The 1153433-nt window shown below is 39.2% G+C and overlaps 9 protein-coding genes, 1 non-coding gene and 5 pseudogenes across 27 annotated transcripts; 8 read left to right on the top strand and 7 right to left on the bottom strand.

Annotated features, from left to right (window-relative positions):
- Positions 1-240072: 240072 nt before the first annotated feature.
- LOC112649303 (methylsterol monooxygenase 1-like) lies at positions 240073-241181 on the bottom strand (annotated as a pseudogene).
- A 47161-nt stretch (positions 241182-288342) lies between these two features.
- On the top strand, positions 288343-291346 carry LOC112649114 (glyceraldehyde-3-phosphate dehydrogenase-like; annotated as a pseudogene).
- Positions 291347-334183: 42837 nt separating this feature from the next.
- Positions 334184-350893, top strand: IRS4 (insulin receptor substrate 4). Of its 2 annotated transcripts, XR_003129534.3 has the most exons (3): positions 334184-338026; positions 342056-342369; positions 348261-350893. XR_003129534.3 is itself a non-coding variant. In XM_025431536.3 (2 exons), the coding sequence occupies exons 1-2, from the start codon at positions 334204-334206 to the stop codon at positions 348263-348265; spliced, it is 3828 nt and encodes a 1275-aa protein (XP_025287321.1). In that variant the 5' UTR covers positions 334184-334203; the 3' UTR covers positions 348266-350893. The 2 variants fall into 2 exon arrangements, 1 of the variants encoding a protein (XP_025287321.1); XM_025431536.3 differs by lacking the exon at positions 342056-342369.
- A 7694-nt stretch (positions 350894-358587) lies between these two features.
- LOC112649572 (U6 spliceosomal RNA) lies at positions 358588-358694 on the top strand. The gene has a single exon (XR_003129633.1). It is a non-coding gene; the product is annotated as a U6 spliceosomal RNA (small nuclear RNA).
- A 14519-nt stretch (positions 358695-373213) lies between these two features.
- Positions 373214-639451, bottom strand: COL4A5 (collagen type IV alpha 5 chain). Of its 3 annotated transcripts, none has more exons than XM_025431466.3 (51): positions 639056-639450; positions 537181-537240; positions 504890-504979; positions 497194-497238; positions 493200-493244; positions 492647-492709; positions 490327-490380; positions 489951-489977; positions 487282-487362; positions 484672-484734; positions 482586-482621; positions 482455-482496; positions 482203-482295; positions 480562-480615; positions 480407-480463; positions 480112-480156; positions 478116-478169; positions 476522-476563; positions 474404-474536; positions 467801-467974; positions 467419-467502; positions 454421-454513; positions 452970-453040; positions 452476-452667; positions 451612-451780; positions 450102-450194; positions 449906-450010; positions 448798-448895; positions 446737-446887; positions 434230-434343; positions 429324-429491; positions 428615-428704; positions 427902-428051; positions 425969-426067; positions 424513-424602; positions 423958-424097; positions 407935-408061; positions 403471-403551; positions 402757-402855; positions 402322-402372; positions 400696-400881; positions 391395-391528; positions 388232-388304; positions 388025-388096; positions 387014-387142; positions 385574-385672; positions 383399-383611; positions 378290-378467; positions 376302-376416; positions 375797-375969; positions 373214-374471 (listed from the first exon to the last, which is right to left on the bottom strand). In XM_025431466.3, the coding sequence occupies exons 1-51, from the start codon at positions 639134-639136 to the stop codon at positions 374390-374392; spliced, it is 5058 nt and encodes a 1685-aa protein (XP_025287251.1). In that variant the 5' UTR covers positions 639137-639450; the 3' UTR covers positions 373214-374389. The 3 variants fall into 3 exon arrangements, with proteins under 3 accessions (XP_025287251.1, XP_048963474.1, XP_048963475.1); XM_049107517.1 differs by lacking the exon at positions 373214-374471 and adding an exon at positions 375477-375594; XM_049107518.1 differs by lacking the exons at positions 373214-374471; positions 402322-402372 and adding an exon at positions 375477-375594 and having other exon boundaries at positions 639056-639451.
- On the top strand, positions 439720-440238 carry LOC112649266 (U1 small nuclear ribonucleoprotein C-like). The gene has a single exon (XM_035712009.2). The coding sequence runs from the start codon at positions 439720-439722 to the stop codon at positions 440197-440199; it is 480 nt and encodes a 159-aa protein (XP_035567902.1). The 3' UTR covers positions 440200-440238.
- Positions 548904-549060, top strand: LOC112649557 (U4 spliceosomal RNA; annotated as a pseudogene).
- Positions 592961-593324, bottom strand: LOC118353708 (protein BEX4-like; annotated as a pseudogene).
- LOC125754646 (elongation factor 1-alpha 1-like) lies at positions 604870-606272 on the bottom strand (annotated as a pseudogene).
- A 1063-nt stretch (positions 639452-640514) lies between the features above and the next one.
- COL4A6 (collagen type IV alpha 6 chain) lies at positions 640515-931682 on the top strand. 7 transcript variants are annotated; one of them, XM_025431468.3, is made up of 45 exons: positions 640515-641098; positions 641296-641347; positions 773860-773943; positions 863657-863791; positions 865034-865078; positions 871698-871814; positions 875019-875087; positions 876737-876772; positions 879743-879805; positions 880623-880658; positions 880837-880878; positions 881879-881971; positions 883710-883763; positions 891043-891102; positions 892340-892384; positions 893075-893128; positions 894373-894442; positions 895408-895515; positions 896420-896560; positions 897424-897528; positions 899489-899649; positions 900118-900297; positions 900832-901015; positions 906701-906772; positions 907238-907345; positions 908448-908669; positions 909069-909233; positions 910860-911030; positions 911672-911815; positions 912283-912408; positions 912843-913024; positions 915082-915145; positions 915712-915786; positions 916252-916359; positions 916453-916560; positions 917271-917342; positions 917664-917789; positions 921997-922113; positions 922507-922614; positions 922808-922906; positions 924484-924630; positions 925370-925486; positions 926536-926727; positions 927462-927748; positions 930052-931682. In XM_025431468.3, exons 1-45 carry the CDS (start codon positions 641088-641090, stop codon positions 930310-930312), a joined length of 5016 nt encoding a protein of 1671 aa, XP_025287253.1. In that variant the 5' UTR covers positions 640515-641087; the 3' UTR covers positions 930313-931682. The 7 variants fall into 7 exon arrangements, with proteins under 7 accessions (XP_025287253.1, XP_025287252.1, XP_025287254.1 ...); XM_025431467.3 differs by having other exon boundaries at positions 922453-922614; XM_025431469.3 differs by lacking the exon at positions 773860-773943 and having other exon boundaries at positions 922453-922614.
- A 1957-nt stretch (positions 931683-933639) lies between these two features.
- ATG4A (autophagy related 4A cysteine peptidase) lies at positions 933640-989953 on the bottom strand. The gene is made up of 13 exons (XM_035712006.2): positions 989780-989953; positions 953616-953726; positions 951994-952065; positions 949692-949790; positions 946976-947077; positions 946719-946791; positions 943615-943694; positions 942671-942858; positions 942471-942549; positions 937988-938133; positions 936693-936749; positions 934902-935010; positions 933640-934177 (listed from the first exon to the last, which is right to left on the bottom strand). The coding sequence occupies exons 1-13, from the start codon at positions 989787-989789 to the stop codon at positions 934107-934109; spliced, it is 1197 nt and encodes a 398-aa protein (XP_035567899.1). The 5' UTR covers positions 989790-989953; the 3' UTR covers positions 933640-934106.
- A 47-nt stretch (positions 989954-990000) lies between these two features.
- Positions 990001-997531, top strand: PSMD10 (proteasome 26S subunit, non-ATPase 10). 2 transcript variants are annotated; one of them, XM_025431471.3, is made up of 5 exons: positions 990001-990202; positions 992822-992920; positions 994001-994147; positions 994237-994403; positions 996618-997531. In XM_025431471.3, the coding sequence occupies exons 1-5, from the start codon at positions 990089-990091 to the stop codon at positions 996769-996771; spliced, it is 681 nt and encodes a 226-aa protein (XP_025287256.1). In that variant the 5' UTR covers positions 990001-990088; the 3' UTR covers positions 996772-997531. The 2 variants fall into 2 exon arrangements, with proteins under 2 accessions (XP_025287256.1, XP_025287257.1); XM_025431472.3 differs by having other exon boundaries at positions 990002-990202; positions 994237-994324.
- Positions 997532-1004209: 6678 nt separating this feature from the next.
- VSIG1 (V-set and immunoglobulin domain containing 1) lies at positions 1004210-1047987 on the bottom strand. 3 transcript variants are annotated; one of them, XM_049107516.1, is made up of 9 exons: positions 1047763-1047987; positions 1035116-1035381; positions 1032053-1032216; positions 1022544-1022651; positions 1016408-1016606; positions 1011256-1011411; positions 1010537-1010656; positions 1006044-1006191; positions 1004210-1005625 (listed from the first exon to the last, which is right to left on the bottom strand). In XM_049107516.1, the coding sequence occupies exons 3-9, from the start codon at positions 1032203-1032205 to the stop codon at positions 1005310-1005312; spliced, it is 1200 nt and encodes a 399-aa protein (XP_048963473.1). In that variant the 5' UTR covers positions 1032206-1032216; positions 1035116-1035381; positions 1047763-1047987; the 3' UTR covers positions 1004210-1005309. The 3 variants fall into 3 exon arrangements, with proteins under 3 accessions (XP_048963473.1, XP_025287350.1, XP_025287351.1); XM_025431565.3 differs by lacking the exon at positions 1035116-1035381; XM_025431566.3 differs by lacking the exons at positions 1022544-1022651; positions 1035116-1035381 and having other exon boundaries at positions 1047763-1047984.
- Positions 1047988-1109107: 61120 nt separating this feature from the next.
- LOC112649271 (NACHT, LRR and PYD domains-containing protein 12) lies at positions 1109108-1151375 on the bottom strand. Of its 5 annotated transcripts, none has more exons than XM_025431476.3 (13): positions 1151291-1151375; positions 1136227-1136314; positions 1135041-1135085; positions 1130572-1132231; positions 1128001-1128090; positions 1120431-1120601; positions 1120141-1120311; positions 1117471-1117650; positions 1116474-1116644; positions 1116206-1116376; positions 1115729-1115899; positions 1115425-1115595; positions 1109108-1111181 (listed from the first exon to the last, which is right to left on the bottom strand). In XM_025431476.3, the coding sequence occupies exons 2-13, from the start codon at positions 1136294-1136296 to the stop codon at positions 1111100-1111102; spliced, it is 3153 nt and encodes a 1050-aa protein (XP_025287261.1). In that variant the 5' UTR covers positions 1136297-1136314; positions 1151291-1151375; the 3' UTR covers positions 1109108-1111099. The 5 variants fall into 5 exon arrangements, with proteins under 5 accessions (XP_025287261.1, XP_035567890.1, XP_025287262.1 ...); XM_035711997.2 differs by lacking the exon at positions 1151291-1151375 and adding an exon at positions 1150908-1151220 and having other exon boundaries at positions 1136227-1136297; XM_025431477.3 differs by lacking the exon at positions 1151291-1151375 and adding an exon at positions 1150908-1151219.
- On the top strand, positions 1112876-1124715 carry TEX13B (testis expressed 13B). Of its 2 annotated transcripts, XM_025431483.3 has the most exons (5): positions 1112876-1113019; positions 1123015-1123163; positions 1123426-1123912; positions 1124002-1124279; positions 1124456-1124715. In XM_025431483.3, the coding sequence occupies exons 3-5, from the start codon at positions 1123457-1123459 to the stop codon at positions 1124490-1124492; spliced, it is 771 nt and encodes a 256-aa protein (XP_025287268.1). In that variant the 5' UTR covers positions 1112876-1113019; positions 1123015-1123163; positions 1123426-1123456; the 3' UTR covers positions 1124493-1124715. The 2 variants fall into 2 exon arrangements, with proteins under 2 accessions (XP_025287268.1, XP_025287267.1); XM_025431482.3 differs by having other exon boundaries at positions 1124002-1124715.
- Positions 1151376-1153433: the final 2058 nt, after the last annotated feature.

Raw genomic sequence — 1153433 nt, 5'->3', positions numbered from 1 at the left:
GCCCATTAATAAGATGCTTGGTGAGACATATGTGGGACCCCTATACTTCAGCAAGTTGTTACTTAAGCAGCCTAGAACATAGGCTGAACATTTTTAGCATACATGGGTTGTGGCTGAAGCCAAACATCAAGGCCAGCCTGAGAGGTAAGATGTCTCGGTGTAGGTAAAAGGCCAACATCTTTGGTAAACATGACTTTTTTTGTGGGTGACTTGTCATGCTCCTGCTTACTCTGCTCTAGTCCTTCTTCTCAAAACAAAAAACCTTAGTCAAGTTAGTTAACTTAGTTAAAAGTTCTTAGTTAGGATCCAAATAAATACAATCATAAAAAAGAGGAGAAATAACAACCGACACTACAAAAATACAAAGGATTATGAAATTACAATGATAAATTACATGCCAAAAAATTGGACAATCTAGAAGAAATGGATAAACTTATAGAAACAGAATCTTCTAAAACTTAATCAAGAAGTGGAAAATCTGAACAGACTGGTTACTAATAACAAAATTGAATTGGTCATAAAAACTCCCAACAAACAAAAAGTCCAGGACTAGAAGGGTTTGTGGGTAAATTCTATGAAACATTTAAGGAAGAGCTAATACCTATTCTTCTCAAACTATTAAAAAAATAGAAGAGGAAGGCAATCTCCTAAATGGGTGAAGATATTTACAAATGATATATCCAAAAGGGCTTAATAACCAAAATATATGAAATATATAAAAAGCTTATGCAGCTCAATGCATACAAAAATTGTATTTAAAAAGGGACAGAAGACTTGAATAGACATTTTTCCAAAGAAGACATACAGATGGCCAACAGACACATGAAAAGATGCTCAACATCACTAATCATCAGGGAAATGCAAATCCAAACCACAATGAGATGTCACTTTACATGTGCCAGAATGGCTAAAACACACACACACACACACACACACACACACACACACACAAAATAACAAGTGTTGTTGAGGATGTGGTGAAAAAGGAACTTTTGTGCACTGTTCTTTAAAATGTAAATTGGTGCAACCAGTGTGGAAAACAGTATGGAGGTTCCTCAAAAAATTAATGATAGAAATACCATATAATCTAATAATTCCACTACTAGGTATTTACCCAAACAAAATGAAATCACTAATTCAAAAAGTTATATGCAACCCCATGTTTACTGCAACATTATATACAACAGCCAAGATATGGAAGCAACCTAAATTTTCACTGATGGATAAATAGATAAAGAAGATGTGGCATGCATGCATATAAAGAATAAAAAAGAATAAGCCGGGGATCCCTGGGTAGTGCAGCAGTTTAGCGCCTGCCTTTGGCCCAGGGCGTGATCCCGGAAACCCGGGATCGAGTCCCACGTCGGGCTCCCGGTGCATGGAGCCTGTGTCTCTGCCTCTCTCTCTCTCTCTCTCTCTCTCTCACTGTGTGCCTATCATGAATAAATAAAATAAAAATTAAAAAAAAGAATAAGCCATAAAAAAGAATAAGATATTGCCATTTGCAGCAATATGGATAGACCTAGAAAGTACTATGTTAAGTGAAATAAATTACAGAGAAAGGCAAATACCATTTGATTTCACTCATATGTGGAATCTAAAAACAAAACAAATGAACAACCAAGCAAAGCAGAAAGAGTTCTATAAATACAGAGTAAATAAAATAAAGTAAAATAAAATGAAAATAAAGCAAAAAAATACAGAAGACAAACTGATGGTTACTGAGGGTAGGGTGTGTGGGGAGATGGGCAAAATGGTTAAAGGGGAGTAGGAGATACAGTCTTTCAATTATGGAATGTATATATCATGGAAATGAAAGGTACAACATAGGAAATATAGTCAATTGTAATGGCACTGTATGGTGACAGATGGTAGCTACATTTGTGGTGAACATAGCTTAATGAATAGAGAGGTTGAATCACTATGGTACACCTGAAACTAATGTAACATTGTCAGCTATAGTTCGATTAAAAAAAGTTCTTAGTGGAAGAGTGCCAGGTGCAACTGAGAAAAGTGACATATATAGATGGTTGGTTCATGGCTAGGGATTAACCAAGCCAATTTGCTTTGGAAGGGATAAAGATATAGGAGTCAGATTTTTTGGAAAACAGAACATTTTTACATTTAGTTCTTCATCCAGAGTACCCTCCAGGTCTTACACATTTAAGTTCCTTTCCCTGTCACCCACTCACAGATTTTATAAGCTATTGTCTTCCTTGGGTCACCAGTGAAGAAACACTGTAAGAGTGGAGGTCAGGTATTTGGCCTGGAATAAGGATTATGAAAACCCCAGCAATGGATCAAAGAAGTGAAAAACTAGTGGAAGCCGAGTGTATTGCACCCTGATGTCTACTTCTGAGAACCAAGTTCAATAGAGTCAGATTTCAGCATGCTTGCAAGCATTCACTTATTCACTCCTCACCTCATTTTACCAAGGACTAGAGGAAGTTAAGAATCTCAGGTGTTCTATCCTACCTTAAAAGTACCACACAAGGGGAAGTGAGATCTCTTTCTCCAAAGTGGATAACTACCACACAGCAGTAGGGTTGCGCCTAGGCTTGTAGAACTAAGGAGATTATAAAACTCATTGGTTTAAGGAATATGTTGCCTTTGAGATGCCTGGGTGGCTTAGCAGTTGAGTATCTGTCTTTGGCTCAGGACGCAATCCTGGGGTCTGGGATCAAGTCCTGCATAAGGCTCCTTGCAGGGAATTTGCTTCTACCTTTTACTTGTGTCTCTGCCTCTCTCTGTGTCTCTCATGAAAAAAATGATTAAAATCTTTAAAAAATATGTTGCCTTGTTCAGGGAGTTACTAGTCTAATGATGTCTAAAGATCACTTCAGTTAGCAGCCTATAATGTATAGACCCACAGAATGGCAGAGGTGGAATGGGCCAAAAATCATACAGTCAACCTCCCTAATTTTACCATAGACCTGGGAACACCAATGAACACCAATGCACATAGCCTCATCAGACCATGGCCATGCCATTCATCCTCTCCTGTGGTTACCACTGGCCTATTAGAGATCAGATGGCTTTGGGTTATGAGAAAGGGTCCTTTTTCCTTGCGGCTTTTATATTTCCACTCCTCTATGGGCTTTGTATTTGTCTTGCTTCCCAGTTTAACTATGAGAAGGAATTACTTTCATACAGAGTACCCCCAACACTTTGCCACTGCCAAATTTCCTTTTGTGATATTCCCAATATAACAAATTATTTTTTAATCTTGCCAATAGCTAGGAGAATGAGCCTGAGGGGTGTGGGGGTTCACATCATGAAGCAATTAATTTATTAATAATTCTGTGGCTACCCTTGGTTCCATTAATAAACAGGCATGGCATGTGGCATGTGTGCCTTTCCCTAGGCATCTTATTAAGCATTTGATAAAGCAGTTATTAGCATTAGCATCACTAATACCTGACACTGGCTGTGTTCCTCGCATCTGAAGATTAACTTTACAGGGCAGGAAGCAAAGTTGAGAAAAGAAGCAGCAAGCAGAAAAAAGGCCCAGAGAGAGGGAAGATGTATTGTTGGAAGTAGACTGGGTAGCTTACATCAGTGCTTCCCAGAATTTAGAATTTTGTATAAGTGTACAAATCATTTATTTAAGAATGCATAGGTTGGTTGGCTTTTATTTCGTGGAATAAAAATCCTCTACAAGCAAAAATCTCCATTATTTCATTTAAAAATTCAAAAAAGTAAAAATGATATTTTAGCTCCAAAAAAGTAGAAAGGACAGAATAAATTTAGAGTAAGTTTAATTTGTAAAAATCTCGCTGCACTGGGGATCCCTGGGTGGTGCAGCGGTTTGGCGCCTGCCTTTGGCCCAGGGCGCGATCCTGGAGACCCGGGATCGAATCCCACGTCGGGCTCCCGGTGCATGGAGCCTGCTTCTCCCTCTGCCTGTGTCTCTGCCTCTCTCTCTCTCTGTGTGTGTGTGTGACTATCATAAAAAAAAATCTCGCTGCATTGTTCTGATTCTTCTAATTTCAATACAGACCAGTAGAAATATGGTCATAGACTGAACTGGTCCACATAGTGGCTTCTGGAAAGTTCTGGTCTATAATCTCAGCCTTTTGGAGTCAACATACTGGCTGGTCTGATGTAACATTGGTTAGTTTTCCAGAACAGTAAGGTGTGAATACATAGGGCAGGAAACTTCTGGATCAAAAGGGTAGAAAGATGGAAGGATGATTCTTCCCATTATCTTTCTGAGGCATGAGGGTATGCTAAAAGCAGGGATGTCCTATGTGCAGAAAAATAACAGGCTTTCCGGAAGCAATGTGGTACAGTCCCTGGGTAAAGCAAGGTAGCACAGGTAGCCTCTCCAAAGTATAATCTCCTATCTTCCCTAATGTGCACACTTAGGAGGACATATCTTTTCTAAATACTGGTTTCTTGCATTATGTATTGACGAGATGAAAAGAGCCTTCTAGTTAGAGTCCAAATGCTAAAATTCTAGTCCTGGCTCTGACACTTAGTCAGCTGTGTGATTTCTGGAAAGTCTCCTGCCCCTTCCATTTGAGCCATGGTTTCCTCACTGGGATAATGAGGGAGTTAGACTAGATATGTCTGCAGGCCCCTGTAACTTTGACATCCTCCCTTCACTACTCTATCCCTCATCCAAACTGGCCTCAGTTCATTCCCTGGCCACTGTTGCACTTGGGGCTGATGGAGGCTTCTGTGGTAGCTCAGTCCTTGGTTACCAGCAAGTTTCCTATCTGGTCACTGCTGGATTGGTGGCAGAAGCTTCCTCATCCTGTTTTTACTCTTTTGCCCCATTACAAGTTCAGTAAGGTCAGCTCAGGACTGCATTTCCTCTACATCTGTGCATTATATTACCAAAAGAATGCTTCATGCTGGGGTCTGCTAGCTGAGAAGTAAAGGTCATTTCACTAATTGCTCATGGCTTTCTAGCTATATGCTATTTCTCTAATAAACTAATTTGTTCATTTATGATAGACAAGATATCCTTTGGTCCAAAAACCCTTTCTGAGTGGATGTCTTTATGGTCTGGAGGCTTCTTCCAGATCAAGTTGCTCTCCTACATTAGTTATTGCTGGAGCTGTGCTATTAAGACAAGGAAAAGTGGAGAAAGTGGGAGTTAAACTGGAGATGGAACAGAGGATGAAAAAAATGCAGTTGAAGCAGAAGGGTCACTCTTCCAAACACTCCATTCCTTCACTCTATATCTCCCACCAAAGGGCCACTATAAGCCAGACAGACCTGAATTCATACTCCAGCTCTGTCACTTATTAGTTGCGTGATCTTGGACAGTTTTCTTAACATCTCTTTAGTTTTCTACATTTGTAAAGTTGGGAGGATTTTTATGTAGATTAGATGTAAATATACACATAAAGTAATTGGAATGTAGCAAGCATTCAATAAATGGTAGCTATTGCCATTCCTTAAAACAGCTCCGTGGAACTTTCTATTGCTATATAATGAAATCTTTACTACCCTCCTGGGCAGATGTGCATAATCTCCCTATGTAGGCATGCCTATCAGAAAGATGGCCAGTCTCTTCAGAAGGGTGAAATGTATATACCCAGGGAATAGGTCACTGTAAGATGCTACAGGCTTCACTATATCCCAGAGAAGCTAGCCTGAAAGCTTCTGAATCCATCCTGGTGGTCATGAATCTTCATGGGGTAAAGACTATGTCCTTTTCCTACCTGTGTCTGGCTTATGGTGTTTATAATCCTGATAGCACTGCAAGATAAATATTACATCCGATTTTCCCACTACAGAAAGAGGCAAATTAGTTTCATATGCTACTGTGGCCTTGGAGGTGCCACACTCTACTTACTAGGTTAGGTCTAAGATAATGTTCATGCTCACAACTATCTAGTTATACTCACCCTTTTGCGTGGGGGGGCAGGAAAGTAAGGTGTTCCCCTAGAGGACAGACACAAAGATGAAAAAGAAGGCACAAAAACACAGACATAAAGGCTATCAGAGACAATGTTATATATTTGCCAAATCTTGTTTTATTTTCATTTTCTTGGGCTCATGGGAAAGTTACATTTCCCATCTGCCCTTGCAAGTGGCTGGAAGCCATGTGACTGCATTCTTGCCAATGGAATGTGGAAGAAATGATATATGTTTCTCTCTAGTAGGGCCTTTAAAATATTTTTAGCCCTCTTTTGCCCTGCTGCACAGAACTTGGACCTCATGTTGAAATGGTGCCATCACAGAATGGAACGTGCTTGGATTCCCAAGTTATCCAAGTTGGAGGATAGCCCCTGATGACTCTCATCAGGTTTTATATGTATACGAAAGAAACTTTCATTGTGCCAAGTCACTGAGATGTAACAGTCTATTTGTTATTGTACCATAGCCTATCTTATCCTGACCAATGCACATACCAGTCATATATAGTTAGAAATACATATATAATCTAAGGAGTAAGTAAAGAAATAAATGGCAGAGAAAATGGTTTGGCATGCCAGGGTGAAGGAATAATGAATGACAATGACAAAGTAGATGGGAGTAACACAAGTGGGAAGACAGTGCAGGAGTGTTTGGAGTGAAGAGTAAATGAACCCAAGAATGCCTGGCCCTCTATGCTTCCTGTTTCAGATAAGAAGAAAAACATCTTTAGCTCTCCCTGAAGCTGTTCCCCCATCCAGAAGGACACATCAATGCTGGGTGAGAAATTACCAGTTTCTTACATCAGGCCCATGTATTACATGTATCTTTATTGAGCAGATGCTGGTTGTCAGCAACCCCTTGAGCTTGGAGCACTTTTATAGATTGTTCAGTGTATTTTCCTTAAATCTTCCTAAGCAGAAAGGAATTTTCCTGTTTTCAGTCTTGAGAATAACAAAAAGATGTCTCTTCTGGCTGGGCACAATGGCTCAACCCATCCAGGTTGTCCTCTCAATCAGAGGTACCAAAATATTACATTGGAGAGTGGTCTCTGCACTCCAAGCAAGGTATCTACATCTAATTCACAAAATGCCAAAGATCCACTCTGGAGTGGAAGTCTATGTCTTCTCCAAGCCTGGTCCATTGCCTGCCAACAATCCAGACTGTCCCTTAAAGTTCCCCTAAAGCCCATATGTTTTAGTTTAGGAGCATTTCCTCTCGTGCTGTTGTCAGTAGACATGGGGAATGCCTATTATCCATTTTGGCTAATTGCCTTCATCTAGCTTAGCTTCTTCCCTAGGCTGCTGAGTTAACTGCCTTTCATTAACCTAGGAAAAATTCTTCTTTTTTTTTAAAATAATTTTTATTGGTGTTCAATTTACCAACATACAGAATAACACCCAGTGCTCATCCCGTCAAGTGTCCCCCTCAGTGCCCATCACCCACTCACCCCCACCCCCCGCCCTCCTCCCCTTCCACCACCCCCAGTTCGTTTCCCAGAGTTAGGAGTCCTTATGTTCTGTCTCCCTTTCTGATATTTCCCACACATTTCTTCTCCCTTCCCCTATATTCCCTTTCACTATTATTTATATTCCCCAAATGAATGAGAACATACACTGTTTGTCCTTCTCCGATTGACTTACTTCACTCAGCATAATACCCTCCAGTTCCATCCACTTTGAAGCAAATGATGGGTATTTGTCGTTTCTAATGGCTGAGTAATATTCCATTGTATACATAAACCATATCTTCTTTATCCATTCATCTTTCGATGGACACTGAGGCTCCTTCCACAGTTTGGCTATTGTGGACATTGCTGCTAGAAACATCGGGGTGCAGGTGTCTCAGCGTTTCATTGCATCTGAATCTTTGGGGTAAATCCCCAACAGTGCAATTGCTGGGTCGTAGGGCAGGTCTATTTTTAACTCTTTGAGGAACCTCCACACAGTTTTCCAGAGTGGCTGCACCAGTTCACATTCCCACTAACAGTGTAAGAGGGTACCCTTTTCTCCCCATCCTCTCCAAGATTTGTGGTTTCCTGCCTTGTTAATTTTCCCCATTCTCACTGGTGTGAGGTGGTATGTCATTGTGGTTTTGATTTGTATTTCCCTGATGGCAAGTGATGCAGAGCATTTTCTCATGTGCATGTTGGCCATGTCTATGTCTTCCTCTGTGAGACATCTCTTCATGTCTTTTGCCCATTTCATGATTGGATTGTTTGTTTCTTTGGTGTTGAGTTTAATAGGTTCTTTATAGATCTTGGAAACTAGCCCTTTATGTGATACGTCATTTGCAAATATCTTCTCCCATTCTGTAGGTTGTCTTTTAGTTCTGTTGACTGTATCCTTGGCTGTGCAAAAGCTTCTTATCTTGATGAAGTCCCAATAGTCCATGTTTGCTTTTTTTTTCTTTTGCCTTCGTGGATGTATCTTGCAAGAAGTTACTGTGGCTGAGTTCAAAAAGGGTGTTGCCTGTGTTCTCCTCTAGGATTTTGATGGAATCTTGTCTCACATTTAGATCTTTCATCCATTTTGAATTTATCTTTGTGTATGGTGCAAGAGAGTGGTCTAGTTTCATTCTTCTGCATGTGGATGTCCAATTTTCCCAGCACCATTTATTGAAGAGACTGTCTTTCTTCCAATGGATCCTCCTTTATCGAATATTAGTTGGCCATAAAGTTGAGGGCCCACTTCTGGGTTCTCTATTCTGTTCCGTTGATCTATGTGTCTGTTTTTGTGCCAGTACCACACTGTCTTGATGACCACAGCTTTGTAGTACAACCTGAAACCTGGCATTGTGATGCCCACAGATATGGTTTTCTTTTTTAAAATTCCCCTGGCTATTCGGGGTCTTTTCTGATTCCACACAAATCTTAAAATAATTTGTTCTAACTCTCTGAAGAAAGTCCATGGTATTTTGATAGGGATTGCATTAAACGTGTAAATTGCCCTGGGTAACATTGACATTTTCACAACATTAATTCTGCCAATCCATGAGAATGGAATATTTTTCCATCTCATTGTGTCTTCCTCAATTTCTTTCAGAAGTGTTCTATAGATTTTATTTTATTTTATTTTATTTTATTTTATTTTAATAGATTTTAGGGTATAGATCCTTTACCTCTTTGGTGAGGTTTATTCCTAGGTATCTTATGCTTTTGGGTGCAATTGTAAATGGGATTGACTCCTTAATTTCTCTTTCTTCAGTCTCATTGTTAGTGTATAGAAATGCCACTGACTTCTGGGCATTGATTTTGTATCCTGCCACGCTACCAAATTGCTGTGTGAGTTCTAGCAATCTTGGGGTGGAGACTTTTGGGTTTTCTATGTAGAGTATCATGTCATCGGCGAAGAGGGAGAGTTTGACTTCTTCTTTGCCAATTTGAATGCCTTTAATGTCTTTTTGTTGCCTGATTGCTGAGGCTAGCACTTCCAATACTATGTTGAATAGCAATGATGAAAGTGGACATCCCTGTCTTGTTCCTGATCTTAGGGGAAAGGCTCCCAGTGCTTCCCCATTGAGAATGATATTTGCTGTGGGCTTTTTGTAGATGGCTTTTAAGATGTCGAGGAAAGTTCCCTCTATCCCTACACTCTGAAGAGATTTGATCAGGAATGGATGCTGTATTTTGTCCAATGATTTCCCTGCATCTAATGAGAGGATCATATGGTTCTTGGTTTTTCTCTTGCTGATATGATGAATCACATTGATTGTTTTACGAGTGTTGAACCAGCCTTGTGTTCCGGGGATAAATCCTACTTGAATGTGGTGAATAATTTTCTTAATGTACTGTTGGATCCTATTGGCTAGTATCTTGTTGAGAATTTTTGCATCCATGTTCATCAGGGATATTGGCCGGAATTCTCCTTTTTGGTGGGGTCTTTGGTTTTGGAATTAGGGTGATGTTGGCCTCATAGAACGAATTTGGAAGTACTGCATCTCTTTCTATCTTTCCAAACAGCTTTAGTAGAATAGGTATGATTTCTTCTTTAAATGTTTGATAGAATTCCCCTGGGAAGCCATCTGGGCCTGGACTCTTGTGTCTTGGGAGGTTTTTGAGGACTGCTTCAACTTCCTCCCTGGTTATTGGCCTGTTCAGGTTTTCTATTGCTTCCTGTTCCAGTTTTGGTAGTTTGTGGCTTTCCAGGAATGTGTCCATTTCTTCTAGATTGCCTAATTTATTGGCGTACAGCTGTTCATAATATGTTTTTAAAATCGTTTGTATTTCCTTGGTGTTGGTAGTGATCTCTCCTTTCTCATTCATGATTTTATTAATTTGAGTCTCCTCTGTCTTCTTTTTAATAAGGTTGGCTAATGGTTTATCCATCTTATTAATTCTTTCAAAGAACCAATTCCTGGTTCTGTTGATCTGTTCCACTGTTCTTCTGGTCTCGATTTGGTTGAGTTCTGCTCGAATTTTAATTAATTCTCTTCTTCTGCTGGGTGTGGGGTCAATCTGCTGTTTTTTCTCTAGCTCCTTTATGTGTAAGGTTAGCTTTTGTATTTGAGTTGTTTCCAGTTTTTGAATAGATGCTTGTATTGCGATGTATTTCCCCCTTAGGACTGCTTTTGCTGCATCCCAAAGATTTTGTATGGTTGTATCTTCATTCTCATTAGTTTCCATGAATCTTTTTAATTCTTCCTTAATTTCCTGATTAACCCTTTCATCTTTTAGCAGGATGGTCCTTAACCTCCACGTGTTTGAGGTCCTTCCAAACTTCTTGTTGTGATTTAGTTCTAATTTCAAGGCATTATGGTCTGAGAATATGCAGGGGACGATCCCAATCTTTTGGTATCGGTTCAGAACCGATTTGTGGCCCAGTATGTGGTCTATTCTGGAGAAAGCTGCTTGTGCACTTGAGAAGAATGTGTATTCAGTTGAGTTTGGATGTAAAGTTCTGTAGATATCTGTGAAATCCATCTGGTCCAGTGTATCATTTAAAGCTCTCGTTTCTTTGGAGATGTTGTGCTTAGAAGACCTATCGAGTATAGAAAGAGCTAGATTGAAGTCACCAAGTATAAGTGTATTATTATCTAAGTATTTATTCACTTTGGTTATTAATTGGTTTAAACATTTGGCAGCTCCCACATTCGGGGCATATATATTGAGGATTGTTAAGTCCTCTTGTTGGATAGATCCTTTAAGTATGAGATAGTGTCCCTTTTCATCTCTCACTACAGTCTTCAGGGTAAATTTTAGTTTATCTGATATAAGGATGGCTACCCCTGCTTTCTTTTGAGGACCATTCGAATGGTAAATGGTTCACCAACCTTTTATTTTCAGGTTGTAGGTGTCCTTCTGTCTAAAATGAGTCTCTTGTAGACAGCAAATAGATGGGTCCTGCTTTTTTATCCAGTCTGAATCCCTGCGCCTTTTGATGGGTCATTAAGCCCGTTCACGTTCAGAGTTACTATTGACAGATATGAGTTCAGTGTCATCATGGTATCTATTCAGTCCTTGTTTTTGTGGATTGTTTCACTGAACTTCTTCTTAAAGGGGATTTTTAAGAGTCCCCCTTACATTTCTTGCAGAGCTGGTTTGGAGGTTGCTGCCTGCCTATTCTTTCAGTTGCTGCCTGTCTTGGAAGCTCTTTATCTCTCCTTCCATTTTGAATGAGAGCCTTGCTGGATAAAGTATTCTTGGTTGCATGTTCTTCTCATTTAGGACCCTGAATATATCCTGCCAGCCCTTTCTAGCCTGCCAGGTCTCTGTGGAGAGGTCTGCTGTTACCCTAATATTCCTCCCCATAAAAGTCAGGGCTTTCTTGTCTCTTGCTGCTTTAAGGATCTTCTCTTTGTCCTTGGAATTTGCAAGCTTCACTATTAAATGTCGAGGTGTTGAACTGTTTTTATTGATTTAAGGGGGGATCTCTCTATTTCCTGGATCTGAATGCCTGTTTCCCTTCCCAGATTAGGAAAGTTTTCAGCTAGGATTTGTTCAAATACATATTCTGGCCCTCTGTCTCTTTCGGCGCCCTCGGGAACCCCAATTAAACGTAGGTTTTTCTTCCTCAGGCCATAGTTTATTTCCCTTAATCTGTCTTCATGGTCTTTTAATTGTCTGTCTCTTTTTTCCTCATTTTCCCTCTTTGCCATCCACTTGTCTTCTATGTCACTCACTCGTTCTTCCACCTCGTTAACCCTCATCGTTAGGACTTCTAGTTTGGATTGCATCTCATTCAATTGATTTTTAATTTCTGCCTGATTAGCTCTAAATTCTGCAGTCATGAAGTCTCTTGAGTCCTTTATGCTTTTTTCTAGAGCCACCAGTAGCTGTATAATAGTGCTTCGTAACTGGCTTTCTGACATTGGATTGTAATCCAGATTTTGTAATTCTGTGGGAGAGAGGACTATTTCTGATTCTTTCTTTTGAGGTGAGGTTTTCCTTCTAGTCATTTTGCTCAGTGCAGAGTGGCCAAAACAAGTTGTATTGGGAAAAGGAGAAAAAGAGAGAGAGAGAGAAGGAAAGAAAAGAGAAAAAGAAAAAAAAAGGAAGAAAAAAATGAAAAAAGAGAAGAAAAAGAGAAAGAAAAAGAAAGAAAGGTGAAAAAAAGGGTGGGGGAAGCAATCAGAAATCAAAAAGAAAGAAAGAAAAGAGGAAAAAAAAAACACGGGGGAGTATCTTCTGATTCTGTCTGCTTTAAGTCCCTTGACTTCCCCTGGAACTTGTCCGTCTAGCTGGTCTTCTGGGGGAGGGGCCTGTCGTGCTGATTTTCAGGTGTTAGCACTTGGGGGAGCTGCTCTGCCCCCTGCCTGGTGCAGAGCTCAGTGGGGGTTGTTTACCCCGTGAGGCCGCAGGAGGAACAACCCCAGTGGTTGCTGCAGCTCTGGAAACCTGGATTCAGCTCCCGCAGGAACTACTCCGTCTACAGGGGCCAGGAGGCTCCGGGGCGGGGCCGCTGATCCGCTCAGCTCGGGGCAGGGGCGTCCTTGCTGTCCTGGGCACTCCCGGCCTCTGCCTGTCCCGGGGGGAGGCCGGATCCTGGGCTGTGTCCCGGCGCCCTGTACTCCGTGTCTCCGCTGTTGGATTCGTGCTCCCAGCCGTGCAGCCCCCTCCACACGGAGCCTCTTCCTTTGCAGGAGCCGCTGCCGCCGCCGAGCTGCTCCTGGAGCCCCGCAGCCCCCTCTGCAGAGCCGCCGCCCGAGCCCCTCCGAGCTGCTCCGGGTCCGCCTTGCGCGCTGCAGCCCTTTAGGGAGCTCAGCGCACTCTCCTGGGCGCGCAGGTGTCTGTTAGTGTCCCAGGGAGCCCGAGGGCATCCCCGCCCTCCTGGGGTCCTGCTCCAACTCCCTGCGGGTGCCTTTCCTGCCGGGGAAGATTGGTGAAGCTCCTGCTTCTCCGGGACGGAGCTTTCCTGTCCTGGGGGCATTCGCCCCGGCCTCAGCCCGGCTCCTCGCGGGGCCCCTCCCCCTTGGAGGCCTTTTGTTTCTTTATTTCTTTTTCCCCGTCTTCCTACCTTGATAGAAGCGCGAACTCTTCTCACTGTAGCATTCCAGCTGGTCTCTCTTTAAATCTCAGGCCGAATTTGTAGATTTTCAGTATAATTTGAAGGTTATCTAGGTAATTTGGTGGGGACAGGTGATTTGGGGACCCTACTCTTCCGCCATCTTGCCCCTCCTCCAACCTAGGAAAACTTCTTGGAAAGCCTTCGTTGGTGAGTGTTCTGAGCCTGACAGCAGCTGTTTTCCTTCCAATGTCTAAGGAAGTCATCGAGCATTTCACAACTTCTTGATGAAGTCTTAAGAGGAAGTGAATTCTCAGCTAGGTTGGGCCATCCACCGTCACCCAGGGGACTGTACAGTGGCTTGAGTAAAACGTCATCCTGGCCTATTATAGCAGAGCTGCTTTGCCAAAGTACACAAGGCCAGCCACTGCACTCTGCCATGAACTGAGCCAAAGAGATGGAGGGCAAAGTGCAAGAACAGCAGGGCTTCCCTGACCTGACAAGTCAGGTGGCGAAGCCCGAGGCCAGTCAGTTTTGTGCCATGCAGGAGTCTTTGCAGCCAAGTTAACACACTTGTTTCTACCCAGCCATGGTGAATGCAGCACAAATTTCTAAGAAATGCCCTTTTTGTTTCTGCTCTTAAAAGAGGTGTTGAAAAGAGCTAGAGAGAAAGAAAGGATGAAAGAATGGGGAAGGAGGAAGAGAAAATGAAATGAAATGAAATGGAGCAAACCCTTGTCTCTGAATGCCCCTGAGCCAATGACAATGAGTCATGTTGAGATCATATTTGCACATAGCTGGATAACCAGAATGTGTGTACCTGGTAAATTCACAGCACCGGAATTATGGCAGGAACTTAAGAAGCAGGAGGTCCTCCCTGCCCTGGATGGCTTATCCTGCTATCTAAACATATCCACATAGACTTTAGGACAATTCCAAGAAAGTAAAGCAGATGTAAAGTAGTACAGTCTAAGTGGATTTATAGAAGTGCTTAGGTAATTTCCCTCATGCAGCTTAGCACCCCAACTTGGGGATGGACAACTGGATTTCCTTTTTTAAGTTTACTTATTTATTTAAGTAATCTCTACACCCAATGCAAGGCTCTAACTCATGACCCCAAGATCAAAAGTGGCATGCACTTCCAGGTGAGCCAACTGGATTTCTTAAGTCCTACTGTCTTACCAATTGGCCCAGATTGCACCTTCAGGTCATTCATAGTCTCCCTCTGGTGGCAGCTTTTGTGGAGTTCTGATACCTCAGAGTTTCAGGTAAAACACCAGACACCAGCAACCCAGTATCTCCATTATACTTAGTGCAGGAGGGGAGACTTAAAGGCCAACATTATGAGGAACTGTGTTGGTTCTGGTGACATTGAAAGGGAGTAGCAGGTACATCTTCAATGGACAGAGAGGAAACAAGCACATTCTCTAAAGAACTATGGGCAGGGGTGCTGGAACAGATGTGGTTTTTTTCTAGATCCTTTTCAGCCCCCAAATTCTGTCCTTAGTACTGCTATTTTAAAAAGAACCTTTTATTTAGAAAACTTTAAACTTGGCTTCCTTGACCCCTAGCCCTTCATTGTAAGGGTGTAGCAGTTATCACTCAGCTTCCTTGTAGCAGTTAGCCTGTTTAGGAAATCTGTGTGTGTCTGTGCATGTGTGTGTAACTATATGTCTATTTCTTTCCAAAGAAAAAAGATACCTGAAGAGATATACAGACACACCTAAAGGTGCTCCCTCCCTGCAAGCCATCTCAACCCATCCACCAAGATAGGCTCAAATTATAGGAATTCCTGAAACCAGGGTACCCACCAGCCCACACTTGAAATTGCTCCCAATATTGCCTTCCGCCTTCAACAAGCACCTGTGCATTTCAACAAAGCCATCAGGACTAAATGGTGTCTGAACAAGCAGGGGAGCAAAACAGTATAAGTGACAGGGAAGAGGGCAATGAGGGCTAATGCATTACTCCTTTTAGATTAAAGTTGCTTTTCCTTTGGATCTCTAAGAAGGAGGACATTAAGGTGACAAGATCCTAGGGCAAGAAGGGGCTTTGAGAAACAGAGTCACATTTAAACCACCCCAGGCAATGTCACAGTATACTTATTTTACAGAAGTTTTTAGAAATTCTCTTAATTAATGTTTGTAAATGTTCCCTTTTGTCTAACTTCCATTCCTTGTGTTGCCACAAGCTCATTACTTCTTGGTTTGCAGATGATGTAAGTAGTAATGAGTGGGCTGTCCCACTGTGTCCCTCACTGTCCCCTATAGTGGGGTGCCATGGGGTATACAAAGGAAGTAAACCTTCAAGATCAGGTCATCCTCTCTCCTTGGTAAAGAATCTGGTTGCAGTTTGGACAGCTCAGAGCCCCAGTCTGAGGAAATGACATAGGTTGCTGGCCTCAACAGGCCAGGCTAATAAGAGCCAGCAAAGAAATCCCACTGAAGCATGTGACACTTGCCCAGAAAACATTCAGAACCATTTTTACTCTTATTATTTCTGGGAAGTCCTACAGGAATCCTCAAGAGTCAGAGCACTTCTTAACTTCCTGGGGACTTTAGAGATTCCTGGCACAACTAAAGAAAAACCAAACCAGAAACCAACTTATTTCTCCAGCTTTTCTGTAGAGGTGTTATTTTCAGTTCTCTGCATCTAGCTTGGGGGTCCCTTTCTACTAATTCTCTGCATCCTAGAGGAAAAACCGATTCTTGTTTGATAGGTCATGTGTTTCCACTTAGCATGAGGCAGTCAATGTATTATTCTCATGCCATATTATTGGTGGCGGGAGTTATGTGGATTGAGGCCTGTTAATGACATTTTAGAGAAGATGTGACAAAGGCATTAGTTTGTTGAGTAGCATCCAAGCTGGGATACAGTGTGAAAAATATAAGAAAGTGCAAATATATAGACACATGCACACACAGATTCATAAGGGTCTTGGCTTTTTTAACCTCCTCTCCCTAGCACACCCCCTTCACACACACATAAACAGCTATAGCAGCAAAGCCTGGCCTCCCATATGTACCCAAATAAGAGCTATAGTGCTCACATCTGGATTGAAGAAGTCAGATTTTTTGTAACTCTCTTCCTCTCTCACAAATTTTCCTCCAACCTAGGTGATCTCTCGATAAAAATGGAAGGGAGTTGGTTTTGTTTTTCTTCTTAATGTCCTCCCTGCCCTGTGGCCAACTTGCCTGCCCTCACTGCCACATCCTACTAAAGCACTCACCTATCCTCAACTTACCTTCTTCAGGGGTTGACATTTCCTTGTGTTTTTCTTGCCCATAATAGTGCACATCAGAGTGGCAACCTGGAATGAGAAAGCCAGCAAAAGCTGAAGGGACCATTGCACTTCTGTGCCCTGTCCAGACTCCTCTGTGGTCAAAGACTTATGAAGCTTCAACTGAATGTGGCTCTATGGGTTATGCAAAGGAGGAGAAAGCAGGTTCTGGTCTCAAGAACCACACAGCATAGCTAGGAGGAAGAGATTACCATATCCACTGGATACTGAAAAACTGGATATAAAGGCGGAGAGTTGTACTCATTTGTGAGCAACTGCATTCTTACTGTAAGAGCTGAGAAGCCATGGAGATATCCTGGTGAAATAGAATAGTCTGGGAAGATTTTTTTTACAGGAGGTAGGAACTGACCTAGTATCCAATGAGTCTCACCATGCAGCCCATACTGTGATGGATTGGCAATCAGCTTTGCCTGGATGTGTTGAGTTTGGAGTTGGGACAGAGGGGCTGGGTGAAGCCATAACATGACTCTTCTAACTATAGCCCTCCTGCCTCCCTAGGTTGGCCTTCTGTACCTCCACCTACCCTGCCAGGTATCATCTCCTTGAGCTTGGAAATTTTACCAAGCAGCAGCTGGAAGCCAGGCATTGGCTGCTAGAACAATATTGGCTGAATTTCAAGTTGCTTTAAGACCTTCAGAGGGGGAAATCTGCTTTGCTCTTGCTCATTCTAATGAAGACCATGTGCTGTGGGCCCCACAGAAACATAATTGGTGGAATACTTTCTCCAATAGTTCATCTTGGGGATTCAACAGCAAATACAAACTTGAGTTGCTGTGGAAGGAATGCTGGCTGCCTGGGCTAAAAAGCAGTGTTCCTGAGTTCCCAGTGAGATTGCTTGCCCTCAAAAAAGAGAAGATATTGGGTCTCTGGAAAGGGCACAAGATGTTGACATTTCTCTCATTCCCTTTTTCATGGGGAAAGACAAGAGTTTCTTCTATCAATAGCCAGAGGTAACTAGCATGAGAACTATTGCCCACTTCAAAAAGCCTTGAGGTTATACTGAATGAGGAGCTGGGCATTTCTGCAAACAACTTCTGTCCAGAAGAGGCTCCAGAAATGTCAGGTGTTCACTGTAGTATGCTATGGTGTAATGGGAAGCCAGGGGCCTGAGCTCTAGCCCCTCAAAGGTATCTCCCTCATTAATGCATCAGAGGTCTCTGCTGGTTTGATCTCTTTCCCTTTGGGATAATCAGCCCTGATGCTCTCTTCTAAAATGGAGATGATCTGTATAACCCTTTAGCATGAATGCGCAAATCTGACAAACTTCTCTCTCACTGGAGAATAGGGAAATAGGGTGAAGGTGGTGATGGGGGAGTGGTACAGATGTGGAAAAGTGGTTGCCAAGGGTGCGTATTTTCCTGCCTTCACAATGCTGCTCAGGGATAGCCCTAGCTTTCCTACAGTCTTGCTGTTGTTGTTTTGTTTCCAGAATGGATAAGAAGTAGAGAGTTCTTACCTCCTTCTACTTATACCCTATTTGGAAAGTTAGTTTTCAGAGATGTTGGCCAACCCCCAGTTGGACTTGGCTGGAGAGAAGGACCAAATCACAGGGAATTCCTGCTGCCATCAAGCAGCACTATACTTATGTCATCTGTGAAGGATTTGGAAAGATCTTTAGGGATGAAGAACCCGTGGTCCTTTGCGTATCCATTTCCATTAATTAGGCCCCTTTGTCATCAAGTTTCTCTGTTAGCTGGTTTCTCATTCTGTGATTTGCAGGAGACATGGGGTCTAATGCTAGCTTGCCTCTTACCTAATCTTGTAATCTTGGCAGTAGTCATTTAACCTCTGTTTGCACTAGGTTATGAACCATGCAAAAAAGTGGTCTTATGGTTCACAGTCACATTTTGAAGGGAGAGCAGAGCTGGAGAGAGGGAGAGGGGAAGGTAGAATAAAGTCAGGCAGGGAAAGGAATGGAGAAGAGAGGGAGTAGGTTATTTTTTAATTAAAAATTCTATTACTGAGCTTGAAAACCCACCTTATTCTCTAGACTTGGCTCTGAGTGACTTTTTGCTGTTTGCTAAAATCAAATCCACCCTCAAAGGACAAAGATTTATCACCACTGAGGATATTCAAATGAATGTGCTGCCGGCTCTGAAATCAGTTGTTAAAGAGGAGTTCCAAAAAACATTTTGAGCAATAGCAACATCATTGCAAAAATGTACAGGGGTTTAGCCTCCCAAGGTGCTAAAGGGGACACCACTTCTATGGATGTGCGTGTCCTAATAAGCTTGTGAAAAAGCAGCAGTCACATTACATTTTGGTCATATTTCAAATTATTGCCTGTTTCCTCTCCTTTCATTCTCAATAGGGATTGGCAACAGCTAGTTGCCAAGCTTTGTAGGGAGCAGCTGAAAGCCATGTGGGATTTTTACCTTAGCTTATGCTATACCGGTGGCTATTAGCTTCTCTTCACTGTACATGCAATAAAACAGTATCATAGGAAATTAGCACTTGTATGGTGCTTTATATTTTTCAAGGCAGTTTCATATCCAGATGATAATCTCATAGAGTGAAGGAAACTCATCTTATTTACCTTTGAATACCCAAAGCCTAGAACAATGCCTCACCCATAACACTCAATAAATGTTCATGGAATGAAATAGCTATCCTCTCATTTTATCCTTGAAACATTGGTAAAGAAGGCAGACTATGTATTATTCAAGGTATTATTTATATTTTACAAGGACCCAGGACACAAAGAGTACAGTGTATACGGGGGTGGAAGCAGTTTACTGTAGTGTTTATGACCATGAGCTTTTGGAGACAGTTCTGAATTCCAATTTGGACTTTGCCACTGATTAGCCATTGACCTTGAGTCAATTACTAAACTTGAATTTTCTAAACTGAGGAATAGCATCCTCAGGTGAGGATAAAAATAGTCTCTACTTCCAGGGTTGTTGTGAGGATGAAATGTGATGATCTATGCAAGGCATTTAGCATAGGGCTGACATAGTAAGTAAACATACAGTCAATGGTTGCTATTCTTATTTAGTGAGCTATTTAGTTTATACAGCTAGTTGGTGGCAAAGTCCAAGCTGGAATCTAGGGCTAACTTTAAGGGTCAAGTTCTTTGCACAAGACAAGGTAGAAATAAGTGTAAGAGAAAGTGGTCTAGATTCTAGGGATTTGGTCAGCAAGTGGAAAATGGAAGCTCCAGGATGCTCTTTGTGCTTCTTACATAAAGGATCTTCTGAAATGGATGTTCAAGATCCTATTGTCCAATCACTGTACCTTGAAAATATTGTCCCAGGCTTGAAGAAGATCCTTTTGTGACTTAGTCATTCCATCAATGGAAACCAGACCTCCTTTCAGTCCCCAATGTCACCACAGAGGCAACCAAGACCAAGCTATACATATCTATATCTGTATCTATTTATATATACACATACATTTAAGTAGCTGGATAAAAGTAAAACAGAGAGTGGCCACTGATTACAGGATGAAATCTGAGGCAGCATCTCCTTTCATTCCAACTTCCAATCCCATGGAACAGAGCTAAGCAGAGGCCCATGTTGGCCTGTTTCCTGATTTCAGAAACATAAATCCAATCAACTGAAATGCCTCCTGTTTATACTGGCTACCCAAGGCCCCTTAAGACTTTACACAGGAAGTCATTAAAATTCCTTATATTCTCTCTAGGCAAAGGCATACCCAGTCAAGAGTCTTCCTTCTTCTTTCTATACAGAAGAGATCTAGGTATCTAGCAGCCTTCTATTCAGGGGAAGACACTTTCTCTCTCTTTGGAGACTTGCGGATTGTCCCATCTGGGAATCCTGAGTGGCAATTTCAGTGAAATACCAAATGATTCTTGGCAGATCTGGGAATGGCCTCTTATCTCTGCCATTGTACCTGAGAAAGCCCATATTCTTCCTTCACAGGGCCTACCCAACCTGATTTCTTTTTTTCCCTCCTATAGTCACACCTGAAAAAACAGGGCCTCAACACAGGCTGAGAAATACAGCCCCAGAGAGCCACAAACCCTTCAATCTTCAGTGTTTGGAAGACCAAAGGACCAAATCTCCACTTCTGTTTGGCTCTTTGAAACTCAAAGCCTGAAACATCCTGTTCTTTTGCCACATCTGCTTCCTTACCATACAGCTGGAGCTGCTCCAGTGGGCAGAAGGATGAGTTTGAAAATGCTCATCTTAAACTTTACATGTGGCTTGTCATCAACCTACAAGGAGAACTTAAACTAAAGTGTGGTATTCTTCTCATTCCTTCTTTTCTAATTAACAACATACGATATCCACTCCCTTCTCTCACTCCCCTTTCAGGAGCTTTCCCCCTGTCCTTGTGCTTAAAGCCCAGAGATACTTGAAGTTCAGGCCAGCATGAGCCCATGACTTACCCAGGTCTTGTCTTCTTCCCTAAGAGGAGTCACAAGTTACTTCTTTTTATGTACTAAGCTTCTGCCTGCTGAACAAATACTCAGCTTCACCCTGAAAAGACAAGGATAAGGGCACTTGTGGTTCTATGCTTTTTTGGTTTGACAGGCACTTCCTGGCCTAAGCTCTCACACTGAGTACAGACAGCAAGCAAGCAAGCAAGCTCTGAGCCAGCCTTTCCCAGACTTGGTTGTTTTGACCTCATTAGCCCAAATTTACATTTTCTGGCTCTCTTCCAAGCTTTCAGCACTCCCACTTATGCCCTTCTTGTTCCAGCTGTATGTTTTTAAAGAGTGGCTTCCCCAATGAGAGAGAGAGAGAGAGAGAGACAGAGAGAGAGATCAGGGGGCAAGAGACGAAGACAGACAGACACATGCTTAACCCAAAGGAACAGCCTGGTGGCATAATTCAATGGGAAGTTATTTGAGGACTTAAGGATCTTCTTCATGTCTCACAGAACACATGACCAGAATAACTAACTCCAAAGCCTTTATGTGGGACTCACATTTCTTTATGCTTCCATTTATAATCATGGGGTCCCCTAAATTCCATCTTGGGAAAGAATTTTTGTGCTTGGCTACAGACATCCCATACGGCCCATGCCTCATAAGGGACCGAGGGACAACTATTCTTAGGTCATACTGAGATCTGCTCTTAATGGATGCGCAAACAAAAACGTGGACAGAAATATGGCCTGAGGGTTCCCAGACCTAAGACCACCCTTGAAGCTCACAGGAAGGCCCTGCCTCTGTACACATATTCACAAAGAGCCTTCCCTATCACACAGAGAGCCCACATGGGAAATATCCTTCCTCTGCCTGAATGGGCTGATTGCCTCTATTAAGTGGGTTAGAGTAACTAGGTTTTGTTCCTTGTGACATATTTCATGGTTTCCTCAGTTAAAAGGTGGCACTTATGATAGTGTCACAGCTACAAGGGTGCTAGTGGCTAAAGAGACATGTATGGCTAGCTTTAACTCTTACGAATAGGTCAGTAGAGTAAAAAAAAAATACATCATAGAATGACACAAAGAAGGAAAGGAGAAAGTGTTTCAATATATTTCACAGGGCCTAAACACCCATGCCTAGAGACCATGAACTAAGGCTCATTTCTACTCCATGTCCAAATAATGTCTATACTAAAGCTATTATTTGCAGTGTTTCATACTCTTTGGCTGGCAATTGGCTTCAAAGTTTTGCTCATAGCAAACCACCTCATTTTTTCCCTGCTGGGTATAGGATACTATGTTTATGGTATCCTTGTTCTAGGGGACATGGGATAGGAATCATGTTGAGGATGAAAATTCTCAATGTCTTAAGGGTAGATTTTGAGACAAGGCTCCCTGAGGGTGAGGACCTCTTTCTTCCTTTTGTTCTGTTATTGGGAGTACTGGCTCAGGGTTCTTACTCCTTACAGGCCATGTGGCCATGAAGTCCACAATGTGGTTCTTATAGTCAAATTTATTGTCATATAAGTGAATGAGCTTGGTAACATGGTCATTAAGGGCAATGCTGGCCTAAACATCAAAGGTAGAGGAATAGGTGTCACTGTTAAACTAACAGGAGACAATCTTATCCTCTGCATAGGTCAGGATATCCTTCAAGGGGCTCTCCAATGCCTGATTTAGCACCTTATTTTTTTTAATTTAATACCTTCTTGATGTCACCATATTTGTTTTCTTTTTCAGAGTGCTGGTCAGATTCATGGCAAACATGCTGGGGGTAAAAGCACAGAAGACTGTGCCCATTGGACTCCCATTCAACTCAGGAATGACTTTGCCCACAATCTTGGCAGTGTCAGTGTTTGCAGAGATGATGATCTGAGAAACACCATGACCAATATGCCACAGTTTTCTAGAGGTGCCATCCATATTTTTCAGAGTGTAAGTGATGGTATGAACTGTGATCATAAGTCCCTCCATGATCCCAAAGTTGACATAAGTGCATAATCTTGACCAAGGTGCCAAGGGGTTCATGGTGCAGGAGGCAATGTTGATAACCTTGAGGTAGTGATCATATCTCTTATGATTTCCTTCCATCCCAAACATGAGAATGTCTGAGAAAGGGGAAGAGATGATGAGCCTCCAACCTTAAGTGAGCTCCAGTCTTCTCCAAAGGAAGGAAGAGATGAGTGGACTCCACAACATATTTAATACCAGATTCATTTCATTTGATGTTGGCAAAATTTCACTCCTAGAAGATGGAGATGGGCTCCATGCTGTTGACAAAAATTCCCTTTATGAGTCTTGGTGGTGCTGAATTTTTTTCATGGGTGGAATCACATGTGCAGATGATGTAGCTGAGGTAGTTATAAATAGTGATGATATCTACATTGTCACATATGGAAGCAGCCTGCAGGCTAGGTGTTAAATACAGCCAAATTTGTTTATTACAGCCTTTACTATCATGTCTGTGGAATGGGGTTGCCACTGCTAAAAATGGTGCAGCTATGTGCTGAATAGAGGAACAGCCAATGAACTATATCATTTTTAATGGTCAGATATTAGGTTAGGTATGAGACTTCATTGCTCCCCAGCAGTTACCAAATTGTATTCATTGAACAAAGTTTTATTTCAGGCCATCATACCTCTCCTTCCATGTCCATGTTGCTTAGTCTACAAAGAAATAACAACCACACTGGGTTTCCTATAAAAGCTGGGTCTTCGGCAGCTAGAACAACAACATTACCAGAATTCCCTCCAGTTTTTCTCAATCAGTAGCATTTGCCATATATTTAATGCCTATTTCAAACCTTAACCTCTCTTCTCAGACTTCTTCACTCCACCTATCCCTTACTTTTATAGCAAGTTGCTTTGCTTCCTCTATCACCAAGATGATTGAGATCATCTGGGACAGAAAGCACACCAAGCATTCCATCTTGACATAGTGACAAATATCCCTCATCTAGGTCCATCCTTGTCTTCTTACTTTCTGTGGTCTGGATATCATTTCACATATGCTCTGAGATCTTCACGAATTTTCCTTTTGCTCAAATCTATCTTCAATCATTCCCAGTCTTCTAGTTCCTTCCCTTCAGTATTTAAAGATGGTCAAGCTTTATTCTAACAACAATAAACAAAAAAAAACAAACAAGAAACCCTCAAAAACATCTCCAGCTATCATAATATGCATTTCATTATCTCACTGCAGTAGGAACTCTCAACCCATAACAGCCTGTTGCAATCTGGCTGAGACTACTTTAATGGCATCTCTTAACTGTCAAATTCAATTTATTTATCTCATCACTACCTGACTTTATTTTCTGTGTCACTTGATACTGTTGGTCACTTCCTTCTACCTAAAACTTCCCTTCCTTTCCTTTCTTGACTTCCATGATAGTATTCTTTCCTGATTTTGTTCCCAACCTTTAGGATTACTCTTTCTCAGTTTCCTTTGCAGGCTCCTCCTCCTCAACCAAACCTTTGAAAATCATTTTTTCCCAGGGTTCTGTTGGCCAAACTCGAACTCATCTTGTCACTTCACTCCCTTTCCTTGGGTTAACTCATTCATGCCCATGGCTTTAATGACCACCAATAAAATTACAATTTCAAAAGCTAGATTATCAGACTAGATTTCTTCCATGAGGTGGAAGTATGTTTACTATTACCTACTCAACATATCCATTGGAAATCCATAGCCAACTCAAAATCAGTATGTTCAAAACTTGAATTAATTTTTGCCTTTTCTTCCCCAATTCTGCTAATCGTTTAACTTCTCTTATTATTAGCTAGCTGCTCAAGGCAGAATCATGATTGGCACTACCAATAGCTTGCTTTCTTCCATTTTCCACATCCACTCATATCTTTCATCTCCATCCCTCCTCTCCAAGATAACTTATCATTATTACTCCCAACTGGTCTGGCTGCATGTCTCAACCTTCTTCCAATGTATTATTCTCTAATTGCAGAGAAAGTGATCTTTCTAAAATGAAAATCTGATCATACTTTCCCCTTGTTTCCAACACTCATTGACTCATAATTTCCATTGCTTCTCTAACTTTCCACCTGAAACAGCCCCAGAAGTTTGGAGTATAGTTAGAATCAGTTCTGTGCAAGTAGAAACTTTTCCTTTTTTTACCTTAATTATTCATAGTCATCTAGCATTCTATTCCATATTATATCCGTGTTTAATATAAAATTACATATTTATACAATGGAATATTACTCAGCCATTAGAAATGACAAATACCCACCATTTGCTTCGACGTGGATGGAACTGGAGGGTATTATGCTGAGTGAAATAAGTCAATCGGAGAAGGACAAACATTATATGGTCTCATTCATTTGGGGAATATAAATAATAGTGAAAGGGAATAGAAGGGAAGGGAGAAGAAATGGGTGGGAAATATCAGAAAGGGAGACAGAACATGAAGACTCCTGACTCTGGGAAACGAACTAGGGTTGGTGGAAGGGGAGGAGGGCGGGGGAGTGGGGGTGGATGGGTGATTGGCACTGAGGGGGGCACTTGACGGGATGAGCACTGGGTGTTATTCTGTATGTTGGCAAATTGAACACCAATAAAAATACATTTATTATTAAAAAACATTGAAAACAAAACAAAAAAATAAAATTGCATATTATCATATTTCCAATAAATTAAAAAAGTATTTAGATAAAATTGATGCTTCAAGAAAATTAGCCATGTTTATCTTAGGAATTCAAGTATCCTTTTACACACCATCTCCTACTCTAGTTTGAGAAGCTCAGGGCCCACAGGAGCAAGTCCAAACTCATTAGCAGAGAGCATGAAAAGGTCATCTTTAAGTTTTATTTTTTTATTTACTTATTTTTTTTAAGTTTTTTTTTTAATGATAGGCACACAGTGAGAGAGAGAGAGAGAGGCAGAGACACAGGCAGAGGGAGAAGCAGGCTCCATGCACCGGGAGCCCGACGTGGGATTCGATCCCGGGTCTCCAGGATCGCGCCCTGGGCCAAAGGCAGGCGCCAAACCACTGCGCCACCCAGGGATCCCCATCTTTAAGTTTTTAAAAAAGATTTATTTATCTATCTGGGGGGGGGAGAGAGAAAGAGAGAGAGAGAGGGAGAATGAATGAATCTCCAGCAGACTCCCTACTGAGTGAGGAGCCCAACCCGGGGCTCCATCTCAGGACCCTGATATCATGACCTGAACTGAAATCAAGAGTCTGATGCTTACTCAACTGAGCCATCTAGGTGTCCCCTTAAATTGCTTTTTATTTGAACATAGTTGACACCCAATGTTATATTAGTTTCAGGTATAAACCATAGTGATTCAACTTATCTATACATTCTGCTATGCTCACCACAACTGTAGCTACCGTCTGTCATCATACAATGCTATTACAATATCATTGACTATATTCCCTATCCTATACCTTTTATTCCCATGACTCACTCATTCTGTAACTACAAGTCTGTATCTCTCACTCTTCTTCACCTGTTTTGCCCATCTCTCCACTCCTCTTCCCTCTGGCATCCCTTAGTTTGTTCTCTGTATTAATACGTCTGACTCTGTTTTTTTTGCTTGTTTGTTTACTCTTTTTTTGTTTGTTTGTTTTTTAGATTTCACTTATATGTGAAAATCTTTTTCACATGGTTTTGGCCTTTCTCAGTCTGACTTTGTTCACTAAGGATAATGCCCCCTTTGCTCTTCACCTATATTGTTGCAAATGGCAAGATTTCATCCTTTTTATGACTTCAAGATATTCCTTGTATATGTTTTACTACAGCTTCTTTATCCATTCATCTATCGATGGACACTTAGGTTGCTTCCATACCTTGGCAATTGTAAATAATGCTGCAATAAACATAGAGGCGAATATATCTTTTCAAATTAGTGTTTTAGTTTTCTTTGTGTAAATATCCAGTGGTGGAATAATTGGATCATATAGTATTTCTCTTTTTATTTTTCTGCAGAAACTCCATACTGTTTTCCACAGTGGCTGTATCAATTATGTTCCCACCAATAGTGCACAAGGGTTCCTTTTTCTCCACATCCTCACCAACACTTGTTATTTCTTATAGAAACAATCATCCGTGATTAAGCCCGAGTGGTTCTCAATGAAGGAGGTGGAGTACTCCTTTAGAAGTGTTTAGAAAAGGTGGGGGGGAGGGGGTCCCTGGGTGGCTCAGTGGTTTGGCTCCTGCCTTTGGCCCAGGGCTGATCCTGGAGACCCGGGATCCAGTCCCCCATCGGGCTCCATGCATGGAGCCTGCTTCTTGCTCTGTGTCTCTGCCTCTCTCTCTGTGTATCTCTCATAAATAAAATCTTTAAAAAAGGAGTGTCTTTGGAGAGGAGGAGCAAGATGGCGGAAGAGTAGGGTCTCCAAATCACCTGTCCCCACCAAATTACCTAGAAAATCTTCAAATTATCCTAAAATCTATGAATTCGGCCTGAGAATTAAAGAGAGAACACCTGGAATGCTACAGTGAGAAGAGTTCGCGCTCCTATCAAGGTAGGAAGACGGGAAAAAAGAAATAAAGAAACAAAGGCCTCCAAGGGGGAGGGGCCCCGCGAGGAGCCGGGCTGAGGCCGGGGCGAGTGTCCCCAGGACAGGAGAGCCCCGTCCCAGAGAAGCAGGAGCTGCACCAACCTTCCCGGGTGGAAAGGGGCTCCCAGGGAGTTGGAGCAGGACCCAGGAGGGCGAGGTTGCCCTCGGGTTCCCGGGGACACTAACAGAGCAACTGCGCGCCCACGAGAGTGCGCCGAGCTCCCTAAGGGCTGCAGCGCGCACGGCGGGACCCGGAGCAGATCGGAGGGGCTCGGGCGGCGGCTCCGTGGAGAGGGCTGCGGGGACTCGGGAGTAGCTCGGAGGGGCTCGGGCAGAGGAAGAGGCTCTGTGCGGAGGGGGCTGCGCGGTTCCAGGAGCAGCTCGGAGGGGCCCTGGCGGCGGCTCCGCGGAGGGGGTAGCGCGGCCCGGGAGCGCGAATCCAACAGCGCAGGCTCCGGAGCACAGGGCGCCGGGACACAGCCCAGGATCCGGCCTCCCCCCGGGACAGGCAGAGGCCGGGAGGGCCCAGGACAGCAAGGACGCTCCTGCCCCGAGCTGAGCAGATCAGCGGCCCCGCCCGGAGCCTCCAAGCCCTGCAGACGGAGACCTCCGGAGTTTCTGCTGGAGCTGAATCCAGGTTTCCAGAGCTGGCCCCGCCACTGGGGCTGTTGCTCCTGGGGCCTCACGGGGTAAACAACCCCCACTGAGCCCTGCACCAGGCAGGGGCACAGCAGCTCCCCCAACTGCTAACACCTGAAAATCAGCACAACAGGCCCCTCCCCCAGAAGACCAGCTAGACCACAAGTTCCAGGGGAAGTCAAGGGACTTAAAGTACACAGAATCAGAAGATACTCCCCCGTGGTTCTTTTTTGTTGTTGTTGTTGTTTTTGTTTTCTTTTGTTTTGCTTTTTGATTTGTTTCCTTCCCCCACCCCCCTTATTTTCCTTTCTTTCTTTTTCTTTCTCTTTTTCTTCTTTTTTTTTTTCGTTTTTTTTTCGTTTTTTTTTCCTCTTTCTCTTTTCTTTCCTTCTTTCTCTCCTCTCTCTTTCTCCTTTTCCCAATACAACTTGCTTTTGGCCACTCTGCACTGAGCAAAATGACTAGAAGGAAAACCTCACCTCAAAAGAAAGAATCAGAAACAGTCCTCTCTCCCAGAGTTACAAAATCTGGATTACAATTCAATGTCAGAAAGCCAATTCAGAAGCACTATTATACAGCTAATGGTGGCTCTAGAAAAAAGCATAAAGGACTCAAGAGACTTCATGACTGCAGAATTTAGAGCTAATCAGGCAGAAATTAAAAATCAATTGAATGAGATGCAATCCAAACTAGAAGTCCTAACCACAAGGGTTAACGAGGTGGAAGAACAAGTGAGTGACATAGAAGACAAGTTGATGGCAAAGAGGGAAACTGAGGAAAAAAGAGACAGACAAAGACCATGAAGATAGATTAAGGGAAATAAACGACAGCCTGAGGAAGAAAAACCTACGTTTAATTGGTATTCCCGAGGGCGTCGAAAGGGACAGAGGGCCAGAATATGTATTTAAACAAATCCTAGCTGATAACTTTCCTAATCTGGGAAGGGAAACAGGCATTCAGATCCAGGAAATAGATCCCCCCTTAAAATCAATAAAAACGGTTCAACACCTCGACATTTAATAGTGAAGCTTGCAAATTCCAAAGATAAGGAGAAGATCCTTAAAGCAGCAAGAGACAAGAAATCCCTGACTTTTATGGGGAGGAGTATTAGGGTAACAGCAGACCTCTCCACAGAGACCTGGCAGGCCAGAAAGGGCTGGCAGGATATATTCAGGGTCCTAAATGAGAAGAACATGCAACCAAGAATACTTTATCCAGCAAGGCTCTCATTCAAAATGGAAGGAGAGATAAAGAGCTTCCAAGACAGGCAGCAACTGAAAGAATATGTGACCTCCAAACCAGCTCTGCAAGAAATTTAAAGGGGGACTCTTAAAAATCCCCTTTAAGAAGAAGTTCAGTGGAACAATCCACAAAAACAAGGACTGAATAGATATCATGATGACACTAAACTCATATCTTTCAATAGTGACTCTGAACGTGAACGGGCTTAATGACCCCATTAAAAGGCGCAGGGTTTCAGACTGGATAAAAAAGCAGGACCCATCTATTTGCTGTCTACAAGAGACTCATTTTAGAGAGAAGGATACCTACAGCCTGAAAATAAAAGGTTGGTGAACCATTTACCATTCGAATGGTCCTCAAAAGAAAGCAGGGGTAGCCATACTTATATCAGATAAACTAAAATTTACCCCGAAGATTGTAGTGAGAGATGAAGAGGGACACTATCTCATACTTAAAAGGATCTATCCAACAAGAGGACTTAACAATCCTCAATATATATGCCCCGAATGTGGGAGCTGCCAAATATATAAATCAAGTATTAACCAAAGTGAAGAAATACTTAGATAATAATACACTTATACTTGGTGACTTCAATCTAGCTCTTTCTATACTCGATAGGTCTTCTAAGCACAACATCTCCAAAGAAACGAGAGCTTTAAATGATACACTGGACCAGATGGATTTCACAGATATCTACAGAACTTTACATCCAAACTCAACTGAATACACATTCTTCTCAAGTGCACAAGGAACTTTCTCCAGAATAGACCACATACTGGGTCACAAATCGGTTCTGAAACGATACCAAAAGATTGGGATCATCCCCTGCATATTCTCAGACCATAATGCCTTGAAATTAGAACTAAATCACAACAAGAAGTTTGGAAGGACCTCAAACACGTGGAGGTTAAGGACCATCAGCTAAAAGATGAAAGGGTCAACCAGGAAATTAAGGAAGAATTAAAAAGATTCATGGAAACTAATGAGAATGAAGATACAACCGTTCAAAATCTTTGGGATGCAGCAAAAGCAGTCCTAAGGGGGAAATACATCACAATACAAGCATCCATTCAAAAACTGGAAAGAACTCAAATACAAAAGCTAACCTTACACATAAAGGAGCTAGAGAAAAAACAGCAGATAGATCCTACACCCAGCAGAAGAAAAGAGTTAATTAAAATTCGAGCAGAACTCAACGAAATCGAGACCAGAAGAACTGTGGAACAGATCAACAGAACCAGGAGTTGGTTCTTTGAAAGAATTAATAAGATAGATAAACCATTAGCCAGCCTTATTAAAAAGAAGAGAGAGAAGACTCAAATTAATAAAATCATGAATGAGAAAGGAGAGATCACTACCCACACCAAGGAAATACAAACAATTTTAAAAACATATTATGAACAGGTATACGCCAACAAATTAGGCAATCTAGAAGAAATGGACGCATTCCTGGAAAGCCACAAACTACCAAAACTGGAACAGGAAGCAATAGAAAACCTGAACAGGCCAATAACCAGGGAGGAAATTGAAGCAGTCATCAGAAACCTCCCAAGACACAAGAGTCCAGGCCCAGATGGCTTCCCAGGGGAATTCTATCAAACGTTTAAAGAAGAAACCATACCTATTCTCCTAAAGCTGTTTGGAAAGATAGAAAGAGATGGAGTACTTCCAAATTCGTTCTATGAGGCCAGCATCACCCTAATTCCAAAACCAGACAAAGACTCCACCAAAAAGGAGAATTACAGACCAATATCCCTGATGAACATGGATGCAAAAATTCTCAACAAGATACTGGCCAATAGGATCCAACAGTACATTAAGAAAATTATTCACCATGACCAAGTAGGATTTATCCCCGGGACACAAGGCTGGTTCAACACTCGTAAAACAATCAACGTGATTCATCATATCAGCAAGAGAAAAACCAAGAACCATATGATCCTCTCATTAGATGCAGAGAAAGCATTGGACAAAATACAGCATCCATTTCTAATCAAAACTCTTCAGAGTGTAGGAATAGAGGGAACATTCCTCAACATCTTAAAAGCCATCTACAAAAAGCCCACAGCAAATATCATTCTCAATGGGGAAGCACTGGGAGCCTTTCCCCTAAGATCAGGAACAAGACAGGGATGTCCACTCTCACCAGTGCTAGTCACCATAGTACTGAAAGTCCTAGCCTCAGCAATCAGACAACAAAAGGACATTAAAGGCATTCAAATTGGCAAAGAAGAAGTCAAACTCTCCCTCTTTGCCGATGACATGATACTCTACCTAGAAAACCCAAAAGCCTCCACCCCAAGATTGCTAGAACTCATACAGCAATTCGGTAGCGTGGCAGGATACAAAATCAATGCCCAGAAGTCAGTGGCATTTCTATACACTAACAATGAGACTGAAGAAAGAGAAATTAAGGAGTCAATCCCATTTACAATTGCACCCAAAAGCATAAGATACCTAGGAATAAACCTAACCAAAGAGGTCAAGGATCTATACCCTCAAAACTATAGAACACTTCTGAAAGAAATTGAGGAAGACACAAAGAGATGGAAAAATATTCCATGCTCATGGATTGGCAGAATTAATGTTGTGAAAATGTCAATGTTACCCAGGGCAATATACACGTTTAATGCAATCCCTATCAAAATACCATGGACTTTCTTCAGAGAGTTAGAACACATTATTTTAAGATTTGTGTGGAATCAGAAAAGACCCCGAATAGCCAGGGGAATTTTAAAAAAGAAAACCATATCTGGGGGCATCACAATGCCAGATTTCAGGTTGTACTACAAAGCTGTGGTCATCAAGACAGTGTGGTACTGGCACAGAAACAGACACATAGATCAATGGAACAGAATAGAGAACCCAGAAGTGGACCCTGAACTTTATGTTCAACTAATATTCGATAAAGGAGGAAAGACTATCCATTGGAAGAAAGACAGTCTCTTCAATAAATGGTGCTGGGAAAATTGGACATCCACATGCAGAAGAATGAAACTAGACCACTCTCTTTCACCATACACAAAGATAAACTCAAAATGGATGAAAGATCTAAATGTGAGACAAGAGTCCATCAAAATCCTAGAGAAGAACACAGGCAACATCCTTTTTGAACTCGGCCACAGTAACTTCTTGCAAGATACATCCACGAAGGCAAAAGAAACAAAAGCAAAAATGAACTATTGGGACTTCATCAAGATAAGAAGCTTTTGCACAGCAAAGGATACAGTCACCAAAACTAAAAGACAGCCTACAGAATGGGAGAATATATTTGCAAATGACATATCAGATAAAGGGCTAGTTTCCAAGATCTATAAAGAACTTATTAAACTCAACAGCAAAGAAACAAACAATCCAATCATGAAATGGGCAAAAGACATGAACAGAAATCTCACAGAGGAAGACATAGACATGGCCAACATGCATATGAGAAAATGCTCTGCATCACTTGCCATCAGGGAAATACAAATCAAAAGCACAATGAGATACCACCTCACACCAGTGAGAATGGGGAAAATTAACAAGGTAGGAAACCACAAATGTTGGAGAGGATGCGGAGAAAAGGGAACCCTCATACACTGTTGGTGGGAATGTGAACTGGTGCAGCCACTCTGGAAAACTGTGTGGAGGTTCCTCAAAGAGTTAAAAATAGACCTGCCCTACGACCCAGCAATTGCACTGTTGGGGATTTACCCCAAGGATACAGATGCAATGAAACGCCGGGACACTTGCACCCTGATGTTTATAGCAGCAATGGCCACAATAGCCAAACTGTGGAAGGAGCCTCGGTGTCCATCGAAAGATGAGTGGATAAAGAAGATGTGGTTTATGTATATAATGGAATATTACTCAGCTATTAGAAATGACAAATACCCACCATTTGCTTCAACGTGGATGGAACTGGAGGGTATTATGCTGAGTGAAATAAGTCAATCGAAGAAGGACAAACATTATATGTTCTCATTCATGTGGGGAATATAAATGATAGTGAAAGAGAATATAAGGGATGGGAGAAGAAATGTGTGGGAAATATCAGAAAGGGAGACATAACGTAAAGACTGCTAACCCTGGGATACGAACTAGGGGTGGTAGAAGGGGAGGAGGGCGAGGGGGTGGGAGTGATTGGGTGACAGGCACTGGGGGTTATTCTGTATGTTGGTAAATTGAACACCAATTAAAATAAATAAATAAATAAATTCCACATACATGAAAAAAAAGGAGTGTTTTTAAAGGTGTATTTGTGGCAGAATGTTTTGATTATTATGTTAACTGGGGAGTATTTCTGGCATTTAATTGGGAGAAGACATGGATATCAAATGTTTTGCAGAGACACAAGTTCACCTAATAAATAATTATCCTGGTCAGCCCAGGTGGCTCAGCGGTTTAGCACCGCCTTCAGTCCAGGGCGTGATCCTGGAGACCCAGGATCAAGTCCCATGTAAGGCTTCCTGCATGGAGACTGTTTCTCCCTCTGCCTGTGTCTCTGCCTCTCTGTGTCTCTCATGAATAAATAAATAAAATATTTAAAATTAATTAATTAATTAATTATCCTGTTGATACCTACCGTCTATCTCTTTGCCTCATTTCTCACTGTGTTCTCTCTTCATATCCCACAATGAACATAGTTGTGTATATACCTTTGACAAATTATACAAATATATCTTTAGTCTAAGTGTCAGACAGAAAAGAAGCCTCTTGATCAAATGGTGCATGCATTTATAATTTTTATTCATATTTCCAAATTACTCTCCAAAATGTGATATACACTTTTCTCAATAGAGTATGATAGTACTCATTTCTCCACACCATTCCCACCACTGGTTTTTATCAATCTTCAAAAATTTTGTAAATATGATAGGTGAAAAATATCACATTGTTGCCAACTTACTCTCTATAAAGGCTGTACCAATCTATTTACACTCTCCCCAGATGACTCTATATATCTGTTTCATGTCATAAATCTCTTGGGAAATTTCTAATTTGAATCCACTCAGGATGAAGATTATGCCTGCTGTCAGGTACCAGAAACCCGTGGTATTTTCTATGTTAGTAGTTGAGCCCCAGTGGTCCTTCATCAATTTGTTTGTCAAGATACCCTTCAAGAAAATACTTCCTGAACAGAAGAAAAACACCTTAGCTCTTAAAGAAAATGTTAATATGGTTACAAAGAGCAAAAATCAGAAAAGGAAATCACATTACTAAATCAAATTGCGTATTCAAGGAGCAGTTGCCTTTGAGCACAAAACAGACCAGGCCTGAAATATTAGGATCTCCTTGCAAATATCACCTTGCCAAATGTTCCAATAGTTATGCTCATTTAATTCATTGTAGTCCTGTTGGAGAAATGTGGTTAAAGATACTTTGAGTAACTGAGAAGTTCCAATTAACTTTCAAGGCTAAGTGATAATATCTACCTAATATGTTATCAAGTTTTAATGAAATAAAGTCAAGCAGAAAAAGCTCAGCACCCCATACATTTAGTAAGTTGTAAAAGAGCATGACTATGTCAACAAAGTCATTTCTCTGATACTGAGAAAATGATATGGCTGCAATAACATAGCTGTATTTTAAAGTTCACTATGAACAAGCTACTGATAAAACACCCCTGACAGCCCCACAACAAATCAATGATAAATAAACAAGCTTAACTTTCAAACAAATAAACAGAAGGAAGGAAGAGGAGTCATTAAATGCAGCCCTCCTGGAGGCCAACTCTGGAGGCATTGGTAGTAACTTGAGAAGAGGCACAAGCTCTGCTGGCCTTTTTGCTTTAGGGCTGATCACCTATGGCAATACTTAAGGTAAGGAAAGAAGTCATCACTCTTCCAGGCCCCGTATTAGGAATGTTAACACTGCCTTCCTCCATAGCATATGTTACCAAATCTGTTCTTTCAAAACATCTGCATCTCTCTTTTCCACTCTCTAGCCTCTTCCATCAGTCATTATAATCTAAGTGAAAGTTATTCTCCATTCACAATTAATAGTTTATTTGAAATGCTCAAGTCATTCTAGACACTGCTCCAAAAAACAGGTATACACTGAATCCTGTGTTAATGAGAGGATATTGAGATGATCATTCTATTTTCCAAAGAAGTGACTACATTTCCCAGAAGGAAAGTCAAGTGATTCTTCAGTGACCTGTGCATCTAAGACATGACTTGCTTTTCTGGGCAGACAGATTACCATACAGTGACTCAGTGTCTCATCAGGAAGCCACACTTGTTGATGAGGTCAGCCATTCCCCTTGTCCCTAGGATTTCAGTTATCAGAAAGCACATCAGTAACTGATTTTGCCAACAAAGAACTTGGAAAGACAAGTTTCTATGACACTGTGTTTTCTGTCCAGGCTTACTTCAGTTAGTGCCTACATTTAGTTCATCAGTACCTGGAGGCACAGCACAGTGCTAGATACAATAGAGGGGTAAAAAATATATATATATAAGATGTAGCCACTAGCCTGAAATAGTCTATTGAGGAGACAAACCTTACATGAGGCTGGATGAACAGGCTTCATGGAGTTATGAGAACTTGGCATGGAAAGGAATTAGAGAGATGGAGGGGAAGGCATTTAGGTCAGTTCAGAACTTTATTGCTTTTGGTCTGAGGCCTTTAAAAGACTTACAGAATAAAGTAGATATAATGTGCTCTTAAAAATAAACTATCAAGCAAAACATAAGTTAGAAGGCTTTTTTGAGTTTAAGTTTAGGAAACATTTTCCTGTTTTCATAAAAGGAATTGTCAAGCTAATAGTATAGTTGGATTAATAATAGTGTTTAAAATAGTTTTAGTTCAGATTTCTTAATGATTGGCAGAAATAGAGAATCTAGTGGTTTTTAAGCTGCCTGGGTCAAAATTAAACCATTTGCATCTTCTAGCATTAAAGTTGACATTAGTTAAAATGATCACCCAACTCCCATCAATATTTCCAGTATGCTTGCTGGTAACTAGAACCCATCAGCTCAAAGGAGTGATGGAACGATTTTTTTTTTTTAAATCTCAGAAGTAGGTACACTGAATTGGAGGAGGAGATGGAATTTGCCATCTTGAGTGCAATAGGTATAGTTTGGGAGCGGGATATTATAAAGGTTTGCTGATGCCCAGACAAGGCAAGATTGACCAGGGAAACAAGTCTATACAGTCCTGTTCAGATATCTGATTCAGATATCTGATTCACCTGGCTTCTCTCTCATTCTACTAAGGTCCCAGCTCAGCTGTCACCGCCTCAGTCATTGGCTGGCTCTCCCTGTATAAAATCACACACTATCACTCTCTATCCTCCCGTCTTGCTTTATAATTATCTGAACATATGCTTATTGTCTCTTTCCCCAATTAAAATGGACACTCCATGAGGGCAGGGACTTTCCTGCTTTATTTTACTGGTGTATCTCCAGCTCCTAGAAAAATGCCTGGCACATGGTAAGGATCAATAAATAAATTTGGATCACCTCATATTTTGAAGCAATGATCTCATATAGATTACAACTTGTTTTAGAAATGGTTTGTGATTTGGGAAGGCATAAAAGCACCCCACCCCAGACAGTTCCACCTCTTCAATGAAGTCTTTCTTCCCTGGTAACCTTCTTTTTCTGAACTCTGAATGTACGCACCTTAATTTGTAATTGTCATTGTTCCATGTGATGGAATTTATAAGTTCTTTGAGATTGAGGAAAATATCCTTTTTTATCCTGTATTTTGTATTATGCCTACCATAGCACAGGGCACATAGTAGGCATTCTATGTGCCTACTTCACTACCTCTTGATTAATTCCAGGTGGGGAAATTGGCAATCATAAGCTGTTTGAAGTGAGCTTTTTTCTTTTTTTTCTAAGACAACCTAATAATCAACTGGAGTTAAAGAAATTGCTCATAAACCCCAACAAATAATTTTAACTATAAAGGTAAATGTGATCCAGCACTGTCCCTTGGGCACTCTTCACACTTGCTAATGAATAACTTAGGGGCTTAGAAAAAAATGAATTATAGGGTCTAGCCTTTTGGGGGGGGGAGTTGTCAAATGAACACATTAATTTTTCCATCTGCCTTTGCCCTGGGCTATGTGGGTTGTCGTGAGGTGGATAGCCTGCAAAGATTGCTTGCTTGCCATTTCCAGATTTCTTCTTCTAAGTGGTGGATGTTACATTCTTTCCGGAATGTGAAGATATTGGAATTCAAGCTAATTTCTGGAAGCAATAAATTCTCTAGCCCTGGCCTTGGTTAAAACAGTGTTTGGGTTTCCTCCCTGCCCCCACAAATTTCAGTGGCTTCTGGAAGCCCCAAACTACAGCCAAAGACTGCTTTATCCCAGAGTATTCTAATGCAATCAGTGAAGTGAGGTGTTTCCTAAACCCTTTTGAGGTGATTGTTGGCTCCCAGCACACCTTGCACCGAGCTCACATGTCCTACCCAGAAGGTATGCTTCTACATTTTGGGATGCCTACTCAGGGATGGTGCCCTGCTTGTGGCACTGGCCAGGTGTGTGTCTCTTCAGTGCTGTAACTAACCTAAAGTGAATACAGATTCATTGCCATACTGTTTAAGATGTTCATTCATTGCTCCTCATTTCATTTCAAAATGTGCATGAATCTACTAGCCTTTTTCTCTTTTGTCTGCAATTCTCTGCAGAACTGAATTGAGATATGGATTTCCCTTAGGTCAGCTTGCTTTCATTTTTTATTTTATTTTTTGTATATTTTTTATTGGAGTTCGATTTGCCAACATATAGTATAACACCCAGTGCTCATTCCATCAAGTGCCCCCTCAGTGCCCATCACCCAGTCACTCCATCCCCCCTCCTGCCTCCGTTTCCACCACCCCTTGTTCATTTCCCAGAGTTAGGAGTCTCTCATGTTCTGTCATCCTCACTGATATTTCCCACTCATTTTCTCTCTTTTCCCCTTTATTCCCTTTCAATATTTTTTATATTCCCCAAATGAATGAGATCATATGTTTGTCCTTCTCCGATTGACTTACTTCATTCAGCATAATACTCTCCAGTTCTATCCACATTGAAGAAAATGATGGGTATTCATCGTTTTTAACGGCTGAGTAATATTCCATTGTATATATAGACCACATCTTCTTTATCCATTCATTTTTCAATGGATACCAAGGCTCCTTCCAAGTTTGGCTATTGTGGACATTGCTGCTATAAACATTGGGGTGCAGGTGTTCTGCCCTTTCACTGCATCTGTATCTTTGGGATAAATCCCCAGCTGTGCAATTGCTGGGTCATATGGTCAAAATAGTTCTATTTTTAACTCTTTGAGGAACCTCCACACAGTGTTCCAGAGTGGCTGTACCATCAAAATCCTAGAGGAGAACACAGGCAACACCCTTTTTGAACTTGGCCACAGCAACTTCTTGCAAGATACATCTATGAAAGCAAGGGAAACAAAAGCAAAAACTAACTATTGGGACTTCATCCAGATAAAAAGCTTCTGCACAGAAAAAGAAACAATCAACAAAACTAAAAGACAACCTACAGAATGGGAGAAGATATTTGCAAATGACCTATCAGATAAAGGGCTAGTTTCCAAGATCTATAAAGAACTTATTAAACTCAACACCCAAGAAACAAACAATCCAATCATGAAATGGGCAAAAGACATGAACAGAAATCTCACAGAGGAAGACATAGACATGGCCAACAAGCACATGAGAAAATGCTCTGCATCACTTGCCATCAGGGAAATACAAATCAAAACCACAATGAGATACCACCTCACACCAGTGAGAATGGGGAAAATTAACAAGACAGGAAATAAGAAATGTTGGAGAGGATGTGAAGAAAGGGGAACCCTCTTGCATTGTTGGTGGGAATGTCAGCCTGCTGTCAATTGCAACATTCCTTACAGCTGATGATAAATATCAGAATCAGCTTTCCTACCAGGGTGCTATCTGTCCTTAATGCCAGTAACTTAAAGTTTTTGGACGTGTGAGAGTCCATTTGATTTTGCAACACTTCTGTTTTCTTTATCTTCTCTTAGAAGGAGACAACTTTTGGTAGGCAACTTTAATGACCATGTAAGGAGCAGTGGAAATCAAGAGAGATACTAGATGAGAGGTCAGTATGCCTGGAGTCTAATTCCGGAGCTTAACCATGCTTCTGCACCTGAGTCTTTGTGACCTGTGTAAGTCACTTGCCACATTCAGACCTCAGCTTCATTTGTGACATGAAAGGCTTGGACCAAGTAGATCAACATTTTATAAACCCTGATGCATTTTAGGCTTACTGGGCAGAAACAGCAGTGAGAATTAGAAATACTGATTCTGGGGCTGTACCCCAGACCTACCAAATTAGATTACATCATGGTAGGAATCTATATTTTTTATAAAGATTTTATTTATTTATTCATGAGAGACACACAGAGAGAGGCAGAGACATAGGCAGAGGGAGAAGCAGCCTCCATGCAGGGAGCCCAACGTGGGACTCATTCAGAACTCCAGGATCATGCCCTGGGCTGAAGGCAGACACTCAACCGCTGAGCTACCCAGGCCTCCCAGCATCTATACTTTTTTTTAAAGCATCATCAGTAAGTCTGATTATCTATATATCATCTATCTATCTATCTATCTATCTATCTATCTATCTATCTATCATCTATAGATACATAAATATCAGATTTTATATATATATATATATAATATTAAGACTAAGTTAAAGTTTCTCAAACTTTAATATGCATATAAACCACCCAGGGAGTTGTTAAATACCTGCCCTTTCTTATTCAGTAGGTCTGGGATAAGGCCAGAGATTTGCTTTTCTGGCAAGTTCCCACATGGTGCCTATGCTGAACTTTGAAGTAGCCAGGGGGTAGAATTTTGATGGTTCTTACTTGGGGATGAGTTGCCTCCCTCTGCAGGTAGTGTTGCGAATAGAACACATTAGCCAAATCTGGCAATCTTAACTCCAGGGGACATTTGGCAAAATTTGGAGACATTTTTGGTTGTCACAAATTGTGTGTGTGTGTGTGTGGGGAGATTATTACTGGCATCTAGTGGGCAGAGACCAGGAATGCTGTTCAGTATCTTACAATGCACAGGACAGTCTCCTTCAAGCAAAAAAATAATCTGGTCTAAAATGTCAATAGTGTCAAGGTTGAGAAACCCTGGACTAGATGATCTAATTTAAGGTCTCTTCAAATGTTTACATTACTGTGTATGATTTTGGCATATAAGAAAGGCATATATTTTGATCAGTGATCAATAGTTGCCAAATCAGTGTTTTCTTCTCTAGCCAAAAACACTATCACAACAGGAACTTTTCCAACAAGTCTTTCAAGATCTTGTATACATTTTCTTTCTCTGGGAATAACAATTGAGCACTAAGAACAAAAGGAATGGTGAGTGTCAGATCCTGAAGCGCCTTCAGGAATCAACTCAGTGTAACCCTTTCAACCCAGGGATGAAGAAATCAAGGCCCACAGAGGGAAAGCGGCCAGAACAAGCTGTGTTTTTTTAAGGAAATTCTCCACATACCTGAGGCTGTTAGGGTATTTAATTATTTATAAAATGTCAGTAGTACTACCTGCTTCTAATTGACACACATTCTCAAAATAAACTGGATGAGATTCATTTTCCCTTCATTTGAAGATCATCACCCCTCACCCACACCTCAGGTTCCATTTTTATCCACATAATGGAAGTGATTTTCTAAAAAGCTAAAGTTACCTTATTCACTGAATACATTCATTCTGATAGGGCACACTTTGGAAGAAATCACCTTGGCTTGTAGTGGTAATGATCATAAATATTTATTGAGGATTTACAATTACTGGGCATTGTTATAAGTGCTTGACATGGACTAACTCATCTTCCCAACCTTATTTAAGAGATAAGGAAACTGAGGAACAGAAAAAGCCAAGTTACCTGCCCATCATTACAAATAATAAGAGGTAGAGTTAGGACTTAAGCATGGCAGTTGATTCTAGGGCCCATGCTATTTGCCATTAAATGAGACTACTTCTCAGAGCTTGTAGTTTACTAAGAGCTAGGAGCAATTCGAAGGAAGGGAGTGTGCCATTTGTCTTCATATCCTCAGAGCCTAACACAATAATTGGCACATAGTCATAGCTCATTATTTGTAGATGACTTGAGTGAAGGCTAAGACTTGATGCTCTTGGCAAAGAAACTCAGAGGCAAGTGAAATGGTTTTCTGCTTATTTCCCTTTCCATGGGTGTTAGCAAGAGTTTGCACAAGACCTAACTGCTACTCTGTTGTCTGAATAATTAGAATTTTTCTTCTGAGTCAAATGGTGTTTATATTGGGGAGGAAGAGTGAGGACAGTCAGATCTGTGAGGAGCTATTCATTTGGCCTAGGTGAAGGGTCAGCAGTGAGAATGCTCCAAAGCAAGGCCCAAGGAGTTCAGTCTGGGCTCTGCACCTGGAAGTTTGCTCCCTCCACCTCTTGCTGCCTTTGATGCCATTTTTGTGCTGACAGCTGTCAACTCAGACTTGAGCAGATGAACCTATAACCACAGTGGGAGATATCCCCTTCTTCAAGAAAGAAGCATGAGAAGAGATCAGGTAAGACTCAGATTAGATGTTCCTCTTTCCCTTTAATGGAGGTAGAATGATCTTATGGAAAGATTAATGAACATTGAAGTCTGACAGACCTAGAGTCTCATTCTGGTTCTGCTACTTATTACCTGAGTAACTTTACCTAATTATTAGCCTCAGTTTTCCTGTACTGCATGGAGTTTTTAGGAAAAATTTCCATGTTACATGGAAATTACATTAAACAAATGTTAGCTTTCTCCTCCAGCAGATCTGCCCTTTGCTCTGAGCCTCATGGAAAGAGTATGATTCCTGAGGCTGCAGGCCATCTATAATTTGTCAGCACATAGTCATCTATTGCCCTTTACTTCCTTCCCTCTTTCCTTACGGCAGCAGAATTGCAAAGTGATATATATGTTGACCCTGTGATGTTGAAACCCAGGAGAATCCTCATTTTTCAAAGAATATCAAGAATAGGAATGGCCAGCTAACTGCCAAAATAAGTCATCATATTGAGCTGGTATAAAGAGAATATAGACAATAATATTGTATTAACTTTGTATGGTGATGGATGGTGACTAGACTTATTATGGTGATCATTCCATAATGTATATCAATATTGAATCACTGTGTTGTACACCTGAAACTAATATAATATTGTATATCAATTACACTTCAAGAAAAGAACAAAGAAATTGTGTGAGTCAAAAGGCTTGGAGTAAACGTAAATGTCCTTAAAGGAATTTTCTGCAGATATGCTGGTATTCTGTACAAAGGGATTTGCAATCTCAAGGTAATCATTGAGACTACCTTGTCAACTGGGAAATGGTGGAAGAGAAAGAGGAAGCCCCCAGTAATAGAATTCTGCAATCCAGACATAAATTCTATCCCAAGTACTCATTTGTTTTGACCAAGTATTGTTTCTGAGGACAGGAAAAGTACCACCAGGAGGTAGAAGCTTGTTCATATATGAATACAGCAAAGCCACTCCAGACATGCTTTTCCCTCTACACATGATAGAATTTCACCTGCTTCACAGATGCTCTTGTGTCAAGCATTTGCTATATAACTTTTAAAAGCCAAGATTTCTGGACTGCATGTGAGTTAAATTTGTAAATACTTCTGTTATATGGAAGAAGAGCTGTAGAATTTGGGCTAGAACAGGAAAGCTAGGAGTAAAAATAGATCAGGGCCTTCCCAACTTAACAAGAACATACCTCATCTTTACAACAATATAAGAAGAAACCCTTAAGAAACACTTGAATTGTGCTTCATAGTAACATATTAGTCCTGAGCTTTTGGCCCAGATATGATGCTAACCAGCTTTGAGACTTTGGGGAATTCACTTTTCTGGGCCTCAGTTTCCAAAGTTGTTAGAGGAGAGGACTAAAGTAGACAATATTCTTTTAACACTCCAACTTGATTCTATGGGAATGCCTGGGATAGACCTGGATGTTGATCTTATTTTAGAAAGGCAAGCTGGCAGCTTGTCTTTTCCTTTGGAATCTAACACAGGCAGAGTATCAATAGATTCCTGTCTCTTGTTTCAGTTCTTTTTTTTTTTTATTTATGATAGGCACACAGTGAGAGAGAGAGGCAGAGACATAGGCAGAGGGAGAAGCAGGCTCCATGCACCAGGAGCCTGATGTGGGATTCGATCCCGGGTCTCCAGGATCACGCCCTGGGCCAAAGGCAGGCGCTAAACCACTGCGCCACCCAGGGATCCCTCTTGTTTCAGTTCTATCAAGATATGACTGACCAATTTTAAGGGGAGGGGTATGGTGGAGGGAGAGACAGAAAGCAATGCCTGTGCTCTGACTATGCCATGTGTTTTGTATTTGCTTAGATTTACACGTGGCCCAAAGCCTGTTTGTTCTCTGCCTGTATTGCTTCAACTTCCATCCATTTCATTGGTTCTATAAATTGGCTTTATCCCAATTCCCTCTGTTTTGGTCATTAAAGTTCAAATTTATTCCTGGCTTTATGTACAATTCACTTCTTTCTTTGATAATGAAATCTATCTCACTCCCCAAAATAGTGGTCAGAAACTTGAAAGCAGGCTTGTTACTGCTCCCTTCATTGATTCAGTTTCCTTTGGATTTGCTCTTTACAGCAGTGTCCAGTATCTTGGGCCTCAAATTCCTCTCTGATGGGCTGAATGAAGCTTCTTATGTGTGAGGAGGCTGGGTAATTTAGTGCCCCTTGGGGATATATTGTTAGGATTGCCACAGCAAACAGAGCTAAAGTAAAAAAAAAATCAAACCAAAATAATATAGTCCTAGTCCACTGAAGCTCTTCGGCTGGTAAACGGCTGGTAAAAGGCTCTCAACATTTGCCAAGAGCTGAAAGGGTCCCACCTCACTTGAACACATAAGGGAGCTGTATCTGACACAATGGCAGTTTATCCTGCCCAGGAATGTACTGGTAAATGTTTAACAACTGGCTCAGTAGGGGAAGAGGCCCTGATTTGTAGTGTTTGCCAATTTCCATGGTGAAAATACTCCCACGATGGTCAATTGCTAGCTAACAGCATGGTGTCACTAAGCGTGGAGTTGGAAAGAGATGAACACAATTGGACCTTAAGAGCTAGTGCAAGGCAAACTCTAGCACACTACCCAGTATGATGGGCCAACCCATCACAAAGCCTCCAGACCTGGGTTCTCTGGTGTGTCAATGGTTGTGGAAGAGAGACCTTAATGCTGTCCTACCTTTCTAACCTACTCCTTGGCAAAGAGATGTCAGGGAGTGGAAAAAGGGAGTGGCCATGAAATTAAACAGGTGCAACTACAAGAAATCTGGGTGTCCTACCTGAACTGCATTCCTGAAAGCTTGACAGATGTTCATCAGGTGACCTGGAAGAGCAACAACAGAGTTCATATCCTGCCTGGATGACAGATAATTTTTTAAAAAAAGAGCTTACATAGCTCTTTCCATATGGAAGGGGGAAAGGGAATATTAAATCAGTGTTTGTTCTTCAGTCAACTGTGGTTTGTGAGGTTTGTTCTTCTGTCAACTGTGGATATATATATATATATATATATCCATCTCTATAGTGGGCAAGTAGAGAATAAACCTTAGTGTCAAAGAAGCAGCTCTCTAACATGTTGGATAATGTCAGGGCTTGACTCCACACTAGCAAAACCAACCTGAACAAAGGATGGTCATCTTGTCAGCCCTTTAGACTATTGCAAAATGAACACTGTAGCTCTATTTTAGACACATTTCTCTAGACTCTGCTTCTTTTGTCTTTGCCAAAACAGAGAAGAAAGTCCATGGTTTTGTTGTCTGCAAAATGAAGATACTTGGCAATATGTGTAGTGTCAGAACTACAAGGACAGTCCCTGGTTTAGAATATTAAACTTTATTTTTTTTTTTTTTTTTTTAGAATATTAAACTTTAGAGCCAGAAGGACCTTGGAGAATAAAACTTCAACACTACAAAAGCAGTTTTCTCATACGTCCAGGAATGTTAGGACTTAACATCACTCTAACAAAACCAACCTGAACAAAGGGCAGCCATCCTGGCAATGGTTTAGCATGTTACAAAGTGTAGACTGTATCTCCACTTTAGCCACACTTTCCTGAACAATTTTCCTTGTAAGTAGATACTGGTGCTGGCTGCCCTCTCCTCTGCCTTGGCCAATACAGAGCAGGGCACTATGGCAGGTAGAATGTTATTGATCATAGAATACAGATCTTTGGCACTATAGCTGGCATCAAAATGGTAAGTTCAAGAAGCTAATGTTAAGGTTGGAGGAACACTTTATAGAAACAATAGACCATGGTTCCAGCTTTAGAAATGAGTGTAAAATACCACATACTTAAAAATCCCCAAGAGGAAGATTCAGACACATAATGTTTCATTCAGCATGTTTTTATTTTTTCCTCTATAATTTATATCAGGGTTAGTTTCAGCCTGGGTCCCCAAAAACCTTTTAAAGAAAACCCCCTTCCTATTTAAGTCTCTAGAAATAATTTGCAACATACCTTGATAATGGAAACTCCTTTCTTGGCCACTAATGGACTCAGAGACCTATAATTTAACAGAACTGCCTAGAATATTATTGTATTTCAGGAGCCAATCACCAAACTGATTTTCACAGTTAATCTGATCCACTTCTTTGGTTTCTCTGAATGTGGGTTGATCATTTGATGGACATTATCAGATTTATTTAGCTGTGTGTCTAACCACTTGCTTAGTAAAGGACTCTCAAATGACTTCTCAGAATTGTTTTATATATAACAGCTAACATTTATTGAGTACTTGCTATGTGTCAAGTTTTGCTCTAAGGATTTTTTATGTAATATATAATCCTCCCAACCATCCTCTGAAGGAAGTACTACTATTATCCCATTTTATAGATGAAGATACTGAGACACAGAGAGTTGAAATAACTTGCCCATGGCCACACAGCTAATAAGTGGTAGAGCCAGGACTCAAAACTTGGCAGTCTCAAAAGTCCTTTTATTTAGCCATTATACTGATGTAATTTTACCATAGGCATGGAATTTAATTTAAAAAAAAAAACAAACCCTTCCAGCCTTGAAGTCATGAAGATGAGTTTTGATTCTGGCTCTGCCACTGGCTTCTGAGACCTAGGAAAAGTCCCTCTATTTCTCCATGACCACATTATGCAAAGGAATTCAATAGAAAATGTATACCATGAGCAAGCTTTTCAAAAGAAAGTTGTTGTAAGGATCCAAGGTGTTACTGCTTCTCACTCTTTTACAGATTCCATGAAAAAGATTTGCTTTTGCTGGCTGTATGTTTTGTAGTTTGACCCCCATTGCTCTTCTTTCACTCTCTTCAGGAGAAAATCCTTAGAAGTTAGGCTTGAAAAATGTCCAACAGAGCAGTCAATCCCTTGCTTGTTCAGGCAAGGTTGCTCCCCATGACACACCTCATGTGTTTTTGTTTAGTGTTTCCAATCTTCTTAACAGAGTATGCTTCTTCCCCTGAACACTTTGTCAGAAAATTTCTCCAAATCCTTTCTTTCTTCTATAGGGTGTTTACATTACATTGGGTTGTAAACTTTCAGTTCCAGACCAGATAAAAATGTGAAGCACCAAGAACTGTTTTTTGAAGGCTTTGCCCAGGCCTATTATTCAGCAGCAGCATCAATGTTTACAAGGTACTGAACTTTGTATGTACCATAAAAAAGAAAAAACCCTGGTTATCACAGGAGACACTATAATTTGGGCTGTGCTGGAGAGAAGGAGAAAGCCCCTAGTAACTAGGTTTATAGGTGATATTTTCATACAAACTAGAGAGCAGTGACAGGAAATCCACACTGTGGCCTAAATACCAAATTTAATAGGACGTCCAAGAAGAAAGTTAATATTCTTTATTGCTTCCTTGTCTATCTTGTCTCCTTCCATGCAAGAAAGATTCATGGCTTAATAAATGATCTGAAGTAGAGTCTCTTGGTATGTTATCATCCAAATCAAGACACTCTTTAGTGTACTCTTATACGAATCAAGAGAGCAGGAGTAAATTGAATTGTCTTGGGCAAACTGGAGAAGTTTCCCTATCCTGGAGGTTGTTAAAACTTCCCAGAACTTGAAAGCGTGGATTCACAGTAGAGGACTCTATGCTAGATCCAAGTTTGATGTCAATGGGTGCCCTACAATTGCCCAGAACAGCACAAGGAAATAAGACAGTTCCCTGGGAAGCATATCCAGCCAGGGTATCAGCTGGGGTTTTTGTGTGCATATTTGTGCAGTATCTTCTTAGAAGAAATTGCCATGCTGATAATATAAAGGAAGAACAATTAGCACATTAATTAATTAGAATCTTGTTTTTAATTCTGCTGTGAAGAGTAATCTTTTGTTAGGGTGAATGAGATCCTAAGCTTACCCTAAGCTTTAATTATATAGTGTTATTATTTTAAAATATTGGCTGGCCGTACTCCAAGATACAAGAGTGTTTAAATTTAAATACTCTAGAGGTAATTTAAACACATTATAATTTACTGACAGGTAGTAATGACCCAAAGGAATTCCAGATTGCTGTAGTTCAAACAAATGATTAAGATGATAACAGACTCTAAACTATGGTAATCACATTTTAAAATTCTCTTGGCCAGGGAGCATGAGTACTTGTAAGTGGGTGTGCATCTGTTTATGGATGTCTCTGAGCTGTCATGAGAGGCTGCAGCATGAAGGTGTTGGAGAGTTGCAGCTTTTTGGGGAGTCTAGCTTGTTTTTGGATTCTTGCTCTAGTATAAACCATATTAGCTGCATGACTCTTGGTGAGTTACTATCGTTTTTAAGTTTGTAAAGTGAGATTAATGATACCCCTCTCAAATAGTGCTTGTCAAGATTAACGAGCCAACGCATGTAAAATTCGGGGCATATAATAGACTCCTGATAAATAGTAGCTACTACAATTTACATAGATATTAGTAGTTGTATATTCTTGTGTGTACCTCTAGGTTTATATTTTCCAGATGTCCATATTTGACTTTGTATCCATGTGCTTACCTGGATATACAAATGTATATTTTGGTGTTTGGTGACGTATATGACTCTGTGTCTATATGAGTATAGAAATCTTGGTATATGCATGTATTGTATGAGAGTCTATGTGTATGAAGGAAAGATATATATCTGCATAAATGAATGTATATAACTTTGTTTTCTTTTTTGAAGTTTTTATTTAAATTCCACTTGGTTAACATACAGTATACTATTAGTTTCAGGTATATGAGATAGTGATACAACACTTCCATATAACACCAGGTGTTCATCATAACAAGTGCACTCCTTAATCCTCATCAGCTATTTTACCTAGCCCCCTCATCTCCCCTCCAGTAACCATCAGTTTGTACCCTACAGTAAAGAATCTATTTCTTTGTTTGCCTCTCTCTTTTCCCTTTGTTTTGTTTCTTAAATTCCACGAGTGAAATATTATAGTATTTGTCTTTCTCTGACTGACTCATTTAACTTAGCATAATACTCTCTAGCTCAGTCCATGTTATTGCAAAAGGCAAGATTTCATTCGTTTTATGGGTGAGTAATATTCCCTTGTATACATATACCACCCCTTCTTTATTCATTCATCAGTTGATGGACCCTTGGGCTGTTTCCATAATATGGCTACTGTAGATAATGCTATAAGCATCAGGGTGCATGTATCCCTTTGAATTAGTATTTTTGTATTCTTTTTTTTTTAATTATTTAATTATTTATTTATTTATTTATGATAGTCAGAGAGAGAGAGAGAGAGAGAGAGAGAGAGAGGCAGAGACACAGGCAGAGACAGAAGCAGGCTCCATGCACCGGGAGCCCGACGTGGGATTTGATCCCGGGTCTCCAGGATCACGCCCTGGGCCAAAGGCAGGCACTAAACCGCTGCGCCACCCAGGGATCCCCTTTGTATTCTTTTTAAAAAAATTTTTTTTTCATTTATTTATGATAGTCACACAGAGAGAGAGAGAGAGAGAGAGAGGCAGAGACATAGGCAGAGGGAGAAGCAGGCTCCATGCACCGGGAGCCTGACGTGGGATTAGATCCTGGGTCTCCAGGATCGCGCCCTGGGCCAAAGGCAGGCGCTAAACCGCCGCACCACCCAGGGATCCCTGTATTCTTTGAATAAATACCTGGTAGTGGAATTGCTGGATCATAGAGGAAATTTCAAACTGTCTTCTAAAGTGGCTGCACCTGTTTGCATTCCCGCCAACAGTGCAAGGGGTTCTCCTTTCTCCACTTCCCCTACGACACCTGTTGTTTCTTGTATCACTGTGTATCCTGTAGTTCATTATCTCGAACTAGGCTGTGAAAACCACATTTAGCATGACTTTTCCATTTCCAGCAATGCCTTACATTCCATGGCCTTGATTTCATCCTTATTTAGGTGGCCCACATAGTGATGATGATTTCTTCCTTTTATGTGTTTCTTCCTTTATGAATTTGTATGTGTGTGTGTGTGTGTGTGTGTGTGTGTGTGTGTTGGAACCAATAGCTCCTTAGCCCACAGTTAGGTACTTCCTTTCTCTTGCTTTATCTTTTCTTTTCCCGCTCCCAAATAGCTTCTCCCTTCCCTTTGCTGCCTTGTCTACTGACTTACTTGGTTTTTAGTTCACTAAAATCAGGGGGAGAAACATCTGAAGTAGGTGTGACAGCAGTCCTTGGCTCTGAAACATATTGTGAGTTCGTTCAATGTAAGCTCAAATTTGGGCCCCTATGTGTTCAGACAGAGAGATTAACATATAAATGAAAGAATATACACGTTGGAGAATCACCAGAAGCAAACTGAAAGGCAGGTGCTCATTTTTGTGGTACAATTTTAGTATAACCAGGAAGTCCTCTCCACCTGTAAATTGTTCTCAGAATGGCCTGCCATAGCATCTGGAAGTCCGCAATTCGTTCTTCTGAGTGATGGGGAGTTTTCCCTGTACCACAGTCACAGCTGCAGTGCCTAGCTTTGTAGAACCCCTGTTACATTAAAGAGTGCCAAGATTCTGTCCCACTTGGTCAACCCATATATTCAAGTTCTGAAGAGTCTTAGAAGTTTCCAGGAGCATTCTGCTGAGACTTAAAATTGTCACTGAGGGAGGAAGCCACTAAGAGCAAACAATCCTTGCCTTTCCCTTTCTGCCTTTCCCTGATCTCAAATTAACAGTTTATTATCAAGCATCAACCACATGAAATCCCTAGGTTGGGAGTAGAGACCAGGCACAAACATGCCATCTCTTTCCTCTCTCTCTCTTCTCTCCCTCTTGCATTCTTTACCCTAGCATCCCCCCATTGCTGCTCAGAACAAAGCAGATCAGATGTACCAGTGTTAAACCATTTTGGTTATCAGTATTCAGGAGTTTTGGTACTTAAAACAGGGCATGGGGACAGCTTTGTGCATTCATGCCTGCACTTAAGCAGTGCCCCAACATTCTGAAATTAATCTCTTTCCCCTTGCTTGAGCCAATCTCCCACTTCTTCCACAGTAGAGACCATCTATTTGTCAGGAAGAAAGCTTTCTGATTAAATTGATTTAATGTGTGAATGATAACTGGCTTAATGTGCTTATTTTACAAAATAATAATGAATTTTTGTTGGGTATATGGGGTTTGTTTTGCCAGGGGCTTCACAGAAATGGACAAGTATGAAAGAAACAATTGTCCTTTAGGTTTGGTTTAACAATGAGAAAATATATGGAACAAATACACATAGTCTGGGGATAGAACTTGGGTTTGGGATAAATGTACCCAAATGTCATTGAACAGGGTCTAGATGAACACTAGGGCTCATGAACTTTTACACTGTGAATATAAACAATATTGCTACAAGAATTTAAAGTTTAAAGGGGGAAAAAAGTGGCACCTGGATGGCTCAGTGGTTGAGCATCTGCCTTTGGTTCAGATCGTGATCCCAGGGTCCTGGGATCTAGTCCTGCATGAGGCTCCATGAATGGAGTCTGCTTCTCCTTCTACCTATGTCTTTGCCTTTCTCTGTCTCTCATGAATAAATAATAAAATCCTTAAGAAAAAAATAAAGGTGAAAAAGAGATGAAGTTAAAGGTGTTAGTGTGTCAAATGTTAGTTGAGAAGAATGAAGTATGACTCCATAATATTTATTAAGCATCTATCATGTTCTAGATTCTTAAAATGTATTGCTTCAAGGGGTGCCTGGGTGGTACAGTGGGTTAAGTGCCTAACTCTTGGTTTTGGCTTACGTCGTGATCTCATGGTTGTGAGATGGAGCCCCATGTCCAGCTCCATACTCAGTGTGGAGTCTGCTCGGGACTCTCCCTTCTTCTCCCTCTGCCCCTCCCACTTATGCTCTCTCTCAAATAAATAAATCCTTTAAAAATGTATTATTTCAAAACAAATCTGTAAACTAGAGGTTAATTTACCGATTTTTAAAAGATTTATTTATTTATTTGAGGCAGGAGGGGTAGAGGGAGAGGGAGAGAGGAAATTTCAGAGTCGAGAGTGTTAACCATTACACTATGGAAGGGAGAGAGGAAATTTCAAGCAGACTCCCCGTTGAGCATAGAGCCTGATGTGGAACTCCATTTCACGTCCCTGAAATCATGACCTGAGCCAGAATAAGAGTTGGACACTTAAGTGACTGAGCCACCCAGGCACCCTGTTACTTTGCCCATTTTGATGATGAGAAAATTGAGGCTTAAAGAGGTAAAGTAACTTGCCTAAACCCACATAGCTAGTAGTTGGAAGAGCTAAGATTGAACATTGATTTCACCGACTCCAAAACTCATGCTCTTTGTTAGTATATTAAACCACTCTTTAAGGATGGGTGCTTCTTGGTATGCACATAGAGAAGAATAGCTGGAAGAAAAGTGTTTTCAAAAAAACAGCTAATAGTCTGAAGGAGGAAGGCCTAAGCATGTGGGCAGCAATTGGATTCCAGATTGGTTCTGCCAATGACAGGGTATGTTAGAGGAGAATTAGGTAGTGTTTTGAACAAAGATTATAAACTGGTGGCCTGTTGGCCAGATCCAGCTGGTGCACATGTTTTGTTTGGACTGCACAGTGTTTTCTAAAATATCAAATGTATTGCCAGCATTTTAAAAGGAATTTTTCACATAAAAATTCCAGTTTCTAGCTTCTCTTAAAAAAATAAGATCTGGCAACATGGGGCCTGAGATCCTGCATGGCAAAATCATCTGGAGCCAGATTGTACACATACTGGGTACTTGCTTTCCAGTTTCCCAAAGTCTTCAGCACATCCTACACTTGAGCAGCTTTAGGCATCAGGTTATCTGCCTAGTCCCTATAAATATTTTAATTTATGACTAGTGGTTTAGATGGTCATACTGGATGGGTCCCTATTTTCTCTGAAGAAGATACCATCTTCTGAAAGAGACAGAAATGAAAGTAGGGTAAGATGCTTTTCATGAGATGACTCAAGTGCTGAGATGTCTGTGTGGCTCATTTGACTAATGTCTGAAAGGAGCTAGAACCATTGTGGTGTCAGCCATCAGCCTACCTGGAGGTTGGTATGTTCCTTTTTAGTTCAGCTATTTGGGTATAAGAGTGGGGATACTATTTTTTTCTTCTTTGTTTATGATTCTGGGTTGGATTTTAAAATAGTTTTTAGTTGGCAGGCAGAGTGGACAGTGAAGACTTCCACTGTCTTTAATAAGGTGGACTTCAAGATACCAACAGTAGGGTCTGTTATCCATGACCAAATCAATGGTGGTCAGAGGTGTTAGTGTCTTTCTGAAATGAAGGTAGCAGCCTACAGGTAATAAAGGTGTCAGAAAGAAGATTGTTGGGGATCCCTGGGTGGCTCAGCGGTTTAGCGTCTGCCTTTGGCCCAGGGCGCGATCCTGGAGTCCCGGGATTGAGTCCCACATCAGGGTCCCGGCATGGGCCTGCTTCTCCCTCCTCCTGTGTCTCTGCCTCTCTCTGTCTCTATGTCTATCATAAATAAATAAATCTTAAAAAAAAGAAAGAAGATTGTCTATTAGGTGTTGGGAAGAAATGTGGGAAATAAAATACTAATCCACGAGGATTTCATTAATTTTTTAAAGATTTCCTTATTTGAGAGAGAGAGTGTGCATGCCGGGCAGAGGGAGAGAGAATCCTGAAGCAGATTCCCCGCTAAGTGCAAACCTGATGTGGTGCTCAATCCCAGGACCCTGAAATCATGACCTGGACTAAAATCAAGAGTCAGGGAACCCTGGGTGGCGCAGCGGTTTAGCGCCTGCCTTTGGCCCAGGGCGCGATCCTGGAGACTTGGGATCGAATCCCACGTCGGGCTCCCGGTGCATGGAGCCTGCTTCTCCCTCTGCCTATGTCTCTGCCTCTCTCTGTCTGTCTCTCTGTGTGACTATCATAAATAAATAAAAATTAAAAAAAAATCAAGAGTCAGATGCTTAACTGACTGAGCCATCCAGGCACCCCTTTATTAATTTTTTTAAAAAGTGAGTTTACCAAGGGATTTCTATGTAGAACTATTATAATTCAATAATAAAAAGAAAAGTAACCCAATTTGAAAATAGAGAAATGGGGATGCCTGGGTGGCTCAGTGGTTGAGTGTCTGCCTTCAGCTCAGGGCGTGATCCTGGGGTTCCGGGATCGAGTCCCACATAGGGGTCTCTGCGGGAAGCCTGCTTCTCCTTCTGCCTATGTCTCTGTCTCTCTCTCTGTATCTCTCATGAGTAAATAAATAAAAATCTTTAAAAAAAAAGAAAATAAGGAAATTATTTGAAAAGACATTTCTCCAAAGAAGATATACAAATGGCCCATAAGCACATGAAAAGATAATATCTTTAGTCATTAGAGAAATTTAAGACCAAACCACAATGAGATAGCATTTTACACTCACTATGATGGCTTTAAGTGAAAAGACAGAAAATAACCAGTGTTGTTGAGAATGTGGAGGAGGAATTGGAATCTTCATTTATTGCTGATGGAGATTTAAAATGGTGCAGCAGCTTTGGAGAACAATCTGGCAGTTCCTCAAAAAACTGAACATACAGCTACATATGACCCAGTAATTCCATTCTTAGGTATATACCCAGTATAAATAAAAATACATGCCTTCGCAAAAACTTGTACATGAATGTTTATAGCAGCATCATTCATACTAAACAAAAAGTGGAAACAACCCCACTATCCACCAACAGACAAAGCACAAAAAAATATAGTATATCCATACAATGCAATTTTATTTAGCAATAAATAGGAAGTACTGATACATGCTATGATATTAACAAATTTTGAAAACATATATGCTAGAAAAGCATATATGCTAAGTGAAACTAGATTAAAAAAAAACCTGTATGTAAAACAGATATTTCTCCAAAAAAGACATACACATGGCCAACAGGTATATGAAAAGATGAAAAGATGCTCAACATCATTTGTCAGGAGAATGTGAACCAAAAGCATAATGAGATAGTACCTCATAACCATTAGAATGGCTACTATTAAAAATGTGTGTGTGTGTGTGTGTGTGTGTGTTGACAAGGTTGTGGAGAAATTGCTACGTAGATGGTGTAAATGTTGGTAAGAATGTAAAATGTAGCAGCTATGGAAAAACAGTATGGACATTCCTCAAAAAATTAAAAATAGAACTACCAAGTGATATAGTAATCCCACTTCTGGGTATATATCAAAAGAATTGAAATCAAAATCTCAAAGTGATATCTGCACTCCCATGTTCATTGCAGCATTATTCACAATAGCCAATATATGGAAACAACCCAAGTGTCTATCAACAGATGAATGGATAAAGAAGATGTATATACATATAATGGAATATTATTCAGTCTTCAAAAAGAGATAAATACTGCCACTTTGAAAACATGGATGAACCTGGAGGACATTAGGCTAAGCCAGTCATAGAAGAACAAATACTATATGACTCCACTTAAATGAGGTATCTAAAAATAGTCAAACTCATAGAATCAGAGAATACAGTAATGGTTGCCAGGGACTGGGGATGTGGTAGGAGAAATGGGGAATTGTTATTCACTGTATATAAAGTTTCAGTTATGCTAGATGAATAAATTCTAAAGATCTGATGTGTCAACAATATGGTTTTGTGTACTTCAAAGTTGTTAAGAGGGTAGATCTCATGTTAAGTGTTCTTAACACAAACTCTTCCCCCACCAAAACAAAGAGACATAAAGAAACTCAAGGAGTTGTTGGATATGTCTATTATCTTGATTGTGATGATGGAATCATGAGGTTTACATTATGTCAAGGTCGTTAAGTAGTACACATTAAATATGTGCAGTATATCAATTATACTGCAATAAAGTTCTTAAAAATACTGTATGAATCCATCTATATGAAATGTCCAGAATAGGTGAATAGTGGTTGCTGAATCATTGGGAGAAGGGTTTGGAAGGAATGGGGAATGATTGCTAATGGATATAGTTTCTTTTTGGGGTAATGAAAATATTCTAAAAGTAGATAGTGTTGATGATTACACAATTCCGTGAATATATTAAAAGTCACTGAATTGTATACTTTAAATGAATGAACTGTATTCATTATACTTTAAATTGTATCTCAATACAGCTGTTTAAAATATGAATTTATAAAACAGACATAATTATTGCACTTCATTGTTTCCCAGACATGGAAAAAGAAAAATTAAAGAGACTCTGGTTTTAATTGGATCCTCCATTCTTTTTTAACTCCCGAAAAAGCCTTTAGGTCATTGCCACTTAGGAATTCAGCTTAAGTAAGTTAGTGAAGAAGACTGAGGATAGTTGCTCAAGCTCAGACCTTCCTTTCAAATTGTGTGTCTATATGAAAAGTCTCTCTTGTCTCAGTGCTCATTTGTAAGCTCACCTCATCCTTTACTCCTCAGTGTATCTGGTTTCTTCCTGAGTATAGTTGGAGATAAATATCACTGACTACAAAACCCAACCAACTAACCAACACAAAACGCCATGTAGAATTCCCAAATCTAGTATTGGAAAGGACCTTGAAATGAAGTAATATATTCTAGGCAATCTTTACATGAACATATGTACAATGAAAGCAATTCCATACTTTTTTTCTATCTGGCAGTTTTTTCCTACTGTGAAATGTAAGTACAGTACTGAGAATTCTCAGAGAATATCTAAAGGAGGAACTCCGGTTTTCTAGGAAAAGGCCTTATGGCTCTAAGAAAGCAAGTAGGATGGAGAAAAAAAAATGGCTATCTTTTTGGGATGGAAAGGACTCATCATTACTGAAGACCTTATAAACAGTTCTAAACAGGCAGACAGTACTTCAGCTCTAAGACCACAAATAAATTACCCTACCTATGATAAAGAGCTTTTCTATTGATGTGGAAAGAACAACTTTAAAGTGGAAACTCCCTGGGCAATTCCTAGTCGTATCTAAGACTTCCCTTTCTCAATTTGAGACTCAATGATTTCCTTCTGTGGTTTTATCAATGGGCCAGAGGCCTGATAAGATTGCTTCCTTCCTATGCTTGGAAATCTGCCATCTCACTTGGAAGAAGTAATACACTTGCCTTTCTGGCCTGGCTCAGAGCTCAGTGGAGCAAGAGGCACAGGAGATGTGAGGCCATGAAATACAAAGGCAGACTGGTATGACTAGCCCATGGGTGGACTGGAGTGGGCCTGAGTCTTCTATATTCATCTCTGTATATTGTAATCAACTTGCTTTGTTTGCCCAGCCGTGAAGTTCCTGGAGAACAATTGGACCAATAAGGTAGGGAGTAAAACTTCCATTGGCTCTGCCCTCTCTTTTCCCTAAACAGTTTAAAAAGAGTCACAAGGTAACCTTTCAGCTTTGGGAAATAACCCTCGTAATCCACTAGTGCTATCCTCATGCCCAGTATCAGCCTTTTCCAGAAGGATAATAGGCAAGTCTCCTATCCCAGAGACCTCATTTATAGTCATGCTTATTACCCTGTCACCTAAGGGTTATTCCTTTGGTTTAACCTGTATGAAAATGCAACAGTCATACAAGGGAAGAGTGACACATTAAGCCATCAGCTTTATTTAACATGTTTGGAAGACTTCATTTCTTGTTTAGCAGAAGGAAAAACAGGTCTCTGAGGGATTAGAACAAGGCATGCAGTAGAGAGATCACGAGCCGGGGGGCTGGACAGAGGGAATCAGGATCAAGGAGGACAATGAAGGACAGGTGGAAGGATGCTGGGACAGTCAGCCTTGCTGTAGTAAGACTTGAGCTCAAAGGAGAATTTTAGCAAAGGGATTCTTCTGCCCTTCTGGCTCACCCAAGAGAACTGAGTGACACAATTGCAGAGAATAGCATGGCAGCAAGAGATTATGCGACAAAAGAGATCTACTTGCAGTGTGGTATCTTTGTCAGCCACTAAAAGGTAGGTGATAGCTGGCTTTTAACCAAAAAGGGATTTGGTATGTCTTGCTGTTTGTGGATGTGTGGGTTTGGGTACCCTGACAAAGAATATAGGGAGAGAGTGGGGTAGAAGGAACAAGAATAAAGGTGCAGTGAGTAGGGAATGGGAGGAGGGATGGCAAGCCCCATGGCATCAAAGGCCCTTGTCTGAGGCCCTCTGAGAAATGCTTTGCTGTTTCTTTTACTCCTTTGTCTTTCCCTTCTCTCCTCTTCCTCTTTGTCTCCTTTCTTGCTCTTATTCTCCTAAGACTTTCTGCCTCCTCCAGACTGTGTGTTTCAAGAATGCCAGTGGTCCTCTTTAGTCTGCCATTGCCTCTGGCCCTATCTCAGTCCCAGCTGGTGTCCCTGAGGACCAGAGGCTGCTGGCAGACATTATTTTCACAAATCAAGTCACATATTGGGCCCAAAGTCTACATACGCAGTGTTAATTATCAGCCCATCAATTAATGGTGAGCAGCTGTACACTTTGTGTGTTTTTCCAGAGCTGCACAGGGAGCCCTGGTAGCTGCTCATTGGCTTGGGCTCTGGTTCCCAGTGGACTTGGAAGGAACAATTTGTTTTGGCTGTGGGTGACCTGTTAGAATATAATTTCTCTGCTTCTCCTTGGTGTCCAGACTGTTTCCTATTATCTTGTCTGATAGTCAATAAGGACTTCTCCAGCATAGGATGCAGCTTTGATAGCAACCTGAACAAAGAGGATGGGAGCACAGAAGGAATCTCACCTTATCCAGCAGCCTATTCCTCCTTCCTAGGCATCAACCTCCTCCCACTCCACATCTAGGCTGTTTTTTGTTTGTTTGTTTTTGTCTTTGTTTTTTGCACCATAAGTTACCTCCTTATGGATTATAGAAGGTTAGAGGAGCCATGCCTTCCATTGTACCCAAGGGGACACTGGGAAGGGAAGGTGGGGAGCAGGACTCCCTTTCCTAACCTCTTTTTTCCCCTCCTAGAGATGGGAGTAATAGGCATAAAACACTTTTTCATAGGTACTTCAAAACTTAACCACTTCCTTGAGGCTCTAGATACCCTGGGTCCTCTTTCCTCCTTTGGATTCTTTCATTTAGGAGTTTTGCTGCTGTTGAAGCTAACATCTGGCATGAACAGAAGGAAGGGTCCAGGGAGTCTATTGACTTCCATGAACTAAGCAGAGTTCTAATAGTTATAGAAGCTGGAAAGAGGTAATGGAAGGTCATTGCATGGTGAAGAAGACTAGAAGGCCTTTCTGAGAGTACTCCAGAAAGTTTGATAGTCCCCAAACATTCTACATGTGCTACTTCAGCTTTCTGTGCACGTGGTAGATGCTCAAGAAATCCTTCCTGAATTGAAAGGGAGAATGAAGTCATGTTCTTTGAAGTCACTACCTAGCTTTCATTATCTCCATACAGATTTCTTGGAGAGGGGATAGAAACAGATTTGTATCAATCCCCAAGACTTCCCAGATCACACTGTATATGGGCTATACTCATGATCACATGTGGGAGAAAATCCTTTTTTGACAAAAGCAAGCACCATCTGTAACATGTGTTAAACCCTAAATGACTGATGGATTGTTTCAGATTCAGAGAGGTGAAGTGACTTACTGAGCTTCTATAGCAGGACAAGGATGAAGGTGAAAACATAACTCAAATATTCTAACTCATATTATTAAAAGTATAACTTTTATTGCACTAGTTACAATGATGAGAATGGAAATTTTATTTGACAGTTCTACATATTGTTAATTTAAGGATCATCAGTTCACCACAAACAGGAATAGGGATATAGAATTATGGTGATTCATCAGCTGCAAAATGCCTGCCCGTACCCCCAACTAAACTGTATTTCTAAGAACTTTATAAAGAGTTGTAACAATGCTAATTAAAATAATACTTTGCACATGCTCATGATTAAGATCCTTCAACATTTCATCTCTTCTGTGTTTCCATGGCACATTTCCCTTTGAATGCAAATACCTTTTTCATTTTATGTAATGTTAAGTACTACAATGATTCTTTCTGCACATTCATTTTCTTCTTGAAAACAAGTTTTTTAAAAGCTTGCATTCACTGATTTAGAGAAGCATGCTTTACTTTTAATATCACTGTATCTAAGTTGTTGCTAGCCAAGCCTTAATTATGTTCCCGTTTTCTGTTCCCCCTCCCTCTTTTCTGTCTTATAATTATAAATAGTGTAATGTTCAACTTGACTGGCTTGCATTTAGCACTTTCCCCAAAGACCCTAACAGAGGACCTGGGGATGAGCCAGTATTTCACAAGTTTGGTTTGAACATGTACTCCAGAGGTTTCCCAAGTCTCCAGTCTGCCAAGTTGGCTTAGCAATCTCCCCAAAATCACTTCTCCCACTGTGATCTGTCCCTTGGACTACCAGGGGATCTATTCAATTGGGTCCTTGTCTTCTAAGAGCTCCAGGTATGCTGGTATCTGAGGCATAGCTAAACAAACCCAGCAGGAAATGGGGAGCTGCCTGTGTTACCACCATCATAAGAGCCATTCCCCTCATCCATCTTTCATCTCAACTCCCAACAAACATTAAGCACTTGGTTGCAGAGGAAAAGACCCATTCCCTGGACTCCTGGGGCTCCTATTCTGTAAGGGCCAGGGACATCCTTAACCATCAAACACACAAAAGTGAACAATATGCCTGAGAAATGATGAAGGGACAGCACTGAACAATGAGGGGTGTGTGTGTGTGTGTGTGTGTGTGTGTGTGTGTTTCAAAGCTACATAAGTTGAGGCAATTTTTCTAGGCCTTTTGTCCATTTCAGATATTTTGGGGCAGGAATGTCCATAATCTAAATGAGTCTCTTACCCAGTACCCTTTTAAGCCCATGTCTATATGTTCCCTCTCTCCCCATCTCTTTAGGAAGGAAAAGAAAGTCCTATGGTAAAGCTATGTGCAGTCATATTTTTGTTTAGTAAAGGCAGAAACATATCCATTTTAGTTACATGTGTTACCCTTCTCTCCTATCTTTTTTTCCTCTTTCCAGTCTCCTTTTCAGCCTCTTCCCCACCCCTTCTCAGTCAATCTGTTCTCTTCTTTTCCTTTCTTCACTCCTAAGAGTATCTCTTCTAGACATTATAGCTGGAGAGAGAGAGAGAGAGAGAGAGGAAGAGAAGAGAAGAGAAGAGAAGAGAAGAGAAAGAAGAGAAGAGAAGAGAAGAGAAGAGAAGAGAAGAGAAGAGAAGAGAAGAGAAGAGAAGAGAAGGGAAGGGAAGGGAAGGGAAGGGAAGGGAAGGGAAGGGAAGGGAAGGGAAGGGAAGGGGGTATAAAACAAAGGTAGCTGAGTGCTTTATAGAAGGGCAAGTATTTCTCTAGTTCTTAGCATATAGCTTATAGCTTCTCTGGATTCCCTTCACTTTTAAAGAAACTAATAGCAATTAATACCATACAATGAATAATTATTATGTGCAAGTGATTTTGATACATTATTTTATTTCATTCTTATAATAACTCTGTAAGTTGACATCATTTCTCCCATTTTACAGATGAGAAAACTGAGGTTCATCAAGGTTAAACAAACAGAGCCAAATAGGGTTTAAATATTGGCTCTGCTATCTAACTTGGATATGTTGCTTTCCTCTGTGTCCTGATTATCACAATTTCTCTATTCTAGAAACTCACATAGCCTATATTCCACTTGCCAAAAGCCTGTATTTTACTCAATTGTTAAACTCCTAGGTACTCATTTGTTAACTGGAGAGAACGAATCCAGATGTACCCCAAGATACTCCTTCTCTTCCCATGGGGTTCATGAACATAGCCAAAAACCTTCGGAAGACTTGATTGGTGGGCATTTCAGGCCACTCATTTTTTGCACAATCAAACATGAAAAGACATACCTACTTGGTGTTAGCCATGCCAGGTGCAGAGGATATACTGGTGAACAAGAAGACGTGGTCCTGTTCACATGGAACTTTCATTCTAATGGTCAAGGCAGACATTAATTATATTATCACACAAATATATGCAAAATTGAAACTGTGGTAAGTGCTACAATGGAACCAATGGATAAGATCATGGTATTGTGAGTGATGGACACAGGGTAAACTCCTATAGAGAAGTGATGGTAGAAGTAATATCTGGAAAAAGATGGAGAGTTAATTCTCAAGAATTGAGAAAGAACTTGCCAGAAAAGAAAAAAAAAAAAAAAAAAAAAAAAAAAAAAAAGAACTTGCCAGAAAAGGAAATTGCTTACACCTTGTAGCATGAGGGAGTGGGGCAAATATGAAGAACTGACGGCAGGTGAGCATGGCCAGAGTGCAAGGAATAAGCAGTGTGTAGTAAGGTATAGTCAACATGTCAGGCTAGTGGGCATTATTTTTGAGCATATAGGCACATGTGGTACCCTCCCATTGTACTATATAAGTATGGTGATGGCACATCAAAGATTTTTCAAAGACATTAATGAATTTAAATATTCCATTGTGTTGCTGCCATAAGCACATTTAGAGCATCAGTTCACATATTCTAATTTATCATTTAAAGAATATGGTAGCTGTATTCATTCTCAGTTCCCTGGGTCATATCTACTTTGTGGGATAAATGGATTGGCCATAGGAAGTTTCCAAATAGTGAAGGGGGATTAGGGCTTAGTATATACCATTGGAAGTGATGGAGGCACTGGCTAGGTATCTCTATAATTGACTCTTCATCATTTATTGATTCCCTTTTCTGCTTCCCAACCTCTCACCACCTTGAGGGGAGGAGTTTCCAGGGACAGTAGCTTGAATTTTCCATGGTAGTGACCTAGAACTGTAGGAAGCAGAAAGATCCAGGGAATGAGGGCAAGCCTGTTCTTAGAGAGCACTGAGAGAGAGTCAAAAACTGAGCATGGGAAGCCTAAGGGGTGAATAATGCAGGGCCACAAATAGAAGAGAGTTTCAAGAAGGTCTGGAGCCAGGTATGCAAAGGAACTGAGCAGGAAGTGAAGAGGAAGGGTAACAGTGAAGTGAGAAGGTTTAAGGCAATGCCTCAAATGAGGCCCTGAGGTCTGTGACTTGTTTTCTTTGGCCACCTGCCACATAGTGTGTGGGTGAGTTGGCCCAGTGGGGCCGGGACTTCCCCTGCTTTGCCCAGTGAGAAGTTGTGACTTGCTCAGGAGCATTCTTGACGTGAGAGACTGGTTCCCACAGGTACTGTACTAATTCACAGCCTTCTTCTTGCACCAGCTCCCACAACTGGCCACTTAAGAGCTGAAAGTTTCAGCACCTTCTCTTCCTTTGCCCAGTTGTCATGAAAGGGCATAGGCCCATAGGGAAGGATATGGGTAGGCTGGGCTTGACCCAGAGTGCTGGAAGCCACCTACTCACTGTGTGGGCAGGTTTTTTAAAAAAATATTTTATTTGCTTATGTAAGAGAAAGAGAGTGAGTGAGAGAGAGAGAGAGAGAGAGAGAGAGAGAGTAGGGGAAGAGGGAGAAGCAGGCTTCCCACTCAGCAGGAAGCCCAACATGGGGCTTGATCTCAGAACTCCAGGATCATGACCTGAGCCAAAGGCAAACGCTTACCTGACTGAGCCACCCAGGTACCCCATGGGCAGGGTTAGTAGAAAAGAGAAGTTGAATGTGTTCACAGTTTCTTGAACTGTAAATAGACCCAACAAGTTCTTCAAGCACTTTGTAGGGTGGATATAACGTAACTTGGGAAACAATAGTGTTCAGTAGTTAAAAGTGTCCCAAAAGTGTGGGACTTAATGGCATATAGACCTGAATTCAAACCTCAGCTCTGCTATGTGATGGCTATGTAATCCCACGTGAGTCACTAAAACTTTCTGTGGCCCAGTTTCCACAGTTGGAGAATGAGGATAACAACACATAAGACTGTTGAGCCCCTAAAGTGAGGCTACTCATGTAAACTATTTAGCATTGTGCCTGGCATATAATAAATGTTTAATAAGTAGTAATTATTATTTTTTAAAGATTTATTTAATTTATTTGCATGTGAGAGAGAGAGAGAGCTAGAACATGGGGAAGGGCATAGGGAGAGGAAGAGGAGCAGACTCCCTGTCGAGCATGGAGCCCAACATGGGGCTCAGTCTCAGGACCCTGAAATCATGACCTGAGCAGAAACCAAGAGTTGGTGGTAGTAGTAATGATTATTTTATTGGGAAGAAAGCTGGATCTGCTATATGATTTTTCTCCCCAAGTATTTGGAATTTATGGAGGTTAGAATGGTGTTGAGTAATGCAGAAAAGTGGCAAAGATGGAAATTGCCATTGCAGTGGTTGGGTTAAAGGTGCATTCCAGTTGTAGGAAGTTCCAGAATGGGAATTCAATGATAGCAACCTGGGAAAATCAGTCACAGTGCTGCACAGCATGTGCTAACAGAGGTTTAGTCTGATGGCCCTTGGCAATGGCCCAAGGCTCCCTTATTAGGCACTAGGTCTGGGGTTTAACTGATTAGGGAATAGCTAAAACAGCCAAGGAAGGCAGAACAGAAGATAAATGTTCCTTTGCCTAGGAAACACCAAGATGGTCAAGTCTGGGAGAGCTATGTAAAGACAGATACAGCCTGCAGAGCCAACATCAGGAGGTAAATATCCATAAGGACCAGTTCAGAGACAATGAAGCCCAGAGCAAAAGGAAAGTGAGTGGGTTCAAGACAATTGCCATAGAAAGGGCTCTGAGGGCTGGTATTTAGCTTTATTGCCTGCCAGCTAAACAGTGTGTTGGTGGATTGAATGGAATTGTTTGGTATGGGCTGGGGCAGACAGTAATAACAATCTTGTTGGTAGATATAATTTCTATTTTATAGGGGAGGAAGCTAAGAATTAAACATGCCCAGCAATTTGTCTTATGTCACACAGTTCATCACTGGCAAAGATGGGAAGGTAGGAATGATTCCTTAAGAGGACAGTTAAGATAAAATGAAAAGTAAAGCAAAGTTTCTTCATGGAGGGTGGCGTAGGGGTAGGAACCATAAGTACAAGAGAATGCTGGCAGTTGTTATTCTCTCTGAGATTGTGTTGATTCGAATTGCAACATCATAAGGGATACAGTATGATTTTGTGGTTAAGGAGTACTTCTGGAGCCATACTGCTTGGTTTTAGAACCCAGCTCTGCTATTAGTCAGCTGTACGACCCAGAGCTAAAATTATTTAACCTCTCAGTGCCATAGTTTTCTCATTTGTAAAACAAGCAAATAATAGCACCTGGTTTTTAGGGTTGTTATGTCATTTAATTAGTTAATATAATCAAAGTATTTAGAAAGTTCAATAAAATAACCATCTAAAACTTAAGTGTTAGTAATAATAATAATAATAATAATAATAATAATAGTAGTAGTAGTAGTAGTAGTAGTAATAGGGTTGTTGCAAGGACTTAGATAATACATAGAAAATACTTAGCACATGCTTGCATGTAGTAAGTGCTCCATAGATGAATCATTATTATTACTATAAATGTCTGAAAACATTTAAGATTATGCAATCATTGGCCTGAGAAGGACTGAAGTAGTCTCACAAAACCCCTAACTTTATGCTAGAAATCTGAGAGGTCCACACTCCTCTCCTTGCAAATACCACCCATTCCCTCTGATATGCTATTTTGCCTTCTATTTTAGAGGAGGAGGGGAAGAGGCAGAGGGATAAAGAGAATCTTAAACAGACTCCATGCCCAGTGCAGAGCCTGATGCAGAGCTCAATCTCATAACCGTGAGATCATGACCTGAGCCAAAATCAAGTCTGACACTTAACCAACTGAGCCATCCAGGTGGCCCTCTCTGGTACACCTTTTTATTTACAAAAAATGAACTGTCTCAGGAGGCAGAGTGCTCACATCATTGCAGACACTGAAGCATCATAGGTTGGATAACTGCTAATCAGGGTTGCGGAATAGGGGATTGATAGATAATAATAATAGTTAACAGTGATAATAAGTACTCTTATTATCCGTCTTTTGCTGATAAGAAAACTGAAGCACAGAGTAGCCAACCTCTTTGCCCAAGATTACATAACTACTAAGTGGCAATGGTCCCTTCTAAATCCCTAACATTCTCCTGTGAGACATAGCAAATTCCGTACTAACACTGCAATATGAATAAGATTATTGGCTCCCCTTTTCTTTTGGCCAGGATGAAGGGCAACAGTGGTGATTTCTGGATTAGAGGATTTAAAAAAGGAAAAAAATATATTCAAGAAAACCCAGTAAGGCTGGGGGGACCTCTAACACAAACTTGGTCACTCATAATTTTCTATGGGGCAGCCTTAAGGTTTGAATCTAACCTTGTGAGATTAGCACTGTCTGTATTCTCTCTCCCAAGAGTCCTTAGGGGACCTCAGGATCAGTACAAGTGCAGAATAGACGACTGAGGACCCAAATGTTCCCATAAAATTGTTCTGCCAGATCTGCAAGAAGGTAACTTGCATTTTGCTTGCTGAAATGGACTCTATTTCAGTCATTAATTTGATCTCCTGCCAGAACTGCATTCACAGAAGAGTGGGCAGGGGGGAAGAGAGGGTATTCCAGGCATGTAGGACAGCTCAGAGACAGAAGCAAGCATGTCATATTTACTCACTCAGATAATAATATTATTTGGCTAGAACAATGAGTTCAAATCAGACAGTAGCAAGAACTGAAGAAAGTTCAGTAAGGAGGGTTTTGTTAGAGAGGCCTTTGATACATTAGAAATTTAGACTTTCTACGAGTGGTGGTTATATGTGCAAGAGAATGACATCAAAACACTCTAGAAAGATTCTTGATGATCTACACACACTGTACTGAAGTAACACAAAATTTTGAAGAGAAGACTTGAAGATGGGGAGGCTGTGTAATAGCTCACCATGAAGGGAACTTGATGTGGGACTAGATGAAAATGAGGTAAAAGCCACAAGAAGACAACTGGCAAAAACAGATAAGAAAAGAATTGATCAATATCAAGGAAATCTGTTTTATTTCATCACATCTTTACTGAAGATAATTCCTCTGCCTGGAACCACTTCCTACCTTTCTTTTTTTTTTTTTTTCCTACCTTTCTTTATTTGACACACACTCATCTTTCTAGACTTAATCCATCCTTCAGGTTATATTAAAATGATTTGTCCATGTATTTGTTTTCTCTACTAGATTTAGAGCTCCTTGAGGACAGTCTCTATGTCTATCCTTTCTCCCTCTCCCTTCTCTCTCTCTCTCTCTGTCTCTCTCTCCTCAAGTAGACTCCATGCCCAGTGTGGAACCCAACACAGGGCTTGAATTCATCACCCTGAGATCAAGACCTCAGTTGCTGAGATCAGGAGTCAGATGCTTAACTGACTGAGCTACCCAGGCTCGTCTTTCTTTCTTCTTTCTTTCTTTTCTTTCTTTCTTTCTTTCTTTCTTTATCTTTCTTTCTTTTCTTTCTTCTTCCTTTCCTTTCTTTCTTTACTTTCTTTCTTTCTTTTCTTTCTTTCTTTCTTTCTTGTCCCCTTTTCTTTCTTCCTTCCTTCCTTCCTTCCTTCCTTCCTTCTTCCTTATTTCTTTCTTTTTCTTCTTTCTTTCTTTCTTTCTTTCTTTCTTTCTTTCTTGTTTCTTTTCTTTCTCTTTCTTTCTTTCTTCTTCTCTTTTCTTTCTTTCTTTCTTTCTTCCTTCCTTCCTTCCTTCCTTCCTTTCTTTCTTTCTTTCTTTCTTTCTTTCTTTCTTTCTTTCTTTCTTTTCTTTCTTCTTCTCTCTTCTTTCTTTCTTTCTTTTCTTTCTTTCTTTCTTTCTTTCTTTCTTTCTTTCTTTCTTTCTTCTTTCTTTCTTTTCTTTTCTTCTTTCTTACCTTCAGTATTTTTTTAGTACCTGCTATGTTCCAAGAAAATCAAGAAAAAACTTGGGATATACATTCCACCTGATTATGAGTTTAGAAATTGATGGCATGTCTTACGTGAAGCTATCTTAATGACTACCAGAGAAAATGAAATCTTCTGCTTTCACTAGCATAGAGGATGTGGTATAATGAAAATATACATTTGGCCAAAAAAATAGAAGAGGAGGAAACTCTTCCAAACACATTTTATGAGATCAGCATTATCCTGATACCAAAACCAGAAAAGAATGCCACAAAAATTATAGGCCAATATTCCCAATGAACATATATGTAAAAATGCTCAACAATGTAGTAGCAAACCAAATTAAGAAATACATTAAAAGGATCATACAGGGATCCCTGGGTGGCGCAGCGGTTTGGCGCCTGTCTTTGGCCCGGGGCGTGATCCTGGAGACCTGGGATCGAATCCCACGTCGGGCTCCCGGTGCATGGAGCCTGCTTCTCCCTCTGCCTGTGTCTCTGCGCCTCTCTCTCTCTCTGTGACTATCATAAATAAATAAAAATTAAAAAAAAAATTAAAAAAAAAATAAATAAAATAAAAGGATCATACACTATGATCAAGTGGGATGTAACCCAGGGGTGCAATATGCTATCCCACAGTAACAAAATGAAGGATAAAAATAAAATGAAGGATAAAATGAACGGTAAAAATCATATTATTATCTCAACAAATGCAAAAAAAAGGCATTTGACAGAAGTCAACATCCATCTATAATTAAAAACTCAACAAAACAGGTATTGATGGAATGTACCTCAACATAATAAAGGCCATATATGAGAAGCCCACAGCTAATATTACAGTCACTGGTGAAAAACTGAAAACTTTTCCTCTAAGATAGGAACAAGACAAGAATGTCCACTCTTCCTACTTTTATTGAACATAGTATTAGAAGTCCTAACCAGAACAATTATTTAGGAAAAAGAAATAAAAAGCATCTGAATTGGAAAGGAAGAAAACTGTCACTACTTACAGATGACATGATACCATGTTTAGAAAACCCTACAGACTCTATCAAAATATTGTTAGAGCTAATACACAAATCCAGTAAAGTTGCAAGATACAAAATTAATGCACAAAAATTTGATGCATATCTTTACACTAATAATAAACTATCAGAAAAATAAAGAAAATCCCATTTACAATTTTTTCTTTTTCTAGAATTTATTTATTCATTTTTGTATATTTTTTATTGGAGTTCTATTTGCCAACATATAGTATAACACCCAGTGCTCATCCCATCAAGTGCCCCATTCAGTGCCCATCACCCAGTCACCCCATCCCCCTGCCCATCTCCCCTTCCACTACCCCTTGCTCACTCCCCAGAGTTAGGAGTCTCTCATGTTTTGTCACCCTCTCTGATTTTTCCCGCTCATTTTCTCTCCTTTCCCCTATAATCCCTTTCACTATTTTTTATATTCCCCGTATGAGTGAAACCATATAATGACTGTCCTCCTCTGATTGACTTACTTCACTCAGCATAATACCCTCCAGTCCCATCCACATCAAAGCAAATGGTGGGTATTTGTTGTTTCTAATGGCTGAGTAATATTCCATTGTATGCATATATCACGTCTTCTTTATCCATTCATCTTTCGATGGACACTGAGGTTCCTTCCACAGTTTGGCTATTGTGGACATTGCTGCTACAAACATTGGGGTGCAGGTGTCTTGGTCTTTCACTGCATCTGTATCTTTGGGGTAAATCCCCAGTAGTGCAATTGCTGGATCGTAGGGTAGCTCTATTTTTTTTTTTTTTTTTTAAATTTTTTATTTATTTATGATAGTCACACAGAGAGAGAGAGAGAGAGGCAGAGACATAGGCAGAGGGAGAAGCAGGCTCCATGCACCGGGAGCCCGACGTGGGATTCGATCCCGGGTCTCCAGGATCGCGCCCTGGGCCAAAGGCAGGCGCCAAACCGCTGCGCCACCCAGGGATCCCGGGTAGCTCTATTTTTAACTCTTTGGGGAACCTCCACACAGTTTTCCAGAGTGGCTGTACCAGTTCACATTCCCACCAACAGTTCAAGAAGGTTCCCCTTTCTCCACATCTTCTCCAACATTTCTTGTTTCCTGTCTTATTAATTTTCACCATTCTCACTAGTGTGGGGTGGTATCTAATTGTGGTTTTGATTTGTATTTCCCTGATGGCAAGTGATGCAGAGCATTTTCTCAGGTGCTTGTTGGCCATGTCTATGTCTTCTTTGGTGAAATTTCTGTTCATGTCCTTTGCCCATTTCATGATTGGATTGTTTGTTTCTTGGGTGTTGAGTTTAATAAGTTCTTTATAGATCTTGGATACTAGCCCTTTATCTGATATGTCATTTGCAAATATCTTCTCCCATTCTGTAGGTTGTATTTTGGTTTTGTTGACTATTTCTTTTGCTGTGCAGAAGTTTCTTATCTGGATGAAGTCCCAATAGTTCATTTTTGCTTTTGTTTCCCTTGCCTTCATAGATGTATCTTGCAAGAAGTTGCTGTGGCCAAGTTCAAAAAGGGTGTTGCCTGTGTTCTCCTCTAGGATTTTGATGGATTCTTGTCTCACATTTAGATCTTTCACTCATTTTGAGTTTATGTTTGTGTGTGATGTAAGAGAATGGTCTAGTTTCATTCTTCTGCACGTGGCTGCCCAATTTTCCCAGCACCATTTATCGAAGAGACTGTCCTTTTTCCAGTGTATAGTCTTTCCTGCTTTGTTGAATATTAGTTGACCTTATTGTTGAGGGCCCAGTTCTGGGTTCTCCACAGAATGGATAGATGCACAGAGAACTCCAGAGATTTATGAAATGGTCCTCTCTAGTACTCAGCAGAGTACTGATTAGCACACGCATGTGAGGAAACTACTAGATGCTGATGGAAAGACTCATTCAGAAAGATTAGGAGAAACAATACTCAACACTCACACCAAGCTCATTTCCCCCAGCCAGATTGGAGATGCTTATAATTCATGAGGCATCGTGTAGAGTTTTTAGAAGGGATCTTTCCTCAATAGTAGAGAATCCTTAATCATACACTAGATACTGACTGCTCTGGACCAGCCTAAAAAACTTTAAACACAAGACATGAAAGATCAAAGTATTGTCAAGTAATTTCACTGCATCTCAGAACAAGATGCTCAAGAATGTTTATTGAAATACAAAAATATTGAGAAAGAATGACATCAGTAAAATAGCAGAGCAGGTATTTTACAGTCTTCCTCCCAAAGGACATCGATTTTGACAATCACTCATTACACGAATGTCTGTGTGGAAGTCCAAGAGTCTAGCAGAAAAGTTCTAGAACACTGTTGTAGCAAGGAAAATATGAGATTGGACATACTGAAGAACACAAGAGGAATAATTTTTCTTCACCCACCTCACACTTGCCCCAAGATGGTACAGCCCAGTGCCAGGAGAGACCTTCTTGATCTATGATTTTTTTCCATGGAAAAAGTGAGAGTAAGTATTCTCCAGCATTGTGGAATGCTGCCAAAGAGGTTTACTCCTATCTTGCACCATCCAGAATACTGAGGTATGCTGCACAACTGAGGGGCAAGGAGATGCTTGAGAGAATAGCAGCAGGGGACCTCAGAGGATTTCAAAGGAATGCAGATGCTACTGTTTCGTGAACTCCATCAGGAAGCCTACCTAAGAGGCACTGGGGAATAGCTTACTTGTGGATTCCCCAACTGGCCTAGTCACCCCCAATGCTCCATATACCTCACCCCCCACACACACCCCGCCCTGTGGTCAGCTCCTGGTGCACATGAGGGTGACAAGTATGAGCCTTTTCAGATGGCTAGTAAGCATACACAAAAAGCCAGCCCAACTTTGTGGGATTGAGAGAAAATACACAAACTGGAGCATTCAGCACTGCCCTTGAGAAAGCACATAGTAGGCTCAGCACCTGATCTGGCTTTGCAGGATGGAGAGAAGGCATAAAGTCTTTAGAATCCTGCTCCCCCCTCCCCCCCAGTGGGGACAAGAAGTGTGGAACAGGTGTATCCATAAAAAATGTCTGAGAAAACCTCAGAATCCCTAGCAGGGTAATGGAAGTCATTTCTTTCTCAAAGCTGCCTTCCAGTTAGTAAAAACTGAAGAAGGTCAATTCTACTTCAAATGCAAAGACAAGACACAAGACTTCAAGGAGTTTGAAAATCAAAGAAATATACTACCAAAGGAACACAATGTTCCAGAAACTGACCTCCCAAAAATAGAGATCTATAGTTGTCCAATAAAAAATTCAAAATGGTTTTTGAATGCAATCAAAGTTAGGTTGTTATTAGGTTAAAATAGACTGTTATAACTACAAGCTATTTTATGTGAGCCTCATGGTAACCACAAAGCACATTGGTATACGAAAGACAAAGAGAAGGGAATCAAAGCATACCAGTACAGAAAATCATCAATTCACAAAGGAAAACAGCAATAGAGGAAGAAAGGAACAACAAAAAAGCTGGAAAACAATAAAATGGTATTTGTAAGTTCTTACATTATAAGAAATTACTTTAAATGAAAATAGATTAAATTCTCTAATCAAAAGGCATAGAGCGGCTGAAAAAAATAAGAACCAAATATATCCTGCCTACAGGAGACTTACTCCCACTTTGAGGACACAAACAGGCCCAAAGTGAAGGGATGAAAAAAGATATTCCATGCAGATGGAAACCAAAAGACAGAAAGGGTAGCTATCCTTCTGTTAAACAGAATAGACTAAGTCAAAAACTGTAAAAAGAGGCAAAAAGGGTTAGTATATAATGATAACAAGATCAATTTATTAAGAATACATAGCAATTATAAATATATATGTACCCAGCATTGGAGCACATGAATATATTAAGCAAATACTGTGAGATTCAAAGGGAGAACTAAACAATACCATAATAGTAAGGGACTTCTATACCATACTTTCAACAAAGTATACATTATTGAGACAGAAAAATCAATAAAGCAACATTGGACTTGAACTATACTGTAGACCAAATTGATCTAACAAACATATACAGAACATTCCTCTAATAGCGACAGACTTCACATTCTTCTTAAGTGCATATAGAACATTATCCAGGATAGATCCTATATTAGATCACGAAACAAGTCTTAACAAATTTAAAAAGATTGAAATCATACCAAGTACCTTTTCCAACATGCTGGTATGAAACTACAAATCAATAACTGAAGGAAAACTGGAAAGTTCACAAATACGTACACACTCCTGAGGAATCAATGGGTCAAAGAAGAAATCAAAAGGGAAATTTAGGGATCCCTGGGTGGCTCAGCGGTTTGGCGCCTGCCTTTGGCCCAGGGCACGATCCTGGAGACCCGGGATTGAATCACACGTCGGGCTCCCGGTGCATGGAGCCTGCTTCTCCCTCTGCCTATGTCTCTGCCTCTCTCTCTCTCTCTCTGTGACTATCATAAATAAAAAAAAATTTAAAAAAAAAAGGGAAATTTAAAAAGTCTTGAAAAAAATCAAAATGGAAACACTACATACAAAAACTTACGAGATGCAACAAAAAGTCTGAGAGGGAAGTTTATAGTGATAAATTCTTATATTAAGAAAAAAGAAAAATCTCAAATAAAAAAAAAAACTAACTGTATACTACCAGGAAATAGAAAAGTAAAAAAAAACATAAAACCAAGGCTAGTACAAAAAAGGAAATCACAAAGATCAGAAGAGAAATAAATGGAGACGAGAAAAACGATAGAATAGATCAAAACTAAGAACTGTTTCTTTTAAAAAGATAAACAAAATTGATAAATCCTAATCTAAAATAAAAACAAAGAGAAGACCCAAGTAAATAAAATCAGAGATGAAAGAGGAGACATTAGAGCTCACACATACAAAGGATCAATAAGAGATTTATTTTATTTTATTTTTTTAATAAATTAATTTTTTATTGGTGTTCAATTTACCAACATACAGAATAACACCCAGTGCTCATCCCGTCAAGGGCCCCCCTCAGTGACCGTCACCCATTCACCCTCACCCCCCCGCCCTCCTCCCTTTCCACCACCCCTAGTTTGTTTCCCCGAGTTAGGAGTATTTTTTCTTCTCCCTTCCCTTATATTCCCTTTCACTGTTATTTATATTCCCCAAATGAATGAGAACATACAATGTTTGTCCTTCTCCGATTGACTTACTTCACTCAGCATAATACCCTCCAGTTCCATCCACGTTGAAGCAAATGGTGGGTATTTGTCGTTTCTAATGGCTGAGTAATATTCCATTGTATACATAAACCACATCTTCCTTATCCATTCATCTTTCGATGGACACCGAGGCTCCTTCCACAGTTTGGCTATTGTGGCCATTGCTGCTATAAACATTGGGGTGCAGGTGTCCTGCCATTTCACTGCATCTGTATCTTTGGGGTAAATCCCCAACAGTGCAATTGCTGGGTCCTAGGGCAGGTCTATTTTTATCTCTTTGAGGAATCTCCACACAGTTTTCCAGAGTGGCTGCACCAGTTCACATTCCCACCAACAGTTCAAGAAGGTTCCCTTTTCTCCCCATCCTCTCCAACATTTGTGGTTTCCTGCCTTGTTAATTTTCCCCATTCTCACTGGTGTGAGGTGGTATGTCATTGTGGTTTTGATTTGTATTTCCCTGATGGCAAGTGATGCAGAGCATTTTCTCATGTGCATGTTGGCCATGTCTATGTCTTCCTCTGTGAGATTTCTCTTCAGCTCTTTTGCCCATTTCATGATTGGATTGCTTGTTTCTTTGGCGTTGAGTTTAAGAAGTTCTTTATAGATCTTGGAAACTAGCTCTTTATCTGATACATCATTTGCAAATATCTTCTCCCATTCTGTAGGTTGTCTTTGAGTTTTGTTGACTGTATCCTTTGCTGTGCAAAAGCTTCTTATCTTAATGAAGTCCCAATAGTTCATTTTTGCTTTTGTTTCTTTTGCCTTCGTGGATGTATCTAGCAAGAAGTTGCTGTGGCCAAGTTCAAAACGGGTGTTGCCTGTGTTCTCCTCTAGGATTTTGATGGACTCTTGTCTCACATTTAGATCTTTCATCCATTTTGAGTTTATCTTTGTGTATGGTGAAAGAGAGTGGTCTAGTTTCATTCTTCTGCATGTGGATGTCCAATTTGCCCAGCACCATCTATTGAAGAGGCTGTCTTTCTTCCAATGGATAGTCTTTCCTCCTTTATCGAATATTAGTTGACCATAAAGTTCAGGGTCCACTTCTGGGTTCTCTATTCTGTTCCGTTGATCTATATGTCTGTTTTTGTGCCAGTACCACACTGTCTTGATGACCACAGCTTTGTAGTACAACCTGAAATCTGGCATTGTGATGCCCCCAGATATGGTTTTCTTTTTTAAAATTCCCCTGGCTATTCGGGGTCTTTTCTGATTCCACACAAATCTTAAAATAATTTGTTCTAACTCTCTGAAGAAAGTCCATGGTATTTTGATAGGGATTGCATTAAACGTGTATATTGCCCTGGGTAACATTGACATTTTCACAACATTAATTCTGCCAATCCATGAGCATGGAATATTTTTTTTTAATTTATTTTTTATTGGTGTTCAATTTACTAACATACAGAATAACACCCAGTGCCCGTCACCCATTCACTCCCACCCCCCGCCCTCCTCCCCTTCTACCACCCCCAGTTCGTTTGCATGGAATATTTTTCCATCTCTTTGTGTCTTCCTCAAATTCTTTCAGAAGTGTTCTATAGTTTTGAGGGTATAGATCCATTACATCTTTGGTTAGGTTTATTCCTATGTATCTTATGCTTTTGGGTGCAATTGTAAATGGGATTGACTCCTTAATTTCTCTTTCTTCAGTCTCATTGTTAGTGTATAGAAATGCCACTGACTTCTGGGCATTGATTTTGTATCCTGCCACGCTACCAAATTGCTGTATGAGTTCTAACAATCTTGGGGTGGAGGCTTTTGGGTTTTCTATGTAGAGTATCATGTCATCGGCGAAGAGGGAGAGTTTGACTTCTTCTTTGCCAATTTGAATGCCTTTAATGTCTTTTTGTTGTCTGATTGCTGAGGCTAGGACTTCCAGTACTATGTTGAACAGCAGTGGTGAGAGTGGACATCCCTGTCTTGTTCCTGATCTTAGGGGAAAGGCTCCCAGTGCTTCCCCATTGAGAATGATATTTGCTGTGGGCTTTTCATAGATGGCTTTTAAGATGTTGAGGAATGTTCCCTCTATCCCTACACTCTGAAGAGTTTTGATCAGGAATGGATGCTGTATTTTGTCCAATGCTTTCTCTGCATCTAATGAGAGGATCATATGGTTCTTGGTTTTTCTCTTGCTGATATGATGAATCACATTGATTGTTTTACGAATGTTGAACCAGCCTTGTGTCCCGGGGATAAATCCTACTTGGTCATGGTGAATAATTATTTTCTTAATGTACTGTTGGATCCTATTGGCTAGTATCTTGTTGAGAATTTTTGCATCCCTGTTCATCAGGGATATTGGTCTGTAATTCTCCTTTTTGGTGGGGTCTTTGTCTGGTTTTGGAATTAAGGTGATGCTTGCCTCATAGAACGAATTTAGAAGTACTCCATCTCTTTCTATCTTTCCAAACAGCTTTAGTAGAATAGGTATGATTTCTTCTTTAAAAGCTTGATAGAATTCCCCTGGGAAGCCATCTGGCCCTGGACTCTTGTGTCTTGGGAGGTTTTTGATGACTGCTTCAATTTCCTCCCTGGTTATTGGCCTGTTCAGGTTTTCTATTTCTTCCTGTTCCAGTTTTGGTAGTTTGTGGCTTTCCAGGAATGCGTCCATTTCTTCTAGATTGCCTAATTTATTGGCGTATAGCTGTTCATAATATGTTTTTAAAATTGTTTGTATTTCCTTGGTGTTGGTAGTGATCTCTCCTTTTTCATTCATGGTTTTATTAATTTGAGTTTTCTCTCTCTTCTTTTTAATAAGGTTGGCTAATGGTTTATCTATCTTATTAATTCTTTCAAAGAACCAACTCCTGGTTCTGTTGATCTGTTCCACAGTTCTTCTGGTCTCGATTTCGTTGAGTTCTGCTCGAATTTTAATTAACTCTTTTCTTCTGCTGGGTGTAGGATCTATCTGCTGTTTTTTCTCTAGCTCCTTTATGTGTAAGGTTAGCTTTTGTATTTGAGTTCTTTCCACTTTTTGAATGGATGCTTGTATTGCGATGTATTTCCCCCTTAGGACTGCTTTTGCTGCATCCCAAAGACTTTGAACGGTTGTACCTTCATTCTCATTAGTTTCCATGAATCTTTTTAATTCTTCCTTAATTTCCTGGTTGACCCTTTCATCTTTTAGCTGATGGTCCTTAACCTCCACGTGTTTGAGGTCCTTCCAAACTTCTTGTTGTGATTTAGTTCTAATTTCAAGGCATTATGGTCTGAGAATATGCAGGGGACGATCTCAATCTTTTGGTATCGGTTCAGAACCGATTTGTGACCCAGTATGTGGTCTATTCTGGAGAAAGTTCCATGTGCACTTGAGAAGAATGTGTATTCAGTTGAGTTTGGATGTAAAGTTCTGTAGATATTTGTGAAATCCATCTGGTCCAGTGTATCATTTAAAGCTCTCGTTTCTTTGGAGATGTTGTGCTTAGAAGACCTATCGAGGGTAGAAAGAGCTAGATTGAAGTCACCAAGTATAAGTGTATTATTATCTAAGTATTTCTTCACTTTGGTTATTAATTGGTTTAAGTATTTGGCAGCTCCCACATTCGGGGCATATATATTGAGAATTGTTAATTCCTCTTGTTGGATACATCCTTTAAGTATGAGATAGTGTCCCTCTTCATCTCTCACTACAGTCTTTGGGGTAAATTTTAGTTTATATGATAAAAGGATGGCTACCCCTGCTTTCTTTTGAGGACCATTTGAATGGTAAATGGTTCTCCAACCTTTTATTTTCAGGTTGTAGGTGTCCTTCTGTCTAAAATGAGTCTCTTGTAGACAGCAAATAGATGGGTCCTGCTTTTTTTTATATTTTTTAAAATTTATTTATTCATAGAGATGCAGAGAGAGAGAGAGAGAGAGAGAGAGAGAGAGAGAGAGAGAGGCAGAGACACAGGCAGAGGGAGAAGCAGGCTCCATGCAGAGAGCCCGACTTGGGACTCAATCCAGAGTCTCCAGGATCAGCCCTGGACTGCAGGCGGCACTAAACCGCTGTGCCACCGGGGCTGCCTGGGTCCTGATTTGTTATCCAGTCTGAAACCCTGCGCCTTTTGATGGGGTTATTAAGCCCGTTCACATTCAGAGTTACTATTGAAAGATATGAGTTTAGTGTCCTCATGATATCTATTCAGTCCTTGTTTTTGTGGATTGTTCCATTGAACTTCTTCTTAAAGGGGAATTTTAAGAGTCCCCCTTAAAATTTCTTGCAGAGCTGGTTTGGAGGTCACATATTCTTTCAGTTCCTGCCTGTCTTTTTTTTTTTAATTTTTATTTATTTATGATAGTCATACAGAGAGAGAGAGAGGCAGAGACACAGGCAGAGGGAGAAGCAGGCTCCATGCACCCGGAGCCCGACGTGGGATTCGATCCCGGGTCTCCAGGATCGCGCCCTGGTCCAAAGGCAGGCGCTAAACCGCTGCGCCACCCAGGGATCCCAGTTCCTGCCTGTCTTAGAAGCACTTTATCTCTCCTTCCATTTTGAATTAGAGCTTGCTGGATAAAATATTCTTGGTTGCATGTTGTTCTCATTTAGGACCCTGAATATATCCTGCCAGCCCTTTCTAGCCTGCCAGGTCTCTGTGGGGAGGTCTGCTGTTACCTTAATATCCCTCCCCATGAAAGTCAGGGATTTCTTGTCTCTTGCTGCTTTAAGGATCTTCTCTTTATCTTTGGAATTTGCAAGCTTCACTATTAAATGTCAAGGTGTTGAACGGTTTTTATTGATTTTAGGGGGGAATCTCTCTATTTCCTGGATCTGAATGCCTGGTTCCCTTCCCAGATTAGGAAAGTTTTCAGCTAGGATTTGTTTAAATACATATTCTGGCCCTCTGTCCCTTTCGGCGCCCTCGGGAACCCCAATTAAATGTAGGTTTTTCTTCCTCAGGCTGTCGTTTATTTCCCTTAATCTGTCTTCATGGTCTTTTAATTGTCTGTCTCTTTTTTCCTCAGTTTCCCTCTTTGCTATCAACTTGTCTTCTATGTCACTCACTCGTTCTTCCACCTCGTTAACCCTCGTCATTAGGACTTCTAGTTTGGATTGCATCTCATTCAATTGATTTTTAATTTCTGCCTGATTGGATCTAAATTCTGCAGTCATGAAGTCTCTTGAGTCCTTTATGCTTTTTTCTAGAGCCACCAGTAGCTGTATAATAGTGCTTCTGAACTGGCTTTCTGACATTGAATTGTAATCCAGATTTTGTAACTCTGTGGGAGAGAGGACTGTTTCTGATTCTTTCTTTTGAGGTGAGGTTTTCCTTCTAGTCATTTTGCTTAGTGCAGAGTGGCCAAAAACAAGTTGTATTGGGAAAAGGAGAAAAAGAGAGGAGAGAAAGAAGGAAAGAAAAGAGAAAAAGAAAAAAGAAAAAAAGGAAAAAAAAAAAAAAAAAAAGAAAAAAGAAAAAAGGACGATAAAAATGAAAAAAGAGAAGAAAAAGAGAAAGAAAAAGAAAGAAAGGGGAAAAAAGGTGTGGGGGAAGCAATCAGAAATAAAAACAACAACAACAAAACAAAACAAAACAAAACAAAACAAAAAAAAACACGGGGGAGTATCTTCTGATTCTGTATACTTTAAGTCCCTTGATTCCCCTGGAACTTGTCCGTCTAGCTCGTCTTCTGGGGGATGGGCCTGTTGTTCTGATTTTCAGGTGTTAGCACTTGGGGGAGCTGCTCTGCCCCTGCCTGGTGCAGGACTCAGTGGGGGTTGTTTACCCCGTGAGGCCCCAGGAGCAACAGCCCCAGTGGCTGCCGCAGCTCTGGAGCCCTGGATTCAGCTCCCGCAGTGACTACAGAGCTCCCCGTCTGCAGGGGCCTGGAGGCTCCGGGGGCGGGGCCGCTGATCTGCTCAGCTCGGGGCAGGAGCGTCCTTGCTGTCTTGGGCCCTCCTGGCCTCTGCCTTTCCCGGGGTAGGTCGGATCTTGGGCTGTGTCCCGGCGCCCTGTGCTCCCGGGCCTTTGCTGTTGGATTCGCGCTCCCGGTCGCGCAGCCCCCCTCCGCGGAGCCGCCGCCCGAGCCCCTCCGAGCTGCTCCCGGAGCCGCGGAGCCCCCTTCGCCCGGAGCCTCTTCCTCTGCCGGAGTCGCCGCCGCCGCAGAGCTGCTCCCAGGGCCGCGCAGCCTCTTGCGTGCAGAGCCACCGCCTGAGCCCCTCTAATCTGCTCCCGGGTCAATCTGTGAGCTCTGCAGCCCTTTAGGCAGCTCGACGCACTCTCCCCGGGCCGCAGGTGTCTGTTAGTGTCCCAGGGAGCCTGAGGGCATCCCCGCCCCTCCTGGGGTCCTGCTCTAACTCCATGCGGGGGCCTTTCAGCGCGGGAGGATTGATGGAGCTTCTGCTCCTCCGGGACGGAGCTCTCCTGTCCTGGGGACACTCGCCCCGGCCTTAGCCCAGCTCCTCGTGGGGCCCCTCCCCCTTGGAGGCCTTTTGTTTTTTTCTTTTTCCCCGTCTTCCTACCTTGATAGAAGCGCGAACTCTTCTCACTGTAGCATTCCAGCTGGTCTCTCTTTAAACTTCAGGCCGAATTCATAGATTTTCAGGATGATTTGAAGGTTATCTAGGTAATTTGGTGGGGACAGGTGATTTGGGGACCCTACTCTTCCGCCATCTTGCCCGTCCTCCGGATCAATAAGAGATTGCCATGAACAATTACATGCCAACAAATTGGATGACTTAGACGACATGGATACATTCCTAGAGACATACTACCTACCAAGATGGAATCATGAAGAATGAAAATCTGAAGAGATCATTAATGGGTCAAGAGATTGAATTAGTAATCAAAAACCTCCCCACAAATGAAAATCCCTTACCTGATAACTTTACTTGTGAATTCTATCAAGCATTAAAAAAATAATAGATACCAATCCTTCTCAAAGTCTTCCAAAAATTGAAGAGGAAGGAATACCTCCAAACTCATTTTACAATGTCAGCATTGCCCTAATACCAAAGCCAAAGACTCTATACCAAAAAATTACAGGCCAGTATCTCTTATGAATATAGATGAAAAAATCCTCAATGAAATACCAAACCAAATTCAACAACATCTTAAAATTATCACGTGGGGGGCGCCTGGGTGGCTCAGCGGTTGAGCATCTGCTTTTGGCTCAGGGTGTGATCTTGGAGTCTTGGGATTGAGTCCCACTTTGGGCTTGCTGCATGGAGCCTGCTTCTCCCTCTGCCTATGTCTCTGTCTCTCCCTTTCTGTGTCTCTCATGAATAAATAAATAAAATCTAAAAAAGGCAAATAAAAGTATCAACTGGGATTTATCCCTGGAAGATAAAGATTGTTCAACATGCACAAACCAATAAATGTGATACACAACATTAACAGAATGAAGGACAAATATCATATGATCATCTCCATAGATACAGAAAACACCTCAGATAAAATCCAACATCCTTTTATGCAAAAAACTAAAAAATTTGGTATAGAATGTACCTTAACATGATAAAGGCCATGTATGACAAGCCCATAGTTAATATAGTCAACAGTGAAAAATTGAAAGTGTTTCCACTAAAACCAAGAACAAGGCACGGATGTCCACTCTCATCACTTCTATTCTAACATAGTACTGAAACTACTAGCCAGAGCAACTAATCAAGAAAGGGGAATTAAATGTATTCCAATTGGAAAAGAAGTAAAATTGTCTTTTGTGCAGATTACATGATCTAATATATGTAGAAAATCCTAGACTCCACAAAAACTCTTAGAATAAATAGACACAGTATAATTGCAAGACACAAATCAATGTAGAAAAATTATTTGCATTTCTATACACTTAAATGAACTATCAGAAAGAGAAATTAAGAAAATTATTTCATTTACAATAGCACCAAAAACAATAAAATACCTAAGAATAAATTTAGCCAAGGCGATGAAAGACCTGTACACTGAAAGCTGTAAGACATCAATGAGAGCACTTGAGAAAGAAACAAGTAACTGGAAAGATGCTGTGTTCATGGATTGGAAGAATTAATAATATAAAAATATCCATACTGCCCAAAGCGATGTATAGCTTCAAGGCAGTCTCTATCAAAATTCTATGGTATTTTTCACAGAAATAGAAAAAAACAACCCTACAATTTGTATGGGATTATGGAAGATCCTGAATAACCAGCACACTCTTAAGAAGGAACAAAATTGGAGGCTTCACGCTTCCTCATTTCTAACTTTATTACAAAGCTGGAGTAATCAAAACAGGCGTAAAAACAGATGCATAGACCAATGTAGCAGAACAGAGAACTCAGATATAAACCCACACATATATGGTGAACCAGTCCTTGCCAAGGGTGCCAAGAACACTCAATCAGAGAAGGATAGTTTTCTTCGATAAATGGTATTGGAAAACTAGATATTCACATGCAAAATAGTGGAACTAGATTCTTATCTTACACCACCCACAAAAATTAACTTTATCTGGGTTAAAGAATTAACTGTAAGACTGAAATTATAAGAAAAGCTATTGGCAAACTATATTACTGATAAGGGGTTAATCTCCAAAACATATAAAGAACTTATACAACTCTGTAGCAGAATAATAATAATCATCATCCAATTTAAAAATAGGCTAGAGGGGATCCCTGGGTGGCTCAGCGGTTGAGCGTCTCGCACCCAGGGCCTGATCCTGGAGACCTGGGATCGAGTCCCATGTTGGGCTTCCTGAATGGAGCCTGCTTCTGTCTGTGTCTCTGCCTCCCTCTCTCTCTCTCTCCACCCCGCCCCCCATCATGTCTCTCATGAATAAATAAATAAAATCTTTAAAAAAAATAAAAAATAAAAATAGGCTAGAAGCTTAGACATTTTTCCAAAGAAGACATACAAATGGCCAATGGGTACATGAAACGGTATTCAACATCACTAATAATCAGAAAAATACAAATCAAAAGCACAATGAGATAGTACCTCATGTCTGTTAGGATGGCTTTTATCAATAAGATAACAAATAACAGTAAGGTTATTTGAGGTAAGGATCTTTTAAAAAGCAAATTTTTACACTGTTGTTGGAAATGTGAATCAATATAGCCATAATGGAAAATGGTATAGAGGTTACTAAAATATTAAAAATGGAGGTGCCATATAATCCAGCAATCTCACTTCTGGGTATATAGCCAAGGGAAAATAAATCAGTATGTTAAAGAGATATTTGTACTACCATGTACATTTCAGCATTATTCACAATAGATAGATATGGAAACAACCCAAGTGCCCATTGATTGATGAATGGATAAAGAAAATGTGGTATAAATATGAATGAAATATTATATGGCCACAAGAAAAAATGAAATCTTGCCATTTGCAACAACATAGATGAACCTATAGGACAGGATGCTAAGTTAAATATACAAAGACGAATACCATATGATGTCACTTATATGTGGAACCTTAAAAAAATAAACAGCTAAATTTATAAAAATAGTAGAATGATGATTACCAGGGCTGGAGATAGTCACTGTTTAAAGGATACAAGACTTCAGTTATGGGGCGCCTGGATGGCTCAGTGTTTGAGCATCTGCCTTTGGCTCAGGTCGTGATCCCAGGGTCCTGAGATCGAGTCCCACATCCAGCTCCTGGCAGGGAGCCTGCTTCTCCCTCTGCCTCTGTCTCTGCCTCTCTTCTCTGTGTCTCCCATGAATAAATATATAAAATCTTTTTTTAAAAAAATACTTCAGTTATTGGATTAATAAGATATGGGGATCTAATGTACATCATGGTGACTGTAGTTAATAATACTGTGATGTGTATTTGGAATTCACCAGAAGAGTAGAACTTAGGCATTCTCAACAACTGCAACAACAAAAACTGGCAACTATGTGAGGTGATAGATGTGCTAACTAATCAGATTGTGATAATCATTTCACAAAGTAAATCACTTCACATGTTAAATTATTGTGCTGTATATATAATTGTTCTATATATATAATTTTAAATATCATAAAACACAATTTTATGTAACAATTATACCTCAATAAAGTTTTAAAAAATCCAGTACAAAACAAGATAAAATTCACAATGTTGCACATCCAATAAAATAATTATCAGTCATAGAAAAGCAGGAAAATACAATTCATAATGAGTAGAAATATCAATAAAACAGAACAAATCCAGAATCGATACAGATATTAGAATTAACAGGCAAGATCACCAAAATAGCTGTCTTAACACTATTCCACTATTTGTGACTATATCCCCGATGTTTAAAAAGATAGAGATATAGAAAAACCCAAGTAAAATTTCTAGAAGTGAAATATATATTATGTCTGAGATGAAAAACATACTGAATGGAATCATGGCATATAAGACATTGCAAAAGAGAAGAGTAGTGAACTGAAGGCATATTGATAGAAACTAAGAAAAAGAAAACTCAGAGATAAAACCAAATGAAAAGAGCATTAGTGTTTGTGGGACTGCTTAAAGTGGCCTAATATACATGTAACTGCAGAAGTAGAGGCAAATATTTCAAGGAAGAGTCGCTGAAAATTACCAGAAATAAAGAAGACTATCCCATAATGATAAAGATTTCAATTCACCAAGAGGACATAACAATCCTAAATGTTTATGTCCCCACTAACACAAAGTACATGAACAAAAAATAATACAACTGCAAGGAGAAATAGAAAAATAGACAATTATAGTAGAAGATTCCAGGATCTTTTTCTGAATAACTGATAGAAATAGAGAAAAAAATCACAAGGAATATAGTAGACTTGTACAGTGAAATTAACCAACTTGACCTAATTAACATTTATAGGGCACTGCATCCAATAGCAGCAGAATATATATTCTTTTCAAGTGTAAATGTTCATAGGACGTTTGCCAAGATAACTCATATTCTGGGCCATAACACAAATCTCAATATATCTTTAAAAATCAGAGCAAAAATTAATGGAATGGAAAAGAAAAACAAAATAGAGAAAAATCAATGAAACCAAAAGCTAATTCTTTACAGGACTAAGAAACTTCTAGCTTTTCTGATCATGAAAGAACAAAAGAAGAAATAAAACCCAATACTGACAATGGGAGAAGTAACATCACTACAGATTATATATATGTTCAAAATATATTAAGGGAATATTTTGAAAAAGATTTTATTTATTTATTCATGAGAGACACAGAGAAAGAGAGAGGCAGAGACACAGCCAGAGGGAGAAGCAGGCTCCATGCAGGGAGTCTGATGTGGGATTTGATCCCGGGACTCCAGGATCATACCCTGGGCCAAAAGTAGGCTCTAAACCGCTGAGCCACCCAGGCGTCCCTAAGGGGATATTTTGATAACTTTATGCCAGTACTTTTGGCACCTTAGATAAAATGAACAAACTATTTGAAGAATGCAGCCTAACAAAGCTTAACAAAAAATAGATAACAGGAATAGCCCTATAATTAATAAGGAAATTATATTTGTTGTTAAAACTTCCCAGAAAGAAAACTACAAGCTTAGATGGCTTCACTTGTGAATTCCATCAGATATTCAAAGAAGAGTTAATACCAATTCTTTACAAACTCTTCCAAAAAATAAAAGAGGAGGGAATACTTCTCAAATTATTCAGTGGGTCCAGTGTTACCCTTATATCCAAACCAGATAAAGGCCTCATAAGAATACTGTAGATCAATATCCATTATGAATGTAGATGCAAACATCCTCAGTAAAATACTAGCAAATCAACTTCAACAACATATAAAAATAACTATACACCATGACAAGTGGGATTTATCCCAGGAATGCAAGTCTGCTCAACACACTAAAATCAGTCAGTGTATTACACTATAAGAGGACACAATACAAAAACCATATGACAATCAATAGACACAGGAAAATAATTTACAAAATTTAGTATGTGGGTGATGGGAATTAAAGAGGGCATGTGATGTGATAAGCACTGTGTATTATACTCAACTGACAAATTATTGAACTCTACATCAGAAACTAATGAAATGCTATATATTGGCTAATTGGATTTAAATTTTAAAAAGAAAAAAATCAACTGTACTTCTATATGTTAGTAAAGGTGAATAGAAAACTAATGTGTAAAAATGAAATTTAAAATAACATACAAATATTATATAGTTTGTGATAAAGACAACAAAAGATGCACTAGACCCACACTGTGAAAATCACAAAATGCTGCTGAGAGAAATTAAAGACCTAAATAAATGGAGAAATAGATGTTGTTCACAAGGCCAGAACCCTAGACATTAAGATGCCAATCTTCCCCAAACTGACCTATAGATTCAATACACTCTCAACCAAAATCCCAGAAGTCTTTTCTGTAGAAATTAATAAACTGATTCTTTTTTTAAAAAAGATTTATTTATTTATTCATGAGAAACACACAGAGAGAGAGAGAGAGAGAGAGAGAGAGAGAGAGAGAGAGAGAGAGACGCAGAGACATAGGCAAAGGGAGAAGCAGGCTCCTCGCAAGGAGCCCGAAGCAGGACTTGATCCCAGATCCTGGGATCAACCGCTGAGCCACCCAGGCGTCCCAATAAACTGATTCTAAAATTTATATGGAAATACGAATACCCTAGAATAGATAAAACAACTTTTTAAAAGTTTTTATTTGATCTTATTTTTAAGAGATTCTAAATATTTCTTTATCTATCATCTATCTATCTATCTATCTATCTATCTATCTATCTATCTATCATCTATTTAAGAGAGAGTGAGAGAGAGAGAGTATGAGCTATGGGGAAGTGCAGAGGGAAAGGAAGAAGCAAACTCCCTGCTGAGCAGGAAGCACAATGGGGGTGGGGGGGGGGGAGGGGTGCATCCCAGGACTCTGAGATCATGATCTGAGCTGAAGGCAGATGCATAACCAACTGAGCCACCCAGATGCCCCTAAAAAGTTTTTATTTTAATTCCACTTAGCATACAGTGTTATATTAGTTTCAGGTATACAATATACTGATTTAACACTTCCCTACTTTACCCAGTGTTTATCATGACAGCTACACTGTTTAATCCCCATCACCTTTTTAACCCATTCCCCTATCCGTCTCCCTTCTGGTAACCATCAGACTGTTCTCAATAATTAAGAGTCTGTTTCTTAGTTTGTCTCTGTCTCTTTTTTCCCCTTTACTACATTGTTTTATTTCTCAAATTCCACATATGAGTGAAATCATATGGTATTTGTCTTTCTCTGACTTATTTCGCTTAACATTACTCTAGGAGCACCTGGGTGGCTCAGTTTGTTAAGTTCCTGCCTTTGGCTCAGGTCATGATTCCAAGGTACTGAGATGGAGCTGATCAGGCTCCCTGATCAGTGGGGAGTCTGCTTCTCCCTCTCCCTCTGTGCTTTCTCTCTTAAATAAATAAATAAATAAATAAATAAATAAATAAATAAATAAACAAAATCTTTTTTAAAAAAAGTATTATACTCTAGATGCACTTTTGTTGCAAAATGTAAGATTTCATTTTTTATGGCTAAATAATATAATATATATTATATATTCATTATATTATGTATAATATTATATATCATATATATGCTACTATATTTATATATATCACATCTTCTTATCCATTAATTTATTGGGCTGCTTCTATATCTTAGCTATCTTAGTTATTGTAAATAATACTGCTATAAACATAAGGGTGCATGCATCCCTTTGAATTAATATTTTGGTATTCTTTGGGTCAATGCCTACTAGTGTGATCATAGGGTAATTCTATTTTTAACTTTTTGAGGCACCTCCATACAGTCTTCCACAGTGGCTGCACCAGGTTGCCTTCCCATCAACAGTGCAAGAGGATTCCTTTTTCTCCACATCCTTGTCAATACCTGTTGTTTCTTGCGTTGTTGATTTTAGCCACTCTGATAGTGGTGAGGTGATATCTCATTGTGATTTTGATTTGCATTTCCCAGATGGTAAGTGATGACAAACAGCTTTTCATGTCTGCTGACCATTTGTACATCTTCTTTGGAGAAATGTCTGTTCATGTCTTCTGCCCAGTCCAGTTTTTAATTGGATAATTTGTTTTTCGGGTGTTGATTTGTATAAGTTCCTTATATATTTTGGATACTAACCCTTTATTGGATAAGTTATCTGCGCATATCTTCTCCCATTCTGTGGATTGCGTTTTAGTTTTGTTGATTATTTCCTTCACTGTGCAGAAGTTTTTAATTCTGATGAAGTCCCAATAGTTTATTTTTGCTTCCCCCTACCCTTTGTCTCAGGAGACATCTAGACATATCGGCAGGCTAAGGCCAATGTCAAAGAAGTTATTGCCTTTGTTCTCTTTTAGGATTTTTGCAGTTTCAGGTCTCACATTTAGGCCTTTAATCCATTTTCAATTTATTTTTTTGTATATGATGTAAGAAAGTGATCCAGTTTCTTTTTTAAAAAGATTTTATTCATTTATTCATGAGAGACACAGAGAGAGGCAGAGACACAGGCAGAGGGAGAAGGAGGCTCCATGTAGGTAGCCTGACGTGGGAGTCGATCTTTGGTCTCCAGGATCACAACCTGGGCTGAAGGCAGCGCTAAACCACTGAGCCACCCAGGCTCCCTGGTCTAGTTTCTTTCTTCTACATGTGGCTATCCAATTTTTCCAACACCATTTGTTGAAGATACTGTCTTTTCCCCATTGGATATTCTTTCCTGGTTTGTCAAAGATTAATTGACCATATAGTTGTGGGTTTATTTCTGGGCTTTCTATTTTGTTCTATTAATCTGTGCCTATTTTAATGCCAGTGCCATACTGTTTTGATCACTACAGCTTTGTGATATAACTTGAAGTCCAGAATTGTGATGCCTCCAGCTTTGCTTTTCTTTTTCAGGATTGCTTTGGTTATTCAAGGTCTTCTGTGACTCCATACAAATTTTAGGATTGTTCTTGTTCTATGAAAAATGTTTTTGGTATTTTGATAGGGATTGCATTAAATGTGTAGATTTCTTTGTGTAGTATAGACATTTTAACAATTTTTGTTCTTCCAGTCCATGAGGATCTTTCCATTTCTTTGTGTCCTCCACAATTTCTTTCATCAGTTTTCTATAGTTTTCAGAATACAGGTCTTTTGTGCCTTTCCTTATGTTTATTTCTAGCTATTCTATTATTTTTAGTGCAATTGTAAATGGAATTGTTTTCTTAATTTCTATTTCTGCTGTTTCATTAATAGTGTATAGAAATGCAACAAATTTCTGTACATTGATTTTGTATCCTGTTACCTAACTGAATCAATTTATCACTTCTAGTAGTTTTATGGTGGAGTCTTTAGGGTTTTCTATATCATGGCTTCTGCAAGTAGTGCAGGTTATTTTTCTTCTATCATTCTCTTTTTTTCTTGATAAGTCTGGCTAGAGTTTTATCAATTTTATTGATTTTTTTTCAGAGAACCAGCTTCTGGTTTCATTGATATTTCTATTGTTCTTTAAATTTCTATTTCATTTACTTCTGCTCTAATCTTTACTAATTTCCTTCATTCTGCTGGTTTTAGGTTTTGTATGTTGTTCTTTATCTAGCCCCTTAAGGTGTAAGATTAGATTGTTTACTTGAAATTTTTCTTGCTTCTTGGATACGCTTGTATTGCTATAAACTTCCCTCTTAGAACTGCTTTTGTTGCATCCCAAAGGCTTTGGACCATTGTGTTTTCATTTTCATTTGTTTCCATGTACTTTTTTGTTTCTTCTTTTATTTCCTGGTTGACCTGTTCATTATTTATTTTTTAAGATTTTATTTATTTATTCATGAGAGACACAGAAAGAGAGAGAGGCAGAGACATAGGCAGAAGCAGAAGCAGGTCCCTGCAAGGAGCCGGATGCAGGACTCGATCCTGGATTTCGGAACAGGACCTGAGCAGAAGGCAGACGATCAACTGCTGAGCCATCCAGGTGTCCCCTATCCATTGTTTAGTAGCATGTTATTTAACCTCCATGAATTTGTGGTCTTTCCAGATTTTTTCTTGTGGATGATGTCTAGTTTCATAGCGCTGTGGTCTAAAACAACTTTTATTTATTTATATTTTTTAAAATAAAATTTTAAAAATATTTTATTTATTTATTCATGAGAGACACAGAGAGAGAGGGAGGCAGAGACACAGGCAGAGGGAGAAGCAGGCTCCATGCATCCCTCCATGCAGAGGGATCCCGACATGGGACTCCATCCCGGGTCTCCAGGATCAGGCCCTGGGCTGAAGGCGGCGCTAAACCGCTGAGCCACCCGGGCTGCTCTAAGACAACTTTTAAAAAGAAGAACAAGAACATCTGGGTGCCTTGGTTAGTTAAGCAACTGACTCTTAATTTTGGCTTCAGGTCATGATCTCAGGGTCAGGAGAATGAACCCCATGTGGGACTCTGTACTCAGTGGGGGAGTCTGCTTGTCCCTTTCCCTCTGCTCCTGCTCCCACTCTATCTCTCTCTCAAATAAATATCTTTTTTTTTATTCATGATAGTCATAGAGAGAGGAGAGAGAGACAGACACAGGCAGAGGGAGAAGCGGGCTCCATGCCGGGAGCCCGTCGTGGGACTCCATCTGGGACTCTGGGATCACGCCCTAGGCCAAAGGCAGGCACTAAACCGCTGAGCCACCCAGGGATCCCCTCAAATAAATATCTTTAAAATATATAAAAAGAAAAACAAAACTGGGAGACTAACAGTTGATATCAAAAATTATTGTAAAGCTACTGTAATCAAGACAGTGTGGCATTTCTATAAAGATGGACAATAAGTTAATGTAATAGAATAGGGAATTCAGAAATAGACACACACATATATTGACAACTGATTTTTGACAAAGATACAAAAATAATTTGTTGAAGAAAGGAGACAATTGGATAACCAAATGCAAAAATATGAACTTTGACCCATATCTTACATAATATGCAAAACATAACTCAAAATAAATGACAGACCTAAATGTAAAATCATAATTTTTAAGATGTCAATATAAAATAAAATCATTGTGTCCTTGGGTAATGGAAATATATCTTGTATATGACACAAAAAGCAATCTATAAAAGAACAAATTGATAAAGAAGACTTCATCAAAATTAAAAGTAAAAATTTCTGTGAAAGGCACTGTTAAGACAGTGAAAAGATAAGCTACCAACTGGAAGAAAATCTTTGTGATACTTATATCTGATAAAGAACTTGTATCCAGAATATATAAAGAACTCTCATAACCTAAAAAGAAAATGAACTCAATTTAAAAAATGGTTAAAAGAGACACCTGGGTGGCTCAGTGGTTGAGTGTCTGCCTTTGGCTCAGGGCGTGATCCCGGAGTCCTGGGATCGAGTCCTACATTGGGCTTCCTGCATGGAGCCTGCTTCTCCCTCTGCCTGTGTCTCTGCCTCTCTCTCTGTCTCTCTGTCTCTCTCCTTCTCTCTGTCTCTCATGAAAAAATAAATAAAATCTAAAAAATATAAAAAATAAAAATGGGTAAAAGTCTGAACACATTTCACCAAAGATACACAATAGCAAATAAGCACATGAAAAGATAAAGATGTTCATCTTAATTAGTCATTAGAGAAATGCAAATTGAAACCATAATGAGATACCACTACACAATTTTAGGATGGTTGAATTTTTAAAAAATATAGCAAGTGTTGGAGAGGATGTGGAAGAACTGGAATTCTCATATTCTGGTGGAAATGTAAAATGCTTCAACTAGTTTGGAAAGCAATTTGGCAGTTTCTTGTAAAGCTATGTGTACACCTTATGATCCAGTCATGCCTTTCCTGACTATTTACTCATGAGAAATTCAAGCCTATGTCCATGCAAGGATTTGTATATGAATGCTTATAGTAACATTATAGGTAATAGCCAAAAAACTGGAAATCACCTAAGTGTCCATCAACAGGAAAATGAAAAAACAAATTTAGTGTATCTATATACTGGAATACTACATGGTAATAAAAATGAATGAAGTATATAGATACATGCCACAACATATTTGAATCTCAATTTAATTATGCTTAAAGTAGCCAGACCAAGAATAGTATATACTCTGAGATTCCATTTATATAAAACTCTAGAAAATGTAAACTAATCTGTAGTGACAGAAAGCCGATTAATGGTTGTCTATGCGAGGAGGGAGCATGAAAGAGGGTTACAGAGGAGCAGGAGCAAACTTTGGAGGATGATGGATATGTTCAATGCCTTCATTGTCGTGATGCTTTATTATATATAATATATAGTGTGGACATAATACACACAGATATATTATATATATTGGTATGCTTTAAATACGTGCAGTCTATTGTATGTCAATTATATATGAATAAGTTTTTTAAAGATAAAGGGAAAAAATAAAAAGAAAATAGTTAAGTTGCTGACACAGAGTTTTACAACCTTCATAGCCCAATTCAAACACTTACCCATACAGTTCAAGCATTAGTTAGCAGGCAATATTTTTTTTTTTTTTATGATAGTCATACACAGAGAGAGAGAGGCAGAGACACAGGCAGAGGGAGAAGCAGGCTCCATGCATCGGGAGCCCGACGTGGGATTAGATCCCGAGTCTCCAGGATCGCGCCCTGGGCCAAAGGCAGGCGCCAAACTGCTGCGCCACCCAGGGATCCCAGCAGGCAATATTTTTTTTTTTTTTTAAATTTTTATTTATTTATGATAGTCACACAGAGAGAGAGAGAGAGAGAGAGAGGCAGAGACACAGGCAGAGGGAGGAGCAGGCTCCATGCACTGGGAGCCCGACGTGGGATTTGATCCCGGGTCTCCAGGATCCCGCCCTGGGCCAAAGGCAGGCGCTAAACCGCTGCGCCACCCAGGGATCCCATGCGCCACCCAGGGATCCCAGCAGGCAATATTTTTAAGGTCTCAAATTACTGCTACTCTTTCTCTCTGGGAAAATACAACAAGCCAAGATTATGACCCAGCCAGTTTTCCAGGGCTAGACAGAACCTCAAACATTTCCCCTATCTCCACCCCCTGCCCAGTTCCATACATCTTCAGCTTTTCTTTGTCTACAAATATTTACTGGGCATCTACCATGTGCCAGACACTGCACTAGGCAAGAGTGGGGGTGGGAACGTCAGATACAAAAGTGAATAAGACATAGTCCCAGAGCTTAAAAAGCTTTAGTGGTAAATAAGACAAAATGATATCCAACATCTAAGTGTGAAATCAGCAATGTTTGTTTTCTAAGCTCTAGTGATCTGCTTTCTTCCTCATTCTCCCTATTTTTTTAAATTTTATTTGTTTATTCATGAGAGACACACAGAGAGAGAGGCAGAGACACAGGCAGAGGGAGAAACAGCCTCCATGCTGGGAGCCTGACGTGGGACTTGATCCAGGGCCTCCGGGATCACGCCCTGGGCTGAAGGCGGCGCTAAACCGCTGAGCCACCCGGGCTGCCCTCATTCTCCTTATTAAAGAAAAGATTGATCAAAGCCTTTCTGGCTCTTGCCTGAGCTCATACCTTTCATCAGAACCCCAGCTCTCAATTTACCTGAAAATAAGAAGATCCTGTGAATCCAGAGTGCATTGAGAACTCCACCTGGGTTTTCACCTCTCCACCTATCTGGCTTCTTGTTACGTAAATACACAACAGAGCTACCACCTCTCCCCTCCACTTGCCTCCCCTGCCCCAACTGTGAACTAACCCCCCAACAGCAATCTTGGTGAACCAGATGGCCCAAAGTTTATGCTTCTACAAGTTCCTTGGATTCCCAGGACTGGTCTTTCAGAATGAGGGACAAGGCGAGGCTTACTATTCAGACAGCAGTCAGGAAGCGAAGTCCAGGGTTATGAGATAATATGAAGGAATTAGAAATGCCAGCCCAAAACTGAGGGAAAAAAAAGAAAAACTAAGCATTTCACTTGACTACATATAAAAATTTAAGGAATTAGTCATTTAAATAGACTTCCTATGTATGCTTCCCAATGACCATAAAGCACAGTTATTTCTATGTTGACAATTCAATATTTATCAAAATAACTTAGTTATAAGCTGTATTTGATCACAACAGCAGACTCTGTTCATAAATACTCAAGTTCCACTGTGGTTGCTTCTGTACAACTACTTTAGGACACATATTTTGAACACAAGGAAGGACACAAGGACACAAGAAAGGAGACAAGGACACAAAGAAGGACACAAGGACACAAGGAAGGACACAAGGACACATATTTTGAACAAGGACACAAGGTGTTATATCTTGGAAATGTTGAAGCAAGAAAGAAACATGCCATTTTTGAAGGTTAATTTGCTCAAAAGGTATGGTAAACCCTGAACGTCTTTTCCTGGATGTTTTCATTAAACAACTGTCTTTTGATACCATACAAAATGAATTTGGAGACACAGCAAAGTGTATCTGCTTAATGCATTTTTACATTTGAAGGTCCTTCACCTTCCTATGATCAGATTTTCCACCTCTTCTCAACATATGTACACCTTTCTAAGTTGTTAAATCACCAGTTATCTCTACTTCCACCTTGTGTTGTAGTCATAGCTTCAAAGTGATCTGTGTGGTATCCCTAGGAGAAGGGGGCCACCAAACATAAGTGTATCTAGGCAAAAGAAAATCTCTTTCCCTCCAACGCTATTCCTGTCCCCTGAGCATGTTGGAAGATATAATCTCCAACTATTCCTGATTCTTCTGGAAAAGGGGGTATTTGAAGAACCTCTGACATTGGGAGAACTATCTCTTGACAGAAAAAGAGAAGGAGGGACACCTGGGTGGCTCAGTGGTTGAGCGTCTCCCTTTGGCTCAGGGCATGATCCTGGAGTCCCGGGATTGTGTCCCACATCGGGCTGCCTGTATGGAGCCTGCTTCTCCCTCTGCCTGTGTCTCTGCCTCTCTCTCTGTCTCTCATGAATAAATGAATAAAATCTTGAAGAAAATAAAAAAAGAGAAGGAAAAGTTACTATTATGTTTGGAGTGGAGTTCCCACCAATCTGGGCATTCTAGAAAACCCAAGCAGGTATGAAGCCACTGTATCCTGGGTTCTACCAAAGAGCCATATCCTGATGAAGCCTGCTGTGTATCTTAACTTGTAGGTGCCAGGTGGAAACTAGGCTGCATTCAACATTTTGAATTTATTTCAAAATAATTTGTTCCACTTATTTGTTCCTTTTTTTAACCTGGTCTTTTTCCCCCCCTTCATTACATTATGTGAGTTTACTTGGAAAAAAATGATTCTGGGACTTTAAAAATATTTACTAAGAAGGAGGGAAATACCCTGTTTTCTTCACACTGTGCTGTGCCAAGTTGTAACATTTTCTAGAGTTAACCAAGACCAATGTGTTCCATCCCTGGACTTTGCATGCTTTCTATATTTAAACTTGTTCAAAGAAGGAGCATAACATTTTACTTTGGTAGTAAAGTTATTATTATTTTCCAAAGTTCAGTGCAGTACAGATGATTGGGATGAACATTGGCTTAGGGTTACATTCTCTGAGCTTCACTTTCCTCATCTGTAAATCAAGAAGGGGAAACTGCATCTCTAAATTTACACTCTATAACGTTTCTTCCATTTCTGACATTTGATGATTTTAAAACTCATTTATGGACTCACTTAAGTTATTAAATATTTACTGAGTATGTAACATGTGTCAGACGTTGCATTGACAAGGGTAGGATGGAGGTGTCAGATACAAGAGTGGAAAAGACCTGATTCCAGCTCTTAAAAAGTTCTAGTGGGTTTTTTCCTCATGTCACCTTAAATGCTTTGAACCTTTTCCTTAGGGGAATGAGGAATCATTGATGAATTTATTGTGTATGGGGGAGGGGGTAATAATGGATTTTGTTAACATTGAGAAAACCAAATTATCCAGTAGAAACCACTGAAGAGGCTGTTGCAGTGTTCCTGGCAGAAGTGAGGAGGGCTTGAAGTAAAGAAGATTTTAAAAAAGAGAGAGAGACCCATTTAATAGCTAGTTAGCAATGTAAAATTAGTAAAATTTGAGGGCCACTTAAATGCATAGCCTTGTTACCACTATACAGCATGCAAAGTGGTATGAGGGTCTGCCCTTGCCTACAGAGCTTGAGGAGACAGTTATATGCTCCCTTGGAAACTCAAGCAAAACAAAAATTTCACTGTGGAATGACAAAACTGGGAGACATAATTTGTTAGACAAGAAGGTGTTTGAAGCCAGTTGTGATGATTAATTCTTCTTTCAAAGTAGATACAAAGTACCCTAGGAGTTCAGGGGAGGAATGAAATGAATGAAGGCAACAAGGCATTGGTTGAGAGTGCCATGTGATTTTTTTTTTTTGTGGAAAAGCATGTGATTGAGTTGGAGAGTAGTATGGCATAGAGGGTTAAGCTATAATTGCAGATAAGTTTAGATTAGATAAATGGGAGTCAAATCTGGAAAGGTGCCAAAAGCCATGCTAGATAGTTAAGACTTTATTCTTAATGTAGTGGGAAGCTCCTGAAAATTTTTGAGCAAGAAAAGACAATCTGAAATGGGATTTTGGAAATGAATTTGATGGCAATGTGGAAGATGGATTGACGAATGGAAGGATTGTGGAGGTCAATTCGAAGGCCACTGAAGTATATTATGTCTGATCATTCTGCCTTGTTGCTTTCCCTCCCTAAACACAGGCACACACACACATCAACTACTTCTCTCTTCCCTGGGTCACTGAGGAAGCAGGTCCTTTTCTGTCTGGGTCCTAGGTCCAATTTCAGCAGCCTCAGGTTGAAATCACCATTCTTGATCCTGACATATAGAAAAGGTTTCTTTTGGTGCAAGTTCAAGGCACATAGCCTCTTCCCCATGCCACGTGGAGTTGAACTTCCCTTTATGATATATGCACAGTTCAGAGTCAAACACGTATTTGGCAGGCATGAAATTCTTATCTCACCCCACTGCCTTTCTTGAAATGTCCAAGATTTTCCTTTAACATTTACATAAAATATCATATCTGTAACTTCAGGTCTACTATGTCTAACAGACAGAACAGGCCCACAGTGACTTCTGGAGAGAAGGTAGTCATAACAGGCATCTAAGAACTGTGGTGACTTTCACACAGCTGGTTCAATTATCTCACGGTGGAGAAAATTCTCTTCCCCAGAGCAACATCTCTTTGATTTCCTAGAATGTGAGAGCTAATGGGTTCATTAGAGAGAATTCTCGTACAGATGAGGTGACTGAGACCCAGAGAGAATAAGTAGATTTTCCTAGATTACCCTCTAATTAGTGACAGAACTGGAACTAGATGCAGTTTCTTAAGCTCCAGGTCAGCCTTCTTATTATTATATTCAGCACCCAAGGCAATGTTGTTCTGATTCCTGCTGCACCCTAGAGAAAAATTTCCTTTTATGCGGCCATTTTTCAGGAAATTGAAAATCTAAAGATAAGGAAGATTAAGAGACCTCTAAGCGTGATTAATCAGCTACTTGGAATTTCAAAAGAAAGTAATAAGAGGTAACACCTTGAAGATCACAGAGTGCCCAGGAGAATAACAGCAATGGCAATAAAATATTTTTAAATATTTCTGAATTTGTAGAATACATTTTGATGTCCCTAATATTGTCTTTTATTTGTTGTTAATGGACATTCAATAAATCAAATATCTCTTTTAATTAAACATTTTGAGATAATTGTAGATTATTATGGAGCTATAAGAAACAATACAGCAAGATCAAAATTACACTTTTCCCAGCTTTCTGTAATGGTTAACATTTTGAAAAACTATAGTACAATATTGCAGGATATTGACATTGATACAGACAAGATATAGAATATTTCTGTCACCACAAGGATTCCTTATGTTGCCCTTTTATTGACATACCAACTTTCCTCCTGCCACTTCCTCCCACCCAGTTTCCATAACTCCAGACAACCACTAATCAACTTTTCATTTATATAACTTTATCATTTCAAGAATATGTAAATGGAATCTTACAGCATGTAACCTTTTGGAATTGGCTTTTTTCACTAGGCATAGTTCTCTGGATATGCATTCAGGTTGTTTCATGTATCAATAGTTTGTTTCTTTTTACTGCTGAATGATATCCTGGGTGTGGATGTACCGCAGATTGTTATTTCAATCGCCCCATTGAAAGAGATTTGGATTATCCCCAGTTTTTGGCTATTACAAAGAGAGCAGCTATGAACATTTGTGTACAGGATTTGTGTGAATATAAGCCTTCATTTTTCTGACATAGAAGCCCAAGAATATGATTGCCGGATCACATAGTAGTTGCATGTTTAGTTTTCTTAGAAATTACCAAACTGTTTTCCAAGTGACTATATCACTTTATATTTCCACTAACAATGCATAAGTGGTCCAGTTACTCTGCATTCTTAATAACATTTGGTGTTGTCACTATTTTAGCCATTATTGTAGTGATACCTTATTGTGTTTATTTTTAAGATTTTTATTTATTTCTTTGAGGGGGGCACTTGACGGGATGAGCACTGGGTGTTATTCTGTATGTTGGCAAATTGAACACCAATAAAAAATAAATTTATTATTTTAAAAAAAGATTTTATTTATTTATTCGGAGAGAGAGGCAGAGACACAGGCAGAGGGAGAAGCAGGAGCCATGCAGGGAGCCTAACATGGGACTCCATCCCGGGTCTCCAGGATCACACCCTGGGCTGAAGGCGGCTCTAAACTGCTGCACCACCAGAGCTGCCCTCTTATTGTGGTATTAATTTGTTGGATAATGGATAATGATGTTGAATATCTTTTCACGTGCTTATATTCCATCTGTATATTCTCTCTGATGAAATGTCACTTTTTTTTTGCCAGTTTTATAATTGGGCTATTTGTTTACTGTTGATCTTAGAAAATTCATTATATATTCTGGTTATGAGTACTTTATTTGATATTTGATTTGCAAACACATTCTTCCACTTAGTGGCTTGTCCTTTCATCTACTTTACAGGATCTTTCTTTTTTTCTTAAAAACTTTTAAATTTCACTTAGCTAACATACAGTGTTATGTTAGTCTCAGGTGTATAATATAGTGATTCAATACTTCCATACCTAACTCGGTGCTTATCACAAGTGTGCTCCCTCATTCCCATCATTTATTTCACCTATCCCACCACCTACCTCCCCTCTGGTAACCACCAGTTTGTTCTCTATAGTTAAGAGTCTGTTTCTTGGTTTGCCTTCTCTCTCTCTCTCTCTCTCTCTCTCTCTCTCATCACAGGGTCCTTCTCAAAGCAAAATATTTTTACTTTGGTGAGGCTCAATGTATTAATTTTTCCTTTTCTGAATTGAGCTTTTGGTGTCAATTCTACAAACTCTTTGCCAAGCCCTAGACCCCTAGAATATCCTGAAGTTATTCTTCTATGTTTGTTTATCTAAAAGTTTTATAGTTTTACAGTGTACATTTAGGTCCATGAAACAATTAGAGTTAATTTTTGTATATGTTGTAAGACAGGTCAGGGTTCTTTTCTTAAGTTTTTGTCAATGGATGCCCTCTTGTTCCAGTACCATGTTTTAAAAAGAGTCCTTCCTCCATTGTATTACTTTTGCATCTTTATTATTAATCAGTTGGGCACATGTGTGTGGGTGGATTTCTGGGTTCTCAGTTTTATTTCATCGTTTCTGTGTGCCTATCACTTTTTCAGTATCACAGTCTTGATTACTGTAGCTACATACTGTCTTGATATTGGGTAGAGTGATTCCTCCCACTTTATTCTTATTTTTCAAAATAGTTTTAGCCATTCTAGTTCTATTGTTTTTTAAAAAATAAAATTTAGAATAATATTGTCTATAGCTACAAGAAATATTGCTAGGATTTAGGAGGAACTATGTTAAATTTGTACATTAATTTTGGGAAAAAATGACATCTTTGTTGAATTTTTAAATCTGTGAACACAATGTCTTTCCATTTGTTTAGATCTTTTATTTCTTTTGTCACCTTTTTATAGTTTTCAGTATACAAGTTCTATACATATTTTGTTAGAGTTATACCTAAATATTTAATTTCCTGAGCAATTGTAAATGGTAATGTGTTTTTAATTTTGGTGACCTTATGTTTATTGCTAGTTTATAGAATCTCTATAATTGGCTTTAGTATGTGTATCTTGTATCTAGTGATCTTGCTGAAATTATTAGTCCTAGGAGGTTTTTTGTAGATTTTTTTTTGGAATTTCTATGTAGATAAATACAAATCAAAGTTTTATTTTTTTTAATTTTTATTTATTTATGATAGTCACAGAGAGAGAGAGAGAGAGGCAGAGACACAGACAGAGGGAGAAGCAGGCTCCATGCACCGGGAGCCCGATGTGGGATTCCATCCCGGGTCTCCAGGATCGCGTCCTGGGCCAAAGGCAGGCTCCAAACCGCTGCACCACCCAGGGATCCCGATAAATACAAATCAAAACCACAATGAGATACCACCTCACACCAGTGAGAATGGCGAAAATTAACAAGGCAGGAAACCACAAATGTTGGAGAGGATGTGGAGAAAGGGGAACCCTCTTACATTATTGGTGGGAATGTGAAATGGTGCAGCCACTCTGGAAAACTGTGTGGAGGTTCCTCAAAGAGTTAAAAATAGATCTGCCCTACGACCCAGCAATTGCACTGTTGGGGATTTACCCCAAAGATACAGATGCAATGAAGCGCCGGGACACCTGCACCCCGATGTTTCTAGCAGCAATGTCCGCAATAGCCAAACTGTGGAAGGAACCTCGGTGTCCATCGAAAGATGAATGGATAAAGAAAATGTGGTTTATGTATACAATGGAATATTACTCAGCCATTAGAAATGACAAATACCCACCATTTGCTTCAACGTGGATGGAACTGGAGGGTATTATGCTGAGTGAAGTAAGTCAATCGGAGAAGGACAAACATTATATGTTCTCATTCACTTGGGGAATATAAATAATAGTGAAAGGGAATATAAGGGAACGGAGAAGTGTGTGGGAAATATCAGAAAGGGAGACAGAACATAAAGACTCCTAACTCTGGGAAATGAACTAGGGGTGGTGGAAGGGGAGGAGGGCGGGGGGTGGGGGTGAATGGGTGACGGGCAACTGAGGGGGGCACTTGACGGGATGAGTACTGGGTGTTATTCCGTAAGTTGGCAAATTGAACACCAATACAAAATAAATTTATTATAAAAAATATATCATCATTTTCAAAAAGGATATTTTATTTATTCCAAACCGTGTCTTTTTTATGTACCATTCTTTCTTTATTACATTGTTTTTAAATTTCCAGCATTACGTATGATAAGAGTGATGAGAATAGACATCCTTGCCTTGATTTTAGGGGGAAAGCAGTAATTCTTTCACCTCTCAGTATAATGTTAGTTCTAGGTTTTTTAAGATGCTCTTTATGTTGACGAAATTTCCTTCTGTTCCTATTTTTGAGAGATATTACCATGAATGTATGTTGAATTTAGTCAAATTCCTTTTCTGTATAGATTGATATGTTCATGTGATTTTTCTTCATTAGCCTGTTAATATGGTGGATTACACTGATTCATTTTCAAATCTAAATCAGCCTTGCATTCCTAAAATAAATTTTATTTGGTTATTGGGTATAATTTTTATTGCATATTGCTGACTTCTATTCTTACCATTTTGTTAAGGATGTTTGCATCTATAGTCACGAGGCGTCTTGTCTGTAGTTTTTATTTTTGTAATGTCTTTGTCTGGTTTTGTTATCAGGATAATACTGACTCCATAATACTCTCTTTTCTATGAGAGATTTTGAGAATTGGTGTTAATTCTTCCTTAAGTGCTTGTTAGAATTCTTCAGTGATACCATTTGGGTTTGGGGACTTCTTTTCAAGAGCTTTTAAACTAGGAATTCAATTTACTTAACTAACAGTTTATAGGGGTATTCAAGTTATCTTTTCATATTGAGTGAGTTGTGGTAGTTTGTATTTTCTAAGGAATTAATCTGTTTCATCTAAGTGTATAGGGTTGTTTGTGGCAATTCTCTTATTTTCCCTTTGATGGCTACAGGGTCTATAGTGATATGTTTTATTTCATTCCAAATATTGGTAAGTTGTTTATTGTCCCTTTTTTGTCAATCTTGCTAAATGTTTGCCAATTTTATGGATCTTTTCAAAGAGCCAGGTCTTTGTTTTATGATTTTCTTGTTCTGTTTTTAGTTGTATTGATTTTTGCTCTATGTTTATTATTTTCTTCTTTTTGCTTCCTTTGTGTTTATTTTGTTCTTCTTTTGCTAAGTTCTTTAGGTAGGAATAATATTATTGATCTGAAATTTTGCCTCTTTTCAAATGTGAGCATTTAGTGCTATAAATTCTCCTCTCAGGATTGCTTTAGCTATGTCCCACATGTTTGCATGTTATGTTTTCATTTTCACTCAGTTCAATATATTTTTAAATTTCCCTTGATACTGCCTCTTTGACTCATGGATTATTTAGAAGCATGTTCTTTAGTTTCCATGTGTTTGAATATTTTCTATTAATTTTTAAGTTTGATTTCATTGTGGTCAGTGAGCTCACTCTGAATTATTTCAGTTCTTTCAGATTTGTTGAGATTTGATTTATGGCTCAGAATGTGGTCTAGTTTGGTAAATGTTCTGTGGGATCTTGAAAAGAACACGTATTTAAAATATGTATTCTGTTGCTTTTGGCTAGAATGTTCACGTTATTGAATTTTTCTATCGTCTTCGTTGATTTTTGGTCCCATCAATTCCTGAAAGAGGGGTGTTAAAGTCACAAACTATAGGGTTTTAAAAAATTTATTCATTTATTCATGAGAGACATAGAGAGAGGCAGAGACACAGGCAGAGGGAGAAGCAGGCTCCAAGTGGGGAGCTCCATGCGGAACTTGATCCCAGGACCCGAGGATCACAACCTGAACCAAAGCAGATGCTCAACGACTGAGCCACCTCTGTGCCCCACAAACTATAATTCTATATTTATCTATTTCTTCTTTCAGTTCTGTCAATTTTTGCTTCACCTATTTTGCACTCTGTTGTTTGGTGCGTATACATTTAAGATTTCCACATCTCCCTGGTGGATTGACCCCCTTATTATTTGTAATATTCTATCTTAAGTAATTTTATTTGCTCTGAAGTCTATTATGTCTGATATTAATGTAGCCATTCTTGCTTCCCTTTGACCAATGTTACCATGATATATCTTTTTCCATCCTTATACTTTCTGTAAATGACATATGGTTGTCAATTCAATTTTCATTCTGTGTTTTCTTTTTTCTTCTCTACTGTGGGCTATTGGAGTGACATTTATAATCACACTATACACTGTTATGATAGTTCTTCAAACATCAAACATAATTAGAAAACTCAAGATGAAAAGGAAAGTATACTGATATTTTGGCTCTTTCATTTGTTTTATATTCTTTGTTTTATCTTTTTGAAGTTGGAAGATTCCTTCTTTTATTGTTTCTTTTCTGTTTAGAGATTTTTTGCTGTTCATTTTTACAATAGGGCTCCTGGCAACAAACTTTCTTAGTCTTCCTTCACCTCAGAATGTTTTAATTTGTCTTTTATTCTTGAGTGGTATTTTCTGCCAGATATAGGAATCTGGATTGACAATTCTTTTCTTTCAGCACTTGAAAAAGGCAGTGCAACTTCCTGCTGGTCTCCATGATTCCTTATGAAAAATTTGTGTCATTCAAATAGTTTATCTATTATAAGTAAGGTATCATTGTTTTCATTTATTTCAAGATGATTTTTTTTTGTCTTTAAATTTTCAGTAGTTTGACTATAATGTGTTTTGGTGTGGATTTCTTTGGGTTTTTCTTATTTGAGATCCACTCAGCTTTCTGAGTGTGTAGTTTTATATCTTTTGCCAATTTTTGCAAGTTTTTAAACATTATTTCTTTAAGTACTTTTCCCATCTTGTCCTCTTTATTTTTTCCTCTGGGACTCCAATGACATGACTTAGATCTGAGACTCTGTTCACATTTTTTCCAAACTATTTTCTCTTTGTTGTTCAGATTGAGCAATTTCAATTGTTCTCCCTTCAGGTTCATGGGGTATTTTCTTTTTTTTCTTAAAGATTTTATTTATTTATTCATGAGAGACACACAGAGAGAGGCAGAGACACAGGCAGAGGGAGAAGCAGGCTCCACACAGGAAGCCCGGTGCAGGACTTGATCCTGGGACCCTGAGATCATGCCTTGAGCCAAAGGCAGATGCTCAACTGCTGAGCCACCCAGGCATCCCCATGGGGTCTTTGTTCCCTCCATTCTGCTGTTGAAGCCATCCTTTTGTTTTTTCTTTTCTGGTTTTTGCATTTTTCAGTTCTCAAATTTTCATTTGGTTCTTCTTTATCTCTATTATTTCTTGCTGAGGTTTTTCTTTGCTGAGACTCTATTTTTTGTTTGTTTCAAGCATGTAATCTTGTGTTTAAGTATTTATGATGAGACTGCTTTAAAATATTTATCAGATGAGATGCCTGGTTGGCACAGTTGGTTAAGTGTATGACTCTTGGCTTTGGCTCAGGTGGTGATCTCAGGGTCATGATCTCAGGGTCATGAGTTCAAGCTCTGCACTGGCTCCATGCTCAACATGGGATCTGCTTGAGTTCCTCTCTCCCTCTGCGCCAACCCATCCCCTACCCCCCGGCTTGTGCTCCCATTCTAAAATAAATTAATAAATAAATCTTTTAAAAAATAAAGTATTTATCAGGTAATTCTAATATTTCTGTCATCTTGACACCAATTGACTGTCTTCCTTTATACAGATTTATTGAAGTATAATTGATATACAAAGTACTGTGCATATTTAATGTGGACATTTTGATGAGCTTGGGCAGATGTGAACACCTATGATACCATTTTGTTCAGTTTGGGACTTTGGTTCTTGGTATGATTTGTGACTTTCTAAACTGAAACCTGGATATTTGGGGTATTATTATATGAGAGTTTGGATCTTATTTAAATCTTCTACTTTGCTAGCTTTTCACCCTGCTCTGGCAGAGAAAGGAAACACTTTGTTACTGTCAGGTAGAGGTAGAAGTCCATTTTCCCTACTTACTTAGCCTCCTTTGACACTCAGGTGGGGTGGGGTTCTCATTATTGTTAGCTGGGAGTAGTATTTTTGGTTTCCTACTACTGATATCTTCCTGGCTTGGAGGAATAAGAGTGCCTCATTATGCTTTCCACATGGTATTTAATGACACAATGGGGTAGAGTGGCATTATGACTGCTCGTTAGCGGTGAAAGCTCTTACTCTCCACTAGTCTTCCTTTGATACCATCACAAGCAGGGAGGGTAGAAGTGCCTCATTACTGCTAGGTGTTGGTGGAAGTTCAGTTTCCCCATGCAGTCTCCCTTGACACTGGGTGGGGGGGATGAGGATTTGACTTTGTTACCAGCTGGCAGTGAAGAAAGTTCTTGTTTCCTATTTGGCCTTCTCTGACGCAAGTCTGGTGAGGGTGCTATGCTGCCTGGTTAGAGATCCCAGAGTGTTGTGGGCTCCCTACCTTTCCTTTACTGGTATGGATAGAGGTTGGGCCACCATGTTTTCTGTAGTGTTTAATTTGAATAGAGCAATTATTACCTAAAATGCTTTCTGTCTTGCAAAGTTGTCCCTTTCCTGGCCATTTGGCTAGAAAGAGCAAGCTTTTGTTAGGACCTTTTCTTTTTGTTTGTTTCTAGCTGTAGGCATTTCCCAGTTGGAAATTTCTTTATTCCCATGTCTATGATATATGAGGCAACAGGAAATCTCAGAAACTCAGAAAAATCACCACCATAACATTCTCTGGGTCCCAAGTTTCTTAGGCAGTCAGCTTTCTTCTCTCTAACTTCCAGAGTTGTTTATTGTTTATTTATACATAATGTACAGGGTTTTTACTTGTACATTATTGGAAGGAATAGTAGAAAGTAAATCTGCTCCATCTTCCCACAATCAGAAGTAATCAAATATCTCTTTCAAGGAAACTAATTTGTGAGTGTATATGCACACATTCATCTAAGTACATGCCTTTTTTCCTTTCAGGGAATCTTCATGGGCATCTGGCCATCCATGAAGTATCCAAGAAGAGTCCAGTGGCTCTACACTAAAAAATTATCTTGTATCTGAATTAGTACCACTAACAATTCTAATTCTAAAGAAAAACTTGTTTACTCGTCCAAGAAGGTACATTACATTGGCATAAGACAGTGTTGTGCAGTGTTTAGGAATACAAACTTTGGAGCCAGACACTTTGTGAGTCCCAATTATGTTGCTGTGTGATCTTGAGTAAGTTACTTAACCTCTCCATTCTTCAGTTTTCTCATCTCTAATTTGGGGATAATGACAGGACTTAACCGAAACATGGGAGTCAGAACTAAATGAGCTAATATCTGTAAAACATTTAGAACAGTATCTGCTTTATTAGCCAGAATAATATGTAGTGTTGTGCTTGCATTCTATACCATTAAGAGGGATGTCTTCTTTCCCTCCCAAGTTCTGAACCTGACCCACTTTTCCAGTTTTATCTTACACCATTATCAACTAGTTCTCTATACCAATTGCTATGGGTATTGTTCAGTTTCTTAAACACATCACATGCTCTTTCAGCTCTGGGCCTCCATACTATATTTTACTCACTCTTCAGATCTCAGGGAGGACTTTTTTGCATTACAGAGCAACTTGGGTCTCCCTGATTTGTGCTTCTACAGAATTTTCCACTTCCTCTACCACTTATAATCCTGACTTCAAGTAGCTTCAGACTCAATGGAGGGTGAGCTCTTGTCCCTTGTGGCCCCAACTTGGGCCTCTTGGGCCATAATCAGCGTTTGTGATAATAACGATTCTGGAACTAGTGAAGCTGAGGCTGGAATTCAAATAGTTTGAGATAGGTTTGAACACAGTTTTGAGTATACAAATTTGGACAGGAACTTGGAGAACAGAGCAGAACAAAAGAAAATACAAAAGAAACCTCACTAAACCTGCTTTATAATTTAATTTTAAATGCAGCTTCTTAGTCTTTAAACTTTTAAAAATAACTTCACATGCAACAACAGTTTAGTTATACTGAAATAGTTTTTAAGTGAAGAAATTCATTATTGGCATTCAGAGTCTAAAATAAAAAGTGAATAAATGCTGACTTGGCAAGCCAATTCTGAAAGGTTGCCAACCTCTGGCTTAGATGCCAGAAGCCCCAGCCTGTGGCCTTCAGTTGCTGATAATCAACATTACCTTATGCCTCGCAACTTAGAGGTCATGTGCACCTGGAGCCCATTAGTCCTTTTTCTCAGGCTTTTTTCCCCACTTCTTTCCTTTACTTTTAATCTTCCTGGTAGTCTACCTATGTTAGATTTTTTCTAAATATCTCATGCATCTTTCTTTTGCGTCCCATACTATTCCAAGGTCTACCTGGCTTTTTTTTTGGAGGGGTGCATGTTGAAGGCAAATAAAATATGCAGCAACCATTTATTATCAAAGCTTGCTTCTTTTTGTCCTTACCGTCTCCTACATATGACACTGGATTCCCACCATCACCACAGTTGGTCAGGCTCCCATTAGCTAACTGCTTTTCTTACCTTCACTATCTACCTTCTCCAATGTATTCTGAATGCCATTGCCAAATCATTTTCCTACATGGCACCTATTATCACACTATTTTATCCTTTTGCCTCCATGGTAAAGGCCAAAGACCTTAATCTGGTTTCCGTCCCACCAAAATCTAGTCCCAATTCATTTTTTAAAAGATTTTATTTTATTTATTCATGAGAGAGAGAGAGAGAGAGAGAGAGACATAGGCAGAGGGAGAGGCAGGCTCCCTCTGGGGAGCCTGATGTGGAACTCGGGACTCGATCACAGGACCCCAGGATCATGCACTGAGCCAAAGGCAGACGCTCAGCTGCTGAGCCACTCAGGTGTCCCCCCAATTCACTTTTTAAGCCATATCACATATTATGTCCCTACCCAGAGCATGAACTTGGACATGGTATAACACTTTCTTAAATTCCCTACAGAGGTTTCTAAATTACATCTTTTCAAATCTCACTCAAAACCTTCTTCTTTTTTAAAACCATTCTGGATATATCACCTTCTTCTCATCTTTTTATTCGCCTCTCCTCCCTTCCACAATATACACAAATACATGTTCATTCAGAACTTTGACATTTAACCTATAATGCTACTCCAAGTCCTGATGTCTCTTCTAAATGAGGCTGAGACAGTATTCACATATATTTCCCACTCCCCTATATTTCTTAGCATTCCTTGCAGTTATTGGGGTTATGTAAATTGTACTGACCAATGAACTGTGAGCTGAAGTGACATATGATACTAATGAGCTGAAGCAGTTTAAGAGCCAGTAGGCCTTAAAAAAAAAAAAAAGAGCCAGTAGGCCTTATCCATCTCTTCTTCTCCCCTGCTGTAGTGACCTTGGAATCTATGTGTTGAGCTGGCAAGATTTCAACATGAAGGAATTTGAATTTTAAGCCACTTGATGGAAGAGAACTCCTACCAACCTGCTCCTGACTACATGAGTGCAAAACAAACCTTGTATTGTTAATCAGCTGTTATTTCCTGGTTTATCTGTTGCATTAATTATTCTAACTCACTGGGTAACTTCAAGAATGTAACCTTACAATTTCTTGGGCTCCCTTAATTCCAACAAATATCACATCTATTTCGCTTTAGCAAGTCTGTAACCAGATCCTAGAGTTCATCATCTTGTAAAACTTGCCTATCTCCAGAACCTTTAATTTGGTTATCTCACCATCTGATTAAAACATCTTAATCTTCCTCCTCTCAATTTTCCCACTGCCACTAAATGTGTTCTTCAATATAATTTAGGTTTCTAAATCTTTGAATTTGGAGGAGGTGGGGCAAGATGGCGGAAGAGTAGGGTCCCCAAGTCACCTGTCCCCACCAACTTATCTAGATAACTTTCAAATAATGTTGAAAACCTACGAATTCGGCCTGAGATTTATTTTTTTTCTAGGAAATATATTTATCTTTATTTTATTTTATTTTTTAAATAAATTTATTTTTTATTGGTGTTCAATTTGTCAACATACAGAATAACACCCAGTGCTCATCCCGTCAAGTGCCCCCCTCAGTGCCCGCCACCCAGTCCCCGCCCACCTCCCCTTCCACCACCCCTAGTTCGTTTCCCAGAGTTAGGAGTCTTTCATGTTCTGTCTCCCTTTCTGATATTTCCCACTCATTTTTTCTCCTTTCCCCTTTATTCCCTTTCACTATTTTTTATATTCCCCAAATGAATGAGACCATATAATGTTTGTCCTTCTCCAACTGACTTATTTCACTCAGCATAATACCCTCCAGTTCCATCCACATCGAAGCAAATGGTGGGTATTTGTTGTTTCTAATGGCTGAGTAATATTCCATTGTATACATAAACCACATCTTCTTTTTTTTAAAGTCTTTTTTTTATTTTTTTTTCATTTATTTATGATAGTCACACAGAGAGAGAGAGAGAGAGAGAGGCAGAGACATAGGCAGAGGGAGAAGCAGGCTCCATGCACCGGGAGCCCGACGTGGGATTCGATCCCGGGTCTCCAGGATCGCGCCCTTGGCCAAAGGCAGGCACTAAACCGCTGCGCCACCCAGGGATCCCAAACCACATCTTCTTTATCCATTCATCTTTCGATGGACACCGAGGTTCCTTCCACAGTTTGGCTATTGTAGACATTGTTGCTATAAACATCAGGGTGCAGGTGTCCCAGCATTTCACTGCATCTGTATCTTTGGGGTAAATCCCCAACAGTGCAATTGCTGGGTCTTAGCGGCCTGAGATTTAAAGAGAGAACAGCTGGAATGCTACAGAGAGAAGAGTTCACGCTTCCATCAAGGTAGGAAGACAGGGAAAAAAATAAAGAAATAAAAAAGCATCCAAGGGGGAGGGGGACCCCGTGAGGAGCCTGTCTGAGGCCGGGTGGCAAGTGCCCCCAGGACAGGAAAGCCCAGTCCTAGAGAAGCAGAAACTTTACCAATCTTCCCAGACGGAAAGGCACTCGCAGGGAACTCGGGAAGGATTCCAGGAGGGGTGGGGATGCCCTCAGGCTCCCAGGGGTACTAACCGAGGAAGTGCGCCCTGGGCGAAAACGCGTCACACATCTCGGGCGAGCTCCCTAAAGGGCTGTAGCACACTCCCTGCACTGCCCGGGAGCAGCTCCGGTGGTGGCTCGGGCTGGCGGCTCCGCGCGAGGGTTCTGCTCAGTCCCGGGAGCATGATTCCAGCAGCGCAGGCTCCGGAGACCAGGACGCTGGGGGACACAGCCCAGGATCCGGCAGTCCCCCCAGGACAGGCAGAGGCCGAGAGGGCCAGGACAGCGAGGACGCTCCTGCCAGCAGGCGGCCCCAAGCTGAGCAGATAGGCACCCCCCCACGCCCGGAGCATCCAGGCCCCTGCAGACTGGGAGCTGCGGCAGTTACTGTGGGAGCTGACTCCAGAGCTGGAGAGCTGGCCGCCGCCAGGGTTGTTGTTCCTTCTGGTGTCACCTTGTACCTAGGATTGAGCAGGGCCGCCAGGGAGCAGGGTCCTCATAAGATAAATAGCTCTCACTGAGCCATACACCTGGCAGGAGGCTGGGCCGCTCACAGGTACACACACCTGATAATCAGCACAGAAGCCCGCTCCCCCAGAAGACCAACTGGAAGGACAGGGGAAAAGTAAGTTATTGACCAAGTAGCGCTGGAAAGCTCCAGGGGAAGTCTAGGGACTTACAGTATATAGAATCAGAGGATACCCCTCCTTGTTTTTTGTTGTCTGTTTGTTCCCCCCCCTTTTCTCTCTCTTTTTTTCCTTTTTCCATTACAACTTGTTTTTAGCCACTCTGCATTGAGCAAAATGACTAGAAAGAAAAACTCACCACAAAAAAAAAAAAAAAAAAAAAAGAATCAGAAACAGTACTCTCCCACAGAGTTACAGAATTTGGATTACAATACGCTGTCAGAAAGCCAATTCAGAAGCATAATTATAAAGCTACTGGTGGATCTAGAAAAAAGCATAAAGGATTCAAGAGACTTCATGACTGCAGAATTTCCTCTAATCATGACGAAATTAAAAATCAATTAAATGAGATGCAATCCAAAATGGAAGTCCTAACAATGAGGGTTAAGGAGATAGAAGAACGAGTGAGTGACATAGAAGACAAGTTAATGGCAAAGAAGGAAGCTGAGGAAAAAAGAGAAAAACAATTAAAAGATCATGAGGACAGGTATATTTTTAACTCTTTGAGGAACCTCCACACAGTTTTCCAGAGTGGCTACACCAGTTCACATTCCCACCAACAGTGTAAGAGGGTTCCCTTTTCTGGAGGGTATTATGCTGAGTGAAGTAAGTCAGTCGGAGAAGGACAAACATTATATGTTCTCATTCATTTGGGGAATATAAATAATAGTGAAAGGGAATATAAGGGAAGGGAGAAGAAATGTGTGGGAAATATCAGAAAGGGAGACAGAACGTAAAGACTGCTAACTCTGGGAAACGAACTAGGGGAGGTAGAAGGGGAGGAGGGCGGGGGGTGGGAGTGAATGGGTGACGGGCACTGGGGGTTATTCTGTATGTTAGTAAATTGAACACCAATAAAAAATAAATTAAAAATAAATAAATAAAAAAAAAGATAATGAGGATAGGTTAAGGGAAATAAATGACAGCCTCAGAAGGAAAAACCTACATTTAATTGGGGTTCCAGAGGGCGCCAAAAGGGACAGAGGACCAAAAAGTGTATTTGAACAAATCATAGCTGAAAACTTCACTAACTTGGGAAGGGAAACAGGGATTCAGATCCAGGAGATAGAGAGATCCCTCCCTAAAATCAATAAAAACCGAACAACACCCTGACATTTAATAGTGAAACTTGCAAATTCCAAAGATAAAGAGAAGATCCTTAAAGCAGCAAGAGACAAGAGATCCCTAACCTTTATGGGAAAAAGTATTAGGTTAACAGCAGACCTCTCCATAGAGACCTGGCAGCCCAGAGAGGGCTGGCAGGATATATTCAGGGTCCTAAATGAGAAGAACCTGCAGCCAAGAATACTTTATCCAGCAAGGCTCTCATTCAGAATAGGAGAGATAAAGAGATTCCAAGATAGGCAGAAACTGAAAGAATATGTCACCACCAAACCAGCTCTGCAAGAAATATTAAGGGGGACTCTGTAAAAGAAAGAGGAAGTCCAAGGAAATAATCCACAAAAACAGGGACTGAATAGGTATCATGATGACACTAAATTCATATCTTTCAATAGTAACTCTGAACGTGAATAGGCTTAATGATCCCATCCAAAGGTGCAGGGTTTCAGACTGGATAATAAAGCAAGACCCATCTATTTGCTGTCTACAAGAGACTCATTTTAGACCTAAGGACACCTACAGCCTGAAAATGAAAGGTTGGAGAACAATTTACCATTCCAATGGTCCTCAAAAGAAAGCAGGGGTAGCAATTCTCATATCAGATAAATTAAAGTTTAACCCAAAAACTGTAGTAAGAGATGAAGAGGGACACTATCATACTTAAAGGATCTATCCTACAAGAGGACCTAACAATCATGAATATTTATGCCCCGAATGTGGGAGCTGCCAGGTATTTCAATCAATTAATAACCAAAGTTAAGACATACGTAGATAATAATACACTTACACTGGGAGACTTGAATATGGCACTTTCTACAATTGATAGATTTTGTAAACATAGCATCTCCAAAGAAACAAGAGCATTAAATGATACACTGGACCAGATGGATTTCACAGATATTTACAGAACTTTACATCCAAATGCAACTGAATACACATTCTTCTCAAGTGCACATGGAACTTTCTCCAGAATAGACCACATACTGGGTCACAAATCAAGTCTTAACCCATATCAAAAGAATGGGATTGTACCCTGCATGTTTTCAGACCATAATGCTTTGAAATTAGAACTAACCCACAAGAAGTTTTGAAGGATTTCAAATACGTGGAGGTTAAAGACCATCCTGTTAGAAGATGAAAGGGTCAACCAGGAAATTAGAGAAGAATTAAAAAGATTCATGGAAACTAATGAGAATGAAGATACAACTGTTCAAAATCTTTGGGATAGAGGAAAGCAGTCCTGAGGGGGAAATACATTGCAATACAAGCATCCATCCAAAAACTGGAAAGAACTCAAATACAAAATCTAACCTTGTTCCTAAAGGAGCTGGAGAAGGCACAGCAAATGAAACCCTCACCCATCAGAAGAAGACAGTTAATAAAGACTTGAGCAGAACTCAATGAAACAGAGACCAGAAGAACTGTGGAACAGATCAACAAAACCAGGAGTTGGTTTTTTGAAAGAATTAAAAAGATAGATAAACCATTAGCCAGCCTTATTAAAAACAAATAAGAAAAGACTCAAATTAATAAAATCATGAATGAGAGAGATCACCACCAATACCAAGGAAATAAAAACGATTTTAAAAACTTATTATGAGCAGCTATACACCAATAAATTAGGCAATCTAGAAGAAATGGACGCATTTCTGGAAAACCACAAATTACCAAATCTGGAACAGGAAGAAATAGAAAACCTGAACAGGCCGATAACCAGGGAGGAAATGGAAGCATTCATCACAAACCCCCCAAGACAGAAAAGTCCAGGGACAGATGGCTTCCCAGGGGAATTCTATCAAACTTTAAAAGAAGAAAAAAAAAAAAAAGAAGAAACCATACCTAGTCTACTAAAGCTGTTCGGAAAGATAGAAGGAGATGGAATACTTCCAAACTCATTGTATGAGGCTAGTATCACCTTAATTCCAAAAACAGACAAAGACACCACCAAAAAGGAGAATTATAGAGCAATATCCTTGATGAACACAGATGCAAAAATTCTCAACAAGATACTAGCCAATAGGATCCAACAGTACATTAAGAAGATTATTCACCATGACCAAGTGGGATTTATCCCCAGGATGCAAGGCTGGTTCAACACTGGTAATGCAATCAATTGAGTGATCATGTCAACGAGAGAAAAAAAGAACCCTACGATCCTCTCAATAGATGCAGAGAAAGCATTTGACAAAATACAGCATCCATTCCTGATCCCTTCAGAGTGTAGGGATAGAAGGAAGATTCCTCAGCATCTTAAAAGCCATCTACGAAAAGCCCACAACAAATATTATTCTCAATAGGGAAACACTGGGAGCCTTTCTCTAAGATCAGGAACAAGACAGGAATGTCTACTTTCACCACTGCTATTCAACACAGTATTAGAAGTCCTAGCCTCAGCAATCAGGCAACAAAAAGAAATAAAAGGCATTCAAATTGGCAAAGAAGAAATCAAACTCTCTCTCTTCACAGATGACATAATACTGTACATAGAAAACCCAAAAGACTCCACTCCAAGATTGCTAGATCTCATATACTAATTCAGCAGTGTGACAGGATGCAAAATCAATGCCCAGAAATCAGTGGTATTTCTATACACTCACAATGAAATTGAAGAAAGAGAAGTTAAGGAGTCAATCCCAAAATGCTTTTGGCACCCAAAAGCATAGGATACCTAGGAATAAACCTAACCAAAGAGGTAAAGGATCTATACCCTAAAACCTACAGAACACTTCTGAAAGACACCGAGGAACACACAAAGAGATGGAAAAATATTCCAAGGTCATGGATTGGAAGAATTAATATTGTGAAAATCTCAATGTTAGCCAGGGCAATGTACACATTGAATTCAATCCCTATCAAAATACCATGGACTTTCTTCAGAGAGTTGGAACAAATCATCTTAAGATTTGTGTGGAATCAGAAAAGATCCCAAAGAGCCAGGGGAATATTAAAAAAGAAAACCAAAGCTGGGGGCATCAGAATGCCAGATTTCAGGTTGTACTACAAAGCTGTGGTCATCAAGACAGTGTGGTACTGGCACAAAAACAGACACATAGATCAATGGAACAGAATAGAGAATCCAGAAGTCGACCCTCAACTTTATGGTCAACTAATATTTGACAAAGCAGGAAAGACTACCCACTGGCAAAAAGACAGTCTCTTCAATAAATGGTGCTGGGAAAATTGGGCATCCACATGCAGAAGAATGAAACTCGACCATTCTCTTGCATCATACACAAAGATAAACTCAAAATGGATGAAAGATCTAAATGTGAGACAGAATCCATCAAAATCTTAGAGGAGAACACAGGCAACACCCTTTTTGAACTTGGCCACAGCAACTTCTTGCAAGATACATCTATGAAGGCAAGAGAAACAAAAGCAAAAATGAACTATTGGGACTTCATCAAGATAAGAAGCTTCTGCACAGCAAAAGAAACAGTCAACAAAACTCAAAGACAACCTACAGAATGGGAGAAGATATTTGCAAATGACGTATCAGATAAAGGGCTAGTTTCCAAGATCTATAAAGAACTTATTAAACTCAACAGCAAAGAAACAAACAATCCAATCATGAAATGGGCAAAAGACCTGAAGAGAAATCTCAGAGAGGAAGACATAAACATGGCCAACAAGCACGTAAGAAAATGCTCTGCATTACTTGCCATCAGTGAAATACAAATCAAAACCACAATGAGATACCACCTCACACCAGTGAGAATGGGGAAAATTAAGAAGACAGGAAACAACAAATGTTGGAGTGGATGTGGAGAAAGGGGAACCCTCTTTCACTGTTGGTGGGAATGTGAACTGGTGCAGCCACTCTGGAAAACTGTGTGGAGGTTCCTCAAAGAGTTAAAAATAGATCTGCCCTACAACCCAGCAATTGCACTGCTGAGGACTTACCCCAAAGATACAGATGCAGTGAAACGCCGGAACACCTGCACCCCAATGTTTATAGCCGCAATGTCCACAATAGCCAAACTGTGGAAAGAGCCTCTGTGTCCATCCAAAGATGAATGGATAAAGAAGATGTGGTCTATGTATACAATGGAATATTACTCAGCCATTAGAAAAGACAAATACCCACCATTTGCTTTGACATGGAAGGAACTGGAAGATATTATGCTGAGTGAAATGTCAATCGGAAAAGGACAAACATCATATGGTTTCATTCATTTGGGGAATATAAAAATTAGTGAAAGGGAATAAAAGGAAAGGAGAGAAAATGAGTGAAAATATCAGTGAGGGTGACAAAACATGAGAGACACCTAGCTCTGGGAAAGGAACAAGGGGTAGTGGAAGGGGAAGTGGGCGGAGGGTTGGGGTGACTGGGTGTTGGGCACTGAGGGGGGCATTTGATTGAATGAGCAGTGGGTGTTTTGCTAAATTTTGGCAAATTGAGCTCCATTAAAAAAATTTTAAAATAAGAAAAATAAAAGAACTAAGTGGAAAAATAAATAAATACATAATTAAGTCTTTGAATTTTCTCTATTCTCCAAGTTTTTAAGTCTTTCCTGGCTTCATATTCCATGCAGAGCTGGAGCAAATTCTCATTCCTTTTTCTATACCCTCACTTTTATTCTTAATTTCTTTACCCATTTATTTTTCCATGACCTCTGTCTTGCAAATATCCAACATCAGATGCACATAAGGATCCATTGTCTTTACTGTTAATCCTAGGTTGTGAAGTGCTACTGCAGAATATAGCAAAAGCACACAGGTAGGCACGATTTCCTAATTAAGCATTCTAATCTCACATGTATTCTCAAAATTGCTGAACTTCTGTTTTTGTTCTAATCAGTTCTTTTTCTTTCGTCACTAATGTCTGTGAGAAATTTATCCTACTATTCTTAATACCCCCAAGTACACTTCTCAGATGATCTTACCTCCTCTCAGAGAAATTAAATCCACCTAGAAGTACCTTATACCAACCATTCTGTGTTTGTTTCCTTTCTTCTTGTCATATAGGAAGAATTGCCCTTACCTTTTCCAAGACAAATCATTCTACTCTTGATTTGTCTCCACAGAGTCTTTATTCCATCAATTAGCCCCCTCACCTATTCTATGTCTTTAAGCCTTCTTGTTTGCACTGGCTTTTCATATTTTGCATGCAAACATGCGGAAATACTCTCTATCTTAAATGAATCACCTTCCTTCAAGAGTGTCTCTTCCTCCAGCTATCACCTTATTCCCTTAATTTTCTTTGCAGCTAAGCATGTTTTTTATTTTTAAAAAAAGCAGTTTGTACTCAATAACTCTGCCTTTGTCTCTGACTTATTACTCAATCTGCAGCAATACGGTGTCTGCTTTTGTCTTCTGAAACCACTCTCACTAGAGGCATTAATGAATAATTAAGCCAGATCAAATTACCTCTTTTTCTCAAGTAGGATAAACTACTTGACTTCTCAGCAATATGGAAAGTCTCTCTTCTGGTTTGCACAATATGAGTCACCTAGTTCTTTGTCATCTCTGATTGCTTCTCTTTCTCTATCTCATCCTTATATGTTGGTCCTACCAATGGTTCCACCTTTAGTTCTCTTCTCATATGAATCTAGACATTTTCTCCTTCCACAATATACACATATACATGTTAATTCTACCTGCTTCTATGCCTTCGACCCATCTATTCATAAATTATTCCCAATTCCATCTATCTTCCTTACTTCTAGCACTTCACTGCCTAGATGTTCCACAGGAACTTCAATCTCAGTCTGTCCAAAACTATATCCTCTAAGGTGGGGTTCTTGCTGCTAATATCTCAGAATAATATCAAGTCCATTTCCCCCCATTTGCTCAAGACAGAAACCTGGAAATGATTATCCTCTTCTTCATCCTCATTCTCTCTTTTCCTTTACTCCTCAAAATACTTGCACTGTCAGTGCCACTTGAAAATTTTATGAATTTGCCTTTTTTTATCCACTGCCCAAGTTTGGGCTCTTGTCCTATTTTACCTTGACTTCTCCAAAGCCTCACAAATTATATCCCTGAATTTGAGATCTCCTGCCTGCAAATCCTTGCCTATCCAAATTGGCCTTTCAAAAACACAAATCTGATCATGTCACACACTCATTCCAAAAGCTTAGATTGCTTTCCATCACCCATAAAATCATAAAATAAAGTTCAAAATCTTTAGCATAGTATATGACGTCCTTCTTGATTGACCCAATCCTAATTTTATAACCTTATCTTCCAGCACTTTCCCTCCTTTCCCTGTGCTCTAACCACATTGAAATATTACCACTCCTCAAACACTTCATTCTCATAATCAAAACTACTATGCCATTTGCTTATACCATTCCTTCAGTTTGACCATTATGAACTTCTCTTTATTAATTCTATTTGTCTTTATTCTCTCTGAGTTTCATTTTGAAATTTTCTGTTTTCTCTTCAGATTCACTATTTTTATCTACAGAACCTAATTTCCCCTTACTTCCATACAGTGGAATTTTCAGACATTGTGTTTTTCAGCTCTATAATTTTCACTTGTTTCTTTTTTAATAATTCCATTCAGTTTCTCATTATGTTCATGTATACCTATAAACGCTAAGCATATTTGTAATAGCTGTTTTACATTTCTTCCCTGTAATTCTATCACCTCTGTCATTTATGGGTCTGTTTCTATGGAATGGTTTTTCTCCTGGTTATAGGTCACATTTTCTAGGTATTTTGCATGTTTAATAATTTTTTTATTGGAGGATAGAATTGTGAATGCTACACTGTTGAGTACTGGATTTTCTTGTCTTCTGTGAAAGACTATTGAACTTTGGGGCACCTGGGTGGCTCAGTTAGTTAAGTGTCCAACTCTTGATTTTGGTTTAGGTCATGATCTCATGGGTCATGGGTTCAAGCTTCGCATTCGACTCTGCCCTCAGTGGGCAGTCTCCTTGAAGATTCTCTCCCTCTGCCTCACCCTCCATGCATGAGCGAGCTCTCTCTAACATAAATAAATACATCTCTTAAAAAATACAAAAACCGTTGAATTTTGTTTTGGGAGACACATGACTTGTATGTAAGTTTGATTCTTTTAATGCTTTTAAGTTTGTGAGATAAGTGTAGGATAGTCTTTACTCCTGGCTAACTTAGTCGTACTAGAAAGGCATGATGCTTCTTGGCTCCCTATTATTCCTGAGTGAGCCCTAAGGTGCTGAATAGTCTCTTTACTCTGGCTGGTAAGAACTTAAATGTCTTCAAGTTCTATGTGAACTCTGAGAATAGTTTAGCTCACAGTTCCCTGATCATTCATTGCCCAGAATTACAGAGTTTTTCCTAGTGTATGCAGGGATTATTATTTTAGCAACAGACTCCAGCAGACCTCTAGGCAGGTTTCTAGAGCTGTTTTCTCTGTGTACCTTCCTCTTCCCCAGCTACCTCAGCCTTCTTGAATACTGATTGATCTCTGTGTTCTCAACTTGGTGAAATCACTATGCTCTACTTGGATTCCTCTTCCTGCAGCATGGTCTGGAAAGTGCCTTAAGGCAGAAAGCCAGGGTTCACTTCATTTGTTTCCCTTCTCTCAGGAACTGTAATACTGTACTTTCTGTTACTCCATGTCTGAAAACAAATGTTTCTTTCTCATTTCTACTCTTTAGGACTTGAGAAAAAAAAGGCTCTCAGTAATTAAGTCACCTGAATGACTTAGCAACAAAGTCATATGGTCATGCCATTCAAATTTCCATCCTTTGAGTCCAAAAAGCAGTGTTGAGACATTAGTTCGATGCATCTTCAAAAGTCCTTTTTCCCAGATAAAAAAAGATTCAAATTGGAGGGAATTAATACTTCTGCTATTCCCATACTCCTGCCTTCTACTACATGTTTTCATCAGACTGTGTTGAGTGTATTCATCTAGAGAAGCCAAAGGCTGAGAGAGAGAGAAAGAAAGAGAGAGCGTGCAAAAGCGATTTCTCCCATTTGTCTTTAATCAGTAACTTTTACAGATGAATAATCAGGATTTTATTTCTACTATCCTTACCAGATACAGTGGTTGCCATGGATGGCTCATGGCTGGACATGTGTTGTTTCACTGTACAAAATCATTTTAAAAATGATGACACAAGTCCAGGTGAAAAAGTAGATGCCATGATGCAAAACATCTTAGCAGCAACAGCTCAGAGGAGCTCTGATAAAGACCACAGAAAAGATATTCTGTGGCCTGTGTATAGTATTGCTAATCAGCAGTCTAATTTGCCTCCTGCTAGATTGACATTGTGCTTTGGTTGTTAATGAGACTTCTTAAAGCCACGGAGATTTAGAACACGTTGTACTGGCAGGTTGCCATAGTACTGAGTGATCTTATTCCTGTGGGATTTCAGAGAGTCCACAGACACACCAAGTTACTTCCCAATAATATGACAAAAGTAAAAAAAAAAAGATTAATATTGTCAGTCTTGACATTAGATGAAGATTTTTAATTAGTATGCAAGAGAAACTTCATTTACAATGCAGATGCTACCTAGGAAAATTGGATGACAACTACCTACCCTCTCCATCTCTTGTTCCCAACATTTTTTCCTTCTTTTTTCAACTTATCTATTCTTTACCCTACCCCCAGCCCATTTAAAGTCAGTCATATGAGAGTTGTGGCATGTTTAGTTTTTGGACTTACTGAACTTCCATCAAGTTGATGGATGACAGGGCCAGGAAACAGAATCATAGATGTCTTAGCTTGGGGGACAGGACCCATATTCATCATCTATCTTGATTTGGCAGGTGAAGTAAGGGCCAAAAACAACTGAGACGATCCCGTCTCCCACTTACTACCCCATTTGCTGCTACTGGCTTCTTGCTAAGTTCCAGAGCGTGTTGCTTTAAAAAGGCTAGAAATCAGAAAAAAAGATGTATACATATACATAAAATGAACTAAATCCAAATTCAAAACAAATTAACCAAACTAACCCCCCAAAAGAATGATAATTGTAAAGTGGACAAAAAAATCACTTTGTCTATTTAAATCAGAACTCCTATTCCAGAAACAGCTCTGATTTCCCTTCAGCAAGTGATAGACTTTATGTCCTCTGAACCTTGACAGCAAGAAATTGTGTCTTGTTGAATTTAGAAGGTTTTTTTTTTTTTTTTTGGAATAACTGCTAGGCACCTATGCACCACTGTTGTAATTTGATAGGCAAAGCTGACCTTCCATTGCCAATCAATAAAATATTTATTTTCTCAGCACAATGCTAGGCTCTCCCACAATTCCCTCACTTTCTTGGATAGTAGACTCCATTTATTTTTTTCATTTTAATTCCACTCTAGTTAACATAGTTTTTTTTATTAGTTTCAGATGTACAATATAGCAATTCAACAATTCCATATATTACTCAGTGCTCATCAAGATAACTACTTTTTATCTCTTTCACTTATTTCACCCATTTCCCACTCACCTCCCCTCAGGTAACCTCTGCTTTTTGTCTATAGTTAAGACTCTGTTTTTTCGTTTGTCTCTTTCTCCCCCTTTGTTTGTTTTGTTTCTTAAATTCCACATGAGTGAAATCATATGGTATTTGTCTTCCTCTGACTGACTTATTTCACTTAGCATTATATTATCTAGATCCATCCATGTTGTTGCAAATGGCAAGATTTCATTCTTTTTTGCTGAATAATATTTCTTTGCAAATATATACCAAATTTCCTTATCCTTTCATCTATTTTTAAAAGATATTTATTTATTTATTTATTTATTTATTTATTTATTTATTTATTTATTTATGTAGGATCCATGCCCAATGTAGGGCTTGAACTTACAATCTTGAGGTCAAGAGTCACATGCTCTACCATGAGCCAGCCAGGCACCCCACCCACTCATCTATTGATGGACATTTGGGTTGCTTCCATAATTTGGCTATTGTATATAATGCTACAATAAACATAGGATGCATACATCCCTTCAGATTGGGATTTTTGTATTCCTTGGGTAAATACCCAGTAGTGTGATTACTGGATTATAGGATAGTTTTATTTTTCACGTTTTGAGGAAACTTTATACTGTCTTCCACAGTACTGCACCAGCTTGCATTCCCAACAGTGCTTGAGGATTCCTTTTTCTCCACATCTTCACCAATACCTATTGTTTCTTGAGTTTTTTATTTTAGCCATTTTGAAAGGTGTGAGGTGATATCTCGTCATGGTTCTGATATGCATTTCCCTAATGATGAGTGACACCATGCATCTTTCCATGTGTCTATTGGCCATCTATGTTTTATTTGGAGAAATATCTGTTGATGTCTTCTGCCCATTTTTAAATTGGATTAATTATTTTTTGGATGTTGAGTTGTGGAAGTTTTTTATATATTTTTGATATTAACTCTTTATTGGATATGTCATTTGCAAATATCTTCTCCTATTCAGTTGGTTGCCTTCTACTTTTTTTGGGAGAGAGAGAGAGAGCACACATGGGAGCAGAGGAAGGGGGTGGCACAGAGGGAGAGGGAGAAAGAATCTTAAGCAGGCTCTGCACCCAGCATGGAGCCCCATGTGGGGCTCAATCTCATGACCCTGAGATAATGAACTGATCTGAAATCAAAAGTTGGACACTTAACCAACTGAGCCATCCAAGCACCCAATTGCCTTCTAGTTTTGTTCATTGTTTCCTTTGCTGTGGAGAAACTTTTTATTTTGATGTAACTCCAGTAGTTTATTTTTACTTTTGTCTCCTTTACCTCACGAGACAAATTTAGAAAAATGTTATTGTCAATATCAGAGACATCACAGCCTGTGTTCTCTTCTAGGATTTTTGTGGTTTCAGATTTCATATTAAGGTCCTTAATCCATTTTGAGTTTATTTTTGTGTATGGTGTAAGAAAGTGGTCCAGTTTCTTTCTTTTGCATATAGCTGTCCAGTTTTCCCAACATCACTTGTCAAAGAGACTGTCTTTTTCCCACTGGATATTCTTTCCTGCTTTGTCAAAAATTAGTTGACCATATAATTGTGGATTTATTTCTGGGCCTTCTACTTTTTCTAGATGGGGAGAGAAAGAGAGAGGGAGGAGCAGAGAGAAAGGGAGAGAGAGAATTTGAAGTGGGCTCCATGCCTAGTGTGGAGCCTGACAGAGGTCGCAATCTCATGACACTAAGATCACGACCTGAGCTGAAATCAAGAGTTGAATATTTAAATGACTGAGCCACTCAGATGCCCCTGGACTTATTATTTTGTTCCTTTGATCTATATGTCCATTTTTAAAGATGGTACCATACTGTTTGGATTACTACAGCTTTATTATATAACTTGAAGTCCAGAATTGTGATGCCTCCAGCTTTGCTTTTCTTTTTCAAGATTGCTTTGGTTGTTCAAAGTCTTTTGTAGCTCCATACAAACTTCAGGTTTGTTTGTTCTAGTTCTATGAAAAATGCTGGCATTTTGATAGGGAATGTATTAAGTGTGTAGATTGCTTTGTGTAGTGTAGACATTTTAACAATATTTGTTCTCCCAATCCATGATCATCTTTCCATTTCTTTGTGTCCTCCGCAGTTTCTTTCATCAGTTCTTTTTTTTTAGTTTTTACTTTCTTGAGTCATTTATTCTTTTTTTTTAATTTTATTTATTTATTCATGAAAGACACGGAGAGAGAGGCAGAAACACAGGCAGAGGGAGAAGTAGGCTCCATGCAGGGAGCCCAATGTGGGACTTGATCTGGGGTCTCCAGGATCAGGCCCTGGGCCAAAGGCAGGCACCAAACCCCTGAGCCACCCAGGGATCCCTCATCAGTTTTCTATAGTTTTCATAATACAGGTCTTTTGCCCCTTTCCTTATGTTTATTCCTAGCTATTTTATTATTTTTGGTGCAGTTGTAAATGGGATTGTTTTCTTAATTTCTATTTCTGCTGTTTCATTAGTAGTATATGGAAATGCAACAAATTTCTGTACATTGATTTTGTATCCTGTTACCTTATTCAATTAATTTCTCACTTCTAGTCGTTTTTTGGTGGAGTCTTTAGGGTTTTCTATATATAGTATCATGTCTTCTGCAAGTAGTGAAAGTTTTACTCCTTCCTTGCCAATTTGGATGCCTTTTATTTCTTTTTGTTTGATTGCTGTGGCTAAGACTTCTAGTGCTATTTTGAATAAAAGTGGTGAGAGTGGGCATTGTTGTCTTGTTCTTAATCTTCGGGGAAATGCTCTCGGTTTTCCTCATTGATTATAATTTTCATGGTGGGTTTCATATGGGGTCTTTATTATATTGAAGTATGTTCCCTCTAAACCTATTTTGTTGAGGATATTTAATCATGAATGGATGTTATAGTTTTTCAAATGCTTATTCTGCATCTATTGAAATGTTCATATGATTTTTATCTTTTCTCTTATTGATGTGATGTATCATGTTGGATTTGTGACTATTGAACCATCCTTGTAACCCAGGAATAAATCCAACTTGATCATGGAGAATGATTTTTTTAATGTATAGTTTGTCCTGGTTTGCTAATATTTTGTTGAGGATTTTCGCATCTATGTTCACCAGAGATATTGACCTGCAGTTCTCTGTCTTTTTTAAAGATTTTATTTATTTATTCATGAGAGGCACAGAGAGGCCGAGACATAGGCAGAGAGAGAAGCAGGCTCCCTGCAGGGGGAGGGGCACCCAATGCGGAACTCGATTTCTGGACCCTGGGATTATGACCTGAGCCGAAGGCAGATGGTCAACCACTGAGCCACCCAGGTGCCCCAGTTCTCTTCTTTATTTGTGGTGTCTTTACTTGGTTTTCGAATCAGGGTAATACTGGGTTCATAGAAGGAATTTGGAAGTTTTTCTTCCTTTTCTGTTTTTTAATAGTTTGAGAAAAACAGGTATTAAATTTTCTTTAAATATTTGGTAGAATTCACTTGTGAAGCCATCTAGTCCTGGGCTTTTGTTTGTTGGGAATTTTTTTTTATTACAATTCAGTTTCATTGCTGATAATTGGTCTGTTCAAGTGGGCTCCATTTCTGCTCACTGGAGGGTGTTATCCTCCTATTACCAAAGTTTTCCTAACTTCAGTTATTCACATATAACTTCTCAATATTTGTCATGGTAGAATAATACCCATACTTAATTTATCAAACATATCTCTTATTATCAACTCATTTTTAAAAAGTCTTTCCTAAGGTATTATATATGTATATTTACTTATTTTAAAATTATGTATATATGTATATGTACACACAAGCAATTTGACTTGTGTAATTGTGTACCACTTAAAACCATCTCCCATAATACCAGCAATATATGGGGTATATATGTATCAAAATTTAGGAAACATTGCTTTAAGGAATAGCTGAAAGGATTTAATGAAATAAAATGGAGCAGTGCTTCTCTTAAGTCATCTTGAGATTTAGGAGAGCTGTGTTAAAGACTGCTCATTTGTCACTAAAATCCATTCTTCCCTTCAATAATGTACAGTTGTAAGTTGAAAGCAGTTGCTTATCCAGGACTTCTTGCATCTGAATGTGTGTGGATTTATGAATATTCATTGCCAATGAATGTGGGCAAAAATATGGCCACTTCCAAACCAAAGCTTGTAAGAAGTAGTTGTAACCTCTTTTATGTTCTCTTTCCTTTCCTCCAGCTGTATGCAGAGATAACGAGGAAGTCCTGGGGCATAGATTCTCTATACTGGCTATAGATTGGAATTACCAGAGGGACTTTTATAAATATATCAAGTTCCATCCGAAACTACAATAACCATCCCAAACCATCCTAAACTACCATAATCTCTAGAGGTAGATCCCACGTGACATACTAGGGCTGGATTCAATGTCTCAATATTGTTAAAATGTCAGTTATCCACAGATGGATCTTTACAGTCAATATGATATAAATTAAAATTCCAATAAGCTTTTCTTATAGAAACTGACAAGCTAATTCTAAAATATACATAGAAACGCAAGCAACACAGAATAGTCAAAACACTGTGGAAAAGAAGAATAAAATTGGGGAACTTCACCATATACCCCCTGATTTCAAAAGTTACGATATGCTACTTAATCAAGACAGTATGGCAGGCAGCCTGAGTGGCTCAGCGGTTTAGCGCTTGCCTTCTGCCCAGGTCATGATCCTGGAGACCCGGAATCGAGTCCCATGTCAAGCTCCCTGCATGGAGCCTGCTTCTCCCTCTGCCTGTCTCTTTGACTCTCTTTCTTGCTCTCTCTCTCTCTCTCTGTCTCTCATGAATAAATAAAATCTTTTTTTAAAAAAAGGACAGTATCGAGCTGACACGAAGATTGACAAGTTGATCACCCAAACAGAATAGAAAATATAGAAATAGCCCCGTACATTTATGGTAAATTGATGTTCTTCAAAAGGGAGAAGGGATTTCAATGGAGAAAGAAAATTGTTTTCAATAAATAGTGCTTGAAAAAAGTGGATATCCATATGGAAAGAATGAACCTTGACCCTTAGCTCACACTGCATACAAAAATTAACTCAAAGTGGAACATAGACCAAGCTAGATAAAACTATAAAATTATTAAAAGAAAATATGAGAGTATCTTTATAACCTGGGCACAGACATAGGCATGGACGGCAATAACCATAAACAAAATTATTTATTAGTTAGATTTTGTTAAAATTTAAAATGTCTGTTCATCAAAAGACACTATTAAGAAAAAGAAATTGATGACTATGCTAGTCACAGTATAGGTGAAAAAGTTCACAAGACATATCTCACAAAGGGCTTATATCCAGAATATATGAAGAACATTTAAGACTCAATGATAAGATAAACAACTTATTTTCAAGGGTAAATATTTGAACATTTTGTAAAGAATATATACAAATGGCATATATATATATACAAATAAATTATCAATAAACACATGAAAATATTCTTAGCATCATAAATCATTAGGGAAGTGGAAATTAAGAGCACAATGAAATTCCACTACACAGCCATTAAAATGCCTAAGATTATAAAGCTTGATAGTTCTAAGTGTTGGTGAGAATGCAGGGCAAGCAGAACTCTCCTACGTTGCTGCTGGGAATGTAAAATGGCACAAACACTTCAGGAAAAATCTGACAGTTTCTTTTAAATTAAACATATATCTTCTATATGACTAGCAAGTCCACTTCTAGATAATTACTCAAGAAGAAAGAAAACATATTTACTGGAACTGCTGTACATGAATATTCATAGAAGCTTTATTCACAATCACACAAAATGGGAAAGAAACCCCAAATGCCCATGGTTAGGTGAATAGATAAATTATAGTATAGTTCTTTAACAGACTACCTAATGATGAAAACAGAAAAATTAATCATACAATGACATGGACAAATCTGAAAAATATTATGCTAAGTGAATAAAGCCAGGAATGTATGATTTAATTAATGTAAAGTTCTGGAAAATTCAAAATAATCTATAATGATGGAAAGCACATCAGCTGTTACCTAGATATGGGCATGAACAACATTGACTGTAAAGGGGCACATGGACACTTTCTTTGGTGGTGAACATAATCTATATCTTGATTATGAAACTACATGGGTAAATATATTTTTCAAAATTCATAGAAATGTACACTTTAAATGGGTGCAGTTTATTTTTTACAAATTATCAGCAAACTTTGATATTTAAAAAGTTCACCAGTGGGCGCCTGGGTGGTGCAGTTGGTTAAGCAACCAACACTTGGTTTGGGTTTAGGTAGTGATCTTAGGTTAGTGAGATCTAGCCACCCACCAGGCTCCCTACTAATAGTGGTGTCTGCTTAAGGCTCTCTTTCTCCCTATCCCTTTGCCCCTCCCCCCTGCTCTCTCTCTTTCTTTCTCTCAAATAAATAAATTTTTTTAAAGTTCACTAGGGCATTGTAATGTGCAGTCAGGTTTGACAACCATTGCTCTATGGCCTTGCTTCTCAAAGTACATTCCTTAGATCAGTAACATTTGATTCTTTGGGAGCTCATTAGAAATGCAGAATCTCAGCCCTCCTCCTCCCACCTAGAAATGCAGAATGACAATCTGTATTTTAACAGGATCGACAAGTAATTTGAATGCACATGAAAATTTGGAAAACATTAGCATAGGGGATAATAAAATCTTGAGCCAGAGGGAGGCAGCCTGGGCCCTGAATCTCTACATGGAGGAAAGCCACCTGCTGACCAGGAACACTTGCTTTATACTCTAATATGAATAAGGAATAAACATATCTTGTAGATGAGCCATTTTAATTTTGGGTCTGTTTGCTATGGCAGGTTAGCTTATAACAAGACTGATCATGATTCCTAGAGGGTCTAAGTGCACAGCATAAAGTGATCTCAGTGGACAATAACTTTGAAGTCTCATGTTCATGCTTCATCTTTATTTTTTTTTCATTTTATTTTCATACAATTATTTATTATCTTTATTTTATTTTATTTTTTATTGGTGTTCAATTTGCCAACATATAGAATAATACCCAGTGCTCATCCCGTCAAGTGCCCACCTCAGTGCCCGTCATCCAGTCACCCCTACCGCCTGCCCACCTCCCCTTCCACCACCCCTAGTTCGTTTCCCAGAGTTAGGAGTCTTTATGTTCTGTCTCCCTTTCTGATATTTCCCACTCATTTTTTCTCCTTTCCCCTTTATTCCCTTTCACTATTATTTATATTCCCCAAATGAATGAGACCATATAATGTTTGTCCTTCTCCGACTGACTTATTTCACTCAGCATAATACCCTCCAGGTCCATCCATGTCGAAGCAAATAGTGGGTATTTGTTGTTTATAAAGGCTGAGTAATATTCCATTGTATACATAAACCACATCTTCTTTATCCATTCTTCTTTCGATGGACACCGAGGCTCCTTCCACAGTTTGGCTATTGTGGACATTGCTGCTAGAAACATCGGGATGCAGGTGTCCCAGCGTTTCATTGCATCTGTATCTTTGGGGTAAATCCCCAGCAGTTCATGCTTAATCTTTAAAATTCATTCAAATTCCTTTCTATTTCATGATGTATTTGTGGTTGTTTGAATGTAATAATAATGTTTCCAATTATGTTTTGGTTAAATAACTTCACTGCTTTCCTCTAAAACTGGAAGTAAACTAAAACTCCAAGAAGATATATCATATCTATCCTGTTGCTTTCCTTTCTTCCAAGGGAGAAGTGTTCACTGTTTAAGAAGCATGAGGTTGGATAGAAAGTGTATGGCACAAAGAAGAAATTAAATGTTTTTCTTGTCACATGTAGAATGGTCAGATTTGAAAGATAGTTATCTGTAAACAGTACTTTAAACAATAGGAATGACTTTGCTCATCTGACTCTCTAGTCTCTAGTATGCAATTTCAGAGACTTTAACAGGCTCAGCATGGAGAGGAAATCATGCATATTCTATACAAATTAAGGACCATAAATGATTCTTTATATTTGTAAAAGTTGGTGTGAGAAAGTCCAGGGCCAGATGGCTTCCCTGGGGAATTCTATCAAAGTTTAAAGAAGAAACCATACGTATTCTACTAAAGCTGTTTGGAAAGATAGAAAGAGATGGAGTACTTCCAAACTCGTTCTATGAGACCAGCATCACCTTAATTCCCAAACCAGACAAACACCCCACCAAAAAGGAGAATTGTAGACCAATACCCCTGATGAACATGGATGCAAAAATTCTCAACAAGATACTAGCCAGGAGGATCCAACAATACATTAAGAAGATTATCCACCATGACCAAGTAGGATTTACCCCCAGGATGCAAGGCTGGTTCAATACTAGTAAAGCAATCAATGCGATCCATCATATCAGCAAGAGAAAGAACAAGAACCATATGATCCTTTCAATAGATGCAGAGAAAGCATTGGACAAAATACAGCATCCATTCCTGATCAAAACTCTTCAGAGTGTAGGGATAGAGGGAACATTCCTCGACATCTTAAAAGCCATCTACGAAAAGCCCACAGCAAATATCATTCTCAATGGAGAAGCACTGGGAGCCTTTCCCCTAAGATCAGGAACAAGACAGGGATGTCCACTCTCACCACTGCTATTCAACATAGTACTGGAAGTCCTAGCCTCAGCAATCAGACAACAAAAAGATATTAAAGGCCTTCAAATAGGCAAAGAAGAAGTCAAACTCTCCCTCTTCGCCGATGACATGATACTCTACATAGAAAACCCAAAAGCCTCCACCCCAAGATTGTTAGAACTCATACAGCAATTTGGCAGTATCGCAGGATACAAAATCAATGCCCAGAAGTCAGTGGCATTTCTATACACTAACAATGAGGCTGAAGAAAGAGAAATTAAGGAGTCAATCCCATTTACAATTGCACCCAAAAGCATAAGATACCTAGGAATAAACCTAACCAAAGAGGTCAAGGATCTATACCCTAAAAACTATAGAACACTTCTGAAAGAAATTGAGGAAGACACAAGGAGATGGAAAAATATTCCATGCTCATAGTGTTCAAATTGCCAACATACAGAATAACACCCAGTGCTCATCCCATCAAGTGCCCCCCTCAGTGCCCGTCACCCATTCACCCCCAGCCCCCGCCCTCCTCCCCTTCCACCACCCCTAGTTCGTTTCCCAGAGTTAGGAGTCTTTATGTTCTGTCTCCCTTTCTGATATTTCCCATACATTTCTTCTCCCTTCCCATATATTTCCTTTCACTATTACTTATATTCCCCAAATGAATGAGAAAATACAATATTTGTCCTTCTCCGATTGACTTACTTCACTCAGCATAATACCCCCCAGGTCCATCCACTTCCAAGCAAATGGTGGGTATTTGTCGTTTCTAATGGCTGAGGAATATTCCATGTATACATAGACCACAGCTTCTCTATCCATTCATCTTACAATGGACACCGAGGCTCCTTCCACACATTGGCTCTTGTGTACATTGCTGCTATAAACATCGGGGTGCAGGTGTCCCGGCGTTTCATTGCATCTGAATCTTTGGGGTAAATCCCCAGCAGTGCAATTGCTGGGTCGTAGGGCAGGTCTATTTTTAACTCTTTGAGGAACCTCCACACAGTTTTCCAGAGTGGCTGCACCAGTTGACATCCCCACCAACAGTGTAAGAGGGTTCCCTTTTCTCCCCATCCTCTCCAACATTTGTGGTTTCCTGCCTTGTTAATCTTCCCCATTCTCACTGGTGTGAGGTGGTATCTCATTGTGCTTTTGATTTGTATTTCCCTGATGGCAAGTGATGCAGAGCATTTTCTCATGTGCATGTTGGCCATGTCTATGTCTTCCTCTGTGAGATTTCTCTTCAGCTCTTTTTGCCCATTTCATGATTGGATTGTTTGTTTCTTTGCTGTTGAGTTTAATAAGTTCTTTATAGATCTTGGAAACTAGCTCTTTATCTGATATGTCATTTGCAAATATCTTCTCCCATTCTGTAGGTTGTCTTTTAGTTTTGTTGACTGTATCCCTTGCTGTGCAAAAGCTTCTTATCTTGATGAAGTCCCAATAGTTCATTTTTGCTTTTGTTTCTTTTGCCTTCGTGGATGTATCTTGCAAGAAGTTACTGTGGCTGAGTTCAAAAAGGGTGTTGCCTGTGTTCTTCTCTAGGATTTTGATGGACTCCTGTCTCACATTTAGATCTTTCATCCATTTTGAGTTTATCTTTGTGTATGGTGAAAGAGAGTGGTCTAGTTTCATTCTTCTGCATGTGGATGTCCAATTTTCCCAGCACCATCTATTGAAGAGACTGTCTTTTTGCCAGTGGGTAGTCTTTCCTGCTTTGTCAAATATTAGTTGACCATAAAGTTCAGGGTCCACTTCTGGGTTCTCTATTCTGTTCCATTGATCTATATGTCTGTTTTTGTGCCAGTACCACACTGTCTTGATGACCACAGCTTTGTAGTACAACCTGAAATCTGGCAATGTGATGCCCCGAGCTATGGTTTTCTCTTTTAAAATTCCCCTGGCTATTCGGGGTCTTTTCTGATTCCACACAAATCTTAAAATAATTTGTTCTAACTCTCTGAAGAAAGTCCATTGTATTATGATAGGGATTGCATTAAACGTGTAAATTGCCCTGGGTAACATTGACATTTTCACAACATTAATTCTGCCAATCCATGAGCATGGAATATTTTTCCATCTCTTTGTGTCTTCCTTAATTTCTTTCAGAAGTGTTCTGTATTTTTTAGGGTATAGATCCTTGACCTCTTTGGTTAGGTTTATTCCTAGGTATCTTATGCTTTTGGGTGCAATTGTAAATGGGATTGACTCCTTAATTTCTCTTTCTTCAGCCTCATTGTTAGTGTATAGAAATGCCATTGATTTTGTATCCTGCCACGCTACCGAATTGCTGTATGAGTTCTAACAATCTTGGGGTGGAGGCTTTTGGGTTTTCTATGTAGAGTATCATGTCATCGGCGAAGAGGGAGAGTTTGACTTCTTCTTTGCCTATTTGAAGGCCTTTAATATCTTTTTGTTGTCTGATTGCTGAGGCTAGGACTTCCAGTACTATGTTGAATAGCAGTGGTGAGAGGGGACATCCCTGTCTTGTTCCTGATCTTAGGGGAAAGGCTCCCAGTGCTTCTCCATTGAGAATGATATTTGCTGTGGGCTTTTCGTAGATGGCTTTTAAGATGTCGAGGAATGTTCCCTCTATCCCTACACTCTGAAGAGTTTTGATCAGGAATGGATGCTGTATTTTGTCCAATGCTTTCTCTGCATCTAATGAGAGGATCATATGGTTCTTGGTTTTTCTCTTGCTGATATGATGAATCACATTGATTGTTTTACGAATGTTGAACCAGCCTTGTGTCCCGGGGATAAATCCTACTTGGTCATGGTGAATAATTTTCTTAATGTAGTGCTGGATCCTATTGGCTAGTATCTTGTTGAGATTTTTTGCATCCATGTTCATCAGGGATATTGGTCTTAATTCTCCTTTTTCGTGGGGTCTTTGGTTAGATAAGGTGATGCTGGCCTCATAGAACGAATTTGGAAGTACTCCATCTCTTTCTATCTTTCCAAACAGCTTTAGTAGAATAGGTATGATTTCTTCTTTAAACGTTTGATAGAATTCCCCTGGGAAGCCATCTGACCCTGGACTTTTGTGTCTTGGGAGGTTTCTGATGACTGCTTCAATTTCCTCCCTGGTTATTGGCCTGTTCAGGTTTTCTATTTCTTCCTGTTCCAGTTTTGGTAGTTAGTGGCTTTCCAGGAATGCGTCCATTTCTTCTAGATTGCCTAATTTATTGGCGTATAGCAGTTCATAATAAGTTTTTTAAATCTTTTGTATTTCCTTGGTGTGGGTAGTGATCTCTCCTTTCTCATTCATGATTTTATTAATTTGAGTCTTCTCTCTCTTCTTTTTAATAAGGCTGGCTAATGGTTTATCTATCTTATTAATTCTTTCAAAGAACCAACTCCTGGTTTTGTCGGTCTGTTCCACAGTTCTTCTGGTCTCGATTTCGTTGAGTTCTGCTCGAATCTTTATTAACTCTCTTCTTCTCCTGGGTGTAGGATCTATCTGCTGTTTTTTCTCTAGCTCCTTTAGGTGTAAGGTTAGCTTTTGTATTTGAGTTCTTTCCAGTTTTTGAATGGATGCTTGTATTGCGATGTATTTCCCCCTTAGGACTGCTTTTGTTGCATCCCAAAGATTTTGAACGGTTGTATCTTCATTCTCATTAGTTTCCATGAATCTTTTTAATTCTTCCTTAATTTCCTGGTTGACCCTTTCATCTTTTAGCAGGAATGTCCTTAACCTCCATGTGTTTGAGGTCTTTCCAAAGTTCTTGTTGTGATTTAGTTCTAATTTCAAGGCATTATGGTCTGAGAATATGCAGGGGACAATCCCAATCTTTTGGTATCGGTTCAGACCCAATTTGTGACCCAGTATGTGGTTGGAGAAAGGTCCATGTGCACTTGAGAAGAATGTGTTTTCAGTTGAGTTTGGATGTAAAGTTCTATAGATATCTGTGAAATCCATCTGGTCCAGTGTATCATTTTTTTTTAAACCTTTCCTTTTTTTTAACTTTTTTTAAATTTTTATTTATTTGTGATAGTCACAGAGATAGAGAGAGAATGAGGTAGAGACACAGGCAGAGGGAGAAGCAGGCTCCATGCACCGGGAGCCCGACGTGGGATTCGATCCCGGGTCTCCAGGATCGCGCCCTGGGCCAAAGGCAGGCGCCAAACCGCTGCGCCACCCAGGGATCCCTGGTCCAATGTATCATTTAAAGCTCTTGTTTCTTTGAAGATGTTGTGCTTAGAAGACCTATCGAGGGTAGAAAGAGCTAGATTGAAGTCACCAAGTATAAGTGTATTATTATCTAAGTATTTCTTCACTTTGGTTATTAATTGATTTAAATATTCGGGAGCTCCTACATTATGGGTATATATATTGAGGATTGTTAAGTCCTCTTGTTGGATAGATCCTTTATGATATAGTGTCCTTCTTCATCTCTTACTACAGTCTTCGGGTAAATTTTAGTTTATCTGATATATGGATGGCTACCCCTCCTTTCATTTGAGGACCATTTGAATGGTAAATGGTTCTCCAACCTTTTATTTTCAGGCTTTAGGTGTCCTTCTCTCTAAAATGAGTCTCTTGTAGACAGCAAATAGATGGGTCCTGCTTTTTTATCCAGTCTGAATCCCTGCGCCTTTTGATGGGGTCATTAAGCCTGTTCATGTTCAGAGTTACTATTGACAGATATGAGTTTAGTGTCATCATGATATCTATTCAGCCCTTGTTTTTGTGGTTGTTCCACTGAACTTCTTCTTAAAGGGGAATTTTAAGAGTCCCCCTTAAAATTTCTTGCAGAGCTGGTTTGGAGGTCACATATTCTTTCAGTTGCTGCCTGTCTTGGAAGCTCTTTATCTCTCCTTCCATTTTGAATGAGAGCCTTGCTGGATAAAGTATTCTTGGTTGCATGTTCTTCTGATTTAAGACCCTGAATATATCCTGCCAGCCCTTTCTGGCCTGCCAGGTCTCTGTGGAGAGGTCTGCTGTTACCCCAATATTCCTCCCCATAAATTTGAGGGATTTCTTGTCTCTTGCTGCTTTAAGGATCTTCTGTTTATCTTTGGAATTTGCAAGCTTAACTATTGGATGTCGAGTTGTTGAATGGTTTGTATTGATTTTACGGGTGGATCTCTGTATTTCCTGGATCTGAATGCCTGTTTCCTTTCCCAGATTAGGAAAGTTTTCAGCTATGATTTGTTCAAATACATATTCTGGCCCTCTGGCCCTTTTGGCGCCCTCAGGAACCCCAATTAAACGTAGGTTTTTCTTCCTCAGGCTGTCATTTATTTCCCGTAATCTGTCTTCATGGTCTTTTAATTGTGTCTCTGTTTTCCTCAGTTTCCCTCTTTGCTATCAACTTGTCTTCTATGTCACTCACTCGTTCTTCCACCTCGTTAACCCTCGTCATTAGGACTTCTAGTTTGGATTGCATCTCATTCAATTGATTTTTAATTTCTGCCTGATTGGATCTAAATTCTGCAGTCATGAAGTCTCTTGAGTCCTTTATGCTTTTTTCTAGAGCCACCAGTAGCTGTATACTAGTGCTTCTGAATTGGCTTTCTGACATTGAATTGTAATCCAGATTTTGTAACTCTGTGGGAGAGAGGACTGTTTCTGATTCTTTCTTTTGAGGTGAGGTTTTCCTTCTAGTCATTTTGCTCAGTGCAGAGTGGCCAAAAACAAATTGTATTGGGAAAAGGAGAAAAAGAGAGAGAGATAAGGAAAGAAAAGAGAAAAAGAAAAAAGGAAGAAAAAAGGAAAAGAGAAGAAAAAGAGAAAGAAAAAGGAAGAAAGGGGGATAAAAGGGTGGGGGAAGCAATCAGAAATCAAAAAAGAAATAAAGAAACACGGGGGAGTATCTTCTGATTCTGTATACTTTAAGTCCCTTGACTTCCCCTGGAACTTGTCCGTCCAGCTGGTTTTCTGGGGGAGGGGCCTGTTGTGCTGATTTTCAGGTGTTAGCACTTGGGGGAGCTGCTCTGCCCCTGCCTGGTTCAGGGCTCAGTGGGGGTTGTTTACCCTGTGAGGCCTCAGGAGGAACAACCACAGTGGCGGTGGCCAGCTCTGGAGCCCTGGATTCAGCTCCCGCAGTAGCTTCAGAGCTCTCAGTCTGCAGGGCCTGGATGCTCTGGGGCCATGGCTGTTGATCTGCTCAGCTCGGGCAGGAATGTCCTTGCTGTCCTGGGCCCTCCCGGCCTCTGCAGGTCCCTGGGGGAGGTCGGATCCTGGGTTGTGTCCCGGCGCCCTGTGCTCCGGGGCCTGCGCTGTTGGATTCGCGCTCCCGGCCGCACAGCCCCCTCCGCGGAGCTTCCGCCCGAGCCCCTCCGAGCTGCTCCCGGGTCCAGCTGTGGGTGCTGCAGCCCTTTAGGGAGCTCTGCGCACTCTCCCGGGGCGCAGGTGTCTGTTCGTGTCCCAGGGAGCCCGAGGACATCCCCGCCCTCCTGGGGTCCTGCTCTAACTCCCTGTGAGCCCCTTTCCGCCCGGGAAGGTCGGTGCAGCTCCTGCTTCTCCGGGACGGGGCTCTCCTGTCCTGGGGACACTCGCCCCGGCCTCAGCCCGGCTCCTCGCGGGGCCCCTCCCCCCGGATGCCTTTTGTTTCTTTATTTCTTTTTTTCTCCATCTTCCTACCTTGATAGAAACACGAACTCTTCTCACTGTAGCGTTTCAGCTGTTCTCTCTTTAAATCTCAGGCCGAATTCGTAGATTTTCAGGATGATTTGAAGGTTATCTAGGTAATTTGGTGGGGACAGGTGACTTGGGGACCCTACTCTTCCGCCATCTTGACCCTCCCTCTAGATCTACTTCCTTATATCGCAGGGTGTGTGGAATGAGTTGTTTGTTCTGCTAATTCTCCAAAAGGAGTACTGGTGAACAACAACAAACATATTCATTTCTCCGGTTGCCTTCTATGCAAGAGTTACTATCAATAAAAACAAACAAAAAACACCAACCCTGTTTGGTTCTTATTCTTTGTGGATGAGGATGAGGAAGTGTAGGGAAAGAACTGATTAGAGACAAACAGAGCCAAATCTCAAATGGTCTTAGTTTGGAATCTATTAATTCTGAATTAGTCAAAATTGAGGAAACAGCCTACTTCATTTTTATACTTTAAGAAGCCAATTTGCTAAGCTAATTGTAATAGTAAACAAGATTTTTCTGCAAAGATTTATAAAATTCCTTAAAACACCAATTTTCCATGCATTGTCTAATACTCTGAAAGTACCCTCTTGGTTTATGTGTAATTATTAAGCTAATTAGTTGAACTTTCTACCTATTTCTGGAAGCAGTTCCTTAGAGGAAGTCCTACAAGGAAGCCCTTCTTCAGCCTATTTTATTTTACGAAGTATGAAAGCAAACAACCATACTTATTTTCTTTTCAAAGCAAACAACCATACTGATTTTATTTTCAAACAGCTTGTAATTAAAGTTTCCTGGCAATTCGAACTAGCCTTTCTCCACCCTTCCTTTTTCATGGCTCAACAATATTTTTCCCCCCTGGGCAATAAGCAAGAATGGAAAGAGAAGGGGCCAAGTTCTTACCAAAGTCTCTCTGAACCATTAGGAGGCCAGGACCCATGAATTCCTATACATCCTTATCTTCTTTCTCTGGCAGGGTGGAGAAAATGTGGGTAACTGACAAAAACAAAACAAAACAAAATAAAACATTCCACCATAGTTTACCTTGCAGTCTTAGAAGGCTTCTCTGCTACTAAGAATGGAGATATGCCTTGGTATAGAAAGAAAATATGACATTTGTGGAGATTTTCTTCAGCTACTAGGAGAGTTGATTGATGTGAAACTACTACTTTTCTTAAAACCATAAACCAAGGACTACTACTTCCAATTGTAGGATTTTTCAGCTATAACAGAAGGATTCATGGAAGGGTTCCTTGAAGTTGTTCAGCAAGCCAAAGCTAGGGAGATAAGGGAGCAGCTTTTATTTACAAACCATTAGAAGTAAATTTGAAGGGATTAATTTTGTTTGAAAACCACAAAAATTGCTGACAAAGGTCATGAGGTTACTTCAAACTAGTGTGAATTTTGTGCTTTAGAGTTCATACAAACACACTGCTTGGAAAGGAGCAACAGGGATTATTCACTAGCAGAGTATACTGAATGAGATGAAGTTACTGGATTCAAAAATAGTGACCCATACCTGGCAACTTTCAAGGCAAGTTCAGAAGGAAAACCATTGCCTGGAAATTTCAAAGGGAAGTATTAAAAGTGAGAATATGATGGGTTCTGCTTGTAACTTTAAGAAGATAAGAAGGTAAGGGCCCTCCTCTATTTTCCCAAGCATGAAATTAACAGGATGTTTTAATGGTGGCATAATCAAATTTAATGTAATACAGACCTAAAACAATATTTTTCAGAAAAGTATTTGCTTTTATGTTTTATGGTTTAAGTGAAAACTGGGCTGCATTCTAAATGTGTTTTGGTCATAATAGAGTTCTGATTTTTTCTGTAGCACTTTTAACACTAGAACACAATCAAAGGGAAAATAGAATTTTGTTTACAAATTTCTGCATATAGGTCTGCATGAATAGCTGTAACATGATTGAGGGTTAATTGAAAAAGTTTAAAAGTGTATCAAAAGTAGTCAAATAAGCAAATCAAAGAATTATCAACTAATAAAAATCATTTGGCATCCTTTTCAGCACATGTTTTCTTACATGAGATACCTAATATTTGGAGATAGTCCCATCCCTTTGGGCTTTATGGTTAGAATCACAGACATTCTGAGTAGAAAGGAAATTTATTTTTTTTTCTATTTTTAATTTTTTTAATTTATTTATGATAGTCACAGAGAGAGAGAGAGAGAGACAGAGAGAGAGAGACAGAGAGGCAGAGAGAGAAGCAGGCTCCATGCACCAGGAGCCCGACGTGGGATTTGATCCTGGGTCTCCAGGATCGCGCCCTGGGCCAAAGGCAAGCGCTAAACTGCTGCGCCACCCAGAGATCCCCAGAAAGGAAATTTAGATGTTATCTGGTGCAGTAAGTTTTTTCAAATTTCTTTTCTTTGAATTTCTTCAATCAAAATCTTATTTGAAAACTCAACATAGGAACCTGGTAAAAGAGGCAAGTCTCTAATTAAAGTAGAAGTCAAGAGTCCTGAAACCTAGTCTATTTCCATAGCACTCCTTCCCTCACATTTTCAGACTGAAAATCTGAGGTCTACAGAGAGTAAGTGACTTGGTCAATTTCACTTAACACATGTTAAGTGATCTCCTAATTTTCTTCCGTTTCACTTTCTACCCCCTTGCACCTCTAATAAAAGAAACACATTTGTGCATATGCACACAAATGTCCCATCCCAGGTGGCCAGTAGGAGCTCATATTGGCTGTCACAACTACTAAAATATCATTGTGATTATCTTCATTAAATTCTATCCCAGGTATATTTGCATTTCTGCAGAGAAAATTGGGAAGAAAGTAACGGCAAAGCTAGTGAAGTGTATGACTTAAGATGGCATGACAGCACTGTGGCAAATTTTCCTGTGTGTTGGCTTCCTCGAATCACACTTTATAGGCATTCTCATATTTACCCAATATTTAAGGCTAACCATACTGGTTTTAACCATTAGATTAAAAAAACCATACATATTTAAAAAGAGTAACTTCAGACAAAAGTTTACCAGGAATTTGCGTTTAGTCCATTTTGTTCTTGAGATTTGAACAAGCAGGATGATAGTAAAAGGCACTCCCATTCTTATTTAGTGGTTTCATTTTACTGGGCTTCTTTCTGAATAGGGGCAATATTCCAGAATACTTTGCTTCGTTTTCTCTATGGCTAGCAGATTGGCCTGTATATATGTATGTGAGTAAATGAATACATGTGGTATGAGGGAGAGATAGAGATACTCATGGAAAGAGGCACATACAAAGAAACCAATACATAGAGACACAGAGAGTGATACTTACACACAGAGATACAGGGAGAGAGAGAGACAGAGAGAGAGAGAGAGAAAAGAGAGAAAGAAATATAGTGAGTGACAGTGACAGAGAAATACTGCAAGACAGAGAGAAACAGTAACACATATTACAGAGTGAAACAGAGAGGGCAATATTGAGACTGACAAATCGAGAGAGGTACATACAAAGAAATAGAGTAACATCTATACAAGGTGAGACACACACACACAGAGAAACTAAAGAAAACAGCTGAGAGGGAGTGACAGAGAAAGTGATGGAGAAACACTGAGGAAAATAATGGTGATAGGGGAAGAGAAATCGCTCTCATTTGTTTTCTTCCCCATTTGAAGCTTTCAAAGTGTGTGTGTGTGTGTGTGTGTGTGTGTTCCATTTAAGTTGGACATCAAATTTCAGTATCTTCTTTTCAGAGACTACTCTGGGCAGTATCTGCTGCTCAGAGGCAAATACTTTAATCTGACTATAGAAAATATATTCCCTTTTCCCATTATGTTTACTAAATTTAATTGTTTGGGAATCATAATTATAGGAGCATGGAAGCCAAACCTGAATGAACCTGGGGCTGACAAGGAATCAACATGATGAATTGACCAGTGGTTTTCTAGGTCCCCTGACATTCATGTTCCCTTGACAATCCTGCTGTGCTATGTGCTTTCTGGGCTTAGTCTCCATGTAAGGCAGATGCAGGGGCTGGATGTACCCTATTTCTAATGTCTGTATGCCTGGCACTCATCAGTCTTATGATCTTCCCTATGCTCTCAGCGAGGCGAGGAGGTGCTCACTTCAGCAGGAAATTCTCCATCTTACCTATTCTGGCAGGAGACTTCCCACTGTTGTCTAACACTATACACTGTAATAGTTCCCATGTAAAAATGACCAAAAAAAAAAAAAAGAGGCTCAGTCTCACAAGTCCACACACTGTAAGTGGTTCTGATGACCAATCAGATCTAATAGTCTGCAGCCACTATTCACATACACACCCACACTTACACACATGTCCACTCATGTATGCATACACACACAGAGAAGAAATGAATGTTTATATTTACCACAAAATGTGTGCAAGAATGTTCAGAGCAGCTTTATTCATAATAGCTCCAAACTGGAAACCATCCAAATATACATAGTAGAGCAAGTAAATAAATTATGGATAACTAATTACATATTCTTACAGAAGAATACAGTGCAACAATAGTAAATGAATTACTGATACAGAACATGGATGAATCCCATGGACAGGAACTATGAATAAAGAAGGCACACAAAAGAGTATGTATTGTATGCTTTCATTTATATGAAGTTCAAGAACAGGCAAATATAATGAATGGTAATGCATGTCAGAATGATGGTTACCTCTGCAGAGAGGGTATTAACTAGGAAGAAGCTTGAGGGAGACTTCTTTGGTGCTGAAATGCTTTGTATCTTGATCTAAGACAGGGGTCAGCAAATTATAGCCTCAGGGCCAAATTGGACCACCAACCTATTTTTTGTACATCTGGGGAGCTAAGGATAATTTTGTATTTTAAATGTTGGGAAAGGATAAAAAATAGAATATTTTATGACGTGTGAAAATCATGAAGTTCATATTTCAGTGTTCCTAAATATTTATTGGCATATAGCCACACCCTTTGTTTACATATTGTCTAAGACTGCTTTTGTGTTACAAAGTTGAATAGTTGTGACAGAGACCATATGGCCTGCAAAGCCTAAAATATTTACTCTCTAGCCTTTACAAAAAAAGTTTCCTGATCCTTGATGTAGGTCATAGTAACAAGGATATAGACATATGGAAAAGCTCATTGAGCTGTGCATTTAAGATTAATGCATTTTATGCACTTTATTGCAAAGAATTTTTTCAATATCTAGAGAAAGATTAATAAAAGGCATTGCTCAGATGCTTGATGTACATTAGATTAAAAAAATAAATGCTGAATTCAGTTCCTTCTTTACTTTCTTTGTTATAGATGAGAATTGCTCCTTTATATACCTTGTTTATGACTAAAGTATTATGTGAAACAACAGGAGAAGCAACTTTATTTATTTATTTATTTATTTTATTTATTTATGATAATCACACACAGAGAGAGAGAAAGAGGGGCAGAGACACAGGCAGAGGGAGAAGCAGGCTCCATGCACCGGGAGCCCAACATGGGACTCGATCCTGGGTCTCCAGGATCGCGCCCTGGGCCAAAGGCAGGCGCTAAACCACTGCACCACCCAGGGATCCCGAGAAGCAACTTTAATATAAATTAACCAATCAGGAAAGTTCCTTCAAATCATAAAACTCTGAGCAATGTCTTGCAAGTAGAAAAAATATAATTAATATGTCATTTCTTCTTATTTTTTAAAGATCAAAACACTAAAATGGAAAATTGTTTTGGCAATAACAGAACATCTGACTCTCATTGGTGGTCAACCTCTGAGTCATTTATTAAATCATTGTTAAAGGCCATCATGACTTGTCTGAACAGGCATTTGTGTTTTTTTTTTTTATTTTTTGGCATTTGTGTTATTAACTTAAAAACTACTTTAAAAGAAAACCCATGCTACTCTTTCACAGAAAAATATTGATTACTACGAAGAGCCCACTGTAATTCAAATGATAGTGACAAATGCACTATTATCATTTCTTGTTGGAAACTTGAAATGATGCAATTTACTTACATTGTCAAATTTGCTCCTAACTTTACTTTCATATTTTGGCTGTTTGCAATATTTATAAATTATACTGTATGTCAAAGTGTGAAAAAGAAAAGGAGAGCTGGAAAATATATTTACAATATGGCTTCAGGGTGGGAAATGCAATTGTTTCTAAAAGGCAGACTATAAGTTTAAAATCACAGGCTGGCAGTCCCATGAGCCAGTGACAGACTTTTCATTAAATCTTGGCTAAATTGTATAGTTGTGCTGTTGCAGTAGTTGATGATATTGTTACAATCAAAGTTGTCAACTAAACAATCTGAAACTGATCCAAATAGAGAGGCAAGACAAAGCTAGTTGATTTTGTGAGTCAGTTGATGTTTCTTTTCCTCCTATTAGTGGCATTTTATATTCCTCTTTATTTTTTAAAATTTTTTTTATTTATTTATGACAGCACACACACAGAGAGAGAGAGAGAGAGGCAGAGAGATAGGCAGAGGGAGAAGCAGGCTCCATGCACCAGGAGCCTGATGTGGGATTCGATCCCAGGTCTCAAGGATCACGCCCTGGGCCAAAGGCAGGCACCGCTGCGCCACCCAGGGATCCCTATATTCCTCTTTAAATAGCATGCAGCCTCCAATATTCTGACCAAGCATGTATCACCTGTGTTGAAATACCTGAAAGCTTTTAAATTTGGATTGCAGGACTGCTCCAGTCTATCTCTGATTTCTTTCTTGTGAACCTTGTTCCCATTTCTTGAAGTGATGGATGGTTTTAGCTCCAATTTGAAGCCTGTCTAGCTTCAGACATTCATTTTTTCATGGGAAATAGCCCACTATGGGGTTGTTGGAAGATTAAACAAAATAATGCGTATGAAGTTACAAGAGCACAGTAACATTCTATAATTGATCTAATATCAACTTTGTAAGAAACCCATTTGGTCTTTATACCTAATTGGTGGTAATTGGATCTAAGCAGAGAAGGAAGCAACAGCAGTAATGTGCAACAGAACTTTCTGTGATGATGGAAATGTCCTGTATCTATGCTGTCCAATTCAGTAGCCAATAGTCATAAGTGGCTATTAAGCACTTGAAATGTGTTAGAATGACTAAGTGAATTTTTAATTTAATTTTATTTAAACTCAAATGTAAATAGCTGCATGTGATTAATGGCTACCATACTGAACCATATAGCTTTAGTGACTAAATTTTACTTGTTAAAGTAGCTTTGGATTAGGTGTTTTTTCTTCCTTCCTTCCTTCCTTCCTTCCTTCCTTCCTTCCTTCCTTCCTTCCTTTCTTTCTTTCTTTCTTTCTTTCTTTCTTTCTTTCTCTTTCTTTCTTTCTTCCTCTTTCTTCTTTCTTTCTTTCTTTCTTTCTTTCTTTCTTTCTTTCTTTCTTTCTTTCTTTTCTTTCTTCTTTCTCTTTCCTTCTTTTTTTTTAAGTGCCAGGGCCCCTTGGGAAGTCTGGTGAAAGTACTGGGCAATTTCTTGCCTGGTAACCATCAGTTTGTTCTCTACCGTTAAGAGTCTGTTTCTTGGTTTGCATTTTTCTCTCTTTTTTGTTCCCCCACTATGCTCATTTGTTTTGTTTCTTAAATTCCACATATGAGTGAAGTCATATGGTATTTGTCTTTCTCTGACTCATTTGGCTTAAATAATACTCTCTAGCTCTATCCGTGTCATTACAAATGGCAAGATTTCATATTTTATTATTGTTGAGTAATATTCCATTGTGTGTATGTGTGTGAGTATACCCCTGTATGTATGTGTGTGAGTATACCCCATCTTCTTTATCCATTCATCAGTTGATGGACACTTGAGCTGTTTTCATAATTTGGCTATTGTAGATAATGCTGCTATAAACATTGGGAAGCACTGATTTGCATTTCTTTGCTTTTAAAGGTGAAGCCAGTAATGCACATTGGGGTCAACGTGTCCGCTGCTTTAGAAAACTGCTTCATGGGGCAGCTGGGTGGCACAGACAGTTAATTGGTGGACTCTTGGTTTCTGCTCAGGTCATGATCTCAATTTGGTGAAATGGACCCCTGTGTAGAGCGCCTTACTCAGCGGGGAATCTGCTTGAGATTCTCTCTCTCCCTCTCCTCTGCCCCTCTTCATGTTCTCTCTCTCTCTCTCTCTCTCTCTCTCTCTCGTAAATAAATAAATCTTTTTTTGAAAACAGAAAACTGCTTCAAGAGCCCTCCACTTTTTTCTTGATTGCAAATGGGGACCTCATAAGTTCAGCTTCTTCCCTCCTCATCCCTAGAAAAGCCTTGAATAGGTGGAATCATGTACTTACAGATGGTTACAGAAAAAATAAATCTGAGGGGCGGAGCAGTCCACAGACTACTTTAGAGGGAAAACTGGTTGAGAATGGGGAGAGTTGGAGAATAAGCAGTTTTATGTGGACATTGGCAGAGATACGTTTAAGAAATTGCCTTACAGTGAATTACTTTTTGACAAGTCAAAAATGAGAGGGAGGGTCTTATGGTCAGAAATCTTCTCTATCTCCTATTGTAGGATCCAGAAAGTCTAAAGGGAGTGGAAATGATCATCAGTCCAAGTCAACATTGAATCCAGCGACAATGCATCCCCTCAGCCCCCAAAGAGGAAAAGGAAAAAAGAAGTGAATTTGGAAAAACCAAAAAAAAAAAAAAAAGGTAAAATTGAAGAATAAAATTGAAGAATTCACCAAAAATAATTCCAAACAGTGAACCACTTGTTTCTCTGGACCCAAAGAAGATACTCCATATTGTCATATAATGAGAGTTTTCAAAGACTTTTTGTATACAAAAGATTCTTCTGTTTTTCCTGCTAAATTTCTATTTGTAATTAGAGGTTGTACACAAGGACATGTGTTTTGAGGTAAAATATTTCTTGTGGTGGTCTTATAAACAAAAGGTAAATTTTGTCATCCTTTCCTTCTACTGAAAGGGCTTAACATTTTTACCAACATTTACTGATGTTGGCCTCTCTTCCTTATGTGTCTACAACTCTTGTCCACATTTATCACGTGTTACTAAGAGTCACAGATCTCTTCCCTCCAAATGAAATTTTACTAATTTTACTGATATCCAAGAGAATACTACACACAGAACTTCACTAATAACCAAAATGTACCCCCCCCCAAAAAAACCACCAAAAAACCCCCAAACACCCCACCAACTACTGGACAACTTCTTTAAAATCTTTTTTCCTTTCTTTTTAAAAAATGGCTTTCTTGAGGTTTAATCTACATACTATACAATTCACTCTTTTAAAAGTGCATAATTCTGTGGTTTTTAGTATATTTACAGATACATGCAACCATTGCCACTGTCAATTTTAGAACATTTGCAACACCTCAAGAACCCACATATCATTTAGCTGTTATCTCCTGTCCCCTCACCCATGTCCCTAGCCCTAAGCAATGAATAATCTATTTTCTTTTTTAAATATTTTATCTATCTATCATCTATCTATCTATCTATCTATCTATCTATCTATCTATCTATCTATCATCTATCTTATCTATCTATCTGTGACACAGAAATAAAGGTAGAGACATAGGCCAAGGGAGAAGCAGGCTCACTGCAGAGAACCCAATGTAGGACTCGATGTAGGACTTGATCCCAAGATTTGGGATCATGCCTTGTGCCAGAGACAGACGCTCAACCACCAAGCCATACAGGTTCTTTACTTCCTACCTTTATAAATTTCCTATTCTGGATTTTCACACTGTTAAGTGTTGAATTGTGACTCCAAAAGAAAAAAGACCTAGCACCCAGTACCTAAAAATGTGACCTTATTCTGAAATCATTGCAGATATAATTAGTTAAAAAGAGGTCATCTGGAGTAGAGTGGGCTCTGATCTAATGTGGCTGGTGTTTTTATAAGAGGGAAATTTGGACACAGACACATGCAGAGGGAAAATGATGTGTAGAAACAGGGAAAAAAGAGCCATGTGAATAGAGGCAGAGGTTGAAATAGTGAAAGCCAAGGAATACCAAGGACTGCTTGCAAACACTGGAATCTATAGGAGGCAAGTAAAAAATTCAACCCTGCAGGTTTCAGAGGAAATATAACTCTGATAATTTTAGACTTCTAGCTTCCAGAACTGTGAGACAATAAATTTCTGTTGCTTTAAGCCACCCAGTTTGTGATACTTTGTTATGGTAAGCCTGGGAAATTAATATACATAGGAATGGAATCAAATAGCATGTGATCTTTTGTGACTGGTTTCTCTCACTTACCGTAATACTTTCGAAGTGCATACATAAGCATGTATCAATATTTCATTCCTTTTTATAGCCAAATAATATTCCATTGTATGGCTGTATCACCTTTATTTATTTATTTTTCACTTTTTGGCTACTATGAATAATGCTGCTGTAAGCATTTGTGTACAATTTTATGTGTGGACATATGCTTTAATTTCTCTCGGGTATATACCTAAGGGTGGAAATGCTGGGTCATATGGTATCTTTATGTTTAATCATTTGTGGAACTGACAGACTTTTTTCCAAGGTGGCTGGACCATTGTTACCATTAGAATATGAAGATTCTGTTTCTCCATATCACTGTCAACACTTGTTACCTGACTTTTGATTCTAGCCATCCTACAGGATGTGAAGTGGTATCTTATTGTGGTTTAATTTCCATTTCTTTAATGACTAACAATGTTGAGCATCTTTTCATGTGCTTCTTAGCCACTTGTATATATTCTTGGAAGAAATGTCTATTCAAGTCCTTTGCTCATTTTTAATGGGTATTTGTATTTTTATTATTGATTTAGTAGTTCTTTACATTTTCTAGATAAAAGCCCCTTAACAGCTATATGATTTGCAAATTTCTTTCCTGTTCTGTGGATTTTTTTTTTACTTACTTGATGGTATGCTTTGACATAAAAGTTTTTAATTTTGGTGAAATACACCAATTTTTTTCTTTTTGCACCCATGCTTTGGGTGTTATGTGTGAAAATCCTTTGCCAAATCCAAGGTCATGAAGATTTACCCTTATGTTTCCTTCTAAGTGATTTATAGTTTTTGCTCTTATATTTAGGTCTTTGATGCTTTTGAGTTAATTTCTGTATATGGTCTGAGGCTAGACATCTAAATTCATTGTTTTACATGTTGCTACCTACTTATATCAGCAATTTGCTGTAAAGACCATTTGTTGAATTTTTTGAATTTGAATTGAATGGTCTTGGCACCCTTGCTGAAAATCAGTTGACCATAGATGTATGGGTTTATTTTTGCACCTTCAATTTGTTTCCATTGACTTATATTTCTATCCTTTTGCCAGGATCACACTGTCTTGGTTACTGATTCTCTGGAGTCAGATTTGAAATTGGGAATTGTAAGTCTTTCTACTTTTTTCTTTTTCAAGATAGTTTTGGCTATTCTGGATCCCTTGCCAGCTTTTAGAATCAGTGTCAGTTTCTACAAAGAATTCAGCTAGGATTCTGACAGAGACTGCACTGAATCTGTATATCACTTTAGGAAGTGTTGCTGAATTAAAAATGGTAAATCTTACAATTCATGAGCATGGCATATTTTCCCATTTAGAGCTATAATTTCTTTCAATTACACTTTGTAGTTACCTAAGTTTTGCACTGCTTTATTTAAATTTGTTCTTAAGTATTTTTTTCTTTTTATGCTACTGTTAATGGAATTGTTTTTTAAATTTTCATTTCAGATTGTTCATTGCAAGTGGATAGAAATGCAATTGATTTTTCTATATTCATCTGTATCCTACAACCTTGCTCAACTCATTTATTAGTTTTAATAGTTTATTTATTTATTTAAAATTTTATTTACTTATTCATGAGAGACAGAAAGAAAAAGAGAGATGCAGAGACACAGGCAGAGGGAGAAGCAGGCTCCATGTAGGGATCCTGACATGGGACTTGATTCTGGGTCTCCGGGATCAGGTCCTGGGTTGAAGGCAGCACCAAACTGCTAAGCCACCAGGGCTGCCCAATTTTAATAGTATTTTTTAAAGTGGCTTCCTTAGGATTGTCTATATACAAAACCATGTAATCTGTGAATAAATAGTTTTACGTCTTCCTGTCCAATATTAATGCTTGTATTTATTTTTCTTGCCTAATTGCTCTGGATAGAACCTCCAGTATATAAATAATGGTGAAAGGGAATATAAGGGAATGGAGAAGAAATTTGTGGGAAATATCAGAAACAAACATATAAGCTGTATTCTAAAATGTCTGGTAAAACATTAATATAATATGCAGTTATCTATGGGGTGCCTGGGTGGCTCAGTCGGTTAAGCACCTGCCTTTGGCTCATGTTGTGATCCCATGGTCCTGGGATCAAGCCCTGTGTTGTGCTCCCTGCTCAATGGGGAGTCTTCTTCTCCCTCTCCCTTTGGCCCTCTCCCTGCTCATGCTCTCTCTCTCTCTTGCTCACTCTGTCTCTCAGATAAAGAAACAAATCTTTAAAAATATTCAAATATCTGTGATTATTATTACTGTAGAAAAATTACAGGGATGGTTAAAACTACTATAATTTTTTTGCTGGCATTCATAATAAAGAAACTGCTACATTTTAATTAGATATTAATGAAAACAAAGGTGTAAATTTTTTCTCTACAAACCAATGGGCTTCCTGAATTATGTTTATGGACTCTTTGTGGGGTCTGTTGGTCCCAGATTCAGAACTCCTGCTAAGTGCTCCCTGAGATAGGAAGAAAGTGATGAATTCTGAGAAAACTCATCCTGTTCTATAATCATTAAAGAACTTCTAAGGTGCCACTGAGATTTAGGCTATGGCAAAATCTAAGTGTCTTTTCTCAGTTTCTTTAATCTCCATTCCTTCTTCATCTAGACAGCTGAAACAATGATCTATATTTTTATCATTTCTTTCTCTGTTGTGTTTTCTTTCCTTCATATCCAACCCATCTTCACTCTCTGAAATGGTTCAAGGTGTTTTTGTTAAAATTCTCCTCTGTTCTTGTTACCATGGTCACCTTACACAAACCCTCTTCAAACCTCTTCACTGACTCCCAAATTGCTTGCTATCAAGAATGGAACCTTATTATCTTTATCTGAAAAGCTCACTGTCGAATCACTCTGCTTCCCTCTCTCATTTCTTCTCCCACAAGGGTTGGATCAGGATGTGACATGTGCTGTGGCTGTAGGCACTCATGATTTTGTAATAGTTTCAGTGGAAAGTCCTAGCACTAGGATCCAAGGGGAAGCTAGTTGTGTCATGTCTCAAAGAGATGTCACTCTGTACAAATTCACAGTGCCATTTTTGTTTGTTATTTTGGGATGTCATTGTTATTTGGAGGACTATTCTCCCAGTCCTCAGCCAAACCTTTGTTCATCTAACCTGCTTCTTTCCTCCTTTTTAAATCTTGGCTTAAGATGACTCTGATTTTGAAAGTATTTCCTCCATTTTCTTTCACTTCTGGAGAAAATCAGTGATTAATTTATAAATTTAGCTGTCAACACTAATCTCCAGAACATTTTTCTCTGCAACATTTCAACTTTTAAAAGCATATCCTAGTTTCTTTCATAAAATTGCAAACCAAACAGAAGTCTGCATATGTGGTCTGCTTATTAAGGCCATTTGATTACACATCAGTCTCTTAACCATACACTTTTACTCTTCAGCTAAGTTCTGTAGCAATAGTACTTGGAAAGGGCTGTCACTAAATAGAAAAGATAATATGCATAAGCAAGTGATAGGAGAAAAAACAGAACAATAAACAATTCTTTTTGGTTCTCAACAGGTAAGGTTATTCTTTTTTTTCCCATGAAACTTCTATAATGCAAAATATGGCTGTATGGCTGTTGGAAACAGTACAACAGAACCATTTCTGTGCCTGGGTAGATGACCCATTTTAATATCGTTTTGTTTGTCAACTGGTTATACAAATTCTCTACAATGATAATTTTGTATGAAAAGATTCCCCCCACCTGTATATGTGATAGCTTTTTTCCATAATAAAAATACCTGATCTGGGGATCCCTGGGTGGTGCAGCGGTTTGGTGCCTGCCTTTGGCCCAGGGCGCGATCCTGGAGACCCGGGATCGAATCCCACGTCAGGCTCCCGGTGCATGGAGCCTGCTTCTCCCTCTGCCTATGTCTCTGCCTCTCTCTCTCTGTGTGTGACTATCATAAATAAATAAAAATTTAAAAAAATTAAAAAAAATACCTGATCTTATGCTTTTTGCACTATGTTGAGAAGAGAGAGTTGAACTGAATTGTAGATGGGTTCTTCAATGCTCATTTGTTTTGTTATCAAGTAGAAATTTCTGCTCAACTACTCTTCTTGTTGCATTCTTAAAATCTTTCTGACTCATCCACTCCCCCAAGACCTAGCCTCCAAAATCACTGAAATAAGACAAAACAAATCCTGAGATGGATTTTGTTTGCATAACACTTCCCATATTTTTCTTCTGGTATTTGCAGACTAGAGTAGAAATAGAAGTCTTAGCAAAAGCACCAATAAAGCAAAATTCTTCTCTAATAAACTAGTTGGTGATCCACTGAACTGTATATAACAATGTAAAGTCAACAGGTGGAAAGGAGGAAGAGCCAGAACGGCAGGTTGCCAGTTTCTTTTTGCATATATTAAGTTTTAGAGTCTGGCAAAATATTGTGGAGATGTCCAGCAGGATGTTAGAAAGTCAATTATATTTTTATTTCCCAAGTTTTATGTTTTGCACCAAAACACCCAACTCACACTCTTAGATATTTAAGTATTGAATGGACTTGAAAGCTTTATCTAGACAACTGCTCTGGGGTAATAGAAACAGTATGTGAAAAAAATGAATTAATGAATTTACTATTATTTTCTTGGTTCAGTCTTTGGTCCTTAAAACATGTAAGTCTTGGAAATAATTGGCTCTACATAATATACTTTTAGTCCTCACACTGTATTACATAACAAAATGTTGACTTACATCCATATTATTATGACATCATGAGCACCCCATTTTGCATTTTATTTTCCAGAAGCAACAATTATTATCTCTGTTATTTTCTTCATCTAAACATTTCTTCTGAACTCTAGAGTTCAGCTACCTTTCCAGGAAGTTGAAATCTGAAGGCTGGCCTCTTATAGATAAAAGAGAAGGATGTTTAATTATCTTTGAGAATTAAGCACATTATATTTCTAATGACACTAATAAAGTCAATAAAACTGGATAATCTAATTGTCTCTCATACGAAAGAAATGTCCCTAGTAGCCTATTTATATATCTACCATTACCTAGGTAATTTACCCAAAAAGCTTCTGCTTTTATATGAATTACTTTAGATTGTTATATGGTTGTTTTCAGCCTGAATTGTCCAAAGAGATATAGTATACGTCCATGAAAGAAAAGCAGGCTGCCTTCAAATAGATGTGGGAGTGGGATTTATGCATTAGGTGCATGTTATTCATCACTGCTACCTTTGATGTTTGCAAAGAATACCTTTTGTGGAGTACACAGAAGACATGGTACATAGAAGCACTTAGAGATCTTTACACTCAAATATAAATGATAATAATGGAATACAGATTATTGTATAGGATTTGATGAAGACGTACACAGGCCAGACAAAGTATTTGAGTCGTGTTAGCTTTACTTCTATGCTGGTTACTTTTTGGAATCATATTGGATATCTTTGCAACAGATATTTTGCAAAATGTCAGTCAGGAATGGAAATTGAAAGCAAATCTGTTTTAATAAGTTGATTTACGATAAGATGATCAGATGACCCATACCTATCCAGTCTATACCATCTTAGTATGGGGGACCATTAAGTGAATTGTCAAGTAACTGTAAAAGTCCCACACTCAGGTCCAGTCAAGAGTCAAATTACCCTGAAACTAGTTAAAGACTTTGGAAGGTTTTGTAAATTATAATACTTAAGTTAGATCAATAAGAATACTATTATGAACAACATGTAAACAAAAAATTCACAGGTGTTCTTATGGGTTCTGAGCCCCTGATCCTGAACTTGTGAGGAAAATTGAGAGACTTAGACCAAGATTGGTGTTCCTTCTTTAGACGGGTTAGTGGGAAAGTATGAGCAGAATCTTCCTGGGTTGCCTTGTCCTGGCTGCAGCAATGCCCCTCTGACTCTGTAACATTTGCCAGACTCAGCCTGGAAACCATACAAAACATTAAGGAATTATCCTGTCCTGTAAATTTGGCCCATGATGATTGGTCTACAACATGATAGCTTAATTTCAGGAGCATTTGTATTTTCTGTGTGCTTCCAGATTACTAACAATTCCATACTTGACTCAGCATAATACCCTCCAGTTCCATCCACGTTGAAGCAAATGGTGGGTATTATGCTGAGTGAAATAAGTCAATCGGAGAAGGACAAACATTATATGGTCTCATTCATTTGGGGAATATAAATAATAGTGAAAGGGAATAGAAGGGAAGGGAGAAGAAATGGGTAGGAAATATCAGAAAGGGAGACAGAACATGAAGACTCCTAACTCTGGGAAACGAACTAAGGGTGGTGGAAGGGGAGGAGGGCAGGGGGTGGGGGTGAATGGGTGACAGGCATTGAGGGGGGCACTTGACGGGATGAGCACTGGGTGTTATTCTATATGTTGGCAAATTGAACACCAATAAAAAATAAATTTATTATTAAAAAACAATTCCATACTTGATAAACCAAAGCTTATGAAATATAATTCTCAAATGCGCACACAACTCCCAATAATATTATGCTAGAGAATGTTAGTTGTAGTCAACCAATAAAAAGGAATGAGCTCAGCAATATAGAGTGAGTTGACACCAGAAACCATGATCAATATTGAAAGCAGTAGTCAAATCTAGCCCCGGAGAAGGACTCCAATAAGTAGTTATTTGAAGAAGACTTTTCATGACATAAAGAATGGCATTTTTCTACATAAATAAGGTATATTACATATATATGTAATATAATATAAATAATATAGTAATATAATATATATTATCCTTAAACACTATGTTGAATATTTGTTGAAACAATTCTCTTTTTAAATATTTGATGGATTAATCATCTCAGCATTCCTTACTGCATATGGGATAAAATACATATACAAAGAATGGCATTTTCAAACCAAGGTAGAAGCTGAATTGAGTTGGAAATGTAAAAACATTCCATCTATCCAGATGCTCCTAGAGATGATAAGCAGTAGTTATAGCAATAAATAGGGACACAGCAACTGTGATTTTTAATTTTAAATTCAATTAATTAACATATAATGTATTATGGATTTCAGAGGTAGAGTTCAGTGATTCATCAGTCTTATATAAAACAGTGCTCATTACATCACTTGTCCTCCTTAATGTCCATCACCCAGTTGCCCCATTCTCCTACTCTCTCCTCTACAGCAACTGTCCATTTGTTTCCTATGATTGAGTCATTTAGGGCTTGTCTCCCTCTCCAATTATATCTCGTTTTATGTTTCTCTTCCTTACTCTATGCTCCTCTGTTTCTTAAATTCCACATGAGTGAAGTCATATGATAATTGTCTTTCTCTGACTTATTTCACTTAGCAAAATACCCTCTAGTTCCATCCATGTCATTGCAAATGTCAAGATTTCGTTTTTTTCATGGCCAAGTAATATTCCATTGTATAGGGATGCCTGGGTGGCTCAGCGGTTGAGCATCTGCCTTCAGCTCAGTGCGTAATCCCAGAGTCCTGGGATCGAGTTCCACGTTGAGCTCCCTGCTTCTCCCTCTGCCTATGTCTCTGCCCCTCTCTCTGTGTGTCTCTTATGAAAAATAAATTATATATATATATATATCATATATCACATCTTTTTTTTTTAATTTTTATTTATTTATGATAGTCACACAGAGAGAGAGAGAGAGAGAGAGAGAGGCAGAGACATAGGCAGAGGGAGAAGCAGGCTCCATGCATCGGGAGCCCGATGTGGGATTCGATCCCGGATCTCCAGGATCGCGCCCTGGGCCAAAGGCAGGTGCCAAACCGCTGCGCCACCCAGGGATCCCCCCATATATCACATCTTCTTTATCCATTCATCTGTCCATGGACATCTGAGCTCTTTCCATAGTTTGGCTATTGTGGACATTGCTACTATAAATATTGGGGTGGAGGTACCCTTTTGGATCTTTGGAGTAAATATCTAGTAGTGCAATTGCTGGATCATAGGGTAGCTCTATTTTCAACTTTTGGAGGAACCTCCATACTGTTTTCCAGAGTGGCTGCACCAGCTTTCATTTCCACCAATAGTGTAAGAGGGTTCTCCTTTCTTCACATCCTTGCCAGCATCTGTCATTTCCTGACTTGATAATTTTAACCATTCTGACTGGTATGAGGTGGCATCTCATTTTTTAAAATATTTTATTTATTTATTCATGAGAGACAGAGAGAGTGAGAAAGAGAGAGAGAGAGAGAGAGGCAGAGACACAGGCAGAGGGAGAAGCAGGCTCCATGCAGGGAGCCTGACGTGGGACTCGATCCCGGACCTCCAGGATCACGCCCTGGGCTGTAGGCGGCACTAAACCGCTGAGCCACCAAGGCTGCCCTGGTATCTCATTGTGGTTTTTAGTTTTATTTCTCTGTTGCTGAGTGATGTTGAGCATTTTTCATGTGTCTGTTGGCCATTTGTATGTCTTCTTTTTTTTTTTTTTTTTTTTTCATTTGTATGTCTTCTTTGGAGAAAAGTCTGTTTATATCTTCTGCTCATTTCTTGATTGGATTATTTGTTCTTTGGGTGTTGAGTTTGGTAAGTTCTTTGTAGATTTTGGATACTAGACCTTTAACTGGTAATACATTTGCAAATGTATTCTCCCATTTTGTCAGTGGGAGACAACCACTTTGTAACACCTTTTGTACAGAGTGAACAAATCGATGGTGCTTGGAGTATCTATCACTTTTCCTACAACTGATCTTCTTAGCCCTGTTAATCAGGAACAAGGGAATCCTAGATTCTGCTATAAGAATTGTGGGAGAACTTGAATACCAGTTGTGTTTGCCCATAGAAATAAGTTTCTAGGAGCACCTGGGGGGCTTAGTCGCTTAGGCATTTGCCTTTGGCTCAGGTCATGATCCCAGGGTCTTGGGATGGAGTCCCACATTGACTCCCTGTTCAACAGGAAGTCTGATTCTCTCTCTGCCTCACTCGTGCTCTCTCTCCCCCTCCTCTCTCTCTCAAATAAATAAATAAAATCTTTTAAAAAAATAGGCTCTAAATTTCAAGGAGGTGTGGTTAAAAGAGCATTATTACTTTCTTCAGCTCTACTATAGGTTTAAATAGGCTTTTATAATCTAGTCTGGAAATTGAACTACCTCTGTTTCTTTTTTTTTTAATTTTTATTTATTTACGATAGTCAGAGAGAGAGAGAGAGAGAGAGAGGCAGAGACACAGGCAGAGGGAGAAGCAGGCTCCATGCACTGGGAGCCCGACGTGGGATTTGATCCCTGATCTCCAGGATTGTGCCCTGGGCCAAAGGCAGGCGCTAAACCACTGAGCCACCCAGGGATCCCACTACCTCTGTTTCTATGGGGAAACTCTCTTTCTCTCTCTGGCTTCTCTAAAAGTCATAGTATGCATATTGGGACCTGCCTATTGATAGCTGGATGTCCACTTATTCCATTGACACTAACATTGGAAAAAGAACTTGGGAACTCATAGAGAAAATGCTTTCAAATTCATTTTCCAAACTACCCAGGAATACCAGCTTTATTGATTTGTGGGCACACCTTAATTTAACCCAAAAGTGCCATTACTCAGCTTGCTTTGCTTTTCTTATTTACCATCCTTAGCTTCAAACGTCTCTTAACTGTTCCCTGAAATTAATGTCACTCTCTCAGTGGAAATGTTTTTGACCCCTAAGGAAATTTCAAATAATGAATCACAGACTTTGAAGGTAATATCAAAGATGATTTTCAAAGATCATTTTTTAGGTTGTTAAAGTTTTTTAAACAATTTTTAAGTAAGTTAAGTTAAGTTCTAATTTCTTACATTTAAGTTGTGAGAAATCATTTTCTTAAGTTTTAAAGTTTTAAGTTTTTTAGGTTTTTAAAATTCATTTGTTTGAATTTTTTAAAAAGCATAGACTATATTTTGGAGGGTTTATTAGTTGTATTTTTCAGGGAGTCATTCCTTTTCTGCTCTGCTAGATCATAATTGTTATGAGCCAGGGGCTATAGTCTGTGGTAGCACTGTCTGTAGTTTTATTTCATGCATTGCAAAGAATTGATGTTTAATGAATGTTTTAGATTGATAATCAATATGATTCATATTTTCTTAAGCCTGGTATTTCTGTTATAGGCATGTAAATAGTGGTAAATCTCATCTTAAAAAAAAATCTCATCTTGCCTGTTTTGAATGGAACATAGTACATGTAATAGAAAAAACTTGCAAAAAATTGGAAGAACATATAGAATGGATCATGACACAGTTCCAAAATTAGCTTTTAATAAAAACCAAATGGAAGAGAATAGAGAAGACCCTAGAAGATGGAAATATAAATCTCATTTTTTGAGGACAAGAACAGAAATACATATTGAAGCTTAGAACACAATCTGACAGCTTGGGTGTAACTCTCATTCTACAAACTACTCTTCCTTTCTCCCTCAATTCTTGAGCCTTCCCAGGCCCCGTCCCCAAATCTTATCCTGTTGACTAGCTCACCTCTGAAATTTAATTCGTTAGCTCTTATTTCATTTCTTTGTTGGAAATGGCTCCACATATTTTTTTAAAAACCCTATTTTAAAAAAGATTTTATTTTTAAGTTATCTCTACACCAAATATGGGGCTTAAACCCACAACCCTGAGAATAAGATTTGCATGCTTCACTGACTGAGCCAGGCAGGCACCCTTCAAAAACAAACAAACTTATCTTATTGTCAATTTCTGCAGTTTGTTTCTAAATTGTCTTGAATATATCCTAAAGAGTGACGTTTTCCTCAATTTATAAATGCATACCAAAATGCAGTTTAACAAATCTAGCACCCTAATGAAAAAAATTCCACAAATTGATATTTTAATACCTATATTACATCCTTTAAAACATGCAAATGAAATCTGAATTGTTATTGAAGAGATGAAAAATGAAAAATGATGATGTTGGCAAGAACAAGAGTACGAATATTCATGAAGAAGGACAAGCATTTATTTCCGTAAAATGTAGTGCTCTTCTTCCCAGGAGAGGCCATCTGGCCTCTTTGATTGCTAGTTAAAACCAATTAGCACAAAATGGGACACTACCTTATTGGGTTTCACCACAAGCCTTCTGGTTTCATCCTTAATCTTATGGTTTCCTCTTCAATGTTTTCTGTTAATGGTACAAATTGAAAACAACAACAGCTACAACTTATGTTTAAGCTGAGTACAGTCTACCAGGGCTCAAGCAAACATTCCTCATTAATATCTATAATGATTGCCTTATCCCAGAGAGGCAGAGATGATCATAGTTCAAACCTGCTCACACACACAAACTGTTCTCTCGGCCATTGGAACCGCCAGGCAGCCAGCTTACTCTTTGCCTATGCTGCTGGCACCTGAGGTCCTGGGAGCCGCTCAAGTAGAGTGGCAGTAGTGTCAGAAACATTGATGACCCTGATTTCACACATATTTCCTCAAAGTGAGTCATGATAGAATTAGAGTGAAAGAAGCTGACATTGCTTTACACTGAAAACAAGAATAATAGTGGCCTGAGTTAGCTACACGTTATAATCACTGGTACATAACTCCAAGTCTTTCAATAGTGCCTATTTTCTCAGTGTTTTGTTCCAAGCTTCATCCCATTAACTATTTACTAGTGAATTCTGTTCTCTCAGTCTAAATTTTCTTCTTAATAAAACATTTTCCCCCTGGTTATTTTCTACCATCACTTTTCACTTTTTCTTGTATCTGGCCACTTCTTCAGATAGTCTTCATTACTTTCTAAATTAATTTATTCTTCTGGAGAAGGTAAAAAGAGATAGCACCTAGCCACCCAAGTTTTAATCAGATATATCCACTACCAAATTTTCATGCAATTGTGATAAATTAACTACGTAAATAGTATAGAGTAGATCAGTGTTTCCAAAGAATGACATGCATACTATTTGTGATATGTGAGATGATTTTAAGTAGTACGTTGACGAATATTTTTATTATAATACTTATATATTTATTTTATTTTATCAATATACATTAACACACATACATATATATGTCTAGCACTAGAAAACTGTGATTATTTAGATTCTCTTGCCTAGGATAAGAGTAAGGTTTCTGAAGAGGAGGTAAGCTAATTTTTTAAAACAAGTAAATGATATGTTAACAGATATGGCAAAATCACGAAAATGGTACCTCAAAGACAAAGTTTGGGAAACATCTATGTCATGATTAAGAACTCTCCCACTCTCTTATATTTGTTTGTTTGTTTTAAGAAGTCTCCCATGTTTTAATGCCCTGCTCTACAGCACTTGCCAGCTGTGTGACTTTGGGCAAGTCTTCCAAATTGAGTCTCAATTTTCTCATTCATGAAATTCATTGGTAAGAGCACATCTCACAGGGGTGAAAAACAAAAAAACACAACCTTCCTTCCTGAAATAAATAAATATATCCAAATTAGGGATTCAGCCTTAAAAATGGTCAATGAAGATAGTGTGAACTGAAGGAAAACTATAGTTAACAGATAAAACATACCAACATCTGATAGCATAGGCACGGGGGAATGATTTGAGGAAGGATATTTCAGGCTTTGGTTAAACAATCATTTGAGACATCAGAAGCTATTTTTTGGTAGATATTGGAAGAATAGGTTCGGTTGAATAACAGACTCCCATCTGGAATAAGAAACTGCTCTTCAAACAACCTTTGCATACCTCTACACTTACCATATTGGTTTAGAAGTTACATGTTTCTTTTTTTCTTCCAATGTTTAATTTAAATCCTTATTAGTTAACATTTAGTGTAGTATTGGTTTTAGGAGTAGAATTTAATGATTCATGACTTACATATATGTTGCCATGCCTATTTCCCCCATCAGCTTATGAGCATCTTTAGGACAGCAACTATATCTATTTATGTTTGTATCTCAACATCTAGCAGTGTTTAGCTCAATAAAATGACTCAATAAATGGCTTTTGAACTGAAAATAGTAAGGCTGATTTTGTTTTTAAATTTAGAACCCTTAAAATCCTGGTAGCTTTATGACATAATATGCTATGTGTTGCTCATATATCAGTGCAAAGAGATTCACCTCTTAGCTTTTAAATGCCCCCCAGAATATGAGAGGAATGTCTGTGTTTGTGATTGAGCCCAGATATAATGAAAATTGAAGGACTCCTGGGTGAATATAAAGACTGAGATGGTAAATATAACGAAAAGGAAAACCACATTATTCCCCAAAGAAAATAGGCACTTTGAGAAATGCCAGTAATCCTTGAGGAGAGAAAAGAAAACTCTGCTACCCACAGATAATATACTCCATATCCCATTACCACAATTTAATTTATTGATAAGAATAAATTTCTATAATTTCCTTAATGAAATCTGGTAATTGAAGCATGATGCCCAAAAACATTGAGTCTCCCCACATAAACTGCTCTACTTTCCCTTATGATTTAAGTTAGTAAGTAAGAAGGGGAAGATAATCTTTATCATTGCTAACTAATAGGGAAATATATCTAAAGAATGAAGTACTATTTTCTTCTGTTTGGAGTTAGATAACAAATCAATTGCTCCATTTTTCCCCAAGAATTTTGGCACAATTTCAATAGGTTTTCTATCTGCTTATAAGTAGACAATTTGGAGGGATAAAAATAGCACCTAAGACCAAGATTCCTTTCAATATCAGGTTTCATAGAACCTTAGCCTACTAATTATTGAGAGCTTGCTAGTGTGAACATAAATTTATTAAAATTATATTGAGACATGGTGACTAACTTATTTCATATGAAAATTAACAACAAAAGATCTGTGATATGGTAAATAGGAAGACAAATATATTAGATACTATTTATTGAATTGTGGCCATATTAAGGATATAGAGATAAAAGGCTAGGCACTCTACCATCTATTTTATATTTTCTTTAATATGTGAGCATCAGTATATTTATCTAGGAGAGATGTAATACATAAACAGATTTGGGAGGCACACCTGAGAAAGAGTTATAATAAGACTTTCTGGTCATCCCAGGTATAAAATGTCACAAATGCCTTGGATTTGGTTCTGAATTTTATGCTACAGTAGGTGCCAGACAGTCTAAAAACAAATAGGCAAACAAACAAAAGCCCAAACTTGAGGCATTCCAATGACAACCCTCTTCTTAACTAGCTGTAGTTGGAGGAACATCTTTTTTATCTAAGTTATCACCTCTGACATTTCAAAAAGCAATAAAAGGAACAGAGTGGGAGGCAGTAGCCCTGGATTCTAATCCTTAGCTGTATCTTTAACTTATTTCACCCTGTCTTTTGACCTTTTGAAAACTTGTTTTTCCATCAGTATACCAAAAACAACATCTGCTTCACAAGATGGGCTTGAAAATTAATGAGATGATGTCTGAGAAGTACTTGAATATCAGGTGTTCTGTGAATTCTAGGTACTGTTATTCGATATTAAAATTCATTGCCCTTCTCAGAACCACCTAACTAACCTGCTGTATCTGTGATCTGATCTCAGCACATAGGTGTAAACAAGAAAACGTCAAAACTGGATGCCATGTTCTCAGTTTAATCAATTATGGTCAAGTTTCATCAGTAATTAAAAGATTTTATTTCCTTGCATTTTTTTATTTAGAATGTTGAACAAGTAGAGTTCATTAATGTTGCATGGCCACCATAGATAAGTATTTTGCAAACTGGTTGTTCTCCAATGTGAGTTCTCAGCAATACTAAGGATGAAAGATTTACACATGTTGTTTTGGGAAAGTCTACCCTTGACCAATTTTTTTCTCTCTGCAGAGGAAATGTGTATTTCCAATATCCAAGAATAACCTCTTGCAGTAATTAAAATATCACGAAGGAATAAATATTACGGGTTTGAAGTTGTAATTAATAAAATAAAGACTACAATTTTATAATTAGATAATTTTCCTGGTAGTCATGACCTGTACTTGACAGTTCCCTGGAGAAATGTAATTTTTTGTTTTAATAAACTAAAAACTTGCACCCTGAAATAACAACAATAATGATAAATGATTTTAAGCAGGTACTTTATAATATATAATTTCATTTTCATTTGATACATGTCAAAAATACTTCTATGAGACAAATATTACTAGCCTGGTTTTCAAATGTGGAAACTGAGGTGCGGGAAGCTTTGTTACCGTCAGTGAGTGACAGATCTAATATTAAATCCAAAATACCTGAATAAAAACTTGATGTATTTTCCATTATACTGTGATAACTGAATATGTAGATCTTCCAAGCTCCCCCTCCAATCTCTTACAGTGTATCTGTAGCTCTTCTAATGAACCAGAATTCTATTCAAATGACTTTTCACTGAGGATTTATATAGGGTTACCTAGTTGGTCACTCAATCTGCTTTTTCTTTGTAAATCTGTCTGTGTTGACCTTCTTTAGAACTAGGATTGTAGAAATTTAAGGAATAGAGCTTTCAAGAATGTTTCCTGTTGCTATGCATAAATAGCCTTCCATCAACTCAATCACATTGCTTTCTTTGTGCCTCTTGCTCTTCTCTCTATATTTTTTTTTCTCCCTCTGTATTCACAAATTCTTTTGATTGTTTTTCCTCTAGGGCCCTGTCCCTAGCAAAGTTTCCACTTGAAGTGTAGCTATTTCCTATGAGAAATTCCAGGATATGAACAGTCACACCACCAAGTACCATATGCTGTGGCTCCAGCAAAAGGATCTCACAAAAAAACTGTTCTTTAACAATGGCCCTTCTGCTTCAGGAGCCTAACTCCTCCAATATTGCTTTTTTTCAACTTTAGTTTATATTTCCCTTGTCAATAGACTCTTGTTTCCTCTTTTTTGGGGGGGAAGAGTGTGAAGCAAGAACTTCTGATATAAAAAAAGGCAAAAAGTTAGCCAAGTCATTGAACTGGGGGAAAGTTGAAGGGGAAAGACTTTAAGAAAACATTCTTAGTATGGATGGTTAAGTAGCAACAGGGGATAAATGTAGGACACAGGTGGTCAGCATGTGTTTTGAGTAAAGGAAACATTATCCAACAGACAGCAGAATTCCTTTAGAATATTGCCATTTGCTATATAGGCTCAGAGAGTTAGAGGAGAGGTTTTCCTCAAGGCAATTGTTCCTATTGTGTCAGGTTGCATTACACCAAGCCAAGCCTGACTAAAAATCCTGTCTGATCTGTAACAAGTCTGTATTTTAATTCCACTGCCACACCAACCAATCCCTATAAGCCAGCAATCATAACTTGTTCCAGGGAACAAAAGTACAGCCTGGCACAGGGCCTCCTGGCATACATCACCCACATTCTCCTTTATCTAAAATATCATCTTAAAGCTGACAAGGGAGATCTGTTATGGATATCAGCTTCTATATTATTCTAGAAAGTGTAGAAATTTCAGGTGACTCCATTTTATCCATCTCAGGAGCTAGAAAAGAATTTTGTTGTACTGATGTGTCCTTTAGGTATAGCTAAAAAATTAACAGATGACTCTAGAAAAGATGAGCCCAGTGGTTTGGCTGTTAACTAATATCCCCAGGAAGATCTTTAAAACTGATCATTATGTGGGGTGCCTGGGTTTCTCAGTCGGTTAAGCATCCAGTTCTTGATTTCAGCTAAGGTCATGACCTCAAGGTTGTGAGATCAAGCCCCACATCAGACTCCATGTTGGGCATGGAGGCTGCTTAAGATTCTCTCTCTCCCTGTGCCCCTCTTTCCCCCTCTAAAAAAGCATATTGATCATTATAGTAATGCCACACCTGCCCATGTGACTCTAGACTCCTATGACCCAGGGTTTGTTACTTAAATTAGCAGAAACACACCTTGGTTTGGCTCCTAACTTACTAGCAGAGACAAAGTCTTATGGTACAAATGAGTGCTGTGTAACCACATAGTCATTCATTTATTCATCATCTAACAATTATTTTTTAAATGCATACCATCTGTTAGTACATTGTTCTAGGTGCCAACAGAGTGGCATATGGAATTTGAACTTTTAAGTCCTCATCTAAGTTTGAATAGACACAGGGCAAGGCTGGAGATGTCAAAGCATTAGTAAATCAACAAGCTTGACTCATTTCATTGAACAAGAAATGACAAAAGAACCAATTAAAGACCTAGAGAGTATTGGCCAGTCTCCCTGAATAATCCACTTCAGTGCATTCTTAGTTGTCTTCGTGATTCTTTGATCATGACAATTTGCTTGAGGGTGTTGAGGTGTAATGGTAACAGTTTGGAAAATGCTTCTGACCACAAATTTCTGCAGAAGGTGTTCTGGCAAAAGACAGTGGACTGAGCACATGTATTTACTTCTCTTCCTTTCCATAGTCTCATTGAAATGATCGAAAACATATTTTCAAAATAATTAAACCAAAACAGGGCTAGAAAACAAGAAAGGCATGCAGCAAGAGCCGAGAAAGTTTTGAGGAAATCCCTTAAAGATAGAAAGCAGATGGGATCCAATTAATGGAGGAAATAGAAGAAGGAAAACTGCAACCCAAAACTAGGGTTGTAAGAGTACTACTTTCTTCCAAGAGAGATCCAAGAAGTGCCAAACTCAGACTCAAGAAATACAAGAGTATAAGTGAGCCATGGAAGCAATTTTCAGTGCAATTAAAGAACTGCATTCAGGACAGCTGGGCTAATACAGCCCTTCTTCCTTCACATGGCCCTCTCTCCCATTCAGGGCAAACTGACTGGAAACTTAGACTAGCCTCCAGGATTAAACAAAAAAAAAACTGCAACTGCATTATAAAAAGTGTAAACTACCTGCTTTGAGTGGAGAGGGTCCAAGGGTGTTGGGGCTTGAAGAGAATTTGAGGTAATTTAAGATCTCCACAACAGATATTTATGAACCAATGATTCTTAGCCCTGCTTTCATATTAGAATCATTTAGGAAGCAGTCAAGTTGAAATAAATTGCTCTAAAGCAATCTTCCTAAACTTTAATGTGCATATGAACCACTGGGGAACTTGCTAAAATACAGATTTTCATTCTCCAAATCCGAGGTAGGGCTTGAGATTATGTATTTCTACCAAGCTCCCAGGCTCCCTAATTCTAAGGATGTTGGTGGAAGGACTACACTTTGAGTAGCAAGGACCTAAAAGAATCACAAAAGTCTTATAGTTTCAAAACAGAATGTAAATACTGATTAAATACTTGATCATATGATTAGATACTTGATCATATGAAAGTAAAGATATGAACACAAATTGGGAAGTGGGAATAGGAAGACGGGTAGAGTGAAGTAAAAGGATCCTAATTTCATTATCTTTCATATCTCACCTTTAATGGTCAAGAGACACTATCTAAAGTTAAAAAAAAGAAATATAGATTTATTTTTTTATTGAAATCCATTTTTAAAACCCTAAAAATTATATCACAACTATGAGGGAATAAAATGGAAAAAAGAGGCCATGAAAGTGAGATAAAATTTTTCTCTCAGGATAATAAAAATAATAACATTTACTGAACTCTTAAAAAGTAGTAAGCACTATTCTAAACATCTTGCTTATATCAACTCACATAATCTTCACAATGATACTGTGAGATGGGTACTATTATTACCTCCATTTTTATAGATGAGAAAATGGAGGCCCAGAGAGAGTAAGGGATTTGCTCACCATCACAAAGCCAGGATGTAACGGCCAAGATTCAAACCCAGGCAGTCTTGGCTTCAGAATCTATGCTCCTGAAATGAAATGAATCCCCAGATGCTATTTAAAAGACCAAGAAATAGAAGCGTGAACGTATTATTTAATGCTAAATTTGAAACCATCTGAAGAATTACATACCTAAGTAGTATCTCTATCTGAGGGACTCAAAGGCACTGGGGGAATGGAGATGAAGATATGAGTTTTACTTTTTATTTTATTTTTAAAAAGATTTTATTTATTTATGAGAGAGAGAGAGAGAGAGAGGGAGGGAGGGAGAGGCAGAGACACAGGCAAAGGGAGAAGCAGGCTCCATGCAGGGAGCCCGACACAGGAACCGATCCCGGGACTCCAAGATCATGCCCTGGGCCAAAGGGCAGGCACTTAAACGCTGAGCCACCCAGGCTGCCCTACTTTTTATTTTAGACATTTCTGAGTTGTTTGGAAGTTTTTTGCTATGTGCAAAGTTATTTAATCTTTAAAAACTAGTTTAATGCTTTTTAATGCTTTGAGGAATAGGGAAGAAACACACCAAGATATTAATGGTAATTACTTTCTAAGGGTGGGTTAGGGCAGGGAATTTTTTTTCATTTTTTTCAGACTTTCTGTGTTTTTCAAAATTTCCAGTTACTTTTATCTTCTAAATAGTGGGGCAAATTTAAAATCTCCATGTGGAGGCCATATTGTCAGAGACAGTAGTACATATTAATCCATATATTAAAAACAATTGGCACAAAAGGAGTTGGAGGTGGTACCGGGACCCCTTTGGGACATTTTAAGAGGGAGCCCAGCTCAATGAAGAAATTATTATCTTAGAATGGATCTCCAAAATCAATATGCATTCTTATCTAAGTCATCTTGATCCCACTGCTTCTCTATCCTTCCCCCAACTAATGGGAAAGTAGGTATCTTTAATAGGTAATGCCAAGTAGCTTGTCACAGGCTACACTCTTTTCCAGTCTTTTAAATATCAGAATCAATTCCAGGACATCAGAAATAGCTTCTATCTAGGGCTTTCATGTAAACATATCCCGGATATGCTACATTTAGCATGGCCAAGATAACAAGAAAGCTGCCTTCTTGAAAAACGCTACAATTCCCCCATACAAGGCATTCTTTATAGACAGATAACTCATCTTGACAGGCTTGAAGGTCTTAAATTCCTTGGGTGGTTCCCTTATGGATACCCCCTTCTGGTTTAGTTCAAGACCCTGGCTAATCTGAGATCCCTTGCAGTTAATTGTGCAATTTGATCAGCCTAAAGAGCTGAATCTGGGAGATCTTTCAAAATCAAAATTTTCAGTGGAGGGAACTCAATATAACCTAGAATTCTCAGGGACAGACAGCTCAGGATATCAGAATTCAACCAGCATAACTAGAAATTAAGCTAGGCACTCCAAACTTGTCATCCAGTGACTTGATACAAAGCATATCTCCTCCTGATTTGAAAAGCAATCCCCAGAGAGAGTTGAGATTAGTACAGATAGTAAAGAAATAGTCATGGAGCTACTTATGGTTCTTCTTAATTTCTGTTATAACAAGGTTGCTTAGTCAAATTGTGCAGAATTCTTATGTATAGATAATATCACTCTTAAGTTGCAACCAAGTGAAAATGTTGGTATAATCTGACTTTGGGGGCTAAGCAGAAGTAGGAGGATATGGGTGATGTCGACCCACCATTCTGGCCCACACATAGAAGCCAATAATTTCTTTTTTTTAAGAAGCCAATAATTTCTGGACTTAATTTGAAAAGTGTCCATATTCTGATAAACGAAACCACATACACTTTATTCTTCATTTTTAAGAGATTTTATTTATTTATTTATTTATTTATTTATTTATTTATTTAAGAGAGAGTGAGAGCATGTGAGAGATAGCATGAGGAGGTGGCACAGAGGGAGAAGGTGGAAGCAGATTTCCCACAGAGCAGGGAGCCTGACATGGGGCTCATTCCCAGGACCCCTGGATCATGACTTGACCCAAAGGTAGATACTTGGCCAACTGAGCCACCCTCGTGCCCCTCCACATACTTTCTTCTTGGTAGAAAATAAAGTGACTCAGAAATTCTTGACTTTTGTAAAAGAAAAACAGAGTAAGGACTGAGTTACCCCCAGGGAGGATTATAGATCTTGCTATTTTAAAAGGGAGGATTCCCTTGCATCTCCTTTTGCTACACATGGGTGGGATGGGATAGGGCTGATACCAATTGGCTAAGAAAATAACACTGAAACAATGGAAGCTTACTTTCTTGGTTCTTGTGTTTGATTGAATTAATCACATCTTGAAATAATACCCTCAGATATCATTGAAATACATTTTTACACCTGGAATCATGAGATGCAGTCTTTATGAAACACTGAAAAATTCCAAAGAAGATGGAAATTCAACTCATGACAGGTACTTGATTCAGGAGACTCTTTAATGAGAATGGTTTTATAGGTATCCTCAGTAGTATGATCTCTTGATGCTTGATTCACTTAGAAAAGGTCATTTTGCTGAGACTTTTCCAGTTTCAAGAATATCAAGGAGTTGCCTGACTCCTAGAGTTGGCTGTAGGGATGGGGTAAGTGCCTTGTTAACAGTGTACTAGTAGTCTCTGTACAGTCTTCAGGGCAAGCATTTGTAACTATTGCAAGGACTTGATGAAATATTCAATTTCTTTTGTAACAATTAGAGTAAAATTCATGGTGAATTGGTGTAATAGCTGAGTTACATTGAGTAACACTGGATACATCTTGAAAATTCCCAGGTCTTTGGAGAATATCTTGAGAAATCTGTTTCACTGCTTACTCTAGCTAAAATGTCCTATTTTTATAAATGTCTTTGACATTGATTTGTGTGGGTATGAACTAATTCCTTCTCAAGAGGACTCTGCATCATTCAGATGTTTCCCTAACAAAATAGATGAAACAACAGTTTTCAAGCATTTGATAGTGGATATGCAGGTCTGCTCTACTCAAGAGAAGAGGAATATTTAAGTTGAGGTCTACATACTCCATGGCTTTCTGCCTGTAGACAATTTCCAAACTGTAGTGAAAAAAAGTGGAGCCTGAACCAAAAGTAAATGCCCCTTAAGTGAGAAAAGAGATTAGAGTTGCTACACCAACTGAAATTTATGTGACAGTTACTTGACATGAGGAGGTTACAGGAATATTTGTAGTAGTACTCCCTCATTCCTTGGCCAAATCCTCAGCTGAACAAAGATTTCAGAACTCACACAGCACAGAGGATTTATTATTAGAGTTCTGACCCAGCCAAAGTGAAGAGACCTTGGTTAAGATACCAAGCATTCCCTTGAAACCTGAGGAAGACCACACTTTAGGAGTAAGAACCACAAACTAGAAATAAAGACTATACCTTAGGACTAGAGGCAAAATAGAAATAACCCCCCTCACCTAAACAGGCCTCAAACCAGGCCTTGACAGAATCAAGATGATGCTCCAGTAATTTAAGTCCCTTTCAAAACAAAACCCAATAATCTTTGAGAGAAGATAACATAATCCAGTCTCTCTAACATATCATTTATAATATCCAGTATACCATAAAAAAATAATACACATATGAAGAACCAGGAAAATGTGAATAATAATACTAAAAACAAAATTCATTAGAAACCTAGAAATCATCTAGCTACTGGAATTAACAGGGAAAAAGAAGAATGAAATAGTTATTATGTTTTTAAAAGTACAGAAAATATGGGAAGTGTATAAACAGATGTGAGAATTCAGAAGAGAAAAGGTATCTCCAAAAAAAATCAGATAGAAAGCATAGAACTAGGGACATCTAGGGGGCTCAGTCAGTTAAGCCTCTGCCTTCGGCTTAGGATCCAGCCCCGCAATGGGCTCCATGCTCAGTGGGGAACTTGTTTCTTCCTTTCCCTCTGCCTGCCACTCCACCTCCTCGTGCTCTCAGTCTCTCTCAAATAAATAAATAAAATCTTAAGAAAAGAAATTCTAGAACTAAAGAATACAATATCTAAGATAGAGAATTAATTGAAATGAAAGAAGACCAAACATTACAAAGAGAGACTGGTGAACTCAAAGCAGATCAGAAATTACCTAAATCAAAGCAGAGACAACAAAAATTAAAAAAAAGAAAGGAGAAATAAACCAGAACAGAACATCTGAGACCTGTAAGGCAATATCGAATGATCTAGCATATATATAAAATTGGAGTCCTGGGAGGAAAGGCTTGAGAGAACGAAGCATAAAAATATTTCAAAAGATAATGAGTAAATATTTTTTGAAAACTGGTAAAAAATACCAACCCATAAATCTAAGAAGCTCAACAAACCTCAATCAGGATAAATATGCAGAACACACTTAGAAAAATCATAGTCAAATTCTGAAGACAAAAGGTAAATAGAAAATCTTGAAAGCGTCTAGAGAAAGAAGTAACATTTCATATAGGAGAACAATGATAAGAATGATAGCCACTTTCTTATAAAAATAATAAAGCCCAGAATATTGTAAAAATATCTTTGAAAAATGAAGGTGAAATAAAGATATTTTTGTACAAAGCTAAAAGATTTCATCTCCTAAAGACCTGCACTAAGACATACTTAAAGAAGTCAAATAAGCTGAAGGGAAATGTAATCAGATAGAAACCTAGTTGTGCAGGAAGAATTAAAAACCATCAGAAAGAGTAAATTGTTCAATAATATACATAGCCTTTATACATTTACTCTTATTTTAATAAATATATATTATTAAATCTATTTAAAGACTATCACATATTTAATGGGAACATAACAATGAAAGAATGCAGTTTACAGCATATGTGAAAACAAAATTATGACCAGAACACAAAGGGTGGGAAAATACTTGTCGGAAATATATTGTCACAAAATTATTAAATAGTTCATCAAATAATATTTTTGCATGTATGATGTATTAAGTTAAAGATCTATTCATAATTTCCACCATAATCATTAAAACAACACAAAGAAGAATAACTAAATAACAATGGGAAATACCCTGAAATACTTAACAAATTTGATTAATACAAGTAAGTTTAGGAAAGCAGAAACAAAAAAATAGAGAACAGGTAAGATAAATAGAAATGAAGCACCAAGATGGTAGAAATAGACTAAACACTCCAATTAAAAGACAAGATTGTTAGATTGGTAAAGACAAAAGAACAAAAGACAAAATGAACAGAAGAAAAAAGATATTTCATGAAAACCCTAAGCATAAAAATACATATGTAATACTTCATAAAATGAAATATTACTCAACCACAGAAAAGAGTGAGATCTTGCCATTTGCAATAATATGGACAGGCCTAGGGAGTATTATACTAAGTTAAATAAGTTAGAGAAAGACAAACACCATGTAGATTCCACTACATGTGGAATCTAAGAAACAAAACAAATGAACAAAGAAACAAAGCAACAAACAAACAAAAAGACTCTTAAATACAAAGAACAAACTGGTGGTTGCGAAAGAGGAGGTTGGATGGGAGGGATAGGTGCAAGAGATAAAGGGGAATAAGAAGTACAAACTTCCAGTTATAAAATAAATAAGTCACAGAGATGAAAAGCACAGCATAGGGGATATAGTTAATAGTATTGCAATAATGTTGTTTGGTGACAGATGATGACTACACTTACTGTAGTGAGCACTGAGTAATGTACAGAATTGTTAAATCATTATGTCATACACCTAAAACTAAGTTAAAACTGTATGTTAATTATACTTCAATAAAAAAGATGTTATGGATATATTAATATCAGGGAAAAAAGAATTCATAATGAAGAAAAATACTAGAAATAAAGTGGGACAGTTCATAATGATAAAATGATTTTTTTTTATGATAAAATGATTGATTAGTCAAGAAGAGATACATTCCTAAATTTGTTGTACCTAATTAAAATCCTTAAATATATGAAGCAAAAATTGTTGGAAAATAAAGTATAGACAAATCTACAAATGTGAAGACTTTAAGACCATGTTCTCAGTAATTGATAGAACATGTAGGGAAGCAGTTAGAAGGAGTATGGAAGACTTAAACAATATCATCAACCATTTGACCTAATTGGCATTTATGGAACATCACACCCATTAATAGCAAAGTACAAATTTGGCAAATAACATTCACCAGTGTAGACCACATATTGGACCACAAAACAAGTCCCAGTAAATTTCTAAGTATTGACATCATACAGAGTATATTCTCCAACCACCCAAGTATTGAAACAGAAATCAATAACAAGATCCATAGAGATTCTCCAGACATTTTGTATTTCTTGTAATAAAATCTGAATGATTATTTTTAAAAGATAATAAATCGGAGGATAAATCTAACAGGTTTGACAATAGACAACAAGAGTTCTGGAAACAATAGAGAAGTGGAGAGAAGGAAATTATTTAAGGAACCATGCAAGAAAACTTCCTGGAACTACAGGACACTAATTACTAGATTGAAAAAGCCCATCAAGTTTCCAGATTAAGAAAAAGAGAGTTAATAAAGATTCAAGCAGAACTCAATGAAATAGGGACCAGAAGAACTGTGGAACAGATCAACAAAACCAGGAGTTGGTTCTTTGAAATAATTAATAAGATAGATAAACCATTAGCCAGCCTTATTAAAAACAAACAAGGAAAGACTCAAATTAATAAAATCATGAATGAAAAAGGAGAGATCACCACCAATACCAAGGAAATACAAACGATTTTAAAAATATATTATGAGCTGCTATATGCAAAACTAGGCAATCTAGAAGAAATGGACGCATTTCTGGAAAACCACAAACTACCAAAACTGAAACAGAAAGAAATAGGAATCCTGAATAGGCCAATAACCGGAGAGGAAATTGAAGCAGTCATCAAAAACCTCCCAAGACACAAAAGTCCAGGGTCAGATGGCTTCCCAGGGGAATTCTATCAAACGTTTAAAGAAGAAACCATACCTATTCTACTAAAGCTGTTTGGAAAAATAGAAAGAGATGGAGTACTTCCAAACTCGTTCTATGAGACCAGCATCACCTGATTTCCAAAACCAGACAAAGACCCCACCAAAAAGGAGAATTGTAGACCAGTATCCCTGATGAACATGGATGCAAAAATTCTCAACAAGATACTAGCCAATAGGATCCAACAATACATTAAGAAGACCAAGTGGGATTTACCCCCAGGATGCAAGGCTGGTTCAATACTAGTAAAGCAATCAATGCGATCCATCATATCAGCAAGAGAAAGAACAAGAACCATATGATCCTTTCAATAGATGCAGAGAAAGCATTGGACAAAATACAGCATCCATTCCTGATCAAAACTCTTCAGAGTGTAGGGATAGAGGGAACATTCCTCGACATCTTAAAAGCCAACTACGAAAAGCCCACAGCAAATATCATTCTCAATGGGGAAACACTGGGAGCCTTTCCCTAAGATCAGGAACAAGACAGGGATGTCCACTCTCACCACTGCTATTCAACATAGTACTGGAAGTCCTAGCCTCAGAAATCAGGCAGCAAAAAGAAATAAAAGGCATTAAAATTGGCAAAGAAGAAGGTAAACTTTCCCTCTTCGCAGATGACACGATACTGTACATAGAAAACCAAAAAGACACACACACAAAAAAAGACTCCACCCCAAAATTGCTAGAACTCATACAGCAATTCGGCAGTGTGGCAGGATACAAAATCAATGCCCAGAAATCAGTGGCATTTCTATACACTAACAATGAGACTGAAGAAAGAGAAATTAAGGAGTCAATCCCATTTTACAATTGCACCCAAAAGCTAAGATACCTAGGAATAAACTTAACCAAAGACGTAAAGTATCTATATCCTAAAATCTACAGAACACTTCTGAAAGACACTGAGGAAGACACAAAGAGATGGAAAAATATTCCATGCTCATGGATTCGAAGAATTAATATTGTGAAAATCTCAATGTTATCCAGGGCAATGTACACATTGAATGCAATCCCTATCAAAATACCATGGACTTTCTTCAGAGAATTGGAACAAATCATTTTAAGATTTGTGTGGAATCAGAAAAGACCCCGAATAGCCAGGGGAATATTGAAAAAGAAAACCAAAGCTGGGGGCATCACAATGCCAGATTTCAGGTTGTCCTACAAAGCTGTGGTCATCAAGACAGTGTGGTACTGGCACAAAAACAGACGCATAGATCAATGGCACAGAATCCAGAATCCAGAAGTGGACCCTCAACTTTATGGTCAACTAATATTCGACAAAGCAGGAAAGACTACCCACTGGCAAAAAGACAGTCTCTTCAATAGTTGGTGCTGGGGAAATTGGACAGCCACATGCAGAAGGATGAAACTAGACCATTCTCTTTCACCATACACAAAGATAAACCCCAAATGGATGAAAGATCTAAATGTGAGACAGAATCCATCAAAATCCTAGAGGATAACACAAGCAACACCCTTTTTGAACTTGGCCACAGCAACTTCTTGCAAGATACATCTATGAAGGCAAGGGAAACAAAAGCAAAAATGAACTATGGAGACTTCATCAAGATAAAAAGCTTCTGCACAGCAAAGGAAACAGTCAAGAAAACTAAAAGACAGCCTACAGAATGGGAGAAGATATTTGCAAATGATCTGTCAGATAAAGGGCTAGTATCCAAGATCTCTAAAGAACTTATTAGGGACGCCTGGGGGGCTCAGTGGTTGAGCTTCTGCCTTTAGCCCAGAGCGTGATCCTGGAGACCCACATCAGGCTCCCTGCATGGAGCCTGCTTCTTCTCCCTCTGCCTATGTCTCTGTCTCTCTCTCTGTCTCTCACGAATAAAGTAAAAAAAAAAAAAACTTATTAAACTCAACAGCAAAGAAACAAACAGTCCAATCATGAAATTGCAGAAATTTCTCCAAAGAAGACATACACATGGCCAACAAGCACATGAGAAAAAGCTCTGCATCACTTGCCATCAGGGAAGTACAAACCAAAACCACAATGAGATACCACCTCACTCCAGCGAGATTGGTGAAAACAAGACAGGAAACCACAAATGTTGGAGAGGATGTGGAGAAAGGGGAACCCTCTTGCACTGTTGGTGGGAATATGAGCTGGAATAGCCACTCTGGAATACTGTGTGGAGGCTCCTCAAAGAGTTAAAAATAGATCTGCCCTATGACCCAGCAATTGCACTGCTGGGGATTTACCCCAAAGATGCAGATGCAGTGAAACGCCGGAAGACCTGCACCCCAATGTTTATAGCAGTAATGTCCACAATAGCCAAACTGTGGAAAGAGCCTCAGTGTCCATCGAAAGATGAATGGATACAGAAGATGTGGTCTATGTATACAATGGAATATTACTCAGTCATTAGAAACGACAAATACCCACCATTTGCTTTGACGTGGATGGAATTGGAAGGTATTATGCTAAGTGAAATAAGTCAACTGGAGAAGGACAAACTTTATTTGGTCTCATTCATTTGGGGAATATAAAAATTAGTGAAAGGGAATAAAGGGAAAGGAGAGAAAATGAGTGAGAATCAGTGGGTGTGACAAAACATGAGAGACTCCTAATTCTGGGAAACGAACAAGGCGTAGTGGAAGGGGAGGTGAGCGGGGGGTTGGGGTGACTGGGTGATGGACACTGAGGGGAGCACTTGGTGGGATGAGCACTGGGTGTTATGCTGTATGTTGGCAAATTGAACTCTAATGGAAAAAATATTTTAAGTTTCCAGATTAGTAAATGAAAAAGAAACACACACACACACACACAAGCATACTAAATCTTATAATTGCAAAATTTTGGAATATCAGAAACAGAGAAGTTCCTAAAAATTTCAAATTAAAAAGAACAGTTTTTTAAAAAGATTTTATTTATTTATTTATCTTAGAGAGAGAGAGAGAGAGAGTACATTTGCAAGCTGAGGGGAAGGGAGGAGGAAGAGGAAGAGGGAAAGATTCTCAAGCAGAACCAGCACTCAGTGCAGAGCCCAACATGGGGCTCGATCCCACAACCCTGAGACCATGATCTGAGCTGAAACCAAGAGGCAGATGCTCAACTGACTGATTCACCAACTGCCCCACAAAAATGAACAGTTTAAAAATAAATGAATAATGCTAACCAAATAAGTCAGTCAGAGAAAGACAAATACCATATGATTTCACTCCTATCTGGAATTTAAGAAACAAACAAAAATAAGCAAAGGGGAAAAGAGAGAGAGAGAGAGAGAGAGAGAGAGAAAGAGAGAGAGACAGAGACAGAGAGAGAGAGAGAAGAGAGAAAAAAACAAGAAACAGACTCTTAGCTATTAGAGAACAACTTGATGGTCACCAGAGGGGAAGTGTGTGAGGGGGATAGGTGAAATAGGTGAAGGAGATTAAAGAGTGCACTTATGATGATGAGCACTGAGTAATATATAGAATTGTTGAATCATTATATTGTACAACTAAAACTAATATAATACTGTATGTTAGGTATGTTAGAATTTAAGATAAAATAAAAATGAGCAAAAATACTCAAATGAGAATAAGGAATGCTTTCATTTTCTCTAGAGTTCTGAATACTTCTAAGCTGATGGTGCATGATGGTATAATACTTTCAAAATTTGCAGGGAACATTATTTTCAAACACAATTTCTATATCCAGCCAAACTATTAATAAAATGAGATTTACCCTATTCCCCTTTTCTTTTTTAATTAATTAATAACTTTTGGCTTTCTTTTTTTCCAAATTTTTATTTAAATTCCAGTTTTCTATCATACAGTGTAGTATTAGTTTTAGGAATAGAATTTAGTGGTTCATCACTTATAAACAGCACTCAATGCTCATCACAACAAGTGCTCTCCTTAATACCCATCACTCATTTAACCCCAACCCCCACCTCCCCTCCAGCAATGTTCAGTTCTCTATAGCTAAGAGGTTTTTTTTTTATGATTTGCCTCTCTCTTTTATTTTCCCCTATGTTCATCTGTTTTCCATGCACCTTTTCTTAGGAAGTTAGCTGAGAATAAGCATTAGCAAAAGAATAACAAAAAAAAATGAACAAAGAAACAATAGGTATGAGATTCAGGAAATAGTATATCCAATCTAAAGGAACAGTCAAGGGTGACAGCTATGGAGAGAGTAATTACACAGTTGAACGCAATTGGACAGAGGGTTTAGAAGGATTTTTCCTGGAAAGATGGAGGTCAGGGTAGAAGACCTGTTACGATGAACCTTTGGGGGATAAAACAGAAAGAAATTTTAAAGACATTGCAAAGTGAAAAAGGAGAAAAATTAGGAACTCTAGGAAAATAGCTACTCAGCACCTACTACATTGCCCAACTTGCCTCTGACGTGACAAATATTTGAGTAATCCAGAAGAATGTAAACATTGTGTCTTGATTAAACTAAAAAGAATGCTATAACTATAGTAGGATATCGGGGACCTGAAGTGGCAGTAGAGGAACAGAATGAAATCCTCATGTATCATATCTGGAAATAAATAGGTACTGTCTAAGACTGAAATATTAAAAATAGTGGTTTAAGCATATTATTTGAAGCTATGGAGTAAACAGCTAAAAATCAAAAGTGGGGCCTCCTGGGTGACTCAGTCGGTTGAGAGTCTGCCTTCGGCGTGAGTCATGAACCTGAAGTCCTGAGATCAAGCCCCACAGTGGGCTCCTTGCTCAGTGGGAAGCCCGCTTTTCCCTCTGCTCCTCACATCACTCATGCTCTCTCTCTTGAATAAATAAAACCTTAAATAATCAAAGTGGGTGAACATGGGGGAAAGGGAGAAGAAATAAATTGGGCAGAGAATGGTTGCTTTTCATTATAAGACTATAGTATTTGATTTTTAAAAGTCACATGTATATATGTACAGAAAAGAAAGAATTCTATCAAATAATCTCCATTTATATTCTGAAAAATATGAAATAAAGATATAGTAAAAAAGAATGTGACATAAAGAATCTTTTCCTTTAATTTCTGTAACACATATTGGAATGTAATAGACAACTGGAGTCTTTCCTTGGCCCTTTGTAAAACTCTATTATATGTAAGCAAATCAACACCTTTGGGTTCCTTGTTCAAGAAAGCTGATTAACTATACATATTTATCCCCCATTCCTTCCAATAACAATAACAACAACGATATTAGAAATAGTGAACACTTAAATAGCTCTATCTACCAACCACTGCTCTAAGTTCTTTATATACCTTAATTATGGTAATTCTCACAACTCCATCAGTTAGGTGTCATTATTATCTCTGTTTTACAGATGAGAAATTTGAGGCAGAAAGGCAAACTATCTTGCTTAAGGTCTCAAGGGTGGTTAGTGGCAGAGCCAGTAATCTGGTTCCAAAGTCCATTCTCTTAACAACTACATTATACTGCCTTTTATATTAAAATGCCACTAAAATGGGAGCACCTGGGTGGCTCAGTCAGTTAAGCATCTGCTTTCCACTCAGGTCATGATCCCAGGGCCCTGGGATGGAGCCCCACATGGGGCTTCCTGCTCAGCAGGGAGTTTGCTTCTCCTTCTCCCTCTGCCTACTGCTCCCCTGCTTGTGGTTCCTCTCTCTCTGTGTCAAATAAACAAAATCTTTCAAAAAAAGAAAAATAAAATGCCACTAAAATGATCATTAAAGAATTTAAAAATCATATAAAACAAAGGACCAGGGACGCCTGAGTGGCTCAGTGGTTGAGCGTCTGCCTTTGGCTCAGGGCATGACCCTAGATTCCCAAGATTGGGTCCCACATCAGGGTCCCTGCATGGAACCTGCGTCTCCCTCTGCCTGTGTCTCTGCCTCTCTCTCTCTCTCTCTCTCTCTCTCTCTCTCTCTTTCTCTCTCTCTCTCTCTCTCTCTCTCTCTGTGTGTCTCATGAATAAATTAATAAAATCTTAAAAAAAAAAAGGACCAGGTTGTGTCATTTTCTGGGCAAAATCCCCTTCCAATGATCTTTCTTTACATTTACAATAAAATACAAACTTCTTACCATGCTTTTAAGACCACCTACTTTCATCTCCAACACCATTTCCTACTGTTCTTTTATTTCTTTTAAGATTTTTATTTATTTTTTTTAAATTTTTATTTATTTATGATAGTCACAGAGAGAGAGGCAGAGACACAGGCAGAGGGAGAAGCAGGCTCCATGCACCGGGAGCCTGATGTGGGATTCGATCCTGGGTCTCCAGGATCGCGCCCTGGGCCAAAGGCAGGCGCCAAACCGCTGCGCCACCCAGGGATCCCTCTTTTCTTTAAGATTTTTTTTAAAGTAATGTCTACACCTAACTTGGGCCTCAAACTTACAACTCAGAGGTCAAGAGTCACATGCTCTATCAACAGCCAGCCAGGCCCATTGCCCCACCCCCCTTTTTAAAGTTTTATTGATTTATTTGAGAAAGAAAGAAAGGGACACACACACTCACACACACACACAGAATGGGGGGAGGTGAGGCAGAGAAAGAGAGAGAGAGTCTTAAGCAGACTCCATGCTGAGCACAGAGCCCTATGTGGGGCTCAGTCTCATGACCCTGAGATCACAGCCCCAGATGAAATCTAGAGTCAGATGCTTAACCAATTATATCATTCAGGCATCCCCCCAGCTTTTTAAAAAAAGATCTTTAAAAATCATATTTCTTCATTGATCTACAGCCATTTGAACTTTTTTTGGCCTGTTCGGGGCTTTCTTACCTGAAGGTGTTTCTACTTTAAGGCTGTTCCCTTTGCCCCAAGTGCCCTTCCCTAGGCCAATCCAGGTTGGCTCCTTCTCATCAATCTATTTGCTCAAATCAAAATGATCTTCCCTGATTTAGGATCCCATGATTTTGGGGTCAGATCAGACACCTTCCTTGACTAGTTTCTCTAAAGTATCTCACCAGATCTCTATATCATACTACTCTATTTTCTTTGAAGAACTTAATACTCTGAGATTGCCTTATTTATTTGTTGCCTTGTTTATTATTACTAGGCTGACTGTCCTTTTGCTTAATACCTGTCTCTTCCACTTATTCTTTTGTCTATCACATCCTTAGTGCCTAGAACAGCACCTGGTGCAGAACCCTCTGAGTGCTCAAAAACTCCTGGCCTGGGGAAAAGGAATGCAAAGAGAATGGAATGGATTGCAGTAGATAAGAGACTTCAACAGATTTCTGGAAGCAGAAAAAAGCAGACGAAAGCATGGTAATTAGTAACTGGTAGAAAAGAAAAAGGCATAGCTTAGCAAATATTTTGAGGGGAACTATAGTTGGGCAATTTTCTCCTGAAAACCTTAGAATGGGAGTGAGAAGTGAGCTGAAAATGGGAGAATTGATCCAGGTCTCTATATGGAAATGTTGATCTCTGACTCACACATTTTCCATTCCCCCACATAGAATGCTATGAAGCTGAGCATTTACCCTCAGGCAAAAACTGCCTGACAAGAACCTAAAGAGCTAGTGTGGGAGTTGGTGTCTTAGAATAACCCCTCCTCCATTTTGAGTTTATCTTTGTGTATGGTGAAAGAGAGTGGTCTAGTTTCATTCTTCTGCATGTGGATGTCCAAAGATACAAATGCAATGAAACGCCGGGACACCTGCACCCCGATGTTTATAGCAGCAATGGCCACGATAGCCAAACTGTGGAAGGAGCCTCGGTGTCCAACGAAAGATGAAGGGATAAAGAAGATGCGGTTTATGTATACAATGGAATATTACTCAGCTATTAGAAATGACAAATACCCACCATTTGCTTCAACGTGGATGGAACTGGAGGGTATTATGCTGAGTGAAGTAAGTCAGTCGGAGAAGGACAAACATTATATGTTCTCATTCATTTGGGGAATATAAATAATAGTGAAAGGGAATATAAGGGAAGGGAGAAGAAATGTGTGGGAAATATCAGAAAGGGAGACAGAACGTAAAGACTCCTAACTCTGGGAAACGAACTAGGGGTGGTAGAAGGGGAGAAGGGCGGGGGGTGGGAGTGAATGGGTGACGGGCACTGGGGGTTATTCTGTATGTTAGTAAATTGAACACCAATAAAAAATAAATTAAAAAAAAAAACCTCCTCATTCTGGCTTCTAGGGTCCCCCAGCATACCAGCTAATTCACTGCCTGTTCACCCAAAGCAAAGCCTGACAGACCATAAGCCCTGCTCACATATACTGAGCTCTCAGTCAGCCTATTTTCTCATTCATGAATATTGATGGATAATCACTGATCACAGGACAACTAAGGAAAACCTCTAACCTAAAAGGAAAAGGTCAAATTAATTTAAAAATCTGATCTTTGAGGAAATAGAATATGTAGACCTGAAGATAACCCCAAAATAATAACCACCATCATAAAATTCCAAAACGCCAGGAATAAAAAGAAGTTTCTAAGAATTTCTAGTGAAAAAAATTATCCCCAAATAAACAAGAATCAGAGGGTGATAGAACAAAACCTACAAAATTCTGAGGGATAATTATACTGAGCCTATAATTTTTTAAAAAAAGATTTTATTTATTTATTCATGAAAGACACACAGAGAGAGGTAGAGACATAGGCAGAGGGAGAAGCAGGCTACTTGCAGGGAGCCTGATGGGGGGCTCAATCCCAGGACCCCGGGATCATGTCCTGAGCCAAAGGCAGACGCTCAACCACTGACCCACCCAGGTGCTCAAGCCTAGAATGTTTAACCAAGCATATGTATCAACTAAGTAAGATGGAAGAATAAAAGCCATTTTCTGATGTGAAAAGACTGAGAAAGTTGGTCTCTCCAGCATTCACTCTAATCTGCTCTATAACCATAGTCGTTAAAAGGAAGTTCACCATTTCACTGGTGAGGGTTTTTTACTCAGAATATTTAAAACTCTGAACTTTTTTTTTAGTATAGCACTTTTACTTCATATTTAAACCTCTCAGGCATAATTCATCATCCTGCTATTACAGAATTAGAATTGTTGCTGACTGTACCTCCCTTATGTATTTCTCTTCATCTTCCTTCTTTTTGATCTTTATTTTCAACTGCCTCATTTGTTTGCTAGTTACTCCTTCTCCTTTTCTTCTACCCACGTCTTAGGCCTACCACTGGCACCCAGTGGCACCCCATGGCATTGCTGATTGCACTCAACAATTCTAAGTGATTGCTGACCACTATTGTTCTTTCTTTAATAAGAAAAAGTCTTTTGCTCTTTATAGTCGCATATTAATTTTTTTCTTTAATTTTCAGATTTAATGTATCCTCTACTATAACATATGACTTTGTCCTGTAACACATGCCTTCATTTCTAGATGTCACCGCTCTCTTGTCTCTTTTACTAACACATTTCCCAGTACATAATTACCACCTGCCTTCATTCAAAATTTCTTTTTTTTTCAAGTGCCATACTTTTTTTTATTGGTGTTCAATTTACCAACATACAGAATAACCCCCAGTGCCCGTCACCCAGTCACTCCCACCCCCCGCCCCTTCTACCACCCCTAGTTCATTTCCCAGAATTAGCAGTCTTTACGTTATGTCTCCCTTTCTGATATTTCCCACACATTTCTTCTCCCTTCCCTTATATTCCCTTTCACTATTATTTATATTCCCCACATGAATGAGAACATATAATGTTTGTCCTTAAGATGGTTAAAAACATCAGTCCAGGGACGCCTGGGTGGCTCAGTGGTTTAGTGCCTGCCTTTGGTCCAGGGCATGATCCTGGGGTCCCAGGATCAAGTCCCACATCAGGCTCCCTGCGTGGAGCCTGCTCCTCCCTCTGCCTATGTCTCTGCCTCTCTCTCTGTCTCTCTCTGTGTGTCTCTCATGAATAAATAAATAAAATCTTTAAAAACAAAACAAAACAAAACAAAAAACCCATCAGTCCCCTTACCCTTTCCCTTGAATCAGAGTCACAAATATCTTTGCCCTTTGAAATACTTATCATCACAAATTTATTTCTTAGGCATGAGATGTGAGAAATAATGCAGTAGTTTAAGGAAATAAACTTGAAAGTTTAGCCATGCTTTGGCAAACAAACTCTAAATGAGATGCTTATTAGAAAAGCCCAGTCCTTCAAAAGTGAGTTGCGAATGAGGCGAGAAAATGGGTCTGGGAGCTAAAGGAGCCCACTAATGGAAATCAGCACTAGTTTCTAGTTTCTGTTTGTAGAGGCAGGTCAGCAGGAAACCTTGAGAACTCCCATTCTGGTATCTATTTAGTGCACTTCTGAAAGGATACTGGGCATTTTTCAGCTACTTTTCCAAAAAGATAACTTGTAGACAACCCAACTACATCAGATTTCTGTGTGTAAAGTTACCCATGTCTACTTTCATATTATATCTGACAGAAAAATTGCCTATATGGATGTCACTCTAAGTGCATACTACCATTTATTTTATTTTCCAAAAACTCAATCACCGAAGACAATTTAAAAATAAGATTGGTCTTTCTACTACTCTATTAGTACTTATCTCCTATTATACTGAATGTTTTCCTCAGAGAAATGTTTTCCTGGCTGATAAATACAGAAAGGTAACATAATGCCCTCTCATGATAGACACCTCTGTCAGAAAAGAACATTGTATGGTGTAGTCAATTCTTAATTAACCAGGGTCATTGACAACAGCCAAAGTATGGATTAAGTGTAATTCTACAGGTAAGTCTTACAGTCCATTTTTATCCATTAATTTTAACCTCTTTCCTAGTCACAAGTTTTATCAGAGCTCTTGACAATTAAGTAAATGTAGAGATTTGTGTTTCACTTCCTTTTTTATCCCTGTCTAATGAGCAGGGGAATAGAGAGTAGGGAACAAAGGTAAGAGGTATTATCTACTAATATGATAATCAGTCACTGAATCTGAAAGAGTAGTCTGTTGGAAAAAAAAAAAGAGTAGTCTGTTGGTTCATTATATAGCTTTAGTTTCTTCCTGATGTTTCTGGGGTTTTTTTTCACTAAGACTGGACCACAAATCAGGAATCAAAAGAACAAAGCAGAGGTCAATTTTATTTGAAAAATCCAGAATTGTATAAATGTGTGTTATATAGGCTCTAGATATAGATGGCATCTAGAACTACCCATGTGGGTAGTTTCAGTCCTAGTCCTACTGCTACTTTTGTCTTCCTACATGATCTTTCTATTCCCAGGCTCTGATTTCCCATCTATGAAACAGAGATTCCTCCAGACTACTCTAGGATTATTTGGAGAAAACTTGATCATTATTAAAAATCATATTTGGTTAAAAAAAAAGAAAAGAAATGCATAATCAATGTGATTGTCCGCGAGCTGAGTTCTGGAGAGACTGATTCCAGCATGCTACCTTGGGAGATTTTGGCTAGTTGAGGATCCATAGTCTCTAAGTCTTATCTATGTGAATATAAATGTGAGCACAGGTCACTGCAATCTTCTGTGGGGGGTGTGAGTGATCCCAGATCTGTGTGTTGATCACCCCTTCCTGGCACATACAAGCAATCAAAGCAATTGTATATGTGAACTGGGTGCTAATAAGATAGCTCAAAAGTGGGAGTACTGCATCCATTTCTACACACACACACACACACACACACACACACCTTTACTTAGTCCTGAATTTCCCTTTCTCTTGACCTAATTCACTCCCTATCTGTAAAATGAGGAGGTTGGACCAGATGATCTCTAAGGTGCTATCTAGTTCTATGAGTCCGTGCTGCTGCTTGTAAAAACTTGTAACTGCCCTTTTTCTTCTTTACTTTGAGCCTTGCCCTCAGCAGAAAATAAAAAACTTAGAAGTCAGTTCGAGCTGTACTGCTGCATAGAAAAAGAAGTATAGATTTTTCTCTCTTCTTTGGGTGCTTTCATTATACTTTGAAAACCAAAATAAGTATTGAAAGTAATGGTGTAAACTATAATTTCTATGCTCTAATTCAGTTTCTTTCTTTTTTTAAAGGATTTTATTTATTTATTCTTTTTTTTAAAGATTTTATTCATTTATTCATGAGAAACACACACACGGGGGGGGGGGCAGAGACACAGGCAGAGGGAGAAGCAGGCTCCATGTAGGGAGCCCAACGTGGGACTTGATCCTGAGTCTCCAGGATCACTCCCTGGGCTGAGGGCGGCACTAAACGGATGAGCCACCCAGGCTGCCCTATTTATTTATTCAGGAGAGACAGAGAGAGAGAGAGAGAGAGAGAGAGAGAGAGGCAGAGACATAGGCAGAGGGAGAAGCAGACTCCCAGTTGGGAACTCAATGCAGGACTAGATCCCAGGACCCCAGGATTATGCCCTGAGCCGATGGCAGATGCTCAACCACTGAGCCACCCAGGTGCCCCTCTAGTTCAGTTTCTATGCTTGGCAGTTTAACAAATTTTACCAAGGTGAGCCCATATATTAAATGAAACTGAAAAGAATAAAATACTACTTTACAGTGATGACTCAGTCTAGTTTGGTAATAAATGAATAAAACTTTTTTTTTTCAGTTAAAAAAAAGAAGATGTTATTCTGGTTTCAGAGGTTACATGCTTAGAAAGAATGGATCACTGTTATCTAGTATTCCAGAATAACATAGGCATATACATATAATGGACACCAATCAGGCATGATTTTCTTAAGCTAGTTTACTAGCAACAAAAAGACATGTAAATAAGTAAGTGCACAATATATATCTATATATGGCATAGAAGGTATCATGAAAGAGTAGGTCATCAATTTGAACTAGAGGCAGAGGAGGTAGCTAGGATAGAGGGGAAGATGGGAAAGTAAGGCTCAAAAACCAGATCATAAAAGACGGTATAAATATCAGTAAAATTTTTTTGCTTGATCTTTAGACCAGTGTGCCCCAAAGAGTGTTGTATATATGAGGAATGATATATGGATAAACATTATTTTTAATCATTTGCTATTTATTTTAAAGTATATTAGGAAAAAAATTAGACCTTCAAACCCAAGGTTTGATCAGGGCAAAGCTAAAACTTTTTTTCAGTGAATATACTTAGAGGAAAATGTTACCTAAAATAGTACAAATAGTACACAGATACAGCAAAAAATTATAAGGATGATCTACAAAATGACAGATAATTGGGAATTTCTATGTGAGGGTTCATGAAGGGTTTTAGGCAATGGAATAAAATTATTAGATTTATTGTTAAGGAGGATCAATCTGTGTGCAGCATGGAAGATAGATAAAACAGGAGCTAGTTAGGTGAGTACTGCAGTAAAACCTGATTGAGGGCAGTAGCACGGAGACTGGAAAGTACAGATAGATATGAAAGATGTTAAGGAGACAACATCTATAATGCTTGGTGAATGGGTGCTTTAATCCATGGTCCAAACAGGAAGATAGAGATCCTTTAAGTAACACAAAAGGAATTCTGCACAATAATAGGTTACATTAATAATAGAAGAGCTGGAACCCCTGCGTGGCTCAGCGGTTGAGTGTCTGCCTTTGGCCCAGGGCGTGATCAAGTCCTACGTCAGGCTCCCGGCATAGAGCCTGCTTCTCCCTCTGCCTGTGTCTCTGCCTCTCTCTCTGTGTCTCTCATGAATAAATAAATGAATAATCCTTAAAAAATAATATAAGAACTGAGATGATACATGGGGTATGTTGAGGATATATAGAGATTAGCAAGAGCAGGAAGCCCCTACCACTCCCAAGACTGAAAGGACAACAAGAAGGAACTTTTTCACCAGACACCAAGAGCAGAGGTCACCCCATGGAAACTGAGATCATAGGAAGCTTGTCTAGTGTTAGCTGAAGACATGGAGGAGATGCAGCTACTGCTAAGAAACACTGGATTCTCCTTTTCTCCCATTGTGCAATTTCCTAGTAGTGTTTCCTACTGGTTGAATCCAATCAAAGCTTCCTAACATGGAAACTTAGGGAATGCAGCCTGCAGGATCAATCCCTCTGCAAAAATAACAGAAGAATAGATACAAGAAAGGTGAAGAATGGATCCAAGGAAAAACAAGCCTATGATTGGTACAATGTGGATGGAAAGTGAGAAGAAACATCTAAGACAAAACTAGATTTGTGGTTTGGGTAGTGTTGTCATTCTCTGAGGTAAGAAATATAAGAGTAGAAATAGGCCTAAGGGTAAGATGAGTTCATTTCTTAACCTTTGAGTTACTTTTGAGGTATCTGTGGACCATCCAACTGCAGAAGAAAAAGAGGGGGTTGAAGCACAGTGGGAGAGCTGGCTGGTGATGGAGATTTAACCATTTTATGGGTGGTTACAAACATGAGGATAAGTTGCTCAGGTATATTGTATAGATTAAAAAGATAAGAAGGCAAGGGGGATACTTTTGAAGAAACTACCACTAAGGGCAGCCCAGGTGGCTCAAGCAGTTTAGCACTGCCTTTGGCTCAGGGCCTGATCCTGGAGACCCAGGATCGAGTCCCACGTCGGGCTCCTTGCATGGCGCCTGCTTCTTCCTCTGCCTGTGTCTCTGCTTCTCTCTCTCCTCTCTGTGTATTCTCAGAAATAAATAAATAAAATCTTTAAAAAAAAAAAAGAAACTACCACTAAGACAACAGACCAAAGAAGAGAAGCCAGCAAAGGAGCCTGAGAGGTGGGATTACAATTAGTTTCTCAGGAGTCAAAGAGGACAGAGTTCCAAGAAGGGAATCTTAAAATAGTGCCAAATTCACCCAGAGTGATCAAGTAATATGAGAATCAGAAAAGAGTCTATTGGCTCTGGCTATTAGGAGATCCCTAGCATCTTTTACAAGGGCAGTTTCAATGGAGATTTACGGGGTAAATAGCAGTTTATAATGGTCTGAAGAGAGAAATGGGAAATTAGGAAGGAATTGGAAAGAGTGGTGTGGATCACTTTCTAAGAAGCTTTTGAAAGAAGAACAGGGGAGATAGAGGGTAGAAACTGAGGGGGATTCAGAGTCCAGAGAGGGTTACTGAATTTTCAGCATTACAGCAATTTGGATTTGTTTCTATGTTAATGGGAAGGGATAAGATATATTAAAGATACAGAGAAGAGAGAGAATAGCTGATACAGTTAAGTTCTTGAAGAAATATTAAGAGATAGACAACAAGGCCAGGTGGAAATATTAAACTTGAATGGGAGAAGGAGAACTTCCTTTTGATACCAGAGGGAAGGAAATGAGAGTGGACACAGATAAAGATAATTTTTAGGTGTGGGAAATTTAAAGAGTGCATCCATAATAAGCTCGATTTTCTCTATGAAATAGAGAATAAGCTTCTAAAGAGACAGTGGGGAAGGAAGTTTTGGAATTGTCACTATGAGGTTTGAACAAGGGTAGTGAACAGAAGTCAAACTGGAGAACGCAAATTTGCTGCCACACCAATTTGCACAGCTGTATGGCTTCCTGTAGCAGACTCAGTATTATTGGTTGTAGACGTTGAGAAGCAGGTATTTGGAATGATCCAAAACTCGAGATTAGCAAAGTAGTTATGTCAGAAAAGCAAGAAGTGGAGAACATGGAAATTGTTGATCAAGACAGAGGTTTCAGTGAAGTCTAGGCTCAAGACGAAAGGGATTACTGCAATAAAAGAGGTCGGAGATCCTACTATTGGACAAATTATTCCCCTAAAATTTATAAATATCACACTGGTACACTGTTGGATTCTTCTTGGTTTATTCCATTTTAGTTTTGTGGCCTAAGAAGAGGAATAAAAAAAATGAATTAGAGAGTTAGCTGTGTGGCATGTCCTAGCTACATTAAATACATTATTTTAGTAACCTTTACAACTATTTTATGGAATAAATTGTGCAGAGGACACAAATGAAGCTCACAGAGGTTGAGAAAACTAGTTGAATTTAAGCACAGCTAGTTATTAGCACAGAAAGGGTTCAAGTTCAAATCTGTCTGATTGAACATTCAGTACTCTTTCCACACTATTTCCTGTTGTTTCTCTACCAAAAAACAAAGAGAAGAAGATTATAAGTGAATTTACTGTATGATCAAATGAGCATAAAGTACTCTTGGAAAGCAACACTTCCAAAAATGGAGTACCCAAATGGGCCTGCCTATGGTCTTCAAAGGTTATCCTGAGCAGGTCCATCGACTGATCTCTTGTAGTGTTGACATTTGCAGTATGATAAAGGTCTATACTTTGGTTTCTGGCATGAATACCTAATTCGCTTATGATATTTAATCTAGACATCTCATGGGTATCTCATTTAAAGTAATGCCAGGCTTCCCATTAGTTTTTTTTTTTTCCCATTAGTTTTAAGGAGCTTCGGTTTTGCTTCTTGGGGCTTTGTTTTTTGTTTTTTGCCTGTGGCAAGGGAGAGTTGGAGGTGCAGGTGATCCACATAGTTTTTACCACTGGAAGAGGTCCACAGACTGAAAAAGATGGAAATCCACTACATGAGTGTCCGGGAAGCCGTGGCCTGCCCTCAGGGCTTACTTAAAGAGGTGACTGTGTATTTGAGTGAGGTAATGCTTGACACTCAGAATCTTGACTAAAGTCAGTAAAGGCCTAGAGTCAAAAGCATATTAAATTAGCATAGCATTCAAAGCTGGAGAACCAGAATCCAGCATCCTTTCCTCAGAAATACTCCTGGTCTGGAGTGAACATAAAACAGCCAATTCCTCTAGGCTCCAGTGATCAGTAGGGAAAGAAGGAAAGAGTATCATTTTATCTTCAGACTTAGAGACATCCTCACCCTGGAAAGAAAACACTTAAAATCAGAATATGATGAATTAGGCAGTGGACACTATGGAATGTGTCAGCAATTCCCCTCTTCCACTGAAATAAAAAGAAGCAAATATTTATCAAACACCTAATGCATGCCAGGCACTCATTTTATCCCACCATAAAACCCTTTGAAGTGAGCAAGCATTATTACCCTTATTTTACGGTTGAAAAAATGAGACACAGAGACACAGAGACACAAATTAAGTTTCTTTAGGTCATGTAACCAATAAACAATAGAAGCGGGACTTAGACTTACATCCACATGATTCCAAAACTCCTTATAACACAAAGCATTAAATAACAAGGAAAAGGTAGACATTTCTGATAATGATCTAAGCAAGAGACTGTACCTTGTCTATCCTGGAAGCTATTTATAAACAGGGATGCTACATATTTACCTGAAATCTCTTGCAAGAGTTCCTAACATTTTTTGTGTGAATGTGTCATGGACCCCTTTAGTATATGGTAAAGCCTATAAAAGCCCCTTTTATTTAAAAAAATTTTTTATAGGAGTTCAATTTGCCAACATTTAGCATAACACCCAGTGCTCATCCCACCAAGTGCCCCCCTCAGTGCCCATCACCCAGTCACCCTAACCCCACGCCCACCTCCCTTTCCACTACCCCTTGTTCATTTCCCAGAGTTAGGTGTCTCTCATATTTTGTCATCCTCACTGATATTTTCACTCATTTTCTCTTCTTTCCCTTTATTCTTTTTCACTAATTTTTATATTCCCCAAAAGAATGAGACCATATAATGTTTGTCCTTTTCCTTTTTTTTATTTTTATAAATTTATTTTTTATTGGTGTTCAATTTGCCAACATATAGAATAACACCCAGTGCTCGTCCCATCAAGTGCCCCTCTCAGTGCCCGTCACCCAGTCACCCCCACCCCCCGCCCACCTCCCCTTCCACCACCCCTAGTTCGTTTCCCAGAGTTAGGAGTCTTTCATGTTCTGTCTCCCTTTCTGATATTTCCCACTCATTTTTTCTCCTTTCCCCTTTATTCCCTTTCACTATTTTTTATATTCCCCAAATGAATGAGACCATATAATGTTTGTCCTTCTCCGATTGACTTATTTCACTCAGCATAATACCCTGCAGTTCCATCCACGTCAAAGCAAATGGTGGGTATTTGTTGTTTCTAATGGTTGAGTAATATTCCATTGTATACATAAACCACATCTTCTTTATCCATTCATCTTTCGATGGACACTGAGGCTCCTTCCACAGTTTGGCTATTGTGGACATTGCTGCTATAAAAATTGGGGTGCAGGTGTCCTGTAAAAGCCCTTTTAAAATACATGAAATAAAATACATAGGATTACAAATAAAGCCTGTTAAGTAATTTTAGTTATTAAATTTTTAAAAATACTCATATGACAATGTATGTGCTTCATATGAAGGTTTTAGTTTTTTAAAGATTTTATTTATTTATTTGAGAGAGGGAGAGTGTGCAAGAGCAAGAGAGAGAACACAAGCATTGGGAGGGGTGGAGGAAGAGGGAGAAGGGAGCCAGACCTCAGGACCCCAGGATCACGACCTGAGCTGAAAGCAAACGCTTAACCAACTGAGTCACCCAGGTGCCCCTATACGAAGTTTTTAAATACAAGATCTACCAGTGGGCCTAGCTATAGTTTCAAAGTACATTCACGATTAAAGGAAATGCAGAATTTCATGTAGAGCTTAATAAAAATAAAGATGTAATTTTCCTTAATAAAAGTTTTTTTTTTAAGCGTAAACTCTAACCATAGACTCCTTATGCACTCCACAGGAAATCTACATAATGGCATGTTGGAACTAACATGAAGTGGCTTGCAAGAGATGATTGTTGAATTTTCAGTCAGTTTGGCTGTTTGCTAAATGCAACTATCGTTAATCAGTAAGTTATATAAATTTACAATTCAATATATCATATTAAAAAAAAGTAAATACATACTCAAAACATCACTTCCTAATTATTTCACTGTATTCTATTATTGTCCATGTTCTTGAGGTTATTTATCTAAAACTATTTTATCTGTATGGCAAATTACTATATTATGGCATATTACCATTCCATCTCTTTCCAACTCTATATTGGGTGACATCAGACTAGAAACTAGAAATTAGACATGGAAACCAGCAAATGCTATAAACCAGAGCTTTTAACAAGCAGAGCCAACTGTTAGATATTTAATAGCACACTACTGTGTCTATGGGCTCCAGGTAAGAACATGTAGTAGAACAAGTAACACCCCTGAAGATCTCTAGGGAACTCTTTTAATCAAGGGTCCTAGGATAAGCATAACAAAGAATTTTTAGATACAACACCAAAAGCATAATCCACAGGGAAAAGAGAATACTGGCGTTCATCTGAATTAAGAACTTCTGCTCTTCAAAAATACTCTTAGAAGAATGGAAGGACAAGCTAAGGACCTAGAGAAAATATTTGCAAATCTCATATCTGATAAAGGACTTATATACAAAATATATAAAGAACTCTCAAAACTCAGTAAGAAAACAAACAACCAAATAAAAGAAATGGACAGAAGATTTAAACAGACACTTCACCAAAGGAGATATATGGATGACAAGTAAGCCCATGAAAGATGCCCAGTATCATTAGTCATCAGGGAGATAGAAATTAAAACAACAATTAAATGCCACTGCATCTACTAAACTGGCTAAAATTTAAAACACTGACTATACCAAGTGTTGGTAACCACATGAAGAACCAAAATTTTCATACATTGATGGTGGAAATGTAAAATGGGAAAATCACTTTGAAAATAGCTTCTTGGGATCCCTGGGTGACGCAGCGGTTTGGTGCCTGCCTTTGGCCCAGGGCGCGATCCTGGAGACCCGGGATCGAATCCCACATCGGGCTCCCTGCATGGAGCCTGCTTCTCCCTCTGCCTATGTCTCTCTCTCTCTCTCTCTCTCTGACTATCATAAATAAACAAAAATAGGGGATCCCTAGGTGGCGCAGCGGTTTGGCGCCTGCCTTTGGCCCAGGGCGCGATCCTGGAGACCCGGGATTGAATCCCACATCGGGCTCCCGGTGCATGGAGCCTGCTCCTCCCTCTGCCTGTGTCTCTGCCTCTCTCTCTCTCTCTCTCTCTCTCTCTCTCTCTCTCTCTGTGACTATCATAAATAAATAAAAAGTTTAAAAAAAAAATAAATAAACAAAAATAAAAAAGTGTCCCTTTAAAAAAAAGAAAATAGCTTCTTATAAGGATAAATATAAATCTGCCATATGACCCAGCAAGTCTAGTCCTAGGTATCTACACAATAGAAATAAAATCATATGTCTATGTAAAACCTTGTACATGAATGTTTAGAGCAGCATTATTACTAATAGCTCCAAAGTGACACAACCCAAATGATAAGCAAATGATGGTATAATTATATGACTGAATACTACTCAGTAATGAAAAGGAATATACTACTGACATACATACGTAACTGTCAGGTTTAATCCGATTGGTAGTGAAATGAAATAGAGAGGCCAGGCAAAATTTGGTCGAAACAGGCTTTTAATGGGACATGCTCTAGGTTGAGGTTGTGCGGCCCAGCAAGGGAGTGAAGCCGGGGAAGTCTCAGGGCCAGGGAAGTCGCGCCCAGGGGAGTATAAGTGGGCTTTTTTAAGGGGGAGGGGTAAGGCATTGTGTGTCTGTATGGGGTGATAGGTATTAGGGCCTGTTACTGGTGCAATCAGTATGGGGCGATAACTGCTTATGCCCTTACATGGGTTCTGGGTAAGGTATGGTTCAGGTTTCCTGCATAGGTCCCCTCTCCCCTGATGACGTGTCCTTGGGCGGTCTGCTGGTGGTGGGGAAGTTCTGAGGTGGGGGTAACAAGATGGAGGATCCGCTGCCAGTTTGTTGGTGCCTCCCTTGATCCTGCCGGCCCAATAATAACAACTTGGATGAATCTTAAAAAGAAATTATGGAGATCCCTGGGTGGCGCAGCGGTTTGGCACCTGCCTTTGGCCCAGGGCGCGATCCTGGAGACCCTGGATCGAATCCCACGTCGGGCTCCCGGTGCATGGAGCCTGCTTCTCCCTCTCCCTGTGTCTCTGCCTCTCTCTCTCTCTCTCTCTCTCTCTCTCTCTCTGTGACTATCATATTTAAAATAAAAAAAAAGAAATTATGACAGGGGAAAGAGGCCAGCCCAAAAAAAAAAAAAAAAAAAAGTACGTACTCTATGATTTCATTTACAGAAAATTCTAGAAAATGCAAACTAATATGTCATGGCATACAGCAGGTCAGTGGTTGCCTGGGGTTAGAGAAAAATGGGGAAGGGCAGGAGGGAAGGATTACAAAGGGGCACAAGGAAACACATTCATCATCTTGATTGTTGACTGTTTCGTGGGTGTATACATATGTCAAAACTTATCAAATCAAACACTTAAAAGCTATGCAGTGTATTTCGTGTCAATTATCCTCCAAATTAAAGCTTATTTTTAAGAGTAGTATTGATTTTATTAGCAATGTATTTAAACAGACACTTCAACAGAGAAGATATATGGATGGCAAATAAATCTATTAAGCAGAGTTTTTTTTTTTCCTAATTAATGTTTTTGAGGCACCTTCATTATGTCAAGCCACTGGAGGCCAATTATTTGAGGAGATAATCATTTCAGATTTGCTGGATGGTATCCTTATAAAAGTCTAAGATATTCTGTCTAAAGTAAGTTACAGACTTTCACCCATATTCCCTACTTATTAAGTGAATGTATGTGGAAGGAGCAGAGTGTTTTTCTTTATAGGTGGAGAAGCTGAGACAGAGATACTAACCAACGTATCTTAGGTCCCTCCATAGGTCAATGGCAGAAACGAGACTGAAACCCAGATCTCCATCTTCTCAGTCAAATAATTAAGGGAAAGACCCTGTTGGAAGAAAGGTTTCTGTGTGGCTCCACAGGGTGATCCGAATTCATGACAGGTTACTGAAAGGTAAGCCCGCCTGTTGGAGGAATCCGTGTTCTGTTCAATTTTAACACACTCTTGGGAGAGATCGCAGTATAATCAAACTTTGGCACTCTGAAATGTTTAAAGCATGCTTTATGTTGGGTAGCAGTTTTGCTCCTTAATCAAAAGGTTTCTTATCAATATGCTATGGCTTGATATCACTAACCTGTCCATTTAGTACATTGAAGACTCACATTCATCCACAGATCCAAGAACAGTATCTGAGCCAACATTTCATTAACTTGTATATCTTTCCCAAACCAATGATTGGTTGTGTCCCCCCGCCACTCCCCGCACCATCCCCCTTTCCCCTTAGATGTTGCTGTGGAGATTTTGGCACAGCATAGGAAAGGGAGGAGGGAAATGAGTAGGAAAGGGGGGGAGGGGGTAGTTCAAGTGCGATTTACCAGGGGCCACTACTCTCAAAAAAGACAAAAAGGAAGAAACACAAGAGAGGGAAAAACCATTCTCTCAGAGTCAGGGCCTCCTTATATGGGAAGGCTGCCAGAAAATTTAAGGTAGCACTGAGAAGGAAGGCAACAAGGGATTAAGGATGTTCTTACACTCCTGTTTAAGGACCATTTACAGAGTACAGGCAGCCTATTACACCCCAACCCCTATTCACCAATGGAAGACACACACAGTCACTCACCCATGCATACACAAAGGTAAACAGAGACCTTAGCAACTATAAAGACACGTGCATGCTCTTGGGCTGAAACAAAGGGACAAAGGGACCACATCCAGAAAAGCACACATTTTATAAGCCCTCAAAAAATCAGTTAGGTGCAGAGGATGGTTAGGGGAGAAAGAGTAGGGAAAGCCATAAGTGGTAGGTGAGGCAGGGCAGGGGTGGAGGTGAGAGACTGGATAAACAGTTAAGTGTGAAAGAGAGTATAAATGAGTTAGTCTGAGTCCATAGAATCTCCACCTAAGGGTGGGTTAGAACAGAATGAGACACAAATCTCCTCAAATACTAGTGTTTCAAAGCTAGAATTTTCTCTCAAGCCTTTGCAGTCCCCACACTAAAATAAATTCTAATCACTTTTTCCAGTGATTTTTCCAGTGATAACTACTTTCTCTAGTACATTCACTTCTCAGCACAATTATGTGAGTGCAAAATGATCATATTAGCTGATATATTTGTAGATTTATTTTACTTAAATAATCTACGCCTTTAAGAAATGTAGTTCTTTTTTTACAGGCAGAGGGAGAAACAGGCTCCATGCAGGAAGCCTGACGTGGGACAAATCCCATGTCTCTAGGATCACACCCTGGGCCTAAGGTGTCACTAAACCGCTGAGCCACCCGGGCTGCCCAAGAAATGTATTTCTAAGGAAATGAGCACACGCCTCAGGTGATAGGAGGCAAAAAAGGCAATGTTAAAATTAGACAAAGATAATAAAAAAACCTACCTTTTTTCTTTTTGAATTGTTTTCAATGTTGGCACACATTTGAAGGTGCACATACAGACTTCTAAATCAATGCCCAATATAATCTCAGTATTGTGAGTCACTGGAGGCAGGGCTAAGTTGAAGTAGTGGAAAATCTGAAATACACAATATTTTTAAAGACATACATTTTTATTACTTTCAAGTGCAAACAGTTACTCCAACTATGTTAGGATAATTTGGCCAGTATGAGATCCGCTTTCAACAAAGAGTTCAGAATGTATTGTTTAGTCCCATTGCAGTTGCCCTGAACCGAGCCAGGAGAGTTTTTCAATGGAGCGATTCTACCTTAACACTTCATCTTTTGGAGAAATTACAATAACTAATGTCTATTGAGCACTTCCTACGTAGTAGAAAAGCACTGATCTTAGCAGTTTACTTGGATGGTCACATTTATTTCTCACAATTACTTTATAAAGTAGTTTCAATGGCTATCCCCATTTTACTGATGAGGACACTGAGACATAGGGAGATTAAGTACCTTTCTTGAAATCATACAGTGAGTAGAGAGTTAGAGCCCAGATCTGAACCCAAATAAGCTGACTCCAGAGCCTGGGCTATTAACGAGAGTACTGTGCTACCTCAGATAAACAACTTTTTGCCTCAGGTAAAAAATTTGATATCAAGGATTTGTTTTCAACAGGAAAGAAACTTCCAGAGTATGTTTTAGCATCAGCACACACTGAACACTCTCTTCTACTTCCTCGGGTCTCTGCAGCTACATACAGGGTTCCAAACAAAGATCACTGACTTTGGGAAGGGTGAACCTCGGGGTCTGTAGGATCCTTTGGCATCAAAGAAAGAGCCAGTTATCTTCAGGAGACTGTATTGCTAAAGCAGGCAAGTAAACTAGCACCTTTCAGAGGAAATTTGTAGCACGGGTTGAAACACAAAGGTTTCCTGCTTAACTTTCGGTGTACCAGGAATATAAATCAATTACAACCTCCCATCCCTGAGCAGTCCAAGTAATCAAGACCTTGCTGCAAAGAGCTTGATGATCCTTTACAGGGACATGAATACAATTTAAGATTTGCACCTCAACTGTATCTGCATAACAAACTTTTCTCCTGTGGCTAGTACAGAGATGCGATTTGGTCCAGTCTTGCCTTATGACGATGCTCAAAGATTGTTAATTAGTGGAGTCAGGATTATGAAAATTCGCGTATTTACTTTTGATGAAAAATACTTAGTAACAATCTAATATAACTATTCAACACTTTTATTGTGTGGGGAGAAAAATAACACCAGGTAAATCAGGAATTATAACAACTACAGACCAAAAAAGGGGTGGAAGAAAATTGAAAGAAAACTAAAGAAATCATCTTTAGATAGGTTGAAAAGTTAAAAAGCTGCTGGGCAAGTTGCCATGGAGACCATGTCCTGAATGTAATACTGGGCTTCTCCTCACAGTTAAATACTAAAGGCCTGACTCTCCAGCTGCACACATCCTTTTTGTGCAGACAGTGGCAACTACTTGAAATGGAAATTCTCTGTTTTGATGAATGAGAATGCAATAGGAAATTTCCTGTGCAAGAATCCTAATCTGCTGAAAAGGTATTTGAATGAGATTAATTTCAAAAGCATTTTTATCCCATTTCTATGTCACCCAAGTCTTCTAAATCACACTCACGGCATAATGACCTTTATAAATCTACAGTAAAGAATCAGAAATCAGAAATTGGTCATAACCACAATAAACCTACATGGCCCTTTTTCATCACTGTCACTTGCCATCCAATGTCACGCATTCTTACTGCCCACTTATTGGAGCTGTGTGGAGCCTGAACAGAACAAATAATGTGGCAAATTGGGAATCCCCTCCATAGATCAGAGAGATACCATCCCAGAAACCTATACTCAAATAAGTTACTGTGTCAAGAGTTCACTGCTTTCTTCATAGTCTTTGGAATTTACAAAATGATTCAGACATTTCTGTCAAATTACAGAGTAAAAATTGAGCACATAAGAGGGATCATAGAAAAAAAGCAAAGAAGGAGCAGAAGCAGCCCTGTGGATAACACATAGCCTATAGGATAAAGCAGTCTAAGAGGTTTAAATCCCAGATCTGTCACTTTACTAGCTGATGACCTTGGGTAAATTACTTAATTTCCTTAAGACTCCATTTTACTAATTTATTTTCTTTTTTTTTTTTAAGCAAGCTCTACACCCAACTTGGGGCTTGAACCCACAGCCCCAAGATCAAGAGCTGAATGCTCCACTAAGCCAGCCAGGCACCCCTCATTTTACTAATTTATAACATATGGACAATAATAGTACTTACACTATAAAGTTGCTATGAGGACAAAATGAGTCATATATGTAAAACCTTAGAACTGTGTTAATTCTTCCAAAAAAGTTACCAAAGGGTAACTTTTAATATTATTCTCCCACACCTCCAAAACATTGATTTCATTCTGGCTATAGAAAAAAAGCACAAGTTTATGGTGGTGCTAACTTCCACTTTTCATGTTCTGGGAGAGCACTGGCAAAATCCTCATTGCTTACCTCCTTTTGCATGCACCTTTTAAGTTCTCTCTCTCTCCAACACCCTGCCCTCCATCAACTTATCCATTAATTTACAAATCTTCAGGCTTTCTGCCTTCCTATCACCCAGTCCCTACTTCTCCTGGCAAGGCCTTTTATGTAGGTCATGTTCTTCACTGTCCCCTCATGTTCCCTGAGAAACCTGCCCCCTCTGTGTGGCCCTGTGACTTCTCTGCCATTAAGTTACATGAATCAGTGACTTTTCACAGTTTTTGAGAATTTGCCTTGTTTTCAAACTCTTGACTCACTGTTCCCTTATTTTTATTTTGCAAGCCCCCTGAGTAATCCTAAATGATCCCTTCTATCTCTGGTGGATATCCCGGTTTTTGCTTACCCATTCTATCCTTCCTCTCTATGAGCCTTGTGAGTTGCTTCTTTCAGAATCTTCATATACTGTAAGCAAGTCTTCTGTACACTTGAGAACACAGACGCATAAATCTTAAATGAAATGAATTAAATTTTAAGAAGTATGATCAAGAAAAACAAAAGAGAAGACACAAATAATGTAATTCACAAATCAAAAGAGAAAAACTACAAATAAAGATTATAAAATTATAAAATAATACTATATATTACTTTATATAAGTAAATCTGAAAGCCTAGATAAATTGGAAATATAAATAAGATGACCCAAATTGGCCCAAAAAGATAAAGAAAATGTGAATTGACCAATACTTACAGTAGAAATTTAAACAGTAGTCAAACATATACTCCCTAAAAAGCACATGAGGCCCAGGTGGTATTACGGGCAAACATTCAAGAAAGAGATAATTTCTATCTTATACAAACTGTTCCAGAGCACTGAAAAAGATGGACACTATCCAACTTATTTTTCACATTTTACCTTCCTAGAGAAAAAGCACAAGGAAAGAAACTATAAGGCTAATATTACTTATGAATTTAAATGGAAAAATCCCAAATAAAATATTAGCAAATAGGCACCAACATTAAAAAGAATAGTATCTTCCCTACCCCCACCCCATTGCAAAATTGTAACTATATGGGATGATGGATGTGTTAACTAACCTTATTATGTAAATAAGGTAGTCATTTTATAATATATACATATATCAAATTATTCTGTTGTACATCTTTAAGTTACAAAATATTATGTCAAATATACCTTAATAAATTTGGGGAAAAAGGGTAGTATGTCATGATAAAAGGTAGATAAATTCTAGAAAAATCTAACAATGAAATTTACACATTAAAAATGGAAAATGCCATAAAATCATTAATAAATTGGAGGGGGAGCAATAAATAAAATTCAACATATATACATCATTTAAAAAATCGTAGAATATTAATTACATCTTCCTTAACTTCACAAAGGATATTTACTAGAAACCTACATCCAGCATCATACTTAACTGTGAATCATTAAAACTCTCCTCATTTTTTTGAAATCCAAACATTTATGTATATATTTATTTATTTGTTTATTTATTTATAAAAGGTTTTATTTATTTATTCGTGAGAGACACAGAGAGAGGCAGAGACCCAGCAGAGGGAGAAGCAGGCTCCCTTGAGGAGCCTGATGTGGGACTCGATCCCAGGACCCCGGGATCAGGCCCTTAGCCAAAGGCAGACGCTCATCCACTGAGCCACCCATGCATCCCAAAAATTCTCCCCATTAAAATAAAAATACAGACAAGGATGTGGGCCATTAGTACTATTATTCAACATATTACTAGAGTCTTAGCTAAGAAATGAGAATGAAATGAAATGGAATGAAATGAAATGTACTGTTTGGCAAGGAAGAGGAAAATGATTATGAAACACTCTTAGAGGGAAAATGTCATTATTTGCAGAACTATTGTCTACATAAAAGTCCTCAGAGATAAAAATTAACAAATGAATTCAGCTAAACAGACAGTGGAGAAAATAAGTCGCTATAATATTGACATATAGAAATCAATCTTTCATGCCAGCAATAATCTATGTAAAAGTGATGTAGACAGACTAATGGAATAGAATAAAAGTTCAGAAATAGACAAAATCATATGGAAATTTGTATGTGATAAAAGTGGCATTTCAAATCTCAGGGACAAAGATGAGCCTTTTATTACTGTTGGAAGAAATAGATAACCATTTCGAAAGGAAAAAAATTGGATCCATACCTCACACCATAGACAAGAATAAAATCCAGCAGATGAGAAATTCTATGTAAAAAAGTGAAATTATACAAATTGAGTATGGGAAACGACTTTCTACCATGATTCAAAATCCAGACTCAATAAATGAAAAGATTAATGAATTTAACCATAATTTTTTAATGCACAACATAAAACAACATAAGAATAATTAAAAGACAAATTACAAACTGAAAGAAAATATTTTCAGCATATAAAATTGTGTCTCTACTAACAAAGAACTCATAAATTAGAAGGAAAAAAATACCAAAATTCAATTAAAAAAAAAACAGGCAAAAGATAGGAACACCATTTTAAGTGATAGGAATGGCCTTTGAAGATATGAAAAGATGTTTAATTTTACTCATGATAAAAGAAATGCAAATTAAATTAATCCAGAATATCATTTCCAATCTATCAGATTGGCAAAGGTCAAAGGCTTTGAAGAGGCTGTTCATAAATGTCATTCCCATACATTTCTGGGTTGAATAAAAGAATGGTACAACTTCCATGGTGTGGTTAGGGATTTCACATTATTTAACAAAATTACATTTGGTTTTTACTCAGCAATTCCACTTCCAGAAACTTAATCTGATGCAAAACAAAAATAGAAACAAACAGACAAAAAGCAAAAAGAAACAAACAAAAAAACCAACACAGTTCTTTATTGGGGCATTAATTATAAATGCAAAATAAATTGTTTTCTAGGATAAGTTAAGTTTAAAGAAAATTTTAAAGCAAAGTGGAAGCAAATGTGTATATTATCGTGTCTTTTGTGTGAGATATAAGAGGAAATAAGAATACATACACATTCGGGTTTTGCAAAAAGAAAAACATAAACAATGAAAATAGATACTATTGAAACTTGGCTACCTACAGAAATTGGGTGGGAACTGGGTAGAATGGATAGAGAAGAAAGTGACACTTCTCTGTAGATGACTTTTTGTATAGTTTTGACTTTTCAAATTGAGTTGTTTTACATATTCCAGAAATTAAATAAATCAGCAAGGACGACAAATAAACAAAAAGAAAATATAAGCAGAAATAACTTAACTGTTTATTAAATTGATACCAAATTCACACAAAAGAAAAACTGAACAGCTAATTCAGAAAACTTTTGAGCATAATATTTTGAGTATATATCTTCAGCCTAAAGACAAAAAAACTGCTATGAAATTTTGAGCTTCACTTGATGTGTTTATTTTGTCCAGGAATTCTGAAACCTTTGTGTGCATGCATATGCACTGTAGGGTTGAGTAAATAAGTAATTATACTAATATATTCATGAAATTTGCAACAAATCTTCTCAATGTGAGAGAGGGAGATATAAATATGTACATATATAAAAATGGGAAAGACAAGGACAGATCTTATGTTGTTAGGCTGAGGCTAGAGGTATTAGTTGAACTCAGATTATAAATATAACATTTTGGTACAGATCTGAGCCAGTGTGACACTGTAATATGGAAAAAAAATAGAATGTTTAATGATTGTAAAGGAAGAAAGAAAGCATCATTATTTTCTCATGATATGATTCTGTACATAGAAAATTCAGGAGCTCCCTGGGTGGTTCAGTGGTTTGGCGCCTGCCTTTGGCCCAGGGCACGATTCTGGAGTCCCGGGATCCAGTTCCGCATCGGGCTCCTGGCATGGAGCCTGCTTCTCCCTCTGCCTGTGTCTCTGCTTCTCTCTCTCTCTCTCTCTCTCTCTCTCTATCATGAATAAATAAATAAAACCTTAAAAAAAGAAAATTCAAAGAACCTTCAAACTATTAAATTTAACAAATAAATTAAGCAATGTTGCTGGAATCAAGGTTAATATACAAAAATCTATTTCTATATACTTCCAAAAAAACTGGCAAAATTTTTTTAAAAAAATAACATTACAAAAAAAATAACATCATAATAGCGTCAACAATATAAAAGAGCTACTATGTTAAGTGTAACAAAAATGTGCAAGTTCTTTACACTAAAGCAAAACATTGCTGAGAGATAAGGAAGAAATATCAAAGATATAAGTGGCAAAGCGAGATACAACCCAAGTATTCTTCAATGAATGAATGGATAAACAAACTGCAGTAAATCCATACAATAAAATATTAGTTACCAATAAAAGGAATAAACTATTGACACACAGAATAATACGGGTAAATTTCACTGCTAAATGAGAGAAGTCAATCTTCTATTTATATGACAGTCTTGAAAAGGAAAAAAAATAGGGACAGAGAACAGACTAAGAGCTGCCAGAGGTTAGATGGAGAGACTGAGTGAAAAGATGAAACATGAAAGAACTTTTTAGGGTGCTGTAAAGGTTCTATATTCTATTTGTGGTTGTGGTTATAAAATCAGTGAGGGTGACAGAACATGAGAGACACCTAACTCTGGGAAACGAACAAGGGGTGGTTGAAGGGAGGTGGGCGGGGTGTTGGGGTGACTGGGTGATGGGCACTGAGGGGGGCACTTGACGGGATGAGCACTGGGTGATATGCTATATGTTGGCAAATCAAACTCCAATAAAAATATACAAGAAGAAGAAAGAAGAAAGAAAGAAAGAAAGAAAGAAAGAAAGAAAGAAAGAAAGAAGAAAGAAAGAAAGAAAGAAAGAAAGAAAGAAAGAAAGAAAGAAAGAAAGAAAAAGGAAGAAAGAAAGAAAGAAGAAAGAAAGAAAGAAGAAAGAAAGAAGAAAGAAGAAAGAAAGAAAGAAAGAAAGAAAGAAAGAAAAAAGAAAGAAAGAAAAAAGAAAGAAAGAAAGAAAATAACAAAGAAAACCCAGGACTAGATGGCTTCATGAGTGAATTCTAGAAAACATTTAAAGAACAATTAATTAATGCAAATCTTTCTCAAAATCTTCCTTCCAAAAAATTAAAGAGGAGGGAACATTTCTTACCTCATTTTCTGAGGCCAGAATTACCCTTATGCCAAAGCCAGACAAAGACACCACAAGAAAACTACAAGCCAATATCCCTGATTAAGATAGATACATAAATCCTCAACAAAATACTAGCAAACAAAATTTAATAGTACATTAAAGGGGTCATACACCATGACCAAGTGGGATTTATCCCTGATATATAAAGATGTGTCACCATATGAAAATCAATTAATGTGATACATCACATAAACAAAATGAAGGGTAGAAATCATATATCAGTAGAAGCAGAAAAAGCATTTAACAAAATTCAACACCTTTTCATGATATTGACTCTCAACAAACTAGGAAGAGAAAGAAATTGCCTCAACGTAATAAAGGCCATATATGACAAACCCATAGCTAACATCAAACCCAATGGTAAAAAATTGAATGTGTTCCTCTAAGATCAGGAATAACACAAGAATGCCCATTCTCACCATTTCTATTTAACACAGTACTGGAAATCCTAGCCAGAGCCATCAGATTAGAAAAATAAACAAAAGGCATCTAAATCAGAAAGGAAGAAGTAAAATTATTCTTTGTTGTAGGTGACATGATGTCATATATAGAAGACCCTTTAAAAACTCCATTGATGAATAAAGTTGCAGAATTCAAAATCAACATACAAAAATCCATTACATTTCTATGTGCTAACAATGAGCTATATGAAAAGGAACTTAGGAAATCAATCCCATGTTCAACAGCAGTGAAAAAAGTGAAATACCTAGAAACAAACTTAACTAAGGAGATGAAAGACTTCTATACTGAAAAATATAAAATATTGATGAAAGAAATTAAAGAAGATACAAACAAATGGAAAGATATTTCATGTTCATGAATTGGAAGATTAATATTGTCCACACAGTTTTTAACTTTTTAAATTAATATTAAAATGTCCACACAGTTTTTAACTTTTTGAGGAACTTCCATACCATTTTCAAGAGTGGCTGCACCAGTATGCATTCCCACCAACAATGTAAGAGGGTTCCCCTTTCTCCATATCCTCCATAGGGAAAGGGAAGAAAAAATAAAATAAGGTGAAAATTGAGAGAGAGGCAAACCATAAGATACACTGAACTCTGGGAAACAAAGTGAGGGTTGCTGGAGGGGAGGTGGGTTGGGGGAAGGGATAATTGAGTGATGAGCATTAGGAAGGGCACTTGATGTAATGACCACTGAGTATTATATCCAACTGATGAATCACTAAATTCTACCTCTGAAGCTAAAAAAAAATTACACTGCCTGAAGTCATATATAGATTCAATGCAATCTCTATCAAAATTCTAATGGTGTTTTTCACAGAAATAGAGAAAACAATCCAAAAATTCATATGGAACCAAAAAGACCACAGATAGCCACATCAATCTTGAGAAAGAAAAACAAAGCTGGAAATATCACAATTTTTATTTCAAATTCTATTACAAAGTTACAGTATTCAAGAGTATGGTATTGGCATAAAGACAGACACATAAACCAAAAGAATAGAATAGAAATTCTAAAATAAAGCCATGCATATATAGGCAACTGATCTTCAAAGGGCTACCAAGAATACATAGTGAGAAAAGAATAGTTTCTTGAACAAATGAAGCTGGGAAAACTGGATGTCCAGATGCAAAAGAATTAAATTCAACCCTTTCTTACACTATACACAAAAATCAACTCAAAATGGAAAAAGCCTTAAAATTAAGACCTAAAATTGTAAAACTCCTTGGGGAAAACTTTGTGACAACGGTCTTAGCAAGTTTGCTTATTGTCTTGTTGTTTCTTGGCTTTTTGGGGTCATATCCATGAAATCACTGCCATCATCCAGGCTACTATAACAAGATAATGGGTAGCTTATAAAAAATAGAACTGTATTTCTTTTTTAAAAAATATTTTATTTATTTATTTATTCATGAAAGACACACAGAAAGAGGCAGAGCCCTAGGCAGAGGGAGAAGCAGGCTCCCTGCAGGGAGCCCTATGCAGGACTCCATCCCAGATCCCAGGATTACACCCTGAGCTGAAGGCAGATGCTTAACCACTGAGCCACCCAGGCATCCCTAGAACTTTATTTCTCATAGTTCTGGGAACTAGGAAATCCAAGATAATGGCATGGGCAATTTTGGTGTCTGGTGAGAGATTCCTGGTAGAGAGACAGATTTTTTTTTTCTTTGTCCTCATTTAGTGGAAAGAGCAAGGGATGCTTCTGGAGCCTCTTTTATAAGAACACTAATCCCACTCATAGTGCTCTTCCCTAATGATCTATTCACCTCCCAAAGTCCCACCTCCTAATCCCATTTCCTTGGGGTTTAGGATTTTAATATATGAATGGGGGGGGGGCTTAAACAGTCAGACCGTAGTAGGGACTACATCAAACTAAAAAGCTTCTGAACAGCTAAGGAAACAATCAATAGAGTGAAAAGGCAACCTATAGAATAGGAGATAATATTTGCAAACCATGTATCTGAAGCAGGTCAATCTCCAAAACTATGGACGTCCTATAACTCAATAGTAAAAAGCGCCTAGTAGCCTGATTTTAAAATGGGCTAAGGACTTAGAGATTTCTCCAAAGAAGATGAGATGAGTGAGCATTGGGTGTTACACTATGTGTTGGCAAATGGAATTTAAATTTTAAAAATCTGTAAATGATAAAAATAAAAAATAAAGCAATAAGGGGAATATGAAAAAACACACAAATGTTTAACAGGTATATAAAAAATGATCAACATCATTAATATTCAGGGAAATGCAAGTCAAAACCACAATGTGATATAGCTTTGCACCTATCAGGATGGCTATTATTAAAAAAAAAAGAACAATTGTTGAAGATATGGAGAAATTGGAACACTTTGTACACTGCTAGTGGGAATGTAAAAAGATGCAGCTGATATGGAAAACAATATGAATGTTCCTCAAAAATTTATAAAAATGCTGCAGAAACCAAACTATGGAAAGAGCCCAAATGTCCATTGACTGATGATTGGATAAAGAAGATGTGATGTATTTAGGTAATGGAATATTACTCAGCCATCAAAAAGAATGAAATTTTGCCATTTGCAACAACATCGCTGGAGCTACAGTGTATTATGCTAAGCAAAAAGTTAGAGAAAGACAAATACCATATGATCTCATTCTTATGTGGAATTTAAGAAAAAAAACAGGAATATATGGAGAGGCGGGAAAGAGAGAGGGAAACATAACAGACTCTTAACTATAGAGAACAAACTGAGGGTTGATGGAGGGAAGTGGGTGGGGGGATGGCCTAAATGAGTGATGGAAATTAAGGAGGGCACTTGTTGTGATGAGCACTGGGTGTTATATGTATGTGATAAATCCAAATTCTACTCCTGAAAGCAATATTGCACTATATGTTAACTAAATAGAATTTAAATAAAAATTTGAAAAGAGGGGGATCCCTGGGTGGCTCAGCGGTTTAGCGCCTGCCTTTGGCCCGGGCGCGATCCTGGAGTCCCAGGATCCAGTTCCGCGTCGGGCTCCCGGCATGGAGCCTGCTTCTCCCTCCTCCTGTGTCTCTGCCTCTTTCTCTCTCTCTCTCTCTCTCTCTCTCTCTCTGTCTATGATAAATAAATAAATAAATCTAAAAAAAATTGAAAAGAAAAAAGTTAAAAATAGAACTACCATATGAACCAGCAATTCCACTTCTGGGTATTTATCTAAAAGAATTTTAAAAGATCTTTATTTTTAAAAATATTTTATTTATTTATTCATGAGAGACATACAGAGAAGGAGGCAGAGACACAGGCAGAGGGAGAAGCAGGCTCCCTGTAGGGAGCTCAATGTGGGACTTGATCCTGGACACCAGGATCATGCCCTGAGTGAAAGGCAGATGCCCAACTGCTAAGCCACCCAGGCGTCTTATAAATAAAATCTCTCTTAAAAAAAAAAAACTAAAAAAAAGATCTTGAAGAGATATTAGCATTTCGAAGTTCATAGCAGCATTATTTACAATAGCCAAAGTGTGGAAACAACCTTAAATGCTCATTGACAGATAAGTAGATAAAGAAAATGGGTATATACATAAAATGGAATACTACTCAGCCTTAAAAAAACAAGGAAATTCTGAAATATGTGACAACATAGATGGACCTGGAAGACATTATGCTAAGTAAAATAAGCCAGTCACAGAAAGATAAATACTGCATTATCCTACTTACATGAAGTATCTAAATTAGTCAAATTCATAGAATCAAAGAGTGGAATGGTGGTTGCCAGGGGTTGTAGAGAGGGTCAAATGAGAAATTACTAATAAATGGGCATAAAGTTTCAGTCATTCAAGATAAATAAGCTCTAGAAATCTGCTGTATGACATTGTATATGTATTCAAAAATAATATATTGTATACTTGAAATTTTGTTCAGAGGGTAGGTCTTGTGTGCTCTTTCCACAGTAAGATGAATTTTCTCTAAATATAGGGAACACCCTCTATCCCATAAATAAGCGGCTAGTTAAGAGATTGAGAGATTTGAAACTAATAACAGAAAATATTCTGATTCACTATGCTACAGAGTATAACTTTTCCAAATCTGCCTCTGATACAGTTTATTGAATGTATTAACAGGAAGTTGACTTTCTTACATCATTAACTTGTCTAGGTAATGCTAGTTTGATGTTTCTTGCTTTAAGATTCCTGAAATATCCACTAGTTTTAACTACAGCTAGGCATCTGTGCATACAAGGTCATAGCCAATAAGAATTTGAGTTGTCCTCTTGTGAGGAGTATGATGTCTCCAAGGAAACAACACAGGACAATTGTACCAGCTGCTGTTTGGGTTCTTGAAAAGCTCTTGAAAGCAAACTCTTTTAAAATTGAGACTATTGAACTTTACTGTACATTTTTTCTCCAAGGACATCAGCAGGAGCAGCACTTTATAAGCAAGATCATTATTATCTGAGAGTGGGTCAAAAGCACTGTACATTTATTTGGTTCAATTTAACTGTCCCCTCCACCCATCCATCTTCTTATTCTTTTTAAGAGTAGTTGTGGTGTTCTTGTTTATGTACAGCAGGGCATATTTACTAAATTTTAAGTTAAGAGTGATAACTTTGTACCGCTCTAGAACTTTTTGTGAAATGGATCAAAGTATTTTTTAGGGAAAACTTCCTGATGTTGCCATATTCAAAAGAAATTATACAGGTTGTTTTTCTTTTGCACACTTTGCATAGCTAGTGTAATCAATAAGTAATGCTAATGCAAAAATGGAAAATAATGAGAATAGTTGGAAAGGACTCTAGGCTACATGCCTAATTCCAATGGGGAAAGAAGGAACCATGAGATAAGAGATTGCTTCTTAAAACACTTCAGTAAATAATAATACCTTGTTTCAGAAAAGCTCCTTTTACTAGTTGCCTTTACAACAATTCATTAATTAATTGAACATCATAAATACCTACCAGGTAGAGTAGGTATTAACCCATTTTCAGATGGTTAAGCTAGAAACAAAGAGGTTAAATTATTTGGCTGCTAGTGCACATGCAAAAAATGCCAGAACCAACCAGGGGTCTCAGAGCCCTTATAAGACATATCAGTGATTCTTTTAAATATTTTATTAAAGTATAACATACATGCACAAACGTGACTAAAAACCTGTTTTTAGCTCAATGAATTTTCACAAATTGAATGCTCTCATATAACCAGCATCCAGATCGAAAAACAGAACAAAACTAGCATCCCAGAAACCTCTCTCAATTCTTCCAATCACTCCCACATACAGGGTAACTACTATCCTGACTCATAACATCATAAATTAGTTTTGCCTATGTAGGTACTTTACATAAAGGAATCTTGATATATATATGTATGTGTGTATATATACACATCACCCAATGTTTACCTGTTACAAATAGTGCTATATGCATCTGATAAATTATTGAATACTACATCTGAAACTAATGATGTACTATATGTTGCCTAATTGAATTTAAATAAAAGAGACAAATAGCGCTACTCTGAGCATTCTTGTATATGTCTGTGTTAATCAAATAAGAGCATTTATGTTGGTTTAGTACCTAGGAATGAACTTGCTGAGATTATATATATGTATATATATATTCAGCTTTAGAAGATAATTTGAGAATTTTCCAAGGATAGTTGTCTCAATCTATGCTCCCACTAAAGCGTATGAGTTCCAGCTGCTTTTGACATCTGCTGTCTTTCTCATTTTGGCCATTCTGACTTTTGCAGTAGTATGTCATTGCGGTCTTAATTTGCATTTCCCTGATTACTAATGAGATTGAACATCTTTGGATATTTATTGATTATTTACATATCCTCTTTGGAGAAGTACCTATTCAAATCTGTTATCCACTTTTCTATTGGGTATACTGTCTTTTAAAATTGATTTGTGGGTGTTCTTTATATATTCTGGATGTGTCCTCTGTCAATTAAATGAATTGCAAATAACTTTCTTTTTTTTTTTTTTTTGGAGGTAACTTTCTTACTCTGTGGTTTACATTTACAATGATAGCTAATTGTCAAGCATCAATAATGCCTATTTAAAAAGGCACTCCAGGGCAGCCCCGGTGGCCCAGCCGCCTTCAGCCCAGGGCATGATACTGGAGACTGGGGATTGAGTTCCATGTTGGGCTCCCTGCAAGGAGCCTGCTTCTCCCTTTGCCTGTGTCTCTGTCTCTCTCTCTCATTCTCTCTCTCTCTCTCTCTCTCTGCCTCTCATGAATAAATAAATAAAATCTTTTAAAAATAAAAAAATAAAATAAAAAGGCACTCCAAATATCTAATTTATCTTCAGCCAGCCCCTTCAGATAGGCAGGGGAAGTATATTCTGTCCATTTTCCAGATAGCGACACTAATGGCAAAGTTAAGACATTAAAGCTGAAACTGGAATCTTATTACCCTGATTCTGTTGGTGTTTCATCAATACCAGATTTTATTTTTAAATCCCTCTGTTTTTAGCAGCTCCTTCATCCCCTCCAATGACCACATGTCTACATACAATTTAACTGCACATTTAATTTCCTCTTGGAGAAAGGTTAATCTTGATGTCAACTGTAACCAAAATCAGTTTCTGGCTCTCTACTCCATTGTATGTTTACAGAAAGATTACATAATCATTAAACCCATCACCAACTAAACAAATGTATAATAATGCTAAACTGAAATACTGGGAGAAAAGTGCCTCACACATTAAAAGTACAGTAACTTTTATTTAATAACAGAACATTCATACTGGAATTTTAAGGTTAGCTGAGGCAAGAGACCAGGATACTCAGGGGAAAAAATGTGCTTTCAAATGCTTGCTCAATATTCATCAAATATTATAAACCCTGTAGGTGTTCAGTAGGACACATTTACCCACACCATAATAAAGAATAATCATTTAGGGATCCCTGGGTGGCGCAGCGGTTTGGCGCCTGCCTTTGGCCCAGGACGCGATCCAGGAGACCCTGGATCGAGTCCCACGTCGGGCTCCCGGTGCATGGGGCCTGTTTCTCCCTCTGCCTGTGTCTCTGCCTCTCTCTGTCTCTGTGTCTCTCATGAATAAATAAATAAAAAACCTTTAAAAAAAAAGAATAATCATTTAAACTTCGACTGGGCTTTTTGTCAGAGTGGGAGAAAACGTATGTATACCATCACAAGGAAGTGAACCCAATATCCCGATGTCCATGCCCTTCACCCAATGCAAGGCTGGTGAAAGTCATTTATTGCCTTCTAATCCAATGAGTAATTTCAAAGATCTAAGGAACATCCATTCCACCTCACCCAGGCATTTGGGCATCATTTGGTTGAAAATCCAACCAAAATTTTAATTTTCTACTTTAAGGTTTTATTGTTATTAAAATTAAATTTGGGTTTGTGTGGCCATGGTATAAGGAACATTTTTTGAAATTCTTTCAATACTTTCACTCGAATGGATTTGGATGAGGAAAAAAATGTGAAAGGAAAAGTAACATATTTTTTGGAGGCCTCTAAGATACTGGGGCTTACATTGAAGATAGAGATTTCAGTAAATCTTTTGGTTTAAATGTAACTTGTTCTGTGTCTAGGCCCCTTCTAGTTGAGCTGTGGTCCAAGTTCAATTCTATACTGTTTTCCCAGTTTCAGTTCCTCCCACAGTAAGTGTCATTACCCTCAAGTACATATTGTAATTCAATGTAAGCCAACAAAATCTGTATCTGGAGAAGTCCTTAAGGAAATCTGCTTTAATGAAAATAGACAAGAATGATTGTTAATTAGGATATCAATTATTTTATATAAAACCCTTTAACATTTTTCTAGGGTCCTTGAATACAGTTACTATTATTTTGCAAAAATGAAGAGAGGAATTTCTAACCAAGGTAATCTTGAGGCTGGTTCATCTGGATTGTCTAAAATTCTGAATTAGTATAATTAGAATTCATGAGGTTTCAAATGTCTAGATTATGTAAGCACCTCATGTCTGATTAGTTCATAATCCATCCTGTACCATATCCAGTGCAATGGGCACTTAATAAAAATGATTTACATTGAGGAGGACATGTTTATTAATATATTCATGATTATTATTTGTGACTTAATGTATTCATGTTTTATTTATTTATTTATTTATTTATTTATTTATTTATTTTTAAAGATTTTTGCCATTTACTTGCCAGAGAGAGAGCACAAACAGGGGGAGCAGCAAGCAGATGGAGATGGAGAAGCAAGCTCCTCTCTGAGCAAGGAGCCCAATGCGGGGCTCAATCCCAGAACACTAGGACCATGACCCCAGCTGAAGGCAAGTGCTCAACCAGCTGAGCCACCCAGGCGCCCTGTATTCATGTTTTAAATAACAAATTAAATACCGATGCCAGGCACTGTTCTAGGAGCTGAGGTTATAAAATACATCATTCTTGCATATGAAAGCTGACAGTCTACTGCGGGGGACATACAGGTAAATAAATCATTGGAATAAAAATTGAGAAATGCTATAGTTTTAGCAAAACATTATAAGATCCACTATTTTGTGTCCAGAATCAGAAAAGTCTTCTCAAGGAAAGCAACATATGGGGGTGGTTCTTAAAGGAAGAGTAGAAGTTGGTCAAACTGATGGGAGTGAGGACTACTTGTGTAAGCACAGAGACTAGTATTGTTAAAGGCAGTGACAAGTCTAGAAATTTTATATAGGGGAACTTGGGACCATAATCTAAATGGTAGAAAGGTCTAGGGAACTTATCTTAAAGTAATAGTCATTTTTTTCTGAGAAGACACATCACTTTGAAGGATTGCTGGAGGTTATGGAAGATCCAAAGCTCTCCAAAGCTCTTCATTAAAGCATATATTACATTAAAGCATATATTTAGGAAATAACAGAATTTTTTTAGTTTGGCAGAAACATTTAGGTGTGTTGGGGGCTAGGAAAGGCAATCTACCCTTCCCAGTAGAAAGGACAGGAGATGAAAATTTCAATGCAGCAAACCAAAGCTGAAGGACAAGGAACATATTAATAAATAAGCAACAGTCCCTTTTTACAACTAAGACCATTCTTTTTTGTTTGATTTTAGAAAGAGAATCTACCTTCATTTAACTCATTAAATCCTATGGTTAAACAACAGCATGTTTAAAATTTTTATCAATATTTGAAGTTCATGTGCTTATATTTCATAGAATACATAGCAGATTCCATCAATAATTTATATATTCATCATTATAATCAAGACATAACTACTAAATTTAGTTAACAAATGGTTATTTTCACATTACAAGTATAATCTTAACTTCAAATCATAGATTTACTCATTGTTCCTCCCTGTGGAGGACACGAACTCCTGTCCATGACTATCATCGGGTTATCTATAAATCAACATGCCTTAGTCTAGGCTGACCTACCAAACTCATGTAAGTACAAATTTTTCAACTGCAGTATTTTCTTCATTTTTCTATATGCTACATGGCATAACCAAAATTGAGAGTAGCAATTAGAGTCTTTGTTATTAGTTATCATTTTCTTCCATTAAAGCAGAACATGTTAACCACTTCAATTTTATTTTCTTCTCTTGAATGGGCCAGATTTATAGTGGGAGAGAATACAAAAAAATGCAAGAAGAGACCAGGGAAGGAACAGAAATAGCATAAGGTGTGATTAATATGCTTATCAAGATATACTATGGGGCAGATAGTTAGCTTACTTGCCCAATTGGGAGCAATGGATCAGTGGTAGATAGGCAAGTATCTAAATGGAAAGTAGGCAAGTATCCTAAACAGAAAATTTAGGAATAAAAACTTAAGAAGAGGTTTGGTTAATAGACAAAAAGACACATAAGCAGGGACACATTAGCATGCTAGGCAAGGTGGAGATACATTACAGATAGGAAAGCTAGTTCAAGAGGTAAGGGCATACTAGTTAGCTAGAGATTGTTACAGAAAACCAAACCCTGGAGATAAGAATTAGTGAGTTAGACATGAAGTTGGGTTATCAAAAACTCAAGAGCTATAAAAGATACAGGAGTGAGTGATGATGTTCAGGCTGGAAAGGGAGCCCAACAAGGCATAAAGAAAATCAATGATCTAAGTGAAGTGAATAGAGTCAGAACAACCGAGTATCAGTGAAATCAGAGAACTTGTTAAGAAGACTGTGGTTTGAAATAGAGCTAAGCTGAATGACGTATTATTGTTGGTGAATGGCAAATGCCTCATGAAGGCAAACATTAAAGTTTAGAAGAGCAATGACTCATCTTATCTGTGGCATCTGATAGGTCACCAACAATAAATATTGATTGCTAGACTGTTCAGCATAGATGTTGCTGACAAAATGGCAAAAGAAGAAATAGCAGGAAAAGGGATCTTCTAGGTGCTAGTTATCCACAAAAGAAAAGGTGATAAAGAGGTGACAGGAGTCCAGGCTACCATACTTGTGATTAGTATATGAATGAACCTTGACATATACACAGATTAAGTAAAAACCTCTGGCCCTCACATTTTTTCTCTGACAAATGTGGTGTGGGGGAGGTTGGACTAATAATCAGTAGGGTCCCCATTTAGCTTTAATACCTCATGGTATGTGTTCTATGATGAAGTTCTGAGTGTGCCACTGCACACTTCTGCAATCCCAGTGAGTTGAAAGGATCTTCATTGAGTTGAAAACGACCTCCTTGGTGAGTTAATAAAGAAATCTGTGTTTGCAGGAGAGAGTCAGAGTTCCACTCTGGTGAGATGTACTGGAGAAGTAAGAGGAAATGGGTTCAAAGATTTGGTAGAGATTTGGGGTTGTCCTACATAACCGATTGAAATAAAGAGAGAGATGATAAAGAACAAGCGGTGGTTTCAGGGATCCAGTATAAGAATGCTATGAAATTATTAGGAAGAGGGGACCTTTAATAAGATGTTTGAAATAGAAATGATAACATACAGAAGAGGGATGATGGAGGGATTTTATTGACTAATATATAGTAAAAATCAGAGGTAAGGAAGGCAGAAATTGTAAACTCAGGAACACAGGAGGGATATTAGTTTGAAATGAAACAAGAGATCTTTCATCTTCAGCTTTCTCTTCTGGTTCCTTTTCTTCCATCTATAAGCACAAACACTTGACTTCTTCATTTCTCTGAGGCAACATGCCACAGTGCAAACACAGGAGCTTTAGAACCAAACAAATCTGGTTTGAATACAGCTATGCACTAGCTAGGTGATCTTCAGTAAATGACTTCAGTGCTCTGTACTTCATTTTTCCTCAGCTGCAAAATGACCACAGCTCATACATCACAAAATTGTTGTTAAGCCTAAATAAGTTAATATTCACTAAGTTTAAGGCTTCTGTTCTGTCCTCCAACCTACAACCAACCAACTCCACACAACTGCTGCTTGATGTTACTCTTGTGCCCAAAGTAGGGACCTAAAAGATAAAAGGCCAGTGGATCTCAAAATCCTGTTAAATGTCATGTGGTCAGCCTCTTGTAGTGGAACGCAAACTACATTTGGAATAAGACAGAACTAGGTTTAACTCCAAGGTCTATCACTCATAAGCTGTTTTAAGTTTGCATTAGTGACTTAATTTCTCTGAGCCTTAGTTTCCACACCTTCATTGTGAGGGAGAAAGAAGATAACAAATATAAAGTGGCAAGCATATAGTAAGCATCAATAAACTTTAAACCTACACTTTTAATCACCAAATTTCTGGAGTGAGTTGTTAATACTGTGTATTAAAAGTCGCTAGATTTCCCTACCCTCGACTTGGCTTGTTAAGGTCACTGAAAACCTCAATGCCACATCAAAAGATAGTTTTCCTTTATCATATCTACTTCTTTGCTGCTGTGGATACCATGAATAACTACATAATCCTAAACACATTCCCCAATCTGAGCCCCAGGAATATTAGTCTTCATCTGGTTTGCATCTCACATCTTTGGCTTCTTCTATAGTATCTGTTTCCATACTTCCACATCAAAGCATTTCCAATTGGCCTTAAGACTTCCATTTGGGCTTTTTATTACTATACAAATGAGGCCCTGTCTGTTCTTGGAGGAACTATTCGAGGTCCCCAAATCACTTCACTATGGGAAGAGGAGAAAAATTATTCTAAAAGATGTCAACAAGAGAGATGAAGGTGCCTTTTCCTTGATTGAATTAATAAATCGGTCAAGCTAAAAGTACTATCAAGAGGGATTAGCAGCTACGTGCTGATTGCCCATAGCATTGGCTTCTGCTGAAATTATGAAACCAAGTTGTGCAGTTCTGAACATGGTGGGTTTACTGTACCAGGGTCAATACCATCTGTCTCCTGGATTCAATTATCGTCTCTGTGGATGACACACAAATCTACTTGTCTGCGCTGAGTTTAATCCCTGGGTTCAGTCCTGTATAACTAAGGCAACCATATTTTCTGCACCAAAAATCAGGAGACACTTGCATGGCCTGACAAAGGATTGTTTTTTTTTTTTTTTTCCTGATCTGTGAATTATTCATATGAAGACTTTCAAAGATACAAAAATTCAATCACATTTAGTTGTGCTTTTAATGAATTTACTTTACCAAAAAGATATCTAGCAGATGTCTATCGGTGTCACAATCAGCATGAGCATACATTTATTCTTTGTGGCTTCCTCCAGGCTAAACTTCTGTATCATAAGTAGGAAATTTGATCATTTTTTTATATTCTGAGAAAGGTAACTTAGGGTAATGTTTAACTCCTCTAACCCCTTGCTGCACACACTTAATCGGTTTTCAAATGATCACTTTTTGGGGGAAGAAATGCTTTTTTCTCACTACCTTATTCTCCCTAATTTTCATACAGGCTGCTGGTTCCTCAGCTTATGTGTGCACCAGACCCTACTGGGAAGCTTATTAAAATGACAGAGTCCTTGGCTCCACCTCCACAGAGATTGATTTGATAATGCTGGGGTAGGGCCCAGAGATTTGAAGTTTTAAACAAGCTTCCAGTTGTTTCTGGTGCGGGTGGTCCAAGCACCACACTTTGTGTAACACTCTTCTGTGTGAACTATCTACTGTGTTATTAATGTTTGAATTCAACAGTTTTAGCAAAGGCTTATATTTTTTACCATAAAAGGATACTGAGGGGAAACTAATGTCTGTAATCCAACTTGATAACAAAACATATGCCTTACAGATATAATCATAAATGATATCTGTCACACCTTTAGAAATCCCCCTGTCTTGGGGCACTGGGATAGCTCAGTCAGTTAAGCGTCCAGCTCTTGATTTTGGCTCAGGTCATGATCTCAGGGTCCTGAGAGCGAGTCTCAAGTTGGGCTCTGTACTCAGCAGGGAGTCCACTTGAAAATCTCTCTTTCCCTTTCCCTCTGCGCCCTCCTCCCCAAACAAACGAATACATCATAAAAATTCCTCTGTCTTTGTGATTAGGAGAGAACCATCTTTTTTTTTGTCAGTGATACTGTAAAAACATGGAATGGCTTATATTTTGCACTTATCTTGATGGTATAGTATTCTTTAGTGATATAATCATTTGAATTTTTGAAGCAAAGATTAATTTGTCATGAGCTTGTCAAACAGGGCCATAATTTGAAGTGGAAAAAGTTATCCTTAGTTCATCGTCACGATTTCTGAATTCATGAAATTTCCCTGCTTTTATATTTATACTGTGTTCCCTAAATCTTAATAAAAGCTTTATTGTGCCCTTACACTATGAAAAATATTTATGTACTATTATAATCTAAAATTTCTGCCAGGGGCAGCTCCAGTGGCTCAGCGGTTAAGCACCTCCTTTAGCCCAGGGCCAGATCCTGAAGACCCGGGATCGAGTCCCATGTCAGGTTCCCTGCATGGAGCCTGCTTCTCCCTCTACCTGTGTCTCTGCCTCTCTCTCTCTCTGTGTCTCTCATGAATAAATAAATAAAATCTTAAAAAAAATTTCTGCCAATCTTTGCTACAAATAAAGAGTTATTCTCTATAGATAGGTAACCCAATAGTTTTTTGACATTTGTGGCTAGCTGTAATATTAAACAGAAATTAAATATACTGCACTTACTTAAATGCTATTTTAAACATAAAAGAAGTAAATTTAAAAAGGACAATTTAATGTTGTGAATAATCCAATATCAAAGTTAAGATTTCTAAACCTGAAACAGACACTATTATATAATTTATACAATGGGAGAGATGAAATAAACTTTATAGTTTTTCTTTTTCTTTTAAGATTTCATTCATTTATTCATGAGAGACACACAGAGAGAGGCAGAAACATAGGCAGAGGGAGAAGCAGGCTCCCCATGGGGAGCCTGATACAGGACTCCATCCCAGGACCCCAGGATCACGACTTGAGCCAAAGGCAGACGCTCAACCACTGAGCCACCTAGGTGCCCCAATATTTTTTTCTGTTGGCCTCTTTGTATGTACAATGTGAACTAACTGAGGCTTTTAATATTCCTGAAAGCCAAAAGTCTAATATTCAATAATTATCGAATTTTCAAAATATTAAGAATTGGGGGGGGAGTTTTACTCATATTGATATTATCATTATCATCTTTAATGTGTAATAAAAATATCATTTTATTTATTTATTTATTTTTAATAATAAATTTATTTTTTATTGGTGTTCAATTTGCCAACATACAGAATAACACCCAGTTCTCATCCCATCAAGTGCCCCCGTCAGTGCCCGTCACCCATTCACCCCCACCCCCCCGCCTTCCTCCCCTTCCACCACCCCTAGTTCGTTTCCCAGAGTTAGGAGTCTTTATGTTCTGTCTCCCTTTCTGATATTTCCTACCCATTTCTTCTCCCTTTCCTTCTATTCCCTTTCACTATTATTTATATTCCCCAAATGAATGAGAACATATAATGTTTGTCCTTCTCCAATTGACTCATTTCACTCAGCAGTTCCATCCACGGAATTGGATCCAGTTCCATGGAGTTCACCCTCCAGTTCCATCCATGTTGAACCAAATGGTGGGTATTTGTCATTTCTAATGGCTGAGTAATATTCCATTGTATACATAAACCACATCTTCTTTATCCATTCCTCTTAAAAATATCATTTTAAGTAGACCTTAAACTGAAGTTCTAATTCTTTTGCCTTTATGATAAACCTTTCTTTTTCAGATCTTTTTGAATATGCATGTGTTTTCTTTTTAGTAGTGGGCCTAATTCTAACAAATTTCTGATCTCAGTTATGGCATTGAAACTTGAAGATAGAGTAGTTACAAAGAGTTTTGTCCTCTATGCAACCAAAGCCTAATCTATTGCCATTGGTACCTATAGCTACATATCTCAACTACTACCTTGATTGTTGTACTTCCCAGCTTAAACATCTTCATTGTTTCCTCAGTACTCAAAAGATAAGTTAAATTCCTTACATACATAAAAGACCCTTCAAAGTTAGTTCTTAGCAGCTCTTCAGCCTCCTTTCTTAACACTTCCTCTCTGTGTCTCTCTCATTCTGCCACGTTTTGTACACACCTTGCAGTTCCCGCATCTATTCCTTCTGCCTGGAATCTCTGTTCCCTTCATTGACACAAAGATAACTCATTAATTTTCCAAGGCTCAGTTCAAACCTTACTTTCTCTGTGAAGCTATACCTTACATCCCCAGGCTCCTTCTTTTTAGTCATGGTATACCAGATTGCAGTAACAAATAGATTCCCAAATTTTATCACATCAGCACTATATAAATATTTTCTTTCTCTTTTAACAGTTGTGAACAAATTTCAGGTTGGTGGGATAGCTCTCCTCTATGTCATCATTCAAGACTTAACTGAGAAAGCACACCAGTCTTCAGCACATGGCTTCCATGTTGCCCTGAATGTTGGCACCATTTTAGTATCATACACTTAAAATATAATTGTCTCTCATCAAGAGTATAAGAGGGTTCCCCCTTCTCTGCATCCTTGCAACATTTGTTGTTTCCTGATTCATTAATTTTAGCCATTCTGACTGGTGTAGGGTGGTATCTCATTGCGGTTTTGATTTGTATTTCCCTAATGCCAAGTGATGTTGAGCATTTTTTCATGTGTCTGTTGCCCATTCATATGTCTTTTTTGGAGAAATGGCTGTTCATGACTTCTGCCCATTTCTTGACTGGGTAATTTGTTTTTTGGGTGTTGAGTTTGATAAATTCTTTATAGATCTTGGATAATAGCCCTTGAGGATGGAGGTTCCTCAAGAAGTTAATTGCACTAGTAGATGTTTACCCAAAAGAATACAAACATTGTGATTCAAAGGGGCAACTGCACCCCAATGTTTATAGCAGCAATGTCCACAATAGCCAAACTATGGAAGGGGCCCAGATGTCCATCAACAGATGTGTGGATAAGGAAGATGTGACATATATATATATTACTCAGCCATCAAAAAGGATGAAATCTTACCATTTACAATGATGTGAGTGGAACTGAAGGGTGTTAGGCTAAGCAAAATAAGTCAATCAGAGTAAGACAATTATCATAAGGTTTCACTCATATGGAATTTAAGAAACAAAACAGGATCATTGAGGGAGGGAAAAATAAAATAAGATGAAATCAGAGAGGGAGACAAACCATAAGGGACTCTTAAATCTAGGAAACAAACTGAGGATTACTGGAGGGGAAGTGGGTTGGGAGGATGGGGTGACTGGGTGATGGGCCTTAAGGAGGGTACATGATGAGATGAGCACTGGGTGTTATATGCAACCGATGAATAACTGAACTCTACATCTGAAAGTAATGATACATTATATGTTAACTAATTGAATTTAAATACGTTAAATAAGTTAATTAATTTAATTGTCTCGAGTATTTCCTCTTTGTACATTCTGGGCTATTTTGTTCATTGATCTATGTGTGTGTGTTTATGTCAGTACCATGCTGTTTTAATTACTATAGCTTTGTAATATAGTTTAAAATCAAGATATATGATGCTTCCAGCTTTGTTTTTTCTTAAGATTGTTTTGGCTATTCAGACTCTTTTGTGGTTCCATATGATTTTTAGGATGACTTTTTCTATTTCTGTGGAAAATGCCACTGGAATTTTGATAGTGATCATGTTAAATTTATAGATGGCTTTTGGTGGCATGGACATTTTAACAATATTAGCCCATCAAATCTATGAACACAGATGTCCTTCCACTTAATTTTGTCTTCTTCAATTTCTGTCTTCTCAAAATCACATTCTTTTAATTAGATAAATAGAAATCTCATTATATGAAGTGGTCATTTGTTTTATGCAAATATTAATTCTGTATTTCATCTTAATGAAGTGTTTTATGAATTTATTTGTAGATATCTAAAAATCTCCAAAATTACAACATTGCCTAATTTCTACTTTGTGAGGAAATTTGTATTTTTCTGGCCAAGTCTTTTTTATTTATTTATTTTTTATTGGTGTTCAATTTGCCAACATATAGAATAACACCCAGTGCTCATCCCATCAAATACCCCCCTCAGTGCCCATCACCCGGTCACCCCCACCCCCCGCCCTCCTCTCTTTCTACCACCCCTTGTTCGTTTCCCAGAGGTAGCAGTCTCTCATGTTCTGTCTCCCTTTCTGATATTTCCCACTCATTTTTTCTCCTTTCCCCTTTATTCCTTTTCACTATTTTTTTATATTCCCCAAATGAATGAGACCATATAATGTTTGTCCTTCTCCGATTGACTTATTTCACTCAGCATAATACCCTCCAGTTCCATCCACGTTGAAGCAAATGGGAGGTATTTGTCGTTTCTAATGGCTGAGTAATATTCCATTGTATACATATACCACATCTTCTTTATCCATTCAACTTTTGTTGGACACCGAGGCTCCTTCCACAGTTTGGCTATTGTGGACATTGCTGCTATAAACATCGGGGTGCACGGCCAAGTCTTTTGTAAAATGGATGTGGGCTACTAACTTTATTAACACATTTTACATTTTTTTTTACCTTTTACATTTTTTTAAATGATATCTTTGCACTCACAAAAATTTTAGTGCTCTTTCCTTTTTCAAATATTCTGTTTATACTATGTATGTTGGCTCTTACACACATAGCAGCATTACTTACCTATGAGCCCAAGCTGGGCATTTCTGTAGTCTATGTGTAACTTGGCATTATAAATGATCAGTTTGCTTCTTCTACCAAATTGCTGAAAGGCAAGTTAAATATCCTCACATGCTGGCCCACATTCCAATTTAGCCATTTTCTTTTTAAAGCTTCTAAAAAATGTGTAAAAATACATATATACATATATTATATTATGTTCTTGCTTATTTTAAACCACTTCCTATATATGTCAATTGCACTTTTAAGAAAGTAGCATCCTAAGTTTCCTACAGTTTTCTTTATACCACTGTCATAGCCCTGAACCATTTTCACATGTTTGTTTAATTTCTTTTATTCTAGTGAGGTCTACACTGGTCCAAATATGATGCTTTTCTTATAGTTTATATCGTGGTTTTTGCTTCTTAATACAAGATTCCTGATGATTTTTTTTAAGAAGAGCCTAGCCCTCCTGTGTAGCCTACAACAAGAGTTGTTCTGGGTTTTGGAGAATTTCTAGTGTTCAGCTTTTTTAAAAAAAATCCAAAACTCTGCATGGAACTGATGCTTTTTAGAAAGCACCAACATAGAGATTTTGGCCTTGAATTTCTTGTCTAGGGCACTAAATTTGTCCTCCAAGACTGTATTTTCTTGTCTTCATATTTAAATGTGCAGTGATTACTGGCATTTAAATTAATGAATGCATTAAAGATGTTATATAATTTTTACTACATAATTATAGTATATTTTATATATACTATATAAAATATATATTAATATATATAGGTATTTACTAATATGTTAATGCTTTCCATAACATAGTGTATAGTGTATAATATACTATATAACACGAGTATCCTAATCTAGTCCTCTTTGCTTTTTTTGTTTCCTTCAGTCAGTCACCAGGCACTACAGATTCTGTCTTGAAAAAGTGTCTGAATAATACCTAGTATTTATTGACAATTACTATGTGCTGCACATTCTTCTCAGTATTTTACATGTATTTGCACATTTAGTCATGATAACTGCAAGATGTGGGTGTTATTTTTATCCCCATTTTGCAGATGAGAAATTTGAGGAGCATAAAGGACTAAGTAATTTACCCAAAGATATGTAATCTTCCTAAGATAGCCAAACTGTGGAAGGAGCCTCGGTGTCCAACGAAAGATGAATGGATAAAGAAGATGTGGTTTATGTATACAATGGAATATTACTCAGCTATTAGAAATGACAAATACCCACTATTTGCTTCAACGTGGATGGAACTGGAGGGTATTATGCTGAGTGAAGTAAGCCAGTCGGAGAAGGACAAACATTATATGTTCTCATTCATTTGGGGAATATAAATAATAGTGAAAGGGAATATAAGGGAAGGGGGAAGAAATATGTGGGAAATATCAGAAAGGGAGACAGAACGTAAAGACTGCTAACTCTGGGAAACGAACTAGGGGTGGTGGAAGGGGAGGAGGGCGGGGGGTGGGAGTGAATGGGTGACGGGCACTGGGGGTTATTCTGTATGTTAGTAAATTGAACACCAATAAAAAAAAAGAAAAAAAGAAGAAAAAAAATAAAGTCTAGAAGGAAGAGAAAAAAAAATAAAGTTTCAAACATAAAGAAATGCTGTTGAATAGAAATGTATGATTACTATCCAAAATAAGGTAATGTAGGTTTTACGTAGCAATAGCAGATTCCCAGTTTGAACTTAGGCAGTCTGTCTCTAGAATTCCTATTATTAACCAATATACGTTATTGCCTTTCCTCTATACTTTTCTCTATATTTCCATCATCACCACCATAGACCAGGTCCTCAATTCCTCCTAAAGGATTTCCCTGACTTCTTGTTCTTTTTCCTACAATCCATTCTTCCCACCTTGGTCTGATCAATATTCTTTGGTCACCATTTCACTCACATCATTATCTTTTTTAGGAACAAGTTATGATTCCTAATTGCCCATCAAGTCAAGTCCCAAATTCTTTCCCTGTTAACTCGTTTCTTTATAATATGGGCTCTATTCATGGTCCAATATGATTGTCTGCTATTCATCAATGTGAATCCTTTGCTCTAGTCAGGTGAATGGTTGGACAAAACCTGATCTCATTCAAATAAAGGGAATTTACTAGCTCATATAACTGAAAAAATCCAGAGATAATTCTGGCTTCAGGCAAGGATTAATCTAGCATTTTAGCAATGTTACCAAGGATCCAGATTTACTCTGAATCTCTTATACTCTGCTTTCAATGGTGTTCATACTAACCCTCAAGGTCCGGATAGTAGATTTTCGGTAACTCTGGCATCTGCCCACTACACACGTTATTTGGTTTTAAATGGCTAGAAACTTTGTATATCCAAGGTACACTAACCAATAGAAGGGAAAATTTGTGTTTAACATTCACAAAATATACACAGAACTTTAGTCTGACATAATCTTTTCAGTATCTACTTTAAATTAATTACTGGGCCCAGAGGAATAAGATGCAATAATTCATTTAGGCTTGGGTTACATGCCTGTACCAAGGCAATTATGATGTACACCTGGAGCTAGAGTCAACTCTGCCTAAAGCACATGGCTGAGAGTTGCAAATGGAATGGTTTCCCAAACAAGAATCCAGTGCTGTTGCCAGGAGAAAGGAGATAAAGATTTTTTTGAGACACTCAGCAAAAGTGTGCTACAGTTTCCCTCTCTTTCTCTTCCACAATTCAAATTTTATATTTTCTTTGATGTTTAACTTAATTTTGTTCACTCTGTCTCATACAATCGCTGAAGCCATATAGCATGCACCATATTGTGTACTGTAGTTGGGCTATACTGTTGTGGTACTTATATATATTTAGACCTTGTTACTCCAACAAGATTATAATTTCATTTAGGACATAGTCTATATCTTCTTGTTTTTCTTCAGACTATGTCTTCTAACTATAGCTCCCACAGCATCTAGAACATTTCTGGGCATACAGCCAATGTATACAAGTACTTGTTTATTTGACTTATTCACTTGTTGAGTTAGGTACAACCATTTTATTCATTCTGGTCATCCTCAAGATTGATGCTGATTTCTCTGGTTCACTCAATCATTTGGATCTCCACATCAGTCATGAGGATAACCAAAATAAATGGATTGTCTAGGCTTCAGTTCATTCATTGTGCACTTACAGATGGATACAGCCTTGCTGATAAATAGTACTTATCTGTACGTACCCAAATCATGTTTCATAGTTTTGTGTATGTTTTTGAAGATGTATCATTTTTATTTAGCTATAGCTACTATTAAAACCATTTCTATGGAAAACATTCTCTAATAATTGGTTACATCTGAGTTACTGGTAAGTGTTTTCCATTTTGCAGTGTTTACTTACATTAACTACTGTGCCCTATTTGGTGTACATCTGCTTTAATGTTTTTCTATTTCATTTTATTATATTTTTCATGTCTCATAATCAAACTTCTGGAAAACATCATTAGCCATATTGAGTGCAGTTCATCTTGTACAAACAATTTACTATTAGTCGGATTTCCCCTAAGTGGAACACTGAACTTTTTCCAAGTCCATGGGACTTTTATTTTCCTATTGAAAAATTAAGTGGATCTCAAAGAGTTGTCTTGTCCTATCTTTTTAAGATTAAATTTCCAAAAGCTAATGAAAAGATGATGTGGTTAATTAAATACTAGTGATATGATTAGTACTCAAAGTAGGGTAATAGAAGGTATAAGATTTTGAGTCAGAAGACCTGAACTACAGTCCCAATTGTGCCCTTCTACTACATGATCTTAGTGAGTTCACTTATCATTTTGTAAACTTAGGTTTCCTCCTAAGTAAAATGGAGAAAATGATCTCTACCAAATAGAATGTGGAAAGAAGATGTGTGTGGATAAGCCTTGAAGACTTTCAAGTACTCCCACAGGACTGCCTATAACTACAGCAAAGGAAGTTTTGGAAAGTGGCTTTTTAAAAAGATATGATTGATTATGTCATCCCTTCCAATGGCTCCTGATTGAGCTTAAGAGTATTATTATGCCAAAAATACCCTGTATGACCTGGCTGCAGTCTCTCCATCTGTATTTTCCTCCTCATTCCCTCCCTACACCCTAGCTATATTCTTCCTCACTCACTATTAGATCTGAAGTTTTCAAGCTTTTCTTACATCTAAAAAATTTGCAGAAGCTCTCCATTCTTCTTAAAGTAGTGTTTCCCTCCACTCTCCATCTATTATGATTCCTGCTCATTCTTCTAGTTGCAACTGAAATTTCACTTATTCATGAAAGCAAAGATTAAGTCTGTTTTGTTCACTGCTGTATTAGGTGTTTGGTAAATATTATTGACTGCCAGACTGAATGAATGACATATTATTTATGCCTCTACTAAACTTTAATTTGCAGTGAATTGATATAAGTATCATTTTTAAATCAATTCAATTGCTAATTTAGAAACTGCAAGGGTCATAAATATTTGTCTGTCAAAGAATTTTAAGATTTTGGAGATATTGATTTTAAACCAAGGTAAATGGAAGTGTAGTCAACAACAAAGATCTACACTAAAACTTTGCATCCTAAAAATTTTAGACTAAAGGAAATAAAACCCTAAGACTTAATTTGAAAGATTTATGTAGGTTAATAAAGAGCTTTTATTTATTTTTTAAAATATTTTATTTATTTATTCACCACACACACACACACACACACACACATACATACATACACACACAGAGGCAGAGACACAGGCAGAGGGAGAAACAGGCTCCATGCAGGGAGCCCGACGTGGGATTCGATTTCGGGTCTCCAGGATCACGCCCTGGGCTGAAGGCGGCGCTAAACCGCTGGGCTACCGGGGCTGCCCAATAAAGAACTTTGAACTACAGAGTAGAGAACCTACTTCTAAAAGCTAGTACAGAGGAATCTCTATTTGGGAAATGTAAGTTAACTAAGAATTATATTTGGTATTTATTTCTCACAAACATCTATAGATTTCTGCTAATTCTGTACTTTGACCCATCAGATATTTCTTATCAGTTTTGATTTTGAAAAAAATTGATATAAACATTACATATTCTGAGAAGAAGACTTGAATAGATGTTTTTCCAAAGAAGACATCCAGATGGCTATCAGACACATGAAAAGATGCTCAACATCGCTCATCATCAGGGAAATGCAAATCAAAACTACCATGATGTCCAACGAAAGATGAATGGATAAAGAAGATGTGGTTTATGTATACAATGGAATATTACTCAGCTATTAGAAATGACAAATACCCACCATTTGCTTCAACGTGGATGGAACTGGAGGGTATCATGCTGAGTGAAGTAAGCCAGTCGGAGAAGGACAAACATTATATGTTCTCATTCATTTGGGGAATATAAATAATAGTGAAAGGGAATATAAGGGAAGGGGGAAGAAATGTGTGGGAAATATCAGAAAGGGAGACAGAACGTAAGGACTGCTAACTCTGGGAAACGAACTAGGGGTGTTGGAAGGGGAGGAGGGCGGGGGGTGGGAGTGAATGGGTGACGGGCACTGGGGGTTATTCTGTATGTTAGTAAATTGAACACCAATAAAAAAAAAAAAACAAAAAAAACAAAACTACCATGAGATACCACCTCACAGCTGCCAGAATAAAACAAGAAACACCAGGGGTTGGCGAGGATGTGGAGAAAGGGGAACCCTCTTAACACTGTGTGGGAATGAAAGTGGTACAGCTACTGTAGAAAACAGTATGGAAGTTCCTCAAAAAGTTAAAAATAAAACTACCCTATGATCCAGCAATTGCACTACTAGGTATTTACCCAAATAATACAAAAATACTATTTTGAAGGGATAGATTCACCCCAATGTTTATAGCAGCATTATCTACAATAGCCAAATTATGGAAACAGCCCAAGTGTCCATCTACTGATGAATGGCTAAAGGAGAGGTAGTATATATACACAGGGGAATATTACTCAACTATCAAAAATAATGAGATCTTGCCATTTGCAATGACATGGATAGAACTAGACAGTATTATGCTAAGCAAGATAAGTCAGTAGAGAAAGACAAGTATTATATGATTTCACTCATGTGGGATTTAAGAAACAAAACAAAGGGGAAAAAGAGAAGTTATGAAGCAGATTCTTAACTATAGAGATAAACTGATGGTTACCAGCGAGGAGGGGGTGGGGAGATGGGTTAAATACGTGATGGGGATTAAGGAGTACACTTGCTGTGATGAGCATCAGGGTGGTATGGAAATGTTGAAATCACTATATTGTGCACCTGAAACTAGCATTACACTGTATGTTAACTAACTAGAATTTATTTATTTTTTAAAGATTTTATTTATTTATTCATGAGAGGTAGAGAGAGAGAGAGAGAGAGAGGCAGAGACACAGGCAGAGGGAGAAGCAGGCTCCATGCAGGGAGCCGATGCGGGACTCAATCACGGGACTCCAGGATCACGCCCTGGGCTGAAGGCAGGCGCTAAACTGCTGAGCCACCCGGGCTGCCCTACTAACTAGAATTTAAATAAAAACTTTATTTTTTTTAAATAAAAACTTTAAAGAACTAGTTATTAAGCAAAACAAACAAAAAATAAAATCCACAAATATTGCACATTCGTGAAAGAAAAAAATTGGAGAAATGTAGATAGAAAAATAAAATAGGGGATCCCTGGGTGGTTCAGCGGTTGGGCGCTTGATATATAAACTTTCACAAACTTTCCCATATTAGCCATTTTTAAATATATAATCCAGTTGCATCAGGTACATTCACAGTGTTAGGCAAACATCACAGCTACTCATTTCCAGTACTTTGTCATCATCCCCAACAGAAACTCCATACCTGTTAAGCACTAGATCCTCAATCCGCGCTCTAAAGGAAATAAAAATGATGGCCTGTAAACATATGGAAATATATCAAACTCACTTTTTTAAAAAAAGATTTTATTTATTTATTCATGAGAGACACAGAAGGAGAGAGAGGCAGAGACAGGCATAGGGAGAAGCAGGCTCTATGCAGGGAGCCCAACGTGGGACTCAATCCCGGGTCTCCAGGATCACGCCGGGGCTCAAGGCGGCGCTAAACCGCTGAGCCACCGGGGCTGCCCCAAACTCACTTATTATAAATGAAATGCAAACTAAACAACTGTGAGATACCATTTTTCCCCTATCAGATTGGTAAAGACCAGAAAGTTTGTAAATACTCTGTATCAGAAACTGTCAGAGTTATCAGGCAGTCTCATTCATTGCTGGTGTGAGTTTAAATGGTACTCCTTCAGTGAAATGAGTCAAACAGTGAAAGATAAATACTGTATGATTTCACTTATATGCGGAATCTAAAAAGAAAGAAAGAAAAAAGCAAGAAAGAAAATGAACTCATAGAAACAGAACAGTTTGGTGGTTGCCAGAAGTGGAAATTGAGATATGGGGGATATAGGTGACAGTGGTCAAAACGTACAAACTTCTAGTTATAAGAGAAACAAGTCAGGGATGTGATGTATGGCATGGTGACTGTAGTTAATAATACTGTAGTGTATATTTAAAAGTGGCCAAGATAGTAGATCCTAAAAGTTCTCATCAAAAGAAAAGCATGTAATATGTCAGATTATGGATGTTAATTAGAGTTATTGTGGTAACCATTTCGCAGTATATACATACATCAAATCATGTTATACACTTTAAACTTCTACAAGATTATATGTCAACAATATCCTAATAAAACTGGAAAAAACACTTTGGAATATCCTCAGTGGAGGGAATTTTGAAAATAACATATCAAAAATGAAAAGGAACAAACCATTTGACTTGGAAATTCCACTCCTAAGTATTTATCCTACAAATATAGTCACATTTGAGTAGAATAATTATTGCAGCCTTGTTTGTACTTGTAAAATTTTGGAAACAACCATCACAGAGAACTAATTAAATTATGGTACATCCATATAATGGAACACTATGCAGTTACTAAAAAGAATATGGCAGCTCAATATGTAGTTATACGGAAAGATATTTTTAAGTGAAAAAAGCAAGATGCAGAGCAGTGTGCTATGCTACCATTCGTGTGGTGAGAAAGGAATCAAGATACATGAGAAACTAGTATTACTCTAGGGAAGTTGCAGTGCACAGGAGAAAGGAAGACTTAGCAAGTTATCTCCACATTATTTATTGAACAATCTACCTTTCACTACTGGCCTTGGTTCATGCAAGATACTACCTTTGTCGTATATTGCATGTTTATATATCCTTGGCTCTGGTTATTCTATTCTATGGATTTACCATCCCAGTACCTCACCAACACAACATTGTTTCAATTATTCATTATTAAATTTTTAACGCTAAAAAAAAATACCTGCTATGGCAAATTTTCCTTCTTTCTCTTTTTTCCTAAAAATTTTCTTCTATATTCTATTATGCTTCTTCCCCCCCAAAAAAAGACTGAATAATCTCTTTGGCAAGAACCCCTCTCCCCAATACTACTGAGATTTCATTGAAATGATTTAAGGGACTCCTGGGTGGCTCAGTGGTTGAGTGCCTTCCTTCAGCCCAGGGCATGATCCTGGAGTCCCAGGATTGAGTCCCACATCGGGCTCCCTGCATGGAGGCTGCTTCTCTCTCTGCCTGTGTCTCTGTGTGTGTGTGTCTCTCATGAATAAATAAAAATCTTAAAAAAAGAAATGATTTAAAATTTATACATTATTTTCCTGTTATTCATTCTATAAATATTTGAGAACTTACTCTGTGCCAGACACTGTCATACATGCTAGGAATAAGTGAGAAAGTCAATGAATAAGTCAAAAACAAGATCATTGCTCTTGAGGTGCTTACATTTTAGTTAGTAGTGTTGGGAATATAGGTAATAAACAAGTAAATAAACAAATAGGATAAGTTCAGATAGGAATGAATGCCATGAAAACATTTTAATAACCAATATGAATCTTTGTTTCAGCAGATGGAGAAGGGAGGGGTCTTTAGATCAGGAGGCCTAGCGAGTTGACACTTATGTTGCTACCTGAATGATGAGAAGGAGCCTTATGAAGATCTGGAGGATAAATATCCCAAGCTGAAGTTAGAAATCAAGAGGCTAACTGCCCCATCTCTGAAATCAGCCATTTCTCCCTGGTTCCTTTTAGTATGATTTTCTTTTCAAAGGCTGGACTTATTCAACTCTATGAATATAGCATAATTTGTTTAAGCTTTTCCCTGTGATTGGACAGTCTACGTTGCCTCCAAGTGTCTCATTATTATAAAAGCAGCTGGGTGCTCTATTTGTACCTAAATTGGATTATATTTTGTAGAACCAATCCATGCTACAAAACCAGTGTTTTTAGATCCAAATACCTTTAAGGGGAGCTATTTGCATGACCTAATATACATGGGGGCTTGAAGTTTTCTTTTGTTGCCTGATGAAGGTTTTTTGTTGTTGTTGCTGACTAGGTTAGAGGGAGGCAGAAAATAAAGATAATGGACAGGTAAATACATTTGGAAAATGCTGGACATCATTGTAGGGCCAATTTGAAATTTCGTGACCCCACATTTTGACAATGTCAAAAAAGAAAAAGAGAAGAAATTATAAATCAAACATAGATTTTAGATTTGATTAGGGAAGGCCACTTCATATAGAGTGAGCAGGAAGGTGGAAGGATCATAAGGACACTTTTGTTTGTAGTTTCCAAATGCAGGCATATTATCATCACATTTAAATTATGGCAAAATAACTCATAATTTGAAAGCCATGGAACCTGTTTATTGTGAAGTTGCATGCTTTGTTTTGAAATCACCTGATCCTTTGAGATTTGGAATCTTTATTGAGTTTAGTGACCTATTTTTCTCCTTGATCCCTTCTCCAATAAATGCTAGCACTATGAGCAGGAGCTGGAAGAGCTGATAACTTTAAAACCAGTTAACAAGGGGGAAGTACTCCATAAGCACGTGGATGGATGAAAATGAGTGAATGTGAACTTGATCACATGATTTATGAAGTTGTTGGCAATTTATGGTTATGTAGAGTGAATCGCATGTTTGTGAACAGGGCTGAGAGAAAACAAATTATCTCTTTTGTATATAATTTATGTAAGGAATTGTGGAAGGCCATGGAAATAGATGGGCTGTTGTGTGGACCATCTGATAATCCTCCTGATGGCCTTTAATGACTACCAATAAGGATTCCTGGAAATAAGGAGTGGTCTTCCCCAGTACCTGGAAGCCTTCAAGCAAAATGTCCTTCTGGTCCAGATGTTTGAAAAACTAATACAATTTCCTTTCCCCAGATCCTCACATGCAAGTATATCTTTTCTTATCCATTCAGAATTAATTATTCATGTACTGGGATCTTGTTGATAAAATGATCCAATCTTTCCCTTTTTTCATACAGAGTGCATGTTGAAGGAAAAAATGGTTCAATTAAATGTAAAGTCAATATTTCTTACCTCTATGCCTTCAAATTCTTCTTTTCTATGAACCATAGCCTTGGAAGGAACTGAAACAATCCCCTACATCATACTGTAGGATAAGCAATTTATATTCAGGGCTCACTCCCTCCATGTACAATAAAAGACATATTTTAGTCTCTATAACTTGGTTATTTGATTAGTTTCCCCAAATCTGAAGTGAGAAAATGGACTTTGGAGAAAACCTACCTGGATTTGAGTCTCACCTCTGCCATTCACTAGCTGTATGATCTTAGCCTTTCTGTGATATTGTCTCCTCATCTGTGAAATAAGAATGAGGAATTACAGTGTGGAAAAGATGGCATAGACTTGTCTTTCCCAGATCCTCCCCCACTAAGTACCATTTTAAATATAGGAAATAATGTAAAAAGATAATTCTAAATAAAGGTGACAGGAAGAGGATTTGGCTTGGGACCTAAGGACTAGAGAGACAGCACAGGGGCAGTGTGTAAAACCACCCAACAGAATAAGGTGACCCAAGTGCAGAATTTCCTGACTGCCACCCTAGCAACAAGAGGCAGTCCAGGTAGGCTTATTCCAGGTAGGCTTATTTGTTCTCTGATTAAACAGAAGTCCCACCAACAAGACCAGGCAAGCGAAGAAGCCAAAGCAATGAGGGTTAATTGACTGACAGTCCTGCTGACAATAGGCAGCCAGGTGAAATGTTCTCCTTCCTGAGATTGGGCCTGAGATTTTTCTCTACTACTAAGAAATACTGGAGTGGCAAGCACCTGCAAAGGGGCCCCACCACTGAACGTGGCCTGGCCTGGGAAGCCTTTTTGTCCTTACAGAGCAGACTTCCTTTTACTGCCCAGAGGCACCTGGGTGGATGGATGGCACCAGAAAGAAGAACCTTACTACAAAATGTGTTCAGGTTTGTACCCCTTTAATTTCCTGGGACTGAGACAACCCTCTCCCTCAGGGGGAGAAAACATACTGGATGCGCTCATTGGCAGAGTGGAAATGACAGAAAACAGAATTAGTGAACTTGCAGAGAGACCAAAAGAAATCACCTAACCTGAACAACAGAGAGAAAATAGAATGAAAACAACAACAAAATCAACAGAGCCCCAGGAAGGCTCTGTGGGGCAATAACAACATATCCAATACTCTTGTCATCAGAGTCCCAGAAGGAGAAGAGAAGAAAGTGAGGCTAAGAGTGCAGTTGAAAAACTAATGGCAAAAAACTTCCCCAGCTTGGCCAAAGACCCAGAACTACAGGCTCAAGAAGCTAAATGAACCCCAACCAGGATAAACTGAAATAAATCCATGTCAAAATACATGATAAGTAAACTTCTGAAAACTAAAAGAGAGATAATAAACATGGGGTCATTATGAAGATGAATTAGTGTAATTCATGGAAATTGCCTAAGGCATAGAAAGGGGTCAAATTATGTGAGCTATAATTTTTATGTGCGTGAACTATCATTATAAGCCCTTTTCTTTTTTTTTTTCTCTACTAATGTTGAGATAGGTTCCTTAATCTTTTAGAAGGGTATCCATATAAATAGGTCCAAAAGCAGAGGTTTCTTTCTACATCTTCTAGGTTTCATAACTTTCAGAATCTGGATGTCTAATTTCTGGTTTTTGGGGAGGAAGGGCAGGGCAGGAAGAAAGTAGGGTAAATGACCTGAAGACTTAGTGCCCTAGTAGGCAAAAGATGTGTGACTAAATGTGCCCGAGTAGGCAAAAGATGTGTGACTAAATGGCATAATTGGGGAAAGTTTACTAAAGGTACTGTTAGCAGAGGTGTGGGCAGGGGTGGGGAAATCCAACAAAGGATGGCACAAGATCCTAAAAGTAGGAACAGTGGGGAGCCTATAGGCCCAGAGGGGCAAGAGGACTGCATTGTGACCAGAGTCCACAAAAAGCTGTGTGAAAAGGCTGCGGGACAGAAAGTATGGACTTTGTTTGATAGACAACTCTTGGTGATCTGGAAGAGAGGGAACATGGGAAATAAATATCCCAATCTCAGAATGCCTGGATTGCTCAGTGGTGAGTGTCTGCCTTTGGCTCAGGGCGTGATCCTGGGGTCCTGTTATCGAGTCCCACGTCTGGCTCCCATGGGGAGTCCAATTCTCCCTCTGCCTATGTCTCTGCCTCTCTGTGTCTCTCATGAAGAAATAAATAAAATCTTAGAAATAAATAAATAAAAATCCCAATTTCACTATGATTCCCTTCAAAAATCTGCTGGTATCTCCCATTGGCCAAACCGATTGGGAAGCCAGAGGACAAGATGACCTATTTATGCAGCCCAGAGATCCCAGTTTCCCAGGCCACAGAGCAGGACAGAGAAGGGTGGGAATGGATCTGGGGGAACAATAGAAAATAGCTAGCCTAGGACTTTTGAGTCTATCAATCATTCCTGCCCTAATTAACATTGATTATGTTATTCAATAACCAGAAGTATTTCCTTTTTGGCTAGTCGACTGAGAGAACAAGATTTTGAGGAGGGGAAAGAGTGAGAGGGAGATTATTTTTTAGTATAAATCACTCTCGAGGAGGACATCCTGGGTTGCTTTTAACTTAGAGACAATGGGATGACACAATGGCTGTGGAAAGTGGTGAAGAGAGGCTACCTGGAAGTGTGAGTGGGGATCAGAATAGATGAGAAGGGTCAAAACCAATTTGGCATAATCTGCAATTTTGCCATTAGCCCTAGTGGTCATCCAAACCTTCCTGCCTCATTTCCTCTGACACGTTCACTGATATGCCATACAAAATGAATAAGGATAGATGCCTGAATCTTGGCTTAAAGATTTCAAAGCTTAACAGTATCACAGGAATGCCTAATGTTGGAGCCTTTCAAATTTTGAAAAGATAGGTTTACCTCTGCCAAAGCAACTAAGGAGAATAGATTTACAGTCAGTGGTTTTAAAGCAGGAATTTCCTCTATTCACATATTATCAGAGCTCAGATTTCATTTAATATACCTAAATGCACTAGCTCAAACTCTTGATAGTTATCTTAAAACCAAGTGATTAGAACCTTATTGTGGCTATTCAAAAGACAATTTCTCTTATGGATGCAAATCATCATTACATGATTCTGAAGCTACATTTGTAAGCACCATTAACAAAAATGCACATTTTTTACTGCAATGTGTCCTATAGTGGTCTTGCAATCTAATATTTTAATAAAGAAACTGGAGGTCTCGAAGCATGTGAAAGAGGTACCTGCAATTCAAGGCAGATTATGAGGTTTTTGAGTATCTCTCTTATAAGAGCAAATAAAAAGGCACAAATTTCTAGCTACTGATTAAAAAAAAAAAGTACATTCTCAAAATTTGGATTTTCCAGGTCTCCTGTTCCTGGGAATAATCCCTTTTGGCTCTATGTGGTTGTAAGAGCAATGAAAACTATAATTCCACTGTCTAAACATCGATTCTAACTGGCTTATTAATGTTTTACTGAAAATTATGGATTAGGCCACATCGTTAGGTTTATAATTTTAAATAACAAGTAACTCTCCTGTGTTCACTGTGTTTGGGAGGTGAAAGGGAATGTTTCCCCCCAGGTTTTTGTTTTATATTTTATGGTGGATGCCAGACAAAAAGGAGACATCAAATGTTTTATGGATAATCAAATGAAAACAACATATCTATAATGAACAACAGCAGAAAAACAGAATGATATATGGAAACTTTAACTCCATTTCTCAGAATAAATTTCAAGATGAGAAGCAAAAGGCATATATATGTCCCAATGTTTATCTTTTACTGTTTACAAATATAGCTTTCCAATAGGAGAAAGACTTTTTATTACTGAAATCTTAAAATCTTTATCAATGGCATACATGATGAAAAAGTCACTGTTATAGCCACTTTAGAGAGCAGTTTGAATATTTTTAGTAGGTATTTACCTAAGGGAGAGGTAAGCATGTTTATACTAAAACCTGTATACAACTATTTATAGCAGCTCTATTCATAACTGCCCCAAATGAAAGCAACCCAAATATCCATCAACTAGTGAACAGAGAAACAAACTCTGATTGATCCATGCATACAATGGAATACACATTCAATAATAATAGGAACAAACTATTGACATATGCAACAACAAGGATGAATCTCAAATTTGTGTTACTAAGTGAATGAAACCAGACTCAAAAGGCTATATACACAATAGCCAAACTGTGGAAGGGGCCTCAGTGTCCATCGAAAGATGAATAGATAAAGAAGATGTGGTTTATGTATACAATGGAATATTACTCAGCCATTAGAAACGACAAATACCCACCATTTGCTTCAACGTGGATGGAACTGGAGGGTATTATGCTGAGTGAAGTAAGTCAATCGGAGAAGGACAAACAGTGTATGTTCTCATTCATTTGGGGAATATAAATAATAGTGAAAGGGAATATAGGGGAAGGGAGAAGAAATGTGTGGGAAATATCAGAAAGGGAGACAGAACATAAAGACTCCTAACTCTGGGAAACGAACTAGGGGTGGTGGAAGGGGAGGAGGGCAGGGGGTGGGGGTGAATGGGTGACGGGCACTGAGGGGGACACTTGATGGGATGAGCACTGGGTGTTATTCTGTATGTTGGTAAATTGAACACCAATAAAAAATAAATTTATTAAAAAAAAGAAAAAAATAAAGTATGGATTTCAGTTAACAATGTAATAGTAAAAAAAAAAAGGCTATATACTGTCTAGTTCCATTGATATGACATTTTGGAAAAAAGAAAAACTGTAAGAACATAAGTTGAGGCAGTGGCTGAGGGAGGGAGGGAGGGTTGATGACAAATGGAACATTTTCTATGATTGTAGTTCCATGGTTGTATACATTTGTTAACATTCACAGAATAGTTCACCAAAAGGGTAAATTTCCCCTTATCTCAATAAATCTCCCTTTAATAAAACACACTTTAAGATATTAAATTAGGGATCCCTGGGTGGCGCAGCGGTTTGGCGCCTGCCTTTGGCCCAGGGCGTGATCCTGGAGACCCGGGATCGAATCCCACGTCGGGCTCCCAGTGCATGGAGCCTGCTTTTCCCTCTGCCTGTGTCTCTGCCTCTCTCTCTCTCTCTCCTCTCTCTCTGTGACTATCATAAATAAATAAAAAAAAAATAAGATATTAAATTAACCATTACAGTGAAGATGATTAACCACTTGGTGAAATTTTTAGGCCCTTTGCTTCTCTTCTTGTCCACATTTTGTGTTGGTTCCTGGTGAATTCACACTTCTACCGAAGAGTGATGGAGGCTAAAATGAGAATGGCATAAACCTTAGATCCGTTGATAGGTATTAATTATGGAAAGTATAGAAGTAAATATAGGAAAACCAAAGTCTAAAATTAGATTCTGGAGGCATGATATGGATTTCAATGATCTATATCCCCAGGGGTTCTGGGACAGGAGACCTCAAAGAGCTTTTGTTCATGTTAATTATATCCATTAATATCTACTGTATTGGAAATTAAAACTGAGAAATGTTAAAATCTCTATTTAATTCATTTAAAATCAACAATAATAAGCCCCATTATATGTTAACATGATAACATATGTTTGTAGGGGTGCCTGGGCACCTCAGCCCAGTAAAAATCTGACTCTTGAGTTTGGCTCAGGTTATGGACTCACATATCTGCTTCTGCATTCAAACTGTTGTGATAACCCACTACATGGTAAACTTCTTAGAGGATGAGTGTAAAGAAGACAAAAAAAATTTAGTATTAATGCGAAAATAGTTTTGATCTCATGAGCCCCCTGAAAAAGTATTGGAGACACACAAGAATCCCCAGACCACATTAAGAACAGTAGTTCTATATCATTGGAGGGAAAAAGATACAGAATTTGTGAAATATCTACGACCCAGGCACTGTGCTTTATATTTTGCATACATTATTTCTTATTATCCTCATTTCATAGGTGAGAAGATGGGGTTCAGGGTCATTGAGAGGTTCAGATCACATGGGAGGGTTAGGATCGAAACCCAGGCCTTTCTGCCTCCAAAGCAGGGGCTTTCATCATTGTATCCCAAACCCATTTTTTACTGATAATTTAAGTGTGGCCATAGAACCTGCTTCCATCCAGTGGTTGAAAGACATGGGATTTTGTATTACTGGGGCAACTGGAGATTTTATATAATTACAGTTTTATTTCATATGTTTAGATTTTATTCCTGATAAAGTTGAACGGGATCAATGACTCCAAGGAAAAGCCTGCATTAATGTTAATGGGAATTGCATTCCAAACTCTCCTTTCAAAATTCTCCCTTTCCCTGTCTTTTCAAATCCAGAACACTAGTACTCTCCAACTACCTTTTCATCCCCCAGTGTCTCTTGCAGGAAGGGATCGATAAAATTAATTCTCACTTAGGTGGTAAGGACTTAAAGATACTCCTCTGAGGAGTATTTTTACTACCTGAGGGTGGAGAATGGCTCTTATTCATCTTTGTAACCCCAGCAACCTGTACACTGTCTGGAACAGTCAGCATTCAATAAATATTTGTTGCCTTTATAGATTAATGGAAAATAAAAAGCCAAAAAGGGAGTTCTTACAACCAAGGAAGAGTGGAATTTTAGTCATCCGTGGAGAAAATACATTTATTGTACCCAATAAATCACAGCACTCAGAAAACTATATATCTAACTACATGGAAAACCATTTGCTTTCACATAAATGCCCTTTGTATTCAGTTTTGATTTGATTGTTCTAGAGACTCTGGAAGGTAATTAATGTTTTAAAATGTTAACATCAGGGATGCCTGGGTGGCTCAGCGGTTAAGCATCTGCCTTTGGCACAGGGAGTGATCCTGGGATCCGGGATCTAGTCCCACATCAGCCTCCCTGCGGGAGGCCTGCTTCTCCCTCTGCCTATGCCTCTGCCTCTCTCTCATGAATACATAAATAAAATATTTTTAAAAATAAATAAGTAAAATGTTAACATCAGCTGTTAATTACCAACATTAAAGCTAACCTTTTGTTGTTGTTACGTTATTATTATTTCCTCACAGAGTGTCGGAGTTTTGGAGGGAGAGTATAATTCCATTTCAACTAATAGTGATGTTGTTAATTGCTTCTCTCATCAATGGTTTGTCTTTATTAGAGTTTCTGTAGTAATCAAAAGAAAGCTCCTAGACTTTTCCATTTGTTCCGTTTGGGAGTTTGATCTAATCTAAGAAGGAAGAGCCTTAGTCATTGTGGAGAAGATCAGACTCAGGGCAAGGCACATAATATGTGTGTTCTACTATAAACTAGCCTTTGCTTGATATCAATATCAGTTTTATCTCTAGCTGAATTATGTTTACATTGCATACAGCATTTTAAACCTGCAGAGGAATAATGCAAATGATAATTGTGTGCAGTAATTGAGGAAATATGTTTTTAATTTAAAATTTGAAAATAACCATGTTAAAAGTAATAGCTTCCAGCCAGAACTCATCCTAAAAATGTTGATGGAGTTTGACTGACAATTCATGCACTATTATTAAACCTTTATTGTGTTGTTTGCAGTTCATTCCAACATCTTCTTTCACAATTCTTTTTTTTTAAACCATTTTTTTTTAATTTGTGATAGTCACACAAAGAGAGAGAGAGAGGCAGAGACACAGGCAGAGGGAGAAGCAGGCTCCATGCACCGGGAGTCCGACGTGGGATTCGATCCCGGGTCTCCAAGATTGCGCCCTGGGCCAAAGGCAGGCGCTAAACCGCTGCGCCACCCAGGGATCCCTTCTTTCACAATTCTAAGCCCAAAACTGAGTTGTCCATCTATGAAAAGTGATTGATAGAGAAGATTATTGTTTTGTCTCGTTGATGAGGCTGCTCTCTTAGAGTAATGAAAAATATTTATTTCCTATCCACCTCTAGGATAGATGACTGTTGTTATAAAATTCAAAAGACAACTTGGCCCACCCATGTGCTTGTCAATAAAGGATCAGTCTCAGAGGAATTCAGCTATTAATTATACAAGTTTCTTAGATACTTGGAATCCATTATCACTGGCAGCCTCTTTCTATGCATACTGATGTCTTATTTCCACTCTGGGCCTTGGATCCCTTATTAAGATGGGCAAAAGTAGGGGGATCCCTGGGTGGCGCAGCGGTTTGGCGCCTGCCTTTGGCCCAGGGCGCGATCCTGGAGACCCGGGATCGAATCCCACGTCGGGCTCCCTGTGCATGGAGCCTGCTTCTCCCTCTGCCTGTGTCTCTGCCTCTCTCTCTCTCTCTCTCTCTCTCTCTCTCTGTATGACTATCATAAATAAATAAAAAAATTAAAAAAAAAGATGGGCAAAAGTAGTCATCATGTATGTGCTAAAATTACCCTGGGCAAGGTAGATTCTACATCTTAAGGATTATTTAAATATGATCAGGCCTTTATTTTCCATCACTGTAGTATATAATTCTGAATTACTGAGCTAAGTGGATTCAGATAAGTAATTGTAGGTTGAAGTAACAGAACGTTGTGGATCTTGCTAAGAGTGTTTCTCAAACAGCACAAATAGCTAGTATTTTATGGTCACTTCTAATCACTAATTTTCTCCCTAAAAGCTCACCCTGGACTTAAGGGGTATGTGAAATGTTTGTTATTTACTCCTTATGTTTCCTATCATGTAGAGAAATGGCCGTCACTGTGATGCACTTGGCCTCTCTCCGTCTTTTTTTTCAAAAAAAAAAAAATCACATTTATTTCAATAGTTCAAAGTGCAAATACAGCAAGTCAGTTCACAATGTTTCAAGATACAGTTTTAAGTATAATGAAAACTTGATATACAAAAATGAAAGGGTAAATAGCAGAAATAAAGCTCATTTTTTAAAAAAAAAAATTCAAGTAACCTGAAATCCTTTAGACTAAAATATCCCATTTATGACAATTCGAAAACGCCTTAATTTATAGATACCAGTAGCACATTGCCATCCAAAAGGGCTTCTCAAAGAAGGAGAATCACCCCCAAACCAGTCAGCTCAGGACCAGAGTGGAAGTTCTTGGGGCGGGCTATTCCGGATTTGGCCGCCTCACTCTCACTGTCGATCAATACAGTTCGACCCATGATACTTGGATGTTTAGGCAAATTCTAGAAAATGTATAAAGTTCAATATGAGGCCAACACCCTGCTAAGAGATACTGAAATGGCCACTATATATTTACAAGATTTTAAAGACAATCTTAGCTTCAGGCCTTTGGTGTTACGGGGGAAAGACAGACTGATACTTTTTCCATTACTTAGAACCTTTCTGTAAGGTTAGCAACACGGCCTTTACAACCTCCTCATGAAAATCATACTTCGTTATAGATTTACTTATTTCTACACATACAGAACTTTTATGTAAAGTAGAAAAAGTTCCCGCTAGGAAGATAATTAAAGGTTGGTAATGTTCTTTGTATCACTTAGCAGCCAAGACACATGTTTATTTCTGCTCTGCAGAAGCAATGTTAACTATTCACTTCAATTCAGGAAGGTGTGTGCTTTCAGGATGATGGAGATGAGATATTTATTGCATCTTTTTCTCAATCCTCTTCATCTTTTCATTATAGGCAGTAAATTGAGAGTCTGTTCCAAAAATTCTATCCCACCATGTAAATGTGGAAGCATAGTTTCCGATGAAGTTCATGTGGTGGAAATCATGATGCCAAGAACCAGCATAGAAAGAGATCAGATTTAAAGTGTTCAGGGGAATGTCATAGCCACTATAGACATCAATAGTTTCTATCAAACAAATGGTCACCCATGCCCAAAGGAGAATGACATGATCACATAAAAGCATGATTCCAATGAAAAATCCAGTTCCAAGAATCAGAGTTTCCAAAGGATGTGCATATTCAGCTTCCATTCCAAATGCAGCCTGAAACTCATGATGAACTTTATGAATATATTTATATATTCTTTTGTGATGCAAGAGCCTATGCAGGAAATAGTGCCAGGTATCCTCAATCACTGCACAGCCAAAACATCTTGCTAAAAGCATATACCATCTTGGCATTCTTTCCCAATCATAAGGTATATTAAAATACTCTGTAAAATAATAAGTTCCACAGATCAAAGGAAGCTGGATACAAAAGTGATTAAAGAGAAGTACTTTAAAACATTTCCATTGGTTTTCCCATGTTTCTGGTTTATCCTTTTGAATTTTGTACTTTTTCATGAAAGGTATAAATTGAAACAAAAATCCAGGTAAACAGAACAAGAAATAAAGAACTTCATGAACTATCAAGGATCCCCATGTTGCAATCTGGAACTTTGTATAATTATTCAACATATAGTTCCAATCATTTTTTAAAAGATTTTATCTATTTATTCATGAGAGACACAGAGAGAGAGGCAGAGACACAGGCAGAGGGAGAAGCAGGCTCCATGCAAGGAGCCTGACGTGGGACTCGATCCCGGGTCTCCAGGATCAGGCCCTGGGCTGAAGGCAGGTGCTAAACTGCTGAGCCACCTGGGCTGCCCAGTTCCAAGCATTTTAAAATGGTTCTTGTAGAGGGTTCTCAGTAAAAGTGAATCTACATACTCCACAGCCAAGGATGCTGAACTAAAGATGCTGATACTTTCATTTGTTGCCATTTTTCAAATCTCTGCAGAAAGCCTTAGAATTCTGGATGAGCGGCGGGAACGCCCTCTCTCCGTGTTTTACTACTCCTTTTCATGAGAGGTGGAGTGACACAGTTAATGGGTTTGCAAACAACTGGAGTTGATTAGACTCCTCTCTTCTTTTTTTTTTTTCTTTTTTTTAATGATAGTCACAGAGAGAGAGAGAGAGAGAGAGAGAGGCAGAGACATAGGCAGAGGGAGAAACAGGCTCCATGCACGGGGAGCCTGACGTGGGATTCGATCCCTGGTCTCCAGGATCGCGCCCTGGGCTAAAGGCAGGCGCTAAACCGCTGCGCCACCCAGAGATCCCAGACTCCTCTCTTCTTCCTGAAAATGAGCTACATCCTATTTTGTTCTTCTTTTGCTCCTATAAAAGGACTCTCCACACACCCTATGGGGAGCGGCCTGATCATATACAGCACTGCCTGCCTCTGGGAGGAGAGATCTCTGTTATTTCTGGAATTCAAAATCGGAAAATGCTCTTGACCAGTATCATTAGCCACATCTTCCAGCCTATCTCTTCTCAGTAACAAAAGCTCATTGTTTTGTCTTATTTGACAGTAGATACAGAATTCAGGCTGGGAAAGGGTGACCTTTCTAAGATGCCAACACTAATCTATCAGCATCATCTACCTAGTGAGCCATTCTCTCCAGTGCTAACTATTCTTCCATTTACTGGCCATTCATCTGTTTCATCCCTGTTCTACCTACCTTTCCACCAAACCATATTCTATCTGAAAAAACTCAAGTTATCACTATGTTTACTGGTAAGTGGTGTAACCTAGGAGCTTAGCTGGAAAGAACTCAATGTCCTAGCAACTGAATAAAAAATCAATAATGAATTTCAGACAGAGTTTTCTCTGTGGCATTGTGAATTTAAAATAGTCCGGGTCTCTTTGCACAAGGGAAAATAGATAGTGAGGGAGAAGTAATTAGCTTCATAAGCACTAAAACTATTGAGATTTTAAAACAAAAAAATAATCTCATAGCATCTACAGTTATCTCTAGTGTGAAATAATTGGACTACGCCTCCTTAATCCAACATATTTTTTTAATTTTATTTCCTAAATGGAATGTTATCTCCAATGTACATGGGAATCTTATTTTACTCTAAGTACAAATATGAAGAGAGGTTGAGTGGAAGCACATGATATGATTTCCTTCATGACTTCTTCCTCTGTATGATGCTGGGTTCATGCCACCCTAAAGAATGCCATGATAGAGGGGTAAGTTGCCCAGGCCAATGAATATGACCTGGCCAGAGAGTCATTACCATGCCATCATGAATTTCAGGGAAGGCAGAAAGTAGGTATTCTGGTACATTTTTAGATCTGAAAATTCAGATACAACCATCATCCATTCTATTCCTACTATGTGTGTGAGTATACTAAGGACAATGGGGAATATGAAGATGTAGCCTACCTAGGAATAGTGTATTTGCAGAGTCCTGAAATTCTTTTAACACTATCCCAGAGTTCAGAATGTGTACCAGGGATGCTGAGAATACCAGACATTTGAAACATATGCAGAGGTTCCCCAGAGCCTAAGATTTCAGCTCTGGGTCATATAACATGAGGTATACACCCTTTGAGGATTGGTTTTTGAACATTAAACCTTAGAGTTGGAAGAACCTTAGAGATTAGCTAGACTAGCTTCCAACTCCATGTGGAAATCTCAACTACAATGCCCCTTACAGATAGTCATGTAGTCTCAACTTCAAGATCCCCACTATCCTCAATAATTCCTAGCTCAACAAGACAACTTGCTATGTGCTTCTAAAACTTTTGTATAAAATTACATGTCACTTGTATATTTATGTAGGTAATTTAAATATTTGTTGTAAAAAACTTTTTTTTTTCTACAAAATACTGAACAGAAGCTCTTATTACTAGGGCAACAAAAAAATGTGGTACATTATGGTTGTTGAATAAGATGGCTCCCAATGGTGTCCCTAAAAGAAGAGGATCCATGTAGAGTCTCAGCCCGAAATGAAAGGAGATAATCCTTTGGATTTCTCTAGCAACTTGCAGGGAGTGTACTTCTCTCTAAAGTTAAGCACTGGCTGTACTACCAAAAGCCATCTAGCTGCCATGTTTGTGGAGTAGGCAAAAAGTCTACAGACCACCCCCCTGGAGTTCATATTATCAGGGAGGGTGAAAAGCATCCACAACAATTGAGGTAGTATTAATAAGAGAAAACAAAGGAGTTTTAGATTCTAGCAACATAGAACTCAAAGCTTAGGCAAGATTGCCAGCCTTTCTAATTTTAACAACTATCAATTTGTATCCACAGCCCCTAAAACCAATGGCCTGCTCATATTTGAATTTGAGTTGAATGTGTTACATATGGGAAAAAGAAGAAGAAATAACACCACCACCCCTGACCCATTGAAGTGTATAACATGTCTAATAGGTGTGAAGCCTTTTACCCAGAGCATGAGACTTGATTTTTTTAAATAAGCAGCAGCATCTGAGGATCCATAGGGCAGATGCCATGGCTAAAGATATCAAAGACAGGAATATAGGGGGCTCCAGGGGGGCAGTTCAGAGAAAAGGAAGAGGAGAGGAATCATCATTGTACCACTGTAAATAGATACAGACATAAATATGTATGAAACATAATAACACACATGTGACTGTAATTACAACGGAGTGAAGCAGACCCTCTTGAAAAGGATAAATTATAAGAAGAATTCCTGGGGGAGGAGCAAGATGGCGGAAGAGTAGGGTCTCCAAATCACCTGTCTCCACCAAACTACCTAGAAAACCTTCAAATTATCCTGAAAATCTATGAATTCGGCCTGAGATTTAAAGAGAGACCAGCTGGAATGCAACAGTGAGAAGAGTTCGCACTTCTATCAAGGTAGGAAGACGGGGAAAAAGAAATAAAGAAACAAAGGCCTCCAGGGGGGAGGGGCCCCGCGAGGAGCCGGGCTGAGGCCGGGGCGAGTGTCCCCAGGACAGGAGAGCCCCGTCCCGGAGGAGCAGGAGCTGCACCGACCTTCCCGGGCGGAAAGGGGCTCCAGGGAGTTGGAGCAGGACCCAGGAGGGCGGGGATGCCCTCGGGCTCCCGGGGACAGTAACAGCAACTGCGCACCCAGGAGAGTGCGCCGAGCTCCCTAAGGGCTGCAGCGCGCACGGCGGGACACGGCGGGACACGGAGCAGCTGAAGGGGCTCGGGCAGAGGAAGAGGCTCTGTGCGGAGGGGCCTGCGCGGTTCCAGGAGCAGCTCGGAGGGGCTTGGGCGGCAGCTCCGCGGAGGGGGCTGCGCGGCCCGGGAGCGCGAATCCAACAGCGCAGGCCCCGTAGCACTGGGCGCCGGGACACAGCCCAGGATCCGGCCTCCCCCGGGACAGGCAGAGGCCGGGAGGGCCCAGGACAGCAAGGACGCTCCTGCCCCGAGCTGAGCAGATCAGCGGCCCCGCCCCGGAGCCTCCAGGTCCTGCAGAGGGAGACCTCCGGAGTTCCTGCCGGAGCTGAATCCAGGGCTACAGAGCTGGCCCCGCCACTAGGGTTGTTGCTCCTGCGGCCTCACGGGGTAAACAACCCCCACTGAGCCCTGCACCAGGCAGGGGCACAGCAGCTCCCCCAACTGCTAACACCTGAAAATCAGCACAACAGGCCCCTCCCCCAGAACACCAGCTAGACTGACAACGTCCAGGAGAAGCCAAGGGACTTAAAGTACACAGAATCAGAAGATACTCCCCTGTGGTTCTTTTATTATTTTTGTTTTGTTTTGTTTTGTTTTTGTTTTGTTTTGCTTTTTGATTTGTTTCCTTCCCCCACCCCCTTTTTTTCTCCTTTCTTTTTCTTTCTCTTTTTCTTCTTTTTTTTTTCGTTTTTTTTCTTACCTTTTTTTTCTCTTTCTCTTTTCTTTCCTTCTTTCTCTCCTCTCTTTTTCTCTTTTTCCCAATACAACTTGCTTTTGGCCACTCTGCACTGAGCAAAATGACTAGAAGGAAAACCTCACCTCAAAAGAAAGAATCAGAAACAGTCCTCTCTCCCACAGAGTTACAAAATCTGGATTACAATTCAATGTCAGAAAGCCAATTCAGAAGCACTATTATACAGCTACTGGTGGCTCTAGAAAAAAGTATAAAGGACTCAAGAGACTTCATGACTACAGAATTTAGAGCTAATCAGGCAGAAATTAAAAATCAATTGAATGAGATGCAATCCAAACTAGAAGTCCTAACGACGAGGGTTAACGAGATGGAAGAACGAGTGAGTGACATAGAAGACAAGTTGATAGCAAAGAGGGAAACTGAGGAAAAAAGAGACAAACAATTAAAAGACCATGAAGATAGATTAAGGGAAATAAACGACAGCCTGAGGAAGAAAAACCTACGTTTAATTGGGGTTCCCGAGGGCGCCGAAAGGGACAGAGGGCCAGAATATGTATTTGAACAAATTCTAGCTGAAAACTTTCCTAATCTGGGAAGGGAAACAGGCATTCAGATCCAGGAAATAGAGAGATCCCCCCCTAAAATCAATAAAAACCGTTCAACACCTCGACATTTAATAGTGAAGCTTACAAATTCCAAAGATAAGGAGAAGATCCTTAAAGCAGCAAGAGACAAGAAATCCCTAACTTTTATGGGGAGGAGTATTAGGGTAACAGCAGACCTCTCCACAGAGACCTGGCAGGCCAGAAAGGGCTGGCAGGATATATTCAGGGTCCTAAATGAGAAGAACATGCAACCAAGAATACTTTATCCAGCAAGGCTCTCATTCAAAATGGAAGGAGAGATAAAGAGCTTCCAAGACAGGCAGCAACTAAAAGAATATGTGACCTCCAAACCAGCTCTGCAAGAAATTTTAAGGGGGACTCTTAAAATTCCCCTTTAAGAAGAAGTTCAGTGGAACAGTCCACAAAAACAAAGACTGAATAGATATCATGATGACACTAAACTCATATCTCTCAATAGTAACTCTGAATGTGAACGGGCTTAATGACCCCATCAAAAGGCGCAGGGTTTCAGACTGGATAAAAAAGCAGGACCCATCTATTTGCTGTCTACAAGAGACTCATTTTAGACAGAAGGACACCTACAGCCTGAAAATAAAAGGTTGGAGAACCATTTACCATTCGAATGGTCCTCAAAAGAAAGCAGGGGTAGCCATCCTTATATCAGATAAACTAAAATTTACCCCAAAGACTGTAGTGAGAGATGAACAGGGACACTATCTCATACTTAAAGGATCTATTCAACAAGAGGACTTAACAATCCTCAATATATATGCTCCGAATGTGGGAGCTGCCAAATATATAAATCAATTATTAACCAAAGTGAAGAAATACTTAGATAATAATACACTTATACTTGGTGACTTCAATCTAGCTCTTTCTATACTCGATAGGTCTTCTAAGCAAAACATCTCCAAAGAAACGAGAGCTTTAAATGATACACTGGACCAGATGGATTTCACAGATATCTACAGAACTTTACATCCAAACTCAACCGAATACACATTCTTCTCAAGCGCACATGGAACTTTCTCCAGAATAGACCACATATTGGGTCACAAATCGGGTCTGAACCGATACCAAAAGATTGGGATTGTCCCCTGCATATTCTCGGACCATAATGCCTTGAAATTAGAACTAAATCACAACAAGAAGTTTGGAAGGACCTCAAACACATGGAGGTTAAGGACCATCCTGCTAAAAGATAAAAGGGTCAACCAGGAAATTAAGGAAGAATTAAAAAGATTCATGGAAACTAATGAGAATGAAGATACAACCGTTCAAAATCTTTGGGATGCAGCAAAAGCAGTCCTAAGGGGGAAATACATCGCAATACAAGCATCCATTCAAAAACTGGAAAGAACTCAAATACAAAAGCTAACCTTACACATAAAGGAGCTAGAGAAAAAACAGCAAATAGATCCTACACCCAAGAGAAGAAGGGAGTTAATAAAGATTCGAGCAGAACTCAACGAAATCGAGACCAGAAGAACTGTGGAACAGATCAACAGAACCAGGAGTTGGTTCTTAGAAAGAATCAATAAGATAGATAAACCATTAGCCAGCCTTATTAAAAAGAAGAGAGAGAAGACTCAAATTAATAAAATCATGAATGAGAAAGGAGAGATCACTACCAACACCAAGGAAATACAAACGATTTTAAAAACATATTATGAACAGCTATACGCCAATAAATTAAGCAATCTAGAAGAAATGGACGCATTCCTGGAAAGCCACAAACTACCAAAACTGGAACAGGAAGAAATAGAAAACCTGAACAGGCCAATAACCAGGGAGGAAATTGAAGCAGTCATCAAAAACCTCCCAAGACACAAGAGTCCAGGGCCAGATGGCTTCCCAGGAGAATTTTATCAAACGTTTAAAGAAGAAATCATACCTATTCTCCTAAAGCTGTTTGGAAAGATAGAAAGAGATGGAGTACTTCCAAATTCGTTCTATGAAGCCAGCATCACCTTAATTCCAAAGCCAGACAAAGACCCCACCAAAAAGGAGAATTACAGACCAATATCCCTGATGAACATGGATGCAAAAATTCTCAACAAGATACTGGCCAATAGGATCCAACAGTACATTAAGAAAATTATTCACCATGACCAAGTAGGATTTATCCCTGGGACACAAGGCTGGTTCAACACCCGTAAAACAATCAATGTGATTCATCATATCAGCAAGAGAAAAACCAAGAACCATATGATCCTCTCATTGGATGCAGAGAAAGCATTTGACAAAATACAGCATCCATTCCTGATCAAAACTCTTCAGAGTGTAGAGATAGAGGGAACATTCCTCGACATCTTAAAAGCCATCTACGAAAAGCCCACAGCAAATATCATTCTCAATGGGGAAGCACTGGGAGCCTTTCCCCTAAGATCAGGAACAAGACAGGGATGTCCACTCTCACCACTGCTATTCAACATAGTACTGGAAGTCCTAGCCTCAGCAATCAGACAACAAAAAGACATTAAAGGCATTCAAATTGGCAAAGAAGAAGTCAAACTCTCCCTCTTCGCCGATGACATGATACTCTACATAGAAAACCCAAAAGTCTCCACCCCAAGATTGCCAGAACTCATACAGCAATTCGGTAGCGTGGCAGGATACAAAATCAATGCCCAGAAGTCAGTGGCATTTCTATACACTAACAATGAGACTGAAGAAAGAGAAATTAAGGAGTCAATCCCATTTACAATTGCACCCAAAAGCATAAGATACCTAGGAATAAACCTCACCAAAGATGTAAAGGATCTATACCCTCAAAACTATAGAACACTTCTGAAAGAAATTGAGGAAGACACAAAGAGATGGAAAAATATTCCATGCTCATGGATTGGCAGAATTAATATTGTGAAAATGTCAATGTTACCCAGGGCAATATACACGTTTAATGCAATCCCTATCAAAATACCATGGACTTTCTTCAGAGAGTTAGAACAAATTGTTTTAAGATTTGTGTGGAATCAGAAAAGACCCCGAATAGCCAGGGGAATTTTAAAAAAGAAAACCATAGCTGGGGGCATCACAATGCCAGATTTCAGGTTGTACTACAAAGCTGTGGTCATCAAGACAGTGTGGTACTGGGATCCCTGGGTGGCGCAGCGGTTTGGCGCCTGCCTTTGGCCCAGGGCGCAATCCTGGAGACCCGGGATCGAATCCCACATCAGGCTCCCGGTGCATGGAGCCTGCTTCTCCCTCTGCCTATGTCTCTGCCTCTCTCTCTCTCTCTTGTGACTATCATAAATAAATAAAAAATTTAAAAAAAAAAAAAAAAAAAAGACAGTGTGGTACTGGCACAAAAACAGACACATAGATCAGTGGAACAGAATAGAGAATCCAGAAGTGGACCCTGAACTTTATGGGCAACTAATATTCGATAAAGGAGGAAAGACTATCCATTGGAAAAAAAACAGTCTCTTCAATAAATGGTGCTGGGAAAATTGGACATCCACATGCAGAAGAATGAAACTAGACCACTCTCTTTCACCATACACAAAGATAAACTCAAAATGGATGAAAGATCTAAATGTGAGACAAGATTCCATCAAAATCCTAGAGAAGAACACAGGCAACACCCTTTTTGAACTCGGCCATAGTAACTTCTTGCAAGATACATCCACGAAGGCAAAAGAAACAAAAGCAAAAATGAACTATTGGGACTTCATCAAGATAAGAAGCTTTTGCACAGCAAAGGATACAGTCAACAAAACTCAAAGACAACCTACAGAATGGGAGAAGATATTTGCAAATGACATATCAGATAAAGGGCTAGTTTCCAAGATCTATAAAGAACTTCTTAAACTCAACACCAAAGAAACAAACAATCCAATCATGAAATGGGCAAAAGACATGAACAGAAATCTCACAGAGGAAGACATAGACATGGCCAACATGCATATGAGAAAATGCTCTGCATCACTTGCCATCAGGGAAATACAAATGAAAACTACAATGAGATACCACCTCACACCAGTGAGAATGGGGAAAATTAACAAGGCAGGAAACAACAAATGTTGGAGAGGATGCGGAGAAAAGGGAACCCTCTTACACTGTTGGTGGGAATGTGAACTGGTGCAGCCACTCTGGAAAACTGTGTGGAGGTTCCTCAAACAGTTAAAAATATACCTGCCCTACGACCCAGCAATTGCACTGTTGGGGATTTACCCCAAAGATACAAATGCAATGAAACGCCGGGACACCTGCACCCACCCCGATGTTTATAGCAGCAATGGCCACGATAGCCAAACTGTGGAAGGAGCCTCGGTGTCCAACGAAAGATGAATGGATAAAGAAGATGTGGTTTATGTATACAATGGAATATTACTCAGCTATTAGAAATGACAAATACCCACCATTTGCTTCAACGTGGATGGAACTGGAGGGTATTATGCTGAGTGAAGTAAGTCAGTCGGAGAAGGACAAACATTATATGTTCTCATTCATTTGGGGAATATAAATAATAGTGAAAGGGAAAATAAGGGAAGGGGGAAGAAATGTGTGGGAAATATCAGAAAGGGAGACAGAACGTAAAGACTGCTAACTCTGGGAAACGAACTAGGGGTGGTAGAAGGGGAGGAGGGCGGGGGGTGGGAGTGAATGGGTGACGGGCACTGGGTGTTATTCTGTATGTTAGTAAATTGAACACCAATAAAAAAATAAATTAAAAAAAAATATAGTGTAAAGCCAAACCTGGAAAGCAGTAAACATTTTGCTATGTAAATGGCATATAATAGCACTTTATGTATATGTGGTTAATATGTAAGATAAAGGAATGATGAGTAAAATAAAATTTCTAGAAACTAATTCAAATCTTATCCTAAAAAAATATGTTAAGATTATGCCTATAGTTAGGTTTCTGTTTGGAAGTTAATATAATTATCTCACACCCATTGCTATTACGGCAAAACCAGATCTATTGCTGGCTTGACTAATGACAAACAATGATTGTCAGTTAAGGTACTGAACTAGATTCCCTTCCTGAGATATTTGTGTTTCATATAACATACTAAGTCATGAGGATACATCATGTTATTAATACTATATATCAGCTGAAGTTTGTATTATATCTGTAAGCCTGGTAATAGAGGTTTATTAAGATAATTTATTACAAAGAAAACCGACATTTTTGAAGTAGGAAAATGACTTCATAGTGGTTTCAAATTATCTACAAGATAGTCTTTGACTAATAAAGTTAAATAAATTAAAGAAGCAACAACTGACATATCAGTAATACTCCTTGTTCTCTGAGTTTCCACTACATATCCACACATGTATACTTTAAAAAAATCAGTTTGAGAGAATACTAGTACAGAAAGTTTAAGTGGTTTACCTGACTCACAAAGTGCATGTAATTTGTATTAGCACTTTCTGGCTTTAATACGACCTACTTCCATATACTCGACAGCTTCCTGAGTAATCTTAGCAGGTGGTTAAAAGGAAATGTGTAAATGCTTGCATCATCCACCCTCTTCTGTATTGCTATATTAACTGAATTTCAACAATTTTACTACTACAGAGACCATCTCTAAACCAGAGCCAGAAAACCTCTATCAGGTTTTTTTGGATGTGTTTTTTTTAATTAAACATTCTAAAATTATAAGTGAGGAATCAAATGCTAAAGCATTAAAACTTTTTGTCAATTGTTTTGAATACGCTTTCAGAAATCAAGTAGAACTTCCCAACCTTGACATGAATGTTTCATCCCAACTCTGATACAGGAGGTCTTTCTACCTGTATCAGCATTCCATTTTAATCCTTTCCATGTGTATAATGGAAGCATGACATATGTCAAATTGTAGAGCTATTCTAACAGTATCTGCTTGAATATGTTCTTTTGCTTCTATTTGGTGAATTTGTCTTTTGCTGGTCATTCCTCACATCATATGATGAGTTTTTCCACTTACCATACTAAAAGAGTGAAAAATACAAGGTTATATGTTTTCATCTCCAGGTTATGCATGAAATGCTACATTTTTTAAAAAAAAATGAAATCTGTAGCTTCTTTTAAATGTTATAATATCTGTTCACTTTTTCTTTTATAATAATAATGCTTAAAAAGAAAAAAAAAGAAAAAAAAAGAAAGATGAATGGATAAAGAAGATGTGGTTTATGTATACAATGGAATATTACTCAGCCATTAGAAATGACAAATACCCACCATTTGCTTCAACATGGATGGAATTGGAAGGTATTATGCTGAGTAAAATAAGTCAGTCGGAGAAGGACAAATATTATATGGTTTCATTCTTTTGGGGAAAATAAAAAATAGTGAAAGGGAATAAAGGGGAAAGGAGAGAAAATGAGTGAAAATATCAGTGAGGGTGACAGAACATGAGAGACTCCTAACTCTGGGAAATGAACATGGGGTAATGGAAAGGGAGGTGAGTGGGGGTTTGGGGTGACTGGGTGATAGGCACTGAGAGGGGTACTTGATGGGATGAACACTGGGTGATATGCTATATGTTGGCAAATTGAACTCCAATAAAAAAAAGATGAATAGACTCAAGTTAATGTCTTATGAAGATCAGAGGAAGGAACTAGAAATGTGGGAATAACAAGAGGACAGCAGGCTTTGGACTTGGAAGTTGAATCCCAGCTCTACCATTACTGGCTCCGTGTCTCGGGCACTGGGCCTCACTCATTCAAATCAATAAATCCTTATTAAACTCCTGCCATGTGTCAAGCAGTGGGTTAAGCGTTAAGTCTGTGACAGTGACATTTTTCCCCCACAGGCGGAAAATGGGGGTTCCCATCTGCACCGATCTACACCGGGGATGCGGGGGCGCACATGCACCGCCAGACAGCAGCCCCGCAGCCGCCCCTCCCCAGGAGGCCGCGAGGATGGTGGGTTGGGGCAGCGGCCCCGTGACAGTGACATTAACAAGCCTAGCCCTGCCATATGGAGTTCTCGTTTCTTTACTGGTAAAATGGGTTAACAATAGCACCTACCTGATAAAATCACTTTGGGGATGAAATGGGATGGTGCATAGTGCACTTGGGGAGTGTGGCTCAGCATACAGCAGTGGGGTTTTGTAGGCATGCAACAAATGGCAACTCTGTGTACACATAAAGATGCTGGACTGTTTTACTTCTCTTTGAGTGTTCGGCTGAGTGTCCTGTAGAAGATGGAATGAGCTTTTCTGTATGTTAGAAGTAGGAGGTAATGGGTAGAAGACTTGCAAAGGGGTGATTCACTGCTTGGCATTGGAAGATGTTTCTAATACAACTGACCAAAGATGGAATGATTTGCCACAGCAGCTTCAGAGCTCTCCAGGGTGGGAAGGAATAAAGCAGAGTAAATAACATCCCGACAAAATGTTCCCTGTCTTAATTCTTCAATTTGTGGTCCGAATGTTTTGTTCAAGTTCCTTTGCTTGTGCAAACTGTGTAGGGCAATCAGATGCAGACCAGGCAGTGGATTTCTTTGCTGGTTTTTCCACTCCAGATATCGAATTCTGAAATTGGCTTTTTAGCTGGAATACAGGGCCAGGGATAGGATGAGACAAGGGAGGCAGTCAGGGTGCAAAATTTTTTTTTTTAATTTTTTTTTATTTATTTATGATAGTCACAGAGAGAGAGAGAGAGAGAGAGAGAGAGGCAGAGACACAGGCAGAGGGAGAAGCAGGCTCCATGCACCGGGAGCCCGATGTGGGATTCGATCCCGGGTCTCCAGGATCGCGCCCTGGGCCAAAGGCAGGCGCCAAACCGCTGCGCCACCCAGGGATCCCAAGGGTGCAAAATTTAAGGAGGTGCTCATTCTCAGGGTCATGGGAGTGCATGGGTGGCAGTTGCATGACCCCAAGATTAAGCACCGTCTTAAATTTTGGCATTCCTTTTGTCTTGCCCTACTCCTGGCCCTGTCGAGATACTAACACAGTTAAGAGTGGGTTTGGGTTTGCTCTGAGAGATCTTTCAAACAGCAGTGACACCAACCTTCTCAAGTCTAGGCACCTTGCCTTTCCAGTTCCAGTCCTCCCAGAAGCTGCTTTTACCAGCGGATTGATGAGCTAGGGGCACCCCCTCATTCCTGGGTGATTCTGGCTTGCTCATCCACTGCTCAGGTGCCAGTGCTGACAGGACATGGAGTATTCTGCACCTGGTGAAAACTGCCGGTACTTTGAAAGTCTCTAGGGGAACACTCCCTGAAATAAATAACTTTTAAAAAGACATGTTTATGGCTTTTCTCTCACCCCATAAGTATGTGCCCATTTGTCTCTGTCACCAGAGATGCTGCTAATCTCGGATTTCACAGATTTCATGTCCTCATCCATCTGTAAGAATTTCTCCTTCCCCACCCCTTTCACTGAACCTGCAGCTGGAGATGCTCTATTGAATGAAGTCTTTGGCTCCCTTGCCTAGCTGTCGGGGATCTGGGATAAGGGCTCTCAGGCTCTGAAAGAGCCCAACCTAGGACACCTTTACTGGCATTCAAGGAAACTAGAGAGGAAGGTTTAGGGAACTCCCTAGGAAGATGGAGTCCTGAGGACAGAGGTATTGGGGCAAAGCAGCTGGAAACCTCTATTGCATGTAGTTTGGCAGACCCCTCTATCTCTGGTGCACAAAGGCCAGGGAAAGTTGTCACCCACGGAGTCCAGAGTGGTTGGCATGGGGCAGCCTGCTTCATCTTGGGAACCAAGTCTGGGAGTGATTCAGTTACCTGATTTATGCTACTCTGTACTTCCTTATTTTCCCTGCACCTGTTTGGAAGATTGCAGAGATTCCAGAAATGAATATAGTGAGGGCCTGTGTTGGCATGTGGGGAGGGAGGGAGGTACTCATCTCATACCCCTATCCCTACTTCCTTCCTGACCAACTGTTTGTTAGTGAGCCTAGTTGTATCAGGACTACTGGACCTTTTTTTAAAAAAGATTTTATTTATTTATTCATGAGAGACACAGAGAGAGGGAGAGGCAGAGACATAGGCAGAAGGAGAAGCAGACTCCTCGCAAGGAGCTTGATGTGGGACCCGATCCCAGGACCCCAGGATCACACCCTGAGCCAAAGGTAGATAGATGTTCAACCACTGAGCCGCCCAGGCGCCCCAACTACCAGACCTTTTTGGGGCAAATGGTGAAGAGGATTTGGGGCCCAGCAGTCAGGCTGTAAGACAATGAAATTAGTACAGTAGGTCAAAGAGAGAACAAAAAGATGTGCCTACCCTCCACCTTCTGGGGAAGGGTATCATGGTGTTGAGTGAGAAAATATTTTACCTGGAGGTGGACGAGTATTGAGAGCTCTGGAGTATATACTGGCTCACATTTTCATTTTCAGGAGGAGCACTTAGTAAATACAAGGCAGTCCGCCCCAGCTCTTGACAGCTTGTCCCAAGGCCTTAGGCAGAGGAGACTGTGAGCTTACAGAGCCAGATCTCCCTTTAGGAGCCTCCGGAAAAGAGGGAAATATTAGCGGGGTGAATAGGTGCCCCACTTCGGGCCAGGAAAGAGAAATTTCAGCTTGCTACCTTGTTCAGTCACCTCTACATGGACCCCAGGATATGGCACATTTTCTAGCAGCTCCATAGCTGGGCCCTGACACACCCACAAGCTGCCTATACAGCAGCTGCTTCTGTTGTGGGGCCGGGGCAGAGGATGGAGTGTCATCTGCCTACTTCAGAGGATCCAGTGCTTGGAAAGAATTTGGAGGGAAGGTTGCAGGGGGGTAGGGTTGTGTGAGAAAAGTGAAGAGAAAACAAATCAATTAGCGAGGTCGTGCCTTGGCAGTTGCGGTAATTTTGGGAGATGAAAGTGGAGTATATATGGTCACAGGCAACTATGCCACGGTTTGAAGTTGGCTCAAAGTAGTGTAGTGATCACAGACTGTCTCCAGCCCAAGAAGAGGTGGGACAGTGTTTGTATGCTGTATTTATGTGCACAGTTGATCTAGGACCAAATGGTGAGGGAGGCACAATTTCTCTTTCATCTACCTACATTTTAACCAAACCGAACCATTTGAGTAAAATTGTGTGTGTGTGTGTGTGTGTGTGTGTGTGTGTGTGTGTGAAATCCCTAGAGGCATGTAGGATCTAGCCAGCAGACGGGCTTTGAATGCTTTCATTCCTGCCTTCCCAAACCTCTCTTTTTTTTTTTTTGTTTTTGCTTTTTTTTTTTTTAATTTATTTTTTATTGGTGTTCAATTTACTAACATACAGAATAACCCCCAGTGCCCGTCACCCATTCACTCCCACCCCCCGCCCTCCTCCCCTTCTACCACCCCTAGTTCGTTTCCCAGAGTTAGCAGTCTTTACGTTCTGTCTCCCTTTCTGATATTTCCCACACATTTCTTCTCCCTTCCCTTATATTCCCTTTCACTATTATTTATATTCCCCAAATGAATGAGAACATATAATGTTTGTCCTTTTTAAAATTTATTTATTCTTGAGAGACACAGAAAGCGAGGCAGAGACATAGGCAGAGGGAGAAACAGGCTCCCTGTGGGGATCCTGATGCAGGCCTGGATCCCAGGACCCTGGGATCATGACCTGAGCGGAAGGCAGATGCTAAACCTCTGAGTCACCCAGATGCCCCCAAACCTCTCCTTCTGCCACCCTTTTCCTCACCTCTCCTATAGGATTTTCCTGCTTTCCTCTCCCCTGCTCCCTTTTTGGTTGCCTGCTCCCCTGCTTCGCTCTGCTTTAGGTCCTCAACACTTTTCCAGCTCTCAGCTTATTTCTCCCTGCAGCTCTCCATTCTAGTGTCCTGTTCTCCACCCTCCCCTTCTCTGTACCCCTCTCTCCCACTTGCCTCCCTTCTGTCTTAATTCCCCTCCTGTTTTTCTTCCTTCTGATCCATTTGCTTGGATCTCCCAGATTTCTCCCCTCCAGGACCTCAGGGTTGATGTTCTGCTCTCCTCCTGACTTCTTTCTAGGACAAGGCAGAAAAGGCTAAAAACCTTAAGTCTGTACATACACCGAGACTGCCCTAATTTCCTCCGATTGTCAAGAAGAGGTGAGGGGTGGGAGAAAGGGTGGAGCTAAGGGCAGTCTGAATTAATGAAAAATTGAAGTAATAGAACATTTTGAAAGAATAATTGTATTACTTTCGAGTACATCCAGTAATACTGCTAACTGGAACAGAATCTAAGAGAGTAATATAAGTGCTTTAACAAAGAGATAAGAATCATGTATAATTAGCATTATTATGCAGCTGTTAAGGTCCTCATTCTTAAATAGGCTAGTTCCCTTATTTGTACGCTAAATGTATTTGGAGACCTCTTTCCGTGGCTACAGGTAAAATCCTATTACAAAAGTTCTTTATAGCTCTGATTTCCATGTCACTGCAGATGGTCCATTATAACAGTGATTTGTGGGTCTGGTTACCCAAAATTGCTAACAATAATGTACAATAAATGCTTTCTCTGGTCCCTATCTACTTAATAGGCATTCCTTTACAAAGATTGTGAGCTCTTTCCATTGCAGATGCTAAACAGGAGAGGGAAGTGGAGATGAATTAATTTTGGAGCAGGGCCATGTAGATGTGTGTATTTGTGTGTTTGTGCACACATCCATGGCTGTCTATTATTGAGCACTTATACAAGGGAGAAGGACTTAAAAGGACTGTATGTATAGTAGCATGCATAAAGGAGTCTGGCTATGTGTCTGTGTGGATAAAGGCATGATAATGCCTGGATGTGTGTTTAGGTCAATAGGCATCACTCTTCCTTCTCTTTCCTTCCTCCTCCTCCTCCTCCTCCTCCTCCTTTATTTTCTAATTTTATTTTATTTTTAAAAAGATTTTATTTTTTTATTCATAAGACGCACACACACACAGAGAGGCAGAGACATAGGCATTAAGAGAAGCAGGCTCCCCACAGGAAGCCCGATCCAGGACTTGATCCCAGGACCCTGGAATCTTGCCCTGAGTTGAAAGCAGACCCTCAACCACTGAGCCATCCACATGTCACTTTCTCTCTGATTTTAAAGCAAAATCTCTTCAATCTTCAGCCAGTTATTTCCATCTTAATCCTGTCTTTTCTTCTCCATCCATAGCCTTCTTTGTTTTCCCCCAGGGATGTCTACCCATGATTAAATCAAAACACCTTTTAGAGATGTGCCCAGCGCCCTATTAGGTGTCAAGGAAGAGTTGGAGAGAGAAACCAAGGAAAAAGCCTTGTAAGGGTGACAGTAAGGAAGATACTAGTCTTCTTTGGTGAGTTCGGCCATTTTAGGACATAAAATTCCACAGGTAATTCTCAGACTATTTCCCTGGTGCCCCTGTAAACACCCTGACACCACAGTGACCCTGGCTTCTTTACTCCCAGTGATCTTCCTCACTGCTCACTCAACCTCCTCACAAAAGGCCAAACCTTTAGGATTTCTTACCCCTCATAGCTCTTCGACTTCCATGATTTCCCCCAACTCTGAATTTTGGTCTCTCTCACTAACCTCAAAATCATTCAGTTATTCATTCATTCACACAACAAATATTTGGTGATGGATATTCACGTGTCAGATACTGTTTGTTCTTGGCATGAGGGATATATCAGTGAACTAAAGTCTAAAAAGTACTGCCCAGGAGCTCTTATTCTAATGGGGGGGGGGACACACAGATAACCAGCAGGAAACAATGAATGCGTAAATGATATTTTATATTCTATCAAGGCGATGAAGTAAAACAAAGTAATAGAGATTGGGAGTGAATGTGGTCCAGTGTTGGGGTGGGTGTCAAAAATGACAATTTTAGGCAAGGTAGTCTGATTTGCCCTTTCTTTTCTTTTTTAAATATTTTATTTATTTCTTCATGAGAGACAGAGAGAGAGAGAGAGGCAGAGACATAGGCAGAGGAACAAGCAGGCTCCCCGCGGGAACCTGATGCGGGATTCCATTCCAGGACCCCAGGATCATGACCTGAGCCAAAGGCAAACGCTCAAACACTGAGCCACCTAGGTGCACTGATTTGCCCTTTCAAAGAAGGTGACATTTGAGCCCAACTTGAAGGATATGAGGGAGTAAATAATGCAGATTTCAGGGGGCAAGGGGAAGAGCTTTGTAGTGCACACAATAGATAGTGCCAAGGTCTTGTGGTGGGAACATGCCTGGCATTTTTTAAGGCCCCAGGGAAGATGCACGGGGGCCAGAACACAGTGAACCATTAACAGGAAATGTGATCCAGAAAGGGAATGGTGAGAGATGGAGAGATTTATCCATACACTTCTTGTCCTCTACTGCCTGCTGTTCACCTTCATTGTGATTACCTCCTATATAAAATGCTTAATAAATAAGGTTCTATGGATTTAAAGAGAAAGCATGTAGAAGGAGCTTGGAACATTATAGGCCCTTCTGGTATGCGTTCTCTGTTCCTTCCAACTTCCTTAAGTCCTGGCTGGACTTCTCACCAAGAGTGTAGAGAGATTCCGTGAGACTCCCATAGTTTCAATTTCAAAATCTTTTTTTTTTTTTAAAGATTTGATGGATTTATTCATAAGAGACACAGAGTGAGAGGCAGAGACATAGGCAGAAAGAGAAGCAGGCTCCCTTCAGGGAACCTGTGGTGGGACTTGATTCCAGGACCCTGAGATCACGACCTGAGCCAAAGGCAGACACAACCACTGAGCCATTCAGGTGCCTCTCTGTTTCAAAACCTTTGACTTCCTCCTCTCTTTTGCTATATTCTATCCTTAAGAAAAACTTATTTCTCTCTTTTTGCTAAGGCTGAACTCTCTCTACCTGTGCTTTTTATTCCCATCTCTTCCCCTCCTGATCCCCTTTCTCACATGCATTTTAAAACCCTTCCTTTCATCTGGCTCTTGCTCTCCTGGAGACGAGTATGCACAGGCATCCCTTACCGTAAAATAGCTTCCTTTAACCCTACTACATACTCAAGCAATAGCTTCATCCCTCTCCCCTCTCAAATTTCATAAAAGAGTCCTGTTGCTTTTTCTGTTTTAACCCACATGCAATTTGGCTTCCAATTTTATTTCTGTGTTTAACTGAACTCAGGATGGTTACTAACATCCTCTTTCTCACCAAATACAGGAGCATATTTTTAGTCCTCCTCGTTCTTGGCTCTTTTGCGATGGGCTTTCTTGAGAGGGCAGAGATTTTGAATCAAAGCCAATGTGGATTTGGACCCTGACCCAGCCACTATGTAACTTTTTTTGAGTGGTGGAGCCACAGTTGTTGTTATTGTTGTTGTTGTTTTAATCTCTAAAAAGGGGTTGATAATATCTACTTTGCTAGGAGCTGGTACAACTTAGAGACAAAGGATATAAAGTATATAGTAGAGACTATTTGGGTCATTTCCCTCCACCTTTTGTGATTGATTTTGTTTTGTTTTGCTTTTTTGTTTTGAGAGAGAGAGAGAGAGTGTGTGTGTGTGTGTGTGTGTACACAAGCAGGTGGAGGAGGGGCAGAGAGAGAGAGAAAGAGAGAGAGAATCTTAAGCATACTCCATGCCCAGCGTGGAGCCCAATGCTGGGCTCAGTCTCATGACCCCTGAGATCATGACCTGAGCTGAAATCAAGAGTCAAATGCTTAACTGAGCCACCGAGGTGCCCCTGTGATTGAGTTTTAAAATCACTTTTGCTGGGTCTTCCTCCTCTTGCTTTCTTAAAAAGTTTTGCATGTCCAAGGTTTCACCTTTGGATCTCTTCTCTTATCATACTGTACTTCCTTAGTGTCTTATCTACTACGACCTATTCAAAAAATAGAGATATTTGGATACCTTTGACACTAGTTCTAGGTCCCTAGAAACCTCTCTTAAATGCCGTACATCCATGATACCGTCCAGTATGTACTTTTGGCGATTCTCCTTTGGGGATAAATGAGAGCAGAGTTTGGAGGGACATGGACAGAGAGAGAGTTGAGGTAAGGTACTGAATTCTTAGCTGAGGAGTTTAATTTGATAAGGTCAGCAGACTAAAGGGATTCTGAGAAGAGGAGTAACATGATTTGAATTTAGCATCTTAGAGGAATGCACTAGAACAGAGAGAAGCTGGAGCAGAGAACCCATATAAGAAGATAATTAAGATAATTTAGATATTATTTGATGTGATTCAGGAAAGAAAAATGAAGCTAAAATCCAAGGAATCTTACAGAGAAAGGATTAAGAATCCTTGCCATCATATTGGATAGAGTATAAAGGTTTGAGAGGAATCAAAAACATTCCACAGTTTCAAGAATGAGACACTGGAAAACAAGAGGTGCCATTGGTGGCAATGGTGAGGCTAGGAGGAATTCTTGTAATGAACTCCATATGGTCATGGTGGATAATCCTTTTATGTATTGCTGAATGTTATTGCTAATATTTTGTTGATATTTTGTGTTTACATTCATAAGGACTACTGGTTTGACATTTTCTTTTTTGTAGTGGCATTTTATTTTGATATCATGGTAATACTAGCTTCATATAATTATTCTCATCTTTCCTCCTATTCTAATTTGTGGAAAGTTGTATAGAATTGGCAAAAATTGTTCTTTAAGAGTTTGGTAGAATTCTCCAGTGAAACCATGTGGGCCTGGAAATTTTGAGAGGGTGATTTTAAAATCAGAATTTAATATTCTTAATAGATATCAGGCTGATTATCTATTTCATTTTGGATGAGTTGTGGTAGTTTTTATTTTTTGGTGAATTCATCCAATTTATGTAAGTAATCAAATTAATTTGTGTGGAGTGGTTTTTAGGATCCTTTTGATGTCTTCTTTCTTTCTTTTTTTCCTTTGTCAGTCGTGCTAGAAGTTTATCTATTTATGTTATTTTATTTTATTTTATTATTTTATTTTAAGATTTTATTTATTCATGAGAGAGAGAGACAGAGACAGAGACAGAGACAGAGACAGAGGCAGAGGGAGAAGCAGGCTCCATGAAGGGAGCCTGATGTGGAACTCGATTCCAGGACCCCAGAATCACACCCTGAGCCAAAGGCAGACGCTTAACCATTGAGCCACCCAGGCGTCCCTAAGTTTGTCAATTTTATCCATTTTTTTTAAAAATCATTTTTTTCATTGAATTTTTAGTCTCAATTTCATTGATTTATGCTCATATGTTTATTATGTTCCTTCTTCGGCTTGTTTTGCATTTGTTTTACACTTTTAGTTTCTTGAGGTGGGAGTTTAGATTATTGACTTGAGACTTTGCCTATTTTCAAATGTAAGCATTTAGTGCTATAAATATTCCTCTCATCATTGCTAAAGCTGTAGCTTACAAAACCTGATATGTCATTTTTATTCTTCAATGTATTTTTCTATTTCACTTGAGACTTATTCTTTGACCTGTGGATTATTTAGAAGTGTGTTGTTTAATTTCCAAGTGTCTGAAGATTTTCTTGTTATCATTCTGTTACTGATTTGTAATGTGGTCCCATTGTGTCAGAGAAAACACTTTGCATGACTTTAATTCTTTTAAATTTGTTGAAGTTTGTTTTATGATCCAGGTTATGGTCTATTTTGATACATGCTTTGTAGGCACTTGAAAAGTGTATGTATTCTACTATTGTCAGATAAAGTGTTCTACAGATGTCTCTAAGATCCTTTCAGCTTTGATGATATTGTTGAGTTCTTCTATATACTTATTTTCTGTCTAGTTGTTATATCAATTGCTGAAAGAATGATATTTAGGTTTCTTACTGTAATTATTAATTTTTATTAATAAATTTTATTTATTTCCCCTTGCAGTTCTATCAGTATCTGCCTCACATATTTTGCAGCTGTGTTATTTGGTGGCAATGCATTATGGATTGCTACATCTTCTTGGTGTATTGACCCATTAATTATATGATATCCTTCTACCTCTGGTAATATTCTGTGCTCTGAAGTCCACTTTATTTATCTACTCCTGCTTTAGTTTTATTAATATTCATATGATACATCATTTCTTGCTATTTTACTTTCTACCTGCTTATGTATTTATATTTGACATGATTTTATTTTATTTTTTTTTGACATGATTTTATTTTAAACAGCAAATGATTTGGTCAGGTTTGAAAATCTAAATGGCCAATCCAAATAAATAAATAAATAATAAATAAATGGCCAATCCATATCTTTTAATTGGTGTCATTAGACCAATTTTACTTTTGATGCAAATATTATTATGGCTATCATTTGAATTATTTGTCCCATAGAGGCAAATTGTCATTTTTCTCTCGCTGTTATCCAATTTAATTTTGTCATTAACTTTCAGAAGTCTTACCATGAGGTTTTGGTGTAGATTCTGTGGGATTATCCTGTTTGAGACTTGAAACTCTTCTTGAATCTGCAGGTATGTCTTTTGCTAAATGTACAAGTTTTCAGCCACTATTAGTTGAAATATTTTTTCAGCACTGCTCTCTTTCTTGCTTCCTGGATTCCAGAGATATGAATCATAGAATTTTTCTTATTGTGTCCCCAGGACTCTGTTCAATTTCAAAATCTATTCTATTGTTCAAATTATGTAATTTTTTATTGTTCTAACTTCAATTTCACTATTTTTGTCACCCCGTTCTGTTCTTTAGCCTATCCATTGTGTATTTTATGTTGTCTATTGTAATTATTTTTAGCTCAAAAACTTTAATTTGGTTCTATCTCTGTCTATCTCTATCTATCTCTTTAATTATGATAAAATACACACAACAGAAATTTTACCATTAGTTATTTAGTTCATTAGCTATGTGCAACCATCACTGTCATGTAGTCCCAGAATATTTTCATGACCCCATGGAGGAATCCCTTACTCATTGAGCAGTCACTTAAAATTTTTCTCTCCACCAAGTCCCAGAAAACTACTAATACTCTTTCTATCTCTATGGATTTGCCTAAATAAATGGAATAATACAATATGCGATCTTTCGTGTCTGGCTTCTTTCACCTAGCATGTTTTTGAGGTTCATGCATGTTGTAGCATGAATCAGTACTTTGTTTTATTTTAATAGCTGAATAGTATTTCATTGTACGGATAGGTCAAATTTGGTTTATCCATTTTGATTATCCAAATTGATAATTTATAGACATGTGTGTTGTTTCTACGTTTTGGCTATTGTGAATAATACCACTGTAAACATTTGTGTATATATATTTTTGAACAGCCATTTGTAATTCTTTTGGGAATATACTCAGGAGTGGAATGGCTAGATCATATAATAATTCCATGCTTAGTTTTTTTGAGGAATCACCAGTTTTCCACAGGAGCTTTACCTTTTTACATTGCTACCAGCAATGAATGAAGTTTTCAATATTCTCACATTGTCACAAACATTTATGTTCCTCTTTTTAAAATTGAAGTATAGTTGATGCACAATGTTACATTGGTTTCAAGTGTACAACAGAGGGATTCCACAACACTATATATTATGCTATGCTCACAACAAGCATATCTACCATTAGTCACCATACAACACTATTACAATATCATTGACTGTATTCCATTCCCTCTATAGTACCTTTCATCTCTGAATTATTCATTTCATAACTGTAATCCTATGCCTCCCACTGTCTTTGACACATTTTGCTCATTCCCCTTTCCTCCCACCCTGCCTTCTAGCAACCACGTTTGTTCTCTGTATTTATGGGTCTATTTCTGATTTGTTTGCTTGGTTGCTTTGTTTTTTTCAGATTCTACATATAAGTGAAATCATACAATATTTGCCGTTATCTGACTTATTTCACTTAGCATAATACCTTCTAGGTCCATCCATGTTGTTGCAAATGACAAGATCTAATTCTGTTTTAGAGTGAGTAATATTCCATTGTGTGGGTGTGTGTACATTTATCTGTTGATAGATCCCTTTGTTGCTCCCATATGTTGTCTATTGTAAATAATGCTGCAATTAATATAGGGCTGCATGTGTCTTTTTGAATGAGTGTTTTCATTTTCTTTGGGTAAATTCCAGTAGTGGAATTACTGGATTGTATGAAATTTTCATTTTAAATTTTTCAGGAAATTCTGGATGGCTTTCCACAGTAGCTGCACCAATTTGCACTCCCACCAACAGAGCACAAGAGTTCTTGCTCTCCACATCTTCAAAAACACTTCTTAGTACTTGATTACTTACATTTTGATACCAGCCATTCTGACAGATTTAAGTTGATATTTCATTGTGGTTTTGATTTTTTTATTTGTATTTCCTTGATGATTAGTGATGTGAGCATTTTTTCATGTGTCTGTTGGCCATGTGTATATCTTTTTGGGGAAAATATGTATTCTGGGCTTCTCATTTTTTAATAAGATTTTTTTTGGTGTTGAGTTATATAAATTCTTTATAAATTTTGGATATTAAACCTGTATCAGATATATCATTTGAAAATATCTTCTCCCATTCAGTAGGCTGATTTTCTCTTTTGTTGATGGTTTCTTTAACTGTACAAAAGCTTTTTATTTTGGTGTAGCCACAATACTTTATTTTTTGCTGTTGATTCCCTTGCCTGAGGAGACATATCTAGCAAAATGCTGCTAAAGCCAATGTCAACCAAGTTACTGCCTATATTTTCTTCTAGGAGTCTTATGATATCAAGTTTCATATTTAGGTCTTTAATACATTTCAAGTTTATCTTTGTGCATGGTGTAAGTGGTCTAGTTTTATTCTTTTGCATATAGATGTCCAGTTTTCTTAGAACCATTTATTGAAGAGATTGTCCATTCCCCATTGTATATTCTTGCCTCCTTTGTTGTATTTTTTTATTAAAATTTATTTATTTACAAGAGACAGAGAGAGAGAGACAGGCAGAGACATAGGCAGAAGGAGAAGCAGGCTCCTTGCAGGGAGTCCAATGTGGGACTCTATCCCGGATCCCAGGATCACACCCTGAGCCAAAGGCAGATGCTCAATCACTGAGCCACCTTAATGGAACATGTAAGAGTGGGTTAATTTCTGGGATCTCTATCCTGTTTCATTGATCTAAGTATCCATTTTTATGCTAGTACCATACACTTTTGATTATTATAGGTTTGTAGTAGATCTTGAAATCTGAGATTGGGATACCTCCAGCTTTGTTTTTCTTTCTCAAGAGGGCTTTGGCTATTTGTGGTCTTTTTTGGTTGCATATCAATTTTAGAATTATTTGATCTAGTTCTGTGAAAAATACCACTGGTGTTTTGTTTTGTTTTGTTTTACCACTGGTGTTTTGATAGAGATTGCATTGAATCTGTAGATTGTTTTGGGTACTATGTTCTTTTTAACAATGTTAATTCTTCAAATCCATGAGCATGGAATATCTTTCATTTGTGTCATCTTGAGTTTCTTTCATCAGTGCTTTATGGTTTTCAGAGTACAGGTCTTTAATCTCCTTGGTTAAGTTTATTCCTAGGTATTTTATTCTTTCAGGCATGATTGTAAATGGAACTGTTTTTTTTTTCATTTCTCTTTCTGCTATGTCATTATTAGCATATAGAAATGCAACAGATTTCTGTATATTAATTTGTGTATCCTACAACTTTACTGAATTCATTTATTACTTAATAGTTTTTTGGTTGAGTCTTTAGAGTTTGCTATGTATAATATCATGCCATGTGCAAGTAGTGACAATTTTACTTCTTCCTTGACAATTCAGATACCTTTATTTCTTTTTCTTGTCTGATTGCTGTAGCTAGGTCTTCCAGTCCTATGTTGAATAAAACTAGTGAGAGTGGAAATCCTTGCCTTGTTCCTGATTTTAGACGGAAATCTCTGGTTTTTACTGTTGAGTATAATGTTAACTGTGGGTTTGTCATACCATAACAGTTAATATGGCCTTTATTATGTTGAGGTATATTCCCTTTAAATCCACTTTGTTGAGAGTTTTTATTATGAATGAATATTGAAGTTTGTCAAATACCTTTTCTTCATTATTGATATGATCATGTGATTTTTAAAATTTATTTATTCATGAGAGATACACACAGAGAGAGAAGCAGAGACACAGACAGGGAGAAGCAGGCTCCATGCAGGGATCCTGATGTGCGACTCAATCCTGAGACTCCGGAATTAATGCCCTGAGCCAAAGCCAGAGGCTCAATAGCTGAGCAACCCAAGCCTCCCTGACCATACGATTTTTATCTTTCATTTTGTTAATGTGGTTTATCATGTTGCTTTGTGAATATTGAACCATAGTTGTATCCTTGGAATAAATCCCACTTGGTTGTAGTGAATGATCCTTTTAATGCATTGTTGAATGTGGTTTGCTAATGTTCTGTTGAGAATTTTTGCATCTATTTTCGTCAAGGATATTGGCTTGTAGTTTTCTTTTTTGGTAGTGTCTTTGTTTGGTTTTGATATCAGGGTAGTGCTGGCCTTGTAAAATGTATATGAACACCTGTCTTCTACTTTTTGGAATATTTTGAGGAAAATGGGTATTGATGCTTTAAATATTTAATAAAATTCACCTGTGAATCCATTTGGTCCTGGAATTTTTTTTAATACTAATTTAATTATGTTACTAGTAATTGCCCTGTATAGATTTTCTGTTTCTTCCTTATTCAGTTTTTGAAGGTTATATGTTTCTAAGAATTTATCCATTTTTTCCAGGTTGTCCAATTTGTTGGCATATAATTCTTTTAGTAGTCTCAAAATCTTTTGTATTTCTGTGTTGCTAGTTGTCACTTCTACTCTTTTCTTCTATTTATTTGGGTCTTTTATACTTTTGTTGAGTCTGGTGAAAATATTAATTTTATCTTTTCAAAGAATCAGCTCTTGATTTCATTGATCCATGGATCTTTTCTTTTTTAAAAAAAATTATTTGTTTTAGAGAGAGAGAGTGAAGGTGGAGGGGCAGAAGGAGAGGGAGAGAGTCTTTTTTTTAAATTTTTATTTATTTATGATAGTCACACACACAGAGAGAGAGAGAGAGAGGCAGAGACATAGGCAGAGGGAGAAGCAGGCTCCATGCACCGAGAGCCCGACGTGGGACTCGATCCAGGGTCTCCAGAATCGCACCCTGGGCCAAAGGCGGGCGCTAAACCGCTGCGCCACCCAAGGATCCCCATACTTACCTGGCAGGGGAGATACCATGATCACGAGAGTCTTAAGAAGACTGTGTGCTGAGCATGAAGCCCAATGTGGGGCTTGATCTCATGACCCTGAGATCAATGACCTGAGGTGAAACCAAGAGTTGAGTACTTAACCGCCTGTGCCACCCAGGTCCCTCTCATTGTTCTTTTCTATTGTTGTAAAATCTCTATTTCATTTATTTCCACTCTGATTGTTGTTCTTTCCTTCCTTCTACTAACTTCAGGCTTTGTTCTTCTTTTCCTAGTTTTTTTAGGAGTAAGTTTGATTTTTTTTTTTTTTTAGATTTTTCTTGTTCCTAGAGTTAGGCCTATATTACTATAATTACTATAATCTTTTCCCTCCTAGAATTGCTTTCACTGTGTTTCAAAGATTTTGTAATGTTGTGTTTTCATTTTCTTTTGTCTCCATGTTTTTAATTTTTTCACTGACTTCTTTGTTGACCCATTGGTTGTTTAATAGTGTGTTATTTAGCCTTCACATGTTTGCTTTTTTTTTCAGTTTTTTTATTGTGATTGATTTCTAGTTTTAAACCATTCCAGTCAGAAAAGATGCCTTCTATGATTTCAGTCCTAAATTTATTGAGACTTGTTTTCTAGACTAACATGTCATCTATCCTGGAGAATGTTCCTTGTGTACTTGAAAAGAATGTGTATTCAGTTGTATTTGGATGGAATGTTGTGTATATATCTATTAAGTCCATCTGTTCTAATGTGTCATTCAAAGACATTATTTCCTAGATTTTCTGCCAATATGATATATTACATTGATCTAAGTGGGATGTTAATATCCCCTCTCTGACTATATTGCTATCAATTTCTCCCTATATGTATGCTAATATTTGATTTATATATTTAGGTGCTTCAATGTTGTATACATGGATATTTACAATTGTTATGTTATTTTCATTGGAATTATCCCTTTATCACATTATGTAGTGCCCCTCTTTGTCTCTTATATATATTCTTTGTTTTAAAGTCTATTTTGTCTAATATGGGTATTGCTATCTTGGATTTTCATTTTCACTTTATTTTTTAATAATAAATTTATTTTTTATTGGTGTTCAATTTGCCAACATACAGAATAACACCCAGTGCTCATCCTGTCAAGTGACCCTTCAGTGCCCGTCACCCATTCACCCCCACATCCCGCCCTCCTCCCCTTCCGCCACCCCTAGTTCGTTTCCCAGAGTTAGGAGTCTTTATGTTCGGCCTCCCTTTCTGATATTTCTCACACATTTCTTCTCCCTTCCCTTATATTCCCTTTCATTATTATTTATATTCCCCAAATGAATGAGAACATATAATGTTTGTCCTTCTCCGATTGACTTACTTCACTCAGCATAATACCCTCCAGTTCCATCCACGTTGAAGCAAATGGTGGGTATTTGTCGTTTCTAATGGCAGTAATATTCCATTGTATACATAAACCACATCTTCTTTATCCATTCATCTTTTGATGGACACCGAGGCTCTTTCCACAGTTTGGCTATTGTGGACATTGCTGCTATAAACATCGGGGTGCAGGTATCCTGGCATTTCATTGCATCTGAATCTTTGGGGTAAATCCCCAACAGTGCAATTGCTGGGTCGTAGGGCAGGTCTATTTTTAACTCTTTGAGGAACCTCCACACAGTTTTCCAGAGTGGCTGCACCAGTTCACATTCCCACCAACAGTGTAAGAGGGTTCCCTTTTCTCCGCATCCTCTCCAACATTTGTGGTTTCCTGCCTTGTTAATTTGCCCCATTCTCACTGGTGTGAGGTGGTATCTCATTGTGGTTTTGATTTGTATTTCTCTGATGGCAAGTGATGTAGAGCATTTTCTCATGTGCATGTTGGCCATGTCTATGTCTTCCTCTGTGAAGAGGCTTTAGAACAGATATCTGTAGACTCTTTCTTAAGAAATTTTCATTTTATTCTCACCATATACTCATAATTAGAGATAAGGAAAAGGAGACACGAAGTGTTAGACACTTGCCCATACCAAGTAGTGATTTATAATCAAATACAAGGAGTGAGCACAATTTTTCTAACCAATAACTTACAGTATTTCTATTAGATCACAACTGATAATCCAACCAAACTCTAGTCTTTTATGTACAGATAAATTATTTCATTGTAATAACAATGTCTGCATGCTATAACATACTATGGCAACATTGAGAATTCTTGAAGACCTAGAGAAACTTCAGCCATGGGCAACCTCAACCCACGTGTTATGATCAGATGGGATATAGCTTGGGTTCAGTAACATCTATTTCAGGGATGCATGTTACTAACATCAGGTAAATGACTTAAGGTAAATTTTCTGGTAAGAATTCCTAGTTAGTATATATTTTCCAAATATGATTCCTGGGGGCAAGTACATATCTTCAACCACAGGTAAATTTATAAATGTAAAGGTGAAAGTGGTCCCAGCTTTTTAAATGAATCCTGCTGCTTCTTAGAGCTAGAAAGCTGAAAGTTTTCCATCTGTGCTGGATGGAGAGAGCAAAATGAAACAGTAGCAATTAGATGTAGACAGATTGCATCTTGTTATATGACTTCTCAAACTGCCAAAGCTATCCATTATGATATGGGCTGTTTCTTTGGGTAGTGAGTCTTTATTACTGGATAACTTCAAGCCAAGGTATACTGTAGAATTAATTCTTGCACTCAGTGGGCACTTGGTCTAGATGAGTTTAGAAATCTTGACTTACTTTAAGTTTTTATCATGACTTCTTGGGTAAAATCAACTCGGCAATATCCTTTCTCTCCATGTTAGTCTGTTCAGATCGCCATCATAAAACACCATCAACTGGGTGACATAAACAACAGAAATTTATTTTCTCACAATTCTAGCAGTCTAAAATCAGGGTGCCAGCATGGTCAGATTCTGATGAGGGCTCTCTTCCTGGTTTGTAGACGGTCACCTTCTCACTGTCTGTGCATGGCCTTTTCTCCATGCATGTGCCAGGAGAGACAGGATTTCTTTTACTTACTCTTTTTTAAAAAAATATTTTATTTATTTGTTCATGAGAAACACACAGGGACAGAGAGAGGCAGAGACTTAGGCAAAGGGAGAAGCAGGCCCCATGCAGGGAGCCCGATGTGGGACTCTATCCCGGGACTCTGGGATCACGCCCTGAGCCAAAGGCAGACTCTCAACCGCTGAGCCACCCAGGTGTCCCATACTTCTTCTTTTTATAAGGACCACCCTTGTGACCTCTTCTAATCTCCTAAAAGCTCTATTTCCAAATATAGTCATGTTAGGGATTAGGACTTCAACATATGAATTTTGGGGCACATAACTGAGTCCATAGGTCTCTATCTGATTCCTGCTCAAATTGTGCATGTGTGTGTGTGTGGGGGGGGTGTCTGTGTGTCTGTGTGTATTCAAAACAATTCACTAGGATACAAGGTTACGGAGCTTATTACTTGACTGTCTGATTCATCTATGTAGTTCTCAAAGTAACTTGGTATAGTGCTTTTCACATAGTAGGTTCTCAATATATGTTGAATAAATGAATGAAGCACTTACACAGGTGGAATGAGATATTTTAGCCCTAACAGACAAACACTGTTTCCTTCAAAGGTTTAGTACTCACTAAAATGTCCTAACTCCAGAACATGGGTTCTAAAGTTCTTTATAGGGGATCCCTGAGTGGCTCAGTGGCTTAGCGCCTGCCTTCAGCTCAGGGAGTAATATTGGAGTCCCAGGATCGAGTCCCACATGGGGCTCCCTGCATGGGGCCTGTTTCTCCCTCTACCTGTCTCTGTCTGTCTCTCTCTCTCTCTGTGTTTCTCATAAATACATAAATAAAATCTTTAAAAAGTTCTTTATAATCTAGTTCCTCCCCACATTTTCTGCTTCATCTCCCACTTTCGATTCCTATCACCCAGAATCCAGCCACACCAAATTTCTTGCACTTCTCTGAACACATTAATTTCTTTCTTTCATACCTCCAAACTTCTGCCTGTTCACAAACCCCTTTTCTCAAAATTGTCTTTCTTATCTTTTCACCAGGCAACCCCTTCAGGACTCAATTCAAATGTCACAATCTTCATGAAGATTTTTCTGATTCCTCAAGAAAAAAATAACTTCATTATTTGGCGATTCCACAGAATTGTATTCATGCCTCTATAATAGCCCTTTTCACATAGCCTTGTTGTTACTTATATCTGTTGCCCCCAGCAGACAGCAAACTACTCAAGGACAGAAACCGTCATCTCTTTGTATGCCTAGCATGTACTAAATAGTACATAGTGGGTGTTCAGTAAATGTTGGAAACATATGTGCTTTTGAGCTGCACAATCTGATATTACCTTGGATACTCTTTTTATTTAGAAATGAAGTTTAGTTTTATTTAAGTTATCAATCGTATGAAAAGAAGATAAATGGCAGAATGAGGCATGTGATATTGCATTTATTTTAGATAGATAGATAGATAGATAGATAGATAGATGATAGATTATTTATAGGAAATTTTATGACATATGGAGATGGCTATGCCTGAAAAGCTAGTAAATTTGATGTGTCAAAAGTTGAATAGCCCGAAGAAATGCGTGTACATGCATACATAAATACTCATAGTTGTAATTTTCTTTTTCTGATTCAACATGATTTTGATTTTGGCATGTAGCCTTGTAAACTAATCAAATTAATACACACTACATCTAGAGAAAGGTAGTTAATTCAACTTTCCAGTTGAAATATTAAATCTGTGCATTTTTTCTAGACAGTCTCTATGTGGGCATATGTTAATAAGATCTGTTCCTACATTTCAGATGTGGTCATTTGGTAAAATTAGTTACTGAAGATGTTTTTCATCAAATTTTAAATTTCTAATATCAGTCCTGTAATCAAGATTGAGAGATATGGAACATTAAGGGAGCAGAGATTAAAGAGGATTTGGCATGGTTTTATACGCAGAAAAAAAGGAGATCCCCCCCAAAAAGATGAAAGAAATAGTTATCACTACATCTCTATCTACAGGAATTTGTCCGTGTGGGCTAAATGAAAATTGGAACAATATTTTGGCCGATATAGGCTGGAATAGGAGAATTATCTTTCTAGTCTCTATGCTCTAGATAAATGTTTCTCAGTATGGTCCCTGTACCAGCAGCATTGATATCACCTGATAGCTTAATAGACACTCAAATTCTTGGGTCCCACCAAAGATATGCTGAATCAGAAATTCTTGGGGTAGGGCTTAGCAGTCTGTGTTTCGAACAAACCCTGCAGGTGATTCTGATTGAATTCAAGTTTGAGAATGAAGTACTGCTGTACATTTCTGGACTTCGTAAATTTCCTGGATAATCACCTATCTTTCTTCCTCATTTTTTCCTTTATGGGGTTAATGATATATTGTTTTTTGGAGTTAACTATTATTTTTATATTATAAAGACTGTCCCAGCCCCCTTTGTCTATGTGCTTTATAATGCTTGTATTCCTCAGGTTGTCCAGAAGCCTCAGGTCATATTTCCATCCTTTGATCATTAACTTGGCTCTTCATTCTTAGAATATAAACTTTATCTTCCCAGCTTTAAAAACCTGGAAAATATACACTCAGATAATAGAAATCACATACACTGTTTTCAGGGAGTGTGGAATGGGTGTGAGAATTAAGTCTTCCTAACTAAAAGTCCTGTTATCCCACTTCTGGGACTCTGTATTAGATATAATAAAACAAAGGTGGCAGTAAATATCTACAGTTTTTCATTATAACCCTGGTTGTCATACTGAAAAATCGGATAGTTCTAATGTTTGTTTACAGGGATACAATCATATAAATTATATTAAATTCATTTTAGTGAATATATATCTGCTAAAAAATTTCTTAGCTCAGTACGTACTCATATGGAAAGATGTGTTGTAAAGTGATAAAAGTAAAATCAAGGTGCAAAACAGTATTGTGTATACATTCTCATCACTTGGGAGAAAAAGACCATTTGAGTTTACAGCATGAACATATTTTATATTTATTTTTTATTTTTTTTATCTTTATTTTATTTTTTTTTAATTTATTTTTTTTAATTTATTTTTTATTGGTGTTCAATTAGAAATGACAAATACCCACCATTTGCTTCAACATATTTTATATTTAAAATATAAAAGAAAACACAATCTGTATTTATTGACAACAAATGATAATCACAATATGGTTTTAACTACAAAAAGAGTACATTACAAAAGAACATGCAGCAAGAACTTTTGAAATAATGTGCCTGTCTCAATGGGGCATGCCTGTTGCATGGGTGTATGCATTTGTTAAAACTTATTAAGTGGTACCACTAAAATTTGTGTATTTCAGTGGATGTAAATTTTATCTGTGAATGAAACTGGACCTCTCAGTTCACCATATACAAAAACCAACTTGAGATAGCCTTGAATGTAATGCCTGAAACCATAAAACTCCTACAAGAAAACAGGGGATAAACTCCTCAACATTGGTTTTAGGAATGACTTTTTGGATTTGATACCAAAACCAAAGGAAATAAAAGCAAAACTGAACAAGTGGACTTACATCAAATTAAAAAGCTTCTGCTCATCAAAGGAAATCATGAATAAAATGAAAGGATAGCACAGAATGGATTAAAATATTTGCACACCATATGACTGATAAGGATTTAATATCTAAATTATATAAGAAACCTATACAACTCAATATAAAAAATGACCTAATTAAAATTGGTAAAAAGACATGGAAACAACCTAAATGTCCATTGATGGATGAGTGAAGCCGTGATATATACATATACATATACATATACATATACATATACATATACATATATATAGTATATATAGTATATGCATATATAATACATATGTATTACATATTAACTATGTTATATATAATATATGTAAAATTATACACATATATATTGTATATATATTTCAGCCCTAAAAAAATGAGGAAATTCTACCATTTAATGCAACAACATAGATGGGCCTCGAGAGTATTATGTAAGTGAAATAAGTCAGACAGAGAAAGACAAATATTGTATCATCTCACTTATATGTAAAATATAAAAACAAAAAAAACCCCACCAAACTCAGAGCAAAACAGATCAGATTTGTGATTACCAAAGGTGGAGGTATGGAATTGGAAAAAAATGGTCAAAAGGTACAAAATTCTAGTTATCAGACAAGTACTAGGAGTGAAATGTAGATTATGGTAGCTACAGTTAACACTACTTTATGATATATTAGGAAAGTTTTAAGAGAGTAGATCCTAGAGTTCACATCCCAAAGAGAAATTGTTACTCTTTTCTTTTTATTGTATCTATATGAGATGTTAGGTGTTAACTAAATCTATTGTGGTAACCATTTCACATTTCACCATCATATGTAAAATAAAACCATCATACTGCACACCTTAAACTCATACGGTGATATATGACAGTTATTTTTCAATTAAACTGGAAATAATCGGGATACCTGGGTGGCTCAGCGGTTTGGCACCTGCCTTAGGCCCAGGGTGTGATCCCGGGATCTGGGATCAAGTCCCACATCAGGCTCCCTGCATAGAGCTTGCTTCTCCCTCTGCCTGTGTCTGCCTCTCTCTCTGTGTCTCTCATGAATAAATAAATAAAATCTTTAAAAAAATAAAAAATAAAAATAAGTAAACTGGAAAAAAATGTCCTTTAAATAGACATTAAAAAAAAACTTACAAATGTTCAACATGTACATGAAAAGATGCCCAACATCACTCATCATTAGGGAAATGCAAATCAAAACCATAATGAGCTCTCATCTCATGCCTGTTAGGATGGCTATTATCAAAAAGACAAGAGATAATAAATACTGGTGAGGCTATAGAGATAAAGGAACACTTGTGCACTGTTGATGGGAATGTAAATTAGTGCAGCAACTATGGAAAACAGTATGGAGGTTCCTCCAGAAATTAAAAATAGAATTACTATATGACCCAGCTGTTCCACTTCTGGGTATATATCCAAATTAAACCAAATCATTATCTTGAAAAGGTATCTGTACTCTGATCTTCACAGCAGCCTTATTCACAATAGCCAAGGCATGGAAACAACTTAGGTGTCTGCCCATCAGTAGATAAAAGGACAGATAGATAAATAAATAGATAATGATAATAAGCATAAAGATAATGTGATATATATGCATATATATATGCATCACAGAATATTATTCAACCTTAATGAAGTGTGAAACCCTGTCATTTCTAACAACATGGATGAACTTGGAGTGAATTAGGTTAAGTGAAATTAGCCAAAGACAAATACTACATGGTATCAGTTATATGTGGAATCTAAAAAAATAAAAGTTGAACTCACAGAAACAGAGAGAAGACAAGTGGTTGCCAAGGGCTGAGGGGTGGGGGAAATAGGGAGAAGTTGGTATCAGGGCACAAACTTTCAGTTATAAAATGTTTAAGGTCTTAGGATCTAATGTATAACATGGTGACTGTAGTTGGTGACACTGTGTTGTATAACTGTATAACTGAAATTTGCTAAATGGAACAGACAATGAGCAAGTCTCTTCCTACTTCAGCCTTGCAGTCTCCTTCTAACACTTGCTACTGGCAGAGCCTGATGTGAATCCAGTTGTCAAATGTAGAAATGTAGTTTTCTGACTCCCAGCTTCAGCATCACAAAGCATAGTATAGAAGAGTTGGTCCGAGTTAAGACACCATAACTCAATGACTGGCACATGTCATAAGTGCTTCTCCTGAATCACCTCTTACCTTGTCCAATAGGAGCTCTTCCCTGCACCAGAGTGATCTTTTCTGTACAATTTTAATGTTTTACAAGATTCATGTATATTCAGCAAAAATAGATAACTCCATTTAAAAATTTAATTAATTGATTTTAATGATGACAGATGGTATAATTTAGTGGGGGGATGAGAGCTTTCCAACTTTTGCTTGAATACCTCTGGGGTTCAGGTGCTACCTACTTTAAGAAACATCTGTTCACTCAGCATAATACCCTCCAGTTCCATCCACACAAACATTATATGTTCTCATTAATTTGGGGAATATAAATAATAGTGAAAGGGAATAGAAGGGAAGGGAGAAGAAGTGGGTAGGAAATATCAGAAAGGGAGACAGAACATAAAGACTCCTAACTCTGGGAAACGAACTAGGGGTGGTGGAAGGGGAGGAGCGTGGGGGGTGGGGGTGAATGGGTGGCAGGCACTGAGGGGGGCAGTTGATGGGATGAGCACTGGGTGTTATTCTGTATGTTGGCAAATTGAACACCAATAAAAAATAAATTTATTATTTAAAAAATAAATAGACACCATCCATTTACCTATAAAAAATAAAAGAAACAGTCTGTTCTATTGCTGGAAAGGCTCTGATTGTAAGAATGATTTTGCTTATAACAAACTGAAATCTGCCCATCTCAATTTTTATGTTACTGGGAAAACACTGAACAAGATGGCATTCTACTACATAGTGATCCCATAGTATAAAGGAAACTTAGGCAGCTAACTGTAGCACAAAGTGTTGATGATGACATAGACAGGGAGCACTGGTGATGGCTATAACAAGAGTTTTTGAAAAGAAGGCACAAAAACTTCGAAGGTATTTGACCCAGGCACTACCTGGAGTGAGAAATGACAAAGCCACAGAAACTCATCTGAGACCTTTCTGGGGTCCCCAGTTGTTCTCAGCTGGCCTGTGTGCATTATCTTGCAAGGGGCACTGTATTTCTGGTGATTCTGCATAGCAGGAACACCACTTGATGGTGCACACTAGGCCTGAAATAAACAGCCATGCCACTAGAAATGCTCAGCAATCAGAAAACAATGAAATTCTAATCAAACTATCAAGACGTTGATAGTTTAGGTATATAATTTTATTATGCCTGAGATATATATTTAAGGAAAAATTCCCAAGTTTGCAGATGATGCTAAATGACACAGGAGCTGCTAGTTCTTCTCAATAACAGAATTCAATTAAAAATGATTGTGACTAATTTGGGGGAAATGCCCCTTACAGAAACAGGATAAAACTTAAAACGGAAAAATACAAGTTGTTACTTCTGGGACGGACTGACAACTAGGTACCTGCGTAAAAAGGAAAATAGTGAGTAGAATGAAAAGGATCAGAATTTACCAGAATCTTTTTTTTTAATTTATTTTTTATTGGTGTTCAATTTACTAACATACAGAATAACCCCCAGTGCCCGTCACCCATTCACTCCCACCCCCCGCCCTCCTCCCCTTCTACCACCCCTAGTTCGTTTCCCAGAGTTAGCAGTCTTTACGTTCTGTCTCCCTTTCTGATATTTCCCACACATTTCTTCCCCCCTTCCCTTATATTCCTTTTCACTATTATTTATATTCCCCAAATGAATGAGAACATATAATGTTTGTCCTTCTCCGACTGGCTTACTTCACTCAGCATAATACCCTCCAGTTCCATCCACTTTGAAGCAAATGGTGGGTATTTGTCATTTCTAATAGCTGAGTAATATTCCATTGTATACATAAACCACATCTTCTTTATCCACTCATCTTTCGTTGGACACCGAGGCTCCTTCCACAGTTTGGCTATCGTGGCCATTGCTGCTAGAAACATCGGGGTGCAGGTGTCCCGGCGTTTCATTGCATTTGTATCTTTGGGGTAAATCCCCAACAGTGCAATTGCTGGGTCGTAGGGCAGGTATATTTTTAACTGTTTGAGGAACCTCCACACAGTTTTCCAGAGTGGCTGCACCAGTTCACATTCCCACCAACAGTGTAAGAGGGTTCCCTTTTCTCCGCATCCTCTCCAACATTTGTTGTTTCCTGCCTTGTTAATTTTCCCCATTCTCACTGGTGTGAGGTGGTATCTCATTGTGGTTTTGATTTGTATTTCCCTGATGGCAAGTGATGCAGAGCATTTTCTCATGTGCATGTTGGCCATGTCTATGTCTTCCTCTGTGAGATTTCTCTTCATGTCTTTTGCCCATTTCATGATTGGATTGTTTGTTTCCTTGGTGTTGAGTTTGATAAGTTCTTTATAGATCTTGGAAACTAGCCCTTTATCTGATATGTCATTTGCAAATATCTTCTCCCATTCTGTAGGTTGTCTTTGAGTTTTGTTGACTGTATCCTTTGCTGTGCAAAAGCTTCTTATCTTGATGAAGTCCCAATAGTTCATTTTTGCTTTTGTTTCTTTTGCCTTCGTGGATGTATCTTGCAAGAAGTTACTGTGGCCGAGTTCAAAAAGGGTGTTGCCTGTGTTCTTCTCTTCGTTTAATTGGGGTTCCCGAGGGCGCCGAAAGGGACAGAGGGCCAGAATATGTATTTGAACAAATTCTAGCTGAAAACTTTCCTAATCTGGGAAGGGAAACAGGCATTCAGATCCAGGAAATAGAGAGATCCCCCCCTAAAATCAATAAAAACCGTTCAACACCTTGACATTTAATAGTGAAGCTTGCAAATTCCAAAGATAAAGAGAAGATCCTTAAAGCAGCAAGAGACAAGAAATCCCTGACTTTTATGGGGAGGAGTATTAGGGTAACAGCAGACCTCTCCACAGAGACCTGGCAGGCCAGAAAGGGCTGGCAGGATATATTCAGGGTCCTAAATGAAAAGAACATGCAACCAAGAATACTTTATCCAGCAAGGCTCTCATTCAAAATGGAAGGAGAGATAAAGAGCTTCCAAGACAGGCAGCAACTAAAAGAATATGTGACCTCCAAACCAGCTCTGCAAGAAATTTTAAGGGGGACTCTTAAAATTCCCCTTTAAGAAGAAGTTCAGTGGAACAGTCCACAAAAACAAGGACTGAATAGATATCATGATGACACTAAACTCATATCTCTCAATAGTAACTCTGAATGTGAACGGGCTTAATGACCCCATCAAAAGGCGCAGGGTTTCAGACTGGATAAAAAAGCAGGACCCATCTATTTGCTGTCTACAAGAGACTCATTTTAGACAGAAGGACACCTACAGCCTGAAAATAAAAGGTTGGAGAACCATTTACCATTCGAATGGTCCTCAAAAGAAAGCAGGGGTAGCCATCCTTATATCAGATAAACTAAAATTTACCCCAAAGACTGTAGTGAGAGATGAAGAGGGACACTATATCATACTTAAAGGATCTATTCAACAAGAGGACTTAACAATCCTCAATATATATGCCCCGAATGTGGGAGCTGCCAAATATATCAATCAATTATTAACCAAAGTGAAGAAATACTTAGATAATAATACACTTATACTTGGTGACTTCAATCTAGCGCTTTCTATACTCGATAGGTCTTCTAAGCAAAACATCTCCAAAGAAACGAGAGCTTTAAATGATACACTGGACCAGATGGATTTCACAGATATCTACAGAACTTTACATCCAAACTCAACTGAATACACATTCTTCTCAAGCGCACATGGAACTTTCTCCAGAGTAGACCACATATTGGGTCACAAAGCGGGTCTGAACCGATACCAAAAGATTGGGATTGTCCCCTACATATTCTCAGACCATAATGCCTTGAAATTAGAACTAAATCACAACAAGAAGTTTGGAAGGACCTCAAACACGTGGAGGTTAAGGACCATCCTGCTAAAAGATAAAAGGGTCAACCAGGAAATTAAGGAAGAATTAAAAAGATTCATGGAAACTAATGAGAATGAAGATACAACTGTTCAAAATCTTTGGGATGCAGCAAAAGCAGTCCTAAGGGGGAAATACATCGCAATACAAGCATCCATTCAAAAACTGGAAAGAACTCAAATACAAAAGCTAACCTTACACATAAAGGAGCTAGAGAAAAAACAGCAAATAGATCCTACACCCAAGAGAAGAAGGGAGTTAATAAAGATTCGAGCAGAACTCAACGAAATCGAGACCAGAACAACTGTGGAACAGATCAACAAAACCAGGAGTTGGTTCTTTGAAAGAATTAATAAGATAGATAAACCATTAGCCAGCCTTATTAAAAAGAAGAGAGAGAAGACTCAAATTAATAAAATCATGAATGAGAAAGGAGAGATCACTACCAACACCAAGGAAATACAAACGATTTTAAAAACATATTATGAACAGCTATACGCCAATAAATTAGGCAATCTAGAAGAAATGGACGCATTCCTGGAAAGCCACAAACTACCAAAACTGGAACAGGAAGAAATAGAAAACCTGAACAGGCCAATAACCAGGGAGGAAATTGAAGCAGTCATCAAAAACCTCCCAAGACACAAGAGTCCCGGGCCAGATGGCTTCCCAGGGGAATTTTATCAAACGTTTAAAGAAGAAACCATACCTATTCTCCTAAAGCTGTTTGGAAAGATAGAAAGAGATGGAGTACTTCCAAATTCGTTCTATGAGGCCAGCATCACCTTAATTCCAAAACCAGACAAAGACCCCACCAAAAAGGAGAATTACAGACCAATATCCCTGATGAACATGGATGCAAAAATTCTCAACAAGATACTGGCCAATAGGATCCAACAATACATTAAGAAAATTATTCACCATGACCAAGTAGGATTTATCCCTGGGACACAAGGCTGGTTCAACACCCGTAAAACAATCAATGTGATTCATCATATCAGCAAGAGAAAAACCAAGAACCATATGATCCTCTCATTAGATGCAGAGAAAGCATTTGACAAAATACAGCATCCATTCCTGATCAAAACTCTTCAGAGTGTAGGGATAGAGGGAACATTCCTCGACATCTTAAAAGCCATCTATGAAAAGCCCACAGCAAATATCATTCTCAATAGGGAAGCACTGGGAGCCTTTCCCCTAAGATCAGGAACAAGACAGGGATGTCCACTCTCACCACTGCTGTTCAACATAGTACTGGAAGTCCTAGCCTCAGCAATCAGACAACAAAAAGACATTAAAGGCATTCAAATTGGCAAAGAAGAAGTCAAACTCTCCCTCTTCGCCGATGACATGATACTCTACATAGAAAACCCAAAAGTCTCCACCCCAAGATTGCTAGAACTCATACAGCAATTCGGTAGCGTGGCAGGATACAAAATCAATGCCCAGAAGTCAGTGGCATTTCTATACACTAACAATGAGACTGAAGAAAGAGAAATTAAGGAGTCAATCCCATTTACAATTGCACCCAAAAGCATAAGATACCTAGGAATAAACCTAACCAAAGATGTAAAGGATCTATACCCTCAAAACTATAGAACACTTCTGAAAGAAATTGAGGAAGACACAAAGAGATGGAAAAATATTCCATGCTCATGGATTGGCAGAATTAATATTGTGAAAATGTCAATGTTACCCAGTGCAATATACACGTTTAATGCAATCCCTATCAAAATACCATGGACTTTCTTCAGAGAGTTAGAACAAATTATTTTAAGATTTGTGTGGAATCAGAAAAGACCCCGAATAGCCAGGGGAATTTTAAAAAAGAAAACCATAGCTGGGGGCATCACAATGCCAGATTTCAGGTTGTACTACAAAGCTGTGGTCATCAAGACAGTGTGGTACTGGCACAAAAACAGACACATAGATCAGTGGAACAGAATAGAGAATCCAGAAGTGGACCCTGAACTTTATGGGCAACTAATATTCGATAAAGGAGGAAAGACTATCCATTGGAAGAAAGACAGTCTCTTCAATAAATGGTGCTGGGAAAATTGGACATCCACATGCAGAAGAATGAAACTAGACCACTCTCTTTCACCATACACAAAGATAAACTCAAAATGGATGAAAGATCTAAATGTGAGACAAGATTCCATCAAAATCCTAGAGAAGAACACAGGCAACACCCTTTTTGAACTCGGCCACAGAATCTTTAAAAAAAAGAATTTACCAGAATCTATACCATAAAGTTCTTGTGGGGAAAGTATCCAACCAAAGCAGGCTAAAATTAAGATAAAATAGTTCTGGGAGATGAACTTTTACATTATAAATTTTCCAGAGCTCTCTCATTCACTTTCTCTCTCTGCCCTTTACCCATTTACTTATACCTCTCATTTTCCCAGAAAAATAGACATCTAATGACACATAAAATAAAATATAAGGTGAATTTAAAAATAGCAAAGGAGAGAGAAACAAGTATTGGGATATAAAAAGGCTGGAATGGGGCTCAAAATGCAAGTTGTAAAGAAATATGTTCTTCCTATTGGTGGAAAACAAATTTAGTTTTAAGCTTACTGGCTGCTAATTAAGAAGAGAAGAAAGAAAAAAAGCAGGCCAGCTACACAGATTAGAAGTGTATGGTGTGTCTAGTAGGCCACTATAGTACCAATATGTGTACAAAGTAGAAATGTGATTAAAGAAATTGAAATATCAGTCTTATGAGGAAGGGTTAAAGGAATTCAGACTATTTAGCTCAAAGAAGAGAAAGATAGTGAGTGACTTGGCTATTTTCAAATGTTTCAGTGGACTTTATGTGAGAGATTCAAAGCATTGGTTTCTGTGTCCATGGAGAATAATAAAAGGAAGTGGACTTTAAATAACAATCTGATAAAAAATTTACAACACACATAACAATAAGGATCCATATCCATAATGTATAAAGCACTTCTACAAATTGGTTAGAATACTTAATAACAACTTAATAGAAAAATGGCCAATGACATGAACATGTAGGTTACAGAAGAAGAAGTACAAAAGACTGATACAAATGAAAAGATACTCAACCACACTAGCAATCAGAAAAAATACAAATTATATTAGCATCATTTTTTTTCCTTCATCAGACTGGAAAACTTAAAAAAAATGCTATTAACAATTGTTGAGAAAAATATGGGGAGATCACAGTCTGATAGTGGTATACTTTGGAGTATAATTTGGGAGTGTATATTAAAATGGGAAATGTGAAAAAAAAAAAAAAAAAAAAAAAAAAAAAAAAAAAAAAAAAAATGGGAAATGTGTATGTTCTGCAGCTCAGTTTTCTTGATTATTAGAGTAATTAGTGTTATTTGCTGTTAGTTTGCTTCACTTTCTGGACATACAGTAAGATTGCACTCAGTGGCTCTCTTATGGTTGCTTAGGACAGTATGTCTAATTTTGGCCAATGAGTTGTTCCTTCTGTGACACGTGGGAAAACCTGAAGAGCTTGCTTTCCTTATGCTATGAAAACTGTCTATGTTCAAAATAGTGACTACTCCAGCAGCTTGGGTCCCTAAGTCCAATGAGCAGAGCTCTCTAACCCTCAATGGACATGCATCTTGAGCAAGAAATAATATCTTTTTTCAGTCATCAATCAATGTAGAGTGAAGTAAAAAAATTACTAGGTTAAAAACCATGCAAAATGATATACATAATATGATAACATTTATGTTAAAAGTTCAAACCACAAAGTAATGTATGTATCCTCTATAGTTACACTTAATGTATATTATTGCCAATGCACAGGAAAGAGTAAAAAAGAATACACATCGTAACATGCACACTCAAGATGGTGATTGCTTTGAGGACAGCACTGATTAGACCAGATTTGGGAATAGTGGGAAAAGAGGATTCAGCCTACTCTAATTTTTTTTAATTTTAAAAGAAGACTATATTAATTTTGAAAATAATTCAAAATGTTAAAACAATGTAGTGTAAGGAAGAGTTCTTTTGTGTGCAAAGGAAGAACTTGTTACCATTAGTTTTAAAATATCAATGGAGGGGGCACCTGAGTAGCTCAGTCGGTTAAGCATCTGCCTTTGGCTCAGGTCATGATCCCGGGGTCATGGGATCAAGCTTCGTATTAGGCACCCTGCTCAATAGGGAGCCTACTTTTCCCTTTCCTTCTGCCACTCCCCCTGATTGTTCTCTCTCTGTGTCAAATAAATAAATAAAATCATTAAAAATTTTAAAATTCAATAGAATGTAAACTCAGTGGAGAGTAAACTGGCCATATGTATCTATATAAAAATGCACACATCCTGTGATTCAGTATTCTAGAGGCACATGTGCATATAATGTATATACTAGGATGTTTGTTGCTGCACTGTTCGTAATAGGAAAAGACTGAAAAAAAAAACCCTTAACATCCTTCAGTAGGGGATTGGCTAAATTAGTTGTTTTACATTTATACAGTGGAGTACCTGGCAGTAGTTTAAAAGAAAGAAGCAGTTCTATATTATTGATATGGAAATATGTTCAAGATTGTTAAGTGAAATAAGCAATGTAGAGAATATTGTATATAGTATATAATCATTTATAGAAAGAAAAATTTAAAGATAACCTAGATGTAGCTCTTCTCTCCAAACCAACAAATACAGGAGCAGAATGATAACCTCACTGGACAAATTGTTCATCTTGTACAGAATAAGGAGGTGACAAAGGGCCTCAACATGCCTGTGAATTGGAAAGCATAGCCTATCCCAGCTAAAAAACATCAAAACAGTTTTTACTTTATCCTGAAACATTTAAAAGTATAATAATAGTAAAGAATGACTTTTGCAAGGATGCCTATACAGGACTAAACAAACCATGTCTGAGTAAGCAATGGCTACAGGGAGAAACAAAGTAAAAATGTAAGCATCAGAATCAACCAGGTAGTAGTAAAAAAAGGACCTGCATACAACTGGGAGATGCTGCAGGATCCCTGAGGGTGAGGAGGAAGATTTCAAGAGTATAGGTTCTACACTAGAGGAGACAATACAGGAGAATCTGGAACAGTGTTTTTAGAAGCCTTGTCCTGTGAAGGGGCAATTCATATGTAGGCAGCATCTAGGTAGTCTATAGAAAGTCTAGGAAGATATCTTGATGTGGAACAATAGGCTACTTCATGTTCCTCTATACCTGAGGCTCACAAACATCCAGTCATTCTCTGGCCTTAGACACCCCTACCATCGCAGGTGAGGAAATGAATGCACAGACTGTGTGCTGTATAGAGTCAGATTGTGGCCTCTAGGTACAATTGTACACTAGGGTGCTCATTCGCAGGGACCCAGAGTCGCTATTAGCTGAATGTAGGCAGTGTATTAAAAATATTAAAAATGTCTCAAATAAGATTGAAATAAAAATGAAGACAAGCTGCCACCAGGCTCTCATGTCCATTTTTAAAGTTTTGCTTGTACTATTACCATTATTATGCAGTGATTCTTGATATACAGTCTTTGCCTTCAAGAGATTATTTTGTCTCCATCAGGGACTTTGCCCACAGTCTTATTCAATAATCACAGTACACCTTCACATTTTGAAAGACTGGGTCCTTGGGATGCCTCGGTGGCTCAGTGGTTGAGTATCTGCCTTTGGCTCAGGTCGTGACTCTGGGGTCCTGGGATGAGTCTCACCATCAGGCTCCCTGCAAGGATCCTGCTTCTCCCTCTGCCTCTGCCTCTCTCTCGGTGCCTCTCATGAATAAGTAAATAAAATCTTTTTTTAAAAAAAAGAAAGACTAGGTCCTTATGTAATCCAAAAAAAATGCCAAGATATTGTAATATGGCTTTCACTCAGATTTATCACAGCTATGAAGAAAGATAACACTAAAGATTTTGATAACCTATCTTCAAGCACAGTGGTAAGAGAAGATGCAATTTAAGGCTTTCTCTTAAAAAATGAAGCAATGAATAATGCCTAAAGATTTCAGTTATCGTTTGTAATCTGTTTTTCATACAGAAATGCAGTTGATAGTAATGATTATAAGATAATTTATCTGCTTTTAATTATTGATATGTTGTTTCTAGTCCTTCAAGATCAACTGCATTATCAATCATGACTACCCTAAAATAAAAATGTTTTTAGACAAAAAATAATAGAATTTATTTTGTTGTATACAAAACATGGGAAAACATAAAACTACTATCTTTTTATGTTTTCTCCAAAAGGTTCCATTTTCAGCAATATAAGAAACTGTGCCCAGAATGATCTTCCATCTGAAAAAAACAAAAATAATAGTCAAATACTTTTAGTGACTTTTGGGGTCTGAAAAAAAGGTGAAGAATAGTTTGGCTAAGTATTTAAAAATATGCCTTCCATATAGAATTGCTGAATAGCTGTACTGTACACCTGAAATTAATATAACACTGTATATTAACTATACTGGAATTAAAATTTTAAAACTTTAAAAAAATGGCTTCCCAGAAAGCTAAATAGAACACTGAAGCTTTCATCTTGATAATATTCACTAAATTGGGTAGAATTAAACATTACTTTTTACATATTTAAAGGATGCAGGGAACAGAATACAAAGCCCAGGGACTCGTCAGGTGTGGAATCCACCAAGAAGTCCTTATACAAATTTTGAACCTCCAATTTCTGAGGTCATTTAAGAGTAATCTAGAAAGAAATCTGCCTTTTCAATAACCAAAAGGAATATATTGCCTATCTTGAGCCTTGGAGCTGAACAATCATGGAAAAATAAAAGAGAATATAGAGAGGGAAACCACCTTACATAAAAAGAAGCAAGAATAAGAATTACATTGACTTCTTTACAGAAACTATATAGGAAGAAGAACGTGGATTAAAATATTAAAGTGTTAAAAAAAAAACAAATCATTAACCCAGAATTCTGTGAACCCAGTGAAATGATTCTTCAAAAGTGAGAATAATACTTTCTCAGACAAAACAAAATTGAGGGAATTTGTTACTACTAAATCTGTCTAGCAAGAAATGTTTCTAAAAGTTCTTCAGAAAGAAGAAAGATTATATGAATCAAAAATTCAGATTTATGCTATGAAAGGAAAAACATTAGAGGAGCATTAGGAATATATGAAGGTAAAATAAAATCTTTTATTTGTCTTATATTCAATCAAACAGGTAACATTTTGTTCAAAATAGTTGCAACAATGCATTCAGTAATATAACTCATGGATAGTGAAATGAATGACAACAATGCTATGAGGGATAAGAGGGAGGAAATAGGAATACTTTGTTATAAGCTACTTGTACTATCCATGTAGTAATGGACTATTATTTGAAAGTAGACTTGGATTAATTATAAATGTATATTGTAAATGAGTGGACAACCACTTAAAACAGAAATGCAATTGATATGCTAAGAAAGTAGAAAAAAATGAAATCCCGTAAAATACTCAAATCCAAAGAAGACAGAAAAAGAGTGGAAGACCAGAAAAAAATAATAAATAAAAAAGGCAATTAATAGAAAATAATAGGGATGCCTGGGTGGCTCAGTGGTTGGGTGTCTGCCTTTGGCTCGGGGCGTGATTCCAGGATCCAGGATTGAGTCCCACATCGGGCTCCCTGCATGGAGCCTGCTTCTCCCTCTGCCTATGTCTCTGCTTCTCTCTCTTCTCTCTCTGTGTCTCTCATGAATAAATAAATAAAATCTTTAAAAAAAATAGAAAATAACAAATGGTGGTTGATGTTACTACAACTATATCAACAATCACTTTAAATGTCAACAGATTAAATATACCAGTTAAAGACAGAGACTGTCAAAATGGATAAAAAAAAAAACCAAGACCAACTGTATGTTGTCTACAAAAAAACAAAGACACTTTAAATGTAAAGACATATATAGATTAAAGGTAAAGGGACAGAGAAAGATATAACATGCCAACAGTAATCAAGAGAAAGCTAGAGTGGCTTTGTTAATATCAGACAAAGTAGACTTCGAACAAGGAAAATTATTAGGGATAGAGAAGGGCATTACATAATGATAAAAGTTCAATTCTCCAGGAAGACATAGCAATCCTTAATGTGTATGCATTAATGTGTCTGCATAATGCATATAGCAGTGTCTAAATATGTGAGGCAAAAACTGATAGAACTTCAAGGAGAAATAGATGAATCCACTATTATAGCTGGAGACTTCAACACTCCTCTACCAATAATTCATGATCCAGGGGCACCTGGCTGGCTGAGTCAGTAGAGCATGACTCTTGATCTTGGAGTTTTAAGTTTGAGCTCCACACTAGGGGTGGAGACTACTTAAAAATAAAAATAAAAATAAAATGAACAGACGCAACATGCTGAAAATTAATGACATTGTTGAATTGAACTGTACCAACAGTTAACTGGATCTAACTGATATCTATAGAATACATTATCTAACAACAGCAGAATGCACACTCTTCTCAAATTCATACAAAACATTCACCAATATGGACCATAGTCTTGGCCATAAAACACAGCTTAACAAAGTTAAAAGAAGAAAAGCCATACAGTATATGCTCTTAAACTACAATGGAATTAAACCAGAAATAAATAAGAAAGAGATAATTGAAAAAAAAATACAACATGCTTCTAAATAACATGTGGTTCAAAGAAGTCTCATGAGAAATTAAAACATATTTTGACTGATGAATGGATAAGGAAGTTGTGGTATATATATCTACAATGCAATATTGCCCAGCGATAAAAAGAATGAAATCTTACCATTTGCAATGACATAGAGTTAGAGTACATTATGCTAAGTGAAATAACTCAAAGAAAAACAAATACCATATGATTTCACTCATGTGGAATTGAAGAAACAGAACAGAAGGACATAGGGGGAAAAAGAGAGAGAGCGAGGCAAACCATAAAACAGACTCTTAACAATAGAGAACAAACTGAAGGTTGCTGAAGGGGAAGTGGGCAGGGAGATGAGCTAAGTGGATGATGGGTATTGGGAAGGGCACTTGTGATGAGCACTGGGTATTTTTTTTTAATTTTTATTTATTTATTTATGATAGTCACACAGAGAGAGAGAGAAGCAGAGACATAGGCAGAGGGAGAAGCAGGCTCCATGCACCGGGAGCCTGACGTGGGATTCGATCCCGGGTCTCCAGGATCACGCCCTGGGCCAAAGGCAGGCGCCAAACCACTGCGCCACCCAGGGATCCCGAGCACTGGGTATTATATGTAAGTGATGAATTACTGAATTCTACTTCTGAAACTAATATTACACTATTGGTTAACTAACTGGGTTTTAAGTAAAAACTAGATCCTACAAAAATATTTTAAACCAATTTAAAAATAAAATGATAAAAAAATAAAAAATAAAAAAAAATAAAAATAAAATGATAAAATATGTGGTATGCAGAAAAAGCAGTAATTAGAGGGAAATTTATTGCATTGGATATTAGAGAATAAAGACTTCAAATCGATAATTTAAGCTTCCACTTTAGGAAATGAGAAAAGGAGAACAAATGTTAAAATAAAAGAACAAGTTAAATACAAAATTAGCAGAAGAAATAATAAAAAGTAGAGCAGAAATCAATAAAATTGAAAACAAAAAATCAGTAGAGAAAAATCAACAAATCCAAAAGTTCGTTCTTTGAAGAGGTCAATAAAACAGATGAATTTGTAGTTAGGTTAAGTAAGTGAAAAAAGAGAACAGACACAAATTTGCTAAAACTAGAAATGAAATAAGGACCATCACTACTGATCCCATAGACATTAAAAGGATAATAAAAGAATAATAAGAACAACTCTCTGTTCCCAAATTAGATAACTTAGTTGAAATGGAACAATTCCTTGAAAGACTCAATTTACCAAAACTCACAAAAGAAGAAATAGACAATCTTAATAAGTCTGCATCTATTTAAAAAATTAAATCGATAATTAATGACATGACAAAACAGAAAGCAATAGGCTGAGATGGTGAATTCTACCAATGTAAAATCTACCAAACATTTAAGGAAATTATACTAAATCCATATAAGCTTATCTAGAAAATAGAAGTTGAGGTGATACTTCCTAACTCATTCTGAGGCTGGCATTACCCTAATACCAGAACCAAATATATTACAAGAGAGAGAAACTACAGACCAGTGTCTCTCATGAACATAGATGAAAAAATCCTTGAGAAAATATGAGCAAATTGAATACAAAAATGTATAAAGAGAATTATACATCATGACATTATGGGATTTATTCCAGATATGCAGGGCTGGTGTGACATCTGAAAGTCAATTAATGTAGTCCATCACAACAAGCTAAACAATACAAATCTTATGGTCATATGAAAAGATACAGAAAAAGCATTTGGCAGGCTTTCTGCTCTTCCCATTTAACAGATAGATGCATGTTCTTGTGCAATGCCAACCACATCCCTGAAACATGATAATGAAGGTCGAGTAAATGGATTTGCCTATATTGTGTGCTTGGCAAAGTGGATAATGCCTCTATCAATGACTCCATTGATTTCAATTACATGAGCTACATGTTCTAGTATGATTCCATCTATGGCAAATTCAGTGGTACAGGCAAGGCTGAGAATAGGAAACTTGTCATCAATGAAAAACCTATCTCCATCTCCTGAGAGTGAGCTCCTGCCGGCATCAGCACCCAAGTGATGTGGATGCTGAATGCATTGTGGAGCCCACTGGAGTCTTCACTACTATGGAGATGGCTGGGGAGTCACTTGAAGGTAGGGCCAAGAGGGTCATCATCTCTGTCCCTTCTGCTAATATCTGCATGTTTGTGATGAGCATGGACCATGAAAAGTATGACAACTCCCTAAGATTGTCAGCAATGACCCCTGCACAACCAATTGCTTGGCCTCTCTGGCCACAATCATCCATAACAACATTTGCATCATGGAGGGACTCATGACGACAGTCCATGCCATCACTTCCATGCAAAAGGTTATGGATGGCCCCTCTGAAAAGCTGTGGTGTGATGGCCAAGGGGCTGCCCTCAACATTATTCCTGCTTCTTTCTACTGGTGCTGCCAAGGCTGTGAGCGAGGTTATTCCTGAGCTGAATGGGAAGCTCACTGGCATGGCCTTACATGTACCCATCCCCAGTGTAAGAGTCATAGATATGACCTGCTGTGTGGAGAAAGCTTCCAAATACAATGCCATCAAGAATGTGGGCCACCTCAAGAACATCTTGGACTACACCGAGACTTTAACAGTGATGCTGGGGCTGCCATTGGTCTCAATAATCATTTCATCTATAGCTCATTTCTTAGTATGACAATGAATTTGGCTACAGGAACCAGGTGTTGGACTTTTTACGGTCCACATGGCCTCCAAGGAGTAAGAGACCCCTGGACTACCAGACCCAATGAAAGCACAAGAGGAAGAGAATTCTTCAGTTACTGGAGACTCCTAGCCCCAACCCATCCCTCAACACATTGAGACTCTCACAACCTCAATACAGTTTCAATCCCAGATCCCCTGTAGAAAAGGAGAAGCTTACAGAGCCCTACCTTGTCATGTATGATCAATAAAGTACACTGTACCCAGCCAAAAAAAAGGAAAAAGCATTTGATAAAATTCAACACCATTCATGATAGAAACTCATAGCAAAGTAGGAGTCAAGAGGAACTTCCTTAATTTGATAAAGAACCTCTACAAACAACCTATGTCTAACATATTCCATAATAGTAAGAAACTAGATGCTTTTTCCCTAGAATAAGAAACAAAGTCAGAATGTTCATCTCACCATTCAACATCATTATCTATTCAGCACCATACTGAAATCCTAGATAATGCAATATGGAAGAAAAGGTATACAGATTGGGAAGGAAGAAAATAAACTGTCTTTGTGCATAAATGATATGACTGTTTCTGCTGAAAAACCCAGAGAATCAGCCAAAAAACTCCTAAGAAGCAGCTATAGCACAGCACATTTACAGGATACTAGAATAATACACAAAAGTCAGTTGAAAAATTGGAATCTGGAAATGAAAACAATAATGAGGTGCCTGACTAGTCAGAAGAGCATGCAACTCCCGATCTCAGGGTCATGAGTTCAAGCCCCATGTTGCACATAGAACTTAATTAGAAGAAAACAGTATCATTACTGTACGTGGTATTATGCACTTTAAAATATGTTAAGATGATATATCCCATGTCAAATGTTCTGACCAAAAACAAAGCAAAACAGAAAAGAACACAATGAAAATTGGGGTGGGGGGTAATGGATATGTTTAATATCTTGGTTGTGATGCTAGTTATCACAAGTCTATTTATATGTCCAAATTCATCAAGATACACATATTTGATGTGTGTAATTTTTTGTATCAATAAACAAACTATAATGAGTGCTTAAAAAAGTATTATATTTTTTAAAGATTTTATTTATTTATTCATGATAGACACAGAAAGAGAGAGGCAGAGACACAAGCAGAGGGAGAAGCAGGCTCCATGCAGGGAGCCCAATATGGGATTCGATCCCCAGACCCCAGGATCACGCCCTGAGCCAAAAGCAGATGCCCAACTGCTGAGCCACCCAGCCATCCCTAAAAAAGTATTTTAACCACAATAACACTTATATTAGCACCAAGGAAATGAAATACTTCAGTATAAATCTGACAAAAGGGCAACCCTGGTGGCTCAGCGGTTTAGCGCCACCTTCAGCCCAGGGCCTGATCCTGGAGACCCAGGATCGAATCCCAGGTCAGGCTCCCTGCATGGAGCCTGCTTCTCCCTCTACCTGTGTCTCGGCCTCTGTGTGTGTGTGTGTGTGCGTGTCTCTCATCAATAAATAAATAAAATCTTTAAAAAAATAAATCTGACAAAATATGTACAAGATCTATATGAGGAAAGCTCTAAAACTCTGATGGAAAAAAAATCAAAGAATATTTAAATAAATGGGAAGATATTCCCTGTACACAGATAGGAAGAAACAATATTATCAAGATATTGGTTCTCTCCAACTTGATCTATATATTCAATGTAATCTCAATGAAAATCCCATCAGTTATTTCATGCATTTTGAAAAATTAACCCTAAAATTTATATGAAAATGTAAAAGTCACAGAATAGCCAAGACAGTATTGAAGGAGAACGAAGTCAGAGGACTGACACTACCTGGCTTCAAGACTTACTATAAAGCTGCTTTAATCAAGAAAGTGTTGTATTGGTGAAAGAAGAGACAAATAGATCAATGGAACATAATAGACCAGAAATTGACCTACACAAATATAATCAACTGGTCTTTGATAAAGGAGTGAAGGTAATTTTATGTAAAAATGATAATCTTGCCAACAAAGAGTACTGGAACAACTGGGATAGTCCAATGCAAAAACATTAATCTAGAAGCAAACTTTAAGCCTTTTGCAAAAATTAACCCCAAATGGATTATAAACCTAAATATAAAATGCAAAACTATAAAATTCCTAGAAGATAACAAGAGAAAACCTATATGGCTTGGTTTGGCAAATAACCTCTTAGACACAATACCAAAAGCACAATTCATAAAATAAAAAATTAATAAGTTAGACTTCATTAAAGTTAAAAACTTCTGCTCTACAATAGTCGCTGTTAAGATACAAGCCACAGACTGGGAGAAAATCTTTGTAAAACACATGTCAGATGAAGAACTGGTATCTAACATATATAAAGAACTCTTAAAATTCAACAACATGAAAACAACACAATTTTAATCAACTGACAAAATACGTACAAAAGATCTGAAGAGACAGATGGACAAAAGATCTGAAGAGACACCTCACCAAAGAAGATATACAGACAGCAATGAGTATAGGAAAAGATGCTCAACATCATACATCATTAGGAAAATGGAAATCAGAATGCTGAGATACCACTACACACCCATTAAAATGGCCAAAATTCACAACACTGACAACAGTAAATGCTACAGAAGATGTGGAGCATTAGGAATTCTCTTTCATTGCCAGTGGGAATGCAAAATGTTACAGCTATTTGGAAGACAGTTTCTTTCTTACAAAACCGAATATAATTTTACCATATTTTCCAGCAGTTGTACTCCTTTTTATTTTATCCAAATGTGTCGAAAACTTATATTTACACAAAAACCTGCACACAGGGGTCCCTAGCTGGCTCAGTTGGTAAAGCATGTGACTCTTGATCTCAGGGTTATAAGTTTGAGATCCACAATGGATGTAGAGATTATATTAAAAAAATTTAAAAACCTGCACACAAATGTTTATAGATTTATTAATAATTGTCAAAGTTGGAAACAACCAAGATATCCTTCAATAGATGAATGAGGGTAGCCCGGGTGGCTCAGCAGTTTAGCGCCACCTTCAGCCCCGGGCGTGATCCTGGAGACCCAGGATCGAGTCCCATGTCAGGCTCCCTGCATGCAGCCTGCTTCTCCCTCTGCCTGTGTCTCTGCCTCTCTCTTTCTCTCTCTGTGTCTTTCATGAATAAATAAATAAAATCTTAAAAAAATAGATGAATGAATAAACAAACTATAATGCATCCATACAATGGAATGTTATTCAGTAATAAAAAGAAATGAAATATCATGACATGAAAAGATCTGAAGGAACCTTAAATGCATATTGCTTATTGAGAGAAATCAACCTGAAAAGGCTGTATACTGTGTGATTCCACCATATGACATTCTGGAAAAGACAAAACTATTGAGGGAGCAAAAAGATCAGTGGTTGCCAGGAATTTGGAAGGGATGGGTGGATGAATAGTTTGAGCACAGGAGATTTTTAGGGCAGTGAATTTTCTGTATGACACTATAGTAATAGATACACATTAATATACATTTATCAAAGCCTGCAGAATGTACAACAGAAAAAGGGAACCTTAATGTAAACTTTGGGCTTTGATAATAATGTATCAATATTGGCTCATCATTTGTAATAAATACATCACATGAATGCAAGATGTTAAAAATAAAGGAAATTGCCGGTAAGTGAGGAGCATATGGGAACTCTCTATACCTTTAGCTAGATTTTTTTTCTGTAAACCTATAACTTCTCAAAAAAGAGGTCTATTAATTATAATTTTTAAAAAAGTAATGAAGATCTCTGAACATTAGTTCTAGGATATACTGTTAAGTGGATAGAAGAAGTGAAATGTAAAAGTGTATTGTAAGTTTTTTTTCGTGTAAGACAGAAGGATATATAAAAAAGATATATAAATTTTCATTTGTGCAAAAAGAAATATATGAAGTAAAAAGCAAAAATAATGAAATTTGTACCTATGGCAGGGTGAGGGTGCAGGGTAGAGAGGATGGTGTCGGGAAACGGGAATAGAGGATGAACGTAATTATACTTTTCTGAATATACTTTTGTCTATGGTTCTGACTTTGGAACCACGTCATTGTTTCACATACAAAAAAATTAAAATAAAAAGTATGGGTAAAAACACACAACAAAATGGAAACAGAGAGATCCCTGGGTGGCTCAGCAGTTTAGCGCTTGCCTTCGGCCCAGGGCGTGATCCTGGAGACCCGGGATCCAGTCCCATGTCAGGCTCCCTGCATGGAGCCTGCTTCTCCCTCTGCCTGTGTCTCTGCCTCTCTCTGTGTGTCTCTCATGAATAAGTAAATAAAATCTTTAAAATTTTTTCAAAATGGAACCAGAAACAAGTGAATCTAGCTCATAACAAAGCTGAAGGAGGGGATAGAATAAACCCAGATAATGTTTGAACATCGTGTTTTGACTGTATGTCCTCAGACCAAAGACAAAAAAAAAAAGTAAGAAAATATCAAACTTGAGTTATAGGTTTGTGTTTCACAGTGAAATGGATTAGCAATCATAAAACTGCCTTGTGCATTCTGTGCATAGGATTGAGCAAATCAGTAAATATATTTTGGATATTGGAAGCCAGATTTCTCACTGTTGGAAAATGGGAAGGCTAGAGTCAACTCTGTGGTGTTAGACTAGAATTAGAGGTATCAGTGTGAATGCTCAGATTTTTACACATACATACTATTTCATACATAATAATATAATATGTAATTTAATACATATTTATTGTATGTATTAAATATGTATTTAATGTTATAAAATATAAAATAAAATAACAAATTTGCATTTTAGATCTTTCAATAACCATGGAAATACATAAATATAGCTTGGCCTATACACATACAGAGGGTCTAGAAGCAATGACACTGCAGTAGCAATGAACACATATATGACCCAGGACTCCTTGAAGAAATGGCTCATTCTAGAGCTGGAGTGAGGAAATTAAAAGATGAGTCTGGGGTATCTTTTAAAGTCAGAAAGTAAAAAAAAAAATAAAAATAAATCAATAAATAAAAAAGTCAGAAAGTAAGGAAGTGCTCTAATAACAATAAGCACATGCCAAAAGGATATAAGTGTCTTAACAAAGGGCTTTAATTGGCCAACTCTTAGACTATTTGAGTATCAAAATAAATAATGATGGTAATAAATTATAACATCAAAATAGGAATACATGAATGCATACTATTACAAGTAAATAAATACATACATAAAAAATATCTTTTTATGTTGGAATTTAGACTAACAAATGTAGGATGAATTATGGAGTTAAAAAATCAAAGTCTGGGAACCAAACTATCATAATACTAATTGACTCAGGAAAGAATTTCCAGTGGATACTAAAAGAGACAGATAAAAGTTTGAGGAGTGGGATATTATATGTGCTGCCGAAGCGAATATCTCACAGGAGGAGTGAGATATTCACATAATTTCAAAGTTTCTCTCCTTAAGATACTTGTTACTTACAAATTGAAAAATTGGAAACTTACAGTAAAGAAACTTGGTAAATTCTACCTTAACCAGTAAATCAAAATTAATATCAACAGAAAGGGACAAATCAACATTGTTGACTCCTCATATAGTGTTCTGAGAAGGACACAATATTAATTCTGTGGTACTCCTACCAAAACGAGTAGTCTGAATCTAGTTATGGAAAAAACAAATAAACACAATTTGAGACTATTGTACAAAAATAACTGGGCTAAACTCTTTAAAAGTATCGAGGTCATTAAAGACAAAGAAAGCATTAAGGAACTATTCTAGATTAAAGGAGACTAAAGAGACAACACAAGTAAATGTGATATGTGATCCTGATTTGGAATCTGGATCAGAAAACAAAGATCTTTTTCTATAAATGAGACTATTAACACAAATGGCAAAATTTGAATGGAGTTTGAAGATTAGATAATAGTAATGAGCCAATGTTAATTTCCTGATTTTTATAATTGCTCTGTGGTTATGTAAAAAAAAAAGTATTTAAGGATAATGAGTCATTATGTCTCCAATGTACTTCCAAACTGCTCCAACTATATATATCTTAAGAAGTTAGTAAAAGAACAGCAAAATAAACTCAGATAGGTTACACATAAGTGATAATGAGTAAAAGTATAGGTTAATGAAATAGACAAAAGCAAACAATAGAGAATGAATGAAGACAAAAGATAATTCTTTGAAAAGACCAATAAAACTAATGAAATTACTGTCAAGATTAAACAAAGAAAAATAAGATAGAAGACAGAAATAAACAATATTATGAATGAACTGGGGTACCTAATTATAGATACAGCAGACAACAAAACAAATATAAAGCCTATAATAAAATTATGCCAACAAATTGTATCAATCTGTATAAACCAAGGACAGATCAAAATTGAAGTGGAAAGAAATAGAAAAACTGAATAGTTTCATAACCTTTAAGTAAAAGAATGATTATTCAAAAATATGTCTACAGGGGCACCTGGGTGGCTCAGTCAATTAAGCGACTGACTCTTGGTTTCAGCTCAGGTTGTGACCTCAGGGTCATGAGATAGAGCCCTGTATCTGTCTCTGTGTTCAGCAGAGTCTGCTTGGGACTCTCTCTCCCTCTGCCCCTCCCCGCTGTGCTTTCTCTCTCTCAAATAAATAAATAAATCTTTTTAAAAAATATTTCTACAAAAAATTCTAGTTCCCACAAGATTTACCAGTGAATGATAACTCATATTCAGAGAATTCCAATCTCACATAAACTATGTTAAGCCAACCTCATTCATGAACCGAGACAAAAATAATTTTTAAAAATTAGCAAATCAAACATGGAAATATAGAAAAGATAGCAAATCATGCAAAAAAAGGTATTTATTCAAGGAGTAAAAATTTTGCCATTTTTATGTCTAATAATACTGTCTTATCTGCAATTTCACTTTCTGTACTTTCAGTTAACCATAGTCAACTACTGTCCAGAAGCAAATGCTCCTCCCTCTGATGTATCACAAGAAGGTCAATAGTAACCTAATGCCACATCACAATGCCTACACCATTCACCTCACTTCATCTCATCACACAGGTATTTTATCATCTCACATCATCACAAGAAGAAAGGTGAGTACAGTACAAGAAGATGTTGTAAGAAAGACATATTCACATAACTTTTATTACAGTATATTGTTAAAATTGTTCTATTTTATTATTAGTTATTATTGTTAATCTCTTACTGTGCCTGTTTTATACATTGAACTTTATCATAAGTGTATTAGTAGAGGAAAAACCTAGTATTTGCTACTAAATCTAGCATTTGGTGCTATCCACAATTTCAGGCATTAAGTGCTGGTCTTGGAATGTAACCCCCAAGGATAAGGGGGAACAGTTGTAACATAATTCACCACATCAAAGGTTTAAAAAGAAACACCAAATGATCATCTCAATAGATGTGGAAAGGATTTGATAAAATTCAACATCCACTTATAAGAAAAATTATTAGAAAACGAAAAGTAGAAGGAAGCCTCTTAACCTGATAAAGGGTATCTACAAAAATTCTTTGGAAATGAGTAGACCAATTCATAAAAAAATGAAGACATTCCCTATAAAATCATAAACAAGACAAAAACTACCCATTGTTACCAAATCTATCTGCCATTGTACTGAAAAACTTAGTCCAAATAAATAGACAAAAAATTTAAATAAAATAAAATGCATAAGGATTGAAAAGGAAGAGGCAAAGCTGTCATTATTCACAGATAATATAGTATATACCAAGAATATGCAAAAGAAACTATAAATAAATCCTTAGGATAAAGTAAATGGTTTAACAAGGTAGCTGAACATGAAATCTATAAAAATTAATTGTATTTATATAACTGGAAACAAACAATTGAATAATGTTTATTTTATTCTTATTTTTTAAGTAATCTGTACACCCAGTGTGGGGCTCAGACTCACAATCCCAAGATCAAGAGTCACGTGCTCTTCTAACTCAGTCAGCCAGGCACCCCTGTGTCCATCAACTGATGAAAAATGTTTTTAAATGCTGTTTCTAATGTATATAACAAAAGTTTCAAAAACTGGGATCATATTTTATAAAAGATGTGTAAAAGTTCTATGGTGAAAACTATAAAACATTGCTAATAGGCATAAATGAATTGAGTTGCATGATGTTCATGAACTGGAATTCTCAATGTTGTTAAGATATCAATTCTTCTCAAATTGAAATATGAATATATTTTAATCCAAATCAAATATCCAGGAAGACTTTTTGTGGAAATTGATAAGCTAATTTTAAAATTTATATAAAGATGCAAAGGATCTATATAACCAAGACAAACTTGAACAAAATCGGAAGATTTATAGTACTAGTTTTCAAGATTTACAATAAAGCTACAGTAATTAAGAGTGTTATTGGTAAGAAGACAAAGATCAATGGATGAGAATAGAATCCAAAAACAGACTACCTTGAAAACTATCTCACACCATAGAAAAATTAATTCAAAATGGATCATATTTCTAAATGTAAAATGAAACAAAAAAGCTCTAGAAGAACATACAAAATAATAAACTTCATGACAGTTAGAAAAATTCTTAAATAGGACACAAAACATACAAATAATTTAAAAATTACAAATTTGACTTTATTGACATCAAAAACCCCTATTCTGTTTGCCAAAGTATCATTATTAAAATCACCAAAAAATAAAAACCTTTGTGCATAAAAGAACACCATGAAGAAAGTGAAAAGACAATCCACGGAGTCAGAGAAATTAGTCACATATCACCTACCTGATGAGACACTTGTATTGAGAAGTCTAACTACTTACAACTCCATCAAAAAAAGAGAACCCAATTAAATATGGGCAAAGGATTTGAATACATATTTCTCCAAAGAATATATCCAAATGGTCAATAAGCATATGAAAAGATGCTCAACATCACTATTTGTATATCAGAGATATACAAATCAAATCCACAATAAGATGTCACTTCACACCCACTAGAATGGCTATAATAAAAAAAAATACTGGACGATAACAAGTGTTAATGAAGATATAGAGAAACTGGAACACACATATATTGTTAGTGGAGATGTAAAAATGGTGCAGCCATTTTAGAAAATGCTCTGGCAGTTCCTTAGTAAAACACAGAGTTAAAATATGATCCAGCAACTTCACTCCTAGATATGTTCCCAAGAAAAATGAAAACATATGTCCATGCAAAATCATGTACTAGGAGTGTTCATAACAGTATTATTCATAATAGCCAAAGAATGGACACACCATAAATGTCCATCAGCAGATGAATGTATTACAAAAAGTGGTATATTCAAACAAGGGGTATTATTCAGCCATAATAAGGAATGAAGTACTGATACATACCATTTGGATCGACCTTCAAAACATTATCCTAAATGAAAGGAGCCAGTCACAAAAAACTACATGTTATATGATTGCATTTATATTAAAGTTCCAGAATAGGAAAACCTATAGAGACGGAAGCAGATTAGCATTTGCCAGAGGCTGAAGTTATTGAGGAACAGTGAGAAGTGTCTGCTAATGGGTAAGAGGTTTCTTTTCGGGGTAATAAAAATATTCTAAAATGTATTGTGTTAATGGTTGCACAACTCCAAAAGCTATTAAATTATACACTTTAAATGAGCAAACTGTGTGATCTGTGAATTATGTTTCAGTAAGGCTTTTAAAAATGCAACTTTAATAAAATGAAAAAGCAAGCTAGAAGATACCAAAAGGTTTTTGCAATGCGTAAATCTGACAAATGATTCACATCAAGTATGTATTTTTAAAAACCCTACAAATTAATAAGAGGAAACAATAAAAACATGGCAACAAACTTGAGACATTTTACAAAAAATGATATGCAAATGACAATTAGCATGTGAACAGGTGTTCATCAGTCCTCAGTGCAATACAAATTAATGCCACAGTGAAATACAACCCACCAGACTGGCTCTAATTAAAAATATTGATAATTCTAACTGTTGGAAAAGATGTGGAAGAACTGGAACTCTCATACACTCCTCCTGGAAATGCACAACTGTATAGCCACTATAGAAAACCAAGAGCATTTACCAGAGCTAACTATATGCCTACTCTGATCCATGATCTAGCCATTTCACTTGTGACCATATATCCCAAAATAATGTATGCATATATCCACAAAAAGACATGTACAAGATTTCTCCTAATAGCTTTATTTATAACAGCCTAAACTGAAATCAACCCAAATACTTATCATCGAAAAAATTGCCAAAAAATTGGCATATTCATGCAATGCAGTACTGTGGAAAAACAACAGAAAGACATACTAATGATATCAAAACAACATGAATGACTCTCAAAGATACAATTTTATGTTTTTAAGATTTTATTTATTTATTCATGAGAGACACAGAGAGAGGCAGAGACATAGGCAGAGGGAGAAGCAAGCTCCTTACAGGAAGTCCTATGCGGGACTCTATCCCAGGACCTTGGGATCACGCTCTGAGCTGAAGGCAGATGCTCAACTGCTGAGCAACCCAGGCGTCCTTCAAATATATAATTTTAAACAAAAGAAGCCAGACTCCAAGAGATTACATACTGTATGATGACTGCATTCATATGAACTTGAAAACACAGTCCAAACTAATCATTAATGGTAGAAATCAGTATAGTAGTTTCCTCTAAGGGAATTATAGACAGGGAAGGCTTTCCTGGAACGCATACAGAGTGCTGAAAAATACTTATTTTTAGCAGGATGATGGCTATCTGGGTGTATACATAAATTTCAAAAATCAGTGAGATGTGCAATAAATATGAGTGTACTTTATTTACTTTGTAGTATGTTATCTCTCAATATAAAACAATATCTTCAATGACATACAATAATTCAAGTGAAAGAAGACACAAAATACACACTTTTGAGTTCAGGTATATGAAGTTCAAAAACAGGCAAAACTAAGCAATGTATTTTTAAGAATACATATTTTAAGTGCTAAAAACTTTAAAGAAAAGAAGGAGTTATTATCACAAAATTCAAATATTCATCTCTTGGGAAATGGGAGTGAAATATGTTAACAGAGGGTCGTGTATTGTGCTTTTGGGGTGTAGTAGTATCCTATTTCTTTTTTTTAGGATTTTTTATTTATTCATGAGAGACACAGAGAGAGGCAGTGACATAAGCAGAGGAAAAAACAGGGTCCCTGCAGGGAGCCCAATGGGGGACTCAATTCTGGACCCCAGGATCATGTCCTGAGCCGAAGGCAGACTCTCAACCACTGAGCCACCCAGGCGTCCCAGTAATATTCTATTTCTTAGACTTATTGGTACACACATGGATGTTGATTTTTACTTTTTCCATCAACTGTACACTTTTCCATACATTGTCTTGCATGAAAGCTAATTTTCAAAATTGAGAGAAATATTAAAAAGTAAAACTATTACCCAACAAAGGAAAATATATTAAAGTCTATCACATAAATTTGGTTTTCTGAGAATTTCACTCTTGTTCTAAGACTGGATAAAAACATTTTCTAAAAAGAAATACTCAGAATGTTATGTTTATAAAATATCTATCCAGGTATATCAAATATTTCCATAATTTAATAAAGAGTAATCAAATAAATTGTGTGTAGCACTGGAAAAGGAGTTTGAACTGATAATACACCAGAAAAGTGAACTATCTCAGTATTCTTTCAACATATTTCTTCTTTTTAAGTATTCATTGAAGTGTTGTTTATAATAGCAAAAACTGCAAGCAACTTATAACTACCAGTTAGGTATTGGCTAAATAAGTTACAGTGCATCCATTTGATTAAGTGTTCTATGAACTATTAAAATGAATGTGTAGGTATTATATACCTGTGTTGTCCAATATAGTAGCCACTAGGCATATGCAGCTGTGTAAATTTAAATTAAAGTTAAATAAAATTTAAGTCCAGTTCCTTAGTAAAACTACCACATGTGGTACATGACATAGCTACTGTACTGGGTAGAGCATAATAAAGCATTACCATCATTCCAAAAAAGTTCTACTGCATAGTGGTTTATTAGGCAAGGTGTATATGTTCTACAGTTAGGAAATAAGGGGCACCTGGGTGTTTCAGTGGTTGAGTGTCTGTCTTTGGCTCAGGTTGTGATCCTGCGGTCCTGGAATAGAGTCCCACATCAGGCTTCCCACAGGGAGCCTGCTTCTCCCTCTGCCTGTGTCTCTGCCTCTCTCTGTGTGTCTCTCATGAATAAATAAATAAAATCTTTTTAAAAAATAAGTTCTGGAGATCTAATGCACAGCATTGTGATTATAGCTAACAATACTGTATTATATACTTCAAAGTTACTGAGAGACTATACCTTAAATGTTCTCAACACACAAAAAAGGAAAGTGATAATTATATGACATGATGGAGGTGTTAGTATATTGCAAATATATAAATATATCAAATATATCAAATCAACACATTATCTTAAACTTGCATAATGTATGTCAATTACATCTCAACTTTTTAATAAAGAAGGGTAAGTATTAAGGATAGGTTCATTTTTAAATCTCTATTTGTATTTGGGGATCCCTGGGTGGCTCAGCGGTTTAACGCCTGCCTTTGGTCCAGGGCACGATCCTGGAGTCCCGGGATCGAGTCCCGCGTCCGGCTCCCAGCATGGAACCTACTTCTCCCTCCTCCTGTGTCTCTGACTCTCTCTCTCTCTGTCTATCATGAATAAATAAATAAATAAATCTTTTTAAAAATCTGTATTTGTATTTGTGAACATTTGTGGAAGGATATACCAAGATGTTAGCCTAGTGGTTATCTCTAGGACTAGGTTGTGGGATTGTGGGTGATTTTTACTTGCTTTCTCCTACTTTTTCACTACTTTCTGAAAATTTCTACAAGCATGTATTGCTTCTATAACCAGGAAAAACAATAGATTATTCCATTTTCTGGAAGAGAAATATACAAACTGTGCTCTTTGATATGTTTCTTGAAATGTATTCTAGGAGAATGATCACAGAGCTATCCGCTGCAACATTACTCATAATAAGGGAAAATTGGGGTGGGAATAACAGTATAAATCAAATAATAGTAACATAGTTACATAAATTTCTGGTTTGCTTCTATGATGAAATGTTATGTAGCTGTTAAAAATAAAATGATCTGATATTTTATCTTATTTTTTCCAGCTTTATTTAGGTATAATTGGGAAATAAAATTGTATATATTTAAAGTATACAATGTAATGATTTAATATATATTAATATTCACTTACATATACATTTAATAGGCAAATACATTATAAATATGTATAAATATATCATTGAAATATTACCACAACCAAGTTAATTAACACATCCATCACCTCACATAATTACATTTTTTGTGTCTCTGGTGAGAACACTTAGGATCTACTCAGAAAATTTTAAGCATACAATACAGTATTAGTAACTATAATCACTACGCTGTGCATTAGTTTACTCATTGTATAACTGAAAGTCTGTACCTTTTTTTTAAATATCTTAATTGAGAGAGAGGGAGAGATCACAAGCAGTGAGGAGGGGTAGAGGGAGATGCAGACTGCCCGCTGAGCAGGGAACCCAATGCGGGGCTGGATCCCAGGACCCTGAGATCATGACCTGAGCGGAAGGCAGACACTTAACCAATTGAGCCACCCAGGTTCCCGAAAGTTTGTACCCTTTGAGCAACATCTCTTCATTTCACACACCTCCCTACTGCTGCTCACCACCATTCTACTCTGGCTCTGAGTCTGATTTTTTTTTAAGATTTTATCTATTTATTCATGAGAGACACAGAGAGAGAGAGAGAGGCAGAGACACAGGCAGAGGGAGAAGCAGGCTTCATGCAGGGAGCTCAAAGCAGGACTCGATCGCAGAACTCCAAGATCATGCCCTGAGCCAAAGGCAGACGCCCAACCACTGAGCCACCCAGGCATCCCATCTTGTCTTTCTTTTTAAAGATTTTATTTACTTACGAGAGAGAGAGAGAGAGAGAGAGAAAATGAGCAGGGGGAAGGTGCAGAGAGAGAGGGAGAAGCAGACTCCCCACTGAGCAGAGAGCCCAATGTGGGGCTCAAGCCCAAGACCCTAAGATCATGACCTGAGCCAAAGGCAGACACCCAGCTGACTGAGCCACACAGGTGCCCCTATTTCTTACCTTTTTAATAATAGTCATCCTAACATGCATGAGGTGACATCTCATTGTGGTTTTCCTGATGGATTTGCATTTCCCTGATGGTTAGTGTGGTTAAGCATATTTTCATATATCTGCTGGCCATTTGTATGTCTTATTTGGAAAAATGTCTATTCAGATTCTCTGCCCATTTTTAATCAGATTATTCGGGCTTTTTGCTATCAAGTTGTATGGGGTCCTTACATATTTTGGATATTGATCCCTTATCAGTGTATAGTCCGCAAATATTCTCTCATTTTTTAGGTTGACTTTTTGTTTTGTTTCCTTTGCTGTACAGAATGTGTCTTAGTCTGTTCAGGTTGCTGTAACAAAATACCGCAGACTGGGTAGCTTATACACAACAGAAATTTATTTCTCTCGGTTTTGGAGATCAAGATGTTAATATGGCAAGATCCTGGAGAAGGCTGGGCTGCATACAACTGACTTCTTGATGGGACTTCATATGCAGAAAGGGACCCAGTGGGTCTCTGGGTAGACAGGGATTCTCCTGGACTTCAGCTAAGTGAGGCTGGAGCCTGTTCATGGGTTGTTGCAAAATATGCATTCAGACTGAGATTGGTGGGCCTGCGTGTGGGAGCACTGAGAAGTATGTCTCCTGGTAGGTCCCTGAACAGGAAGAACCATGGCTAGGGAGGGAGGGCTGGAACTTGCCTACAGTAATGCTTCAAGTTCTGCAATTGGACTAGGAACTGTGGACCTACCTCTGGGAACACAGATAGGCATGTCTTCCAGTGGATCCCTGGAGTCAGGTCACTGGCCACTTCAGGGTTTCAGCAGGACCAATGTTGGTATGCTTGTTACCTGAGATCTGGGCATGTATGACTCCTGCAAGGTCCCTTGGAAGATGGTAGCACATAGTGATAGGGCCAAGCTAAATGGGGGCTGTATCAGGGTCCATAGGGACACAGAGCTGTTGCCCGGTCTATAACCAGGGCCACGGTGGATGAGTCTGCTGTCTGGGCATGGGCCAGACTTCTCAGAATGGTCCTACTCAGTCTAGTCTCCACTAGGGTTTCACAGCCTACTACCTGGATTCCATATCTCCCACAAAGGAACTTTTGTCTGTGGATAGCTGCCTAATTATTGTTTCTAAGGGTGTACAAGAGTGGGTAACCTCCTATTGTGCCATTTTGGTAATGTCACTTTCTTAGAGTTAAAATAACGTGAGAAAATACTATATTTATACAAAGTTAAACAAAAAACAGAATTGTGGTTACAACATGTTCTTAAGAAAAATAGGAACATTTTTGAATTTATTATTTGTTGTTTACAATGGGGATGTATTACCCATATAATATGTTTAAGTTATGAACATAGACAATAAGTATTTCCCTATGAAGTCTTCCAGGATGCAAAATAAACTCCTAATGATAGAGGGCTTCCAAGCAAAGGTGAAAAATTAAATGCATACATTCATTTTTCTCCCTCCTGAAACCCCACTAAAGCAAGTAAGGGGAATTATGTGAAGCCATCAACTCAGAGAGGTCAAAAAAATAATGAAAGGGAAGATAAAATCAACAACATTTAGGTTAAGCAGGTGGACAAGTAGTAACTGCCAACTGTAAGGAAAGCCTTCTCTCCCAACTCAGTCATCAGGACATGGAAGCCAGGCCTAGGCCTCCTAGACAAGAAATTTAAAGATTCATTCAGATGAAGGAAACTTGCCACCTGCTCCAGAATACCCTTCAGAATCCCTTCCAATCTCTATCTGCTCCTTCATCACTTAGAAGTCAATACTACATTGATGTTTATGGTAAGTGTTGCCTTGACTTTCTTTCTAGTTTATTTTTTTAAGATTCTATTTATTTATTCATAAGAGACACAGAGAGAGAAGCAGAGACACAGGCAGAGGGAGAAGCAGGCTCCATGCAGGGAGCCTGACGTGGGACTCGATCCCAGGTCTCCAGGATCACGCCCTGGGCTGAAGGCGGCGCTAAACCGCTGAGCCACCCAGGCTACCCTCTTTCTAGTTTTACTACCTCAGTATGCATCCTTAAACATTACTGTTCAGTTTTGCCTGATTTTTTATATTTTATTTAAATAAAACCACATAGTATATGTTATATATAGCTTCTTACACTCAAAATTATATTTGTGAGATTCATCCAGGTTGTTGCATTTATTTTTGTTATCGTAGAACAGCAGTTCCCAAAAGTGAGAGTATATTGGAATCATCCAGTGGGCTTGTTAAAACACAGGTTTATAGGCCCATACACCTAGAGTTTCTGACTTGGTAGGTCTAAGATGAGGTTTAAGAATTTGAATTTTTCCCCAAAGATAGGTAGACAGATAGATTGGTTGATTGATTGATTGACTTGATAGAGAGCATGTGTAAAAGAACACAAACAGGGGAGTGGCAGAGGCAGAGGGAGAGGCAGAAGGAGGCTCCCCAAACTAAGCAGGCAGCCTGACTTAGGGCTTGATCCCAGGCCCCCAGGATCATGAATTGAGCTGAGGCAGACAGACACTTAACAGACTGGGCCACCCAGGCGCCCAAGAATTTGAATTTCTAACTGCATTTTCGATGATGCTGAGGCTGTGGCTCCAGAAACCACAATTTTAGACTCATTACTGTATAATATTCCATTGTATGAATCTGATTTCATTATCCATTCTACTATCAATAGACATTTGGGTTGTTTCCAATTTGGAACTATTTAGATTACACTGCTCTAAATACTCTTGTACATGCTTCTTCGTGCACATATGCACACATATCTACTAGGAATGTACTTTTGCTAGGTTGTAGGGTAAGGATATTTTTAAATTAGTGGATAGTGCCAAATAGTTTTTGCAAAGTGGTTGTACCACTATATACTTCCCTAAGCACTGTCGAGAGTTTTGGTTAACCTACATCCCTGCCAACACTTGGTATGAACCATTTTACTGGATCGGTTATCTTATCACATGGTGGTTTTCATTTACTTTTTCCTTGAGACTAAGGAGGTTGAGCAAATTTTCATATGTTTATTGACCATTTGGATGTCCTCTTCTTGGAGGCTCATGGTTATGCTCATTTTTCTATAGATTTGTAGGTATTCTGGTTACAGGTTCTTTGTCAAACAGATATTTTGCAAATATGTTCCATAGCTTCACTTTCTCCTTTCTGAATACTTTGCTGAATAGATGTTCTGAATTTTATGTTATCAAATCTTTTCCTTTTAGTATTTTCTTAATCATATTTAAGAAATGATTCCTGGGAATCCTGGTTGGCTCAGTAGTTGGGCATCTGCCTTCTGTTAAGGTCTTGATCCCTGGGTCAAGTTCCGCATCGGGCTCCCTGCAGGGACCCTGCTTCTCCCTCTGCTTCTGCCTCTGCCATTCTCTGTGTGTCTCTCATGAATCAATAAATAAATCCTTTTTTAAAAAAGAAATGATTTCTTACTCTAAGATCACAAAAGTATTTTCTTATGTTACTTTCAAGAAGCTGTATTATTTTGCCTTTCACATGTAGACCTACACCCCTGGTGAAACCACTTTTTTTTATGTATGGTATAAAATAAGAATAAAATTTCATTTTTTCTTTCTAAATTGCTAATTGTCTCTGAACTATCTATTGAAATAAAAGCCCTTATCACTACAAATATTACCTCTGTCTCCTTCTCTCTCGTATTCTGAAATTGTAGTTACATAATATGTTAGACCTTCTCCATGCATTCTCTATGGTTCCATTCTCAGTGATTTTTACCTTTTGTTCATACTTCATTCTGGCTATTTTATTCTGACCTTTTAGCTCACCAAATTACTCTTCAGCTATGTTTAGCCTGATGTTAAAACACATCCACCAAATTCTTTTTTAAAAAAGATATTTATTTATTTATTTATTTATTTATTTATTTATTTATTTATTTATGAGAGAGTGCCAAGTGGTGGCAGGGGCAGAGGGAGATAGAGAATCTTAAGCAGGCTCCCCACTGACAGTGAAGCCTGATGTGGGGCTCAATCCCAGGATTCTGAGATCATGAACTGAGCCAAAATCTAAAGTCAGACAATTAAATGCTGAAGCCACCCAGGTACCCCTCACCCATCAAATTCTTAATCTCAGTTATCATGGTTCTTCAATTCTAAAATGTTCATGTTATGATTTTTCAAACCTCTTATGTCTTTTTTAAAAAAGTTTTTAGTCTTCTACCAAAATACTCAGTCTTGTCTTATAGCCCCTTGACATGGTAAACATAGTTATTTTAAAATTCATGTGTGCATGCACCCCAACACTTATAGCGGCAATGTCCACAAGAGCCAAAATGTGGAAAGAGCCCAGATGTCCACTGACAGATGAATGGATATATATATATAGGAACATTACTCAGCCATCAAAAATAATGAAATCTTGCCTTTCACAATGATGTGGATAGAACTAGAGGTTATTATGCTAAGCGAAATAAGTCAGTCAGAGAAAGGCAAACACCATATGATTTCACTCATATGTGGAATTTAAGAAATTAAACAGATGAACATAGGATAAGGAAAAATAGACAAAAACAGAGAGGGAGATAAATCATAAGGAACTCAACTCTAGGAAACAAACTGAAGGATACTGAAGGGGTGGGGGATGGGGGATGGAGTAACTGGGTGATGGGCATTAAGGAGGGCACTTGATTGAATGAGCACTGGGTGTTATATGCAACTGATGAGTCACTAAATCCTACCCCTGAAACTAATAATACACCATATATTAATTAAATGAATTTAAATAAGAATTTGAAATATTAATTAATGTATGATTCTTCATATTTCTGAATCCCTTGTTGAAAGGTTGCTATTGCCTATTTTTTCCAGTAGTTCTTGTTTGTGTTAGATTTTTTATGATTTCAATTTTTTTCCTAATTTTTATTGTTGGGATGCCTGGGTGGCTCTGCCTTTGGCTCAGGGCATGATCCTGGGATCTGAGATCGAGTCCCACATCAGGCTCCTTGTGGGAAACCTGTTTCTCCCTCTGTCTATGTCTCTGCCTCTCTCTGTGTGTCTCTCATGAATAAATAAATAAAATATTTTTAAAAATAAATAAAATTTTTATTGTTGAAGTATAGTTATCATGCCATATTATATCAGTTTCAAGCACACAACATAATGATTTTACAATTCTATACATTATGCAGTATTCACCATAAAAATGTAGTCACTATAGAATATTATTACAATATTATTGACTGTATTCCTTATGCTGTACTTTCATCTCCATGACTTACTTATTTTATAACTGGAAGTTTGTACCTCTTAATTCCCTTTACCTATTTCACCATTTCTCCTCCCCTCTCCTCTATGGTAACCACCAATTTGTTCTATTTGAGTCTGTTTCTGTTTTTTCATTTGTTTATTCATTGGTTTTGGTTTTCAGATTCCACATATAAGTGAAATTATATGGTATTTATCCTTCTCTGTCTGACTGATTTCACTCAGCATAATACCCTCTTGGCCTGTCCATATTGTCGCAAATGGCAAGATCTCATTCTTTTTTATGGCTAAGATTCCATTGTATATATACCATACCTTCTTTATCCATTCATCTACTGATGGACACTTAAGCTGCTTGGATATCTTGGCTATTGTAAATAATGCTGCAATATTCACATTGTTTTGTCTTCTGCTGTGATTTTAGTGTATATTAAACATTTTAATTATAAGTGTTTATAAAAATAATTTGGAATTTAGAATGATATTATCTTCAGAGAAAACTTACACTAACTTTTGCCAAGCACCTATGGAAAACAACAATATGGAACCACTAGACTGTAATTTCAGGGACAGATATGATTGGAAGATGGGCTCTCATTTCTGCCAAAGTTAATCTAGTTTAAGGATATCCTTACTTCTATAGTGGAGCCTTAATCAAAAACATATGGGATTATTCATGCCTTCTGCCTCTTAGCATGTTTTGAATTCTTTTGCCCCTCTAGACGTATCTTTGCCATGTCTTGTGGAATTGACAACATCCAAGGGGAACAGCAACCCCAAAAGGGCAGTTCATGTTTCTTGATTTCTATCTTCCTCAATTCAATGCCAGAATTTCTTCACTATCTTTTTTATTCTCTAGTCCACTGATGATTTTAGGAAATACATCTTTTCTTGTGGTTGTCCTCAGTGGGAAGGTTAGTCCAATTTACCAAATCTGTAATTGCCAGAAGTAGAAGTCCTCAATCAACATTTTAGTTCCACAACCTTTAAAATGAGCCAACAACCAATAATAACCTGATAAGTTTCTTTTATGAAGTTAGCAACCAAAAGATATAGAAGAGATCAACTTAGAATAAACAGACTATGCAGTCTATTAAATAGCCTATAGATTCAACTTCATGTAAATAGCATGTTACCTTCCTCTCCCTACCCCACCCTCAAAGCAACAAAACAGTGGAATAGATACAAGATAAAATACAATAGAAACTTCCATTCAAGCGAAGTAAGAATGAGAACATGAGGTAAACACTGCCCAGTAGCATTTGTCAAATCCTGCTAAGCATGATTGAGGTGATTCCTTCCCTACTTTAGAAGTGAAGGACTATACTTTGAAGGCTGTAGTTCAGATCTATGGTGACAATTCTCCTATCTATTTACTTCATATTCCCCTGGTTTATACGTTGATGGTTCTTTCTTGCCTATTTTCTTCAGTGGGTATATAGGAGGGTCTTAGATGAATAGTATGCTCTTCTTTGGGGGCTGGAGAATTTTATTTCCTGTGGGTGAAAATGTGGGTGTGCAGGAGAAAGATTAAAGAGTTAAATACAGGATATTTTTAGCTCCATTTCCTCCCTACTTTTTCTCTGCAGAATAGTTTAAAAAGAGTAATATTTACTCAGGTTTTTTTGAACACTTATAAATGGTTTTTAAAATGCATATAGCTGTGGAACCACCACCATAATCTAGCCTTTATGGTGCTCCTTTGTACTCAGCCCCTGAAAATTACTGATTTGTTATCTGACCCTAATGTTATCCTTTCCAGGATTCATATCAGTGAAATAATACAATACGTAGACTTCGAGTCTGGCTTTGTTCATTTAGCATAGTGAATTCATGCTTTCATTTACATCAATAGTTCATTCTCTCTTACTGCTGAGATGTATTCCATTGTATAGATAGGTGAAGGGTTTTTTTTTCTTTACTCACCAATTTAAGGACATTTGGATTGTTTCCAGTAATCCTGAAAAACAAACTGCTATGAACATTCACATGCAAGTTTTTGAGTGAACGTAAGTTTCCATTCCCATGGTGAAATACCTATGAGTGGACAGCAATCTATGTATTTCTGTAAAACAATAATGAAGCAGCAGAAAGAGAAATCAAGTAATCAATGTCATTTACAATTGAACCAAAAACCATAAGACACCTTGGAATAAATCTAACCAAAGAGGTAAAAGAACTGTACTCTGAAAACTATAAAACACCGATTAAAGACATTAAAGATGACATAAGGAAATGGAAAAAATCCATGTTCATGGATTAGAACAAATATTGTTAAAATGTCTACATTACCCAAAGCAATCTACACATTTAATACAAATCCTACCAAAATACAACCAGCATTTTTCACAGAGCTAGAACAAACAACCCTAAAATATGTATGGAGCCTGAAAAGACCCCAAATAACCACAGCAATCTTGAAAAAGTAAAGCAAAGCTGAAGGCATCACAATATATATATATGATGATATATATATATTATATATATATATATATAATATATATATATATAATGGAATATTACCCAGCCACAAAAAGTACAAAATCTTGCCATTTGCAATGACATGAGTGGGGCTAAAGAGTATTATGCTAAGTGAAATAAGCCAGCCAGAGAAAAGACAAATACTTTATGATTTCATTCATATATGGAAATTAAGAAACAAAACAAATGAAAAAGGGACAAAAAAAACCAGTGAGGCAACCATGAAACAGACTCTTAACTGTAAAGAACAACCTGATGGTCACCAGAGGGGAAGAGGGTGGGATCAGGGGGGAAATAGGTGATAGGGATGAAGGAGTGCACTTGCTATGATGAGCACTGGGTGATGTATGGAAGTTCTGAATCACTCTATTGTACATCTGAAACTAATATTACCCTGTATGTTAATTGGAATTTAATAATGCCATTTTGCATTTTCCCAGCAATGTATGAGTTTTCCAGTTTCTCTTCATCTTCTCCAGCACCTTGTGTGCCAATATTTTATTTTGGCCAATATTAAAAGCATGTAGTGGTATCTCATTGTGGTTTAAAATTGCATTTCACTAATGACTAAGATGCAAGCAGTTTTTTTTAAATATTTATTTATTTATTTATTCATGAGAGACACAGAGTGAGGCTCATGTGTTTCTTTGTCATTTGTTTATTTCCTTTGGTGAAGTATCCATCCAATGTTTTTATCCCTTTTATATTTGTATTTTTAAATTGAGTTTTAAGAATTCTTTGGATATTCTGGACACAGGTGCTTATTCAAGCATAAGCTCTGCAAATATTAACTCCCATTCTGTGTCTTGTCTTTTTATTAATGAAGTCAGATTTATCAGCATTTTCCTTTACCAATTGTGTACATGGCATCATATCTAAGAAAGTTTTGCCTAACTGAAGGTTAACAGAGATTTTCTTCTAGAAATATTACAGTTTTACATTTAGATCTATAGTCTATTTTGAATTAATTTTATATAGAATGTAAGGCATGGGTCAAGGGTCAAAACGGCTTTTTTTTCTTTTTTTATATTATTTTTAATTCAAATTCAATTTGCCAAGATATAGCATAACACCCAGTGCTCATTCCATCAAGTGACCTCCTCAGTGCCCATCACCCAGTTACCCCTCTTCCTACCTACCTCCCCTTCCGCAACTCTTTGTTTCCCAAAGTTAGGAGTCTCTCATGGTTTATCTCCCTAATTTTTCCCACTCAGTTCTCCTCCTTTCCCTTAAAATCCCTTTCACTATTTCTTATATTTTACATATGAGTGAAACCATATGATGATTGTCCTCCGATTGACTTATTTCACTCAGCATAATACCCCTTTTCTTCTCTTTTTGTGCATATAGATGTCCAGTATTTCCAGTACCATTTGTTGAAAAGGTTACCCTTTCTCCTTGCACTTTGTTTCTGGATCCCTTCTTTGGTCCCTTTAATCCATAATCTGCCTTTCAGAAAAACCACACTGCCTTGATTTCTCTACCTTTAAAGAAAATTCTGAATTCAGGATGTGTGAGTACTCCTACTTTACTTTTTCCAACTTTTTTGGCTATTCTAATTATTTTGTTTACCATATAAATTCCAGATTTGGGTTATTGATACTGACAAAAAAATCCGTTTGGATTTTGGCTGAGATTGCACTGAATCTAAGGATCAGTTTAGGGAGTATTGACATATTAAGAATATTGAGTCTTCCAATCCATGAATACAGATATTTCTTCATTTCTTTAGGTCTTTATCAATCTTTTATAGTTTTTAACATACAGATTCTGCACATATTTTGACTTTTAGCCAGTATTTCATGGATCTTCTTTGTATCACATGCTTTTGAAGCCTTGGTTTGTAGGGTTTTTTGGCAATTTGCTACTGTAAAAAATTTACAGGCTTTTACAGAAATAAACTTCCACATATACAGTTAACTGTGATTTTTAAGGGAGCCAAGAATACACAATGGGGAAAGGGTAGTCTCTTCAATAAATAGTGCTGGAAAAATTGGATAAACAAATGCAGGAAAATGAAATTGGATTCCTATCTTACACGATTCACAAAAATTAACTAGAAATTTCAGATTAAAGATTTAAACATAAGACCTGAAATCATAAAACTTTTAGAGAAAACAAAGGGAAAAATACTCTGTGACATAGGTATTGGGTGTGACACCAAAAGTACAAGCAACAAAAGCAAAAAAAAAAAAATCAGTAAATGAGACTACATCACACTAAAAGATTCTGAACAGAAAAAAAAAATCAACAAAACGAAAAGACAACTTCCAAAATCAGAGAAAATATGGGGTTTTGCAAACCACATATTTGCTAAAAGGTTAATGTACTATAATCATAAGAAACTCACAGAACTTAATCACAGAAAACCAAACAGTCTGATTTTTAAAATGGGCAGAAGTATTAAGGAGACTTTTTTTCCAAGAAAATATACAAATGGATACTAGTTACTTGAAAAATGCTTGACATCACTAATAATCAGGTTATTTTAAGGCCACAAGGACAAGATTGCACCCCTCTGAGGAGCAATATCAGAGGCTTAATACTGCACAGAGGAAAATAAAATAGACTTCACTAATATATTTCAACTAATAACTAAGCAAACAATCAAGCAAGAAACAAAAATAGGTCCAGAAAGGGTGGGGGACAAGGGGCAGGATAGTACTTAGAGCTGATTGTTATCTATGATGTCTAGTTTCTAGCAAAATGCTACAAGAAAAGTAAAACCAGACAGATGTGATCCACTCATGCTGGAAAAAAAAGAACAAAAACAGGCAAAATAAACTGGGAATAAAAGCAACCAGTATCATATTTGACAAAGATTTCAATGCAGATATTATAGCTACTTTTTAAAAATAGAAGAAATTATGATTAAATAAGCAAAGGGAAGATGACAATGTCACATCAAATAGAGAATATCAATACAAATATAGAACTTATTTTAAAAAGAACCAATAGGGGCAGCCCAGGTGGCTCAGCAGTTTAGCGCCGCCTTCAGCCCAGGGCGTGATCTTGGAGACCTGGGGTCGAGTCCCACATCAGGCTCCCTGAGTGGAGCCTGCTTCTTCCTCTGCCTGTGTCTCTGCCTCTCTCTCTCTCTCTCTCTCTCTCTCTCTGTTTCTCATGAATAAATAAATAAAATCTTTTTTAAAAAAAGAAAAGTTGTAGAGGATACTGAAAGTATATTACACTAGCCAGCTCACCTGTTAATTGCATTTACATGGTGAAAGCACTGTAAACACAGTATATTTATAATGGGAAAATGAAGGAGTGGAAAGAGTACATGTGTGGTATGGGTATGAGTGTGTGTGTGTGTGTATAAAAATTAAATACTGTATGATCTCACTTATACAAGAAATATACAACAACCAAACTCACAGAAACAGAGTAGAATGATGGTAACCAGGGACTGGGGGAGGGGGTGTTAGTCAAAGGGTACAAACTTCCAGTTAGAAAATGAAGTAAGTTCCAGGGTTTAATATACAGCATGGTGAATACAGTTTATAATACTGTATACTTAAAAGTTGGTAAGAGAGTAGATTTTAAGTGTTCTCACCTGAAAAAGAAATGCAATTATGAGACTGTAAAGGTGGCGTGATCTAATACCACCACAGTAATCCTATTGCAATACGTAGGTGTATCAAATCAACACATTTCACACCTTATAGGTACACAGTGTTATATGTCAACTATATCTCAATAAAGCTGGAAAACAAATAAACATCTACCAAAAAAAAAAAAAAACCTTCTAGGCTTCTTGTCTCATTACTTCTGATCAATCCCACAAGGGAATAAGCACATACAAAGATCTTTCCTAGACTTAGTTTTTAATCCTATTCTTGGTATTTTATTTATTGGCCTCTGTTTCCTGGCTTGACCCTTTCTATCTCAAGCTGATGGTGGATACCTGGAGGTTATTTAAAAATTGGTTTGAGTGGGAAGGAAATTCCCTTACTTTAATTTTTGTTGGATCCCACTGGCAGGAAGAAAAGTCTTAAACAGAGCCTCCTGAAAAATACTTGGAGGCAAAATTTTATCTCCTGCTAATGCCGTCTTATTGAGTACCACTACTTTCTCTTGGAATATTAATAGTTGTTGGTTTTCTTCAACACCGAAAGTTCTGTAAATTATAGGCATCTTAGAAAAATTAGATCATAAACCACAAGCACAGCATGCCTCCCTTTGGCTATCTCTGAACTGCACTCTCTCCCTTGTAAGGCAACTCAGTAGCTAAAAGCAGCACAAAGTGAAGGACATACCAACATTCTAAACTTTTTTTTGTATTTTTTACTGGAGTTCAATTTGCCAACATATAGTTTAACACCCAGTGCTCATCCCGTCAAGTGCCATTCTGAACTTTTAAAACCATTTTCTGTAACATTGCAAGTTCAGTCAGCAATATGTTTCTTGCCTTCCAAGGTATCTTAAGTGACCGTTTCACCTTTAACAAAAGTCCGCCAGCTTTTCTGGTCTGAAAAATCTTCCCTTGTCACCTGCTGCCTAACCATTTCCACCTTTTGAAGATACTAGGAGGCAATGAATTTTCTCTGCCACATGCAGAGAGAATAATTATAACTATAATCAATATCCCCAGTAATATTAAAAAAGACATCACAACTATGAAATAATAGTATGTTATTTTAAATTTTTTTTAAATTTTATTTTTAATTGAGTATAGTTGACATATACTATATATAAATATTAGTATATTATATTATATTATTATATTATATTATATATATTAGTGTCAACTATATGACTGCCTCTGGTGAGGAGCGAATGGGTGAAGAGGACTGCTGTGTTTATGACAAGCTTTGGAGGGAGATTTAATTTTTTTAGTTTCAGGTGTAGAACATCGTGTTTCAACAATTAAATTCATTATGAAATGCTGATCAGGATGGTATTTTAAGAAGAACATTTATTTATTTATTTATTTTAAAGATTTTATTTATTTATGAGAGAGAGAGAGAGAGAGAGAGAGAGAGAGAGAAGCAGGCTCCATACAGGGATACCAACGTGGGACTCGATCCTGGGTCTCCAGGATCAGGCCCTGGGCTGAAGGTGGCTCTAAACCGCTGAGCCACCCAGGCTACGCAAGAAGAACATTTAAAGAATGAAAAAAAAGAGCTCCTAGAAAAAATTGTAAATGAAAGGAGAATCAGAAAACTCAATAATAACAAAAAGTAAAAAATATGGAAAATGGAACAGCAAAGAAAATGCAAGGATTTCCTATATTGGAAAAAAATCAAAAGCATATTTAAAATCTAGTTGGGAAATATATGAGTGAGCTTTTTTTTTAGTTCGTTGAATTTATTCATAAACTCATCACTGGCACTATATTACATCCAGGAGATATTAGCACATTCACCAGAAATCAAATTTTTAAAAAAGGCAAGAGGAGAGAAGATTGGTCATAGAGAATTCAACAACAAGAAGAATAATTACTTAATTCCAAGGAAAATACAAAGTTGTAGAAGATAATGAAAGTATATTACACTAGCCAGCTCCCCTGTTAATTGCATTTACATAGTGAAAGCACTGTAAATACAGTATACTTATAACTGGAAAATGAAGAAGTGGAAAGAGTACATATGTGGTATGGGTACTAGTGTGTATGTGAAGAAAGCAAAATCTTCATATGCCATCGTGAGAAGAAGTCAACAGATGTCTAAAACTGAAAAAAAAAGACATAGCGAAAGACACACCTAGCTCAGAAACAAAGAGATAAGTATCAAAAGATAAAGATATAGGGGCACCTGGGTGGCTCAGTTGGTTTAGCATCTGACTCTTCATTTCGGCTCAAGTCATGATCTCAGGGTCATGAGATTGAGCCCCACCTCAGGCTCTGGGCTGAGCATGGAGCCTGCTTAAGATTCTCTCTCTCTCCTTCTGCCCCTCTTACCACCTCTACTTGCATGCATGCCGTCTCTCTCTCTCTCTCTCTCAAAAAAAAAAAAAAAAGCTAAAGATACCAAGGTTAAATATAACTGCCTCTGGTGAGGAGCGAATGGGTGAAGAGGACTGCTGTGTTTATAACAAGCTTTGTAGGGAGATTTAATTTTTTTAAAAGCATATTCCCAAATGCAATGATAGCAATAACATACATATAACCCTGCCAGGCTTCTACAACCTAAGAATAGTTCCAGATTACACAGAAGCGCTAGAATCTGGCACTCCATCTTTTTCCTGGCTATCAAACACAGACTGTTATGGAGACCCCAATAGCCTTTCAGACTTTTTCGTTAGTGTCTTCTCTATGAGTCTCATTTAACTTGAAATGGCAAGATAGAATCTTGGCAAAGTAAACAAGAAGGATGGATGAAAGCAGGCATACTGATCTTCAGAGAGGAAATAACAAACAAGGAGAACAGAAGCATTGCCAGGGCATTCTGAATTTAAAAGTAAAAAATAAACCTACGCAAAGAATGTAGCATTCTATGCTCAGCTGAGAAATAAAAGCAGCAGAAGGCACATCAGTTTGTTTTACGGGGCTATCAGAGATTGAATGACTGGTTCCAGGATAACACCGCTATAATCTGAAAAAAAATGATTATCATAAAGCTGTCAGCCATCTTCATATGTGTACTTGTTTTGTGTAACAGAGCCTTATAGTTCTAGACAAACATGAAGATGGCTACAGTTAATTCATATCAGGTATGACAGCATTAGTCATAAAGTGGCTTAATACTACATTTAAAACTAAATTGGCCAAAACTTTCTCAATGTTTTTGGGTGCTCAATGTCCCTAACCTCTTTCAACCTTGCCTCCAGAGTTGCACATTATTAAAAATAAAACATTTTAGAATGAAATGATGTGGCTGGTTACCTAGTAGGTAAACGTGCTTAATAACTATTTGTTAAAGGTGAAAAATAGGGGCAAGTAATGTAGTATTGGCCCCCAAATTAAAGTGGCGATGTTTCTAAAGAATACATTTTGAGATTTGAGTGATAATAGGAATAATAACAGGGGAATGAATATGAACAATACAGTCTTGCTGGAAATGACAAGGATTGCAGATTATGTTGATATACAGATTTATTTGTTTGAAATAATGTGAACTTAAAAATAACATCAAACAGGGGCGCCTGAGGGGCTCAGTGGGTTGAATGTCTGACCATTGACTTGGGCTTGGGTCATGATATCAGGGTCATGGGCTCAAGCCCCATGTCGAGCTCTGCATTGGGCTTGGAGTCTACTTACAATTCTCCCTCCCCCTCTGCCCCTTCTCCCTTCCCTCCCTCTCTAAAAAAAATAACATTGAAGAGTTCAAACATTCTGCTTCACTGATTATACTTATACAAAATCATATAAGCCTATACTAAAGGATGAGAAAAGAAACGAAGTCACATAGAGCTTCATGTTAAGTGGGTTCTATTTTCTGTAACAATGTTCGAATTTTTTTTAATTTTTATTTATTTATGATAGTCACACAGAGAGAGAGAGAGAGGCGCAGAGATATAGGCAGAGGGAGAAGCAGGCTCCATGCACCAGGAGCCCGATTATGGGATTCGATCCCGGGTCTCCAGGATCGCGCCCTGGGCCAAAGGCAGGCGCCAAACCTCTGCGCCACCCAGGGATCCCACAATGTTCGAATTTATAATAACTCCACCTAGCCTCTTCATGCCAACCACTCAGGAGTTATCTTTGATTCAGTCCTGTTGCTCATGCCCTAAATTCAACCCTTCTGAAGCTTCAGTAGACTTTACCTCCATACCATAGCCCAACTTTGTCTTCGTATCTTTAATTCCACTACTATTACTGTTGTCTAAGCCACCTTTACCTGGAGCACTTCAAATATTCTCCTAGCTGGTCTCTCAGCTTCTACTTGTGGTCACCATCAATCCAACTGACAGCTGGAGTATCTGCTTTAAAATGCAAATCAGGGCAGCCCCGGTGGCTTATCGGTTTAGCGCCACCTTCAGCCCAGGGCGTGATCCTGGAGTCCCGGGATGTAGTCCCAGGTCGGGCTCCCTGCATGGAGCCTGCTTCTCCCTCTGCCTGTGTCTCTCATGAATAAATAAATAAAATCTTTTGGGATCCCTGAGTGGCTCAGTGGTTTAGCGCCTGCGTTCAGCCCAGGGCGTGATCCTGGAGTCCTCCGATCGAATCCCACATCAGGCTCCCTGCATAGAGCCTGCTTCTCTCTCTGCCTGTGTCTCTGCCTCTGTGTGTGTGTGTGTGTGTGTGTGTGTGTGTGTGTGTCTCTCATGAATAAATAAATAAAATATTAAAAAAATAAAATATTTAAAATAAATAAATAAGTAAATAAAAATAAAACGTAGATCAAGGAGCAGTCCAGGTGGCTCAGCGATTTAGTGCCGCCTTCAGCTCAGGGCATGATCCTGGAGTCCTGGGATGGAGTCCCAGGTCAGGCTCCCATATGGAGCCTGCTTCTCCCTCTGCCTGTGTCTCTGCCTCTATCTCTCTCTGTGTGTCTCTCATGAATAAATAAATAAATAAAACCTTTACAAAAATAAAATGTAAATCAAATCACATCACTCTCCAGCTTAAACCTCTCCGATGCTGCCCACTGCATCTAGAATAAACTCCACACTCCTTACCTTGACCTAAAAATCCCTCCCTGATGTGGCCCCTGACTCTCTGACCCCACTCTACTCCCATACATTGCCTTCTTGCTGTTCCTCCAATACTTCCAGCTCACGCCTGCTTATATGCCTTGTACTTTCCATTCCTCTACATGGCATTCCTTCCTTTGAGCTCCTCATGGCTACTACCTTCTTGGCATTGGCATCTCAGCACAAATGTCCTCTCCTTTGAGAGAGACCTTCTCAGACACTCAACACACTTACAGTCTCACTGGTTTCCATTTTTAAAATCGGACTTTCCACTCCCTGATATTTTCTTATGCCTTTATTTATTTGACTACCCCCTACTAGAATGTAAATGCCAAGAAAGTAAAAACACCATGTGTCTTATTCACTGTCGTATCTACAGTACCCAGATCATTATCTGGAAAAAAAACTGATTTGCAATAAACATTTTTTAAATATATGAATAAAAATAGGGATAAAGGTGCACCTGGCTGGCTCAGTCAGAAAAGCGTGGAACTCTTGATCTCAGGTTTGTGAGTTTGAGCCCCATGGTGAGGAGAGAGGTTACATATGTGCATGCATACTTTTAAAAAAAAAGGAGTTGAAAACAAATTTGTGTTTAATAATTTAAAAAGATGTTCACCTGCTAAGACATTTGTTCTTTTTTTTCTTAAGATTTTATTTATTTGACAGAAAGAGAGAGAGCACAAGCAGGGGGAGTGGCAGGCAGCAGGAGAAAGAGAAGCAGATTCCCTGCTGAGCAAGAGGCCAGATGGATGCAGAGCTATGTCTCAGGACCCCAGGATCATAACCTGAGTCACAAGTAGACACTTAACCCACTGAGCCACCCAGGAGCCCCAAGATGTTCGTTCTGAAGGCACAAGAGAGCTTTCCCTCTGTGTAAATATAAGGAGCAATCTGAATATACAAAAACTAGAAGGTATATGTTTGTCCTCTTTCTCCCTGTTTCAAAAACATTAGAAAACACTTATCTGTAACCTCTCATTTTTTAAAAGGATAAACAAAGATAAATAAGGGTAAATCATCAAACAGCTGGTATGTGGCAGAAATGGAACTAGAACCCACTGCTCTGGAGCTCCAGTACAGTATTCTTTCCACACTTCTCCTATGACTGAAAATCAATATTTTGTTCATTATCAAATACTGGTTCTATTCTATTATGGCATTACAAAAATTAAAAGGCAAAAATATTATTGAGAAGTGACAAATTAAAGTTTTATTTATGAATATGTGGTTTGCTATGGGTATTTGAAAGTGCAAAACAAAGATAAATCAAACAGGTACAATCCTTATGAACTCCTAACACCTAGCCAAAGCTGAATGATGACATCTAGAAGGTAAAGATGTATTGCAATACAGTTATTAAAGGTAATTTGTAGCATTGCAAAATGTCACAGATGATGATTAAATTTTAACATACTAGACTTTCAATTCACAGAAAGAATGTGTATAGTAAATCAGTTTCAATTTCAAGTATTAGAAATTTAAAGAAACATTTCTCAAATATTGGAGCATGTTTATGTTTCAGGCATAAACCTGTAGTTCTAGTAAATTGATAGAGCCTTTAAAAAATAACTTAGGGTTACAATGCCAAAAAGTCAACTTAACCTGCTGTCAGAAAACTTTCAAAATTGATTTGTAGAATTAATAATACATTAAAAGATTTACACATCACACCATGCTTTCACATGTATATTTCCATCATTTTAATTGTGCAAACACCTTAAAACTCACAACTGATGGTTATAATCACCATTAGGCTGCCTCCAGATCATATGCATTATAATCGAGGAGACTGTGAGCCTTACATTCTCCAGCACTTTCTTTTGGGTATAAAACAGATGAGACAAAGGAGTCACAAGCTATCAGAATGTGACATGTATGCATTTGCAAATCAAGCGAAAGTATTAGGTGACTAACATAGAGTGAGGCCATGCAGGAAACACGAAAAACAATAGATTATCCCTGGCCTCAAGAAATTTACAATCCGGTTGATGAGAAACAAATTTACATTAAAAACCCCAACTATGTTGTACACACTGAAGGTGAAATAGTAGAAAACAGCCTTTTTAAGAAAAAAGTTAAGTCTTCCCTTTAAATCAGTTTGTACTATTAGGTGCTGTGAACAGCGTTCTCAGCTTACATGGCTCACTTTTTAGAGTGCTCTTAGTTTTGATTCTCTAACACCTCAAAGATTCCACAGAAGTACTGAACCATGTGCCAAAAGTCTTCAGGTGAACCTGGAAGCAATCTTTAAAGAATCTCTTTAGGTAGGCAAAAACGTTTTATTTTGCTTGAATTTTGTTTTTTTAATTCTGAAAGCAATTTTATTTTCCAAGGGACACCTCTTTTCAGATGCAAATGTAACTATTCCTTAAATGCTCTATTCAAATGTTAACATTATTCCTTTCTGAATGCTAATTAACAAAAGGAAGGGCTGATTTATATTTACTAGGGTCTGGATTTTGCATCAATGGGAAATATTGATATGTTTCCCTCTCGGACAATATGTTTCTTTAAGGTGGCTTTTATTTGATTGGAAAATATATCATATGTATAGACAAGTGTATAAAATACTTGTGTGCAGTTTAATAGTTACGTACTGAATGCCCATGTAACCATCACTCCGGTTAAGAAATAAGATCCCAGGTGTTTTCAATGCATTATCGCAGAAAGCAGGGAGCAGTTTCCTACCAGCCAGAGTCTAAATTTGCCTGTGGTTCCTTGATCAGAAATGAAAGTTTTCCCTCCTTATTTCTCATTTGACTTCTTAGCACCAAATTTGGAAAAGATCCTGAAGTAAAGAAGCACAAACAGCTTCCTTCCTAACCCCTAGACCCCAATTATTAACATAATAGTTCACAATACTCCCTCATGATGTATTTAAGGGGAAAATGGAATGTGTAATTAATGAAAATAAAGTATTTTAACCCTCTGCTGCTTCTTTGATAACTGTGATGTGCTCTCCCAGATTGTTGCTATTTTTAATAAAGCCCCATGTGAAAAAGTTTGGCAGGAAGGAGTAATAATGAAGCCTAAACAAAATGTGGTCTCTAACAAGACCCTCAAGTGCAGTGGCTCTAAATACGGAAGAGTGCAGTGACGGATGTCTCATCTTTTGCAAAATGTCATACATTATCTCTGGGGCTTATCACCTGATGTAGTATTTTGCATTTAGGTAAAATCCTTCTTTCAACAAGTAGTTCCTGAGTACAATGCGGTACTAGGCACCATGAAGGGATGAACAAAAGTGGAAAAAACATAATCCCTGCCTTGAGGGGGGCTTACAAAACACTGGGGAAGATAAAGCAGCCACTAATGAGACAACTGAAAAGTACTTACAATCCGTAAACAATTGTCTGACAGTAAAGCACAGACTGAATGCAGAAACTCACGAATCTAAAAATGGCTGTATTTCAAAAGCAGCTTGAGAGGCGGTTGTTTTGAACTTTGAACACATTTTACCCACAGAAATGCTGTTCGATAAGTGTTGACTGGATTTATAAGTTTGCCCAAAGAAACCCATTTAATTCACAATATATAGACAATCTGTATATTTGCTATGGAAATATCATAGAAAGCAAAAGTGCTGTCATACTAACCGTTAGATAAAAATTAGAAAACAAAAACAATTATGAAATGGGTTTATACAATATATCAGGACATATTTTGAATGCTGATGCTTAACAGCATTTTTTTATTTTTTTGAAGATTTTATTTATTTGGGAGAATGAGCAAGAGAGAGAGAGAGTACAAGCCAGGAGATGAGGCAGAGGGAGAGGGAGAAACAGACACCCTGCTGAGCAGGGAGCCCATGCAGGAGTTCCACTAGATACTTAACCCACTGAGCCACCCAGTCACCACAGGAAAGAGCATGTTTAATTAAAGTAGGTAGATGAAGACAGAGATTCCGAAAAGGATCAAAATCAAGAGCACTCATGGACTATGGGGTATCTCTATTTTAACTTCAAAACACATATTTTTCATTTGCCTTCACTCGTTCTGGTTTTTATTGAGAATCTTTACTGTGTCAGGCACTGTCCTAGGCACAAGAAATACATGGAGCTGACATTCTAGTGTTTGTGGGGTGGGGGTGGAGAAACACAATGGAGTCAAGAAGTGGAAAGTGTGATCCTGGGATCACAGCCCAGTTCCACATCGGCCCCAGGGAGCCTGCTTCTCCCTCTCTTCCTCCTCTTTACTCTTTCTCTCCCTCCCTCTCTCTCTCAAGAATAAATAAATAAAATATCTTATAAAAAAAGAAGTGGAAAAAAAAGAAGTGGAAAGTGCTTTTCTGCGATAGAGGTTTCGCAATCACCATGACTCTATGTTTAGGACCAGCATTAATTGTATATCCATCACCCTACATGATCAGAGTTGGAATTTCCCTTTGTTCCCAAATGGAACTAAAAAAATAGAGGGGCAAAAATAGGGTACAGACATTTTCTGAGGTTTCTGATAACAACAGTAAGATGGGAAAGATTACGTGTAGGGAAAAAGTTAGCTCAGCTATGATGAATGAGAGGACAAAATGGGCATGATTGCTTTGAGAAGGAAGACATGTTACATCAGGCAGAAGTCACCAAGCCTAGCTGGCACTCACTGAGAGCTTGGGCACTATTAAAAACAAAAACAGGGCAGCCCAGGGCAGCCCTGGTGGGTCAGTGGTTTAGCGCTGCCATCAGCCCAGGGCCTGATCCTGGGGACCTGGGATGGAGTCCCACGTCAGCCTCCCTGCATGGAGCCTGCTTCTCCCTCTGCCTATGTCTCTGCCTCTCTTTCTCTCTCTCTCTCTCTGCCTCTCACGAATAAATAAATAAAATATTAAAAAAAAAACAAGAAATAACAAGCAGTGGCAAGGACAAGAACAACTGGTAACCCCCATGCACTGTGTGTGGGAAGGTAAACTGGTGCAGCCACCATGGAAGCAGTATGAAGGTTTCTCAAAAAATTAAAAATGGAGATACATGATCCAATAATTTACCCAAAGAAAGCTAAAACATCAATTTGAAAAGACATTTGCGGGATACCTGGGTGGCTCAGCGGTTGAGCCCCTGCCTTTGGCTCAGGGCGTGATCCTAGAGTCCTAGGATCAAGTCCTGGGATTGAGTCCCACGTCAGACTCCCTGCATGGAGCCTGCTTCTCCCTCTGCCTGTGTCTCTGCCTCTCTCTCTCTGTGTTTCTCATGAATAAATAAAATTTTTTTAAAAAGACATTTGCATCCTTATATTTATTGCAGCATTATTTACAATAGCCAAGATATGAAAGCAGCCCAAGGGTCCATTAACAGATGAATGGATTAATAAGATGCAATCCATGTAATAGAATATTATGCAGCCATAAGAAGGGATGAGAGCCCGCCATTTGTGAAAACACAGATGGACCTAAAGGATAGTACCCTAAAGGAAATAAGTCAGACAGAGAAAGACAAATGCCATGTAACTTCACTTTATGTGGAATCCAAAAAACCAATGAATAGACAAATAAGCTGAATCAGACTTATAAGTACAGAGAACAAACTGATGGTTGCTAGAGGGGAGGGGGTGTCGGATGGGCCAAATGGGGGAAAGGCAATGGGAGGTACAGGCTTCTAGTTGTGAAATGAAGTCATGGGAATCAAAGGTACAACACAGAGAATATAGTCAATGGCATTGTAATAGCATTGTGTGGTGATGGATGTTGGCCGCACTTGTGAGCACAGCATAATGTACAGAGCTTTGGAATCACTATGTTGTAGCCTGAAACGAATGTAACATTGTGTCAAATTTAAAAATTTTGAGGAGGAGGAAGCAGTCTGCACTGGCCATTTAAAGCTATATTAGACATTTCTCCTTTCCCCCCTTCCTCCTTTCCCCCTACCCCTCTTCTCTTCCTTTTCCTACCTTTATTCTTTCCGTGAGGCAAACAGGTATTGGCGATTTCCAGGCACCACACTAAGCATTAGGGATACAAAGCCATGGCCCGGTCCCTGTCCTAGCCTTGAAGGAGTTTATAGTCTCCAACAGTGTTCTAGCTCTGGGATTAGTGGTATCAGGGGTAGCCCTTTTAACTGCTTAAGAGCCTGAGTGTCACAAGCCTACCAATCAGAATGCACGTCAGTCAATGCTCTAGAATAGGGTCTTGGACATCTACTGCTGGGCCAGTAGCTAAGTTTGTAGTGGCTAGATATTGGAAATGTGGGAGGTCCTGAAAGAAGAGCTGAAGTAGCCAGGACAAATGGGTGAGTAAGAGCACTTGGGGAGGGGAGGTAGTTCTGGGGCAGAGGTGTGGTGAGGGGTAGCTACGTACCAAGCAGCAGAAAAGTATTAGTCATTGTAAGGGTGACTGTCACTTACCAATGATACGACTGTCTCAATACCAACTAAATCCTTAGCTCACCTCCATATCCAATGCTTAGGAAAATTAGGCACCAATTGTAGTGAGATAATGTGAGTGAGGGGAAGCTTTCCTGAATGACCCTTGAGCTTAGTCTTGAGGAAGGTGATGATTGGCATTCACAGGTAATTAGGAAGGGCAGGACATTTAGCCATGAGAGGTATCCTAACAGTGGAAATGGATAAATCATATACATAATGCCATAAAGAGAGCAACCTACCCGGTGGGGAGGGCAGTGAGAATGTACTATAACAGAATGGGGAGTAACTTAGGAAGAATGGGTTCTGTGCAGCCTGGGGATGAGAAAGAGGGTTGACTGTGATGTCAATCAGGAAGAGGAAATCTTTTAAGTTAGGAGTTCAGCTCCGATGGGCAGAGCAGAAAAGGGGAATGCTCTGTACATCCTTAAGCAAGGAACAGTGTGATGAAAGTGACATACAACAGAAAACACTCTGTTGACCATCTGGAGACTGAAAAAAAGGAGAAAGCCAGTTTAAGAGGCTGCTTCAGCAATGCTGGTAGAGTTGATTAGGGCCTGGACCAGGATGCTGACTATGGAAACAAAAGGAAGAGCTCCATCTGGCAGAGACTGCAGTCCCATGTGAGGAATGGAGAAAGAGGAATAAATGATGAGCATAATACAAATGACATCTTAAATAAGATAGAAGCAGGTGCACAAACATCCAAAAGAAAATGCATGGTCTCGAACACTAACCCTTTCCAAATGTCAGATTTCGCCATGTAACGGTGCTCTTTAATTTACAAAATCAAGAGTCCAACTTCGGAAACAAGGCAGTATGAGCCCATAATCTCATTGACACTCGTTACTGTAGGATGCCCATGAGGAATAGCATTAAGCAAAATGTTTTATTGTTCATTTATAGTTATGATTTTTAAAAGTACGGAGGGTAAAATCTTTGAAAGGGATGTGAAATCTACTAGATTTCATTGTTCTGATGTGTAGTTTACTTACTAAAAGTCATTTCCAAATGAGTTTTATCTTTCAAAGGCGGAGAGTAATGCTTGATTTTTAACTGAGTTAATTTTCAGTTGACTCCTAAGATAACAGGGAGGCTTTAGGAGCCTAATTAAACCATGCATTTGCTCTAATTACTTTAGCTGCCGAGTGCGAGGAAACAAAAGCAGCAAACAGACCTGTTCTGTGTGCAGCAGTCAGGCATTTGATGGTTGTTTGCTCCAGCAGAGTTTCTGAGTAGCACAGAAGTAACGAAGCTGAGGACTAAAGCCATCATCTGCAAGTGGTGGCCGCAGCCACAAATCAGGGGGCAGCCCTTACCCCTGCATAGTATAGAAAGGATCATTCATTGTGCATGGTTTCATTTATGTCCAAACACAGAGAAAACAATCATCCCTAGCACCCGTTTTTAATAGCAAGGGCAGCCCTATATTTTTATCAACATAATTGGACATTAGCTCACAAAGACTATGGAGTTAATACTTAGAGAAAAATTTATATATTGGGCAAGAATAACAGTGCTTTTCTACTGGTTACTTTTTCCTCTTAGGCTTTCTCCTCTTGAACAATGCCCATATTTGATGCAACAGTTTAATTTTTAAGCTAAGTAAACCCACATTTCTATTATCCATTTTGATTTTAGCATAAGTGGAGTTTAGAATACTGATGATCATGTATGTGAGGGAAAAGGCTGATGAGTTTTTATTGTAGTGACTACTCAATTCACTCAAACAACTGCTTTCTGAAAACAGGATTCACAGGAAATTTCTTCTTAAGGCAAACCCCATTAAAGGCATATTTCTTCATTAGATAGAAAGTGTTTTAAAGGTACCTTGTCTGTGTTTCCCCATTTACCTTAGTATCTAGGTGTAAAATGCCAGCCAAAATGCTTGCATTTCTCCCTCCCTCAGCTAAACTGGAAAACAAGAAATATTAGCTGCTTTATTACATCTTACTCTGTTGTTTTAAAAATCTGTGTTTAAGAGTCTTGGTTCAGAATCCAGTCTTTACAGAAATTATACCTGGATATGAAAAACAATTTCTTTCTGGGGTAACATGTCATGAATATAAAAACAAAAACAACAGCAACAACAACAAAAAAGAGACAGGAATCTATAACCAAAAGGAGAGTAGAGCATTAAAGCAACCATCTGGTGAGTTCAAGCCAAATACAAAGTCTCTATTTTTTTCCTGAACCATCTAGATGTCTGTACCACCCCTCTGCTTTATTTTGCCTATGGAAACCTGACCTAAACTAAACAACTATCCTATATCATTAAGTTGTCCAGGAAGATGAAAGTTTAAATATATGTCAGACAAGCAGCAGCATCTGGTGCAATTCAGTAATGATGGTCTCTCCCAGAGAGCTTCAGTGTTGCAACAACTTTTAGAACTGAGGAGATCTGGTCGAGCTATGTAAAGAAAATAATGTTCTTCTAGCCACACATTCTCCCTGTTTACAAGTACTAATATTTGCTCCAAACTTCTCCCATTGTAGAAAACAAAGTAAAAATTCCTCCCCACACATCTCATTATATCTGTAACTCCATTTTGATGCAGCCAAGTAATATACTTTGGATACAAATCATCAGCATCGGTAACCTTTCACTGTTAATTGTTAAAGTTTTTTTTTTTTTTGTTCCATACTTCTTTTTTAGCGTGTTTATTATTAGTCCTAGGGATTTCCCCCAGAGTAGAGAAAATGCTTGGCAAAGTATTGTTTACAAGGACCACATAAAATTTAACAAGTTTAGACACTCTCTTATAGTCTATTGATAAGAGAACAAACTTAGTTGTCTCTTTAAAAGACCATATAAGCTTAGATATATGAGATCGTTCAGAAGAAGAAATGATCATGGTGATATTTGTGTGTCAATCGCTCTCTCCCGTGCTGCACTACAAACTTCACTGTACCAAATTTACACACCTCTCAAAACAGGATAGACTCAAGTTAAAGGCAATGTTTTTCATTAATAGACTGGGGGAAAAACTTGCAACAAATATGACAAAATTTTAATATCTTTATTATGTACACAAGTGGCACAAGATAAGGGAAAAATGCTAAGAATCCAAGAGATAAAGCCAAGGGCACAAAAGACACTTTACAGAAAATAATCTATTGTCAGCAAATATATATAAAAGGTTTTTTTTATCTCGCCAGTAAACAAAAATGCAAATTAAAAGACCAGTCAAATACCAGTTCACCCATCTTATCTGTGATTTTTAAAAAAATAAGAATGTCCAATTCTTCCAATCAGTATGGTGACATGGTAAACTGATATAATATTTTTGAAAAATAAAGCATCGCACATTCATACCTTTCACCCAGTAATTCTACTCCTTGGTTTCCACCCCAAGGGACTAATTTTAACCATTAAAAAAAAGCTATAGGAATAAGATGTTTGTTGTAGCATTATATATAATATTACAAAATAAAGCAACTTAAATGGCTCGTAGCAAAAGGATTATTAAGTACATTAATATACAGCTGCCTAGAATACATTGCAGCATTTATACATGATGTTTAGGCAGATCCATAATAATACAGGAAAATGTTACTTTGCAACATCAAGTGAAAAGAACAAGATACGAAATGATATACATTGTAAGCCTACTACTCTATGATAAAACTCTGTAAGAACATGAGGATCTAAAAATCGGTCATTTTCTGTATTTTTCAAATTTTACTCAGGATGCCATTTAATGTTTTTCAATACATTGTAAAATGTCATGTTTTTACTCACAGCACTTTCAAATGCATTGCCTTGTTTCCACATTTCTATCTAAAGTAAAACCCTATGCTTGCAAAGTCTTATGAAACATCATCATAATACTCATCATAAATTATACTAAAATTATTGGTATAAATATTCAAATTATTTAATTCATTATCATTTTGATTTTAAGTGTAGGAAATCTACATATGTGACCAGGCAGCTGAAACATGCAGGGAGCAGCTCCAGTTAGGGTTCTTTGAGCGTCCACACTCTCTGTCTCTGAGAGCCCCTTTCAGAAACCACCGCTGTTCCAAGCACCTGTGAATATGCTGTGCTTATAAGCCAGTGGCAGCAGAGGGGAATGTTCACGTTTCTAATATTTTGGAGACAACCAAAACCAATTTTTTTTTCTCCCAAAGTGGGACCATCAAAACGGAGCCCTTCATCCACATATATTTACTCAGCTTGTAAGAGAGAACAAATTATTAAAAGGGCAGGGATAGGGTTTATTATTATGATGTATGCATTGTCTCCTTTACTATTAGGTTCTATAAATAATGCCTTTTGCAGCATCCACCGTCGGGGAAAGGTGAGCCAACATTCCATTCTTTAAGAGAGAAATATCATATGTCTCCCCCTATATTTGTCCCCAAATCCGTCTTCCCAATTGTGGTCACTCCTTTGACATTTTAATGTAATACCGACACATTTCCACAGTTAGCAAGCTGAAATCCTACTAAAAGACAGATAGACAAAGTCTGAGACGGAGGGGGGGTGGGGGAAGGGAAGGGGAGAGAGAGAGAAGGAAGAGACTTAAAGAGGTTGCACTTACACTCCAGCAGTTTTTCCAGAAACAAGGGAGGCAGTAGTTCTTATTTTTGTGATGTCAAACTGTAGACTGAAATTCAGCAAAAATCTTCTCTTGCCGCGAGGGATGTGAACTATATTCTAGGCTATGTATTCGGTGTGATCCTTTGTTCTAGGTACAAGCTTTTCTCTCTCTAAAGTTTTGCAGTCTCGCTCAAGGAAAGGGAAACAATATTATTTTGAAATTCCCTTAAAGGCGCCTTTCGGAGCATCCCTCACGGGAAGATACCACGACAGCCCATCTCTGGCGTAATTCAGTAAGAACCGAGTCCGAGTTTTCTCAACATGGCTGTGTACTTTTCAAGCCCCCAAATTCGTGCTTTTCGTAGACATCACTCAGCAAAGAGCCAGAAAATGCATCTCTAGCCACTCTGCGTTTGGTGGGGGACTTAGAAATGGGCTCTGATTAAAGGTCGTGTTCATTTTAAAGGCATGGCTGTCGTGCGGGTGCCTGAGAGTCGCGGGCTTTTGTCAGGGCTGAAGCGGGCTCGGGAGTGCATGCAGCATGGTGGGAGGCAGGTCTGAGGGCCCCGGTCGTTAACACGATTCCAGGGGGAGGGGGTGCCCACACTTTCTACCGAGACGTTCAGCTCCCGGCGCGCGGCGGGAGCTAGGGGACCCGCCTGTGACAGGAATAGAGAATTTCTGTGCGGGACAGGGAGGGAGGATATTAAAAAAAAAAAAAAAAAAAAAGAGGGCGCCGGGCGCCGTCCCCAGGTCACCGCGGCTCAGGGACCCGCACGAGTTTAGCACTACCATTAACAGCTCCTTGCAGAGGGTGGTTTACCGCCCGTGAGCGCGACAACCACACAGCGGAGCCCACTCCGGGACCCAAGCCCCGCCCCCTCGCCCCTCTGTACCCCTCCTGCCCCCCGCACTAATTAATTCACGGCTGACTCCGTTGCCGGACACTCCCATTGGCTCCCATCCCGCCCAATGAGAACCTCGCAACAGTTTCACCTGGCTCCCACTTCCTAAATAAACAAACTGTCCCACGGCTGGGCCAGTTCTCCACCCTGGCGCCTACCAGGACGGGCCGCGCTCCGCCCTCGCCACCACCCCTCGACCCCTCCAGCCAATAGAGCCCCAGCCGTGGCGCCCCCGTCCGGCCCCGATCGCAGGCAGCTCTCTCCTCCGCCCCTCCCCGCCTCCTCCCTCCCCCTCGTGCCTTCGTGGACTCGCGGTTAGGACCAGCGTGGCCAGAGCGCCCCGCCTCCTCGTGTCGGTCCTCCCGAGGCCCACAGGCCCGGAGGTTCACCGAGCGCCTAGGCCAGGGCCAGGGGCAGCGGCCGGGCGGGGGATCGCGGCGGCGAGGAGGCGGGCCCGCCGCCCCTTCCCCTGCACACCTTTAGCTGGCGGCCGCTCGCGCCCCTCCACAGCTCCGGTAGCTGGAGCCACAGTGGCCGCCGCGTGAGGCAGCGGTCACGTGTTGTTTTGCCCGCAGCCGCGCGCTTTGAGTGGAGTGGGCGGGGGCGGGGCCGAGGCGGGAGGGGCTGGGGCGGGCGGACAGGGGTAGACGGCCTCTTCCCCCAACCCTCCCTTCCCCGAGGCCCCCCCCCCACCGCTCGCTCACCTTAAAACCATCGTGCATCACCATGGCGAGTTGCTCCTGCGCTCGCGACCAAGCGACCAGGAGGCTGAGCGCTGCAGCGGCGGCAACAGCGGCAGCTCTAGCTGTGGTGGCGACCACCCCACTTCTCCCCTTGGGCACCTCGACCGCACTCATTGGGACCGGGTCGTCTTGTCCGGGAGCCATGTGGCTCTCCACGGCCACTGGCTCCCGGTCAGACTCGGAGTCCGACGAGGAGGACCTCCCCGTCGGGGACGAAGTCTGCAAACGCGGCTACCTGCGGAAGCAGAAGCATGGGCACAGGCGCTACTTCGTGCTCAAACTCGAGACCGCCGACGCCCCGGCTCGGCTGGAATACTACGAAAATGCCAGGAAGTTCCGGCACAGTGTCCGCGCCGCGGCGGCTGCGGCTGCGGCGGCCGCCTCTGGCGCCGCGGTCCCCGCGCTCATCCCGCCGCGACGCGTGATCACCCTGTACCAGTGCTTCTCCGTGAGCCAGCGAGCCGATGCCAGGTACCGCCACCTCATCGCCCTCTTCACCCAGGACGAGTACTTCGCCATGGTGGCCGAGAACGAGTCGGAGCAGGAGAGCTGGTACTTGCTGCTCAGCCGCCTCATCCTCGAGAGCAAGCGCCGCCGCTGCGGCACGCCCGGCGCGCAGCCGGATGGAGAGCCGACCGCGCTGGCGGCTGCAGCGGCGGCGGAGCCACCCTTCTACAAAGATGTGTGGCAGGTAATAGTCAAGCCCAGGGGGCTGGGGCACCGAAAAGAGCTGAGCGGCGTGTTCCGGCTTTGTCTTACCGACGAGGAGGTGCTGTTCGTGAGGCTGAATACCGAGGTGGCCAGCGTGGTCGTCCAGCTCCTGAGCATCCGTCGCTGCGGGCACTCAGAGCAGTACTTCTTCTTGGAGGTCGGTAGGTCCACCGTCATTGGTCCCGGGGAGCTCTGGATGCAGGTCGATGACTGTGTAGTGGCCCAAAACATGCACGAGTTGTTTTTGGAGAAGATGAGAGCCCTGTGCGCAGACGAATACAGAGCCCGCTGCCGCAGCTACAGCATCAGCATCGGCGCCCACCTGTTAACCCTGCTGTCCACTAGGAGGCACCTGGACACGCTGCCGCGTGAGCCCGGTGGCTGGCTGAGAAGGTCCCGCTTTGAGCAGTTTTGCCACCTCAGGGCCATCGGGGACGGGGAAGACGAGATGCTCCTCGCCAGGCGCTACATGACACCCAGCGAACCTGTGCTCCCCTCCAGGCGAGGAAGACTGCACCTGCCCAGAGCGCGCCGCTCCAGGAGAGCGATTTCGGTTCCAGCCAGCCTTTGCCGCCGCCTCCCGCCCAGCCCGGTGCGTGTCCCGCATCCCGCCGAAGTCCCGAACGACAGAGCTTGCCTGTCTCCTGAAGCTTCTGGCTCTGGCAACTCTGGGGATGAAGGGAGTCCTCAGGGCCAAGAGGGACAGGAAGGAAACGGAGGTGACTACATGCCCATGAACAATTGGGGCTCGGGAAATGGCCGGGGCTCCGGAGGTGGCCAGGGCGCAAGTGGCCAAGGCTCCAGTAGCCAGAGTTCAGGGGGAAACCAGTGCTCAGGTGGGGGGCAGGGCTCTGGAGGTGGCCAGGACTCTAGCGGTGGCCAGGGCTCAGGGGGCCAGGGTATGGGAGGAAACCAACGTTCAGGAGCTGGCCAAGGCACTGCAGGTGGACACGGCTCTGGCGGCGGCCAGGGAGCCGGAGGTGGACACGGCTCAGGCGATGGGCAGGGACCGGGCGATGGCCATGGCTCCCGCCGTGGCAAGAACTCTGGAGGGGGCAAAGGCTCAGGAGGTGGGAAGACTTCCGATGGCAGTGGTGACCGTGGAAAATCTCTGAAGAAAAGATCCTACTTTGGCAAACTAACTCAAAGCAAGCAGCAGCAGATGCCACCACCTCCACCTCCTCCACCCCCACCCCCACCAGCGGGAGCAACTGGTGGTAAAGGGAAGTCTGGGGGAAGGTTCCGACTTTATTTTTGTGCCGACAGAGGAGCCCAGAAAGATCGCAAGGAGGCCAAAGAGGTCAAGGACAAGGCAGACAGCCCAGAAGGTGCAGCTCGGGGCCCCCTCAGAGCCAGGGCTTTTGATGAAGATGAGGATGACCCCTATGTGCCAATGAGGCCAGGGGTGGCTGCCCCTCTTGCAAGCTCTAGCGATTATATGCCAATGGCTCCCCAAAACTTCTCTGCTTCAAAACACCACTCTCGATCACCTTTCGAAGATTCAAGGGGGTACATGATGATGTTTCCTAGGATGAGCCCACCACCAGCCCCAAGTGCCCAGAAAGAGCCAGATCCCGAGAAGGAGGATGAGTCAAAGGACAATGACAGTGAGAGTGACTATATGTTTATGGCTCCTGGAGCCGGTGCAATTCCAAAAAACCCCAGAAATCCTCAGGGCGGCTCTTCCTCTAAAAGCTGGAGCTCCTACTTCTCTCTGCCAAATCCTTTTCAGGGCTCCCCATTGGGACGGAGTGACCACAGTGAGTATGTACCAATGTTACCTGGAAAATTCTTGGGAAATAGCCTGGACAAGGCACCCACGTCTAACTGGGGCCCCAAACATGCAGTTTCAAAGCCTCCAGTGGAGGGGTCATTCTCAAAGCCTAGGGATGGGGGGACATGCTGGAAGCCTTCAGATAATGGGCCCCCCAAGAACAAGGCCAAAAGACCCAACCGTCTCTCTTTTATTACAAAAGGAAATAAAATCAAGCCCAAATCACAGAAGCCCACACGTGCGCAGAGAGAAGCTGACAGCTCTAGTGTCTACGTCAACATTGACTTCACTAAAAGCGGGAGCAATATGCCAGCCCCCTTTATTCAAGGACTGCCCGGTTCATGGGGGATCATGGCTGGCCCCAGACCGTCAGCCTTTTCTCACTATGTGAACGTTGAGTTCGAAGTGCTATTTCCACACCCGGCACAAAACTTCTCGCATCTTTTCAGAGCTATTCCAGGTGCCAACCCCCTTTTCCTGGAAGGTGCTAGGTGGCCACTCGTGCCTCTTCCTCCCAGCGCCACAGGTGGCAGTGCCAGTGAGGAAGAGGGTGACTACATCGAAGTGATTTTCAACCCAGCAATGACACCGGCCGTGCCTTTCGGTGACAGCGCCATCCGCTATGACGCGGAAACAGGTCGAATCTATGTGGTTGACCCCTTTTCCGAGTGCTGTATGGACATTTCTCTCTCCCCCAGCCGCTGCTCCGAACCGCCACCTGTAGCCAGGCTGCTGCAGGAAGAACAACAGCTGGAGCGGAGGCGCCCGCAAGACCGTTCGCAGAGTTTCTTTCCGTCCGCCCGGGCGGCGGTCTCGGCTTTCCCCACCGACAGTCTCGAGAGAGACCTCCCCGCCTCACTTGCCTCGGCCGCCGCAGCCGCCGCCGCCGCCTCCGCCGCCGCGCCGGCCTTAGCTTTGGGCCGGGCGTTAGCCGCCGCCTCCGCCCTCGCCGCGGCCCCGGGCATCGGTGCAGCCGCCAGGGGCTTGGAGGCCGCTGCTGGGTTTGACTCCGCCTCCGTCCGCTGGTTCCAACCTGTTGCAGGCTCGGCAGCCGCCGCCGCCGCCGCGGTGCGGGGGACCCAAGCCGTGGCCGCTGGCTCGAACCCGAGAGCCCGGCACCCATCTGCAGACTTGGCTGGAGGTGAGAACTGGGCCACAGCGGCCGTCTCCCCGCCGCCGCCGCCACCGCCGCCTCGCCGCCCGGTGCCGAGTCCCCCTGAGCAACAGGTTTCTGACAACGACGACGACGACGACGACGATACCTACGTGAGAATGGACTTTGCCAGACCTGACAACAAGAAGTCTGACTCTCCCCGCAGAGGTGGGTGGTCTGAGAATTCACTTCCCCGCGTTAATGGTCATTGCTTAACGAGTCGAAGGCTAGGGCATTAGGAAGAAGTGGGTTAACATTTCATTAACCGGTGCCTGTTTAGCATGAAAAGCACATTTTCAATTTTCACGTTATACCTTGTGATCTTTGCAGGAATTTAAGTTTTGATCCAATCATCAGTTTTTCTGGGGGCAGGGCGGGGGGGGTGGGAAGCCATGACTATCATTTAAACAACGGTGAGGCTTTTTAGGATATATATATAGAGAGAGAGAGAGAGAGAGCATGGGATGCTTTCAGACCTCCTTCTCTAACACTTAATGACTTATGCAAACAAGACACCCTAGATTGGATCCCATCAACTCCTTTTCGAATCAACAGGTAAAAGCCACTTTGCTAGCGATGCCCATATTTTATTACAAGAATTTTGGTAAGAGCTCAGAATATTAAGCAGTGATAATCGACTGTAGCTTCTGGGGGAGGTAGACTTTCCTCTCAGCAAGTTACTTTTTAAAAAAGCAGTCATTGTTACTTTTTAAAAACTAGTCATGGTGATGCTAGTTTGCCCTGATTTCCCCCAGAAGATTCAATCTCTGTTGTTAGCCTGAAAGTCTGGAAGGGCACAGAACGTCAATAATCTGAAACAACAGGTGATTAAAAGAGACAGTGTTTGGCTCTGGAATGTGTTGTCCTGTTGATTTGTTTTGTTTTTACACAGGATACATTGCCAGAAACCTTGAGTGTCCGTTCCCTGTCACTAGTAGTGACAGGCAAGTCACCTTCACTGTGCCTCATTTTCTTCATGTATCTCGCCCCCCCCCAAAAAAAAGGGAATGGTGACAACTTGATAATGGGTATGACTATTGCTTGAAAGGTTTAAAAAGCAATGAAAACTTCTAATTGGTGTGTCTTCTGGGAAATCCAGTAAAGCAAGATAATAAGGCTAGAGGACGACCTGACCCCAGGGGCAGCCTACCCTGGAACAGGGGAAGGTTCTTTTTTAAAGGGTTACTTGTCCAAAGGAAGCACTAAGGAAGAGTAGGAGCTGTCACACTTGAAAGGACAACTTTTGAGTAAATCTAACTGTGTACATTATGCAATGTTGATATCAGCGCATCTGCACACATTCTCAAGAAATGATTTCTGAAGCTGATGTCTCCATAGTCTGTGCCTTCCCTTGTCAGTAGAATGAGCTGCTTTCCCACTGAAGGAAAGGGATGGACCCCAGCAGTTTTCATTCCAGTAGGTCAGTTTAGTGGAGATTTTTGCTTTGCTTGCTTTGTGGAATGCCTTTGTGATTGGATCTCTGCCCACTGTGCTTGATCAGGCAGAACAAGTCGGGGACTGATCACAACAGTCACCTAACAAGCTCCCTGTTTAGTGCAGGTGTAGCCACCCTCCCCCACTCCCCCTGCTTTAGAAAACTTGCCATACAAAAACACACATTTGCAGCAAGGACGCATTAGAGAGGGATCATTAAGAAGACACAGGGCTACTTTGGCTTGCCAGAGGATTCAGTTCAGATCTCCTTTAAATTTTGACCTCCCTAACACACACACACACACACACACACACACACACACAAATGAGATCACCACTACTGCCAGAGCCATGCACTCAAAATGTGTCATTCTGGTTTCAAGAATTTAATTCACAATCACCTTTTCAGGAACAGATCTGTTTTATTCTGTAAAAGGCATCTGAAAATTGGTCCCAAGCTATTGCTTGAACCCAATGGCTGAAGCTACAGCTTGTGATACTGATGGAAGTGTGCCAGAGCTGCCTATTTCCCTGTGGTTCTCTGGAAAGGACAAGTTTTCAGAGACATCTGCCTATACTTCTCCATACCCTTTGTTTAAACAGAGATTGCAATTAGCGAAATCTTGTTCCTGCAGCCAACCCTGACTTCCCAAGGATTATCTAGATCCAAGTATTATTTTAGCCTAGGTCACTGACTTAGAGATAACTTCAAATGCCTTTGTAGCTATTTCAGAGATTTCGTGTTTTCTAAATCTATTGCTCATTGAGGAAATTCCTGACTTTGTTGAGTAACTAGAGCAAGGAGGCTGTGTCTTACAGGAAGGTGCTTGGGTTAAAATAAGAGAATGGGCATGGAAGCATTGGGACCTGAGGGCACTTTACAAATATATTTTTATTTTGTGATTAGATTAACACTGGATCAAAGTTTCCACAGTTTAAACTGGTGATTTAGGTTCCTGCAAAAGTGATTGGTCCTGATGGTGACTCAGGCACATCATTTGTGGAGATCAGTATAAAAGGAAAGATATACAGAAAGAACATATTGCAGGAAATGACTTTGGTTTCCATTTTAATGGAAACTCATGTGGTAGAGTGTTGTCTGTGAAGTTCTGAGAATGGGTCAGATAATTCTGATAGGTTTGGGATTTTTGTTTCTTGTTGTTATTTTACTCTAAAGGTATAGAATAATTTTAACCCATTTCTGATCTCTCTTCATATTCATACCCATATTAAATATGAATGTATATATTTATCTCATATATATACATATATATGTCATGTTAGAGGAGAAAAAACTTTTCACAAAGGAACAAAGACATAGTCTTTATTGGGAGCTATGTATCTCAAAGGGTAGTTTTACTTGATGGCAAGCGCTTAGAACAGTGCCTGGCACCTAGTAAGTGTGGTACATGAATTATTAGATAAACATCATCGTTGTCACTGTTACTGTTTTTATTACTTGTAGAGGCACAAAATTCTATGTCTTTAAATCCCGCTTTTCCTGTTAGTGTTTACTTTCATTTAAAATGGTTTACGTGGTTGTTCAGGGTTGAGGTCTCTACAGTTGGGATCTGTTCATCACAAGTCACAGGAAGTGGGACAAGATAGCTTTATTCATGTAACACAAAATTAAGACACATTTTCATTTGCCTACAATTATATTGCACATGAGTAAGTACTTTGAAGCCATTTGTTCAAGACCATTAGAAATACCCAGAAATGTAACCTAGCCTTGACTTCTTAAATAAATTACATAATGTTCAAAGGGCAGAGTCCTCACATTTTAACAGCATGGGCTGTAAGCAGTTGCCTTTAGGAGGAGAATCTCCTTTTTTTTTTAACTTTTATTTTTTTAATTTATTTATTTATGAGACACACACACAGAGAGAGAGAGAGAGAAGCAGAGATACAGGCAGAGGGAGAAGCAGGCTCCATGTAGGGAGCCTGACGTGGGACTCGATCCCAGGACTCCAGGATCTGGCCCAGGGCTGAAAGTGGCGCTAAACCGCTGAGCCACCTGGGCTGCCCGAGAATCTCCTTTCTTATTTGGTTCTGACTCTTGACTCATGTTGCCTCTTTTACTGCTGCACCTGAGACAGAATTTGTAGTTTGAAGAATTCAGATTTTTCCACTCCAGAGATAGAAGGGTAAGAGCAACTCTAGAAGGGGTGAGAGAATCGATCAGGCAAATTAGTCATGTTAAGATAGCATTTGGTATTAGAAAGCAAAAATAAATTAATTAAATAAGTAAATAAATCCCTAGTAACTACCTTTGAAATGTTTGACACTGTTATTAACATGAAGGAGGTATAAGCATCTTTTCTTTTCAGTGTGCTACTGCCTAATCATCTTGCTATAAATTATAGGTGCTGAGAAGTAATTGCTTTTGTGGCATTGGACTTATTTACTATAAATTACTAGAATAAAATCTCCATACAGCAGAGATTTTTCAGTCACCATTGATGGGTCACTTATTTTAGGCAACATTTACCCCCACCCCCTGGAAAAAAAAAAAACGGGACAGTCATTTGGAGTAGAGGTATGTGACCTATAACAATTAAAGGGGACTTTGCTCAATTAAAGTTAACTGAAGTCGTTGGCAGGGACTATGAGTTTACATTCATTCTAAGAGTGATGCTTCCAGGGTGAAAATTTCAGGCACTAGCAAACATCTTTAGACAAAGACTAGGACTTTAACACAGCAGAATATCACACGTGCATAAAGACATAAACAAGATCTCTTGCTTTCCTTTCCTCTCCCAGATTGCCAAAAATGAACCAGAATCCTCTACAGTCATCGGAAGGCAGCTGTTTGGGGGAACAAACTCAGGCTTCTTTAGAATGACACAAAAATCTTCATGTTAGGATAGATGAGAGTGACCAGTACATGGAGAAAACAATATTGTGTGTGATGTAAAAAAGAACGACTGTTGTTAACCTGTCAGCTTGTTGACTAAGGGAATGTTTAACAGTTGTATGCTGCCTTGTAATTTGCAAAACACATTCACATGGTGGGGAGGAGGATAGTAGGTACTGGAATTGAAGCTGCTGTTGAGAATTTTCCCATGGCCAAAGAGGTAAGTGACAGAGCTGAAAATCAAACCTTGTACATCTGATTTCGAGCCCAGTACTCCACCCAGCACATTACACTGTCCTTTCATCAGATGGTCAGTCTGTTTTTTCCTATTGATGAAAGATTATTATGTAGGCAAAGGTTGAAAAAATTACAAGTTTTCTTGAATTTAATAGTAGCATTTTTGGTGGTGGGGTGGTGGTGGGATGGTGGTGGGAGGTAGTAATTCATTCAGAGTGTTATAGCTGTGAACCATCTGCCAGAGCATGGGTAATTTTCATTGCATTGAACTGTTTGCCATAGCTCCTTGAATAAAAAAGAATTTGACCTGTACTGGAATTGAATGTTTTAAATCTGCTTTGGGGAGGAGTGTGCTAATCTTTACCTCCTCAACAGAAATAGCCTGTGTAGCTATTTGGATCCCACGGAAACCCTGAAAGGAAAGGAAAGAGAGGGGGGTGCATTCACTAAACTCCCACTAATAGTCATGTCCTTAACTGAAGTCAGATATCTTTGGTTTTCCTAACAATCCATTGGCATTTGCCAGTTACCACCAGAAATCTCTTAATTTCATTTTTCCATTTGTACCAAATCTGATTTTCTAATCTAAACCGTCACAGTGGGCAAAGGAGGATAAGGCGAGGCAGGTGGAAGCAAAAGGATGGTAGAAATAGGTACTCTTCATTTGTTTAAAAAGCAAATTTGCTTTTGGCAGTCAGGCAGATAGATTTTAGAAGCCCTGAAAATCAAATCCTCGGGACTTAAAAATCCCTGTTTAAAATTAAATTCATTTTCTTAGCACCTTTTTAAAAAAATGCTTTAAGACATGTAAAAATAGCCCAGACATTTTATTGGCAGTATTGGAAAATAGCTTTTGTAAAATGCTTAATTAAAGCCTGCAGTATGTTTTGTCTAAGAGGTGCTGCCAGGCTCTTAGATAGTTAGGATCATTCACTGAAAAACATTGCTTGGTCCTGAGTGAGAAATGAGAAATTAAAAAGGATATCTTTTATAATAGCGAAATGAATACATTGCAATACATTCAGCTTTTAACACGACTATCAGCTTGCTAATTTTAAAGCTATTGATAACATTACCAAGATACTGTGCTTGCCATATGAACTTAAAACATATTCTCCAGCAATTCTGCCTTGGTTATTGGTCATGTAGCTACAGGTCTATTTCCATCTTCTTCTGGAAATGGAGGCTGAACTCTGGAGAAATAGGAATTTTTAAAGAGTTTTTCAAAGGTAGACATCTATCCTATTGAAGGTAACATTCTTTTTGAGGATACCTTGTAATTTCTTTTTTTAAAGATTTTGAGAGAGAGAGAGAACAGGAGCAGGGGAGGGGCAGAGGGAGAGGGAGAAGCAGGGAGCCCTATGTGGGGGCTTGAGATCAAGACCAGAGCGAAATGCAGAAGCTTAACCAACTGAGCCTTATCCCCCATCCCACCCCACCCCACCCCACCCCCGGCCCAGGCACCCCAAGAGGGTACCTTACAATTTCTGGTTAAGAACTTAATTCCTTTTAGAATTACTGGAAAACATGTACTTAAATACTTAGTGAAATGAGAAAGTTACTATTTTTTCACTTGCTTCATGACACCCCTTTCTCATGGGCTACGGGTGCATCGGTTGTACTGTGTGGGTCTTGCCCTCACGTGCCTTTTGTGCCTTTTGCCATATCTGTATCCCTAATTTTAGGAGACCGTATCATTTCCTGATCTCTCTCTGGCTGAAAAGGTGAGGACCCCTCTGGGATTCTTGCAGGGCCCACAGAGGACTCACTCCTCCCCTGGATGTTGCTTGTTCGGGCTTACTTACAGGAACAGCCTTCCTTGAAGGGCTCCTTGTTTTGCAGGTCCAAGGCTGTGCTGCCCACTCTGCTCTCACTTGTTGGCACAGAGGCAGCTGGGCCAGCGTTTAAAGCTATTTTCATGGTTGGATTGACCACAATATGTCTGATGCTGGCCAGACCTTCTGGATTTACTGAATATCCAATTCCCCCTAAATTGTAGTCACTTTAGCTAGTTTTCACACTTTCTATAATTTGCCTTTCTGTCATTACTAATTTTCTACTTGTAGACCTGAACCTTAGAGAGAATATCAATGAGGTCTATCTCTAAACCCATCTGGAAAATTATTCACACATGCACCCCCGGGGCATTGGAAGTCTAACCAGTAAATATGATTTTTAACTCCTGATTTTTCAAAATTGCACCTCCAGCCTCAAAGGCATACCAGCACTGCCCTTACCTTCAGAGCCCACCTGCTTCCCAGTTATCCCAGCCACTTGGGCTTAGGGGGACACCCTTCCTATTGCCATGGTTTAGAAAGAGATTTTCCCCAGGGTCTTAAATGGAAGCTCCAAATATATCTGCCCATAGAAAAGAGGTTGTAAGTGATGGCTGGGTATAGGCAAAGCAGTTCTTCTGTTCCTTGAAGAACTGCATAGGTTAATATAGACATGTGCAGATGAACCTACAAACCTATCCACCATTTATTTATAATATGGCTTCTGTGGGATAATTTATTTTGAGTCTCAAACAATGAGCCTTGGAATATGTATGTCTCTTTTGTGAATTGGAGACCGCCTATATTAGAATTCTAGTAACTTGCATTCTTCAAGTCTGCAGTAACTAGGCAGCAAAGTGTGTGTTGGGAGGTAATAGAGAAGCTGACCTGAGATAAAAATCCCCAAATAGTTTGTATCCAGATAATCAAAACTAGAATGAACATGGATGCATGGTCCAGGGCCTGGAAGTGACTGGCAGGTGTGCAACGATCAAACTGTCCTTTGAGGAGATGAGAGGGTTACAAGTCTCATCACTTTCCCTTAGAGATTCTTTTGACTATTCTGTAACAAAACCATTGCCCCCATGGGGAGAAGCATTTGCTCTCCTAGTTTAGTAAGGAGACAATAGCCTGGTACGATTGGTGTTGCAAAGACTAGCAGCAGTTATTGCCAGTTTTTCACCCTTGAGGGATAACACTTAGCTTTTTTTTTTTTAAATCAACTCCTAGAGAATCACCTTCCTGTATGCTCACAGCGCACAGAAAGGTGTGATGATCTGTTCTTATTGGGGAGGGAAAAAAAACTATATATAAGCCAGAGGCAACATTCAGCAAAAAAATATCATTGTATTATTGTACATTCATTTGGGGGGTATACGCCTCCATTTCTCTTAATTTCCTTTCATCTGTTTGCCTTGGACACTTTGCTTGGTGGCTCCTGTTTATGCAATCACCAGTTGATTGCAGGGATGGCATGTTGACTAATAAAGCAGAATGAGGAATTTCCTAAGAAGGTGACAAATGGTTTTTTGAGTTCTAGGAAAAATTGGGGTTGAAAAGATAAGTGAAGCAATGAGATCGGGGAGAGTGGAAAGAGAAAGAGAGAATAACTGGATATATTGTTATAGTTTTGGCTTTCTCTGGACAGAGGAACCATTGGTGCTTTGGACTTCAAACCTTAATAGAGGCATGTTTATGATTCGTATAAAGAGGTCTGGAATGCCCTGGAGGAACTGCTTTCTTGGCTTGCCTGACAAATTTCCAGGGATATTGAAGTCATGTGTGCTTTATTAGTATATTAAAGATTAATGTTCAGGTTTATAGCATTATACAAATTGAAACAGAAAAGTTTACTTCATTTGTTTTCAAGAAGAAAAAATAACACTTGCCAGGTTTGGGAGGGGCAGGAGTTGGAAAATGTTTTGACCCATTGGAGTCCAATGAGCTTTTCTCCCTTTCAGAGAAAAAAAAATACTTGAAGGCCATACCTCCCATTAAAAGGGTGGAACTAACTCATCATCAAAAAAGATCGTTGATTAATGAGAAAGTAAGACGATCCAATAAGGTAATCATTTGTAACCTGTCAGTATCGAGTGGCAATAACATATCGAAAACATGCCACATTATTAAAAACTTCACCGGTTCCCTTTCTGGTGGTAAAATGACATCAAAATGAACAAGAGACCAAAGGGGAAAAAATGAACTAGAGACGGAATGAAGATTTTCAGCCCTTTGATACTCATTTCGCAGTGCTTCTGGTGGCGTTTTAATCCTGAATTGCTTTCCTTTGCCACCCAGCAAGATTCAGAGTTCCTTCCTTCTGCTGTTCTTTGGAATGTGCTCAGTTTACACTCATGTGAGTGTAAACTCATTTTAATATTGGCCTAAGTAAAACAGGATTATAAAGGTAAATCTGTGGCTCAAGTTCCCATAATGCATTTCAAAAGCAAATTTAAATTATTTTGGGATTATCTTGTTTTGGATAGCATTATTCATTTCTACTAGCATAGTTAATCAGGAGTTGACAAATACATTTATGATGTAAACTTGAAGTCCCACCATTATTTTCTAGGTTTTAGTATGTTATCAAGCATTCATTCAGTGCTGGTGTAGGTGTTACCAGAGCATATGAAATACGATTCAATTTTTTAGTCGAGTCTCGTTTAAACAAGAGCAAAGAAGAACATAGAACAACTTAAATAGTAACAAATGCCCCTAATTTCGGGCTTAGTATAATTGTTGATGTGGTAGTCATATGAGGCTTAATGTGGATGTTTCTAGAAAAGATATGAAATGTGGCGCATTATAATGGTTAGTAAGAAATCCCCTTTAAGTAATGCAGTGTGGAATATAGGAACATGTTTTTATATTAAAACAAAGTTGCAGACTAAATTAGGTGAGATCCTTTCAGCCTTAAATTTCTGTTCAGAGTATCTAGCTGATATTTATGCAAAATGCACTGATGCCCATTTTGCAGCAGATAATTGCATGCTTATGTGCACTCTCATGGGTAACTTACATAGATGCCTTTCGTCTTGTGTAAACTTGATAGATCCATGGAGCCTAAAATTTCCTAAACTCAGTGCTGACTGGAAAACTTAATATCTTAGGGTATTTTTAAAACACCTTTCAATGTGGGTAAACAGCCCTATATAATGAGTTATGAGAAATAGCTACAAGTAGGTGGAAGGGGTGATGGAGACATTTGATGCTTCATCCACCTGCAAGTTTGTTACATTTTTAAAACCTCTGCTGGAAGAATAAATAGTTATATTGTATACTGCTGCTTTAATACCAGACCTTGTACTCCCAAGCCTACCCTGGGGGATGCTTTCCTCCAGATTCTTTGAGATTGGTTGTAATAAAACAATGTATAATCCTTTGATGTGGCCTGATCTTAAAGGAACACTAACATCCCGTCATCAGTTTCCTAATCATTTATCCCCATCCATCCCCTCTCCAGTCTAGTGCCTTCTTCAATGTACCAGACCCCCTTGCTCTTGCCTCAGTCCCATTAGGCACCCTCTCAATAAGCAGAAGGCCAAGGGAGTAATACCAGACCTGCTTTTTATTAGCCAGATGAGGATTTCCACCAGATCTCCTTTACAGATATGACTTTGCTCTTTTCGAAGAAATTCAGAGACCAAGCTTGGAGATTCTCACCAAGGCTACTCTTAAGTCCTTTGACTTGTGCCCCATAATCTGGTGAGGGCACAGTCAAGCATGCAGGCGAAGAAAAAAATTATCTTTGTCCGCCCAGTGCCCTTGGCTCACTTGCTGACCCCACGGGGAGGCAATAGAATAGGGCAGGCGCAAACAAAGTTGCCATCCACCAGAAATGTCATAGTGACAGCCTGAGGGCAAAAGGAGGACCGGTCCTTGCACTTTTGCGGGGGCTCGGAGCTAGTGTGCGTCAAAGGTGGCTGGCACAGTTGGGCATGTCCGCGCCAAGCCAGTCTCCTCCATGCAGCTCTCCAAAACCACCAGTTTGATTTTGTTTCATTTTAGAACGGGGCGGGGTGGGGGTGGGGGTGGGGGAAGCACTTTGCACTTTAATTCCGAAAGTAACTTTTTGTTTTGTCATCTTTTTTCCCCTCAGAGTGATTACATTGCCACAAAAAAACACATTTTAGAAGAAAAATGATGAGTTTCATCTTTGTCTACTCCAGATCTGCCGAAAAGAAAGAAAATTCACAGGCTTCTGAATAGAAAACAGCCTGAATTTCTAAAAGCCGACAAATGGATGCTGGCAGGTGAATGATCCTAACACTGATCATTCGTACTGCTGCCTTATGGATCAAGTAATTTTGAACCAAGAAATTCACACTATACTTTGTTTTTATTTTCTGCTTTCCTCTCCCCCAACCCGGCAAGTCTCTTTGAAAGGAAACAAACACTATAAAAGGAAGCCTCTCATAACTCTTTCCTTTCCCTTTTTTTAAAAAAAGTTACTTACATATGTGTAAATGTGGCCAACACCAGTTTTACCAACATATGATACTTAGATTTAGTTTCGAAGCTGAAAACCCTTTAAACAGGAGCAGAAAAAGAAAGAAGTTATGTTCATGAGAACATAGGTATGATCTGGAATCTTTCTTCTGAGTAGTACATACATAAAACATTTCTTGATCAAGGAGTTAAATGTTAACTGGACTGATACCTTGATGGGACATATTCAATATCTTAAAAAGACAGGACCAAAGGGCAGATTGTCTCAGTTTTTGCTCATTAACAAAACTATAACATTCTGTCCGCATTAAATGTCAACTGAACTTATATCTTGAATGAACATTTTCAACTCTTTAAAAAAGGCAGAACCAGGGAACAGATTATCTGCTCACACATAATACTGCAATGTTCTGCCTGCAAATCAATTGAGCATTTCCAAAACCATTTTTTTTTACTTTTGAAACCTACATTTTTCACCTTAAAGAAGCAAAGTTATTCCAAGCTTCCTCACAAAGCCTGTCTCTGCCTCTCTGGGCCTCCCCCTCCCCCTCTGCCCCGCCCCGAGTGACCTCCCCTCCCCCCCATTCTTCCCCTATCGCTGGCTCTCTGCTGGACCCATATTTTCCCTCCTATGCCCAGGGCTCCTATAAAGAAATCAGTTTCCCATATTCAAGAAATTAGTGTATATGCATCAATCAATATTCGGAGTAAAACAAGCCAAAAAGAACCTCTTATAAGGTCTTGTTTTCCTTTGGATAATGAGCCTCTATAAGATGTGTCAAAATTTTTTTTAAAAAATCAGAGCAAGCTTCCTCCTCCTGTTTTTGCTTGCCTCTGATGGAAACTGAATTAAGATTTTAGGAACCTGGACCTTTGAGAACATGACAATAACAGGTGGTGATCACAGAAGATAGGTACAAAGGTCTTGAAGCTTGCTTAGAGCTTTGTTACGTGGTGGCACACAACTCACCACTTGTGCCGTCACTGGCAAACCTCACCATATCACAGATGGGTGTGAGTGTCCATATAGTTGTGCAAGTGCTAGTGTGTGCGCGTGCACACATGCGTGTGGATGCACACCTTCGTGTACCTGTGTACATGTGATTGTAGGTGTACCTGTTGTCTGTAACTCTGTTAACAAAAAAAACAAATCGCTTCGCATTTAATGTGCCACTTTGCAGTAGTGTAATATTGACCTGAAGTTCTTTGCTACTCGATTTTGACATCTTTGAGTGTGTACTCCTATCTTCAAGCCGGCTTCTAGTACATGTGGCTACATTAACTTTTTTGCAGAACCGAGTTGACTTTTGTTGTTTTTCCTTGCCTACCAACCAGAGGGATGGAGGGGGCTCTTTTTTTCCCTTGAGAATGGCGCTGAGGAGAGGATGGAGCTGCAGTCCCCAGTCGATGAAGGAGTGCCTGGGGACTGCAAGAGCAGTGAGTTTCGTCAGTTCCTTTCAGACTCTTCTCTTTTCCCCACCTAACTGAATAATTCAGTGTGGCTTTTGTCCATTATGGTAACAGTGCACTCTCTACATAGGCAGCCTTTCTGCAAGCCTTCTGTCACCATTTTTATTTTCAAGTAAGTTTTAAGTCACAATCATTCAGAATTGTGGGAAGAAAAGATGATTTGGGGGAAAATGCTATATTGCTTTTATTTGTATATTAGGTTCAGGGGCTGCCAGCAGACAGGGTACAGCACAGATGTTAACACTTGCTGAATAAATAAATGGGAAACCTCATACACAACAGTACACACAAGTAGTCACAGGTACAAATAGTCACAGGTACAGCATAACAAATATGCAGTTTCTTTGACACTACTTCTTAGTTTACAGACACAACTAATTTATTCAGTATTGTGCTGGAAGAATCCTTTTGGAATATGTGTACCAACATATCACGTACCTTCCAGCTGCCAGATTATGCTGCTGTTCAGGAAAAACAGTGATGGAACGATTTGTGTGTGTGTGTGTGAGAGAGAGAGAGAGTGACCTCTACATTTAATTTAGTATCAGACAAAGTCACTTGGTCAGTAAAAACTAAAACTTGACAGTTGCAGTGGCTCATTACATTTGCTGTTTCTGCTTTAAGATCTGCTTTTGAGTTGCTCTGGCTTTGTCTTCCGTTGTAAATACTCTTAGACTCTCATTTCCTTGTAAACATCTCATTTGCAGTTTTGGGAGACAAACTTGCAACTTTGTATAGTGTTTATATATATATATACAGATATATCTGACTTGCCCTTCCATAGAGCTACTCGCAATAAATGTGTCCATGAAAGTTATGTGTGGAGACTCATTTTTCTTAATAGCGTCATCCCTACTCCATTTTAAGTGTATTTTTTTTGTTCTGTGGCAGCACTGGCTGCATTTTTCAGGAAAAGTCATTGGAATAACTTTGGGTTTGGGCAAAAGTTATTAAGCTTAGAAAGTTTAGAAACAAAATGAGGCTTTCCAATGGTGTTAATACATTAACTCTTGATTCTCCAAATCTGGTGGTGGAATTAGTGTACAACTTATCAGAGTTTTCATGCTGACCATGATGTATGAATTATATACTGAATCGACTACTCAGTGAGGTGAGGTAATGATTTACAGTTTTCTTTTGTCCCCTTCCTTTGCCACTTACTCTTGCCCTTTCATCGACTCTTTTTATTTACAGTTGACCCTTGAACAATACAGGGCCCCAACACTCTGCACCGTCTAAAATCCACATATGACTTCTGACTTCCAGAAAGCTAACAGCTAATAGCCTACTGTTGACCGGAAGCCTCCCTGATGACATAAACAGTCCATTAACACATATTTTGTATGTTATATGTATTATATACTGTATCCTTAGAAAAGAAAATATTATTAAGAAACTCATAAAGAAGAGAAAACACATTTATGGTACTGTGGTGTACTTATTTTTAAAAAGAATCTGTGTAAAAAAAAAAAAGAATCTGTATAACTGGACCTGCCCAGTTCAGGCCTATTTTTCAAGGGTCAAATATACCTATTTTTAACCACGAGGAAGGCAAATGTGAGTATAAAGAAAATACACCAATGAACAGAAAACATTTTTGCACAAATGGAATAGACAAGTATGGGTGGATCGAATGTCAAGAACATATTAGTAAATTGTTGGCCTTATCAGAAACCAAAGATTTAAAGGAACACTAGAAAAAAATAATTGCCTTCCTTGATTGTTTCCTTTACCAAATTGCCCTTGCCACACAGAAGGGTGGTGAAAGTTAGTAAGACTTTGGGACCAACACTTGACCAAGGATCAATGGGCATTGGAGGAGGGATCTGTGGAGTCAGATGGGGAACTGAGTAGGGAGTCAGTTCCCACATTATGTGCATAATCCACAAGCTATATTGTACATTTGCAGACAATTGAGTTCATTGTGCAACTTGACCGTACCGATATTCCAGAGTTGTGTTTAAGAATACCACAACAGGAGGGTGTAATTAGACTGCCTTTATCATAAGAAAGTGTCCACAACAGAGACCATCTTTTTTTATATAAAGATTTTTATTTATTTATTTATTTATTCATGAGAGACACACAGAGAGAGGCAGAGACATAGAGAGAGAAGCAGGCTCCATGCAGGGAGCCCCACATGGGACTCAATCCTGGGACTCCAGGACCACGCCCTGGGCCGAAGGCAGGCACTAAACCACTGAGCCATCCAGGGATCCCCAAGACCATCTTTAAAAACAATTTATAGGGGTGCCTGGGTGGCTCAGTGGGTTAACCACCTGCCTTTGGCTCAGGACGTGATCCCGGGCTCTCTGCTCAGTGGGGAGTCAGCTTCTCCCTCTCTCTCTGCACCTCCTGCTCCCCTCCCCTCCACTTATGCTTTCTCTCTCTCAAATAAATATATAAAATCTTTTAAAAATACATAAAAAACAATTTATATATTGGGGCATCTGGGTGGCTTAGTTTGTTGACCATCAGACTCTTGGTTTCAGCTCAGGTCATGATCTCATGCATGTGAGCTCAAGCCCCACCCCCATGACAATCATCAGGCTACTGCTCAATAGGGAGTCTGCTCTAAGATTCTCTCCCTCTGCCCCTCCCCCACTCACACATGTGCATGTGTGCACATTCTTTCTCTCAAATAAAGGATAAATCTAAAAACACCAATTTTATATATATTCATTTCCACATTTTAATGTCACAGATTATATATGAACTCTAACACTAGTTCTCACTTTAGGAGAGGCAATCTTTATTTGTCAGGACACAGCCAGAATGTATTTTATTAATCCCAAACAGTCCCTCAAAGACATGGACACATCTGTGCTTACCAAGAGTACATGATCTTTGTATACTTGTTTGGTGATTCACATCTTAATGAGACTTGAATTCCTCGAACAGTAGGCATAGTTAGTGTGGCTGCTTTAACAATAAGCAGAACTCATTATCTGGAAAGATCTACATTGTAAAGTGTCTGAACAGAACTTCAGCTGCTCCACTTCCCTGGTCTCATACATAGTACCCCCATGCTCACTATAGAATGTGAAGTGGTATGTTTCTTTAAAGCATAAAATCTATCCAGAAGACTTATCAGGTAAAACATGCCTAAGTATACACTAGTTAAGCACCTCCAGTGACTGCTTAGAAAAATATTACTAGGTGCTAATTGGAACCAAAAGGCATCTTGAAAACACACCTAAATGCTTTTTTTTAATGTTTTGAAAACAAAACTGCCCAAAGGCAGAACCTGGAAAATATGAGTACGAGAATTTGGTAAACCAGAGCAGAACCCCTAATTTATAAAATGTGCAAAATAGAAATTATGCCAAATCAGTGCACAAAATGAGGTTGAACTGTATTCTGTTTGAGAAAAACCAATTCATTTTTCTTCCAAGACATGCATGTTAATGGGCGCTGGTTTTCAGGCAGCTACCTTAAGTCCCATTTTGCTGCTTAAGTGTACTTCCGAGATAAGAAATGCAACTGAGCTGTACAAAATGAGACAACTTTCCTCCTGTCTCTTGTGCATGATAAATGCTAAAGCAATTAGGAACCACTGTTGCATGTTACATTGGAATTTGTCAGTAACATCAGTGGTGTGCTATATAAATGGAGGAAACTTATTTATAATAAAGTCCCAAGAACCTACAGAGGAGAACACTGGTTTAACTTACTATTAAAACATTTGGGTCCATAGAACTGAACTAGAAGCAATCCCCTCCTTGATTTTTCAATCTCAGAATATCCATTACAGTGTCTTCTATTTGGCAATAATCTGAATTAGCATTTTGATAACAAAAGGAGCAATGAAATATTGCAATGGAAAGCAGGTTCTTAAATGTCTACAGAAAAATGTGAGACTTACAGTTCATTCTGTAACTCCAAGAAGCTTTTCAACATCTTTGCACTTTTCTGCATCATTTTCAGGGAATTAAATACATGTAGGCCTATATTAGTGCTCATATTTTTGTTACTATTTCTTTTAACTTTCTCCAAAGCAGTTTAGGAATCATCTACCTGACCTTGCTTTTTTTATTCATTTTTTTCTTCTTTCTGTGAGTTAGGATTATGCTCATTCTAGGAAGATGGGCAATATTAGTGGTGGTGCTTAGATGGCGCTGGGAATTATAGTTAAATATATCACATGAGTTACACACTAGTAATAACAACCCATGCAAGATGTAGATACTGCAAAAAACCTCTTTTGCAAGACTACCATGTCTTTTTATGAGGCTGTAAGAGTGCTACTTGGTGAATATTGGAGTTGTCAGGGTTTCTCATCTGGTTCCATAGCACCTTAGAAAACTATAGTTGACTCTTGGTTGGTATAGAGTTGACATTCTGGAATTGGGCTTAGAACTACAAGGGATCTTAGACATGGTGTAGATCAAGCCCTACCACGCTTCAAACTATTCATCTATTCACCCACTGCTCCTCTTGGAGAAATTATTTTAATCACCCTTCCTTGCTATTAAAGTGCTGATAAGGAGTCTGGTAGGAAGATAGGATAAAATGATTGGAAATATTTCTTCCTAGTCTAGAGTTTATGACCCATGATACTCCATGGAAAAATGAGAGTTTGCCACATGGGATTTGAAAAGAGGATCTTCTCTTCTCCCTCCATGTCCCACTCCACCAAGAAATTCTTATTAGGGGATCCCTGGGTGGCTCAGCAGTTTAGCACCTGCCTTCAGCCCAGAGCATGATCCTGGGGTCCCGATATCAAGTCCCACATAGGGCTCCCTGCATGGAGCCTACTTCTCCCTCTGCCTGTGTCTCTGTGTCTCTCTTTCATGAATCAATAAATAAAATATTTTTTTTAAAAAGAAATTCTCATTACACCAATGGTGCTCATGATATTTTGCTTTGTGGATCTAGAAATTTAAACCAATTTTCTACTTTCCCTACTTATGATAAAGTAATACTTTATCTTGCCAGAATTAATGAGAAAAAAATCTTATCCGAAAGTCCAATTTCTAAATCACAACTGAGACGAAAGACCAACTTATCCCAACACAAATGGCCATATTACAAAAGACATATCAGAAGACCCCACATTGAAAGCCTTATGTACCACATAGTAAACAAAATCCTCTAGAATGATTTTGATGTACTATTATAGTGAATATATACCTGGAGCTGGCACCAAATCATTATTACAAATGAGATATAAGACTTCCACTTTTGGCCAAGATAGACCAGATTTATTCTCCCATCTGAAAAAAAAAACCCCACAAAATAACGACCCTTCAAAATATGAAACAAGGGTTTTCAAGACACCAAACATTTACTACCCTGAGTACAATTTCAGGCCACGGTGCAGGCTGGGAAATCTAAGCCAATCCCCTGAATGAAAGAAATGGACCTCTAGGTACAAGGAGGCCGAGATAGCTAGAATTAATGAGCTGTAATCCCATAGAGGAAGGATCTTCACAGAGAACTCTAGAGATGTAGAGAGGGTCCTCCCTGAGCATTCAGCAGAATACTGATCACACCAAACCTAGGAGGGAATTATCAGAGGCCATTGAAAAAACCACCTGAAAGGATTAGAGGTAACAGTGCTTGGTACTTACACACAGGTGCAAAAGTAGGACATGTTCCTATCATCCAGAATGAAAAACCTCAAGATTTATGGGATACTGGATAGAATACTCAGAAGGATCTTGCCTCAGTATTGGGGAAAATAAGTCCTAAACTGAGCAATACTCAGACTTACCTAAGGAATCTTACAAACAAGATTTGAAAGGAACAGCTTTTGAATAATTCAACTGTGTTCTAGGATAAAAAAAACTAAAGAATGTTTATAAGATTACAAAATATCCAACATTCAACAAGCTATAATCACAATATCTGGAACCAAATAAAAAATTAGTAGGCATGCAAAAAAAAAAACAGAAATATGACCCATAATGAAGAGTAAAATTAATGGGAATCTATCCAGAAGTAACTCAGATGATACAATTAGTAGACATAGTTTTTATAACTTATATTAAAAAGTTAATTAGAGAAAGGGAATATATATAAATGACACAAATGGAACTGCTAAACATTAAAATAATAATTTTGGAGATGAAAAAGCACACTGGATAGGATGAATGGCAAATAAGATATTGTAGAAGAAAAGATTGTTCAACTTGAAGTCATAGCAATAAAGCCAATTCAAAATAAGACAAGGAAGAGAAGTAACAAAAAAATTAACAGGGTATTAGTGAACTGTGGGACAATTTCAAATGTGTTACTATACGTGAGTTAAGTCCATGCAGGGATGGTGGTGGAAGGCGAAGATCAGAAAAATACTTTAAATAATAAGGGACAGGGCAGCCCGGATGGCTCAGTGGTTTAGCACTGCCTTTGGCCCAGGGTGCGATCCTGGAGCCCCGGGATCGAGTCCCACGTCGGGCTCCCTGCATGGAGCCTGCTTCTCCCTCTGCCTGTGTCTCTACCTCTCTCTCTGTTTCTCATGAATAAGTAAATAAAATATTTGAAAACAAAAAAAAGTAAATAATAAGGGACAAATTTTTTTTCAAATTTGGTGAAAACTATAAATCCACAGGTCCAAGAGCCTTAATAAATATAAAACCCAAGAAACACAAAGAAACTACACCAAAACACATCGTGATCACATTATATGTCAAGGAACAAAGATGACAGCAGCTTTCTCATTAGAAATCATGCAAGTGAGAAACATTTGAGCAACATCTTTACAGTTCTGATAGTATTTTTAAAAAGTCTATGCAGAATTCTAATCCCAGTGAAAACAGCTGTCAAAATCCATGGTGAGGGATTTCTGGGTGGCTCAGTGTTTGAGAGTCTGCCTTTGGCTCAGGTCATGATCCTGGGGTCCCAGGATCGAGTTCTGCATCAGGCTCCCTGCATGAAGCCTGCTTCTCCCTCTGTCTATGACTCTGCCTCTCATTCTGTGTCTCTCATGAATAAATACATAAAATCTTGTTTTTAAAAATCCCATGGTGAAATAAGACTTTTTCAGATATATAACAACTGAAGGAATTCGGTGCCAGCCGACTGCTCTTTAAAGAAAGGAAGTTTCTAAAAAAAATAAAATAAAATAAAGAAAGGAAGTTTCTAGTGCTTGGAAAATTAAAGATTGAAATAGAGATCTACACAGAAGAATGAAGGAATTAAAAAGGAAACTATATGAGTAAATGTATAAACTATTTTTCTTATTATTTATATGTCTTTAAAGGACACTTGAGGACATCAGTGGGAACATCAGGACCTCTGAAAATTCTTTCCCCTAAAAAAACCGAAGACAAGACTAACAAAAATGGTCAGAATCAACTTTTTAGAACTCTGGAAGTTAACCAAAGACTTGCAGCAATCTAGGAACTATTGACTCAAGAACAAAACAAAATAAAACCAACAAAAACCAATTGAATCTTGGTAAGAAAACTGACCTTTGTGGTGTTTTAGCTTGCCCTATTCCTACCTTTCCATGCCCAGTTCTGCGGTAGCCTGGAATACTAACAGCCCTCAATCACTGAAAACCAACCACTTGGTAGCCACTGGAGTGGGCAGAAAAGGGTAGGAGCTCCTTTAAAGCTTCCTTCGCAAATGACTGCTCTTATTGATCTGTTTGGTGGTTCCTGGGATTAACACGTTTTCAAAGCTTGTCTATATTTGACCTAACACAGAGGTGTACCAGTGCCAACAAACTTTTCCCTGGGGGCATTTGTTAAAACCAATCCGTATCAGTTGTTTAATATTGCAACTGCCTCAAGCTGTAGATAACAGTTGAGATAAACAATAAGCTTACTAAAAATCTTAAAATGAAAATCTGGAAGATGTGATGTCCATAGGCTTTAAAAAGCCCTTGGAATGTTTTTGTGGACCTAGAAGGAAACGAACAGGTATAGTGATGTGAGCATGCTCAAGGCTGTGCACATGCTCATGAAAGACCTAGAAGACTCAAAGTTCTCACTGCTGCCTGATTGGGAGGATTCCAGACAAGAAGCAAAAGAAGGCTAAGAGGTGGTTGTGAACTGCCTGGCTAAGAGTTGAAGCTGTACCCCAGTGAGCTCATAGAGCCACTCGGCGATGACTGGGAGATTACTGGCATTCAAGAAAATCTCTGTAAAGTAATTATCTGGACACTAAGTGAGGAGAGACTTTAGGGGCCACACATGATAAAAAATACAAATTTTTATAAATTTAGTACTGTAACATCATTAAACAAACAAATAAACAACAACAAAACCTTTAAAGGAGCATTTGATATGCAAAGCCCTCACATTATTAAATTTCCAATTTTCAAGAAAAAAATTATGAGACATACAAAGAAGCAAAAAAGTATGGCCTATATAAAGGAAAAGAAGTAGTCAACAGTAACAGTTCCTTGAGGAAGACTTGACTTTGGACTTAGGTAGACAGGTACTTTAAATCAGCAATTTCTGTTTTCTTAAAGGTAAAGGAAACCATGAGAATTATGCCTCATTAAAGAGTGAATGTTAATACAGAGATATAAAATATTTTAAAAAGAACCAATATGTGTGCTCCCTTTGGCAGTGCGTATACTAAAATTAGAATGATACAGAGAAGATTAGCATGGCCCCTGTGCAAGGATGACAAGCAAATTCATGAGGCATTCCATGTTTTTAACTGGAATTTAAGTAAAAACTGGGTGTCATGCTATATGTTGGCAAACTGAACTCCAATAAAAAAAAATTAGGAGGATCCCTGGGTGGCTCAGCAGTTTGGCGCCTGCCTTTGGCCCAGGGCGCGATCCTGGAGTCCTGGGATCGAGTCCTGCATCGGGCTCCAGGCATGGAGCCTGCTTCTCCCTCTGCCTGTGTCTCTGCCTCTCTCTCTCTCTCTCTCTCTCTCTCTCTCTATCTCTGTGTGTCTCTATGAATAAATAAAGTCTTTAAAAAAGAACTAGGAGAAAAAGAAGAAAAAGTACAGAAATACTTTCAAAAAAGGAAGAAGAGCCAATAAGAATTACTGCAGTTAAAAAAGTAGAAAAACTGAAATGAAAAATTCACTAGTGGGGCTCAACAATTCATCTGAACTGGCAGAAGAAAGAAACAGCACACTCGAAGATTAGTCAAATCAGATTATCCAGTCTGCGGAATAGAAAGAAAAAAGAATGAAGAAAAATGAACAGAGCCATCTGAGAACTATGGAACATGGTCAAGTGAACCAATATACATAGTAACAGGAGTCTCACTGGGAAAAGTGAGAGACAAAAGGGCAGAAAGAATATTCAAAGAAATGGTAACAAAAGGTATCAAAATGTGATGAAATACATTTCTCTGCACATCTAACGAGTTCAATGAACTCCAAATAGAAATAGCTCAAAGAGAATCTCACCAAGATACATGAGAATCAAACTGTCCAAAGTCAAAGACAAAGAGTCTTCAAAGCAGCAAGGCAGAAGAAATTCATCCGGTACAAGGGATCCTTTATAATATTACTAGCCAATTTCCCATCAGAAAACAATGAAGCTAGAATTACTGGAACAATATATTCAAAGTGCTAAAAGAAAAAAAAAACTATCAACAAAGTATCCTATTCTCGTAGAGCTATCCTTCAAAAATGAATGAGAAAATATGACATCACCAGACCAACTGAGGTGATTCATCATATAGAAATATAAGAAATATATATATAATATAAGAAATATTAAAAGGAGTACTTTCAGCTGAAATGAAAGGACACTGGACAGTAACTTAAATCCACATGAAAAAATAAAGAATATTAGTATAGGTAACTGTATAGGTAAATACAAAAAAGAATACATAGGTATATTTTATTTCTAACTCTTTTTCCTCCTAATTTAAAGTTAGTTATAGTTACATAACGCAATAATTATAAATCCATGTTGATGGGCATGCAATACATAAAGATGTAATTTATATTGCAATAAAAGCACAAAGATGGACAGACAATGGAGCTATGTGGGAGCAAACTTTTTGTATACTATTGAAATTGAGTGGCCATTTATCTGAACTGGATTGTCATAAATTAAGATGTTTAATTGTAAACCACACAGCAAACAAGAAGAAAATAACTCCAAATAAATATAATTTTTAAAATGACGAGGGAATGGGGATCCCTGGGTGGCGCAGCGGTTTGGCGCCTGCCTTTGGCCCAGGGCGCGATCCTGGAGACCCGGGATCGAATCCCACAATGGACTCCTGGTGCATGGAGCCTGCTTCTCCCTCTGCCTGTGTCTCTGCCTCTCTCTCTCTCTCTCTCTGTCTCTCTCTCTCTCTGTGACTATCATAAATAAAAAAAACTAAAAAAAAAAACTTAAAAAAAATGACGAGGGAATGAAAATGCTATTTAACACAGGAGGGAAGTAATGGAGAAATGTAGGGAAAAAAAGACATAGGATATAAAAAACAAGGAGCAACTTAGCCGTCATAAGTCCTACATTATCAGTAGTTACATTAAATGTGAATGGATTCGGGGGTGCCTGGATGGCTCAAATGGTTAAACATCCAACTCTTGATTTCACCTCAGATCATGATCTCATGGTTGTGAAATTGAGCCCTGCATCGGACTCTGCACTGGGCCTGGAGCCTGCTCAGGATTCTGTTTCTCTCTCTGCCCTTCACTCCACTCTCTCCCTCTCAAAAAAAAAAAAAAAAGTGTGAGTGGATTAAGCAATACCACCAAAAAAGAAGAGATTGGCAGAATGGATATAAAAATCATGGACTACCTATGTGCTGTACATAAGAGATACACTTTAGATTCAAAGACACAAATAGATTGAAAGTAAAGGGATAGAAAAAAAAAGGGATAGAAAAAATACACCATGCAATGAGTTACAGAAAGATTGACTGGCTATAGTGATATCAAACAAAATAAAATATATTTTAAAAGATTTTATGTATTTATTCATGAGAGACACAGAGAGAGATAGAGGCAGAGACACAGGCAGAGGGAGAAGCAAGCTCCATGCAGAGAGCCCAATGTGGGACTCAGTTCCAGAACAGTGGGATCATGCCCTGAGCCAAAGGCACATGCTCAACTGCTGAGCCACCCAGGGGTCCCCAAACAAAATTAACTTAAGACAAAAGTTGCTAGTAGAGGGCAGCCTGGGTGGCTCAGCAGTTTAGCACTGCCTTTAGCCCAGGGCCTGATCCTGGGGACCCAGGATTGAGTCCCACGTCAGGCTCCCTGCATGGAGCCTGGTTTTCCCTCTGCCTGTGTCTCTGCCTCTCTCTCTGTGTGTGTGTTTCTCATGAATGAATGAATGAATAAATAAATAAATAAAATCTTTTAAAAATTTGCCAGTAGATATAAAGACATTTTATAAGAACAAAAAAGACATTTTATAAGAGCATATGAAAATATGTATGTGTATATATATATATATATATATATATATGTGTGTGTGTGTGTGTGTGTGTATATCACATCAGAGTCCCAAAATACATGAAGCAAAATCTGACAGAACTGATGAATAGACAATCCAACAATAATATTTAGATACTTAAACATGCGAATTTCAATAATGAATAGAACAACCAGGTATAAAATCAACAAGAAAATAGAAGACTTGAACAACACTATATAAATCAACTATATCTAATAAACTTCTATAGAATACTTCACCCAACACAGAATAGAGGTTGTTCTAAAGAGCACTTGAAACATTATTCAGGACAGACCATATGTTAACCCATAAAAAAGTCTTTATGAATTTTAAAGGACTGAAGTCCTACGAAGTCTGTTCTCTGACAACATCAGAATGAAATTAGCAGCAGGAAATTTGGGAAATTCACAAATACGTGGAATTTGATAACACATCCTTAAATACCTAGTGGTTAACTGAAGACATAACAAAGTAAATTAGAACATACTTGAAAATAAATGAAAACCAAAACACTGCAAAACCCATGGGTTATGACTAAAGCAGTGTTTAGAGAAAAGTATATTGCTATAAAAGCCTATATTTTTAAAAAGCCTAAAAGATCCAAATAAATATCTAACCTAATACTTTAAAAAGATTACACAAAGGGGTGCCTGGCTTGGTCAATGGGCAGAGCATGTGACTCTTGGACTCCAGGTCATGAGCTCAACCCCACATTGGGTGCAGAGATTACTTTTAAAAAAGTCTTCACGGGGTGAGGCAAGATGGCAGGGGAGTGGGTCTCCAAGTCATCTGTCCCCACCAACACACCTAGATAACTTTCAAATCATCCTGAAAGCCTACAAATTCAACCTGAGCTTTAAAGAGAGGACAGGTGGAACGCTACAGAGAAGAGTTTGCGCTTCTAACAAGTACAACCCATTTTTAGCCACTCTGCATTGACTAGAAAGGAGAACTCACCACAAAAGAAACAGAAACAGTACTTGCTGCCACAGAGTTACAGAATTTGGACTACAATTTGATATCAGAAAGCCAATTCAGAAGCACAATTATAAAGCTACTGGTGGCTCTGGAAAAAAGCATAAAGGATTAAAGAGACTTCATGACTGCAGAATTTAGATCTAATCAGGCCGAAATTAAAAATCAATTAAATGAGGGATCCCTGGGTGGCGCAGCGGTTTGGCGCCTGCCTTTGGCCCAGGGCGCGATCCTGGAGACCCGGGATCGAGTCCCACGTCGGGCTCCCGGTGCATGGAGCCTGCTTCTCGCTCTGCCTCTCTCTCTCTCTCTCTCTGTGACTATCATGAATAAATAAATAAAATCTTAAAAAAAAATCAATTAAATGAGATGCAATCCAAACCGGAGGTCCTAACAATGAGGGTTAATGAGGTAGAAGAACGAGTGAGTGACATAGAAGACAAATTGAAGTCAAGGAAGGAAGCTGAGGGAAAAAGAGAAAAACAATTAAAACACCATGAGAGGGATCCCTGGGTGGCGCAGCGGTTTGGCGCCTGCCTTTGGCCTAGGGCGCGATCCTGGAACCCAGGATCGAATCCCACATCGGGCTCCCAGTGCATGGAGCCTGCTTCTCCCTCTGCCTGTGTCTCTGCCTCTCTCTCTCTCTCTCTCTGTGACTATCATAAATAAATAAAAATTAGAAAAATAAAAAATAAAAAAAAAATAAAACACCATGAGAAAAGGTTAAAGGAAATAAATAACAGCCTCAGAATGAAAAATCTATGTTTAATTGGGGTTCCAGAGGGTGCCAAGAGGAGAGAGGACCAGAAAGCATATTTGAACAAATAATGGCTGAGAACTTCCTTAATTTGGGGAGAGAAACAGGCATTCAGATCCAGGAGATACAGAGGTCCCCCCCTTAAATCAATAAAAACTGTTCAACACCTCAACGTTTAATAGTGAAACTTGCAAATTTGAAAGATAAAGAGGAAATCCTTAAAGCAGCAAGAGACAAGAGATCCCTAACATATCGGAGGAAATATTAGATTAACAGTAGAACTCTCCACAGAGACCTGGCAGGCCAGAAAGGGCTGGCAGGATATATTCAGGGTCCTAAATGAGAAGACAGATCATGCAGCCAAGAATACTCTAAACAGCAAGGCTCTCATTCAAAATAGGAGAGATAAAGAGCTTCCAAGATAGGCAGAAACTGAAAGAATATGTGACCACCAAACCAGCTCTGCAAGAAATATTAATGGGGACTCTGTAAAAGAAAGAGGATGCCCAAAGAAATAATCCACAAAAACAGGAACTGAATAGGTATTATGATGACACTAAATTCGTATCTTTCAATAGTAACTCTGAATGTGAATGGGCTTAATGACCCTATCAAAAGGCGCAGGGTTTCAGACAAGATAAAAAAGCAAGACCCATCTATTTGCTGTCTATAAGAGACTCATTTTAGACGTAAAGACACCTCCAGCCTGGAAATGAAAGGTTGGAGGACCATTTACCATTCAAATGGTCCTCAAAAAAAGCAGGGATAGCAATCTTCATATCAGATAAATTAAAGTTTATCCCAAAGACTGTAGTCAGAGATGAAGAGGGACACTATCATACTTAAAGGATCTATCCAACAAGAGGACCTAACAATAATGAATATTTAAGCCCCTAATGTGGGAGCTGCCAAGTATTTCAATCAATTAATAACCAAAGTAAAGACATAGATAATAATACACTAATACTGGGAGACTTCAACACAGCACTTTCTGCAAATAACAGATATCCTGAGCACAACATCTCCAAAGAAACAAGAGCTTTAAATGATACACTGGACAAGATGGATTTCACAGATATTTACAGAATTTATATCCAAACGCAACTGAATACACATTCTTTTCAAGTGCACCTGGAACTTTCTCTAGAATAGACTACATACTGGGTCACAAATCAGGTCTCAACCGATACCAAAAGATTGGGATTGTACCCTGCATATTTTCAGACCATAATGCTTTGAAACTTGAACTCAATCACAAGAAGAAATTGGGAAGAAACTCAAACATGTGGGTGTTAAAGACCATCCTGCTAAAAGATGAGTGGATTAACCAGGAAATTAGAGAAGAATTAAAAAGATTCATGGAAACTAATGAAAATGAAGATACAACCTTTCAAAATCTTTGGGATACAGCAAAAGCAGTCTTAAGAGGGAAATACATAGCAATAAATGCATCCCTCAAAAAATTTGGAAAAAACTCAAATGCATTAGCTAACCTTGCACCTAAAGGAACTGGAGAAAGAACAGCGAATAAAGCCTACATACAGCAGAAGAAGAGAGTTAATCAAGATTGGAGCAGAACTCAATGAAATAGAGACCAGAAGAATTGTAGAAGATCAACAAAACCAGGAGTTAGTTCTTTGAAAGAATTAATAAGATAGATAAACCATTAGCCAGCCTTATTAAAAACAAACGAGCAAAGACTCAAATTAATAAAATCATGAGTGAAAAAGGAGACATCACCACCAATACCAAGGAAATATAAACAATTTTAAAAACATATCATGAGCAGCTATATACCAATAAATTAGGCAATCTAGAAGAAATGGACGCATTTCTGGAAAATCACAAACTACCAAACCTAGAACAGGAAGAAATAGAAAACCTGAACAGGCCATAACCAGGGAGGAAATTGGAGCAGTCATCAAAAACCTCCCAAGACAAAAAAGTCCAGGGCCAGATGGCTTCCCAGAATAATTCTATCAAACATTTCAAGAAGAAACCATACTTATTCTACTAAAGCCGTTCAGAAAGATAGAAAGGGATGGAATACTGCCAAACTCGTTCCATGAGGTCAGCATCACCTTAATTCCAAAACCAGACAAAGACCCCACCAAAAAGGAGAATTATAGACCAATATCCCTGATGAACACAGATGCAAAAATTCTCAACAAAATACTAGCCAATAGCATCTAACAGTACATTAAGAAGATTATTCACCATGAACAAGTGGAACTTATCCCTGGGATGCAAGGCTGGTTCAACACTCATAAAGCAATCAACGTGATAGATCATATCAACAAGAGAAAAACCAAGAACCATATGATCCTCTCAATAGATGCAGAGAAATCATTTCACAAAATACAGCATTCATTCCTGATCAAAACTCTTCAGAGGGGTTCCCTGGGTGGCACAGCTGTTTGGTGCCTGCCTTTTGCCTAGGGCGCGATCCTGGAGACTCGGGATCGAATCCCACATCGGGCTCCCGGTGCATGGAGCCTGCTTCTCCCTCTGCCTATGTCTCTGCCTCTCTCTCTCTCTCGTGACTATCATAAATAAATAAAAGTTAAAAAAAAAACCTTCAGAGTGTAGGGATAGAGGGAACATTCCTCAGCATCTTAAAAGCCATCTACGAAAAGCTCACAGCAAATATCATTCTCAATGGGGAAACACTGGGAGCCTTTCCCCTAAGATCAGGAACACGACAGGGATGTCCACTCTCACCACTGCTATTCACCATAGTACTGGAAGTCCTAGCCTCACCAATCAGGCAAAAAAAAGAAATAAAAGGCATTCAAATTGGCAAAAAAGAAGGTAAACTCTCGCTTTTTGCAGATGAGACGATACTGTACTTAGAAAATCCAGGGATCCCTGGGTGGCGCAGCGGTTTGGCGCCTGCCTTTGGCCCAGGGCGCGATCCTGGAGACCCGGGATCGAGTCCCACATCAGGCTCCCGGTGCATGGAGCCTGCTTCTCCCTCTGCCTGTGTCTCTGCCTCTCTCTCTCTCTCTGTATGACTATCATAAATAAATAATAAAAAAATTAAAAAAAAAAAAAAAAAAAAAAAAAGAAAATCCAAAGACTCCACCCCAAGATTGTTAGAACTCATACAGCAATTAGGTAGCGTCGCAGGATACAAAAATCAATGCCCAGAAATCAGTGGCATTTCTATACACTCACAATGAAACTGAAGAAAGAGAAATTAAGGAGTCAATCCCATTTACAATTTCATCCCAAAGCATAAGATACCTAGGAATAAACCTAACCAAAGAGGTAAAGGATCTATACCCTAAGAGCTACAGAACACTTCTGAAAGAAATTGAGGAAGACACAAAGAGATGGAAAAATATTCCATGCTCAAGGTTTGGAAGAATTAATATTGTGAAAATGTCTATGCTACCCAGAGCAATTTACACATTTAATGCAATGCCTATCAAAATAGAATGGACTTTCTTCACAGAGTTGGAACAAATCATCTTAAGATTTGTGTGGCATCAGAAAAGACCCCAAATATCCAGGGGAATATTGAAAAAGAAAACCAATGGCGGAGGCATCACAATATCGGATTTCAAGTTGTACTACAAAGCTGTGGTCATCAAGACAGTGTGGTACTGGCACAAAAAGAGACACATAGATCGATGGAACAGAATAGAGAACCCAGAAATGGGCCCTCAACTCTATGGTCAACTCATTTTCAACAAAGCAGGAAAGAATATCCACTGGAAAAAAGGACAATCTCTTCAATAAATGGTGTTGGGAAAATTGGACAGCCACGTGCAGAAGATTGAAACTAGACCATTCTCTTACACCATACACGATGTCAAACTCAAAATGGGTGGAAGATCTAAATGTGAGACAAGAATCCATCAAAATCCTAGAGGAGAACACAGGCAATACCGTTTTTGAACTTGGCCACAGCAACTTCTTGCAAGATACATCTATGAAGGCAAGGAAAACAAAAGCAAAAATGAACTATTGGGACTTAATCAGGACAAAACACTTCTGCACAGCAAAAGAAACAGCCAACAAAACTAAAAGACAACCTACAGAATGGGAGAGGATATTTGCAAATGACATATGAGATACAGGGCTAGTATCCAAGATCTACAAAGAACTCAACATCCAAGAAACAAACAATCCAATCATGAAATATGAATAGCCAATCATGAAAAAGAACAAAGCTGAAAGACTCACTCTTGACAATCTCAAAACTTACTGAAAAATTACAGTAATCAAGACTGTGTGGTACTGTCATAGAGACAGACAAATAGATCAGTGGAATAGAATTGAGAGTCCAGAAATAAGACCATATATCTATGGTCAATTGATTTTTCAAAGGATGCCAAAACAATTCAATGGGAGAAAAGAATAGTCTTTTCAACAAATGGTTCTGGAACAACTGGATAGTTACATGCAAAACAATAAAGTTGGATCCTCCCCTCAAACCATGTACAAACATTAATTTGAGTGAGTTAAAGAATTAAATGTAAGAGCTACAACTATAAAGATCCTAGAAGAAAACAGGGGCAAATCTTCATGACCTTGGTTTAGGCAATGGTTTCTTAGATATGACAACAACAGGAAGAACAACGAAAGGAAAAATAGATAAATGGAATTCCACCAAAATTACAATGTTTTAAAGGACAACATCAAGAAATTAATATGACAAGCCTCAGAATGGGAGAACATATTTGGAAATCATACATCTGATAAGGGACTAATATTCAGAATATATAAAGCACACTTACATTTCAATAATTAAGTGAAAAATAACAATTTAAAATTGGCAAAGTATCTGAATAGACATTTCTCTAAAGAAGATATACAAGTGGCCAGCAAGCACACAAAAAAATATTCAGTATCATTAATCATTAGGGAAATTAAAATCAAAACCACAATGAGACCACTTCACATACACTGGGTAGTTATAATTTAAAAATGGAAAAATAAGTTTCGGAAGGGATATGGAAAAATTAGAACATCTGTACTTCACTGGTGGGAATGTAAATGGTGAGTCTGCTGTTGGAATACAGTCTGACAAATTCTTCGATAAATTAAACATAGACTTACTATATGACCAAGCAAATGTACTCCTAGGTATATACTCAAAAGAACTGAAAACAGGAATTCAAATACTCATGCATGAATGTTCATAACAGCATGATTCACAATCACCAAAAGATGGAAATGGCCCAAATGTCAATAGATCAATAGGTAAACAAAACATGGTATATCCATGCAATAAATTATTATTAAACATAAAAAGGACTGAAGTACTCATATGTGGTATAATGTAGTTGAATCTTGAAAACACAATGCCAAATGAAAGTAGCCAGACTAATGATGTACTATATGTTGGCTAATTGAATTTAAATTAAAAAAGAACCCAGACCAAAAAAAAAAAAAAAAAAAGGCCAATACATATTGTATGATTCCATTTATATGAACATCCAGAATAAGTAAATCCATCAAGACAGAAAGTAGATTAGTGGCTGCCAGGGACTTTGGGGAGTGGGAAGTGATCGCTCAATGCGTATGAAAATGTTTTGGAACTGGGATGCCTGGGTGGCTCAGCAGTTGAGTGCCTGCCTTTGGCTCAGGGCTGATCACAGGTCTGGGGATTGAGTCCTACATCCGGCTCCCTGCAGGGAGCCTGCTTCTCCCTCTGCCTAAGTCTCTGTGTCTCTCATGAATGAATAAATAAAATCTTTTTTAAAAAGAGAGAAAATGTTTTGGAACCAGATAGAGGTGGTGGCTGCACACATTGTGAATGTATTAAATGCCACTTAATTTGTTTGCTTTAAAATTGTTAGCTTTATGGTATGTGAATTTTGCCTCAACTTAAAAAAAATTAAGGAATGAAGTATTGACACATGCCACAGCATGAATGAGCCTTGAAAACATTATGGTAAGTGAAAAAATAGGCACAAAGGGCCATATACTATAGGATTCCATTTCTATGAATTGTCCAGAGAAGGTAAATATTTATTTTATTTTATTTTCATTGAAGTATAGTTGACATGTAACTTTATATTAGTTTCAGGTGTACAACATAGTGGTTCAACAACTCTAAGTTATGCTGTGCTCACCACAAGTGTGGCTACCATTTGTCACCACATAATGCTGTTATAATACCATTGACTATATTCCCTATGCTGTACCTTTTATTCCCACGACTTACTCATTCCATAACTGGAAGCCTGTACCTCCTACTCCCTTTCACCCATTTTCCCCATCCCCCCTAACTCTCCCACCCCTCTGGCAACCATCAATTTATTCAGAGTTTGCAAATCTTTAGGGACAGAAAGTAGATTACTGGTTTCCTGGGGCTGGAGAAGGAGGGAGAAGTAGAGGATGTGGGCGGGGAGGATAGGGAGTCACTGCTAAAGGGTATGGGTTTTTTTCTTGGGGGGATGATGATGTCCTGGAATGAGTGATGATTGCGCAGCTTTGTGAATATACTAAAAACCATTTAGTTCTATACTTTAAGAGAGTGAAGTTCATGGTATGTAAGTTATTCCAAATAAAAAAGAGAATGAACTGTTTAAACAAAAATAATAAGGAGGTAGTATGGGGTTTATAACATTAAAACTACAGTTATGAAAATAATAGCATAAAGCTCAGGAGAGGAGAATTGAAAGTGTACTATTGTAACATTCTTGAAGCATATGTGAGATGGTATATAACTTCAATGTAGATTGTGTTAAATTAAACTCTAAAGCAGTCCCTAAATTTATCAAAAAGAATATTAGTTAATATATCACAAAGAAGATATAATGAAATCAGAAAAAAGCACTCCATTAATACAAAACAAGGCATTGAAAAGTGAACAAAACACAAATGATACAAATAGAAAACAAATGAAAAAATTATAGATTTAAACTTAATCATTTCAATAACCACATTAAATGTGGTCCACTAAAGGGCAAAGATTGTTAGATGTATAAAAAAAGCAAGATACAGCTATGTATTTGCTGCCTAAAAGAAATGTACTTCAAATAGAAAGAGAGAAAAAGATGAAAAATTAGGTGATTGGAAAAAATATACCACACTAACACTAACACAAAGAAAGCTGGGTGGCTATATTTCTACCAATGTAGATTTCAGAGCAGAGTATTAACATTTTCTCTACCATATTACTATTATCATAATGATAAAGGGATTATTTCATCAAAAGGACAGAACAATCGTAAATATCTATGCAGCTAATAACAAATCTTCAAAATCGATGAAGCAAACCCAATAGTTGCAAGGAAAAAAGCCGTAGCATATTGTCTACATTGTCTGCCTGTGGCTGTTACTGCTAGCTTGGAAAGGCTAGAAAAAACACATTGGTTCCTCAGACCAGGGGAAGGATGTTTTTTTTTGAGAATGGCTCTAGGCTGCTGTCTCTTTCCACTCCGTGGAGGGGGGAGTCTTCTGTGCTGCTGCTGGCCTTAAGGTGGGCAGCAGTTGCACATCTGAAAGTACCCTAACGTCAGTCCTGTCCTTCACTCTTGTATCCTGCTGGCGGCTTCCAACTGGTTGAACTCAACCAGAAGCCAGAGAGTACAAGAACCCTCGGGGGCAGAAAGTAGGGCAAAAATGCCATGCGAATCTGGAAGAGGAAAACAAAAGATAAAATGGTATAATGTCAGCAATTAGATCATGTATTGGGCATGCTATCCACTCATAGAGAGAAATAGAGTGTCAAGGTTACATATGTGCGATCTTAGCTTGTCTACATATTAGGGAATGGCTTGATGAGCCAGCTTCCTTTGGACAGGTACTGCTGGCAAAAAGCCTCATGATCTATTCTAGTCTTAACCTAGAATCAGCAAGATTTTGTAGTCAAGTTGGAAAAGCATACCTCTTCTTAGGAGTATAATATAGTGGCTACATTATCTTTCAGGTTGAAATGATTTTGGACTGTTGTTTGTCATCGGGTGCTACAGCTAATAAATATCTAATGAATGTTGTTGTGCAACTTGGAAGAACAGAGCTTTCCAGGTTTATTCCTTCAGTGTCCTAACTTATGAGTACTTCCACCATAGAAACCTTCCAAACATCCTGAATATATTCTAGAAACCACTGCTTTAAAAAAAAAAAAAAGAAACCACTGCTTTAAAATAAACGATGTATGATTTATAAATATTATTCAATTTATTTTGGAGCTGCCTAGGGATGAAGATATTTGTATAGTCCAACGTGAGAACAGAGCTTCTCTGCTACAGAAGCCAACTGAAGTTTTGGCCAAACAAAAGTGATTGCTCTTTGCTTCTGTGTGGAGAGGCATGGGAAGTACGACCAGAGCCAATTCCTAATCAGGCTCTTAAGAAAATCTTTGATAGCAAAGCTGTCCCTCATTTTGGATGCAGGCTTTGGGAAACTGGGCCACCTCTTAAAATACTTGCTTTTGATCTTTATGAGGAAGAAAGAATACATGAACTTTATTGTTTTTGTTTTTTTTAATAAATTAAATTTTTATTGGTGTTCAATTTACCAACATACAGAATAATACCCAGTGCTCATCCTGTCAAGTGCCCCCCTCAGTGCCCGTCACCCATTCACCCCCACCCCCTGCCCTCCTCCCCTAGTTCATTTCCCCGAGTTTGGAGTACATGAAGCTTTAAAGAAGGAATCTGGAGGCAGAGCTTCAGACAACTTCACCATCAACGATCAACAATGAGTTCAACAAATCATGACACATGCTTATTTATTTTTATAGGCAATAGTGCCCTCTTGTGATTAACACATGAATAAACTTTATGATAGCTTGGTATAACCAGTGAGTTTTCAATTAACCATGCCAAATGAGGCAAAGAACTTCACGGACACCAGAAGAAATAGAAAGCATTCTTTAAATTTGGCCAAATAAGAAAATACACTGTAAAATAACAGAGTGTCCAGTAAAACCTCTTTGAAAGCTCAGAGTGTGACACCAAAAATATATGTATCACTTGGTTTGTTGATGCAGTAACTACTTGTGTCTGATTTAGTAAGAACAGCTCATTCATTGCCTGCTTCTGTGGGAAAACCATTAAGCATGTATGACTACAAAACTCTCTACAGGTAACTACGAGAGCAGTTACATCTAGTTACATCTAGAATAATCTTTGACCATTCAGTGGCAAGGGAGGGTCAACAACATTAAGGCCCTGGAATGGATTGAATTCGTGTACTTTAAACAACAAATCAGGACTGGTGATGGCTGGGAGTGGGGGGGCTGGCTAAGAAACACATGGACTAGCTGCATATGCAACTATTAAAATGTTAGGTTCTTTCTGAGGCAAGGTTTTCAACCAGATAAAAATGAGAAGGAAAGCTACAAACAGCAAAATCTCTGAAATTAGTGCTTGTGACTGTAACTCAAGGAACAACCTTCAAGTGTACACCATGTAGAAAAACCTATGTGATGTCATATAGTGATTTCATTTATGATTACCCATTAGTGTTTTCACTCATGTGGCTATATGGAAAAATAAAGCTAGAATTTGCACTTGGCTAGCTTTGAAATCAACAGTATTATTAAGAAATTATCATTGTTTAGAATCTAACTTCTACAACTAAAGACTCTAAGCTTTAGCTTTTGCATGGGTTCATATTATAGTCTAAAATGCTCAAAATTATTTTGGTTGTTTCATAGTTTAATTGAAATACAAATTTTATTATAGAGGCTTTTAATGCCTCTTATTTTTAGCAAGTTCTCAACTAGAGAGCTACATGTATTCAGTCTTAATCATTAGGAATATTAACTCACTAATCTGCTTTAAACATTATTAATGAATTTTTCCCTAAACAGAAAGTAGTTCTGCTTCCTTTCTCAGCCATCAACACAATAGTGTTAATAAATTTATTATCTCAAAAGTACTTTCCAATAGGTTGTTTTGTTTATTAGAAAAAGTTTACATTACTCTATATCTTCTATCAGCTATGAGAGTGATCAAAGTCTGCAGAAATCTCTTTGGAACTGCTCTAAATGATTCTCTGAGAAAGGACTACTTGTTGATGTGCAGATATATAGTCTACCTGTAAATGAGCAGATTTTTACACATAGTCGTAAGAGATACACAACAATCCATACTTACAACATAGGATATCTTTAATTAAATTGATATTGGTGAGTTAAACATTAAGTGAAAAGAGGACAACTAGGGAAATAAGGTATTCTATGACTATTTGTAATAAAATATTTAAAATAAAAAAAAAGGAAGAAACATCGATTGGCTTTGTAACTGAGGAGAGAAGACTAACCAAGAATTGTCTTCCCAGTCCTTGTACAAGCAGAGATCAAAGGAGAATAATTCTTACAGAAGAAGCACAGGGGATAAATCATCATTTTTTGCATATTTTTGTTTCTCAAAATTATTTGGGAGGACTTTGCCTAGGGATGAGCAAAAACAAGATGTAATAAACATTAAAAAGGGAGGGCATCTGGTATTAAGAATCTTGAAGAATACAGCAAAAGAGAAATTGTTCTATTAGATATTATAATTTGGTATGTTAACATGAACATTAAAATTCTCATTAAAGTGACTAAAATGACCTATTTTTTAAAAGTCAAATAAGAACTTAGGGGATGGAATGCAAAATAAATTTACTTTCAGTAGTAACTTGATGTAAGAATAGAAGTTCTTTCACTTTGATAAACATGGATACAAAATCTTGTCTGTATTCTAGGTTTGCCTACGTTGTCTGTAAAGGGTGATTCACGTCAGATCACATCTAAATGACAACATTTTGAGCTAAAAGTCTGTTTACACAATATACACATTCTTTACTTACAAAGAAAAATAAGCTTAACACTTTTATATTAAAATCCTGGGATACAGTGGGATTAGTAGCACCATGAAAAATAATTCTTCCCCCAAACTGCAGTCTTTTATTTTACTCAGTATGATTCTTCTCTTAATTGAATTTTTAATGTGCTGTTTTAGTCACTGGGCAAAATATGTCATCTTCATCTTATAATCCTTGGGGAAAGTCATTCTGGACCCAAAAAGTAAATTCGTTTTCTTATTTCACTCATAAAAAAATAATAGAGACCTTGCTCTGGCACATTGTTGAGGTACATCCGAATCTTCATGGTTACTAGTCAGCATGTTCTCTTGGTCATATATAGTAGCACCATTGGTGGCAGCAGTGGTAAAAGTTGGGAAGAGTGAGACGTTGCATCCTGGGAAATATATATATATATATATATATATATATATATATATATATATATCACATTTAAAAACACGCAAGGTTCTTCAAAATGTTATGTCCTCTTCATGCACACTTGACATCGGCTAATACGTGTCCTCAAGTCTCCTGCTTTCAGTGTTTCTGACTGAGGTTTGCTGGGAAATAAGAAACAAGATGATCAAATTAGCCTTTTCTGGTATTTCAATTCTATTATGGTTCAAATTCACAACCAAACATTCTTTTTGTGCTTAAGTAGCTCTCCTATGACTTAATGATTAACTTTTGATCAATGTGATCTAGTGCAGTAACTGGTATGGCCAAAGAGCCATTACTGGTCATATTTATTTTTCTGACTCTTCCCTCTACCACTATTACCTTTATCTGCCTCTCCCTCTTTATTTCTTACACATTTTTATAACAGTCCTAGAATGAGGGACATCTGGGCAACTGATAATGAATAAATTATAAAACATATGCATACAAAGTGCAAAAAAATAATTGTTAAGAAAAATATCGAGTAAGGGTAACTCAAAAGAAGCAATATATAAAAATTAATTTAAACCAGAAAAAATCCAATAGATTGAATTATCCTGAAGTACATATACTGTATGTGATCTTACTCACTCAAACACTTGGATGAAAGCATTGAAAACATCTTGGGAAAGGGATGCCTTGGTGGCTCAGTTGGTTAAGCATTCAACTCTTGATTTTGGCTCAAGTCATGATCTCAGGATCCTGAGACTGAGCCTCACAATGGGCTACATGCTGGGCATGGAACATACCTAAGATTCTCTCTCTCCCTCTCTTGCCTCTCCTGCTCCTCCTCTCCCCTCCCTGCTCACGCTGTCTCTCTCAAAAAAAGAAAGAAAGAAAGAAAGAAAGAAAGAAAGAAAGAAAGAAAGAAAGAAGAAAAGGAAAAATAAAAGAAAGGAAAGGAAAGGAAAAGAAAAGAAAAGAAAGAAGAAAGAAAAGAAAAGAAAGAAAAGAAAAGAAAAAAAAGAAAAGAAAAGAAAAGAAAAGAAAAGAAGAAAGCAAAGAAAAGAAAAGAAAAGAAAAGAAAAGGTCCTGGGAGAAGAGATCACTGGACTTGGTCAGGGATCACAGATCACAGCTTTGATCTTTACTTCCTGGCGTGGCCTCAGTCTAGTTGAACAGCTCACTTATTGTTGAGCAGATCACATAACCTTTTCTTGCTTTGTCTGTTTAGCTACTGAAGGATTACTACAACCAAACCATCTAAAAGCACACATACCTAACATTAGCCGGGTGTTTTTCTGTCTTGAGTCAGGTATATGAAAAGAACAAGCAAAAACAAAAAAACAAAAAACAAAACACAGTCAACTAAGTCTTTAACATTTGTTGGGTATAAATCATCCATGAATTGCTTCTCTCTTCCCTAGCACCTCTGAAGGAAGCTTAGGATCTAAACTGAACTAAAGCCATTAGTACCAAAAAAAAAAAAAAGCCATAAGTACCTTACCTGAACATATCTGACACATCTACAGTTGCTAGCCAAAAGCTGTAGGAGTTGGCATAGTAGTTGCAGGTACCCCGCCCATGACATTCAATGAAAGGAGCTGAACGAAACTCTTCCAAGCAGGAACCAGGGGAGGCCAGGGCTTGACCTGAGCCCTCTGCTCCTGCGCTCGTGTGCTAGAAAAGATAAGAGAAAATGTGCCACTAGAACCTTCGTGAATACCCAACGATATGTCCTAAATTTGCCCAAAAATTCAAATCCAGTGAAGGAACTAGGGCAAGAGGTAAGAGAAAAGTCTCCACATCAAGGGTATTCAACAGAAGTAACAGACAGATTATGTAAATATATTCCAGAAAATATGTGAAGGGGAACTCAATATCTGGACAGAAGCTAATTGATGTTCAAGCTTCGTACTGGGCAAATGACAGGGATTCCTTGTCTTGGGTAAGATATACAATATGATGGACAGTCAGCTATGGTGACAAAGATAAGGAAGAGTATTTCATACCATCATGAAGGAATAGCCAATCCAGAGAGAATCCCATCCGTGAGGACAATGGGGAATCTGGATGGTCTGACTGTGAACTGCAATCACCACAGCTGGAGCTTCGCATACTGCACATCTGGTAAGGGAAAGGGAGGGGAACACAATCTACACAGTGAGTATGTGGGAACTAGCAGTTTCTCTTCTGTCAAAGCCTTCCTGGTATAGAAGCCCATTAAGGTGTCATCTATGCTCACAAAAGCAGAAGAAAAATGCACTTCAAGAATTGCTTTTTTATAAGCCCTGTCTCCCAATCTACTTAATAAAGTTATAAACAAAAACTGTAGGCTTTTTTCAAGAAACTATACTATAGTATATAGTATATCACTGCTATACCATTTTCATTTTCCATTCTTCCTTAAATTTGTATTCATACTTGCTATAGTCAATGCCATAATTGCTGTAAGAGTTTGGCTTCATGTATTGCACATACTACTTGCTGTCAAAGTGCCCAACTGTATGGTAGACATTTAGTAATGCTGAAAACTGTGGTAAGAACAGTGTCTGGTGAACTGGAAAAGATAAGAAACAGTATTTTCTCAATTCCCACCCATTATTTTTGGTCCAAAGGATATTTATTAACCATTTGGCCATATCTAGAGAAATACAGCATTTCCAGAATGCTGGGCAGCTACCCAGGCACGTAGAGATGTGGCTTAAATCTATAAAATCAAGTAAACCTTCAATAAAATAAACATAGCCAAGTCTACCATATCTTTAATAAATATTATGAAGGGACCTTCTGACTTATGACTGAATAAATTTGGTGAAGTTTATCTACAAAACAGGAAATAGGACCCTTTACTCCCAAGTGTTGGGACTGACAAAAATCACAAAAAATAAATTCCTCCCAAATCTGGGCAAATGTATTAAAAAAGGGCACCATGAATTTGTTACTGAGAGAAGTTGAACTAGGCTTAACCATTATATTCAATGTCAAAGAAACTAGACTAATGATTCATCCTTTGTGGTTAGTGGACTCTTAAATCAATTGGTCCATGATCAGAATGAAAATGGCAGTATCTAATAAGCCTAGGAGACTGAATTAAGCTAGGGTTCTAATGTGGCAAAACTCTAGGAAGTCTCTATTAATGGTACCACCCTCCTGCTAGTTACTCATGCTTTGAACGTCAGCTATCACTTCTTCCATCCCATAACTGATCCACTGCCAAATCCTATTCTATTAAAATGATACATGTTCCCCACTGACAGTTCCAATCCATTCCTACCAGGACTACAGCAAAACCTTCAGTTTAACTGGTCTCTCTATGTTAGGACTATCTCCTCTGTAATCCATGTTACATATGGATGGCTCTGTAATTTTTCCCTAAATGTAGCTCAAACACTCTTCATGGCTCCCCATTAATACCAGATTAATTCCAAAATAAAACCTGATGCTGAAAGCCTTCTACCATCTGAGTCCAAGTTAATTTTTTACTCTCTTCTTCCTATGGAACCTTTACAAACTACATTCTAGACACAGCAATCTTCTACCCATTCCCACGCCCTCCCCCCTTATAACTACCTGTGTCTCAAGTTCTTCCCATCCTTTAAGTACTAACCAGGTCAAAATACATTTCTTCCATATAGTCATCCCAGATTTATCCAGTTAAAATTAAACATTGTTTTCCTTATGCTTTCATAACGTTTTATTAGATCTATTGTAACACTTGGCCAAGCCTGCTAGATATTAGATTAATGTACATATATTTGCTTAATGATTAGTCTGATTTCTTTGTATACTATACTATACTATGTCTATCATAGGGTCTGGTCAAAAGCAAATCTCCAATTAATATGGCTTAAACTAAATACCTAATTGAATAGTATAAAGGCACCTCTGTTCGACCTAATGTGGGAAGAATATGATCGAATTATTAGCTTTAGGCTCATTTCTGACTAGCTAAATTAATTGGGAATTGGTCAAAGTCAAAGCTACACCAATGTCTCACCGACTAATGAATGGCTGGATGCTCTGGCCCTTCAGGGGCTCCATGCTCATTGGCATGGGCTCTGGGGTAGACAGCCAGTAAGAATAATCATTTCTTGAAGCAAAGTTGCAAACATTGTTGATGTTGCAGAACATGAAAGGCATGGTACTGAAGCGACGAAGGCAACTGCCAGCCGTCCCTAGGAAGAATTGGGGAGAAAAAGATGAAGGACTGTACTATGATGATACTTTAATTTCTTTTGAAACCCTAACAACCTTTCAAGGAGAAACTTGTCTACATTTCTTAGACAATAAATATAATTCAGTTCTTTAACTATAAGATGCATGTTTACTTACATCTTTAACATTTCTAAAATCAGGATATAGCATATAATTTATGTAGACATTTATTGTTGTAGTTCATTATATATTTTTCTACAGTTTTTACACTGGTGATGCACTTATAAACAATGGTGTCTTATGGAGAATGTTTTGAGCAATTTATTGTGAACAAGTGAAGAACACACACAGAGTTCCTATAATATTTTTTAAAGGTCTTTTTTAATTTTTTAATTTTTATTTATTCATAGAGACACAGAGAGAGAGAGAGAGAGAGAGAGAGAGGCAGAGACACAGGCAGAGGGAGAAGCAGGCCCCATGCAGAGAGCCCAACGCAGGATTCGATTTAGGGTCCCCAGGATCACGTCCTAGGCTGCAGGCGGTGCTAAACCGCTGCACCATCAGGGCTGCCCCAGAGTTCCTATAATATCTTATTAGTACTTCTTCTCCAGGCAACTCTCTCTTCTTTGAAGACATCTCCAGTATGTATCTTATTTATTTTTGCAATCTCTTTAAGCCTAGGGACAACTGTAGTGCTGACCAATATGAACAGCAACCATGAACAGGTTTAGAGATGAATAATAAAAGTAAAAAGAGGGATCCCTGGGTGGCGCAGCGGTTCGGCGCCTGCCTTTGGCCCAGGGCGCGATCCTGGAGACCCGGGATCGAATCCCACGTCGGGCTCCCGGTGCATGGAGCCTGCTTCTCCCTCTGCCTGTGTCTCTGCCTCTCTCTCTCTCTGTGTGACTATCATAAATAAATAAAAATTTTTAAAAAAATCTTAAAAAAAAGTAAAAAGAATAAGAGAGAAAGGAAAGATGCAAGGACAATGAATTTCAGAACTGATAAGGGCAATAGGGGTTATCATTACCAGTGATCAGACCTTTTATTCTCATTTACTCACCAAAGAATAATGAAAAACGGTGCACCCTCTCACACTTTTTTCAGTTTAGATATATTTTTTAATCAGAATTTCAAATTGATACTATGCCAGTTATTAAGATATTTGTTATTGTCTCTTGGGTCCAAAGCTACCTTTCTATATATAATCCACCTTGTGATACTGGAGCTTGGGACTTTGCAAATCATGTTTCAAATGTTACCAGCTATCATGTCTAGTGTTTTGTGAATATTTATATTTAAAAACAAACTTTTTCTCTGTCTTTTAAATATATCTAACATAATGATTTGAAACCTAACAATAAACATTTTTAAAAGTACATAAATTCAGTCATTCAATGCTTCTTTTGCATCTGGAAATTATATGTCCATTCTACTTCTTTCACGCAGTTTGATCTTTTTTAAAAATTTTATTTATTTATTCATGAGAGACACACACAGAGAGAGGCACAGACACAGGCAGAGGGAGAAGCAGGCTCCATTCCATGCAGGGAGCCTGACGTGGAACTCGATCCCGGGTCTCCAGGACCACACCCGGGACTGAAGGTGGCACTAAGCCACTGAGCCACCTGGGCTGCCCACACAGTTTGATCTTAATCGTGTTTTTATTTTTTGGTTTTTATTGATTGTCCTATCATATTTCTCTTAAACAAAAATGTAAAATAACTTTAAAAAACTATAAATAATAGTGAAAGGGAATATAAGGGAAGGGAGAAGAAATGAGTGGGAAATATCAGAAAGGGAGACAGAACGTAAAGACTGCTAACTCTGGGAAACGAACTAGGGGTGGTAGAAGGGGAGGAGGGCGGGGGGTGGGAGTGAATGGGTGACGGGCACTGGGGGTTATTCTGTATGTTAGTAAATTGAACACCAATAAAAAATAAATTAAAAAAAACTTTCTATGATTATAAGACTTTATGTATTGAAGATTTTTGTGCATTGCCATCATTACATTGAGAATTTATAAAAATACAGATATGATAATTTTTGATAATTACTAAACAAAAAAGTAAACTTTTGTTGGAAATGCATTTTCTAATGAGATGGATCCAAAGTGAATTATAGAGCCTCAGTTAATGGAGGCTTTAACGAGACCATTATTTTGAGTTGTCCCTTTGATTTTGTCCTCCAGAGGTTTTCACACTTCAAGACAATATGTGATAGGATGATTCTTTCATAAAGTGGGAGATGGGTGATAGTGAAAAGGGATGTGGGAAATGGGATTATTCAAAGCATATACACAGGCAGTTCAACTCCAGGAGAAAGTATATATGAAAGTTGAGTATTTGAAAATTGATTCCTTTGAAATTATGCCTGTGTAGTTCTTGGAAATTCCTCATGTATCCAAAGGGATACAGTTATCTCAGACTGAAGATGACTGAAAAAAGATCAACAATTCTTAAACCTAGTGGATCATCCTAATCATTGGAAATTTTTATAAAATAGGTTTGGGATGGGTCTAGGAATCTTTTCAGAAGATCCCCAGGTTGAAAATCACTGATTTAGCCTAATTAATTTTTTTCGGAGGAAAAAAATTGGATCAGAGAGAGGTTACTAACTCAAGGTCATGTGAGCATGAATGACAAATTGGCATAATTGAAAACAGATGGGTTTAGCATTGGTAGGTGTTGAATTCAGTTATCTCCATCATTGAGTGTGTGGGTTTGAATTAGTCATTTAAGCTCTTAGCCAGTTTTTTTTTTGTGTATGAAATATAAGAAAACAATACTTGTCCTATATTTTTCTTGATCGTAGTTGTGAAAATCAAATTAGAATGGAAATCAACGTGCTTTTTATTTATAAAGTAATTTAAAAATAAAACTCACATCAATGCTAATTGAGGACAAGGCTGGAAATAGCCCTGGTTTTGGAAAGAAAAGAAAAGGAAGACGTACATAAAAGGAAGGCCCACAATGATGAGGACAGAGGAGTTTGGTTGCATCTGTGCTTTAGGCTACCCACAATGATGCAGAATTCTGAATTTTCAGAGAAAATTTTGAAGAAAAATCTCATGAATTCTCAACGCTTCCTATATTCTAAAATTATAAGGCTTTAATAGACTAATGATTCTTAGTATTTTTTTTTGCTCCTATACAGAACGGTTTTAGTATTGCATCTGTGACCTCCACCTTCTTTTTTACACACCATAATCCCTTCACTAATCCAACACAGACTGTATTTATTGGATCATGTGATTGTTTCCTTAATAACATTAAAGCTATAGCTGTCTCCATTTTTTGCTTAGCCATCAAGCTCTCTTCAACTTGACCCCTGTGGGAGCCATAGAAGCGATTGCAATCTGGGATTACCCTTGGGATCTTAGGCCCTATATATATCATGGCTTTCCTATGTCTGAGGCTTATACTGTACCTTAGTCAGGGCCAGTTTGTAGCCTTCAAGTCTGAATACATAGCACGACAGCCCTTGTTTGATCAAAGACACGCATTTTGAAAGCTACGGTAATGTATTGGATAGCAGATTCCACTATCTCTTTTAATTGCATTTTTAAATTTCACGGTGCTCAAAAATTTCCAATGGTTCCCTGACTTCATAGGTCAGGGATTTAAAGTTTACAAGCTTGATTATAGGTATAAGTTAAGACTCTGATAGTGAAAAGAGAATGGCCTAAAAGGAGAACAATTTTATGGGAAGAAGACTAGAGAGATTTATGTAAAAGATAAGAATATTTTCACAGTGAAGATTTGTCAATTATAAAATTAGAAAAAGAAGATGTTACATAAAGAAAGTAAACAAAGTAAGGAAAAATAGTAGAGGAAAGATGAAAAGGAGACAAAGAAAAGTAGAAGTGGGAGAAGAAAGTTACTGGGCAAACTCCTACTTTATTTGGCTTCATAAAATGACCTGACCTGTGAGAAACTGGAAGCCCAGACTATCTTCTTAAATGTCTCTATAGAGACAAAGGGGATAATGATCCCCCAAATTGGCAGCCACAGGTCAAATAAAAGGGTTTGAAATCCAAAGTCAAAATTCCACAAAAAGAAATGTTGAGGATTGAAAGAGGTCTTGAGAGTCATCCAGTCCAGCCTCATCCCATCAACCAATCTATCCACCACAGTACAGAAAAAATGAAAAAATGCCTGGGAACACAATTACATGAAGTGTATTTTATTTATTTATTTATTTATTTATTTATTTATTTATTTATTTATTTATGATTTTATTTATTTATTCATGAGAGACACAGAGAGGCAGAGACACAACACAGCCAGAGGGAGAAGCATGCTCCACCAGGAAGCTGGATGTGGGACTTGATCCCGGGTCCCCAGGACCATGCCATGGGCCAAAGGTGGCGCTAAATCGCTGAGCCACCCACGCTGCCCTTGAAGTGTATTTTATATAGAAGTATGGTGTTTTTGTATGGCTTTAATCTACTCTGATAATACTTTACAAAGGTAAAACACTTAATTTAGGAACTATAAACTAGCATAATTAAGAAATGACTTTACTTTCATTAGTTTAGAAAAGCAAGATTGTCTTCAGAACTTTTAACTTGATGAAGACTAGTATCAGAGAAGAAAAAACTATGTCCAATGAATAAACACTGCCTATTTAAGCCACTGTTATACTGTAGAGAGCCCAGGGACTCTATTTCCTTTTTAATTAAGCTAAAAAAGTACATGTGGCCCTTCCCAAAATGTGCTGCTTTAGGCCAAGAATTGTACCTCATACTAGATAACTAAGGCATTTAAAGAAAAGTTATAATTTATGTAAAACTTACAGTGAATACATTTAGCTGCCCTTGACATGGTCTTCAATTTTCAAGCCCCAAAAGAATTAGAGAGATACACTTTGTCCAAGGCTACTCCAGAATCCAACAGGATTTTCAAAACAAAACAAAATGCACAGTAAAAAAAAATGCCAATTATCTCACCCAAGTCTTGACCGTGAGCTCTTTTATTTCCTTGGACATATAAGAGAGAAAAGCCTTCATAAATCTGGACAGTTCCATGTGGGCATTGTGGTGCATCTGTTGTCTGGCTGTGACGTGTGATGAGGAATCCATGGGCAATAGAGGAAGTTCCTGGAGGACCTGGAGGACCTTGCATTCCATCTGGTCCAGGGGGACCATCCAAACCACGGGTACCTATTTCCATGGAATCGTCAGTATATGAAATTTAAGTAAACTCTGATCCACTATTATGGCTACTGATAATACAGTATGACCTCATTTGATTCGTTAATATAGTCAATATTTATAGAGTGCCTATTAAGGTACTGTCAGATATGGATGTGGAGATAAATTAAATATGGTCCCTGCCCTCAAAGAGATTTAAATACATATTTTTCCTAATGGAATTGGTTGACAATATTAGGTACTAAATGAGTACTGGGCGATGGAACATTAGATGGGAAGAAGTGATTCTTATTTGGGAAGTCTGGGTGTTATCTAGTCTCTTGCTCTACTAAAGGAGTCCAAACCCCATGACAAAATTTCAGTCTGTTTTGTTCATCAGCAAAAAAGGAAGGGTGTGGTTGCCATCAGTCTGCCAGTTTCAGTGCTGAAAAACATTTCCTTTGAATCTGTCTGAGGAATTATTCTCAGGCATACCTTTTTGTTTAGAGAATAGGCAGGGCACTACTAAAGCAGCCTTTTCAAAATGTCTATTTTCAATTTACCACTTGTTCCCTTTCTCTGTTTAACTTACTGATTTGAACTTATTTTAAAATTCTCTTTATGTATGGGCCTTTTACCACTGTGTATATGCATTTTCATTTTGGGGAAACTCCACAGCAATGCCCATATGTGATGAAGATGACACTAACTTGTTTCTTCCCTGATATACGGTTAATAAAATGGCAATATTGGTTCCAGGAAGGCCATAGGTATTATCACTTTGCCTTACTGCCACTGATATTTTTTGCCAATAGATATTCTTTATGTTTATATTATTTAGTTATATTTATATTGTCTAGAGTTGCTAATACGTATTAAAAATCTACTAAGGTAATGATTTTTTGTTTTAGCAATCTTCAGTGTTTTTTTTATTTTAATTTTTTTATTGAAGTATAGTTAACAAAGTGTTATATTTGTTTTAGGTATACAATATAGTGATTCAACAATCCTATACATTGCTTAGTACTCATTATGATAATTAGCACTGTTAATCCCCTTTTTCTATTTCACTCACCCACGGCCCACCTCCCCCCTCTGGCACCCACCAGTTTGTTCTCTGTATTTAAGAGGCTGGTTTTTTTGTTTGTCTCTTTTTTCCTTTGTTTGTTCATTTGTTTCTTAAATTTCACATATGAGTGAACTCATATGGTATTTATCTTTCTCTCTCTGACATTTCACTTAGTATTATACCCTTTAGGTCCCTCCATGTTGTTGTAAATGACAAGATCTCATTTATTTTTTATGGCTGAGTAATATTCCTGTGTGTGTGCATATGTGTGTGTATCTTCCATATCTTGGCTATTGTAAATGATGCTACAATAAACAAAGTGGTGGGTACATCTTTTTGAATTAGTGTTTTGTTTTCTTTGGGTAAATATCCACTAATGGAATTACTGGATCATACGGTAATTCTATTTTTAATGTTTTGAGGAATCTCTATACTGTTTTCCACAGTGGTTTGCATTATCATCAACAGTGCATAAGGGCTCCTTTTTCTCCACGTCCTTGCCAATACTTACTATTTCTTGTCTTTTTGATTCTAGTCATTCTGATGGGCATAAGGTGATATCTTGTTGTTTTGATTGCATTTCCCTGACAATTAGTGATTTTGAACATCTTTTCATGTGTCTGTTGCCATCTGTATGTCTTCTTTGGAAAAATGTCTATTAAGCTTCTCTGCCTGTATTTTTTATTGCAAGGTGATTCAGATTCTTTTTGTAAGTAGTTTGAGAACATATTGGAAATCTACTGGATATCAGATTCAATATTATCAGGAACACCTATTAATGAATGAACTAAAAACCTGAATATCAATTTGTCATCTCAGCATAAGATGCCACTCTGACTCTCAAGGTTCTAACGGGGAGCACTTTAAAAAGTGCTCTCTCAGACTTGAGACTACTATCAACAGCAGTGTTTCACTTGTCTTACCTGGCTGGCCTGGCAGACCTGGGTCTCCTTTGCGCCCTCCAGCGCCATCAAAGCCAGGGAGTCCGTTGCGTCCTGGATCTCCTGGAGGGCCAATTGGACCTACAGGAAAAAAAAAAGGGACTTCAAATATGGGTATGATAATTCCATATCTAGACAAATCTAGGAAATTTAAGGTCCTTGACTGTCACTAAATTCATAGTCTGGTCTTGTCTTTAATCCAGGCACACAAAGGAACAGCCTAAGCCTGGGACAAAAATTTACTTTTAGTTTTAGACAATCAGTTTGTCTCTGTGGAGATTCCCCTAATATAACAGTTGTGTTCTCTTTGCCTCAGAATTAAACAGGAGAGCAAAACCCAACTTTTGTTATCTTTCTCCCCATAGGTAAGGTTGTTACTGCCTGGTACACTTAGTTTATGGAAAGACTAACAACCAATCACTTAGTAAGCAAGAAAGACTGAAGTTAGTTTCTATCTTTCTTGTATCATCAAAATTGGCTACAAGCATAGAGTCAAATGGCCCACTAGACAAGAGTTAGTTTAAAAATCATGGGGTACTTGATGGGATGAGCACTGGGTGATATGCTATATGTTGGCAAATTGAACTCCAATTTAAAAAAAACCAATACTATATGATTCCACTTACATGAGATGCCTAGAGTAGTCAAACTCAGAGACATAGAATAGAATGGTGGCTAGCAGGAGCTGGGAGAACAGGAAGAGGGAAGTTACTGTTTGATGGGTACAGAGTGTCGGTTCACAAGATGATTTACATAAGTGGGTGGTGATGACGGTTGCATAACAATGTGGATGCAGCTAATGCCACTGAACTGTACATTTAAACATGTGTAAAATTAGAGTGGGGAAAATTAGAGAGGGTGACAAAACATGAGAGACTCCTAACTCTGGGAAATGAACAAAGGGTAGTGGAAGGGGAGGCGGGCGGGGGGATGGGGTGATTGGGTGATGGGCACTGAGGGGGGCATTTGACGGGATGAGCACTGGGTGTTATACTATATGTTGGCGAGTTGAACTTCAATAAATAAAATGGTTAAGATGGTAAAAAAAAAAAATCATGGGGCATCATAGTGAGGAGTTGATGGCCCACCAAATTAGCTTTCTATCCTTCTGGTGGTTGGGATAGAGAAAGTACAAGATCTGAAATGCATGTTAATTTCATTATAAAGTTTTTAATAACATTAACCTAACCATTCAAATTAGAACAGCCAGAGGAACTAGCTAGAAGAAATTTGACTGGGCATAAAGGAAATTAGAGCATGAGAAAATTAACATTTTCAAGAAAAAAGGAAATGGGATCTGTGGTGGTCTGGTATTCTACTAGTTGTTGAGACTCCTCTTCTCAGAGAAAAACTATGACAAGTAAAAGGAGAACTAGGGAAATGTTCTCAGATAAGGCTTGGAAAGATGATCTGCAAATGTACCTGGTAAGCCCTGAGGTCCTGGTAGTCCTGGTAGACCTTTTAATCCAGGCTGGCCTGGGATCCCTGGTGGACCAACATCTCCTTTGATTATAATACTCTGTCCTGAAGGACCAGGTAGTCCAGGGGGACCTAAGATGCAAAACATACAAATTGGAAGGAAAGAAAGACAAAGGCCAGAAGGAATGGATGCCAAAGTGTCCTAAGGTCGAAATAAAAATTGGTGCAAAAGAAACAAATTACATGCATTGAAATGTTGGGAAATCTGTTAGGGAAAGCCATCATCTCACCCAGAAGACTAAAAGAAATAAAGAATTTCTTTACTGTCAATGGAAAAATTAGGCCTATTGTCCCTATTTTCTTTTTTTTAATTTTTATTTATTTATGATAGGCACACAGTGAGAGAGAGAGAGGCAGAGACACAGGCAGAGGGAGAAGCAGGCCCAATGCAGGGAACCTGATGTGGGACTCGATCCAGGGACCCCAGAATCACACCCTGGACCAAAAGCAGGCGCTAAACTGCTGAGCCACCCAGGGATCTCCTCCATTCTGATTCTAAAATCATTCTTAGTTACTGTTTGTTGTGCTTGTCAAGTGTCCCACTGAAGTAGTAAGGGAATTTAGTAGATGTCCTATTTCAGTTTATAGGACACTTCTATAAGTGTCCAGCAAAAAGAACTATTTTCATATTAAAAATATTTTCAATTAAAAACGACTTGCTCTTGTAATCTGTTCAACTGAATATGGGAAAGTTAGTATAAAAGCTAATAAAAATCTTAATGAAGCATTCTTGTTGGTCCTGCATCTATATTAAACTTAAAAGATCTGGACTCAAAATTTTCTTAACAAAAGCGAGAGGTTAAGACTTAAGTAAATAGAGGAAGAGTTTTGCCTACTTCCTTTCAGTTATTGGGGATTGAGACTCTAAAAGTTGAGTTCAGGCCTAATGCAAACTTTCAAGTTCTTCAATGTGCTTAAGTATCAGTTATAACTAACTCCTAGAATAAGTCTTACCTGGTGGGCCAACAAGTCCTGGATCCCCCTCAGGGCCAGCTGAACCTGGTACTCCACTGGGTCCCTTCATACCTGCAAAGAAGATGCATACAATGGCACAGCAAAGCAACAAAGTCATAGCATTTACCCAGTCAAATCAGAAAATGGGTATCTTATCCCAAAGGAGTTTAATATAAAAGGGGAACTTCAAAACATTCCTTCAAATACCTGGAAATCCTGGAACACCAGGGAGACCAGGATCTCCTTTCATTCCATTGAGACCTGGCCGGCCAGGATTACCCTGAGAAAACAAAATCATTAATTTTAGAAAAAAAAAATTGGAGGAGGGAGTGAGGTTATAAGTATTTATATTCATCTGTAGCACTTGCTCTAGGGTCATACTTCTAGGATTCAAATCCCAATTTTGCCCCTTACTAGCTTGTGTGACCTTGAGTTGATCATTTAACCTCTTTCATAGTTTTCTCACCTCTAACATAGAGAGATTAATAGTATCTACTTCATGGCTTTTTTGGTGAGGATTAAGTGAGATGGCTGCTATTAAGTACTTAGAAAACTGATTGGCTATATAGTATATACTTAATAAATGGCATCCATTACTTTACTATCATGAACAAAGACACTATTTTTAGTGTAGCACTGAGGTGATAAATGCTTCAGTTAAAATCACATGTGCAGAAATGATAAAGTCTGCAAGACTTAGCAAAAAATATAGCAGGGCCTATTACTTGGGTTTGAGGGCCAGGAAAACTATGGGAAGAAGAACAGTTGAGATTAAGTCTAGAATGTACCTAGAGGAAGAATAAGTATGGGACAATGAAACTTTATTAGTAGGAGTGTAAAAGGGGCAAACCCGGAACATATTATTACAACATGTAAGAAATGGCTAAAAAAATCAGGGCATGTTAGGATCCAGCTTGAAGAAGTTTCCAAATCCAGGATAATCTGAGCAGTGGAATAAACAATGATAGTTTACAAAATTATAAAAAAGAGAATTTATGAGTCCATACTAATAATAAACAGACAATACATGGAATAGAAGGGAGGCTTCGCCTATCAAAGGGCTGACTGGTAAATGTGGAATTAGGGTTAGAGGTAGAAAACTCATCATTTGCCACTATTCACTATATTCAACCACTACATTGTTTGGTTGAGGAAAATAAATAGATATTAAATATACAGGGAAATTTTGATGAGGAGCAGTATATTTGCATGATCTTAATGTGTCTTTCCATAGTTTTGCTTATTAGTTACAAGGGGAAAGTAGTAACCACGCAGTGGAGAAACCAGATAACTTGCTGGAATGATCAAAATTAAGATCACCAATGAGGAAGAGATGAACATTGTGGGCCTAAATGTCTGATGGAGGACACAACATCACTCATGTAGTATTCCAGCTGGGGATGCATAACTAGAATGAAGAAATAGCAGACAAAAGAAGGAATATTCTGTTTTAAAAACTGGGGGGGGGGGGGGGCCTGTGAGACTCAGTCTTTTAAGCGCCCAACTCTTAATTTCGGGGTCAGTTCATAATGTCAGGGTTGTGAGATCGAGCCCTGCATCAGGCTTCATGCTCAGCACAGTCGGCTTGGGATTTTCGCTTTCCTTCTGCCCCTCCCCATTCAAATAAATAAATAAATAAATAAATAAATAAATAAATAAATCTATCTTTAAAAAACTAAAATAAAATAAAAAAAATAGGAAGGGGATACAGTCCTTCAACAATGTAAAGATCATGAAATTTAGAAAAATAGTTTAGCAACTGTTTCAGATTGAGAGAGCATAGAGTGATATGACCGTTAGATGCAATGTATAATTTGGTCTATTTTAGAGGAAAACAATGCAATAAGGGACAATTACTAGGTCAACTGATATAATTATAGTATATAAAGTATAAATAAAAGTTTATATTGATGTTCAATTTCCTGAAGTTGATAACTGTGCTTTTATTGTATAAAAGAATATCTTTAATTTTAGGAAAATTTTTAAAAAGATTTTATTTATTTATTTATGAGAGACACACAGAGAGAGGCAGAGACACAGGCAGAAGGAGAAGCAGGCTCCCTGCAGGGAGCCTAATGCAGGACTTGATCTCAGGACCCTGGGATCATGACCTGAGCCAAAGGCAGACCCTCAACCACTGAGCCACCCAGGCATCCCTACTCTTAGGAAATCTCATGCACAGAAGTATTTAGTGCTAAAAAAGCATGATAGTTGCAACTTATTCTCAAATGTTTCTCTCTCCCTCCCCATATACAAATATATATATATATATATATATATATATATATATATATATATATATAAATTATATATGCATACATAACATATAGGGCAAAACATTAAAAACTAGTCCATCTGGGTAAATGATACATGAAAGTTTTTTTGTTTTTTTTTACCATTCTTGAAATTTTTCTGTTTAGTATCATTTCCATTAAAAAATTAGAAAAGGTGCAAATATTAAGAACTTACACAAAATAAAATGAATAGAACTTTATAATATTAGATTTATAAAATTTTGGTATCAAGCATAGAGGCATATGAACTGGAAGCACCTGGGAAATGAATAAGGAGGGAGTAAATAGAGAATGAATAAAGAGAGGTCTCAAATTTTAAGAGTATGTGTCTAGAAGAATAGTAATGACATGAGGAAAAAAGGTTTGTTGTTGGAAAGTTTTAAGGACTACTATTTTAGATGTTTTTTTCTTTTTTTCTGCTATAAAGCAGTCATCAGAATTAAAAGATGAAGCCCAGGTTGTGCTGGTTGTGATATCTAACAACACTCCTCCTAAATGAATGCAAGCAGTGTTAATGATCCATAAAGAAGCATGTAACTTTCTGGGTCACTTAAGCCAATATGGAAAGTATATGAATGCAAATGTGGAGATATTATATTTCCTTTTTACAGGTGAAGACAGAAACCTAAAGTATCTATCTGCCTTCCTCATAGACACAAAGCAGAAGTGTTCAGTGGAGATGAAATTTGGCCCTAACTCTAATTTCAAAGTCTAAAATATCCCCACTCAGCTATAATTACTTCTGTATTAATGGTTTTATCCACATGCAATGCTCTAATATATTTGTCTTCTTTTATGAATTTGCTTTCACTGAAATGGAGGTTTCTCAAACTTAAGTAACATACATATCAATGACATCAAGTCAAATATCTTCTGAGGAACCCTTTAACTATAAAGTAGCAAAGTTCCTTTAGTTGGAAGAAGACAGAAAATCTGCCTTTTTCTTCCTTTGTAATTCACCGGTGAGGCATGCCTTAACCAGTAAATACTAATAAAAATAATGTAGCTTAGAATTCTCATTTTGTATGCAAATATCCACATCCCTTTCTCATCAAATTTTTACTCCCATTTTCTACCTGGATTCCTGGTGGTCCTTGATCTCCTTTCAAGCCAGGCAAACCAGGTTGCCCAGGTTGGCCTGGGTTTCCTCTCTCTCCTTTAATACCTCCATTTCCAGGGAGACCCCGGGGACCTTCTGGACCTGGTAGACCTTGACAATGCACAACAAATGGCCATATTTCAGTATAGCATAAGAGTAGTACAAAAGCCTGGCTTTTAAAATATCAGTAATCTAATCCTATTAGTTTGCAGAATAAGATACAGACTACATCAAAACATACAGACCCGTGCTAACTCTCTAATATAAATTAGACTGTGTTCTTTTTGTTATTAACATTGGTTTGCAGTTCCTTTTAGCTTGCATTTTATTATATGTTAAATCTTTTTTTTTATTATATGTTAAATCTAATAAGCTCATAATTAAAGATAGGACTACTCAGGACATTATAATAAAGACTGCTTCTGTAATGCTTAAGTGTTTCACTTAAATGAAAAGAAACAAATACCAGGGCAGCCCGGGTGGCTCAGTGGTCACTGTTCTCAAATTGGAGCATACATCAGAATCCCCAGGAGAGTTTGATAAAACAGATTCCTGGGCTCACCCCCAGAGTTTTGGATTCAGAAAGACTGGAACGGGGCCCGTGAATGAATATGCATTCTAACAAGTGCCCTGTAACTAAAGCTGCTGATTCCAGACCACACTTTAAGTAGTGTTTCTTAAAGGGATTCAATACATTTGTCTCATTGGGATTATCAGCAGATTGCTTTACTTATAAATAGTTATTTTATAAGTGGTATTTGTAAGTAGTTTTATTCAGCTTTTATTACTACACAAGTAAGATAATTACTTAGGCAAAGTAATTTTAATTTCATTTTAGTGACATGCTTATTAATATATGGTAATATTCTAGCATCAGAGATTTATTAATTCAACATAGTACCTTTGAATTTATTTTAAACATGTTTTCATATTATTTGCATTTCAAATATTTCTGAAGAAAAATTCTGCATATGTCTTGTGAATAAATACAATTATTTAAAATAGGATTTTGCTAAGCTATGTTTTTAACTTTTCATTCTAAAGATATCAGGTCCATTAAACAACCAAGATTTTATCAGTGGCCACATCTTTTGTCACTAGGTGGGAAGTAGCTGTTACTTGCTTGTTAAGCAGTGTCTGAAGCTAAAACCAACTAGTTCTGCCTTAAGAAACTAATTATGCATTAAATAATGAACAGGCAACAGACTTACACATTTTCTCCTTTGGTAATCTTAGTTTTTCATTGATTTCAACAAAAAACAAAGGTGTGTAGATTACTTTTGAAGGAAATATCGTAGGCAAATGAATTTAGAATACTTGAGTTCATGCTTACCAATGGACAAAGGGTCATCGTTTTGATCTGAGATAAAATTCAGACTTTAGTTCCCTTCCAATACTCTTAAAACCCAGAATCAGTGACTACATGCTAAAAAGGCAGCATGGCATATGGATTAAGAATGCTGGACTGGAGCTGGAAGGCTAGGTAATCCCAGCTCCAATAATCATTAGCTGTTAGACCTTAGGAAGTTTATTAATCTCTTTGGGCACAATTTCTTCCTCTTTAAAATGGAAATAAGAATAGTACCTACTTCATCAGGTTGATCCAGGGATTAAATATGTATAAATTACTTAACATAGTACCTGGTACATAGTAAGAATTATGTAAGAGGTTTTTAAAAAATTATTACTACTATTACCTTCATTATTAGTAAAACTGAAAGTAAGAACATACCTTTAAAATATGAGCCCATTTAAAAATTTTTAGCTATTTCTGTGTGATTATTCTATATGGCCATGAGAAAGAGGAAACAGGTCTACAACAGTACAATAATTGTTTTATCTTTAAATAGTTTAAATTATATAGTCTCCCAAGGCCAGCAACCAGGCAAGACACACTTAGAAATTCCTTTCCCAATCATAAAGAAAGGGTTGGAGTAGGTTGCACTAAAATTAACAAACAAAAGCAACTGCTGAGTTCACACCCCTGGATAGGGTTTTCTAAGCAAAATTATTAGTTTCATCCATAATGTATAATATGGACTAGAAAACAGGTAGCAAATCATCTTACTGGGGAAAAAATAAACTGTTAATCAGCCTAACAATGACAAAGTAAGAGTAAGATGGGGGAGAAAAGGGAATCTTTCATGATCCTCTTCCCAGTCTTAAAAGTTATCAGAATATTTGAAAAAAAAAACTAGGCATATTATAGGAATTGTTCTTTCTGCTGTTAAAAGAAAATATTGGGAAATTTACATGTTATTAATTCAGACCTGCTGTTCTGGAGTCCCTCAAATTTAAATTAATGATTTGCTAATGATATAAGGGACATATACGTATTATTTTTAATAGTACTCAATAGTAACCCTCTTCCACTTTTGAAAATAGCCACATAAAGATATCAGAGCAATGTCAAGCAACAAAAATCAATATGCCAGATGCCTGTCTAAAAATCTTATTGCAGTCTTAAAGATAACAGTAAGTGTATATCCATTTAAAATTCAACATGTCTTCACATATGTATTACCTATTATAAATAACTGAAGCTACAAAGACCTAATGTCATTTCAAACTTGATTATAAACAAGTCACTTTACCTTCACCAATATGCTAAATACCAGAGCAGGTAGTATTTGAGGATAATAGCCCTCTTCAATGACTTCTGAGTTACAGCAAAAAAGTGCATTTCTCTTATCATACATACAAAACATAAAAAAAAAAAGAATTGACCAGTCTAACCTTGAAAACCTGGGAAGATCAGAGTTCACCAAAGCCCAAAGATCGATGTTAGCAGTATCAGACATCACACAGTACAAAATAAGATTATGAGTTAGAAGTGGTTCACATTATAGCACAAGTTAAACAATAAACCTCTTTGCCAGCATTTCTCATACCTACAGCATAATCAGTATGCAAACAGAACCATACAGAAGTATAGAGAGCCAAACATTTTCAAATAGAGCTTATTATAGGAAATAAGCTGCTAGTTTTCATTAATCTAAAAAATGGAAAACTCTACTAAAGATATCATGTTAACACTGCTACTATGGCTTTCCAAAAGTTAGCATCTCAAATATTAAAGTTGATAAGACAGTACCATTTCACTGGTTGCCTTCCATTCCTTTCACAAAGGGATAATATTGGATAAATGCTTACGTTTATCTTGGCCTCCACTTTCCTTTGGTAAAAACTCAAAAGTGCAAATTTCTGGATATGTTCAGACTACCTCAAAGAGGTACAGTTAAGTTTAAAGGCCTCATTAGACAAAAATACAAAGATCATAGGTAACTAAATGGAAAAATTAAAATACAAGTACACAATGGCCATTACCAACTATACTGCTATTTGCCTTCTTTGAAAATCATTATATAAAGCCACATTCTGATTTTTTTCATAACTCATCAAGAAGCTTTTTTCTGTGAATTATTACTTATAACAAGTTATTCAAAGAGAAAGAAACAATATGTATTTGTTCACCATTGAGTGTTAAAGAGCTCAATTTTCCAAAAATGTGAAGACCATCAGTGAAAGGGTACATTAAAATATTTTGACATGCGATATCCTACCCCAAACCACAGAAAATATCACATTTTCTTTATTATTATTCAATGCACATATTAAATCAGAGCATTAACTATTAAAAGAAGGATCATTAAAAAAGATAAAAAGACTATAAATAGGACAACTCTTGGTTAATGTTAATTAACTATAAACACAATTTCCTTTCCTTAGAAGTCTTGCTATGATTTATAAACTCTGAGGTTAGCAGAGAGAATAAATTGTGCTAGAGCCATGAATCCTAGGAATTAGAAGACCCGGGGTCCATTTTCAGTTCTACTGTTTACATCTATGGGACTATAGAGAATTCAATTTTCCTGAGCTTGTTTTCTCACCCACATAATGGCAACAATGTTATCTGCCCTAACCTCCCTCACAGAGTTGTATTAAAGATCAAATTTCATTTAAAAAATATAGACCTTGGGCAGCCCGTGTGGCTCAGTGGTTTAGCGCTGCCTTCGGTCAAGGGCATCCTGGATACCTGGGATCAAGTCCCACGTCGGGCTCCCTGCATGGACCCTGCTTCTCCCTCTGCCTATGTCTCTGCCTCTCTCTCTCTCTCTCTCTCATGAATAAATAAAATCTTTAAAAAACATATAGACCTCATATCTGCCATGTACAGGGTGCTACAGGGAACACAAAGATTAGCTAGACCCAAATTCTGCCTTCAAGGAGCTTTTAATAAAAGTACATTATATGATGTAAATGGTGGCATGTCACATAAATATAAAACATAACTGTTACAGCTAGGTAATAAAACTTTTAAAGAATTTGATAATTTGAAATTCAGAAGGCTAAAAATCAGCTTCTGTCTGTGTACATGGTTTCTAAACCACATAGAACAAACTGACTCAAGACAACAGTTTGAAAGAGTCTGGCCACGCAATTAGTTAAATAAAATAGAATTCCTACCTAAGGTAATTCCAAGTTTGAGTAAAGACATTTTATATATGTATTTGCTATAAAAGGATCAATAACTAGAATGCTTATAAAAGTATTAAAATATGTATTTTCATCTGAGAAAGTAACAAGGAAAAAACTTCAGATCATATCATAGCAAAACTTCTAAGATCATAACTTCTAAGAATTAAAATTTTAATAAGTTATATGCCAAATCAATTTTGTACAGGAAGTTCTCAATCCATTATTTCTCAAATGTCCTAACAAAGTTTAACTGAAAAAATAAAATAAAAACCCTAAAGTATTGTACATAAGTGGTAATAACTAAAGGTAAGCTGATGAATTTATTGGCAAATTTTAAATACAGTTTCCACTGTATTTATTGGCAAATTTTAAATACAGTTTCCACTGTAGTTGTAGTTTCCAACAGTTTTCCAACTGTTGCGAAGAAAAGAACACCATAGACACCAGGTTCCAATAACTATGTAATTTAGAGTATATCTGGTAAATAAGATGTCAAATTGGTTTTAAAGTGGTATGAATACTAAAATCTGGAAGTGATCAAGGCCACAGACTTGTATGCAAGTCAGACAGGGGAGTACTCAAAATTACTTCAAAGAATGCCTGAAGTTTTCTCTTTATCATGGTGATAGTTAAATAGTATGCACTTGTCTTAATCTTTTTTATGACATCGATTTAGGAAAAACACAGGAAGCAGTTAATAGGGATTGATGGAACTTATAAGGTAACAGAAAACAAGAGAGTAGAGGTAAGGTCCAGTCTGCTATAACTAAGAGTCTCCTAAAATGGCAGAATAACTTTGCTTCATCACTTATTATAACTAGAATCAGAAGCCAGATCATAATCATTGATCCATACAACTGCCATTATCAAAGGATGATATATGTTACTAGTAAAACAGACACTTAACAGAGGACTGGAAAGCCCTAAGTCAGATTCCCAGCTAAAGAGTATGACCTTGAGTACGCTTCTTAACATCTTTGGGCCTTAGTTTTCTCATATGTGACAAAGATTCTCTCCTTGGATACACTTTAGACAGGCTCCTCTGAGCCTTCTCAACTAGGCCTCATTCTTGGGCCCTGTTTTTGGTAGGCTGAAGTCTAGTTCTAGCAAGAATTGTTTAGCAAGTCACTTTAGGGAGAGTCTTCCCACTGCTGATATCTGATCAAGTCCCTCATCCCCCAACCTAGATGTCTAAGTCTTTGGCCTGACTTTAGCAAGAATTCCATTGGGCCAGTTTAGCAAGAATATACCTGCCCTTGATGTTTCCTGCTAGTAATTTTTCATCCACTAACTCCCTCACTCCGCTGGTTGACTATAAATCCTCATTTACCCTTGAATTCAGAGTTGAGCTCAGTCTCTTTCCCCCATCACAACATCACAACTGTTTCTCCCCTACTGCAACAGTCTCAAATAAAACCTGTCTTGCCATCTTTAACAAGTGACTGGTGAGTAATATCTCTTTGAAAAGTGTAAAACTTAGGTCTCTTCTAGATCAGATACTCTATGGCTCTATGAAATTATGGGTTTGTGGAAGGACTGAAGTAGGAGTAAGTAACTAGGGAATCCATTCAGATAGAAATAGATGGCTTCCAAGAAAGACTTTTGAGAAATTATGAATTTTAACTCATAAGAGAAAATTTCCTGCCATTCCCAATAGCCAGAACTCAGGAATATACTTTTAAATGAGATTAAGAGGCTTCTGATCTGTGTTGGTTGTATAGATTTTTTTATTCTGTACCTATTCATCCATTTTCATAGCAGGAGAATTTAGAACTTTGTGACAACCCAAAATAAGAAGATGGAATGGTTTAAAAATTATAAGAGTTGTGGCAAGTCAAGAATTGAATATTTGCAGGATCTGATAATACATATTATAGTTTTAAAAAGAGTATCTTTTCAAGGATGTGGGGAAAAGGGAACCCTCCTGCACTACTGGTGGGAATGCAAACTGATGCAGCCACTGTGGAAAACAGTATGGGGGTTCCTCAAAAAGTTAAAACTAGAACTACCCTATGATCCAACAGTTTCACCCTATTTACCCAAAGGATACAAAAATACTAATTTAAAGGGATACATGCACCCTGATGTTTAATAGCAGCATTATCTACAATAGCCAGATTATGGAAACAGCCCAAATGTTCATTGACTGATGAGTAAAGAAAATGTAGTATATACATGCAATGGAATATTACTGAGCCATAAAAAGAAAGAAATCTTGCTATTTGCAACAATGTGGATAGAGCTAGAGAGTATTATGGTAAGTGAAATATGTCAGAGAAAGACAAATACCATATGACTTCACTCATATGTGGAATTTAAGAAACAGAACAAATGAGCATAGGGGAAAAAAGACAGAGGCAAACCAAGAAACAGATTCTTAATTATAGAGAACTGATGGTTACTAGATGGGAGGTGGGAGGGGAGATGGATGAAACAGGTATCAGGGATTAAGGAGTACACTTTTTGTGATGAGCATCGGGTATTGTTTGCAAGTGTTGAATCACTAAATTGTAATTGAAACTAATATTAAACTGTATGTTAACTAACTGGAATTTAAATAAAAAGTTAAAAAAACAATGCCTTTTTGAAGGATAGTTTGATTTCATTTACATTAAGAGATATAAGACAAAAATAACTTTCAACACTGAAAGTAAAGGTAAAATATTATTCAAATACATTTTTGGGTACTATAAATTTTTTACTACAAATGACAAAGATACATGAATTTTAAAATGTTAAACTAGTTTTCCTAACTAGGTAATTTTGGGTTATTCTAATAGACAGAAACATTGGACTCTACAGTTCTTTCAACTTTCAGAGATAGACCAACATGTAAGAATTGAATTGGCATATATGCTCTTAAAATATATTCAAGCACTTGAAAATATTAGGTACAGGTATATATATGTATATATATGGAGAGATAGAATTATATATAAGATGATATATATACACATATATACATATATGTATGCATATATATGTATAACTATATATACACACAAACATATAAATATATATATATAAATATAAGGAAAGTTTCAAGGTTCATGCAGTTACTACTTTGGAGTTAAGGAGCTAACCTGTAGGACCTGGATAGGGATCAAAGTTCACCAAGGCCCAATGTCATCATTAACAAAAAGGAAAAATATCAAAATTGTTAGCAATACCAAGAAACTAAAGCATTACACTAACTTCTTTCAAGTTAAACTTTAATTCAATAAAAGAATACTCTGGAAGTTCATATTCATGCACCTTTAGATAAACCAAATTATTACCACTTAGCATCAGCACTAAAATAAAGACAGCACATGTAATATTTTAAAAAGCAAAAAAACACATTTTTATAAAAATCATTACCACAAACTCAAAAACAACCAATTCTAAGACAATTGGGTTTCAAACTCCATTTTAATTTGTAGTTTATGAACAAACTGAGAAGTCACAAACTACTCTTCAGGGAGGTGTTCTTCCTACTGTTTAGAAACAGAAATTTTTTAAAGCATTTTTGTGACTAATGTCTTTACATTAACACATTAACACATTTCACAAAGATGTTCCACAGTGAGCTCCATTACTAGTAAAGAACAAATAACCAGAGTGCTGATTAAAATATAAAAAATGATAATAGTTTGGTTTATTTTATAATTATTGCATGCACAACCAAGCAAGACATTGGTGTCATTTCTTTACATGCAAGAGTTAATATGGCTGAGGAGGTTTTCACTGGTTTTTCAATAGTAAAAAGAGGTAAAATTCTAAATACCCTCTATAAACAGTCAAGTCAGATTAGATAAAATCTGGTTTTGAAAATGATCCTCTGAACAAAGTATGTGATCCCATTTGATTCATGTTTTCAGAGCATATCTTATTAAAATTAACTCAATTACTTCAGAGTCTATGGTAATTTAAATGGAACCTTTCATTTTTAAATACATTCAAAAAACAAGTCAGAGACTTTCAAAGGTTGAAAGGACAATTTTGTTTCTTTAACCTTAGATTTCTCTTATTATTTTAAATCAGTGAAGGCCAAATTTTAAGTTACTCAAAATATAAAAATTGAATATGAAGTCCCAAAAATCTCTTAATAATCTATCACCAGTGATTGTGCTCAGCAACATTAATCCTGGATGAAAACAAGCATTTCCAAACTTAGCAAAATGAAGTGACATAGCACATACACAAAATGAAAAGTGAACATTGGATGCAAAATTGAGACTACAAAATCAGTTAACACGAGACAAATGAGGTATAGACATGAAGCTGGTATGAAGAAATCGCTATTCAATTTAATCATGCTGTGATGCTGAAGATAAATTTGATTGCCTAGTTCCTAGAGAAGATAAAATGTTTTTATTGTGCTTGGTGACATTTGCTGATCATGTCATGCTATGACAGAACCATAGCAACACTTTTGGTATGGACCACAAGCATCTATGGGGTGATCACTAAAATGATTTCTGTGATGACATGCTGAGAAGCTCACATTAAAAATGCAGATGGCATTTTGCTGCCAGGTTATCAGTATAGTTTTATGTTTAATAAAAAGACCAATAAATCCACTATTTCCTTTTTTCCTCCAAGTTGGTTTTAGTTCAATTTTAAGTGATGAAAGGCATTATTGAAAAGAATTATTAGGTGCCACAGAAATGGATGGAGCTAGGTATAAACCAAGCTATTTTACTTGTAAGAGCTTCTTAGATTATAGAGTCTAAAGTCCTAAAAACTGAATAACCTGCCAGCAAAATGAAATAAATTAATGAATAAATAGACCATTCCCCTACTGCTCATGTACATACCTGGTCTCCCAGGAGGACCCTGAGGCCCAGGGTTGCCTTTAGGGCCTTCCAGAGCTGGACCTGGAGAGCCAGGAGGGCCTGGGGGACCCTGGACACCAGGGAAACCCTGAAAGCCTGGTTCTCCTTTTGGACCAGGAAGGCCAGGGTTTCCTGGAATGCCAGGTAATCCTCCATCACCCTTTTGACCTATAAAATATAAAAGCAAAGTGACATTAGGGAACACATTAAATGATACTGCCTGTATTAGGCTTGCCTGTAAGGCTAAATCTATTCATTCTTGTTAGAACAAGTGATGGGATTCAATAGGATCATTTCTATCTCCCACCAAATCCCTAACCCATCCAAAAAAAATTCTTATTAAATATATTCATCTAAAAAAAATAAAAAATAAATAAATAAATATATTCATCTATTATCAGAAATATTTATTAGAGTACATATAGAAATAGAAAAAGAATAATAGCTTGGATCATGAAAGATACCCTTTGTATTAGGACACAGAGCAATGATCACATGATCAGTGGCTGCAAGAAAATAAAAAATAGAAAAATAGAAAAATTTAAAGTATTGGCATGAACAGGTTAGAGATGGCTGGAGGAAATTCCTTGAATATTTTGAGACGAATGAAGATAGGCATCTTCAGTGTTTGCTGGATATCCCTGAAGACCATTCTGTTCAAGATTTAGAACTCAATCCAGAGAAACTATTCTCAACATTTTTTCTATACCACCAATATGGCTGAAAGTGATATAACAGTGGCACATTAAAGTAATAATTTTCACATTAGGATCATTGGAAGGTTATCAATATGCCTGTGGTTTGAAAAAAGCTTCCATAGAATAGCTAACGGTCATTTCAGAACATAAACAGGCATATCTGTACACACATTCAGTCATTCAATTAACTATTTGGTGCTTACAATGAAAGTAAGAACAAGTGAGGGCAAGTTTATGTGTATGAGCACATATCCCCTCAAAATAATGCAAGCTGTATCTTTATACGGAGTTTTCCATTTTTATTATCAGTACATATTTCTGCAGTTTCCTCATATTACCTTGGTTTTGTTTCCATGTGGAGAAAAGAGTATTTTTCTGGCTGAAAGACTTTTTAAAAATTTAGTGAAATCTACCCATTTCTACATATTAGCTTTCTTTCCTCAGCAGTTATTTATGAAATTAGTGAAGAGATAGTTTTATGTAAATTTCTTTAAGAATGCATTTTTATATAGCACGACACTTTTTACTGAATTGTTAATTAAGAACTGCTTTAAGGGGTGCCTGGGTGGCTCAGTCGGTTAAGCATCCGACTCTTGATTTCGGCTCAGGTCATGATCTCAGGATCTTGTAATCAAGCCCAATGTCAGGCTCCATGCTCAGTGGGGAATCTGCTTCTCTTCCTCTCTTTCCCTCTGCCCCAACCCTCGCTCCCACTCTCTCTCTCTCTAAAATAAATAAATATATCTTTTTTAAAAAAGAACTGCTTTAAAAAAAAAAAAAGAACTGCTTTTAGATATAACTTTAGATTTGAGTTTTCTGGGGTTGCATGTGCATTTTATAACAGTAAATGGAAAAATAAATGTACTGGAGCACGTTCCTTTTATATTGACTGATCTGCATGTTTTATTACCAGAAAGTCCTGGGAGTCCAGGGGGTCCTGGGATTCCAAAGCCTGGTTGACCTGTCAGAGCATAAACCAAAACTCTCAAATAGATAAAATAAATATATCTTTATACACATATAGATATATAAGTGGAATGTAGATTACATGTAGAATGTGAAATAAGGTCATCTAGAGAAGATGAAAACAGCTGGGTAACTTCTTTACATGAAAAACTGGGAAAGAAAGAATATGGAGTTCTTTTATAAGAAGGAGGCAACCTAATTGATCAATATGAAGTAATATTCTCAGTACAAAGTGCAAGAAGGTACTTAGGAAGGGAAAAGTGTATAGTAGCTTAAAGGTTAAGAAAGAATACATAATTTAATTGTGGTAAAAAAGGGCAAAAGTTAAAAAAGACAAGGAATGAATTAGAAAATTAGGAACAATTAAAAAATATAGCACCTGGTTCACCCTTCTGTCCAGCTGGTCCAGGAATACCATCTTGACCTGGGTTTCCTTTTTCACCTGGAGGCCCTGGTGGCCCAGGACGCCCTCCACCACCTAAAGCACAGGGCACAGCAGGTTATACCTATCTTCCCAATTTCCTTTCCTTCCAAATTACCCATTCTTTCCATACTAGCTTCAAATAGTTCTATCCAAATGACACAAAGTACTTCTGAGACACCCCTTTAAATCACAAAATCTTGTAAAAAAGCATAAAAGGAACAAAGGCTAATGAGATTAAGGAAGAACCTTATCTTCCTCCACTCAGTATCCAAAATCTTTCAGTTTCTCATTTTAATCTAGCTTTAGAATATCAAGTAGAGTAAGGAATGTGGGTGGAATGGGGTGCATTATAGGCCTCATATATGGGGCCAAGAGCTTTCTAAAAAATACCAGAGCTTCCACTAATTGTAGGATACTTGAAATAACTGTCCTTGGAAAGAGCCCCCAAAATAAGGTTCCAAAGTAGTAATTTTAAGTAATTTTTATTAAGAGTTGTTCACTTTGAAAAAACGAGTTGGTCACTTGTACCTAACAAGTAGTACTAAGTGAATGATCACCATGTTTTCTCATCTTAAAAATGTTCACAGCTCCCAGAAATGATTTGACTTTCCCAAAATGAATATGAGCTGTAGTTTTACAGAACAACAAACCCTTAGGTTTCATGCTTACCTACGGGACCAGGTTCTCCTGGAAGGCCAGGGTTCCCAGGAGGACCATTAATACCTTTTGGTCCAGGAAGTCCTGGGGTTCCTAGAATTCGAAGAGCTCAATTTAATAATAAAAGAAAAACTGTATTGCTTTAAGAGTTACAACTCAAGCTTATAATTTATAGTGCTGACACAGAAACAGTGAAGAATAGAGAAAAAATCCAAGAAAGATGCTAATATTTGCTGAATATTTTAAAGAATAATTTTAAGTCTTTAAAGTTATTTACCCAAAGGCTGGCATTATTATAGATTCATAATAAAAATAATCACCACAATATTACACTGGAAGAATTGGTAGGATTCCATTGTATGTATATACCAATTTTTTAATACATTCATCTATTGTTGGACATTTGGGTCACTGTTGGGTTTTCAGTGCTATGAATATCTATTTTATTCATGGAAACCTGTTCTACTCCCAGTTTTTAGCTATTATGAATAATGTTGCTAAGGAATATTTCTGCACCAGTATTTTTGTGGACATATGTCTTACTTTATCTTGGATAAATACCTAGATAGGAATGGAACTGATGAGTCAGAAGAGGTGTATGGTGTATATTATTAAAAAAAAAAAACCCTGCCAAACCATTTGACACTCACAACGTTTCAGAATTCCAGTTGCTCCATATTCTTGTACAACATATGGTGATTATCAGTTGTTTTAGTAATAACATTCTGGTAGGAATGTAATGCTACTTCACTGTGGTATTAATTTGCATTTCTCTGATGGCTAATAATATTGATCACCTTTTCATGTGCTTATCCATAAATCATCTTGGCCATCCATATATCATCTTTTGTGAAACATCTGTTCAAAGTTTTCCCCATTTAAAAAAGTGGATTGTATATCTTGTTATTATTGAATTGTAGAAGTTGCTTATATATCCCAGATATCAGTCATTTGTCAGATACTTGTTTTGCAAGTATTTTCTCCTAGTCTGCAGCTTCCCTATTCATTTCCTTAATGATGTCTTTTGATGAGAAGAACAGAAGATCTCAGGTTCTTTAAAAAAAAAAAAACAGCGTGGAGCAACTGAATATCTGTATGAAAAAAAACGAACCTTGGCCCCTACTTCAAACCATAAAAATATTTTTATTCAAGACAAATCATAAACCTAAATATAAAAGCTTAACATTAAACATTGTAGGAAAATAGAAGAATATTTCCATAAACTTGAGTAGGCAAAGATTTTGTGAATGGGACACAAAAAGCACTAACTATGAAAGAAAATGAACTAGACTTTATCAAAATTAACTTTTGAAAAAAAACAACTTTTGTTCACACAATAGCATTAAGAAATGTCATCACACAACAGCATTAGGAATAAAAGGCGAATTTGAGACAGAAAGAACATATTTATAGTACATGTATCTGACAAAGACTCATATCCAGAATATATAAAGAAATGTTTTGAATTAATAAGAAAAAAAAGGGCAAACAACTCAATAAATGTGAGCAATAAAACATGGAGCAGGCATTTCAAAAAGATGCTATCCAAATGACCAGTAAGTATATGAGGGATGCCTGGGTGGCTCAGCGGTTGAGCGTCTGCCTTCGGCTCAGGGCGTGATCCTGGGGTCCTGAAATCAAGTCCTGCATTGGGCTCCCTGTGTGGAGCCTGCTTCTCCCTCTGCCTATGTCTCTGCCTCTCTCTCTCTCTCTCTCTGTGTGTCTCTCATGAATAAATAAAATCTTTTTTAAAAAGTATATGGAAAGGTATTTAATATTGTCATTCATTTAAAAAAAGTAAATTAAAATGTTAATGATACACTTCAATGTACCCACCAGAACACCTAAAATTAAAGATTGACAACACCAAATGAGGTAAGGACATAGGCAACTGGTCATTTCACAATACAAAGTACTGACCACAGTATAATTACGAGCTACCAGGAGCCACTTAAGAACATTTCATACATTGCATGTGAGATTGTAATTTATAAAGCCACTTTCAAAAATTGGCACCATGCACTAAAGTTAGATGTATATCTCTGCTATGATTCAATAATTCTATTACCAAGTTATTGTCCAAGAGAAAGGAGTATGTATGTCCACCAAAGGCATGTCAAAGAATGTTAATACCATCTTTTTTAATAGTCTTAAACTGGAAACAACCCACAAGTCCATCAAAAGGTGAATGGTAATTGATTATTATGTATTTCTTCAATGGAATATTACAATGCAATTATTAAAAAAACCAAACTATTGACACATGCAATAAGATAAATGAAGCTTACAGACATGAGTGAAAGAAGCCAGACAGGAGGATATAAAATGTATGATTCCATTTATATGAATTTCAAAAACAGGTGAAATTACTTGATGGTGATAGAAATCATAGTAGTGATTACTTTGGGGGGCAGATTCACTGTGAAGGGGCATGGTTAAAACTTTATGGGGCAAGGGAACTATTTTATATCTTGATATATGTGGTAAGTACACAGATATATACATGGGTGAAAACTCATCTCCTAGTCTTGTACATTTTACTCTACATCATACTTCAATAAAATGTTAAGGAAAAGATAATCAAAGGCCCACTCTATCCTTGCCACTGTGCAATTCAAAAGACATATGAACAAATTAAATACATGCATAACAGAGGAGGTAGTATAATAATCTAGTTCAGGCTACCTACTTGACTATAGTGCTAAGTCTCTTTGCTTGCATGACTCAGTCCTTGTCATATAAATGAACTGAACAACTGTCCTACCAACAGTCACCGAAATGTGTACCTGAGCACAACTTTCTAAAAGAATCAGCAGCAGGCTAAGGTTTGGTAGTGTATACTATCACCTACAAAAATAGTAAGGCCTCTTTTTTAAAAAAAGATTTTATTTATTTATTCATAGAGACACAGAGAAAGAGAGGCAGAGACACAGGGAGAGGGAGAAGCAGGCTCCATGCAGGGAGCCCGACGTGGGACTCGATCCCAGGTCTCCAGGATCACACCCTGGGCTGCAGGTGGCGCTAAACAGCTGCGCCACTGGGGCTGCCCTTTTTTTTTTTTTTTTTTTTTCATTAAACTTTTGTTTTAATGGGTCTCAAAATTCTGTGACAGATTTTTGGTCAAGTTGTTTCCATTAAAAAGTACTGATTTTAAAAACTAATAACTTAAAACTGCCACACACGCACAAAAAAAAAAGGTCCACAAAACATTCTCCTTTCCTTCTGAAGGTTTTACGATGCATTGTTATCATTAACCAGTCTTTTACTATTAAATGGCCAATTGACACAAACAGTTCTGAGACTGTTCTTCCACCACTGATTAAGACTGGGGTGGCAGGTATTGGGGATAATATTCATTTAGCCTTCTGAGCTTTCTGGGCAGACTTGGTGACTTTGCCAGCTCCAGCTGCCTTCTTGTCCACTGCTTTGATGACACCCACAGCAACCGTCTATCTCATGTCACGAACAGCAAAATGGCCCAGAGGAGGATAGTCAGAGAAGCTCTCAACACACATAGGTTTGCCAGGAACCATATCAACAATGGCAGCATCCCCAGATTTCAAGAACTTGGGACCATCTTCCAGCTTCTTTCCAGAACGACGATCTATCTTTTCCTTCAGCTCAGCAAACTTGTAAGCAATGTGAGCTGTGTGACAATCCAGCACAGGTGCATATCCAGCACTGATTTGGCCTGGATGGTTCAGGATAATCACCTGAGCTGTGAAGCCAGCTGCTTCCATTGGTGGGTCATTTTTGCTGTCACCAGCCACGTTGCCACGACGAACATCTTTGACAGAAACGTTCTTTTTTTTTAATTTTTTTAAAGATTTTATTTATTTGTTCATGAGAGACAGATAGAGAGAGAGAGAGGCAGAGACACAGGCAGAGGGAGAAACAGGCTCCATGCAGGGAGCCTGATATGGGACTTGATCCTGGGACTCCAGGATCACGCCCTGGGCCAAAGGCAGGCACCAGACCGCTGAGCCACACAGGCATCCCCGACAGATACGTTCTTGACATTGAAGCCCACATTGTCCCCAGGAAGAGCCTCACTCAAAGCTTCATGGTGCATTTCAACAGACTTTACTTCAGTTGTAACATTGACTGGAGCAAAGGTGACCACCATACCAGGCTTAAGAACACCAGTCTCCACTCGACCCACTGGTACAGTACAGTACAATAAGGCCTCTTAATTGACTTGTGGCTAGCAGTTAAAGATTGAAAAATGCTCTACCAAGCAGGTTTTGTGTTTTTTTTTCCCCCAAAGGTTATTGTTCTGCTGAGCTGGTAATACTGATTCTCATTTTATACAGAAAGAAATTTGGGCAAATAAAAGCTAAAGAGCTGGATCAAGATTATGTTGCTAGTCAGTATCTGACTGGGAAGTAGAAGTCTACCAAATAAGAAGTTGCTCTATGGTATGGGTTAGAGTAGACAGGAAGGAAAGAAGGAAGCATTAAATAAAAAGAATTTTACCGGGGAATCCAGGAAGGCCTGGTTGTCCTTTTGCTCCAGGGGTCCCTGGTAATCCAGGCAAACCAGTATCTCCCATAGAACCTTTGATTCCAGGGTTTCCTGGGTATCCAGGAAGACCAGCTTCACCCTAAAATCATGAATAGAAAGATAAAACTAAGTCTCTATATGACTTTAGATTGTATAACAACATAGCATTATCTTCAGAGCATTTATTTTAGGTCAGGAATTCTGCTAAGTGCTTTACATAATATGCTTTGTTTAATCACTTGTAGAAATTTAACTTGAAAATGCTTTGTTTAATCATCACAACAGCTCTTTGAGTTAGGCTTTATCATCTCTATTTATAAATGAGAAAACTGAATCTTGAAGAATTCAAGTGCCTAATGGCTCTAGTAACTGGCAGAATCAGAATTTGAACCAAGGTCTGTCATACTCCAGAGTTCATGCTACTTCAACAATATGTAGGTGTATTATCTCATTAATCCTTAACAACTCGATAAGAAATGAGTATTGTTATCCCACTTTACAGTGTTGCAACTAATAAGTTGTAGAGTCTGCATTTGGATCCAGATAGTCTGAATTAAACTTGTGATTGTTATTCCTGGTGTGCAACAATGAAATTCACTGCTTATAATAATTATGTCAAACAATAGTTATAGTAGGTTCTACTGCAAAAAGTATATTTAATTTTAACATGAATAAGCTTATCAATTCTTCAGTGAACATCTCAAATCCCATATACTGCATGAAGCATTCCAGGACCAAGAAAGCTTATGCTAAGATGTAGGGTAGGTTCTTATTCTGTCAAGTCAATAATGGTTTCATATATGCATGTCTTGACTCTTTAACAACTTTGAACACTCCTTTGGGGTCAGAGACAATACATAAATAACATTTTTACTCAGCGAAATTTTGCATTATGTTTCCTTCTAATAGAGCCTTAGAATGCATACCCACTTGAACAATTAAAACAAGTTTTCCTCAATAACAATGAAAACACGCTCTAACTCTGAATCTACTGGTGTCCAACTGCTTTGCTCATGAGGATCATGACTTCTCCAACAGTGCCAGTATTCAACATCATCTAATGAATACCTCCTTTTCTATTTAGTGCTTATGCTTGTCTAGGTGAACAAGATCATCTATTTGTGACTCAAATGATTCTGCATTATGGTAAAAGTTTTTTCAGCTAAATCCTTTTCTCCCTCTATCCCATTGGGCTGGGAATATATATATTTTGGTCCAAAACCTTACAAATCAAAGATTTAGCACATTCTTACACACATAATAGGTATAGGATTATATTTTGGATTGAACTGGTTCCATCTTATATATTTACACAAAAAGCTTTGGATAGACTATCATAATTCTTGTTATTTATGAACCAATGCCATTTATATATCAAAATGAAAAACAAGAACAAAATGCCAATAGTCTGGCAAACCTGAAAGGCAATAAGCAAGCTTCTGATGATTTATGATAAAGTATGTTAAGTTCTATAAACTACACCAATCTGAATTTCAACCAGAACTTGGTTCCCCACTACACTTCTTACTACTCTATGGCCCTACTCTAAATTGTAAAAAGAAAGTATTTCACCAGGGCTTCAGAAAAGGACTAATGCTTGCTAGTTTAAATTTCATCTGAGATACAGATGTAGTGAAACACCGGGACACCTGCACCTCAATGTTTATAGCAGCAATGTCCACAATAGCCAAACGGTGGAAGGAGCCACGATGTCCTCTGACAGATGAATGGATAAAGAAGATGTGGTATATATATATATACAATGGAATATTACTCAGTCATCAGAAAGGACGAATACCCACCAATTGCATTGACGTGGATGGAACTGGAGGGTATTATGCTGAGTATAAGTCAATCGGAGAAGGACAATCATCATATGGTTTCACTCATGCATGGAATATAAGAAATAGTGAAAGGGATTATAAGGGAAAGGAGGGGAACTGAGTGGGAAAAATTAGAGAGGGAGACAAACCATGAGAGACTCCTAACTCTGGGAAACAAACAAAGGGTTGTGGAAGGGGAGGTGGGCAGGGGGTTGGGGTAACTGGGTGATGGGCACAGAGGAAGGCACTTGATAGGATGAGCACTGGGTGTTATACTATATGTTGGCAAATTGAACTTCAATAAAAACAAAAATTCTAAGTTTTTATTATTTATACACTTGCAGAGAGAACAATGAGCTTCTGAAAAGGTAAATAAGAAGAAATAAAAAAAGAAGAGAGTACTCAGTACTTCAACACACTGGCCAGAAATCTTGTAAACCACTCTGAGAAAGGAAAATTCTATTTACAAAGGAAAAGCTTGACATGACTTCAATAGACTTAAGCCACAAATATCTACATTTGTTCAAATGTCAATCTTTGATATAATTCTTTTTTTAGTTATGTAAAATTGACATATACAATTAGTTTCAGGTGTACAATACAATTTTATATTTGTATATATTGTGAAATGATCACTACAATAAATCTAGTTAACATCGATCACCACACATAGTTACAGAATTTTTAATTTTGTGATAAAAACTTTTAAAATTTACTCTTTTAGCAACCTTCAATATATGACACAGTATTAACTAAAATCACCACACTGTACATTACATCCTGATGACCTATTTAACTGATGGCTGCACGTCTGTATTTTTAATCCTCTTCACTGATTTCACCCACCCTTCAATGTGTTCCACCCCCATCTCTGGCAACCACAACTTTGTTCTCTGTATCTATTAGCTCATTCTTTAAATTGTTTTGTCTATTTATTTATTTTTAGATTCCATATATAAGTTAGAACAAATGATATTTGTCTTTCCCTAACTTATTTCACTTAGCATAATGCCGTCAAGGTCCATCCATGTTGTCAGAATGGTAAGATTTTATTCTTTTGTATGGCTCAATAATATATATATATATATATATATATATATATATATATACACACACACACATATATATACACACACACACATATATATATATAAATCTCACATTTTAAAAAAGATTTTATTTATTTATTCATTAGTGACACAGAGAGAAGGCAGAGACATAGGCAGAGGGAGAAGCAGGCTCCATGCAGAGAGCCCAATGTGGGACTTGATCCCGGAACTCATATCCATTCATATACCATGAACACATGGGTTACTCCCACATCTTAGCTATTGTGAAAATACTAAAATGTATATGGGAACATGTATATCTTTTCAAGTTAGTTTTTTCATTTTCTTTAGATAAATATTCAGGAGTAGAATTGATGGATCATACGATATTTCTATTTTAATTTTTTAAGGACTCTCCATGCTATTTTTCATAATAGCTGTATTAATTTACATTCTCACCAACAGTGCACAAGGGTTCCCATTTCTCACCATCTTTGCCAACACTTGCTAAAACTTGTCTTTTTGATAATAGCCATTTTAAGAGGTATGAAGTGATATCTCATTGTGGTTTGATTTGCATTTCCCCGATGATTAGTGATGTAAAGTACCTTTTCATGTATCTGTTGGCCATTAATATGCATTCTTTGAAAAACGTCTATTTATTTTCGCTGCCCATTTTTAATTGGATTCTTTGTTTCACTTTTTAAAAAGATTTTATTTATTTATTCATGAGAGACACACAGAGAGAGGCAGAGACACAGGCAGAGGGAGAAGCAGGCTCCACACAGGGAACCCGATGCAGGACTCAATCCCGGGTCTCCAGGATCACGCCCTGAGCCAAAGACAGACACTCAACCGCTGAGCCACCCAGGTGTCCCTGTTGCTTCACTTTTAATATTGATTGTATAAGTTCTTTGCGTATTTTGGATATTAACTCCTTATTGGTATATAATTTGCAAATATTTTCTCCCATTCAGTAGGTTGTCTTTTCACTTGATAACTTCTTTGGTTGTACAGATTAGTTTGATGTAGTTCCACTTGTTTATTATGCTTTTGTTGCCTTTGTTTCTGGAGACACATCCAGAAAAACATCGCCAAGATCAATGTCAAGGAGCTTACTACTTGTTTTCTTCTGGGATTTTTATGGTTTCAGGTCTTACATTTAAATCTTCTATCCAAAACAAAACAAAACAAAACAAAACAAAAAATAAATCTTCTATCCAATTTGAGTTAATTTTTGTGCATAAAATAGTAGTCTAGTTTCATTCTTTTGCCTGTGTCTGTAACTTTTCCCAACAGCATTTATTAAAGTGACTATCTTTCCCCATTGTATAGTCTTGCTTCCTTTGTCATAAATTGACTATATTTGTGTGAGTTTATTTCTGGGCTATCTATTCTATTACATTGATCTCTGTTTGTTTTAATGCCAATATTATATTATGTTGATTACTATAGTTGGCTGTGTAATATAGTTTGAAATTAGGGAGTAGGATACCTCCAGCCTTGTTCCTCTTTCTCAAGATTGCTTTTGGCTATTCAGAATCTTTTGTGGTTCCATAAAAATCTTAAGATTGTTTGTTATGTTTCTTTGAAAAATACCATTGGGATTTTGATGAGGATTGCAATGAATCAGTATATTGCTCTGGGTAATATTGACATTTTAACAATATTAATTCTTCCAATCCATGAGCATTGAGTATCTTCACTTTTTTTGTGTCTTCTTCAATCTCTTTCATCAATGTCATAGTTTTCATAGTATAAGTCTTTCATCTCCTAAGTTAAATTTATTCCTAAGTATTTTATTTATTTTGATGTAATTGTAAATGTGAGTGTTTCCTCAATTTCTCTTTCCGATAGTTCGTTGTTAGTATATAGAAGTGCAACAGATTTCTAAATGTTGATTATGTACCCAACGACTTTCCTGAATTTTTTTTATTCACTCTAACAGTTTTTGGTGGAGTATTTAGGGCTTTTTACAAATATAAGTATAAAGTATAAATATAGATACATATATACACATATATTTGTCTGAAAAGAGTGAGTTTTTACTCTTTCTTTTGCAGTTTGAATGCCTTTCATTTCTTTTTCTTGCCTAATTGCTCTGGCTAGCATTTCCAATGCTATGTTGAATAAAAGTGGAAAAAGTGGCCATCCTTGTTTTGTTTCTATTCTCAGAGGGAAAATCTTTCAGCTTTTCACCATTGCGTATGATATTAGCTGTGGGCTTCTCATATATGTCCTTTATGTTGTGATACATTCCTTCTATACCCACTTTGTTGAGATTTTTATCATAAATGGATGAATTATGTCAAATAAATTTTTTGCATCTATTGAAATTATCATATGATTTTCATCCTTTATATTGGTAATGGACAATATATCATATTGATTGATTTATAGATGTAAACCCTCTGTGCATCTCTGGAATAAATTTCACTTGATTGTGATATATAATCCTTTTAATTGTTATATTGTTTAATTTGGCTTGCTAATATTTTGTTGAGTATTTTTCATGTATTTTCATCAGGGAAACTGGCCTGTAATTTTCTTTTTTGTGTGGCATCTTGACTGTTTAGGTATCACTGCAATGCTGGGTCAATAAGGTGAGTTCAACGTGTACTCTCTTCTTCAATTTTCTGGAAAAGTTTGAGAAGCACACATATTCAGTCTTTAAATGTTTGGTAGAATTCACCAGTGAAGTTGTCTAGTTCTGGACTTTCGTTTATTGTGAGGTTTTTTTTGATTACTGATTCAATCTGTTTACTAGTAACTGGTCTTTTCAGATGTTCTATTCCTTCATAATCCAATCTTGGAAGAGTGTATGTTTCTAGGAATTTATTCATTGCTTCTAGGCTCTCCAATTTGTTGGCATATAATTATTTATAATAGCCTTTCATTATTGTTGTATTTCTGTGGTGTCAGTTTTAAATCCTTCTCTTTCATTTCTGATTTAATTTAATTTTTAATTTGAGCCCTCTCTTGATAAGTCTACCTAAAAGTCCGTCAATTTTACTTATCTTTTCAAAGAACCAGCTCTTAGTTTCACTGATATTTTCTATGCTTTTTTAGTCTCTATTTTATTTATTTCTATGTTGCCATTTTTTTATTTCCTTCCTTCTACTAACTTTGGGGTTCATTTGTTTTTCTTCTTCCTGTTCCTTTAGTTGTAAATTTAGTTTGAGACTTTACTTGTTCTTTGAGGAAGGCCTATATCATTACAAAGTTCCCTTTTAGAACAGCTTTTGCTTCATACCATAGATTTTGGCAAATTGTATTTCAATTTTCATTCTTCTCAAGCTAATTTTTATTTTCTCCTTTGATTTCTTCATTGGCCCACTGATTGTTCAGTAGCATGTTATTTAATCTCCCGTATTTGTGTTTTGTTTTGTTTTGTTTTTAGTTTCTCCTTGTAGTTGATTTTTAGTTTCATGCCACTGTGGTCAGAAAAAGATGCTTGATATGATTTTAATCTTCTTAAACTTACTGAGACTTGGTTTGTGGCCCAACATGTGAACTATCCTGGAGAATGTTCTATGTGGATTTAAGAAGACTGTATTCCACTGCTTTTTTTTTTTTTTTTTTTTTTTTGGATGGAAAGTTCTGTATACATTAAGTTCATCTAGTCTAATGTGTCATTTAAGGTAGATGTTTCTTTATTGATTTTCTGTCTGGATGACCTATCCATTGATGTAAGTGGGATATTAAAATCCCCTACCATTATTGTATTGCTGTCAATTTCTCCCTTTAGGTTTGTTAATATTTGCTTTATTTATTTAGGCGATTCTATGTTGGGTGCATTAATATTTACAAATGTTATCCTCTTGTTAGATCGATCCCTTTATCACTATGTAACACCCCTGTCTTTTATTTTTTTTATTTTTTATTTTTTTAAAGATTTTATTTATTTATTCATAGACACAGAGAGAGAGGCAGAGACACAGGGAGAGGGAGAAGCAGGTTCCATGCAGGGAGCCCGATGTGGGACTTGATCCCGGGTCTCCAGGATCACACCCCAGGCTGCAGGCGGCACCAAACCGCTGCGCCACCGGGGCTGCCCACACCCCTGTCTTTTAATACTGTCTTTATCTTGGGCAGCCCAGGTGGCTCGGTGGTTTAGCACCACCTTCAGCCCAGGGTGTGATCCTGGTGACCCTCCCTGCATGGAGCCTGCTTCTCCCTCTGCCTCTGTCTGTGCCTCTCTCTCTCTCTCTCTCTCTCTCTCTGTGTCTCTCATGAATAATTTTTTTTAAAAAAATACTGTATCCTAGAACGTAAAGACTGCTAACTCTGGGAAACGAACTAGGGGTGGTAGAAGGGGAGGAGGGCGGGGGGTGGGAGTGAATGGGTGACGGGCACTGGGGGTTATTCTGTATGTTAGTAAATTGAACACCAATAAAAAAAATACTGTATCTTAAAGACTATTTTGAGTGACACAAGTATTGCTACCCCAGCTTTCTTTTGGTTTTCATTTGTGTGGAATATCTTTTCCCAGCCCTTTACTTTCAGTCTGTGTGTGTCCTTATACCTGAAATGAGTTTCTTTTAGGTAGCTCACAGCCTATAACAAGCCTATAACTTGTCTTTCTAAAAATCTAGTCAGTCATGCAATGTCTTTTCACTGAAGAATTTAGTCCATTTACACTTAAAAAGTAATTATTGATAGGTATGTACCTATTGTCCTTTTGTTAATTGTTTTCTGGCTGTCTTGTGGTTCCTGTCTGTTCTTTCTTCTTTTCTTGCTCTCTTATGTTGTGGTTTAATAACTTTCTTTAGTATTACTATATTCTTTTTTACTATCTTTTGTATCTATACTATAGGTTTTTGCTTTGTGGCTACCAAGAGGCTCGCAGATAACAGTCTAGATATATTAAAATGTATTTTAAGTTGATAGCAACTGACCTTTGAACACATTAGAAAATTCTACATTTTTTGCTCCCCTCTCATTTTATATTTTTGATGTCACATTTTACATCTCATTTTGTCCATCCCTTACCTGATAATTGTAGTTTGAGTTACTTTTAGTTCTATTGTCTTTTAACTTTCACACTAGATTTATAAATGATTAATCCACTACCTTTACTATATATTTACTTTTACCTTTAAGATTTAAACACTCATGTTTCTTTGTCACTAACTAATGCACTTTCTTTTCAGCTTAAAGAAGTCCCTTTATAATGTTTCCTGTTAGGCCAGTTTGGTGGTAATGAGCTCTTTTAGCTTTTGATTGTCTGTAAAAGTCTTTCTCCATCAACCCTGAATGATAACCTTGCTGGGGAGGGTATTCTTGCTTAGAAGTTTCTTTCTTTCAGAATTTTGAATATATTGCCCCACTGTGTCTGGCCTACAAAATTTCTGCTGAAAAATCTGCTTACAGTTTCATTAGAGTTCCCTTGTACAAAACAATGGGTTTTTCTCTTGCTGCTTTTAAGAGTCTATCTTTGGACAGTTTACTTATATCTTAGTGTTGATCTTTTTGGGTTCATCTTACTTGGGCTCTTATGGCCTTTCTTGATCTGAATGCTTCCTTCTTAGATTAGGGAGGTTTTCAGCCATTATTTCTTTAAATATGTTTCCTTCTCCTTTATCTCTCTCTTCTCCTTCTGGGACCCACTATAATTAAAGTATTATTGAGATTTATGTTATCTCATAGGTCCCTTAAGCTGTCTTTATTTTTAAATTTTTCCTTTTTGATTTTCTGTTTGGGTGAGTTCCACTCTTGTCTTCTATATCACTTTCTTCTGCTTCATGTAGCCTCCTTTTCAACCTTTCCTGTTTATTTTTCCACTCAGTTATTGTATTCTTCAGCAAAACAGCTACTTCCCCCAGTCTTGAAGGAGTAGCCTTGTGTAAAAGATATAACTTATCCATCAACCTAAGACCTAGTTCCTTGTCTCTCAAACCTTTGTAATTATTTAAGCAGCCTAATTTATTATTATGTCCCAGCTGTTGAAGGTGTGCCAAGACCTGTCAGTGTTCTAAAGAGAGGAATCTCAGTCAGCACCTACTTTCAGGTTGATTGGAAGACACATCCTTAGGCAGCAGTTTAAAAGTATGCAAATTAATATAAACTCCTGTGGTACCACAATAGTAAACCCTACTGGCCTGTAGACTAAGTGGATCTGGGGGTGTTGCAAAAATTGGGGGTTCAAAAAATGTATCAGGTCCTTTTTGGGAGGTACCAGCAGGCTGTATCAAGGCTGAGGAGGAATACAAAGATGGCATCCTCCAGCCTGCATTCCCTGAGAGTACCCACGTAGCCTCTACATGTATGCCAGACTTTAAGTCTACCCCTCAGACTGAAGCTCCAAGACAAAAAACAGGCCTTTTTCGCAGACTGGGGATTTGTTTCAGTCCATTGTCTGCATAGTGCTCTGGAGGTTGGTAGCATGCCAAGAACTGTGTCTCTGATTGTTACAATCTTGTGGTATTTAGGAATATGAGTCCCCTGGCCACCAGAGCCAGATGGTTACAGAGTGACCCCAGTAAGGACTACGTGCATCTGCTGGCTTTTGCAGGGACCACTGGAGAGCACAGAACTGGTATATTCCACTTCTACATGGCTGCAGGAGAATCTAGGGCTGGTGCTTGCCTGCCATCTTTAGTGGGGCAATGGGAGAGTGCAGGGCTGGTCACACTTGCCAACACTATCAAGGGAGAGGGAGAGTACAAAAGTCATGCCTGTCAGCACTTCCAAACTTAAAGAGAATTCTAAAATACTCCTGCCCCTCTGGTAGATGCTTTAATATTAGCAAATGAATCTCTTTCACATATAATGCTGGCACTTTTTAAATTGCTGCTTTTGCACTGTTTTCTGAGGTGGATGAGTCTGCATGGAAACCCTTCAAGAAATGTATCTCAGTTCTTCAGTCCCTTGGATGTAAGCCCCTTTAGTTTTCAAAGCTAGATGTTTTGGAGGATTGTCTTTCTGTTGCAAGTCTCAGAGGTTAGGGTGCTTGAAATGGGGCATGAACCTCTAACTCCTCAGTGAGAAGGTCCAGATTCATAAGATTGTAAGTCACTATAGCAGAGGTAGGATTTTGAATGAGACTATCTCTGCCTCTGCTACCTGTTGATGTGGCCCTTTTACTACCTGCTGTCAAGGAAGCTGTTCAGTTAGTTTTCCGGTGTTTTTCAGAGGGAAATAATTGCTCCCTATGTAGCTACAGATTTGCTGTGTCTACAGAAAGAGGTATGTTCAGGATCTTCCTATGCTATAATCTTGGACTGCCCCACCACTATTCTTAACAACTCACTAATTATAGAATTTTTTCTTATGCTTGACATCCCCCAATCATAGTATTATGTCTCCTGAATCTTTAATTCTACTCTCTTTTTAATATAGGAAGTCTCACTTTGCATAATCATACGGAACTATAATAATTAAGATGCAAACTAAACCACCTAAAAGGGATCTTTATTAATGAGAAAAGTACGATTGTTCCATGACGTTTAAGAGTTTTTCCCACAACTTTATCTCTCTTCATGTAGGTTATATATGTATAGAGAAAAGTCATATATTGCTAAATCTGCTTTCACTAACTTCCTTGTCTGCATCTCTCAAGTCTCTCAATGGTAGCAATATCAACATTCCTATGGCTCGCTATTTTCTCTGTAATCCTATTTGTATTAGATTTTAATGTCATTTCCGGTGTTATCACTTCCCATTTTTGCTGCACTTTTATCTCTATTGGTTAATTTTCTCTTTTAAGTACCCATATTTTTAAAATTTCATAGTGGTTTATCAGTGAGAGACAGATGCAATACAACCACATGCTTTGCTATTAGGGCATTAAGGGAATAATAAATTCACAGTGACTAATCACTGACAGAATTTGAAAGAAGTGAAATAACCATTCACTGATCATGACATTCAACTGTTATTTATATATTGATTTATGAATTGAAGTGCTAATATGCCATGGTAACTTTAGTTTGAACTATGTTTTTGTGGACTAATGTTATATAACTAAGTTGTGGTAACAAATTTGTGCATATCAGAACTGTGCAAAGTAAGGACTGCCTGTGCCTAGTAGAACTGAACTATAAAATCTTCTTTTTTCAATGTGTCACCATTATATGACAAAACAATACCATCTGAAAGAAACAACAGACTACTTCAAATACATGACTTCTTTGTTTTATTAGCTTTGGAAATATCTAAGTTTAGTGTAGAATTTGTTTACTGAAATATACTTGAAGGCTGCACAGAGAAAGAAACTAAGTCAGCTTCTTGCTTGAAGAGTTGAATATACTGTGAATATTTGCTAATCAAAACATGTTTTTTTCTGTAGACCTTCATTATAAATTCAGATACGACCTATGGTAATTTAGTTCCATTATATAAATGTTAACATTTGTTCAGTCCAGAAAAAATATATATGAAAAAATTTAGAAAAAAATTTTAAATGGAATTTCAAATCAATGAGTAAAGGATGGAATCTATAACAAATGGGGTTGGGTTACCTGGATATTTATTTTAAAAACATTAAGATATTCCCTCACCTCACATAATATAGAGAAAAAGCCAATGGATTAAATATGTAAATATACGGAACAAAATCATGAAAGTACTGGAAGAAAATATGCGTCTATTTTTATAATATTAGGATATAGAAATTTTTTTTTTGATATAGAAATTTTTATAACAATCAGAAAATTATGCTCCTGATCTTTCCCACCAAATCTGCTTCCCCAAATCTCTCTTATCTCAGTATGTAGCAACTCTATTTTCCTACTTGCTCAGAATAAAAACTTGAGAGTCATCCATGATATCTTTCCTTTCATAGTCCATGATATCTCTCCTCTAATATTCCATAAGCAAATTTTTCTGGCGTGACCTGGAAAATATATTCAGATTCTGAATGTTTCTTATCACTTCCACTGCTACCACCCTGAACCACGCCAAAAAGATCTCTGGTCTGTATTATTTAAATAGTATCATAAGTGGTCTCACTCTTTTCATCCTTATTCCTTTATGATCTACTTCCAAAATAGGAGCTATGATATATATATTTTTATTTTTGATTATTAAAATTTTTTAAAGATATTATTTATTTATTCATGAGAGACACAGAGAGAGGCAGAGACATAGGCAGAGGGAGAAGCAGGCTCCATGCAGGAAGCTGGATGTGGGACTTGATCTGGGGACTCCAGGATCATGCCCTAAGCCAAAGGCAGACACTCAACAGCTGAGTGACCCAGGCATCCTGAGCTATGATATATTTTTAAATTTCAGTACAATCATGTTACTCCATCCAGTCACTCCCCATTTCACTCAGGTATAAAATCCTTAACTATGATCTACAAGGCTCTAGATAATTTATCTTCCGTTACCAATCTGATCTCATCTTATTCTTAGTTTCACCTCACTCACTCTGTTTAATCCACACTAGCCACCTTCATGTTCTTCAGACATGTCTTTATGCTCTTATCTCAGAGTGTTTGAATGACTCATTCCCTCAATGCATGTGAGATCAACTGTTATCAGAACAACTTTCACTTATTACTTTATTTCAAAATATAGCAATTCTCAGCAATTCCTATCCCCAAGCCTCACTTAACTTTTGCCATACCTTCTAACACACCATAAATGTATTTATTTTGTTTATTGACTAGATGCAAGATCCACACAAGCAATGAGTTTGTTTCATTCATTTTCTATCTCCAGCACTTAAAACAGTACCTGGCATCACACACGCTCATTAGGTATGTTTTAAATGAATGAATAAATAACATTTGCCTGTGTAAAAATTTTATACTTTACATGATAAATGCACAGTAAACAGGGTTCTACGACAAACAAATGACTGGGAGAAAATATTTGCAAGATATATAAATAGGCAATGGATGCATCTTTGTGAAGTACTTCCATAAATCAACAGGAAATACACAACCAAATCCCCTCCTGAAAATGAGGCAAGGGTGTGAATAGATAATTTGTAGAGGAGATATAAGTATAAGAAATCTCATTCATAATTAGGAAAATTCAAAATTAAACAATGATACTCTACTTTTCACCCACTAGACTGACAAAATTAAAATGACTAATAACACCCAACATTTGTAAAAAGAAAAAACTAGAAAATTTCTTACACTGATCAATATAGTATAAAATAGTAGAGATATTTAAGAGAAAAATTTGTGATCATCAATATTAAAAAGGCATATAATATGATGGGTTCCAGCAACTCTACTCAGAATTGATTCTATGGCAATATTTACCAAGTAATCTTAAGATATATATGTAAGATATGGGTAAGAATCTTCAGAGCAACATATATTTGTAATCATGAAAATATAGAAACAACTCAGTGTTCATAATTGGTTAAACTATTTATAGTTAACCCATATACAAAATACTATATAATTATGAAAATGAGTGAGGCATTTATTTATGGGCTGATAAAGAAAATTTGCTAAGACTTACTAAGTTATGATAGCTAGGTCCAGACCAGATATATAGTATGATTTTATGTATGTAAATAAAAACAAAAGATACCTATATTTGGAAGATGCAGCATCATTTCATGAATCAGGAACTGAGGAAAAATGCTTCCAATTATAGTTGTAAGATGCACCTCAATATGAGAGATTTTGAATGTAAAAAATTAAGTCTTAAAATTGATGAAATATCTATCATATATTCATGTTTATATACACATAAAATGTCTTTTGTGGATGACTACTAAAAATGGTTATCTTGGGGAAGAAATATGAATTTAAGGTATGTAAATATGTGGAAAGAAGAATTCTCATTTTACATTGTTTCATAATGGTTGTTTTTTAAAATCAAGTTTCTTGGTTACTATTAATATAAAAACTTTGAAAGACAAGAATCTAAATGTATTTATCTTTTGACCTGGATATTTAACGTTTAAGAATCTATACAATATAAATAATTAAACATGCGTCTAGATATGTGTCTAAGAATATTCATTATGAAATTATTTGCAGCAACACAATGTCATGCAACTATTAAAAATAATGTACAGTGACAAAGAAAATTGTCTAAGATATATTTAAAAAGAAAGATTTAAAGATATGTGATAAAGCAAATACAGAATAGTGTGTATTCTATGATTCTACACATATGTAGAAAACCCCAAATTTTGTATATGTACATAAAAATATGTAAGGCAAAGGATTCAAATTTACACACCATTATCAGTGGATCTCTATAGAGAAGGGAATGGAATAAAGAAGATATGTTATGAAGGAGATTTTCACTTTTACCCTTGATATGTCTATATTATCATTTTTTTAATGTAGCCATGTTATTACTGGTAAGATTTCAACAGAACAGAAAATATTCAACATCATGTCAATAGACTTTACACTGTTAATTTGAAGTTAATAAAGCAGAAATTTCTCTTGATTATCTCTTACAATAAGTTGATTGACTACACAAACAAAAGTTTTTTGTATATTATTAAAAAGAAATTACCTTTAAAACATTATTCAAATTTCACATGAGTGAAATCGTTGAACAAGAAAAAAGAGACAAAGCAAGAACAGACTCAATGATAGTGAACATCCTGATGATTACTAGAGGGAAGGTGGGTGGAGAGATGGGTTAAATAGATTATGGGGATTAAGGGGTGCAGTTGCTGTGAATACTGAGTATGGTATAAAAGTGTTGAATCACTATATTGTACACCTGAAACTAATATAACCTTGTATGTTAATTATACTAGAATTAAAATTAAAATAAAAATTTTTCAAAAGTTAAGAAAGGGCAGCTTAAAAGGAAAAAAACACATTATTCAGTACATTCTTATCTCAGTGTGAATTTTCTTTTTTTAAAAAAGATTTATTTATTTATTTATGATAGACATAGAGAGAGAGAGAGGCAGAGACACAGGAGGAGGGAGATGCGGGCTCCATGCCAGGAGCCTGACGTGGGACTCGATCCCGGGACTCCAGGATTGCGCCCTGGGCCAAAGGCAGGCGCTAAACCGCTGAGCCACCCAGGGATCCCTCAGTGTGAATTTTCATTAATTCCATGGAAAGTTAGTAACACTATACTTTTTCTAATACTTCCTAGTTTTGTGGTCTGACTGAATGATTAAAAACAATATTATAAGACAAATGATTGACTAAGAGAAAATATTTGCAACATATATAATAGGCAATGGATGCATCTCTGCTAGTTAAAAATTACTTCCACAAATCAGTAGGACTTGTTACCTTTTTTTTTTTTAATTTTTATTTATTTATGATAGTCACACAGAGAGAGCGAGAGAGGCAGAGACACAGGCAGAGGGAGAAACAGGCTCCATGCACCGGGAGCCCGATGTGGGATTCGATCCCGGGTCTCCAGGATCGCGCCCTGGGCCAAAGGCAGGCGCTAAACCGCTGCGCCACCCAGGGATCCCGACTTGTTACCTTTTTACATGGAATTAAGCAGCTATCAAATATTTGTTGAGTTTAATGATTCTAAGATACAGTCTAAATTTAAAAATATTTTATTTATTCATGTATTTGAGAGAGAGAGAAAGAGAGAGAGAGAGAGCATAAGCAGAGGCAGTGGCAGAACGAGAGGGAGAAACATACAGGGAGTCTGCAGGGCTCTATCCAAGACCCCAGGATCATGACCTGAGCTGAAGGCAGACACTTAACCTACTGAGCCATCACTTAGGTACCCCAGATACGTTCTAAATCTGATTGATTGAGAAACACTACCAGAATTCTCACACTGACTAGGGGCATAGAGGGAGATGTAAAACTGTTTTAAGAGAATACCTCAGATATACAGTTAGGAATATTACTGAACTTTCATTAATTGCATGTTACTTTGTTTAGGAAATAGATCAACAATTCCACCACTAAGAAGGGAAAAGAAAACCAGAACCACACAGAAATATACCTCTGGTTTACTGAAATATACTCAAGAGATTAAGATAGAGGGAAAGCTAAGAAATCAGAATATTTCCCCCCTCATACCTTTTTGGATTGGCTGCAAACCCTAAGACATATCTCCTTACAATATAAGAGAAAACGGGAGGAATGAATTTCCAGAATATATCATATCATTGTATAGTTCGTTTAATGAAGAATTAAGAATGAACACAGTATTTGAAAAAAAACAATCACACTTGCTAAGGTACATGCCTGGAGTAGAATTACCTTTGGGCCAGGAAGACCTGGAAGACCAATGCCTGAAACACCAGGATCACCTTTTTCACCTTTTTGTCCAGGTAATCCTGGGGAGCCAGGTTGTCCAGGAACTCCAGGAGGTCCAGGAGACCCTTTCACACCCTGAGGACCTGTTGAAAACATGTAACATGCATTTTTTCAAAATATTCTTTATTCATGGCATATCTATGATGCTTATGACTAAGGGAAAAGTTTTTTTAAAAAAAGAACTCAGCAAATTCTGAATTATATAATAATCTTTTACAATTAGGATTATTTAAAAGTCTATTTTTCAAGAAAGTTTAAGTGAAAGGGTACAGCTAGAGAAAAGATTTATGTTTGTGGATTCTTACTCTTAAGTTTTCTAAAACTCTGTCCCTTAATTCCCACTTTAAATATTTGTGAGATGAGAGAGCTCTATTCACTGTATACCTTAGTTATTGTCTCAGTTTGATTCTATCAACACCAGTCTCTATTTTGTTAACAAAGATAGTGAACCATCTGCCATTAATAGTATTAAATATTTGGGACATGTTCATCACTTACCTGGAAAACCCATATCACCTATGCTTCCTTTAAGCCCAGGAGGTCCTGTAAGCCCTGGTTTCCCAGGGAGGCCGGGGTTACCTTTGGGACCTATAAAAGTTAAACTGGTTAAATTAAGACAAGTCCACAATATTGAAGTTGCCTGATTTCTTGGCGTAGGTTATAATTACAATGTAAAGCATGGGATTAGACGGATCAAATCTTAATATATGATTAAATTCCACAGATCTAACTCAGCATAAAACAGGCAAGAGGTACCTAAGAAATCTTAGGGACATATGACATTATAAACATATATGTAACAGAGGTACAGAGATAACAGAGGTAACAGAGGTCTCCTAATACAAATTAGTTTTTAAAATGCAAAAATTTTGCCAGGACACCTTGTTTCTTGCCCTAAAACAACTCCAATAACCTGAAGTCCTATTTGCTGTATGTGTATAACTACCCTTACTGTATTTGTCACAGATAAATGATACAATGAATCCGCTTTTAAAAATGGAGGAGTGGTTTTCCCATGTAAATCTGATTATATAAAAACAGTAAATGGAAAGTGGTATCCTGTTATGATATAGTCCCAGTAGATTAGGCCAGGGATAGATAAAGTTTGAAGGAGAAATACTGTACTGTCACCCCCAACTGTCACGGCTGCTGTGTTTATACATTCTTCCTAGAGCTGTGTGATATTACCTAGGGATTTCCTAAAGACCTCCATGTTGCCTTAAACATTTTTCTTTCACAATGACTTCCATCTTGGAGAAGAGAATGCAGAAGATGTGAAGGATAGGATGGAGCTATATCAATGCAATGTAGTACAGAGTCTAGAGCAGAATAACTGACCTGAAGGACTCCTATGAGGATGGAGACCAGCTCTTTATTCCTTTGGGGCCTAACTAAAAGAAAATGGCTTAAGAAGCAGCAAGAGTTTTATTAGAAATTAGAAAAAAAACCATGTTGACTCTAAGGGTGATTAATGCTGAAATAGACTACCAAGGTAGGTTGTGAAATTTTAGTCCTTAGAAACTTTAAAAAATAGAATCAGCAGCCATTTTTTACATGGTTTAATGACTGACTTGTCTGAAGGCAATAACTAAAAAAAGGTAAATTTTTCAGCATCTACCAGATAATTGTCTCATTTATATATGTTGAAATGTATGAAAATAACACACACCATCTTATTTGGATATACTTCTCATTCTGTATATATCCTCACTCCCACAAAAAAGAAGAAACTGAGCAAAGCAAAATATACTACAAATCTTGTCAGTTGACAGCTGGGCCAAATGGCAACATTTCTGCCAAAAAAAAGAGCTCCATATCTCAGTAGCTACCCAAGCATACTGGCATCATATGTCATGACCAGATCCAAAACATCATCACACATGGTAAGTACATAATTACTTTTTTAGGATTTAGGATCAGCCATTTAATTGCTACAGGTAGTCTGTATACCTACCTGATGGTCCTGGTAATCCAGGTTGTCCACTCAGTCCAGGTTGCCCTGGGTCTCCAGGCAAACCCTGGTAACCTTTTGGCCCTGAAACTCCAGGAATACCTTCCAAGGATGAGTATAAGGAAGACAAGTTAGGTTGATATCATTAATCCTTTAAAAATAAATTGGGAAAGCTAGCAACCCAAATTCTGAACTGTGAATGAAATATAGGAACCATGATATTCTCATGTAGTATGAACTAATAGCAGTGGACACATGTTAAACCCCTCCACTTTTTATTTAGCTACCATTAGGAAATTCAAAGCACTCAATAACTAAGTCATTTTCCTCTTTGGGCCTCAGTTTCTTACATTGTAAAACAAAGGAATTGGGGTAGATTATCTTTAAGCTATCTCTTAGATTCTACAACTACCTTTAATAGTCCCATTATAATAGAGATTACTGCCTCTATTTTACAGAAGGCATAATTGAAAGAGAAGACTTGTAAGGAGTAATTCAAGAAAGATATGTCATTTTGACAATAATAAAAACTTAGGTGGCCCTGCCTCTTTTATGATGATATATAAAACTACAGTAATGTCTTTTTTGAAGAAAAATCCTACCAAGTCCTGATCATAGAGAAACATAATATCTGTACACACATATGCCCACACACACTCACATGCACACATAGACTGAAAATATTAATGGTTACGACACCAAAAAATCCACAAACTTCACTATAAGCTGCAAATAAATATAGTTGGTTTTAAAGTTCCATGTTGTTTTAGAGGCTATTCTATATAGATTGGATTATAAGCACTTTATTAATTTGTGCTTATCTGCATTTTCTGATGTCTTATTAGATGTTATACTTTTATAAAAAGAAAAATGAACTTTTTATTTAAAAAGTCAGTGTGATACTTCATATCTTATTTGTTTCTAATAAAGTAACTAGAGTAACACAGTTGTACACTAAACCTACTTTCAGCAACTTCTAGGGCTGAGCTCGGCTGTTCACAGTCCAATACTTGTTTATTCTGCTAAAGCGAAATAACAATGAACTGCATTTTTTTAAGAAAATCTTTTTTTTAAACTTTTATTTATTTATTTATGATAGTCACACACAGAGAGAGAGAGAGAGAGGCAGAGACACAGGCAGAGGGAGAAGCAGGCAGAGGGAGAAGCATGCTCCATGCACCGGGAGCCCGACGTGGGATTCGATCCTGGGTCTCCAGGATCACGCCCTGGGCCAAAGGCAGGCGCCAAACCGCTGCGCCACCCAGGGATCCCTTAATGAACTGCATTTAAAAGCCAAGCATGATGTGTATATCCTAACACTGCAGGGCAACAATGTACTAGTTATCTCATCGGGTTTCAAGGGAAAAAAATTTAAAGGACCAGCAAATTTCCCAAACACTGAAATCTGTTTTCCAAGTGATTCTGGCTATATATCCATTTTTCTCAACCACATCCTATATTGCTTTCTAGAAAGCCTGAAGATGACTACCTTAAGTCTATTTTTTAAGAGTTCATAGTTCGTGACTGATTAAACTACAAAGAAAATAAATAAAAGTAGATCACTTGGGGCAGCCCAGGTGGCTCAGCAGTTTAGCGCTGCCTTCAGCCCAGGGCCTGATCCTGGAGACCCGGGATGGAGTCCCACGTCAGGCTCCCTGCATGGAGCCTGCTTCTCCCTCTGCCCGTGCCTCTGCCTCTCTCTCTCTCTCTCTCTCTCTCTCTCTCTGTCTCTCATGAATAAATAAATAAAATCTTTAAAAAAGAAGCTGATCACGCAAACAATACAAATCAGGTTAAAAATATTCATTACCAAAAATGTGATATATCTAAGTGCCTTTTGTTGGTGACTACTACACTACAAGTCACTTTTCATGCTATTAAAAATTAAACTTCAGATATACCAGTTAACACATTCACAAATAAATGCATTACTCACCTGGTAAGCCAGGGTCCCCCTTCTCTCCTTTTGAGCCCAACAGATCTGGATCCACTGGTCCAGGAGGGCCTGGAAGGCCAGGCTCTCCTTTACCACCTTTTTCTCCTTCAGGGCCAGGAGGTCCTGGCTGACCCTGCAAACCATTATCACCTAACACCAACATGAGTGTGGGGAGAACACAACAGATCAGACTCATCCTTCCAGGATTAATGCATGTAAAGATTATTCACACGTTCCATAATTTAGTAGGCCACTGACCATACAAAATGCTTATGCACTATGGTTATTGTTTATGAGTAACTTGAACTCACACAGATTTTTACACTCAACACTCCCTCTATTTTCTGGGGTTCTTTGACAATTATAGAAACTAAAAAAATCAAAATTTAATCCCTGTATTTTGTTATTTTGAGCTGAGCATTTAGCACATTTCATGGTATCCAAACTATGCATGCCACCAAATTGAAAATAGAACGTACTTAAATGCCATGTCATATAAGAGATGAATCACTGAATTCTACTCCTGAAAGCAATGTTACACTATATGCTAAATAACTAGAATTTAAATAAAAACTTGAAAAATGCCGTGTCACATAGAAACAAAATATAAGTAAGCATTGCTCGTTTTAAAGCACTAAAAATATTCTGTATTAACATAAAACAATGTTAATTTTCTCCCTTACATGTATCTTCCAGCCAACTTTGAATATTACCTTTTAGACCAGGAATACCACTCCTGCCAGGAATTCCCAAAGGTCCTGGAGGGCCGGGAGGTCCCATCATACCCATTTCACCTTTGGCACCTTTGAAGAATACCAATAATTAACTTTTACCTTTCCTTGACCTTCGAAAGATAAAAGATAACTTTTAAGATGTCAACTGGAAGACTATTGAGTGTTGGGAAGAAGGCACTAAGTTTTATCCGTTTTCAACTTTTGCAACCTTAGTGAACACTTCTGCTGATTCTATGAAAAAAAGACTCTGGGGTGCCTGGGGTGCTCAATCAGTTAAGCATCTGACTCTTGATTTTGGCTCAGGTCAGGATCTCAGGGTCATGGGATCAAGCCATCCTGGAAGTATATCATTCATCCCAACCACTCCAGTTGGTGCCACGTGGATCAAAGATAAATGACCCAATCAAATCGTGCCTTAATTTCTGACCCACAAAATCCTGAACAAAATAAAAAGGTTGATTTAAACCATTAAATTGTGGGATCTTTTTTTATACAGCAATACCTGACCAGAAATCTCAGAGAAAAAGCGTAACGAAAATAGCAAAGTGAGTTTCCTGCAAAGACATTTAATACTTTTCCTTAAGGGATAGTGTCAATCCAGAAAAATACAACAAGAAAATAATATATCAGAATCATGTTAGTTTTAATTTCCTGAATCCAAAAGCAGAGAAAACTTTAAATAAATTACCTGGAAATCCAGAGGCTCCTGCTTTTCCTGGAAGCCCTGGTGTTCCTGGGGGTCCCATAGGACCAGGTGCTCCAGGAATCCCTGGACTGCCTCTCTCACCAGGGGGTCCTAGAACGTCAAACCCAGGAGGCCCTGGATCTCCCTTCTCTCCTGGTATTCCGTGTAGGCCTAGTTAATACAACATCAATATTAACAAGTTTTGAAGTAGTTTTAAGATATGTATCTGATTATTTTTCTAGCAAAAAATGATAGATTCCTGTGTATAACAAATCTAACCGTGAGTCAGAGATACTTTTGGTATTATGGATATAAAATGACCTAACAATCAAACTTTAGGATTTTCAAGCATATTCCTCTATGAAAGTGCTTCTAAAATTATTTCCAGTGAAAGACTAATGTTTTCTTAATTCCTGGTCCATCGTGGACTAATGTTTTCATAAAACAATAAAAATTACTAAAAAAACTAAAATAAACTAAAGATGTACAAAATACATGACTACATTTTGGTTATTATATTCAACAAATGCAATTACACTGTCAAATTACTATATAAGTTTCTAAATGTTTATTCTCAATTTCTTCTAATTCCAATGCAGACTGGTAATAAGCAGTTTGTGACTTGACATTGGTCCATTGACTGCATTTGGATTTGCACTGCTCTAAGGTACTATGGATTATTGGGATATTATTTCTATAATCTATAAAAATGATTAATTACTGAATAAGTCAATTATGTGGACCTTTTTTACTTTGTTTTACATGTTATTTTAATAATATATTACCATCAGTTTTTGTTGTTAAATTTTGTTTCTCAGTATTCCAACCAGGATTTTACAGAAAAAATATGACACTGCAGAAATATTTAACCTTAGTAAATTTTGTAAGACTGAACTATTCCAAAAGACAAAATGGTTAAGAAAGAATATATTTTGGGGAAAGAATTACTCTACAAACAAAGCAAGTTCCCACTCTAATCCCTAACAGGTATGTGACTTAGTGAGTTACTTAATATTGTTGATCTACAGCTGTTAAGTGGGGATACAACTGAATGGAAGCTGGAGGCTGAGCCGGGTGACTGTTCTCAGTGTCCCTTCAACAATAAGACCCAATTGTATTGTTGAAGATTCACAAGTAATTATTTTTATAATAGCAAGACGCCGGGATTTTAAGATCTGTTTGATGTCATATACCAACATGTCCTTAGACCAATAAAATTCACTTTGAAAATTAGAGAATTCCATTTAGTTGGCACAGTGGTAATGGTTCCAATGCTGTCATTTCATAGAAAATATTATAAAGAGGGGAAAGATATTTTACATTATTATATTTGTGACATATGATGAGATACCTAATGATGAGCACTATTACAGCTCCCTGTACAGATTACTGCCTACTGTTACAGTATAGTTCAACTAGTTTTTGATAGCTAAGTTTTTAAGATAACCAATTTGTCCTTTGAAAGACGCTCTACAAAATAACAAAAAAAAACCCTCAAAGTATTATTAAACCTGGACAAATCTTGTTTGTTTTTCATGTTTAAAGCTTTAAGATTCAGCTTTTGAGAAAGAACTACAGTACTTGGCAGACCTGAAGTTCAAAAGGCAGGAGTTACAGTTCAGCAGCAAGATGAACCACCCAAGCAGAAGCAAAGTTGCAAAAAGATTAATTAGGTTAGGAAACAAAGCTAAGCATGTAAAGATGAGAACAAAAAAGTCAACAAATAGAAGTTATTAGATACAGATTCACAACTATCATATATTAGTAATGAGTAAAGAAACTTATCTTAGGCATTCATTCAGATGTTCATATAGTATATTGTATAAGTGAAATGTATTTGCCAATAGAGATACAATAAAATATTTACATTCACAAAAATAATGCTCTTTGATAAAGATCAGCTTCATATTCTTATCTCTGATCCTTAGATTGCTTTGAATAATCCTCTTGGAACTTAAGTTCCTAAAGATAAGTTAGAATTTAAAACTAAATTTGATTTATACTATAATAGCTTAGGTACAGAGAACTCAATAATCATTAGCAGATGAGTATGACTAAACAACCTGCATGTACTAGCAAAGATTCTTTTCATTGTTATTTGTTATAGTAACAGATATTATGCTGTACTTTTCACAGTATAGATCTTTTCCATGAATACTGTCAAAAATAGGCATCCTGGTAAGGTCAAGAATGAAGGCAGTCAACATAAATTCAAAAGCTCTGCCGAATTTCCTCATATAATAACAGGAATTATATGGCTATATCTATAGAGGATAAGTACATTAAGGGTATAGAGATGCTTTAAATTTATTGGCAGCCAAATGGAACCAGTGAAAAAAAAAAGGAAAATTTCAAAAACACATATTATCTGTGAGAACTTTACACAAACACACACACACACTCCAATGATTTGATAGCTGAAAAAAAAAGTTAGAAAACTTCATAAATAAAGTGGGCTATGAAACTTCATCTATGAAATGGCAGGACTAATTCCTTGTTTCTTTGTTTCACGTAAGTAGAGATGAGGTTGAACTGATTCAGCTACACACTTTTTCCTGAGACTCAGCAAGGATTACAATACATTTGGCTCAGGTTAGGGTATGATTTATGGACATGGAATTGAGTATATTTAACTGACCTCTTAAAAATTCACTAAAGCAGCAATCTTCTAGCTAATAGCCAGATCAAATAATAAGAATCAACATTTCCATTTCTGCCTGGATTAGTAGGGCATGGAATGAAAAGCATTTTGCTTCTTATCCTTTGGCATTTTTTTTCTTTTATTTCCCTGCCGTCAAATGAGGACTTGATATTCAACAGTTCCTTAATTTATAAACATGCATTAAACTGTGTATCCTGTCTTGGAAAAGAGAATGACAAATAGTAAAGCTTAATTAAATTACAGCAGAAAACTGGAGTCTAAAAAGCTTAAAAAGCATAATGCAAACATTTTATGCTGGGGAAATGACAATATAGAATACTTTGCATTAAGTTTTCTATTGCAAAATGAAACATAGCAAGTATATTAAATAAGCTTATTTAAAAAAATTGGTAGTTAGAATTTCAGCCATGCAGTGCAAGTCAGATGTATCAAGGTATTAGAAACCGTCTTGCTAATCACCCTTTCATTGAGATGTATGAACAGAAATTATAATGTTTTGAAATGGGCTAATATAATATTCTGCTTTGGTGATATAAATAAATTTATATAAAAAGTGAGTACATGTAGCTAGTATTAAATATAAAGTGTGGTCTATCTCGTAGTAAAAAAATTGTAATTTGATAATGTATCTTTATTAATAAGCATGCATTCGATACATTTTCATGCCAACTGCTATTAACTTCATTTGTTGAACCATATTAGTTGAGATCTTGAATTTTATGGCAAAGTATATATTTATGGAAGAATGAGATGAGATTAAATTCAGCACAATTATTTTTCCGTCTATCCTAACTAGACTTTATAAATTAATATACCTATATATCTATCAGTTAAAAAGAAGGTTAGATGAATGTAACATTTAGAGTACTAGCTAAATTTGAAAAACCAGAAAGCACAAATAAATGTATTGGTGCTGTTTTTGTTCAGATTGGTATTAACAATAGTCTTTTCATTCTTGCTTAGCTATGACTTAAGAATTTAAAATCCTTTCAAAATCTCATGCAATTTTGGGAAATAAAAGAAATGACAAAACATAACAGAAATGATAAATTCATTTTAGCCATTTTGTGAAACAGTAGGCCAAGATTATAATGACCAAACCTAAAAACTGTTTTTTCTCAAGAACCCTGTGCTATGCTAGTTGAACAGAATGGTTTCTTCATGAGTGTTGATGCAGCTACTTTTTAACAACCCAGTTCAAAGCAACACAGCAAGTTTTCTCAGCTTTAAATCAGTAGTGACATGTTAGGGGCCATTTAAAAAAGGAACAATGGGCCATAAACATAAAATGTTTAAAAAGAACATAAGCAAAAATTACCTTTACTTTCTAGGCTTTTTTATTATTAACTGGTGTTTCCAGATTTTTGGCATAATAACTAACAAAACATTTATTGCCATTTAAGGTCAGAAAATATATTTCTACTGTTTCAAAGTACATCTGTGTATTTAAGCCCTCTGACATATTCATGTAAATTAAGGAATGATTAAGTTTTCCATATTTTTTGAACTTTATGAATTATTACACTGCTTTGCAATGACATGCCAGCCCAAGGGTGGCCCTTAATGTGCCTTACCAGATGGCTCAGAATCCACAAAACTCAAATAAGTTCTCACACAAATATAGAGAAACTATATGATTCTCTATTAGGTTACAAGCAGACAAAACTTGTTTTGCATATCTTGCTAGTTTTCATTTTGCATGTATGTATAAAAAAGTTTGCGGTGCTTATAAGTTGCAAAATGATTGCTGACTTAGGGGTGAGAGAGGAAATTCACCTCACTTGTTTTATTAAAAAAAGAAATGAGAATGCCTAAAATATATTTTTGACATGTTTTTAAGTCTAGTTCTTGTTTGCTAAGAAATGTTAATAGATTCCTCGATGGTCTATTAATTCTATACAGCTACTCAGGTCTGAAATAATCAGCACTAGAAGTTTTTAGCTCTGTGATTCCAAGTCTGTGACTGGTTCAATGATTATATGCTGAGGCAACATACTGCAATTGTGAAACTGCATTATTGTTAATAGATCGATTTTAAATGAACAGGGAGGGAAAGTATCACAGATTAAAGTAGCTCTTATGCTGTGACCTGTACTTTTTCAGTTTTACAAAATTATACAAGTAGACATGTAACCTCTCAAATCTGTATTCTGGAAAACTATTACATAGTTTGCAGTTTACTGATGAACTAGCCAAGCTTTATATAATGAGTGCTACAAAATGCACATTTATTTACTCCAATCTTACCAGGTTCACCTACTGGTCCAGGAATCCCTGGTGGCCCTGGTGGTCCCTGAACACCTATTCCTGGAAGCCCAGGAGGTCCCATTGTCCCAGGTTGTCCTTTTGGCCCAACATCACCTTTAAGAAATAAATATAGTTTAGATATTAAAAACAATAGCTGAGTCACTAGTCGTTAAGAACCACAATACCCATGTGAAAAGACACATCAAGTTGGGATCTTGAAAAGCTATCCAATCACTGAGCAAGAAAAGTATACACAAGTACCCAGAGCAGATGACAGGAAATGCATTAAAAGTTACAGACAGGGCAGCCCGGGTGGCTCAGCGGTTTAGCGCCACCTTCGGCCCAGGTCCTGGTCCTGGAGACCTGGGATAGAGTCCCACATCAGGCACCCTGCATGGAGCCTGCTTCTCCCTCTGCCTGTGTCTCTACCTCTGTGTGTGTGTGTGTGTCTCTCATGAATAAATAAATGAAATTTTTTAAAAATGCTTTAAAAAAAGTTACAGACATATAACTTATGCTGAACACTCAACTTTACTACTTAGATCAAACTCACAAAATAGTACATAATATTATGAACCACACATTTCCTTTACTTGTAACTCATCTTGGGCAAATATCTCTATGTTTAAAATATATTTTCAAAAAAAATAGATAACCTTTAACATCTTCCTATTTACTAACTTCCTATAAAAATGCTAAAGCCTCTCCTATCATCAGTAAAATGCCTTTTTGACCATAGGCACTTCACTCTCCATCTTCTCTCTTTTACTTAAAAAAACATTACATACACTAAAATTCTTTTTCTAGTGTACTTTGATGAGTTTTGACAAATTTATAGTCATATAATCACCACCAAAATCAAGATAAGTGAGATACATATATAGTCCAACAAACCAAAAGGCTTCCTGTACCTAGTTGTAGTCAACCCCTCTCCACACTCTAATGCTCGGGCAACTACTTGATCTGTTTTGCCTTAGAGTTTTTCCTTTTCTAGAATGGCATGTAAATACATTTATATAATATGTAGCCTTTTGAGTATATACTATATAAAAGACATATACTATATATGTCTCCTTTCTTCTAACATAATGCATTCAGATTAATCCACATTGATGTACCTATTAGCAGTTGACTTTTTATTGCTGAATAGTATTCCATTATGCAAACATGCCATAATTTGTTCATCTATTCACCAGCTGAATATATATATAATATATATATATATATATTTTATTGAGGTTTGATTTGCCAACATATAGTATAGTACCCAGTGCTCACCCTGTCAAGTGCCCTCCTCAGTGCCTGTCACCCAGTCACCCCATCCCCCCACCTGCCTCCCCTCCCCTCTGGTATTCATTTACCAGAGTTAGGAGTCTTTCATGTTTTGTCACCCTAATTTTCCCTCCCTTCCCCTATATAATCCCTTTCACTATTTCTTATATTCCCCGTATGAGTGAAACCATATAATGATTGTCCTCCGACTGACTTACTTCGCTCAGCATAATACCCTCCAGTTCCATCCATGTTGAGGCAAATGGTGGGTATTCATCCCTTCTAATGGCTGAGTAGTATTCCATTGTATATGTATACCACATATTCTTTATCCATTGACAGATGAATGGATAATGGCTATTTCTAATTCTTGGTGATTATGAACAAAGCTGCTTTAAACATTGATCTACAGGTTTTTGGTAAAGTTTCTCATTTTTCTTGGATAAATAAGAGTGGGATTGCTGGGTCATGTGGTAAAGGTATGGTTATATGAAACTTTCCATTTTTCTTTAAGGTTTTAATTTAAATTCCAGTTGGTTAACATACAGTGTGATATTAGTTTTAGGTGAGAATATAGTGATTCAACACTTCCATACAATACCTGGCACTCATCACAACAAGGGTACTCCTTTAATCCCCATCAGCTGATTCACCTATCCCCTCAACCACCTCCTCTTGTAATCCTCTTGTAATCGTTAGTTCTCTATAGGTAAGAGTTTGTTTCTTGGTTTGCCTCTCTTTTTAATCCCCACTATGTTCCTTTATTTTGTTTCTTAAATTCCACATATGAATGAAATCATATGGTATTTTTCTCTACTGACTTATTTTGCTTAACATAATACTCTCTAGTTCTATCCATGTCATTGCAAATGGCAAGATTTCATTCTTTTTATGGCTAATATTCCATTGTGTGTGTGTATATATATATATATATGTATATTTGTGAAATTATAAATTATGGAAACACCCCAAGTGTCCATTGACTGATGAATAAAGAATATTCATGTTCAGAATTATGGGTGTTTCCATAATTTCACAATTATAGATGATGCTGCTATAAACACTGGGGTGCATGTATCCCTTGAATTAGTATTTTTGTATTCTTTGAGTAAATACCTAGTAGTGCAATTGCTGGATCATGGGGTAGTCCTATTTTTAACTTTCTGAGGAACCTCCATACTGTTTTCCACAGCAGCTGCACCAGTTTGCATTCCCACCAATAGTGCAAGAGGGTTCCCCCTTCTCCACATCCTCACCAACCCGTTTTGTCTTGTGTTGTTAATTTTAACCATTCTGACAGGTGTAAGGTGATAGGTCATTGTAATTTTGATTTGTATTTCCCTAACGATCAGTGAGGTTGAGCATCTTTTTATGTGTCTGTTGGCCATTTATATGTCTTCTTTGGAAAAATGTCTATTCATGTCTTCTGCCCATTTCTTAATTAGAAAATTTATTTTGAGGTGTTGAATTGTATAAGTTCTTTATATATTCTGGATAATAATCCCTTATCAGATATATCACTTGCAAGTATTTTCTCCCAAATTGTTTTCCAAGTGGGTCTACCATTTTGAATTCTAACTAGTAATGTATGAGAGTTCTTAGTTATGATGCATCTTTGGCATCACTTGGTATTGTCAATTTTCCTTCTTTTTTGAAGCCTATTCTGACAGGATATGTTATCTCATTGTAGTTTTGATTTGCATTTCCTAGATGACTGATTGTATTGAGAATCTTTATATGTGCGTACTAGCTAATCAGATATCTTCTTTGGTAAAGTATCTGTTCAAATGTTTTGCCCATGTTTCCAAATTTAAATTTGGTTGTTTCCTTGTTATTGATTTTTGAGAATTCTGTATGTATTCTGGCTAGAAGTCCTTTTGTCAGATAAATGATATGAAAGTACATGTCATCTTATGAAGTCCAATTTATCCATTTTTATATTTTTAAGATTTTATTTATTTATTCATGAGAGACACAAACAGAGAGAGACAGAGACAGAGACATAGGCAGAGGGAGAAGCAGGCCCCCTACAGGGAGCCTGATGTGGGACTCGATCCTAGGATCATACCCTGAGCCAAAGGCAGACATTCAACTGCTGAACCACCCAGGCGTCCCTCAATTTATCCATTTTTAAATATATTTTTGTTTTGGTGTTTTATCTAACAACTTTGCCGAACCTACAATCACAAAGATTTTCTTCTGTGCTTTCATCTAAAACAAGGGATAATGAAAGTACTGCCTATGGGCTAAATTTGGCTTACAGGCTAAATTTTTGAACTGCCTGTGAGCTAAGAATAATTTCTACATTATTGAAGGCCGTTAAAAAAGAAAAAATATTATATGAAAGAAACCATAAGTGGCCCATAAAATAAAATAAAAAAAATATTGGGATGCCTAGATGGCTCAGTTTATTAAGTGTCTGCCTTTGGCTCAGGTCATAACGGGATCAAGCCCCAGGTCAGGTTCCCTGCTCAGTGTAGAGCCTGCTTATCCCTCTCCCCCTGCTCATGCTCTCTCTTGCTATCTTTCTCTCTCAAATAAATAAATAAAATCTTAAAAAAAAAAGAAAATATTTACTATTGGGCCCTTCATAGAAAATGTTTGCCTGCCTCTGTTCCAATTTTTTTTATCATTTTATGTTATACATTTAGATCTATGATCCATTCTGAGTTAATTTCTGTACAATGTGTGAAGCATGGTTTGGGGTTCATCTTTTGTTTTGTTTTACACACGGATGATGAATTGATTTACCACTATTTATTGAAAAGACTGATTCTTCTATTGAAATTGCCTTTGCAACTTTGTCAAAAATCAAATTGTATATTTCTATTCTTGGGTCTCTATTACATTCCATTGTTCTATATGTGTCTATCTTCTCACATATACTACACTATCTTAATCACTGTGGCTTTATATTAAGTTTAGAAGTTAAGTACTATGAATCCTCCAACTCTGTACTCTTTCTCAAATTATTTTGGCTTTTCTAGGTCCTTTCCTTTTCCAAATAAATTTTTTGAATAAAAAACTACTGCAGGGATGCCTGGGTGGCTCAGCGGTTGAGCATCTGCCTTTGACCCAGGCCGTGATCCTGGAGTCCTGGGATCGAGTCCCACATCAGGCTTTCTGCATGGAGCCTGCTTCTCCCTCTGCCTTTGTCTCTCCCTCTCTATCTGTGTCACTCATGAATAAATAAATAAATAAATAAATAATCTTAAAAAAAAAAGAAACTACTGCAGAGTTTTGCTAGGGAACATGTTCAATCTATGAATAAAGCTGGAAAAAACTGTTTATGTTAACAATATTGAGCCCTCCAACTCATGAAGACAAAATATCTTCCCATTTGACTGGATGTGTGATTTCTGTCGTAAGTGGTTTTACGGTTTTCCACATACAGATCTTGCACATATTTTGTTAGAACTATACCTAAGTATTTCATGTTATTTGATGTCATTTCAATTAATACTGTTTTTGTTTTAATTTTTATTTCTAGTTGTTTGTTACTAACATATAGAAACACAATTTATTTTTGTATATTTGCCTTGTATTCTATGACCCTACTAAATTTAAATTCAATTCTTCATTTTAGGAGTATTTTGTAGATTTTCAATTTTCTATGTAGAAAAATCAGGTCACCTAAATGACAGCTTTATTTCTGCCTTTCCAATGTGTGTGCCTTTTACTTCTATTTGGGGAGAGGGGTGTTATTTTGTCAGGAGTTTTTTTTTTATTTGAACATAGTTGACACATAATGTTACGTTAGTTTCAGGTGTACAACATAGTGATTCAACTTCTCTATATGTTACGCTATGTTCACCACAAGTGTAGTTGCCATCTGTCATCATATTATTTCTATTTCTTGCTTTATAGCATTTCATTGCTTTACAGGACTCACAGTATAATAATGAAAAGGAGTGGTAAGAAAGCATATATTTGCGCTGTTCCATATATTTAGGAAAAAGCAGTCAGTTTTTCACCACTAAATATAATGGATCAAGTTTTTTGGTAAATATTCTTTATCATGCAAAAGAGTTCCCTTTTATCCCTAATTTTGTGAGAGTAGTTTTTCAGAATAAATGTTAAATTATGACAAATAATTTTCATCATCTATTAAGATGTTAATATAGTTGAATTTTTCTTCAGACTGTTGATAAGGCAAATCACCCTGATCTTCAAATCAGCCTTGTAGGGGACGGAGTGGCCAACAGCCTGCAGAGCAATATGCTTAAGTTTTATTGTGACTACTGTGACACATACCTCACCCATGACTCTCCATCTGTGAGAAAGACACACTGCAGTGGTAGGAAACACAAAGAGAATATGAAAGACTACTATCAGAAATGGATGGAAGAGCAGGCTCAGAGACTGATCGACAAAACAACTGCTGCATTTCAACAAGGAAAGATACCTCCTACTCCATTCTCTGCTCCTCCTCCTGCAGAGGCAATGATCCCACCTCCCCCCAGTCTCCCGGGTCCTCCTCGCCCTGGTATGATGCCAGCCCCCCATAAGGGGGGCCCTCCAATGATGCCAATGATGGGCCCTCCTCCTCCTGGGATGATGCCAGTGGGACCTGCTCCTGGAATGAGGCCACCTATGGGAGGCCACATGCCAATGATGCCTGGGCCCCCAATGATGAGACCTCCTGCTCGTCCCATGATGGTGCCCACTCGGCCAGGAATGACTCAACCAGACAGATAAGGAGAGATAGGAACCTCTTTATATTCAGTTTATATTACTTGTTCTTACTTCACCAGGAGATCATGGTGCTGTGACTTTGGGTGTTTTCTAAAAGCACGACAAGGAAGACTTGCTTCCCCTTCCTATCAAAGAGAGAATAGTTTTTGCAGGGGAGTAGTGGGACAAAGGCAATTTTCACTTGTATTGTGAAACGTGAAAATAAAATTGTCAACTGTTTTAGTTAAAAAAAAAAAACAAAGAAAACAAATCAGCCTTGTATTCGGAGGACAAACCTTGCTTGGTTGTAGCATATAACCTTATATTGTTGGATTTGATTTGCTAATTTTTTCTTTTAATGGTTTTTATTTATTTGAGAGAGAGAACTATCGAGAAAGAGAGAGAGCACAAGTCAGGGGAGAGGCAGAGGGAGAATCAGACTCCCCACTAAGTGGAGTTTATTTATTGATTTTATTTATTTATTTATTCATGAGAGACAGAGAGAGAGAGAGAGAGGCAGAGACGTAGACAGAGGGAGAAGCAGACTCCACACAGGGAGCCCGATGTGGGACTCGATCCTGGGACCCCAGGATCACACCCTGGGCCGAAGGCAGGCTCCAAACCACTGAGCCACCCAGGGATCCCCAATAAAATCTTTTATTAAAAAAAGCTTTCATACATGAATTTTCTTTTAATCACTTCTTTATCTGCATCTTACAAATTTGATATGTTTTATTTTCATTTTTATTAAATTCAAAGCACTTTCTAGTTTTCCTGGTGATTTCCCTTTTGATTCATAGGTTATTTAAAGGGTTTTGGTTATTTTCTGAATATGTCAGGATTTTCCCAGATAGCTTTCTATTACTGATTTCTTCTTAAATCTAGTATGGTGAAATAATCTACTGTATGATTTCAATATTTTTAATTTGCCAAAGTTTGTTTTAGGGCCTAGAATAATGGTCTATTATGATAAATGTTCCATGTGCCCTTTACAAGAATGTGTTTTCTTCTTTTATAAGGTGGAATATTCTGTAGATGTCAATATTGAGGAGTTATATTGATGAGAAACTCCTAACACTACCCTACTAGAATACTGTACATCCTATCTTTGTAACCTTCTACATGAAACCAATGCAAAGTATGGCCCATGGTAGTTGAATAAGTATGATAAGTCTAGCTGGTCTGAAGACAACCTGACGTTGGGCCTTACAGTATCCCAATTTTCTATTTGTAATTTTGTATTCTCTTTATTAAAGAGTCTTGCCAAAATTGTATATTAAGATGATACAAAAATCTTTCTGTCTTCCACATTTCTTATATTTTAAAAATTTTACTTTTATATTTATGATTTTAATTCATTTTTAACATAACATGCATCAGAAATTTATTTATTTGAGACCATTTACTCAATACCAACTTTTAAGAATCTATTTTCTCCCTACTAATTGATGACATTTCTGTGAAATATCAAGTTACTACAGAGACATGAGTGTGTGTGCATGTGTGTGTATTTGTATTCCATATATACATGTTTCTTTTTTTTAAACTTTTTTTATGATAGTCACACACAGAGAGAGAGAGAGGCAGAGACATAGGCAGAGGGAGAAGCAGGCTCCATGCACCGGGAGCCCGACGTGGGACTCGATCCCGGTCTCCAGGATCGCGCCCTGGGCCAAAGGCAGGCGCTAAACCACTGCGCCACCCAGGGATCCCTTTATATACATGTTTCTTAACTCTGTTATATTGGTCCCCTTGTCTATTCCAGCACTGGTTCACAATACTGTAATTACAAGGATTTTGAAATACATTTTAGTATATGTTTGATAAATGTTAAGTTTCAGAATTAGTTATGACAAGTGCTTACAAAAAACACCAACTTGAATTCTCATTGAAAATGCATTATATTTGGGAGCCTGATATGGGACTCATATCACAGAGCCTGCTTCTCCCTTTGCCCGTGTCTCTGCCCCTCTCTGTCTCTCATGAATAAATAAATAAAATATTTAAAAATAGTTTTTTTTGCAATTTATATTTTATTTCTTTCAATATTTCCATTTCTGTGCCATACTATTTGTCACAATACTTTTGCATGTTATTCCTGCTACCCAGAACATCCTTCCATCAGGATACAGATCAAGTGTCACCTCCTATATGAAGCCTACCAAGGCACCTTAGATGAGGCCTTGAACCAAAGTAATATGAGGCAAACTGAATGTTTCCAAAGTCATCTTCTTTTTATCTTTTTTGTTTAATGTGATTCTAATGTTGAGTCTTCATCCTCATATCATTCTTTCCTGATAGATGATAGATGTTACCCTAACTAATTTATTATTGGTCACTATTTTGCTTTGAAAGTGCTGTATCAATCTCTCCTATTAGGAGAGATCACCAAGTTCTAATGCCCAGCCACTGGTATATGTGTGTCTGGTAGGTGAACTTTTATTGTGATCTGCTTACTGAATTCTGACTGTGGTTTAGTGACCCAAAACATTAGTGATACATTTTCATAAAAGTTCCAGATGAAATAACCATTATCATAGTGATACTACCTAGATTTTCTTACAGTAGTTAGAGAACAGACTCTATGCCTTTGTGTTCCTAGTGACTCAAGCAGTACCTGGCACAGAAGAAGAACATAATGTTTGAAGAATGAAGGAATTACATGGTAGAATATCCAAAATTCTTTTTCTTCTACCACCTTAGGAACTGTACTGGGGCTTTTATATTTCAGAATGAGTCTTATTAGGATATTAGAATTCCTATACTTCCTTTCAAAGATTAGGAAAATAAATGCCTGTTAAGACACTAATGTTTAAAATAGGCTTCAACTCATTTCTTCCTAACCCTTCTCAAAGACATTTTAATAAACAAAGTATCATGAGTGAGTAATTTCCATATGGAGACTGCTTGCCACATAGCTTATCATTTGGAATGTGTCTATCTCCAATTTTGGGGGTCACATGTCTAAGCTGCGGTAGATAATTGGTGGGAAACACAATGTGTAACTTTGAGTGTTAGTGTTTACAGCTGGCCAGAACTGTTTAGTTGAAGACAAATAGGTATTTTTAAAAGGGCTTATCTAAGAAGAATTTGTATTGGGCTAGTTTGGGGGCTTTTGCTCACAGAATCTATGCTGGCTAAATTAGTCTATGCTGTCATATTGCTTTAATGAGAATCAATCCAACATGTTTAGAAGTACAAAGCTGTTTAGATTATTCTCTGGGGGCCAAAATATTGACCAGGAGAGTCCTGTTCCTTGAAAACCAGTAAGGAAAACACAATTGCCAAATCTATTCCTATTTATAATAAGGGGAATCAGAATCAAGAGGGTAGAAGAAACCAATGGTGAAATAAGCAAAGGCCATAAGCAGTTCACAAGAAAAATATGTCCTTTAAGCATATGAAAAGATGTTCAATTTTATTCATAATAATGGAAATACAAATTTAAACGACCCTGAGAATAAAGGCAAAGGATACTGTATATCCAAAGAATTTTTAAAAAAAGAATAAAGTTGATAAAGTTGGAGGACTTACATTACCTGATATCAAGTCTTATTATAAAGCTACAGTAATATAAACAGTTGGTATTGACTTAAGGCTAGTAAAATAGATAAGTAGGAATGATAGCACAAAATAGACCTACACATTATATTGCCATCTAATTTTTGACACAGATGCCAAAGTAATCCAATGGGGAGAGATCATTTTGAACAAATGGTGTTTAATAAAATTATTTGAGATGGATGATAATCTTAAACATAAATGCTAAAATTATAAAATTTATAAAATAAAAGTTATATTTGCAACCTTGGGAAAGGTTTCTTAGATATAACACAGACAATAATTACATAAAAAATAGATAAATGAAACATCAATAAAACCAAAACTTTTATCATTAAAATACGCTGATTAAAAACAGGCAAACCAGATGGGGATAAAATACTCATAGATCTCTATTTCACAAAAGACCAGTATGTAGAATATATAAACATCACTTCCCACTTAACAATAAAAACATAAATTTTAAAATGCGAAAAATATCTGAATGTGAAAAATAATCCACCAGGACACAAAAGAGTTCAACATCATTAGTCATCATCAGGGAAATGAAAACTCAGACCAAAATATGTCACCAACGCACCTACTAAAACTCAAAAATGAAAAGACTGATGACACCAAATGTTGGAGAGAATGTGGAACAATTGAAACTTTCATACCATATTGGTTTGAGTTTAAAATGGTAAAACAATTTTGGAAAAAGGTCTAGTAGCTTCTCATACAACTAACATATACCTACTATTTGACCCAACAATTCTACTTGTAGGTATTTAACCAAGCAAAATGAAAGCACATATCCACAAAAAGATTTGTAAAAGAATGTTCTTACCAGCTTCACTCATAATAGCCAAAAACTTAACACAGTACAGGTGTCCATCAACAGAGAAATACCCACCATTTGCTTCAACGTGGATGGAACTGGAGGGTATTATGCTGAGTGAAGTAAGTCAGTCGGAGAAGGACAAACATTATATGTTCTCATTCATTTGGGGAATATAAATAATAGTGAAAGGGAAAATAAGGGAAGGGAGAAGAAATGTGTGGGAAATATCAGAAAGGGAGACAGAACGTAAAGACTGCTAACTCTGGGAAACGAACTAGGGGTGGTAGAAGGGGAGGAGGGCGGGGGGTGGGAGTGAATGGGTGACGGGCACTGGGTGTTATTCTGTATGTTAGTAAATTGAACACCAATAAAAAAAAAAAAAAAAAAAAAAAAAAAAAAAAAAAAAATAAAAAGGGACTAATTACAAAAAAAAAAAAAAAAAAAAAAAAAAAAAAAAAAAAAACTTTGGTATATTTATACAATGAAATACTCAATAATAAAAAATAAAACTCTTGATAAATACACATGAATGGATCTCAAAAATAGTATTCTGAGTGAAAGAAGCCTTACAAAGAATGTACCCACTGTGTGACTCCATACGGAGTTCTAGAACAGGTAGAATTAATTTACAAGGAAAAATCATAACTATACAGATGCCACTGTGGATGTTGGTGTACGGACTGAGAAGGGGGAAAAGGGAAATTTCCGGAATTATATCTTGATAGGGGATTAGTTACACAGGTATATGTATTTGTCGAAATCCAGCAAATGTCTCTGTGTATGTCATTTAATGTGAATTTTGTCAAAAGAAAAAAAAACAACCACAGAATTGTAGTTATAATATACATGCTAAAGTACTTAGTGAAAAGTGTACTGTTGTTATAGTTTACTTCGAAATGCATCAAAAAATAAGTCAATGGATAAAGAAAGGGATGAACTGATATGTGACAAATCATGTAGAGTAAAATGTTGATAATAGAATATCAATAATGGGTATATAGTAGTCACTGAAAAATTCTACTTTGCTGATTATATGAAATTTTAAAAAAGAAAATGTTGGCAGAGATAAAATGTTAATTGTAGAATCTTGATGGTAGATATAGAAGTTTTCACTGTACCATTCTCTTAATTTTGTGTTTGAAAATTTTCACAATAAAATGTTTATAAAACTCTACCAATACCTACTTCTATCAGATTGGTGAAAATTAAAGAATTTGTCAACATACTCAATTACCAAAGCTATGGAGAAACAAGTACACTCATTCATTGCTGATAGGAATGTGTGTATGGTAAAAGAGAGAGGAAACTGACAATATCTAGAGATGCATTTAGCCTTTAATTTAGAAAATGTATTTTTATTACTCTATTCTACTGTTACAACTATACATATATGAAATAGCATAAATGCAAGACAATTCACTGTGACATTATTTCTAATTAAGAACAGATTGTCAAAAACCCAACCTAGGGCAGCCCGGGTGGCTCAGCGGTTTAGTGCCGTCTTCAGCCCAGGGCGTGATCCTTGGGATCGAGTCCCATGTCGGGCTCCCTGCATGGAGCCTGTTTCTCCCTCTGCCTGTGTCTCTGCCTCTCTCCCTCCCCTCTGTCTCTCAAGAATAAATAAATAAAATAAATAAAATCTTAAAAAAACAACCCAATCTAGAAACTAGCAACTGGCAGAACAAGCTACAATAAACTCAAGCAGTTTATTACTAGGTAGCTATTTTTTAAAAAATCAGGATTTTGAAGTACTGACATAAGGTGATCTCTAGGATATAAAATTAAGCAAAATAATTAACAGCAAAAAGTCAAAAGGTAGTATTCTAGCTTTTAAGAAAGTTAGGAAATACAAATATATATGTTATTGGCTTGAATTTGTATGAAGAAATATTGGAACAATAAATTACTCAAAAATTGGCTACATATGGGATGGGGAAAACAGAGTGGATGGAGATGGGGTAAAAGGAAGACTTCTCAGTTCGACTTTCATACGTATATGATTGTATCATCTATTCAATAAAATAAAATGTAAAAAACATCAATGAAAGATGAAAAAAAGCAGTGACAGAGTGGGAGCATAGACTTTCATTTAATTGGACTTATAACCCATAAACTTTCCTAACAGTTTCAATTTCTATAAAAGTTAAAAGCAAACTGAAAAATAGCTATAACTTCTTTACCTTTTGGTCCAGGGAGCCCATCCAAGCCAGTACGTCCGGGAAGACCTGGAGGTCCTGGGAAACCACGATCTCCTTTTGGACCAAGTGTTCCTTTGAAACCTGGGAGTCCTGGGGGTCCAGGTGGCCCAGGCAGCCCAAGTCCTGGTTCTCCCTTAGGCATACACATGAGAAAACATACAAAAACTCCAATGATTTTCTTGGTGTTTATTGTTTACCATGAAGAATGTAAAGCAGAAAATACAAAGTAGTAATTTTTTTTCCCTATGGGAGAAGGAATAGGATAACTAAATGAAAAATAATTGGCAAATTGGAGAGAACATCTGGAAGGATGAGAAACAAATTAAAGAATTTGGGGGCAGCCCTGGTGGCTCAGCAGTTTAGCACTGCCTTTGGCCCAGGGTGCGATCCTGGAGACCTGGGATCGAGTCCCACGTCAGGCTCCCGGGATGGAGCCTGCTTCTCCCTCTGCCTGTGTCTCTGCCTTTCTCTCTCTGTGTCTCTCTTGAATAAATAAATAAAATCTTTAAAAATTTTGGTTATAAGATAAGAAAGAGATAACTGAGAGCATGAGATTAAAGGACCCAACTGAGGAACTGTGATTACAGACTTTGTATTAGATAATTATTTTAAATTTGATTAAGTATGATAATGACATTGTGGTTTTTGTATGAAAAGCCCACTTACTTAGAGATGAATATTGAAGTATTTATAGGTAAAATAATACGATTTTGAGATTTGTGTTAAAATACTTTAGCAAAGAAAAAGGGAATAGATGAAATAAATGTGATGAAATCTTGATCATTTGGAATCTGAGTAATGGATATATGAAACTTCATTGTATTACTCTTTTTACTTTTGTGTTCATTTTAAAGGTTCATAATAAAATAAGAACAATTAGACAATAGAGAAGTGGTTTCTCATGAGACCTGTGGTCATGGTCAATTGTTCTTCCCATGGAAGAAATAGCAATGATGAAAACACAAAAGTTTAAATTAATTAAATACAGTGAAAATTCAAGAACATTCAGGAAAATTATAAACTACAGCAGTTTGCTGAAGGTTGACTAAGGGCAATTGTAAATTAGCTAAGATATAATAAAAAGAATAGAAAGAAACTCAAACACAGTACTTTATTATTATTATTATTATTATTATTATTATTATTATTATATTACTATTATTATTAAGCTAATAATAGTGGCTTGCATTGTGTAAGTGGGATGGAATTGGGACTGGGAAACAATATGGGAAGTTCTAAACATGATATTCAACCAGTCATCACATAGTCATGGACAGAGATTAAATGGTATGTTGATACTATAGAGAAGTATAAGGGGAGCTGATTGTATTCTCTCACCTAATCTCATCTCATCAGGTAACCTTTCACTCCAAAACAATTTCAGAAACTTTGTTGCTTCAAATATGACCTCTTGAACAATGAAAGACTGTTTTGGGTTAAACATGGGGCTCAAACTCACGACCTATGATCAAGACCTGAGCTGAGGGGATTCCTGAGTGGCTCAGCAGTTTAGCACCTCCCTCGGCTCAGGTTGTGATCCTGGCGTCCTGGGATCGAGTCCACGTCGGGCTCCTTTTTTTTTTTTATGATAGTCATACAGAGAGAGAGCGAGAGAGGCAGAGACATAGGCAGAGGGAGAAGCAGGCTCCATCCACCGGGAGCCCGACGTGGGATTCTATCCGGGTCTCCAAGATCGCACCCTGGGCCAAAGGCAGGCGCCAAACCGCTGCGCCACCCAGGGATCCCTCACGTCGGGCTCCTGCATGGAGTCTGCTTCTCCCTCTGCCTGTGTCTCTGTGTTTCTCATGAATAAAAAAATAAAATCTTAAAAAAAAAGACATGAGCTGAGATCAAGAGTTGGATGCCTAACCGACTCAGCCACCCAGGTGCTCCAGGTAAAATATTTTTAAGTGAAAATATAATCAGATAACTGTATTTATATAGTGAAGATTTGGGATAAGACTTTGTCTACATCAAAATAGAAACCTAGGGCTAATAAGAGAAATAGGAAAAGGGGAAAGAATAAAGTAAAATGTCTCAGACCTTTGGTCCTGGAAAGCCTGGTGGCCCAGAAGGGCCTTCTAGACCAATTCTTCCAGGTGTCCCAGGTGCTCCTGGAGGTCCTTGAATTCCAGGAAAACCTGTGGGACATGATCAGTTATTTTTTAATCTCCAAAGAGAAGATACCTTAAAAAAGATACCCAAACTCCCAAACCCATATTTTTACCCTGTCCAATCATGCTTAATTAGTGACTAGAGTGAGATGTTAAAAGTACACTGATGTTCTAGATGACTTCTCAGGATCAAGCCTTATAAATACCTGATATTCCCTCTCAATCACCTTATGGTCCTGTCATTTTCATATAGGGCTAATATGTGTGGAAGATATACTCTTCTAAAGGAAAATAAGAGTTATTGCTAATGAGATAGAACGAAACATAAGGAATGACTCCCACACAAACATGCAGAAAAGCTTTGTTCTGCTTATATCTGAATATAGTATGATAAAAGGCCTACTATATATTTCTGGAAATAAGCTAAAAAGAATTATAAATATTATACACAAATATAAATATATAGTCAAATCTGACTCTTTAGAAGTCATTTAGTATAAATGAGCAAGGCCATGTTTAAGCACTGTTCTCAGACCAATGCATGCTTGACATTCATGAGAATAAATTCTAAGAGGAAAAAAACAGAACTGAAGCAATAGCCTTACAAAATTTCAGTAAATCAAGAGAATATGATTTAGGATAAAATGTTACTTGGATACATGTGTGAAATAAGTATGTTTTCTACTTAACACAATCCATTCATTCAACAAGTATCTATTGAGTGCTTACTATGTGCCAGGAACTTTTCTAAACCCTAAAAATACAATGGTGAACATAAAAGACAGTAATTCTGTAATTTTAAAAGCTTATATATCATTTTTGCATATCTATGATTTAGTTATTTTTTTTTGCCTGGACTGTTTTAGATAAAAACAATAAAATAATATTGCATATACACTGTGACTTTTTACTTACATTATTTATGGTACCTAGAAAAGAGGCACAATTAATATATTTTATTTGTTGAGGGAATTATATCAAAGAATAATGTCATATTAACTAGTTAACTAGCCTGCATGCTGCCCAGTCCCACATACCTTTGGGACCAGGTGGTCCAGGAAGCCCAATTCCAGGGATACCTGGTTCTCCTTTATTACCGGGTATTCCTGGCAAGCCCGGCGGGCCGGGAAGTCCAGGGTCACCTATGGAGAAACAGTTTTTTTTTAAAGGGATACTTTAAAAGAAAGAAGCTAATAAGTAATAAAGACATGGCCAAATAAATTCCTCACATACCCGGAAGCCCTACTTCACCATGTCTGCCTGGATTACCAGGCAGGCCAGGCTTCCCTGGCTGGGTTATGGTCTGACCTGGATCACCTTTAGGACCTACGAATAAGAGGGAATCAAAAGTGGGTGAGAAGTGTTCAGTTGACTAAAGATCTCTTTAATTAAAAACAGAACAAGAAAGTATCGATAATCTTTTGAAAATGCACACTAACAAGAACCCACAAGAAACATAACCCCGTATTATATATTCAAGGAATATACCAAACAGAAGGATAAACTTTCAAAAAGAAAAAGTAGATGACAGTTTTAAGAGCTTCCAGGATTGAAGACAGCATCTACAAAAATACTTTAAAATATAGGTCAAAGGAGCCTAACAAAACTCAAACTGCAGTAAAAAAGAAATATTCTTTTTGGTTAACTAATGGTAACTTAAGGTGGTATTGTGCAAAGTCCAAGTGCACCTACTTGCCATTAACTAAAATAAGAACTGGAAGTATGCTCAGGATAAAGATGGATCTCTAAAATCTGACATAAAAAGCACTAACCATGAGAGAAAAGATTGATACATTTGACTACATTCAAATTAGGTTTTGTTGATTAAAGACACCATATAGAGAGTGAAAATAGCAAGCTGTAAAGAGTGAAAATTTTGCAGAACAGATAACAACTAATACACAGAATATATATATATATATATTTAAAAAAAACTAAATCAGTAAGAAAAATAAACAATCCAGTAGAAAAATGGTAAAAAAAAAAAAAAAAACACTTGAATGGGAATTTCACAAATGGAAATTGAAACAGTCAAACATATGAAGAGGTGCTAAATTTTAATGTTATCAGGGGAATGCAAAATAAAACTGTTATGAGATAAATCACACTCAGCAAACTGACAAAAATGTAAAATGTCTGACAATACAAAATACACATACAATAAGATACTATACAGCAATGAAAATGAATGTATTATAGCTATACACAAAGTTAATATAAAGAATACTTACCCTATGATTCCATTATTATGAAGTTCAAAAAGAAGTATAATTAAGGTACTTTATTTAGAGATCCATATCTAGGTGATAAAACTAAGGGGTAAATGGAAGGAAATTAGGCAAAAGTCAGGACAGTGGTTACCTCTAGAGAATGGAAGGGGATTATGATCACAAAAGGACAGAGAGGAAGATGGGGGTTTCTAGGATGATGGCAGTGTTCTGTTTTTTGACATATGTGGTAGGTACATGTGTGTTCCTATTATAATTACTTGTTAAACCTTATGTACAATGTACTTAAAGACAAAAAACAGTAACAAAGAAGACAGAAGAAATTTAAAGAAGGAACCTCCCCCTTTAGAGGAAACACAGACACTGTGCTCCCTTGGTATGAAGCTCTTAAAAGCCCAAATATAAACAGCAAGGGAAACACATCTCTTATGCAAGGAAGCCAAGAATAGCCAAAAGATACTATATTTCTGCTTTTAAGTGCCAAATTAAAACCAAAACAACTGTAGTAAACTCACCTGGTATTCCCGGCTGGCCTGGATTTCCTGCCACACCTTGTATGCCTTTTTCACCTACTGGGCCTGGAGGGCCAAAACCCACAGGGCCCATAGGCCCCCTATTCCCTGGGAGACCTGGCAAGCCTGGATTCCCAGGGGGACCTCTTTCACCCTTAAAAGCAATTCCACCCTAAAAAGGGAAACATTTAATATAGAAACATACAGATATAGGTTGGTATGTTGGTATTACTGAATACAACTAAAGAAATGATACAGCCATAAAAAGTTCTTCTCAGAACTGTATAAGTGTGTGTTATTATGGGATATGATGTGTGATCATTCCCCTTATTCATTAATTCCTTCAACAAATGTTTTTTAGTTCCTAATATGTATCAGGAGCTGGTGATACAGCAAAGAGCAAAAATAGACAAAAATCTCTGCCTTCACAAAGCTTACATTCTAGCAATAAGTCAAGAAGTTTGTAGTCCAGCTAACACATGGCCATCTACTCACACTAATCTCTAAGCTTACTATATATAAAATCAAGTTAGACTTTTGTTCTCAGGTCAAAAAAAAAAATGAGACAACGATACGTAGTACAAGAGAAGGGGAGCCTCGTACTAATCCATAAGCATCTTAACCTCCTGCTCATCTGTTCACAGCCAGTATTACTCAATATATTAATAGGTTAAGAAGAAGGAATTTATAAAACTGAGAGAAAAGAGTGGTAAAGAAACCCCATATAGTCAATAACAATATACCATTACTACAGTCACATTCTTTTAAGCACTAATTGGGTATTCATCTTAGCACAAAGCCCATCCTAGGAAACATCCCTAAGTAACAATTTGATATCACAGAACCAAGAATATCAAACCAACTCACAGGTTCTCCTTTGGGGCCAGGAAGCCCTGGCAGTCCATCCTGTCCAGGGGTTCCAGGTAAACCAGGAAGCCCAGGGGCTCCAGGGTAACCCAACTCTCCTTTGTCACCCTTCATTCCTGGAAAAGTGAGGACGTCACCAGGTTCACCTTTAGATCCAGGAAAGCCTGGAGGACCTGGAGCTCCCGGTATGCCCTTAGGGAAGGAAAAGAAAGAAAGGGAAAAAGAAGAAGAGAAAAAGTCAGATTCTTTCTTTCCAACACATTTCTTTTTCCAGTTTGTCCTATCAACCCACCCAATAAGATTTAGTGTACAAAGCTATGAACAAAGTGAGGCATGTGAGCCAGGGAGAGTCAAGGTATAAAAAACAACACAAATTAATAAAAAACTAAATTTCTTTTATTATGTATATCCACAAGAGAAAACCAAAGTGTAAATGGATTTCTTCCAGGTTTGGTTTTTTTTTTTTTTTGTTCTATAATATACTCAAAACTTACTGTTAATCCTTTGGGACCTGTTAGACCAGCATGTCCTTTTTCTCCCTTCTGTCCAGGGAAACCAAGAGATCCTAATACATGCACATACACACACACAAAATAATGTGAACTTTGACCCTGAGTCCCTAACAAAGCTCATATAAAAAGCATCAAGTCAGGAAGTCAAGTTTTAAAATAAGAACCCCATTCAATCGCATTTAACAAATCATATTTTAATGTTCCTGTCTTATGCTCTCAAAATGAGCAAATCATCCTTTCTCTTAGATTAATCTTTCATATTACATACAATATTGTATCCTTAGGTGCTTCCAACTACAAAGCCTGTCAGAGCTCACAGCTACCAATTGCTAGGCACAGAGGTGCTAAGGTCCCTACAACCATCCTCTTGCCAAAGGGAGAAAGAGATAAGGATACAGTCTGATATCTTTCTTTGCAACAGTTTTCACAGATCCTTATCAGTCCTTTCTTTGGTTTATCACTTTGTAAAATTTGGTTTATGAGGAACATTTGGTACTCAAAGACTAGAGGAAATATTACTAAAGAAGTAGTTCCCAAAATTGGTCACTCAATAAACTGTATAACATCACCTTGGTACTGGTTAGATATCCTAATTCGTGGGCCCTCACCCCATATCTACTGAATCAGAAACTTTTGGGGTAGAACCCAGCAATATGGGTTTTTAACAAGTCCTCCAGATAACTCTGACCTACTCCCAAATTTGAAAACCAACAGACTGGAGGTTCAAAGCTAAATTATTAATTTCCAGTGGCAGCTATAAGACCTGCTAAAAATCTATTTCCAAGCGCTAAATGAATTAGTTTCTTTGGAAGACATACCAGACAGAAAGGTAAGAGATCTGTCTGCTCTCAGTCCTGACACAAAGTGTCATTTTAAGAGTCTATAATACTGGAATATCCCAAGAGGCAGTTGGGAGACAGTTGTCGGTCTGATGGATATCAAATATAATTTTGATTGGAAACAGGGAAGGAGGAGTTATATTAGAAAGAGGAATATGGGTAGTTGGTTGCCAAACTACAGTGGAAGCTCTGTCCCTTAATGACAACATGTGATACATCTTCAAAGACTCAAAGCTCTGCCACTGGAAACTATACTCAAGGGCCAGGCATTATGAACTTTTTCCCCAGCTTTTTGGAAGGAAGAAGTTTGACTCTGTAAGAGTTATTTTCTCCACCATATGGAAAACAGGGAAGATATATTTCCTAGAATAATATTGTCAAAATGCTTTAATAGAAAATATTGGTAGCTTTCAGGTATTAGAAACAAGAGCATAATTTATTTCATAGCAGATACAGGCATTTCATATTTAATTATTTATGGATATGAGAGACTTGCTATAAAGTGAGAAGCTGGCATCACTATAAAACTATGAGCTCACTAAAATATAGCCAAGAAATACTTTACAAAGATTGCCTGGAGGCAGAATGTTTTACCTGGAGGACCTGGAAGACCTGGGAGACCAGGTTGACCTCGAGGCCCTGAAACGCCAGTTCCAATACAGTTGAAGCAGGTATCACCTTTGTCACCTAGAGAAAACCATAATGAGAAATAAATTTTACTTAAAGGGGTATGTCTATCTCCTTTAGATAGGTTCTAAAGAAGTTAGGACCAAGGGGCAACATTCCTACCCAACAGTATAGTTTAGAAAAGCCTATATTAGTATCAATTCATTTGATAAATATTTGCTATTATTTGCCAAGTAATTTTCCAGGTGTCTATGATATACTGGTACACAAACAGACAAAACAAAACAGGCAAAACAAAACAGGCAAAAATCTATGCCTTCATGGTGTTTACATTCTGTCAGTGGAAAGGGATAATAAACACTGAAGGTAGCACATTATTAACATATATATGTCACATATATATATAAATATATAAAAGTGTTATATTTATATATGTCAGATATATATAAAGGTGTTATAATATTTCCAGGGGGCAAGATGGTGGAGGAGTAGGGGTCCTCAACTCACCTGGTCCCACCAACTTACCTAGATAACTTTCAAATCATCCTGAACACCTACGAATTCAACCTGAGATTTAAAGAGAGAACAGCCGGAACACTACAGAGAGAAGGGTTTTCGCATCTAGCAAGGTAGGAAGGCGGAAAAAAATAAAAGAATCAAGTGGGGAAGGGGCACCATGAGGAGCTGGGCTAATGCCGGGCAGAAGCCTCCAGGATAGGAAAGCCCAGCCTCTGAGAAACAGGAATTTTAAAAATACGCACCGGATTCTTCCCAGATGGAAAAGTTCTTAGGGAAATTGGGCAGAAACGCAGGAGGGGCAGCGAAGGCTCCAGTTTCCCGGAGTCACTAATAGAGGAAGTGCGCCCGAAGGAGAGCACGCCACAAACTGTGAACGGATTTCGGTAAAGGGCTGAAGCATGAACCAGGCGGGCCTCGGGGAGAAGCCAGTCAGTTAGACGGGTGACTCGGGACAGAGGGGTCTGCACCCTGCTGCCTTCGGGAGCTGCGCCCCGCCCCCCGACAGTGAGATTCCAGAGCGGACACAGCCCATGATCCTGCACTGCCCCCAGGGACAGGCAGAAGTGGGGAGGACACAGGACGGCAAGGACTCTCCTACCGCTGGGCGCCCACAAGCGGCGCAGATCAGCGCAACAGCGCTGCCAGGGAGCATCTAGGTCAGTGCGGACTGGAAGACCGTGGTAGTTATTGTGGGGAGCTGACTCCAGGGATGGAGACCTAGCTGCCACCAGTGTGGTTGTTCCTCCTTATTTCACCCTGTGCCTGGGAGGGGTGGGGACTCCAGGGAACTGAGGCCTCATGGGGTAAACAGCTCCCACTGAGCTCGGTACCCGCAGGGGGCGGGGCAGCTCCCTCAGGTGCACACACCTGAGAATCAGCACAGTAGGCCCGCCACCAGAAGATCAGCTGGAAGAACCAGGGAAGATAAAGTTCTTCACCAAGCAGCACTGGAAAGCTCCAGGGGAATTCAAGGACTTTATAGTATATAGACCTAGAGGGTACCCCCCTTTTCTCCCCCTTTTCCAGTACAATTATTTTTATATCAGACTAAAAATTTCTTTTTTTTTTAATTTTATTTATTTATTCATAGAGATGCAGAGAGAGAGAGAGAGAGAGAGAGAGAGGCAGAGACACAGGCAGAGGGAGAAGCAGGCTCCATGCAGGGATCCTGACGTGGGACTCGATCCAGGGTCTCCAGGATCTCGCCCTGGGCTGCAGGCGGCGCCAAACCGCTGCGCCACCGGGGCTGCCCCAGACTAAAAATTTCTAATATTTTTCTCATTTCCCGCCTCAACACAATGTCTTACCACCTCTACATTTTTAAGTTTCTCCTTTTTTGACTTTCATATTACTACAATTACATGTCTTAGGCATATTTTCCACTTCTAGATTCCCTTCAACATACTCAATTTAATTTTGGGAGATACACAAGATATGTTTTTTTTTATTTGTGTTTTTTGTTTTCTCTGCCTCATTTTGCTCTACAATGGTGGAAGTTAATACCTTCTAAAACATGACCAGCATGAACCCAAAACCAAGTGGAATACTGTGCTGGTTAATTCTGTGAGATTATATTCTCTCTTCATTCCCATTCTGCCTCCCTCTTTTATCCCGTTTGTGTTTTGGTGGTCAATGGTGGGGCTTTCTACAAGTATTGCTGCTTTATATAGATTTGGGACTGAGCATCTTCTAACATACAGAACTTAATACACTCAGAACCAAGAAGATAACCCTCTACATTCTCTCTCCAACTTCTTCACCATCATCTTCTTCTTCACCATCATTATGTCCTAGTCCCACCCCTTGTCTTCTCTTTTCTTTTTCTTTTTCCTCCTCTTTACTTTTGCTTTTTTCACTTCTTTTTCTCTTTTTTTTTCTTCTCTTTTGGGATTCTTGGCCTTTTATTTTTTACTACTCTTTTTTAAATTTATTTTTCACTTTGGTAGTCCTTTTATTTTGTTCTGATCTTTATTTTCATTTTCTGGTCTCTGGCATCCTCAGAATCATCTAGGGTGAAGTTTACTTAGGTTGTGGTTGATATTCTTAACTCATCCCTCTCATACAGCCACTCTGCACTGAGCAAAAATGACCAGAAGGAAGAAATCACCACAAAAGAAAGAATCAGAAACAGTACACTCTGCCACAGAGTTACAGAACATGGATTACAATTCGATATCAGAAAGCCAATACAGAGGCACAATTATAAAGCTACTGGTGGCTCTGGAAAAAAGCATACAGGATTCAAGAGATTTCATGACTGCAGAATTTAGATCTAATCAGGACAAAATTAAAAATCAATTAAATGAGATGCAATCCAAACTGGAGGTCCTAATGATGAGGGATAAAGAGGTGGAAGAAAGAGTGAGTAACATAGAAGACAAGTTGATGGCAAGGAAGAAAGCTGAGGAAAAAAGAGAAAACCACTTAAAAGACCATGAAGAAATGTTAAGGGAAATAAATGATAGCCTCAGAAGGAAAAATCTATATATAATTGGGGTTCCAGAAAACGCTGAGAGGGACAGAGGGCCAGAATGCATATTTGAATATTATAGCTGAATACTTCCCTAATTTGGGGATGGAAAGAGGCATTCAGATCCAGGAGGTAGAGAGGTACCTCCCCAAAAATCAATAGAAACCATTCAACACCTCAGAATTTAATAGTTAAACTTGCAAATTCCAAAGATAAAATCCTTAAAGCAGCAAGAGACAAGAGAGTCTTAACTTCTATGGGGAGAAATACTAGATTAACAGAAGACCTCTCCATAGAGACCTGGCAGGCCAGAAAGGGCTGACAGGATATACTCAGGGTATTAAATGATAAAAACATTCAGCCAAGAATACTTTATCCAGCAAGGCTCTCATTCAGAATAGAAGGAGAGATAGAAAGCTTCCAAGATAGGCAGAAATTGAAAGAATATGTGACCACCAAACCAGCTCTGCAAGAAATATTAAGAGGGACCTGTAAAAGAAAGAGGAAGCCTGGGCAGCCTGGGTGACTCAGCGGTTTAGTGGCACCTTCCGCCCAGGGCATGATCCTGGAGTCCCGGGATCGAGTCCCATGTCGGGCTCCCTGCATGGAGCCTGTTTCTCCCTCTGCCTGTGTCTCTGCCTCTCTGTCTCTGTCTCTGTGTGTCTCTCATGAATAAATAAATAAAATCTTTAAAAAGAGAAAGAAAGAGGAAGCCCAAAGAAATAATCTAAATAACAATCAGGGACTGAATAGGTATTAAGATGACACTAAATTCATATCTTTCAATAGTAACTCTGAATGTGTTGGGCTAAATGATCCCATCAAAAGACACACGGTTTCAGACTGGATAAAAAAGCAAGACCCATCTATTTACTGTCTAAAAGAGACTCATTTTAGATCAAAGACACCTCCAACCTGGAAATGAAAGGATCGAGAGCCATTTACCATTCAAATGGTCCTCAAGAGAAGCCTGGGGTAGCAATCCTGGTATCAGATAAATTAAAGTTTATCCCAAGGACTATAGTAAGAGATGAAGAAGGACACTATATCATACTTAAAGGGTCTATCTAACAAGAAGACCTAACAATCATGACTATTCATGCCCCTAACGTGGGAGCTACAAAGTATATCAATCAATTAATAACCAAAGTAAAGACATACTTAGATAATAATACACTAATAGTAGGAGACTTCAACCTGGCACGTGCTGCAAATGACAGATATTCCAAGCATAAAATCACCAAAGAAACAAGGGCTTTAAATGATACACTGGACCAGATGGATTTCATAGATATTTACAGAACTTTACATCCAAAGGCAACTGAATACACATTCAAGTGCACAAGGAACTTTCTCCAGAATAGTCCACATACTGGATCACAAATCAGGTCTCAACCAATAGCAAAAGATTGGGATTGTCCCCTGCATATTTTCAGACCACAATGCTTTGAAACTGGAACTCAATCACAAGAAGAAATTTGGAAGAAACTCAAACACGGGAGGTAAAAGAGCATCCTACTAAAAGATGAATGGGTCAACCATGAAATTAGAGAAGAATTAAAAAGATCCATGGAAACTAATGAGAATGAAGATACAACGGTTCAAAATCTTTGGGATGCAGCAAAAGCAGTCCTAAGAGGGAAATATACCGCAATAAAACATCCCTCAAAATACTAGAAAAAAACTCAAATACACACGATAACCTCGCACCTAAAGGAAATGGACAAAAAAACAGCAAATAAAACCAACACCAAGCAGAAGAGGGAAAAAAATAAAGATTCAAGCAGAACTCAATGAAATAGAGACCAGAAGAACTATAGAACAGATCAACAAAACCAGGATTTGCTTCTGTGAAAGAATTTATAAGATAGATAAACCATTACCAGCCTTATTGAAAAAAGACTCAAATTAATAAAGTTATGATTGAAAGAGGAGAGATTATAACCGATACCAAGGAAATACAAACAATTTTAAAAACGTATTACAGCAGCTATATGCCAATAAATTAGGCAATCTAGAAGAAATGGATGCATTTCTGGAAAACCACAAACTACCACAACTGGAACAGGAAGAAATAGAAAACCTGAACAGGCCTATAACCAGGGAGGAAATTGAGGCAGTCATCAAAAACCTCCCAATACACAATAGTCCAGGGCCAGATGTCTTCCCAGGGGAATTCTATCAAATGTTTGAGGAAGAAATAATACCTATTCTACTAAAGCTGTTCCAAAGAATAGAAAGGGACAGAATACTTCCAAACTCTTTTTATGAGGCGGCCAGCATCACCTTAATTCCAAAACGAAAGACTCCACCAAAAAGGAGAATTATAGACCAATATCCTTGATGAATATGGATGCAAAAATTCTCAGCAAGATACTAGCCAATAGGATTCAATAGTACATTAAGATTATTGACCATGCCCAAGTGGGATTTAACCCCAGAATGCAAGAGTGGTTCAACATTCATAAAACAATTAACGTGATAGATCACATCAACAAGAGAAAAAAACAAGAACCATATGATCCTCTCAATAGATGCAGAGAAAGCATTTGACAAAATACGTCATCCATTCCTGATCAAAACTCTCCAGAGTGTAGGGGTAGAGGTAACATTCCTCAGCATCTTAAAGGTCATCTATTGGAAGCCCACAGCAAATATCATTCTCAATGGGGAAAAACTGAGAGCCTTTCCCCTAAGATCAGGAACACAACAGGGATGTCCACTCTCACCAGTGCTATTCAACATAGTATTAGAAGTCCTAGCCTCAGCAATCAGACAACAAAAAGAAATAAAAGGCATTCAAATAGGTAAACAAGAAGTCAAACTCTTCCCTCTTCACAGATGACATGATACTGTACATAGAAAACCAAAAAGACTCCACTCCAAGATTACTAGAACTCATACAACAATTCGGCAGTGTGGCAGAATACAAAATCAATGCCCAGAAATCAGTGGCATTTTTCTACACTAACAATGACACTGAAAAAAGAGAAATTAAGGAGTCAATCCCATTTACAATTATACCCCAAACCATAAGATACCTAGGAATAAACCTAACCAAAGAGGTAATGGATCTACACCCTAAAAACTACAGAACACTTCTGAAAGAAACTGAGGAAGACACAAAGAGATCAAAAATATTCCATGCTCATGGATTGGAAGGATTAATATTGTGAAAATGTCTCTGCTACCTAGGGAAATTTACACATTCAATGCAATCCCTATCAAAATACCATGGACTTGGGACGCCCGGGTGGCTCAGTGGTTAAGTGTCTGCCTTCGGCCTAGGGCATGACCCTGGAGTCCCGGGATCGAGTCCCACATCTGGCTCCCTGCCTGGAGCCCGCTTCTCCCTCTGCCTGTGTCTCTGCCTCTCTGTGTGTCTTTCATGAATAAATAAATAAAATATTTTTAAAAAATACCATGGACTTTCTTCAGAGAGTTGAAACAAATAATCTTAAAATTTGTGAGGAATCAGAAAGACCCTGAATAGCCAGGGGAATATTGAAAAAGAAAACCAGAGCCAGGGGCATCATAATGTCAGATTTCAAGTTGTACTACAAAGCTGTGATCATTAAGACATTGTGGTACTAACACAAAAACAGACACATATCAATGGAGCAGAATAGAGAACCCAGAAATGGGCCCTCAACTCTTTGGTCAACTAACATTTGACAAAGCTTGAAAGACTATCCACTGGAAAAAGTCTCTTCAATAAATGGTGTTGGGAAAACTGGACAGCCACATGCAGAAGAATTAAGCTAGACCATTCTCTTACACCATACACAAAGATAAATTCAAAATGGATGAAAAACCTAAATGTGTGTCAAGAATCCATCAAAATCCTAGAGGAGAACACAGGGAACACCATTTTTTACCTTGGCCACATCAACTTCTTGCAAGATACATCTATGAAGGCAAGGGAAAAAAGCAAAAATGAACTATTGGGACTTCACCGAGATAAAAAGCTTCTGCACAGCAAAAGAAACAGTCAACAAAACTAAAAGACAATCTACAGAATGGGAGAAGATATTTACAAATGACATATCTGATAAAGGGCTAGTGTCCAAGATCTATAAAGAACTTACCAAACTCAACACCCAAGAAACCAACAATCCAATAATGAAATGGGCAGAAGACACGAACAAAAATCTCACCAAAGAAGACATAGACATGGCCAACAAGCATAGGAGAAAATGCTTTGCATCACTTGCCATAAGGAAAATACAAACCAAAGCCTCAATGTGATACCACTTTACACCAGTGAGAATGGTGAAAATTAACAAGACAGGAAATAACAAATGTTGGAGAAGATGTGGAGAAAGGGGAACCCTCTTGCACTGTTAATGGGAATGTGAACAGGTGAAGCCACTCTGGAAAACTGTGTGGAGGTTCCTCAAAGAGTTAAAAATAGAGCTACCCTATGATCCAGCAATTGTGCTACTGGGGATCTACCCCAAAGATACAGACGCAGTGAAAAGCTGAGACACTTGCACTCCAATGTTTATAGCAGCCATGTCCAAAATAGCCAAAATGTGGAAGGAGCCTTGCTGTCCATTTTTAGATGACTGAATAAAGAAGAAGTGGTCTATATATACGATGGAATATTACTCAGCCATTAGAAATGATCAATACCCACCATTTGTTTCAACTTGGATGGAACTGGAGGGTATTATGCTGAGTGAAGTAAGTCAATCGGAGAGGGACAATCATATGGTTTCACTCATATGGGGAATATAAAAAATAGTGAAAAGGATCATAGGGGAAAGCAGAAAAAATGAGTGGGAAAAATCAGAGAGCGTAACAAAACATGAGAGATTCCTAACTCTTGGAAGCGAACAAGGGGTTAGTGGAAGGGGAGGTGGGTGAGGGGATGGGGTCACTGGGTGATAGGCACTGAGAGGGGCACTTGACGGGATGAGCACTGGGTGACATACTATATGTCGGAAATTTTGAACTCCAAAAATGTATACAAAAAAAAAAATAAAGAGACAGTGTGGTTCTGTCACAAAAACAGACACATAGATCAGTGGAACAGAATAGAGAATCCAGAAGTGGACCCTCAACTTTATGGTCAACTAATATTTGACAAAGGAGGAAAGACTATCCACTGGAAAAGACAGTCTCTTCAATAAATGGTGCTGGGAAAATTGGACATCCACATGCAGAAGAATTAAGCTAGACCATTCTCTTACGCCATACACAGAGATAAACTCAAAATGGATGAAAGATCTAAAAGTTAGACAAGGGATCCCTGGGTGGCGCAGCGGTTTGGCGCCTGCCTTTGGCCCAGGGCGCGATCCTGGAGACCCGGGATCGAATCCCATGTCGGGCTCCCGGTGCATGGAGCCTGCTTCTCCCTCTGCCTATGTCTCTGCCTCTCTCTCTCTCTCTGTGACTATCATAAATAAATAAAAATTTAAAAAAATAAAATAAAATAAAAAAAAAATAAAAGTTAGACAAGATTCCATCAAAATCCTAGAGGAAAACACAGGCAACACCCTTTTTGAACTTGGCACAGCAGTTCCTTGCAAGATACATCCATGAAGGCAAGAGAAACAAAAGCAAAAATGAATTATTGGGACTTCATCAAGATAAAAAGCTTCTGCACAGCAAAAGAAACAGTCAACAAAACTAAAAGACAACCTACAGAATGGGAGAAGATATTTGCAAATGACCTATCAGATAAAGGGCTAGTATCAAGATCTATAAAGAACTTATTAAACTCAGCAAATAAACAAACAATCCAATCATGATATGGACAAAAGACATAAACAGAAATTTCACAGAGGATGACATAGACATGGCCAACAAGCACATGAGAAAATGCTCCGCATCACTGGCCATCAGGTAAAACCACAATGAGATACCACCTCACACCAGTGAAAATGGTGAACATTAACAAGACAGGAAACAACAAATGTTGGAGAGGATGTGGAGAAAGGGGAACCCTCTTGCACTGTTGGTGGGAATGTGAACTGGTATAGCCACTCTGGAAAACTGTGTGGAGGTTCCTCAAAGAGTTAATAGATCTGCCCTATGACCCAGCAATTGCACTGCTGGGGATTTACCCCAAAGGTACAGACGCAGTGAAACGCCGGGACACCTGCACCCCGATGTTTATAGCAGCAATGTCCACAATAGCCAAACTGTGGAAGGAGCCTTGGTGTCCATCAAAAGATGAATGGATAAAGAAGCTGTGGTCTATGTATACAATGGAATATTACTCAGCCATTAGAAATGACAAATACCCACCATTTGCTTCGATGTGGATGGACCTGGAGGGTATTATGCTGAGTGAAATAAGTCAATTGGAAAAGGACAAACATTATATGGTCTCATTCATTTGGGGAATATAAAAATTAGTGAAAGGGAATAAAGGGAAAGGAGAGAAAATAAGTGAAAATAACAGTGAGGGTGACAGAACATGAGAGACAGCTAACTCTGGGAAATGAACAAGAGGTAGTGGAAGGGGAGGAGGGTGGGGGGTTGGTGTGACTGGGTGATGGGCACTGAGGGGGGCACTTGGCGGGGTGAGCACTGGGTGTTATGCTATATGTTGGTAAATTGAACTCCAATAAAATAATTTTAAAAAAAGAAAAAAATAAAGATTGTTATATTTATAGAAAAACTACACCTGGTTAAATGCAAATGGACATACTAAGGATGGGTAGCAGTTTGCGATTTTAACAGTGTGGTCAAATGAGATGATGATATATGATTAAAAAAAAAAAAACTTAACGCAAGGGCATGTACCTAATGAGTATAGAGTATCCTAAGAAGAAAGAATGGTCATGTGTGGCATATTTAAGAAACATCAAGGATACCACATTGTTTAAGTAGAGAGAGGAAGGGGAAGCAGGTCAGAGAGTTCACAGGTTAGTGATTGGAAGTATAATAAAATGTCACATAGGCCACCATAAATCCTGGTTTTTACTATGAGTGAAATGAGAATCCAATAGAATAGGTAAACAGAAAAGCAAGATGATATGACTTAAGTTTAAAAGGATGTCTCTGGCTGCTATATTGAGAATAGAATGGAAATGCAATGATTGAAATAGGGTAACCATTTAAGTGGCTATTGCTGTAGTAATCTTGGAAAGATGATGGCTAATCCCAGAGTGATGGAAATGAAGAAGACGGGAACTGGTTAGATTCTGGATATATCTGAAAATAGAGCTAATGGGATTTTCTCATGGATCATACATGGAATGCAAAAGAAGAGAATCAAAGATGACTCCAATGTATTTTTAGCCCAAGCAACCAAAAGGCTAGGGAGGCCTGCATTTAAAAAAGGGAAGACATAAGTGGTAAAATTATGGGGGAGAGGTAGCAGAGATCAGGACTTTAGCTTGATCAAGATGTCAAGTTTAAAATGTTAGGTAGATAGTTGGATATACTAATATAGAGGAAAAGAGTTATATTTTGACAGGAGACATAAATTTGAAAGTCATTGGCAAATAGGTGGTATTTAAAGTCATGTGACTGAGTGAGTTCGAATACAGAGGAGGAACAAGGACTAAAATGCTCAGGGCTTCCAAAATTAAAAGTTGGATAGATAAATTTAAAATACATATGGAAATGGAAAGTAAGCCAAGACTTAGTATAAAGCTACAAAATTCATATAGTCTAGCACTGGTGCAAGGAGAAACAAATAGAACAATGAACAAAATAGGTCAGAAATAGACACATATATAGTCTCGTAAGATTTATAACAGTGCTAATGTAATTCATTGGAGAAATGATGGTCTTTTGTACTACAATACTGAGTCAATTGGATATATGGGAATATGGATCAAATAGATATACGGTACTGGGTCATATGGATATATGGGGAAAAAACTGATGCCTGCTTCAAACTATACACGAAAATTACTTGACACTTCGAAGATCAAACTGTAAAAGTCAAAATGATAAAGCTTCTAGAAGAAAATACACAGAAATATCATCAGGTTCTTGGGATAAGCAAAGATTTCTAAAACAGAATATAAACAACACTAGCCATGAAAGAAGACATTAATGACTGGATTTCTTTTAATTAATAACTTATGCAAAAAAAAGAGTAAAAAACCAGGTCACAGAATGGGAGAAGATAGCTGTGATACATATATCCAACAACGCAATTAAAAATAGGAAAAAAGCATTTTACAAAGAAAATATATGAACTATAAGAAAAGATGTTCAATATCAGTAAGTCATAAGGTAACAGGAAACTAAAACCACTTTGGAAAATGGTTGGTGATATCTATGGAAACAAAACCTGCACCTACCCCTAGAACCCAGCAATTCCATTCCCAGGTATATACACAACAGAAATGAATGCTTATATCCTACAAAAAATATATAAGAACGTTCAGGTTTACTTATAATAGCCTTAGACCAAATATCCATTGACATTAGAATGAATATTTAGACATATAAATACAATAAATACCAAAGAGCATTGAAAAAGATTGCTACAAACAAAAATATAGGTATATCCTACAGACATAATATTCAGTAAAAGAACCAGACACAAAAGAGCCTATACTGTATGATTCCATTTATACAAAGTTCAAGATTAGGCAAATTACTGTATGACAGAGGATAAAATGATGGTTACCTTTATGAGTGCTGACTAGGGAACATAAGAGTCTTCTAAAGTCTTGGAAAAGTTATATATTTTGTTTTAGATGGCAATTGCATGGGAGATTATATAGATAAATTGATATACATATAAAGAGAATGAAATATATAGAGAGACAAATATATAACGGGCTATCGATATCTATATATCCGTATCTATATCAATCTAGATAGATAGATGATTAGATAGATAGATAGATAGATAGATAGATAGATAGATAGATGATAGATAATGTAGACATGTCAATCTCTATCACTACCTCTATATCTAATAGATGTAATATTCCAAGGAGGTATAAAAAAAATCAGAACAAGTGAAGAAGGTGTCAAAAAATGGAAAAATATAGTAAAAAACTGGATACTCTGGATTAGCAGAGTATAGGCTGCTGGTCACTTGGAAAAAATAGCATCTATGGAGTGGTGGATTAGGGCAGTAAAGTCTTGATTGAAGTGAATAGTATCCAGAGACAAAGAGTAGAAAATTCTGGAGTTTTGCTGCAATGGGAGCAGAGAAATAGAGCAGGATTTGGCAGGGGAAGTAGGATTATGATAAGGTATTTTTTATATAGCTGAAAAAAAGGTATATTTGTATGCTCCTGGAAGTGACCCAGTAAAAGGGAAAAACTGATGATGTGGGAGAGGCAGGAATTTCTGGAATGAAATCCTTGGGAAAACAAGAGGGAATGGAATTTATTGTACAAATAGAAGAATTGGTTTTAGATTGGAATAGTAACAGTAATAGGCAGGAAGGTAGAATATATGTGCATAGATACATGTAGGTAGGTGAATGTGGTAGTGGCAATCTGTGAAAATTCTGTTATTTTTTCAGTTGGTCAATGAAAAAGGAAGCAGGTCACAATCTTAAAATGAGAATGGAAGAGGAGGTATTAAAAATTTGAGGAGGAAAGAGCAGGTGTAGGGTTAGAAGATGTGGTAATCTAGAAGTACCAAAACCAGGCTTTTGTTCCAAGTGTGTATAATGAAGTGAGAAGAGAGCAAAGGAGGCAAGGTTTTATGTTTGGGATTGTTTACAATGATTGATCATGCATTTATAGGTTAAGAGGGAAGAAAGGACATCAAAAGGTTGAAGGAGAGTCAAAGTTGGCAGGTATCAGTGAGGTTGAAGTAATATTGGAGTCAGGTTATAGGTAGTGAGCTAGAAAGGATAAAGTGGTCAGAAAATGGTATTCATGAAATCAAGATTATGGAAGTATGCACTACTGGTAATGAGATGGTCTTGTGAGTAAGACCATGAGAGTGAGTGGATGAGGTAGAGTGGAAGATATGTGGCATTTGGCTGAAGATCTGAAGGAATGAAGGAATGACTGCGGGGGAGCAGGGGGAGCCAAACCTTTCACTCCTTGTTCTCCTTGGAGTCCTCTATCACCTGGAGATCCGGGAGGGCCTGGAGGGCCTGTTTCACATATCTCATCACCTAAGATAAAGGATAGCAAGCTAATTGTTGCGAAATATCCAGAAGACTAAGCAAAAAGAAAGTTGACAGGCTAGAAAAAAGATCTATTTTCAGTTACTTCTCTGCAGTAATACAACTACCTATAAGCAAAAAGAAGATATAATATTGGTGATAATATGAAGAGAAAATCTAAGCATCAAAGAATTACCAAAAATCAAAAGTAGAAGAAGCAGTGGAATAATGCCAATCTTCAGCTGGATCTATTTACAAATGAAAACAAAACAAAAACCACAGAATTTAGGGAAAAAGTATAGCTTACTAGGAGAGATGTGAGGGCCAGGAGGGCCAGGAGGCCCTCGAAGTCCAGGAGCCCCAGGCTGCCCATCAAGTCCGGGAAATCCAGGAATAGATATTCCAGGTGGGCCTTCATCACCTTTCTGGCCCCTTTCTCCAGGAAAGCCAGGGGGGCCAGGAGGACCCATAACTGCAGTCCCTAAGATTAAAAAAAATTAAGGTGATCAAAATGATCTTATTTTAGAGATACTACTTTAGTTCTCAATGAGACATAAATAATAGGATCTTCCTTTAATGTATAATTCCAGTTATGTTTCTATATTTTCTATGAGAATCAACATCTGGAAAAGCATGAAAAGTTTTAAATAATGTAAGTACCAGTTTGAGTGTAAGAAAGAATAATTTAAGGTAGCTTTACTACTTTTGGAAGTGTACTAATAACCCTCTACCTGCTCTTATTTGATGGTATGATTTTTTTTTTGAGGCTATGATCTTTTTTAATCTAAGAAATACTAGAAAGGCATTAGCAAGAGAAAAATAGGCACCTCAAAGTTCTCATGTAAACATGGCTCTATTTCTGGACATTCTTCTGTTCCACTATCTATTCTTATACCATGAACATATCTTTTTATAATAATAAAAATAACTATATAATTATATATAATTTGAGTAACATTTTCTTTTTTTTTTAATTTATTTTTTATTGGTGTTCAATTTACTAACATACAGAATAACCCCCAGTGCCCATCACCCATTCACTCCCACCCCCCGCCCTCCTCCCCTTCTACCACCCCTATTTGAGTAACATTTTCAAAACTGTTAAGGAAAATATACCCATCTTTGTTCTTTTTAAAAACCATATTTACTAGACTCAGAAATTTATCTTCTAAATGCATTTTAGAATCAGTTTGTCACTTTCACTTTAAAGCAACACTGGAGGGCAGCCCCGGTGGCTCAGCCATTTAGCGCCACATTCGGCACAGGGTGTGATCCTGGAGACAAGGGATCGAGTCCTATGTCAGGCTCCCTGCATGAAGCCTGCTTCTTTCTCTGCCTGTGTCTCTGCCTCTCTCTCTCTCTCTCTCTCTCTCTCTCTCGTCTTTCATGAATAAATAAATAAAAATCTTAAAAAATAAAACAACACTGGAATTTTGAATGAGACAATTTTGAATTTAAAGATTAAATTTTGGGGCACCTGGATGGCTCAGTGGTTGAGCGTCTGCCTTTGGCTCAGATCATGATCCTTGTGTCCTGGGATCAAGTCCCGCATCAGGCTCCCCATAGGGAGCCTGCTTCTACCTCTGCCTGTGTCTCTGACTCTGTGTCTCTCATGAGCAAATAAATAACATCTTTTAAAGAAAATAGATTCAATTTTGGAAGAATCACCTGTTTATAATATTGAGTTCTCATATCAAGAAATTAAACATATCATTCCATTTATTTATTAATTTTATATTATTTAATGATATTTTACAGAATTCTGAAAAAAGGTCTTATACATCTTTGGTTTATTCATGGGTTTATTTGATTACCCCAATGAATTTTACTGCTATTACTATTGTTAACTGGATTTTTTTCTCTTATTTTTTATTGCTGGTGAAGAGAAAGGCAAATTATTTAAGTATTCAACTATCATATCTGGCCACTTTGCAAACGTTTGAAATTCTGGTAATTTGTCATTTGATTCTTTTAGATTTTCTAGCTAGATTATAATAAAGTTTGTGAATAACTAAAGCTTGTGGTTTTGTTCCATCCTTACACCTCTTTTTTCTTCCAGACCTAGTGTACTGGCTGGTCTCTCCAGTTCAAGGACAAACACTATAGGCAACTCTGAGTACATGTATCTTATTTTTGACTTGAATGGGAATGTTCCTGATGTTTCACCACAAAATTATGACAAAGTATGACATTCCCTGTACAGTCCTGTACTTCCTGTATGAAGCAGACAGCTTCATCAAGTTCCCTTTTAAACTTAGTTTGATAACTTCTTTACCTTTTAAAAATGAATGCGTATTGAATTTTATTGACTGTTTTCTTTGCAAATATTGGCCTATTCTCTTTTAATCTGTCAATGTAGGCAGTTATAGTAATGTTGAACCATCCTTGAAATCTTAGGGTAAAATCTACTTGGTCATATCATCATATTATTTAATATACTTCTGAATTGATTTGCTAATATTTTATTTAGGATACTTGTTTCTACACTTATAAATGAGATTGAACTATAGTTATTTCTAGTGTTATCTCCTTGGTGGTTTGGTATCAATGCTATTAAATTAAATGTTCTTCTAAAAAAAAAGTTCTGAAAAAGTCTGTAAAAAATCAGAATTATTCACCCAATAACTTAGTAGAATTCACGGGCAGCCCTGGTGGCTCAGCGGTTTAGTGCTGCATGCAGCCCAGGGTGGGATCCTGGCGTCCCGGGATCGAGTCCCACGTTGAGCTCCCTGCATGGAGCCTGCTTCTCCCTCTGCCTGTGTCTCTGCCTATCTCTCTCTCTGTGTCTCTCATGAATAAATAAATAAAATCTTTTAAAAAAAACTTAGTAGAATTCACCCACAAATTATATAACCATTCATTTAATTCTTTTTCATGGAATTCTTTAACATTTCCAAGTCTTCCATGGTAAGTAATCTACTTTTTCCTTTTTTTAAAAAAAAGATTTTATTTATTTATTCATAAGAGACAGAGAGAGAGAAAGAGAGAGAGAGAGGCAGAGACACAGGCAGAGGGAGAAGCAGGCTCCATGCAGGGAGCCCGACGTGGGACTCGATCCCAGGACGCCAGGATCACGCCCTGGGCTGAAGGCAGGCGCTAAACCATTGAGCCACCCAGGCATTCCCGTTTTTTACTTTCTCAGGAAAATTTTAGTAATGTGTGTTTTCTGTTTCATGAGGAATGCATATTTCATTTAGAATTTCCAATATATTGATAGGGTCTTATAGTTTTCTTGTAATTTAAAAAAATTAATTGTAGCTATGATTAAAATATTTTGTTGGTATTATTTATGCCTTCTCTTGCTTTCCTCTTGATCATATTTTATTCTTATTTTTACCTTTATCAAGTTTCTCCTTCTATTTTGTTTATGCTTATTTCAGTTATTATTTTTTCAAATTAGCTCATTTATTTTAGTATCTTTAATTTTGTGATAAATTAAGGGTACCTTGGGGAATATAAATAATAGTGAAAGGGAATATAAGGGAAGGGAGAAGAAATGTGTGGGAAATATCAGAAAGGGAGACAGAACGTAAAGACTGCTAACTCTGGGAAACGAACTAGGGGTGGTGGAAGGGGAGAAGGGCGGGGGGTGGGAGTGAATGGGTGACGGGCACTGGGGGTTAGTCTGTATGTTAGTAAATTGAACACCAATAAAAAATAAATTAAAAAAAATTAAGGGTACCACTTTCGCTATGTTTAATAAGTTTTGATATAAGGTTGCTTAGCATTCAGTCATTTCCATTTCTGTTCTTCCTTACCTCTAGAGTTGTTTACACATGTCTATGTTAATATACAAATGTAAAGATATTTGGGGCCTTCTGTTGTTAATTTCTAACTTCATATCACTATGGTCACAGAGCATGGCCTGCATATAATTTAAAAAAAAAATTTTAAGAGAGGGGGCATTTCAGTGGCTCAGTTGTTTAAGCATCCAACACTTGGTTTCAACTCAGGTTGTGATCTAATGGGTCATAGGATCCAGCTACACACCAGGCTCATGATCAGTGGTAAGTCAGTTGGAATCTGCTCAAAGATTTTCCTTATGCCCCTCCCCAACTTGCACGTGCTCTCTCTTAACAATAAATAAATCTTTTTTAAAAAAATAAAATATGCTGAGTGAAATAAGTCAATCAGAGAAGGACAAACATTATATGGTCTCATTCATTTGGGGAATATAAAAAATAGTGAAAGGGAATAAAGGGGAAAGGAGAAAAAATGAGTGGGAAATATCAGAAAGGGAGACAGAACATGAGAGACTCCTAACTCTGGGAAACGAACTAGGGGTGATGGAAGGGGAGGTGGGTGGAGGGTGGGGTGACTGAGTGACGGGCACTGAGGTGGGCACTTGACGGGATGAGCACTGGGTGTTATTCTATATGTTGGCAAATTGAACACCAATAAAAAATAAATTAAAAAATAAAAAGAAAAAATATTTAAAAAATATTTTTTCTGATCTAATAGAGTCAATTTTTGTAAATGTTTCATTTAAGTTTGAAAAGAACGCATATTCTCTGCTGCACAAAGCTTTTCTTTCTCCCACATACACAGCTTGATTGTGCTGCTCAAATCATTTATATCCTGATTTGTTTTTTATTTCCTTAATATGTTAAGGATTTACCAATTTGTCACTTGCAGTTTATCAGTTTTCACTCTATTCATTCAAAGCTGTATTTTTAGATGTATGAAGTCTCATGACTTTTACACCATTGTGGCATAATTTATCTATATCTGTCCAAATGAAATGTCTTTATGAAATGTCTCCTTTTTAATATATTTCTTGAATTGAATTCTATTTCATATTAGAAGTGTTAAATCAGCTATCTCTTAGATAGCATTTGCCTAATATCTTTCAACTGCTTTATTAAAAAATTTTTTATGTTCTTTTACTTTTTAAAAATTTTTTACTTATTTATTTGACAGAGAGAACACAAGCAGGAGGTGCAGGATAGGAAGAAGTAGGCTCCCCACTGAGCAGAGAGCCCAATGCTGGGCTCAATTCTAATTCCAGGGTCCTGGAATCATGACCTGAGCCTAAGGCAGATGCTTAACCAACTAAGGTGCCCCGTCCTTTTACTTTAAATAGGCCTATTACGCACAGTATATATTTTTATTTCAATTTTATTTTAGTTTTTATCTTTTAATCAGTACTTAGTCCTTTCACATTTTTGGGGAGTTACTGATTTGTTTTTGACTTTTTCTTGTCATCTTATATTTTATTTTTCTATTTACCAAAGTTTATCTGTGTCTGTTTTGTCCCAATTCTAACTCATATGATGGAGATCAAGATTTTTGGTCATTTTCTTTCTTTCAAAGGATGTGTAAGTCATGTATTTTATTTATATTCTTCTCTAGTGGTTATTACCTAAATTCTAACCTATGTACTTAAACTTCTATTTTTCTAAAAACATAAGGTTAATAGTATTAGTATTCTCTCTAATAAGACAAAAAAACTTACATTGACTCCCCTCTCTTCTCTCTGCATTCCTACATCCTATAGCAATAATGCATATAATTATAGTTCCACGAAATACCTTTCCCAACTGTTGGTTCTTGCAGTTTACCAATTCCCACCCCCAGGTTCATCCTGAATTCATTCCCTTCTTAGCCTAAACCCTCCAGTAACTATTTCAGAGAAGTCCTGGAGGTAGTCAACTTTCTAAGCATTACATCTTCATACTAGGATGACAGTTTGATGTAATACAGAATCCCAAATTCATAGTTACTTTGCTTTATCACTTTGAAAATTCTCCATTATATTCTTCTGACTCTCACTGCTTTGTAGGTAATCTGCCTTTTCCCTCAGAGAGTTTTTAAAACTTTCTTTTTATCCTTAAATTCTAAAATGTCCCTACAATATGTCATTATGTATTTGTGTATTATCATTATTTTATTCTTGCTTGGTAATTCATATACCATTTCATAGGGACTCATGTTTTCTTTCAATAAACAGACGTTCTCAGTCATTAATTTCACAAATATTGCCTGTTGTCCCATTCTTTCCTTCTTGAAATCTTCCACGGTAAATTTTGGAACTTCTAGGTTTATCCTTTATGTCTCTTAATTTTTCTTTCATATGATCTAATTCTATAACTTTTTTGCTGCATCTTGGGAGAATTTCTTATCTGAATTTTCTAAACATAGTAGGTGTTTAGTGTACTATCTTGAAATTAGAAATTCAAAGTGTATACTTAGAATGAAATGAAACCCACATTTATTATTTCCCCTTGGGGGGATCACTGAGTGTCACTTATCATGTTAATAATTCATAAGTCACATTTTTGAAGGGTAAGGAACAATAATTTATTAAACATGTATGTTTGCCAGGTGCTATGCTAGATGCCTTTTCATATTTTACATAAATCCATACCATCACTTCTTTTTAGAAAACATTCAAATAAACATGCTAGACAAGAGTAGTACTTAGTCCATGGCCAAAACAGAAATGCTCTACTATGTTGTGTATCTTCAACAAGGGAATGATATAATGCTCACTCCTGAGCCCTCAAATTTTATTACAAAGCAAAATCACTATGGGGATTTTTAAGTAGATATTTCTGGATTTTTAAGTGAATAGCGCCATTTACTATTTTAATACAGTAAATCTTATAAAAATAGGCATTAGAATAGCATCCCTTTCCATAGCAGCGTGAAAAACTTAATGATTAATTTTTGAATCACAGAAACATTGCACTTTATTAGTAACAAAAGGTAGAAATGACTAGGCTTTTTTTAAAAAGTAGAAATGAGAAGTTTGGTGAGAAAATCTATATAAGATTTGAGAAGTTTCTGTCAACTAAAAAATACTCATGTCCTCTACTGCCATGCTCATCCTGGAACTAGTGATAATACTGGACATGTGGATTAGTAAAGATGCCATAAACACAAGAACATTAAGTACAGTCTCCTTTACCTGGAGGTCCAGGAAGGCCAGGTGGACCCTGTATTCCAGGAAATCCTCGCTCTCCTTTTTCTCCAGGCAAGCCAGGTAACCCCATGTTTCCTTTCTCTCCTACAGTTACACCGGTCCCAGGCCTAGGAATTACCTTTATTATGAAAGAAAAAAATAAATGAACTCAAAGAGGAAAAGCCCTGTTCTCCTAAAAATAACCTAGCGGCTACATACAATTACAGTGCCATCATTTTCACAAAGCTCTCAAATGCAAAATCATTAAGACTGCTTCACAGATTATGAGTCACATTCTGTATCACTCCTATCCTTCAACTGATTATAAACTATTTAATACTAGTAATAATATTACCACCCTCCTGAGCCCCAGGCTTACAGAGCTAGAATTATTTTTGATGTCTCTTACCACATTCAATTCATTCCAAATACATAAGCCTGATAATTCTTTACTGAAAATGTCTCTCTAATTTGCTTCCTTCTTTCCTGTTGCCACAGCTACTATCTCCATCTCACACTTGGACTAGCAGAAGCACCTCTGAGCTTCTCCCCTTAAATCCAAATCTACTGCTAGGATATACTTCCCCAAAAATCAATTTCTTTGTGTTAGCTATCCTATTTAAGGACTCAAAATTGCTCACTACTTCTTACTATGTCTGATGCTACTTTTCACCCTGGACTTTGTCAAATCTCGTCTCACTTCCAATACCTCTCTCACCTATTTCACCTCCTGTTATTTCTAGCAGTGAATTTTTAGGAGAGTGAGGTCTGTCTGATTCTAACCGCTTCATGTATCTTGCACATGTATCTTCTGCTCTGAATATGCCATTTCAGATATCTATAATGCCTTCTTCCAATCTTTCCCTTTATCAACCTATACTTCTTTCTTCCTCGAAAACAAAATGAAACAAACTCATCACTTTCAGGAGGGCTTTATTGATTAGAATCAACTAACTTATTCCTTTTCTCTTGGTCTTCTTAGAATCTTAGTGCCTAAAGACGTTCATATTAAATAATTGAAATATAAAGAAATTAATCTCATAGAGCTATAATGATAATTAAGCTTTAGATTTAAGAGCCTGTTGGACTGAAGTACAAAGCAACACCTACTGGAAAAGTGCAATGTTTCATCCAGGCTCTATTGGATATAAGAAATATTCAGACAAAAGGAGACTGGAAGTTGTGGGACCTAGAATGGAGATATAGTTCAAAAGGGATAGTGAGGCTGCTGGATAGGACTGCACTCTCAAAATTTCCACTTCTGATAGTTATCAAAATGTTATTATCTCATTTTATAAAGAAACTATTTCTTAGAGATCTAGTATTTGATTTTAAAATGAAAGTGAGTAAAAATTAAATAAGGTCTCTAAGTATATCCTCATTAGATCTGTTAATTACTAAGTATCAATACCTGAGACTATGGACAGAAAGAATTAATGTTACTCAAATGTCTGAACATACAGACTTTATGACATTTGCATCTTTGTAGATTCAATGCAGTATAGAACCAAGAGTCTTACCAAATTTCAACCAAAAATATGACAAAATGTAGCAATAATATTTTATTCTTATTAACACTGGAAATATATTTGACCTAAATTTCATGGTGAATGCAAACATGACAAAATCTGCAAACCTCCTAATTATTCTTTCATAGAACAGTTTCCAACATTTGATTAAGAGCCCCTAAAAGCACATACCCAGGGAAGAAAGAGGTATGAATCAGACAATTACAATTGGAAAAATCTATTGAGACCAAATCCATCTTTCCAGAGCTCTGCAGGGCCAATCCTTAGCTCCCAAAATTTCTTTTATTGAAACTTTATAAGCAACACTTGCACCACCTGCTGGTTACTTGAGAAATAATTTGGCATTCATGATGCAAAACAACCCAATGCCACAATTTTGGATCTTTACTATGGAGAAGTAATAGGAAGAACAATAAAAAGACTTTGAAGTCAACATTACTGAAGTTTTTAGATGTAGGCTTTTAAGCCAGTAAAAGTTACTAATTAATGACTTGGAATTTTGTATTCTATGAGGAAAAGGAACAGAGTATATCAAGGCACAAAAATAAAAATACATCCATACATTTGATAAATGAAGACTAAAATAAAAACTTACAAGTCCAGGAGGCCCAGTTGAGCCAATGTCACCTTTTTGGCCCTGTTTAATAAAAGTGTAAAGTAGATTAGTAAAAACTACACCAAAATATCCATTTCCTTAAAACATAATATAACTTTCGTGAAGACCAAGGAATCGATAATAAAATATCTCAAAGAGAAATTCAACTCAAGGTAATGAGACAGTACTGAAATAAGTCTAGGAAACCCGTGATGTTGTCTTAGATTTACTAGCTATATGATTTTGATCAAATCAATTAACTTATCTGCCTTCTATATAGACCAGACTTCTAAGGTATTTCTAGATGCAACATCCTTTGATTTAAAGATTCTTATTTTCTAGTAAATTATGAATACTCTATAAAGAAGATACTGAATAAAAAAATTGGCACCACTAGAATCAGTGAAAACCATTATATTTTTAACTTGTAGCCATATTTTTTTTTCATAAAACTTGTCGAGGGCATAAATTTAGTGTTATTTACGTTAGTGGCAGATATTTTAGAGCTGATGGACTTAACTATAATCAGGAACAGCTAATTAATTATAATTGCTTTTGAGAGCTCTCAGAAACCAATGAAAGACAAATTCAGAGACAAAAACTGTTACTCTTAACCAGTAACTACAACAGCATGAAAAACACAGTATGCAACTGTTATTCTACTGGCCAAGACCTAAGGATAGATGTTTCTCTCAGCCCTCAGTTCTTGTTCTAGACTTGTTCATAGGAACTTTTCATCTATCTAAAAGCTTCTTTTACTTTAAAGAGTTATTCAGTCCTATCACTTTATTTACTACTTGAAAAAAAGTCCTACTCTTTGAGTATTTATTATCTTCCTTAATTCTAGCTGTGTCACTTAGTCCAAGCTTGAAGTTGGATCTAATTTAGAAATAAGCCATCATTAAAATATACACCCTCTGGGTACATTCAGGTTTGCAACACCTTTTCCTCCCTGCCTGCAAAACAAAGCTTTTCAGTATTGGTTTTCATATAAAGCAATTAAAGACCACAGAGATTGGAAAACCGGATATTTTGTGCTCTGCTATAAATAAGGGAAATGTGTGCTTCATACATTCTTTCAAAGTCACTTTTAAAATAGATAACTAAATAAGTGACTTCCAGTCAGGCTGTATAGCCAAATGAAAAAAAAATTGACAAAAAATTAGCCACAGCCTTTCAGACAATAATTGCACAGAGAATGGAAATTTTTAGTGGAGACATCCTAAATTCACAGGTACAAGCCTTTTTAGTATGAGGACCTCACTAAAATAGTGCTGAAACCACTTTCTGGAGAATAAAAGTCTTGCCGATACATGCTCAAAATAAAAGCACCAACTTTTCACAATTGAAATGCTAAAGTTAAACAATTCTTCATGTATTTCCACCACATGGATTGTGATTTAGGACAATGAATGAAAATTTAGAGGAACCGGTACAAAAGAAAAAGGAGCAACACCAAAAGATGAATAAAGAATGTATGCTTTGAATACAAAAGCTAGTTATTTAGAATTTTTTAATTTAGAGCTCAACCTTGGGAGAGAAAAGGATTATGTTTAGAATAAAACCAGTCACTTCAAAGTATTAAAATTCTTACCTTTTCTCCATCCCTTCCTGGTTCACCAGGGTAACCAGGATCACCAGGTAAACCCTTTAAAACATAGAGATTAGGGTGACATCAGCAAAAATGGTGGAGTAAGGAAGTCCAAACATCCTCACCTCCATAAAAGCGACAAAGAACATTGGCAAAAATGGTCAGAGTCAACTTTTTTAGAACACTAGAAATTAATCAAAGAGTTGTAGCAATCCAGGAAGTATTTGTTGGGGAAAAGAAAATGACTGAATCTTGATAAGAACACAGAACTTAGTAGCATTTTAACTTGCTTTAGTCCTATCACCCTTCCTCAGCTCTATGGTATCCTTGAAAACCCAACAGCTCACAATCAAGGTGAAAATCAGCAGACTCACAGCAAATGGAAGGGATAGAACTGGGCTGGAGCTTTCTCAAAGACCCATTCCCAAACAGTTGTCATTATTTGACCTGTCTGGTGACTATCTTTATTTGACCTGACTTGAGTTCTCCCAGTGAAAACAAAGAACAGTCTTTCCACTGAAGATATCTGTCAAAAACACTCAGAGGAAATTATTGACCATCACAGCTGCCTAAATCATGAAACAAAGACCAACTGTTCCCCCAAAAGCCAGGAACTAATGCCCTGAATTTACCTCCCCTTAAACTATTTAATGTTAAATTAATTTGTGATTCTAGAGTTTACAAATTGAGGACTGCCTATTTAGCAAAATCACCTGGAAACCAATTTATCTGATTTTATTACTTCCAAATTCCAGTTTTGTTAAGAATTATCCCTTCAAAATGGTCTCCAAAATTTCATCAAATTTTCTGGCCTTGAAAACCTCTTTTAACATCTCTGTGCATACTCTTGTTACTGAGTCTGCCTGGAATAATATTCCTAGCCTTGCAGGTTTTTATTTTCCTCTTTATTTTGTAGTAATTAGAATGATCTGTCATAACTTTTATTTAAAAATGTATGTTCAGGGATCCCTGGGTGGCTCAGCAGTTTGGCGCCTGCCTTTGGCCCAAGGTGCAATCCTGGAGTCCCGGGATCAAGTCCCACATCAGGCTCCCAGCATGGAGCCTGCTTCTCCCTCCTCCTGTGTCTCTGCCTCTCTCTCTCTTTCTCTCTATCATCAATCAATCAATCTTAAAAATGTATGTTCACACAAAATATTGTATGTGAATGTTTTAAGCAGTTTTATTCATAATGGCCCAAATCAGAAACAACCAAAATATCCTCCAGTGGATAAATGTATAAACAAATCTTGGTACATCTCTATAATCAAATACTACTCAGCAATAAAGGAAATGAACTATCAATTTATTATAGTAGCATAATATTATTATGCTATGTGAAAGAATCCTGAATCAAAAAACTATATACAATATTACTCCATTTAAATGACATTCTAGAATAGGGAATATCATAGGGATGGAGAACAGATCAATTGTTGCCAAGGGCTTTGGATGGTAGGGAGGGAAGAAAATAAATACAAAAGAACACTGGGGGAACTTTTGAGGGTGATGGAACTTTTTATTTTAAAGCTGTTTTTTTTAAAGATTTATTTATTCATGAGAGACAGGAGAGAGAGAGAGAGAGAGAGAGAGGGAGAGAGAAACAGAGACACAGGCTCCCTGCATGGAGCCTGACCTGGGACTTGATCCGGGGTCTCCAGGATCACACCCTGGGCTGTAGGCAGCACTAAACTGCTGAGCCACCCGGGCTGCCCTTAAAGCTGGTTTTACAACTGTAAGTGTTTGTCAAAACATAGAACTTTACATTGAAAATGGTCCATTTTACTGTATACAAGTTGTATCTCAATAAATCGGACTTAAGGTCTGAACTTCATTTTTTTAACAAAGAAATTTTAAATTCATATTCAAAAGAGATAGTATCACTTCCATTTATAGTAACTATTTCCAACCCCGAGCCTGTTTGCCATCCTGCTTCTCTCCACCACATAAAAGTGTTGCTATTTGGGGGGGTTAGGTGAGGGGATGAGCTTTATCTACTCACTGGAATTCCTGGTTGGCCATTCTCTCCATCTTTGCCCGGTTTACCCTGTAAGATTCAAATAATTGCAAGAATATAAATTTGTTATTTAGGATGTATGAGATTAAAGAATATAACAAGCTTTATTCCTGCCTTGGATTATTAAGTATACATTTCAGACTTCAATATTATAATAAATAAATGATATTACATTTTGAGACAAAGAAAGTAGGATTTAAGAGGAAAGAATAAAGTACACGAGCACGCTCACAAACGTTTAAAATCTTTTCCAAAGAAAATTAGTAGTCATAACACTTACTCTTTTGCCAGGCTCTCCTTGTTCACCCTTCTCACCTTTCATACCACCTGGAGGACCCTGTACACACACAAAAGTAGTTTTACACTGGTTCATGGAGTGCTATGTATCAATACCAATTTACATTAAATGATACTAAAGAATTTTAGGTTACTTACTGGAGGACCACGTATCCCTGGAGGTCCAGGAGGCCCTCGGTCACCAGGAAGTCCCTATGCAGTAGTAGGGGAAAGGAAAGCAACATTAATACTAGAGCTAGCTAAAGACGCTGTTAACAAGCTGAACTATAGACTCATGCAGGATAACCAAAGATAATAGGATGTGATGTTTCTAATTCAAAGTTGAAATCTTCTGGGCTAAAAAATTTGGAGCTATCTTTTCTTCAGTTATTTTCTAATGTATGCACAAGCTGAGTTTTAAGATAAGTAAAAAGACAACATTTAAAAGGAAATTATTATTTTTTATAATAAATTTATTTTTTATTGGTGTTCAATTTGCCAACATACAGAATAACACCCAGTGCTCATCCCATCAAGTGCCCCCTCAGTGCCCGTCATGCAGTCACCCCCACCCCCCGCCCTCCTCCCCTTTCACCACCCCTAGTTCGTTTCCGAGTTAGGAGTCTTTAATGATATGTTGTTAAAAAAAGCAAGAATACCTAAAACTAGGAGATATAGGGGTTACATAACACACATACATTTTGGCAGAGAATTAAATGACCCAATCCATATTGATGGTAGAATTTCAGTACAATGTGTTCTTTATTCTTAAGTTTCTAGTTAGCATTTCAGTGAAACAACAATGTACACACTTTGCTCAAGGTGGTCTCCTATGCTATAAAAGATATGTATGATCTCATCTACCCTAGGTATCAGATAATTATTTCTAAACACGACAAGGGTTTATAGAATAATACCATCTTTCGCTTTGTATATCAGTGAAATATAGAGAAGACGGTCATCAGGACAATGACAATAGACCTTACCATGACCTAATTTCATACATGAATGCATTATTCATAACAGCCAAAAATGCAAACAATCCAAATATCCATCAACTGATAAATGGATAAATAATACGTGGTATATTCATACAAGGGAACATTATTTAGCCACAAAATGAAATGAAGTACTGATACATGCTATAATATAGATAAACCTGAAAACAAACTAAGTACAAGAAGTCAGACACAGAAGACCATATATCATATGATTCTACTTATGTGAATTGATCAGAGTAGACAAATCTACAGAGCCAAATTAGATTAGTGGTTGCCTAAGGCTAAGAGTTTGGAGAGAAATGAAGAGTGACAACAAATAGGTATGGGGTTTTGGAGGGTGGCTGATGACAATGTTTTAAATTAGATTATAGTCATGGTTTCACTACCCTGTGAATATACCAAAAAAAAATGGAATTGTATACTTTAAATGGGTGAATTGTATGGCATGTAAATTATATCTCAATAAGGCTCTTTGAAAAATTTAATTACCTCAAATCTTTGTTATTTTTTTTAAGATTATTTATTTATTCATGAGAGACATAGAGAGAGAGAGGCAGAGATACAGGCAGAGGGAGAAGCAGGCTCCATGCAGGGAGCCTGATATGGGACTCGATTCCGGGTTTCCGGAATCCGGCCCTGGGCTGAAGGTGGCACTAAACTGCTGAGCCACCAGGGCTGCCCAAATCTTTGTTATTTTTAAAAATACCTTCACATATAATTATATTCCAGCTTGTAGTGCATGTTAATGGAATGCCACTTTTTAGCAAAATGTTCATTGATTTCCTCTCTATATACTCACCTGATCTCCTTTCTGAAACTCTACATCAATTGGTCTTTTCTGTTCACTGATCTGCCCAGGAGGACCAGGGGGACCCTGAAGACCTTGCTCACCCTGTTTGCAAGATTTAACAAGTAAGTAATATTTCATAGTTTACACAGACAATAATATAAAATATAAGCTAAGTCAGTTGCAAGGACCAAAAATATGAGTTCAAATGATGAGGAAAGGAAAAAACTGAGGGCTGAATAATCAATTTCTTTCTTTACTCACCTTTTCACCTTTGGGTCCCTGGAAATTTAAGCCCATATTCCCCTGAAGAGAGAGGTTTTAGTTTAAAATCTCATTGACACTAACAAAAAGAAGTCACACCAAATAAAAAATATAAAGAAAAAGAAAATTACCTTTGGTCCTGGAAGTCCTGGTGGACCAGGAGGGCCCTAAGAATAGAAGACACAGAAAAGGAAACAGGGATACACTAATAAGTTTATTTAAAAATTATTCGGTTTCCAAAAAAATATTTGGTTTCACAAAAAGCAAGGACTGAAAAATCCCCTCAAAATAATATTTTCCTGGTTTTTTCTCACATCTGAATTGATTTTAACAAACTAGATGAATGTGGAGACTTCTGTGACAGCGTACAAGTGGACAGGGGAAGAAATGCAAGGGTGAATAGAGGCAGAGGGGTGACACCAGTACCAAAAATCAATACAAGAGTTAATCCCAACAAACATCAAATTTCTCATATCAGAATTATAGGTAAATAATTTAGGTATCATAAAGCAATTAACACTCTAGCTCTAAAAAACATGTGTTTACTTTTTTAGTTCAGTTTTATTTTTATGTGACCTGACTCTGTATGAGAGTGTTTCAAGGCTTGAAAAGTTATATAGGCATTTGTTTGCACAAGTATATCAAGTCTTTGATCTCAATGGATGTATTTATTTACACATTGTACCCTGGTGGCATTTCTAAGACTTTGCTTCACATTTTGAATCAGGGTTAATTGAAGGAACATTCCAAAGTGCTGAGTGAATCAGTTATACAGCCACACGAGTTGAGGACATTTAAGATGTAACAACACACCTAGGGTAGTCTGATATAACAACAAAATTAGGAAAAAGTGCGATAGTCCAGAATCTCATGCTTTGCAGGACATCTACAACTAAAATAGACTAAACAAAAGGGTTTTCTATTTCTAATCCTCTTGTAGATATTTCCAGGAAAGCAGAAATCATGATCTTTTCTGGTATATTCTTTTAGTATTTACCAAATGTTATTTCCTTCATTCAAGAATAGAGGACCAATCGTCACAAGCAAAATTGTACAATCTCTAAAGGTATAATGAAAACTGTCACTTAAATATATGGTAGATGAGAGATAGAGTGGCACATGAGAAATTACTTTGACTGAAGTACAATTTTCTGCTTTTTAAAGAGGGCAATAGCAAAGCTCTAAGTCCAAAACATGACTTGAATGAAATCTAAGTATTTCAGGGGCAAAAATACTCAGAATTTAATTACAGTAGAAAATATGAGTGACTATAAAAGTAGTAAAGTAAGAGAACTGGCTACACAGTCAAAGTCTTTAGAAGTTTTTGCTTCTTCCCTGAAGTACAAAAATCCTTATCCCATTGCAGATTGATTCACTACCCTCACCAACCCTACGGTTTTGTCACATGGTGGCCCCTTAGAAATGAGAGACAATATATTGTTGTGAATACCTGCTTTTGTTCTTCTTAAACAGAAAACTGCAGTTTGAAGAAACATGTTTCATAAAGTGACTAGAGAACTGCCTTAAAAGACTTTATGCAACGGCCAGGATCAACTTCAACACTGACACATCAAGAGATAACCAACACAATATTTTGTTTTAAATCTTTCCTTTTGTGTACCTCATTCTCCTCCATCTATAAAATGAAGCCATTATTTAGCACATATTTTGTTCACCATAGCATTGTAAAATATACTGTAAATAAAAAAATAGATATAGGGGTGCCTGGGTGGCTCATTCCATTAAGTATCTGCCTTGGGCTCAGGTCAGGATACTGGACTCCTGGGAGTCAGGCTCCCTGCTCAGCAGGGAGTCTGCTTCTCCCTCTACCTCTGCCCCTCACCCCACTTGTGCACATGTGCTCCCCCGTCAAATAAATAAATAATCTTTAAAAAATAAAAATAAAAAATATAGGGGGTATCCCTGGGTGGCTGAGCGGTTTGGCGCCTGCCTTTGGCCTAGGGCGTAATCCTGGGGTTCCAGGATGGAGTCCCGCGTCGGGCTCCCGACATGGGGCCTGCTTCTCCCTCCTCCTGTGTCTCTGCCCCCCATCTCTCTATCATAAAAATAAATAAATAAATCTTAAAAAAATAAAAAATAAAAAATATATAGATTGTAAACATTGAAAATGTATTATACTTTCAAGTAGTAGAAATAATATTACTATTCCTGAATTTTTTTCAAGTAAGAAAAATACAATTATAGAAGCAAGCTTACCATCAAACCAGGTGGTCCTGGGGGACCAATTGGCCCTGGTAAACCAGTGGGACCAGCTGGGCCCTGTTATAAAGGAAGAGAAAGATAAAAAAAAAACCTCTCACTATATCACACAAAGAACTAAATGAATGAAATTTTAACTTAAGCAATTGCCAAATTTGGTTACACAATTCTACAATTCTGCAGTATTATAAACAGAATTTTAAAATGTATAAGAATAAAAGGATTAAGTAACTATAAAGAAATTTAACTAAAAAGAATGGCTACAGCTTTTAGAAAACTTATGTTTTACAGTGGTAGGTAACAAATGTAGGACAAATACATAGTACGGAAGTTTTACAAAATAAAATTATAAAGATGGGCATTTAGTGGGGCTTTTATGGTAGAAGTGAAAAGTGGCTTCTCTAAAGTAAAAACTACGTATTTATCCAAAGAAAATGAAAACACTAATTTGAAAAGGTATATGCACCCCTGTGTTTATTGTAGCATTATTTATAATAGCCAAGACATGGAAGTAACTCACATGTCCATCCATAGACGAATGGATAAAGAAGATGTGGTGTGTACACACACACACACCACAATGGAATATCAGCCATAAAAAAGAATGAAATCTTGCCATTTGCAACTCAGATCGATCTAGAGGGAATAGTGCTAAGTGAAATAAGTCAAGTCAAAGATAAATACCACAGGATTTCAGTCATATGTGGAATTTAAGAATCAAAACAAACAAATTAAGGAAACAAACAAACAAAAAGAACAGATTCTTACATAAAGCGAACAAACTGGTGGTGCCAGAGGGGAGAGAGATGAAATGGGTGAAATAAGTGAAGGGGATCAAGAGTGCACTTATTGTGATGAACACTGAATAATGTACAGAATTGTGAAATCATTATATTGTACACCTGGAACTAATATAATGTACGTTAATTATACCAGAATAAAAACTTTAATTTTAAAAGATACAAAAAATAATTAAATTAAATTAAAATAAATAAGAGTATAGACAAAGAAGAAAGTGAGAATAACTGGGACAACAGACAAGGAAATGACGCAACTATTTTGGCACCCAATTTGGCATCTTAAAAAGCTGAAAATTTGACATCAATGAAATCCAGCAATTCTCTATCTAGGTATAAATCCTGCATTATTTTGTAATTAAAAGATTAAAAACAACCAAATATTCAATAATAGGAGATCAGAGAAACAAACTGTAGTATGTAGTATGTTCACACAACGGAATGTTACATAGAAGTGAAACTGAATGAACTACAGCCACATGCAAGAATATGGATGTATCTTAATATATTAAGTAGAAAACTACATAAATGTTATGTTATTTTAAAAGCAAAATTAAAAACTCTGGTTTAGAGATACATGTATATATAACAAAAGTATAAGAAGCAATAGAAAACTCAAAATGGTACTTATTATCTTGGTAGAATGCAGAAGGATGTGACTGCCAAGGAAACCCCAAGTTGATTCAAAATTATTTGAAATGTTCTACTTCTTAAATGGTATTTTGGATCCATAAGTGTTCAATTGATGGTTATGCTTCAAAACATACATATATTTTGCATGTATTCTGCTGCATTTTCAAATATTACATAACAACAAATTATAAGGGATAAAGGGCAAGATTAAGAGTACTTAAGGGGACACCTGGGTGGCTCAGCGGTTTAGCACCTGCCTTTGGCCCAGGGGGTGATCCTGGAGTCCTGGGATCAAGTCCCATCTTGGGCTCCTTGCATGGAGCCTGCTTCTCCCTCTGCCTGTGTCTGTGTCTCTGCCTCTCTCTCTCTCTCTCTCTCTCTCTCTCTCTCTCTCTGCATCTCTCATGAATAAAAAAATAAAATACTTTTTAAAAAGAGTACTTAAGAACAAATGGATGGGTGTTATCAAGCATGGAATGAGTTGGTAGTTAATAAAAAATTCCCCAACATTGCACCTTAGTCGTCAAATACTAGAAAGTACTGATTTTTTTTTTTTTTGGTAAAGGGATCAATCTTTGTGAAATATAAACTTCAAGAAATTGACAAAAAAAAAAAAAAAGAAAAGAAATTGACTACCTGATCAACAGATAATGCTGTCTCTAGGGATGTTATCTACAGACTAACATAACTTTTTTTTCTTAAGATTATACCTGATGTTCACCATGCATAAATTTTATTCCCTCAGCCTTCAAAATATATCCATATGTTATACATAACTAACAGTGTTACAAATGATGTCTTCTAATATCTTAAATGGGAGACCTTCAATTTTTATTTTTAATCAGACTATTTACAATTATCATGACTACTCCTACCACCTACTAATCCTCATAGCACAAGAATAAGAATATAGAAGCATATTTCTGCTGCCAAACCCCAAAACAAAAATTTCCATGGAAACTAGATAGAAAGATAAAAGAACAAAGAAGTCCTTTGTAAATTCTTCCTGGTCCAGACTGCTTTTATTTTCAGGTATGAGGTACCTGCAATGTCTATCAAACTTCAAATAATAATTTCTGTAACTAAAATAGAGTGTATTAAAAAACTGAAGGGAAAAAGGTGATGCTGTGATCTGATTTAATCAATATAGTAAAGAAGAAAATCACTGGATGCTTACTTGTATTCCAGGAGGACCTGGATATCCTGGATTACCCTTTGGTCCTGGCAGTGATGACATAATTATACTACCTGGTTCTCCCTGAAAGAAATCATCAGTGGAAGTTTTAAGTTACAGTTATGACACACAAAATAGTCAAGCGCATAAAAAATGATCTCAGAATTAAATCTGTCATATAAATGTCCTAAAGATTAGGAGAGCTCAGTAATTACCATGAATAAATTTACCTTTTAAAGGGAAATGGGGAAATGGCCACAATACACTGAATTACAATCAATTTATTAAGAGACTGTGGTACCTTCCATTACTCATTCATTAAAAACCAGTTATTAAATATTACTATTTGCCAAGAACTGTGTTAGGCTCTGGATACTCAGCAGTGAAGGAGATAAACAAGGCCTCTGTCCTCATTGTGCTAACAATGTACTGGATTTGAAATGCAGATTATAACATGTAAACAAGTAAGACAACAAAAGTTCTGTTAAAAGCTATGGAGAAAAGCAACACGGTACATGATAAAGAAATAGTGGAAGACTAAAAAGAAGTGATAATTATATGACATGATAGAGGTGCTAATTATTGTTACAATGGCAATCATAATATATAAATATATCAAAGTAACATGTTAAATACCTTAAATTTATACAATGCTTTACATCAAATATATTTCAGTTAAAAAAAGAAATAGTGGAGGAATTAGTTTGGGTAGTCAAAAAAGGCAATCCTTGAAGGCAACATTCAGGCTGAGATTTAAAAGATAATGAGTCAGCCAGGTAAAAATGGGTTAAGAGTAGTCAGTAGTTAGAGACACCTGGGTAGCTCAGTGGTTTAGCATCTGCCTTTAGCTCAGGGCATGATCCCAGGTCCCGGGATGGAGTCCCACATTAGGCTCCTTGCAGGGATACTGCTTCTCCCTCTGACTATGTCTCTGCCTCTCTCTCTCTGTGTTTCTCATGAATAAATAAATAAAATCTTTAAAAAAAGAGTAGTAGGTAGTTGAAGTAACATATACAAAGGATCCAAAAAATGAAGAGTTTGGTACATTCAAATAACTTAATTCAGACCAGTGTGATCAGCAAGCCAAAGGAAAAGTGGTTTAAAGATAAGTCTGGACCAACACAATGTGGAATATCCATGCAATAGAGTATTCTTTAGCCACAGAAAGGAATGAAGTGGATGAACCTTAAACAGTAAAGAATGAAGTCGATCCATGGATGAACCTTAAAACAATATGCTCAATGAAAGAAGCCAAACACAAAAGGTCACATATTGTATGGTTCTACTTCTATGAAATATCAAAGTAGGCCAATCCATAGAGGCAGAAAGTAGATCCACGGCTCCAGGGGCTGGAGGAAGGAGGAGACAGGGAGTGACTACTAATGGGTATGGGTTTTCTATATGGGGTGATGGGAAAGTTCTGAGGCAGTGATGGGTCCACAACCTTGTGACTCTATCTTTATTAAATGGTTAAAATGGTCAAAAAAAAAGATAAGTCTGGAAATGTAGGCATGGACCAAAATATGCAGGTCTTACAGGCCTTGAAAGAGAATGTGGACTTTATCTTAGATGAAGTGGGAAGCCCTTGAAAGTTTATAAATAGTGATATTAAATTAGAATTATGTTTTTAAAAGATCATTCTTGGCTACCTAATCTAGAATAAGTCAGGCTGGGAGGTGAGGAGATAGTAGTGAAGAAAAAAAGACTTATTTAGAAGAAGCTATTACAATAGTCCAGATGAGACATTATGGTTAGTGTGGTGGCAGTGGATATGGAGAAAGTGGATGATTTTAAGATAATTTTATAAGCAAAACTCACAGTATTAGTGACAGAATGGAGTGAGGAGGTGTGAAAGGGTAGAAAATATAAATGCTAACTCTAAGTTTTTAGGGGTCTGGGTAAACTTTGAACATGTTAATCTGAATGCCTCAGAGATATCTGAGTAGAGCTGTCAGGGAGGCAGTTTAATACATGCATTTAACTCAGAAGAAAAGTCTATTTTAGAGATATAAATACAGGTATTCAGTAGCTGGACAGTAAGCAATACCATGAGCTATAACAATTCTGCTAGGCATAGAAGAGAAAAAAGGGTCAGAACTGTGTCCTCATACCTGCTTGTATGGGAGACTGGGTGATCAGATAGAATAAAAATCATGAAAGGGTAGTGTCACAGAAGTCAGGGAAAAAAAGCATTTCTAGAGGTATCAGATGGCCAACTATATCAAAATATAATGGGAACTGAAAGTATTAGAAAAGAAACTTGAGAAGCATCTTGATGGCTTAGTAGGTTGAGCATCTGATTTTGGCTCAGGTCATGATCTCAGGGTCCTGGGATTGAGCATCGCCCAGTCAAGTTACGCTCTCTACTCAGCAGGGAATCTGCTTCTCCTTCTACCTCACTCCCTGCTCATTCTCTCTCTCTCTCTCTAATAAAATCTTTAAAGAAAAAAGAAACTTGAATCTTATATGCATATTTACAAACATATCAGCACACAGAAGATACTTAAAGCCATGGGCATAAAGGAGATTACTTAAGGAAGACTTGTGGGTACCTGCATAACTTCTGGAAGTATCTATTTTAAGGCAGAATTCAGAGACATTATCTGATCAAAGTTGCAAGTTTTCCAAATATCTTATTCAAAATGTTTACTTTCCTAGCATGAGATGCTTACCTTCATACCTGGGATCCCAGGAGGTCCCTATTATTAAAAAGAAAAAGATTATTTTATATATATGAGAGGGGTGAGAGCAAAACAACACACTGCTTTCTAAATGGAGTCAATTATATAGACTACTGTAAGGTCATTCTAAGTAAAAAGTATCTTAGGATACTTAGAGATGACATTTATATTAAATACAATAGAATCCTTGCTTTTACCCAGCACAGAGCCATACTACTGACTTCTTTTTTTTAAAAAAAATATTTTTATACTTTACTAGTTTAAAATGTACTACTTTGCTCCACATGAATGCACTGAGTTCACTTTCTACACTTCTGCTTCTTCTGTCAATTCCTGTATTCATTATAATCCCAACTGTATAACTTACCGGAGGACCCTCTAGACCAGGAAAACCAGGACTGCCTGGAAATCCACGTTCTCCCTAGAAGGAGTTAAAAATAAGAGTTTGGAAGAACAAGAAAGAAAGCATAGGTATACCAACAAACAATAACTTATTGAAAAGATTTCTGTAAAAGCCATTCTGAAACTTGCCAGGTTGCCAAAAATTCATTAGCCTTCACTTTCCAATTATTTCAATATCAACTGCCCATACCAATTCAGCCTTCTAAGATACCTTTATCCCTAGTCATCAATCCTAATCAGAAATAAAGAAAAAAATCTTCTATCCCAGTCATTTTCTTCTGACAAATTCATTTTGAGGCAATCACACCATAGATTCCTGGTCATCATCATAATTAATGATTTGTCTCAATTTCCGGCCCATGCATTATATAGATTCTTATTTTAACTGCCCTATTGCGTTTTTCTTTTATTGTAAACTATTGCAAATTATTTTTGTAAAGAGGAAAAGATGGTAAGAAAGAATGCCATTAATATCACCAAGAGGACAATAATAGCAATAGTTCTAGCAACTGCAGGTCATTATGTTTTTCTAGGTACCCAATTTTTCTCACTCACTATTGTAAAATACCAATATGGACATTTGGTCTAGAAAACAAAGGCTAAAATTGCTGCAGAAGAACCCCAATGCAACCTCCTTTCTAATACCTACATGCCATAGTAATCCTAGAGATATCCATGTCAGAAGCTTGAAAGAGTATGATTATTGCAGCTGTGTGTCTTTGAGTTGTTTTGTCCAGTACTCCTGTCTCCATCACTTTTTACATATGGAAAAAATAGGCCCAGAGAGAAAGGATATAGTCTTGTACATCAGGTTTAGAAGACAGAAAACAAAAGAACACATATATTCTGATTCCATTTCTAGGGCTCATTCTATTAGTTACATAGTAAGAAATATTTTTTAAAAAATATTTAATCTGAAAGTATACATAATAAATCCCATTCAAAAAGTTGATGCTCACATAATTGGGGGCTTCAAACATAAACTAATCATGAGATCTGCTAAGGTGCTGCTTTACAAAAAAGAAAGAAAAAGATCCCTTCCATCATATGGCATACTATACAAATTGTGGATACGTTAGTCTTCAAATTTAAAACTTTGGCTAGTGGTCTTTTTGTTGCTTAAGGCATGCTGGCAAATAAATAAACAAATAACCAGAACAGGCACAAGAATGTTGCCCACATTAAAACGCAATGTTCCAGGCAAACTACTCCACATTGGTCCTATCACTAGAAGTCTGCCCCAGCTGAAATGAAGAACTCAAGTAAGCCTCACAAATCGAAGGTAAAAAACTTGTTGTTGGCAAGGGTCACACTGACCTGGAGAAATAATGGAGGTTAAAATAATTTTATTGTCATAAAGTATATAGTACAATAATTAACACGAAATATATAGCCTTCATAATACAAAATAGTTTGTTCAAGTTATTTTAAATATATATACTAATATAAAATCTGACACATGCCATTAGTTAGATGGATTGTAGATATTTCGTGAACAGTTTCACAGAATATCATGTGTTGAATGGAAAACACCAAAAGGATATACAGAAAATAATAACATATTGCATTAATAGAAAGGAAAAGGAGAAAAGTGAAGGAATAAGAACAGAGGCTAGGAAAAACAGTCAAAAAAGTAAATTTTCCTCATCTTTTTTTCCTTGCTATCACTTTATAATAAATCCAAAGGGTTGATGAAAGACAAGAAAAGTGGTCTGGGAAAAAATTTTTCATGTGTAAAGTTTTATTTTTTTTGAACTGTTAAATTAATCATTTTTGCTGATGAAGAAAAGTTTCCATTTTCATACTAAAGTATATAGTAAAAATTAATGTCCTGTATTACAAGTAGATTTTTAAGATTTTTCTTAAGAAGCTATTAGGCAAGGTAAAAAAATTTCAAAAACATAACTTTTTGAAAACTTACATTGAACCTAGTTTTAGAAAGGGCAAAGCTAATGAATGACATTCATAAGTATTACTCTTAACAACTGATGTAATATTTGAAACATATACATCCTAATTCCTTTTAACTTTCATCCTACTTTACACTAAAATCAAAATAGGATTTAATAAATAACCTTCAATCCAATGCATATCCCAGCTGATTACATGTTTAAAGAATCATTGATCTTTTAAATATATTGAAAGTGTTAACTCAGAACATATTCTATGTATCTCTTAGACACGAAGCTACTATATCTCTAATGTTCTTCATATTGATTTGTTTAAATTTTAAAATCTATTATTATCAAGCATATTGCCTAAGATTAAGTTGAAAAAAATCTCACCTTGGTTCCATTGCATCCAGGGATACCTTGAGGTCCTGGGGCCCCATCATGGCCTGGCATTCCCTTTGAAAAAGGATATAACACATGTATAATATTTCTTTGATTACTTTTTTTTAATGATAGTCACACACACACAGAGAGAGAGAGAGAGAGAGAGAGAGGCAGAGACATAGGCAGAGAGAGAGGCAGGCTCCATGCGCCGGGATCCCGACGTGGGATTCGATCCCGGGTCTCCAGGATCGCGCCCTGGGCCAAAGGCAGGCGCCAAACCGCTGCGCCACCCAGGGATCCCCTCTTTGATTACTTTTTAAAGAATTTTCAATTAAAGCCAAATTCTTTTTTTTTTTTTAAAGATTTTTTATTTATTTATTCATGATAGTCACAGAGAGAGAGAGAGAGAGGCAGAGACACAGGCAGAGGGAGAAGCAGGCTCCATGCACCGGGAGCCCGACGTGGGATTCGATCCCGGGTCTCCAGGATCGCGCCCTGGGCCAAAGGCAGGCGCCAAACCGCTGCGCCACCCAGGGATCCCTTAAAGCCAAATTCTACTTACAGGAAGACCCGGTGTCCCTGGAAATCCAGGAAGTCCAGGAGGACCCTATAATGAGAAATAAACTCCTTGAATCAAACAATAATCAGTGAGAATAAAATTATATCCTATGTAAGAGAATTATGAAAATTACATTTAGAATATCAATGGACAAATGTGTCTCATTGATTTTTACCAAACATTCTCTCTATAGAAAAAAACCTCCCACAACAGTGTTTAAATCTCTTTTATAGGAAACTATAGAAGAAACTCCTATTGGAGGGAGCACTATCTTCATTGCACTTAGCAGAAGCAGGCAAATTAGTGGAAGTGGCCTTTCCTAAAAGATAAAGTGGTTCTCCCAGGTCTGTAATGAATACTGAATTTAGCAGGGGATGGGTAAGTGGCAAATATATCTGCTCCTGAGAACATAAATGTGATCACTCCAAAAATTCTTCAATCAAATTTTCCTGTCAGAATTGGCAAAATACAAGTTTGACAATATTCTCTATAGGTGAGGCTCTAGGAAAAATGTACTCTTGTACACAGCTAATGAGATTCAAACACCATAGAGAGAAATTTGAAATATCTAGCAAAATTACATATTTTTACCCTTTGAAGCAACTCGTTTCTAAGAACCTATTCCAAAGGTACACTAGAAATTATAAAACGAAATCTGAATTTCAAGGTTATTGACTGCAGCATTTTATAACTAAAGACCATATAACCACAATTACAGCTAAACACTAGAAACAATAGGGACATGTCTAAATAAATTATGGTACATCCACATAATGTAAACCTATACAGCCCTTTAAAAGAATGAGAAAAATATCTGTGTACTGAAATATGTAGTAATCTGTAGGACATAAAGTTAAGTAAAAGGAACAAAATGTAAGCAGTGAATATATTATATTACACTTTTATAAGAAGGGGAGTGATACAAAACAAAAATAGGGGGAAAGCAAGAATGGATGGGAAGCATCTCTGACCATACTGCTGTTAGAGAACAATGTAAATATTTTAAATAACTAAAAATTAAGAAGAGGTAAAAAAAGATAATAATGGCATTTAAGAATTTTATTATTACTATTAAAATTGAAATTGTTATTTTGTTCACTTGCAAATTGCTATTTTGAAGCTATCACGGGTATACTGTAGGATAAAGAACATAAATTATATTAATGTTATTAGGAATTAAGATTTTCAGTGTAGGGAGGGATAGGAGGCAGGGAAGAGAGAGAGTAAACATACAAACCTCTTTTGATTTTAAATTTCAATTGGAAGTAATATAAACTCATGATATTTTTTCTCTTAAAAAGATCTGTATTTTCTAATTCTGTCAACTGAAAGACATCAAAACAATTGACTACCAGTAGCTATGAAAACCCCTAACATTAGACTATGGTACTTCAATCACAAAAAAAAGAACCTAGAATCAGATATATGGCCAATTTCAGATCTGGAGAGGGAATGTACAAGACAAGCCTGATGAGTCTTTTGTGAGAAAGCAAGTTTTCAAAGATCGATATAGTTTTGTCAAAAGAACACAGGATGGGGGCCAATTTACAAGGCCTCCCATAAGCCAATAACAGGTTAATTTTGGCTTCAAAAAGAATAATGAGTACAACTGATTGCATCACATAAATTCTATGTGTTTATAATGATAACAAATTCTAAAAATCTTCCTATCTCTCAAAGTTGCTGGTGTACTAACTCATTACCCTATTAGAATTCCAGCTGATAAATCAGAATTCTACCTGATAAATGAAGGATTTATAAAATTTTAAAAATCACCACTCTGCAACTCTGAACAAAAAATGGACCTAGGCAATGATCATCAATGAATATTAAACCATTAGGTGAAAGTTCATGGGGAAATTCTGATGGCAAAATTAAGATCATATACCTGAGACCAATGATAAAGCCCAAAATAAAAAAAAGTGGGGTAACAGATATTTGTGCCGTAAGATGTAATTCAATAGTTAAGTACGTAGCACTATGTATATTCTTTTTAATTTTAATTTTTTGCAGTATAATTTATATACAGTATAATACACAAATCTTAAGTATAGAGCGCTTCCTACATCCCCAGAAAGTTCTCTAGTGCCTCTTGTAAGGCAACCTCCAGTCTGTAGGAAATATGGAGGACAGAGGAACAATTTAAATGACATTATGAAGAAACAGTCAGATACAGAATGTAGAATGCAGTACAATACAAATGACCCAGTTTCTCCTATAGCATAATAGAAGAGGCTTGAGAAACATAGCAACCAAATGTAAATAATATGTGGAATTTGCTTGGATTCTGGTTCGAACAAACCAATTGTAAAAAGACACCATTGTGGAAATCTGAATAAGGACTGTTTTAAGGTATATCTGAAAGATTGCTAATTTTTTGAGGTGTTATAATGGTAGAGTGGCTATCAGTTAGAGAGACATATTGAAGTATTCATTGGTGAAATGAATGATATGAAGGATTTACCTAAAAATATTCCCCCCAAATAGTGGTGGGGTATAGATGAAACAAACTTGTCAAAATGTTGCTAACTTTGAAGCTGAATGATGTATACATGGGGGTTCATTGTACTATATTCTCTGTAAATTTAGGAATGTTTAAAATCTTCCATAATAATAAGTCTTTTAAAATTTGCATGTCAAGAGTTTCCTCTGGGCTGAGACATAAAGATGCTGGAACTATCAGGCTACCTATTCCTAGGTACTTCTGAAGTTCTAGTTGAGGCACTCCCAGACACTTGCAAATAGGAATTGAGAGAATGGACATTTTTTTAGTCTCAGCAGTCCTTGCAACCTAGTTAATGGTAGTTATAGCTATTATGAGATACATTATGATTCTTATGAAAGCTTTAACAATATATTGATATCCATTTATTACAAAATAACATAAAGACGTGCTAATAAAAACCAAGGGTTTTGAGTTTCTTTCCTGCATCTCCAGGTCCCTACAAATACCAGGTGTGAGTAGTACATGTAAGCTACATGTTGTTAAGAAGTATATAGCAAACAGAGTGTTTTTAATGTTTATGTAAAATTTTTACATCTACTAAATTTCTGGAGATCAAGGGATTACAATGTTTAACTCTGTCACACAAATAAACATAATTTGTCATCACTTGTATATTTTATACTTGTATTATGGAGTCTCATCAATCTATGAACACAGAATTTTAGAGCTAAAAGGCACCCGGGAGATTGTATTGCTTGACTCTTTAATTTAACAAATGAAGAAACTGAGGCTCAGAAAAGTTAAATATGATTTTTCAAAAGCCAGGATTATTTTTAAACTCTAGTTCCCTCAAAAACAAAAATCAAAAAACAAAAAAACTCTAGTTCCCTCCCAATTATAAAACACATTGAAAGATATAGATCAACCTAAAAGCTTTTCAGAAAAATTACGCTAAATGTGCACTTCCATTTTGAGACAAATCCTGGTTTTCAGAACATTAAAATGAAAATATTATACATCTTAGAAATGAGAAGATGTTGTATACTTCCAAAGTAGCTACATTTTACTATCGTGGTTTAAATTAGTGCTTCCCAAACTGGCTCTCTTCAAAATACACAAAGAAAATTATAATATTTGTGTGTGGTATACTGGGAAGGGTATATAATGTGAGGTAATTGGCCCTCTGAACCCAGAGGACTGAGATGGTCACATGGTTGGGAAGTTCTGATTGAAAATAATTTGTATGATACCTATTTGTAATATACTAACAAATTGTTAGAATTTAGCACTTTTGTACTTCTTATCCATAAACTAATTTAAAACCTTCTTAAATTAGTTTAAATAGATATCTGGATATATAAAGATAACTACCAAAGTACTAAAGAAAGGCTAATTGTAGACATATATCTACTCTTACACTTAACTTTTTAAAGATTGTATTTTTCTTTTTGTATTTTAATATGTCTTTTTCAGTTATCTCATAATACTTCATTTGCTTTTTCTCTGTTTTGACCAACAAAAAACATTTGATATACAGCAAATATCACTTACTCTGATCCCTTTTGGTCCTGGTAGCCCTCGAATTCCATCATCACCCTGAAAAATAAAACACATTCAGCTCTTGTTCCTCCAAAAATCACCTTCAAATAACTAATTTTATTTTACATTTGTTTTTATTTAAGTTCGATCTGCCCAACATATAGTTTAACACCCAGTGTTCATCCCATCAAGTGCCCTCCTCAGTGCCCATCACCCAGTTACCCCATCCCCCCCGCACACCTCCTTACTAATTTTACATTATAACAATAAGAGACTTAAATTTTTGTGAATCTCTGTGAGAGTGAGAAACTTCCAAACCCAAGGCAGAAGTATTTGTCATTGAGACTGAAAGCACTGAGGAAAGTTATATGATAAAAAATAAGAAAGGTCTTTATTTACTGAGAAGAAAACTGCTAACATGCAGCAAAAACTTTGTACCTAAAAAGTGAACTATGAAAATCATACAAAACAAAGATGAAATAGTAGTACTGATACTCTTCAAGTCATTTATAGATAAGCCAAATATAAGCTGAAATTCTGGGCAGTTTCTATATTGTGTCAATCTGCTTGCCACGCTGGTAATAAATAGCATCATTTCTGAGCCCAAATATGTGCTGCTCTTGATTCTGCTGTTTTAAACCTTTGCTTTGCTTTATAAGGCACTCTCTACTGGCAGAGCTCAGGAAAGAAAAGAAAGAACCACAGACTTTCCTTTCTAAGTTTCTTCTGTAGACTCCATGCAAAAGAGGCTGCCCACATGTGTGTTAATCTATGTGCCATGTCTAAGTTACAGTCACATTGTTGAGAATTTTTTAAGTTTTGCCTCACTGTTTTTATAAACTAGTTTTTAAAAAATGGAGTAAAGAAAACCTAATTCTGCTCCAAAAGATGGGAATTTCAGTGGACCATACAGCTAGTAGACTACCACCTGAGGCTTTATTTGTTTTAAGATTTTATTTATTTATCCATGAGAGACACACAGAAAGAGGCAGAGACACAGGCAGACGAAGAAGCAGGCTTCTCACGGGGAGCCCGATGTATGTGGGACTCAATCCCAGGACTGGGATCATACCCTGAGCCAAAGATAGATGCTCAACCGCTGAGCCACCTAGGCATCCCAACCACCTGAGGCTTTAGATAGGTTTTATTAAGCTGGGACATCTTGCTTTATACAGGTGATTTCTAAATTACACAATTCATAACCTTAGAAGTTCCACTGGACTTTCCTTGAAACCTATGTCACAGCCCTCCTTCCATCAATGCAGCTCTATTTTTATGTTTTATGTGGGGCTTCCGTGAAAATTTTCATTTGGTACAAGGGTTACCTGATATATTAGTTTTTATGCTGCTGTTATAAATTACTACAAATTTAGTGGCTTAAAACAACACAATCTTACAGTTCTGGAAGTCAGAAGTATGACAGTGGTCTCAGCTGAAAAACCCTGCTGTTTTTTGGAGGTTCTAGGAGGAGAATCCATTTCCTTTTTTCCAGCTTCTAAAGCAGCCAGCATTCCTCATCTCATGGCCTTCAACCTTCAAAGCTAGCAATAGTTGAAGAAATCTAACATTGCATCACTCTGATATTGACTCTTCTGCCTCCGTCTTCCACACTTAAAAGACTCTTGTGATTACATCAGGTCCACCCAGATAATTCAGAATAATCTCCTTACTTTAAGACCAGCTGATTAGCAAATTTAATTCATCTTAGTTTTGCTTGTCTCTATAATCTAACATATTCACAAGTCCTGAGGATTACATCATAAACATCATTGGGGGTGGGCCTACTACACCTTAGTTTTTATAAAAAGTTTAATAATCTACTCTTTCCACACAGATGCATTAGAAAACATAATGGAAGAAAATATGTAATTTACAGCAGCAAAAAAGGTAAAATATTTAGGAATAAACTTAATAAGAAATGTATAAGATTCATAAGAAAAGTTAACATTTCTGAAGTTCAAAAAGGAAGAACAACAAATGGAAAGGCATTTCATGTTCTTGGATAATAGGAGTCAACATAAAAAATAGGGCAGCCCAGGTGGCTCAGCGGTTTAGCACCGCCGTTAGCCCAGGGCATAATCTTGGAGAGGCTGGACCAAATCCCATGTCGGGCTCCCTGTGTGGAGCCTGCTTCTCCCTCTGCCTGTGTCTCTGCCTCTCTGCCTCTGCCTCTCTCTCTCTCTCTCTCCCTCTCTGTCTTTGTCTCTCTCTCTCTCCCTCTGTGTGTCTCATGAATAAATAAATAAAATCTTTCTTAAAAAAGAAGTCAACATAAAAAATAGTCAATTCTCAACAAATTTAGTTAAAATTTGACATAATAAAAATATAAATAACATGAGTTACTTTTTTAACTAAGTAACGTGACTCTAAAATTCGTATGGAAAAATAAACAAGCAAGAACATTGAGGAAAATTCTGGAAAAAAAGAACAGTAAGGGGAACACTAGCTCTGTCAGATACAAAAATACAGAATACATCATCGAAAGAGTATGGAAGGTCTAAAAACAAGTCCATATAGTCACATGAATTTGGTTTATACTGGAAGTAGCACTGTAAATCAATGGGTAAATTTACATTGGGATACATTTGTGAGGACATCTGGGAAAAAATTAAGGTGGAACTTATATAACAAACTACACAGCAGGATGAATTAGAAATAGATAAAATATTTACATAAAGAAATGAAACTATTAAAATACTAGAAGAAAAAAATAGGACAATTACTTTATAATCTTATAGTGGCATTTCCTACTCAAAATTCAAATGCTATAAAGGACCTCTTGAAAAACACACAGACACACAAATACACAAACACACACACATACACACATACACATATTCAGCAAGGACACTACAAGTAGGGGAAATAATTGCAACTCACAACACAAAGAGTAATCACCCTAATATATAAATAGCTCATTAACACATAAAACCACCTATAATACTATAGAAAAATGGGCAAATTAAATGTCATATATGACAGCTCATAGAAAACACAACTGATTCTTGGGCCTGTGAAAAGATCCTTAATCTCACTCTTGAGAAATGCAAACTAAAGGCATTGAGAGACCATTTTTCACGTATTAGCTTGATAAAAAGCCAAGTTTCATAATAGGGCTGGTAAAGCTACAGGGAAATTGATCTTCTTGTATATTGCTGAACCAAGGATAAATTATACAACTTCTTAAGGGGCAATTTGGCAATATCCATAAAAATATATAAATACATGTACCCTCTGAGCTAGTAATATCACTTCTAGTAACTTTACAGAGATAATTTCTTTTTTTTTTTTTTTTTTTTTTTTTTTTTTTTTTTTTTTTACAGAGATAATTTCTTATTGAGGAACGAAAGTCTATTAAAATTGTACAGCTTAAAAAAAAAAAAAAAAAAAAAAAAAAAAAAAAAAAAAAAAAAAAAAAAAAAAAAAAATAAAATTGTACAGCTTTAGTGGGAAATATCAGAAAGGAAGACAGAACATGAAAGACTCCTAACTTTGGGAAAAGAACTAGGGGTGGTGGAAGGGGAGGTGGGTGGGGGGTGGGGGTGACTGGGTGATGGGCACTGAGGTGGGCACTTGATGGGATGAGCACTGGGTGTTATTCTGTATGTTGGCAAATTGAACACCAATAAAAAATAAATTTATAAAAAAAAGAAAAAAATTGTACATCTTTACAGCATTGTTTATAGAAGAAAAAAATTGAAAATTATCTAAATGATCCTCAACAGGGGACTGGCTTTAAACATTGTGATTTATATGCACAATGGAATACAATGCAGTTATAAAAGATAATGAAGAAGTTCTGTGTATACTGATATGAGATATCTACAATGTGTATTAAGTGAAAAACAAAGGTCAAACATGTTGAATATGCTACCACTTTATAAACAAAGGGAGGCAAAAGTGTGTCTGTGTGTATATAAGCATGTATGTGCAAGTGTATATTTGTATCTGTGTGCATATACAAAAAAATCATTGAACATATTCACAAGGAAGTATTAGAAATTGGTACCTATCAGGGATATGCAGAACTCAGTGGCTAACGGATACAGGTAGAAAGGAAATATTTCTCACTATACATCTTCTTATGTTAATTTATTTTCAATAAAGTGAATATATTATCTATCAAAAATTAAATTTTATTTTTAAGAATAAATAAATCTTTTGGAAAATTTTAGATATACATTCCTATTATGTACTTGTTTTATATAGCTTTACTTTCTTTTTTTAAGATTTATTTATTTATTCATGAGAGACACAGAGAGAGAGAGGGAGAGACACAGGCGGAGGGAGAAGCAGGCTCCGCACAGGGAGCCTGATGCAGGATTCGATCCCGGATCCCGGGAACATGACCTGAGCCAAAGGCAGACGCCCAACCGCTGAGCCACCCAGGTGTCCTAGCTTTACTTTCGTATATAAGAATATACAAATTAAAGAACAATCCTACAAAATTTTTGACTGAGCATATATATTAACATATATATGCATGTATTAGAATACCCAATCACATAAAAAGTATAAATTCAGCTATTCTGGAAAGCATGAAGTCATACTTGAGATAGAGGCACAAAGTGTTTCAAATTTAGAATCCCAAAAGTTTAGAAAGCAGTGTAGCCTTCTCATTATACAGAGATTGACATGGAATCACAGCAAAAGATGGGACTACTTTCTAAATTTAAAATTCATACCATCACACTTTTAAAAACTAGTGCACAATAATTTTTGTACAATACTCTAGTACAATAGTCCTAGTTAATGCTAAATCATTTCAAAGAGATTCATATGTATTTAACTTTTTAAAAATCTGCCACAAATCTGGGGTATCTGGGTGGCTCAGCAGTTGAGCATCTGCCTTCGGCTCAGGGCATGATCCTGGAGTTCTGGTATCGAGTCCCACATTGGGCTCCTTGCATGGAGCCCACTTCTCCCTACGCCTATGTCTGCCTCTCTCTTTCTGTGTCTATCAGGAATAAATAAAATCTTAAAACAAATAATCTGTCACAAAGCTTTATTAAAAGTGCTACCCCTCAGCAAGCATGGTGCACAAGAAAGTTGGTCCCAATCCTGGGTAAACTCAGGTGCAAGAAATGTAACTTTACTTTCCTATGGTTCAGCTTAATTTCTGTTTCAAAATACCTACTTCACTAACATGACTGAAATTTAATTTCAGTCAACAGGAGTCCCCATCTCATTTTCATAAGACTGTGTCTAAATTACGGAGAGCTTAAGAATTCCAAGTTGTTGAGGGGTGGGATAGTCCCGTCCACACTAGAATTAACTGAGATGTCCCGCACCAGTAGTTTACATGGATTACTGCTGACTTAGTGCTCAATTCCATCACACACAAAGAGTCACAAATATTGACTCTTTCAGATCTCTCTGCTACTCTGTGCCACTCCTGGGTGCACAAGAAACATTCTGCTATTTTACACCTCATTAGACATAAGAAATTCTGTTAAATGTCCCATCTACTTAACTTCTATGCAGTCATTTAGAGTCTTGCTTTCTCCTTAGCATACAAGTTCTGCTCAGGAAATTTAGCACAGGTCCCTTCTGCCCCTGAATCTAACAAAACTACCATGATGTACTGTCACCTCCTCAGAGATCATGCCCAAGCACACCCCCCACAATCTATGCTCTGATATAGTTAAGTGTTTAAAAGTACTTATGTATTTAAATTAATTTCCTCCTTTATTGGAAAAACTACCTGATGAGTATCCATTTGATCTCCTTAATAATCTAATGGCATAATGTACCACTATTACATGAAATAAAATTAGGGAAAAAAAAGGTTTTAAACTACTTTTTTCTTTCTAGGCAAATGAACAGAACTGGCCCTTTCATTATCAGCTCATCAGTCTACCTAATACCGATGGCAAAGGGCAACCAATCAAAAGAAATATTTTTAGAAAACCAAGAAAGTTCTCTGAATCTTCACATTCACTATTATCTACTCCCATTCCCTATCTTAACATACACCTAAGATGTTGTTCTTGTTTATAGTCTAGGAGAGACTGTGTGCACTGCAGTCAATGGGGAAAAGTCTTCCCAACTGATAGGACCACAGCACCTTTGGATCTATGAACCTGGGTATAGAAAAGAAAGGCTGTATGGATCTATCATCTCATCTTTCTCTCCCAGAGAACAGCCTATGTGACTGCTACCTCACCCAATTCACTGATAGACCTGTCCCAGCAAATTGCCACCACTCTGAATTTGACAAACTGCTCAATATGTCATCCACCATCCAATCCCATAGATAAATACCTGACTGCTATACCACTGAATACAACGAATGGACATTTCTCTAAACACAGAACTTTTTAGTACTTCAGATACCTCAACTTTATTACACTGGGCCTGATGTGTTCCCACTGTTGGACTCTGACACTACAGAAAGAAAATGCCTCCTCACAGGTCAAACTGCTCCTGTCTGAGATGGGATTAAGAGAAGCATCTGGCAAAAGGGAAATGGGATCTGCCACTGGGCCTATTTTGACCTCAATAGTGCTGGCCTCCTGCCTCCAATACCAGTGCACACCTTACACAAACTTTCCAATTCTACTCAAGTACTCTACCCACCAGAAGGGACTCCTGGCTAGTTGACCCCATGGTAATCACTAGCTTTTATACTACCAGCACTGTGTGTGTGTCTCCCTAGGGTTATTATTTATTTTCTATAAGCCAGGCCTTCAACATTCTTACCAATGTAACATATACATATGGGGCATTGATAAGAGACTGTCAAATATTCAAGATAGCCCTTCCTATTGAGCACATCAAGCTAAACAGAGTAAGAATTCCAAAACCATGGGACGTGTGGGTGGCTCAGCAGTTAAGCATCTGCTTTCCGCTCGGGGAGTGATCCTGGAGTTCTGGGATCGAGTCCCACATCGGGCTCCCTGCATGGAGCCTGCTTCTCCCTCTGCCTATGTCTCTGCCTCTCTCTGTGTCTCTCATGAATAAATAAATAAAATCTTTAAAAACAAAAAACAAAACAAAAAAAAAACCAGGTACTCTAGTTACTGAGGCAAACTGTCATGTGGTATTACTGATTCTACTCATGTGCATGCTCCAGCCAACTTTTCTCACTCAGGGTCATCCAATTCCAAAAAGTTGTTTGCAATATGTCTTTGACTTTTACTTAACTCATTAATGACACTACTTCAGTTTTGGAAGCTGAAGAGACTAGCCTCAAATTCCTTGGCCCAAATACTGTTGGATAACAGCACAGCCCTTACCTTCTTGCTGGCCAACCAAGGCAAGGTCCTCACTGGTACTGTTCCATAGGGAAAATGGAACAGTGGGGAAGTTGGTGCTTTTTCTGGTTAAACATTTTGCTTATTATACTGCCACAGTAAATGGCTTGACCATTCTTTCATTTTGGCTTGTTCTCTTAATCAGCTACTCTGACACCTGGCAGTTTAGCTCTCTCCAGCTCAGCTGAGCTCCTCACAAAACTTAATTTTTGTTAAGGATCCCAATAACCATATCCAACTAACAGCATCTTCCAAAAACATCTGAATATGGCAGCAATATTCAGGTTTTTTTTAGCCAACAATAAAATACAGACTCTTAGCTATTCTATTGTTTTTTTTCTATATTAATTTCTGGCTATAACTCAGTAACCTCTTAGTTGATTTGACACCTAGTCCCACATTTAGCATGGCCTAATGCTTCTAGTATTACTGGCTGACAACCTGGAACATACCTTTTGTCCCCGAGGCCCTGGAGGCCCTTCTGGACCTGGAAATCCAGGCAAACCTGGATGGCCTTCCAAACCCGGAAATCCTCTCTCCCCCTGCAATTGAACAAGAGTTAATGTCATTTTTGATGAAGTTATTTGTGAATTTTCAAGCACGGACATGGTTGAGATTCAAAAAGACCAAAAGCCTATCTAAAGAGCATTAATTTAATGATACTAAATTCATAGTATCTGCTAACATGAGAAAACCTACATGATCTAAGTGGGAAAACTGCAAAACATTCTGAATTTATACCATATACAGTAATATAGTTTCTTGCTTTCTTGTAAAAGTAAAAGGCATATCAGAGATAGAGTGAGGTTTTAAACATATTGACATCAAGAGTTTAACAAGGAAGATGGCAATAAGTCCAGGAAACCAGGTCTGTAAGGGTTACATTAAGTAAGTTTGGTGCAGGGATGAAGTGTAAAAGAAAACCATCTGAGAAGTTTTCAGATTTGTTGCAGAATAGGAAGTTGCGGGATTATCCAGAATGGAAATTCATTAGCTGACTGCAGATAAATTAGTCAGAAAAGGGCTCTAGAACATCAAAAAATTTTATATTTCTTCTGATTGTAAAAATACTACAAAAAGGAATACATGGTTATTGTAGAAGACTAAAAAACATACAAAGAAAAAAACTACCAGTAATTCCTCTATTCATAATTACTAATTGAACTATAATGTCACTCAAGTCCTAGTTCTGACCACAGCACTTATCAACACTAGCACAGGAGGACTGCCAACCTACCAGTAAGGTTTCACCAAATTTTATCAGCATCTATGCAATAAGGTTGCCTGATGTGCACATCTGTACAGACAGATATATGGGAGTAGTAGACCTGCCATCTATACTAATATATCATTATATAACATGTTAGGCTTAGTTAACTTGCACATAGCCAATTATAGAAAGAGTGTGAACCCCAACACCCCTAGGAGATACAATCACAGAAAGCAAATTCACCACTATTAAGTTTAAGAACCCTGAGGGCTCACAGCTCCATGGCATGTGCTCCCAATTGCAGGGTTGTAAGAAATTCTTCGATTTTTCTAAGGCTTGAGGGCTGAGTCTCTGGCCAGAGGCTCTGGACTTCATTGTAGGAATGCTTGCTTTCACTAGATCCTAACCACAGTGACAGCCTAAGTAGCACCTGCAAAAGAGAAAGCATCCATATCTATAAAGCAACTAACTAATGGGCCATTGGAAGTGCATATCCCTAGAGGTTAAGGTAGGCTTTTATTATACCCCCAGTGTGTGTGTGTGGGGGGGGGGATGAGTGTGTGGTACTAAGTTTAGTCTAGACAATTTAGATAATTTTGTATTAAATAATTCCTTGTTATGTTAAGTCATAACAACTATAAGTACTTTGAAAAGACTACTTATGGTTAGTTTCCACTCATTACTTCAAAGCAAATGAAGCAAATGTTAGATAATTAATAGTAGGTTGAAACATTCCCATAGTCTTGGCAACAATTATTATTGATATATTAACATGCTTCCTATTTGTTATAAATATTTCTTTGTTGTTTTAATTAGTCATATAATTATGATAACTTAGTATTAATGTCATCAATTACTTTGAAGGGAATAGAGCAAGAGCGGAAAAATAAAAAGTTCAAAATTTCTAGATCTGGATTGTCTCATATTACTACACAGCTCACTTCTGGCAGAGTTGGTAGTAGAAATCTGATTGCAAGCACAAGTCAGAAAGGAAGCTAAAAGGAAAAAAAAAAATCTAGTTCAAGTAGATTTCCGTAAGTGGAAAACAGAGCTACATTCTGGGATCTCCACTGGTATTTAAAGCGTTTCTCTGCCAAAACTTGAGTATAATGTTTGAAGAGAGCTATATTTTCTCAGAAGCAAAATTGCTGTTTGGGCAATAGATAAGAGAGGAATAAACCAGAAATTCCAAGTAGAGAGTGCTAGAAAGCTTAATGTGTTTTTATTAATATAACCCCGTAGACCTATAAATTATATATCCTTAAATCTCCTCATAATATAGTCAAATAATGTTGTGGGCCTATCTAGCTGACTGACTGACATTATACCAAGGAAGAGAGAAGGGTACCTACTGGACAGTAGCAAAATAATTGCAAGCACAATCCCCAGCCTTTAAAGGGTAGAAAGTTTCCTGCAGTAGAAACTATAGAAACCTGCCATGAGGTAGGGTGAGGGAGTCTTCTACCTAATTCCCGCAGATGGTATGAAGGTTGACATTTGTTGTTTGCCTACTGTTTGCTACTGGTGGCAAGGCAATCATCCACTCCTTAAAACTCATCTGCAGGGATCCCCTGTATTGAGCTATTCTAAACTATTTCCATGTTTTATTTATTTAATTCTCCCAATGACAATATAAGGTAAATATTACTATTATTTCCATTCTACAGATGAAGAGTTGGGACACAGACGAATTGTGTAATTTTCCTAAGGCGAATTTAACATAAGAAACGCTGAGTTCACTACCTTTATACCATCTTCCCTATTCCAGGAAATAGCACAACCTAGACCAGAAATTTGAAATAATCTTGCCTCTACTCTTTCCATTACTCTTTCATCTAGTCAATCATGCTATCTCCATCATTTCATTCTTAGTACCCAGTAAAACAAATACAAAATATCCATTCAATGAATGAACTTCCTTAATGGATTATATAACACTTATGGCATATATTTTTGCCCCAAATACAGAAAAAATATAAGTTAGGGTTAGGAGAAATTATACAAAGGATAACTTTTTATGATAAAGGTCTCTTGGGCAGCCCTCGTGGCCCAGCGGTTTGGTGCTGCCTTCGGCCTGGGGCCTGACAGGGTCGAGTCCCACGTCGGGCTCCCTGCATGGAGCCTGCTTCTCCCTCTGCCTGTGTCTCTGCCTCTCTCTCTCTCTCTCTCTCTCTCTCTCTCTCTCTCTGTGTGTGTCTCATGAATAAATAAATAAAATCTTTAAAAAGGTCTCTTAGGGATCCCTGGGTGGCGCAGCGGTTTAGCACCTCCCTTTGGCCCGGGGCGTGATCCTGGAGACCCGAGATCGAATCCCACGTCGGGCTCCCGGTGCATGGAGCCTGCTTCTCCCTCTGCCTATGTCTCTGCCTCTCTCTCTCTCTCTCTCTCTCTCTCTCTCTGTGTGACTATCATAAATAAATAAATAATTTTTTAAAAAAAGAAAAAAAAAGGTCTCTTATATACCACAAGCTAGTATTAAAAAGAATAACAGACTGACTTACTTAGAAGGAAAATCTACATTATGAGCCAAAGGTACCCATAATAATGTTACAATTTTACATGAAGGGCACTTTATAATCACAGTAAGAAAATTACATGATTATGGGATTGAAAAAAGATTTTAAGAATAGTTTCTTAAGAAAGATACAAAATTAACAGGAAAAACACTGGATTTCTTTTTTTTAAGATTTTATTTATTTATTTGAGAAAAAGAGTGAGCAAAGTGGAGCACAAGTAGAGGCAGAGGGAGTAGTAGATTCCCCCCTGAGCAGGGAGCCCGATGTGTGGCTCGATCCCAGGACCCTGGGATCATGACCTGAGCTGAAGGCAGATGCTTAACTAACTGAGCCACCCAGGCACCAAACACTGGATTTCTGCAGTCAGAAAAAAATTAAAAGTGGTACAAACTGCTATAATGACCATTGAGATTAAAATTATTTTGGGATTATAGTATCGCAAAAATGTAAAAATTATATAAACATTTGGGCAAGACAATACCATAATGGACTAATGAAAATAATGAACTGAAAAAATGCAATTATGGGCAATTTTGTCTTCTTTTTGAATAATTTCTATGTTGTTTTTGTAATTATATAGTACAAAGATATATTTGATGTAATATAGTTAGGAGAACAAGAATATGGATCTTTGACAACTGCCAAATGGAGATAATGTAGGTCAGATGATCTCAAACCTTAGCTTCCATCAAAACTGCTTGGACAACTTGTTAAAACACAGATTACCTGGTTAGAGTTAGATTGAGTAGGTCTGCTAGGAGCCTCAGAACCTGCATTTCTAATAAGCTCCCAGAAAATGTTGATGCCACTGGTAGGAACACCTTGTTTAGGTAATGTTTGAGTGTGACATTGATTTTATTTTACTTTATAATTTTTACTGAAGTATAGTTGACATACAATGTTATACTAGTTTCAGATGTACAACATAGTGAATTGACAATTCTATACATGTTCACCATGATAAGCAGTTACTATCTATGTGACATGAATTTTTGTTGTCAGATGGTTAATTTCTTGTCATCAGGAGTCTAGCAAGTTTTGTTTTTGGCAATGTGCACTTGGACACATTTCTTTGGCAGAATTGACATATTTTATTATTTGTGTGTTAAACTTACTTTTTAGAAGCAGTTTTATTGAGGTACAATTAATATACAATAAATTGCACATATTTAAAGCATACGATTTGAATTTTTTTACATCTGTAACAACCAAAATAATGAACATAGCCACCACTCACAAGAATCTCCTTCTTTTTTCAACAAATGTCGCTCCAACAAGTAGACATCCATATGCAAAAAAAGAATATAGACAGAAACCTCACACTCTTCATAAAAATCAACTCAAAATGGATCATACACCTAAATACAAAACTATAAAACTCCTAGAAGACAGTATAGGAGAAAATCTAGATGACTTTGGGTATGGTGATAATTTTTCAGATACAGCAAAGGCACAATCCTTGAAAAAAATAACTAATAAGCTGGACTTTATTAATGACTTCTACTCTGTAAAAGACAGCATTAATGAGAATGAGAAGACAAGCCACAGACAGGGAGAAAATATTTGCAAAGGAAACATCTTGATAAAGAACTAGTATCTGAAATATACAAAGAACTCTTAAAGCTCAATAATAAGAAAACAAACACCCTGATTTAAAAATGGGCCAAGACTTCTTTAACAGATACTCACCAAAGAAGATATACAGGGTGATGGGCATTAAGGAGGGCACGTGATGTAATGAGCACTGAGCATAATATACAATTAGGCGTTATATACAACTGAAGTTTACCTCTGAAACTAATAATGCACTACGTATTAATTAATTGAATTTAAATTAAAAAAGAAGATATACAGATGGTAAATAAGCATATGAAAATATGTTCCATGTAATACATCATCAGGGAAATGCAAACTTAAATAACAATTATATACTGCTACATACCCATTAGAATGGCCAAAACAAAAAACCCACCAAATGAGGGCAAAGATATGGAGCAACAGGAACCCTCATTCACTGTTGGTGGGAAGGCAAAATGATACAGCCACTTTGAAAGACAGTTTGGCAGTTTCCTGCAAAACTAAATATACTCATATGATCCAGCAACGATGTTGCTTGATATTTATCCAAAAGAGTTTAAAATTTATATCGCCACACACACAAAACAGCATGTGGATGCTTATAGCAGATTTATTCATCATTGCTAAAACTTGGAAGCAACCAACATGCCCTTCAGTAGAAGAAGAGATAAAGAAACTGGTACATCCAGACAATGGAATATCATTCAGCACTAAAAAGAAATGAACTATTAAGTAATGAAAAGGCATGGAGGAACTTTAAACGTGTATTACTAAGAGAAAAAAGCCAATCTGGAAAGGCTACATACTGTATGATTTTAACTATATGATATTCTAGAACAGACAAAATTATGGAGGCAGTAAAAAGATCACTGGTTGCCAGGGATGGGAATGGTAGATGAACAGATGGAACACAAAAGAGTTTTAGGGCAGTGAAAATACTCAAATGATAATGATGGATACATGTCATTATACATTTGCCCAAATCCACAGAATGTACAACACCAAGAGTGAGCTCTAAGTTAAACTACAAACTTTGGGTGATAATGATGTATTAATGTAGGTTCATCAATTGCAACAAATGTAACACTCTGGTGGAGGAATTGATAGTTAGGGAAGCTATGCCTGTATGCATGTGTGGGGCCAGGGGTATATGCAAAATTTCTGTATCTTTCTTGCAATTTTGCTGGGAGCCTAAAATAGCTCTAAAGAATAAGTATCTAATTAATAACAATATTGAAGTGAACATTATAAATATAAAAATTTTTTTGGGATCCCTGGGTGGCGCAGCGGTTTGGTGCCTGCCTTTGGCCCAGGGCACGATCCTGGAGACCCGGGATCGAATCCCACATCAGGCTCCCGGTGCATGGAGCCTGCTTCTCCCTCTGCCTATGTCTCTGCCTCTCTCTCTCTCTGTGACTATCATAAATAAATAAAAATTTAAAAAATTTTTTCTGTGTTCCCTTTTATATAATATTTTCCTCATGCTTCTATTCATCCTCCCCCAAGGTGATGACTGACTTACTGTCATTATAAATTAATTTTATTTTTCTAGAACTTATATACATGGAATTATACAGAATGAACTCTTTTGTCTAACTTTTCATTCAGCATAATTATTTGAGATTTAGACATGTTATGGTACATGTTAATAGTTCTTTCCTTCTTATTGCTGAGTAGTATTCCACAGTATAAATTATATTACACTTTGTTGATTCATCCACCTGTGAACAGCAATTGAGTTGTTTCCTGTTTCTGGTTATTACAAATAAAGCTACCATGAACTTATGTACTAGTTTTGTACAGACATATGCTTTCACTTCTCCTAGGTAAATGCCTAGGAAAAGACAATCATCTGATAGGTTTATGCTTATCTTTTAAAGAAACTGTCAAATTTATTAATATGGGTTTTCATTTTATATTTGTATCAGCAATCTATAATAGTTCCAGTTGATCCACATCCTCATCTATATTAATATGGATATATTTTAATATTTAGATATTCTAGGAAGTTTATGGTAGTATCTTATTATGGTTTTTTATGCATTTCCCTATTTAATGATGTTGACTAACTTTTCATGTGTTTATTTTCCATCTACATATCTTATTTTGTGAAGTGCTTTAAAATATTTTGCCACTTTGTTTCTAGTTTAATTTTATTTTGGGATGTTTGTTTTATTATTGAGTTTTGAAATTTCTTTACATATTCTGTATATAAGTCTTTTTATGATTATGTAATTTGCAAATGTTTTTTCCCAGACTGCATTTTTTCATTCTCTGAATAAGGTCTTCAGAAAAGAATAAGTTCTGGGCAGCCCCAGTGGCACAGCGGTTTAGCGCTGCCTGCAGCCCAGGACGTGATCCTGGAGACCTGGGATCGAGTCCCATGTCGGGGTCCCTGCATGGAGCCTGCTTCTCCCTCTGCCTGTGTCTCTGCCTCTCTCTCTCGCTCTGTATCTCTCATGAGTAAATAAAATAAAATCCTTAAAAAAAGAGAAAAGAATAAGTTCTTATTATTGATGAAAAATAATTTATCAATCTTTGTTTTATAGATTATGATTTTGGTATTCTAAGAAATATCTGCCTAACCCAAGATCATAAGGAATTCCTCCTATGTTTTCTTCTAAAATATTTATAGATTTAGGTTTTATATTTAAGCCTATAATCTATTATGAGTTAATTTTTGTGTACAGTGCAAGCAATGAGTCAAAGTCCATTTTTGTGTGTATGCATATATAATTGTTCCAGTACTATTTGTTGAAAGACTGCCTTTTCTCCACCTAACTGCCTCTGCATTTTTGTAAAAAAAACATCAATTCATTTTACATCTGTGAGTCTATTTATGGACTCTTCTGTTCCATTAATCTATATGTCTATTCTTTTGCTATTAATATACTATCATATTTATTATATAGTTTTATACTGTCTTGGAATTGCATATTTTATATTTCCTTCTTTTTTTATTTTAAATTTGATTTACTTGGCCTTTTCTAGCTTCTTAAATGGAAAATGTGGGTCACTGATTTTAAATCTTTCTTCTTTTCTAACATAGGTATTTAAAGCAATTTTCCACTAAGCCCTGCTCTACCTCCATCCCACAATCCTCAGGATACTGCAGTTTAATCATTATGCAATTTAGTGTATTTTCTAATTTTCTTAGTGATTTCTTCTTTGGTATATCAGTTATTTAGAATAGTGTTTTCTAATTTCAAAATAGTTGGGAATTTTCTACATATATTATTATTGTTGATTTCATATGTGGTCAAAGAATATACACTGATGTTTCCAATCTTTGGGTATTTATAGGGTATCTTTTATGGCACATCATGTGGTCTACCTTGGAGAAAATTCCATCTGCCTTTGAAGAAAAACACATTCTGTAATTGGATGTAGGACTTCATATATGTCAATTAGGTCTAAGTTGTTAATGAAATTCATATCATCTCTGCCTTTACTGATTTTTTTCTAGTTGTTCTGTCAATGACTAAGACAGGTGTGTTAGGGTCTATCAAATATGATTGTGGATTTGTCTATGTATCCCTTTAATTCTGTCACTGTTGCTTCATGCATTTTGAAGTTCCATTGTTATGCTTTAAACAGTCTTCTGTCCATCACACGAGATCCCAAATAGCCAAAGTAATCTTGAAAAAGAAAAACAAAGCTGGAGGCATCACAATTCCAGACTTCAAGTTATTATTTTTCAGGCTTCAAGTTATATTACAAAGCCATAGTAGCCAAAACAGTATGGTACTAGCACAAAAATAGACATGTAGATCAAGAGAAAAAACAGAAAACTCAGAAATAAATCCAAAACTGTATGGCCAAGTAATCTTTGACAAAACAGGAAAGAATATCCAATGGAAAAGGACAGTCTCTTCAGCAAACAGTGACGGGAAAACTGGACAGTGATATGCAGAAGAATGAAACTGGACCACTTTCTTACACTATACAAAAAATAAATTCAAAATGGATGAAAGACCTAAATGTGAGACAGGAAACCATCAAAATCCTAGAGGAGAATACAGGCAGCAACCTCTTTGACCTCAGCCACAGTAACATCTTGCTAGACACATCTCCAGAGGCAAAGGAAACAAAAGCAAAAATGAACTATTGGAACTTCATCAATATAAAAAGCTTCTGTACACTGATGGAAACAATCAACAAAATAAAAGATAACTGATAGATGGGAGACGATATTTGCAAATGATATAAAGGGCTAGTATCTAGAACCTATAAAGAACTCATCAAAATCAACACCCAAAAAATAAATAATCCAGTTAAGAAATGGTCAGAAAACATGAACAGACATTTCTCCAAAGAAGTCATAGAGGGATCCTGGGAGGCTCAGTTGGTTAAGCATCTGCTTCCCAGGGTTCTGGGATCAAGTCCCATGTCCAGCTCCATGCTCCGCAGGGAGTCGGCCTCAATCTGTGCTATTCCTCCCTGCTCATGCTCTCTCTTTCAAATAAATAAAGAAAAGCTTAAAAAAAAACAAAGAAGATATACAAATGGCTAACAGACACATGAAAAAATGTTCAACATCACTCATCTCCGGGGAAAAAGAAATCAAGACCACAATAAGAGGAGGGGCAAGACGGCGGAAGAGTAGGGTCCCCAAATCACCTGTCCCCAACAAATTACCTAGATAACCTTCAAATCATCCTGAAAATCTACGAATTCGGCCTGAGATTTAAAGAGAGAACAGCTGGAACGCTACAGTGAGAAGAGTTCGCGCTTCTCTCAAGGTAGGAAGCCGGGGGGGGGGGGGGGGGAATAAAGAAACAAAAGGCATCCAAGGGAGAGGGGCTCCGCAAGGAGCCGGGCTAAGGCCGAGGCAAGTGCCCCCAGGACAGGAGAGCCCCACCCCGGAGAAGCAGGAGCTGCACCAACCTTCCCGGGTGGAAAGGCGCCCGCAGGGAGTTAGAGCAGGACCCCAGGAGGGCGGGGATGCCCTCGGGCTCCCTGGGACACTAACAGACACCTGCGCCCCAGGGAGAGTGCGCCGAGCTCCCTAAGGGCTGAGGCGCACACGCATTGACCCGGGAGCAGCTCGGAGGGGCTCGGGCAGAGGAAGAAGCTCCGTGCTGAGGGGGCTGCGCGGGTCCCGGGAGCAACTCGGTGGCGGCTCCGGCAGAGGAAGAGGCTCCGTAAGGAGGAGGCTGAGCGGCATCGGGAGCAGCTTGGAGGGGCTCGGGGGCGGCTCCGCGGAGGGGACTGCGCGGCAGGGAGCACGAATCCAACAGTGCCGGCCGGGAGCACAGGGCGCCGGGACACAGCCCAGGATTCGACATCCCCCCGGAAAGGCGAGGCCGGGAGGGCCCAGGACAGCAAGGACACTCCCGCCCCGAGCTGAGCAGATCAGCGGCCCCGCCCCCGGAGCCTCCAGGCCCTGCAGAGAGCTCCTAAGTTACTGTGGGAGCTGAATCCAGGGCTCCAGAGCTGGCCCGGGCACTGTGGTTGTTCCTCCTGGGGCCTCACCGGGTAAACAACTCCCACTGAGCCCTGCACCAGGCAGGGGGCAGAGGAGCTCCCCCAAGTGCTAACACCTGAAAATCAGCAGAACAGGCCCCTCCCCCAGAAGACCAGCTAGACGGACAAGTTCCAGGGGAAGTCAAAGGACTTAAAAGTATGCAGACACAGAAGATACTCCCCCGTGTTTTTTTTTTTTTTTTTGCTTTTTGATTTGTTTCCTTCCCCCACCCCTTTTTTTCCTTTCTTTCTCTTTTTCTTTTTTCTTTTTTTCTTCCTTTTTTCTTTTTCTCTTTTCCTTCCTTCTTTCTCTCCTCTCCTTTGCTCCTTCTTCCAATAAAACTTGTTTTTGGCCACTCTGCACTGAGCAAAATGACTAGAAGGAAAACCTCACCTCAAAAGAAAGAATCAGAAACAGTCCTCACTCCCACAGAGTTACAAAATCTGGATTACAATTCAATGTCAGAAAGCCAATTCAGAAGCACTATTATACAGCTACTGGTGGCTCTAGAAAAAAGCATAAAGGACTCAAGAGACTTCATGACTGCAGGACTTAGATCCAATCAGGCAGAAATTAAAAATCAATTGAATGAGATGCAATCCAAACTAGAAGTCCTAATGACGAGGGTTAATGAGGTGGAAGACGAATGAGTGACATAGAAGACAAGTGGATGGCAAAGAGGGAAACTGAGGGAAAAAGAGACAAACAATTAAAAGACCATGAAGATAGATTACGGGAAATAAACGACGGCCAGAGGAAGAAAAACCTACATTTAATAGGGGTTCCCGAGGGCGCCAAGAGGGATAGAGGGCCAGAATATGTATTTGAACAAATCATAGCTGAAAACTTTCCTAATCTGGGAAGGGAAACAGGCATTCAGATCCAGGAAATAGAGACACCCCCCTAAAATCAATAAAAACCATCCAACACCTCGACATTTAATAGTGAAGCTTGCAAATTCCAAAGATAAAGAGAAGATCCTTCAAACAGCAAGAGACAAGAAATCCCTGACTTTTATGGGGAGGAGTATTAGGGTAACAGCAGACCTCTCCACAGAGACCTGGCAGGCCAGAAAGGGCTGGCAGGATATATTCAGACTCCTAAATGAGAACAACATGCAACCAAGAATACTTTATCCAGCAAGGCTCTCATTCAAAATGGAAGGAGAGAAAAAGAGGTTCCAAGACAGGCAGAAACTGAAAGAATATGTGACCTCCAAACCAGCTGTGCAAGAAATTTTAAGCGGGATCTTAAAATTCCCCTTTAAGAAGAAGTCCAGTGGAACAATCCACAAAAACAAGGACTGAATAGATATCATGATGACACTAAATTCATATCTTTCAATAGTAACTCTGAACGTGAATGGGCTTAATGACCCCATCAAAAGGCACAGGGTGTCAGACTGGATAAAAAAAGCAGGACCCATCTATTTGCTGTCTACTAGAGACTCATTTTAGACAGAAGGGCACCTACACCTGAAAATAAAAGGTTGGAGAACCATTTACCATTCAAATGGTCCTCAAAAGAAAGCAGGAGTAGCAATCCTTATATCAGATAAACTAACATTTACCCCGAAGACTGTAGTGAGAGATGAAGAAGGACACTATCTCATACTTAAAGGATCTATCCAACAAGAGGACTAAACAATCCTCAATATATATGCCCCGAATGTGGGAGCTGCCAAATATTTAAATCAATTAATAACCAAAGTGAAGAAATACTTAGATAATAATACACTTATACTTGGTGACTTCAATCTAGCTCTTTCTATTCTAGATAAGTCTTTTATGCACAACATCTCCAAAGAAACGAGAGCTTTAAATGATACACAGGACCACGTGGATTTCACAGACATTTACAGAACTTTACATCCAAACTCAACTGAATACACATTCTTCTCAAGTGCACATGGAACTTTCTCCAGAACAGACCACATACTGGGTCACAAATCCGGTCTGAACCGATATCAAAAGATTGGGATCGTCCCCTGCATATTCTCAGACCATAATGCCTTGAAATTAGAACTAAATCACAAGAAGAAGTTTGGAAGGACCTCAAACACGTGGAGGTTAAGGACCATCATGCTAAAAGATGAAAGGGTCCACCACGAAATTAAGGAAGAATTAAAAAGATTCATGGAAACTAATGAGAATAAAGATACAACTGTTCGAAATCTTTGTGATGCAGCAAAAGCAGTCCTAAGGGGGAAATACATCGCAATACAAGCATCCATTCAAAAACTGGAAAGAACTCAAATACAAAAGCTAACCTTACACATAAAGCAGCTAGAGAAAAAACAGCAAATAGATCCTACACCCAACAGAAGAAGAGAGTTAATTAAGATTTGAGCAGAAATAAACGAAATTGAGACCAGAACTGTGGAACAGATCAACAAAACCAGGAGTTGGTTCTTTGAAAGAATTAATAAGATAGATAAACCATTAGCCGGCCTTATTAAAAAGAAGAGAGAGAAGACTCCAATTAATAAAATCATGAATGAGAAAGGAGAGATCACTACCAACACCAAGGAAATACAAACGATTTTAAAAACATATTATGAACAGCTATATGCCAATAAATTAGGCAATCTAGGAGAAATGGACGCATTCCTGGAAAGCCACAAACTACCAAAACTGGAACAGGACGAAATAGAAAACCTGAACAGGCCAATAACCTGGGAGGAAATTGAAGCAGTCATCAAAAACCTCCCAAGACACAAAAGTCCAGGGCCAGATGGCTTCCCTGGGGAATTCTATCAAACGTTTAAAGAAGAAACCATACCTATTCTACTAAAGCTGTGTGGAAAGATAGAAAGAGATGGAGTACTTCCAACTTCGTTCTATGAGGCCAGCATCACCTTAATTCCAAAACCAGACAAAGACCCCACCAAAAAGGAGAATTCCGGACCAATATCCCTGATGAACATGGATGCAAAAATTCTGAACAAGATACTAGCCAATAGGATCCAACAATACATTAAGAAAATTATTCACCATGACCAAGTAGTATTTATCCCCGGGACACAAGGCTGGTTCAACACTCGTAAAACAATCAATGTGATTCATCATATCAGTAAGAGAAAAACCAAGAACCATATGATCCTCTCATTAGATACAAAGAAAGCATTTGACAAAATACAGCATCCATTCCTGATCAAAACTCTTCAGAGTGTAGGGATAGAGGGAACTTTCCTCGACATCTTAAAAGTCATCTACGAAAAGCCCACAGCAAATATCATTCTCAATGGGGAAGCACTGGGAGCCTTTCCCCTAAGATCAGGAACAAGGCAGGGATGTCCACTCTCACCACTGCTATTCAACATAGTACTGGAAGTCCTAGCATCAGCAATCAGACAACAAAAAGAAATTAAAGGAATTCAAATTGGCAAAGAAGAAGTGAAACTCTCCCTCTTCGCCTATGGCATGATACTCTACATAGAAAACCCAAAAGCCTCCACCCCAAGATTGCTAGAACTCATAAAGCAGTTTGGTAGCGTGGCAGGATACAAAATCAATGCCCAGAAATGAATGGCATTTCTATATACTAACAATGAGACTGAAGAAAGAGAAATAAAGGAGTCAATCCCATTAACAATTGCACCCCAAAGCATAAGATACCTAGGAATAAACCTAACCAAAGAGGTAAAGGATCTATACCCTAAAAACTATAGAACACTTCTGAAAGAAATTGAGGAAGACACAAAGAGATTGAAAAATATTCCATGCTCATGGATTGGCAGAATTAATGTTGTGAAAATGTCAATGTTACCCAGGGCAATTTACACGTTTAACACAATCCCTATGAAAATACCATGGACTTTCTTCAGAGAGTTAGAACAAATTATTTTAAGATTTGTGTGGAATCAGAAAAGACCCCAAATAGCCAGGGGAATTTTAAAAAAGAAAACCATATCTGGGGGCATCACAATGCCAGATTTCAGATTGTACTACAAAGCTGTGGTCATCAAGACAGTGTGGTACTGGCACAAAAACAGACACATAGATCAATGGAACAGAAATAGAGAACCGAGAAGTTGACCCTGAACTTCATGGTCAACTAATATTCGATAAAGGAGGAAAGACTATCCATTGGAAGAAAGACAGTCTCTTCAATAAATGGTGCTGGGAAAATTGGGCATCCACATGCAGAAGAATGAAACTAGACCACTCTCTTTCACTATACACAAAGATAAACTCAAAATGGATGAAAGATCGAAATGTGAGACAAGATTCCATCAAAATCCTAGAGGAGAACACAGGCAACACCCTTTTTGAACTCGGCCACAGTAACTTCTTGCAAGATACATCCACGAAGGCAAAAGAAACAAAAGCAAAAATGAACTATTGGGACTTCATCAAGATAAGAAGCTTTTGCACAGCAATGGATATAGTCAACAAAGCTAAAAGACAACCTACAGAATGGGAGAAGATATTTGCAAATGACGTATCAGATAAAGGGTTAGTTTCCAAGATCTATAAAGAACTTTTTAAACTCTACACCAAAGAAACAAACAATCCAATCATGAAATGGGCAAAAGACATGAACAGAAATCTCACAGAGGAAGACATAGACATGGCCAACATGCACATGAGAAAATGCTCTGCATCACTTGCCATCAGGGAAATACAAATCAAAACCACAATGAGATACCACCTCACACCAGTGAGAATGGGGAAAATTAACAAGGCAGGAAACCACAAATGTTGGAGAGGATGTGGAGAAAGGGGAACCCTCTTACACTGTTGGTAGGAATGTGAACTGGTGCAGCCACTCTGGAAAACTGTGTGGAGGTTCCTCAAAGAGTTAAAAATAGATGTGCCCTACGACCCAGCGATTGCACTGTTGGGGATTTACCCCAAAGATTCAGATGCAATGAAATGCCGGGACACTTGCACCCCGATGTTTATAGCAGCAATGTCCACAATAGCCAAACTGTGGAAAGAGCCTCGGTGTCCATCAAAAGATGAATGGATAAAGAAGATGTGGTTTATGTATACAATGGAATATTACTCAGCCATTAGAAATGACAAATACCCACCATTTGCTTCAACGTGGATGGACCTGGAGGGTATTATGCTGAGTGAAGTACGTCAATCGGAGAAGGACAAACAGTGTATGTTCTCATTCATTTGGGGAATATAAATAATAGTGAAAGGGAATATAAGGGAAGGGAGAAGAAATGTGTGGGAAATATCAGAAAGGGAGACAGAACATAAAGACTGCTAACTCTGGGAAACGAAGTAGGGGTGGTGGAAGGGGAGGAGGGTGGGCGGTGGGGGTGAATGGGTGATGGGTACTGAGGGGGGCACTTGACGGGATGAGCACTGGGTGTTATTCTGTATGTTGGTAAATTGAACTCCAATAAAAAATAAATTTATTTAAAAAAAAGACCACAATAAGATACCACCTCACATCTGTCAGAATGGCTAAAATTAACAACTCAGGAAAAAACAGATATTGGAAAGAATGCAGAGAAAGGAGAACCCTCTTACAATGTTGGGGAGAATGCAAGCTGGTGCAGCTACTCTGGAAAACAATATGGAGGTTCCTCAAAAACTTACATATAGAACTATCCTATGACCCAGCAATTTCACTACTAGGTAATTACCAAAAGGATACAAAAATGCTGATTTAAAGGAGGCACATGTCAAAGTATGATCCCAGTAGGGAATCCTGAACAATTCTGATTGTCCCATGATCTATTCTAAATAACCACTTAATGTTTCATTTATTTTCTTTTATCTGGTGATCTCTTTGAGGCATGCTTCAGAGTTAGGCATGCAACATGAAAATAATAGGAAAAGCATTGATGAAGTGTGGGTGGAAACCTTGTTAAATATCTGAGAGTGAAGTTTGAGTTAAAAGACATTTGAACTTGGGATTGACTGGGAGGCCAAAGAATTAAAGAAGAGAAGATTCTCTCAAGACATGAGTAAGTTGTGTGTTAATGGTGTGTGCTTTGTGTGTATGAATGGGAATTATAAATGATGTTGAATTCTAGGTGAATTCATGGCTCCAACCATCAATGTCGACAGAAGATCAAGCTGCAAATATTTATGTTTTAAAACTTAAATTATAACGCTAGTTAAATCTAACAACTAGTTTTAATGTTCATGAGTAAATTTTATGTAAGTTACCTTTTACATTCCGTATGAAAAGACTAATGTTAAGTACAGACTGGAGATTGGGAATCAATTTGGGGAAGATATTTTGTGGTTTCTTTCATCATACAAAAGAAAAAAATTAGACATCTGGGGAATTGGAGTAATTTTCTTATCTAGTTTTTAAGACTAGAATGCTAAAAAACAAAAATATGAAAGAAATTAAAAACCCTTATTATTAAATTGATCTGTGAAAACACTGCTACTGGAAATTGAGTGGGACTGGAGGCCTTTCTTCCAGAAAACAAGGACTTGATTGTCAGGCCTATATTAGGTTCTGAACCTTAATGCCATGTATTTGTACTTGTTAAAAATTGTTTCAATGAAAAATAGATTAGAAATATGAAGTTCTGGTTTAGTTGGGAGTTCTTCCATTTGCTTTTTTTATTGGAGTTCAATTTGCCAACATTTAGCATTACACCCAATGCTCATCCCATCAAGTGCCCCCCCTCAGTGCCCATCACCCAGTCACCCCAACCCCCTGCCAACCTCCCTTTCCACTACCCTTGTTCATTTCCCAGAGTTAGGTGTCTCTCATGTTTTGTCACCCTCACTGATATTTTCACTCAATTTCCCTCATTTCCCTTTATTCCCTTTCACTAATTTTTATATTCCCCAAATGAATGAGACCATATAATGTTTGTCTTTTTCCAATGGACTTATTTCACTAAGCATAATACCCTCCAGGTCCATCCACGTCAAAGCAAATGGTGGGTATTTGTCGTTTCTAACGGATGAGTAATCCATTGTACACATAAACCACATCTTTATCCATTCATCTTTTGATGGACACCGTTTCCACAGTTTGGCTATTGTGGACATTGCTGCTATAAACATCGGGGTGCAGGTGTCCTGGCGTTTCACTGCCTCTGTACCTTTGAGGTAAATCCCCAGCAGGGCAATTGCTGGGTCGTAGGGCAGTTCTATTTTTAACTCTTTAAGGAACCTCCACACAATTTCCAGAGTGGCTATACCAGTTCACATTCCCACCAACAGTGCAAGAGGGTTCCCCTTTCTCCACATCCTCTCCAACATTTGTTGTTTCCTGTCTTGGTAATGTTCACCATTCTCACTGGTGTGAGGTGGTATCTCATTGTGGTTTTGATTTGTATTTCACTGATGGCCAGTGATGCGGAGCATTTTCTCATGTGCTTCTTGGCCATGTCTATGTCTTCCTTTATGAAATTTCTGTTCATGTCTTTTACCCAATTCATGATTCAATTGTTTGTTTCTTTGCTGTTGAGTTTAGTAAGTTCTTTATAGATCTTGGATACTAGCCCTTTTCCTGATACATCATTTGCAAATATCTTCTCCCATTCTCTAGGTTGTCTTTAGTTTTGTTGACTGTTTCTTTTGCTGTGCAGAAGCTTTTTATCTTGATAAAGTCCCAATAATTCATTTTTGATTTTGTTTCTCTTGCCTTCATGGATGTATCTTGCAAGAAACTGCTGTGGCAAAGTTCAAAAAGGGTGTTGCCTGTGTTCTCCTCTAGGGTTTTGATGGAATCTTGTCTCACATTAAGATCTTTCATCCATTTGAGTTTATCTTTGTGTATGGTGAAAGAGGGTGGTCTAATTTCATTCTTCTGCATGTGGCTGTCCAATTTTCCCAGCACCATTTATTGAAGAGACTGTCTTTTTTCCAGTGGATAGTCTTTCCTCCTTTATCGAATATTAGTTGACCATAAAGTTCAGGGTCCACTTCTGGGTTCTCTATTCTGTTCCATTGATCTATGTGTCTGTTTCTGTGCCAGTACCACACTGTCTTGATGGCCACAGCTTTCTAGTACAACCTGAAATCTGGCATTGTGATGCCCCCGGCTATGGTTTTCTTTTTTATTTATTTATTTTTCTTAATTTTTATTTATTTATGATAGTCACAGAGAGAGAGAGAGAGAGAGGCAGAGACACAGGCAGAGGGAGAAGCAGGCTCCATGCACCGGGAACCCGACGTGGGATTCGATCCCGGGTCTCCGGGATCGCGCCCTGGGCCAAAGGCAGGCGCCAAACTGCTGCGCCACCCAGGGATCCCGGTTTTCTTTTTTAATATTCCCCTGGCTATTCTGGGTCTTTTCTGATTCCACACAAATCTTAACATGATTTGTTCCAACTCTCTGAAGAACGTCCATGGTATTTTGATACGGATTGCATTAAACACGTACTTTGCCCTGGGTAACACTGACATTTTCACAATATTAATTCTTTCAATCCATGAGCATGGAATATTTTTCCATCTCTTTGTGTCTCCCTCAATGTCTTTCAGAAGTGTTCTGTAGTTTTTAGGTTATAGATCCTTTACCTCTTTGGTTAGGTTTATTCCTAGGTATCTTATGCTTTTGGGTGCCATTGTAAATGGGATTGACTCCTTTAATTTCTCTTTCTTCATTCTCGTTGTTAGTGTAGAGAAATGCCACTGATTTCTGGGCATTGATTTTGTATCCTGCTACATTGCCGAATTGCTGTATGAACTCTAGCAATCTTGGGGTAGAGTCTTTTGGGTTTCCTATGTAGAGTATCATGTCATCAGCGAAGAGGGAGAGTTTGACTTCTTCTTTGCCAATTTGAATGCCTTTTATTTCTTTTTGTTGCCTGATTGCTAAGGCTAGAACTTCTAGTACTATGTTGAATAGCAGTGGTGAGAGTGGACATCCCTGTCTTGTTCCTGATCTTAGGGGAAAGGCTCCCAGTGTTTCCCCATTGAGAATGATATTTGCTGTGGGCTCTTCGTAGATGGCTTTTAAGATGCTGAGGAATGTTCCCTCTATCCTTATACTCTGAAGAGTTTTGATCAGGAATGGATGCTGTATTTTGTCAAATGCTTTCTCTGTATCTACTGAGAGGATCATATGGTTCTTGTTTTTTTCTCTTGTTGATATGATCTACCACATTGATTGCTTTAGGAGCGTTGAACCAGCCTTGCATCCTGGGGATAAATCCCACTTGGTCATGGTGAATAATTTTCTTAATATACTGTTGCATCCTATTGGCTAGTATCTTGTTGAGAATTTTTCATCTGTGTTCATCAGGGATATTGGTCTATAATTCTCCTTTTTGGTGGGGTCTTTGGTTTTGGAATTAAGGTGATGCTGGCCTCATAGAATGATTTTCGAAGTACTCCATCTCTTTCTATCATTCTGAACAGGTTTAGCAGAATAGGCATGTATTCTTCTTTAAACGTTTGATAGAATTCCCTTTAAACATTTGATAGAATTCACCTGGGAAGCTATCTGGCCCTGGACTTTTGTGTCTTGGGAGATTTTTGATGACTGTTTCAATTTCCTCCTTGGTTATAGGCCTGTTCAGGTTTTCTATTTCTTCCTGTTCCAGTTTTCATATTTTGTGGTTTTCCAGAAATGCATCCATTTCTTTTAGATTGCCTAATTTATTAGCGTATAGCTGCTCATAATAAGTTTTCAAAATCATTTGTATTTCCTTGGTATTGGGAGTGATCTCTCCTTTCTCACTCATGATTTTATTAATTAGAGTCTTTTCTATCTTCTTTTTAATAAGCTGGCTAATGGTTTATCCTTCTTATTAATTCTTTCAAAGTACGAACTCCTGGTTTTGTTAATCTGTTCCACAATTCTTCTGGCCTCTATTTCATTGAGTTCTGCTGAAATCTTTATTAATTGTCTTCTTCTGCATGGTGAAGGTTTAATTTGCTGTTCCTTCTCCAGCTCCTTTAGGTGCAAGGTTAGCTTTTGCATTTGAGTTCTTTCCAGTTTTTGGATGCATACTTGTTTTGAGATATATTTTCCCCTCAGGATTGCTTTTGCTGTATCCCAAAGTTTTTGAATGGTTGTATCTTCATTCTCATTAGTTTCCATGAATCTTTTGAATTCTTCTCTGATTTCCTGGTTGACCTTTTCATCTTTTAACAGGATGGTCCTTAACCTCCACGTATTTGAAATCTTTCTAAACTTCTCCTTGTGGTTTAGTTCTAGTTTCAAAGCATTATGGTCCGAAAATATGCAGGGTACGGTCCCAATCTTTTGGTATTGATTAAGACCTGATTTGTGACCCAGTATGTGGTCTATTCTGGAGAAAGTTCCATGTGCACTTGAGAAGTATGTGTATTCAGTTGTGTCTGGATATAAAGTCGTCTAAATATCTGTGAAATCCATCTGGTCTAGTGTATCATTTAAAGCTCTTGTTTCTTTGGAGATTTGTGCTTAGAAGATCTATTGATTGTAGAAAGCGCTGTGTTCAAGTCTCCAAGTAGAAGTGTATTATTATCTAAGTATATCTTAACTTTGGTTCTTAATTGGTTGATATACTTTGCAACTACCACATTCAGTGCATAGTCATGATTGTTAGGTCCTCTTGTTGGATAGACTCTTTAAGTATGATATAGTGTCCCTCTTCATCTCTGACTACAGTCTTTGGGATAAACTTTAATTTATTTGATATGAAGATTGCTGCCCCTGCTTTCCTTTGAGGACTATTTGAATGGTAAATGGTTCTCCAACCTTTTATTTTCAGGCTGGAGGTGTCCTTCTGTCTAAAATGAGTCTCTTATAGAGAGCAAATAGGAGGGACTTGCTTTTTTATCCAGTAGAAACTCTGCGCCTTTGATGGGATCATTAAGCCCATTCACGTTCAGAGTTACTATTGAAAGATATGAATTTAGTGTCATCATGATATCTATTCAGTCCCTGTTTTTGTGGATTGTTTCCTTGGACTTCTTCTTTCTTTAACAGAGTCCCCCTTTAATATTTCTTGCAGAGCCGGTTTGGTGGTCACATATTCTTTCAGTTTCTGCCTATCTTGGAAGCTCTTTATCTCTCTTTCTATTCTGAATGAGAGCCTTGCTAGATAAAGTATTCTTGGCTGCAGGTTCTTCTCATTTAGGACCCTGAATATATCCTGCCAGCCCTCTCTGGCCTGCCAGGTCTCTGTGTAGAAGTCTGCTGTTAACCTAATACTTCTCCCCATAAAGGTTAGGGATCTCTTGCTGCTTTAAGGATCTTCTATCTTTGGAATTTGCAAGTTTCACTATTAAATGTCGAGGTGTTGAATGGTTTTTATTAATTTTAGGGGGGGAATCTCTCTATCTCCTGAATCTGAATGCCTGTTTCCCTCCCCAAATTAGGGGAGTTCTCAGCTATGATTTGTTCAAATACATATTCTGAACCTCTGTACCTTTTGGCGCCCTCTGAAACCCCAATTAAATGTAGATTTTTTCCTTCTGAGGCTTTTATTTCCCTTAATCTATCCTCATGATATTTTAATTGTTTTTCTCTTTTTTCATCAGCTTCCTTCCTTGCCATCAACTTGTCTTCTATGTCACTCATTTGTTCTTCTACCTTGTTAACCCTCGTCGTTAGGACCTCCAGTTTGGATTGGATCTCATTTAATTGATTTTTAATTTTGGCCTGATTAGATATAAATTCTGTAGTCATGAAATCTCTTGAATCCTTTATGCTTTTTTCTAGAGCTACCAGTAGCTTTATAATTGTGCTACTGAGTTGGCTTTCTGACATTGAATTGTAATCCAAATTTTGTAACTCTGTGGCAGAGAGTACTGTTTCTGATTCTTTCTTTTGTGGTGAGTTTTTCCTTCTAGTCATTTTGCTCAATGCAGAGGGTCTAAAAACAAGTTGTACTGGAAAAAGGAGAAAAAGAGAAAAAAAGGTGGGTGGGAACAAACAGAAAACAAAAAACAAGGGGAGGTATCCTCTGATTCTATATACTGTAAATCTCTCTACTTCCCCTGGAACTTTCCAGTGCTGCTTGTTCAATAACTTGCTTTTCCCCTGTCCTTCCAGCTGGTCTTCTGGGGGAGCAGCCTGCTGTGCTGATTCTCGGGTGTGTGCACCTGGGGGAGCTGCCCAACCCCCTGCCAGGTCTATGGCTCAGTGGGAGCTGTTTATCCTGTGAGGCTCCTGCTCCCTGGTGGCCCTGCTCAGTCCCAGGCACAAGGTGACACCAGGAGGAACAACACTGGTGGTGGCCAGCTCTCCAGCCCTGGAGTCAGCTCCTGCAGTAGCTACCGCAGCTCCCAATCTGCAGGGGCCTGGATGCTTTGGGGGGTGGGGGCGCTGATCTGCATAGCTCAGGGCCGCCCGGTGGCAGGAGCTTCCTTGCTGTCCTGTGTCCTCCTGGCCTCCGGGGTAGTGCCGGATCTTGGTCTGTGTCCCCCAGCGCCCTGGGCTCTGGGGCCTGCACTGCTGGAATTGCCACTCCCAGGGCCACGCATCCCCCTCCGGGCAGTGCTGCTGCCTGAGCAGCCACCTGAGCTGCTCCCAGGCCCTGCCTGGCATGAATTCCAGCCCTTTAGGGAGCTTTGCCCTCGGTGTGTGGCACGCTCTTCCCTGGGGTGTAGTTCCTCTGTTAGTGCCCCTGGGAGCCTGGGGGCATCACTGCCCCTCCTGGAATCCTGCCTTTCCGTCTGGGAAGATTGGTGAAGCTCCTGCTTCTCCAGGGCTGGGCTTTCTTGTCCTGGGGGCACTCGCCAACCGGCATTAGCCTGGCTCCTCGTGGGGGCCCCTCCCCCTTAGATGCTTTATTATTTCTTTTTTTTTTCCCATCTTCCCACCTTGATAGAAGCACGAACTCTTCTCACTGTAGCATTCCATCTGTTCTCTCTTTAAATCTCAGGCCGAATTCTTAGGTTTTCAGGGTGCTTTGAAAGTTACCTAGGTAAGTTGGTGGGGACAGGTGACTTGGGGATCCTACTCTTCTGTCATCTTGCCCCGTCTCTCAAATTCTTCCATTTGAAAAATGTGATATTTGCATGGAACTGTTTGAATCTTTGTTTTCTCAGTTTCCCCTCCACCGGATAGAATTGAAACTAGAATTTTTCCTTTTGTTAAAGGAATAAAAAGTGAATATGTTATTTGTAAATTGATGTTTAGTAACTAGAGATGAACTTGAAATACTAGAATACATTATAAGCCTAATCCTAGGTAGTCTTATGAAAATGTATCTGTTTTTATCTTTTGAACCTATCTATATTCACATTACTCTTCAAGATATCTTAAGTTGTATTTTTTCCTCTTTTCAGAGCTGCTTCTTTGGGGGCTTTTTATTGAGGTACAATTCATAAGGGGCTATTTTTCTGATAAGGCTTCTTATAACTATGGCTGGGTGTTTTGTTCTAGCCTTCAAAGTAGGGCCATTTTATCTTTTAGAGTCACTTCTAAAGTCATGTGGTCTTTAACTTTGGGGACTATTTTGCATATAAGTGCTAATGCAAATAAATTTAAACCCAAGTAGACCTCATCACATATCACCCCATGAATGTTGACAATGGAAGGAATACCTTGCTTGTAGTATAGTATCAGTTCTGGACTGAAAAGCTGGGGAAGAAAATTTTCTTTTTTGCATAAACCAGAAAAACCGCTAGTGTGCAGTTTCCTTATTGACCTCAGCAGATAAACTGAGCTGATAGTGTTATTTCAGATTTGCGAAATTATCTGAATCTTGGTTTGTGTAGACTTGCAATCTACATGCAATTTTAACTAAATCAGATAGCTTTTACATTTTCAATTTGTACATAGGCTCTCCCCACCCTTTCCAACATCCATTAGGTAATTGATCTTTGTAAACTGGCATTGAAACATTACAGCAATGTTTTTTTGCACCAATTTTATAAACTTTTACAGTGGAATACATGTTATTTTTCCGAGACAAATGAAAGGTTAACTTCTCAAGTTTCTTGCTGCCTGCTTTACCAGAATTTGAAGGGACGATCTTTTATATACATTTGTAATAGATGAAAAATAAACTAGACTGCAAATCCTTTTTATAAAAAAACCTTAAACCATGTACCAAGTTTTTGGTCCAAATTGTGTAGGATAGGTTAAACTTAAATTGCATTCTATTAAACAATATAAGTGTATTTCTGTAAGCATAGTTATGTTGAAATAAACTTTTAAAAATCAAAATAATAATAATAATAATAATAATAATAAATAAAGGAGGCACATGCACCTCAATGTTTATAGCAGCATTATAAATAATAGCCAGATTATGGAAAAGGCCTAAATGTCCACCAGCTGATGAATGGATTATATTATTATATTATATATACTTATGTATTATGCATAGTATATATACACATATACATATGTATACATATAATGGAATATTACTTAGCCATCAAAAAGAATGAAATCTTGCCACTTGCACCAACAGGGATGGGATTAGAGGGTATTATTCTAAGTGAAATAAGTCAGTCAGAGAAAGACAAATGATTTCACTCATGTGGAATTTAAGAAACAAAACAGATGACTAGGGGAAGGGAAGGAAAAATAAAATGAGATAAAAACATAGAGAGAGGCAAACCATAAAGGACTGTATAGTTAAGAGATCGAACTGAGAGTTGATGAAGGGGACATAGATGGGAGGATGAAATGAATAGGTGGGCAGCCTGGGTGGCTCAGCAGTTTAGCACTGCCTTCAGCCCAGGGCCTGATGTTGGAGACCCAGGATCGAGTCCCATGTCGGGCTCACTGCATGGAGCCTGTTTCTCCCTCTGCCTGTGTCTCTGCCTCTCTCTCTTTCTGTGAATAAATAAAATCTTTAAAAAAATAAAAGCATGATTGGCATTAAAGAGGACACCTGTTGGGTTGAAAAATAAATAAATAAAAGTAGCTGATACTTTAAAAAATGGGCAGAAGACATGAACAGACATTTCTCCAACAACATCCAGATGGCCAAAAGACACATGAAAAGATGTTCATAATTACTTACCATCAGAGAAATGCAAATCAAAACTACAATGAGCTATTACCTCACACCTGTCAGAATTGTTAAAATCAACAGCACAAGAAACAAAGGTGTTGGCAAAGATGTGGAAAAAAAAGGATCCCTCTTGGACTGTTCATGGGAATGCAAACTGGTACAGCCACTCTGGAAAACAGTATGGATATTCCTCAAAAAGTTAAATATAGAACTATCCTAAATCTACCCTAGCAACCACACTACTATTTACCCAAAGAATACAAAAGCACCAATTCAAAGGGATACATGTACTCCTATGTTTATAGCAGCATAATTTACAACAGCCAAAATATGGAAGCAACACACATGCCCATTGGTTGATGAATGGATAAAGAGGTTGGTGTGTGTGTGTGTGTGTGTGTGTGTGTATTAGAGTATTATTCAGCCATAAAAATGAATGAAATCTTGCCATTTGCAATGATACAGATGATACAGATAAAGCTAGAGACTATCAAGCTAAGCAAAATAAGTCAGGAAAAGACAAATACCATATGATTTCACTCACATGTGGAATTTAAGCAACAAGACAAATGAACAAGGGAAGAAAGAGAGAGACATCAAGATACAGACTCATTATATTAGGTAACAAACTAATGGTTACCAGAGGGGAGGAGTGTGTGGGGCATGGGTGAAATGGGTGATAGGGATTAAGGAGTGCAATTGTCATAATGAGCAATGGGTGATGTATGAAATTGCTGAATCATTATATTGTACACTTCAAACTAATATAACACTGTATGTTAACTAACTGGAACTAAAACTTAAAAAAAAATAAAATAGTACGATTCCTAAAAAATTAAAGTTTTATGTCTTTTAAATGAGAGGTAAAAAGATACTAGCTTTTATATGTACCCACATATATCAGTTTTTTGACATATATACCATTTCTAGTGCTTTTAATTCCTTCCTGGAAATTCACATTTCTGCCTAGTAACATTTCCTTTAGCCTGAAGAAATTTCTATTTTTTTACAAGATTTTATCTATTTATTCATGAGAGACACACACAGAGAGAGAGAAAGGCAGAGACATAGCCAAAGGGAGAAGCAGGCTCCATGCAGGGAGCCCAATGTGGGACTCGATCCTGGGACTCTAGGATCACTCCCTGGGCGAAAGGCAGGTGCTAAACCGCTGAGCCACCCAAGGATCCCCAAAAAATTTCTTTATATTTCTTTTAGTGCAAATATGCTGATGAAGAATTATCTCATTTTATTAATGTCATAAATTTGACTTTATTTTTAAATTTTTAATTTTTAATTAATTTTTAATTAAAAATTTTAATTTTTAAAATTTGAAGTATAATTGACATACAATGTTATAGTAGTTTCAAGTGTACAGTATACTGGTTCAACTATTCTATACACTACTCAATGTTTACCCTAAGTGAAGTCACCATCTGTGAGCAATACATTATCACATTATTGTTGACTATATTCCCTAGTCTGTACTTTTCATTTCTACAATTTGTTTATTTTATAACTGGAAATTTGAACATCTTAATCCCCTTCAATTATTTAAACACTTCCCTGTCTCCCCATCCTCCCTTCTGGCAGACACCAGTTTCTCCTCTGTAATTAAAAGTCTGGTTTTTGAGGGCGGGGCAAGATGGCAGAAGACTAGGGGTCCTCAACTCACCTGGACTCACCAACTTACCTAGATAACTTTGAAATCATCCTGAACACCTATGAATTCAACCAGAGATTTAAAGAGAAAACAACCAGAATGCTACAGAGAGAAGGGTTTTCGCTTCTAGCAAGTTTCTTCCTTTTTGACTTTCATATTTCTACAATTACATGTCTTACATATATGTTCCACTTCTAGATTCCCTTCAACATGCTCAATTTAATTGGGAGATATATGAGATTTGTTTTGTTTTGTTTTGTTTTGTTTTGTGTTTTTTCTGCCTCATTTTGTTCTACAATGGCGGAATTTTTTTTTTCCCTCCCGAACCAGTTTTATTTTTATTTTTTTTATAAAAAATTTATTTTTTATTGGTGTTCAATTTACCAACATACAGAATAACACCCAGTGCTCATCCCGTCAAGTGCCCCCCTCAGTGCCCGTCACCCATTCACCCCCACCCCCCTGCCCTCCTCCCCTTCCACCACCCCTAGTTCGTTTCAATGGTGGAAGTTAATACCTTCTAAAACATGACCAGCATGCACCCAGAACCAAGTGGTATACTGTGCTCGTTCATTCTGTGAGATTATATTCTCTCTTCATTCCCATTCTACCCCCCCCTTTGATCTCGTTTATGTTTTGGTGGCCAATGTTGGGGCTTTCTAACTATTACTGTTTTATAAAAATTTGGGACCAAGCACCTTCTAACATACAGAACTTAGTACACTCAGAACCAAGAGGATCATCCTCTAGAACCCCTCAGAATCATCTAGGGTGAAATTTCTGTAAGTTGTGCTTGATATTCTTGACTCAGCCCGCTCATACAGCCACTCTGCACTGAGTAAAATGACCAGAAGGAAGAAATCACCACAATAGAAAGAATCAGAAACAGTACTCTCTGCCACAGAGTTACAGAATATGGATTACAATTCAATATCAGAAAGCCAATTCATAAGCACAATTATAAAGCTACTTGTGGCTCTGGAAAAAGCATAAAGGATTCAAGAGATTTCATTACTGCAGAATTTAGATCTGATCAGGCCAAAATTAAAAATCAATTAAGTGAGATGCAATCCAAACTGGAGGTCCTAATGACGAGGGATAAAGAGGTGGAAGAAGGAGTGAGCGACATAGAAGACAAGTTGATGGCAAGGAAGGAAGCTGAGGAAAAAAGAGAAAACCAATTAAAAGACCATGAAGAAAGGTTAAAGGAAATAAATAATAGCCTCAGAAGGGAGAATCTGTATATAATTGGGGTTCCAGAAAGCACCAAGAGGGACAGAGGGACAGGAAGCATATTTGAAAAATCATAGCTGAATACTTCCCTAATTTGGGGAGTGAAACAGGCATTCAGATCCAGGATATAGAGAGCTGCCCCCCAAAAAATCAATAAAACCCTTGACATTTAATAGTGAAACTTGCAAATTCCAAAGATAAAATCTTTAAAGCAGCAAGAGACAAGAGATTCTTAACTTATATGGGGAGAAATATTAGATTCACAGGAGACCTCTCCACAGAGACCTGGCAGGCCAGAAAGGGTGGACAGGATATATTCAGAGTACTAAATGAGAAGAACATGCAGCCAAGAATACTTTATGCATCAAGGCTCTCATTCAGAATAGAAGGAAAGATAAAGAGCTTCCAAGATAGGCAGAAACTGAAAGAATATGTGACCACCAAACCAGCTCTGCAAGAAATATTAAGGGGACCCTGTAAAAGAAAGAGGAACCCCAAAGAAATAATCAACAAAACAGGGACTGAATAGGTATTACGATGACACTAAATTAATATCTTTCAATAGTTACTCTGAATGTGTTGCTAAATGATCCCATCAAGACACACGGTTTCAGACTGGATAAAAAAGCAAGACCCATCTATTTACTGTCTAAACGAGACTCATTTTAGACCTAAGGACACCTCCAGCCTGAAAATGAAAGGTTGGAGAACCATTTACCATTCCAATGGTCCTCAAAAGAAAGTTGGGGTAGCAATCCTGGAATCAGATAAATTAAAGTTTATCCCAAGGACTATAGTAAGAGATGAAGAGGGATACTATATCATCCATAAAGTGTCTATACAACAAGAAGACCTAACAATCATGAATATTTATGCTTCTAATGTGGGAGGTGAGAAGTATATCAATCAATTAATAACCAAAGTAAAGACATACTTAGATAATAATACACTAATAGTAGGAGACTTCAACTTGGCACTTTCTGCAAATGAGAGATCTTCTAAGCATAAAATCACCAAAGAAACAAGGGCTTTAAATGATACACTGGACCAGATGGATTTCATAGATATTTATACAGAATTTTACATCCAAAGACAGCTGAATACACATTCAAATGCACAAGGAACTTTCTCCAGAATAGTCCACATACTGGGTCACAAATCAGGTCTCAACCAATAGCAAAAGATTGGGATTGTCCCCTGCATATTTTCAGACCATATTGAAACTAGAACTCAATCACAAGAAGAAATTTGGAAGAAACTCAAACACGTGGAGGTTAAAGAGCATCCTACTAAAAGATGAATGGGTCAACCATGAAATTAGAGAAGAATTAAAAAGATCCAAGGAAACTAATGAGAATGAAGATGCAACAGTTCAAAATCTTTGGGATACAGCAAAAGCGGTCCTAAGAGGGAAATGCATCACAATACAAGCATCCCTCAAAATATTGGAAAATGCTCCGCTCCTCAAATACACACGCTAACCTTGCCTAAAGGAAATGGAGAAAGAACAGCAAATAAAACGTACACCAAGCAGAATAAGAGAGAAAATAAAGATTTGAGCAGAACTCAATGAAATAGAGAGCAGAAGAATTGTAGAACAGATTAACAAAACCAGGAGTTTGTTCTTCGAAAGAAATAATAAGATAGATAAACCATTAGCCAGCCGTATTAAAAAGAAAACAGACTCAAATAAAATCATGAATGAAAGAGGAGAGATCACAACCAATACCAAGGAAATGCAAACCATTTAAAAAATATATTATGAGCAGCTGTCACATGGCCAACAAGCACATGAGAAAATGCTCCGCATCACTGGCCATCAGGGAAATACAAATCAAAACCACAATGAGATACCACCTCACACCAGTGAGAATGCTGAAAATTAACAAGACAGGAAACAACAAATGTTGGAGAGGATGTGGCGAAAGGGGAACCCTCTTGCACTGTTGGTGGGAATGTGAACTGGTATAGCCACTCTGGAAAACTGTGCGGAGGTTCCTCAAAGAGTTAATAATAGAGCTACCCTAAGACCCAGCAGTTGCACTACTGAGGATTTACCTCAAAGATACAGATGCAGTGAAAAGCTGAGACTCCTGCACCCCAATGTTTATAGCAGCAATGTCCAGAATAGCCAAACTATGGAAACACTTGGTGTCCATCGAAAGATGAATGGATAAAGAAGATGTGGTATATGTATATAATGGAATATTACTCAGCCACTAGAAATGATGAATAGTCACCATTTGCTTCGATGTGGATGGAACTGGAGGGTATTATGCTGAGTGTAGTAAGTCAATCAGAAAAGGACAATCATTATATGGTTTCACTCATATGAGGAATATAAAAAATAGAGAAAGGGATCATAGGGGAAAGGAGAAAAAATAGTGGGAAAAATCAGAGAGGGTGACGAAACATGAGAGACTCCTAACTCTTGGAAATGAGCAAGGGGTAGTGGAAGGGGAGGTGGGTGGAGAGATGGGGTGACTGGGTGATGGGCACTGAGGGGGACACTTGACGGGATGAGCACTGGGTGTTATACTATATGTTGGCAGGTCAATCTCCAATAAAAAATATACAAAAAAGTGTGGTTTTTTTATTGTCTTTATTTTTATGTACATTTTCATTATATGTAATGATTATGTTTGCAGAGTTTTCAACTCTTTAATGATGTGTTTACAGTATTGTATAATATCCATTCTCTTGGATTGGAAGCCCATCATCATTCATATCATTGAGCTCCTGTATGTAATAGGTATTTTTTCTCTGGCTTCTTTCAAGATTTTATTTTAATCTCTGTTTTTCAGTGGATTCATTATGATGTGCCTCGGTATAGTCTTATTTTTATTCTGCTTGTGGTGTGCTGAGTTTCTTATATCTGTAAATTTATATTTTTTATCAAGTGTGAGAAATTCTTGTCATTACTACTGTCCCGTTAATTATCATTCATTTTTCTTTCCTGTTTTCTTCTCTCCTGTAAATGGAGCTCCATTTACATTTGCATTAAACCATTTGAGAATATCCCCACCCCCTCAGTGAGGCCCTATCTTTTTGTTTCCTTTTTTTCTCTTTTCTTTCTTCAGACTGGATCTTTCTTCTGATTCATCTTTACATTCATTGACCCTTTCTTACATTGTGATGATTCTGCTGTTAAAAGTCCAAGTGGTTAAATGTTCTTTCTTATAAATCTAGATTTTCTTCGTTTTAGTTTCTAGTGCTCTATTGTGATTCTATATTTTTTCATTCATAGAAGTACATTTCCCTTTAAATCATTCATAGAAGTACATTTCCTTTTAAATCAACATATATATTTATCCTATCTCCTTTAAATCTTTGTGTATAAATTCTTATATCTCTGTTATTTCAGAGTTAGTTTGCATTCATGAGTCGTCTTCTTAACTATGGATCACTTTTACCTGTTACTTTTTATCCTTCTGGTGGGAGGTATGAATCTTTCCCTATACATACAAAGTTCAGACAATGGAGAATAGAGTATGAACCTGTTTTTCCTAGCATAATTTTCTTTAGGCCACAATTCAGTATCCCTTTTTAATCTTCTAATTTCACTATCAGTCACTGACTCAGAGTGGCTCGGTTTATGCTATTTAATCCTCACCAATACTTACTTTGTAATTATCACATATATACAATAGGGGTTCTGCTATGGGAAAAGTGAGATAAAAATAAGGATTCACCAAACATTAACTTACATGGACTAGATAAAAATATATGAAATTGCTTAGCATGCTACCCAACACAGATTAGTAGCCTGATGTTAGGTTCCTTCTTAAGTGTTTTTCCCTTCTTTTGCCTCTTAAGTCAGTGAGTTCAACAAGATTGATCATAGGTTGACAGACTATAGCTCTCAGACCAAATGCAATAAGAAATCTGTTTTGTATAGTCTAAGAGCCAAGAAATTTTTTTATACTCTTAAAGAGCTATTTTAAACAATGAGAGAAAAATGTATGACACAAACCTTATGTGGTCCACAAAGCCTAAAATATTTATTCTATAGTCTTTTACAGAATATGTTTGCTAATCCCTGAGATATAGTCTAATCCTTACAGCTATCTAAAATAAGCAGTATGCTGGAATTCATTTTATTTACTTAGTCGCTGAGGTAGAAGCTCTATTTTGTTTAAAAAAATATTAAAACACTATTTTACTAGTTTTACTAAATTTTCAAAAGCTTGTCTAAAGTCTTACTTTAAAAAATAAATAAATAAAGTCTTACCTTTTCTCCTTTTACACCACTACAGTCACATTTTGATCCTGGAGAACACCCATAGCAAGCCTATAAGGACGAATAAAAGGGAGGAAAATTATTTAATAATGATAATAATATTTTGAGCCTGAAAACTAATCTCTGACTTACTTCTCAACTAAACAATCCAGACTTAAAAACCAAATAGCACAAAAATACCTGAAAGAATATATAACAAAAGGCAAACAATGGTTACCTCTGGGGAAGCTTTCACCTTTTATGGTACACACTTCCATTTGATCTTCTTACAATAAGCAGATGTAATTTTTATAATTTTAAAGTGAAAAATATCTTTTTAAAAAGATATGAAAAATTAAAAAGGAATTCAAACAACTTCCCAGTAATATGATTTGCCACTTGTCCAAGCTCTTAGGAACTCCTCTTTTTGTCCTAACATCACATGCAAGAAATGATCTTTCAATCTATATTAGGAATGACCTTGGACTAACCAAAGATGTCTACTGGCTGAAGTTGCTTGTATCTTGACATTTATGAGCAATCACAGGCATAAAATACATAGTACTATCTTTTACCAACTTTTTAAAATTTGCTTCCACTCTCTCATCACTAGTAGCTCAGTCTATAATGACTCCCAACAGTTTTGCCACAAATTTTCCCACAGCCTAGATATTCTAAGGAACCACTACTAATAAGTTAATTAACTCATATTAAGAATTGAGATCTTGAAGCCAAAAAAATATCCTGCTCTCAAATAATATCCCACAAGAGGGGCACCTTGGTGGCTCAGTCAGGGGAGCATGCGACTCCTGGTTTTGAGGTTGTGAGTCTGAGCCTCATGCTGGGTGTAGAGATTACTAAAAAATTAAAATCTTTAAAATAAAATAAAATAAAATAATAACATAAAATAAGAACCCATAAGAGAAGAAGACAATAGATGACTTCTGCCATCCAGATCTACCTCATACTCTGGCATAAAGCTGAAATGCTTAGAAAAACAAAAAGTAATTATTTTAACATATGTAGATAGCTCACCATTTATGTGCAATATAGTATAATGCTTCTCATTAAATAAGAGAAACTTTTATGTGATGTAAATACCAAATAATGTGTATCAATGCTTGGCCTTGGAAGACTGTGACTTAAAAAGTACTTTAGCCTCCTTCCCAACATTCCATGTGTTCCTGTACTCCAACCACTACTAGAATACTTTCCCACTCTGGAAAACTGTGTGGAGGTTCCTCAAAGAGTTAATAATAGAGCTACCCTAAGACCCAGCAGTTGCACTACTGAGGATTTACCTCAAAGATACAGATGCAGTGAAAAGCTGAGACTCCTGCACCCCAATGTTTATAGCAGCAATGTCCATGTGTTCCTGTACTCCAACCACTACCAGAATACTTTCCCCAATACTTATCAAGCTATTGACCTCATCCTTCTACTCATAACTCCTAACCCACTCAGCTGCAACTAGAAGCCAGCCACATGCTCGCATTCCTTTTCCTGATAAAAGCAAACAAAGTAGCTTGATGTTGGGAGTCAACCTCTTACACTGCAATATGTTGTTCCAACAAAAAAATGCTCCTGATGTCTCTAATCGAAAGTCTATTATGCAGCTATTATTTGTCATACATACGTGATAATACTCTGGTTTTAATATTATACAGCAACTACATTACAAGTTAAATGGATTTATACAGACTCCCTCATCAAACATGAATTGAGCATTGTTAGAGGCCAGAAAACTCGTTAGCTGCTACAGATGAATAAGACTCAGCTCCTTCCAACATATAAAACTAATTCAACAAATACTTACTGATCACCAGTTATGTGCCAGCCACTGTTAATGTTAGGTGCAGGTAGAAGATACAAAGACAGTACATTCTTGCTCTCTAATGGTAGGGATAACTCCATACAGAAAAACTACATTAAACTGTGTCAGGAACAAAGGTTAATTTAAGAGATGCAATATTGTTTTTGCGTAAACATGAATTCTAGACTTCAAAGTACAAATTTACAAATTTTAGAGGATACTGATTCACAAGTTAAGAATTGTCAATGGTCATACTCACTGAATCAGATTGTATATATTATCAATAATCAGTTACAAGTATTAATGGAGGAGTAAAGGATAATGATGCTCCAAAATGGTTGTTTATCTAAAAATAACATTTGACTTTGGAATGTATGTTTATACTTTAAATGTAAATATATGAGCATCGTTTTCTGGTGTTACAAGTAAAAGATGGTATAACTCTCCATTTTCATCTTTCACTAAGAAATCTTTCTTTTTAAAATATAAATTAAGTTCCTGAGAATAATGCAAAGTAATAGAAAGAGAGGATTTGGTTAATATAAAGACGACACTATGTGAATTTTCTTTATAATTACATTTCTGGTTTCTTAGTATCCAACAAAATCCTCCAACTCCTAATATAATTTGTAAACAAACAACATAACTTTAAATATGTGTGCATGTCATTTTGGAATTATACAGTATTTTTCTTTAAAATTAGTAATGTCTTTTTGCACTTCTTTATTACTTAACATGTAGCTATACTTTAAAGAGGTCGCTACTTAAAACAAATGATATATGGTTTGAATTCAATTTTAAAATTTAATTTGTATTCTATTTAGTCCTCCTACATAATGATAATGACACTGGTTGAGGGAAGGTAGAGGGTGTTTAAAGACATTGTAATACACAAACTGACCACTAGATGCCACTTTCCATACAGTTATAACAGTGATGCCCACAAGGAAAGAGTCCCAATTTGACATTTGGATAATGAAGCAACTTGTTTTTTACCAACAGCCACTTTTAATTAGGTGCCCAATAAGCACAAAGCACAGTATTAGGGCTATTAGTCATACTAAAAAATGTGTAGACATGAGTGCTACCTTTAAGAAACTTCCATTCTAGTTTTTTTTTTTTTTTTTAAATCAAGGCTTTTAAAAAAAAACCCTATGCCTAAGTAAATACAATGAAATAATGATGTAGGAGACAATGGTAATAGAATGAATGCTAAAATATAAGAAATACATTCTGAGTTTACCTCAATAATTGAATCATTAGGAGACTATAATTGAATCGTTCACATACCCTAGGTCTTAGTTTTTTCTCTTTGGTAAAATGACAAAGATGGACAATATAATCTCTTTAGGATGCATCCAGGTTTTAGTCTGTGATTCAGTAGGATTTACCAAGTAAAAAGCAGTAGTATAGTCAATAATTGCTGTCAAAATTGAGAGAGTTCCCTTGAGCCTGGGAGTGTTCATAATAGATCTGTAGAGAAAGAAGGTAAAAAACTTGACTTCAACTCTGAAGGATGGAGAGAAAGATTTCTAGAGGAAAAATGGCCACGACAAGTACTAAGATTAAAACACAAAATTTTTGTAGGCAGAGAGCCAGGTAAAGTAAACATTAAGTACTTCAGTCTAAGGGCTTCTTAAGTCCATATGAAAAAAGTATAGTAGGAGATAAGGCCAAAAAAAAGTCTTTTTAAAAACTGGAAAAACTATTTAATTCTGCAAAGTCACTGAACACTGTTAAAGAAAATGATGTAACCATAGTAATTTTTAGGGTGAAAATAGTAAAAAGTATAGAAGATTTTTTATTATGACATAGTAAAACACATCATGAAACTACAGTAATTAAAACAGTATGGTATCATTCAAAGAACAGACAGCTTGATGAACCATAATAGAAAGGCCAGAAACATACACACACACACACACACACACACACACACACACACACATTTACTATATGATAAAAGTTGGCATATCAAATAAATATGAAAATAATGGATTGTTCGACATACGGTGATAGGGAAAGTATAGAAAACAGTAACTTCAGATCTTAGGCTCCTACAATAAAAAAAAACAGCTATGAGAATTAAAAGTAAAAATAAGAACAAACTTCTATATGCATTGTGATCACTCAAAGAACCTCACAAAAATTCAGGTACTTGGACTCCATCTTGGAGATGCTGTTTCAGTAAGCTTGAAATTGGCTAAAGGATTCTGAAAATTTGGCAAACATCTCTAGGTAATTCTGATTCAGTGATTGAAAATATATACACTACAAAATAATGACATAGAAAATGCTAAAAAAAAATGCCAAAAAAAAAGAAATATTCCAACGTGTGGCTAGTTAAGTATCCCAACTGATATGACTGGGGCTTTTTTAAAGATTTTATTTATTTATTCATGAGAGACAAAGAGAGAGGGGCAGAGACACAGGCAGAGGGAGATGCCTACTCCATGCAGGAAGCTCAACGTGGGACTTGATCCTGGAACTCCAGGATCATGCCCTGAGCCGAAGGCATACACTCAACCACTGAGCCACTCAGGCACCCCTATTAGGACTGTTTTATTTTTTATTTATTTTTTTTATTAGGACTGCTTTAAAAAAAAACTAAAAATGCTTTAAAAATGTGAAATTATCTTAAAGCATCAGAGAGAAGCACAATAGGATTTATCAGGCCAAACCCTAGAGAAAAAAACAAACAAACAGTAAACCGACTAATGAAACTACTTTTGTCCTAAGGGCATTTACCAAACTGAGATTTTGAGATTCTTGTTTCACAACTTCTTCAGTGTAAAGGTGTTTCATACATTAAAAAGTACCCCAAGATTGCATCCCCAGGAACCTTTAATAAAGATTATCTTGGCACTCAGCAGAGAAATACATAGGAAAAACATCTCTGAGAGCGAATAACCACAAACTGGCCTTCATACAAATTTGCAATCCAAATTATCATTTAGCTGGGTGGCCCAGGAACCTCAAAATGCAAATTTGCTTAGAGTAGACTCAATTTGCTTTAACCTCCCAGAGGCTGGGTAGAAATACACACAAATCCTATGTAGAAGAATACCTTCATAGTAAACTTCAAAGAATTCTAAAAAAAATTTTTTGGAGGCCCCATGGGTAGTTCAGTGGTTGAGCATCTGCTTTTGGGCTCCCTGCAGGGAACCTCCTTCTCCCTCTGCCTATGTCTCTGCCTTTGCTCTGTGTCTCTCATGAATAAATAAATTAAAACTTTAAAAAAAATTTTTGACAGGAAAATAAGATATGCTACTCAAAAATCACTAAGCATACAAGGAAGCAAAATATCATAAGCAAAAACCAAGAGGAACACCTGACAGCAGAAACTGCTTGACAAAAATTTCAGATATCAAAATTACTAGACACAAAATATATAACTATTTTTACAATTATGAAAGACATTTTTAAAATCTAAAAACAAATGAACCAAGAAATTGTAAAAAAAAAAAAGTACTGTGGCTGAACTGAAATAAAATATAAATTTTAGAAGTAAAACTTATGAAATTTAAAACTCAGTGGATGAGCTTCACAGTAGACTAAATACAGCTAAAGAGAGACAGTGAAGTTTAAAACATGACAAAGTTAATAGAAATTGTCTATAATAGGGATGCCTGGTGGCTCAAGTGGTTGAGCATCTGCCTTTGGCTCAGGTCGTGATCCCAGGGTCCTGGGATCGAGTCCCACATCAGGCTCCCTGCAGGGAGGCTGCTTCTCCCTCTGCTTGTGTCTGCCTCTGTCTCTGTGTCTTTCATGAATAAATAAATAAAATCTTAAAAAAGAAATTGTCTATAATATACTATAGATCTAAAACTCTATACAAAATGTGAAAATGTGTAATAATAGTTAAGAAGCATAGAAGAAAAAGTGAGGAAGTGTATAGCATACAGGTAATTAGATTTACAGAAGAGGTAAAGAGGGAATGGGATAGGGACAAGAGTTAGAAATGATGGCAAAGAGTTTTCAAGAAATAAAGATATCTGTAATTCGGGCAGCCCATGTGGCTCAGCAGGTTAGCGCTGCCTTCGGCCCAGGGCGTGATCCTGGAGACCCAGGATTGAGTCCCACGTCGGGCTCCCAGCATGGAGTCTGCTTCTCCCTCTGCCTTTGTCTCTGCCTCTCTCTGTGTCTCTCATGAATAGATAAATAAAATCTTTAAAAAAAAGATATCTGTAATTCAAGAAGTCTAACAGATCCAATGGAAGAAAAATCAAACCTCAAACTAGACACAAAATAGTATAACCTCAGAACCTAAAACAAAGACAAGACTTTAAAAGTATCAAGAAAGACAAGAAGGATTGTGTTTAAGGGAATGACAATTAATTTATAGATTAGTTCTCAGAAGTACAATGGAAGCTAGAAGACTAGAATGACATCCTTTAATATACTGAGAGAAAACTGTCAAATTTTATTTCTTACACAGTAAAAATACCTTTCAAAAACAAGGTAAAAATATAGACATTTTTTAGACAAATAAAAACTGAGAAAGTATGCCTCCAGCAAGACTACACAAAAGGAAATCCAAATCTTTTGAGTATCTTCTTTTTTATGAAAGAAATGAAATTGAAATGTAAGGTATAAAATATCAAAAGTAATGGGGAAAAAAGTGGTAAATTTGTGGATGAATTTGAACAAATAGCAACTATAAAACACAATTATAAAAAGAGATGCAGTGTTCAAAAAAATAGAACTAAAAGAAAAACAATGATAATACAATGTAAGTTAGGGGAGGATGAGTGAATGTATTGTAAGATCACTGTAATTGTGTAGAAATTGGGTATGAGTATTGATTACTTTAGACTTTGATAAAGTATACAGCTTAGATATTCTAATTCCTAGAGTAAACCTTAGAGGAAGATAAGTGAGGTGTTAATTCCAAAGGAGTGGAGGGGACAATATTCAATAAATCCAAAAATGGCAAAAGAAAGAAAGAAAGTGGTATCTTAGAAAAGGCAGGATAAGTAAAAGAAGTATGTCAGTAATTATGTCAAGTATAGGGTACCTGGGTGACTCAACAGTTGAGTGTCTGCCTTTGGCTCAGGTCACAGATCCTGGGGTCCTGGGATTGAGTCCCACATTGGGCTCCCCACAGGGAGCCTGCTTCTCCCTCTGCCTCTCTCTGTGTATCTCTCATGAATAGATGAATACAATCTTTAAAAAATTATCTCAAGTATAATTAACTGTGAAATGACATGGTATAAGGAAATAATCAGACAAATGTGGAATGTGGGCCATAGGAAGCACAACTACCTTGGACTCTTCAAAAAATCAATGCCATGCTGAGGCTTTGTGAATGACAGCTTGAAGACCTCTGTGGATGGTCTCACTAGCAAAACAACAATAGCTGGTAACACTTAGAAAAAATAAAATTTATGTCTCTGGGTATTGGCCTAAGAACCTACAGCTAAATCTCAGTATGAACAGCAAGAATCTATGGCATTGTAGCCATGACCCACTCCCTTCTTTCTCCCTTCCCCGTTTAGCTTGACAAAAGCTCCACACAAGGTAGAAGCAGACATGAACCCAGAGCTCTTTCTCCCTCCAGTTCCTAGCTGAGCACTATAGCATCTCACTGGAAAAGGTCACCAGCATTTCTCACTCTCCCTCTTTCCGAGTTCCAAGTTGTAGAAGCTCTATTCAAACCTAAAACAGCTGAGAATTCTAAGGCTTTTGTTTTCCACACAACCTCAATTCATAGGAAAAAGGCTCTACCTCAGGCATGGCGACAGAGTACCTTAACCACAGCCTAACCACAGCTCATCCACAGAGCATAGGGTTGATGATAGCAGAAACAAGCTGAGGAGACCAAATGTTGCTGTCCTTCCCTGTGACCCTGCTCATAGAGGAGAGTGTCACTTCAAAAGAAGCAGGCCACTGTTCCTGCCCCTGCACTTGACTCTGGAACACTGTCACAGAGGTTTAATCAGGGTAGTGGTGGGGGAGAACCATAAAACCAGAGAGCTTTGAAGCTCTCCCTAAGGGATCTGAGTTTATTGGGGACATTCTAATTATAACAACGTATTTCTGAGTTTGTAACATATATAGATGTAATATGTATAAAAATAATAGCATAAAAAGGAGAATAGGTGAATAGAGCTTCAGAGGAGTAGTATTTCTATATCTTATTGGAATTAAGTTGCTATAAATCTTAGGTAGATTCTGACAGGTTATGATATCCATGGTAAGCACTAGTGCAACTAAAAATATACAGTGGAGAAAATCATTAAAGGAATTATAACATTTAACTAGAAAATATTCACTTAATAATAAAGAAGACCATAAAGAAGGAATAGAAGAACCAAAAATGCATGAGAAATATAGAAAACAGAAAAAGGCAGACAAAAATTCAATTATATCAATGATAACACTGAATGTGACTGCATTAAACAAGCCAGTCGAAATGCAGATTTTCAGACTATCTGTAAGATCAAATGATGTCTATAGAACATATTAGGTTAAAATATACAAAAAGTTTGAAAATAAAAGAATGGAAATAATAGTCATGTAAATAGCAACAGTAATAGACTAAATAAATGTTCATCCCCACCAACCCAACTCCTGCAAAATTCATATGATGAAATCTTTTTTTTAAGATTTTATTATTTATTTATTCAAGAGACAGAGAGAGAGAGAGAGGCAGAGACACAGGCAGAGAGAGAAGCAGACTCTTCGCAGGGAGCCCGATGTGGGACTTGATCCCGGATCTCAGGATCATGCCTTGAGCTGAAGGCAGATGCTCAACTGCTGAGCCACCCAGATGTCCCCATATGCTGAAATCTTAATCCCAATTTTATGGTATTTGGAGGCGGAGTCTTTGGGAGGTAACTTGATCATGATGGTATGGCCCTCAGAGCTGGATTAGTGTCCTTATGAGAAAAGGTCAAAAAGTTACTTATCTCTCTTTCTGGCATGTAAAGAGATACAAGAAATCAGTAGTATGCAAGCCAGAAGAGGGTTCCCACCAGAACCTGACCATTCTGGCAGCCTGATATTAGAGTTTCAGTCTCCAGAATTGTGAGGAATACATTTCTGTTTTATATAAACCACCAGATTTGTGGTACTTTGTGATAGCACAATGAAGTGACTAAGATAGCACCACAGGAAAGCTGGAGTAGATATACTAGTAACAGACAAAATACATGCAAAACAAAAGCATTACTAGACATAAAGAAGAACATTTTATAATGATAACAGAGTCAAATCATCAGGAAGACATAACAAGTATAAACACAGACATACCTAACAAGACAGCCCCAAATATATGAAGGAAAAACTGAATTAAAGTGAGAAATAGACAACTCAACAACAATACTTGGTGACTTCAATACCCAACTTTCAATAATGAGTAGAACAGCAAGTCAGAAGAACAACAAGGAAATAGAGAATTTGAACCATAGTATAAAACAACTACACCTAACAGGCATCTATTCAACACTCTACCCAAAAATCGCATAATATACATTTTTCTCAAGATTTTATAGAACATTATATATGATGGATCATAAAGTAAATCTTAATAAACTTAGAAAGGATTAAAATCATACAAAGTATATTTTCCTATGACTGTGGAATGAAATTAGAAATAACAAATAGGAAGAAATTTGGGATATTCACAAGTATGTAAAAAATAAACAATTTAGTCCTAATTAACCTTTGGGTCAAACGAGAAATCACAAGGTATATTAGAAATTTTTTGAGAAAAAATGAAACTAAACCCACAAAATACCAAAACCTATGGGAACCATTTAAAGTATTGCTTAAATTTATAGTAGTAAACGCCTGTTTTAAAAAAATGTCAAGTCAATAAACTAACCTTTTACCTTTAGACATTAGAAATGAGAACAAGCTAACCTAAAGCAAACAGAAGAAAATAATAAATACGTGAGTTGCAATTAAGTGGAAAATAGAAAAATAGACAAAATAAAAAAAAAAAACAGAAGTTGCTTCTTAGAAAAGATTGACAAAATTGACAAGCCACTAAGAAAAAGAGACACTCAAGTTAATGAGTTTTGATGGAAAGACTCAAATTGTTAAAATCAGGAATGAAAGAGGGGACATTACTATCAAAATAAGTAGGATAGCAGGGAACTTCCTCAGGCTGATAAAAAGCATCTACAAAAAACCCTTGACTAACATTGGTGAAATAATTAATGGTGAAAGACTGAATCATTTCCCTACATATCAGGAACAAAACAAGGCAAGGATGTTTCATCTGTTACTTCCTTTGAACACCATCCTAGAGGTTCTAACCAGGGTAATTAGACAGGAAGATGAGCCATTCATATTAAAAAGGAAGAAGTAAAGCTATCTCTATTCACATATAACATAGTCTTTTACATAGAAAATCATTAAAGCTAATAAGTTCATAAGTGTAACCTTATACACAATATACACATCAATATACAAAAAAATCAATTGTATTTCTATACACTAGCATGAAATTAAGTAAAAAATCCTCTACAACAGTGTGAAGAATAATAAAATACTCATGAATAAATATAACTAATGATATACAAAACTTTTACTCTAAAAACTATAAAATATTATTGAAAGAATTTAGAGAAGACCTAAATAAATGGAAAATAACTTATGTTCACAGATCAGAAGACATAATATTGCAAAGATAGTAATACTTCTGATTTTTTTCAGATTCAAAGCAATCTTTATTAATATTCAACTGCCTTTTTTGCAGAAATGAACAAGCTGACTCTAAAATTGATAGGGGATTTATATGAAATTGCAAGGTACATCAAAAGTCAAAACAGTTTTGACAAAGAACCAAGTTGGAGAATTCAGATTTCTCATTTTCTAAACTTACTACAAATCTACAGTAATCAAACCGGTGTGGTACCAGCATCGGGACAGACATTTAAATCAACAGAATAGACATGAAACTCCAAAACTAAATCCATGCATCTATGATGAATTTGTTTTTATAAGGGGGTCAAAAACAGTTACTAAAGGAAAAGAACAGGTTTTTCAGCAAATGGTGCTGAGACAACTGGATATTCACATGTAAATGAATGAATTTGGACTTCCTCCTCATATCATACATAAAAATTAAACCAAAATAGAGGATAGATTAAGTGCAAAAGCTAAAATCATAAAACCCTTAAAAGAAAATGTAAGTAAATCTTCCTGACCTTTGATTAGTCAAAGCCTTGTAGATATGTTATCAAGCAAAAATGACAAAAGAAAAAAATAGGTATGTTTTAAATCTCATAAAAATTTATTTATTTATGATTTTATTTATTTGAGAAAGATCACAAGCAGGGGGGAGGAGGACAGGGAGAAGCAGACTCCCCACCGAGCAGGGAGCCTAATGTGGGACTCCATTCCAGGACCCTGGGATCATGACCTGAGCCGAAGGCAGATGCTTAACCAACTGAGCCACCCAGGCACCTCCAAAATTCATTTTTTAAAATTTTCATCAAGTTAAAAAAATTATGCTTCAAAAAACACTATCAATATAGTGAAAGACAACCTATAAAGTGGGAAAACATTTGTAAATCATGTGCATAATAAGGGGCCTATATCCAGAATATATAAAGAACTCTTATTAACTTACTGACAAATAACCCAATTTAAAAATGGGCAAAGGAAGCAACCAGTGTCCATCAATAGATGAATAGAAAAAAGTGTAATATATACACATAATGGAGTATGTGTATATATAAAGCCATTAAAAAGAATCAGAAGATCTTGCCATTTGCAATGACATGAATGGACCTAGAGGTTATAATGCTAAGTGAAATAAGTCAAACAGAGAAAGAGAAATACTATATGATTTCCCTCATACGTGCAATTTAAGAAACAAAACAAATGCACAAAGAAAATAGAATAAAACATACCCAAAAAAATCCCAGACTTTTTTAAAAAATATTTTATTTATTTATTTGAGAGAAAGAGCTTTGCGCAGTGGCAGTATCGTAGCCAATGAGGTTTATCCGAGGCGCGATTATTGCTATTTGAGAGAAAGAGAGAGAAAGAGCAGGAGTTGGGGGGCGGGGGGTGGGGAGAGGCAGGAACCTTGATGCAAGGCTTAATCCTTGGATCCTGGGATCATGACTTGAGCCAACTGCAGACACTTAACAGACTGAGCCACTCAGGCCACCACCCCCCCCAGACTCTTAAATACAGAAAACAAACAGGTGGTTGCTAGAGGGGAGGTGGGTTGGGGGCTGGGTGTCATAGATAAAGGGGATTAAAAGATACAAACTTTTAGTTACAAAATAAGTAAGTCACGGAGATGAAAATATTTGTACAGCATAGGGAATATGGTCAATAATATTGTACAAATGTTGTTTGGTGACAGATGATGACTATACTTAATATGGAGGCACAGTATAATGTACAGAATTGTTGAATCATTATGTTGTACACCTGAAATTAATACAACCCTGTATGTTAATTATACTTCTACATAAACAGGTAAATAAATGAGAAGAGAAAAAAATTAAAAAGTTTAGAATTATTGGTAATTAAATCAATTCAATTTTGAAACAGTTCTTAAATATATAAAGAATGGCAAAGATGAAAAAAAAACCTAGTGGTAGGGTAAGAAAGAAAATGCAATGTCATATGCTGGTCTTAGGAAAATGAATTTGTGTATCTTTATATGTGAGTTTGGAAGTATTTTAATACTTATATCCAATGAGGAGGATAATTAAGAAACTGAGTTAAAAATTAGTGATGTGATGAAGAAGGTTTTCTTAATGATAAAAAGAAAAATAAAGACAAAATCTTCAGGAAAAAAATCTATGAAAGAAAGTCATGGTCCAAATAGGAAAAAAACCAAATGAATCTATAAGACTACATTTGACTATAATTCAGGATTCTTCTTTGAGCTCCAAAGGCTTTGTGGCTTATAATTATAAAATTTTTGTCTGAGTCCAATCATAATATGAAGTTCTAAGTGTGACTGATACATACATAATTATATTGCTATCCATTTTTTTTTTGCTATCCATTTTTTTATCAAATTTTAGATTAACTCTGAAGGCAAATTCTAGGAGAATTAATTATCATGATAGAACAGCATGTAAGAGTTATGATCTCTGATAACAAAATAATGACATAGCTGAGAGAAACTGGTAGGAGGAGAATGTAGGAAAGTAATATAGGAACCTTTTTACCATAAGAAAATAAAATTAAAATAAAAATGGGCAAAGGAATATGAATTGACATTTCTCCAAAAAGATAGACAAATGTCCAGTTAGCACATAAAAAGATGCTCAAGATCATTAGCAGTCAGAAAAAATGCCGATCAAAACTACAATGAAATATAACTTCACACACAGAATAGCTATAATAAAAAAATGACAATAGCAAGTATTAATAAGGATTCCAAAGCAATTAGATCCCTCATATATTTCTGATGGGAATGCAAAATGGTACAACTGCTTTAGAAAAAAATCTGGTAGTTTTTCAAATAAAAATATGACCCAGTAAATCTGTAATTCCACACCTCAGTATATACATAAGTAAAATAGAAACATATATCCACACAAAAACATATACATGAATGTTCATAGTATCATTATCCAGAGCCGCCTAAAAAAGGATAAAACAACCAAAATGTCCATCAACTGGTAGACTGACAAGCAAAATGTAGTATATGCATGCAAAGGAATATTATTCACCAATAAAGAGGAATGAAGTACTGATTCACACTATAACATGGATGAACCTTGAAAACATTACACTAAGTGCAAAAAACCAGACACAAAATAACTACTTTTTTTTAAAAAAAAGATTTTATTTATTTATTCATGAGAGATGCAGAGAGAGAGGCAGAGACATAGGCAGAGGGAGAAGCAGGCTCCATGCAGGGAGACCAATGTGGGACTCGACCCCAAGACTCCGGGATCACGCCCTGAGCTGAAGGTAGATGCTCAACCGCTGAGCCACCCAAAGCATCCCAAAATACTACATGTTGAATGATTCAATTTACATGAAATGTTCAGAATAGTCAAACTTATAGAGACAACAACTAGATTGGTGGTTGCCTAGGGCTGGGGAGTTGGGGAGAAATAAGAAATAAGAAAGCTAAGGGTTTCTTTTGGGAGTTGATTAAAATGTTCAAAAATTAGTATTGGTGATGGTTGTACAAGTCTGTAAATATCCTAAAAAGTATTAAATTTTGAACTTTAGGTGGGTGAGTTGTATGTAAATTACATCTCAATGAAGCTGTTAAAAAAATCAGTGTCATGAAAAAGTTGTAGGATGACCATTCTGTCAAGAATAGTCAAGTTTCTGAGATTTTTCCCTAGTTGGAAGCTAACAAGTTAGCCTGCCGTAGATTCCTGGATACTGGCAGAAAATACAAGACATTTTGACCAGACAATAATTTATTATTCATAGCAATAGCCCTGGTTTCCCTGATCCACAGTTCCCACAGGGTGACATGAAGAAGACAAAGTAATGCCTTCTGATACACATTACTGTTAGAGTAGATAAACTAAATGTTTAGAAAACCCACATATTTTATAATGGGCATTAAGCTTGCTTGACCTTTGCTCTGAGATATTATCTTTATTATACTGGACAGTAAACAAACCTCGTTTTTCCTCCAAAAAGAATTACTATTTCTATTTTCCAAGTTGTTCACTACACAAACACCCTTAAAAAATAGTACAGATCAAACATTATGTTCTCATTCATTTGGGGAATATAAATAATAGTGAAAGGGAATATAAGGGAAAGGAGAAGAAATGTGTGGGAAATATCAGAAAGGGAGACAGAACATAAAGACTGCTAAGTCTGGGAAACGAACTAGGGGTGGTAGAAGGGGAGGAGGGCGGGGGGTGGGAGTGAATGGGCACTGGGGGTTATTCTGTATGTTGGTAAATTGAACACCAATAAAAAATAAATTAAAAAAAATATTACAGATCAAAGAGCCAACACAACTCCTCTCAAGACATACAGAGATATGAGAGATCTATTGTAAATTTTCTTCCAACATACCTTAGATTTTTAAAAATTTAAGAAAGCAAAAAAAAATGTAGTACATGAACTACTATAAAAGACTTTTAAGGACCATCAGGGACATCTAAATATGACTTGAATATTAAATTATACTTTAAAATCATTGTTGGGGCACCTGGGTGGCTTAGTCAGTTAAGCGTCTGCTTTTGGCTCAGATCATGGTCCTGGGATTAAGCCTAGTGTCAGGCTACCTGCTCAATGGGAAGCCTGCTTCTTCCTCTCACTCTGCCCCTCCCCACACTTGTGATTTTTCTCTCAAAGAAATAAAATCTTAAAAATAAAATAAAATCACTTAATTTTTTCAAGTGCGATAACAATAGGTTTACATAGTATAATATCCTTTTCTTTTGGTGAGGCATCATGTTGGGGTATTCAGGTATAAAACATATGTGATGTCTGCAAATTACTTTTAAATGGCTTAGGAAAAACAAAATGTATATATACACACAAGTACTTAATCATTAAACTTGCACACAAAGACACTGGAGAGCAAGAGACATAAAAATATAAAGCAAATATGGCAAAATGCTAATAAGTATTGAATTTAGCGGGACAATATAGTGGTGTTCATATCTTCTTTCAATTTTTGAAAATATTGTCACTAAAAAATTAGGTAGGTAATTACATTGATAAAAGTGTTTAAGAGGCAAGTATCCTCAGACTGCAAAAATGGGTCAAATTGCAACATGTATGTTATTTACCAGAGAGAACAAAAGCGTAAGGTTACATGAAAAGGTTTAAATAAAAGATGAAAAAGCATTATAAATGATAAAATAGCATCACCTCAAAATGAAAAAAGGTTTGGTTCACAAGAAATACACTTTAAAAACACCTAAAGTTGTATCCACTAGTAATATCTTCAAATGTGCACAGTTTAAAGTACCAGATCTACAAGGAGAAACAGATAAATCCACAGTCTTAGCTGCAAATTTTAAGCAGATCTCTGATTACTGATACAATATGGAGACAAAATGATCTGTAAAGATGTAAAAGATTTAAACATGATTAGAAATTTTTCTTAGTGAACATACATAAAACAATGTACTCATCAAATGAAGAACAGACATTTAGATCAGGCACACCTTGGATATTTATAAAAACTGACCATACATACACTGGGCTTCATGGTTAGTCTAAGCAAACCTCAAAGGATAGAATTCACGCAGAACATGATCTCTGACCATAATGCAATTAAGTTAGAACAAACAATTTAAATATAATCAAACTCTTCCAGAAAGCAGAAGAGGAGGAATAAAATTAACATAACCATGATACCAAATCTAAATAGGACTGAGTACAAATGGAAAATCAGAGATCAATCTTAACAATGAATGTAAGTGCAAAAACTCTAAATAAAATGTGACAGAGTTGGATTTAACCTAGGCCCTAGCCATCATTGAAAGGAAAGAAAAGGTTTGAAAAAGAAACAAAACTGTCATTCACAGATGATATGATTGCATAAAAAGATAATTTAAAAGAATATATATATATATAGAAATAATGAAATTGGGGTGCCTAGGTGGCTCAGTCAGTTAAGCCTCTGCCTTCAGACTCAGGTCATGACCCCAGGGTCCTGGGATAGAGCCCGCATCAGGCTACCTGCTCAGTGGAGTCTGCTTCTCCCTCTGCCTCTGCTGCTCCCTCTCTCACTGTCCCTCTCCCCCAGCTTATGCTCTTTTTCTTTCTCTCAAATAAATAAAGTATTTTAAAAAAAAGAAATAACAAAGTTTAGCAAAGTTGTTGGATATTAAAGTGAAGTACATTTTTATATACCATCAGAGAATCAAAAATTAAAATTAAAAAAAAAGACAATGGTGTCCCTAGTACAGTCTCCCAGGAAAAAAAAAGAAACTAAATATGATGGGCATTTCAAGAAAACAAAGTGTATGAGAAATGCATGTTAAGAATAGGTGAAATGTAGGGCATCTGGGTGGCTCAGTGGTTGAGTGTCTGCCTTCGGCTCAGATTGTGATCTCAGGGTCCTAGGATGATTCCCACATTGGGCTCCCTACAGGGAGCCTGCTTCTCCCTCTGCCTGTGTCTCTGCCTCCCTCCCTCTCTCTCTCTCTCTCTCTCTCTCTCTGTGTGTCTCTCATGAACAAAGAAATAAAATCTTTTTTAAAAGAGAACAGATGAAAAAAATAAAAATAAAAATAAAAAAAGAACAGATGAAATGTAATTAGAGACTCTGGGGAAAAGATCAACACCAAAAAAAAAAAAAAAAAAAAAAACGAAAGAAAGAAAGAAAGAAAGGTAATCATAGAGTTTTTATCTGGTTCTACAATAAGCAACATATTCATAATATTCATATTTGCCAAATTTTGAAACATTGCTTAGTGATTTAACTGAAGACAGCATGACATACAATGAGGAGGTAGAAGATATAAGGGTGGTAGCAGAAAGAGCTCTTCATCTGTCCTAACACAAAGTAGATAATGTGTTGATAAAAAAAAAAACTTATTGCAAGTTTTTATACTTAAGGAACTGATCTAGGAAGTCAAAGGGGATGAGGAAAGCAACATGTTTTTTACTATAAGTTGTATTTTTTAAGCCATATACATACAATATAATACTATGTCATATTATTACACAATGGCTACTCTTGTGAGTCTCACAAATTCTTGGAAGATACTAATTTAAAGTAACATTTCAAAACAGAAGTCATCTTTAACCTGCCAACTCTTAACACAGAACCTCTGATTTGGACGGCATGAATTTACCATCCTTTAACAGTCCAAGGCTAAAACATATCTTTTGTTACATCCTTTATTTCATATCCTATCACAATCCATAAATAGATCATGCTATTTTTCCTAATAAATGTTATCAATAAAAGAATACTCGCAGAGTCTTTTCCAAAGATTTTATTTATTTATTCATGAGAGGCACAGAGAAAGAGGCAGAGACAAAAGCAGAGAGAAAAACAGGCCCCCTGTGGGGAGCCCTATGGGGGGGACTCAATCCCAGAATCCTGGGATTATGCCCCCAGTCAAAGTCAGACATTCAACCACTGAGCCTCCCTTCTCCATGCTCTTCTGATCCCATCCTGTTGCTTTGTCATGAGTGCAATCAGTGTGTTGTTTCTGACTCCCCTGAGGGTGTTCAAGGGGCTCCTTACTAGCAGAGTTTAAAGAAATCTTAGAAATCACCTAATCTATTCCCCTCATTTTATTTATTTTTAAATGTTTTATTTATTTATTCATGAGAGACACACACAGAGAGAGAGAGAGAGAGAGAGAGAGAGAGAGAGAGAGGCAGAGACACAGGCAGAGGGAGAAGCAGGCTCCATGCAGGGAGCCTGATGTGGGACTCAATCCTGGGACTCCAGGATCACACCCTGGGCCGAAGGCGGCACTGAACTGCTGAGCCACCTGGGCTGCCCCTATTCCCCTCATTTTAAAAAAGAAATAGAGGACCAGTCAATGACAGCCAGAGCTAGAATGAGATTTTTTTTGAATTTCCAATATTTTAAACTGATTCCTATTCACTTCCCAAATCTGAACAAAAGCCAAGATATTTTGCCAGATTTTCTACAAAGAGGAAACATTTTCTTCTATCATAAAAGCATTTCTTAAAAATCAAATTATAGATGAACACATTAATCAGTTTGAAAGCCTTGTAACCAAAGCAGCAGCTACCACTTTCTACAGAACTTAAAATATGAGGAGGCTCAATAAATTATGACTACAACATGTTGTTATTCACCAATACTAACATGTTAATGATTTTTTCCTTGATTAAAAACATAACGGTTTTCAAGATAACTAAAGAATAAAGATACATTCATTTCGTTTTCAAGAACCTATCTTTTTTCAGTTGGGATAGAAGAAGGTTGGGGAAAGGAGGTAACAGGTCTAAATAAAAACAAAGAGATGTATGCTGGACTTTAAGTTTATACTTATAAACTAACACTGTTCAAAATGAGTACAAAGATTTAAAGTCATCAGTTATCAGACACTGGTATCTAATCTGGACAAATTACCAAACATGTCATTATCATTAAGTACTGCAACATTAAAAATCCATACATGAGTAACTCAGATTAGCTCTAGTGATTTTACATTTAGGATGAGGAAGCAATGCTTATTTTGGGTAAATTCTTTATTTCCAAGTACTTCTGGATACCATTTGAAAATATGTGAAATGGAGAGCTTTTGAAATTTTGTTTTAAAGATTTTATTTATTTATCCATGAGAGACACAGAGAGATGCAGAGAGAGAGGCAGAGACACAAACAGAGGGAGTAGCAGCCTCCATGCAGAGCTTTTTAAATAATTGAGTTACTAGATGCTTTTAATGCCATTTGTGTAAATGGGGTTTTTACATTAGAAAGTTATCCTAAACCAGAATGGCATTTGTTAAGAGTACTTTCTATGACTGCCAGATAAGAAAGAAATAAAGTATAAGCTACACTAAACAGGAGCAATTTTACCCCAATTTTAGGTGCAAGTAACCAAAACTTAATTGAGTTTTTATTGAGTCTGGCTCTGTACAAATTAAATGGGATATACGGAGATTATTAAATATCTTATCTCCCTGGAAAATTTTATAACCTAAAATGAGTAATTAGAGAAATAAGCAAATAGTATTTATTAGACAGAATGAAATAAATGACATAAGATGAACATAAAGCATTCATTTTTTTTAACATAAAGCATTCAAAAGAGAAAAAGTGTTTAGAAAGCTGGTAACAAACACAAAATGTATTATTTTTCACATGCTACTCTAGTAGATTTTCCCTAGTAAGAATTTCCAAAGCTTTTAAGTGGGATAAGCAATATTTGAAGGAAATAAGCATATAGACACATTAATTACCTAAATTTGAGAATAAACACAAATAAAGATCACAACATAGCCCAATTAGAAGCTTTCAGTCCTCAGCTCTATATGATCTATGATATCCACCAAAAACATTTCTAGCCATCCAGTCTCACCTAGGTTATACCTCTAGCGATGATGAACTCAAAAGGTAGCCTATGATACTAAGGTTTAAGATACTTTTGCATTAAGATTTAACCTGTTTAAATCCCTTACAAAGAAAATTCAGCAATGAGAACTCAAGCAAATAACAGATTAAAATCATCTTAAAATGATATCAACCCAACCCCAATCACTTTATATTGTTTCTTTAAAAATATAACCAGCAAAAAAAAAAAAATATAACCAGCAAAAGAAACATTTAATTTCTGTATTTAAATTGAAGGCAGTTATTTTACTTTAGGGGTATAGGGAGATGGGCAGGGCTTTATACGTAAATGGTTTCTGTTGTAATGGTTATTATTCATTTTTAATACGAAGCTTTGTTAAGAAAATCTAGTGATAGAAACGTTTTCATCAATAAAATGAAACATACATTCTCAAGTGACACCATCATATCTAACCTGCAACTAAGGGATTATATACATGCCATAGATATATTAAAGATTTAGAGATAAAAGGGCTGCAAAACAATAAAAATGATGCACAGCATTTGTGTAGCTCTTTACAATTTACAAACAGTATAACATATATTATATTTGGTCCTCTCAGTAATAATGCTGTGATATATGCAGGTATATTTATGCTTTCAGATGTAGATATTGAGGTTTAGAGAGCTTAAATGACTTGAATTAGGACCATTTAGTAAGCTAACACTTGAACTCAGATTTTTGTCTTTTGCCTCTAAATGCCATTCTTTCCACTACTAACTCTAGAAGTAAAGTATCCAAAACTTCCAACTAAAAATTAGTGGTCCAGAATGATGAGATGATAAACATGAATAACACAATAAAATCACTGGGTTTAAAGTTATAACTTACTTCTGTGTATTGTGAAAACTTCCAACACCACTTAAAATGGTTTATTTTCTGTTAAATAAGTTAATCACAGCTATGGGTTCAATGAGAAAAGAATACTTGATTTTGTGGCAAGAAGGTTTTATGGACTGGCTACTAACAGCACTGTGACTTTCCATTCTACCAGGCCTGTACAGACATATCCTGAGTTTCAACATCTTTCTTTGGATGGCAGTAATGCAGTTCCATAAATGTAAAGATAATAGCACAGGTTGAACTTATCTGTAGTTATTTGTTTTAACTTGGCCTTGGAAAAGTACTAACATCACAGATAAAAGAAACAAACAAAAAGACCACAGCACCATGATAATAAGAATAAAAATTTCAGAGTTGTGCTGAGCATAAATATGTCTGGAATGTCTCCTATAAAGCAGTCAATCTGTGTTCTAAGTGCATTTAAGATTCAGTGAGTACAACTCCAGGGCTCTATGCCAGTGCAAAAATGCACTAACATGCCCTAGGCCTCCCTGTTGTCTGCTGGCAGGGAGGTAAGAAGAAGAAATTGTTTTTTTGTTCTTCACTGAGTAGACCGACATTTCCTGTGCATTTCTAACAGAATTACTGGCTGATCATCTCAGCAGCTGGTATTCATGGTAGGAGAAGCTAATATGATCTTTATTTCACAGGCAGCAAAGCAGGAAACCCTACTACCACTTTCAGTAAAGCAAGTGTTCTGTATGAAAGCGTCCATGGTATTTTCCAGCATGGGCAGAAATCAGGAAAATCCTAGTTTAGTATAATCACAAAAAGCAGGAATGCTTCAATTATGGCTGTGTTTCACCTATAATCAACAGGAAAAAAAGACCCACAATGCTCTCTTAATAATGTTTTTGATTATGGGACACTGATTACATAAAATCCCTTACCAAAGGTGGGAAATAGTAAACCATAACCACCACAGCCCCTTACAAATCATAAGAGCTCTAAATCATTGCAGCTCTGTGCAATAGTCTGGTAATTGTGCAGTCAATATTTAGAAAACTTCCAACTTCCTCTAATATTAAAGCTGGCAGTACTTTTTCAATATTTGTCACTCAAATACAGCAGTTATGTCCAAAGCAGCTTCAATTTATATACTACTCAAAATACATTGTTACTTTATGCTCCTGTCATGACAAAAATCTGTCCTTAACTTAGCCTCATTTTAGGGAGATTATAGGTGAGAAAGGAAGATTTAACAAACATCTGGGAGATGAAGACAGAAAACCTTCTACAAGCATAAAGTGTCCACAATATACCTTTCATACATAGTTAATCAATTAGCATTTTAATAAAAATAGCAACAACCTGGCAATGTGCTATTTAATCAAATTTGTTAACAAGGGATTATACCTGAGTTCTATCACCAGCCCATTTCTAGTGAGTGAAGAGTAGAGTGCTGGATGAAAAGCTTTAAGAAGCATACATAAACTAGCAAAAATAATTTTAAAAACCAAAGTCTATCAGGCTAGTCTTCTACACACATAATTCAAGGCAACACTGAATTTGAAACAAAAAGAATAAAATAAATATTGCATACCAGAAAATCATAAAAGGACATTCAAGTGGTACATCTAGTAGAACAAGAGCTACACATATGTGAGTAGACCAAATCAAAACAGAATGTACGCTATCTAGATTTGTGGCTAGAGTTTTGAAAATAGAACCTCTCTTTATTATTGAGGGAATACCAACCACATTCCTGGTTACTAACCCTCTGCAGTATGTGGGTACATCAAGAGATGCAGCTCAATTCCATAAACATTTATTGCATGCTTTACTATACAAAGAGAACTGCTGGGGATGAGGAAAGATGGTACAAGGATGAATACTGGTACACAGGATCTGCTTTCAGAGACCTGGCAATTTAGTTGGAGAAACACACAAAGCAAATCAATTATTACAATATAATAAAAACAATAGGAAATAAAAATACTATGATGGAAGTATAAATAAAGTACTATAAAAAGATAAAGGATTAATTCTAATCAGATATCAAAGGAAAATAATATGAACAATTATTTACTTGGACCTGCTCTGTCCAATACAGTCACCACTAGCCACATGTGCCTACTGAACACTTAAAATGTGGCCAGTCCAAATTGAGATGTTCTATAAATGTAAAATACATATCGGCTTTCAAAGACTATAAATACCTCATTAGTAAATTATATATTTATTATATATAACATGTTAAAATGACATTATTTTGGATACAATGGATTAAAGAACACATTACTAAAGTTCATTTCACCTGTTTTTTATGCTTTCTTAATCTCACTTCTAGAAAATCTAAAATGATACACATGACATGCTGTGACTTTTCTATTGAATAAAGTTGATCTAGAAAGCAAAAATAATGACAACTGTGGTGGTTACTTGAAAGATATATTTGGGCTGTAAGCGCAAAGAGTTATTCTTCTAGAGAATAAAATATTCTTAGGCAAGACAGAGGACCAAGGAAAAAAGAATAATTTGAAGAGTGGGTGGAAAAAACTATCTCATGGTTAAGTGGAGATATTAAGAAGATGGTAATGAATAAACAAAAATAAATCTTCTCATCACCTGGGCAACAGAAAAAGTTCTGCACAGCTTCTTTTTCCACTATAATAGTAGTCCTAAATCTGACTGCCTTGTCCACAATCCAGACCAATGAAGTCTAATGTGCATCCAGGGCTGAGAACCAATGTGTTTAAAAAATTTGGGAAGACTCATAGCCTTGAGAAGATGGTTGAAATCAGATTATTTCCAACAAAAGCATTTTGGACTTTAAGCCTGAGGAACAGAGTTGAATTGATTGACATCTGGCAGTAAAAGGAACCTAAGGATGAAAAACTATAATGTCAGATTGGAGTGGTTAATAATAAGGGAAGAGAAAGCTGAGTACACTTAACTTCATACCCTGTACACTAAAAAATCAATTTCTGAAAGTTCAAAACTATAACTATGATTTCATGAGCAAAGACTCTAATAGGAAAGTGATTATGTGCAATTCTAAAAAAGTAAAATTCATCAAACAAGTATGAGAACTCAAGGAGAAAGAAAATAGAGATGTGGGAATAAACCAGGGGTACAACACAGCAGACTCTCCAACCAAATCAGACTTTTAAAACATGTGAAAGATGAATAAAGGGGAAAACAAAATGAAGACAGGCACAAATGAGTAATGTAAACAGGTAAGAACAATCACAAGAAAACTAAAACCTGAAAGGAACCAAAGCTCAGGGGGGAAAAATGCTTAGAAAAGAACAAAAGTAGCAGAGGAGTGGTTCCTCTGCTATTTGGGAAACATTTGGTTTTCTTCATCTCCAACAAGAAAGGTGGTCTCAAACTAGAAGGAATAGAAGTTGAGACTCTACTTAAGGGCAGGCAACATCATAACTGCTGAATATATTCATGTTTCCAGGGGTAAAATAAATGATGCACTAAGCTAATGCAAACTTTCTCATAACCACTGTTAGGAAAAATTTTAAATGTACAGAAAGTAGTTAAGATGACTCAAATGGGAAAATTTTCAGTATTGTTAAAAAAGAATTACAGGAAATACAGAAAAGTTAATAGGACAAACTAAGAGAATAGTTTTTAGATAAGGGAAATGGAATACCATAGTGATTTGAATTTCAGCAAGATGTTTAACACAATATACTTACAGCTAAAATGGCAAAATATGCTTAGATGAAATCTGAATTTAGTCACATGGATTCCATGAAGTCCTGTCCACAGACCACAATATCTGACTCCCCTCCTACCTTTCTGACCTTATTTCTTGCACTGTCCTATTGCCTAACTTCACGTTCTGCCTCAAATGTGTCAAAGAGTGTTCATGTTCAAGCTTTGGGGCTTTTGCTTTTGCTGTTGCCTCTGGCTGGAATGCCCCAAATTCCATATATGCATATGCCTGGCTCACTCACTGACTCCAATCAGGTTTCAGGTCAAATATTATCTCTTCAGAGAATTCTGCTCTGATAATTCTACCTAAAAAGGCAAAACCATCATTTTCTATTTCATATTTTTCTTCGTATTTATAACCATGTGATGTGTGTGTGTGTGTATGTGTGTGTGTGTGTGGTGAAGAGAGACCACGGCTCATCCAACCAACCTCTGTCTTCTAAGTTGCCCCTCAGGAATACAGGGCCATAGGCACCAGGCACTGACAAATTGCTCCCAAATCATGAAGTGGATGTGCACAACACATGAAAATATAGGGTCATGGTTGATATACAGCCCAACAACATGCTCAGTACAAGGCTATGCTTTACCCAGGCTGCTCCCAATGATTGAACATACAGGAATTCTAGTACAGACCCATTCCTATAGAACAGGGGCCTCCACTAAGAGGTGACTGGCTCAAGGACTCTCCATTGGCCTGGCTAAAATTTGTTAGAACTGCACTGCAGTCTGACATGCTTCCTACTCAGCTTTCTCTTCCTCCTGTTCTTTCACAGATGTCAGACCTTCAATGCAATCTGAAGTTGCTCCCTGCTTTTTTGTTTGCTTCTCTGTAGTTTATGATACCTCTATGACTAGACAAGTATTAAAACTGAGCTGCCTACTAAAGGCTCTAACATTCTCAGAAAAAAACAATGACAATTCTAAAACAAAATTAATAAAGATTGCCAGGTAAAATCTGTAATGAAAACATAAAAAATGTGAATTACCATTTCAAAGAGACTTTCATGATTTAGAGAAAATAAATAAACCAAAGTATATGTGAGTCAACTATTTTTTCACTAAAGTGCTATTAATCTACTTAATTCAGTCTAATTTCTTGAACACACACATAATAAGATGGCTAGTTCCTTTAAATTGTGTTTATATTTACTCTAATACCAGATCTGTTATTTATATCATCAAGATAATTACTATCAAAGAGTGTGAACTCTTTATTTTCATTGCTCTTCACTTTAAGCAGCCAAATCATTACTGTTGTACTGAAAACCAGCATGACGCTATTACCTGCAATGCTATCACTGAATACATTGGCAATAAACCTCCATAGTTTCAGATGACCTGCCAAAACATCTAATGAAGAGAAAAATAGGTAACAACAGTAACAAAAGTAAGCAAATTGCTCTACCTTCTCCCACTTACATAATAGGAACAAATGACAAGTTTTAAATTTTGAACCATTAGGAGAAAGCCATAGTTTCTGATTGAGGTTATTATGCAGATATCAACCTTTACAGCACACCTTTTAGTTATTGGAATATGGAAAGGAATTGGAAGAAATGGAGAAATAAAGGAAATATTTGTAAATGTATATGCAGAACTGTACTTTATTCACTACATTAAGTTTAACTAGATAGATGTTAGCAACCTCAAATATATATGGTTATAAATAAATCTATCTTGGGACACTTGAGTGGCTTAGCGGTTGGGCGTTGCCTTTGGCTCAGGGTGTGATCCTGAGGTATCGGGATTGAGTCCCACATTGGGCTCCCTGAGTGGAGCCTGCTTCTCCCTCTGCTTCTGTCTCTGCCTCTCTCTGTGTCTCTCATGAATAAATAAATAAAATCTTTTAATTAATTAATTATTTAATTAATCCTATATACAGGATCCCCAATGGTCAAATCAGAGACACAATAATCGGGAGACAATTAAGACAACTATTAATTGCTTTAGAGGCAAAAAAAAGTTCAAAGGATTATAAACATAGAGTTTCCACTTTGATGTGTAGCACAATACTCTTTTTTAACCACCATAACTTCTCAAAGTCCCAATTTTAAAAAGCAACATAACAGCATTATATGCTAGATTTCACCTTTAGGGACTGTGGGTAGAAGAAGCAGAGATGTGAATGGGATGAACTCTGGTCATCTTATTTACATACCCTGTAGCCAGAGAAAGTCTACTTTTATCTGCTTTATTTCTTTTTCAATTAAAAATTTTACTTATTTGAGAGAAAGAAAGAAAGCACAAGCAGCAGGAGGAGGAGGGGCAGAGGGAGAAGCAGGTTCCCCACTGGGGAGGGAGCTCCATATGAGGCTAAATCAGGAGCTGCATCACAAGCTGAACTGAAGGAAGACTCCAAGGACTGAGCTACTCAGGTGCCCCTATTTGTTCTATTTCTTTGAGACTTTTAAAATAAAATGATTGAACCTGTCACTTCTAGTATATCTAAAGGATACCAGACGTGTGAGGACCTGCCATTTACACCACATATATTTCTCTTATCTCTTTTCTGTATCTTTCCTCTCTGTTCTAATTAATCTCTTTCTTGCTTTTACTATTGTACCAATAATGCCACTGTAAATGGCGTCCCCAGGAGGTGAACAATGCAAAAGTAGTGCAGCGGCCCTAGATGTCTGAGTCCGACTAAGATTTCCAGGAAAGGTTAATAATGCTGGGTTCAAATATTCCCAAAGATCATGCCACAAATTACACATATCATTAGTTTCCCTAATAAACAGTAGTGAGTTTTTTTAAGATTTTATTTATTTATTAGAGAGAGAGAGAGAGAAGCAGAGGCAGAAGCAGGCTCCATGCAGGGAGCTGGATGTGGGACTCAATCCCGGGTCTCCAGGATCAAGAGAGAGAGAGAGACAGAGAGACAGAGAGAGAGAGAGAGGGAGAAGCAGAGGCAGAAGCAGGCTCCATGCAGGGAGCTTGATGTGGGACTCAATCCCGGGTCTCCAGGATCACACCCTGGGCTGAAGGCAGCGCTAAACCGCTAAGCCACTGGGGCTGTCCATAGTAGTGACTTTCTGAAAATTATAATGGTTTATTTAACCAAGTTGAAAATACTCAAAGTGAATCATTATTTATATCAGGAAAGGACATTCATCCTTAGTTAAAATCTTGCTTTTCTTTATTTAGATCTTTTGCTTAGTCTTTGTAGGGGCAGAGACGCCTGGATGGCTTGGCGGTTTGGCGCCTGCCTTCAGCCCAGGGAATGATCCTGGAGTCCCAGGATTGAGTCCCACGTCAGGCTCCCTGTGTGGAGCCTGCTTCTCCCTCTGTCTCTGTCTCTGTCTCTGTCTCTGTCTCTGTGTCTCTCATGAATAAATAAATAAAATCTTGAAAAAATCTTTGTAGGGGTGTTCACAAACGTGACTTTAAGACCTAGTATACATGTACAATAATTAAGACAGTGTGGTAAAAAAAAAAGACAGTGTGGTATCATCATCATAATTAATAAATAAATCAATAAAACAGAATGTAGTATATTTGATTTTCAATAAAGGTGTCAAAGCAATTTAATAGGGAAAATATCTGCAAAAATGGTACTAAGATAACTGAATATCACTATGGGAAAAAAATTAGCATCAATCCCTACCCCATACCAAACATAAAAATTAGTTGAAATGGATCATGGACAAAAACACAAAATGCTAAAAACCACAAATTGTTATGGGGTGAAGTTAGGCAAAGATTTTTTTTTAGACGGGACCAAGAAAAGAACAACCACAAAGAGAAAAAACTGACAAGAGTTCATCAAAACTCAGAGTGCGCCGAGCTCCCTAAAGGGCTGCAGCGTGCGCAAGGCTGGACCCGGGAGCAGCTCGGAGGAGCTCGGGCGGCGGCTCCGGCGGAGGGGGCTGCGGGGTGGGAGCAGCTCGAGGGGGCTCGGGCGGCTACACGGAGAGAGGGCTGCACGGCAGGATGCGGGAATCCAACAGCGCAGGCCCGGGAGCACAGGGAGCCAGGACACAGCCCAGGATCCGACCTCCCCCGGGACAGACAGAGGCCAGGAGTGCCCGGGACAGCAAGGACGCTCCTGCCCCGAGCTGAGCAGATCAGCGGCCCCGCCCCGGAGCCTTCAGGCCCTGCAGACGGAGTAGTTCCTGCAGGAGCTGAATCCAGGTTTCCAGAGCTGCCGCAGCCACTGGGATTGTTCCTCCTGGGGCCTCACGGGGTAAACAACCCCCACTGAGCCCTGCACCAGGCAGGGGGCAGAGCAGCTCTCCCAAGTGCTAACACCTGAAAATCAGCACAACAGGCCCCTCCCCCAGAAGACCAGCTAGACGGACAAGTTCCAGGGGAAATCAAGGGACTTAAAGTATACAGAATCAGAAGACACTCCCCCCTGTTTTTTTTTTTTTTTGCTTTTGATTTCTGTTTGCTTCCCCCACCCTTTTTTCCCTTTCTTTCTTTTTCTTCTCTTTTTCTTCCTTTTTTCTTTTTTCTTTTTCTCTTTTCTTTCCTTCTTTCTCTCCTCTCTTTTTCTCCTTTTCCCAATGCAACTTGTTTTTGGCCACTCTGCACTGAGCAAAATGACTAGAAGGAAAACCTCACCTCCAAAGAAAGAATCAGAAACAGTCCTCTGTCCCACAGAGTTACAAAATCTGGATTACAATTCAATGTCAGAAAGCCAATTCAGAAGCACTATTATACAGCTACTGGTAGCTCTAGAAAAAAGCATAAAGGACTCAAGAGACTTCATGACTGCAGGATTTAGATCCAATCAGGCAGAAATTAAAAATCAATTGAATGAGATGCAATCCAAACTAGAAGTCCTAACGACGAGGGTTCATGAAGTGGAAGAACGAGTCAGTGACATAGAAGACAAGTTGATGGCAAAGAGGGAAACTGAGGAAAAAAGAGACAAACAATTAAAAGATCATGAAGATAGATTAAGGGAAATAAACGACAGCCTGAGGAAGAAAAACTTACATTTAATTGGTGTTCCCGAGGGCGCCGAAAGGGACAGAGGGCCAGAATATGTATTTGAACAAATCACAGCTGAAAACATCCCTAATCTGGGAAGGGAAACAGGCATTCAGATCCAGGAAATAGAGAGAACCCCCCCCCCCAAATCAATAAAAACGGTTCAACACCTTGACATTTAATAGTGAAGCTTGCAAATTCCAAAGATAAAGAGAAGATCCTTAAAGCAGCAAGAGACAAGAAATCCCTGACTTTTATGGGGAGGAGTATTAGGGTAACAGCAGACCTCTCCACAGAGACCTGACAGGCCAGAAAGGGCTGGCAGGATATATTCAGACTCCTAAATGAGAACAACATGCAACCAAGAATACTTTATCCAGCAAGGCTCTCATTCAAAATGGAAGGAGAGATAAAGAGGTTCCAAGACAGGCAGAAACTGAAAGAATATGTGACCTCCAAACCAGCTCTGCAAGAAATTTTAAGGGGGACTCTTAAAATTCCCCTTTAAGAAGAAGTTCAGTGGAACAATCCACAAAAACAAGGACTGAATAGATATCATGATGACACTAAATTCATATCTTTCAATAGTAACTCTGAATGTGAACAGGCTTAATGACCCCATCAAAAGGCACAGGGTGTCAGATTGGATAAAAAAAAGCAGAAACCATCTATTTGCTGTCTACAAGAGACTCATTTTAGACAGAAGGTCACCGATAGCCTGAAAATAAAAGGTTGGAGAACCACTTACCATTCAAATGGTCCTCAAAAGAAAGCAGGGGTAGCCATCCTTATATCAGATAAACTAACATTTACCCCGAAGACTGTAGTGAGAGATGAAGAGGGACACTATATCATACTTAAAGGATCTATCCAACAAGAGGACTTAACAATCCTCAATATATATGCCCCGAATGTGGGAGCGGCCAACCATATCAATCAATAACCAAAGTTAAGACATACTTAGATAATAATACACTTATACTTGGTGACTTCAATCTAGCGCTTTCTACACTCGATAGGTCTTCTAAACACAACATATCCAAAGAAACGAGAGCTTTAAATGATACACTGGACCAGATGGATTTCAGATATTTAGAGAACTTTACATCCAAACTCAACTGAATACACATTCCTCTCTAGTGCACGTGAAACTTTCTCCAGAATAGACCACATACTGGGTCACAAATCGGGTCTGAACCGATACCAAAGATTGGGATCGTCCCCTGCATATTCTCAGACCATAATGCCTTGAAATTAGAACTAAATCACAGCAAGAAGTTTGGAAGGACTTCAAACACGTGGAGGATAAGGACCATCCTGCTAAAAGATGAAAGGGTCAACCAGGAAATTAAGGAAGAATTAAAAAGATTCATGGAAATTAATGAGAATGAAGATACAACTGTTCAAAATCTTTGGGATGCAGCAAAAGCAGTCCTGAGGGGGAAATACATCGCAATACAAGCATCCATTCAAAAACCGGAAAGAACTCAAATACAAAAGCTAACCTTACACCTCAAGGAGCTAGAGAAAAAACAGAAAATAGATTCTACACCCAGCAGAAGAAGAGAGTTAATAAAGATTCGAGCAGAACTCAAAGAAATTGAGAGCAGAAGAACTATGGAACAGATCAACAGAACCAGGAGTTGGTTCTTTGAAAGAATTATTAAGAGAGATAAACCATTAGCCAGACTTATTGAAAAGAAGAGAGAGAAGACTCAAATTAATAAAATCATGAATGAGAAAGGAGAGATCACTACCAACACCAAGGAAATACAAACGATTTTAAAAACATATTATGAACAGCTATACGCCAATAAATTAGGCAATCTAGAAGAAATGGACGCATTTCTGGAAAGCCAAAAGCTACCAAAACTGGGACAGAAAGAAATAGAAAACCTGAACAGGCCAATAACCAGGGAGGAAATTGAAGCAGTCATCAAAAACCTCCCAAGACACAAGAGTCCAGGGCCAGATGGCTTCCCTGGGGAATTCTATCAAACGTTTAAAGAAGAAACCATACCTATTCTACTAAGCTGTTCGGAAAGATAGAAAGAGATGGAGTATTTCCAAATTCATTCTATGAGGCCAGCATCACCTTAATTCCAAAACCAGACAAAGACCCCACCAAAAAGGAGAATTATAGACCAATATCCCTGATGAACTAGGATGCAAAAATTCTCAACAAGATACTAGCCAATAGGATCCAACAGTACATTAAGAAAATTATTCACCATGACCAAGTAGGATTTATCCCCGGGACACAAAGCTGGTTCAACACTCGTGAAACAATCAATGTGATTCATCATATCAGCAAGAGAAAAACCAAGAACCATATGATCCTCTCATTAGATGCAGAGAAAGCATTTGACAAAATACAGCATCCATTCCTGATCAAAACTCTTCAGAGTGTAGGGATAGAGGGAACTTTCCTCGACATCTTAAAAGCCATCTACGAAAAGCCCACAGCAAATATCATTCTCAATGGGGAAGCACTGGGAGCCTTTCCCTAAGATCAGGAACAAGACAGGGATGTCCACTCTCACCACTGCTATTCAACATAGTACTGGAAGTCCTAGCCTCAGCAATCAGACAACAAAAAGACATTAAAGGCATTCATATTGGCAAAATAGAAGTCAAACTCTCCCTCTTCGCACATGACATGATACTCTACATAGAAAACCCAAAAGCCTCCATCCCAAGATTGCTAGAACTCATACAGCAATTTGGCAGTGTGGCAGAATACAAAATCAATGCCCAGAAGTCAGTGGCATTTCTTTTTTTTTTTTTTTTTTGTCAGTGGCATTTCTATACACTAACAATGAGACTGAAGAAAGAGAAATTAAGGAGTCAATCTCATTTACAATTGCACCCAAAAGCATAAGATACCTAGGAATAAACCTAACCAAAGAGGTAAAGGATCTATACCCTAAAAACTATAGAACACTTCTGAAAGAAACTGAGGAAGACACAAAGAGATGGAAAAATATTCCATGCTCATGGATTGGCAGAATTAATATTGTGAAAATGTCAATGTTACCCAGGGCAATTTACACGTTTAATGCAATCCCTATCAAAATACCATGGACTTTCTTCAGAGAGTTAGAACAAATTATTTTAAGATTTGTGTGGAATCAGAAAAGACCCCAAATAGCCAGGGGAATTTTAAAGAAGAAAACCATATCTGGGGGCATCACAATGCCAGATTTCAGGTTGTACTATAAAGCTGTGGTCATCAAGACAGTGTGGTACTGGCACAAAAACAGATACCTAGATCAATGGAACAGAATAGAGAACTGAGAAATGGGCCCTCAACTCTATGGTCAACTAATATTTGACAAAGGAGGAGAGACTATCCACTGGAAGAAAAACAGTCTCTTCAATAAATGGTGCTGGGAAAATTGGACAGCCACATGCAGAAGAATGAAACTAGACCACTCTCTTTCACCATACACAAAGATAAACTCAAAATGGATGAAAGATCTAAATGTGAGACAAGAGTCCATCAAAATCCTAGAGAAGAACACAGGCAACACCCTTTTTGAACTCGGCCACAGTAACTTCTTGCAAGATACATCCACGAAGGCAAAAGAAACAAAAGCAAAAATGAACTATTGGGTCTTCATCAAGATAAGAAGCTTTTGCACAGCAAAGGATACAGTCAACAAAACTAAAAGACAACCTACAGAATGGGAGAAGATATTTGCAAATGACCTATCAGATAAAGGGCTAGTTTCCAAGATCTATAAAGAACTTCTTAAACTCAACACCCAAGAAACAAACAAACCAATCATGAAATGGGCAAAAGACATGAACAGAAATCTCACAGAGGAAGACATAGACATAGCCAACACACACATGACAAAATGCTCCGTATCACTTGCCATCAGGGAATTACAAATCAAAACCACAATGAGATACCACCTCACACCAGTGAGAATGGGGAAAATTAACAAGGCAGGAAACCACAAATGTTGGAGAGGATGGGGAGAAAAGGGAACCCTCTTACACTGTTGGTGGGAATGTGAATGTGCAGTCACTCTGGAAATCTGTGTGGGTGTTCCTCAAAGAGTTAAAAATAGACCTGCCCTACGACCCAGCAATTGCACTGCTGGGAATTTACCCCAAAGATACAGATGCAATGAAACGCCGGGACAGGGATCCCTGGGTGGCGCAGCGGTTTGGCGCCTGCCTTTGGCCCAGGGCGTGATCCTGGAGACCCGGGATCGAATCCCACATCAGGCTCCCAGTGCATGGAGCCTGCTTCTCCCTCTGCCTGTGTCTCTGCCTCTCTCTCTCTCTCTCTGTGACTATCATAAATAAATAAAAAAAATTAAAAAAAAAAAAAAAAGAAACGCCGGGACACCTGCACCCTGATGCTTATAGCAGCAATGTCCACAATAGCCAAACTGTGGAAGGAGCCTCGGTGTGCATCAAAAGATGAATGGATAAAGATGATGTGGTTTATGTATACAATGGAATATTACTCAGCCATTAGAAATGGCAAATACCCACCATTTGCTTCAACATGGATGGAACTGGAGGGTATTAAGCTGAGTGAAATAAATGAATCAGAGAAGGACAAACATTATATGTTCTCATTTATTTGGGGAATACAAATAATAGTGAAAGGGAATAGAAGGGAACGGAGAAGAAATGGGTAGGAAATATCAGAAAGGGAGACAGAACGTAAAGACTCCTAACTCTGGGAAATGAATTAGAGGTGGTGGAAGGGGAGGAGGGCGAGGGGTGGGGGTGAATGGGTGACAGGCACTGAGGGGGGCAGTTGATGGGATGAGCACTGGGTGTTATTCTGTATGTTTCAAATTGAACACCAAGTAAAAATAAATTTATTATTTAAAAAAAGAGTTCATGAAAACTCAAAATGTAAAACAAAAACAAAAGAAAACTCAAAATGTCTATTCTTTGAAAGACATCATTATCAGTATGAATAAGCAAGCCAGGGAATGGAAGAAGATATACTATATTTGACAAAGAGCTGATATCTTGAATATAAAAAGATACCTACAACTCAATAAAAATATTAAATAAGTAAATAAATAAATAAATAAATAAATAAATAAATAAATAAATAAAAACAACCTAATGGAAATAGAGGCACAAGATTTAAACAGACATTTTACAAAATAAGACATACAAATGGCCAATAAGGAATGAAAAAGTGACCAACATCATTCATTATCATTGAAATGCAAATTAAAAGCACAATGAGGTACCACTGTACAATCAGCAGAATGACTAAAAAGACTGACAACATCAAATACTGGAGGCGTTGCGAAAGAACTGAAACTCTTTTTTTTTTTAAGATTTTATTTATTGATTCATGAGACACACACAGAGAGAGGCAGAGACACAGGCAGAGGGAGAAGCAGGCTCCATGCAGGGAGTTCGACGAGGGACTGGATCCCGGGCCTCCAGGATCAGGGCCTGAGCCGAAGGGGGCGCTAAACCGCTGAGCCACCCAGGCTGCCCTGAAACTCTCATATACTATTGATAGTAATGTAAAATGGCATAAGCATTTTGGAAAAACTGGTAGCTTTTTATGAAGGTAATCGTGCATCTTCCCTATGACCCCAAAATTCCCTTCCTAGGCATTTATCCAAGAGAAATAATAAAAACATAGGTTCACAAAAAGGCTTGTGATATGTTTGTGGCAGCTTCATTCATAATATCAAGACACTGGAAAGAGGTTAGGTATGTATCATGATAATGAATAAACAACCTTTGATTAATTCATATAATGTAGTACAAGTCAGCCATAAAAAGAATACAACATGGATTATTCTCAAAAAAGGCATACTGAGTGAAAATCTTACACCAAACAGTACCTATGTGATGCCATTTATATATAAAAATAGTAAAAGAGGCAAAATGATTCTGTGGTAGAAAAAATCTGAACAAAGTATGCCTCTCATAGGGTGTAAGAGAAAAGGGAACTTTCTAGGGGTGATGTTAATATTCTATTACATGATAGGAGAATGGGTTACACAGGTGTATGCATCTGTCAAAATTCAGTGAATGCACACTTAAGATTTATGCATTTCACTTTATATACTTTTATACAAAATATGTAAATACTGACTTCTGAATATATATTAATAATATATGTTGAAATGTTTAGAAGGAAATGTACTTATTTCCGCAATTTACTTGTTTTTCTCCAACAGCTTATTGAGCCATAGTTTCTGTACAGCTCAATGATTCTTAGTATATTCATAGAGTTTTACAACCATCAGCACAATAAATTTTAGAATATTTTTATCATCCCAAAAAGAAATCCTGTACTCATTAGTCACTCTCTATTTTCTTCCAACCCCCTCCCAGCCCTAGACAACCACTAATTTACTTTGTCTATTCGAATTTGTCTATTCTTTGCATTTCATATACAAAACCCATTTTTGAATTAAATTTTCTACATAGTGGAGGTAGGGCTCCAACCTTATTCTTTTGCATGCAGACCCAAGACCATTAGTTGAAAAGCCTATTCTTTCCTCCATCTAATTGTCTTGGCACCCCTGTCAAAAATCAACTGACTATAAAAATGAGGGTTTATTTCTGGACTCTGAATTCTATTCCACTAATCTATATGTCTCTCCTTATGTCAATACCATAGTCTTGATTACCACAACTTGGTAAGTTTTGAAATTGGGAAGTCTGAATCCTCCAAATTTGTTCTTCTTTTTCAAGATTATTCTGGCTATTCTGGGTCTCTTGTATTTTCATATGAATTTTATGTCAGCTTCTCAATTTCTGCAAAGAAGTCAGCAGCAATTTTTATGGAGACAACACTGGATTTTTAGATCAATTTGTGCAGTACTGCCATCTTAACAATATTAATTTTTCTGATGCACAATCATAAGATGTAAATCCACAATTTACAATTAAATACATCGAATAATTAGTATGAATTAACGGACAGGTAATGAAATGAATAAAATGACAGAGATAAAACAATTATAGCAAAATTTAATGGTAAAATCTAGGTAGTGGCTACATGAGTGGTCACTGTAAAACCCTTTCAACTTTACTCCAATCCCACTGTCAGACCTATCACGTTGACTTGGATTTTTGCACATTGCCTCCTACCAGCTACCTTGGTTCTTGTACTCAACTCATCTGTAAGCATTACCTACCACACTCAACCATGCTGTCTATACAGGTAACTGAACTAACAAACTGCCTACTGCTAAAACCTGCTTCCTCTCCTGGTTCTGGTCTATATTCTCTAAGTCCTATCCATGTTCATCACACATCTTACTACAAACATACTTACACACACACACACACACACACACACACACACACACGTGATACTTCAATTTGTCCCACCATAGGAGCTCCAGTTCCTTCTCCTTTGGTCTCCTACCTTTCAAATAATCAAATATGGAAACACAAATAACCCAACAAGACTTTGATCACTGGGGATCCTTGGATGGCTCAGCGGTTTAGCGCCTGCCTTTGGCCCAGGGCGTGATCCTGGAATACTGGGATCGAGTCCTGCGTTGGGCTCCCGGCATGGAGCCTGCTTCTCCCTCTGCCCGTGTCTCTGCCCTCTATCTCTCTCTCTCTATGTCTATAATAAATAAATAAATAAATACATACATACATACATACATACATCTTTAAAAAAAAAGACTTTGATCACTGCCTAAATGGGGAAAAAAGAGAAGACAGGTAGAATGCTTTCATAAATTTTCAAATGCTTTCCATAAATCTTCAAACTACCAAATCCTCAAATTACAAAAAGCACTACGATATGTAATGTTCCAAACAAATTGCAGTATTATGTAACTGGAAGTTCATTTACACAACTATGTCATGATCAAAGGTAACTTTTTCACACTACTTCACTTCTATCACAATCATTCACAGATAGCTTTCTGGGTAGGTTCATTCTGACTAAAAATGCATACATATATACATATATACATACATTCATACCATTTATAACTTGACCACAAAGTGTACCTCATAATGAGCAGAAGAAATAAGCCAGAATATAGCTGTCCAGCAGGCAGTTGCCTAGGCTCATTTACAAACTAAGTGACCTGCTCTGTACTGGCTAAAGGTGCATTACTCAATTTGGCACCTCAACAAAACAGTGAACAGCTATAAATAGTGTACTTTTAGTTCAGTACTGAAAAAAGGAGTGATAAGACAAAACAAATTTGAAATTAGTGACATCTATTCCAGATGAAGGAAATGATCCACATATGTGTTTAAGGGGACAGGGTGATGGGGTAGAAGAGGAAGGGGGTTATGGATTAGGACAAAATGAGAACAAATCAGCCTTTTACACTAGATAGCAGTGGTTCTCAAACCTTCCTGTTCTTCATCATTTTAATAGCCTGATTATTTGTTCCTAGCATCATTTAAATCTAGGTTGATGCAAAAATAACATACTTCAGACATTCTGGAATCATACAAATTTGGGAATGTAAAAAAACAAACACCTTCTTCACCCTATGCCCAGTACCCTTCCAGATTTTTCTCTACTTCATTTCTAGTATTTCTCTTGAACTCCCAACCAACTCTCATTCTTCTTTGGTCCCATTCCTCCTGCTATACTCATCCCTCAAGGTTGCTCTGAACAACCTAAATAATCTTAGACTTCTAATGATTTTATCTTTCTTTCCCCAATTTTGTTGAAAGGGAAGGGTTAGTACTGGATCTCTGCTTCTATACATGCACCTTTTAAAACACCCTCTAGTTTTCATTCTCTCAATATTTCTTCTAAAACTTATAAGCTGTCACTTCCCAAATAATCAGTCAAGGAGTTTAGGTAACACCTTTAAACTGTCACCCCCTAATCATTCTACCTGCACCTGATGAAGTAACCATATGTTTTTTCCCCAATATTTCTTGAGAGAGAGCAATAAAGTTTATTTCTTAATTATCCTGAAACACTACATCAGTCGCAATGAATTACATGTTCTAAAACTTTTACTTTATCCTATCATTGGTCACATTAAACCAATTGCCTGGATAATTCTTCAAAATGATTCCTAATCTCTCTGTTCCCCTTCTCAAACAACTTTAAAACTTCAAGTCAATTCTCTGGTGTCTCCTAACATTGTGTAGCCTTCAACACTATAAACCAAATGGAACAACAACAATAAGAAAACACCATTGCTTTGAATATTTTCATCTCTTTAAGACTTTGAAGAAGAAGAAAAAATAAAAGCTGGACCTATTCCCAAAGAGCAAAAGTACCCTCTTAATCATTTGGCAATTCCCATGGGAGCCTGAAATACTATACCAACTTAGATATCATTTAACATTCGAATGTTGGGGGGAAAAATCTCAAATGTGAACATTGCCAGAATTTGATTTACTATATAGTATGTTAATAATTTCTCAACCTGTAATAGCTTAAGAAATCCCTTATTTTTTAATTCCCAAGAATAAGAAGTCTAGGTTTTTTTCCTTCCTAATAAAAAACTGACTTTGACAGTCTGGAAAAAAATATAGAAATACTGAAAACTATGAAAAGAGCACAAGAAGTTCCTGAACTCTCAACATCTAACGTTGGACTGTGTTAACATTCCAATGTATCTAATACCAGAGTCTGTCAATCGTCCTATCTCTCTCAGCATGTGTGTGTGCATACACATGCATGCATATACACATATATTTATTATGTACATACACAATGTGTACAATATACTCTACTATATAGTTTTATATAGTATATAATGTAATATAAATATTCATACACATAGATGTATGTTTTAGAGAAATAAGCATCATAATTTGTTTTACTGTTTCATAATAAGAGATCAATAAGGGAATATATTTAACAACCAAAATATTCAAATGCAGGGGACTAATTACATCCATTACAGTATATTTAGTCAAATAATTATACAACTGAAAAAATTTTGATTCTTGAAAAATATTTAATGAAAAAGGAAAGTTCTCATGACATAATGTTCAATAAATAAGCACAATTTAAAACTGTATGATAACACAAAGAAAAATATAGGCCCAGATGGCTTCATTAGTGAATCTGATCAAATATTTAAGTAAAAAAATAATATCAATGCTACAAACACTTCCAGAAAATGCAGTAAGAGAAAATATTCATTTAGAAGACCTCTATTACATCCTGATACAAAGCTAGACAAATGAATTATAAGAAATTATAATTGAAGACAAATATCCTTCAAGAACATATGAACAATAGAATATCCTTCATTTCACACATGTGAAAATATTTAATAAAATATTACCAAATCAAATACAGTAACATATAAAAAGGATACTGCATCTTGTTCAAATAGGGTTTGATTCCCAAAATGCAAGATTGGCTTTGCAATAAAAAAAATCAGTAAATACAACCCTATTCATTAACAGATTAAAGGAATAAAATTATATGGTTATTGAACAAAATTCAACACCATTCATAATAAAAATTGTCTCCTGGGACAATTGGGAACTTCCTCAACCTGATGATTTGCATGTAAAAAAATACATATCTAACAGTATAGTTAATGAAATATCAGGGATGCCTGGGTGGCTTAGCAGTTGTGCGTCTGCCTTCTGCTCAGTGCATAATCCCAGGTCTGGGGATCGAGTTCCACATCGGGCTCCCTGTGAGGAGCATGCTTCTTACTCTGTCTGTGTCTCTGCCTCTCATTCCATGTCTCTCATGAATAAATAAGTAAAATCTTTTAAAAAAATAATGAAATATCAAAGACGTTTCTTCTTATGATTAGGAACAGATACAAATGCCATCTCTTATCACTTCTACTCAACATTCTGCCATTGTGTCTAGACATTGTAATAAGAAAATAAATTAAGAAGCAAAGTAATAGAAAGGGGAAAAATAGCATGGTCTTTATTTGAAGATAACATAATTGTTAAAATGTTAGAAAATTCCAAGTCATCTGTAAAACAACTATGAAAACTAAGTGAATTTTGTAACATCACAGTATAAAAAGTAATTATATACATACATCAAATTAGCACTAAATGCTAATCATTTAGTGATCACTTAATTATTATAAAATGAAAAAATTTTAAATAATATCATTTGCAATGGCTTCTAAAATCATAATTAATTAGAGACAAAGTTAATGAAAGATGTACAAGACCTGTACAGTGAAAATAATAAAACATTGCTGAGAACAATTAAAGGGTCCTTAAACAAAGGGAAATATGTGCTAGCTTCCTATATTGGAATCTAAATACTGTTATCAATCTTCCCAAAATTAATCTATAGATTCAACTGAACCCCCATCAAAATCCTAGGAGTCTTTGTTGTAGAAATGGACAAACTAATTCTAAAACTTATATGGATAAATAAATAAAATATTTTTTAAAAAATTTAAAAATAAAATAAAACTTATATGGAAATAGAAAGGACATAAACTATCTAAAAATATTGAAAAGAGGAAGAAAGTTGTCAAAATTATCCTACTAATTTTAGACTCATTCACTATAATGCTACAGTATGGTGTTAGTGAGTGGATAGATCAGTCGAACAAAATGAAGAATCCAAAATTAGACACACACACACAAAGTAAAATGATTTACAAATATTGTACCAGAAAAGTTCAAGATCAAAAATGCCCTTAAATATATATTATTTTAAGGCTTCTAGAAAGATACTGTAAATATCTTTGTGACCTAGGCATAGGAAAATATTTGTTAGGTTACAGAAAGTATAAACAATAAAAGAAAAAACAGTAAGCTAGATTTCACTAAAACTGAAAAATTCTGGGGGATCCCTGGGTGGCTCAGTGGTTTGGTGCCTGCCTTCGGCCCGGGGCATTGTCTGGAGTCCTGGGATCGAGTCCCACATCAGGCTTACTGCATGGAGCCTGCTTCTCCCTCTGCCTGTGTCTCTGCCTCTCTCTCATGAATAAATAAATAAAATCTTTAAAACAACCTTGAAAACGTCTGTTCGTCAAAAAACACCATTAAGAAAATGAACAGGCAAGCAACAGACTAAAAGAAAATTTTTGCAAAACATTTATAATAAGGACTGGTATCCACAATATATAAAGAACAGCTAAAACTCAACACTAAATGGCATTTTAAGCTTGAAGATATAGAAAACTAGAAAGACATTAGTCCTAAACTTGCAACAAGTAAAAAGCTAAGCAACCTGTAGATTAAGAACTTTTCTTGGAACTATCACAGATAATAGAGATCACAGGACAAACAGCAAGCCCAAATCTCTACAAAGAAACAAGTTTAAGGCATTTGCTTTACCTGGGGAAGACAATACTGAATGCCACATAAGGCAGGAAGAGGATTAAATTAAAAATTTTAACTAAATGCTGAAGGCCAAGCATACTAGTAGCATAAGTATGAAAACTCTGGGAGCTAGCAACATAGAGGAGCTCACATTCTCTAACAGCCTTCTCCAGGAATCCTGCCAGATACTGGTGGGAATGTAAAATGATGCAATCACTTTAGAAAACAGAATGTTAGTCCTCCAAATAATTAAACATAGAGTACCACGTCACTTGGAAATTCAACTTCTAGTTTATGTCAAAGATAAACAAAAACGGGCACCTGGGCGATGCAGTTGGTTAAGCATCTGACTCTGGGTTTCGGCTCAGGTCATGATCTCAGAATCCTGAGACTAAGCCCCACACTGGGCTCCCCACTTAGAGTGGAGTCAGCTTGAGATTGTCTCCCTCTCCTTCTCCTGTCATGCTGCATGTTCTCTCTCTCAGTAAACCAATCTTCTTTAAAAAGATAAATGAAAATACACATCTACACGAAAAGTTTTAGACAAATGTTCATATTAACATTATCTATAATAACCAAAATGAGAAAACCACCAAGATGTGCATCAACTGATGAAGTGATAAGCAAAATGAGTTGTATCCATATAATGGAAAATGATTCAATGATGGAAAGGAATGAGGTACTGATTTATGCTACAACATGGCTGAGCCTTGTAAACATTGTTAACAAATTCAGTCACAAAAGACCACATACAGGGATGCCTGGGTGTCTCAGTGATTGAGCACCTGCCTTTGTTTCAGGGCGTGATCTCAGGGTCCTGGGATGGAGCCCCACATCAGGCTCCCCACAGGGAGCCTGCTTCTCCCTCTGTCTATGTCTCTGCCTCTCTCTGTGTGTTTCTAATGAATAAGTAAATAAAAATCTTAAAAAAATAAAAAACCCAAAAGACCACATATTGTATGATTTCATTTATATGAAACATCCAGAATAGGGAAATCTATGGAGACAGAAGTAGCTTAATGGTTGCTAGGTCTAGGGGACTAGGGGAGAACAGAGTTAACTTCCAACTCATATGGGGTTTCTTTAGGAGGCAATGAAAAATTTCCCAAAGTAGATTGTGGATATAAATGTATGACAATCTGTGAATACACTAAAAAGCATTGATTTGCATGTTCTAAGTCAGTCAATTACAGCAGCTCAATAAAGTTTTTTATTTTAATAAAGTAATGACTCATCAAAAAATAAAGTTCCAGCAGCAATATTAAATTTTGACATCAAAGTCTCCAGGATAAGAAATATTATCAGAGATAAAGAGGAGCACTACATAATAATAAATAATCAATTATCCAAGAGAACATAACATTTCAGCATGTATACAAATAACAACAGTGGTTCAAAACACATGAGGCAAAACTTGATATAACTGAGAGGAAAAATGAGCAAATCCACAATTTTATTTTGAGACTTCATCAGTCCTCTCCTCAGTAATTGATAGAACAAACATGAAGAAATCAAGTAAGGATATTTATAAACTATATATTTATAAAATATTTCATCTAACAACAGCAAGATACATGCTCTCAAGTGTACATGGTACACTGACCAAGACAGAACAAATTTTGGGCAATGAAAAAGTATATATTTAAAAGAATAACAATCACACAAAGTTATCTGGCCACAACACAATGAAATCGAAATCAGAAACAGGGCAGCCCGGGTGGCTCAGGGTAGTTTAGCGGGGCCTTCAGCCCAGGGCCTGATCCTGGAAACTCAAGATCAGATCCCACATCGGGCTCCGTGCATGGAGCCTGCTTCTCTCTCTACCTGTCTCTCTCTGTGACTCTCATGAATAAATAAATAAAATCTTAAAAAAAAGAAATCAGAAACAAAGATACTAGAAAACTCTCCAAATGTTTGGAATGAAACAAAACACTACTAAGTAACCTATGGATCAAAGTAGAATTCTTGAAAAAATAAAAAAAATATCTTGAGTAAATGAAAATAAAAACACAACATGTCAAAAATGGGTGGAGTATAGCTAAAACACTTCTTAGAGGGAAAATTACAGCATTAAATGCAGGCATTAGAAATAAAGGTCTTCAGGTGCCTGGCACGCAACTCTTGATCTAGGGGTCATGAGTTTGAGCCCCACGTTGGTTGTAGTGATTACTTATAAAAATAAAATTCTAAAAAGAGAAAAAACCCTCAAATCAATAAAAATGTAACATTTATCTTAAGAAGTTAAAAATAGAAAATGCAAAATAAAACCAAAGCAAGCAAAAAGAAAAGACTAGAACAGAAATCATTGAAACTGAAAATACAAACATCGAGAAAAACAATGAAAACAAAAGCTGGTTCATTGAAAACACCAATATAATTGATAAACCTCTACCCAGGATGACTACAAAAAAAAAAAAAAACACACACCTAAATGATCAGTATCAGAAATGAAAGAGGAGAAATCATTATGAATCCAAGAGACCTTAACATGAGAAAAAGGGAACACTATGAATAACTCTATGTTCATAAACTTGACAATGTAGATGAAATGGAACCAATTCCTAAAAGTCTACATACTATAAAATTCTCCGCAAATGAAACACATAACTTGAATTGTCCTTAAAGAAATTCAATTCACTATTTAAACCTCCTGAAAAAAATCACTAAGCCCAGATACTTTCATTGGCAAATTCTATAAATATTTGAAGAAGTAATAATACCAATTCTATATAATCTCTTCTGAGAAATAGAATATGGAACACTTCCCAACCTATTTTAAGAGGCCAACATTAGGCTAAGACCAAAACCACACTAAGTACAAAAAGAGAAAACTACAGTCCAATATATCCCTCATGAAAATAAATGCAATAATCCTCAATAAAATATTAGTAGACTGAAGCCAGAAATAAAGGATAATATATCAGAACTAAATGGGGTATGTCTCAGGAATGCATGACTGATTCAGTATTTGAAAATCGATCAATATAATCCTACAAATTAATAGTCTGAAGAATAAAAACATCAGGTACTAAAAGCATTTAACAAAATTCAATACTCATTCATAATAAAAACAATGAGTTAGAAATGTAAAACTAATTCTTCAACCTAATAAAAAGCACCCATGAAAAGTGCATATGTAGTGGCAAAAGTTTGAATGTTTTTGGAAAGAAGAATATCTCTCACTCAAGTCGTAGCCAGAGTAGAGAAGAAAGAAAAATATAAACCCTACGATAGATGAGTGGATAAAGAAGATGTGGTTTATGTATACAATGGAATATTACTCAGCTATTAGAAATGACAAATACCCACCATTTGCTTCAATGTAGATGGAACTGGAGGGTATTATGCTGAGTGAAGTAAGTCAGTCGGAGAAGGACAAACATTATATGCTCGCATTCATTTGGGGAATATAAATAGTAGTGAAAGGGAATATAAGGGAAGGGAGAAGAAATGTGTGGGAAATATCAGAAAGGGAGACAGAACGTAAAGACTGCTAACTCTGGGAAACGAACTAGGGGTGGTGGAAGGGGAGGAGGGCGGGGGGTAGGGGTGAGTGGGTGACGGGCACTGGGGGTTATTCTGTATGTTGGTAAATTGAACACCAATAAAAAATAAATTAAAAAAATAAATAAACCCTACGATATTGGAAAAGGAGAAATAAGAATGTCTCGATTCACAGATTAGGATTTTCTACATAAAAAATTCCAGAGAATCTACAAAACATCTAGAATTAGTAAGTGAATGTATCAAGTTGTAGCACAAAAGAATAACATGCAAAAATCAATTTAAATCAAATGTATTCCTTTATGCTAGCAAGGTGCAACTGAAAACTGAAACTAAAAAAAAGAGACATCATTAACAACTAACAAATAAAATAGCTTAATATAAATTAACAAAATGAGATGTTTTATATGATTTTTATCATTTTTACAATAAAATGCTCATACTGGAAATTAAAGACAATATAAATGGAAATGCAAACTGTAGACTGAAAGACGCAATAAAGATGTCAATTCTACTCAAAATGATATTACACTTGGTATAATTCCAATCACAATCATAGCAGGAACTTTTGTAGACATAGAAAGGTTAGCATTAAAATTTATATGGAAAAACAATATAAGTAGAATAGCTAAAACATTGTAATGCAATAATGTGTAAGAAACCCATTAAAGGATTTCAAGACTTAATGGTAAAGCTACAGTAATCAACACAGAGTGGTACTGATGAAGGGATATACACATAGATTAATATAAAAGAAAGGAAATAAAACCTTGCAAATATGGTCAAGAAATTTTTACCAAAGGTACAAAAGCAATTCAATGGAGAATCATCTTTTAAACAAATGGTATTCAAACTGGAAGTCCTTAGAAATATGAACCTTAAATGAAATTCCAAATCTTATACAAAAATTAACACAAAATGGAAAATACAGGAAAAAATCTTCCTTAGACAAAAAATTCTTAGAAAATAAAATTTATCTAACACACACAAATCCTTAGAGACATGACAAAGAAATCACATTCTATAGAAGAGAAAAATGATTAACTGAACTTCATCAACTTTTTATCTTGAAAAACACCATGAAGTGAATGAAAAGAAAAACTATAAACTGGGAGAAAACATTGAAAATCACACATTAAACAAAGTACTTGTATTCCAAGCATACAGAGAAATCTGAAGAGTTAGCAGTAAATAAATGTCCCCATTTAAAAATGGGCAAAGAACTTGAATAGATACTTCACAAAACAACAATAGAAGTTATACATATAAGCATATGAAAAGACATTCAATGTCATGAACTATAAGAAAATGAAAAAACCATGATGAAATAGCACTACAAAGGAGAAATAATATATGAATAATTCAGTTTCTCTACATACTTGTCATTTGGTAGTGTCACTATTTTTTATTTTAACTATTCTTAGAGGTATGTAGTATCTTACTGTGGTTTTAATTTGCATTTCCCTAATGGCTCATGATGCTAAACATAATTTTATAACATCTGTGTATCCTTTTACATGAAATGTATGTTCATATCTTTTACTCCTTTTCTAATGGGATTTTTCTCCTAATGATGAGTTTTGGGTTTTTATATATTTTAGATATGAACCCTTTGTGGGATATGTGTTTTGCAAAAACATAAATATTGTATAAATAAAAAATTAATAAAACTTTTAGAAAAAAAATAAGAAAATCCCCAGTACCTAGTGCTAGGTGGAGTTCTTGCACTTGATACCAAATACTAATTATGAGAGGAAATACAAATAATTTGAACTTCATCCAAATTAAAAATATTTGTTTTGTGAAAGTCTCTGTAAAGAGGTTGAAAATACAAGCACAAATATTTTTAATTTGGATGAAGTTCAAATTATTTGTATTTCCTCTCATAATTAGTATTTGGTATCAAGTGCAAGAACTCCACCTAGCACTAGGTACTGGGGATTTTCTTATTTTTTTTCTAAAAGTTTTATTAATTTTTTATTTTTACAATTATGTCCATGATCCATTTGAGTTGTTTTAAAAGTGTAAAGTTTGGGTCTAAGGTTCAACTTTTTGGCTATGGATATCCAACTGCTCCAACATCATTTGTTGAAAAAGTTACCCTTCCCTCATCGAACTGCTTTTGTTTCTGTTACAAATTAACTGCGTATATTTATGCAGGTTTATCTTCTGATTCTCTATTCTGTTTCATTAATCCATGTGTCTACCATTCTACCAATACCACAGCTAGGCTAACTAACTGTAGCTATATAGCAGGACTTAATATCAGGTAGTGTGATTACCCCACCCTTATTCTTTTTAAAGACTCACAACTGGGATGCCTGGGTGGCTCAGCGATTGAGCGTCTGCCTTTGGCTCAGGGCTTGATCCTGGAATCCCGGGATCAAGTCCTGCATCGGGCTCTCTACATGGAGCCTGCTTCTCTTCCCTTTGCCTCTGTCTCTCATGAATAAATTAATAAAATCTTTTTTAAAAAAAAGACTCACAACTGAGTTTCTAAGCATCTTCCTCTAACCCAGAATCTGAACACATCAACTGTATGTCTACGTACTCAACGTCTAAGTAAGTACTCATCGCCAAAGATGTGAAATTCAATCATGAGGATAGAGAGGATGAGAGAATGGAAAAGCTTAATTTTATGTTAATTATTACAAAATCAACATTATTTCTGCAGTATAGAATCTGTCATGCATGTATCTTAATACATATAAGTCATTTTGAGAACATGTTGGTGACTCATTGGATGAATATAAAAACAATCATTTCCGGGACACCTGGGTGGCTCAGCGGTTGAGCATCTGCCTTTGGCCCAGGGCGTGATCCCAGGATGCTGGAATCGAGTCCCACATCGGGCTTCCTGCACGGAGCCTGCTTCTCCATCTGCCTATGTCTCTGCCTCTCTCTCTCTGTCTCTCATGAATAAATAAATAAAATCTTTAAAAAAAAACAATCATTTCCACATCAACCTCTCTCTATATTATCTATGCTATAAAATGCACTGAAAAACACATCTGAAAAGACATGTGTTTAATTTATAACGACAGACCAAAGTCCTTCTGGAAGTACATGCTTATTGAATGCTGAAATACAAATTAAGAAAATAGCATAAATATATTGAAACTAGAATATTTTCTTGTGTATAAAAGATTTAGCATGTGTCAAAATAAAAGAACCAGATATCCTCTTACATCCTGCCCATTGTACTTACTAACTGAAGCTGATTGCATCTTTACTTATGGATCTTTCCTCCTATTTTGCCCTTCCTATCACCCATCTGCCATAAGGATCCCTTATATAAAATGTTGTCTTATAAGAAAATCCATGTGTAAAAGTGAAATATTTTTCTAGAGTAATAATTTCCAGCAATTCAATAATGGGTCCTGCTATACCTTGAAGCAGTTTCTTTTATGCAGTCTCCATAGTGCTGTATCTGTTTGGATTTGCAGAGAAATTCTGCAAAACTACACAGAGATCTCAGTATTATCATTGTTTCAGTCAAAAACAGCCTTAAATATAAGCCTTCTGCTTAAAAATTAATTTACAAAAACAAGAAAGAAGTATTGTAGACTTAAAGAGCTGCAATCTATTTTCTTATTGAGATTTTTTTTATTATTTTCTGAGCACCAGGCAATTATCAAAATAAATTACAATGTAAACAAAGCATAGTCATAATTTAACATTGTATTTTAAGGTGCTTCAGTTACATCTTTATCCTATTCCTGGAAAAATAATAATTTACAAAACAATTAAAGTGAAAGTTGATTACAATATCAAAGAACACTTACATGATACAATTCGTTGCATCAGTTCTTTTATGTTGGAGATATAAGGTAAAATCTATAAATGCTGGTTAATCCTCCCCTGCACTCCGGAAACTCCCTCTAGTGAAATATGGTACTTTATTTGATGGATATGTAGACTCAAGTATTAGGTCCCTCTAATCCCCGGATAACAGAGAAATCATACTGTACACACATTTAGTTTTTAAGAAAATCAGAACTAGAGTTATACAACAGTATATATATAATATCTATTGCCATACGATTTCTACTGATGATGTCACTCACCAACATGGAGTATATAAACAAAAACCAACATAAAAAACAATACATAAAAAGCAGCCTACTCACTAATTTCAACTCTTCCAAAGATGGCTTACTTAATAAAAAACTTTAACTCATCTATAGGTTATACCAGTACATTTCCTAAATGCTCACTATTTGAGTTAGCAATTTATGAAGTAAAATTGTTACTCTCCTCTTTGACATCATTTTCCCTCTGAATTCATTCTACTCAAATTGATTCATATGCACTAAATACATTAAGTTAATAAATCAAGAGTCTTTTTCCCTTGTGTTCTATTTTCTAATGAATAAGATCCCTAAAATAAATACGCAATTCACTTACTCAACCCCCATCTACCACCACTTATAAACATACCTTTTTAAAAACTCTCCATCTCTTTGCTAAGTCTCAATAGCTATTCAATAGCTCAATAGCTATTAAATAACTCACTTAAAATCTATTTTATTTTTTAAGATTTTATTTATTTATTCATGAGAGACACAGAGAAAGAGGCAGAGACATAGATAGAGAAGCAGGCTCCCTGCAGGGAGCCTGATGCAGTACTCAATCCCTGGATCCCAGGATCATGCCCTAAGCCAAAGGCAGATGCTCAACCACTAGGCCACCCAGGTGTCCCTTAAAATCTATTTTTAAATGCTTTCTCTATAAAGATGAAAATGATAGTCCACCATACTTAATAAAGATGCTTATCAGAAGGTACAAGTGAGAAAGTAAAGCTTTCACAGTTGGGTTTCAGGGGCACTTGGTAGCTTAGTTAGTTAAGTGTCTGACTCTTGATTTCAGCTCAGCTCACAATCTCAGGGTCCTAAAATCCAGCCTCATGTCAGGCTTGTTGCTCAGCAGGGAGTCTGCTTGGGATTCTATCTGTCCCTCTGTCCCTCCTCCTGCTCGCATGCATGCACAGGATCTCTCTCTCTCAAATAAATAAATAAATCTTAAAAAAGGAGTTGGGTTTGAAAGAAAGAGAAATATAACAGAACCAGGTACTATTTTGGAAAGAGTTTATACATACTATCTTTATCTAGAGTCAAAGAAGCACAAATCCTGTAAAAGACTCAATGATGTTTCATAGTTGTGCAAAACTCTATTTGCTCACAGGAAATAGCTTAGTTTATACATTATTATGATATGTAGAAACATATCATAATAAAAAGAATAAAATTTATTTATAGGGTATAATGTTATAAAAATGGCCATTTTTAGAATAGTTTTCAATCTCTATAAAAGTGTATTTTACTAATACACAGGAATCCCTCTAGTTGTGTTAAATATTTTACTTGTCCTTTTAACTTGTCCAATTAGCTATGTATAACAGGTTAAACCTCTCCCACTCTACCATTTCCATACTTCCTTTTCATCTTTAATGATGAATGTTACATTTAAAAAAATTAAAAATAAAATAAAATAAAAAAATTAAAACAAACTCAAAATGGAAAAAAAAAAACTCAAAATGGGCCAAAGACCTGAACATAAGAACTAAAACCCTAAAAACTCTTAGAAAAAAACATAAAATAAAATCTTCATGAATTACATTGGATTTAGCAATGATTTCTTGGATAAGACACCAAAAGCACAGGCAGCAAAAGTAAAAATATATAAATTGGACTATATCAAATGTAATAGCTTGTGTGCATTAAAGGACACAATCAACAAAGTGAAAATGCAACCAAAATATGTGCAAATTTAATCTGATATAAGATTAAAATCCAAAATATATTTTAAAGCACTTCTACAGCTCAACAACAAACAATGTGATTAAAAATAAGACAAAAGATTTGAATAGATATTTCTCCAAAGGAGATATAGAAATGGCCAAGAAGTACATGAAAAAATTCTCAACATCACTGATCATTATGGAATTACAAATTAAAAACCACAATGAGACAGCATCTCTCACACCAATTAGGATGAGTACTAGGAAAAAATAATATGTTTTGGTGAGGATGTGGAAAAATTGGAGCCCTTGAACACTGTTGGTGGAAATGTGAAATGGTGTAGCTTCTATGGGAAACAATATGGTAGTTCCTCAAAAAATTAAAAATAGAATCACTATATGATCCAACAATTTCACTTCTGAGTACTCAAAAGAATTAAAAGCAGAGCCTCAAAGAGATACCTATACACTCAAATATTATTTTCAGTTGATCTTATTGTTTGTATGTTATTCCTTGCCCTGGGAGGCAGTGGTTAATATATTTGTCTTTAAGTGTTTTCCACAAGTGCCCCCCAAGTAGCTGCCTCGGTCTTCGGAGAGTTATGAGTCAGGCAAAATAAGGGCAAATCTTTTGAGCTAGTCCTTCAGGGACCCACCATACTGGTCAAAATAAACCACCACAGTTCTTTAAGAATGAGGCCACTGCAAAGCTTCTGCCAAACTAGAGAGCAAGGGAATGGAAACTAAGTAAGTTAAAATGCCACAAAGCTCTTTCACTGAGTTTCAACTGCCTTTTCCCTAATTAAGCATTTGCCTGGTTGCTTTTTATTTTTTATTAGTTTCCAAAATGCCAATAAGTTGATTCTGAGAATATTTGCTAGTTTACTTGCTGCTTTTGTGGAAAGATGAATTTTTGGCATTATCTACTCTGCCATGTTCATTGGAATCAAGCCTGATTACATCTAAACACATTTTCAAGCCAAAGAAATCAGCATAGCATCTATTAGTTAAAAACATGAAAAACAATGAATGAAGTGCCACACTTTGATATGGACAAGGGGGCCCCATAATTTAGCAGACTCCGCTCTAGCCATTATTCAGCTGCTCCCAGTTCGCTCTAGCCGTTATTCAGCTGCTCCCAGTTCTAGGACAGAAGAGTCTGTGGGGCCAAAAGGAAAAAGCCATCAGAAGCCTGTGCCTCCCCCTTTCTAGATCATAATTTGAGTACCCAAGATCTGAAAATTCCCGTCCAAATATCCCCAAGCCAATTTCATGAGCCCACGCAAAAATTCTCCTTCAGGTCTACTCTCCACCAGCCTTTTTCAGCCCACTAGCCTTTCTTAAACACTAAAGAAAATTATTCATGTAACCATTTTCCCCATTCTCTCAAATATGGTACAAGACTAGTAACACTTTATTATTTTTATCCAATGAATGCCTTAGGGTTTGATGGTTTAATTCTCTTTTGGAACTCACTTTGAAGTGTTGTTTTGGAGGGAGGATCTTGCTATCTATGTGCCCACTGTTAGGTCCAAAGGGTTGTCAAAGCAAACTGGGGGTACGGACCATGGACAGAGCTTGAATGCATAAACTGGAGGGAAACATACATTTTTAGACTGAGGCCCCCCATGCAAGACAGAGTCGAATATCAAAAGAGGAGGCCAGTCAAGCACTAGAAGTCATATTTTCCAGGGCAATCATATTCCTGTGTTAAACTATGTGGAGTTGGAGGATTCTAAACTGGAATTTAACTTTCCAGTTTATTATAAAGGCATATGTCAAAATATGAGGATACAACATTATTTGATAGTTTGTTAACTTGGTTTAAATTAAAGTTTTACACATATGGTATGTACAGTTGCATTTGTATTCTTGGCTCAGTCTACACAAATGTTGACACAGGCCTGAATAGATAAGCCAAAACAATCAGTTATCTCTGCAAAGTCAATGAGGTTCAAACTAGATAATGAACAAATGGTAGATTTACACTTTATTATATTTACACAATATACGTAAATATTGTAAGATGGAGATCTGAAATTTTTCCGTTTCTCCAAGAGTAATAGGTGCAATGTAAATGTTAGGGTATTAGCAAATTTATAAAAACAAGACCTAAGACAACTCCAAATCAACATTACACCACAGATAACTCTAACACAGTATAGATATTCTTTCTAAAAAAATGGCTTTTAGGCCTACATAAACCAACTTAAAGGTAGCATATTTTCATAAATTACTCTTTATTATTAATCATAGTGACAACTAAAGTCCTTGCTAAGTAAAATGGCCTGCCCACAGTCCCTACACAAGGACAGCCGCAAGCAGTCATGTTTTATACTACATGATCCAGAATACTCATACATGATTATAGGTAATCATAAAACATGAAGGAGCAAGGTAATTCAAAATTTGGTTGGCCAGTAGACAAGGAGGTGGCCAGCATGAAAAAAATAAACATACCAAACAGATTGATTAAATTTTCTCCCATTTATTTGAACTAGAAAACAAAAAAAAAAAGAACTAGAAAACAGCAAGAGATTAACCTAGGTAGCAATGGGAATGAAACCAAGAGGTCATGATACAGAATGGCCTCAAAGGCTATGTTGGCCACGTGCAAGCCAATATTAAGAGGAAACTAAAAGTATGAGGACAAGAAGAAAGAACAAAATAAATACATATAGATAAATGAAATCTTGAAGCTCAAAAACAAGTTATCTTCTCTCTGCTGGCTCACTATTTGAATGTTCTATAGTTCCATTCTTCAATAACCAACCCATTCATATCCTGGGATAGACTGGATATCTAGATCTCATAATCCAGAGTATCCCTACTATTTCCTAAAATAAACAGACTGTTTCTCTAATCAATATTCAAACATATCAGGGCACCTGGGTGACTCAGTCTGTTAAGTTTCTGACTTCAGCTTAGGTCATGATCTGAGGGTCCTGGGATAAGGTCCTGCATTGGGCTCCCAGGTCAGTGGGAAGTCTGCCTGTCCCTCCCCCCTTTCCCCCACTTGTGCTCTCTCTCTCAAATAAATAAAATCTTTATATATATATATATAAAAGATCCATGGGGCTCCTGGGTAGCTCAGTCAGTTAAGCATCTGTTTTTGGCTCAGGTAATGATCCAGGGGTCCTAGGATGGAGCCCCTTGTTGAGCTCCCTGCTCGGCAGGGAGTCAGCTTCTCCCTCTGCCTCTGCACCTCCTCCTGCTTGTGCTTTCTCTCTTGCTCACTCTCTTTCAAATAAATAAAATCTTTTTAAAAAAAGATTCAAACAAATCACATGGCATTCATTATTTTGTTTGAAAGAGATTATAAATGTTTTGGGGCACCTGGGTGGCTCAGTCAGAAGCATCTGACTCTTGGTTTCAGTTAAGATCACAATGTCAGGGTCTTGAGATCAAGCCCAACAGTGGCTCTGCCACTCAGCACAGAGTCTGCTTGAGATTCTCTCCCTCTCCTTCTGCCCCTCCTCCCACTCCTATGCTCTCATGCTCTCTTTAAAATAAAACAAATAAATATTTTTTAAAACTAAAAAATAAAACTGAAAAATGTTTGTGCTCTAACAAATGAATTATACAAAGAAATCAATGGTTTGAAATATATAGTTTCAAATATTCCTTTTTTTTTTTCAAATATTCCTATTAACATGTCAGTCTACAACATATCTTAAAATGGGTTTCAACTGTAACGTGTCAGGAAGCATGCTTATTTTGCTTGCCAGGATACCTATTTTTAAAAGATTTTATTTATTCAGAAGAGACAGAGAGAGAGAGGCAGAGACATAGGCAGAGGGAGAAGTATGATTCCTGCAGGGACCCCGATGCAGGACTCAATCCCTGAACCAGGGATCACTACCTGAGCCTAAAGCAGAGCTCAACTGCTGAGCCACCCAGGCATCCGTCCCATCCAGGATGTCTATTTTAATATGAACTTTACACAGGCTTCTATAGACTCTTTGGTCTCTTATGAATCTGAAGGAAAATACAATGCAACTCATATTTTTAATATTATCAGCCATTTATTTATATCAAATTTCTCATACCAAAGGTTGTACATGCCTTTCTTTTTTTTATTAAAAGATTTATTTACTTATTTACTTTTACAGAGACAGAGCATGCACGCACAGATGTACAGGTCGGAGTAGACCTAGAGGGAAAGAAATCTCAAGCAGACCCCTGCTGAGCAGGGAACCTGATGTGGGGCTTGATCTCAGGATCCTGAGAACATGACCTGAGCTGAAATCAAGAGTCGGATGCTTAAAAGACTGAGCCATGCAGGCACCCCATGCCTTTCTATTTGACGTATATTTTCAATTCACCAAATATATTTAAAATGCTGGGTATTAAAGGCTCAGAAAACACCTATTTAAGTCATAATTAATTCATTTGCCAATCAAATCAGTAACTTCAGATATGTAGATTCCAAAACCTTAAAATATAGTAAAATCAGAAATATCCCCGAATCTTATCTATCCCCTGTGATATACAAGGTTGGTATTCCTTTTTGTACTGGCCACTAATATCTGTAAATAGGCCCATTCAAATAATAAATATATCATGCCATTTACCTGTTGGAAAAACATCTATAGATGCTGTTATTGCTATATTATGTATCATATTACATTATAAATTCCATGAACTCAAGGATCCTATATTTTTTAGCTTTTTTAAAAATTTTATTTATTTATTCATGAGAGACACAGAGAGAGAGAGAGAGAGGCAGAGACACAGGTAGAGGGAGAAGCAGGCTCCACGCAGGGAGCCCGATGCAGGACTTGATCCCGGGTCCCCAGGATTAGGCCCTGGGCCAAAGGCAGGCGCCAAACTGCTGAGCCACCCAGGCTGCCCCTATTTTTTAGCTTTTTAAACTGCTTTATTGATTTCATGTTATGAAAAAAATAGTTTTTCCTAAAACTGGGTGAAATTGCCCTACTGGACAGAAAGTTTTACATAACTGAGACAAAACAGTGTTTGATTACAAACTTCTAAGTGGAAATATCAAAAAGGTTACAGAAAAAGTAACTTACAAAACTACATGCTTGTAGAGTAGAGGCCACATTATTAACCTCAGGGAAAACCTTAGGATTCAAGGTATAAGGCAAAAGTCATAATGATTATCAGGTTCAGGAGTTTAGAAGCACTTATGATGCCTCATTTGCTGCTCTTTAGTCTTTCTCCTGATTCCCATCATCTGCCCTATGAACTTTTCCACATCATCTCCCACTTCATTGTGGTCAATATGTCTGTTAGGTATGGCTCATTGAAAATTAGAGACAAGCCGCCTCATTCACCTCAGCCTGACATTTCCTCCAGGCTTCTGGCGTTCACCCCTCTCTCCAATCTCATGATTTCTTTGCATTCTGCACGAGGCCCTGTTCTTCTCTTTCATTTTCCTGCTGAGCATTTTCCACATTGAGATTTTTCACTGCTTGTTTCTCTTTGGACATCATCACTTCTGGGCCTATCCATGCATTCTCCTCCTCCCAAATATCTCCAAGAATGCACTGCCAAGACACTTAGACCTATACACCTGATCCCTCTCTGCCTCCTATTCTTTAGGGCCACCCCTGGCTCACATGCCCTCAGGGCTACAGGGAGCAGGTACTGAGAAGAGAGCCAGTGAATGCTGGGTCTTTAGATACTGACTTTTTAACAGCTATATATTGACAGGCCCCAGGAAAATGCAGGGAAAGTAGTCGGGGCTCCAAAAATACTTGTTGAATGAATAATTAAGAAAACTCAAGCAAAATAAATATTCCTATTTCAAGGAAGAGTTATAAGCTTACCTAAATGTTTCCATTTCTCCATAAAGAGATCTCTCTAGTACAGCTCTTAAATTTCTACTCTCTCCTTTTTTTTTTTTTTTTTTTTAAATTTCTACTCTCTCCTAAATCATCACTTACTTGTACCTCCTGAGTTGACTCACTCCATACCCTCAATTTCTTTTGAATATGGGGTTAAAATAGCCAAATAAGAAATTTTTCAGAGTACACCCTCCCTCTAATAAGTCCTATTCTGTTAGTAATCCCTCCCTCTGCCCATCATATTTACTTAGTGCCAGAGATAAAAATCTTTACAGTAAATGTCATTACAAAAATTCCTTAGTTTATAGTAATGTCCTTCCTTTACTACACAGCGAATTTCTCACATATTTACAGGGTTATTTAAAATCAATATTAATACTGCAAACAAAATATTATCTGTTAATTGCAATGGAGCAAGATAAATATACCTGCATTATGAATGAGTGAATGAATAAGTAAACAAATAATAAATGAATATTAATGAGTTTTATCATTCTCAGCAAGCCTAAAAATTGGAAATCCAGATTAATGCATGCAATCTCAACTGACATCAAAGCAAGAAAAACACAAAAGAGACTATTCTAGGTAGAAAAATTTCTAAATAATAAATGTCATACCAAAAAAAAAAAAAAAGTCATACCATGCTCATGGATTGGAAGACTCTACATACTAAATATGCCAGTTCTCCCAAATGGATCTATAGGTTTATTTTCGTTCTTTCTTTTGTTAAAGATTTTATTTATTCATTCATGAGAGACAGAGAGAGAGAGAGAGAGAGAGAGAGAGGCAGAGACACAGGCAGAGGGAGAAGCAGGCTCCATGTAGGAAGCCCGATATGGTGCTCGATCCCAGGACTCCAGGATCACGCCCTGAGCCGAAGGCAGACGCTTAACTGCTGAGCCACCCAGGTGTCCCTCTAAGTTTCTTTTCTTTTTTTTTTAAGTTTATTTTCAATTAAAATTCCAGCAAGGATCTATAGACACAAATAAATTATAAAATTTATATAACATGGGCTCTAGAATACCTAAAACTACATTGAGAAAAATGAATAAAGTAGGAGGAATCAGCCTCCTTAATATTAAGGCTTACTATAAGCTATAGTAATCAAGACAGTATTTTATTGGTGAAAAAACAGACACCTAGATCAATGGGACAGAGTAAAGAACTCAGAAATAGATCCACACAAATAAATTCAGGTGATTTTTTTTTTTTTAGAAAAGTATAAAGAGCACTTCAATAGAGAAAAGACAGCCTTTTCAATAAACAGTGCTAGAGAAATTAAAAATGGATCATGGACTTAAAATGGTAGAGATGAAACTATAAAGCTTTCAAAAAATCTTTAGTATCTAGGGCTAGGTGAAGAATTCTTAGATGACAACAAAAGCACAACTCATAAAAAGAAAATATTGAATAACTGGACTTCATCAAATTTTAAATCTTTTGCTCTGCAAAAGATCTTGTTTACAGGATGAGAAAACAAGCTACGGATTGGGAAAAAATTATTTACAAACCACATATTCAACAAAGGACTAGAATCTAAAATATATAAAAAACTCAAAAACTCAATAGTAAAAAGAAACAAACAGTCCAAATAGAAAATGGGCAAGAGACAATGAAGAGCCATTTCACTGAACAGGATACAAAGATGGCAAACAAGCACATCAAAAGATGTTCAACATCATTAGCCCTTAGAGAATCACAAACTGAAACCAAATTGAGCTCTCTACACATCTATAAGAACAGCTAAAATAAAAAAAAATAGTGACAACTGTATATGCCAATTGAGGGTGAGGAGAAACTGGATCATTCATTTAGGATAAGAAAACTACTATGTAACAGTTTGACAATATCTTAGAAAAGTAAACATGCAACTACAATATGACCCAGCAATTATACACTTGGTCATTTAGCCCAAGAAATGAAAATTTCTACTTACACAAAAACCTGTACAGTAATATTCAAAGCAGCTTTATTTGTAATAGCCCCAAACTAGAATCAGCCCAGATTTCCTTCAATATGTGAATGATTCAACAAACTGTGATACATACATAACATGGAATATTCCTCATCAATAAAAAGGAATAAACTATTGATAATCAGAAAAACTTGGATATATTTCCAGGGAATTATGCTGATCAAAATGCTAATCACATAAAGTTATGTACCATATTATTCCATTTACAACATTTTTGAAAGGACAAAATTTTAGAAATAAAATTTTTAAAATTTTTAAAAACTCATGGATTGCCATAAGTTAAGTTAGTGGGGGTGGGGCATGGGGCTGTCTGTGGTTATAAAAGCATAATACAGATATCCTTGTGGTATTGGAACTGTTCAGCAATTTAACTGTGGTAGAGGATACATGAATCTATATATGTAATAAAATTGTATAGAACTAAAACACACAAATGAACACAAGTAAACATGGAATATGAATAGACTAGTATTTTGTTTTAATATTAATATCCTGGTTGTGATATTATACAATAGTTTTGCAAGATATCACTACTGAGAGAAAATAGGTATCCTGTACAAAGGATCTCACCATATTATTTCTTAGTATTGCATGTGAATCCACAATTATTTTAATAAATATTAAAATTTTAAAAAGCCATTTGAAAAGCTGCTTACTCTGTTATAGAATCTTCTTAAATTACTTAATATCAGCAATGACTATAACTTTTATTGCACATTTCAAATTGCCTACATAAATTGGGAATCTTAGTGAGATGAATCTATGAATATACCTTAACACAGTGTCCAATCTACCCACCACTGCACAGTAATATTTATTTATTTTTTAAAAAAGATTTTTTATTTACTTGTTCATGAAAGACACACACACACACACACACACACAGAGAGGCAGAGACACAGGCAGAGGGAGAAGCAGGCTCCATGCATAAGGAGCCCGATGTGGGACTCGATCCCAGGACTCCAGGATCACGCCCTGGGCTGAAGGCAGGCACTCAACTGCTGAGCCACCTAGGCATCCCTGCCCAGTAATATTTAGAAGTGACTGGGGTTAGAACTAAAACAGGACTTTGAAGGAAGAAAATGAAGAACAGTAAGGAAATAGGTACAATTAAAAAAAAACTACCTCTTCAATGCTATTATTAGAGAAGCACTTTGCATAATTCTTTTCAATACAAAGTCAATAATATTAGCAGAAAGCAAACTCCAGCAGCATTAGAATAAGACATTACATAAAAATGAAATAAAAAATATGTGGAAAAGTATTTTTAAAAATGCAAACTCAGAATCTCAATGTAAATATGATTCAATACAATTCAACAAACATTTTATGAGTATGGAGTTTATGCAAAGCTCTAAGCTAGTGATAAAGGGGAATGCAAATTATATTCTCTAGAAGTTCACAATCTAGTGAGAAAAGCAGACACATAAATAACTAATGATGATACACGGCAGACATTGATAAGTGCTATAACAGAAGTCATATACAATGCCATAGACAAAGCTCTGTGAACAATTTGTTGTATGATGCAAAAGTCCAGAGCTATTTATGAATCAGCCAACACATTTAACTATACACTAAACTTCTAACCTTCCTATAATGTGTCTTAGGCATTGAGAAAGGAAACTGCAAATACATATTTCAAATGAGAAATATCATAATTTTAAGTAATTCCATGTAAATCCTAACAGTGATGTTTCTAAGAAAAGAATAATTTTATTTTTCTTAAGATATAAAAAAATTAAAGTACAATATACACTAAGAAGTAACAAAATATTGACTTAAATTTCTTATGAGTGATTTAAGTCATTTAAAATTGGGCAGCCCCGGTGGCGCAGCGGTTTAGCGCCGCCTGCAGCCCAGGGTGTGATCTGGAGACCATGGATCGAGTCCCACGTCAGGCTCTCTGCATGGAGCCTGCTTCTCTCCCTCTGCCTGTGTCTCTGCCTCTCTCTCTCTCTCTCTCTCTGCATCTCTATGAATTAATAAATAAAATCTTTAAAAAAATAAAAAATAAAATAAAATTACTAGGGCAGGGGGATCCCTGGGTGGCTCAATGGTTTAATGCCTGCCTTCTGCCCAGGGCATGATCCTGGGGTCCTGGGATCGAGTCCTACAGTGGGCTCCCTGCATGGAACCTGCTTCTCCTTCTGCCTGTGTTTCTGCCTCTCTCTGTGTCTCTCATGAATAAATTAAAAAATAAATAAATAAAATAAAATAAATAAAATTACTAGGGGATGTTGGTTCAGTTGTTTGTCAACTATGTTAGCTGTATAATGAGTTAACTGTAAAAAGCTAGTGATTTTTAAAAACACATAAAATGTTCTGGCTTAGGGTTTATTTGACCTAAGGGTGCTCTTTGGAATTACCCTAGTTCTCTTATGTAAAAAAAACATGCCCATATGTATAAGCTAAGGAGAAAAGATATTATGCCATCTATCCAGTAGCATCCCAAACATCATAAAAAAGGAATTATATTTTATAAATATCACAGGGTTTTAAATATATGAAAAGATGCTCAACCTTATTCAGAACATAAATGAAAATTAAAACCACAATGAGATACCATTTTTCACCTATCATATTAGCAGAGATACAATGTTTGATAGCACAATGTGTTGGTGAGGGTTGGGGAAACAAGCACTTTTATCTATTGCCTGTGTGAGTATAAATTGGTACAACCTCTATGGAGGACAATTTGGCAATTTCCATCACAATGACAAAGGCACATACCATCCAACCCATCAATTCCCTTCTAGAAATTTATCCTACAGATAGTACACATCTGAAATGACCTATCACAAGGCTATTCGTTGCAGAAATGTAATAGCAAAAGTCAGGAAACAAGCTACATATTTTTCAATAGAGGATTGGTTAAATAATCATGGCATATCCATACAACTGAATAATACTGCAGAGCCATAGCTCTTTATGTACTAATATGGAATGATCTTAAGCAAAGTACAGAAAATGTGTAAATATAAGGAAACATAAGTAAGTGTGTGTATGTTTGCAAATGCCCATTCTTAAATATGCATGAAATAGCTCTAAAAGTAAAAACAATGAAAGTTAACACAGGGTGCCTCTGTGAAGGAGAACTATGAGGCTGACCACAAAGAGTGGGAAACTTTTAATTGTATAGACTTTTATGACTATCAAAATTTGAACCTGAATGTATTACCTAATCAAAAATAAATGTAAGCAGAGGTGAGGGGGCAGGGGAAGAAAAACAATCCAAAGCAGCACAGCACATCTTCCAAAGCAAATTACTACAGCTAATTTCTACTGTCTAAAAAACACCTTGGGGTAGGGTAAGAACCAAGGGAACCAATTTATTTCAGTTACAAAATCAGCAGTTAATCAGGCTGATGTTTATTTCATGGTATTATAATTTTTCAAGTTATTATAATTATTGTTAAGTACTGTAAGTATTTCTCCACTGAAGTTTCCCAATTAGCTATATGAGCACCTTACCTTCAGCAGATTCTCCAGATCCTAAAGAGAATACCTGGTCAGAGAATTGACATTTTGGAATAAATAAATCAATACTGTGGACATACAGTGGAACTGTATTACAACACTGTGAGGGTGATTAGTTTCGAATTAGTGTATATGGAATAAACAACTTTGATTTACTTATTTTTCCTTTGAAGACTATCAGTTAACTCTCTTTTCTCTCTCTCTCATTCACACCCTCCCTTAGTCCCTCCCTCTTTCTCTGCCACTGTCTTACACACACACACACACACACACACACACACACACACACAGTTTTAGAACTCAATAAAAATAAATATTTTGTTCTGTATCCTATGTACAATTCCATTATTGCACTCATCATCTATACTGTAATTTGTCTCTCAACAGAACCGTGGGCTCTTTCAGGGTGAGGAGACTATGTACTAGTCAATCTTGCATACATATTGGAAGGCAAATGCTTGATGAGTGTCTCACAAGCCATCTCTCCAAACACTTTCTAATGTAATGATCATTTGCTTATTCCAATTAAATCAGAAAAAATAACAGTGGTATCATATCCTTCCAAACTTTCTTGTTTTCAAAACTTTGGGAAATCCTAGTCTATCTGAACATTTGCATATTGGACTATTTAGATTTGGCATTTAAACCAATGGACATTAAAATGAAAATATTTTCAAGGTATCCTTTTTGAAAGCATAAATAAAAAATTTTCTTGGTCCAGTCACTCTGGAGATTCCCCAAAAAAATTAAAAATAGAATAACCCTATGATCTAGCAATTGCACTACTAGGTATTTACCCAAAGGGTACAAAAATACTGGTTTGAAGGGAATGTATCCCAATATTTACAGCAGCATCATCAACAATAGTCAAACTGTGGAGGGAGCCCAAATGTCCATCAACAGAAGAATGGATAAAGATGTGGTATGTATATATAATGGAATATTACTCAGCCACCAAAAAGAATGGATTCTGGCCATTTGCAGTGGTGTAGATGGTGCTTGAGTGTATTATACTAAGTGAAATAAGTCAGTCAGAAAAAGACAAATACCATATATCACTCATATGTGGAATATAGGAAAGAAAACAGATGAGCATATGGGAAGGGGATAAAGGAGAGAGAGAAACAAACCATAAGAGACTCAATGATAGAGAACAAACTGAGGGTTGCTGGAGAGAGGTGGGTGGGGGCTTGGCTATATGGGTGATGGGTATTAAAGAGGGCACTTGTTGTGGGGCACCTGGGTTGCTCAGTCTGTTAAACATCTGACTCTTGATTTCAGCTCAGGTCATGACCTCAGGGTTGTGAGATTGAGCCCTGCATTGGACTCTGCACTGAGTGTGGAGCCTGCTTAAGAGTTTCCTTCTCTAACCCCCACCTCAAAAAAAAGAGGGAGGGCACTTGTGACGAGCACTGGGTATTGTATGTGATGAATCACTGAATACTACTACTCAGAAACAAATATTGCACTGTATGTTAACTAAGTAAAATTTAAATTAAAATAAATTTCTTATGCATAGTGTACTGGTTTGAATAGTCATCCCAAAATTCATGTCCATGCAGACCCTCAAAATGTGACCTTATTTGGAAGTAGGGTCTTTGCAGATGTAATCAAGTTAAAACCAAGTCATATTACATAGTATTTTCCAGCCCAATTGTAATGAGATAATCAACAAAGGCATAAAAATTATTTTCAACATTTCCCAATGTGACACTCTGAGCCAGTTTACTCACATAGATTCCAAATAAATCAAGTGCATTTCCATGACCCAGATTTTGAGGCAAGATCCAAATCCAGTTTTCTGTGAACCATAGAGGGGCCTTCACCAGGCACTGGCTCTGTGAGTACATTGATCTTGGATTTTCCAGCCTCTAGAACTGAGAAATAAATTTCTCCCCCAGTCTATATTTTGTTACAGCAACCTGAATGGACTAAGATAGTAATTCACTCTATAAATACAATAAAGGAGAAAATACTATATAATTATCCCTGTAGATGCAGAATTTTAGTAGCCATTTTTGATTAAAACTCACCAAGCTAAGAATAAAAGGTAACTTCTTTAATCTGATAAAAGGCAGCCCATAAAACCCACAACTAATACAGGGTTTCTCAGCAGTGACATTATTGACATCTTTGCCTGGATAATTCTTTGTCATGCAGACTACACGGGTTGGGGGTACTGTGCATTATAGGATGCTTAGCAACATCTCTGTCTGATCATTACCCACTAGATGCCAATATCAGCCCCCAATTATGACAACCAAGAGTGTCTCCAGACATTGCCAATTGTCTTCTGTGGGCAATTTCCCCATCTTTTCGGAACCATTGAATCACCATCACATTTAATGGTAACAGACTGAATGCTTTCCCCCTAATAAGTGGAACAAAGCAGAGATGACTAATGTTAACACTTTGATCTCTCTGCTTCTATTGAATATTGTACTGGAGGTCCTATCCAGAACAGACAAAGTTAAACAATTAATAGGCAGAGAGAATGAAAAAAGTAAAACTGTCTGTTTTCAAAAATGGCATATAAAAAATCCTAAAGAATATATAGAAAGTAACTACTAAAATAATAAAACTGGTACACTTAAATATATGTCATTGCCAAAAAAATTAAATACCTAAAATACAATTAATTATACCATTGAAACGTAAAGAAAGATCCAAAAACATTAATGTCAATTAGTCTATAGTTGAAATACAATCCAAACTTGCACTGCCTGATTGCAAGCCTTATCACAGAGCTACAATTATCAAGACAGTGTGTTATTACTGTAAGGACTGGCAAAAAGACTAGCCAAACAGACTAGTGGGTCCAGAAAGTGAAAAGTAATTCACAGTAGGGAAAGGATTATTTCCCAAAAAACAGTGAAAGAATAACTGGATTTTCATATTAAACAAATTTTTTGACATTAATGAAATGGTGTAGGAAACTCTAAGCACCTGTCCCTCTGCAGAAACATCAAGAAGGAACTGTCAAAACCAAATCTGTCAGAACTCCGGAAACTGATCCAAAGTTGCAAACAACCAAACAAATGTTGAATCAAGAAAAATACAAACTAAAAGTGGTTGAAAAGGTGCTCTTGCTTGTCCTTACCCAACTGCCTCCCTGGCTCAGTGGCACTTTTCAAGAAATTAGCCACATTCACACTGTGGGACCCTTGTCCCTGGTACCAGAGGCAACAGAGTTGATTTCGTTCACAAAGAATTGTTTGTCTGGGCTAACCTATCTGGGGACCACCTGAAGGACCAATGCAAGGCATTTATCTTTGTCTCACCTAACTTGGAAAAGACTCAGGACAGTAGAGATGTAGGCACTGTGAATAAACACTGTAGGCTGAATAAACAGCCCACAATTGCCTGGGGCAAAAGATCGAAGGTGAGGCATATGGATAAGGTGCCAAAAGCCTGGGAGGAAAAGCAGTGGAGCTTTTTGGGAAAAAATGGACATTGAAAAATGTCCATATATACTGAGGAATTTAAAAAAACAGGTATATGCCCAGGGGAGGACCCGTTCTCAGGAAAGACCTAAGAAAAACTGAAGCTTTCACTCTAGCTTGTCTCCAAGCACAATATAACCAGGAAGTGAAAGCTAAGGCAGAGTTGCAAATGTCCTGGCTAATTTTTGAAGGAATGTCATACCACAGAACCAATGCACAGAGACAGGAGATTTTTTTTTTCTTCCCTCCTTTTTTTTTTTGTTCTCCCTTTCTCTCTCTCTTTCATGGTTCCTGTCATTCAGAGATATATCTATCCAAATACTATCTGAACACAAGTTAAAGGAACACAGATTTCAGTACCACATATGATAAGGGATAGAGTTTCTACATAAATAGGTTGTAAAAGTCACTAAACAATAAAAAAGAGGAAACTGGTAAATGGCAAAGTCTGATTTTTTAGTTACTACACTTAATCAAATTTTGTTTTCAACCAAATATTACAAATTAAAAGGAAAGTGTAGTCTTTTTAAGTAAAAAAAATAAATAATTGACAGAAATGATCACTGAGGAAGTCCAGATGCTGGTTATCAGACAAAAACTTTATTTTTTTTCTTATTAAACTTTTATTTTAATAGGTCTCAAAATTCCGTGACAGATTTTTGATCAAGTTGTTTCCATTACAAAGTACTGGTTGTAAAAACTAATAATTTAAAACTGCCAATCACACATACACACACAAAACAAATGGCCCACAAAAAAATCCTCCTTTCCTTCTAAGGTTTTCCTATGCATTGTTATCATTAACCAGTCTTTTACTATTAAACATAAATGGCCACTTGACACCAACAGTTCTGAGACCGTTCTTCCACCACTGATTAAGACTGGGGTGGCAACTGGAAAAAAGACAGTCTCTTCAATAAATGGTGCTGGGAAAATTGGACATCCACATGCAGAAAAATGAAACTAGACCATTCTCTTACACCATACACAAAGATAAACTCAAAATGGATGAAAGATCTAAATGTGAGACAAGGCTCCATCAAAATCCTAGAGAAGAACACAGGCAACACCCTTTTTGAACTTAGCCACAGTAACTTCTTGCAAGATACATCCATGAAGGCAAGAGAAACAAAAGCAAAAATGAACTATTGGGACTTCATCAAGATAAGAAGCTTTTGCACAGCAAAAGATACCTTCAACAAAACTCAAAGACAACCTATAGAATGGGAGAAGATATTTGCAAATGACCTATCAGATAAAGGGCTAGTATACAAGATCTATAAAGAACTTATTAAACTCAACACCCAAGAAACAAACAATCCAATCATGAAATGGGCAAAAGACATGAACAGAAATCTCACAGAGGAAGACATAGACATGGCCAACAAGCCCATGAGAAAATGCTCTGCATCACTTGCCATCAGGGAAATACAAATCAAAACTACAATGAGATACCACCTCACACCAGTGAGAATGGTAAAAATTAACAAGGCAGGAAACCACAAATGTTGGAGAGGATGCAGAGAAAAAGGAACCCTCTTACACTGTTGGTGGGAATGTGAACTGGTGCAGCCACTCTGGAAAACTGTGTGGAGGTTCCTCAAAGAGTTAAAAATAAATCTGCCCTACCACCCAGCAATTGCACTGCTGGGGATTTACCCCAAAGATACAGATGCAGTGAAACGCCAGGACACCTGCACCCCGATGTTTATAGCAGCAATTTCCACAATAGCCAAACTGTGGAAGGAGCCTCGCTGTCCATCCAAAGATGAATGAATACAGAAGATGTGGTCTATGTATACAATGGAATATTACTCAGCCATTTAAAACGACAAATACCGACCATTTGCTTCAATGTGGATGGAACTGGTGGGTATTATGCTGAGTGAAATAAGTCCATCGGAGAAGGACAAACATATGGTCTCATTCATTTGGGGAATATAAAAAATAGTGAAAGGAAAAAAAAATAGTGAAAGGGAATAAAGGGGAAAGGAGAAAAAATGAGTGGGAAATATCAGAAATGGAGACAGAACATGAAAGACTCCTAACTCTGGGAAACGAACAAGGTGTGGTAGAAAGGGAGGTGGGCGGGGGGTGGTGGGGGTGACTGGGTGACAGGCACTGAGGGGGGCACTTGATGGGATGAGCACTGGGTGTTATGCTATATGTTGGCAAATGGAACTCCAATAAAAATTTTTTAAAAAATGTTTAAATCTTAAAGAACTAAAAAAAGAAAAAAAAAGAATGGGGTGGCAGGTATTGGGGATAACATCCATTTAGCCTTCTGAGCTTTCTAGGCAGACTTGATGACCTTGCCCGCTCCAGCTGCCTTCCTCCTGTCCACTGCTTTCATGACACCCATAGCCACCATCTGTCTCATGTTACCTATAGCAAAATGGCCCACAGGAGGATAGTCAGAGAAGCTCTCAACACACATAAGATTGCCAGGAGTCATATTAACAATGGCAGCATGACCAGATTTCAAGAATTTGAGATGACCATCTTCCAGCTTCTTTCCAGAATAACTAATCTATCTTCTCCTACAGCTCAGCAAACTTGCAAGCAATGTGAGCTGTGTGACAATCTCACACAGGTGCATATCCAGCATTGATTTCGCCTCCATGATTCGGGATGATTACCTAAGCCATGAAGCCAGCTGCTTACATTGGTGGGTCATTTTTGCTGTCACAAGCCACATTGCCACAACGGACATCTCTGACAGATACATTCTTGACACTGAAACCCACAATGTCCCCAGGAAGACCCTCTCTGAAGACTTTATGGTGTATTTCATCAGACTTTACTTCTGTTGCAATGCTGACTGGAGCAAAGGTGACTACCATGCCAGGTTTATGAACACCAGTCTCCACTCAGCTCACAGTACCAATACCACCAATTTTGTAGACATCCTGCAGGGGCAGACACAAAGGCTTGTGAGTTAGATGAGTTGGTCGCAGAATGCAATCCAGAGATTCAAGCAGTGTGGTTCCACTGGCATTGCCATCTGAATGAGGGACTTTACTTTTTTTTAAGATTTTATTTATTTATTCATGAGAGACACAAAGAGAGGCAGAGACATAGGCAGAGAGAGAAGCAGGTTCCCTGCAGGAAACCCGATGTAGGACCCAATCCCGGGACCCCAGGATCATGCCCTGAGCTGAAGGCAGATACTCAACCACTAAACCATGCAAGTGTTCCAATGGGTAACTTTCCATCCCTTGAAACAAGGCATGTTAGCACTTGGCTGCGGCATGTTGTCACCATTCCAGTCAGAAATTGACACAAATGGTACCTGTGTCAGGTGTATAGCCAATTTTCCTCATATAGGTGTTGACTTCTTTAACAATTTATTCATATTGCTTCTGGCTACAGGGTGGCTCAGCAAAATCCATTTAACACCAATTAAAATTGCTGTACACCCAGTGTGTAAGCCAGAGGGGCATGTTCATGGGTCTGCCCATTCTTAGAGATCCCTGCTTCAAATTCACCAACACCAGTAGCAAAAATCAGGACAGCACAATCAGCCTGATATGTGCCTGTAATCATGTTTTCATTAAAATCTTTGTATCCTCAAATATTTTGATAGTTCTTTTGTCAATCCCACCACATTTGTAGATCAGATGACCAGTAGTGGTAGACACCCAAATCTATGTGTCCAATGATGACAATGTTGATATGAGTCTTTTCCTTTCCCATTTTGGTTTAGGTTTAGTGGGGGTTTTCATGACACCTGTGTTCTGGTGGCAAACTCATTGTGAAAAAGCTAGGCAAAGACTTCAAAACAACTATTTTAAACATACTCAAAAAGCTAAAGAAAACTCTGGGCCAAGAACTAAAGGGAACCAGAAAAACAACATGTGAACAAAAGGAAAATATCAACAAAGACATAGATGTACAAAATGGAACCAGGTAGAATTTCTAGAACTAAAAAGCACAATATTTGAAATGAAAACCTCAGCAGAGGTGTTTAACATCAGATATCAGCAGGCAGAAGAAAAAAATCAATAAACTTAAAGATACAACAATTGAAATTATCCAGTCTAAGTGGCAGAAAAAAAAGAAGAGAGACAAACAAGCAGAGCCAGGAGACCTGTGGAACACCACCAATTTGAACAAAATACTACATTTTAGAAGTACCAAAGAAAACAGAAAAGAATATTTAAATATTTTTTAAAAAATGTTTTTACTTACTAAATTTGAGATAGAGAAAGGGTGCACATGTCAAGAGGGTACAGAGGGAAAATGGGAGAGAGGGAGGGAGAATCTCAAGCAGGTTCCACGCTCAGTCCAGAGCCTGATGTGGGGCTGAATCTCACGACACTGAGATCATGACCTGAGCCAAAATCAAGAGTTGGACATTAAGCAACCGATCTACCCAGGTGCCCCTAACTATTCTTTCTAAGAATATTTTTTAAACAGTAGCTGAAAACTTCCCAAGTTTGATTATACATGAATCTAAACATTCAAGAAGTTCAATGGACTCCAGGTAGGATAACTCAAAGAGATCCAAGACACATTCTAATCAAACTGCCAAATACAAATACAAAGAATGTGTAAAGCAGCAAGAGAGAAGCAACTCAACACTAAGAAAAGATTTTCAATAAGTTAACAGTTGACTTCTCATCAAAAACCATGGAGGCCAAAAGGCAATGTAATGACATATTAAAGTACTAAAAGTAAAGTAATGCTGAAAGTCAAGAATTCCCTATCTAGCAAAAACCATCCTTCAAAAATGGAGGTAAAATTAAGACATGCTTAAGTAAATAAAATCTGAGGCTATTCATTGCCAACAGAACTGCCTTACAAGAAATGCTAAAGAAATTTCTTCAAGCTGAAATGAAAGGATACAAGACAGCAACCCAGAGCCTTATGAAGAAATAAAGATCTCTGGTAAAGGTAGTTATGCAGGTAAATATAAAAGCCAGTATATAGGGGCAACCCAGGTGGCTCAGTGGTTTAGTGCTGCCTTCAGCCCAGGGCATGATCCTGGAGACCCAGGATGGAGTCCCACGTCAGGCTCCCTGCATGGGGCCTGCTTCTCCCCCTGTCTGTGTCTCTGCCTCTCTCTCTTTCTGTGTCTCTCATGAATAAATCAAGTCTTTGGGAAAAAAAAAAGCCAGTACATAATATTATCAGTTTGTAACTCCTCTTTTTATTTCCTATATAATTCAAAAATCAAATGCATAAAAAGATAATTATAAATATATGTTAAAGGATACACAATGTACAAAGATACAACTTATGAGAAGAACAATATAATGTCCACTCAAATCAGATTTTGTAAATTTAGTACATTGATTTTATTCCCCAGGGTAACTACTAAGAAAATATGTAAAATGAATAAATAAAAGGAAATGATAAGAGAATAAAATAGTACAATACAAAAAAATCTATCAAACACAAAAGAAGAAATGAATGGAGAAAAAGAAAGGCAAAAGGGGTGTAAGACATACAGAAAATAAACAGCAAAACAGCAACAGTAAATCCTTTTTTTAAAAAGATTTTATTTATTTATTCATGAAAGACACAGAAAGAGAACAGCAGAGACGTAGGCAGAGGGAGAAGCAAGCTCCTGGCAGGGAGCCTGATGTGGGACTAGATTATGAGACCGCGGATCACGCCCTGAGCGAGGGGAAGGTGCTCAACCACTGAGCCACCCAGGCATCCTTAAAAGTAATTATTTTAAATGTAAATGGATTAAACTCTTTATCAAAAGGCAGAGGTTGGCAAAAGGAACTGAAAGTTATAGAAAGAAAAAGGATATTTCCTCCAAATAACGACCAAAAAAAAGCTAGAGTATCTAGCTATAACATTAGACAAACTAGAATTTAATCCAAAACCTGCTACAAGAAAGAAACAATGGCATTACATACACATATTTCTTACATTAATGCATAAATAATTTATAAATTATAAACATACACACAAAACAATAGAGCCCCATATATACGAAGCAAACATTGACAGGCTAAAAGACAGAATTAGAAAGTTGTACAATAATAGCTGAAGAGTTTAATAACCAAGTTTCAAAAATGTACAAAACATCTAGAAAAAAGATTAATAAGAAAATAGAGGTCTTGAACAATATCTTAAACCTAGACCTAAAAGACAAATATAGGACACTTCACTCTAGAGCAATTACACATTCTTCTCAAGTGCACATGGAACATTCTTCAAGACAGAACCTATACAGACCACAAAACCAGCCTCAGTAAATTAAAAAATATTGAAATCCTATGAAGTACATTCTCTAAGTACAATGGAATGAAGCTAGATTTCAATAAAAGAAGAAAAACTGGACATGAAAATTAAACAATGCACTCTTAAACAACCAAAGTTCAAAGAAAAAAATCACAAAGGAAATTAGAAAACAGAGAATGAATATGAAAACACAACAGGAACACCTGGGAGGATCAGTGGTTGAGCATCTGCCTTAGGCTCAGAGCATGATCCTGGGGTCCCAGGATCCGGGATCTGGCCCCACTTCGGGCTCCTACAAAGAGCCTGCTTTTCCCTCTGCCTATGTCTTTGCCTTTCTCTGTGTGTCTCACATGAATAAATGAACAAAATCTTTAAAAAAAGGAGGAAAGGTCTCAAACAGTAACCTACCTTTATACCTTAGAAATATCAGAAAAGAAGAGCAAACTAAATGCAAAGCTAGCAGAAGGAAGTAAATTCTAAAAATTAGAGTGGAGATATGTTATATAGAAAATAGAAAAAACGATGGAGCGTAACAGCGAAACCAAAATTGACTCCTTAGAAACATCAACAAAATCAAACAAACTTTATCTAGACTGAAAAATTAGAGAAGATGTAAATAACTGAAATTAATGGAAGATGAAACATTATTACCAACTTTACAGAAATAAAAAAGGTCATAAAAGAATATTATAAATACTTGTACACCCAAAAAATTAGCCAACTTAGATCAAATGAACAAATTCTTAACACAGACTACCAAAACTAACTCAAAAAGAAATTGAGATGGAGCTAGAAAGTATTATGCTAAGTGAAATATGTCAGAGAAAGACAAATACCATATGATTTCACTCATATGTGGAATCTAAGAAACAAAAGAAATGAAGAGAGTGGGGAATAAGAGAGAGAGGCAAACCAAGAAACAGGCTCTTAACTCTAGAGAACAAACTAATGATTATCAGACGGGAGGTGGATGGGGAAGTGGGTGAAATAGGTGATGGGAATCAAGGAATACACTTGTTGTGATGAGCACTGGGTATTGTACAGAAGTGTTGGATCACTATATTGTATAACTGAAACTAGTATTACACTGAATGCTAAATAACTATAATTTAAATAAAAACTTAAAAAATAGTTGAACAGATAAAGAAGATGTGGTATAGAGAATTAAAAATTAGCCATTCCCACCAACAGTTCAAGAAGGTTCTCCTTTCTCCACATCCTCTCCAACACTTGTTGTTTCCTATCCTATTAATTTTCACCATTCTCACTGGTGTGAGGTGGTATCTCATTGTGGTTTTGATTTGTATTTCCCTGATGGCAAGTGATGCAGAGCATTTTCTCATGGGCTTGTTGACCATGTGTAAGTGTTCTTTGGTGAATTTTCTGTTCATGTCTTCTGCCCATTTCGTGATTGGATTGTTTGTTTCTTGGGTGTTGAGTTTAAGAAGTTCTTTACAGATCTTGGATACTAGCCCTTTATCTGACATGTCATTTGCAAATATCTTCTCCCATCCTGTAGGTTGTGTTTTAGTTTTGTTGACTATTTCTTCTGCTATGCAAAAGCTTTTTATCCTGATTAAGTCCCAATAGTTCATTTTTGCTTTTGTTTCCTTTGCCTTCACAGATGTATCATGCAAGAAGTTACTATGGCCAAGTTCAAAAAGGGTGTTGCCTGTGTTCTCCTCTAGGATTTTGATGGATTCTTGTCTCACATTTAGATCTTTTATCCATTTTGAGTTTATCTCTGTGTATGGTGTAAGAGAATGGTCTAGTTTTATTCTTCTGCATGTGGCTGTCCAATTTTCCCAGCACCATTTATCGAAGAGGCTGTCCTTTTTCCAGGGGATAGTCTCTCCTCCTTTGTCAAATATTAGTTGACCATAGAGTTGAGGGCCCATTTCTCAGTTCTCTATTCTGTTCCATTGCTCTAGGTGTCTGTTTTTGTGCCAGTACCACACTGTCTTGATGACCACAGCTTTATAGTACAACTTGAAATACAGCATTGTGATGCCCCCAGCTCTGGTTTTCTTTTTCAATATTCCCCTGGCTATTTGGGGTCTTTTCTGATTCCACACAAATCTTAGATTATTTGTTCCAACTCTCTGAAGAAAGTCCATGGTATTTTGACAGGGATTGCAGTGAATATGTAAATTGCCGTAGGTAGCAGAGACATTTTCACAATATTAATTCTTCCAATCCATGAGCATGGAATATTTTTTCATCTCTTTGTGTCTTCCTCAATTTCTTTCAAAAGTGTTCTGTAGTTTTTAGGCTATAGATCTTTTACCTCTTTGGTTGGGTTTATTCCTAGGTACCCTATGTTTTTGGGTGCAATTGTAAATAGGACTGATTCCTTAATTTCTCTTTCTTCAGTATCATTGTTAGTGTAAAGAAATGCCACTGATTTCTGGGCATTGATTTTGTACTCTGCCACATTGCTGAATTGCTGTATGAGTACTAGGAATCTTGTGGTGGAGTCTTTTGGGTTTTCTATGTACAGTGTCATGTCATCTGCAAAGAGGGAGAGTTTGACTTCTTCTTTGCCAATTTGAATCCTTTTTATTTCTTTTTGTTGTCTAATGCTGAGGCTATGACTTCTAGTACTATGTTGAATGTCAGTGATGAGAGTGGACATCCCTGTTGTGTTCCTAATCTTAGGGGAAAGGCTCTCAGGTTTTCCCCACTGAGAATGGTATTTGCTGTGGGCTTTTCATAGATGGCTTTTAGGATACTAAGAAATGTTCCCTCTATCCCTATACTCTGAAGAGTTTTGATCAGGAATGCAAACTGGTACAGCCAGTCTGGAAAGCTGTGTGGAGGTTCTTCAAAGAGTTAAAAATAGAGCTACCCTGTGACCCAGCAATTGCACTACTGGGGACTTACCCCAAATATACAGATGTAGGGAAACATCAGGACACTTGCACCCCAATGTTTATATAGCAGCAATGTCCACAATAGCCAAACTGTGGAAGGAGCCTCAATGTCCTTCAACAGATGAATAAAGAAGATATATATATATATACACACACACAATGGAATATTATTCAGCCATTAGAAAGGACGAATACCTACCATTTGTTTCGACTTGAATGGAACTGGAGGGTATAATGCTGAGTGAAGTAAGTCAATTGGAGGACAATGATCATATGGTTTCATTCATACAGGGAATATAAGAAATAGTGAAAGGGGTTTTAAGGTAAAGGAGGGGAAATGAGTGGGAAAAATTAGAGAGGTAGTGGAAGGGGAAGTGGGCGGGAGGATGGGGTAACTGGGTGATGGGCACTGAGAAGGGCACTTGATGAGATGAGCACCGGGTGTTATAATATATGTTGGCAAACGGAACTTGAATTTTAAAAAAATAATAAATAAATAAATAAATAAATAAATAAATAACTAGGGCAGCCCGGGTGGCTCAGTGGTTTAGTGCCGCCTTCAGCCCAGGGCCTGATCCTGGAGATCCGGGATCGAGTCCCATGTCGGGCTCCCTGCATGGAGCCTGCTTCTCCCTCTGCCTGTGTCTCTGCCTCTCTCTCTCTCTCTCTCTCTCTCTCTCTCTGTGAGTATGTCTCATGAATAAATAGATGAAATCTTTAAATAAATAAATAAATAGATAACAGCCATAAAAAAGAATGAGATCTTGCCATTTGCACCAATGTGTATGGACCTAGGAGTAATTATGCTAAGTGAAATAAGTCAAAGAAAGGTAAATACCATATGATTTTACTTATACATGGAATCTAAAAAACAGAGAACAAACTAGCAGTTGCCAAAGGGGAGGTGGAAGATGAGCAAAATAGATAAAGGAGATTTAAACATACAAACTTAAGAGTTATAACATACATAAATCTCAGAGATGAAAATAAGCATAAGGAATATAGTCAATAATACTATAATAATGTATGGTAACAGATGGTGACTACACTTATTCTGGTGAACACTGAATAATATATAACATTGTGGAATCACTATGTTGTACACCTGAAACTAAGATAACTTCATATGTGAATTATATTTCAATACTTAAAGAAAAAGAAAAAAGAAATAGAGAATCTGAACAAGATTTTAACAAGAAACTGAATTAGTCATAAAAAAAAACTCACAAAAAAGTAAAATCTATAATCAGATAGCTTCATTGGCAAATTCTACCAAATATTTAAAGAAAACTTTAACACCAATTCTTCTCAAACTCTTCCAAAAGTAGAAGATGAGGTCACACAACCTAATTCATTCTATGAAGCCAATATTATCCTGATACCAAAACCAGACAAAGACAAACAAGAAAACTACAGACCAATACTCCCTATAAAAAACAGATGCAAAAAAATCTCAACAAAATACTGGCAAACTAAATCCAATAGTATACTAAAAGGATTATACACCATGACGTGGTGAAATTTATCCCAGGAATGCAAGAATGGTTCAACATAAGAAAATTAATTGATATAACAGGCCACATTAACAGAACAAGAAGCAAAAGCCATGTGATCATCTTAATTGTTATACAAAATACATATGACAAAGTCCAACACCCTTTCATGATAAATGCATTCAGAAATTAGGAATAGAAAGAAAACTTTCTTAACATGATAAAAATTATTTATGAAAAACTCACACCTAACTCAATACTCAATGGTGAAAGATTAAAAGCTCTTCCTCCAAGATCAGGTAGAAGATAAGAATGTTTGCTTTCATCACTTCTATTCAACTTGGTACCAGAAGCCAATGCCAGAGTAATCAGGTAAGGAAAAGAAATAAAATGCATCCAAATTTGAAAGGAAGAAAAAAAATTATGTCTGTTTCAGATGATGTGATCCTCTATATAAAGTCTTGAAGAATCTACAAATAAAATATTAGAGCTAATAAATGAGGTCAGCAAAGTCTTAGGGTACAAGATGAACAAAAAAATTGTTTCTATATAATCATAATGAACAATCTGAAAAGGAAATTAGTAAAACAATTTATAATACCATCCAAAATAATAAAATGTCTAGGAATAAATTTAACCAAGTAAATGAAAGACATGTACGTAGACAACATTGATGAAGGAAATTTAAAAAGACCTAAATAGGGATGCTTGGCTTTGTTGGTAAAGCATGTAACTCTTGATCTCAGGGTCATGAGTTCAAGCCCCACATTGAGGGTAGAGTTTATTTTTAAAAATAAAAGGGAAAAAAGATCTAAATAAATGGAAAGACAACTTGTGTTCCCGAATTGGAAGACTCAACAATATCGTGATGGCATTGCCACGTAAAGCACTCTACAGACTCAGTAAAATCCTTAACAAAATTTCAACAGCCTTTTGAGCAAAAATGGAAAAGTTGATCCTCAAATTCATATGAAATTACAAGGGGCCCCAAATAGCCAAAATATTCTAGAAAAGGTAAACAAAGTTGAAGGACTCACACATCCCAGTTTCAAAACTTACTATAAAGCTATGGTTGGTACTGGCATAAGGACAAACTAATAGCTAGTGGAATAGAATTGAGAATCCAGAAGTAAACCCATACATCTATGATGAATTTATTTTTGACAATGGTGCCTAGACCATCTAATGGGAAAATAACAGTTTCTTCGACAAATAGTACTGGGACAACTGTATATCTACATGCAAAGGAATAAAGTTGTATCTCTACCTCATGACATTTACAAAAACTAATTCAAAATGGATCAATGACCTAAATACAAAATCTAAAACTATAAAAATCTTGTAAAAAATCATGGGAGTAAATCTTCATGATGTTGGATTTAACAATGGAATCTTAGATATGACACCAAAAGTATGAGCAACAACACCAAAAAGTAGACAAATTGGACTTCATGAAAATTAAAAACTTTTGTGCATAATAGGATATTATTAAGAAAGTGAAAAGATGACCTACAGAACGGGAGAAAATATTTGCAAATCATGTATTTGTTTAGTATCCAGAATATATACAGAAGTCTTATAACTCAGCAAGGAAAAGACTAACAATCCAATCAAAAAATAGGCAAAGGCCTTGAATAGATAATTTCCCAAAGAAGATATGCAAACAGGGAACAATCACATGAAAAGATGTTCAACATCACTGGTGATTAAAGAAAATGTAAATCAAAAAAAAAAAAACTACGATGAAGAATTTCTTCATGAACAAAATAAGATGGCCATAGTAATAATAATAGATGGCAATAAAACAAAATTTAAAAAAGATGGAGGAATTGGGATGCTCATGCATTGCTGATAAGAATGTAAAATGGTTCAGCCCTGTAAAAAACAGCTTGGTGGCCTCTCAAAAAGACAGGATTACCATATGGCCCAGTAATTCTACTCTTAGGTATATAACCCAAAGTATTGGAAACAAGTATTCTCTCTCTCTCTCTACACACACACACACACACACACACACACAATGTTCATAGCAGTATTATTCACAATTGCTTAAGGGAAAACAGCCCAAATGTCCATCAGTAGATGTATGGATAAATAAAATGTAGTATATTCATAAATGCAATATTATTCAAATATAAAAATGAAGTGGTGGTAGATGATATGATGGGGATGAACCTCAAAAACATCATTCTAAATGAAAGAAATCTGTGAAAGAAGAAATGAAAACACCTTTTTAAGTGAAAGAAGCTAGACACAAAAGGTCACGTAATGTAGGATTCCATTTATATGAAATATCTGGAATAGGTTAATAGGCTCTGTCTCCACAGAGACAAAATGCAGATTGGCGGTTTCTAGAGGCTGGAGGGGAGGGGTGGAAATAGGGAGAAACTGCTCAAGTATGAGGTTCTATTTTGGAACATTAAAAATGTCTGGATCCAGATAAAGGTGGTGGTTGCATAGCATGGTGAATGTACTACATGTCACTAAATTATTCATGTTAAATGGTTAATTTTATATTATGTGAATTGTATAGTTATGTGAATTTTACATTATGTGAATGTAACAATAAATTCACGTAATACATGAAATTTGTGAATGAAATTCACAACAAATTTTTTAAAGAATTGAACCAGAATCCTATGTGCTGTACACAAAATAACTCTAAATGGTTCAAAAGCTAAACGTATCAAATATATAGAAGAAAATAAGTGAAACTGAGAACTTGCATGTAGTTAAAGGCTTCTTATACATGACCAAAAAGCAATAATAATAAAAGACAAAATAGTTAAACTCAACTTCATCAAAAATTTTAAATACCTGAATTGAAACATACTGTTAAGGAAAATAAAATACAACCCACAGAATTATAAAACTACTGTGTGTGTGTGTGTGTGTGTGTGTGTGTGTGTGTACACATTTGACAAAGAATATGTATCCAGAATACAAAATTTTTTAATTTATGAAGATAATACACTTTTTTAAATAGGAGAAGATTACAGAAGACACTTCACAAAAGAAGATATCTGAACGGCCAACAACTACATGAACATATGTTCAGCATCAGGAAAATCAAAATAAAACAAGGTACTCCAACATATCCACTAGGATGGCTATGATTAAAAAGATCCAATACACTGCTGGTGGGAATGTAAAATAGTATAATTACTTTGACAAATATTTCAGCAGTTTCTTGTGAAGTTAAACACATTATACACTCCATTCCTCTATATCTACCCAAAAGAAATGAAAATTATGGGTATAAAATGACTTGTACACAAATGTTCATAGTGAAAGATAGCAGATCAGTGGCTTCCAGGGTACCAAGACAGGGCAAGATTTTACTGGAAAGGGACAGAGGTGAACTTTTGGGGGGTAATGAAACTATTCAATACCTTACCTATTGTCGGTGTATACATTTGTCAAAATTCAGGAACTGTACACTTAAAATGGATGCAGTTTATTGTATGTAAAATATTTTACATACAATAAATATATTGAAATATAAATTGAAATTTTGAAATAAAAATTTTGAAATAAAAATATTTCAAAAAAATTTGATTTAAAAAAAAAATAGAAGGGAGGGCAGCCTGATTTGGGACTTGGACCTCTTCAGTAAGATTTCCACAGGCAACTCCCATGAGGGACGCTTCACTGAGGTCCCTGTTTGCGCCAAGGAATGCGGAGGCAAAACATTGTTGGAATAGCTAAGTTATTCACTTGTTCCCTTAAATTTACTAAATGGCATGCTGTATTTCCTGAAATATTCAAAGTATTTATTTAAATTTCCTTTGGGTAGAAATTAGTTTAGAAATAATAAACTTACATATATGTAACATATGCATACCAATATACATACACATACTGTAATTATCAAAATATTTAGTTTTAACCCAATAAATAATTTAATATTTAAAAACCTTAAGAAGCTTCCTAGGAAATCAAAGTGCTCAAAGCAGTTTTAACAGTTCTCCCCTATGACTACAGATAAACTTGCTTTCTTGTTTATGCATTACTTTTAATTTTTCCTTTATAACTACTTCCATTTCCCCATTTTCCCGTCTCTTTTGGTCCATTTCATCTCTAGTCAGATCACACTATTTAAGGAATTGTATCTGTTTTTTAAATATACCAAATATTGGTGTATGAATATTTAACTGACATAGGTCTAGCCAATACCTTTAGAAATAGACTAAAAAAGTTCTTTTATCTTTCTACTTTGTGGTAAAGACCAAAGATGAAGAAAAATAATCAAAAAGGAAAAACAAATTACTATACTTAAGGAAAAGCAATTAGATTTCACTGAATTGTATTAAAAGAGACTACAGATCCTGTGGAAAATTAGAGTTATCAATTATTTAACACTTACTATGTGGTACATATTAAGACACTTTAGGTTAGCATTATTAGCCTAATTAGTAGGTGGAAGAGTTATGACTTAAACCAAGCCTGATGTCAATGGCCATGCTCTAAAACAAATCATTACACTCTTCTACTAGAGTAACTTTAGAACCAACTATTGAAGGGGCTCTGTACTGCCATTAAAAGAGAAGAATTTGTCCTGCTTACTGCAAACACTAAAATGCTAAAGTAGTCTATCATTCCAACTCCAGGCCCCTTGGTGTCCAGGCTAAACTATTGCAGCATTCTCTCTTTACCCCAATTCTGAAATGTAACCTAACTTCCAAATTCTGCTCCTTCCACTAATTTGCTTTGATAAAGTGCTACATTAAAGCAACAATGAGAAGGAGCTAAACGTACCTCCCACACTACTCTTTGACTACCTGACAAAGGAATGGCTTTAAAGAGGATGCAGAATCTTTAAAGAGGATGGATGTAACATGTCTAATGGCATGCCGCCCTCACTGTACCTAGCTGCAATCACCTATACCATCTTCTAAACAAAATCAGAAAAATCTCCATCCTCTCAGTAATACAAACCCTAAGAGTGTACCTCCCTTCTACAACTCCGTCTCTTTCAGCTAGGTTGGAGTCAACTCTCAACCACTGAGGCTGACACAATTTTCTTCTTTTTCAAATTATAACTTGGGGGTAGGTATCGGGACAGCAACAGGAAATATGATTCAATATTTCCAATCAATATTGGGATAAAAAGCATAAACTACTTAAAATGATTTTATTAAGTCTTTGGAATAAATTATAAAACTCACAAGTAATTAAAAACTAAAACACATTTTTGAAGCGTTTAGTAAAGAGTAACTACATGTTTTACAAATCCTGAATATCCTAATTCAACTACAAAACACTCAATTAAAACATAAAGATTTAAAATTCTTTTTTTTAAGTAGGCTCCACACCCAATGTGGAGCCCAATGTGGGGCTGAGATACAACCCTGAGATAAAGACCTGAGCTGACATCAAGAGTCAGACACTCAACCAACGGAGCCACTCAGGCACCCCTGAAATTCCTTTTTTTCTTAACCAGGAAGGAATTTGTATTTTATAGCAACTTTGGTGTCAATTTATCTAAAGATTTTGGATACATTCACAAGAACCTAAAATAAAATCATAGGTTTCATACATATATTACATATTTTGCTCCAAATATAAGTGAAAAAGTTGGATCCAGTATTCAAAATATCACTTTTTTTAGCATTGACAAAGTAAAAATGGAAAGGTGTTTGTTACTCAGTGGAGGGAAAAGATAAGGAGAATACATGTTACACTTTACATGAAAGAGTACAAAGTAAAGATGACTCCTCTTCATTGTGTTCAATGACAGAATTATTACTGGTTTTAGGTTATTCTGTCAGCCTCTGGAATTTTCTACTTAAAAACCCACTGAAGTTCTATTCTAGAAAAGCAGGTAAAGGAAAACTCTAAAATTAATATGAAATGTTTATTAAAATAATAAAATCTTGTTTTAGTTTCATTAATTCACCTAGCCTTTTTTCCTTTAATAATGATGGTATAAAAATAGTTAACTCTAAAATATGTTAACCTGTTTAAATCCAAAAATGTTAAAATATACAGTAGTAAACTAATATTCAATATTTTTAAAACATTTTTATTGCAAAAGTAATAAACATTTACTATAGATAGCTGAGGAAATACAGGTAAAAAAAATCCTGTAATTTCACTGTCATACTCTAAGTCTTTTTTTCTCTATTAATTTGGAATAAACATTTATCATGGAGATGAAATGTTAGGCCCTCAAGTATCCTACCCAAAATGAACCAAGTTAATGTTCCTAGTAGTACACATTTCTATTAATTGTGATGTAAACAGAACCTATTTCTAGACTCTTGTTTTCCAAAATAATTTACATTTCTATTAATGTTTAAACCCAATAAAAATCTTTATAGAATTTTTAAGTACTATGAGGTAAGAATACAGATGGAAAAGTAGACAGGTTAAGAAAAATTAAGAAAAGGTTATAATCTGAAATGATTTAATCCCTTCCACCTCTTGAATATTTTCAGTTTTATTCAGATTAAATCAGGACCTGATTTTAAAACTTTCAGTTTTATTCAGATTAAATCAGGACCTGATTTTAAAACAAAGCCAGGAAAAAATAAAATATAAAATAAAATAAAATAAAATAAAGCCCGGGAACGCTAAGTGAAATAAATTGGACAAAGATAAATACTACGTGATTTCACTTATATCTGTTACCTATAAAACAAAACATGAATAAACAAACAAAAAGCAGAATCAGACCTATAAATACAAAGATGAAACTGATGGATGCTAGAGGAGAAGAGGGTAGGGGAATGGGCAAAATGGGTGAAGGGGGGTAGGAGATGCAGGCTTCCAGTTATAGAATGAATAAGTCATTGGAAGAAAAGGTACAGCATATGGAATATAGTCAATGGTGTTGCAGTAGTGTTGTATGGTAACAGATGGCAGCTACACTTGTGAGCAGAGCATAACCATAAGAGTTATTGAATCCCTATGTTGTATACCTGAAACAAATGTAACATTATATGTCAACTCTACTCAAATAAAAACAAACAAAACCTGGGTAAATAATGTTTACAATGTCTCTTGAAAATCAGAAAGACCTGATTTTGAACTCACCATTGTTTTTTAGCATACTGACAAATTCAAATTGTAATGATTTAACCATTTGGAGAAAAAAATATTTCCCTTTTCTTACGTGTGTATCATGAAGTAGAGGGGAAAAATGAGAATATCGGTGCGAAAATCTATTAAGAAACAGGTAAGTTTATAAGACAATGTTTTTTACATAAATGTTGTCAGTCTATAAATTAAAATATGTCAGTCAAATTAGTCAGGAAAACAAATCCAAGCCCCTGAAGATGAAACTCTTTTCCAATCTCTAAGAAAGGTGACCTTTTTCAGTTTAGTCTCATTTGTTATTTTTACAACATTAGTTTGTGGTTTTTTCCATTATACAGTATACACAAATGAAGGCATGAAGGCAGTGATAAGGTCTAATAAGCTTGTGACATTACAAAAAGAAGTCTACTGCAACTGTGGAGAAAAATGAAATGCCCAAACAGGCTGTAAAAGATAAGCAAGCAAATAGAATTGAGAGAGCAAGAAATGAATTTATCCACTATTAACCAAATTACTATAAATTGAGTATACTCATTCTGAAATAAAATCATCTTTAAAAATTAAAAACCCGGGAATTCAACTGACCATAAGAACTAGGAGAAAAAAGCTGTTATTTTCCTTCTTCCAAAATGTATCCAGTATATCTTCAGGGAGTGAGGGGAATGGAAGATGGGGAAATCCACAACCTATGGAGATAGATTTTACCAGATAGTGGAAACTTTCAACATACCCACATGTGAAGAAAGTATACAGCTTATTTTACAAATCACAACATAATAAGAATTGACTCTTTCACTTTGAAAAAAAAAAAAACAATGAAAATTAACATGACCTCAAAGCCAGGGCAAATTGGCTCATTAACAGCCAGCTAGGAAAACTACTCAGAAGGGATACCAAAGCTTAATAAATGCTTCACATTTCAAAAGACTTCCTGAAACTAAATTAACTCAGAATGGGTAAGGCCATTTTAAATAGGGTCATTGTTCAAGCATTTCTCCTACAAAGTCAAAATGAAAGAAGGTAGAAAAAGAGTCTTCCTCATTTCAAAATAATTGTATTTTTAAAATATTTTTATCAATGGCCAAATCTGGGACCTCTTATAGCTGAATTCTTTGTTTCCTACAATATTATCAAATAAGACAGTTAAATAAACAGAAAATAAAAACTATCATAATTATCCTAATTTCTCATCCCTTAAACTTCACAGGCAAGATAAGAAATAGCTCTATATTATTATTAAAGGGATAGTATGAGTATGACAAAATTAATTAATCCTAAAGACTTTACTTTCCACTAATTATATGAAAGGCTTTCTGCTAGATGATGTGAAGTATAGAAGTAGAAAATGATCACTGCTCTGAGATAACTCTTATATTGTAGATTTAGATAGATAAATGGATGGATAGATACATAGGTAGAGACATAGGTAAATAGATGACAAAATCTAGTTTTAGAAGTCTTTGCAAAGGAAATAATCTGAAATTCAAATATTTTTGTTCAAAAATTTTGACAGCTGTGTTAAAAAATAAAAGCAGGCTATGGGTAGCCCTGGTGGCGCAGCGGTTTAGCGCCGCCTGCAGCCCAGGGTGTGATCCTGGAGACCCGGGATGGAGTCCCACATTGGGCTTCCTGCATGGAGCCTGCTTCTCCCTCTGCCTGTGTCTCTGCCTCTCTCTCGCTCTCTCTGAATGAATAAATAAATAAATCTTTAAAAAAAAATAAAAAAATAAAGTCAGGCTATGTTGGATCGTTATTGGACTTACCCTCTTGCCATAAACTACCAGAAAACTGCAAAATATGTGGAACAAATATTTTCAGACATTGGGAAAAGTTAGCAAAGACTGTGGTCTCAACATTTATTTTAAACTTTCTCCTGAAGGCCCTAACAATAAGATAGAGGAGAAAAAAGAGTGCAGAGTAGAATAAAAGAAGTAAATACATCCTAATTCACAAAATACATAAGGACATTTTCAGATAATTCTAAGTAATCCATAAAAGAGCTACCAGAAATAGTAAAATAATTTAGCAAGGTCACAGCATACAAGTCAATAAAAACATCAATTGTATTTCTATATACTATCAATAAACAACTGAAAAAAGAAAAAAAATGCCATGAATAATACTATTCAAACACTTGAATTCTAGGGATGAATTTAACAAAGTATATATAAGACCTACACACTGAAAAATACAAAACATTAGAGAGAGAAATTAAAGAAGACCTTAATGAACAAACATATATAATGTTCATTCATTAGAATGCTGAATACTATTAAGACATCAATTTTCCCCCCAAATGATCTGCAGATTAAACACGATAACATTCAAAATTCCAGTTTTATTTGTATGAATTGAAAAGCTAATTATAAAAGTTATATAGAAATGCAAAAGAAGATTAGGAAGAAAAGGAGGAAGAGGAAGAGAAGATGGAGGAGAAGGAAATGAACCAAAAATTTGAAAAAGAGCAAATCTGGAGAATTTGCACTACTAATCCTTATTATAAAACTATAGTAATGAAGATAGTGTGGTATTAAGAATATAGACATAAGTTGATAGAACAGATTAGAGTCCAAAAATAGTCTCATACATATATGGTTTGTTAATTTTCAACAAAGGTACCAAGGTAATTCAATGTGGGAAGAGATCATCTTTTCAATAAATGGTGCTGGAACTAGCTAAACAAATGGGAAAAAAGGGATCCCTGGGTGGCGCAGCGGTTTGGTACCTGCCTTTGGCCCAGGGCGCGATCCTGGAGACCCGGGATCGAATCCCACGTCAGGCTCCCGGTGCATGGAGCCTGCTTCTCCCTCTGCCTGTGTCTCTGCCTCTGTCTCTCACTCTGTGATTATCATGAATAAATAAAAAATTTAAAAAAAACAAATGGGAAAAAAATAACTGAACTAGTTTTCTTATCAAATTCCATACAGAAAATTACTAAATGTGTCAAAAGTTAAAATTATAAAAGCAACTTTTAGAAGCAAACATGGGAGAAAATCTTGATTAGTCTGAGGGCAGCCAAAGATTTCTTAAAGGACCCAGAAAGCCATAACCATAAAAAGGTGATAAACTGGACTGTGCCAAAATTAAACATTTACTCTCTGAAAATACCAGTTACAAAATTGAAAAGGCAGCCACTAAGTAGAACATATCCACAAAATGTGTATGTATTAGTTTAGACAAGATGTTGTATCCAGAATACATAAAGAGCTCTTACTATGCACCTATAAGAAAAAAAAAGAAATGGCCTACAGAACACAACATGGATGAAACACAAATGTATAATGTTAATGAGAAAAAATCTAGACTCAAAAGGTTACATACTGGATGATTCAATCTATATGACATAATGAAAAAAAAGGTACAATCATAGGAAGAGAAAATAGATGAGTGATTGCCAGGAACTGAGGGTAGATTGGAGGAAGGGGCTTATTATAAAGGGGCCGCATAAGGACATATTTTGAGGTGATGAAACCTCTCTGAATCTTGATTATGATGGTAGTTACATGATTGTATGCTTTTATCAAAATTCACAGAATAGTACACCAAATATAGTAAATTTTATAAATATAAATAACTACAATAAAACTACCAGGTGATTGCAATACTCAGATATCAAAATGGTTAAAAATACAAAGTAACTATAATAATAGCAAATGCAGGCAAGGATGAGGAAAAACTAGAACTTTCATACACTGGTGGAATGTACAATGGTACATTGTAGACTTATGTAGACTTATGATACAACCCAGCAACTACATTACTTGATTATTTATCCAAGAAAATGAAAGCACATGTCCACACAAACACTTGTTGCCACATTCATAGCAGAGAAGTGGGGAAACTTTGAAGATGCTTTTCTCCATTCTGACTCAATATTCAGTACTTTTCCACTCCTAGTCTTTCTTCTGCCCCGGCCCCTAGGTCCATAAAACTGTGGGAGCTTTTGTTTGAGGCTTCTTCATCAGTGAGATGACCTGACCCTCAAGTTCATGCTTATCCACAGGATCTGGAGCCATCTCGTTGAGAAAAATGTAAATGGGAGGGAAGCGGAGTAGGTACTGTTCCTGGTTTAGTCTCTTGCTTATACAAATAATAGTAAGCAATTAAAGACTTGACTGTAACTTTCATTTTGACTTGTTTTAGTTGGTTACTCAAACTTAAAAGCTCAGCTGAGCTCCTAATTTGATCATTTGAATAGGTGCAAATTATTTCTTGTTAAAATTCAACATTTTTTTAAATCTCAGGATATAGGAATGGAAAAGGACCTCCTCAATCTGTAAGTATGAAAAATTTAAAGCAAACATAAGGGCAAAATACTGAATATCTTCCCCAAAAGACGGAGTATAAAACTACATGCCTTCTTAGCATTTCTATTAAAGTTGTACTGGAAGTCCTAGCCAGTTCAATAAGGCAGTCAGCCCAAAATGGCATAGGAATTGAAAAGGAAAAATTATACCTCTCTTTATTTGCCTATAATATAATTATGTACATGGAAGATACAAAGTAACTACTAGAACTAATGAATAAATTCAACAACACTGTTTTATAACTTGATTATATATTACACTTACACTATTGTATGGATTATCGAAACTCACAGAACTGTGTGTAAAATGGGTGAATTTCACAATATGTAAATCAAATCCTAGAAAAAAGAAAAAATTAGTAGTATCTTAGGATAATAAGATCAATATAAAAGTGAATTATATGTATCTTAGCAACAAGCAACTTAAAATACAATTTTTAAGCAACAGCACTTACTCTAAAAACAATCAAATGCATGGGAAGAAACTGAGCAAATACTGTGCATGATTCTATGATAACCCAGTTAAAGAATATCTAAATTAATCTAGAGATGTACTGTGTTTATTGGAAAATTCACAGATTTTAAGATTTCAATGAGCACTGGGTGCTATGCTATATGTTGGCAAATTGAACTCCAATTTAAAAGAATATGTAAAAAAATAAATAAAATATTTAAAAAAAGAATAAAAAAGATTTCAATTCTTCCTATATTGATCCACAGATTTGTTCCTATCAAAATCTTAAAAAAAATTTTTTAGTAGGAATTGGTAAGATGAATCTAAAATTTATATGGAATTAAGAAACAAATGAGATGAATGGGGAGGGGGTAGAAAAAGACAAACCATAAAACAGACTCTTAACTTGAAAACAAACTGAGGGTTGCTGGAGGGGAGATGGGTGGTAGGGTGAGTTAGGTGATGGGTATTAAGGAGCACACTTGTGATGAGTGCTGGGTGAGGAATCTCTAAACTCTAATCCTGAAACTAATATTACACTATATGCTACATAACTGGAATTTAAGAACTTGAAACAAAAAAAATACTAAAAAATAATAGTAATAAAAATTTAATATTAAAGATCAAATAATAAAAATAAATAAAATTTATATGGTATCAATAACCAAGACACTAGTCAAGATAATCATGAAGAACAAATTCAAAGGAGTCACACTACAAGGGTTAAAAAGTTGTTAAAATGCCAAAATAATTAAGACCATAGGATATTGGCATAAGGATATACAGAAAGATCAACAGAACAGACTAATGAGTTCCAACCAAGACATGTACATACATATTCAACTGATTTTCAATAAAGTCATCAAAGTAAATAAAAAAAAATGAGGTCTTTTTCAATATATGGTACTGGAATAAATGGTTATCTATATAGAAAAAAATGGGCCTAAAGACAAAATCTGAAACTATAAAGATTGTAGAAGAAAACATATGATAATATTACTATAATCTTGGAGTTTAAGATTTCTTAGAGAAGACACAAACACCAAAAGGCAAGGGGTATGAGGAAGGTAGGGGTAATGGAAAAGTTCTATATCTTGCCCTGGTTGGTGGTTACCGCATACGCAATTGTTAAAAAAAAAAAAAAATCAAGCTGTTCACCTTAGATCAGTGCATATAACTTTTTGTAAATTACACTTCAATAAAACAAGGGTTAAAATGCAAACATTAAAATGTTCGCTGCAGCTTCACCTGTAAAAGCCAACAACCCAAATGTCCATTAATAGGAAACAGAAAAACAAAGTATGGCATATGCATAGGATGGAACACTACATAGCAAGAAAATAATGATCTATGGATACATACCACAACATGGACAACTCTCAAATGCTGAGAGAAAAAAGACAGAACAAAGAATGTGTACATACTATATGATTCCATTTATATAAACTCTAGAAAATGAAACAAATGTAAAAAAGCAGATCAGTGGTTACTTAGGGGTGAAGAATGGAAGTAGGAAGTGAGTGAGGATCTACAAAGAGGTATGGAAATCTTATATATGTTTATATATCCGTGATATAAACATATATACTATTTATAATGTATATAAATATACATTATATTTAATGTGTGAATGGTTTCACAGGCATTTACATAGCTCACAACTACTCAAATTGTACACTTTAAATATGTGCACTTTATTGTATGTCAGTTATACCTCAAAGTTGCTTAAAAACTATAGAGGTGCAGATTTGAGCTTAATAAGAAAGAACTTTCCTTCTAACAATCAGAACAATAGAATTTTAGAGTTAAAAGACACTTAACGGGTATTGCTGACAGGGTAGCATACATTCCCTATTTGAGCACTTTTAGTAATGGGGCATTTCCATTATTAAATAGTTTAATTGCTAGAAAATTATTAATACGAAGAGCTCCTGTAACTCAATCCATTGATTCTAGGTATTGTCTCTGGTGCTAAATCTACCTACCCCCAAATTCAAAATGCATTCAACAACTAGCTACAGAGAACCAACTATATACAAGCAACCACTCTATATGCTGTGGTGGGTGAATACAAAGATATGTGAGACAAGGACCCTGATTTCATGGATTTTCCAATTTTGTACCTAAAAATAAATAACTCTAATTCATTGTACTTCATCATTGTCTCCTTTGCTGTGGTTTATATAGTGAGAATGCTTCTGACTTGGCAATTAGACTGTAGATAGTAGAAAAGATATGAGTACAATCTAGTATCACCATTTTCTATTTGGTAGTTTAACTGTGTCTACTTTTGAATAAAATAACAAAATCATATTAACAGTTCACAAATCCTTAAACCAAAGTGGTATACTGGAAAGAGGACTAGAATAAAATTCCTGTTATGCATCTGCAATTAACTAGATGCATCCTTCATCAAGCATTTCACTTTCCTATAAAATGATGGGAGTTGGTTTCTGTAGAGTAGTGGCTTTCAAACTTTTTGGTCTCCAGATACTTTTACTGCCTTAAAAATCATTGAGGACCCCAAGAACTTTTGTTTAGGTGGGTTATATCTATCAATGTGTACCATATAAAATAAAACTGAGTGATATTTAAAATAATTATTTATTCATTCATTTAAAAGTAACAATACTATGCACTGTAAGTAAATTTTAAATTAAAAAAATTTTAAATGACAATAATGAACCCATTACATGTTAACATATGTTATATATTTTCATGAAAACTAATTACATTTCTCAAAAGTACAAGAAAAGTGTAAAGAGGGATTATTTGGATTTTTTTTTATTTTTGGCAAATCTCTTTAATGTCTGCCTTGATAGAAGAGCTTCTTCATATCTGCTTCTACATTCACTCTGTTGCAATATGTTGTTTTGGTTGAAATAGTTGGATCTCCATATCTGCTTCTGCATTCATTATGTTGCAGTATGTTGTTTTGGTTGAAATATATGAAGACAATCTGGCTTCATCAAGTTATATATTTGGAAAATTGAATACTTTAATAGCCTTTTAAGATAATTGTGGATATTTTTTCATATTATGCCAAAGCTCTATAAATGGTAGACTCTAAAGTTAATTGCAACACAAAATCTGAAACCTTATCAATTAACTATTTGTACTCAATTACATTAAAACTCATTGATCTATCTTGCCTCTGAATGTATCTTTTATCCATGCATGATTTTGTAACACCATGTATTAGTCATTTGGAAAATATTAGTTCACTGAGATTTGTACAACTTCCGAATGTTAACACATTTCATTATACAGTATCAAAAAATCATATACATTAAATGATTACCAAACTCATTTGAAAACACTAAGATTTGGGGAACTATCAAGCTCATAGTAGTTGATTCAAATTCTAATTCTAATTCTTACTTGAAAAGTTCAATTGTGTTTATTGGCAACAAATACTGCCAGTAGCTTTCCTTTAAGTGATAGAGGCGCTTTGCTTATTTTCGAGAAAATGCCCGCCAAGTACCCAAGTCTGAATAACCAGTTTGTCTCAGTTATTCTTTCGATAAAAATGTATTACATGCAAAAATCAGTTAGTTCAATTTACAACTCAATTAGCCACACACTTGCTTTTTCTTAAAATAAGATTTTTACTTCAACATATGAAGTGTTTTGTGTATACTTCCCATTTTTTCATATAGAACATTAAAAAGATGTGCCCTCAAGGGTCAAGAATTAATAAAATTAATACTACATTGAGACCATTCGTAAGTAAAATTGGCTTTTTATCCCCTGAGCATATGAAGAATACAACTACTAGGACAATTTGATAGACTGCACTAGCAGTTTTACACATCAGTGGAAGTGCCAACACAGTGAAAGGGGCAAAAAAGTCATCATACACTTGTTAAAATAGTCCTCACGTTCCTCCTGATAGGATCTTAGGAATCTCAGGGGTCCAGAGACCACACTTTTAAAACCACTGACCTAAAAGATCTTTAATGTCCCTCTAGCTCTAAAATGTCCATAATTATGTAAATACTCAACATCTTTTATTTGTACAACTCTATAAAACATTAGTTTCCCTATGAAGTAATATATCTTACATTTAACAAATACATCGATTTCTTACAAATCTATTACTCAAGTAATCCCGAGGACAAAATCACAAAGTCATGAAACAGGAAGTATTTCTTCCTTCCTAAAAGAACCTTGCTTTTATTCAGTTTCCCATCCTCCAACTTTTCCAGGCACCAATGTACTTTGGAAGCAGGGGTGTTAAGTCACTGGTCTAACTCTGCTTTTATGGTCCTATTTCACTTGCCAATGTACTAGCATAAATATATACATACATTAGTTATAACCAATGTGGCATAAGGAATGTTTTCAGGGTGGAGGTATGGGACTTGAGAGGAAATAAATGAACAAACAGTTCATATTCTTCTTTTACTGGTCATTATGGTGTCTGCATGTGATCTCTGGAACTGCAGTAGCCATCCTGCTGGTATGAACGGCACTAATCTGAGTAAGCTTCTAGGCAGAGTACGACAGAACAGAAGGTGGAAAGAACCTAGGTCATTATTTCGCTGAACTGATAACCTTGGAGATACTCTACTTTAAACTTCTTGTTAAGTGAACTAAAATTTTTCTTTATTGTTAAGACAGCTGAATTAGGGCAGCCTGGGTGGCTGAGTGGTTTAGCGCTGCCTTCAGCCCAGGGCGTGATCCTGGAGACCCGGGATCGAGTCCACGTTGGGCTCCCTGCATGGAGCCTGCTTATCCCTCTGCCTGTGTCTCTGCCTCTCTCTCTGTGTGTCTCTCATGAATAAATAAATAAAATCTTAAAAAAGACAGATGAATTAGTGTTTTCTACCACCTTCAACAGAAAAAAAACCTTATCTAATATAAACAGGCACTATAATGACTATCTTTCATACATAAAATGTTTTACTAAACCAATTAGATTGTGCAATTATGGACAGAGAAGGACCTATCCCTCATTAGCAAAGTCCTAGAGAGCTCAAAATGCAGAATACACTAAACGATATTTCTCTAGGGTCCCACTCTTTGTATCATTTCCCTCCCCAAGTTCCAAGATCTCCTTCAGTATTCCATTCATATCATATATACATGTCATATATAAGAAATTTTTATAAGAAATTTTTGAAGCAAATCAGCCAGTTCTCATAACATATAGGAAGAGTGCTATTTGACTGAATTATAAGATGATGCAAATGCCAACAGGATTTCTTATAGTCTTATTTTTGTACTCACTGTCATAAAACCAATTCCATTAACCCGATTAGCATTTGTTCATAAGTGGTGCTTAAGTCTCCAGTTAATAAATAAATGTAATGTTTATATCAGATTCAGTAAAATTTTTAGAAAATGAATCAAGAAACGAATTTAGGGAAAGCCTGTTTCCTCATAACATTTGCCTTTGGTTAGCACATAGCAACTGATTTAAGGTTCCCACTTCAACAGTGTAACAAGTACCATCACAGACAACACTTTTGGTTAAAGACCAGCAGGAGCAGGGGATCCCTGGGTGGCGCAGTGGTTTAGCGCCTGCCTTTGGCCCAGGGCGTGATCCTGGAGACCCGGGATCGAATCCCATGTCGGGCTCCCGGTGCATGGAGCCTGCTTCTCCCTCTGCCTATGTCTCTGCCTCTCTCTCTCTCTCTGTGACTATCATAAATAAATTTAAAAAAAAAATTAAAAAAAAAAAAAGACCAGCAGGAGCTGCTAAAGGAACAAAGGGCAGTTGGACCTGGATAGATTATGAAGGTAAATAAACTCAAGCATTGAGGTATAAAATGAGAATCTGGTTTGTTAAAATTAAAGGAGCCTATGTATCAGAGATCAAACTAAAGATGCCTCTCCCAAAAACTTCAAGAATTACTGCTATTAAAAACAAATCTTTGTAATGAAGATTTAGTTAAGTGGCTGGGTGGTTCATTTATAATGTTAATTAGAGAGAATATATTTTCAAAAATTACTTCTGTTCCACGGTTGCTACTGTCAGAAGGGGATACAATAATGGAATCATTAAATTTTAAGAAGAAAATCATTAGAGGATAGAACCAAATCAACCAACCAACTGGCAATCAACTGAGCATCAATTCCATAGTCACTGTACTAGATAAAAAAAATTATTAAGGTTGTCTCATAAGCACTCATACACTACTGATAGGAGTATAATTGGTAAAACCATTCTGGAAAGTAATTCGGCAAGAGCAGATCCCTATCATTCAGAAAGCTTAAAGTTCAGCTATTCAGATGCCACCTGGAAAAGCCATAATGTGTAACAGTTTGTGATTTTACAGGGAATACATTTGAATCACACAAGCTACAGGCTGGCATAAAGGCAATGATGTCTCTTAGCTAGTGAGGAAACGCAAGAAGGTAAAGTGGGAGTGGTACAAAATGGATGGGGGACCTCTGATCCCATATATACTTACAAGTTTGTTTCTCAAAAGAGGAGATGGGGGCTGGAATAGCATCACCTCAAAATGAGAAAAATAGATTAGCAGTTAATGGAGGAAAGGTCCTGGAGCAACACTAAGGGAAAGATGAAAGCAAGGAACAGGACTAGACAAAGACACAGCCATTTAAGTCTAAGCATGATAGGCAGCTATGGGGTAAGGGCTGGTGAAGAGGGTGAGAAGGGAGAGCAGAAGGGGCTCCCATTTCGGATGCATTCCAAACCTCTCCTAGGGAAAGAGAAATATCAATGGGTTTGGAGTGTATTATATCCTTGCTATTGCTAGGAAGAGGTGTTGGGGGGGGCAGTATTCATGAAGGGCAGGCTCCACCTTCTGTCCAGGGAAGAAAAGCAGAGGAATGCATAGTTTACAAAATTAAAATTTATGCCCTTGAGGATGGATAGCCTAGGCAATTACAGTAAAAAGTTATTAAAGAATGGGCCAGTGGTGAGTGTAACTAAAATCAAGTCAAGTGACCAGTCACAGGAAGGGGTTATAGACAGGGCAGTGGAAATTATTCAACTTTTTCAACATGACTTTATTTTTCTATATTATCCATCATGTATGAAATAGGGACTGAGGAAAAATCTCATGAGCAGGTTCTAAAGCTAGACCATTCTGATTCAAATCTTAGCCCAATTAACTTACTAATTGCATGACTTTGGACGAGTTATTTAACTACCTTGTAGACTTCAGATTCCTGAAATGAATAGTATTATCTACCTAACAGGTATAACATAGTAACCAGTAAAAAAGTTAGTTATCATAATTAATCTGTTGATATCACCTTTCTAGATGTCAGGGTCTACTGCATATACCAAAGACTTTGAAAATACTAATGGCCTTTAACCCATTAATTCCCCAGAAAGGAGGCAGTACTAATAGAAGAATACAAAATATGGAATAAAACTTGTTCATGGCAGTTCTTCTTACAATGGCTTTAAAAATCTGAAATTTCAAAATGCATTCTATAGGGACACCTGGCTGGCTCAGTCAGTAAGGCATGCCATTCTTGATATCGGGGTTGTGAGTTCAAGCTCCATACTAGGTACAGAGATTACTTAAAAAAAATCTTTAAAAATACTCGATAAAAGTAAATAAGGGAATGAAAACTAAAATAAGATAAAGACAGAGAGGGGGGCAAACCATAAGAGACTCTTAAATATAGGGGACAAACTGAGGGTTGCTGGAGGGGAGGTAGGTAGAAAGATGGGGTAATTGGGTGATGGGAGTTAAGGAGAGCACTTGATGGCATGAGCACTGGCTATTATATGTAACTCATGAATCACTAAATTCTACCCCTGAAACTAATACTACACTATATATGAACTAATTTGAATTTAAATAAAATTTTGAAAAAAGAAAAGTGAATAGGTAATTTAATTGTGGTGTGTACAAATATAAATTGTATACAGTTATGTAAAACTAGTATCTTTATTTTTTTAACATTTATTTATTTGAGAAACAGAGAGAGAGAGCAGGAGGGGCAGACGGAGAGAGAAATCCAAGCAGACATTCCACTGAGCATGGAGCCTTATGCACGGCTTGATCCCAGGACCCCAAGATCATGACCTGAGCCAAAACCAAGAGTCAGATGTTTAGCCAGCTGCACCAACAAGGTGGCCTTAAAACTAGTATCCTTAAACAGAGAATTTTAATAACATGGGAAAATGCATAAGTGAAAAAAGCATTAAGATATAAAACTGTATATAAAGTAATCCCAACTTTTAAAATTTTTAACCAATTTACCTTAAAAAAAGAGATACATGAGAAGGAAATTCATCAAAACAATAATCAAGGTTATTTCCATTCTGTTGATAGAACTGTAGACACATTTTTATTTTCTTCTTTATAATTTTCCGCATTTTTCAAGTTTCCAATACTGATTGTGTATTCCTTTTGCTATTGCACAAAATCAACATGTAAATTGGTTGAATGATTGAACAAATACACAATTCTTGTGTATAATCTAATAGGGAGAACAGATAAAATTTCATGAAAAAAAATGCTTATAAGACCAAATACAGGGACGCCTGGGTAGATCAGCAGTTTAGAGCCTGCCTTCAGCCCAGGGCCCAGGGCATGATCCTGGAGTCCTGGGATCAAGTCCCACATCGCGCTCCCTGCATGGAGCCTGCTTCTCCCTCTGCCTGTCTCTCTCTCTCTCTCTGTCTCTCTCTCTCATGAATAAATAAATAAATAAAAATCTTTTTTTAAAAAAGACCAAGTACATTTATGTACTAGACAGGAAGAGGCTAAATATTACAAATGTTCAAAGAAGGGTAAAATCAACCACTGACATGTAACAGGAAGGCAAAGTTTCAAGAAAGACTATTCTCACTAGCATGTAAACTTCATGAAGGCAAGAAACTAGTCTTATTTGGTTTTATCCATAGTTTCTACCACAAAATGATTTTGTGAAAAGCACATATCCAAGATGGTGGAAATAAAACAACACATACAATCCTTAATAACTTACAAGTGCTGAGTAACTATCTGCTGGATAAATATAAATATCACACTAAAACTGAGCAAAGATTTGGATCCACAGGATTCCAATCAAAATGAAAACATAAAATAATGGAGAGGTAAAATATGTATGTAGTGCTCAAGGGATTACAGGAAAGCTCACCTAGGCTAGCATGGAGAACATATATTGAAAAATGTAAAAAAAAATAAGGTTGGATGGAGGGAAAGATCATGCTAGACATTGAAAATCAGATAATTTGAGAATTAAAGCATTAAGAAAAGGCAAGTCAATAGTTTGTAATAACAGAAATGAAATCCTAAATTAATTCACTATTTGTCAAGTACTATTCTAAATGATTATAGAAGTCCTCTCATTTTATCCTCAAAGCAACCTTGACATAGGTACCACCCACTCCCTTTTGCCAATAAGGGAATTAAGCTTAGAGGTTACCACTTAGTTGAAGGTGACACATCTACCAGTTAGATTCCACATCTGACTCCAGTGGCCAAGCTTTTAAAGACTCCACATAAGACCTCTCTAAAGCCCACAAAACATGTCTGAGGAGGGATACCAGAAAGCAGTGATCTTCCACAGCATCAAAGATGTATTTTTATTCTGTGGTCTTAGATTTATATCAGTGATGTCAGTACGAATTCATGGTTTTTAATACAAATATATATAAAAAGAGATTGCAAAAAATAGATATAGATGTGGGTATGCATCTGCATATACATATGTTTCTTAATTTTGTCTGCTGAGAAGGCATAGAAACAATGACATCTCAATAGCAATGAGCACACCAAGCAACCAGACCTTTACCTCTAAATACCATTATCCAATAAAAAGAATCAGAGCTCCCTGGAGAAATGGCTCATTCCAGAGTTGGGGCAGGGAAAGTAGAAAACTGAGGCTAGAACATCTTGTGGTACCAGAATGTAAGAGAATGCTAAAAAAATGAGAGACACACTGAAAAGACACAGGATCCAACTGGAAGAGGCTCCTATGGGCCAAATCTGGGTTAATTTCAGCAAAAATTAAAAATAGCAAAATTCATTGTAACTCATAGAATAAAACAAATATCCATAACTCCATACCACTTTAAATAACTGAATAGATAAGTAAATAGTAGAAAAGATAAAGTACTTTGTGACATAAAAGCAGAAAATGTTAAAAACTGAAAACCAACATTTAGAAATGTCACAGTAATAATTATTCAGGCCAGAATCCTCAATAAATGCTAATTTTAAGCAGGCAAAAGTGTGATGAGAAACAGGATATTTACATTGTCTCACAGTATTGCCTCACACAGTATTACAAGATCAGCTCACTTTGTAATTACAAAAAGAAAAAATAGTGACTTTATGGTGTATAAACCTGGCAGACATAACCTGAATCAATTATCAAGGTTAACTCAAGGTGAAGAATTTCATGTGTTTCATATACAGACATCAAAAGCCAAATAAAAACAGAAAAAAGCATACACACTCTTACACAGTCAAAGGACATATATGTATATAAATATATGCATGAGACTAAAGTTATATAGATAGTTGACTAAATAGAATTGGATATGATGGGTAGGTAAATTGGTAAAAACAACAAAAGTAAACTGGGCATCTTAAGCACAGTGCCACCATTTACACATATCCTGTTTTATCATAATAGACATGCTAATGAAAAGATCAGTATATTTAAAATTATTATGGAAACTGACTAATTAAAAGAAGAATAAAGCCATCTTTATTCAAAATATTCATCCACCACAGTTTATAGTTGTTTTATAATTCTAACTTTTTATATGTGACTGTATAAATCATACAATCTACAACAATTGTTTCTAGACTGCCTTTAAATTATTTCTGTATATGTAGACATATGCACAGAAATCAAATGGATCTCTATTATGATCCCTTATTCTAAACCTATTTCCATTATAGATGCTATATATTTCCAAAAAGATGCTACTTTTCTTAACATCAGCAGGAAGAGATGTAATCCATTATCATTTTCATTTCACTTCCTGTATCTCCTCCACCAAAAAAAAAAAAAAAAAGTAGCAGAGATCCAAACATTCTGAAGATCAAATAAATCTCTATAGACCACATGCAAAGGAGGCAGTATAATACTGGCATTGAGGGTAAAGAATTTGAAGTCAAACTGTCTCAATTTCCAGCTCTACAACGTAGTAACTATGTGATTTTTTGAAAGTCACTTAACCTCTATAGCTTTCTTGATCTGTAAAGCGGGGATAACAATAGTATGTATCTCATAGGTCTCTTGTGAAGATTAAATATGATAATGTACATTGCCATATTACCACAGCCCTTAGCACTTAGTAAACACTCAACAATGTATGTTATGCTCACAGTGTCAACAAAAAACTTCTTATAGAGCAGTTAATTCATAGTAGACTTCAGAGGAAAAACTGTTCCTGGTAACAAAGGACACTACTACACTCAATGAGTTGTTGCCACTCGTCACAAAAAAAGATAGTACATTTAGAGAAACCTATCCACTGCACAAAAAATCATTTGTATTTGTATGGCAGGAGTAATACAATTTTACAGACCATACCTATAAATCTAAGCACATATCCTATTGACAGTAAGTGCGGGTATAATTACCTTTACATAAAAGTATGTTATTTCCACCATTAGAAATGACTTTTACAACGTAAACCTGCCTTTTTCTCTTACAGCTAACCTTTTCAGCATAAAGGTTACTCTATTCCACCTACTAAACACTCTACCTAAAGAAAAAAAATCTTCCAAATATTTGTGATATCCCAATTTGGCATGACTTCAGAGATAAATCATTTAACTATGAAAAATTAAAGCAATTTAAGTATCAATGTTCTTCCTGATATAAAAGTACCAGTACCAGACTACTTCAGTCAACCATCAGTCAACCCCACCACCATCCATTTTACTCTTCAGAAGTTCACCAATATCCCCAGCACTAATATGGAGGAAGATACCATCCATATCTTTGAGATGATTAAAACATTTCATCTAACTAGGATATTGATATGTTAAGCAGAAAAAAACTGGCTTTCTTAGAGGTACAATGTCCTAATGATAGAGAAATGGGATATAAAATGTTCTTTTAAAATTATATAGAAAGAAAAAGGTAAAAAACTGCATGGTATGTTCTGTAACTACTTCATGAATACTCAATCATTAGAGTCCAAGAAAACAAGCTTGATCCTACAGTTTGTCAACCATAAAAAAGAAATCTCACTTTTAATATAAATTGATCTAATACAAGTGGATGTATGGTATTGTTATACATACCTGTATGACTGGTATCGGGTGCACATTTACTAATAGCAACATCAGAGGAAAAAAATCAGAAATATTTAATCAAACATCCACAAAACCTTTGGCCCTGTGCCAAATATAAGCAGTAAGCACCAAAAAGATGTTTTTAAAAGTATTTTCAACAACACAATTGTAGTTTTATAGGGGACAGGGAGGGGATTCTATAAGCACTATTGAGTAGCAAAACCCTATTAAGATGCTCTGCATCAAAAAAAAGCAATTATAAAAAAAGCGATTCTAAGTTATCTCTAATTTTTCAGAGGAAAAATTACAAGTGTAGTTGAAATTCATGGTTTTACAGCAGATTTGCTATTATAATTATGTTGTGCTTAGAGTAATATGAAAGTTGGTTTTCATGCCTTGAGTACACATTTTCTAGAGGATAAAAGGACAATGTAATCTGAGGTATGCTGAGTGTATAGAGAAACCCAACAGCTAAATTAAAAGTGAACCCAGATAATCCATAACATAGCAGCTGCATGTATAAAAAATTGGTAAGTCACTCAACCACAGAAGGCCTAAGCCATGATCTCACATTAAAATGTTTTTTTTAAAGATTTTATTCATTTATTCATGAGAGACACACACACACAGAGACAGAGACAGAAACACAGGCAGAGGGAGAAGCAGGCTCCATGCAGGGAGCCCGATGTGGGACTCGACCCCAGGATTCCAGGATCATGCCCTGGGCCTAAGGCAGGTGCCAAACTGCTGAGCCACCCAGGGATCCCCACATTAAAATGTTTTTAAAATCAACCATTATGATCACTCAAATATAACTTTTTAATCGTTTGTCCCAAACTTCACTCTTTGGAGGTTAAGTGAAATGAAGGATGATGGGCTTCAGGCTGGAGAATATTTTAACAAGGCCATTTTCCTTTACATCTGCCTCATCCCCAGAAAGATAGTGAGTGGGACTACCCAGAGATCCTTTGGCGTTTTACTGTACATTCCTAAAACTGAGTGGAACTTTTTGCTCTGTCATGTCACAGGTGCATCCTCCTTCCACTGTCCTTTAAATCAGTACACTCAATCTCCTTTCAAAACAGAGAATTCTTTTCTTTTCAATAGGTAATGGGCATATTCTCAATTTGTTTAGGTGCCTTAACAAGTTTCTTAAAAAAAAAAAAAAGTAAACAACAAACACCCAGAAATTTCAAAGGAAGAAATAAAGAAGGAAAGCTGCAGAAAACCTGAACCTGGGGCCATCAGTCTTTACCTGCTTCTTTGTTGTTACCTGATCATTTGCCATTAAGGATGTCAAAAGGGGGACACAGTGTCTACACAGGTTTTAGTGTCAAGAGGTGGGCTCCTGTGGCTTGATGAAGGGGCAAAAGGGAAGCACTTCACGGGCGCGCCCCACTTTGATGTAAGCTGGATTTCGAAAAAGACAAAATAGTAAACTACAGGCCAGCTTTAAAGAGTGCGTGGGTTGGGTACAGCTAGTGTAAAGGTTAGCCGGCAGGCAAGGGAAACCATACGAGGGCGGAGGCTGGGAAGGAAAAGTTTCAGCCACCCTCCGGAGCCTAGCGATTTACCAGCGTGCGGACCCCCACCCAGGCTCTGCTCTGGCCCCCAGAGCAGGAAGTTGCTGGAAAGCAAGCAGCCCTATTTTTAAACGTACACCTCTCCCTTGGGCTGGAGAAGGCTTGAGTTACCAGAGTTGTAAATAATGTTTCTTCCTAAGCAAGTGAGGGCAGATTGGAATTCTCTAGCCAAGGCCGAGGAGAGAGGAAGGTAAAGGGACAAAAAAAAAAAAAAAAAAAATTAAATTTAAATCTAAAAAAAATTTTAAGAAGTAATTTCTGCCCTGAGAGTGAGGTGACTGGTGGGGGGCGGGGAGGAGCGGGAGGGAGGTGGGAAGAAGGAAGGACTTACCGCAGCCTCTGCGGGCTGCCCCCAAAGACTCAGGGCCAGTAAGAACCAGCCGGCAGCCAGGCTGACTCCACGCAGTTTCATTCTTCTCCGGCTCCCGCAGCTCCTTCAGCACCCGCACGAGATCTCTGGCTAGCTCTGACCAACTGACATAATCTTGAGTTTGTGGGGAGAGAGCTAGAGGCAGAGAGGAGCAGCGAGGGTGTCCCAATTGTGCCCGTCGGCTTAGGTGAGGAGAAAGCTTTTTAAGAGTGGAGGGGGTGGGGAATAAAAAAGGAGACGCTCTCCTTCCCTCCCTCCTCCCCTCCCCAAAGCCAGTCTCTCGGGAACACTTTTCCCTTCTGTCTGAACGTGGAAACTTTTTCCTCACTCCAAGTCGCACAGCTCAACTCTCCGCCCTCTCTCCTCCCGCACCGCCCCCTCCCCACCAGCACTTTTGAGGATCACTCCGCCACCGCTTCAGACTGCACCAGCAACCTGCGAGGGAGTGACGCTCAGTTATTTGGGGGAGGGAAACTTCCAGATCAGTTGGCTGAGCACTCTGACTCCAATCGGGAAGCTTTTCTATTCGTTCACTTTCACCTTCCGTTGGCATACTCTTCCCTGCCCAGTCCCACTCTCATTGGTGAGAGCACCAAAGCCAATTACAAATAGACCTGAGCTGGGACTATTTTTTTAGCGGATGGGTCTTAGAAGAACTGAGAGTTTTTATTGTTAATGGTTAGAAACAAATTTTGGTCGCCACTTCCTGGGCTGCTGGTGTGCTTTCCACCCACCTGGTCGCAGGACAGTTTCTACATACGGTAGAATGTGTGAATATGTTAGAACTGTAGAAATATATTTATGTAATCAAATGTATTCTTGCAACCGAAGAATTAAGAAAATGAACCTAATTGTGTGTATATGAAAACTTGATGCGTGTTATAAACGTCTAAAATCGAGAAACATTCAGTAGATACTGCAATTATTATGTGGTTGCATGTTATTGTAATACAGTCACATCTTTTTATTTAACTACATTGCTAAATGCTATAATTTTTACTTTTTATATTGAACTAATGTAAAAGATACTGACTCTCTTTGCAGTTGCGTTTCAGAAGGATTTAAATAACTTTCGCGCAGTTTTCTTTAAAACTGACACACACACCGAATTGGAAACATATATAGAGAGTTAAGAGCAGTTGAATTGATGTTTCCGAAATAAAGTAGACTTGAGCATTACTTTGGTAATCCTGATTCAAAGATCTGTTAAAGTACTAACAGGCCAGAAAATACTTTGTGTGGACTCCTTGGAGGGTCTGCCAGGAATTTGCTCAATATTTCTTCACAACATTTCTCTTATTTCAGACTCGAATCTGCCGCTTGAGAGGCTTTCAAGGCTTTGGACCTATTCATGGGGGCCTACTTATCCATAGATTCTAATCAATTTTGGGTAGATTTAAAACTCCAGAAGCTACCACCACCAGCAGCACCCCCAAGAGCTGAATATACATACAATCAATTGGAATAAGTGTTGTATGCATTTGGGCTAGCGTGCATGGGCACTTTGGGGCCCATTGGCAGGAGTCCTATGCCCTAAATCTATTTATGTGTAATAGTTAACAGTGGTTCATGGAAGCTGCATAGTTGCTTAGAACTTAGTGTATAGGTCTCTATGGGCCTGCGCTTGAAGCTATGGAGATGCGTGGGAACGTTAAGTGCAGAGGTGCCTGAAAGTGAGAAAGACGCCTGGCAGCCCAAGGTAGGGGGGATGATTGACGGCAGACAGCCCCGCCCCTTTCCCCTCCATTCCTTCCTCTCCTGGTGTAGGGAACTATCTTTTGAGTGCGGCAAGTTGTAGCGGGCACCGCTGTTTTCCTTTGGGCACTTCTATCTAGAAGCTGAGTTAGTTTCTTCCAAAATGAGCCACTTCGTCCCCCTGGCCCGTCCTCCTGAATAAGGAAGCAACCGCCAAGCATCAGCGGAGCCCTGATGAGCCTGGGCTGTGAAGTCGCTTAGCTGTCTCCCGGGACCCAGCTCCGGAGGAGCCGCAAGCATGCACCCTGGGTGAGCTGTTGCTGCGCTGAGTTCCCCTCCCTCTTTCCTACTTTGAGCTACTTTGCCTACCGGGACTATACTTGTACTTATGTCTTTGCAGAGAAAGTGGGGGCGGGGCAGGCAGCAAAAAGGGGTCGGGGACTATGGACATAGGAGGACCCCGGAACCTAGAGAGTCCATGTTACTCACCCTTCCTCCTGTTTCAGGTTGTGGCTGCTCCTGGTTACGTTGTGCCTGACTGAGGAACTGGCAGGAGCCGTGAGTCTCTTTTCCGATCCCTCTCCCCCCTCCTCCTTTGAACCCCCTCTTCATTCCAGCTCCTGTGTTTGTGTTAGGGGGTTGCCGAAGGTTGCACTGTGAAACAGAGCTCCCATCACTCTCCTTTATAGTGGGAGTTAATGGGGTTCTTAGAGAGGGATAGCACAGTGTCACGCTTATGCCTTGGTGACTCAGGCATCTTCTGCCACAAAACTTCCTAATGCGTGGGGAAAATAAAAGTAGAAGACACAAGAGGCAGGCACACATATTTGAGCCTCTTCCCAGATGACTTAAGATAACTGACATATGATGCCTTTCTCAGCATCTATCTCCAAGGCAGAAGAAATGTGAGTTTGCCTGGTCTACATGAACATGAATTGGCACACAAGTTTGAGAGTGGGAGGAGAGCACAAGGAGTGGGACTTGAAAGTGCCAGGAAAGATATGGAAGTTAAACTTAAGTATTTGCTTGGGAGTCCTTTGATAGTACCAGATGACAACATCTAGACTCTAACTACCTGAACAGAATAATACCACATGATGATGTTCAATTTCTATCTGCTGTTACCTCTCACGGGTTTTCTGCGTCATCAGAAAATTAAAAGGTAGGGATCCCTGGGTGGCGCAGCGGTTTGGCGCCTGCCTTTGGCCCAGGGCGCGATCCTGGAGACCCGGGATCGAATCCCACGTCGGGCTCCCCGTGCATGGAGCCTGCTTCTCCCTCTGCCTGTGTCTTTGCCTCTCTCTCTCTCTCTCTCTCTGTGACTATCATACATAAATAAAAATTAAAAAAAAAGAAAGTTAAAAGGTAATGTTTAGAATAGAAAAAAAATATTTGAAAGTTAACGTTTCATAGGCTGCTTAGACATCATCCATTAAATCAGCTAGGGACTGCAGGCAAAGGAATTTCTGTAGACATTTGGTCAAGAAAAGTTAATGGACCCCAGAGAGTAAAGACATCTCCAGTGTAATTACGAGGATACTTTACCAAAGGTGGGGTGACCCGAATAATCAGAGATAGTGCAGTTTTCCAGTCTCACTAGCTACTTATGCTGGCAGAAATAAAGTTAACCGCTGAATTCATACATGAAGTTGTTTGACTATTGAGTCCTATTTCACTGCTGTATTTAATAAACTGATAATAGCCAGGGTCACGCTCCCTATAGATGACAGATTAATATATATTCCAAATATTTACCTTGTGGGTTTGACAATTTATAATGATTGGCTGTATTTCAAATACTTAAATATTTTAAATACTATTTATAGAGCCATACTTAATTCAACCCAATAAAATCAGCTAATATGTTTCTTGGGGGAGGGGGGCGGATTACTTTGTCCTGGCAGATATCTTTAAGAACATGTCAGAATGAAGTGAAATGATTTATCTTGTGAAAAGAAAATGATGCCGGAATACTTGACTTTTAACATATTGTGACACCCTCTACCAGCCCCCCAACTCAGGACATCAGCTCTTATGTAAGTAAATTCTAGACTTTGTCAACAGGATTATTGATCTAGGGTTCTGTGTACTTCTCTGATTCCCCCAGTACACGAGTTTAGTTATGTGTTACCTGGAGGCTTAATACTGCATTTATTGGAAATGCCAGGTTTTGATTAGTTAACAATTTGTCTGGGAATCTTGCCACTTGTAAAAATGTTATGCTTGGGCAGCATACCTTCCAGCAAAGACTATTTTCAGACTCTAGATGATTGTATTCAGTGTACTTTTGGGGAAAAGCATTAACAAATCATTCTAGATGGCTAGAGACTTCCCAAACACTGCATCTTATCAGTTGATATCCTTAAAAGTCACTGGAGGATTGTGCTTTAATTCTTAGAAGTATTGAAGTGTGTCTCCAAAATCAAGCACTGCTTTGGTCTGTGGATTTCAGATTCTGTCTCATTGTTTTACGATTTCACCTGCTATGTCAGTGTGAGTGACCCTGGTAAGACTAAAATAAACCTTGAACTACACTGACAATATTTTTTACCTTATTTACATCCAGAGCTGCTTCATTCACTGTTACTTCTGAATATTTGGCAGTGTAAAGCTTTTTTTTTTTTTTTTTCATTTTGGGGAAAATGGCAAAGAAAAAGAGGAGTACCGCAGGATAAGATCTCAAAAGGTGACTTTCTTTTAAGAATTTTATTTTTATTTATCCATGAAAGACAGAGAGAGAGAGAGAGAGAGAGAGAGAGAGAGAGGCAGAGACACAGGCAGAGGGAGAAGCAGTTTCCATGCAGGGAGCCCAACATGGGACTCCATCCTGGGCCTCCAGGATCAGGCCCTGGGCTGAAAGGCGGGGCTAAACCGCTGAGCCACCTGGGCTGCCCCAAAAGGTGACTTTTTTGAAGGGAAGTTTTTTTGTTCCCATTTACTCTTTGTAGTGGATTCTCATATATATTAGATGGTTCTCATCTCCTCTCAGTTCCAGTTTATCCTCTGGTTTGTAATGTTTTTTCACCTTTCAAATGGTTTTAGTTCTTTTAATTCTCTGTACCTTGTTTAACTAATATTAATGAAAAATAACTTACAAATAGATTTACACGGAGCTAGGTTGTGCTTCTCTATAAGAAAGTTTGTTTGCGGGCAGCCCGGGTGGCTCAGCAGTTTAGCGCCACCTTCAGCCCAGGTCGTGATCCTGGAGACCCGGATCCAGTCCCACATCGGGCTCCCTGCATGGAGCCTGCTTCTCCCTCTGCCTGTGTCTCTGTGTCTTCCATGAATAAATAAATAAAATCTTAAAAAAAAGAAAATTTGTTTGCTGTGAGAGTTTGGATGCCAATAATAGAATATTGGTGAGCATTTGAGATGGGGTCTTTTAGGTGCTTTTGATTGTTCTTTGTCAGAGTTTATAAAGCAGTGTTATTCAAAGGGATGGGAAGCTAAATGTCAAAATCTGGGATTAAAGAATGAGTTTCCATTAAATTTCTTTTAAAAGAGTGATGATCTTCTTTGAGGTAAACTACTTGCACAATTTATCTGAATGAGATAGAGCCTAGGATTTCAGAATATCCATAATCGTTTTTGGTTATTAAGTGCCTGAGACACAGCACACAAAGATTTATTCAAACATAGTCTCTAACTCTCTAGGATGTTACTTTCTCAGACAATGATGGTCATTATGTTCCTTAAAAGATAAGATACTTAATGATAAATTACTATCTGTATGTGTCTGCATTGTGTTAATGTAAAAACTAGAAAGATTTGTATATCACCATGGGCCAACATGTCTAGCAGTTAAAATATGTGACCAAAGTAGTCAGGGTCCTTATTTTTTCTTCCCACTTTGCCCCTAATCTACTTTCATGAAACTTCTAATACAACCAAGCATCATTAAAGCCAAAGCCTAGCAAGAGTTATTTGGGTGGAGAAGAGGCAAAAGGGAGAAAATATATGTCTGGTTATCCCGTTCTGTAAAGAGCATACATAAAATGCCTTAGCCGTATTCATATCAAAGTCTGATTGAAATACAAACTTCTTTCCTTAAAGTTGTAATTTGCCCAAGTTGGTCCTTTCCACTGTGATATTCAGTCCTAATTACAGCCATTGAAGTATGAATAGAGTGCTCGAGTTTATCAGAGATGGAAAAAGTTTCTTCCTACGCTAAGGATCAAGAGGAGTATTTGCCTTGTTTAGGGCTGTGTCTCTAATAATTCTTTCTTTTTTTTGAAAAACAACTTATTGAGATACAATTTAAATACCATAAATTCACTCATTTTATGTATACAAGTCTATGATTTTTAATAAATTTACCAAGTTGTGCAACTGTCACCATATCCAGCTTTAGAACATTTTCATCACCCCAGTAAGATCCTTCATATCCAGTCACAGTTAATCCTCATTCCCACCCCTAACCCCAAACAAACATAAATCTACTTTTATACCTCTATAGATTTGTCTTTTCTGGGCATTACATATAAATAGAATATAATTCTATTTATATAGAATCCTATATAAATAGAATTATATATAGGATTATATAATATGTGATCTTTTGTGTTTGGCATCTTTTACTTAGTATAATGTTTTTGAAGTTCATTCATGTTGTAGCATGCATCAGTATTTTACTCTATTGGTATTGGCTTTTAATATAGGTATTCCATTATGTATATACCCCATTTTTTGTACATTTACCAGTTAATGGACATTGGGTTCTTTCCACTTTTTGGCTATTATGAATAATGCTATTTTGAACATTAACATGCAGATCTTTGTGTGGACATACAATTTATTTTTCTTGAGGAGATATATACAAATGGAATTGCTAGGTCATATGAAAAATTTATATTTATGTTTATTTAAATCTTTTGCCCATTTTAAGATTGGCTTGTCTCCTTATTGAGTTGTAAGAGTTCTTTTTTTTTTTTTTGTAAGAGTTCTTTGTACATACTGTATACAAGTCCTTTGCCATACATTACAACTTGCAAATATTTTCTCCCAAGCTGTAGCTGATGCCTGGTCTTTTCATTTTCTTAATATGAAATTTTAAAGTAGTCTTCTGCTTTGCATGCTAGCAAATGTCCTATATCAGTTAGCTATGAATAATCACAATATATAACATATGTGTGTGTGTATACAGACTATATTATCTTGGGATGACTAAGAATACTGATCCATATGTATGAGTACATCATCAAATGAATCTTCAAATGACTACATAAGTGGATAACACTTAGATGATAATGTAGCTACATTATTGACAGGTCAAATACAAACATATTTTGAAACAGGAGAGGAGGGGAAGTAGATATTATTTAATATGCTACTAAAGAAGGAGATATATAATTCCATATCACAAATTTGTTTTATTATATGTTTTGATGATTATATTTCAATATAATTTATTTCCACTGTAATCCTATGTATTCTATTGGATACATTAAAAAATATTATTCTGAAAAGGAGTCCATAGGCTTCACTAGACTGCCAAAGTAATCTGTGACATTAAAAAAAACCCTAGTTATAGTGTTGGATATTATTTTATTTTTTATTTTTATTTTTTTAAAGATTTTATTTATTTATTCATAGAGATGCAGAGAGAGAGAGGCCGAGACACAGGCAGAGGGAGAAGCAGGCTCCATGAAGAGAGCCTGACATGTGACTCGATCCAGGGTCTCCAGGATCATGCCCTGGGCTGCAGGCGGCGCTAAACCACTGCACCACCAGGGCTGCCCAGTGTTAGATTTTAGAATAAACAAGTTGTCACTTTCTAAGGCTTGTTCAGGGATGAGGGCATTTGTATTGACTATGAATACCAATAGTCTGTTAGATTTTAGGTACATTATGGAGTCTCCAGCAAATATTCCCTTAGGTACTATAATCTTATAATCAAGCCAGATCACAGGAGCTAAGTATGCTATTTCCCTAATGACTTCATTAATATAAGAATGAAACAATTCAACATCATCTTGTAAGTCCTTGCCAGAGTAATTAGGCAAAAAAAGAAATAAAGGCATCCAAAATGGAGAGGAAGAAGTAAAACTGTCACTATTTGTAGATGACATGATGATATATGTAGACCCTAAAGACTCAATCAAAAAACTGTTAGAACTAATGAATTCAGTAAAGTTGCAGGATACAAAATTAATACACAAAAGTATGTTGCATTCCTTTACACTATTAAAGAACTATCAGAAAGAGAAATTAAGAAAACAATCCCATTTACAAATACATCAAACAGAGTCAAATACCATGAAGTAAGTTTAACCAAGGTGAAAGACCTGTCCATTGAAAACAAGACATTAGGGATCCCTGGGTGACTCAGGGGTTTAGTGCCTGCCTTCACGCCCAGGGTGTGATCCTGGAGTCCTGGAATGGGGTCCCACATCGGGCTCCCTGCATGGAGCCTGCTTCTCCCTCTGCCTGTGTCTCTGCCTCTCTGCCTCTCTGTGTCTCTCATGAATAAACAAATAAAATCTTAAAAAAAAGAAAACAAGACATTAAAGAAATTAAATAAGACACAAATAAATGGAAACATATTCAGTGCTCATGGATTGAAAATAATTATTATTGTTAGAATTTCCATACTATCCAAACAATATGCAGATTCCATGCAATCTCTATCAATATTCAGTGGTATTTTTCACAGAAATAGTACAAACAATTCTAAAATTTGTATAGAGGGATCCCTGGGTGGCGCTGCGGTTTAGCGCCTGCCTTTGGCCCAGGGCGCGATCCTGGAGACCCGGGATCGAATCCCACGTCTGGCTCCCGGTGCATGGAGCCTGCTTCTCCCTCTGCCTGTGTCTCTGCCTCTCTCTCTCTCTCTCTCTCTCTCTGTGTGACTATCATAAATAAATAAAAATTTTTAAAAAATGTGTATAGAACCACAAATGACCTCAAATAATCAAAGCAATCTCAAGAAAGAAGACCAAAGCTGAAGGCATCACATGCCCTGATTTCAAATTATATTATAGAACTCTAGTAATTAAAACAGTATGATATTGTCATAAAAACACATAGATCAATGGAGAGCCCAGAAATAAACTCACACATATATGGCCAATTAATCTCTGACAGAGGAGGCAAGAATATACAATGGGGAAAGGACAGTCTCTTCAATAAATGGTATTAGAAAAATTGGACAGCCACATGCAAAAGAATGGAACTAGATCAATATCTTAGAGCATTCACAAAGATTAGTTCAAAATGAATTAAACACTTAAATATAAGATTTGAAACCATTAAACTCCTAGAAGAAAACACAGGCAGTAAGTTCCTTGGCATAACTCTTAGAGATGATTGTTTGAATCTGACATTAAAAATAAACAAGTGGGACTACATCAAACAAAAAAAGCTTCTGCACAACAAAAGAAACCGTCAATGAAATGAAGATGTACCTTACTGAATGGGAGAAAATAATTTCAAGTCATACATACATACTAATATCCAAAAAAATACAAAGAACTCATACAACTCAATAGCAAAAAAAAAACAAAAAAACAAAAAAACAAGCAATCCTATTTAAAAACTGGACAGAGGATCCAAATAGACATTTTTCAAAAGAAGACAAGACAGATGGCCAACAAGTACATACAAAGGTGCCCAGTATCATTAAACATCAGAGAAATGCAAATTCAAACCACAAAGAAATATCACTGCACACCTGTTAGAATAGCTAGTATCAAAAAGACAAGAGATAACAAGTGCTGACAAAGGTGTGGAAAAAAGAAAATCCATGTGCAACATTAGTAAGAATGTAAATTGGTGTGACTACTATGGAAAACAGTATGGAAGTTCCTCAAAAAATTAAAAATAGAACCACCATGTGATCCAGGAATTCTACTTCTGGGTATTTACCTGAAGGAAATGAAAACACAAATTTGAAAAAACATATATACCCTCATAGTCACTGCAGCATTATTTACCATGGCCAAGATGTGCAAACTACTTAATTATCCATTGATTCTGAGTGGATAAAGAATTTGTAGTGTGTATATATATCTACAATGGAATATCATTCAGCCAAAAAGAATGAAATTTTGCCATTTGCAACAACATGGATGGAACTCAAGGACATTATGTTAAATGAAATAAGTCAGACAGAGAGAGACAGATATAATATGATCTATCTTATTATATGTGGAACCTAAAAAAAGAAAAACCAAGCTCATAGATACAGAGATCAGATCAGTGATTGCAAGAGGCATGGAGTAGGGGGTGGGAGGAATGGGTGAACTGTTTTTTTTTTTTTAGTTTAAATAAATTGAATAAAAATTTTTAAAAGAATGAAGCAAATAGATTGACACCAGTTATCAATACGTGTTGGTTTTCACTTGCCTTGATTATGGAGATATTTCCATAATTTCACCCACCATGCTTGGAGTACAGACTTGTCCTATCCTCTATAGATGACAGGACATGCATATGTAGAAAGAATGTATTAGGAAAGGGCCATACTGTATTAAACTATCCAGTCCTTTTAAGCTAAGTGTCCCAGTGAGGTAGATCATAGGGCTCTAACTTGTTTTAAGATCTAATTAAGGGCAGCCCAGGTGGCTCAGGCCTTTAGCACCGCCTTCAGCCCAGGGTGTGATCCTGGGGATCCGGGATTGAGCCCCACGTTGGGCTCCCTGCATGGAGCCTGCTTCTTGCTCTGCCTGTGTCTCTGACTCTCTCTCTCTCTCTCTGCCTCTTGTGAATAAATAAATAAAATCTTTAAAAAATAAATAAATAAAATAAAATCTAATTAAATGTACATGAAAGGAAAAGCGTGCTCAAAGGAAAATAGTGATGGGAAAATTAGCTAAGAGCAATTATCCACTCTCTTACCATCCATCTTTAATTGATCCCTCTCCTTGACTTCTTTTCTGCTCTACAAACAATAGTAAAGTCTCCTCCATTATAAAAACAAGTAATAATAAAAAAACCATAGCTTTTTTCTCCATAACTCTAACCGCCTCCATCCAATTACCATCAAATTCCTGCTCATTGTCTACTTTTCTTCAACAACCATTTACCCTTAGGGGTAAAGCCTATTACAGTCTAGACTGAGACTACTCTCCAAAATTGCCCTCCTTCAAGTTACTAATGGCTTCCTAACTACCAAGCAGAATGGATTCCTTTCATTTTATCTGACTTACTTATTGGGGTTATCCCCCATTTTATTGAGAAATAACTGACCTATATCATTGTATAACTTTAAGACATACAGCATGATGGCTTGATTTATATATGTTGCAAAATGATTACCACAATACATTTAGCATCTTCTCATATAGATACAATTGAAAAAAAATTAAAAAGGTGAAAAAGAAAAATTTCTCCTGATGATAACTCTTAGGATTTATTCTATTAACACCATTCAGCAGTGTTAGCTGGAGTCATCATGTTGTACATTACATCCGTAGTACCGATTCACCTTATAAGTGAAATTTTGTGCCTTTGAAACACCTTCCTCCGATTCTCCCTCCTTCCATCCTCCACCTCTGGTAGCCACAATTCTGATCTCTCTACTGCAATGTTTTGCATTTTCCAATCATTCTGAAACTACCTTTCCTTCTTTGACTTTCAAGACATTGTGTCTCATTGTTGCTCCTAATACTTCTCTGAAATTTTTATTTTATTCATCCAATATTTATTTATTGAGCAAACACTGTATTCTAAATAGTATGCCAGACTCTGTTGACACAGTGGTGAACAAGGCAAGTATGATCTTTGATGTCATGGAGCTTATAAACTTCATTACTCCCTGGTCCTAAAATGGTGCTTTATTTCTCAGCATTTTATACTTTGCCTTCTTCTTGCCTCAACAGTTTTTAACTATAACTCCTATACATTGATGTAGAGTACAATTTATATTTCTAGCCCAGACATGTCTTTTGAATTCCAAACCTATATTTCCAATTACCTAGTCAGCGGGGATCTCAAGTAGTTGATACATACAATGATACATACAAAGCATTTAAAACAATGCCTGCGGGTGCCTGGGTGGCTCTGCTGGTTTAAGCATGGACTCTTGATTTTGGCTTGGGTCATGATCTCAGGGTAATGCGATGGAGCCCCACGTCCGGCACTGTGCTGCTGATGGAGCCTACTTAGGATTCTCTCTCTCTCTCCCTCTGCCCCTCCCCTAGCACTCGCTCACTCTATAGGTCTTTCTCTCTCTCTTAAGTTAATTTATTTAAAAATATATATAAAACAATACCTGGAGCACTCAATCAATGCCAGCTATTATTATTTTGTATTGCCCCAAATACAATGTGTCTAAAAATGAAACTGATTTCTAATCCTTTCCATGACACTCCAACTTCCTGCTCTCATTTTTTAATCTTTGTTAAATATCACCATCTACCAAGTTTCAAGCAAGAAACTATAAAATCAGCCACTAATTCTCACTATTTCCATCCTTCTCACCAAGCTCCATTAGTTTTACCAAAAATCTGTGGAATCTAGATTGGTTCCAAACCTCATAATCATATATCAATAGCCTCTTAACTAGTTTGTCTACCTCCTGACTCCATTCTAATCTCTACTCTGCCACCAGAGTTATTTTACTAGCAGTAAATCCAATTATATTATCTCCTGATTTCAAACCTTTGTTGGTTTCTTGTTTCTTCCAGTATGAAAGTACATACTCCTTAGCTTGGCACGTTTAAGGGCCTTAATTATCTTGCCCCAACTACCTTTCCAGCCTCATGTCCATGTGTTTTTTCCTGTCAACCTTCCTTCTCAAGCTCATAGTGTACAGTACACTTCATTCAGATTGGACATCTCTCCATTTCCAAACTACCTTATATTCTTTCTTATCTCTTTGCATTTGCTTATGTGTCCTCCTTATCTGGAATGTCTATCTCCAGTATTTACACTCCTCTACCTAGTGAATTCCTACTCAATCTTTAATACCCAGATAAAATGTTATTTCTTCAGGAAACCATCCCAGACCTCCTCAGAAAGAATTCATTCTTCCTTAACCTGTGATTCCAAGTTTCTTTGGGCCTCTTTGGTAGCACCTGCAATGTCTATGTAGTCATGAACATTTTGTGCTTATATGTCTGTGTTGCCCTCTTCAGCCTTGTACATACAATGTCCAGGATATGGCCATGCACATAGTAGGTGATCAACAGACGACTTCCAAACAAATAAGCAGATTTATTCCTAGTGGCCTGCAACAAATGCCTTTTTCTTGTATATCTTAACAATTACTAATATCAATTCTAATAACAACTGCTTTGATGGCAAAATAACAAACTTCTTCCATGGTATAATGTTTGAGAGAATGGACTCCAGAATCAGACTTTTGCTTGAATGCTGCCTCTGCTCTCTGACACTTCCTAGCTGTGTGACTTAAGGCAACTCATTTTACCTTTTATTTTTAATTTTTTTATTGGAGTTCAATTTCCCAACATATAGCATATCACCCAGTGCTCATTCTGCCAAGTACCCCCCTCAGTGCCCATCACCCAGTCACCCCAACACCCCAACCACCTCCCTTTCCACTACCCCTTGTTCATTTCCCAGAGTTAGGGGTCTCTCATATTTTGTCACGCTCACTGATATTTTCACTCATTTTCTCTCCTTTATTCCCTTTCACTAAGTTTTATATTCCCCAAATGAATGAGACCATATAATGTTTGTCCTTCTCCAATTGACTTATTTCACTCAGCATAATACCCTCCAGTTCCATCCACGTTGAAGCAGATGGTGGGCATTTGTCGTTTCTAATGGCTGAGTAATATTCCATTGTGTACAAGACCACATCTTCTTTATCCATTCATCTTTTGATGGACACCGAGGCTCCTTCCAGTTTGGCTATTGTGGACATTGCTGCTATAAACATTGAGGTGCAGGTGTTCTGGCGTTTCACTGCATCTGTATCTTTGGGGTAAAGTCCCAGCAGTGCAATTGCTGGGTTGTAGGGCAGTTCTATTTTTAACTCTTTGAGGAACCTCCACACAATCTTCCAGAGTGGCTGCACCAGTTCACATTCCCACCAACAGTGCAAGAGGGTTCCCCTTTCTCCACATCCTCTCCAACATTTGTTGTTTCCTGCCTTGTTAATTTTCACCATTCTCACTGGTGTGAGGTGGTATCTCATTGTGGTTTTGATTTGTATTTCCCTGATGGCAAGTGATGCAGAGCATTTTCCCATGTGCTTATTGGCCATGTCTATGTCTTCCTCTGTGAGATTTCTGTTCATGTCTTTTGCCCATTTCATGATTGGATTGTTTGTTTCTTGGGTGTTGAGTTTAAGAAGTTCTTTATAGATCTTGGATACTAGCTCTTTATCTGATAGGTCATTTGCAAATATCTTCTCCCATTCTGTAGGTTGTCTTTGAGTTTTGTTGAAGGTATCTTTTGCTGTGCAAAAGCTTCTTATCTTGATGAAGTCCCAATAGTTCATTTTTGCTTTTGTTTCCCTTGCCTTCATGGATGTATCATGCAAGAAGTTACTGTGGCTGAGTTCAAAAAGGGTGTTGCCTGTGTTCTCCTCTAGGATTTTGATGGAATCTTGTCTCACATTTAGATCTTTCATCCATTTTGAGTTTATCTCTGTGTATGGTGTAAGAGAATGGTCTAGTTTCATTCTTCTGCATGTGGTTGTCCAATTTTCCCAGCACCATTTATTGAAGAGGCTGTCCTTTTTCCAGTGGATAGTCTCTCCTCCTTTGTCAAATACTAGTTGACCATAAAGTTGAGGTTCCACTTCTGAATTCTCTCTTGTGTTCCATTGATCTATGTGTCTGTTTTTGTGCCAGGACCACACTGTCTTGATGACCACAGCTTTGTAGTACAACCTGAAATCTGGCATTGTGATGCCCCCAGCTCTGGTTTTCTTTCTCAATATTCCCCTGGCTATTCAGGGTCTTTTCCAATTTCACACAAATCTTAAGATGATTTGTTCCACCTCTCTGAAGAAAGTCCATGGTATATGGATAGAGATTGTATTAAATGTGTAAATTGCCCTGGGTAACATGGACATTTTCACAATATTAATTCTTCCAATCCATGAGCATGGAATATTTTTTCCATTTCTTTGTGTCTTCCTCAATTTCTTTCAGAAGTGTTCTGTAGTTTTTAGGGTTCATTTTACCTTTTGGAGACTGTTTTCTCATCAGTAAAAATAGGATAATAATACCTTCCTCTAGAGAGTATTGTGCAATTAGAAGAAATAGCATATGCAAGATTACCATTCACAACGTAGGTGTGAAATTCCTACTCTGTCACCCCTACAGGTATTCTTTATTTCTTTTATTGCTGAGGGAAAATTTTTAAAAATCCCCAATTTTGTCAACTGATATATGACAAAATGAGAAAAAGGGAGATGTCAAAGAAGACTCTCTCATCCATAGAATGTACGTCTGGGAAGATCGCTGTTTCTCAGTTGTCCTCTTCATCTCTTTTTCTCTCTTCCACCTCTTTAGTAATGACATATGATTTCTAGCGCTTTAAGTTTCCAGAGTATTTTCTCAATTATATTATTAGCTGCTCAAAGCGACCCTGCGAAATATATAGGGCAAATATTCTCAGCCTAGAGAGGCAAACTGATTTATTCAAGATCACAAATCCAGTCAATGGCAGAATTGGGGTTAAAACCCACTATAGTGTGCTGTCTCTCAAATTCAGGCATTTTATCATCACTTATCTGGACTCCTACAACAGACCTGATTGTTCTTCTTGTTTCAGTCTTCCACTGCCTCTTATCTTTCGTTCCTGATAGCCATCCTTTGTGCAGCAAGGGACCTATTCTAAAACACAAATATGATAGTGCCACTACACCGTTTGTGAAAGCTCCCTGTACCCATCATCATCTGGCCCTGCTCACCCATCCCACTCCATCTGCTGTTACTGTTCTCGTACTGATGTTTAGATTACAGTTATGCTTTTGGTGTTGGCTCAACATGCCATGCATAGTCACTCTTCCTGCTATTCCTTCTGTTTGAAACACCCTTATTTTCTCATCTTGTTTTCCTCCTGTCTTTGCAGATGGACATATTATTATTTCCTTAAGGCCCACTTTAGGGAATATTTTTCTGAATTGTCTCCTTTCTATTCTTCTGTCTCTCCCTCTGTTTTTCCTTTACTCCTTCCTTCAGAAAAATATTTAGTGCCTACTAGGTGCCAAACACTGTGGTCATCCCTGTTGTTTGAAGAACCATGGCATGTACTAAACCAGTGTGGGTGGAATATGGGGAAGGGGAAGTAGAGGGAGGCTGGCAGAGCATGGTGTCAGATGACACTAGAGGAATAGGAATAGGAAATAGGAATAGGAAAGAGCTAGACTTACCCTGTACTCTGATTTACTCCCTGACTCTCCAGAGCATTTACCTAATGCCTATGGTAAGGTATATTTCTCTAAGTGGGGGATGATAGGCATTATAGTTATTGCTGCCACCTACTCGGTATCCAGCACTGGCAAACTTTTTATGCATGGAGGGCTCACTTCTGTGGCACACATCTGCTCATTCCAGGTTCATAAAATTTAGGAAGGCCACAAGGTATGTGTCTTTTCTCAAGCTCTTTTTGAATTCCATGTTTACGTCTGGAGGTCTATTTCCTGATTTTTTTCCTTTATGGATTATAGTGCAGTTAAAAAAATTTTTTAAAAGGGACACCTGTGTGGCTCAGCGGTTGAGTGTCTGCCTTTGGCTCAGGGCATGATCCTGGGGTCCAGGGATTGAGTCCCACATCAGGCTCCCTATGGGGAGCCTGCTTTTCCCTCTGCCTATGTCTCTCTGCCTCTCTCTGTTTGTCTCTTATGAATAAATAAATAAAGTCTTTAAAAAAATTTTTTTAAACGAACTAGGGGTGGTAGAAGGGGAGGAGGGCGGGGGGTGGGAGTGAATGGGTGACGGGCACTGGGTGTTATTCTGTATGTTAGTAAATTGAACACCAATAAAAAATAAATTAAAAAAAAATAAAAAAAAATAAACCTCCAAACCTGGAGCCAAATGTTTCTAGGTTCAAATGTAGACTACAACACCAACTATGGCCTTAGGACAAATCACTAAATATATTATTAGCTGTAAAATTATTACTATTGTTATTCTTCTCTAATCACTCACTGTGACTGCCTGTGTACGAAAAATGAGTGGTGAGCCCATTTGGGGGACATCTGAGAGCACATTGCTTGTTGAGTTTGTTTTTCAAGCTTCCTAGGGGAGAAGAGTTAGAATTGTTACACTTGTGCCATTTTCCTTAAAGCTACCTCTACCTCTGCTGCCCTACCTTTGTGACCCTCTGTGGAGAACAGGGTCTCAACTGGAGATTATGTCTGAAGGGAGCTACCTAGGCATCCTTGAAGTCCCAGTTCCCCTTTGTCTAGCAACAGTAGGCCAGTATCTTTCAACCTGATTCACTCGTACCGAGGGGGAGTTGGTGCTCATCAATGGAAATTTCCCTGGCCATAAAGCTCTATGAGATCAGGCTTTCCCAGAAATGTCTGGGACTGCTGGCCAAGAGGCTGAAATGGTCCTTTGGGAGACAGATTTTCTGTTGAGGAGGGAATGAAAGTTAAGTAGTATTTCTCTTGCTCTCTAAAGCCTTGAGTGACTACTTTTCCTGACCCAGAGAGAAGAGGGTTAGCAGAGAAAAATCTAAAATGCCTAGAATCTCTAAATTCTGTTTGTGAATGTAGCAGATCCCTTAAAGATGAGAATTAACTTTAGACTTATAAGATTTATGTGACCCTGCCTTGGAGAAAAGATTAAGTTGCATAAATACGTACCAGCATCTAGCATGCAAGTAGATATCCAGAGCATGCTCAGATATAATAATGTTCATGTTGATGTTGATAATGATGAACAAAAATAATTACTAGAGCATTTTTCAAGATTTACAGCAGTTGACCCTTTTCTCCCCAAACAAAAATTCATTTGACTCCCAATATAAAATCCCAACCAAAATAGCTGTTTTTCCAGTAAGTCAAAGGTTGGTTTTTATTTTTTAAATGTTTATTTATTTGTAAAGTCAGTAAAAAGGAAGAAACTGAGGGATCCCTGGGTGGTGCAGCGGTTTGGCGCCTGCCTTTGGCCCAGGGCGCGATCCTGGAGACCTGGGATCGAATCCCACATCGGGCTCCCAGTGCATGGAGCCTGCTTCTCCCTCTGCCTATGTCTCTGCCTCTCTCTCTCTCTCTCTCTCTCTCTCTGTGACTATCATAAATAAATAAAATTTTTTTAAAAAAGGAAGAAACTGAGAGAAAAACATAAAAATCTGAAATTAAGAGCTATTAGTAGTCTTAGTCTCCAGTTACTGTTTTTTTTTTTTTTTTTTTGGTTATATAGTATGGAGAACATACTGATGCACCCAAATAAATAGTGGAGGGATCCCTGGGTGGCGCAGCGGTTTGGCGCCTGCCTTTGGCCCAGGGCGCGATCCTGGCGACCCGGGATCGAATCCCACGTCGGGCTCCCTGTGCATGGAGCCTGCTTCTCCCTCTGCCTGTGTCTCTGCCTCTCTCTCTCTGTGTGTGACTATCATAAATAAATAAAAATTTAAAAAAAAATAAAATAAAATAAATAAATAGTGGACATTGTAGGGTGAGGAATTTTTTGTTTAACGCTTAGTCTGCTGTCAGGATACACCCCAGTTAAACAGATGTAGCAAGAAAATCTGTGTTTCCTCGTCAACAGACACTGCTTTCTCTTTTTTTCTCTCTCACACATGCGTATAAGTACACATTGTTAACTTGGCAACATGCATTAACACTATCAGTGGTGATTTCCGATGAGTTAATGTTTGCTATGCAACCCATTTGAATGCTGCATGCTTTGTTTTATTATAGTTTTTAAATAGTTTAAAATATATTTTTCAAATGAAATTAAAATCAAATGTTGCAGAACTATTAAAACACCCCCCACGATTTTATTATTTTTTATTTTTAAGAAGATTTTATTAATTTATTTGACAGAGAGAGAGCTCAAGCAGAGGGAGCAGCAGACAAAGGGAGAGGGAGAATTCGACTCCCCACCAAGCAGGAAGCCCAATGTAGTAGCTCCATCCCAGGACCCCAAGATCATGACCCAAGCCGAAGGCAGACGCTTAGCCAGCTGAGCCACCCAGGCGCCTCACCTTCATGATTTAAAAACACCAAATTACATAATAATTGGGCATTAAAGTTCATAGGACAGAATGAGGTGAAAGATGAAAGAGGTCCATACAGGTTGTAGTTGGGGAAGGCTTCACAGAAGTAGGATTTGTGCCAGGCCTTAAGGGACTACCAGAAAATGAGTGTTAAGGGTGGATACTGTTTGTTCTCCATGTTCCAGGACATCCCTGATTGCAAATTTTCTTCTCTAAGTCTTTATAAATATGTTTGTCGGAAAAAATGATTCATCTTTGATTTAAAAAGGTAGCCTTGTTGAATCATCAGGTAGACAAGCTGATCAGAGCATGAGCAAGAAGACAGAGGCGGTAACAGGGTGCAGCATCTTTCAGGCAATTAGGAAAAGGCCCTTTTGTTAAGCAGTCACAGCTCCCTGCCATGTCTCACTGCTTGCTGAGTGGTGAGCAGTCTAGATTCCAATTCCCACTTGTGCCCTCAATCAAGCTTCCTTTTGCAGTGGACCCTATGAGCAATCATACACTGTGGCCCTAGCAAGAATGAATATGTTTAAGTGGGGGACAGTGAGAAGAGCTACCTGGCTACAAAGTACTGTTCTGAATGCTATAATCAGTGGATCTTTTGCTCGTTCTTCTTATGTCAGACAATTTGCCTGTACATATAATCCCCTATGTCCTATACATCAAACATAAACATACATAATAAGAATCTTCTTTATTTACATTGTTTATTATAAAGACAAATACTAGCTCTAAATGGTGGTTGAGTTTTGTTTTTTGTTTTGTTTTGGTTTGTTTTTTTGTCTTTAGTTTTCTTCCTCTCTATACTGTGCTCCTAAATCACCACTTTTAACCTTCCTTTGCTTAAAAAGTTGAAACATTACCTAGATGCCTACTCAATTAAAAAACTCTGCTTCTCCTCCTTCCCCCCCCCCAATTTCTCCCTACTGGACTACCAGAATTGAAGGCACAGTGGTCAAGTTGGAAAAAATCCATAGCTTTTTCTGGTTTGATGCCCAGCATCTGTTTGGAAGCCTTCAGCTTGAGCTCTCCAGTCTTGAAGCCATGAGAGAAGCTTGAGGCTGAGAGAGATTGCTGCTTCTTTGACCACTGACTCCATTTATACTCTCCAAGTCAGAGTTTAAGTCAGTGGGGAAAGAAAGTTTTGACATAAAGCATTATTCTGTAGAGCCAAACTGAAAACAGTTCCTTTCTCTGTTTTGAAGGATCACTCCATGCATTTTTTTTTTTTCACTCCATGCATTTTTATGTGGATATTTCTCTGTAAGTTTGGTTATGCCCTCCTGTATACCTGTGAGAATATGTCTTTATTTGAAAGTTTTTTTGTTTTTCTTTTTAGGGTTAAGCATCATTTACTGTTTTTTTTTTTTAATTTTGAAACAATCTCAGTATTACAGAAAAGTTTCAAGTATGGTGCAAGAAAAAAATTTTTTTTAACATTTTGAAAGTAATTTGCCAATGCAATGCCACATCACTCCCTAATACTTCAGTGTACATTTCCTACAAAGATATTCTTCTATATAATCATTTTTTCCATTTAAAAAAATGAGGCACCTGGGTGGCTCAGTGGTTGTGTGTCTGCCTTTGGCTCAGGTTGTGATGCCAGAGACCTGGGATAAAGTCCCACATTAGGCTCCCCACAGAGAAGCCTGATTCTCCCTCTGCCTATGTCTCTGCCTCTCTCTGTGTGTCTCTCATGAATAAATAAATAAAATCTTTTAAAAAATAAAAAGTGAATAACAAGACAAAATGTTTTATGTAAAATATTACATAAAATGATAAAATGAACATGCATAATAATGTAATGGACAGGGCAACTGGCTGGCTCTGTTGGTTAAGCGTCTGCTTTAGGTTCAGGTCATAATCTCAGGGTTCTGGAATCGAGCCCCATCTGGGGTGGGGGGGGGGTGTCCCTGCTCAGCAGGGAGTCTGCTTCTCCCTCTCCTTCTGCTGCCTCCCTGTTCATGCTTTCCCTCTCAAGTAAATACATGAAATTTTTTTAAAAAATAATGTAATGGACATAACATAATAAATTAAGTGAGCATCTCCAAGCTTAAGAAATAATATATTACTGGGGCACCTGGTTGGCTCAGTTGATGGAGCATGCAACACTTGATCTTGGAGTTGTGAGTTCAGGACCCACGTTGGGTGTGGAGATTACTTAAAAATAAAATCTTAAAAGAAAAAAGAAATAACATTACCAATGCAGTTGAAACCACCTGTGAATCACTCCCATAGGTTCACCTCCACCATCTTAAATTTTAATATATATCATTCATTCCTAACCTGGAGTTTCTATGTGGGTTTCAGGCGGATGTATGAGTGCCCTAAAACTGTATGTAAAATTTTCTGGTGGAAAGATCCATAGCTTTGATGAGATTTACATGGATATAGGTAAAGTGTGTGCAAAGTACCAAATTTCATGAAAAAATAGTTTACAGTTAGTGCACATCCTTTTCCACCACTCATTTATTATTTCACTCTCTGTATTGTGGCTTTCTTCCCAACCAACTCACTGAAATGAATTTATTTAAAGTCACTTCTTAATCACCAAAATTGAACTGCTACTCTTGAGTCCTCTATGTAACTACCAGTAGCCTCTTAACTCTTGACCCATTTGTCCTTCTAGACTCTCTCCTTCTGCACTTTCTCTTTTTTTTAAGTTTTTTTTTTAAGATTTTATTTATCCATTCATAGAGACACAGAGAGAGAGGCAGAGACACAGGCAGAGGGAGAAGCAGGCTCCATGCAGGGAGCCCAACGTGGGACTAGATCCCAGGTCTCCAGGATCACACCCCGGGCTGCAGGCGGCGCTAAACCACTGCGCAACCAGGGCTGCCCTCCTGCACTTTCTTAACATTCTTCTGTCTCCTCTTTTGAAAAATATCATGCCTACCTCATATGGTTGTGAGGATTTGCTATAATGGTCATAAAGCACCTGGTTGTATGGGCTTCAGTGGATTGTAGCTATTACTGGAAGTTCATTCTCATAGTGCTGTGGTGCAGCTCATCATCTCAGTCCCCCATTTAAAATGTTGCTAATGGGATCCCTGGGTGGCACAGCGGTTTGGCACCTGCCTTTGGCCCAGGGTGCGATCTTGGAGACCTGGGATCGAATCCCACGTCGGGCTCCCTGCATGGAGCCTGCTTCTCCCTCTGTGACTATCATAAATAAATAAAATCTTTAAAATAAAATAAAATAAAATGTTGCTAATGGACAGAGGTCATGCCAAGAAGACAGCTTCTAATTACCCCCAGTTTCTGCAGTGCTATTTGCTAGCCTCCTCGTAGCCCTATACCTATTATTAATAGTTCTGGGTAGGGTAGGATCAGTGATCCTTAGAATCTTCAGGAGAAAATAATTTATTTTTTATCCTTTTTTAGATTTTTTATTATTATTTTTATTGGAATTCAATTTGCTAACATATAGCATAACACCCAGTGCTCATCCTGCCAAGTGCCCCCATCAGTGCCCATCACCCAGTCACCCCAACCCCCCGCCCACCTCCCCTACCACTACCCCTTGTTCATTTCCCAGAGTTAGGTGTCTCTCATGTTTTGTCCCCCTCACTGATATTTTCACTCAAGGATAAAATAATTTATATGGAGATGAGTTAGCCTTACATTAATATAGGGACACACTTTTAATTTCATCCCCCAAAGTTTGTAATATTCCTCTCAGCCTGGTCACCTTTGAGGGCCTCAAATGGTGAGAAGGTAGTTTTTCCTTCCTTGTTCATTCAGCTTTTTGCCTACTCTGCTACTAAATAGATGGACTAGTGAAGGTGCCAACTCTATTATGGAGGACACCTGCTGGCTTCAAACTGGCCTAGAGCCTGCTATTCTGAACAGGCCATTGAAGAGCCGTATGATTTTTAGTCACTATTTACTTGGAACAGAATGAGAGGAAGGATTTATATCAAGTTACCAGTCCCTTGAACCTGCCCTGTCCTGAGTTGTCCTCTTTATTTTTCACGTACTATTAGCTGCCAGTAACAGTGACATACTTCTGTTTAGATCCATAATAGAACCTTCCAATATTTCAGGATGCAAGTCTCTCAGAAGCACCAAGGCCCTTAACTGAGGTTCATCTGCCAAGCAAAAAGCCGTGAAGCTATTTTTCCCCTCTGTTGGGTAGAGTGTTTGACCTCATAACTGCCATCCCTTCAGTCAGGATAGGATGGGTTATGTTGCTATAGCAAACGACTCCCAACATCACAGTGGCTTAAAATAACAAAGGATTATTTTTTTGTTTACACTGCGTGTCCATGATGGGTCACATAGGGGATATTATGTAGCCCTCAACCTCAGACCCAGATGGAGCAGCCACCATCTGTAACACTGCTGATTGCTGTGGCAGAGGGAAAGAGAGCTCTGAGGGTCTCATCATGCACCACCGATTAAATCTTATTTCTGCCGCTGATGCATGTCACTTTTTTCATTTATCATTGGTCAGCTTTGATCAGAGATCAGTTGAAGGCCAGAAAGTACAATCCTACCACATCCCCTGAAGGTGGAGAACTGGAAATATTCAGATCAGAATGTGCCCTGTGGCCCTATCCCTTTTCCTGGGATCATGTTGCTCAATCGATGCCTTTCAATTGCGCTCATTCCTGTTTTCTCGCTTTTGCAGAAGTCAAGCTACTTATTATGAATTAGATAATTACTGTCCTAAGTGTAGGCAGTGTTGTTTAATGCAAGGTGTTTTAATGCCCCCACCCTTGATTTGAATCCCTTCTGCCTCTTTGGTGTCCTGTAGCTGTGTGTTGCAGTGATATACACAGGTGTTAATCTAGAATAGTTTTGTTTCAATGAAATGCTCTCTTTTGGACTCTTCCTCACCTCCTGCTGTTTACTGTTAGAATAACAGAATAGCTATAAGTCTGTGATTTCTGACCATAAGGATGGGGTTAAATGACTTGCCCAAGGGTAGGTAGGTAGTTGGTATTAGAGGAACCTGAACTAGAACTCAGGTTTTCTGACTCAGAGTCTGTTTTCTTTTTATTACACCTATTACTCCTATTATAAAGAAAGCTGTAAAACTGATGGCTGTGTAATTTACTCCCAGAGATGACTAGTAACAACAGAATTTGGTCTTTAATCTTGAACAGAAGGAATTTTCCACTTAACTGTCTCCTTTTGAATATTTTGATGAATTCTATGTCATAAAATCAGATTCCTGGGATTCCTCTGCCAGTACATTTGTATTCTTTCTTGAAGCAAACAAACAACTAGCCGTAAATGAATCAATGACATGATCCTGACTATCTGTGAAACTCAAAAAAATCAGGAATTTCACCACCCCTGCTGCATTTCAATCTAAAATAAGGCATTGCATGCATTGTGTTATTGCAGGTTTGTTTCTTACTAGTGTTTAGGATGTGAGACAATGTGCAAAAATTAAAAACTACAAATAGCATCAAAACCATAGTGACAGGGGCAGGCGCCTGGATGGCTCAGTGGTTGAGGGCTTACCTTCCACCCAGGGCGTCATCCTGGAGTCCCGGGATTGAGTCCCACATTGGGCTCCCTGCATGGAGCCTACTTCTCTCTCTGCCTGTGTCCCTGACTCTGTGTGTGTGTGTGTGTCTCATGAATAAATAAATAAAACCTTTAATAAAAAATGTAGTGACAGCACTAGTGTGTATGCTGTGTCAGCCCGCCTCAATTTGGAGGTCCTTTTTGTGTGAACTGCTGTGGACTTTTCTCATGTATAGTTTGCCATAAAGCTCTACAATGATACTTCTTGTCTTTTTTAAAATTTTATTTATTTATTCATGAGAGACACAGAGAGAGGCAGAAACATAGGCAGAGAGAGAAGCAGGCTCCCTGCAGGGAGCCTGATACGACACTCCATCCCAGGACCCAGGGATCACAACCTGAACCAAAGGCAGATGCTCAACCACTGAGCCACCCAGGAATCCCTGATGCTTCTTGTCTTAACCAAATTTACTATTGCGAATGACTTAAGAAAAAGCCCTAGCCAATGAGACTGTCACTAAAAATCATGATGATAAAGGAAACATCTCTAATATAAAAGCAAATCTTAACACACATGCACAGAGCTCTTGTTAAGATATCAACCAAATAACATATGAGTGGTCTGGAGTATCTGAAGGTGCCACAAACCTCTGCCTGGGCTTAGTAGAGAAATAGACCATTGAGTTTTTACATTCAATAATATAAATTGTACATAGGAAGAAAGAACCTATGTAAAGAATGCCACACAGAACCCATTAGAATGATGTTCTGAATTGTTCTAATACTTTGTTTTCTGGCATCAGGTGATCTTGATTACTCTTCTGACAGTAAAACCTGAGATTATTGTCATATATAGAAGCACAAGACTAGATATCTGAGGACAGTAGCCAGTAGTGAAAAGTCAAAGTCAATTTCACTCATTGTATATCTATGATGATAGAATATCTTCCATAATATTTCTTCACAGTCTTTTGCTATAGTCATTTAACTAACAAGTCCATTTTTTTCCTTATGGAAAATTTCATACACAAAGCAGAGAGAACAGTATACTATGACTCTGTGTTCCTATCACCCAACTTCAACAGTTACCAACTCATGGCCAATCTACTATGAGACTGTTAGGAGGATTATAACCATTTGCATTTCATGGCTGTGAATTGTATCTTAATGCCTTTTCACTTTATATAACAACTGTATGTATAAATTTTAGGTTTCTACATAAAGAAAGATTTATTCACACCACTAGAAAATAATATTCAAAATATTTATGTCACTATAATACCCCAACCACAGATATTATCAACCAATTTCCTAAGTAAATTTTAGATTTCTTTTTCTGCAACATCATTAAGTGTATAGAAATACAACAGATTCTTTTGTGTTAATTTTATGTCCTGCAACTTTACTGAATTCATTTATCAGTTCTAGTAGTTTTTTGGAGTCTTTAGCATTTTCTCTATATAGTATCATGTCATCTGCAAGTAGTGAAAGTTTTTTTTCTATTTCTTTTTCCTATCTGATTGCTGTGGCTAAGACTTCCAGTACTATGTTGAATAAATAGATAGGGCTGCCTGGGTGGCTCAGTGGTTGAGCGTCTGCCTTTAACTCAGAGCATGATCCTGGGGTCCTGGGATCGAGTCCCACATGGGACTCTCTGAGGGGAGCCCGCTTCTCCCTCTGCCTATGTCTCTGCCTCTCTCTGTGTGTCTCTCATGAATGAATGAATAAATAAATAAATAAATAAATAAATAAATAAAATCTTTTTAAAAAGTGAGTAAATGGGAGATCCCTGGGTGGCTCAGCAGTTTAGCACCTGTCTTCGGCTCAGGGCATGATCCTGGAGTCCTGGGATCGAGTCCCACGTCCGGCTCCTTGCATGGAGCCTGGTTCACCCTCTGCCTCTGTCTCTGCCTCTCTCTCTCTCTCTCTCTCTCTCTCTCTCTCTGTCTCTCATGAATAAATAAATACAATCTTTAAAAAAAATTAAAAAGTGAGTAAATGGATAAGGAAGATGTGATATATATATACACACACATATGATGTGATATATATGTATATGCATATATACATATGTCTATACACACACACACACACACACACACACACACACACTATGGAATATCACTTAGCCACAAAAAAGAATGAAATCAAAAAAAAAAAAAAAAAAAAAAAGAATGAAATCTTGCCATTTGCAACAACATGGATGGATCTGCAGGATATAATGCTGAATGAAATAAGTCAGTCAGAGGAAGACAAATACCATATGATTTCACTCATATATGGAATTAAAGAAATAATAAAAACACACAGATTTAAAAAGACACACACACACACACAAAAAAATCAAATACAGAGAACAGGCTTATGTTGCCAGAGGGTGAATTGGAGGATGGGTGAAATATAGAAAAGGGATTAAGTGTATACTTATCTTTTTAAAAAAGATTTTGTTTATTCATGAGAGACACACACAGAGAGGCAGTGACATAGGCAGAGGAAGAAGCAGGCTCCCTGCAAGGAGCGTGATAGAAGACTTGATCCCAAGACCCAGGGATCATGCTCTGAGCCAAAGGCAGATACTCAACCACTGAGCCACCCAGGCATCCCAAGAGTACACTTATCTTGATGAGCACTGAGAAATGTATAGGATTGTTGAATCATTATATTGTACACCTGAAACTAGTATAAAACTCTATGTTAATTACACTTGAATTAAAGAAAAGAAAGAAATTCTTAGACCCAACATCTTTCTGTTAGGGTCTATCCATTATATCAAATTGCTTGAAAGCTGGAAAAGTACTGTTGCTTCTCATATTGTGGTCTGTCAACCTTTGGGTGTCAGCAAATGTATTCTTGGGGATCTACAAGTTCTTAAGTTTAAGAAACATTCTTCTAATGTCAAAATGGTAATAATCCTTCTGAGTGTTTGCTTTTGCACTCATGTTGGATTCATTTTACCAGTACTTGTCTTTTTTTATATTTTTTTACAGATTTATTTATTTATTTGAGAGAGAGGGAGAGAGCAAGCATGAGCAGGGGGAGGGGCAGAGGGAAAGAATCTCAAGCAGACTCCCCACCAATGAGGGGCTCAATCTCACAACCCTGAGATCATGACTTGAGCAGAAATAAGAGCTGTACGCTTAACTGGCTGAGCCACCGAGGTGCCCCACCAGTACTTGTCTTTTAAAATGTCAATACATAATCAGAAGGCTTTTTTTTAATTTATTTTTTATTGGTGTTCAATTTACTAACATACAGAATAACCCCCAGTGCCCGTCACCCATTCACTCCCACCCCCCGCCCTTCTCCCCTTCCACCACCCCTAGTAAAATTTGACTTTCTTATGTCATTGTTTCTCAAATAGATCCATGAATCCATTCTAGAGTTCCTTGGCATTCTGAAGGATGAGAAATACCACTCTAAGGGAAGAACATAGAGTTTTATCAAACACGTTGCTATGGAAACAAATACATAGGCCCCGAAGTTTATACTAGTGCGTCCTCAGTAAACAGAATGTGGACATTCTGGTGAAGCAAAAAGCTTTCTGAAGAATATGAGGTTGAAAGAGGTGGAAAATAAGATTAGAAAGGTATATTGGGACTGTATTATTTAAATCAAAACATGACATTTTACTGTAAGATTACTGTACTTTTGTATTTTCTATCAGTGAGATATTGTTTTATATGAGATGAATAAGGGATGTTGTAAATGTGGGTTCTATAAACTTGGTAAGTTTAGTAGGAGAATATTTTGGAAGTCATTTGCTGCTCTGCATGTACAGTGTAGAGGCCTGATTCAAAAATTTAGGTAGGATTCTGTACCAGGTTTTAATAATGTATAAGTAAAATAACATTCACTTTATTTTTGTTTCCATTAACAAAGCATTGAAATTGACAACAGTGAAGGCTTTAGTCCCTTTTAGTCATCCAGAACTGAACATTATCTTAATTTTATACCTATGTTACAGGGAACAATAATCAGCTAGGGGGAGGACTCCCCTCTGCAGACACATAGGTTACTTAGTGGCAGTCAGAGGATTCCAAGCAGGCTTTGGAATGGAAACTTACTAGTGCTTTCATTTCGGACTACAGAGCTCTTAAAAACAAGACCATAGCTTAAACTATTGTATGGGAATGCCTGCTACTACTACCAATATGATAACAATAGCAAAACAAAGATGATGCATCTGCCAGTCATTGTACTAAGAACCTTATTTACAATTTTATTGCATCCTTACAACAACCCAAGGGCAGTAGGGTGGTAGGATTTTCCTTCTTTGTTTGCTTGAGGTGCTGTTGATATCAGATAATGTACATTAGTGGAAGCTCCTAGAGCTCATCTGTTTGCATTTCATTCTGGCAGTTTCTCCTTTCTCATCTTCTGGTGTGGGTTGCTACTTCCATAATACTCACTCCCATATCACAGTATGAGCATTTCGTCAACATCTAATATTCATATGCAGTTAACCAAATCTTTTCTATGTGTGCTATCTCATTTGATCCCGGCCAAGAACACTATGAAATAGGAAAGGAAAATTTTATGGAGTGCTACACTCATTTCGGAAGGAAAAATAGAGGCTCCGGTACCTTATATTTGCTCAAGGTAGAAGTCTTCGTCACATTACCTTCTGCTACTGTTATACTCAATCTTGACCCTTGAGTTCTTTTGAACTGTTGAAAGTATATTTTCTTTCTTCTTTCTTTCTTTCTTTCTTTCTTTCTTTCTTTCTTTCTTTCTTTCTTTCTTTCATCACTTAAGAGGGAGAAAGAAACTAATCTTTATTTACTATATCCTTCAGCCAGCATGATGTCAGGCATACAACAGGCATGTACTAAATGCTTGTTGACTTGACATGTTAGATTTTATATTTAAATGGAGGAAGGGCTAGGAGCATAAAATAAAATTTAGGTAAGGCGTGATGTTAGCATGTGGCTATTTATTAAGCTGAATAATCTTTAAATATTCCTAGGAACTCCTTGCTACACAAAGGTCCCAAATATTTTACCTGCCATTTAATTACACTCTGTCTAAAATTAGACTATTATAAATTCAGTCCTTTGGCCACTGGTGCCCCTAAACATTATCTTAATATATATCTGGAAAGTATAGGTCATTTACACATTAGTACAAAATAGCTTTTAAATTTTTGCTGAGGATCTGGCCAGACTAGTTTGGAAAGAGGTAAAGGACCGTTTGGGGGCATGGATCACTACTGGACAGAGTTGTGAAAAGTATATTAAGAGATTGTTTATTATCTACTATAACAACAATAACTAATACTTGTTAAGAACAAATGTGTGCCACATTCTGCCTTATTTACTATTATTTCCCCATTTTACAAATGAGATACTGAGATTGAGAAAAGTTGTACAGTTTGCTGAGGGTCATAAAGCTAGCAAGCAGCAGAACTGAGATTTAAACCTAGGTCTGGCTAACCCAAATCTGCCATTCTTAATCATTACTCCGCACTACCTAATCAGTGGGAGTAAAGAGAGGCAAGGAAGAAGAATGGAAAAGAATACATAAGTGGTTGCTAGGAAGATACCATAGCCATTTACTAAAGTCACAATGGAGACTGCAAATTTGTGAACTTAAGTCCTATGGCAGGTATTTTGGCCTGAATACTTGTAAGTAATCACCTCCCTCTCTTCCAGCATTACTGGCTACTTTGCCTTTATTTGTGCTTATTTGGTTACTCTCTTTGGTCTTCACTGTTGTTGCTTCTCAAGTGGAGCCTGAACAATATAGTCAGATCTCCTTTGTATAAGTCTTATCTCCAAGGTGCTGCTCAAAATGTGTTACTTACAAGTTTTCATGCAAGGCAACCAGGAGCATTGAATAATAATACATAATGAGAGTTGCTTTTTGCAACTAGTAAATTGAAAGGTTGTTCTCTCAGAGTGAACTTTAAACAACTCATTCTTACACACTGGAATGATTAATAATAATAATAATAATAATAATAATAATAATGGCATCACCTTTACACTTATGTTAAGAGCTTTCATATGTTATCTGATTTGAGCTGCTCACCAGTTATATGAGATAGGTAGGGATTATTATGCCCATTTTATAGATGGAAGGGACTGAGGCTTATTGATTTTAAGTGGTCATCTGGCTGATAGGTAGCCCGAATCCTGTGGTCTTCCAACAACCCCACATTTGCACAAAAAGATCTGCTATGTTATTGCAAGCCTCTCTGTGAACCAAATAAATGGTACAGGCAACTGAGTCCTAGAGTAGTCCGTTAGGGTGACTGAGGGAAGAGCTCATTTAGGAAGAAGTTAATCAGGAAAGTTTCCTTGGAGGAAATAAAATTTGAGTTGTGGGATGGTTTATCAAGTTCCATCCTTCTCTGATAAATCCTGTAGGTGGAAAAGGGATCCGTTTTCCTGATTCTAAATTGATGGGTTATAGGTATGTGCTGATAGGGAATGTTGAGTGTGTGTGTGGGGGGGGGGATGTTTGTAGATCTTTCAAAAGTAGGTTTACATGAAATGAAGTAGTTGGGGAGAAGAGAAATCCTACTCAGATGCCAATATCCATTCGAATTGCATTACCTTGGCAAAGCATGCTATAACCATTCTTTTCTCTGAAATTCTCTAATAACTGCAATCTAGACTAGAGGTTACATACTAGTGACCCATGGTTCAAAGACAGGTTTTGTTTTCCCTGGCAGTGATGTGTGCTAGTGTAGGACTTTATTGGCTTTCTTGGAGAGGAGGGCAGACCTTTGAGACCACAAGGCCCTCCAAATGCTCTGGTGTGATGAAACACAACTCTACCAGGGTATTCAGATTTCAGCAGTTCATAGCTAAGGACACAAGTGGTTTGCTGAGCAAGATGACCCTCTACTTCCTCAGCATCCATGTAGAATATCCTTGGGAATTGTCTCAGTATCAGTGTCTTTCCAATTGGAGAGAAAACAGAAAATGGTATCAAGCTTTCTGAGAGATTAGATCACTGTCCTGTTATATTTATTTCTTTCTGCCTCAGAGCATTTTCCACTGAAATTGATTAAAGTCTTGTAGTTAACAGGCAGATTGAATATAATCTTTTCCTCCTCAACCTATTAGTCACTGACTACTGAGCATAACTCTGAGAGGTTTGATTAGAGAGTTCTATTAAAAATCATCATACACTGCATTTTCCATGTCTTTATGAATTTCCCTTTGCTCAGTGCAGTGGCCATAAACTTAACCCTCCACCCATATACTTTGTAGCAAATGAGATGGGGAAAGAATGAAACCTTTCATTAGTGTCTCTTGAGAACCTGATGGCTCTGAACAGCTTTGCATAGGTGAGACCCACTAGATACTATCCACACTTCCTGAAAACCAGTAGTCACAGATGTTCAACTCCTACATTGGATTTAGTCTTTGTGAGTCTCCAGAGTGCCCATGGACCTAGGCTGGAAATCCAGTTCTGCCTTGAGTACACAGGAACCAGGCAAAGCCAGTACATCGTATTGCTAGCAAAACAGGGGAAACTGCCTAAATGCTGTTAGAAGCATGGCAGATCAGGTTATTTCTTCACTTTGGGATCCTGCAGAGCATGCTGAATCAGCTCAGATGGACTGGATTGACCCTAGATCCCAGTGTTATGATTAATTTTGTAAGCCAGGCAATCCTCATTTCCCACAAATAGATAATTTTCTTTCTTTAAAAATATGTTAAAATTATATCTACTGGGGCACCTGGGTGGCTCAGCTAGTTAAGGGTCTGCCTTTGGCTCAGGTCTGATCCTGTAGTCCTGAGATGGAGACTCAAGCCTTGCATTGCATTGGGCTCTGTGCTCAACAGGGAGCCTGCTTCTCTCTTTCCCTGTGCCTGCCGCTTCACCTACTTTCTCTCTCTCTCTCTCTCTCTCTCTCTCTCTCTCAAATAAATAACTAAATCTTTAAAAAATTAAATGTCTTTTTACATCTGAATTTTAACATTCATACTTTCATTTGGAGATTCACGTTTTTACACAATAATTGTGTGTGGGATTGTGGTGATTTTCTAACATGACAATCCCCAAATAAATCCTTTTACCTTGTGTTACCTTAATGGATGTAGTAATCCTCCTGTGTGCCTTTAAGGCTACTAAATATTCCAAGTATATATTCTACTCTTCCAATTCCATAATAAGGTATTACCAACTTCAGCTTTCCCCCAAATAAGAGCTAATGGGTCAAATAATAGACTGCCCAGCAGTGACTAACAAGATCTTTCAAAAGAAAAGTCACTTTCTTAGCTTTGATTATTTGGCATGCACACCTCAAATCAATTTCACAGGACTCCAGGCTGTGCTGATGTTTTGGCTGTGCCAGAATTTTGTTGAATCAGCTGTAACATGAAATTCACTGCGTTCTTTCCTAGATCAGGGAACTGCCTCTGTTATGTGTGATTGTTTGGTTAACAGGTGTGTACCCACTTGAATCATTATATCCTGGCTGTCAGAATCCCAGAAACTTTTCTATGTCAACTGGGCTGCCTTTTCATTCAGGGAAGTTGGTCTCTGAGGTGGTTGGGCGCCAGAAAGTCACAGGAAAGGCAAAGTTAAATTAGTGGGGGAAGGGGTGGAGTGGAGTGATCCCCACAAATCTACAAACCCAAAATGGCCCTCAAATGGCACATTATGATGATGATGCTCCCTGACCTCTTACCTGTGCTTCCTCATTCCTTCTGAATTTATGGCAGTCCTAGATTTGGTAGAGTGCTGCTTCACATAATAGGCTTAAGACATGTTAAGCAGTGAGAAACTCTCTCTGCTTTCAGATTTCCAGTGAGAGAGACAGAGAAACTCTGGCCAGTATGTTAATACTGGATCTGATATTTCTGAGAGAATATAAATATTTGTTTGTCCTGTGTTGTTCCAGATCCTCTAACTAATATAATTAGAGTCAGTAGTAATAAACCAGTATTTACATACAATAGTTGTTTGGGGACAGCTAGATAAGCCTACAAATCTACTGACACCATCTCTCACTCCTTTTCCTGGGCAAGCATTTTGGATGGGCCCCAAAACACATTTCCTGCTTTTCTATTAAAACAAACACTAATGTTATTCCTGTGAGTATTTTCTTTTTCCCTGATAAGGCTTATCTCTTGCTCCTCTTCGTTAAGATCTAGGTATGCCTTTGTCAAAATGCCTATTTTAGCATGTGAAATGCAGTCCCCCCAGCACGGCAGGCACTCCTATTGTCTCCTTTGCATGGGTTCCAGATTCTCTCTTCCTTCCCTCCCTTCCTACCACTATGGTCAACATTGAGCATCCCCTCCTTCTGAAAAGCAGTGGAGGGGAAAAAATGAAATTAAGGAGATGCACTTGAAATGCCTACAGCTTTTAAAAGAAAAAATGCTCTAAGCCATCAGCTTTGGCATGCACAGATGCCCTGGATATACAGGTCTCCAATACTTACAGTTTGAAAGCTGTTCAAGTGCATCTCACTCTTATTTCTGCTGTTAATATAGAATATCTTGGATAAATTAAATCCATAAATGACAAAAAATGACCTAGTACCATTATCTAACCCTTTGTTTTGAGGAAACAGAGGTAATAGAAACTCATTGGGTACCAATTGAAGGACTTCTGGCCCAACCATGGTGGCCTTAGTCAATTCACTTCAACTCTTTGAGTTGCTTCATTTGCAAAACGGCAATAACAGTATCTGCCCTGAGCACCTCCCAAAGTTGTAGGCAAGTTCTCACGTAATAACAGACATGTACTCAAGGTTCCACAGAACTTTAAAAAATTACATTATTTCAGACAACTCCCTTCCCTATCACAGAGTAGACAAAATTGCATACCATTTCCTATCAACTGGCAACTAGAAGAAATTAAAGGGTACACTTATGATAATCATCAGTCTCTCCTGTAGCTTTATTATATTTTTAAGGCCCTATCCACTTGCCAAGTGAAAGATACCTCCTCAGAAAGACTTTATGATCCTGGTATGTAATTATGATTTACTGGCAAGATTTTTAAGAGAAGATATTTACTAGTGCCTGCATTGGCCCACGCCTGGGCTTATCTTTCTTGTGCATTAATCATCATATTGAAGTGCAATTTATTTATTTTTTATCCACCTTTGCTGTGCCCAAATCTTTGCAGATGTTGATTGTTTTACCCTCCGACAGATTCCCCCCTCCCTTTAGTATGAGTTGATGTCTAGACAGATAGCAGTTATTAAAAATTGGGGAAATGATTGTTGTCCTAGGCGGGCTGGTGTATGGTTTGTTTAGGAGAAAACACTCTCTGTTTAAGCCTTAAAGAAGCACATCTCAGTTTTCATTCATACAAGATGGAAATTAAGTTCTTGGTGCAAATGTCACTTGAGAAATGGAAATACAGGGTAGTGAAGTGACATAAATGGCTGGCGTCTTGCTGGAGAGGGCCCAAAGCAAGCTTTTGTTCACCCTAAAATGGTGATAACCAGTTGTTGAAGAGGTATTTATTGATCAATTATTTTAATTATGCATGTATTCAGAACCCTCGGAGAACATATTGATCACTGCTGAAACACCCTCAGACATGCTGCTTGACAGCCACTTGAGAAACTCTTTCCTTATTTTCAACTTCTCACTTTCCCCAAGGAGCACTCTCCTGGATGATAAAAGGAGGATCCTGGAGAAGACTTTAAGGGACAGGCCTGGAATAAGCTGCTTGAGATACACAGAAAAGTTGATCATGCCCAACTCATGAGAAACCTTGTTGGGGGCAATGTCATTAGCCTTTCAATGGAAAAACGAAGATCATTCTCCACCCTTAATCATATATATTGCCACTATTATCTTTGAGAAGAGCATAGCTTTCCACTAGAAATTTGGTCTTCAACCCATTTTCTGCCTGATGCCATCTTTTCCTACTACTTTTGAGGGGCTTAAATTAAAGAGAGCTGCATAGTGGAATTTTTATATAGCTGACTGGGGGCAACAGGCTGTTTGCCATAGTGGTTAAAGGCAGAGGAGGAAGTGCTGGACAGACCTGGGATCCATTCCCACATATGGGATTGTTTTGAAGAATAAATGAGATAATAGATTTAAATCACTTAGCATAGTAATCACTTGATTACTGCTGATAGTTGTTCCCAATGTCATAGTTTCATTATAATTATTATAATATATAATAACTTCCTCTCTTTGTGGCCATTATGGAGGGTCTCCAGGAAGCTCTGTTAGCCATGGCTTATGAAGAACAGCTTGCTAGATTCCTCTCCTCACATACTCTGGCCAAGTTGCTTCTACCCAAGGTAATTACGCCTTCTGTGCATACAGATTATTTAAATGTTAGGCATTGCAACCACAGAGTTCCCAGCTATGGAGACCAAACATCCTACACTTTTCAGTTAGGCTGCATCCCTTCTTAATTCCCAAAGTCCAGTCCTTAAATGGTGCAGACCAATGTTTTTCTTTCTTTTTTTTTAAAGATTTTATTTATTTATTCATGAGAGACACAGAGAGAAAGAGGTAGAGGGAGAAGCAGGCTCCATGCACAGAGCCCAATGTGGGACTCGAACCTGGGTCTCCAGGATCATACCCTGGGCTGAAGGCAGCGCTAAACCACTAAGACACTGGGGCTGCCTGGACCAGTGTTTTTCAAAGCTTTGGAACAAAAACTTCCATCTTTCCCCAAGTGAAACCATACAAAGAATCACAATACATAAAGTGTGTAAATGTAGTATTCTATTTGTGTGAAATTTTTCATAGGTTCATATATATATATATGGTGTTTGTACAGTTAACCTTTGAACAATGTGGAGGTTAGAGGTACAGATCCCCTGCATCATGAGAAATCCATGTATAATTTTGACTCCCCCAAAACTTAACTGCTAATAGCCTACAGTTTGACTGGAAGCCTTACTGATAACATAAACAGTTGATTAAAACATATTTTGTAGGTTGTATGTGCTGTGTAGTGTATTCTTACAATACAGGAACCTAGAAGAAAAGAAAATATTATTAAGAAAGTCATAAGAGGGATCCCTGGGTGGCGCAGCGGTTTGGCGCCTGCCTTTGGCCCAGGGTGTGATCCTGGAGACCCGGGATCGAATCCCACATCAGGCTCCCGGTGCATGGAGCCTGCTTCTCCCTCTGCCTATGTCTCTGCCTCTCTCTCTCTCTCTCTCTCTGTGACTATCATAAATAAATAAAAATTAAAAAAAAAGAAAGTCATAAGAAAAAAGAAAATCATAAAGAAGAGAAAATACGTTTATAGTATTGTACTGTATTTATCAGAAAAAAAATCTGTGTATAAGTAGACCCATGCCGTTCAAAACTGTATTGTTCAAGGATCAACTGTATGATTTTCGGTGCACAAAATTAAACTAGTGCTATGGATAACAGTTGTAGTCTTTTATCAGTGTCTCCAATACAATTTGTTTTTGCATTTTGTTTTCTGTCCAGTAGTATTTAAAACGTGCAATTCATACAGATGTAGTAATTGCAAATGGCTTCAGGGTTTGTTTCAACAATTGATCCAGAAGCTTAAAAGAATATTACTAGAAAATATTTGTGTGGCCTTGTATAAGCTACTTAACTTCCCTGAGCCTTGATTTCCTTATTCGTCTAATAGTACCTATCTCAAAGGGTGGTGTAAGTAAGATATTGTATACCAAGTCTTTGAGGATTTTGCAGACTTTTTAGAATGCCTGGCACATGATAAGCAATCAGTAAATACTACCTGGCAGTCTCATGATCATTACCATCACCACCACCAGCAGCAGCAACATTGGCTTGGATTCCTTAAATCATACAGCAATAAAATTTAGTCAATAAATTCCTTAGCTCTTCACTGTTGGGCAGGAAACACTTTTTCAAATGAATCATACAGCATTGAAAATGCTTAACCTTAAATGCTCAGCTAGGTCAGATACTAACTTTAGCTTCTGTGGTATACAATTTGGAAACCACTGATAGAGATGACTGCTACAGTTTCTGCAAAGTCCTTGCCTGGCAGGTTATAAGCTCTTTAAGGGCAGGGTCTCATTTATTTATTTATTTGTATATTCTCTGTGATGCCTGGGACAGCAGATGTTCAAAAACTACTTCATGGATTACATTCAAGTTCTCTGGGTTTTATTTTTATTTTATTTTTATATGTACTGCTTTATTTTTTTATAAATTTATTTTTTATTGGTGTTCAATTTGCCAACATATAGAATAACACCCAGTGCTCATCCTGTCAAGGGCCCACCTCAGTGCCCATCACCCAGTCACCCCCACCCCCCCGCCCACCTCCCCTTCCACCACCCCTAGTTTATTTCCCAGAGTTAGGAGTCTTTCATGTTCTGTCTCCCTTTCTGATATTTCCCACTCATTTTTTCTCCTTTCCCCTTTATTCCCTTTCACTATTTTTTATATTCCCCAAATGAATGAGACCATATAATGTTTGCCCTTCTCCGATTGACTTATTTCACTCAGCACAATACCCTCCAGTTCCATCCACGTCGAAGCAAATGGTGGATATTTGTCATTTCTAATGGCTGAGTAATATTCCATTGCATACATAAACCACATCTTCTTTATCCATTCATCTTTCGATGGACACTGAGGCTCCATCCACAGTTTGGCTATTGTGAACATTGCTGCTATAAACATTGAAGTGCAGTTGTCTCAGCGTTTCACTGCATCTGCATCTTTGGGGTAAATCCCCAGCAGTGCAATTGCTGGCTCATAGGGCAGATCTATTTTTAACTCTTTGAGGAACCTCCACACAGTTTTCCAGAGTGGCTGCACCAGTTCACATTCCCACCAACAGTGCAGGAGGGTTCCCCTTTCTCCACATCCTCTCCGACGTTTGTGGTTTCCTGCTTTGTTATTTTTCCCCATTCTCACTGGTGTGAGGTGGTATCTCATTGTGGTTTTGATTTGCATTTCCCTGATGGCCAGTGATGCGGAGCATTTTCTCATGTGCTTGTTGGCCATGTCTATGTCTTCCTCTGTGGGATTTCTCTTCATGTCTTTTGCCCATTTCATGATTGGATTGTTTGTTTCTTGGGTGTTGAGTTTAATAAGTTCTTTATAGATCTTGGAAACTAGCCATTATCTGATAGGTCATTTGCAAATATCTTCTCCCATTCTGTAGGTTGTCTTTGAGTTTTGTTGACGGTATCTTTTGCTGTGCAAAAGCTTCTTATCTTGATGATAAGAACTTGATGAAGTTCATTTTTGCTTTTGTTTCTCTTGCCTTCATGGATGTATCTTGCAAGAAGTTACTGTGGCCAAGTTCAAAAAGGGTGTTGCCTGTGTTCTCCTCTAGGATTTTGATGGAATCTTGTCTCACATTAAGATCTTTCATCCAGGGATCCCTGGGTGGCGCAGCGGTTTGGCGCTTGCCTTTGGCCCAGGGCGCGATCCTGGAGACCCGGGATCGAATCCCACTTCAGGCTCCCGGTGCATGGAGCCTGCTTCTCCCTCTGCCTATGTCTCTGCCTCTCTCTCTCTGTGACTATCATAAATAAATAAATAAAAAAAAAAGATCTTTCATCCATTTTGAGTTTATCTTTGTGTATGGTGAAAGAGAGTGGTCTAATTTCATTCTTTTCCAATTTTCCCAGCACCATTTATTGAAGAGGCTGTCCTTTTTACAGTGGATAGTCTTTCCTACTTTGTCGAATATTAGTTGACCATAAAGTTTAGGGTCCACTTCTGGATTCTCTATTCTGTTCAATTGATCTATGTGTCTGTTTTTGTGCCAGTACCACACTGTCTTGATGACCACAGCTTTGTAGTACAACCTGATATCTGGCATTGTGATGCCCCCAGCTACGGTTTTCTTTTTTAAAATTCCCCTGGCTATTTGGGGTCTTTTCTGATTCCACACATCTCTTAAGTTATTTTGTTGCAACTCTCTGAAGAAAGTCCATGATATTTTGATAAGGATTGTATTAAATGTGTAAATTGCCCTGGGTAACATTGACATTTTCACAATATTAATTCTGCCAATCCATGAGCATGGAATATTTTTCCATCTCTTTGTGTCTTCCTCAATTTCTTTCAGAAGTGTTCTATAGTTTTTAGAGTATAGATCCTTTACCTCTTTGGTTAGGTTTATTCCTAGGTGTCTTATGCTTTTGGGTGCAATTGTAAATGGGATTGACTCCTTAAATTCTCTTTCTTCAGTCTCATTGTTAGTGTATAGAAATGCCACTGACTTCTGGGCATTGATTTTGTATCCTGCCACGCTGCCAAATTGCTGTATGAGTTCAAGCAATCTTGGGGTGGAGTCTTTTGGGTTTTCTACGTACAGTATCATGTCATCGGCAAAGAAGGAGAGTTTGGCTTCTTCTTTTCCAATTTGAATGCCTTTTATTTCTTTTTGTGGCCTGATTGCTGAGGCTCGGACTTCTAGTACCATTTGAATAGTAGTGGTGAGAGTAGACATCCCTGTCTTGTTCCTGATCTTAGGGGAAAGGCCCCCCAGTGCTTTCCCATTGAGAATGATATTTGCTGTGGGCTTTTCGTAAATGGCTTTTAAGTTGTCAAGGAATGTTCCCTCTATCCCTACACTCTGAAGAATTTTGATCAGGAATGGATGCTGTATTTTGTCAAATGCTTTTCTGCATCTATTGAGAAGATCATATGGTTCTTGTTTTTTGTCTTGCTGATATGATGAATCACATCGATTGTTTTACGAGTATTGAACCAGCCTTGCATCCCAGGGATAAATCCTACTTGGTCATGGTGAATAATTTTCTTAATGTATTGTTGGAGACTATGGCTAGTATCTTGTTCAGAATTTTTGCATCCCTGTTCATCAGGGATATTGGTCTATAATTCTCCTTTTTGGTGGGGTCTTTGTCTGGTTTTGGAATTCAGGTGATGCTGGCCTCATAGAACGAGTTTGGAAGTACTCCATCTCTTTCTATCTTTCGGAACAGCTTTAGTAGAATAGGTATGGTTTCTTCTTTAAACGTTTGATAGAATTCCCCAGGGAAGCCATCTGGCCCTGGACTTTTGTGTCTTGGGAGGTTTTTGATGACTGCTTCAATTTCCTCCCTGGTTATTGGCCTGTTCAGGTTTTCTATTTCTTCCTGTTCCAGTTTTGGTAGTTTGTGGCTTTCCAGGAATGCGTCTATTTCTTCTAGATTGCCTAATTTATTGGCGTATAGCTGTTCATAATATGTTTTTAAAATCGTTTGTATTTCCTTGGTGTTGGTAGTGATCTCTCCTTTCTCATTCATGATTTTATTAATTTGAGTCTTCTCTCTCTTATTTTTAATAAGGCTGGCTAATGGTTTAACTATCTTATCAATTCTTTCAAAGAACCAACTCCTGGTTTTGTTGATCTGTTCCACAGTTCTTCTGTCCTCTATTTCATTGAGTTCTGCTCGAATCTTTATTAACTCTCTTCTTCTGCTGGGTGTAGGATCTATTTGCTGGTTTTTCTCTAGATCCTTTAGGTGTAAGGTTAGCTTTTGTATTTGAGTTCTTTCCAGTTTTGGGATGGATGCTTGTATTGCATTGTATTTCCCCCTCAGGACTGCTTTTTCTGTATCCCAAAGATTTTGAATGGTTGTATCTTCGTTCTCATTAGTTTCCGTGAAACTTTTTAATTCTTCCTTAATTTCCTGGTTGACCCTTTCATCTTTTAGCAGGATGGTCCTTAACCTCTACGTGTTTGAAATCCTTCCAAACTTCTTGTTGTGATTTAGTTCTAATTTCAAGGCATTATGGTCTCAGAATATGCAGGGGACGATCCCAATCTTTTGGTATCGGTTAGGACCTGATTTGTGACCCAGTATGTGGTCTATTCTGGAGAAAGTTCCATGTGCACTTGAGAAGAATGTGTATTCAGTTGAGTTTGGATGTAAAGTTCTGTAGATATCTGTGAAATCCATCTGGTCCAGTGTATCATTTAAAGCTCTTGTTTCTTTGGAGATGTTGTGCTTAGAATACCTATCGAGTGTAAAAAGTGCTAGATTGAAGTCACTAAGTTTAAGTGTATTATTATCTAAATATGTCTTAACTTTGGTTATTAATTGATTGATATATTTGGCAGCTCCCACATTCGGGGCATATATATTGATGATTGTTAAGTCCTCTTTATTGATGATTGTTAAGTCCTCTTTCTCTGGGTTTTTTTTTTAAGAATTTTATTTATTTATTCATGAGAGACACACCCAGAGAGAGAGGCAGAGACACAGGCAGAGGGAGAAGCAGGCTCCATGCAGGTAGCCTGACGTGGGACTCGATCCTGGGTCTCCAGGATCACACCCCGGGCTTCAGGCGGCGCTAAACCGCTGAGCCACCGGGGCTGCCCTCTTTCTCTGGGTTTTAAATAAACTTATCATCCCTAGCCATATTCTCACTTAAAAGTAAATTTTCTTCTTGGGGCCCCCCCCTCACTATTTTTTTCTAACATTGCTATACATTTTTTGGTTGTCTTCTGAATTAAGGGTTTCAGCCCTTTAGTAGGTAAAGATTTCCTCAGTTTCTCAGCTGGAACCTCCAGATTGTGAAGTCCTAAATATCTTCTAAATAAGTGAAGCGAAGTATCAGTGCTTAACAGTCACTGAAAGGTCACTGGCCCACCTTCTCACATCACAATTTGGTGTCCATCTGAGAGTTTGTCATTTAATGTTAATCTCTCACGGGAGAGGCAAAAACATTGTATTTTTTACTTGACCATTTCTAGTTATAAAAGATTCTTTTAGCAGTCATAGCAAAGCCATTTGATTACGTATATGATTTATTTCCAGAATTGAAGTTTCCCATAGTAAAATCACAGATGCCATAAAATCTTGAGTGCTGTGTATTAATACAACCTGCCCTTACGATCCAAGAGGCAAATTTAGATTGCCATTGCTCAGAGTTAGAGAAGTCCTGCCTCGTTTTCTGCCTTCCTTCCACAGATGTTGTGTAACCACAACCACTACCACCACCATTCAGTCCTTGCTCGAGGAGTAAAGATCTAGCAGGAGAGACAGAAACCACAGATTTCCTTTTCATTCATTGCATGGCATTCTAATTGAGATATGCAAAGGATGTTGTGAAAGCACATGGGAGGGAGGTATCTAAAGCAGCCTTGATAAGACATCTGGAAAGATAAAGAGGAGTTTCCCAAGAAAAGAGGTGAAGATGTAAAGAAAGACTATTTAAGGCAAGAGGTTGTTGCACTAAGTATAAAACCAGAGCAAGAACCAGCATGGTGTGTTTGGAAAACCACAAGCAGTTTGATGTTAGAGAAGTATGATGTACCATGTAGAAATCAATGCAAAACAAAGCTGGAATAAGTATGCAGAAGATCAAGAAGGACCTTGGATAACATAAGCCTGGAATTTATCAGGTAAATGATAGTGATCTACTAGAAGATTCTAGTATAAGGATGGACACTGGAAGGTGCATGGAATGGTTTGGTGACTATTTTTGCAAATGGTCCAGTGAGTAAGAGGTGATAAGAGCAAGAAGTGGGCAAGGATTGTAGAAGTGGAGGGGAAAAAACAGACTCAAGAAATACTTAGGAGATATAATTAGCAGGATTCTGTGATTTAGTGCACAAGGGGCCAGAAAAGAGGGAATTACTAAGGGAAACTCCTGTCCTAGGTATCAAGCTTAGTTGTGATAATGACTGACATGGACAACATGGTAAGACGAAGAGATGTAGAAGGAATTGAACCTGACATCATTTTAGAAGTCGGAGATGCCCAACCTCCTTCCCTTGCTCCATGCAAGCAGAGATAGCCATAGGCAGTTGGAAATACTAGTTCTTGGTAGAGGTTTGGGCTAAATATGGATATAGGAATGGTGGATATTTTGATGGTAATTGAAACTATGGTAACAGATGAGCTTACCCAAGGAGAACATGTGGAAGATAAAGGACAGAAATCTAAGACTAGAATCCTGGTGCAACACCAGTATTGAACAAATATTTCCTGAGTGTCTATGCTAACTATAGAAGGGATGTCGGGATTCTTGGGTGGTACAGCGGTATAGCGCCTGCCTTTGGCCCAGGGCGCGATCTTGGAGACCCGGGATCGAGTCCCACGTTGGGCTCCCGGTGCATGGAGCCTGCTTCTCCCTCTGCCTGTGTCTCTGCCTCTCTCTCTCTCTCTCTCTCTGTGACTATCATAAATCAATAAAAATTAAAAAAAAGAAGGGATGTCTATGCTGAACATAAAGTGCCCTGACTTCAAGCACAACCTAGTTAAAGATGATACTGAATTTCAGACTGCTCCTCAAAGTGCCAAGGTTCCGTGCAGCTACCATCCAGGCGACTACATGGGACAAGGAAAGACAGAGCAGCCCTCTCACTCGTACTAGAACATGTTTCCATAAAGCATGCTTAACTTCTGTGTGTATGTGTGTATGCACACATGTGCGTGTATTTTTTTTTTCATTGTAAGCTTGGCTTGTGTGGGATTGGGTAGGAAGAACCCTACTGTTAAAAAAAGAGAAATGTGAAAAAAATTTTTTTAAATTAAAGAAAAAGAGAAATGTGGCCACCAACTCTCTAAAGGACTGATTTAAAAGTAATCAAAACCCGAGGGCAGCCCGGGTGGCTCAGCAGTTTAGCACCGCCTTCAGCCCAGGGCCTGATCCTGGAGAGCCGGGATCAAGTTCCACGTCAGTCTCCCTGCATGGAGCCTGCTCCCTCTGCCTGTCTCTCTCCCACTCTCTCTCTCTTTCTCTCTCTTTCTCACTCTCTCTCTCTGTGTCTCTCATGAATAAATAAATAAAATCTTTGAAAAAATAATAATCAAAACCCAAAATATGTGAAATGGATACATGTTTCACACTCTACTTTTGATGAAAAAGAGGGATGATATCAATGTTAAAAATTGGTAATGATACAAGTCTGGCATTCCATTCTATTTTATTCACTTCAGCATCATTAAATCATCCCATATTGGGGCACCTGGGTAGCTCAGTGGTTGAGCATCTGCCTTTGGCTCAGGTCGTGATCCCCAGGCCTGGGATTGAGTCCCACATCAGGCTCCCTGCAGGGAGCCTGCTTCTCTCCTCTGCCTATGTCTCTGCCTCTCTGTGTGTCTCTCATGAATAGATAAATAAAATCTTTAAAAAAATAATCACATATCGCTAACTATGAAATAATGTATGAGAGGTGAAATACATATTTGTTAGAAGGCACCTGCTAGATGAAGTATTGGGTACATGAGACAGGCCAAGCAATGTAGATTCTTAAATATTACACTATTGAATTTGGGTGTGATTAGATGAATAATTAGAAGCGTTTGTTTTCTAGTGGGCTTCTGCCTTATGTGTCTTTTAGAATGATCAATTTAACTTTTTCACTCACCACATGTGACGCATAAGGTCGATTGACATTTACCATTCCTTTTTAAAAAAATTTTATTTATTTATTCATGAGAGAGAGAGAGAGAGAGAGAGAGAGAGGCAGAGACACAGGCAGCGGGAGAAGCAGGCTCCATGCAGGGAGCCCCACATGGGACTCGATCCTGGGCCCCCAGGATCACACCCTGGGCCAAAGGCAGGTGCCAAACTGTTGAACCACCTGGACGTCCCAACAATTACCATTCCTAAATGCTGAAATTTCCAGAAACTAAAACTTCTGCTGGAATGTTAGTGTTTCTATTGAAAACCAAGGATAAGCTGTATATGCAGGCAATAGTTTCTGTCTCCTCTCCATCCCACTCCAGTAATTAAGCATCAAGATGTATATCAGGCTTATATTTTATCAGCAGAGGAACTAAATCTCTTGAAATTAAACATTTAATCAGTGTTTTTTATTTTAGCCATTCTGACAGGTGTGAGGTGATATCTCATTGCAGTTTTGATTTGTATTTCCATGATGACGAGTGATGTTGAACATCTTTTCATGTGTCTATTAGCCATCTGTATATCTTCTTTGGAGAGATGTCTGTTCATGTATTCTGCCCATTTTTATTTTCTTATTTTTTTAATATTTTATTTATTTACTCATGACAGACACACAGAGAGAGGCAGAGACATAGGCAGAGGGAGAAGCAGGCTCCCTGCGAGGAACTTGATGCGTGACTTGATCCCAGGACTCCAGGATCTTGACCTGAGCCAAGGCAGATGCTCAACCACTGAGCCACCCAGGCACCCTTTCTGCCCATTTATGAATTGGATTATTTGTTTTTTGGTGTTGCATTTTGTAAGTTCTTTATAGATTTTTGATACTAGTCCTTCATTGGATATGTCATCTTCTCCCATTCTGCAGGTTGTCTTCTAGTTTTATAGTTCTTTGATAAGAATAGATTAATAGAGTTTACATACATAAAAAGTGAAAAATAAAGAAGTTATTGCCAAGCCTTTATTTATTATAATAAGGTATAATTGATCCATTGAAAAATAAGTGTGCTTATTTATTATATTATTATCATGAAAGCTTCTAAGTTTCCCTCCATTTGTGGAAAACCTGTATTCTAGTCAGTTTGGTTGTGAAATGAAATTTCATAGATCAAATATTGTAGCAGGAGCAGAGGGAGAACTTGAAGGGGGCCATGAGGAGTAGGGTGGGGAAAAGATCCACTCTCAGCAGGCAGCTGAAAAGGGAGTCAACTTTTACTTGCTTGGGTTTGATAAGCTCAGAGCAAATAACTTTTATATGACTCTCTGCCAAGTCAAATATCCAGGTAAGGCAGATGACATTTGTTGCTGAATTGTCAATTCTTTAAATTTAGTAATTTACATAAGATTAAGGGAAAACAAATTATGAATTTTAGATTATTAGTGGTCAGAACATAATAGTTTGTAGTAATCTATCTGAGCCTAAGAATAAAGGCATTTAATATAGTTATTGGGCATAAAAATCTACATTGCCTACACTTCTTCTCCTAGTCATATGATGTAATACACAGACTGGGAGTACTCTCTAACCCTAAAAATAATAAGGTCCTGGATAAAATATAGTTTTATGCATTTCTGGGATTCCAAGAACCACCTCAGTTCCCCAAACTGAAAAGAATAAACCATGAACTAAAACAACAGCTGAGAGTAAGAGCAATAAGAAAGCCAGACATATAGAAATTGCCTTATGTGAAAATACCTATTGTAGTTCTGCTTTGGTTTCACTAAGACCTGGAATAGCAGCAATGTTGGGGGCACAGAGAAGGGGACTCTGAAATTGAGACTCCCTTATTAAAGCAGAACCGCCAGCATGGTCCCAGGTTAGTAGAGTCCTTCCTCCCCAGGAGAAGCAGACAAGAACACCCTTTGAAAAAATCCCCAATTTAGGCCTGCAGTTCTATAACACATTATAGACAAGCATCTGTGAGTTCTCAATAATCAAAGATCACCAAGCACCCGATGAAACAAGATGCCATAAGCAAGAGTCAGTAGAAACAATAATGAGCAAATTTGTATTCCTAAAGACTGAAGATATTCAGAATACCTATGCATGAAATGTTTTTAAAAATTAAGGATATATCACAAAGATGAACAAGCAATAAGAGACTAAGAAATTACCAAGAAATTTTGAAAAATAATTAAATGGAACTTTTAAAAATGAACAATATATTGATCGAAATAAGAAATACAGTGAATTGTTAAAATAACATTTCAGACCATAGGTTAAGAGACAATTGCTGAACTAGAAGAAAAATCTAGAAGATTTATCAACAATGGACACTAAATTCAAGGAGTTGGAGTATGAAAAAAAATGAGAGGGATCCCTGGGTGGCGCAGCGGTTTGGCGCCTGCCTTTGGCCCAGGGCGCGATCCTGGAGACCCGGGATCGAATCCCACATCGGGCTCCTGGTGCATGGAGCCTGCTTCTCCCTCTGCCTGTGTCTCTGCCTCTCTCTCTTTCTCTCTCTCTCTCTCTGTGACTATCATAAATAAATAAAAAAATTAAAAAAAGAGAGATACGGAGTATAGAATGAGAACTCTTACATCTGATTAGAGCCCCAGAAGAAGAGAATAGAGGGAATTGAGGAGAGGTACTATTTGTAGACATAATCACTAAGAATTTTCCAGAACTGATGAAATACATGAATTCTCAAATTCAGGAAGCACAGCATATACCAAACAGGATGAGGGAGGTAGACAGATACAGAAATAGACTGAAAGAGAGAGAGTGAGAACCCTAGCCTACATGTAGTGATGAGATACATGTAGTGAATCTTCAGGGCACTACCAACAACAACAAAAAAAACTTAAAAGCAGAAAGGCAGATCATTTACAAAGAAGCTATAGTTAGGGTGATAGCAGATCACTTACCAACCAAATGGAATACAAACTTTAATGGTGATGTAGGAAGAAATTCACAAATTTAACATTTTAGAGGTAGATTACAAAATACTTCCCTAAATTATCGAACTTAAAGCACCTAAGAACTTAGCAAAACTAGAGAACATTTGAATAACCTGCCTGATTACAGTGAATTAACAAGCTAAATACAATGAATGTTGTAGAATACTGTACCCAGCAATTAGAGAATACATATTCTTTTCAGGCACACATAGAACATATGTAAAAATGGACCTCATATTGTGCCCTAAAGCAAATAATGACATAATTCAAAGAAATTTTTATCCACAGAACATGTTCTCTAGATGCACTGAAATTTAGCTAGAAGCCAATAACAAAAAAATAATTTTGTCATCTTCATACATTTAAGCATTGAAAACACACATTAAAAAGGAGATCATTAGTAAAGTAAACATGAGAATTAAATGATAATGAGAATTCTACACATCAAAACTGTGAGATGTAGTGAAAGGTATACATAGAAGGAAATCTATAGTATTCAATGCTTATAATACAAAAAATAAGAGATTGAACATTAATCATATAGGCATTCATCTTAAGAAGTCAAAAAAAGAAGTACAGAATACATCTAAAAGTTTGAAGAAAATAAAAGTAGGAACAGAAATTAATGAAATATAAAATAAACAGGCAGTGGAGAACATCATTAAAATCAAAAGTTGGTTCTTTGAAAGGAATAATAAAACTAAAAAGCCTCTGGCAAGGAAAAAAGGTCCACAAATATGAGTAAAAAGAGCATGTAACTACAGATGCACTAGATATGAAAAATATAATAATAGGATGTTATAAACAACTTTATGCCAATAAATTTTGATCCCAATGAAATGGATAAATTCCTAGAAGACTAATTATTTTAAAAATGAGTTCTGTAGTAAAAGTTTTACCAAATTGTCATGAAACAGATTGTCCCAATCTTTATACAAATCCTTCCAGAGAATAATAGTATGCCCCCCATACCCAACTCACTCGATGAGATCAGGATAACCTTTAAGGGAAAAAAGAGATAATGGCAATGAGAGAGAAAAATTACTGGATAGTTTCTTTCATGAACACAGATGTAAAGGTCCTAAACAAAACATCAGGAAATTAAATCCATCAGGATATAACAAAGAAAAATCTCATGACATGTTCAATTGATTCCAGGAATGCAATAGTATTCTTAACATCAGGACATATATAAATGTAACTTACCATATTAATAGATTAAAGAAGAAAAAATTTTCTGCTCTTCGCAGTAGAGAGATTTTCATACAATAATACATGGATAACTTCTTGACAATTGATTTGACCTTCTTAGAAGTTGAAACATTTTTAAAGCAACAAGCAATAAACTTCATGTCTCAAATTTCACTTTGGTTACTTTCTGTCAACATGTATATACTGTGAATTTTTATTTTATTTAAAAATAAAACATAATTTCCTGATTGCAAAATATATATCTTTGCTATAGAAAATAGGAAAATACCAAAAAGCACAAACAAGAAAACTGAGATCACCCAAAATTCCATAATCCCCACCATTTTAGTACATATTCTTCCAATAGTTTTTGTGTATGTGTGTATGCTTGTAATTTACATCAATGTAATCTTAACTGTTACATACTACTTTGTTATAACCTCTTATCTTCATTTACCAAAATTATAAATATTTTTCAGATTATACCCCTCATGGCTTTATACATAGTATTGTAATGACTACATTGTATCATATAAAATAGCTATACCATAATGTGCTCAGGTACTCTCCTTTTTTAGACATTTTAGGATGTCTTAAATATAAGTTCTTATGGTTAATGCTCTGATTAACATCTCTATACCTGAGGCTTTACACTTATTTATGATTTTTCTTAGGATACATAACTGCAAGTAAAATTGCTAAGTTAAAAGGATGTGCGGATATGCACATTTCTAAAGACTCAAGAACTTGAGCAGGTTGCTAATCTGCAATTGCTAATTGCTAATTGCTAAGCAATTTCAGACACATATCCAAGTAGAGATATGAAGATAACATCTCAAATCAGTTTTTTATTTTTTTATTTTTATTTTTTTCAAATCAGTTTTTTAGATAGTTTACTAATAATTTTGAAAAATTCAAATCTGTATTGTGTACAATGCACGAAGATATATGCCAGGTATAGTAAAGTTTTATTTTTTATTTTTATTTTTTTAGTAAAGTTTTAAATGTAAGAGATAGGGCAGCCCTGGTGGCGCAGCGGTTTAGCGCCGCCTATAGCCCAGGGCATGATCCTGGAGACCCCGGATCGAGTCCCGCATGGAGCCCGCTTCTCCCTCTGCCTGTGTCTCTGCCTCTCTCTCTCTCTCTCTCTCTCTGAATAAATAAATAAATCTTCTAAAAAAAATGTAAGAGATAAAAACTGCAAAACTCCCAGAAGAGAATGTAGAGAAATATTCTCATAAGCGTAAAGTAGGAGATAATTATTGTCATAAAGATCTGAAAGCATAAGGGAAAATATTGATATATTTGATCACTTTCTAAACTTTTTGTTTTAAAAATATGTCATGAAAAAAATTAGACAAATGCCATGTACCAGAAAACATTCACGTTGCAAAAGAAAAGCATAATTAATTTATCACTGTGTAACAAGCTGAAGGCTACCTATTATTTATATGTTCATGTGTGTTTGTAAATATAAACATACATGCACACATACTTGCTTGGGTCTTTTCCAAGGAAGAGAAGTCAGCTTTCTCTTTTGGCCTTTTTCAGGCTCGTAGCTGGAGAAGAGATATTTCTGAGACTAAAATGTATATTACAAAAGGTTTCTTACTCTGACGTTCTGGTGAGGTGAGGCATAGCAGTTTCACCCTGCTATACTCGAAGCCCATATAGAAGGCATATTTCTTTCATCATTGCTGTGAGTTACAGCTCCAGTCTTGAGCTAAGGGCAAAAATAAGTGGGCTATGAAAATCTGGGAGTCACTATTTATTTATTTTTTTAAAATTTTTTAAAGATTTAATTCATATCCATTTGACAGACAGCACAAGCAGGGGGAGCAGCAGGCAGAGGGAGAGGAGGAAGCAGGCCCTTCACAGAACAGGGAGACTGATGCGGGGCTCGATCCCAGGACCCTACGATCATGACCTTAGCTGAAGGCAGATGCCCAATTTACTGAGCCACCCAGGCGCCCCTGGGAGTGATTATTTAAATGCTGATAATCTATTCCAAGCTAAAATGAGCAATGAGACAGTACCACCTCTATGTGATTTGCATGGCCAAAGTCTTTATACACTCACTGTAAACGAGAAGTCTTATATTTTAAGGCACTCTAAGGAGAGAGGGGAAAGAAGAGGATAGGAGAGGAGAGTCAATCTACAAACCTAGAGACTTTTCCTAGGGGTAGTAACCACAAAATATTAGCCAGGCAGTAAACGTGACAGAGAAAGCATTTCTTACAAAATTGTCTTAAACACATTTGCCTAGCAAATTCTAACTTTTACTAACCTTCATCTCATAATAAAGGAGGCTTAGTGTTGGTCTTCAGAAAAGAAATGTTTTATTGGCAGCCATGTAGTCTGGATAGAATGTCTTATAGAAACCATAAAGCATGCCTTGACTGGTAGTAATGATGACAATGATAGAATAGCTTTCAGGCACTGAAAGGAGCACAGAAAACTCCCTGAAATTTGCCATCTCCACTATCTTCCTCTGTGTGATACTGACTATCCCTAACTTACAAATCAGTATGACCTCTATATTAAAGAAGTAGGAAAACAGAGTAGGCTTGGGAAGTTTGGAAGTGTCTCCATTATCTGGGTTTATATACTTGCATGGACTTTTCCATGATCCTTTTTCATTATCAAGCTTTCAAAATGATTAATAATGAAAGATGCTGGGGTGAATCATTGGGCTATTCAATAGTTATTAAAATCTGCTGCATTCCCTGGGTGTCTCATCTTCTATCCAGCCATAGCATTTTGTGTGTTGAAAAGAACATTGCCTGAAGGGGAAACACTTGGACAAACAGTATGCTTGGAAATAATCCAACTAAAAACTTTGAGGCATGTTCCTGACCCAAATAGGAACATATCCTATTGTCTTTTTGCCCTAGTTTTGCTTGATTTATAATATCTAAAGAGTTGGAATTTTGAATAAATTGCAGTCTAACTTATACCAACCTAGAATGTAAATGTAATTTGGCAATTTGCAAATTAGACAGGTCTAGTACTTATGAAAGGCACAAAACAGAATCTTAGAGACTATTGAAAACAATCAACTGGGGCAGACTCTAGCATAGTACATTGAAACTAATAGGCCTTTAGTAAACGTTTGCTATATCAAACTGAATGAAACCATAAAACAGCATTTTCTCTTAGTGTCTTGCTAAACAATCTTTAGTGGTTTCCTATTAATAAGAAATGCAAGTTCAAAATCCTCTTCCCATTCCATACCTAGCAGTAGTTACTGGCTTTATTTTATACTGCCTACTGGCATGCTTCCTTCACCATGGCCAAACAGATAAAAAGTCTTTCAAGCCCTTTACTAGCCATACTATAAGAGGAACACTCTCCCTTCAACTTATCCAAACACTTCACATCTTCTATGTACAGCATGGATTCCACATTCTCTACTTATTCTGCCCTGATACTCTAGCTCCAAAGTATTTTATTCCCACTTTTCTTTTAGCTTTCCCAATTGTTTGACTCTTATCATGTGTCCTTCTTGGTTTCTTCAATTTTCAGGCTTTCCAGGGTTTTTTTTCCCCTCAGCCAGATTATTAACTCTTAGAAATGAGGAACTCTATCTCATATCTTTTTAGATTCTCCACCTCTTTTTTTCTGGCTTCTTAGCCTAGAGAGGGGAATCCCTTAATGGTCTGTGGATAGAACTGTATTTCTTTTCTTTTTTAAGATTTTATTTATTTATTCATGAGAGAGGTGTAGACATAGGCAGAGGGAGAAGCAGACTCCTGTGGGAAGCCCAATGCGGGACTTGATCTCAGGACCCCAGGATCACCACCTGAGCCAAAGGCAGACACTCAACCACTGAGCCACCCAAGCATCCCAGAACTGTATTTCAATGTGACAGATATTTTTGTAATGCTACATATTATTTATTTCTGAATTTTTTCATTAAAATAGAACATGTATCCATAAAAAATGCACAAACCATAAATGTACAGCTCAGTGAATTTTTTACAAGGTGAACATAACTATATATAATTAGCATCCAGAACAAGAAACAAAAGTCTTTGCTGCACTCCAGAAGGGCCTCTCATGCCTCGTTCCAAAAAGAACCCCCAAGAGTAATACTTATCCAGACTTTGACACCATAGATTACTTTTGCCTGTTCTTGAACTTTAAATGATAAGAACCACTTTTTTGTGTTTTAGTTATGCACTAAAAAACATTATCCTGAAAAGGTGTCCAAAGCCTTTGCCAGATAGTCAAAAGGGCCATAGTGCATGCATATGTGTGCGTGCACGTGCACATGCACACACACATGAAAGTGCAGAACCCCTGGACAATCTTTTGACAATCAATCTTCCTAGTTCTAGATTTCTAAAAGTCTGATCTTTACATAAAATGAGGGGAAAATTGCAGAACTAATTGCAAAAGTACGGTGACTCAGAATCTGATAATGCCTAAAATAGATGGGCAGTGCCCTAAGGTTTGCAAAGATTGATTCATCATTAAGTTAGTTCTTGCTGTAAGGGCAGGGTGGAGAGAGTACGTTTTGACTGAGGAAAATGAGCTTTATTTAACTATTTTATCATATATTGCTCATGGCTTTGTGTGTTTTTTCTTTCAAAATAATTTTCAGTATTGTCACCTGTTTTGTGGCTATTCCATCTAGCCCAGGGTCTTCCATGTAAAAGGAGCTCAATAAATATCTGATTATTTATTTTGTGCTTCAGTTGGCCATCCTGAAACAAAATGTCAGCCAATTAAACCTTTCAAAAAGGTAAACTTGTCTAATTGGCAGTGTGTGTATGTGTATGTGTATTTGTGTTTAAACAAACCAGTGGAATTTGTTGGCTTGGTGTCTGTTGTAGGGAAATATGTTTGCACTGAGGATAGATCTCCAAGTATAAGCAGAGACTAATTTACCTGATCAAGAAAAGCTACAAATGAGCATCAGTTCCTTGCAATGTTTTCATGACATGAATACATCACTATACTTATCCATGTGTTTTGCTTTGGGAGTTAGATGGCTCCTATCTGCATGTTCTTTTTGCCTAGCAGTTTTATTGTCTTGAACATCTTACACATATTCAATGCTATTTTTAGAGTATTTACTATGCACATAGCACTGCGTTCAGGGGCTGTGATAGATGAAACAGAGAAGATGCTGACCCTATCATCCAGTAATTTAATACCTAGTTTGAGAAACAAAATAAAATAATAAAAAAGAGCTTAAAGAATGTGTAAGGCTGACTACATTTAAGCAACAATAATAAGTGACAATAAAATCATTGAATGTTAAGTGAATAATCTCTTTTGTGGGAGGTTGGAGAAAAACCTCAACGAAGAGATAGATCATCACCATTGTGGCTGATCCAGGACTTCCATATGGGAGAGGCTCAGGGGGTAATAGTCTGATAAGAAAACAGTGGGATGAAGGACTTGGCTTCAAGATGCATTTACATTAGCAAATGCAATATTCTTATGTGGATGATATGTTTATTTTTTTTCGATATGTTTATTTGTAGTAGACCTTGGAGAATAGATGGCGTCTGGCTTAGTGAAGGGATGAGGTTCTTCTTGGTTGAGGATTCGGAATCTGCTTGGGTGCATAACCACCTTTGCAGAAAATATAATGCGGAACACAAGGTTTCTGTAGTCTCAAGAGAGTTGTAACATGTATGAAAAGGTATGACATATCTACATGGAAAATCATTGCAAATAGAAAGAATTTTAAAATAAATGCTAAGTTCAGGTGATGAGTGATCAAAGGAGAAAGCACTCAGCATTTGCCTTGGTGGTCAGGGGAAGACTTCCTGGATCAGATGGAACTTTAGCTAGGCCTTAAAATAGACATGGAAATTGAATAGACAGAAGAGGGAGCCCAGGTCGATTTACCTTGATTGTCTTTTCTGACTTCTCAGTCACCACTGAACTCTAATCCTGTGACTCACCTTCTTTTTTTAAAAAAAGATTTATTTATTTATTTATTTATTTATTTATTTATTTATTTATGATAGACATAGAGAGAGAGAGGCAGAGACACAGGAGGAGGGAGAAGCAGGCTCCCTGCCGGGAGCCCGACGTGAGACTCGATCCCAGGACTCCAGGATCGTGCCCTGGGCTAAAGGCAGGTGCTAAACCGCTGAGCCACCCAAGGATCCCCCTGTGACTCACCTTCTGAATGACATCATTTTCTAAACCTTAAGTGAACAGTGCCTTGAATTGTTTTTGAGCCATGAGCCTTATGTACCAACCCCAAATCCAGCCTGGTGAATGATGATTTAGCATTGGGAGCTGAAGCTGGACCATCCCTTTCTGTCCTGAAAGAGTTAACAGGGCTCCTATAGGTATCTCATTGCCAGGAGTTCAGGCAGTGGGCCACAGACTTTCCATAAAAGAAATGCCTTTGTGCTGGAGTGCACTTACTAAGAGAGAGCACCTCCATCCCAACACATTTGATGAATTCCCCCAATATGGGAAAACCCAAGCCAGGGCACAGCAGAGACGTTAAGATGAGTAAAGAAAAAGCTCCGTTCACTTTCTTCATTCCAATGATATGAACTCATTCTTGGGAGGCCTTGAGAAGGGAGGGTAGAAGGAGTAGTAGGAGGAGGAGACCTGGGGGATACAGAGTTTCTGACCTGAATTCCACAACAGAAGAATGTGTGAACAGTGAGAGCACAGGTACAGGCTAGTGTTCTCACATACCTAGGGAAAGCAGCTTTTTATCCAACTCCCATTTACTCCACAGACAGTTGACGATTTGCTAGAGTGTATACTCTTTTCTTCTTTTTCCCCAGAGTTTTGGGGACTGGGAGAGGGTGCTATGAAAAGGGAGGAGAGAGAAATAACATTTAAAACAGTTCTAGGGATCCCTGGGTGGCGCAGCGGTTTGGCGCCTGCCTTTGGCCCAGGGCGCGATCCTGGAGACCCGGGATCGAATCCCACGTTGGGCTCCTGGTGCATGGAGCCTGCTTCTCCCTCTGCCTGTGTCTCTGCCTCTCTCTCTCTCTCTCTCTGTGACTATCATAAATAAATAAAAAAAATTAAAAAAAATAAAAATAAAACAGTTCTAAATATCTCTAGAATGACGATGTGAATGGTTCAATGCTAGTTAAAGCTGTCCTGGATCAGCCATGTTTAAATGAGGAAGACAAAGAACATGACTCATGTTCATTCTGATTCATCACAAAACTACAAGATAGGCAACTGGGAGAGAAACTGAGGTCAGCCCCCCTTATTAAAAATCCTTTGGAAAAGCTAGATTAATGTATTTTGAACTGTCTTAGTGAGAGACTCTTGGGTCAGGAGTTAGGTTTAGGAACTTCAAAGTGTCTGCTGGCACAAGCATAGTTCATGTGGCCAGGCAAACTGTAAGGGTAAATGTAAAATATCATTCAGGGCACATAAAAAAGTAAGGGAAATGCACAAAGTCCTTAATCAGAACAACAGGATAAACCGAAGTCAAGTTGCTTCTATTTTATCAGACATAATGCTTTCTAGATATGAGGTTAAAGAAAAATGTGAGATACCTATAGTTACACTATCTGCTGATTGTGTTTTTGTTCCCTTCCATAGTATTTTTCTTTGTGAATGAATACTGTCGGGGGGCTTTCGCTCCTCACATAAAGACTGATTCTTTTTTTTTAAAGATTTTATTTATTCATGACAGATACATACAAAGAGAGGCAGAGACATAGGCAGAGAGAGAAGCAGGCTCCCTACAGGGAGCCTGATGCAGGACTCGATCCCAAGACCTCGGGATCATGACCTGAGCCAAAGGCAGACACTCAACCACTGAGCCACCCAGGCATCCCAAGATTGATTCTTTTAGCTGAGGGAGCACATTTCATAGTTCATGCAGGATCTGCCATCATAGAGAATAGTCTCCCCCAACCCTCAAATGTATATTCTTTCCTCTTTAGACCGTAAGTCAGAATCTGATGCTCCAGAGGTAGCATGTGGAAGGTTAGTAACACGTTGTTAGCCTTTGATGGAAGAGCTGTTTATAAACTTTGCTAGTAAAGGATAACCTTGTCCTTACTTTTTTCTGTAACACATTAAGAGACAAAGACAAGCAGTAGTAAATTGGATGATGTTCAGGTGGGAATGGTGATAATATTAATATAAAAAGCAAGCTTTGGGCCATCTGACTGGTGCAGTCACTTAAGTGTTCAACTCTTCGTTTCAGCTCAGGTCATGATCTCGGGGCCGTGAGATCGAGCCCTGCATTAGGCGCTATACACTCAGCACAGAGCCTGCTTGAAATTCTCTCTCCTTCTCCCTCTGCCTCTCCTGCTCATGTTCTGTCTCTAAAATAAATAAATCTTTGGGGAAAAAAAGCCTTCCTCAATAATCTGCATAAATATACTTCTCTAAAGAAAGTGGTGTTTAGGACAGCCCAGGTGGCTCAGTGGTTTAGCACTGCCTTCAGCCCAGGGCCTGATCCTGGAGACCCGGGATCAAGTCCCACGTCGGGCTCCCTGCATGGAGCCTGCTTCTCCCTCTGCCTGTCTCTCTATCTCTCTCTCCCTCTCTGTGTCTCATGAATAAATAAATAAAATCTTTAAGAAAAAAACAAGAAAAGAAAGTGGCGTTTAGCAACACGGAACCTCAGAACCTGAATTCGTATATGGATCATTTTTAGTGTCAATTTTTTTAATATTTTTACATTTATTTATTTATGATAGTCACAGAGAGAGAGAGAGGCAGAGACACAGGCAGAGGGAGAAGCAGGCTCCATGCACCGGGAGCCTGATGTGGGACTCAATCCCAGGTCTCCAGGATCGCACCCTGGGCCAAAGGCAGGCGCCAAACCACTGCGCCACCCAGGGATCCCTAGTGTCAAATTTTTATTGAGGAATAATACACATTTAATAAAATATAAAAACTTTAACTGTTCAGTTTAACATATAAAACAAACACTTAGGTGAAGATATAGAACATTTCTAGAGCTGCACAAGATTAGTTTCTATTGGGACGCCTGGGTGGCTCAGCAGTTTTGCGTCTGCCTTCGACTCAGGACGTGATCCTGGGGTCCTGAGATGGAGTCCCATATCGGGCTCCCTGCATGGAGCCTGTTTCTCCCTCTGCATGTGTCTCTGCCTCTCTCTCTTTGTGTCTTTCGTGAATAAATAAGTAAAAAGAAATTTTTTTAAAAGACTTGTTTCCATTTAACTTCTATCACCATAAATAAATTTTGACTGTTCTTAAACTTCATAAAAATGGAATCAGAGTGTGTACTCATATATGTCTCACTTTTGATCTCATCAGGTCTGTGAGATTCATTCATATTATTTTAAGTAGCATTTAATGCTAAATTGTGCTAGGTACTAGAAATCCATAGCCCAGACATATATGGCCCCTGCCTTCAAGGAACTCACAGTTTTAATGAGTAAGATAGGTTAAAAATGATACTATAGCCACATCAGCTTTCTTGGGATTTGTATTTGCAAGGGGGACCTTTCCCATCCTTTTATTTTCAAGTGACCTATGTCTTTATAGTTACTAGGTAACAGCTTTATTGAGGTATATTTCGTGTAAGAGCATTCTACTCATTTAAAGTGTGCAATTCCATAGCGTTTAGTATATTCACAAATACATGCAACAATCACCACAGTCAAGTCTGAAACACTTTCACCATCTCAGAAGTAGTCTGGTATCCATTAGGAAGCACCTTCCCATGATCTCATCTGCCCAAATTCTAAGCAAATACTAATCAATATTCTGACTCTAGCAATTTGCCTATTCTGGACATTTGATATAAATGGAATCATACAGACTGTGACATTTTTAACTAGGTTCTTTCACTTAGCATAAATATTTTCAAGGTTCATTAATTTGTAGCATGAATTAGTACTTCATTCTTTTTTTGTGGTTGAATAATGTAACATCATGCAGATATGCCACATTTTGTTGATCCATTCATCAGTTTAAAGACATTTGGATTTTTCCCACTTTTTGACTATTATGAACAGAGTTGCTATGGACATTCATATATAAGTTTTTGTGTGGACATGTCTATGTCTTGAGCATATATATATAGGAGTAAAATTTGGGGGATCAAATGATAACTCAATGTAAACTTTTTAAGGAAATGTTAAACTATTTTCCAAAGTGGTTACACCATTTTACATTACCAGAATGTAAAGGTTTCAATTCTTACGTCCTTGTCAGTACTTGTTATTATTTGACTTTTGGATTACAGCTATTCCAGTGGGTATGAGGTATCTCATTGCGGTTTTGATTTACATTTCCCTAAAAGCAAATGATGTTAAGCATCTTTCCATGTGCTTATTGGCCATTTATATATTTCCTCTGAAGAAACGTCTATTCAGATCATTTGTCCATTTTTAATTGTGTTATTTGTTTTCTTATTGAGTTGTAAGTGTTCTTTACATATTCTAAATGCAAAAACCTTATTAGATATATAATTTGCAAATATTTTCTCCCATTATCTGGGTTGTCTTTTCAATTTCTTGATAATGTCCTTCGAGGTGCTAGAGTTTTTAATTTTGACAAAGTCCAATCTATTTTTTTTCTTTTGTTGCTCATTCTTTTGGAGTCATATATAAGGATCCATTGCCAAATCTGAAGATTTATTTCTGTTATCTTCTAAGAGTTTTATAGTGTTAGCTTTTACATTTAGGACCTTGATCCATATACAGGTAAATTTTGTATTTGGTGTGAGGTAAGGATCCAACTTCATTCTTTTGCATGTGGATACCCAGTTGTCACAGCATCATTTGTTGAAAAGACTTCTTCCCCATTGGATGATCCTGACACTGTCAAAAACAAATTGACTCAGATGAATGGGTTTATTTCTGTAGTCTCAATTCTATTCCATTGATCTATATACCTATCTTTACACCAAAACTACACTGTCTTAATTACTATTGTTTTGTGGTAAGTTTTGAAATCAGAAAGTGTGAAACCTTCAACTTTGATCTTATGTTACAAAACTATTCTGTCTATTCTGAGATCCTTGCAATTCCATATGGATTTTATTTATTTATTTTTAAAGATTTTATTTATTTATTTATGATAGTCACAGAGAGAGAGAGAGGCAGAGACATAGGCAGAGGGAGAAGCAGGCTCCATGCAGGGAGCCTGATGTGGTATTCGATCCCAGGTCTCCAGGATCACACCCCAGGCCAAAGGCGGCACTAAACCGCAGGGCCACCAGGTCTTCCCCCATATCGATTTTAGAATCAGCTTGAAGTTTTCTACAAAGACACCAGCTGGGATTCTGATGAGATATGAATTGACTCTGTAGATCAATTTGGGGAATATTACCATCTTAAAATACTGCCTTCTGATCGTTGAACATGGATGTTTTTCTACTTATTTAGATTAAATTTTTTTCAAATATGTTTTATTGATTTTAGAGTATAATTTTTTATAAAATTAATTCCTATGTATTTTATTCTTTGGATGCTATTACAAATGGAATTGCTTTCTTAATTGCTCACTTTACAATTATTCATTGCCAATGTATAGAAATATAATTGGTTTTTATGTATTGATCTTGTATCCTGCAATTTTGCTGGGCTCTTTATTAGTTTTAATAGTTTCTCTTTTACTAGGTTTTTTCTTTGAAGTAGCCTCCACACCCAGCGTGGAGCCCAACATAGAGCTTCAACTCACTACCCTTGAGCTGAGATCAAGAGTCAGACACAACCAACTGAGCCACCCAGGCACCCTTATTTTTTTTACTAGTACTAATGGCTTAATTAGGACTTTTATGTACAAGATTATGTCATTTGTGAATAGAGATAATTTTGCTTCTTCTTTTATGTGTATGACCTTGATTTCTTTTTCTTACCTAAGTGCTCTGGCTAGAATTTTCAATACAGTGTTGAAAGAAGTGATAAGAACAGACAGCCTTTAAAAAAAAAAAAAGAACAGATATCCTTATCTTGCTCTTGATCATAGTAGGAAAACCTTTAGTCTTTTCCAATTAAGTTTCATGTTAACTGTGGATTTTTTGTACATATCCGTTATTAGATTTAGGAAATTTTCTTTATTCCCAGTTTGTTGAGTGTTTTTTTTTTTTAATTTTTTTTCTTTTTTTTTAATTTATTTTTTATTGGTGTTCAATTTACTAACATACAGAATAACCCCCAGTGCCCGTCACCCATTCACTCCCGCCCCCCGCCCTTCTCCCCTTCCACCACCCCTAGTTCGTTTCCCAGAGTTAGCAGTCTTTACGTTCTGTCTCCCTTTCTGATATTTCCCACACATTTCTTCTCCCTTCCCTTATATTCCCTTTCACTATTATTTATATTGCCCAAATGAATGAGAACATATAATGTTTGTCCTTCACCGACTGACTTACTTCACTGAGCATAATACCCTCCAGTTCCATCCACGTTGAAGCAAATGGTGGGTATTTGTCATTTCTAATAGCTGAGTAATATTCCATTGTATACATAAACCACATCTTCTTTATCCATTCATCTTTCGTTGGACACCGAGGCTCCTTCCACAGTTTGGCTATCGTGGCCATTGCTGCTATAAACATCGGGGTGCAGGTGTCTCGGCGTTTCATTGCATTTGTATTTTTGGGGTAAATCCCCAACAGTGCAATTGCTGGGTCGTAGGGCAGGTATATTTTTAACTGTTTGAGGAACCTCCACACAGTTTTCCAGAGTGGCTGCACCAGTTCACATTCCCACCAACAGTGTAAGAGGGTTCCCTTTTCTCCGCATCCTCTCCAACATTTGTTGTTTCCTGCCTTGTTAATTTTCCCCATTCTCACTGGTGTGAGGTGGTATCTCATTGTAGTTTTGATTTGTATTTCCCTGATGGCAAGTGATGCAGAGCATTTTCTCATATGCATGTTGGCCATGTCTATGTCTTCCTCTGTGAGATTTCTGTTCATGTCTTTTGCCCATTTCATGATTGGATTCTTTGTTTCTTAGGTGTTGAGTTTAATAAGTTCTTTATAGATCTTGGAAACTAGCCCTTTATCTGTTATGTCATTTGTAAATATCTTCTCCCATTCTGTAGGTTGTCTTTGAGTTTTGTTGACCGTATCCTTGGCTGTGCAAAAGCTTCTTATCTTGATGAAGACCCAATAGTTCATTTTTGCTTTTGTTTCTTTTGCCTTCGTGGATGTATCTTGCAAGAAGTTACTATGGCCGAGTTCAAAAAGGGTGTTGCCTGTGTTCTTCTCTAGGATTTTGATGGACTCCTGTCTCACATTTAGATCTTTCATCCATTTTGAGTTTATCTTTGTGTATGGTGAAAGAGAGTGGTCTAGTTTCATTCTTCTGCATGTGGATGTCCAATTTTCCCAGCACCATTTATTGAAGAGACTGTCTTTCTTCCAATGGATAGTCTTTCCTCCTTTATCGAATATTAGTTGCCCATAAAGTTCAGGGTCCACTTCTGGATTCTCTATTCTGTTCCACTGATCTATGCGTCTGTTTTTGTGCCAGTACCACACTGTCTTGATGACCACAGCTTTGTAGTACAACCTGAAATCTGGCATTGTGATGCCCCCAGATATAGTTTTCTTTTTTAAAATTCCCCTGGCTATTCGGGGTCTTTTCTGATTCCACACAAATCTTAAAATAATTTGTTCTAACTCTCTGACGAAAGTCCATGGTATTTTGATAGGGATTGCATTAAACGTGTATATTGCCCTGGGTAACATTGACATTTTCACAATATTAATTCTGCCAATCCATGAGCATGGAATATTTTTCCATCTCTTTGTGTCTTCCTCAATTTCTTTCAGAAGTGTTCTATAGTTTTTAGGGTATAGATCCTTTACCTCTTTGGTGAGGTTTATTCCTAGGTATCTTATGCTTTTGGGTGCAATTGTAAATGGGATTGACTCCTTAATTTCTCTTTCTTCAGTCTCAGTGTTAGTGTATAGAAATGCCATTGATTTCTGGGCATTGATTTGGTATCCTGCCACGCTACCGAATTGCTGTATGAGTTCTAGCAATCTTGGGGTGGAGACTTTTGGGTTTTCTATGTAGAGTATCATGTCATCGGCGAAGTTTGACTTCTTCTTTGCCAATTTGAATGCCTTTAATGTCTTTTTGTTGTCTGATTGCTGAGGCTAGGACTTCCAGTACTATGTTGAACAGCAGTGGTGAGAGTGGACATCCCTGTCTTGTTCCTGATCTTAGGGGAAAGGCTCCCAGTGCTTCCCCATTGAGAATGATATTTGCTGTGGGCTTTTCATAGATGGCTTTTAAGATGTTGAGGAATGTTCCCTCTATCCCTACACTCTGAAGAATTTTGATCAGGAATGGATGCTGTATTTTGTCAAATGCTTTCTCTGCATCTGATGAGAGGATCACATGGTTCTTGGTTTTTCTCTTGCTGATATGATGAATCACATTGATTGTTTTACTGGTGTTGAACCAGCCTTGTGTCCCAGGGATAAATCCTACTTGGTCATGGTGAATAATTTTCTTAATGTACTGTTGGATCCTATTGGCCAGTATCTTGTTGAGAATTTTTGCATGCATGTTCATCAGGGATATTGGTCTGTAATTCTCCTTTTTGGTGGGGTCTTTGTCTGGTTTTGGAATTAAGGTGATGCTGGCCTCATAGAACGAATTTGGAAGTACTCCATCTCTTTCTATCTTTCCAAACAGCTTTAGGAGAATAGGTATGGTTTCTTCTTTAAACGTTTGATAAAATTCCCCTGGGAAGCCATCTGGCCCTGGACTCTTGTGTCTTGGGAGGTTTTTGATGACTGCTTCAATTTCCTCCCTGGCTATTGGCCTGTTCAGGTTTTCTATTTCTTCCTGTTACAGTTTTGGTAGTTTGTGGCTTTCCAGGAATGCGTCCATTTCTCCTAGATTGCCTAATTTATTGGCGTATAGCTGTTCATAATATGTTTTTAAAATCGTTTGTATTTCCTTGGTGTTGGTAGTGATCTCTCCTTTCTCATTCATGATTTTATTAATTGGAGTCTTCTCTCTCTTCTTTTTAATAAGGCTGGCTAATGGTTTATCTATCTTATTAATTCTTTCAAAGAACCAACTCCTGGTTCTGTTGATCTGTTCCACAGTTCTTCTGGTCTCGATTTCATTGAGTTCTGCTCGAATCTTTATTAACTCCCTTCTTCTCTTGGGTGTAGGATCTATCTGCTGTTTTTTCTCTAGCTCCTTTATGTGTAAGGTTAGCTTTTGTATTTGAGTTCTTTCCAGTTTTTGAATGGATGCTTGTATTGCGATGTATTTCCCCCTCAGGACTGCTTTTGCTGCATCCCAAAGATTTTCGATGGTTTTATCTTCATTCTCATTAGTATCCATGAATGTTTTTAATTCTTCCTTAATTTCCTGGTTGACCCTTTCATCTTTTAGCAGGATGGTCCTTAACCTCCACGTGTTTGAGGTCCTTCCAAACTTCTTGTTGTGATTTAGTTCTAATTTCAAGGCATTATGGTCTCAGAATATGCAGGGGACGATCCCAATCTTTTGGTATCGGTTCAGACCTGATTTGTGACCCAATATGTGGTCTATTCTGGAGAAAGTTCCATGTGCACTTGAGAAGAATGTGTATTCAGTTGAGTTTGGATGTAAAGTTCTGTAGATGTCTGTGAAATCCATCTGGTCCAGTGTATCATTTAAAGCTCTCGTTTCTTTGGAGATGTTGTCCTTAGAAGACCTATCGAGTATAGACAGAGCTAGATTGAGGTCACCAAGTATAAGTGTATTATTATCTAAGTATTTCTTCACTTTGGTTAATAATTGATTTATATATTTGGCAGCTCCCACATTCGGGGCATATATATTGAGGATTGTTAAGTCCTCTTGTTGAATAGATCCTTTAAGTATGATATAGTGTCCCTCATCATCTCTCACTACAGTCTTTGGGGTAAATTTTAGTTTATCTGATATAAGGATGGCTACTCCTGCTTTCTTTTGAGGACCATTCGAATGGTAAATGGTTCTCCAACCTTTTATTTTCAGGCTGTAGGTGTCCTTCTGTCTAAAATGAGTCTCTTGTAGACAGCAAATAGATGGGTCCTGCTCTTTTATCCAGTTTGAAACCCTGCGCCTTTTGATGGGGTCATTAAGCCCTTTCACATTCAGAGTTACTATTGAGAGATATGAATTTAGTGTCATCATGATAACTATTCAGTCCTTGTTTTTGTGGAATATTCCACTGAACTTCTTCTTAAAGGGGAATTTTAAGAGTCCCCCTTAAAATTTCTTGCAGAGCTGGTTTGGAGGTCACATATTCTTTTAGTTGCTGCCTGTCTTGGAACCTCTTTATCTCTCCTTCCATTTTGAATGAGAGCCTTGCTGGATAAAGTATTCTTGGTTGCATGTTGTTCTCATTTAGGAGCCTGAATATATCCTGCCAGCCCTTTCTGGCCTGTCAGGTCTCTGTGGAGAGGTCTGCTGTTACCCTAATACTCCCCCCCATAAAAGTCAGGGATTTCTTGTCTCTTGCTGCTTTAAGGATCTTCTCTTTATCTTTGGAATTTGCAAGCTTCACTATTAAATGTCGAGGTGTTGAACGGTTTTTATTGATTTTAGGGGGGGATCTCTCTATTTCCTGGATCTGAATGCCTGTTTCCCTTCCCAGATTAGGAAAGTTTTCAGCTAGAATTTGTTCAAATACATATTCTGGCCCTCTGTCCCTTTCGGCGCCCTCGGGAACACCAATTAAACGTAGGTTTTTCTTCCTCAGGCTGTCGTTTATTTCCCTTATTCTATCTTCATGGTCTTTTAATTGTTTGTCTCTTTTTTCCTCAGTTTCCCTCTTTGCTATCAACCTGTCGTCTATGTCACTCACTCGTTCTTCCACCTCGTTAACCCTCGTCGTTAGGACTTCTAGTTTGGATTGCATCTCATTCAATTGATTTTTAATTTCTGCCTGATTAACTCTAAATTCTGCAGTCATGAAGTCTCTTGAGTCCTTTATGCTTTTTTCTAGAGCCACCAGTAGCTGTATACTAGTGCTTCTGAATTGGCTTTCTGACATTGAATTGTAATCCAGATTTTGTAACTCTGTGGGAGAGAGGACTGTTTCTGATTCTTTCTTTTTAGGTGAGGTTTTCCTTCTAGTCATTTTGCTCAGTGCAGAGTGGCCAAAAGCAAGTTGTACTTGATAGAAGCGCGAACTCTTCTCACTGTAGCGTTCCAGGTGTTCTCTCTTTAATTCTCAGGCCGAATTCATAGATTTTCAGGATAATTTGAAGGTTTTCTAGGTAATTTGGTGGAGACAGGTGATTTGGAGACCCTACTCTTCCGCCATCTTCAGTGAGTTGACCTGTTGAGTGTTTTTAACATAAAAGGGTGTTGGGTTTTATCAAGTGTTTTTTCTGGGTCTACTGAGATAATCGTGTGATATAGTATATTACACTGATTTATTTTAATTTTGTTTACACTTCCTTTTTCTCATTCCTTAAAAATGTAAATTTAGATTATTGATTTGATATCTTTCTTAATACAATTTATATTTATATATTTATAAATTATATTTCATATTTTATATAATATAAATTATATTTATATTTTATAAATTTATAAATTTATATTTATAAATTAAAACTATAAATTTATAGTTATAAATTCCTCTTTAAGCACTGTTTAAGCTGCATCCCATAAGTTTGGTAAGTTTGTCTTTATTTTCATTTATCTCAGAGTATTTTATGATCTCTTTTCTTATGTCTTCTTTCATCAGTTGGTTATTTAGGAGTATATGGTTCAATTTCCACACATTTGTGATTTTCCCAAATACTTTCCAGCTATTGTTTTCTAATTTCATTACATTATAGTTGGAGAACATACTTTTTTTTTTAATGATAGTCACACGCAGAGAGAGAGAGAGAGAGAGAGGCAGAGACACAGGCAGAGGGAGAAGCAGGCCCCATGCACCGGGAGCCCGATGTGGGATTCGATCCCGGATCTCCAGGATCGTGCCCTGGGCCAAAGGCAGGCGTCAAACCGCTGCGCCACCCAGGGATCCCTGGAGAACATACTTTGTATTACTTCTATCCTTTAAAATTTACTGAGTTTTGTTTCATGGACTAGCATATGGTATGTCCTGAAAAATGTTCCATGTGCACTAAAAAAGAATATACATTTTGCTGTTGTTCAAAAGAGTATTCTATAGATGTCTATTAGGTCTATTTGTCTTACAGTGTTCTTCAAGTCCTCTATTTTCTTACTGATCTTCTGCCTACTTGTATCCATTAATTTTTTAATATTTTAAAATATGTATTTATTTACTTATTTGAGAGAAAGAGAGCACTAGTGGGAGGAGCAGAAAGAGGGAGAGAGAATCCCAAACAGATGCCCCACTAAGCATGGAACCTGACATTGGGCTCGATCTCAAAACTCTGAGATCACAGCCTGAGTCAAAACCAAGAGTCAGATGCTTAGCCATCTGTGCCACACAGGCACCATTGTATCCATTATTGAAAGTGAGGAATTGAAGTCTTCAGCTATTATTGTCAAATTGTTTAATTCTCCATTTCTGTCAGGTTTTGCTTCGTGTATTTTAGTGCTCTGTCAAAATGCATATACGTTTATAATTGTTATAGCTTCCTGAAGGATTGACCCTTTTATCATCATAAAATGCCCTCTCTTTACCTCTAGTAACACTGTTTTAGAGTCAATTTTACCTGATTTTCTCTTTATTTAAAGTGTGGCTCTTTATACTAAAATTGTGACTCTGTAATTGAGTCAGATGGGTCTTGCTTTTTATCCATTGTGGCAACCTTTGCCTTTAAATTGCAGTGTTTAGTACATTTACTTTGAATACGATAATTGTTATGGTTGGGTTTAAGTCTACTTACTTGCTATTTGTTTTCTATTTGCTACCCACCCCCATTCATTGTTCCTTTGTTTTTCTACTCCTGTCTTCTTTTGAATTAATCAAGGGTGTTTTTAAATTTTGTTTTGTTTGTGCTTTTTTTAAGATTTTATTTATTTATTCATGAGAGAGAGAGAGAGTGAGAGAGAGGCAGAGACATAGGCAGAGGGAGAAGCAGGCTCCATGCAGGGAGCCTGATGTGGGACTGGATCCCTGGACTCCAGGATCATGCCCTGGGCTGAAGGCAAGCGCCAAACAGCTGAGCCACTCAGGCATCCCTAAATTTTGTTTTGACCCATTTTATCTCCTCACAATATTCACTTCTTAGTTATGGCTCTTGGTTATTGTGGGTTTTTTTTGTTGTTGTTGTTGTTGTTATTGTGGTTTTTAAGAGGGAGGTTGTGTGCAATGCTTGCTTTAGCAATTGCAGTTCATCACAATATATATTTTCATGAGTAGAGAGGTGAGGAATAATCTGGCATGTTTGGAAACTAAGATGTTCTTTGTAACAGGATCTCAGAGATTAACGTAGAGGTTAATATAACCATTAATCAGACTGGACTGATGATAATATAGCTATCAAGTATTGTTATGTGCCAGGCACTATGCTAACTGCTTTATACACATTAAACCAAATCATTTAATACTGACAACCACCTAATGGAGTATATATGAGAAAACTGAGGCTTGGTAATCTTCTAACGTTCACAGAACAAGAAGAGGTTCCAGGATTAAAACACTGGTGGACTAGTGGAGATAAAAGAGAAGTTATATATTATTGCTGGGGTGTGTTTGAAGGATTTCTGAGGAGAGGCAAGATGTGAGTAGAATTATATTTTTTAAAGATTTTATTTATTTGAGAGAAAGAGAGAGCACCAATGGGAGGGAGCCTGACATGGGGCTCGATCTCACAACCCTGAGATTGTGACCTGAGCCAAAATCAAGATTCGGACAATAACCAACTGAGCCACCCAGCTGCCCCTAGAATTGTATTTTAAATCACTCTGGCTGCTGATTGGAAATGGATTGAAGGATACCATACCTAGGGCTGAGAAACCAGTGAAGACACCACTGCTATCACCTAGGTGAAAAATGATGAAGGCCTAAAATCAGACAGGAAGAATGGAGATGAAAAGGAAAATTCGCATTCAAGAGAAAAAGAGAAAGTAAGAAAGTATGCACTAGAATCAATATAACCTGGAATTGCATTAGTTATAAGGAGAGAGAGAAAAGAGTAAATTCGAGAATGAGAAGTCCTTACTTTGTGCCTAGTACTGTGCTAAACTGAAGAAGAATAAGTAATAATATCAATTATTAACTGCAATATGATTAATTCCATACAATGACATAGATATGCTAGACATTGTACCAATGCTGTTGACATTAATAACATTATTGTTGCATTGTTAGTGACACTCTTGTTACCAATAACTTTTTAAATGTATATGGTTATGATTAACGTTTACTAAGTGCTACCAGTGTGCTAGGTACTGTTCTAATGGTATTCTTTACATACATTGCCTCATTCAATCCCCCATAACAGCCTAAGAGTTAGATATGTTTTTCTCATTTTGCAGTTGTGGAAGCTGGGGCACAAGGAGGTTAAGTAACTGCCTAAAATCACCCAAGCAAGTAAATAGCAGAGCTGAATCTAGCCTAAAGTTGTAGCTATCTTTTATTTGATCTGTACACGTTTTTACATTAATTTGCTTTTTACATGTAGACAGAAAGGCAATTCACATTTTTAAAGGTACAGATTGTTCAGCTTCTTTTAAAAAATATGCTAGAATCTAGCTACCCTTGGCTTGCTTTCCCACATGGCAATATTCAGCTGGGCTTAATGAGCTTCCCCTTCATAGACCTCTACACCTACACGCAACCTGCTTAACTCCTTTATGTTATTTGACTATTCCTCTGGAGATACGAGTCATGAACCTGAAGATATAAGAACTAACCTACAAAAAAAAAAAAAAAAAGAACTAACCTACAGTTCTCAGGGAATTTTGGAGGTAGACAAACATGGATCAAAAAATAATTAATTATACAACTGAAAATTGAAGAATACACTCATGATTGAAGGTAACAACGTTTTAAAGGGATAGTGATGAAGTGTAGCATTTTAATAGCAGATGGCTTACACTGAAGAGTGGATGAAAATAAAATCATAGGTGGAGTTGATATACTTTATGGAAAGTAACAGTCTAATAATAATGCTGCTCACCATGTCCCAGTCATTGGACGTAATTGCTTTATATGCCTATATCTCTTTGAATCCTTTCAACAGCTCTAAGAAGTAGATGATTATTATCCTCTTTCTATGGATGAGTAAACTGGAGCCCATACCAGTTTGGCGATTTAAGGACACACAGCTACTCAGTGACTCAAGAACCTTGAACTCCTGACTTCAGTGTCCTTCATAATACAGTTTCAAAAAGAGTTGAGAATCTAGACAGTTTTCCCATTCTCATAGACAGTTTGTAAACTGAGGTGGTAACAGTGTTGCTGAGACTTTGCAAGTAGGATTTGTCTCAGGTGTACCAGAATTGTCTCTAAATTTCTTTCAGGGAACTGTTGAATAAAAGATGAGACAGATCAGGAGTGGTGAAAGAGATCCCCAAAATTAATCAATACCACAGATTGTTCTGGATTGAAATTGATGTTATTGCCTTGTGGAAAAGCTCCTGGCCCAATATGTATCCAATGTTCTGTCCATTATGAAGCTCAGTAAATAACCTTTAGGCCAATGGAGACCTCACTATTCACTCTGGTTAGTACATAATCAATGTGTCTAGCTCTGAAGAAATCCAGTTTCCAAAAAGTGATTTAGTTAAGCTTTTTTTCTTAAATGACAATTCAGCTATTTATGTACTAGTTTACTCAGATAATCTCCTTAAACTGGAGCAAGCAATTTTTATAGAAAGAATATCAAGGGATCCCTGGGTGGCGCAGCGGTTTAGCGCCTGCCTTTGGCCCGGGGCGTGATTCTGGAGACCCGGGATCGAATCCCACGTCGGGCTCCCGGTGCATGGAGCCTGCTTCTCCTTCTGCCTATGTCTCTGTTTCTCTCTCTCTCTCTGTGACTATCATAAATAAATAAAAATTAAAAAAAAAGAAAGAATATCAACAATGGTCTTGATTCACAGAAGTAAAAAATAGCATTCTTAAATTTAATCTATGTTAACTAAATATATTAAGATATCCATTAGCTTCTGTTCTGGAAATAGATTGATGCCATTGCCTGGTTAGCTGAGTGTAAAGTAGAAATTTGTCTACTGAAAAATCTCAATAATACATAAACCCAGGAGATTCCATACTGAATCTTTAGTGTGTTGAGTCAGTTAGCAGATTCTTGAGATCATTATCAAATATTGGTGGCAAAGGGATTTGTAGGACAGACCACCAGGTCAAGCCTTTTGAAGAGCTCTGAAGAGCTGTCTCTGGTCATTGGCAATAATGAAGAGAGGTCAAAAAGAAAGCAAATATTTAATTAAAGGTTATTGAGTGCCAACAGGAGACAAAATAGACTAAGTTCCTTATTTCATGGAGTTTATATTCTAGTGGGAGCAGAGGGAATCAGCAGGTAAAATAATCAGCAAATAAATATATAATGTGTCAGTTGGTATTAAGTCCTGTGAAGACAAATAATAGAGTAATGTGGTATAGAATGGCAAGAATGCATATAATATTTTAAGTCGAGTGGTCAATGGTGGGTGCTGGTTGCTTTCTGATATTCACCCTTCTTTGTTTTGTTCTGTGCCTATGGAATAGACAGTCTCCCAAGATGACATACAGTGAATCTCAGCTCCTGCTATTCACAACCTTGTATGGTTATCTCTCACATTGACTCAGAATCTCTGTGACCGACAGAATATGGCAGAAGTGACAATATGTGATTTTCAAGGCTAGGTTATAAAAGATATTGCAGCTTCCACTTTGACCTCTTGGATCACTCACTCTATGGGAATCCAGGTACCATGTCACAAGGACAGTCAAGCAGTCCTGCAGAGAGGCCAACTTAGGAAAGAACTGAGGTCTCTTGCCAACAACCATCATCAGCAGATCAATCCTGAGGGTGAGCCACTTTGAAAGTGAATCTTCCAGCCTTCAAATGACTGCAGCCCCAGCCGACATCTTAACTACAGTCTAGTGTGAGACCCAGGGCCTATACCACCAAGATAAGATGACCCACAGAAACTATAAGAGAAAATAAATTTTCATTGCTTGAAAAGAAACTCAAGTGACTGTGATTCTTATTTGGGTTTAGAAACCCCAGGATTTAAGCTTTCTTCTCAATCATGTTTCTTTATAAGCCATGACATCCAGTGAAAATTCACATGCATGACACATAGAAATTTTTAACAGTGGCTCATTCTGAGGAAGGAGCCTAGAATGTACCTGTGGGAAGGGTAGGAGATTTTATATATTTTTTATTTTTTATTATTTTTAAAGTAATTCCTACCCCCAATGCAGGGCTTGAACTCAACTACCCCAAGATCAAGAGTCCTGTACTCTGAATACTGAGCCAGTCAGGCACCCCTGTGTATTTTATATATGTGTATAAAAATATGTATGCATTTTATATATGTAGATATATACCCCAAGATGCATTATTTCAACCCTATATACATGAGGATATCAAGTTAAGGATACTAGGAAACTTAGGCAACATGATGGAAAGGCTACAAAGTGGTGACGGGTTCTCTTCTGGACTTACATAGCACCTTAGGCAAAAGTCTAGCTTTGAACACATGCTGATATTAGATGATATGTCAGAAGCCTGACTAAGTTGAGCTGTCTCCAAGGCCTAACTAAACTACCTAGCACATAATAGATGCTAATTAAAGCTTGCTGAAGTTAACTGAATAGAAGAGCCATTGAATTATGAAGACCAGAATACAGTTAGGGCCAAACCAGCCATGATGGGGATGTTGCATTGAGTGTTAGGTTAGAGTTGAATTAGACCTCTTTAATACTCCCTGTCTCAGCTATTATTTAGATTTATCCTAGGGGTTGGAACATAGTTGAGGCTGCAGATGAAAAGAAAATGGCCTCAAAAGTGAGGACTGAGAAGGCTAGAAGCCAGGTAGGGGCCTGACTGGATAAGAAAAGGTAGTACGGAGTAGGTAAGGTTATCTATTCTATACCAGCATATGAAGAAGGGTATTAAAAGCAAATCGTTGGGGTCCCTGGGTCACTCAATCATTTGAGCATCAGACTCTTGATTTCAGCTCAGGTCCTGATCTTGGGGTCATGGGATCGAACCCCACATCAGGCTCTGTGCTCAGTGTAGAGTTGGCTTGAGATTCTCTCTCTCTCTCTCCTACCTCTCCTGCTCCTCAAATAAATAAAACCTTTGAAAATAATTTTAAAAAGCAGGGCGTTGATACCATTTTCTAAGAATCCCAGATAATCATGTTAAGTTTAACTCTCACTGTTCCTGCTTATAAAATGTCTCCTCCCCAGGTAGCTCAGGAAAAAAAAAAGTATTTTAGGATAATACTATTTTTCTTTCATCTTCCAGGAAGGTTAGTCCAGATTCTTGAGATCAGCAATTTGTAGTCCTTTAAATGTTAAGGAGAAGTATACCAAGCATGTCAGATTAATGCTGTTCACCAAAGAGGTAGATTGTAACACCTACCCACAGAGTTGAGCATCTTTCATTAAATATCACATTTGAAAAAAAAAAAAAGCTTAATTCCTGAGACAAGCATCATTGAAATGAGTGAAAAAACTACAGTCCAAATCATTCAATTCTTAATCCCTAGAGATGCTCTTCCCCTACAACCTAGCTGAGTAGAAAAGGCACTTCCCTGGAGATGGCAATTAGATTAGAAAGCCTGGAGCCTTCCCCTTGATTACTTAGAATGATACTAAGTACTTGAGCTAACTTAGATTGATGGTAATGGTTTCCAGGGGACAGACAACTCAGAAAAGACAACTTCATTGCACTTCCTTTCCAGTTTACTTACTAAATGCTTTGGAAACACTTCTGTAAATTTTATTAAAGAGGCTGCAAGCCTTCTTAAAATGGATCAGAGAGCTCTCTTCTGATTTCAAATAGCTGAATGAAATTCTGCCAAGTACTGATAATAACAATCCTTCTGTGTCAGGGATGGTCAACCCTTACTCTCACCCTTATAGTGAGTGTGAAGTTCTAATCAGTATAATGAATGAAGTAGTTATTAACGTCTCAAAAAATACCCGAAATTGCTGCTCTTTTGTGAATTATATTGGTAGATTCTAGCTCTTTTTCTTGGGTCAGACTGCTCGTCCAGGGACTCAGTGATTAAAAAGGCAGGAAGTTATTTACCAAATGGATAAATGAGGGGAGTTGTTTACTAAAGAAGTCACTTAACACTGGGAACATTCTCTCTGTATTGAAAATAGGATTTGATTTATACTCCTTTTAAAATTACCTTTGAAGACTAAAATTTGAGGCACACCTGTGTTTTAGAGACAATCCTACAAATGTGTAGAGTATCCATTTCAGGTATGTATACCATGGACATCTTTAGGCCCCTACAAATCACTTTAGCCTGGCTGTCTCAGTTTCCCCGTTGGTTAAGTGTGATAGTAACACTTTGCTTCCTCAGAGAGGTCTTTTGATAAGTAATCAGTTAGTGGGCTGCTTTAAAGATGAACTACCATTCTTTTGTCATCTCTTTGCTTCTAGTCTAGCTCGGTTGCTACAACGGCTAAGTGTATAATGTTGCAAATAAGCGATGCTTGGTTTCCCTATAACCCTACTGTCTTAAAAACAAAATTTGCTCAAAATATTTTCCTCCTTCTCTGCCTTGGGTCTGTGTGGGGCTTGGGGTTAATTAGTATCCACAGGCTCTTAGCTAAGCCTTTTCGAAGGGCTAATTAACTAGTGTATACTTTGTCAAATTCTAATGAGAACTGATAAGGAGTCTTCTTACTTGGTTTTCTCTTCTCTTAGGGGAGGATATATTATTTTAGAAAACATTTGTTTTTTAAGAGACAATATTTGTTAATTTAACTGATGTTTGCTAAGCACCTTTAAGGCCTCTGGGGGATACAAAAGATGATGAAAGAGAAATTTTTAAAGGAGATGATGGATCTGAGAAGGTTAAGCTGGCTACAAAAAACTGTAAGCCACAAACATTATGCATATGTGTGAAGGGACTCTCCAGTAAATGAGCACTGAAGTGGGCTTTAAGTAGACAGGCTTAAAAAAAAAAGGAGACAGGCTTGACAGATGTAGAGGCCTTGCTTTGGATAGTAATGAACAAGATGAAGTACATAGGATGGACTTGGTGGGGGAGATATAATGGCCTTAATCAGGGAAAGAGAGCTTAATCAAGGAAAAGGTTGGGAAAGCAGGGAGAGGCAGGCTATAGGGGAAAAAAAGTGCCGGACTGGGATTCAGGAGAACACCCAAAAGGATATATAGGTTTGCCTTCAGGTACCATATTGTGCTTGATTTCAGAGTCTGATCTTGAAACAGCCACCTAAACAAATTCAGAAGACATTCTATGAGGAAGATCTAAAAGCATCAAAACCGGGATCCCTGGGTGGCGCAGCGGTTTGGCGCCTGCCTTTGGCCCAGGGCGCGATCCTGGAGACCCGGGATCGAGTCCCACGTCGGGCTCCCGGTGCATGGAGCCTGCTTCTCCCTCTGCCTTTGTCTCTGCTCGCCCCTCTCTCTCTCTCTGTGACTATCATAAATTAAAAAAAAAAAAAATTAAAAGCATCAAAACCTGAAGAGGGGCTCACTTTGCCTTCTCCCTTCTTTGTTCTCTACTCAGTAAAGCTGGGCAGTGTCAGCCCTCAAACTGACTCGAAAGAGAAGCTTAAGCTAGGTGGAGCTGCTCTCTCCTTTCCCCATTCTCTTCCCCCTCTCATTTCAACAGGTATAGAACATGATTGGCGCTGAGTCTAGCATATAGGAGGTGCTCAGTCACTGATAGCTAAACCCTTCTTGATCCCCTTCCCTGCTTTATTTTTCTTTATAACACTAGTTGCCATCTGCCATGCCGTATATTTTAGTTTCTTGATTGTACACACACACACAATGTAGGCCAAGCAGAGGCAGGAGTTTTGGATGGTCACTGCTGTATCAGTGCTATTAGCCCTTTGGATAGTACCCGACGCTAGGTAGTTGCTCAGTACATACTTTTTGAATAAATTAAGTAGCTTTTGTCTGTTTGCTCTTCTCTGGGATATTTGATTAAGTGGATACTCTGTTGATGACCTTAGTGAGCTCACTTCTTCCAAGTGAGGAACTGCCCCCAAGCCATCTCGCTATTGGTGGCAACTGGACCTGCAGGAAGGTGAGGAATCACCCACCTCAACACCAACAATGACAGTAACAATTCAAAGCTGTTTAGTCACCTAAAAGTGCATTGCTCTCAAATGCAGGTTTTTGTTATTGAGATGTCAAGATCATTTGATAAGATGAGGGGCACCTGGATGGCTCTGCCATTTAAGTGTTCAACTCTTGATTTCTTTCGGCTCGGTCATGATCTCAGGACCATGAGATGGGCCCCATGTTGGGCTCCATGCTTGGCCTGGAGCCTGCTTAAGATTCTCTCTCTTCCTCGCCCTCTGCCCCTCTCCCCACTCGCATATATGTACATGCCCCTCACCCCCCAAAAATTGATAGGATGAGGCTGCATTTCCCTAGAGAAGATAGATCTTTTCCCAGAAGATACATGATTCAGGACAGATTTGGAGGCTGGCTGAAACAATGGTCCAGAAACCTAAGAAGGCAATCGGCTAAGCAAGGTCAGGAGAAGCTTAGAGAAAGCTGAACTCTTACTTCAAATCTGAGTGACTTCAGCTGCTCCTGTGAAAGAATGGAGTGTTTTTCTTGTATAAAATCTCTAATTCTGCATCTGGCTTTACTACTGTCTTGCTTTGCTTTGGCTCAGAGATGCTGCTTTGAATGGGAAACTTTCTCTTTGAATGGACTTTCACCTGAAAACTTCCAATTTATTGGGGCCAATTTTTGAAATTTCACAGGATATCAGTATCTCAAGGTTGAAAGTTTAAGAGGGTGTTTAGTTAAGTGGTTTTCAAATTGTACTTCATGAATGTAAGTTAGGTATAATCTCTTTCTTTGGCAATTAAAATGTTGGCTTTGGCCAAGTGTTGTTGAGTGTGGGAAATGGTCACTTTCATACCTTGCTGGTGGAAGTGGAAATTGATGTAACTTTTTTGTGGGGGTGATGTGGCAACACATGTCAAAAATTTAAATTCAGGGGGAACCCGGTTGTACAGTCAGTTCAGTGTCTGACTCTTGGTTTCAGCTCAGGTAATGATCCCAGAGTCCTGAGACTGAGCAACTGCGTTGGGCTCCGCGATCAGCAGAGTCTGCTGGAGATTCTCACTCCCTCTGCCCCTCTCACTTGTTCTCTCTCTCTCTCTCAAATAAATAAATCTTTAAAAAAATTTAAATTTACATACTCTCTGACCCATCAATTCCACTCAGATTACTTCACAAATATACCATATTTCATCAATTTCAAAATGCACGTTTATTTTATAGATGTGTATTGTTTTTTAAAGATTTTATTTATTTATTCATGAGAGACACAGAGAGAGAGAGAGGCAGAGACACAGGCAGAGGGAGAAGCAGGCTCCAGACAGGGAGCCAGACGTGGGACTCATTCTGGGTCTCCAGGATCACACCCTGGGCCGAAGGTGGTGCTAAATCGCTGAGCCACCCAGGCTGCCCTATAGATGTGTATTTTGTGCACATTTAAATATCTCTGAAATTTGGGTGCATTTTATTCAATATGGTACTTTCACATATTCACAAAAAGTTACTATATGGATTTTTATTGCAGCGTCACTTGTAATAGTAATATTGAGAAAAGTATAAATGCTTATGGATAGGAGACTGGTTAAGTAACTTGCCTTCATCCCAAATAATACCCTATGAAGCTACATAAGAGAATGAAATTGATCTATCTGTAATAATTTGAAAAAATGTGTGACATATAATTAAGTACAAAAATTAAGGTACATAATACTGTGTTGAGAAAAAACTCTTGTGCAAAAAAACCTATTTTAATAAGATCCGGTGTATATATATAAAAGTTCTGACATATATGTACGGATGTTTTTCTGGTAAGAATCAACTGTTATCAAAAATTTCTTCTTGGGTGAGGGTTGGCTAGTGGGAGACTTTTACTTTTCATTTTGTACTTTTTTGTACAGTTGAATTTTCTCACCATGTTCATATATTGCTTCACTTTCTTAAGGACTAAATGAGGTTTCTGGGAGATGAATTATAGTCTTTTTTTCCCTTTTTATACTTTTCTGTGTTAAAAACACACAATAGATGCTATTTTACAAAGGAAACCAATAAGACAACTCCTGTCTCAGTAGAGTTCATAGTGTGAAAAATCAGAGAACAGATGCTTTACTAGGTCCAATAATAGAGATTTAACAAAGTGCTGGATGGGGAGAAGCATGGAGGGAAAACTATGACTGTTTCAATATCTGGATTCAGTGTCTCCAGAGGCATCAGGGAAGTGTCATAAAAGAGGTGACATTTGAGCCAAAACTTAGTAGAGCAGAGGACACATGGTGGGAATCAGTCCAGGAAGAATGGGCAGCACATGTAAAGGCAAAGTGGTGTGTGTGGAAGGGCATGGCTTGACCTGGAAGTGTTGAAAGGTTCTGTATGGTCGGTGTCTCTCTGTGCATGAGCATATGCAGGAAATTGGTGAGTAACAAAAACAGATGAAGGCATAATTTATTCCATTAATGCAGTGTTTAGGTGCTAGGCACTGGGCTAAGTGCTTTCAGCTTTTCACCTCCCATCCTTAGAAGAGTGTTCAAGAATCTGTGGCTTTAGGGCACCTGGGTGGCTCAGTGGTTGAGCATCTGCCTTTGGCTCAGGTAGTGATCCTCTGGGGTGCTTGGATCGAGTCCCATACCAGGCTCTCCCTCTGCCTATGTCTCTGCCTCTCTGTGTGTGTGTCTCTCATGAATAAATAAAATCTTAAAAAAAAGTATCTGTGGCTTTGAGAACAGTAGTAGTAAAAACAGCCCAGGGTTGCAACATGGACCAAACTGGGTTCCAATCCAAGCAATTTAGTCTATCTGATTTTTTTTTGAGAGAGAGAGAGAGAGAGAGAATGTACGTTTGAGCTAGGGTAGGGAGGGGCAGAGGGAGAGAGAGATCTTAAGCACGCTCAATCCCCAGCACAGAGCCCAATCCCAAGACCCTGAGATCATGACCTGAGCTGAAATTGGTTAAGAGTCAGATGCTTAACCCACTGAGCTATCCAGGTGCCCCTGATTCTTCCTTAAAGTGTTGTGATGAAGTTTTAGGGAAGTTGTATATAATATGCTTGGTGTATACTCAGAACACACAAATTAACTGCTATTAATATTCTCGTCCTTATCATTCATTCCTTCCTACATCTAGCTTAGTGATGCATATATACAGTGGGAACTTGGTGAACCCCTGCTACAGAATGATTTGTGAGAGAGCTGTGTAAGGTAGGGCACAATATGACAGAACTGTCACTTCCTATTCCCCCCACTCCATCTAGCCCTCAGTGCCACAGAAGTTAGAACATTTTGCCAAACAGAACCTAGTATATGCTCTCTCTGAATATATAAGGAAGCAGAACTCTAGGAACCTGAACAAAATTGAGGGATTTGTATATTCTCTCTGTGAAGCTGATGACCCCAAGGCTTTTAAACTACATGGATGACAGAATAAAAAGTAAAAGTTAAAAAACACCAACACGAATCAAATCTAAGTCCCTTAGCATCAATAAACAAGGCAGTGTAGTACCAACACCAGGACTTAAAGTACACAGACCATAAAAAATGGCTGCCATGGTGTTATGGGAATTGAAGTGGGAGGTTGAAAGTCTCCACTTGGTCACTTATTAGCACTGTGACCTCGCACATGCCATTTCCCCTCTAGGGAAACAGTCCTTCTCTGTTCTCACCTATTAAATATGTGGGAGTTGAGTTAGGGTTGGATTAGTTGGATAAGGTCAGCAAACTGCAGCCAAATCTAGTCTGCTACCTAGTTTTGTGAATAAAGTTTTATTGGAAAACAGTTATACCTATTTGTATGTAAGTATTGTCTATGGTAGTTTTGCACTACAACAACAGAATTGCATAGTTATGACAGAGACTATATGACATACAAAGCCGAAAACGTTTGCTATTTGGCCCTTTGCAGAAAAAGTTTGCTTACTGCTGATTAGTATGTAAGGTCTTTTCCACCTTTGACATTCTGTGATTATCTGTGCTACTAAAGGCTTGATACATGAGATCATCCATAATCATTAGGTTCACCTTGGAAACCTTTATGAAATTCGGAAATGTTTCAGAGGTTCCATCTATACATTTATTATTAATGCTGCAAAACTTTTTAAGACATTTGCTGTTTCCCATGGACCATGCTGGTCTCTCCGTGTCTCTCAAAAATAAATAAATAAAATCTTAAAAAAAGAATACAGTATATAATCATATAACATACAAAGTATGTGTTGACCCTTCGTGTTATTGGTAAGGCTTCCTGTTACCAGTAGGCTGTTAAGAGTTAAGTTTTAAGGGAATCAAAGTTATATGCAGATTTTCGACTACAGAGGGGTTGGCACCCTGAACCTCCCATATTGTTCAGCAGTCAACTGTATAATTACAATTTATCAGATAACACTGTTGTTCTCCAGTTTCCAGTCTTTAAAGATGGTGGGATATGTTCTTTGGATCTTTCTAAGTTTCCTTTCATTTATGTTCTTTTCAGAGAAAGCGTGAGTAAGTGGGAGAATACCAGCCACCATTTCCGGAGTACTTACTCTGGTGCCAGACATTGCACAAAGTGCCTTGTGTGTATTATACCATTTAATCTTCATGGCAATCCTACAATAGGTACAATTCATCTTCCCCTTTTGAGATGATAATATATTTGAGGCTCAGAGGGGTTAAAAGACTAGCCCAAAGTCACACAGCCAGTAGGAGTTTTGGAGTTTTTTTCATTAATAATTAGTAACAAGAGGGATCCCTGGGTGGCGCAGCGGTTTGGCGCCTGCCTTTGGCCCAGGGCGCAATCCTGGAGACCCGGGATCGAATCCCATGTCGGGCTCCTGGTGCATGGAGCCTGCTTCTCCCTCTGCCTGTGTCTCTGCGCCTCTCTCTCTCTCTCTCTGTGTAACTATCATAAATAAATAAAAATTAAAAAAAAATGTTTAATAATTAGTAACAAGACAAACACAAATAACCTCAATTTGATAGTCTGAACATTCAAGAGACATGATAGAAATTCATCGAATTTGAAACACTGATTGAGAACCTGCTAGGTTTCTAGCACCTGTTTGATAATACAAGTTCTGTACATCTTTCAGTTGAGTTCGTCTCTTTTATCTCCTTTCGAGAAAAAGCATTTTCTAATTCCCCGAGCAGCTTAGTTGGAATTGGACCCGCTTAATTCCAATGTGACAAAACTCCGTTCTCTACAAGTGAAAAGAAAGCATTGGAAAGTATGACAGTGGTGTTACACTATCAGTCCCCTGGCCCTGAAAATCTCCAAAACAGAATCTCTAAAGAAAGGAAATTTGGGAAACAGTAGATTCCCATAGGATCATAACAGGCAACAACAGAGTGATCACATCACCAGGTTGGGAAAACAAACAAAATATGCATGGCAAGTGAAACCACAGTAGCAAGACCTCTAGGAGGAGATCCTGATCTTATTAAGAGACTCAAAGTGGTTTCTTTTAAATTTCTCAAAATAGAGTAGCAGGTGTCTCCCAATATTTTTACGTGGATAATGTCATTCTTCTTCAACATACAATAAGAATAGGCAGAGATAAATTCCTCAACGACTTAATAGAAGGAAATTAATAGCCTTTTGGGTCGGAGAATTAGAATTCTGAAGGCAGATTTCCACTCGCCAGATAATGAGCTGCAGTTAAAGAGAAGATTGGAGTAATGTGAAGATAATTTCGTAAGTGCCCCCTTTTAGGCCCCTCTGTTTTAGAATAGCAATCTGCTGCAGTATTTGATGAACAATTACTTTGCACTGGGAGTCCTACAAACTTGGTGTGGCTGCTGTCTCTAATCCCAGGTTTGAGTAACCATGGGAAAGTAACTTCACCTCCACAAGCCACAGTTTCCTTGTCCTGTAAAGTGGGAATGAAAACAAGACACCTGACCTAACACTGTTGGATGAGGATGTTGTAAGGATCAGATGATAATAATCCTTAGGAAAATGTCTGTTATAAAATGAACATTTCGACAACAATATACAGTGGGAAGATGATATATCGAGTTCTTGCTCAAGAATTTACAATGAAGGATCCCTGGGTGGCTCAGCAGTTTAACGCCTGCCTTTGGCCCAGGGCGCGATCCTGGAGTTCCAGGATCGAGTCCCACGTCGGGCTCCCGGCATGGAGCCTGCTTCTCCCTCCTCCTGTGTCTCTGCCTCTCTCTCTCTCTCTCATAAATAAATAAATAAATCTTAAAAAAAAGAATTTACAATGAGGGCAGCCCAGGTGACTCAGCGGTTTAGTGTCGCCTTCAGACCGGGGTGTGATCCTGGAGACCCGGGATCAAGTCCCACATCAGGCTCCCTGCATGGAGCCTGCTTCTCCCTCTGCCTGTGTCTCTGCCTCTCTCTCTCTCTCTCTTTCTGTGTGTGTGTGTGTCTCATGAATAAATAAATAAAATCTTTTTAAAAAAGAATTTACAATGAGGGGCACCTGGGTGGCTCCCATCAGTTAAGCATCTGACTCTTGATTTCAGCTCAGGTCATGAACTCAGGGTAGTGAAATCGAGCCCCAGGTCGGGCTCCACACTGGGTGCAGAGCACACTTAAGAGTCTCTTTCTGTCCACCTCTCCCACTGCCCCTCCCCCGGCCTCGAAAATTAAGAATTTATAATGGAAAGTCCAAACTCCCCACTCAGAGTCTTTGGTATGGTTAATAATGTGGCCCTACCTAATCTTTCCAGCCTCATCACTAATTATGCTCTTATAAGACCTCTCTGCTCAGTTTATATGGTTCCATTTACTCTCCTGCAAACAAAACATTCTCTTACTTCAGTCACTTTATTTGTGCTGTTCTTGCTTCACCTCCATTATTTGTAACCTAACTAAAACAGGTAGGAAATGCACCTAGCTTAAGAAGTGCCTCCTCCAAGAAAGCTTTCTATATCCTTGCTACTCCTCAGAGTATGGTACTCACATCAGCAGGATCTGCATCACCTAGAAGCCTGTAAGAAATGCAGATTTTCAGGCCCCTCCCAGACCTGCTGAATCAGCTTCTGCACTGTTACAAATTTCCCACTGCACATTATAGTTTGAGAAGTGCTATCCTACACAGCTCCAGTCCTCACTCACTTCTTTCCCTGAATCTCTAGAATACTTGGGCTTGTCTGCCTTGTTACTGAATTGCTTTCCAGTTAAACTATTCAACTGTGAAACTGTAAGTACTTGGGGACAGTTATGTATTTAATAATTTCATATTTAGAAATCATTTTCTTTACTGCTTCCAATTCCACAGAGGTTTATTATGTGTTTGCTTCATGTGTATTTGTGGGTACAAAAATGAGTCAGATGTACTACCTACCCTGAAGAAGTTCAAGGTCTACTAAAAGAAGGGATTCCTTCCTTCCTTTCTTCTCTCCTTCCTTCCCTCTTTCCTTACTCTCTCCTTTTCTTCCTTCTTTCCTTCCTTATTTCCTTTGTTCAAGTGCTCAACACTTCCCAACCATGATGCTGTTCCAGACACTGCACTAGTTGTTGGGAATATGAGGATAGCCAGGACAAAACCTCTGCTTTTGAGCCTAGTGTAAATAAATACATATACATAAGCAACTTTAACAAATGTTTGTTAATGCTCTAACAGTGTTGTCTGAAGCATGCGATTGAGTGATTAATCTGGGAATTGAGGAGGTAGGAAAGGCTACAGAAAGAAATTATGGTTAAATTTGGAAGTTGAGTTTGAGCCTCTAGGGAAACGGGTCTCCCACACAAGGAACAGCATGAGTGGGTGCACCTCACACACACACACACACACACACACACACACACACACAAACATGTGGTATGTTTAAGGAATAGCAAGTAGTCAATTGTGGCTACATCATGTGGAAAATGTGTGTGTGCTGGGGTAGGGGGCAGAGAAGCCTGGATGGCTGGACAGAAGGCTCAAAATTAGGCCGAAAGTCACAATACAAAAAAAGCCTATATAACATGTATCACACTAAGTAACTTAAGGGTTTTTTCCTCCATTCATTATACAATGGGGATTTCTTAGTGATTTTTCAGATATTATCTTGTAGCAAGTGCTCAATAAACTTCCTTGAATTGATTGTAGAAAGAGAGAAGAGTCTCTTCAGGGGTATAGGCAAAATGTCCCTTAATTTGCTCTGGATTTTGCAATCTTGATTAGGATTGTCAAGAGGCTGCCCTAATGGGGGAAGAAAATGTGCCTGACTGAAGAGACCTCCCTTTCGGAATAGCAAAGTCAAAGCACAGCTTTGTAGGTTCAGAACAAATTAATCTGAATAAAATATGGGTTATGTCATTGAAACCCAGACAGAATGTCTGATGTGACAAAGAACTCTTCAAGGCCTCCGTTACAGGTAGCAGGCATTTAGGTATCTGTAAAGTGAAGGTGCAAGTACATGTGCTTGGTGTTGAGATAAGCTCACAGCTGCGAAGATAAAGACTGGTAGTTTGGAGTCTGTACACCAACTTTCAAGCCTTGCTTTTCTACTTACTGGTGCTATGTGATGTTGCAGCAAGTTATGCCTGTGCTTGGGGGCTAAAAGTAGGCCCACACTTTCTATTTTTATCACCTTCTTCCCTATTTGGGAAAGATCTTCCTGTATAGAACCCTCAGAGCAGCTGTGGTGTTATACTACTAGCGCCTGCACTAGTTTCCGTGCAGGAACTTGCTTTATTGACTCGACTTTTGAGGACCCTCTGAAGGGGTTCTGATCATCCCGGGTACAGAGATTTATGGGAGATTGCAGGATGTCAGTTGATTCACAGAATCTGGATTTCTTTTTTAAAAAAATATTTTTTTAATTTATTCATGAGAGACACACAGAGAAAGACAGAGACATAGGCAGAGGGAATAGCAAGCTCCCCACAGGGAGCCTGATGTGAACTCGATCCCAGGACCCCAGGATTATGCCCTGAACTGAAGGCAGACACTCAACAACTGAGCCACCAGGCATCCCAGAATCTGAATTTCAAGGCTCATAGGGAATGGGGAAAATATTGCTGAGCCCACCCAACTCCCTCTACCATATGTGCCTACCAAGTAATAATCTCATTTTGTGTTTACGCTCTTCCAATGGACCCACATCACCTCCAGCTATACAGTTCTCTCCTATGCTACAGTAATTCTCTTCAGCTGCCCTGAGTTTGAGGAGGTTCACCCTTGTTTGGAGCTACTGTAATATTACATTGCATAAGTAGGAATAAAGATAGAAGACTCTCTAAACCAAGAGACTCGATTGCCCTGCATTGTCCTGCAAAGGTTTTTTTTTTTTTTGGTATATTTTTTACTGGAGTTCGATTTGCCAGCATATAGCATAACACCCAGTGCTCATCCCGTCAAGTGCCCCCCCTCTCAGTTTGAGGGGAGATCTGGGCTGTGAGGTTGAACACATATGTAAGGCAACTGACTTGAGACATAAAGGTACAAGTGAAGGAACTGGAGCCTGTTGACGCTGGAGAAGAGGAGACTTCTAGGACAGGTTAGCTGCCTTTAAAGACTGGGAAGGCTGTGGTGGGGACGAGGATTCACCTTTTGCTGTGTTGCCACAAGGACTAGAGCTAGGGTCAATTGGTTGAAGCTCCAGGGAATAAGTCTCAGCTCAAAATGGAGAAAAGCGATCTAACCATCTGAGCTCTCTAAAGGTATGATAGGCCACCTTTGGGAGGAAAGGACTTGCCAGTAATGGCAGTTATTCCAACATTAGCTGAATTTCAAAAATAGAAGGGATGTTGTAGAGGACATTCCGTCATTGAATCGGGTCCGTTTGGTAGACCCTGACATGCCCTCAAGGAACCTTGATAATTCATGGAGTCATTTGAAAACCAACAGTTCAGGTGACCTTTACAACTAGCTTATCCTATGATCATGCCTCAATATACTTGGTGATTTTACCCATTTGTCCAAGTTCTACCCTCTTCACAACCCGCACCTTTTTTTAAAATTTTTTATTATTATTTTTTAAGTGAAAAACAAATTTTATTTTTTTATAAATTTATTTTTTATTGGTGTTCAATTTACCAACATATATTTGACAAAGGAGGAAAAACTATCTACTGGAAAAAAGTCTCTTCAATAAACGGTGCTGGGAAAATTGGACATCCACATGCAGAAGAATGAAACTAGACCACTCTCTTGCACCATACACAAACATAAACTCAAAATGGATGAAAGATCTTAATGTGAGACAAGATTACATCAAAATCCTACAGGAGAACACAGGCAACACCCTTTTTGAATTTGGCCACAGTAACTTCTTGCAAGATACATCCACGAAGGCAAAAGTAACAAAAGCAAAAATGAACTATTGGGACTGCTCCTTTTTTTAAATGTTTTCTTAAACTTGTTCTACGTAGGGAGCTCGGTGCTGTCTAGTAGATTGTATTTCTCAGGTTTCCAAATGGGGACTTGAGCCAAATGACCTGTGACCACTCCACACAGTTACTAAAGTTATTATAGTTATGTGTTACATTCTTTCTCCCTCAACCTGTGTCCTACCTCCTCCCCCACCTTCACACACACACACACACACACACACACACACACACACACACACCTAGTTAGATGAAATTGAGATCCACAAATGCCAAATGACTTGTCCAAGATCATACAGCTACTGAATGTTAATTAAAATCCAGAAATGAAACCAGAACAACATGCTCTTAATTATTAACAGTGTGGCTGGAATTTCTGAAAAGATTTAAAACCCTTCTCCCTCAGTGTACTCCTGCTAAATATTTATTGAATTAATTTACTTGGAAGTATATGGTAGTAAGGTAAATCTATGGTTTCAAGATATAAAACAGTATCTGATGGTATTTTAGACTTCTTTTCTCTCAAATCAGTGAGGCTTCACTAGCCTCTAAAGCTACTGTGATCTGAATGCATGAGACTTAAGATGACTCTGAACACTCCTGTTGCTCCCAGGCTCTCTCCTGTGACAATATTCTGGGATGTTCTTTATGCATGCTGTCCAGGTTTTATGACTTGGAAGTTCCATCCAGCTTCCTTTAAAATCCCTTGGCTAAAATGAAATGCTATCCCAGGAATGACTTAGTGTCCTGAGCCTGGGAGAGAGGGATTCCTCTCTTGGATTGCTGAGTAGCTCCTTTAATCTATTTACCGCAAGTGTTCATTGCTCTGGGGCTCTGGGATTCTTCAGGATGAAAGCTCTCTATAAATATTTGTTATTGTTATGATAACCAGTGTGGCTTCTTGAGTGAGATAAATTTGTCTTCTGCTTCTCATAGCTTCCTTCCCTCTCCTTTTATTTCTCTCTCCAGATAATTTTTATATTAGAGAAACAATCTATTTGTGCAGTTAATTAAGCTGAGTGCAGTGGGATAGGCATTAGTGACTTTTCAGGTTGTGAGTGCTAAGGGCCCAAGAAAGGCTTTGAAGCTGGGGAGTTCATATCATAAATATATTATTTTAATCAACCAGCAAAAAAGATTTTTGAAAACAGAATTTAAAGTGATAGCAGAAAAATAATTAAATATTGCACAGAGAGGTCATGGGGACTGGTTTCTACAAAATTAAAAATGGTAAATCAATGTTTGCAATATCCTGTAGACTATCATCATGATAGCTCTGGCTTTCAGGTTCCTATAGGATGACAGTCAGACTGCTTACTGGGAACATAAAACCTCCCTGATCTGTCCTCAGACTAGTTTTCCAGGCTCATCCATTCCTTCTCTCTCCAATGAGTCATTCTCATCCCTCATTGCTTATCAAGCCCTCCCCCATTTCTTAAATCACAACCATGGTGGTCCTTCAAGAATTCAGGTGACAACTTCTTCATGAAACAATCTTGACTCGTCTTACCCAAAAACATCCATCTCTCTGCCCTCTCTTCTGAAACCCTGAACACCTGCCTGCATTCTCATCTGTTACATCAGTTTGGGGTAGCAAATTCTAATAATCTCATATGTTATTCTTGTCTCCCAAATGTTAGTGGTTTGTAAGGTCCTGAGAGATGGAGCCTATTGCTGCCTTTTATGATATATTCTTGTGTTCCCAACAGCACTATGTGTGTAGTAGACACTAGATAGGTTAATAACTTCATGTTGAGGAGAGTCGTAGTTGAACAGAATAGAAAAGTGAGACTCGCAGTTGGATATTGGCATGAATGAAAGGATATGGGTACCCTAGCAATTGAAATGAAAGAAAATGATAGATCTCTAGGGTTTGGGATTATTTAGTGGTGGGGTAAGGGCATTTTCTGGAGCCACAACATAGGCTAAAACATCTGGTTGCCTCCAAATATGATTGACACAGCTGTTGGTGTGCTTAGAAATACTTCATTCCTGAAGTTAATGACTTTTGTCCAGCTGTGTCCAGTCTTCTAACAGCTGCTCTGAATATAGCAGTTCTGGATTTCATCTGTTGACTCTACACAAGTAAGATATGTATATGGAGCTTCTTTTTTTTTAATTTCCGTAACTACAAATATGTTTGCAAGTGGTAATTTCCTGAAACCTGCACTTCCCAAAGGCAAATGGCGACAGCCTCTGTCACCAGTCCTTTAAATTTCCTGAACATGTGAACATTTAAAATAAATCCCATACATTTGCTCACTCACACCTACTCCGCACTGTCTTGCATTCCATATTTGTACATTTCTCCTGCTCTGAGCCAAGAACTTGTATTGGGTTCTGAAACACAGAATGGGTACCTACTAGGCACTTAATACATTTTTCCAGGTTTGGCTGATTTAATTAAAGATCTGCTAAATAGAGCCTAAAGGCTAAACCATGTGTGTTTAATTCTAAGAAGAAATGCTCAGAGATAGACATGATCATGAATCTCCTGGTACAAGGTAGAGTATAACATGGGTAGTGTAGGCAGTTGTCCTCCATTATTTTGGAAGAAAGGCAAATAGGAACAAACCTGCAGTTGCAACTTGCCTGAGTTAGATAAGAAGGGAAACATTAGCAGAGTGGTTAAAAACTAGGACCTTGGAATCAGGCAACTCTGGATTAAAGACCCGGATCTGGTCACTTACTAGCTGTATAGCCTTGGGTATTTTATATCATTCCCTGGCCCTTGATTTTCTCATTTCTAAATTGAGGATAGTGATACTGCCTACCTCATGGGGTTGGTTTGAGAATCAAATGAAATGATGCAGGAGATGTGTACATTTTGTAGGAGGTGGGGAAAGAGCCAGTAGAGAATGAGAGGCTGATGATATAGGAAAGGGAGGGAATCGCTGCTGAAAGAAAACTTGGAGATAATATCCTTTGATTGTAGTGGATAGATCTGCTTCCAAAATGGTTTGGGGTTCTGTTTTGTCTTAAACCATGTCAAACTGGATATCTCTACTATGGATCCAATCCCTATGATTCTGAAGCTCTTTCCACTTTACACGGTCTCCACATGCCTGATCTAGAAACACTGCCCTCTATAAAGGATCTGGAGTCCCAACTTTCCATTTCAGCTACTTTATTCCACCCATATTTAACCTTATGCTGTGTTGCCAGCTCATAGAATTAAAAAGAAAGGGTTACTAAGGCAAGCCTCTGCCCGTATTATGTATGTAGCTCCCATATCAAAAAAAGTATTAAGTTCTATGATAACCAATGGAATTAAAAGATGAGACAGTTTCTTGAGAGCAAGCATCTATCGAACTTAGGTCTGCTTAGATGTGTTAGGTAAAATAAGGTGGAGCCATCTTGGTCCTCAAAGGAATTGTTCCTGTTTTCTTAGTTACTTTACCTATCAGTGCTTGTGCTCCCATTCAGCAAATGCCTACTCTGTACCATGTGCTGTGCCTGACACTGGAAATATAGAAATGAATGATATGTTGATTTGCTCTTGAGGAACTCATGGTCTATCAAGGGAGACAGGTAAGAAAACTGATAGTGCAGAGTATGAAGTGCTAGGTATAGGGGTGTGGTGGGAGTCTCAGGCACCCTAAATTGTGTGGGAGGTGTCTGGCAAGACTTTTTGGGGAACCTGAATACTAGTGATATTATATGGGAATGACCTTGAATATGCTTTCAATCATTTGCAAACTTGGGGACTTTAATAATTCTTTGTAACAGATTATTTGGATATAGCCTACGACTGATTTTTTAAAGATTTTATTTATTTATTCATGAGAGACACACAGAGAGAGGCAGAGACACAGGCAGAGGGAGAAGCAGGTTCCATGCAAGGAGCCTGATGTGGGACTTGATCCTGGGACTCCAGGATCATGCCCTTAGTTGAAGGCCAACGCTCAACTGCTGAGCCACCCAGGCGTCCCCCTGCGACTGATTTTAACAGACTGATGTATTATGAAGATTAAAAATATATAAGATAGGGCAGCCCCGGTGGCTCAGCGGTTTGGCGCCGCCTACAGCCTGGGGCGTGATCCTGGAGACCCGGGATCGAGTCCCACGTCAGGCTCCCTGCATGGAGCCTGCTTCTCCCTCTGCCTGTGTCTCTGCCTCTCTCTCTCTCTCTCTCTCTCTGTGTATTCTCATGAATAAATAAATAAAATTTTTAAATATATATATATTATATAAAATACCTTTCAAACTAGGAACCTTTCCAGTTCCTAGCTAGCCCTGTTCTGGACCATCTATACTTCATCGCCAGAGTTATTCTCCCCAAAGTCCCCAAAGTGTAGTTGGAAAGTTGGAGTTATCAAGAAAAGGTGGAGAGGGAGAAGTAAGGAGAGAGAGAAGGATCACATTGCAGGGAGAAGTAACAGTGTATGTAAAAGGACTGGGATGAAAGGGGCAATTTTTAGTATAAAACAAGGTTGGTGGACATGATAAGAGAAGGTGGTAGAAGCAGACATAGAGGGCTTTGTATACCATAGAAGGAAGTTGGACTTCACCCTGTAATGAGAAACCACAGAAAAACAGTTTACATAAGAGGGACCATCTATGTGTTGCCAGTGTCCTATCTCAATGGTTATTGAATAAGAAAACTGAGGCAAGGAGTATAAGTGGAATTTTTACCAAATTCCAGGTTGGAATGACATTTTAGGGCCAAAGCTTCTACAGAGTCAAGTCATTTTCTAATGTCTCTCCTGAGAAGTCACCCAGCTCTGGGCTATTGACTATGAAACAGCAAGTAGAGGAGGCCTTGCTTATTTGTTGCAGTGTTTGGAATCTTGTATAATCCCATTTCCAACATGTATAATAAAACTCTGCCATATGTCTTCTAGTTCTAACATTCCTTTTTCTCTTGTCCCAGTCCTATATATTGCAAGCTCTCTGCCCATCATTGTTAAGCATTCACTGAATGAAGTATCTATACTTGTCTGTTTGTACGTATGTATGTCAAGAAGATAATACTAAAAACCGTGTGACAGCCAAAAAAGAATAAAGGACAATCTAGAATGAGTGGTGTGGACAAAAAGTATTTACAGTTCAAAATCCTTCTTTTTTTTTTCCCTCCTTACAAGGAATTGAAAAGACTTTTCGGCACTCTGTGGCTATATCTTGAGAACAATGAGTCAATGCTTGCAGGCATTTTTTTTTTTTCAGATTAAAGGTGTCACTTCTGCTTTTATTATTTCAATAGATAAAGTATTGCAGATGAAAAATTCCAGGGAAATGAAGAATGATGATTACACCCATGAACCAACTGTCTGTATTGATGACATGTTGCCAGCTTCTTCACAGTTATCTCATTTAATCAGGCTGTTTTTCTTGGAGAGCTCTTTAGGTAGGTGACGGAAACTTGGATTTATGGTAGTTGTTTATGAAGAGGGTTAATATTCCTACACTGTGGTATTTCCTGCCTTTTTTTTCTGATGCTTCTGAACATTTTGGAAAAGTTTAAGTCTGGATGCTCAGGCATAATTCCATAGACCAAAATTCCATGTTTCAAATCTGATTCAACATGGAATGCATTTGGTCACTGCTCTGACCCTACCCATTTCCTCGCACCCTGTTATGAGGTGAGCTCCAAAGCCATCTAGGTTACTTTGTAAGACTTTTCAGTGTGTGCTATACAAATTACTACCTTAAGGATAGATTCTGGTATTGCTTAAACACCTCTCTGCTATATGGTTGAGATATGGAGTTTGCAGCAGGAATGTTGAGATTTCAGTCCTAGACCTGCCATTCACTAGCTATTAACTTTGGGTTGGTCTTGCAACCTCTCTTTGTCTCAGTTTCTCCCTCTGAAAACTGGGGTTATTAATAGTATGGACTTCTTGTGGTTGCAGCGACAATGAAGAGATTTCGGTAAGCAAATCATTCCGACAGTGCCTATCACATGGTTAATATTATTTACCATTGAAACTCCATATTTGCATTCCCTCTATTTGTAACTTTCTTCCCTAAGGATATGTATGGCTGACTCTTCACCATCATGCCAGCATCCACCCCAATGTCATCTCATCAGGATGTCATTCTCTGGCCACCTAAAGTACATCCCTCCCTGCCATGCTCTATCATATCACCCTGTGGTTTCCTTCATTGTCTGTATCCAGTCTCTGAAATTATTTGGCTTCCTTATTTATGTATTGTCTGAGTACCCTTACCAGAACATAAGCTCTATGAGGACAAGGACCTTGTCTGCCCTGTTCACCAATGTATCCATATAGTAGTGCATACCACATGGCAGTGTTCAATTAATGTGTGTTGAATGAATAAAAATTACAGTGATTCTATTTTCTGAACCAAAACTCTGACACCTCTTTTATCTGAGAACCTTTATATGTCTGAAGGTATAAGAAACAGTTGGAAGATGTACTTTGAATCTTAAAATATTGAAATTTCATGCACATTTTTGATGGTTTAGGTGGGGCTAGGACAGAAAATATCATTAGCGTTGGTGTAGAAAATCCAAGTGTATGATCTCTAGCAATGGTAGTGTCTTCCACAGTGATCATTGCAAAATGGGTACCTAATGATGTTGGTCGCTTCCTTTTTTGTTTCCATGGGTCTGCCTGGATAGATCTGACATCTCAATGGGTAAGACTTTGACATTTTTATGATAGTATCCCTAAAGTATTTAGCACGTGATTTGCACACAGTAGGAGCTCAATAATTGACCACTCCATTTACATTTACGAATGTTCACTTTTTCTTCAGCATCATAGCTTTACCTGTTAATGCGACGTGGGAAGAAAAGAGACCACTTGCATAGGAATTTCAAGAGTCAGGGCTTATAGTTGTGGTTTAAGAAGTGGATACACTAACCACTGCCAACCTCTTTTTTAAAGTATTTTTTAAATTTTATTTTATTTACTCATGAGAGATAAACAGTGAGAGAGAGGCAGAGACACAGGCAGAGGGAGAAGAAGGTTCCATGCAAGGAGCCCGACGTGGGCCGAAGGCAGGCGCTAAACCGCTGCACCACCGGGGCTGCCCCACAGCCAACCTCTTAATAAAAGATTGTCTAAACCAGGCCTTAGAGACTAATCAAAGAGACCATTGTTTGGTGATTTAAAGGTGGGCTCCCTCTCATACTTTCAGGTTGCCATAGAGATGGCATGTTTTTCTTCCTCAATGATATTTGCTTGTAATCTCAGAAGTCTGTTCAGCAAATTAGCACAGGTGATTTGGGAGTGGGGAGAGGGTGACTATGGACGCTTTGAGACCTTGCTACCCTATAAAGGCCTCATTTGTTAAATGAAGTGAAGAAAGAGAATCTAAAGACCATCCTATAAGAAAAGCTATTGTTGGAAAGCCCTTCTTTTCCCTTTTAGTGAGTGAGAAGTATGAACATGAGAAAGAAGGAAGGGTTCTGGTCACTGGGTTCAAAATTCAGGGCTGCAGTGTGCCCTCGGTAGTTGTTGCCCCAGAAAATAATATTTGTGTGTTGGGGGGAGTGGAAATGCATGTTCAGAAGTTGTTACAGTCAGTGTCCTATAATAAAGCACTTGTAGTACTGTGCTAAGCAGTATAGAATCACTTTATGGTGTTTCTTGGTTTTAGTTTATCTGAGTATATGCTTTTTGAGGAAAAATAATATATTAACACTCCTTTTGCATCCTGCATAGCACCTTATTTTGTTTCATTTGCAAGGTTTTCTCTCTTTTTCCACTCCCTGGTATAATTTTTCTAAATCACTTCTCCAATAGCTTCACTTTCTATCAAAACATTTAATGGCCTGCCCCGCTGGTTGAATAAAGCCAAACCCTTGAGTCTGACACTAAAATCCTTTCAAGATCTATCTTTCTAGCTTACTTTCTCACCACTTCCATAATATATTCTAATCTCAGACATCCTGGAGTACTTATCTTGCATTTCCTGGATATGCCCTTTGGCTCAATGTTTCCCACCACCCCTCCCCCACCAAATGTTTGCTTATACTGTTCCTTCCCCCTGGAATGCCTCTCTCTCACCCTATAATCTCTAGCTAATGAAATTCTTCCCGTCCTTTAAAGCTCATTTAAATGCCACCTCAGTGGGAAGTGATCTTTTGGTGTCCTGCATTCTTCTAGCCTTTTCTCCTAATCTTCTTTTCATCCTCCTGAGGCTTAACACAAAGCCTCCATACAGGTATTCAGATATTTGTGGAATCATAAATGAACTGTAGGCTGATTCACATATATCCCAAAGCCAGAGCAGCAGAAATGATGGCTGTCTAGCAAGGCTTGCCAAGACGTATGCTATGGAGTGAAGCCTATTTTCACATTGTCTCCCATGATAAAAAGAGAAGATGAACTTGGAGATTGAGAAGTGATAATCAGGCAAAAAGAAGGCTCACTTGTCTACAATTGGGAAGGACTTTCTGAGATGGGGCTTGTCACTGCACCCAGGAGTAGAACACAGGCCTTATGGGGAAGAGTATCAGAACCAAGAAACACTGAGAACTGGGGCCTTGTTTAGTGTTTCTTATTTCTTGCCACCATTACCCTGTGTAGCTCAGCCATATTATCAGAAAATTCCATGCCTTTACCATTACCTCTTCAACCAGTGGCTTATCACCCCTGATGCCAAAGAGACTGTAATGGGATTCCACAAGGAGGGGATTGATAAGAATCAAGAAAATCACTATTTATCCCCTTAATAAAGACATTCTCACAAGGAAGCCCAAGTTCTAGAAAATCTCATAAGATGGTAGATAAGAATTGCCTTGTTTAGAAGTAGTATAGCATAAGGTAATGCCAATGATGGAAGACCTAAGCACAGACCACTTAGAGACCTTGCCATGGTGCTCCAAACCACGTACCAGAAATTTGACTCTCATGTTTTATCTTAAAAATCAAGACCTATTTTGTGGCCTCCTCCATAATATAATTGTGGGGTTTTTTTTAGTATTTTAAAAAAGATTTTATTTATTTGAGAGAGAGAGCGAGCCAGAGAGTACAAGCAGGGGGATCAGCAGAGGGAGACCGAGAAGCAGGCTCCCTGCTCAGCAGGGAGCCGCAATGTGGGTCTTGATCCAAGGACCCTGAGATCACGACCTGAGCTAAGGCTGTGGGTCTTGATCCAAGGACCCTGAGATCATGACTGAGCCACCCAGGTGCCCCTTTTTTTGAGTATTTTAAATAATTTTTTAAATAATATTTTAAGTTGAAGTTGATGCTCCAAAGATGTGTCCTAGGTTTATGCTGCGGCTCTCCCAGAATTACCTGGCACACTGCTGAATGTTACAAGAGTATCGTTAACTCTGCTGTAGTGAGGATTAAATGAGATAATGTATGGAAAGATAGCCCAATGCCAGACACATAGTAAGTGCTCCATGCATGAACCCTGTCTGTAGTTAATTCCTCTCAGGGTACAGTGTTTTACCCATTAAGCAATTGATATCTTCCTCAAAGGTTTGTTACAGGGATTCTATGGAGCATGTATGCAAAACACATTGGCTCCTTGCTTCCTGACAAAGCAAAATCCCACTTTTGAGGGGAGTGCTTTGCTGTTCACACCTTCCAGAGTAAAATGTTGGGTTGTACTCACATTAAACACACTTTTAGCATTTGCTTCTGATGGGCCAGGTGTGTCCCTTATTTTCTATCTGGAGATAGAGGAAGGGAAACAGAGGCAACAGCCAGGTGAGGAGCATGCATTCATGTGTGTGCATGTGCACAAAGATATATACACACACTTGATAATAGCCTCACCAAAACCCCTCCTAATACCTATGTTTACCAAACTCTAAAGCAAGGACTGTAGGCCAGAGCGTTCTGACCAAGATTCTTATGTACCTTGCCACATTGATGGGGAAGAAGAGGTTTTATAATAGCGTGGCAATTATCCAGGCAATTTGCAGAGGACATTTTATCTGCCAGTATGCTCTCTGGCAGAAATGATCTCTGATTACAAGCCTTGTGCAGTATATAGATAGCTTGTTTCACTATCTTGCCTCTGTGTGTGTGTGTGTGTGTGTGTGTGTGTGTGTGTCTAATTTATGTGTTTCCTGCTACCTGAAAAAATACAGCTTTAGTGGTTTCTCTTTGCACTATTTATCCCAGTCGGAAATGACTTTATTTTGTTGTTCTTGCTTTTCTCCCCTTCTTTCTGCTCCTCTACAAGCAAAGCATCCTTGTGCATCCTGTAAACATCTGCCTTTAAGATCAACCTACAGTCTTATAAGAGTATTACCATCTGGGATCTGGCACAGAGGCAATGCAGCCAGATGCCTTTAGCAGTAGATCATTACTACAGGTATTATTTGCTCAAAGTGTGGCTCTGAGAGTCTTCCCAGCCACCCTTCCAACACACACACACAACCATCAACTTTTTTTAAAAATCCTGCTTTGTTTTTATGTTTAAAATGTAAATTTTAAAAATCAAATCATACTCACTGCAAAGCAATTTATTTTTAAATTAAAAAACTGCAGGTAAATAAAGAAGAAAAGACACCTCCCCACAAAAAAAATAGCCATCATTAACATTTAGAATAGTGGCTATTATCTTTCCAGAACACGAACTCATTTAATTTCATTTTAGTAAAGAAAAGTAAGCTGTCAGTAGGGCATAGTGCTTTTGGGGATGACAGTAATGTAACTTGCAATTGAACAAAGTCAGGGTGTTTAGATGTGCACCTGAGAGCTGGATGGAACCCCTGAGGCTAATCTTGGCTCCAGCAAAATTTATGGTGGATAAAACAGAATTAAGTGCCAGAACAGAAGCCATTTCTGAGGGATTGACTGTCCTTGCGGAGGCTCTGTAGTATAAGCAAAACTTTCCCTGCACATTGTTCGCTAAAACCTTGAGTTCTGGCTCTTGAGAAGCAAAGAGGTAGATTTTGACAGTCACCTGCCCCCAAACCAGAAACAAAGTCAACACTAAGTACCAAGGTCCTTTGAACATCATTTATTTTTCAGTAACCACTCTCAAAACACTCAATTACTGGGGCTTTTGGGGGAGAGTTAGGATGTGTGGCAAAAAGACGTAAAACTCCATGTTCTGCAAGACTTAGTTGTTACTTCTAGAAATATGAATTATTTAAATCTTTCTTAAAGCTGTAGCACTTTAAGTATTCACTTATATTGTCACCACCTATAACCATTCAGGACAACATATTTATATGTAAAGATTTCCATAGACACCTAAATCAAATTCATTTTTTCCCCATTTTTTTTTCCCAACTACCCAGACAACTCTGGTTGTCAAACCTTGGAAGCACCTGAAAGGCTTGGGAGAAGCAGGGGGTTGCTCCCAAGTTTCTAACTTAGTAGGTTTGGAGTGGGAGCCTGAAAATTTGTGTTTCCCACAAGTTCCTAGGTGATGCTGATTTGGCTGGTTTCAGGACCAGATTTTAAGAACTGGTCAAAAATGTATAGCATTGCCACACAAAAATGTATAGCAATGGTCATATCCCAAAATATTTCAGAAAGATGAAACTGTGGCAAATTCCCAAAATATTATTCTCAGTGCAGGCTAATTTTATTTTAAAAATTACTGGATTTAGCCACCACTACTCCACCACTCCATGCCTATTGCAGATTTTATTTTTTAGGTCTGTGATAGCATTTTTGTTCCAGAGTTCCTTTTTATCTACCCCTACCTTGTAATCAACAAAATTGTTTCTATGTTTTGTGTTTCTGAAAAAAAAATAGAGTCTTCCTGTACCTTCAGGTAATAACGTGGGCTAGTCTCTTTTGAGGAGGATTTCTGGCTCAGGGGGATTATTAGCTGTAGATCCTTGAGCAAATTACCTACCATCTCAGAACTTCAATGTCCACGTCTGTAAAAAGGACAAAACCCAAAACAAACAGAAGGACACCTGACTCACATAGGAAGTATGAGCATTAGACAAGACAAAGAAGATATAAAAAGTCTAGCATGGGGGCAATGAGTGTTAGAGCCACATACCCCTTTTATTATCGATATTTATGTTGCAAGTGATTCTCTACTGCAATCTCCAGTGCTGATTAATCTGTAATAGGTCATAAATATCTACCAAAGCCTGGGCAACATTCAAAGACAATCATAGCAAAGGAAGTTTTCTCTATAGTTTAAAGGCATTTTCGTGTCAGGAACAAGCAAGAACAAGTTCAATGATAATAGCGTTTATTGGTGCCTACTACTGTGATTTCTGAGAATGATCTCATCTAAACCTAGAAACTACTATATAATGAAGGTATGATTATTATTATCATTATCTTGCAGAGGAGAAAATGGGGCCCAGAGAAATTAGAGTAACTCACCTGAGCTACCTGAGCCAAGATTTAAACCAAGAGCTGTCTTCTCTCCAGTCTGAACTTCTAACTGCTGCCTCTTCAGCTCAGGATCATAAGTTAGTCACTGTCTGGAAGGGACATTAGTCCTCTCATTGTAGAGATGAAGGAACTAAGGCCCCCAATCCGGGATCAGGAGGTGGCAAGATGCCCCCACTGACTTAATAGCAGAGTGAAGAGCTAAACTGGGGCTGAATCCAACCTCTGCAGTTTTTATAGCAATATACTTTTGCTTTGGTGCAAATAAAAGTTTCATTTCCCAACTCAAGCATTGAATAAACAATGGCTCTGCTGAATTAGGAGGGGAAGTTAGATATTCCCATGTTTAACAGCCAGCTCCCTGTGGGAGGAAGAGAACGCTCTGATTTGTTGCATTTGCCAATTTACTCCCACCAAGGCCGATTTCAAGCTATCAATGTGATGTCACCGAATGCAGAGTTTGGGAAGAGACGCACACAATTTCAAAGTCTTAAACTGATGTGAGCTGGCTCTAGTGTACCTCTGCCTCCCTCTTTATAGAGAATGACAAACCAAACCCTGAGTGTTGTTCCAAGGTAAGATTCCAACAGTCAAGGGCGAAAAAAAAAAAAAGAGTGTTTCTTATATATGCCAGGATTCTGCAATTCAGTAGAATTGGTATTCTGGCCAGTTCTTCTTTTAGAGTTTAGGACTGGCTCTCTTACTGATATTGAGGCCCTTCTAAGGGCCTCTTGTGACTTATTTATAGAATCTTTATTTTCCCAAAGGATACATGAATATATCGTGTCATGCTCTATCTTTAGAAATGCAAATCCCTTTTCTCAAATGGTATCTTTGAGATTAAGGATAGCTAAAACACTCATAAAACGTTGTTTGCTTGTTTTTACTTAAAATAACTCTACAACAACCAAAAGCCTTTTTAAAACTTATAACCTCAGGAATACATGTTTATTTTAGGAAATTTAGAAAATTTAGAAAATGCAAGCATACAAAAGAAGGCAGGTAAAAAAAATCATCTGTTATTCTAAGATCCAGAGATAAAAGTTAACATTTAAGCGTGGATAATTCTAATATTTTTCTCTTCTTATATGCAGATAAAATTTTTTTAACGTTTCTACTGTAAAGGAAATCCATTTACAAATGAAAAGATATCACAGCTTATTATCCTCCTCGTACAGGTCCTGCCACTCTTTGTATTCACGGAAATGATGTGTTAGCTATATTTATGCTGATGTTCTACATGCATTTGAAGATAACACTACTAATGGGGATTGTTATCTGTCAGGACAGATGGGGCTAAAACAGACCAGGGTGACAGTCTCAGCCTTTTCCAGTCCGTAGCCCACTGTTCACACAAGGACTGTTTTTGAGTTACAATTGCAGCTGTGCCGATATGGCTCTTGATTGGGACTCTGCCTCAGAGGCCTGAGGTCATCCTGGAGCTCAGAAAACAACCCCCTCCTGCACTCTCTTATTGCTGTATCCAGCCTGGCCTGCCTGCTGCTTGTTTCCTGCTGCCTGCAGCTCGGCCCCATTGTTTGAAGTGGGGCCTCAGAGCCACTTTAATGGGTTTTCTTCTGCCCTCCCATTGGGGTTGCCTCACTACAGCTCACCATACAACAGTCTGATCTGGTGTCCTGGGGCCATCCATCCTTCACACATGTCCAGCCCAGTGGGGCACTGTTAGGAATGGAATTTGTTCATTCCCTCCACTTAGTCTTGATTTTAGGGAAACAATACCCTAGAAAAATGTAACCATCATGATAACAATGCTAGATCCCTGACTCTGGGAAACGCACATTTCTTTATGGAATAGATGCTCATTATTAAGTTAGGGAACAGCAGCCAACAGGAGTGGCCAAAAGGTAAGGTAAAGTAGCTGACCTCTCTGGAATCTTTGCCTTTGGTTCCTTTGGCTCGCAGTCTCAAAGGTGGATTTTCTTGACAGATCCTCTTCTGTCATGTTTCCTGAGTTTGATTGCCTACTGGGAGGCCCAAGGTGATAGATGGATGACTGCAAAGTGCTTTGGGAAATGTAACTCTTAATTAGGAGCTTCTTCAAGTTGCAGTAAATTGCATAAATATAAATGGGTGCTCTTTGGTGGATTTAGGCTGACGTTTTTGTTACAATGCATCATGATTGGTGAGGGTAGACTTCCAGGCTCTCTCCAGAGAGAAGAAAGCTTTTTCACTCAGAAAACATGACAGAAAGAGAACTCAGGCCTGTGGACACTTCGTAAAAGAGAAAGTATGTTTTTAATTTCAGAGTTGTTAAGGAGTAGCTGTGTAACCTTAGGAAAGTCACTTTACCTGTCTGGGCCTTACTTTCCTCCTTAGTAAAAAGGCAATAAAAATAACATAGCCCTCAGAAAGATGTTATGAGGATTGAGTGAGATGGAGTGCCTGAAGTACCTCACACACAGTGCCTGGTACAGAGTAAATGCCCGTTAAAGGCTGGCTGTTCTCTACAAGAGGTAGGCTGCGTCCTCAACCCCTCTAAGGTAGCAGTCCCAAGGCAGGGAGTTCAATGTCGATGCCATGGGGGGGGGGTGTCGTTAGCTTTCCCCACTGTGTTGCTTTGATTCCTTGTGAACCACATTTATACCTGTGGTTCTCAACCTTAGCTGTGCCTTGGAATGACCCGAGGAGCTTTAAAAAAATGCAGGTGCCTGGGCCCTACCTCCAGAATAGAGCTCTACCTCCTTAGTTCATTTATGGTGGGGCCTGGATCATAGGGTTTTTCAGAACTCCCCAGGTGATTCTAATGCACATCAAAAAAGTTGAGAACTACGTGATTTTCAGCAGATGCTACACATCTGTGATAAAGATGATGAAAATTAACATCATGCTATTGAAGGCAGCAGCATGCCCACCACTGCATCTACAGCCTTGATCATGAGTTTTTCCCAAATCTCTTGACCCAGGGCAATAATCACCAATCCACAAAATTTTCATTGTAGTTACCAGATGTCACCTCTGGCCACACTGTACCCCTCTCTATTTAATCTAACCAATTTGATAAGGGGGGAAAGAAAGTTCACACCTGGACTCATAATTAAGCTGAATAAACATATGACAGTCATCTAAGAGTTAATCTCATTAATGCCGAGCTCTTATGCTTGGGCTGTTAGCTATTGCTCAGCTTTTATTAATTTAGGCTTCAACATGTATCTGCCTTGTCCACAATTCCAGATGGTGCTATAACTCATACCCTTCTGTCGGTTCCAGAAGATGACTACATGTGTTTTATTTTTTTAAGATTTTATTTATTTATTCATGAGAGACACACAGAGAGAGGCAGAGACACAGGCAGAGGAAGAAGCAGGCTCCATGCAGGGAGCCCCGATGTGGGACTCGATCCTGGGTCTCCAGGATCATGCCCTGAGCTGAAGGTGGCGCTAAACTGCTGAGCCACCAGAGCTGCCCCATGTGTTTTATTTAGATAAACTGTAATTATGCCGACTTTCAACTGTTTTGGTAATTTTGGCGCATTCGTGGATGATAAGTGGTAAAATCCACTCTTCATTATTACATACTAAAACTCACCTGAAAACAGATTTTTCTGTTTAATGAAGTCTTATGGGATGGGGGATATAGGAGAGGGAGCAGCACTTGAGGAGGTTTTAGTTAAGTATGGATTAAAAACAAGTAGGACAACTTTTGTTTGCTTGGAGGGTAACAAAGCAACAAAAACCTACCTTGGGAGGGCAGCAGTTAGGAACAGGTCCCCACCCTATATGTCTATGATGTATTCTACCTTAGTGTAGACACTTAATCCAGGGTGGGGCCTATTAGTATCATAGGTACAATAATTTCCCCACTTACCCTCCATGGTTAGTATTCATCTGGGTAACAAGCTCAGTTTACAGTTAATTTCTATGTAAGATGGAAATATAAATCATAACCTCTCAAATACTTACATTTACACCTGGATTCTTCCTGTAAAAGTCTCATTGCCCTTGATGGGGGGGAATGTATATGGTTTTCACACAGGGGCAAGATTTATGAAGCCACTATCTGAACTCCAAAAAGCCTAGTTGCAGATGACTTAATCAGTTTGCAATCAAAGGATCTTGGACCAGAAACAAATGACAGCTGATCATACAATACTGTATTAATTCAAAGAATTCTTTCCTCATAAACATTCACTGGAAGTGAATTATTAATAATATGGTTTTTATTTTTGTATTTTTTGATCATATGTTTTTAACGTGTGACTTCAATTGCTGAAGGGAAGTTAAAAGTATCTTTTTGAAATGTTAAAAAAAATGCCTTCTGGAAGGGCTTTAGTGCTGAGGCTCAGCAAAATTCAAGTTTTATCTTAAGCACAGATCTTTTGTATTCCAAAATCTTCCCCCAAACCCTGAGATTCTGCCAAGTAGGATGAAGAAAGCAGGGAGGATAGTTGGGTTTGTTTTGTTTGTAAAGCTGTTCCCTTTTTCTTGTTTATTCTTGGTGGCCAGGAGAGAGGTCCTGGGCTGCTTTGTTCTTTGGCTGGGATGACTGTTCTTCCAAAGGAAGGGTTTTGACATCTTTAGTCTGCTCCCTTGGAGTGAAAGGCAGAGGCAGCTTTGCCTCTAAGTAGGTTCTAAGTGGAAATTCATGTTTTCGGTGTTTGGAGGGGCTGACTTTAGACACGGAGTCTCGCCTTGGAACTTTTCATGTAGATCTGAGTCTTTAAGAAACATTCCTTTCCGGAATGGAGTTGATTTTATTCTTGGAGTATAATAAAAATGTGTACAGTACTTACTAGCATAATTGGTAAAGTGGATCTTTATAGACAGAACATTCATGAAAGCAAAAACAAAAATCAAGCTATTGTATTTTATCCCTACAACTTGGTAAGAGGAAGTTAGGGTTGTCTAATCAATTTCACTGTTGCTGCCCTTCCACACTGCCTGATAGGGCCATCTTTGGTTAATGGCTAGATATGTTTAAATGGCAGGCAACTTAACTCTCCCCAGTCCTTCCTTCAACTCTCCCCCTCCACCTTTTTTGGCTTTTTGCCTTTGCAGCTAAAAATAACTGGTGAATTATGTTCATTTCATCCTAATTTGAAATGGAAGGATAAAACCAGTCACTCTGAACATGTATTGAGTGTCTGGATAAGGAACCCTCTGTTTTCTATTTCAACTAAGAGTTAATCAGTGAAATCAAATCTCAAATTTGAGATCCCTTCCAATCTCCAAATCCTGTTCATCTCTGATCCCAAACCTATATGCCACTATAGTTAGGAATGCTTATTCTTCTTAGGTAATGTGTTTTTTTGTTGTTTTTCTTTTTCTTGAAAGAAAGGAGCTGTTTGAAAAGCAGTGACTTCCAGTGTGTAATTAGTCCATACAACCAAAAATAAACCTAGAGAACTTAAGCCAATTTTTTGCTACCCTAGATTGTCTTCCCAAATATCCTGCCACTCTGCTTTCCTGTCCCCCGTGTTTATATGGCATGAAGACAGGAGCTATATTTTGGTGGCTTCCACATAGCAGATGTCTGTTCAGTTGAATTTAGTCTACCTTGTATTCTATGGGTATATGGTCAATCCCCACCTTGCACATATATAGCAGGTGCTCAATAAATCTTGGTGAATTGAGGTAATACTGTGTGTTCAAACTGGAATAGGGTAGGAATTGGAGAATTACTTTGGTTAGAATATAACTTGCAAATAAGCTTATGTATTTATGATGTATCCTTTGAGCCATATACACTCTGCCAGAAAACCAGATTACTGCTAAAGTATTCATATTCCTCAATTTAAAAGTATAGTGCAATTTAGATAAAAAATCCAATAAGTTAAAATTTTTTTATCATCATTTTTTGATATTTACATCAAAAAATTTTACATTTTTTCATGTAAATATTTCAGTATGTATCTCTAAAAAACTTTTTAATATTACTGCAGTATTATCACAACTATAAAAATTAGCCATATATTTTAAAAGTTAGATGTTCTTAACTATTTTTCAAAATTACCAGCTTCTACCTTTATTTTGCTTCTTCTACTCTGTTCTTTTGCTTCCCCAGAAAAGAGAGTCTCATGCAGTTTTTGAAGGAGCATGACCAACGCTTCTCAATCACCCATTGTGGGGTCCTGAGCTTGGGTATGTTTTTCAGGCAGATTTCTTGGGCTCGGGGAATATGAGCTTTCTTATGTGTGGATATTGGACCAGGCACATGAGTTGTCTCCTTTAATCCTCACATTATCCCTGCCAAATAGATTTTATCAACAAATACCTGATAGTTGAGTTCTGTGAGTCACTTTTGGACACTGGATAGGAGTTTATGCAGGTGACCTGGACAAGGCAGAAAGAGGAGTAAAAGAGGCCAAGAAGCATTTATTAATCACTTGCTATCAGCTGGGCACTATGCTATGGACTTTTTATGTATTTCAGTTGACTCTCTAATAACCGTAGGGCTTAATTATTCTAATCCCCAGTTTATAAATAAAGAAACTGAGATTCAGAGATATTAAATATTTTGCTTTTTTTAGACCTTTAGTTAAAAGAAAAATCTAAAAAAATAAGGAAAAAAAAGAAAAATCTGAAGACCCTAAAGGCATGAGATATGGGTAGAGTTGTTTAGAATAAGAAAAGGACTAAATGTTCTAGGCACACCTGTGCATGATTCATCACATATTCTCACCAAAACCCTCTATGATCTGTATCATTTATCCTCAATTTAAAGATTAGGCTCAGCAAAGTTAAATCACTTATTCAAGGCATAGCAGGTGATACAATAGTGTAAGGGGAACTTGGATCCAGGCCAACCCCAAAACTTGTGCTTGTCCCTTGCATTGCTGTGCTATTTCTCCAGCTACTGCTAACTGAACACAGAACTGTTTTTGCATCTTACTTATTAGTGTGCGTTATTAACATGTATTACTTCATATTCTCATGTGTGTATTATAGCTAACTGTATTCTCAGCTGAACTTAAACTCCATGAGGGCAGGGACCTGGGTCTATTTTGTTCATTGATAATATCCCCCAGGCCTAGAACAATGCTCGATATACAGTAGGTGTTAAATAAATAATTATTGAATGAACATGTGTAATTTTTCCTCCCCTAACATATACACTTTTCTGGGGTAAGTGAATCTTATGGCCATCTAAGACAGCAACTAGCACAGTGCCATGCACCTAATAAGCAACTAGTTATAATGCCTTCAATTTGGGCTTTATACTTACCAAAGTGTTATCATGTATGTTAACATAAATGAAAATCCAAGGCCAATTATTTATAGGAGATGGCAGGAGTTCGAAAACGGTGATCCCCAGAAGAGGCTGTGAGACTCTGAATGAGGGAAGGAAGAAGGAACAAGTGCCAGGGAAAGAGAATGAGCTTTTCTCCTTCTGGGGAAACCAGTAAGGGTTAGCAACTTTAAGTCTTACACAGACTTGCCTTGCATGTGCAAGGCTAGGGGGAGCCACCAATCCTTTTGTGACCTAGGGAAGCAGAGAGGGCCTGATCTCAGCCAGAGTACCCATAACCTCACCCTGTCTAGACCCTCATTCCCACTCCACCGCCAACCTGCCCTACAACTTTGCCAGTGACTACGGAAAGAAGATAAATATTTCCCACCTGCTTCCAAGATTTGGTGGGTGCTAGAAGGGGAGCTGGGGAGGAAACAAACTTCAGTCCCATTTGGGGGGTCATAGAGGGAACCAGTCAGCTCTTTCAAGTCAGTTCTAACTAGGTAGGCTCAGAAGCTGCTAGCAGAGAAGTTGTCACCTCCTCACAGTCTTGCAAGCCAGTGCAGGGGAGAAACATGGTAGTCAGTACACGGTAAAGGGACAGCAGGAATGGCGTGCTGTAAAGGAGAACACTGCATGGGAAGTCCCACGGTCCTGATGCAGATCCCTCACCTAACTTTTGTGTGCGTGTGTGATATTGTGTTAATTATGCCTCTTAGTGCAACTTGGTGGAAAAAACAAGTTTTTGTATTTCAGACATCCCCCGGGATGCTGAGAAAGGAAGGCCAGCCCAGACTGTATTCCATGAAAGTAATGTCAAATTGCATGGATGCAAGACCCAGACACATTCACCATTTAATTTGATCTCCGTGCTAATCCTGTGAATCAGAGCAGCTATTCTTATCCCCATTTTCTAGATGGATAAGCTGGATAACAAGGAAGGTAATTGGCTTACCCAGGAACATACTGTTATGCATTGGTAGTCTTCTGATTATAATTATTTTGTTCCTTCCCCATCTTTTCTCCGTAAATATTGAATAATTTTTTGTAGGAGCATTAATCTGGTTTTGGTATAATGGATATAAGGGAAAAATGAAGAGTCAGAGGACAAGGTGTTATTGCCAGGCAGCTGCAAACATCTCTGTAAAAGATAAGGAGCCTGTACTGTTACCAAATAAATTGTACCCAAGTCCCATGGTAACTTCTGTCCCTCTTATTTTTTTAAAGATTTTATTTCTTTTAACCTTTTTATGTAATCTCTACTCCCAATGTGGGGCTCGAACTCACAACCCTGATATCAAGAGACCACATGCTCTATGAACTGAGCCAGCCAGGTGCCCCTGTCCCTCATATTATTGGACCCCCTTTTAGTACTCAACAAAGTTGCCTATTCTTTCTTCTCTGGAAGTTCTTTCCTATTCTACTTTAGTGGCTTAGTTCCCTCTGACCTCTAAATGTTGTAATCTCCCAGGACTCGGCCCCAAGCCTTCTCTTTTCTTTGTATCCTACTCAATCTTAAGCATTTCCATGGCTGGCATTAGTGATGTCATACATGCTGATGACTTCCAAAATTATACCTCTAGTCCAGAGCTTTGTTCTGAATTCCAGATCCACTTTTGCATTCATTCATTCAGCAAATATTTATCAAGTGCCTGCTATATGTAAGGCACTGTTCTAGGCACTGTGGTTTCATCATTGAATAGAACTGACAACAGCTTTTATTTCATTTACACTGAGAAAGGAAACAGACAACACATATAAGAAGTTATTTGTATAGTATGCCAGAAGGTCATAGGTGCTATGATAAAAAGGAAAGATAGAGCAGGGTAAAGGGGGTTGAAAAAGCTGTGAAGGAAGTAGCAATTTTAATAAGGTGGTGAGGATTGGCTTCATTGAGAAAGTGAGATGTGAGCCAGCCCTTGAAGGAAATGAGAAAATTAGCCATTGGTTATCTAGAGGAAAAGTGTCCCAAGCAGAAGGAAGAGCCAGTCAGTGCAAAGCCCCCCCCCCCCCCCCACTGGGAATCTGGCAAGGAGGCCAGTGTGAGTAGAACAAAGTGAATGGGAGGTAGAGTTGTAGATGAGGTTAGAGGGTTTTTTAAAAATATTTTATTTATTTTTATTCATTCATGAGAGACACACAGAGAGAGGCAGAGACATAGGCAGAGGGAGAAGTAGGCTCCATGCACAAAGCCCAATGCGGGACTCGATCCGGGGACTCCAGGATCACGTCCCGAGCCAAAGGCAGACGCTTAACCACTGAGCCGCCCAGGCATTCCAAGTTAGGGGGTTTAAAAATAGAGTGTGTCAATCATGCACAGTCTTGTAGGCCATTGTAAGGATTTCAGCTTTTAGTCTGAGTAAAATGGGGGCCTTTGGAGAACTGGGGGCAGAAGGCAGATATGCAGTTATGTTTTCAAAGGATGAGTGGTATAGAGGGGCAAGAACAGATGGAGGAAGACCAGCTAGGAAATTATTGCAATCGAATTGTCTACTTGATAGCTTTTCTTGGATGTCTCAAAGGTATCTCAAACCCAACAAAAGACACCTGGCTTCCCCATTCCTACAAACACCCATCCTGGCCCTCCTCCATTGGTTTTTATCTTAGTGAATGTTCTACCACCCACCTAGGTGCTCAAGGAGAAATCAACTTATCCTTGATTCCTTCCTGTCTCCCACATCTACAAACCTGTTCTTCACTAAATCCTGCTGATTTTTATCTCATATTAAATTTCTCTAATCTGTCTTCCTCTCTTTTTACTCATTGTTCAGGCCACCATCCTCTTTAGCTTGGATTACTGCAATTGCCTCTGAGTGGTCTTCCTTAGCCAGGACAGCCACTGTTGTCTTCTTGTGTATTCTCTGCAGGGCAGTTAGAATGATCTTTTTTAAATGCAGATCGGCTCAACTCAGTGTCATTGCTTAAAACTCTTCACTTGCTTCCCACAAGTTTCAGGATGGCCCTCAAGATTCTGCGTGGTCTGGCTCTGCTTCCATCTCTGGGCTCAACTCAGCTCATCCTTTTCCCTCACTTACTACATTATAACTCTACTTTCTTTTTTTTAAAGATTTTATTTGTTTATTTGAGAGACAGAGAGAGAGAGAGAGCACAAGCATGGGAAGGGCAGAGAGAGAAGCAGACTCCCTGCTGAGCAGGGAGCCAGATGCAGGACTTGATCCCAGGATTCTGGGATCATGACCTGGGCTTAACTGACTGAGCCACCCAGGTGCCCCTCTAACTCTACTTTCATTTCCTCCACAGTACCAAATAATTTCCCAACTGGGACCTGCACATGGTTTATTCCATTGTCTGCAATGCTCTTTCTCTCATTTGTTTCTTCCACTAACTACTACCTCGAGGCTCAGATTAACTGACTTTACTCAGGAAGGCTGATCATCCCTGAAGTACTCATCTAATTTAAACTCTTTCATTAATCCTCGTAGCCCTCCTCTTTTTTCTCCACGGTGTTTATTACAATTTCTAAATGTATAGATTGATAGAAACTGCACATATACATACATACACTGCTGCTCAGTACTTTTCTATATGTTTGGAACAACCCTATGAGTTATGTAAGTTCCGTTAGGGTGAAAGCCACATCTGTCTTGTTTTCACTATATCCTCAGCATATAATACAGTGTCTAACATATATCAGGCACTCTTAAATATTTTTGTGAATTAATGACCAAAGTCCTTTTTTTTTCTTCTTAAACCAACTCCATACAGCTCTCTCACTATTACCATTTAGAGGGCATGTAGAGTCAAAGTTTCATTCCTTGATTATCTATTGGGTGCTTACCTAGTCCAAGTCCAAAGAATTTGCAAGCCCAAAGAATTTAGCAAAACATGCCTGCCCCCTTTTTTTTATGCCTGCCTTTTTTAAAGAAATATTTTATTTATTTATTCATGAGAGACACACACAGAGAGAGGCAGAGACATAGGCAGAGGGAGAAGCAAGCTCCATGCAGGGAGCCTGATGTGGGACTCGATCCTGGACCCTGGGATCACACCCTGAGCCAAAGGCAGATGCTTAACCACTGAAACACCAGGCATCCCAAAACATGCCTGCCCTTGAAAAGCTTATGCTTAAATAGAGATGCAAGGCACGCCTATCTAGCAAGACTTCTGCCTAAAATTATCCATAAAATGTATCATTTCTTTTCCCATTCAATGAACACTATGTATTTTTTTCTCAGAAGGGGTAAAAGCATAGGAGGGCTCTTGGGGGAAGGTTAAATGGCCCTTTGGGTGGCACCTTACTTATTTCCTCACATTTCAGAATCTAGCTCTAAGCTTTGCCTACTTGGGAAATGAATTTTGTCCCAGAGGGACACCCAGAGGGAGTGTATCATCTTCTTAGGACACACCCACAAGAGCCAAGTTCCCAAGAAGTGGAAGTGGAAACTAGAATACCAATTTATTGATTTAGCATAAGAAGAAATAACTCCTAAGAACAACCAACTAATCACATGATTAAGTCTTCAGCCTGCAGGAAAATCCATGTGGGAACCCAAAACGTAAAAGGAAGGCTGCTTGGTGTGTAGGCACCACAGCAAGGCGAGTTGGTTGTATAATCCCAATATTTGCTGGGCGCCAATGCTAATGGGCTGATCCATCCATTTTCAGGATGAGGATGTGCTGACCTCAGTAAATGGAAAGTAGCTTTCTTGAGCCAAAGGTTCTTCCTAGCCTTGGCAGTGCTGCCTTGCCAAGGATTTCCTTTTGAAAAATCCCCATTTTCAATATTTCCAACTGACCTTCTCCCTCCCAATGGACTCTCTTTCTTTAGATATGATAATAATATTGATTGGGTTACTGTCTGGACTGGCTCTCAGCCAGGAACCTCTGCAATTTCTTTTAAGATGGCTTTGCATCTCACTGGTCTTATCGAACATGCTTTAATTTTGCTCATCAAATTTTTAGAGTTTGGTGGGTGCTCTGTGGATTCCTAATATAATTTAGTATAACTCTCAGTTGGGAAAGTGAAATGCATTTCTGACCCACTGCCATTTTTTTCAGGTAGAAGAAAGATTATTAAGTAGTAGGAGTAACTAATTTTGTCTTGTCCAATTAAGAAATGCTTTTCCAGAAGAGGTGACGTTAGAACTGAATCTCGAATTAGAATCTTTTGAGAGTAGGGTGGAGAATATGGTAAGTTCAAAGTAAGCTCAAAGTATCAATGTTGTATGTTATATATAATATATATATAAGAGTACAAATGTTCTCACATACCTATAAGGTATTAGGGTAAATAAAACACAGCCTACTGGGAGTTGGAGAAGTCTAATGGCAGAGAACTCAGAGGATCTTCTGTCCCACGGCCCTCAGTCAGCCTTACAAAGTCAGCCTCTGTGACATAGCAACTATTGACTCTTCTGCCTGAAACACTGCACACCAGCCAAGCCTGGAGTGTTGAACTGTCAAAATCTCTTCTAAATATGCAATGACAAATATGAGAGTCCTTTCCCTACAAGCTTCTCAAAGTATTTTTCTCTTCTCATGGCCTTTACAAAGTATAGTTATTTATGTAAATATACATATTTGACTTGCCCTCCTGTCCATCCTCCCTACTGGTAGGGGGAGTAAGTCCCAGAAAGAGAAAGAACTTGATTTTTTAAATGGACTGTCTCAGATATTTGTCATTCCTATGCACATCTTTCTATTTTTACTACATTCCTCAAAAACATAGAGTATTGCTGGGCATGTTATAAACTACATGTAAATGATGTAAGACACAGCGTTCTCCAGCTTGCTGTTTTCATTCAACATAGGTTTTTTTCTTTTTTTTTTTTTAGATTTTATTTATCTATTCATGAGAGAGAGAGAGAAAGAGAGAGAGAGGCAGAGACACAGGCAGAGGGAGAAGCAGGCTCCATGCAGGGAGCCTGATGTGGGACTCGATCCTGGGTCTCCAGGATCATGACCTGGGCTAAAGGCGGGGATAAACTGCTAAGCTACCTGGGCTGCCCCTCAACATAGGTTTTAAGGTTCATCTATGTTAGAGTTCTCTTTCATTTTAACTGTTACATAGTATCCCATTGTATGCATATAATCACAGTTTAATTTTTTTGTCTCTTGTTGGATATTTAAATTATTTCCCCCCCTTTTTTTTGGATAACACAGATAACCATTTTGAAAACCATTGGGCAATATCTAGTAAAGTTGAAAATGTACATGCTCTTCTACCCAAGCAAGTCCATTCCTAGATCTGTACACTAGATCTACGCTATTCAACATGTTAGCCTTTAACCACATGTGGTTGTTTAAACTTTAATTAACTAAAATGAAGGAAAATTTAAATATTAGTTACTTGGTTGAACTAGCCACATTTCAGGTGGTTACTAGCCACATGTGGCTGGTGGCAACTGAATTGAACTGCACAGATACAGAGCAATTCCATCATTCTATTGAACTCTCTAGTGTTGCCTCAGAGAATAACTTCATTTGCATATTTTCAGGATACCATGAATGCAAAAAAGTACTTGTTGTTTGTGCAATGAATGGATGTAAAAATATTACACAATGAGGCTGTATATGGTAAGCGTTAGCTGAGTTCCAGAAATAACAGCTAACCCACGTTTCAAGGGGATGGGGTTTGAACAGAGTTTCAGGGCCCTGTGCATGAGGTTGGAGAACTGAGTAAGGCGTTCTTACTTACTTACTGTACTTACAGGGCAGTCTAGGGCAACGTAGCAAGAAAAGGAGTTGGAATCATTATTGCGGAGGAAATCAGATAGCCCCGAAACAGAGAAACTGTAGCAAGAATCGGATCCAAGGCAAGACTGTGAGTGGGGAAAATGAGTCATGAGGTCAGAAGCCAAAAAGATTCAAATGAGGCCAAGAGGTAGAGTCAAGGCAGGTCGGAGAGAGCAGTTCAGGACAGAGGCTGTGAAAAATGCAAAGCTCTGAAGCCTGTGCTCCTGGCTTTGAGATCAAAATCTGTTCATTTCCTAAGCAGATTGCCATCACTCACAAGAGGGGGAGGCCTGTCTACTTTAAGTGGAAGCTATGGTGAGGAGAGGGTTATCTGTAAGAATGTGGAGGAAGATTAGGATTTGGCTCCCACAACAAGTAGCTGTGAACATTTGGAAGGGTGAGGGTGGGGACTGCACCTGGCTGCTAAGAACTGCATTTCTGAGAGTGTAATTACTCTAAGAAGAGTGAGAGACAAGGGAGAGAGGACACAAGTGTAGTAAAAGAACAGATCAAAAAGGAGAAGGAGTTAAAGGGGGCAAGGGCCAGACGAAGACAGAATGCAGTGAGAGAGGATATTAGATATGTTTTAATATTGGTTTTCAGTTAACTGTAGAGGTCTTTCAATAAATTTAAAAAAAGAACCAGCAGGAATGTGGTATGAGATTCAGAAGCCATGGGCCTGACTTAGTCAGAAAGTACAGTTCTAGCCTTAGGCTTTTGTCCAGCTCTGGAGCCGCTCTGTAGTCCATCTCTGGCTTTTTCTGAAAGTTTCTCCAGCCACCCACTCCCACCCCCACCTCTGTACCTCCCCTACCCCGTTCACTTCCACAAGTTAGAGGTAGTGATTTTTAAATTCTGGTTCATTTTTGGCGGGGAGGGGACAGGTGTGTGGCCACAGGGAACTCTGAGGATGAGTGGAAAATTAGAGATAGCCATTGTAAAGTGCACGAGTCAAGAAGGATATCTTGTGTCATTCTCTGATATCTTGTGAAGCTTAGCTTGACAATAAAAAGCCTCTCTCTCCTGGCCACCTCATACTATAGATAGTCCAAATGCAGTTAAGATTCCAGTTACCACTTTCAAAACTCAATAACCAGATCTGTGCCTACCTTCAAAAGAAGTAAAACCTATTGGAGGGCCAGACCAAATACAGTGTTTATTTGCTTGGTTACAGAAGTACAGACCTGTTTTTAAATAATGGAGAACCAAGGACTAGAGGTGCTAGAGATAGTTCACCCAAAGGGGCAAACAACCCTATCTGACCTTAGGAAAATAATTGTTCAAGTGGAGATTGTGCATTATGAGAGTAGCCAACTGTCCACCAACAGTGGGTTTGTAATCCCAGAAATCTTTCCCAATGGCTTTCTATACCCTCTAGCAATACTGACAGGGGTTTGGATTCCCCAGCAAGGCCAGTCTGAAAGAGCTGTGTGTGTGTGTATTGCTAATTCTTTACAAAGATTACAGTCCTTTAATTCCCAAGGCCATTTCTTGTTCTGACTCCTCCATTTCTTTCCAGCTCATGTCACTCACTCTTCAGCCTCAAATTCCTATGCCCAGGCATGAGCCAGTCTACTGAAATGTGGGCAACTGTCTTGGCATGCATGGGCAATCATATGTTTGAAGAAAATTGATGAATAACCATGTGTCCAAGAGATCCATAGGGCTTAGGGAATTAAAAGGCTTATTCTTGTGGTTAAACACTGGGAATGCCATCTCATTCTCATCCACTGATTTCTCTATTATCAGCTGGTAAGCCACAAACAGATCCCTTGTTCATCTGCCAGCATGAAAACTAGCCCTTCTTTCAAGTCCCACTTTTGTTCTCAGGCTTAGGAATGCTGCAGTTATTCCAAAAGGAATCTGGCTGGCACACTTAATTGGACTTATTAGGTCATAATCACAGTATCACAGCATCAGCCTGCATTTTCCCAGATTTGATTACTGAACCTTCCAAATATATATCTTTGAGTCCTGATGGTATCAGGACTGTATGGCTGAATTTACCATACTATAAACTACTAGGCTCAATGCTTCCCTGAGCCCTAGGTTGATGAATAAACTGTTTCCTTAGGAAGGAGGTTTAGGAAAGCAATTGATCATCACAAACACTAACATATGTTGAGTGCTTGCCACGTGTCTGGCACTATATATTATCTCATTTAATATTCACACAACCAAACAAAGGCAGATACCATTATTAATGTCTCATGTTTACAGATGAGGAAACAGGGGTAAGGTACCTTGCCCAAGATTATGCAGACAGTAAACACATAACTGGAGTTTACTCCCATATCTGTTTTGGTTCAGAACAAATGCTCTTAAATACTACATTATTTTGCCTCTTGGGAAGTGTCTGTCTGCTCCTTGCTTCAATAGTAAGAGCTCATCTGATTCTAATTTGTTGGAAACTGGAAGAAAGTAGAATAAACAGATGTTTCTTTTCTGATGGAGTGATGGGTTCCACTGTCCTATTGTGCATGTCAGCAGTGGATTTGAGGCAGATGTAGAAACAGGTATTGCCATCAAGAAGTGAGTATCTTACCAGGGAAATAGTGCTAACCCCCAGCAAACCCTCCCAAACATATTTACACGTACATAAAATAGTATGCCAACTCATGTGAAAACTCTAAGTGCTCTGGGAGACAGTGAGGTGTTCATAGAAGGGACACTGGCCTGAGAACCAAAACGTGTTATTTTCAGAAACAGTTGCATAATGGTAACCTTTAATGTGAATTCAAAAATAAAATATGCCTACCTAGGTTATTTTGGGTTTCTTGATCAGAAGCAGAAGTGAAGAAATGATCAAGGAAGTTCTCATGGATGAGCTGGACTATGAAGGATGGTTAAAATTTGAAGTGATAGGGAGGAAGGAGGAGATTCCAGGTTCAAGGAGGAATAAGGAAGGAATAGCCAGAGTATGGCAGAGAGGGGTAAATGAGCCTAGAGTGTTTATAGGCCAGCAGAAAGGAGATACTTGTAAATGCTTTAAGGAGCAAACCCCACAAAGTTAGGCATAAGGGAAATCAGAGACCAGTGGGCTGATTGTTGATTGACTGATTTTTATTGTGGTAAAATACACATAACATAAAATTTATCATTTTAACCAGTGACATTCAGTGACATTAAGTACACTCACAATGCTGGGCATCCATCACTACTATCCAGTTTCAGAATTTTTCACCACACCAGGGGGATCCCCATACCCATTAAGCAGTCACTCTTCATTTCCACTTCTCCCTAGCCCCTGGCAATCACTTGACTCTTTTTATCTCTTTGGATTTGCCTGTTCTGAATATTTTATATAAATGTAATCACACAATATGTGGCTTACTGTGTCTGGCACTTAGCATATATTTTAAAAATTCATCCATGTTGTAGTAGGTATCAGAATTTCATTTCTTTTTATGACTGAATCATATTTTGTGGTATGAGTATACCACATTTTGTTTATTCATCTGTTCATAGATATTTGGGTTGTTACCACCTTTTGGCTATTGTGACTAGAACCTCTATGAAGATTGGTGTGTACATTTTGGTTTGAACACTTATTTTCATTTATTTTGAGTACATAACTAGCTGTGGAATTGTTAGATCATATGGTAGTTCTATGTTTAATTTACTGAAGATGGGACGCCTGGGTGGTTCGGTGGTTTAATGTCTGCCTTCAGCTCAGGGCATGATCCCGGGTTCCAGGATCAAGTCCCACATTGGGCTCCCTGCATGGAGCCTGCTTCTTCCTCTGCCTGTGTCTCTGCCTCTCTCTGTGTGTCTCTCATGAATAACTAAATAGAATCTTTAAAAAATAATAATAATTTATTGAAGAAAAACAATGCTTTTCATGAAAATCTAGTATAGTGGTTAAAAACAAGGGCTTTGTTGTCTGAGTTGAATTATGGCTGTGCTACTTACTACTTCTATGACTTTGAGCAAGTGATGTAATCTCTGAGCCTCAGTTTTCTCATTGGCTGAATAAGGTTGTTTTGGGGATTACCTGGCATAGGGCATAAAGCTCTTAGCACAATGCCTGGCACATATGTGCCTGGCACATATCTAGTATCCTACTAGATACATGGTAGCTACTAAAGAATTCCCTAAATTGGTCTCATGCTAAATGTAATATATAGCCAACATCACAGATTAAATAGAGGCCTAGCCCTCTTTTTGGCTTTGCTAACTGCCCCTGCCCCACCTTGCAGAACTCAGGAAGTGATCTGAATTTCTAGAAAAATGAGCAACTTTGGTTCCTTAACTCCCCAATATACACACTACATATTCTAGGGAAAAGGTTTCTTCAAAATGTCAAAAGTGTGTGTGTGTGTGTGTGTGTGTGTGTGTGTGTTTTATAAGATACTTGCTAAAAAGAGGCAATTCAATGTAGTAAAGAGCCTATGTTCTTGTCAAAACAGACGTGAGAGTAAATTCCAATTCTGTGTTTACTAGATGTGTAATCTTCAGCAAGTTACCTCATCCTGCTGAGCCTCATTCTCCTCATCTGTAAATGTGGGATATTAATAATAGTTCCTATCCTTGTTGACTTATTGTGAGTATTAAATGAGATAATGTAAGCATAGTATAAGGCACACAGCAAACACACAACCTTCTGTTGTTGCAGGGATACCCAAAGCCTTGACCTTCCTTGCTTTCCAGCACCCCCACAAAGCCATCAAAGTAGCCCATGGGAGTCAGAGCCATGGGAGTCAAAGACCCAAGCCAAAGAGCCAGACCTGAAAGAATACCACATGAATATTCTTTACAAATGACATGAAATTCCATTATAACAAAAGCAGCTCAAGCCTCTGTAATCTCAAATGTATCTTTTGAGTTTCCTGGTTATGATTAGTCTCTCTGTTGGAAGTTGTGTTTTCCAAGACAGAATAGCTTTCCACCTACACAGAACAGAATCATATAGTATTTGAGCTGAAAGGGGAAGGGGCAGTGGAAAGAATTAACATCTATTGTACCCTGTGCACCCAATTTGTCTTGTCTGATCTTCAGAACAACCCTGTTAGTGAGATAAGTAGTATCCGTATTCCCGTCTTACAGGTGCAAAAATGGGCTCAAAAGTCATTCATGCAGAACTACTAGCTGTCAGAACCAAGGTTTGAATCCAGAGTTTTCTAAAGCATTCAACTTATTATACCACATTTGCTTTAAGGAATTTCTGAGATCTTGCTTTGCTGTTGGCAAAGCAAAAGCAGCAAAGCAAGAGCCAGGAAAGGTAAAATGAGTTGCCCAAGGTGACTTAGCCAGTTAATGATAAAGCAGGGGCTAGGAACAAGTTCCAAGAATGCCAGATCATGTTGCTTTATTGCCTCTTAATGGATGAATAATGTGGTGATTCATCAGTTAAAAAAATGATTAAAATATTGGAGCAAATCTGGAAATAAATTCCATCTGTACCTTAATTACTTCCATTTCATGTTTCACAGGCTTAATTGAAAACCTTTTTTTCTAGTCAGAAATGAACCAGTGCCCTGGTATTCCTGATGTTTATGTGTCCACTGTATTTGCTACTCAGTGTTCAGAAGTAGTATGTAAATGCAGGCAGTCCACAACTGATTGCAATTCTTTTTTCTAATCAGATGTTGAAGACTTGTGGTGGTTTATTTTATGTGTTAACTTGGCTAGGCTCTGGTGCCCAGATGTTTGGTCAAATACCAATTTAGATGTTGCTGTGAAGGTATTTTTACACATGACTAATATCTAAATCAGTAGACTTTGAGTAAAGCAGACTACTTTCTATAATATGGATAGGCCTCATCCAATCAGTTGAAGACCTTAAGAGAAAAAGACTGAGGTCCTCGGAGGAAGAAGAAATTCTGCCTCCAGACTGCCTTTGGACTTGAGACTGCAGTGTCAGCTCTTCTCTGGGTCTCCAACCTCCAGCCTGCCCTGCAGATTTTGGACTTACAAGCCCCTACATTGTGTGAGCCAGTTCCAATCAATCAATCATATAAGCGTACATGTGCACTGCATACACATGCACACACACACACACACACACACACACACACACTTTTAGTTTTATTTCTCTGGAGAACCTGACTAGTACAACTACTTAATAATATACAGGCTCTGAGGATATAGAAAGAGGTCTCTGTTCAGAGATTTGTACAATATGGCAAAAAATGAGAAAACACACTGACTAAAGTAGGGCAAGGTGGGAAACAAAGCCACGAGGAAAACATCGAGGTGTATTTCTTGATGCTCTTTACACTTGCTGATAATACTAATGATACTCAGGCTTTATCTGTAAGGGGACAGTTAATTCTGAAGGAGAGAACTTGACACTGGGCAAAAATAGATTCTCCTCCTCTTAGACTCTTCTGAGAGTTTACATCTATTGATTGAATTTATTAATTCAGTAAACAGGCACCTGGGTAGCTCAGTGATTGTCTGCCTTCGGCTCAGGTCATGATCCCAGGGTAATTGAGTCCCACATCAGGCTCCCCGCAATGAGCCTGCTTCTCCCTCTGCCTCTCTTTGTGTGTCTCTCATGAATAAATAAATAAAATCTTTTTTTAAAAAAGAATGTATTAATTCAGTAAAGATTATTGAATCATGGATTCATGCATGGTGTGTAACAACAAAGTGATGATGGTCTGAGGAGCCTCAAAGTTACTAGGGCCCCTTCCTAATCTTGGCCTAATCTCTAGTACCGAGGCTAAGGACGGAGAAGTTGCTTGATTAGTTGCCAGAGAGACAAGTGGAGTGAAAAACAGGCACATGGAAGCTCCTGATCAGCCTTCTTGTCTCTCTGGCAACTTGATTTGGGCCAGATTAGACAATGCACCTATGAGCCAGACAGTAACCTGTCCCCAACCTTCTACCTCCTGGTTTCCAGGATAGCCTCCTCAGTTTTGAGGCTTTATCAGTGCTGACTCTGCATGAACCACCCATCAAAAAGGCTGACCCCCTGGGTATTTTAGGGAAGGCTTATGCCTTTAAAATGTGAATTCCATGTTTAAAGTCAAGTCCTATAAGTCTTAAAGCTTTGTTTTTCCATTTCAAAATTGTTTTGGGGGGTGTCTGGGTGGCTCAGTCGGTTAATAATCTGCCTTCAGCTCAGGTCATGATCCCAGGGTCGGGGATTGAGCCCCACATCAGGTTCAATGCTCAGCAGGGAGCGCGCTTCTCCCGCTACTTCTGCCTGCTTTTCTTCCTACTTGGTCTCTCTCTCTCTCTCTCTGTCAAATGAATAAATAAAATCTGAGACATACAGAGAAAGAGAGAGGCAGAGACATAGGCAGAGGGAGAAGCAGACTTCATGCAGGGAGCCTGATGTGGGACTAGATCCCAGGACTCCAGAATCACGCCCTGGGCCAAAGGCAGGTGCCAAACTGCTGAGCCACCCAGGGATCCCCTAAAATCTTTTTTTAAGTGGTTTTGGCTATTCTAGGTCTTCTAAATTTCCATATACATTTTAAAACTGCATTAAAGCAAATGGTGGGTATTTGTCGTTTCTAATGGCTGAGTAATATTCCATATATATACCACATCTTCTTTATGCATTCATCTTTTGATGGACACTGGAGGGTATTATGCGGAGTGAAATAAGTCAATCGGAAAAGGACAAACATTATATGGCCTCATTCATTTGGGGAATATAAAAATTAGTGAAAGGGAATAAAGGGAAAGGAGAGAAAATGAGTGAAAATATCAGTGAGGTAACAAAACATGAGAGACACCTAACTCTGGGAAATGAACAAGGGGTAATGGAAAGGGAGGTGGGCGGGGGGTTGGGGTGACTGGGTGATGGGCACTGAGGGGAGCACTTGGCAGGATGAGCACTGGGTGTTATGCTAAATGTTGGCAAATTGAACTCCAATAAAAAAATTTTTTAAATACATAAATAATAAAAAAATAAAAAATAAAATAAATAAAACTGCATTGAATGTATTATGATCAGTGGGGGGGAGAAACTGGTTTTAACAAAAGCTTTCCATTTTTTTTAGGTCTTCTTTAATTTTCTCAGTAATTAAGTTTTCAGTGTACAGGTTTTGCATATGTTTTGTTAGATTTATCCCTAAGCGTTTCATACATTTGATGCCATCATAATCATATTTTTTATTTCAATTTCCAATTGTTATAATTTTTTTAAAGATTTTATTTATTTGTGAGACACACACAGAGAGAAGGAGAGAGAGAGAGAGAGAGAGAGAGAGGCAGAGACATAGGTAGAGGAGAAGCAGGCTCCATGCAGGGAGCCTGATGTGGGACTCGATCCTGGGACTCCAGGACCACACCCTGGGCTGAAGGCAGGCACTAAACCGCTAAGCTACCCAGGGATCTCCTCCAATTGTTATTAATATCTAGAAATACAGTTTATTTTGTATATTGATCTTGTATCATCAAATATTACTATACTTAATTACTTCTAGTAGCTTTTTTGTAGATGTCATATGTTTTATACATTAGCATGTGTGGATAATGATAGTTTTACTTTTTCCTTTCAAATTTGGACATCTTTCCCTACCATGCTTTATCAGACTGGCTAGAACCCATAGTACAATGTTGAATAGATGTTTAAATGTGGGTATTTTTGTCCTGCTTCCAATCTTAGTGGAGAAAGCATTTGGACTTTTACCATAAGGTATAATGTTACCTGTAGGATTTTTCAAAGATACTCTTTAGCAGATTGAAGAAGTTCCCTTCTTTTCTAGTTGGCTTTGAATTTTTATCAGGAATGGATGTTGAATTTTGTCAAATCATTTTTCTGCATCTATTGAGATAATCATGTTTCTTTTTTCCTTTTTGGTCTGCTGACATGGTGAATTATACTGATTGATTTTTGAATGTTAAACCAACCTAACATTGCTGAGATAAATTGTACGTGGTCATAATGTACCATAATTTTTAATATATTGTTGGATTCAATTTTCCTAAATTTTTATAAGAATTTTTGTATTATACTCCTGAAAGATATTCTGTAATGGTAATGCTTGACCCATAAAATGAGTTAGAGGGTAATCCCTCACTTTCAATTTTCTGAAAGAGTTTGTATAGGATTGGTATTACTTATTCCTTAAATATTTGGTAGATATCACCAGGGAGACTAGCCTAGGAGTTTTCTTTGTGAGGAGATTTTAACTACAAATTCAATTTTATGAATCAAGTTAGGACTAGTCAGATTATCTATTTCTTCTTCAGTGAGCTTTGATAGTTTGTATATTTCAAAGGAATTACCAAAAATGCAGTTGAGGCTTTGCCGCAGATGAGCTTTCTGAAATCAGTTTTTATTTCAATTTGCCTAGAAACAAAAAGAAAAGTAGATGAGTTTCAATGCTTTGAAACAGAATCAGAGACAGAAACACTGGACCACTCCTTTGCTTATGTGTTTTGGCTAAGGCCAGAAAGTTTGAACTAGAGTTTGAACTTTGCTTGTGACATATAGTGCTGTACTTTTTTTAAGTATGATTCTTTTTAAAGTCTGTTCCCACCAACCAAGTAGACTACTTGACTAGTTTCTATTTTCTGCATATGAGAAGGGATTAGGTCTGTTTTTCCTAATTTTAGAAATGCAGGCATACGTGACAAGTTGGTTTGTCTTGTTCACCCTGCAAGCAAAATTAAAATTAACTTCTGAAAGGATTTACAGCTTAAAACTGCAGCCATAAAATTAGGTAAAAGTAACATGCTGTTCTTGGCAAATGAAGACAGAGACCCTGGTCTACTCTTTACTGGGTTTTGGGGGAGGGGGTTTCCCTCTCATTTTCCTTCTAGTCATGAGGGATGGATTTGCTACAAGTCATACTATTTTCCTGGTTCAAATCCTACTCCCCATTCATCTTTCCTCTTCTCTGAGCATAGCAAAACATTAGCCTCATCTACATCAGTGGGCCTTAGAGACATAAGCTAAATATCTAGCTATATATTATCTTTATGGAAACAGCCTGTATTTGTCTCCCATTCTGTCTCCTTTTCATAGTTGCTACTGCTGGTAAACTCCACATGGACTTACCATCCATCTTACCTGGGCATTTGTTAGACTCCCTTCCTCTAGTACAAAATAAAGAAATGGCAGTGTACTTGATCATTTGGACTTGATAACAGATGAGTCTGTCTGTCAGAGTATTTCCAACAAGATGCAGCCTCTGTCCTAGAAGTCCCAATCCTTCCTATTTCTGTAGGTTTGAATCTTAGAGAGCTTATCAACTCTTCCATCCTAACTTAGGGTCCCAACCAGAAACCCTAAAGTATTTTGTTTTCAAATCCTTGGAAAAATTTTCCTAAAGACATTCTATAAATGAATAATAAGGCTCTGGGTTAAACCACTAAAGCCCATGACACTGTATACCTAAGGTCTAATAACAAGAGTAGGCTCACAAAAAGTAGGAGGATATGAAGCCTTACCATGCATTGCACAGCTGAGGAAAATCTGAGGATCAGCCTAACCACTCAAAATAATCTTGTGTATTATTATTTTAAAAACTATCATCACAATTTATATGAAGTAATCAAAAGGGAAAGCTATTAGAGTGGACAATGAATACCATAATGCAACAAAAATAGTGCTATTATTGGAAAAGAGATGACATTTAAGAAAGCATGTGTAAATGTATCATATATGAATTATATCTCACTGAAATTGTTTCAGAAAAGGAAAAGAAAGGATGTGACTGGAATTTTCAAAGAAATTGATGGGATATGGGAAGCATTTCATTAAAATGGATCCTCTGATAAATAGACCTCAGGAAATGGAATAATCGAAGTGATAGGTGGGTCTGCAATGGTCAGTTGAGCCTGATCTAGAAGGGCCTTTAAATGTTCTACTTGGATTTTGAGCTTTGCAACTTTGCAGGTAAGAAGGAATTATCAAAGGTTTTTGAGAGAAGACAGAACATAGCGTAGCATCTAAGTTCTAGAAAGGTATCTCTTTACCTTTTCCAATGATACTTTTCACTTTGGTCTTTTGATTATAGTTACTCTTACATTAGGTTTTAAGTTCCTCGAGTACAATAAATGTTTTCTAAATATTTGTCTTTTTCATTTTTTTAAGATTTTATTTATTTATTCATGAGAGACACAGAGAGGCAGAAACACAGGCAGAGGGAGAAGCAGGCTTCTGGCGGAGAGCCCAACATGGGACTCGATCCTGGATCCCAGGATCACGACCTGAGCCAAAGACAGAGGCTCAACCACTGAGCCACCCAGGCATCCCTATTTGTCTTTTTCGATAGTGTCCAACAGAGTGCCTTGATACACAGCTGATGTGCATTAAAGGTTGTCCTCAAGTCAGTGAAGTGGGTTTGGTGTAAGAAAGCCTTGGTTCTAGTCTTGTCCCTTTCCAGCCATGCTCCCTCTATTTAATTATGTCTTAGAGCCACTCACTTCTCCCCATCCAACCTCCATAACTCTGGTTCAGGCCACCACCACTTCAACGATCTCTTAATTGGTCTCCCTGCCCCTCCTGTCCATGATCCTTACTGCCATTAGAACATTTTTTTCTCAAATATCAATCTGATCAAGTTATTTCCTTCTTTAAAATTATTCAGTGACTTCTTGTTGCTCTGAGGATAAAAACTGACCTCCCTAACATGGTCTTCAAGACTCTATATGAGCAGGCATTTCTCTGCCTGTATAGAATCATCTTATGTCACTCTCACCTCTACTTTCTTCTTTCAGTCACTCTGGCTTTCTTTATGTTCCCATACATGCCATGCTCTCTTTCACCACAGGGCATATGCCCATATTGTCTCCTCTGCCTGGAAGATCCTCTGCCTCACTCCCATTCCTTGACTTAATTCATGCCATCTCATTCTTCGGACCTTAGTTAAACTATACTTTCTTAGATAAATCTTTACTGATCCCACCATGGAGGCCAAGTGCCCTATTATATGCCCTCATGTCCTTCTGTTGGTGTCCTTTGTATCATATAACACAGTTTTGATGAAAAGATTATTGTTTACTCTCCCAATGCCTGTCTCTTCTACAGGAATATACAGCAAAGAAGGAAGTCTGTTTTATTTAACAGTATACTCTCAGGGTATAATCCAGTGCCTAGCACAGGGTAGGTGCTCAGTAAGTCTTCAGTGAATGAAAGCATAATGTTTATGTCTTAATGACTTAAACATTGCAGATTTTCCTAACACCTTGTTTTTCTCTGTCACACTTTTCACAATTATTATTCTTTGAGTATTTGTATAAGTATTCATCTGTATTCCATATGAGAATATAGCTCCATGATAGTGGGGGACTATATTTTTTTAAACTGAGTTATTGTTTACAAACAATGAAAAGTACAGATTATAAACATATACTTTCAGGTACCTGGGTAGCTCAGTTGGTTAAACGTTCAACTCTTCATTTTGGCTCAGATCGTGATCTCAGGGCTGTGAGATTGATCGAGCCCCACATCAGGATTTATGCTCAGTAGGGAGTCTGCTTGAGATTTTTTTCCTCTCCCTCTGCCGCACCACCCCCCTTGCTTGTGTGCATGTGTACGCACACTCTTTCTCTATTTCTAAAAATAAACAAAACTTTAAAAATGTTTTTTAAAAACCATATGCTTTCATGAGTTTTGACAAATGTGTACACTCATAAACATCACTCTAAACAAAATATAGAACATGTCTGCCTTCCCAGAAAGCACCCTTTTACCCCTGAGTCAACTTCACCCTCCCACCCCTGCAGAGATAACCACTATAATGATTTCTTTTCTCTCAAACTTGCTTTGCCTACTCTAGAGCTTTGTGTAAATAGATTTATGCTAAATGTGCTCTTAAAAGTCTGGCTTATATAATATCTGTGCGACTCATCCATGCAGTTACATGTCAATAGTTTGTTCGTTTTTTTTATTTTTGAATAATGTCCTATTATACAAATATACTACAATTTGTTTACCCATTCACCCACTGGTGGAACTTTGAGCTCTTTCCACTTTAGGGTTATTATTAATAAAACCCTATGAACATTCCTGTACAAGTCATATTCAATGTTTTTATCATCATATTCCCACTACCTAGCACAATGCCTGGCACTCAATAAATATTCTTTGAGCAAATGAATAAATCTAATCCTCGCATTATCAGTTATAACTCTACCTTTACTTCTTGCTTTGGATATTAGAATGCAAATGAGGAAGAGTAACCCAATCACAGAAACTTGAGTACCCTCTTAATTTTCTAAAAAGTACATTGCAGAGTTTGTACCTTAAATATTGGTACTAGCAATTCCTTTAACACACCTTATAACCGACCATGTCACACAAGTTTGTGATATCATGTGCCACTTGTAGGATTTCCAAATTTAAAAAAAATAGGACATACAGTTAAACTTAATTTTAAGATAAATAACAAATAGGTTTTTCATTTAAGTGTATCCCAAATACTGCATGGAACATATTTATGCTAACTGGGGACATGCTTATAAAAAGTGTTTCCTTTATCTGAAATTCAAATTTAACTTAGCTTTTGGTATTTTGTTTGCTAAATATGGTCACCCTACGTGTGATCTGTGGGACCTCTCATCCATAGGCACTTTCCAGCCTTAAAGCTTAAAGATTCCTCACCTGCTTCTAGTGACTGGCCCTAGGAAATGCTGTTCTTTCAACAGCTGCTTGGTAAGTACTTACTGGCAAGGGAAAGGGAGGCATCTATTTTAAGAACATTATGGACAACATTTAGTTTGTCTATTTGTGTGTTAAGCATTTGCTTGGCAAATTCATTTCAAGGTCTAACTGAACAGTACATCCCCGCAGGCCTTGGTTCATTCTGGCTGGCTAGGGTTTTTCCAAGTGAAATCCAGCATGGCTGTTTTCCTGCCTACCCGCTACCCCCATTAGTTGTGTTTGTGTATGTTTGTGAACACAGACAGATGTTGGAGGGAAATGCCTTCCTGAACTACTCAGTAATGTCTGGTATCAGCTTCTTCCTTAAAATAAAGTGTGGGTGATAAGTTCCACCTGGTAGGGAGCCAACTCCCACAGATCACTTCCTTCTTTCCTCAGAGCCTTTCATTCATAAAATCAGAGGGAGCTGTTTTTTTAATATTTTATTTATTTATTCATGAGAGACACACAGAGAGAGGCAGAGACACAGGCAGAGGGAGAAGTAGGCTCCATGCAGGGAGCCCAATGTGGGACTTGATTCCCGGACTCCAAGATCACTCCCGGGGCCAAAGGCAGGCGCTAAACCACTGAGCCACCCAGGGATCCCCGGGAGCTGTTCTTAAAAGGCAAAAGCACGCTAAATACGGGACAAGACTCAGCTTGGTTTAATGTGTGTATATATGTAAATTTCAACGAACAGGTTTTGTTTTAAAATTTCTCAAAGTAAAGACAGGCTCTCTGTATTATTAGCATAAAGTTCAGAAACCTAGACTGATGCTAAAGGCCCATGGCTTGGTAGAAAAGCACTAGTCATTGTCATGAATGTGGCCCCCAAAATAGATTTGATCCATCCAAAGAGGCCTCTCTGGGTTTCTGGGCCCTGAGACCACCCACAACTGGAAAAATGGCACTTCAGTGTGTCTTGTATCACTTTTCCCTTTTAGAAGTTTAGCTGTGCACTAAAAAGAGAAGCCCTGGCTTTGAGTCTTTGCTTTGTAACTTAACTAGCAAGTAACACCAGCTCTCTGAGATTCAGATTTATTTTAATCTGAAAAAAGGACATATAAAACTTCTTTTGTATGTTCCAAAAATATTTGAGAAACATATATGAAGGTTGTTTATAAAGTATAGAAATGGTACAACTAATATTGTAAAGTAAATAAAACAATGTTAAAAAATGCAAAAGAAGGAAAAGGACACCTCTTTCTTGACCCTTTTTTTTTTCATTTCCTGACTCCTCAATTTCAGACTAATTCCTGAAACTAGTAGCAGTGAGTCTGATGGGGGAAAAAACAAAAAACAAAATAGACAGTGAGGACACCAGAGTACTTATCCCAACTCTGACACTGAACTTCCTATATCAAGGAAGTCACTAACAGTTGAGCCTCCATTTCCTAATTTTGAAAATGCAAATCAGGGATGCCTAGGTGCCTCAGTGGTTGAGCGTCTGCCTTTGGCTCAGGGCGTGATCCTGGGGTCCCAGGATCGAGTCCCATATCAGGCTCCCTGCATGGAGCCTGCTTCTCCCTCTGCTTGTGTCTCTGCCTCTCTCTGTCTCTCATGAATAAATAAGTAAAATCTTTAAAAAAATAAAAAAAATAAATGAAAATGCAAATCAATCATTGAGTAGGCACCCGTGGGGTATGGCAGGCACAGTACCGGATACCATAACTATAAATACCAGCTAACATATGTTGAGCATACTAGATGTGCCAGGCATTTTGCTAGGGGAATCATCTCTAACCTCACAAAGCCCTGTGAAGTAAAATACTATCCCTATTTTATAGATGACAACATTGAGGCTTAGAGGGTTGGTTTTAAATTGATTTGCCTTATGGTGAATAAACCAAAGTCTTCAATGTCAGAAGAACTTACTGTCTAGGAGGGTAGTTGAAGATATGAAGAAATCAATGTAATACTGTATGTGGATGTATGTTCCTACACATACCTGTATATCTGACATACCCATTTCAGACTTGTGGTAGGAAATCAAATGAGAGTTGGTGTGAAAGGTGTTTTGAAGAAACCTCGTGTTATGAAAACAAATAGTTCTGTTATGTTGTATGAAATCAGGATTGAGCAACCATTTCAACCATTTACTGGGTTACCTCAAAGAGTAATTTATTATATTCGAAGGGGAATCTCATTTTCCACTATGGAGAGAATTAACAGGGCTGAGGCACCTGTTAACAGGGCTCTCTGTAGAACCACCTCTTCTTTCTTCCAAGATCGAGTCACAATTCTAAAACCCACACATTTCTTCAACTTCACCGGGATCAATCATCCATTGATTCTACTACCTTTTTCACTGCCCCTTACCCACTCCCTGCCTGCACTCACTTCCCTTCTTAGGAAGTCTCGATTCCATGGTCCACCATTAATAATTCCTTTTTTCCGCATGCCTTTGAATCCCCTGCCTTTCTTGTCCTTTATCATTCTCACCTAGCAGAACCCAACTTTGATTAAATCAAATTCTTCCAGTAATCTGCATCTGCACCCACATGGCTCAACAAGGCTAAAGAAAACTTCACAATATTGATAACTGCTGTTCCTTTAAGTTCATGACCACTAACCTCAAGTGGGTCCTTAGAGCTGCCTTGCAGTCCTACCACATTTCCCTTGTTCTCCTTCCTGAAATTGCTGTGGTCCAGATTATCACATTGCTAAATTCATTGGTATGTTCTCATCCCTCATTTTATTTGACTTATCAACAATTTAGCACAGTCTGTCACTCTTTCCCTACATTTACTCCCTTAGGAGTATCACTAGTCTTGTGTCTTTATATACATACCAATTGTGGCTAGATGGTGCTCACCAAATAATCCCTGTTCTCTCCTACTTTCCATGCTCTTGGGTCATGCACTGTGTCTAGTTCTTGCAAAGGGGAATATGAGCACAGTAGGGGGAAATTCAGAGAAAGTATAAGCATCTGAGATAGTGAAGTTGCTACACAGAAGCAGCTTGAAAATCCAAGTCACCTTGGAAAAAAGGCCACTAAGGAGACCTGCCTACCCCTCATTGGATCGTGACAGGAAAAAAAAATCTTAGCTGTCTTAAACCACTGAGATTTGTAGTTTGTTACCAAAGCATAGTTGATTCTGTACTGACTAAAGCACCACATGTATATATCCAAGGTAGCCATTCTTCCTGGGACTCCAGATTCCAAAGGTAGCTAGACTATGGAATCTACTAGCTATCTGATTTCTCCACTTAGATGTCTAATAGACATCTCAAAACCAGAATTCTTAAATGTATTAAGATTTTATTTAATTGAGAGAGAGAAAGAGAGAGGAGAGAGAGAGAGAGAACACAGGTGAGGGAGGGGAGGAGAAGAAGGAGGGAGAAAAGAAAAATCCTTGCTGAGCAGGGAGCCTTATGTGGGGATTGATCCCAGGACCCCAAGATCATGACCTGACCCAAAGGCAGATGCTTAACAGATTGAGCCACCCAGGTGCCCTCAAAATCAGAATTCTTGACCTTCCACTCAGAGCCAGCTCCTCCAACAGGAGATGTCATTCCTGGGATCAAAACCATTTTTTAAAGTTTTTATTTATATTCCAGTTAGTTAACATACGGTGTAATATTGGTTTCAGGTGTACAATATAGCGATTCAACACTTCATACAACACCTGCTGCTCATCACAACAACTTCACTCCTTCAGCCCCTCACCTGTTTCCCCCATCCCCCCACCCACCTCCTCTCTGGTGACCATCAGCATTAAGAATCTGTATTTTGATTCGTCTCTCTGCCTCTCTTTTCCCTTTGCTCATTTGTTTCCAAAGGCAAAGTTCTTACAGTGTTCTCTAAAATCATGTTCTCTAAATTCATGATCTGGCTTCTACTACATCTCTGACCTCATCATCATTTCTATTCCCTTTACTCCATTCCAGCACTCTGACCTCCTTGCTGCTCAGCCAAAACATCAAGTATATTCTCTCATCTACCGCCTTTGCTCTTGCTCTTCCCTTTGCCTGGAAAGCTCTTACCCCAGATTAACTACCTAGCTCACTTCCTCATTTTCTATAGCAGGGTTCTTAAAATTTTCTGTGCAGCAGAATCACCTGAAGTGCTTGTTAAAACACAGATTGCTGGGCCCCACTCTGAATTTTATGATTGATTAGCTCTAGGAGGGGGCAGTGATTTACGTTTGCAACATTTTTGGATTTACAGTACCCAAATCCAAATCAGTGATTTACATTTCTAGGGCTAATGACACTGGCCCAAGGACCATGTTTAAAAGAAACACTATTCTCTGCTCAGAAGTTCCCATATGAAGAAAACCTTCCCTGAACTTTCCTATATAAAATAACCTGACTACAACACTTCATGTCCTTCTTACCCTGCTTTATTTTCCTCCATAACACGTACCATCTGAAAAATATGGATGCAGTGTTTCTTTGTTTACTGTTTGTCTCCCCCTCTGGATTGCAGACACCATAACAGCAGGGATTTAGTTTCACCTGTGGTTGTATGATACAGCCTCTAGCTCCCATGTCTAGCACAATACCTAACACAGAGTGATGATTAATACATATTTGTGGACTGAATAGTCAAAATGTTGCACAGCCAGTTTTCTGTGATTGAAGCTTCTGGAGGAATCGCTCACAAGAATAACTCACTTTTGCTGACCATTCAGTCCAACTAAGCTGTTCTTTCATTCTTACATTACATCTCTTGCTTCCTGGGTTACCTTTTGTGTCATTGTCATCCCTGCCACCACTCCTGACAGAAAGCACTGGTGATGCCTGGAGAAACATACTGGCTTCTGGAAGGAAAACTGTGATGTAAATCTATATTTCAGAAAACCAGAGGGAGAAGGAAGATCCTAAGTGGAGCCAGTCTAACACTTCTAAGTCCATTGTCCTGAGAGCAATTATTTCACAGTTCTTTACTTGAGTACCTGCTTGTGTAAGGGCTACAGAGAAGAATAAAACAGAGTTCCATTAGCAGTCTGATGGCAGAACCAAATGAACTGAATCAAATATGGCAAATCACCATTAGCAAAGAGGAGGGAGTAAAAACTTCAGCCTGAAATTGCTGAGAGGGGAAAATTGGTGTTGGGGCAGCAGGGGTGGGGGGTTTCTTCACCAAGACGTTGGTGTTTGAGCTGGGTTTTGAAGAATGCATAGAAGTTTGGTTTGTGATAAATGGGAAAACAGGGTAGGGAAGGCATTTTGAACAAAGAACCAGCATCAGCAAATGGATAGATGTGATACTGGTGCTATTAAAAATATTAAACAACCAATTATATACAGACATCAACAAATCCAAATGGATGTCCCAACCAAGCTGACTGGATAGACAAACTGGCATGGATATATTCATTGCATAGCACTTGACTCAGCTCCAGAGAGAGGCCAGGGTATTACAGGAATGCTGAAGAGTGTGACATAGCTAATATTAGTGTAATAATAATAATAATAGCTGACACCGAGTGCTTACAGTGAGCCAGGCACTGTACTTTGAATGCTTTATCTTATTGAATCATTCAGTCAACTCTTAGACAGTAGATATTGTCACCATTTCCATTTGCCATTTTAAGTAACTTGTCTAAGATCAATCCCAACTAGGCTGGGATATAAACCTGTACACATTGACTCCAGAACTTATAAACTTATCTAAGGTATACTGCCTCAGGTAATGGCTAGAACATAGGTTGCCCCTCTAACACTGTGGGAATATATAAAGAAGTAAAATAGGTTGGCCTTTCCCTTATCAATGTCATTGTTTGGTTGAGGAAACAAGACTCTCAACCATGCAACCTAGGAAACATTGCAAGGATGGTCCCACAGCAACAGGTGACACTTGCCCAATGGGTGGGGGCATGTAGTGCCTGCTGTGTCTTTTTACTGAGCTGGAGTGCTCATGGAAGAAATGGAACTTGAACTTGGCCTTGAGAGGTATGGAACAGTGGGACATATATGGAATTAGGATCAGAAGTGTGATGGTTCACTCACTAACAGTGTGACCTGGACCAAAGTTATTTCTTTCAGTGTTATTAGCTGGAAAATGAGTGATGTGGATTAGATTTCTAGTTCTTACCAGAAGTGCCTTACCCTGTGGAGGTATTTTGGAAATTGTGAGGGCGGTTTGTGTTGTTAAAATGATTGGTGGATGGCTCTTCGGTAGGAGCCAGGAATGATAGGCGTCCTGCACAGTATGAAAAATTGTCTTGTATTTTGCCCTACATTTAGAGGACCTCTGGACATTCGTGGAAGTGAAAACCCTGTTTATAAATGCCTGAGCCCAAAACATAACCACATTTTACATATTGAGATGAATTTTTTCATGGTTTTATTTTTATTGATTAAAACTACACCATAAACAAAAGAAATATTGAATTTTTTTCAGAACTTTACCATGAGTTATTACTGTGTTCATGGTACTTGAGTCACCAATACCACACCCTAATGTCACTCTGCTTCAGAAGGTCCCATTCATAGTGATCCTGTACCAAGCTGCTATCCTCTGATAACTTTGTCACATCTTCTAACATAGCAATGTATGACCATTTGCATATTGGCATACATATTGTTTCATTATAAATGACTTTAATTTTTTGCTTTGCTGTAGAATTATGGCATATCTGTGCTTTTTTAAATACTGTTTACATCTTTATTATAACTCATTCCGATGAATTTTCTTTAAAGATAGCAAGAAAGAACAATAAATACTTAGAATAAAAAATGGCGTGACGATCTGATAGATTTAAGAATGACTGTATTGGATGATCTCTCAGGGCCTTTCCAGTTCTGATTTTCTGTGGCTGTAGGGAGGGATTGGGTTTTGAGAGGAAGCAGAGACCATTCCAGGATGGGAATGACACCAGTGATGTGGCCTGGTTGAGCAGGGGTTGGAGTATCCCCAGACAAGCCAAGATAGGAAATAAACTTCCTCAGAGCCTGGTCTTGTCATGTTCCCTGGAAGCCACTCCTTTCATTCCTCCTCCATCCCCTCACCTCCCTGTAACTGAAGACTCCTGGGGAAACTGCCAGGGCCAGAATTACAGGAAATTGCCTTGTGGCCAGTGGGGCTTCTCTGGTTACTTTCCTCAGTGACAGAGGGCAATGATGGCTTCCTGTCTGTTAGCTGGGTGTCTTTGCCTCCTTGTTCTGCCAAGTTCACAAGAAACCTTAGCTTCTTTTCCTTACAGTTTTGTTCAGCTCCTGTGAATGGGATTTCATCCCCTATCTTATCCAGCTGCCTTGCTCCATACTAGTGATCTGGAAACTTTTGGTCCATGATAGACAAATTTTATGGGACACCCAACAGGCATTGTTTGGAAGTAGGCCATAGCTCCAGACGGATACCACTTCAGCTCTGGCAATGCCTGTTGTGACTTTTATCATTTAGTAACATAACTGTTTTTCTTCTTACTAATTATATATGATCACTGAAGACTACTTGAAAAATACAGAAATATATGTGGAAGCAAATACAGATTATCTGTTACCCACAAGAAATATAGTACTCAGCATTAGACAGAGGTGACAGCATAGGTGAAGGTGAAGTTCAGTGCTGGTCTGTCTCTGTTCTTTACACTATGCCAGCCCACCTCCCCTCCCCCCCGCCCTGCTTCCTTCTCCCACAGAACCTCTTGATCTCACCCTAATGAATACCTGCCTGTCCTATATACCATAAAATGGAGGGCAAACTGGAAAGTGTACAATAGCACTTACCACGTCAAAGGCATATAAGAGAGATAAAGTATCTCATATCAAGAAGGTGTTTGGAATCTAAAATAGCAATATTTTGTCATAGCTCTGCCATCACTACCTTATTACTGAGGTGTTGTGGTGATAAAGTGTTGTGGGAATGTCTAAAGAGATAAGAGACCATCTGAGAAATTCACAGTGCTCCCTGGAAACTGGGGAAAGACTCACAGTACAAAGAGGCAAGAATGATTAAGTACGAGGCAGGCTCATAAATATGCCTTTCTCTTTTGAAAAAAAAAAACAGCCAATATTAAACAAAAAAAGTTGGATGATACTAAATCCATCCCAGAGATAACGTTCTTGTTACAGATAATAGTTAGAATTAATGTTTTACGTTTTTTCCTCCAAGGTGGATAGGGTTAGAATGGCAGTTTCCTTATTTTTTGAGCCCTTGCATTGAGGCTCTGGTAGACAGAGGACTTGGAAAACTCTAAGACATAAGGGTTAAGGTCAGGGCTTTGGCACTAGTAAGACCTGGGTTCAAATCCCAGCTCCATTCAGATGGTACTCAAAAATTTCTATGTGCCATCTGCTCTTTTAGACATTGGAGATAAAACATTGGGCAATATAGATAAGGTAACTACTTATATGGAGCTTACATTCTAGTGGGGGGAGAAAGAATGTTTAATGTTGAAAGGATAGCACAGTGATATGATTGGAAGTAACTGCAGGCTGCCTTAGGTTGAGTAGTCAGGAAAGGTCTCTCTGAGAGTAGACAATTGAACAAAGACCTGGATGATGAAAAGAGGCCAGCAATAAAAAACATCTAGGGGAAGAGCATTCCAGGCAGAAGTAACAGCAAGGGCAAAGGCCCTGAGGCAGGAACAGGCTTAAGTTTTCATAGAATGAATACCAGTGAGATTGAAGCAGAGTGAGCCAGGAAGACAGTGAAAGGATGAGGTTACAGAGGGTCAGTACATGTCAGGTCATGCAGGGGCTTTGTAGAAATTCTGCTAGTAATCATCATCATCATCGTCATCGTCGTCATCATCATCATCATAAAGCAGATAAGAAAAAAAGGAAATTGAACAGTTTAGGGTATACTGTATGATACCAACTGAGGAATTTGGATATGACTAACTAGAGCACAGAGATGTTACTGTAAGGTTTGAATGATGTGTTGAAAGTAGAGCCTGAGGAGAACAATTCTGAGAGCAGAGTACAGGGTAGCCATTTTCATCTATCATTACATTTCTAGCACTTGACTTTCAAGTTCTCTGCTACAGCTCCTGCTTTCTCAGTGAATGCCAAATACACAAGTCCAAAGTGACACATGACACCATCAAATGAGATGATTAATATACTCTAAATGTACTTAGTTAGGAGGAGTGTGGCAAAAGGTTAGATTCCCTGGGGCTACATAGCTTCTTGGTTCACATGGTTTACTAACTTTCTCTCTCTCCCTCTCTCTCTCTCTCTTTTAATAGGGAGAGAAGAAGTCCTATGGAAAGCCATGTGGTGGCCAAGACTGCAGGGGAGGCTGTAAATGCTTTCCTGAGAAAGGAGCGAGAGTAAGTTGCTTCTTCCATTGCTGAAAGACACATAGTCAAAGGAGTTACGATCTGGAGCATGTGTGTTTTCTTTAGAATTCAACTGATTAGAATTTACTCTTGTGACTTCATGGTACAAGCAAAGTGATGAGGAGCAGCTGGAAGGAGCTTTGCTAACCAGATGAGAGGCAGAACTAGATTGGTCAAGGTCTCTGAGGGACCAGGAAGAGGTTTCCTTTGTTGACTTCATGTCAGTGTTCCCTCAAGGTTTCATCTGGAGTATTTCCAAAAGCCAATTAGGTTGTGAAGAACCAGAAAATGTCTGTATATACATGTAAATTTTCATGGCTCATTTTTAGCTACTTGGTTCTTCCCTCTGGGGAGCAAGCAGTCCATTTGTTATCTACAGACCAGGGGTGTGACTTGTCAAAAAGCAAGTTATCAGGGTACCCTTAAAGTTCGAAGATACAAGAGATTGCACATAAAGGAAGATTTATAGATATTATATTAAAATTTAGGATTTGTTTAAAAACATTATGGGATATATTCAATATCTTGTTCCATCTTTGCAAGGCACAGCTCAAGTTGTGCAAAGTGCAATGAACACTGTGCATTGGCAGAGCATCTCCATCAACCCTTGTATATGTATATGGGAAACATTGGACCAGGTGATTTGTACCTCTGATTCTCACAGAATAAACCTACATCTTTAGTGTCACTCAGAAAAAAGTATTCAAGAGGGTTCAATCTTTGAAAAATAAAATATGATTTATGTTCCCGGAATTTATGGCCACTCTGTAGAATTCAGGTCTTCTGACTTTCAGCATTGCGTCTGCACTCTGATCATACTCAAACAAGCCTAAGCGCTTACACTGTCAAAGAGAGAGAGAGCATAAATGAATCAACCAAACCCTCAAAAACATAGCCAAACAGAGAATGGAGTGGCCACTCCACCTTCTCTTTCTTTATCTTCCATTTGGGGTAAAGTGACATATCAAACTATGCCAGAATTTGAAGGAAGAGAAAAAGCCATCTCCTCATCAAAAGGGACCAGACCCATTATACATTAAAGGCATAGACTTATAGAATCCTAAAATATCAGAAAGTATATTAGTGAGCTTCTCATCTTATCCACTGATTGTACAGAGAAAGCAGACTCTGAGAAGGAAAATGACTTCCCAGGGTCACACAGCAAATTGATGACAGATTATTACCTATTACCTGGGTCCTTTGATTTTATGTCAATTTACTTTTACCTACTGTTGCCTCCCAGAGAAGTCATGTTCACTGTAGCCACCAAGGCCCATGCCTTTGCCTCTGATCTTCAACCAGGAAACACTTTAGAAAAAAAGATAGTGCTATCATAAATATATGAATACATTCTTAAACAATATGCAAGCAATAGAGGTGAAGCAGAAGTCTCCTCTGAGACTCCAGTCCCTCTGTTGTCTTTCTAGTCTTTTCCTGTGTACAATACTCAGAGATATGTAGAAACATGAATAAACATAGTTTCATTTTCTGGTCTTTCTTCCCTAAAATACAATCATAAGTATATATTCTGTGCCTTGTTTTGTTTGGTTTTTTTAAATAGCCATTTAATATGTCCTTAAGATCTTTTTCTCTACCCCATAGTTTAATCTAGACATTCGTTTCCCTTTTGATGAACACTTAGGTTGTTTCCAAATGTTTGCTATTTTAAAAAGTGGCAGTGCTACAGTGAAAATCCTTGAACTAACCTTCTTGGACTTATCTCTAGCATAGGTACTAAGGATCAAATTTCCAGATACAAGGTAATCAACATTTTTAATTTTCAAACCTATTGTTTAATTACCTCATAAAATATTCCAATTCACACTCCCATCAGCATTGTACAGGAGTGCCCACGCTTCTACACCCTTGCCAACACTTGATATTTTTCCTAATATGGGTGAAAATCATCCCACTTCCCAGACTACATGTGAGTTTAAGTGTCTTTCCACATATTCATTCAACATGTATGTTTTTTCTGTCAATTTCCTGGACATGTCCTCTATCCACTTTCATGAGTGATTCTTATTGACTTACCTTTCCTCTGCAGAGAAAAAAAAGTGGCCCAAGCGAAGCAGATGAGATTTGCAGTTTGACACAAAAAGTCATTTCCTGGCAGGTTGTAGGGGATATGCGTGGTGGGTTAGACCCCACAACCAGGGAACTGAGAATCAGCAGATCCAAGTTGCTGGTTGGGGTGCAGAGCCTTTATTTACTTTTTTTTTTTTAAAGCTAATAGTTTTTATTGTGTTTTAACATGTATATAATCAAACAACTTCAAGATCCAATTTCTACAATAATGACCTTATTATATATTGGAACAGAAGGTAGTCCCACACCAGGCAAACATGCAGAAGATGACCTCATCATTTAACCTCTGGCTGAGATTTTGATCTTTGAAGATGGAAGGCAGTGGAACCCTCTCATTTGGGTTCCAAACATCTGGAGCCCTAGGCCATCTTCTCCTTTGAAAACTTGAGTGGCTGAAGTGCTGTGGGACTGGGGGAAACAATATCGCCACACTGATTTTTTTTCAATATTAAATAGATTCAGAGTCCACATGGTTAAATGTGGTCTAAAGTTTACCAGTGAAGTCTGCAGTTGCTGGGAATGTTTGTCCAGGTTATTGAAGCAGACCAAGCTCTGTTTCATGAGTCATGACCTGGGATGCCCTATTTCCCAGGCAGATCAGGAGGCCAGCATGCTCGGGGCAGACCTGTGAATGAGGATGCTTGAGGCCGCCTGGGCCACCAGATCCATGTTAGTCCTTCTCCCTACCCTCCTGCGTTCCCAGGGCAAAGTGAGATTGTTTAAACTGGCCCCAGCACTGTTGACCCTGCAGGGCAGCCCCTCGGTACCCCCTTTGTGCAGATGTCAGAAAGATTTGAGACTGTTTTCCTTAGCTGAGCAGCGGGCCCCATTTGGATTTCAAACTGTTCCCCCTCAGCTCTGAGAGCTGGGAGGGGAATGGAACGTCGGGTCACCCCTGAGATATGCTGCAGCCCTTGGCAGGTCTGCCTCTTGCCTTGAGGAAAACATCAAGTACATAGTTTGCTGGGCAGTGTGTACTTTTTGTTTGCCAGAGGCCTCTTGAACTAAGACGTTTACACAACACCTAACACTCCTGCACAACAGCAGTCCAACCCCTTGCTGGCTCCTGCACTCTCAAACTGCTTTCTTGAATGCCTGCCCTGCATGGTAAAAGCCTTTGCCTAGCCTTAGGGTACTGCTTTTGTATTTTTCAAAGCATCTTTTCACAGGGTCTGTATTATCTGTATGCCACAAGTAAAGACACTGCTAAGTGTCTTGGCCATGCTCATGAGCCTGTTATTGGCTAAACTTACTTAGCATACTTTAGGAGAATGTCAACTTTGAAAGACAGCATACCTGCTAATGTTAAAGAAAGGGTTTCTTTTTTATTCCCCCCTGACATTGAATTATTGACTTATTATTTGACTTTTAGTTTTCTCTCTTGGGGTGGGGTGGGGGGTAGTATGTTTTATTACCTGGGAAGACCATTCTCTTTTTTAAAAAATTTCATTTATTTATTAATGAGAGACACAGAGAGAGAGGCAGGGACACAGGCAGAGGGAGAAGCAGACTCCCTGCAAGGAGCCCAATGCGGGACTCGATTCTGGACCCTGGGATCATGGCCTAAGCCAAAGGCAGACGTTCAACCACTGAGCCACCCAGGTGTCCTTGGGAGGACCATTCTTTAAAGTTTTTCCTCTCCCTGTATATTTTTTGAGGGGGAGGGGGCATTAGATTGAACAAAATATATCAGTTTTCCATCTCTGTCTCTTCTCATTTTTTCCCCTACTTGGATTTTCAAGTTGTCTCTGCATTGTACTGCATCAGTGTGTGTCTGTCTGAGTGGGGAGCAGGAGGGATTGTGTGTTTTGTTCAGAGCCTGCTATATTCCTTAATACTGTTTCAGACTTTTCCCCATTTTAAGAGTGTTCTGGCTGGTGTTTGTATATGGCATGGTGAGTTCCTCATTGTTCATGCCACCTAAAGGAGCATTATCATAGATAATCCCAAGCCATGGGGAATATTGGGATCCCTCCCCCCTACCCCGAGATCAGGGCTGTTTGCCCATTTTACAGCTGTGTCCTAGCTAGAAAGTTTTATGTGAAACACCCCAGGTCTCTTATCTCCTCATCTGCTGCCTGCTTCCTGCCACTTTTCTGTCAAAAACTGTGTGTATACCATGAATTCCAGGCCCAGTTGCATTAACCACGAATTTTGTTTTTTGGGGGTTTGGTTTGGTTTTTTGACTCTCCTCCTGCAAACAGCTGGTGCTCCCCGTGTCAGCTGACTGGAGCCAGAGCCACCAAGAGGCCTTCCCATTGGCTCCTGATTTGGGCAATTATTGTGTACATCTTTCCCTTCTCCCACACCCCATGCCCCTACCCTGACCTGCCACTACCACACATATCAATGTCTTCATCCTCTCCTGCCCCCAAGTCAAAGCTCATGTTGCACATGAGCTCCTTGGGTGGCCGGGCCTTACTCCAGCTGCCTGTATACAAGCTGCTTGGCTCCATTGCCCACCCACTCCTCAGCCCTCTGCAGGCTAGCCTCACTGCAAACACTGGTCACCAGTAACCTGCTAATTGCCAAATCCAGTGGACATTTTTCATTCTTTATCGGCCTTTGTTTCTCTTCTACATCAGACACCTCCTTTCCTGAAACCCTCTGTTCCCTTGGATTTCATGATGTTCTTCCTACTCTGATTGGGATTCCCCAGGGTTTTGTCCTCATCCCACTTCCCTGCTCATTGGAGGCCTCTCCTAGTTTATATACCACCCACACAATGATACATACATCTCTACCCTTAGCTCAGACCTTTCTCCTTAGCTTCAGGTCAGCAGTGTCAATTCCTCATTGGCTATCTCTGGTTGGACTTTTACTGGCACCATAACTCCATTTCATACAGAATTCCACCATCACTGTCCCCCTCCCATCAGACGTATCCCTTCTTGAGTCTTAGCTATGTCTTTTCTATCTCTGCAAGTGGCACCAACTAGCACTTTATTGCTCAAGCCAGAAACCTTTCTCCACTACCACCTCCAATTCATCGTCACATCCTGTCCATTAATCTTCCACAACAAAGCCCGAATCCATCCACTCCTCTCCATACCTATTTGTCCAGTCCAGGTCTGTACGCTGTCTTGCCTGAATTACCATACTAGCCCCCACACTGGTCCTCCATCCACCAGTCTCACTCTTCCCTGGCTCTTTGCCACTCTACTGTCATAATCTTTCCAGAACATGAATATGATCCTGAGACTCTTGCTTAAAATCTTTTGATGGCTCCCAATCCATCTCACAGTAAAACCTTAGCTCTAGGGACACCTGGGTGACTCAGTGGCTGAGCATCTGCCTTCCACTCAGGGCATGATCCCCGGGTCCTGCACTGGGCTCCCTGTGGAGAGCCTGCTATTCTTTCTGCCTATGTCTCTATCTCTCTGTGTCTCCCATGAATAAATAAATAAAATCTTTAAAAAAAAAACCTTTAGCTCTAGTTGGCTTATAAAATCCTCCGTGGTCTGGTGCTTGACTACCTCACCAACATTAGCTCTCACCACCAGGAGCCTCCTCCTTCAGAAACAGAACCAAACCATACACATGAACTGAACTCTTTATAGTTCACGGAATCTGCTCTGTTATTTATTTAGTAGGCTCCAGGTTTTATACTTGCTACTCCATTTCCATGTACTCTCCTTCCACCAGCTCTTCCCTCTCTGCTGACTTGCTTCTATTTACCCATCCTTTAAAACTGAACAAAGGCTTCACCTCCTTGTGGAGCTTTCCATGATCCACAAGGCAGAGGGTCTCTCTACTTTCTCATCATTGCTCTGGTGCTGAATTATAGCAAGCTATTGATTTGTCTGCTCTCCACTAGCTTATGAACTCCTAAAGGTCAGTGACTGGGTCTTCTTAGATTCTGTAGGGGCAGTAGGCACTACAAGCTGTTTCGTGAAGGACTAACTGACCAACCAATTTGGATAGGTATGGGTCCAGCCCTACTCTCCACATCCTGGATTAGCTGTGAGGCTGCTGTGAAGCAGGTGAGAGTCCACTGTCTCAGGAGAAATCCCTTCTGCTAAAAGAAGGCAACGAGCCAGGGCAGTCATTTCCTATTGTTTTTAGATCCTGTTAGCTGTAAGGTCTCCTGGTCTATCCCACACTCTGGTTCATATAGCTTGCTTTAGAATTCTGTTCTACCTAACTCTTCTGAGTTTTTGATGCTCATCTCTTCTTTTGCCTGATTGCTTCTTACGCTGTGCCTGCCAAGGCAAGGGACTTGCCAGAACGCTTATATTTTGCTACCAGCCATTGGTTCTTCCTCCAAGGTGAGGATATTCTTGAATAATTGCAAGTCAAAGGTGATCACAGTCTTTCTTTTGACATTGATTGCACTCTCTTCTCCACCAATTTTTTTGCTTAATGCCTCTTAGCTTTGTGCAAAGTCGATGGTCTTGAGTCTCTTGTTCCTCTCCCTCATGGGAAGAGAGTAAGAGCCTTTGTGCAGCACAATAGCCATTGGGTGGTAGTGGGGGGGGGAGGTAAAAAAAAGCCTCTGTGTATTTATACTGTACTTATTTAGATGGAGGATAATTGATGATAAGGTTAAAATTTAGTGTCTCTGCACCAAATCAAGATGCAGTCATAACCTAGCAGATGTTTGTGGTTATCCTAATCCCTTCTTTGATCATTTTGGGGCAGTGTGGGGTTTATGGAACATATTATCCATACTAGTGACGGAGGCTTCTGTTAGAAAGGAGCCAAGGAGCCAGAGGAGGAGATAATACACAGCTGTGGAGTCAAGAGTACTGCTTTAGATATCCAGAGACCCAAGTGCCATGCCTGAGTTTTGCTCACTGGATGATTTTGGACTGATGCTTTATCCTCTCAGGGTCTCAGTTTACCTACACATAAAATGAGGAGTTCATGCTGGGTAATCTCCAAGAACCCACCAGCTCTGATCATCTAAGTCAGACACTGTTACTGTACTGCCTTGTGACAGTTTCTTGCCCTCAGAGCATCTTATCATGCTTTCTAATGTTGCAGTGAGATATGGGAGGCAGTGTTTGACAGTGTTCTACCCTTTGGAGTGGTGTCTTGGCAGCTGCCTTGGATGTAAATCACTTGCCATAGCTTTTTGCTGCTGATGCTGGAAGCTCCTCATAGCTGAAGTTACACGGCTGCAAGATGTGCAGTCCTCCCACCCCCTTAGTCATCTGGCTGGTGTGATTTGAAGAGAATCACAGGGATATCTCCACACCACCCATACCCCCAAAATATCTTCCCTTCCTTGCCTGGGAACCATTCTTCCTACAATTCTGGCTTCATAGTCCTACTCTTTAGGTTAGGTGTTGCTCTATCCTTGCACTGCTTGAATAAATTACATATGCCATTCTGATGAAACAAAGCAGGTCCACCCTGCATGCCTGGGGAAGAGTTGTGTGCACATCTTTAGAGACCACTTAGTTTTCCTTGGACTGGCCTGCTAACCCATATATCAGAGACCTTGGGTATCAAGACAGGGGTGAGCATCTGGCACGCGAGTGTGACATATGTTCTTCCTTGTAGAGTCTGCCATCATCTTCCCTTGCCAGCTGTTTACCCCTTTCCTGACTTCCTCCTGTGCCCACCCATGCTTCCCTCCCTCTCGCTCCAGCATTTCTAGCTCTCTCACCCTCCTTCTCATTGTCCCTACCGTGGCCTCCTCACCCACCTCCTCCCCTCTGCTTTCAGTTGCCTAGGATCACTTCCTGTGTCACCAGCCCATGTCTTGTCATCTGTCAAAAGGCAAGCAAGATATCAGAAAGAGTTACTGTGATGTACTTTATAGAAGCATACTTACTTATTCAAAGATTCTCACCCTCAAAACCTGGATCAGTGGTCTCCAAAATTGGGGGGACTGTGCACACAAGTCAGTCCATTGGGGTATAATAGAAATTATTAGAACTTCCCATTTAAATTGAGAAAGCCTAGAAACCAGGGCAGCCCGGGTGGCTCAGTGGCTTAGCGCTACCTTCAGTCCAGGGTGTGGTCCTGGTGACCTGGGATGGAGTCCCGCGTCAGGCTCCCTACATGGAATGGAGCCTGCTTCTCTCTCTGCCTGTGTCTGTGCCCTTCTGTGTGTGTGTGTGTGTGTGTGTGTGTGTATCTCATGAATAAATAAATAAAATTTAAAAAATAAATTAAGAAAGCCTAGAAACCAATTAAAATTTGGATTAAATTATTTGATTTATATAAAGTGCTTACAACAGTGTGTGGTACACTACGCACTATGAGAGCGTTAGCCATTATCACTCCTATTATTAAGCCTGTTAAATACGTAATATGCACACTGTCATGGACACCCTCACCAGGTGGATCTGTCTTTGGCTTTCCCATTGCATATGCTCCATAAGGTATTCTGAGGGAAGAGTGAGGGCGCACAAGATAGAAGGGGTGACCCTGGGGCCCTCACATTTCTCCCTGTATCTCTACCAGAGATATTGGTATTTCCTTGGGCCCAGTTAAGTGGATTTATGGATTATATTATCTAACTACATTAACCCTCACAAAATGGATAAATGGCTTAAGAAGATTCCTGCGAATAAACCATATATTGAAGATAAAATTAATATGAGCATGTAAAAATGGCAGCGCTCACACTTCTCCTACTCCTAGACTGTTTTTCTTTTTTTTTAAGATTTTATTTATTTATTCATGAGAGACACACACAGAGAGGCAGAGACACAGGCAGAGGGAGAAGCAGGCTCCATGCAGGGAGCCCGACGTGGGACTTGATCCCAGGTCTCCAGGATCAGGCCCTGGGCTGAAGGTGGCACTAAACCACTGAGCCACCAGGGCTGCCCTAGACTGAGTTTTTCCATCAGCTGCATTATAAGGTAAAAACCATGACAATCAGGATGCCTGGGTGGCTCAGTAGTTGAGTGTCTGCCTTCAGCTCAGGTCGTGATCCCAGGTTCCTGGGATCAAGTCCCGCGTCAGGCTCCCTGCAGGGATCCTACTTCTCCCTCTGCCTATGTCTCTGCCTCTCTCTGTGTCTCTCATGAATAAATAAATAAAATCTTAAAAAATACACAACAAAATACACAACAATCTAATCATACCCGACAAGAAGTTGGCAAAAAAGTAAAACAAGAATAATCAAGAAGACTATATTAAATATGGATTTACACCCATTCTCAATAATGAAAAATCTTGTCCTAAGTATATATCGTGCCTTGAAATGTTAGCTAATAATATAATGAAGCCATCATGACAAGGCATTTGACATGCTATTTATTTTACCTTTTTACATTTTCTATATGTTTTGTTTCATAATATATATGTAGAGGAGGGCATGTAGATAACTTTAATAATAATGTATTGATGTATTGGAGAGAGAGAGGAAGCATGCTCAATTTTTTTTTAAACTGAAAAAGGCATGCAATCAGAAAGATTTGTAGGCCACTGTCCCAGACCATACTTATAATAGATGGGGACCCACAAGCAGAAGGAAAAGAACTTTGAATAAGAGAAAAGTAACTGTCAAAATCTTTTGCTCTTTCCCTATAGAATGGCCATGCCATCAACTTTAGAGCTTCATCTTGGCAACTTTACACAACATAAAGCAATGGGAATCTCAGGAGTTGGGAGAAGTGAGACAGTAAAGAAATTTAAAATAATACAATTTCAAGCTTAGAAGGTCGGATCCAAGCCCCAAGTGGCATATCATAGTTTATAAAAGGCCTTTCCCAGCATGCCTGTGAAGGCTCTTACCCTCACTTTAAATATGAAGACTCACAGAAGAAACAGTTTCAGAGAGGTTAAGAGACTTTCCCAAGGTCCCTTGAAGTGACATAGCTGAGATTTGAAACAACTATTCCATCCCCCTGCCCAGTGTTCTTTCTGCCATGCCAAATGGCCTCTTAATCCCATGACCATAACCAGATGAACTCATTTTGGTTGGCTTGTTGTGGTTGGAGGAACCCTTCTAATGGAGAAAATCTAAGACATAGACGAGATATCGGAAATTCATAGTCCTTCCCCTGCCTGAGTGAGAAGTAACTCCTGACTGCATATCTAGCATCTCTTTACATCCTTATCTGCGTTTTACAATGTTTTTCTAATACTCCGGTCTTTTAAAAGTTAAGAAATAAAATGCACATGTTAGGAAAGGCTGGGTTTCAACTGTGACTACAAGTTATGTGAGGAGTCATATCAGTTTTTATAGTTGTGCTGCAGGTTTCTCCCTCTGTATAGGCCACTCATTGTATGGAAGTTAGAAATATGTGTAGATGAAATTCCTGAGTATATGTCATAGAAGTAATTTGGTGTCTATTCTGAGAAGACTTGCATTAATGGAAGTCTTCCAAGAATGTTTAAGGAAATTAATTGCATGGCATCTTTCTTAAGCTATAGTAGAAGTCAATGGGGAAAAAATGTGCATTGCTTTGCAGAAATTTGCTTCACTGTCATCTCTTCAAAAGAGCTTTTATTTTAACAAATGTAGCACATGGCCATTTATTTAATGGCCATCTTTATTTATAGAGGTAGATGTCCTAGACTATGTTCTGTATTTGTTTTTGGTTTTTTTTTTTTTTTCATTGTGCTGTGTGAGGTTCAAGCCCATTAGACAAGATTTAAGAAAGCACTCAGGGGGCTAAATATTGGTGGGGAATGCGAACTTATTACAAGGGCCAGGCCTCTATTTAGGAAGACTACACACACACACACACACACACACACACACACACAAAGCAGTGCTTCACAACATGCATTGCATCTGATTGAAAGTCTGAAAGGCAGAGCACAAATCCTCAAAAGGAGATATTGGTATGGACTAGAGTGATTTAACAAACTATTTTTTTTAATATGACAAGGTTTTTTTTAAGATTTTATTTATTTACTCATGAGACACACACACAGAGAGAGGGGGGCGGGGCAGATACACAGGCAGAGGGAGAAGTAGGCTCCATACAGGAAGCCTGATGGGACTCCAGGATCACACCCTGAGCCAAAGGCAGACACTCAACTGCTGAGCCACCCAGGCATCCCAACAAGACAAATTTCTTTAGGAAGATTAGTTTGGCAAGGGTTGTGCGGGATGGATTGGAGTGGAGAGACATGATAGACAGGTAGAATGCTCCCTATTGTTAGAGGGCAAGTGGCATATCCAAGATCTCCTAGCACAACAGAATGGAAAGTTTACATTAGGGGATCCCTGAGTGGCTCAGCGGTTTGGCCCCTGCCTTCGGCCCAGGGCATGATCCTGGAGTCCTGGGATTGAGTCCCACGTCAGGCTCCCTGCATGGAGCCTGCTTCTCCCTCTGCCTGTGTCTCTGCCTCTCTCTGTGTGTGTCTTTCATGAATAAATAAATAAAATCTTTTAAAAAAAGAAAGTTTGCATCATTTTCTGATGCTCAGATCCTGTTTCTTTAAATGATTCTCTCCAACCTTGGACACACAAACACATTCACCTAAAACAGTGATTGGATAATGAGGGCTTCATTTTAGATTAACGTATCACCTTTTCATTTTTTTTAATGAGCTGAAAGATAGAGCTAGCTTCTTTTTCCTCATATTCCTCTAAATCCTTGAAAATGCGTGTCTTTATTGCTTAGTCCCTGCTGATATCAAATGAGGAAAATTCATCCCCAAACCCAGTGGAGTCAGTAGCACTGAGGTGACCCTTGTCTTGATTACAGAGGAGACTGTGTGATGCTTTTCTCCACAGGATGCGAAAAGCTCCTGCAGTCACCGGAGTGCCCAGTGAGAGAGGCCAGCTCAGCAGGTTCTGAAAGAGCTTCTGTTTCCTATTCAACACATTTTGTTACAGGAGTTATGAGTGAAAGGTAGGGCTTGGGAATCATGAAAGAAGGAAGCCATTGTTTCCTTGAAGACAAATTTTGAAGCTTGATCGGTGGAGAGATCTATGGTGTACCTCAGAATTGTGTCCTTACCAGCTGTGACCATAGCAGGCTCATTCCATGGACTTAACTGAGCACTTGGCATTGCTAGAACGGCTTTCACACTTTTGAATTCTGTTTTACAAGCTTAGTTTTTGTCTTTAATTTTTGAAAACCTGAAGGGGGAAAATGCTCATTCCTTTGGACCCCGGGGAAATTAATGTATATGTTTAGTTACTGTCCATATCAAAGAAACAATGGTCTCTGTCCCTGTGCATGTCTTTGCTAGTTCAAGTAATTGTCGTGACTTGGCATGCCATTGTTTTAGTTGGGCTCCCTCTTGGAGCTGACACCAGTGATGCTGCCCCCTTCATACATTGCTGGGAGAATGCCAGGAAAGCTATGAGCAAAGGAGGGAGCTTGGGAGAAACATGTTGTGGGGCCCAGTATGGAATGAGAGTTCAGGAGCCAGGTTTCCCAGAGAGAGACAAAAAGAAAGCAAACAAAAGGAAAATACAGGTCTAAACAGGCTCCTCAGGCAGGGCCCCTTTGCTGTAAGAATAGAGCCTTAAACTTCACAAAGCTCAGGGAGGGAAGGGAGCCCGGGGTTAGACATAGCCTTTGCAATTCAGTTGAAGAATTATTAACTGGGCATACCTGGAGAGAAAAGCCACACATGCTCATATAGAGCAACATTTATTTTTCTTTCAAGATTTTATTTTTTCATGATTGACACACAGAGAGAGGCAGAGACATAGGCAGAGGGAGAAGCGGGCTCCCTGCAGGGAGCCCAATGCGGGACTTGATCCCAGGATGCAGGGATCACCACCTGAGCCAAAGACAGATGCTCAACTACTGAGCCACCCAAGTGCCCAACATTTATTTTTCTTAAAACCCTTTCAGACACTCCATGAACTCAGAAATGTGCCTGAACCTGTATATCCATGTAGATATTGATCCCCACAAAGCTGAAAGGTACCCACCCTTTGAAAGAAACAGAGACTCAGAGAGGCTCAGGAGGGCAGAGACACCAGGAGCCCCATGGTGCCCAACATGGGCTAGTTTTTGAGATGTGTGATGGGGAGTTTAGTGACCTCATAAAATCTATTATTGGAAACATGAGCCCATGGCTCCAGTGACTGACACCAGAGTAAGGCAAACTAACTTCTGAGCTTTACCTTCTGTATCAGATCAAAACCTTACTAGAGTTCTGAGAGCAGGATGGAAGCCTGTCTCCTTCCTCCCTGGTGAAGTGAGGAGCCGGGTTTGAAGGCCTCCAGGGGGGGCAGCCCCGGTGGCGCAGCGGTTTGGGGCCGCCTGCAGCCCAGGGTGTGATCCTGGAGACAATGGATCAAATCCCACGTCGGGCTCTCTGCGTGGAGCCTGCTTCTCCCTCTGCCTGTGTCTCTGCCTCTCATTCTCTCTCTGTGTCTCTATGAATAAGTAAATAAAATCTTTAAAAAAAAAAATGAAGGCCTCCAGGGTTCCTTGGAGGAACCGGAGCATGGAGTGTCACTGAGCCCCTGCCAGGCTCATTTACAGCCTAATGACAAATTGTCCCCATTCTTGCCATCCCCCACAGAGCCTCTACCAGGCTCCCCAGTTTCCCAGATCCAGCCAAGGGCCTGCACGGGTTCTTCACATGGTCTCCAGAAGTCTCCGCTCCCTGAGAGCCCCGAGCATGGAACCCACTCCCACACCCAGCCAGCCCCACAGGGCCCCAGAGGTCAGGTCTTTGAGGGAACCTCGGGATCAGTTGCAAGGCTGCCACCCAAGGGAGGGGGCCCTGCCCAACCCAGCCCAGCAGGAGCCACAGCACCTCCTCTATAGCCCCGGGGGGAGGTGGCCACCCGGCCAGGAAGCAGCAGAGGGTGACCCTGAACCACTGTGCCTGTGGCCCAAACCAGAGTGGCTCTCGACCCTCTGCAATGGGAGAAATGGAAACCAGCACAGCCTGGGAACTTTGGAGCAGCTTCCACGCTGAAGGTCCTCAAGCATCCTTTGGCCCTCACTCACCCCCTTATAAAAAGCATTTACCTCCTGAAAAAAAAAGGGAGGACATTTAGACTCACAGGACATTGGAGCCAGAAGGTACTTTAGGAATCATCTGGTCCCACCACTTCATCTTACACTTAGGAGTCCAGAGTGAGGAAAAATTCTAAAGAGTTTTTTAAAAAAAATAAACTCCTTCCCTTGATTGTGAAGGCCAGGTGTGTGTGTGTGTGTGTGTGTGTGTGTGTGTGTGTGGTCTGTTTGGGAACAAGAGAGAGAGTCAGATTCAGAGACTTTATGCAAGCCCAAAGCACAGAACTTGTGATCAGAATGCACTTACTTGGCCCAGTGGTCAGATACTCATCATATTTCCCAAAAAACTGCAGGTACTTGGAAGAGGGTGGGGGAAATTTATCATCTTCATAGTACAGATAAGTCTACTGGTTGAGAGCACAGGTTTTGGAGCTAAATAAACCAATCTTTTAAGACCTGGCTCTATCATTTACTAGATGTGTGATCTTTACCCATAGTTCACAACCAAGGGCACTCTAGGGAATATGTGGCCAGGTCTAGAAACATTTTTGATTGCTATAGTTGGTGGTGCTACTGGCATCTAGCGGGTAGAGGACAAGCATGCTGTTAAACATCATACAATGCACAGGACCTGTCCCCCACAACATGGAATTATCTGGCCCAACATGTCAAGATGTCAAGGTTGGGAAACCCTACATCAAACAAATGGCTTAACCATTCTGAGCTTCAGTTTCTTCAACTGTGAACTGGAGTAGTAGTAAGTATCTCACAGGGTTGTTATGACCGCTGCATAGGCTAATTAATACACATAAAGCAATTAGTGTAATGCAACACCTAGTAAGTGCTCAATTATTAGCTGTTATAATTGTTACTATTATTAGCTATTACCCTCCTTTAACTTCATGTTTTCCTATAGTTACCATCCCATTTCTCTGCCTCCCTTATAGCATTCCCCCTTGAAATATCTGTTTGTACTGAAAATCTTCACTTTTCCGTTCTCTCTTAAGTCTACTCTAATCAGGCTTTCATTGCCACCACTCCTTTCTCTTAAAGGTCACCAGTGACATCCACATTGTTAATTCCAATGATCATCTCTCCATCTTCTTACTTGGCCTACCACCAGCATTTAAAATGGCTTTTCATTCTCTCTTGAAAAACTTTCTTTGCTTGACTTCCAGGATACCACTCCTTTGATTCTCCTCCTACCTCAGTGGAGAAAGCTTCTCAGCTTCCTTTGCTCTAAGTGGAAAGAGACTTGGCCTGATTTGTTTTGTTCTGTTGAATGAAGGAGCAAATAATACTTATTGTAAGGATAAAATAATATATGGGAAGAGCTTAGACACCTTAATAATTGGTCATCATCATCACCACTACAGCTGTTATCACTGATGCTATGGTTATTATTATTATTATTATTCTCACCTACTGGGCTTTGAGGCCCTTAAGCAGAGGATCAATGTTCAGTTTGTTTTTTATCTGTTTGCATTGAACTTTATTCAGTGGAAGAGTATATATTCAAGCCTGGATATATATTCAGAAAACTTTTACCAGGGACAGTAATTGCTGATGAGGGCATGAAACTGGAGCAGGACCTTAAAGGAGAAACAGATTTGTAAGAGCTTGACCCAGGTGGTGGTGCATGCCTAGAGGCTCATGGGAATCCTGAGCATCCAGAAGGGAGTCACATCCTAGCCACTTTTACTCTCCTCTTCATAAATGATGGGACCATAAAATGTAGGGAGTAGCAGTTCTCACCCATTAATCATCCCAAATCCTCCTCTCCCAGGTATGGGGGAGAAGTGGGACTGTGGCCAAATGTTAGCATGATAAGAGCTTATCTGTTGGGTTTGACAGAGTAAGCAACATAAATCCACTTTACTCATGGGACTGGTTAAAACTTCATTTTTAGTCATCTTGAACTTTGAACAATTTTGTACACTAATCAGCTCCTACCACTATCTTTAAGAACTAGCAAGTGGCATTTATATTAGATTGAGAATTTGGTCCCTTAGGGATAGATAGCCATTAGAAAAAGCATACAACCCAAATCTTATTAGGAAACTTGTGAACATTCAAAACATCCATTAGATATTGCTGATCATTTTAATAACATAATTTGGCAGCATTTGTTTCTTTAAAAAAAACTTTTTTTTTTTTATTCATGAGAAACACAGAGAGAGAAGCAGAGACATAGGCAGAAGGAGAAGCAGGCTCCATGCAGGGAGCCTGACGTGGGACTCGATTCCGGGACTCCAGGATTGTGCCCTGGGTTGAAGGCAGGTGTTCAACCACTGAGCCACCCAGGCATCCCAATTTGGCAGCATTTGGAGTGAAAAAGAGGTAATAATCAAATAGGCTATTTGCATCAAGTTTCTTTTTTCCTTTGAAAAGAGAATGTCTAGTTTTTATAATACTCATGCCATTGACTACTGCCAACCATGGCATTATATGATAGCTTGCCTTTTCTTTTCTCTTTTACCACCTACTTCAAGCAAAATGTCCACAGCTTAGAACCTAAGAAATGCTATTAAATAACACCCATCGGTTTCCAGTCCCTGATCACCCAGAACCTACACTCTTGCTTACTTGCATTATAGCTCATATGTGGTAACCAACCTCCTTTGCACATGGGTAAGCCTATCTAGCTTACATAAAACTCCAAAGACTTTTTGTAACTTACAGCACCCAAATCATTAACTTTTTTTTTAATTTATTTTTTATTGGTGTTCAATTTACTAACATACAGAATAACCCCCAGTGCCCGTCACCCATTCACTCCCACCCCCCGCCCTCCTCCCCTTCCACCACCCCTAGTTCGTTTCCCAGAGTTAGCAGTCTTTACATTCTGTCTCCCTTTCTGATATTTCCCACACATTTCTTCTCCCTTTCCCTTGGAAAAGGGGAACCCTCCTGCACTGTTGGTGGGAATGTGAACTGGTGCAGCCACTCTGGAAAACTGTGTGGAGGTTCCTCAAAGAGTTAAAAATAGACCTGCCCTACGACCCAGCAACTGCACTGTTGGGGATTTACCCCAAAGATTCAGATGCAATGAAACGCCGGGACACCTGCACCCTGATGTTTCTAGCAGCAACGTCCACAATAGCCGAACTGTGGAAGGAGCCTCGGTGTCCATCGAAAGATGAATGGATAAAGAAGATGTAGTTTATGTATACAATGGAATATTACTCAGCCATTAGAAATGACAAATACCCACTATTTGCTTCAACGTGGATGGAAAAATTTTTTTCTTGATAACAGTCTTATTTTTAAGCCTTTCAGTAGGTGCTTAATAAATACACAATTCACATAAAGGTCGCCATGATTTTCCAACTGGCTGGGCTGTCGGTGGCTTTTGGCAGTTCTATTATTATTTGTCAAAGATCCTCCAATATCCATATGGGTCCACAGATAGCCAAGGGTCCTGAAAAAAGTGTTGATAGAGCCCAAGGGGGAAGTTGTAATTCATTCTGTAAAGTTGATCCAGCTGCTCGAGTCTCTTAGACCTCCTATAGATGCCAAATGAGCTTCTAGCCTTATAATCCCATCTGTGATCTAAATGTATCCAGAAACTACCCACCCATCTCCTCCTCTTGACTAATGTGTTCATAGAGATGCATTCTTCCTGCTAAGATATAGGGGTTGTCTTCAGAGCTATCAGAGATAGTGGTTGTCATATTTTTTGCTATCATCATCATCATCATCATCATCATCATCATAAAAGTGATAAGGATAGTACATAATTAGGAGATAATAGTTTTTACCATTTATAAAATATTTACTCAGTACCAGGCTTTGTCCTAGGTATCTTATATATGTTGTATCCTTTAACATTTTTAATGAGATATAAATGCCATACCACAAAGTTCACCATTTTACAGATGAGGAAACAAAGATTTAGAGAGGTTAAGTGATTTGCCAATTTTCCACACCATGAAAGTGGTAGAGCTGAGAGTCAGAGGCACATCTCAGTGGTCCCCAAACCCATGCATCCCTTTCTACCACCCTGATGGTTCTTTATGTGTGCCAGGATCCACTAACATTTTTACTTGTAGGAAAACCAAAAGAAAAACTGTAACTTTCTTATTGTCTCTTCTACCTCCTGCTCCTTTGTCCCTCAAGGGATTGATGGCTTTGGTCCCTAGCAACCACCAGCTTCCTGCCAACACCTCCTCCATACACACACTAATATACCACATGCAGTTCCCCTGTCAAAATCTGCTCTCAGCTACTGAATTAATTTGCACTGAAGGTCTAAAAGACTTTTAATTCCTTAATTTGTTATACCATTTTAGGACTACTTTTGTTTAAAAATAAGCCATTACTTAGCATAGCTATGTGAAAAAAAACTTTGGCAGTAAGTTTGGATTTTAAGTTCTCATCTGGGTTCCCCATGCTACATGTGTTACTCTGGGCAGCAAACCTCTATAAGCCTCAGTTTTCTCAGCTGTAAAATGGAAATTATAGTAGTCCATACATCATAGGTCACTCATGAGGCTAAACTGTACATACTAATACATATTCAATAAATGGCAATAGTTATTTTGGTGGCATCAGTGAATGAGTAGAATGGGGAATTATAGAGAACTCATCAAGCCATATGGCCTCGAATCTCCCTAGGCTGCCTGCCCATCAGGAAAACTTTAGTAAAAATTATTTGTACATGAAGAAGTGAATGATGGAATGCCAAGTAGTATACCAATCCCGTTCAATAGCTCTTGCAAATTCTTGCCAGTTTAATCAACTAAAAGCATAAAGATCACTTTTGGCATTAAATCTCTGACTGCTTTCCTTATAGGAATCACAGAATTTCCCTCTTTGAGAAACTACAGTGATTCCCTGTAGTCATTGAAAAGCAAAACTTCACTTGCCCTGTAGGATATTAAGCATATCTAGGAGTTGCCCAGTATCAGGTTGGGTCTGACCTTCCTGAGATCAAGTAGCCCTGCCAGACCTGTGTGATGGGAGAAAGGCAAAAGGCCCAAATAGAGTTAGTAGACTGAGATGAGAGTTTGAAAAATAGACTTCAAGCCAGGTTATCAGTTTAGGGATTAAGTTGCCTCCAACATCCTATCCAAACATGATCAGGGTGAGCAATCAGCAGAGTTCCAAACAGCAGGATGCCTCTACAAAATCTAAGAGCAAATACCAGAGCCCTGAACTTGACTAATAATAATAGTAGCCATGAATTACTTACCATATACCAGACACTTTGCTGAGGGCTTTACTCTGCATTAATTATCACACTTAATTCCTATCATCTTATAAAGGTAGGTAGTATCATCCACCCCATTTTAAAAATTCAGAAAACCAAGGATTGCAGAGCTGGAGAGTGGTGAGGCTAGGATTAGATGTCAGATCCATCTGGTTCCAAAATACACGCCCTCAACCATTATACTATACTAATGCCTCCTACAGCACTAGAGTGCTGCTGGTAACCATGGGCCACACACTTGGGAGACTTAGACACAAGGATAAAATGATCCCAGCAATAAAACTGATTTGCTGCTTAGCCAGAAAATTCTTGAAGTGAGTCTTATGGTATTTTTCTACTGTGTGATGTCAGGAGTTGGCCAAGAGTCTGAGGTGTGGCTGAGACCATCAGGGAGGGGCTGAGAGAGATTCTGGGTTGGATTGAGGCAGGTTAATGCAGGCATTTGGAGGGGTGGGTATTTCTCTTGCTGCTGCACACAAGTTCACTTTGTCCTATAGATGGGCCCTGGAAATTTTATCTTGAGTGCCTCATATGTTCTCATTTTCAGTGGTCCCAAATAGAATAATAGCTCCTATCACTCTACCTTTACATTTATTATCTACTTCCCTGGATCTATAAAGAAAATGCAACAAATAAGAGGAGATTGCTTTCTTCCTTAAAGAGCTCTGTAAACTTCGGGTAAATGAAACGACAGCTCTTCTAAGAGGTGGCCCCAAATTGCAAGTATGGAGTCTGGATGCAACAGAAATAGCCTCAGCAGGAAATAGCTGAAGAGTGTGACAGCGTTAAGTAGGTGGCTTCTGTTGGAAATCACTCTGGTCTTTTTGGAGGATGGAGATAACACTGTGAGCTACCTCTGAATGTTTTCTTCCCTCTAGTGGTCGGTGGGAGGAGAAAAGAATGATGGTATATGCAGTCCCTACTGTTTACTGTAAATGCAATCCTCGAAGTAACATCCAAAGAAGACTGCTTCCATAGGAACAATATTATAATTGGAGCTATATATCAGACCAAGGACACTGTATTGAATAAATTAAAAAATATGACCAAAATTTGTCATATTAGCAAAGATACAATTACAGTAGGACTGCAATAATTCTAAAGAATCAAATTAAGGCAGATATGTTATAAGGGGCATAAATATACTGTACATAACAATTATAAAAGGGGCCTCTGCTGTATCATCTTTTTCACCTAAATATAAAATGCCACCTAAAATAAACAAGACAATATACATTGACTAAACATTTTATATAGTTTTTTCCCCACCTTCTTAGATTTTAACTTTAAAGTGCTTTCCAAAGTAAGTTCTCCCCACAGAGCCATGTAGACTCCTTAATTTCTCTTTCTTCAGTCTCATTGTTAGTGTATAGAAATGCCACTGACTTCTGGGCATTGATTTTGTATCCTGCCACGCTACCGAATTGCTGTATGAGTTCTAGCAATCTTGGGGTGGAGACTTTTGGGTTTTCTATGTAAAGTATCATGTCATCGGCGAAGAGAGAGAGTTTGACTTCTTCTTTGCCAATTTGAATGCCTTTAATGTCTTTTTGTTGTCTGATTGCTGAGGCTAGGACTTCCAGTACTATGTTGAATAGCAGTGGTGAGAGTGGACATCCCTGTCTTGTTCCTGATCTTAGGGGAAAGGCTCCCAGTGCTTCCCCATTGAGAATGATATTTGCTGTGGGCTTTTCATAGATGGCTTTTAAGATGTCGAGGAATGTTCCCTCTATCCCTACACTCTGAAGAGTTTTAATCAGGAATGGATGCTGTATTTTGTCAAATGCTTTCTCTGCATCCAATGAGAGGATCATATGGTTCTTGGTTTTTCTCTTGCTGATATGATGAATCACATTGATTGTTTTACGGGTGTTGAACCAGCCTTGTGTCCCAGGGATAAATCCTACTTGGTCATGGTGAATAATTTTCTTAATGTACTGTTGGATCCTATTGGCCAGTATCTTGTTGAGAATTTTTGCATCCATGTTCATCAGGGATATTGGTCTGTAATTCTCCTTTTTGGCGGGGTCTTTGTCTGGCTTTGGAATTAAGGTGATGCTGGCTTCATAGAACGAATTTGGAAGTACTCCATCTCTTTCTATCTTTCCAAACAGCTTTAGGAGAATAGGTATGATTTCTTCTTTAAACGTTTGATAAAATTCTCCTGGGAAGCCATCTGGCCCTGGACTCTTGTGTCTTGGGAGGTTTGTGATGACTGCTTCAATTTCCTCCCTGGTTATTGGCCTGTTCAGGTTTTCTATTTCTTCCTGTTCCAGTTTTGGTAGTTTGTGGCTTTCCAGGAATGCGTCCATTTCTTCTAGATTGCCTAATTTATTGGCGTATAGTTGTTCATAATATGTTTTTAAAATCGTTTGTATTTCCTTGGTGTTGGTAGTGATCTCTCCTTTCTCATTCATGATTTTATTAATTTGAGTCTTCTCTCTCTTCTTTTTAATAAGGCTGGCTAATGGTTTATCTATCTTATTAATTCTTTCAAAGAACCAACTCCTGGTTCTGTTGATCTGTTCCACAGTTCTTCTGGTCTCGATTTCGTTGAGTTCTGCTCGAATCTTTATTAGCTCCCTTCTTCTCTTGGGTGTAGGATCTATTTGCTGTTTTTTCTCTAGCTCCTTTATGTGTAAGGTTAGCTTTTGTATTTGAGTTCTTTCCAGTTTTTGAATGGATGCTTGTATTGCGATGTATTTCCCCCTTAGGACTGCTTTTGCTGCATCCCAAAGATTTTGAACAGTTGTATCTTCATTCTCATTAGTTTCCATGAATCTTTTTAATTCTTCCTTAATTTCCTGGTTGACCCTTTTATCTTTTAGCAGGATGGTCCTTAACCTCCACGTGTTTGAGGTCCTTCCAAACTTCTTGTTGTGATTTAGTTCTAATTTCAAGGCATTATGGTCCGAGAATATGCAGGGGACAATCCCAATCTTTTGGTATCGGTTCAGACCCGATTTGTGACCCAATATGTGGTCTATTCTGGAGAAAGTTCCATGTGCGCTTGAGAAGAATGTGTATTCAGTTGAGTTTGGATGTAAAGTTCTGTAGATATCTGTGAAATCCATCTGGTCCAGTGTATCATTTAAAGCTCTCGTTTCTTTGGAGATGTTTTGCTTAGAAGACCTATCGAGTATAGAAAGAGCTAGATTGAAGTCACCAAGTAGAAGTGTATTATTATCTAAGTATTTCTTCACTTTGGTTAATAATTGATTTATATATTTGGCAGCTCCCACATTCGGAGCATATATATTGAGGATTGTTAAGTCCTCTTGTTGAATAGATCCTTTAAGTATGATATAGTGTCCCTCTTCATCTCTCACTACAGTCTTTGGGGTAAATTTTAGTTTATCTGATATAAGGATGGCTACCCCTGCTTTCTTTTGAGGACCATTCGAATGGTAAATGGTTCTCCAACCTTTTATTTTCAGGCTGTAGGTGTCCTTCTGTCTAAAATGAGTCTCTTGTAGACAGCAAATAGATGGGTCCTGCTTTTTTATCCAGTCTGAAACCCTGCGCCTTTTGATGGGGTCATTAAGCCCGTTCACATTCAGAGTTACTATTGAGAGATATGAGTTTAGTGTCATCATGATATCTATTCAGTCTTTGTTTTTGTGGACTGTTCCACTGAACTTCTTCTTAAAGGGGAATTTTAAGAGGCCCCCTTAAAATTTCTTGCAGAGCTGGTTTGGAGGTCACATATTCTTTTAGTTGCTGCCTGTCTTGGAAGCTCTTTATCTCTCCTTCCATTTTGAATGAGAGCCTTGCTGGATAAAGTATTCTTGGTTGCATGTTCTTCTCATTTAGGACCCTGAATATATCCTGCCAGCCCTTTCTGGCCTGCCAGGTCTCTGTGGAGAGGTCTGCTGTTACCCTAATACTCCTCCCCATAAAAGTCAGGGATTTCTTGTCTCTTGCTGCTTTAAGGATCTTCTCCTTATCTTTGGAATTTGCAAGCTTCACAATTAAATGTTGAGGTGTTGAACGGTTTTTATTGATTTTAGGGGGGGATCTCTCTATTTCCTGGATCTGAATGCCTGTTTCCCTTCCCAGATTAGGAAAGTTTTCAGCTAGAATTTGTTCAAATACATATTCTGGCCCTCTGTCCCTTTCGGCGCCCTCGGGAACCCCAATTAAACGTAGGTTTTTCTTCCTCAGGCTGTCGTTTATTTCCCTTAATCTATCTTCATGGTCTTTTAATTGTTTGTCTCTTTTTTCCTCAGTTTCCCTCTTTGCTATCAACTTGTCTTCTAGGTCACTCACTCGTTCTTCCACCTCGTTAACCCTCGTCGTTAGGACTTCTAGTTTGGATTGCATCTCATTCAATTGATTTTTAATTTCTGCCTGATTAGCTCTAAATTCTGCAGTCATGAAGTCTCTTGAGTCCTTTATACTTTTTTCTAGAGCCACCAGTAGCTGTATAATAGTGCTTCTGAATTGGCTTTCTGACATTGAATTGTAATCCAGATTTTGTAACTCTGTGGGAGAGAGGACTGTTTCTGATTCTTTCTTTTGAGGTGAGGTTTTCCTTCTAGTCATTTTGCTCAGTGCAGAGTGGCCAAAAGCAAGTTGTATTGGGAAAAAGAGAAAAAGAGAGGAGAGAAAGAAGGAAAGAAAAGAGAAAGAAAAAAAAAGGGAAGAAAAAGAAAAAAAAAACGAAAAAAAAAAAAAGAAGAAAAAGAGAAAGAAAAAGAAAGGAGAAAAAAAGGGGGTGGGGGAAGGAAACAAATCAAAAAGCAAAACAAAATAAAAACAAAAACAAAAACAAACAAACAAAAAAAGAACCACGGGGGAGTATCTTCTGATTCTGTGTACTTTAAGTCCCTTGGCTTCTCCTGGAAGTTGTCCGTCTAGCTGGTGTTCTGGGGGAGGGGCCTGTTGTGCTGATTTTCAGGTGTTAGCAGTTGGGGGAGCTGCTGTGCCCCTGCCTGGTGCAGGGCTCAGTGGGGGTTGTTTACCCCGTGAGGCCGCAGGAGGAACAGCCCCAGTGGCGGGGCAGCTCTGGAGCCCTGGATTCAGCTCCGGCAGGAACTCCGTCTGCAGGGCCTGGAGGCTCCGGGGCGGGGCCGCTGATGTGCTCAGCTGGGGCAGGAGCGTCCTTGCTGTCCTGGGCCCTCCCGGCCTCTGCCTGTCCCGGGGGAGGCGGGATCCTGGGCTGTGTCCCGGCGCCCTGTGCTCCGGGGCCTGCGCTGGTGGATTCGCGCTCCCGGGCCGCGCAGCCCCCTCCGCGGAGCCGCCGCCCGAGCCCCTCCGAGCTGCTCCTGGAACCGCGCAGGCCCCTCCGCACGGAGCCTCTTCCTCTGCCCGAGCCCCTCCGAGCTGCTCCCGGGGCCGCGCAGCCCCCTCCGCGGAGCCGCCGCCCGAGCCCCTTCAGCTGCTCCGGGTCCCGCCGGGTCCCGCCGTGCGCGCTGCAGCCCTTAGGGAGCTCGGCGCACTCTCCTGGGCGCGCAGTTGCTGTTACTTTCCCCGGGAGCCCGAGGGCATCCCCGCCCTCCTGGGTCCTGCTCCAACTCCCCGCGAGCCCCTTTCCGCCCGGGAAGGTCGGTGCAGCTCCTGCTCCTCCGGGACCGGGCTCTCCTGTCCTGGGGACACTCGCCCCGGCCTCAGCCCGGCTCCTCGCGGGGCCCCTCCCCCTTGGAGGCCTTTGTTTCTTTACTTCTTTTTCCCCGTCTTCCTACCTTGATAGAAGCGCGAACTCTTCTCACTGTAGCATTCCAGCTGGTCTCTCTTTAATTCTCAGGCCGAATTCATAGATTTTCAGGATGATTGGAAGGTTTTCTAGGTAGTTTGGTGGAGACAGGTGATTTGGAGACCCTACTCTTCCGCCATCTTGCTCCTCCCCCCCCCCACAGAGCCATGTAGAAAATGAAGCTCCATAATCACTTAGATATTGTTCAAACCATTTCCAAATGTATCTCTAAAATTAATACTGGCAATTTCCCTTCCCAATTGAATTTTCTCTCCATTTTGGCAATATGTATCAATAATCTTAAAATTTTTCACAGCATTTGACCCAGTAATTCCACTCTTATAAAGTTAATTGAAGGAAATAATCAAAGCAGTACGAAAGATTTATGAATGAAGATATTCATCACAGATGAATAAACAGGTGGGGAAAAAAACTAAATGTCATACAATAGGGGAATGGTTAACTAACAAAATAAGGTATATCCCTTGCAGTGGAATATCATACACTCATTAATATGATGCTTCCTTGAAGAATGACTTGGAAAAATGCTTATGATAAATGTTAGGTGAGAATTATGGGAAACAAGTATTTGTACAGTGTGATCATGAGTTTGTAATAATTATAATTCATACTCGACTTTTTAAAAAGACTAAAAGAATGTGAAAATTATAGGGGAAATGTTCAACAGGCAGTGGAGGGGAGCCCTTGAAAAAGACCAAGAAAGTATACAGAAATAAAGTGTTAATGGGAGCTGAAGGAATGAGGTGGCAGCTGAGTAGTGTTTCTTGGCAAGAGGTCTGGGTCTGTTCTGTGAATGAGAGGGAAGACTCAAGTAGGGGGACCAATCATTCTGGATTACCCAGGACTAAGGAGTTTTCTAAGACATGGAAATTGCTCATCCCAGACTCCAGAAAACAGGCTGGAAGATGGGTAGAGTCATGACGAAAATCACACAGGTAGCACCAGACTGGGAGTTCAAAGGGCTTAATTTTACTCCCTGCTCTGTTGCGTATTAGCAAGAAACTTACATTGAGGCTTAGCTAAAGCTATAAACACTTACCTTGCTTCTTCACCATGTTGTTATACAGACTAAATTCAATTATTCACAAATACGAGAGATTATTAGTAACAACAAACATGTACTAGGTACATACTTACATTGCTTTGGGCACAGTTCTAAGATCAGGATAGAATTAATGATTCCCAATTTGTAGAATCGTGGTAGAGGAAATCTAAATGAGATTATATGTCTAAATACATGAGCATAATGTCTGTCTTCTAGTAAACAGTTATTAAACATTAGTTTTGATGGTTATATGTGATTGGCTATATGTCTTGGTTTGAAAATACAGATTATGGGACTCCCATACCACCTAATAGCAACTCTGTGAGATAGGAAATGCTCCCATTTTACAGATGACAAAATTTTGGCTTGGAGAGATTAATAACCTTACCTAAATTTATAAAGCCAGTTAACAGGGCCTTTTGTCTCATGGTCCAGAACTCTTTTCCACTTCACTAAATTGCCAACCAGTAAAAAGCCATTTTGGATGATGGCATAGCCAACATTCTTTCCTTTTTACTATAGACTACCTTCTTTCTATCTACATCTTCAGTTTAGTCAAAGCTTACTCTTGGACTACATAGAGGCCACTGTTCTATGGGATATTTTGTTATCAATCCTCAGAGAACTTCAGAATCCTTTAGAAAGGCTGTAAAACAATTATAAGGTCTGCAGGACACTTCTCACAGAGTAAGGATTAAAGTCAGTAGTGTCCTGGTGAATGCTTTAACTCCTGGCTCTGGAAGAGGAGGCAGAGGGCATGTGCAAATATCCATGTGGTAAATATTTCCACCATGGCTGATCTCAAGCTCAAGCTGCCAATGTGATTGTCTTCTGTGAACCAGCACTAACCAGTTTAAACCAGTGCCGGCTAATTTCAGCACACCATTAGAAGCAGAATACTAGCTTTGAGTCCACTGCTTTCCTGAGTTTACATAAACTCAGTGAGAATTAAAGCATGGGCATTATACAAGGAGCTTGGTTTTCATATGTGAAAAAGGGAGGTGAAGAGAGTACAAGGTGATGGTTAGGATACTCTAGACAATGGGACAATTTAAGGGAAGGCCCAGAAGAACAGAGAAGCTTCTGGTTACTGTCCAGGTCTGGGGACAAGTCCAAGTCTGGCCTGTCATGAAACCTCTCAGCAAAGCCAAAGCAAACACCTATAATAGGGATTAGAGAAACTTGTTTCCTTCTCTTTACTTGTCATGAGCTTTTTAATTTCCCACCAACTTTCTATTTTGAACATTTTCAAATCTTCAGAAAAGTTACAATATAACAATGAGCCCCTGTGTATATACCCTTCACCTAGATTTACCAATTCTTCATATTTTTTCCACATCTGCTTTTTCACTGTTTATTTTTATGAACCATTTGAGAATGAATTGCAGAAGTCTTGACTTTTCACCCCAAAATACTTGAGTAAGAGTCTCATAAGAACAAGGGCACTATAGCTCCATATAGCCCAGTATAGTTATCACAATCCGGAAGTATAATACTGATGCAATATAGTTATAACATCTGTATTCAAACTTCCCCAACTGTCTCAATAATTTCCTTATAGCTTTTTATTTTTGATATAGAATCTAATAAGACACTATTCATTACTTTTAGTTGCCAGTTTCTTTGGCCTCCTTTAATCTAGAACCCCAGACTCCCTCTTTTTCTTTTGTTTTTAATGACATCAACATTTTTGAAGAGTCCAGGCCAGTTGCTTTGCAGAATGTCTCTTAGTTGTATTTGTCTGATTATTTCTCTTGAATACATTGAGGTTAAACCTTTTGTTTTCTATGATATTATATCCTCCTCAGTGCCTCACAACCAGAGAAACATGATGTCATTTTCCCCATTATTGGTAATGGTGAGCTTAATCATTTGGTTAGGCTGGTGTCAACATATTTCTCCACTGCAATAGTAGTAAAGCTTGGACTTTGTGTGAATATCCTGTTCCAGGAGAAGCTTCTTTATGCTGAAAGTACTAATTACTTTATAACTGGAAGTATAAATTACATGGCTCATTGCAGAACCATGGGTTGAAAAGGCATTTTCCCTAATTATAAGAAAAAATAGAAGACGAGATTTATTTTTAAAAAAATGGCACTAAGCCTCTTAGCCAAATTCATGAGCTGTTCACATGACAAAGGATCTTATCTAAATAAGGGGTTTCTTATCTAAATTGTGAACTGCTGGTGGAGGCTTATGCCCGGTCTGTACATATATTCCTAGAATTTAGCCTAGTGCCTAGGCTATAGTAGATGTTCAGGAAACTTTTATTGAATAAATTCCTCTCCAATTGTACTGTCTCCATGACTGAGAAATTAATCACACTAAGCAAAAAAATGTATTTTGTCAACTTGCACCAGCTGGAATTGATTTGGCTGCTTAAGCACCACTCTTCTCATGGGAAATGACAGAGATTTCAGTTTTCATCCAGGTATTTGACCTTACTTAGGCATTATTCAAGTCTCTGGTTATTCCAAAAATCTTAGCTTCTCTATATTAAAGTCAGATACTGTTCTAAATAAATCTAGGATCAACCCTGTATTTGTTAGGATTAGACTTGGCTGCAAATGACAGAAAACCAAAAATAACAGTGGGTTAAACAATACAGCCACTTATTTCTTTCTGATGTAAAAGTCCCTGGTTCTGGCCAAGATGGAGTAACAAGGACCAGATTTACCCTCTTGCCTGAAACAAGTGGAAAACCAGACAAAATGAAAACAATAGTCTTCAGACATTGGACACCAGGCAACAAAGAGCAGTGATCTCTGAGAGGAAACAAACAAGGTGAGCCCTATTATTGCCCCAGCTTACTGCCTGAAGAGAGTTTCCAGGCAGTGAGGCAGGAAGAGGGAACCAAGGCAGGGCCACGTGGATGAAGAGACAAAGCCAAGAATCAGAAAAACCAAGGCAGCTAGAATTTTACAGGACAGAGTACTGGAGAAGAGAGAGCTGTATAGAAAGAGAATTTGGACATCTGAGAAGAGTTCCCCCTTAAATCTTTGGCTACATACTGATCAATGCACACATGTAAGACCAGGAAAAGAACCACCTAAAAGGAGCAGAAAGAATAATCCTTAGAGATCACCAGAATCAGGAATAGTGCTTGTCCCCACCAGCCAGAATGGAAAATCTCATAATTCATAGAACATCAGAGAACTCAAAATGATCTTGCCTCAGTCATGGTGCCAAATTAGCCCTAGACTCAAGGCTGCCCTAGACCCGCTTACGAAGTTTAAAAACAAGCCTTGAAAGGATCAAACTGTTTCCAAGTTACTTAACTGTGTTCCAGAACAAAGCTCAAGACTATTTATAGAAATATAAAGTATCCAACATCCAACAAGATAAAATTTACATGACAGCCAATGGAAAACTACCAGGCTTTCAAAATAAAAGGGAAAATACAACCCATAATAAGGAGACAAATCAATCAAAACTGACCCAGAAATAACACAGATGATAGGAATTAATAGACAAAGACTTTAACAGTTATTATAACTCTTCTCCATATGTTCAAGAGGCTAGAGGAAAGTTTGAGCTTGTTAAGTTAAAAAAAATGGAAGATAGTTAAAAGACCCAAATAAAACTTCTAGAGTCGAAAAACATAATGAAAAACTTAATGTCTGAGATGATATAAAATCTCTATAGGTATTGAGGGCTTGTATGGCAGCTCCATGATCACCAGAGACTCTGGCTCCTGTCTTATTGCTCCACCATTCTCAATATATAGTTTCCATTTTATGATCCAAAATGGCTGCTCTAGGGACACCTGGGTGGCTCAGTGATTGAGCATCTGCCTTTGGCTCAGGGCATGATCTCCAGTCCCGGGATCGAGTCCTATGTCAGGCTCCCTGCAAGAAGCCTGCTTGTCCCTCTATGTCTCTGCCTCTCTCTGTGTGTCTCTCATGAATAAATAAATAAAATCTTTTTTAAAAAATGGCTGCACTACCTCTAACCATCACAATCTGCATTCCAACCAGCAGGATGGGAGACTAGTTGGAATAGGGCATGCATCCCCACCCATTTAAAGACACTTAGAAATCACATGATTTCATTTTCCTTTACATCCCATTGACCAGAACTTAGTCCCAGGGTCATACTCATCTGAAAGTGAGATCAAGAATTGTAATCTTTATTCTGGGTGGTTTTGTGCCCAACCGCACGGTCAGAGTTCTACCACTTAGTGAAGAATGGGAAAACCAAAATAGGAGAACAGCTAACCATCACTTTTCAAGCTGAGAGCCTTATCAGGGCAAGAGAGGTCCAGATGCAGTTTGAATAAACTCAGGACTCCTGGCTTAAAAATAATCTGAATGAGACTGCACCTAAGTGTTTTTAATACTCAAAAATTTTAAATCTGATTAATTTGTTGTGGAATTGTTTGGCTTCCAGCTCTGTACCTCCATATACTTTTGTACTTATCTCAAACAAACTGCCAGAGTTGCTCCATTTCCCCAATCAGTGACACCAATCTAGAGGTGGAGTTTAACATTTTGTTTGACTTATGCTTATGTTTATCCTGGCCAAGAAACCAGGATCATTCAGTCTGTTTTTGCCCTAGTCCTAAAACAGTTCAGTTTCTTTCTTTCCTAGTAAAGTCACTAATACCTGCAGCTGAAACCAACTTTCACAGGGGCATCCATCCATATTGCATGTCCTTGAACCCCAGTGCCTTCTTCCTAATGGAGAAAAATTTGGTACATGATACAATCTTTTCTATGAACCATATAACCCTACCCAGACTTTCTTTTGGTTGGCCATATAACTATTCCCAAATCTCAAATAGCTTGGTCATTACAAGTCATTTATCATTTTGAACAGCCTTTCACTATTTCTGGGGTTATTATTACTCTCATAATGCCAAAATGGGTACCATTCTTTTTAAGAGATGGTAGGTAGGCATGCAATTGATCTGTTTTTGTTAGGAAAGAAAGCCTTGCTGGAAAATGGCAGTTCTTCCAAGGTGCCATACAAACCAAGTATATGACCAGCTCACTGAGTGATCCTACAAAGCATTTTGCACCAGCTCTGTGTGCTATGTTGAGCAGTCAGATCAGAAAATCTGCAGGAAGTCAGGCCTGGGCACTTTCCAGTCGCTAATGGTTTTGATTGCATTAACAACCTTCTGCTCACACATTGCAGTGTGACATATTTTACTTTCTCCCCATATAAGCTCTTTTCTCCTGTAATCACACTGCTTTTCTATTATTAGCATCACTACAGCCATTATTCTTTACACTAAATAATAGTGATTTTTGAGGTAGAATATTGATAGAAGTTTCATATAGCAAACTAACAACCGAGAGAAATGGTTCGGTGGAAGAGGTTGGGATAGAACTTCCAGTGCTGACATGCACCCCAGACTGTGACCTCAGGGGAAGACTCTTTTCCCCTGGGCTCTCCTATTGTGAACCTGTACCCTGAGATCACAATGGAGTAGATTCAGTAAACACATTCACTGACGTTCTGTGCCCTATCCAATTTGATTTCTGATTTAGCATCCAGTAGACCCAGAATATACGATCCGGGCCACTTGGGAAAAGAGTAGATGTTTTTTGACTTGACAAAAATGCTATTTGCCAAGTATGGTTTTGTTTTCAGTAAGACCTTGCTGTTTGGATAAAATGAATAATGAGGGTGGAGAGTTGACATAAAGGAAAATAACTCATGGGATCGGGTGGGGGTTTTCACCCAATAAAAAATGGATACAAAGAGGTTGTTTTCCAGGTGAAGGTGAGAAATAAACCTTTGTTAGGCATGGAAGCATGATTGAAGCTAGATGCTTTATGAGCTCTGAAAAGTGGAACTTTGTTCCATTTATCTAACTAACGCCTCATTGACCAAGATTGTCAAAAGATTGGGATGAATGCTTGAACTGTCAATGACTATTAACACTGTAAATTGCAAACACTTGCTAGTTGAGCATCTGTCTTACTGACCCCTCTTTGTTATTGATTTGGAAAACATAACATCCTTTGAACTGGTTGGCTCCAGATCTGTGAAGTGTTTGAATCCAAATACTGAATTTCCCCAAATGAGACCAATCAGAGTTGTGTGAGTGTGTACACTGTGGTCTTTAAGAAAAAAAAAAAACTTGTTGAGTTTCACCCAATAATACAAAAGGACAATTCAGCTGTAGGTCTTTGTATCTTTCTTTTCAGTGGATCAACCCTCAAGCACAAGAGCTGTCTGTCCTCTATTAGGCAGAACTATAGTATAATGTTAACAATCAATAAATAGGACACTAAACCTATCAAAGGTGTTATAATTCTTTCTGCCTCTGTATTTGGGATTTCTTCATCTGGCTCCCATTTCTCAAGTGTGGCCCCTCTTCAGATGTTGTCTTGTATCTCTGGAACATCTTTTCAAACAGCAAATTAGTATCTAACAATCTTCCTTCCCCCAGTACCCTCTATTAAAGTGGCCCTACCTTCCTCCCAGGCCATCTTTTTTCTTGAGAGCCCATGTCTAATACATTCTTGTCACTTTGTATTCCATTGTCATGGTAGACTTTAAAGGTTTTTTTAAAGTATCTCCCACTATTCCCTGTAATCAGGGATATCAGATCCCAAAATAGCCAGCTTTAAGTACTGAAGAGAATAGAATGATAGTCTTTGAGACTGGCTTCCCTCTGAAAAATTTAAAGGGCCACCCTATGGCCAAAAGAGGATATTCATCTTTAGGTAGAGACAACCCAGGGCAAACATTCTTTGAACCAACAGGTCCTCAGCAAGTATTTACTGAACACCCGTTAAACATACAGTATTGAGCTAGGTACTGGAGTAGAAATGTAAGACAGTCATGGGATGGATGGTCCTCATCTTGGATGATATTCTACTTTCAGCTCAGGGAAGGGGAAAATACACTGCAAAATCTAAAAGTAAAAGTTGACTGTCCAGCTTATGAACCATCAAATGTCAGACCTTTAGTTTTCACCTAGTAAAACAGTGTTTGAAACCATGGACCCTCAAGCCCTAAGATTCAGCAGAGTGCTTTCAACCTTCTCTCTGCCCTTCTTTCCTCCACCGCCTTTCAACCAGTCACACTGCTTTGAATTTCTATTAAGATTTTGGATAACAAAGGATTCATAGCTTTTGAAATTTTTCAAACCATAAATCTAGTCCACCCCTGTCATGTTACAGATGAGGAAATAGAGCCCCAGAAAGGGAAAAGAATTTGGTTGAGGGTCCATAACCTGTTAGAAGCTGAAACCCTCAGTTTTCGGATTTCAGTGATCCACTTCTCTGTGCCATCTATCACCCTAGCAACAGATATTTCTAAATATCAGAGTGGCCTTCTATGTTAGGAAGAGCCACTTGACACAGGAATTGGAAGAAGTTGCTTTGGGGTATTCTGAGCCAAGTGCTTAGATCCTGAGTTACTCCAGGAGGACAGAAAAAAAGAGAGATCAGTGAAGGATATTATTCAGGCTCCCATTTTGTTATACCCAAATGGCTTCTTATCCTTTGCAAGGGACTAGAAGGATCCATTCAGGTCATGGATGCAAAGTGTCTGACACATGGTAGGTACTAAACAAATGGTAAATCTTGATGATATAGCTATTTCTTTGTAACATAAAGTGGTATCTTTCATTGATGTGTCTCTCAATTATTATATAGGCAAAATAAGGATTTGTGAATCAGAATCCAGGTCCACAGTAAGTTAACCTGGTATACCAGATGAATGCCAATTTTATACATAATTTGGTGGAGTCAAGGTACAGGCTTCACTTCCCAGGGAGCCTAGCAGATCTTGGCAATCCTAGTGTGCCTCACTGTGCCAGCTCAGACAGCTAAACAGATGATGTGGCACTCAGTTTCTTTTAAGCACAGGTCCGAAAAATACTATTCTTTGCTTTGCCTCTTATAATCTGGCATAAATGGAGGAGAAAATTGTTGGGACAGTTGTTTCTCTTGGATGAATTCAATTTCCAAAAAAAAAAAATCACAAATGAAATTTCCTCAGTTGGAATTAACATACTCATACATCGCTGCAAACAGGAAGAATTCTGTTTTGGAGAAGTGGCCTGGGAGGCATCATTGATGACATTACCTGGTTTCATGGAGCATTTGCTTCCTATTTAATGTCTGTGACTTTGGCTGGAGAATTTTCCAAAGCAAAGGTTATGCTTTGGGCTTGAACTTCAAATTTCTATTCATTTGCACACCCGTTGCAGTCTCAGTCCTACACAGTTGACTTTATTCTAAAGACATAGTGGTTTCCTGTGGGTTTCTGACTTAGATATTTCAATTCCAGTGTACCCACTCTGTTAGTTCCCCTTGGATTATGAATTAGAGCCTCTCCTCTCAATTACTTTATCTTGTCTGCAATGGTCCTGACTTATTAAAAGTTAAGCAATTTACCTCGGATTGCTTAGCAAGAAAGTAGGAAGAGCCAGGAGTAGAACCTAGGCAATATAACCTTAGAGTTTCAGACCTTCACACATATTCTCTGTTGCTCAGAGATTCCAAAAGCAAGAGGAAACACTCATGACCAGTGGGATCAAGTGTTAGTTTGCAGAGAAGATAGCAGTTGGCCTTGAGGTTAGATAGAATTTTGACAGAAATAAAGCCGTGGAGTAATTGGAGTGTGCCATACAGGTAGAAAAGCATAGGGTAAAGTGTAAGCCAGGATACTTAGTTTGGCTTAAATATGGGATCATTTGAAGGGAGTATTGGAAGGTGACTCCTTGAACAGAGTTGGGATTAGGTTATGGAGAACCTGTTTGGACAGAATTGATTTATACTTAGTTTAGTAAGCAAATAAAGGTTCTTCCTTCTTCCCTTTTTCCCTTCCTTCCTATTTTCCTTCCTTGACTCCTAAATAATATATGTACTTTACAGAATAAAAGTTAACTTAAAATAAGAATACCACCAGAAAGTCCCTCAACAGAGATGATTCACATGAACATCTTCCAGACTTTTCTCCCATGCAAATATATACATATAAGTAATTACATAACTTGGAAGGCATAATCCTAAGATTCCTGCCACTTGCCTATATGCCCTGTATAATCTCTTCCCCTAGAGAGTGGGCAGAGATGTGAATATGATGTGATGTCACTCCCTTAAGTTATGTTATATGGCAAGGGTGATGAGATAGTCACACCTGTATCTACATTCCTTATATAAGAATTTTCATCTGGCTTTAAAAAAGAATTTTCATGTTGTGAGAGAGCCATTTGGCTAGGATGTGAGAGCAGCCTAAGGATGTGAGGGGCTGAGAGTGACTTCCAACAATCAGCCAGCAAGATATCAGTGACCTCAGTCCTAAAACCACAAGGAACTTAATTCTGCCAATAACCTGTGAGCTTGGATCCACAGCCCTGGCTTGATACTGTGATTTCAACTTGATGAGTGTCTTAACTATATTTTCTTAATTTCTGCATTCTTGATGCTCTGGCATCTGCAGTCTACTATCTGGAGAGAGGCTGCCCCCTCAGGTCTAGCCAATTTTTAGAGATAGCAAATGACTTTCCCAGGAGGGTACTTTTCATATGAAAACCAGACAATCCAGACCCTGTATCTGAACCAGATTGCTTCTCTATCTGGCTTTTACAGAGGCAATATTCCTCTGCCCTAACCATCTCGGAGCCAGGTTCCAGCCTCCTGTATCCAGAGCCCTCCTAAATTATTCAAACTAGCAATCTTAAACCTGATTACCCTGCCTTGCATTTTCCATGGAAACTGCAGTAAAGGCTCTTGCCCCTGTTGTCCCCTTACTCCTTCTACCTCCTGACCAACCCTGGTGCTTCCCCTTATGGCCCTGTGTAGCATACTGTGCCCTCCTCTTGGGACCTGCAGTTACAAACTATCTTTTCAATGGCTATCATTCTCTAATATGTTAGCTCCATCATACCTGATTGGTAATAAAACCTACTTTTTAAAAAAGATTTTATTTATTTATTCATGAAAGATACAGAGAGAGAGACAGAGATGGGGGGGGTGGGCAGAGACACAGGCATAGGGAGAAACAGGCTCCATGCAGGGAGCCCAGTGCAGGACTCAATCCCAGGTCTCCAGGATCACACCCTGAGCTGAAGGTGGCACTAAACTGCTGAGCCACCTGGGCTGCCCCAAAGCCTACATTTTAAAACAGTGAGAGACCCTTAGCAGATGACCCAGTGAGACCATGCCCAGACTCCTGGTTCATCGAATATGTGACTTAATGAATTTGTGTTGTTTTACACTGTTAAGTTTAAACTGCTAAATTTGTGGAAATTTGTTATGCAGCAATAGAAAACTAGTGCACATGTAAAAATGATATTTTAACATCCTATAGTAAAAACACTAGAGAAGAATACAGAAATGAAAAAAAACCTATACTAGACAAGAATACAGAATGTTTAAATTTCATTCCTATATATTTATATGTAAATATATATTATATATCTGCCATTAAAAGTTTTTGAGTAAGAGAATGAAACACTTGGAGCTGAGAATTTATTTATTTATTTTTTTAAAGATTTTTTATTTATTTATTCATGAGAGACACACACAGGGAGAGGCAGAGACGGAGGCAGAGGGAGAAGCAGGCTCCATGCAGGGAGCCTGATGTGGGACTCGATCCCGGGACCCCAGGATCATGCCCTGGGCCAAAGGCAGATGCTCAACCACTGAGCCACCCAGGCATCCCATGAGCCACCCAGGCATCCCTGGAGCTGAGAATTTAAACAGCAGAGAAATGTGGGACAGTTGAGATAAGCAAAGGGTGGAGAGAACCTGTCAGATTATAGTGGTCATCTGGATTGGTGGTTCTCAACCTTGGTCTCCCCTAGAGTCATTTTAAAAATATTGATACCTAAAAAAATAATAATAAAATAAAATACTGATACCTGGGACTCCACCCCCAGAGATTTTGATTTGATGGTCTGGGGTACAACCTGGGTATCCAGTGTTTTAAAAGCTCCCCCAAGGCAATTCTAGTACATAATGAAAGTAGGGAACGACCAACAGATCGGGTAGAGAGTGCCATCTTGAATTTAAATGGTCCTCCTGAAATAGAAAAGGAAGGATGGATAAAAAAAAAAGGCATTGCTGGGCAGCCCGGGTGGCTCAGCAGTTTAGCGCCGCCTTCAGCTCAGGGCCTGATCCTGGAGACCTGGGATCAAGTCCCATGTCAGGCTCCCTGCATGTAACCTGCTTCTCTCTCTCTCTCTCTCTCTCTCTCTCTCTCTCTCTCTCTGTCTGTCTCTCATGAGTAAATAAATAAAATCTAAAAAAAAAAGGCATTGCTGAAGAAGCCACCAATAACCCAGCAGCAAGAACACTGGAAATCCTCCTACTCATCTTGCTTTTGTTGTTGTTTGATATGTTTCTTTTAAATTAGATTTCCATTCATCTCATTAGTGATATTAAGAGAATTTTCATGGGGAGATAGACACTTGAGGCTGGCTCTGCATACATGGAGTGGTAGGACCATTGGGGAGGTTTCAAGGAGCATCCCAGGCAATGGAAATGGTTTGAGCAAAGTCTCAAAGGTGGGAACTAGTTTTCCAGATACTAGCCTGAAGTTGGTGGTTGAGAGTAAAGTTTGAGTGATGTGATACCAAAAGAACTAAGAGTCATTCTTGCTCTTGAAAAGGGGAATGGGGGATCCCTGGGTGGCGCAGCGGTTTGGCGCCTGCCTTTGGCCCAGGGCGTGATCCTGGAGACCCGGGATCGAATCCCACATCAGGCTCCCGGTGCATGGAGCCTGCTTCTCCCTCTGCCTATCTCTCTGCTTCTCTCTCTCTCTCTCTCTATGACTATCATAAATAAATAAAAAATTAAAAAAAAAGAAAAGGGGAATGGACTGATTTTTCAAAATGGTAGGTGAGGAAGATGAAGGTGTGGAACATGAAGAAAATTTAGAGGAAACCTAGAAACCAGGGAACTTACAGGCTCTTAGAATAACGAAATCATTAGAGAACAAACCTTATTTTAAGGCAAAGCAATGGAAGAAGAGAAGAAGAGAAGAAATCAGGAGATGCACCTGAAGAAAAGACAAATTGAAGGCCCTACTAGTTGTGGGAGTAAAGGGCAAGAAAGAGTTGCAAGCTTTTGGCCTCGGTAGGCTGGTAGGAATGCATATGATCAAAAGGTCTCTAGTTTGGCATTGTGGTTAAAGAAAGGGTAAATGGCTTAATTAGGCTTCTGGTGTTATTGTATGTACCTGGATAACAAGGGAATTCATCCACTGTAGACTCACCCTCGCTCAGGGTGGGTGCATGAGGGATGGATTTCACAAGAGAAACATTGTAGGAATAAAGTGGTTTAAAGTAGTCTGCCTTCTTTTGACTCTGTATAAAGGAGAGAACTCCCTTCGGACAGTTGCATAAATTGAGAACTAGCAATCCCAGCTGCCAATAAAGAGAGTGCACAGTTCTTTTTTCCCCTCTAAAGACCCCCCCCCCCCAAGGTGGAACTTGCTGGGGCTGTATCTGGTTGTGATTCATATCCTTGGCTATCGTTCAACCCTTGGCATGGGGCATGTAAGCTGGTCACTTACTGCAGGGAGCAGCAGATGGTCCACTCATCCCTCCCTTAAATGGCTGAGTCTGCCCTGAATCCTTAGGAGTATAAATAATTTACTCTCTATTCCTCTGAGCCCAGTTAATATTACTTCTCCAAATACTCCTGACATGTTCTTATATTTACTTGTGCTTTTCTTGCCAAGGCCTTCTAACTATCCCTTCTGATATTTTATTGGTAGAAATACTGGTCTGACCCAAGCTCTGAAATAAATTGTGAAGGATAGGAACATCTTAATCAGTCCAGTGGGACTTTTAAGTACAACTCTCCCCCTCCTTTGGGGGAGTTTTGTACCAGAAATAACCGTGTGAGATCCTGCTTTTCATCAAGGGTTTATTGGTTAATGAGGCCTGTGGCTGGTGTGGTTTTCCTGTGTTTAGCTTTTGGAACTCTCAGAGACAGTTGCTTGGAATAGAGAGCTGACAGAATTATTGTCCAGCCAGCCTGCCGGCTACAGCCTACAAGACTCTACCAACACCAGTGAATTTTATGGCAGATTCAGTGAACAGGGCAAGTATTTGATGAGGCAGAGTGAAGAGCTGTTGGCATACTATTCTGCTGTCTAAAGAAGTCTGGGAGGCTTCTCATTAAGCCATCTTTTTCTCTATCTCGTTTTACTCTAGGCTTTGTTATCCTTGCTCAAGTGCTTAAACAGGAATTCATGGGCAACCGTGGTTTCAGGAGGAAGTCACTGGAGTGGAACCTTGGGACTTACCTCCCCTAGTTTTCTTGTGGCAAAGGGGACCTTTTCCATTAAAACTTGTAATAACAGAACATGACCAAATTCCACTTTGCCCTACCATTACAGCCCTTTAAGCTACTTAGCCTCTCTTAGAACAGTCCCTTACATTTTATAAACCTTGGATACTTTGAAAAAGTGCTCTAATATATTATCACAGTTGAGACCCATATCACCTCTATAAGTTCCCATGTCAATTAGCTGTCACTCTGTAACAAACCATCCCAAAACTCAGCAGCTTAAAACAACACTTATAATTTCTCATCAGTCTGTAGGTTTGCTGAGCATTGGCCAATCTAAGTTGGGCTCAGTCATGAGTCTGGGACAAGCTGGGGGTTACCTGAGGTAGGCTGGTTGTGGCTATGCTTCACATGTTCCTTATCTTCCTTCTAGAACCATGGGATAAGCTGAGCCTGTTATTCTCATGGTTAAGGAAGAGATGCAAGAGTGAGAAGAAACAATAATGCCTCCAAAGGCCTGGGCTCAAAACTGGATCATTGTTACTTCCACATCATCCAGTTTGCTATAGCTAATTACATGATTGAACTTAGAATCAATTAACAGGAAGTATACTCCACATGTTTTACAGAAGAAATGAGTCAAGTGGCACAGGCAGAGGAAGGGCAAAGAATTGGGGTCGGTAATGGAATCTTCCGTAGGTAGGCAGGGCAGATGTGATTGTTCTCACTTTACAGGTAAGAAATCTGAGACCCAGAAGGCTAAAATGATTTGCCCAAGGTCACACAGAAAATTTGGACACTGGGGTACCTGAGTGGCTCAGTGGTTGAGCATCTGCCTTTGGCTCAGGTAGTGATCCCAGGGTCCTGGGATTCCCCTGCAGGAAGCCTGCTTATCCCTCTGCCTCTCTGTCTCTCATGAATTAAAAAAAAGAAAGAAAGAAAATTTGGATACTGCTGGAATGCAAACTCAACTCTCATGGTTTCTAATTCTCTCAGCTTTTTGCCATACTGAATTCCATAATTCCATAACATATGCCCTGTCAGTTAGTTAAAAGTCCATGGCTCCTTTCTTGCTGGGAATGAATTCTTAGGCCTGGTCCTTTCTTTCTTTTTTTTAAATTTATGATAGTCACAGAGAGAGACAGAGAGGCAGAGACACAGGCAGAGGGAGAAGCAGGCTCCATGCACCGGGAGCCTGATGTGGGATTCGATCCTGGGTCTCCAGGATCGCGCCCTGGGCCAAAGGCAGGCGCCAAACCGCTGCGCCACCCAGGGATCCCGGCCTGGTCCTTTCTTGTTCTCCCTTATGCCCCTGGGATTTGGCCCATGGGCCTCCTTCATAGTCATCACCATCTACTCTTCCATTTGGACCTGCTTGGAGTTGCAGGATAGATGAAATCCATCCCCCAACACACACACACACACACACACACACACACACACACACACTGAAACACACAGAGATAAATTTTCCTGTCCCTGAAACAGACATATGAACCCCTCCATTTTTAATAAAAATAGATCTTTAAAACAAGAATCCAAACATCACATGATAGATGGACCAGAGTGAGGTCAAACCCTACCATATTATGGTTCTTTGAAAAATGGGAATATTATAATCACCTGCATTCTGTCAACATGTTTATTATGGACTCTGAGCTTTGTTTAGATGTTAATAGGTACAAGCTAGTTTTCTCTTGGCCCTTCCTTGACTGCCTTTGTACAGAGTTCTTTTAGTGGCACTCAGATCAAGAATCTGTGCATTCCTGCCCAGTCTGGGCTGGGTAGAATTTTAGTTCAAGCTGCTCAAACCTAGCCTGAAGAAATTTGAACTAGTACCTCTGATACAGCCTGTGAGACTTTTTTTCAGGTGTGAGTCTCCACGGCAACCCTGTGTTTCTGTCTTTCAATACACTCATGCTCCTAAATCTGGCTTCTAGCATCCTAAGGTACAAAGGTACCATCTAACCTTAAATTCTCCTCCTCTGGGTTTCTGGTCAACATGCACCGACAGCATGTTTGCCTCGTGAATCTTCTAGACAGAGGTCTCCATGGCCCTAGTCTCTGAAAGCCCCTCCCTTTTCCTTGAGATAGTTTTCTTTCCTGATCTTTTTTTTTTCTTCTGTAGCATAACTTCCAGCAGCTGCTTGATCTGGCTGTCTGGCTTTATTATTCAGGGTAGCTCTGCCTAATCTCTTGATTCTAAGGGCTTATGTGGCTTAGCCATAGCAAGGAAGGTTGAGTTCTGATCTTTCTCCATAGTTCCATAGAAGCCTGGAAGACAGATTACTTGCAATCATTTCTGAAGGCAGAAGGTAAGTGAGTGACCTTCATAGTGGTAGAGCCAAGAGAAAATTATGGTTGTCCTTGAGCTTTCAGAGACGATAGCTAAACTCAGAAGGAAAGTGAGGACAAATGAAAGAAAGAAAAGAGAGAAAAGAAAAGAAAGATGCTGCTAGAAAGAAATAGCTTCTGCTGATAAAGAACCTCAATATATTCAAGCAGTGTCCATCATGGGTTCTTGATTATCTTTTTGGCTCATTGTAGGGAGAGAGCTATACAGCTACCATGTCAGAGGAGATAAGGAAACAAAGAAATCTGGATAGGGGCATTGCCATAGATATTTTGCCTTCTGCTTTGTAATGATCCATCATTGGACTGTGAAGAGGAAGGAAGCAAGGAGGCAGCTGGCAGTGTGGTACCGCATATTAGGATTCTTGCTGGTCTGGTAGTTGACATAGTACAGTGGCAATAAGTGTTGGCTCTACAGACAGAGCCTGGGCTTGCATATATTTTGATAAGGGACATTTGAAAAGTTCCTTAACTCTAAGTTTTAATTATCTCATCTAAAAAAAAATGGGCTTAATGCACCCTACCTTATATGGTTGTTGTGAGGATGAAATAAAATAATATTTATAAAGTATTTGGCATAATGCTGGGCACATAATAAGCACTAAATAAATATTAACCATTGTTAATATTAGCTGACACACCTTTGTGAGGACTTTCAAGAAGAGTATATTGAGATTCTAAGGAATCTGATTGTTCCTTTTTAAGTAAACTCTTAAATATAGTAAAAGCTCCTCTCACTGACCTCCATTAAGCTGACTTGGTGGACAAAGTTGATACTTTTCCTTCCTACTAAAATATATACTGACTGATGCTCAGGGCACAAGGAAACCTCATGGACAGTAACTTATGCTATGGTTGACCCTTACACTTCTGCTACTATGTGTTAACACTTACCAAGAGCTAGTTGTTTGCTTGCCAAACCCATTTATGCCAGTTGTACTTGCTAATATAATTAGGTAACTTAATGTAAATTTATGAAATGTGAGTATAAAAGAGTAGCTATTGTTTCTGTGAAAACCAATGTCAATGCTTTGGAAATATTTGATAAAGAAAAGTTACTTTTAAAAGCAGCCCTATTGCTCTCGTCACCTGGGTGGCCCAGTCAATTGAATGTCCAACTCTTGGTTTGGGCTCAGGTTGTGATCTCAGGGTCGTGAGATTGAGCCCTGCATCCACTTTGTGCTCAGTGCAGAGTCTGCTTCAGTTTTTCCCTCTCCCTCTGCCCCTCTACTCATGCTAAATAAATAAATAAATAAATAAATAAATGTAAAAGCTGCTTTATTGTTAGAAAAAAAATCACAGCCTGAACTGGAACTCAAAGGAGATGCATTAGGGATGTAACCTATGCAAAAAAGAGTCTGTGAAGTTCCAGAGGGTACACACTCCAGTAAAGGCCTTGGTCTTACATCACATCACCAGATTAGTAAATGAATGTACAAATGTATGTGGTTTTTTTTAAGATTTTATTTATTTATTCATGAGAGGCAGAGAGAGAGAGAGAGAGAGAGAGAGAGAGCCAGAGACACAGGCAGAGGGAGAAACAGGCTCCATGCAGGGAGCCTGATGTGGGACTTGATCCTGGGTCTCCAAGATCAGGCCCTGGGCCGAAGGCAGCGCTAAACTGCTAAGCCACCCAGGCTGCCCAACAAATGTATGTTTTAAGTTGAGATAAAATGCTTAAGGATTGTATGTATTCTTTAATATGATTCTTTACTTTAATCAATTACTTATTCTGATAGTGTTATACAAGAGAGCTTCTACAGTACAATGAACCATGTTGTACATTGTGAGATCCCATGGCATCTACTGTGTATATTGTGAGATTCCGTGGTATCTAGTGATTGTTCCTTTTTTAGTAAAACCAAATATAGTAAAAGCTCCTTTCATTGACCTCTACTTGGCTGACTTGGTGGACTAAGTTGACACTTTTCCTTCCTACTGAAATATATACTGACCAAAGCTCATATACAAAGTGCTGTGTATGCTGTGGGCTTACAAAAAGGGAGCATTGTCCAATAGTGTGTATTTATGAGTTTTATGGATAGAAGATTTCAATAGGCAGAGTAATGCCTCCTCATCCCAAAGATATCCACATTCTAATTTCTGGAACATGTGAACATGCTACATTATAGGCCAGGGAGGAGTTAAGGTTGCAGATATGAGTAAAGTTGCTAATCAATTGACCTTGAGATGGAAAGATTCTTCTGGATTTTTCAGGGTGCCTCTGTTTAGTCACACAGATCCTTACAAGAGGAAGAGGAAGGCAATAGAGTGTCAAAGTGAATTGAGGTGGGAAAGACTTGGCCAATGTCGCTGGTTTTGAAGATAGAGGAAGGAGCTATCAACCAAGGAATGTGGACAGTCTTTTGAAAGTAGAAAGGCAACGAAATGGATTATCTCCTGGAGCCTTCAGAAAGGAATGCCATTCTGCCAATATTTTTATTTTAGCCCAGTAAGACCAATTTCAGACTTTAGACCTGCAGAAGAGTAAGATGATAAATTTGTGTTGTTAAGCTAGTAGATCAGTGTTAATTTGTTACAGCAAAAATAGTAAACTAATGTAGAGGTTGAGCCAACTTGATAGCAAACAACAAAGCCTACCGCTTAACCACCCCCCACCCCCACAACTGTGCTTATAGGAAACCTACTCAGGAACCCTAGACACAAGATTCACACATTTAATATCTGGGTCTGGCCTTAAAAGTACCATATTTACTCACCTTTTACTATTTGCCAGGCAGTATGCTAAATGCTAAGGCCACATTGGCAAAAAGCATAGATAGAGTCTTTCTTCATGGAGCTCTCAAGCTATTTTTATGATCTCCCATTTCAAAGCCTATACTTTGTGGGAAAGGGATTCTCAACATCTTCCCATTCCAGAATTGAGATACACCTAGGTTTTTTGCTCATTTGTAAAACAGAATTTTTAAGCCATTAGAAACTATTTTTCCTCTAACCATTTTCCTAAGATTGCCTTTGATTTGTGACTCTAGCATCTCCATTTTCATCCATTCACCCATCTAACAAAGTGATTTTCTAAAATTCTATCATTATAGTCTTCCAACATCAAACTACCAAAAACTAAACAGATATTTCCACCAAGAAAAAAGAATGGTGGTTCTCTCATGCTTCATCTTCACACATGGATGTGTTTACATCAAGATTTTCACTCCACTCAGGTGTTTTCCTTTATCCAAAAGAGCCACCTCATCAAACGCAAGTCTCTCTCATTTATCAGGTCCAGGTCATGTCTGCTTTCAACAATGCCCTCTCTAAACATACTGACTCACCTTTGCCTCTATAGTACCTATAGGTATTTCTGAGTCATGCTTTTGTACCCTTTATTATTTATGTCATTTTGTTCTCTATTACTTGTGTCATCTGTGTTTTATTCCCTGATTAGAAGCCCCTTTCGTGGTTTCCCACTGCACACTGAATAAAGTCTCAACTCTTCATCATAGCAGTGTGGGCCATTATGACCTGGTGGTTCTGTCTTCCTTTCCACATTGGAGTGTCATTCTCCCCACCCTTCCATCTGTTGTAGTTCATTTGGGCTGCTATAACCAAAATACCATAAACTGGAACACTTATAAGCAATAGAAAACTATCACTCAAAAAAATAATAAAATAAAACTATCACTCACGAGCACCTGGGTGGCTCAGTGGTTGAGCGTCTGCCTTTAGCTCAGGTCGTGATTCTGGGTTTCTGGGATTGAGTCCCACATCAGGCTCCCCGTGGGAAGCCTGTTTCTCCTCCTGCCTATGCCCCTGCCTCTCCCTGTGTGCCTCTCATGAATAAATAAATAAAATCTTTAAAAAACAGAAATATATCACTCACAGTTCTTGGAGCTGGGAATTCCAAGATTGAGGTGCTGACAGGCATGGTGTCTGATGAGAGCCCACTCCCTGGCTCATAGGTGGCCATCTTCTTGCTGTGTCCTCACATGGTGGAAGGGGCAAGGTTGTTCTCTTGGGTTTCTTTTATAAGGGCACTAATCCCATTTATGAAGGCTCCACCCTCCTGAGCTAATCACCTCCCAAAGGCTCTACCTTCAAATACCAGCACATTGGGGGAGTAGGTTTCAACATATGAATTTAGTGGGGACATAGACAAGTTATTCTATAGCACTATCCTCAGCAGCCATTCCAGAATCCTCAAATGCACCATGTTCTCTTCAGTTTCTAGGCCTTCAACATGCTGCATCTTTCTGAAATGCTTATCATCAGCTGTTTTTTCTTTCACTCCTACCCCCACCCTCTTCACCTGGTTTACTCATCCTCTAGTTGAGAACTCACATATCATTTTCTTTTTTCTTTAAGATTCAATTTATTTATTTGAGAGAGAGAGAGAGTGCACAAATGGGGGTGTAGAGGGAGAAGCAACTCCCCACTAAGCAGGGAGCCCACTGTAGGACTTTATCCCAGGACCCTGAGATTATGACCTGGGCCAAAGGCAGATGCTCAATCGATCTAGCCACCCAGGCACCCCTCAAATATCATTTTCTACAAAAATCACTCCTGTATTGGACCTACCTTGTTACTATTCTCCCTTAGACATGTAAGCCCTTAGCACCATACATTTCTTTGTAGTCCCATGCATTTCTTTGTAGCATTTATTGAATTATAATTACTTGCATTTTTTTTTTGGTCTTCCTCTAGATATAAGCATCATGTTTGTTGAAAAAGAGAGTGCCTGGGTGAATGAACTAAAGAACAAACGGTTCTTTAGTCTCGACTTTTAGAATTGTTTACTATCTGTCTCTTCCAAGTAGAATGTAAGCTTAGCAAAGGCAAGAACTTTGTCTATCTTATTGACTACTGCTGTGGCTTATAGTGTATAAAAAAATGCTAGTTAAAAATGATTTTGGCATCTTTGTAGAATTTGGTCAAAACATACCTTTGTTCATTTTTATGCCATTTACACATAAAGAGAAAACCAATGAAGGTAGGGAAAGTTTCCTGTGTTTTCAGGATTCCCTCTGAATGTGGAATCCTGAAGTTCTCTCAATTTCGTTTCCTTCCATCTAAATAATATTACTTGATACCACCTAGAAAATGTGTAATGATGTTTGCCTCAAGTACCTGTACAGTTTTCTCCATATGAATTAATTGTATTTTTTGCGGGACAAACAAGCTAAATATAATAAGCCCTATTATATAGATCAGTTGTTCTTTATTTTTTATTTCTTAATTTAAAAAAATACTCTGAATAAGGTTCTCTACTTGTGGCAAATTGCTTCCTCTTCTGTTTTATTTTTATTTTTAATTCAATTTAGTTAATGTATAGCATATTATTAGTTTCAAGGGCAGAATTTAGTGATTCTTCAGTTGCATATAATGCCCAGTGCTCACTAAATCAGGTGCCCTCCTTAATGCCCATCATCCAATTACCCCATCCCCACCTCCACCCCTCCAGCAATGCTCAGTTTGTTTCCTATAGTTAAGAGTCTCTTATGGTTTGCCTCCCTCTCTGTTTTCCTCTTATTTTTCCTTCCCTTCCCCTATTTTCATCTGTTTTGTTCTTTAAATTCCACGTATGAGTGAAATTGTATTTGTCTTTTTCTGACTGACTTATTTTCCTTAGCATAATACCCTCTAGTTCCACCTAGATCAGTGGTTCTTAAACTGAAACATGAAGCAGAATCACCAGAGTATTTGCTAAAATGGCTTATTCCTAAACCCAAGCTCAATTCTGATTCTTTAGATCCAGAATGTTGCTGAGGAATCTACATTTTAACAAGCCCTCCCAGATCATTCTGATGCTGATCATCTAGGAATAATCCCTTGAGAAAGGCTAATATGGATTTTGAATTGGGTATCCAAGCGGTGTAGTGACCTGATCAAATAATAATATTAGCTACCCTTCATTGAGTGTTAGTGTTTGCCGGGCACTGATCTATTCCAAGAGGCTTTATAGAAAGCCATTACTGTCTAATTTAATCTTTTCCACTAGTCTAAGAGAAGGTATTATTATAATCCTCCATTTTATAGGTAAGATAACTGAGGCCAAGAGAGGTTAAGTAATTTGCCCAGAGTCACACAGCTAATAAGTGGTAGAGACATTCTGCATATTCTGACTCCAAATTGCTTCCTCTTTCCCTTAAATCCAGGCTGCCTACCTCCCACAGAGCTTTCTTCGTTGTCAGACTTCTGGATCCTTGGCGTGCTAAACATGTACTTAATTCTACTTCTCCAGTCCTAATCAGAATCATGATCTGTTGCTCTTAAAGGTGCTTTATTGCAGATTACCAAGGGAAAAAGCCCTGTCTTCCTGAAGTTCTTTGTTTGCATTTGTTGAAACAACTGGCCCCAGGGAAAGAGGCCCTTCTTTAGAAGAAATAAATATGTTCTTTCTGCCCTCCTCACATACCATATTAATTATCAGGTACAGAAGAAACCGCAGAAACTCCTGGCCCACTTGGCCCTTCTTCTCCAAAGCAGGAAGCAGCACAGCAAGAGAAGAGTTTCTTTGTGAAGCTCAAGTGTTCTCCCACATACAGTAATCTAGGAAAAACGTTCAGCATGCTGGGTCTGAGTCCAGTGATAAGACAACTACCCATAAATTGGTGGAATGTTCATGGAAAATAGATTGGGATGTACAAACAAGAACTCTAAACAGAGATTTGAGGAACATAATTGAGTTAATTCCCTTTAAACTTGGCCTTTCCTGTACACTTGGTATTAGATATTGATACAGAGACTCTTCATTAACCCAGTAGGAATAGAAAAGTTACTCTGCATAAGGTTCTCTACTTGCAGCAGAATATGGAGTTGAAAGAGCTTCACTGGGTAGTAGAGGTAGCCAAATGATGGATCTCTCTATTGCAGCCACCCGTGGCTTCTGCCTTCTCCTGCTTCAAAACAACAACATGGACACTTACATACTATATCTAGAAACAAAAGCCAGGAAGGGATCTTCAAAGGTGATTAGATTTCTGCGAGGCAAAACCTAAAATAAAGATGGCAAACAGTGGTTCTATCCCCACCTTATGAACAATGTAGTGAGAATTATGAAGCCACATGTGGGCAGGAAAGAGGGCCAGAATTGATTAGTGATGTCTGCCATGGACATGAAAATACAGAGGGCCAGCAAATAGGCTACTTTTTTTGCCCTCTGGCTCCAAGGTTTCTTAACCTGATTGCACACAAATTACTGGGAGCTTTAAAAAAATACTGGTACTTGGTGTCCACACCAGACCAATTAAATAGATTCTATGGAAGTGAGATTCAGGTATCCAAGCATCCAGAGTTGAGAGCTGAGTGGTTCTCAAATGTATTTCTTTCAACAAGGAACTGCCAGGTCAGCTGCATGAGAACTTTCTGGGGAGCTTATAAAATTATTGTTTCATGGGGCCAACTCTTAAAATTTCTAATTTGGAAATATGAGGATGGGTCCCAAGAGTTTATTTTTTAGAAGTTCAGGGAGGATGCTGACGTGTAGTCAGGTTTGAGAAACACTGCTATAAGCTATTCTTAATGCCTCAGATGAATAAGAACTTTGAACAGAACCTTTTGCTCTAGAACAGTGTTTATCAACCTTGAGTGCACACCAGAATCTCCTGGCAAACTTTTTAAAAACACCAGTATGTGGGTCCAACTCCAGATCAATTATATTAGACTCTCTAGGGTGGGACTTGGATGATTCTAATGTGAAGCTACAACAGAAAGTCACTGCTCTAAGAAGTGGGATGCAGGCATCTTATTTGAGAACTTAATCAAGTGGATTTCATTTCTCTTTTTTTTATGGATTTAGTCACTGACTTAGTCTAGTGCTTTGGCATGATGTTAGGTGATAGAACCACTTCTGTTTCCTAAACCTTGTTTACCCACTAGAATCTATCATTTATGATGGTTGTGGTGGTCTTATGGGTCTTCCTGGACTTAATAAACATTGAAATGCAGCCACTCATTTTTTTTTAAACAAATAGCTACTGAATGTATCAGTGTTTATAAAATGTAGATTCCAATATCTTCTACCTCTGTAAACAAGTTTTTGATGATGGTTGATTTAAATTTTTTTAGATAGTCATATAAAATAGAGAGCAACTGATGCTTTTAAGAGACAGTACTTGTAAAGACAAAGTTGTATTTAAATATTAAATCTAGAGGCATGCAAATAGGCAGCTTAACTACTAATCTCTGACTGGCTCCTGTAGGGGAGGAAAAATTTTTCCTCAACCTTCTTAGGGTCCCTGTTGGGGTCTGAAAATTAAACTGACAGAAACAGAGTAACAGGGGAAAAGCACACAAATGTATTTTTTTCACACAAATGTATTTAATGTAAGTTTTACATGGCAGGGGAGCCTTCATAAGGAAATGACCCAAAGAAATGGTTAGACTTGTGTATTTTTATGCTAGGTTTGATGAAGAGTGGGCAGTTATGCAGAAATACGATGAGTATGAGGTGGGTGTAGTAAACTGGTGGGAACTTAGCAAGGCCTGTTTATTCATTCTTCCCAGTGCCCCTTTGTCTTTGGATATAAGGATGCTCCTTTCCTCAGGTATGGGGAGGGCACCTCTCACACGAGCATTTTATGACCTGTTTCAGGGGAGAAGGGTGTGGGGAAGGTCAGAGTTATCTTCCTGCCTCTGCTGTTTTCTTGGATTCCTTCAGCTTAAAATAGTCAGTATGCCAAGGTGCCATATTTGGGGGTAGCATGTTCTGAACCCTATCACCCTGCTGGTGCCTTTAGAAGCAAATGAAAGAGATGTGATTCTTCCCCTTTAGAAGCTTTGCCTTTATGTTTACCTGCCTCACATGAGTTGTGTAAGACAGCCAGGCAACCACAGGCAGTCAGCTTTGCAGTGATGGTGACACCAGAGATGGTGAGATTTGCAGGGTAGAGCCCGATTCCCCTTCTTCTTCAAAATGCATGTTAAAAATCACATTTCCTCGCTTATGCTTGAATTTCCATCATTAGTGAGTAATGTATTTGATTTAAACATTCCCTCTTTGGATCCTTGTTTTTAAATATAAACAAAACCAACACATTAAATCCTTAATACCTCCAAAATTCTCAGGAGGGGAGAACTGTGACTGTCTTGATGGAGAAATGGCACCAAAGGAGAGAGTTATAAAGGTCATCGTAAAGAGGGCCTAAGGCTTAGAGAACTAACTCCTCCTGTTAATGCAGATTAGTTGTTCCTTGCACTTACTTCCCATTTCAGGACTTCTTTGCAATGGTAACCTGCTTTGAAAAGCAATGTGAGTCCTTTAAGAAGTATTGGCCTGGGGCCTACCCATCTCTATAGCCCCAGAACCAGTTGAGAGTAGTCGAGGGAAGGGCAGCCAGTGAAAATGTACCATCCTAGACCTGCCGTGGGAGGTTTGGGATCCAGTCTTGGACCCAACCGGTTGAGTACCAACAGCCAAAGTTCTGGATGACAGCCTAATTGTCCTTGTAAACAAGACCACTTCCTCTCCCTCAACCCATGTAAAACAGGACCCAACAAACCCCTCACTGATGCAATGTCCCCATGCATGTGCTCTGAGAATAGACCATTGTGTTTTTGCCAAGAGCTGGTATCAAGTGAATAATCTGTTCCTATACATTTACACTCAGTGCAGAGTATCCTAGGACATGTTTATACTCAAGAAAGGTTAGTATTAACATTGTGTCAGGGAATTAATCCATTTTAATTATAAATGCCAAGAGCAAACTCCCATTTTTGGGGCCCAGATATAAGACTTTGGTTAAATATTTATAGATCAGTTGGAATGTTTACTCTTAATTCTGGAGCTAGGTATTTACTTGCATAATTGCATACTCCTCCCAACCTCCAACCCCATTTAGTGTTCTCCTGATGTTTTCTCTCTAAAATATAAGTGGATGGGACAGAAAGAAATGATGGGAACATCTGGCTACTGGAGTAGAGCTGGCGATATTGATGGGAGCTGACCCTGAGCTAGTAGAATAATCAGGAAAATACTCTAGGTATATTAACAGGTGATGGAATGAGCAGGGGCTTCAGAATCAGAAAGCCTGAACTCTTGTCTCAACTCTACTATACATTATCTGTGTGACCTCTGCCTCACAGTTTGCTAATCTATAAAATAAAGGAGATTAATTTGAATTCTAAAAACTCCTTCCAGTTCTGAATGTTCCTGGAAGCTTTCTCTAACCCATTTTGAAACTCCTACCACCCCTAGGTGTAATATACCTAGGCCCTCTGGAGCAGTACCATTCAATAGAACTTTCTATAGTGTTGGAAATGTTCTGTATCTGTGATGTACAATAAAATGGCCTCTGGCCACATATAGCTATTGAGCACTTGAAATGTGACTAATGTGGCCAAAGAACTGGATTTAAAATTTTATTTTATTAATTTAAATGTAACAGCCACTTGTGGTTAGTAGCTATCATATAGGGCAGCATAATGCTAGATGATTAGCAATAGTATTGGCTAGCTCCTTACAGAAGGCCATTATCTGTGCTAGTGATGGCTTCTAATCTGGGGAAGATTAAAGAAGTGGTTGGTAAACACTGTTTGGTAGGAATACTCTTTCTCCGATGTGGAGGGTGGGATACAATCAAATGTTCTAGGTGTGTTGAGGTTCCAAAATGCACAACTCCTGAGTTCTTTTTAGTTCCACTAAAAAGTGAAAGAGGGTAGCAAGCCATTGAACTAATTTCCTGGTTTTTTTTTCTGTCTGAAATGTTAATATGCTTTTAGTTGTACTATGTTAAACTGGGAAAACAGTATTACTCTAGGGCATTCTAAGATATACACAGCAGATTGCCCAGAATCAACTTTCATCATTCCACATTAATTAAACATTTTTCATACAAAAAAGAGCTTGTTTACTTAATTTGCAAAATTTTTCTTTGCTATTTAATAGTTTATTGATCTATATCCCATAGCATTGGCTGCAGAGTTATTAATCTGTCTGAATTAAAAACAGCAGCAGGTCTTCATTATACAACTCATTGAGTTGAAAATCAGCTATCACTGTTCCTGTACTTGCCTTTCCTGCTTCCAGATTTATATTTGTCTCTATATACCAAATAATATTAAGGATTATTATTAGTTATTACTACTAGTAGTCATATGCTTAAATAATAATAAGCATTTATTAGTCAAGGCTTTCTATTATAGTTCTTAGCATATAACACTCATGATTAAGAGTATTGGAAAGCATACCTAACTCCAGTTCCATTAATTGGTTAGAATGGAGGCTTCTAAGTAGTATGATCCAGTTGCTCAAGTGATATTGTGTGTCTGGGATGGTAAATCCATGGCATGAAAGCTGTCATTTCCCACCCATTCTTTTGTCCTTGTCTTTCTTTCCTGATGAGCTTGGACCTAGCTTCAGAATCCTTCTCCACACAGTTTCTACACAGCCAGGATCAAAACAGTTAAGTCAGGGCACATGAGTGGCTCAGTTGGTTAAGCAGCTGACTCTTGATTTTGATTCACGTCATGATCTCAGGGTTGTGGGATTGGGCCCCACAATGGGCTCCACACTCAGCAGGGAGTCTGCTTGAGGATTGTTGTTTTTCCTCTTCCTCTGCCCCTCCCCCCACTCTCTCAAACAAATAAATCTTAAAAAACATTTAAGGCAATCATCTGACAACATTTAAGATGAAACTTTTTTTTGCCTAATTTTTGCCATGGGGACATAATCAATTTGTAAGGAATAAAAATGAGGGCACGTTTATCTCTAGAACTGTAAGGAACCCTAAAGAGCACCCAATCTACTCCCCTTACAGAAAGAAGAGAGGAGAGAGGTAATGCAAGGTCACAAAATCAGTTGGTGGCAAAAAAGAGACCACATCCCAGCCTCCTGACTCACAATTGGCAACACACCACCTCCAACTCACCATGTAGTAATCATACCCTGGATGTTTGATGCAGATTATAATTGCCATTGAGTTTACCAGAAATGATGTTTACTTGCTTGGACAATTGAGGCTGGATAGCTCTGGCTATTCAACAGGGTAAATCCATTGGTTTGCAGGATGGCTACATCCAAACAGGTTATTTGGTATAGTTTCCCATGAGATGTCCTTACACATTTTCCAGACATCTGTGTCCAGTGACACCTGACTAGAAGGAAGAAATAGCATCCTATTAACTGAGATGACCAAACCTAGCTTAGCAGGACCTGCTGGAATGTGTGGTACTGATTAACAAATATGATCTTTGCTGCTATCATTAGCAAATTCCTGGATGTTTGCCTTTTTTAATGTTTTGCTCTTTACCTAATAATTTGCTCCTCTTACTTATGGCCTGTGCCCTCCAAGGGGTTGCTCCTATGCAAAAATTGTTTATTAAGTCAAACAACATTGATATAATTGTCAGGCAATATCTAAGAGTTGAGCCCTCACAGTTTCAATAGAGCGAAGCCTACAATAAGAAGCAACAGCAGGAACCTGGAAGTCTTGGTTTTCAGTTCTTTAGATTGTCTTTATGATCCTTTAGGTTGGAAATGTTAAATGATTTGCAAAGTGGGAATCATGATTATTTATTTATCTACTTATTTATTCAATAGTATAATTACTATAAATGTATAAATGAACAATCAGGAGAAAGATATAATTCTGATTACTGGCATTATCATTTGACTGCCAGGAGCATCTGTTTCTGACCATTCAGTGCCTCTGTTTATAAAATACGTTTATGTCCTAAAGTTTCCCTTGCAGTTGAACATCTTTACTACACAGCAAGTTGTATTAATTTACCTTCCTTTCTTTTTAAAAAAGTCTTTGTTGTGTCTTTTTTTTAATTTTTTATTTATTTATGATAGTCACACACACAGAGAGAGAAGGGCAGAGACATAGGCAGAGGGAAAGCAGGCTCCATGCACCGGGAGCCCGATGTGGGACTCGATCTGGGGTCTCCAGGATCGCACCCTGGGCCAAAGGCAGGCGCCAAACCGCTGCGTCACCCAGGGATCCCCTCTTTGTTGTGTCTTAAAGATCCCATTCTTGGTTTTACAATTGGTTCCTTATAATCCTCTAAATTTCAGTGTGCCTGAAGCTGCTCAGCTGTTCTCAAGGCATGAGTAAGACAGGCTTGATCCTCCAGTTTCCACAGGAGAACTCATCCTTCAGCTAATGACTTCTACTCGTAATTTCATCTACAAGACTCACTTGGTTCTTGCCATACTCTGGAATCTTGAAGTGCTCCAGTTACCTGGGGTTTTATTTTTAAAGATTATTTATTTATTCATGAGAGAGAGGTAGAGACATAGGCAGAGAGAGAAGCAGGCTCCTCACAGGGAGCCTGATGTGGGACTCAATCCCCAGACCCAGGATCACGCCCTGAGCCAAAGCCAAAGGCAGATGCTTAACTGCTAAGCCATCCAGGTGTCCCTACCCAGGTTTGTTTGTTTTCCTTTTTTTTTTTTTTTTTTTTTACAGAAAAGAGCGTGTGAGTGTTCTCCCCACCAGGGCAAAAGTGGAAAAGGTAGAGTTGTGAATGTTTCAGAACTTTTTCCACATAATATATCAACTCCTCTTTCAAGGAGACACCACAGTTCATCCCTAATGAGTCTATTGCAATTGTTTCACAGATTGTGTCCTCTAAGGTGTTGGATTCTAGATTGTTATTTCTCCCAGGGATGTTTATCCCAGAAGAAGTCCCTCCCAAAGAGTGTATGTAGTAGAAATATACACTTTTAAAAAAGGAAAGTCTGACTGCCAACATCAGCTTCTTCAACTTCTGAAAAATCATTCTTCTTTTTTTAAAGATTTTATTTATTTATTCATGAGAGACACACAGAGATTGAGAGGCAGAGACACAGGCAGAGGAAGAAGCAGGCTCCATGCAGGGAGCCTGATGTGGAACTCCATCTGCAGACTCCAGGATCACACCCTGAGCAAAAGCAGACGCTCAACCACTGAGCCACCCAGGTGTCCTTCATTCTTCTTTCTCAATTGTGCTATCAACATCATTCTCATTTTCACATGGAATCAGATATCTTCCCGTCATTTAAAGGTAAACGTAACTCACCCCACGCTGTGATCCCCCTGGATCATTGATTCCTTCCAAACTACTCGGCTTATGGCCTTGTGTCAAAGCTTTTCCTAGAAATCCAAGAATAAAGAATAAAACCAGTATAAAAATGAGCTTTACAAATACTAACTTGTAAATGCCTGCCATTTGTCTCTATATTGCTGAGGGAATCTGAATGAAGCAGGTCCTCTGTTACAAAGGTCCAGGGTTAAGGCTATCAGAATCTTTACTTCTACTCTTTACATCCCTGCATGTATGTTACTCGTAACCTCAAATCATCCAACCTCAAGATACTTCCAGAGTCCACATTGTCACTCATCCACCAAATCATGGCTAAGAAAGAAGCCTTTACTCATTAAGGACCTCTATAAAGCAGAATCTAAGATGGCATTTAGCCATACAAGAGATTTATTGAGTTTGGTGCCTGTGAGGCAAAAAGTGAAGGGATCTGAAGGAAGTAGGGGCTGTCAGATGACAGCGCAGGTCCAACTCTTGTGAAGGAGAGGGAAGGAAAAAGTATTGGATAAGTAAAATCTTAGATCACAACATCATTCTAAGAAAGTTTCAGCCTAGCCATTAAGGAGTTCTCAAGCCAAAGTCGCTCATCAGAGGAGTCCCTATCTCACAGAAATGGGCCCTACCTTATTCTTTCCACGTTCAGTCATTGGCTGGGTACTGCCTATTGGAAGCTTATCCTCAGCTCCAGTATAGTGATGGAGACAGAGGGCCAGCAGTAAGGCCATCTGTAAATTATGGCAAGAAACCTGAATGGCACATTTTTCCTGGCTGCCACAAAACCCTAATAATCACTGGGCTTGGTTTATTGAAAAATCATCTCCAGCTGCTACAATGACCTAAGCACTGTATTACTTCACCCATGTCAGTGTAGTGGCTCACAGCACTTTGTTTGAATCAGTCACTTTTTTCCTTGATCAGTTCCCCTCCATCACCACTAAAAGCTATTCATTAGTTGTTGTTGTTGTTGTTGTTTGTCAGACAGGCAAGAAATCCAAAGGATCAGCTTCTTCATCTTCCCGGGGTCAATCTCTGTCTTTTCCAGTCCTCTGAAAGATAGGCATCCTCAGTGTCCTTTGTGACTCTTTGATACTGATTCTTCCTCTTCTCAGTTTCCATAATCTGCTTCTTGCCCTTCTGCTATCAGTCATGTCCAAGTTTCTCCAATCCTGCATTAATCTTCACTCTATCTCAATTTGCCATCCAAATCACTCTCCCATCATTCCACACTTGCTGCTGTTGGTTCATTACAGCATCATACATGCTTGAATGTAAGTGTATGTCAGAATCACCTGTAGGGTTTATTAAAACACATGTTATTGGACTCTCCTCTGAGTTTCTGATTCAGCAGGCTGGGGGTGGGGACCTGGTAATTTGAGTTTCTAACAAGTTCTCAAGTGATATTGATGCTGCTAGTTCTGGAACCACTTTGAGAAGCACTGATAAAGTGGTTAAAGAGTGCAGCTTCTGGACCCATTCCTCCTGAGTTCAAATCCTGGCTCAGACTCTGAAATTGTGTCACATTAAACAAGTTCTTCATCCCTCTATACCTGTTTCCTAATCTGTAACATAGAGATAATATAGTGCCTACCTCATAAAGTTCTTGTAAACACATGATTTAATACATATAATTCTTAGAACACTGGGACATGTCTGGCACATAATAAATGCTGTAAAGTGTTCATTATTATTGTTTAACTGACCCAGAATTCTAGAGCCAGAAGGAATCATTTAGCCCATCCTTCACCAAAACCAAGCCAAAATTTGCATAATGTGGGGCACCTGGGTGTCTCAGTGGTTGAGGGTCTGCCTTTGTCTCAGGGCTTGATCCCGAGGTCCTGAGATCGAGCCCCACAACAGGCTCCCTGCAGGGAAGCCTGCTTCTCCCTCTGCCTATGTCTCTGCCTTTCTCTGTATCTCTCATGAATAAACAAATAAAATCTTTTTAAAATTTTGCATAATGCCTTTACTCTTGCTATGTGTAGTTTTTATTATTCTACTAAATGTTTTTCTTTAGGTTGGTTCTTGCTTTTAGCTGGATACATTTATCTTAAAATGAAACTGTAGGTGTAAAACCAGTGTCTTCCAAATGTAAGATAGACTATATATGAAACTACTAGAATAAAAAAAAATGTTTCTCTCTGTAACACCTCAAACCACCAGTGGTTTGGGTATCCCTTTTCAAAAGAGGATTGATTCCACTTATAAGCCGCCTTTTTTAAGTAAGAAAACTAAGATCTAAAGAAAAGGAGGTACTCCCTTAAGAGCACAGGGAGTTGATGGTAGAGCTGAGACCAAGTCTCCTACTTCCTGGCTAGGATACTTTCTTTACTACCTATTGAAATAAATGCCCCACTACTCACTCCTCTTGCCTTCTGATGACCTTATAGCAACTATATCTCTAATACCGAAGATACTTCGTTTTCTATTAAGGCTTTGCCATTCAACCTAATTTTAAAGGTTTTGTGATGGCATCTGTTGTTATGTCATAGGCGTTTGGGGCAATGATTGAGTGTTGTCCTAACAGCTTAGAGTTGGAAGAGAAGCTGAATGTGCTGACTGCCAGATAATTAAGAGGACGTGAGAACGTGAGAATGAACGTGGGTGAGAAAAAGAGTCAGGGATTGCTAACAGGATAAGGTCGGCAGATCAGTGTGATGAGAGAGAACTGAAAACCATATTTAGAGTACACACAGAATTTTTATTTAGCAAAGTTAGGGGAAAGAGAAGAGCAATGAAAACAGCCTCTGAATGTGCTATTGTTTGTGGTAGGCCTTGGGCAGGCAAAGAAGAAGTTGATTCTGCTACCTAGTCTCTTTATTGAACCATCAGCCCACCCTCAAGTTCCTTCAGCTCCCAAGTGTTTAAACCCTCAGGACTTTGAGAAGTGCTGCTCTACATTTTAGACTTACTAACGTGTGGAGCACTAACACAGATTCTCCTAAGTAACATAGACCCTCTCCTTGGTCCAATTCAAACAGCAAGCCATCAGAGCAGAACTTTGCAGATACAGGTCTCTTCAGGAAGTAGCCCCCCACCCTCCATTCTGGGGGGGGGGGCTTTTCTTTTTCTCTGTGAGGCTTAGAGTGGCTTGAGCCATCAGCAAAACCAACACTGGGGGTTCTTGGTGAGTGTACTTTCAAGAGCAATAGAGGCTTCTTAAGGCTTCCAACTTTTGTAAGGCTTCCCTGACAAATCTAAGTAAGAATTTATACAAAACTTGGTCAGGGTTTGCTTTTTCTCAGAGGGACCATTTTCCACTGTTGCTTTTATGTTGCTGTAATTAAGAAGTTGAGGATTTGCCTGGATAAGGTGAAGTAAACAAAATGCTTTGCTCTGGCTGGTGGTTTCCTCAAGCTTAACTTACCATCTCTCCAACTACTCCAATGCTTCCACCATAGCCCCTTGACCGTGGCCTATACGCCCAGCAGTGACTCCTTTTCCATTATGCACAATCCTCCATAATAAGCAATAATATTTAGAGTGTCCATTGGCATGACCACATCTATTGACACAAAATTTAGAGAAGTGTGGGAGCTATATAAAATGGACATTTCAGCCTCAAATTAGTGTGTATTTAACGTGCACAATTGGTGAACAGTTTCCCCCCTTTTTCTTCCTTAGGGGGGAACTAATTATCCCCCTTGTGTCACATTCTTTGGCGCTTGGAGTGTTTATCCAAACCAAACTACAATAATCCCATGATACCAACTTTAACTATCCAGGAGTGCTTTTGTTGAAACCCTATTTTGGCCATCTTAGGGAAGAAGATTATAGAGTGAAAGTCATTTCCCTTAAAATAAGTGTGCTCATGGGATTACAGCTATCCCATGAAATGCTCAGCAAAATCTTGATAAGCTAGAACCCTTGCTATCTGGGATATTTGTGGCATTCTTCTTTAGGAATAATCATATATGATAGGAAAGTGATCTGAGAATAAGTCAGGGATATAGCTCAGTAAAATGAAGGAGCCTCCAAGTAACATCCTGGGTTCCCTACTTAATAAGATACAGTGTCTTATATCTCTAACAACAACAGTCTCAGACAAGGGAAAATGATTGATCCACTGGAAAATAACTCAGAGTCCACCTAATCCTCAAACAGCAGAGAAGGATTTTCCACCATTCTCCCTGTGATTCTATCTTGTGAGGCCAGAATATTGCCTCTTATAATTCAGACAGATTTACATCAATAAAGGTTTTCCCTTTAGGCCTCAATGAACCAAACAATTCTGTAAACTTTCATAGTCCGTACTCCAAGAATCCATGTTCCATAAAAGATTGACTTTTAATCTCTACCACGTGACTTCATAAATTAATGAGTTCTCTGAAAGATAGGACCCACAAGAACCCATCAATCCTAGAATAAATTCTCAAGGGCTGAGGTAAAGGCTTGTGAATCAGATAGTGCCTTCCCAGCGTGGGAAAAAAGTGAGGATTCTAGTTCTGCTCTGGCCTGACCTGGGCTCCATGGGGCTGGAGGCAGCCTCTCAGTCTTACTTGGTTCCCGGGCTTTTACACAAATCATTCCATGGTCTCAGTACTTATGACTGGGTCCAGGATTCTCATTTCAACAAAACCTTTTAACCACCTGGTTGAGTTCTAGGAATACAAATATGAGTGAGACATAGTCTCTGTCCTCGAGTGCCTCATTAACCAGGGATAGAAGGAGACCAAGAGATTAACAATCACAAGTCAGAGAGATAAATATTATTATAGAAGTATAAACATAATGCAAAGTGAGTACTTTTTGTTATTTAAAAAGATAGTGGAAATAGCTATAAGTGTAGATGCTTTCCTTTGCTGAAAACCACTTTGTTATTATGGGTTAAGATCGGATTCATCTGAACTAGAAAATGAAACGAAACATAATCAGTTCATGACTGTACATTACAGGGATAGACACTGACCAGGGTAAGACTTCTTGCAAATATTTCTTGGTTTGGACCTTTATTTAGTATGTAGCATAATATTACTTTTATATATTTATCTCCTTAACCATAATGTAAGCTACATAAAGGCAAGGGATTTTTGTCTGTTTCATTCACTGTTCCATCTGCAGAGCCTAGAACTGAGCCAGTAAACATGTAACAAATATTTGTCAAACCAATGAGTAAAGTAAATATAGATCATTAAAAAAATATGATACATGCCGTGACAGAAAATGAACCTGTGTGGATACTCTAACAAGGGGATGGTATGTAGATCTGTGCATCCAGATAGGTCTCTCTGAGGAAGACACACTTGAGTAGAGACCTGAGGAGCTATAGCCAAGACAGAACTCTTACCCTCCAGACTATAGACAGCCCACATTGGGCATACAAAAGCCCCTGGAAATCTGAAGATGCCTGGTTTTTAAGTGACTCACATTTGCAGGCTGCTCACTTGAATGTTAAGGAATAGGTTTGAAGTGGCAATTTGGGGGCTTTCTGATTTAAAAGATTCTGAGAGTCCTGGCTCTCCCTAAATCCTTCCCTCTAAAGCCAAGGAAGCTAAAGTTCAGACCCAAGTGTCTCCTCCCTGCCTCAGTCCCTATGTGGGATTTTGGATAGACATAGTTTTGTGCATTTGGCCTCTTGAAATTCCTGTGACCCCTTTGTAGCTGGCACAGCAGCTCAGGACACTCTTCTTCCTTGGCTTGCCTGGAAAGAGATGGGTCTGCCATCTGGAGTCAGAAAAACAGCCTGCCAGCCACCAAACAGTTCAGCCTGGGCCCTGGACAATGAGAATCGGGCAATAGCCAATTCCTTGTCTGCAATTTGCTGATTATCACACCCCAGGGTGTGGGATTGTACAGCCAGAACCGCTTTGCTCTGCCTCTCATCAAGGCAAAATGAACACAGATCCTGACAGGTCAAATCTTCCCCCAGACCTCAGAGGTTGCTATACAAAGGACCAGGCTTAATCTCTGGCCAAGTGTATAATTCATTTATCTGCACGGTCATGAATTCTGGGCTCTCAGGGCAGGAAGTGTGGGGCATTGTGAGTGGTTCTACAGGCCCAGGGAGTCACTTAAGCCCTGATTGTATTGTGGAGGGAGGGATTTTGGAGACAAAGGCCTCTGTCCTCCAGAGATTGAGCAGACTGGAAGGGGAGCCTATGCACACAAAGGAATGGCGCTTTAGGGAGAGGTTGACAGCCTTGTCATCAATGCCCATGAACTTCTCTGGATCATGCAAGCGATGACAAGGGGGCTGGAATTAATTATTTCATAGACTTTAGCCAGGAGGAATTGAAATAGGTAAAGAGTTCATCTCAGGATGTTTGCCCAATGCACATCTGCCACTTTGTAGTGGAGGGAAGTTTTAAATACCAAGAGCCAGTTTTTCACATGTCCCCTTCTCAGGGAATTGTCAGGGGTTAATTTTTTGCCTCCAGCTGTCAGAGCTCTTTTACTACCACCCAAAAGACTTGAAGTAAAAGGCAGTGCTCTATCGAGAACTGGTGCTTTACAGCTAATTGGAAATTTTTGGAAATTTATGGTTTCTTAGTTTGGTCAGCTGGTTCCCTCTCTGATCCTCTGGACTTCCTGTTGAACATATGGGAATGGGATGCCATTCTGTGTTCCTGGAGTTTCATTTGCACAGTTCCACAGCCTGATGGAGATTGACCCATTGCAATACATGTAGCTTCAAATTTAGAGTTACTTGGATTCTGAAGTGTTTCAAGCTCCATGTCTTCTATGTAACTGCAACCTACATTGTACTGTGCAGTGGAGGGCATTGTAATCACAAATTGTATGAAAAAAAATATATATATATATATAAACAGCCTCCAGAGAGGGAGGAGGCAGATTGTCATGGAAGGCAGATAGCACTGCAGAGGAATGCAGAGAGCAGGGCTCCAAGTGTTTACTTTGACCTCAGACAGGCACTTTACCTCTTTGTGTGGTGAAAAATCCTGATATCCCATTCCTCCTCCCCACTCCTCTACTTATTTTGGGGGTGTGATGTGAAGGACAAGAGGAAATCTTAAGCCCATATCTCCCCAGCCAATCCTGTTAGTACCTACGACTGAATCATTCATTACTCCACTGAAGGTCTCTCCGTGCAACCATTATCTAAGATGAGGTCAGGCATTAACTACATTATCAGTCATTAATACTTTGCCCCTCAAATACATTTATCAAATCAGTTCAACAGAAAATTGAGACTCCTGGAGGAAATGGACTGGAAGTGTAAAGCTTTCTGGGGGAACTAGAGAAGATTTTGTTTGCTTAGGCTTTTTACCCTTTGACACCTGGTTTCAAGATCATCTGCGGGTACTTCATGTGAGTTCACTTATCTGTCCACCAAATAGCCTTATCATTGATAAGACCACCAGAGGACTCAATGTCTCAGTGTATCCCAAGCAGCTTGTCGCTTTGGTTCCATTCAGCAAGTCTCTCTTAATCATTGGTTCTAGTACTGTGCTAGGTCCTATTGAGGATATGGAAAACATTTCCATAATCTGCTTTTAATGAGCTTGCTTTCTGGTTGTTGGAGATAAGTCAATAAAATCTACACATTGAGGACCCATCTGCTGAAGTGACATAATGAGCACTCCAGATAGTTGTGTAGTGATGTAGCAGATGGATCAGTCAGGATAGGCTTCTTGATGGAAGCGGGACTTTTCCTGGAGCCTGGAAAAATGGATCTAATTTTAATATGGAGAGGAGGATGAGGGCAGTCTGTGCAAAGAGAAGCACACGAACTAAGGTCCAAAGGTGGGAATGAGCCTATAACATGTGGAGAGGGGTCACATAAAAGACACAAGCTCAGTAAAAACAGCTTTGGACCAGAGAGCAAAGAGCTCTCTGAATTTTGATTTGATTTTAAAGCAGGATCTTCAAAACTGTCTTAATCATACATGCCTATCAGAAAAATACATTAGCGGGGATCTCTGGGTGGCGCAGCGGTTTGGCGCCTGCCTTTGGCCCAGGGCGCGATCCTGGAGACCCGGGATCGAATCCCACGTCGGGCTCCCTGTGCATGGAGCCTGCTTCTCCCTCTGCCTGTGTCTCTGCGCCTCTCTCTCTCTCTGTATGACTATCATAAATAAATAAAAAAAAATTTAAAAAAAAGAAAAATACATTAGCTATTTTCTGGTTAGAGTGCCCGGGTGGCTCAGTCCGTTAAGCCTCTGCCTTCGGCTCAGGTCATGATCCCGGGGTCCTGGGATAAAGCCCCATCTCAGGCTCCCTACCTGCTTCTTCTCCCACTCCCCCTGCTTATGATCTCTGTCTCTCTCTCTCTCAAATAGATAAGTAAAATCTTAAAAAAAGAAAAATACATTAGCATAACCCAATATATGTATTTTTATAAACTGTATACTTGTACTAATGCACTCATACATAATAAAGCATATACAAAAATCATAAAAGATGATGTAATGAAAATGTTGGAGTTCTAATATTTCCTTCTCACATGCCAAAGAATCATCTTGTGCTCCCCCTGGGGTGCCTGTGCCCCCACCCTGTATACCACTATCCTAGAACATCAGCTAAATATTTTGGGACAGCAGAGCCCTTAAAGAATCTGATAAGAGCTACCTATCCTCTCCCCTCCCCAGGAATCCATGCACAGATGCTTTTTTTTTTTTAACTGTTTCATACATTTAATTTCAAGAATGGTGGGGCAGGCAATGAACCTTCCTAAGCTCATTTGTGGACCCCAGCTCAAGAACCCCTTTTCTGGATAAAGAAAAGCCTGAAGACTTTTGAGTAGCTTCGTGGTCTCTAGATTTTAATCTTTTAGGATGCTGAATCTGCTCATTGTGCATAACATGAATTAGCTATGGCCAGAGTGGGCTTGGGCAGGTGGTAGAAGCACAGAGGCAAGTTGATAGGCCATTTTAAAACCCCAGGCCTGAAATGCAAATATAATGACAATAGAAGAGAATAGAGGCAGGCCACATTTCAAAGGGAGCCTGGACAGGTCTCAGTGATCAATAGAAGATGAAGGGGGGAGGGGCATCCGTGACAGCTCTGAGGCCTCAAGTTTGGGGTGGTCAAGGGAAGCCAATGGCTACTGGAAATCATAAACTGGCTCAGATGACAGCTCAGCATCTCAACAGAAATGGTCTGAGGACAGTGAGAAATGTGGGGCCGGGGGATGGGGTGGGCAGTGAAGATGGGGGAAACAATCAGATGGAAGACACAGACTGGGGAGTTGAAATTTGGGAGGAGAGAAGCTATGAGAAGAGACTGAATAACAATAGTAAATCTTTCTATACCAGGCAGGGTGGTGAGCAGTTTACCTAAGTTGATTTGATTAATCCTTGTGACAACCCCTGCGAAGCGAGTGCTGTCTTTGTCATCATTTCATAAATGGAAAACTGAAATATTTTTATGGATGGGGAAACTGCCCCCCCCAGGCCACACAGCTAGAAGGTATCAGTATGGATACCAACCCAAGCAGAGTCCAGAGTCTGTGCCGCTGAGCATTGTGTCACGCTGCCCCTCAGGAGTGGAGAGTGGGAAGTGAGTTAGAGGAATGTCCACAAGGCAGCAGGGCAGGGGATGAGCAGAGAAAAGATCTGGCACCAACGGAGTACCCGCCTCATATCAAGCATGATGCCCGCACCTGATGATAATAATAAGCAGCAGCAGCATTAAAACCAGTAAGAGCTTTCAACGTGCAAGGCACTGTGCCAAGCACTTTATGGGGCAAAGTGAATATATGTCATTTCTAAATCACTCAGCACCCAAATTCATTTTCCAGTTGGAAAGAACCTTTCATTGTAGGAGTCTGGGTTGTGGGCTGGGGCCCTGCCTCTCACTGCTGCAAGACAAAGGAGGCCAGATATTTTCGTTACCTGCTCCTGGATGGCTAGGGTGGAGGCATAGGACCTATGCTGAACCAGTAGGACACTTCTCCAGGAACTTGCAATCTGCACCAACTGAAGGCTAAAATGCTGAGACCAAATTCAAGCATGGTGGTAGTCAATGGCTGTGGCCATGGCTTCCTGACCACATTGCTCCTGCTTACATACACTCCAAAGTCTCCTCTCCCCACCCCTTCCGTCTATTCTGGAACTATGTCACAGCTGGGACAAATACAAATGAAGCAAAATAGGGGTTTTCTGGAAGGAGAGCAAGCAGGAGTGGGCAGTTTTTGTAAAGGGCCAGGTAGTAAATATTTTAGGCTTTGTGGGCAGCCAGAGACAACCTAAAATATGCTTTAATATATGCAGGGTTGATTTTTGTCATTTGCGGCCAAGTTTAACCATTTTTACTGATACAAATGAGTTATCTCACCTAATCCTCACCACAACCCAGATGAGTCAGGGATATTGCTAACCTTACATGGAAGCGAGGAAAACGGAGACCCAGAGAAGTTAAGTCGTTAGCCTGGGATCACACAGATAGTAAGTGCTGGTGAATGACACAGCTAAAATGCCACCCCAGAGCTCTCTGACTCTCACACATGAAAGAGACAAAGTAAACAGAGATGAAGCACTTAGTGGTCTCTGAACCTCTTGTGAGATAACAAAAGAAAGAAAATTATTGCTCCCAGTTGTTCAGAGGCACCAAAGTGATCAGTGCCATGGAAACAGGAAAAAAGGAATAGAGATGTGCAGCAGCTTGAGTTTGATGTGTTTATCTCCCTCTTGGCTGCTTCTATGTAGTCGATTAGAATACTGGTTGGAGTCTCTGTCGGAAGGTTACCCTGACCTCTCAATTCTTGGAGCCTCTGTGGGCCTTGTGCTTGCTGAGAAATCTAGAATGTATTTGAGTTGCAGCCCCAAACTATACTAGGCTGTGGGGTTTGAATTCCCTCTTCAGGTCACTGGGACCTACACAGGACCGGTAACAGTAGCCAAAGTACCGCATTGTTTCTTCTGCTAAGATTTATACCTTTTGAGGACAGGGTGTAAAGCTTATTCACTAATTTCACATATTGAAATATGTGGTCCATGCACCCTTTTTTTATTTTCAATTTAGAGAGAGAGGCAGAGACCCAGGCAGACGGAGAAGCAGCCTCCCAGGGGGACTCAATTCTAGGACCCCAGGATCACCCTGAACCGAAGGCAGGTGCTCAACCACTGAGCTGCCCAGGTGCCCCAGGCCACACCCCTTTTTGCGGTGGCTCATGTGCAGATGACCACAAAGCCTGGTTCCAATGGCAACCCCTGTCCTCTCAGTGTGGTGAGGGCAGATGATTGCTCTCACATTGAGCTCAGCCGTCTGGAGTTCTTGCTTTGCTATATGCAAAGACTATGGCCAAAATGCTGCAGGTTTTCAGGGGTTGGTGGAAGCAGTTTCGGGCATATACAACTTTTCAGACTTACCCACTGGGCCTGGAATGCCTTCCTTGGGGCTGCTGCGAATGCTTACAATAACACGGTGCTCTCTCTGCTCAGTGCACCATTTAATTGAACTAATTAATAACAAGTAAACATCTCACAACAGTAGGCCTTCTGTTGGAAGAGTCAGAGGTAGGATCAAAATACAGACTGGTGAAAGAGGCTTCTTGGACCGGGCCATTTGGAGTGTTATTGGCCTGACCTGTTCCTGTGGGTGCATGCACGTGTGCACCCTTCTGCTAAAATAGTCTTTTTAAAAGAGCTAGTTGGGAAAGTTTTCAAGAGCGTTGCTTTGTCTTGTCACATGTACTGATGGCGTATTTTCCCTCTGTGATTTTATCCCCAAACTTCTGTGACAATTAAAGAAGAAAACCTTATTTCTGCCAAGCTGTGGGCTGAGAATTTGTGAGGGCCCTGAGTTTTGTAGCACATGACTGATTCCCCCCCGCATCTTCTTTTTACTCTCAGCTCATGTGGCCAGGGAACACCTAAATGGTGTCAGAAAACAGGTATCTCTGCTGTGAATCAAACCAAGCTCTGTGGCTGTCCAAGATGTCTCCTTTTCTTTTCTTTCTTTTTTTTTATGAGTGCCTGGAGCTAACTAGCAAGAGCGAACTCAGAGAAGCTATTAGGATTTCCATTATTTCTTGATTATCTGCATGTGGGAAAGGAGTGGTGGTTACAATACTTGAACCAGCCTGCTTACAGTTTGCTCATCCCAACTATTTCAGCACGATCAAACATTCTAATGACCTAATCACCATGCTGTGATCATATTCACTTAGTATTGAATCCTTTTCCAAAGCACTTTCCTGGGACGCCTGAGTGGCTCAGCAGTTGGGCGCCTGCTTTCAGCCTAGGTCATGATCCCAGGATCTGGAATCGAGTCCCACATCAGGCTCCCTGCGAGGAGTCTGCTTCTCCCCCTGCCTAAGTCTCTGCCTCTCTCTCTAATAAATAAATTTTAAAAAACAACAACAACAACAAAGAACTTTACCATTGAAGATTTGTGTTTGACCCTCACAACAATCCAGATGAAGTTCCAGGATTAGGAGCTGCCCCATAGATCAGTTGGTCAACAGCCATGCCATTTGGCAGGTCAAGGGCTTAGGTATGTATTCCCAGGTGCTCTGGGCCTGGCACTTGGGAAACTGTGGTATCCCTGGTCAGCCAAAATAGAAGCAGAGCCTAAGCAAACCGAGCTCACAGTTGCATGGTTTTTTGATTGGTGACCCCCTTTGCCCAGTAGATGACCGATAAAAGACTTTCATTCATCTCCCTCGGTCCTTTGATTTTGCCAAAAGGTCTTTCAAATTAAATCTATTATTTTATGGCCAAACTTGATGTTGATTCTGAGCATTCTAACTCAGAATATGTTGCTTAAAGTGAGCACTAAATAACACATCACAGCAGTGCAGCCTTGATTGGTGTAATCAGAAAAGAGTGATAGCTCTCCTTTTATTCTCCTGTGAAGGAATCAATGTTGATGAACATATCTGAGAGTTCATTCTTCACAGGACTTTCCAGATGCCCACTCAGGTTAGAAGAGCATATGTCTTGGTTAAGGCCACGAACAGAAAATACAAATCATAACATTGTCTACAGCTTTTCTCCTGAACAGAACTAAGAACATGCGACAGTTATCATTTTTTTAAATGTCACGTAAGCTGTCCCAACTGTTAAGCAGAACTCTCATGTCTTTGATGGATATTACTAAGCTGTTTGAGCAGGACAAGGACTTGTGTCTGTCCTCTAATGAATCAGTGACATGGGCTGACAGTTCTCCAAGTATATGCAGGAGAACTTGTGTTCACACAGGTGCTAGGATGATGCAACTCTGATATGCATTCACTTCAACTACGATTTAGAGCAGAGGTTTTCAGCCTCAGCTGCACATTAGTATCACCTGGGGAGCTTCTTAAAATCCTGATGCCCAGCCCATGCCCTGTCTCAGGATGGGCTGTCATAACAAAATATCATCGACTCAGTGGCTTGAACAACAGACATTTATTTTCTTATAGTTCTGGAGGCTGGAAGTCCCAGATCAGGGTGCCAGCATGGTTGGGTTCTGGTGAGAGCTCTCTTCCTGGCTTGCAGATGGCCACTTTTTTGCTGTGTACCCACATGGTGAAGAGAACTCTGATGGCTAGTGCTCTTGTTATAAGGGCACCAATTCTTTCCATTCAGAACTCCACCCTTCTGATGACCTCCTTTAACCTTTATGACCTCCTTAAAGACCCTTTCTCCAATACAATTGCATGGTAGAGGGGTGAGGACTTCAACATATGGACTTTAGGGAAACATAATCCAGTCCAGTGGATACCCTAACCTAATTAATTAAATCAGACTCCCTGGGAATGGGACCTAGACATCAGAGGTTTTTGGAGCTCCTCAAGTGATTCCAATATTCGGCCAACTTGAGAACTACTAATTCAGAGCCTTGCTATTTGAACTGCAACCCACAGATTAACAGCATCAACATCACCTGGAAGCTCGCGAGAACTGCAGAATCTTGGGCCTCACTTCTGACCTAAATCAGAGCCTGTATTCTGATAAGATCCCCAGGTGATTGAGAGCATCTAACATGTGTCTACCCAGAGAATCTTTATCCTGTAGTCAAACACTTGAAACAGTAACGATGTGAGCTCTTTAAACTATTTTCTCCAATTCCAGGTGCTTGACTATGCAGCCTTCTGGCAATTACTTGATGATACAGAGTCCATGAGGTGGTGCGCTGGGGTTCGATCACTTACGTGCCACGCACATTGTTGGGTAACTTCCAGGCAATGAATAAAGTGACTGGTTTTAGTTTCTCTATAGGGAACAGGGCTACAGTCCCCTTTTTCTTCCTGGTAATTGATTTGCTTAGGGATTGGTTGCACAGTTACTTTCTCTCAAAACCATTTGTAGCTGCTTGTTCAGGCTATGAGTTTCACTCAGAGGGGTTGCTTAGCTTTTTATTGTTAAAGTTTTGTGTATTAAGAGGGTTTACCACCAACCCCATCTAGTTGTTTCCTATATGTACTGCTTATACTTAGCTATTTCCATGGTTTCCTTCTAAATCAACCTCTTTGTCCGATCTTGTTACAATGTAGTTGCTAATTGCATGGTTGCATGTGTCTCTCTCTGACTCCTGCTACCCTGAACTATAGGTTTTCTTGGCGGTAAAAATGCATTTTACAAGTTTCAGTTGAGGAAGATGACAAAGTTCTAGGGATGGATGGTCATGATAGTTGCAAGATAATGTAAATGTACTTAATGCCACAGAAATATATACTTGAAATCAGGTAAAATGGTAAATTTAAGGTGTGCATTTTTACTGCAATTTAAAAAATGTAATGCATTTTAGTAAATGTGTTGATATATCCCCTTTGGGCTCTTGGAACAGAAAAGAGGGATTGGTATAAAAACTGATGAACTCTGAATAAAGTATGGAATTTTGCTGATACTATCATACCTATGTTAATGTTTTAGTTTTGATACATGTACAGTAGTTATGTTAGATGTTAACATCAGGGGAAACTAGGTGATGGGGGTGTGGAGTATATGGGAACTCTGTTAATTTTTGCAAGTTTTCTGTAAATCTAAGATTGTTCCAAAGTAAAAAGCTTATTAAAAAAGAAAAATTGGGGAAAAAAAAGAAAAAAATTTGGGACACCAGAGTGGCTCAGCAGTTGAGTGTCTGCCTTTGGCCCAGGGCGTGATCCTGGGGTCCCTGGATCGAGTCACACATCGGGCTCCCTACATGGATCCTGCTTCTCCCTCTGCCTGTGTCTCTGCCTCTCTCTCTCTCTCTCTCTCTGTGTCTCTCATGAATAAATAAATAATCTTTAAAAAAAAGAAAAATTGATTCTATTAGGACTCATCATTTTGAAAAGGAGGTAGGAATGAACAGTAGAAACAGTCTGATGGAAAGCAGTAAGAGTGAGAACCCTTTTCTTCTCCAGCAGGTGCTTTTCTTTCAGGGTTCTAAGCTGTAATATATATATAAGCTGTAATATATATACACACACATGCATATATATACACACAGACTTGCATATATTTATATATAATATATATTATATGTTTATTATATATATTTTATAAGTTTATTATAATTATAAAATGTAAGTATATACAATTCTGTTTATTATATATAATATATTTTGATATATTTATTTTATATATATTATATTATATTTTTTTATTGACGTTCGATTTGCCAACATATAGTATAACACCCAGTGCTCATCCCATCAAGTGCCCTCCTCAGTGGCCATCACCCAGTTACCCCATCCCCCCACCTGCCTCCCCTTCCACTACCCTTTGTTCGTTTCCTAGAGTTTGGAGACTCTCATGTTTTGTCACTCTCTCTGATTTTTCCCACTCATTTTCCCTCCTTTCCCTTACAATCCCTTTTACTATTTCTTATATCCCCCATATGAGTGAAACCATATATTTGTCCTTCAACTGACTTACTAGTCAGCATAATACCCTCCAGTTCCATCCACATCAAAGCAAATGGTGGATATTCATCCTTTCTAATGGCTGAGTAATATTCCATTGTATATATATATTTGGTTGAATTTTATTTGGTTTATATTTTTTAAATATATAAAATATACTAGCACTATTTACTTACTGTCACTTCAGCATAGGGATTAAGAGTGCAGAAACCTGGCTTTGCATAGGGCTTCTCTCACTTTCCAACTGTATGACTGTAAGTAGTAGTTTAACCTCTCTTTGCCTCATTTTCCTTATATATAAAGTGTGAATGATAATGATATGTCCTTCATAAGACTTTTCCTGACATTAAATGAGACCATCCTTATAAGGTGCTTAGCACAAACATGACATAGGGTAAATACTAGATGTTATTATTCTGTGCAAGCACTATATTAAGTGTTTTGTATACATTTATATTACTCATAGCCTCCCTAGAAGTCTCATTTTTTAACCTTTTTACTTTTAAATTATATATTATATATACAATGTGCCCAAATCGTAAGTGTACAGCACGAGGAATTTTTACAAAGTCAACACACCCATGTAAGCAACAACCAGATCAAAATATAGAACATTATCATCAACCCAAAAGCCTCCCACACATCCCCTCTTGGTTACTGCCTACCACAATTAACTTCCATTTGTTTTGGTTTCTTTTTTATTTTATTTTTTTTGTATATTTTTTTTATTGGAGTTCGATTTGCCAACATATAGTACAACACCCAGTGCTCATCCCATCAAGTGCCCCTCTCAGTGCCCGTCACTTGGTTTCTTTTTAAAAAAAAAAAGATTTTATTTATTTATTCATGAGAGACACAGAGAAAGAGGCAGAGACATAGGCAGAGGGAAAAGCAGGCTCCCTCTGGTGAGCCCGATGCAAGACTTGATCCCCGAACCCTGGGATCATGACCTGAGCCAAAGCCAGATGCTCAACCACTGAGCCACCCAGGTGCCCCTGTTTTGGTTTCTATTCAGTTTCAAAGATCCTTCCCCCTCCATCTTTCATAGTTTAATTTCATTTGGAGGGAGGGATATATAAAACATTAACATGGTTCAAGTCAAAACTATATATTAGTAATAATCTGTTTTTCCTCCTTCCCTCTGCTTCCTCCAACATCTAATTTGAAGTAACATGGCATTTAGTTTTAAATGAGAATCGTGGAATTTTTGTCAGAAAAATTACATGGATGGGAATGTCCAGAGCATCCTGAAGTACTTTGCAGTCCCCTCTATTCAGTTTAACTAGTAATGTTAAGTGATTACCTACTATGGCAAAGCATAGTATTGGAAAGAAAGGTGAACCAAAGGCCTGTCTTTAGATGCTCCATGCCCAATTAGGGAAACAAGACTTTGGACAAAGACTTCTAGTTCACTGCATACTCTGAATACTATGACAGACAAACAAAATTCTACATGTAAAACCACCATTCACAGTATCAACAAAGGAGATCCCTGGGTGGCTCAGTGGTTTAGCGCCTGCCTTTGGCCCAGGGCGCGATCCTGGAGTCCTGGGATCAAGTCCCCACATCGGGCTCCTGGCATGGAGCCTGCTTCTCCCTCTGCCTGTGTCTCTGCCTCTCCCTCTCTCTGTCTATCATAAATAAAATCTTAAAAAAAAGACCACAATATCAACAAAAAAGAAAACCTGCAGGACGAGTACTGGGTGTTGTACTATATGTTGGCAAATTGAATTTAAATTTATTTTTTTTAATTTTTTTAATAAATTTTTAATTATTTATGATAGTCACACACACACACACAGAGAGAGAGAGAGAGAGAGAGAGAGAGGCAGAGACACAGGCAGAGGGAGAAGCAGGCTCCATGCACCGGGAGCCCGACGTGGGATTCGATCCTCGGTCTTCAGGATCGCGCCCTGGGCCAAAGGCAGGCACCAAACCGCTGCGCCACCCAGGGATCCCTGAATTTAAATTTAAAAAAAGAAAACCTGTAACATATCTTTTTTGTTAGTAATTCATCTAACAAAAAGGATATTAGACATTTTATAGATAAAATTTTTAAATTCTAAGAGGTATAAAATATCTGAATAAATGGTGATAGACACCATGCCGATGAATGGGATGACTTAGCATAGTCCAGATGTCAGTTTTTCCCCCAAATCTACCACTTCAGTAACATTCCAACAAAAATTCCAAAGGGATATTTTAAGGAACTTGAAAAAACTTATTCTAGAATGCATACAGAAGAATAAATGTCTATAAATTTCTAAATCTGCTTTGAAAAAGAAGACTTGCCCTTCTATAGCTTTAGACATGCTGCAAAGATATAATAATAATAATTAATAATAATAACTATAGAATTGGCGCAGTAAAAGTCAAATAAAACAAAAGAAGAGAATATAGAGCTGAGAAACATGATAATATCAATGCAATTTCACAGCAAGGTAAGGATGGATTGTTTGATATTGGAAAGGGTAGATCATCACGTGTCAGAGCTTCTCAGCCAGTGTGTCACATGGAAAGCCACACATGGATTACAAGTGTGTAAAGCTATTGTTGATCTCCTTGACCCTTTGGATAGCCAGGCGGACCTAAAGTGGCCAGAGCTCCCAAGCTGATAGCCTCAACCCCTGGCCATGAGCAGCCCCATTAGTTTCCCACATTATGCCAAGAATATACCATCATATTCTCTCTGTGCCATGACATGAATAGGATTGGGAATCACTGCTATAATGGAGAAAAATAAAGTGAGATTTCTACCCCCATATAACATACAAAGGTGATTTTCAGGTAGATTAAAAGCCTAAGTGTGAAAAGTAGAACTATAAATGAAGGAGAATTTCTCTATAATTTGAAATAGTATAGGACTTCAGAAATAAGACCCTGAAGTTCAGAACGCAAGGTAAAGAAGTCATGAATTTTCCTACATCAAACATGAGACTTTTTGATTCAATCACAGACATCATAGACAAAGTTAACAGACTGATACTAGGCTAGAAAAGGTACTTGTAATGTCTAAACCGCAAGACATTGATATCCAGAATGACCAAGGAACTCTGGTAATTAAAAAGAAAAAAAGTTCTGGTAAGAAAAAGGCAGAACACACAACAGGAGAAAAGGGAGGGGGGGCAAAGCATATTCACAGAATGGACAACTCCCCGTACAGGGGAAACTGGATTGGCTAATAAGCATAAGAAGAGCTAATAGGTCTAGCTGGTATTCAGAGAAATACAATTTTTTTTAGGAATACAAATTTTTAAAAAAGATTTTATTTATTCATTCATGAGACACACACACACACACAGAGAGGCAAAGAGGCAAAGACACAGGCAGAGAGAGAAGCAGGTTCCATTCAGGGAGCTCGATGTGGGACTGGATCCAGGATCCCAGGATCATGCCGAAGACAGAGGCTCAACCCCTGAGCCACCCAGGCATCCCAAGAAATACAAATTAAAATAGCAGCAAGGAGCACCTGGGTGGCTCAGTGGTTTAGTGTCTGCCTTTGGCTCAGGTCGTGATCTCAGGGCCTTGGGATTGAGTCCTGCATCAGGCTCCCAATGGGGAGCCTGCTTCTCCTTCTGTCTATGTCTCTGTGTATCTCATGAATAAATAAATAAAATGTTTTTTAAAATAGCAGCAAGATACCAAGTTATATTCATCCAACTGACAAAAATTAAAAAGATAACACCAAGTGTTTATGAGCACATGGGGGAAAAGGAATCCTCAGCATGGCTCATGGGAGTGTGAGCTGGTATAAATTTTGAAGAGCAATGGGATGGTGCTTATTGCTAGTAACAGTGTATACGTTCCTAGAACCCAGCAGCCTCACCCCTGAGTATGTATCCTGGGGAATCTCTCCGTGGTTCTAAAATGGGATGCTTACAAGGATATTTATCACATAATCCTTTGTTTATCACAGAATCATTTGTGTAAGAGATTGGAGACACAATAGGTGTCCATCAATAGGGAAATACACATGTAAAGTGTGCTGAATGCATACTAACAAGGATTAAAAGCCATAAAGTAGTTGTGCAAATACCAAAGAGATCTTGAAAGTACTCTTGTGAAAAAAATAAGAAATAGAAGATCTATGGTCCAGTGATATTTTTTTTTATATTTTTTTAATTTTTATTTATTTATGATAGTCACAGAGAGAAAGAGAGAGAGGCAGAGACACAGGCAGAGGGAGAAGCAGGCTCCATGCACCGGGAGCCCGACGTGGGATTCGATCCCGGGTCTCCAGGATTGCGCCCTGGGCCAAAGGCAGGCGCCAAACCGCTGCGCCACCCAGGGATCCCCTCCAGTGATATTTATATCAACTTAAACACACATACACACACCACTACCACCACCAACTATCATCTATCTATCTATCTATCTATCTATCTATCTATCTATCTCCTGGATTTACATCAGATACATTATAGGAGGTCCCTGTGAGGGGACAAGAATGAGAATGGAGATTTGGGTGAAGGAAAGTAATAAAATCAAAGGAGGGACCTTATATGGACTAATGATAATGTTTTGTCATGAACTGAGGTGTGTGATTAGCTCAACTCTCCAGCTGAGTCCCAAAAAGCACACACAAAAAATTTAAGGGCTATGAGAAAGGAGACAATAACCCCACCCAGGGAAATCCGAGATGTCTTTCTAAAAGAGATCCGATTTGAGCTGATCTTTGAACGATAGAGCCTTGGTAGAAAGTTGTGGAAAAGAGGGGCATGCTTGGCAAGGGAACCACTTGGTTGAAGCCAAATGGTGAGTGAGTACAGGATGGATTTCAGTAGCAGCAAGGAGACTTATGCCTGGAGTCTGGGGCAGACAGGGGTGTTTAGTGGAAAATAAGCCTGCAAAGACAGGTGGGAACTGAATGGTAAAAGGCTTTCAGTGCCTGGCTAAGGAGTATGGATTTTATTTGGAAAGTAACAGGGAGTGATTTACAGGTTTTAAGCAGAAGAGCAATAGGATCAGATCTAGGAAGATTAGAGTCCTGCATGTTAGATTGGCAACAATGTTTGGATGGAGACATAACTCTAGAGGCTGTAATCATCCAGGTGAGATCTAATGAGGGACTGAGCTAGGTTTTTGTTATTGGTCCCTAAGGGGATCAGTAAGAGGACTATAGACATGGACTTGAGAAATTGACAGGACCTGAGAAATAAACTAGAGTGGTGTCTCATCTTTATAGAGGAGATAGTAGACGCTTTAGGATGTGGATAGAGTCACTGAGAGAGGAGCAAGAGCCTTGAAGCAGAAGGGAAGGGGCCAGTGGAGAGGACTGAGATGATAAAAGACCGGAGGACCCATAGTACTGTGTAGTGAAAGCCAAGGAGATGGTTGCAGAAGAGAAAAGAGTGTTCAGCAATGACAAGAACTGCAAAGAAGTTCTACAGGATTAGAATTTACTTTCCAGTTTTCCCGTGACTTTCCCAAGAATGCTTTCAAGAGGGAAGAGCTGCTAGGCCCAAATTGCCAGGAGTCAGGAAGAGTGGTAAGAGAGGAAATGGAGGCAGTGAGTGTTGTCTGGTCTTTTTTTTTTTAATTTATTTTTATTGGTGTTCAATTTACTAACATACAGAATAACCCCCAGTGCTCATCCCATCAAGTGCCCCCCTCAGTGCCCGTCACCCATTCACTCCCACCCCGCGCCCTCCTCCCCTTCTACCACCCCTAGTTCGTTTCCCAGAGTTAGGAGTCTTTACGTTCTGTCTCCCTTTCTGATATTTCCCACACATTTCTTCTCCCTTCCCTTATATTCCCTTTCACTATTATTTATATTCCCCAAATGAATGAGAACATATAATGTTTGTCCTTCTCCGACTGACTTACTTCACTCAGCATAATGTCTGGTCTTTTGAGAAGTTTGTTTTGGAAAGACAGTGGTGGAGAGATGGTGTGGTCAAGCGGTGGGAGGAAAGATTTTTGTTTTACTTTTGAGCATCAGGCAGACCAGAGTATGTTTTGAAGACAGAAGGAAAGCAACTAGTCTAGCAGATAGAAGGGGGAGTAAGGATAGTTACTGGAATAGGGTCATGAGGGATAGGAGGGCTCCCCTGAACCTTGGTGCAGTCTATGGCGATGCTCATCAAAAGCAAGCCTTGCTCTACACCTTGATTTACATCTCTCCCCTAACCATGCCTCTTTGCTTTGCCTTTAGGAAATCTTCCCTCTCTCCTGTGGCCTTACTAGAGCTCCCCCGCATTTTGCCCCCTCACTTTCTTTTCTTCCCCTGGGTTCCAGGAAATGGTTGAAAACTGGTCTAAACAAACCTCTCTTTGTCAGTCAGCAAGTCAAGAGAAGCAATTAGCTACTGGGTTCTCAGGCCAAAGGACCTGAAGCACTCAAAGCCTTGAAGGGGAAATAAAGCACTTGAAGGTTTGTTTACCACTCAGCTTCATGGGACAATAGTTGCTACTCTTGGCTATGACAGGCTTCACTGGGGACCTTATCTCTACTGAATTCTCTATTAGATTTTTCTGAAATGTTGCCAGCATCAGACCTAGAAGCTTTTTAAAACCCACACAAAACCAGAGAATGAAAAAGAAGTCGTGATGGATGGACAGGTAAGGGGCGGGGGGTCTGGAGCCTCTTGCCCAGTTAACCTCCCCAGGCCAGGCCCCTGGACTGGCTGGCAGCTTTTTTATCTCTTTTTCTACCCCAGGTCCTAAGGTTTAGCTAGTTCTTCTTCCTCTTCCAGCTGCTGCTTCCTACTTCCCCAATTTCTCACCTGGATTCCTCTCAGAATAGTTTCCTGATTTATCCCTAGCTCTGCTTTCTCTGGGAAGCAGACCATTGCTTTAAGTCATTTAAAGTGCTTTCATTGCTACTAACACTAAGGGAATCGTTGGCCAGAGCATGATGTAACAAAAACGTAAATGACACTATTGGAAGTGGGGAAGGTACAGTGAGCTGGGAACGTGAGCTATCTGCTTGCCTCCTCACATGTGGCGTTGACTCTGCATCAGTGAAAGCTATCTCGCTTCGAGGTGGTTACTAGACCAGACTACAAGGTCTTCAGTCTGTGGTATGTGTGCCATTGGCATTGCTAACAGTGGGTTTTCCCCATGTGTGAATCTGCAGGTTGTGCTCTCTAGCTCCAGATTTATCCTGACAGCACTGCCTCCAGTACTAAATGCTATACATGATTCCCAACTATAGCTAGTTGAGACTTCTCACTTGGAGCAAAGCCAACTTTTCTAGTAAATCATTTGTTTATCAGGAATTACTAGCTCCCTTCTGGATCACTCTCTAGCCTGGACCTCAAGATCAGCTATGTCAACAAGGCTCTCGTGTCCTCCTCTTGTATTTATCCTCTCCATCACCTCCATCTTCACCCCCAATACTACTAATGTATGTTCCAGAGTCCAACCCTGGAAAACCCCACCACCCACTTTGCCTGCTCCTGCTCCTGGGCTGCCAAATATTGTTTGAGGAAAGCATCCTCCACAAAAACATGTTCTCTAGTGTCAGCAGAGCTCCTAGGGCTGCTTGGCAGCCCTTCACACTTTTCTAACAATTGACTTCCTGCCATGTCCCCCATAGCATCTCCTCCCAGCTCTTTCCAGCCATCCCAAACCTCAACTACCCTCACTCTTATGTAACCTTGCCTCCTACATTTATTGAGAAAATTGAGGTCAATTTGAAACGGACTTCCTCCACTTCCCTCTTACTTACCAAAACTTGTCCCGGGCTTTTTTTTAATGCATCCTCCTCCACTCTCTACTTGGGAGGAATGAAAGGCCCTCCTCTATTTCTAAGACCAACTTATCAACGTTCGTTGGTTGGGTTCAGAATCCCATCCCTCCTGCTTTCCTCTGCCTTATGATATACTCGTGTGTACATAAGTCATCTTTCTGACTCAGACTGACATCTCCCAGGCAAGGTCAATATTACATTTCTTTCTATGTTCCCAACGTGTAGTACCATGGCTGACACACAGTAAGCACTCAACAAATTATTATTAAATTGGTGAGCTACGAGGGGACCAAGGAGATTGACTCGAGTTCTTTATCCTTGGTATATCTACTTCATGGGGTTACCAAGGGTGCCAACTGGGCAGCAAGAAAGATGAAGGGAAGAATCCAGAAGACTCAATAGGGATCCCTGGGTGGCGCAGCGGTTTGGCGCCTGCCTTTGGCCCAGGGCGCGATCCTGGAGACCAGGGATCGAATCCCACGTCAGGCTCCCGGTGCATGGAGCCTGCTTCTCCCTCTGCCTGTGTCTCTGCCTCTCTCTCTCTCTCTCTCTGTGACTATCATAAATAAATAAATAAAAGAAAAAAATTTAAAAAAAAATAAATAAATTCTGTTCCTCATTTCATTCAATTTTGTTCCTACTGAAACTTCCTCCTCATAAGCCCTTTATTCATCTCAGGGCTTCCTGCCTAATAAAGCTAGCAAATGGGGATTTCTGAAAATTGGGAGTTTGGTTATTAGAGTTTTTCCCCAAAAAAGCAAAGCTTTGTTGCTAGAATGAGCCCTCAGCCCCTCTCACATACATTGTCTCAACTGATGGTCAAGGCAGCCCAGGAAATTAGGTGGGGTGTATAAGGTCCTCATTTTGCTGCTGAGAAAAGTAAGACCTAGAGGTGAATTGGCTTTCTCAGGACCATAGAACTAGAAGTGAGAACAAGGAATAGAACCTAAGTCTTAAGATTCTCCTTTAAACAAGAGGCTTTGACAGGCAATGACAACATCAATCGAAGTATGCTGGAAGGCTTTCTTAAGAAAGCCATCAATCATACACAAGATGCCTTCAAAATTTGAAAAAGGGAAACAAAATTATGGCAAAGTAAGTATTGCAAGTGTGTCCAACTCGTCTATCGGTTTTAGGTGAAATTCATCCCAAGAAGAGCCATATTTATTTTCTCATGAAGTACAGAAACTCAGTACATGCTTTATAGCACACTGGGGCTCTTTGTGTAGTCTCCATGACCATCCAAAGGGGTGCAGAGGCTCATTCAACTGTCGGTAATGGCTACAGAAGTGGTGGTCCTGTTTTTATTTTTATGGCCTATTATTGGTCATATTTATAGGTTTGTTTTATTTTTGGTTCTTGTACTTCCCAATTACAATATTGGCACAAAAGGAAAGTCTGGTCTGGTTTCTGATGTGGTTTTATGAGACCTGAAAATTCTTCATCAACTTACTTGCTTCTATCTAGCAGACATCTCTGCCTCATCCTATTTTAACAATTATTGGCATTCCCCAGGGGCAAGGGAAATTATAACACATTTAAAGACAAAATTCTCCAATTTCTGCTCAGCACAATGATCATCAAATTAGTATCCTATGCCTATATTCCCTTTTCTGCTCCTAATTTAATATGCTGGCATTAGGGACTCATAGCACATCAGAATTCATCTGCAAGAGCCTAGTATATTTTAACTGTGGAACAATTAAAGGAGGAGGAGGAAGTAGAGGAGGGGGAGAGGAAGGAGGAGAGGATAGGAGAGGAGGAGGGGGAAGGGAGGAGGGGAGGGAGAGGAGGAGAGCAGAAGGGAAGAGGGGAGGAAGGGGAGGAGGGGGGAAGAGGAGAGAAGAAATTAAACAAAAAGAAATCTTCCTTTTTCTTTAAGTTCTGGGAGTGCCATTCCTTTAAGTGCCTTCTATGACTTTATTAATTCCATTAAGTGAATTTCTATTAAATATTACCTATTCCCATGAAAAGATTGGGCAAATTGAGATCAGTTGTTTTGCTATCAATGAAAATTCCTGTATCTGCCACCCAGAGTAGCTTTCACTGCCCCTTTTCAAGTGGGTTTGGGATTCTACATTCAGAGCATTGTCCAAGACAGAGAAACAATGCAGCTTGGTAGAAGAAGCAGAGACTTTTGTATCACCAAGATGAGCTTCACCAGTTGCTGGATGTGTGACCTCAAGCAGGTTTTTTATCCTCTCTGTATTTGGATTTCAATTTCCTCACCTATAAAATGAGTCCAAAACCTACCTGTTAGGGATGTTAGAGGATTTAAAGAGATGGATTAGAGGAGATGGGATTTTGTAAGTGCTTGGTAGAAAGAAGGCCATTATTATGTTAGAAGGGACATATTAGGGGTGTCTGGCTTGCTCAGTTGGTAGAACTTGTGACTCTTGATAGCAGAGTCATGAGTTCAAGGCCCACATTGGGTATGGAGTCTACTTAAAATTTTTTAATTAAAAAAAATAGAAGAGAAACGTGAATGAACAAGTGGAAGGGAAGGATGCAGAGTGTTGCCTAGCAAGAGTTAACTTTATCACTCTGGGAGGTGTCTTTCCAAAAATTTCAACATGCTCACAATAGCCACTGGAATGGATGTGTGTGTCTTTGCAAACAAAACGTGTAGATGCATGTCTTCATGCCTGGGCTGGCTGCTTCAAACACTGTTTATAGCTTAAGAACTGGAAAATAAATGTGTTTTCATTTGGCTGTTGAGGGCAAGCCTCGGATGCTGCTTCTTAGCTGTGGCAGACGTTAACAATTTGGGGAGGTTTCATACTTTGCTAGACACTGATCACCATTTATGTATGTATGTATGTATGTATGTATGTATTTAGATGGGGAGGGTCACTGCCCATACTGGCAAACTGTAGATGATGCTCTCATTATCAAGCTGAATCAGGGCTTCCTTGGCCACAAAATTGGTCTATCTGTATGATATGAGTCTTTGACATACCCTAGACCTATTTTTCCCCTACTGGTGTTCTTTCTCTTTTAATTTACTTATACAGCCAATGCTAGCCCATTAGTGCTATTACTAGCAGAGTGGAATGTAGGGCTCTATAGATGGATGTCTTCATATGTTCCAACAGAAGGAGCACAGAGTTGATTTGGAGGCCCTGATACCAGCTCTACGACTGACCAACTGTATGACATTAGCAAGCCCAGTTAGCTAACTGCTTTGCAGCATGATGCCCTTAGCCTACTACCCAGATGTATTGTGATCTTCCAAAGGAAGGGCGAGAGGAAAAGTATCCTGATGTGTCTTAAGTATTTTGCCCTTCTGGGTGTTATCATTAGTGTCTCTCTTACCACACATTTCATGGCTAGGAGACAGACTCCAGCTACTTAGGCCAGAGTCTCAAAAGTTCTTGCATTTCCTCTGCCCCTGCACTATGGGTAAGATGGGAATTCGAGTTGGAATAAGGACAAAGTGTAGAATTCAAGCCACCTAGTTCCTAGGCTGGAGGTCAGGGAACTCTGCTTCATTTTCCCCAAAGGCCACACAGGGCTTTTTCAGGATAGCAAATAAGTCTTTTAGTATAATTGTTCTCCTAGCTAATGAGACTTGGAGGTGGCCTTCTCAAAGATTCCCAAGTGCACATTTAATTCTGTGTTTTCATTCATTCCACGGTTACTCCTTTTCCCCACAATTCTATTTTGAGTGTCTACTGCATACCAGACATGCCATATCTAGAGATATCATGGTAAAAGTGTCAACTGAACTCCCTGCCCTCTCAGACCTTGGTCTGGTGTGAGTAACAGGTATAGAATATCTCTCTAAATGGTCCCTAGGTATCTTAATCCCCACTTCTGCAAAGGTGGACTCCTCCTCTTCCACCCTAGACTCTTCTTCCCCCAGGCTTCCTTATGTCAGTGATGAGATCCATTCAGTTGCCCAATCAAGAAACCTAGGGGTCATCCTTCACACCTCCCTCTGTCAAACCCACCAATTCCAACCTAGTATTATGTTTCATTGTTCTTACCCTCTGAAATCTCTCTGAAATCTCTCTTCTCCCTGTCTTCACTACCATGAACCTAGTCCAAGTCACTGTTATTTCTCTCCAGGAGGTCACAGATTCCTCACTGGTTTCTGTGTCTCTGGTCTTCCTGCCCCATCCACTCCCTTCATGTGTAGAGTTGATACTGTATGGACTTTGGTTAAATTCCGTTCCCTTTCTGGGCATCAGCTTCTCCATTCTGAACTGGATGAGTTCCTAAGTCTTGTGCAGCTCTCTTTTCTGTGGTTTTGTGATGAGATGGTTCTTAATTGCACTCTGGTGCGGCTATCTGGACTTCCGACAAAGCTATTGCTGGCTTCTCAGGGTGCATATTCATTCATTCACTTACTCATTCATTCATCTCTCCATTCATTCAGCATTTACTGAGCTCCCACTGTGTACTAGGCACTGTACTTAGCACAGGTGATTCAGTGGGGAATAAGACACAGGACTCGTCCTTAAGGAACTAATCTGCTGTGGGGTATAGACACAAATAAGCAATCTAGCCCATTCTGTGGGGGTTGGAGCAATTATGGAGGGCTCCCTAGAGGATCTGTTATCTTTTACATTTTTTATTTTTTATTTTTTATTTTTTTAGACAGAGAGAGCATGTGCAAGTGGTGAGCAAGAGGAGGTGAGGGGTAGAGGGAGAGAGAGAATCTTAAGCAGGCTCCATAACCAGCATGAGACCTGATGCAGGGCTCAATGAAGGGATCAATCTCATGACCCTTAGATCATAACCTGAGCTGACATCAAGAGTCAGACACTTAACCAAATAAGCCACTCAGGTGCCCCTGGACGAGCTAGTATCTTTATTAGAGCCTGAATGATAAATAGGAGCTAACCAGGAGAGCAGAAACATATACAAAGGCCCTGTGGCAGGATGCTAAGAGAAAGTAAAGAAAGATTGGAGGATGGAAGACCAGTTGGGAGACCAGATAACAGATCCTCTAGGGAGCCCTCCATAATTGCTCCAACCCCCACAGAATGGGCTAGATTGCTTATTTGTGACAATACTATAGGGGAGACATGAGGAAGACCTGGATGAAAACCATGGGAATAGAGAGAAATGGACAAGTTTAAGTTGTATTTTTGGAGGTGGAATTGACAGTCCTTGCTGGCGGATTGGATGTGAAAGATGATGAAAGAGAAGTCATGGAGAACTCTTCGGTTTCTGCTTTGGTCAACTTTGTGGATTGACTGTCATTTGTGGAGTTAGTTCCATTGACTCCAGAGGAAGGAGCTGGTTTAGGGAATGGGGTTGAGAAGAAGATGATGAGTTCAGCTTTGGTCATGCTGAGTTTGGGATGGAATATCCAGGTGGAGAGTCCCAGTAAGCCATTAGTTATAAGGATCTGGCACACTGAGAAGAGAAAGCAGGGCTGGAGTTTCAGATTGGGGAGTCATTAGCGTGTAGAGAAAATTCCTTTAGGACGATGAGCAGACACTAAAGAGCTGAGTGCCCAGAAGAGCCAGGACACAAACTCTAAATAAGGGGGGGGAGAATGCTCTCACAGATGTGGGGTGCTAGCATATATGCTCATTCATTCCTGGGCACACACCACTGCCCCAAAGAGAGTTTCTCAATGCTATGTGTGCATCTCCCACTCTAACTTAAGAGAAGGAACATTAAAAGCACTCAATCATAACTTCTCCATTTTACCGTAAATGATACCTAATGAGGAAAGGGAACTGCTGCTTTCAAGCTACCTGCCAGGGTGTTTACATTCATTAACCCACTTAAATGCTTACAATAACTCTACACAGGAGCGACTATCTCTCAGAGCTCTGGAAACTTAGTGGTGAAGTCACTTGTCCAAGATCACCTAGTTCTTAAATGGCAGTAAGGAGATTTGACTCCAGATCTGATTCCAGACCCAGCACCATGATACCAGGTAACAGCACCACATCACCTCCTGCTCTATGGTTGGATCCTTAGGGAAGCCTGTACACACTCCCTTTTTCCCTTCTGCTTCATAGACATCATTTGCATCCCCTAGCTTAATGCTTTGCTCTCCATTAAAATACAAATTCCCTTGGGGAGAAGTAAACCTCTGAGTTGTTGTCAGTCATTTATGCCTCAGTGAGAATGAGTTTCAGATTCTTCCATACCCATAAATTTTAATTTTATGGGAGAAGGACATTGGAAATTTCAAGGAGGGCTATGAAGATGGAAAGGGACCTAATATGGAAAAGCTAGTCCCCTCTCCATCTCACAATTGTACCTAGTCTGAGGTGGGTGCTTTTAAGAGTCTTAGATGCTATTTCTGTGCAGGTGTACTACACGAGTTTCCCCATCCATGGTTTTGCTTTCCATGGTTTCAGTTACCTGTGGTCAACCATGGCCCTGAAGCATACAGTCCTCCTTCTGACCTGTGGTCATAAGGTCACTAGTAGCCCTAATGCCACATCACAGAGCCTACATTGATCCCCTCACTTCATCTCAACATATAGGCATTTTACCATCTTATATCATCACAAGAAGGGTGAGTATAGGACAGTAAGGTATTTTGAGAGAGAGAGAGAAAGAGAGACCACCTTCACAGAACTTCTATGACAATAAATTGCTACTGATTATTCTATTTTATTATTGTAAATCTTGTTTGTGCCTAGTTTACAAACTAAATTTGATCCTGGGTATGTATGTATATATGTACAGGGAAAAAGAAAAAAAAGATATGTACACACACACACACACACACACATAGGGGTTTGGTGTATCTGCAGTTTCAGGAAACCACCGGAGGTCACGGTGAAACATATAGCCATGAATAAGGAAGGACTGCTGTCTTTTATACTGGACCCATTTCTGGGCCTGATACCCCAGTTATGTGGCTGGAGCTGTGGGTGTGATCTGATTTGAGGTGACCTGAAACTGCATACTAAACCTCCATGCACTGTGGTCAGCGGGAGGCAGCCAGCCCAGGCTTCAGGCAGGCACTGCAGTTCCAGGCCTCAGACACAAGTCCCAGATCAGTCTCTTGACGATTAGACCCTGCTGTGCGTATTTAAAATCTCTAGCAGATGGAGGCAGGAGAGCTTGTTGGAAAGACTTGGAGGAGTCCCTTCTGCCCTGTCTGGGTCTATTTGCCAAAATAAATGACATGTATCAGGGCAGGGCATTGGTCCAAGCCCATTGAAATTCTGCAAGCAGTCCAAACAGTGATGGTGTCTCAGATTGGTTCTATGAAATTATCAGAGTTAGGAAGAGCGAAATGATGTGTGAGCATCTGGCCGCCATAGCCTACTGATGCGGACAGTCCCAGGGGCGGGTCCGGGGTAAGGGGGGCAGCCTCAAGGACCCCCTAGGACATCTGCTGCTGGCAAACAGGGAAAGAGCCACATGCTGGCAGCAGGCAGTCTGGTTTGAGTCCCATGCTGTTTTCCTCACTAGCTATGTGACCCGAACAAGTCCTACCCCTTCTCTCGGCCTCTTTTCTCCCCCATGTATAAAACAGAACCTAGATGAAATGGTCTCCAAGGGCCTTTTCTGCTCGAACATTCTGTGACTTCTCTGACACCGGTTTGATTTCTTTTTATTTGGAGTGAGCGAGGCCCACCCACCCACAGGCTTATCTGCAGCCACTGTGTTCTCACACTGACCTCTGCTGGCCAGTATGAAAAGTGCCACCTATAGCTTCTTTGGAGGACAAAAAAAAAGGGGGGCAGCTCATCATTGATTTATTTTTATTTTTTTAAAGATTTTATTTATTTATTCATGAGAGACATAGAGAGAGATGTATAGACATAGGCAGAGGGAGAAGCAGACTCCCCACGGGGAGCAGATGTGAGACTCGATCCCAGTACCCCAGGATCATGACCTGAGCCAAAGGCAGATGCTCAACCACTGAGCCACTCAGGAGTCCCTTATCATTGATTTAGTCTTAAGCTTCAGTAGTAGAGTGGACATAGCGAAAGAAACCCTGTGCTCCGAAGATGAGCCAAAAAAGGACATACAGCTGGAAGCACAGAGTAAGCATATTGAGAGATGGCTGACAAAGCAACCCACAGAAAAATGCATCTCTTGTTTCTTTTCTTTGCCATCCTCATCCGTTTCTTGTGCTCTGCGCCACCGTTCGGCAGGACCAGGGTGGGTAGGAAGATTCCTTGTCTCGTATCCCATGGCTGCTGGCCCCAGAAGGGCCTGGCACCACAGTGAGGAGGTGATTCTAGGCCAGTAGTACCTCAGAGGCCTCGAGACATCCTCCAGGACTCCCCTTCTGGCCCTTGGGTGGGGTCTGAGAGGTTTCTAGCTGGGGCCAGCCCAGAGGCTGTACCTCAGAGGTATGGATTCCCCCAAGGGCTGCTATTTCAGAAGCCCCTTTGGAAAAAAATTTGAATCCAAAGAATCCATGTGTTCTTGACAAGACTCACTTTAAGCTCCTCATGGCAAATTCAGCATGGCTAGCCAGCCAAGAGGAAGGGAGTGGGCCAGGGAATCCTGCCTTTTCTGGATGTAATCAGATTTCCTGTTAAATCCAGCCCTAGAATCACTGCACTCCTACCTCTCCTGGGTTACTCTGGCTGAGCATGTGCTCACAGAGGCAAGAGACCAGTGTTAGAGTGTGCCAGCCCATGTGCCCATGCCAGGCACTGCTCCGGCTCTAGTGATGTGAGCAAGATGGGAATTGGGCCATACCAAAATCTCTCTCAGTTCAGTGCTTTATCATGCTCCCTACCTCCCATCCCTTGATGTGGGAAAGCTTTGGGTAGGGCTCAGATTTGGGTCAAGCATTCAGTGCCCTGCCTGCATCCTCTCTGCTAGTAATAACATGGCCTTAGTAAGCCCAGCTTGCCCCCTTATCCTCCCACTAACCAGTCTCCTCCTCCCGCAACAGCCGGTTCTTATCTATCTCCCTTGTTTCAGCCTCAGGCAGGCTGCCCTGGCCTCATGCTGACACACACATGTTCTCCTGAATGCTCATTGATGAGTTTCAGCCCTGCAAGGCTGCTTTCCTCCCATCAGTCCCCTGTCCCCAAACCTCTGAGGGTTTGCTATGTGCTACTCTACCAAGTCTTCGAATTTCCTTCCTTGCTTTCCAGGCCTGCCTCAGTTGGAGCCCACTCAGCCTTTCCAGTGGGGGGCCATGACCCTCCCCACCCCAGCCGTGGGCAGAATGTAAGCATTTCCCAATGCTCCATGGCCAACCCTTTCTTTGTGTTCTTGCATCACTTAGGCTCTATTCTGGACTTATGCTGTTTGCTCTAGTTTTGTGTACATTAGTCTTGAAAGCTAGGCCCATTGGAGACTGCTTCATTAATCCTCAACACCCTGGCATTTTTAAAAAATCTTTTTCATTTTCATTTTCATTTTATTTTGTTTCGTTTTGTACAGTAAAAACCTACAAGAGTAATAAATAACAGAATCATTATAAACAAAATTCCAATGGGAGCTAAGAGCATAAAAAGTAAAAGTTCATGGTCTCACCCTGTCATGCCAGAAATAAGCCCATTAAGTAGCCTGCAGCCCAGCACCCTTTATAGGCCATATGCTGGGTGATGGAGAAGGTTGAGTGGTAGATGGTGCCCCCAAAAAATTGCATCTCCTTGGGAAGAGCATCTCTGTACTTCTTTGCATAATGAGTCCTTGTCTTCGTGGGCCTAATTGACGCTGGAACTTTTACTCCCGCCCCCCCGCACAGCAGGTGACCATTTACATCTCCCCTACTTGACTCTACCCACTATGTAAAGCATCTGTCCTGTTTGCAGCTTTTAAAAAGTAACCCTTGAAGGTGAATATTAAAGGGCATATCTAATGGGCTTTTCAGAGTTTTTCCCAGATCTGTAGGAAATTGCAGACAGTTAGTAAAAGGGCCGTGAGGTGGAAACAGAAAGTGTTTATGAAAACAGGCTTTCTACCTGGTATTGACGTTGTGTTCTCTGAGAGGTAATGCACATTAAAAATGCTTTTCATTTTTCTGCCAAGAATATTCAGTACCTACTGGGATTTGTTCTAAATGATAGACTAGCCCGCCTGTGTTGCACCCACTGGGGTTAATTCTCTGTCTCGGTCAGCTTTGAAATGTCAGCCTGAACTCTCAGACTTAATTGTTACAGACACTTTATAACTAGCACATTCAAAATCCCCAAGCTGCTCCCTCTTGCTATCATAATTGATACTTAATGGATATTCTCAGGCTTCTTGAATTTTACACATTCAACACTCTACAGATGGTGGGTTGAAGGGAGAGGGAGAGAAATAGAGAAGGAACAAATAAACCATGTGTGTGTGTATGTGTGCCCACATGTCTTGTCCCTGTAAGCATCTGTTTCCAGTTATAGCGATGGGGCCCTGGTATCTGCCAGCAAAGATGAGCTTTCACAGGTTGGTCAGCCCATGGGTTTCTGGGTTCTCCCCTCTTTGGACCCCTGAGGTAGTGTTCTTTAGGCATAGCCATTTCTGGACTTCACTGCAAGTATGGGGTTGGCCATTTGAATGTGAATTATAAAATGTCACGATGCTCTCCAGCATCGTGTTCTGTTCTGTTCCTACACTATTTTGACAATCTGATGGATGGCCTGGCATTAACTAGGAAGAGGACAATATTATCCTGCCTGAATAACTAATCTCCTAAGAAGTACAAAGTTGAAGGATCTTGGTGCACGTGAATCTTATTAAATGTGCTTATAAAATATGTTCTATCCAAATAAGCTTAGCAGCCCCGAAAATAGCCTTTTCTGATCTGTGCCTGGAACTTTGGCATGCTTTACAAGTCTCTAAGCTAAAATTATTTAGTGACGTGATGACAGTGTTCTCTGTGCATGGGAAAATAGGAAGTGTTGACTGTTAATCCCCCTTTTGGCTAATTGCACTCCTTCTCTCCATCTTAGGGGCAACCAGGGCCAATCGGAATTCAAGGTCCAACGGGTCCTCAAGGATTTGCCGGCCCTAGTGGTTTAGCAGGGTTGAAAGGAGAAAGGGGCTCCCCAGGCCCCCTGGGACCATATGGACCAAAAGGAGATAAGGTAAACAAAACAAAACAAAAACAAAAACAAAAACACCAGAGCTTGATTTTTCTTTGGGTAATGGACCACAGGTATGAAGGTGAAAGGTTCTAAATCCCAGTTCTATTATGGAACTAATGGAAATAATACTAATCCTGAGTACCTTGGTACCAGCCTACAAACCTTAATATGAGACAGGCTTGGTGATATGGGGCTAATGGATTGACTCATTTCTAGAGAGACTCCATGGCCAGCCAGCCATCAAGTGCAGGCGTTGGCTATTTGCTAGATAAGTGGGCTTGCTGGGGTGGGATTTCAGGTGGGTTTGAGGTGGACATGGGTCAGAAGTTCAATCAGATGGGCAAGTGAAATCAGGAATCCAAGGAAGGAGACTGGGAAGCAAGGTTTCAGAATGCTTGGGAGCAATCTGGGCCACAAAGATAGGGAAAGAGATGCAAAAAAGGAGATTGATCATGTCATGGTAGCTGGCTGGGTTTAGCAGCTTAGTTTAGGTTCCCTGCAGATTTTAATCACCTCCTATTCACCTATTGTTAAGGGAGGGATTCCCACCCTAAGGTTCTGGGGATGGCAGAAGACATGACACCTGATACTGGATGGAAGAGATTAACAGCAGGTTTATTAGTCACATATACTCACACCCCAGGGGAGAAGGATACCACACATCATGCAGGGCCACATGAGGGGTTGCACTCTGGAACAGAATAAACCAGAAGGGGCTGTGGGAGGCAGACTTTGTAGTATCAAAAAGGCAAGGTGCCTGTTGGTTCCTGAGGGAGGATGTGGTTGGCTTGTTTGAATAATTCAGTGGGCCATCGGGGAACTGGAAACCACAATTCAGGGATAAGCAGGAACTGCACCTGCTGTTTGATAAGGATGGCCACTTGCCTAGGAGACCTTATTTATGGGGGCAGAGTGGACAGGGGAACTTGTGGCTAGGCCTTTAGAGGCCCTCCCAGTTTCCCCAGATGTCAAAGTAGTGTGTAATATCAAGCCATTGTTTTAGGTCTTGCACTACATTGCTTAAGATTAAAACTGATTTCAGAACACAGACACATTTAAGACCTTGGTTAGAGGTAAGTCAGTCATCTGGACCTGGAGTAGGAAGTAGGGTGACACAATGTGGCAAGGGAGGTACACAACACTTAGCAACTTAGGTCATGGATCATATGAATGAACCCACTGAATCTAGAGGAGATCAATTCAATTGTCTCTTATGTTCCTCTTCTTACTTCTTTTTTCTAGGGCCCCATGGGAGTGCCTGGCTTTCTCGGCATCAATGGGATTCCGGTGAGTATTTTTCAATACTTCTTCTAGGTTGTGTTTTTTACAGCATAAGCATCTTGGCCTTCACCACATCTTGTTTCATGCCAGTGTGTTTCCGGGTCAAATGTTGAGATGCACATGATGAGGTGTGAAGAGAAGTGGTCACACATACTTTCCCAGGAATTTAGTTACAGGTGGCACTAAATTAGCTGGCTGGGCCATGTGCAGGCTTGACCATCAACATCTTAGGCACAATAAGTACAGTCTTGTGGGCTGAAAGGAGCTTTCATTGGGGATGATGTGTGGAGATACATATCACAGTGCATGCATACTCATATTAAGAAAATTAAGGGAAAAAATAATATTAAGAGAATACATGAAATTAGAAAAATACTTAGTGGTATCTTGATACATTTCATTCCCATAATTTGTTCTCTTCAGCCTTATCTCATTTCACAGTGAATGTCCCTTTAGTTTTTACAGAGCGACTGACTATTCCAAAGATCATGCGGAGACAGCCCCTTCCTTTTATCCTGAGGACCTGGTTTTGCTGGAGATAAGTGAGGAATTGGAGCTTACAGACATCTCCTTTTCCCATTTCATCTAGGCTGACCCCTGGGTTTCTCCAGTTTTACCCTGTATCCCCACTCATCTGGCCACTGGAGAGTCCGTGATTAACATTTTAAATGCCAGCCTTTAAAATACAGTATTTGCAACTTGCTGCTACCAGTGTTGAGCTCTGCCTTTTGGCACGTGTCTATATATTTAATCTTCAGCCTGGGCTGTGTTCATTTGTAGCAGTGGTTTTTAGTCTTGTTTAAGAGAAGACACAATGTGCGGAAGCTCAGCATACGGATCAGGAGAGAGTAGAGTTTCTTTGTCTGAGGGAAGTCTTAGAGACTGCTTTTATCCTTCCAACAACCTCTAAGGGCTTCTTCTGAACCATATCTAAGCACAGTTTGGCGAACCCTCGACTTAACAACTTCTTACATGATACCGAATTATCATCCAGAATCAAGGAAGGGGGCTTCAATCTCTTTGCTGATCTGTAGGTGTTTCTCATGCCCCTGCTAGGTACTGTCGCTCTACTCCAGGGATAGAGGAAAAGCACATGGATCTACCCTCAAAAAATTATCATCTGACCCATTTTCTTTCCAGATCTAATATACATTTTTAGAGTTGGAGGACAGAAGTCTCATTTACTTGTATCTGTTATATGTATCGACAAATGGGCCATCAGAATTCTGCATTTTATTCAAGTGCAGAGTCTGCAAAATGTCCCAAAATGGGCCAGCAGGGAAATGAATGGATGGGGCTGGGGGTCCTTTTATGACATTCTCTGGCATTTTCCCCTTACTCTGTTCCTATCTGCACTCCATCTTGAGTCTCCACTCAGATTGTATGTCTTCCGGGAGCCAGCAGGTAGGAAAACTAGAAAGCCGGAGAGCACCTCTTCCATTCCTCCTGTGGAGCTGAGTGGGGGATTTGGAGCTTGCAGCAGTAATATGCCCTTCCTCCTGTAGTCTCTTTTTAATGGGGGCTGGAAGGAGGAAGCACATCCCATGATACAGAGGCTGATTCCCATCCTGAACTGGAACATGCCCCAGCATCCAGGTGGATGCTTCTGCCTCCAGCTTGTGGCCAGGAGAGCCCTAGGGCTTGTAGGAATTGATCATTTCTCTCCTTGGCTTCATTGCTTGGGAGGATGAGGCACAGGTGTCCAGATTCCTCCAAATGAATGTGCTGCTCCCAATGGAAGTCCCCACCCTGTTGGCCCCTCTCTTGACCAAAGGTTGTATCTGTTTTCTTCTATTGATTGCTTCAGCTCCAGGCTCCAAGCCTCTCTTACTCCATGAAATTTTTCTCCCTTATTCCTTCCCTCTCTTCCTGTTGTTCAAGATATATTTATTGGGCGCCTACTGTTTACTGCTTACATCTCCCTTCCATCCCTAATCTCCTAAGAGTCCTTGGTGTCCATTCCATGCACTCTAGCTCCTTATTACATATGGCCCATGGTATTTATTAGTGGTCTTGTAGTGATGGTCTTATCTAGCTTTCTTGAAATCACAGAATACATCTTCTGCTCCACTCAGAGGCCTCAGAAACGCCAGGGCTGAATTCGCCATATACTAGGAACACTAGAAATATTTGAGGGATTGACTCCAACCTTTAGTGCCCGCAAAAGCAACAGTCGTCAGACTGGCAGGGCTCTTTCAGACACGGGAAAACATAGAGACCTTTGGCCCAGCCAGACTCATTATTTTGCTCAACATCTGGCAGCTAAAACCAACAGCTTCCTCAGCCCATCTTTACTAAACTGGATGGCTGCACAAATCTGATGCCCTACTTAATATCGGCTGATCGCCAACATAGGCATCACTGATTTTTGTCCCCAAACTCCATTTTTGCTGTCATGTGGGTAGTTTCTGTGCACCAAGGGGCATAGCAACCAGTTGGGAGAATGGACAGACAAGCATTCAAGATATTCAACATGAGAATAATGTAGATTCGGGGCGGCAGGATTGCGGTTTTTAATGAAATCACAGCGGTTTTTAATGAAATCACAGCTTGGGGCTGTTGGCACCCACAAGAAATGTATGTTTATCAAATATTTCCAGTTCACCCAAGTTGGGAGCAGAAGTTTGCAAGTTGTCCTTTGCAACGTATGTTTAGCTTTTCTCATGGAGTTCATCTCAAAAATTTCCCTTCCTAGCGACTTGTAAATGAACACACCAGATTTATATATCTTTCAAAGTGAACACATACATACCACTCGCCAAATGGAAATTCTTCCTTTGAAATCTGGTTTCTGAGAAACACTGTTTTTACAGATTACAGCGCATCTTCTTTTTCTGTATGTTCGGTGCCTTGCAGTTGTACAGAATCCTGGTTTCCTCCCTCAAAGAGTTATGTTCTCTTTGAAAGCTAGCACACACATAGGTAAAATCACTAGCTAAAACCAGAAGGGGCAAGGTGCCAGAAATACTGTGGTACTACTGAGAATTAAAAGGAGATAGAGGGACACCTGGATGGCTCAGTGGCTGAGCATATGCCTTTGGCTCAGATCGTGATCCCAGTGTCCTGGGATGGAGTCCTACATCAGGCTCACTGCAGGGAGCCTGCTTCTCTCTCTGCCTATGTCTCTGCCTCTCTCTGTCTCTCATGAATAAATAAAAACTTTTAAAAAATAAATAGATAGATAGATAGATAGATAGATAGATAGATAGATAGAATATTAGAGTTCAGCCCAATTGCCAGTTGCTTATCCTTGCTGACTTGCCTGGGAGAAGAAGACTGCCTGTTTATTGAGCTCCTACATAGAAAGCTTAACCTTGTTTAATTTTAATCATAAACTTGTTTTTAAAGATTTTATTTATTTTATTTTATTTATTTAAAAAAAGGAATTCAGGGGATCCCTGGGTGGCGCAGCGGTTTGGCGCCTGCCTTTGGCCCAGGGCGCGATCCTGGAGACCCGGGATCGAATCCCACATCGGGCTCCCGGTGCATGGAGCCTGCTTCTCCCTCTGCCTGTGTCTCTGCCTCTCTCTCTCTCTCTATGTGACTATCATAAATAAATAAAATTTAAAAAAAAAAAAAAAAAAAAAAAAAAAAAAAAAAAAATAAAAAAAGGAATTCAGGCAAGAAAACTACAGGATTGGGATCCAAGTAAAAAAATGTGGGTACCCATTTGCTTTGACGTGGATGGAACTGGAGGGTATTATGCTGAGTGAAATAAGTCAATCAGAGGATAAACATTATATGGTCTCATTCATTTGGGGAATATAAAAAATAGTGAAAGGGAATAAAGGGGAAAGGAGAAAAAATGAGTGGGAAATATCAGAAAGGGAGACAGAACATGAAAGACTCCTAACTCTGGGAAACGAACTAGGGTGTCCAGATTCCTCCAAATGAATGTGCTTTTATAAAAAATAAATTTATAAAAATAAAAAAATGTGGGTACCAAGAGGGTAAGAAGCCAGGCAGAGGTTTGGGTTTCAAACAGAACCAAGGCCTCAGGAGTAAGGAGGTCCCTAGTACTGAGTCAGCCTGTTGTCTTGCCTTAACTCATCTCTGTTACCCAGTTGAACAAGATAACCCCTAGCACATTTGGCTGGGATATTTTATTTTATTTTATTTTATTTATTTTATTTTTTTCCAAGTTGAATCTTTTTTTTTTGTATATTTTTTATTGGAGTTCTATTTGCCAACATATAGCATAACACCCAGTGCTCATCCCATCAAGTGCCCCCCTCAGTGCCCGTCACCCAGTCACCCCATCCCCCCACCCACTTCCCCTTCCACTACTCCAACATTTCCCAGAGTTAAGAGTCTCTCATGTTCTGTCACCCTCTCTGATATTTCCCACTCATTTTCTCTCCTTTCCCCTTTAATCCCTTTCACTATTTTTTATATTCCCCGAATTAATGAAACCATATAATGTTTGTCCTTCTCCGTTTGACTTACTTCACTCAGCATAATACCCTCCAGTTCTATCCATGTTGAAGCGAATGATGGCTGGGATATTTTAAAGTGGCGATCAGGATCCCAGGAATAGACACTCTACCTGAAAGGGTTAACTGAACAGGATGGCATGAATGGTATATGTCAAGGATGTAGGCATGATTCAGGGGAACTAAAATGGATTGCAAAGCAGCTGACACAAAGCTTTGCCCTCCCCTAGGCCCAAAGAGGAAAGAAAGAATGGTAACACTGGACCCCTGTTAGACCTGGAGTAGTTGCTGCTCAAGGAGAGCTAAGACTTGTAGACCAATGTGGCCATTGTCAGCAATATGGCCAAGGAGGGAGGGCATGTGGGAAATAAACAGTCTGCACTCTTTCTCCTCCCCCCATTCTTTCATCTTCTGCCTATGTCTCCCAGTGACCAAATACAACTGGGAGACAGAGGGAAAGGGAGCCTCGGCGGCACTGTTCATAAAAGTCAGCCACCCAAGGCAACAGGATCTGGAGAAGGTAGATCATAGATCTTCAGGGCAAACAAGAATGGCCATCTCATTTGGGAATAACATGTTGGGACACCTGGGGGGCTCAGTGATTGAGCATCTGTCTTTGGCTCAGGGCATGATCCTGGAATCCCAGGATTGAGTCCCACATTGGATTTCCTGCATGGAGCCTTCTTCTCCCTCTGCCTATGTCTCTGCCTCACTCTCTCCCTCTTTGAACAAGTAAAATCTTAAAAAAAAAAAAGGAATAACATGTTAATGGCTTAGTAAGCTGTCTTGGTTTCCCCCATGCAGCTAAAATTCATCACCTGGGTCTGGGCAGGCACAGATTGCAGCAAGTGTATTGTGAAAATAAGTTTATTGACCATTCTTCCATTCTTAGTATTCCATGAGTCCAGCAGTCTAAATTCATACTCTTGAATCAATAGACTATCTCCTACCACTATAGTGACAATGAAAATGAATCAAAGGGCACCTGGGTGGTTCAGTGGTTGAGCGTCTGCCTTTGGCTCAGGTCATGATCCTGGGGTCCTGGGGTCCTGGGATGGAGCCCCGCATCAGGCTCCCCACAGGGAGCCTGCTTCTCCCTCTGCCTATGTCTCTGCCTCTCTCTGTGTCTCTCATGAATAAATAAATAAAATCTTTTTTTTTTTAAAAAAGGAATCAAAATCCTATGGAGCATTTCCTCAATAAGAATCTAACCAAAGCTTATTTCCCCTAATAATTTGAAAAGTTGAGTTTTGAATGCATGGCTTGTTTTCCTCAAATTATTAAATATCCATGATTGGCTTTGAAAAGTGTAAATGGGAGGGTAGGAGTCTACCTTTAATTGACCCGTCCAGACTGCTGGTCTTTCAGGTCATCTCTTTACTCCCCACCCAGCACATAACCCACTTTTGATAGATTTAAAAAGATCTATTCCCTACAAAAAGGTGGACTCTATGCACCATGGGAACTCAACTCTGGAAAAGCATTGAATTCTGATCAATTATGTGAATGATTGCTAATTCCCTGGAAAAACAAGTGCCTCAGTAGCAAGTATGGAGAAGAGGAAAAAGTATAGTTCCCTAACTGGAGCCATAGTCAGACATGATAGTGACTCAATAAGACTGGAAGTATGATTTTTCCAAGACTTGCTTATTTTTGGCCAAGCAGCTTTTAAGAGAGGTGGTGCTGTGGAAACTGATTCTGTTCTGTGGACCAAAAGCCAGCAGCATTTCCTGGGCAGAGCCATAAAAAGGCCCCAGGGTTTTCTAATACCAAAAGCCACGCCAGGCTGCCTAGGCTCCAGTCTATTCTACCATCCCAAGGCCTGATGTGATTCCCTGGTGGTAACACTTCAGCTATCAGCAAGCAAAGCCCTATCTTAGTACATCTTTGTACCCAGGGAAGATGAATTTCCCCACTCTGTGTCTCCCATCTCATCAGGCTTGATCCCTCTGGTTTTAGCACAGGTCCTATCAAAGCATTGATCCTTTGTGGGGAAGGGTAACACTAAGCTGTCATCAGCTCCATACACCTGACTATGAAGGAAAGCTTACAAAAACATAGTCCTCATATGGCTAAGGGAATGGACAAGGAACCAAAGTTGGGCAGCATACTTGGTTTCTCTTATTGTGGAGCTTGTTAGAATAGTTATGAGTTCTGTGGCTGACTTGATCTTTTCTTTTCTCTCTGAACAGGGCCACCCTGGACAGCCAGGGCCCAGAGGCCCACCTGGCCTGGATGGTTGTAATGGAACTCAAGGAGCTGTTGGATATCCAGGCCCTAATGGCTATCCTGGGCTTCTCGGACCACCTGTACGTTGCCAGATCTTTGTACATTTTTCCAAATGGCTTTCTTTGCCTCCCAGTGTGCTCTTTTCCTGCTTTTATGGACATCTCATTCAGCATCAGTGTAGGGCAACCACTGTAGCCCCTTGTCCAATGCAGGAGCCTATGCTGACGGCATAACAACATTAAAAAGTCTAAAGAAGAATACCAGTTGCAGGAAGTGTACACATGCTCCGCTACTTAGAGGGTAATTTTTTTTTCCAAATGGTGCTTTCAAAGTTGGCAAAATTGTTAAAGGACTAGTAAAGTTCAGAGCAAAGTACACACTTGGGCTATTTGATGTGTTCCCACATCAGATGACTTTGGAAGATGCAGTACTTGGAAGGATCACATGGGATCATAGGACTGATAGTGACCCAAAGGACTTGGCAAGCTTGGTCTAAACCAGTGATTCCTAACCAAGATTGATTCCCCACCCCAAAGGACATTTGGCAGTTACTAGTGACATTTTTGGCTGCCACACCTTGGGGTATGCTACTAGCACAGTACACCTTCCCCCCAACATCAAGGAATCATCTGTCCTAAAGCATCCATAGTGAGAAATAATTGAGAATCCTTACTCTACATTGACATAGTTTGCCACCCTCCCCCCCCACCTCACCCCATAACCCTTGGTTCTGGGATTGATAAAACATTTATTAGATCCTGGTGTCACCACATTAATTCTATTCATCCAGGTAGGGCTCAAATATTTTGATCTAAAGGATATGTAATAGATACCATGCTTTTGCAAGGCTTCTTTTACAAGAGACTGGAAAGAGAAAAATAATACCTTCAAGCCCATTACCAACCTTACTTGAAATAATCTAAGTTACTAAGGGTACTGAGGTGATATATTTAGCTAGAAATCATACTATTAGATTCCATAGCTACATTAATTAATTGGCTTTTTTCAATACGTCTGATTCCAGTGCTGTACCATGTTCTTTTTTTGTTATTATTAAAATATTATTGACATCTAACCTTATATTAGTTTCAGGTGTACAACATAATGATCTGATGTTTGTATACATTGCAAGATGATCACCACACTAAGTCTAGTTACCACCTGTCACCATACAGAGTGACAAATCTTTTTTCTTATGATGAGAACCTTCAAGGTCTCCTCCTTCATAACTCTCTGGTACACAATAAAATATTATTTACTCTAGGGGCACCTGGCTAGCTCAATCAGTGGAGTGCACAACTCTTGATCTCAGGATTGTAATTTCGAGCCCCACGTTAAGGTGTAGGGACTACTTAAAAATAAAATATTTTAAAAGTATATTATTTACTGTAGTCACCACACTGTACATGATATCCCCATGACTTCCTTATTTTGTAACTGGAAGTTTGTACCTGTCTATCCCCTTTGGCCATTTCACCCATCCCCTTACCAGTCTCCCCTCTGGCAACCACTAATCTGTTCTCTGTATCTGAGATTTCTTTTGTCTGATTTTTTCATTTGTTTTGGTTTTGCTTTTGATTCCACACATAAGTGACATCATATAGTATTTGTCTCTGTCTGTCTGACTTACTTCATTTAGCATAATGCCCTTAAGTTCCATCTACATTGTTGCAAATGGCAAGATTTAATTCTTTTTTACAGCTGAGTAGTATTCCAGTGTGTGTGTGTGTGTGTGTGTGTGTGTGTGTGTGTGACATCTTCTTCATCCATTCATCCATTGATGAACACTTAGGTTATTTCCATATCTGGGTATTTATACCAAGAAAACAAAAACAATAATTCAAAAAGATATATGCACCCAATATTCATTGAAGTGTTATTTAATTAACATTTTATTGGGAGAGCAGCACCACTGCCTTCGGTGACTGAGTTGTGGGTATGGGTATATGTGTAGGAAAGTGAGACAGACAAAGCACAAGCCTCAGATTCTCAGATGGGCATAAAGGACCTTGACATCTAAAGACCAAACCAATATGCGGTGGGGGTGGGGGTGGAAGAAACGTCTTACCAACATAGTAAGAGCTGTTTGAGTCACAAAGGCCTCCAAATGGTGCCATGGCAACAGAAGAGGAGAGCAAATCACATCTGTGTTAAGAGAATGGAAATCCAGCAAAGTAAGGAAATGCTGCCCCCAAGAGGGAGAAAAGAAATCTTGAGATAATAAACATCCCCTGACAGCCAAGGAGACAAGGGTAAAACCTAGTCCTGTCCCTACACCTCCCCTTAAGCCTAAATAGGAACTTGGGCATTTATTTTACTAAGCTGAACCCTTACTAACCTTGCTGAATCTCAAGTGGATATTCTGTCAAGCTTCTTTGATGAAAGGAGTGGCCATGAGAATGGCCTTTCCTAACAGGAAAGAAGGAGCTTCTGGAACCACCTTGTTCTTCAGTCCCCAAAGCTTAGTCCTACCTCCAGTACTAATCCTGACTTCCCCTTAGGCATAGGGACACTGATTTTCCCCAGGAGGATCACATTTAGCAGACATTAGTCAGCATCTGCTACAGAGTTATTTAACAGTCTGGTTGATAGTCAGGTTTGGTGTACTTTTAACATGTTCTCCACGTTAGCCTCTTAGACAGGCATTGAAGCTGAGGTAGGTTTTGTGGCAGAAACCGAGGATGGAGATGGTTTTGTAGATATCTCTAAAACCGGAGGGCCGCAAACTGGCCCGTGTAACTCTTGACGTGTGGCTTGGTTTTATATTTTTAAAAGTTTGTGTGGAGGAAGAGAAGAAGGACATAAGACAGAGCCCAGATATGGCCCACAAAGTCCAATTTACTATCTGGCTCTTTACAATAAAGTTCTCTAACCTCTGTCTTAGGCAGAGCCTAGGCATAAGATGTCAGCAGCATACCTGTGAGGGGTGGAGCAGGTGAGCAATATATAGGCTTATGAATGACATGTGTTAAATGCAGTTGTTCAGATCAGTATTCTGAATAGAGTCCAAGTCTTCTACTTTCTAATCCCTTTACAGACTTCTGACTTGGGGGCTGGGGCAGCAGGCTTTGAGACAAAGCACCTGTTTGGGGGATATACTTTGCCCCTTAGCACAGCCAATCCTGCCATAGAATAAACCACATAATTCCAGACTCTCGCAGTTGTTTCCTTTATGTGATCAGATCATACTGTTAACAAAACTCTGTGTGTGTGTGTGTGTGTGTGTGTGTGTGTGTGTGTGTGTGTGTGTGCATGTCTTCACAAACATTTCTTCTTTTATTCAGGGGCTTCCTGGTCAGAAAGGCTCTAAAGGTGAACCTGTCCTTGCCCAAGGTACTTTCAAAGGAATGAAGGTAAGAGCCTCTAAGGCAGACAGCTAAGTAGACTGGCTGTAAGTTGAGTTCCCCGGGATTGGGCTCCAATAAAAACATTTCCAGAACTAGCATCTGTGTCTCTATTTAAGAAGCAGACCAAGCTAGATTTAAAAGGGATCCAGAGCTTTTTGTAGTGGCAACACTGACAGAAATGTTTGCAACCATACTGTCAAAGAGATTTGTTTTGTAGGATCTAGACCAAAAATAGGAGACAGATTAGCAAACAAACAGTTTGCATGGGTATAATTTCCTTTGACAAGCCAAGACATTTCCTGGAGGCAGATACCTTTGGTCTATTCTGTAGTCCTTGATGTCTGCATACCTTGGTATGAAGCCATGTAATGACTCTGCCCATCTGGACATGGCCACCAGTCCAGGATCCTGGCCCTGCCCTTTTCTGTACCTGCACACCAGCCCATTACCCTAGCAGGACCCCTGGATGTCTGCAAAAATTGCCCATCAACTCTACAGCTGGCTGGAAACTTTCATCTCTTCCTAGAATTGATAAGAACCTTCTATATTCTTGTGACTGTACTCTTGGTATATGCTACCTGGTATCCTGTGGGTGCCTCAGTAAACTCTGGTGCCACATGATTGACCCCATTCCCTTGCAGAGTGGGAAGTGAGCTCATCATTTCCCTGGAGCAGATGGGAATCTGTGTGCCCAACATCTGAAGGAAAGATGCACCCATGTTCGCTCAGAACCAGGAACCCTGGGAATCAATTTGGAAGGCAGTGATGAGGGCGGGTGGCTGAGAACCGGAGAAGGTACAGGGTTTGAGCTCTTGGCTTAGATTCCACGGCAGAAGATAGAATGGTAGATTTGGAAAGGACCTCATGATTGTCAGCTTCATGTTGCTCATTTTACAGATAGAAAAACTGAGGTACACTGAGTCTATGCAACTTGCTGAGGCTCACATAGCCAGTTTACTGAAGAGCTAAAACCTGGGCAGTGCTCCTTCCATGCTGCAGAGAGCTGGTTTTTGACCATAAGCCAATGGGGGTAAGACTAGCAGGTGTCAAAATATAGCCATTGTCATAACAAATGCTGATTGAGTGGCTTTGCCAAAAATCACAGAGACCCTGGACCCAGTGGAACACAGCAATTTCCACAAGATGGTTACATTACAGATTCACAACAGTGGCTTAAGATGCTGCAAAGTAATTAAAATGTAATCAGAGACTGTATGCTCTGTTGATTCTCCCTTGAAATGTCTGATTTGCATTGTATACATATGGGCACAGATTCTCTGGGGATGAAGGCACACGGGAAGGTAGCTTTGCTTTCTTCCAAAAAGAGCAGGAGAATCACCAGCCCACAGAAGCAGTTTCTAATTGATAAGTTCCTAGCAAAGGTGAAAATTAATTACTCCAAGTAAAATATGAAATCCTGTTCAACCAAGGCTATAATATGTGTCTTCTGGAGTCCGGATTTTTCTAAGGGGGAAAAAAAGTAAGTGGTTGAATATGCCCAATTCATGCATTATGTAAAACACAAGACCTTGACAGAGGAGGCCCAAGCATCAGCAATGCATTTTTCTGCCCATGAAGCGTAGGTCCGTTATCTATGAAATAATACCACAGGCTTAATTAATCTCTTCAGTGTCCTGCCTTTGTCTGTTTCTCAGGGGGAGCCTGGGCTTCCTGGACTGGATGGAATAATTGTAAGTTGTTACTTATGTGTGGAGGTCTCAATGTTCTGTAGACCATCACTGCGGGTCCCTTTGCATTTTTCTTTATGGCAGCTTGAAGGCCTTTGTAAGCATTCTCAAGGAAAATCCAGACAGTTGAGGTAGAATGGGTCACACTGTTGACATTTTTCCAGGTGAGAAAGTTCTGAGAGAGTCCACTGTCCCCCTCAAGTGACATAGGAGGCAGCCTTTCAAACCTTTAGCCTGAGGACCTGCATACTCCCAGCAATGCATTAGAAAAGAATTTTGCCTTTCATCCAGCAAGCATCTGCTAACTGTTCTCTGTGTGTTCAGAATACTGTGGGTAAAACAGAAAAGGCAGGACGCTCTTCTGTGAAAGCCATCCTATCTAGAAATTCCTTTTTGGGGACTCTTAATAATAGGGAGTCCATGAGAGGCCGTGAATTGTATTCTTAAGGGCTTTCTATTTCTTTGTGTTGCCACATCGCTTTCCTTTGAAGGGGCTTCAGAGAAGCTCCTTCTTTCTTCCTTCTTTCCTAAGTTAGGGTTCCTTCCTTTCTTCTTTCATTCCGATATTGTGCTCCTACTGGATATAAAGTACTCTGAGCGATCCCGGAGAGTGCAGACATGGTCTCTGAATTCCCCCCCCCCGGAAAGACTACACACACACACACACACACACACACACACACACACACACACCAAGATGTGAAAAACTAGTAGGACCATGGCATGAGAATCCCACACCAGCTTGGAGGAAGAGATACCGTCCACCTAAAGATATATCTCATGGGAGACTTTGTATCTAAGATGGAGAAAGGTAGCCTCTGAGAAGTGTGGGTGATGTTTGGGCTGGCCAGCAGTGGAAGCATTCTAAACAGAGAGAGCAATGTCAGAAGAGGGGAGGCAAGAGACAGGATGCACACAAGCACACAAGCACAATCAGAGGAGGGTGAGGACCAAGGGCATATGGGTCCCCAGCACTGGACAGCACCAGCTGAGATTGCTTGTTAACTACATATGTAAAATCACATCCATGCTGTTGGCACTGCATAGCTTCTAGGAATTCATTTCTCAGCTTACAAAGGTACAGTGTTGGTCTATAGTGTTCACAGGCATGATAAATCATTTAGGTAAAGGGAGGATCATTTAGATCACAAAGAGATTTGTGATCACAGATCAGATTTGTGACCCCAGGTTATTTTGTCGAAGCAATGTTCTGTTTCCTGGGGACCTTGTGAACCCCTGCTTTCACTGGACTTCACTTAGCCTCTCTATTCCTTACGTAACACCTCACTACCATCGCCCACCCCCCCAGTTTTCATCAGGCCATATATTTCCCCATAACGTCTTTCTCTTCAGATTTTATTGTCTTGCTTGTACTATTGTTCTTATCAATCCAGTTTCAGATAGTTTCTTGTTTCTCTTCTGGTTTTCTCTTTGACCCATGGAAATGTGTCATTTGATTTCCCAATATTTGGCAGCCTCCCAGCTATCTTTACAGAGTTGATTTCTAGTTGGATCTCCGTGCAGTTAGAATGAACACTCTGTATGGTTTCAATCCTTTTAAATCTGTTGAGGTTTGTTTCATGGCTCAGCATATGACACTGTCTTGGTGAATGTGTTTTGGGGCATAGTGATCTAAAAAATGTCCATTGGGTCAAGGTAGTTGACAGTGTTGTTTAGATCTTCTATGTCCTTACTGATTTTTTTAAAATTTAGTTGTTCTATTAATTACTGAGGGAGGGATGTTAAAATTCTCCAACTGTATTTGCAGATTTATTTCTCCTTGCGCTTCTGTCAGATTTTGCTTCATGTATTTTGAAGCCATGCTCTTAGATTCATATGTATCTAAGACTGTCGTGTGTTCTTGATGAACTGACTTGATTTATCGCAACAAAATTCCCCCTCTTTATCTCTGGTAATATTCTTTGTCCCAAAGCCTACTTTATTTGATGTTAATACAAATGTCTTGCTTTCTTTTTGTTTTTTACATCACTTTAATATAAAAATATCCAAATATAGAGCAAAGGGGAATGAATTTTGCCATGAACACCCATACCATTAATATTTTACTATACTTGGGTAGCCCTGGTGACTCAGCGGTTTAGCGCCACCTTCAGCCCTGGGCGTGATCCTGGAGACCCAGGATTGAGTCCCACGTTGGGCTCCCTGCATGGAGCCTGCTTCTCCCTCTGCCTGTGTCTCTGCCTCTGTGTGTGTGTGTGTCCCTCATGAATGAATAAATAAAATCTTTTAAAAAATATTTTACTGTACTTGCTTTATCCCACTTCTAGCCATCTATCCATCTCTATCCATCTTACCATTGATGATTTTTGAAGTAAATTATAGGCAATAGTACTCTTACCTCTAAATTCTACAGCATGACTACCATTAGCTAGACTTTAATATGTATTTGCAGCTCTTCTTTTTATGTAAAAGTTACATACAATGAAATAAACAAATTTTAAATGGTACATTTGTCGAGTTTTGACAAATACATACTCCTATATAACCCAAACCCATCTTAAGGTATAGAACATTGTCATCACCCCAGAAAGTTCCCTTCTGCCCCTTCCCAGCCAATCCTTGCCTCCACCCAAAGAAAACCACTGTTCTGATTTCTCTCCACCATTAGTTCAGTTTGTCCCATTCTGGAACTTTGTATAAAGGAAATAATATAATATGTAGCTTTGGGGGGTCTGGCTTTTTTTCACTTAGCACAATGCTTCTGAGATTCATCCACATTGTCACGTGTATCAGTAGGTTGTGACTTTTTATTGCTGAGTATTTATTCTACTGTGTAGATGTATCACAGTTATTTGTCAGTCCTTGTGGCAGCAGGCCCCTCGGATGTTTCCAGTTTTTTACTACCATGAATAAAGTTGCTATGAACATTCTCATGCATTCTTATGAACATACATTTCCAATTTTCTTGATAAACTCTTCTTTTCTGATATTAGTAAAACCTTGCCTCTCTAGGGCCCTCCAGGAGCACCTGGGTCCCCAGGAGCCGTAGGACCTATGGGACCACCAGGATTGCAAGTAAGACCAACCTAAATCTACCATGTGATCACAGTATTCACATGAATGCTTTCCCCACCAGGCCAGGGATTAGATATAAGCCTATGTAGGCTCTCCTAGTGGAAAAAGGCAACTTCCATTCTTAGAGGATTAAAGTGAAGCATGCTCTTATAAGGAGCTGTTTGTTGTCTTTATCGGAGTTTTTCTGACCATCCACTCTGCATTTCCAAAGCCTCCAGCTCTAGCTCAACCTAAAGTACAGCCCAGGAATGGCAGATGCCTGGCGCACCTATTGCCACCTTCCACTCCTCTTGTCCATGACAGACCCTGCTAATTAATCATACCATCACCACCACACCCACCTTGAACACAGGAGAAGCTTCAAAATCCTTGCCCACACCGCACCTTGGACAGTGCTACCTACCTACCTGTCTTGCGGATACCAAACCTATTTGCCCTCACTAGCATAGAAACAGCATAGCCAGTTATCCATGTGGTTCCATTCCCAGACTGTTTACTCTCCAGTGCATGAAATCTCACCCACTGATGACTTTGGCTTAGCTTTACCAAAAGCCATTATTTCTTAACTTTATAGCCTCTTGGGCAGGATGATTCATGAGGTCTGTACCACCTTAGCATGAATATGGTTATCAGGTCAATTTGCGAGATTTCAAAGGAAATGTGTTTTTAAAGGGGTATCACAGGAGAGGGAGCTTGAATATGCTATACTAAAGCCAAGATATACTGAGAGGGTGGGGACTCATCTCTGGTGACTCTCAACACTGCCCATGTTCTGTTTGAAACTAACAAGCGGGCATTCTTTTCATTTTTAATACAGGGTCCTCCAGGCCCTCCTGGCTTCCCTGGTCCTGATGTAAGTATACTTTGTCTTGGGGCATTTGGGCCTCCTACCACTCAGTCTCCTAGTTTCCCCAAAGATAATCTGGTGTGGTGAAACACACTTTCTGGTAAAAGACTGCATGCCAATTGAAGTTCCTGGCGCTTGTTTAGTAATTGATTTTGTTTTTCCTCCCTGTAACCCTGTACCCCAGGGGAATATGGGGTTAGGTTTCCAAGGAGAGAAAGGAGTCAAGGTAAATAGATTTTGGAAAATACAATCTGCATTCCATATGCTCCGAGCAACATCTCTGGCTGCACACGTGCCTGCTCATTTTAAGGGGAGCTGGATCTTTGCCTCAGGAGATGAACAGTTCCTCCTCCACATGGGTCCTCTGGTGGGGGTCCTGAGAGGGCTGCCACACATAGGCTCCTGGGGTCTTTTTCCTTCCAAATACTGTAGTCTGCCTGCTTCCTACCTGTGAGGTGTGCATGTCTTACAAACATACTCTCTTGAAATCGATTCCCTCCTCCTTCCACCTGGGTATTTTCCTGGTGTTCTGCATATTGTACTACCTTCTCTTTCCTCTTCTTTGCTTCTCCTCTTCCTTCCACCCTTCCTCTTCCTCCTCTTCCTTCTCCTCCTGTCTCTCTCTCTATCCCCTGTCTCTCTCCTCCTCAATCTCTCACCATTCTCTTCCACTTTCTTCCCCTTGTTTCCGTTTCCATCTGCACAAACCATATGGGTGATTTGGGAGCCTCGAGGGAGCCTGGAAGCTTGCCCTCTCCACCCTTCACAGCTGCCTCTTGTAGATCACACTGCCTCCAAGGAGCAAATCCAACCTCCAGTGTTCACACGCAGATTTCACTGTTGCTGCTTGTACTCTTGCCAAAGACTGGACCAATTATTAGTCTGATCGCTATTGCCAAGAAGTGGCCATTTTCCTTGCTCAAAAGCCTTTTTTTTTTATGTCTTCTCAACACCCTTTGATGCATGACACTGGCAACCACAAACCTTTTCATCCATCTTGCTTCTTCCCTCTGCAGTGCTAGTACAGAATGCATTTGGCCAGACTTATAATTCTTCCCACTCCTTGGTACTGATAGTTTTGCTTCCTCACTGAGGCAAGGGCGAGGGTAAGGAGGCCAAAGTGATGGGCAGTTTATTTGTGAATTACATCCAGAGGACAAGCTCAGCCTCTGGAGAAGTGGCCAGTGTGGTTTCTGTTTTGCTTAACATTCCCTTTGATCTTACAGGGGGATGTTGGCCTCCCAGGCCCTGCAGGACCCCCACCATCCACTGGGGAACTGGAATTTATGGGATTTCCCAAAGGGAAGAAAGGATCCAAGGTAGTGAAATGCTAACAACCCTTTTCCTATTAAGACCAAAGTTCAACTCTAACAACCAGACTATACTGGAAGGATCAATGGTTCTGGGTCATGCTTTTGTTTTGTTTTGTTTTGTTTTCAAGAATTTTTTTTATAATAATAAATTTATTTTTTATTGGTGTTCAATTTGCCAACATACAGAATAACACCCAGTGCTCATCCCGTCAAGTGCCCCGCTCAGTGCCCGTCACCCATTCACCCCCACTCCCCCGCCCTCCTCCCCTTCCACCACCCCTAGTTTGTTTCCCAGAGTTAGGAGTCTTCATGTTCTGTCTCCCTTTCTGATATTTCCCACCCATTTCTTCTCCCTTCCCTTCTATTCCCTTTCACTATTATTTATATTCCCCAAATGAATGAGACCATATAATGTTTGTCCTTCTCCGACTGACTTATTTCACTCAGCATAATACCCTCCAGTTCCATCCACGTTGAAGCAAATGGTGGGTATTTGTCGTTTCTAATGGCTGAGTAATATTCCATTGTATACATAAACCACATCTGCTTTTTTTGGTTTGAAGTAAAGGTAAAGCCACCTTTGTTTTGTCCCTTATGAAAAGCTTTCTAAAAAGTCTGTGTTTGGGTGTGTGACTTCTGAGTATTTGTTTAAGTCCCATTTTCTGTGCTTTGGGTTTTTTTTTCAGATTCAATTATCAAAATACCAAGTAACTTAAAACAAACATTAAGTAGTTGGGGTTTTTCCCTCCTGACTCCCACCCCTCTCAATACTTACATCGTCCCCAAAACACTGTGACAAAACACATAGGAAATAAATAGTTACTTTCAAGTTATCTTTATAAAGAAGTTATTTGCCCTCAAAACGTGACCCTACAAATAAGGTACACTGTCACCAAGTGACAGTAGATGCTCTAATTCACCTGATATGAACTACTGCAGCTGGAGCTGTAGACCTGTTCAACTGCAATACGTCATGATTTCTATTTCGATGTGAGTGAATGTATACATGGTAATTTTCAAACTGTATGCTGTTAAGGTGAGTAGATATCTTTTAGTAACCTGCATTCCCTTCTTTTCCTAGGGTTCCCTTCAGTTTTGTGATTCTGTGCCTATGGCCAAGGGATCTGGGCAGGGAGAGGTGTTTACTCCCATTTCTTGAATTTTGTCTTTGTGAAAGCAACAGCTCCAAGGCCCTCTTTTGGTTTACAGAAAGCAATCATTAGTTTGGAACAGCTTGGGAACATATGAAAGATTGCCTGCCTCCCTGATCATTCTCAAACCTTAGGGAGCCCTTCTATGGCACAGATAGTTAAATTAGCATATTGGGGAAGGACAGATTACAGTGTTATGGATCCCCATCCAAACTGTAATTGTTACTCCTTTCCCCAAACTGTTGATTTCTTTGCAGCCCGTAATTTTCAACAGGAAATCACACTGAATGGCTCCTTCCCCTAGAAAGACAGCAAATGATCATCTTTTGTGTCTCCCAATTAGCTTCAACATTTGAGATTCTGTTTTAGACAGTTTTTGTTCCTTGCCATAGACCCTTGGCCCTTCCCATACCACAAGGGCTCCCTAAACTGATATCCTGGTGCAGGTATTAGCACCTGGGGATCCTGGGGAGTTTATACCACCTGATACCCCCCTGGTTGCCTGCTGCCCAGCCCAAGCAGCTCAAGGGAGCCATATCCTTTATGTTCACTGTTTCCTGCTGCTACTCACTAATCTTTGATTGGTCTTCCAGGGTGAACCAGGGCTTCCGGGTTTCCCAGGAATAAGTGGCCCTCCAGGTCTCCCGGTAAGTCTCCCCATTTGGTCAAAATGTATTCAAGGACCTGATTGGACAAAAGCTATAGCAATAGAAGGCTACCAAGAAGACCTCTTCCTATGGTTATTGTAGAGCATTCTATCATCTTCATTACTAGAAGGCATTCCAGGAAATGTTATTGTTTCTTGAACCCATGAGGACATTACCAGGGTACTCTATGAGGCTATATATCTTAGCGGTTTTTAGCTCAAGCTCTGGAATTAAAACAGACCTAGGCTTGACTTCTGATTTCACTGATTTCTAACTATATGACCTTGGACAAGTTTCTTAACTTTCCTGAGTTCCAATTTCCCTCCCCGCCCCCCCAAAAATGAGGGTAGGATGATAATGGCATGGTTATGAGGACTACATGAGATAATATGCATGGAAAGGACTTAGTATGTGCCTGGCGCATATTCATTGTTCATTAATCTTAGTAATGCTATCTTCACTCTCCTATATGCCCTTGTATCTTAGTGTCTTTCACTTAAACCTTTTTTTTAAGTATTTTATTTATTCCTGAGAGAGGGAGAGGCAGAGACACAAGCAGAGAGAGAAGCAGGCTCTATGCAGGGAGCCTGATGTGGGCCTGGATCCTGGGTATCCAGGATCAGCCCCTGGGCTGAAGGCGGCGCTAAACTGCTGAGCCACCAGGGCTGCCCAACTTAAACCTTTTGAGGGTGATTAGGTGCCAGGCATTCTGCTGGACAACACTAAATAACGGTCAAGGAAGTAAAAGTTCTTGTCTTGGGAAGCCCGGGTGGCTCAGCAGTTTAGCGCCACCTTCAGCCCACGGCCTGATCCTGGAGACCCGGGATCGAGTCCCGCGTCGGGCTCCCTGCATGGAGCCTGCTTCTCCCTCTGCCTGTGTCTCTGTCCCTCTCTCTCTCTCTGTGTTTCTCATGAATAAATAAATAAAATCTTTAAAAAAAAAAAGCTCATTGTATTAAAAAAAAAAGTTCTTGTCCTGAGGAGAATACATTCTAATGGGGGAGCGAGGGAGGAGACACAATAAACAAGGAAACAGATGAATTGAGAAGTTTGTATCATAATAAGTAGTACATAGAAGATTAAAGAAAGGGTAAAGTGATGGAGTGTGGATCAAGAGTACGGTGGGCTACTTTGGGCAGAGCGGTCACACAGAGCCTCTCCGAGGAAGTGCACATTATAAGGAAGGAAGTCACGTGAAGATCAGGAAGAGAGTTTTATGCAAAAGGAACCACAAGTTCCCAGACCCTGGGGTTGGAAAGAGCTCACTGCTTTTGAGCAACAGTGAGAAAGTGAGTGGATGGAGTAGAGGGAGCAAGGGCAAGAACCAGGGAGATAGGCAAGAGCCAAATCATGAAGCCCTTTGTAGATCGAATGTGGCATCTGTGTTAAATGGAATGAGAACCCATTGGAAAGCTCTAACATGTGTTTTTGTTAGAGATTTATTTACTTATTTTAGAGAGAGAGTGACAGAGAGTGGGGGAGGAGCAGAGGGCGAGGGAGAGAGAGAATCCCAAGCAGACCTCCACTGAGTGTAGAGCCCAATGTGGGGCCCAATCTCACACCTCCAAGATCATGACCTGAGCCAAAACCAAGAGTTGGGTGCTCAACCAACTGAGCCACCCAGGCAGCCCTCTAACTTGCATTTTTAAGAAGAACACTCTTGCAGAGTTTGGGGGACAGGGGTGTGAAGGATGAGGGAAGGCTGGGGCAGCAGAGGCTACTGTACCAGTCTGGGGGAGAGATGGTAGCAGTTTGCACTAGGGTGCTAGCAAGGAAAATGGAAAGAAGTGCATAGATTGAAAATGTAAAAAATGTGAACTTGTTATTATGGAACATTTTAAACATATGCCAGGAGGAGAGATGGCATAATGCTCCTGCTGTGTCCTCATCGCTCGGCTTTTACATTAAGCTACTCCACCAACTGGAAGCAAATAACAAACATGTAATTTATTTTTCATTTTTTAAAAGATTTATTTATTTATTTATTTATTTATTTATTTATTTATTTATTTATGAGAAACACAGAGAGACAGTGACATAGGCAGAGGTAGAAGCAGACTCCATGCAGGGAGCCCGATGCAGAACTTGATCCTAGAACTCCGGGATCACGCCCTGTGCCAAAGGCAGACGGTCAACTGCTGAGCCACCCAGGCATCCTCAGACATATCATTTCAACATAAAATACTTCAGAACTTCTAAGAGACAGGAACACTTTAAAGGCATAGTTACAAATCATCTGAGTGGCTCAGTCAGTTAAACATCCAACTCTTGGTTTCAGGGTCCTGCTCTCAGGGTCGCAGTCTCAGCGTTGTGAGATCGAGCTGGGGCCCTGGCTCCATGTTCAACAGGGAATCTGCTCGAGATTCTCTTTCCCTCTCCCTGTCTCTAAAATAAACAAATAAACATCTAAAAATAAATAAATAAAAGCATAGTTGCAATATCATCATCACTCATCAATCAAAAGTAATATGCTTAATATCAGTTAACTCAGAATTCAGACTTAATGATTTTCTCATAAATATATTTTTTGCAATTTCTGTGTTTGAACCAGAATCCAAATGAGGCCCACACATTATATTTGGTTGATAGGTCTCTGAAACTGCACGATGTGTTTTGAGGAAGGAGTTGACAAGATGTTCATGGAGCAGGAGGGAAATGGACGAGTTAAAGATGACTAGGCCTGCCTCTGCTTGCTAAGTGGGGATAGATGGGCTCCAGGCTTTCCCTACAGTTCTTTGAAATACTTTGGGTCTCTCTGGGTGGCCAGGAAATGGAGCCAGTAGAGCCAGAAGCACAAATTGCTTCCATGATAGCCTGTAGAAACACAGGGCCACAGGGAATCATCTGTTCGACGTCATTGATCTTAATTAGCCCAGTGTCTAATGAGTCAGAAAGGAAGAGAACTCCAAAGTTAGAGACAGGACACCTAGACTTCAGACTCAGGTCCATCTCTGGGACCTTTTCAAGTGTCGAGGCATCTCTGTCTATCTGTAGTATGGCGATGGTCATATCTACCGTCTCAAGGGCCAATTCACAATGTACATGAAGTTTCTTTACAAAGTATAAAGCTGTGCATCCAATATGATGACCACTAACCACATGCAGCCACCAAGCCTTGAAATATGACTAGTCTGAAATAAGGTATACTGTAAGTGTTAAGGACACACGGATTCCAAACTCTAGGTATGAGAAAAATAATCTAAAATATCTCAATGATTTTTACTTCAATGTTGAAATGACACTATTTTAAGATATATTTGGTCAAACAAAATGTTACTGAAATTAATTCCACCTATTTCTTTTATGTTTCTGATGTAGCTACTAGAAAATTTAAAACAACATAGTGGTTCCCATATTTCTATCAGGCACCACCGGTACAAAGCACTTTGCGAGTGGGTTGGGGAAAGGGTTTGCATTTTCCTTTGTGACCATTTCATAGAGACTCTAGTCACCTCACATCATCCTCAGGAGGTAAGCAAGTTGGGACGGGTTTATCTCCCTGTACTGAAGAGGAAATCATGGCTTGAACAGATGAAGTTCTTGTCCAGAGACACGCAGACAGTTATTAGCAGAGCTGAGGCTGAAATCCAGCTTTTTTGAAAGCTAGGCAGCTCAGGGCTCCCCTCCACACACACTCATTTCCCCATATCATACTGCCCCCTACAGTCCAGTTCCTTCTTGGTATGGTGGTGGTAGACTATGATACTGGAGGCTTTTCACCTAAAGCATGCTTCTCAAATCCAAAGCCTTCATCACATCAGCTGTCAGTTATCCACACTCACTGAGAAATGAGGCTGCACCGAGGATGCAAATCTCTAGGGAGTCCAAACTATCCCCCTTTAACCATTTGTTTCTTCTCCATCCCAACCATAATCTTTGAAGGAGCTGCTGACAACTGGCCAACCTGACCAATGTTATGTCTCACCTGTTTTGTCTGGCCCTGTCTGGCATAACTAAACATCCCTGATTTTCTGGCTCAGCCCCAGTATCCCTCATTTTGCCCTAGTATCCCCAGCAGTCCACACACACATCTGGCACAGGGTCTCTCGTGGAGACTGTCAGAGAGAATCATATACCTGTGTGCATTCTATCCAAGGGCCAGTGAACACAGGGTGAGGCAATGTGGAAGAGATGAGGGAAGGGAGAAGAGACTGGCAAATCCTGAGGGACCTATTGAGTAGATGTGAGGCAACTACTGGGCATGTGGGGTGCTCCTTCAACTGGGCTCCAGGCTTTCCGTGCCCTTTAGGTGGGTCCTTTGGAGGAGGAGCCCCAACCTCACAGACTTGAGGGCAAAGAGGAGGCAGGTGGTGGGGATGCCCTTGGCCCTGCTCTCCTAAGGGGCAGAGGCTAGAAGGACACTTGATTTGCCCAATCTCTCACGTTTCTAATCTCAGGGACCCTTGCAGTGCCAAGCAGAAGACATCTCTGCAGTTTAGCTTCCAAGACAGTAGCACCCCTTACCCCCCTTCTCTCCCCGCTAGCCTCGCTCCCCCTTTCCATACTCCAGCACCTCCTCCTGCTTTTCCCAGTTAGAGAAGCCACCCTAGGTGTGCAGGTGGCTCTAGCCATCTCCACCGCCTCAGCTGGGGCCACAGGGAGCCTGCTTGGGGTTGGGGGGAGAGGCTTGAGCAGAGGGGGACTGCACGGTGGCTCACCTCTTGAGCGAGCATGCCTCTGAGGACCTGTGGCCAAAGCAGCTTTTTTCACTGGGCAGCAGGGCCCACACCCCCTGGCCCCAGCCTAGCATTGGCAGCTCGCCTTTTCCTGGTACCACCTGCCTCACCCTACCTCATAGACTACATCACCCCTATGCCCTCATTCCTAGCCACGTGATTCAAGTTGAGTTTTTACAGAGCCACTAATATCCTTGAACCAAAATACTAGGAGACAGGGCCCTAGTGAGTAGGCCTATGAACAGCTAAGCTAGTGCTCTAATGAGGCTTTCTTGGACATGGATGAGAAGGGGTATGGGAGCAGTGGGTGCAGGACAGCTCCTGGCAAGGACTGCCTGTGACCTGGCAGGGTTCCAGGACATCTTGCTAGAATGGCTTGCTCAGCAGGGCCCTGTATGGTGCCTCCCTGCCCTGGGAGACAGACTGAGCCTATGACCCAGTATCTTGCCAAGTCATGTATGTTCTATGGCTTTAACCACCCCCCTACACACACACACACATACACACACACAAATCAGTTTCTTTTATTTTTTTCATTTTTAAACTTTTTGGTAAAGATTCTATTTATTCATGAGAGACACAGAGAGAAGGCAGAGACATAGGCAGAGGGAGAAGCAAGTTCCCTGCTGGGAGCCCGATGCGGGACCCCATCCCAGAACTCCAGGATCATGCCCTGAGCCAAAGGCAGATGGTCAACCACTGAGCCACCAGGTGGCCCTTGTTTTTGAACTATTTATTTTTGTACACATGATAGCACAAGCTCTCTGAGAAAGCATGAGTCTAGAGAGCCTTTCTGCTTTCTGAAGAAAGAGGACAAAGTTCCCTTGTCTTTGCAACTGTGGGCAAAACAGGTGGACAGCATGAGAGTTCCTGGATATGCTTCACGTTTGGCAACAGTTTTGTTTTCTGAGTCATTCTTTTTAACTCAACAAGTATGTATGGAACTATCTTGTATGTGTTTAGCTTGCAGTAACGTGTCCTGGAGGAGATGGAAGTGAGTGTGGTATAGACCTCCTGCTGACAAACTTTCATATACAACCCCTGTTAGTGCTGCAAGTGTCTGGGGCAGTGGGAGTTGCTATAGCTTCCATGGACAGCTCAGGGAAGGCTGCATGGCATTTGGCTTCAGAGGCCCAGAGATGTGTGCCACCAGGTGGCAGCATTCCTGGGTTTCCAATTTGAGATGCAGAACTAAGATTTCACAAAAGTTTGTGTTCAATTTGAGCCCCAGGTTTTTCAAATAGAAATCCCATTCAGCATGAGGTCTGAGCCCTTTGACACACAACTATAGATGCATAAAAAAAGAAAGACAAGCAGGAACCAAAGTCTGCTTTGAACTAGACCCTTCACAGACACACACTCCACCCTCCACCCCACAACAAAAAGACCAAAAAAAGCCCACATTAAAAACAATGACGATAACAATGACAAAAACCCACTTGGGCCTAGAAAGAGAAGGGCTATTCAGCCAGCTTTCAGGACCCAAGGGAATGCTCAGAGTATATAAGAGAAAGAAAAAACTGTAAGTGGGATTAGAGCATTGGCTGCAGAACCAACTGAGCCAGGTCACATTGAGAAGGGACGAGGGGAGGGGAGACGTGCCACAACATTTACCGCCTTTCACAGGCTTACATTCAAGAAAGCTTCACTGCCTCCTTCACTCTCACAATAGGCCTAAATGTTGTTTGCCAGAACCTATGCTCCAGAAAGTCCCACATTTAAACCATAACAACAAAATGGCCTTGATTCAGCTTGCCATGAAAGACTCCATCCACTTTGGTAGTGAACTCTTCTGGTTCTCGGGGCCCAGAATATGCTTGCTTTAGACCCAGAGGGAAAGAAGCTTCCTTACTCATTCTGCTTTTTGGATTTCTGCTTGTCCCTAGAGAGTCCCAAGTCATGTCCATGGCTGCAAATCCTCACCTTCTGTGAGCAGGGCAAGAGGGGTTGAAGACCATCTCCTAGTACCCTTCGGAGTACTGCTAGGGCCTACAGGATTCTAGACCACATCTAGATAGATATAATCCTTTCAAAAAAAAAAAAGAAATAATCCTTCCCACCAAAGAGAATGATGCAGCCATCACGCCCCCAGAGGGCAAAAGCTCTTCCCTCCAGTCTTGACCCCCAAGGACTAATACAATTTTCCATTTGCGGGTCAAAGAAACAAGCTCCTAGGTGGTAGAAGGCAGCCTGTTCTCATGGAAAGGGCCCTGGAATGGAAGTTTGAAGACATGGCAGTCTCATCGATTCTGTAATGCACACAAGATGCTTACCTGTTCTGAGTGTCTGCCTCCCCACATGTCAAACCAATGAGGTTAGATAGTTAATCATTTCTATGCTATTAATCCAAGGAGCTGTGAATATAGGTAATCATGTTTAAGGGGACAAGACATTACTTCTAAAACCAAGAGGGAACCTTAGATGAATGGTCCAACCTTTGTTCAGGCCCTGTGTGCTTCTTAGACAGTGACAAGAGGCTCAACATGGTGAGCCTCCCCAACTCGCAATGGCATTGATTCAAAGTCACCTCCCTACTTTGGATAAAGCCAGGAGACCTATGAGGAAATGGATGTTATAACTTGTGGTTTCTTTTTTTCCTTTAGGGACTTGGAACTGCTGGAGAAAAGGGAGAAAAGGGAATCCCTGGTTTGCCAGGACCAAGGGTATGAGCCTGGACTGTTGCTTGCCCGGGTCTGGCAAGTTACCCGGTCCATCGGGTCCATGTTTTGTCCTGTTCACATCTCTATGTTATATAACTTGATGGCCACCAAAGCTTCTCTTCTTTCTCTTCCTCAACGCTCTGCCAGGCCCTTGAGACCTCCTCCTCTTCACTTTGCCCCACTTCCTTGACTTAGTGACTCCCTTAAATAAGAAATGGCTCCTCAGCCTACTGACTTTCCTTGTCCTCATATATAGTTTTCTTCGGGGCCAAAAGTGGGGTAAGCGTGGTCCTGCTTTCACTACATTCTATCCTGAGGGAATGTGGGCTAGGGTGCAAATGTTGCTGTAATGAAAGAGGACCGAATATCATCTTTATAGAACAGGAACAAGCCTGGGATGGTCTAAAACATAGTGAGTGACATTTGCAGTCTACAATTTGCAGTAATAACCCCTCTTCAAGTGAAGAAATAATTGTTAGCCTGTGTGATTCTAAGTGCTTCAGGCACTTAGGTGTTAGGCTATAAGCAACTGGCCATCCTTAGCCTTAAAGAAGTAACATTTTAGAGAACTACGATTTTGGCTTAGTCATAAAGCTCATTAAGAATCTTTTGAGTGTTCAGCAATGTTCACCTTTTACCCTGCCATTTCTGTCTCTACTTTTCTCTACTCTCTTGTCTTGAAAAGACATAATCACCAACAAAGAATGCAGCTGGGGTGAGAGACAAGAGACCCTCCCACAATCTATTTAAAAATGTCATGGGCAGCCCCGGTGGCACAGCGGTTTGGCGCTGCCTGCAGCCTGGGGTGTGATCCTGGAGACCCAGGATCGAGTCCCACATCGGGCTCCCTGCATGGAGCCTGCTTCTCCCTCTGCCTGTGTCTCTGCCTCTCTCTCTCTCTCTCTGTCTATGAATAAATAAATAAAATCTTAAAAAAAATGTCATGACTTGGAACTAATGCAGACTAAGTATAATACCACCCAGCCCTTCTACCAAATTCTGCCCAATTCTTATAATGTTTTCATTTATTTTGCTCTTTTAAAATTCTCCATGTGGCTATTCAGCTTGATGGATTAGTACTTAGAAAGGAGTCATTAAGCCAAGTCTAGGGACATTCTCTTACCTAATTTTAGGAGCGGCTAAGTCCTGAACTCAGTTGGGAAACTTTGTTTTGTAAGTCTATTGGCTTTCTCTAGTGTGGGCTATTAATCTTTCTAAGGTGGCTTCATTCTCTTTACAGGGTCCCATGGGTTTAGAAAGACTCCAAGGCCCTCCAGGGATTCAGGTATTTTGGTTAATGTCATTAAAAGCCCACATGTAGGGATCCCTGGGTGGCGCAGTGGTTTGGCGCCTGCCTTTGGCCTAGGGCGCGATCCTGGAGACCCGGGATCGAATCCCACATCAGGCTCCCGGTGCATGGAGCCTGCTTCTCCCTCTGCCTGTGTCTCTGCCTCTCTCTCTCTCTCTCTGTGTGTGACTATCATGAATAAATAAATTTTAAAAAAAAAGCCCACATGTAAAGTCCTAATCGAAAAGCCCCCTTGCTTTACTTAACATGGGCATCTGTACAAAGGGAGCCACTGCTTATAATACAAATTACCTACCTCTTTTTGATGGGTATAATCCCAGCCACTATCTTCTTTCGTCCTCATCCAATAAGCTGAGTATCTAGTGTTACCAATCCAGTGCCATGCAGTGGTCCTACTTCTTTATTAAGTTATCAGGGTCTAGAAGTCCAGCCTGCCTTTATTCATCTCTAGCCTTGTGGCCCTTATACCTCCTAACAGGCAAGTTGGCTACCTTGTGCCATATTGCCTTCTGGAACATTTTATACCCTCCAGAGTCGGGTAGAATCCATGCATACCCTGGAATGCCAACCAAGATCCCTGCACCATGTGCCCTGGTCTCATCCAAAGACCAGTCCCTCTTATGTTCTTAGACATTTGATTTAGCTGTAACTCTGTTTCTGTCACAGGGCAAGAAGGGGTCCTCAGGTTTTCCTGGGCTTAATGGACTCCCAGGAATTAAGGTAATGTTGGGAAGTGAAAATCCAGGACTGGGGAGGTAGAAGGGTGAAGAATTCCCCTAAATGCTGTTTAGTCCATTTGGCTGCTTTAAGAAACTATCACAGTCTGGGCAGCTTATAAAAAACAGAAAATTATTTCTCACAGTTCTGGAGGCTGGAAGCCCCATATTGGGGCACCAGAATGGTTGAGTTAGGGTCCTCTTCCAGGTCACTGACTTCTCACTATGCCCTCACATGGTGGAAGGGGCGAGCTAGCCTTCTTGGCCTTCTCTTATAAGGGCACGAGTCCCAATCCTGAGGGCTCCATGCTCGTGACCTGATCACCTCCCAAAGGCCCCACCTCCTAATACCATCACTTTGGGTATGAAGTTTTCAAAATGAATTGGGGGCAAAAAGGACACAAACACCTGAACCATAATAAACACCTACATATGAGATGAAGTGTTTTTTTCCAGTATCTTAACATTTTAAATGTAACCCTTTTCACATGAAGTGTGTGAACCCTACTTTGAGCACTAAAAAACCAATAGGCCTGCCTTAGATACTACTTGATCGGAGGTAGACTAAAAGCCAGGGGCGGGGGGGGGGGGTGGAGTACGGGAGCAAATCCATCTCTACAAAGAGGAATATTCTACTATTTACATTGTTTAGAATTGCTAAATTTTTGTCTTTATTATTGTTTTTCAATTCTTTACAGACAAAGTGTCCCCTTATTGTCTGTACCAGGGGCAGGCAGCTCCCACCACCCCACTTGGATATGCCACTGTATCTGATTCTGATACCTGAGCCCCCCTTCGGGGGGACTTAGAACTCCTTTGACTTCCTCTGCCTGAAATCATCCACTAAACAAGGCCAGTGACAGTAGCAGAGTCCTGGGCCTGCTAGAGCAGAAAAAAAAAAAAAGTTAAAATTGCTCCTTCCTTTGCACCTTTTGGTGCAGCAACATGGTCTATTCTTTGATCTGTGTCCCAGGCCCAGAAGCAGATTATCCTGGAGTCAGGTTGTAAAATGTAATCGGGATCCCTTATTTTTGACAGGTTTACCATTGAGTATTAGGTCTCTGGCCTGCTTTGCATTGCCTTCATCTGAAATTTATTAGACTTCAGAATTAACCTGTGGACTAGCTGGCCCATAGAATCAAGGGTCGTAGAAGGAGAAAACTTTTATTTTCCCGAGGAATGGCTTTGAGGGCACATAGAGCTTGAAGTCACGGGAATGTTTGCATTTAACCAATTGAATCTTTACAGGGTGAAAAGGGTGGCATTGGCCTGCCAGGCCCAGATGTGTTCATCGATACAGATGGTGCTGTGATCTCAGGTGCAACTTTTCATTGATTGCAGTGAAAAAGAAAGGACCATGGGTTACATTCTATATTCCCTATAATCATAATGAGGATATTTTGTCAATCATTGGATTGCTGCTAGAGCCAACACCCTCAAGGGCCCCTCATGGGTCCTGTATTTGGGGGAAGGAAGCTAATTCCAATGTCTTTGGGCAAAGAAGCCAAGCCCTACACTCCATGTTGGCTCCACCAAGACTAGGTTTGTGGTTGGACTGGGCCTTGACTTGATGAAAATTGTTCTCCTAATGAAGCTTGGGGAAAGACCGATATCCTCCCTGTCTAGGTTGACTTGACCCTGATACTATGGGACATTTGGGGTTTTATCTACATGATCCCATGCATGCTTGGGTTTGACAATGTCACAGGAGGTGGAAGAGTATCCAACTGTTCTCATTGCCTTCTACAAGCACCTGTATGCCCAGTGTCTCCAGCTACTCCTTGCTTCAGCAAAGGCTTCTACTACTATACCTCTTCTGCCCCAGTCTCCGAAATGATCTCTCCCCTGTCATCCTCTCTAGCCCATGCCCTGTCCAGTACACTTAATGAAGCCATGGTATTAATGATTGACAGTGGATTCCTGTGTTCCACTTCTAGGGAATCTATGTGCATAACGTGAATAGTAGACTTTAACACCTTAGTCCAAATGGTAGACATTTGAGGCATGACAGCAGGTTGGTAATAGTAGAAGGACGTTCCTAGTACTTACCAGATCTTCCCATCGAAGGTTAGCCCTGGCCAGACTGGTTCTGAAAACTAATGAAGCCTTAGCTCAAGTAGCCCCATTATCACATGAGGCCATTAGATTCAGGGAGGCCTGTGAAGGGCGAGAAAGAGAAATCTATCCTGAGGACATCTCCTTGCAACTCTCCTTAGGCATTTTGTGACATTTATGGGCCTCTTCTGGTTTGCTTACTGATTTTTTTTTCCCTCAAAATGCCAGGTTATCCTGGAGATCCCGGTATGCCAGGTCTCCCAGGACTTAAAGGAGATGAAGGCATCCAGGGCCTGCCTGGCCCTTCTGGCATCCCTGGCTTACCAGCTTTACCAGGTGAAACAAAGTACCCCACCCCCTGCACAGATCTGTCCTCTAACCACGCTGGTGCCCAGCATCCCCTTCTGTACCTCTGGTTTAGATACATATCAAGCCAAAGTTAAAGGAAAGGTAGACTATAGTCATTATATTCCCTACTACCAGCCCAAGGCTAATGTACATGAGGATAGGACCTGGGTGAGAAGCTTTCCTTTGGCCTGGATAATGTAACATTGCTAGACAGGCAATCCTTTTGAGGTTTCCAGCAACCAGATGGCGGCCTGCTTTGGACTCTTCTATGGATTTTCCATCCCAGCTAATGTTTGCTAGTAGGAGCTAACAAAAGCCCAGAGGAGAATTTGTCCCCAGACCCTCACTCTGTGCTTCGCTCAGGCACTGAATGGCCCAGGATCCTATGAATGAAGGAAGCATTGGAGAAGCACACTCATATTTCATTCTGTAGTAGCAAATAGAGAAAGGCCATGCCAGATTCAGAGAGGGCCATGATGGGCCAAATATAAAGCTTCAGACATTACTCTGAAAGACATTAGTTTCTAAATTCCTTGGAGATGGGCATCCGTAAGGATACCTGTGCTTTTAAAGCAACTGCCTGAAGGAGGGACAGCTGATCTGACCCCTAAGGTTGAAAAATCCAAATGTAGGAGACCAGAGACCAGGTTTCCCTCTCAGGTTTGCCACCAAACATTGCCTTCACCATGTTCTCCCTGCCCTTTAGGCCTCAACTTCCCAAGAGGTTGGGCTAGACAATTCCTAAGGACCCTTCTAACTCTAATGTAAGGGAAGGGCAATTGGTCTTCCAAATTCTTTCCTTGGAGTGGGTTCCCAGCATATGCTGCGAATTGAAGAACCCCAAAGAACAGGGTAATGTGGTCAGCATTATTGTGTGGGCTTGTCCTTCCAGGTGTCCCAGGTGCTCTAGGCCCCCAGGGAGTTCCAGGTTTAAAGGGGGACCAAGGAAGCCCAGGCCGTACCACAGTTGGGACAGCTGGCACCCCAGGCAGAGATGGTTTGCCAGGCCTACCAGGCCTACGAGGCCCACCCGGTAAGTTGTTCATTTCGCTCTTTGGTGTTGAGATTCAAGTGCCATCCAGACTGCAGAACAGTCATGATTTTTGAGGGAGAGAGCATTTCACAGGAGAAATAGCTGGGCTGCATCATGGCCCCAGAGGGGCAGTGCCAAAGGCCCTGTCCTCCTGATTCAGGGCCCTCCTTCTACAGAGTAGTGACCAGAGGAGTCAGAGGGTTCATCAAGGAACAACAAGGCAGGCTAAAGCCACCTCTATGGCCACACCTACCCAATGCATTCCAATCTGTGTACTCATTTCATCCCACCCTCTGTTGTCCTCAGCCCCCCAGCCTCTGGTCTTGTGGCCTATGAAGAATCAACATTGGCTCTCTCAAGCTCCACCTAGTCCTCAGGGCCCCAGCAGGGTGGGCTGAGAGCCTGAGAAATGGGAATACAAGCCTGGCCCCTCAAGATGGTTGCTAAAAGCCTCAATGGGGCTTATTCTCCTTAGGTCCTCTCTAGAATCTAGATTCTAGATTCTAAGAGAAGGGCTGGAAATAGGCCCACCTGTTTCTTGGTCATCTAAACCCTGAGACTACTGCATTTCCTCTTTTGTCCCCAGGGGACTTTCTGGGATAGGCACTGGGACTGCTGACTCCCTTCAGTTGTTGTGGTCATTCTGATCCTCTCTGTGTCTAGTCTGGTGCCTGAAACATAATAGCCCTTCTGTAAAACATAGCAGAGTGAAGAGCACCAATAGGGGATAAGACTTGCCACAGCCTCTGGGTCTCTGGCTCTGGTTTGGTTGCTGAGCCTCAAGGACACAGGCCTTAGTGACAGAGCCACTGTGCAGCATCACCTGCAATGTGTCAATGGCTTATGTTCCCTTTTTCCTGAAGGTCCAGCATTTGAGACTGAAACCCTACAGAACACAGAGCCAGGGTTCCCTGGTCTCCGAGGAGAAAGAGGTCCAAAAGGAAACCCAGGCCTCAAAGGCATAAAAGGTGATTTTCGCCCTCTTGAGTGTTCTTTGCTCCCCAAACTCCTTCTTGCAGAAGGCTCTCTGGGAGAAGAGCAGACCAACGGCTTTGGGAACCTGAACAGCAGCTGTCTGGGGTCTTGATGGGGGGGGTGATTATAGGGTTGTTGGAAGTGCTCTATATTTAGGGCTCAGAGAACGAGACTGGTAGTTGAGGTCACACAGGACCAGGTGGCTCTGGGGCCCTGTTCCTACCCCATACACCCACAGAAGTGGCTACCAGCAGCCCCAGCTGTTAGAGCCAGCATACACGGCAGCCTGTGTGAGGCCAAGGCCAGAAGTCACTCATCATTACCTTCAGCCTGAATGAAAGGACTCTGAACAGGTCAAGACTTGGCAATCTGTAAAAGTCAACTGGCTCTAGGAAAACAGCCATGGTCCCCACTGATGTTGAAGGGTTGATCAATTACCCCAGCCCGCAGTGGAGGCAGCAGTGGCACCTGCTCTGTCCATCTTCCTGCTGCCTCTGGGTTGTTCCTCTGTTTCATGCTCTTGAGGGGCAGATGTTAAAGCTCAAATAATCAATTCATTTTAGTTGCAGCCCAAGCCAGGGTGGAGGAAGAGATAAGATGGCTAGCCAGCAGAGGAGAGGTTTGGGGATGGCCTAGAGGCATCAAGTGCCAGAGATCTTTCCTCTTCTCCTGCTGAATTACCAGCTCTCCTCAACCTTGGGCAGAGAGGTCCTAACTTCCTCTTCCCCTTTCTCAGTGCTGTATCAGAAACTGCTGCTAGTTAAGTAGAGGAGCTAGTTCAGAATATTTTACAAGTTCCATCTCTGCTGTTGAGCTCCAGGAAGGGCTATTTGGAGGGAAAAGAGATTGAATTGCAAGTTTTGACTTAGGCTTTTAGCCTTGGCCCATCCCTGACTCACTACAGAGCTAGTGTACTTCTTGATACCATTTGTACTCCTAAAACAGGGACAACTCTAATGCTCCCCTTCCTGTATTGTGCAGCCAGAAGGTTTTTTATTTTTTAAAGATTTCATTTATTTATTCATGAGAGACACAGAGAGAGGCAGAGACATAGGCAGAGGGAGAAGCAGGCCCCCCACGGGGAGCCCGATGCTGTACTCCATCCCAAGACCCCAGGATCATGCCCTGAGCTGAAGGCAGATGCCTAATCCCTGAGCCACCCAGGCATTCCCAGAAGGTTTTCTTTATGTCTGGAATAGTGATTGTGATCCTCAAGCTCCTTGTTCATGAGAATCACCTAAGGGAGATCACTAAAAATTAGTGATGGTTCTGGCCTCCTGAAAGTCTGCTTTATTAGACCTCTGGTGATGCCCAGCAAGCTGCCTTATAAACAAGCAATGTACCTAACTTATGCAAAAGGTCCATGGCTCATTTGGAGAACATACTGTTGGTTCCAGATTTCAGAGATTCTCAATTATCTGAAAGTAAAAAGAGGCCCCCCAGGATCTTAGGGGACCTCAGATCATGTACATTCGTCTAAATTTTCATTTTCTGGCTATAGTGTTAGTGGCTCCTTGACACCTCTTCAAAGGTGCTTTGCTGAAATCCCTGTCATAAATTTATTTGGCCTTTGTTTCTGTGTACAAAAGGCAAGGGAAAAGGCATTTTGGTGAACAGAACCTTTGAGGTGCTTGCATTCCAGACTCACCTGGTTAGCATGGGTCAGTGGTTTCCAATGCCAACTGTCTGCAACCAGTCTTAATTAGACTCACCAATCACTGGGCCCTCTCTCCCCAGACTGATGAAATCCACATCATTGGTACAGATAAATGTATTTTGGTGGAGAGTAAACAGGGTTTGTAAACCTAGTTCATTTATTTGAGTCTGCTCTCCGCAGGCCTTCTGATTCCTCCATGGAGTTGTTCAAATCACAAATTACCACGGTCACATCATCTTTTTTCTGGGAAAGATAGTCCACTTTGTTTAACATTGTCTTTTTTTTCCCACCCCCAGGAGATTTGGGCTTTTGTGCTTGTGACGGTGGGGTCCCTAACACTGGACCACCTGGGGAGCCAGGCATGCCTGGGCCACCAGGTCTCATAGGTCTTCCGGGCCTTAAAGGAACCAGAGGAGATCCAGGCTCTGGGGGTGCACAGGGCCCATCAGGGGCTCCAGTAAGTCTTACCAAACTTTGGCCCTGGGGGAGCAGTGGGAGCTCTCAAGTGCCCCTTTCTGCCTCCTCAAGCACTTTCCTAAAACATAGGAAAGAAAGATGGGGGTAAAACAAAGTTTCAGGCTTTTGGCGTAGTATGAAAGAATCACATCATCTCCTTTTGGCTTTGACCTGCCTATGTTCCCTCCATTCCTTCATTCCTTCCACAAAATTATTTCTATTTTCCCAGCCCTGCACTGGACCCTGAAGTTAAAAATCAAATTAAGACAAGGTTACCATCCTCAAGGACTTCAACATTTGGAAAGGATAAGCAAATAAATGGGCAGTTGTCATCCAAGATAATGACATATTCAAGTGCCTAGAGCAGTGCCCAAACGTACCCCCAGATCTGCTTTAGGTTAGACCTAGGCTAGGTGTCAGTCCTCTGATGTCTACATCTCCTAATTATTCCCTTTTGTCTCTTTGTCAGGGCTTATTTGGGCCTCCAGGTCCTGCGGGCTCCAAAGGAGATAAAGGGGAGCCAACTTTCAGTTCCGCATCAGGGGTGCCAGGGGAGCAGGGTGATCCTGGCCCCCAGGGGCTCCCTGGGGAGATGGGAGCTCCAGGCAAGGATGGAATACCAGGTCTACCAGGTCTGCCAGGTCTTCCGGTAAGTTGATCGTTCCTGGGTGATTAGCTCTATAAATCCTTACATCTGACATCATGGGGGCTTCTTATGGCCACTAGCCCATGAGACAGGGCAGAAGGGAGTCTCCATTACTCTTCTGGCCTCCACCCCTGACACTCTTCACTCAGTGCTATTCCTTTCTGTAAAATGGGAATCTTTTCCTGGGAATGGATCATTGTCTCAGTTGGTAGAACCACTGATCTGATCACTTAAAATGCTTTGACTTCTCAGTAGCTTTTCCTCGCAAGTAATACAACTGCTTTCTGGGACCCCCAGGACTGTTTCCTGCCCCCTCCCCACCACTGATCTAGAAGTTTTTGTGTTATCAGATCTCCGAGGGTTACAAGCTTCATTCCCATTACCTTAATCAGAAGACATGATTGATAAACCAGAGGGAAAGAGAATCTTAGCAAAAACCAAAGCACTGGTCACACTGGTTATCTCTTTCCTCTGGTCAGAAGGGTCTCTTGATCAGTCTTTAAGTTGGGCTTTCATTCTTTCTTATGTGTTGTCTAGGGTGACGGTGGACAGGGCTTCCCAGGTGAAAAGGGGTTACCAGGACTGCCTGGTGAAAGGGGCCACAGTGGCCCAACTGGCCCCCCAGGAATTGGGCTGCCAGGATCTCCTGGACCTCGTGGGCTTCCTGGAGATCAAGGAATAGATGGATTACCAGGGCAACAAGGCCTCCCTGGGCTTCCAGGTGAGTCATGGAATCAGATGGCCTTGGACTTAAAAGACTGACCCCTTGTAGAGTGTGGCTGTGACCCAAGTGCATGAAATGTGTCATAAGAAGAGGCTTGGCTGATTGTAGTCACCACTTGCAATTTCTAAGGGTTTTTGTGTGGGAAAAGGATTACAATTATACTGTGGTACACTTAGAGCAATCTAGATTTCAGTTCTACTTAGAAAAAAAAAAACAACTTCCTAACAGACCAGGTAACAGAGCTGCCTTGGGAGCTTATGAGCTCACAATCCCTAGGAAATTTCAAGCAGATGCTGGATGGCCATTTTATTACAAGTACCATTGAAGTAATGAGTGGAAGATGGGATAAGTGTCCTCTAAGTTATATCGTAATATCATCAGCAGAAAAGAACCTTTCCTTCATTCCTGAGATATCTCATATTGACAAGAGACCCTACTTGTATCTGGTCTCACCTCTATTTCCTACCTTAAATCCCTCCCACTTATAGAGCTGCTTTTCCTCCCTGAATTTCAGGAATTACAACGAGTGACAGCCTTGCTTGTAGATTCTTATAGATTTGTGAAGGTGCTATGCCAATAACTTGCCTTCTTCCAGACAGCCAGAACAGCTAGCTCTTCATCCCAACTTCTATTTCCATTAGTGGCACCACCCTTCTTACGGTGATCTGGTCTGAAAACTTGAAACTCATCTCTTATTCTTCATTTGCAGTGCTTCTTATATTCTTTCCTTCCTCTTCTTGCTATTAGGCTCTCATTATCTCATGCCTAACTTATCAAATACTCCCATGCCTGTTGGAATAAAGGGATGGCTAGAAGGAAGAATGGGTGGACAGATGGATGGGTGAGGGGTGAATGGCAACAACCTCCTAAGTGGTTTCTCACCTCCTGCCTCCAGACTTCTCCCACTGAGTTCTGCTATGAACCCTGCTGCTGATTCACTATTTGTGAAGTACTCCTGCTATCATGTTATGCCCCTAGTCTGAAGCCACAAGTGGTGGCATTTTTCTGGAACGTTCTTCCTATTTTTTTCTATGCAGTCGGGTTTTATCCATCTCTCAGGGTCCAGGCCCCAACTTCCCCACTAAGCCTTTTTCTGACCTCTATAGGATGTCACTGCCACTTCAATGATATATTTTCTTCCATTAATACTTTTACTTTTCCCAACTGCTTTGTAAGCATCTGAATACCGAGGCAGGCAATTCTTTTTTAGCATTTCTCAATTTGCCTCGTACAGTGCAATGTTCCATAAGAGACTAATATACACTCACAGAAGAAAGGGGCTTCTCAATAACCAAGGGGCTTTCTTAGACCTCTTTTTTCTCTTTCTACTTTGTCACCTGGAAGAATTACCCAAAAAAGAAGACAGAAACCAGATCTTGTAAATTTTCATTTACCTGAAAATCTACTTGGATGCATTGGTATAGTGAGGAAGACAGTTCAGGTTAAGAATTGATGATTCAAGATTCTTTTTTTTTTTATGATAGGCACACAGTGAGAGAGAGAGAGAGGCAGAGACACAGGCAGAGGGAGAAGCAGGCTCCATGCACCGGGAGCCTGACGTGGGATTTGATCCTGGGTCTCCAGGATCACGCCCTGGGCCAAAGGCAGGCGCCAAACCGCTGCGCCACCCAGGGATCCCTGATTCAAGATTCTTAAAACCAAGTCAGTATTTCAGTTTACAAACTCCTATGTAGGCTATGAGGAATTTTATCAGACAAGATCATCCTGCCTTTTGCAGCTCCTGGTGTCACCTATAGCTTTGCTTATATGTCTCTGTTCCCAGAGACATTATTCATGGTCATTCCACTGCCCCTCTGCCAACTGGGTCTTAATTTTAGGCCCCCCATTTGTGTAGGCAACTAAGTTTTAAACTGAGTTATAGTGACATGGTACGTACATATTTACACATACTCAAATCTGAATATTATGAACATTCTAATTGCTTTAAAACAGGCTGAGTGAACAGAAGGAGGCCCATGGGGCCATTTCTATCCTAAATGTCACTATGCCCCAGACACAGAAAGTTCTTACAAATATAGTCATATAGTAATCTCTAACCTGGAAGATGCCTTATGAAGAAAATTGTCTTGTTACAGTACCAAGATCTTCCAAAAAATTACTTCAACTAGTAGCATCAGCTTTCTTTTTCTCTCCATGGCAACCAAGCATAATTCCTCAAACCTAGGAATTTTTTTCTACACAATTTCAAAAACACATAATCTCTGAGCCCCAGACATTTGCATTGTGGCCATTACTATTGCCATGAAAACCAAAGATGCTAATTTTTTTTGTCTGAGAGAGAGAGCGCATGCGCGCACACATGTAGGATTGTTGGGATGGGTGGGCGGGGGCAGAGGGAGAGAATCTTAAGCAGACTCCATGCCCAGCATGGAGCTCAATGCAGGGCTCAATCTCACGACCCTGAGATTAAGACCTGAGCCAAAATCAAGAGTTGGATGCTTAACCAACTGAGCCACCTAGGTCCCCCCTGAAGATGCTATTCTTAATGTACTCACTCCAACCAGTGGTGGCCCAGACTAGGACAGCTGCATTGCCAGTAAGGAAATGCAGTTGTTAGAAGCCTTTCAACCAAGTGGTATGAATTATTACAAACCTTGGATAAGCAGACAACTGGCTGTTTCCAAAAAGGCTCTGATCCAGATGCTCATAGTAATCAATTACCCTGGTTATTACTGAAACAGCTACTGTGTCCTTGATCCTGTGTGCATGCCAGCCTGCTCTCTTCAATCCAGATAGGGAATGTGATCAATGGACATACCCAGGCTGCAGACAAGACTTCCCATGGGCCTCAAGAAACTCCTGTCCTGGTTTAATTTTCTTATTCTCTTGATTGGTCTAGGTGACTGTTGCTGCAGGGAGAGCATTGGTACAGGAAACTTAGTTACAGAGGGAGGTGAGAGCTAGCTCAGTCTCCAGGTTCTCACACACCAATGTTGGCAACAGCTCCATTCCTTTCTATTCACCTCAATCTCGGACATTCATGATAGCCTAAGCACAATGCTGGAGCCTCTAGTTGGGGGAAGGGGGTGATCCTAAGGCAGGGGCACAAAGGCTGACACTGTCACTCCTGATTCCTGGGAGAGCATATGGGAGTAGGTGGGCATGTGGTCTCTGAGAGGGGTTGATATCATTCACCATGCATGTTGATGGCTTGGCTGATGTCTAGCTGGAGCACCTTCATTTTGTGAACTTAACTGAGGCCATAACTCACCTTGGGAGGTACCCGGAAGGATGCACACATGTCTGGTGTTCACTCATTCGATGCAGAGTAAAGTGAGATGTTAGGATCTTGGGAAGCACAGGCACTTTTTATTCTGAAGAAGAATTTGGGCAGGAGCAGGGAAAATTCTGACTTGTTAAATCGTGTGTTGTACTTATGAAACAGAATGCCAATAGAGCTGATTTCTGCTGTGTGGGGGAGAAGGCTCTGAATTCAGGGTTGGAAAGTAGAAGAGGTATACTGTAATACCAGGGTAACTTGAACTTCTCACCTCCTCGGCATTTTGCCCCCCTGCTCCCAATACACAAGTGTGCTGTCTGTGGTGTGCAGGCCTGGTCTGAGGTCAAAGGGAAATATGCCCTTGATTCCCATCTTCCCGTTTATTATTAGTTTCCCTATCTGGAACCTTTCCAGATGCCTGTTCTTGGCCATCCTCTAAAGGTATGTTTTTATCTGGCTGTCAAGTGAAAAGAATTTATGAAACTTATCTGATGAATGGAGTGAGGATGGATGGTTCATGTTTGCAGCCAATGCAGAGATATTTGTATTCTACCCTTTGTTTCATAAGACTGAAAGCAATGGAACTGCAGTGTTTGATACATTGGAGTCAACAGACTATTGAAGTAACAAGGATATGAGAATCTTCTGCAGGGCCCCTCGCATGATACCATCTGGGGAGGCCACTCTTCAGCCTTGTCCAAAGAATGGAGGACCAAGCTGAGCACAAGATTGGCAGCCCTTACCCAGCCAGGCATCTTATCATGAAGTGCTTGCCCATAGGGTATAGTTCCCTAGTAGGAAGATAGCCCTCAGGAATAGCACCATTATCTCAGTGTCTGGCAGGATGAACATGAGTATGACCACCTATGGGTGAAGATCAGGCCTAATGCCCTCTCTCCAGCTGTAGAAGTGACTCCCAGAACCTGAGTCTAGAAGGCAGGAAATTGCTGCAGGCTACAGAGTAGTTTCCTAACTTGACTAAGGTAGAAACCAGGGGATGGCCTTGGAGGAGCTCTTTGAATACTCCTCCTTAAATAAGAGGATAAAAAAACAAAACAAAACAAAACAAACAAACAAAAAACACACCAAACCTGCCGTTCATTGAGCAACCATTAGAGTGCCAGGCACTGTGCAAAATGCTACTGGTATCATCATGTCCCATCATCCTCACAAACACTGTATGAGAAAAGTAGCTCCCGTTTTATGCATGGGACTCAGAGAGGGTAAGTATCTGACCCAAACAACTAATTAGTAGCAGAACTAGGATTGTAGCCTAGCCCAGGTCTCTCTGGCTTCGGAGCCCAACCTCTTAACCAATATATGATGCTGTTCAATCTCCCATCTTGCTTTGGGAATAGAACAAGTGGAAGAGAAATGCCAGCCAGTTGAGAATGCAATCTGAATCATAGCTTGTACACATATTTTTAAGAAACGCAATTTGTGATTTAAGTACAGGCGAAAGCTATAGCAGTTCACTTAAACTGTTGGCTCTGTGGCTTAAAGCAGGCCTTGGGGAATTGTTTTAATGAATAGGCAAGACTAATTTTAATTAACATGGCAATTGTTTGTAAATGGCACTTGAGAGAGCCAACACACAATTTGTTCATCAGTGTTTTATTAAACCTCCCCTCTGTGATCTTATGTAGACTCTTTTTATTTGCTTTATGGACAGACAAGTAGGAATTTGCTAGGGGAAGGGCTCTGCCTGCCAATTTCAATATCTGGAATGCTGAAATTTACTACCGATTCTTCCTGAGTAGCAGAGTTGACATTGTCAAATGAGGAGCTGAGGGAAGGGTTATCATTTGTCTGTCATGGCCAGGAGAGCAGCCTTCAGTGTTAGCCTAGTACAGAAATACAGCTACCTGTATGCTACCTGATGTGACCCAGGGTCAACCACAATAGATCCCAATCTGTAGATCCCAAACAGGGTGAGTCAGAAGAACCCAATGGGTTGTGCTCATTTCAGGAGAAGGGCAGACATGTGAGCTTGAGGAGTCTTGGCTTCAAGCCCTCTAGTCTAGTCACATGGCCGTAATGGATCCTCAGGGCTAACCCCAAGTACCCGTCCTAGAGAGGCTCCTACTCACAGGGCAAGTAGGCAGTTGCCCTTTGCTGCTGCTCCTGCATAGGCTACCTCTCAGAAATCTTGTTAGGTGACAACTTAATGCATAGGTGACTGCCTGCTCACTGGACATTGATGGTTTAGGAGGTGGCTTTCTGGCACTTGGCCCCTAGGGGTACTCTTATCTGTAAGCAATTGCACTAGGGGTAACTCCAGAGAACTTCTGATGCCAGGATCCTTCTGCATGGACTCCCAGCTGCTGGGTGGGAAGAACTTGGTTGTCCCATCTGAGGGAATGGGAATAGAGGATCATGCTAGAGGGAAATCATTCCTGACTTGGTGGGCTTACCAGATGCTTATGTGTTACCACTTATAGGAATCACCTTGCCGTGTATAATTCCTGAGACATATGGTCTGTCTGGCTTACCAGGAGCTCCCGGATTCCCAGGTATGGAATGAGGCCAGAGAAAGCCACTGAGCACATTTGGAAGGGCCATGAGCCCACAAAAGTGGGGGACAGCCTTGCAGCATTTGGGGAGCCATGTTCCTCCCGAGAGGGCAGCCTTGAGCATTGAGGAAACAGAATGTGTCCTGGGGAGGTCTGTGTGGGGAGGTAAGGGTAAGAGGCCCTCCAAGAGACTAGGATTCTTTAAAAAAAAGATTTTATTTATTTATTCATGAGAGACACAGAGAGGCAGAGACATAGGCAGAGGGAGAAGCAGGCTCCCCACCAGGAGCCCAATGTGGGACTTGATCCTAGGACCCTGGGATCACGCTCTGAGCCAAAGGCAAATGCTCAACCACTGAGCCACTCAGGTGCCCCCAAGAGATTAGGATTCTTGAGTGAACATTACAAATGTGGCCAGCCACACTGACTTCCTTTTCTCCTCACTGCTCACGTGTGGGTTTGTAGGCCCTAAAGGGGCCCGTGGCCTCCCTGGGACCCCCGGTCAGCCTGGATTGCGTGGGAATAAAGGAGAGCCCGGAAGTCCAGGATTAGTTCACCTTCCTGAATTGCCAGGTAAGGAATGAAGCTTTTCCTCATTTGCTTCTCCTTTGCTGTGACTGTGTCTGAATTGCAGTAGCCATCCACCGATCATAGGAAGTGAGGTTTGCACTCTCGTGTGGGTGGGATGGTTTTGATTTCATACTCACGCAAGACAGAACTTAAAGCTAAAGAGCAACAGTGAATCAGAGCAGTAAGGGCCATTGGCTGGGACAAGCCTTCTTCACTTTCGGATGAGGTGATCGAAGCTCAGATGAAAGTGCCTTGCCTGAGCTCACGAAGCCACTAGTGACAGAGCTAAGACTCTACCAGGTTATCTGGCTGCCAGGACAATGGCAAGTTCCCAGTTGACTCCTGCTAGGTTAGACAAAGAGATTCAGATGAGTCAGAGGGAAGTGATTCATTCCTATCCCTTTGTTCACACCCTGTTGTAACCTTGTTCTACACTGCACAGGGGTTCTTAAACTGTGTTCCCTGGACTTGCAGCACCAGCATCACCTGGAAACTCATTAATAATGCAGACTCTTTGCCTCTCAGCAGAGCTACTAATCAGAAGCTCTGGGCAGGGCAGGGGGAGGGTGGAGTGGCAGTAGTGTCCAGCCACGTGGGTTTTACCAAGCACGCCCCACTACATATACCCAGGTAGTTCTGACCCACACTCAATTTGAGAACCACCCTGCTCTGCCAGACAGGGCTCATCTTGGATCATACTCTCCATGGTTTATTTATCCAGCTTCATTTCCTTCCAATCACCCAGGAAGAAGGAGGAATGACAGCAGGAGATGGATGACTCCAGAAAAAATTGGGCCTTTGACAGGGAGTCCTGGGTATAAGCTGTGCTCTTCGGCCCATGGAACAGCCCTAGGAGTAGGTTGCTGGGCTTCGCCCAAGGCCTGGCCTCACTGAGCTAGAACCTTCTACAGTTCACATGATGCAGTTCCTGCCTCTGGGCAAGTCCTCCCAGGACCGGGGGCTCCTGACTTCCAAAAGAAGTGACATACATCATTGATATGTTAGCTTTTGTAATAGGGGAAAAAATCTGTCTCAGAGATCTCTACCCAGACCTATCTTTTTTAAACATCCATGGCCTTTTAATTTTTTGCCTCTTTACATTTAGGATTTCCTGGACCTCGTGGGGAGAAGGGCTTGCCTGGGTTTCCTGGACTCCCTGGAAAAGATGGCTTGCCTGGGAAACTTGGCAGTCCGGGTTTACCTGGTCCCAAGGGAGCCCCTGGTGACATCTTTGGTGCTGAGAATGGTTCTCCGGGGGAGCAAGGCCTACAGGGATTACCAGGGGACAGAGGACTTCCTGGAGACTCTGGCCTTCCAGGACCCAAGGGTAACCCTTTTTAATTCACTTATATAACCATCTCCAGAAAGTCTTTCAGTGACTGCTATACTTTCATGAATACATGCATGAGACTGGGGTGATGGATTCCTTTGGGGATCACGATGAAAAGTTATTTTGTTCTGTCTCTCTCTTCTTGGAAGTTTTTCTTACATCACCTGAGTCTGTCCTCCTTTCATAGTAAATCCAGAAGTAACCATAATGGATAATCAAGTTCCTTATAAAGCCTCTGATTTGCTGCTAGGATACTAACAGCTAGGGCTGGAGCAGAGAAGACAGTGGTACCTGGGATGTACCTGGGGCCAGGCCTTTGCGCTGGAAATTGGTTTGGTGACCAGTCCCTGCTGTCGATCCAGGCTGTAATCGATTATCTGTCCTTCCTTTCATTAGGTTTGCTTGGAAAGTCGGGCCTGCTAGGCCCCAAAGGTGAACGGGGCAGCCCTGGAACACCGGGCCACATGGGAGAGCCAGGGCCCCCAGGGCCTGATGGTCTATACGGCAGCATCAAGGGCAAGCCAGGGCTCCCTGGAGTGCCAGGCTTTCCAGGCCCTTCAGGTAGGTCCTTTGGAGGAGGAGCCCCAGCCTCACAGACAAGCCAGTGCCCTGGGCCCTGGTGCCCTGAGGGGCAGGGGCTAGAAGGACACTCGACTTGCCCAATCTCTCATGTTTCTGATCTCAGGGAGCCCTTGCAATGCCAAGCAGAAGACATCTCTGCAGTTTAGCTGCTAAGCCAGTAGCACGCTTCACCCCACCCTCGCCCCTCCCTGCTGGCCTCGCTCCCCCTTTCCATGCTCCAGCACCCTCTTCCTGTTTTTCCCAGTTAGAGAAGCCACCCTAGGTATGCAGGTGGCTCTAGCCATCTCCACCACCTCAGCTGGGGCCACAGGGAGCCTGCTTGGGGTTGGGGAGAAAGGCTTGAGCAGAGGGCGGCTGCACAGTGGCCCACCTTTCGGGCGAGCATGGCTCTGAGGACCCGTGGCCAAAGTGGCTTTTTTCACTGGGCAGCAGGGCCCACACCCCCTGAACCCAGCCTAGCATTGGCATCTCGCCTTTTCCTGGTACTACCCTCCTCGCCCTGCCTCAGAGACTATGTCACCCCCCACCCCTTCTGGCCATGTGACTCAAGTTGAGTTTCTGCCAAGCCACTAAAATCCTCTTTAACATTCATGTTTCTGGGGTCTTCACATAAGGCCATCCAGGTGAGAAACCAGTACGTGAGCTCACAGACTCACCACTCCCATCAGCTTTGCTGCTCCAGGAATTATCTGACTATACACTAGAACCTGGCAAGGCCAGGGGTCCCCGAGGTCCTGCTGGGGGTTCGCCCCCCCCCCTTGAATTTCCTTTCCTTGTTGTGGAATCCCCTTGAGGGGGAGCCCATTAGAATCCTGGGGCTTGCAGCTACTTGATGCTTTTCAATTCATGGAAAGCCAAGTCAGCCATTCATTTAGGCCCTTGGGGGCCCAAATACCCCTGTTGTCACTGATTTAATCCTTTGGTTTTTAATTTCCTTGCTTTGTACCTGAACATTCCACTTTGGCAGCAGCTCAGGAGGTTAATCCCATTGACCAATTTAAAGCCTAGTGAAAGAAGTCTCAGAATACCTAGGAGACCAAACTGGCCTTGGGGATTTCTACAGAACTTGGCACTAGGGGGTCTTTCAAGCTTAATGCCAAGGAACTGGCTGACTTAACTGCTTGCATGGGAGATTAAAAGCCCTGTATCCATGGCTCCCCGGGGGGCTGAAACAATGGCTCAGCTTTAACCTCTACTTCACCGATTGACTCAGGAAACACCCACTGTGGCACAATTCAGACTGGAAGTACCAGGATACTGGAGGCCAGTTACCACCCTGGCTCCCCAGAGCTCCATTCACAGGCTAAGATGTGAACCACATTCATAAAGGGAGGTGGAGTTCTAATTGGTAGGGGTTTGCGTGCCCTGCCCACTACCCTGCCATGCTGAGAGTTATAGCCACTGGCCTGGTGCTCTGGATGGTAAGTGCTAATGTTTCAGCCAGCTACGGAATCCTGCCAGTTAGCTGCCTGCCTAAGGCCATTGTTAAAGGACCATTTCCAACAGCCAGCCAGCCAACCAGAAGCCATGGGAATGGGCAGTGACCCAGATCTGGACACAGCCTCACTTGATGGCTGTCCCATGTTCTCTCCTGTGCTAATTCAGGACATCCTGGAAAGAAAGGTTTAAGAGGCGAGACAGGTTCCCCTGCATCAGCTGGAAAGAGAGGCCTGCCAGGGCTGAAAGGCCTTCCGGGATCTCCAGGGCTGATTGGCTTCTTGGGGAGCTCAGGCTTGCCAGGGAACACTGGGTTGCCAGGCCTGCCAGGTCCAAAGGGTAAGTGAACTGGGTGGGACTTTTTGTGGTAAAATGGTTGGACAAAGCTAGTGCTAAGGGAAGACTGTCACATAAGTTGAGTCACCCTTGCCTCAGGCTGGGTAGAACACTGGGCCCAATGACGCTGTCAGTAAAGCCCAGCACAGTCACAGCCATGCTGGGTGTACTCATTTGCACCACCCCTACCATGGAGCCCTGTGGCTCTGTTTCTGTGATTGTCCTGCTAGACCACCAGAGATTGGATGGGAGGCAACTCCATTTTAAACATGGGGAAATGACTGGCCCAAGGTCACACAGATGATTAGCAACAGCACCCAGCTAGGATTCATCTCCCTGTCTTCTGGTCCTAGCTTGTTTTTTTCTTTTTCTGTACCACACATGAGCTCTAACTTGGCCCATCATAAGAGAGGCACCCACCTCTTCTTTCCTTCCTGTTTGTTGCTTAGTGCCATGTCCCTGTTCAGGGAAATAGTATATGTAAGGACTATTAGATTGGGCTTCAGAGTTAGAGAAACCTGGGTTTGAATCCTTTCTCTGCAACCTCCAAGCTATGTGATTTGGGGTAAGTTATTTAACCTCCAAGCTTCCATTTCCTTGTATGTCAAACAGGGATAATGATAGAAGTTCTGGTTTCTCAACAGGTGAAAAGGGGTCTGTTGGGCTGGTAGGTTTTCCAGGGATGCCAGGTCTCCCTGGTATTCCTGGCACGAGTGGAATAAAGGGAATTTCTGGGTCAGCCGGAAGAGTGGGACCATCTGGAAAGGCTGGCCATGCTGGTGAAAAAGGTGAGCCGGAGGACTGAATTCCGAAATCACTGGCCATGCTGCCCAAGGCACATTCTGTTCGTCGACATTGTGACTGGTGTGGCTTATACCAATTCTGTGTTCGATAATAAGATTCGGGGTTTTGGAACCCCAAAGCTTGGCTTTTAAACCAAAAGACCTAATTTCTTCTGAGTTTTCACCACGTGTTGAAAGGCCTCGTCGTGCATTCCCTGACGCTCAGTGGTGGGCTGTTTGGAGTAAGGTCCAAAGTTGCTGGCCGACTTTGGGGCTGTCATAGGAGAGGGAATGCACATAGGTGGGAATTTGGGGAAACGGGTGGGAAGGGCCTGGAAAGGAGGCCCGGGGGTAGTGTGGGAGGAGGAGAAATGAGAGGTCAGCTAGTGCCTGACCCCGTGTCTAAGCTTCTTCTCACAAGGTTCTCACGATCTTCCCCCACCCCCCATCCCATCCTCCACCTACCGCTGCAGGAGACAGAGGCGATCCAGGGCCAGCTGGAGTACCCAGTCCAAGACCTCCCATGCTGAACCTCCAGTTCAAAGGAGACAAAGGCTCTAGAGGCTCAGCTGGATTGGATGGATTTCCCGGGCCCAGAGGTGCTGGGGGCAGGCAATGGGCAGGAGAAATGCTCGTGCTCAACTTCCTTCCTGAGAAAAGGGCCAGTAGTATAAGACTCCCCCAGAGCAGTAGTGTGGGTGGCAAGCAGGGCATCCACGAGGCTGACTTCTCGGGGGCCCGAGAGGCACCCGGACTGTGAGGCTGTCAGTCTTCACTGCCACTCTGAAATTGAAGTTTTGAACCACAGGTGGTTGTCACCCTAGAGGAGCCTGGCAGATGATGGGGCATAGGTACTAGCAGTGCTAGAGCCAGGGTGGCCCTAACAGATGCCCCCTAAGGCTGAAACCACCTCATCCACCCACACTTTAAGGTAGCCATCCCCAAGTCCCCAAGGCTGCACTTGGCCTGCCTGTGATCCCAGGTACCTGCACCCTGGGGAGTCTGTTTTCTAAACCCTTTTCTTCTTTCCCAGGTGACAAAGGAGAGGCCGGTCCCCTGGGGCCACCAGGCTTGCCTGGAGCTCCTGGCTTCCCCAGTACCATCAAGGGGCTTATTGGGAGGGCAGGCCTCCCTGGCTCCATAGGACTCCGGGGCTTACCTGGCCTGAAGGGGTCCCCTGGAATCACAGGCTTCCCGGGAATAGCAGGAGAAAGCGTAAGTGTGCCCAGCTCTTGGTCTCTCCACCAGGGAAGGGTCTCCATAGCAGGGGGCATGCCCTGTTCCCCAATTTTCTGGCCCCTTCCCCTCGCTCACCGCAGACAAAACCCTCTCCCTGAGCCTGACAAGTCTTCCTCTCCCATCCACCCCAATCCCCTTTCCTGAATGTTCCTTCCTCTGGGCCTTTGTTCATGCTCTCTCCCTCACAGGGTAGAGCCTCCTTCTCAGCAACTAACTGGCTAATGTCCACCTGTGCTTCAGGCCCCATCCCAGGCACCTCCCCTGCCCCAGGAGCCTCTGAGCTCCTGCTCTGCTGGCATGCTGCACTTCTCACTGCTTATACGAATCCCACTTGGTTCTGTGCAGCCCCAGTTTCCTCAATGACATTGTCAGGACTCGAGAAAAAAATCCTTCCCATGATCTCTGGTCTGCACGCCGCTGTCGGCATCCCCCACTGTACTTGGCACATCGTCAGAATTCGGTGCAGGCCTCTTGATGTTTGCATTTCAGAAAGGTCACCATTGCCTCCACCAGAGGCAAGAGGTGGCAAATTACCAAATAAGCCTGTCTGGGCTCTCCAAAGGAAGAGCGATAGAGCAGGAATAGCCAGGAGATGGAGTTGGGTTTGAATATCTGCCCCACTGCCACTTGTTAGCTCTGTGATTCTGTGCATATTGCTTACCTTGCCCAAGCCTCACTTTTCTCATCTACGTGAAACAGGAACAATATTCACACCTCCTTCAGCAGACAGCAGTGAGAATTCAACGAGATGATCTGGGTAAAGAACTTAGCCCGGTATAGGGCAAAGGGGGGGCTCTAAATAAGTAGTCAACATCATAGTAGCAGTATTGAAGTTGCTGAATGAACTGGATCCCAGAAAAGCTGTGCTCCCTGCAGGCAAAGTCCCTGATGCTTTAAAAGCGTCAGACCGTCTGATGGAGAGAACACACACACACACACACACACACACACACACACACACCAGAAGCGACTGCAAAAGAAATCATTCTTAGCCGGGAGCTCCTGACTCCTCATACACTAGGAAGGATGGAGTCAAAGTGGGAAAGCATTCTGGGAGGGTTCCTGGCATGAGCAAAGGCTCAGAATCAGCAGATATCCCAATGCCCAGGAAAGACCAGGCAAATGTGTGGAGGGGGTGATCCTGGGTAGGGGGTCAGCAAGGACAGAGACCACGCCCAGAACTCTGACTCCCACCCAAGGCACTAGGTAGTGTATGCCATTATGAGGGACAGCTCCACAACTCAAACCCATACCAGCTATCAGGGAAATAACTACCAATGGCAGCTGACATGCCCACTTCCCAGAATCAGTGTATTGGGCATGAGTCAGTAAAGGCAATTTGTCCTGTGAAAATGGTAACATCAGCCCAAACTCAGACTCCAGGACCTGCACATGTACATCCAGCGGCTAAGGGGTAGAGAGCCCTACATGGGGAAGCAATACATTTTTTTGTGCAGAATGGCTCCAGAGCTTTGGCACAGGTGGTGGTTCCAGCTGTCTGCAGAGCACACCACGTGCCCGGCCTGATGGCCATGTCCCATCTTTTAAAAGAGACTTGCCACAACAGCCACACCTCGATTTCCCAAGAATCTAATTTTGATAGCCATTGAGAAGGTATGCAGATAGAATCCCTTCCCTATGGGACGCTTGGGTGGCTCAGTGGTTGGGCATCTGACTTTGGCTCAGGGTGTGATCCCAGGGTCCTGGGATTGAGTCCCGCATCAGGATCCCCTCAGGGACCCTGCTTCTCCCTCTGCCTATGTCTCTGCCTCTCTCTGTATCTCTCATGAATAAATAAATAAAATCTTAAAATAAAAAAATAATCCCTACCCTAAAAACCATGACTATGCATTTCCATCCTTTGCTGGTTACCTTCCCTTCTGCAGGATGCCCCCCCACGCACCCACTCCACCCCTGCCACAGCATCCAGAAGTAGACTTCTCTCAGGCAGTGGTTTGGGTAGGGCAGGGGGGTAACAGCATGGGAGGCTCCAAGCTCTGGGTAGAAATAATGATTTCCATATTGCTTCAAAGGGTTCACAGGGTCTCAATGGAGCTCCTGGACTCCCAGGAGCATCTGGTCTCCCAGGTTCAAAAGGTGAGGAAAGTTTTATTTCTTAATGTGTGTTTCTGGAGCAAGGTGGATTTCTAGCAGGCTCAGGGCTTTTTGGGAAGGAAACTCTGTGTTCAAGGGGAAGTGAATCGATTTACATTTCCCCTTTGGCCAAGCCCCCTTTGAAGGCGGGCATTGCTCCTCAAAGATGTGTGACAAACAGTGGTTTGACCCATTTGCCTTCCAAGATCAGTGGCAGAGGAGAGCCTTAGCTCTAGACAGTCATTTTCCTTGCTGAGTCCATGCTTGCTGTCATCATTGTTCCATTCTGGTGATGTTATAGTGCCCCTCCTGTCATCTTCTCTGCCCATACTGAGCATAGTGATGTCTTCCAAGCGGAGATATGCTTCATGTAGCAGCATTTCTTGCCAGTTGCCTGATAGCATCCCAGCCTTTTTTGGGTGATTGATCATGTCTTACCCAATGCATACTTTTGTCAAGGATCTCTGGCTACACTGAATCTGAAAAAGTTTTGCCACTAAAAGACCTCTTTGCTGCAAAAGGAGGTGTAACTTCTCCTGACCACTTAACCAGTATCTTCATATCCCCAGGAGATCAAGGTCAAACACTTGGAATTTCTGGTAGCCCAGGACTCAAGGGGCAACCTGGGGAGTCTGGTTTTAAAGGTGAGTTGACTGTACTCCTCCAAACTGAGGATCAGGAGAAATTGGGGAGGGAGGTCAACACCAAGTTCTGTAACTTCTCTCCAGTTTAGAGAAATGCCTACCCTGATATGTATCCACTTACAGGTAGCCCCATGGTTTCCCTGAGCAAACCAGCCTGCTCTTCCTTTGAGACTCAGGGGAAAAGTCTAATAAGATCTTTGGGATGATGGTGCCTACCCTCTTGGTTTATAGTTAACTGTTTCTCAAACATCTCCACCCATTGCTTCTACTTACAGGGACAGTCAGAACAAGTTTATTTACCTTAGCAGGCAGCACCTTTCAAATGCAAAGACAGCCGCTATACTCTCCTTTGCTCAGTCTTTTCATTGGACCTAGCTCTCTTGACAGTTCAAGGAGCTTTATCTTCCTGTTCCCTGTCTCCGAAGTGTGGTCCAATCACTCAGCACATTTTCTTGATTTTTGTAGGCGTGCAAGGAACCAATGGACTGGTTGGTGATGTGGGTCTCCCAGGAAGCAAAGGGGAAGATGGGAAAGTTGGTATTTCTGGAGACCTCGGCCTTCCTGGCTCCCCAGGTACCGTGCCACCCGACAACTGGATTCTGAAAAAGTGAAGGTTAGCTTCGAGCCATGATCTATTCTGAATTCCTGCCTTGGTTTCACCTTCAGGACTCCCCGGGATTGCAGGCATGAGAGGAAATCCAGGGCTTCCGGGTTCTCCAGGCCATCCAGGGGCAACTGGGACCCTTGGACCCCCTGGCCTAATAGGAACCAAAGGTATGTGTATTTGAGAGGAGACTGTGAGGAAGGGTTTCTTACCTTAGAAAAAGGACAGCAATTCCTTTATATGAGGAGACCCTATCTGATGGCAAGCCATATCTGGGGGAGTCATCCACTGGGCCATGTGACAGATGATGGGAAGAGGAGAACATGGACTCCATGGAGAGAAGGGTCAGTGAGGAAGGTTGTTGTCCTGGCCTGCGTGGCCTACCCCTAGGAGCTGGCAATTCTAGGTCTTGGCATTGACACTCTGCCTTCTTGAAGATACCTAATTATCTACCACCTGCTCTTTTTTTTAAAGATTTTATTTATTATAAGATTTTATTTGAGACAGAGAGAGAGAGAGAGAGAGGCAGAGACACAGGCAGAGGGAGAAGCAGGCTCCATGCAGGGAGACCAACGTGGGACTTGATCCCGGGTCTCCAGGATCACGCCCTGGGCCGAAGACAGCGCTAAATTGCTGAGCCACCTGGGCTGCCCCAACTACCACCTGCTCTTAAAGCTGTATTGGTTTCTAATAAGAGTCAGGAAGAGCTAGGGTGGAGGGTAGAGGTTAGGGAATGGTCCAGTCTCCCTTAGGGCATGAAGTCGTGCCTCGTGCCTCAAAAAAGACCATGACTTCACAAAGCCCTTGGGGGTGGAATCTTTTGCTGGCCCCCTCATGAATCAGAGTTGCTGGAGCCATTTCTGAAATACTGTCCCTTCAGGTTTCCCTGGACTTCCTGGTTTACATGGACTCAATGGGCTTCCAGGAACCAAGGGAACACATGGAACTCCAGGTAAAGAAGAGGCTTGAGGCCCACGAGGAGAGCATGGGCTTTTCCAGAAGGCTAGTGGGGCCTGGCCATGAGTTCTCAACTGTGGTGGACCTCGTATCCTTTAGCTCATAGAGCTCCTTGCCAGCCCCCCTTGATTTGTGGAGGGAAGGAGGAAAGAGGTTGTCCTTCTATCTGGGACCAGCTCCCCTTCCCTGCCCAGTTATTTCAGGACTCAGCTTCCAGTGCGGGTCACGCAGACCTGCAACACATGAACTAGGCATCAGGGCCTCACCGGCACTGAGTTCTGTCCCCCCCCCCCAACTTTTCTGCATCTCCTCCTAGGACCTAGTATAAGTGGTGTGCCGGGGCCAGCGGGCCTGCCTGGCCCCAAAGGAGAGAAAGGATCTCCAGGAACTGGTATCGGAGCCCCAGGGAGGCCAGGCTCAAGAGGGCAAAAAGGTGGCCGAGGTAAGTGAGCCCATTAGTCCTCAGATAGGCTGAGAGAGGCCTGGCTGAGGAGCCATGGGTGGGGCTCACAGGGTCAAGTTGTGCATGTCTGCCCATCTCTGGGGACCTCAGAACCCTGTGGAGCTGACTGCTGAGAGGGTAGGCCACACCTAGGGCTTTCCTGGAAGGCATGCCAGGGAGCAGTCCAGTGAGTTCCATATTCCTAGCATCCATATTCCTTCCCACTCTCACTTATTAACCCCAGGGTCTCATACCCTTGGCCGGGGCCTGCCTTTGAAAGTCCTGAAGGACAGGGCTTGTCCGCTTAGCAAGAGATTTGCCAGAAGTTCCTCAAGTCCAGGGTGGATGGCACTCCACTTCCAGGGCCCCAAGAAGACAGCATGGCTGCTAGAAGGAGCCCAAAACTGAGAGGATAAATGTGTTACTAGGACAGGCATACACACAAGCCCTAAATTAGGATCTGTGGGGTTTACTAGAAAGCAGGCGTTGCCCTAATCTCAGCCCCTGGCTCGTGGTATCATCTGACATCTCTCTATGGGCCTCCCCTTCCCCACCTCACAAATGGTGAGAAATGAATTCTAATTCTCTTCTCCCCCTCCTTGGAAATGTCCTGAAGACCCATATACATCACACTCCATGTAAAACAGGATATGAATTTAGTATAGCATCATGGCGAGGAATATGGGCTCTGAAGTCAGACCACTGGATTCAAATCCCCACTCTACCCCTCATTAGCTATAGGACCCTGAAGAAGGTAGTACTTGCTCCTCAATCCCCACCAAACCCTTAATTTTCCTTTCTGGCCAAAAAGGACACCATAAGAGAATCTACCACATTGGTTTGGTGAGGAATCAATCAGGAGTGAGGTAATATGTATAAAAGCATCTAGCGTGGCACCTGGCACACAGTAGTTGCTTAAGAAATGTTGTCCATGATATTGTTCTATGCTCCCCCGGGGGCAATCATCTTTGCAAAATGTTCTGCTCCTCCATTATAACTCTGGAGCTTGGAGTCCCACCACATTTTATTTGTTTGTATGCCTGTTTGTATAATGTCTGTCTTGTTTTCCAGGAATTCATTCCTACATTAATTCACTTTCTGCTAAATGTTATATTGGTGCATCTGCTCTCTCTGTGTTTACTCTTTCCTCTGGTCTGGACCAACCTGTTCTTTTCTAAAAGCCAGCAGCTTCTCCAGAGGGTGGGGTTCCAACAAGGTCCTCTTTCACAGGAGGCAGAAAGGAGAGGCCTTGAATAGAAGCGAACCCCAGTTGTTTTCCAACCTTGACTATGGATGTTTTGTCATGAAATTATCCATTTCCAAAAAAAAAAAAATTATCCATTTCCTTTTACTATCTGAGCTAATAAAAAAATCACAATTACGAATGTAGTAAACAGCACACTGTGAAGATGGATACATCTCAAGAACATGACGTTGATTTAAACACACACACACACACACACACACACACACACACACACACACACACCCCGCAGTCGCAGAGAAAGACTTTGGGTATGATTCCGCTGATCAAAGTTTATAAATAAATGAGAACAAGCAATATATTGTTTAGGGACACAGATACACATGGTCAAACTGTGGGGATGCTGAATGCAAAATTCAGGAGTGCTTGCCCCTGAACGGGAGGGAAGGTGGTAGAATCTGTGAAGGGCATGCAAAGAAATTCAAAGGTTAATGCCATCTTCTTTTCCTTAAATTGGGTGGTTGGAACACAGATATTCATTGAATCTGCGTTGTTTTTAACTTGTGATTTATAAATAGTCTGCTCTTCTCAATATCTAATTAAAACATTGTTTTAGAAGTATAGAGCAAATATCACATCTCCCGCCATAGGAACCTGTGTCTGATATGATGGTAGAAATCAGTGTAAAATGAGGATTTATCCCTAAGCCAACTTCCTAAAGAATTCCCTGTCCCTTTATCCAGAGAACTTTGAATTATACCATTCATTTTTGCATTCACACTAGATATTTAGAGTCTGCATTTGTGGGTCTAGGGTTTTCTTAAGTCTCTGATACTGAAATGAGTTGGAAAAATATACCATTGTCCATTTTCACGGGCTCGTTTAAAGTGTCTCATTCTTAAAGAAATATGTGAGCTTTTTTTTTACTACTTGAGATTGGTAGTACCTTTATGTCAGTTTTAATGATAGATTGGTATAATTGTAAAATCGAGAAACAGGTAAAAAGAGAAAGTAGCTCCAAAAACTGCTATGGGAGCTCTTTATAATCTGTGTGCTGCCCATAGTACTATGGTGTCTTATTTATTGGTTTTTGCGTAATTTCAGCATTTATCTATAAATATATCTATATCTATGCTAGGCAGATATATATTTTATGTAAAAAATATATATGTATGTGTATATATAAAGCTATATTTTCAGGAAAAAAATGCAAAATATCTTTCTTTTCAGATGTTTACCTTTGTGACAAAGAAAAGTACTTTAAAGGTTCATCAAGACATAACTGACCATACTGAAAGTAGCACCAAGTAGCTTTCCAACTTGGTTTTTTTCCTTTTGTTTTTTGTCCAGACCTATAATGGAGCCTTTCTTGAAATTTATTTTTTTTATTCTTTATATTTCCTTTGCATTCAGTTCACTAATGAGCTGGAAGAAAATCCACAATTAATAGATCCACCATCTTTCTTTATGTGTCTTTACGGATTTACTATTTAACTAAGTATAAGAAATTGCACATTAATATTTTTGGCTCACCTTGTCAGAAAAACAAAAATTCAACATTAATATTTTTGGATTTTATTGTTACAAAAAAAAAAAAAACATCTTGACCACCAGAATAGTTTATCAACCAGTGAGAATCCACATCTCTTCATTTGAACGTATTCTAAAATATGCCAAAATAATAAGTACACTACTTTCATGCTACAAGTATAAGATGGACTTCTACATGTGTACATATGGCTTCAATGTGTTTTCCCATCAAGACTCCCATGTATGTATTCCACGTGCGCCTACTAAATAAATCTTCCGTAATCAGTTGAAAGTTTTTGGTTTGGAACATTATAGTAGAAATCATTACACAAACAGAAAACACGTAAAGCGATACTAAAATCTGAGCAAACACGTATTATACATCTACTCTAATAAGCGGCTTTTCTCTTTGACTAAAAGAGGGGAAGAGACTTGATATAGAGAAATTTGTGGGGCTTTTTGTTGTTTGGTTTTTTTTGTTTGTTTGTTTAAATTATTTATTGATTCATGAGAGACAGAGAGAGAGAGAGGCAGAGACATAGGCAGAGAGAGAAGCAGGCTCCCCATGGGGAGCCCTATAGAGGACTTGATCCCAGGACCCAGGATCATGACCTGAGCCAAAAGATGCTCAACCACTGAGCCACCCAGGTGCTCCCAAGAAATTTGTTCTATAGGCAATTAAGCAAGCATTCAGCTGATATGTACTACTGGAAAAAGCATTTTCCAGTTTGCCTAGCAGACCCAGAAACTAGCCCTAGAAGACACTGGGAGCCCCAGTGCCCTTGGGACCTGTTTTTTTTTTTTTAAAGATTTTATTTATTGATTCATGAGAGACATGGAGAGAAAGGCAGAGACACAGGCAGAGGGAGAAGCAGGATTCCTGCAGGGAGCCCAATGTGGGACTTGACTCCAGGACCCTGGGATCATGCCCTGAGCCAAAGGCAGATGCTCAACTACTGAGCCAACAAGGTGCCCCCTGGGACCTGCATTCTGACCCAGCAGGCGTCTCTCCTGGCTCTTGGAGCCGGTGCCCCCACCTCAGCCTGTAACCTCCTCTGGACATCCCCAGGCAGAACTGGCTAATAACTTCATGAAAACATGCCACAGGGACAGTAGGTTTAAAAATGCAGGTACTGTAGTCATTATGCCTACCTTTTTTCCCGGTTTGGGGGAAATCAGCCTAAAATATTTCCATTTCCAGTGATGCCAGGAACTAGAAATTTCCAAAGCTCCATCCCAAGCAGGCGGACCTGCGGCGCCTGCTGTGGGGTGCAGGCAAGGGGTGCTCGGGGATGGGGAGTCTCTGGGCCCCAGTGTGGGCCCTGTTCCCCTGCTGACTGCAAAGGGAGACAGAGGGGAGGAGAGCCCTCTGCTGGCGGTTTGTGGGTCTGGCTCCTACCTAACCGCTTCCGTTTCTCTGGGAGAGCCTGACCACACCAAGCCCACGCGGCCTCTTTGATTTATTCTTTGCAGGTTTCCCGGGTCTCCAGGGCCCTGCTGGTCTGCCTGGTGCCCCAGGCCTCTCCTTGCCTTCGATCATAGTAGGACAGCCTGGCGACCCTGGGCGACCAGGGCTAGATGGAGAGCAAGGTAAAGACAGGAAGCCCCAAAGCCCCAAAGAGGTTTGGCCTTCACCTTTTGTCCGCATTTTGGGGGAGGTCCGAATTCAGTCCGGCCCCATTCCTATTGCTGGACATGCATCGGCCTGCTCGGCCTCACATTCTTCCCCCAACAGGAACACAGGGGACTGGATCGGTCTGTGTTAGCTCAAAGAGTTCAGGAAAGTCCAGGCACTGGGACCCCACTCACAGCCAGGGAATATTCTCGGCCCTGGGAACAGGCTTTGGCTTCCTAGCAGCCCTCTGAAGTCTTCAGCGAAGGCCACTTCCTGCTCACCTGCACTCATTCCTCTTCTGATCTTATCCCTAGGCCGCCCGGGCCCCCCGGGGCCCCCGGGGCCCCCTGGGCCATCCTCCAATCAAGGTGACCCTGGAGACCCTGGCTTCCCTGGAGTTCCTGGCCCTCAAGGGCCCAAAGGAGTCCAAGGAATTCCAGGTTTCTCCGGCCTCCCTGGAGAGCTAGGGCTAAAAGGTATGGCTGTGTGGCTGGCTGTTGGCCCCTTTCCCACTCCACAGTTAGAGATGGCCCCTTCCTGTAGCCCTATGAAGAGGGGCCAGCCAATCGTGCTCTTCTCACCCTCAAATCTGCCCAGCCTCAACCCCTCAGTTCCCCCACCAGCACCACTGTGCCAAGCCCTGACTTGCTTTCCTTTGGACTTTGCCAGGCATGAGAGGTGAGCCTGGCTTCATGGGGATTCCAGGCAAGGTTGGGCCACCTGGAGACCCAGGACTTCCCGGGATGAAGGGGAAGGCAGGGCCCCAAGGTGAGTTGAGAGCACATGCCCGGCTGATTCTGAGCTCGAGGGACAGGTCTGGGGGTAAGGTGCTGACAGGAGCCACTGCTCACCACACCAAGAAAGCCTGGATGCCTGAGGCGTCTATGAAGCTCCTCCAGGAAGGTGAATTCCCCACCTTGGGGACCTCTCAGCCTCCAGCAGCTCCAGGAACTAAAGGTCACCGCCACCACCGGTCCAGCCGCTGAGCTCCCCTCTGTGCTCTTCCTGAATCAGCAGGCACACTTGGTTTGTGCTCATCACCACTCACCCACGTGCTCCATCCAGAAATGAAGGACACTTTCCATCCTTTCCCGTCATCCCCTCATGCACACGCAACCTATCAGCAAGCCCTGTGGGCTGCTTCTCAATGCACCTCACATCTGCTTACCTCTCAGCATCTCCCTTGCTGCCACCAGGGTCCCAGGCACAGAAGGTTCTTAAGGAAATCACTGCAGTGACCTGCTAACTGGCCTCCTGGCTCCTCCCCATGGGGCATCTCCCCCAACAATCATTTCTCTCTACCAGGTGGTCAGAGAGATCTAAGACATAAATCACCCACTGGCTTCCCATAGCAGAAGAATAAACTCTGGCTCCCAGAGTCCCATATGACACCTCCCCTTCATCCTCATCATCAGTCCTTCCTCTTTTCTGTTCCCTCCTCTTTGCCACACCAGCCTGGTTAGCGAAACTGGTTGACCGCAGGGCCTTTGCACAGGCTAGTTCTGCTTCCTAGAATCCTCTAGCCCCACCCCACCCCCAGCTCCCTCTAATCCTTTAATGGTCTCAGCTTTAAATGTCACTACTTATAGGAGGCCACTTAGCACTCTTTCTCAAGCAGGTTCTCTACCCCAGAGCCCCCTCACTATCCCTGTCACTGCATTGTTCATTTCCATTGTAGCACTTCTCACAACTCACAGGACCAATGGTATTTGTCAGGTTATCCATGTTTCATCTTTATCACCAGACCGTAATCTCCATGATGGTCTGGCTTCTTCATTGCTCCAACCCTCAGTCTGCCAGGGCTGTGGCACATAGTAGACACTTCAGAAATGTTTTTTCAATAAATTGGTAAGCACATGGGCTTATTTGGCTTCTATTAGCAAATCGACAGGCCAGGCTCAGGATCCTAGGCCATGATGCCCACTGTACTTCCAAGATCGGATGCATCCCCTTGGCCTCCTTGGCACTGTACTCTGACCAGTGAGGGAATGAACCAGCCATCCCCAGCCCCAAAACAAAGGCTCAGCCCCACCGCATTTGCTCACAAACATGTCTTGACTTGCCTACCATGCGCCAGGCCCTACGCCAGGCCTGGAGGAAACACAGCCTGTCATCTTCTGCCTTCAAGAAGCTACCAATTCCCTGGGGAGGCAGGTGGGTAAAGAGGATATCGGGTAAAGCATGCAGAGAGAGTCATCCTGGAGCTTTGCGGTGGAGACTGTGGGGACAAACAGCAAAGGTAGAAAGCTGATGATTGCTCGGTAGAAAGGAAGTCTTCTGAGGACCCATGCCAGCTGTCTCCTCTGCCTCCATGTGATATTTCCATCTCTCCTACTTGCCCCCAGGCTTTTCCGGACCCCAAGGTGCTCCTGGACAGACAACAATTGCAGAAGCTGTCCAGGTTCCTCCTGGACCCATGGGTCTACCGGGCATCGATGGCATCCCTGGCCTCACGGGAGATCCTGGGGTTCAAGGTCCTGTAGGCCTCCAAGGTAAGGAGAGCACCACCCACAGGAGACTTCTGGGGTGGGGGTGGTGAGCTAAGCTGACCTTGGATGGGAGGCTGAAGCCCCCCCCCCCCGGCTGGAATCTCCAGGTCTCAAGGAGCACCTCCAGCAAGCACTTCCTCCCTTCCTTCGCAAAGCTGCCAAGCTCCTCGCCAGGAAGGAGGGTCAGCAAGGGCCATCGTACTTGGCTTTAGAGAATGTGTGGGCAGACCAGAGCAACTACTCCCGCCCCCTGGCCCCTCTGTGCTGGGCCGCTGAAGGCAGGAGGGAGTGCAGTGGGGATGAAAAAGCCGGGGCTGGGGGAGCAGGGAACTCCAGCTTCTAATCTCAGCTGATGCACCTGCTCTGATAAGTTATCAGCTTCTCCCCAAGGGCCTGAGTGTTCTCATTTCGGACGTGGGGCTCTGACAGTTTCTGTGCATTGCTGTGAGGATGAGAGGAAGGGAGGGAGAAATAGGTGTGAGGGGGCTCAGAGGGGCTAAGTTCAGAGTGATGGTCCCACTACTGAGAAGCCCGGATGCCAATTAAGGGCTAACCTTAAAAAAAAAAAAAAAAAAAAAAAAAAAAAGACTAACCTAGCAGCCTCAGGCCCAGTGTTCTAAAATGATGGCTAGTGCACCCTCTCTTGGTAAGTCCTGGTCATGACATGCGAGTCCTCTAGGGAATGGTTCTCTTGGCGGACCTCCCACGTTGAGTGGGTGCTCCCGGCCTTCTCTGCTTGCAGGCTCCAAAGGTTTACCTGGCGTCCCTGGCAAAGATGGTCTCAATGGAATCCCCGGTCCGCCTGGGGCTCTTGGCGACCCTGGTCTCCCTGGACTGCAAGGCCCTCCAGGATTTGAAGGTCTGGTGATGTCGGCACCAGGGGAGCAGAGTGTCTCTGTGAGGGTCTGGGGCTTTGGAGTGAGCCAAAATCTCAAATCTGAGGAACAGGAAGCAAAGTTTGACACCACTAGGAACCAGGGAAACCCGACTGCACTCCATTCGCTCCCACCCGCCTCTGAGCCTCTGAAGGATGAGAGCCCCGTATTCTGGAAGGCAAAGGACTCCTTCCAGGCCCCTTTCTGGGTTCTCTTCCAGCTCTCGAGAGCTATGACTGTCCTTTCGCATGGCCCCCTTCCCTGCACCTCCCGTTTCCTACTCTGGGATTCTGACGTGGATGGGAAGGGTGTGGTTCAAGGCCTAAGAAAATCTGAGATGAGGAATGGCTGCTACTTAACTCCCTTTTTAAAAACTGGTTTTTTTTTTTTTTGTTTATTCATGAGAGACACAGAGAGAGGCAGAGACATAGGCAGAGGGAGAAGCATGCTCCCCATAGGGAGCCCAATGCGGGACTCGATCCCAGGACCCTGGGATCACAACCTGAGCTGAAGGTAGATGCTCAACCACTGAGCCACCCAAGTGCCCCTTAAGTCCCATTTCATATCAGAGATGGCAAATCAGTTGCCCTGAGTGGGGGACAGGTCTGAGGCTCAATAGAAAAGTGCTGTGATTAACAAGCCATGTCTGCTGTGGGCAGGAGAGAGGGTATGATTTTGCCCTGCTACTCCCAATTCTGCTTTTGCTGCCTCTGACCCAGCAGGTACTCACTCACGTCCTGTGAGAGCCTGCAAGGTCCAAGAAGTTGCCCCCTCTGCCCCCCCTCACCCCCTCTTAGAGGACTCGAGGCCCGGTGGCTGTGGGAGGGGAGCTGGATAGCATGCTTTTTCAAATAGAGACTCCGCTGCTGGATACATCTGAGTTGGCATTCCAGCGAATCCAGGTAATAAGGTTGCCGTGCAGATCCAGTGAGCTGACGTGTGTGTATACGATGTGCCCTGCTCAGTGCTCGGCGCCAAGTCAGTAGGCTGCTGTTATGAGCAGCTCACGCCTTTTCTGCTCTCTCCCTCTCAGGAGCTCCAGGGAAGAAGGGTCCCTTCGGGAGGGCTGGAGTGCCTGGGCAGAGTGTGAGAGTGGGCTACACCTTGGTGAAGCACAGCCAGTCAGAACAGCTGCCCCTGTGCCCTGCCGGGATGAGCCAGCTGTGGGTGGGTTACAGCTTGCTGTTCGTGGAGGGCCAGGAGAAAGCCCACAACCAGGACCTGGGTGAGTACTGACTCTGACACCAGCCCTGGCCCTCCACCCTCACGAAGATCAGGAGCTCCTCTCCTTGGTCCTCCCAGCCCTGGGTGGGCCCACTGGTGGGTAGTGGGTTGTGAGCACTAGCTATTGCATCAGGCCGATCTGAGTCTAAACCCTGGCTTGACCATGGACTGGCTGGGTACTCTGGACAAGTTTTTCCACCTCTCTGAGCTTCCACTTCCACCTTAAATGGAAACACAGCTAATTCCGGTACCTATCTCACAGGGCGGTGGAAGAATGACATGAATCACTCAACATAAAATGCTTTGGACACCGTTTGGCATGTTAAGCATCCATTACACTTTAGCGATTAGCAGCAGTAATAACACTAATATGACTTGTGGGGCAACAGCAATTACCCAAGAATTAATTGTATTGTCTACAGGTGTGCTGACTCTGAACCACAGACTATTAAATGCTGGTTTTACATAGTAGATTAATTAGGGAGTCATTCTGCGGCTTATAAAAAGATTCCACTCATTATCAAACTTCCCTGGCGTGTTGAAAATAGGATTTGACCAACAGACACCAGTGTTTGTACAGTGTGCCAGGATTGAAGGGAGAGCCGTCCCAGTTCGGGCACAAGCGGTGGGATGTCAGCCAACCTGACTAGTCCAGTCCCAGTGGCGCTGGGGACCATCTCAGCCCCACCAGTCAGCTGGACCTTACTGGCTCTTGCCCACTTGCTTTCCTTCCAGGTTTTGCTGGCTCCTGCCTGCCCCGCTTTAGCACCATGCCCTTCATCTACTGCAACATCAACGAAGTGTGCCACTACGCCAGACGCAATGATAAATCCTACTGGCTCTCCACCACCGCCCCCATTCCCATGATGCCCGTCGGCCAGGCCCAGATCCCCCAGTACATCAGCCGTTGTTCGGTGTGCGAGGCACCCTCACAGGCCATTGCCGTGCACAGCCAGGACATCACCATCCCGCAGTGCCCCCTGGGCTGGCACAGCCTCTGGATTGGGTACTCCTTCCTCATGGTGAGACCCTGCCCTGTCCCCTTCCCCAGCATAGAGGCGCCCTGGGAGGGTCCCTTGGGCTGGTTCATGGGCCCCAGTGACATGAGGTAGGTAGCACAGAATGCGGAAAGAAGGAAAATGCTTGTCTTGACCTTGGCTAAAGAGCAGAGGGCAGTTCTGTTTGAATGATGGGTGATCTTGAGGGTGAGTACAAAGGAGCAGTTTGTACCCAGTGGTCCAGGGGTGAGAATATCTATGAATCACTGGCAAAGGCCCTAACATTTAATGCCTGCTTCAGTTATGCTGCAAGCGAGGGAAAGAGGAGACACCTGATCCTCGGTGGACAGGCTGTCCCCACTCAAGGCCGGGACACACTCTCATTGCGCAGGCTGGGCATGGGGACTCTTCCTCTTCTTCCTGCTGGCCCAGCACCCTGCCCCCACCTGGCCACCATCATGTCCTCCTGAAAGGCTCAGATGAGGGCCTGCTGTGTTTCTGCATCCTTTCTGGGATCTTTCTGCTTCTCCATTTTGGTGGGAAGGCTGTATGTCTTGCGAAGAAAGAGCTGAGAACATCTGTAAGCCCAAGGAGGAATCAGGTCCCTCATACGACATCCCGTGAATATCAGGAGACATTGAATGAGGAAAAGGTTAAGTTTAGGGCCAGAGTAGCTCCCAGGGAAAACCAGTGTGGCATCCATTGAAGGACCCCGCCTCGCCAGCACTTCCTTGCTAAGTCATCAGAGGTGAGTTGATGAGAAAGTGTCTGAAGAATTACCAAAGCCTGAGGCTTCCTCACATTGGTTTACCACCTGCAATGAGGTACTTCCTTATTTTGCTCCGTCTACATGAATTGGGCAGTTTATCCAACGTAAAACAGGATCGCTGTACCTATCCTTCTATCCCATCCACCACCCAGACCAGGAGATAAGTCGAAAGGCTCCTGAGCTTCCACAAGGAGTGGTACAAAAGCTCTACAAAATCGCATGTGTTTTGCTCACAAGAGCACTCTTAAGTCCTTATTCAGGCTTTCTTTACTCTTACTTTACACATAATGCTAACATTCTAGAATATCTATTTCTTCTTTTTTTTTTTTTTTTTTGGAATATCTATTTCTTACTGAAAACCTGTAGCTTTGGTAATTTGGACTGCCTAGTACGGCGTCTTGAAGCTATAAGGCATGCCTACTAAAAAGGAGAAAAGAGGGATAAAATGATTAAAAGGTGGCCTAAGAACCTACGAGCTGTGTCCGTTGGTATGGGGCTCCTCCACACCTGCCCAACACAAAAAGCAACATTCACAACAACAAGCCTGAGTCATGTGCAAAGCGCAAAATACACAGCATCTGCCATTAGTAAGGCAGGGCAAGCGTGTCTCGTTTGTTCCAGAAAGTTCTCCAGGTGAGGATCAAAACAAGGGAAGCTTTGATACTTCATGTATCAGGGTACAGGAAAGGTCACTTATATGGAGATGAACCCTCTCAAACTTTTGTTAGGCAAGCCATCCCTGAGCGTCCAGCTCGGGCAGGTGCCCCATTGGCCATTTGCTGACCTGGGTGTGTATGAAGCCTCTTCCTCGCTGGCTGTGGTCCAGAGAATAACCCAGCTGACGTGAAGGGAGAAGGGATAGAGAGCAGAGAGACAGGGACTGCTGGCTTGTGGGTACAGTGACTGGCGACTATGGGTTAATGAATGACGTTGACATTGTATGCTGAAGGGCCCCAGAAGTGAGGGTCAGGAGGTTGGGCCAAATATGAGGCCCACTTGGGCCAAATATGAGGCCCACTTGTACACAGCAAGCAACAAACACTACATGTTGCCCTAAAGGGTGTGGAACAAATCAACAACATAAGAAGTTCTAACGAAGGTCACTTCAGAGTAAGCACTATTCCTAGATATGCTGGGAGAAGGGCCCACAGTTTAGCCACTTGGAGGCGTACTGCGCGCTTTCTCTTCTTGGAGTACACAAAGGCTCTGAGAAGATCTGCATTCTAAAACCTACTGAATCTTCCTTAATCCAGCCTTTCTCAGACCCACCTGCCTGTGGGGATTTTCTGGGAGGCACTGAACATACCTCAGAATACAGTGGGATGCCAGCAATTAGGGGGGCACTGGCGAAGATGTACCCACTTGCCCAAACGCAGTGGGGTAGGAGGGCACCAGGGGGCTTGGAGGGGATGCTCTTGGCCCCAAAGGGCAATGAGGGAGGTGGAGCAGTCCCTAGTGCTATGATACAGTTCTGGGTATTCTGCGTAGATGCTGGAGCTGAGCTGATCCCCCGGTGGCTGTGGCAGGTGCGGCTCACACGCTGACTCTGTCGTTTCAGCACACTGCCGCTGGTGCCGAGGGCGGCGGCCAGTCCCTGGTCTCACCGGGCTCCTGCCTGGAGGATTTCCGTGCTACTCCTTTCATTGAGTGCAGTGGGGCCCGGGGCACCTGCCACTACTTCGCCAACAAGTACAGTTTCTGGCTGACAACCGTGGAAGAGAGGCAGCAGTTCCGGGAGGAACCAGTCTCTGAAACGCTCAAGGCTGGGCAGCTCCACACCCGAGTCAGCCGCTGCCAGGTGTGTATGAGAAGCCTATAGGAGGGGGCACCTGCCACCCTGTCCCCTGCTCTGCCCTCCATCACACAATAGGTCACCTCACAAACCCAAACAAGCTGAAGAAAGAAGGCCTAAAGGCCCTTTTGCTCATCCGTCAAGTTGTACATTGGAGTCTTCCGGGGGCTGGAATACTGGCCACCGACCACCCTGACCCTCAGGCCCGGCCGGTAAGCTCCCCCTACTGAGTTCTGGTGTCCCACTTCAGTCAACCTGGTGCTACCATTTGATTCGGATGTTTGCGTGGTTATTCATGGCTACCTCAGAAAGACCTGCGGGGCTACTGCTTTCTTAGACTGCTAGCTCTCCCATCGCCTTGATCAGAAAGCCCTTCGTGACAGCTGACAAGTCATTTCTTATGTCCAGAGATCACCACACATTTATTTGGCTTAAACCAGAACCTGGTGTTTCCACATTCAGAAGGAAAATTCTCTAAGCATTCGTGGATGGCTCCAGCCTGCATGAGACAAGCTCTCTCTCTTTAAGGGGATCCACCGTGTCTAGGCAGGTGGCAGAAGACCTGGAACAGGGTGCCAGTAGCCCAGGGGGAATTATGATTCCTTTGAGAGTGAGCAATGCTGGGCCCCAGAATGCTTAAGGAGGGGCTTGTTAACTTCATATAGCCCCAGACAAATCACTTCCTCCACGCTGGCTCCCTCCCCAGCCAGAGACCTAGGACTTGGCCTCGTCCAGAGTAGAGCAGAGGATGCACCAGATGCAGCCAGGCCAGTCCATAAAGGGAAATGAGAACCACAACCTTTTCTCCCAGGCTGGGAGCAGTAGAGAGGTGGATGGATAAGGAGGTGTGATTTTTGCTTTTGACTCGAGGAACAAAAAAGGCAAAGCCCTTGTCTCAGTTGCTCAGAAGTCCCTGCTTTATTCCAAATGCCATCCAGATGTGTGCAGTGTGTCAAATTGAAGCTGCAGTGTGTTGGGTCCTTTGTGTTCTGAGGCTGTTGTTAGAGACTTCCCATTAAAATGTCCATCCAACTGCCCTTTCACAGGTAGCCTGTTAAACTATTTTAAGACGTTTGTAAACCTCATAAAAATCTAGCATACTCCTCTCTTTAGCAGTTGGCAGACCTAAAGCAAGTGTGAGTTGACTATAAAGGGTATTGTATTCTGTTCAGGGGGATGTGTTTTAACCATTTCCTCCGATTATCAATTTTCCAGAATACTTAGCTATGTTAACATGAAACGATTCCTTCCAGGTGATTCTGTTTCCTTAAATATTATGTAAACCGTACCAACACAAAGTATAATTAGTATAATCTGAATTATTGTTGCCTTCACCTCCTGAGTAATAAGCATGATGTCAGGTTTGTACATTGCAAATAAAAGGAATCAAACATCAACATTTGACTCTTTTTACATTCTCTGATGAATACCTCTCTAAAGCCCATTTTGCTCCAATTTGTGAGTGCCCCTCAGAGCCAGTTACTGCAAGCTGAGCTTTATAACAAACATTGAGGTAGGAAAAATACAATTAACGTCAAAGGGCAGAAGGCAACAAATCCACAACCAGTTTCAAAATAGGCTGACATCTGTTTTTAGCTCTGTCCATGCTAGAGTTCAAGAAACAGGTTTCCATACTTCTGGGGCTTCAGGATCCTTTATAGATAAAAGTAGGGAAATGTTGGGGGCACTGGGGACATGAAGTCAGTTAAGCATCCAGCTCTTGGTTTCAGCTCACATCGTGATCTCAGGGTCATGAGGCTGAGCCCCCGTGGGGCTTGCATCCAGCGCGGAGACTGCTTGAGACTCTCTCTCCCTCTCCCTCTACCCCTCCACCCCCCCCACATGTGCGTGCTCTTTCTCTCTCAAAAATAATCTTTTTTAAAAAGTAGAGAAATGTTGAGGTTGTTAAAATCAAACCCAAGACATATATGCATAATTTGTATATGCATAAAATATATCTTCTGGATGGATAAACAAGAAAGCAATGACACCGGGAGCATTCAGGGAATAGAACTGAACTGTGGGGGGAGAGACATTGTCACTTCATACCATTTTGCACCTTTTGATTTTTGAACCACTGGAATAGATTAGCAACTGGAAAAAAAAAGAATAAAATGGAACTTAAGGAAACAAGTGTTCTAATATTCCTGTATATACAAGCAAAACAAAACACAAACTTTGGTTGGGTGCTAGCTTTCAAGCTAGTGGTTGCTGGCCTCCTTGGGAGTTGATGAGGATGGGGGTGAAATGCACACAAATTAAGAGGAAAGGAGAGGAATATGGGAAGATACAGCTTGGGCTTGAGGTGCATCCTCACAAAAGAGGGTTTAGCAAAGCCAATTTGATGAAAATGTGCTCTAAGATTTGTTATGTTGCTCATCCTGAAATGGTTCAGAATTGCATTTGCTGCACGGATTAAAAGTTCCCACATGAATAATTTTTTCTAATTATGGCTGTCAACCAAAATGGAGTCTAAGTCAAACACAATTTTTTTTATTTCCCCCAATCAACTATTTGTTTTTTTAAAGATTTTATTTATTTATTTTACAGAGAGAGAGAGAGCACAAGGGTGGGGGGAGTGGCAGGCAAAGGGAGAAGGAGAAGCAGACTTACCATGGAGCAGGGAGCTTGATGCAGGACTTGATCCCAGGAACCTGGGATCATGACCTGAGCCAAAGGTAGATGATTAACCAACTGAGCCACCTAGGGGCTCCCAAATCAACAATTTAAGTCAGAGAGTGGCAAACGACAGCCTTCAAGCCAAATCCAGCTCTCCAACTGATTTTACAAATAAAGTTTTATTGGCTTACAGCCAGGCCCATTTGTGTACATGCGGGCTACGGATGTTTTTGCACTTTGAGAGCAGAGCTGAGTAGCTATGACAGAGCTGAGTAGCTGCAACACTGAAAATGTTTACTATTTGGCCCTTCACAAGAAAAGTTTGCCCACTGCTGATTTAAAGTGATCATGACTTGGGCTGCTTGGGTGGCTCAGTTGGTTAAGCATCTGCCTTTGGCTTGGGCCCGGTATCAGGCTCCTCAAGGGGGTAACCTGCTTCTCCCTCTCCTTCTGCCCCTCCCCCCTCGCTCATGCTCTCTCCGTGTCTCTCTCAAATAAATAGATACAATCTACTTTTTAGAAAAAGAATTTTAAAAAATAAATAAAAATAAAGTGATCATGACTTAAAGACAGGGTGACATCCAACAAAAATATCAGTAAAGGACGGTGACAGTGACCCATCAGATAGTAAGGTTCCCTCAGGTAAGGAAGAGATCAACCAAGGCACATCTGAGGTCATCTCTTTGACAAACTGCCATTTAAAATAACACCGTGAACACCATGAAATAACAAGACTTCTTTGTCCCTGATGCAATCACTTTATTATTAGAGCAAGAGAACAGATTGCTTCTTAGTATTCAGCCCAAAAGAGGTCACGCCTGAAAGGTGAAGAAGCATGGGGTAACCATCTCTCCTCTGCTGGTGCTTGAAGCAAGGTGTGAGTTGCTGTCTCTCTCCCAGCTACCACCTCCTCATTTCAGTAGCTGAAGTCTCGCCATGGCCAGGGAAGACAAGCTGGGAAGCAAGAGATGACTCCTAACCTTTCTGCTCCTACACTCCATGATTGTTCTAGTTCGTTCTGGGGAAGGGTTGTTATTGTTTGTTTTCTGAAAAATGGTGATTGGCTCACTCATGATTGCTATCAAGTTTGTATGCTCTTGGCATATCAGGCACTTGCTGACTATAGAGAAGTTTTGTGTACTGGGTTCGTGTTCCTCTGGTGCCAGATGGAAGACAGACCTCCACATCAAGGTTCTACTCTTTTAGACGCTCAGGATCTCAAAATCTTCCTCTAGGTCGAAGTCCTCTAGTTGTTCGGTGGAGTCAATGAATTCTATGGGAATATGGAAATGAGAAAGAGGAAAGCTTGACACTCAGGTTGAAGTCGTCAGTACAGTTACTCAGCTAGTTAAGGCTATGCATTTTTTTAAGTTGTTCTGCTGCAGACAAGCTTGTCGGGAGGAGACTTGCAGGTGAGACCGCTGACAAGTACTAAAGATTCTTTATGAAGAAGCAAAATAGGGGCACTTTGGTGGCTCACTGGTGTCTGAATGTCTGTCTTTGGCTTGGATTGTGATCCTGGGGTCCTGGGATCGAGTCCCACATTGGGCTACACGCAGAGAGCCTGCTTCTCCCTCTGCCTCTGTGTCTCTCATGAATAAATAAATAAAATTTTTAAAAAGAAGCAAAATAATTGAGCTCATTAAACACTCTTACTCACAGGGACCAGGATGGGGCTCTGGGATCTTGGAGGTATCTTTCCAATCACCCATGGCCTCTGATTTGTTTTTTGAACCAGACCATGGGAAACAAGTTCTAGTCATTCTGATTTTGTGTGGCACTTTTGTATCGAGCTCATTTTCTTCTATCCATCTGTGAAATTGGTAAAGATCAATTCACCAGAAGATTAAAATCATCAGGGACCCCATTTCTTGATCAGCCCTGCTGAATAGCAATTGTACATTCCATGGAAAGCATGAGCTACTGCTGTTTCAGTCTTGTAAAACAACTGTTACCCAAGGGTCTGCTGGCCCAGGAACCCCTGAACAATGGCTTACCTGCCCCAGTGGTTGTCACTTCTGGCTTGGCTGGTGGAACAAAGGGAGGCCAGTGCGATGGATGTTTCTGAACCAGTTCAAACATCCTTAAATTTTCCTTTAGAATTTCCTAAGGACACACAGAAACAGCTGTAAACATTTCAGAGCTACTCCACATTGCTGTTCTGTTGTCTGTCCATCCATGGGCCCAAGCCCTAAGAGAGTGGCCTGGCTGTTGAAAGGTGAAAACAGGGGCAGCCCGGGTGGCTCAGTGGTTTAGTGTGGCCTTCAGCCCAGGGCCTGATCCTGGAGCTGGAGACCCGGGATCAAGTCCCATGTTGGGCTCCCTGAATGGAGCCTGCTTCTCCCTCTGCCTGTGTCTCTGCCTCTCTCTCTCTTTCTCTCTCTCTCTCTCTCTCTCTCTCTGTCTCTCATGAATAAATAAATAACATCTTTTAAAAAAAAAAGGTGAAAACAAAGCCCTAGCCAACATGCCCACCCACTACTCGACCCATCCGAAGACCCAGCCCTCTTCAGTTCTAGATCTGGTCAACCGGGAAGGAGGGACGCTGGAAAGAGTATCTGATGGAAGTCCACACTCACTAACTCATTGCCTATGATCCGTCATGCGGTTCAGGTCACATGCCAGTTTCCCGGGCCTATCTCAATTCAGGGCCGACATGTTTCTGAATCATTGGCTCATGCCAATGTGTGTTAATTACGTTAAATCGGCCCCAAGAGAATACTAGTATGAGTTGGCATGGTTCTGGCTTTCGTCCAACACTTTGTAGTAGTATATGTCCTAATTTAGATGGCATATAGTCTTACCAGTGAATTACCATTCAGACTTTAAATGTGATGTGAATACAGTTTTGCTGCATCCTGAATTGTTAAGTATTGCCTTTAGAAAATAATTCTTCACTATGTCTCAGCCACTTATTAACTGGGGTTTCACATTCAGCGAGGGATATTAATGTCAATTATTTGTTCACTTGTGAAGAAAAATCTGCCCTCCTTACATTTGCAAGAGGATCTGGGATCCCATAACCCCAACTTCTTTTTATTTTCTCCAGGTAGGAGAACAGCATGTCTCATGCCACCCCATCCAGGGTGCTTTTCAACTACTCCCTATGATCGCCATTCTTTCGATAAACATTTTTATCAATGTCTCCCACATGTGTGGCATATGTTAGAAGCAAGGATTGGCGGGGGGGGAAGGCAGATACAAAGACTAGTGAGCCAGGAAAACAGTAAATACCCTTCTACACAAAATACTGAGAGGGGAGAATATCTGGCTTTAAGTCTTTACACAGACTCCTGCAAACTGTGTTTCCTTTGATGGCAGCATGCCTGTATTTTAGAGAAATGAGACAGTTAAGAGGGAGACAAGCTCCCTAAACCCTTCTGGACTATATGAAACTGTAAATGGACCATGAAATAAACAGAAAAGCAGCTTAGTTCCTTCGACTATCTTAGCACTACCAATGGAATGAGGAAGACCTGAGATGAAATATGAAATGAGCATTTTTAAGGTAAAATGGTGGAATATTCATTGACTAGTTCATGTGACTCATAGGCATAATTAGTTGAAATATTACGAAGCTAAAAATATCACTCACTTGATGTACTAAGCATATTTCAAACAAAGGTTTTGCTCTGGTTCCCCAGAGTTATGCATAATCCCCCATATCTCAGTTTTTTTCTTGCAGTAAAATCCTATCAGGCTCAATCTATGTCACTATGTGAAGCAGTCTTGGAAAGGGACCCTACCAAATAACTTCTGTTAAGACTAAGGAAAACATGCATCTTTACCTTCTGCACGAGGCTACACCAGCTATCAAAGTCCTTTTCTTCTTTGCAGAAAAATCCCTTGGGGGGAAAGCAAGAGAACATAACTTAGAACTGGTCAAGGGCACCACCTCAGGCCCTTTGGACTGCAAGATGGGGCCACTGGCCCAAAGACAGGATGTGGGCCACTCTCTTCAGATGTGTCTTACAGCAATAACAAAGCACTGCTCTGTCTCCCGGGTCATCACCTTACCTGGACACACACATTGATGAGTTCATTCCATTTCTCTCTCTCTCCTTCTTTTTCCCTCTCCCTCTTTCCCTGTCCCTGTCCCCCTCCCTGTCCCTCTCCCTCGTGCTGTGAAGTATAGTAGCTTGAAGCCAAATCTCCAAAGCATGAGGTTAATTCCATTATACTTAAGCACACACAGAGGCACATTCATCCAGAACAGGCAATGAAACCAAGTGACAAAAGCCAAATAGTACTTTTATACTTTTAGCTAAAGGCAATACATAATACAAGGGCTTTGACCTGAAGGAAATGATCTATTAGAATAAAGAGAATCATCTCCCTCCTTCCCCATCCTCAGGACCACCCTACAGTAGCAACAGAATGGTCCCAAACAAGAGGAGGCTCTGTCAGTGACCAGGCTCTCGTGCTCTGACAATCGAGTTAAACTGGGAGAGAGGGTGTAGACAGAACTCAGGACCACTGGCAGCTTCACTGGTGGCGTGTGTAGGTGGTAGTGTAGACAGTCCCAGTTCTAGGGGGAAAAGCCCTGCAACCTCCTGGAGGGCACACCCCAGAAGAATGAGCACTTTCCGCCTGGAAGATCCTCACTCCATGATGTATCCTTGACTGTGTCCCACCTTATTCCCTGTGCCTGGCTGGCAATAATTTGGGGGCAAGAAGTAAAAGGGGAAGGACTAACAGTAATAGTGACTAATGTGTACGGAAACCTCGCCATGTGCCCGGCACTGTGCTGAGCGCCTCATGCATGGTATATCTCACACAACCCTGAAGGAATGATTGTTTAGCTCCTTTCTAGGGATGAGAAGAGTGAGGCTCAGAAAAAGTTAAAAGGACTCCCCCTAAGTCCACAGCCAGTAAGTGGCAAGGCCTGGATTCCAACTCTAGTCCTGCGCCTTTGGGGTCCATCCCTTCCCCCACAACACTATGGTACCTCTGAGTGTGGGGGGGGCATGGCCAGTGAACACCTTCTTGCCCCCCTACCTAGCAACCTAGGTGACTCCCAGGGAACCAATCTGTAACAGGGTGGTGTTGGATCTCTTGGCCCACCCAACCAGTAGATACATACCAGGGCGACGGAAGGATCCAAGTTCAAGATGTTCATTCGCTGTGGGGACTGCAGGCAATGGAAAGTCTGGTCATCAACCGTTCCATTCTCTTCGGTGTCAACAAAAGTCTGGGTTGTATGAGGGTCCAAGAAAATGAGCTCATCGCCTGTTTGGAATGAGACATACTTCACCTGGAAAGAACCACTGGCCCCAGTTCCACCCCTGTCCCTCAGGAGGAGGCACTCTGTTCTTCTTAATACCACCCTTGGTGACAATGGGAATGAGATGACAGAAAGCCTGAACCTGGGTGACCATGCTTGAAGGAGGCCAAATCTAATCATTCACTGAGAAGACTTGCCCTAGCACGTGCACCCCCTCAAAATCCAAGACCAAAAAATGGAGAGTGACAGGTTTGAGAAAAGGTGGGAATGAGAAACCACAGATGACATGGCAGGCTCTGTGAGCAGCAGTTTAGCAAAGAAGCAGTGGGTACAATCACCAGGGCATGAGCCCAGGTGCCATAAGGGAGCTTCCTGCCTCTCTCCACATTGGGAAGCATCTCTGCTCCATACCACTGGTTCTCAGACCTATGGTCAGAGAGCACATCTGGTAAGAAAAAAGCCTTGGCCTCTGAAAGAAATGGGAATGCTGACTCTGCTATGGATGGGCTCTGACTGTTGATCTTTATTAGCTGGCAAGCTAATCGTCATTAGCAAGTTAGTGACTTCTATTGTAAACACTGCCCCGGTCACTTTGACACCAGTACAGATATACCTCACTACGAAAATTCTTACTGCACAAATGAGAGAGATGCCATACTTCATCCAATTGAAAAAGCCTAGCCCAATAATGACCTGGGAGGAGTTTGAAATAGTAAAATCTCTCCTTCGATATTCAAAGGGTCAAGAGTCCCTCCAAAGCTCATCAGTGGCATGCTGAGTTGGCAAAAGTGGCACCTCAACCTCGCTTTCCAGGCCTCGGGACCATCTGGGTCTCTGTGCTCTAGACTGTGTTCGACAGCTAAAGAGAGATTCCCTGAGGCAGGAGGATGCAGTAGAGAGAGATGCCCCACTGAGACTCTCCCTGGAATGGCATCCAAGACTGTGCTGGGCCACATCTAAGTGCTTCTGCTAGCAAAGCATGTGTTTCTGATGTCTGGCAAATAGTTTAACTTGCGTCTATCACAGACCTGGGACAAACCACTCATTTCATTCTGTACTTATTTTCTTGTTTTTATTTTTTTTTTTTATTTTTTTTTTTTTTTTTTTTTTTTTTTAATTTTTATTTATTTATGATAGTTACAGAGAGAAAGAGAGGCAGAGACACAGGCAGAGGGAGAAGCAGGCTCCATGCACCGGGAGCCTGATGTGGGATTCGATCCTGGGTCTCCAGGATCGCGCCCTGGGCCAAAGGCAGGCGCCAAACCGCTGCGCCACTCAGGGATCCCTATTTTCTTGTTTTTAAACCGGGGTCACACGAGGCCTGTTCCAGTTACCTCACAGGGTATTCTAAGAACTGGGAGGTTTCTTCTCTGTGAAATGATTAAAACACAATACAGATATAAGGTGGTCATAGCAGTACCGTGCTTCAACTCAAAAGTACTTCCCTACAAATAGATGTTTCAGAGTATGTGAAAATCAATTCCCTCATGTGACTTCTTGCCTTACGAAAGTCAATATATATATATATATATATATCCATTCCCGCTGGACCACAGGTGGGTGAGATCAGTTACACCCCAAAAGTCTCAAGTCACAAAGAAAAGCAACAACCAGAATGTTTAGAATGAAGTCTACTTACGACCATTAAAAAAGTAAGAAGAAAAGGAAGCTTTGTACAAGAAAATAGAAATCCAGAGTGGGGTTCGGATCGAGCATTCTGCCAGAGTGTTTCAAGTTAAGGTGCTAGGGATAATTGGATAGTGAGAGCATCCTCTCTGATTCTGGCCCTTTCTGTGAAAGTGTGTGTGTGTGTGTGTGTGTGTGTGTGTGTGTGTGTGTGTGTGTCTGGAGTGGACCATTGCAGGACATGCTGTTTCTGAGAGTACTTAAAAGAGATACAGTGGAATCCCTAAAAAGTCTTAGAAGTGATGTGGGAACCAACCCAAGGTTTCTTATTGGGTCTGAAGACAAGAGGCAGCCTGCTCAACCATCTGTGGACATAGGGCTCATGCTATGGATCTCAGGATCACTTCACTCAAGTGCAGGGGACAAAATCTCCTGTGCAAGCAGGCAACTTTGAACAGACAGACTCTCATCCTGGCACTCGTGTCACACACCGAGAGCTTTGCCCAGCTTCCCACCAGGAAATGGGGCCCTCAGGAAGCAACGTGGCATGGTAGGCAGAGATGGCCAAATTGGGATTGAACCCTGGATTTGCTACTTTCTGGCTGGGTGATCTTGAGACCACAACATCTAGCTCTTAGTTTCACTAGAGTAAGCTTTGACTCACAGGGGTATCATGCTAACTCTATCGCTACATCTCAACATAGGACTATCTATCTATCCCTATATGTGTATATATGTTCTCTGTCTGTCTGTATGCCTGCCTATCTAGCTGTCATTAAATGTCATCTAAAAATGTCATTAAATGACTATCTGTCTGGGGGTGGGACTTTGCAGGGAATTTGGCACAAGATAGCTCTTCAGCAAATGGTAGTTCTTATCTATTCCCTCCCTTCAGACATTTGACCAATCCGGAACCCCCAACCTAATACAGCAAAGGGGGTAAGTCAGAAAAGGGGATTCAGGAGGACTTTAACCAACTCTCTCTGGGTAACATGGGGGTAAGGGAGGCCAGGTCCCCCAGCGGGTGTCCCATATATTATTCTTTGAGGTCCCTCCAAAATCATTTTCCAGTATGTTTCAGCCTTGCCCTTGAGTACAGAAAAAGAGAACACTGATTTTTGCCACCTTTTCTCTGACAGGAACCCAAAAGCTTAGAATCAGAAGATATCTGTGTTTATGTAACTCCCAATACTGGATTTTGTACTTAGAAAAATAAACGCCTCCCTGGTTTGCCAATTTCCCATCAAGCTGTAGTTCTCGGGTTTAGCCAATAGATGGCAGCAAGGGAGAGCGCTGAGGCCACTGTGTAGAAACCCTGCCTCAAAGAGAAGGGGGCAAAGGCAAGATGTGCAGGGGGTCAGGAAGGGTGGGGCCACCTTTCACTGGCTGAGTACTACAGGCTTGACTCTTCACTGAGTGCTCTACTGTGAGGTGACAGCACCGCGAGGCAGGTATGAGCCCTGTTTTCTTTTTCTGTTCTTTAACATAAGCTCTATGCCCAACGTGGGCCTCGAACTCACCATCCCGACAGCAAGAGTCTTATGCTCTACCAACTGAGCCAACCAGGCGCCCCAGCCCTATTTTCTACAAGAGAAACTGAAACAAAAGAGTGGATGTTTCTTTTCCTGCTATCACACAGCTGGCAAGTGGAAGACTGTGTACAGGGCCAACGACTTCTGTTCCTAGGCCACCTCACCTCTCTGAATCTCCAAGGAGTAGGGCAGGAGGGGGGCCAAGCCCATTTCACCCTCTCCTCTGAACAACCTCCCTGCCATGCCCCATGCCTGCTCTGGCTCACCCTGGCCTACCCAAGGCTCTCCAAGCTCATATTCCTTGATGCCCAGTTTCAGGCCATGTCACTCCCTTCCCTGTGCTCTACCAGCACTAACCAGGTATCTGGGCCCCTAGCACTCAACATGTGGTGTGTACACCAGCAGCATCAGGACCCCCCAGCCAGAAATGCAGGGTCTCAGGGCCCAGCCCAGGCCTGCTGACCCCGCATTTTAATCAGTTCACAGGGTGATCTGTGTGCACATCACAGTTTGAAAAGCGCTGGGCTAGCTCACCTTGCGTGCCAAGGGCATTAAATGACTATGACTGTCATCACAGCTAGTGTATATGGTGGCTAGGTTTCCAGAGGCATCAATTGAGGCAGGGAATGCTGGGCTGCTGGTTAGGATCCGCATTAGGACATCAGTGGTTTTAAGGCTTAGCCCCCATTACTAGAGAAAGGATAGCTCTGTCTTGGCCTCCTCTCACCTCTACCTGGTCATGGCTCCAAATAATGAGGCAGCAGGCCCACACAGCTGGGCCTGGGTCAAAGGATGGTTCCCAGGCTGAATGCCCAAGCCCCAAGAAGATGGAGACCCACAACGCCAGGGCAGTGAAACCCTGCCACCCTGGGCCCCACATAAAGGAGAGAGAGATGCTAAGATGATGCTGTGCCCCTGGGGTGGTCCAGTGGGAAAGCAGCTGTGAAACCATCTCATCAAGAGGCAAGGAAGTGGACGTACTGAAGAGGGATCTGCTCTCCATGGTGCAGAGAGAAGTGTTATTCTCCACTGATCAGGCCAGAGGCAGAATGAGCTCACCAGAAGCCATGGAATCTCTGGGCTGGATGAGGGCCCCCTGACCAGAATTGCCTGGGCTCCCAGGCAAACCTTCTGCCCCCCACCCCTAGCCCATGACGACTTACTTGTGAGTCCTCTTTTCTTACCTAAGAATCCTATGAAATAATAGGCGTTATTTGGTTTTCCTCCTAATGCCCCTAAAGACTGTGGCATCTTAAAACACTCCTAGAGGGAAAGAGAATGCAACATTCTCAACTCACTTGTGGACTGCTGCTCACGGATCTCTGTGCTCACATGGCGGTGTGATGGGCAGGCAGCAATGGGCCCGGGAAAAGGAGTGACTTACTTTGAATGCATCAACATAGACAGGGTTGATTTGGTTTATGCCCAGGCGAAGGGGCACGATGAGCAGCAGGGGTTTCCAGGCTGGGCAGGAGGCAGGGGCACTCTTACTCTGGTTTGAAGCATTCAGAGTGTTGAGGGGGCTCTCACCAATTGTGTCTGCACTCAAGGGGAGGACACAGCACATTTTTTCTAGAAACGGAAGACAAGAGAGCTGGGTTAAGAGGGGTACCTGGTCATCCGAGATATGCCCAGGGCCAAGCTAAGGGCAACCTCCTGTGACATCTCCTGCCTGGAAGGCCTTCCCCTCTGCCCCCAGGGTGTAGTTTGTGCCACCTTGCACAGGACGCCCAGGCCCACACCTCCATCCCCTTACCTCTCTTCCTTCTGGTAACTGAGCACTCACCTCCTGCCAGATAGTATGGGCTCATTGAGAAAATTTTATTTCTCAACTAGTCTGCAAGGGCCTTTGAGACAGGGACTGTATATTTTGGTTTCTCTAACCCTGTGGTGGAGAGCATAGGGCTGGGTAAGTGGGGGCCCTGTTTATGGCTTCACTGGTTATCCATACTCTGAGTATCCTGCAGGGAAAGGGTCTGATAGTTCATTGAGGGCCAGAGAAGACCCTGTCATTGTTTTCTTCCTTTCAGAAAACTGAAAGGGTAGACAAGAAAAGGCCCAGGGGATAATTAACCAGACTCCTGTGCTCTTCTAAGTCTCCCTGCTTTGGTGGAGCAGGCCAGAGTCAGTGTCTGTTTGTCTACCTGCCTGTCTCTCTGCCTGTTTCCCCCTCCTTCCCCCTTCTCTCTCTCTCTCTCTCTCTCTCTCTCTCTCTCTCTCTCTCTCTCTCTCACACACACACACACAAACACATATACAATTTCTGAATGTTGAGGAAGGGGCCTCAATCACCCACCACCCAGCAAGGTAAACAGGCTAGGGACTCACTGATATCTTCAATGACCACAGTGTTATCCATCGAAACATAAATAGCCAAGGAATTCCACTCGTCAAACAAAGCAAGTTTTCTGCAAGGCAACACACAGGGAGGTCAAAATTGGGAGAGATGGGTAACATCAGCAGGAAAGCAGTACCGTCTACGCCCAGTGGCCCTAAAGTCACCAAACACTGGGCCACAGAGAAGTTAGGGATTGGGTCAAGCTCTGGCTCCCTTGACCAAGAGCACTGGAACATCCCATGTCCAGGGACCTTGGGAAAGCCAGAGTCACTGTTTTCAAACCCTGAAAAAGAGAAGCCCTGCTTTACAAGATGGAAAAATCTACCTCACAAGATGATGTTACTCCTGCTGGGTGAAAGAGAAAAGGTACCAGCATTTCTGCTCCCAAGACATTGTATTTTCTCTTTTCAAAAGGCATTTTGACTGCTTTTTTCCCAAAACAGGAAACTTCCATAAAAATATAAATTATATATATACATACATATATATACACATATATACATACATACATATATATGCATATATATGTAAATACATACACGCATGTTTGGGAGCACATAATATGGAGAATATGCCCAGGAAGATGGAGAGAGAGAGAGAGAGAGAGAGAGAGAGAGATCTCTTACACCCCTCCCACAATGCAGTACGAAAGCTGTTCAAGAGATTTGGGCTGCAGATGGCCTTGATATGGTGCCTCATTGGCCAGCAGCTGAAGAGAAAGAGTATGCTGAACTGAGAGAGTACGCTGAACTGTGTGACTTCGGAGAAGGTTAGAAAGAAAACCCCTTTGACAGAGGGATCATCCAGGATCTGAGTAAAGCACCATGACCATATCTCCCTTACATTTCCCTCTTGCCTGTCTGAAAGAAGGCATGTTCATTCAACCTGGGTACTTCTGGGACTCTTGGGTAAAGTCCAGTCTCACTGGACAAAAGAAAAAAATATATATATATATTCTTTTCCTAACCAAAGTAGCTCCCAGGAAGAGACTAATTACCATTGTACTTTAATTTCATTCCTTTTGAGATATCACCTTTCCCTGATGTACTTATATTCTGTTGTTAATGGTCACAATCACAATGAATCAAAACTCACCTAAATTCTTTAAAAAATGTATGTTTTGGGCAGCCCGCATGGCTCAGCGGTTTAGCACTGCCTTCAGTCCAGGGCCTGATCCTGGAGACCCAGGATCGAATCCCACATTGGGCTCTCTGCTTCTCCCTCTGCCTCTCTCTCTCTCTCTCTCTCTCTCTGTGTGTGTGTGTGTGTGTCTCATGAATAAATAAATAAAATCTTTTAAAAATGTATGTTTCCATTTGTCTGCTGTTAAGAACTTCAGAATTTAGAAGAAAAAAGCAAATTCTGAGGGACATCATGTAAAAATCTCTGGGCCTCCAGCCATTTCCAGCTGAGTTTGGGGTGCAGCACAGCCCTTCTGATTCACCTTCCAGGCTTTTTTTAAAAAAGATTTTATTAATTGATTCATGAGAGACACAGAGAGGCAGAGACACAGGCAGAGGAAGAAGCAGGCTCCCTCCGGGGAGCCCAATGCAGGACTTGATCCCAGGACCCTGGGATCATGCCCTGAGCCAAAGGCAGACGGTCAACCACTGAGCCACACAGGCGTCCCACCTTCTACAGTTTCTACCTGGGGCTCCTATGCTGGTTCCTGAAATACTGCCGGATCTTCACTCGGCAGAATCAACCATCCCCCAAAAGGAACTATGGACTAAGGCAAGAAAGTGGTCTCAGGGGGGTTGGTATCTTAGCAAGGAATAAAGCCAAGATACAGATTTCCCCCTTGAGTCCCCAGGAAATCCAGCCTACTCCCCACATGAGCACATTTCCAGAGCCTTCTAGATCATTGAAGAGTGGTTAATAACTGAAACAGTGCTCCCTCAGTACTTTTTATGGAGCGGATCCCACTGTCATCCTCCGGAGAGCCCAGGAATTGAAGAAGCAAGCTACACCCAAGGAGTCCAGATGGTTTCAACCTTCTGATGCCTAAATCCAGCCCCAGACTCTGGATGCCATCTTCATTCATCCTGCAAGTATTTATTGAACTCTTGTATGCTCCAGGCAGTTTTATGTGCTAGTGTTATGGTAGTGAATGAGACAAATACCATCTCTGCCCTCATGGAGTTTTCATTCAGTGGCAGGCTGTCAGGAAGGAAAGTGACAACAGGTGAGGTGGCCTGCAGATGTAAATGCTGATGCCACTCACGCCATTCCCTTCTAAAATGTCAGGCTTATGGGGCATCTCGGTGGCTCAGTGGGTCAAGCGGCTGCCTTTGGCTCACAGGGCATGATCCCAGGGGTCCTGGGATTGAGCCCTGTGTCAGGCTCCCTGCTCAGCAGGGGGTCTGCGTCTCCCTCTAGCCTCTGCTCCTCCCCCTGCTCATGCTCTCGCTTTCTCTCAAATAAATAAATCTTTTTAAAATTACTTAAAAATTAAAATTAAAATGTCGGTCTCCAATTCTCCACCTTGCCTCTTGCCATGGGAGGTGAATTCTGCAACTTGACAGAGCAACTGCCAAAGCGGACCTGGAGTCTGCTAAGAGATGACAAACTGACGCCCTTGAGGTTTGTCTATTCGTGAGTTCCCTGAGGCAAGGGCTGCATCTAATTTATTTCTAGATACCCAGCAGGTAGCACAGGAGGGCCACTCAGTAAATATTGAAGGAACAAATGAATGAGTGAGGTCTTTTACACTCTACGGGGTGGGAGGGAGTCCATTGTCTTGCCTAGGCTGTCTCAGCCTCCACCACTTAGTGTTAGCCCTCTGGCTTCAAAGTGACCCTCAGGCTGATGGTCCCCTGGAAGGCGAGCACCAACCTGGAGAGGGAATGGATATTGAGGGAGTCTTGGGGTGCCCCCCTCACCCTGATATACTGGTACAGATGGATATAACTCTGATAATACTAGAACAGATGTCCACACATGCACATTTCAAAGAACTGTCCAAGCAAAATGATACAGATGTTTGGTGGCTTAGTGATGGCAAGAACAGTTAGCTTGATGGGACACTGAGCTGGCAGAAGAGGGAGGCACAGGAGACAGTTCTGTAAGGCGGATGCCAGGCTCTTTTACTTACTTTAATACCTGTGCAACTGTATTTGGTCCAAACCATTCGCCAATTGATTTCCCTTCTCCTACACCCATCTGTGCTGTTTTTATGTGGGGAGGGGGGAAAAAAAGAGACGTTAGCAAAAGTTCTTCCAGCATGCCACAAACTCCTAATTTTTTGCATGAATAATTAAGCAGATGGACAAGTTTGCAGAGCCCATATAAGGCAGGGGATGAAAGCAGAAGGTACAGAACACTGCCTCAAGACCACTGATGTGACCTTACCCATTTGATGGATAGAGTAGCAACAGTCCTTTCTATCTAAGAAGCACTGGAGGATCCGTTGGTATTCTCTGGGTTGTTCTTTCTGTTTCTCCCAGCTCCAGTCTTTTGAGGGAAAAAAAATGTATGAAAGTCATGTTTGTAACTGCTTATTACCTCACTGCCCTCTTACTGCCACTACGATGTTACAAAGAAAACAAAGGAGTTCCAGCTAAAAGGCAGGGGCTATCGGGTTAGCACATTCCTAATTAACTTCGATTTTGATGACAAAGGCATCTAGAGACATTACTTTCAAAGTCTCTGTGGGTGTAAAGTATAAGCAAAATAACAAGCTGACTGAGGAACTGACTTAGCCCGGAGGCTGGAGCTAGATAAGTATTACATGAAAACAATGTCAGAAAAGGGATCCCTGGGTGGCGCAGCGGTTTGGCGCCTGCCTTTGGCCCAGGGCACGATCCTGGAGACCCGGGATCGAATCCCACGTCGGGCTCCCGGTGCATGGAGCCTGCTTCTCCCTCTGCCTATGTCTCTGCCTCTCTCTCTCTCTCTGTGACTATCATAAATAAATAAAAAATTAAAAAAAAAAAAAAAAAAAAAGAAAACAATGTCAGAAAAGGCTTTTCTGGTCTGTTCAGCTACTGAGGTCACTACAAAGCCCAGAGGTATATCCTTAGGCCGCCCTGATGCCATACTCTCTCATCTCTACACAGACAGCAACGGCTTTGGTTCATGTATTTTGGCAACATTGCGAAAGAGTCTCACTAGGGAAGTGCTATTCAGACACACAACAGTGCACTGGGGAAATACACACAATTCACAACTGAGGAAGCTCAAAAGAAATTGCATGCTGTCATTTTTACACAACCTTCAAAGAGTCCACACTGACCTTTAGAAAAACGAATAACCTCTGTGTTTAAGGTTTCTTTGTGACCAAAACTAAAATAATCATACCTATAGGAAGCCCCTCTGTGCCTCAGGCATGCCAATCTCCCCACGCCCCCGCAAATGCTGCAGAGTCTATTTATCCCAGGATGCAGGACAACTGCAAAGATTCTCCATGATCACCGCTGTAGACAGGATGTGCCTCTCCCATTCCCTCAGCTCTAGGAACTCTGTCTCATGGGACAGCTCTCTGGGACTTAGTTGGCTTCCAAGACACAAATTTCTCTCTCAAGGTTTTAGACACTATTTAACTTCACAACTGAAGTATTCTTGAAGCCAGAGGCCACTGTCTCCAGAATCTTCTGTTTTCTTTGCTTCTAATAGTTCTGAAATCAAAGTTTTAAACTTTGTAGCCAGCACAGTCTTCAGAGGGTGAACTGCATCCAACTTTTTTTTTTTCCATTTGCTACTGAATTGTCCAAGTCTGGGGAAATCCTAATTAGCTGGCTGCTAGGTACCACTAAATGTGGACTGAAGACAGTGATAAGTGAGCACTCCACCTTAGCTATGAAGTAAGTGAATAGGAAGCACTCCAAAATACTTCTTCACAGAATGGCGTCTTTGAATTTACCTCAGCTGCAAGATCGATTTCCAAATTCTTCTTGCTGTTTGCTTTTCTGTTAGAAACAACTGAGACTGCTGCTGACTGTGGGGTTTAATCTCTTCCTCATTTGCTTCCCACAAAATTCACTTCCAGGAGAATCGTCTTGCTGTGTTTTATAAATGGGGAGGAGGGTTAAAGAGAACAGATCTCCTCTGAGCAGGATGCATATCACAGAGACATCACTGGACAAGGATTCAGGAGACCTGCCTTCTTCTGTTCCCAAATCCATGCTTTCTTGCTGTTTGACCCTAAGCAAGTCACCTTACTTCTTGAGCCTTAATTTCTTCCTCTGTGAAACCAGAATTATGATGCTACCCAGAGGAAATGGGTTCAGATTATTCTAAGCCCTGAAAAGAAGGCCTTAAAGCCTTAAAACCTCCCTGGACCTTTCCCCAATTTGCTCTGGTAACTGCAGGTGGATGTGTGAGGCTGCACTGTGGAAGGATGTTTCCATAACTCAGAATCTCAAGGAGTAACAGCCAATGAGCTCAGCAGGCCAATCTTGTCCAAGGGGTCCTCTTCCTCCCTCATCCCCAGGTCAAGCCCAGCTTTCACCCCCAAGTGCGCGCACTGGCATCCAGCCAAGGTCATCCTCCAGATGCCCACGGGGAGGACGCACATGTCTTAAGAAAGACTCAAGGGTTTCAACGAAGATGACCGGAAAGTTCTTAATGAAGCAGCCTCCTGAGAGGGCTAATTTAAGGATTCCCTCATCATCGAATGGATATTGGCAGCGAACCCAAACCAAATAGCGCTAGCTCCCTCATTAGGCACTTCCTTTAGGTCACTTCCATCCTTCACCAGGCAGACATTTTAAAGGAGGTCAAGAAACAGATATACCGCCACACCCTTCTTCCTGTTCCCTTTGTTATCTGACCTGTTTGGACTCACTCGAACAATAGTGAAGTTGGAAACTCTAAATGACACACCTGCCTCAACGTTCAATTCCATCCCAGGAAAGTAATTCTGGCTTGGTGAGTCACAAGGAAATGCTGGCTGTTTCCTTCTCATGGGAGGCTTTATTGACTTGTCAGCCCTGCCACTTAGGCTTGCAGAGAGCCCATTAGGACCTTCAGCTCTGTTACCTAGTATTCCTGAAGCTCAGCCCCAATGCTAAACTGCCAGCAGTTGGTGCTCCCGCAGAGCGTCTGAGGGAGGACAAATTTAACTCACCCCTTCCCAAGTGTCTGCAGATAAGCGCCTGGGCCAGCATCATTTGTCCACAGCGTAGCATACATCCCCAGCCAGCATCTGATGAAGGGCCTGTTCCTCCTGTTGGCAAAACGGATGGGAATGAATATGAGTTCCTTAAATTGCCCTTTCCCGAAACACCAGCATAAATGGGAATCATACGAGACAGACAGACAGACACATGGACTCTGAAAAGAGAGGGGAGAGAGAGAGAGAGAGAGAGAGAGAGCATGCCAGATAGCAAACAGGGTTGGTTACAGGGTGGAATTTGCAAAGATAATGCAGAGTTAACGGAAACAGTTTCTATGGCCAAAGATGAAACCAACAAATGCACAAAACCTGTCCCCTATGTATTGTGCTTGGAGACTTCTAGGTGTGCATCCAGTTGTGGCAGATGACTGCCAGGTAAGGCTACCAACATTAACCCCCACCACATCATTATCTGCCTGAGCCAACCTAGCTTTGCATGGCTCACTTCTCAGGGAAGCCAGTCTTAATCTTAGTTAAGGAAAAGTGCGGCCAAAGGTAATCATGAGCACATGAGCATGGTCAAAGAAATCCGGAAGGTTCCTGACTGTGCTCCAGCAGAAAGGTCTGAACAGCAGGAAGGACTGAACAGCAGGAAGGACAATGAGGAAAGGTTCTGAAGTTAGGCATCAGAAGGACCATCTCTAGGTACCTGATCCAAGTTTCAACTATAGATTGGGAATGACAGCACATATCCTGCCGGTTACTGGGGGATATTATAAAAACTAAAGGAGAAAATATCTGTGAAAGGGTTCTACAACCCACTCAGGATGATGGAGATATCTAGTGTTATGAGCAAAATGGACGGGAATGACTAAAACCAGTTAAGAAATGAAGAAAGACAACAGGTTCCCCTCCCTCTAAGAACACTTGATATAAGAACAAAAGTTCCATGTATGTGGCCAGCCAGAGCTCAATATCCTTTTTCAAGGTACCAGTGAAATCAGGTAATGTGGAGGGCAGAGGAGACCTGCTTTCATTTGCTTTCCATCCCCAACATGGAAGTGGGAAACAATGCTATGAGCACAATCTTACCAGACTAGCTTTAAGGAGGGTCATCAGCCTCGTAAGACAAGTGGGCCATAGTGGCCACCCTTCTCCTTTTGTTGTGGGTACCAAAGGAGAGCTGCTACAGTAAGATGGGGAGGATTGAGCCTCCCCCTTAACTGGATGGGGAACCCTCTGGCTCTCCCTAATGGCAGAATTACAGGCCAGATTAGTACAGGAAAGATGCAATGAAGCCCACATAAAGAAGAGATCATCCATTGCCAAAACACTGTCAGAGGTAAGCTGCAAATGTTCTCAAGCCTTCTAGAGATCTCTTCACCTACAGAAAGTTAACAGTTTAAACCCAGGGGTAACTTGATGGGATGAGCACTGGGTGTTATACCAGTGTTGGCAAATCAAACTCCAAAAAAATATATACAAAAATAAAATAAACCCAGGGGTACTAAAGATCATTCTTTGGGCTGTTTCCAGCTTGGGTACTTCCTGTGGAGAGTGAAAACTGTCTGTGTGGCCTTGGCTTGGGACACTTATCAGAAAGGAGGATTTCACCCAGTTACTAGGTCCAGTCCTGCCTCAAAACCAGTCTGACAGATTTTCTTCTCTTAGGAAAATAGCTTCTACCATTTGGATTTGATACTCTTCCTACAGGGCCATGATGCTAGGAAGAGGCCACTATACTTACAAACATTTTACAGATTCTTCTCTAAATAGAGCCTAGTCTCTTAACTTATAGATCTGTCCTTTTTTCCTAGATAGCAGCTGGTACTCTAACAGCCTATCATTAGCTCCAAGGAAATCTATAATAATTCACCTTCCAGTAGCAAGGTGCTTTCATTCCATAGGGGAAGAAAACGAAGGATTTCTCTTCTTTCTTTCAAGGTCTAATTGTCTTTAATAATCATGTAGCTCCACAAAGAAGTGGATTGGAAGTTAGTAAATATTAGCCAAATTAGAAGCTTGACTTTCTCCTTGCTCCCAGAAGTAAAAGAAGGAATGCAATCTGGTGCCCGAACCCTCGGAGGTAGACTCAAAAGCATACTACTGTTACACATGAACACCAAGGAACCATATGTGATGAGGTACTTTGGCAATGAAACTTTCAAATAAAATTTAAGACTTAACATATTTCCCTAAAGCAAAATCTTCGCCATAGTGAGCTGTTAATTCTGAGGATTCTGTGAAATCACTGATAACCTCAGCCAAGCTATCTACAAGGAAGAAAGCACAGTATAACAGATGATATACCTACCAATTGGTGAAAATTTCCTTCTGTATGTAAACCATAGACGAGCTCTTATATCAGACAACAGCTTAGATTTTTCTGTAATTAAATGTGAAATTACAATTAAATCACCACATCTCATATAAAGATCTCAGCCTTTGATTTCTGAGTCAGCAGCAAACTCACTTTCAAATAACCAGTCAATTCTATTGTGATGGGGCTAGGGAAGCTCAGAGGAAACCCAATCTCATCTTTGCCAAGTGATTTCAGCATTCCTTTTCTTTCTTTTCTTTTTAACATTTTATTTATTTATTCATGAAAGACAGAGAGAGAGAGAAGCAGAGACATAGGCAGAGGGAGAAGCAGGCTCCATGCAGGAAGCCCGATGTGGGACTCGATCCCCGGACTCCAGGATCATGCCCTGAGCCAAAGGCAGTCACTCAACCACTGAGCCACCCAGGCGTCCCTCAGCATTCCTTTTCGCCTAAGTTTTGACAAGAGCTACTGGCCAGGGTGGTTCCTGTCTCCTCACTGAGCAACATACCCTGGCAGGCACTAACACTGGGGGCATGGCCAAAAGACAAGGAATAGAAAAATCAAAGATAACCCACTAACAAGGCAACCAGCCCCTACCTGAATGATGATTGTTGGTTGGATCTCTCATTGGTACCTGCTGTCCATTATCTAAACTAGGTGTGTGTGTGTGTGTGTGTGTGTGTGTGTGTGTGTGTGTGTGTGTGTGTGTTGGGGGGTTCATGTGTGTGCATGCATGTATGTTTAACCAAAAAGGAGAGATCCCTGCTAAGCAAATTGAATGTGTAAAAGTACTACCTACTGCAACTGGCATTTGAAACCTAAATGGATATATAACATCACAAATGCTTTTGCATCTTTCTTCAAAGCATTTCTTGCATTGTGATCAGCTGCTTCCTATCTCTTCTGCTATGCTAGGACCTTCAGAGACGATCTCTCCTCAGATAAACAGAAAAAGTAGAGCTGACTCTCTCCAAGTTCAGGCTTTTCACCCAGAAAAACTGGGTGCTGGGTTGTTAACAGTTTCAGGTGAAAAAGATCTTCCCCAATCCAGAAGTATATAAGGGTAGGGAAAAATATTCCAGCCTCTTTTCCACCTAGCTGCAGTGGCTAAATGTTCTATACAAAGTCAGAATACACTGAGATGGTGCTAACAATCAGCAAAAGAGCTACAAGACTAGGTGGCAGTATTTTTAATCTAGACAGAAAAGGACACGAGGGGAATGAGAAGTATGTAGCCCAGGCATTACAGACTAAGTACTGATTAGTGATACTAGGAGTTTGGGGCATGGTTTTTGAAAGCCAAGGCTTACAGAAGTCAGGGGTTCTTCTTTAAAGAAACGAATTCAAATACATCTGACTTTTTCATATCATATCAACACCTATGACCATGTGAACTCCCTGCTATGGATTTTCAGGGCCTTGGAAGGGACTTGTACAAGGAAGGGGTCTAAGGCTTGAATTCCTCTGGCCGTGAGTAATATATCCACCCATGGGTGGCATTAATGGTGACCAAGGTAACACTCCACCAACCCGACAAGGAAAAATGGATAGGACCTTAACCTCGGGCACCCACCTTACTTGGGTTCCTACAGACAAATACTAACAAACCTTACCCGTTTTGAGGAGATGCTGTTTCCCCAAGATCCATACCAGCTCATCTGAATCTGGAAATTCTTCTAGGTAGTCAGCAAAAATAGTAATCTGGTTTTCATACTTGGATAAAACTGAAAGAAAAGGAGATAAACTTAAAGCAAAATGTAATAGAGAGGGTTTGCTTCTGTGGCTTACTGATTATTACCTCTGTCCTGGAGGTGAAAGGTCATTGGCTGGAGTCTCATAGAAGAAATACTTTTCTTCAAGGATCAAAGATACTCACAAGACCCCAAGATCCTTTAGTAGAGGGATTTCCTTCCGACCACCCATCTTCACCTTCCATTTCTCACAATCCCTTTTTGTAACATCTCTGAATATTTAGTCACAGTCATTTCAGAATCTTTTCATCATGGTTGTTTTTTTTGTTTTGTTTTGTTTTGTTTTGTTTTTTGTGAATAGCCACTTACGTAGCTTCTCCTAGCAAGAGTGTGTTGTCAAGGTAATGCAATAATACCTAATGCTTGTATACCCAACTCCTGCCCATATCACAAGGAACACTGTGAGGTTTCTAGCAGCCAGTGGCTCTGGAAGGGACTGTGACAAACCTGAAAGATTACTCAACTGTGAAAATGAAAGATTTCACCCAGAAGCCCAGATGTTCTCACAATACTTTTGCCACTTTATTCACATATGACTTCTGCAAAGAAGGATCTTGAAGCTAAAGATAAAAAGAACTTGTGATTGGGATTCACAGCTGCCTGCAGTTCTCTTAAGATAAAATAACCGAATAAAACATAATTACACGTTGCGAGTTCACAGGCCAGACTCTCAAAACTTAGGACCACGTAATGTGGGATGAGGTAAGACTCACTTTTGTACCACTTGTGGTAAAAGAGTCTGCTAGAAGAGTAAGGACTGGCTTATGAAAAGGCCCTATCTCAAAAATTCTCTTTAAGTAATGTTCTGAGAGAAATAATATTGTAGGTGGTAAATAAGTTTCCAAGCCAGCCAACAAAAACCTATTTTAACTTGTAACTGGAGAAATCAGATTAATAGTCCTATTTCAACACACTGCAAGTTCAAAGCTAAGACATCCAACACACATGCCTTCTCTGAACTCTGGGAGGTTTCCCAGCCCCCTATGGGGGAAAGAGCTCAGAGAGAGTAGGGGTCCTTTTTTGCAGCTCTGAGCAGCTGCAGAGACTCTCCCAAAGCAAGCCCTGAGAGCCCTATGGGAATATTTTTCCTGTAAAAATGGCATTGTGAGATATGTTTAACCCACTTAAAAGGACAAATTGTTTTCTTTTGGCTTTGTTTTCTAAGGTAGGGGCATGCTGTTTTCATAGAAATAAATGTTCCTAAATATAAATGAGTCCTATCTGATCATGAAAACAATTTCACCTGCTCAAAATACTTGGTTGGAGGCTGAAGTTATACTTTGTATAATTTGTGCAGATTGAAGTTCTAAGTGTTTGAAGGTATAATTTTAGAAACACAACTACTCAGGCATACCCGCTTGTCTTGAAACTTATTACAGAAGTCCAATCTTCCAGGGATTTAAGTATCTTTTTTCCTCGGGATGCTTTAATCATCAAGGTTATAGTCTCTGGCAGTATTTCAAACCTAAAGAGGTTAGAAAGGAGGCAGCCATTTTGTTCTCCAGTGAAAGCTCATCACTGCCGAATCTGCCAGAGAACCTGTGCCATCTTAGCCTTTCTGCCACTAGCCTCAGCCCCTGGCCCAGGCCCAGGAAATACCAGGCTAAAAATGACCACCGATGTCAGGCCATCCCCAGGAGGTGATGGGACTGAGGTGGCGTAAGTCACACTGTGTACCTTCCCACCCTACCCTCTGCCCCTCACAGGCAGGAGCAATCAGGTTAAAAGGAACATCCAGTGTAGCCTAGAAACAGAGTCAGAAAATAAGTAGCTAGAGAGGGGTGTGAGAAAGGGGCAACCTGTCTGGCATTCCCCTGGTAGGGGTGAGGAAGGGCAACACTGGATGAATGTACAGCATGTATGCATAGAAGCCTTGGGTCTTTTTTTAGTATTGGCCCAAAACAAACAAAACACCATTTCTCTATCACCAACCCTGACCCAGTGAGTCATAGCCCAGCCATCTGGTCAAATTAGTACAGCCCCTTAAAGCCTGTGAGAACTGTGCTGCTTCATTTGGGATGGCCCTGACCAAAATGGTAGCCAAAGGATTGTCCTCTTGCTCTTCAGCCCTCCCCAGGCCAGCAAGAAGGTCATTACCGTCTCTATTCTTCCTGATTCTTTCTGTAGAACATGGACTCCCAGAATGCAGTGTGTCACGCTATCACCAGCCCCAGGTGAAGCTACATGGATGAAGCCAATGAAAGCCGGAACAAAAGATGAGATTAACAGAAGCAAAGAGCAGTAACATGGGGAGGGTATATATGAGACAGTCTGACAAGGAAAGGGGACTAGGTCTTCCACAAGGAAAGATGAAGAAGGAAACTGAGGAGCAGAAGTGAAGTTGCATTTCCAACAGAATCACTTCTGACGAACACAGCCCTTCTTATTGTTTTAAAGATTTTATTTGGGATCCCTGGGTGGCGCAGCGGTTTGGCGCCTGCCTTTGGCCCAGGGCACGATCCTGGAGACCTGGGATCGAATCCCACGTCGGGCTCCCGGTGCATGGAGCCTGCTTCTCCCTCTGCCTGTGTCTCTGCGTCTCTCTCTCTCTCTGTGTGACTATCATAAATAAATAAAAATTTAAAAAAAGATTTTATTTATTTATTCTTGAGAGACACACAGAGAGGCAGAGACACAGGCAGAGGGTGAAGCAGGCTCCCTCCGGAGAGCCTGATGCAGGACTCGATCCCAGGACCCAAGGATCACTCCCTGAGCTGAAGGCAGATGCTCAACTGAGCCACCCAGGTGTCCCAACACAGTCCTTTAAAAAAAAATTCTCATAAACTACCTTTGTCTTGCCTTGAAAGCAATAAACAAGACATCAGCCCCATACGAGTTTCCTGCCCTTTCTGCCTATTTAAAGAGATAGGAACTATACAGGCAGAGCTACAAAGACCACAGCTGGAAGGACCTAGAATTTGTTCTTACAAGGTCTGATGAACAACAGCCTTCACTCTCTTGCATTTTACTTTACTAAATGATTATTGCACTGAAGTCTATGATCTCCGCTGGGTTGGCTCAGTGGTCAGCTAATAACTGAACAAAGACTTCCTTAAACTCCTGGAAGCCAGCAAGTCTCCCAGTCTTGGCCAAGAGGCTCTGTGTACATTTTGGGACATGCCTTCAACACAGCCAGGCAGCTGATAACTCTGCCTTAGCCTTCCCTTGTGCAGAGCTCGGAATCAGCCAGAGTGAAAGCCTAGAGCCCCCTCAGGCTTTCCTGACCATGCACACAACCCTGAGCATGCAAGATAGTCTTCTAGATTCCTGGGGATATACCCAAATTTTTCAAGCTCCCATGGACATGTTATTCCTTAGCTTTTTCTTTTGAGCTTCTTGGTTATCTACAGCCTCAAGCAGCTATGAAGTTAATCAATTGCCTCTGTAATAGTTTTCTTATCATTTTATTTTACTTTTAATTGAAGTTTAGCGGACATACAATATTATATTAGCTCTAGGTGTACAACATAGTGATTTGACAATCTATACATCACTTGATGGTCACCACAATAAGTGGAGTCACCATCTGTCACCATATAAAATTATTACAGTATTACAATATTCCAGACTATATTCCCTATGCTGTACTATTGGTCCCCACGATTTATTTATTTTATAACTGGAATTTTGTACCTCTTAATCCCCTTCACCTATTTTAGCCATCTCTCACCTCTTTCCCCTCTGGCAACCAACAGTTGTTCTTTGTAAATTATTAATTTGTTCCCGGTTTGTTTGTTCGCTTGTTTTTTAGATTAAACACACAAGTGAAATCATATGGTATCTGTCTTTCTCTGTCTGACTTATTCCATTTAACGTAATACCCTCTAGGTCCATCCATGTTGTCATAATTACCAAGATTTCATTTCTTTTTATGGCTGAGTAATATTCTATTATTATATAATGTAAAGATATATATAATCCCATTATTGAAATTATATAATTATATAATATATATACATATATATTATATATATATATATAATGTAGATACACACACATCTTCTTTATCCTTTCATCTATTGATGGATAGTTGGGATGCTTCCATATCTTGTAAATAATGCTATAACAAACATAGAGGTGCATATATCTTCTCTAATTAGTGTTTTGTTTTTCTTCAGGTAAATATCCAGAAATGGAATTACTGGTCATATGATATTTCTATTTTTAAGTTTTTGAGGAACCTCCACATTGTTTTCTATAGTGGCTGCACTTATAATAGTTTTCCAAAAAAGCCCCTGTCACTCTAAGTCAGAGCAAATAAAGTCAGCCTTGCAAGTGGGGTCCTCCAAGGAATCACCAGAAAGATCAAATAATGACAATTCTCTAAAAATGAGGCTCAGGGTGCCTAGGTGGCTCAGTTGGTGAAGTATCAGCCTTGGGCTCATGTCATGATCTTGGGGTCCTGGGATTGAGTCCCATGTCAGGCTCCCTGCTCATCAGGGAGTCTGCTTCTCTCTCTCTCTCTCCTCTGCCCCTCCCCCTTCTCATGCTCACACTCTCAAATAAATAAATAAAATATTTAAAAAGCTAAGGTAAAAATGAGGCTTTACAGGAGCTCCAACCGCATTCTATGTCCTACAATGGCTGTCAGGCTACTGGCTTCCCCTGTGATTGGAGGCTGTAAATTCTCAAGGCTTCTGTAGGGCTGGAGAACAAGGGATAGGCATAGAATGAGTGAAAACACCACAAAGCTTGATATTCTTATCAAACTGCAGCTGTTTTTCTTGAATAAATACTCCCCCAGATTGTTGCAAGCCTTTGGTGGATTTCCACAGTTTTGAAAAAGTTAATTCTGACCATTTTTGCTAGTTTTTTTTATTGCTATTATAGATGGAATTTTCAGAGGTCCATACACTGCCATTTCTGCTATGTCTTAATGTTTTCCAGTCATTGACTTTATTTCTAAGGGTTATTTCATAAAATTGCAAGCAAATGAAAAAATAGCTTTGAACAACACATATTCTGATAGCGCTTAACAGAGACACTTGTACATGAAGGCTCCTAGGTTCTGTGGGGTTTGTGTCCCACAAACAATACAAATCCCTCAAGTGAAATCTCATGGTCACAGCATCTCAGGGCCAGAAGGGGCCTGAGATACCATAGCATATCTCCCTTGAAGGCCACCTGATTCTAAAGGCCTGCCAGGATATTGCTGATGCCAGAACAGCCTTCTCAGCAGAGCATATGTATTTAACATACTATCAAGTAAGAGCTTCAAAAACATAAGTGTCCATGGATGACAGGCATGGTAAGGGTTGAATATTCATCCATATGTTCATTTCATAAACTTTCACTGAGTACCTGCGATGTGCACAGAAATTAAAATATCACTGAGCTCTGGCATCCATCCTCCAAAAGCTTTTAATCTAGTGGAAAGGACAGGTCTGGAAACAACTAATAACAATAAGTACTATAATTAAAGGAAAATGATGTAACATGCAGCATAGGGAATAGAGTCAATAATATTATAATAATTTTGTGCAATGACAGATGGTAATTAGCCCTACCAAGTGATCATTTCATAATCTATCAAAATAGCCAAAAAAAATCAAAACACTATGTTGTACACCTGAAACTAATATATTATTGTGTGTCAATTACAATTCCATAAAGAAAGAAGGAGATGTGGAAGACAGCAAATGATAATTTCAACTGGGAGTGAATGGGCCTTCCACAACCTAGAAAAGGTTACGGTACCTGAGCTGGGCCTTAATGAAAATGAGATATAAGGGGGAAGGGGGAAGGGAAGAAATTCGTAGTTGGGGGAGCATCCAAAGGATTTGGCAAGCAACTGAATGTGGGGTGGGGCTGGGGAGAGTGAAAGAGTGATACAGAGAGGGGGGAGGCAAGGAGGGAGAGGAGAGAGACAAAATTAACGCAGTTTGCAAGTGGGGTTGATGAAATAGGAGCAGAAATACATGATGTGGGGTATGGAGATAAAGTGTGGTCTAGCCAGAACATGTAGGTCTCATGGGTTTGGTTGCTAAAAGAAGGAGGGGGTTAAAGAAAAAAGTGGAAGAAGTCTACCTGTACAGAGATTGTGAAGAGGAACATGGTAGATGGCAGGTAAATTAGCAGAACCTTGGAAGGCAGGTGGAGTTCAAAACAACAAAGCTGGGGCACCTGGTTGGTGCAGTCGGTCAAGTGTCTGCCTTTGGCTCAGGTGGTGATCCTGGGGTCCTGGAATTGAGCCCAGTGGGGAGTCTGTTTCTCCCTCTCTCACTGCTCCTCTTCCTGCTCATGCTCTCTCCCTCTCTCAAATAACATCTTTTAAAATTAATTTTAAAAAAAGTTCAGGGATCCCTGGGTGGCGCAGCGGTTTGGCGCCTGCCTTTGGCCCAGGGCGCGATCCTGGAGACCCGGGATCGAATCCCACATCGGGCTCCCGGTGCATGGAGCCTGCTTCTCCCTCTGCCTGTGTCTCTGCCTCTCTCTCTCTCTGTGTGACTATCATAAATAAAAATAAAAAAAATAAAAAATAAAAAAATAAAAAAAAGTTCAGCCTAAAATGTGCCTTCCCGTCCTTCCTCCTGGGTCTACTTAGTATTCTGGTCTTCCCAGCCTCTGCCCACCTATGCATATGCCCTGCCCCATCTGTATTACTTTTTCTCCCAATGCCCTGCTTTTCTGACAACCGAGAACTTAGAACTAGGGAAATAGGCGACGATTCTCATCATTTTAAGGAGGACTGTCATGTCCCAAACTGCAAGTTTTCCTGAATTTATTCTGCAAGTCAAATCCTAGTGATGCTGGGTTGTCAAATAACACAAAAGACACGAAGTGATTTCTCTACAGACCAGTATAAACCTTGGAGTCTTGAGAAAACATTTTTAAAAAAGATTTTATTTATTTATTCACATGAGACACACAGAGAGAGGCAGAGACATAGGCAGAGGGAGAAGCAGGCTCCCTGCAGGGAGCCCGATGTGGGATTTGATACCAGGACCCTGGGATCATGACCTGAGCCAAACACAGACATTCAACCACTGAGCCACCCAGGTTCCCCGAAAACATTTATCATTTTAGACTGACAATATAGAATCTTAACCAAAGGGTCATCATTCAGCTGAACTTTATGACTTTATGAGATTCCACTGACTGATACTGGTGGTGGTGGAGCTCAGGAGGCCATGCCTGACAGATTTCAGGGCAAGTCAGCCAAGGGATAACCAGTCCAGTTGTCAAGGGACCATTGTTAAGTGATTGATAAACGATAGTACCCTTTACTTTTCTGCTAGGAAATTCAACTGGGCCATAGGTAACTTGTCTCCATAAAATACAACATTCCTTAAAGATTTCAGTCAACTCATCCTATTGACAATGGTGGTAAGAATCAAATGAAATGCAAAATTGGACTCTTTGGTTTTCCTCTGAAGTGATTCTTTTGGGGGCACCTGAGTAGCTCAGTCCATGAAGCATCCAACTCTGCATTTCGGCTCAGGTCATGATCTCAGGGTCTTCGGATCCAGCCCCACGTCTGGTTCTGCACTCACTGGGGAATCCACTTGGGATTCTCTCCCTCTCCCTCTCCCTCTCCCTCTATCCCTTCCCTGCCTCTCTCAAATAAAAATAAATAAATCTTTAAAGTGGTTCTTTTGGAAAAACTTGTTGCCTTTTTTTTTTTTAAGTTCAGTTCAGTTGCACTAACCACATTTCAAGCACTTAGAAGCCACATGTGACTAGTGGTTATCATATTGGACAGCACGGCTATAAGAGTTCCATCACTACATTTATTTATGACACACACACACACACACACACACACACACAGAGGCAGAGACACAGGCAGAGGGAGAAGCAGGCTCCATGTTTAGAAACATCCATGAGGAAACGGGATTCCATGCACAAACTGGTGAGGAATGCACCTAACACATGGCACACGGCACCTCTAAATTGCTGCCTCTTTTTGCTTTTGATGAGGTAACTCTGCTCTTTTTGGAGAGATGCATTTTTCAGAAGAAAAAGATGCCACTTCTGTAAGACTTACTTTCATTAATAAGACATACAAAGAAGGTAGGATACAGGATGGATGGATGGATGGATGGATGGATGGATGGATAAAAAATATGATTGGCTTTATAATTCAAGACTTGAGGCAACTATCCCACAAACTGAGGTGAGAATCACCTTGATTGTTTAGCAACAGGTTTTGTTGTTAAGAATCAATCTGCTAAGGGGAAAGAATGGTTGTATTCCCAAGCAGTACAAATTGCTAAGTCACCCAGTGGGTCCCAAAAAAGCCCCTGTGGTATTGTATCTTTGATTTTGGACAGTGTCCAAACCAAAAGAGGAGGGATGCTCAAATATAAAGCTCATGATTCACGTAGGAAGCAAGATATCATGAAAATACTTAGCCAAAATGAAGAGTGTATCAAATAATTTTTCTCTAACATAAAAAAAATGAGGGCCATGTGGGTGGCTCAGTCGGTTAAACATCCGACTCTGGATTTCAGCTCAGGTCATGATATTAGGGTTGTGAGATTGAGCCCTGGGTCATGCTCTGTGCTGGGTGTAGAGGCTGCTTAAGATTTCTCTCCCTCTCTCTCTGTTCCTTCCCTCCTGCATGTATGCACACAAACGTGCATACTCTCTCTTAAAATAAATGTTCTTTCTGCAGGTGAAAAGGAGGAATCATTCCTCACTCTTAAAAATAGCTCTAGCCTAGGAAACCTGAAATTTAGGTTCTAGTGCTACCCTGCCACTAACTAGCTATGCGACCTTGGAGAATTTACTGCACTTCTTAGGCCTTAGATTCTCTATCTATAAAATGAGCAGTGTGTCTTTCTTTCTTTTCTTAAAGATTTTATTCATTCATTCATTTGAGAGCGGGAGAGAGATAAAGAGAGAGCAAGAGCAAGGGGAAGGGGCAGAGGGAGAGGGGAGAAGCAGAGGGAGAGACTGAGCAAGGAGCCTAACATGGGGCTTGATCCCAGGACCCTGAGGTTATTACCTGAGCTGAAGGCAGATGCTTGGCTGACTGAAACACCCAGGTGCCCCTAGTGTGTTTTTCAAACAGCACATTGTAACTCCTCAGTGGGCTATGAAATCTACACAGTGGCTTGCAACCAGCATTTTTTAAATGAAATTAAACAGAAGAGAAAAATATTAGACTATATGACACATAATAATGATTACATAATACCATTTCATGAAACTTGTTTGTGGGTATATAAACTGGGTTGCAGTATATAATGTATTTTCCACTGTATTTTTGGATCAAAAATATTGGAAAGCCAGAGGTCTAGACCTATACTAACCACACAGCTACATGCAGCTGCTCACATTTAAATTAATTAAAATCAAATACAACTAAAATTTAAGTTTCTCAGTTCAGTTGCACTAACCACATTTCAAGCACTCAAGAGCCACATGTGACTAGTGGTTATCATATTGGACAGCACGGCTGTAAGATAGTTCCATCACCACAGCAAGTTCTATTGGGCAGGTCTACCCAAACAACCTACCTATGGTTCTGTAGGAAGTAGAGGTAGGGAGGGTTGTTAGGAGGGCTATTCAAGTTCTGGGAAAGGAAAATGGGTTCACTTGTCTCTCTCTTAAGGGAGTCTGCATGTGAATGTCTAAATAAATGAGACTAAATAAATAAGTAAATAAATGAGCCAACAATTATTTACTAAGTTCTATACTTGGTACAGAGGAAATAGTCTCATAAATATTCACTAAATGTTAAATGAGCAATCCAAGGCATTATAAAGCATAGTATCTAAAGATCTGAGCCTTACGTCCATTAAAAATCTAATAATAAAAGGCAATGCATAAGCAAGTGTTGATAATAACTGAATGTTATCAAAATTCAGAAAAGGGGAAAATCAGTGAGCATTAGAATCATCAGGAGAGATTTCAAAGGGGATATAGGATTTTAACCGGTCCTTAAATTATTGCTTCAATTAGGATAAACAGAAATAAGATTGGAGAAAAGTCCAGATAGGGGAATACTATTAAGTATATATGAATCCAAGAGTAGGGGGTAAATTCTGGAGAATACCAAGCAATGAGATTAGAGAGGTGGCTCAGGATTGGATTGTAGAGGGCAGAAAGCAAGCCAGTAGAGCCCAAGTCTTAGTCAAGACACTGACAGTTTTCAGAGCATTTTCATATGATCCTTGAGACAGCCTCCTGAGATAGCCAGGGCAAAGATCATTACTTCCAGTTTAGAGTTCAAGGATCTGAGACTTAGAGAGGTGATAAGACTTGCCCAGAGTCATATAGCTAGTGAGCAGTATAACCAGGATTCAAACCAAGTTCACCTTACTCTCCAACCAATATTCTTCCCACTACACCCTGCTGTTATAATAAAAACTAGATCCCAGGCATTGGAGTCAAGGGACAGCAATGAGAAAGTTGTTGTAATAATCCAGGCATGAAGTGCTGAAGACCTAGCCTAAGGTGACAAGAAATCAGGTGCTCTGGTTATATAACATACTATAAAACAAACTGACAATGCAGTACTTGCTGTTTATAGGGGAGAGTAAGTGTAGATAGTCTGAAGTTAGAAGAGTATAATTATTTTTAACTGGAAGCTATATGAATTACCCCAAAGGAATAAATATTAACAATATAATATATATTGTGTCTGGATTTTTCCAGACGGCTGAAGGCAATGTTTTGGACACGGTTCCTAAGCAAACAACTCTATATACGTCTTTGCATTTTTATGAGCCATTTCTGTCTTGCTGGTGGTTCCTTCCTCTGTCAATTTCAATGTTCATTTCTCAGAACTAATTGGCCATATGATCTCTTGCCTCATCTAGATTTACAGTGAGAAAGGACTAGTGCAAAAAGGTCAAGGAGCTACAGGCCTTGGAGTTTTTCCACACTATTTAGTAAAAGTAATTATCAGTAATTAATTAGTTAATAATAATTTACTAAGAAAATACTAAAATACACAATTACCAGACTTATCTTAAAGGATCTCTTCACTTTTGTCCCCGAGCAGCTCAAAAACTTCCCAGGCTTCCAAGTTTACTCCAAATGATAGGAATCCCATATAAACTCACCAGCTTGGAATTTCAGGCTCTCTCCAATATGACCACCTCGTACATTTATATTTGTTCCTGGTTGCTCATTACTCCTTCAGATCTACTCTTTTCAGCCAAAAGAAACCATATGATACATCAGAGGCGTTTTGCTCATTCATGTCCAACTTATATTTAAGTCCTACCTCAAATGCCACTTTCTCTATGAATACTTCCTCAATTTTCCCAACAAGAAGTACTTTTTTATTCTTCTAAGCTTCTAAAATCCCTTATTTTTTTATTTCTTTTGTGGCACTGGGCACCTTGTTCCCTAGATTATTATTATTTGCAGGCATGTCATCTCTCTGCTATTGGAACGAACTCCAATCTCAGTCCAGGTTAGGGCTTTTCTCCATATCCCCTAAAGTTCTAATCATAGTGCCTTGAGATACATTGTCCCCTTAAGCCCATCAAATGGTTATGGAATGAATGGGCATGCTGACAAAAGTCTAAAGGCTGGTTTATGTGTTTATGTAAATATCAATTTAACAATCCTTTGTGGGGTACCTACCATATGACCAACATTGTACTCGGCCTTGGGGGCAGTAACACATGTTAAGCAATTTCAAGTCTAATGGGAAGAGAGAAAAAAGGAGAGTTCATTTTTATATGGTAAGGTTAGTGTTTGCATGGTCGGGGGGGGGGGTAGTGGGTGGCTAAGGAAGCACAGCAGAGGACCATCTAAGCCAGTCTAGGGTCCAGAGAAGGCTTGGAGAAGAGGCGATGACAGGCCTTAGCCTTAAATGATCAGAGTTAAGCACATACGGTAGGAGAAGGATGTTCCAGGCAGAGAAGCTTAGACCAGAATGCCAAGGGCTGAGAGACTGTGGAACAGAGATGCTACAGGGAGACTGTCAGGGGTTAAGGCTGGAGAGACAAAGAAGCCTAGGCAATGTTGGCTTTGGAAGCCTCAGTAAGGGTTCTGGACTTAACACAGATTTCATGGAGCCCCTGAACACTTTCAAATCCACTCAGGAGGAAGTCTGGGTATCTCATCATTATCAGAATAGAAACAGTGCAAAAAGTATTTGCCTGTAAGTCCAATCTTAGTTGATGGGTTGGTTAGTTTTTTTTTTTTAAGATTTCATTTATTTATTCATGAGAGACACTGAGAGAGAGACAGAGAGACAGAGACACAGGCAGATGGAGAAGCAGGCTCCCTGCAGGGAGCCCAATGTGGGATCACAACCTGAGCCAAAGGTAGATGCTCAAGCACTGAACCACCCAGGTGCCCCTTAGCTGTTGGTTTTTAAACATTCAGTATCAAATTAACTTCTGTTAAAAAAAAAAAAAACACCCAAACCTGAAGCAACCTTCTTTGGCAAGGAAGAGGTTAAGGTGGGTCTCTGTCTTGTGGCGAGCTCACTGCTACAGCACAATGAGAGAAACTCTTGAGTGCTTTCCAGGAACAGTTAACTCTTCATTCAGAGCACTTTCCCACTTATCTCCTCTGTTTACAATCACCTCAACCACTTCACAGACCACTGTAATTTCCCCATACCGTTTCAACATCACACTTTATTAGTAAATGTTGCCAGCAGACATAAAATGTTTAAAAATTCTTTACCTTTGATGTCATGTAAAGTTATACTGCCAGAGTCAAGTTTTTGGATTGCGTAAAATTATACCTGTACCTTCACTTTTCAAACAAAAGATGTATTCCAAGTTAATCCTAGGGCAGACTTCTGTGAAGTGAGCTTGATTTTCCAACATGATTTTATCATTATTTGAGCCACATTGCCCAAGAAAAGACAACTTTATTCCATCTAAAAAAAGATGCAACTTGCAATAAAATGGCTCCTTATCCCTGATGGGCACTCTGTGTACCAGGCACTGGGAAAATAAATATCTATCTACCCCAAAACATGAAAGACCCAACCCACCTACCACAGCAAAAATACCCTAGAATATCTGACAGGCAGAGAATCTTGATCTGCTAATCAAAACACAGATCCATTTATAACTCCAGAAGTGGCTCTTCATAAATTGGGGTTTCTTACAAGATGCTCAGCCACCAGTTCTTTCAGTAATACTAAGTTAACTTATTCTAAGTTAAAAATGTCTTTTATTGTACCTACCCTAGCGATTTCACTCCTAGGTTTTTGTCCAAGAAAAATGAGTGCTTGTGTCCACCAAAAGATATGGTCAAAAATGTTCGTGGCAGCTTTATTCATAATATTCAAAACCCAGAAACAATCCAAGTGTCCATCAGTGGGGTGCTATCAACACATGAAGCCCTAATCCCCAATACAGTTGTATTTGGAGGTGGGTCCTTTGGGAGGTAATAAGGTCATGAAGATAGAATCTCCATGAGTGGGATCAGTTCCCTTAAAAGAAGAGACACCAGAGAGGTGAGCTCTCTCCATCATGTGAGGACACAACAAGAAGGCAGCCATTCACAAGCCAGAAAGAGAAACCTCACCAGATATCGAACCTGCTGCTGCCACAACCTTGGGGTTCCCAGCCTCCAGAACTGTGAGAAATAAATTTTGGTTGTTTAAGCCACCTGATCTATGAAATTTTGTTACAGCAGCCTGAACGGACTAAGACAAGGGGAATGGATAAATTGTGGTGAATCATTCATGGCAGTGGCATAGAACCACAAAAATAACTAATATTATGTACAAAACAGAGATGAGTCTCACAGTCATGCTAAATAAAGAAAGCCAGGCACAAAATAGTACACACAATATGATTCTGTTTATATGAACTCAGAAATCAGCCAAAACTAATCTATGATAATAGTGGTTAGAATAGTTGTCACCTTTGGGAGGTGGTGTCGACTGGTGGGAGGAGGCAAAAGGCAAACTTTGGGGCAGCAGAGGTGGGGGAAGAAATGTTTTTTATCTTTTTTTTAAAAATATTTTATTTATTTATTCATGTGAGATAGAGAGAGAGAGAGGCAGAGACACAGGCAGAGGGAGAAGCAGGCTCCATGCAGGGAGCCTGACGTGGGACTCAATCCAGGGTCTCCAGGATCATGCCCTGGGCCAAAGGCAGGCACTAAACCACTGAGCCACCCAGGGATCCTGAAATGTTTTTTATCTTGATCTGGGTGGAGGGTGCACATATATAAAATTTCATTGAGCTGTACACTTAAGATTCATGCACTTAATTGGATGTAAAGAATGCCTCAATTCAAGAAAAGATAAAAGGTAAATCTCTATACTGGATTTATTTCTGGTACAGATTTGTGATATAGATAAAAATTATGCTAACAAGAGAATATTCTTCTGTTATCATGTAAGTTTTCTGTTATCAGGAAAAGAGATATAGTTCTAAATTTCTCCCCTCCCCCAACACACACACATCAAATCCAAGTGAAAGTATTTGGGGCTTCAGATATTATTTAGATGTCAGGCTAATTTATTGGATTTCTCAACTTACAGCATTCCAAAATGCTATCTCTTTTTCAGGCTCACTTTGATTACGAATTCACAAATGTATTAATTCTTCTTTTCCACTATAGTATTAGCTGGCCTTCATCAGAGAAATACATTGAATTTTCCCCAAAAATCCTAATGGAAGAAAGTAGACTGAAGAGAACACTGGGTTACATATTAGAAAAGCCAGGTTCTATTTCTGCTCTGTTTTTTTTTTTTTTTTTTTTTTTTTTTTTTTTTTTTTTTTTTTTTTTTTTTTTTTACTATGCAAGTCACCTTGGGCTACTCTTTGAAACTAAGATTCCCTTTCCTTATCCATAAAATGTGGATAATACCTTTCCCCACAGGGGAATGGTGAGGATCAAATGAGAGAATGGATGTCAAAGGACTTTGTAAGTTTCACATGCGTGTTAATATCTCCAAAGCTACGTGTTTAATTAGAATTGGCACAACATACTTAAATTTCAAAGCCTGTACATCAGTTTCATGTATCTTACTTTACACCAGTGAATTAGGATCAGCACTCAGAGTGTACTCAAATTCTAACATCTCTGAAATATTGAAGCAATTCCATGATAATAAATATGAAAATAGATGTGTACTGGGAAGTACAACAAATAATTGTTTCCTTCATTTTCCCAATTATAACTTTTATGTATATCCCCAGCTTTGTTATGTCCAGTATATTCAGCTCACACTTCTAGAACTTCGAACTGCTTCTGCAACACCCATGACATAGTTCCCCATCTCTGCTATGAATTTCTCAGTAACTGTCCCTAAAGGCGTTCCCATTTCTCCTTTCTGCCCATCCATCATTACCATGATAGTAAAATTTTTTTTTTTTTTTTTTTTTTTTTTTTATTGGTGTTCAATTTACTAACATACAGAATAACACCCAGTGCCCGTCACCCATTCACTCCCACCCCCCGCCCTCCTCCCCTTCCACCACCCCTAGTTCGTTTCCCAGAGTTAGCAGTCTCTATGTTCTGTCTCCCTTTCTGATATTTCCCACACATTTCTTCTCCCTTCCCTTATCTTCCCCTTCACTATTATTTATATTCCCCAAATGAATGAGAACATATAATGTTTGTCCTTCTCCGACTGACCTACTTCACTCAGCATAATACCCTCCAGTTCCATCCACGTTGAAGCAAATGGTGGGTATTTGTCATTTCTAATAGCTGAGTAATATTCCATTGTATACATAAACCACATCTTCTTTATCCATTCATCTTTCGTTGGACACCGAGGCTCCTTCGTAAAATTAAAAAATACTCCCCACTCTGAACTCTTTGTCAGAGACCTGAGTAAATAGAAAGTGCCTTTTCTTAAGTGTCACTTTTTGATTTTTTTTTCTGATGACAGGAAGTGATACAGGCCAGAGTTGCCTCAAAATGCTTCCTGTCACCAACTATTCTTTCCAGCAGATCCAGCAGAAAGTGTCAGATTGGAGAGTCATGAAGTGTGAGCAGAGTTTGACCGAGGGAAAAATCAGGGTGATCTAGTTTCAAGGGCCCCAGTGGTTCCTGTTCCTAGAGATTTTGTTCTTAGTCCCACAATTAGGTTCTCCAAACTAGAGCAAGCTTACAAATAAACAAAAAAGACTAGAGAAGATAAACCCTGAATCTTTCAAGACCCTTGAGAAGCATTCCCTTCAGGCACTGAGTCCCAGTTAAGAGACCTTTTGTGAGTCTTCTGAGCTAGGGGATAAAATAGATTTTTTAGAAAAGTAGATTGACGCCAGCAAGAAGGACAGGCTGACAAGGAAATAGAATATCATTAAAAACTAATGCAAATTTACATATACCCACATTCTCTCTCTCTCTCTCTCTCTCTCTCTCTCTCTCTCTCTCATACACACACACACACACACACACACACACACACAGACTAAATGGTCTGGAACTGGGATCCCTGGGTGGCGCAGTGGTTTGGCGCCTGCCTTTGGCCCAGGGCACGATCCTGGAGACCCGGGATCGAATCCCACATCGGGCTCCCGGTACATGGAGCCTGCTTCTCCCTCTGCCTGCGTCTCTGCCTCTGTGTGTGTGTGTGTGTGACTATCATAAATAAATACAATTTTTTTTAAAAAATAAAAAAATAAATGGTCTGGAACCATTCAATGCAGATGCAACTATTCAACAGGCCTTAGATTACTACTGTATTATAGCATGTAAGAACTGATAGTCATAACAATGATCCTTACTCAAAAATTTAGATTGTGTCCATAAATGCTGTGTAAGAAACCAAAGGAGTAAATTCCTTTTTGGTTGGGTTTTTTTCACTTTGGAGAATTCCATTTATGATAGTTAAAATGCTAAAAGCTTCTGGGGAAATCATGAGCCATTTAGAAAACTGGTTACTCAAAATGCCTTTTCCCCCAGAAAAAGTAAGGCAACTGGGGCTCCACTTTAGTTGGTAAGATGAGATGAATGCTGGTTATATAATACACACAAGTGTTATCAGGAGGTCAGAAAAAGCAGATGAACATGTGATAGCATAATCAGAGAAGGCTTCATGAAACAGGCAGGGCTCAGGGTTGGGTTTACTTTGAAGTCTCTCCATCCAAAGCCGGGTTCTGCCTTTCTTTATTGCCACCCTTAAAAGTAGTCCTGCCAGGGTCTCAAGTTTAGAGTCACTAAATGAGACTAGTTTTAAGGGAAATGTAATAATAGTGAATAAAGAGAAAAATGGGATGCAGATCCTTGCCCCCCATTCTATTGTACCATAAAGGAGCTAGCTACGGTTTCAATGACAGAATAATTGCTGGTAGTGGCAGCAATTGTGCCAAGCAGCAAATAATTTCTGGGAACAATGGATGGTATGCCATCCATACTTCTGTACTCTGAAATTACTGGAAAAGCAAGGTTTAACAAAGAATTTTTACTTAATAATCTACTTTTACTTAGTATATAGAAGTATACCTGTGGGAAACTACAAAACATTACTGAAAGAAAATAAAAATGACACATAGAAATACAAAGACATCTGTATTCATGGATTGAAAGACTTAATATTGTTAAGATACCCATGTTACCCAAAACAATCTACAGATTGAACAAAATTCTTCAAAATCCCAATGGCATTTTTTACAGAAATAGATAAATTCATAAGGAATCTCAAGGAACTCCAAATATCCAAAACGATTTTTAAAGAGAAGAACAAAGTTGCAGGATTCACACTTCCTACATTCAAAAGATATTTCAAAGACATAGTAGCCAAAACAGTATGATACTGGCATAAAGGCAAACAAATAGGGATCCCTGGGTGGCGCAGCGGTTTGGCGCCTGCCTTTGGCCCAGGGCGTGATCCTGGAGATCCGGGATCGAATCCCACGTTGGGCTCCCTGCAGGGGAGCCTGCTTCTCCCTCTCCCTGTGTCTCTGCCTCTCTCTCTGCCTCTCTCTCTCTCTCTCTCTCTCTCTGTGACTATCATGAATAAATAAATAAAACCTTTAAAAAAAAAAGGCAAACAAATAGACCAAGGGAACAGGCTAGCAAGCTCAGAAATAAGCCCTTGTATATATGGTCAAATAGTCTTTGACAGGGGTGCCAAGACAACTCAAGGGGAAAAGGACAGTCCCTTCAAGAAATGGTACTGGGGAAACTGGATATCCACATGCAAAAGAACGAAGTTGGACCCCTGTCATACACCATATACAAAAATCAACTCAAAATGAAGACCTAAACATAAGATCTAAAAGCATAAAATGCCTAGAAGAAAACAGAGGAAAAACTTCCTGACATTGGACATGGCAATCATATCTTGGATATGACACCAAAAGGACAAGTAACAAAAGCAAAATAGACAAACAAACAAGACTACAAAAACTTCAAAGCTTCTGTGCATCCAAGTACACAATCATCGCATTGAAAAGGGAATCTATGGAATGTGAGAAAAGACTTTCAAATAATATATCCATTAAGGGATTAATATCTAGAACACATAATAAACTCATTTACAACTCAAAGACCAAAAATCAAATAATCTGATTTTTGAAATGGACAAAGGACTTGAATAGACACTTCTCCAAAGATTATCTGAATAACCAACAAGTATATAAAAAATGCCCAACATCACTAATCATCAGAAGAATGTACATCAAAATTTCAATGGGCTATCACCTCATACACATTGGGGTGGCTACAGAAAATAACAAGTGTTACCAAGGATACAGAAAAACTGGAAGACTTGGACACTGTTGGTAGGATTATAAAATGGTACGACCACAATGGAAAGCAATACTGGAGGTTCCTCAAAAAATTAAAAATAGAATTGCCTCATGATCTAGCAATTCCATTTCTGGGTGTATGTTCAAAAGAATTGAAATCAGGGTCTTGAAGAGATATTTGAACATCTGTGTCCACAGCAGCATTATTCTAAGTAGGCAAGAGGTAGAAACAATCCAAATGTCCATCAGTGGATGAGTGAATAAACAAAATGAGGTATATATGTATATATTGTACAATAAAATATTATTCAGCCATACAAAGAAGGAAATCCTGTCATCTGCTACAACATGGATGAGTCTTGAGGACACTACACTCAGTGAAAAAAAGCCAGTCAAAAAGGACACATACTGTATCATTCTATTTTATATGAGATAACTAAACTAGTCAAATTCATAGACAGAAAGTAGAATGGTGGCTGCCAGGGACTAGAAAAAAGGTAAATTGTTGTTTAATGGGTATTGAGTTTCAGATTTTTAAGATGAAAAAGTTCTGGCGATCTATTTCATGATAACGTAAATATATTTCACAGTACTAAACTTTACATTAAAAATTAGAGAGTAATTTATCTTATCACAGTGTGAAAATATCCACACACACAAAAGTACACCAATGGGGGTAGGAGTCCGAGTGATTTTATCCATTCTTAACTACATTTTTACAGGGAGAAAGACTATAACTAACACAGAATTCATGTTTCTTTAACCCCTTATACATCTTCTGGTTCCAAGAAAAGACAGAATAAACACACTTTCTTTATTCTTCCCAATAAATATGGCTAAAAACACTGAATATTATATATATATATAATATAATATATATAACATATACCAAACACTGGATGTTATTTCATATATGTATAAAAATACATATAATATACATATATAAAATATATTTTATATTTATATTTATAAATACATATATTTATATTTATAATTTTATATTTATAATTAAATATAAAAATATTTATATTTATAAATATATATTATTTTTATACATATATAAAATATATAAAATAACACAAACATATATTAATATACAACATTTGTATATTATATAGTTTTGAAAGGTAGAGAGAAGATAGTCTGGCTAGGGACCTCAAGACTCAAGTAAGTTCCCTGGGTCTTGCTTTTGAGTAATGCATCCTGGACCCAGTGATGGAGAAGCCAGCCACTCAGAAATACCAATGGGTTCAGATGAAAATAGACCCTTAAAAAAGCTCTAGCCAAAGGAATGGAAAGTGGTAGCCTAGCAAGACAGAAACCTTTTCATTTTATTTTTTAAAGATGTATCTACTTGAGAGAAAGAGAGAGAGAAAGAGAGAGAGAACACGAGCAGGGGGAGGGGCAGGGGGAGAAGTAGAGAGAGAATCCTTAAGCAGACTCCCCAATGAGCTCAGAGCCCAACGTAGGGCTCAATCTCCAGATCCTGAGATCATGACCTGAGCCAAAATCAAGAGTTCGACACTTAACCAACTGAGCCGCCCTGGTGACCCAAGACAGTAACCTTTTAGACAATAATTGCTCTAGACAAGCACCCAAAGAAAAAAACTGTGGCCCCTACTCCACACCCATCAGTGAAGACCAAGTGCAGAGCCTAGACCTCCACCTTCATCTGGCAGTAAACAGTCACACACCCACCTTCCCTCTCTCTGAGGCAGGTTCAGAAGAGGCTTAGCAGGTATCTTGTACTTTTATCCCTGCCTGGCAGCAATGAAGCCCCCAGAACATGATAGAAAAGGAGGCCATGAGCAGTAGCAAGATGCTCCTCTCTCTCCAAGCCAGGGTTCTGTCAGCAGAGGTCTAGTGGGGAGCCTGAAATTCTACCCCTACCCAGTTATAATAATATGCCCCATTCCTACCCTAGTATCAATGAATGGTGAGTGGGAAACCTTGAATGCTGCCTCCATCTGGCAATAATGAAGCCATGCCCCCATTCTTTCATCAGAGCAGTCTCAGAGCAGTCTCAGATCAGATACGCTAAAATAGAATATCCAGAGTCTCATAACGTAATGCTCAAAATGTCCAGGATACAATGGAAAATCACTCAACATACAAAAATTCTCAACATCTCAGGTTGAGTAAGAAAAGACAACAGAAACCAAAGTGAGGTGATACATATATTGGAATCACACGAGAAAAAAATTTTAATAAATTTTTTATTTTAATTCCAGTATAGTTAACATACAGTGTAATATTAGTTTCAGGTGTACAATATAGTGATTCAACAATTCCATACAACACCTGGTGCTCATCATGACAGGTGCACTCCTTGATTCCCATCACCTATTTCACCCATCCCTCCACCCACCTCCCCTCTGGTAATCATCAGTTCTCTAGAGTTAAGTGTCTGTTTCTTGGTGTTTCTCTCTCTCTCTCTCTCTCTTTTTCCTTTGCTTATTTGTTTTGTTTCTTAAATTCCACATATGAGTGGAATCATATGGTATTTGTCTTTCTCTTATTTTGCTTAGCATTATACTAGCATTATACTATAATCTAGCTCCATCTATGATGTTGCAAATGGCAAGATTTCATTCTTTTAATGGTTGAATAATATTCCATTTATATAATATACAAATATATATATGATAATTTCTTTATCCATTCATCTATTGGTGGACACTTGGGCTGCTTCAGTATCTTGGCTGTTACAAATAATGTTACTATAAACATAAGGGTGCATGCATCCCTTTGAATTAGTGTTTTTGTGGGTTTTTTGGATAAATACACAGAAGTGCAATAACTGCATCATAGGATAGTTCTATATTTAACTTTTAATATTTCTTTTTCTTTAGATTTTTTTATTTAAGAGAGACACAGAGAGAGAGGCAAAGATATAGGCAGAGGAAGAAGAAGCAGGCTCACTGTGGGGAGTCTGATGTGAGACTCAGTTCCAGGACCCCAGGATCACGACTTGAGCCGAAGGCAGATGCTCAACCACTAAGCCACCCAGACACCCCTCTATTTTTAACTTTTATTTTATTATTTTTTTTTACTTTTTTTTAGCTTTTAAAAGATTGATTGATTGAATGATGAATTGATTTGAAAGAGTGGGAAAGCAGGGGAAAGGGCAGGGGGGGGAAGGGAGAGGGAAGAAGAAGGAGAGTGGAGCCCAACTCAGGGCTCACTCTCACAACCCTGAGATCATGACCTGAACTGAAGCCAAGAGTCAGACATTTAACCAACTGAGCCACCCAGGTAACGCTCTATTTTTTAACTTTTTGAGGAAACTAAATACTGTTTTCCTCAGTGGCTGCACCAGTTTGCATTTCTACCAACAGTGCGTGAGTGTTCTTTTTCTCCACATCTTTACCAACACTTGTTGTTTCTTGTTGTTTTTTATTTTAACCATTCTGACAGACATCTCATTGTAGTTTTGATTTGCATTTCTTTGATGACGAGTGATGCTGAACATCTTTTCATGTGTCAGTTGATTATCTGGATGTCTTCTTTGAAGAAACGTCTGTTCATGTCTTCTGCCCATTTTTAAATTGGATTATTCATTTTTGGGGCATTGAGTTGTATAACTTCTTCATATATTTTGGATACTAACCCTTTATTAGATATGTTATTTGCAAATATCTTCTCCCATTAAGTAGGTTGCCTATTAGTTTTATTGATTGTTTCCTCCACTGGGTAAAAGCTTTTTATTTTGATATAGTCCCAATAGTTTCTTTTTGTTTTGTTTTTGTTTTTCCCTTGCCGCAGTAGATATATCTAGAAAAATGTTGCTATGGCCGATGTCAGAGACATTGCTGCCTGTGCTCTCTTCTAGGACTTTTATGGTTTTGGGCCTCACATTTAGGTCTTTAATCCATTTTGAGTTTATTTTTGTGTATGGTGTAAAAAGTGATCTAGTTTCATTCTTTTGCATGTGGCAGACCAGTTTTCCCAATACCATTTATTTAAGAGACTGTCTTTTTCTCATTGGATATTCTTTTCTGCTTTGTGGAAGATTAATTGATCATTTAATTGTGTGTTTATTTCTGGGTTTTCTTTTTTCTTTTTTTTTTTTATTTCTGGGTTTTCTATTCTGTTCCATCGTTGAGGAGCTTTGCATCTATGTTCATCAGAGACATTGGCCTGTAGTTCTCCCTCTCTCTGTCTCTCTCTCTCTCCCTCTCTCCCTCTTTGTGTTGTCTTTATCTGGTTTTGGTATCAGGGTGATACTGACTTCATAGAATAAATTTGGAAGTTTACCTTACTCTTCTATTTTTTAGACTAGTTTGAGAAGTATAGATATTAAACCTTTAAATGTTTGGTAGAATTGGTCTGGGAAGACTTTTGGTCCTTGAATTTTGTTTGTTGCGAGTTTTTTGATTACTGATTCAATTTCCTTGCTGGTAATTGGTCTGTTCAAATTTTCTATTTCTTCCTGCTTCACTTTGGTAGGTTATATGTTTCTAGGAATTTATTTGTTTCTTCTAGGTTGTCTAATTTGTTGGCATATAGTTTTTCATAATATTCTCTTACAATCGTGTTTCTGTGGTATCGGTTGTTATTTCATCTCTTTTGTCTGTGATTTTATTTGTCCTTTCTCTCTTTTTCTCTCTCTCTCTCTCTCAAAAGATTTTATGTATTTATTCATAAGAGAAAAAGAGAGAGAGAGAGAGGCAGAGACATAGGCAGAGGGAGAAGCAGGCTGCACACAGGGAGCCTGATGTGGGACTTGATCCTGTGACTCCAGAATCACGCCCTGGGCCGAAGGCAGGTGTTCAACCGCTGAACCATGCAGGTCTCTCTCTCTCTCTTTTTTTTGAGGAGCTAAATATGAAAATGTAGCTTCAGAAATAGAGGCTTATCAATTGCTAATAGGTGTTTTTTTGAAAAGATCAGCAAAATTGACAATCTTTAGCTACATAAGCTAAGAAAATAGAATGCCCAGATAAATAAAATCAGATATGAAAGAGGAAATATCATAACCAATGACACAGAAATTAAAAGGATTATGAGAGACTACTATGAACAACTATATGCCAACAAATTAGACAAGCTAAAAGAAATGATTACGTTCCTAAATATATGCAACTTATCAATACGAAATTGTGAAAAAAAATAAAAAATAAAAAAAGAATAAATTGTGAAGAAACAGAAAATCTGAACAGAAGTATAACTAGTAAGGAGATTGAATCAGTCATCAAAAAACTGAACAAAGAAAAGCTTAGGCCCAGATGGACTTACTGGTGAATTCTATCAAACATTTAAAGAAGTAACTTCCTTTAAAGTATTACTTATTTTTATTTATTTATATATATGTATTTATTTGTTTATGTATTTATTTAGAGAGAGAGTACACAAGCAGGGAGTGAGGGGCAGAGGGAGAGAGGGATAAACTCTTACACAGACTCTCCATTCAGCACAGAGCCTGATGAGGGGCTCTATCTCACAACCCTAAGATCATAACCTGAGCTGAAATCAAGAGTCAGATGCTTAAATGAGTAAGCCACCCAGGTGCCCTGAAATTTATTCTTTAATTCTTAAAGAATTAGGATTATTCTTTTTAAAAAATAATTTCTGGGGCAGCCTGGGTGGCTCAGCAGTTTAGCGCTGCCTTCGGCCCAGGGCCTTATCCTGGAGACCGGGTCCCACGTCAGGCTCCCTGCACGGAGCCTGCTTCTCCCATTGCCTGTGTCTCTGCCTCTCTCTCTCTTTCTCCCTCTCTCTCTCTCTCTCATTCTCATGAATAAATAAAATCTTTAAAAAAATAATTTCTGAAGACAATTTTTCTTAAACTCTTCCAAAACATTGAAAACGAGGGAACACTTCCAAACTATTTTTGTGAGGCGGGCCCTACCCTGATACCAAAACAAGAAAAAGACATTAGGGAAAATGAAAATTGCAGGCCAATTTCCCTGATGGTTATAGATGTAAAAATCTTCAAAAATATGAGGAATCCAAATTTAATAACATATTTTTAAAAATCATACACCACGACCAAGTAGAATTTCTCCCTGGGATGCAAGGATGACCCAACGTATATACAAATCAATTAATGTGATACACCACATTAACAGAATGAATCAGGAGGGAAACCACATGATCATCTCAATAGATTCAGATTAGGCATTTGAAAAAATTCTCAACGCCTTTTTATGTTGAAAAGTTGAGTATTCTAACAAACTAAGAATAAAAGGAAACTACCTCAAAATAATAAAGGTCATATATAAAAATTCCACAGATAATATACTCAATGGTGAAAAAGTGAAAGCTTTCCTCTAAGATCAGGGATGAGAAAGGATACCCAGTGTCACCATTTCTGTTCAATCTAGTACTAGAAGTCATAGCCAGAGCAATTAGGCTAAATAAATTTTAAAAAGACTTAAATCAGAAAGCAATAAAATTAGCTTTGTTTGTACATCATATAACTTTATATGTAAAAACCCTAAAGACTACAAAATTGTTAAAATAAGTGAATTTAGTATGTACTATAAAGTTTTTATAGTATACAAAATCAACATACAAAAAATCAGTCATATTTCCATATAATAGCAATGAGATAGATATCTGAAAAAATATTTAGAAAATTATTTCATTAAAACAGAAGGAAAAATAATTTTTAAAAAGTTATGAAAAAACTTAACCAAGGAGGTGATAGACTGGTACATTGTAAATTATACAAAACATTACTGAAAGGAATTCAAAGACACAAATAAATTGTAAGACCCCCATGTTCATGGATTGGAAGACAATATTGTACAAAAACCCACACCATCCAAATCAATCTATATACTGAATATGATCCCTATCAAAATTCTGGTGGCATTTTTACAGAAATAGACAAAACAATCTTAAAATTGATATGAAACTGAAAATGACCTCATATAGCTAAAAGAATCTTAAGAAAGAAAAACAAAGCTAGAGGCCACACATTTCCTAATTTGAAAATATATTACAAGGTTATAGAAATCAAAACAGTATGGCACTGGCATAAAGACAGACATATAGACCAGTGGAATAGAACACACTGCCCAGAAATAAACTCACACATTTATGGTCAAATGATTTTTGACCAGGGCGCCTAGAGTACACAATGAAGAAAAGATAGTCTCTTCAACAAACAGTGTTGGGAAAACAACATCTACATGCAAAAGAAAAATTGGACCCTTATACTATACACAAAAATCAGCTCAAAATTATAGATTTCAACATAAGCTCGAAAACTGTAAAATACCTCGAAGAAAACAGGACAAAAGCTTCATGATATTGGTCTTGGCAATAGCTTCTTGAATATGACACTAAAAGCACAGGCAATCAAAGCATAAACAGACAGGTGAAACTACATCAAACTAAAAAGTTTTTGTTGAGCAAGGAAACAATCAACAGAACAAAAAGACAACCTATGGGATAGGAGAAAAATATTTTTTTTTTTTTTGGAGAAAAATATTTTTAAACCATGTATTTGATAAGGGGTTAATATCCAAAATATGTAAGGAACCCCTACAACTCAATAGCAAAAAAAAAAAAAAAATAACTTCATTTAAAACTGAGCCAAGGATTTGGATAGATATTCTTCCAAAGAAGACATATAAATGGCCAAAAGGTATATGAAAAGATGCTCAACATCACTAATTGGTAGGGAAATGTGAATCAAAACCACAATCAGGTATCACTTCACACTTATTTGGATGGCCATTATTTAAAAAAAAGAAAAAATTACAAGTGTTGGTGAGCATGTGGAAAAACTGGAAGCCTTGGCACTGTTGGTGGCAATGAATAAATAGAATAGCTGCTATGTAAAACACTATGGCAATTCCTCAAAAAATTAACAGTGTAACTACCATATGATCCAGCAATCCCATTTCTGGGTATTTATCCAAAAGAATTAAGATCAGGATCTTAGAAAGATATTTACACTGCCATGTTCATTGCAGCATTACCCACAGCAGCCAAGAGGTAGAAATAACCTAAATGTCCATCAATAGATGAATGGATAAAGAAAATGTAGCATATACATGCAATAGACTATTAGTCTGACATATAAGTAGAAATCCTGTCATATGCTACAACATGGATGAACCTTGAGGACATTATCCTAAGTGAAATAACCTAGTCACAGAATGTCAAATACTGCCTCATTCCACTTACATGAGGTATCTAAAGTATTCAAACTCAAAGAAACAGAAATAAGAACAACAGAGGTTTCCAGAGGTTGGGTGGAGGGGGAAATGGGGGAATTGCTGTTCAATGGGTATAGAGTTTCAGTCATGCCAGATGAAAAAGTTCTGGAGATCCGCTGTACAACACCAAACCTATAGTTAACTGTCATGTATACTTAAAAATTTGTTGAGAGTGGATCTCATATTATGTATTTTTTACCAAAGTAAAAAAAAAATATGACATGCAGCTAAACCACTGCTGAGTGGGAAATTTATAGCACTAAATACATACCTTAGAAAGAAGGAAAAATCTCAAATTTAAAAATATAATTTCTCACCTTAAAAACTACAAAAAGAAGAGCAAAATAAACCCAAAGAAAGCAAAAGTTAGGAAATAATAGATGAAGCAGAAAATCAATGATACTGAAAAATAAAAATCAATGAAATAAAGAGCCAATTCTTTGAAAAAATCAATAAAAACAAGAATCCTCTAGCAATAGTGACAAATTGAAAAAAAGAGAGAAGACACAAATTAATGTCAGAACAAGACAAGATATCACTAGAGATTCTGCAAACTTCAAAAAGATAATAAGGCACTACTACAAACAAATTTACACATAAATTTTACAATTTAGATAGATTGGACCACTTCCTTGAAAACTGTAAATACATACTCACCCAATATGAAATAGATAATGTGAGTAGTCCTATGACTATCACAGAAATTGAATCTGCACTTTTAAAACTCCAAAAAAAGAAATCCCTGGGCCCAGATGATCACACTGGAGAATTCTTCCAACTACTTGAAGGAGAATTAATACTGATATTACATAATCTCTTCCAGAAAATAGAAGAGTGAATACTTCCCAGCTCTTACAAGGCCAATACTTCAGGGTTCAACTCTCACCATTGCTATTCAACATACTAGAAGTTCTAGACAGAATAATAAGAAAAGAAAAAAATAAAAAGCATATCGAGTAAAAAGGAAGAAATATCATTGTCCCTATTTGCTGATGACAAGATAGTCTACAAAGATGGCATGCCTGGGTGGCTCAGCAGTTAAGCGCATCTGCTTTCAGCTCAGGGCATGGTCCTGGAGTACTGGAATCTAGTCCCACATCGGGTTCCCTGCATGGAGCCTGCTTCTCTCTCTGCCTATATCTCTGCCTCTCTCTTTCTGTGTCTCTCATGAATAAACAAATAAAATCTTATTTAAAAAAGTCTACAGGGATCCCTGGGTGGCGCAGCGGTTTGGCGCCTGCCTTTGGCCCAGGGCGCGATCCTGGAGACCCGGGATCGAATCCCACATCAGGCTCCCGGTGCATGGAGCCTGCTTCTCCCTCTGCCTGTGTCTCTGCCTCTCTCTCTCTGTCTCTCTGTGACTATCACAAATAAATAAAAATTTAAAAAAAAAATTAAAAAAAAATTAAAAAAAAATAAAAAAGTCTACAAAGAAAATCCCAAGAAATCAACCAAAACAAACAAAAAACAACCTCCAAAACTTAGCAAATTCAGAATCATTGCAAGGTGCAAGATGATCATCTGCATTACTATATACTAGCAACGAACATATTGAAACCAAAAATAAAAATACAACACCATTAAGAGTCACTCAAATAAATGAAATAGTTATAATTTTCAAAAAATATGTACAGGACTTGTACCCTGAAAATGACACAATGCCAAGAAAATGAATAAAATACAATCTATTTGGAGAGACATTCCCCATTCACAGATCGGAAAACTCAACATAGTAAAGACATCCATTCTCCCTAAATTGATATACAAGTCTAATATAATTCCTATCAATATCCCAGGAAAAATTTGTTTTAGATATAGGCAAAGATTATTCTAAAACATATAGGAAAAGGAAAAGAAACAAACACTATTGAAAAAATAATAAAGTATGAGGAATCATTCTATCCAATTTTTAAATTTATTAGAGCTACAGTAATGAAAACTCTAGGGCATAGCAGAGTGACAGACACATAGAGAGACATATGAGTCAGAACAGAAAACCCAGAAATAGGCCTATACAAATTAAGCATACTCATTTTTTTAAACCACAGTGCAAAAGCAATTCAATGAAGCTGAAGCAACTGGGTACTCATAGTTTAAAAAATTAATCTCAACTCAAACCTCACACAATATACAGAAATTACCTGGAAATGGATTGTGGGCTTAAATGTAAAATGTAAAAAATAATAATAATAATAAAAATAAATTTTAAAAAAGTAAAATGTAACTAGAAAATTTTTAGAAAAAAGCTAGGAGAAAGTCTTTGGGCTCCAGGGCTTGATGAAGAGTTAGACAGAACAACAAAAGCACAATACTGAAAAGAAAGAAATGAATCGATGAATAGGATATCATCGCAAATAAGTTCTTACTCTGTGAAAAAAATCCTATTAATAAGATGAAAAGACAAGCCATAGGCTGCTAGAGAATACTTGCAAATTACATATATGACAAAGAACTTGTATCTAAACTATTTAAAGAACTCTAAAAACTCGACAATTAAAACACACAAGTACAGACACACACACACACACACACACAACCAAACCCAAACAATGCAATGAGAAAATGGGCAAAGTACATGAAGGAATATTTCATTGAAGAAGAAATGGGGATGGCAAATAAAGACATAAAACAATGTCGACTATGATAGCCATGAAATAAATGGAGATAAAATCACAATAAGGCATCAATCACTGTGCACCTATCAGAATGGCTCAAATAAAAACAATGACACTACTGGTACCAGCAAGGATGCAGAGAAGCTAGATCTCTCATACATTGCCGGTAGGAATGTAAAATAGTATAGCTACTCTGGAAAAATCATTTGTCAAAAAAAAAAAAAAAAAAAAAGAAAAATCATTTGTCAGTTTCTTTAAAAATTAAACATACACTTACCATATGACCCAGCAACTGCCCTGCTGGGCATTTATATCAGAGAAATAAAAATTTAGGTACACAAAATCCTATACTCAAACGTTCATAACACTTTTATTTGTAATAGCCCCAGACTAGAAATAACTAAAATGTCCCTCAATAGGAGAAGGGTTGAACCTGACTCTACTTTTATTATATCCAAGGCATGGAATACTTCTCAGCAATAAAAAAAGAAGAAACTGTTGATGCACATATCAATTTGGATGGATCTTAAAGTCATTATGAAGTAAAAAAAAATGAAAAAGTCACATATTTTATGACTCCACTTATATAAAATTCTCACAATGACAAAATTATAGAGAAGGAGAACACAGTGTTTGTCAGGAGTATGGATGATGGAGTAAGTGGTGGATGTGATTGTAAAAGGGTAGCTTTCCAGTGATGGAATATTTCAGTATCTTGGTTGCAAAGATAGTTACACAAATCCATTCATGTGATAAAGTAACATGGAAGTGTACACACATATCACTCCAAAACAATTTCCTGCTTTTCATATGGTATTATTATCATATAAAATGTAATGATTGGGACCAACTGGATGAAGAATATAAGGAGTCTTTCTGTACTATTTCTACAACATGTGAGACTTTTTTATTAAAGAGTTTAAAAAAGAAACCACTTATAAAGCAAATAACTGAGAAACAAGAACATGGAGGCTAAAACCCAAGGAATAAGTAAATAAAATGTTTTATTATAATAGCCGGTTGTATGAAGGGACAGATTTTAAATGGGGAAGGTGTAAATAGGCCAGTGAGATGTAATACCAAAGACATTCATCCTTAACACCAAAACATGTGCTTAAAAAATATCATAGCCACAGATTAAAACATCTCCTCTTAAACTAGGCAACTGACAGTTGTGAAGTGTTTGCAATAAGCCACATAAACGAATTATATCTTTGAATAATGAATTGCAAAGTGTCTTCAGGCCCGTTGTTCAAACTTTATCCAGTAAGTGGTAGGGATGGAGGAGTTTTTTTCTGGATAACCCAGAACATATTTCTGAGCCTGTTATACAGTTCATTGATTTGCATTCACCCTGTGTAAGGTGTCCTCAAGTTTGTTTTACTATAGAATATATTTGCTTCCAGTTATGCTATGAAAAGAATATTTGCATTGAGTAAAATAGTTAGTGATAATTAGAAGGGGGCACATGGGGTAAAATTGTCTCTCTCTCCACTGCCCAAAATGATAACCACTAGCCACATTTAGCTGTTCAAATCTAAAGTAATTAAAATTAAATGAAATCTAAAATTTAGTTCTTAGACACATTTCAAGTGCTCAATGTGACTAGTGGCTACTGTGAAAGTTAATAAAGGGTAACATCCCTAAAATGGAGTCAAGAGGCCAGAAGGGAGGCTCTCACACCCTACCACTTGTCAATTGCAGACCTCCCAACAAGAAGAGACATATCTCCTATTCCCAACAGGAAGTCTATTCTTTTCTATGCCAGCAGGAAGAAGAAAGATTTTCTCCTTGGGTGGAAATGGTCCAGCCAATGAGACTGTCACAACTCAATCAGTAAAAAGCCACTACCCTTCAAGTTCCCAGTTTACTTCAATGGGCTTTTTGCTTAAAACAGCTCCCAAATCCTCCCCTTCTTTCCTCTACAAAACCACATTCCTCACCTTTTTTCTCCAGACATGTCTATGGTTTTGCTGTAGCCTGCATGTCCTGAATTGTGATTCTCTGCTATTCCTGAATAAATCCATTTTTTTTGCTGCTAAAATAACTGACAGTTTTATTTTTAAAGTTAACACTGCCATACTAGAACAACATAGATATAGAACCTTTCCATCATCACAAATAGTTCTAGACAACAACATTGCTCTAAAGCACAAAAAAACATGTCACTTTCATACCATCAGAAGTAGAGTTACAGCCCAAAGAGCTACAGAACTTAGTATTGTATTATCTGAGGCTTTAATTTATACATAATTTCATATTCAGCAATACTGAGCAGTATTTTGTAGTAGTTAAGTGCTAGGGCTTTAGGCCTGGATTTCAATTTTAGCTTCAACTTTTACTAAATTGTGTGGCCTTAGGCACGTTAGACTACTTTGATTCTCTGAACCTGCATTCTCATTTTTAAATAGGTGGGGACTGGAGGGATAATAGTACCTACCTCGTAGGGTTGTTGTGAAGGATTAAATGAGATAAGATCAGTATCTGACACATGTAATCGATAAATGTTATTCTTCACCTTATTAGGTCCAGAAGATGAACTTGGCTTGTTCTAGGACCTAAAATCTAGGTGATGAGTAGAAATGGCAAACAGGAAACACTTAATCATATGAGCAACAAGGGACTCAGTCTCTAATAGGGGCCTCCTTTGACTCTTGATAGAGAAACAGTAACCACCTTGTTCCTCCATAACTTGGGGCCAGAGACAAAAGCAACTTTCTCCCCTATAGATCTGTTTGTCTTTCAGCCTTCAAAAAGTCAAGGGTTACCTTAGCCTTTAGCCTCAAAGGACTCAGAATTAAAAGTTAACTTCCACGTTGTGTCAAAAGAAAAAGTAAAATGAAATTTTAAAATAATTAAAAAAAATAAATAAAAGTACAAGACACCATCTATAAAAGAAGAAAACCCAAACAAGTCACTCAGTAGGAGAGGTACTGAGTTGTTCTTCCAACTGTTCTTGGCAAGCAAATCCAATTCCTTGGTGTATTAAGGTAAAATGTTACTATATTCAATCCTGGGTGAATATTACACAACTAGCCTGCTCTATCTCTGTAATCAACAAGATAAATATTTATTGAACACCTACTACATACAAGACACTTTCACTCTACACCAGCCATCAGCAAACTGCATCTGGTAGGCCAAATTAAGTCTAGTTGTAGTGTTTTTATCTGGGAAACAAGGTAGAATGATTTTTACATTTTTAAACTGTTGGACAACCTGCCCTCAACCACTATTATCAGACACTGAATGGCTCTAGAAACAAGCTTTCACGGCAGACTTGATAATGTTTCTTAATTAATTCAACCTAAAATAACAAGGCAAAACAGCACTTCTTTGTGAAACTCACATTGTAGAAAAGTCATTTCAACAACTAGCACTGCTTGAACCAAAATTAATGTCAACAAGCTTTATATACTTCCCATGCTGTCACAAGTCAAAACAACAAAATCACAAAGAGATACCACTTCACACACACTAGAATGGCTATAATAAAAAAGATAGACATTAACAAGAGTTGGTAAAGAGATGGAGAAATTGAAACCCTCATACATTGCTGGTAGGAATGTAAAATGGTGCAGCTGTTGTAGAAAAAGTTTGGCAGTTCCTCACAAAGTTAAACAGAGCTGCCATATGGCCTGGCAATTCTACTCCTAGGTATGTACCAAGAGAAATGAAAACATATGTCTGCATAGAAACTTGCACACGAATGTTTAGAGAAGCGTTATTCATAACCAAAAGGCAGAAACCACCCAAATTCCCATCAACCGATGAACAGATAAATAAAATATTGTATAACCATACAATGGAATACTATTCAGTTATAAAGAGGAACAAACAACTGATAGATAGTAAAATTTGGATAAAGGTCAAAAACATGCTAAGTGAAAGAAGGCAGACACAAAAAACCACGTTGTATCTTTCTGTTTGCATGAAAACACAGAAATTGAAAATCTATATAAACAGAAAATATATAATTGGTTGTCTGAGGCTGGGAGTAGCAATGAAGAGTGACTGCAAATGAGCACGAGGTTTCTTTCCAGGGTGATGGAAATCTTTAAAATGAAAGTGTGGTGATGGTAACATGACTCTAAAATACATTGCTAATAGGGGCACCTGGGTGGCTCAGTGGTTGAGCATCTGCCTTTGGCTCAGGGTGTGATCTTGGGGTCCTGGGATCGAGTCCCACATTGGGCTCCCCGCAGGGAGCCTACTTCTCCCTCTGCCTATGTCTCTGCCTTTCTGTTTGTCTCATGAATAAATAAAATATTTAAAATGAAATTATAAAATAAAATACATTGCTAATAATTAAACTGTACACTTTTAAAAATGTACAACACCAAAAGCATGGTTCACAAAAGAGAAAAATTATAAATCGGACCTCATCAAAATTCATAACCTTTGCACTTCCAAAGACACCGTTAAGAAAATGAAAAAGCAAGCCACAGACGAGTAGAAAATATCCACAGATCATATAGCTGGCAAGGATTTGTGGCTAAAACGTATAAACAATGCATTCAACTCAACAATAAAAAAACAATAACGATAATAACTCAGCTCAAAAATGGAAAAAATATATGAGCAGACACTTCACCAAAGAAGATACACAATTGGCTGATAAGCACACAAGTCGATGCTCATCATCATTAGTCGTTAAGGAAATGCAAATTATAATCACAACGGGTTATCATTTCACACCCATTTAGAATAGCTATAATAAAAAGACAATAACAAATGTTGGCAAGGATTTGGAGAAACAGAAATCCTCCTACATTGCTGGAGGAAAGGCAAGATAGTGCTGCCACTTTGGGAAACAGTTTTGCAGTTTCTTAAAAACTTAAACAGAAATTTGCTACATGTTCCAGTAATTCTGCTCTTAGGTATCTACCAGTAAGAAATGAAAACATATGTCCGCAGGGAGACTTGTACACAAATGTTCTTAGCATTAGTAGTGAGAGCCAACAACTGGAAACAACCTAAGAGCTAGTGAGCAGACAGAACAAGTGTGTTCTATCCGTAAAATAGAATACCATCCAGCAAGAAAAATTAATGAGGTACGGATACATGCTAAGTAGGAATGGACCTTAAAAATATCATGCTAAGTGAAAGAAGCCAGGCACAAAGGACCACATACTGTAAGATTTTATTTAGATGAAATGTCAAGAATAGGCAAATTTATAGAGGTGGAAAATAGATTAGTCATTACCTGGGGACTGGGAGTGGGAACAAGGATGAACTATAAATGAGCATGAAGGATCTTATTGGAGGGAGCGCAAATGTTCTAAAACTGATTATGGTGATGGCTGCACCACCCAGTAAAGTTACAAAAAAATTATTTATACATTCAAAGGCAGTGAATTCTATGGTATGTAAAATACATTTCAATAAAGCTGTTAAAAATAGGAAAAGGGAAAAATTAATTAATTTTTTAAAATAGGAAAAGAACAGTAGGGGAAAGTGGATGAAGGGTACACAGTAATTATGTGCTACCCTTTCAACTTTTCCTTAAGGCTAAAGCTATTGTGAAATTTTAAAAAATAAATAAAAATTAACAAGAATATGTTTGTGGGTCAATGGCAGTATTTGGCAGCACCTATCATTGTGAAAAGACATTTACAAAGATGAAATAAATGAATCTCATTACAGATCAGCACTAACAGGCGAACATTTGACATGGTTTTTATGATGGGGAACTCTGATGGTGAGCCCCAATTAAACAAAATGTTATCCCCCTAAAACAAGAATTACATTTCTATTAGTAGTCCTGTATAACAAAAAAAGGTGCTCAACTATTGTTTTATTTTGGATTTAATCAATTAACATTTGTTGAAATTTGTTTTCTCTCTTGTTATATAAGTGCCTAAAAATTATCCACAATTTAACCTTATGGCCTGCAACGCCTAAAATATTTACTGTCTGGCTCTTCACAGAAAGTTTGCCAAGCCCTGTTCGACACCATAACAGGATAAATATAAACATAATCAGTCTCTTCCTTGAGTATATTCTTATCATTACCCAGTTTTGGCATAAGGCCCTCCTCAATATGCTCTATAAAGGATAGGGTTTGCATCCCTTCTGCTATGACACTATTTGGGATTTCCACAAATAGAAACACTATTAGCTTAATATTTCTATTAAGCCTCGATGTGATCGTTATTGTCATGACATTAAAGGGCCAACACCATTCCACAGTATCAAGATGACTCTCATCAAGTTGTGATGTCACCAGACCATGGACTCACCGAGGTCAATTAGATATCAAGTGGCTCCTGTGGCCTCACACCCTGCCTTTGGCATCACCCTGGCACATCACCTTACTATGGAGTCATATGCTATCACTGCTGTGACAGAATTCTGCCCTGATGCCACTCTGCCGAGATGTCAGAATAATTAGCCCCTACTTCTTTCCACTCCTTAGGCAACGGCAGGGAGGGGGAAGGTGGCCACAGACACCGCATGAACCCAGGAGGTAGTCCCCAGCTCCTACTGCTGTTCCTTCCGCCTGCCACTGCAGGTCAGGGCCCCCGTGGGACAGGACCTTCAGACTCATGTAACTCTCTTGCCAGGACCCCACACCCGTTTCTCGTGGCCGACTCAATGGCCCAACAGCGACCACCCGCCCCGGTTCCATACGAAGCCGATCCCCGTACCTGACTCCATTCTCCAGCTGTCATCCTGGGCCAATTCCACCCGGCACTTGACTACGGCGGCCGCAAGGGACCCTGGGACCTGTAGTTCCGCGCTGCTAGGGGCAGAGTCTGTGAGAACGGTAAAGGCGCCTCTCCACCCGGAACTACGCTCAAACTGCAACTCCCAGAGGCGCCCTGCGATGGGAAAGAAGCAAAGGAACAAGGAAGATCAGTGATTGGTGGAACTCTGCCGCTCTTTTGATTGGCAGTCATAGCTGGAGACGTGAGGCCGTCGCTGGTCGAGTTTCACCGAGGTTCTGGGAAAGCGAAATGGAGGGTTGTGTGTCTAACCTAATGGTCTGTAACCTGGCCTATGGCGGGAAGCTGGAGGAGTTGAAAGAGAGGATCCTGGAAGATAAATCCCTGGCTACTAGAACTGACCAGGTAAAGCGACTCTGGGGCCTCCGGGCAGGCGATGGCGTCAACGAGGCCCAACGTGGCTGCCTAGCCCGGCCCAAGGGAGGCCGGTTACTTAAGGGCCAGATTCCCGCCCCCGCCTCCCCATCCTTTCCCGGGGTCACCTCAGGACTCGGAATCAGGGTGGCAGGAGCTAGTCCCGCAAACCACAAATATTTTGGGGAGGGGGAGCGATAGTTAGCTCGCTGAATTTTGAATAGTTCTAGAACGTTCACCGCGTTTCTCAGAAATGCTCAATCTTTGCGCTACCCTTAAGGGGGAAAGGTGTTGTTGTTTTTAGTGGATTTATTTTTTTACTGGTAGTTTTATTCCATGAAACATGTGTAACTGAACGCCAGTTCTGTGCCAGGCAGTTTGCTAGGAGTTGGGGATACAATCATGGGGAAGAAGCAGACTTTAATAAAGTAACCCCAAATAATATGTCCGGTAACAAATTGTGGTGACTACTCTGGAGAGAAGTTCACGTAGTACTTTCAGAACGTAGAATGGCAGGCCCTGATTTAATCTCCCTTAGAAGGGCGAATGTTGTGGTCATTGAAAAAGTTTTGCAAAGGAGGGAAGGTTGGTTACATCTTGATGGAGGAGTGAGATTTTCCTGGCGGAGTGAATGGGCATTCCTGGGCAGAGGCAGAACAAAAGTGAATGGACTCTGGGAAGTGTTTCTACTCAAAGGACCCTCATGCTTTCATCCCGAGTGTTCTAGAAAGATTCACAGTGACCTCACCAATCCAACAAATATTTATAGATTGCATTCTATGTGACAAGTACCATGCTAAGCACTAGTGAGACATTGTCAGGGACTTACAAAAATCCATTTTGTGTCTTTGGGAAGAGTAGAAGTCAGAAGACCTTTTTTTTCTGGAACTTTCCTTTATTGCTCAACTTGAAAATGGCTTTACCTCTACCTAATTTACCTTCATTATGATCTGATAATGTTTAATACTTTAAATTTAATTAAATAATGTCAAAATAAGATTTAATGTATTCTTCAAGTCAATGGCATAAAACAGGGAAACTATTCAAGGTAAAGAGAGTTAAGAAAAAAAAGAGAGTTAAGAACCAACAATCATATGCAAATTATGGGTCTTGTAGGGATTGAAACAAGACAACTATTAAAAAACATTTGGGGGATAACTGGGGAAATCTCAATACAGACTGAGTTTTAGATGTCATAAAGGAGTTAATGTTAGTTTTGATAGGTGTAATAATGGCTTAGTGCTATGGAGGACAACATCCTTATTTAGGTACTGAAATATTTACGGATGAAAAATCATGATATTTAGAATTTGTTTTTAAAAACCTTATCGAGGAAGTGAGGTGAGACAACTACAGCAAAATGGTAAATCTAGGTGAAAGGCGTATGGGTTTCTATTACAGTCCATCTGTGTTTGAAATTCTTTTGTAATAAAGTTGAAAGTACCACTTTCTTTTCCATAGAACTAAGAAGTACAGCTGTCACTGCAAAAAAGAAATTCTCTTTGAGAAACATGACTACTACAAGCTATCTATTTATTTATTTATTTATTTATTTATTTATTTATTTATTTTTAGACTTTTTTTTATGATAGTCACACAGAGAGAGAAAGAGAGGCAGAGACATAGGCAGAGGGAGAAGCAGGCTCCATGTACCGGGAGCCCGACGTGGGATTCGATCCCGGGTTTCCAGGATCGCGCCCTGGGCCAAAGGCAGGCACTAAACCGCTGTGCCACCCAGGGATCCCTTATTATTTTTTTTAAAGTAGTGTTGCTGTTTAATTTTGCGTGTGGTAGGGATCCCTGGGTGGCGCAGCGGGTTTGGCGCCTACCTTTGGCCCAGGGCGCGATGTTGGAGCCCCGGGATCGAATCCCACGTCGAGCTCCCGGTGCATGGAGCCTGCTTCTCCCTCTCCCTGTGTCTCTGCCTCTCTCTCTCTCTCTCTCTCTCTCTCTCTCTGTGACTATCATAAATAAATAAAAAAATTTAAAAAAAAATTTTGCGTGTGGTATATATTTTAAACAATTATGTAGATAATCTCAAAGAGTTTTATGAACATATCTTTCCCATAAGATTCATTCATTCTTTCCAGAGCATCTAGAAATGTCAGTGGCAGACAGGTATTTGTAGCTCAGCTTCACCATTTACTAGTTGTGTGACCTTGGACAAGTTGTTTACCCTGAGGAGTCTTAATTTACTCACCTGTAATGGGCATAATGTCCACTATGTGGGATCACTGAGATTAAATGAGATGATGACTGCAAAATTTCTAGCACAGTGCCTCCCATAAAAGAACAGCAATAATGTAACAGTAAATACCCAAAGCTCTGTTTCTGTCAAAACAGTGAATTCAGTTTCGTGCTTCACTGCTTTCAAGGCTGTATTCTGCCCAGAATTGTATTTATCAATAGATTATCCCCCATGTTAGTAAAACCTTGGTCTCTCTTAACAGTAAGTAATAGTTTAAGATTTCCTACCTGAGGATCCAGTGCTCTCCATTTCTTATTTCCAAACTATAGCTTTGCTGGCCCCAATATTAACTTTTTCTGCGTTCTTGCCTTCTATTTCTCTTCAAGAATATTGATAGTCTGTCTTCTCTGTTTCCTCTGCAGGACAGCAGAACCGCATTGCATTGGGCATGCTCAGCCGGACATACAGAAATTGTTGAATTCCTGCTGCAACTTGGAGTGCCAGTGAATGATAAAGATGATGTGAGTCCTAGGCGGATTTGATAAGTGCCCAGTTATCTTTAGACTCCAGAGTGGTGTTTACCGAGGACTGAGTATTAAGCCACAAAAAAAAACTGTAAACTTTATGACTGGGCAGTTACAGTAGGGCCTTGGTGACTTCGCACAGGTCTAGTGGGTGCATTACTTTAGAATGTTAGTTTCTGCCACTCATATCTCATAATTTATTAACATGCAGATTAAGGCTGCAAGACTACAAATTCTTTATATTATGTTGGAAAGCTTTTTATTATATATATATATAATATTTTATATATATATATATACACACACACACACACACACACACACTCTCACTCAGGGCCTGGATATCCTTTTGTTGTTGTCATATAGAGATTTATTATAACGGTATTGGTTATATTAAGATAAAACTTGGTGGAAGAGGGGCACCTGGGTGGCTCAGTGGTTGAGCATCTGCCTCCAGCTCAGGTTGTGATCCCGGGGTCCTGGGATCGAGTCCCACATCAGCTTCACCACAGGGAGCCCACTTCTCCCTCTGCCTATCTATGCCTGTGTCTCCTAAATAAATAAATAAAATTTAAAAAAACTTGATGAAAGAATAAGAATAGAAACGTTTTATAAGCAACAATTCCTTTGCTCACCAAAGTACTATTTATAATAGCAAAGCAATAAAAACAATTCAGTGTAGGAATGGTTGAATACAGTAGGTATACCCATATAATAAAATAAAATAATATGCAACCAATAAAGTTAAGAATCCAAAGAAGGAGATAGAAAATTCTCACAATAAAAGAAGTGGACATTGTGAGAAAGGCAACTCACAAAACTTTATGTCATATAATCCCAACTTGAAAACACATTAGAATTACTCTCATAGATCATTATCTCTGTGTTACGGCCTTATGGGTGGTTCCTTGTGTCTACATGTGCTTTCCCAATTTTCTGCAGTGTTTAATGAGGGGGAAAAGGAGGTTATTTTTTTAAAACCATTCACGCCCCGCTTTTTGTAAACCCTACCTAGATGTCAGCATTAATCCCTATGCCTTTCACCCCTGGCTCTTATACTGCCTACCTCTTTCATAGGCAGGTTGGTCTCCTCTTCATATTGCTGCGTCTGCTGGCCGAGATGAGATTGTAAAAGCACTTCTGGGTAAAGGTGCCCAAGTGAATGCCGTCAACCAAAATGGCTGTACTCCCCTGCATTATGCAGCTTCTAAAAACAGGCACGAGGTAGGATTCTGTTCTCTGGCAGCTACTCTTGAGTTCTGATCCTGTACACGAACACAACTAGACGTCTGCATTGTTCTCCATGGTTCCAGATTGCTGTCATGTTACTGGAAGGTGGAGCTAATCCAGATGCTAAGGACCATTATGAGGCCACGGCAATGCACCGCGCAGCAGCCAAGGGTAACTTGAAGATGATTCATATCCTTCTGTACTACAAAGCATCCACAAATATCCAAGACACTGAGGGTAACACTCCTCTGTAAGTGACAAGTAGCAATCATTTGTACTCTCCTTGACAGCCCACTTGCACTAATACTTATACATCATTTCTTTTTTTATTCTGCTTATAAACATACTCCATGCTTATAACAAAAAATGTGAAAGTACAGACATATAAAAATGAAAATTGCCCATGTAATTTTAATCTATTTCCTCTCCATTCTTCTGTATGCAAATGTGCGTATTAAAAAATTTTGCAAAAAAAAAAAAAATTTTGCAAAATTGGGATCGGACAACGTATGTAATTCCATCCTGTTCCTTTAACCTCATAGTATATTGTGAGCACTTTCCAATGTTATTAAATATTTTTAAAACTTTTTTGAATGGCTGTATACAGTTCCACTTTGTGGATGTGCCAGAATTTAATTATTCCTCTTACTGTATGCTTAAGCTCTTTTGAGTTTTCCATGTGTATAAATGATGTTACATTGACAAAGCTTATACAAAAATCTTTGGCCATGTTGCTGATTATTACCTTAGTATAGACTCCTAGAAGTAGGACTGCTGAGTCAACACACACACACACACACACACACACACACACACACACACACACATTTTAAGACTATTGCTATATATTGCCAGATTGCTTCCAGAGGAGTTATACTATTTACCCTCCCGACAGCAGTTTGAGAGTGCCTATTAACCCTTCACCAACACTGAAAATATCCTTTTGTTCTATCAGACATGGTATTTCAAACTTGTACTTTGCATTTTTATTAACAGCAATGTGAAATGTCTTTTAATGACTACAACTAATTAGATTTCTTCTCTAAATTATAACCTTTTGTGTCCTTTTCTCTGCTTTCAGGGAACTAATTTATTTTCCGTGTTTTTTTCTTCGGTGTTCTCAACTTCACATACTAAAAATATTAACTTGCTGTGTTAGTCAAAACTATTTTTCTTGGTTTGTCTTTTCGCGTTCATTTTTTTTTTTTTAAGAACAAGTTTTTTCAGCTTCTAAGTAGTCAAAACTATTAATCTTCCCTATGACTGGAAAGTCCTATCTCAACCTGAAATTAGTTAAATATTTACTTGTATTTTATTGCAGGCTTTTTTTAAAATATTACATTGGTTTTCGTTGAGAGTTACTGTTCTTCATTTAACTCAGATCCATCTGGAATTGATTTATGCCTATGACCTGAGGCTATCCTCTGCCTTGGTATTTTTTTTCCTGCAAGACATGGCTACTTTTTTTTCTCCTTAGTGAGTGGTGACTTTTTTGAACCAGAAACTTTGAGTCTCCTTTTTTGTCTAAAGAGAGATTCAGTCTTTTTTCAAGCATTGTTTTCTTAACTCTTTTTTTTTTTAAGATCTTTTCTTTAGGCCCAAGTGGCTCTGTTTAGAAAGACTTATGCATTCTAGCTCTTTTCTCTGCAGCAAGGAAGAAACCTAGGAGTGAAGCAGGTCGGGGTCCCAGGAAGAGCCTGGGATTTAGGGATAGCTAGTTGCTGTTTACTCAATTCCAATTCAGCCATTTATCCAACTATATTAAATACTTACACTGATTTGGAAAGGTAACTTAACTTCCCGAACCTCAATTTCCTCATCTGTAATATGAAGGGAATAATTCCTTCCTCACTAGATTGTTGTGAGGCTTAAATAAAATGATGTAAAAAAAAAAAATGATGTAAAGTACCTAGTGCCTTGCCTGATAAACCCTAAGTGCCTGGCAAGGTTTCCCCCTTCGATTACTGCTCAGCCTTGTTGGCATAGGTAAAGACATCAACCTCTGTCACAATTTCAACTGTAAAGTGTCGATAATACCTCCATGTTCTCTTTCAAGGTAGATATAAGGAGCAAATGAGATGAAACCTTTTAAACGGCTTTTCTAAAATTTCAACCACACAAATTGCAATCAGCAAATTATGAATTGGGGCTTTTCTAAACTGTATCCCTGAAGTACTGTGTATCTGGTACAAACTACTCTCCAGAAAACATGGAAGTTGTTCTTAGGCTGACATGTAGATCCCTTCTTCGACTGTGGTGTGTCCAGAACTCTGATTTATGATCTGGTACCATAAGGCCATTCCACTGAATTTTAGCTTATGAACAGCCTTCCCCATGCACATTCCTGATTAAATATTCTGATATTATACTCCCTAATAATACGCAGTTCAGACCACTTCTCAGGAAGTCCTCATCACATCAAATTGGCCAGGAGTAATCAGTCTCTGTGGTCCTTCAATTTCAGACACTTAGCCTGTGATGAGGAGAGAGTGGAAGAAGCCAAACTGCTGGTGTCACAAGGAGCAAGCATTTACATTGAGAATAAAGAAGAAAAGACACCCCTGCAAGTGGCCAAAGGTGGTCTGAGTTTAATACTCAAGAGAATGGTGGAAGGTTAAGCAGCTTGGATTTATTCTTACTATATATGTTTTGTGGTTTTTCCCCAATGTTCTGGAAACTAATGTAATTGTGCACAAGCCATCATCTGTGAATGATAAAGTTTTTGCATCTTCAAAGTCTCATATAAGTGTGTTGAATATGGTTCCTGCTGAGGTATTTGTTCTGAGCTTACAACTAGCTTTCCAGGCATTGAATGACTCTAGAGATTGTCCTACTATTGTGTATTATTCCATGCCGAATTTTGGTTCATTTTGCGTTAGTGGTTCTGTGGCTGCTGTGAATTGTTGGCACCCTCCCCCCCTGAGGCAGAACACCCCAGTAGCCCCAGGCCATTTGTTCTGTCCCATGTTTCTAGGTAGTTTTTGAATGTCCAGTTGAAACACATTCTAACTTGTTTCTCAAGCCCACTCAGGGGCCTATACCAAAAATTTGTGTTTCTTTCAACAGTTCGCTTGTTTTATTTTTGTTATGGGAGGAATACATACATATTTTAAAGGACCAAATTTTCAGTTGGGGGGGGCATGCAAGTTTGGAATTCATAAACACTAAAATAATGAAAAATAAGAGCCTGTGTATCCATGTATCTTTTTAATGAGCTCTTTCCCTCCAAAATAAAAATGTATTGTTTTTAAAATGAAAGTTTTATCTGTATTAAGTCATCCTGTACTGGAAAAAAAATACCAAACTTGTTAACATGGTATGTAACAAAAATGTATTTTGATTTGTATTTCAGAAACAAAAAATAAAATGTTGAGAGAATCTCCCAGTTTCTCTTTCAAATCAGTTAGACACCCATGTGAGCCTTGAAATCCTTCATAAATACATTTCTCAGTTTTTGCTAGCTCTGAAGTCAATAAAACTAGTGAAGCTTGAACTGCAGCTAAAATCTTTAAAAACAGTAATCTTCTGAATTGCTAATTAAATGTGGAGCAAAAGAAAATAAGTGTAACCTTGATCTCAATTTAGGGAAACAATGTAAATGATTACTAATCATAAAATCTAATGAACTCCAAGTGACTCTTCAAATTATTTGTTTAATTTGAATCTCATGCTGCAAATATTGCTTGAAATAAGTGATCCTAGTGAGCCCACAAACTTGCTTCAATTGTGGGTCAGCGACTTAACGACCAGTAGCTGAAATGAGTTTTGTGAATACGAACAGTGTCATTGATAATGTAAAACCTTTACATAAATAGTTGAGTGTTGAGCTTTATAAATATTAATCAGGGAAGTGTCTTCTTATGGAACTAAGTGTTTGTTTATTGAATGCCAAGGATAGAATTGACAATGGGAAATAATTTCTTTCCAGTGGTTTTTAGCAGTGAATAAAGTTGTATCTAATCTAATCGGGCCTGTTAGGTCTGAAGGCATTTACTCTTCATAAACACTGATTTTATTGTCTGAGATAATTGGCTTCATGGGTGTGAAAGAAAACTGATCTCAGTTCTTTAATAAAAAACAGGTGGAACCAAGCCTCAGTTAATTTGTGGGCTATTGGCATTTTATAAATATAAAGTATATTATGAGGATACGAATGGCCCTGGATGTTGATCAGATTGTTATCGGTTCATATAGGAAACCCAGTAAAGATGAAGCTGATTAAAGGTCAGCAGGTTTTACAATTGCTTCCAAATGAACTCCAGAAAGATGAGAATTTCAGTTGTAAAGCTTACCTGAATATAAGATGAAAGATGTAGGTAAATAGGAAGAGTGGGGGAAAAAAGTGTAAGTATTGGAGGGAATCTACAAATTGAGTGAATTTCTGTGATATTCAGGGTAAATCAGCATTTTACTTAATAATCTTTGACTTAGCAATTTGTATGATCCCTGTGTTTTGATTCCCCAGTTTCTTAACTATACTGACTATAATGAAGTCATGACATGGCTGTGTTTGCTTTCTGTTTCCATATCCAATTATACTCTCAAACCCCCAGATCCATCTGGGTGCAAGTCTGATACGATCTGGGTGCCCTTTACTTTGGGTTCTGTGGCTCCAGCTTCACAGTTCTGGCTGCCTGAAAATGCAGAAATTTGTATGTACGTTTTTCTGGGAAAAGGGTTCTGTAGCTGTCACCAGATTCTTACTTTTATTTATTTATTTATTTTTTTTTATTGGTGTTCAATTTACTAACATACAGAATAACCCCCAGTGCCCGTCACCCATTCACTCCCACCCCCCGCCCTCCTCCCCTTCTACCACCCCTAGTTCGTTTCCCAGAGTTAGCAGTCTTTACGTTCTGTCTCCCTTTCTGATATTTCCCACACATTTCTTCTCCCTTCCGTTATTTTCCCTTTCACTATTATTTATATTCCCCAAATGAATGAGAACATATAATGTTTGTCCTTCTCCGACTGACTTACTTCACTCAGCATAATACCCTCCAGTTCCATCCACGTTGAAGCAAATGGTGGGTATTTGTCATTTCTAATAGCTGAGTAATATTCCATTGTATACATAAACCACATCTTCTTTATCCATTCATCTTTCGTTGGACACCGAGGCTCCTTCCACAGTTTGGCTATCGTGGCCATTGCTGCTAGAAACATCGGGGTGCAGGTGTCCCGGCGTTTCATTGCATTTGTATCTTTGGGGTAAATCCCCAACAGTGCAATTGCTGGGTCGTAGGGCAGGTATATTTTTAACTGTTTGAGGAACCTCCACACAGTTTTCCAGAGTGGCTGCACCAGTTCACATTCCCACCAACAGTGTAAGAGGGTTCCCTTTTCTCCGCATCCTCTCCAACATTTGTTGTTTCCTGCCTTGTTAATTTTCCCCATTCTCACTGGTGTGAGGTGGTATCTCATTGTAGTTTTGATTTGTATTTCCCTGATGGCAAGTGATGCAGAGCATTTTCTCATATGCATGTTGGCCATGTCTATGTCTTCCTCTGTGAGATTTCTGTTCATGTCTTTTGCCCATTTCATGATTGGATTGTTTGTTTCTTTGGTGTTGAGTTTAATAAGTTCTTTATAGATCTTGGAAACTAGCCCTTTATCTGATACGTCATTTGCAAATATCTTCTCCCATTCTGTAGGTTGTCTTTTAGTTTTGTTGACTGTATCCTTTGCTGTGCAAAAGCTTCTTATCTTGATGAAGTCCCAATAGTTCATTTTTGCTTTTGTTTCTTTTGCCTTTGTGGATGTATCTTGCAAGAAGTTACTATGGCTGAGTTCAAAAAGGGTGTTGCCTGTGTTCTTCTCTAGGATTTTGATGGAATCTTGTCTCACATTTAGATCTTTCATCCATTTTGAGTTTAGCTTTGTGTATGGTGAAAGAGAGTGGTCTAGTTTCATTCTTCTGCATGTGGATGTCCAATTTTCCCAGCACCATTTATTGAAGAGACTGTCTTTCTTCCAATGGATAGTCTTTCCTCCTTTATCGAATATTAGTTGCCCATAAAGTTCAGGGTCCACTTCTGGATTCTCTATTCTGTTCCACTGATGTCACCAGATTCTTAGAGGGATCTGTGACTCCCCCAAAATGTTAAGAATCTCTCATCAAGAGAAGAATATTGAACTCATCATCAGGGGATGTGGTTTCTACCACACTATAGTTTATAAATATTTATCATTTATCATTCTCCACTGCAAACTTTAAGAAGCCAAAAATCATCTCCATTTTATAGTTGAGAAACCCAGAGCTAGAGGAATCTAGCTTTCCTGGATCCTGCTCCATTTTCTGTCTGCCTCTAGTCAAAAACTGGACCAAATGGAAAGTACTGTGGCATTTTGATAGGAACCTGTTAGTTTTAAGCCCTTTCCTTTCCCCTTCCCCTTCCCCTTCTGCCAGGCCTTCTCAGCTCTGGGTGGATTGTTTTTGGTTTCCTGGAACCTTCATTAACATCTCTAAATCTTTGTTTTGTCTTGTCCCTTTGAAACCAAAGCTTCAGATACAGCTATTGACTTTTTATTGATTGGTTTGAACCTTTCATAAGACCCTCTAACCTGTTTTCCAGCACAGAGATGTCATATAATACTAAAACTTTGGGTTTGTTTCATTGAAATTAATGTGTTGCAGTTGAAAGAGCATTATACTGGGAATCAGAGAACTTGAGATCTAGTCAATTTTGTATAATTTCAGGTAGATAATTTTCTCTCTTCACTCAGGGAGTCTCCTCTGGGGATTGGGTGGGGATAAATAGGAATGATCCAACTTTTTAAAACTTCACTTAACTTCTTCCTTGGTCCCCTACTAAGCAGATAATTCTCTGTTACCCCTACCCCCCATGCCATCATGGTCAGGAGTGAGCCATTGAGTGTGTTACTACCAGTGTACTGCAGTTGACAAAGGTCTCTCAAAGCTCCCTTCTAGCTCTTCTAGCTTCTCTTTATTTTTTAAAAAATATTTACTTATTTGAGAGAATACAAGCGGAGGGAGGGGGGATAAGAAGAAGCCGACTCCCCACTGAGTCAGGGAGCCTGATGCAGGCCTTATCCCAGGACCCTGAGATCATGACCTGAGCCAAAAGCAGACGTTTCACCAACTGAGCCACCCAAGTGCCCTTATTCTAGCTTTTCTTACTGAAAATTCATCAAACCTGAGTTTCACAGCTGCAAATACTAACTTCCCAGCATACAGTATTGGTGGTAAAGGTCGACTGGTACTCTGAAGGACATTGGAGCTATCAATATTTCTAGCTATTGGTCAAGAATTACTATGTTTTCATCGTTTTTCCTCATAAACTGCTATAATTTGGAGGCCCTCCCCCATGCAGTACAAATTCCAGCCTTCCTCGCCTGCCATCAACACATTACTGTTGATGTGCAAGAACATGTCACAGTGGGGCACCTGGGTGGCTCAGTGGTTGAGTGTCTGCTTTTGGCTCAGGTTTTGATCCCAGAGTCCTGGGATCGAGTCCCTCATCGGGCTCTCCACAGGGAGCCTGCTTCTCCGCCTATGTCTCTGCCTCTTTCTCTGTGTCTCTCATGAATAAATAAAAAAATTTTTTAAAAGAACTTGTCACAGCAAGGCTTCAAACTCCTCAGGGACAGGAGCTAGCTCTGATTCTGCTCACCATTGTAACACCAGCCACAGTACCTGGTTTACAGTTGCCACTCAATATCTAGTGGATGACTGAATAAACAGATGAATTTGAGGAGAATAAGGACCTACAGTCAAAACAGCTGTTCTGTTGACTTTAGCATATCCTCGTTGCTAAGTACATAAAGAGATGAGAGAAGTTCCTGAAAATCGTTTTGGGTAGTGAGAAGTGAATTCTTAAGAAACCCATGGGATTTGATTGGGACCACCTACTTAAATTTTAACTCTCCGCGGCAAAATAAATCAGGTAGTACCCTCTCTGAATGAGAATTAATGCTGAAATAATTTGAAGTTTAATCAGAATGTTTGGGTAATGACCTATTCCAATACTTATTTTCTGATCCACCTTTGCTTTGTTCCCTTGATGGAAAGCTCTTTAACACGAGCCCATTGTCCTGCCCAAGTAAAATTTAGTGAAAATTTTGCTGTGATTTCATATTTTACAGAGTCTTGGATTTATCACAAATACATGGTGTATTATGGATATGCTAGTAGGACACTAAGGAGATGGAGATGAAAGTTGAACTCACCCAGAGTGCCCTTACGAGTAGGTAAAGTAGATGGTAACCCACATGGTTTGATGTGAAAAGGCTTTTTCCAGAAATAGTTCCCCTTGGGATTGTTCCAGTGCCTGAAATTCCACCATTTAGACTCTTTGGGTTAAGGGCCTGTGTTCAAGGGCCTCCTTTTAAAAGGTAAATACTCAAAAGAGAGCTAACCCATTATCAATCCAAATGACATCACTGGATGATAAAAGATCCAGACAGACAAGAACAGGTTACAGAAAAGCTGCTTTTTAAAATGGGGTCAATGGGGGTGTCTGGCAGCTCAGTCGATTGAGTATCCAACTCTTGATTTCAGCTCAGGGTCCTGAGATGGAGGCCCATCTGCACTTGAAGATTCTCTCCCTTTGCCCTTCCCCCACTCATGCTCGCATTCACTCTCTCACTTTCTCTCTGTCAAATAAAAGCTGTAAAAAATTAAAAAATAAAGTGGAGCCAAGGGTAGAGGTAGGTCCTGAGCCATGAATTCTGCCTGAAGGATGCAGAGCTGAGTGGGCCACTGAGCTACCAGATGCATGAGAATCCTGGGTGTTTGGAAAATAAGACACCAGATGGCCAGGAAGAGCACTCAAAGGAGAGATCCAAAGATAACTACTTCAGGTTGACCTCACCTACTCCCCTTGCCCAGCTAAGGTTTCTGCATGGGCAACATGTACACTATATTTTTAAATCTGGATTTTTCTCTCCATTCCTGTTGATTTTAGCTCAGCTTCAGGCTATTAAGATCATTTTTGAGTTGTACAACATAGTAATCATTCTCCCCAGGAGGAGGGCATCCACAGATTTATTAAGTGTTTTTATCTAAGTCACTAGTTCTTAATCTTGGATTCAGGGAGTCTGTAATTTACCTAAAACTGTACATGACACTTTGTGTACATAAGCGTTTTTCTGTGGAGAGGGGTCCAGAGTTTTCAGCAGATTTTCTTTTTTTTTTTTTCAGCAGATTTTCGAGGTGATCCATGTCCTTTAATCCAACTAACTATATTCATCAGTTTTTTGAACAGTGTTACTAAGGACAGAGCTCTGTAAGATCACCAAGAGTGACCTCCTTCCTGCTCAGCAATGATCCGTCAGTTTCTTTTCTTGCGATTTGCCTCATTATAAAAGTGAAAGAGAAAAGTGAATTCCAGCTACTTTGATGGTCTGGTACCATCTGGTGTTTAGTTTTTAATCTTTAAATATTAGATCATTCTCAAAACCTTCATCATTTTGCCTACTGGACCCATCAGACACTATGTATCATTATATTTAATGTGAATGGCATTATAGATGCTTCAAAAATCCCTATGATTGGCTGAAAATTGACACATTGAAGTAAGTATCCAAGTAAAAGCTTGTTATTTCTCTCCATGGCTCTGGACGAATGTAAATGTTAAGTTGCAATCTACCTTAAAACCAACAAAGACTCTACTTCAATTAGTGTATAGGTACATTTTCTATATAAAGGGCTTCACAGCTTAAGAAAATCCTCTACATGAAAATCTGGATGTGATAAATTAGAGATTCATTACTTCATTTAAAAAGGATTCACGTTGGAAAGAAGTCAGACACAAAACAAGTCCAGACTATATGATCACATTTATACAAAGGTCAAGAAAAGGCAAAGCTAATCTCTAAAGATGGAAAGCAAATCAGTGGTTGCCTAGGTCCAAGGTGATGGTGGGATTACACGAAGGCATAGGAAACACTTTGGATTGACAGAAATGCTCTCTTTAAATTGTGGTGGTTTCATGGGTGTATACATCTGTCAAAACTCATCAAATGGTACACCTGAAATGGGTATGCTTTATTGTACATAAAGTATATGTCAATAACATTAATGAAAGATTTACCTTAGGATCATTAAAATGAGATTTTATTGAGTGTTATTTATGGAACTTCAAAATAAGATTTAAAATCTGATTACACAAATGAAAAAATCTACCTTTAAATTTCTTCAAGGTGGTATATGGGTAAAATATCAATGGAGAACACATTTTGGCAGGTAAAAAAGAGGTAATATCAATGCATGTTAGGTTAATATTTAGTACTTATATGGTTATCTACTACTGTGGAATATCCCAACAGTGAAACAGATTAAATAATTTGTTCAGATTATCTAAAATAGATCTTAAGTATTCACTTAGAACAGTTTCATATTCTGGCCCTTCTTAAGTAAGGTAGCATCAGATATAGTGATAACATAGTATCTCATTAAAAGGTAAATTGTACATCACCTATGGTATCAACATTTTTTAGTCACCGAAGGAAAATGTTATCTGGAACTGTTTGCCTGTAGATTATCTTGCATTTGAAAACTAGGTTATTTAAATTTTTTGCTATGCTTAAGATACTGTATAGCAGAGTGGTTCCTTGGGAGATCTAATATGATAAATGAAGCACTGATTTTAAGACCTAGATTTAAATGCTATCTACCAATTAATATGTACCCTTTACATATTCTCCTCTGCAATTTTTGAGGATTCCCCCTGCCCCCAATCTACAAGAGAATGCTAGCAAATTCTTGTCTTCATGGCCAGTGTCAAAATGAATAGGGAAGCCCTGACAGCTCATCCTAGGAATAATATCGAATCCAATTAATGCCACCTTGTCATGTGTGCATGTGGAACATAATAAAGATGAGCTGAAAATAGAGATTTTCTGAAGTACAGTGTAGATGTTGCTGCAAAACAAAACACTTTCATCTGAACGAGAAATCACTCACTTTGTCATCGGTTAGGCTTACATGTTAGTAAAAGTGTAAGTCATGCAGGAACCCTTGTATTTATCTTGACCTATTTGTTTGGGATTGATGGTAGGGGCGCCTTGTTAGAAAAGGGTTAGTCAGAACAGAGGAAGGGGGTGGGAGACTAGTTAGGGCAGCTGAATTCCAAATACCAGTAATAAGTTCCTTAGCGATGAACACTGTACTTAGGCTACAGCCTATGGCTTACTCACTCCCTATCCTTCTCACACAAGGGCTCCACTATAATCCCAGGCTCAGACTCAGACTCAGGCTCCAGCTCCGGCTCCGGATCTGGGTCTGGCTTCAGCTCTGGCTCCAGCTTTATCTCAAGCTCCAGCCCTGGGACAGGCTGCGGGGCAGGCTCCTGGACAGCCTCTGGCTCCGGGATAGGCTGATGATCTGGCCCTAGGATGGCATCGGGGTCATCCTCATGGCCAGAAGGTGGCAAGGTAGCTTCTAGCTGGATCACGTGTTCATCTGGCATTGCCTCAAACTCTGTACTTTGGTTTACCTTTGTCATTGGTCTGCAGGAAGAAGGCCCAGGAAAGAACGAGTTAGGGTTCGGCATTTCATGCAACCACATGTTCCAGTCTGTTCAAGGCTTATGGGATTTCTGATATTCTGACTCACTGTCAGACCACACATTCATCTTGTCTCCTAACCAGACGGGTTAGGTCTCAACAAGAGAATGAGAGTCCCAAGAGAGAAAAACTAGTATACCCACGGTGGTTAAATGAGTTGATAGACATAAGGTGCTTAGAGCAGAGTCTGGCACACAGCCATCAGGAACTGGTAGCTGCTGCCACCTGCTTTTATATAAGCAGTGAGTGGGAACAGAAAGACGACCTCTGATAGGTTAGGCTAAAAGGGGTGCTGAGGAAGGGCTGCCTGATAGAGATAACACCCTGACAAATGTCAACATTCAAACAAAGAAGATCTTACTCGAGTTCTGTGGTGGTCTTTGAATTTCGCTTCCTTTCTTTCCCCTTTGCCTTTGCTTTTTTCCTTGCAAAGCACATGACAGAGACGATGATGGCAGCACCTACGAGGGTCCCCACCAGCGCCCCAACGATGATTCCAACTTCTGGATCTTGAAGAAAGAAGCAGCTGGTTGGTAAAGTGGACTGTACTGGCTGCCTCACATGTGTGCTTTCATGACCAGGGTGGAATATCTGGAGCCTCCATATAGTGGGAATATGACCCGTGTAGGCTGGAAACCCCCAGAACTCTGCCAGTTGGACTCACCCTGGCTCAGCAGTGTAGCTTACCCATTCACATGGATAAACATAGAGAAGACCTATGCCATCTTGGGGGGGGCTTCCTTTCAAAATGGGGTGGAAGGAAGGGAGTATTTGGTGGGCATCTGCCTGATCAAATGAAAGAGACACCATAAAGCTACAACCTGGTAAGCAGAGAAAGGACCACTGTTACAGGCAGGGAGGTTTCACCAGGCTTATCCAGAGCACAGGTGAAATAGATCCCTAAAAACCTCTCCCACACATGCCATGCTCACCAAAAAGCCTCATGCATTCTGGCCACCGGAAAAGGCCATGCCCATTTCTATAAACAGGCATCTGGTTTACTAGATCAGTCTATGGAAAAATTCAACAAATGTGCGATGATCCAGCTGAACACCAGACTTCCCACCATCCCCAAGAGACCTTGTCTGAGTTCCAGTGGGCCCATCTCCATCCGCCTCCCTTCAAATAAGGCTGGACATCTTACATTCTGCGAGGAGAGACTAGCAGAGTTGCCCCATCGTTCTTTCAACTTTTATGGTTAAAGGAATCCATGTACACGATTCGGAAAGTCATACAGCTCTACTAGACTTATAGCAAAGAAGCAGCAGTCCCTGTGCCCGCTCCCACCAACCCCTACCCCCATCACTGTGTCCCATTCACTAGAGGCAACCACTCTTAACTCTTTTTCATGAATCACTGGTATCTGCCTCCATGTTTCTATTGTGCTTGTTTTAGTTTTCCAGTTTTTGTCATTTTTTTTACAACTTCCTACCCCAGAAGATGGGGATTGTATTCTTAACTCCACCCCACTCACACATTCTCCTGATATCGCCATAGTGCAAATTGTCATGACATCAAAGTTTACAGGATTATGGTTATGTAAATATAGTTCACAGCTGCAAGAACCTAGAATGATTCTTTTTTTAATTTTAATTTTTTTAAGTAAGCTCTACGCCCAGTGTGGAGCCCAATATGGGGTTTGAACTCACAACCCTGAGATCAAGACCTGAGCCAAGATCAAGAGTTGGACACCTAACCGACTGAGCTACCCAGGTGCTCTCACATCACGATTCTTGTACATTTAAATTTTTCTCTTTGGGGCTAATAATTGCCTCATTTAGAGATGTTTTAAAATGGATTACCACTAACTTCCCAAATTTCCAACCAAAACTGTTAAAACTCCTTTCAGTAGATTTAAACACATCAGATAATCTATTGATTTCTTATGATTTTTTTCCCCCTGAGGAAACAGCCCTCCTGGGGCCCTCCATCCTCCTTCCCCCAGCAAGACTGGTTGCCCTCCTAAGCCTGCCACCATAGTGTCACCCATCAGCTGCCTTTCGCCTTCATCCCTATTTTATAGATAAAGAAACAGGCTTTGCAAGTTCTTTCAAGATCCAGCTCAAATAGCACTTTGTTGGGGCAGCTGGCCCTGGTTCTATAAGCATAATTACTTGTTTCTTCTTCAATGTCTTAGAGCCCCTGTCCAGACTGCTATTGGAGCATGTAACACATTTTACTGTTTGTCCCTCTGGCTAAACTGTGAGTTCCACAGATCCTTGGGTGGCTCAGTTGTTTGGTGCCTGCCTTCAGCCCAGGGCGTGATCCTGGAGTCCCGGGATCGAGTCCCGCATCAGGCTCCCTACGTGGAGACTGCTTCTCCCTCTGCCTGTGTCTCTGCCTCTCTCTCACTCTCTCTCTCTCTCTTTGTGTGTGTGTGTGTGTGTGTCTCATGAATAAATAAATAAATGATCTTTTAAAAAATAAATAAATAAATAAACTGTGAGTTCCTTGAGTGTAAGACCTAGATCTTATTAATCTCTGTATCTGCATCACCTATGAGAGTTTCTGGCATAGAGTAGATATCCAATTAATGTTTGAAGGAGGGAGACAGGGAGGAAAGAAGGAAGGAAAAGAGGAGGAAGGAAGGAAGGAAGGAAGGAAGGAAGGAAGGAAGGAAGGAAGGAAGCCAAATGCCACCATCATTTAAAAGGAATATTTGAGTGGAAGCAGGGCTCGAGTACAACTCCTGAGTCTCTACAGGTTATACCACTTAACCACTTCTGGAAAGGCAAAACAGGATTGGGGAAGATATAGAGATATAAAGCAGGAATGATCAAGGGACTAGGGGTAGAATGAAACCATAGACAAAGACCAAAAAGATGTCTCTTCACCTTTGACTCAAAATTAGGCGAATGAAGAAGCAACCTGGAATTGGAAAATGCTTGATTCAGGACCACCGAAAGGACAAAAGCTTAGCTTCCTAGGAGAGGAATGGTCCAAGGGAACTGGCTACCTGGATATAGTATATATTAGTCACAGATTCAAAGTGAGTTAGAAATAATGATTAGATGACATAGATGATCCTAAGTGTTATTAAGGCATCATTCAAAGGTGTGGCAAGGGGCCCCTGGGTGACTCAGTCGGTGAAGCATCTGCCTTTGGCTCAGGTCATGATCCTGGGGTCCTGGGATCAAGTCCCATGTCAGGCTCTCTGCTTAGCGGGTGTCTGCTTCTCCCTTTTCTTCTTCTTTTTTAAATTTCATTTATTTATTCATGAGAGACAGAGAGAGAGAGAGACAGAGAGAGAGGCAGAGACATAAGGCAGAGGGAAAAGCAGGCTCTGTGCAGGGAGCCCAACGTGGGACTCGATCCTGGGTCTCCAGGACCACAACCTGGGCCAAAGGCAGTGCTAAACCGCTGAGCCACCCAGGCTGCCCTCTCTCTCTTCTTCTGACCAACCCCCTCTGCTCATGCTCTCTCTCAAATAAAATCTTTTTTTATTTTTTATTTTTATTTTTTTTAAATCTTTTTTTAAAATAAAGATTTTATTTATTTATTCATGAGACACACAATGAGAGAGAGAGGCAGAGGGAGAAGCGGGCTCCATGCAGGGAGCCTGATGCAGAATTCAATACTGAGACTCCAGGATCATGCCCTGTGCGGAAGACAGGCGCTAAACCACTGAGCCACCCAGGGATCCCTCAATAAAATATTTTTTAAAAAGTGTGGCAAGATATCCCTTGTGAGAGCTTGCCCCCACCTGGCCCAATTTGACAATTCCAGGCCCTCAAGTCTATATGCTTGGTGACAAAGCACCTTTGAACTAGAACGTTGTGTTTTAAGACTCTGCCAGTCGGGATCCCTGGGTGGCGCAGCAGTTTAGCGCCTGCCTTTGGCCAGGGGCGCGATCCTGGAGACCCGGGATCGAATCCCACGTCGGGCTCCCAGTGCATGGAGCCTGCTTCTCCCTCTGCCTATGTCTCTGCCTATCTCTCTCTCTCTCTCTCTCTCTCTCTCTCATAAATAAAAAAAAATAAAAATTAAAAAAAAATAAGACTCTGCCAGTCACTCACTGGATGACCTTGGGTAAGTCACTTACCTCGCTGAGTTTCAGTTTCCTTTGCAGTAAAATGAAGCTAACAATCTGCCGTGCCTCCTAGGCAGGGTGGTTGGAGGATTGAGTGAGAGAAACTCATAGCACCTGGCCATGTGCCTGGTACATAATTTGTGCTCCACAGATATTAGCTACTGTGATTGAAGGTACAAGTGTTATTATGACCACTATTATTAGAGGCAGATCTTAACAAATTACTGAGGAACTGGAAAGTCTATGAGCTCCATGTTCAACATAGACTGCTAGTTTCCCCTGGATTCACAAAGAAAATCCAGTCTGGTACTATCAATGGGGCTGTTATTCTGCTTATTAAATAGTAAGATCTACTTTCTAGAAATGTTGTGAGTGTGGAACAAAATTTTTGTAAATGATTTGTGGTAGTGTATGGCACATAGTAAGTATCATGTAAGCTTTAGACATTAGGATGGTAATAATTCAGGGTATCAATCTATAAATAATCCACCAAAATCTCCAGAGAGGCCAAAGGATGAAGCAGGGGATCCTAGTTAATTTACTTGGTTGGCAGGCGCAGGACACTTGACTTAAGGAGAAAATGTGTTAAAGATGGATGATCAAGGGACACTTGGGTGGCTCATGGTTGAGTGTCTGCCTTCGGTCAGGTTGTGATCCTGTGTTCCTGGGATCGAGTCCTGCATTGGACTCCCCACAGGGAGGCTGCTTCTCCCTCTACCTATGTCTCTGCCTCTCTCTCTCTCTCTCTCTCTCTCTCTCTGTGTGTGTGTGTCTCATGAGTAAATAAAAAAATATTTTTTTAAAAAGATGGATGATCAACTCACGAGAAGAAGTCAGATCAATTTCACAGGAACTATTGCCAAGGTTGTTGATAGCTGTGCACTGGTAATAACCTTGTTCAAAACTGGTCAGATTTCCAATAACCAAAGTCCCAGTGGCTGGGTCTGTAAAAACAAAACAAAACAAAACAAAACAAAAAAACAGGAAATAGACTTTTGAAACCTCTTAGGGGGGTATGGATCATGTCATCACAGCAGAATCACTCAATGCCTGTCTGCCCGCTCCCTCACATTTGCCCCCCCTTTCCTGAGTTGCCAGGGTCCAATGAGACACCACCACCCCCTGGCCCCAAGATTCTTCCAAAGGTAGCCCATCTGGGACCATGCCTCTCCCCTCCATACCCACTACCCTCTGAGCCAAAAACAGGCTTGACCTCTAGAGGTTGGGGGTAAGACCAGACCGCAGTCATCTTGTTAGGATATCTTTGTACATCTTCTTCCCAGAGAAAGAAGAATAAGGAGAAGGAGAAGGAGAAGGAGAAGAAGAAAGAAAAGAAAGAAAGAAAGAAAGAAAGAAAGAAAGAAAGAAAGAAAGAAAGAAAAGAAAAGAAAAGAAAAGAAAAGAAAAGAAAAGAAAAGAAAAGAAAGAAGAAGAAGAAGAAGAAGAAGAAGAAGACGACGACAACGACTGAGCTCCAAAGACAAGCAACCAGCCAACCACACATGCCAGACCTTGCCAGGGGCTGCAGGAGGGCTGGACTTACTGAAGTTTTCTTTCACTGGGATGATGTCTCCGCCTTCAAGTTTATACCAGTAGTATACAGGGGAAGGTGTCCCAAGCAGCGAGAGGCAAGAAAGAGATATAGGATGGCCAGTTTCTGGTACTCCTTGGATGCTGCAAAAGGGCTTAGAAGGTTTCACTGTAAGGCAATGAGACAGAGTCAAAATCCTGCAGGCAGTGTTGCAACCTGTCACAATTGGCAGGTCACTTCCTACTGTCATTTTGTAGAATTCTGGGCCCTGCACTCCGTTTTGAAAGCTTTGCAAACTGCGTTTGATCATTTTTTCTGCTTGTACCACCAGATGGGAGTAGAGCACTTCAGGTTCAAAGACCTGCCAGGCACCAGGCCATTAAGATTCCATCAGCATCTCTTCTGTCTGCCTTCCTCCCCAGATTCATGACCATGAATTTCCGCATTGTGTCTTAAAATATGCCTTTATTAAAACAGCCCATATGTAAGCAAACACTAAATGACTAAAGTCAGTTTATACATTTGAAGCACAGCTTTAAGGGAAAAAATGGGACCCTTAGATCCCTTAGATACTTTGAGATAAGTTGTTACTTACTCTTTTTACATTTGTTTCATTAATGCTATATTTTCCCTTTCCTTTATGAATCATGTTTGGGCATTAACTTCTCTGGGGGTGAGTGACCTAAAATTGTTGGAGGGTCTGAAATGGTCTGTGTCCCTTGTTGGTCAGGGAAGCCCACTTTGGCAGGTGGGGGACAGGTGAGTGCTACACGAAGCTGAAATCTTTATCCATTTTTTGCCCCACAAGCATTTACTTCTGTGCCTTCTGTGTACCTGGCACTGGATTAGGCACCAGAAATGCCCAAGTAACTCTGAAACAGTTCTGAAGTGGGGTGGGGGAGTATTGGGAGATGAGGCCAGAGAACAGCAGAGATAATAGCTGGGAGGGCATTGTATTTCATGTATTTTACACAGACAGCAGGAGGACCACGGAAGGAATTTAAGTAGGGGAAGGATGGTGTCCATTTTTTTAAACTTTTTAAATTAATTAATTAATTAATTTATTTATTTATGAGAGAGAGAGAGAGAGAGAGAGAGAGGCAGAGACACAGGAGGAGGGAGAAGCAGGATCCATGCCGGGAGCCTGACGTGGGACTCGATCCCAGGACTCCAGGATCGCGCCCTGGGCCAAAGGCAGGCGCTAAACCACTGAGCCACCCAGGGATCCCCTGGTGTCCATTTTTAATGCTTTAGATGGTTTTCTTGCACAGTGGGGGTGCCTGAACCAAAGGAGTGGAGGGGACATGGTCAAGAGGTATCAAGGAAGTATAATCAATTGGACTTGGTGACCAAATGAATAGGGGGCATGAGGAAGAGGGTGCAGGCAGTGATGGCTCCCAAGTAACTGATGTGGACAGCTGGATACATGCCATCCAGAAATAAACACAGGAGGAGCATGTTTTCAGGGATGGGGGGGCGATGATATGGTCATTTGGGGATATACTGAGTTTTAGCTGTTTATGAAACATCTCCATGGAGCAGTCCTGTGGGAAACTGAGAATCTGAATTTCCTCATTCATCTTACAGCTCACAGCTTATTCTCAGTGTTACATATAGATAACCATCTGAATTTCAGTACTTACCAACTCACCTCCCTTAACTTAGGTATAAAATCCTCTGAAGACACAGGTACTCTAGCTTAGGCTAGTTATACCTTAAATGCTCTGGACTCTTCAGCCCTCCAGCTCTTACTTTAGAAACAGCAGTTAAGAGCACAGTCTTGGATCCATCCAGACTGCTGGCTCTGCAGCTTTACTTTAGATATGTTTAGGCAAGTAACCTCACATCACCAAACCTCAGTTGACTCATTTGTATAAATGTGAAAAAAGAAACTATCTGACCTCTGATGAAACCAAACACATCGACTTTATGTAAATAAAATGATGTCTATAGTGCCTTGCACATGGAATTGCTGTTGGCTGTGGGCAGGACTAATTTCTACTGCCACATTTTATAGCCTGGTACTGAAGTTAATCTTTCAGTCTTAGACTCTAACCCCCTGTACGCATGAGCGAGAAGACAAGTGGAGACAGCTGTAGCTCTTTGAAACACTTTACCATCCCTATCTTTTAAACGGGTGGGTTTTTTTTTTTTTTTAATGAAAATAAGTATTTTCCTCTTTAGCTCTTTTCCTTACCATTGATTTTCTCAGATGGGGACATCTCATTGATTTGCCTACCCTAAGCTAAGCTATTCAACCAGAAGTCCATTGCAACCATCACTAGATTTAGATACTGCCTGTCTAAAACCATGATGATTTGACAGCCTTTACAGAATAGTGTTTTGAACAGAAAATTAAATGGGGGTCAGAATCAGCCCCAGATAGGCTTTTTCCCCCCTGAACACAGCTTTCTCCTTTTATTTTATTGTTTTATTAACAAAACACTTAGTAAATCACTTCGAACCATGTCCCAAACCTATATATTTTCTAAAACTACCGAATCAGGATTGAATTGACATTTCATCCAGCTTACGTCCCCAGTAGAACTTGGATGTCTTACTGGCAAAGCCATTGATCTACCATTTAGCATTATTGCTTTCAACAGAATTGGGGTGGGAGAAAAGAGGCTCGCCTCAGAAAAATCCATGAAAATGCTTCATTGCATCCACAGCCTTCTCTAAATTCATCATTTCCTTGTTATGTGCCAAATCGCAGAAGGAATATGATGCTTATCCCAAATTCATACAAAATAATTATTCAAACCTCTATCTGGTTTTTTTCAGAGATGCATTTGCCAAGGCTCTCATACCTAATGGAAGTCTCTCAAATGAATGGTCATCCAAACCACCTGGGCCTTGGCTCATTGCTGTTTCCTTTAACTAAATTGTGCCTGGCCACCTCAGCCCCTATTCTCTAAAGTTTTGGAGGGCTGAAACCCTATCTTTTATATATTTCCATCTCCACAATGTGGCACCATAATCAGACGTGTGTTCAGGATTCATTGAATGAATTTCTGCATGAATGAGTGAATGCATGGGCTCTCCATCCATCACTGCATAATGGAATGTCTCTGGGAAATGCATTGCTAGGAAGAGTGATTGCTAAGGAAATGCCAACACCTCTCCCCACAGTTGGCCTCCCTGACCCCCTTGCCTCCCTCCCCATGCCCCGCCCTCTGTCAGTGCAGAGGGATGGGCAGGATGGGCCCTCATAGGCAATGGAACTTCAGAACTGCAAACAGCCTCTGAGATTTTTAGAGAACATTATCAGTCTCAAAATTTCCAGAATGGTCTTTGGAGAAGACCTTTGTTCTTACCCCAATTAACAGAAAGTGGATTTTTGAGAGTTCCTAAACAAGATAATCCACAGACTCTCCTGCCTTTTACCTTGCCTGGATCCTGGATGCTTAAGGAAAAGTCGTGACACAGCCATTGAGGAAACAAGTGACCCCAAAGCCTTGAAGAGGAAATGACTCTCAACTTCTTATAGAAGTTGACTAAGGATTCTCCGAACTTGAAATTTAAGAATATGAACCTTCCTGTCCAACTTTATCTCAGAGTTTTTTGCAAGCTCAGAGGTAAATGGGCTCAGTTTCTTTAGGTTGTTTCTGGTCAGAAGGACAATCCAGAGCCAGGGAGCAGCAGGAAACCAATAGAGTACTAATCCCTCAAATGCTCTAGGTATTGAATCTCCAGTCTATCGTTTGATCCTCATAACAAACCTGTGAATGTAGGGCAGAAATTACAACTCCACCTGAAAATGGTCAGAGAAAAGTGGACTGACTTTCCTGAGGCCACTGAGTAGCAGAGTACAAGCTAGAACCTAAGCCTTCTGATTCCCAGCGTATGTATTGCACTGTTTAGTTCCCATGTAAATGACTAGTCTTCCAACCTGGAGCATCAACTCTCCCAAGAAAGGGCTTGTGTGTGTAATTCTCTTGTCTTCCCCCTGCGCCCTGTTGCCTAGCATGGGGCTCACCAAAATATAAGCACAATTGAGCTACCCCACTCTTAAACTTCGCTCCCAATCATCTTTCCCTCTTTTCCAGGTGGGTAGATGCAGTAGCAAACCTCATTTGGGGCGTCACCTGGGAGGCAAGCTCAGACAACTTTGGACGGTTCTCCTAGGTGTGCACCTTTTACCAGTTGCTGCTTTTTTTGCAAGCCAGTCAATGATCAAGTCACTGGTTTGATCTAGTTCACCCTTTCCTTTGATGGATGTACATAGCTTGAAAGGAACAATGGCTCAATCAGCTCCATTTGGGATTACTTAGAAATGGAAGCATCCTTTGCTCAATTGGTTAATCGGTAAGCGTTGACAGCCTTCACTTTTACCCCTTCAATACTTCCGAAGGTCTGCAGACAGGACCTGCTAGGCCCTTAGATGGGGGCAAAACCCCCATTGTCCTCTCAGAGGTTGGAACGGTGCTAGAAATCACCAAAAACTGTGAACTCTCTAAGAGTGGAAACCATGCCTCCATCATTGTAAACCTCATGGCTCCTGGCACAAAACAGGCACTCAGTAAATGCCATATAAATGAACCACTCCAAGCACATTCGAAAAGCAAGAAGGACTTGCCGAATGTCACACGATGAGCAGCTGTATATAAATAAATTCTCAACTCTGGCTTACCTTATGGTCCTTTTTCTAGAGAGTGCTAACATTTTTTAAAGGGCCTCTCCTGCCTTTACTCCAAAGAATGATTTAACAGTGGGAATTGCAGCTGGCTTAGGAGAGATAATAGATTGGCAGTTATCTCCCCCAGGTAGGACTGGATTTAATTGGAGGTTTCCTCTGAAGGAGTCACTAGTGATCATTTAGTGGGGACCATGTGTTGCCCATCTGTACTCATTCCACCCTTCAGAGACACGGATCCCCAGAAGTTGGGTCAAACTCCTGCTCTCTGTCATTTTGGCAGCACTTTCGGTTTGGCAATTGTTTCAGCATGTTTTGTGAGTGATTTCTCAGTATTACTCTAAGGGTTGGATTGTTGGTGTGTCTCTATTTCCCCGACAAGAAAAGGAGCAGACAGGTTACTTACTCCCTGGGACTTAATTAGCACCATAACTCATTGTCCTGGCTCATGGAAGGTCCTAAGTTGTCCCAAGAAGAGAAAAAACAAACAAACAAAAAAAAAAAAAAACAGAAAAAAATTGCCCATACCTAACACATTGACTTTGAGGATGCCTTGATTTTTTCCAACAAAATCAGGAGGGTTGTTAACATCGCAGATGTAGACACCACTATCTGCTGGTTGCATATGTGAAATGGTGATAGATGCATTATCTGGACTGCTGGACCCTACAATTCGATCTTTAAATTGCCCGATGGCTACAGCTTGTCCACCTTCGGAATAGTAAATCTAGGACAGAAAAATGACAGAAATGAGAACTGGAGCATGTCCAGGGCTAAGATAAGCTACCCAGAAGCACCCACATCCCCACCCACCCCCTCCTGCACAGAACAGATCCCACGGTGAAGGGGGTGTGTCTCAACTCAGTCGGGTGCTTTAGCTTTCTCATACCTGTGCACAACCACCTCCTCATTTGTGTGCACAGCAGTTTTGTGATGTCATCAGAGCAGGGATGCATGCCTATCTTACAGATGATAAACAGCTGGAGTTGACAGGGTTCAACTGGTAAGCTTAGGCTAGATCAAGATGCTCACCTGATGAGTCTACCTGGAGGAAACTCACTGTATAAAACACAAATGCCTGATGGGAAAGCCAAAATCATCATTTTTCCTCACTTTATATAAGCTTTTAAAATTTGACTTTACTCAATGGGACTACGGGACTTTCTGATTTCCCTAAGAGAATATTCATACTCCTTTCATACACATGTACTCCTCTGGATAAGCAAACGGGTTTATCCTGTTTGTTAGAAGAGTAACATTTCAGAGCAGAGAGGCCCCTGAGAAATCATCTGGTCCCATCCTCTCATAGTGGCCTAGAAAATGCTTTGTCAATGACAGCTACTACCTTTCTGCCCATGTGGCAGGAGGTAGAACTGGAATTATTATTTCATTTAGACAAATAAGGGCACTCAAATCCAGAAAGATTAAATGATTCATCCAAAGTCACAGGATTAATTTATTATTATTATTATTATTATTAATTATTATTATTATTATTACTATTTGCCACACTCAAGGAAGATCTGGATTCTAGTCCCATCTCTATTAAGGATCATGAATAGTTAGATCAAAATGGCAACCATGGAGCAGCATGATGAGGTGAAAAGAGGTCTGGTCTTGGAGTCAGATGACCTGGGTTTTAGCCACAGCTCTGCCTCTGACTATGACAGAGTCAGGGAGTGTGGCCTCTGGTCATGCCTCCATGGCAACCTGCTTTGTGATAAGAAACAATGTGATGAACTCTCTCCAACCTTTCGTTTTCACATTACATCTGAACGAGGAGCCAAAGCAATGTCCTCCAAATTATGAGATGTATTCCCCAAGTATAGGTACATAAGCTGATTTTAAGTGGCACATAAATGAAAACTTATTAGAAAGACACATATCTAGTACATTGTGTCTGTGACTTCATGGATATTATTGTTTACAGTGACACTAAGGTAGATATTTTTAAATTTGTAAGAAACCAAGTCAGTATAGAAAACATTAAATAATGCTGCTGGTGAGGCACAATTATGACAAACATCATAAAGATGAGACATAAAGGCCTGAAGCTTGGGAGTCACCAAACTAGGTGATCCCCAAGGTTCCTTCATCATACACACACATCATACACACTTTGTTAGTTTCATATAAATGTGTGTAATTCAAATGATGGTTTATTATTCAATAAACTGATATTGCCCTAGTCTAGTGGAATTAATTAATGTTTTCATAGAATCTACTAAAAGGGCCTTATTCATTGAATTCACTCTCCTCCCTTTCTAGAGAAAACTGAAGCCCAAAGAGGTTAACACACACACATACACACACACACACACACACACACACACACAAAGTTAACAATGGGGAAAGGTCTAGAACTCAGTTCTAATTCCTTGTCCGGTGTTCTTTATCTTTATAGGATAATGAGAGAGGAAAGCCAATTAGCAAACCAAAAGATATTGTCAAGATAAAATCAGATATATTCTCCATCAAATAGCAGGCCAATAAATCTTAAACTAAAGCAGAAAGGTAGATTTGGAGGGAAAATTCAAAGGCCATATTAAGGCGAAAAAAAAACTTGTCTCCCTCCTCCACTTCTGTAACATCAACTAACTTTCTTTCCTGCCCCAAATGAGGCATTTATAATTCATTTTGTCCATTCATGCCTGCTGAAGTCACAAACTTTTGCCCCAAAGGAGTCTTGTGGACCGATATGCTGGAAAGCCAATGTTAAGGAAAGGTAAGCAAATGGTCCAGGAGGAGGTTCAGCTCATCAAAGGTCTCTTGCCTTCATTTGAGTTGAAACTCAAGCTACCCAGGTTTCCATTTCACTAGCCAGCATGGGGCCTATTTACTTTCTTTTTTGGTAAGATTTTATTTATTTGAGAGAGATAAAGAGAAAGAGCAGGAGGAGGGGCAGATGGAGAGGGAGATGCAGGCTCCCTGTGGAGCAGGGAACCCCTGTGGGGCTCCATCCTGGGGGGGGGGCAGGATCATGACCTGAACTGAAGGCAGATGCCTAAATCCTGAGCCACCCAGGTGCCCCCAGGCCTATTTACTTTCTAATCAACAATCTAAGATCCTATGGACTCTTAACTAGAACATAGCCTACAGCCCATCAAGGAAGCCCTTTTACAACTTAAAGATCTGCCTGTTTCCACTGCTCCCAGGAAGACTGGAGGTAAGTCAGTTTGTTTTATACTGAGGCTTGGTGACATCACAGTAAGATCCAACACATCAGTCCTGTTTATGGTGTATAGTAAGTGCCAGGAGGTCTGGGAGAAAAGACCTTGCTTCTGCCGAGAGCAGGGAGCCAAGAGAATATGTTTTAGGCCAGGACTAGAACACGCCAAGAAGCCACTGTAAAAAAAAAGTCTCACAGTTGGTCATGAATCTAGAAGACATTAGCAGGTTAGTTATGAGGCCCTGGACTTGTAACTTCCCTATCAAAAGGATTTTCACCAACCCTTCTACCTCATTCCTCATACCATAGTACCCCCATGCATTTCGCCCTCTCACAAATAACACTAAAAGGTGCCAGGGATAAGAATGGAGGTAAAGCAGGTTAACAATGGACACCTAAAAGGGAAATGCCTTGGCCTGAGAAAGAAAGTCCCCAAGGCTAGCCAGCAGCCAGACACAGAGATGGAGGGACTTTCTGTTACGGGAAGTCCATGCTGTCACACTGTCCTTGTAAATAAGAAAAAGAGGGAGAGAGAGAGAGATAGAGAGAGAGAAATGTTTTCCTGAAACTGCTTATCTAATCACAGAGGAAGTACTGAAACATGGTTCCATTTTCCACAGAAGAATAACTCTTTGAAAAATCAAAATTGAACAATGGCCAAGGCTCAGCCCATGATCCTGTGAGGCTTGTACCTTTTCAAAGGAAGTATATTGTCAATTTAGAAATCAAAGCGATTGAGGTCCGTGAAAAGCTGTGGATGTTTGACAGGCCACATCCTTTGGGGGAGACAGGGTGGCAAATCTGCTTAAAGAATATCCATCCATGTGTCCCATTAAGGGGTACTTGTTAACTGTTTGCTTGGTAGTCTCCCTACTACCCCCTGACCCCCCACTAAGGTCCTCTCTGCTCATCGAAGACGTCAGAGGCTGATATGTAGACTCATAATGACCCATTCATCATAAGACCCCCTTAGAAATCACTTGGTTTAGGGTTTCTAAGGCTGATGACACTTCAGGAGCCAGATGGGTATTAAAAATATGGGAAATAATGGCACCTGGGTGGCTCAGTGGTTGAGCATCTGCCTGGGGCTCAGGTCATGATCCCGGGGGTCCTGGAATCGAGTCCTGCATTGGGATCCCCACAGGGAGATGTCTCTGCCTCTCTCTGTTTGCTCCTCATGAATAAATAAATAAAATCTTAAAAGAAATATGGGAAATAGCTGAGAGGGGATGTTGGATGGTGGTAAGATCACAGAGGACAATGGGGCCTGTGGTGAACTGGAGGACCAGTACAAACGAGGCTTTCAAACTGTGGAAACAGACAACTAAAATACTGGGCTGGTCAACCAACATGAATCCACTGGCCAAATCGGGCTTGGGGGGCCTTGAGTTTGCAACCTCTGATTCAACCTTCTATAACAGAACCCCAATAGAGGAAGTGATTTTTCCCCCAGGTCACACAATTGATAACCAGACCTCCTGATTCTCCCCAAACACCCAAAAATGGCACTCATCATCCTGCCTCCAGCGAGGAAGATGATTCCTAGGTAATGCTTCCCTGTTGGGGCCATTCGATCTCTCCCTCTGGCCTGACCCTTCTCCTGCCAACTGCTGCTACTCATTGGCATGATGTGCCCATGCCAAGTGTGTTTGCCACCTGAAGCCTTTGACATTTGCCAGCTGCAATAACAGCCTTTCTCCCTCCCACTGTGCCAAGTTCCTATTCACATGAGGCCGTGCAGCTGGGAGCCAGATTTGGTCAAAAAGATTTTTTTTATTCCCCCTCAGCTTTGTGATACAGTTCTCTGACTTGAGGCTGGAACATAAACAAGAAGGGTTGAAAGAATTCAGTCTGCTTTCTGTTTGCATCTGAGTTGGAAATAGTAAACACATTTAGCCTCCAGATCTGCTTTTGTGGGTTCCTTTTGGAAACGTGGAGGGTGTAGAAATCCACGACAGAGCACCCACCCATCCCTTCCCCTTTTCACTTTCATGCACTACCCAGAAAGGGGTGAGCCATGGGAGAGAAGGAGTGTGGAGTGGCAATGGTCTCAAGCCCTGCATTTTTCCTGGATCATCCTCGGGGATGGGGGGTTGCTGAGATTGCCCATGGAAGGGAAAGCACACCAAAAGAAAGATAACCCTGCCTTTAAACCACTCCCTTCCCAGCCTGCCACTTGCCTGAGATCCCTGCCAGTTGAACTGCTTCTTTTGAACAAAGGCATGGAAAAAGTCTATGTTTAATTTTTTTTTCCTTTGGAAGAGAGCAAAATCAACTATTACCAGTCCCTAGCACCTTAGCATTAGATTGATTTAACTGGTTTAGCAAGAATAGACACCTGAGGCCATGGGATATAGAATAGATGAACTTTGATAGGAGGGGTGGTGGGAAGGGAAGAACTTAGGAGTGTTTCTCAATACCAGTGACACTGCTATTTTGGGCAGGCCATGCTTTCTCCTGTGGGCTCATCCTACGTATTGAAAGATGTCTAGCATCTCTAGTCACCACCTACTAACTGCCAGTAGTGACTCTCATTTGTAACCATTACACCAACACCCCCCTAATTTTCAAATGCATGTGAGGAGATAATACCCCCCCACCCTGCCAACATTTGGAAAGCATTTGATATAATGCTATCTGAAGAGGATGGGCTAGGTGTGGAGAATCTGAACAGCCAGAGAATATGAAGACACTAGGTTCTGGAAGAAAGTTGTCCACATTAAGAGTATGCTGGGGTGTTGAAAATAGCAAAGGGTTTCATCCACTATGGATGTCCTAGAAGAGTAAGTATTGTCTGCAAGACCCATGCTAAGTAGGATCAATGCCTATTCTGCTCATGGGGAGGTGAGGTCTCTTTAGTTCTACCAGTTATTGGCTGGGTGGAAAAGTAGAAAATTGGTGTCATCAGAGGGGCACCAAACCACCCAAAACTTCCATGCTAGTGTGCCTGTTCCAGAGCCTAGAGTCTTCAGCTGAGAGTCCCAGTTAAGGGACTGATCATCTGAAGCTGTCCTTGTCTTCCAAAAGGAGGGCTTCAGTAAGAGGAGGACCACACTAATAACTATATTGGCCCTCCTGGGCAGAAGACTTATGAGGTACTTATGCAGTCCCCATTCACCAAAGTAACCCCTTGGAGGAGATAGTCAATAAGCGATAACACCCCCTCCCCCGCCCCGGGGATTGAGAAACACTATGCCTTGGAGTCAACTGCTCCTTTTGGGGTAGGAAGAGAATATGAGCTTATAGCAAGAGTAGGCCTCTGCCCTGCTGAAGGCGGCAATAAGCCCCTGAGCCTTTTGAAGGAAGCTGAAAAGAATTCCAGACATGGGCATGAGAAGGCAAACTCAAGACTGTCTCAGTTTTGCCGGGAGCCTGTACTGATCTGGACTGTTACCAAACATGGACCATCCCATCCCACTCCTAAAGGTTGGTGCCTTTGCCCTAGATATTCCAAACAGTGAAGGGGTCCAGTAGTACACCAATAGGTGTTCTTACCTGAGAGGTCCAGCTACATCTTCCCCGAGCGTCTCTTGCATGCGCCATATTTAGACACTGACTGACTGCCTTTTCCTCCATACCCTCAGTATTGAGGCACGGGCTGTGCTGTGTTTGAGCAGAAATGGGTGGATCTGAGAGCTGATTACTACATGATATACTGCCACATCAACCCAGGAGCTGAATTGAATCACTCAGTGATCAGTCTGGCAACATCTTACTCCCATAAATCATAGAATCGTCTAACAGCACAGCAGTCTCTTTTTATCATCTCCAAAATATTCACCAGCCATCCCTAGATTAGCATACAACATGCTCTACAAAATCATGAATGCATGGAAGCACTCAAAGAAGAAACAAATTTGAAATAGAGGCCAAATCCCATTTTGAAGAATACCATTTCAACTGAAGATGTCTCCAAACTTCTTTGTTGAGCAGGCTCTCTGTTCAAGGATAGGAGCAGGCAGAGAAGTCTGACCCCTCCCTTCAGCCACAGGAACCTGGCAGGCAGTGAAGCAGGAAACTAATCCTGGGCCAGGATTCCCCCCACCCAAGCTCTGTCCCAGCTGTTCAGCTATACTAAATGTCTTTTGTTGGGCTGGATTCCCTAGCACTCATGATGCAAGGGGTATGGATGCGATAGGGATTTTGCAAAATCCCCATTCTGTAAGTTATGATACTACTAATAATAGCTCACATTCATTGAGTGGTTACTATGTGGAAGGCTTTCCAGTGCTTTACAAGCATCATCTCATTTAATCTTCACAGTAAACCTCTGAGGTACGTAAGCAGCCCCATTACACAGATGAGAAAGGTCAACTGATTTTTTTTCTAAGGTCATCCAGTCAGCAAGTAAGTAGCTGAACAAAGAGTAGAACCAAAATCCATCAGGAGCTTCCCGCTGGTTCTCCAAAACTACTCATCTGGAAAAGCAGAGAGAGGCACATGACTGCAGCGTACAGGGGAAAAGGAGAGGGACTCCAGTTCTCTAGAGGTAGGTTGGACCTAAGGATGGTTGAAACAGGGATCTTGATGGGGTAAGCTGAAGCAAGATGGAAACAGAGAAAGAAGAGAAACTGTGACTTTTTGGAGGTAGCTTTCACTGTCTCTAAGCCAAGAGCTAGACCCCCTCTACACTATCTTCTACACAGCTGAGGCACAGGCATAACAAAAATCTCAAGCACTTGGAGAAGCATCTAAAATGTTCTAAGATCAAGAAGCATGTTCTCACTGAATCAGTGGCTCAGTGCAAAGGAGCACCTTTGATCTGGACATCCCAAAAGCCTAGATACCTTAAATTACTTGCCCTGCCTGTACCTGACATTATGAAGAATGAGGCAAGTGGCAAGTAAATAAGCTACTCAATGAATACACATTTGTTAATAAAGCTTATTTCTGAAATGCCTCTAACAGACGTTCTGAGCTCAAGCCATATTCCATTCAATCACCTACACCTTCTGTGTATCTCCAGGTCTAGAAAAACCTCATTGCTGGTCATGAGATCCTTCTGCCCTGCATCCTTCAATTCATACCTACATGGTTCAACCAAGGGATGGGCTTGTAAATTCCAGTGTCAGAGGAGGCATAAAGAGCAGTTTGTATTTTTGAACTCAGATTGGCCTGGCCTCACTTCTTGGCAGTTGAAGACATCTGGATTTGAGTACCATGCATAAAAAAATAGCTCAAAATATATTGGCAAGGCCTCTCTAATTTCAGCCACCAATGGCAAAATGGGAAGGACTTCAAGCCTACAGACCAAGAATACACTGAGAAGACTATTAGGGAAACTGAATTTTAAAAAGGAAGAAAGTTCATGTGATTACTGCCATCCACAATCTAAGAGAGCAACCTGCAAAGGGATGATTTCTTGGTTGATTGCAATCTACAATCTGGGTCAGGGCATCTAGGTGACAAACAGTGGTATAATCACTGTTGCTGCTGCTGATGATGATGATTAAGATGATAATGGTATTTACAAGGGAGAAAACTTATAGGTCTTTATATTTTTCCCAAGTGTTTTCACATGCAGTGTGTCAGGTGATTCCCCATGAGATATGTAGAAGAGTGTCAGTGTTCCACCATGTGTTGAAGAGAAGGACAGAGTGATTCAGACACCTGTCTGAGGTAACCAATGCTGAGCAAAAATGTCAAACACTGACGAGAGGGTGGCCCTAATGAAATCACCCCTTGAACAGTGTTTCCTGCTACAAAAGTGTTCAGGATCTCTAGTAAAGAGAGGACCTAGCACCTCCAAAGGACCAGACATGCCTGAAATGACACTGGCCAAGGTGTGGCTCCTCCAAGCTAGCACCTTCCTTCATCTCTACCCTCTGTCTGTCCTTAAACCTCCTCTAGCCCACTCAACTCGCTCTCCATTTTTCTACTAATCAAAACCCCAATTCAACAACATTCCAAATATTCTAAACCATACTGACTTGTTTCTTCTCTGAACTTCTTGTTTTGTTTTTTTTATAATAAATTTATTTTTTATTGGTGTTCAATTTGCCAACATACAGAATAACACCCTGTGCTCAACCTGTCAAGTGCCCCCCTCAGTGCCCATCATCCATTCACCCCCACCCCCTGCCCTCCTCCCCTTCCACCACCCCTAGTTCGTTTCCCAGAGTTAGGAGTCTTTATGTTCGGTCTCCCTTTCTGATATTTCCTACCCATTTCTTCTCCCTTCCCTTCTATTCCCTTTCACTATTATTTATATTCCCCAAATGTATGAGAACATATAATGTTTGTCCTTCTCCGACTGACTCATTTCACTCAGCATAATACCCTTCAGTTCCATCCATGTTGAAGCAAATGGTGGGTTTTTGTTATTTTTAATGGCTGAGTAATATTCCATTGTATACATAGACTACATCTTCTTTATCCATTCATCTTTCGATGGACACCGAGGCTCCTTCCACAGTTTGGCTATTGTGGACATTGCTGCTAGAAACATCGGGGTGCAGGTGTCTCGGCGTTTCATTGCATCTGTATCTGGGGTAAATCCCCAACAGTGCAGTTGCTGAGTCGTAGGGCAGGTCTATTTTTTAACACTTTGAGGAACCTCCACACAGTTTTCCAGAGTGGCTGTACCAGTTCACATTCCCACCAACAGTGTAAGAGGGTTCCCGTTTCTCCACATCCTCTCCAACATTTGTGGTTTCCTGTCTTGTTAATTTTCCCCATTCTCACTGGTGTGAGGTGGTATCTCATTGTGGTTTTGATTTGTATTTCCCTGATGGCAAGTGATGCAGAGCATTTTTTCATGTGTGTGTTGGCCATGTCTATGTCTTCCTCTGTGAGATTTCTGTTCATGTCTTTTGCCCATTTCATGATTGGATTGTTTGTTTCTTTGCTGTTGAGTTTAATAAGTTCTTTATAGATCTTGGAAACTAGCCCTTTATCTGATACGTCATTTGCAAATATCTTCTCCCATTCTGTAGGTTGTCTTTGAGTTTTGTTGACTGTATCCTTTGCTGTGCAAAAGCTTCTTATCTTGATGAAGTCCCAATAGTTCATTTTTGCTTTTGTTTCTTTTGCCTTCGTGGATGTATCTTGCAAGAAGTTACTGTGGCCGAGTTCAAAAAGGGTGTTGCCTGTATTCTCCTATAGGATTTTGATGGAGTCTTATCTCACATTTAGATCTTTCATCCATTTTGAGTTTATCTTTGTGTGTGGTGAAAGAGAGTGGTCTAGTTTCATTCTTCTGCATGTGGATGTCCAATTTTCCCAGCACCATTTATTGAAGAGACTGTCTTTCTTCCAGTGGAGAGTCGTTCCTCCTTTACCGAATATTAGTTGCCCATAAAGTTCAGGGTCCACTTCTGGATTCTCTATTCTGTTCCACTGATCTATGTGTCTGTTTTTGTGCCAGTACCACACTGTCCTGATGACCACAGCTTTGTAGTACAACCTGAAATCTGGCATTGTGATGCCCCCAGCTATGGTTTTCTTTTTTAAAATTCCCCTAGCTATTCGGGGTCTTTTCTGATTCCACACAAATCTTAAAATAATTTGTTCTAACTCTCTAAAGAAAGTCCATGGTATTTTGACAGGGATTGCATTAAACGTGTAAATTGCCCTGGGTAACATTGACATTTTCACAATATTAATTCTGCCAATCCATGAGCATGGAATATTTTTCCATCTCTTTGTGTCTTCCTCAATTTCTTTCAGAAGCGTTCTATAGTTTTTAGGGTATAGATCCTTGACCTCTTTGGTTAGGTTTATTCCTAGGTTTCTTATGATTTTGGGTGCAATTGTAAATGGGATTGACTCCTTAATTTCTCTTTCTTCAGTATTACTGTTAGTGTATAGAAATGCCACTGACTTCTGGGCATTGATTTTGTATCCTGCCACACTGCCAAATTGCTGTGTGAGTTCTAGCAATCTTGGGGTGGAGTCTTTTGGGTTTTCTTTTTTTTTTTTTTCTTTTGGGTTTTCTATGTAGAGTATCATGTCATCGGCGAAGAGGGAGAGTTTGACTTCTTCTTTGCCAATTTGAATGCCTTTAATGTCTTTTTGTTGTCTGATTACTGAGGCTAGGACTTCCAGTACTATGTTGAATAGCACTGGTGAGAGTGGACATCCCTGTCTTGCTCCTGATCTTAGGGGAAAGGCTCCCAGTGCTTCCCCATTGAGAATGATATTTGCTGTGGGCTTTTGGTAGATGGCTTTTAAGATGTTGAGGAATGTCTCCTCTATCCCTACACTGAAGAGTTTTGATCAGGAATGGATGCTGTATTTTGTCAAATGCTTTCTCTGCATCTAATGAGAGGATCATATGGTTCTTGGTTTTTCTCTTGATGATATGTTGAATCACATTGATTGTTTTACGAGTGTTGAACCAGCCTTGTGTCCGGGAAAAAATCCTACTTGGTCATGGTGAATAATTTTCTTAATGTACTGTTGGATCCTATTGGCTAGTATCTTGTTGAGAATTTTTGCATCCATGTTCATCAGGGATATTGGTCTCTAATTCTCCTTTTTGGTGGGGTCTTTGTCTGCTTTTGGAATTAAGGTGATGCTGGCCTCATAGAACGAATTTGGAAGTACTCCATCTCTTTCTATCTTTCCAAACAGCTTTAGGAGAATAGGTATGGTTTCTTCTTTAAACGTTTGATAGAATTCCCCTGGGAGGCCATCTGGCCCTGGACTTTTGTGTCTTGGGAGGTTTTTGATGACTGCTTCAATTTCCTCCCTGGTTATTGGCCTGTTCAGGTTTTCTATTTCTTCCTGTTCCAGTTTTGGTAGTTTGTGGCTTTCCAGAACTGCGTCCATTTCTTCTAGATTGCCTAATTTATTGGCGTATAGCTGTTCATAATATGTTTTTAAAATCGTTTGTATTTCCTTGGTGTTGGTAGTGATCTCTCCTTTCTCATTCATGATTTTATTAATTTGAGTCTTCTCTCTCTTCTTTTTAATAAGGCTGGCTAATGGTTTATCTATCTTATTAATTCTTTCAAAGAACCAACTCCTGGTTTTGTTGATCTGTTACACAGTTCTTCTGGTCTCAATTTCATTGAGTTTTGCTCGAATCGTTATTAACTCTCTTCTGCTGGATGTAGGATCTATTTGTTGTTTTTTCTCTAGCTCCTTTAGGTGTAATGTTAGTTTTTGTATGAGTCCTTTCCAGTTTTTGAATAGATGCTTGTATTGAGATGTATTTCCCCCTCAGGACTGCTTTTGCTGCATCCCAAAGATTTTGAACAGTTGTGTCTTCATTCTCATTAGTTTCCATGAATTTTTGAAATTCTTCCTTAATTTCCTGGTTGACCCTTTCATCTTTTAGCAGGATGGTCCTTAACCTCCACGTGTTTGAAGTCCTTCCAAACTTCTTGTTGTGATTTTGTTCTAATTTCAAGGCATTATGGTCTGAGAATATGCAGGGGATGATCCCAATCTTTTGGTATTGGTTCAGACCTGATTTGTGACCCAGTATTTGGTCTATTCTGGAGAAAGTTCCATGTGCACTTGAGAATAATGTGTATTCAGTTGAGTTTGGATGTAAAGTTCTGTAGATATCTGTGAAATCCATCTGGTCCAGTGTATCATTTAAAGCTCTCGTTTCTTTGGAGATGTTGTGTTTAGAAGACCTATCGAGTGTAGAAAGCGCTAGACTGAAGTCAGCAAGTTTAAGTGTATTATTATCTAAGTATGTCTTAACTTTGGTTATTAATTGATTGATATATTTGGCAGCTCCCACATTCGGGGCATATATATTGAGGATTGTTAAGTCCTCTTGTTGGATAGATCCTTTAAGTATGATATAGTGTCCCTCTTCATCTGTCACTACAGTCTTCGGGGTAAATTTTAGTTTATCTGATATAAGGATGGCTACCCCTGCTTTCTTTTGAGGACCATTTGAAAGGTAAATGGTTCTCCAACCTTGTATTTTCAGGCTGTAGGTGTCATTCTCTCTAAAATGAGTCTCTTGTAGACAGCAAATAGATGGGTCCTGCTTTTTTATCCAGTCTGAAACCCTGCGCCTTTTGATGGGGTCATTAAGCCCATTCACGTTCAGAGTCACTATTGGAAGATATGAGTTTAGTGTCATTATGATATCTATTCAGTCCTTGTTTTTGTAGATTGTTCCACTGGACTTCTTCTTAAAGGGGAATTTTAAGAGTTCCCCCTTAAAATTTCTTGCAGAGCTGGTTTGGAGGTCACATATTCTTTCAGTTCCTGCCTGTCTTGGGAGCTCTTTATCTCTCCTTCCATTCTGAATGAGAGCCTTGCTGGATAAGGTATTCCTGGTTGCATGTTTTTCTCATTTAGGACCCTGAATATATCCTGCCAGCCCTTTCTGGCCTGCCAGGTCTCTGTGGAGAGGTTTGCTGTTACCCTAATACTCCTCCCCATAAAAGTCAGGAATTTCTTGTCTCTTGCTGCTTTAAGGCTCTTCTCTTTATCTTTGGAATTTGCAAGCTTCACTATTAAATGTCGAGGTGTTGAACGGTTTTTATTGATTTTAGGGAGGGATCTCTCTATTTCCTGGATCTGAATGCCTGTTTCCCTTCCCAGATTAGGAAAGTTTTCAGCTAGGATTTGTTCAAATACATATTCTGGCCCTCTGTCCCTTTCAGCGCCCTCGGGAACCCCAATTAAACGTACGTTTTTCTTCCTCAGGCTGTCATTTATTTCCCTTAATCAATCCTCATGGTCTTTTAATTGTTTGTCTCTTTTTTCCTCAGTTTCCCTCTTTGCCATCAACTTGTCTTCTATGTCACTCACTCGTTCTTCTACCTCGTTAACCCTCGTCGTTAGGACTTCTAGTTTGGATTGCATCTCATTCAATTGATTTTTAATTTCTGCCTGATTGGACCTAAATTCTGCAGTCATGAAGTCTCTTGAGTCCTTTATGCTTTTTTCTAGAGCCACTAGTAGCTTTATAATAGTGCTTCTGAATTGGCTTCCTGACATTGAATTATAATCCAGATTTTGTAACTCTGTGGGAGAGAGGACTGTTTCTGATTCTTTCTTTTGAGGTGAGGTTTTCCTTCTAGTCATTTTGCTCAGTGCAGAGTGCCCAAAAATAAGTTGTATTGGGAAAAGGAGAAAAAGAGAGGAGAGAAAGAAGGAAAGAAAAGAGAAAAAGAAAAAAGTAAAAAGGAAGAAAAAAAAGAAAAAAAAGAGAAGAAAAAGAGAAAGAAAAAGAAAGAAAGAGGGGGAAAAGTGTGGGGGAAGCAATCAGAAATCAAAAAGAAAAAAAAAACACGGGGGAGTATCTTCTGATTCTGTATACTTTAAGTCCCTTGATTTCCCCTGGAACTTGTTCGTCTAGTTGGTCTTCTGGGGGAGGGGCCTGTTGTGCTGATTTTCAGGTGTTAGCACTTGGGGGAGCTGCTCAGCCCCCTGCCTGGTGCAGGGCTCAGTGGGGGTTGTTTACCCCGTGAGGCCCCAGGAGGAACAACCACAGTGGGGGCGGCCAGCTCTGGAGCCCTGGATTCAGCTCCCGCAGTAACTACGGAGCTCTCAGCCTGTAGGGGCCTGGATGCTCAGCTTGGGGCAGGAGCGTCCTTGCTGTCCTGGGCCCTCCCGGCCTCTGCCTGTCCCGGGGGGAGGCCGGATCCTGGGCTGTGTCCCCCGCGCCCTTTGCTCCTGGTCTGCGCTGTTTGATTCGCGCTCCCAGCTGGGCAGCCCTCTCCGCGGAGCCTCCCCCCGAGCCCCTCCGATCTGCTCCTGGGTCCAGCCGTGTGCGCTGCAGCTCTTTAAGGAGCTCGGCACACTCTCCCTGGGGCGCAGGTGTCTGTTAGTCTCCCTGGGAGCCTGAGGGCATCCCCGCCCCTCCTGGGGTCCTGCTCTAACTCCCTGCGAGTGCCTTTCTGCCCGGGAAGATTGGTGAAGCTCCTGCTTCTCCGGGACGGAGCTTTCCTTTCCTGGGGGCACTCGCCCTGGCCTTAGCCCTGCTCCTCGTGGGGCCCCTCCCCCTTGGAGGCCTTTTGTTTCTTTATTTCTTTTTTCCCTGTCTTCCTACCTTCATAGAAGCGTGAACTCTTCTCACTGTAGCATTCCAGCTGTTCTCTCTTTAAATCTTAGGCCGAATTCGTAGATTTTCAGGATAATTTGTAGGTTATCTAGGTAATTTGGTGGGGACAGGTGATTTGGGGACCCTACTCTTCTGCCATCTTGCCGAATTCCCCTGAACTCTTGTTTTGGATCAATACATCCTTTTGAAAAATTGATGAAAGCTATAGGCCTTTCTTTTCCCTCAAGGGGGGGATATATATTGGCAGACGTGTTGCACCCATGCAGACTCTTGCACCCAAGTGTGTTCCCTCTCTCTCATACAAACACACTTTTGAGTATACAATAAATTAGATCTTGGGCTAATTTAAAAAGGGATCATCTTTAAGGCCAGATGAAGAAAACCTGAGAATAGATGGCTTACAGGTAGAATCATTCTCCTTTGGCTTTTACCATCCCTCTTCTAGCAATCTTTTACCCCTCACCCCAGCCTACTTGTCCCATCCTCTACTCTCTAGCTTCTTGTTGTCCTTCATTACCCAGGGTTCATCACCACCTTGCCCCTTCTCCACCCATCTGGGAGTCTCATTCCATCAGGACTCAGTCAGGCACAATGAGCTAGCTCACTTGCCAATCACTTGGCAGATCCCAGATAATACATTTGACAGGGATCTGCAGATCAAATGGGACGTGTATTTGAACTGGAGTCTTCTGGAAATAATAGGGGGGTTTGGAGGAAGGGAGGGAGAGTCCTTTCAGAACTCCTGTCCGTTTCACCTAGGAGAAGGACTATGGCTATCTACTCTAGAAAACATGATATACTTGATGTTGACCTACTCACATTTGAGATAATAGGCTATCACTGAATATGAAGAGAAGACAAAGGCCATGTCACATACATGACGGTCTTCTCTAAACAACTATCTTCAAACTCTTTGTACCTGAGGTTCTGCCATTGTCACTGGCTTACCACTCCTGCACACACTGTCCGCAACAGTTTATGTCAGAACTACCATAGGGGAATAGTTGAAGAAAAAAGTCCTTACGGAAGTTGGTGGTAAGTCCTTCTTGTGAAAGAATGACCACTGGATGGAGAGCTTGTCTCGGGAGGCCACAGTGCTGGTGTAGGTGCAGACAAGTGTGACATCAGATCCAATAGTCACGTTCACAATGCTGTTTGGGATGGTCACCTGCACCATACTAACTTGACCTGAAAAAGTAATCATCAGAACAAAAATGGTACACTCTCACATTCTGACAACAATCTTTCATTACAAAGCATTTTCAAGGACATCTTATTTGAGGAATCCAAGGTGAGGAGGAGGAGGAAGAATGCTGAGCAAGCAATTGGCGTGGGGATAGGGAGTTTCTCACAAATGACAATGTAATGAAACTCAAATCCTATGTGATGGTGAGATAATAACACCGAACTGGGAATTATTCTGTATAAGCATGGCCTTAAACAGAGGTTCTTGAGCAGCCCGGGTGGCTCAGCGGTTTAGTGCCGCCTTCAGGCCAGGGCGTGATCCTGGAGACATGGGATCAAGTCTCCCGTCCGGCTCCCTGCATGGAGCCTGCTTCTCCCTCTGCCTGTGTCTCTGCCTCTCTCTCTCTCTCTCCTCTCTGTGTTTCTCATGAATAAATAAATAAAATCTTTTTAAAACCCCCCAAAAAACAGAGGTTCTTAAAATGTTGTCCAGGGACCCAAACAGGTCCATGAGCATGGAAAACAATCCAGTTTGCCCAGGACTAACAGATTTCTCATATATGGAACTTTCAGTTTTATTTTTTTCCTTCCAAGTTTTTCTTTAAATTCCAGTTAGTTAACATGTAGTGTAATATTGGTTTAAGGAGTAGAATTTAGTGATTCATCACTTACATACAACACCTAGTTCTTATTAATTTTTTTTTAATTTTTTTTTTATGATAGTCACAGAGAGAGAGAGGCAGAGACATAGGCAGAGGGAGAAGCAGGCTCCATGCACCGGGAGCCTGACGTGGGATTCGATCCCGGGTCTCCAGGATCGCGCCCTGGGCCAAAGGCAGGCGCCAAACCGCTGCACCACCCAGGGATCCCAACACCTAGTTCTTATTACAACAAGAGCCCTCCTTAATGCCCATCACCCATCCAGCCCTTGCCTCCACCAACCTCCCCTCCAGCAGCCCTCAGTTTGTTTCCTAGAATTAAGAGTCTCTTATGGTTTGCCTCCCTCTCTGTTTTTATCTTATGACAGCATTGCTTTGGCAGCTATGTAATGTGTGCTTATGTATTTTTGTTTAAATAATTTTTAGTTTTAATTTCTAATTCAGTAAATATAGATAGAAATAACTGACATAGCAAAGATTCTTTGGGGTTCCTCAGTAATTTTAATTAAAATTTTACTGAGATAATAGTAGATTTGCATACAGTTCTTAGAAGTAATCACAGATATCCCATGTACACTTTACCCAGCCCCTCATTACAGTAACATTTTATAAAACTGTACTATAATATATCACAATTAGGACATTCATATTGATACAATCCACCCATCTTATTTTTATTTCTCCAGTTCTATTTGTACTCAAGTGTGCATATGCATTTAGTTTTATACACTTTTATCACATGTAAGTGTGTGTATCTGCCATTGCAATCAAAATACTGGACGGTGTCATCACCACAAAGGTCCCTAATGTTGCCCTTTTATAATCACTTACCTTCCTTCTGCAACCCCATCCCTGATTCTAAGCATGGGTAGCCACTAATCTGTCCTTCATTGTTAAAATTTTGTCTTTTGTAACCTTTTGGGATGGGCTTTTTTTCACTCATAATTACCTAGCAGCATACCCAAATTGTTGTATCTGTAACTCATTGCCATTTGTTGATTAGTAGCATTCAATCTGCGTAACAATTGACCCATTTAGGAACATTTGGGTCATTTCCAGGACTTGGCAATTGAATAAAACTCCAAGGTACAGATTTTTCAGTGAATATAAATTTCTATTTCACTGGGATAAATTTCCAAGAGTGCAATTGTTGGGTCAGATGGTAGTTCCATGTTTAGTTTTATTAAAGAACAAAAACAGGGACGCCTGGGTGGCTCAGTCGGTTGAGTGTCTGACTCTTGATATCAGCTCAGGTCTTGATCTCAGGCTGGTAGGTTCAAGCCCTGCTTTGGACTCCATGCTGGGCACAGAGCCTATCTAAAAAAAGACAAATAAACAAGCCAAAAACCAGCCACATTGTTTTCCAGAGTGGTTATATCAATATACATTCCCACCCATAAGATATGAGTGGTCTAGTCTCTCCACATCCTCCTCAGTCTTTGGTATTGTCACTAATTCTCTACTTTAGCCATAATAAGTATATAGTAATATATCATTGTGATTTTAATTTGTCTTTCTCTGGTGCAATTTTATGACGCTAAACAACTTTTTATGTGAAAATTTGTCACTTGTATGTGTTCCTTGGTGAAAGGTCTGTTCATATCTTTAGACCATTTTCTAACTGGATTATTTAATTTTCAACTGTTAAATTTTGAGAGTTCTCTATGTAATCTAGATTCCAGTCTCTTCTTGGACAGAGATAGTTTTATTTCTTCCTTTCCAATTTATATGCTTTTTGTTTCTTTTATTACCTTATTGCAATGGCTATAACTTCCAGAACTTTACATGTACAACATGTACATGACATAATACAGGATATGTTGTTAACTGTAGGTTATTTGTAGATGCTTCTTATCACGTTGAGGTAATTCTCCTTTGTCATGGGTTGAATTGTGTCCCACCAAAAGGTATGTAAAAGTTCTAATTCCTGGTATCTGTTAATGTGACCTTATTTGGAAATTGGTTCTTTGCAATGTAATTAAGCTAAGGATCTTGAGATGAGATGATTCTGGATTTAGAGTGGGCTTTAAATCCAATGACTGTTGTCCCCATAAGAGAAAGGAGAGGGAAATTTGACAAAGATACACAAGGAGAAAGGCCATATGAAGGTAAAATCAAACACTGGAGCAATGTACATACAAGCAAAGGAACACCAAACATTTCTAGCAGCCAAGTAGCAGAAAGCCATGGCACAGATTCTACTTCAGAGCTTCTAAAGAAAATCAATATTGCCAAAGCTTTACCTTCAGGCTTTGGGCCTCCAGAACTGTGAGAGAATAAACTTCTCTTGTTTTAAGCCACGTGGTTTCTGGCAATTTCTGACAGCAGCTCTTGGAAAGGAACACATCTATTGCTTAATTTGCTGAGAGTCTTTATCATGAATGAGTACTGGATTTTGTCAGATGCCCTTTCTCCATCAATTGATATAATCATTTGCTTTTTTTCCTTAAGCTTGTTGATATGATAGATTACACTGAATGACTTTGAATGTTGAACCAGCCTTGCATACCTGAAATAAATCCCATTTAGTCATTGTGTAGAATTCCTTTAAAACATAGTAGAATTCAATTTCCTAGTGTTTTATTGAGAGTTTTTGAATCTAGGTTCATGAAAGTATTTGGTCTATAGTTGTCTATTTCTGTACTGTCTTTAGTTTTAGTATCAAGGTAATACTAGCCTCATAAAATGAGTTGAAAGCCTTCACTCCTCTTCTGTGTTTTGGAAGAGACTGTGTAAAATTATTGTTAATTATTTTTTTCTAATGTTTGGTAGAATTATCCAGTGCAAGCATCTAGGCCTGGGTATTTCTTTTTCAGGAGCTTTTTAAATTGTGAATTCAATTTCTTTAAGGGTTATGGTATCTTCAGATTATCTATTTTATATCAGGTGAGCTTTAGTAGTTTGTTGTTTTGGGGGAATTGGTCCATTTCTTCTAAGTTGTCAAATAGATGAATGTAAAATGTGCACATTTCTTTATTATATTTTTAATGACTGCAGGATCTGTGCTGATACCACATATTTCATTTCTGATATTGGTGATCTGTGTCTTATCTCTTTTTATTTTTACCAATCTTGCTAGAGATTTGTCAAAATTATATATCCGTTTTTTCAAGGAACCAGATTTTTATTTCATGTAATGATTTTCCTATTTCAATTTCATTGATTTAAGTTCTTATTATTTCCTTTCTTTTCTTTGTTTTGGGTTTATTTTACTCTTCTTCCAGTTCCTTGATGTAGAAACTTCAATTATTGACTTGATGCTTTTCTTAATTGCAAATGGAAGCATTTAGTGTTATAATTTTCTGTTTTAGCACTGTTTTAGTTGCATGTTACATATTTCCATATGTTATATTTTCATTTTAATTCAGTTCTATGTATATTCTTTAAACTTCCTTTGAGATTTCCTTTTTGGTCCAAAGATTATTTAGAAATGTGTTGTATAATTCCCAAGTGTTTAGAGATTTTCTTGTTGCCTTTCTGTTCTTGATTTCTAAAAGTTTGATTCCATTGTGCTCAGAGAACAGATTCTGCATGATTTTAATTCTTTTACATTTGTGGAGGGTTTTTTTTATGGCCAAGCATATACTCTATCTTGGTATATTCTGCAGGTGCTTGGGGAAATAAATGCATTCTGCTATTGCTGGGTGGAATACTTTATACAAAAGATGTATTTTAAAATTATGGGAATGCCTGCGTTGTACAGCCAGTTAAGCATCTGATTCTTGGTTTTGTCTCAGGTCATGATCTCAGGGTCATGGGATTGAGCCCCATGTCAGGGCCCTTGCTCAGCGTGGAGTCTGCTGAAAGATTCTGTCTATCTCTTTCTCCCTCTGCCCCACCTCCCATCTCTTAAATTATCAAATAAATCTTTAAAAACACTATGAATACTCACCAAGATAGACCACATTATGGCCTTAAACAAATCTTAACACATTTAAAAGAAGAGAAATCACACAATGTCTACTCCCAGACCACAATGGAATTAAAACAGAAATAAATTAACAATAAGACTACTGGGAAGTCCCAAAATACATGGAGACTAAACAACACACTTCTAAATAACACATGAATCAAAGAAATCTCAAGAGGAAATTTAAAATACTTTTAACCAATGAAAATGAAAATACAACTTATAAAAATTTGTGATATGCAACAAAAGCAGCACTTAGAGGGAAATTTCAGCACGAGTGCATATATTACAAAACAAGAAAGATCTAAAATCAATCATGTAAGTTCTCACCTTAGGAAACTAGGAAAAAAGAATAAATTCAAAGCAAAAGAAAAGAAATAATGAAAATTAGAGCAAAAATCATTGAAATTGAAAACAAGAAATCAATACAGAAAACCAATGAAACCAAAACTGGTTGTTGAAAAAGATAGGTAAAATTGATAAGACTCTAAGTTAGCTAACTAAGAAAAAAATAAAGTGAACACAAATTGCTAGTATCAGAAATGAAAGAGCGCCATAACTTTAGATACCATGGATATTAAAAGGATAATAAGGGTAGCCCTGGTGGCGCAGCGGTTTACCGCCGCCTGCAGCCCGGGGTGTGATCCTGGAGACCCGGGATCGAGTCCCACATCGGGCTTCCTGCATGGAGCCTGCTTCTCTCTCTGCCTGTGTCTCTGCCTCTCTCTCGCTCTCTCTGAATGAATAAATAAATAAATCTTAAAAAAAATAAAAGGATAATAAAAGAATACTAGGCATAATACCCTCCAGTTCCATCCACATTGAAGCAAATGATGGGTATTCGTCCTTTCTGATGGCTGAGTAACATTCCATTGTATATATAAACCACATCTTCTCTATCCATTCATTTGTCGATGGACATCAAGGCTCCTTCCACAGTTTGGCTATGTAGGGGAGGTGGGCAGGGGGATGGGGTGACTGGGTGACGGGCACTGAGGAAGGCACTTGACAGGATGAGCACTGGGTGTCATACTATATGTTGGCAAATCGAACTTCAATAAAAAAATATATTTAAAAGAAAAAGAATACTAGGAACAACTCTCGGCCTACAAATTTGTTAACCTCAATAAAATGGACCAATTCCTTGAAAAACACAACCTGTTAAAACTCACACAAGAAGTAGACAATTTTGACAGGCTTATATATACTCTATATGTACTAAAGAAATTGAATCAATAATTAATAGCCTTCAAAAAAAGAGGTTCCAAGCCTGGGGCCCCTGGTGAATTCTACCATACATTCAAGGAAGAAACTTAACCAAGTATCTACAATCTCTTTCAGAAGATAGAATAAAGGGAGTATTTCCTAATTCATCCTATGATGTCAATATCACCCTAATACTAAAACCAAAGACATTACAGGAAAAGAAAACTATAGACCAATATCTCTAATGAACACACAAAAACCCTTGATAAAATATTAGTAAATCAAATCCAACAATGCATAAAAAGAATTCCATACCATGGCCAAGTAGGATTTATCTAGGCAAGGCTGACTCAAAATTTGAAAATGAATTAATGCAATCTATCACATGAACATGTTTTTTTTTTTTTACATGAACATGTTTTTAAAAATCACATGATCATATCAGTATATTCAGAAAAAGAATTTTCCAAAGCCCAATGTCCATTTGTTATAAAAACCTTCAACTAGGAATACAGAGGACTTACAACTCAATCAAGAACACTTACAAAAAACCTGCAGCTAACACCATCCTTAATGGTGAGAAACTAGAAGCGTTCTTACTAAGATCAGGAGTCAGACAAGGATATTCCCTCTCATCACTCCTTTTCAATCTCATTCTGAAGTTCTAGCTAATGCAATAAGATACAAAAAGTATACAGATTGTGAAGGAAATGACAGATTACATGATTGTCTATGTAGAAAATCCAAAAATAAACCTTATGGAACTAATAGTGATTAAAGAAAGTTTTCAGGATACAAGGTTAATGCACAAAAGTTAGTTGCTTTCCTATATACTGGCCATGAACAAGTGGAATTTGAAATTAAAAATACAAAACCATTTACATTAGCAACACCACCCCCCTCCCCCCGCCAAATGAAATGCTTGAGTATAAATCTGGAAAAATCTGTACAAGGGCTATATGAAGAAAACCAGAAAACTCTGATGAAAGAAATAAAAATAAATAAATGGAGACATAAGACATAGTCTGTGTCTCAATAGAATAGGAAGACTCAATATTTTCAAGATGTCAGCTCTTCCCAACTTGCTCTATGGAGTCAATGTTACAGTCAAAATCTCAGGAAGTTATTTTGTGGATATTGACAAAGAAATTCTAAAGTTTGTATGGAGAAGAAAGAGACCCAGAATAGCCAACACAATATTGAAGAACAAATTTGGAGGACTGACACTACTTCAAGACTTCCTATAAAGCTATAGTAATCAAGACTGTATAGTATTGGTGAAAAAAATAGACAAATAGATCCATGAAACACAATAAAGAGCCCTAAAACAGACCCACAAAAAATAGTCAACTGATCTTTGACAACAGAGCAAAAGCAATACAATGGAGCAAAGATAATCTCTTCAACAAATGGTGCTGAAACAACTGGACGCTTATGTAGAAAAAAAAGAATCTTGCCACAGAACTTACACCCTTCACAAAAATTACCTCAAAATGTATCTAACAGATCTAAATGAAAAAAGCAAACTATAAAACTTCTAGAATATAACATAGGAGAAAATCTAGATGACCTTAAGTATAATAATGATTTTTAAAGATACAACACTAAAGGCACAATCTATAAAAGAAATAATTGATAAGCTGGGCTTTATTAAAACTAAAATATTTTGCTCTGCAAGGACGCTGTCAAGAGAATGAGAAGACTAAAGCCACAGACTAAAAAAACTATATGCAGAAGACATATCTGATAATGGTTTCCTATCCAAAATACACAAATAACTCATAAAACTCATGAATAAGTAAACAAACAACCACATTAAAAATGGATTAAATGGACACCTGCTCAGCAGTTGGGCGCCTGCCTTTGGCTCAGGTCGTGATCCCAGGATCCAGGATTGAGTCCCGCATTGGGCTCCCTGCGAGGAGCCTGCTTCTCCCTCTGCCTATGTCTCTGCCTCTCTCTGTGTCTCTCATGGATAAATAAATAAAACCTTTAAAAAAATGGATTAAAGACCTTAAAAGACCTCTCACCAAAGATGATATACAGATGGCAAATAAGCATATGAAAAGATGCTTCACATCATTTATCATTAAGGTGATACAAATTAAAACAATGAGATACTACTACACATCTATTAGAATGGCCAAAATCCAGAACACTGACAATACCAAATGCTAGTGAGGATGTGGAGCAACAGAAACTCTCCTTCATTAATGGTGGGAATGCAAAATGGTACAGGCACTTTGGAAGACAGTCTGATGTTTATTTACAAAGTAAACACACTCTTAACCGTAGTGCCCAGCAGTTATGCTCCTTGATGTTTACCAAAAAAAATTGAAAATTTATATCCACACATAAATCTGTGCATGAATGTTTACAACAGCCTTATTTATAATTGCCCAAACTTGGAAGAAACCAAGATGTCCTTCAGTAGGTGAATGGATTAATAACCTGTGGTATATATGGGTTCCTGGAGGCTCAGTCAGTTGAGTGTCCTGATTTCAGCTCAGGTCATAATCTCAGGATCCTGGGATGGAGTCCCATGGCACGTTGGACTCCCCACTCAATGGGGAGTCTGTTCGAGGATTTTCTCTCTCTCCCTCTCCCCCCCCCCCCCCCGTCTCCGTCTCTCTCTCTGTCTCTGTCTCTCTCTCTCCCTCTCCCCCTCCCCACCCTCACACTCTCTTGCTCTTTCTCTCTCCCCTTTAAAATAAATAAATCTTTTAAAAAATACTTTAAAAATAAATAAAAACACAAACTGTGGTAGACACAAACAATGCTAAAAAGAAGAGCTGTTAAGCTATGAAAAGATATAGAAGGACATTAAATACATATCACTAAGTGAAAAAAGCCAATCTGGAAAGTCTATATACTATATGATTTCAATTCTGATATTCTGGAAAAGGCAAAGCTATGGAGACCATGTAAATATCATTGGATTCAAAGGGTTGGTGGAGGGGAAGGCATGAATAGGTGGAACACTGAGCAGTGAATATATTCTACATGATAATATAATGGCAGATGCATGTCATTATGCATTTGTCCAAACCCACAGGCATTTTGTCTATCATGTTAGGAATCCCCTCTATTTAAATCTGTCATTTTAGGGATGTCTGGGTGGCTCAGTGGTTGAGTGTCTGCCTTTGGCTCAGGGCATGATTCTGGAGTCCTGGGACTGAGTCCTGCATCATTCTCCCCACAGGGACTCTGCTTCTCCCTCTGCCTATGTTTCTGCCTCTCTTTGTGTCTCTCATGAATAAATAAATAAAATCTTTTTTAAAAATCTCATTTTAGCAGACAGTCTCTTTTATTTTGTTTCATGTTTTACACACAGCCTACTTTTGTGGACTGGGTTTCTAATGCTAATTTAATGTCCAGAGTTTCTACAGTGTTGTTTTGGTCTGTCTGGTTTAACCACTGTCACTGGGGCTTCTGTGTTTGTCTTTGATTCTATTGCCTGAGCGATTGGAAGTGTTTCTCCAGGCCAGGTTGCTGGGTGCTTCTCAGTGGGGGAATCGCTATGGTGGGACACTCCACTGTAGCCCTGTGTCTGGGGAGTAGTGGGCGGGTTGGAGGAAGAGTCTCAGACTCACACAAAGAGTCTTCCAGAACTGAGCATTTGCTGTGACTTCATTCCTTTTGTCTGTTGTACTCTCTGGCCTCCTCAGTATCTCTAGATGAAAGTGAGGAGTCTCAGGCTCAGTGAGAAAAAGAATGCTTCCTTTGTCTACTCTTCTTGGTGTGGCTTCTTATGACTCATCCAGTGGTGTTGGGCTCACTTGATGTAAGAGGGACTCTCATTAGATCTGGTGGAAGAATAAGCCTCCCAAGGCTGCCCTCTGTTACTAGGTTGAGATCTGGAAATCCCAGAACTGTTTACCCTTCTTCACTTGGATGGAAAGAAATAAGACCCCTTGCCACTGTGTTATTCCCAGCACCCAAACCACTGCTTTCTTCTTATAGTCTTTCAGAACTCTCCCTGGATTGTCTTTTACGTTATTTCCAGGGAGAGTTTAATACTTGTTTCTAGCAGAAAGAATAATAAAAAAAAAAAAAAAAAAAAAAAGAAGCAAGGACAAGCAGCTCTATGCCCTTTTATTCAGACCAGAAATCTCCCTCAAGTTTTAAGAGTGTAAAAGGGAAAAAAAAGAGTGTAAAAGGGTCCTGAAACCACCAAGCCTGAGAATTGTTGACCTTCTGAAATGATGAGCTGCCCCTATGATTTGGGGGAATGCCAAAGAGTCTCCCACTCCAAAACCCAGCCTACCACTGTACTTGAAATTCTCAGTACTATACAAGCATCTTTCAAAGGGCTGTTATAGGGAACAATACTTTGGGTAACACTCTAGAGACACTGGCTCATCTTATTAACTGGTTATTACCCATTGCAAAGTCAGAGAGTATAGAAGTTCTCCAGGATGGAACGTAAGACCATCAGATAGGTATTAGAAAAAAAAGATCAAGTTTAATAGATGCTCTCTATGCTGCAGGGGAATCTGAGTGAGAGTTCTGGCTTCTTTCAGGGTTACAGACAAGTAGTAGAATGAAAGTACAGAGATCATGAAAAGATCAGAGGAAATGTACAGGAAGACGAATCCTTGCCCCCTTCCCAATTCTGCACACCCAAAGACTTTAATTTTATTTTCCTTACTTAACTACAGGCAAACATAAGTCATGAAATTGACAAACATTTTGAAAAATTAGAAGAAAAAGCAAACCATTGTACTGAGACCCCTGGTTTTCCATATTCAATAGCCAAGTAGTCTGTCACAGCCAGGCCACCTGGTCCAGCTGTTTCTCTGCCAGAGGTTGGCTGCTTATATGGCAACTGATGCGGTGATAAATTGAGATTAGTGATTTAGGATAGGCATCAAAGCAGCACCTTCTAACTCCATGCAGTTTCCCTCTTCTCAATGTTGTCTCCAGGCTTTCCTGGTTCCCATTATTTATGCCTTTCCAAAAAACAAAACTGACCCTATGGAAAATAGCTACTCTTTCCAATGGGAACTTTATTGGGGAAGGCTAAGTGGCTCTCTCCTGACCTCACAGAGCCCATCTTGTTTTTCCTAAGTTAGTCACACCTTTGACTATGCTTAAATGATGATTTCCAAATGCCTTTAAAGTGTACAAGATAAAAAGGACAGAATAGTGATTTGGTGGCCATTGAAGTCCCCGAAACTTTCCCCTAAAAACAGAGATTTTAGAGGTATTATTCGGCTATCATTTTTGTCTTCTAGTTTGGGTCCCAGCGTCTGTTATGGGATTAGTGTAATGGTGGGAGCTTATGACAAAGTAAGCACCCTGCCCACCCCCTACAAAATGCCCCTCAAAGGCTGCTCTCTGCAAAAACATTAGAAGGCAAAGTAAGCACAGCTCTACAAGGCAAGCCATGGAAGAGGCTGTGGTGTCTATCAACAAATACCCGTTGAACACCTGTTTTGTGCCACCTACAGTGCTAAACATGGAGGAAGCAATAATGAACAAATCAGACACAATCTCTGCTCACCCTGTCCACATGGCAGGAAGCCATTTGGAGCACAGAATGAGGACAAATGAAAATCAAGGATTGGGGAATATAAATGTGATATCAGCATTTTGAACAGTTTTTTTTTTTAAATAGAAGACATACAAATACATAAATAATTTGAGGTCTGTAGAAGCTCAACAACATCACCTCAGAATAAGGATGGTCACCTCCAAATCTACTGTGAGATTTTTTTTTTTTTGAGAAGACTACATATTGTCCTATAATAGGTAACAATTGGCAAGGCAATATCTCCAGATAATTTTATTGCCCAGATTCCCAGTACTCATCACCACAATCAATCCTCAAATTCTGAAGAAAAGATGGTTCTCAGAAATTGCCCTTCCCTCATATAGCAACAGTATTCTTCAGAGCCCAAAGTTACATATTTTCAGATGAACTTACAAAAAATATTACATGCTGGGCATTGAGGGGGGCACTTGACAGGATGAGCACTGGGTGTTATTCTGTATGTTGGTAAATTGAACACCAATAAAAAATTAATTTATTAAAAAAAATGTCACATGCTTCCATTAGTACGCATTACTTAAACCATTGAGATCATCCTCTAGCCCATTCAATAGGATTCCCTGTAATTGTGGAAATGTTTTATCTCTGAACTACCGTTCAATTTAGTAGTCATTACTCACATGTGGTTGAACACCTGGAATGGGGCTGGTGTGACTGAGGAACTGTATTTCTAAGTTCATTTCATTAGAATTAATTTAAATTTAAGTAGTCACATGCAGATAGTGAACAGCACAAATGTAACCTTAAACTGAAATTGATTCTGTAAGTGGCAGGTAAAAAAAAAATCCCTTCCTTTGGATTAATTTACTCTAAACTGGGAAAGTATTTTAAAATTGAGAAGGTCAGAAAAACCTCTGTATTATTAACAAGACAGTGAATGAATAGCAACATATAGATTAGTGCCTGATGTAAACAAAACTCAGAACTGCAATCTCCCTCACTGCCTTGGCTGAATTAAAAAACAAAACAAACAATACATATGTGGTTGAATATGCATAATTGTTTTTAAAAACCAGTGCTTGTTATTAAAAGAAACTAACCCAAAGTATATACACATATTTATCAATGTTTTCAAAAGATTTTTTTCATGTTTTGGTAATGATTGTTTACTCGTGTACTTAATGTCTACAATATGGCAGGCACTGTGCTTATAGGAGAATCATTCTCTTAATATACCACAGCAAAAATATTCCTCAAATAACCATATTTAATATGATGCATTTGAAGTGATTTAATTTCCAGCAACTTCACACATAATTGCTTCATTTTTTGACCTATAATATAACTAAAGGATCACTTATGTTTTGGATTTGACCATGAGACCAAAATTCAAGTATATTACTGCTTTAAAATGCATAGCATGTATCTCCAGAAAATGAAAAAAATTAAAATATCTTTTTAAGAGGTGACTAATATATAGTACAAGTATCTAAACAATATATGTGAACTTTTTGCACAGACATTTTTGATGAAAATGATGTTCCTGAAATGGAATGTAACTGACTTCCGAAGAAGTCATCAGAAAGATTTTTTTGATCAAATCAACTTTTATTGCAGTATAATTGTCATATGCCATTGTACAGAAAGATTTTGATTAAAATCTGTCTTGCCTAGTTGTACAGAAAATTGGTTTTAAATACACATATGAAAATTGTTTCTGAATGCTTGTGGTTTGGGAAGGTAATTCATTTATTTTTCCAGGTTTATGGACATATCATTGACATACAACAAAGCACGATTGTAAAGTGTACAACGTGTTGATTAGATGCACTTACATATTTCAAAATGATTACTACCATAGTGTTAGCTAACACCTCCATCACATCACATAATTACTATTTCTTTTTTTGTGATGAGAACATTTAAGACCTGCTTTCTTAGCAACTTTCAAGTATATATACAGCATTATTAACTAGGGTCACCATACTATACATTAGATCCTTAGAATTTGTTCATCTTCTAACTGGAAATTTGTACCCTTTGTCTAACACCGTCCAGCCCCTGGTAACCATCATTCTACTCTGTTTCTATGAGTTCGACTTTTGCAGATTCCACTTATAAGTGATATCCTACAGTATCTGTCTGATTTGCTTCACTTCGCATAACACCCTGAAGGTTCATCCATGTTGTTGCAAATGGCAGCATTTCCAAAGGTAATCCATTCTTTCAACACTTACTATGAGCCCACTGTGTGCCAGGCACCGTGCTTGACACCAAAATATGACATTCTTCCTGAATGAAGAAACAAGACCAGGTAACACATCAAATTGCACATTGATAAAAACATGATCAGCTGTTTCACAGCCATATCTGGATCAACTGAGGGACACCACCAATGCCAGGTATAGATTACTGAAATCCCCCTTTCTCCAACTTCCATACGTATGTAAGCACAGCAAGCAATAATAAATTATACCGTATTTCCATTCCACCTGCTAGAGTGACACTACCATATTTTGCTATGGGCCAGCTAGACTGTATATGTATAGATACATAGTACACACTACAGGCCAACAAAACCAGTTACATAGTCACCAAAGAACAAAGGCTCTGTAGTATTTATTGGTCTTGCTCTAAAACCCACAATCAAATAAGATCCTGACATCATGTAAGTAATTTTTTAAACCATAGAAAATTGTATACAAGGTATAAATCCAATTTTGTAATGTGATATATATATCTGTGAAGGAAAAAATATATAGGTAAGACATTCACTCAAATCTCTGAGTGGTAAGATTGCTGGTGATTTTTATTTCATTTATATGTTTTCGTGTTTTGAAACCTGTCTACCATGCCTATACACTACCTTTGTAATCAGTAAAAATTAGTTATAGTAAAAACCATTCTTGCAACTATTCCAAAATTCATGTCTAGCATAGGCCTAAGGCCTCATGTAAGGAAATAGGTATTGACCACATGTGTGATTTTAGGGGACTGGTGTAGAAGGCCTGGGAGCAATCCAATTAGCTAATGACTGGAAGCTCTTTAAGAAAGAACAAAGACTTTCACTGTCTAAAGTTTAAAATGAATATTACTGGGGGTGATGGAGGGAATAGTGACATGTTCCCCCGAAGATAGAAGCTGAGAAAGGTGGCTTGTTCCAGCTCTAAATCCTAGTTAGATCACGTGATAAATGCAGTATTGCCTTCTGGTGACTCCACAGAACATGTAGGTTGAAACATTTAGAAATGAATATTTCTAGAACTATTACTGAATACCATATGGTTTTAAAATGTCACACTTTTAAACTATAAAACTGGCCTAATATTCTTTGTAGAAACTCCAGAAAATATGGAAAAGCTTGGGAATGAAACAGAAATCATCTGTAATCCCATCACCCAGAGGTAATGACCATGAACACTTTGGTATATAACCTTCTAGCAATTTATTCTAGTCAAATGTGTGTATCTGCCTTTTCACCTAATATTTATCTTGGGTATTTTCTTATGCCATTAAATATGCTCAGTGAACCTCATTCTAATGACTGCCTAATATTACCAATGGCTTAAGAATATCAGAATGACTGTAAACAATATTATTGTACCTACTATGAAGCTAACATCATAAAGATAGATTCAAATGGATCTGGTCTTTGAAAAAGTGAGCGAAGGGATTTTCTGAACTGGTGAGCTCTCCTGGGTCTTACCAACATCAGGATTTTGACTCTAAGAATGATTTTGTTTTTCTCAAATGCCTAAAAACACCCATATCGTGCACAATGACAAATCACTCACGTAGTTTCCAAAATAGAGTCTTAGGTTTGGAAAACTGCAACTCTTAAAGAAACATTAGAGAGTAAAGCATAGCAGGCCCTCCAAGTCAGGCTCTGTTTGTTGTAACAAAGCAAGTGGATCACAGTGGGAAACCCTAAAATAAAAGAGGAAAGAAAAACTATCCTTGGTGTAAACTTCAGCTTCTGAGCAAATTAATCTGTTCACCTTCCAACTTAAGAGAGAGAGGGAGACAGAGGCGGTGGGAGGAGGGAGAGAAACACTGTGATTTTTCTGAGAAAATTTTAATTCAGGAGCTACATAAAATTCCATTTACAACATGGCCTACATTTGCTAGGCTAGAGTTCTGAAAATTACCTTATGCAGCAAACTAATCATGATTCCTTTGAAGTGAAAGAGGAGAACATTCATGTAAAAATTTGCGATTTCGGTTTAAAAGAAAATTCCAGTTCCCAATCACCTTTGATGGTTTGGAGACCCTTTCCTTACCTGCAAGGCAGCTTAGGATCAGAAAGACCTTCCAAAACGCGAACACCATTGTGTCAGGGTTTGTCGAGCGTAGCCGAGGACCGGTAGCTTGCCTGAGCTAGGCTGAGTCTCCAACTGGCTTCTTCAATCACACTGAGGTTTGCCAGGCTTATCTGCCGGCATCACGAAGCAAATAGCCTTTTCAGGCTTATTGGGTACAGTCCTTTCTCTGAGCGGATTTGTGTTTCTTTGAAACACTTTTTACGGGCGTGTTTCCTTGATATATTTGCTACTGTGTTAATAATAAACCCGTGCATTTAAATTCTTCAGGCTCTTTGTACACAGATTCTCTGAGTTTTATTGTTTAAAATCAATCCTATTAAAAAGTTAAACTTGGGGGGGTGTATGGTTGGAAGTGAACCTATACAAATAAAAGCTGACAAGGCTAATTAATTTCAAATATTTCCATCGAAGTCTTCCAGCATGGATTCACTAACCTCGTTCACAAATTGGGTTAATAAATTGGTGCTCTAAGGTTTTCTCTAGAGCCAGGGTTCACAGGAAGGACAGGGGGGTTATGAAGCAAAAAGCATTCATTTATTGTGTGAACAAACTCTGGACACGTCACACTTTTTTGAAGCCCTGGCAGTTCTCACTACCTTGGCAGTAGAACGCATAGCATGCTATGGTCTTCCTGGTTAGAGACCCTATAGCATTTATTCACTCACCAAACGCTATATCATCAGGGAAGTGAATAAATGCTTTAAGACTTCCACTGGATGAGTCTGAATTTTTGCAGAATTAGGTTACTGAGTAGGTACAATAGGATTTCTTTGGAGGAGAGTTTCCCTAGGAGCGAGTGATGGTAGGCTGCCTCCATGAGAAGCCTTCACTAACAGATTTCCTCTCATGTTTGAGATACATAAAGGCCTCTTCCAGCTTTTCCTATGCGATCTCCAAGTCCTGTTGTGTTCACCTGTGCAGTGGCTCTCAGATCTGTCCTTTCACCAATCCACTGCCTCCACCCCGATCCTGGTACTTTGGTCCTTATCCCTGGCCTACTGAGGCAGCTTCCTATGTGATCTCCCTGACTTCTCCCTCCCTCATCCTCCATACCAGCCGCATCCTGATGGTTCAACCCTGACCAAGCATCTTCAGTTAACACCACTATGGACTCCTGACAAGACCAAAGTCCTCAATCTGGATTCCCAGCCTTCCAAAGACCTGACCCTCACCTCCTCTGAACTTCAGTCACATTAAATCACCCATCTGAAAAATGCTGTCACAATTTATTGCCTCAGAGTATTCAGTCGCATGAAACAAGGGCAAACTGCAGTGATAGGTTTTATGAACTTTTTCTTTTTTTTTAAGTTTTCATTGATTTAAGTAATCTCTACACCCACCGGTGGGGCTCATATCCATGACCCCGAGATCAAGAGTTGCATGCTCTTCCGACTGAGGCACCCCAGTCCCCCTCTATTTTAGGAACTTTAATTTACAGGAAATGTTTGAGCCCTGCTCACCTTAGCCAGGCAAATATCCCACTGTTTCCATCAGGCCTGATTCCTTCCCAAAGCCTTTCCTGGCCATGCTTAGGTCTGGTGCCAAACCTTGGCTCCAAGTGAATTCCAACACTGCTTATGATTTTTCTCCTCAATCCTCTTGCTGTCTAAGTGTATTCTTAGGGCAGATCGGTCATGCTATCGTATGTGAAAAGTTTGATAAACCTGTGTACCATCCCTCTCTGGGATCCACCTTGGAGAGATTTGCATTATACTTAGAGCCAATACCTTACAGTTGGCACATGATTGCTCTCCAGTTGTTTCCCATTTATTAACTGGGTCTCTCTTAAATCCAATAGCTGTGAGCCCCTCCAGGGCAGAGACAAAGCCTCATAAGGCAGCCCCCAACTTAAGAAAGGGTATATACCAGAATGTATTGGTAAGCCCACTGATTGGATCCAAAGCAGGATGTTTTGAATAGAAATCTCGCTCCTGGACTTGTGAGGCACATAGTCTACCATCAGTGTGAATTCTGGGTGCTGGGCCATACAGAGCAGAAGAAGAGCAGCAGGTGGCCGAAAAAAGAACAGTCCTTTCCCTTCCTAAGACATGGGTTGAGCACACAGCAACACCCCCCACACCAAAAACTATTGCATGTTTTTGACACCCATCTTCCTTTCTGCCCCCAACTCTTATGGCCCCCAGGCTCCTTGAGTTCCTAGGTTGCCCTAAGGGAGGGTCTTACTCACCAGAATAACTCACACTCCAAGACTACCTTTGCTTTTTTAACCTTATGCCTCCCAGAAATACTCCTCCTCCACTGTACGAGCATCAATCAACTCCATGTTAGGAGGGGAAAATGATCAATTGCTATGAACATTCCCCCACTGGTTTGTACTCCTGAAGATAGAATGCTTATTTCCCCCCACCCCAAATGAATCTCCAACCAGGAGCATCAGGCAATGCAATAAAGAGAAATGGTCTGATGGAGGAGGTTTTGCAAGGAGGACAATTTGGAGGGCAGGCCTCTGGAGGTGCACATCAGCTCCTCTCAACCTTGACCCTGCATTTACCTCCGAATCCATTAAGTCTCCGAAAGATCCATGAAAGCCAGAGACTTCCTGTGTCTCTTCCCATGCCCAATAGGTGAGCATAAAATTCATCATTAAAAGTGGGACATTTTTGAGATTGACTAGGCTGCTATTAGCAACTATATGGGACAGACAGTATAAATCATAAACATTCCCAGGCGAACTTGGATGTCTGGCCACCTGCTCACAGTGGAATGCTAAGCACAAGGCAGGAGCTAAATAAAAGCTTTCTAATTAAGATACTACCATCCAAGCTAGCTGGACCTGAAATGGGTGGGGTGGAGAGTATGACTTAAGGCTATTGCCAAAACCCATCTGCACCAGAACATCTCAGACAAACACAGAACTCTCTAGAACATTTCAGTAAAATGCCTATATCACTGTTACGTGGGGCCTGATCAGGACAGGAAGAATTCTGTTAAAACAAACCCAAAGAGATCATCTAAATTCTCTTCTTGATATTCAATTTTGATGTTACTGACAAAAAAGTGGGTCATTAGCACGCAAAATATTATTAAATATCCTTCATATTTTTCTAATCGGGCTTTATAGTTTTTAAGCTGCTTTTCCATTTTATCTTTGTAGCTGACTAAAATAAACAGGGGAGTTATTATCTACATTCTCTTTATTTAAAAAAAACGGAGGCTCAGAAACGTTGTGTCTTTCTCAAGGCCACAGAGCACACATTCAATGCGGTCTCTCCCGGTCACAGTGGCATAGTGTGAACATAACGTATCAAACATGCTACTTCTTCCAGGATTCTTCTATGGGAACTTTCAGAAATCTGCAGCCTCTGCCTTATTTCTCACTTTTGTTCACTGAAAAAAATACAAAACCAACACATTTTGATTGTAAAGGGATTTCAAAGAACAAAGGATTGTGCAGAGAACAAAAAGAAAGCCTCCATTCTCTCACCCACGAGTAATTATCCCACGCTGTGCTCACAAGAAATAGAAGTTTCACATTTTTCTCAGAGCTTCTGTGAGTTTACACACACACCTATGGCAGTGTTTTGTTTTGTTTTTAATCCTAAAGGTAATCATGCTACACCTATTGTTCTATAGTTTGTTTTCCCCCTTGAAAGCAACCATTTTTATTGTTTCCTTAGGTCAGCATGTGGGATTCTACTAGACGGCTACCTTATCTGTTTGCAGGCTGCATGGTATTTCACCTTCAGTTTTTCACTATTATTAACAATGGTGAAATGGCCATTCCTTTGCCTATATCTCTGCCCGCTTGTGTGATTATTTCTGTAGATTAGATACTTAGAAATGGAACTGCTGGATTAAAGCATAGAAACACTTTAAATTTTGGTAGAGTCTGTAATACTGTCCACCAGAAATCCTTTACAAGTCTACACCTCCATTAAGAGTGTACGAGAGTGCCTGTTTCCCTACAGCCTTGTCAACAATGAAAAGTATGTCATTTACTTTTACTAGTACCATGGGTGAGAACTGGTGTTGCATTGCTGTTTTAATTTGCAGTTCTCTAATGAGGCTGAGCCTTTTTTCCATAGGTGTACTGGCCTAATTGTTGTTCCTTTCCCTGCCATTTGCCTATTTATGGCCTTAGAACACTCTCCATGGAGTTATCTGTCTTTCAATATAGTAGAAGTGCTCTTTTTACCTTAGGAATCTTAATTCATAACCCATAAGTAAGGAATAGTTAATTGACTGATGATTAAGAACTAATTAAAAAGGAATAAAGTTTGGTGTATATATTATAAATATTTTCTCCCAGTCTGTCACTTTTCAGAAAAAGTTTACATCTTCCACCATGAAGAAAATTTGCATTTTGTTGTAGTTAATCCAGCAATTTTTTTCTTCGTAGCTTCTGAATTTCATATCTTCCTTAAGAAAGTTTTCCCCAGTCCAAGACTATAGAAATGTTATGATAGGGATTCCTGGGAGGCTTACTGGTTGAGTGTCTGCCCTTGGCTCAGGGCATGATCCCAGGGTCCTAGGATGGAGTCCCGCATTGGGCTCCTTGCAGGGAGCCTGCTTCTCCCTCTGCCTATGTTTCTGCCTCTCTCTGTCTCTCATGAATAAATAAATAAAATCTTTTTTAAAAAAGAAATATAATTATACATTATATTTATTAATATGTAATATGATAATTTCTCTTAATACTTCTATAACTCTGTTCTGCCTTTCAATTATGGCAATTCTGTCCTTCCATTTGCTCAGGCCAAAAGCCTTGGTATCATCCCTGATTCCTCTCCTTCCTTCGTGTACCACCTCAAATCGTCAGCAAATCCCTTTGGGTCCATGTTCAAAATATACCCAGACTCTGATGACTTTCCTCACCTTCGCTGCTACCACCCTGGCCTGAGCCGCCAGCATCAATTGCCTGGCTCACACAATGGCCTCCTAACTGGTCTCCCTGCTTCTTCCTTGTCTCCTTACAGACTATTCACATCACAGCAGCCAGAATGATCCTTTGATGTGTAAGTCAGATCACATTTCACTTTTGCTCAAGATCCTCCAACAGTTCCCAGTGTCTCTCACAGTAAAAGCCAAAGTCTTTAAAATAGCCTATGGGGCAGCTGGGTGACTCAGTCATTTGATCATTCGACTCTTGGTTTCTGCTCAAGTCATGATGTCAGGGTGATGGGAACCAGCTCCCCATTGGGTTCTGAGCTCAGTACAGAGTGTGCTACAGAGTCTCTCTCTCCCTCTCTGTCTGTCCCCCCCACCACACACACACATCCCCTTCTCCCTTCTCTCAAATCTTTAAAAAAATTTTTTTAAGTAGCCTGGAAGAGCTCATAAAATGAACCAGCTCTTCAACCTACCTCATCTCCTACCATTCTTCCCCTCTTACTCTGCTCCAGCCACACTGTTATTCTTGCTGACCCTTGAACCAGCCAGGCACATTCCCACTTTCTTGGGCATTTGCACTGGGGGTTTCCTCTATCTGTGATCCTTCAAACCCAAGTATCAGCAGGGCCAACTCCTATCTTCTTCAAGTCTTTGTTTAAATGTCAGTTGTCAGCAATGCCTTCCCGATCACACAATTTAAAACTGCAGATTTCTCCACTCCAGCCCTCTCAAACTCCCACTGCCTTTTCCTTTTTACATAGCACTCATTACTTTCTAACATAACATACTACACAGTTTACTTATGATTAACTTTTCCATCCAGCTAGTAATGTGAGTTTCAAGAGGGCAGGGATTTCTGTCTGTTTCATTTACTATTTATTCCAAGGGCCTAGAACAGTGCCTTGCACATAGTAGGTCCTCAATATTTGTTAAATGAATGCATTTGGGAATCTGAATTTAATCCATTCAGAATTGATTTTTGTGTATTGTATGAGATAGGCAGAAATGGTTTTTAAGGAGTGCCTGGGTGGCTCAGTCGATTAAAGCATCTGCTTTCGGCTCAGGTCATCATCCCAGCATCCTGGGATGGATGTGGGGAAGATTCAGCCCCACATCCAGCTCCCTGCTCCACAGGGAGCCTGCTTCTTCTTTTCCCTCTGCTCCTCCTGCTTGTGCACATGCTCGCTCTCTCTCTGTCAAAAAAATAAAATCTTTTTCAAAAGGAAGAAACGGGGCATAATTATAAAATAATGAGCCTGCTGTCCTTGTGTAGCCTGGGAACAGGCTCAGAAGGCAGTCTTGGGTTTTCAAAAGACAGACTAAGGCCATTCTTACTTATCGCACTAGTATGAGATAGAGACAGAGAGACAGATCAGGGAGTAAAGTTTCTCATGTATATTTTTGATCCCTGAGGTCGTCATCATAGGAAAATCAAAATTTATTGGACTTCCTTCTACATATATTATGCTTTTGTAGGACTTTTAAAATTCCAAATTACATATAGAAAGGCATAATCTAATCAGTGCTTAGAATCTAAAGACTTTAAAAAAAAAAAAGAATCTAAAGACTTTAATTCATTTCTGTTGGAATGTGTTTCAAAAATTGTTTTGTGCAATCTAGCACTATCGACTCTTCATTGCTTTTTCTGACTCCCTGCCAGGCAACTCCACTTCTGTGCCCCACTAGCGCCTCAAAGGTAACTTCACACATTGTCTCCATGTGGTCTCCTCTGGTCTCCAAACCTGTGCCACTTCCCAACCACTTGTTACTGCATCCCAATTAATTCTTCATTGGGGTGGGCATCTGGGTGGCTCAGTGGTTGAGCATCTGCCTTTGGCTCAGGTCATGATCCTGGGGTCGTGGGATCGAATCCTGCATCAGGCTCTTCACAGGGATCCTGCCTCTCCCTCTGCCTATGTCTTTGCCTCTCTTTCTGTGTATTTCATGAATAAATAAATAAAATATTTAGAAAGACTTCTTTATTGGGGTATACTTTGACTCCTGCTTTACTCACTCTGCCATTCCAGGAGTACCAGATCCTACTGAGAACTTCTCTTCAGCTCATCTTTTCTTTTCCATCTCCTGAGGCTTTGACCAACAATAGCCTTATCAGCGAGGAAAATGACTGGCAGCCATTTCCCAATAGGGAACTGGGAAAGCAAGATTTCAATGGATGCTCTCTAGGGGTGCCTGGGTGGAGCAGTTGGTTGTCTGACTCTTGGTTTTGGCTCTGGTGGTGATATCAGGGTCATGAGATCTTGTCCTGCATCAGGCTTTGCACTCAGCGCAGAGTATGCTTGAGACTCTCTTCCTCTCTCTGCTCTTCCCACTTGTGCTCTCTCTCCCTCTGTCTCTCAAATGAATAAATAAATAAATATTTTTTAAAAAATGGCTGCTCACTAGGTGTGTGCAATAAAGGATAGGGAGGGGGAGCAGGAGCCAATAAGTATCACCCCATGAAGAGAACAGAAAACTATCCAACTACATGTGAAATAGGGTGTGGGTTATATAACAGGAATAGTTGAGGCCAATTGAGAGACCTAAGAATGAGTCCTGTCATCATCTAGTTTGGACCCTGTTAGGTCTCACGTAATTGATTGTGGTAGCCTCCTAGCCTACCTCCTGGCCTCCAATTTTCCTCTCTCTCAAATCCATCCTAAGCAGTGCTGCCAGCTAAATTTTCCTAAAGTACAATCTAATCCAGTCATTCTCATGCTCAAATATCTTCCATGACTCCCTATCACCTTTCTCCCTAGACATAAAATTTTTTTATCTGGGCTCAGCAGTTTGGCACTGCCTTCAGCCCAGGGCATGATCCTGGAGATCTGGGATCCAGTCCCACATCTGGCTCCCTGCATGGAGCCTGCTTCTCCCTCTGCCTGTGTCTCTGCCTCTCTGTCTCTCTGTGTCTCTCATAAATAAATAAATAAATACATACATACATAAATACATAAAAATCTTTAAAATATTTTTATCTAGCATTTAATAGGTGCCCAGGTTCTACCTTTGCTGCCTGTTTTCTGCGATTTGTGACACCAAAGAATGTCACCGCTGGCCAAAGTCTTACAAGCAGTCTCCAAACAAAACTGAATATTCCCTGTTCCTTGAACATATGCCTCCCTTTTCCACCCCTGTGCCTCTACAAGGCTATTCTCTCCTCCCAGATCTACCACCCTGCCAAGCTGAATTGTCAAAAATTTACTCATCCTGTGAGCCTCATCACAAATGCTATCGCTTCCACAGATTGACTCTTGATTCCCACATGATGTGATCTCACCTTAACAGCATTAGTTAATACCTTTTGCACAGCACTGAGGGGATAGCACAACTCTTCATGTACTGGTCCTCTTCTTTTTAAAATATTTTATTTATTTATTTATTCATTCATGAGAGACATAGGCAGAGGGAGAAGCAAGCTCTCTGCAGAGAGCCCGGTGCAGGACTCAGTCCCAGGACCCTGGGATCATGACCTGAGCCAAAGGCAGATGCTCAAAAGCTGAGCCACCCAGGCATCCCTGTCCTGGTCCTCTTCATACCTCTAAAGAAGGCAAGGACTGTGTTTAGCTAATTTTATACACACACACACACACACACACACACACACACACACACCCCACATGAGCTAGTTATTGGCCAGGCATTGTGTTAAGTGCTTTATATGCAATATCTCACTTAATCTTCTCTATAGCCTTAATGAGGCAAGTAGTATTATTATCCCCATTTTATAGGGGAAGAAACAGAAGCACAGGGAAATGAAGCAACTTACACAAATCTCATCTATAGTAACCGGTAGACTCAGGACTCATTCTCATCTCTCTCAACTGATCTCAACTATTCTTGTTATATAACCTGCATCCTATTTCACACATAGTTGGATGGTTTTCTGTTCTCTTCACTGGGCGCTACCTATTGGCTCCTGCTCCCCGTCTCCATCCTTTATTATGCACATCTAGGGAGCAATCATTTTAATCTTGCTTTCCCAGTTCCCTGTCGGGAAATGGCCACCAGTCATTCTCCTCACAGATTGGTCAAAGCCTCAGTCCCTGGTAACCCCCTTCTTGCAAAAAATGAGGCTCAGAATTTTTTTGAAGACCACATAAATGCCAGAGTCAGGACCTAAGCTCAGGTCAGCTGGCTCCAGAATAAGTGCTCATAACTTATGATATACTGTGACTTCAGGGACCCAGAGTAGTTATGTTGGGTGAGTTCACTTTTTCAAGTTTATGATATGCCAAAGGGACTATTTTTTTGAGTCATTGCACTTTATTTTCAGCAAGCAAGAAGATCACAAGGAATAACTTCTAATGCTGTGACTCCCTGAACAAGGGTGAATGGGTTTCTTTTATTTAGAGTTAGGATGAACATTTATTTTTTTTATATTTTTTATTGGAGCTCAATTTGCCAACATATAGCATAACACTCAGTGCTCATCCAATCAAGTGCCCCCCTCAGTGCCCATCATCCATTCACCCCCACCCCTCGCCCACCTCCCCTTACACCACCCCTAGTTCGTTTCCGAGAGTTAGGAGTTTCTCATGTTATGTCTCCCTTTCTGATATTTCCCACTCATTTTTTCTCCTTTCCCCCTTTATTCCCTTTCACTATTTTTTATATTCCCCAAAAGAATGAGACCATATGACGCTTGTCCTTCTCCGATTGACTTACTTCACTCACCATAATACCCTCCAGTTCCATCCACATTGAAGCAAATGGTGGGTATTCATAGTTTCTAATGGCTAAGTGATATTCCATTGTATACATAGATCACATCTTCTTTATCCATTCAGCTGTCAATGGACACCAAGGCTCCTTCCACAGTTTGGCTATTGTGGACATTGCTGCTATAAACATTGGGGTGCAGGTGTCTTGCCGTTTCACTGCATCTGTATCTTTGGGGTAAATCCCCAGCAGTGCAATTGCTGGGTCATAGGGGTCATAGGGTAGTTCTATTTTTAACTCTTTGATAGGGTCGCACTAATTTGGATGCACATGATCTGGTATATTTGTTGAAAAACAAACCTAGAAATCATCATCATGATCAACCATGACACATTTCCTTATTCCAGGTTAGCATCTATTTGCCTCAAAAACAGCCAAAAGAAGAAGTGGCACATAATTTCACAATTCTCCAAACCAAGAGACTGGGAGTCCCAGATTATGGACCCTCAAGTGAATCCTATGATGGTGTGATTCAGTGAAAGAGTTTCCTTTCTCTCTTCCATCTCTGTGTGTAAGGAATGGAATTTCTCTTGACGATTAACCTGGTGTGAACACCATCCTTAAATGTGTTCTTTGGACACCTTACTGGGAGTCCTCCAGAGATGACCCTTTTTTTAAAGATTTTATTTATTCATCACACACACACACACACACACACACACACACACACACAGGCAGAGACCAAGGCAGAGGGAGAAGCAGGCTCCATGCAGGGAGCCCAACACAGGACTCAATCCCGGGTCTCCAGGATCAGGCCCTGGGCTGAAGGCAGGCGCTAAACCGCTGAGCCACCCAGGCTGCCACAAGATGACCCTTAATAAGACTGTGAAACAGTAGTATACACAGGTAGGGCCATGGAGTTTCTCTCCTCTTAAATTGGGGAAATAGTTGTTTCTTGTTCTGGAGGGAAGAATCCTGTAGAAAGTTCTTTGGCAAGCCATGTTTTAACAATAAATATGAGTCAGCTTGTGTTGAGTAGCCTAGGATTGCTTACCTAGCGATAGTAGGGAGTCTGGAAAGGGTTAGTACCAGGAACTCTATGTTAACTGATAGTGTGACTCAACCTGCAGTGTACATTAAAGTATTTGGGGAAGCCTACTCCTAGGCAATTTGTGTTGACGCACTATACAAACACATGTCATAGGCCCTGGTTTGAAAAAAATCACATGTATGTGTAGGCACAAGCATGCTCACGTGCGCACACATGCACCCACTGATTCAACCCAAAGAGGTCCTAGATCTTCCAATTCCTTCCAACTGGGAGAGATCAAGCTTAACTTAAACCAAAAAAAAAAAAAATTACATTCTAATTGTACAATTGTTGGGTCTTGGGTTTCTTTTAGCCAATCCTTTTCAACACTTCCTAAAAATGCCAGAGTGAAATTAACCCTAAAAACCAGAGACCTTTTTGAAGACTTTCAAAGCTGCCTGAGCTGGTTAATGGTACCTGTTACATGGTAATAAGAGTGGTCAAATGTTAAGGCTTACTAGATGATAGTCCCTGAGTTAAGCATTTTATTTGCATTATGTCTCACAATAATCTTACAGAGGAGTTTCAGAGAGGTCAAAAGAGTTGTCATAGGTCACATGGTTTGCAATTGGCAAAACCAAGGCTTGAGCCTAAACATGAATGCTCCAAAGCCCATACCTTTGCCAATTATGTGATGTGACTTCTTGGCACTGAAAGGGATGGTAGAATACAGAGTCAACACGGTCCATGCTTGTCTGGTTTACACTCTTGCTGGAAAGACAAGAAAAAATACACATAAACCAGGGATTAAACTAAGTATTAAACTTAGAAGTACGTGACTGTAAAAGACTGCATTGTGCAACACAGAAAATAAATGACTACAAATACAGAAAGACAAATTTCAGCCGTTGCAAGGAATGGTTGTGAACCTCCAAATCTTCATTGCAAAATAAGTTCCATGGGATCCACCTCTACCTGGCAAGAGACAGGGATGCTGGGAGGGATTTGAGTAGTATTTTTGAAGGCAAAGATCGAGAATGAACAATGAAAAGTGAGAGGTAGCATTTCAGAGAGCAAAAATGACAAAGCAACGAGGCCAGGTTGTTTTAGAAAAGGACTGAAAAGAAATTAATGTTGGGAATATCTAAAAACGAGAGTTGTTAAGATGGGGGTCGGGCATGAAGAAGCCTACAAAGAAGGCAGACAACAAAAGCAGAAGAAAATGGCAAAGTTGTCAAATTCTGTTGGATTTGGTTTAAAGTGGAGGAAGCAAATGAAGGGCTTGTTTTTTGTTCTGCATGGTGGTGTTTTTGTTTTTGTTTTTTGCTGTTTTTTGTTTGCTCATTTGCTAGTTTTAATGAGGCAGCATAACATAGCGACAAAGAGTAGGGACTACAGAGTCAAGCATCTTGGCTTTACATCCAGCTCTGCCTCTTACCAGCTGAGGGACTGTGAGCAAGTTACTTAATTTCTTTGTGCCTCATTTTTCTCATCAATAAACGAGGTAAAGGAAGAACTACTTCATGAGAGCATTATTTTTATAAGCATTGAAAAGTTATTGTTTGTAAAGTGCTTGAAACAGTGCCAATATGTAGTAAGCAGTATTGGATGTGATTGCTGCATAAATACAAATATAATTCTCTTTTTAAAAAAAGGTGTATTCATTTATTTTAGAGAGAGTGCAAGCAGGAGAAGGGAAAGAGGGAGAGAATCCCCAAGCAGAATCCATACTGAGCATGGAGCCCGACCCAGGGTTCCATTCCATGACCCATGAGATCATGACCCATGAGATGAAGACCTGAGCCCAAACCAAGAGTCAGACACCGAACTGACTGAGCCATCCAGGTGCCCCATACAAATGTAATTCCTTATTAACACTGAAACACGTGGGAAATTCCTAAAATCATTGTGTAAAGATCTTTCTCTTAAAAACAACTGGTAGGTATGCCATCCAGGCAGATTCCAGCATGGCAACTGAGGACAGCTGAGGAGTGGCTGCTGCCATCAGATGGGGCTCTCCCAGTCCCCACCTTCAACTGCTTATATTTGGCTCCCTTCATGTGATCTTGTGACTCCTGGTTTAAAGTGGAAGGACATCCGAATTCCTAATATGCCCCTATATTTACAAAGAGAGCTCATAAAAAAAAAAAAAAAAAAAAAAACAAAGAGAGCTCATAAAGGAAGTAATTTGGGCCAGGGACCCAGACCTGACTGAGCTCTTAGCATACTCTAACCTTTAGAGTCTAGGAGAAGTATCTGTTCTCCCCCAACTAGGGTCTCTCCCTGGCCTCAGATGTTGGGCTACTGGGCTGCAACAGCATCTCCATCCTCATAGCGTCCTCTACTACTGCCTAGTTTGACGCTTCTTTTTTTAAAAATTGTGTTTATTTATTTGAGAGAGAAAGAGAGAGCATCCACATGTGGAGAGGAGGATAGGCAGAGGGAGAGGGAGAAGCAGACTCCCCACCGAGCAGGGAGCCTGACGTGGGGCTCAATCCCAGGACCCTGAGATCATGGCCTGAGCCCAAAGGCAGATGGTTAACTGACTGAGCCACCCAGGTGCCCCATAGTTTGGTACTTCTGATGAGAAGGAGGACTTAGGGCCCCCACAATCCTTTTTAACAGCAACTCTGGGGAAAGCACAGAGCTGAAATCAGTAAAGCAGGAATGTGCAAGCTTCCTCTGAGTAACCAGTCCTTGACAAATTGTGTCCTCCTCCTTATGCTCATTTAGGGAGTTAAACTGTGCCTCAAGGTCATGAAGAATTTACACAGCAGCTATCCCCAAACCAAGCTACAAGGGCGATCGAGTTTTTCTTCAGAGCCACCATCCATTACAGCGTTCCCAGGCAGTGAGATTCTTGTGGGCCCTTTTTCATCTTGTTCTGGAGCTGCTCAGAGTCACTTGGCAGGGAGCCTGGACTGAGCCTTTCTCAGTGGTTTTATGACAGTCCTGGAACCTTGTGTCTCTCCCTCACAGATGTCCTTTCTTTCTGCATCCCAGGAAGATGATTGAGTCCTGCTTTGGGAGGTTGGGTGTATGGGCCTGCAGGCTTCCGGGTGTCCCCTCTGGAGATGGCCTTCCACCTTTGCTTGTGAAGAATGATTAATGGTGGGAATGTCAGGGCATGCAGGAGAGTAGAAGGTTTAGGAAAAGAGACCTTGGGACTTCAGTCAAACCTTACCATTCCCACTGCTTTTGAATAGGTGGCACAGCTATTCTCATACCTGGTTGCAGCTATGAGAAGAGGGCTATATATAGAAGGCCCACCTCCAAGGTAATAAATCAGGTGGCCCATCATGCAGAAAGAGTCAAGGCACTAGACTCATACAGCACTAGAACATTAAGTCTCAATCCTTTATTTTGAAGAACACCAAACCTACCCTGGCTCTCACAACCCATTGTGGAGGTCAAGCAGGAAGTAGAACATATGTCTCCTGACTCTTTGGCTATGACTTTCTGGGAGAGGAAAAGGTGTGGAATTGGGAAACTAAGGACTTGTTCTAAACAGAAGCATATCTGATGAATAACAACTCAGGAGCCTTTTCCAACTGGGCGGAGGTGTGCAGCCTGGTCCCAGCCCCAACTAGCAGGAAATAACTTTGGCCAATCTCCACAGCTTCATGACCCTCCCAAGGCAAACAGTGCCTGGTCTCAGGTGGGACCTGCATCTGAGAGCCCTGTGGTAAAGACTCTGGGTAGTGAGGGCATTATGAGAAGCATATATCTGTGAGGAAAGCTGTTTTGACCTATGCATATCTCCCTGGCACTGCTACCACACATCCCAGCAAGACTGACATTCCTTACACCATTATTCACCAAGGTTTGTGTTCAGTGGGTGGTTGAGAGGGGTGATGATAAGATGGTCTAGCCCTTCATTGCCTCTATGACCTCATATCCCACCACTCTCCCTCTTGCTCACTCCTCTGTAGCCACTCTGGCCTCCTTGCTATTCCTTAAATATACCTATCATGCTCCCACCCCAGAGCCTTTGCATTTGATTTGCTGTTCCTTCTGCCTGGATGGTCTTTTCCATCTATCTATATGGTTTGCTTCCACCCTTCCCACAAACCTTTTCTCAAATGTCACCTTCCCAGAGATCCCTTCCCCAGTTACTCTATTGGAAAGTATATTAATCACCCTCTAAGTCCTTACTCTGCTTTTATTTTCTTCTAGCATTATCACCATCTTACATTATATTACATATCTTGTTTAGTGTCTTCCCACACTAAAATATGAGATATGTGAAAGCAAGGACTCTGTCTGGCATGTCCATTCCTGTATCTCCATAACCTAGAACAGTCCCTGGGATATAATAAGAGCTCAATAAATATTTGCTGGATAAATGGATGGATGGATAGAGAAGGGGACTTCTATATATTTCTTGGTGCATGTTTACCTATTGCAAGTGATACTGCAGAAATAGTCATTCCACTTATTCATTTACCCAACACAGATTTACTGTATGCCCTTATATCCCATGCATAATATACTCAGACTTGTGGAAAATATAAACAAGTAGACAAGGAATGGCAATAGAGTGTAGCTAATAGTATCCAAGTTTTGGGGAAGCACAGGTAAGGAGTTAGTGAAGGCTTCTCAAAGGACAGATGGCTCTTGAAGAATAGGGGGTGTTAGGAGAAGAAAATCGAAGTGGGAATGTAGACAAAGGCACTTCAACAACCTATGCATGAACACAGAGGTTCATCTGAGCAACAGTTTTACGGTGTTGGGCCACATAGTGGCAGGGAAGGAGAGATGTAGGGAAAAACAAGGCTGGAGATGAAGTAGAGGTGCTAGCTGGAGGGCCTTACTTGCTCTACTAAGTGCAGAGTTAAGCTTTTAAGTGCAAGCTTGTCAACCATGAAGAGAACCAACCTACAGATGCATATAGTTGGACCTATAAATTCATTTTTTTAATTTAATGGCCAGTATTTTAAATACATATATTTTACATAAAAATTCAAAATCTCAGTTTTCTTGAAATATCAGAATATTACACCCAACCAGCCCACATGGTTATGACTACCAGCATCTGAGCAGGAGTTGTCCTTGTTAAACAGGGCTTTTGCTCTCCAATTTGTCAATCTTCACCAGCCAGCTTCACTGATTATGTTATGGCTGATCCCAACCCCTGGGATGTCCAGGAAGTGGCGAAGCTTGAGATTTGAGTCTTTGTCCTCAAAACCCACACTCTTACTCAGAACACGATTAATGCCTGGCACAAAGAAAGCCCTCCATAACACTCTTTTTGAAGAATGAACAAACACACCATTATCTTCTACTGGAAGGTCTTTCCGTCTGTCTCTACCCAAACAGATTTTGTCCTATCTCTCAAGGCTTAGCTTGTACAGCCTTCTCCATGAAGTGTACCATGATTTCAGACTCCCCACTCAACAGATGTGACCTTTCCTTTGGCTATGGGGTGGAGGACATGAAGGCAACAAAACTGGCTTTCAAGGGAGTTTGGGGGGCACTAGGATGATTAGCACTAAGCTGTAGGGAGAGGGAAAAATCAGAAGTTTGAACTTGAAGATTTGTGTACCTGAATGAAGAGTATATATAAATAGTGGAAGCTGAGAGTACTGTAAAAAAAATTAAAACAAACTCCAGTTTTTCCTTGCTTGGAATGTTGTCTCCTTTCTTTTTATTTCCTCTTATGATTTCCTTTCTTTTCTAGACCTCTGTTCTCTGTATCTCAATTGGCATTAGACAGTTAACAGACAACTCACAGGCCAACAAAGATCACTTTCGGAACTGTTCTCAAAGTAGCCAAAATGAGATTGTACCAACAATCCTGAGAAAGTTGTAATAAACGAGGACAATCTCCAACCACTTTAACTACAAGTTGTGTGGCACTTATAGATAAAGAAAATTGCATCCTAGGGCAAGACTATAGTCCTATACACCTCTCTTCTCACCCTATGAAAACTCCAACCTACTTCAGTTCAGGGAATTACTGATGTCAACGCCATAACTGAATAAAGCCTGTAAGCGCTATTTGAATCGCTTTAACTATTTTTATCTGTAACAGTCTGATGATATGACTCTAATTTGGCCTGGATAAGCCCTACTGAGATTTCAGAGAAAAACATAGCAAGTCAAGGAATCTCTTCCTCCCCTCTCAGAGTCCCCTGTTGGGTCTGAGGGTAGGTTGTCTTCCCACTCACATCCTCCAGTTCTTTGTTGTAGCAGTAAAATTGTAGGCTTTAATTCTTTGAAAGGGTTAACCTATTGTCTGATGGAAGACACTGCCTCTATTTCTTTTTATCTTTGAGAATTCTCTGGCCCTCTATTTTCTCTGGGAGCACAGAACAAGATCCTAAGGTAGAATGCCTTTCTCTCTTCTTTAATGGTGGATCTTTTATTATGACCTAAGTGGAATAACTTTGAGGAAGGCAATTTTGAATTGCAGTGATCCATTTGGGATTCTTGGGACACATCAAGACTTGTGCCTTAAAACAAAAAAGAAATAAAATGGCTAACTAACTAATGAGCAGCTTTCTTTAACTGGTAAGGTGATGCTGAGAAAAGAAAAAGATCAGAAAGATTCCAATCTATTGAGTCTTTTTTTAAAGCAACTTCAGCCTTCTCCCTCCCTAAAGAACTCCTTCTTTCTAACTCTGTGTCTGCCCCTGATAACCCAACTCCCTCCTGGATTTCTGCCTCTCCTGTTTTCTGTCCTTTGCTCTGCCCTCCTTCTCTTCCTCTTTCCATTTTTCAGCTCCCTCTACCTTTTAAATCACTACCTTCAGAATTCTCCAGGCATGCAAAAGCCATAGAGATAGAGGCTGCATGGAGGAGGGGTATCTGAGCTGGGCTTTGAAAAATGAGACAGGATTTGCCTGAGCAGAGACAGAGGGAAAGACCTTCTAGGCAACCCCTGAAGCTCTTCTCTCTTTCCTTTACTGAGGAATAATCCAAACCTGTCAATAAGGGTGTGGTGAATCTGTCTCTAATTTTAGAGACCCATTACAAACCACATTTAAGGAATACTCAGAGTTGAACACCAATACTAACACCCAAACAGCAATTTGCACATTTTTTGATAATGGCCTTAAGCCTGAAATATCAGAGACTATTCAGAAGCATAAAATAGGCTGGTAGACCACACCCAATCATGAGTTACATTTTGAGTACAACACTTTTTACTTTAGCATTTTGTGGGGAGCATAATAAGCAAAGAAAAAAGCCACACACCGCAAATTTGTCATTATAACTTAAACAGTTTAAGGGAAATAAAAGGCCCTCCACAAATACAACACAGGGAGGCATGAGTACTTGCAGATATTGCATAGAAAATGACAGGGGCTTGCAAATGTCCTGCTTTGGCCAGGAAACAAGACACAACCTGGGTTGTCAGATTAAAAAAACAAAAATACAGGAAATTTTGAATTTCAGATAAATGACGAGTAATGTATTAGCATGAGTATGTCTCATGAAATATCTGGGACACACACTAAAAAAATGATTCATTACATCTGATATCTAAATTTAATTAGACATCCTGTGTTTTATCTGGCAACCCTACAAACGTGGCTCAGTCATAAATATAGTGATTCTGAAGAGAGATGCTGGGAGGATGGCCGAGTAGGAGGACCCTAAACTCACCTCATCCAATGGGTACAATGAGATAACATTCACACCAATGTAAGTAACCCAGAAAACAACCTGAAGACTGGCAGAACAACCTCCAAAACTAAATCTAGAGAAGAGGCCATATTGAAGAGGGTAGGAAGGCTTGAGACTCAGTGGGGAAGGTAAACAGACCCACGGGACTGTCTCTGGAAGGAAGAGAGCCATGGGCACTGAGAGGGGAGAAAAACAGCTTATCACACCACAGAGCCTGTATGGGGAAGACAAATAATTATGACATTTGGTTTTGAAAATCAGAGGGACTGAGTGCATGAGTTCTTACAACTAGTAGGACTTAAAACCTAGGATTTAAAAAATAAGTGGGCTTAGCTCTGGAAGAACTGGGAGTAGGAGGGTAAACTGAGTGCCCACCCTTAAGGAGATAGTACAACAAACAGCCCATGGAGATATAGCAAAGAAGCACTGGTTTGAAAAACAACTGGATCATACGAGAGAGAGAGTTACTAATTTAAGTGTGTATCCAAGAGGGACAGAGATCATTGGGAGACTCCTCCCGGAACAAAAGAACTGGAAGGCTCCATTTCCCTCTCCTGCAGCCCAGCATAAACACATAACCATCTGCAGGAACCAGTGCAATGGCAGCACTTGCTACCTAACTTGCTAACAACACGTACCCAGCACCTCCATGCTTTGTGGATCCATTCTCTCCAATCACAACTGTTGTAGTCCTGGCACTTACAGGTTTCCTCCTCCAGAGAATTGGCACAAACCTTGCTAACACCATATCTCCCATCCCCACACCCACAAACTTTGCAGATCTCTCCCCTACAACCTGGCTGGCCTCAGTCCAGGTGGTGGTGACAGGTGCCCTCTTGCAGAGGTCCAGCATGCAAACCTTGCTAATGTAGTACTTACCCCCACTCACATTTTGCAGATCTGCCCCTCCAATATGCTCTTAGCCAGAGCCCACCCAATGTGGTGCCACAAGCCTGGCAGTGTGCAAGCAAGCCTCAACAGTGACAAGTACCACCTCAAAGTGGCTCCTGTCCTGGGAAGAGGAAAAGATAAACATACACATCAATCAGACTGTAGCCCCAGCAGTGGGGCTGGGGGCAGAGAGCCAGTCTAATTGCAGATCCCATCTACCAATGAAAGTTTCTCAGGGAACAAAACAGGGGAAGCACTCTGTAGTGTGGTGCTACTGCATCTCTGGAAAATGCCTGGTCTGACTCAACTCAAGCCCAAGGAGGCCCCAGACTGACCCACTAAAACCATAGGAACCAAACACTGCCCACAACCGAAAAAGAAAGGCACTGCAGACAACTGAATCGAAGGAAAAGCCTCCTCAGCCACAACAGCAAGGGTTACACAACACACACAGGAGACACACTTGAAGCTCCAGGTTCTGATGAACAGGGGACATTACACAGCAAGGCACTACAGAAACTCATCTTCAAAAGACCACTACTTGCAAGAACAAGAGATGTAGCTGACTTTCCTAACACAAAGAAACAGACACAGAGAGGTAGACAAAATGAGGAGATGGAGGAATATGTCCCAAAAGAAAGAATAGGGCAAAATCACAGCAAGAGACCTAGACAAAATGGAGATAAATAATATGCCTGATAGAGAATTTAAAGTAATGATCATAAAGATACTCACTGTACTTGAGAAAAGGGTGGAGGAGATCAGTGAGACTCTAAAGAGACAAAAAGAACCAATCAGAGATGAAGAACACAATACATGAAATTGAAAATATAATAGATGAAATAAATAGCAGACTAAAGGGAGCAGAAGAATGAATCAGTGATCTAGAGGACAAAGTAATGGAAAGTAATCAAGCTGAGTAGTCATGAGAAAAAAATAATGCAAAATTAGAAAGGACTTAGAGAACTTACCAACACCATTAAGCATAATAAAATTCACATTACATCAAAGCAAATGGTGGGTATTCGTCCTTTCTAATGGCTGAGTAATATTCCATTGTATATGTATGCCACATCTTCTAAGGAGGGCACTTGATGGGATGAGCACTGGGTGTTATACTATATGTTGGCAAATTGAACTTCAATAAAAATATATATATATAAAAATAAAAATAAATGAAATTCACATTATAGGGATCCCAGAATGAGAAGAGAGATAAAAGGGGGCAGAAGAGTTATTTGAAGAAATCATAGCTGAAAACATCCCTAATCTGGAAAAGGAAACAAAAATCCAGGTCCAGGAGGCACAGAGACACCCCAACAAAATCAACCCAAGGAGGTCCACACCAAGACACAGTAATTAAAATGGCAGAAAATAGTAATAAAGAGAAAAATTGTAAAGCAGCAAAGTAAAAGAAAACATACAAAGGGAAATCCTATTAGGCCTAATTTTTTTAGCAGACACTTTGCAGGCCAGAAGAGATTGGCACGATATATGTTCAAAGTACTGAAATGAAAAACTCTGCAGCCAAGAAGACTCTATCCAGCAAGGCTATCATTTAGATTAGAAGAAGAGATAAAGCATTTCCCAGACAAACAAAAATTAAAGGAGTTGATGACCACTATACTAGCCCTAAAAGATATGTTAAAGGGGAGTCTGAGTATAAAGGAAAGACCATAAGTAAAAGTAACAAAAGTAGGAAGCACAAAAGCAATAAAAATATCTGTAAATGACTCACAAAATAAAAAATATATAAAGGATGACACCATATACCTAAAGAAAGCCTAGTCCTAAGAGAAGAGAGCAAAGGAAGAAAAGAATAGGGAAGAAATACAAAAACCATAGAACAAGTAACAAAATGGCAATAGATACATACCTATCAATAATTGCTTTGACTGTAAATGGACAAATACTCAAATCAAAAGACATAGGGTGGGGTACCTGGGTGGCTCAGTCAGTTAAGTATCCGACTCTTGATTTTGGCTTAGGTCATTATCTCAAGGGTGTGAGATCAAGCCCCATGTTGGGCTCCACACTGGGCATGGAGCCTGCTTAAGATTCTCTCTCTCCCTCTGCCCACTCCCTCTTTCTTTACCTCTCAAAGTAAAAATTTAAAAAAATTTTCAAAAGACATAGGGTGATGTAATGGATTTAAAAAAAGACTTATCTATATGCTACCTACAAGGGACTTATTTCATAGCTAAAGAAATATGCAGTTTGAAAGTTAAAGGATGAAGAAGCATTTATCATACAAATGGTTGTGAAAAAAAGGTAGGGTAGTAATACTTGTATCAGACAAAAATAGACTATTTTTTTAAAATATTTTTTTAATTTATTCATTAGAGACACACAGAGAGAGGCAGAGACACATGCAGAGGGAGAAGCAGGCTCCATGCAGGGAGCGCCCGACGCGGGACTCGATCCTGGGTCTCCAGGATCACACCCTGGGCCAAAGGCGGGGCTAAACCGCTGGGCCACCTGGGCTGCCCACAAAAATTAACTTTAAAACAAAGACCATAACAAGACACAAAGAAAGACATTACGTAACCAGAAAGGGAATAATCCAACAAGAAGATATGACAATTATAAATATTTATGCCCCCAACATGGGAGCATCAAAATACATAAGGCAGTTAATAACAAACATAACGGAACTAGTCAATAGCAATACCATAATGGTAGGGAACTTTTAACACCCCACTCATATCAATGGACAGATTATCCAAACTGAACATTAACAAGGAAACGGGCTGTGAATGACACCTTGGACCATATGGATTTAACAGATGTATTCAGAAGATTCCATCCTAGAACAGCAGAATACATAGTCTTTTCAAGTACACATGAACCATTCTCCAGAATAGATCACATACTGTATCACAAATCAGGTCTTAACAAATTCAAAAAGATTGAAGTCATAACATGCATCTTTTCTGAACTCAATGCTATGAAGCTAGATATGAACCAAAAAAAAAAAAAATCTGGAAATCACAAATAACTGGAGGTTAAATAACATGCTAGTAAATAATGAATGTGTCAATCAAAAAATAAAAGAGGAAATCAAAATATACGTGGACACAGATAAAAATGAAAACACAATGGTCCAAAATCTTTGAGATGCACCAAAAGCTGTTCTAAGCAAGAAGGTTAGAGCAATACATGCCTACCTCAAGAAGCAAGAAAAATCTCAAACAACCTAACCTTACACTTAAAGGATCTAGAAAAAGAACAAAGTCCAAAACCAGTAGAAGGAAGGAAATAATGAAGATTAGAGCAAAAATAAATGAAATAGAAACTAAAAATGATAGAACAGATCAATGAAACCAGGAGTTAGTTCTATGAAAGGATCAGAAAAGTTGATGAACCTTTAGACAAACTCATCAAAAAAGAGAGAATAAGAAAGAGGGAGAAAGAAGATTCAAACAAACAAAATCAGAAGTGAAAGAGGAAAATAACAACAACAACACAGAAATACAAAGGATTACAAGAGAATATTATGAAAAATTATATGCCAACAAGTTGGAAAATCTAGAAGAAGTGGATAAATTCCTAGAAACATATAACCTCCTAAAACTGAATCAGGAAGAAATAGAAAATTTGAACAGATCTATTAGCAGGAATGAAATAGAATCCATAAACAAAAAGTTTCCAACAAACAAAAGTCCAGGATCAGATGGCTTCACAGGTGATTTCTACTAAACATTTAAAGAAGAGTTAATACCTATTTTTCTCAAACTATTCAAAAAAATTGAAGAGCAAGGAAATTTTTCTAAATTCATTCTATGAGGATAGCATTACCCTGATACCAAAACCAGATAAAGACACTACAAAAAAGAGAGCTACAGGCCAATATCTCTGATGGACATAGATGCAAAAATTCTCAACAAAATATTACCAAACTGAATCCCACAATAAATTTTAGAAAATCATTCACAACAAGTAGGATTTATTCCTGGGATGCAATTCCTGGTTCAATGTTTGCAAATCAATGTAATATATCACATCAATAAGAGAAAGGATAAAAACCATATGATCATTTCAGTAGATGCAGAAAAAGGACTTGACAAAGCAAATATTGTTTCATGATAAAAACTCTCGACAAAGTAAGTTTAGGGATGCCTGGGTGGCTCAGTGGTTGAGCACCTGCCTTCGGCCCAGGGCATGATCCTGGGGTCCCAGAATCGAGTCCCACATCAGGCTCCCTGTGTGGATCCTGCTTCTCTCTCTGCCTCTCTCTCTCTCTCTCTCTCTCTCTCTCTCTCTCTCTGTCTCATAAATAAATGAAATATTTGTAAAAAGTAAGTTTAGAGGGAAATATTTCAACATAATAAAGGCCAAATATGAAAACTCAAAGCTAACATTATACACAATGGGGAAGTATGAGAGCTTTTTCCCCTAAAAACAGGAACAAGACAAGGATGTCTAGTTCAACATAGTATTGGAAGTCCTAGCCATAGCAATCAGACAATTAAAAGGAATAAAGACATTCAAATTGGTAAGGAAGATGTAAAAATTTCACTATTTGCAGGTGACATTATATAGAGAAAACCCTAAAGACTCCACCAAAAAAATTTACTAGAAGTGATCAATTCAGTAAGGTTGTGGGATACAAAAATCAATGTACATAAATCGGTTGCATTTCTCAACACTAATAATGAAGCATCAGAAAGAAAAATTAAGAAAATAATCCTATTTACAATTGTACCAAAAATAATAAAATATCTAGAAATAAATTTAACCAAAGAAGTGAAAGACCTGTACTCCAAAAAGTATAAAGCACTGATGAAAAATATTAACACAAACAATTGGAAATATATTTCATTTCATAGATTGGAAGGAAAAATATTATTAAAATGTCCATATGGAACAAAGCAATCTACAACTTTAATACAATCCCCATCAAAATACCAACAGCATTTTCACAAAACTAGAACAAACAATCCTAAAATTTGTATGGAACCACACCCTGAGTAGCCAAAGCAATCCTGAAAAAGAAAAACAAAGCTGGACATATTACAATTGCAGATTTATATTACAGAACTCTAGTAATCAAAACAATATGGTGCCAGCACAGAAATAGACACATAGATCAATGTAACATAATAGAAATCCCAAAAACAAATTGACAATTATATGGTCAATTAATCTTTGACAAAGGAGGAAATAATATGCGATGTGAAAAAGATAGTCTATTCAACAAATGGTGTTGAGAAAACTGGACAGTTAAGTGCAAAAGAATGACACTGGACTTTTTCTTATACCATACACAAAAATAAACTCAAAATGGATTAAGGAATCTTCTCATGGTGTACACTGGGTGATGTATGGAATTGAATCACTATATTGTACACTTGAAACTAACACTGCAATATATATATATATATAATTAGAATATATATACTAGAATTAAAATTTTTTAAATGGATTAAGGACTTAAATGTGAGATCTGAAACCATAAACATCCTAGAAGAGAGCAAGGCAGTATTTTCTCTGACATCAGCTGTAATAACATTTTTCTTAATATGTCTCCTAAGGCAAGAGAAACAAAAGCAAAAATAAACTATTGGGAGTACATCAAAATAAAAAGCTCCTGCAGAGCAAAGGAAACAATCATCAAAACTAAAAGGCAGCCTACTGAATGGGAGAAGATATTCACAAATGACATATCTGATAAAAGGTTAATATCCAAAATATATACAGAACTTATACAATTCAACACCAAAAATATATAATAGTCCAAATAAAAAATGGGCAGAAAACATGAATAGACATTTCCCAAAAGACACACGGATGACCAATAGACATATGAAAAGATGTTCAACATCACCATCACTAGGGAAATGCAAATCAAAACCACAATGAGATATTAGCTCACACCTGTCAGAATGGCTAACCTCAAAAACTCAAACAAGTATTGGGAAGGATGTAGAAAAAAGGAACCCTTGGAGTAGTAATGCAAACTGATGAAACCACTGTGGAAAACAGTATGGACGTTCCTCAAAAAATTAAAAATAGAATTATCATATGATCCAGTAATCACACTACTCAGTCTACACCCAAAGAATATGTAAACACTAATTTGAAAGGATATATTCACTCCACTTATTGTACCATTATTTACAATAGATGAATTATGGAAGCAGCTCAAGTGTCCACTGACAGATGTATAAACAGGAAGTGATTTCCCTCCTCAAAGAAAGGCATCCTCTACTTTCGCCAATTGCCTTTGGATCAGCAAACAGGAATAACTTTCTGTATTAATAAATGATCGTTAAATCTCATTTTTAGTAGACACTGGAGCTATACTTGATACCTTTAATTGCTTCTAATTTCCCACCATCCTTTGCCAGGATAATTAAAAAATCTCAGGTGGGACTTACCCATTGAACACATTTTCTCCCTCTCTTCTAACCATTTGCTTTCTCTTAGGGACTCTTAACTTCTCAATATGCCTTTTGCTGAAGGACTTCCACCCTCCTCAACCTATTGAGAATAGACCTTTGGGCACAGTGGGTAACTACTATTAGGTGTGTACCCCAAAGGCCTTTTTCTTGATCTCTTAGAGTCTGATAGCTCAGTATGCCATCTTATGGTGGCTTCCCTCAACTAACTAAGTACAACCTAAAGACTACTCCTGAATTCCCTTAAAATTACTTCAGTTTTCAGTTTAATTTCTTCAGTATCCAATATCCTCTGGGCTCCGTCATCTACAGACATGGGAAAAAATAAAGTACATAGATAGAACCTTTACAAGTCTATATTGACCCCACTCTGCCTCTGGCTGAACTGGCCAGTATTCCCTAAAACCCGAAGCACCAGAGGGAGTATGACCATTGTGGCAGATTTCATAGTTAAAGGCTTAATCATTCTTTGAACTAGTGCCTTCAAACTCCTAACTATCCAGTAAAAACAGACTAATGGGCATAGGTACCACTTTATACAAGACATAAAGGCTATAAATCATATGGTATTGCCCACATTTCCTTACAGTCCCCAACCCAAACACTATCCTGGTTTCTATACTTCCAAATTCAACACACTTCAGAGTAGTAGATGTCTGTTTAGCCTTCTTTAGTGTTCCCCTACATCTTGATTTCCAATCCCTTTTCACCTTAACATGGGAAAAACAGCAACTTTGTTGTGTTAACTCTAATGCCACAAGACCTCACTGAAACCCCTTCACACTTATCTCAGGTTCTCAATCATAATCTCTAAGATTTACAATTTCTCTGTTCCTCTATCTTAATCCAACATGTAGGTGAGTTGCTCTTATAGCCACCTGATCTAATCCCTTCTCAAGAGGGCTCTCTATCTCTTGGAAACTTGGACTATGAAAGAACATGCAGTTTGTAAAGATAAATTACAACTTTGTTGGACTCAGATACACTCTCTAAAACCTGATATAACCTAGGAAGACAAATCCCTCTGAGTAGATAGAAGTAAAGCCATTCAAAACTGTCCTCATCCTATTACCAAAAGACAACTTAGTAGATATAGAGGATTGAGAGTATATTGCAGGTGGTTGATTCCCAACTTTTCAGAATTAACTGCCATCTACCATGACATGACTAAAATTGGCATCCCTAATCTTCTGCCTTCAGAGGTCACTACAGAGTTAGCTTTATGAGGAACTCAAAGTTACTATCCACAGCCCTACCATTCTGAGGCACCCCCAAATTATACTAAGTATTTCTTTTCTGTTTATACGTAAAAGGAATGGTTAAGTTCTTAGGGTTTTATCTCAGAAATACAATGAAAATCAGAGATTCATTGGGTATTACAACCTTTTTCTCTACCCAGCAGTTAAAAGTATCTCTCTTCTCTAAGGGCAGTAGCTGCAACTATACTTAATCTTGGGGTCATCTTTCTACCTAATGGTATCTATGCAATTCAAACTCTTCACCAAAGCACTTGACATTTCTCTGTTTTCAGAGTCACTTCCTATTAATTTCTGTTTCCCTCCTCAGCATATATTATCATCTATAGGAATCATACTCATTTTAAAAATTGAAATACAATTGGGGTGACTGGGTGGCTCAGTCGGTTAAGTGTCTGACTCTTGGTTTTAACTCAGGTCATGATCTCACAGTCGTGAGATCAAGCTCTGTGACTGTCTCTGTGCTCAGTGCAGAGTCTGCTTCAGCATCTCTCCCTCTCTTTACTTGCTCTCACTCTCTCAAAGAAATAAATAAAATATTTTTTTAAAATGAGGCATAAGGGATCCCTGGGTGGCGCAGTGGTTTGACGCCTGCCTTTGGCCCAGGGCGTGATCCTGAGACCCGGGATCGAATCCCACGTCGGGCTCCCGGTGCATGGAGCCTGCTTCTCCCTCTGCCTGTGTCTCTGCCTCTCTCTCTCTGTGTGACTATCATAAATAAATAAAATTTAAAAAAAAATAAATAAAATGAGGCATAATTCACATGTCATAAAATTTATCCTTTTGTAGTGTATAATTAAGGGGTTTTTGGTATATTCACAATGTTGTGCAACCATAACCACTATCTAATTTGCAAAGATTTTCATCATCCCCAAAAGCAAAGCCATACTTATTAGTAGTCACTTCTTGGTCCCTCTTTCCCCCAACCATGGCCAACCATTATTATACCTTCTATTTCTATAGATTTGTATATTCTGGACTTTTCATGTCAATAGAATCAAACCATATGTGGGCTTTTGTGTCTGGCTTTTTTCACCTATTATTCTTTAAGGTTCATTAATGTTGTATTATGAAGTATCAGTACTTCATTAGTTTTTCTTGCTAAATAATATTCCATTGTATGCATATACTGTGTTTTGTTTAACCATTCATCAGTTGGTAGACATTTAGGTTCTTTCCACTTTTTGGCTAATATGAATGTTACTATGAACATTCATGCACAAGTTTTTGTGTGGACGTACATTTTTAATTCTCCTAGGTGTATGCCTAGTAATGAAATTGCTAGATCATTTAATTCTATATTTAACCTTTTGAGAAATTATCAAACTCTTCTATAGTGACTATGCCACTCCTACCAGCAATGTATAGTATTTCCACTTCCACATCTTCACAACACTTGTCTTTTTTGATTATAGCCATCCACGTGGATACAAAGCAGCTATCACAATGTGGTTTTGATTTAAATTTTCCTGATGACTAATGTTGCAGAGTGTCTTCACTGTTTATTGGCCAATTATATATTTTGGTGTCATCATATTTTGTCTTCCAGAGAAGGGAGAACTTCATGATTGTTTAAATTTCACTTAAGAAAAAAAAATTTCACTTAAGAACTTTACCTGCAAAAGAAAAAAAAGAGAACTTTACCTGCCTCCCTCTCTTCTTTATTTATTTACTTACTTATTTACTTATTTATTTATTTATGAGAGAGAGAGAGAAAGCATGAGTGGGGGTATGATGGCAGAGATAGAGGGAGAAGCAGACTCCCTGCAGAGTAGGGAGCCCAACTCAGAGTTCAATCCCAGGACCCAGGGACCATGACCTAAGCCAAAGGCACTTAACCAGCTGAGCTACCCAGGTGCCCCTACTTTTCTCTCTCTTATTTCCTTGAAACATGTCTATAAAACCCCGACTAAGGATTCCTTGTAGACAAGTCATATCTTGAGATTAATCAAATATATTCTGAAGTTGAATATGCTGTCACTATTTCCCAACAGCTTTTTGAATAAAATATCCTTCCTGAAGCCAACTTAGCATAACTGGCTGAACTTACAGGATTGACTCTAGCCTACCAGGTAGCAAGGAATCAACAGACTAACATATATACAGAAAACAGTATGCCTTTCATTTGTTTTTTGTTTGTTTGTTTGTTATTTTGGCATGCTACACTAACAACAGGGTTTCTAACAGCTGCTAGTACTTCCAAAAAGCAGTGTGAGGACTTAATACTCTTAAGATGGCAATACTCAATGGATTAATCTACAGACTCAAAGTAGTCCTTATCAAAATTCCAAATGACTTTTCTGGAGAAATTGACGATCTGATGCTAAAATTCATATGGAAATGAAAGGAACACAGAATAACAAATTCAATCTTGAAAAGCAAGAACAAAGCTGGAGAACTAACACTTTACAACTTCAAAACTTACTACAAACCTAGAGGAATCAAAACAGTGGGATACTGTCATAAGGACAGACCTGTAGATCGGTGGACAAAGTTGAGAGTCCAGAAATAAATTCATACATCTATGGGCAATTGATTTTTAACAAGTATGAGAAGATCATTCAATGGGGAAAAAAACAGCATTTTTTTCAACAAATGGTACTGGAACAATGAATATCCACATTAAAAAAATAATCACAATTTGACCCCTAATTCAAATAATATACAAAAATTAATTCAAAGTTAATTGAAGACCTAAATGTAAGTAACACTCAAAAAACACTTAGAAGAAAACATAGTCTAAGTATACTTTGGATTAGGCAGTCATTTTTTAAATAAGATACCAAGAGGGCAATCAACCAAACAAAAAATAAACTGGACTCCATCAGTGAAATGAACCCACAACTATATGGTCAATTAATCTTTGACAAATCAGGAAAGAATATCCAATGGGAAAGAGTCTCTTCAACAACTGGTGTTGGGAAAACTGGACAGCAACATGCAAAAGAATGAAACGGACCACTTTCTTTTTAAAAAAGACTTATTTTTATTGATTTTAAAGAAAGAGAGAGTATGCAAGTGCAAGCATGGGGAGGACAAAGGGAGAAAGAAGATCACAAGCAGACTCTGCACTGCATTCAGGGACGTTAGATTGAGCACATGTTGGACTCCACGCTGAGTGCAGAGTCTGCTTAAGTCTCTTTCTCCCTCTCCCTCTGCCTCTCCCCCCGAACTCTCTCTCTCTAAAATAAATAAATCTTGGGGGACCTGGGTGCTCAGTGGTTGAGCATCTGCCTTTGGCTCAGGTCGTGATCCCAGGGTCCTGGGATTGAGTCCCACATCGGGCTCCCCGCAGAGAGACTGCTTCTCCCTCTGCCTATGACGCTGATTCTCTCTCTGCGTCTGTCATGAATAAATAAATAAAATCTTTAAAAAATGAAAACTTCTAAACATTCCAAATACTTGCAACTACCTTGGCCTAAGGCAGTCTCATTGGCCCAAAGGAGCCCTTCCTGGTGAACATCAACTGTCACCTTTTGAATACATCACAGGCAGACCAGGGAGATTGGGGCTAACAATCTGATTTTCGACTCTACTTTGCTGCAAGCAAATTAGGACCTAGTACTGGAGAACACTAATGCAATATATCTAGACTTATCACCAATAGGTTCAAACTGCCTTTCTGGGCCAGATCCCCTGCTTTCATAAGGAGATTTTCAACATTTATTTCATACCCTGGAGTTGAGACTCCCATAAGGGTATAAATAAAATGACATACTGTGACTTTACTTTCCTGTTGAGCAGATCTCAATACATGGTCACTCTTGTCACAGTGCAATGAAATGATTAATACTGCCACTCTTACAGCCTACCTTGAGGCAACAAACTGTAGGGTTATCACAACTACAAACCTTTTCACACTAATACTGATGGGTTAGAGTAGAAAATCTCACAAGCATATGCAGCCCCTGGTAACCACATGACCACAGGCACCCCATCAGCAAAAGGAAACAACATGGCTCATAGACCACTGCACATGTGCACAGAGGCTGGGGGGTGGGAGGGGTAGCAACATGTGCAAATAGGCCCTTAGGGACTTTTCCTGACCAGAGACTGGCGATGAGAGACTAAGTTTTGTGGGGTTTTTTTCTGTTTTTTTTTTTTTTTGTTTGTTTGTTTCTTCTTTGTTTTTGTATATTTTTTTATTGGAGTTCAATTTGCCAACATATAGCATAACACCCAGTGCTCATCCCATCAAGTGCCCCCTTCAGTGCCCATCACCCAGTCACCCCATCCCCCCGCCCAACTCCCTTTCCACTACCCCTCGTTTGTTTCCCAGAGTTAGGGGTCTCTCATGTTCTGTCACCCACTCTGATATTTTCCACTCATTTTCTTTCTTTTCCCCTTTATTCCCTTTCACTATTTTTTATATTCCTCAAATGAATGGACCATATAATGTTTGTCCTTCTTCTCCGATTGACTTACTTCACTCAGCATAATACCCTCCAGTTCCATCCACATTGAAGCAAATGGTGGGTATTTGTTGTTTCTAATGGCTGAGTAAAATTCCATTGTATACATAGACCACACCTCCTTTATCAATTCATCTTTCAATGGACACTGAGGCTCCTTCCACAGTTTGGCTATTGTGGACATTGCTGCTATAAACATCGGGGTGCAGGTGTTCCGGCGTTTCACTGCATCTGTATCTTTGGGGTAAATCCCCAGCAGTGCAGTTGCTGGGTTGTAGGGCAGGTCTATTTTTAACTCTTTGAGGAACCTCCACACGGTTTTCCACAGTGGCTGTACCAGTTCACATTCCCACCAACAGTGCAAGAGGGTTCCCCTTTCTCCACATCCTCTCCAACATTTGTTGTTTCCTGTTTTGTTAATTTTCCCCATTCTCACTGGTGTGAGGTGGTATCTCATTGTGGTTTTGATTTGTATTTACCTGATGGCAAGTGATGCGGAGCATATTCTCATGTGCTTGTTGGCCATGTCTATGTCATCCTCTGTGAAATTTCTGTTCATGTCTTTTGCCCATTTCATGATTGGATTGTTTGTTTCTTTGCTGTTGAGTTTAATAAGATCTTTATAGATCTTGGATACTGGCCCTTTATCTGAGAGGTCATTTGCAAATATCTTCTCCCATTCTGTAGGTTGTTTTTTAGTTTTGTTGACTATTTCTTTTGCTGTGCAGAAGCTTTTTATCTTGAAGAAGTCCCAATAGTTCATTTTTTATTTTGTTTCCCTTGCCTTCATAGATGTATCTTACAAGAAGTTACTATGGCCAAGTTCAAAAAGAGTGTTGCCTGTGTTCTCCTCTACTACGGCCATACCACCCTGAACGCGCCTGTTCTCGTCTGTGTTCTCCTCTAGGATTTTGATGGATTCTTGTCTCACATTTAGATCTTTCAACCATTTTGAGTTTATCTTTGTATATGGTGAAAGAGAGTGGTCTTTTTCATTCTTCTGCACGTGGCTGTCCAATTTTCCCAGCACCATTTATTGAAGAGACTGTCTTTTTTCCAGGGGATAGTCTTTCCAACTTTGTCAAATATTAGTTGACCATAGAGTTGAGGGCCCATTTCTGGGTTCTCTATTCTGTTCCATTGATCTAGGTGTCTGTTTTTGTGCCAGTACCACCCTGTCTTGATAATCACAGCTTTGTAGTACAACTTGAAATCCGGCATTGTGATGCCCCAGACTCTGGTTTTCTTTTTCAATATTCCCCTAGCTATTCGGGGTCTTTTCTGATTCCACACAAATCTTAAGATGATTTGTTCCAACTCTCTGAAGAAAGTCCATGGTATTTTGAAAGGGATTGCAATAAATGTGTAAATTGCCCTGGGTAGCATTGGCATTTTCACAATATTAATTCTTCCAATTCATGAGCTGGAATATTTTTCCATCTCTTTGTGTCTTCCTCAATTTATTTCAGAAGGGTTCTGTAGTTTTTAGGGTATAGATCCTTTACCTCTTTTGTTAGGTTTATTCCTAGGTATCTTATGATTTTGGGTGCAATTGTAAGTGGGATTGACTCCTTAATTTCTCTTTCTTCATTTTTCTGTTAGTGTATAGAAATGCCACTGATTTCTGGGCATTGATTTTGTATCCTGCCACACTGCCAAATTGCTGTATGAGTTCAAGCAATCTTGGGGTGGAGTCTTTTGGGTTTTCCATGTATAATATCATGTCATCTGCAAAGAGGGAGAGTTTGACTTCTTCTTTGCCAATTTGAATGCCTTTTATTTCTTTTTGTTGCCTGATTGCTGAGGCTAGGACTTCTAGTACTATTTTGTTTTTTTTTTTCTAGTACTATTTTGAATGGCATTGGTGAGAATGGACATCAGTCAATTGAGCGTCTGAGTCTTGGTTATTGGCTTGCTTCAGTATTCTATTTCTTCCTGCTGCAGTTTGGAAGTTTGTGGTTTTCCAAAAATACATCCATTTCTTCTAGATTGCCTAATTTATTGGTGTACAGTTGCTCATAACATGTTTTTAAAATTGTTTGTGTTTCCTTGATATTGGTGGTGATCTCTCCTTTTTCATTCGTGATTTTAGTAATTTGAGTCTTTTCTCTTTTGTTTTTAATAAGGCTGGCTCCTGGTTTACCTATCTTCTTAATTATTTCAAAGAACAAACTAATGGTTTTGTTTATCTGTTCTACAGTTTTTCTGGTGTCTATTTCATTGAGTTCTGCTTGAATCTTTATTAATTCTCTTCTTCTGTGGGGTGTAGGTTTTATTTGCTGTGTCTTCTCCAGGTCCTTTAGGTGCAAGGTTAGCTTGTGTATTTGAGTTTTTTCCAGTTTTTTTTTAGGGATGCTTTTATTGTGATGTATTTCCTTCTCAGGACTGCTTTGGCTGTATCCCAAAGATTTTGAATGGCTGTATCTTCATTCTCATTAGTTTCCATGAACTTCTTTGATTCTTCTCTAATTTCCTGGTTGACCCTTTCATCTTTTAGCAGGATGGTCTTTAACCTCCACGTGTTTGAATTTCTTCCGAATTTCTTCTTGTGATTGAGTTCTAGTTTCAAAGCATTATGGTGTGAAAATATGCAGGGGACAATCCCAATCTTTTCCTATCGGTTAAGACCTGATTTGTGTTCTATTCTGGAGAAAATTCCATGTGCCCTTGAGAAGAATATGTATTCAGTTGCATTTGGATATAAAGTTCTGTAAATATCTGTGAAGTCCATATGGTCCAGTGTGTCATTTAAAGCTCTTGTTTCTTTGGAGATGTTATTCTTAGGAGATCTGTCATTTGCAGAAGGCGCCAAATTGAAGTCTCCCAGTAGAATGTATTATTATCTAAATATGTCTTAACTTTGGTTATTAGTTGATTGATATACTTGGCAGCTCCCACATTATGGGCATAAATATTCATGATTGTTAGGTCCTCTTGTTGCATAGTCTCTTTAAGTATGATATTGTGTCCCTCTTCATCTCTTACTACAGTCTTTGGGATAAACTTTAATTTATCTGATAGGAGGATTGCCACCCCTGCTTTCTTTTGAGGACCATTGGAATGGTAAATGGTTCTTCACCCTTTCATTTTCAGGCTGGAGGTGTCCTTAGGTCTAAAATGAGTCTCTTGTACACAGCAAATAGATGGGTCTCTCTTTTATATCCAGTCTGAAACCCTGCATCTTTTGATGGGATCATTAAGCCCATTCATGTTCAGAGTTACTATTGAAACATATGAATTTAGTGTCATCATAATACCTATTCAGTCCCTGTTTTTGTGGATTATTTCTTTGGGTGTCCTCTTTCTTTTACAGAGTCCCCCTTAATATTTCTTGCAGAGCTGGTTTGGTGGTCACATATTCTTTCAGTTTCTGCCTATCTTGGAAGCTCTTTATCTCTCCTTCTATTCTGAATGAAAGCCTTGCTGGATAAAGTATTCTTGGCTGCATGGTCTTCTCATTTAGGACCCTGAGTATATCCTTCCAGCCCTTTCTGGCCTGCCAGGTCTCTGTGGGGAGGTTTGCAGTTAATCTAATAGTTCTCCCCATATAAGTTAGGGATCTCTTGTCTCTTGCTGCTTTAAGGATTTTCTCTTTATCTTTGGAATTTGCAAGTTTCACTATTAAATGTGGAGATGTTGAACGGTTTTTATTGATTTTAGGTGGGGGGCCTCTGTATCTTCTGGATCTGAATGCCTGTTTCCCTCCCCAAATGAGGGAGGTTCTCAGCTATGAATTGTTCAAATATGCTTTCTGGCCTTCTGTCCCTCTCTGCGCCCTCTGGAACCCAAATTAAACAAATATTTTTCCTTCTGAGGCTGTCATTTTTTTCCCTTAACCTTTCCTCATGGTCTTTTAATTGTTTTTCTCTTTTTCCCTCAACTTCCTTCCTTGCCATCAACTTGTCTTCTATGTCACTCACTCTTTCTTCTACCTCATTAGCTCTCCTCGTTAGGGCCTCCAGTTTGGATTGCATCTCATTTAATTGGTTTTTAACTTCAGCCTGATTAGATATAAATTCTGCAGTCATGAAGCCTCTTGAATCCTTTGCTTTTTTCCAGAGCCACCAGTGGCTTTATAATTGCGTTTCTGAATTGGCTTTCTGACATTGAATTGTAATCCATATTCTGTAACTCTGTGGCAGAGAGTACTGTTTCTGATTCTTTCTTTGGTGGTGAGTTCTTCTTTCTAATCATTTTGCTCAGTGCAGAGTGGCTATATGTGCGGGTTGCATCAAGAATATCAACCACGACCTACGTAAATTTCACCCTAGATGATTCTGCGGAGGTCAGAGACCAGGAATTGAAAACAAAGATCAGAATGAAATAAAACAAAAGGACCACTAAAGGAAAAACAAAGTTTAAATATAGTAGTAAAAAATAAAAGACCAGAAATCCTAAAGAAGTGGAGAAAAAAAAAGATAAAAAGGGGGGACTGGAAGATGGTGTTGCTGACAAAGTTGTAGTGGAAGGAGAATGTAGTCTACCTGAGGGGTCCTAGAGGGTGATCCTCTTGGTTCTGAGTATATTAAGTTCTGTATGTTAGAAGATGCTCAGTCCCAAATTTATATAAATCAGAAATACTTATAGATGGCCCCAACATTGATCACCAAAATATAAATGAGATAAAATAAGGGAAGCAGAATGGGAATGAGCAATCTCACAGAAAGAACCGGCATGGTATACTACTTGGTTCTGGGTGCATACTGGTCATGTTTTAGAAGGTATTAACTTCCGCCATTGTAGAACAAAATGAGGCAGAGAAAACAAAAAATACAGAACAACAACAACAACAACAACAAAAAACACATCTTGTATATCTCCCAAAATTAAGTTGGTTATGTTGAAGGGAATCTAGAAGTAGAAAATATATCTAGGACCTGTAATTGTAGAAATATGAAAGTCAAAAAGGAAGAATCTTAAAAATGAAGAGGTGGTAAAATACTGTAATTAAGGTGCGAAAAGAGAAATTTACAGTCTGATATAAAAATGAGATGTACTGGAAAAAGGAAGAAAAAAGGGGGGCACCCTGTGGTTCTATATACTGTAAATCCCTCGACTTCCCCTGGAGCTTTCCAGCACTGCTTGGTTAAAACTTGCTCTTCCCCTGTCCTTCCAGCTGGTCTTCTGCGGGAGGTGCCTGCTGTGCTGATTCTCAGGTGTGTGCACCTGAGGAAGCTGCCCTGCTCTCAGCTGAGTGCCAGGCTCAGTGGGAGCTGTTTATCTTGTGAGGCCCCTGCCCCGTCCCAGGCACATGGTGACACCAGGAGGAACAACACTGGCGGCGGCCAGGTCTCCAGCTCTAGAGTCCGCTCCCGCAGTAACTACTGCAGTCTCCCAGTCCACACTGGCCTAGATGCCCCTGGGGGCGGGGGTGCTGATCTGCATAGCTGGGGGGCGCCCAGCGGCAGGATAGTCCTCCCTGTCCTATGCCCTCCCCGCCTCCGCCTGTCCCTGGAGGGAGCGCAGGATCCTGGGCTGTGTCCCCTGGTGCCCTGGGATCGGGGCCTGTGCTGCTGGAATCGCGCTCCCGGGGCCGCAGCTCCTGAAGGCAGGAGGGAACAGCCCCCTCCGCCCGGAGCCGCTGCCTGAGCTTCTCCCGAGGCCCCGCCGGGCGCGCGCTCCAGCCCTTTACTGAGATGGGCCCACAGTCTGTGGCACGCTCTCCCCTGGAGGCACACTTCCTCTGTTAGTGACCCCGGGAGACTGGAGGCTCCACTGCCCCTCCTGCAATTCTGAGCAAGTTCCATGCTAAGCGCCTTTCTGTCCGGGAAGAATCCGGTGAGGATTTTTAAAGTTCCTGCTTCTCCGGGCTGGGCTTTTCTGTCCCGGGGGGTTCTCTCTGCCCATTCTTAGCTCAGCTTCTTGCGGGGCACCTCCCCCACTTTTTAATTTTTTTTTCTACCTTCTTCCCTGTGGGAGTGAAAACCCTTCTCTCTGTAGCATTCCAGCTATTCTCTCTTTAAATCTCAAGTTGAATTCGTAGGTTTTCAGGATGATTTGAAGATTATCTAGGTAAATTGGTAGGGACAGATGACTTGGGGGACCCTACTCCTCCGCCATCTTGCCCTGCCCCCCAGACTCTAAGTTTTGCACCTGAGTTTGCATATTTTAGTTGAAGCTGCTATAGACAATTTCCAATGTCACCAATAGAGGCAGGCCTCTGATATTGGGGAGCAGGAATTGTACAGGCTGTAAAGCAACATTCCTGCCCGTTACACAATTACTTTTGAGCAGGAGTGGGAGCTGCCTCTTTGGCTTGAAAACAGGAGGCTGCTGTAGGCAGTGAGGGAGGTGGGGTGAATGGGAGTACAACAAACAGGTATTTGGAGCCCAGGTCCCTCTGATTCCAAAGCCCATGTCCTTCTAACCTAAACCTTGCTCTTGGAGCCCAGCACATAATAGTTATCAGTAAACATCACTTGAATAAATAAATTTGCACAATGGCTTTTTTCTGCAAATCTCTTGCCCTTCACCTCTAGTGAAATCCTGCACCATCTGTCAAGGCCTAGCTTCAGCAGCCTCTTCCATGAAGCTTTCCCTGATTTTATGCCCCTCTTAACCACAACAGATGTGACCTCCTCTGCAGGTATGGAGTGGTGGGGGGATATGGGTAGACATTATTGCTGGGAGTGCAGAAGTATGTTGGGTCCTCTGGGATAGGACAGAATTGGACTGAAGGGAGAATCCTGAGTTTTGCAGATGGATTTTTGCACTTGAGTTTGTCTATTGCAGATAAAGTTGACACAGAGGAATTTACTTGGTTAAATCCATGACATAACAACCTATACTGAATCCTACTTTAGAGAAGTGCCTGGAAATTTTTATTTTTAACAAGTAGATCTGGTAATTGTTATAATCAGGCATATTCTGGAAACTGTCCTCATCTAACCCTCTCAATCTGCAGATAAGAAAACTGAGGCCCAGATAATGAAACTAAATTATGCAATGTCACATAGCCAGTTAATGATAGAACCAGGATAAAGTTTAATCAGTTATGTCTTCTAAAATAGCCTTATATTAATTCCTCAGAAACAGTGCTGTGTCTTAAATGTACTAAGTCATTTGGCAACTACATGTATGAATGAATATATAAGACTAGCACTTGCCACCTACCAGGATTCCAGGGAATGGAATGCCAGATGGGTAAACTTTGATATAAAAAAAGTGAAGAATTGGTCAGGAACATGAGAGAGTACACAGCTATGTGAATAAAGCAGGGGGACAAGGAATAACATAGAATGTATTATAGGGTTTTTTTTTGAAAATCATAATAATGTATTCTTTCATTAATTCCACTATTTTTTAAAAGATTTTATTTATTTATTCATGAGAGACACACACACAGAGAGAAGCAGGCCCCATGCAGGGAGCCTGATGTGGGACTTGATCCCGGGTCTCCAGGATCGGGCCCTGGGCTGAAGGTGGTGCTAAACCGCTGAGCCACCAGGGCTTCCCTAATTCCACTAATTTGTACTGAATGCCTACTACTCGTCAGGGATTGTTCTCGAGTAAGGCTATTGGAGGAAACCAAACAGACATTCCACAAGCCTTGGATATGGAAAGAGAAATTATGTTCAGAAGATATTCTGAATAATAGGAGGTAGATAGTTATGTGCCTCTATGAATCCGGACCTTGAGGGATCAAAGTATGGCCTGGAAACATAGACCTGGTAGTCATCAGCACATACATTGAAGTTGAAGCCATGGAACTAGGGAGAGATGTTGAGAGGAGCAGAGATGAGGACAGAAGACTGAAGGAACAGCTGTTTAAGGAAAAGATACAGGAATAAGAGTGTACAAAGGAAGAAGCAAGAGGAATGGAAGGCAAATAAGCAGTGAGGGGGATGGGATCACTGGTTGCTCTGTCACTGAAACCCCCTGAGATCTTAATCATGCCACCTTCTTCTCTAGTTGCTATTCATCATCACTTGAATGTTCCCTACAAAATGCCAGAGTGAGCCTTTAGAGATTATTTATGCCAGGGAATCTCAACCTTGACACTACTGACATTTGGGTCCAGAAAATTCTTTGTTGTGAGGAGCTGTCCTGTGTATTGTAGGATGTTTAGCTGCATCCCTGGCCTCTACCCACTTGATTCAATAAGACACACACCCTCCACAGGGCCACAGGCCATTACCACTAAAAATGACTCCAGACGAAATGGATCTCAGTTGATAACCACTGATCTACACAATCCTCTCATCTCTGAAATTCTGGTAGGAGACATTCAAGTGGTGAACCTCAGGCAGATTGTAGGAGAGTCTGGGAACTCAGGAGAAAGGTATGGATGAGGGTACAGATTTGGCAGTTTATCAACATATTGTGGTAGTTGAAGCCATGAGCATGGATGAAATCACCCAAGGACAGATACAGCATCAAAAGAGAACAAGATACAGTACAGAACCCTGGAGAGCACTGACATTTAAAGGGGAACCTAAGAAGAAAATTCAAAGAAGGAAGAATAGTTCTATGAATGCTACTACTATCACTTACTACCACTTGCCATGTGCCAGTGGCTGCTAAGTGTTTCATCAGCATCAGCTCATTTAATCCTGAACAAAACTTTATGAATAGGCATTATCATCCCCTGAGACGGAAACTGAGCCCCCAGAGACATTATGTCCAAGTTTATTATGTGGCTAGTTGGTGGCAGAGCCAGGATTTAAACCCAGATTTGGCTGCCTTTTCAGTTCATACCCTTGCTGCCAGGAAACCTGGAAACAGTGATCCTGGGACCCAAGAGATAAAGGAGTATAAGGAGCAACTGAGTAATCCATAATATAGTATCAACCAGGGCAACAACTTGGGTAGGTCAGATAAGTACAGAAAAAATCTAGTAGATTAGCAACAAAGATGTCATGGGTGACCTTGGTGAGGATGGTTTCAGTTGGTGGTGGGAATTCAGTCTATATTGCAAACAAGTGAGAGACCAGAGAGAAAATAAATGGAAACAGTGAATGCAGACTATTCAAAAAGTTTAGATTTGAGGAAAAGAAGATAGATAAGGTGTAGCTACAGGGAGAGAATGGTCTAGTGTCTAGGGAGGTTTTTTTCCTTATTACAAAATTTACATGTTTAATGTAGAAAGTTTAGAAAATATTGGTGAATCAAAGGTATTCCACAAACCACAAACAACCCTGGATAACATTTTAGCATCTACCTCTCTGGCCCATCACTGCCTTATACAACATACACATACATTTTTACAAAAATGCTATCAAACCATTCATATTGTTCTGTAATTTGTTTTTCAATTAAAATACATTGCAAACACTGCTGTGATAATAAATGTTCTGTGCAAGCATCATTCCAATAGATGCTTGATATTCTTATAGGCTGTATTGAAACATACAATATCTTATACTGTCAAACATATCTTATACTGTCAGCATCCTTCTCTCTTCTTCTCCCCTCTTCTTTCTCTTGTGTTTTCTTGTCTTCTCTTCTGTTCTCATCCTTTCCCTTCCCTTCCACTCCTTTTCCTTCTATTTTCCTCGTTCTCTTCCCTCCTACCCCACCCCCTACATACATAAGATTTTGTGCAGTGAAAATGTAGTTAATTCAGTGAAAATAGATTTAATTTTGAGTAAAATATCAGAGAAATACTTTTTTTGACAAGAAAATTTGTTTTTTCAAGATGAATCATACTTGAGCTATTTATACCCAGCAGTGTATGTGTGTACAGTGTATGTATGTGACAAAAAGAAGCTGGTAGAGAAGGAGAGGTTGAAGATACAGCTGAGTAACAGGAAGGGGGGTGTTCAAACAATGGATCAAAGTTCCTAAGAAGAAAGGAGCATACAGAACATAGATGTCATGCTTAACCCTAGGCAGATGCCTATAAGCCTGTGAGTTGAATCAGATTTGGTGGCAGGAAGTTGATGTTATTTCTGGCCTCTGTATTTATGGTAAAGTGAGAGTCCAGGTTATCTGTTGAGAGACAGGAGGAAAGGAACTTAGGAAAACTGATGAGCTGAACTGGCTTTTTGGGTGAATGGGAGGAAATGCTGATGAAAGGCATAGAAAGGATCCATGGCAATGTGGAAATCCCAGCTGAGACTGAAGTTAATCCCCATGCATAGGAGACAGACATTTTGGGTTGACCTAGGTTCATGATTCTGCTATTATAAAAGTACAGTGGGTGGACTAGTGGTAAGGAAGTTTGAAAATATTAGTAAGATAGTTAACTGGGGTTGAAATGAAGAAGACAGGGTTGATAGATTGCTCTGGAAATAATGGAAGGGCCAAAGGACTAGAGAGTTAAATGAGTTAGAAGAGTAACTTTAGTGACAATAAAACAAAGACTAGAGGGATAGAAGGTGTTGGTCAGAAAAGTGGAACTCTAGCCATCAGGGATGCCACAACTCCAGGACACAAGGATTGAGACCTGATGCCTGAGACCGGTGCCACTCCAGGCCATGCCAATACAGAAACTACAACTTCTGGATTTGCTACCATAATTAGTCCAAATGGGCAGAAGCTATAGATGCTAGGTTGAGGGATCTCTAGCCATTAGGCTTGATTTCCATTCTCCTACAAGATCTGCTCAGACTAAATCCACTAGCCCTTCACCCTAGTTATCACTACTACTCCTCCCCCAGCACCTATTCCACCACCATCCCCATAATGCCATGTATTTCCTTGCCCCTGATTCAGCACTCCACTCTTCCTCCACCCCCAGAAATTTTCCTCTGTACCCACACACTGCCTCACCATATCCAGTAAACCATCATATATACTCAAACGCTTCATCAAATCTGTTATGTAAGACCTCGTGGCCACCTCTGCAGCCCTCTAGAGTAGGGCTAATCTTTTCTGTTCTCAAAGCAAGGTGAACAGTGAAATTCATATTCTGCTTGCTCCCCATTTCTGCTTTCAGACCATTACTTCCCTATGCTCCTGAAACACACCCCAAAAGTATAAAAACTAAATCCAATCCTTTGAGGTCATGTAATTATATGCCTTCTTTCCCTCTTTACCACTCATCAAATTCCCTTTGGGCCACTCCTTTTTTTTTATTGGAGTTCGATTTGCCAACATATAGCATAACACCCAGTGCTCATCCCATCAAGTGCCCTCCTCAGTGCCCGTCACCCAGTCACCCCCACCCCCCGCCCACCTCCCTTTCCACCACCCCTTGTTCATTTCCCAAAGTTAGGAGTCTCTCATGTTTTGTCTCCCTTTGAGCCACTCCTTTTTATTTACTATTGGCTTTGGCTCCTGATCCACAGCTTTTCTTCCCACTTTAAGGTCGCCCTATCTTGAGTGATTTCAATATCTCCACAACTAACCTGACATCTCAGTTCCTTGACCCCTTCATCTCAAAATACCTTCTCTTTCTCTGTAATCACACACACCCATAGCTAAGCCCCAGATCTTGCTATTACCTGAAACGGCTTCATCCCCAAAGTCATGAGTTCAAGCATCCTTATCCCTAGCCATAACCTCCTCTTCCCAGGTTTTTTCAATTAGCACTGTGATCACTCCTCAGCAACTAAAGTCCATGGAACTATCTATTTTCTCCCAATCTATCAGGGCTCTATTTTTACTTCCTTCATTACTTAGCCAAGATGCCATGGTTCATTATTTCAGTAACATTTTTTGGCCGTATTAAGCTTCCTTGCCTTAAACTTGTTTTGTAAAACCCCTACCCCGCTAAATCCAACTCTGTATTCTCTGTATCTTCACCTGAGCACTGTTAGAGAAGTTCACACAACAGATCGCACTGATTTACAAGAAATTCAAGATCATTGATCCTAAATACATCTACATCACTGCCAGATAATCCTAGTAAATTTCTTTGGTCAGCTCATTCTCCAGAACAAATATTTCTATCATTTTCCATCTCCTCAAGCCCTGAGTTATCCTTCATATATCTGTATCCTCTCTTCACATCCACCCCTGCTCTCAGCAGTTCTTCCAGCATCACAGAGAAAATTATCTGCTTCCATCCTCATCTTATTCTCATTTGTTTCAAGAGAAAAAGTGGTACCACTTCTCTCCAATAGTAATCTCTTTATGCATACTTTTGATCCCATTGTCTGCTATCTTTCAGGAGCCTTGTGTTGTTATTAATGATCCCTTCTCTTGTTTGTTCAATTTTTCCCTCCCCATTGGATCCTTTCACAACAAATTTGAACATGTTCAAGCACCTCCATTTTTTAAGTGCCTCCATTTTAAAAAATGAACAAAAAAGGCTTAACTCCACACTTCACTCAAGCTACCACCATTCCTTTCACAGCCAAACTTCTTGAAAGAGTTGTCTCCTCTTAATGTCATTGTTTCCTTGCCTCCTATTTATACTGCATCCCATTTCCATCTGGCTTCCAGCCCCTTACTTATGGCAAAACAGCTCTGAGTAGGTCACAGTAACCTCTATATTGTCAAAACTGACAGGCATTTTTCATTTCTTATCTTGCTAGACTTGGCAACATTTGACTAGTTAATCACTTCCTCCTTGAAATGTTCACATTCCTTGGCTTTTAAAAAATTGAACATATTATGATTGTAGATTCATATGCAGTTGTAAGAAATAATACACAGATCTCACTTAGGCTTCACCCACTTTTTTCTAGCTGTAACATCCTGCAAAACTACATTGTAATATCCTAACCAGAATATTGACAATGATAGTCAAAATACAGAATAATTCCATTACTACAAGGATGTCTTATGATGCTTTTTATAGCCACAGCCACTTCTAAGTGCTCCCAGATCCTTGCTCTCCCCTATTTCTGCCCTTAATCACTAATATGTCCTCCATCTCTAAATTTTGTCATTTCAATAATTTTATATAAATGGAATCATAAAGCATGTTGTCTTTTGAGATTTGCTTTGTTTTACTCAGCATAATTCTCTGAAGATTCATCCAGGTCATCACATGTATCAATTGATATTTCTTTTTATTGCTGAGTAGCATTCCAAGGTATGGATGTACCACATTTTTAAAACCTATTTACCTATTCTCTATTCATCTGTTGAAGAACATTTGTGTTGTTCTCAGTTTGGAGTTATGAGGAATAAAATTCCAATGAACATTCATATATAGGTTTTTATGGGAATGTAAATTCCCATTTCTCTGGGATAAATGTCCAGGAGTACAATGACTGAGTCATATAGTAGTAGTTGTATGTTTACTTTTATACGAAACTGACAATCTGTTTTCCACAGTGGCTATACCATTTTATATTTCCACTAGCAATGTATGACTGATTGTTTCTCTGCATATTTTAAGTATTTAGTATTATTACTGTTTTTATTTTTGCCATTCAGGTAGGTGTGTGGTGGTATTTTATAATGGTTCTATTTTCATTTCTATAATGGCTAATAATGTGTAACACTGTTTTATGTACTTATTTGACATCTGTATATATTCTTCAGTAAAATTTCTGTTCATGTCTTTTGCTCATTATCTAACTAAATTGGTTTTACTGTTGAGTTTTGAGAATTCTATATTTTAGACACAAGTCCTTTGTTGGATATATGGTTTGTAAACATTTTCTCTTGGCTTGTGGCTTGTCTTTTCATCCACTTAACAGACTCTTTTGCAGAGCAAAATTTTAAATTAATTTTTAAGTTTCACGTATCCCTAGATCCAGAAGATTTTCTCTTATACATTTTCTAAAGTTTTATCATTTTATACGTTATATTTACATATGCAATTCATCTTATTTTTTGTATAAGATGTGAAATTTAGGCTGAGGTTCACTTTTTCTTTTTTGTGTGTGCCTGTGAATATTGAATTGCTTATCAAATTTGCTATTTGTTGGAAAGGCTACCCTTTCCTCCATTGAACTGCTTTGTAAAAACAAAAAAAGTTGAGCATATTTATGTGGGTTTATTTCTAAGTTCTCTATTCTGTTTTAATGATCTAGTTGTCTATCCCTCTTCCAATGCCACACTGTCTTCATTACTATAGCTGTATAGTAAATCTTAATAAATAATGCTTGTTTTGCTCACCATTGCATCCTCAGCTCCTTGAATAGTACCTAGCAAATTGCAGATACACAACACATTTTAAAATATTTTTGAGGTGGAGCAGTTTGGGGTGAGAATGATGTCATGAGTTATGCTAATAGAACTTTCTCTAATAAAAAAATTTTCTCTATCTGCATTATCTAATATGGTAGCCACTAACCATGTGTAACTATTGAACACTTGAAATCTGGCTAGTGCAACTGAGGAGGTGATTTGAAATTTTTACTCATTAAAATTTAAACAGGCATCTGTGGGTAGTAGTTACTGTTTGGGCTACACAGGTCTGGAGGGTAGCCATGAAAGAGGGTAACTAAAATGGAGGCATTAATAAATCATTAGGTTTTAAGAAACCTAGAATTGCTAGGCCAAAGTTTTGGATACATAAACCAGGTGAACAGTGAAGCCTCCAGGACGGTGACATGAATGTTGGCAAGAAAGGCTATGTGTTAGAGGCTAAAAGGCCAGGATTACTTTGAGGGCATGACCAGTGTCTATGCAACAGAAACGAGGTATGGTTAAGTGATTGATTTGGCTGGCAGGTGCCTTAACATTGTGTTTCCAGCAGAGCAGAGAAACAATGGCCTAGAAGCTTCCTCAGAAAAGCAGGAAGATGCAGGTCCCTCTTTCAGTCCCTATAAATGAATGTCCTTGGCAAAATGTCAGAGTTAGCTAAGATAAGGAGGAACAAGTAGCATTTGCTGAGGAGGAGTAACATGTAGAACTTATCACATAACAAAGGTTCTGGTGGACACAGTGGGCCTATTTGTGAGGGAAGGGTGTTATGGAAAGAAGAGCTGGGGAGAAGTAGCACAAAATAAAATGAGAACATGAGAGATGGCTGCAGCAAAGCTGCTCTCCAAACTGCTGAGGTGGTGGCAGAGCTGGTGTCTTGGGAAAAGGCCCTGTTGTGCTGATTATGAACTCTATAATACAGTATTGAGCATTTGAAACTTTTTTTAAGGAAAATGACTTCCCGTAACTATGCAATATATATTAAACTTTGCATAAAAGTCAATATTTTGTGTAATAGATGCTTTTTATTGTGGTAAAATAAACATAACATAAAATGTACCATTTTAACCACTTGAAAGTGTATAGTTTAGTGGTACTCAGTACAATCAAAATGAGTAAATGATTTTTTAAAATATTTTATTTTTTTATTCATGAGACACAGAGAGAAGGCAGAGGAAGACATAGGCAGAGGGAGAAGCAGGCTCCCCGTAGGGAGCCCAATGTGGGACTTGATCCTTGAACTCTGGGATCACAACCTGAGCCAAAGGCAGATGCTCAACTGCTGAGCCACCCAGGTGTCCCTGAGTAAATGATTTTAAACAAAAAAGGGGGGGTGCATCTATGGTGGCAGCCATTAATGGGAATCTGGTGGCCACTGTTCTCACAGTTCCAAATGAATGAAAATATAGTGTCAGGTTTCAGACTAGGTGCTGGCTGAGGTACTTCTGATCTTGAAGCAGCTGGTGGCTCTTGTTTGTAGGCTCTGTATTGGGTACACTTGAAAAGAAGGCATAAGTGAATGTTCAGTCTAGTTCCCTCCTTCTGCCTCTGAATAGGCCAGTAACACACTATTTTCAGCCACAAAAGTTAATGAAGCTTCTATTAGCCTTGTTTCCCAAACTATAAAATGTAGCAATAGTCTCAGAGTTGTAATGAGGAATATATACGTGAAGAACATAATCACATAGTGCCTGACACACAGTATACTCTCAATAATTGGTGGCTATTATCATTATTAGGTTATAGTCCTGATCCAACTATGTCTTCTATTAGATCTGTTAGAATGGAGAATGTATCCTCTGTGTTCAATTGTAATCATGTTAGTGCAAGGACTGTGCATTATCATTTTTTATACCCTATAAGTCCAGCACATAATAGGAAGTGCATACATATTTGTTGAATGAAATAATTATTCTTTTATGTTTACTCCCTTCTTTCTCCAACCCTAGACAGAGTCTACATGGAGAAGTACGGTTGTTAACAATGCAAGTTTTGGGGTCAGACAGGTTTGAAGTTTGGCTCTGCCATTTACTACCTATGAGACCTTTGGCAAATTACTTGACAACTCTGCAACTCATATATAACATGAAAAAAAAAATCTACTTCATAGAATTAAACAAGAAAATATAATACCTAAATAGGAAACCCTAAATATTCCACCAGAAAATATTAGAAGTAATAAATTCAGCAAAGTTGCAGGATACAAAATTAATATACAGAAATCTGTTGCATTTCTATACTAATAACAAAGAAGCAGAAAAAGAAATTAAGAAAATAATTCAAATATAAAATTGCACCAAAAATAATAAAATACCCAGGAATAAACTTAACCAAGGAGGTTAAAGATATGTGCTCTGAGGGATCCCTGGGTGGCTCAGCGGTTTAGCGTCTGCCTTTGGCCCAGGGCGTGATCCTGGAGACCCGGGATCAAGTCCCACATCGGGCTCCCTGCATGGAGCCTGCTTCTCCCTCTGCCTGTGTCTCTGCCTTTCTCTCTCTGTATCTCTCATGAATAAATAAATAAAATTTTTTTAAAAAGATATGTGCTCTGAAATCTATAAACATTGATGAAAGAATTTGGAGACAACACAGACAAATGGAAAAACACACCATGCTCATATATTAAAAGAATTAGTATTGTTAAAATGTCCACAGTACCCAGAGTAATCTACAGATTCAAGGCAATCTCTATTAAAATACCAACAGTATATTTCACAGAACTAAAACAAATAATATTAAAATTTCTATGAAACCACAAAAGACACTAAATATGCAGAGTAATCTTGAGGAAGAAAAACAAAGCTGTAAGTATCACAATCCCAGGTATCAAACTATACTACAAAGCTGTAGTAATCAAAACAGTAGGTACTGGCACAAAAATAGACATGTAGATCAATGGAACAAAATAGAGAGCCCAGGAATAAACTCATGCCTATATGGTCAATTAATCTATGACAAAGGAAGTAAGAATATACAATGGAAATATGGTTTTGGGAAAACTGGGCAGCTAGATGCAAAAGAATGAAACGGGACCACTTTCTCACACTATACACAAAGATAAACTCAAAATGGATCAAGGGACTTAAATGTTGAGACATGAAACCATAAAAATCATAGAAGAATACATAGACAGTAATCTGTTTGACATCAGCCTTAGCAACATTTTCTAGATATATCTCCTCAAGCAAGGGAAACAAAAACAAAAACAAACTATTGGGACTACACCAAAATAAAAAGCTTTGCACAGTGAAGGAAAGCATCAACAAAATGAAAAGGCAACCTACTTAATAAGAAAAGATAAGAGAAGATACTGGTAAGAGAAGATATTTGCAAATGATATGTCTGATAAGGAGTTAATATCCAAAATATATAAAGAACTTATACAACTGAACACACAAAAAACAATCTGATTAACAAATGGGCAGAGAGAAGCTGAACAGACATTTTTCCAAAGAAGATATACAGATGGCCAACAGACACATAAATATATGATCAACATCACTATCGTTAGGGAAATGCAAATCAAAACCACAATAAGAGGGGGCACCTGGGTGGCTCAGTCTGTTAAACATCTGACTTCGGCTCAGGTCATGATCTCAGAGTCCTGGGATCTGGCCTATATTAGGCTCTATGCTCAACAGGGAGTCTGCTTGTACTTCTCCTTCTGTCTCTCCTTCCACTTGTGCACACTGGTTCTCTCTCTCTCAAAGAAATAAATAAAATCTTTTTTTTTTTAAATCACAATGTGGTGCTACCTTACACCTGTCAGGTGATTAAAATAAAAAAGATAAGAAATAACAAGTGTTGCCAAGGATGTGGAGAAAAAGAAACCCTTGTGCTCTATTGGGAGAATGTAAATTGGTGCACCCACTTTGGAAAAGAGTATCATGGTTCCTCAAAATATTCGAACTAAATATGTTCTCATTCATTTGGGGAATATAAATAATAGTGAAAGGGAATATAAGGGAAGGGAGAAGAAATGTGTGGGAAATATCAGAAAGGGAGACAGAACGTAAAGACTGCTAACTCTGGGAAACGAACTAGGGGTGGTGGAAGGGGAGGAGGGTGGGGGGTGGGAGTGAATGGGTGACGGGCACTGGGGGTTATTCTGTATGTTAGTAAATTGAACACCAATAAAAAATAAATTAAAAAAAAATATTCGAACTAGAAATACCACACAATCAAGTAATGCTACTACTGGATATTTATCCAAAGAAAACAAAAACACTAATTTGAAATGATATATGCAGCCCTATGTTTATTTCAGCATTATTTACAATAGCCAAGATATGGAAGCAACCTAAATATCTATCAATAGATGTGTGGATCCTATTGATAGACATTTAGGTTGCTTCCATATCTTGGCTATTTCTCTCTCTCTCCCTCTCTCTCTCTCTCTCTCTCTCTCTCTGTGTATATATATATATTATATATGTGTGTGTATGTGTGTGTGTATGTATGTATGTGTATATATATACACACATAGATCTTCTTTACTCATCTATTATATAATATATATGATATTATATGGGAAGTGTGTGACATTTGTTTGTGCTATTGCCCTTCCTTGCCTGGGTCATTACCTCTTTTTCCAATTTAGGCTCTTACTGATATGCCCAGGCCAGGCCTGGCATATCATCTGCCCTCTCCTTTTCTTACCACCAAAGCTCACTTGCTCTGTATGTTCTAGACTCTTGGGAACCATTGAGAAACTAATTTACTAATCTGAGATCAAATGTTATCTGGCTGCTACTAGCTTCCTGTTTCCTCAGAGAGACTGCCTTTGGTGGAAATTTCAGGTCTGGGTGAGGGGAAGGATGGGACAGATTTTGGTCAGAGAAAACTTTCCCATGCTGCATAGGCCAACTGCCTACTCAGCCCTTGGATGGAGTCAGCCTTAAACGGAAGAAAAGGAAAACCAAATGGAATGTCCTCAAAGTGCTAACAACCACAACAAAAAAACAACCAGGAAAAAAAAAAACAATCAGGAGAGACTCCTAACTCTGGGAAACAAAGGGTTGCAGAAGGGGAGGTGGGAGGGGGGTCGGGGTAACTGGGTGACAGGCACTAAGGAGGGCACTTGATGGGATGAGCACTGGGCGTTATACAATATGTTGGCAAATTGAATTTAAATTTTAAAAAAAGGAAAAAAAAGAAACCACAACAGAACACTTCAAAGCTGCAATCACACCCTTTAGCATTCACACCCATTGTCACATAGTCTTTTTTGATCCTCTTTTGAGGCTTCCCCAGCCCCTGCCTGCTTCAGATCCAAAGTCTGTTACCATCAGCAATTGCCACCAGCAGACCAGACTCTATAGCTTCCACCATCTTTGGGCCTCCATTCCAATTGTAGGCCTGTCTCTCTCTCCAGTCACCTACCACCAATGGGCATTTCTTGATCATCTACCATATGTAAGACCCTCTCATTCCTCCTGGCTAGTATTGAGATTGTGTAATGTGTGGGGCTTTACACATTGTGCTGCTAGTTATCTCACAGGAGGAGATCTATTTGGGCTATTTCCCAAAGAAACGAGTAGTTTTCAATTGATTTACATACCTGGCTCCTGGTTTTTTAAAAAAATGTGCAAACACTAGAACGATCAACCATCCTGGCTTGCCCAGGACTGAGGTTTCCCAGGATGTTCAGGAATCAAGAGTATGGATAAACCGGATGGCTGCTTACCCTTAAACATTTATTGCCTGCCCATAGTTTACCTAGCATGACTTTAGACACTGATGGATTGCCTTCCAGGTCAGCCTCAAATGAATCCCAGGGCAAGTAATGGTTCAAGGCAGATATGTGCTAGTAAATGTTTAACAACCAGATCTCTGGTGGGAGGGGGTATCTCTGATATGTAGCATTTGCTGATTTTTGTGGTGTAAACATTCCCACCATAGCCAATTTCAAGCTATCAATATGATGTCATTGAACATGGAACAGAGAAGAGATGTGCAGGGTAAAACACCATCATTTAACATTTCTGCCACAAGGTACAATAGATGTGAATAACCTCAAGAGCACAGATGATAGTAAAATATAGTAAAATAATTAGGAAGTGGTGAGTTTAGATTATTTATGATCTTTATTTTAACAAAAATTTATTTAATTGCACATTTATATTATTTAATTTCTAATAATAGCTTTAACAACTGACTTGCAAAATTCCTGAAAATGTAACCACTAATATTCATGAGACAGTATGAGCCAGTTCCAGCATGTCAATGAAAGAATCCTGGGAAAGTCACTCCGTTTCACCATGCCCATGTCTCTTTCCCACTGGTATGCCACAAAAAATTGAAAATCCATCATTTAATTTATTCCTTTAATCTGAGCTCTGCCTTTGATATACTAAGAAGAGCAAGACTAGGAATATGGACACTTAAATTCTTTTTTTTAATTTAAATTCAATTTGCCAACATATAGTATAACACCCAGTGCTCACCACATCACATGACCTCCTTAATGCCCATCACCTCATTACCCTATCCCCCACCCACCTCCTCACCTGCAACCCTTTGCTTCCCAGAGCTAGGAGTCTCTCATGGTTTGTCTTCCTCTCTAATTTCCATCCCCCCTTCCCTTATGATCTCTTTCACTATTTCTTATATTCTGCATATGAGTGAAACCATATGATAATTGTCTTTCTCCAATTGATTTATTTCACTCAGCATAATACCCTCCCATTCCCAGCCTTACGAATTGGCTGTGCCCTCTTTGGACCCAGGTTCCTTATCTATAGAATAAGGGGATTAGACAAGTGGTCTTCGTAAATGAATCTCTCAGACACGTTTGTGTGTGTGCATGCACAATATGTGTGTGTTTTCAGCTCTATTAGGGTATAATTCACATACAATAAGCTAGACATATTTAAAAAGTACAAATTGATGGATTTTGACTGAAATCACCAGCACAAACAAGATAATGAGCATATCCATCACTTCCAAATATTTTTGTGCCCCTTTAGAAGCACCCCTTCCTCTACCAAACTCTGTTAATAGGTAACCACTAATCTATTATTACTATAGAATACTTGGAATTTTCTAGAATTTTATAAAAATGAAATCATACAGTATATATGTATTCTGTTCTTTTTTTTTTTTCTTCTATTTGTGAGAATCTGTGTTTTATTTTCTTCTTGGGTTATGGAGCAAAGGGGACATATTTCTCTTTCTTGTGTTTGGATAAACCTCACTACATATGGTGAGCAACAGCCCCTTGTATGGAAGGAACAAATGCAGTATTTTCCCAACAAAGAGTCACATTGTATTCCCAGAGATAGTTGGAGCTGAAGTACATGGATTTGTCAGGGAAAAAATATTGTTGAGCTTCCTACTAACTCAGGAAGATCTTCAGGTTAACTTTGAAGGTCCAGTGACAAGGATGAGAAAAATACACCAAGCAGAATTTCAAACTTACTGAAAGATTGTTTCTTGATGCCAAAGATGTATAAAGCCATGATTGTATTTGTCGTGACTGTGGGATCCAAGAGTGAATTTTAACTGCATGGTTCTTTATCTGGCAACCTCCCAAGAGATCCTGGAGCTCACATCTTTCTTTATTAAATCAAAACCAACTAACAAACAAGCAGCTCACCTAGCTGTCTTTTTGGAATTTGAGGAGCATTATAGTTCTTCAAGCCTGGGTAAAGAAAAGCTAAGGGGAGGAAACTCAAGATATCAAATACTCTTTTCTTTGCCATTCCCCTCGAAGTTTTGGGGTCCCAGAGCATCAGTGTTTGTCATCTTTTTAGAATCTTTTGTGATTTCCTAGATTCTTCAGATGTGCTTGTTGACCACTATGTATAAAGGATAGATCTGTACCTCTTCTTCTGGTGAATCATTCCTTCCCACTTTCATTTTTTTTTTATTGGTGTTCAATTTACTAACATACAGAATAATACCCAGTGCCCGTCACCCATTCACTCCCACCCCCCGCCCTCCTCCCCTTCTACCACCCCTAGTTCGTTTCCCAGAGTTAGCAGTCTTTACGTTCTGTCTCCCTTTCTGATATTTCCCACACATTTCTTCTCCCTTCCCTTATTTTCCCTTTCACTATTATTTATATTCCCCAAATGAATGAGAACATATAATGTTTGTCCTTCTCCGACTGACTTACTTCACTCAGCATAATACCCTCCAGTTCCATCCACGTTGAAGCAAATGGTGGGTATTTGTCATTTCTAATAGCTGAGTAATATTCCATTGTATACATAAACCACATCTTCTTTATCCATTCATCTTTCGTTGGACACCGAGGCTCCTTCCACAGTTTGGCTATAGTGGCCATTGCTGCTAGAAACATCGGGGTGCAGGTGTCCCGGCGTTTCATTGCATTTGTATCTTTGGGGTAAATCCCCAACAGTGCAATTGCTGGGTCGTAGGGCAGGTATATTTTTAACTGTTTGAAGAACCTCCACACAGTTTTCCAGAGTGGCTGCACCAGTTCACATTCCCACCAACAGTGTAAGAGGGTTCCCTTTTCTCCGCATCCTCTCCAACATTTGTTGTTTCCTGCCTTGTTAATTTTCCCCATTCTCACTGGTGTGAGGTGGTATCTCATTGTAGTTTTGATTTGTATTTCCCTGATGGCAAGTGATGCAGAGCATTTTCTCATATGCATGTTGGCCATGTCTATGTCTTCCTCTGTGAGATTTCTGTTCATGTCTTTTGCCCATTTCATGATTGGATTGTTTGTTTCTTTGGTGTTGAGTTTAATAAGTTCTTTATAGATCTTGGAAACTAGCCCTTTATCTGATATGTCATTTGCAAATATCTTCTCCCATTCTGTAGGTTGTCTTTGAGTTTTGTTGACTGTATCCTTTGCTGTGCAAAAGCTTCTTATCTTGATGAAGTCCCAATAGTTCATTTTTGCTTTTGTTTCTTTTGCCTTTGTGGATGTATCTTGCAAGAAGTTACTATGGCCGAGTTCAAAAAGGGTGTTGCCTGTGTTCTTCTCTAGGATTTTGATGGAATCTTGTCTCACATTTAGATCTTTCATCCATTTTGAGTTTATCTTTGTGTATGGTGAAAGAGAGTGGTCTAGTTTCATTCTTCTGCATGTGGATGTCCAATTTTCCCAGCACCATTTATTGAAGAGACTGTCTTTCTTCCAATGGATAGTCTTTCCTCCTTTATCGAATATTAGTTGCCCATAAAGTTCAGGGTCCACTTCTGGATTCTCTATTCTGTTCCACTGATCTATGTGTCTGTTTTTGTGCCAGTACCACACTGTCTTGATGACCACAGCTTTGTAGTACAACCTGAAATCTGGCATTGTGATGCCCCCAGATATGGTTTTCTTTTTTAAAATTCCCCTGGCTATTCGGGGTCTTTTCTGATTCCACACAAATCTTAAAATAATTTGTTCTAACTCTCTGAAGAAAGTCCATGGTATTTTGATAGGGATTGCATTAAACGTGTATATTGCCCTGGGTAACATTGACATTTTCACAATATTAATTCTGCCAATCCATGAGCATGGAATATTTTTCCATCTCTTTGTGTCTTCCTCAATTTCTTTCAGAAGTGTTCTATAGTTTTGAGGGTATAGATCCTTTACATCTTTGGTGAGGTTTATTCCTAGGTATCTTATGCTTTTGGGTGCAATTGTAAATGGGATTGACTCCTTAATTTCTCTTTCTTCAGTCTCATTGTTAGTGTATAGAAATGCCACTGACTTCTGGGCATTGATTTTGTATCCTGCCACGCTACCGAATTGCTGTATGAGTTCTAGCAATCTTGGGGTGGAGACTTTTGGGTTTTCTATGTAGAGTATCATGTCATCGGCGAAGAGGGAGAGTTTGACTTCTTCTTTGCCAATTTGAATGCCTTTAATGTCTTTTTGTTGTCTGATTGCTGAGGCTAGGACTTCCAGTACTATGTTGAATAGCAGTGGTGAGAGTGGACATCCCTGTCTTGCTCCTGATCTTAGGGGAAAGGCTCCCAGTGCTTCCCCATTGAGAATGATATTTGCTGTGGGCTTTTCATAGATGGCTTTTAAGATGTCGAGGAATGTTCCCTCTATCCCTACACTCTGAAGAGTTTTAATCAGGAATGGATGCTGTATTTTGTCAAATGCTTTCTCTGCATCCAATGAGAGGATCATATGGTTCTTGGTTTTTCTCTTGCTGATATGATGAATCACATTGATTGTTTTACGGGTGTTGAACCAGCCTTGTGTCCCAGGGATAAATCCTACTTGGTCATGGTGAATAATTTTCTTAATGTACTGTTGGATCCTATTGGCCAGTATCTTGTTGAGAATTTTTGCATCCATGTTCATCAGGGATATTGGTCTGTAATTCTCCTTTTTGGCGGGGTCTTTGTCTGGCTTTGGAATTAAGGTGATGCTGGCTTCATAGAACGAATTTGGAAGTACTCCATCTCTTTCTATCTTTCCAAACAGCTTTAGGAGAATAGGTATGATTTCTTCTTTAAACGTTTGATAAAATTCTCCTGGGAAGCCATCTGGCCCTGGACTCTTGTGTCTTGGGAGGTTTTTGATGACTGCTTCAATTTCCTCCCTGGTTATTGGCCTGTTCAGGTTTTCTATTTCTTCCTGTTCCAGTTTTGGTAGTTTGTGGCTTTCCAGGAATGCGTCCATTTCTTCTAGATTGCCTAATTTATTGGCGTATAGCTGTTCATAATATGTTTTTAAAATCGTTTGTATTTCCTTGGTGTTGGTAGTGATCTCTCCTTTCTCATTCATGATTTTATTAATTTGAGTCTTCTCTCTCTTCTTTTTAATAAGGCTGGCTAATGGTTTATCTATCTTATTAATTCTTTCAAAGAACCAACTCCTGGTTCTGTTGATCTGTTCCACAGTTCTTCTGGTCTCGATTTCGTTGAGTTCTGCTCGAATCTTTATTAACTCCCTTCTTCTCTTGGGTGTAGGATCTATTTGCTGTTTTTTCTCTAGCTCCTTTATGTGTAAGGTTAGCTTTTGTATTTGAGTTCTTTCCAGTTTTTGAATGGATGCTTGTATTGCGATGTATTTCCCCCTCAGGACTGCTTTTGCTGCATCCCAAAGATTTTGAACGGTTGTATCTTCATTCTCATTAGTTTCCATGAATCTTTTTAATTCTTCCTTAATTTCCTGGTTGACCCTTTTATCTTTTAGCAGGATGGTCCTTAACCTCCATGTGTTTGAGGTCCTTCCAAACTTCTTGTTGTGATTTAGTTCTAATTTCAAGGCATTATGGTCTGAGAATATGCAGGGGACAATCCCAATCTTTTGGTATCGGTTCAGACCCGATTTGTGACCCAATATGTGGTCTATTCTGGAGAAAGTTCCATGTGCGCTTGAGAAGAATGTGTATTCAGTTGAGTTTGGATGTAAAGTTCTGTAGATATCTGTGAAATCCATCTGGTCCAGTGTATCATTTAAAGCTCTCGTTTCTTTGGAGATGTTTTGCTTAGAAGACCTATCGAGTATAGAAAGAGCTAGATTGAAGTCACCAAGTATAAGTGTATTATTATCTAAGTATTTCTTCACTTTGGTTAATAATTGATTTATATATTTGGCAGCTCCCACATTCGGAGCATATATATTGAGGATTGTTAAGTCCTCTTGTTGAATAGATCCTTTAAGTATGATATAGTGTCCCTCTTCATCTCTCACTACAGTCTTTGGGGTAAATTTTAGTTTATCTGATATAAGGATGGCTACCCCTGCTTTCTTTTGAGGACCATTCGAATGGTAAATGGTTCTCCAACCTTTTATTTTCAGGCTGTAGGTGTCCTTCTGTCTAAAATGAGTCTCTTGTAGACAGCAAATAGATGGGTCCTGCTTTTTTATCCAGTCTGAAACCCTGCGCCTTTTGATGGGGTCATTAAGCCCGTTCACATTCAGAGTTACTATTGAGAGATATGAGTTTAGTGTCATCATGATATCTATTCAGTCTTTGTTTTTGTGGACTGTTCCACTGAACTTCTTCTTAAATGGGAATTTTAAGAGGCCCCCTTAAAATTTCTTGCAGAGCTGGTTTGGAGGTCACATATTCTTTTAGTTGCTGCCTGTCTTGGAAGCTCTTTATCTCTCCTTCCATTTTGAATGAGAGCCTTGCTGGATAAAGTATTCTTGGTTGCATGTTCTTCTCATTTAGGACCCTGAATATATCCTGCCAGCCCTTTCTGGCCTGCCAGGTCTCTGTGGAGAGGTCTGCTGTTACCCTAATACTCCTCCCCATAAAAGTCAGGGATTTCTTGTCTCTTGCTGCTTTAAGGATCTTCTCCTTATCTTTGGAATTTGCAAGCTTCACAATTAAATGTCGAGGTGTTGAACGGTTTTTATTGATTTTAGGGGGGGATCTCTCTATTTCCTGGATCTGAATGCCTGTTTCCCTTCCCAGATTAGGAAAGTTTTCAGCTAGAATTTGTTCAAATACATATTCTGGCCCTCTGTCCCTTTCAGCGCCCTCGGGAACCCCAATTAAACGTAGGTTTTTCTTCCTCAGGCTGTCGTTTATTTCCCTTAATCTATCTTCATGGTCTTTTAATTGTTTGTCTCTTTTTTCCTCAGTTTCCCTCTTTGCTATCAACTTGTCTTCTATGTCACTCACTCGTTCTTCCACCTCGTTAACCCTCGTCGTTAGGACTTCTAGTTTGGATTGCATCTCATTCAATTGATTTTTAATTTCTGCCTGATTAGCTCTAAATTCTGCAGTCATGAAGTCTCTTGAGTCCTTTATACTTTTTTCTAGAGCCACCAGTAGCTGTATAATAGTGCTTCTGAATTGGCTTTCTGACATTGAATTGTAATCCAGATTTTGTAACTCTGTGGGAGAGAGGACTGTTTCTGATTCTTTCTTTTGAGGTGAGGTTTTCCTTCTAGTCATTTTGCTCAGTGCAGAGTGGCCAAAAGCAAGTTGTATTGGGAAAAAGAGAAAAAGAGAGGAGAGAAAGAAGGAAAGAAAAGAGAAAGAGAAAAAAAAAGGGAAGAAAAAGAAAAAAAAACGAAAAAAAAAAAAAGAAGAAAAAGAGAAAGAAAAAGAAAGGAGAAAAAAAAGGGGGTGGGGGAAGGAAACAAATCAAAAAGCAAAACAAAACAAAAACAAAAACAAACAAACAAAAAAAGAACCACCGGGGAGTATCTTCTGATTCTGTGTACTTTAAGTCCCTTGGCTTCTCCTGGAAGTTGTCCGTCTAGCTGGTGTTCTGGGGGAGGGGCCTGTTGTGCTGATTTTCAGGTGTTAGCAGTTGGGGGAGCTGCTGTGCCCCTGCCTGGTGCAGGGCTCGGTGGGGGTTGTTTACCCCGTGAGGCCGCAGGAGGAACAGCCCCAGTGGCGGGGCAGCTCTGGAAACCTGGATTCAGCTCCGGCAGGAACTCCGTCTGCAGGGCCTGGATGCTCCGGGGCGGGGCCGCTGATGTGCTCAGCTGGGGCAGGAGCGTCCTTGCTGTCCTGGGCCCTCCCGGCCTCTGCCTGTCCCGGGGAAGGCGGGATCCTGGGCTGTGTCCCGGCGCCCTGTGCTCCGGGGCCTGCGCTGGTGGATTCGCGCTCCCGGGCCGCGCAACCCCCTCCGCGGAGCCGCCGCCCGAGCCCCTCCGAGCTGCTCCTGGAACCGCGCAGCCCCCTCCGCACGGAGCCTCTTCCTCTGCCCGAGCCCCTCCAAGCTGCTCCCGGGGCCGCGCAGCCCCCTCCGCGGAGCCGCCGCCCGAGCCCCTTCAGCTGCTCCGGGTCCCGCCGGGTCCCGCCGTGCGCGCTGCAGCCCTTAGGGAGCTCGGCGCACTCTCCTGGGTGCGCAGTTGCTGTTACTGTCCCCGGGAGCCCGAGGGCATCCCCGCCCTCCTGGGTCCTGCTCCACCTCCCTGCGAGCCCCTTTCCCCCCGGGAAGGTCGGTGCAGCTCCTGCTCCTCCGGGACGGGGCTCTCCTGTCCTGGGGACACTCGCCCCGGCCTCAGCCCGGCTCCTCGCGGGGCCCCTCCCCCTTGGAGGCCTTTGTTCCTTTACTTCTTTTTCCCCGTCTTCCTACCTTGATAGAAGCGCGAACTCTTCTCACTGTAGCATTCCAGCTGGTCTCTCTTTAAATCTCAGGCCGAATTCATAGATTTTCAGGATAATTTGAAGGTTTTCTAGGTAGTTTGGTGGAGACAGGTGATTTGGAGACCCTACTCTTCCGCCATCTTGCTCCTCCCCTATGTATTCTGTTCTTGTGTTATTTCCTTTCTTCTGCTTGCTTTCAACTTAAACTTGTTCTTTTTCTAGTTTCTTATTGTGAAAGCTGAAGTCATTGATTTAAGATCTTTTCTTTTCTAATATAGCTGTTTGGTGCTATAAATGTCCCTCTAAGCATTGTGCTAGCTATATCCCACAAATTTTATGTCTCCTATTTTGGTATCACTCAATTTAAAATACTTTCTAATTTTCCTTGAGACTTACTCTTGAGCCATAGATTATTTAGAAGTGTGTTATTTTCCAAATATTTGGAAAATTTTCCATGTATCTTTTTCTTTTACTGATTTTTAATTTAACTCCATTGTGGTTAGAGAACATATTTTGCCTTGAATCCTTTAACTTTACTGAGATTTGTTACATGACCAAGATATTGTCTATCTTGGTAAATTTTCAATGTGCATTTGTAAAGAATATGTTTTCTGGGGCACCTGGGTGACTCAGTGGTTTAGCAGCTGCCTTTGGCTCAGGGAGTGATCCCAGGGTCGTGGGATGGAGTCCCACATCAGGCTCCCCACAGGGACCCTTGCTTCTCCCTCTTCCTATGTCTCTGCCTCTGTCTCTCATGAATAAATAAAATCTTTAAAAATAAATAAATAAAATAAAATGTCTAAGTCTCTAAAATCATGGATTTGTCTATTTCTCCTTGCTCAGCCAGTTTTTGCTCCATATATTTTGGATGTATTCTTTAGGTGCATGTATTTTTAGGATTGTTATGTCCTCCCGATGAATTAACTGCATTATTGTTATAAAATAGCCCTCTGTATTTCTGGTAATATCCTTTGCTTTACAATCTGCTTTCTCTGATAATATAGTCACTCCAGCTTTTCAAAAATCAATGGTAACATGGTATATCTTTTCCCTATCTTTTATGTTTAACCTATTTGTGTTTATAAAATAGGTTTCTTATAGGCAGCATATGGTTGAGTTTTTCAAAAAAAACTTTTCTATTCTACCAATCTCAGCCTTTTAATTGGGTTGCCGTGAGACCATTAACTTTAATATGATTATTGATATGGTTCTATTTTTTTTTAAGATTTTGAGAGAAAGAGAGAGAGAGCACATGCAGGAGGGAGAGAGAGAGAGAAGCAGGCTCTCCACTAAGCAGGGAGCCCAACATGGGGCGCTATCCCAGGATCCATGATCTGAGCTGAAGGCAGACGCTTAACCAACTGAGCCACTCAGGCACCCCAATATGGTTCTGTTTAAAACTACTGTCTTGGCGACACCCGGGTGGCTCAGCGATTAAGCACCTGCCTTTGGCCCAGGGCATGATCTTGAGTCCCAGGAATGAGTCCCACATCCGCCTCCCCACATGGAGCTTGCTTCTCCCTCTGCCTAGGTCTCTGCCTCTCTCTGTGTGTCTCTCTCATGAATAAATAAAATCCTTAAAAAAAATAAAACTGGGGATCCCTGGGTGGCTCAGCGGTTTGGCGTCTGCCTTTGGCCCAGGGCGCGATCCTGGAGTTCCGGGATCGAGTCCCGCGTCGGGCTCCTGGTGTGGAGCCTGCTTCTCCGTCCTCCTGTGTCTCTGCCTCTCTCTTTCTCTCTCTACATCTATCATGAATAAATAAATAAATAAATCTTTAAAAAAAATAAAACTACCATCTTGCTATTTTTTATTTTTACCAACTCTGCCTGTTATCCAATGTCTGAAAACTGCCATTTCATATATTTTGCCCATTTTTTGAGTTGTTAATATGGGAAGATGAATCCATTCACTGCTATTTCATCATTGCACGAAGTAAAAGTCCTTCATGTTTTGTTTTTCATACTGATTTGTTATTTATACATGTGCCAAATATGTTCTTCCAATTTATCTTGTCTTTTCATTTTATTTATGCATTTTTCTCATAAAGAGATTTTTTTTTTTCATAAAGAGATTTTTAATTTTGATGTTATCAAAGCTTTCATTCTTTTCCTTTAGGCTTATGTCATGCTTATATAATGCCTGCTCTGTTTTTTCTTCTAAAATGTCATCTTTGAAAAGAAGAATGACTCCTCAGTATAAGTTAGTTTTATTTCTAACATCAAGTTTATTAACTATAAAATTAATACATGCACATGGTAAAAACATCAAGTAGAACAGAGGGCTATATATAAAAATGAAAAGTTTCTTTCCTCTTCTCTCACTGCCCTTGTTTGTCAAATTCCTCTTGACAGAAATAACTCCTGTTAAGTATTTCTTGTATACATTCTTCCACACATACTCTGGACAGATACATATACATGTATACTTATTCTTTTGTATATAACTGGGACACACACAAACACATAGAGTTATGCAAACTTCCATTCAATATTCTATCTTTGAGTTCTTAATGTGACTGAGTTTTATCAGATGTTCTCTAGACTGACAGAGGGACCACGGCAGTCAGAGAAGATAGCAGGGGATGTGCATAGGAAAAGGCATATTCATCTCTGTAAAGCTAACATTTAGCATAAGTCTTAAATAACTAAAGGGGGAGAAACTGAGAAATCTGGAAACAAAGTGCTATCTTTACCATTCTTCTCAGGCCAAACTGGTCTCCTGACTGAAAGTTACCATCTCCCAGGGCCGCAAGGAACAACATGTGATGATGGATGAGGATGTGAAGCAGCTGGATCTCTCACCTGCAGTAACTTCCCACTATGTGTCTCTCCCCCACTAGCTTTACTCTATCTAGCACATGCATTTCACTCAAGTGCACAGTTAACACTGACCACACAGCAGGAAAATCTGGGAGCTCAAAGAATATACAGTTGAGTTCTTACATTTATAAACTAATACGAACAGCTACCATTCTAATACCTACTGTGTGAGGGTAGGCACCATGTTGGGAACAACAGCCCTGCAAGGTTAATGTCAATGTATCTCCATTTTACAGATGAGAAAATAGAAACTGTAAGGGTCAAAGTAACCTTTTCAGGATCACAGGGCTAGTCCAGTAGCTTCCAGAGACAACTCTACACCTTAATCAGGTCAGCCTATCTTTCTATCCATCCCACACCACATTCATTCCTATATTGTGGACTTTGTGCTATTTTCTTTGCCTGGAGTTCCCTCCCTCCACTTGTCTTGTCTGGTGTTCTGTGGAAGCTAGGCAGAGAGAGAAACATGGGGCCATATAGGATCATGCTAGGCTATGCAGAATGCTGCCAGGGATGAGGATCAGTCACCCATAGGAGTCCATGAACAAGAACAAACACATGGGGTAGGGATTAAAAGTTCAGACAGGGAGCTGAGCCTGGGAACTGGAGAGCACCCTCAGGAGCCTAGGATGTAGATACTACTGCAGCTCAAGAAATGCTACTGTCAACTTTTGGAGAGCTTTAGGTGCTCTTGGAGAGCTGCTCAGAAAAACAGCTCTGTTGCCTGCAGTCTTACAGCCACTAGCCAATAGATCTTCCTCATCTCAATCCTGCTCATTCTCAGGGCCCACATTGAGTTATACCTCCAGGAAGCCTTTCCCTATCAATTCAACTCATCCCTCTCTCTTTCTTTTGGGAATTATAATTTTACTTAAAATCAGCACCATAAAATAGAACATGTATGTGTACCCCTTCTTGCCCTTTAATAATTTCAAGTATCTTGTTTCTTTGAGTTGATTCATTCACATCATTTTTCTATTGTTTCCCTGTCTGGCCTGGATATTGTAAAGCCTGGCTAGATTCCAGTCCCAATTCTCTATGGAGCTGTGTGACCTACAGCTAGTCACAACCTCTCTGAGCCTCATCTTTCCACCTTTGAGGGTTTCTGTGAAAATGTAGTAAATTTTATAACACAACATATGAACATAAGATGTTATTGCTGAAGACATTTGAACTAAGTGCTTCTGCCTTTCACATTCTATTTAGTGGATAATTCTATGTAAGAAATAGCAACCACTGCTACTCACTTCACACTAGGGTCCTCAGCAAAGGTTAACAGGATTAGAATAAGAATATTGCACAACTGTTAAAGATGGTGCCAGATGGAGGGGGGTCTATATGCAGCTGATTCGGGAGCTCTCCTTAGAAACTACCAGGTGATTCCAGGCTTGCTCATTTTTAAAGCTTCCATCTTTCTGAATGTTTCTTCACGTAAATGATCCGTGTCAATGCTATGAAAAAATGAAAAGAATCTAGTGTCAAGTCAAGCCAACAGATCCCTTCACTAGTTTTCCTATCCTAAGAAGATTCCCATTCTACTGGCTTCTTTGCACCAGTTACTTCACCCATTCAGCCATCTACCTTTTCCCTCAGCCTTAGCTCTTCTCTTTGGGAAAATGCCTCACTTCCTCCTGGACTCTCACATTCGTCCCTCTCTGCCTTTGTCCAAGGCCCTGCTGCACCAGTCCATTATTTCCTGCTCCTGTATATGTAATCTCTCCCTCTCTACAGGCTCCTTTCACTCAACCTAAAACTTTGCCTCTCCTCAGCGAGCCAAGAAGGAAAAAGAACTCCCTCCTTCCCACAGTTCGGCAAGCCCTCCCAGCTACAGACCCACATCTCTTCTCCTTTACACAAATTTCTTCAGGGATTAGTCTCTGCTCCTTCTCCCCCTTCTTTATCTCCAATCTCTTCAAGTCATTGCAGTCTGGTTTCTGGCCCCACCACACCACTGAAACTGCCCTTGACAGAGTTACCGATGGCCTCCTAATGACTAAATCCAATGGACAGAGGTTTCAGTACCCGTCCTTTTGGTCCTCTCTGCTGCACTTGATACCATTAAGCCCTTCTTCCTTGAAACTCACTTTTCCCATAGCTTCCAGGACACCATTTTCTCTCCTGGTTTACTCCATGGGTTTTCCTTTCCATACCCACCTCTTAAAAGTTGGTATTGCCCAGGGGGCTAATTCCCCAGGGATGTTTCTCAGAGGTTCTTCTCTTCTCACTCTCCCTAGAGGATCTCATCCATTGTCATGGCTTCAGCTATCATCTCCAGGGCACACTCTTATATCCAACTGCCCACCTATTAGAAAACTTCCCACAGGGTCCAAAAGGCACTTCAGAAAACTCCACACGTGTGTCCCCAATTAAAACCCACTGACTACAAAAGATGGTACAAGCTCTTTCAGGTGTGTAGTGAGATAAAAACTTTAGGTTTTTTTTAAGATTTTAGTTTTTAATGGATAGAAGCTAGCAAAGTGAAATGAGTAAACTTGATAATTATGGAATTGTAGAGTAAGTAGATATTTAATGCCTTGGAAATGTAACAAGACCTTTAGAACTTTTGGAGTTACTTAGCACAAGTTGCCTTCTCTCTCTTTTTATTTATTTATTTGTTTGTTTGTTTATTTATTTATTTATTTATTTATTTATTTATTTATTTTTAAGTTGCCTTCTCTCTTGATGCATAGTACTCACTGTTGGGCAAGAGGTGGGCCAATATGCTTAGGAAACCCGAGGTCTTCTGGGAATTAAGAGACCAGATACACTCAACCCCTTCTTTCCAAATTTAGAACTAGAAAATTGCATCAGGGTGAGTTAGAGACCTTTATCTAAGGCTCGCAGCCTGGAAAAGGCACCAAGGCCCATAAAATAAAATTTTCTAGAAGAAAGATAAAGGCTAAAGTGGGGCCCTTCACTCAAGTCATGGGCCTCCACCTTTGTGGGGCAAGGGCAGGTCTCACATCAATATACCTGTGGCTAAGTCCAGGAGCTCCTCTAGACCCAACCACCCTGACACATACAGTACTTTAGAGAACAATGGCTGCATGTTTGGGTGTAGACTCGTATATCTGTAACCTCAGTGCCCAATTATGATGGCACTGCAAGGCTAGAAGGGATCCAGACCAGCCAGGGCATCACTGTCTAGTAACCAAACTTCTGTGGGACCAGTTAGGGTCAGTTCTTAAGATCCCCCTGTGGCAGTGAGAAACAACAGCAGCAGTGGACTGACTCTCCAACCAACTTTAGAAACAAAACTGGCTCTAGCTTGAAGACTGGTTTTTGAAAGGTAAGGAGAGGCCTCAAAATGAACCACTACTAGAGTATTTGAAATAGAGTAATGACTGAGTTTGTACTCAGAATTCTGTTAACAGGACTTACTAAACACATATGGTATACAAGGCCTCGCCTACCCCCTCAGCCTCACTTTTTGACACATTCTGCTTTGTACTTCATGCTCCAGCAAGAGCAAACTCCTTGAATATTTCCCACCCTTTTCCCCATGAAGTATCATAAACCATACTGTTTATTGTCTAACTACCTTGTTCATGCTATCTCCTGAGCCTGGACTACCCTTCTCCATCCTTACTCCCATTTCTCTTGGTAATAGTCATGAGACTTAACTCAGGTGGTCCTTCCTTCAAGAAGCTTTCTGTGACCTTCTTGGGCTGCCACGACTCCCTTAAGGCCACATGATCACCCTATTGCATTTTTCAGTTTATGGGCCTGTCTCTACCACTAAGTCATCAGGCCCCTGAAGAGCATAGATTATGTCTCACGTCTTATTCACTCTTGTCTCCTGGCACCTGGCACACTTGACTAGCACATAGCAGGTATTTAGAAAGTACTTGTGGAATGAGTGAAGGTAAGCTCTGTCACTCTAAGGTCATGGCCTCTTTTACTCCTTGACCTTCTGAAAGTCTAGACATGTAGTCTTTATTGAACACGTCATTAATGGTCTCCTTTCCTTGCCTCCAGATGTTCTAAGTTACTAATTTGTCTTCTATATGTATTTACTGTATGCAAAACACTGAGCCAGGAACTTTATTGGGGGGGGTGCGTAGAGAATACAATGAAGAACAAGATTCAGCCCCACACTCAATCAGCTCTCAGAAAATAACCTTCTTCCTCCAGTCTTTGCAATTTCCAGCCAAGACTCTCCCTTTTAGAAGGCTCTCCCAGAATTACCGTTTTGATCCCACCACAACATTAAATTATCCACAGTTCCCTCTCACCTTACTTGGGTAAATACATATTTCTATTAATTACAGTGTTGTTTGTATTACATATACTCTAACATTCAAAACTGATTTGAGGTCAGTAAATGAGGTCTATTCTGTGTGTGTGTGTGTGTGTGTGTGTGTCCTTTATTTTGTATTTTGAGCTATTACTGCATACTGTTATCAACTTATCAACTGACAAGTTATAAGGGTTTGAAGGTTGGCCTGAAAACACAGTGGAAGCACATTGGTTAAAAGGCAAAGAGCAAGAGATACAGGAAACGGCGTAATAATTTACAATAAAAAGCAAATAATGGCATGCCATCACAAAATAATTTCTCCCTGCTGTCATTTAGGACCTTTGCTGAAGCATACACACTACAGAGCACTACCACATTAAATTACTCAATATTTAAATAAACCTTAGGATTGATCATTAAGCTTATTCCAACAAGTTGACAATATAGACAGCAGTCACCTCTTTTGAGAAAGACACTATGGAATGGAAGTCTCGAAATCTCTGAGGCTTATCATGTCGCAAATAATTCTCTTTCAAGGCAGTAACCACCACACTTTCAAGCCTTTGAAACTAACATACTTCACTTTGCTAGTAGAGAACCAGTTCCTGTTTCAGCCAGACTTGTAATCAGGCCTTTATGCTGTTTTCATTTACACTTCAATCTGTTAAATTGGCTTTGAAATGTGGAATTTTTGCACTCAGCCTTTATTTTCCATTATGTGTTCCAGCTCTGAATGCCAGAAATGAATGGACATTTGGCCACTGATTAGCTGCCAACACAGCATAGCTGTATCCTAATTAAGACTGACTTTGTGGGTCATGCCAGCCTGCTGAGCTGGCAGATGGACATTGACCAAAAAGGGTCAAGACCTCCACTTCCTATAATTGCATCATTACAACTTCATTTCCTTGAGTCTTGAAGATCCAAATGTAAACATTAAGACCTCTGGCAAGTATGAGAAGAGAAAAGGGAAGGAATCTAACACTTATGGAATACCCTCTATGTGCCAAAGATTGTACTAGGTACATCTTTAATTAACGTTTCACTTCATTCAGTCTCCTCGTTAACACCAGATAGTCAGGTACTAGTATTGGCTCCATTTTACAGACAGTGATATTAAAGTACAGGGAGGTTAAGTAAGCGTGGCCATGTAGCTAGTAGGTGCTAAACCTGGTATTTAAGCCAGACCTAACAGAATCTAGATGTGGTACTCTTTTCCCTACACCATGTTGCTTCTCTTAGCAGTGATATCCAGTGCTGCCTGTTCTCTGCCTCTTTCTCTGCCCATGTCTAAGGAGGAGGCCTACTGGTCATTTTACTTACTTTTGATATTTTGCCTAGGCATGGCTTGCCTCAGTTTTTCTTCTTTCCTGACTGCAATGGGCTATGATCAAACCCAACATGTCTGTCTTGACCCTCTCCCTTCCTGCCCTACCCCCGCCATAGTAACTTACTAGAATGTCTGTAGTTTACATATTGGCTGAAGCAGTGCATCACAGAGCATTTGCACTCCAAAATCCTTGAGGTCATTTCCGCTTAGGTCTAGCAATGTTAGGTTCTCGTTTCTGCTGAGGACAGAGGCAAGGGCTCCACAGCACGCATCTGTGAGATGACATTCTGCTAACCTGCGGGGCAGGGGTGGTTTGAAGATTCAAGAAAGAAACCAGTTTTATTCCGAGTTCTGCAATGACCCCCTCATACCATATAGAGAGAGCCTGGAACAAGAGCCCAGTGAGCAAAAGGTCCCAGTATACGTACCACAAAGTCTGCAGTTTGCAGGAGGGTTGTTTCAGCCCTTCACACAGCACCTGCATACCCTCGTCCCCTAAAGCATTATCACTGAGGTCAAGGTCTCTTAGGTACTCATTGGTGTAGAGTGCATTGCACAAATCCTGACAACACTCTCCAGTCAGGTGGCAGGTCCATAGTCTGCCGGGAAGTAAGGTAGAGAAGGCTGGCATCATTTCATCTGCACTGAATTACTTTAGGAATTCTGTTTGCCCATGAGAAAAACACATTAGAAACACACAGTGTCATGTAAAAAAAAATCCCATAGGCCAGGGCCAGAGATTGTAGAGAAGGGAACATTTATTCTCCCTAAATTATCTGGTTCTTCATGTATTGCTTCCTTGAAGATTCAATCACGAGGCCAAAAAAAAAAAAATACTCATTTAATTTTAAGAGTTGCTGAAACATCAGGAAACTATGCCTGTGGCTTTAGTCCACAATACTTACGCCAGATCCTTTAATGGACAGTCAGGCTGTTTTAATCCTTCACACAGCAATTTCAGTCCCAAATCTTCAATTTTGTTATTAATCAGAAGCAGCCTTGTCAGGCTCCGGCTGGAGCTCAGGACTTGGGAAAGGGACTCACAACAAGCTGCAGAAAGGGAACATTCAGAAAGCCTGGAGGAATGGGAATATCAAGGTGGCTGTTAACCATGGAGTCCTACTGAACCTCAAGTGCCAAGGCCCATGAGAACAAGGAGAAGTGGACACTTACACGAGATTCTCGAGAATACCCTTCGTATGCTGCAGACCTTCACAAAGATGCTGTACTCCTGTGTCCCCTAGGGTATTGGCAAACACAAATAGCTCTTTTAACGTCTGACTCACTTGCAAGAAGGAAGAAAGCTCCATACAGCTAGCATCTGTTAGGCAACATGTGCTCAAGCTACCAAGAAAAAAGAAGAAAAATCAGCCACTGCTGACTTTTAACTTCCTGAGAATGTTTTCCTAAGTTCTAGCCATGCTTCAAATTCTAACTCTTGGTGCACTTCCTTCACAAAAGCCTCCTTCTGAAGTCTCCGGCTCACAGTGACCCCCTACCTTTCACTGGATTCATGTGGCATTTCTAAATGATTCCAAAGTATTGAGAACTTCATCACACATTGAACTGTATTGCTCTCCAATTGTTTCATATCTGTATGTCCTTAAGGGCAGCCTTATCACTTGTCCTTCTGATAACTCCACCCACCTCTAGTCCAGCATTGGGTGTATATGGGTATCCCCTATAGAGTTAATATTTAAGTGGTGTCATTCCTGTAAACATGTAAGATGGTAGTATACTGGAAAGATCAGGAGATTTGGAGACAGATTTTGGAGTCACCACAATATCACTTTTGAGTGGTATGACCTTGGACAAGTCACTTTTCCCTGTGATCTTCAGTTTCCTCATCTGTACAACGGGAATTAAAAAAATCCATCTTGGGGATGCCTGAGTGGCTCAGTGGTTGAGCATCTGCCTTCAGCTCAGGGCGTGATCCTGGGGTCCCTGCACGGAGCCTGCTTCTTCCTCTGCCTGTGTCTCTGCCTTTCTCTCTCTGTGTGTCTCTCATGAATAAATAAATAAAACCTTTAAAATAAATCCATCTTATTGGATTTAGTGCATGAAGGTGAAATAACTTCTGCCAAGCACCAAGCATAGATCCTGGCACATAGCAGGCATTCAACAAGTTCAATAGCCATAATACGATGCCAGACAGTTCCAAGAAACTTACTCTAGTTTCTCCACTTTACAGTTGGAATGTCTGAGACCCTCACAAAGATACTTCACCCCTGTGTCTCCCAGGGGATTTTCACTCAGGTCCAGTTCAGTGAGGTTTGGATTGCAAATGAGAACAGAGGCAAGGTACTTGCAAACAACCTCAGAGCTTTCAGGGAGAAAGCTATCACACAACCTGGAGAGAAAGAAAGATGAACACAGACAGAATTGGCTGCTTTCCTGTCCTACTCACCCGCCCCCTACCCACAATACCTCAGAAGCAGAGAAAATAAAGGTCCACTCATACAAGACTGCCAGCCTTGATAATGTCACAGCCTCCAGGAGAGAGAGAGAATCGTACTTTGCTCTCACAACACTGTATTCCCCAGGAGGATTCAGTAAGTGTTGACTGCCCCTCCAAAAAAAGTGTTGGGAGTAAATATCAACGTGACTTCATCTCATTTTAACCCCCTGCATGAATTTAGAATTCTGTCTTATAGCTATTTTCAAATCCCATGAGGGACATGCTATAATATATTTAATTAAGCTTTATAATCAAAAGATCTAAAAGTCCATTATTTATTAATTTTCCATCCTTACAGAGACCCAGCCCATCATCATAATATAATATTTTATATACATAATATTTTCTTTAGGATGAAGAGTGGTTTTTACTGACCTTCCTGTCTTCTCAGTCTTTGTTTCTTCATATTAAGTAGTCTAGTTTCTTGCACTATCAACTTTTTCTTCCAACCCTTTCAAGAATTTCTATGACATATACTACAATCTTGGAGTCCTCAATTTTCTCTTGAGTTACCAGGCTCCCACCTTAGCCTTGAAGAGGGCTCGTAAATAAACATGTCTATATCTCCCCAATTTAGAAATTTTAAATAGAGGCATTTGGTAGGCAGGAAGAGTTTCAAAGTGAAGTTTAGAAGCTTTAAAGAGCTTTTGCTTAAAAAAAAAAAAAAAGCAGAAGGGACACCTGGGTGGCTCAGCGGTTGAGCATCTGCCTTTGACTCAGGGCATGATCCTGGAGTCCCAGGATCTAGTCCCGCATTGGGCTTCCTGCATGGAGCCTGCTTCTCCCTCTGCCTATGTCTCTGCCAATCTCTCTCTCTCATGAATAAATAAAATATTTTAAAAAATTAAAAAAAACACATATGGGGTACCTAGATGGCTCAGTCAGTTATGCATCTGACTCCTGATCTCAGCTCAGGTCTTCTCTCAGAGTAGTGAGTTCAAGCCCCACATTGGGCTCTACATTGGACATGGAATCTACTTGAAAATAAATAACCCACATATTTATTGTGCAAGTTAATTGTGTCACATTGGCTAGGTCATATAACCAGATATTTGGTCAAAACTTATTCTAGATGTATCTAGGAAGGTAATTTTTAGATGAGATTAACATTTAAATCAGTAGACTCTGAGTAAAGTAACTTACCCTCCATAATTTGGGTGGGCCTCATCTAATTAGTTGAAGGTCTTTCAGAAAAAGACTGACCTCCCAGGGAAGAAGAGAGATTTCTCCTAGCAGAATGCCTTTGAACTTGAAATGCAACATGAGCTTTCCCCATGTCTCTAGCTTGTTGGCCTACTTTGTAAATATTGAACTTGACATCCACCATAATTCACATGAGCCAATTCCTTAAAATAAATCTCTATATAGTCGACCCTTGAAGAACACAGGTTTGAACTGCATGGATTCACTTAAATACGAATTTTTTTAAATAAATGCAGTACAGTACTGTAAATGTATTTTTCCTTCCTTATGATTTTCTTAATAACATTTTCTTTTCTCCAGTTTACTTTCTTGTAAGAATACAATATAAATATATATCACATACAGAATGTATGTCAGTCAGCTGTTCATGTTATCTGTTGGTCTTCCAGTCAACAGCAAGGCTATTCGTTAAACTTTTGGAAGGTCAAAAGTTATATGGATTTTTGACTAGGGGGAGTTTAAAGTACCTCAAACCCTGTGTTTTTTCCTTTTTCTTTTTTTTTAAGATTTTATTTATTTATTCATGAGAGAGAGAGAGAGAGAGAGGGAGAAGCAGGCTCCATGCAGGGAGCCCGACATGGGACTCAATCCCGGGTCTCCAGGACCACACCCTGGGCTGAAGGCGGCACTAAACCGCTAAGCCACCCGGGCTGTCCAACTCTGTGTTTTTCAAGGGTCAACTGTACATTTATATACATCTTCTTTGTTCTGTTTCTCTGGAGAATGCTAATACATATACAATAAATTTTTTATTAAAACTATTACCATGGGACTTTGAAGTTAGATTCATGTGAGTTCTGAATTGTGCCTTTGCCATGTTATTTAGTCTTATGGCCTCGGGTCCCCATTTCCTCATCTGTTAAAATGGATATGATAATCTGAAACCTCTCAGAACTGTTGTACAATTAAAGGAAATCATAGATACAAAGCAGTCGGCACAATGCTTAGCACAAAGTAATACTTCAGTAAGTGCGGGCTATTGTTATAGTCATTGATATTACTGCCGCCTACAATAAAAAAAATTCTTTTCCTAAACTTTTTGCATAGGAACAATTTAGGGACTGTCACTTTTAGTCTTCTCCATGACTCTTTGAAATGTGTTGATCACACAACATCCATCTTGGTTGTATATTTAATTTTTTTTTTCTCGCAGTAAGGAAACTAATGGTTACCACGTACTTGAGCTTCTGTAATTTGCAATTCGGGTCTTTTAAGCCTTCACAAAGCAATTTCAAAGCCAAAGCGTCCAATTTTGTTTCACTGAATTCCAGATCAGTGAGCCACTGGCTGGTGCTAAGAACAGCTGCCAGTGCCCCACAAGAAGCAGGAGAGAGAAGGCATCGGTACAATCTACAGTGAAAAGAAGAATGACCTCATTATCTTGCTCATGCGTAACCACCCCATGCAAACAGAAATTGACAAAAAAATTCTATGAACACAGACAACAAATTCTCCTGCTATTAAGTTACCTCAATGTCTGTAAGACACAGTTTGGCTTTCTTAATCCTTCACACAGAAGCTTCATTCCTGAATCTTCCAGGGTATTTTTTACAAACTCCAAATCTGTCAAATACTGGTTAGTTTCAAATACTAAAGAGAGGTCCTTACCACAAGAAGCTGTGAGGTGGCAGAAAATCAGTCTGTATGGAGAAAAAGACATTTTAGAGAAGAAAGAAAATAGGACTCTCTTTAAAGGTATCTGTTTATACCTTACAGATGTAATTAATTCTTTCAGTCCACTCAGCAATTAATTTTTTGAGTGCTTACCACTATGCCAGATGCTGAAAACACAGAAATAATTAAGACTCAGACCTGGCCTTGCAGGAATGTCCAGTTGATGGGGCAAAAAATCAGAAAATCATGGATTATAATACAGTGTGAAAAGTACTGCAAGTGGTATGCACAAAGTATCATGGGGACACAGAAGGGTGGCATAATTCAGCCTACCTCAGGATGGGAGCTGGAGGATCAAGAAATAGTTGTAAGATAAAGAAATACTTGAGCACTGCTGTGAAAGGGAAATAGAAATTGAACAGGAGTTAGGTGGATGAAGAGAATGGGAGCAAGGAGAACAGGAGAGGCCAAGGGACAACCCACTCATGGAGCATCCTGTGCAAAGTCCAGTAGACAAGTGAGAGGATGTTTTGTTTGAGAAACTGCCAATTATATCTGACCCTTGAACAACTCAGGGGTTAGAGGCTCTGACCTCCACACAGTTGAAAATCTGCCTGTAATGTTTAACTTCCCCCAAACTTGACCACTATTAGCCTATTGATGACCAGAAAGAAGCCTTAACAATAAAATAGTTAGGACATGTGGGTGGCTCAGCGGTTGAGCTTCTGCCTTTGGCTCAGGGTGTGATCCCAGGGTCCTGGGATCGAGTCCCACATTGGGGTCCCTGCATGGAGCTTGCTTCTCCCTCTGCCTGTGTCTCTGCCTCTCTCTGTCTCTCTCATGAATAAACAAATAAAATCGTTTTTAAAAACCACAATAAAATAGTCAACTAACACATATTTTATGTTATACGTATTACATACTATCTTATCGTAAACTGGAGAAAAAAATGTTATTAAGAAAATCATAAGTTAGGAAAAATACATTTATAGTACTGTACTGAATTTATTTTAAAAATCCACACAGGAGCAGCCCCAGTGGCCCAGTGGTTTAGCACCACCTTCAGCCAGGGGCATGATCCTGGAGACGGAGGGTCGAGGCCCACATCAGGCTCCCTGCATGGAGCCTACTTCTCCCTCTGCCTGTGTCTCTGCTTCTCTCTCTGTGGGTCTCTCATGAATAAATAAATTAAATATTTAAAAAAATAAAATAAAAATCCACACAGAAGTAAACCTCCACAGTCCAAACTCCAGGTTGTTCAAAGGGTCAACTGTATTTGCTATGGCCTATCTTAAAAGACTAGAACGACATATATAGCTCTCAAACTATTAAGTAGTTATCTTCTAGGTTAGGGAAAGGTGAGTTTACAGGTATACTTTCACATTATAGGTATTTAAAAATTATATAAAATGATCACAAGTTACAAAAAATAGTTTAAAATTTTTAAAAAATGTGCTTAATATAAATAATTTCTACGATAGACAAAATATAAAGAGTAAAGTTTTTTATGTACAATATTCCTACCACTCCAAAATAACCACTGTTAACATTTTGGTATGTGACTTTCCAGGTTTTTAATGCATGCATACATAGATATATGTTCCTTGTAACAAATGAAATCATATAAGATATATTTTAAAAAGAAACTTTTTCTAAACCTCCTCTCCAACTCCACCTCCTAGAGATGAGAGTCTGGTGTATACCTTCCCACTCCTTTCTCCAAGCTCATAGAAACATACACACACACACACACACACACACACACACACAGAATTTGTATATTTTTACAAAAATGTGACCAGAAAAAACATTACATCAACTTTATATGCACTTTGTCATTCCGTTCTCACGGTGGGCCCATAGGTAGAAACTAAGATTCAATTATAGCAGAACGTCATATAGTAAGCGGCAAAGCAGGATTACACCTTAAGTCTGTCTGATTTATCCAGTGGCTTCAGAAAGCCATTGGAGGTTTAAACTCACATGCTCAATTTCCTCTGTCTGGGTAGGCAGGAGACAAACCAGGTATCAGACGGCGGCGGTAGTCCAGGGAAGAAATACAGGTTGGGGAAGCTGGACTAGGATAGTGGGAGCGTGAAGGTGGACAGAATCGAGACTTGGTTTCCGGGTGAAATGGCCAGAATTTAAGACCGTTTAGGGCAACTACAACGTTCAGTGCTGAGCCAATGGGCGATAAAACTGTTCCCTGGCTCCCCCCTCTTCCTCCAAGGGATATGAAAGGTCACTGAGCGATTGGGGCTGCTTCTAGTTCTAGAACATTCCATTTCTAGGAGGCAACGGCCCCTTGGCATGGGACAATACATTATGGAGGGGGGTGAGACTTCTTGTACTCAATTACCAGTACTTCACGGTCTCGATTCTAAATCTTTTCTAACCACTCCTATTGTTTCCCACCTTCACTGACTTTCACCAACGTAGCGGATTCTCTTATGTCCTGGCATTTGGGAGGAACCATCCTCAAAAATTCCCTCCCCCCCCGCTGTCTCTGGAAGTTGGAACAGTCCCAGAGTAAAAGCCTCGACGGTTGGCCCCAAGACTTCCTTTTCTCGGAGCCCTTGGAGGGAAAGGTGCGTTTTCTCTTTGGGTTTCGTAGGTGGGCGTGGTTAGCCCCGCATACTATCTGGTCTCCACTGGAGAAGTGAGGCTTGGTGGGAGGTGTACTAGCGTGGGGCAAGCCTTAGGGGACCTCTAAGAGGATCTGAGGGAGGAGGGGCAGGGCAAAATGATGGGAGGAGACTGGGCTGAGGTAGGGGCGACATTGGGGTGGGACGGCAGGGGGGGCTGTGAGGGCCCCCGCAGGGTGGACACCTGGTTGATTCATTTCCACAGGGCCAGCCAACCCCTAAAGTACTCAGTCATCATGGCCTTGAAATCTGACGACCCCACTGGTGGGTTCCAGCATGACAATGTGGTAGCTTTCATCAATGAGAAAATGGCTGGGCACATAAAAGGCCCTGAGTTCTACATCGAGAATCTATCCCTGTCCTGGAAGGAGGTGGAGAACAAGCTCAGGACCATCCTGGAGGACACCACAGTGTCCAGCGAGGCCAAAGAGGCCTGTGCCTGGAGCAGCCTGGCCCTGGGCGTGCGTTTCGCCCGTAGGCAGGGCCAGTTACACAAGCATAGGGTACACTGGCTGCACGATTTTGCCAAACTACATAAGTCAGCAGCACATGCCTTGGCCTCAGACCTAAAGGAATTCACAGAGCAGCAGGAGATGGAGCGCAAGGAGGCAGCCTTTCGGCTGCAGCTGGCCCAGTCCAACCTGGCAGAGATGCAGAAGGAACGGGATCTACTAAGGTGGAAGCTCTTCCAGGTTGTAAGATTATCTTTACTTGATCCCCGCCCTGTCTCCCTGCCCCACCCCCAGAATGGATCTCAAACCTGCTCTCTTCTCTCCAACAGCTGGGTTCTACCCAGGAGCGGGGCGGGGTCTCAGAGGAGCCAGGCCTGGCCACTGCCTGTGAGACTGGGACAGAGGGAGCAAGTGAGGAGGAAGATGAGGCCGGAGCTGCTGCTACTTCTACTACCGCTGCTGGTGCCACAGGAAGAGGAAGAAGAAGACAGAAGGATGCAGAGGGGGCAGAAACTGCAAAGGCGATGAGTAGAGGCCTCATGCAGCTGCTGGGAGCTGTGGAGCGGAAAAATTACACCACTGGTGGGCAGAGGGAGGGAGATCTCAGGTCAGTGGAAACAGCCATGTTTTATTTCTCTGGGACCCTCAAGCCTGGGTCCAGAGTCGCACCATCGCCCCTTCCTGTCCAGCTCCCTGCCTCATTCACATACTCCTACTCTTGCCCCTCATCCCCCTTCCCGCCTGCACCCACACCATCCCCACCAGCAGCAACATTCACTGCAGGAGCTCCATTTCCAACATCTCCACACATGTGGTCTGATGCGGGGTCCCAGGGAACAGGAACTCAAGAATCCCAAAGAGACAGGAGAGACCTTGAACCCTATCAGCAGAGAAGACCTCCCATATTTCGCAGGCCTGGGGATTGGGACTGCCCTTGGTGTAAAGCTGTGAATTTTTCACGGAGGGAAATCTGCTTCCGATGTGGGAGGGGAATTTGGCTGCAAAGCCCTCAGTAAATTCAGAAATGTGAAACAGAACAGAAACCTGTCCTAGTGGGAAATCAATTTTGGGGAAAGGGGGGGAAAGGAGGGAGGGAGGTTGCCAAGGGATGAATGGGAGAATGAGGCTAAGAGAGTGCGAGGGAAGTGGGGTGGGAAGTGGAGAGACTGTAGATTGACAGAGATAGACATATTTTATATTTTGATGACCCCTTTTTTGTTCCAGAGTATTAACATTCCACACCCCAGAAGCACCATAGCTTCTTAGTGTGTATCTCTCTCACTAACCCTAGTATCTGGTGGACCTGAGCAGCCATGTATATGACCAACTCACCCTTCTTCCCACCTAGGCTATATGATTGGAGCAGGAATGGACAGGATCTCACACTAGAGAATCTGAACAGAGAGGGAGATTCCATAGGTTGATGCTATGGAATCAGTGGGTCATTTGGAATTAGGGTCAAGTTCAGAGTCATGAATGCCAAGGCCATAGCCAAGGCCTGGCCCTGGCTGTCAGGGAGCAGAACTGTGCACTTAATAGAAGCCAAGTTCTTAGAGGATGCCAGAATGAGGTCCCAGGAAGCAGAGAAGGTACAAAAAAGCACAGGAATTGATCTTGCAACTCCACAGATGGAGAGAGTGATGGCATGACCACTTTTCCACTTTCTGCAATGTGCTACATGAAAATCCAATCTGCACAGATCCCCATTGCTTTAAGCTAATTTGAGTGGGTTCCTGTTCTGGGCAACGAGATTATTTCCAAGTCATAAATGGGTACCAGAAAAATAGTTACACACCACAGATCAAAGAAAATGTCAGAACTGGCTGGGGAGGAGTGTCAGAGAGTTATGGGTAGTGAGGATGCCTGCATCCCAAGAGTCCCCAGGAATGAACCAGACAGGAAGCTTGTTCATGTTCTGAACAAGTTTTATCTCAAGAAATAATCAAAAACAGGCCTGGGGTTAACTCTGGGCATACCCAAAGATTTGCCACCCCTAAGAAACCTATCAGGACTACAAACAGGAGATACCATCACTAGCTGCAGACAAGGACTTCTATGGCTGTATATAGCTCCACAACAGGAGAACTCTCCCCATTCCCCAATGGGAGAACTGGGAACTCACACCACTGCCAAAGAGGTGAGTCAGCAACTTAGAGCGCCCAGATGGTTTGCCAGTTTAGACAACAGACCAAAGTATGATGTTATCCTGAGGGATTCCCTCCCCCAACCCATCACCAGAATAGTAGTGGGAGGGGGAATCTGGCTACAAAAGGTCTCAGTAAATTCATGAATGTGAAATAAACATATCCCAAAGGGAAATCAGTTTTCAGAGAGGGGGGTAAACTGGGAAAAGAGGAGAGAATGGTCTTTGTCTCCTTTCTCATGATTAAGTGGTGTTGAGGGACACTAAATGTATGGTTTAGCCCACAGGTGGAAGGATGGTAAAGTGTCACACCTAGACCAGAGTAAGACAACACAACAGGAGGAGCCCTGGATATCACCCAGGGACTATGGGTCTAGAGCCTGAAGCTGTCATGGCCCTGGGATAGCTCTACACCAGCTGGTTGTGATTCTGGGCTGTCTCCTATTGGGGCAGGTGTGGACAATCATCAGGGTTGGGGGCAAGGTCCCTAACCTGCATTTTCAGAAATATCTCTGGGCTTCTTTACGTCTTTCTAGGGCAGGGTTTCCCAGCCTCATCACTCTCGACACTTGAGAATGAATAATTATTTGTTGCAGGGGGCTGTCCAGTACACTGCAGGATGTTTGGCAGAATCCCTGGCATCTACCCATTAGACGCCTAACTCTCTCTACCCCTAAGTTGTAACAACCAAAAATGTTGCCAGATATTGCTACTTGTCCACCAGAGAGCAAAACTGCCACTGTTTGATAACCATGGAAGCAAGGAGGTCTTTAGGGATAGTGAAGATGGGGGCAGGGGAGGGGAGAAAGTTGCAAGGAGAGCATCCTCAGCAATGCCCAGAGCTACAGGGGAGGCCTAAGATAGATAGGAAGTGAAAAGGGTTCACTGGGTCTGGTATTCACTTTTGATCTTTGAGCAGATCTGGGCTGGGGAGGGACAGAAGCCAAAGCACAAGGACTGGGGAATAAATAGGAAGCAAGAAAGTGCAGTTATGGGGAGCCCTCTAAGGACTCCAGGCTATGAAGGGAAGGAGTGGGGGTAGGACACAGGGCTGAAAGAGAGTTCTTTGGAATGTGGGAGAAACTTGAACTATGGGGAAGGAAACAGCTGAAGAAAGCCTAAAAACATAATATATATAAGGAGATAGACTCTGCCTATTCTATTGGAGGCATTATCCACTGAACTATTCAATGAAAAAAAATATGACAGCCATTTTTTTTTATGACAGCCAATTTTGTGTGTGTGTGTGAAACAAAACTCCCCAAAGTTCTGTAACTCTGCATATGTATATTATAGATTTATGTGTGCCTTATGTTCTAGATTAATGTTTGAAAAAGCATAGAAAAAATATCTGGAAAGACATTTAGCAAACAAGGAATTACCTAGTGAGGGTAAGATCAGAGTTGGGACAGTAAGCGGCAGGTGAGGTGCTGGGGATATAAAGTGGGGTGGGATTTGGGACAGTGGGGTGGAGGGCTTTTAGATTTTCATATATTTCTGTGTTGTGTAAAGTAAAATAAATGCTTACAAAAATACCCAAAAAAGTGTTATTTACTGGCTTGGGTAGATTTGGAAAGGTCACCTCTTCCTCAGACAGGAGGGAAGGAGAACAGACACTGCTCTGTGGTGAGGGATTTGGAAACAAGGGGGCTCCTGCTTGTGTGCTCCTGATGTGGGCTGATAAGCAGAAAGACACCTGAAAGAACAAGAAATGACAGTCACGGTGCGGGTGGGAAGCTTCTGAGCAATGGCACTCTGGGAAATAACTACAGCAGATGGAGGTGAGGCACCGTGGGAGAGAAAAAGATCACTGAGCAGCACTAAGTGGGATAGGACCCAACAAAGAAAACCAAGGAGGACGACAGTGACAACCAGGGAGAAGGGGGTAGGTCCAGGAGGTGTGCCAGACACAAATCTTTTGGATGTTTTAATCTGCCACCTACTCGCTATGGCAAAAATAGCACATACAAAAGGGGAAGAGGCTGGAGGGGCTGGCAGGGATCTGTGCCTGACTCTCTACTCCTTCTAGGTTTGTAGCATATCTTCTCAGTTGCTGTTCTGCTATGGAGAAGCTGAGCACTAGTTCTATTTTGCTTTCAGGTCTGGTCAGCTGGGAGTGCAATTTCTAGCGGCTCCATCTCTACCTTGCAAATACCTGAGTATTATAAAGAGAAGTTCAACTTACTTCAGGTCTTTGATTTTACAGTATGGATTACACAGTGCTTGGCAGAGCAATTGTAGCCGAGATGCTGGCAGATTGCACAGCTGTGAGGACCTAAAAGAGATGAAAAAGCAAAAATAATTTAAAACCAAATAATTAAAAATTTAAGTAATAGGCTAATTTTGGCTTCTCTTACCATACTAGTATTCATTTGCCTCTTCCAAAAGCCTTAAGCGGCATTACCCCATTTTGCAGATAAGGTAATTAAGGCACAAAAAAAGTTACGGTTTTTGCCTAAGGTCACATAGGTAGGAATAGTAGGAAAGTCAGCACTCAGGTCTCACTTCAAAGCCCAAGCTATGTCACTGTGTGTCAGGCACCAACGTAAGCACTTGCCATATACAGATCATCTTAGCTGGTCCTCAATGCAATAATGGAAATTTTAATCACCATTTTGCAGATGGCTGAGACAAGTCAAATGACTTGCCCAAGCTATCTTTATAATACAACTATTGCTTGGTTGCCAGTACTAATAGAAAAATTAACAATCACCGAAAACTAGAAGAGTTCTTATGGTACTTCTATTTTTAGTTTTTTGAAGAACACCCAAAGAAAAAAACACTAATTCAAAAATATATATGCACCCCTATGTTTATAGCAGCATTATTTACAACAGCCACATTTTTTATGGAAGGAGCCCAAGTGTCCACCAATGGATGGATAAAGAAGATGTGGCAAATATATACAATGGAATGCTAGCCATAAAAAAGAATGAAATCTTGCCATTTTGCAACAATGTGGATGGACGTAGAGGGTATTATGCTAAGTGAAAGAAATCAGAAAGACAAATGCCACACAATTTCACTCATATGCTAATTTAAGAAATAAAATGAGGAAAGAAAAAAAATAAGCAGACTCAAAATACAGAGAACTAATTGGTGATTGCCAGAGGAGAGGTGGGTGGAGGATGGGTGAAATAGGTAAAGGGGATTAAGAGTACACTTCTCTTGACAAGCAATGAGAAATGGATACAACCATTGAATCACCATATAGTATACCTGAAACTGATACAACACTGTATATTAATTACACTCGAACAAAAAAAAAAAGCAACTAGAAAAGTTCAATAGTAAACTCTCAGTCACCATGCTTATGAAAGGAATATTTTCGGTTAAATTTTGAAGAAAGTTTAAGCCCTCATAAAGGCAAAAGGGCTAAGACAGAGGCTTCATTTAAGGCTGATTTTCTGGAAATTCAGAATGAACCAGGGACCCCTTTTTGTTTCTTTCAGTGTTTAAAAATTCTCTATGTATTTGGCCATTATTTTACTCTACAATATACAGTTGGGTTGAAGCTGTCAAGAACTTGTCAAGACACAGTAGCCAAGGTCCTTGGTAATTCCAAGTCCATGTAACTTCTACCCCTTCCACTCTAGTCCTGAACATAACTCTTGCTGCACTTCCCTTCCCCTTCCCACTTCCCTCAAACACACATATCCCATGCCCATTTCTACTTCTATGCTACTTCTCAATGAGGAAATAAAAGTATCAAAGAAAAGACTAGGGTTAGCTCTCTCCCAAGTACAGATTTCTGCCCACTCGCTTCTTCTTAAGGTCCCCTACCCCTCAGCTGGTCCCACAACTAAAAGAGTTGCAATGTCCATATTTTTTCTTTTCTTTCTTTTCTTTTTTTCTTTTTTTTTTCTTTTTGAGAGACAGAGCACACAAGGGAGGGAAGGGCAGAAGAAAAGAGACGATCTTAAGCAGGCTCCACACTCAGTGCAGAGCCCAATGTGTGGCTCCATATCACAACCCTGAGATGGTGACCTGAGCTGAAATCAAGAGTCAGACACTTAACCAACTGAGCCACCCAGGCACCCCAGCAATGTCCATCTTAACCCAAGTACTGAGAACAGACTTACGACCAGTGACATTTTCTAGATAACACAGGTACAAATATTCTTGGCTGCTTTAGTCAGTAAGTCAGTGTAACTCTATTTTTAGTATATAGAATCTGTATTATTTAAGTGGTTTACCTAAGCCTCTCTGAACCCTTTGTAAAGGTGCAAGCCTGGTAGAAAAAGCCCCAGCTTTACAGCAATATACACAGGAGTGCAGTTCTGGCCCTCACTAACCTGGAGCTCTTTGAGGCCTCAGTGATGAAGTATGTGTAGAGGAGAGTGATGACCAATTCAATGTTAAGCTTACCACCTTTTCTAGAATAGTCATCAACACCAAAATAGCAGAGTCCTCAATGATAATCTTGATGACTTATATGCTCATAACACTTTATAAAGCACATTCACAGAGTGACAGTGAAGACTAATATACACACACACTTATAGTGGCTAGCACAGTGCCTGGCACATAGTAAGTGCTCAGAAATGTTAACTTTCCTCATTGTCTACTTAGGCTAGCATTCAGTATGTGACCGATATTCAATAAATCCTTATTAGATTGACTGACATAAAATATGGAAAGCAGAGATTTATCAATAATTGTAAAAATGATCATGTGCCTGACTACTTGAAATAAACTAGAATGCCCATTGTTTCTAAAGGCCAAACCATGGGAGAATAGACATTAATATACTCACTGATTAAGTGCCGAAGCTGGTGGTATGAATGCAGAGGCTCGCTCTTCCTCCTCAAATCCAAGTAGGTGCTGACATTTCAGGGACACTGACAGGTGATTGTGACTGCTTTTTACACAGAATGACATAGCCAGAATGTCCATTTTTGTATAGGTAGGTTGAAGCAATATAATTGACTGTAAATCATCAATTATCCCTTTTGTATATTCCTCTTCCTGAATCTCATACAAACAATGAAACAAGTCCATTGGCTCAATCTGTAACCTAGAAGATTTATCCTTTATTTCTTTCTCAGTCCACTTCAATAACTCTTCTCGAAGTCCTGGAGAGATTTTTCTTCCAAAAATAGTTTCCACAGCCTTTCCCTTTCCTTTATGTAAGAGGCCAAATAAGAACTGTATCGTTAGTGATGAAAACCCTTTTCCATATTGTTGGAATATTTCTTGCCACGTTTTTCCCACTTGACCAAAAAACATCCAGTTGCTATCATTCTTCAGGACATAGAACACAGCAGTCAAGAACTCTTGGAAACTGAAGTGAAGGAAAGTGTAGACACTGGCACTTCCTTTAACTTTTTTCAAAAAGTGATTTAGAAAAGTGCAATTCATATCATATATTCCTATCCCATGTCTCCTGAGGTCACTGACTTCAAATAGGACCTGCTGGTTCTGCAGTCCATCTGCAGCCAAAGAGCAAAGGCCCCACAGGCAACTCTGTCCCTTCCACACTGAGATGCCTGTAAGGGTTTTAAGGCACTTGGAGAAGTAAAACAGATACACATCAGTCACGGTCTGAAGTGACCTCATAAGAGTCCTGTCGCCATCTCCCTGTGACTGCAGGACCCTGCAGATCATCCAGGAGATGATGGGAAGAGACGACATAATGTCAAGGCTTTCATTTTGTTGCAGCTCATAAAAGACCTTCATTGCTACAGTAGCACCTGAAAACTGACTCAAGAAATATGCTCTCTTTTCAGCATCTGTAAACCATACAATCTCTGCCTGGATATGTTGTTTTAACAGAGAGTGGAGCTTCTTCATGGTTGTAGGCCGGGCAGTTATCAGCAGGGAAGATTCAGGGAACAGTTTTTTCCTCACAAAACTACATAAGAGGGTCTCTACTGGCTTCTTCTCCTGGGGATTAGCACTAAGATCCTCTTCCTGGTTATCTACAGGGCACTGAAGCTCAGGAAATCCATCAAGAATGAACAGAAGCTTCTCTGGATACATAGGAATAACATCCAGGATTGGTCCATCTATATCTTGGAAAGTGTTAGTGATCAGGTCAGCGGCACTAAGGTTAGCAATACTGTTTATTTCTCTGCAGTTTACATAGATGAGATAGTCAAACCTGCCTGGAGTAACCATTCCTGCTGCCCAGTCATACATGAACTTGTGCACTACAGCTGTTTTTCCAATCCCCGCACATCCCTGAAGCACCACAGTTTGGGATGAGCTGGAGCCCTCTTCATCAGGATCAAATACGTGTTCCATATCAATAAAATTATCTTGTTGAGGAATCCCACACGGTGTCTTTTCTGATATACCATGTTCTTTTACAACAAGCAGTCGTGACTCTATATGTTTGCCATGGTGATAACATTTATGGGCTCCTATGTTTAGGTATTTTTCTTTTAGATGTTTTCTAAACATTTCCTGGTAATCTAATGAGGTGACACCAAGAGTTAGTAATCACAGAATCCTAGACAACACAAACAGCTATAACTCATACCACCCTCTCCACTTGGGACATCTTAATAGGTCCTCCAATTTTACATGTCTAAAGCTGAGCTGTTGATTTCTACATGGGTGTCCACCCCCACCCCCAAAAAAAATCCTCCCCAGGCATCTCATCTCAGTTAAATGGTGCCACCAAGTGGCTCAGAAAAATGTTAAGAGTCATTCTTTATTTCTTTTCCTTCTCTTGAATCCTCCAAATCCAATCAATTAGTAAGGCCTATTAGATATACCTCCAAAATAAGCCTCCAATCCTTTCATTTATCATTACATCCTCAAATACCACCCAAGTACAGGGCACTATCAAGTCTTTCCTGGACTGCTAAAATAGCCTCCTACTCATCTACTCTAGCTTATCTATGGCTCCCCTTCACACAGAAGCCAATATGATCTTCTAAAAATACCAATTATATCATGTGACTGCCATGCCCAAAACCTTTCAAGAGCTTTTCATTGCACTTCATATGAAATCTCAAACTCTTATCTTATCTTACAAGGTATACCATGAATCACTCTCCTTCTCAGTCCCTAGGCTCAAGCCACATTAGCCTGGTTTCAGTTTCTCACAAATGCTATGTTATTTCTCACTTCAGGGCCTTTCCACTAGCTATTCTCTCTGCCTGGAACACTCTTCCTGCTCTTCTCATGGAGAGCTTCTTCTCATCCTTCAGATTTCAACTTAAACATTACTTCCTAGAAAAGGATTTGCCTGACCACTCAATTTAAAATCATGTCCTCTCTATTATTGCCTTTCCCCTCACTCTGTCTCCTCTTTACAGCTCTTATCACAATTTATAGTTGTCCTATTTATTTTTTCATTGTCTGCTTTCCCACTAAACAATAATCTACATGAAGATAAGGACCTTATTTGTATTCTTCACCATAATACGTTAAGTACCTAGCATGGTGCCTGGCATATAGTAGACACTCAATAATTATTGCATATAGCTATAAATGCTTTTGAATTAAAAACAAGTCATTTGTTACTCCCACTCTGTGCCAGATACTTTACTAGCTCTTTATATGCATTTCTGATTTAATACTTAGCATAATCCCAGAAGTAGGTATTATCCACATTTTATAGCTGAGGAAATTGAAATTTATAACCAGGCTTATGTGTTCATGGGTGTACAATCTGCACATGTCTTATGCTCAGAAGGACCCATTGGTATAATGTTCTGCTGTTGCTATCTTGAAATTCTTAATACTTTTGAATAAGGGGTCCTGCCTTTTCATTTTACACCACATCCCATCAATTATGTAGCCAGTCCTGATTATTACATTAGATAACTTGTCCAATGGTAGAGACTTAATTAAGACTAAGGTTTGTCTAAAGCCATGGTCTGTGTGCTTAAATACCATACTATACAGCTTTTCACTTTCTGCAACTAGAAAAAATAATCCAAGGAGTCAGTTATCAAGTTCAAACTTCTGTTAAGTGAATGTCTAAGCTAGCATTTCCCAAATAAGCGTTCCTTGGAACACTATTTTGCAAGATATTTAAAAAGCTGTGGGAAAGGGAAGCCCAGGTGGCTCAGCGGTTTAGTGCCGCCTTCAGCCCAGGGCCTGATCCTGGAGACCCGGGATCGAGTCCCACATCAGGCTTCCTGCATGGAGCCTGCTTCTCCCTCTGCCTGTGTCTCTGCCTCTCTCTCTCTCTCTGTCTCTCATGAATAAATACATAAAATCTTATATATATATATATATATATAAAAAAAAAAAAAAAAAAAGCTGTGGGAAAGATGTCCAGTGGTCAAATAAGTTAAGGGGAATGCACCCTTTATCTCCTTTTAGAGTTTCTCAATGCATGTTAGCATATCAAAGGATCTGAAATGGCCTACAGTAAAAATAAATAAATAGGCTAATTAACTTGGTTTAATCCAGCATTTCTGGTCTCAAATGACTATAGAACCCCTTCCTACAAGCAAAGTTATCACCGCCTGGACAACGGTGCTCTGTAGAACTGCGTGAGAAATCCTAATCTAGATAAGTGTTGGCAAACTTCCTCTGTAAAATTCTGGAGTTTAGGCTTTTGGGTCTCTGTTGCAGTTATTCAACTCTGCCATCTAAGCTTGAAGGTAGCCATACACAATATGTAAATGAGCGGGCATGGCTGCTTCTTTTTTTTTTTTTTTTTTTTTTAATTTTTTTTTTTATTTATTTATGATAGGTACACAGTGAGAGAGAGAGAGGCAGAGACACAGGCAGAGGGAGAAGCAGGCTCCATGCACCGGGAGCCCGACGTGGGATTCGATCCCGGATCTCCAGGATCGCGCCCTGGGCCAAAGGCAGGCGCCAAACCGCTGCGCCACCCAGGGATCCCGGGCATGGCTGCTTCTAATAAAACTTTATTTACAAAAACAGGTCCCTAGTTTGATTTGGCCCACTGGCTGTAATTTGCTGGCCTCAATTTAGATCACTCCTAAAACAGACAGGTCTGTTCTAGCCATAAAGCTCTGTACAAAAAAAAAAAAAAAAAAAGCTCTGTACATCTGGTGCCTGACGACCATCAGTGGTCCTCCTAGTATTCAAATATGTATTCTATATGTTATAAAAGTCTATATGTTATGGCAATTTAGAGCTTCATAGATATTACCCCCTCCAAAAAATCAATGGTTACTGTCTAATGAATATGGGGGAAGAAATGGGAGTGGAATGTGGATGAGAAGCCAGGTTTTTAGGAGGCACTTTTCACAAAACAAAACAAAACAAAAGTAAAAGAGAGAAGACATCTACCTCTGAATTCTTTCCATGAAGATGGAGACTGAGAATTTGAAGCAGCTGTGGGAGGAAAGAGTTGAGATTAAGAGAAGCACAAATACACCTTCCAATTAAAACACGAAATATACAGAAATTTAGCCACATTGTTTCAGCCATTCCTGCTGTTCCCCCAGACAGAAATACAAGGAAGAAAGTCACCTCACATCTATTCTAACTCACCCACAAAATTATTTTTTAACTGAGACCTTCACACACATATATTTAGGGTATAAACATTTACATTTTTATGCTCTGTAAGGAAAATTTTAGGCATTAACTTAAAGCAGCACACATTATTTGAAGTGACTATTTCTGGTATTTTGCTTTCCATTGAGCATTAGCCTATTGCTTCTGTTGGAGATTGTTTTGAGCTTAATTTATTAGTGAGAAATAAGGCACTGCTGATGTTAGTGTAACATATATACAATGATTTAAGATTTGAATACATATACACATTCAACCCAAACACATATATAGATATATAGATAGAAATACACAAATATAGGCACATGTGCATGCATGCATACACACACACACACACACACACACACAGCCTCCACATTCCTATAGCTTTTTAGTACATGCACACCTTTAAAAGCAAGAGTGGGACTTATACTTGGGAGAAGGTATGAAAATGTGGATGGGAGGAAGCAGAGTCTGGAGAGGTAGATATAACAATGTCACAGAAATGGGCAGGCAAGTGAGTGGTCTGCTGATGATAATCAGTTTCTATTCCCCATAACTAAATATTTCTTGGAGCTCAGGAATCAGCCACAAGGGGAAGGACTCCAGCAATCTTCACTCTTTGCTCTTTTGTGCTGCCTCCTGTGAAAATCTGTGGTTACAGTAAAGGGAGAGACTTGAGTCTTTTAAGATTATAAATGCTTTTGGGATCATGGAAAACAGTAGAAACCACAGTTGCTTCTTCTCTTTTCTTTTTCCTCATTTTGGAAAACACAAAAATTGTGGAGACATTTTTAAGAGATTATTAATGGGTAAATACTGTATCCATGTAGCATCTCAATATACACAAACCTATACACTGCAACACAATGTTAAAGATTCCCCCCAAAAATCCCAAAGTCCACGAGGAGAAGTAGGAGAAAAAGAATGAACAGGATTATCTATATTATACCATCTCTTACCTCATTCAGTTACTCACCTTTCTGTTCAGATAATAAACTCCAAGTACAGGCAGGTTCCATATCTTTTCTTTTCTTTTGACTGGTCATCCTGGCAAATCAAGAAGACTGTAATCCAAAACAGAAATGATGACTGAAAGGCCTAGTGGAAGCTCAAAGTAAAAAGGAACTCAAGAAAGACTACTCCAGGCACTATAGAGTTAGGGAAGAGAGAAGGCCCAATAATCAAGTAGATTTGCTAGGGTGGGACTACGGGATCACATGAAGAAAGATCAAAACCAACAGTCTTTAACTTGAAGAGGAGAAAAACTAAAAGAAGGTAGAATGTCTGTAAACTTTTGAACAGTACAAATATGGGAAATGTGAAATTGGGTTCTGAATTGGGTTACTAAGAGAAGCACAGGATTTAGAGAAAACACCTCTAATGTCTAGGGTCAAGATAAAAAAGAATGGGGGATCCCTGGGTGGCGCAGCGGTTTGGCGCCTGCCTTTGGCCCAGGGCGCGATCCTGGAGACCCAGGATCGAATCCCACATCGGGCTCCCGGTGCATGGAGCCTGCTTCTCCCTCTGCCTGTGTCTCTGCCTCTCTCTCTCTCACTGTGTGCCTATCATAAATAAATTAAAAAAAAAAAAAAAAAAAAAGAATGACTGTGTCTTTACACAACATATTTTTGGTGCCATTAATAAAGGAAGAATTCTAAGACCTTAGATTGGAATACTGTGGTATAAGAGAAACAATCTATAGTATTAGGAGATATAGGCCCTAGTTCCATTTCTATAACTATAGACCTATGGACCTTGAGTAAAATTCTTTCTGGATCTGTTTTATCATTTTCACAATGATAGAAGAATTCTAGAAGAATTCTAAGACCTTAGATTGGAATACTGTGGTATGAGAGAAACAATCTATAGTATTAGGAGATATAGGCCCTAGTTCCATTTCTAGAACAATGGACATATGACCTTGAGTAAAATTCTTTCTGGGTCTGTTTTATCATTTTCACAATGGCTGAGGGAATGTTTGCCCAGGTTTCTCTCCAGGTTGAACATTGTAAGATCAGTGGTTCTCAGTCCTAGCTGCACATTAAAATTACCTTCATACCACCCTCCATAATTTTTTTTGCAATATTACTTATCACTTTATAACACACTTGATAATTTTCTTATGTATAATGCTTATAATTCATTTTCATTCTTTCCCACCTAAATTGAAGTATTGGCCCCAATTCTCAACCTTTGCCATGAACTTTGCAAGTCTACACAGCAGAAGTGAGGCTTATTTTCCCAGCTCTTGTGTTTGCGCTCAGCCTTGAGACTTGCTTTGGCTAATAAAGTACACACAGATGTAACTTAAGCAGGGGCTTGAAATATGCTTGCACAGTTGGACATGCTCCCTCTTGCAATTCTCCCACTGGCATGAGATGAGCCATGAGAGACACAAGTGCCAACTAGTCCACTGGTCTAAGGAGAAATGCATGAAACAGAGCCATACCAGTTTACTCAGTCCTGAAGCACGAAAAGTTGTCATCCCAACCTAAATCAGAGTTGCCCAACAAAGCTCTGCTTAATCAGCTTGAATCCTGGCTAGGCTCCAGAAATGTGAGAATAAGTACTTAATAAGTTCTTAGTTTTTCATGCCACTAAGATTTTATCGTTGTGTTACGTATCATTGTGACAATACCTAACTGATACATCCTGCTAGGAAGTAAATACCTAGAAAGTATTTAGCATAAAGAAGACATTAAATATTCATTGAACAGGAGCACCTGGGTGGCTCAGCTGGTAACGCATCTGCCTTTGGCTCAGGTCATGATCCCAGGGTCTTGAGATTGAGTCCCACGTCAGGCCTCCTGCTGAATAGGGAACCTGCTTCTCCCTCTCCCCGCTGCTTGTTCTCTCTCTCTCTTTTAAATAGATAAATAAAAATTCAAAAATCTTTTAAAGATAAACATATGCTTATTGAAAAAATTGGGATGAATGAATAAAAGCGTTTTTTAAAAAAAATCCAAGGCCAAGTCTGCATTCCTGATAAATTAAATCAGAATTTTTGATGATGAGATTTGGTATTGACTTTTTTTTTCAAAGCTCCCCAGGTGATTCTAATACACAGTCAGGGAAGAGAGCCACCATTCTAGATTCAGTTATTTTTGATAGAGGAGAGTTTATTGGTAAAGCACACAGGCTTTGGAATCAAATAGAAGTGTTCAAGCTCTGACTACCACTTATGATGTGACAACTATTGAATTAATATCTCTAAGCCTCAGATTCTGCAACTGTTAAATAGGAATAACAATAGTACTTTCCTTATAAGGTTATTTTTTTAAAGATTTTTATTTACTTATTTGATAGAGAAAGAGCACGAGCAGGGGGAGAGACAGGGGGAGAGGGAGAAGCAGACTCCCCATTGAATGGGGCGCCCAATAGGGGGCTCGATCCCAGGATCCTGAGATCATGATTTGAGCTGAAGGCAGGTGCTTAACCAACTGAGCCACCCAGGCACCCTCCTTATAAGGTTATTATGAGCATTAAATGAGATAATGCATATAAGGTCTCCAGTACATTACACGGTATGCAGCAGAGGCTCAATAATCCTAAACTATAGCTAATATTGGCATTGCTGTATCATTTGATATGGAATAGAAATTACTTTGAACTCATGTAGACCTTAAACTCCATTTCCACTGCTTTCTAGCAATATGTTGAATAAATTGCTTAAACTCTGAGACTACAGTAACCCATCTATAAAATATGGTGATAATAATAACTTCATTAATGTGTTGTGAGGATTAAATAAGGCAACATACATAAAACATTTAGCACATGACCAAGTACAATATAAGAGGGAAAATAAGCTGGCATTTATTATAACTGACAGAAGTTACATTCCTTTAAGATCTCCACATAACAACTTCATTCTTACGAGATGGAATGTTCCCAGCATAGAGCTATAGTCCTATGCCCTGGATTTTTTCCCCAATTACTAGGAATATCATGTCCTCCAAAACATAGAAACAATCCTCCAGTTACAAATTGCTCCAAGAAGTGTTCTTGCCCTCAGGTAATGATGCTGAAGGGATGGCATTGGTCATTTACTCTCTTCCTGGGAAATTTCAATCATGTTCATTATTTCAATCGTCCTTACAACCTCTAATTCTTTATCGCAGTAGCCTTCTACTCTGCAATCTATGTTCATACATCTGAAGGCTTCTTCAACACACCACCACCACCCCCACTTAGATGTTGACATCTGTCTTTTTATTTCCTTTCATAGCTTTTATTTGGTTCCTCCAGCATTCTTTCACTGATCTGTGTTCTAATGAGAAACTCTATCCCTCTTAGTGGTATAATCAGATTCTCTTTGCCTGAATTTAAAAGCCTGAGTGGAGACTTATAAGTCCTGAAGTTCTGCCACCCAAATGCTCCAAGCTTTCTTAGTTCTGGACCTCCTTGAGGCTTTGTTTTTCAGCATTTCCTTTGGTTTTGATCAACTCCAGTAGTCTTCCCCAAATTCCTATCTTTGCTTAAGTTACTCAGAACCAAGTTCTATTGCCTGTGGCTAAAAAATCCTGACATAGAAATTGTACCAGAAAGTGAGTTACAGTCAACAGACCTTTGGGGAATTATGGGGATATTTTATAACTGGTTATTAGGCTGAGTAAAAGGCTGTGAGATGGCTCAAATTCCAGGATAGCAAAGCAGTGTCTATTGTACTAGGATCTCCACTAGAACATATCGCATCTTTAATGCAAAGTAGTACAAGATGCCCTCTCCAAGGAGACAAATCAAAGTAAGATGTCTCCTCTGGGCAGCTGAATTACAAAATGGTAAAATGGTGTTTCCTTCTCTGGGCTGGAGCAGCACCAAGCTAGGAACACAAGTTAGACAGCAGAATATGCGCTAATTTCAGTCCCTACTCAGATGCTTGGCCCTATGCCTTTTCAGTCAACAAACTACAACTTTTCATGGTGACTCTACATGGTATCCATGTTGCTAAAAATAGGAAAGAACTGCTACAAATTTAACATCAAATCTCACCTCCAGGGCTAAAATGAGACTGTACTTTTAAAAATTGGTATTTAATTCACATATCATAAAATTCACCCTTTTAAAGTATACAATTCAATGATTTGTAGTGTCTTCACAAAGTTTTACAACCATCACTATCTAATTCCAGAACAGTTTTATCACCCCCAAAAAGACACTGTGCCCATTAAGCAAACACTGCCCATTCTCCCCACCCCACATTCTTTAGAAACCACAATTCTACTTCCTATCTCTAAGGATTTGCCTATTCTGGATGTTTCATATAAATAGAATAGTACAATAATGGTGTCTTTTATCTGGCTTTTTTCACTTAGCATAATGTTTTCAAGGTTCATCCATGTTATAGCAATGTATCCACACTTCATTCCTATTTATAACTGAGTAATAAATTCACTTCACATTCACTAGTATGGCTATAATTTTAAAACGGAAAATGGTAAGGATATGGAGAAACTGGAACCCTCATATATTGCTCATGGGAATATAAAATGGTGCAGCCACTGTGGAAACATTTGGCAGTACCTCAATAAGTTAAACATACAAATAACATATTACCTGGCAATTCCACTCCCACATATATATCCAAAAGAACTGAAAACAGGTATTTAACACAAAAATTTGCACAAGGATATTCATAGCAGCACTATACTCAATAGCAGAAATGTGGAAACAACCCTATTGTCCATCAGCTGATGAATTAATAAGCAAAATGTGGTATATACTCACAACGAAATATTATTCATAGTCATAGAAATTACATTTAGTGTTTGCTAGGAATTGAGAGAAAAAAAGAAAATGAGCAAAATATTTGAATAAACCTTTCACAAAGGAAGATATACAAATGGCCAATAATAGCACATGAAAAGATGCTCAACGTCATTAGTTATTAAGGAAATGCAAATAAAAACTACAGTGAGGTTCCACTTCATACCCACCAGAATGGTTAATATTAATAAAATAGACCCTGCCAAATGCTTATAAGGATGTTGGTGGGAGAGAAAAATGATACAAAGATATAGCAGTTTCACATAAAACAAAACATACACCTATTCTATGACCCATAAATTTCATTCCTAGATATTTACCACTCCCCACTGCAATATATATACATTTTTTCACAAAATAATTACACAAGAATGTCTACAGCAGTTTTATTCACAATAGCCCATACTAGAAACAGCCCAGGTATCCATCAACATAAGAATGTATAAGCAAACTGTGATCTATCCATACAATAGCGTTATTCAATAATAAAAAGGAATGAAGTATTGATACAAGCAACAATGTGAATGAACCATGCAGAGAGAGCTTTACACAAAAGAGTATGTTTTGTGTAATCCCATTTATACGAATTTCTAAAATGTGCAAAACTAATCTATCACTATAAATCAGAATAGTGACTACTTCTGGTGAGGAAGAGGAGATGAGGATTAACTGCAAAAGAGGAATTCTTTGATATGACAGAAATGTTCTGTATCTTGATAGAGGTTTTGGTTATGCCAGTTATCAAAACTCATCCAATAAAACACATGATTCTTGTATTTCACTATGCATGCTAAAGGAGATAGATAATGGAATATTATTCAGCCATAAAAAAGAAATCTTGCTGTTGCAGGAAGTCATCAAGAGGATGTGACCTCCTTACTCCCTCCCCCATCCTTAGAATGTGCATTCCATTTGCCTTCCCCACTCTCAGAAGCTGTTCCAAGGACATAGTCTTGAGAGAGAGTAAAGTGTTGTTGAGCCCATCTAGATGGTATACATGACTAAAACCCCTTGAGGCCTCTATATAAACTTAAGATTCTGGTGGGCAAGTGTGAAGATCTACTCCTCTTGCAGCTGCCCAAGACAAGCCTCACACATAAGCTTCCTTGCTTATTAAACCTGCCACCTACCAATCTGAGGTAGTCTGCCTCTATCTTCCTTCTCTCCCTGCAAACAAACACCTGCCATTTTCAGCAACATGGATAGACCTTGAGGGCATTATGCTAAGTTAAGTAAGTCAGACAGAGAAAGACAAAAACTATATGATCTCACTTATATGTGGAATATAACACAAAACAAAAAACTAGTCCACAGATACAGAGACAGATTGGTGGTTGCTAGAGGCAGTGGATAAGGGGTAGGTGAAATGAGTGAAGGGAGTCAAAAGGTACCAACTTCCAGTTATAAAATAAATAAGTCATGGGGATGTAATGCATAGCATGGTGACTATAGTTAATAATACTGAATTGCATATATGAAAATTATTAAGAGAGTAGATCTTAAAAGTTCTCATCATAAGAAAAACAATTCTGTATGGTGATAGGTATTATTATTATTATTTTTGGTGATAGGTATTAACTAGACTTGCTGTGGTGATCATTTCACAATATACACAAATATTGAATCATTATGTTATACACCTGAAATTAATATAATGTATGCTAATTATATCTCAGTTAAAAATCAATAATTACTGGAATAGAAAGCAAACAATAAGAATAGAGTAGATCAATAAAAGGAAATGCTAGTTCTTTGAAAAGACTAATGAAGGGGCTCCTGCGTCCCTGGGCTCAGTCAGTTAAGTCCTGACTTCAGCTCAGGTCATGATCTCAGGGTCCTGAGATGGAGCCCCGTGTCTGGCTCTGCCCTCTGTGGGGAATCTGCCTGTCCCTCTCCCTCTCCCTCTGCCCCTCCTCCTGCTCACGCTCTCTCTCTCTCTCTCTCTCTCATATAAGTAAAACATTTAAAAAGAAAAAGATCACATCTGAAACTAAGTATGTACTATATGTTGGCTAATTGAATTTAAATTAAAAGAAAAAAGACTATAGAGTGCTTGGGTGGCTCAGTCAGTTAAGTGTCTGCCTTAGGCTCCGGTCATGATCCCAGGAGCCCCACATCTGCCTCCCTGCTCAGCAGAGAGAGTCTGCTACTTCCTCTCCCTCTGTTCCTCCCCTCCCCCCACTTATGCTCTCTCTCTCTCAAATAAATAAAAATATTTTTAAAAATTAAAAAAATAATAAATAAGACTAATAAAATGGACAATCTTTTAGCAAGTATTATTTCAAAAAGAAGGCACAAATTAAATAAAAGGGAGCCAAGTTACAAAAATGGAGATTTAAAAATGATCAGAAAATTACTTTTTAGAAGTACTATGTCCTATGTTTTTTCTATGTATAACTTTTATACCAACAACTTAAAAAAGCTAGGTGATATGGATATTTCCCAAGAAAATAAATAACTAAAGTTGGCTTAAGAAATAAAAAACTTAAATAGACCAATTAATCATAGAAGATGTGAAATGATAATAATCTACTTCAAAAGTCACCATCCCAAAAACCTTTGTGGGAGAGTTTGACCAGTTGTTTAGGAACAGATTAATCAAACTTTATATAAATTTTCCATAGCAAAGTAATAGAATGGAAATGACACCATACAGTCATAAGGCTAATATCACCTTCATATCAAAATTGACTACTAAAAGGAAAGAAATTATAGACCCATCTCACTTATGAACTTAGATATAAAAAAATGCATAACCTTAATATCAAAATCAAACAAGCACAGGAAAACTATAGGCCATCATTTCTTTTTACAGGTGTGCAAATGGCATTTTTGGTAGGACAATTCTTCCTTTAGCATTCCTGGTCCTCATCTACTAAATACCAGTAGGATCCCCCCACCCCACCCCCACACACACACATACTGACAACTAAAGGACTTCCAAACATTTCCAAATGCCTGCTAGAGGGGTGCTTCAGCCCCAGGTGGAGGATCAATGCTACATCTCCTTTGTGAAGACAGATACAAAACTGCTAAATTAGTCCCTCAAATTCTATAGTATATTTAAAAAGATACATCATTAATCATACATTAATCCTAGGAAAAAAGGGATATTTTACATTTACACGTCTGTTAATGGGCAACAGGGCACCAACTCCTTACTTGGAAAATTAACAATTACAGGGAAAGAGTTAAGCATTTATCCTGTCTTTCCTATAGGACCTGTATTTTAGGCTTACCAAATAGCCATAGTAGATGAGGGATAGTTCTTAAAGAGTGGTATGCTAGCCAACAAATGCTGAAAGAATGATAGAATCGTTACTTTGAAATCCTTAACAAAATAACTGTTTCAGATAACAGTTAACCAAATGGATGGTAAAGCCATTAGGTGAAAAGATGATGGAGAATATTACACTGAAGGGATAAGACTATCATCATTTCTATTCTCTTTCAGTATTACTAAAAGACGAGAAAACTCTGTAAAAGGAAGTACACAGTATCAACTATGAGACAGTCTCACCAAATAATAATAAAGACTCTAATCAAGTGTTTAGCTCTAAAAAAACAAAAAACAAAAAACAAAAAAAAGTGTTTAGCTCTAACTTCCAGTAAACAAGGAATATAGGCAATATAAAAATAAATAAAACAGCACTTCAAGGAAGTAATTAGTCAAATCCATGTTGTGAGAGAGTCTACAGGACAACTGGAAGTATCTTCAACAAACCAATGGCATGAAAATAAAAAAGAGGAGGTATTGCTCTGTCTTAGCTTTTTTAAAAACTTGAAAGAAACTTATGCAACAAGTTAGTTGCTAGGAAACTTAGTACAACAAGTTAACCTTGGTTGGATCCTGACTGGAACAAACCCCAAGGATAAAAATATATTTTAGACAATCGGGAAAATTTGTATGGGTGTTGGGTTTTAGTGTGATAATGGCATTATGATTGTACGAGAAGATTTGTTTGTGCTATAATTTTTTGTGATGCACACTGAAATATTTAGGAATGAAGTCAGATAACATTCATGATTAGCCTAAAACATCCCAGTAGAAAAGGGGGGTGGGGATAGCTGAACCAAGTAGGACAAATGTTGCTACTGAAGTTGAATTATGGGTACATGGGGTTTATTTTGTTCTCTACTGTTATTTATGTTTGGAAATTTTCATAACTGAAAGTTTTTAAAAAATTTTTATTTATTCATGAGAGAGACACACACACAGAGAGGCAGAGACACAGGTACAGAGAGAAGCAGGCTCCCTGTGAGGTGCCCAATATAGGACTTGATCCCAGGGCCTCGGGGTCATGCCCTGAGCCAAAGTCAGATGCTCAACCACTGAGCCACCCAGATGTCCCCGTAACTGAAAGTTTTTAAAACACTATCAATGCAATTCAATTCAATGCTTTAACAATTTAAAGGAGAAAAACCTAAATGTCCACCTTACAGGTAAAAAAGCAAATGACAAACTTTCATATCCATTCTTTCTTTTAAAAAATAAGCCCCCAAAAAGTAAGCCATAAAGAAAATGTAGTTAATAAAGAGCAATTGCCAAAAACCCACCATAAGCATTTTAGAAGCATTCCTATTTTTTTAAACTTAAACTTTGTTAGTTAACATACAATGCAATATTGGTTTCTGGAGTAGAATTCAGTGATTCACCACTTACATACAACATCCAGGGCTCATCACAAGTGCCCTCATTAATACGCATCACCTATCTAAGCCCTTTCCCCCTCTATCTCCTCCCTCAATCAACCCTCAGTTTGCTCTGTCGTTAAGTCACTTATGGTTTGTTTCCCTCTTTCCTTTTTTAATTTTCACCCTTCCCATATGTTCATCTGTGTTCTTTCTTAAATTCCACATATAACTGAGATCATACGGTATTTGTCTTTCTCTGATTTATTTCACTTAGAAGCACTCCTATTAAAGGGAAGGATAAGATAAGGATGTCTGATATCATTGCTACTATTCAATCTTATACAGGGTCCTAGCCAATGCATTCAGGCAAAAACAATGCACATAGAATACAGGTTGAAGACAAAGAGACAAAACTATCAATATTTGCACATAATCTGTATGCCTAACTAGAAAATCCAATAGAATCAATTAACAAACTATTAGAAATAAAATAGAATTAAGTAAATTTGCTGGACACACATGATTTCACACAAAACTCAATAGTTTTCTTATACACCTATAATAATTATAAAATGAAAGAAAAAAATCCTGTTAATAGTAGTAACAAAAACTATAAAGTATCTAGAGGGACGCCTGGGTGGCTCAGCGGTTGGGCGCTAGAAATGATCCAAACAAGATATGTTCAAGACATTTATGGAGAAAATCATAAAACATTACTAAAGAACTAAAAATTTGAATAAATGGAGAGCCATACCATGTTTATTCATAAAAAAGGAAGACGTAATAAAGATGCAAATTCTCCCCAGTTAAATCTGTAAACTCAATGCAATGTCAACAAAAATCCCAATAAGATTCTATATGGGTAAGATGATCCCACTATAATATCCATATAAAAAGGTAAACATGCAAGAATAACAAAATATTTGAAGAAAAAAAGAAAGCTCTTTCCCATGCTAGATATCAAACATGTTACATAAAACTATAGAAATTAAAAATGTGGTATGATGCAGGTATAAATAAATGGATCAGCTGAACCAAATAGAGAATCCTGAAATAAATCTAATACATATTAAAAATCTAGTATTGACTAAAGATAGCATTTAGAAGTCAGTAGAGAAAGGAAAGAGAGAGGCATGTACAAAGATTTACATTGTATCACATTTTATATTAGCAAAAAGTTGTAAATAACCGAGTCAGTGGGGAAATTGCTGTAAAAATTGTAGCCTATCTGTTCTGCAGAACACTATGCAACAGTGAAAAAGAACAAGTTAAATTTATATGTACTAACATGAAAAATTTTCAGACATAATGTTGAGTGAAAGCAGCAAGTAGCAGAGCAATACATAGAAGCATGATACAATTTATATCTTTTATTTATTTTTTTAAGATTTTATTTATTTATTCATGAGAGACACACAGAGAGAGAGAGAGAGAGGCAGAGGGAAGCAGGCTCCATGCAGGGAGCCCAAGGTGGGAATCAATCTCGTGTCTCCAGGATCACGCCCTGGGCTGATGGCAGTGCTAAATTGCTGAGCCACCAGGGCTGCCCAATTTATATCTTTTAATAACACTAAGTAATACTGTATATTCTGTGTACATGAAAGAGAGAGAGAGGAAGGGGAAGGGAGAGAGAGAGAACGTTTGCAAATGAATAGAAAAAGGTTTAAGAGAAGATAAGCTAAACAAACAGTGAGTAGAGGAGAGGCAGGGAGGAAATCAATTATGACAGAGGTTTTAGCCCTCCCTTTAACGTTCTATTCCTTTGAAAGAAAAATGTATATATTCACATGTCAAATGTGAATTAAGTACAAAAATAAGAAATTTAAAATCAGCATAACAATATGAATGAGTCCAGTTATGTAAAAAATTCCATATAAGTACTTATTTTTAATATAAATGCATGGAAAAGATACCGTAGACTCTATATTGTTCTGATCTTTTACCATGAATAATATATATAATATAAATAATATATATTTATTATTGAATAATTTAAAAATAAAGACATGAGGGGTGCCTGAGTGGCTCAGTCGGTTAAGTGGCTGCCTTTGGCTCAAGTCATGATTCCAGGGTCCTAGGATCGAGCCCCACATCAGGCTCCCTGCTCAGAGGGAAGTCTGCTTCCCCCTCTCCCTCTGCTTCTCCCCCAGCTTGTTCTCTCTGTCTCAAATAAAAACTTAAAAAAAATAAATACATGGAAAGAGTCAGACACATTAAGTAGAAAAAGCCAGTTGCTATTTTATATATATAACTATATTGTATACAAATACAATAAAAGTATACATGTATCATATGTGTGCATATACATACATATATTCTAATGTACACACACAAAAATACAAACTGGACTTTCACAATTTACATACTCTTGTATTTGATTATTTTTTATAATGAGCATATAGGTATGTCTTACTTAAGAAATATTGTAAAAATTTTGCCATATATATATATATATATATATATACATATATCAAATTATTATGTTCTACACCCTAAACTTATACAATGTTATATATCAATCAGATCTGAATCAAACTGGGGGGAAATAATTAACATACAAATACAGAGAAATCTGATTATGTCATTCAGCTACTTAAAACTCTTTTAAGAGGAGTATTCCCGCTGCTCCTAGAATAAAACCTAAAATAATTAAGAAAACTTGCCATTCAAGCTCAGCTCTCCCCCTTGCTTTATATGCCCTAGGCACAGGAGATGCCTATCAGTTCTTCAAGTCCTTTATACTGTTCTAGCTTCCGGTCTCTGCACAGGCTACTTTTTCCCTCTACTTGGGACACTTCAGGCACCCCTCATCCACCTCCATCTACCCCAATTGATCCTTCAGTTCTCATCATTTCCTCAAGGAAGCCTTCCCTGACACAGGGTCAGGTCTTCCATAAGTCCTCCATAAGCCCTAATGGAACCCTTCTTTTTCCTTCATAGCTCTTCTCACAGTTTGCAGTCTTCTATTTATAGGGTGGGATTATTAATTCCAATTATCACTCTCTCTAGACAGGAAGCTCCACGAGAGGAGGATTTTTGTCTGTCTTGTCATATCCTGATATCTAGCAAGAGCTTAGCAAATATCTGCAAAAGAAATGACTGCTTCTTGTTCATCAGAGTGGACTTTGACTTTGGCACTAGCTCCATTTTCTTCCCCATGGGTGTTATGCCATATGTTGGCAAATTGAACCCCAATAAAAATTAATTAATTAATTAATAATTAAAAAACCCCTGCCATCATATAAGCAAACTCAATGACTATGGATCACTCACCCAATTGTCCCTTGATCTACCCTCATTGTACCTTGATCTCTACTTCTACAATCCCTGATTACATGTCACTTCACTTGCCATTTCTAGCCACTAGTGTTCCAGACCATCTGCTAAACATGGGACCATTCCACTTTAGAATTCCTGAACTCCACTATCTCAATCTCTGGCTATAACCTCCCACTCTTGTTACTTGTTGGTGCTCAGAATACCCACTCATTAAGATCTCCATCCTTTGATTTCTCCCATTCTCCAGGTCATTACCTCCTCGGTTTTACTCTGTAGCCAGTCTAGTCTCCATAGTACACCACTGTAACCACTCTCTAATTAGCAGCCTCACTGCTCTTACCATTTTTAATCTACCATTTTACTGAGCATTTACTATGGGCCACTCTGCATGCATTAACTTTGTAACTTCTCACAACTCCTAAATGAGGTAGAGACTACCAGTGTCCCCTTTTATGGATTAGGGAAAGGATTCTTCTTTTAAAGGAAAAGATTCTTAAAGAGGGGAAGTAATTTGTTCAAGGTCACACAACCAGAAAGTGGTGGAGCAGGGTGGAGCTGGGATGTGACCCCACAGCAGTCAGTACTCTGAATCAGTCAGTAGGTTATTTTGTCACAGAGGGAAAGGTAACTCTAACTACAACAGGGAAAATGAACCATGGGAGGAAAGAGGGCAATTGTGAAGGCTTGAATACCAATGCAGCAATCCAGGTGAGAGCTGATGGTGGACTAATTATTATCTCCCTGAATGTGGCAAAGAATTCAAAATAAAATCCCACTTACTTCAGCCCTGTGACTTTACAGGATAGGCTTGGTGGGCTTTGTATGAAGAAGATGGCACAACTAGGTGTGCCTAGAAGAGACCAAAAAATAGATCACCAGTTTATACATTTTTCCAGAATAAGATGTTTAACTTCTCTGGAAAGATATATATTTCTACTTTTGCTGCCATTTATTAAATACTTCCATGTGCTGGGAATTTAGTGTAGTGTTAGTTACACTCCCAACAACCCCGTGAGCGACTACCCCGTTTTATAGATGAGGAAAGTGATACCCAGGAAGATGAAGACAATGGCTTAGGGTCCCAAGGTTAATTAATGACAAAGATGGGCTCAGACCTCAAGCCCGCTGGTCTCCTTTTAGTCTCTTTTCCCCCAAAGCGCCAACTTAGCAAGGCGCTGACCAGCAGGTCTGAGGCTAGTGAGATCGTCGTCCGCCCCACCCCCTCCCACCCCCGCTCCTGTGTCCTGGCTTTAAAGGATGGCCACGAGATCCCCTTCCGTAGTCGTTCACTGGGCGGGAGGGGAGAAGGCAGAGCGTGTCATCCCGCCTTGTCACCCATCTCTGAGGGCACCAGGACCCGGAGGCATAGCAAACCCAGCCTCGAAGTCACGCGGAGCCCGCGGCGGGCCCGCAGAGCCGGCGACGGCTCAGTCACCTGTCCCCTTCCTCCTCTCACACAATCTAAAGGGACCTATTTGGGGTTTCTACCCCTTGAAGCCATGATATGAGTGGCCACAGATGGCCGTCCGCGGGCCCAGGAGCCCTCTATGCTTATATGCAAACCGTGTGGAGTTTTTTTTTTTTTTGGGGGGGGGGGTGTTGTTGTTTTAAGGAGATGGTCAGTAATTTTCCCCGATTTTCAAAGGGGTCATGTCTTCCCTCCCTCCCCACCTGAGAAATGGCAAGTTAAGAGTCACGACTTTAGGCTCTGCCAGCCCGAGCTTCTCTGACATCTTTACCTCAGTCCCGCACGCACGCAGTGTCAGTCCCACCCCCGGCGTCAGCCAGCAGTCCTTTCCGTTTTCCCCTCCCCCTGACGCACGCCTACACGCAAGCACCCCACACGCACGTACCCCACACGCACGCGCTCCGCGCACGCGCTGCCATTCTCCACGCACAGCTCTGCATATACACACCGCCCGAAAAGTTGCTGCGCCAGCGTGCGCGCGCGCGTCCCGCACGCCCCTTCACACTCACTTATTCCTCGCGCCCAGGCGCCTCTGCCCACCCCTCCGCACGCGCATCTCCTGCTTCCAGCTCAGGGCTCCTGGGGGGCTGGCGGGGCCGGACTTTCCCTGCTGCCCAGCTTCTCCGGGCGCCGAGTTGCCGCACCAGCGCCCTCAGCTCATCCCGCCTGAGCTGGCGGCAGCTCCACAGGCCCGTCTGACTGGGCCGCCACTTCCTCCTCACATCCCAGGAGACACCGGGCGGGGTGTGGCACCTCGCGCGCTTGGCCACCAGGGCGCTTATAGGACAGGGCAGCTAGCCACTTGGGCAGAGGGAACTCTCTCAATTTCCTCTCCCTCCGAACGGGATGTTGGGGAGAGGGGGCGTTTCTCATCGCTGGGAAAAGCGCTCACCTGGTTCCCAAAGCCAGTTGGCTCTTCCTCTATTTCCTGCCAGAGGGAAGGGATACGGAGAGGGAGCCAAGGTCTTTGGGGCGGGAAAGGGGAAATGACTCAGAGAAGAGGCGGCTCGGAGGGAGGGACCGACCTGGAAAGGGGGGGCACTGGGATGTGGGAGGAAAAGGCTTTCCTTTTGGGAAAGCCACGGTAGGGGCGGTTTTGAGGGTGTCTTACACAGTCGTGCAAATCCTTCCTGGTCTACTCCAAGTCCTGGAGCCACCGGGTGGGAATATTTCTGAAGTGCTGGGCCTTAAAACTCCTCGTTTACACACACACACACCGCCCCCGCACCAGAGGCAGCTAAGGCCAAGAGCCTGGCTAGTTGCTCACAGGCACCAAGGAATCTTACTGGTCTGAACAAAGGGCACAGGAATTAACTCTTTATGTTCTGTGGAGCCAGTAATAGTCTTTACCTCCTAGGGTTGTTGGAACGATTAAATTAGTTAGTAAATTTCAAGTGCTTAGAATAGTGTCAGGGACACTATAGGCAATCGGTGATAGCTCCTATTATTACAAAGTTTTCATTCAACGGTGATCTGTCTCCCCTCTAGATTATGAGTGTCATGAGGGCAGAGACTACGTGCTTTAGTTAATACTGAACTCTATCTAGCACCTGACACAAAGAGTCTATCAATAAACTATTTGTTGAATGAATAAGTGACTAATTGCATGATAAGTGCCAAGACCCTCTCTCTTCCATGTAAGGAGTACATTTGTGGAAGTTTGAGGAAGAAAGGCTGTGGTGGGGGAAGAAAGTATCACATAGGACCCCTGTTGTTTTCTAGATCAAGTGCTCTGTTCTGTCCTTGGAAAATGGAACGTCATTGGCAATTTCCTACAGGGATACATGGAAAACTGTCAGACAGCTAACCTGAAATTTGAAACTGAGACCTAACTAGAGCAGTATCTGTATTTTGTACAGTTAGTGAATAAATCAAGGGAAGAGGGCTCAAGTGGAAAGCTAAAAAGTAATGGTGTCAGATGTAAGTGGGGGAGACTGACATGCAAGCTCTGAGTGAAAAGAAGTGTGTAAAGAGTATACTCATCTCAAAAGGGAGTCCGATGGAGGTCCCAAAGAAACAGCAAGGTTATCCACCTTTCTATTCTAGTCATAGGGTCCCTGATGATCTGTCCTGATGTCCCAACATTCCTGGTGTAGATATGCAGCTTAGGCTCCTACCACTACATTCAGTAAATTTGCATTTATGGAAATGCATACTGTTAGAGCTAAAAGGGACCTTAGAAATTATTCATACATTTCAATTTATAGTTGAAAAACTAAGAGTCAGAGATGGCAAAAGACTTGGGCTTTGGGATTCTCTGGCCTTGGTACTGAATTTTTCAGGGTCTGAATTTGTTATGTGTCCTGTTATTCTTTTAATCCCTGCCTCCACGCCATCCCAATTCCAAAGACACTGAGCAGAATGAAAGGACATGGATGGAAGGTCATCAGATGAGAGGGAGAGAAAGAATTCTTCAACAGACCCTGACTTTGCCTCCTTTGGCTTTCCACACCCCACCTCAGGGAAGGTACCTGGGCATTCAGCTACCTGCTGTAGAAGAACAGCTCCTCCATGGCATCCAGGCAGTGTCACACTATCTACATAGGTCCTGCAGGCAAAGGCTTGAACCATAGCTAATCTGAGTCTTGGGAGAATGACTGTGATCCTCCCAGAGCACTAGAGGATGGGAGGCCTGCAAGGAGCTGCTTCAAGGCCACTGCTACTTATCTCCCACTGCCTCCTTATGTCCCCTCTCCCCTGGAAGGCTGTCAAGAGTTTTTCATCCCCTCCTACTTCCTGGGATCTGATGAGATAAGAGACTTCCTGACTCATCCCTCTCAGAATAGAGCTACAAACTATAAAGCCACTTAGCTGCAATCTAAAACTGGCTTCTTAGCAAAGGGATACCCCAAACTACCATTGCAGTGTCCTGGCCCCTTTTTCAGTGTCATCCTTTTTGGCATTTGGGACAAGGACCACCAGGAGCAGGAACCTTTGACTACTTTTTCTTTCAATGTGTAAATAATAAACTGAATCAAAAGATGATTCATTGTACCTTTACCTGCTGAATCAGTCAGGCCTTGGACTTGTGTGCC

Source organism: Canis lupus, chromosome X, assembly GCF_003254725.2.
Source record: "Canis lupus dingo isolate Sandy chromosome X, ASM325472v2, whole genome shotgun sequence".
NCBI lineage: Eukaryota > Metazoa > Chordata > Mammalia > Carnivora > Canidae > Canis > Canis lupus.
The sequence above is the reverse complement of the archived record's forward strand: the minus strand, read 5'-3'. Positions and strand labels throughout refer to the sequence as shown.

What these genes read in the sequence shown, in the direction of transcription:
- IRS4 (XM_025431536.3), top strand. Translation starts at nt 334,204, where the DNA reads ATGGCGAGTTGCTCCTGCGCTCGCGACCAAGCGACCAGGAGGCTGAGC.
- LOC112649266 (XM_035712009.2), top strand. Translation starts at nt 439,720, where the DNA reads ATGCTTAAGTTTTATTGTGACTACTGTGACACATACCTCACCCATGAC.
- COL4A5 (XM_049107517.1), bottom strand. Translation starts at nt 639,136, where the DNA reads ATGAAACTGCGTGGAGTCAGCCTGGCTGCCGGCTGGTTCTTACTGGCC. An exon ending in CAGGGACACCGGGTCTTCCT is followed by an intron (nt 492,710 to 493,199) that starts GTAAGTAGAATT and finishes CCTTTTTCAAAG; the next exon opens with GGAATGCCAGGCCATGATGG. An exon ending in CTGGCCCCAAAGGAGAACCT is followed by an intron (nt 451,781 to 452,475) that starts GTGAGTTGGTTT and finishes TTCCCTTTTTAG; the next exon opens with GGTGGAATTGCTTTTAAGGG.
- COL4A6 (XM_025431467.3), top strand. An exon ending in AAGGCCCTCCAGGGATTCAG is followed by an intron (nt 892,385 to 893,074) that starts GTATTTTGGTTA and finishes TTTCTGTCACAG; the next exon opens with GGCAAGAAGGGGTCCTCAGG. An exon ending in AGGAGCTCCCGGATTCCCAG is followed by an intron (nt 906,773 to 907,237) that starts GTATGGAATGAG and finishes GTGGGTTTGTAG; the next exon opens with GCCCTAAAGGGGCCCGTGGC.
- ATG4A (XM_035712006.2), bottom strand. An exon ending in TGTGGTCATTGAAGATATCA is followed by an intron (nt 942,859 to 943,614) that starts GTGAGTCCCTAG and finishes TTCCGTTTCTAG; the next exon opens with AAAAAATGTGCTGTGTCCTC. An exon ending in TTATTTCATAGGATTCTTAG is followed by an intron (nt 938,134 to 942,470) that starts GTAAGAAAAGAG and finishes CATTCCAAACAG; the next exon opens with GCGATGAGCTCATTTTCTTG.
- PSMD10 (XM_025431471.3), top strand. Translation starts at nt 990,089, where the DNA reads ATGGAGGGTTGTGTGTCTAACCTAATGGTCTGTAACCTGGCCTATGGC. An exon ending in TGGCTACTAGAACTGACCAG is followed by an intron (nt 990,203 to 992,821) that starts GTAAAGCGACTC and finishes TTTCCTCTGCAG; the next exon opens with GACAGCAGAACCGCATTGCA. An exon ending in CTTCTAAAAACAGGCACGAG is followed by an intron (nt 994,148 to 994,236) that starts GTAGGATTCTGT and finishes CCATGGTTCCAG; the next exon opens with ATTGCTGTCATGTTACTGGA.
- VSIG1 (XM_025431565.3), bottom strand. Translation starts at nt 1,047,811, where the DNA reads ATGGTGTTCGCGTTTTGGAAGGTCTTTCTGATCCTAAGCTGCCTTGCA. An exon ending in GATCCTAAGCTGCCTTGCAG is followed by an intron (nt 1,032,217 to 1,047,762) that starts GTAAGGAAAGGG and finishes TTACTTTTTCAG; the next exon opens with GTCAAGTTAGTATGGTGCAG. An exon ending in GATGTAGCTGGACCTCTCAG is followed by an intron (nt 1,016,607 to 1,022,543) that starts GTAAGAACACCT and finishes TTTCTGTCCTAG; the next exon opens with ATTTACTATTCCGAAGGTGG.
- TEX13B (XM_025431482.3), top strand. Translation starts at nt 1,123,457, where the DNA reads ATGGCCTTGAAATCTGACGACCCCACTGGTGGGTTCCAGCATGACAAT. An exon ending in TAAGGTGGAAGCTCTTCCAG is followed by an intron (nt 1,123,913 to 1,124,001) that starts GTTGTAAGATTA and finishes TCTCTCCAACAG; the next exon opens with CTGGGTTCTACCCAGGAGCG.
- LOC112649271 (XM_035711997.2), bottom strand. Translation starts at nt 1,150,954, where the DNA reads ATGCGCGTGCGGAGGGGTGGGCAGAGGCGCCTGGGCGCGAGGAATAA. An exon ending in TTCATGGAAAGAATTCAGAG is followed by an intron (nt 1,132,232 to 1,135,040) that starts GTAGATGTCTTC and finishes TCACCTCATTAG; the next exon opens with ATTACCAGGAAATGTTTAGA. An exon ending in GGTATTCTCGAGAATCTCGT is followed by an intron (nt 1,116,377 to 1,116,473) that starts GTAAGTGTCCAC and finishes CCATTCCTCCAG; the next exon opens with GCTTTCTGAATGTTCCCTTT.